Source organism: Pristis pectinata, chromosome 19, assembly GCF_009764475.1.
Source record: "Pristis pectinata isolate sPriPec2 chromosome 19, sPriPec2.1.pri, whole genome shotgun sequence".
NCBI classification, from domain to species: Eukaryota; Metazoa; Chordata; class Chondrichthyes; order Rhinopristiformes; family Pristidae; genus Pristis; species Pristis pectinata.
Genome location: NC_067423.1, coordinates 18,589,459 through 19,594,439, shown reverse-complemented (window position 1 = coordinate 19,594,439; position 1,004,981 = coordinate 18,589,459). Strand labels below are relative to the sequence as shown.

The 1,004,981-nt window shown below is 41.9% G+C and overlaps 17 protein-coding genes across 26 annotated transcripts; 11 read left to right on the top strand and 6 right to left on the bottom strand.

Annotated features, from left to right (window-relative positions):
- Positions 1 to 7,311: 7,311 nt before the first annotated feature.
- Positions 7,312 to 51,967, top strand: rint1 (RAD50 interactor 1). 2 transcript variants are annotated; one of them, XM_052033935.1, is made up of 13 exons: positions 7,312 to 7,699; positions 11,668 to 11,770; positions 20,817 to 20,990; positions 25,248 to 25,397; positions 26,447 to 26,603; positions 27,866 to 27,976; positions 29,314 to 29,539; positions 29,827 to 29,964; positions 38,632 to 38,831; positions 41,182 to 41,396; positions 44,680 to 44,860; positions 48,628 to 48,746; positions 50,761 to 51,967. In XM_052033935.1, exons 2-13 carry the CDS (start codon positions 11,679 to 11,681, stop codon positions 50,972 to 50,974), a joined length of 1,977 nt encoding a protein of 658 aa, XP_051889895.1. In that variant the 5' UTR covers positions 7,312 to 7,699; positions 11,668 to 11,678; the 3' UTR covers positions 50,975 to 51,967. The 2 variants fall into 2 exon arrangements, with proteins under 2 accessions (XP_051889895.1, XP_051889894.1); XM_052033934.1 differs by having other exon boundaries at positions 7,313 to 7,699; positions 11,529 to 11,770; positions 50,761 to 51,965.
- A 2,790-nt stretch (positions 51,968 to 54,757) lies between these two features.
- On the bottom strand, positions 54,758 to 251,594 carry LOC127580559 (plexin-B2-like). The gene is made up of 36 exons (XM_052034145.1): positions 251,473 to 251,594; positions 197,410 to 197,513; positions 133,002 to 134,124; positions 127,081 to 127,260; positions 121,183 to 121,305; positions 120,755 to 120,855; positions 118,646 to 118,772; positions 118,027 to 118,186; positions 116,882 to 117,002; positions 115,534 to 115,645; positions 110,949 to 111,050; positions 110,765 to 110,860; positions 107,295 to 107,376; positions 105,663 to 105,832; positions 105,186 to 105,334; positions 102,416 to 102,521; positions 101,017 to 101,153; positions 91,415 to 91,526; positions 88,203 to 88,403; positions 85,358 to 85,531; positions 84,266 to 84,402; positions 82,621 to 82,721; positions 81,298 to 81,527; positions 79,161 to 79,339; positions 76,214 to 76,280; positions 75,973 to 76,119; positions 73,862 to 74,018; positions 71,098 to 71,198; positions 69,875 to 69,959; positions 68,524 to 68,675; positions 60,545 to 60,705; positions 59,302 to 59,449; positions 59,027 to 59,091; positions 58,201 to 58,276; positions 56,359 to 56,433; positions 54,758 to 55,620 (listed from the first exon to the last, which is right to left on the bottom strand). The coding sequence occupies exons 3-36, from the start codon at positions 134,109 to 134,111 to the stop codon at positions 55,516 to 55,518; spliced, it is 5,349 nt and encodes a 1,782-aa protein (XP_051890105.1). The 5' UTR covers positions 134,112 to 134,124; positions 197,410 to 197,513; positions 251,473 to 251,594; the 3' UTR covers positions 54,758 to 55,515.
- A 33,526-nt stretch (positions 251,595 to 285,120) lies between these two features.
- Positions 285,121 to 347,208, top strand: dennd6b (DENN/MADD domain containing 6B). The gene is made up of 20 exons (XM_052033810.1): positions 285,121 to 285,276; positions 294,824 to 294,862; positions 296,757 to 296,799; positions 299,812 to 299,924; positions 302,086 to 302,166; positions 305,203 to 305,308; positions 307,879 to 307,958; positions 308,973 to 309,035; positions 314,568 to 314,623; positions 315,352 to 315,474; positions 318,680 to 318,775; positions 322,073 to 322,167; positions 326,121 to 326,186; positions 336,572 to 336,636; positions 338,551 to 338,640; positions 338,905 to 338,958; positions 340,754 to 340,863; positions 343,180 to 343,282; positions 344,978 to 345,052; positions 345,976 to 347,208. Exons 1-20 carry the CDS (start codon positions 285,130 to 285,132, stop codon positions 346,096 to 346,098), a joined length of 1,728 nt encoding a protein of 575 aa, XP_051889770.1. The 5' UTR covers positions 285,121 to 285,129; the 3' UTR covers positions 346,099 to 347,208.
- A 4,762-nt stretch (positions 347,209 to 351,970) lies between these two features.
- On the bottom strand, positions 351,971 to 361,742 carry gcc1 (GRIP and coiled-coil domain containing 1). The gene is made up of 3 exons (XM_052033421.1): positions 361,597 to 361,742; positions 355,955 to 357,025; positions 351,971 to 353,730 (listed from the first exon to the last, which is right to left on the bottom strand). Exons 2-3 carry the CDS (start codon positions 356,993 to 356,995, stop codon positions 352,417 to 352,419), a joined length of 2,355 nt encoding a protein of 784 aa, XP_051889381.1. The 5' UTR covers positions 356,996 to 357,025; positions 361,597 to 361,742; the 3' UTR covers positions 351,971 to 352,416.
- Positions 361,743 to 361,768: 26 nt separating this feature from the next.
- Positions 361,769 to 396,946, top strand: LOC127580264 (ADP-ribosylation factor 4). Its single transcript, XM_052033422.1, has 6 exons — positions 361,769 to 362,197; positions 369,773 to 369,853; positions 372,351 to 372,460; positions 384,390 to 384,461; positions 387,895 to 388,020; positions 395,278 to 396,946. The coding sequence occupies exons 1-6, from the start codon at positions 362,131 to 362,133 to the stop codon at positions 395,362 to 395,364; spliced, it is 543 nt and encodes a 180-aa protein (XP_051889382.1). The 5' UTR covers positions 361,769 to 362,130; the 3' UTR covers positions 395,365 to 396,946.
- A 6,766-nt stretch (positions 396,947 to 403,712) lies between these two features.
- On the bottom strand, positions 403,713 to 545,106 carry sbf1 (SET binding factor 1). The gene is given in 45 exon segments (XM_052033617.1): positions 403,713 to 408,266; positions 408,361 to 408,492; positions 409,282 to 409,369; positions 413,009 to 413,223; positions 416,385 to 416,492; positions 421,672 to 421,854; positions 421,856 to 421,906; positions 422,092 to 422,223; positions 423,085 to 423,210; positions 425,159 to 425,317; positions 425,320 to 425,346; positions 427,121 to 427,149; positions 427,152 to 427,222; positions 427,423 to 427,553; positions 427,555 to 427,610; position 427,909; positions 428,174 to 428,358; positions 433,381 to 433,518; positions 438,409 to 438,605; positions 441,640 to 441,847; positions 443,394 to 443,530; positions 443,927 to 444,102; positions 445,322 to 445,449; positions 445,684 to 445,879; positions 446,925 to 446,998; positions 447,562 to 447,734; positions 448,088 to 448,347; positions 448,907 to 449,065; positions 449,625 to 449,693; positions 450,764 to 450,913; positions 451,316 to 451,428; positions 451,908 to 452,112; positions 452,534 to 452,632; positions 453,126 to 453,254; positions 454,112 to 454,225; positions 458,326 to 458,403; positions 462,234 to 462,347; positions 466,603 to 466,711; positions 467,109 to 467,241; positions 469,802 to 469,907; positions 483,689 to 483,799; positions 486,642 to 486,761; positions 487,378 to 487,515; positions 488,652 to 488,737; positions 544,966 to 545,106. Coding segments are annotated over 45 exon segments (5,568 nt in total). The 5' UTR covers positions 545,021 to 545,106; the 3' UTR covers positions 403,713 to 408,167.
- A 190-nt stretch (positions 545,107 to 545,296) lies between these two features.
- miox (myo-inositol oxygenase) lies at positions 545,297 to 578,755 on the top strand. Of its 2 annotated transcripts, none has more exons than XM_052033403.1 (10): positions 545,297 to 545,425; positions 568,393 to 568,485; positions 569,016 to 569,096; positions 571,197 to 571,359; positions 572,429 to 572,496; positions 573,983 to 574,092; positions 574,780 to 574,847; positions 576,123 to 576,172; positions 577,592 to 577,704; positions 578,288 to 578,755. In XM_052033403.1, the coding sequence occupies exons 3-10, from the start codon at positions 569,058 to 569,060 to the stop codon at positions 578,394 to 578,396; spliced, it is 720 nt and encodes a 239-aa protein (XP_051889363.1). In that variant the 5' UTR covers positions 545,297 to 545,425; positions 568,393 to 568,485; positions 569,016 to 569,057; the 3' UTR covers positions 578,397 to 578,755. The 2 variants fall into 2 exon arrangements, with proteins under 2 accessions (XP_051889363.1, XP_051889362.1); XM_052033402.1 differs by lacking the exon at positions 545,297 to 545,425 and adding an exon at positions 567,349 to 567,419.
- A 115-nt stretch (positions 578,756 to 578,870) lies between these two features.
- Positions 578,871 to 606,144, bottom strand: lmf2a (lipase maturation factor 2a). Its single transcript, XM_052033401.1, has 14 exons — positions 605,853 to 606,144; positions 601,895 to 602,148; positions 600,478 to 600,506; positions 599,863 to 600,059; positions 598,754 to 598,932; positions 597,973 to 598,111; positions 596,898 to 597,038; positions 595,732 to 595,837; positions 593,487 to 593,583; positions 592,123 to 592,305; positions 591,521 to 591,689; positions 591,036 to 591,147; positions 586,753 to 586,858; positions 578,871 to 586,430 (listed from the first exon to the last, which is right to left on the bottom strand). Exons 1-14 carry the CDS (start codon positions 606,025 to 606,027, stop codon positions 586,101 to 586,103), a joined length of 2,217 nt encoding a protein of 738 aa, XP_051889361.1. The 5' UTR covers positions 606,028 to 606,144; the 3' UTR covers positions 578,871 to 586,100.
- A 284-nt stretch (positions 606,145 to 606,428) lies between these two features.
- ncaph2 (non-SMC condensin II complex, subunit H2) lies at positions 606,429 to 644,767 on the top strand. Of its 3 annotated transcripts, none has more exons than XM_052033614.1 (21): positions 606,429 to 606,539; positions 607,228 to 607,402; positions 612,466 to 612,567; positions 613,086 to 613,141; positions 614,063 to 614,144; positions 614,603 to 614,674; positions 615,493 to 615,572; positions 616,404 to 616,558; positions 618,731 to 618,817; positions 623,058 to 623,155; positions 623,306 to 623,377; positions 625,548 to 625,614; positions 626,991 to 627,095; positions 627,412 to 627,465; positions 628,863 to 628,933; positions 630,653 to 630,770; positions 633,735 to 633,803; positions 634,444 to 634,499; positions 636,044 to 636,145; positions 642,392 to 642,541; positions 643,323 to 644,767. In XM_052033614.1, the coding sequence occupies exons 2-21, from the start codon at positions 607,295 to 607,297 to the stop codon at positions 643,461 to 643,463; spliced, it is 1,845 nt and encodes a 614-aa protein (XP_051889574.1). In that variant the 5' UTR covers positions 606,429 to 606,539; positions 607,228 to 607,294; the 3' UTR covers positions 643,464 to 644,767. The 3 variants fall into 3 exon arrangements, with proteins under 3 accessions (XP_051889574.1, XP_051889575.1, XP_051889573.1); XM_052033615.1 differs by having other exon boundaries at positions 606,436 to 606,531; XM_052033613.1 differs by having other exon boundaries at positions 606,436 to 606,535.
- A 133-nt stretch (positions 644,768 to 644,900) lies between these two features.
- LOC127580318 (protein SCO2 homolog, mitochondrial) lies at positions 644,901 to 650,727 on the bottom strand. Its single transcript, XM_052033616.1, has 2 exons — positions 650,607 to 650,727; positions 644,901 to 649,282 (listed from the first exon to the last, which is right to left on the bottom strand). Exon 2 carries the CDS (start codon positions 649,272 to 649,274, stop codon positions 648,054 to 648,056), a length of 1,221 nt encoding a protein of 406 aa, XP_051889576.1. The 5' UTR covers positions 649,275 to 649,282; positions 650,607 to 650,727; the 3' UTR covers positions 644,901 to 648,053.
- Positions 650,728 to 650,922: 195 nt separating this feature from the next.
- LOC127580315 (uncharacterized) lies at positions 650,923 to 744,532 on the top strand. 3 transcript variants are annotated; one of them, XM_052033610.1, is made up of 15 exons: positions 650,923 to 650,962; positions 663,765 to 664,027; positions 694,802 to 694,864; positions 697,846 to 697,941; positions 701,255 to 701,531; positions 702,298 to 702,357; positions 702,665 to 702,724; positions 712,388 to 714,451; positions 716,374 to 716,448; positions 719,437 to 719,757; positions 723,951 to 724,068; positions 732,783 to 733,221; positions 735,588 to 735,722; positions 742,985 to 743,093; positions 744,397 to 744,532. In XM_052033610.1, the coding sequence occupies exons 3-14, from the start codon at positions 694,817 to 694,819 to the stop codon at positions 743,087 to 743,089; spliced, it is 3,798 nt and encodes a 1,265-aa protein (XP_051889570.1). In that variant the 5' UTR covers positions 650,923 to 650,962; positions 663,765 to 664,027; positions 694,802 to 694,816; the 3' UTR covers positions 743,090 to 743,093; positions 744,397 to 744,532. The 3 variants fall into 3 exon arrangements, with proteins under 3 accessions (XP_051889570.1, XP_051889571.1, XP_051889572.1); XM_052033611.1 differs by lacking the exons at positions 650,923 to 650,962; positions 663,765 to 664,027 and adding an exon at positions 683,177 to 683,291; XM_052033612.1 differs by lacking the exons at positions 650,923 to 650,962; positions 663,765 to 664,027; positions 694,802 to 694,864 and adding an exon at positions 700,487 to 700,644 and having other exon boundaries at positions 697,856 to 697,941.
- LOC127580558 (uncharacterized) lies at positions 650,976 to 653,052 on the top strand. The gene is made up of 2 exons (XM_052034144.1): positions 650,976 to 652,533; positions 652,625 to 653,052. The coding sequence occupies exons 1-2, from the start codon at positions 650,976 to 650,978 to the stop codon at positions 653,050 to 653,052; spliced, it is 1,986 nt and encodes a 661-aa protein (XP_051890104.1).
- Positions 744,533 to 754,184: 9,652 nt separating the features above from the next.
- On the top strand, positions 754,185 to 809,349 carry flncb (filamin C, gamma b (actin binding protein 280)). 4 transcript variants are annotated; one of them, XM_052033395.1, is made up of 48 exons: positions 754,185 to 754,860; positions 766,629 to 766,877; positions 768,448 to 768,545; positions 768,778 to 768,925; positions 769,275 to 769,393; positions 769,636 to 769,713; positions 770,442 to 770,604; positions 771,248 to 771,448; positions 775,739 to 775,876; positions 776,722 to 776,848; positions 777,182 to 777,318; positions 777,580 to 777,773; positions 778,783 to 778,896; positions 779,162 to 779,305; positions 779,771 to 779,894; positions 780,238 to 780,398; positions 781,252 to 781,342; positions 781,942 to 782,111; positions 782,381 to 782,498; positions 782,606 to 782,868; positions 783,415 to 784,012; positions 784,423 to 784,596; positions 785,328 to 785,490; positions 786,035 to 786,195; positions 786,979 to 787,146; positions 787,455 to 787,578; positions 789,244 to 789,400; positions 789,987 to 790,176; positions 790,927 to 790,950; positions 791,586 to 791,833; positions 793,705 to 793,800; positions 795,246 to 795,345; positions 796,027 to 796,167; positions 796,605 to 796,733; positions 797,145 to 797,318; positions 797,991 to 798,152; positions 799,287 to 799,490; positions 799,835 to 799,987; positions 800,179 to 800,301; positions 802,988 to 803,227; positions 803,360 to 803,629; positions 803,869 to 804,006; positions 804,091 to 804,206; positions 804,966 to 805,098; positions 807,212 to 807,388; positions 807,814 to 808,032; positions 808,630 to 808,833; positions 809,064 to 809,349. In XM_052033395.1, exons 1-48 carry the CDS (start codon positions 754,524 to 754,526, stop codon positions 809,249 to 809,251), a joined length of 8,148 nt encoding a protein of 2,715 aa, XP_051889355.1. In that variant the 5' UTR covers positions 754,185 to 754,523; the 3' UTR covers positions 809,252 to 809,349. The 4 variants fall into 4 exon arrangements, with proteins under 4 accessions (XP_051889355.1, XP_051889356.1, XP_051889357.1 ...); XM_052033396.1 differs by lacking the exon at positions 793,705 to 793,800; XM_052033397.1 differs by lacking the exon at positions 802,988 to 803,227.
- A 16,168-nt stretch (positions 809,350 to 825,517) lies between these two features.
- Positions 825,518 to 828,701, top strand: atp6v1f (ATPase H+ transporting V1 subunit F). The gene is made up of 2 exons (XM_052033930.1): positions 825,518 to 825,740; positions 827,774 to 828,701. The coding sequence occupies exons 1-2, from the start codon at positions 825,583 to 825,585 to the stop codon at positions 827,973 to 827,975; spliced, it is 360 nt and encodes a 119-aa protein (XP_051889890.1). The 5' UTR covers positions 825,518 to 825,582; the 3' UTR covers positions 827,976 to 828,701.
- Positions 828,702 to 832,539: 3,838 nt separating this feature from the next.
- On the top strand, positions 832,540 to 835,811 carry LOC127580555 (protein ATP6V1FNB-like). The gene is made up of 2 exons (XM_052034142.1): positions 832,540 to 832,963; positions 835,696 to 835,811. The coding sequence occupies exons 1-2, from the start codon at positions 832,540 to 832,542 to the stop codon at positions 835,809 to 835,811; spliced, it is 540 nt and encodes a 179-aa protein (XP_051890102.1).
- A 51,129-nt stretch (positions 835,812 to 886,940) lies between these two features.
- On the top strand, positions 886,941 to 892,327 carry drd4-rs (dopamine receptor D4 related sequence). The gene is made up of 4 exons (XM_052034141.1): positions 886,941 to 887,177; positions 888,378 to 888,490; positions 890,798 to 891,381; positions 892,109 to 892,327. The coding sequence occupies exons 1-4, from the start codon at positions 886,941 to 886,943 to the stop codon at positions 892,309 to 892,311; spliced, it is 1,137 nt and encodes a 378-aa protein (XP_051890101.1). The 3' UTR covers positions 892,312 to 892,327.
- Positions 892,328 to 895,790: 3,463 nt separating this feature from the next.
- On the bottom strand, positions 895,791 to 1,002,514 carry kcp (kielin cysteine rich BMP regulator). The gene is given in 62 exon segments (XM_052034140.1): positions 895,791 to 897,101; positions 898,064 to 898,364; positions 900,910 to 901,074; positions 902,248 to 902,349; positions 902,705 to 902,816; positions 903,454 to 903,626; positions 904,089 to 904,231; positions 905,134 to 905,236; positions 905,367 to 905,455; positions 907,253 to 907,352; positions 908,914 to 908,996; positions 909,824 to 909,890; positions 909,892 to 909,945; positions 910,779 to 910,861; positions 911,956 to 912,057; positions 912,060 to 912,128; positions 915,541 to 915,568; positions 915,570 to 915,635; positions 916,499 to 916,666; positions 917,798 to 917,880; positions 918,124 to 918,153; positions 918,156 to 918,234; positions 918,236 to 918,388; positions 919,795 to 919,974; positions 925,604 to 925,777; positions 927,327 to 927,409; positions 927,983 to 928,073; positions 928,316 to 928,398; positions 929,067 to 929,243; positions 930,043 to 930,217; positions 930,325 to 930,346; positions 930,658 to 930,796; positions 931,361 to 931,454; positions 935,549 to 935,631; positions 936,014 to 936,187; positions 936,868 to 936,961; positions 937,180 to 937,286; positions 937,550 to 937,699; positions 938,728 to 938,821; positions 942,127 to 942,212; positions 944,948 to 945,047; positions 945,983 to 946,073; positions 946,491 to 946,576; positions 946,988 to 947,067; positions 947,911 to 948,004; positions 956,434 to 956,513; positions 958,047 to 958,140; positions 958,390 to 958,472; positions 965,933 to 966,029; positions 967,200 to 967,267; positions 969,212 to 969,308; positions 969,694 to 969,770; positions 970,684 to 970,857; positions 972,357 to 972,541; positions 974,578 to 975,964; positions 977,258 to 978,173; positions 978,717 to 978,856; positions 980,582 to 980,765; positions 981,970 to 982,223; positions 987,271 to 987,343; positions 988,447 to 989,000; positions 1,002,375 to 1,002,514. Coding segments are annotated over 62 exon segments (9,603 nt in total). The 5' UTR covers positions 1,002,487 to 1,002,514; the 3' UTR covers positions 895,791 to 896,883.
- Between the last annotated feature and the right edge of the window lie 2,467 nt (positions 1,002,515 to 1,004,981).

Here is a 1,004,981-nt window from a genome sequence, read left to right as displayed (position 1 = left end):
ACACCACCATGTCCTCCATCTGAACTAATTCTTTTTTATCCCCCTACCTAGTTTTTTCCTACTTAAAAATTTATAACAGATAACAGGTAAACCTTACCTTTACTTACCAGCTACTCACCTGCCTCACCCCTTTAAGCCGAAGCCCCTTGAGCCAAAGCCCAAATCACTCTGCTCCCTCTCATTCAGCTGCCCGCTCCGACACTGCCCGCTGGATATGGCAGTTTGCTTTTTAAACTGCCCGCGCTTTACCTGCTGACGTCACGCACCTGCTCAGTCCTGCCCCCACTATTCCCGATGAGAATTTATATAAAACACTTATAAAAAAAAGAGCCTGAAAAACAAAACCTTATCATAAAAACTTTATATAAGAAAAAAGAAAAACTTATCTGTTCCAAAGTCCCAACGCCTGCCGAAGCAAAACCCACGGAACCTCCAAAGCTTTTTTTGGAATATTGTGTAGGAGGCTGGTCTCCTTACAGAGGAAGGATATACTTGTAATGGAAGGAGTGCAATGAAGGTTCACCAGATTGACTGCTGGAATAGTGGAAGTGGGGGTTGTAGTTAGTTTGTCATATGAAGAGGTTAGGTAAAATAAGCCTGTATCCTCTTAAATTCAGAAGAATGAGAATGTTTACACTTTTAGATAGCATTGGGATATAGGGTCACTGCGGAAAAGAGGCACTAAGGTAAGATCAGGCAAAGGAACCAAAAGGCCTATAACTGCTTCCTCCTGTGCTTTTACAGTAACAGGCTGCAGGAGGAATAGAATTGTAAAATGTACACACATGGGAGATGCATTTCAGTGCACAGATTTTATTGCATTTTATAGCATTTATTGCCCCAATCTTATTTGCCCTTGAGAATGTGGTGGTGAGCTGCCGCATTGCACCACTTCAGTCCTTAATGTGAAGTAGAGAGTTAGTAGAGTTCCAGAATTTAGACCGAACAATGAAAAGCAGCAAAATATTTTCAAAACAGGTACAAGTGGTGTTGTTCTCATGCACCTACTGACTTCTCAACCAATTCTTCATATCACATGGAGTGAATTAAATTGATTGCAGACAGGCTTCTGTGATGGTGTGGATTTCAGGAGAAAGCCAAGATGCATCAACCACTCGGCATATCTTGCTGAATATGATTGCAAATGTTTCAATCTTGTCCTTAGCACTTCTGTGCTGGGACTTGCCATTATTGGGGATGGATAACCTTGGAGCCAAAGGAAGTTGAGAAAATATATGATTTGCGGTATTTAAAATTATGGAAGGTAGATAGAGATACATTCTTAGCCAAAAAATAGAATGCATATTGAAGGTAATTGGTGAAAGAACCAAAAGTGACATGAATTTTTTTTTATGCAGTGAGTGGTTAGCATCTGGAATACACCACTAGTGGAGGTGGTGGAGGTAAATTCATTTATAGTATTCCAAAAAGGAATTGATAAGTACTTGAAAGGAAAAAAATATGCAGGACTTTGAATCGAGTGCACAGGAGCAGGACTGCTGAATTGCTTTTGCACAGTGCAAGCACAAACTCAATGAGCCAAATAATATCCTTCCATGCCGTGAACTTTTCTGAGATTCTATTTCATATTGGATTGTGAGCTATGTGTCAATTAATTAATTGCATTAATGTTTTTTTCTACAGACTACAAATTTGTAGAGAAATAGCAGACAGTTGCAAGAAAAATAAGGTTGCGATAGTAGGTGATCTTAACTTTCCACATATTGACCGGGATTTATATACTGTAAAGGATGGGATAGAGTTTGTCAATGTGTTCAGGAAAGTTGCCTTAATATGTAGAGGTCCCAACTGGAGAGCATGACTCTGGATCTCCTCTTAGGGAACGAGACAGGGCAGGTAACAGAAGTGTGTGTAGGAGAACACTTCGGACTTAGTGGTCATAATTCCATTAGTTTCAAGACAATTATAGGACTGGTCCTCAGGTTGAGATTCTAAATTGGAGTAAGGCCAATTTTTATAGCATTGGAAAGGAAATGGCAGGCGTGGATTGGGATAGGCTCTTTTCTGGCAAAGAGATGCTTGGTAAGTGTGAGGCTTTCAAAAGTGAAATACTGAGAGTACAGAGTCTGTATGTTCCTGTTAGAAGGGCTATTGAGGCCCTGATAAAGAAAAGGAAGGTAGTGCATATCAGGTATAGACAGTTAGGATCAAATGAGGCGCTTGAGGAGTATAAGAAATGCAAGGGAACACTTAAGAGAGAAATCAGGAGGGCAAAAGAGGACATGAGGTTGCTCTGGCAGATGGGGTGAAAGAGCATCCCAAGGGTTTCTGTAGCTATATTAATAGCAAAAAGGTAGCAAGGGACAAAATTAGTCATGGTCATCTATGCATTGAGCCAAAAGATATGGGGGAGATCTTAAATGAATTTACTCTGGAGACAGGCAGAGACTATAGAACTCAGGCAAAACAGTAGTGAGGTCAGACTGTATCTGGATTACGGAAGAGGAGATGCTGGCTGTCTTGAGGTGAATGAAGGTGGATAAATCCCCAGGGCCTGACAAGGTGCCCCTCGGACCTTGTGGGAGGCTAGTGCAGAAATTACAGGGGCCCTGTCAGACAAAGTTAAAATGTCCTTAGCCACGGATGAGGTGCCAGAGGACTAGACGATAGCTATTGCTGTTTCGTTATTCAAGAAAGGCTCTGAGAATAAGCCAGTAAATTATAGGCTGGTGAGCCTGACATCAGTCGTGGGTAAATTATTTTAAGGTATTCTAAGGGACAGGATATATAAGTATTTGGATAGACAGGGCCTGATCAGGGATAGACAACATGGCTTTATGTGTGGTAGGTCATGGTTAACCAATCTTATAGAATTTTTCGAGGAGGTTACCAAGAAGGTCAATGGATGTTGTCTCCATGGACTTTGACAAAGTCCCGCATGGGAGGCTGCACCAGAAGGTTAAGTCACTTGGCATTCAGGATGAAGTAGCCAATTGGATTCAATATTGGCTTAGTGGGAGAAGCCTGAGAGTAATTTAGATGATAATGTCATAAACTGGATCAGCAAATTTGCAGATGACACCAAGATTGGAGGTGTAGTGGACACCGAGGAAGGCTATCAAAGCTTGCAGCGTCATCTTGACCAGCTAGGAGGATGGGCTGAAAAATGGCAGATAGAATTTAATGCAGACAAAAGTGTGAGGTGTTGCAATTTGGGAGGATAAAGCAGGGTATCACTTACACAATGAATAGTAGGGCTCTGAGCTGTGCGGTAGAACAAAGGGACCTGCGAATACAGATCCATAGTTCCTTGAAAGTGGTGTCACAGATAGATAGGGTCGAAAAGACAGCTGTTGGCACTTTGGCCTTCATAAATCAGGGCATTGAGTACAGGAGTTAGGATGTTATTTTGAGGTTGCACAAGATGTTGGTGAGGCCGAATTTGGAGTACTGTGTGCACTTCTGGTCACCTACCTACACGAAAGATATCAATAAGCTTGAAAGACTGCAGAGAAAATTTACAAGGATATCGCCGGGACTAGAAGACCTGAATTATAGGGAAAGGTTGAATAGGTTAGGACTTTATTTTCTGGAGTGCAGGAGAATGAGGGGAGATCTTATAGAGGTATACAAAATTATGAGGGGTATAGTTAGGGTGAATGCATGCAAGCTTTTTCCCCTAAGGTTGGGTGAGATTTGAACTAGAGAACATAGATTTAGAATCGTAGGACAGTACAGCACAATACAGGCCGTTCAGCCCACAATGTTGTGCCGACCTTTAAACCTCGCCTAAGACTATCTAACCCCTTCCTCCCGCATATCCCTCTATTTTAAATTCCTCCAGCTGCTTATCTAGCAATCTCTTGAATTTGACCAATGTACCTGCCTCCACCACAACCCCAGGCAGCGCATTCCATGCACCAACCACCCTCTGTGTAAAAAACCTTCCTCTGATATCTCCCTTGAACTTCCCACCCATTACTTTAAAGCCATGCCCTCTCGTATTGAGCATTGGTGCCCTGGGAAAGAGGCACTGGCTGTCTACTCTATCTATTCCTCTTAATATTTTGTATACCTCTATCATGTCTCCTCTCATCCTCCTTCTCTCCAAAGAGTAAAGCCCTAGCTCCCTTAGTCTCTCCTGATAATGCATACTCTCTAAACCAGGCAGCATCCTGGTAAATCTCCTCTGCACCCTTTCCAATGCTTCTACATCCTTCCTATAATGAGGCGACCAGAACTGGACACAGTACTCTAAGTGTGGTCTAACCAGAGTTTTATAGAGCTGCATCATTACCTCGCAGCTCTTAAACTCGATCCCACGATTTATGAATGCTAACATCCCATAAGCTTTCTTAACTACCCTATCCACCTGTGAGGCAACTTTCAGGAATCTGTGGATATGAACCCCCAGATCCCTCTGCTCCTCCACACTACCCAGAATCCTGCCATTAACTTTGTACTCCACCTTGGAGTTTGTCCTTCCAAAGTGTACCGCCTCACACTTCTCCGGATTGAACTCCATCTGCCACTTCTCAGCCCAGCTCTGCATCCTATCAATGTCCCTCTGCAATCTTCGACAGCCCTCCACACTATCCACAACACCACCAACCTTTGTGTCCTCTGCAAACTTGCCAACCCACCCTTCTACCCCCTCATCCAAGTCATTAATAAAAATCACAAAAAGTAAAGGTCCCAGAACCAATCCTTGTGGGACACCACTATTCACAGCCCTGCAATCTGAATGCACTCCCTCCACCACAACCCTCTGCTTTCTACAGGCAAGCCAATTCTGAATCCATACGGCCATGCCTCCCTGGATCCCATGCCCTCTGACCTTTCGAAGAAGCCTACCATGTGGAACCTTGTCAAATGCCTTATTAAAATCCATGTAGACCACATCTACTGCACTACCCTCATCAATCTGCCTGGTCACCTCCTCAAAGAACCCTATCAGGCTTGTGAGACATGATCCGCCCTTCACAAAGCCATGCTGGCTGTCCCTGATCAGACCATGATTCTCTAAATGCCCATAGATCCAATCTCTAAGAATCCTTTCCAACAGCTTGCCCACCACAGACGTAAGGCTCACTGGTTTATAATTCCCTGGACTATCCCTACTACCTTTTTTAAATAAGGGGACAACATTCGCCACCCTCCAATCCTCCAGTACCATTCCCGTGGACAACGAGGACTTGAAGATACTAGTCAACGGTTCAGCAATCTCTTCTCTCACCTCGCGGAGCAGCCTGGGGAATATTCCATCAGGCCCCGGGGACTTATTTGTCCTAATATTTTCTAACAGCTCCAACACATCCTCTCTCTTGATACCTACATGCTCCACAACATTAACCTTACCAACGGTGTCCTCAGCATCATCAAGGCCCCTCTCCTTGGTGAATACTGAAGAGAAGTTTTCATTGAGGACCTCACCCACTTCCACAGCTTCCAGGCACATCTTCCCACCTTTGTCTCTAATCGGTCCTACCTTTACTCTCGTCATCCTTCTGCTCTTCACATAAGTGAAAAAAGCCTTAGGATTTTCCTTAACCCTACTTGCCAAGGCCTTTTCATGTCCCCTTCTTGCTCTCCTCAGCCCCTTCTTAAGTTCCTTCCTTGCTACCCTATATTCATCAAGAGACCTATCTGATCTTTGCTTCCTAAACCTTATGTATGCTGACTTCTTCCTCCTAACTAGTTGTTCCACCTCTCTTGTCACCCATGGTTCCTTCACCCTGCCATTCCTTCTCTGCCTCACTATTGAGGATGAAAGGTGAAATATTTAAGACGAATCTGAGGGGAAACATCAGAGAAACCCAGAGGGTGGTGTGAGTGTGGAACGAGCTGCCACCCTCTGGGTTTCCCTGATGTTTCCCCTCAGATTTCTCTTATAACATTTAAGAGAAATTTGGATAGGTATCTGGATGGGAGGGGTTTGAAGGGATATGGTCTGGGTGCGGGTAGATGGGACTAGGCAGAAGATAAGGTCGGTGTGAACTAGATGGGCCGAAGGGCCTGTATCTGTGCTGCCGCACTCTATAACATGGTGATGGTTACTCTGAGCTGTTTCAATGATCTTAACAAGCACAGCAAAGAATTTAGATTCAAGTATTTATTGGGAACGAGAAGAACATTTATTTTGTTGGCTTGTGTGGAAATAAATGTTCAGTCAGTTGAGCCCAATATTCAATATGCTTTTCTATAATTTGAAGCTCAGAGACTAGTGTACAGTGTGCTGGTATTATATTTTGAAGAGAATTTGGGAGAGTAGTTAAGAATACTTAAAGGTGAAGGAGCTCATATCATGCAAAGGTATAGCAATCTACTCTCAGAATGTAAAGGTGAGCAAATGAACCTGGACGGTGGGATAATAACATTTCTTAGGGCAATGGTGCTCAAATAAAAATGAAAGGGGAATAAGATCTGAAATAAATCCAAAAGTTGGTCACTCAAGAGAAGACAGGTCAATGTTTGTTCTGTGTACCCATCAACCAACCTACTGAGCATTTTAGTAAAGTCGAGAAAAAAGAACAAAATTTCTCCCTGCTTCATTAAAAATATCACTTAAGTAAAACATTGTTGCTGGACATGAAAAGACAATAAGAGAGCAAAAGGCAAAAAGATGTAAGTGAAGCCCATCCAACAGCAAGAAAATGAGTTTGTTCAGAAACATTCCAAAATAGAATATCTGAGATGACATCTCAACACTGAAAGAAAAAGAAATAAACCATCAATTCCTGGGATGTACATCTTTTTCTTATGTGGCCAGAAGTTTAAATTCAACTGCTAATGGAGGATCTATTGAAATTTGAGGAAGCATTTCAAACAAGTTCAAGAATGCTCATGTGATTCCTTAAAACCAGTGAAGAGTTCTACAAATAAAGATAATTAGTTTTATTATTACAGATTTACCCTTATCAGATTATTTATTTTCTTGGAAGTTGGTAATATTATTAAACAGATCGATTTTTCACAAAAAGTCTAGATTATTTGTATCCGTTGTGGAGGTTCACAGAAACTTGGGCATTCTGAGTTTCTGATAAATTTATAATGTTCTATACACAAATTTAAGGGCACGGTTTAGTGATTACAGTTAGATTAGAATGTTAATTTTGAGATGTTAAGGACTACAACCTGATATCAGATCTGCATTTACAAATGTTCTATAGAACCAAAGGCGGAAAAGATGAATTGGGTTTCTGATATTGCGAAACCAAGCATATGTGCATTAAAACATTTTACTTTCAAAATACACGTTAGAACTGCTGTTATTTATGAACTGCGGGCTGTTGTACGTGCAAGTGGCGCCAGGAGGCAGAGTGCGCTCCTACCTCTTTCTGGGGAGTAGACCCGTTGCCGGTGTAAAAAGATGTCACTTTTTTTTTAGGTGTGCGGATTTACAAAAGGAAAATACTCTTGGCAGAAGAAAAGCCGTTGATGTGAGCGGTTTATGCCGTTTTTACTCTGCAGACGCCATGTAGCCCACTTTTTCTCGGCCGAAGCTCGGAACTACCGCCGATCTCCATGGTAACCGTCTGGGTGCCCGGATTTGGTGATGTCAGCCATCAGCACAATGGCGGCGGAGGGGTGTCCTGTGGTGAATGAGGAGAGCTGCGAGATAACGCAATACGTAGCCGAGTTCGTAGAGAAAGAATTGGGAAATGACCCCAAATCTTTAAAGAAACTCCCTCAAATAACAGAGGAGCTAGCGCTGTACAAAAAAACTCTGGAGGAACAGGTACGATGCCCGGGTCTCGGCCTCGGGATTCATTGGGGTTCTGCAGCTTAAAACATAGAACACTACAGCACAGTACAGGCCCTTCGGCCCACAATGTTGTGCCGACATTTTATCCTGCTCTTAAGATCCATCTAACCCTTCCCTCCCACATAGCCCCCCCCCCCACTTTTCTATCATTCATGTGTCTATCTAAGAGTCTCTTAAATGTCCCTAATGTATCTGCCCCCCCCACAACCTCTGCAGGTTGTGCATTCCATGCACCCACCATTCTCTATGTAAAAAAAACTTACCCCTGACGTCCCCCTTATACCTTCCTCCAATCACCTTAAAATTATGCCCCCTTGTGTTAGCTTCTCTTCGCTCCATTCCCCAAGATGCATTCATAAAGTAACACCCTTGTGTATCTTGAATAATTAAAATCATCAGTACCTAACATAAATGTAGAACATTGATACGAATCACACTTATCAAAATACTTCATGTATGTCCGTGGCTGTGTCATGAAAGGTTTGGAAATAATATTCAACAGCGGTTTCATATGAAAGAAATAACGCAACCCTAATACTCCACCTTTGAAGGAATGAGTGAGTTTTTGGTGAAAGCATTTTCTTATTCATTGAATGGGGTTGCATTATTTACATTGAGGTTATATTGGAAATATTCAGTATTCTGTATTGATAATACTTAGAACAATACTCTGGTATTGAGTACAAAAACAGAAAATGATGGAAAAACTTAGCTTCATCTGTGGAAAGACAGTCAACGGTTTAGTTCTGCGACCTGCAATCTTTCCACAAATGCTGACCTGAGTATTTCCAGCATTTTCTGTTGTAGTTTCATATTTTCAGCTTTTATCTGCAGTTTCTGTCTGCAGTTTATTTGATTTTCATTGAATAAATTTTCATTACATCATTCTGCGTTTTTCACCTTAGGACCCTGGAATGATTCATTAGTAAGGAACACCATGCAATTATGTGGCATCTTTTGACTTGGTTTTCAAGATATCCTATGGCATATACAGCCAATTAAGTACTTTTGAATTGTAATTTTATAAAAGGCAATTGCCAGTTTGCATATGGTAATATGACACAAGAATGTGATAATGACCAGAAAATATAGATTCAAGGATAAATATCGGGCAAATTAGCAACCCCTCAACTTGTGTGTAATAGTGACATGGAAGTAAGACAGCCTCATCTGAAAGGCAGCATCTGTGGTGCAGCTCTCCTTCAGTATTGCAGTGGAGCGTCAACCCGCATTAAGATGGTATTATATTGGTAGGGTATATAGAGAATGGATGCTTCCTAACACCTTGACAGATGGAAGAATACATGACAAAGTGAGCCAGTCAAAGGGAGAAGAACCCTTAGGGCAAACCTATCCACAGGGACTCCAAGTCCACTCCTCATTGATACAGCAACACATTTGGCTTCCTGGTTCATTTGCTTGCCTCTGCCTGGGTTCTCTGATGATTCTCCAAAATGACTGCACTAGCAGTGAACTGGCTTTTGGAGACTGGGCTGTTGTGACAAATTTATCCCAATTCTCTTTGGTCTTTTTAAAATTTTATTTGGCATTATTGTTACATTCGAGCTGTGGACTTCCTCTTCATCATGAACAGTTATTAGCATAGCATGCAGCCTTCAACCAACCTTGAATGCTGCACCTGGAGTGAAAATTCCATGAGTTTGTCCCAGCTAGTGAAATCTGGAATTGTAATATGCATAAACCAATTCTTTCCAAAATCTCATAGGTGACCTTTTGGTTGTAACTGATTCCAGGAATTTTTCTTTTCAAAAATTTGCATAATAATATATCAATTTAAAATTCTACAGAAGAGGTATTAAACTGCAGTTTCTGTTATATATTTTACCATGCCATTATAATTATAAACTGACTATTAAAAAGATGTGGGAGGAATTAAGAAATAGTTCCTCATTTTTAATTTAAGATTTGTTGCCTGTCCTATCGATAGTTTGTTTAGAACCAAAAGAATTATTGATCGCTGAGCCACTTCAGACGCCATACAGAATCAAACATGTAGGATGAAAGACAGGTTGGATACAAGTTACGTGTTAGTCTAGGGAGGGCTTTTTCCTTCAAAGAAATAGAAGCAGAAAAGGCTGCATAAAATCAATAGGTAGAAAGAGAAACAGATTTAATGCTTAAGTGTGATTTTTTTTATGACAGCATATGAATCAAATGAGTATTTACGACACTTAGTTTTTAATTGTCATTTCTCGTAGCATTATCACTTCTTGTTTGGAATCTGATATTGGATTCAAAATTAGTTCTGTATTGCTGTTCCGGTCCTAATACACTGTCATACCTCATTTAAACCACAGCATTTTAAATGTGTAACAGTGTCAAATCTGCTTGTTGGATGAGTATATTCAGCACATTATATGAAATCCTATTTGGTTGTTTGTGATCTGAACGCCATGTATTTTAATTCATTTAACTTTCATTTGTTGATGCATTTTGTGAGCTGGAGAGATATTTGAGTGTAGTAGCAATTTTCAGTAAAACAATACTTAATTAAATGAGTCGAGCTTTTTGAATTGAGACCTAAGCATTCAATGTTAATCTGAATGTAAGCAAAACCGTCCTACAAAAATTACAGTTCCATGCTGAACAATTCATCTTTTCAGTGATTTTAAACATTAGCATAACATTGAAAGTGGGAATCTTTAGAACAATTTATTTTGTTGATGTATCTATTTAACCTGATGGTAGAGATGTTGTGCACTACCTGCTGTGGAAGCCTCATGTGACTGTTCAGCTGAGCCTGCCTTAGTTAGTGGTGAGCAGCCCCCACTTATCAGTCCAATACTTGCTTTTACCTGAAGTGAAAACTTCATTCTTGAAGTTGGCTCTTCAGGGGCTTTCCTGCTGAAAATAGCGAGCCCTATCACCAATGCTTTTGCAGCCAGTCAAGCCATAACTAGCTAATCTGTTCATAGATCTGATTTCCTAGCATGACCTATTAGAAACTTGAAATAAATTGACATTCTAGCATTGGATATGAAGTGTCCACAGGTGACCACAGTGGCAGTGACAATCATGAAAATCTTCCAGTAACTTCCATGTTTACACGAGCAGTCCTCAGGAATGTCAAGCTGGCCTTCCCCTCAGAAATGTTGTCCCAAAATTAAGTGCAAGTGGCCTGGAGTGAGAGCCACTACATTTTTTCTGCCTCCCTGTGGAAAGCACATACCCTGCACTCTTAACAGTAACCCCACCATCTCTCATTTTCTGGATATGTTCCTGTCATTCAGAATGGAGTTCCAGGTGGAGGTTTTTTTTCCTCACAGCAACTGCGTGATTCCTGTTTGGGTAAAGTGTTAAGCTTCTTGTGATCTGAAAGTTATTTTCAGAAGTGGTGTAATAGCCTTGGGACCATGCCTTCCAGACAGGGAAAAAACATAATTGGGATTTCCAATCTAAAAAAAAATCAAGGAATCTATATTCCTTTGCTATACAGTTGGAACTTCTGGACCATAGGACAAAAACATTCAATTATTTTAAATATTAAATTTTGAAGATTTTCAACAAAGATATTCAATTGTTGTAATTTTAAAATGCATGTACAGAACTTTTTGCAGGTGAATTTCTGAGGTTTCTAATTTAAAAACAAAGTTGTGTGGAATTTTGCCCTTTGATAATGCTTATGAGCAAATTCCAATCCCTCTTCCCAGTTTAGCCTAAAACCTGGATTTGGGATTCCATGCATTTTTGAATGGAAGTGCACATTTCTAAAGCACAGATATTTGCAGATTTATTTAATATCATTCACCTCATTTAAACTTTTGTGATAAAATTGATACAGGTTCTTACTGTCTCATCTGAAGTGCCAAAGAAAATTGAAAATGCTTTCAAGAATGCTGAAAACTCCAAGAAGTTACTAAATGGCATACTTAAGAAAGAGGCAATCTTAGCTGAGTCTATCAACAATCATCTACTTACAGCCCAGCCATTAATGGAAGAATTGAAAGTATCGATTGGACAGATTGAAGAGATCGAGCGACACCTCTGGTACTTGAAATGGATTTCACAAATAGAAGAGTTAAGGTAAACATGGCTGCTTTTGTAATTATACCCGTTTCATGATGTGAAAGGATCTTTGAGTTTAAAATAATTCATATTTATGAAATCCCATTCAGTGTGAGCTAATGAAAGATAATAGTATAGATGGAATATCAGGAATGGTGCTTGAGTAGCTCTGTGATGACCTGATACTGCTACTCCAGGTGATATTGTCAACTTGTCTAACCTTTGTTTAGCTTTTCAAGTTGATAAAAGACTAATTCTGTCTGTAGTGTTTCTGAGAAATAATTATCTACGGTGTTTCATTCAGTTCTGTACAGCAGTCCAGCTCATTTCTTATGACAGAATATGTTGATAAGGAGGCCATTTGGCTCATAATGTCCATATCAATACTCTACCAGAGCAACTTCTCTAGTTGCACCCACTGTCCCTTCCTCCCAAGCCTTGCAATTTTTTTCTCCACCATATCCACTTTGTTCAGATCCTCCTTCATTTTATATACTTCTGTCAAATCTCCTGTCAGCCTTCTCTTTCTAAAGAAAACAGTCCCAGCATCTCTAATCTACCTTCATCTTGGGAACCAATCTTCTGTGCACCTCTCTAATGCCTTCTCTTCCCTCCTATAATGTGGTGACTAGAACTCAACAGGGTATTCCATTTGAAGCCAGACCAGTGTTTTATGAAGGTTCAGCATAATGTTATGCTTTTTCTTGTTTAGAACGTAGAACATAGAACAATTACAGCACAATTCAGGCCCTTCGGCCCACAAAGCTGTGCCGAACATGTCCCTACCCTAGAAATTACTAGGCTTACCCATAGCCCTCTATTTTACTCAGCTCCATGTACCTATCTAACAGTCTCTTGAAAGACCCTATTGTATCAGTCTCCACCACCGTTTCCGGCAGCCCATTCCACGCACTCACCACTCTCTGAGTAAAAAACTTACCCCTGACATCTCCTCTATATCTGCTCCCCAGCACCCTAAACCTATCTCCTCTTGTGGCCACCAATTCAGCCCTGGGGAAAAGCCTCTGACTATCTACCCTATCAATACCTCTCATCATCTTATACACCTCAATCAGGTCCCCCCTCATCATCTGTCTCTCCAAGGAGAAAAGGCCAAGTTCCTCAACCTGCTTTCATAAGGCATGCTCCGCATTCCAGGCAGCATCCTTGTAAATCTCCTCTGCACCCTATCTATGGCTTCCACATCTTTCCTGTAGTGAGGCGACCAGAACTGAGCACAGTACTCCAAGTGGGGTCTGACCAGGGACCTATATAGCTGCAACAATACCTCATGGCTCCTAAATTCAATTCCCCGATTGATGAAGGACAATACACCATATGCCTTCTTAACCACAGAGTCAACCTGCGCAGCCGCTTTGGGCGTCCTGTGGACTCGGACCCCAAGATCCCTCTGATCCTCCACACTGCCAAGAGTCCTGCCATTAATACTATATTCCGCCAACATATTTGACCTACCAAAATGAACCACTTCACACTTATCTGGGTTGAACTGCATCTGCCACTTCTCAGCCCAACTCTGCATCCTATCCATGTCCCTCTGTAACCTCTGACAGCCCTCCAAACTATCCACAACATCCTCAACCTTCGTGTCATCCGCAAACTTACTAACCCACCCGTCCACTTCCTCATCCAGGTCATTTATAAAAATCACAAATAGTAAGGGTCCCAGTACAGATCCCTGAGGTACACCACTGGTCACCGACCTCTACTCAGAATACGACCCTTCAACAACCACTCTTTGCCTCCTGTGGGCCAGCCAGTTCTGGATTTCTGGATTCAGTTCTGAAAAACTAAACTTTTCATCATTTTTCATATCTTCTCATGACATGGGAGACTATTTCGGCCCATCTAGTCCATGCTAGCTCACAGCAATCCCATTCCCACTAATTTTCCCTGTAACCTATTTTCCCCACATTCTAACTGATCCCTCCCATGTTCTACCATTCACCTGCACACAAGGAGGTAATTTATAGTGGCCAAATAAGCTACAAACCTGCACATTTTGGGGAAACCTATGCAGTCACAGGGAGAACATGCAAACTTCACGGATCACACCAGAGGTCAGGATTGCTGGAGCAGTGGGACAGCAAGTCTATTAATTCCATCACTGTGCTGTTCTTTATAATTCACAGAAGTGTTATGGACTCAGTGAAAGTCCCTTTAAGATAGAGAGTGTGTGTGTATGTGTGTGTGGGGCGTGCTTACGTCAATAGAAGATAAAGGACGTAATGACGTTGTTGAAGAAGTTAGAAGAAGAAGAAAGAGAGAGAGAGAAGGGAGAGAGACACCAGCCTGCTTGTTTTCTCTATCGATGGATGAGAAACAATAACTGTGTTTGCCACTGAAATCCATGTATGGAAGTTGGAAGAAATCCGGTGGAGTTCACTTTGTTGCTGACCTGTATGTGTGTGGACGACCACGGTTCGGATGCTTTTCGGGGTGAGGAAGTCACTACCGAGTAAACACTGAAGTGTCGTTTGGGTTCCATCGTGGAACATTTGGATTTCGTATGTACTCTCTCTATGTTTTTCTACATCTACATCTTATCTTCAGACAACGGTGGTTGTTGAAGAAGCCCTTGCTCATGTTTCACCTTATGGCTTGCGGAACTGAACTTTAAGAACCATTCAGGAACTGGGAGTTTTGGACTTTGTCACACACACACACACGAAGAGTTTAGTTTTGGGGTTAACGTTCGAGGTTTAACATTTTTGAATTCTAACATACTAACATTTTAACTTTTATTTTACGTATTATCATAAGTAGTGATTAATAAAATAGTTTTTAACACTAAATCATGCTCAGTGTGTTTCTTTTGTTGCTGGTTTGTGACAAAATTGGGGGCTCGTCCGGGATAGTTCCCAAGGTTAACGAGTGTCGTCTGGGATTGTACCCCAGATTGACGAGATTTGTTCGGGATTCAATCCAAAGATTTTTGAGGGAGGTCTGATAAATTCTTTTTAATTGGCTTGTGTGTGTGGAAACCAGCAGCAATGGATATTAAGGCATTTTTGGAGTCACCAACCCAAAAGGGATTGGAGGTGGCGAAAAAGGATGATTTGATAAAGATTGCTACAAGGCTAAACCTTACAGAAGTAAAGCAGTCTATGAGAAAGGCAGATATTCAGAGACTGATAGCTGGCCATTATGTGGAAAAGAAGGTGTTTGAGAAGGAAGTGTTAAAACAGTTTCCTGGCAGTGAAATAGCAATTTCTGAGGCACAGGTGCAGCTGGCAAAGATAGAGGCTGAACGAGAGCAAACCCAGTTAAAGATAGAAGCTGAACGAGAACAAACCCAGTTAAAGATAGAGGCCGAACAAAAGAAATTAGAGACTGAACAAAAGCTAACTCAGATGAAGATAGAGGCTGATCTAGCAATGAAGCAGATGGAGCTGGATAACGAGGAGAAAAAGAGGCAGCATGAGTTACAAATGAAGCGTAGGAGTTCGGAATCTGATTCTGATGATGGTTTTTCAGCCAGCAGGGAGGTTCGATTAGTCCCTCCGTTTGAAGAAGATCAGGTTGATCAGTATTTCCAACATTTTGAAACTGGCCAAGGAAAGGATGGGCTCTTATGGTACAGAGTGTGATTAAAGGTAAAGCTCAAAAAGCTTATTCTGCTTTGTCTGTTGAGGATGCAGCTGATTATACCAAGGTAAAACAAGCTATTTTGAAGGCCTATGAATTGGTCCCTGAGGCTTATAGACAAAAATTTAGAGACTTGAGGAAATCTGCAGATCAGACTTATATGGAATTTGCCAATGGAAAGAGAATATGTTTTGAACGATGGTGCCTGGCTAAAAATGTAGACGGGGATTATGATAAATTGACAGAATTGATACTGGTGGAAGACTTTAAAAGATGTGTTCCAGCTGAATTAACAACATATTTAAATGAAAAGGCAGTGGAAACTTTACAAGAAACTGCTAGGTTGGCAGATGATTATGCTTTAACCCATAAATCCAAATGGGGACAACCTAAAACCTTGCAAAAGAGTTACAAAGACAATCCAGGTAAACCGGAGATTAAATTGGGAGGTAATCAAAAAGGAAAGGATGAAAAGAAGCCAGGGCTGGAGAAACCTGTTGAGCGTACTTGTTATTACTGTAGGAAACCTGGCCACGTGATATCTAATTGTGCCCTTTTGAAGAAAAAGAAGGAAGCTGGGCCCAATGCTTGCTTTCAGGCAATTAAAAATCAAAAAGGTTTAGGAGATGCTGTTAAAGATCAGTCCTTGCAAGAGGGAAAAGCGGAAAAGTTGGTGGAGGTGAGGAAGGAATTCCGTTCTTATGTATCAGAGGGTTTTGTTTCACTGAATGATGAGTCACCCCAGGTGCCAGTGAAAATTCTTAGAGATACTGGGGCTAGTCAATCTCTCTTGCTGGACAGTGTTTTAAATTTTGGTGAAGAAAGTGACACTGGTGAAGTAAATCTAGTACGAGGCGTTACAGGTGAGACCATGTCTGTCCCTTTTCACAGGGTGATTTTAAAGTCAAAGTTCGTAGAAGGACCAGTCGAGATAGGGATAAGACCTAGTTTGCCAGTGGAAGGAGTTTCTTTGTTATTGGGAAATGACCTTGCAAATGGAGAAAGTGATCCTGTGGTACGGTTAACAACCAAACCAAGGATTGATGAGTCTGAGGATGATCCAGATGTTTACCCATCATGTGCGGTGACTCGAGCTAGAGCTAGAGAATTAGCCAAGACAGACAGTCCGGTGCAGTCTGATGTGGTTCCTTGTGACAGTCCTAAACAGGAAGAAAATTTTGATGCCTTATCTGAGACTTTTCTGTCTTCACTGGAGGATCAACATCCTTATAGTGAGCCTGAATTTAAAGATTTGTCTTTGTCAAGGAAGAATTTTATGGTGGAACAGACAAAGGACCCTGAGTTGACAGAATTGAAAGAAAAAGCACTCTCATGTGAGGAGATTGAAAAAGTGCCAACTGGATACTATGTCAAAAATGGAGTGTTAATGAGGAAATGGAGACCTCCTCATGTTCCTGTTACTGAGGAATGGGAAGTTATTCATCAGGTTGTTGTTCCAAAAGTTTATAGGGATGAGATTTTAAACCTGGCCCATAGTATGCCTTTGGGTGGTCATTTTGGTGTGAATAAAACTGTAGGGAAGATCTTGAAACAATTCTATTGGCCTGGTTTGAGAAAAGATGTGGTGATGTTTTGTCGAACCTGCCACACATGTCAGATGGTAGGTAAACCAAAGCAAAAACCCCCTGTGGCTCCATTGAAGCCAATTCCTGCTTTTGGGGAGCCCTTTTCGAAGGTGATTGTCGACTGTGTTGGCCCCTTACCAAAGTCTAAGACTGGAAATCAGTATTTGTTAACCATCATGTGTGCCACTTCTAGATTTCCAGAGGCAATACCCCTTAGAAATATTAAGGCCAAGATGGTGTCAAAGGCTCTTGTAAAATTTTTTACCTTGTTTGGTTTGCCAAAAGAAATCCAATCTGATCAAGGTAGTAATTTTATGTCAAAAATTTTTCAACAAATAGTCTATGAGCTGGGAGCAAAGCAGATTGTATCATCTGCATATCACCCAGAATCTCAAGGAGCTCTGGAGAGATTTCATTCTACTCTCAAAAATATGCTGAAGACTTATTGCTTTGAAAACACCAAGGATTGGGACGAAGGTATCCATTTACTTTTGTTTGCCGTTAGAGAATCGATCCAGGAGTCAATAGGATTTAGTCCGTTTGAGCTTGTATTTGGACATAGGGTGAGAGGACCTTTGGAGTTGTTAAGAGAGCAATGGGTTAATGAGGAAGTTCACTTGAGTCTGTTGGACTATGTCCAAAAATTTAAAACTCGGTTGGAGAGAGTCTGCCAGCTAGCGAGAGAGAATTTGAAAACAAGCCAGATAAGAATGAAGACATATTTTGATAGACGTGCTCGGCCTAGGACATTCGCAGTGGGGCAAAAGGTATTGGTATTTTTCCCTAGCCAAAATAATCCCTTGCAAGCTCGTTTTTCTGGACCCTATGTTATTGAATCTCGAGTGACTGATCTAACATATATAATCAAAACACCAGATAGACGCAAGAAAACACAACTCTGTCATGTAAACATGCTAAAACCTTATTATGAGAGGGATTCAGTTGTGGCCTTGGTGGATGGTGAAAAGGTTGTTTCTAGAATGCCTGATGTTGATGTTGAGGAAGGCCAATTTAGACCAAATATTGTTCCATCGAAACTAAAAAACCAAAATGTCATGGAGAACCTTGAAACGAAGTTGGACCATTTACAAGTTTCACAAAAACAACAGATGAGAGAATTAATTTTAAAATTTAAAAATCTGTTCCCAGATGTTCCAAACAGAACATCGATAATTACCCATGATGTTGATGTTGGGGATGCAAAACCAATCAAACAACACCCATATCGAATGAATGTGGAAAAAAGTAAACTTGTTGATCAGGAAATAAAATACATGTTGGAAAATGATATTATTAGACATTCTACTTCAAATTGGAGTTCGCCCTGTGTTATTGTACCTAGACCTGATGGAACTGTTAGATTTTGCACAGATTACAGGAAAGTGAATGCTGTAACAAAGTCAGATGCTTACCCTATTCCTAGGGTGGATGATTGCATAGACAGAGTGGGAAAGGCAAAATTTCTTACAAAGATTGACCTATTAAAAGGGTACTGGTGTGTTCCATTAACAGATAGAGGAAGGGAAATTTCAGCCTTTGTAACCCCTTCTGGATTGTATGAATACAATGTTTTGCCATTTGGAATGAAAAATGCTCCGGCAACATTTCAAAGAATGATTAATTCAGTGATTCATGGGTTAAAACATACAGATGCCTACATTGACGACTTAGTGACTGGGAATGATACATGGGAGGATCACATCTCTGCGTTAGAAAGGTTGTTTGAAAGACTTTCCAAGGCTAACCTTACAGTTAACTTGGCTAAAAGTGAATTTGGCCATGCCACTGTGACGTATCTTGGTTATGTTGTAGGTCAAGGCAAGCAAGCTCCTGTTCAGGCAAAGGTTCAAGCAATATCTGAGTTCCCTATTCCCACAGGTACGAGGACTGTCAGAAGATTTTTGGGAATGGTTGGATATTATCGAAAATTTTGTAAAAATTTTGCTGATATTGCTCTTCCCCTAACTAATCTTCAGAAGAAGGGAGTAAAGTTTGTTTGGACAGATTCTTGTCAAGAAGCATTTAAGAAGCTGAAAGCCATTTTATGCTACCATCCTGTGCTCAGAACACCTGACTTTGAAAAGCCATTTTCATTAGCAGTAGATGCCAGTGATGAAGCTGCAGGAGCTGTGTTGTTGCAGAAGGGTGACATTGATGATATTGACCATCCTGTAGCTTACTTTTCAAAGAAATTTAATGAGCATCAAAAGAATTATTCCACCATAGAGAAAGAATTACTGTCGCTTGTTTTAGCCTTGCAACATTTCAGTGTATATGTTTGCACCGCTCAGAAACCATTGACTGTGTATACAGATCATAACCCATTGGTGTTTCTGAGCCGAGTCAAAAACAAGAACAGAAGGCTGTTAAACTGGAGTTTAATTTTGCAAGAGTTTGATCTCATGATAACTCACATTAAAGGCAAAGATAATGTGATTGCTGATTGTCTTTCCCGATGTTAAATGGGAAACATGTATCTGTACTAATCTGATAGTCTGTAGTTGTGTAGCATGATAATTATTAACATTACTAACTGTATGCGCGGTTAAAATTTTCTTGGGAAAATTTTTTTTTAGGTGGGAGGTGTTATGGACTCAGTGAAAGTCCCTTTAAGATAGAGAGTGTGTGTGTATGTGTGTGTGGGGCGTGCTTACGTCAATAGAAGATAAAGGACGTAATGACGTTGTTGAAGAAGTTAGAAGAAGAAGAAAGAGAGAGAGAGAAGGGAGAGAGACACCAGCCTGCTTGTTTTCTCTATCGATGGATGAGAAACAATAACTGTGTTTGCCACTGAAATCCATGTATGGAAGTTGGAAGTAATCCGGTGGAGTTCACTTTGTTGCTGACCTGTAGAAGGAAACAGGTATTTGTGTGTGGACGACCACGGTTCGGATGCTTTTCGGGGTGAGGAAGTCACTACCGAGTAAACACTGAAGTGTCGTTTGGGTTCCATCGTGGAACATTTGGATTTCGTATGTACTCTCTCTATGTTTTTCTACATCTACATCTTATCTTCAGACAACGGTGGTTGTTGAAGAAGCCCTTGCTCATGTTTCACCTTATGGCTTGCGGAACTGAACTTTAAGAACCATTCAGGAACTGGGAGTTTTGGACTTTGTCACACACACACACACGAAGTTTAGTTTTGGGGTTAACGTTCGAGGTTTAACATTTTTGAATTCTAACATACTAACATTTTAACTTTTATTTTACGTATTATCATAAGTAGTGATTAATAAAATAGTTTTTAACACTAAATCATGCTCAGTGTGTTTCTTTTGTTGCTGGTTTGTGACAGAAGTATGTTCTTAATTTAGAGTGCCTTGTTTATATTGTTCGTATTTTGAATTAATAATCCAGTAAAATTAATCTTTGGCTCAGTGGAATCTGCTGTGCTTGGTGAGTTTATTCTTCAAGTAATCAGGTAAGCAAATGATCTGTTGTCCTTTAATGTAAGGTACTCACCTTATAGAAATAAGTCCTATGCATTTGTAGAGGGCTTTGCTGACATCACATCAGAAGAAGTGTGCACTGTTTAGATTTCTGGACCTAAGGAAGGATCTACCTGTTTGAAGTTGTGGATTCACTAGGTTGATGCCTAGGGCAAGGCATTGTCTAATAAGCAGAGGTGATGCTACTATTTCTTTCATTCTTATTTAATAGAGGCTCTTCAGTCTGTTTGGCTCTCTGTTGAAACTAAATCCCACAGTTTTGAAAAAGAGTTGCAGCTGATGCTAGCCGGTGCCTTTCATCATCCTTCACCAAAATTCTAGTGACAACATGAGCATTATTATCACATTTATTTAGTGCATCTTTTTTTGTATTTAACTTGTAAATGTTATTTTTATAATATTGTATTTTCTCTCCAGCGATTGCATTCAGCAGCACCTAATGACAAACAGTGTCTCAGATGCTGCCAATACCCTGATTTCCATGGCAGAATTAGATATAAAGCTTCAAGAATCATCTTGTACTCATCTGCTTGATTTCACAAGATCCACTGTCAAATTCTGGCATAAAATTCTCAAGGACAGACTGACCAAGTGAGTATTTATTTTTAAAAACCTAAAATATCAGCTGCTAGGGGAAAAAAATGAAATGTTATCAATTTTAATGTCAAATTTAATAGAATAAGATGTGACACATATGAAATTACAGAGATGCAATTGGTAATATTTTACTTTTAATTGTTACCTTAAAAATCTCCTACAATTATCAATTGTTAATATTTTGTAGATTAAATGTAAAACATATGAAAAAGGAGTAGGCTATTTGGCCCCTCAAAACTGCTCAGCCTTTCAGTAAGATCGTGGCTGATCTTTTACCTCCATGCCACTTAACTGTGTTATTCCCTATCCCTTGATCCCTTTAATTCCCAAGAACCAATTATCTTGAATACTCCTGCTTATGTAGTCCCACAGAACTGAGGATGACTTGCTTCTACTTTGGTACTGAGGAAAATATCTGTGTAATAATTATTGTAATATGGGTTAGATGTTGCATACCTACCACCACACAGTCCTGATAGAGCAACTCTTTGTCAAAAGCAAGGAAGTCCAAGACAACTGGACAACAGGCTCTACTTACAGACTTTGCACATACACAAATGTAGACAGCCATGTATGCATATCCCAAGCAGACAGACACACTGATCACTCACACACATGATTTTTCACATCATTTTCCTTGACCCTGCAACCACTCCCTTCCTCAGTCTCCCTACTTCTGTTCCCACTTCCTCTACTGCCTCTCTGTCTTTCTTCTCTCTCAACTCTCTCTCCCCTTTTTAAAACAAAAAATATTTTTCATATTTGTGCCAGCATTTATGTAATTTCCTTGAGAAAGTGGTGAGCTACATTCTTGAATCCTTCCAGTCCTTCTGGTGGGGGCATTCCCACAATTTTTGCAATTTAAACCTAGCAACAATGAAGGTATATTTTCAAGTCAGGATTGTGAGCAACTGGAAGGGGAACATAAGGGTCCTTCACCCACTACCTTCCCTTTTCCTTTCCCTCTTAATGCTTCTGATCTTCCTATACCCCATTTCCCCCACTCCAGCTATTGCCAATTTTATCCTCCCTGCAAATGCAGTCTGAGAACAAGGTCCTGAAGCCATCAGCCAACCCCAGAGCCCCAGAATCCCTCCCATAAAACTTTGGAGAGTCATCAGCTGATGTTGACAGATTGTGGTCTTCTGACGCTCTGTTGGTGGTTTCTGGTGCACAATTTCCCAGGAAGAGGATTTTGAGAGCAGGACCATATCACTCTGCTGTCATTGTCATTTAGCAAACACAGTGACCCTGAAGCATACACAGTTGATCTCTGATCACATAGTGACAGAGACAGAAGCATAATCTTGCCTATAGCATTTACCTCCATTGCACTATCTGAACCTCTTCCATGCCTTGGCCCCCTGAGGAGCATAGGAGACCAAACTTTCTGAGTTTAAGAGGAGCACAGGAAACAAGCAACCATTATCTTGTATATACTCAGTGACTGAGCTGCCACAGCTCCATGAATTCCAAACATTTGCCACCCTCTGGGGGAAGAAATTTCTTTTCAGCTCAGTCTTGAGTTACTGATCCTTTATTTTGATATTGCGCCCCTGATCCTAGACAGTTAAAACAGATTATCAGATAAAAAATTATCCCTACATCTACCTGTTAAGCCCTGCAAGAAGTTTGTATATTTCAATCTGAACACCTTTTATTGGCATTGGTTTATTATTGTCACTTGTACCGAGGTACAGTGAAAAGCTTGTCTTACAAACCTATCGTACAGGTCAATTCATTACACAGTGCAGTTACATTGAGTTAGTACAAAGTGCATTGATGTAGTACAGGTAAAAACAGTAACAGTACAGAGTAAAGTGTCACAGCTACAGAGAAAGTGCAGTGCAATAAGGTGCAAGGTCACAACAAGGTAGGTTGTGAGGTCAGAGTCCATTTCATTGTATAAGGGAACCGTTCAATAGTCTTATCACAGTGGGGTAGAAGCTGTCCTTAAGTCTGGTGGTACGTGCCCTCAGGCACCTGTATCTTCTACCCGATGGAAGAGGAGAGAAGAGAGAATGTCCTGGGTGGGTGGGGTCTTTGATTATGCTGGCTGCTACACCAAGACAACAAGAGATAAAGACAGAGTCCAAGGAGGGGAGGCTGGTGTCCGTGATGCGCTGGGCTGTGTCCACAACTCTCTGCAGCTTCTTGCGGTCCTGGGCGGAGCAGTTGTCGTACCGAGCCATGATACAACCAGATAGGATGCTTTCTATGGTGCATCGGTAAAAGTTGGTGAGAGTCAAAGGGGACAAACCAAATCTCTTTAGCCTCCTGAGGAAGTAGAGGCGCTGGTGAGCTTTCTTGGCTGTGGCATCTACGTGATTTGACCAGGACAGGCTGTTGGTGATGTTCACACCCAGGAACTTGAAGCTCTCAACCCTCTCGACCTCAGCACCATTGATGTAGATAGGTGCATGTACACCGCCCCCTTTCCTGAAGTCAATGACCAGCTCTTTTGTTTTGTTGACATTGAGGGAGAGGTTGTTGTCAAGACACCATTCCACTAAGCTCTGTATCTCCTTCCTGTACTCCGACTCATCGCTGTTTGAGATACGGCCTACAATGGTGGTATCATCTGCAAACTTGTAGATGGAGTTAGAGCAGAATCTGGCCACACAGTCATGAATGTATAGGGAGTATTCTAAACTCCAGAGTGCATAGCCCCAGTCTAATCAATGTCATCTCATAGAACAACCCCCATCCCAGAAATCAATCTGGTAAGCCTGCTTGCATTCCCTCTACTGCAAGCATATCCTTCCTTGTATAGGAAGATCAGCCCTGTACACAAGTATTCCAGATGTGATATTACCAGGTCCCTATGTAATTTTGGTAAGATGTATTTATGCTGATTGTTCATCTTCGTAATTGCTTGCTGTACTTGCATGTTAACTTTCATTGTTTTGTGTACAAGTACTCCCAGATCCCCCGACACCAATTTTTTTTATCACTTACCGTCTTTTAAAAAAAACATGCTTTTCTCTACCTTTTTTTAACCAAAGTAGATGACTTCATATTTTTCCACATTACCTTCCATCAGCCATGTCTTCATCTATTCACTTAGCATATGATTCTGCATCCTGCTTACAACTTGCACAGTAACCCATATATCAAATGCAGACTTGAATATTTTATCCTTGGTCCCTTCACTCGAAATTTACTGATACGGATTGTGAGCAATTAGCACCTCAGCACAAATCTCTGCAGCACCCCACTGGTCCCAGCCTTCTAATCTAAAAACCACCCATTTACTCCTACTCCATTTCCTCTCCATTAACCAATCCTCAATCCATGCCCAATTCCATGTGTACTAATTATGTTTACTAATATCCTGTGTGGGACCTTCTCCAAGGCCTCCTGAAGGTCCAAATTTACCACATCCAATGGTTCCTTTGCAGCCAGTTACAACTCAATAACTTCTCACAGATTTGTCAGATATGATTTACCTTTCATAATTCCTTGTTGATGCTGCCATTTGTGTAAAAAATTTCCTGTTATTTTCTTTACTACTGCCATCAGGCGAAGTGGTTTGCAGTTTTCTCCCTTCCTTCTTGAATAGTTGGGTTACTTCAGCAACTTTCCTATCTGTGGGAACTGTTCTAGACTCTGGAATTTAGGAAGTTGACAAGTGCAAAGCTCTCTTTTCTTGAAAAGCAGTTTTAACATGAGGAGAGAGCTGATCACTGGCTGGAAACAGGACAAAAATATGAACCCTGACCTATGTTACAGAGCTTATGGATGCAGTTGAGACTGAAGGTGGTTAGAGAGATTGCATAGGTATTTTAAAGGGGAAGATTGAGAAATAGGACAGTTGTTGCACTGGTATGTCAAAAGATCACGTGAGTGAATCACCACAAAAAACAAAAAGGGTGAAAAGAGAGCTTGACAACAGAAAATTATTAATGGATAGATGGATAAGAAATTTAAAATTAAAATATTACAGTGGTGGAGTACAAGATATTAAAATTTTCTGCATTCTTAGCAACATTCCCCCCTTCCCTCCTAAAGCTTATAGTTCTGCAGAGGACACAAAAAAATAAACATTTTCAACTGTCATAATGTTTTTGAATGTTATTTGTAAGAAAATTTAAGGGACCTGCATGTCCCTGTACATGAATCACCAAAAGTTACCTTGCACTTTGGGGGAAGGATCACTGCTGAATTGGGTTATGGCTTTTTTATATATTATAAATTTTTGAAAGCGAGAAATCTGTTTGAAAAAAATCATTAAATGTTTCTTCCGTGTAGTGATTTTGAAGAAGTCTTAAAGCAACTGCATTGGCCTTTCATTGGACCCCAGCAATCCCAGACTCTTGCACTGGCATCAGTGACAAATTCAACAGAACTCAACAACAACCTAGAAACACTATTCATTCAACTCCTCAAATTGCAGACATCGTATCCTTTTACAGTTATATCAATAAGGTTATCTTACTTGCATATGGATTTACCTCCAAATCATAAGTTGCTGGAAAAATATAAAACTAGTTCTATTATATTTTGTCGTCATTGAGACCTAATTTTAATTCCCGATTGGGTAAAGTGTTCTTTGGGTAAATGTGCTCTTGTGAGATTTGTCTCGTGTGAGTTGAACTTCCATATTTCACAGTCCAAACTGACTCACTAATAGAAGGATGAATGGACACCTGTGAGATGCTTGGAGATCGGCAAAGTCTATCCTGGAATAGGAGAAAAATATAAAGATGCTTTATTAAGAATTAAGAATGCTGTTTACATATGCAGAATAAGCGTGTGTTATGTAATAAACTTACTTTGAAAATGTTCAAAAATTTGAACCTATGTTTTAGCTAGTTTTCTAATTGGCCTACAGTTGATTTTTTTTTAATAGCAGAAGAAAAATATTTATTTAGTTTGATTTTACTTCATGCTTTCTGAAGGTATCACTTTTCTGATGCAGGACCTAATTTTGACCAGGAGATGGTGATAAATATTTGTCAAAGTCAGATTGTGTTGATAAAAGCCTAATATAGCTTGTATTGGAATTCCTTGAAAATCAAAAAAAAGCAGGTGCTGAAAATCAAAAACAAAAACAGAAAATGCTGCAAACACTTAGCATTTGACTGACAGTTTACTGAAATTCCTTGTTCACCATAGATCTGTGCCCTAATAGGTCTTTTGTCTTGGGGCTTTCAGTTTTTTAGTTGCCTTTTTTTATTTTTCAGTTTCCAGTGTAGGAAGAGATTTTTTCTGCTTTATTACACTCTGTATTTTGCTTGCTTAGATTGTATTGTTATTTATTATTGTTTTGACACAGACACAATCACAACCTTAGTGCAACTATCTTTGATTAAGTAATTATATAGTCATTTCTGGATAAATAAAATATGTTTTTTTTGCAGTACTTGGTGCCTTTCACTAACGTTTTTAGGAGTGTTTTAATGCTTTTTTAGGATTAGACTAAAATTAACCTTAACTTATTGATGCAGAGATGAACTAATAACTAAACCGAAGCAGTTACCAGAGAAGTATGATATTCCACCATCCCTGCCTATTGCAATTCCCATTCAGCTTATGCTACTGCCACTGCAGAAGAGATTTAAATACCACTTTTCTGGCAACAGACAAACGAATATGCTAACTAAGGTTTGACATTTTATTCAAACTTATACTTGAGATAAAAGAATGTAATAAATTCTACCATAGTCTTATTTTTGCCTACTTTAAATCTACCATCCCCAATCTGTTCTTTGTGAGGGTTTTCATAGAAATATTTGAAGATCCAGACAAAAACAATCATGACTTACTATTTTTATTTCATGTATTAATCTGACAATAGTCGTGTATGTTCCTTTTCTGTGAGTTTGACTGATGCAGGCATGACCCAGATTTCTCAATCAGATGTAAAGGAATAAAATGTACAGTTCTACTCTCCATATACAATAACATATAAAATTTTATCCCCAACAGTTGTACTCTGCATGCAAGCAACTATGGTAAAGTCGAGGATTGCTCACCTTTCTTGTAGAAAATTGTACTTGGAGATTTGTGTGGAATTTTTACTAAATCTAATTATTTTAATGCCATTTTAAATCTTAGAGGTCTTCATTTTAGAGAATATGTAACGAGATAATATTGTTCAGTTATTTTAGTAGCATATAACTTCTCTTAATTAAGTTAATATAATGAAGGTTACTGCACAGAATGAAGTATGTTCTAGGTCATGCTCACACAACCCAAAACTTAACCAACAATTCGATAGTCTTCAACTCATTAAAAGATGCATTGGTCTCTCTCACAGCAATTCCATATGGTAAACTGTTCCGTTCTCCATAAGATTAAGGGAAATAAATGGGGTACTGGGACTGTTCTGAAAACTGACATCAACTTGATGGACCAAATGGCTTTGTTTTATGTCATTACAGAGTATGAAAAATATGAAATACGAGATGAAGTTATGTATAATAATGTTTCGCAAGTCACTATGTAAACTTCATTTAAATGAAAGCTTGAATCGCTCTTTCTCTGCCTTTGCTTCAGTAAAGGTTGCAATGTCTTACATTTTTCCTCAAGTCACTATGCAAAAGAAAACGCTGCTATTTTTGGACATATTTCATAAGAAACTATCTCTGCACAAATATAAATCTACAGTGTTGATTCATATTTGAGATTTTAGTATGTTAAACTGTTATTTTGAAATAAGTAGCTTTCAGTGGAGTTAATCCTAGTGAACAAGGTGTGGAGTTTTTAACCTAACTTCCACTGTGAATTGAATGTTGCTTGCTTTTGAATTGTTTTAACCCACATTCTATAAGTTGTGCTAAGTTCCAGTCTTGACATTAAGTCTGCTTTAAACATTAGGAATATTGTTGGAACTGGTAGAACATAAGATCTTTCTTTCTCTGTAGCCAGAGTGGTACCTGACGCAAGTGCTGATGTGGATTGGAAACCATAGCAAGTTTTTTGAACAGAAAATTCAGCCCATAATAGATAAAGCAGGGTCTTCTTTGGATGCCAGGGTAAGTTTCTGTATAGTTTTATTCAGAGAATTAAGTTTTCTAGAAACCAGTTATATAAGGAGTTGAGGATTCTTAAAGCACCGAAACAGATCTTTAGATCCACCAAGTCCATGCTGAGCACAGACACCATTTTACCATTTAACACTAATCCTGCACTGATTATTTTCCCAACATTCCCATTCAACTCCCCCCACCCCCACCCCCCCCCAACCCCAATTTTACCTTTCACCTACACACTTGGAGCAACTTACAGTGGATAATTAACTTATCAATGAGCTTGACCTTGGAGGACACACAGGAATCTTACGCAGTCACAGGGAAAGTATGAAACACCACACAGATAGCACCAGAGGTCAGATTGAACCCAGATCACTGGAGCTAAGAGACAGCATCTCCACTAGGTGCTGCAGTGTGTAATTAATACTGTGTTTTGTAAGATTGTCTTAATATAACTTCTTAGCTTATAAATTGCATGTTACTCAATTTTGTTGTTGGACCGTGAAGTATATAATGAAAGGGAAGTATATAATGAAAGTTACAAACTAAGTTGTTTGATTTGTTAAGGAATTAAAGTTTTTTTCAATTATCTCTTAAGTAAAAAAATCTCTACTAACATATTTCAAATTTGTGAGAATGTTTTGTGAGGATAATTTATTTCTCCATCCATTATTCTATTGGTTTCTTTTGATTCTTTGCTCAATTCTGTCCCAGCCATATTTCCATGAACAAAATGCTCAGAAACATGTTTTTAAAAAATTATCCTGAAGTTGAGCATTTTCATTAATAATATTGATAACATTTTTAATTACCTGAACAAATGGAAGCCTTTGAATTGATTTTTGATTATTAATGTTTTTTAATAATGAAGTCATTAATTAGAACTTTGAAATTAAAATTGGAAAAGATAGGACAACTGAACTGGATTACTTTACAGTTGTGGGAAGAGAAGCACAGTAAAAGTTTCAAGTCAAAGAACCTTCGTCAGTTTTGATGAAGTGTCTTCAACCTGAAATGTTAATTCTCTTTCTTCTCCCACAGATGCGGGCTGAGTATTTCCAGCATTTTCTGTTTTTATTTTAGGTTTCCACCATCTGCAGTTTTTTCTTTATTTTACACCAGTGTTGCTTTTTTCGCTATGGCATATTATTTACACAGTTCTGCATATTTTCTCTGAAGCTGCAAAAATGATATATTTTATTATTCCTTGTATTCTTAAGTGAAAATCTACAATCACAGAACGTATTATGTAATATTTTAACCTCCAAATCTTATGAAACTTGGCGGTACTTAGTCTAAATTATTCCAATAACATGTTTCCACCTGCCCTTGTTATTTAGCTGGAGTTCTCACGGGGTCTTGTAATGCTGGTTTTGGAGAAGATGTCTGCTGATATTCCAAGGCTCCTTTATGATGATAGCCTGTTTTGTCACATGGTAGATGAAATATTGTTATTTGAAAAAGAACTGCATAGTGCCCATGGCTATCTTAACAGCCTCCCAAGCTGTATGCACATCCTCTCAGAAGAGACCTGCTTTCAGAAATGGTTGACAGTGGAAAGAAAATGTAAGCATAAACATGGTCTGTTGTGGAAGAGTAATTCTCATTTTTCCATAGGACATTTAATATCTATTGCATAATGGGTCAGTTGAATGATAATATAGTTGATTCATTGTTGCACATAAATCCTATGGGATAAATAATTTGAAGCATGGTACATGTGTAAAGTAGTAAGTCATACTGAACTGGAAAAATCCACGTTTTGTTTGTTTTTAGAATAAACTGCATGTCACACAGACACCCAATGCTGATTGAACACAATGATCTCTAACCTAATCATTCTTGGCTTTCAGTTGCTTTAGAAAAGATGGATTCAGTGCTGTCTTCAGAAGCTGCATGGACATCCCAGTATAAGGACATTATGGATGTAGATGAGATGAAAGCTCCAGATTGTGCTGAAACATTCATGACGCTTCTTTTAGTAATTACAGGTAAAGATAACTTAGAATTACAAAGAATATACATCATAAGATCAACCATTTCATGCCAGTGTTCATGTTCCACTTGGGTCTCCTCCCATACTGCATTGTATGAATAAATAAGCATAAACCTGTATTTCCTTCTTCCTAATGTACTTTTCTAGTTTCCCTTTAAGTGCCTCCATATCATTTACCTTGACATCTACCTGTAGAAACAAGTTCCATACTCATGTCATTTTAAATGATTTTTTTTTGTATTCCCTTTTTGATCTTCTGTTGACTGTCTTCTGTTGATGGACTCTAGTTCTTCTAGGTGGAAATAATCTGGTGATCAAAAGGTTTCATAATTTTAATAATTTATTATATTATACCCCACTTTTTCTCTTCAAGAAAAAGAAGATCCAAATGCCCATTCTTTCATGATAAGTACTACCACTTATATTTTGTGCCACTTTTGTATATCTCTTCTGTAGCTCTCCACTGCCTCTGTGCTTTCAATAGTACAAAGACCAGACTTTCCACAATACAGCAAAATTCTGATAATCGACTATCTGATCATTCCAAGATCATGATAGTTTGGTACCTGGCTCACTAGGTGATGTTTGCCGCATTCCCTGTCCACTCGCCAGGGCCTCATTTGCTGCGCTCCCATCCACTAGCTAGGGCCCTGGTTGCTGCGCTCCCCATTCATTGCTGCAGCCCCAGTTGCTGCACTCCTTGTCCATTTGCTGCAGCCCTGTTGTTGTGCTCCCCATTCACTACTGGGGTCCACTGACCACTAGCCAGGGCCCTGGGTCCCAAGTCTCTGAGCACCACCAGTGCCAAAGTTTCCACACCCCCTTCCACTTGCAGGGGCCCCAATTCCCATGCTTCCCCCTTCCACCTACCAGGGCCCCAGTTCCCTTTCCCACTCCACCTGCCAGGGCCAAAGTTCCCACACTCTCCTACTCTCTGGTGCCCCAATTCCCACTGTGCCTTTAAACTTATGTTCTGTTGGCTGTGCTGCCTTGAAACTTGCTTGGTTCAGTTTATCACGCTCTCCTCAAACTTCTAGGTTCACTGAATTGTTACTGTGGAATATCCTAAAAACAAAAATGCATTAGAAGTCTGTTAGGCTATTTAAAAAAAAAACATCCAATTGTCTGGAAAATTTGCTAGTCTGGTAAGTGTGGATTAATGGAATTTTACTGTACCCCAAAAGTTTAATAGTTTTTCAATTCTACTTTTCTTGAAATAATGAACAATGGTTTGTTTGTTTTATACAAAGTGAGTTACTGGCTTCACAGCTTTCAATAATTTATGTATTTGTAATTGGGAGGGTAATTTTTCAACTTAGACTGATATTTTCTAAGTAATATACTATTATTGTTACTACTACTAACAATATATTCATATTGTTTTTACCAAAATGCTTAGTTATCTATGTTGAAATTCATTTGTCAATTATATCCCAGTTCTTCATTTATTATGATTTGTAGCAGTTTGGCTCAATATTAACTGCACTCCATCCCACCACCAAAAATGAAAGCATATGCAAACAAGTTGCAGAGTTGCTATCCCACAGTTGGTAGCCTTCATTCAAAAGAAAAAAATGTTGAACTCAGCTAGATCAGAAAGATGTTATGTGTTTTATAAAGCAGTAAGTCCTATGATTTCCATTAATGCGGTAAGAATTGATTCTTCCAAGGTTACATTTATGTCCATCATAAGGTGAAGTGGTGATAGTTCTGCTGGCTTGTGTTAATATAAGCCCAAAATGGTGTTTTGAAGGAAATTTCCAAGATTTTGATCCAGTGTCAAATTTAAATGTTCAAATAGGGACATCTGAAGAGAGATCTGGTGCTTCTATTAAATTACTGCTCTTGTGGAACTGAGAGATGGTGTGTATATTAAAGTTGGTGGTGAAGCACTCTGCTTGATACTTGAAGGTGTTAAATTTTTTGAAAGTTATGGCAGCACTCATCTAGGAGTGGATGGCCGGTAGCGCTGACATGAACCTTGCATGTGAGTCATGGGGTGAGCCACTTGTTGCTAAGTATCAACCTGCTATTGTGGCACAATGTTGATATGATTGGTCCGGTTCAAATTCTGGAAAATGGTGACATGCTACATGGTTATAGCAATCATAGTGCCATTGAACGATGGAGGGAGCTGTGGATCTTTTCATGTTGGGCGTCATCATTTCCTATGTGGCTTGAATGTAATCTGCTGTTTGAAGCATTAATGATCAGTTTCTGATGCTCAGGACTATTTCCTTTTTGTTAGATATAATTCCAGGCACTGAAGGATGACTTTTCTCACTGATTTCACTTCTTCAGGGACTGCCTTCGTAAAACATAAGAAATAGAAGCAGCTCTAGGCTATTTGACCCCCTCTACTCTCTCCATGCCTGCTCAATTATGGTTGATCTTTTATCTCGGTGACACTTTACTTTGTTAACTCTTATGCCTGGCATCTCTTAATATCTGAATGTCTGAATATACTGAGCAACTGAACCTCCACGGCCCCCTTGGGTAGAGAATTCCAAAGATTTACGAACCTCTAGGTGTCAGATCCCTTATTTCTAGACCATGATCCATAGTCTTAAAGACTCCAGCCAATGGAAGTATTGTTCATGCAACTATCCAGTCAAAACTAGGATTTTGTGTTTTCAGTGTGATAACCTCTGATTCTTCTGAACTCCAGAGAGTTATAGGCCCATTGTGGTTAATCTCGCCCATCTCAGGAATCAATCTGATGAACCTTGGCTGCACTCCTTTTCTTGCAAATATATCATAGAACATAGAACACTACAGCACAGTACAGGTCCTTCGGCCCACAATGTTGTGCCAACATCTTATCCTGCTCTAAGATCTATCTAACCCTTCCCTCCCACATAGCCCCCTATTTTTCTATCATTCATGTGTCTATCTAAGAGTCTCTTAAATGTCCCTAATGCATCTGCCCCCACAAACCTTATACCTTCCTCCAATCACCTTAAAATTATGTCCCCTCGTGTTAGCCATTATCGCACTAGGAAAAAGTCTCTGACTGTCCACTCAATCTATGCCTCTTATCATCTTGTACACCTATCAAGTCACCTCTCATCCTCCTCCTCTCCAAAGAGAAAAGCCCTAGCTCGCTCAACCTATCCTCCTAAGACATGCTCTCCAATCCAGGCAACATCCTGGTAAATCTCCTCTGCACCCTCTCTAAGGCTTCCACATCCTTCCTATAATGAGGCGACCAGAACTGAACACAATACTCCAAGTGTGGTCCAACCAGAGTTCTATAGAGCTGCAACATCACCTCGTGGCTCTTGAACTCAATACCCCGACTAATGAAGGCCAACACTCCATATGCCTTCTTAACAACCCTATCGATCTGCGTGGCAACCTTGAGGGATCCATGGATGTGGACCCCAAGATCCCTCTGTTCCTCCACACTGCTAAGAGTCCTGCCATTAACCTTGTATCCTGCCTTCAAATTCGATCTCCCGAAGTGTATCACTTCACACTTATCCGGATTGAACTCCATCTGCCACTTCTCAGCCCAGCTCTGCATTCTATCAATATCCTGTTGTAATCTACAGCAACCTTCTACACTATCACAACACCACCAACCTTTGTATCATCAGCAAACTTACTAACCCACCCTTCCACATCATCATCCAAGTCATTGATAAAAATTACAAAGAGCAGGGGTCCCAGAACAGATTCCTGCGGAACACCACTGGTCACCGACCTCCAGGCAGAATACGCTTAATCTACCACCACCCTTTGTCTTCTATGGGTGAACCAATTCTGAATCCACACAGCCAATTTTCCCTGGATCCCATGCCTCCAGACTTCCTGAATAAGCCTTCTATGAGGAACCTTATCAAACGCCTTACTAAAATCCACGTACACCACATTCACTGCTCTACCTACATCAATGTGCTTTGTCATATCCTCAAAGAATTCAATCAAGCTCGTGAGGCACAACCTTAAGTCAGGAAACCAGACCTGTACACTGTATTCCAGGCCAACTTTACCTGGGTACTGTTTGATTCCAGAAAGACATCTTTGCTCCTGTACCCAAATCATATTGCAATAATGTCAGTACTGTTTGCTTTCATAATTGCTTGCTTCATCTGCACATTAACTTTTGGATCCCTCTGAACACCAACACTCCTCAGTCTCTCACCATTTGAAAAAGTACCCTGCTTTTCTGCTTTATTTCTACTAAAGTGGATGGCTTTACATTTTTCTACATTATATTCCATTTGCGATTTACTTAGTCTATTTGCATCCTTCTCACAACTTTATCATAGGCAATCTTGGATACATTACAATCTATATCAATCATTGATATAGATTATGAGCAGCTGGAGCCCCAGCACTGATCTCTACAGCACCCCACCAGTCACAGCCTCCCAACCTACTACTTTATTTCTGTTAACTAATCCATTGCCAGTGTATCACCCCCAATCCCATGTGCTCTAATTTTGTTTAATAATGTCCTGGGCTGGGAACATAATTGAAGGCCTTCCAAAAGTTCAAATGTACCACCTCTTCTGGTTCCATCATATATTCTGTTGATTATTCCCTCAGAAGTTTCTCAGATATGCCAATCATGATCCTCCTTTCATGAATACATGTTGACTGTGCCCAATCCTATTGTTATTTTGTGAGAACCCTGTCACCACTTCCTTCATAATAGGTTCAAGCATTTTCTCTACTACTGATGTTAGATTAATGTTCTGTTGTTTTCTTACTCATTTCTTTCTTAAATAGTGGGGTTACATTTGCTACCTTCCAATCTGTGGGTACAGTTCTTGAATCCATAGAATTCTGCAGGATGACAACAAATTTGTCTGCTATGCCTATACCAGCTCTTTCAAAACCGGGGATGCAGGTCATCAAGTTCTGGGTATTTATTGGCATTGATTCCCATTATTTTCCACAATACTATTTTTAGACTAATGCTAATTTCTTCCAGGGCTGCATTCACTCTAAAACTGCTGTTCGTCACTATTTCTCATGAGATTTTTTAGTTTTCTGTGAAGTGAGACATAAAACTTGTTACAAACTGGGTTACTATTGGTGAATGTCCCTTTAAGATAAAGCATAGTGGTGTGTGTGTGTGTGTGTGTGTGTGTGTGTGTGTGTGTGTGTGTGTGTGTGTGTGGGCGTGGTTACGACAACAGAAGATGAAGGACGTAATGACGTTTTTGAAGCAGTCAGTCAGAGTCAGTCTGAAGAAGAGAGAGAGAGACAGCAGCCTGCTAGTTTCTCTATCGATGGATGAAAAACAATAACTGTGCCTGCCACTACAATCCACGTATGGATTTTTGGAGTAATCCGGTGGAGTTCACTTTGTTGTTAACCTGTAGAAGGAAACAGGTATTTGTGTGGACAGCCATGACTCGGATGCTTTTCGGGGTGAGGAAGATGCGGTGGAGTGGTCACTGCTGAGTAAACACTGAGGTGTCATTTGGGTTCCATCGTGGAACATTTGGATTTTATAAATACTCTCTATTTTCTCTCTACATCTACGTTTTGTCTTCAGCCAACGGTGGTTGTTGAAGAAGACCTTGCTCATGTTTCACCTTACGGCTTGCTAAACTGAACTTCAAGAACCATTCCTGGACGTGGAGTTTGGGAATTTGCCACACACACACTACGAGTTTAGTTTATGGGGTTAATGTTTAAGATTTAACATTTTTACTTTTAACATTCTAACATTTTTACTTTTAATTTTCTTATTATCATAAGTAGTTATTAATAAAATAGTTTTTAACACTTATACATGACTCGGTGTGTTTCTTTTGTTGCTGGTACGTAACAAACCATTGTTTAATTTCTTTCCCATTTCCTTGTTCCTCAGAATAATTCCTCCTAACTCAGTCAGTAGGAGATCCACATTAACCTTCGGTAATCTTTTCCTTTTTATATATCAATAGAAGCTTTTACAGTGTGTTTTGTTTAGATTACTCTTTTACTCTACTTTTCATTTCAATGGTTTGCCTTTAGTAAATTCTGAAATTTGCTCAATCCTCAGGCTTACTGCTCTTTTGGCCAACATTATACGCCTTTTCTTTAGATCAAATGCTATATTTAACTTATCTGGATAACTATGTTTGAATCACTTTTCCTGACGTTTTTTAGTATCTTAAAAGGATACATATTTGGTATAAACCATGCGGAAATTCTTTAAATGCTAGCCATTGCCTACCTACTGTCATACATATTAAAGTAGTTTCCTCAGTCCACCGTAGCTTTGTAGTTTGTTTAGGTTTAAGACCCCTGGTGTTTCTTAGCTCCACTCAAACTGTTCTTACTTCATGATTCTCCAACCTAAAGTCCTTTCTCTCCTGTGTCTTTCTCCCATGCTTTATTATTAGGTCTAACCATTCTCATTTTGCCTAATTCTTCTGAAACTTAAATATCCCGGGATATTTATTCCAATTCTGGTCACTTTACAACCATGTTTCCTTAATGATTATTGGATCATTTCCATTTATTTCTGTATGCCATCAATTTTGCCTAAGTTCATCTGGGCAATTACTCTCTTGTCTCCTCTAGCACTTACCTTGGTATCCACTTATATAAAATTGTGATTCTACAGCTCATTGCTTCTGGAAAAAAAATTAAATTAGTTGTAGGAATGCACGTTATTATTGAGATTCTGTTTCTGAATGACTTCCTTGAGTGGGAGGAGGCTGATAGATTATAACGGAATCTAGGTTACAACAGGATCTGGATCAACTGGGAAAGTGAGCAAAGAAATGGCAGATGGAATTTAACTCATACAAGTGCAAAGTGATACAATTTGGAAAGTTAAACTAGGGTAAGTGAATGGCAGGGCCCTGGGGAGTGTTGAGGAACAGTGAGACCTAGGGGCACAAGTACATAGATCCCTGAATGTGGTGACACGGGTAGACACGGGTGGTAAAGAAAGTGTATGTCATGCTTCCCTTCATCATTTGGGTCATTGACTACAGGAACTGGGACATCATATTACAGCTGTACAGGACATTGATGAGAGTATTGTGTGCAGTTCTGGTCACCACAGTACAGGGGATGTGGTTAAGCTCGAGAGGGTGCAGAAAAGATTCACAGGGATGTTGCCAGGACTGGAGGGCTTGAGTTATAGAAAGAGACTGGATAAATTGGGACTGTTTTCCTTGGAGCAAAGGAGACTTGAGGGGTGATCCTTATAGAGGTTTATAAAGTTATGAGGAGCATAGATAGGGTAGATAATCACAGTCTTTTTCCAGGGTAGGGGAGTCTAAAACTACAAGGCATAAGTTTAAGGTGAGAGGGGAAAGATTTAAAGGGCGTCTGAGAGACACATGTTTCACACAGGCGATGGGTACTGTATATGGAATGAGCTGCCACAGGAAGTGGTGGAGGCAGGTACAATCACAACATTTAAAAGACATTTGGTCAGGTACATGGATAGGAAAGGTTTAGAGAAAATGGGCCAAACATAGGCAAATAGGACTAGCTTAGGTAGGCACCTTGGTCATCGAGTTAAGCCAAAGGACCTGTTCCTGTGCTATATAGCTCTATGACTCTATAAAAGTATCATTGGTGAGCTCTATTTTTGATTTATAGATAGCTGATAACCTGAACAATTTTTAATTTTAAGGGCAAGTTCCGATGTCATAATTGCACTGGTACAAATGATCTAGTTCTGTCATTCATGGATATTGAGAGTTCATAGTCTTTGCTGCGTGCACTATACTCGCCAATCTCTTAATGTTGTTTGACATGAACTTAGTTAATGTATGGTGAGAGGATTGCCCACTTAGCTGAAGATGCTTGGAAATTTCAGCCTTGTGTCTTGCTGTCATTCCAAGGTTAAGGATTGGCCTTTCTCTTCCTGTTGGTGCCTTTGTCCAGTATATCTCTGTACTGAACGTGGTAGTGCAACAAAGCTCTTTCTGATTTGTTGGTTCTGGGACTTTTTACCTTTAACTCTGGTTTGAGATGTTTTAGCTATAGGTGGCCATGATGTAGCTTCATTCTAATGAATACTTGGCATTTCTGCTGACATGACTATCTGTACTGTTCCTCAAATGAAAGTTGGACTACTAATTTGTGATAGTGAAAATATAAGATACCCTGGAATGTGAAATCATAGATATTGCCGCCTTTAGCTTATGGAGCTTTATTTTCCCAGTATCGGTCTGTTAGATCTGTAACATTTAGCATGAAAATAATTCTGCACTTCACAGCAGAAGCTGCCCTCATTCCTCAGGTGAGCCTTTTCTTCAAGTATTGTGCTGTGATTGATCCTACAATACTGTTATGTAGGTAGGGTAATGAGGATGAGGTCAAGTAAATTATTTTCATATTACTTAGAAACTGTTACAAACTAATTGTTTACTTTTAAGTTCACAAACTTAAACTTTTTTTTAAACAATACAGAAAATTAATTTTGAATAAGTGCATTTTATATCTGACTTAGTCTGTAAAAAGCCAACACTGTCATTAAGAGTTGTTATTGGGTGAATCTTTTGGTGTCATTGGATAAGCCTTCTTTTAATTTGAATTTATGTTTTAGTAAGTCTGAATGTTAAATTAAAAATAGGAAGTATGTGAGTATATTCAATGGAAAATACCTAAATTGAAGTCTTTTGGATAGATAATATTTGTTTTCCTTTGTTTTTTAATCGCTGAATTGCCAAATAGTCACATTTTCTCTTAACAGATCGGTACAAGGGTCTTCCGACAGCAGGCCGAAAATTGCAGTTTTTGGAACTGCAGAAAGAGCTTATAGATGATTTCAGGATTCGTCTGACTCAAGTGATGAAGGAAGAAACCCGTTCTCCACTAGGATCCCGTTACTGTGCTATTCTAAATGCTGTCAACTATATAGCAGCAGTATTAGCAGATTGGGCAGATAATGTAGTAAGAAAATTCATATCTCTGCAGCGGTAGTTATGAAAATTTGTGTTTGATAGCAAGGAAGAATATACTTGTTTCAAAATAACAACAAGCTAGTGTTATAGCTCAGTCGATTAATAGTAACATAGATTGGTAAGATAAGATCTTTATTAGTCACATGTACATCGAAACACACAGTGAAATACATCTTTTGCGTAGTGATTTTGGGGGGCAGCCCGCAAGTGTCGCCACGCTTCCAGCGCCAACAGAACATGCCCATAACTTCCTAACCTGTACGTCTTTGGAATGTGGGAGGAAACCGGAGCACCCGGAGGAAACCCACACAGACACAGGGAGAACGTACAAACTCCTTACAGACAGTGGCCGGAATTGAACCCGGGTCGCTGGCGCTGTAAAGCATTGTGCTAACCACTGTGCTACTGTGAGATTGGTGTCGGTTGACTTAGTATTATGGGATTGTGTAAAGCTTAGGTTGTTATTGTCCCTAATCATGTCCATCTTTCAGCCATTACTTTAAACTTTAATGTGGCAGGCACTTTACATGCCAGTCATCTGCTATTTATGGAACTGTGTTAGTTCATCATTGAATCAATTGCCCTGTAATCTTTAGTGCTACCATAAATCCATGCTCTCCAGTTATTGCTGTCTCTTAAGGGGAGTAGTCCCTAAATCATCCCTTTATTGCCAATTCTGCATTGTCAGACTTCCACGCTTTGGGCGAGGTCATCAAACCAGCTCTTGGTCTCCCCCTCGGCTGCTCCCAGGTTCTCTGACCTCCTCCTCAGCCATTCCCAAGATTTCCTTTTTTCCCATCCAATTCTAGACTCAACACTCAGCTGTTTCTATCGCAGTCTCCATTAATCAAACCAATAGTTTCTGGGAAATAGTTACTCAGGTAAAGCTCTCTCCAGACATGATTTAAATGTTTTAAAGCATTTATGTATTTTAACTTGCATTTCCCCCACTTCTCCCCAATCCACAAAAACACACATTCCAACTGACTTTGCGTGTAATTAATAAATATCACTTTTCTGCATTTTCCTCTGTCTTGTCTGCAACTCAGCTGCAATTTTTTTTAATATCCAGACTGCAATTTATGTCGGACTTTACTCCTTCCTGTTTAACACATTTAGCCATCTCATAATTGTATATTGTAGTATATCTGCCCTTGTCTTCTGTTTTCTGAGTAATAGTGTTATCACATCCTTCTGATATTCTGGTGTCTAGAAATTTAGACACTTGCTGTTGCTTATCTAGTGTTTTATATAATTCTAGCCTTAACTTCCTGCTGTTGTATTCTGTGCTTCTGTCAATAAAAGAAAATATCCCGTTCACCACATTAACTACCTTTCCATTTACCTTATGGCATTAGGCATGGACTCCAAGGTCTTCTGTCTTCAACATTTTTCAGTATCCTGCCAGTTATTATGTATTGCCTTGGCATGATGATTTCCATAAAAGTACTAACTTGCACCTTTTCAGATTGAATGTCATTTGTCACGTTATTCCCACCTGATCAGCTCTTAGATTCCTATGGTCCACAGCTTGCTTTCTCACTATCAGCCACACTGCCTTTTTTCTTAAATCAACAATAAACTTCCTAATCATGCCTTCTGCATTTCACTCTTTGGAGGTGACTGTTGATGAGGACTGACCGGGAATGTTTAAATAATAGGCAGGAAAGGTCTTTATTAATACTCAGTTGAAAGGAAGGCCCCAATAACCTGTACAGTTAAGTATCAGCATAGATTGTGTACTAATTACTATTAGTACAATATTTTAAATATATATTTGTCAGTCCTTAAACACATAATTGGTGAGGGAGGCAGGGAAGGAGGTACAGGAAGAGGATTTCTGGTGCAATTAAGACTGTTGGACTACTTAAAATATTTCTGTTCAACTGGTCAGCCAAAAGATGTGAAATTTTAATGTAAGACAAACTGCTAGTGGAACTCAGCAGGCTGAGCAGCATCTGTGGTAGGAAAGGAATTATTGATGTTTTGGGTTGTGACCCTGCATCAGGTCATGCAGGGTCTTGACCTGAAACGTTGGTAATTTCTTTCCCCCCCACAAATGCTGCTCAGCCCGCTGAGTTCCTCCAGCAGTTGTTTTTACTCCTGATTCCAGCATCTGCAGTGCTTTTATCCCCATGAAACTTTAATAATGCAGTTGATAGTGTGAATTCTTTAAGTAGGCAAATTAAATTCAGTATAGTGATTGAGTGGCAATAAATTACAATAAATATGAGAAGGTACATCTTAATTTTTAGTTTAAAGAGGGATAAATTACATGTTTATGGTATTCCATCAGAGATCTTTTCTCCATGTTCAGAAATGTTTTTCCTTTTGATTAGTTCTTCCTCCAGCTTCAGCAAGCAGCACTCGAGGCATGTGGAGAGAGCAACAATATGACTGAGTTGCAGCTTGGCCAGCTGGCATCACTTGAAAGCTCCGTCTTTGATAACATGATTGACTTGCTAGAACGTCTCCGACATGATATGTTGACAAGACAAGTAGAGCATGTCTTCAGAGAAGTGAAGGACAAAGCAAAACCTTACAAGAAAGAAAGGTGAATACTATTATTACATTTTCAAGCATATCAGGGAAAATGACTGTTATTTAAGACTTTGGAATAGGTATTCAGTATTATAAGATAAAGTTGTTATAGCTAGCAGAGTGTTTAATAAAGATATTAAACTTTCTGCTGTCTCTAGTGGAGGAGTGAGTGTACAAAAATCAAGAAACTTGTTAGCATCTCAACCGGAGTGGGTGAAGTGGTTAAACATGAGTTTGCTGATGTCTTGAAATTCTTGAAATCATATGGTCACTAGAGGAAACAAACTTATTTTTCAAGTTCCTGCAGTATTTAAGCAGAGGTAAAGTTGATATTCCTGGAAAAGTCATTAAACTGTACACCATTCCTTTCCTCCACCCACAACCCCCACTATTCCCTTTTTTTCATAAGTTCCTTTGTCTCTGAAGACATTGTCTCCTAGGGCTGCTTGGCACTCATCTAGGTTTGGTTGTCTCCGTAAACCCAGATATGCAATGTTTCAGCCGAGTATCATTTTTGGCTTTGCCCTACATGCTTATATGTACTTTCCACCTCAGATCACTGTGTGTTTGGAGTGTGCCAAAATTAGCTAACTTAATGAAGACTACAAATGGAATTTGGAGACGCCAGGCTTGCATGCATTTGGACCTTGAGGCAACATAGCAGTGTCCATTCACTCACTGGACCTTTGATGAAATTCAGTTTGTTGCCCAGAATTTACAATGAGTATCTATCACCAATAATGGAGGAAACATGACAGGAATGAGTTTAATTCAGATAAGTGTGTGATGTTGCATTTTGGAAAGACAAATCCAGGTAGGACTTTCAGAGTGAACGGCAGGGCCCTGGGGAGTGTTGTAAAACAGAATGACCTTGGAGTACAAGTACGTGGTTCCCTCAAAGTGGAGTCACAGGTAGACAGGGTGGTGAAGAAGGCTCTTGGTATGATGGCCTTCATAAGTCAGGGCATTGAGTATAAAAGTTGGGAGGTCATGGTGCGGTTTTACAGGACGCTGGTGAGGCTACACTTGAAGCATTGTGTTCAGTTTTGGTCGCCCTGCTACAGGAAAGATGTTACTAACCTGGAAAGAGGCAGAAAAGATTTACAAGGATGCTGCCGAGACTGGAGGGACTGAGTTATAGAGAGAAGTTGGACAGGCTAGGACTTTATTCCTTGGAGCATAGGAGACTGAGAGGTAATCTTATAGAAGTATATAAAATTATGAGGGGCATAGATAGGATGAATGCACTCAGTCTTTTTCCCAAAGTTGGGGAATCAAGAACTAGAGGGTATAGGTTTAAGGTGAGAGGGGAAAGATTTAATAGGAACTTGAGGGGCAACTCTTTTACACAAAAGGTGGTATGTACATGGAATGAGCTACCAGAGGAAGTAGTTGAGGCAGGTAAAATAACAACTTATAAAAGACAGTTAGACAGGTACATGGATTGGAAAGGTTTAGAAGGTTATGGGCCAAACGCTGGCAAATGGGACTAGCTTGGATGGGGCATCTCAGTCAACATGGACCATTTGGGCCAAAGGGCCTGTTTCCATGCTGTGTAACCCTTATGAAGTTCTGGAGTATAGCTATGAACAATTAAACACAGAAGCCCAGATATAATTGATGTATATCCTGCTCTTCCACAAAATGCCCCATTGCACTACCTGTCTCAAGAGACGTAATGAAATGAATTTGCTTTTCTGATTCTTTCATGGTACAAATCGCTGAAGAATCTGGAAAGGCTGTGTTTGTGGAGATCTCCACTGCCAAGCACAGAAAGTCTGGTCAGCTGTCAGAGAGCTGAATGTGGACATTGTTGAAAGCAATTATTTTAAGGGTTTCAGAGTTTGTCATGGTTAAACTTGACATGGCATTGATCAATTTACTAAATTGCAGCAATTTGGTTCAGTTACTAAATTTATCCCCAAGCATTAAGATCAATTTTGTATTATTGACAATAGCACTGGTACGGAGAACTTTAACAGTAATGCTTTTAGACATCTGACCCCACCTATTAACTACAATACTGCAGCCCTCATAAGTTAAGTGAATTAAGGAAAATGAACATCTCCCCATCTGCTAGGCCTTGATCATGTTCCTCAGCATCACTTGAAGTCATAGTGTCCCTAATGTCTTACCTGGTTGATCTACAACAATGCAAATTGAACTCTAAAGCTTGGAATGGATTTCATGGCAGATGGGTTCATGGTGTCACAAACATTGTGTAAAGGGTTATTGCAGAAGATCCATGGCTTTGATCTTCCCTTGCATACAAAAAAACTCTCCAGTGTGCAAATGTTCTCTTCAAGAACAGACCATATATCAACTCTGTGTTTGATTCACAAATATGAAGGGGACCTCAGATTGATGTGTTCCATTTCTTCTGAAGCAATTATTTGATTTCTTCCACCTGAATGTAAGATTATAATTTTGCTCTGCATCTACATCAGCCATAAGTAAGAAGTTCTTGTAACACTTTTGGTAGTGAGAACATAAGAAATAGGGATCAGGAGTAAGCCAAATAGCCCATTGTGTCTGTTGCACGTTTAAATTGATGCTGAGAATCAACGTCGGCTCACTTTTCTGCCTGATTTCCCACTGTCCTTTCATACTTAATGACTGAGAATCCTGAATTTTCTTTGATTGAATTTCTATGCAACACTTTGTGACATTTTACTATGTAAAAATGCTAAATAAGTGCAAGTTTTCACTGTGTGGGGAGAGTGGTTCTTCTTCAACCACTTCCTGTGGAAAAATATTCAATACCCTAATTGTTCTGTGTTTAAAAATTAAAAAATTATGCAAGTTGAATGTGTTTATACTCCCAAGAAAAAGAAATCTGTCCATGTATCTGTCTTGCTATCCCTCTCTCTCCCTCCCCTACCTCACCCCAAATGGGGAGAGTCTACGTTATAAAAATAATGTGATATTGATGCTAATCTTTGTACCAAAAAACATTTAATTATGCTTGTATTCTTTCTGTTAGTCTGCACACAAAATCAGGTGCAATGACTCTTACATGACAATATTTTTGAAACTGTGTTCATTGAGTGATCCCAGATCTGGTCAGATTGGACAATCAGTGGCACTAGGTTTTGTTTTATTTAATTAAGTCGCAAGCTATTGCTGCCAGTGTTTGCTCAGATGCACAGTATCACTGCTATTTTGTATGCAGTAACTGCTTTTCACTGGGTTAGGTTTATAATCTCCTAGGGGTAGGAATTGAATATTCTTTGATTGTGTGTGCATTTATATTACCTGCATTAGGGAATCACTAATATAAGTTATTTGTTTCATAGGTGGTTGTTTTTGCCATCTCAGTCGGATCAAGCAGTGATGTCCTTGTCTAGTTCAGCCTGTCCAATGTTACTGACTCTTCGAGATCTATTATTGCAGTTGGAGCAGGAACTCTGTCATTCACTTTTTAAATCTTTTTGGCAAATGCTTGCTGAGAAGTTGGACTTATTCATCTACCAAGATGTAAGAAGCTCACTTTTATTTGAAAGACAAATGAGATGCTGTGATTACAGCTTATTTAAACTTGCTTGAGTGATTTAGCCTTGTACGTTGAATCGTAAGTAATTGAAGGAAGGAATTTTAATCTCTGGTTTGAAATTCCAAAAAAAACAGTTAAGTGCTTTGTAAATTGTTTCAATGACTGCTTCTGAGCCAGGAAGTGTCACTCAGTTCTGTATTAACAATGAACAAAATATTGAAAGGTCATTGACTCTCCATGAAAAAGGTTATTTGGCTCAACAGTTTGCATTGGGCATATATTTCTCATACAAGTAAGCAATCCTGTTCTCATTGTCCTCCAACCTCTTTCATTTCATCCACCTGTCCAGTCAATCTTGAATTCTAACATACTGCCTCATATCTTAATCTTGGAAGTGAATTTCTTTTCCTCAAAATTTTCCTTTGTGTTTAGTCACCCTTCTCATCAGAACGGAACAGGAAGACACAAGTAAACTGTTCTCACTAATTGAGAGAAACCCTAGTGAGGCCCAACTCAAACCAGAGGAATAGCACCTCATATTCTGCCTGTGTAGCCTAAAACCCAATGGCATGTACAGTATATTGTGTTTTCCAATTTTAGGTAACGCTGCCCTCCGGTGTTTTTTTTCCCCTCTTTCCCCCTCCCCTTCTGATCTTCTCACCCATTTTGTCCCCTTTCCCACCCACCCAACCCCACCCATTCCAGTCCCCATCACGGTCCCCCTGCCCCCTCCCGGTTCCATGCACCCACTACACATACTGGTAGCTCTTTTTGTTCCTCCTTATCACCCACCAGCAGCTGTCTCTAACCTTCACCTCACTCCATCAGCCTCACATATTTCTTTCCTCTTTGTCTGCCTCCATCAATCCTCCACCTGCCACTGTCTCCCAGCTCTACCCCACCCCCCCAGCACAACCCGCCCATCATGCTTCAACCTTCCTCAGTCAACCAGTCACCTCGGGCTCCTATCTCACCGCTCCTCTTCTCTTTATATTGGCCATCTCCACTCAGTCCTGTTGCAAATGTCGACAATTCCACTCCCACCCCCCACGGATGCAGCTCGACCCGCTGAGTTCCTCCAGCAGATTGTTTGTTGCCCCATATTCCAGCACCTGCAGTCTCTTGTGTGTCCAGTTTAACTTTGGTGGTGGGCAATTCTCAGGGGCTGTATATATGTACCTTCATTCAAAGAGGCACACATTAATCAGGGACAGTCAACATTGAATTGTTAAGGCAAAATCATGTGAAGTAATGATTGAATACTTTAAGGAAGTAACAAAGTATATTTGATGAAAGCAGTATGTAGGATGTACTCTGCATGGGTTTTATCAAGGGTTTTAATGCAGACCCACAGGCAGACCAGTAAAACAAAGTAAAAGCCCTTGAGATCTAAGAGAGACTCATAGATTGGATCCAAACTGGCTCAGTGGCAGGAAGCAGAGGGCAATGGTGGGCAGGTTATTGTGACTTAAGTATTGTTAGCTGGATGATATGACTTATTTAGTCCATTTTTGTAGTAGATAAATAATGATTTAGACTTAATTGTGGGAGACACAATAAAGATGTTTGCAAAGATTGGCTGTGTGGTTGACAGGAACAAAATGTAAGAACATAATAGGATCTGGAGTAGGTCATTTGGCCCCTCAAGCCTGCACTGCATTTTAATATAATCATGGCTGATCAACCCCAGGCCTCATCTCCCCTTCTGTGCCAGTTAACCCTTAACCCTCAATTTTCTGATCTTTCAAAATTTGTTGACAGTCTCTTTAAATACTCCCAGTGATCTGGCTTCCATCACCACCTGGGATAAAGAATTCCAGAGATTCACCAGAGAAGGAAAGCTTTAGATTGTAGAAAGATGTAGGTGGTCAAGTCATTCAGGCAGCTAAGTGACAAATGGAATTCACTCCTGAGAAATGTGACAAAATGCATTTGGGGAGGTGCAACGAGACAAGGGAATACATGGTACATGGAAAAGCATCCTTCAAGTTTGCAAAAATAAAAAAAATAGAAAATGTTGGGAACACTCAGCAGATCAGCTCACATCAGTGGAAGGAGAAGCGGTTAATGTTTCGGGTCCAGGAAATAGAGAAAACAAATTAGTTTTCAGTAGTTGATAAAGTAGGATAGGATGACTGAGCAAAGGGAATATCTTTGGAAGGGTGAGAGCAAATCATTTAATGTGGCAGTTAAGTAGCAGATCATGCTTCTTTGTCTGTGTAGTGTATTGCTAATGGCCGTGAGACATGCTCAGCAGGCCAGACTATACAAATAGAAAATAAGAAAAATTAAGCCCATAAATGGCTACTTCTGGTAGATAGAAGGAAGGTTGAAAATTTTCTGTTTTGAAGGCTGCAATGTGCCCTGAGTTTCTCTTAAAGGTAGCAGAACAGGATGATAAACTAGTTAAAAAGGCATACGGGCTGCTTTCTTCTGTTGGTCAAGACATTGAATATAAGAGCAGGTATGTTGTGCTAAAACTGTTTATAATTGAGTTGGATCCTAGCTTGAATTCTGTGTACAGTTCTGGTCACCACATTACAGGGAAGATGTGATTGCACTGGAGAAGGTGCAGAGGGCATATGCAAAAATGTTGACGGGACTGGAAGATTGAATAGTTTGGTATTATTTTCTTTGGAACGAAAGATAGGAAACTTGAGATGGATGAAGTTATGAGGGGTCTAGGTAGAATGAATAGGAAGAACTGATGACAAAGTAGGGGTATAGATTAAAAGTAATTGGTAGAAGGGTTAGATAGGAAATGAGGAAAAACTTTTCACTCAGGGAACGGTTGGGGTTGGGAACTCACTACCTGAAACGGTGGTAGAAACAAGCATTTTTTAAAAAAGTACTTATGCATACAAAGAGTTGTGATGTACAGAGCTATTCACCTGGTGCTTAAAGGTGGAGTTAGGCTAGTAGTTCTTTTTAGATTAATCCAGAAACGATGAAATAAGTGGCTGTGATGCATGTTGTAAACTTTCAATGATTCTTTCCTTTCATAACTTTAGACACTGCTTTCATATTATCCCTATCATATTCTAACAAAAGAGACATTACTAGTCTTTTATCATGCTTGCTTTTCTCAATAACATGCATCATTTCAGTGAAATTGTGCTATAGTGTCGAGTCCAACTCTGAATTTAGTAGGCTGTGGTCTTACTACTTTTTTATCCCTTGACTCTTACAAAGGCTTTAGAATATACAAGCTAAGAAAACTAATGGCTCTGTTAGTATTTCCAGGATTTTACCAAATTGACATGAATCTCTTCCCTTAAATTCTTTGTCATGGTGGTCACCAATATATTTTGTATGAATTTGTGTGCTACAGGTTATGACCCTAATAAGCATTGCACCTTCATCTTTCCCCTTTCATCTCTTATTGGAGTTGGTAATTTGTGCACATTATGGGTGATTTTCAATTATGCTGAGTACTTAGCATTAAGAGTGATATGTAATTAAGGTTATCAGAGAAAAGATGTTTTTAAGTTGCATCAGCAGGAACTGGGTGAAAAATTCTTTTGCCCATCAATTTTGATGTCATTTGCAAATTTTGAAAATTAGGAAACTTTGTTTATGGCTATAGTTTTCTTTTGGGGGAGTCAACATTTGGGAGTTGCATACATAGTGCACTACCCTCAGGTAATCTCAATACAAGTACCTCAATACAAAGCATCAAGTAGCTCCAGCCTTATTAACGTTTGTTACCACTGAATTTTGTAATTATTTCACTTTATTTTTAATTGCACAGATTATATTGGCAAATCACTTCAATGAAGGTGGATCAGCACAGCTGCAGTTTGACATGACACGGAATCTTTTCCCACTGTTCGCTCACTATTGCAAGAGACCAGAAAATTACTTCAAGCAGTAAGTAAACTGAGTCAGCTCAGTATTTCCTAGCAGTATTGATGATATTGCATGGTAATTTTGTCTTGTGTTGAAACCACTCCAATTAAGTCATTGATTTTGGTGAGGGGAGGGCAGAAATATTGTTTATTTATTTTTCAGGACCTGCATTTCACTAATAAGCATTTATTGCCTGTCTTTAATTGTACTTGAGCCACCTCTTTGAACTACTGCAGTCGTTCTGGTGAAGGTACTCCCACAATGCTATTGGGCAGGAAGTTCCAGACAGACTGGCGGTGATGAATGGCAATATATTTCAAAGTCAGGCTGATGTGGGACTTGGTAGGGAACATACAGTTGGAGGAGTTTCCATGCACATGCTACTGGAGTAACTGCAGTGAATTTTGTAGGTGGTACACACTGCAGATACTACACTAGTAGTGGAGAGAATGAATGTTGTGGATAGTGGATGGGTGTTTAATATCCATTGATATATACTGGTACATTCCCTGGCTTCATTTATTCCGAGCAAGTGGAGAGTATTCCATCATAATCCTGACTTGTGCCTTGCAGATGGTGGAGAACCTTAAAGTTCAAAATTAAAGTTTATTGTTGTCATAGGATTGTCATTGTCATTGTCATATACATAAGATATAAATGCCATGAAAATTAGCTTTTTGCAGTCAACAGTACAAGACGAGGACAAACATTGTTAAAATAAAATATACATAACTTATGCGTGCAACATTAACTTAACACCAACAGTGCAAGATTGAGAGCGAGAAAACAAATAGTCCAAGATAGTGCTAAGGTGTTAACAAATTTGACGTTGCAGGAGGTGAGTCACTCACCACAGAATACCCAGCTACTAACCTGCTCTTATAGGCTGAGGATTTTATGTGGCTGATCCAGCTTCTGGGCAGTGGTGACTCCTAGAATGTTGACAGCGGTGTCATTGAGTGTCAAGGGTAGGTTGTTAAGTCCTTTTGTGGGAGATGCCTGGCACTTTCCTGGTACAAATGTTACGCGCCACTTATCAGCCTTAGCAAATGCAGCAGCCTGGCCCATATGTTGCCTGTCTGAGTTGCAGCAAATTGAATTGAACATTGTGTGAATGACCTAGATCTTCGTTTCCCCACAAAATTGAACAGACTTATGGCAAATGATTCTCATATTTGTTATCTCTGACTTTTTCCTTATTTAATATAATCCAGTTCATATTATATATTAAAAAATGCCAAGATGTAGAGAAGTCTTAGTATATATTGTTAAAGACTTTCTGCTACTTCCACTTTCCAAATTGAGAACAGTCATTCATTCCTACTTACTATAGAGATACCATCCCTCATCTATAATGCAAATTTCTTTGATATCATTAGTTTAATATCTTTAGTGAATATTTCTTTAATTTTTATGTTACTGTTCCATGTTCTATTCTTGTACTCCTCCTTTGAGGCTACTGAAACAAAATGCATTGTATTTGGCAAATGTGTAACAATGATCCTCTAATTTGCACTTCACTTCTTAAGGAAAACTATTTTAAACCAATTAACAGCCAGTCTACCTGTTCAGATGCTTCAGTAATTAATGTATTTAGAAAAGTTATGTTGTCAACTAGTCCTCTTTTTAACCATCATCAGCGTTCCACTGCATACTCTTGTGTTTTGCTAATAGAAACCTTTGTCATGTGTTTCTGTTGTTCACCTCATATTTTCCATATACTTGTTGCCTTTTTGATTTTGTTTTTCATCTGTATTTAATTTTATTGTACATTTTTCTTGGGTTTCATATTTTATGAATTCATCTTGATCACAATTAGTTCTATCCCAGTTACTAGTTAATTAAATGACTCCATTAATTGTTTATCCCATCTTTTTGTTATCTACTTTACTGGTATCATTTATAAAACAAAAACACAAGAACAAGGCTGTGCCCTAAAGATGTTTTCCTTGATTCGAAATTGTCAATTATGTAAAAATCTATAATAATTATTACTGAATAAGACTTGTTTGTAAGACTTTTTTTTTCCTTCTAGAGTGAAAGAAGCTTGTATCATCCTGAACCTGAATGTGGGTTCAGCATTATTATTGAGAGAAGTCCTCCAGACTACTTCTGGTTCCATGACTGGTTCCATTGAACTGCCCACAGGTGTTGCAACTCTGAATGAAATTGGAGTTTATAAACTGGCCCCACAGGACGTTGAGATCCTTTTGACTCTAAGAACAAACTGGCCAAGTTCAGGCAAATAAGTAAACATTTGAAACATAATAGTAACATAACTGCCCTTCTCTGTAACCATGCAGGCTGTGCATGGTAAACAGAAATGAAATTGTTAATTAAACAATGAATAACATGCCAGCTAAGAATGTTGTGTTTTATATTCCATTGAATTTAAAACAATTGACAAGAAAACAGAGTCTATGTTTTCTATGGACTAACTTGTGTACATGATTTGTTCCTTCTAAGCAGCTGTTATGAATAATAATAAAAAAAGATTGTTGGCTCTAAGCATCAGAACCTATAAAAATGATAGAACATGTTAAAAGCTATTCCAAAATCATTCAAAGCATGTGATAAAATTGACTTTTTCTTTAAAATTTGTACACAATTATCTTATGGAAGTTAATATTAAGAAATTGTGTCTGATCCAGTTTACATTGCTGAGGATGGTTAATTAAATCTCTACTCACTGTATCATTGCTCTCTTAAACTGATTAAATCAGATTTGCTTTGTTTTTACACTTTTTGTGTGCTGGTTTACTGAAATGTTTTTTGCACTGCCTCATTGGAACATCAGTGAAGTTCTGTGATGTGATGCACATCAACCATAGATATCAGGTTGGCATGAAGCACTTCACAGGTCATCAGGAGCAAGGCTTACTTTTGGGTGTTTTCTGAGATGAGCAAGACTACATAAGTGGAAAATTGCAGTTTAATGGGCCATATGTATAACAAAACTTTATTCTAAATGATCCAAAATTGTCCTGGTGTGTGAATTTTAATGGAGTATTTTTAACCTAATGTGCCTGGTGGGAAGCTAATGTAATCTAAAATTGGCTAGTGTGTGATTTGAGCAATCTGTCAGTTTATGGGCATGCTGGAGATTACACAAGAATTAAAATTGCTCCTGTGCTTTGAAAGCAGCTCTTATCCTTTCCCATTGATTTTCTTTGCTTTCATTTCTCTCTCTCCCCAGTTAGTCCCTTTAGAGATGAACTCTAATGTTATATTCTTAGCTGCATATCTGTAGCATAACTGTCATAGCTCATGATGGAGAGAAGGGGTAGGAAAAGAAAGAGGGACACAGCAATGCTGCCAGTGGTCCAGATATCTTGCACTTTTTTTTTGTTTCCAACTACCAGAAGTAATACAGTTCTTCATCTTACAGGAAAAGAGGACCAGCAGAAGTGAAAATAACCAACTCCTTAGTAATAGCCCCAGGGCTGTAATGAAGCTCTGTGCAGGACAACCACCTCCTGGCCAGCCCAACAGTGAAGTGACTTTCACTGTTGATAGATCTTAATCCTGAACTGGCAAAGAATAAAATCCATCAACAATGTTACTTTGTTGTTAATTAAACAAGTAGTTAGTGAATCCAAAAGAATGGCTGTATAGTATTTGTGAAATTTCATCTTGGATTTTAAAGCAGTTGTCTCCACGTGCTCTGCAACTAGGCTGACAAGTATCCTAGGAAACTATACAAATAAACAAGACAATTAGATGTTTCTAAACTGCTGATAAGGGAGCAGCTTCTGCACGGAAGTAACATGGACAACACTGAATAATATATACTTTCCCAATACAACTGCAGCCCCACAAGCAAAGCCAAAACTATAAAGATAAAAGTTTGAAAATAGAAAGGGAAGTTTACTATCAAATTCGGGAAAGTAGATCATAGAAATGACATTACATTGAATAGGAGGAGAAAATGAAGAGTTTGTAGGTTTTTGCTAAAGAAAGAGTTGCTGGCATGCAGCCAGAATCTAATCTTTATCCAGAACCAGATCTAACACTGCGTCTTGGTGATAAATGAAGCAGAATGCAATTAACTTTAAAATGGAATACTTGAGAAACAAGATTGAAATCCAATTTTTAAAAAAAATAATGAAAAAACAAGTTCAGAATCAACAAATTTTGTATCAAAACATTAAGCTCTGCTGCTTTGACTTAAGTACTCCACAACCATATATATATGGTTGAACGACTGCACAATAACAAGGACCTGCAGAAAGGCAGGCTTTGTGTCAAGCAGTTATCCCTGGAATGACTACAAACAGGCTGAGTCATTGGGTCTGGACAGAACCAGTTTGAGATAAACAGGGTGAATGGACAACACACAAAAATGAGAACTAACAGAAAAATCAGCACAAGCAGTAAGTCAGAGACTGGAATGCAAAACACACAAAAAATGCCAGAGTGGATTGATAGCAACATGTTTGTGTCTCTCTACTGTTAGAATACAGAACAGTCCAGGAGTGAAAAATAAGGGCTCAAACCTGCCTCTAAGGAAACCATGGTCATCATTCTTACTAAACCTGCTCTTACTTGGAGGAGCTCACTCAGAGGGAAATTCCTCCTAAAAGCTATATCCAAGCTGATCAGCAATGCTCAGTGCTACACAGACCTTTTTTTAAAATGACCCTTTGACAAGGCTAAGTGGCTATCAAAAGTATCATAGACTGAATCTTAATGTCTATCATCCATAAATATTCAAAAGCTACTAAAAACCAAATATATTAAAAAACATAACTTTTTGCATTTGCAATAAAATAACTGAATACATTTAAATCAAATTAAAAATATAAATAACCTTATATTTACCCTTCACCATCTGCTGCAACAGAAATAAATCATGAGGTCCGGCATTCAAGCACAATGGTTCTCTCCAGTCCATGCCAATCAACTGTAAAAATCAGGACTTGCTTGTTCAAACAGCTAGCCTTTAAGTGGAAGATTTGGAGCATGACTTAAGAACAGAAAGAACATTTCCATCCATGAGCAAAGGCAAAACTAGAGCCCAATAAGATTGTCACCAAGAAATCAAATGTGGAATTAAGATAAACATTTCCAAAGATTGGTGAAAATGTGAAACCTGTCGGGACATGGAGTTGTTCAAACAAATAGTACATATGCATTCAAGAGATTAAATTAACATATCAGGGAGAAGAGAACAGATAGATGAGGAAAAATTAGAGGAAACTTAAGTAGAGCATGTAAAAAGTGTGATCTATGTGGGCCAAATGGTCCACTCCTGTGCAGTACAATCTATAATAATAAAGCTTCTTAATCTTGAATAGTTACCCAAGATGAATTATGACTATACAGTCCTTGTTACTGAACCTTTTGGAGAGGAAAAAGGATATGCAGATAAATATTTGAGATTACAAATCCAATGCAGAATATACCTACTAAAGTCAAATAACCGTCATCATAATATATTCTGCAGCTTTGACAAACATATTCAATCTTCACTGAAGACTGTCCTTAGAATAAATAGTGTAATAAGGTTAATAAAGGAGTAATATTACCACTAAATTTGCTAGGTGAATGTTATTATATCTACTACAGGAGAAATGGCAACTGGAATATGTATGATGCATGATGGTTATTGAAAGATCTGAATTACATTGAGCCAAACTCAGCAGTTTGTGTGATTGATGCATGGGTGTATAAGATCTGTGCAGACCTGATATCTGTCTGATTTCTAACATGGCAACAAAGTCTTTGAATGGGCCAAATCATCCTGGACCTGGCCCACTTGCCTGAACTCGCTTGAAGGCTATGGCCAAACACAGTGTAACAGGGAACCTTTGGCTAAGCATGCTCAGAGATCCAAAATGCTCTGAAACCTGCCAGCTTGAACATTAATACAAATTTACCCAGTCCTTTGTTTGTGGCCATGTTGAAGCTACACAGTGGACAGCAGAATAACCAATTGCTACTTATAGGCAGCTCCAGTAAGTATTTTTCAGTATTCCCTTGTATAGCAATGATGTTTGAATTATAAAGGAAACCTTTTGATTCACAAGGAATAAATAAAACGCTGAATTTATTTGCCACACCATCTCCCAAATTATATCAAAAATATCAAAGACATTTCAGTAGTCACTAGCTCTATTTGTAAAAAAAAAACTTCTAAAATGTCATTTTAACATAAATTTACAGGCATTCTCTACTTGGTCTGCTTTACATACAATTAAGAAATGATTTTTCATTAGCATTCCACAGTTTCTATTTCAGTCTCAATGTCAAAGCGAACAAGATAAAATGATAAGTATAAAAATCATGCCATTTCTGTTGTAACAATCAACTAGAAAATGTATCAGAATACACGTATAAATGGCAGTACTTTTAATAATGGTCTAATGAGTTTTTTTTAAAAACTGCTATTAACAGTGAAGCATTAGATGATTAGAAGAAAACACTGTACTGTACAAAGCTCAACCCACTAAAATAACAGAATTTAGCAAAATGTGGGCCAAATCATAAAAGCAGTTTTAGGGCTCAGATAATTTATATTCTTTGAAATAAAATGTAGTTCAGTACAATACATTCTTATTTCAGCAACTAAGTTGTTTACATTTTTACGACAATTCTCCACAGGTTTTTTATAGACCAAGTTTATAATACAATATAGAATATTAGTTAATTTACAAAATAATGGACTTCAAGCTTTGAATTAATTAAGAACTGCAAAGGTGATCAGCAGAGTAAAAATAACACTATTTTCTTCTCTAGGTAATAAAATTTAACATCTGAGCTTCCATTATGCATAACAGCCATGAAATGGTCAAAGGTCCGTTGTTTTATTCTCAAGTGCAGCTGCTATTTGCTGCAGTCGGACAGAGAGCTGCATCTTTTGTGCTGCTGGATCTTGTTCTAAGGCATTTATTATCTGTGAACCCAAAGAGTGTTGCCATGTTAATACTGAAATGAAACTACAGATTTAAATAGTAATTTCTGTTTATTCCACACATTTGTCCTTGCATTGAAAGTGAACACTAAAAATAACTAATTTGAGCAAAATTCTAATACAGTTATCAAAATATTTACCATGCAACCTGTATATTTTCATGCAATTAAACTTATTATAGTAACTATCAAAAGTAAAAATTGTATCAAATGTTCAAAAATATTCCAACAGATATAGGGCAGCACAGTGGCATAGCTGTTAGTACTGGTGGCTTTTAACACCAGGTACTGGGATCCAACCCTGACTTTGGGTGCTGTCTGTGTGGAGTTTGAATATTTTCTTTGTGGCCTCATAGGTTTCCTCCAGGGGCACAGGTCCTCCCATGTCCTAAAGTCGTGCTGGTAGGTTAAATGGCCACTGTTAATTACCCCTAGTACTAGGTTAATGGCCCAAGATCAAAGGGGAGTTAATGGGCATATGTGAGAGAGTACAAGTTGCAGAGGTACAGGGAAATGAGCAGGAGGAAGTGGACTAATGGGATTCTTCCCATTTTCAGAAGTATGCAATGATATTCAGGATTGCCCCATCATGGTTTCTCGTGAATTCCTTCCTGGAGGCCGGTATGAACCTGATGGGCTGAATGTGTGTCACAATAGATACAAGGTAATGGGAGTATGCAGTAATTGGAACACCAGCATTATTATTAAAACAGAAACTCACCTCATCATAGTATTTGTTTGTGTATTGGTATAACTGATGCAGTGCTACCACAGTGTTCAGTTTGTCTGTATGAGCCTGGAAAATAAAACACTTAGTAGGAATAACATTCATGAAGATATTTTTCTTTTATAATAATTAATTAAATAACAATCTGAGTTGAGAGTCCTTATGATACAACTAACAATTACAGGCACCAGAACAATAGATCATTCCTGGTCTGCACAATCTCTGCAGTTCCTAAACATGTACATATGGACTCTCCTGTTTTCATTTCTGAAGGACAATCTGCTGGCAGAGTCAGGTTTTGTTAGTATACAATAGTATCTAGCAATGCCCCATCATCACTTCTTATGAATTCCCCCACTACCTCCATGCCTTCAGCTTGTTTGTTTATCCTGCAGAAGTCATTTCAACATCATCATCTCAAAATTGGGCAGCCAGTGGAAAATTAATGCTTAATATACATGAGGGTACTGGCGGTTGGTTGCACAGCCACCTGATTGCTGTAACGATTTCAACAGAACCCAACATCGGAAGATAACCACAACTAGCAGCCAATACCCTCCTGTGAGTCTTAACATTAGTAACCAAGATGAACTTCTTCCCAAACGTATATAGGCTGCATCCTCCTCCTGTAGAGGTCACATTTGAACCAAATCCAGAGTTCAGCCCTGAAGACAAGCTGAAATCAAACATGTTTTCACCAGGAAGACTCACTTACAGCATTGTACTTTGCTGACCTCCTTCCCAACTCATCCCTTAAAGCTTTGAAATCCTAATCCAACCCTTTGTCTCTTTCAAACTCTATGATTCTGCTTGTTAACACAAACTCGTGTTGCTCATTGGCTCATCGCTCACATCTTTACATCCCCGCAATAGATGCCCAGCCAGCAAAACACCCTTCATACACTTGCCTCATGCTCTCTGTATTTTCATCCCACTCCAGCTTCTTAAGTGATTGTCACATATTCAAAACCAGACTTCTGTGCATTCGTCTATTGTTTCAATCCACCACTAGTCAGCCTTGCAACCTAAACCTCTTCTGACCTTTCTCCTCAACTTTAAAACCTCTGCACAGCCATGTATTCCATACAGACTTTGATTATCTTTTCTAATCTTTTTCCTTCTGGTTCAATACATGTCTCTCTTTTACAGATAATTCAGCACTTTCCTTTTACTAAGTGTTACATCAATGTAAGTTACTATTTATTTGAGGAGTCAAAAACTAATTGGATGCACCATTCTTTTGCTCATTTTATTGGGTTGGAAGTTTCAATTATTTTAGGAAGCTGCCTATCTCATAGAATTCAGTTGATATTGAATCTATTTAATCCAGGATAAACTGCAATTGCATGAAGAGAATCTATTTAAGGGCAAGAGGGAAAAAAAATCAGTATTTTTATTTTAATCAAATGACAACAACAATATAATATATTGATCACAAGAATTTCCAAGAGACAGATAACATGTGGGCACTGTCAGATATATCACACAGGTTTCTTTATAAGCATATGCACTGAACTCCACCATGATGCACGGTTTCAGCCTGAACCGTTGACGTCTCTTTTCAACCCACAGATATTGCTCAACCCGCTGAGTTCCTCCAGCAAATTGTTTGAACTCCACCATTTGTATATTCTCTTCCCTCACTGATCCAGTACATCAGATTTTTTAAAAAAATAAGGAAAACCTACCCTAATATTTTGAACCAATTTGAACTACACTTCATCCAAGATCAGTATAAACTGGCATCAAGATCAGCACAACATCATGGGCCAAATGGCCTGTCCAATGCTGTACTGTTCTATGTTCTAAGATAGGTCAAAAATAGAAACAACTCACCCTTGAAACCTCAGCCAAGTGCGTATTCATATCCTGATCACTCACTTGCACCATCTGACGAATACCTTTGTAATAGCTGTTAACCAAAGAGCATGTAAAAATTGACAAATATAAATTGAAATACAGGGTTAACTTAAATCCAAATCATCCTTTTACCAACATGCTACAACTGTCCCACAGTAAAGCAAGAATACATGAATTTGGAACACTGTCTTAACCTACCAAAGCTTCTGTTCCATTTCAATAGCCAAGCAGTAGTTTCTCATGCCAAGAAAGCCAACAATGTTTTCATGACATTCCCAACATGCATAGTTCTGAGAATTCCCATGATACTGAAATTATTGGTGCAGTTAATGTTACACTGTGCAAGCAATCTAGAACTGTAATAGGAAATAATCTCATGGGAATAGCTAAAAGGGTTTTTAAGTTTGTTCTATTCACACACACACACACACATATATAACTAGCTTAGTTATAATAGCCTTCTATAATTCTTGGCAATCTTTGCTTTTGAAACTTTCTTTTACGATTTCCCTACATTTCCTCATTTGCTTTACAGCATTTCGGTCATTCCCTTCGTTAGGAAGATCTACCTTCCCAATGTAAAAGTCTTTTAAATTTCTCATCAAGAAAAGTGAACTTGCTGGTTAAAGGAAGCTCTTCCTAGATAAAGTAAATCCAAATCTCAAATAGCAGAGGAAGAATTTCAATGAAAATTTTTTGAAACTCCAGTAAGTAAATTGAACTTTAAAGTGAAGCTCTATGAAATTTATACTTATTTTCTTGAAACACATCGAATTTATCTTGAGGTTATTTTCCCACTTACTCTTCCACCATTTTCTTGTATGTGTAAATTTCTCTCGCATAAAGTAACTTGTTGCTTGGAGAGTCCTACAAAAGTAAAAATATACATATTAAAAACTCCAATAATTTTGTTAACACCATCAAAGGTAAATTTGGGAATGCAATTTTGATCTCTGAATTCAAGTATTAAAAGTCAGGAAAAAAAACTGATTGTTTCACTACAATTTCTAAAATATAATCTGGAAACAAAGCTTTTCCAGTTGCTCAGATTTTAACTCTGCTTTTTTTTTTACTTACTCTGCTCAACTTGTATTCAGTCTTTGTACACGCATCCATGAAGGTCTGTGCAATCACCGATAATGATGCATCCACTACTTCATTAACTTTCACATCAAATATGAAGTGTGGATTTTTCAGTATGTTTACCCAGAACCTCAATGGCAAACTGTGGAAAATTGGAAAATACCTTAATAACAATAATTACTTGAGAAAACTCAATGGGCATTTAGAGGAGAAAGATAGTTTTTATGAAGTTGCGGAAGTATCATGTAGGATCCTTATTGTTTTTTTCCCAATTTAATTCCACCTTATGTTACATTCCTTTGTTCCAACATATAACTTGCACATACAAGATGATCAGTGCAGGCAAGTCCTTGGAAGAAAGACTGCAGATCAAATGCAAGTGTCCCAAATTAGCCAGCGTTATAAGTAGAGGAATTCCATGAAGTATTCAGTAGATGACTGTCATGACTGCCACTCCCACCATTTATCCATATTAACATTTTCTTGCTCTCAATTTCACCTTTTTGGATGTGAATGAGTATAGTAGTAATTTAACACTTAACAGTACTGGAATGGACAATTGGAAGTGGCTGCCCTTTCCAAATCAATGATTCCGCTTGTTAAAACTGAATCTAGTATATTCACCTTGAAAAAAGAATAATAATAATAATAATAATAATAAGCAATCCAAGTGAAATGGAAAGTCCAGTACATCCAACAGTGGTGCAAACCCATCCTAAATTAATCTATGAAGAAGCCATCACAATGTTACTTAGATCGTTAAACACACTTTAGGTGTTAATGGTAAAGTTAATCTCATTCTCTCAACTGCTGGTATACTTAAAACAAAAAAAGTTTCCTTTTGGTAGAGCTGCCACCTGAAGTTCTCAAGCAAATCACGTCACCCACAAGCCATCTAAAAACTTGACTATAAACTCCAGTGTAGGCAACTGGTGGTTCTCAATTCAGCTCAGAACTAAAGTAAAAAGGCAAAGGAAAATGTTCAGATCCAGTCTGTGAAGGTACAAGCAAAACCTTCTCGGCATTTAGTTATTTAACAAACTTGCTACAATTTTTTAATTTGAAATGGAGTTTTTAAACTTTCCAGTCAATATTATTTTACAAATAGATTTTTCTTTCACACACACATGGGGCTAGGGAGATGGGCAGAATCACTGAATTTGATGGTCATTAAATGAAATGTTTGGAGATGGTTTGCATCTTTAATCACATGTGCATGAAGCATCACCAATCCTACCTGTTAGTTTTCCAGATGTGAATGGTTTCGTCATCCGTTATTTCATTCTTGTATGCTTGCTCATCAAGGAAATCAAAATAATATTTCACAGCCGTCGGAACAATTTGATTTGTACTGAGAACACTTTGGAAGAAATTATCTACAAAGTTTTGCAGAGTCCCCTGTTTTAATTCAAACCAAACATGTTAAAATGGTTTCTCCAGAAGCTTGTTTTATTTAGTGGGTATAAACCACTTAGAATATTCAATCCTTTTGTGCTACATACAATAAATATATAATCAGCATAATTAGCCACAACATCACAATAGGAATTTTTGTTTGCAAATATATTCTTAATTGCATCCTACACTCCTCATAATCCATTCTACAGGTGGGCTATACAAAATAAGTGGTGTATTCTGTTCATTGGCAAACATATAGAATGAAGAGTGAAAGAGGCCAAGGTTCTTTCTTGTTGTGGGGCACCAATGATTCCCTTTCAGAAGAATTTGTATTTTACTTATATTGAAACCAAGGAAGGATTAATTTGCCTATAATGATGTGTAGTCAATTAGCCACTCAATAATCACATTACAAATGAATGATCGTCACTTGGGTGGGAAAGCATAGGAGGACAATAGCACATGACGATGAATCCAAGCAAGCATTTGGGGAAAGGGAGAAATATTGCCTGGGGTAAAAAAAAAGTTTTCTCAGGAGAGAGATTGAATAAGGCCATTCTGCCAAGAAAGCAATACTGACTCTTTGCAAGAAATGTTGAGTTTTGTCCTATATTAGTAACGCTGTAATTGCCTCATGCTCAACTGCCTGTAAAAATCACTTGTAAAGTTAGTTAGGAAGCAAACCTTCATCTACATTCGGAGTAGAACTTCCCATCTAGATTCTTCTCAGATTATTGATCTGTTCACCAAAGGAAAGAGTTGTTCTCTAGCAATTCGATAAAAACCTCAATTTGAAAACATTTAAAAGTCACAGAAGAACACGGGAAATAGAAGCAGAGTGGACCATTCAGCCCCCATGGCTGCTCCACCAGTCAAAAAGGCCATAGTTGATCACTTACCTCACTGCCCTTTCCTATACTACCAATCCCATATCTCTTGATTCCCTTAAAATTCAATAAACTTTTTTTAAAAAGCAACTGAGCATCCACAGACCCCATATTCCAGAGATTCACAATCCTCTGGCTGAAAAAATTTCTATCTCAGTCCTGAATGGACAATCCCTTGTTTCAAGACTATCACCCTGGTTCTAGATACCCCAGCCGGTGAAGACATCATCTCAGCATCTATCCCATCAACCTGTTAAGAATTTCATGTTTCAATGAGATCACCTCTCCTTTTCCTGAAGAATGCAGCAGAAAAAAAATGATTAAGCAGTCTGCGTAATCTTTCATCATAAGACAACCCCCAAGCCCAGGAAACAATCTTGTTGCACTCCATCTACCACAACTTCACTATTCCTTAGGTAGAGGATAAGACCTGTAAACAATATTCCAGGCACAATCTCATTACGGCACTGTATGATTGCAGTGAGACATAATTACTCCCACCTGCAAATCCTCTTGCAATAAAGACAACCATAATACCCTCCTTCCTAATTGCTTGCTATACCTGCACATTGACTTTCTGTGATTCGTCTACAAGGATACCTAGGCCTCTCTAATCACCAATACATTTTCAATCTCTCACCATTTAAAAAAGACTCTACTTTTATGACCAAAGTGAATGGCCTCACATTTTTTCATGTTATATTCCAACTGGCGTGAAGCTGCATTCACCTAGCCTGTTTCTATCCCCAGAAGCCTCTCTGGATCCTCCTCACAACCCAGACTGACACCCAGCTTTGTATAATCAGTAAACTTGAATATATTACATTTGCTCTGCTCATACAAATAATGTAGATTGTGAACAGCTGGGGCCCTGGCAGTACACCCCAAGTTACTATCTCCCAAACCAAAAAAAGCATTTATTCCTACTAAGTGGTCAGTTCACACAGGTAAGTTCACACTGGTACATTACCCCAGACCCAGGTGCTTTAATTTTGTTTAATAACTTATTGTGTAGCACCTCATTGAAGTTCCTCTGAAAGTCCAAGTATGCCACATCCACTGGTTCTCCATTACCTATTTTGAGTCACAGATCAATTGGGCTGAAGGGCCTGTTTCTATGCCTCATAATTCTATGCCGACCAAGATATCTTCTTGAGCTAGTCCTGTTTGCCTGCATTTGGTCCATATTCCTCTAAACTTTTTAATCAATGTACCTGTCCAAATGTCTTTTAAACGTTGTAACTGTATCTGCCTCTACCACTTCCTCTGGCAGCTTTTTCCATATCCCCACCACCCACTCTATGGAAAAACTCTCCTCTTAGGTCGTTTTAGAATCCCCTACCCTGGGAAAAAGTCACAGAATTCACCTTATCCATGTTCCTCATGATTTTATAAACCTCTAAGGATCACCCCTCAGCCTCCTTCACTCTAGGGAAAACACCCCCAGCCAATCCAATCTCTTATATCTTAATCCCTCCAGTCCCAGCAACCTCCTTGTGAATCTTTTCTGCACTCTCTCTAGATTAATCACATCTATCCTACATGGTGACCAGAACTGCACACAATATTCCATGTGTGGTCTGACCAATGTCTTGTATAGTTGGTAACATGTCCCAACTCTTGTCTCAGTGTCCCGTCCAATGAAGGCATGCAGGCTATACACCTTCTTCACCACCCTGTCTATCTATGTTGCTACTTTCAGAGAACTACGTACAGTACTTATACCCATAGGCCTCTGTGCTCTATAACACTCCCTGGGGCCCTGTCATTCACTGTGTATCTCCTCCCCTGGTTTAACTTCACAAAATGCATCACTTTGCACTTGTCGGAGTTATCTTATATCTGTAATTCCCTGGCCCACATTAAACATATATCACTTGGTTTTTGACCTCTCTGCCAAGGGAAATAGATTTTTCCTATTTACTCTGTCTGGGGCCCTCAGTTAAGTTTCCTCTCAGCCATCACTGTTCCAAAGAAAATAAACATATCTTACCCAATTTCCTCACAGTTAAAATTTTACAGTCCTGACAGCATTCCCTCAAATCTCCTCTGCAATCTCTTGTATGCAATCACAAACTTCCTATAATGACGAGAACCATGTAGTCTTCAAACTGTGATTTCACTTGTCCTGTATAGTGCTTAAGGATCAATGTGCATATAGTCCAAGATTGTTTCGTTCCTCCATACCATAATATCCTCATTTTATGTGTGTATTCACTTGATTTGTTGCATTACCTCACACTTCTTTGTACTAAATTTCTTTTGCCATTTTTCCGTCCAACTGATTGGAATATCTATAACATTTTGTGCTTTAAAGCTTTCCTCCTCACTGTCAACCACGCATCATCTGTAAACTTCTTTAGCATCCCACCTAAATGCAAGTTTAGATCATTAATGTGTATGACAAAAGGAAGAAATAGAGTACTGTACCCCAGGCATTGAGTAATAAATACACCCATCAGCCTCCTTTCCTTTCTGCTTTCAGACTATTTCAGATTCAGTTTGCTAATCTTCCTCGCACGTCACGGGTTTCTACTCTTTTGATGCCCAGCAAGCGATAACTTCTCAAGTGCCTTACTGAAGTTCACGCAGACTAAATCAAATGCATTGCCCTTGCCGACCCTCCTTGTTATCTCTTCAAAAAATTTCTCTTAACAAATCCATGTTGACTGTCCCTAATTAATTTATGCCTTTCCAACTCCAGATTTATACAGCCCCTCAAAAATGAATTCAATTATTTGGTCACCACTGAATTTAACTTAAGAATTATAAAGAACCATGGGCCCAAAACTGAATTTTAGAGAAAATCATTGCAAACCACCTTGTAATCTTAAAAACATCCATTGGTCGTTAGTCTATGCTTCCTGTAAAGGAGCCAGTTGTGCATCCACACCACAACACTACCCTCATCTCCAATAGCATTCACTTCTTAACAAGCCTCCTATGTGCCAACATTGAGCACCTTCCAAAAGTCTGCATAAACAACATCTGCTATACTATCTCAGTTAACTTCCTCCATGACCTCATCCAAGATTTCAATCGTTAATGACTGCCTTTAAATTCATTCTGATTAACTCATGTATTCCCAAATGGAAGTTTACTGCATATCTTATAATAGTTTTCAATAACCCCTGATGGTAAGCTGACCAGTGACTAGTTTCTTTGCTTGTCCTTCACTCTTTCCCTGATGAGTGGTTCATAACATTTCCAACCCTCTGGCATTACTCCCACATCCAATGAGGTTCGAAAGATTATGACTGACAGGTGTGCCATTGCTTCTTTCACCAATCTGCTATGCTTTTCGTGAAGACCAGGTGACTTATCAACTTTTAGTACAAAAACGGAAAACTGTGGAAACATTCAGCAGGCCGGGCAGCTTTTCTGGAGAGAGAAACAGATGGAATGTTCCAGGTGGTTGACCATTCATGAGAACTTGGAAAATCTGGAAATAAATTGATTTTTATGTTGCTGAGAAAGAGGAAGTGTGGAGAGAACAAAATTTACAGTGGCCAATTAACCTGCATGTCTTTGGGATGTGGGAGGAAACCAGAGCACATGAAGAAACCCACATGGTCACAGGGAGAATGTGTAAACTCCATCTTGACGACACCCAAGATTAGGATTGAACTCAGGTCCCTGAAGGTTCGAGGCAGCATTGTTAACTGCTGCGCCACTGTGCCACCTCCTGTATTAACCTTTTCAATTCTATCCTGTACTTTCCACAATATTTATGGTTCCTGGCAGTTGTCAGAAGCCTCCTTCTCTTCTTTCATCTTGACCTGTATTTCCTTTGTCATTTAGGATGCAATAGCTTCGAATGCTTCATCTTTTTCCCCTCAAAGTAATACATTGTACCTGAACTATCTATGAGCTGAACACCTTTTGCAGCTCCATTACTGTTTTATCCTGCAGCCACCCTTTCCAAAGCCTGGCCCTTTAAATCACTGAAGTCACTGAAATTAATTTTCTCCAGATAAGCATTTTTACATTCAGCATTTCCTAGCTTCTTCCCATAATTAGTTTAAATTAAATCACGTTGTAGTCACTGTTAGCTGGATGGTCTCCCATTATCACATACCCTATTTACCCAACTTAATCTCCCATACCCAGGTTCAAAACTACTTAATTCTTTGTTGGACTGGATTCATCTTCTTCGAGAAAGTTCTCCAATACACATATCTGGAAGTCCTCAGTAAATGCAAATTTAAAAAAAAGGAAATCTGAAATAGAAACAAATGCTGGAAACACTCAACAAGTCAGGCAGCAATTGTGGAAAGAGGCACAGTTAATGTTTCAGGTCAATGGTCCTTCATCAAAACTGGGGGGAGAGAAAACATGTTACTAAGAAGCTGCAGACAGGATCAGAGGGAGATGGATAGGACAAAGGGAATATCTGTGATAGGGAGTCCTGTCCATCCTCCCCAACACACAGTGTAATGCACACACTCTTTTTCCCAGGGTTGGGAATCAAGAACTAGAGGGCAAAGATTAAGGTGAATGGGCAACCTGAGGGTCAATTTTATAAACACAGAGGGTGAGCTGTCAGAGGAAATGGTTGAGGCAGCTACATTAACAACATTTAAAAGACACTTGGACAAGCACATGAACAGGAAAGGTTTAGAGGGATATGGGCCAAAGGCAGGCAAATGGAACCAGCTTACGTGGGCATCTTGGTCAGCATGGACCCAGTTGGGCTGAAGGGCCTGTTTCCATGCCGTAACATCAACTCCTTTTTTTTCCTTTCTACAGATGCTGCCTGACCTGCTGATGCTCCTAGCATTTTCTGTTTTAATTTCCAGACTTCCTCTCCTTTGGTCAATGTCTTTCCAATCTACATTTGAGTAAGTAGTATCTACTAATATTACTACATTTTTATCACATGCCTTTGAAATTTGCCAGCATATTTGCTCATCTTACTCTGTGGAGCTCAGTAAATGAAAATTAATCCCAGGGTTGTAACACTTTTCCTCTGTTCTTTAGCTCAAACCAAACAGATTAAGTTCTCAAATCATCTATTATATCTTTTCCATTTAGAACTGCATCATTCTTAATCGATAATCAATACTGTCACTCCCCAGCCTTTTTTCTTTCTCTATCAGCCCCAACTATTTGGTAACCACAAGATGAAGAAGCTATTCACAATCTTGTTTAATCTTTTTCTCTGCTAATGCAACTTTGAAAAAATCCCATGCAGAAATTTATACCTGCAGCTCACCCACAAATAACATTAATATTCATACGATTTAATCAGTTTTGCTCCTTTCCCCAATCTAGGCTCTACAATTTTTGAGAGGTTTCTGATTTTATTGTTGGTTATCTCTCTCTGCTTTCTGAACTCATTTCTGGTCCTTTTTTTGCTATAGTCGTTCTTCCAAGCACCCAATCTTGGCAAATGTTCCCAATAATACGTTAACTTTTCATGCAGACATTGCTCCTGGCTACCTTTCAGGATCAACCCATTTATTACCAGCTCTCCAATCCAAAACCCCAAGTACATGAAGCCCTCTTGCCCAGACCACATCTCCACCACACACTTACCCACGCAAACTGCCTGCTTCTATGTTCACAAGAGGAGTGATCCTGAAAACGTAATCCTTGAGCAATCCTCGTTTTCCTACCCATGAAACTCTGCCTGAAGGACTGTAAAACCTCCCTCCCTCTGCCCCACCTTCTTTCAAAATCTCCTATACCTCCTTAATGATGTCCTTTACCCTTGCACAGGGAGCCAAAATACCATTCAGGAAACATGCCTACAGTAACAGAAATGCCGGTTTCTGCCCTCATTAAATGCTGTTCATAACTTTATTCCAATTAAATGAATATAGCTACATTTTAATTCACATAATATTGTATTAAAGTAATGACAAAAAAAAGTTAACATAATGGAAGACGATGCACCATTTAAAAAGGGGAATGAGCTGGAGTGTAGGAATTTCTTTGAAACACAGACCGAGCAATTTACAGCCACCAATTGCATTCTCACTTGCGGGAGGATGTAGTTTCAGTACAAACCCGGACACATTTATTAACACCAAAATGTACAAAAATAACAAAGGAACAACTTTACCCATGTAAAAAGTGGAACAGATTAGATTTTCTATGCATTGTATTTTGGAAGAGAACCTGCAGGTGGTGATGCTACCATGTGCCTCCTTCATGGTGGAAGGCATGGATTTGGGAAGTGATGTCGGAGTAGCCTGGGCGAGTAACTGCAGCGCATTTTACATACTACACACACTGCTGCCACTATGTGCCAGTGATAGAGAGAATGTACATTTAGAGTGGTTGATGGAGTGCTAATCAAAGGGGCTGCTTTGTCCAGTGTGGTACTGAGCTTCTGGAGAATTGTTGGTTTTGCAATTGTCCAGGCACATGGAGGGTATTCCATCATGCTCCTGACTTGAGATGTAGATGGTGGAAAGGCTTTCAACCATCAGGTGAGTCACTCACTGCAGAATACCCAGCCTCTGACCTGCTCCTGTAGTCATGGTATTTATGTATCTGGTCTTGTTGAATTTCTGGTCCATGGTAACCTCCCCAGCATATAGTCAGTGTCAGAGAATATCAAGAGCAGTTGGTTATACTCTCTCTTGTTGGAGCTGGTCAATTGGTTGGCACTTTTGCATTTTAAAAGCTACTTGCACTTATGAGCCCATGCCTGAATGTTGTCTAGGTCTTGCTGCATGCAGGCATGGGCTGATTTGAACATTGTTCACTGATTGTACTTCTGATCTCATGTAGGAAGGAGAGTCATTGATGAAGTAGCTGAAGCTGGTGGACTAAGGACACTTCCCCAAGGAATTTGTGCGATGATGGCCTGGTGCTGTGATGATTGACCTCCGACAACCACAACCATTTAGAAAATAAACTGATTTTTGACAAATCCTATTCATTTTCTTAATAGTTACTAAAAACGCACACAAAATCTCACCTTTACAGATAGCAGCCTTGTCAAATATATCTCTGTGATCGCTTTGGTCCTCTCTTTCTCTTTCATGCTGCCTCGCTTTGATTTACTTTCATCTACTTCATCTACTTGTCGCACTAAATGCCACCTTCTATCTTCATCTAATAGTCCACTTTCTGGAATGACCAAATTGAAGGAAAAACAATTACCAAAGCATTTCCACAAGGTGCTTGCTTCAATATCTTTTAAAACAGATATACAATGAGAGATGCATTTAGAAAATAAATGGGGTGAAATCTGTCTTGGGCAATAGCACAAGAGAGCCAATATCACAACAGTTTTACATTACACTCAAATGTTCTTTTCTATTCTAGTTAATGGAATGGAAAAATCAGGCAGGGTTAAAACACCTGGCAATGTGATATGGCCCACTTTGTGTTACTGCTATCATGCAAGGGAAATCCTATGGAACCAGACAATAGAGGTAGGTGCAGGAGGATGATGTGATCTGCCATATTAACGTGGGAATGTCAAGAAAGAGATCACACCATACTGAGTCACAAAGTATGTATTTTGTGACTTGGCTTGGGCATTTGGAGCTTTCTTTGAAGGACAGAACTAACTGCAAGGAGTTTAGGAGAGATGGGCATGGAAATGGGAAGGATTGATGCATTCAAGGATCTTAGCAAAGAAAGGAAGACTAGAGGTTGGATTAATTGAGCGCATCAAAATCCAACGCTATGTACCAGTGTCTCTACAGTAAATTCTCATTTTAGGTCTTTATAAAAAGGGCTTTGGCAAAAAACATGCCTGTTCCAAAGCTGTTTTCTCCTTCCAAGATACACAGACAGGTCAGGTTAGGCTGGATTCTTCATTCCTTGCAACCTAGCTGATACAAGTCACAAAACTGTCCAATACTCAGCATGACAGTAATAGAGAGGCCACTAGGAGAATAATTTTGGAAAATGAATTAGTATACTGATGGTCTGTCTGAGATTAACTTTAGGGAAACAACGTTGGGTATTTCATTCAAAATCCTATCTATTCCCAAAATGAACTAGGACAGAGTGACACTGAGTGCCAAAATATGATTGCCCTGCTTCTATCCCTCACCTCAAAATAAAACAGCAACACAACTTATTCCCAAATATAGTTCATTGAAAAAAGTCAGAACAACTTTAGCAGTTAATTTAGTACTAGGAAAATCAAACATTCGCTTTCCTTTATTTTAAAAAGATTTGAATTGAGGTATAATTTACAATCAGATTCCTGATTCACTACAAACTCTGAAACTGAGAATACTACTTGCACTGCTAATCAACATGACACTGTGTTTTCTATTTATTGTTAGCATATTGAGAAAAATTGTACTGACTTTCACCGTGGATAATCTGCTGATGATCATCAGGTTGTTGAGCATGCGAAGACCTTACTAAAATGAGAGTAGAGAAATCTCGCACCTGCAAGTACACCAAAAGAATTCCCCATTAGATACACAGATTCTGATAAGAGATTTGTTTTTGATGCGCTAACTCCATTAAAGGAGTGGTGTACAACATGCATTCATTACAAGCATCACAAGTTGTGAAGACAAATTTCTTTCCTTAGGTTTTACCTGATGTTGCATTTGGGCAAAAACGGGTACCCAATCCAAGCAGTGAGGTGAATGAAGGGATAAAAGAACACATTGAAGTGAATAGATTGGAAAAAAAATACATATAGTTTCTCTGTTAAGTTAATAATAAGCATTAAAGTAACAAATTGGAATAGCTGAAGCTGACTGGGATAACCACTATTTCCAACGTGTCAAGCAAAGCAACACTCCTTGACCTGGTTAGTGATGTAGTAGAGTGTTGTAAAGTGTCTGATAGTTGTCAGAGAGCTGAGTCTATGCTCCATATTATTCATCAGGGACAGAAAGACAAGCTGTGACATGTATGATTCAAGCTGATGAACAGATCAGAATGTGCACAAATGCAGGAGAGCCAGTCTATGTTGTAGGCATTCAACAGTATTATTAACCCACCAGTTGCTATCTTACTACATAAGGTAAATATATGAAGGTCATGCCATAATAATGCCTTTCTGACAATTAAATCCTGCAGCTTCAATATGATCCAACCACCCTGCAGATAGAACTTTGCTTTCTTAAAAATAGTTTCACCATGTAATTTGAAATCCATTTAAGTTTTGAGTGCATTGTGGCTAAACTGTAACAACAAAATGTCAGAAATAGATGAGTGTTTCAACATTATTCTTGATTGCCTCCTGAGTGTTTCACCAAATGTTATGATTTATGCTCTTCTTTAAAGTGCCAACATATTCCGCTGCACTAGGATTAATAGAATTTTTTTTTCAAGTAGTTTGGTGATATGTTACAATCCATCTTCAGAGATGTCATTATTTCTGCAGGGCTTGCATTGTTATCCCTACACAAACAAAGACAGCTCTTTCTTCAAAATTCAGTTTTCATGGAGCAAAATGTTGTCACAACAGGTTTAATAATGCAAGGCTGTGAATCATAGATTAGATAATATAATGTAATATCTCTGAAACACAGCAACTCTATCAAAGAAAAAGCAGGCATATGTTACTCACGTTATAGTGTTTTAAAGTGTTTATACGTCTCCATTTCCCTTCTCGTTCTGAAGTGACATCAAGATCTGAAAGGATTTGACCAGTGGAGCCTGGACGCCATTCTATGCATGGTTAAGGAAAGAAAAATTGAATGTCTTCTCTACTGAAACAAACTGCTCTCCAAGAAAATTGGCCCAAATTGTACATGCCTTTGGCTGGTGGACTGGAAGTGTGTTCATGACTACTGCACCTGTACATTGCAGAGGGCAAGTACAGAATGCAGGAGGTCAGAAGCCAGCACCGAATCCAGGGCAATTTCTGATCATCATGAACTGTGGGCAGATTTGAGTTCTGGGCACACAAGCTGAGGCCTAGTTGCCACTCACAAAAGATCTGCAACAATGGACTCTTCAGTTCATCGAGAGCCATTCAACTACAAATGTTAAGTGCAGCCAGTTTGCACAAGATATGGGCCATCTGCAGTATGATTCTGGCCATTACACCCCCTGTATTAACAGAGAAGCAGGAACAGCATGGCAGGTTTGGTCACAAGGGAATAATCCTGCAGGAGTGGAAAAAAGTGAGCCTAACAATGTTATATAAAACTACACCAAATACCACTGCCACCACTCAAAAACCCGATCAGAAAGTCTACCCAGATCACATGGCTGCTGGAACTCCTGTCTGAGAATACTAGGAATGAAATCTAACAGATGTGTTTCTATTCATTAATGGGATGTGGGTGACACAGGCAAGGTCAGAATCTAATGCTCACTCATAATAGGCATTGGGCTGGTTTTATGACCAACTTGAACTGGTGCAATACATGCAGTCAACATATTCCAATGCTTTTAGAGGGAGTCCTAGGATTCTGACAATGACAATGAAGGGAGATAACTTATTTCACAGTCAGGATGGTGTAGAAATTGGAGGGGAATCAGCTGGTGATCATGTTCCAATGCACTTCTGCCCTTGTCCTTCCAGATCATGGACGGCACTGTTTGGGGGAGTACTCCAACACCATTCCGACCCAAAATATGGCACTCCGTCAGTATTGTTTCTGGGTCAGAATCTTGGAACACTTTAGCTAACAGCATTATGGGATTACCTTCCCTGCATGGGATGTACTGCCAAAGAATCTTTAGTGAGTGGCTTCAGTGCATCCTGTAGATGGCATGCTATTAGTGTGCCAATGGTGGAGGAGTGAATATTTTAATGTAGTGTTTTCTTTATATTCCTCATAGTTGGTCTCCTGATTTAATATGAATAATAGAACAAAGGATTTGTTGGACCACAAAAATGCTGACAATATGACTCTGCTATCAGTGATGACTCACAGGAACTCACAAATGCCCAGTTTTCAACCACTAAATCACCCCTGCAGATCAACAAGGGTAGATTCACAAGAACCAAGAGACTGTAGATGCTGGAATCTGGAGCAAAAGATAAATAACTGGAAGAACCTAGCAGGTCAAGTAGCAACTGTGGAAGCAAAAGGGATGTGTCGATGTCACCTTGTGCACCTCCTCCAACCTGGTCTACTACATTTTGGTACTCGCAATATGGCCTCCACTATATTGGTGAGACCAAGGTGACCATTTTGCAAAGCACCTGTGCTCTGTCTGCAGCAGCCATCTTGAGCTTCCGGTAGCATATCATTCCAATTCCCATTCCCATACCAATCAGCCTGTCCTCGGCCTTCGCTACCACAGTGAAGCCAAACACAACTAGAAGAACATCATCGCACATTCCACTTGGGTAGCCTTTAACCCAATGGTACGAACAGTGAATTTTCCAATTTCAGGTAACCGACACCCTGTGTTCCTTTCCCACACCCACCAGGGTCTCTCTCTCTCTCCCTTTGTGCACCTTTTCCATCCCTCCCCTACCTGACGGCATGGTAGTGTAGCGGTTAGCATAACGCTATTACAGCGCCCTGTGTGTCTGCGTGGGTTTCCTCCGGGTGCTCCTGTTTCCTCCCACATTCCAAAGACGTACAGGTTAGGAGCTGTGGGCATGCTACGTTGGCACTGGAAGAGTGGCGACACTTGCGGGCTGCCCCCAGCACATTCTCAGTAACACAAAAAGACACATTTTACTGTGTGCTTCGATGTACATGTGACTCATAAATAAAAAAATATCTATTTAAAAAAAATACCTGGCTCCATCGGCCCATCATTCCTCCCCTCAAATCTGGCTCCATATCACCTACCAACCCCTGCCAGTCCTGATGCAGGGCCTTGACCCGAAACATTGACACTTCCCTTTTGCCTCCACAGACGCTGCTTGACCCACCAAGTACTTCCAGCAGTTTTTTTTACTCTGGATTCACTACTGTTTCATCACTACTGATGAATTTTTGAAGGACAGTTCACTAGCCCTTTAGTAGATTTACATAACTCCGTGGCTTGCTAGATTATTCTGGGGAACAATTACATCATTGTGTATCTGGAGTTGGATTTTGGCTTAATCGATATGGATGGCAGATAGAATCTCCTTTTTAAATAAAGGACAATCAATGGATTTGTGACTACATTATTGAATCTTATTCTGGGTTTATTTAACTACCTGTTTTTAAATTCTCAAACATCCACAGCAGGGTTTGAATTTGTATCTCTGAATCATAGTACAAGCTTCTGGTTTGCTAATCCAGTAACTAAACCAAAAGCTGGATGTGGTGAAAAGTTTTGAGACATTTTCACAAGGAACAAGGAGCAGCAGCAGCTCTGGAGAATGCTGAGGAGGAGTAAGGGGGACAGAAATCAACATGATTGAAATAACTCACCAAGGACAACACTCTCTAGTGCAGGCCTTTGTGAAAATGGTATGTTTCTATACACTTGGTCAAGGATTTTTTCTTTGACTTGAGTGATGCTGTCACAGCTTAAGACCTTTACTGGCATAGCTTCTCCACCATCTCCTTGTACAATTACATTCAAAGTCTGAAAAGAAATAAATAAAAGGAGTAAAATAACCAAATAGTTCCACAAAGTTGTATAGCATTCCACTGGCAGTGTCCTCCTTGTTACCACATATCTTGTTTAGACACTACGTGTTCAAAGTGTTCAGAACTTAGTGGGTCACCGTTTCAAATATTGTAACCATTTGTTCAGGTTGGATTTAGATCTGATCTGATCCTGGAGTTAGCCAGTAATCCCACGAAATCTCGAAAGTAACTTGGCTCTTTCCAAGTTATACCATATTTGTACTCAATACTTCCACAAATACTAAGCTGACACTCAGATCCTGGAAGGAACTATTAGAATAGAATCATCTTCAGTTGGCCTGGTCTTCCTCCAAGTCTGCCTGTTTCTAAGTGAATATATCCTTCCTACCCCATTTCACTATCATAGATATACAGCATGGAAAAAGGCCCTTCGGCCCAACTGGTCCATGCCAACCAAGATGCCCCATCCAAGCTTGTCCCATTTGCCAGCATTTGGCCCATAACGTTCTAAACCTTTCCAATCCATATTTAGTTATTCAATTGTCTCTTAAAAGTTTTTATTGAACCTGCCTCAACCAATTCCTCCGGCTGCTCATTCCACATAAATATCACCCTTTGTGCAAAAGAAGTTGTGCCTCAAGTTCCTAATGAATCTTTCCCCTCTCACCTTAAACCTATGCCCTCTGGTTCTTGATTCCCCAACCCTTGGAAAAGGACTGAGTACATTTACACTATCTATGCCCCTCATGATTTCATACACCTCTATTCCTTAGAGCGTAGGAGACTGAGAGATGAATCTTATAAAGTCCTAGCTTGTCAACTTCTCCCTAAATGCTTCTCCCTGTAACTCGCACAAAATTCTCTGGTTTCTGCCCTCTTCCTTTCCAGTCCAGATGAAGGGTCTCGACCCGAAACATCTACTGTTTATTTCCCTCCATAGATACTGCCTGACCTACTGAGTTCCTCCAGCATTTTCTCTGTGTGTTGCTCCAGATTCCAGCATCTGTAGGATCTCTTGTGTCTCCCTATAACTCACCTGCCTCAAGTCCTGGCAACATCCTTGCAAATCTTTTCCATACTCTTTCCAGTTTAAAAACATCTCTCCTATAGCAGAGTGACCAAAACTGAACGCAACACTCCAAGTGCGGCCTCACCAGCATCCTGTACAACCACATCATGACCTCCCAACTTTTATACTCAATGCCCTGACTTATGAAAGCCAGCATGCCAAAAGCCCTCTTCACCACCCTGTTTGCCTGTGACTCCACTTTCAGTGAATCATGTACTTGTACTCCAGGGTCCCTCTGTTCCACAACACTCCCCAGGGCCCTGATGTTCACTGTGAAAGTCCTACCTGGATTTGACTTTCCAAAATGCAACACCTCGCAATTATCTGAATTAAACTCCGTTTGCCGTTCCTTGGCCCACTTACTCAGCTGATAAAGATCCCCCTGTTACTTTTGATAACCTTCTTCTTAGTCAACTATACCACCTATTTTAGCGTCACCTGCAAACTCACTAACTATCGACTGGTACCTTCTTTCTGTAATTGTGCTGTCATTAACACTGATAATAACTTGCAGTTTTTAAACAGAAATTGCAAATGTGAAACTTTAGGTAAGTAATTGACTTCAATGCAATATAAGTTATGAAATGCTTTAAGATGTTAACAGGAGGACAAAAGGCCATTTTCAAATACTTTTCATAACCAACATGCACAAGTGAAGGCACCTTCAAGTTTAAAATGCACCAATTATTCAATTAGCTATCCCAGGGAATACAAAACCAATCAGAGCCAGCTTTGAACTGAGTTAACATTTCTTGAGTGTGCCGTGTTAGGAGACTAGAACTGCCCATACAAGGACTCTCCGAAAAGGTGGAGAGACAAAGGTAACTCAATAAAGCAGTGCAAGTTGTTTTAGTAAAACAGCAAGGGATTGTGGACTTACCAGTACATGATATTCCACATCCTCTCCCAAGAGTCCTGTGTCATTTAATGTGTATTTGGCCTTTTTCAGTTCTGCATCAACTGGTCCCTTTTCTACTTGGTGCTTCAGTCCCTTGAATAGCCTGTACAGTGGCTCGCCAGCAGAATCCTTAATTTTATAAGTAAAGAACAAAAACCCTTTAGGTTTTGGATAATATTAACATGTGGCCAGAACAGAAGAGTGCAGAAATATTTGGAGTTACCTTCAGAAACTGGTACAGGCAGATAGACATCCAGTTGGAAAGCATTCGCTCGACAACAGTTTCACTTCTGGCAGAAAAGAATGGAAAAGCTCACATCTCATTCCAAAACCATTTAACAATTTGGTTTACAGTTCATGTGCTCTACTGTGCAGATTTTCTCTCCAAAAATGCACTTCCTTCAGAAAATTTTCAACAAAATACAGTATATTCTTATGTCACCATTCATGGCACAAGACAAGTCATTCCATTCACTTACATCCCTTTATATACATTTCTTGAACAAGCAGTCCAAGGGGTGTTTACACAGGTTCTAACCCTCAGTGTACACTGGTCAAAGGGCCCTAAACTATGGCCTTTTGCTATAGATCCTCTGCAGGTGACTGCACCAAGCTTCAGTGCATCCTTCAGAACGTAGTCCTGGACCTTGGAATGAGCCAACCTGTGGCATCTGGTCATAAACGGTTCCTTGCACTGGAAGACCAGCTAGTTTTAGGCTGACCAGAGCAGGCCTTTCACTAAGTTGATAAACTTTTAACAACAGTTGGTGTTAATCTCCAGGTGTGTCCCTGAGATCAGCCCACACCGCACAGAGTCCCATGTTACACAACTGTTGAGATGAACTTTAAAAGATCACAGAATCTCATTCCAGACATTCTTGACATACAGTATACAGATTCCAGAAGGAATTAAATTATGTCATTGTACCACCCACAGCTACCTGGCAAGGAGCATATGGTGGCATCAAGACTCTGGCTGTGCATGACAGATCTGACTGCAATGGGAGGCCTTATCAGCCAAGCAAAGTCTTGCTAGTTGTTTTAATTGTCTGGTGAGGAGGCATCTGGCCAAATGACTCAAGTGACCAGCTGACAGGATCACTCATCTCCTTTTCTTACATTGACATTAGTACAGATCACTGCCTGATTGACTGGGAAAGATTTTTGTCCTCAAAGAACATTAATGAACCAAATGTATTTTATGACCAAAACAAAACGGTGCTGGAAGAGCTCAGTGGGTCAGGCAGCATCTGTGGAGGCAAAAGATGTAAGTTGATGATTCAGGTCACGACCCTGCATCAGGACAGAGAGGGAAGAAGAAAGATTGCTGGTATACAACTGTATGAGGGAGGAGTGGGATATAAGCTGGTAGGTGATAGGTGGAACCAGATGGGGATGGAATGATGGGCAGATGGAACAAGGTGAGGAAGGGATATGGGATGGGGTAGGTCAACAAAGGGAGAAGAAAACCAGGCGGATCTGTGTGGGAGAAGAACACTAGGGGTGGGGCTTACATAAGATTACAACTTTATAATATTCCCACTATACATCAGTTTCCTGTAAATAATTTGTGAAAGTTATATGAATTCTAATGAATGACAGAAAACTGTACATACTTGAAATCTGAATCAACATTTAAACCTACAGAGACACACAATAACTGACAATATCTGTGGAGAGAGCCAAGCATTTTAAAAGAATCAGGAACAGCTGGAAAGGGAGTGGGGTGCAAGGAAGGAGGAAACTAAAATAAAGACAAGAGTACAAAACAAAGAAATCACAATGAACCTTATAAAACATTGGTTCGGTCAGAATCTGAATATTGTGTCCAGTTCTGGATGTCACAGTTCAGGAAAGATGCAAGGGTTTTAGGGAGAATGCAGAACAGGATCACTGACACAATTCCAGGGAGGAGTTACTTTTGTTTTGCAAACAGATGGAGAAGCTGGAGTTGTTCTCCTTGGAACAGAGGAGGTTGTGAACAGATCTAATAGAGGTATTTAAAATTAACAAGCATAGGGACAGAGTAGGTAGCGAGAAACAATTCCCATTGGTAGAAGGGTCATGCTTCAGTGGACATAGAATGAAGATGACTGGCAAGAGAACCAAAAATAACGCAAAGAAAACTTATTTACCACGGTGATTAGGGTCTGGAATGCACTGCCAGGAGTGGTGGAAGCAGATTCAATTGTTGCGTTAAGGGAGAGCTGGATGGATATTTGAAAGGAAAGAATTTGCAATTCTATGGAGAGAGGGATTGCTCTTACATACAGCCAAAACAAGCCAAATGGCCTTCTTCCATTCTGTGAATCTAAGTTTCCAAAGCAAGTCTGTCAACTGCCTTAGGAGAAAATAGGAATTTGTTAAATGATATACAATTTCAAAATAAAAAGAGAATGGAAGATGTGAATAGCAAATGAGCTCATCCAAAATAAAAAGCAGGAAATTGGGAGAAATTAAAATGCTGGCAACGGGAAGACCAGTCTTGTAAAACAAAGAAACAACCAACCTCACAAGGTTAAGAATCTTTTCTCTGCATGATGTTCTGGCTGCAGATGCCAAAAGAATTGATACATCATGACTGAAAAATCGCTGCATAGGTTCCAGTAGCAATGAACTAAGCTAACAAAAATGTTGACCTTTATTTCAAAGACACTTAAATTCAAAAATGAGAAAGTGATGTCTCAACTATACAGAGCCTTAGTCTGATCCCAATCCCTGAGTGCTGCGTTCTGAGCAATGAAGCACCAGAAACATGCATTGGCCTTGAAAAACCATCACCTTAAATAACAAGGACAGGTTGTTTAATTCTGACAATTCAGATAACGTTTACAATACAGGTCATCCCAGGGTTACGGATGCCAAACGTATGGATACCCCTACAGATGAACGAGTTCCCATATTATTATTAAATTCAGAAGTCTGACACATGTACATACATCCATTTCTGCAAATGGCAGAAAGAGTTTCCACTCTCTCTCCACTTGTAATAATGTTTCTTTCTTATCAGCCTTATTTGCTTTTGATGCCATTCATTACAATACAGTAGAGGTATGGTTACCAATATTGAGTGATTTTTGTGTATTTGTGGATATCTGTACAAATGGAACCCATTGGTTACCCGGGGATGGCCTGTATGTGTATTGAGGTGAAGTGAGGCATTCACATACCTTCGGAGCATAAGCTTTGGGTTTTTAGCAACATATTGTTCCATGAGCTCCAGGAGCAGTGTCCTCATGATGTCAGTGTAGTATTCAAGCTTTCCATGCAAAGCAATAGTTAGCAAAGACGCAAAATAAACTTTCTCTCTTGCAGAGAAGTCTTTCTGACTCTCAAGAGTGTGAACAAACTATTAAAAAAAGACATATTTGGGTTTCATGAGTACTGACATGGCATAAAGTGAAGAATGAAAATTACAAATATGCCTAGAATAGATTCAAATTTCCCTAATAAGACAGGTTACAGGTTTCACCAGTCCTTAGCAACTCCTGGGGCAGGAATACAAATCAGCCCATAATGGAATAACGGAGAAGCCTTTCATACCCACTGGCAGCCAGCATGAGAATAGCACTGATGATGCCTCAGTCTTATTGCTAGCATTGTGAACAAGTAGTTAGTGTGGATATATGGAATGCGCTGTAATGGAACTGAAGCAATTGAAAGCTCCCATGACAGGGCACAATGAACTGCTTCATTGGACAAATGCTCGAATTCTATTGGACCAAACACCAAAATTAAAAATGAATGGAAACAAAACATGAAAGTAAACAACAATACAAAATATTTGATTTTTTTTAAGATCCTGGCTTTTGTTCAGGAGATGCTTCATGAGTTGGACAATTACATCATAAACTTAAACCTTACAGTTAGTTTCTACAGTTAGTTTATGACAGATTTTTGATATTCCCATGACTGATTAAAGGAAGCAAAATTATCCTCATCCTCTAACATATTTCCCCTTCTCTTCTGATGTTGTTGATTCTCATTTGTCCTGTTCACAGAGTTTGTGTATTACTTAGGTAAAGTACATATAATGTGTACTATTGAACTAAACCTGCTACTTTTATGGGTCAGAGTAGCATCCCAAACCAAACATTCTCTAAATTTAGGTCAGTTCACTGGCAGGGAGAAAAGTGTGCAAAATTGACCACAGCCACTCAGGTTTTAAGGTCTACGGAGGTTATTGTTCAAATCTGCAATTGTATTCTTGCCTACTCCTTTCAGATAATTCAATCTGTGCAGGGTTGGGCACAAGGGAAATTTATTCTAGCATCTCCCCAAATAGTTGTGCACCTGGAGCTCAGGCAGAAAAATAAGACGAGGTAGTGTTATTGGTCTTGTCTGTTTGCTTCAACACAGGAAACAGCAGGACTTCAACCACAATGATAAAAGCATGGAGACTAGGGGTCATAGTCTCTGTTCGTTTTGCTCTCCATTACACCAGCAAACTCAACACTCCTTGGGTGAAAACCATGGAAAAAATCTCCCACTGACTCCTTACTGGGTACACTTTTCTTGCACCATGCTCTTTTACTTTAAAAGCAGTTTGAAGCAGCAGGCCACATAATTCCTTCAGCCCACTTTACCATTAATCCTATATCTCAAATCCACTTTCTAACCCAATCCCCATAACATGCAAAAGATCTCTCAATCTCAGCCTTGCGCATTCTTAACCTCTGAGCAATCACAATGCTCTATTTATGGAGGACTAAAAGTAGAATGGAAGGGAGAACTCCCTCCTGCTGATCTGAGGAAAAATTACACAGTCCTTGAGGTGAAAAAGGTTCCAAGCCCCTTCTTACTGAGGTAATAAATAAGACTCTGTTGGTTTCAACTTCCAAATAGTGGAGCCAATTTTAATGGGCCACTTGGTATAAAACCTGTGGCAGTGATCTAGAAATGACTTTTATCCTCTTTTACCAGTGAGTTGATAAATAAAATCCTGTCAGAACTGGGCAGACAGCTGCTAGTTAGAATCTGATGTTGGTGTCCGAATAACTGCAAAAAAAACTGGTAGACTGGTTTTGAAAAAGAGGATGGTTGACAGATATTGCACAAAATCCAAAGGGTTTGTTGAAGAGGAGCCACACTGACTGCCCCTTAACCAGTAACCAAAAATAAATTTACTTAAAAGCCATCACTCTGATTGCATGCCAAGCAGCTTACCTAGGGTATTATTCATCAATCATACAATTCAAATTTAATTTTCCTCTTTTGAAGAACTACATGTATAAAGGCAGATTTGCTTATGGTTCTTCAGTTTTACCAATCACAGAATTAACTGACTCTTGTTCAAATTAAACTTACGTGAATCAAGAAAGATTTGCTATTAAGCAAATTTGAAAACTGATTGAGAGCCACATCCACTGTCTGTCGCCTTGCCTCTGGAATGTCCAGTTTACCAGTTATCATCACATCATTTTCTCCATCCTTTGATGGCAAGAAGAAGACACGATCTGTGTAGGTCTTATAATCCAGAAAGGGAATGCCAACATCGTTTACGTCATTTGAGTGATCTTCCATTTCAGTCACAAGATCTGGAAAAGTGAGAAGAAAATTATTTTTCCCCCCCCAAAGGAAAAAAGAACCACAGGTTTACCAATTTAATTCTTAAGTACTCTTCTGCTGTTTTCACTTGAAAATCAGTATCACTGCAGATAACATTAATGCACATTGATTAAAAAAACATTGATACACAAGATCTCTCTTGGCCCAACACAACGCAATCATGAAGAAGGCACACCAGTGGCTCTACTTCATTATAAGTTTGAGAAGATTTGGTACGTCACCAGAGACTCTTACAAATTTCTACAGATGTACTGTGGAAAGCATTCTGGCTGGTTGCATCATTGCCTGGTATGGAGGCTCCAATGCGTAGGATCTAAAGACGCTACAGAGGGTTGTACACTCAGACAGCTCCATCACAGACACAACCCTCCCCAACGTCGAGGACATCTTCAAGAGGTGGCGCCTCAAGAAGGTGGCATCCATCATTAAGGACCCTCACCACCCAGGACATGCCCTGTTCATGTTACTACTATTAGGGAGGTGGTCCAGGAGCCTGAAGACACACATTCAATGTTTAGGGAATAGCTTTTTCCCCTCCACCATTAGACTTCTGAACGGTCCATGAACACTACCTCACTATTCCTCTTTATTTGTTTTTGTAACTTGCAGTAATTTTTATGCCTTTATGTCTTGCACTGTACCGCTGCCACAAAACAAATTTCACAACATATGTCAGTGATAATAAACTTGATTCTGAAGTTTGAGAGTTTATGAGGTCAGCTTGCAGCAGTGGAGAAGACTAGAATGAGACAGGTGAGTGAGAATTTACAGGTTTAGGTCACAAAGATTGCATTAGGACCCCCCTATAATCATCACTGACTGGTTCAAAGATGGTTGCAAGCAAAGTAGGAACATTCACGTCACAACCTGTCAACCTGTTGATCTGCCTGTGAATCCTTCTGCTACTTTACCCTATTCTCCAAGGGAAGAGTGTGAAGATACAAATGAAAACAAACTTGACAGGTGAATCAGGGATGGGAAAACAGATGTGACATTATCTAGACCCACTTATATGATACAGCACTTTGCAATAACCATCAGAAGCCAAAGCATTTTTTTTACCAGTGAATTCTTTCTTGCATCGATCTCTCACACTTTCCTCAAGGCTCTCCAGTTGCAGTTGAATCTTCTTGTACTCCCGTTCTGCTTGTTGGCTCTTACGCCTAAAACATAAACAATCACACTTTAACTGAAACCTCCTTCTCCTTTGTTACAATATACTCCTGGTTTAAATTTGGAGTTATTTACTTTGATGGAATATTGTTCTATGAACAAAATATTTTGCTTCTGCTTCTGATCTACTTTACACTACCAACTTGCTTTCAAATCAGGCAGCTCATGCTAGGGCAGATTAGATGTCAGATGTAACAAACATTATAATATGATTTTGGAAGAGAAACACTTGGTTATCACGCTGTAAGTAACTCAATGGGCTGTGACCAAACTAGATTTAGTTAGAGTAAGAGCATCAATAGCACATCAAGCTCAAATTGCTGCCAGGCACTTGTGATGTCTGGTGACTTATGAAGCATTAATAATTTAAGTAGCATTTACTTTTTTTTTATTGTTTGTTCACAGCTGGTGAGTCATCAGCTTGTTGGTAGCATTCCCATTTGAGAACCAGGAGGTACAGTTTCAAACCTCTGTCCTGACAGTCCAGGTGGTTTTTGTTTGTTTTGGGGGGGGGGGGGGGGGGGGGTGGAGTTGGGAGGAACTGGAGCTGGATTGACATTCAGTGGAATGCTTGGGTACAGTCGATGCAGGTTTTCCCTGTAAATTCCATGAACTGTGCAGTCCCACAGGACTTTGCACTAGAACCATCAGTGGCTGGTACAAAGATAGCTGTGAACATGGAAGGAGTACTCATGTTGCAGCCTGTCACCTATTGATCTTCCTGTGAATCTCCAGGGGAAGTGTGAAGTTACAAATAAAAACAAACTTGGCAGGTGAGCCAAGGATAAGGAGGCTGATGTGACATGAGTGGTAATGGATACATGGAAAGCAAATTCATGCCATTACAATTTTTTTTGAATATACAGTGGAAATATAAAACTGCACATTACATAACAAGAAATGGCATCTTACACTCTCTTTCCAACCTCATCCTCTTGCACTGTTCCAGTGAAATTTAATGCAGTCCTCAGCAACAGCATCTAATCTTTCCATGAGGCATGTTACAGCTTTCCAAACTACAGAATTCAACAATCTCAGATCATAACTAACATTTATTCCCATTTTTCCACAGCAACTATTGGTAATGATTCTGCCATTCTTATTTACAGATTATCTAAACTAATATCTTTCCTATATGTCCCATTATCTTCACCTTTTGCAACATCGTCCCTTTCTTGCACTCAATCACACCATCCCCCCTTTCTCCTGATTCCATACTTCCTTTATCTGCCTTACTTTTCCAGTTCTGAAACAATGGTTCTCTCTCCACAGATACTGCCCGACCTGCTGAACATGGCCAACATTCTTCTTTAGATTTACAGCAATTACAGTATTTTATTTGCATTATTTGAGAGCAAAAACAACTTTGGTTTGTGAACTATTAGAAAACTAATGCATACCAGTTTCCATTCTGTGTTGCTGCTTTCACATTACTCCATGCTTTTGAAATGAGATGGCTATCAGCCTACAGATATTAATCAAACCCCAGGACTAACCTGTTGTACTTTAATAAAACAGAAAATGTTCAGTATACCTGTAGCAGTAAACAGAGATACCGATAATCAACACCATTGGAATCAGTATAAGTGGCAAAATTAAACCTAGAGGCAGCTCTGCAGGAGTGTCATATTTTACTTTTCCCAGCATGTAGTCACGGTATCCCATTTTAACCTGGCAAGAAAAGAACAGTTTCCAGTATATATTTTATTGCACTTAATGTAGTTAGCAACAAAATAAAAGATTGCTTAAGTTGAACTTCTTCAAAAGGGCAGGAATAGCAATCAACTAGCTTCTGTTCTTCCTTCGGAAGTGCAAAATAAAATTAAAAACAATTGAGTTAGATTTTGAGAGTCCAGCCATGGGATTGCAGCCCTAAACAAAATGCTGGGGGTAACAGGACTCTGTTGTCAGCAGCAAACTAGAGTTCAATAAAATAATTGGCATTCAAATCGACACATCTTCTAGTGAAACAAATCCCATGGCCTTGCTTACAGAAAAATAAAAATCTTTTTATTCCTTCATTTATTTTTCAGGATCTGAGTCTCGCTGGCAAGGCCAGAATTTATTGCTCATCCCTAGTTTTCCCTGAGAAGGTTGTGGTGAGCCACCTAGAGTGGTAGCACCTATGCCACAACCACAGGATGTGTATTTCTCCAGTCACTCTCAAAATCTCTTATATCTTTCCATTCATGTTTTTTCAACCTTCTCTGCTTTAGAAGTATTAATCTGTGGGGATGGGTCATTTTTTTTTAAGTTAGTTTTGATTGTATACTCTATATGCAAAAAGCACATGTATTGTGTTGTGAAGCCCATTCCATTTCACAGTTTTAGCACACTATATTTTCAAGGAACACACAGAATCTGGCCTTTTTGTAGAAGGCAGCATTAAAAGTTTATCCTACTGTTTTCAGCCAGGTACAGGCACTGTCATAGTTGGTCAGCATTAAATCCCACTAATCTTCACCTATTCCAGGAGCATACAATTTATCTAACCTGAATAACCAATTAGATTACCAATTCTACTATTAGTACAGTGACAGAAGATAAATCATGGTTTTTTTTAGGACGGTTACAATTTATTAACCTTGACTTGAACTGAATTACTAGAACAACTGAAAATACATACCACAAATTCTGGAAGGTCATCATTTGTGTCCCTCTTTACCCTTTTGGGTGGTGGTTGTTTCTCTGGGGGGGTACATACAAAATCTTTCACAGAAAGTGTTGTAACTTTACATTCTTCTGTTCCAATATATGCTTTCACTTCTTCTGCTGTCATTGCATAATTTAGACCATTTCCCTAAAATATTAAACAGTGGAAAATTTTGTTGGGGAACAAGTGAAATTTATTCAAGCTGACCTCAACCCGAGCCAAGAATACAATCTTCGTCCTTCATTTTACAGTCTTTGTGTAGAATGCACATTGGCCTCAATACAAATCCTCCCACAATGTGTGGGAATGAGTCAAGACAGATTAAAAATACAAAACACATTTCCACCTAATTGCATGCACAACCACTGCCTTTCTTATGGTGCTGGGAGGGCAGGGCAGTTCATTCATACACTTAAAGGGGAGGGGTCACATGTAGTTGAAATTCACTGCTACTGTTCAGGTTTTCCAGGGGTCAGGTAACTGGGCAGGAGCTACGAGCTTTACATGTTTCCAGCATTCCTTTGTGGCTTATGAGGAGGAAGCTATTGGTTTTCAACCTGCCCACTGTGTCATCTACCCAGAGCCTACCCTACCCCTTCTGATTGCTGGAGCCCTTCCCAAGCACTTCCTGTTGGTGGTTTCCCCTTCAGCCATAAGCCTGGCTGTCAATTTGGTTGACTGCTGAGAGTGAAACAGAACAAAAGTTAGTTACAATTCTCCACCCCCAGTTGCTTTCAACCTCCTGGCATTCTTCTGCGCTAGTATTACACGATTATAAATAAATGAATTATAAATACATAATAGCAGAGTGCACAACTAATAAAGCTGCTGCCTCAGAGCTCCAGCAACCTGGATTCAATCTTGACCTACGCTGCTGTCTGTGTAGAGCTTGCATGTTTTCCTTGTGACCATATGAGTCTCCCCTGGGTGCTTTGGTTCCTTCCTACATTCCAGACATGCAGGTTGATGGGTTAGTTGGCCACTGCAAGTTGCCCTGAATATGTCGGTGAATGTTGTGTTCTGGAATGCACGACAGGAATGCAGGGAGAGAGGAAAAAAAAGAGGGATCAGTTTAGAACTAGTGCAAAAAGATGCTTGCAGGTCCATGTGGATTTGGTGGGCCGAACGGCTTGTTTCGGTGCTGTATGACTCTACATCTCTTCAAATTACATTAACAAACAAACAATATGTGCATAAGAAAAGGGGAAGGCTGCTTGCAAAGGATAATAGGTGACATTCAAGTCTGAAGCTCGGTGCTACAGTGACGAGCATGGCTGAAAGAACTGTACACCTGCATTTAAATAGGATTTCTTGGAGACATGAAAGATGCTGTCAGTGTTTCACTGTCAATGAATTGATTTTGAAGGGCAACCACCTGCAGTGTAGGCTGCCATGGCAATAACTTGCAGAGTGAGGCCTCATAAATAGCAATGAAAAAAATGACCAATTACTTAGCTTTGGTGGCACTGGCTGATTCATGAATATCAGCCAGAATGCAGAACTCATTGTTTTCCCTTGAAAAATCAACATTGTTTTTATATTTATTCCTAGATGGGCAAAGTTGGTATAATATCCCATCCCTAAGGCAGCAAGTTTGCTAACACCGCACTTTGTCAATGTTGTACCACAGTGTTAAGACAAATTTAACTGTATCAAGACTAAAGACCCTCACCTCAATTATTAATTTTGTTTAATTTTCAAAATTTGAGTGAATGACATGACAGGATTAGCTGAATTAGAAAATGAAAAGGTTATAATTAAACAGGGATGTCAGAAACAGTGAGGCTGCATTTCAGAATGGCATTCTGATGCCTGGCTGTTGAGCAGTTTATCTTTAGCAACCACCTGTCAGCGTGCTGGTCCTATCTAGTTTTGCAGTCATATTTCAATCATATATCACAGGCAAGTTTCAGGCTCAAATTGGGCAATGTCTGGACCCTGTGTAAGTGAATGAAATTACTGGCAATGTGTAAGGAACTGCTGAGGGTTAAGCTTTGGTAACAAAAATGTGAGGAACAATAACTGCAAAGGCATCAACCTATTTTAGCCAAGTACTGGGGTAATAGAATATTCCAAACACGGATGTGACTATGTAAGTAAGGATGGGATAAATAATGAATTGGTGAAAAGCAGCTACGCCTGCCACTTGTGGGCAACCTCTCACTGTAACAAGCTGCTACAGGCAGAGGAAAGAATTTGAAGATGCATTGGAATTGACCGTTGTTGTGATTAAAATTTCAGCCCTAGTCAACATTAGTCATATTTGTGCAAGATATAGCAGTGATATTGATCTGGCTGTCTGTTGACAGAATGCTTAAGTAGCCACTTCTGTATGGACGCTACCAAGGAGGTTCCCTAATCTGATAATGCTGTAACGTATTGATGAATTTCATACTGTATGATTCTTTAAGTGTTTTCCTGAAAAGTGTACTCAAGCAGCTTTAGACACCCATTTCATCAGGATGACTGGAATGACAGGAAATTGAATGGACATTTGACTTGCACAATGGAGGACTAACTTTGGTAAAACTTAATTGCAAACTGTCAGAAATTTCTGCTGTGACTCCATAACCAAACTAGAAACTTGGATGAGCTAAGTGAATGAAGATCAGATAAAAGAACCTCCAGCTATTTCAGGGATAAAATATGTCCATTTAACATTCAGTAATTGAATGAAACTAAACTGGAAAATCTATATCAGTAACTGCGAGTACGAGTTAATACAAAAGGACAATACAAAACAAAAGGGATTATATTGTAATGTAAAAATAGCAAGCAAAACAAAAAGAAAAACACATTAAAGCCCAGAACTACTTACCTTTACAAAAATTGGTGGTTGTTTGAGAACAAGAACACCAAGTGGAAAACTTTCAAAGTGTGGATCCATTACATAACTAAGGGATATCTTTTCTTTAAAATTGTCTAATATGATGAAGATAAAAAATTGCTCCTGATTTGCAGGAGGTGAGGGGAAGATGAGCATTGTATTATTGGAATTCTTTAATGCTTCTGTTTCATTCTGCAAGAGAAAAAGAGTGATTTCTTCCTTCCAAATACTAACTGCAGCATTGACAATACATGTGATGATAGTGAAGCAAGTTATTATCCATTTTCCACTGAATTGCCAAAGAATACTTACATTGTTTGATTTTGTAACAGCAGCAAATTTTAGTAATACTGTGATGATGTCAAATATACACAGCAGGTTCAGCTGAATCAAAACACTGCTGGTGTTTTGACCTTTGACCACTGTTCTACAGATACAAGCACACCATCAGATCTAATTCTGCACTGGAGGGTCAGACTGACTGCCCCAGATCAATCAATCTATAAATATTTAAAATTTTTGAGAGTATGCATTACGTGTGAAGGCAACAAGCCCTGCACCCCACACAGCCTCCTCAGCAACATAGAAAGGAACAGACTAAATTCATGCTGCTTTTCTGATCAGGCACCAATCTGCAAACTTGCCTTATTCAAACACCACAGATTCAACATAGCCGTAAGAGCTGAAAAAAATCATGTACAGGGGCTCCCAGGTTATGAATGACCTGACTTACAGAAATCTGACCACACAAATTCTCCCATACATTTTAAAGCAGTTTTCAAGGTAGTAATAATAATAAAAAAATGTTTTGTGGTATTCATTACAGACTGAATACAGTAGATATTCCATTAGTTTAATTATGGGCAGTGTTAAGTAAACATTCAATGAATTGCAATTATGGGCAACTATATGAAGAGCGATACAAACGTGTAGCCCTAGAAAACTGATGTTTCTGACCTATGGAGAAATCAATTTACAGACAGTTCTCAGGAGTGAATCCTATGTAACCCAGGGCTCATCTACCCTAGACAATTCTTCTGTCTGCAAGTGGCTTTTTCCCCACTCATATTAATTAACAAGCTATTAGAAGTCACGCATATATTATAAAGGAATAGGACTTAAATTATACTGTGGTTGTTTTGTGACCCATTCACAAAAGACTTTACAACTAATTAGGTATGATCACTGTTGTTCAGTGGAGAAATTTGAAACCAATGTGCACAGCAAGGTCCCACAGCCTTCCAAAATGTGTATAACCAGATTATCTCTGACACTGTTGGAGGAATAAATAACACTAAGGAAACTGGGAGAACATCCATACTCCTCTTTAGTAATGCCATGGCACCCTTTAAATTCACCCAATATATGTTCAAGTTTCTGAAGCTGGGTTGAATATCAACCAGCAAAATCAATCAAGTCCCAGTGGAGATTCTCTGGCAACCACACTAACTTAACTCACTGGTCTAGGAGTTGGAGTCAAGAAGTATTGACTATTGGTTTTCTCCTCACCCAGCATACTCACATACTTCACAAAAGCATAATAATGCCTTCCCATTTTCTGAAAAATGATGTTTTAGTTGCTGTTTATCTTCTTTTTAGGCAGCTCTTGGGATTGAGGATGATTTGCGTCTGCTTAGGTTTTATGGATTCTCAGCTGGTTGTTAAGACCGATTTGAGATCCTGCATCATCCATAAGTGGAGCAGGACATGCCTTTCTGGGTGGGTGAGTGGCTCATTTGTGAGGTGGTGAACTCTTTCTGCTATTTACACTGAACTTCTGTGTAATCAAGACACAAGGACTTAAGGCTATCAGTGCCACCCCAAGTAATGCTTCTCCGCTTTGAAAGGTCATGGCCCAGACATTCCCATGAGAGGATGAGGATGCTACATTCCTTCCACCTACCACCCAAGGTGGCTTTGAGGACATTTTGAACCTTTTCCTCAGTTTGCCTGCAACTAATCTCTTCCTGTGACAGAGGTTTGAATGGAGTCTTTGTTTCAGGAACCAGGTTGCAAGCACACAAAAGGTATGACCGGCCCAATGGAGCTGACCGAGTGTAATTAGAGCCTTCAGGGAAGTTGGCTTGGGAGGAGAACATTGATGTTGGACTGCCGGTCTTGTTTGTAGATTTGAAGGATTTTGTGGATGAAATGTTGGTGGTATCAGGCTTTGAGGTGCTCACATCACGGAAGCAAGCAAGGGGGCAGAAGTCACTGCCTCCTGGTGAATCTCAAGTTTTGTGCTGGTTTTAAGACCAAGGGTGTGCTGATGCACTTAAGGTGATGGTGTATCTCATCATTAATCTCAAACTTCACTGAGAGTTGCCTCTCAAGTTATGGAAACTTGTTCAACTTATCCAGGGTTTCAGAGGACAATGTTGTTTGGGAGTGCTAGGTTGGTAGACGACCTTTGTTTTGAAGATGGCAAGTGAAGTGCCCATTCTTTCATATGCTTCACTGATGGACCTGGTGCATGACTGAACATGTGCAAACACAGGGTTGTCTGTTTACTACAGCATGACTACTGAAGTTGGGGCCACCTTGATGGTGAAGTAGAGGCAATGTAGGTTGTCTCAAGGCTACAGCAATGCCTCGGTGCTCTTATTTTTCTCACTGCATTTCTGCAGCACATCTCCAAAAAGCCTTCTGCTTGAGTACAGGACAAATGGAATCTGTTCAACCCACGTCATCTGCACATGGACGGTCAAGCCCACTAATACGACAGATATCGATCTAATTAGTTGAAAGACATGAGAAACTGCAGGTGCTGCAATCTGGAGCAACAATCAAAAAGCTGGAAGAACCCAGTGGTCAGGCAGCATCTATGGAGGGAAATGGACAATTGACAGAAGGGTCTTGACCCAAAGTTGACTGTCCGTTTTCCTCCATAGATGCTGCCTGACCCATTGAGTTCCTCCAGCTTTTTGTGTGTTGATCTAATTAGCTGGTGGGCAGTCATTCACATCTTGCAAGTACAGCAAGAAACAAACAATACATTCTGAAAGGAAATGCAAATTAGAGCTCTCGTGTTTTATACTTGGGAATTTCATACAATAAATAAATTAATCAGCCATGGATCCAATTTCAGTAGGCTATATTATAAATGTTAACATCTCAAATAATTTCTCAGCTATTTTTAGTTAATTTTACTTTTATTTCTTGAAAGTGGCTACATGTCAGTGCTAATAAAAAACAAACATTACCTTATGTTCAAGTAATCCATCAATCCTTCCATCTTTCCTAACTTCCACTCTCATGACACGTTTTTGTACAGCATCAAATCCTTTTCCAATCACTGTGATGTTTCGGCCTCCACTACATCAAGAAGGCAATAAAAAAATTTAGTACAATCTTATTTATTTTGCTTAACATTCTTTAAAAAAGCAGTGAACATTCATGTCAGAGACATGCATGAGAACATAGCAAGGTTTAAAAAAAATGAAAATGCTATGTTGGCTTAATCTTAAATTATGAGAACAATTTTAATGAAAACAGAGATTCGGGGAAGACAATATATTTGGTTGAGAGTAATAGAAAGGAAGATCAATTCATCTTCAAGGAAGGCAACTGATAAATATTCAAGGACTAAAATTAAATCAACTATGTCTATGTAAATAAATTGTAGGACTATTGTTCGGTATGGTGATTTTTATGTTAAGAAGTTGCAGTGGCTTAGCATTCATCATCATTACTAAACCATCCAAGTTTAACTGGGTTTCTCTTTACACCTTTTGAGTTGAGGAAAGAAGGTTCAAAAATTCACTTCACATCTGATATTAACTGTGTAATATACATTTAAAGTTCCTACAGAGTGAACTGTACAAGTTATTCACTCACTGGAGCAGCACAAATCAAAGGTTATACACTTTTTGGGCAGTATTCGATTGCTCTGCATCCAAGTTCTGTGGGATTATACCACAAATTCTCACAGGGGTGAAGCAAAGCTGTCTGGAAAGCAGTTCTGCTGAGATACATGTGCTCTATCGGTCAAATTTCACATTAGCAAGAGGTGAAGAAACATCTGGCTTCTTCCAAAATGAAAACAGTAAAGTGAGCAGTCTCAGCTCCTCACTGCGCTCAATTTAAACTGAACAAACAAAAGAGTGAAATGCTTTCTTGATATGGCCTCTCAGTTTTTGGCTTTATTGTGATCAAACTCACATCATTGGCTGTACTTGAAAGTTTGACGACTCTTTCATATCTTTTTGCATCTGAAATCATTTGGCATTGATAAATTAATGGAATTTCAACTGTCACTGAGATGGTTTTAAAAAAAACATTTTTCAGAATCTCAGCATTTCTGGAAGATCAGATTTATTGTCCATCCCTAATCACCCCTGAGAAGGTGTCAGCGGGTCATTTTCTAGAACAGCTGCTGTCGAGAAGGGAGTTCCAGGACTATTCACCAAGGATAGTATAGAAGATTGCCAAAGGATACAATGGGATCAGCTGCAGATATGGGCAGAGAACAGGTAGATGGAGTTTAACCTGGCCAAATGTGAGGTGTTGATCTTTGGGAGATCAAATGTAAATGGGCAGTACACTGTTACTGGCAAGACCCTTAACAGTGTTGATGTACAGAGGGATCTTGGGGTCCAAGTCCATAGCTCCCTGAAAGTGGCTATACAGGTTGACAGGGTGGTAAAGAAGGCATAGGGCATGCTTGCCTTTATTAGTCCAGGAACTGAATTCAAGAGTCGGGAAGTTATGTTGCAGCTTTATAAAACTCTAGCTAGGCTGCATCTGGAGTATTGCATTCAATTCTGGTTGCCCCATTATGGGAAGGATGTGGAGGCTTTGTTGAGGGTGCAGAAGAGGTTTACCAGTATGCTGCCTGGATTAGAGGGCATATGCTAAAAGGAGAGGTTAAACAAACTTGGGATGTTTTCTCGGTGGTAGTGAAGGCAAATACGATAGAGGCATTTAAGAGGCTCTTAGATAGGCATGTGAATGTGCAGAGAATGGAGGGAAATGGACAGAGGGATATGTCAGCAGAAGGGATTAGTTTAGTTAGGGATTTAATTACTAGTTTAATTAGTGCAGCACGACATCGTGGGCCAAAGGGTCAGTTCTTGTATGTTCAGAGCGGTCTATGGACTGAGCCCTGGGCAATGGGATTAATACAGAAGGGTGCACACTGTTTGGTGTGGACGAGTTGGGCTGAATGGCCCATTTCATAGATGCTTCATGATTCTACGATTTTATTATTTAGAATTATTATCTATTATTTCCAGAGACAAAGGACCAGCAAATAAAAGTTAGGATGAGGCATGATTTGGAGGGGAACCTGCAAGCCAAGGTGTTCCCCTGCACTTACTCCCCTCATCCTTTTTTGTGGCAGAGGTTGTCAGAGTAACTGAGATGAGTAATTGTAATGCATTTTCTAGGTGGTACACACAGCAGCCACTGTGAGCAAAGGGTAGAGGGAATTAATGCTTGAGGTAGTGATGGGCTACCAATCAGACTGCTTTGTTTTAAGTGCTGCTTGATAGCACTGGCAACACCACCTACCCTCAGTTTACTACTTTTTGTGAACACAGCAATACCTAAACAATTTCCACATTATCAGACAAGTGCCAGCATTGTAATTGTACTGATGTAGCCTTGCTAGAAATGCAGCTAGTTCTGAAAAAAGGGTGTTCTGTACTTCAGCTGAGATGTTGTCTGATTCATTAGCTTTTGCTGTATCCAGTGCCCTCAGCTGTGTCCTAACAACATGTGGGACAAAATAAATTAGCTGAAGGCTGGCACTTACAGTGGTGGGGCTCTCAGGAGGAAGCCCAGACAGTGCATCCTTTCAGTACTTCTGACTGAACATGGTGGCAAATGCTTCAGCCTTGCCTTTAATACTTACATACTGGGTTCTAACTTGCTACGGTTGGAGATGTTCTTTGAGCTTCCACCTCCTATTAGCTGTTTAATTGGCTTCCATTGTTCATGACAAGATGTGGTATGGCTACTGCTAGGAATTATTCTGGAGTTATGAAATTATGGATAGTATAATTATGGATTAATTAAAATGAGAACCAGTCTTCAGGAAATAAAACGTGTTCACAATTTAACTTCAACTGATATTTTAAGTCTATTGAAACCAATCATTGGGTGTGGGACATACTAATTCTGTACCATTGACACTAGGCAGGGGAAGACAAAAGATAAATGTTCATGTTAATTGGGTTCATTGAAAACTTCAGAATGAAATCAGGGATGACATTAAGTGGCCATCTCCTATATTAACAAATCATTAAAGGCATATCCCTGCCACTTAATGCACAGCTCAGGACAGGTCTGTTTTGCTATTCATATTTTGGCTAGTTGTACATTCAGGAAGCCATCCCTCAATACAGTGACAAAAGAGGTATATTTTGGGTGTCTGGAGTTTGTGCTCGGAAGCTTTCGAAACAGACACCAGTATTGAATATTCAAATTCGTTCTGCTAGTTGGGATGTGCTACCACTGTAAATACGTATTCTGCAAATTTACCTGCCAATATTCAAAATTTTAAAGTAGGTGATTATAGCTATTGAAACTGTAGTTAATAGTTCATTGTTGTCTTTGTGCTCATACAGTATAACACATTGTGTCAGGTGAGCGAGATTCTCTTAGGCTCTCTCCAGAAGATCTGCTGTGTGAATAAAGACCTCTCTACCTCCCATTTACAGCTTCCATATGGCTTAGTTTTGTCAGTCACAACAACTACATCAAGGCAGCAGTATTTGATTCAGTATGGCATCAAAGAGCCCTAGAAAAATTGGTCAGTTGGCATTGTGGGAAAGCACACTAAATCTTGTAATAGTACCTCTCGCATGTTGGGCTGTTCAGATCCACTGGTTGCAAGATTGCTTAGCTCTGTGTATTGTATGCTGTTTAGCATGTACGTAGCCACGTATTGCAGCTTCACCAAGTTGACACCTCATATCCATATGTGATGCTGCTCCCAGCATGTCCTTCTGAACACTGCATTGAACCAGGGTTGATCCCCAAATTGATGGGAGTGGGAAAGAGGGATATGCCAGGCTATGAAGTTACAGGTTGTAGTGGTGTAAATTCCTGCTGCTACTAATGTTCCACGGCACCTTGTGACACCCAGTTTTCACTTGCTAGATCTCTTTTGAGTCCATCCTATTTATCTCAATTGCAGTGCCACACAACACCAAGGGTGTCCTTGGTGCGAAGAAGGGACTTTGTCTCTGCAGGGACTGTGTGATGGTCAATTCCATTAATGCTCCCTGCTGCAGACCCAGTCTGGAGCTTATGTCCTTCAGGACTCAGCCAGCTCGGTCAGTTGGTGCTGATGGTGGACTTTGAAGCCCCCCACATGGGCTACATTCTGTGCCCTTGCAACCTTCAGTGCTTCTTCTAAGTGTTGTTCAATATGGAGTCGCATTGATTTATCAGCTGAGGGACAACAGCAGGTGGGGTCAGCTTTCCTTGTCCTGCCCACGTCTAACCTCCTAAAGGTATCACACTGTGCCACCATCTCTGATGGGTCTGTCTAGCCGGTAGGACAGAACATATCCAGTGACTGTGATGGAGGAGTCTGGCATGTTGTCTATAAGATACATTTCTGTGAGAGTATGACTATATGAAGCTATTTGTTGACAAGTCTATGGAACAGCCTCTCCATATTTCTAACCACTGCTCTACCCCTATAACCCATCAGCTATATCAAACTGAACTTACATCACATAGACAACTGAAAAAAATGAGCAATGATAACTATGAAACCACTGCATTGTTAAAAAAACTACCTGGCTTACCAATGTACCTGCAAAGATAGAAAACATTATCCTTATCTAGGCTGACCTCCATGTAACCTCAAGGCTCAAAGCAATGTGGTTGATGCCAAAATAGCATAGCAAGCCACTCAGTTGTATCACACAATTATGATAAATAAAAAACCTAATTTGGTACTGATCTCTTCAGTTTAGAAACATGTAATTTTACCGCATAGATGGCAGACACTTGGCTCACCATACTTGAATCAGCTCTGCAGGAGGTTACCCACTTACTCTCATTCCCATGCTGTTTCTCCACTTTAAATTTCTCTTTCAGATTTTTAGAAGAACTATAGAAAAGTTGGTGTGCAGATTACCAGGCTCACTCTATATACATGCTTATAAGGCCAGGATTCCGGCACAAATTCAGGCCTGTTATCAGGGAAAGGTCTGAATGGAGGCCAAGTGGGGCAGCACAATGGCACCGCAGTTAGTGCTGCTGCTGCACAGTGTCCATGTTTCTGGCTTCATATCCTGACCTTGTGTGTCCATATCTCTGTGAAGTTTTCACATTCTCCCTGTGACCACATGGGTTTTCCCCCCACCACCCCTCTAACATAATCCTGTTTCCTCCCAAAGACATGCTGCAAGTTACCCCTGGTGTCAGTGGGTGGGTAGGAGGATCGTAGGGAGCCAATGGGCATGTGTGAGAGGAATAGATACGGAAAACCAAGTGGGAGAATGGAACTGATGGGAATGCTCCAAATGCTGGTAGTGAATTTCGTTGGGCCCAATGGCTTCCTGCAATGAAACAGGAAGATATGAAAAAGTTGTTTTGAAGTAATGTTTGTAGAAGGACAGTTACCTAATATGCTTTTCTTTGGCATAAATTCCTTGATTATTGGATTGGGGACCATAGAAACATTTTTCACCGTTGAACATCCCTTTTTTGCTTTTCCCCATATCGTACAGAAACTGTGACATTTGTAGACCGGGCTTGAGAAGTTGCAGTATTGCAAGGGCCTGTGATTGCAGATCAAGCTCTCATTAAATGTTTCCTGCAGAAAACAAAGATAAGCATCAGTAGAATTTCAACCACTACACCAGGCAATCCATCCAGCAGATTTTAAAGGGGAATCCGACAGAGGCATCCAATAAGAACTTGAAAACAATTTAAGTGTACCATGTACCACCAGCAAGTACAAGTTGAAACAATTTCCTGCCCTGCTATTGGCAGCTTGTTTTGAATGAGATTGTAACTATCTCACGTGATTAAAAACAGGAAATAGTTACTAATCAAAGAAACAAGGTTCGATTTACATCGCACCTTTCGTGCTGCTGGGACATCTCAAGGCACATCATAATCACTTGCTCATCATAATCCATCACTTGATATTCTCTATGACTGTGTACATTAGTTCTCAGTTAAGCAGCATCTTCATTTTGAAATTTTCATCTTTGTTTTCCATATCCTCATGGTCATAGCCCTTGCCAGCTGTACTTTCTTCTTCATTTCTTGCAGATAGCACTACTCATCCACCTGTGGTCTCCCAACTTCTCTCCCGAAACCTATTTGGCCTCTCTACCTCTTTTTTCCTCCTTTGACACACTGGTTAAATCTAACACCTACATCAATCTTTAACCCCTACTTGAATGGTATATTGTTACATCTTACTTGCAACGTTGTGGGATGTTAAGGCTCTGGATAATTGCAAATTGTTGTTCGTCAAAGAAGTGTGCTTGTTGCAGGCCAGGGGGAATTATAAACACTAATGAGCAAAGCAGAACAAATAAACAAAAGCAGAATAACAGCCTAAAGTTTGCAGGTAGCAGTTGTACAGGTAGCAGGATAACTGGCACTGGATCACAGTGAAATTGATGGCACTTTTGGGACTTCCACGTGTGGATTGTTTAAAGCTTGAAGTCATAAAGTTGTGGTTAATAATTCACCATTCCTCCCCTGCTTACAATGTTTTCAGTATTCTCCAAAAGAATCACAGGAAATCAACTGAATTTATAAATTGATTACCAACATCATGAATTTACAACTACTCACTAAAAAAATCACTCTGAAAATTATACTTTTTTGTACAAGGACCAATCGAGTTTTTCCAAGGAACACTAAGCTATGATTACTGCTCTGCAAACCCCCTGGCCCTAAAGATACTAGAGTTGTACAGCACAGAAATGGGCTCTTTGGCCCACCACATCCATGCTGACCTTTTTGTCCATCTACATTAATCCCAATTACCTGCATTAGGTCTGTATCCATCTGTGCCTTGCCTATTTAAGGGCCTGTCTAAATATCTCTTAAATGTAGCAATCGTAGCTGACTCACCATCTCCTCTGGCAGCATATTCCAGATATCAACCACTCTTCGTGCAAAAAATTTCCCTTCTAAATCCCCTTTAAAATTTCTTCCTTTCATCTTAACTCTTGCCCTCTTGTTTTTGATATACCAATCATGGGAAAAAAAATTCTGAGCATCTACCCTTTCTATGCCTCTTATCATTTTATGGACCTCTGCAAGGTTACCTCTCAGCCTTCTTCGCTCCAGGGAAAACAAACCTAGCCTCTCCAATCTCTCCCAATAACTAACGTTCTTCAATCCAAGTGAACTTCCTTCACATTCTTTCCAGCAAAATCACATCCTATCTTTAGTGTGGTGACCAGAACTGCATACAGTATTTCCAAGTGTAGTCTAACTAATGTTTCATAAAGATGCAACACAACATCCCAATGTTTATATTCTATGCCCCGACCTATAAAGGGAAGCATGACACATACCTTCTTCACCATCCTAACAACCTGTGTTGTCACTTTCAGGGAACTATCATCTTGAATTCCCTCCATTCATTAACATTTTATGTAATTAATTTTATGTAACTAATTTTATGAATGTGGATTGTGATGCCCTCAAATATTTCAAAAACAAATGAATTTTAAAACAAATTATTTAATATAAAGTTCATGTAAAATGTATTCTTTTTTCTACATCTAATAAAGTGATTAACTTCAAATCTCTTAGAGAATATGGTTTGTTACCTTCTGGTTCACTCACTAAACCTGATGCACTCCCTTGTCGATTATGCCCTCCTCACATTCACTTTCCCATTGAATTTTTAAGTTCCTCTTTGACTTCCTAAATGTTTCCTTTCTCTTCACCCTCACAATGTTCTCCCTTCCTCTCTGTGCACCTATTTATCATCTTTCCCCCCTTCATTTCAGAATCCATTCTCTCTCATTACTGCTAAGTTTATTCTTAAGCAGAATATATATTCCTAAATTCTTCCGAACACAGTTTTAAGTGATACCTATTGCTGTTCTACATTAGTTTACCAACATTGTTGATCACTTCATTTTCCCAACTCTTATTCTCTCTTTCAAAAATTTGGCTTTTTTGCATTTACTAACCCCATATTCCTGATTTCCTTCCCATTTATCATCTTCAAGTGGATTATGACTATTGACTAGATATTCCCCTGCTTTTACTGTTCTGCTTCATTCACCATTACTGGATCCAGTTACAAACCTCCTTTTGTCAGGTTTCTGAGATGGTGGGTTAGAAAGGAATTCTACAGAGACTCAATTCCCTGATCCTGTTTACCTACTTCATCTTACCAATTAATTTTGGAATAATTTTGAAATCACCCATGATTATTGTTTCAAGGTATCCAATTTTCTACTTGATGTATATTTAACAAACCTATCTTAACTTGAACATTTCCAATACTTTATTCATTCTAATGAAAAAGATATACACGATGAATTACTTTTGTAATATACTTGTTTTTAATGACATAAACAGTCAAATTGCACAAAGCAATGAGATGCATGACTGCTGTAGTAGTTTTGGATGCAAGATAAATTTTTAGCAGTTCACTAGGAGAGTCTCCTACTCCTCTTCCAATCGTGTCACTGGGTCATTTATATTTAACTCAAGGACAAATAGCACTTTGGTTTAATGTCCCACCTGAAAGATAATGCCTCCAACTCTCCAGCAAGCACCATAATACTGAAGTAACAACTTACACAATGGTCACAAAATTCCTGACTTATAACTTGCAACCAGAATCTTCTGACTCAAGAATAATGGCGGACACCAGAGCATGGAAACTACTTATCCTATTAAATATTCTACACATTTTTTTTTGTTTTCAGACACTGTATGAAAGGAGTACATGTTAGATATGCTAATTAACACAAAGACAGCAGATCTTTTTCTTTCAGAAAATTGTTTCTTCCCTTACTTTATATTCTCTTTCTGAACAGTGGTTCTATTTGAATAACCTTACCCAACACTTTCCCAACGCTACAAATGGATGCACAAAAGGCACTTAAAAGTGGATAAAATGATTCTCTACTTCCCTTGTTTCTGGTATTAGGTGTGTCTGACTGAGGTCTTTAAACTGGGAAACTGATAGAATGCTGCCTTGGACACAAGCAAGAAGCATGTATTTGTACCAATCCAGCAGAAGACGTGGGCTTCATTGGCTTCTTGGAAAATGTACATGAAGTCTAAACATTGGGAGTGTTTTATTTTAATGGATATTTAGTGTTGAATTAGCTAAAAACAAACAGAGCAGTAGTACAAATAGTGTAATTTGCACAACTCATCTGAGTAAGAGGAAAAGTTTGGGACAAAATGGCTCATTTCAAATCCCTACTGGGAGGACATGTGTGGGATGTCTGGTAAATACTGGATTAAATAAGGCTACAACATGGTTGAATAGTTTGCTAGAACACTGGGCTCTGGTGTTTGCATATCAATGGAAATCATATCAAAGCATATCAAAGTGGAGGAAGTATCAGAGATATTACATCTGTGGAATTAGCTCAGCAGGCTTCCAATACTGTCAGCGAAAGATGAACTACTGCAAAAAAAAAATTCCAAAAAATACAGTGAGAAAATACAACTGATTTAACACACAAGGTAACATTGTTCACCATGCAAACTGGTACTTCCATACAGCAGCACCAATGTCAAATCACAGGTGCAAATCTGTGCCCCCTACAGTCAATGACACAACTATCGCAATGTTTTGATTTATTGTCTTTCCCCAATATCAGTGATTTGTTCCACTTACAGAGTGCACGGAACGGTACCCAACATCACTTTTATATCCTCTTGCTTGCCAGTGTTTAAGTTCTTTCCCATGATTGTTAGACTAGTTCCACCAGCACATATCCCTCGTAATGGAATAATACCAGTAGGCTCAGGGTCCTGAACAATTGCAAAGATTAAAGATTATCTGTAGGCACACTCAGAGTTTCTTCAGTTTATCAGACAATTTTCCACATGTATTTACTAAATCACGACAATTGTTTCTTTCTTTCCAAATGTTATTTCTTTCCACAATACATTTTATAAAGTAAGCATTAAACAAATTGGTAAATTGATTTATCATTGTCACATTTACTGAGATACAGTGAAAAACTTGTCTTGCATACCATCTAAACAGATCATTTCTTACAACAGTTGATTGAGATAGAACAGGGCAAAACAATAACAGAATGCAGAATAAAGTGTTACAGTTAGAGAAAGTGCAGTGAAGGTAAATAATGAGGTGCAAGGCCATAACAAGGTAGATCGTGAGACTGTCAAAAGTCCATCTTATCGTACTAGGGAACCATTCAACAGTCGTATAACAGCAGTATAGAAGCTGTCCTTGAGCCTGGTGGTATGTGGTTTCAGGCTCTTGTATCTTCTGCCTGATGGGAGGGGGGAGAAGAGAGAATGTTTGGGGTGGGTGGGCTCTTTGATTATGTTAGCTAATTTACCAAGACAACGAGAAGTGTAGACAGAGTCCACGGAAGGGAGGCTGGTTTCCATGATGTGCTGAGCTGTGTCCACAACTCTTTGCAGTTTCTTGTGGTGTTGGGCAGAACAGTTGCCATACAAAGCCGTGATGCATCTGGATAGGTTGCTTTCTATGGTGCATCGATAAAAATTGGTGAGGGTCAAAGGAGGCATGCCATATTTCTTTAGCCTCTGAGGAAGTAGAGGCACTTGTGAGCTTTAGCGGCCATGGCATCCAAGTGGTTGGACGAGGACTGGCTATTGGTGATGTTCACTCCTAGGTTCTTGAAGCTCTCAATCCTCTCGAGCTCAGCACCATTGATGTAGACAGGAGCACGTGCACCATCTCCCTTCCTGAAGTCAATGACCAGCTCTTTTGTTTTGCTGACATTGAGGGAAAGGCTGTTGTCACGACACCATGTCACTAAGCTCTCTATCTCCTTCCTGTACTCCGACTCATTGTTATTTGAGATTCGACCCACTATGGTGGTATCATCTGCAAACTTGTAGATGGAACTTGAGCAGAACCTGGGCACATAGCTGTGAGTGCATAGGAAGTAGAATAGGGGGGCTGATTGTTACTGTTGAGCTATTGGATAAAAGTCTATTTATTTAAAATTAAAGCAGAGGAGACAAATTAATGAAGCTGGAATTCTAGTAAAGTTATTAAGGTAGTGAATACTCACAGTGTATGTGAACTTCACAGCAGACATACCAGTTTTGTTATTTTTTGTCACAATGTGAACCAAATTAACTTGTGGCTCAGGAACTTCACCCAATTTACAAACAACCCTGGAAATATAAATGTAAGAACATGTTAAAATCACCAATTTGAATAACTTCATGAAAATGAGAGCACAATCAATCAAATTTGAATTGCTTGCACAAGTAAATGCTCAGATAAAGATTTAAGCAAATTAAAATCCCCATCCTCCCATTTTAATGGGAAGACTCTTCATGGGGGAAATACACATCTCTTAACATTTCCTAATCTTGGCTGAATTGCAAAAACCTTAAAAGCCCGGAGGTCTCCTTCCCAAATAAAATAGCCATGACTGACTAATGAGGCTGCAGCCTACATAAGTCAGTGCAAAGAGTCACAGAATCATAGAACCATACAGCACAGCCCTTCAACCCACTGAGTCAGCACCAACCATTTACACTAGTCTTGTATTAATCCCATATTCGCATCTAAACCTCCCAGATTCTACCACTCACCTAGACACTAGAGTCAATTTCTAGTGGCCAAACAACACAGCTTTGGGAGGACACCAGAGCACATGTGGTTACAGGGAGAACATGCCAATGCTACACTGACAACACCCAAGGTAAGGATTGAACCCAGGTCTCCAGCAATGTGTGGCAGTGGCTCTATTAGCTGCATCACTGTACCATACACAACCCTTCTGCATAGAGAACCAGATTTACAGTACCGTCCACTTCCAAAGACCATTAGAATGGGATGTGTTTTAATTTGACTAAGCCATTCAGAAAACTACATGAAACCTTGTTCTCAAAACAAAATCCAACTTTTCACATTCTTAAAAGCAAACAATTCCCATTCCCTTATATCAGGAGCCTGGACACATTTCATCTCAAGAACCACTGTACTTAATGTACTTGTTCCTATCTTTAACAAGGATAAGATCTGGGAGGCAGCCAGGCAGAGATGGTAATCCTTTGAATCTTTCTGTTCAATCTGCCTGAACGAGCTCCTTAAAATAGCTCTTTGAAATTATAGTTGGTACCAATGAGAAACCTGTAGCTCTTGATACTGTAATCCCAATGTTCCACATAGATAGACCCCCGACACCAGTATAGTTGAACTACTAAGAGCAGGATTAAGGACTTAAGGGTCTTGACCTGGACACTGTACCTTGGGCTATTACTGATATTAACCTAGGTGCAGCCTGGTCTCTGGTATCAGATGGAGGGGTGAGGTTTTTGGGTGGTTAAAGAGTCAAGTCTTACCCGTTTTCTGGCCTCTTTAGTGTTCTTCCAGATCTCTAAGCCCTTCTGTGAGCTGACATTATAAAGTACTCCTTGAAGAGGGATAGACTGACCTGCAGATTCCTGGGAACTGCTGGCAAGCCTACAGCTGGGGCAGCTAGCTTGGCAAGCAGCCAAATGAGGCAGAAGGTGACACCACAGGGGCTGCTGGGATGCCAACTGCTCATAGACTACCTGGACCCATCCCATGGGCTGGATCTGGCTCATATATCATGCACTATAAGCATACGTGAAAAAGCATATGGAAAGGGGAAATCTGGTGCAGATCCTGGCAACTGCACCAGATTTTCCCTTCCAAGAGACACAGAAAGAGCAGGAAAACAGCCAATAACAGCTACAAAAATGAAATATGAAACAACTTTGCAAAGGATATAAAAAACAAAAGGAAATTCTACAAATACATTGGGAAAAGCAAGGAACAATATAGACCCCTGAGAAAACAGACAATGACATTGTAAAGGATAATAAAACAATAGTGAACACACTGGTGATAACTCTGCATTACGATTTGCCTCAGAGGAAGAAGGTAAACATTCCATACATATCAGACAAACTAGTATTGAATTCAGGACCAATCTGGGCTTTCCTTCTCCCACAATGATGACAGACAGATCTTCCGCAATCCCAACATTGAAAGTGCTATAAAAAACAGTCAAACCCATACTAATATTTTTGTTGAATCTTAATTGGAGGAGCAGCAACGTAGACTATCCAAAAAGATTACCAAAGTAGCTTTTTAGACCGAAACAGACATGTCAATACCAGAGGTTGTACCACTAAACCTGCAGAGCAAGAACACCACAGCACTTGGAGAACCATAACAAGTTAGAATCAGATCAGGAAGGACTATCCATTAATTTAAGAATTTCAAGGACTTTGTGCCAAAGTAAAGGCCACATCTTTATTTGGATGTTTATAGTACCTTCAAGTATAAAGCAGATACTGAGAGAATACCAACATGGAACCAAACTCTTTTTTTAAAAATCAGGGGACATGAAAAGACTTTCCTGATTTTTTTTGTTTTTCTTCATTATGGTATTGAGCAGATAAAAGTCTTCATTACTTTATCATTGGGAGCAGATGATTGTTCTCTGAGCAGTGCAATTAAGAAAGGCAGGCTTTCATGAGAATTAACAGTCGGATAAACTAAGAACATTTAATTACATCTGCTGTACCACAATTTATAATTAGGTCAAAACTTTGCAACCATGGAAAATCTATATCCAATCTAAAAACCCTATTTGGATAAACAAGCAAGAATGTGCTTGTGACATAGTTCAGTGAAAGTACAGTTAAGAACAGGCTGTTAGTGGTCATTCTCAAAAGTATAAATGGCTCATCAAACACTGCCACATTGAGTAATTAAAATCATAGTATTAATACATTATTTTTGACGTGATATCTTATTCAATTGTCACTCATACTTCACAATAATTTTAAGTGTACCTGACAGAAGTGGAATATTGTTCCTCAATTTGACTGCAAACAGCATTTCCAACTTTGATCTCTTTGATATCATCAGAATTTTTTCCAAGATTTGAGCCCTTAATGGTCAGAAGAATTCCTCCTTGGAGTGGTCCATTAACTGGGTCCAACTGAAAAATGAAAGGATTTAATCATGGTTAATTCTGTGCATGCAGTTTTGCTTTTTGTTAAAGGCTGACAGTACTACATATATAATTTGACAATTAAAAAGAAAAGAGATCCAGATATTTAATTGAAACACACTCACAGGACTCAGTGTTATAAAACACAATTTCAACAAGGTTTTCTCATCACTGTGTGTTGCCTTTCTGAAAACAGTTTATCTACTGAAAACTGTCTAATTGAACTGGTCATGATGTTATTGTATTTTACATAATCAACCATGATGTCTTCAAGTTTCAAATTCAGAGAAAATAAATAGTAAACTATGATACTTACATCTGAAATAGTTGGGGCTGGACAGTCATCTGTATTTTTAACAGGAACTTCACAAAACTCTTCATAAACACATTTTTTTCTACTCTTACACCAAACACACATGTATTTTTGTTCTGCACTGAGGCACAGACTACAGTCAGTGTTGCTGTATTCACAATTGTATAGAGTCACTGAAAATTAAAAGAATTGCTTTTATATCACAAGTCAGAAAGTGATTTTTTTTCCTATGTATAGTAATTATTATGGAATAATAATTCCAATTAGCACAGACAATTATGATAAAAGATTACTGATTGCAAGGTAAGTCAAGTATACAAACCATGATTTTGTACAAGACTATTCCCTGCCCCACAACTTACTTAAGGAATCATTATTCCGGCAAGAGCAAAGAATTGATAGACCATGAAACTGATGCAGCAGCACTGGAGAGCCCAACATCTTCTCCAATCAATATCGGCACATGCTTAATTCCAGGAGATGCAGAGAACAGGAGCAGGGACAAGAGTTAATTTCTCCTTTTTAACTCATAACACTTTCAAGACATGTTTCAGTGGTTCCAAACCTGCTAACAGCATGTTTTACCTGGAACATAGCTTGATTTCTTAACCAACCAAGCAAATCTGTGCTGACTCAGCTAATTTCTGATCCCAGTTTGGTTACTATGGCAGAGCTTTCCCAGAATTTGATTGGAGCACCCTAGAACTATGTCATCATCCTCACTGTCCTGTCTGAGGACTAGCATGTAGAAGAGGTTAACTTTAAAAAAACAAAAAGAACACTACCCATATTTAATTTTTGGAACCAGCAGGTGCATTTGTATCTCCTTTCAAAGCTGCCCTACAGAAAACTGAAGAGCAACAAAAAAACACTTGTCCATTATTTCACTGACTAGTCTGGATATCTTATTAGAAAACAAAAGCAGTAAAATGCATCAACTCCATCCTGGATCGTTCTGATCAACAGATAAAAGGACTTCTAAGACTTTCATTTACAAGATTCCCAATTTGCATTGCCCTGAAATGTTAATTTAATAATTATCTAGCAAGTCCGATTTGTAACCTCAAGCTATCTAAACCATAAAGGAACACGTTGCACCCAGCATCCCTCCGCCACATAAACTGACTGCCTTCAAGTTCTGATACATTAGCTGCACTGATAGTATCACTACCAGAGGATTTTTTTTTAAAGAAACTTATTTGTCTTAGGTAATTAGATTACTGCCTGAAGAGAGTAGATCTGTTGAAATATGTGGAATCAGCTTTTACATATTACAACCACTTGCAAAATTTTCCATGCTTTGAAAACCTAATGTATAATTGAGGCAGATAGTAGTAATGGTGTCACAATTAGCCTGATCGAAGATGGGAATGAAAAAAAACAAGGTTCTGACAGAAGGCAGAATGTGTACACATTAAAAGCAAACTGATCAGGCCCAGTTGTGATAGTTGAGCTTTGAAGTCACTGGCAATAGACAATGAAGGGTTAGCAACATCTTCTGGAGGCGGCAAGGAGGATAAGGATTTTCAGAAACACATCAAATATAAGAGCTAATCCCAATCTCTCAAATTTTCCCCACATTCTTGAATTTAGTTTTCCAATTTCTGAGACTTTGTTAAAATACCTCTCACTTACCATCCAATCTACTGTCAATAGCCTTTCCTTCTACTTGCACAGAGAAACAAAGGGTAAGGGTTTCATTTTTGTCATAGGTAAGCTGTAAGGGGGAAAAAGTTGAACAATTAACATTTTTTAAGAAAGAATTTAGTTAAATTTGAACAAACTATTTCATGAAATCCCTTCAGTGGCAAGTGAAAGTTTTTTTTCCATTTACTCTTTGCTTGCAGTGAAGAAACAAAGTTTTAGTTTCCTGGGGGAGGTGTGATTTGTTGATGTGGGGAAAGCAGGAAAGAGGAGAAACACAGACATAAACACACCCCACATTGTAGATACTGGAAAAACAATCGACTAATTCTGTCTGATAACCACATGTGCAGACTCCAAATTCAACCAGAAAATTGGGATGGTATCAGGAATACACAAGTCCACATATTTACAAAAATATTTGTACAGGTTTTTAAAGCATCCAGGATTTCCTGAGCATTCCTAGTGTTGGACAACATTCAATGTTCAAACCAAAGTGCTGCGAGCGAGACTCCTGCTGTGAGTCAGCTCAGAACCTGATGTCAGTTGTGTATTGCTGGGAGGTGGTCAGTCATGCAAAACGAGCATTGTGAGGGGACTATATATTTGGAAAACAAAGATCGAGCTTCATCAACTTGGTAATTATTGTTTATTAAATAACTCATTGCTGCTAAACAGTATATCCATTTTCTTTAAAATAAAATTTCTCACAGCAATAGATGTTCTTCATGTCCCAGTATCAAGATAAGTAATTAAGTACTTAATAAGTAATGCAATAATACTGCGTGGCAGCTTTCCAAACCATTACAGCTAATGCAGTTGCTTCTTTCATGTAACCGGACCGATATTCATGGATTAATAATTTCTCTCTCTGCTGTATGGAAGGTCATGTGTGTTATGGTAGGATTTAATATGTTACTCCAGAAAAGCTTCAGAGTATCACTCAAGGGAATAAAATTCATTCATGTGTTAAATTAAAATAATAAACAGAAGACTTTCACCAGAATATGTTAGCCAATCTTAAAAACAGAGCACAGGTGAATAGTACACTTGGGTGTTATGCGAGTTATCATTTGGACAATTCTTATTGTACTGTGCTATAAAGTTCCTCCAACTGGTCAAAAATCAAAAGCATCAAAGCATGAAAAAAATTCACCAGGAGTAACCAGCCAAGAAACATTCTCATGCCCTGCTTATCCAAGGCTTTGACTGCAGAGAAGAGGCAAAAGTGGTGGGTTGAAGCTGCAATGTTCCTGTGCAGCCAGAAGGTGGCCTGCACCTCCTTTCAGCATGTAAACGCTGGGGCAAGAGGGGCAGGCAGTGTGTTCTCTACTCTTTCTGCCATATTGTGCAGATGCATCCAAAAATAGGCATGCGGCCCCAAACTGGCACATTTCAAGGGACCTAATGCTCATCTTCAGCCACTGAAATGTACATTCTGATTTAAAAGGCCGGTGCATGCGTTTGTGGCTGGAAATTGGATCACCATGTTCCCTGCCCAAGTGAATTTTGAGTCTGCAAGCAATGGAGTGACTGCTTTTAATTTCTACCTGAGAAATTCAACTTGCAAAAGGAACTTTTCTTTTGTCTTAACCATGCAGTAATCTTGTACATAATATCATAACTGTGTATTTTAAATGAAGTTATGAATTTAAAAAGGCCAAGGAGAAAATGAATGCCTTCAAAGCTTTCAATGTGGCTTTGAGTAAATACATATTGGAATAGCAAATCACTAGAGGTGTAGGAGGAATAGTGTTATAATAACAGAGGATTTCAATTTCCCCAGTTAGAAATGTGCAGAGAGGCTGGAATTTTTAAAGTACATGCGGGAAAGCTTTTTAAGCCAGTACATCAATTGTTCTACTAGAGAAGGGGACGTACTGGACCTAATCTTAGAGAATGACGCCAGGCAAGTAGTTGAAGTATCTGAGTGAGCATTTTGGGGACTGTAATTTTGTATGATATAGAAAGAGACAATGGGTTGTCCATAAATTAAGACGTTAAACTAGGGAAAGGTTGATTTCATTATCATTAAACAGAACCTGGCAGAAGTGCATTGGGAGCTGCTACTTGTAGGTAAATCTACATCCAACAAGCAGGAGTCTTTTAAACATGAAATAATGAGAGTTCTGAGCCAACATATTCCTGTGAAGGTGAAAGGTAGGGAAGGGAAGTCCAAGGAACCCTAGATGTCAAGGAATATCGTGGGTTTGATCAGGAAAAAAAAGGAAGCATGTAAGTATACTGAAAACAGGCAAGGCCTTTCAGAAATAGAATGTGTAGGAGGCTACTTAAAATAAATTAGGAGGCAAAGAGATGCCACAAAGTATCATTTACAGACAAGATTAAGGAAATTCCAATGATAGTTGTAAGTACAAGAGTGAGAGGATAACTATGGAAAAGGGACAATCTGTGTGTGGAGCCAGAGGACCTGGGTGGTCTTAAATAAATACTTCTCATCTGTATTCACTACAGAAAAAGACATTGTAGTTTCAGATTTCAGGGAGAAGAAGCTAGGATATTCTAGAGCATATTAATGTTAAAAAGGAGGATGTATTAGCACAACTTTATAAAACTTTGGTTAGGCCACAGTATTGTGCACATTTCTGATTGCTACAGTATTGGAAGGACATGATTGCATTGGAGAGCATGCAGAGGAGATTTACCAGAACGTTGCCTGGGTTGGAATAATTCAGTTATGACAAGAGACTGGATTGGCTGTGTCTGTTTTCCTTGGAGCAGAGAAGGCCGAGAGGGAACCGATAAAGATTTGGGTTCTCTTCAGGTTATAAATGCCCAACTTATGAACAAATGTCTTGGAGATCGGTGGGATGGATGGGGATAGATTTGCTGGCTGCTGTAGGCATCTTCTGCTGGGTGGGAACGTGGCAACTCTGCCCGCCTTCTCTTCCGCCTCTACCCCCCACCAATCCGCAACAATTGGAGGCCGAGTGGAGCTGGGTGCGCTGAGCAGACTTGCTTGCTCGTTCACCTAGTCTTGGAGGCTGACTGGTGGCAGCTCTTCCCATGCTTACTCGCCCTTCCTGTCACGGCTGTTTCTGTGATCCTCTCCCACACACTGTTGTTCATTTCTGATTTACGAACAGTTCGGGTTGAGAACAGTTCTCGGGAACAGAACCTTGTCATAACCTGGGGACTGCCTGTATATAAAATTATGAGTACATGGATAGATTTTCCTCATAACAGAGACAAGTGCTGGTAAATGGGATTAATATGGATGGACACTTGATGGTCAGCATGGACATGGTGGGCTAAAGGGTCTGTTTCTGCACTGTATGACTCTAGGAATTAATTATTTACTACATGCATAAATTTACAAAAATACTGAATTCACCCAAGGTGTTGTGGGTTTCTTAATACCATTATTATTAGCTGCAAGCTTAAAAAAAATCAAAAAATTACTTAACACCATAAAAAGCACTTTCAGTTGGATTACTAACCATAATCTCACTGGAAAACATATCTGATGAGGTTTCCTTCACATCAAACTTGTTGTCTTTGAAATGATTAGTAATTACCAGTTCCATCTTCTTCCCCTGTGTGAACCAAACATATGGAAACTGAATTGCCCATCTCTCATTTTGCAGGTTAAAAAAAAGCCATGCATTTTCTTCTTAAACTTACCCGATAGAAATCTAAATTTTTCCCTTCAAATTTAATACTTTTCTTTATGTCTACTGGAATGAACAGTGGTGAAGGATTTCCAAATTGTGGACACTTTTGAGCCTAGAAACAAACAGCACAGACTTAAATGCAAAATACTACTTTTTGTTTTAAAATCGTCAATTAAATAACTTGGAAAACAAGTAAAACTGCAGATGCTAGAATCTGAAATAAAAACAGGAATGCCGCCAAGGTCCTGAGGAAGAGTCCCTGACTGAAATGTTAAATACTTTCTCCTTCAATTAAACAACTTCCTTCCAGCTCCATTCATTTAAAATTTCTCACATTTTGTTAGTGTTTTTTAATGGAGGGAATAGCTGAACCACCCTCACTACAGCAAGCTTCATTTAGATTAAATAATGACAAAATAAGAAACTGTAAGAGGACAGATTCCACTTTTTAAAAAATATTTCCATTCTACCACGGACGAAGAAGAAATCCAGTGAAGCAAAATTTGGATTTCTCCCCTTCCCCGCTGCCCAAGGTAGATATTAGGGGGTTTTCTATTACAAGCTAAGTATCACTGGCATACAGGGTAATCTGATCAATAACTTCAAATTCTATTGTTGCATGTTAACAAGGCCTTGATCAATTTTGCTGGGAATCCATCTTACAAATCCACTGATATACTGTATATCTGGAGTAATTAATTTCTTTTTAACACAGCTATTCCCTTCTCCCCTCTCTGCATCTTAAAACTGGTTTGATTTCTAACATTTCCTAATTCTAATGCAAAGTCATTCACCTATGATATTAACTATTTTATTCTCTCCACAGATGTTGCCTGACCTTGTGATTATTTGCAGCATTTAGTGTTTTTATTTCAAATTTTCAGCATTTGCAGTTTTTTTTGCCCTTTAACCTGTGTAACTTCTGCTCTTACTCGATGATTTTTTAAAATATTTTAAATGCTTGTGTTCCCTCTAATTGGATATTAGAAACTGGTAAAGGTCAATCGACACATTCATTGTGTCTGTTCTGCCAGATTAATAACTAACCAGCTTTTTACCCATTTACTCCCAAACCCTCCATCTTAAAATAATTTCTTTCCAGATATTTATGTTCCCTTTAATCTAGTTTCTTCTAGGCCTAAGCTTACCAGAAACACCTATAGAATTTTTTTCTTTTTGTTGGATTTGTTTTTAATTGGATTAGTTTGAAACTATACATTGAACTTTAAACTTGTCTTTATCAATATCAACTATGGCTTATTGGTAGTATTTTCATCTGTGTATCAGAAGATTGCAGGTCCAACTACCACCAGAGACATGAAAGCAAAATCGAGACCGACACACCAGTGCATTAATGAACCAATACTGCACTCTCTTTTGGATAAGACATTAAACTGAGGTCCCATCTACTCTATAACCTGGGGAAAAAAAGTTCTGATGATCCCATTCTGATGGGCAGTGGGCCCTTCTTTAGAGGCCTTTCCCATACTTAGCCAACATTCTCAACCAGTTTCATTAAAACAGATAATCTCGCCATTTCAGCTAGGTTTTAATGGGAGTTTGCTGCTTGCAAATTGACTGACATATTTCCTGCATCGCAAAAGTGATCATATTTAAATAATACACTTGGCACTTAAGATGTCCTGAGGTTCTGAAAGGCACCACTGGTTCTTATACAAACTGTAATGATCTACCTGTTTAAATGACCAAGATAATATTCCAGTACTTGGTAGGTTTTTTGAGAATATGTAGACCATAAAGAATAAATTAAAATTTATACAACCCGTATACATTTTGTCTGTGAAAGACACTTTTTGAATCTGGATGAGAACAACATGGCCTTTCTGACTTATGCAACATAATATCCACCTCTGCAATCAATAATTCAGGTCTTGAATTTTTGTCCCTCAGGATGGAAAACAATGTTGGCAAGCCCCATAACATCACCTGTGCAAGGCCTGGATGACCTTAACTCCTTTATTTTTGTGATTGGTAGGCTGCCTACTCAAGCCCTCTTTTACCCACTCCTTTGTTACACTCAATATTTCCCTTTCCTCAATCACATCCTACTGCAATAATCGTGCAAACCATGACACAACTAATTCGTTATTTCAAACATGCATAATTCTTCCTTTTGTTTATTCCCACCACTTATAAACACTATCCTCATTTTACACCCTTACACCCAAGTGACTGAGTGACTAAATTGAGCGGTGAGCAGGCTGCGAGGGGCCGAGTGGCCTATTTTTTCATGTTTGAATGTTCCAGTGTGAGAATATGAACGAAGAAATGAATATTAGAAGCAACTTCTCCAAATTTTCTATTCTTGGTTCATATTCCACATACTGGAACATGTGAACATAAAAAAATAGTAGGCCACTTGGCCCCTCACAGGTTGCCCACCATTCAATGTGATCATGGCTGATCTGTCCCAGGTCTTATCTCCTCTTCTGTACCAATTCCCCATACCCATCAATTCCCTGGAATTTCAGAAATTTAACTATTTCTTCTTTAAATATCCCCAATGATTTGGCTTCCACAACTCTTTGGAGTAGAGAGTTCCAGAGATTCACCACCCTCTGCAAGAAGTTTCCATGTATCTCAGTCTTAAATAACTGTCCCCTAACTCCGTGGCCTAATTCTGATCCTCCAACTTGTGGAAACATCTCAACAGCTAAGTTGTCATGTCCCCTAAGGCTCTTATACAATCCAATAAGATCACCATTCATTCTTCTAAGCTCCAAAAAAAAAGATCCGATTTCTTTTGTTTTTGATAATAATAACCCTCATGCCAGGAATTAGCCTAGTGAATCTATTTAGTACTGCAACTAATGGCAGTATATCATTTGCTTAAATACAGGGACCAAACTGTGCACAGTACTCTGGGTGTGGCCTCACCAGTACTCTATATAATTGTAACAATACATGCCTATATCTAAACTCCAACCCTCTTGCAATAAAGACCAATATGCCATTTGCCTTCCAAACCATACTGCATCTGCCAGCTAACCTTTTCAGATTGCTGATCATCTCTTCAATGTCTTGCCATCTTGCTCTTCCCCAAGCTCCCAGCATAAATACTAAGTGCACAAATCTCACTCACTGTCATTTAGTTCTTTAACAGCCACTCATCAACTTTCAGTCACTTTTCCATTTTGGGCAAGACATAATGGTGGCAAAGAATGCCAAGTCCAGGGCAAGAAGGGCAGACATACCAGTCCTCACCAAAACAGAGCAGGAAACTCCAGACTTTACTGAGATCCAAACAAAGCAATGACAATTAAAGGAGGCAACGTTGATGGACTCAGCAGGGTATCAGCAAGTTTTACAACTTTGTTGAATTCCAGAAACTGTGGCTTGCCTCTCAGTACCTTGTTAATTTTTATCCTCCTCAAGGTAAAATTGACTCACAGCACTCACTTCAGAGGCTCACACATAAGCAATAATTTTTTTTTTAAACAATCGATCAGAAGATCACCAGCTCTGACCACTATGGATGAATGTCTTCAAATGAGACAATCAACTCCATGAAACTGTCTTATACACAAGTGTGTTTTTCACATTTTAAATGAAGTCAGATTAAGTTAAATGCTTCACTTGGAGTCACAAATAGTTTAAATTCAAGGCAGTCTCCCATGACATTAAAAATGGAAAGTCAAATATGTTAAATATGTTAAATATGCAAGACCAATGTGGTTTTAAAGAAAACAAGGTTAAAGGCAGGGAAATTAATTGGATCAAGATGCACAGATGTAATTCGGTTCCTACCTTAAAGTATCATTCCTACTGTTCGTATTTCTTTTTTAAATTCAGCATTTGCATTTAAAATGAAAACTATGTGAACCTATTATTCTCTGATTATATCATCTCACCCACTAGCCAATGGTTGCACCTTAGAACCTCTTACGGGGATGTTTTAATTATGGAGTCAAGTTTATAGTTTCATTACAAATCAGGGCACTGGAATTTAGAATGGAGAAAATTAATAGGCAGGACACACAGACAATATATTTTTAAATATTCAAATACAGTGTGGAGGAAGTTACCCACAAGCCAGACATTCCCAAGCTGTAAAACAAAGAAAGTACATTAAATTTCCCCCATTTTTTTTCCTGAGTTTTCCAAATTCTTCTAAAGTTAATTCATTTTACCACAAATTTTCTGCCATAACCAGAACCTGCTCATTAGGAATATCTGAAGTATTCAACTGCAATAATATGAAGTTTGTACTTTAATGAAATATGTGGCTATTTTCAGGCCACAGTCCTAAAACAACAATGACCAGATCTGCTCAGAGTTAAAATGCCAAACTATCAGCAGTGTGTGGTTTTGTGCCAAACAATGAAAAGCTGATGCTGGAAATTCATTGTACATGCATCATCGCTTATTATAGAGATGATCAGTTATGTTGCTTTGTAGTTCACTAGGGATGGTGAACATTTTTACTACATATCCCAGTGTATCAGAAATGGGTGCCATTGTGCCTCAAATTACATACTTTATTATCAATTGATCAAATATTTCTTTGATTGAATTATAAGTTTGTTGTTTTCATCTGATCTTTCAGTAGTTTGGACAATAAGCCAAAATCTTACCATTTTACTTTGAACAATATTTGATTGGTCTGCTTTCCCATTACCATCTTTGCACATGTGCTCAGAAATATCCCAATGACAGGTCCAGTTGCTCCCCACACAGGAGTCGCACCTAAAGAGTAAATGCATCATGTATATCACTAAATCACAACAATTATTGACATCATTGTTTCTAATCTGAAACTTCTGAAGTGAAATATCTACTTGTCACCATATGCTAAATGAGACTGATTAATATTTCATGGAGAAATAATCTCTCAGCAAACATCGTCACTTGTTTATTGCTGCAGTAATATGAAATTACAGGGAAAATGAATTCATTGCTCTGAATTTACATAACCCAAATTTGAACAATGTGGTTGACTCTTAATTGTTTCCCTCTTTCAAGGCAATTATGGGTGAACAATAAATGGTGGCACTGCCAGGAATCTCCAAATAAACTGAAAGAGGGAGTATTTTCCCTCCTTAAGAACCAATGAAAGTACATTAATGTTGTATACAAAATTTTAAAAAATTGATTACTAAAGCATACTCTTAGATAAGCCCAAGTACCATTCTATGGTAAACATATCTATTTTTCCAACTACTTTCATTTAACTGTTTACTCACAAAAATGTGATTGATTTAGCAACCTCATGTTTGAATGGTAGAGTTCTGAATCAATACCAGTAATGCAGATGAGAAATTGGTAAGTAACTAATTAACTTCATTAAAAAGAATCAATCTGTATGAGGTATCAAATCTCAAATTGAATTTTTCAGTTTTTTTCCTAAAGGACTCATGAGACTTCCTCATTCCTTTCTTCCCTCACCCCTCCTCCCTTCTAATCCTCAGCAATAATTTTCCTAAACCTCAGAATATATGCCTATGTAACCCTTACCTCAGTATAGCCAAGGGGCAATCTATTGCTAAGTATTGGACAGGACTTGCTCCTCACTTCATTTCTGCCATCACACTAACTCATTGGTTTCTCAGTCCTTAGCATATTCATGGCTTTGGCACTACATTCCTGGCCAATGCCTTCCCATCTGGACTCCTAGTGAAAGTCACTCTCTTTTGAATTTTTTTTTATTACAGAAAGAACAAAGAAATAGAAACAAAAAGATGAACATTTCAAAAGATAGATAGAGAAGAAAAAAGACAAAAAAGGAACATGCAAAACCAACAGGACAAGACAGAATGGGAAAGGACAGAAATACTTGATAGTAGCAGCATTTTTCCAAGAAGTGCCAAGGATCAACAACTAGTTTTCCCTAAAACACAATAATGCACACCTGACAAATTGCTTATTTTGATACACATATCTTAACTGGTGTGGTCAATTACTTTAGGACGGATAATTACTTACGGAATATTTGGAAACAATTTCATGGCAGCACCACAGTCATAAAATGAATAATGTGTTCTTGTGAAAGATACATTTTTCCCTCCACTGACATATATCAGATGTACTTCAACATCAGCATAATCTACATAAGAAAAAAAAACATATTAATGCCTTTTCAATTGTACCTTATGCTCAGCATTTAAAAAACACATTGTACGTTATAAGGAAACAATTTGTAGTCTTGCATTTTACGTTGGAGAGAAGAATAATGTCTTGGATCACAAGAAAGGGGATGAAATATCATGAGCTGTGTTTTTCAGTTCAAGGTAAAACCATTGAAAATTCTCCAAAAATTTCTTAGGCAACATCTCAATACACATGCTCATTGGGGAATCAACCAAAGTTGAGAAACTTTACATAGTCAGAAATAATAAGGAAAATAGAAATAGTGCAATCTAAATTGAGATAGAAAGTGCTGGAAATGGAAAGTAGCAAAAAGAAACAACAAACCAATGTAGCACCCCAAGCAAAATACTAATCTATTTCTTCAGTTGAGGTAAAAATCTGGAGTGAATTTCCAAAATATACTGTTTACACTTTAACTACTGTAGCTCTTACAAACACTGCGCTGGTAACAATTGTGACAAATAATGTTTTCAGTATATTCTGCTATCATCATATACATTGTCATAACAGCATTTAATTTTCAAACTTAAATTTGATTCCCTCCACTATGTCTACTTTAGAAGCTATAAATCAGATATAAGCAACAACGGTTCATTAATATCTGAGGGCTACCTCAGACAGGAGTCTTACAAAAGGATGGGTGAAGCAGGCCCAAGGGTCACTCCTTTAGTCCTGTGGCATTGATCTTTGTTAAGCTTCCTTCCCCTGGAGTCACTAGATAGCAAGGTTCCAAGTATTTCTTAGTTATGTAAGTAAATGAGAAACAAATACCTACCTTTTGTGACTGATCGATAGTACAATAGCTATACACATTTCTTTATATATTCATTGATTCAAGTGTAATGACTCATCATTTAAAAAAAAAATCAGCCTTGGTAACATGACTTTATTATATTTAAATTCAGAATTCTTGTGTTCCAAACATATTTTTTATGCTTATGTTATGTTCAACAAATAGATCCTTCAGTATGAGAACTCACCTTGACCTGGAGGTGTAGCAACGATTTCACTCACACGTGGAGACTGACAAGTAACAGAATCTGCTGTGAAGCTTGTTTCAACGCTTCTAATATCATTGAAAAAACACTCAATACTGTCACCGCTTGCTAAAGCAGGGAAAGGGTCAATGTTCAGTTGTATCTGATTTAAAAGATAAAAAAAATTATTTTGTATGGTTTATAAATTGACTTGTGATCCTAATACATGAAGATCAGAAGTTTTTAAGTTTTATTTAAAGATATTACTGGCTGTAATTGCAAACCACATTATGAAGTCATTAACATGTGAGAAATTAATACAAAATTCTTTGAAAAAAAATGCAACTCTGTCCAACAGAATGGTCAGAATAAATACATTTTTTGAAAAATGTATTCATTATTGGTACCCTTTTCTTTGGTACAACTTAGTGCAAATATCACAAAAAATTGAGACAATTATCAGGAACAATGGAGAATTATCAGGCATTCTTGGTATTACTTTAGAAATCTAACAATTGGAATTTTTAACACATATTCGCACAAACAGAATCATAGAATTAGTTATTACCTCCAGAACATTAATCTAACATTAAAACTTTGAACTGTAAGTAATGATGCATACCTGGCCTTCTTTTTCTCGACTCATGTTCTGAGGAACAGCACTAATTACTGTCACACATCTTTTGTTCAGACTCCACAGCCAATGGTCTTTCTCACCAGCTTTGGGACAGTCTGACTTCCTTGAGCAACTGATAAGACACGTTAAAGGCATTAGTGCATACGAGATTATTGGTCTGAACACATCCAGAAATTCTTCAGTTACGTAGGGCCTTGGCAAGACCACATGGAGCACTGGTCTTGTTATTGAAGGGAGTTCAGGGAAGGTTTACTGGACTAACACCTGGAATGTGCAGGTTGTGTTACAAGGACACATTAGATAGGGGTCATGGTTGGAACCCTCAAGATCTGAGAGATCCTGACAGGGTAGATGTGCAAAGGATGTTTCCGCTCATGGAAAAATCCAGAAGTGGAATCTCTATAAATAGGGAGCCATCCATTTAAGACAAAGGTGAGGCAAAAGTTTTTCTCAGCAGTTTGAGAGATTTTAAAACTCTCTTCCTCAAAGGCTGGTGGAAAGTGAATTTGGATTTTTTTTAAAAGGCAGAAGCAGACAGATACTTGAAAGGTGAGGCGATAAAAGATTACTGGAGGTGGACAGGAATATGGAGTTGAGATTGAAATCAGATTAGCCGTGATCTTATTAAATGGCAAAGCAGGCTTGTGGAGCCAAGTGGCCCACTCTTGCTCTCAATTCACATATTCATGAATGAAAGTACTATTTGCACAGATGTACTATGAACTTTGTCATCCTGACAGTTTTGCCATGTTAAAAATCAAGATTTAGGCTTACATTTTCCAGAGCTTTAAAACCAAGAAAACAATTTCCCTTAAAACTTTTTCATCTATATTCTCCGGTTCTCTATGCCCTGCATCTAATCATTACATCTCAATTTATTTCTTTTAATCTTCTCTCCCTTGGTAGAGTGTCTAGATTCTCCCCCATTTAAAAAAATTAATCTGATGTTTAGTTTGAATAACTGTACATGATTCTAGCATCCAAGGTATTTAGAAATCATTTATTTGAATAAATAAACACTTCAATACCAATCTGTGCAAATATTATCAATGGATTCTGAAGGAAGCTGTGAAAATTTAACAAAGGAATGCTATGTTGAGAGTAAATTCTGCAAAGAAATTAACTTTGAATATTGCGTCATTGATGTCCTAAGAAGAGAATGGCATTTGTTCAATTTTAAAACAAGAAACTGCAAATATGCTGGTAACCTTAATCAGTCTGTTAAATTAGTCTTTCCTAGACAATTCAAAATGTAAGACAAAGAATTTATTGGGCACAGAAAGACTGTTGCTTCAGAAAGATAGCAATAAGGATGACCACAGACTCCCAGCCCATCCAGTAATCATTCCAGAGAAACTGGATTAGGAGTGGCATAATTTCTGATATGTTGTGCATATGATAATGTGGATATAAGAAGGCTGCTTAATTTTAAGTTTATAACCTAAAAATATAAAACTAAGCCTTAGCCAAGGCAGATGCTAGGAAGAAAATTTACTCCCATCCTTGTCACACCACATATTAATGAGTGCGGGAAACAATCAGCAAGAAAGTTGATTCACTGAAGCCATTGAAAAGGGAACAGGATAAAAATAAAGCAAAAATTCCAGATTCTGGACAAACTGAAACAAAAACAGTCCTGGAATATACACGACTGAGTTAATGTTTCAAATGTAAACTTTGCCAGAAGGAATATATATATAAAGGAGGATGGGGATGCTGGAAAAAAACGTTTAGAAAATATTTAATAGCAGCAAAGGATGTGTTCGTCAGTCAAGTGTTGCTGAAGCAGAACATAAATGCCAATAGTCTTGGTTAAGTTTTTCTGAGCAACTTTCATTTTGAATACAACATTTCTTTAATCTCATGTGCCAAATGAAGTGGTTAGTTTTCTTGGAAGTTGTCACCTAATATTTCACTACATGAAATTGGAGTAAAAAGAGACAATGATTCAGGTGCTTGACCTTCATGTGAGAAAAGGATTTGATCTGAACTAATTACTTCTAACTGCTTCCACCATCTCACTAGGAAGCCTGCTCCATAGATTAACTACTGCCAACAGCATCACCCTGAAACACCGCGATCAGCAGCACTTACATTCCCTCAGCTGCACACCAACCGCAATAAGGATCTTTGGATGCAATGCATGAATCACAAGTTTTGTAGTTGATGCATTCCTGTACAGGAAGGCGAGTGATCTGAAAGACGAGTTGTACATTTTAAAGTACAGAAATTGAAGTAATTAAACAGAATATTTTCTGCAAAGCACATCAGCTGCAACAAAGTATCCTATAGCCTTATTTCAAATCTATTTCACAACAGATACATGTACAAAAAAGTCGCAACAACTTCTGGTTACATATCAAAGAAAGTTGATTATCTTCTAGTGAACTTATTTTTAACTGTATATGTACAGTTATAACAGAAGTGTCAATACCATGATACACTGAATGTTTTAATGTTCATCTTTAGGTCTAACATTAGGCTCAGTAAATTGGAAATAATGCATTAAAATAATAAATTACCTGCTTATCTGTCATGACATACAGGTGATCTCTTTTTGCATCGAAAACAAGGTCACTATTCACCTGGCTGCTTGAATTCATACAAATAATTTGATATTCTTCTGCTGTTTTGTCCAGAAATACCTGATGAATAGTGAACATTTATCACTGCTTTGCAAGAAACAATGCAAAACATAATGCCCATATAATTACTATAAAACTTAGTGAATAAATTGCACTAATATACAAGTTGCTCCCTAATTTTGGGGACATCAAATATTCGAAAAACACTAGCCTTGAATTTAAAATACCATTTCTCATTTGCTCTACAAACTTTGAGTCATTTTTTTAATCCATTCAGGTTTCAAATGATAATACTAAATTTAACAATTCTTTTGTTTCATATTTAGTAAAATATGAACATGAAAATGCAGATATGTAGTATCTTGAAAGTAAATGACAAGTTCTAATAAGTTTAATTTTATTAAACAAGCACACCAGTGATCTACAAGTCACACAACACATCACCACCACTCCCCAGGGCACTTCTCAGCTCTTTCCAAAAAATACCACAAAGTACATTTATTTTTCAGCTTTTATTGTACAATAAAGGCAAACTATTACATAACTAGGTTTCTTATTCTCCATGATTACTATTTCTGATAGAATGTAATCTTCATATATTGTGCAAATGCTTGTTTCATTCTTCCCACCTAAACCCTCTTAGTATCTTGTCAAATCTTATCAAAACTTCCTTCATTTTTCAAATTACTCATCTTGAAAGAACTCTCAAAATCTAGGATCACCTGCAGCTTGCCATCAGTCTTCACATCCTAGTTAGCTACTTCCAACATAGTTCCTTGAAGAATTTTGGTGATTGATTAAACAAAAGAGGACCTCTAACCTTTCAACAGGGTGTGTCTGAGCATTTACAACCGTTACCCATATAGTTTCCCATAAGTCCTTCCAACAGAGGAGACAATTTCTGCTTTTCAAACTTCCTCTTCCCCCAATTTCACTGAAGGATATATAAAGGCTATGCTATCTTTTATACCACATTTCCTTTCTATTAATAACTGTCTAGGCAGGAACTAGGGAGAGTTAATTGGGAAAAGCTGTTTTTGGGCAAGTCCACATCTGACATGAAGAGGGCATTTAAAGAACAACTGCACAGAGTACAGGACAGGTATGATCCAGTAAGAAGGAAGGACAAGGATGGAACCTTGGATTATGAGAGAGGTGGTGAATTTAGTCAAGAAGAAAAAGGAAGCGTATGTAAAGTTTAGGAGGCTAAAATCCGAGCCCCTGAGGATTGTAAAGAAGCTAGTACAGAACTCAAGGAGGGAATTAGGAGAGCCAGGATGGGCCTTGGCAAGTAGGACAATGAAAGAAGATCCCAAAACACTCTATACATTCCTCAAGAGCAAGAGGATAACTAGGGAGAGAGTAGGACCACTTATGGATAAAGGAAGAAACGTGTGCTTGGAGGTGGAGGACGTGGGCGAGGTCCTAAATGAGTACTTTGCATCAGTATTTACCAAGGGGAAGGATGTGGAGGATAGCAAGATCAGTGTGGAGTCTGCTAATTTGCTAGGGCATTTTGAGTTGAAGATAGAGGTAGTGTTGAGTTTCTTGAAAAACTTTAAGATGGACAAGTCCCCAGGGCCTGAGGGGATACACCCCAGGTTATTGAGAGAGGCAAGAGGCAAGAAACAAGAAATGAGATTGCTGGAGCCTTGACCAAGATATTTGCATCCTCTTTAGCCACTGGCAAGGTCCTGGAGAACTGGTGAGTAGTTAATGTTGTTCAAGAAGGGAAATTGGGATAATCCTGGAAATTATAGACTGATGAGTCTCATGTCGTTGGTATGGAAGCTATTGGAGAGGATTCTTAGGGATAGAATTTATCAGCATTTGGAAAACCATGGCCTAATTAAGGGCAATCAGCATGGCTTTGTGTGGGGCAAGTCGAGTCTAACTTGACTGAGCTTTTTGAGGAGGTGACGAAGGTGATTGATGATGGTAGAGCTATGGATTTTAGTAAGGCATTTGACAAGGTCCCACATGGTGACTAGTTGTGTTCCCCTGGGATCTGTACTGGGATCTCTGCTAACGTGGATGGGTGGGTTATTAAGTTTGCAGATGATACAAAGATTGGTGGTGCTGTGAACAGTGTAGAAGATTGCCAAAGGATACCGTGGGATACAGAGCAGTTGCAAATATGGGTAGAGAAAAGGCAGATGAAGTTTAATCCGACCAAGTGTGAGGTGTTGCACTTTGGGAGATCAAACGTAAAGGGACAGTACACTGTTAATGGTAGGACCATTAACGGTGTTGATGTACAGAGGGATCAGGTCCAAGTCCATAGCTCCCAGAAAGTGGCTACACAGGTTGATAGGGTGGTAAAGGAGGCATATGGCATGCTTGCCTTTATTAAAGGAGGTAATGAATTCAAGAGTCAGGAAGTTATGTTGCAGCTTTATAAAACTCTGGTTAGGCTGCATTCAATTATGGTTGCCCCATTATAGGAAGGAATGGAAGTTTCAGAGAGGGTGCAGAGGGGGTTTACCACGATGTTGCCTGGATTAGAGGGCATGTGTTATAAGGAGAGGTTGGACTAACTTGGATTGTTTTCTCTGGAGTGGTGGAGGCTGAGGAGAGACCTGATAGAAGTTTATAAGCGGCATAGATAGAGTAGACAGCTGGTATCTTTTTCCCAGGGTTGAAATGTCTAATACTAGAGAGCATGTATTTAAGGTGAGAGGGGGTAAGTTCAAAGGAGGTGTGCAAGGCAATTTTTCTCTTTACACAGAGTGGTGGGTGCCTGGAATGCACCACCAAGGGTGGTGGTGGAGGCAAATATGATAGAGGTGTTTAAGAATCTTAGATAGGCACATGAACATGCAGAGAACGGAGGGATATGGACCTTGTGCAGGCAGAAGGATTAACATACTTAGGCATTTAATCACTTGTTTAATTAGTTCAGCACAACAGTGTGTGCCAAATGGCCGGTTCCTGTGCTGTACTGCCCTATGTCTGTGACAACCAAATGTATTGGTATTGGTTTATTTTTGTCACTTGAACCAAGGTGCAGTGAAAAACTTGTCTTGCATACTGTTCCTACAGATCAATTCATTACACAGTGCATTGAAGTAGTACATTGAATAATAGGGAAGTGCATTGCAGGTAGACAATAAGGTGCAAGGTCAAAACAAGATAGATTGTGAGGTCAAGAGTCCATCTCATTGTACAAGGGAACCATTCAATAGTCTTATCACAGTGGGATAGAAGCTGTCCTTGAGCCTGCTGGTATGTGCCCTCAGGCTCCTGTATCTTCTGCCTGATGGGAGAGGGGAGAAGAGAGAATGACCTGGGTGGGTGGGGTCTTTGATTACACTGGCTGCTTCACCAAGGAAGTGAGAGGTACAGACAGAGTCCATGGAGAGGAGGCTGGTTTCTGTGACGTGCTGGGCTGTGTCCACAACTCTCTGCACTTTCTTGCAGTCCTGGGCAGAGCTGTTGCCATACCAAGCCATGATTCATCCAGATAGGATGCTTTCTATGGCACATTGATAAAAGTTGGTGAATGTCAAAGGGGACATTACAAATTTCTTTAGCCTCCTGAAGAAGCAGAGATGCTGGTGAGCTTTCTTGGCCATGGTGTCCACTTGGTTGTACCAGGACAGGCTGTTGGTGATGTTCACTCCAAGGAACTTGAAGCTCTCAACCCTCTCGACCTCAGCACTGTTGATGTAGACAGGTGCATGTACACCACCCCCTTTCCTGAAGTCAATGACCAGCTCTTTTGTTTTGCTAACATTGAGGGAAAGAATGTTGTCATGACACCATGTCACTAAGCTCTCTATCTCCTTCCTGTACATTGTACTGTGCTCATTGTTGTTTGAGATACAGCCTACTACGGTGGTATCATTTGCAAACTTGTAGATGGAGTTAGAGCAGAATCTGGCCATCTTGGTATATACTATGTAGGTATCACCATAACTTAAGTTTTTGTTTCCCATAGTCAGGTCTTGTATGGCAGGACCTGAAATCTAGTTGTTGTAAAATACTGCACCCATTGTCATTCTCCATCTGGTTGAGCTGGGTTTAGTTGGTTTTTGGCTTATCCTTTTCTACACTTATTTTTATGAACTGTTTTAACTTTGAGGTTTGATGTTTTAAAAACAAAACATATGTGACTTATAACTACTTTCAAAAGTCAGTCTGCCACAGGGAAAGTTGCTTTGTTTCCCAAATTCTTTGGAGCTGGTTAATGGTTTCACTTTGCTCATTCCATCATTTATAAAAGGTAAGCAGGAGGCCTATATACAATTTTAACAGTGGCCTTTGCCATGCTTTTTAAACAAGGGCACTTCCTTGAATTAAATGGTAGTCCTTTAATTAAAAATTCATTTGGAGCTCTATTACACACAAAAGAGCCTTTATTTTAATCAATGCTTTTTACTGCAGTCCCATTTACAGCTCTTCAAGTGATGAAGCAGTCCAGGTCGTCATGCAGCAAGACCTTGTCAACATTCAGACTTGGGATGATAAGTGACAAGAAACATTCACACCAAACAATTTCTAGGCATCAAGGAACAAAGGACTGCAGGTGCCAGGCATCAGCCATCTCTAACAAGGGAGAGTGTAACAAACACTCCTTTTTTTAGAAACAAAATGTAAAAAGATGGGAAGTTTCTACTAGACTCTCAGCTTACGATTTTCTCCTACTACGTTGCCTAAAAAGCAAATTAATTGTCCTTTTCCGAATGAACCCTATGGCTACAAGAGCAGGTCACAGGTTCTTCTGCAGCAAACAGCTTATCTCCAAATTCCACAAAGCCTTTTCAACAGCCACACTTATGTCAAGAGTGTGATGGAATACCCTTCAATTACCTGGGTGAGTGCAGCTCCAACAACATTTCAATCTCAACACCATTCAGAGCAAAGTAACAAGACTGACCAATACTCATCCATATCCACTCCTCCTGCAACACCCCCACCCACCATATGTGTACTTTAGCCACAATATGTACCACCTACAAAATGCAGTGCAATAAATGTGCAAAGGTATCTTCAACAGCATATCCCAGATCCTTAGCCCTTACCACTTAAAAAGACCAAAAAGGCAACAGGTAAAAAGGAAAACCACCATCTGCAAATTCCCCTCCAGACCACACACTATCCTGAATTGGAAAGACATCATCATTCATTTCTCTCCACTCTCAAAATCCTGGAATTCCTTACCTAACAGGTTAATGGGATCACCAGCAGCTTCTCAAAAGTAGTTAAGATAGATATTACATGCCGAATTTACCAGCGACATTCGGTTCACTTGAGTAGATAAATAAATTTGCTTTGCTTTTAAATCAGTTATTTTCTTCTTTTAGCTAGTGCAATATTTTCTCAGAGGGTTTTCCTGGAACTTTGTGGCTAATAAGCAGTTCCGTATGCTCTTTACCTTGAAGATCCTTGCATACATCATACAGGGATTAAACATCATATATGCATGCCTCTATATCCCTTATCATTAGAAGCCAGTCAAATTCCCAATGATCACAGCAGTCTTGTGTGTTTGATCCAAACACACACAGGTTCATAGTCCAGAAATCAATAGTCTTTCCTTTCTACACCACAAGATAACCCTCCTAATTTGGATATACCTTTGCTAGTTAGTGTGCAGACTGACAATAAATCCTAGATTAAATTACCGTATTTTCAAATGACCTTAATCTTTTTTCCATCAAATAAAATCAAAATTAATCATCTCCTAGCCACACTACTATCACTTGAAATGTAGTAGAAAAAAAAGATTCTGCTTCTCTTTAAGCTTAACAATCAGTTGTCCTAGTTATACAACAATAAAGGACTTGTATCATTCACTTTTTTAATGAAAGAAAGTTTCACACTAATTCTTACCTTATGAATTTCTCCTTTTGTGTTGCCCAAAAAGACAATTGTATTGTCATTCTCCACAGTCACAGCTATTGCTGATAAATTGGTATGATGCTCTTGCTGTGGTTTAGCGAAAATACCCTTGCTGCTTGCGATGGGATATGGAAGATGTTCACCACTGCAAGGATATGCCTTTGCTTGACCCTGGTGCAACAATAAACAGTGGAATACATGTTAGCTCTGATTTTCATAAATTAAGGTGAATAAATAGATTTTTTTCAAAAATCAGTGGTAAAAATTATTGTGAAATTATTTACTATTCAATTCAGCTGGCTTCTGGAAAAACATTATGAGTTGGACAGCACAGAGGACCTAATGCTTATGCCATTTCAGGTCACGGAGCACTTGAATTTTGTGAACCATCACTGAATAATCAGGGCCATCTCTGTAGATGAGGAGTTAGAGAACATCACACTAAACCCTCAGTTTTCTAGTCAGAACATATTTCAGATTAGATGTCTAAATTTGACCAAGTGTATCAATCACGGTTTGATGCAAACAGTCAAAATAACCAGTGGGAACAGGAATAGATGGTTTGACCCATGCTCTAACATTTTGTGAGCAACTGTAGCATCTTAACTTCAATTTCAATACCATTTCATGTTCTTACTGACTAAATAACTGGACATTTCCTTAACACAGACTTCGCTAGTCTATATCAACTGTTTTCGACATTCTACCCATTCCAGCAAGTGTGTGAAAACACTTCCCTGAGATGATGGAGTTGGGGTCTTGTGGGGAGGGTGCTGTGGTGGGTGAATGAAGTGCAAAAGGAAAAATTGCCATTGGAAAACACGCCACTAGAGTTCAGTGCATAGAAACATCTTTTTTTTCTCCTCACATGGGGCTGGAATGGGATTATGTTGGTTAAGCAAGCAGACACCCACTTCTTATTTAAGTAAACCATCCCATCCCAAAATTTGGATCAAACTGAGCAGTTACAGGCTGAAGGTTATGTTATCACTGTGACAAAGTTTCATGAAATTTCTGCTTAATGTATTCCCTTGTTCTGGATTCCAGTACCAAAGGGAAGAGTCAGTTTCTATTTACCTTGCTAATTCCTTTTATGTAACCAGCTTAATGAGAGTTTCTCTTAATTATGGCATCTCAAGAAATGAATGAAATTATCATCATCAATCACAGCCAAAATCCTTCATACAATTTAGCATCATGGCAAATTATTGCCTGACATTCCCAAGCCCATATACAATTCTTTACCGTATTCAAAGTTAGTTGAACATTCAGTATTTTTATGGATGAACAAGGGCTTTGCAAAGGGCTCCCAAAATCAAGTACAACTTCAATATTCTAACTATAATGACACTGTCAGAACAGCAGTAAGCCTTTTAGCAGTCAGCCAGTTACATTAACTTAACTGCATATTATTTACTTGATGCTTCCAATCTATACTGTAGTGTCAGTTTGCACTGGTTAAAGTGATCTCCAAACAATAAAATACTGGGGCACTCAAATCAACATTTTTTTTTGATAAACTGATTTTAATGTGTATGGAGTCCTAAAATCCCTTGGCTGAATCTTGCTTCCCTAGTGCCTCACTAGTTACGATTCTTACTACAAAGTGTACTACCTGACATTCTTCCTGCTCTATGCATTTGGTGTCCCTTTGCTTGTCACCCTTCAGCCATTTACTTCTCCACTGTGGATTTTCCCTCAATTCAGAATGAGAATCTTAATTTAGTTGAGGAAAGACTTCAGAGATTCATGCTTCCCTCATGACAGTAAGAGATGACTGACAAGGGATTTTTGTTGTAATAAAAAATAAGCGTTTATTCTGTAACATTGCCTTAAGGTCCAAATGTGGAACAGATGTAGGAAGTTCCTTGGAAGAAGTGATGAATACATGGAGCAAACTTTATAGTGGCATAAAGACAAAAACTCTGGAATCTTTAGGAATCAGCTGGATGCTTTAATGGAGCTGGATGATTACAACTATAGGTTTATTCTGAATGATGAATTAGGATAGCCCGAACAGACTCTTGATATCTCTTCAGCACTCTATTTTAGCACACCTCAGGTCAACTATAGAACTCAGCAGTCAGAGACTGCATACGTCATGGTTCACATGATAGGAATATTAAAAATAGAGGTAGCAATAGATCACATTGTCCCTCAAGCCTACTCCTTCATTCAGTAAGACCATGGCTGATCTGTTCCATTACCTGCTTTCCTGCCTGATCCCAATATAGTTTGATTCCTTTAGTGTCCAACAATCATTCTGAGTCTTGAATATACTTAATAAATGCTTATGGTTTATAAACATGTGTGAAAAGGATCTTCTTCAACTCGGACCTACAAGTCTGACCCTTTATCCTGAGACTTTCTTTCAGCATCTCTTGTCAACAGCCTCCCAACATCTACCCTTAGAATTTTGTATGTCTTGGTGAGATTACCTCTTTTAATCTCCAGTGAGTAAAGGCCAATCCTACCCACAGAACAAACCTTTCACTCCAGGAATCAAATCGGTGAATCTACACTGTATTACCTCCATCACAAATACATTGATCTTTGGGTTCAGACACCAAAACTGCACTTAACCCTCCACATGTGAACTCATCACAGCTGTGGAAAACAACAGCAATATTTACTTCCCTTTGCAGTCCAATTCCTTTTCAATAAAGGCCAAGATATCACTTACTTCCTAGCTGCAAGCAGTGCCTCCATATTACCCTGCAGGTTCATTACGAAATTGCATTCAGACGTGTAGAATTGTCATAACCCTTAAAGATGCTGAGTTTGCAAAGCATTCATAATGCCAATAGCAAGAATCCCAAGTACTTTCTGCATTTAATTTAAAAAGTTTCATTTATTTTTATCTCATAGTACATTAACTAGGTGAAATGCACATTTGAATATAATTTTTCTCCATTGTGCAAGCTGCAAAAGTAAATTAGGCATAAACTAAATTCTTATGACCAAGTCTATGAGTATAGAGAACAGCATCTTGCAAGCAATTGAGCTATTTATTTGAAGCAGCTGCAGCAACACAGTGTGAGTACCTTCTTTGCAATTGCATTTTGTGAATGTGCATGTACAATAAAATCAGTGACAAAAGACTTGGAGGGTGAGGAGAGAAAAGGGACATGACAAAAGAACAGAACAATGCAAGAACATAGTTGTTTTTCTTTTTGGAATGAATAAACCAATTAGTGCCAACTGATCCATTTTCTTTAAATGAACTCACATCTTTTCAATTAAGAGGAATAGATAGAGTGGACAGCCAGCACCACTTTCCCAGGGCACCAAGGCTCAATACAAGGGGGCATAGCTTTAAAGTAATGGGTGGGAAGTTCCAGGGAGATATCAGAGGAAGGTTTTTTTACACAGAGAGTGATTGGGGCATGGAATGCACTGCCTGGGCAGAGGTGGAGGCAAATACATTGGTCAAATTCAAGAGATTACTAGATAGGCATATGGAAGAATTTAAAATAGAGGGATATGTGGGAGGAAGGGGTCAGATAGTCTTAGGTGAGGTTTAAAGGTCGGCGCAGTATTGTGGGCCAAAGGGCCTGTAATGTGCCGTACTGTTCTATGTTCTATATAATTCAATGCTTTTCTTTCAGAAAAGAGCAAAATTTTCTCTTCAATGCCTTTATGATGTCTAGTTTGACAAACATCCCTGGTGGCCTAATAACTCTACCAGACATTCTACTGGACTCTGCTATTTATGCTTATTCTCCTCCTTTATCAAGCAATGTCTCTTTTGTAAATAACACACAATAAACCCATTGACTGTATAAGTAGATATAACTCTGTAGAATAGAGAGCAAGCAGAGGTATGAAACTGGAGTGCATATCCTGTTGAATAACTGGCACTGGAACAGGGTCAATAAAAGAGAAATCTGCAGGTATAAAAATTATAAACATTTGATTTCAAAAGCAGGTACGAGATGTTAATTTAACAATATTATTCTCTTCTTTCATCAAGTTTCATTACTTATTAACGAATAGCTTTATCTCAGGGCACAGCTTAAGAGGAACATTTTGCTATGATGTGAAGCCCAGGAATTTCATAATTGACAATTTGGATTACAAGAGGACTTCAGGCAGATACCTACTAACTAAAATATTAGTCATGTGGGCCCAGAAATTCTTCAGAACTGGAAAGGGAAACTAAAGCTGCACCAGACAAGGAGCTTCTGCCACTTTTGTGCGAGGGTCACGGCGATATTCTTCTGAATGAGGATGAAGGCCTCGGAAGTGGCAGGATCAGGGATGGAACATGCTGTCAGCATTGGTACAAATCTGGGAAGGAACTCCAAACAGATTACGGAGAAGACCCACCTGCCCCAGACTGGCAGCTAACTAGAAAAGCTTGGTACCTGATAACCATCGCCAATGCAAACCACAAACCTCCAGGTTAGGCCTGCACCAATACAATTTTGTCACACCATTCACGAGGCTCAAATGCACAAGTCAATTTTATATACATGTCATCGAGGCATGTGTTACACACTGCTTAATGTAACTACACACATCTAGTGTCCTCAGAGCTAGTTTGCAGAACAAATGGGTGTTACACATGATTGGGTCTTAGATTAAATTGCTCCAGTAGTGCAAATGAACATTTCTCATTAATGGACATTTTCAACATGAAAATATGTCATGTAGAATAGAAAATATTTCTAGCCGTGGATTATTAACAATCACATTAGGAAGGTTGGGGGGAAGGGGATGTTTCTGTGTTCTTGTTTATAAGAAGTATAAATACTTCTCCAAATAAAAGAGCAGATGAACACAAGAAAATAGGAGCACGAGTAAGTCACCTGCCCCCTCCAGCCCATGCTACCATTTGATACAATCATGGCTGATCTGCCATGGGCTTCAACTCTTTTTTTGTATCTTTCCCATGGCCCTCAATTCCCAATCTTTCAAAAATTTATCTACTTCCTCTTTAAACCCCTCCCTTAAGGGTAGAAAATTCCAGAGGTTCACCATGCTTGAGAAAAAAAAATCCTATGGACTTTGGTTTTAAATTATCACAACTTAATCTTGCAGCTCTGTCCCTGTGTTCGAGGCTTGCCCATGTGGAAATATCTCAATATTTGCCCTGTCATGCCTCCTTTGGATCTTTATCGGTTTCAATAAGACCACCCCTCATTCTTCTGAACTCCAAAGAATACAGATGCAACTTCTGTTTTGTTCAGTGATAGAACAACCCTCTCATCCCAGGAACTAGCCTAGCAAATAGCTAATGATAAATTTAATTCAGTTTAAAAAAAGAAAAGTTGTGACACTAACTGATTTGCAAAGGGAGGTGATCCTATCAGGTAGTCATAGTCAGAGAGATACAGCATGGAAACAGATCCTTCAGTCCACCAAGTCCCACTGACCACGAACCACTCTTACACTCATGCAACATTAATCCTATTCTATCACATTGTAACTAATTGCTTTATCTAGGTGCTTAGTTTAGGAGGTAGATTTTGCTATTATATTAAGACCAGGAAGTCCACAATTGACAATCTGGATTACAGAAAGACTTCAGATTGTCATCAACTCCCCCAGATTCTACCATTTACATACATACTAGTGGCGATTAACAGTGGCCAATTCATTTACCAACCCAGCATCTTTGGAAAGTGGGAGGAAACAGGAGCATCTGGAGAAAATCCATGTGGTCACAGGGAAAAAGTACGAACTCCACACAGACAGCACCAGAGGTCAGGATTGAACTGCAGGCAGGGGCTCTATTAGCTGTACCACTGTGCTATAGTGATTGACTTGAGAGTATCCCTATTGTTTAAATGACTATAAATTTAAAACAAAGTTAAAGTATTTCAACACACAACATGCTCTGAAACATCATGAAAAAAATTTAAACAAAAAAAAACACACTAAGTAAGTAAATATTGAGTTCCCGTTACCTCGGGCAGCACCGTAGAACAACTGTTTATATTATCGGCTTTGTAGGGGTTATAAATTATGGATCTTCCACCTTGTTCTCCTTTGCAACTGTAGCAGATTTCTCTAAATTCTTCAATTCTTTCATTTATCTGTCTCAAGGAAAACATGCAGAATGCAGAACTATTAGGGGAGGCTGTTTTTTTGTTACCTCTATTAAACACAGCAAAGAGGACTTTATCCTGTGCAGCCAAGGCCCCATAGTCTCCTGTTTCATTCATGTGCTCAGTGAGCTTTGCTCCAGGACTTGTGATGTAAGCAGATTGCACAAGATTAAATTCACCACACTCCAGGACCATTTCAATGTATGAATAGTACGAGACATCATGAACGCAAATACGTGATATGTAAGTTTTAGGTTCATGCTGTATTTGATCTGTTCGAGAAAATATGAAATAAACAAACTTATCATCTTTAAATGAAAATCTGAAGTCATGTCGATACTGAAAATGCGAGTCCAGTTTCACAGTTGAAGTATCTTGAACAAGTTCAAAAAAAACATATGATCCCGTAGGAGAAAGCGTTCTGGTGCTAATTATTGCACTTGAATATGTTGCCCGAGTCTTTCCAATAAAAATCACCTTGAATTTTTTATTAGCTTCATTCATAAAGGCTATGAGTCCCACAGTTGAGTCATTACTTGCAACAAATGTAGCTTCTCCACCGTTCACATTTTCATAAATGACTTTACTGATGTTATTCAAATGCCACAGTGAGCAAATTCCTCTGTATATACTTCCACATATCACAAGGCTATTGTTAGTCTTATCTATTAAGAGAAGTTTATTGTAATTATCAGTCTGTACTGCAGTATGGCAAGTTTTTTCAATTGGTGGTACACAATTTGGATCATCATCTTTTGGACCAGTTTTCAAACTCTCTTCCAGATGGAGTTTTGCCGTCAGTTGATAGAGGAAATTCACTGCCCCGACGTACACGCGTCCAGTGGTGTTATCTACGGCTAAGTGGAGCAGCTTTGTGGTGCTGTTAAATTTATCATATCCTTCAATCCCACGCTTCAAACATAAATTGAAGATTCCAAATGCACAAAACATCCAAGTCCAAGGTGACATTTCCAAAATTGAACTGCAAAAAAAGCAAAGCACAAAGAATATAAATACAAACTAATATGCAAACTAATATTTCTTTCTATTCCAAACTAATAAATAATTTTTTTCAAATGTTCAATCAGCTCAAAAATATTCAGTTTAATTATTGAAAAGGTCTGATAACAAACAAAAGTAACTGTAGCAAACATCCTATTTTGAAATTATTATAACTTGGACTGTTTTTTGGCTGAGATTGTTCAGAACGTAATACAAGAAAAATGAAGGCAAACATTAAATGATAGTATCCTATTCACCAACATGTGCATAATTAGATCAATAAAAATTTCATTTGCTTCATTTCTAATAAACCCAACAGCTTATTCACGATACATCATAAACATTCTTGATATATATTCAGAGAGCAGGCTTCCCAAGCTGTATTAATTTGGATGTCTAACATATTTAATAATGCTGGTTAAATAGTAGTATGACTTAAAACTCCCAACATGGAGATGATAACTGATTAGTCCTTTGAAAACCACATTACTGATTTCACATTTCCAAAGCACAAGTTTGGAGGAAATGCATTCCAGAGCATCAGTCAATATAAAGAAGGATTTACTTCATATTTAAACGATGCCAATAGGATAAGCATTTCTTTAGTCACCAAGTTGTACAGCACGGAAATGGGCTCTTCAGTCCACCACATCCATGAGGGGCTTCTTGCCTATCCACATTAATTCAAATTTGCCCACAATGGGTCTGTCTCCTTCTCTGCCTTGCCTATTTAAGGGCCTGTCTAAATGTCTCTGAAATGTAGTGACTGTATCTAACTCCATCACCACCTCTGGTACCAAGTTCCAGATATCATCCATCCAAAAAGAAATTTTCCCACAAATCCCCTTTAAAAACTCACATTAAACCCACACCCTCTTCTTTTTGATAAGCCCAACCATACGAAAAAGATTTTGACTTTCTACTCTTTCTGTGCCGCTTATATTTATATACCTCTGTAAAGGTCACTCCTCAGCCTCTTCGCTCCACAAACAAACCCAGCCTATCCAATCTCCTCCCATTACTAAAACCCTCCAGTCCAGGCAACATCTTGGTGGATCTCCCTCTGCACTCTTTCCAGCATAACCTTATCCTTCTTGCAGCAAGGAGACCAGAACTGCACACAATACTCCCAAGTGTAGTTTAATTCAGTGTTTTGCAAGTTTGCAACATAATCTCGCAATTTTATATTTTGTGCTCCGACCAATGAAAGCCAGCATGTCATATGCTGTCTTCATCACCCTATTTACCTGTGTTGTCCCAAGTTCAAGTCCATAATCCCTCTGTTCCTTAGCACCCTACCATTTATTGTACATGTCCTACCCCTATTTGGCTTCCCAAAATGATTCAGCTTGCAACTATCAGTATGAAATTCCATCTGCCAACCTTCCACCCTATTTTCCATCTCTATCACAACACCATCAACTTCCGTGTCATCCGCAAACATAGTAATCATACCTCCTGCATTCACATCCAAGACATTAATATACATCCCAAACAAATACGTGCCCTTAATCTCTCTTGCCAAGGATATTTTATGGCCCTTTTTTGCCCTGCTAATTTCTTTGTCACACAATATTGGTTTTAATTTCACACAACTCCCAGAGAACAAGAAGATGTTCTCAATTATTCTTCCCTATTGATTCTCATCAAATTAATCTAGCTGCTATTCATAATGAAAGTAACATAAAAAGATCAGAATATTGATTACATTTGAAACAAAAAGGCACAGGGAAAAGGATCATAGAAAATAGAAGAAGGAGCCATTTGCTCCTTGGAATCTGATCTGCCATTCAATGTATTCATGGCTGATCAACCAAATTCAGTGCCTTGTTCCTACTTTCTCCCCATTTCCATTCATCTTTTTAGCCATTAGAAATGTACCCAGCTCCTTCCTGAATATATTTAATGATTTGGCCTCAACTGCCGTCCACAGAATTCCACAGCTTCATCACACTTACAGTGAAGCAATTTCTCCTTATCTCAGTCCTGAACGGCCTACCTATATCCTTAGGCTCTGTGACCCCTTATTCTGGATTATCCCATCATGGGAACACCCTTTCCATATTCGCTGCAATCCTGCCAGGATTTTATACATTTCATTCTCATTATTTAAACTTTAACAAATATAAGCCCAATGGTCCAGATCTCTCTTCGTACATCAGTTATGCCATCATAGGAGACAGTCTGCTGTTCCTTTGCAAGAACATCCATCCTCAAATAAGGATTCCAAATTGCATGCAATACTCAAGGTGTGGCCCCAGCAAGTTCCTGTGCAATTGTAGTAAGACAACACTGCTCCTGTACTGAAATTTTCTCAGTACGAAGACCATATACCATTTGCCTTCTTAACTACCCACAGCACCTGCTCATTCTCTGCTACACAAGGACATCCAGCTATCATTGGATCTTCCCCTTTCCTAATGTATCATCATTCAACAATCTGCCTTCCTGTTTTTTTGCACCAAAGTGGATAGCCTCACATTTATCCACAATGTACTGCATCTACCATGCATGTGCCCAACTTACTCAGTCTGTCCAAATAATACTGGAGCCTCCCCACATCCTCTGCACCCTTCACACTCCCACCATCTGCAAACTTGAAGATATTATAACCAATTCCCTCATCTAAATCTAAAATTGAAAAGCTCAAATATTCATGAAAATCTGAAACCCATTTTTATTTTTACAGCAGCCCCAAGAATCTACTTTCTGCAGATCAGCACCAAGGCAGGAAGTAGCAAGATCAAGAAATGTTTGACAAAATCATTATACAAATATTTGTATGAACATTTGTATCTCTTCTGTTGGCTGTTTTAACTCGGGCACTAATTTAAAACAAAACAGGATTTAAATACTGGATCAGACTCCCAATTTGCGCTTTATTAGCCAAACTCTAATCTGGAAAGATAAAATGCCTGGACAAGAACGCTGCTACTGATTTGAATGGTATAGGTGCCTGAACGGTCTGCTTTGAATTTGCTCGAGAAGCACATCCTTTTACACTACCTAATGTTGATTACATCCAACCCTAACAAGAGTTATTTCTTCTGCTTCTGGAGAATGGCCACTTTGAGCAAGAGTCACTTTTTTCCAAAGGGAGTGGGATAAACAGAGAAACTGAGGAACTTGTAAACAGTAAGGGGTGAGGTATGAAACTCTTTCTGATCTATGCAGCATGATCCTCACTGGAGTGGACTGGATGACACAAGCTTCAAAGAATCTGGTCTCTTCCAAAGAACCACTTTGTGTTAATAAAAACAATTCTACAAGACTCTGAGAGCATGAATATGAAAGGTTGTAAAGTTTTACTTAGAAGAGAACTGCCCATACACAATACCACAACAAGGTGAGAAGGGATAAAACCCCACATATAAAAAAAAGACTGCTTCATTGCTGCATCATGAAACTCATACAACATGTACTTTTTAAAATAACCAGATGTCAAATGATTTTAATTTTATACATCCTTAAAAGTGTTAAAACAGATGTTGAATTCTGCTGATTCAGAACAAAAAGAACCAATATACTCAGGAACTGAAGGATCATATGATTTGCCTTACCCACTTTTCATCCTCATGACAAACACTAGTAAGTGTTCCTGAAAAAATGGCCAGGATGTCCCATGACATTCATAAAACTAACATAAAATCCAGCACATGAGGAACTCATTTGGCCCATTGTTTGAAAGAGCAGCTAAGCTCACTTTTGCCTCACCAGTGCTAATATTTTCCCTTCAAGTGTTTAAATAATTTCCTTTTGAAAATTATTATTTGATTTGCTTCCCTTAAAATTCTTCAATTTTCAATACCTCTACTGAACACCTCTCAACCTGCTCTACTTTAAACAATGACCGTAGATAGTCATCTTCATGTAAATGAATTTTCTCAATTCTAGTAAAACTTTTTTGTTTTCTGTGAAGCTTTGGCCTCATTCCCTTAGTGTACTACCCAGAATTGGACCCAACACTTCAGGTGGTAATTTAAAAAGGCTTATTTTAACTTTGCTTGTTTTAAAACTCTATGCCTGCTTTAAAAGCTAACATCTCACTATACATTTTGAGGCAGTCTTCTCAATCAAAACTGCACAATTAAAACAGCCTTTGCATTCAGTGACTTATGTTAATGCAGATAGGACACTTGGCCCTACACCTACTTAAAACTGTACTATTTACTTTATACTGCCTCCCCTCCTTCATTCTACTTAAATGCATCAATTCACATTGCCTCCACTGTATATTTGCCCATTTAATCTGCCACCCCCTCCCCCCAAAGTCTGTTACTACGTTTACTGCATTTGAGCTTTTAGGTCATCTGCAAACTGGAAAATTATAGCCTGTACACACAAGTACAAGTCATAAGACCACAAGTCCTCTGAATATCACCAAAATCCTCTACGTTCTATCTCTTGGCCAACTTTGTATTTATGTTGAAGCTACTTCTTTAACCCCCATGCCTGCAATTTTTGCTGTACTTTCTCAAGTCCTTTGGAATGTTCCAAAGACACAGCATCAATGACACCATCTTCATTAACCTGCTCCAATACTTTATAGAAATTAAGTTCAGCCAACATGGTTTGCCTTTAACAAATCCATTTCAGCTGTCATTTAATAAAACATTTTTTGAAGTGACAATTAATTTTAACCTCACATGATCTCAAAGTTTTCATACCATTAATTGGTCAGTGGTTGTTGGGATCATTCTCCTTCCTTTTCTTTGAACATTTTTATTTTTTCACTCCCTAAACTATTTAGTCTGGAAGAAATCTGACCTAATACTTAAGGGTATTTTTGCAATTGTTTTCGTCTTTAATTTCAAAACTCCCCCACCAACAGTACCCCACCCCCACCCCACCCCAACAACCCCCCACACACAAAATAAAACTTACAATAAAATGAACTGCCAAATCCTACTGAATCACATTTTTGAACTGGTTAGTTCATGAATGGTAAAGCATAAAACACAAAAGCAACAAGCAGGGAGTGCCTCCTAATTACTGATTCTATCCCACTGGCATTTCTCGGAAATGTGAAACCTTATTTAATATAATTTACACAATAAGAGAGTGGAATTGTTGAACTCTGGTTATAATAGCATTTTCAAGTAAATGCATGTGGAGTCAAACTGATGATTTGTAGCACACTTGCAAGTTCTACAGTAACTGTTGAAGGACAATTGCTTGTTGAGGGCTACATTTATCATAAATACGTTTCAAAATGTATTCGCATAAACTGAGGAAATAACCTAAATTAAATTATACTTCCCCCCCCCCCCCCCCCCCCGAAAATGATGCACTCACTCCTCGAATCTCTGCATATTACAGCGTGGCAATACGTAGATTAAACACTCAAACCTATCACAACACAAGCTGACCACACTTGAGAATACGGGATAAAGGAGATGCAGATCATTTGATCCTTTGAGCACCATTCACAAAGTTCATCGGTGATCTTCTGTCTCCTTCACCTTCCTGCAATAACCCTCATCTCTAAGTTTTCACTTTATATGCAAAAATCTAATGATCGGTTTTGATAGTAATATACACTGAGAATGCACAGCTACCTTGAGTATAGAATTCCAAAGATTCACTACTTTCCAGTTAAAATAATTCCTGAAGCCCCTTTCCCAAGTCTGTAAAACACCATTTTTAGACGCCTCAGCCAGCTTAAATACCCTCCCAGCATCTAATCTGTCTAGCCCTTTATATTTTTTTTTGTTTCATGTAATAACTGCCCAGATGGTATGAAAGTATAACGGTCAAGTTACAGGACTTGAAGTTAAAGGCAAGGTTATAAGACCATAAGACATATGAGCAGAATTAGGCCATTAGGCCCATTGAGTCTGCTCTGCCATTCGACCATGGCTAATTTATTTTTCCCTCTCAACCCCATTCTCCTGCCTTCTCCCTGTAACCTTTGAAGCCCTTACTAATCAAGAACCTATCAACCTCCACATTAAATACACCTAATGACTTGGCCTCCACAGCCATCTATGGCAATGAATTCCATAGATCCACCACCCTCTGGCTAAAGAAATTCCTCATCTCTGTTCTAAAGGGACATTCTTTTATTCTGAGCCTGTGCCCAATGGTTCTGGACTCCCACTACTCGAAACATCCTCTCCACATCCACTCTATCCAGGCCTTTCGATACTTGGTAGATTACAATGAGATCCCCCTCATCCTTCTAAACTCCAGTGAGTACAGGTCCAGAGCCATCAAACACTCCTCATACATTAACCCTTTCACCCCTAGGATCATTCTTGTAAACCTCCTCTGGATCCTCTCCAACAACAGCACATCCTTCCTTAGATATGGGGTCCAAAACTGCTCACAAGACTCCAAATGTGATCTGACCAATGCCTTGTAAAGCCTCAGCATTACATCCTTGCTTTTATATTCTGTTGCTCTTGTAATGAATGCTAACATTGAGCTGTAGACACAAGTTCAAATCCTCCTACAGCAGATGGAGAATTTAAATTCAAGTAATTAAATGAGTGAATAGTGAATGAAAAGCTGGTTTGGCAATCGTGGAACTACCAGACTTTCATTAAAACTCCAGCTCACAAACATGCTTCAATGATAAAATTTACTGTTCCTAACCAGTCCATTCAACATGCAAATTTAAAAGAGAGAGGGGAAAGGGAATGAGAGGAAGTGAATGAGAAAGAGATATAGAAGAGGGGAGGAAACATCACACACAGAACCATCCCACCATAATCTTTGGCACTCAGAAATCCTGCATCATTGTACAGGTCTTTGGGCCACAGATTCAAATCCTCTAATACAAAACCTACAATACTACATCAGTGAAGTGTGAAATGAGAAAAACAAGTACATCTGTTCTTTTTACTACTACCCCCTCTCTGGCACAATGTCAAAGTCAATACAAAACTAAATATCCAAAATTACTCATTTCATTGAAAGTGAATGGAAGGGCAAACAAAATCATTATTTTAAATTAAAAGCCTTCAATTTTGGCAATTTTACTTTCATATTTGCATTGACTTAAACAAAGTTTATTTCATGTGTGCACCAAGCTGCATTTAAGCAACGTTTCTTTCTCTTGGAATCAATCCAATGGAATTTCTTATTGTGCAACTGAAGCTTTACTTATTTTTAAAAAACAAATAAATGTGCTTTTTTCCTTTTGTTCATGATCTGCATGTTTCAGCCAATTGTAGGAGGAAAGTGCAGCACCATTATGGAGTTCCACATCTCAAACTGAGATGCCCAAAAGAAGGGAGAGATAAAAGATCACTTTCATCCTACAGACAGTATATTGTGAAGGTGCTGCTGCTTTTCCAGAGAAATATAGAACTGATGCTCTATCTTTTGGTTCAGGTGGATATAAGAAAAATCTTATTCATTGAAGTATCCTGAATGCTAATCCCTCAAATTCATTCAGAAAAGGATTAATAGGTTCTGTATCTCATTTGATTTTTGATGGATCTTACTACATGAAACTGACTGCCACACTTGCCATTACATGAACAGTAGCTAGACCTTTGGACAAGGCTTTGGGATACTTCAGTGGTGCACTTAAAGCTTAATAAATGAAATCATTTTAAAAGGATAAGAAAATTGATTCGATATTTATTGTATTAGGAACATGAGAGAATATGGAGAAAACAAATGTTAATGAAAATGTTGACAGCTTTTATATTATTACAGGTATGAAACTAATCCTGATATCTGACTGAATTCTTCTTTCAATAGTTGCAAGATAACTGAACAGACTCTGTGCAAACAAGTTATTGCAAAACAAAACCATCCTGATAGCATTTAAAAAAATTATTGCAATGGAAAGTTATAATCTGAACTTCCAAGTTGTGTTTATGAATACCTGTTACAGATCTCAGAACCCTTTCCTCTTGCACATCAGCTGTCATATGGCAAGAGAGTCAAGTCATTATAATATTTAAATGACACCTTTATACCAGTTTCTCTCTCTTTCAAAAAGCAGTCACCATTTCCATTTATGCTTTTTAAATCAAATGGTGTGAATAACACAATTTTTCCCCATCCACACCAAATAGCTGCTATGAATCATCTTATCTGGCCTGCTGATTAACAACTTCTCCAGTGATATGTTCCTAGAAATAATACATAAAAATAATGGCTGGTATTGATCCTCATACTAATAGATCTTGATTGAACAGACACTAATTGAACCAAGTCTCAGCAGTGGCCCATTGATTCAATTTCACCTCTGAAGAAGAAAATTCAAGTTCCACTCCAGAGCCTTTGGCACACAAGTTTTGGCTGACTTTTCAGTGTAGTACTGACAGATGCTATAATGTCAGAGCAAGGCTTTAAATGGAAGCCAAGTCTGCTCTCTCATATTTTGATACAATGGGACAGCAACCTGAGCTGTTCTACCACAATGGTACTATTCGAGTGCAGCCTCTTGCGTGCACTGGAATTACTAGTCACATATGGTTCCAGATCATAGTCAAGTTGATGTGGTAGAGGCAGAGTGCCCAACTGTTCCAAGGGGTGCATGTATAAGTTTCTATGTTCCTACTATGAAAGACTGCAGGGCAATTACACCCCCATCATGACCAAATTTAACATTCAATTAACATTTCTAAAACAGATCATCTGTCCATCATCACAATGCTGTTTTTTTAAAAAGGGGCTTGCTGTGATTAACCTGCTACTGTTTGAGGACGCTTTCTGTGCACAAAATGGCTGTCATATTTCTAACATTACAACAATGACTAGTACATCAGGGAGATCAATGTCACTGGTTAAAGAGGGGGAAGGAGGAAGAGAGATTGGGGATTGAGAGCTCTATCAACATGATAGGTTGTGGGTGTGGCACAAGGATGCCACACTGACAAACAGGTAGCCTGCTGCCTCACAGCTCTAGTGACCCAGGTTCAATCCTCACCTCCAGTGACCACATTGGTTTCTCCCATGTGCTCTGATTCCTCTCACTTACTAAAGACGTGCTGTTGGTTGGGCAATCGCTTACTTAAATTACCTCGCCTTTAGGTGGGTGGTAGGAGAATAATGGTTGATTTGATGGCCATGCAAGAGAAAATAGGTTACAAGGAAATAGGTGGGGGAATGAGGCAGAATAGAGTAGAGAGACCAAATGGCCACCTTTGCAGGACTCCAGATGCAGTCTCACCCATGTTCTATGCAACTAAAGCATTATCTCCCTAGTCAATTCAATTCAATTTCCCTAGCAATAAATGTTAACATTCTGTTAACTTTGTTGTACCTGCCATACTTGTCCTTTGCTAATCATGCATCAGGACACCCAGATCTCTCTGCATCTCAGAGCTTTGCAAATGAAATCTCATCTTATCTTCCCATTATACTTCATTTGCCAGGTCTTTGTCCACCTAATACCTTTGCAGAGGTAAACATTCATTACAAGTCTACAGGCTCCCGCGGCTATCTTAACTGTATTTCCTCCTACTCTGCCTCCTGCTGGGACTCTATTCCCTCAGTCTCTGTTGCATCTGCTCCAATTATGTGGTTTTCCACACACGTGGCTCCGAGATGTCTTTCTTCTTCCATAACCATGGCTTCCCCTCTACTATTCTTGACAGTTCCCTCAACTATGTCTCATCTATTTCCAGCACCTATGTTCTCACATTCTCTCCTCTCAACCAGAGCAAGATAGAGTTCCCTTGGTCCTCATTTTCCACCCCATTGGCCTCCATATTCAACATATCATCCTTCATAATTTTCTTCAAATGAAATTTTACCACCAAGCATACCTTCCTTGCCCCTCCCCTTTTAGCATTCAGAAGGGACCACTCCCTTAGTGACTCCTGGTCCATTCATCTATCTCCACCAACCACTCCCCTTCCCATGTTGCTTTCTGGTGCAACTGCAGCAGCTTCAATACCTGCTCTTTTACCCAAACAGCTTTTCCCAAGTGAAGCAGTGATTTCCTTGCATTTCTCCAATCTAGGGGACTACATTGGAGAAATCAAATCCAGCTTTGTGGAGCACCTTTGCTCAGTCTGCAAGACAACTCTGAGCTTCCAATTGCCTATTACTTTAATTCTCCACCCCACTCCCACTTTCATCTTTCTGTTTTTGGTTTCCTGCACTGTTCTAATGAAGCCTAATGTAAGCTTGAAGAATAACACCTCATCTTCCATCTGGCACATTGCAGCCTTCTGGATTCACTATCAAATTTAACTATTTCTGGTAACTTGCTCTCTCTGTTGGTATCAAAACTGGCCAGTTCTGCTGTTGACTATCAGTGTGTAATATTAACTCAGGTTTTTCTTTCTCCACTAACACAGCCTGTTCAACTAGGTATTTACCACAGTTCTGACCTGTACATCACAGCTATTGTACATCTGTCTGTTTTCTCCCTCTAACTTTCCTCTATCAACTAATTGTTTCATCAACAGTTATCACCATGCTAACCTTGGTCTCACCCTCTCAGAGATACTCCATTTGTCCTATCCATCCCTTCCACACCCTCTGTGCAACATAAAACTAACTCGTTTTCTCTTTTCCAGTTTTGACAGTCATCAACCTGTAACATTAACTCTGTTTCTCTTGCCATTACTTGAATGTGTTGTAATTTTATAATTCTATGATTAAAACAAAGTGCTGTGCCATTTTCTTTCTAATCAATCTTGGCCAACTTGATATTGCTAGAATCATTTTATTCCAGAACCTCTTTTAGAGCCATAGAGTTGTGGAGCATAGAAACACAGCACTGCATCTATGCCAACCATCGTACCCATCTATTCTTATTCCACTTGCCTGCATTAATTCCATATCCTTCTATGCCTTGCTCATTCAAGTACCTGAGCAGATGCCTCTCAATTGTTGTTACTGTTCCTGCCTCCACCACCTCCTCTGGTAGCTCATTCCAAATACCAACTATTCTTTGTGTGAAAAGTTTACCCTTCACATCCCTTTTAAACCACCTCCCTCTCACCAAGGAGGTCAATAAGGTCATCAGTTAGCAGATGCTTAATACTGCAAATATGCACACTCTAAAGCTTAATAAAATTATACCTTTCTGACGGTGCTTTGGATTATGAATAACCCCGCACATACAAGATAAACCAACCCAGCATTATACCTTCCAAAATTTACTGTAACTATAAATCAAAACACTGTTTATTATTTCAGATTTCCAGCATCTGCAAAGTACTGGAAACATTCAGCAGGTCAGGCAGCAACAGACTTAACATTTCACCGTGAAGGCCCTTTATCAGAACTGATGAACCCACCGCGTGTTTCCAGTAAATTCTGCCAAAATCTAATGTTTGTGTTTAAGGCAGTAGCATTGACAAGATGACAATGATCTAATTGCATTGCTTCCCATTACCACAATCAGTTAATCGTCATTAACAGAATTTCACTACAGGCTTGTTTTCAAACTTCAGTCAGTAGCTACAGTTTAAAAATATTCAATACTGATCAACCATTGCTGTATTAATAAAAACTATATTTGTACCATCAGATTTTGTTCAGAGAAGTTTCGTAGGTTGATATGTTAAATGACCACTGTAAATTGTCCCTAGTGTGTTCGTAAAAGGAGAATCTGGTAGGAATAAATAGAATGTGGGGAGAAAAGAAAAGCACACACAATTAGTGTGGGATTATGGTCAGTTTGAACTCAGTGGGCTGAATAACCTGAAGACTCTAACATTGACATAATCAGACTTATTCTGCTCAAATATTTTACTTCCGCCTCCTGGAAGTACTGACTCTGATATTTATGAGGGAGGTGGAAATGACTGTTGCAGCCAGGAAATGCAGAAACAGAACAAATGGCCCTGATGAATCAAATGGCAGAACCTCACTGAAGCTTTTCTGACCAAGAGGCTGCCTACTCTTTGAGAAAGCCTGTGCCATGAGAAGGAGAGTGGTTGGTGGAGATAGAAGAATGGACCAGGAATCACAGAGAGAGTGATCTCTTCCAAGGAAAGCTTCTGGTAGAGAGGGTGGTAGCTGGGTGGTGCAAAGACTTCAGAAACAAAGTATTCTCAAGGCCAATATTTTTATACATGGATACTGATCACTGCTGTCAAACAGAGTGCCTGAATTATAGTCTGCAGATCATGGTTCATTCTACTGCTCACTCTAGTTGTCAGGGCAGTTAAAGGAGAGCACTCAAGGTTGTGCTGTTAAAATTGAACTGTCCAGACTAAAGTGTTTTGAAAGCTTGCAACTTCAATATTTCATTTGGAACAAGGTGGCTGGGTTTATTAGCTTGGGGGGAGAGGGGCACTGGGCTTAGGGGAACAGATAAGCACCATCACTACTTCTGAGCCGCTAACAGTGTTGGATTCAACTTCTCTCCTGCCTTCAGCTGCAGATTTCTCCAAGCCCTGGGAAACAATCCGGAAAAGATAATGAAAATAGAAAATGTTGGAAACACTCAGCAGGTCAGGCAGCATCTGTTCAAAGAAAAAGAGTTAACATTTCAGGTTGAAGATCCTTCCACAGATGTTGTTTCCCTTTCCACAGATTCTACATGACATGCCGCAGATTTCCAGCATTTTCTGTTTTTATTTCAGATTTTCAGTGTCCACAATTTTTTTTTGATTTCCATTCTATGAGGCACACAGCCACAATGTCAGCAGAACTCACCAACCAGCCTTACTAAAACTATGTGGGTTGAATTTTAACATGTTCAGCCCAGGGTTCAAACTTCCTTCATGCTTTTTGTTTTCTTAATATATTAAAAGTTAAGCTGCGCCATAGGAAAAGCACATTGTTACAGACAGAATTCCTTTAGACTACCTAAAGATGTAGCTTCCTTGGACATATGGAAACTCTATTAAAAGTGCCAAGAGCATTTACCCTTGTCCAACGGGAAAGAAAAATTCCTGATATCAGCACCTTCAGATGAGTCAGGGGTAAGTGTGGGAAAAGCTACACTACAAGTCGGCACCAGTGAGCGAGGTATTTGTAGATGGAATGCTATTTCTACTTGCAAAGCTATTGCATCCACATGTTGGAGTTATGTCTTGGCTGAGAGAACCAGCATCATAGAATACAGGAAATTTTAAGGGGCCACTTCCTTCCTGGCTGTAGTACAAATCTTGTTTTTCTTTGAAGCAGCCCATTGGGAGACCAGATGCTCACTCATATTTAACAGATAATTTTGGAGGACTAAATGGTGCTATTATCAATCACTTTTCTTTCACCTCTGGGATATGTGCAAATCAAATTAATGGGATGCGAAAGGACTGTTATTACTGATTGATGAAAACCTAGCCTTGGCAATTTTATATGATACTGATATTATCTGAAAATATTAATACATTTCATTTATTGATACATTGTCTTTAAGATAAACAATAGAAAGTAAAAACATCACAGTCAGCCTAATTTTGCATGGCCAACAAACAGTCAGTATGATCAGCTGGCTTACCCATACTAGTCCATAGTATACAAAGATAACAATCTAATTTCTGGAGTCATTTAAAATTAGTTTGAACTTCTTCTGTACATACAAGAGGTGAGTTTCTGTGCCTGAGCTTGTGAGTTTCACCTTGCAGAGTCGGGAGTTGGAGCCAGATTTGGAGCAGGACCTTTGAAAAGAGGTGAGTCTCTGCCTGAGCTTGTGAGTTTCACCTTCCAAGAGTCTAAATGTGGCACATTTGCAAATTGTTACCAGTTGATTGGCTTATTAATAGCAGCAAATAAAGGTAAGGCAGGTATAAGCAGAGTAGCTATTTTGGGAGTGGACCAGTGTTAAGAGTGGGGAGCTGAGGCTTTGGTGAGAAGCGGTGATGGTAAGTCTCCTGTATGTTCCTTCCTTTATTTGCTTTAGTGTTCCCTTTAGTGCCAGGACAGACTAGTGAAAATGGCTCCAGGGTCAGTGGTGTGTTCAGCTTGAGATCTGGGAGACATCCTGTCTCCCTGATAACTACATCTGCATGAGGTGCATCCAGCTGCAGCTCCTTACAGACTGTGTTAGGGAACTGGAACTGCAGCTGGATGACCTTCAGCTCCTACAGGAGAATGAGGAGTACAAGGATAAGAGCTACAAGGAGGCAGTCACTTTGAAGCTGCAGGAGGCAGGTAGCTGGATGACTGTCAGGAAAAGGAAGGAGAATAGGCAGGTAGTGCAGAGTACCCCTGTGGCTGTTCTCCTCAATAACAAGTAAACTGCTTTGGATACTGTTGGGTGTGATGACCTACCAGGGCAAAGCCACAGTGACCAGGTCTCTGGCACTGAGACAGGTTGTGTGGTGCAGAAAGGAAGGGGGAGAAAAGGAGGGTGGTAGTGATAGGGAATTCCATAGTAAGGGGGGCAGAAAGGAGATTCTGTGCATGTGAAAGAGACTACTGGATTGTATGTTGCCTTCCCAGTGCCAGGGTTAGGGTTGCCTCAGATCAGGTCCACAGCATTCATTCTGAAGGGGGAGGGTGAACAGCCAGAGGTCATGGTACACATTGGTACCAATGACATAGGTAGGAAAAGAGACTAGGTCCTGAAGAGGGACTATAGGGAGTTAGGTAGGAAGCTGAAAAGCAGGACCTCAAGGGTAGTAATCTCTGGATTGCTGCCTATGCCATGTGCCAGAGAGGGTAAGAATAGGAATGATTTGGAAGATGAATGTGTGGCTGAGGAGTTGGGGCAGGGTTTCAGATTTGTAGACCATTGGGACCTCTTCTGGGGAAGGTACTACCTGTACAACAGAGACTGGTTACACCTGAACTGGAAGAGTACCAATATTCTTGCGGGTAGGTTTGCTAGAATTCTTGCGGAGGGTTTAAACTCATTTGGCAGGGGGATGGGAACCAGAGTGATAGGTCAGAGGTTTGTTCACTTAGTGTACAAACAGATGCAGAGTGTAGAAAGACTGAGGAAGTATAGGCAGTTGAAAAAGGCAAAATTGCAGTCAGTTGGATGAGTTAAAGTGTGGCTACTTTAATGTGAGAAGTAGCAGGAACAAAGCTGATGAACTTGGAGCATAGGTAAGTTTGCGGAACTATGATGTGGTGGCCATCAGAGACTTGGCTGTCACAAGGGCAGGAATGGCTGCTGGATATTTTGGGGTTTAGGTGTTTCAAAAGGGACAGGGATGGAGGTGAGAGGTGGGGGAGTGGTTTGCTGATCAGGGACAGCGTCACAGCTGTAGAAAGGGAGGATGTCCTGGAGGGATTGTCCACTGAGTCAGTGTGGGTGGAAGTCAAAAACAGGAAGGGAGCAATCACTCTGTTGGGAGTATTCATCAGACCCCCCAGTAATAGCAGAGGCACTGAGGGGCAGATTTTGAAGAGGTACAAAAATAAGTGTTGTCATGAGTGATTTCAACTTCCCTAATATTGATTGGCACCTCCTTACTGTAAAGGGGACAGTGTTTGTTAGGTGTGTACAGGATGGATTCCTGATACAGTATGTGGACAGGCCGACTAGAGGAGAGGCCATACTGGACCTGACACCAGGCAATGAGCCTGATCAGATTTCAGATCTCTGTAGGACAGCATTTTGGAGACAGTGACCATAACTCCTTGACCTTTACCAGAGCATTGGAGAGGAATAGGAGCCGATGAAATGGGAAAGCATTTAACTGGGGGAGGGGGAATCATGGTGCTATTAGCTAGGAACTTGGGGGCATAAATTGGGAACAAATGTTATTGGGGAAGTGCACAGTGGAAATGTGGAGGTTGTTTAAGGAATACTTGCATAGGGTTCTGGATAGGTTTGTCCCATTGAGGCAGGGTAAGGATGGTAGAGTGAAGGAACAGTGGTTGACAAGAGATGTAGAATATCTCTTCAAGAGGAAGAAAAGCTTACCTGAGGTTTAGAAAGCAAGGATCAGACAGGGCTCTGGAGAGTTACAAGGTAGCTGGGAGGGAGCTTAAGAATGGACAGAGCTAGAAGGGGGCATGAGAAGTCCTTGGCAAGTAGGATAAAGGAAAACCCCAAGGCGTTCCATATCTATGTGAAGAATAGGAGACTGATGACTAGAGTGACAGTAGGACCGATCAGGGATAAAAGAGGAAACATGTGCCTGGAGTCGGAAGAGGGAGGGGAGGTCCTTAATGAATATTTTGCTTCAGTACTTACCAGAGAGAGACCTTAACATTTGTGAGGATGGCATACAACAGGCTGATATGCTAGAGCATGTCAATGTGAGGAAAGGGGATGTGCTGGAACTTTTGAAAAACATTAGGATAGATAAGTCACCAGGCTGAACAGGATATATCCAAGGTTATTACGGGAAGCGAGGGAAGAGATTGCTGCACCTTTGGTGCTGATCTTTGCATCCTCACTGGACACAGGAGTAGTGTCAGATGATGGGAGGGTGGCAAATGTTGTTCCTTTGCTTAAGAAAGGGAGTAGGGATAACCCTGGGAAATGCAGACCAGTGAGCCTTTCTTCAGTGATGGGAAAATTACTGAAAAGTCCTAGACAGGAATTATGGGCATTTGGAGAAGCCTAGGCTGATTAGGGATAGTCAACATGGACTTGTGAGGGGCAGATCATGCCTCATGAGCCTGATTGAATTTGTTGAGGATGTGACAAAGCACATTGATGAAGGTAGAGCAGTGGATGTGGAGTACATGGATTTTAGTAAGGCATATGATAAGGTTCCTCATGGAAGGCTTATGCAAAGTCAGGAGGCATAGGATCCAGGGAAACCTGGCTGTATGGATTCAGAATTGGTTTGCCCATAGAAGACAGTGGTGGTAGATGGAGCATATTCTGCCTAGAGGTCTGTGATCAGTGGTGTTCCACATTGATCTGTCTGTGACCCCCTGCTCTTTATGATTTTTATCAATGACTTGGATGAGGATGTGGAAGGGTGGGTTTGTAAGTTTGCTGATAATACAAAGGTTGGTGGTGTTGTGGATAGTGTAGAAGGTTGCTGTAGATTACAACAGGATATTGATTGAATGTAGACCTGGGCTGAGAAGTGGCAGATGGCGTTCAACCTGGATAAGTGTGAAGTGATACGCTTTGGAAGATTGAACTTGAAGGCAGAATACAAGGTTAATGGCAGGACTCTTTGCAGTGTGGAGGAACAGAGGGATCTTGGGGTCCACATCCATAGATTCCTCAAGGTTGTCATTACAGGTTGATAGGGTTGTTCAGAAGGTGTATGGTCTGTTGGGTATTGAGTTCAAGAGCTGCAAGGTGATGTTGCAGCTCTATAGAACTCTGGTTAGACCACACTTGGAGTATTGTGTTCAGTTCTGGTTGTCTCATTATAGGAAGGATGTGGAAGCTTTAGAGAGGGTGCAGAGGAGATTTACCAGGATGTTGCCTGGATTGAAGAGGATGTCTTAGAGGATGGGTTAAGTGAGTTAGGATTATGAGGGGTGACTTGATAGAGATGTACAAGATGATGAGGCAATAGATCGAGTGGACAGTCAGACTTTTTCCCAGGTGACAATGGCTAATACAAGGGGACATAATTTTAAGGTGATTGGAGGAAGGGACTCTTGGACATATGAATGATAGAGAAATGGGGGGCTATGTGGGAGGGAAGGGTTAGATCTTGGAGCAGGATAAAATGTTGGCACAACATTGGGCTGAAGGGCCTGTCCTGTGTTGTAATATTCTGTAACCTGCACATTCAGCACATTTAAGGGTTAAAGGGCACCCAGATTAAAATCTGCTTTGTGGAGTTGCAAAAGTTGTTTCTGCTATTCTGTAAATTAAATATTTTTAATTATCTGTCATAGCTTGAAAATTTGGTTGGTAGGAAGGAATGTTGAAGCACAACACATTGTAACTACACTCACTCAAGCTCCAAGCTTATCTACCATACAGCTAATTCACAGCTGGTGTCTAGCTCATCTCCATTCTTTTGGATTCAAATACCTTAATACCCTGGCTGAAGGAAAGTCTCTCCATCTGTCTTTTGAATAGATCCCCAGCCTCCACAGCTTTTTGGAGAAGTGAATTCCAGATTTTCACAACACTGGAAAAATCTGAGGCTACCACAAACAACCTGGCTCTATTTTAAGGTTACATCCCCTTGTTCTGGGCTCCTGCCTGCAGGAAATTTTCTTTGAATCTAACAAAGCCCTTAATCATTTTAAACACCTCTATTATATCACTACTTAATCTTCTATGCTCAAGGGAACTCAGTCCTCTAACTTTACCTCATAATTTAGCTCCTTTAGACCTAGCATCATTCCAGTGAATTTCTATTGCATTCCATCCAAGGTAAACATATCCTTCCCTGGTCAGCATATCCTTCCCAAGGGGTTGCACCAGAACTTTGTTCAGACCTCCAGATGGGGCCTAATCAACTGTTTATATGGCAACAGCATTACTTCAACCCTTCTGTATTCCAGCATCCCTGACCTGAAGGCTAACATTCTATTGGCCTTACCAAATTGTATTTTGCTCAGTACATTTGAACAGCTTCTGCACAAAGACCTATAAATTCTCTGCATGAGCTGGGTATGAGAAGGGCTGCCCTATTTGACAATTCATACCATCTAAAGAACAATATGCCTAGCCTATCAACAAAGCGTATCCAGGGCAGCAGCCACGTTCAATAGTTTGTACATACAAACACCTTTTATATACCAATGTATTTAAGAATGCAGGCAACCAGGAAACATTAAGGTTTTTGCCTCTATTTTACAAGGAAATTAATGAATGGCTTTTTAAATTGGGGCTCAGACTTGAACTGTTAATTTGACACAAGTTCACTAGTGATGGTGTTGTATCAATAGAGGAATGTTCTCTCTTGTTAAAAAGGCCAGCAGTCAGCTGAAGCTTCTGATGGGAACAGGGAATTTCAAAAGATTCTTCTGAAGGTGGGCAGTGCAAGAAAGAACAATCAAATCTCAAGCCTGGACTTGAGATGGAGACAAACTACGTGAACTCAGCAGAATATTTAAAGATAAAGAAGAGCAGTTTCTAATGTAGCTTCATTGCTAGGCAGTCCTCACACATTTTCCAACACCCACAGATAGGTTGACTATAAAGCTTTATGGGTTTAAGTAATGTTTTAGATTCTCTAGTTGACATTTGTAGACATTATTATGCATTAATGGAGTTCAGTCATTATCATTTGCTAATCTACTGTTCCTTTGAATGTTCTGAGTTGTAAAATATGGCTTCATAATGGCTCAAGATCAGCAAGATATCATCAGCCAAAAGATAAAACAGCAGATGAAACTGGATGTGAAATCAAAGACTGGATACAAAGTCCCTCAGCAATTGTGGAGTGAACATTTGGTGTAGCCTTACTCAGAACAGGAAAAATAAGAAAGGATTGGCATATTAATGGCATCAAGACTGAAAAGTGGGGTTGGGTGGGATGAATGAAAAGGAAGGACAAGAAAATCCAGAGGAAATATATTTGCTTGATGTAGTTGATTCAACCAAGTAATAGAAAGAAGCACAAAAAAAAATTAAAAGGAAGAGCAATTACACTGGAAACCTCAAGGAAAATGGAAACAGGACAAAGTTTGAAGTAAAAAGGGAACGGAGCTTAATCTCCACAGCAGATGCAGTACAGATAACAGTATAATTGCTTTAATTCTGCCAACTCTGGTGCAAAACTCCATTCCCAAGCTCCAGAAATGGAAGCTTCCTGTTTGAATGTGGACTTTTAGCAAAGAATCTTTTGGCATTCAGTTTTAGAACAGGCAAGCTGATCAACTGGACTGAAAAATGCTCACACAGCAAAGTAAAAAGCAGGAAACCTAAAACAATTGTACAGAAATTGAATTAACAAGTATGGATTCTCATTCCCAGTGATTCCACTTCTAAAGTATACTCTTCAGAGCCAGAGAAGTTGTTCAGTAGAAATTCTAATTCAACATGCTAGAGTAAAACACTGAAATGCAGTACCCTTAGGACTTTGATAGTGGCAGACTCTCAGAACTTCTAAATATTGAATCAATTTCTATTCTAGATATTGAATAGAATTCTAGATACAGCTTGATACGGCAACTGCTCTGCCCAGGACTACAAGAAACTGCAGAGTTGTGGATGCAGCCCAGTGCATCATGGAAACCAGCCTCCCCCTCCATGGACTCTGTCTTTACTGCTCACTGCCTTGGTGAAGCAGCCAGCATAATCCAAGACCCCACCCACCCAGGTTATTTTCTCTTTTCTCCCCTCTCCCAGCAGGCAGAAGATACAGGAGCTGGAGGGCACATACCACCAGGCTCAAAGACAGCTTCTATCCCACTGTGATAAGACTATTGAACGGTTCCCTTACATGATGAGATGGACTCTTGACCTCGCAACCACCTTGTTTTGACCTTGCACCTTATTGTCTACCTGCACTGCACTTTCTCTGTAGCTGACACTTTACTCTATACTGTTATTGTTTTTACCTGTACTACCTCAATGCACTCTGTACTAACTCAATGTAACTCCACAGTGTAATGAATTGCCCTGTACTATTGGTGTGCAAGACAAGCTTTTCACTGTACCATTATTCCAATTAACACTCTAAAATACTTCTCTATTTTTAAACATGATGCCCAGTAGTGTAATAAATGTTCCAGTGAACTGGTGAATTTAAAGGGAATGGGAAATAAACAAGCAAATGTGCCATGTTCCTGATCCCTGGTGTTCCAGACCTCAGTCTCAGATCTGGTCACACACCCAGCCTACAGACCAGATCCCTGGTTCTGGCTGCACACTCTACTTGCACTATGGACCTCTGATTCACATTCCAGACCAATGAGTGAGTCAGATAGCAGACCAAGATCTGGATGCCAGATTATTAGTCCTTTACGGTATCTAAAACTATTGCAACCCACTGAAAGGGGGTTAAATTATAATAAGGGACATTAGTTCAGGTTCCCCTTAATGGCGATGTCAGTGATTCCTTTAGTGAAGAATATCCTTTGGCAGTGACAAAAAGAGAACCCCTTTTAACTGTGCATGTGGAAGTCAAAAGTCACTGTCAGTTTTCCCAGAAATAATGTCAACCGCAGAGCTTTGCTATTACTATTAGTGCAAAATCTGGGCCAAAAGTTACAATTTGCATTTTTGTTGCAAATCTTCCCAAGGGTTTTACAAGAGCGTTCTTATGAAACATGAGTCAGGCAAAAGAAATTACAACAGATGACCTACAAGTTTTAAGGGTAAGCAGTTTAAGGAAAGGAATTCCAGAGTTAGGACCTTGGCAGTTGAAGATTAAAGGACAATTGAGATTGGAGACTATCAAAAGACCAGAATTGGAGGAAGCAGATATGTTGGAGAGTTGTGGGCAGGAAGTGATTGACAATGGGGAGGAAGGGGGCCATGAAGGGGCTTGAAAGCAAGGGTGAAAATTGTGAAACTGGAGCATTGCTTAAACTCAAGCCTATGTACTTGACCTTGAACATAATGATGTCAGAGTCAGGGCAAGGACAACAATCTCTTGTTTGAAAAATGATCTCTAGTGTACAAGAATTTGACAGAATGGTTATAGCCAAGCTTAAAGATATAAAAAGGTGTGGATGACTGTTTTGGGAACAGATAAGCAGGTGGACTCAAGTGACATCATGAAGGTGGGAAATTGTTATTCTTAATGATGACACTGATCTGTACTTTGATCCTCATTCCCATGCCTGATAGGACTCCCAGGTTACACACACATTCTGGCTTAACAAATGGTAATGGATTTGGGTTTTCTGGAACCAGAAGAAATTTCTGCTCATCTGATACCACTATCAGGCAAGCAGTCTGATAATTTAGACACAGCAGAGAGGTCAAGAGAAGGGGTGGCAAGGTTGAGCTGGTTGTTCTCAGCACACATGTGGAAACTGATGCCAGATTTTCAAATGATCTTCCCAGGAAAGCTTCAAGATGGGGGGAAAAGGGCAACCAAGATTAGATTCAGATCTAACTGTATAGGCACAGAAAGAGAACTGATTGTAGGTGATTTAAAATAAAAACAGAAAATAGTGGAAATACTCTGCAGATCAGGCCACGTCTGTGGGAAGAGAAACAAAGTTAACATTTCAGGTTGAAGATCACAGATGCACCTGAATATTTCCAGCATTCTGTTTTTATTTTGGATTTCCAGCGATTTCCAGTTACAGATGGTTCTCTGGTTATAACTAGACAGGGATAAATGAAAGCTGGTGACCACTGTCCCAGTGAGCAGGTCTGCAGCCTTGACAAGACAGGTAAAATTTACCTTTGTCACTATCAGAACAGATTCATCAGTGATTTAAATAAAAGACATCTTGCTAGCAATCTAACCTCTATTGGCTGCATTTAAACAATGAATTCCCAGAATGAAAACAACAAATTAGAGAGCCTTTCACACACAAGGAAAGTTGGAAATGGTGTGGTAGTTTGCAAGGACAGAAGAGAGTTCAGGGTTAGCTTTGAGGAAAGCACTGTTGATGACAAAATGACAACACCAAAGAAACAGAACCATTAACCATATTAGCTAACAGTGGGGACAAGAAGGGAATCAGAGTAGTCAGCAGTTTATTGGGTACTAGTATATTATTGTCACTTGTACTGAGGTACAGTGAAAAGCTTGTCTTACGAACCGATCGTACAGGTCAATTCATTACACAGTGCAGTTACATTGAGTTAGTACAGAGTGCATTGATGTAGTACAGGTAAAAACAATAACAGTACAAAGTGTCACACCTACAGAGAGAGTGCAGTGCAATAAGGTGCAAGGTCACAACAAGGTAGATCATGAGGTCATAGTCCATCTCATTGTATATCTCAATAGTCTAATTCTAAATAGTCTAACTGTTCAAATGGAGCCTACTGTGGACAAGAGGGGCTCTGAACTGGCAGGAAGTGGGATAGGGGAGAAACTAGAGAAAGGTGCAGGTTTAAAGCCAAAGCTGAGAGAACTTCTGAAGTTTAGACCAATGGCTTAGTGAAGGGATCAGAGATAACAGACCTGTTGATCTCAATCCCAGTGTCATTGAAATCCAAAAATATGTTACTGAAGGCAAGTATAAAAACCCTTGTTTATCTGGTATTTATGCATCCAAAATTCTCATGCAACTGGCAAAAATTGAAGAATATTAAGCAATTTCATAATTTTTTTCAGAAACAAATTTGAATTTGACTCACTGGGTTCGGATGTGATTTTGTTCACCTGGTTTCTCCCATCCGCCTACAACACAGCAGCCTGGCTTCAGTCCCTCATGTGGGTTTACAAGTGGCCAGTTCCAATTGTTTCATAAACAGTACTTTCTCCCATCTTTTTCACTATGATGGTCAAGAATACTCCCAACATAGTTAGGAAGCAGAAATGTATTATAACATAGAAACAGAAAAAGGAAATACACAATGCAAGAAAAAGCTAAATCATAATGCTAATGAACCAACATTGGTTCCTCAACAATTTATTACACTGAATCAAAGTCCAAAGCTTAAGAGTTTTTCCTGAACTCAGTGATACAAGTTTTAAAAAAGTGCCTTGCAATGCATAAAATGAAGCTTGACAATCCTGATTGCACTTTATATAACCAGCTTTCCTTAAAGTTCAGGAGGTGCATACATCTCAAGGCCAATGCTAGCGGAAAAAGCAAATGAATTTAATGGAAAAATTAAAAATCACTGAGCCAGTTTATGCACAGAATACCAGTGTGTAATGTATGGTAATTCTTTTGAGCTATTCTCATGCAACCAGCATATTCATGCAATTGGTACTTCCCATCCTCTATTGGTGCCGGATGGCTGAGAGTATACTGAATAAAGGAGTCAGGAAAGCAGTTTGAGATGACAGCTTGCAGCAGAAGAAAACAGCTGGGAATTATCATTATATTGCAGTAGGAATAGCAAACTGCTTTCTTGAGCAGAGGCAATCTGATAGAATCAGGAATTTGTCAAAACATTGAGGTAAAGAGCTATTTTCTAAATTTTTTTTCCACTTTTACATTTAATTTTCTTACTGACTGAACTACCTCATACCAAATTCTTGGGGGTGGGGGGGGGGACTGGATTGTCCCTGGTTGTTGTGGGGAAAGCCAGTTCCTCCCCATTTATTGTAGTGAAATCTTTCATCAGCATGTAGAAGAAAAGCGCAGATGTTTTTGACTGGACAAATGTCCCTTGCTTCCCCAACACTCTCAATGCAAAAGCTTTCTTGTCACGATTGGAATGTTGGAGGACAGTAGGCCTTCTCAATAGATTGATAAAGGAGAAATGAGAATCAGATTCATTATCACTGACGTAAGATGTGAATTTTGTTGCTTTGCAGCAGCAGTACAGTGCAAAGACAAAAATCTATATTACAAAAATAAATAGTGGAAAATAAGAAAAAGGAATGATGAGGTAGTTTTCATGGGTTCATCAATTGTTCATAAATCTGATGAAGGGGAAGGAGCTGTTCCTGAATCGTTAAGTATAGGTCTTCAGGCTCCTGTACCACCTCCCTGATGGTAGTAACAAGAAGGCATGTCCCAGATGGTGAGGGTCCTTAGTGATGGATGCTGCCTTCTTGAAGCACTACCTCTTGAAGATGTCCTTGATGGTTGGGAGCGGTTGTGCCTGTGATGGAGCTGGCTGAGTCTACAACCCTCTGTAGCCTCTTGTGCATTGGAGACTCCACACCAGGCTGTGATGCCACCAGTCAGAATGCTCTCCACCGTACATCTATAGAAATTTGTAAGAGTCTTTGGTGACATACCAAATCTCCTCAAATCTCTAATGAAGCTGAGCCACTGGCATACCTACTTTGTGACTGCACAACATGTTGGGCCCAAGATAGATCCTCTGAGATGCTGAGGTCCAGAAACTTGAAGCTGCTCACCCTTCCCACCACTAACCCCTCAAACAGGACTGGTCTGTGTTCTCCCTATTTTCCCTTCGAGGTTCAATCAGTTCCTTGATCTTACTGAAGTTGAGTGCAAGATTGTTGTTGCGACACCACTCAGCCAGTTTATCTCACTCCTGTAAGCCTCATCACCATCTGAGATTCTACCAACAACAGTGGTGTCATTGGCAAATTTATGGATAGCATTTGAGCTATGCTTAGCTACACAGTTATGAGTGTAGAGGAGTAGAGCAGTGGGGTAAGCACGCATCCTTGGTGCACCTGTGTTGATTGTCAGCGAGGAGGAGATGCTATTACTGATCCACACTGACTCTGGTCTCCCAATAAGGAAGTTGAGGATCCAGTTGCAGAGGGAGGTACAGAGGCCCAGGTTTTGAAGCTTGGTTAGTAGTACTGAGGGAATTAGTGTTGAATGCCAAGCTGTAATCTGTAAGCAGCAGCCTGACGTATGTCTTGTGGTTGCCTCGGGGCTCCAAAGCAGAGTGGAAAGCCAGTGAGATTGTGTCTGCTGTAGACCTGTTGCAGTGGTAGGCAAATTGCAACAGGTCCAGGTCCTTGCTCAGGCAGGAGTTAATTCTAGCCATAATCAAACTCTTGAAGCACTTCATTATGTTAGATGTACTGGGCAATAGTCATTGAGGTAGCTCACCCTGCTCTTCTTGGGCACCAGTAATGACTGCTGCTCTCTGAAAGCAGGAAGGAACCTCAGACCGCAACAGCGAGAGCATGAAGGTGTCCTTGAACACTCCAGCACAGGTCTTCAGTTCCTGGCCAGGTACACCATCAGGGCCTGATGCCTTGCGAGGGTTCACCCTATTTAAGCATGTTCGGAAATCAGGCTCCAAGACAGAGATCACAGGGTTGCCGGATGCTGTGGGGTTTCACACAGGTGTAGTGTTGTTCTACTTTTTGAACTGTGCATAAAAGGTGTTGAGCTCTTCAGGGAGTGAAGCATCACTGCCATTTATGCTGTTAGGTTTCGTCTCAAAGGAAGTAACGACATGCAAACTCTGCCACAGCTGTTGTGCATCTGATTATGTCTCTAGCTTCACTCGGAATTGCCTTTTCCCTCTCATGATGACCTTCTGTAGGTGGTACCTGGACTTTTTGTAGGATTCCAGATTCTGGATAGATGTCAGAAAATGTTAGAAAAACTGGTTTTGTTTGCGCCATCAGAATTAAGTAGCAAACCAAGAAATACAATTACTTCTTCTGGCACCTTCTCAGTACAAGTTTTCCACCTCAAAGACTATTTCCCCTACTTGATGGTGGAATGTTAAAACTTTTGCTGCAACGTGGAGGAGGGAAGTTCACTTTCACTTGTGGATGTTTAACAACCATCAATGAAAGATTTATTCAAAGTTACTTTTTGCAAACAATCATTTGCAAGCTTCAAATATATTCATCCTAAGGAAATCAAAACAAATAAATTCATACTCAAAAGTGTCATTTTTTTTCTTTTAGCTTTCTGTTAACATTTTGCTCATAGCATTTCCTGAATTAATAATTTAGTGATTTAACCAAATATGCCAATTCCTCTTTACCAATGTAATTTTCAGAAAATGTTACACAAGATCACAATCTAACCTTGGACAGGCCTGTGATAAATAATTAACAGGAATAATATTAGCATTGTAAGCCTGCCATAAATTACTAGAACTTTGTAGAAATCAAAGATTTCAAATCTCTATCCAAGGTTGAAAACTCTTCCCTTGCAACAGCTTGAAAACTAGGAGTTTCCTGTAAACAAATAACAATTTTAGGTCAACAGCTTGAGAGTCAAATGTTGCCAGGAATTCTCAAAATTAAATAACCTGTCATCAGGAATTCTCAATAGAAAACCCTGTGTCCAGAAGCACACTCCCAATAACCAAAGTATCCAAAACACTGACCATTTTGGGGGTTATTTATAAGGCAAATTCATAGTCCATGGCCTATCTGAAACAACCCCAAACAACTGTACTGAGAAAAGGAAATTAATTCTCAAAGTACAAAGCAGCTCAGACAAAATGAAAAAAAAATTAACTTTAAGGGTAGGGCTTTAAGTAGTTCATACACTGGCTTCATCAATTTCAGCTTTTAACCATTCTTCTTTTGTTCCTCTTGCAATGAAACTCCTAAATTCCTACTTCTCATCCCCTCCCCTCAACAAGACTTAGCTTCAGAATAGTGGATCTAGATCAATACTCAAGCAATCCAATCAGAGAATGAGCCTGTGATAAATCCATTGTCTGAATCCTCTCAAACAGCACAGATTCTCAGCAGACCCTGTGAAGCTACACTGAGAAGTAATTACAAGGCTTTTCTTGTGCTAAAAGTAAATAAAAATCTTAATCTTCCTTAAACAGAAGTACAGCAGAGACCCAAGCAAAGTTCATGACACCACATAAAAAAAATCCAAAATAATAAATGTTGTAAATGTTCAGGTCAGACTACGTATGTAGAGAGAGAAAAAACAACAGTTAATACTTCAGGTCAACAACTTTTCATCAGAAACATTAGAAATAAAAAAACATTTTAAGCTCAAGTTAAGGGGATGGGGAGAATGTGGCAGAGACCAAGAGGGATTACATAAGAGATGGTGTTGGTGCCAGCCAATAGAGGATGGTATAAGCTTGTTAAATGCAACTGATCTGACTGGAGGAGATGCAAACAGAAAGAGATGCATGAGGACCAAGAGAAAAAGTAACGCTTGAACCATTGGATACAAAACATTGCAAATTTTAGCTTTTACCATTCTTTTACTCTTCTTGCAATGAGACTCCTAAATTCCTGCTTCTTATCCCCTCCCCTCTACAAGTCTTAGCTTCAGAATAGTGGATCAAGATCAATACTTAAGCAATCCAATCAGAGAATAAGCCTGTGATAAATCCATTGTCTGAATCTGCTCAAACAGCCCAGATTCTCAACAAACGCTGTAAAGCTACACTGAGAAGTCAGGGTCCATCAAAAGTTAGGACCAGGAGACTAGAAGTGATTGAGGGTTTCCAGAGGTATCACAGAGCAATTAAGTTTCTGTCAGAGCTGGCTAGTTCTGATGAAAAGGCATTAGCCTGTGACATAAACTCTTTTTTCTCTCTCCACAGATGCTGCATGACAGGAGGAGAAAATCATGGTTACTTAAGGGAAACAAGCAGAGCTGTTTTGTAGAACATTCATATTACCAGGGAAAAGGTACTTGCAGCCTTACAGTGCATTAAGGTGGATAAATCCCCAGGGCCTGACAGAGTATATCCTCTGAATGTGCAAGGTTAGAGAGGGACCTAGGAGTACAAGTACATAGTTTGTTGAAAGCAGCAATCACAGGTAGACAGGGTGGTGAAAAAGGCATTTAGCACACTGTCCTTCATCAGTCAGGGCACTGAATATAGGAGTTGGGACATTATGTTGCAGATGTATAAGTCATTGGTGAGGGTGCACTTGGAGTACTGTGTGCAGTTTTGGTCACTCTGTTATAGGAAAGATGTGGTTAAACCAGAAAGAGTGCAGAAAAGATTTGAGGATGTTGCCTGGACTAGAAAGCCTGAATTATTAGGGAGAGGTTGGCCAGGCTAGGTCTTTATTCCTTGGAATGTAGGAGAATGAAGGGCGGCCTTATAGAAGTGTTTAAAATTATGAGAGGCAGAGGTAAGGTGGATGGTAACAGTCTTTTCCCCAGGGTAGGGGGGTCCAAAACTAGGGGGCATAGGTTTAGGGTGAGAGGGGATAGGTTTTAAAGGAATCTGAGGGGCAACTTTTACACGCAGAGGGTAGTGAGTATATAGAATGAGCTGCCAGAGGAAGAGGTTGAGGCAGGAACAATAGTATCATTTAAGAAGCACTTGGAAGGGTACATGGAGGGGTGGGGCCTAGAGGTATATGGGCTGATTACAGGAAGTTGGGACTAGCTGGGTGGACAACATGGCTAGCATGGACTGGTTGGGCTGAAGGGCCTGTATCTGCGCTGTACTGCTCTATGACAAGTGTATCTCTAGCATTCTTTCATTTCCAAGAACTGCAGCAGTTTGAATCCCACAGTTCTAGTATTCTTTTTTTCTCCGACCTAATTCATCGTCATTCATCTCATCTCCTCCAGATAGATCAGCACCAGCTAACAAGCCTTCACAAGCTTCTGTCACCATCAGCTTCAATCTCTTGCTCTCCACTTTATCCAAGTCATTCCCTTTGTTCCCTCCATTCTTCCTCATTCTCTGCAAATTAAAAATGCTCCATTTCTAAATTTTCATAGTTCTGATGAAAGATTGTTGACTTGAAATGTTAGTTGTGTTTTTCTCTCTCTCTATAGATAAAGAGAAACATAGAAAATTGGAGGAGGATTTGGCCTTTCAGCCCACTCCACCATTCAGTACAACCATGGCTAATCCACTATCTCAATACCATATTTCTGTTCTTGCCTCATACCCCGAGGCCTTTGTGTCTAGAAATTTATCTACGTCTTCTTTTACATCTTTAATGATTACCTCGACCACCTTCTCCCCCATATTCTCCTCACCTTGGTCCTAAATGTCTTACCTGTAATCCCAAGACTGTGACCTTCCTTCTAGACCTTCCACCCCCAGCCAGAGGAAACATCCTCCCTGGATTCAGTCTATCAAACCCTGTCAAAAATTTAAATATTTCATAGAGATTCCCTAATCTTTGGTGAATACAGGCCTGGCTCACTCAGTCTTTTCCCCACATGACAGTACTGCAAACACAGGAAACAGTCTGGTGAATCTTTCCAATGCATTCTATGTCACATTCATACAGTTTATGCTGTATAGGTATGCTTAGTGTAGATGGGCATAAAGGGCCCAATTCTGTGCTGTAAAACTGACCCTGGCTCAAAAAAGAAGTCAAGAGGGCAAGAAGTTTTGCAGATCCATGGTACTCATACATAATCCAGCAAGCACTATCTGTGTTTAGGATTACTTTTTTAACATAGTCATGCTGTTAATGGAATTGCACAGGATCAATGAAACTCATGATGTAGGATTATTATACAATTCAGATGCATTTCTAGTAATTTTTAGGAACTATTGTGACAGGTTTGTTACCAGGAAGGAGAAAACCTCCTTCTCCATACTGACCTGCTCTAGATTATCTATGTTCCCCTCCCTTAACTCACCATCTTCCATGCTCTTCTCCTTGGTGAATACAAGTAAGTATCACACACACTTCCACCATGATAATACCCAGAGTTAATTTTTCAAAATAATTGTACTATCATAGTAACGCTCTGAGTGCCATTGCTGCTATCAAAGTGGAGTTGGGTCTAGTCAGTATTGACATGAACTCATTACTCTAATGTTTACAAGGAGCTGAGGAGGTCAGGGGATTGCATGGAAGTGCAGGAGAAACCAACAGGACCAGTGATGTGGGGATCCTTCTGTCAGCATTAACAGCAGCCAATCACTATTTCAAGGTTCAAGGCAACTACTTCCCTTCAACCATTTAGTTCTTGAATCAACCAGTACAGCCCTAATCACTAGAGTTTAGCAACACTATGACCACTTTGATCAATGCACTAAAATGGACCTCGACCCACTGCAATTCGCCTATCACTGAAACAGGTCTATGGCGGATGCCATCTCCCTGGCCCTACCCTAATTTCTGGAGCATCTGGACAGTAAAGATACCTACGTTAAACTATTATTTACTGACTACAGCTCCGCTTCCAATACTATAACTCCAAGCAAACTCATTTCCGAACTCCCAGACCTGGGACTCAACACCTCCCTTTGCAACTGGATCCTTGAATTCCTGACCAACAGACCGCAATCAGTGAGGATAGGCAGCAACACCTCCGGCATGATTATTCTCAACACTGGTGCCCCCACAAGGCTGTGTCCTCAGCCACTGACTCTACTCCCTAGGCACTCGTGACTGCATAGCCAGATTCTGCTCTAACTCCATCTACAAGTTTGCAGATGATAACACTGTAGTGGACTGTATCTCAAATAACAATGAGTCAGAGTACAGGAAGGAGATAGAGCTTCATGACATGGAGTCACGACAACAATTTTTCCCTCAATGTCAGCAAAACAAAACAGCTGGTCACTGACCTCAGGAAGAGGGGGTGGTGCACATGCTACTGTCTACATCAACAGTGCTGAGGTTGAGAGGGTTGAGAGCTTCAGGTTCCAAGGACTGAACATCACCAATAGCCTGTCCTGGTCCAACAACATAGACACCACGGCCAAGAAAGCTCACCAGCACCTCTACTTCCTCAGGATGCTAAATAAATTTGGCATGTCCCTTTGACACTCACCAATTTTCAACCATAGAAGCATCCTATCTGGATGCATCATGGCTTGGTATGGCAACTGCTCTGCCTGTGACCGCAAGAAACTGCGAAGCATTGTGAACACAGCTCAGCACATCACGGAAACCAGCCAACATAATCAAAGATCCCACTCACCCTGGACATTCTCTTTTCTCCCCTCTCCCATTGGGCAGAAGATACAAAAGCCTGAAGGCATGTACCACCAGGCTCAAGGACAGCTTCTACCCTGCTGTTATAAGACTACTGAACGGTTCCCTAGTAAAATAAGATGTTCTCTTAACCTCACAATCTACCTCATTATGACCTTGCACTTTACTGTCCACCTGCACTGCACTCAGTTGCTGTAACACCTTATTCTGCATTCTGTATTGTTTTACTTTTTACTACCTCAATGCACTGTGTAATGATTTCATCTGTATGAACAGTATGCAAGACAAATTTTTCACTTACCTCAGCACAAGTGACAATAATAAACCAGTTCCAATGTCTCCTGTGTTTTAATTGTGTTCTTTCTTGTAAAAATTGTTTTATGTTTTTCTTGTGAATACTGTTTATATGATGCTATGTGCCTGTGACGTTACTGCAAGTAAGTTTTTCATTGCAACTGTGCATACACGTACTTGTGCATATGACAATAAACTTGACTTTGACTTTATTTTCTGTTCAGGGACCAAATGAATTGACAAACCAGGGAGAAAATGTAGTGAGAGGAGTTTCCAGCTACTAACATGGCGGGGTGGGGTGGGTGGAGAGAAGCTAATGAAGTCAAGGACGGCCAGCCAACAATCACTACTGGATCTATGAAGGGGCTGCAAATGGCAAAATGGAGGCCAAAGGCTTCCTTGAGGGGCTACGACAGTTCCTGATGCAAATACCCCATAGGTTTGCTGCAAAACATACTTCCCTTCCAGAGATGACAGCTCCCAATTTTATTCTACCATCCGCTCCAGTAAGAAAGTATGATATCAAACCACCAATTGCAAAAATTAAATCAGGCTGCCAAATGCAAATAGCTTGATTTAAATATGATATAGAAGAAGGTATACCTTTAAGATTTGTATCATGGGTTACGATATTCAGGACGTTGCAGAAGGTAGGTGGCTTTGTCGTGGATGTTGGGGTGGGGGGGAACTTGGCTTCAGAATGCCAGTTCAAAATAGCCCAGTGCAAAGGGTGGAGAACCCAAGACTGAAGAAAGTAATGGCTGGTAAAGACTGTAAAACCCAATTCTTCAGACTTTAGGAGGAAAGGCTAGGGAACAGTCTTGCTGGGCTACATTACCATTGTCCAATCAGATAACGAGGTGCTGGGAATGGGAAAGCAGAAGCCAATACTCAAGCAAACAGCAATCAAAATACTGAAAGCTCCAGAGGCTGGAAGTCTGAACTAAAAATTGAAAATGCTGGAGATACCCAGAGAGCTAGGCAGCATCCCGGGAAACAGAATTATGTTGCAGGCCTAACCCTCTACCTCCAGCATTTTCAAAGTCATGGAACCAGATCTGGCAGAGTTAAAAACCTTAGGAGTGAGGCAGAAAAGTAAGAGAAGATAACTTTGCAACTTCAAGAGACAATGGGGATAGGGTGGGGAGAAAGAAGGGCAAGAAAGACACAGCAAAGTGAGGAATCAAAAGGACTGTCAGAGGAAGACATGCAAATATTGAAGAAGATAACATAAAATAACACAACCCTGTCAATTCCACCATTAAACCTCCAGGTTAACCATAAGCATATTGCTTTAGAAGCACCACTTCTGAACGTGGACATGTTACTACCTGTATTTGAATTCAACTCAACCGTGTAGTACGAGCTTAAACAAACAACCTGGTGCCCGCAAGCTAATATCTAATCTTTCACAGAGATGATGCTGAGAAGCAGGTTGTTCAACCCGCTTTCAATAATCAAACAGGAATATGCCAACTGAAAGCAACATAAATAATGGTATACAGTAAAATCAATATTGAATGGCTGAAAAATTACAGTTTGTGTAGAGACAAAGTCCCTCAGATGTGCACAAGATTTGAGTGTTGCTGGTTTCAGTGATCCAACATTTTGAATTCCTTTCTACCCACACTGTTAGGACACTTGTCAGATTTTATCAAACTTCCATGACTCATGTTTCTAAATTCCAACATTATTTGTCATTAAAGAAGTCTCAGCAGGTTAAATCAAACATTAACAAGATTCTGGATATCAAAGGACACATTAAAGTCACAGAAACACCATTCTGGTCAGCAAAAAACAACAGAAAATTGATTTTTTTTGGGTGGAATCAATACATCTCAATCATTTGCATGAAAAAAGATACAAACAATAATAATTCATTAATAATGTTGTTAAGTGTAGATGAATTAAAGGGAATAATAGATTTAGAGACAAGCATTTTGCTGCCAGATCAATTCCTAAAAGCTGCAGTAATCAAATTGCATACAACTTTGGAGTTCCTGAATCACAGTGGCGAGATACTTCATTCCCAACCACTGCACTGGTGGGAGTCATCCAAAATACACTGGCGTGCTCTAGGTGCCTTAAAAAAAAATTAAAATCATAACTCTCCTGCTGACATTATGCTGGACAATATACATCCATGCAATATGTAATTACAATTTTAAAGCTGTAACAAGCTACGTACTGTTGCACCTTTATAAAACTCTGGTTAGGTAAGATCTGGAGTATTACATTCAATTCTGGTCACTCTTATTATGGGAAGGACGTGGAGGCTATGGAAAGGGCTCATAAGAGGTTTACCAGGATGCTGCCACGTGCTAGGAGAGGTTGGACAAGCTACGGTTGTTTTCTCTCGAGCAGCAGAGGCTGAGGGGAGGCCCGATAGAAGTTTATAAAATTATGAGAAGCATAATTAGACAGCCAGTATCTTTATCCCAGGGTTGAAATGTCTAATACTAGAGGGCATGCATTTAAGGTGAGATGGGGTAAGTTTATTTTATACAGAGTGGTGGGTGCCGGGGTGGTGGAAACAGATACGATAGAGGTGTTTAAGAGACTCTTAGATAGGCACATGAATATGCAGAAAATGGAGGATATGGACTATGTGCAGACAGAAGGGATCAGGTGTCTTGAGCTTAATTGGTTCAACGCAACATTGTGGGCCAAAGGGCCTGTTCCCGTGCTGTACTGTTCTGTGTTCTATTATGATAAATTCAACTATATTGCTTATTTACCTTCCTGCCACAATATTTTGAATGCACTGGGATGAATCAGCCAGCAAATGGAGATACACAGTAACCCTATTGTTTGAATATTTACATTTCTGCAGTAAAATGCAGTGTAATGTTCCAAGGTCCAGTACTGATGGGGAAAGAAATGAACACCAAGATCCAGAGGCCGATTTAGAAGTGGCTGCTAATGTGGATAGAGATTTGGACCTGCCAAAGATTTTTGAAGAGTAGTTAGAGGTAGGCCAACACACAAGATGGCGGAAGTCTTAGGTACCAAAGGAGGCCCTGGAAAACTCATCAGTGATTCTAGGAGACAGAAGAAATGTATGAGGAAATTAAAAAGGCAGGGTGAAGTATGAATGCAGAGAGCATTCTTGAGTCATTGGGTCATACCTGCAGCTGAACATCTTACATTTAAATCACCGGGGACTATAAGATTGTGCAGATGGGCAAGTTGGACTATATAGGACAGGATACAGACAGTAAAGCTTTGAATAAATTAATTCATGGTGACTTTATTTGTGTGTGACCTGGACATCATTGGCTAGCTCAGCATTTATTGCCCATGCCTAATTGCTCGAGAAGTCATGGCAGTGGCAACGATAAAAAGTCGGTCTACAGTCACATATGGGCCAGACCAGGCAAAACTGGCAGATTTATTCCCATGAAGGACAATGAATCAGATGGATTCTGAAAGACAATCCACTAATTCCAGGTTATTAACTGAATTAAACCTACACTGCTGTTATGGTGGTATTTGATCTTGGGTCTCTTAATTACTTGTTCAGTAATTTAACAACTCCACCATCACCATACTTTTTCAAAGTTTGATAGATAACAAAAAAAGATAATTTATACTGCTTGTGGCAGTCGTCAATGTAAAGAGGTGGGATTAAGTGCTGGTTCACAGAAAATGTGGGTGGGGTTGAGACATAGATTTACTTGCTCCTCCCTTAACATCATCTACTGCATTCGGTGCTCCAAGTGTGGCCTCCTCTACAGTGGCAAGACCAAACGCAGACTGAGTGACCGTTTCGCAGAACACCTGTGCTCTGTCTGTAACCACGACCTGCAGCTTCCCATTGCCAGTCACTTCAACTCCTCCTCCATCACAGATATGTCAGTTCTCAGCCTCCTCCACTGCCAGGAGAATTCCAAACGCAAACTGGAGAAACAGCACCTCATTTTCCATCTTGGAACCTTGCAGCCTAATGGCACAAACATTGAATTCTCCCACTTTAAGTAATCCCCAAACCCCACCACCCCATGCCCCTTCTTTTCTTCCCTTTCCTAGCCTCTTTTTTTCTACCTCCTTTTTTTTCCCTCCAAACCTCTCCCCTCCTCCCCGCACCTGCCTATCACTGTCTCTTACCTGCATCTACCTATCACCACCTTGTGGCCACCCCGCCTCCCCTCTTTTGTCCACCTACCACTGCTCTGCTTTTCCCTCCTATATATTGGGCTTCCCCATTTCCTATCTTCATTCCTGAAGAAGGGTCCTGACCCGAAATGTTGACCACCTGCTTTTCTCCACGGATGCTGCCTGGCCTGCTGAGTTCCTCCAGCATCATAGTGTTTTTCCATCTACATTCCAGCATCTGCAGTCCTTTGTTTCTCTGGGTGGGGTTTAGGTCTAGAATGGATGGGAGGCTACTTTTGTGCAGTTCTGGGAAAGCACTCAGATAGTGATGGTGCTATTTATCAAGAGTTTTATAGACAGGGTCTTCCCACTTTATTGGAAGAAATTCTGCCTCAGCCATGCCCCTTCTAACTTTTTTTTAAGTACAGATATAGTCATGAGGTTGAAACAAACTGAAAGGGGGTATTGGAAAGAAATGGAATTGGTTATCAATATGAAATGGAAGCTGACTCAGTGACTTCAGATGATGTCAAAAAGCACAATAAAGAAAAACAGGGAGAGATGGGGGGCCAATTTATGAATCAAACACATTCAGCTCCTCCAGCACTGCTCCTTTGCACTTCTTGAGAGAGCCTTTGCCTAATTCCACTCCATCTGTCATTGTGGAATCAGTACTTCTCCAGTAAAACCTTTTACTCCTATTGCCTGGAGGTGCCAAGAGGGAATAATACTGTCATAATAATTAAGTGGATCAGGATACTCTCAGTGCTGCAAGCAGGATAGAAACCAAGATACAAAAGGGGATTAAAATGGAGCTGCAGGATACGAAGGCAGCAACAGCATTTTCTGGAACGTAGAATGACAATGTGCTATGACAGACATAACGGGCATAACATCAAACCCACTGCTCCCACTACACCAAGAATGAGACTAATCTAAAATTGTTCTTCATCGTTAGGTTTCCATATAGGAGCCTGGCCAAGAGTAAAATCACCTTCAGGATATTTTAATTTTCTCATTTAAATGGCACTGGTCGTCTTCCCACCAATTCAAAGTGGATGAAAACAGAAAATGTTGTTAAAGTTCAGCAAGTCAGGTAGCTTCCGTAGAAAAAGAAACAGTTACCATTTCAGGTCAAAGACCCGTCAGGACTGAGAAAGACAGAAACAAGTTAGTCCAGATAGCAGAGAAGGTATCTGCTTCACTGCTATTTAGTGGCTATATTATTTCACCTCATTGCAGGATTCCCTTTGTTTCACCCATTGCTCTCCCCTTCTCTGCTTATCAAGACTAACTGCTGAATTTTTCCAGCATTTTTGTTTTTAATTTCAGATTTCCAGCATCTGTGGTTTTGTTTTAATTTCTATTCAAGGTGGAACATCGGTGGGAAGTGGCAGAAAAAAAAATTCAACCCAGAGAACAAATAAGTGTCAGTATAATTGGGGAGAGGACATTCCTTGTGAGGACCAGAGGAGCATTTCTGCTTCTACTGATCCTGACTCACTTCCCCACCAGGTTGCTGTGGGAAGAAGTCCACCAAGGCTTCCTGTTAGGATACCTGAAAGTTGCACGTGGGCCCCTCCAAGGTTCTGAAGCTCCCATAGGCTAGAAAAGCTCCCCAGTGACTTTGGGTAGCTTTGCCATCTGTTCAAGGCAAAACACAAAAATAGCAACAAATCAGCACTCAGTGGTCCCAAGGTGGATAAAAGAGTTGATAATCTTTTATTCTAAAACAAAAAAGAGATAATAATTTCTGTGTGCAGTTTTGGGCCCCTTATCTTAGGAAGGATGTACTTATGTTGGAGAGGGTTCAGAAAAGATTTATGAGGATGATTCCTGGAATGAAAGGGCTTACTTATGATGAGCATTTGTCAGGTCTTGGACTGTACTCACTGGAGTACAGAAGAATGAGAGGGGACCTCATAGAAACATTTAGAATGTTGAAAGGACTGGACAGAGTAGATGTGGTTAAGCTGTTTCCCTTGGTGGGTGAGTCCAGGACTAGAGGGCAAAATCTTAGAATTAGAGGGTACCGGTTTAAAACAGAAATGAGGAGAAATTTCTTTAGCCACAGGGTAATGAAATTATGGAATTCTTTGCCACGTACAGCTGTGGAGGCCCGATCATTGGAGGTGTTTAAAGAGGAGATTGATAGGTATCTAATTAGCCAAGGGATATGGGGATAAGGCCGGAAATTGGGGCTAGATAGGAATAGTTTTAGTTTAGCTCATGGAGCAGACTCGATGGGCCAAATGGCCTACTTCTGCTCCTTTGTCTTGTGATCTTGTGAATTTAGTTAAAAATAACAGAAAATACTGGAAACACACAGCAGGTCATGTACCATCTGTGTTAAGAGAAACAGAGTTAAGATGAGGGATGGATATGACCATGGAAATCACTCTCCCAATTAAAGGTATCCAACAAGGCCCAATGTAAGCTGGAGGAACAGCACCTCAACTTCCACCTGAGCATATTACAGTCTTTGGGTCTCAATATTAAATTCAACCATTTCAGGTAGCTTGATTTTACTGTTTGCATTAGAACTGGTCAGTTCTGCTATAAAATAATCCATCTGTTCACATTAACTCATTTTCCCTCTCTCCACTGGCTGTGCCTGATCTGTTGAGCATTCTAGCATTTATTTTATTGCAGGTTCATCAACAGCTGTGCACTACATTTCCCAGCTTCAACATGCCCTTTTGTTTGTCTTCTGTCTTTCCATCTTCTCTCATTAATCTATCAACTGGACAGCTCCAAAATACTGCATTTGCTGAAAATCTGAAATAAGAACAGGAAATGCTGGAAACACTCAGCAGGTCAGGCAGCATCTATGGAAAGTGAAACAGTGTTAAACTTTTAAGGTCTGGGACCTTTTGTCAGAACTGGGAAAGACAGAAAACAAATTAATTTTCAGTAAGAGAGAAGGTGGGGGAGAGACTGGTGGAACAAGGGAATCTCTCTGATAGAGCGAGTCCAAATGGGCTAATGGAAGCAATTACGAACACATTGTGCTTCTTTGTGTGTGTAATGTGTTGTTTATTGCAAGGTTGTGGGGCATGCCAAGAACGGCCAGACTATATGAAATAGAATAACCACTGAGCCAACAAAATGGCCAGTTTTGATACAGAAAGAAAGAGTAAGTGCCCTAAAGTTGAAAAATTCCATTATCGAATCCAAAAGGCAGCGACATGCCCAGATGAAAGATGAGATATTGTTCCTCCAGCTTGCCTTGGGCCTCACTATTACAGCTCCATAAACATTGCCATCACCTCAGCAATCCTGGCCTTGATACCCCCCTCATCCTATCATTCTCCCCCACCTACTCTACAACTTAAAACAAATATCTTCTCACTTTTCCATCCTGATGAATGAGCTTTGACCAAACAAGTTAACTCGGTTTTGCTCTTTAGAGATGCAGCTTGATCTACTCAATTTCTAGCATTTTCTGGTTTTATTTCAGATATCCAGCATTTGCAGTTTAATTTTCTGTAGCCTAGTTAAAATTATTTCCCATTAGTTTCCTAATGTTCTTCACAAGTCTCTTTGTCTCTGCTTAGTACTAATGCAGTCCATCTGCCCTGAACTATTCCTTTTAATCCTGCAAGTATCTTAGCTTTCTATGGAAATAACATGACATTAGACACAAAAGTGCCAGCCTTCCATTTCCTTCTACAATTCTTGTTATGAACTCCTCTCATTTCCCATACTAGAAATAATCTGAAGATCAGTTTGCATCTTTATCTTTGAATCAACTGGATATATGTGGTTTAAATTATTTCTCATTCGGTACATATGAATGCTCCTTTATTAATTTACACCTGTCCTCCATAGAACCCTTTCAGATCTTTCTTGGTAAACAGTTCACCATCTCAAAGACACAGATCTCACAAATGTGTGTGCCCAAACTGCAAATGCTTTTGGAAGTATAACAATTGCATACAATTAACCATTAAAGGACTACTCACTAATTGCAGTACTAAGATATCTTTCAGAACAAATTCATTTTGTATTTTCTAGTTCTCGCTGGTATTAGAACGAACTGTCGTAGTTAATCATCACTTGTCTAATCCACTATAATATATAAATAGCACCGCTTTAACATATGATTCACAGCAGCTCTCATCCAAATGCTATCATATCCTGTAATGGTGCATTTGTTACGCTTTGGTTCATTTTGAGCACAATATTTCACAAGTGCTAAAAATCGGATCCAAAAATTGAAAATTTATCTTAAGGGATTTCAAAGATGTCATCATTTGCTAAAATTAGTTTTGCTTCCCTTTTACTGACACATTGCCTCATCACAGACTCTATTCATAAAGATACTGTACTGCCCCAACCCACCTAAAGGCAGCCGTTAAAGTTAATGGTTAAGTTGTATCACTTAGTTTAAAGGAGGCAGGTGAACTTGGAAGGCCAGATTTATTGGTCATGGTCATTAATTCTGAGAAAGTCTCATTATATCTACCTTCAGAGTCACAGGCTGTACATTCAGGTCTTACTCCAGAGAATGGAGTACAAAATTCTAGTCTGGCACTCCAGTGAAATATTACATCCAAGAAAATATTATCTTCTTCATAAGATTTTGATCTGAGATTACATTTTGTCTCTCAGGTACACATTTTTTTTTGAAAATCCCATGATACAAATTTCAAAGACCACAAGGGAATTAGCCCTTCAATTGATTTCACAAAAACTGACAACCTGGTCATTATGGAGACAAGAGATTCTGCAGATGCTGGAATCTGGAGCAACACACACAAAATGCTGGAGGAACTCAGCAGGTCAGGCAGCATCTATGGAGGGAAATACCAGAAACGTCGTCAACTGTTTATTTCTCTCCATAGATGCTGCCTGACCTGCTGAGTTCCTCCAGCATTTTGTGTATGTTGAACCTGGTCATTATCACAATGTGACTGCTGTTATCTTTCTATGCACAGACAAGCTGTCCTATCTCCTAGACTGGCATGTTTACATTAGAACACAAGAAAAAACAGTAGTAGGCCATCTGGCCCCTTGCACTTGTTGATCTTTCATCACACAAAGTACTAACACCATATCTAAAAATCTATCGAACTCTATTTTGAATATACTCATTGACTAGGCAAACATCATCCACACATATACCCTGTTAAGCCCCATAAGAATGTTGTATATTTTAATGAGGTCCCGTCTCATTCTTCTAAACTCAAGAGTACTAGTGTGCTTAACATGACAAACTCAGTATCCTAGGAACCTTTTCAGTCAGCCTTAGGCTGCACTGTCTCGATTGCAAGAATCTCTTTCCTTAGGCAGGATGAGCTAACCTGTACCCAGATTCTTTTGACTATCAATACCTTGTAACAAGTTAAAAAGAGAGAGAGGGGGGCACTTTGTGGGGGTTCAGGAAAGAAGACCAAGAAAGAAGGAAGTAAAATCTGCCTTTGAACCATCTGTACAACAATGCAAAATGCATCACAATTCTAATAGCTGGGCTTGAAGAATACGTGCGTCTTTCCTACCCCCTCGTCTCTTCCTAAATTAAAAGCATTCTGATATTCAGCATAGTATAAATTAGCACAGCTGATTATTAATTGAAGGAAAACAAAATAAAAAAATTCTGATGTCTCACAGCCAAAAATCAGTCTGTTTTCCTGCACTTTGTAAAATGTGTTCCTGTCCTTCTCTCCATGAGAAAGGTAATCCATTTCTAAAACAAATTCTGTTTACTGTCAGTTTACCCATGATTTTGATCATTCTGAGGAAGGACTAGCTTAACCGAAATCTTCTACAAGTGTGGGCATGAAACTGTCGAGAATCATCCATCAATGCTCGCGGCATCTTTGGTTTATGATAAGATCCAGAACCATGCATTTCTAAACAGATTATTATGCATCGACATTGAAGAGAGATTGATATTATTTTACATGGATCATTACTTTAAGATATTAAAAGGATTGGGGAAAGAAGATAAACTTTACCCCTATCCATTCATCTTGCAGCCATTTTTGTACCCTACATTGTAAACTTGTTTTGAAATTCTTTTGCATGCTTTCCTCAAATGTTACATGGGTAATAATATTGGATTATGAATGGTCAGAAAATAATTGTTAGTCACACCATGCCCCAAGTTGGATACAAACAATAGAGGCCTCCTTTAGGTGAAAAATTTGCTGAGTTGCTTTCAGCTCCTGCAACAGACTCAATTTAGTGTCATTAGCAAACTTAGATACGCTACACTCAGTCCCCTCTTCCAAATTGGTAAATGTACATCATGAACATTTACAGGCCCTGCACTGACCCCTGCAGCACCCCGTTCACCACTGATTGCCAGCCAGAGAAATACCCATTTATCTCAATTCTCTGCCTTCTATTGGTTAACCAATCCTCCATCCATGCTTATACATTACCACCAACCCATGCATCCTTATCTTATGGATGTCTTTTATGCGGCACTTTGTTGAACGCCTCTGGAAATCCAAGTATACAACATCCACCGGTTCCCTCTATCCACTGCACTCATTATATTCTCAAAGAACTCCAGTAAGTTTGTCAAAAAGGACATACCCTTCCTGAATCCATGCTGTGTCTGCTTGATGGAACCACTTTTATCCAGATGTCTCACTATTTCTTCCTTAATGAAAGCTTCAAGCATTTTCCTGACTACAGACATTAAGCTAACTGGCTTATAGTTACCTGCCTTTTGCCTACATCCTTTTTTTTAAAAAAATAATAGCGTGACATTCGCTATCTTCCAATCCACCAGGACCTGCCCAGGGTCCAGAGAATTTTGGTAAATTATCACAAACGCATCCACTATAACTTCCACCATTTCTTTCAGTACCCTGGGATGCATCCCATCAGAACCAGGGGACTTGTCTACCTTCAGGCCCACTAATTTGCTCATCCACTACCTCTTTAGTGACAGTGATTGTATCAAGGTCCTCCCCTCCCATCGCATCCATAACATCTCTCTTTGGCACGTTAGACAGGTCCTCCACCGTGAAGACCGGCACAAAATAGTCGTTCAAGGCCTCGACCATTTCCACATTACCTAATATTAATTCCCCCTTCTCATCTTCCAAGGGACCTATGTTCACTTTAGCCACCTTTTTCTGCTTTATATAATTATAAAAACGTTTACTATCTGTTTTTATATTTCGTGCTAGTTTCTTTCATAATCTATCTTCCCTTTCCTTATTGCTAGCTTAGTGGTTCTTTGTTGCTTTTTAAAGTTTTCCCAATCTTCCAGTTTTCCACTACTCTTGGCGACTTTGTATGCATGAGCTTTTAGCTTGATGCCTTCTTTTATTACCTTAGTTATCCAAGGCTGGCTCTCCCCACCTTTACTGTCCTTGCTTTTAACTGGAATATACTCTTGTTGAGCACTGTGAAAAGTCTCTGAAAGCCTTCAACTGTTTCCTCAACCATCCCACCCATATTGCCCGCGTTTCCAGTCTACGCTAGCCAACTCCTCCCTCATCCCGTTGCTGTCTCCCTTGTTAGGCATAATACACTGGTTTCAGATCAAACTATTGCACCCTCCATTTGTATGAGAAATTCAATCATACTATGATCACTCTTTCAAAGAGGATCCTTAACTACAAGATTGTTAATTTTACCTGTCTCGTTGCACAGGATCAGATCCAAGATAGCATTTTCCCTTGTAGGTTCACGAACATGCTGTTCAAGAAAGGTATCACGGATGCATTCTCTGAAGTCCTGCTCAAGACTACCTCGACCAACTTCATTCACCCAATCTATGTGCAAGTTAAAGTCCCCCATGACAACTGCCATTCCATTCTTACATGCATCAAATATTTCTTGGTTTATTGCCTGTGCCACTGTAATGTTATTATTCGGTGGCCTATAGACAACTCCCACCAGTGATTTTTTTCCCTTTACTATTCCTAATCTCTACCCAGATGGACTCAACATTTTGCTCCTTAGATCTTATACCATCTCTCACTATCATCCTGATCTCATTCTTAACTGAGAGCGCTACCCCACCTTCCTACCTATCCTTCTGTATTACCTGATACCCTTAGATATTTAATTCCCACTCATCTCCACCCTACAACCACATTTCTGTAATGGCCACAAATCATACCCCTTTGTACTGAGACTGATTTGTGCCACAAGTTCACCGACCTTGTTTTGAATATTACGGGCATTCAGATAACGTGCCCTTACACACATTGTCCTTTTAGAATCTAGTAACCTTTGTGTCCTTTGCATTTGACTTTTCTGTACTTCACTCTCACTTTGCTCTTTTCTAACTTTTGCTCTGGTCTCTGCTTGCTACCTTCTGTCCTTCTTCCTGCCATATTAGTTTAAACCCACACCCCCATCAAACACACTGGCAAACAATCCCCCCTCAGTCCCGCCCAGGTGTAGACCGTCTGGTTTGTACTGTCCCACCTCCCCCAGAACCGTTCCAATGCCCCAGAGATTGAAACCCTCCCTCTTGCACCACTGCTCAAGCCACATATTCATCCTAACTCAAGATCACAAGACAAGGGAGCAGAAGCAGGCCATTCGGCCCATCAAGTCCTGCTCCAAGGAAAAAGGGAAAAAGAAATGGGGTGGGGGGGAAAAAGAACTATTCTAATCCCATTTTCCAGCCTTATCCCCATATCCCTTGATACCCTGAACTATTGAGATATCTGTCTATCTCCTCCTTGAACACCCCCACTGATCTGGCCTCCACTGCTGTGCGGGCAAGGAATTCCACAATTTTCACCACCCTCTGGGTAAAGAAATTTCCTCCTCATCTCTGTCTTGAAACTGTACCCTCTAATTCTAAGATTGTGCCCTCTGGTCCTGGACTCGCCCACCAAGGGAAACAGCCTAGCCACATCTACTCTATCCTTACCTGTCAACATTTTAAATGTCGCTACGAGGTCCCCTCTCATCCTTCTGTACTCCAGCGAGTACAGTCCAAGAGCCGACAAACGCTCATCATACTTAAGCCCTTTCATTCCCGGAAATCATTCTCGTAAATCTCCTCTGAACCCTCTCCAACGTCAGCACATCCTTCCTAAGATGTGGGGCCCAAAAACTGCGCACAGTATTCCAAATGAGGCCTCACTAGTGCCCCGTAGAGCCTCATCAACACTTCCTTACTTTTATACACTATACCTCTCGAGATTGAATGCCAACATAGCATTCGCTTTCTTAACCACCGATCCAACCTGGTGGTTAACTTTAAGGTATCCTGTACGAGTGCCCCCAGTCCCTTTGTAACTATGCTGCTATTCCTATTCGGACTAGCATGTGGCACAGGTAGTAATCCTGAGATTATTACTTTTGAGGTCCTTTTTAAATCTATTTCCTAGCTCCCTAAATTCGGCTTGTAGGACCTCATCCCACTTTTTTTCCTATAGTCGTTGGTACCTACATGCACCACGACAACTGGCTGTTCACCTCCCCTTCCAGCATGCAGCCACTCCAAGACATCCTTGACCCTGTACTTTGGGGAGCAACACACCAACTGGAGTTCCGTTTGCAGCCACAGAAGCTCCCGTCTATTCCCCTCACCATGAATCCCCTACCACTACAGCTCTGTCACTCTTTTTCCTGCCCCTCCTGTGCAGCAGAGAGCACTCATGCTGCCATGATCCTGGCTACTGCTGAGTGGGCCTTGATGAGCCATCTCCCCCAACAGTATCCAAAGCGGTGTATCTGTTTTGGGAGGGACATAACCACAGGGGACGTCCTGCACTACCTTCCTGCTAAGTGCTCTGCATATTGGTCACCCATTCCCTATCCTTCCCTAGGCCTTTAAAAACTGTGGTGTGACCAACTCACTAAATGTGCTATTCACAACATTCTCAGCAACACAGATTGCTCCAAAGTGAATCCAGGCGCAGCTCCAGTGCCGTCATATTGGGTCTGTCAGGAGCTGCAGCTGGACACACTTCCTGCACACGTGGACCATAACATCAACTGTTTGAGTGCATTCCATTGATCAACAGACAGACCTGGAAGTTCACCCTATACATGAAATGTAATCCAAAAAAAGGTAGAGAAAAGATTTCACGAATTTCAAATAAAAGGAAGGAAATTAGAATTTCAGTGAATCTTGTTACACACAAGGCTATTTTCCCCATTCTTGCAGTCCACAGACTTCAGCTCTTAAAACAATACTGTAATCTACGTCTACTATTATCTGGAACTGTAGCAACAGGCCCTTTCAAAACATCTGATGTTTAGCAACTTTAACATCCTTGTGGTTTGATGAAACAAAGATAGAGAAAAATGTAATCATTGTTTTAAATACTTCCTTAACTGGAAGAAATATTACAAAGCAGCAGCTTGGTGAAAGAGACCTATGCAGTTGAAGCTTACTTTACAACTAAATAAATTGAACGGTTAATATAATGGGTGCATTCACACTGCACAATAAACAGTTATCCAGAAAAGAAATTATATACATAAGAATTCACAGGAAACAGAGTTTAAAGCCAGAAAAAAGAAATCAGATTTGGTTATAGAGATAATAGATTCCCTGGCTGTCCATCTAAAAATTCCAGAGGTTCCAGAAACAGTTCCCACACCTTCTTCCTCATTTTAGACCATTGAACCATCAATCTCCACACTCAGCCTCCACATTCAATAAATCATCCTCAGCAATTTCTCATACTTCCAACATAATGTCACCACCAAACACAACATCCCACACCTCCTAATTCAGCATGAAAAATGTGTTTGTTCCCTTCCTGAACACTTCAATTTACTTGTACATTTGCAATAAAAGAGTAAGATTTATTCAGCAAGGAAACAGGCCTTTTGGCCCAACTCCTCCATGATGACTAATGTGTCTTTCTGAGCAAATCCCATTTGCCTGCATTTGGCCCTTATCCCTCTGAACATTTCCTATCCACGTACCTGTCCAAATATCTTCTGGACCATTGTAAATGTACCAACCTCTACCACTTCCTCCGCATACCCATCACACACTGCGTGAAAAAGTTGTTCCTTAAGTCCCCTTTAAATCTTTCCCCTCGCACCTTAAATCTATGTTTTCTTGTTTTGAACTGCCCTAGCCCTGGGAAAAGACTAACAATCCATCTCATCTATGATTTTGTAAACCTCTTAAGGTCCCCCTGCATATCCTTTACTCCAGAGAAAACAGTCCCCAGCCAATCCAGTCTCTCTTCATAAGTCAAACCCTCTAGTCCCAGCAACACCTTTGTGAATCTTTCTGCACCTTCTCGAGCTTAATCACATCCTTTCTATAGTATGGCAACCAGAACAGCACACAATATTCCAGGTATGGTCTCACCAAGTACTTGTACAAGCTCTACATGATGACCCAGATGAAACTTACTTATCATACCATCTACATTCTCATCCAAGTCGTGAATATACATGACAGATAACAGTAGACCCAGCACCAATTCCTGGCCACAGGCCTCCAATCTGAAAAAACCCTGCACTACCACCCTGCTTCCTTCTACCAAGCCAATTTTGTACTCATCCTGGATCCTATGTGATCTCAACCCTCCAGACTAGCCAACTATGTCAAAAGCCTTGCAAAAGTCAATATAGACAATGTCTACCACCCTGCCATCGTCAATCTTCTTGGTCTGCCATTAACATTCTATCCCAAATAACTACAGGAAATGCCACACCTACCTTTCATCAACTTTCTCCCTATCATTCAGCACTCCAACTATTCCCCCCCCCCCAGGGAAGTGATGTACGTTGTTACATTTAATCAACCATGGTCTCCTCGATACGCTTTGTAGAACACCTCCAATCGGTCCACAAGAACAATTGTCAGCTCCCATTCACCAGTCACTCAAATTTTACTCTGCTTCCTTCATTGTTCCAATGCAACTTAAAGAATTAAATACCATATAGCTTTCCAGATTCAATATTCTAGATACTGAACACCTACAGCTTTCCCATTTTAATTTTGGGTTGCAGATAATAGTGTCACCAGCTTGTACAGCCGCTAGACAGAGGTAGGGTTTCTTTATTCACACCATTACCACTTTTTTCAATTTGCACTTTCATTCCATTTTCTCTCTCCTACCTTACACACCATCAACCACCATTGTTGTTGTTCTCCCCCCTCCCCTTCTTTGCATCTTAAAATTTGTATATTTTTCATTATAACTGGGCCCTTGCACCTTATTTGTCTATCTGCACTGCACTCTCTCTGTAACTGTAACACTAAATTTTGCATTGTTTTGTTTTCAATGTTGAACCACCCCAATGTACTTCTGTACAGAATGATCTGTCTCAATGGCATGTAAACAAAAGCTTTTCACTGTGTCTTGCTAGATGTGACAATAAGAAACCAATAAAAAGAAACCAATAATAAATCCTCCAACTAAAAGTTTTGTTGATTTTCTTTCCCCATAGATGATGTCTGACTTACTGCATTTTGCTGCTTTATTCAGAGTTCCACCATTCAGACGATTTGCTATTAATTTGGCTTTAAAGTCCAAAGTTCCTTCAACTCTCCCACTTTGGCCTAATGTCAGTTTTTGGGACAGTTAAGATGTTTTGCAATCGCTAAAGACATTATACAAGTCTAAGCTGTTATTCCAGATCAAATTAGTCCTCAAAGGATAGAAACAAATTTTTAAAAAACTGCATAATACTGTATGCATTTTGTTTAGTACTGGAAGGCATTTACTTTGCAGGACTATTTGTATTGATTCCTTGAGGATTTTGTTTTGCAGTAAGAAATGACAATGGAATCTATCTTTGATTACAGGCCAACAATTACAAAAAAACAGCTGTATCTTATAAAAATTCAGTCACAAGCAATGTTAAAGAACCACTACAGAGTAACAATGTGCATGCAGACATTCCTTGTGTACAGACAAAAGTGGATAATCTATTTTAAATGTGAACTGTCCTCCAGATTAGTATGTGTGGGTGGACGCAGTCATTTTTTTGGTTTTAAAAACACAGCTTAATGCCATGCAACTGAACTGCAACAGCTGCAGCATAGGGGTACCTTCATCTTGTAGCGTTCCCTGCAGCACTGAGGAGGTAATAATTAGCTATTGGCGCCTTTGTTAATTGTTGATTGTAATTACATGCACGATCTGGGGCCAATTAACAACTTATAACACTCGTAATGAGGTTTGTACATGTTATGTATAAGGAGATTTCTTCCACAAATGTGAAATTGGAAAGAGAAAGGAATGACAGACCAGTTTTGAGTGGATTTATGAAGCGCTACATCTCATAAGTTAAAGGTCATGACATAAATGTTTTATATACAAGGACTCAATTTCCATGATAGAAGTATGGTGAAATACAGGAAATAAATCACTCTAGACAACAGGGAAGAATGTTGTAGTTCAGTCCTTTTAATTACACAATTCTAATTACATTATTCAAGATTATCAAATTTTCTCAATGTGAAATCTCAAACTAACCAGACTGATAATTTACACAAATCATATCAAGCAGTTTTTTTGAAAAAAAAGTTACACCTTTATGTTTGAAGAATTCTTTGTTGTGCAAAACAGAGTGATTGGGTGTTATTATGGACGATGTGTAAGAGCAGTGAAAAGGAATGTTTGCAGAGGCAGAAAACCACCAAAAGCAAGATAGAAACAAAACCCAAAACAAATCATCCAGGAAATTATGGCTGCCGTGAAAGGAGAGAAAACAAGTTGTCAATCACGCAAATGAATTGCAGAAATGGAATGTAGGCAACCAGAGAAAGATTAAACTGCTCCAAAAATAGGACCAAAGGGAATATCTCTAAGGTGAGACCAGGGTTGCCGTGGGTGATGGGGTTTACAAAGCCATCCAATTGATAGATTAATGAGGACAGTTAAGAGAGAAAAAACAAACAAATGGATATGTAAAAAAAATGTGAAATGCAGGTCAGAACTGCAGCAGAGGAACTAAAGCTAAAAGAATGTTGGGAATAGCCAGCACCTCTGACAATGTCTGTGGATAGAGAAAAGTTACATTAACACTAGACAGACAGATACAGTTACAAGCAGATTGGCCAGTTCTGGTACAGACAGAGAAGGTGAGTTGGAGACACAAGCGGCTGCAGATGCTGGTAACCTGGAGCAAAAAAAACTCTCCCAAAAGTTGGCAGAGTTTGACAGTAAGTATATGGCACAGAAGAGAAGGCGAGTTACATGCAATTGTTGAATTCTGTATCGAGTCCCAAAGACTGCATGTGCCTGGGTGAAAAGATGAGTGTTATTCCACAAGCTAACAATAGGTTTCTTTGGAAGAATGCAGAAGACTACAGATAGATAGGTCAGGGTGGGAGTGGGATGGAGAAATAAAGTGACAGGCAACTGGAAGCTTAGGGTCACCCCTGTGGATTGAATGAAGGTGCTCTGGAAAACAGTCACCCAATCTGCATTTGGCTCCTCCAATATAGAAGTGACTACATTGTAAGCATCAGTACGATACAACTGCTTCACCTGAAAACGGATTGCTTGGGTCCCTGGATGGTAGGTTATTCTGTTATTGTAACTTGAGCATTTCAGGTTGCACTAGAATCTTTGTACCATTTTGCTGTTTTGCGATCATTGTCTATTTATTATTACCATGTATACTGTTTACTCTGTGAGCTTCATACAAGCCAGCAATTTCATTGCACTCTTGTGTACGTGACAATAATCTGATCTGAAAGGTAGAGGTAAGAGAGCAGGTGTTGCACAGAAACGTGCCGCAAGAAGGGGAGTGGGTTGGTAGAGATGAAGAAGTGACCGTGGGTTGTGAAGAGAATATTCCCTTCTGACAGTTGAAAGGAGAAGGGAGGGGAAGATTGTCTTGTGGTGAAACCTTATTGAAGATGGCAGATATTGTAAAGAATATTCTGTTAAATGGGAAGGCCAGTGAGGTAGAAAGCAGAATCTCTAGAGACATCTGTGTGGAGAGTCCTTGTCTGTGAAACAGATGATGGAGAATGAGGAACTGTAGAATGGAATGGAATCCTCACTGAAGGAAAGGCGGGAAAAAATTAACTTATCTAAAATTAACAGTTCTGATGAAAGGTTCCTTTGTCCTGAAAGATTAATTTGTTTCTATTGCCAAAGGTGCAGTGTAACCTGAAATATTTCCAGCATTACATTAGATTTCCAGAATTTGCAGGGTTTTATTTCTAAAGGAGGATATATTTGCAACAGAGGTAGTGCACAAAGTTTCACCAGTTTGATCCCAGCACAAATTTATAAAAATATAAAAATATAAAGAGATAAACTATTCCCCCCCCCCCCCCCCCCACTCAATTCCTTGGTTTCCTAAACTGCAATGCTGGAGGCCAGACATTGAAAACTACTCCCAGGCTTTGACTATTGTTGACGAGTTACTAGAGCTGCACAACAGCAATACAAACACCTATCACAGGAAAATAGCGGGAGTAGGCCATCAGGCCCTTCAAGCCTTCCCTGCCATTTAATATGATAATGGCTGATTTAAACTGGCCTCAACTCTTCTGTGCCATTTCTCCATACTCCTGTTCTCCTTTATCTAATAAATATTTATCCACCTCCACTTCAAATATTTCTAATGTTCCAGGCTTGCAACCACCTGCCAGGGTAGAGAATTCCAGAGATCCTCCACCCTCAGCAAGAAGAAATTTCTACGTACCTCAGTGTTAAATGATTGGCCTTTTATCTTGTTATGTCCCCTTGTTCAAGACTCTCCCACTAGTGAAAATGTCCCAACAACCACCCTGCGAAGCCCCCTTCGGATCTTGAATGTTTAATATTTTATCTGTTTTATATGTTCCATCCAGCCTTTCTTTCCCTACCCAAAGTTTGGCAGAGTTTTGGGAGTAAGCATATGAAGAACTGTGAAGGAAAACTCTCATCCTTCTGCTGCACCAGTTCCTGTTTGCTTCAGTCTTTCAAATAGATCTGCTGCAGTTGAATCAAGCTTTCGTGTTTTAAAAAAGATCAACAATGAAGCCTAGATGGTTTTCAGAGAAAAATAAGAGAAGGGGTAAAAAAAGAAGCAGCACTCAGCAATGTTCCTGTCGCAGCAATTAGAGTTGGCTTCTTGCCAGCAACTTTAAGAAACAAAGAAAATGTTCAAATTGGCAGGCAAAATTTAAGTAAATTAATCAGCCCAAGTTTTTTTTTGTGGATATTCTAAAGTGTACTTCAGACAATTGTTTTGACATTTTAATCAACTTGACATTGCAGGACTTTTTCTTGAAGCCTTGAAGGGGAACGGAAGCACATTCATTTGATGAACTGAATTGTTAATTTGTGACCAAAAATAACTGCAAACCTCCATGAGCTACACGACGGGAATCACTTGGTAAATCCAGCACAGTAGCAGATGGAAGAAAGTTGACAGCTTATTTTCTTTGCAAGAAACAAACCTCAGACTAGGCTTGTGAACCTTTATTAAGCATATAAAAGAGTGCTTGAAATAAGCAACAAGTCTCTGGGAACTGTAAAGTAATATTTCAGATATAGGCCCACAGTTAGAACTGTTACTTGTGGTATTGCAAAGTTTAGCTGTTGGCATTGAGCAGGACATAAAACTGTGCAAACATTCAAAACCTACGGAGCTCAGAAATGTAACCGAAAGTTTCAATATTTGCCTTAAAAGTCGGATTATGACCATGTAAAAGGGCAAAAATACTTACACGAGCTTTTTATTTAAACTGTCAAAAAAGACACTTCTTTTCTTTGTACCGTGGGATAAGACACAAGTAAATCACAGCTTAAGGGGTCTTAACTAAGTAGTGAAGACACAAAGTTGAAAGTCCATTTCTGGAGGGGTCTAGGATATTCCAGTTAATTTAAAGCCATTTGTACTTTACAATTGATTGATTTAATGCATTTTGAATGAAAACAAGAACAGACTTTCACTTACCCAAAATCTGCCCTGCCATACAAGTCGTTTTCCCCAGATCACAGATTACCCCTTCCAAACCTCACACAAGGAGAGCACTAAACCATTTCTAATTCTCCTTTCTATTTACTCATTTCCTCCATGCAATCCATTTCTACACCTACTACCACTTAATTCCTTCCCAGTTTAACATCATTGCTGGCACTTGTACCTACTTGAGGTTAAAGACAAGTGCAAAGTCCCCTGCTCCACATTGTTTTCATTGGCAATAATCCCATTTACTTGATGTTGGAGGCAGGAACTCTCACAGAATTTCCAGTTATGATGCACGCCAGCTGAGACCACTGTTGTTAGTAGCACAGGGAGAAAGGGGTATTTCCATCTTAAATATTAACAGCAAGTGAAGAAAGGGAGTAGGAATGGCAGAGAAATGGACAAGAACATTCATTGGTACATAAGTTCTGAGAGAAAGAAAAGTAAACACCTCTGGTTCAGATGTTTTTATGCAGAGATTAGTACACAAAAATGAGATTAACACAAGTGGAAACAGGCTAGGCTTACAGACAGAGTTTCCAGTTAAATAAGTTCTACCCTTCAAAGCAGTTACAGAAGTCTTCACTAAAACCAGTAGATTTACTGCAAAGTATATTCTCCAACACTTCACTGTTGCTAGAGAAAGCTGTAGATCCTTGTGCTTGTAGCAGATGGTGTACTGTAAATGCCAGGCTGAGACAAAACACCAGAAAGGGAGGAAGCAAATATATAATCCAAAAAAAATGCATGTTAGCATAGCTGCTCAAGAACTTTTGAAAAGACAGAAAGTGCTTCATCGATAGAGAACAGATAATACCACTGAGGTAAAACCAGAAGATTCATTACCATTTGAAGGGATTGGATTTAGATAAATGCATAGAGCTCAATCCAGTCCTAAGCATGATTCACAGTACAAGACTGCCTAATACAAACTGATAACCACATTCAGAGAGGCCACAGAATTGCAAAAGCAATTCAAGAAAAATCTGTCCTTCAGTACTGAAGGTAGTTGGTACATTTGAGGTTACCTCTTAGAAACATTTTTGAGCTGAGTACAGGGAGGCTTTCTTGCATGGTCATAGCTACACTCAATATTGACAATTAGGAAATAATAGTCCAGATCATGCAGACCAATCCCCTAGCTAGAATCACCACACTACCATCCCCACCCTGACTTTACTCACCTATGGTGGTTGTGGAGGGCGAATCTTGTTGCCCTCACTCCAATAGCATGGTCTGAATGGGGACAGGGCCTCCAGCAGCATAGTGAGGAGTCCCTCCCCTAAAATGCTACCAAGCCATGTCAACAGTTCTACAAGCTCTAAAAGCTGTGTGATCAGAGATTTAAAAACTATTAAAAAGTAAATATAAATAATGTTTAATGAGTTAAAAAATGTGTAAATAATTAATTATTAAGTGAAATAATTGAAGCATACCCTCCCCCTTTGCCTCCTAACCCAAACCCTATAATCCACAACAGGTGCAAGATCTGAGAGAAGGTCCCCCCAGTTTCTGCAACTGACAGTTCAGGCTCAAAGTCCTCGACTGATGCAATTTAAATACTTGAACATCAATAGCTCCATTGGCCAGTGACATCTAGCCCAATGTTCTATTCCCCTTTATCACAAAAGTATTCCTTTTTAAATAAATCACTGAACTCAATACTGAAGCTGAAGAGAAGTGGCTTATTAATCTGTTTTATGTTGAAAATAATCAAAAGAATATTTGAATAGGACTACTGATCCAGAAAAGCTGTTTATAAATCATCTGATATCAACATTTGAGGCATGAGATTGTAGAGAGGATCACATGGAATTTACTATACAGAAACAGTTTATGCTCTTCATAAGCCTTGGTTCTTAGCATGTTCATTTGCAACTGCTCTTGTTGCTTTACAGGAACAAATAACACATTTATTTAATTTGGGTAAATGCTGCAGCTAACATCGCTGTATGGAATTCACATCAGTTCATTAAGCCTGCAAACAAAACAATGTCAATAACCAAGAATTTTACTACAAATTGAAGATACATTTCTGACTTTGATGTACACAAGCAGCCAACAGACACTTCCTGTTAACACTGAGAAGGTCCCAAACCACAAAAACACTTAAAATAAGTTTGTAGTTGGTCAATACTTGACTGGTGCCACCAGACAGCAAGAGAATGCAACTCTGTTTATCCAAAGATTTTTATGGTTAGTTGCCAGAGTTCCAAAAAAAAGAAACATTCTTTTCAACTAAAAAAAAGGTCAAGTTCGACTTTAGAATTTACATACCCAAAGATTCTTACTTAAAAAGCCATTTGTTGATTTTTTTTTATATATAAAGTAATATGCTTTGACTTTTTACCAAGATGAATAGATGATCAAAAGAACCATCTTGGGATAGAATCAGAGTTATGATGAGAAGTTACTCATTTCAAGAAGTTACTCTTTCCCTCTATAACCAAAAAGAGGAATTTAGTTACATTTCCAACTGCAGATCACTACATTTAGTTCTAAAATATACAATGGCTTCCCAAATGAATCCCTTTCCTCCTGAACAATATGTTATGGAATAGTTGTCTCTGCCAAAAACTGTTTCTTGTATGCAGTGTAAAGACACACGGATCTTCTGGCCCTGAAGCAATTTCAGATTTTATCTTTTTCAGGTTCCTGATCAGTCAGGGTTTCCAAATCATAGCGGCAAGAAATCTCATTCAACTCGAGGTAACGTTTCCTCATAATGCCTGGAATTAGTGTAAATGGTGTGCAGCTATGAAACCCTACCAATTTTCCAATATGTCCTGCAAATTTCAATGTATAAAAGTTAAATCCAATCAAACATCCACCTTCTTATTTTAATCAACACTCGAACTAGTAGAAAAAGGAAGAAATTATCCTGCTCAAGCAATATCACTGAAGGCCACATGGCATTTTGTAGTAATATCTTTGTCAATGGAATGATCTTCTTGAGCATTCTATCCTTGGGAAAATACCCTTTCCTTTCTCCTGTTCTTGAATGTGTTGTAGCTTCCAAAATCCCATCTTACTCTTGTTTGAACCCCCATAAATCATATTTCCATCACTGACAGTTCTGAAAAAAGCTTAATTCAAAGTCAACTTCCTGTTGTTTGTGATAGGGATAATCTGGCTATCCCCAACTCTTGTCCTTCTTGATCTGTCTGTGGCCTTCCTCTCACGAGCTTCTCTCTCAAGATTTCTATGCAATCTTCCTCTCACATCTCTTCACTGCTATCCAACTAGAAGAGACCCAAATTCACCTGGTCCCATATCTTTCCAATTGTATTCAGCAAAATCACCAGTTTCTCATTCAACTCTAGTCTCCCTCAAGCAATTTTTCCTCCTATTTTTCATCTCCATGCTAACCTTTGGCAACTTATTGAAAGCAATGTTGGTTTCCAAATGTGGCCTGACAACACTCAGGTCCACCTCACCACCACGACTCTTGGCTTCTCCAATGTCTCTAAACTGTCCCAAACTGCTTGTCTGATATCCAGCAACGAATGGAGCAAAATTTCCTCCAACCAAACACTGGAAAGAATTAAAGGCTTTGTACTTTGATTTCCATCACAAAACACTGTTCCCTAGCCATCGACTCCATCCCATCTTCTGATGACAGGCAGAAACTAAACCAGACTACTTGCAACCTTATGTGACTCTGAGATGATCTGTACCATCATGAAGATCACTCATTTCCACTCCACATCTTTGAGCAACTCCACCTCAGCTAATTTCTGGTGAAGCCCTCACCCTCATACCTTTGTTGTCCAAATTCCTTGACTATTTCAGTGCACTCTTGGCTGGACTGGCTTGATCTACTCTCAACAAACTTGAGTTCACCCAAAACTCTGCTGCCCATGTCCTAATTCTTACAATGTTTTTTCACTTTGTGCTTGTTACCTACATTTTTGTGATGATGTACGCCAGTGCATTCATTGCTGCCGAGTGTGTGTTGACAACTGTCTGTGTGTGGTGGTAGGTTTGGCATGTGTGTACCATTGGACGTGCACAGGCATGATGATATAACTTAGCACCTGACACAGTGGTCTAGTTGGAGGACTATGAAGTCCAAGGTATAGTCTGACTTGCTGCAAAGTTCACAGCCAATTAGTATCAAGCTAATCAGAGATTTGTAGTTGCATGATATTACCAGTCCTTGAAAGGTTAACATTCAAAATCCAGCTTGAATGCCTGCCCATTCATGTATTAGAATTGCCAATGGCTATGAAACCCATTTCTGGAACACGAGCCATGGAACTTTTGAGTGCCAGCACTACGAGCAAATGTCTGTTCACACCCCTGAAGTCTCTCCAAACTATCCTTTCTGCCAAACAAGTACTTCACATTTAACATACTACAAGATGCATAATGATTTCTTACTTAAACACTAACCCTGGCCATTTCTATTTTCTCAGTTGATAAAGTAGGTCTGCCTCCATCTGTGCAATGGGAGATTGATTAATAGATCTTCTTTTGCATGCACCTTTGTGGCTGTGTACACGTCATAAAGTGCTAATACAATGATTTCAAAATTGTTCTTCAGCTTCAACCACTAGATATTTGATCAGAACTGGCAATTAAATGGGTACCCAAATTAGATGGGTTTGCGAAAAGATACATGATACATCAAGCAGCTACCCAATATCGATATGTTTTTAGCCATATATTATCTATGTTTGCACCAATATCTGTCCTTTCTTTCTCCCATAATTTAAACCATTCAATATTCATTCTCCTCAGTCAAATGTATAAATTTCAGATCATTTAACTACTGTATAATTTAATCATACAGCTATTTTATCCAATTCTGTATTTTTATCATTCCATCTCCAGGAGGCACGAGCAACAAAATATTCACCTTAACCTCATGCCATTCTCATTTACAAATCCAGACTATAGACAGCTGAACTTAATCTCAAGCAACCCCAAGATCCATACATATTTATATTACAGCAGTGAATAGACAGTAAACCTGGAAAGCAGATACTATCCAAATCCATTATCTCGTTCAGAGGGCACGAATATCAAATTCAGTACTTAACAAGTGCTTTAATATAATCCAAAAAACTCAGAGTGGAGCTGGAATCAATCTGAGATATTTCTCAGAGTGTCTTACCTTTTAAGGTGTCAAAGAGTTACAATTGGATATTTGATTGAACCTGTAACTGTTAATTTTCCTCAAAAGGAGGATGATAATATGCACGAGCTGGTCTACGAATGATTTGAAACGGACTACAGATTATTGTGTGTAGCAATGCTGTTCAATATTGCTTACTGAATAATACAATTTTCCATGATTATTCAAAACATACATCTTTAACAAAAAAGAAAATCTCTCTTTCGAACTACTGTTGCCTCTGATAAATCATTCACCTGCCTGCACTCTTGTAAAATTAGGACAAGAGCAAGGCCACAATCACTAAACATGTAAATAATGCAAAGCAAATCTGCAACAGTCCAAAGCTTTCAATTGGTTGACAGTTTCTACAACATTAACCACACCTTTTCCAGGAGTAAAGGCACATTTTCTCACTCTGAGATAATTGGTCCAATGAAAAACAAATCACAAAATAAGACTTAGGGTCTAGTGCAAATATTCCATTCTGGAATTATAATGGCCTTCAGAAGCAAACTTAAATACAAAAAGAAATGCACCTTATGGACCACTGGAACAATTATGTTTGGAAAATAATTATTCAGCAAGTTCCTTCTTTAATTGTTATCACTCTTTCTGTATCATTGATTGAAATATGGCTGACTGGTTGTAGCCAACATAATTGTTCCTGTTACCAACCACATCTCCTGAAGTAAACATTTTAACGTGACTGGTTACTGTTACCAAACTAAAATCCATCAATAAATGATCATCTCATTGGTACAAACTAAACAAAGAAGAATTCACGTTTTATATTCTCCAAGGCACATTTAATCTTTTCTGCCTTGTCAGTACATTAACAAATACTCATCTATTCAAATATTACCTGTTAATCGGGGTAATAAAATAAAAAATTCTATTACCCCATTTAGCAGCACAATGTGCAAAATATTTAAAAGTCAGAGTGTGAAACAGTAATCCAAGCTAGATCACATAACATTTATAAAAACAAAAATGTGTACAATTCAGCAGATTTCAATTCCATTTCACACTGTACCACTAAAACCCTGAAATGTACATATTAATACCATGCCACTAAAGAACAGAACTGTTTTCACATTTGCTATATATAAAACATTCTATTATTCTATTCCCAATAGTCTGTAAGAATAGGATTTTATGAAACCAGAGAGACCCACTGCTTGCTCTATACACAGATGAATTAAATATGCTCATTTTTGTCAGTCACACATACATGCAAAACATCTGTCACACATGGAAAATATTTGTGAACCAAAAAATCCTGAGTTCTGAAATGGAAGGAACAATGGTATTATTTGAATAATGCTGGGTGCCTGCCAAACAGATAATAAAACTCAGGCACTGCATTTTTATACTTTGTTCCCTATTCCTTCCACTCCTGGACTTAATGTCTGTCACTGCAGCTGACAACCCAGTTTGAGCTTTCACTCTCTCTACTCTTTCAGTTCAGGATTTTCTCCTTTCTGCCTCAAGTTGAATTCAATTAACATTTTGACCAGATGCATAGCAAAAGTTGCTGGATCAAAAGCTAAAGAACACAGATCAGGGCAATACTAAGGGTGAAATATGTTTGTATTGCATCTTACCTAACGTGAACATTATTCATGAAACAATTCAACAGCACGATTTCAGAAAATGTTGCAGCTGTTGAATTATACTGTTGGAGTTGTACCTCCTGCTTTTGTCCCCCATCATGTTATATTTTTGCCTCAGTATTGTACAGTTTGGAAGTAATATTTTTAAATCTTGTAGAACTAATAAATTGCACTGCAATGTCAATGCTCCCATGCCCGAGAACTCCCATTGCTTCATCAAACTCCAAGCAGCAACACTGGATAGTCCATCTCCCCAAACTCCCCCATATCTCTGCTCATCTTGTGCTCCTTACCTCCACTGCAGCAAAGCAATACTACAAACATTGCCAATGGTAACTTTGCCAAGTATTATATCAAGACAGGAGATTAAACAAATGCTCTAAATTTGCCAATTTCCCCCCACCCCGCTCTCTTCCACTCTCCCCCCAATCATCCCAAAGACTCAGATTTTGTGCCATGTTCTCTGTCAAATTTTCTTGTGGTGTTGCCTGTGGATGCCTTAATGTAACAGTGATAGATCGACATAAGAAAACACCCATGGGCTCTTTTCCCCTCTTCCAATTGAATTCACTTCTTTAAACTTGTAAAGAATCTGATACTCTTAGAAAAAAAACATATGGCTCTACTCAAGAATTTTCACATTCCAATCTAGGCTGCTTCATATTATCCACTTAGTTTCCCAATAAACATATGCGTGCTCTTCTGAGTAGTTCATCACAGCCCTGGACTGTCAAAAATCTCATTAGGAAGTTATTAGCTGCCGTTTGCTTCAAAGGGGACAAAGGTAGGGTTATGTATTATACTTTGACAAGGCTATTGTACTGCAGCTGTATGGATCTCAGAACAATTGTCACTGTATTAATTTGCAGCTTATTTATTACACTGAGATTTGGATAATCTGATCCAATAGAAAATGCCGTACAAACAAATATGCTCCTGGCATTTAAACACAAATCAAGAGCAGGGGCTGAACCATCTGCAATCCCAAATGTTTTTGAAGTTTTCAACTGGTCTAACGAGCTACTGAATACTTAAACCAGATTTGACACCATGTTGTAGTTATACATCCAACTATAACACAACCAGCCCTTCCAGTGGGAGATGTTGAGAGTCGAATTCAAAGCAACGTTGCTTGGCAATGACGCTCAAGTTAAAGTACAAGATGCACCCTTTGATAGCCAATCACTTTGGCAGATCTTTTAGGCAAGTTGTCACTTTCAAATAAAACCTAGCAAGATTTTGCAAAAATGAATAAGCCAATTTACCTGGCTCTCATTATATAAATCATCAGAATCACTAAGTATTAAGTACAGAATGTGACACAGCCACATTATTCCATGTTATCTTATTCCACAAATCACAAACTGCTTGCCCATCTACCCTTCGCAAAGCTCCCGTATGTGTTTACAAAGACCTTTTCTCTTCCTCCTCCCCCGTCATTTCTGAAGAGGACTGTGAATCTAAAGTACAATATCTGATTTGAAAGGTACATCATAAATACTTTACAAGAGAATTATCATCATCAGAACATCACATTTCAGGCAAATGTGATCATCTCCACTATTTTTGTTACTTTAATTTCCCTAATCAGTATGTTAATTTCTTCCAATGGGTTTACACTCATCAAGCTTTATCAGTGGTCTTATTGTCTAGCTCTGCATTTATTATGCAAGCTTAATAAACCCACTTATGTTAATCAGTTAACCTTAACGTTCAAAGGCTGGATCATGCCCTCTTTCGATATTGAGCCTCAATCAACACTGCATTTTGGAGTCTTTAATTTCACCTGGTTTTATTTGTATAACAAATTATATTCCCATGAAAGAGATTCATATTACTATTATATGTAAACAATCTTGTCAAGAATACTAAATTGCATAATGGAGCCAATTTCAGCAACATGCAATCGAAAACAGTTATTTAATTTCACTGAAGAAAAAGAAATGACAATTTCCAAATCATTTCACTCTGCTCTGGAAATTTCACTGTGCTCTTCTGGTCACAAGTCACCTTTGACCCTACACCACTTCCACATCAGAAGCACACAGAATGGTGTTCCAGGAAAAGCATTGTGAGAGATTGACATCTCAGGAGAACCTGGACCAAGTAATCTCAGGAGTGAGCACTATTAGCAGCATCAAATTGTTGGGCAACTACTTTCTATACATATGGGATGGTCCTCCAGACTGCACCAAGATCCCAAACTCTTTCATTTTCCATTCCGTATCCCAATTACCCCTAATCTGTCTTCCATCACTTATCCTCCACCACCCATCCTAACCCCCATCTGTCATCCTCTCTCCCAAACCTAATGCCTGATTGCCCATCCCACCTCAACCCTGTAATCAGCACCCACCATTTCCACTTCCCTCATTTTTATTATCCAAAATGACCCCCATCCACACCCCCTCCCCCAGCATTCAAATGACCAATTCTCAACCTCTGACCTTTTCCCCCTATTCCCACCTTCCTCCCCCAATTCCAGAAACAAAGGCTCAAGTTGTGCCTGTGGCTGCTGGCCTCCCTGACCCCAGACTCTAAACATGGTACAGCGCTGGGCACACTTGTGACACTGCTCATGTAGAACATCTGATCAGCTAAACTCATTATAATTAACTGGAAACTTAAGTGCACTGTAATCTCAATATATGTTTAATACAACTAGCGTTCTATTACTTACTCAGAACTGGAACTATTAGTCAGTTTCAGAGTATTGTGATCACAGAACAAAGAATACAATGGGCAGTATTTGAGGGAAACTTCAAGTCCACTTAATCTGTTTATTATCAAAGTATAATGATGCACAAGTTACTTCAAGTGGTAGAACTAGGTAATGATCTCCAGCCACCTTCAAAACATTACATATTGCACCCAAGACCAAAGCTGCAAAAATTTTCCTCCTGCTTGTGCAGATCTTATGCACGTTGCAAAGGTTGGTCCAGAATCCTGTTAGAACTAAGAAAGACTGTATAATTGTTACAAAAAAGTTCAAAATCCACTATAGTTTGGTACTGAGAAGAGCAAGGTGCAATACCTCGGGAGGAGAGGTCTGAAAGCGAAGCTGAAATTACCAGGGTAGGGGATGGAGGCTAGAGAGGAGTTGGAGTGAGGGTGGTGGGTGTGGGGAGGGCACAGTAAGTAGCCAAAGCCAGAGTTCCAGCTGGTATGGACACAAGAACCAAAAGTTTGGAAATCAACCCTATGGTGTGAGATTTGAACCAAATGAAGATAAGTGTAACAAATTTGATGTTACTGAGAAATTAAGATCCAAACCATAAAACACAAGAAAAAAAAAGTTACAGGGAACTCTGCTAACAATCACACAAAACTCTGCTTGGAAGAACCAGCAACTGAGAAACAAAAGCTGAGTTGTCCATATTCATACTGTAAATTATCAGCCTCATTTATACAAAGCACAAGTCACTTGGAAATCCATTTACAGCAAGCTCTTGAAAATTTTCCACACCTGAATAAACTTCAAAAGTGCAAAGAATTAATGGGATTCAGATACTACTTCATGCTTAAGTAACATGCAGTTTCTTTACTTACATAATGCTTGCTAAACATCATGAAAACAAATTCATAGTTTCTGCTACATGACAACTTTCTCCATTCCATTTTGTAATGGGAAAAAAATCTTTCTTTCACCAGGACATGGTAATTGGCAAAAACCATTTAGGTGCGCCTTAACCAAAGCAGCAGTGGTCCTATAGTGAAAAGAAACTGTGGTGTGATTCCATTAACGTAAATGAAAGGGTGAGAACACTTTCTGCCTACTGTTCCCAATAGTCAGATTTTTCTTCAAATTTGAAACAGAAAAATGGACCAGAAGGAGCAACAAAAATGGACTTTATAATTAGAAATGGTAAATATTAAATAATGTTTTTGATGTGAGCAGCTTCCTCTTTGCTTCTTTTGAAGCAGGGAGTGTGGCATTACTTTTGCAGACATATTTTGAGAGATTATTCAGCTATCCTATAATAAATATTTGAAAGCTGAGAATAAATGGACAAACATGAATAATACATAAAACATACCATAGCAATTAATCAATAACTGATAAATAAAGTTGTTTCACTCTCCTGGATATGGCTCTGTTATGGTTCATGGAGTTAACCATACCACAGAGAGATGGCAATTATTCAATGCCTAGTGATTCTTAACTAGTAGAATATGTCAGCAGTACTCTGTATATTAAATAACCAGTCATAACATAATTTTCATACCTCTAAAATAGCCTTAATATCCTGACGTTGAGCTTGTATTGCAAGACTATTCTGGAGTTACTGGAGATCGGTGATATTATATGACCACATTGGTAACAAACCTCCTAGAGGACAAAAGAAGAAAACATTAAAATCCAAATAAAATTTTGTGACCACATCTAACATTTCCTTTTCACAATGAGAGAAAATAAGAAAGCTGGAACTTATTCTCAGGTGACTTTGTTGTAAATTGTTCTGTGGGAAGTTTACAGGACAATACAATAGCAACACCTTGTAATGAAATTATGAATTTGCAGCATTAAGAGTAAACACACACACACAAACAACAGTAATGGTACCACTGAATCTGAGCTCTTGGGTGTGATCTTCTAGAACTTAACTCTACTGAAATGGAGTTTGCTGGGACCCATCCTCATCCCTACTATCCTGCCAAGAAAAAGAATATTTTGCCTGGATATTGTGGCAAGTTTTGTGGGCAGGCTTTTAATCAAGCAAAGCTAAGTGGACTTTGGAAATGTAGATTTAATATTCAGGAGTCAGCAATAACTGTCAGACTATGGTAAATAAGTAATCTCCAGTGACCAGGAAATTGCCATTCATTTTACAGCATAAAGGTCTTCTCATTGAATAATGCAATGGGAACTGGCAATTCAGCAATGAACAACAGCTGCTTAGGGCTTCTTCCAGATGGCCCTTCAAATATTAAGCTTTTCATGATCAAAATCAAGACTGGATGCAATGAGGACCAATCAAACAAACTCAACATGTCTGGAAAAATAAGCTAATTGGTTAATGATTTCTCATAAACCATATCTGAGAAAGTTACAAAAATTACACTAAACATAAAATTAAGGAACATGATTAACATAAAATAAATGTAAAATTGTAGCCGTCAGATGAAATTCAGATTGTCTAAAACAAAGCCAAAAATGTGATTTATAAAAACTGGGAATACTTCATACTATGATCAAGATTTTGATCAAATAGATTGTTTGGGAAATACAGTGCTTGGATCAGGTGACTTTATCTGACAGTGTGCATGTATGATGACAGCACTAACATCCAATGCCCATCAATAACAGAGGATAGAAATACAACACATGAAGTTACATTTGGAGATTTCTAATTTTCAAGTGCTATCAATTTATGCAGAAACACTGAAGGATATTTCTAGACCATGATGTATTTAAATGCCAAATCAAAGTCATAATGTGAAAATAAATGGGAACTGAAATACTATAGGTTTAGTTGAAATATTTCATAGACCATACAGCATAGAAATATTAGCCCAACTACTGATAATACTCATTTCACATGCAGCTTCTCCCACCCTCTACATCTAATCCCATCAACACATCCTTCCATTCCTTTCTGTCTTCTTAAATCCATACATGCCAAATGCCTTTAAATCACTCTTTGTGATTGAGTGTTCCACATTTTTCTTTAACCATTCTTTGAGTTTGCCTTGAATTCCTTAGTGGGTGAATGGTCTGATAAAAGATCATTAACCTGACCTGTTAACTCTTGTTTTTCCCACCACAGTTGATCTGCTGAGTATTTTCAGCATTTTCTTTTTATATTAGTGAATATTTTATATTTATGGTTATAGTTTTGCTCCTTCACACAAGTAGAAACGAGACCTATGTCTACATCTTATCTAACACTCTATCTGCTTAAAGACCTCAATCATTTCCATCTCTACTTTTTCTCAACTACACAAGAATCCAGTCTTATCATCTTTTCCTAAGAGCGAAAGTCTATTAGATACTGGTATCCCACTTCCAAATCATCTTTTCCCCTTTGCACCACCTTGCAAAATGAAGAAAAGAATTATATAAAGCACCACTTTACAAAATGAAGAATTATATAATTATAGAATACAAATCACAGTTTGTTTGAACAGGCCTCTCCAGACAATACACAAGATCTGGGTGCAGTGTTTTACAGAATGGCTGAATTGCACTAGTTGTGGCCAGCAGATCTGAATGGAACCACTGGCATTCTGCACTCAAAGCCCCAGAATTATACCCATAAACTGCAAACATTGAGTTTGGGATTTAATCAGATCTGGCACAGGATCAGAACCTCATTAATCTTAATGGGATTTGCAGACTTTAGAAGAAGTGTGGACAGCAAGCTACTACTTTAAAAAAAATTTGCTTAAAATTTTAAAAACATTATAAAGTTTTCTGCAGTTTTAACTAAATTTCATCAAAATGGTTAATCTCTAATTGTTTCATTTGATGTTAATAATTTTTTAATTGCTCTTAATTTAAAAAAAACTGCTTCACAACTGGCAATACTCCACTGCTAGCTTTCCCAGCTGTCAGAACATTACAGGGGTGGGGTCTTTGCACTACACTGCCCACATGCACTAGGGTGTTGGATTCTGTGCAGAGAGCCAGCAAGGTAGGCCCTTCAAAATCCTCTGTGAAAACTGGTGGCAGCAATTCCAATCAGGGTGCCTGATGCAGCATAACCCAGTCCTATGTCCTTAGACAAGGAAACACAAGCTGCTTTACAAAACAACTCCACTCCTTAATCAGCTTGGTCATCTATTCAGAATGGTATAGACCTTTATTGTAGGGACTCAGGGTTAGCAGATCAGCAATCTCCCTGTCAGACCCCATTTGTTTTTGTTTTTCCAGCCTGCATTTTATTCTGTTTTGATGATAGCTTCTGCACTAATGCTTCTGAGATGTCTTCCTTAACCAGTTTCCTCTCCACCACAGTGGGTTTCCCCTCTCAAATGTGTGTTCCATTTCTTGTACTTCTGCTCCAACTCCATCTCTACTCCCACCCAGAACAAAGATAGGATTCCCCTTCCCTTCATCTTCCATCTCAATAACCAACACGATCAATGGATTATCTTCTAATTTGTGTTACATAATGCCACACCAGACACATCATGCCCTATCCTCCCCCCTTTACATCTCCCTGGTTCAGTCTTATACCTCCTCTTGTACCTAGTCCCATTTCATGGCATCTTCCCATACAACCAAATAAGATGTAGCACCTACCCTTTTTACCTTTTCATTTCCTGTCCAAAGACCCAAACACTTCACATGTATTATTTCCAATTTTGTGTACTGTGTATCAGGTGTGAAGAATATTTGGAGCAATGTGGAAAAACAGTAGTAATTCAGAAGCTAACTCAGTAGTATAATTTTGTAAAAGCGCAAGCTATGTAACAGTACACCCCTAACATAAAACCAAGAAGAGAACCGGCCAGTGAATTAAAGTTTATATACGACTCTTGTAGACCCCAATTCTTCTAGCCCCTTGATGTGACAGGTTAGATCGTTATCAAATCAAAAACTTTACACTGCCTTTAATCATCATAAACATTCATAATGCTCAAAATGAGTACTCCATTTTGGAGAAACAAAAGGCAGATTGGGTTTGCAGAACTTGACAGTCTGCAAGGGTGACCTGAACTTTCAGTTTTCTGTCACTTTAGTTCTCCATCCCACTCCCAATCTGACCCTCATGTCTTTGACTTCTTGCACTATTCCAACAAAGCATAACACATGCTTGAGGAACAGCATCTCATTTTGTGGCTAGGCACATTAAAATGCTTATGACTCAACAATTTCAAATAAACCAGTCTCTCCAGTATGTATCACAACTGAAAGATCAACAACTTGTAACATTAACTCTGTTCTCCTCGCCACAGAAGCTGGATAAATCTCTGGGGCCTGGTTTCATCCCAGAATGATCAATTAAAAATCGTCTGTTTGACAACTCGAGTTCAACTTTGGAATGAACTTGTTTGCTCTCAACTTCCCTTATTATGAAGCGCCTTGGTTTGGCACAAATTTGTTGGAATGGGAGATGAAAGGCAAAGTAATAAAAAAAAATCTCTACTAGAATAATACAGGATTCACTTCTTTGGGAATTGAAGTGCCTTATTGTTGATCCTTCGGAACGTTCCAACTATCTGCAAATTGCATGCTATCTGCTCCTGCTGGGTTCAGTTTCTATTATGAATTCTGAATGTCATCATCATTCACTGCCAGGTTTCTAGACAATGCAGACAGCAAGTACCAATGAGTCACACAACTTGGTATACAACCCTGGCTGGGTTCAATTGATAAAGCTTTCTGTACAACAGTCTAAAATCACATGTCAATTTCCCTGTTACAATATGAGCTCAGTAAGCTAAAGCTCATGAGGCAGTTTTTACAGGCTATTTTAAGTCCATGATGAATAAAGCCAATGTAAAGTTTTGGATTTGACAGCAATATAACATCACATCAGGGCATTGGTACAACTGGTGCCTACCATAAGACATCTATAAACAAACTCCTTTTCTTAACTTCTTATACTGGTATACTGTCACATTTGTATTTTTAGAAAATTATACTACTGAGTTAACTTCTGCTTAAGACATTTACTCTCCAAATACTCTTTAGCTTAAACCTTTTTCTTGGACTACATCCTTCAATGTTTTCAGGCATTCTGACCCATTCATTCTTCATCAACATTAAGATTCCAATTAAAATTACACATTTCTCAAAGGGTAGTTCCACCACAGATTACAGAAGGTAAGCAATGAAAGAATGTACAAACAACCTTTCACTCAGTGCCCCTTTAGGGTTAAATAACAGACTCTAAAAGATTAAAGTGGCATTGCTGATTGTGTAGTTGAATCTGGTCCTTGGCATTCGCAGCAATTTAACTTCACAAAATGGAGGCTTTCGTTGACAGAATGATGGGAAAAGCAAACTATTTTGATTATGGCACGTCAGTTTATCTCTGTGCTCTCTCAAATTACTTTATCGCAATTCAAACAAATATATATCTCACTGGATATATGCAAGCTTTCATAAAGTTACCACATAAATGAAAATCTTATCCCCAGTTTACTGAATTTTTAAAATATGAAATGTAAAAAAATCAAAATGATTCATAGTTGAAAAACACATTGTACCAGATTCCTATTATTCACAGAAATTTAAATCAAATGACTTTCATGGTCTCTTCTTTCTGCATCAAGTATGGGGACAAAGTTGACTATATTCCCTGCTTCCAAGTAATCTGCTGCTGTCACTCCAAAACCAACTCCAGAGATAACCTTTTGAGGATGTGATGGGGAGGATCGATAGAGGAGAACATGTAGATGTAGTGTATTCAGATTTCAAACAGTTATCGACAAAGTGCTACATAAAAAGCTGGTGCATAAATTAAGAGCCCAAAGTATTAGAGGAAGTGTGTTAGCATGGATTGAACCTAGCTATCACATAGAAAACAGAGTTGGAATAAATAGGTCCTTCTCAAGCTAGAGGAATGCAACTAGCTGAGTATACCAGGAATCAGTTCTAGGCCTCCAATTGTTTACAGTTTACATTAATGACCTGGATGAGAGAATGAAATGCAAGGTTTCCAAGTCTGCCAATGAAATGAAAATAGGTGGAAGAGCATTTTGTGATGAAGACATGTGATTTTGAAACAGGATACAAATAGATTGAGATAATCAGCAAAACCTGGCAAGTGGAGTTTAAGACGGGGAAGTGAGTGGTCATGTACTTTGGTAAGACAAATCCAAAGGAGAGAGACTGCAAATGAATGATTTTCAGAGGGATCTAGGTGTTCTAATTCATGAATCACTAAAGATTAGCATGTAAGTCCAACACACAGTTAAGAATGCCAACAGCATAATGGCCTTTTCTTGTGAAGGAGTTGGAGAATAGGGAGTTTCTGTAACAGTTGTACAGGGTGTTGAAGAGGCCACACCTGGAATGCTGTGCAAGGTTTGGTCCCCTTACCAAAAAAAGGAAACAGTAGCATTGAAGACAGGCCGAAAGAGATTCACCAGGCTAATCCTGGGATGAACTTATTCAAACATTTAAGATCCTAAAAGGGACTTGACAGGGTAGATGTTGAGATGTTTTCACTAGTGGGAGAGTCACAAACAAGGGAACATAGCTACAAAATAAGGGGATGGTCATTTAAAACTAAGGTATGTAGAAATTTCTTCTCCAAGGGTAGCTAAGAACTGGAATTCTCTGCCCCCAAGGGTGGTGGAGGCTAGATCATTAGATATACTTAAGGTGGAGATGGATGAATATTTGAAAAATTGAGGAATTGAGGATTATGGGGAACTGGCACACAACAGGAGTTGAGGTCAGTATAGATCAGCCATGCTCATACTGAATGACAGGGCAGGCTTGAGGAGCCTGATGACCCGTTCCTGGTCCCATTTTCATGCATTCTTGTGTTCAGGTCTCTAAAAGAGAGTATCTGTTAGTGGATTAGAGGTTTGCCTCTCCAGTGGCTGTTTTAGACCCTGTGAATCCAAACCATGTGCACAAAAAGAACTAAACAATGCACAATTGAAGTTTTAATTATAATAATGATCAGAAAGAACCCAAACTCAATTACAAACTTTTTTTTTAAAAATAGCCAAATGAACCAATTGCATTCATGTCGATGTACTGCACTGATGGTGGTATTTGTTTGCTTTTCACACTAGTACAGCATTCCAACTATATGTCACTGCAGAACACTGGACTTTCACCTTCCTGACAATCAAGCTGAAAGTACAATTTATGCCAAGACACTCTAACTACTATCTGTAAATGTATCAACCCATATTTTTTATTCAGTGCTTCTCACCCAGGAAAGTAACAAAATGGGAATTAAGTCGGTTTACTATATATGGGAAATGCTATTGTGGCAAAAGTTCAAAGAAGCCTGCTTACATTATTGTAGAATGCTAAATTATTCAGGCTCATTTCCAAAGTACCCTTGCTTAAAACACACTGAACAAACCCCAAAGCAAATATTTCCTTTGATGGGAATGATAAAGGTTTCCAAATGGCAAATGCAAAGTGATATGAATAAACTAAGATCTACCAAAGGGAACATCGTACAAGCATTTCATTGATTGTGTTTAGTGAATAATCACTACTTTGTCACAGCATGGTGCAAGCCAAGGTCCGGACTGAAGAGTGGAATGTTTGCAACAATAGTAAAAAAAAGAGTATTGTTAAGTGAAGTTGCTGGTAATTCGTACAATGAATCATTTATTTACAAATCTCCACATCATTCAGCATTGCTTATAATCTCAAACATATGACCTTGCTGAACACTGGTGTTGCGATTTCTGCACTGTTAAGGGTTGTAGACATCAGCATGGTACAAAAAGGGGGATTTTGTTCAACACAAGAATACGAGAAGGAATCGTTCATTTGGCCCCTCGAGCCAGCTCTATTATTCAGCAATACCTTCTACCCCAAACATAATTTTCCTGTTATTCTCCCCATATCCCTTGATCCTTTTATTATCCAGAAGTCTATTGACCTCAGTTTTTGAATGCAATGACTGAGCCTCCACAGGCCACCAGGATAGAATTTCAAAAATTACCACTCCAAGTGAAGAAATTTCCCTGCTTTACAGTCTTAGGTGGTTCAACACTTATTTTGACAATATAACCAAATTCTCTATGTATTTGTACATTATGATGAGGTTACCTTGTAGCGACTGCTACCGTGATGCGAGAATAAAGATACGAGTCTGCAAGCTGTGGAACAAGACTGATTTATTTACCCACCTTGCGCGGGCCCTTTTAAGCGGCACGGTTCCTGCCTTCCGAAAAAGGAAATGATGTACCTGCTACGTCATCGAAATCTTTTCGCACGCGCGGGTTTCCCCCGTCGCTCAGGGAAGACGAAGGCCCAGTGCCACCTTGGGCTCCGCCGCTCCGACAACGCGTGCCCCGACCATCGAGCCGGTTCGCCTGCGCAGGCGGTGCGTCGCCACAACTTGTCATTATTTTAAACTCCAGAGAGCAGCTTAGCTTACTCAATCCCTCCTCAGGCAAAAGACCCACCATCCTAGGAATCAGTCAGGTGAATATTCACTTTATAACAAGAACATATATCCTTCATCAGGCATGGAAATAAAAAAACAAATATATATAAGCTTTCAGTGACTTGTGTACAAGGACATCCAGATCCCTTTAAGCATCATTTCCCAACCTCTTGACCATTTACTTTTAAAAAAGTGCTCAGCATTTCCATTTTTTTTCCCACTGAAGTGGATAGCCTTTTTTTTCCTATTGTACTCCAACTACCACGTTATTGCTCACTCATTTAGCTTGTCTACATACTCTTTAATCCTCTTGTTTTCCCATCACTTCTCACATTTCCACTTAGCTTCTTGTCATCGCAAACTTGCAAATATTACATTTGGTCCTCCAGCCAAATTGTCAACAGAAATTGTGCACAGTTAGGTTACCCAGCAACAATCCCTGCAGTACCCCCATAATTACCTGCCAACTGAGAAGCGCTTGTTCATTCTTATTCTCTGCTGATTATTTTTCAATCTGCATTAGTGTACTTGATATCAAAATCTTCTGAAATTCCAAATATGCCACATCCACTGGTTTCTTGCATCTACTTAATCAGATGCATCTACAAAAAACTCAACAATCCCTTCCTCAATAATGTAGAATAGTTAAATTTCAGAAGTACAAATTGTCACATCTTTTATTATAGATTCCTCCATGGTTTCCTACTACCAATATCAGGCTAACAGGTTTAACTTTTTTCAGTGATACAGTATACAAAAAAATAATGCAACATTACTTAAAGAAAAACAGGCAGTGCCAAGTCCTGCCAAAATTCTAAACTGCAAAGATGAATAAATTATTTTGGTCATTCCTCTTATCACTGTTTGTGGAATCTTGCAATGGAAAATAATAGTAACCACTTCTGTGTCAATATTCTCTCAGTTCAAACAATTTAATGTACATGGATTATTTGAGACAAAGTGTTACACAAGTACAAGTCTTTAATTCAAACATCAGCTGAAATTAATCTTTTTATTAAAAAGGTCAATTGCTTGTTTGGAGCAACTGTTATGCATACTATTTAAAAGCATGCAGATAGGTGATGGAATTGATTTCCTTGGATATTTAATGTGAGACAAGGAGTCAAGTTTGAAGTGGATCTGGGTCATTGAGATTCTTCCCCTGCACTTAAGGTGGTGACTTATAATAAGGGAAACATAGCTGACGAGCAGATTTCTCACATTCTCTCATTAGCTAAATTTTTAGGAAAAACCAAGATAGGGATGCAAACTATAGAGGAAGGATCCAAAATGCAACAATGGTTTGGCTAACAGAAATCAGAAAATTTACATTAAAAGGAGTCAATGTGGCCGATTGCATCCATACCAGTTGAAAAGAGCTACCCAGTGTTATGTGTCGTTCTAGCATCAGAAAATGCTGGAAATACTCAGCAGGTCAGGCCACAGGTCAGGTGGGAAGAGAGTTAATGTTTCAGGTCGAAGACCATAGATCCGACGAAGGAAGGATAAAAGCTTCAACAAGCTTCTATGCTTAATTTGTGCCTTTGCAAATGCATTATTCTATACCTCAGAAATGATTCCAATAATCTGTCTACCACAGAAGTTAAACTATTGGGCCTGGAATGGCTCAATCTAACCCTTCCCCTTCTTTTATATACACAACAGGACTAGGTTGGCAGTCTTCCAATCTTCCAGCACAACTCTTGTAGCCAGGGAAAACTGAAAAATTATCAGTGTCTCCCCAATTTCCTCTATTCTTTTAAAAGCCTGATAAATACTACTTCAGGTGTGGTGATCTATCCTCCTTCAAAGATGCTAAGCCCATTAGTACTTCTTCCCTCAATACATCCTATCCAGTATTTCACACTTCCTTTGTAAATACCAACATCGGTATCATCCCCTCTCAGTGAAGACCACTGCAAAATATACATTTAAAATCCTGTACACATCCTCTGTCTTAAACATAGGGTTACTGTACAAGCAAAGCAGTATTCAAACCATCAAGCTATTTTCCCCAACCTTCCTGTGCCCCTGACCCAAAAAGATCAAACAGCAGAATGCATTTTTTTTTCAAAAAACTCTTGGAATGCCATCTGGTAACCATATGGGTCAGAATCTAATGCTAGACACACTCTGGGCTGTATTCACCATACTAAAACAGTTCAGAAAATAAACAGCAGCAAATTCTCAGTTTAAATAGTCATCCCTTGCTTAATTATACACAACCACATGTTACGTGGCAGGAATATCTTTGACAGCCTTGCACTGCTCAGGGATACCATCGCCTATGTGCAGGACAGAGGGGTGGATGCCTGCCTGGTCAGCTTGGATCAGGAAAAAGGCCTTCAACAGGATATCACACATGTACATGAATGATGTGCTCTCCAAAATGGGTTTCATGGATGGAATCAGAAAATTGGATCCAACTGATCTACACAAATATCCGTAGTGCAGTTCAAATCAATGGGAGGGAGATAGATAGCTTCCCTATCAAGTCGGGAGTCAGGCAGGGTTGTCCACTCTTCCAGTTTCGTTTGTGCATTGCATAAAATCCTTTGTCGAATCCATCATGAAGGATGAAAGCACAAGAGGGGTGACAATGCCAGGCAATGGAGGAACTCAGGTCAAAGCCTCCCTGTACATGGACGATGTCGCTGTCTTCTGCTTGGATCCACAGTCAGTTTGCAGATTAAGCAGCATCTGCGACCAGTTTGAGTTGGCATCAGGGGCAACTATGGTAAGAATGAGGCCGTGCTCTTCAGCAACTGGTCCATCCGATCCAACAGCCCCTGCACGGTCAGGTCTGACCACCTGAAGGAGCTGGGGAACTGGTTCAGAGGGGTCAAGGCTCGTAACAATAAATACCTGGAGTGGATTGGGAAGGTCAAACAAAATTGAGTCTGTGGAAACAATGCTCTCTGTCAATAACTGAGAAGAACTTTGTCATTAGAATCAGAATCAGGTTCATTATCGCTGACACGTCATGAAATTTGAAGCTTTGTAGCAGCAGTAACAGTGCAACAAGTAAAGACATTAAAATTACTCTAAGTTACAAAAATAAGTAAATAGTGCAAAAGAGGAATAATGAGGTAGTGTTCATTAGGTGTTATGTGCTCTCAAGGCTGCTGTACTTGATGCAGGTATGACCCCTTCCCTGTCTCAGTAATCATCCAGGCCAAATTCCAGTTCAACTGGGGGGTCCAAGATGGAGTGAGTCCGATGGGTTACAATACACAAGTCCCCAGAGAATGGGAGCAAAATTGTACCCAATGGTGCCCTCATCCTGATGACCACCTTCACGTATGCCTGCATCAGGCTTAACTGTGTGGAACCAAGTGTAACTACATGTTGAGGTTCTACCTGTCCCTGGTGTTGCAGAGGATAGATTTGGCCCCGTTGTGGCGTTTGCGCACTACTTGTCCTTTGTGGAAGAGTTCTCAAGCAAACTCCTTCGACTACAAGTCCATCAGGCAGTGGTCAGCATGGAATGTCTGCAGATACTGTGGACAGGGATTGTGATGGATATTTGTGGGGTGACTCCCTAAGCAAAACTGTCTAAATCATCTGGCAGAATGCTTCATTGCCAGAATTCACAACAAGCACTAAGACCTTGCCTGGCTGATGGTGAGAGGGGCCTTCGCAACAGATCCTTCCCTGCACAAAACACAAATATCATCCCAATGCACGCTGCCCTCGGGACTGCTGTGGTGGGAAGAAAACGGTCACCCATCTCTTTGGAAACTGTGGATTTTGCTAAGAGGGTTATGGAGAAGGATGCAAGGGTCCATGTCCCGGCTCATCCCCAGCAGCTGCATAACAGAGGACTCTCTGATTTATGGACTGTTCTCAGGGGCACACACACAGAGATAGACATCAAGTGCTGCCGGAAGGCCATCAACTCAGTGAAAGACACCCTTGGTCTGCCTGAAACTTGCTGTCTTCCAGCACTGCGAGATGTCCTTATGCTGCCAACTGGCACATTCCACGCTGCAGGAGTATGTGCTGAGGGGTGCATTGAGCTTGGTGCAGCCAATGCAAAGGCTCTGTGGGGAAGGACCACAGTCTGGGCTCCTCCCACTACCACACATGGAGCAGCTGAATCAGGTGGGGAAGTCCCTCAAACACTGAAATGTGTATCATTCCAGAGGGGGTCACATAAGTGACAATGGCACTATGGTTTTAAAAAAAATAATGCTACTGAATGCATTGACCAGAATCCAAAAGTTTTGCACTGTTCCTTCTTTTGTATATATTTATTACGAATAAAGTTTATTTTTAAAATTAACAAAAACATGGGAGTCTCATTGTTTTAAATGGCTTTGTATTGTTCCCCATTTTATTTTGGATTCCAGGAATGTGCTTTTGGATGAATATGTTTATATTACTTCTTGCAGCAAAATTGTAGGGCCACGGAGACATGACGACTGGTTCTGCAATGGAAAAGGGTACAAGCACCAGCAGTCCTGATGCACGCCTTATAGATGGAGAAAAGACTTTGGGGTATCAGGAGTCACTCACCACAGGCTAACCAGGGAGTCATATTTTTGTGCCACTGGTCAAATCATGCTTCAGGTCAATAGTGATTCACAGGACATTGATGGTGGGGGGGGCTCAGTAACAGGAACACCATTAAATATCAAGGGTGGTAATAAGTCATTGTCTGGGACTACTGTGGTGTGGAATGTTACTCGACACTTCTCAGCCCTTCTGTGATTTGTTGTTTAGATCATACTGCATTCAGGAAAAGACCACCTCATCTAACAAGTTGCGAATAGAACCGAACAGTGTAATCATCAGTGATCTTCATTGATGAATCAGCTGAAGCTAGTTGGGGCTAGAACACTGCCCTGAGGATCTCAGTTAGGTCCTGGGACCAGGATGACTTGCCTCCAACAATTACGTCACCTTTGCCTGAGGTATGAACCCATCCACTGGAATTTCTTCCCCCCCCCCCCCCTTGATGCCCATGAGCTTCAGTTTTACCAAGACTCCTTGATGCCAGATATGGATGAATACAACCTTGATTTCCAAGGGCTGTCATTTTCACTTCACTTCAAACTCAGTTCTTTTATCCATCAAGCCCGATTATCCTACTCTCGGCAGTGCAATCATAACCCTAACCACTCGCTGCAATTTTTTTTTCTTATGTCATTTTTGGTTCTTTTGCGAATCACCTTCATGTTATGTTTACTGATTCTTGACACTTCCACTAATGAGAGCAGTTTCTCTCTGTCTACTCCATCTGTACCCTTCATGCTTTTAAATACCTTTATCATATCCCTTTGCAACATTATCTGTTCCAAAGAGAAACCACCCAGCATGCTCCAAAAGCCTGAAATCCTTTATATCTGGAATCATTTATACCTGGAACCATTTTAATAAAACTCCTCATCTTTCCTCAATTTGTACCCAGAACTGGACACTCTACCCCAGTGATTGCTCAACTCATGTTTTATAAAGGTTCATCATGACATCATTACTCTTGTATTCTATCCCTCCATTTATATAGCCCAGGATCACATATGCATTTTGTCAATCTGCCCAGAAGCTTTCACTGAACTCTGCACGTACAACCCTGAATCTCTGTTCTTGCACCCCTTTTAGCAGGGTGTTGTTTGTCTTGACCTGTCTCATTCTTCCTTCCAAAATGTAAAACTTGACATTCCTCATCTATCTGCACATTTCACAAGTATGCCTACATCTTCTTGAGATCTATGCTATCTTGAAAGCTAGGGACCAAGTGCCAGTAAATGAGATTAGCATAGATGGGTACTTGATGGCCAACATGGATTAGGTGGGTCAAAGGGCCCTTTTCATGCTGCATGACTCTATGGCTATCCTCTTTAAAGTTCCCTACACTTTCAAGTTAAGATATTTTTCTCCTTCATCCCTTCTTTCAAGAAAAGTAGGATCTCCCACACGCTTTTCCCTTCCATCTGAAAACAACCTTTCACTACTACTGTTTCCTGTTCTTCAGCTAATTCACTATCCATGCAGCTAGAGCCACTTTTATTCCAAAGACTTCAGTCTTGATGACACCTATTACATTGCACCTTATCAAATGCCTCTCATTGAGCCTATCTGATACTTTATCTAAATTAGTTAAACAATTTGCCTTTAACCAATTCATGCTTAGTTCCTCCAATCAATCCGCAAGTGTCTAAGTTGGCTGCTAATTCTGTTCCATCTTTTGTTTCACTAACTTTTGCACAACACCTATATCACACCCTTTTCTGACCATTCGCAATTTTCCAGTCATCAGGTACCACCCTAGCATCTTTGGAACAATTATAGTCAGGGCCTCTGCAATTTCCTCCCTCACCAATCTGGGATGCATTCCAGCTAGACAAGTGATTTATCCACTTTGATGGCACCCTAGCCTTCCTAAAACATTTGGAATCTTAACTCATCTTCCTTTGCTGAAAATTCAGCAGAATCATGCTCCTTATGAAGACTGATGTAAAATATTCATTTAGTACCTCTGCTTCCACGAGTAAATTTCATTTTTCGTCTCCAATTGATCCTTTTAAACCTGTCCACATGCTTAAAAAATTATGTTTGGATTGCCCTTATGTTTGCTGCCAGTCTTTTCTTATGCTCTCTCTTTGCAACTGCAGAGCCCAATTTGCCTGTTATAACCAGTTCCTATTTAAGGACATGGAAGCAGTAAGTGGCTTGAGAGGTCATGCTACAAAGAAAGATGAAGAATCAAGGCAAGAGCAAAAGAACATTTTTGTCTATAGTACTACTCATTGCAAATTTAATAGCTAATACCATCTGTGTGAAAAACAATCTGAGACAAGGTGAACCCCAAGTAAAAATTTTGCAGTGCAAGTTTTTCTGCTGTCTATTTGCCTGGTAGCATTTAATCTCATTTATATCTTTACTGAACTAAAGACTGACAATTTTTTTCTGAAGTTCACATCTTCTACCAAAACCTCCAGCTGTAAAGAAAGCCATATTTTACCATCTGAATAGCATCTTTTTAAACTTTGGCAAAATTCTCAGAAAAGTACCGAATAACAAAACCATTGATGGTAGTCACAAATCATACGGGTACAAATCTGGTCAAAGTCATCACAAGTAACACACCGAGCAACAGTACCCTTACAAAGTAATGAAGTTCATAAATATGCTGAACACACATCTTTAATATAACTACACCCAAGCCAATCAAGACAAACAACGACAGCAAAGTCTGTTAAAAGTTCAAACCCAAAGTAACACAGTTTATTACGTGTCACGAAACAATGAGTACTACAGTAAAAGGGTAACTGTACTAACTTTGTTATTTTGTTAAATCCATACTCCTTAAAATAAGCAAAACCGTCTCAGCTGAAAGATTAATCAAAACTCAGCTCTGTACAGCTATAGCATTTAAACAAATTTCTCTTGTGAGCAAGAACACATCCAAAACCAAGATCCTTGGATCTATCTTGCTTTTGAAAACTTACTGCATTCTGAATTGACTTTATATTTTGGGATGAATCTGAAAGAATAACTGATTTTTAAAGAGTCCTAGGTTTGATTCTACTAAGATGCTCTCAAACCAAAACAGTGAAGATTGAGAACTGCTCCAATTTCCAGAATTATATTTTTAAAGTACTGAATCCCTTCAGAATATTCCTCCACATTATTGCAATGATATAGCAAGGCTTAACATAATACAATTTGCAGAAAAATAAATGCATCTCTGAATTCTCTTGTAAAAAAAAATTTAAAAATTGCACATCAAAAGGAAATCAAAACACTGAGGATAGAGGCAATACTTTTAGGAATGGTGTCATAGTGGCTAAGTCACTGGAGTAGTAGCCAAGAGTTCAGACCATTGATCCAGGGATACAAATTTTAATCACATCCTGGCAGCTTTGGGACTTATCTTCAAGTAATCAAATAAATCTGGAACTTGGAAAATAGTTGTCTCAGTAACAGTGACAATGAAACTTCTAGATTGTGGTAAAAACCCATTCAGTTCACTAAAGTCCTTTAGATTAGAAGATCTGCTATCTTTACCCAGCCTGGCCTTTAAGTGGCTTTAGATCTACCAATGTGCAACTCTAAATTCCTTCCCAAGTTCAGCATAATTCGGGATAGACAATAATGGCCAGTGAATAAAAAGCGGAAGGAGATACAGCTATAATCCATCAGAACAAGCAGAAGATACAGATGAACAGGCAGAAAGAAGAAAAAAAAGTTCGAGGTGACAGAGAACAAAAACAAAACACAAGTATAACTTGTAGCACGCAAGAAAAACAGGAAACTATATTAATCCGTACATAAATGAAAAAAAATTACACAGATTTATGAAATAAGAGACAAAGTTTCTATCCCTGCCGATAGTATCAAAATTACTCTGCTCAGTCACTAATGACATCTTATGTGATTGTTATAGATGTTATATAGGCTTCCTTGTCCTTCCTGATATGCCAGCAGCCTTCGACATAATGGATCAAATCCTTCTCCTCCAATTCCTCTCCACTCCTGCCTAGCCACATGGGTGCATTCTTGTCTATCCAGTCATAACCAGAGTCATCAGAAACTGCTTCCCTTCCAGTAGTCTTCAAAGATTAATCCTTGGTTATGTCCTATTCCTCATTTAGATTGCTGCCCCATCCAAAAACACAGTATTAGTTCCTACATGGACACTGACGGCATCCACTTTTACTCCAAGGTCAATAATTTGTCAGTAAGCTTTCTGCACCAGAGAAGCAGAAACTTTCTCCACCCAAATGTTGGGAAGGCTACAGCTATTGTCTTTGGTTTTCATCCCAGATATTGGTGCCATCCTTTTCCCTGGCAACCTCCTGACACAGAACTGGACTGTTCTGCATATTGAGGTCAAATCTGATGAGTTTTGAAGCACACATCCATGGAGGTTTTACAGCTGCTACTTCCATTTCTATCTCATAACATTGTTGTTACGTACCAGCAACAATAGAAACACACCGAGTCATGTGTAAGTGTTAGAAACTCTTATTAATGACTATTTGTGATAATAAGAAAAGTAAAAACAGTAGATATCAAACATTAACCCTAAATCAAATAAACTCAAAGTGTGTGTGTGGCAAATTCCCAAACTCCAAGTCTACGAATAGTTCTCAAAGTTCAGTTCAGCAAGTCATCAGGTGAAACATGAGCAAAGGCTTTTGCAAAACCATCGATGACTGAAGACAAAACGTACAGAGAATGTAGAGAGAGATTATGAAATCCACATGTTCCACGATGGAACCCATATGACACCTCAATTTCCAATGATCTCCACTGCTTTGTTCCGAAGTGTCTGCCACCCTGAAGGCATTCGAGACGTAGCTGCCCACAGAAATACCTGTTTCCCACTACAGGTTAATGACAAAGTGGACTCCACTTGATTGCTCCAAAAATCCATACATGGATTGTAGTGACAGACACAGCTATTGTTCTTCATCCATTGTTACGGAGACCAGTAGTCAGGGTCTCTCTCTCTCTCTATCCTCGACTCAATGTTGTTATCTTGCTATCTACACCAGACACACACACTACTACTACTCTGTTGTCCAGGTTCCTTAAAGGGACATTCACCAAATAGCAACTTGACTTGTAATATTGTCCATTTCCACCACTACTTCAGCTCATCTGATCATAAAACACCATCCATCACCTAGTTTTAATTATTCCAATACATTCCTGGTGGCCTCCTTCTTTCCACTCTTGATAAAGTCAAGATTATCCAAAACTCTGCAGCCTCCATCCTAACTCGGCCAAGTCCCGCTCTCCTATTACTGCTATGCTTGCTCTCCTGCTCTAACTTCTGGTTAAGTAGTATCTCAATCCCTACCTGGTGACCCTTGTCCTTGCTCCCAATCCCCTTTAAATCTTGTCTAGCCATTTAACCCTCAGAAGTCTGCACTCCACTCACTCTGGCCTCTTATTCACACCCATATTTAAAAATCACGCCACCTTTTTTGCTGTGCCTTCTGCTGACACGGTCTGAAGCTCTGGAATTCTCCCCCTAAACTTTTTCCATCTTATTACCTCACTTTCCTCCTCAAAATGCAACACTCTGACCATCTGCCCCAAATGTTTCCTGGTGGGGCTAGTCAATTTGTTAGACAATGCTTTAGGGTGTTTTTTTTATGCATTAAAAAAAATGGTGCCACATATACAAGTTGCTATCTGCCCTTAAGGAGCTCAGACTGTGATGGGGGAAAATAAGACAAACCATAAATATAAATAGGTAAAGCAGATCACATTCCAATTGCTTTAAAGTGTCTTTGTCACCAAGAGTACATATTGTCCTGTTAGCCTGATGACAGGAGAAAAGTGTCCATCCTTGTCTCCTTGTTCTTTCAGCAAAAATCATCAGAGGATCATCATAAACATTTGAAAACAAGATGGTGGGTAAATATCAATAATTCTAAAAGGAAACCTAGGAGCTGATATTTAAACCAAAGAACACAAAAACTTGGCAAACACAAGACACAGTTGAGGCAAACAGCTTGGGTGCACTCAAATGGAAGACAAGTTTGGGGAAAAAAATTGGAAACTTAAAGTCTGAAATGAAATGAAATTGCAAAATGAAATGACAGGAGACTTGTGTGAAATATACAACCAAGCACAGACTATGTGGGCTTTTGAATTACACAGAATTATAGCACAATGTAATGGCAAGTTTAATTAATATGTTTTTAATGTAAACCTGATTTTCTTAAAAATGTTCTCAGATCATGCATTTCTCATCACTGGTAGTAACCAACACATGAAAGATCTTTCTTAAGAAGTCCCTCAGAGTTGAGGATGACTTGCTTCCACTCCAGTTCTATGGATTCCTGAGGTGACTGATGAGGCCAATATGGAAAATGCAGCCTCTGCCACCAAGATATCAAATGGGATAGATAGGTAATTTGTAAGGTTTTATTACAATTTATTAAATTACAATGTTTTATTACCAGCTTTATACAATAATATTGGTACTTTGAAAATTTCACTCACATTTTCATTGGGTTAAAACGTGGTTCAAATGCAAAAGAATCCCAAATTACAGTTAAACCCTACCTCACATTTTGGTCAACTTTTACTAAAATTAGCAAACCAATGCAAATATAGTCATCATAAAAATACTTCACATAAGAAATCCCCTATCAGGATGAAAAGAAGGTTGCTAAAGAACATGTTTAGCTTTGATGTCAACCTAACTACAACTTGAACAGCTTGTAGCAACTTGTCAATGGGAGCCTTTTATGGTGCCCAAGAAATAACACAAAGAGGAGAAAATAGAAAGGGTCTGCTTCTGCCATTCTGAAGCATTCAACAAGTGATGACTCAGATCTTAGAAAGCTCAATTTTAAAGAGTCATCCTTCTGTTCAAATCCCTCCATGGCCCAACTCTGCTAATCTGTTGGTTCCTGTACCCATGCAACCCAAAATGTCCATGCTCTTTCTATTCTGTTCTCTTAACCATCATTCCACTACTGTCAGCTATACTTACAGTTGCCTCACCCTCAAGTTCTGGAATTTCAGTACCTCTTATTATTAAAACTCACCTCCAACCTATCTTTTCAAGGCAAACTGATCTTATATTTCATCTGATCTGGTGAAGTGTCTTGGGGTAATTTTATCATGTCAAAAGATGCTATGAAATTCAAGTTGTTGTTGAGTATCCAATTTGAAAATGTAGCTAAGAACAAGAAAGTGAGGAAAATTCGAGAAAAGTTGAAACTAACAGATTGATTGTTCGCTTCACTTTTGCCTTGGAACATAAAAGAATCCTATTAGACCACTGTCCAACAGTTCAAAGACCTCAAACAATCCATATCCTCAGTCAGAAGTTCAGAGCATAGAACTGTTGTGCAATACATTCTTAAGAGACACATGCCATAGAAATGACTAGATCACTGAGAAACAAAATTAGTGGGAAGGAAATATATACTCCAGTTGCTGTTATTTTCAGAATTCACTTCCTTTCCAAAAAAAATAGAAACACTGATTGCCACACAAGAACCTTTCATGACAGGATTGTGTGAAGTATCTTGTAAGCAATGTAGCATAGAGCAATGTTTTTCATCAATGAAATCATATATTTTTCAAGTGACAAATAAACTAGTCAGACATTAGGGAGAACTCATTGCTCTTCAACAATTCCTTTCACACTTATCAGAAGAGGCCTATCCTGTGTCCTACCCAAAGGCCAATCCTTTATCTATGTCTATTTGTTACCTCTAATGCCATGAACTCCTACCTTGTTACTTAATTTCTTGCAAGGCACCTTGTTGAACACTTTCTAGAAGTCCAAAGACAATACATCTGCAGATTCCCCTCTATGCACTTTGGTCAAGACTTCCTCAATAAGATCTAATAAACTTGTCAGACACAATTTCCCTTTCATGAAGCCATGGCGACTCTGCTTGATTAGATCACAATTTTCCCAAATATGCCACTATTGCTTCCTTAATAATTGGTTCTTACATTTTTCCAACAATAGTTGTTAGGCTAATCAGCTTACAGTTAACTACTTGCTGCTTCCTTCACTTTTTGAATGGACATATCACACTGGTGGTTTTCCAATCCTCTTTTTTTTCCCCCCAGAATCTCGGCATTTTTGGATTATAATTCATGCATCCACTATTTCAATAGCCAGTTCTCTTAGGGTCCTAGAATGCTAACCATCAGGGCCAGGGGACTCAGCCTTTATTTAACCCATTATTTTGTCTAATAACAATTTTCTAATGATGATGTTTAATTCCTCCCCAGCATTAATGGCACGTTTGTAGCATTTTCTACTTGAAGACTGTTGCAAAATATCTATTTAACTCCTCTGCCATTTCCATTTGGCAATGTTCACTTGGACTCATTTCTTCCTTTTTCTATATTTAAAAGAACTCTTATTATCAGTTTTATATTCCTTGCTAGTGTAACTTTAGTTACTTCCTCTCCATTTTCCTTACTATTGTTCTTTGATGGATTCAGAATGTATCCCAGCCTTTAGGTCTATCATGAACTTTTGTATCCTTGGAAATGTTTTCATTCCCTCCTTGACTTCCTTCATCCTGGTTAGTTCATCCCTCCTTAGGAATCTTTCTTCCTTATGAGATACATAGGTACACTTTTGCTGTGTACCATGAATTACCTCCTTAAATATCTGTCAATGTTTGCCCTCTGTCTGTCCTGCTAAGCAATCAGCACAATCCTCTTTAGCCAATTCTACCTTCATTCCATTTTAATCCCCTTTAAGTTAAATACAGTTGTTTCAAACCCAAGATCCTCCCTCTCCAATCGATTACAAAATTCTATCCAAACTATGACGACCACCAAGGGGACCTTTTACTCCAAAGTCATTTATTAAACATGTCTCTACCCAGTACCCGACCCAAGATAGTTTATTCCTGTTTAGCTCAGTGCAGGAAACAATCCCAAATGCACTCTATGAATTCTTTCTCATTGCTATCCTTTCCAACCTGATTAACCCAATTTACACCAAAGACTAAAGTTTCCCATAATTATTACATGATTTGTACATTTTCCTAGAAGGGACTATGAACTGCTTGTGGGGTCTATACACTCTTACCAGTGCCTTTCCCTTGCTGTTTCTAACCTCTGCCCAAATAAACTCAACATCTTCTGAGCCTAGGCTCTCAAACAACTGTACTTACTTAATCTCCTATTAAGTATGCTATCACACCACCTTTTCTTTCCTGCTTGTCTTTCTGAAAAGTAAAATATCCCTTACTTTTAAATTCACAGCTTTGATGCCCTTGCTTCTGTTATGGCTCAGGTCATGCCCATTCCTACCTCTGTGCTGTCAGTTCCTCTATCTTATTATAAATGCTTTATGATAGAAAGCTTACCTTTTAGTTGGTTTTATTCATTTCACTTATTTTCAATAAGTATAATAAATACTTTATTTAGCAGAATATACTCTACCAAGGTTTCCTATTTGCTGAAGTAACAAACTCTCATGCAGGAGACCTTTTACACAGATGTTTGGTTAAAACCAAAGTTGGCAATACCAACCAAGATGCACTGGCTGCTGTGCAGTGTGCCCAAGGCATTGTGAGCAACTGAGCCAGTCTTGCTTGAGAAAAAGCCTTTTCCCATCATTATGTAAATTAGCTCATCCAAGCTAAAAAAAAATCAGGTCAGCACTGGTTGTAACTGTCCAAATGTCTTTTAAATGTTGTTATTGTACCTACCTCAACTACTTCCTCTGGCTGCTTGTTCCATATACATACTTCACTCTGTGTGAAAAAGTTGCCTCTCAGATTTTTATTAAACCTTTCCCCTCTCACCTCTTGTCAGTGAAAGCTGGATTCATAGGGGCTATGAAAGCTCCTTTCTGCATGGATACTCTAGTCAGTGCAGGCACTATCAAACATCCAGAAAATGGCATACGTGTCATTGGACATCTATGCACGAGTCTGGGGTACTGCATGCATCAATGGATCAGGAAACAGAGAACCAAGAACAAAAGAAAACTTCCACATCCATGAGGCAAGTTGCCGGGTTTCAGTTCTTTCATTCACAAAAATTGGATTCCTCAGCACAGAGAAACATAGTGCCACACAATCAAAACTCTAGGCATAATATTCCTTAAGGTAAGCACAAAATTCAGGGGAAAAAAAGTAGCTACATCTACAGGTCTGGAACTCCAGAACTGTTAAATTTACCCACAATATAAATCAGCTGTTCGAATGTTAGTGAAGACATGATTTTGTCAGGCAACTTCTCCAGGGGACACCTTGTGGAATTGAATATTGGTAAAATACCTTCCCAAATATGCCATGCTGCACATACTTGCTCCATTCTGCAGTTTTGTCCTGATGGCTTACCATGCAAAAATGATCCCAAGTTCCATTACCAAAATGCAGGTAATTGGCCTTGTCATCCTTCAGAAAAAGCTGGAAAAGTGACATTCTAGTTAGCATTCAGTAACTCCAGCTGGAAATGTACATGTGGGTAACAGGCAAGGACAGATGCCTTACAGTTACACAGCCAGCTAGTTGGTTGAATTCCAGAAACCATCACTGCAAGGGGTGGGGAATGGAATATGTATCTGGTGGTGGAATCCTGTTGGAACTGGCAGAAATTGCAATGGATGATCTATTGAATGTGGGGGCTTGTGGTGTGGAAGGCAAGGACCAGGGGGACTCTGTTCTTGCTCAGTTCAGGAGGAGAAGGGGCGAGAGCAGAGGTGCAGGAAATAGATGAGATGCAATGAAGGGCTGTGTTGACTATGGTAGAGGGAAAGCCACAGTTAAGGGAAGAAGGAAAACATTTTAGAGGCATCTGTGCAGAATGTCTCAGTTTCTCTGTCTCTGTCACATTTGCTCTGATACTCAGATAATGGAATGGAGCCCTTCAAAGGAGGCAGCTTGGGAGCAAGTATAATCAAGGTAGCTATGGAAGTCTGTGGGCACTAGTACTTTAAGTTTAGGTTCTCTTCCTTCTTCCCTTTTCCAATCATAATGTTTTACATTTTGGACACTGGCCTTTATCTCATTTCCTTGTCCTGTTAGCTATATTTTACAAAGTATAGAGAGGAACAGGGATGTATGCAAAAAAAATTTAGTAGGTTGGTTTCATAACTGAGTCTTGCCCATCAAGAAAGAGCAAATGGAAATCAAATTGGGAATTCAGAAAAATATATCTTTACCTGGAATGCAGAGAGGCAAAGGCTGAAAGCATAGATAGTTTTTGGTAGACTAGATAAGCACAAGGAAGAGTTTACATTGACACAGAAAAGATGAACGGAGCATAGAGTGTATCATAAACATTAGCTTTGACACGTTGCAGGACCCCTTTCAGACCTTATATATTCCATCCAGCCTCCTTGATAATGAGCTTTATAAACAAACTACATTTGATCCACAATGCCAATATTCTGCAGGGTCATTGGACAATAGATGAAGTAGCAACAATCTTCATTTGCAGATTTATTCAGACTCAGCCACACTGCCAAATGTATTTGCTCAGAGATGCATCTTAAAAATGAAGATTTTTAGACAATTTCAGCTTTCTGTAGGTTGGTATGTACTTAAAAGCAGAGACTTTTCTACCTTTTGCTGAATCAACTCTACGGTTAGCATTAAAGTTTCATCATATATTGTACAGTTTATTCACCAGGACAAAAGAGAGAATCCATGGGTAGAACAATCACTGTTTTGAACTTATTTCACATCATCATCCTGGCCATACAATGTTACAGCAATAACATAAAATTTTAATGAATTACACAAAAATAATTCTTGATTTGAACCTTCTTCATTTTATACTCTGTTGTGTACTACCTAAATGATTAAAAGTCATTCCACAATTGTTTAAATCACAGAAACAAACCCTAAATGTTTAAAATGATCCAGTCTTTGTTGCAAAGATTAAAAGAAAATCACTAATTTTGAACCACAACTGCTCTTGTCCTAGATGTGTATCAATAGCAATTTTTTCCCTCCCAAACAAGCTGGTGAATGCCAAATCACCTCAAGTTCAAACAGGTCATATCTTCCAGGAAAAAGCTTGCACCACTAACACAAAGAGTTTTACACTGAAAAACCTTATGCCTCATAGATATTGTTTCTTTGAATAATTTCATTCTAGGATCTTTGGAGTTTTCTTTTCATCCAACTAACAATTACAAAAATGGTGAACCTCTTTAAAACTCCATGGCCTAGATTATTAATCCCCATATCATTCATACTGATGGCACAAAATACAATAGCAAATATGCATCATGAACTGAATCCAATCTTGAGAATAGTTCAGCCTTTGAATAACATAGACACGCTTCAGTCTGTGTGCAGGGTTCACTTCACAGAATGCTGCTAATCACAAAAAATTAAATTCTATTACATAATTGAGCCTCAAGGCCAGAAGTATCCACTACATTGATTTAAATTCCATTTGAGAATAGACGTATGCATGTTACACTGTGCATTAAACAGTCTTATTGTCGTTTTTTTTATTTTTCAAATCCAACTATAAAGAATGAACTGTAAATGAAACAAGATTAACAGAACAATTCGGCAACCAAATCATTTCATTTGACAACTGTTTTAAAGCAATATTAGAAATGTCTTCTTTGTACATAAAAAACATTGCTAGCATCATTTCCCTCAGAATAACCCATAATTATTTTATATCCAGAGCAATGAGCACAAATGTTAATATATGGGCTGAACATAATCACCACTTTTACTTAATGAAGAGCAGCATGATTCCCATAACAGACCTCTTAATTCAGAAATAACAACGGCCTTTTTAGAATTTTTAAGATCTCTGACTGCTATAGTCTTATTACAGTACATAACCTCAAGCTGGAAAAATATCAATGTCTGAAGAACAGAAAGAGAAGTTTTTCCAGCATTAAAAGGCATCTAAATTGCAGAACTTATGAGTCTTCCAAGGGTTACTGAAGAAAAAAAGAGTTGGTTGAAGAGAAAAGGGTTATAAAAACTCCTAATTGCTAAAGCGACTTTATGCAAGGACTAATTTGCATCAACCAGTAATTTGATACATATGCTAAACAGTATTCGAGGTTGCTTTGGCTACAGCATATTATATAGGAATACATGTTTGAATGCTACATCTAACTAGCTGTGTTTGAAGTCCCAAAGTAAATTCCCCTGTGGTAATACTTTGGAGATTACCCTCTGCTAATAAGAGGCTGGTTGCTTTGCAAAAAAAAAGAAAAAAAATCTATTGCATCCTGAAGGAGACACCAGTAACTAAAAATCAAACAATGTATAAGCTTCTGTCAGCTTGCCAGAAAGCTAGTGGATCCTGCACAGAATACTTCCATTAATTTCACTATGACAAAACTAAAAACATAAAAATTACTGTTTTAAATTAGCCATTCCAGCCTGAAATTTTTAAGTTTTCATTTAAAGCATGATGATTGTGAAAATGTTTTGATTTAGCTAACATTACCAGCCCAAAAATCAAAAAGTATAATGCTTTACAAAAAGGTCAGAAATAATATTTTCTCCAAAGAAATCCAATGCTCGAGCAATATCCAATTCACTTTATTTCAGTGGACTCAACTACATTGCTTGGCATCCTGAATGCTAGACTGTAGCAGTTCCAACAGCTGACAGACTTCTTAGGACAATACTTCTGTTACACTGCTTGACAAAGATTTGGAGAAATTCTTGCACATTTAATGTTCATATCTGAAGGGATTTACATTTGCCAAGCTAAAATATTAATTCACGATTAAAAAGAAAAAATACGTTCCAAATTACAATATCTGATTTTAGAAACAGATCAACATACTGACAGAAAAAAATCCTTGTTTCTGGTTCAGAATTTTCTAATGCTGTCACTATTTCACTGAACAATATTTCAATGAACAGCTGTATAATCTTAAGGATATTATAATAGTAAAAATAATAATTTTTGGAATACTGACATACATTTATAAGTCATGAAAACATCAATTAAAAATGCAACTCATACATCAGAGCTATAAAAATTACAAATTATGATTTTCCACATGAAGTGCATTATTTTTATTTAGTCTCATTTCCTCTTAATTTTTCAAAACGCCAGAAGACTTCCTCTGTTGTGGGCATTTTATAATTTATCAGTGCAGTGTCACCCAAATATAACACAACTATCTTCAATTGTGCAAGAAATGCAATCCTAAAAAATAAATTATGTACCATACAAGACCAAAATAAAACGTCAACACATCAGCAAGTCTACTGGCCACAGATCAACTTGATGTCAAGTGCAATGGATCTAGAATATGCATTGTGCAAACAAAGAAGCTGCATCAAATGGAAGAATTTGCCATCACATAATTAACAGATGAAGCTTGTGAGCAGAAGCTTCCAGGGTGGCAAGAAAGAGCAAATTTGAAGAACATGAAGTGATAATCGGGCTCAGCTCAGCAAGCTGGCCTAGTACTTTTTCTCTTAAGCATTCAGAATTATTTTTAAAAATACATTACAGAGATAGCAAGGTTTGAAGGTCACAGGCCATTGAGTCACACAACCCAGAAGATGTCAAGGCACATCTTCAAATGATCACAATCAACAATCATATGGTAATATAACCAATTTTAACAGGACAGCTGGATCATAAAAAAAGCATGGGCTTATAAAACCAGACATTTCATACTTTGTAACAGTAGGCCACACCCATATCATGCCACATCCCTATCATTCCACAACCATCAGCACTTAACCTTGCCACTCTGCCAATGCTTTAAAACTTCTCTGGCATTACTCTTAAAAATTGATGCTGCACTGACAGTATGGAGCTTGATTTTCTTTACAGAATTTACACCAAGATGATACTTTCATGTACATACATCAAGAGTTCTAGCAGCCTGCCTTGGCCCTGGTGCCAGCCCTAAGACAAAGGTAAAGTGTGGGTGAGTAACTAATGAGCATGCCAAAGCAAACTAATTTTCAGCAGACAAATTACTACACCACTCCTTTAGTAAAGGAATCTCAAATAGGAAGTATTTTTAATGTGCAAATTATATTAGAGGAGGGATTTTGCCATCTATTTTCACACTTTTGCCAATATAACCAATGACACATCCATTGTGAAGCTTGCATGCAACCATTACACTAGACACCCAAGCATCTATTTCACACTTGTAAAACAGGTTTGGTGTGAACAATTTTATAATCCTTGATGATTGTTACATAAAAATAGATGTTAAACACATGCAAGTATTTCTTTCCTACATCCATTATACAGATTCAAATCATAGATTAATAATCATATGTAGCAGTTGCTACCGCAAAATAAAACAAGACGCTAGTCGAAGGATTGCCAAACAAGAACTGGTTTATTTTCCCACCTTGCGCGGGCCTTTTAAGTCCTGCCCAATGCAACCGACAATGACATATATGCTATGTCATCAAGTCTTTCCCACGCGCGGGTTCTCCCCGTCGCTCAGGAAAGACGAAGGCCCGCCGCCATCTTGGGCCTCGTCGCTCCAACGCCGCGCGACCCGACTGCCGAGCAGGTTTGCCTGCCCGGAACGTGAGTCGCTACACAACCCCCCCACAGAACCGGCGATACAGTCCCCAAGGTCTGCGGGCTGTGCCAGCCGCCGCTTAGGGGGTCGGCCTCTGCGTCGCAGTGTTGAAACCTCGACCGGTTGTTGCAGATCTAAATGGGCCAGTTTGAGGCGGTCCATCTTGAAAACCTGTTCCCTGCCCCCAACGTCCAAAATAAAGGTGGATCCATTATTCCTGATGACTCTGAACGGTCCCTCATATGGTCGTTGCAACTGCGCCTGAGGTGTGCCCCTGCAAACGAAAAAAAACTTACAGTCTTGTAGTTCTTTGGGCTGGTAGGATGGGGCTTGACTGTGCCGCGAGGTGGGAATCGGGGCCAAGTTGCCGAGCTTCTTGCGCAGTCTTTGTAGGACTGCTGGGGGTTGTTCAAAGGGCAGGTATGAAATCCCCTGGGACAACTAGGGGCGCCCCATACACAAGCCCTGCTGACGAAGCGCGGAGGTCTTCTTTGGAGGCAGTGCGTATGCCGAGCAGGACCCAAGGCAGTTCGTCAACCCAGTTAGGACTCTTCAGGCGGGCCATCAAGGCTGATTTCAGATGGCGGTGAAAACGTTCCACCAACCCGTTTGATTGAGGATGGTAGGCCGTGGTGTTGTGCAGCTGCATCCCTAGCAGGTTCGCTAATGCAGACCAGAGACTGGAGGTGAATTGGGTGCCTCTGTCTGAAGTGATGTGGGCCGGAACACCAAAATGTGAGACCCAAGTTGTGAGCAGCGCCTGGGCACAGGAATCAGTCGTGATGTCAGTCTGGGGGGTTGCCTCTGGCCACCTTGTGAACCGGTCCACGATGGTAAGGAGGTACCGGGCTCCTCTTGAAACCAGCAGAGGGCCCACGAGGTCGACGTGTATGTGGTCGAACCTCCTACGGGTAGGCTCGAACTGCTGTGGCGGGACTTTGGTGTGTCGTTGGATTTTCGATGTCTGGCAGTGCAGACAAGTCCTGGCCCACTCACTGACCTGTTTGTGCAGGCCATGCCAGACGAACTTGCTGGCGACCAGTCGGACAGTTGATCTGATGGACGGGTGCGCCAACCCATGTACTGAGTCGAAAACACGTCTCCACCAGGCTGCAGGGACTATAGGGCGGGGCTGACCTGTCGCGATGTCGCAAAGTTGGGTCTGCTGACCTGGACCAACCAAGAAATCTCGGAGCTGCAGGCCCGAGACTGCGGTTCTGTAGCTGGGCAGCTCGTCATCGGCTTGCTGTGCGTCAGCTAGGGCCATGTAGTTGACACCCAAGGACAGGTTGTGGATGGTCGGTCTGGAAAGTGCATCAGCAACGACATCATCCTTTCTGGAGACATGTTGGATATCCGTTGTGAATTTGGAAATGTAGGATAAATGTCTCTGCTGATGAGCTGACCAGGGATCGGAGACTTTGGAGAAGGCAAAGGACAAAGGCTTATGATCGGTGAAAGGCCTGCCTTCTAGAAAGTACCGGAAATGCCGGACCGCGAGATACAGCGCTAGAAGTTCCCGATCAAAAGCGCTGTATTTCAGTTCGGGTGGTCTGAGGTGCTTGCTGAAAAATGCCAAGGGTTGCCAACGGCCTTTGATTAGCTGTTCCAGTACCCCACCCACCGTGGTGTTGGACGCGTCCACCATGAGGGCAGTTGGGACATCTGTCCTAGGGTGTACAAGCATCATGGCGTCTGCCAGGGTGTCCTTGGCCTTAACGAAGGCAGCTGCAGCCTCGTCATTCCAGGTGATGTCCTTGACCTTACCAGCCATCAGTGAGAACAGAGGGCGCATGATACGGGCTGCTGCAGGGATGAACCAATGGTAAAAGTTAACCATCCCAAGGAATTCCTGTAGGCCTTTGACCGTGTTGGGGCGGGCAAAATGGCGGATAGCGTCTACCTTGGCGGGTAGGGGTGCTGCCCCATCGCTGGTGATTTTGTGGCTGAGGAAATTGATAGAGTCAAGTCCGAATTGGCATTTGGATGGGTTGATCGTGAGGCCGAAATCACAGAGACAGGAATACAGCTGGTGGAGGTGGAAAAGGTGTTCTTGGCGGTTACGGCTGATGATCAGTAAGTCATCTAAGTAAATGAACACGAAGTCCAGGTCTCGGCCTACCGCGTCCATCAGCCACTGGAAGGTCTGCGTGGCGTTCTTAAGGCCGAATGGCATCCGAAGGAATTCGAACAGGCTGAATGAGGTGATAATCGCAGTTTTGGGGACGTCATCCGGATGGACCGGGATTTGGTGGTATCCCCGAATGAGGTCCACTTTGAAAAAGATGCGGGCCCCGTGTAAGTTCGCTGCGAAGTCCTGGATGTGAGGGATGGGATAGCGGTCCGGGGTGGTGGCGTCATTCAGCCTGCGGTAGTCGCCGCAGGGCCTCCACCCTCCGGTGGCTTTGGGGACCATGTGCGGGGGGAAGCCCAGGGGCTGTCTGACCTGCAAACAATCCCCAGCTCCTCCATGTGATGGAACTCTTTCTTTGCCAGGTGGAGCTTGTCTGGAGGTAGTCGTTGTGCTCGAGCATGAACGGGTGGCCCTGTAGTAATGAAGTAGTATCGTACCCCGTGTTTGGGCCTAGAGTTTGTAAACCGAGGTGCCAAAATTGATGGGAATTCGGCTAGGAGCTTGGTGAAATCGTCGCCAGAAAGGGAGTCCAGGCACGGGGCTGGTAGGCTGATTTCTCCCAGGGGATAGGTCTGGAAGTGCTAGAGTGGACTAACCGCTTCCCTCGCAAGTCGACTAACAGGTTGTGGGCCCGAAGGAAATCGGCTCCTAGGAGTGGTCGGGCGATGGTGGCAAGGGTAAAGGTCCAGGTAAAATGGCTGCTGCCGAATTGTAATTGAAGTGTACGGGTACCAAAAGACCATATCGTTGGCGGCATTGGGTACAGGACCTGGTTGCCTGTTACGAGTGTCGCGGCCGGTCGGGGGCAAAATACTGACCTCTGCTCCGGTATCAACGAGGAAACGCCGTCCAGATTTCTTGTCCTGAATGAATAGGAGGCTCTGTCGGTGGCCAGCCGCCGTAGCCATCAGCGGCGGCTGGCCCTGGCGTTTCCCTGAAACTTGCAGGGTGGGCGGCATCAACAGGCCTCCGTGCCCCACCTCTGATGGTAGAAACACAGCTGGTCGCCTGTGTCGTCGTCTGTATTCCTGGGGTGTGGCTGCTCGGTTGCTGGGACTGGACGAGGCGGGCGTTGGGCTCGCGGCCTGGTGATTTGGCCGACGGACAAACTGCTCTCGCGTTTGGCCTTCCATAGGACATCTGCCCGGGCGGCTACCTCATGGGGGTTGCTGAAGTCGGCGTCGGCTAACAGCAGGTGGATGTCATCGGGGAGCTGTTCGAGGAAGGCCTGGTCGAACATCAGGCATGGCTTGTGTCCCTCGGCCAATGCCAGCATTTCATTCATTAGGGCGGATGGGAATCTGTCCCCCAGGCCGTTCAGATGAAGCAGGCGGGCGGTGCGCTCCCGACGGGAGAGGCCAAAGGTCCGAATCAGAAGGTCTTTGAAAGCCGGGTACTTATCTTCCTCCAGAGGCGACTGGATGAAGTCTCCGACCTGGGCGGCTGTCTCTTGGTCCAGAGAGCTAATCACATGGTAGTACTTCGTGGAGTCGAAGGTGATCTGCCGAAGGTGGAATTGCGCTTCGGCCTGGTCAAACCAGATGCTGGGACGAAGTGTCCAAAAGGTGGGCAGCTTGAGGGCCACTGCGTTGGCTGCTGCGTTGTCGTCCATTGTGCGGGTCCAAAATCCGTTTGGACCGTCGGGGTCACCAATGTAGCGGTTGCTACCGTGAAATAAAACAAGACGCTAGTCGAAGGATTGCCAAACAAGAACTGGTTTATTTTCCCACCTTGCGCGGGCCTTTTAAGGGAGACTGTTCCCGCCCAATGCAACGGGCAATGACGTATATGCTACGTCATCAAGTCTTTCCCGCGCGCGGGTTCTCCCCGTCGCTCGGGGAAGATGAAGGCCCGCCGCCATCTTGGGCCTCGTCGCTCCGACTGCCGAGTGACCCGACTGCCGAGCCAGTTTGCCTGCCTGGACGGTGAGTCACTACACATAGTTAAAAATTCCTAACACCTCAGGATCTATCCGTGAAGAAAACCAAACATTTTTTGTTAAAAAATGACATTTAAAAATCATTATACAGAAATGCCGAGTCTTTCTCAATAAATCCAAAATGAGAAAAAAAATCTGATCTTACCATCACCCACCAGATCAAAATCCAGTTTGTTCCTCAACCACCACAGTTTCAAAATATTCAAAAGAGATCAAAGCATTTCTCCCAGCTACAGACTCTATTGATCACTTTATTCAGAATCTTTACAGGGATGCTTCTCTCCTGCAACCCTTAAGATAGATCTTCCTAAGCCATTTTAAAATGACCTTTACATGGAATTCACTATCACCTTTTTAGTTATTTCAGTGCCTAATACAACCTGGCACTTTATCTTTCAAGTTGGATGAGCCTTTCATTACCTCTTCAAAAGGGAAGTCCATGGCTTCTTCACATCTTTTAATTTGTTAATAGACGGAGCTTGGAAAGGCACCATCTAATGGGCATCTTCAAGAACTTACTTTTCTTTTTTTCCCGGATCTGGCCACCATGGGCAAGGCAAGCATTTATTGTTCATCCCCAATTGTCCTCAAATGAAGTAGAACATTTCAGAGGGCATTTTCGAGTCAACCACATGGAATGGGTCTGGAATTACATATAGACCAGACCCAGCAAGGATGGCAGATTTCTTCCCCCATTAGTGATATTAGTGAACTAGAGATGCTTTTTTTTGAATATAGGAAAAGATTTTCCAGATTATCCTCTCATACATTCCTACAAGCTTCACCTACTTCTGCATCCCAACTAAAATACTGTGGTAGGTGGCTCACTCAAGGTTCAAAATTAAAGTCACATTATACCAGCCAGAACTGAAAAAAATCTACAAAAAATTGTCACTCTCATTTTGATCACAGTGATTCTGTACAGTAACAATCCTCATGGTAATTAAAAGTATCTATTAGTTCCATCTTTTGTTGTTTGACTTAGTAGCATCACATCACCCTTAACAGTCTAGAAAATAAGCTGAGTACTCCTGACCACGATCAGTTAACCCTGTGAAAAATGTGCAAGTGTTAACATCAAACAAAAATAGGATTGAAGTTAACTGTAGTCCAAAGAAAATCAAATGTGTCCAACACATATTATGGCTCAACTGCAAACTTTTGAACATCAAGAGGTTGTAGGAATGGAAATAACTGCTGTTCCATTGGTTTTAATCCAAATGGCCCAGCAGTTTAGAAGTACTGAAAGTTTAAAGCAGCCCCATCTGAATGTAGCCTCAATTTGCAAATCCTAGCAGAGAAAGGTTGTCATGAGAAAGGCAGGCTGGGGAGGGATTTAATTTTGTATATGAATATCTGGCTTCATAATGCATTGGTGGCATATTGTTTTGTTTGCATTTGCAAGTGACTTCATTTTGGCTGAATGGCGTTGCTGTAAATGCATAGATGGTGTGATTCCATTCCTGCGGGATAGCTTGCTCTTTTGTTTTTGGGACCTTGGAGTATTTTCATATGCAAGTATTGTATATGCAAGTTGTTGTTCAATGATCTCACTGAAGTTAAACATGACTGTTGGTTCCCTGAGCTTCAAAGCTTTGGATATTTTTGTGCTGGAATTCATGCTACTAATCAGTTTTCAGTGACCCATGCTGGAAATGTGCGTGTGGATGTCAGAGAAGAGAAAGATCAAGTTTGGTTGCAATAAACCCACAGATGAAAAACAGCTCCTTGAAAGTAGTAATAAATAACAGCTGTGTAACCATACATACGTTGATGAGCTCCCACCCTTTTCGGTAGCTGGGAAAATTGCATATCCAGAATAGAATAAACAATATTAAATATTTTTCCTTACTCATGTTTTCTTATGAGGCCATTCAGCCCATCAAATCTATGCCAGCTTTCAGAAATCCCATCAGTCCCATTGCTCCATTATTTTCCCATAATCAACTCCCCCCCACCCCCCACCCCCCAGTTGTCCTGCTACTTATCTACAATAACAGTAATTTACAGTGGCCAATTGACCTACCAACTAAGATGTTCTTCAGATGTGGGAGGAAACTGGAGAACCAGGGAAAACCCACAGTCACGGAGACATGATACAAACTTCACATTGGCAACAGCCAAAGTCAAGATCAAACAGTTCGCTGCTGTGACACAGTGTCAACCCTCACTTTCATTTGATATTCTCTACATAATAATATCTGAATAATGGGGTTACAACATCCATGTGTTAAAATAATTCAAGACTGAGGAGTTTAAACTGAAATTGGTAACAACCAAGAACTACTACATAGAACAGTACTGCACAAGACAGGCCCTTCGGCCCACAATGTTGTACCGACCTTTAAACCTCGCCTAAGGCTATCTAACCCCTTCCTCCCACATATCCCTCTATCTTAAATTCCTCCATATGCTTACCTAGTAATCTCTTGTAATTGACCAATGTACCTGCCTCCACCACCACCCCAGGCAGCGCATTCCATGCCCCAACCACTCTCTGGGTAAAAAAATCTTCCTCTGATGTCTCCCTTGAACTTCCCACCCATTACCTTAAAGCCACGCCCTCTTGTACTGAGCATTGGTGCCCTGGGAAAGGGGCTTTGACTGTCTATTCTACCTATTCCTCTTAATATTTTATACACCTCTATCATGTCTCCTCTCATCCTCCTTCTCTCCAAAGAGTAAAGCCCTAGCTCCCTTAGTCTCTCCTCATAATGCATACTCTCTAAACCAGGCAGCATCCTGGTAAATCTCCCCTGCACCCTTTCCAACGCTTCCACGTCCTTCCTATAATGAGGCAACCAGAACTTGATACAGTACTTCAAATGTGGTCTAACCAGAGTTTTATAGAGCTGCATCATTACCTCACGGCTCTTAAACTCGATCCCTCGACTTATGAAAGCTAACATCCCATAAGCTTTCTTAACTACTACCCTATCCACCTGTGAGGCAACTTTCAGGGATCTGTGGATATGAACCCCCAGATCCCTCTGCTCCTCCACACTACCCAGAATCCTGCCATTAACTTTGTACTCTGCCTTGGAGTTTGTCCTTCCAAAGTGTACCACCTCACACTTCTCCAGATTGAACTCCATCTGCCACTTCTCAGCCCAGCTCTGCATCCTATCAATGTCCCTCTGCAATATTCGACAGCCCTCCACACTATCCACAACACCACCAACCTTTGTGTCGTCTGCAAACTTGCCAACCCACCCTTCTACCCCCTCATCCAAGTCATTAATAAAAATCACAAAAAGCAGAGGTCCCAGAACTGATCCTTGTGGGACACCGCTAGCCACAGCCCTGCAATCTGAATGCACTCCCTCCACCACAACCCTCTGCTTTCTACAGGCAAGCCAATTCTGAATCCACATGGCTAAGCTTCCCTGGATCCCATACCCTCTGACCTTCTGAAGAAGCCTACTATGTGGAACCTTGTCAAACGCCTTACTAAAATCCAGGTAGACCACATCTACTGCACTACCCTCAATCAGTTTGGTCACCTTATCAAAGAACCCTATCAGGCTTGTGAGACATGATCTGCCCTTCACAAAGCCATGCTGGCTGTCCCTGATCACACCATGATTCTCCAAATACCCATAGATCCTATCTCTAAGAATCCTTTCTAACAGCTTGCCCATCACAGACACAAGGCTCACTGGTCTATAATTCCCTGGACTATCCCTACTACCTTTTTTGAATAAGGGGACAACATTTGCCATCCTCCAATCCTCCGGTACCATTCCCATGGACAATGAGGACTCAAAGATCTTAGACAAAGGCTCAGCAATCTCTTCCCTCGCCTTGCGGAGCAGCCTGGGGAATATTCTGTCAGGTCCTGGGGACTTATCTGTCCTAATATTTTCTAACAGCTCCAATACATCCTCTCCCTTGATGTCAACATGCTCTAGAACATTACCCTTACCAACAGTGTCCTCAGCGTCATCAAGGCCCCTCTCCTTGGTGAATACTACAGAGAAGTATTCACTGAGGACCTCACCCACTTCCACAGCTTCCAGGCACATCTTCCCACCTTTATACCTAATCGGTCCTACCTTTACTCTCGTCATCCTTCTGTTCTTCACTTAAGTGAAAAATGCCTTGGGATTTTCCTTAACCCTACTCGCCAAGGCCTTTTCATGTCCCCTTCTTGCTCTCCTCAGCTCCTTCTTAAGTTCCTTCCTTGCTACCCTATATTCCTCAAGAGCCCTGTCTGATCCTTGCTGCCTAAACCTTATGTATGCTGCCTTCTTCCTCCTAACTAGATATTCCACCTCTTGTCACCCATGGTTCCTTCACCGTGCCATTCTTTCTCTGCCTCACCGGGACAAATTTATCCCTAACATCCTGCAAGAGATCCCTGAACAATGACCACATCTCCATAGTACATTTCCCTTCAAAAGTGTCATCCCAATTTACACTCACAAGTTCTAGCCTTATAGCCTCATAATTTGCCTGAGCTATTACCAGGTAAATATACACTAGTTTATCAGCACACTCTCCATTATTTGTCTAAATGGTTTCACATTTCTCACTTAGTATTACAAACCTTCAGTGAAAAGAATGCCAACATCCAAATGGTAGATCCTCTCCTCCCCATGCCCAGACCAAACTGCCAAGGCGATTTAACATACCCTGGGTTGCTGAATCTGCACAGTGCCGACTCTACTTCCCTTCACTTACGTCTTCCCAACAAGGAGTATAACCACCAGTTGGTTATTAGAGAATTAAGTTCTGAATGTTTACAAGACAGGTACCAGGTACTGTGATCTCACTTTAACCAGCAAGGTGATAAAAATGCACCACAAAAAAAGGTCAGGATGGGATTTTCATAAACTTCCCAATCAAAGCGTCAACAAATTCCATACCTCATTCATCAACAGTTCCATTATGTATGAATTAAATAAGCAATTAAAAATTCCCTGTTACATTGCAAGTCAGAATTAAAAATTGCAAGGAGAACTAGACAATAGGTTCCAAGAGCGGAAAGAAAACACTTGAAATTTATTGAAATAAATCCCTGAAATATAAAACTTTCCTGTGCTTTTTTTAAAAACAAGGAAAGAATGTACATAAGCAGTCCATGGATTATACAAGAACTGCAGATGTCCACAGGAGGTTATTTGAACTCGAAGGGAATTTTAATTGGATCCACAGTCTAACTTACAGCCAAGCTGAAATAAAATTGCTTTGGGAGCGTATAAAACCCACATCAATGTAATATCACAAACCCTACAAGGCACATGGGTTCACACGCAGCTTGAAATTTCTGGTGTAAATTCAAGTACACAATTACAAACTCAAGATGTCTGAGGATTTATTCATGAAGTTAAAATAATCCAACTAAATCCAGAGGTATCCAGAGTTCAAACATGCTTGACTGCATGAATAGTTCTTCAAAAAAGAGAAAACCATTTCTAAGAATCCACTGTAAACAGAGAGCTAATCTGTGATATCAATTTTCATGAAATTCAGACACCACTAAGAGAAAAGTGGCCCGAGAGGACATTCACTGTTATCGGTTTCTGCAAACTGCATAATAATCAATTGTAGCCAAATCCACTTTGCATCTCTCCCCAAGCAAAGAATTTGCTGCTCTCTGTCTTGGCATTTATTAACAGCCTAAAAAGATTACTGTACCTCTCAACAAGAAGTGTAGAATTGTGAATACCTACATGTTAAAAGGCAGTAAAATTATTTTAAAAAAACGTTGTCGTGCAACTTGGAAGAAAATCTGGAGGTGGGAGTATTTCTTTGTACTTTGCAACTTGTGTCCCTCTTCTTTTAGATTGTGCTTTTGGGAGATGCTATAGATAAGTCCTTAGTGACTTGCTATACTTTACCTTATAGATGGTACACAGGCATACCACAGTGCATTGAGATCAAGTTGATTGCTTTGCCCTGGATGGTGCTGAGCTTTGAGTGATGCTTGAGATCTTTTACACCACACTTCAGTTGTACCTAGTAGATTGTGTTTCTGACTTCTAAAGGCCATTCATCAGTCACTATTCTTGGAGCCAAAGCCACTACATTACTTATCCAGTTAGGCTTCTGATCTTCAGGGCGATGTTCTTGTTTTAAATATACACCCATGATTTTGTTATCTGTGCAAGATAAAGTTTCCAAATTTGTGAATGACACAGAACTTGGAGTGTGGTAAAAAGAGAGGGGCATAGAAATAGACAGCAAGACAGCTAAGTGTGTTTGGAAACTGGAGACATAGTTGTAAAATTCTGGACTAAAGACATAAAGGAGATGCAAAGAATTTTTTTAAAACTCAAAATAGTTATCAGGATTTGGAAATCAGGGCCACCAAGGGTGATAGAAACAGAATCAGTGCCTTTAAAGGAGAACTGGATAGGCACTTGATTGAATAATTTGCAGTGTCACAGGGAAAGAATCAGATGGACTAAATGGCCTCCTTGAGTGCCACTCAATTATATTGAATCTCTATTTCAAAATGGATTTCTAATTGATCACAATATTTCTCCTCTTCTGACACAAAAAAATATTTTTCTTCCTACAAGGTGGATCATGTATCAAACTTACACAATGGAATTTAAATTCATATGCAAATAAAGTATACCATCTGGTATTATCCATCAGGGCATGAAGATCTCTGACAGGGATCAAAAACACCTGGAATTGTACATTGTCAACAATCTGGTCAGGGATTATTGCCTTCATCCTCTTCCCCACACACATGGAGGAACACTCCTCTTGAGAAGAAACATCAGAGCTTGCAGGCATTTTTATTTTCAGACAGCATGATGTAAATTATTTATTAGATGTCACATCATGCAAACATGACACTTTTCCATCTTGATTCCTCTTCCTACTTTCCACTATTTTTGAAATTCTACTGTTCTTTGATCATTTTTTGACTGTGAAGCACTTCTCATTTATTGCATATGATTTCAGAAAGAGCAGGAAAAGCTCTAAGTAAAGCAGGCAGGCAGAAACAAGAATAAAAAACAAAACAAGCAGTTTAAAATTTCCATCTGCTAAAAATGTTCAAAATGGTGTTGAAATTCAATGAAGTGAACCAGTTTGTATATGACTGGCACTTTAAACAGTCAATCCCAAAACACAGCTTGATATTGTTGCAAATTAGTGCAAGCTTGGAGAGATAAAGGAAATGCCCATGTTAGATATGAAAGCTGAACATGAAGCCAATTGACTGACAATACTTAATATTAGGATGAAAAATCTAAGCAAAATGTAATAAACCACTTGGCAGGAATCACAAAGCTTTCTTAAAAATATCCATCACCGTCACAGCAACAAAATAGGTTCATTTCATTTTAATTAACTCACATCATTTCCAACAGACATTGCAAATTTGCACTTTAATCAAACAAATTCATAAATGATATTAACTGTAACTGTTCTACATTATTCCTCTTGCAGCCTATCAAGGAGTTTGAACACACTATACTATTCCAATCTACAGCTATTTTGCTTATCCAATCATAGTCAAATAATCAACAGCAGAGACTACATTTGTCATTCCTGTGCTGTCACTTTTGGGGATTGGATCATCACTCGCAAGAACAGCATTTATTGCCATGTCCCCTTTGACCTTCACCAATTTTTACAGATGCACCATAGAAAACATCGTATCCGGATGCATCACAGCTTGGTGTGGTAACTACTCTGCCCAAGACTGCAAGAAACTGCAAAGTTGTGGACACAGTTCAGCACATCACAACCCCTCCATGGTCTCCATCTACACTTCTTGCTGCCTCAGTAAAGCAGCCAACATAATCAAAGACCCCACCCACCTCAGGCATTCTCTCTTCACCCCCTCCCATTAGGCAGAAGGTACAAAAGCCTGAAAGCATGTACCACCAGGCTCAAGGACAGCTTCTATCCTGCTGTTATAAGACTACTGAACAGTCCCCTAGTACAATAAGATGGACTCTTCACCTCATTATGGCCTTGCACCTTATTGTCTGCCTGCACTGCACTTTCTCTGTAACTGTAATATTTTATTCTGCATTCTGTTACTCTTTTCCCTTGTATTACCTCAATGCACTAATATGATGACATGACTATATGGATGGCATGCAGAAGTTTTTCACTGTACCTCAGTACACTTGACAATAATAAACCAAGTTTACAGATTTATCCTTAGTTGACTTCAGGAAAGGAGTGGTAAGCACCTCCTTAAAGTCTTTCTGGGTGTCATAAAGTTAGTGTCATAGGGTATGGAAACAGTCCGCTTCTGTGGTTTGTTTTAGTGTTTCCTCAATCCAGGATTGAGACCCAGCAATAATGAACGACCAGTAATACTTCCAGATCAGGATGGAATGCAGGTAGTGTTCCCCATGCACCCAAACCCCTGGTCCTTCTTGATAGTAGAGGTTGTATGCTTGGAAGGTGATGCTGAAGTAGATGAGTAACTCCGGTGCATTTTGTAGTTGTGTATCAGTGAAAAAGAGGATGAATGTTATGAAGGGTACCAATCAGGCAGGTTGGTTTGTGCTACATTGTGCCAAGCTTCTCAAGTGTTGCTACAGCTGTACTGAAGGTTGTCTAGGTCCTGCAGCACGCAGGCACGTGCCGCTTCATTTGTTGAGTTGTGAATGGAATTTAACATTACATAGTCGTCAGGAAATGCACCCACTTCAGACCTTGTTGATGATGCAGTTAAATCTGGTTGGGCCCAGACACTCCCCTGAGGAACTCCTGCAAGTGATACGCCAAGCTTGAATAAATGATATCAACCAACCACCACCATCTTCATTTGTGTTAAATATAACGTCAAATGGTAGGGACATGGATACCTCCTTATATTTCCCTACAGTCATTAGGTCAGCTGAACATGTCTGTTAGCATCACTCTTCGCACTTTCTTTCTCAGCCCTGCTCCTGCCTCATTGCACAGACTGATTGCAGCTCATCCAACACCTTCAATGCCTGCCACAAATTCCATATCTCCGTGACAAATTACAGCCATGACATTCTAACTGATCCCAAACAAAGATTCTGAGCTTGCATCCAAGCTAAGATCAGTATTCCAATATTCCATTGTTTAACCTTGCATTGTTCCACTCTCCACAAAATAAGAACACATACAAACTCTGCTGCCATTCCCTTAACATCACTCTTCTACTCATTGAGCAATATTGGCTTCCAGTCTACCAATGCCTTTACTTTAAAAATTTCAGACTTTGAATCCATCCATGGCCTGAACCTCCAACACTCCCAAGAACTCTGCATTTCTCTAATTCCATCTTGTGTATTCCCCAAACTTTCTTCCCCCAGTACAGAGAAATTAAAGCATTAAGAGGTAATGACAAGGAATTCGACATGCATATGGGATGAATATCATGTCCATCTTTGGATGATGTTACTAAGGGCCAGCAGGTAGAAATAAGGAAAGCATGGAGGCAGAGGAAATGGAGGCTAAGGCCAGAACCTTGAGAGGTCAGATGCATTGGTGCCATGATAGATAGAAAGAAAGTAATTAACCAAGATTATCTGGCTATAATTGGATTGGTAAGAGTGGAATCAAATGGTCAACCAAAACAAAAAAGGCTTTGGAATGGGATGGGGTGGTCAATCATGTCAAAAGTTCTAGAAGGTACTAAGTACCATGTTCACAACCACTATAGAATGTCAATTATAACACTCAGCAGGGATTATTGCAGTGCTATGATGATGATAAATCTAATTCAAGTTGAGGGAAAGATGATGATGAATTTGGAAAGGCAAAAACACATTCAAGACCTTGGGGTGTAGTTATTTAAATGACAGAAAGGCCAATAAGTGACTTTTTAAAAAAAAAAGGATCCAACGGGAGGGAATAATTTACAACTACATCTAGCAAGGAAGTCAGGTTTAATTGTAATACAGGGTAGAATATGATTGTTAAGTTCAAGACAGGAAAAAATTGAAGGATGTGAGTTCCAGCTGAGAGCAAAATGCTGAAAAGGCTGCCATATTATTGACAGTCTTAGTGACAGCTCATGGAGGTCCTTTTCCTTCCTCCATCCTTGCCTCCACTTGGCACAGCAGGCAGCTTTAAGGAGCAACTAAGGATATCTTTGCACTCCAGGATGATTCTGGAGCAGTGAGTGGTTCTGGAAGAAAAAAGCAAGAGCCAGTGGTCCTTCATACACTGATAAATACTCGGGTAATTGTCCGCCATTTTTTCCAAGTCACAGGCAGCTCAGATTTTAGTTTGGGAATTGCTGCTCTGCAATGATCATGAATGGGAAGAGCCAAACCTACAGTCATGCCCTGACCCTCCTCCTAGCAAATTCAATGCTATGCATTTATCCCCTCTGTTTTCTATTCCCACATGTAATAATTAATCTTTATTTTGTCCTGTTGTTACATAATTAAAAGAACAGAAATTACTGAAGACGAGAGACTGGAGATACTGGAATCTGGAACAAAAAAAAACAATGCTGGAAGAACTCAGCAGGTCAAGAAGCATCCGTGATAGGTGGAACCAGATTTTGGGTGGGTTGGGGGGGGGGGGGGGGGGGGGAGATGACGGGAAGACGGAACCAGTTTGGGGGAAGGGGGGTGGGGTGTCGGGAGGGGATGGGAAAAGTGAACAAAGAGGGAGAATAAATCTAAGTGAACATGTGAATGAGTGAGTATCAGGTAACTCACACCCCCAGTGTTCTCAAGTAACCCAAACTCCCAGTGTTTGCCTCCTACACACAGTCACCTGTTCACCAAGGTTTCTTCTCCTTTTGTTCACCTTTCTGTCTCCTTCCTCTCCCCCACCTCGTTCCACCTGCATATAATCCCCTCCCTCCCCCCTCCTCCACCCCATTTGGTTCCACATCACCTACCAGCCTCTATTCCACCCCTCCCTTATAATGCTATATACTGGCAACCTTTCTTCTTCCCTCTCAGTCTTGATGCAGGGTCACAACCCAAAACAACAACTTGCACTTTTTGCCTCCAAAGATGATGCTTGACCCACTGAGTTCTTCTACTGTTCTGTTTTTGAACAGAAAATAATCTCCGATTTATCTGTTTTTTTAATAATGCATTAGAGGCAATGGTGTATTAGACTACCCACACTTGTCACTCACTCCCTGACACTGTCTCAATATTAAATGCTGAGGCTCCATATAGCAGCAGAACCTTGAGCGATGTAATAGCATCACACAGGTGGGCTGGAACAAGCCCTGCAGACAAAACAGCTGAAAATACTTGACAGCTGGGTAAGCCACGCACCCAAGCTTAGTTAAACTGTCAACTTAACAAAAATTTTAATGTCTCTGATATTTAGATATTAAATAAAAATAGTAATGTTGTTTCATTTAAATGATAAATAAAACCAGGTTTAAACAAGCAAAAACAAGTAAACTCAATTAATCCAGAAAATGTAATTTTTAATTACCCTTGGTCATATTTAATAATTACCTTTGGCCATTGCAGATATTCCTCTCTACTGAAGCAAACAGACTCACTCTTCCTGTGCCAGTTCTCTGCCAACACTGGTGTCATGGACAAATTCCCCACTGCAAGTGCTAGGAACCAAAATATGGAGTTCACCAATGAAGCATAGACATGAGAAATCCAATACTGGAGATTCCTGAACTTGATAGGACCCAGAGGTGGGGCAGATAAGGCACAATGCCGATACTTCCCAACAAGTTCCAGCACAATGGCTTGTAATTCTTCTGCACAATTTACTTGTTTTACCCAAATACCTTTCTTAAAGCATGGGAAGCATAGCAATAAATGCTGCCAATATGTTACACCAGCATTTCTGGAAGAAGAATCACTACTCAAATTGGTATAGTGATGCACACATAACATTAAGGGGCAGTTTTAACACAAAAAGTCATAGTCAAACAGAATGGAAACAGGCCCTTCAGCCCATCGTGTCTATGCTGACCATCAAGTATCTGTCTATATGAACCACATATTCTGGTACAAGGTCTGTAGCTTACCATGCCGTAGCAATTCAAGCCTTCCTCCAGGTGCTTTGTTAATGTGGTGAGAGTATCTGCCTCTAACACCTTCTTAGGCAGTGTGGTCTAGACATCATATCACCCTCTTCCTCAGATGCCCTCTAAACTTCATGATGTTCATTTTAAACACATGACCTTTTAACCCTGCCATCAGGAAAAGTTCCTTGTTAGCTACCCCCACCACCCCCCCCCCCATATAATTTTGCATACCTCTATCTGGTCCTCCCTCAGTCTCCTCTCCTCCAATGAAAGCGAGTGAACCCAGCCTATCTAATCTCTCCTTATAACAAATCCTTATCTCTCCAAATATAGGCAACATAGGCACAAACCTCTTCCCTCCACTGGCACTCATGCAACAATGAATTACCCTATGGCTTGGTGTGGAGAGGTGGCCATTGGCACTGGGATGCAGGGCTCAGAAATGCACAGTGATTGTGGGTCATTACTGGATACCGGCAGCAGCTGCTCCATGTGTTTTAACAGATTGTCATTGCCCAGGTCCTACAGTCTTTCTTATCTCCTCATGAAAGATACTGTTTCCCTCTCCCTTTGTTTGGATGAACAGTTCTCCCTAGATTTCTCAATGATAACAAACTCAATAGCAGTTGCTAGCACAGAACATGTATTTTTATATACAAAATGCTATAAAGACCCTGGTTAATGCTGATTTTACCAGTGTACTTTCAATTCCAAAGACAAGGTGACAGTGCACTATCATGAAATGGATGGATAAAAAAAGCTACATTACATTGTACTCCTGATTACAAGCTATTCACACAATTTAACATATAAAAAAGTTAACTGTATCATAAAATCTCTACAAAAGGCAAAATACCATGGCTCAAATGAATTACGTATCTTCAAGCATGATGCAACAGTTTACATTGAAGTAGTGATCTGGGTTATTAGCCCCACCTAGATAAACTCCATGATAACTGATGAAACAAAGAATCAATCAAAACAGTCATAAGGACATCACAAGGAATAAACATGAAAATACAACTCCTGGTTTTTAAAACAACCAATTAGCTATTCCTGTCATGATACTGTGATCTACCTCTCAAATTAAGTACAAAACCAGTTTAACCAAGTACTTGGGTCAAACTTCTATAACGTACTAAAAATGTGATTCACCAGACACTCTTGTAACTTTGCTACAGTGTTCTCATAGGAGCTCCTGACCCATTTCTCATTGGACTTTCAATACTTTGTCAAATTCTAGTTCAAATTTTGTATTGGATAAACACTGAAGATAAAAATCAAGTCTGAAGTTCTGCTCAAGTTCCAATGAGTTGCTACAAATATAAACAGTCCAGTAAAAATGCTCTTCCAACTTCCACCACTAAAATCAACCATTTCCATAGGGACAATTTTGCACAATAATTTAGCTGCTAATTTCTTCTTTTGCATTAAGCGATGCAGACATTGTAAACACACACATTAACTTAATAAAGTGCAAGAAACTACTTAAATTTAGAGACTAGCCAATCTTTCAGCAAAAATTCAAGTGTTTTAAATGTCTTGATTCACTAAACTATCCTAAGTAATAGATTAAGAAACAGAAAGTAAAACTTAAAACAGGAACAGGACATGATGAATTATTACTAAAAATCTTAGATGTAGGTAAATATTCATAAGTTTACACTTGAGGCAAAAATATGGAATACAATCAACTTCAGCATTTAATAAGGCAACAGCCTTTTAAATTCCTTCTAATTTGCCAATTCATACCTCAAAAGGATTTAGGACATTTTTGCCTCATTGGTTCCTGCAGGTTCTGGTCCCAAAGAGACAGACAGCCCAGAATAGATTGAGGAACTGTTTTTTTTAAAAAGACCAAAAATGTCTAAAGCTGTACAAAACTGATACGATTTGAGAGAATTCAGTTCTAACCACCCAAGAGTCATGTTTCATTTCCAAAGAGCAAACGGACATGATTTTTGACTCAAAAAAATCCGATACAATGTGTTGACATATAAAAAAGATTCACTAGCTCATCACAAATTGACTTAAAATCACTAAAAAGCAAAGGCACAAAATTCCTTTAAAAAGCAAAGGCACAAAAAGGAGACTGCTGATATCCAGACTCGAAGTGTGCTACATGCTTGTAATAATTTTACTTTCAATCATGTCCACAATTATGCCCTTAAAAAACAAAACAATCCCCAATATTTTACCGTCAAGGTAACAGGGAGGCTACAGTACTCGCTACTATTTATGTGGAGATATTATGCTGCTTCCAGCTGAGTGGACGTAAGCAGCTCAATGGAAAATCAAGAGTTTGCAGACCACTGTGTCCCAATAAAATTTAGCTTTGTGAAGAGACCTTTGTGTTACCTGGTTCACTACTAGAAGGCATTGAAATGGCTTGAAGTTGCTATACTAGCAACTTGATCAAATTAAACTTATCACACAAAGGCATCTTAGACATTCTGTTTTAGCAACATCATAAGTATTAATTACTTCCAGTCAAACTCTGTAGCACTGGAAGATAGCTATTACTGTTGTGAAATCTAATCCATCAGGTGTTAATTGCTAAAGAAGATTTTAAACATTACAAGCAATTTTTCTGATTAAAAAAACAAAAACTGTTCTTTCTATATCCATGATTGTTATCGTGGATATTGCTTATTTACAAAAATGATTTGCAGTTTTCCTCTGAAATGTAGAGTTTCATTTGTACAAATACTCAGCAATCACATTTGATTTGTAATCTTTCTAACATCCTATTTTCATGAGTTAACAGAAATGCAAAACATGTCAGGACTAAGTCTAAAGAGGAAGAACATGGTCAAATGCAAAAACCTGCAGGCCAACTACCAAATATTTATGATACCAACTTATTATATCAGAACACAATTAAGTGAACAAAAAAGGGATTGTTATTCACTCCCAAAAAGAAAACAATTAAGGGAATCATGGAATACAACAGATTAAAAACACATCACAGATCATTGCCCAAAACCACAAGTCCTGAGGACATCCATATCATGTCAAATTTGGTCTTTCCCACTGTATATTAACAGACAACACTATGTGAATGTATTGATTTCACTTCTATGCCAAGATTATTGGTGCATGACCTGACAGATCAATTGCAAAATATAACCTGAAAGTAAACCTATCTACAGTACTTCTACAGAAAAGTTACACTTTACACAGCTATTTAAATTCCTGCTAAACTTGTTGCCTTTCTGATGCCATATCAGATCATGAATTAATACACTGGGATTTTTCAGTCATCCCAAATGAATACATTTCAGAAAAAGCCTTTTTAATGGTGCAACTGGTTGAGAACCCAGGAGAACTGATAGGACAAAGGTTGATAATAACATTTTGAAAATACAAAGTGTAGTAAGTTGCACAGAAATTCAAACAACATTGAACATTTACTTCCCCAGAAGAAAAGTAACTACTCAAGTTTAAGACTATATTGAGAAATGTTACTGATTTACTCAGCGAGATCCTCTTTCCTTTAATTTATAAAAAGCTGGGAAACATCTAATAAATGTCACTGTATTGCAATGTCAAAATATATATTTATCAATTATAAGAACAGGAATCAGACACCCAGTCTCTTCAAGAATTTATCAGAGGTCAATTATTTCTCTAAATATCACCCCAAACTGATTACCACCCATTTGTTCTGGGCTCCCTCACAAGTGGAAGTAGCTTGTCTAATTTTACTTGACATACCTGAAATTATATTACTCCTTAATTTTCAATATTGGAGGGAGCAATTTACTTTATGAGAACTTTTGGTTCAAACATATGATCTGTACATGTGGAACTAAAATACTTGTGCATTTTGTCTCTAAATCAGAAAGTTAATACATAAAATCTGTTTCTGAGAATACTATGGGGCAGTAATTTTCTTTCTTCAGTAGCGTAGTGGTTAGCATAATGCTATTACAGCGCCAGTGATCAGGGTTCAATTCCCACCGCTGTCTGTAAGGAGTTTGTACGTTCTCCCCATGTGTCTGCGTGGGTTTCCTCTGGGTGCTCTGGTTTCCTCCCACATTCCAAAAACATATGGGTTAGTAGGTTAACATGGGTGTAATTGGGTGGCGTGGGCTCATTGGGCTGGAAGGGCTTGTTATCATGCTATATAAATGAAGTTTAGAGTTAGTACCATACATATGATTTTGTTTTCTTGAATGAAATTTGGTTACGATCACTTGAGTCCCAAAGCACCTTGCACATCTTGGAAGTTCAATAAAGTATTTCTGACTGCAAATTGTGTTTATGCTAATGGCTCATTTTCAGAGCATGTTAAAGAGTCACACCCCACACTGCAAAACCTGTGGTTCTGATGTACACCCATCATGGCAAAATGCAGCAAACACTTAAAACAATCAAGTTTTCTGAACATTATTTTCTCTGCAGCACATTTTAAAGGGAGCCTCCCCAAGCAGCCTGGCACTGGAATCCTTGAATTTAGTTACTTCAACCCTCCAGTCCTCATACCCCCTCCCTCCCCCACACCCTGACCAATAGTTCACAACCCACCACCAATACCCCATCCTGACAGCTTGCTAATCTTCCAACTCACAGGCTCCTATCCCCTCAACTCCCAAGACTCTGATATGCTCCTATCCCAGCCTAACTCTTGCACATCACTACCCTACAACCAAAATTAAGATGTCACTTTCCTTTGCATGACTGTGATGCCTTGAGCTGCTGAACTTAAATTACAGGTCAATGACTTCAAGAGTCATTGGTACACCTTGCAAAAATGGATTAACGCACAACTGTTACAAGAAATTATCAACTGGTACTAATAAGACTTCTAACTTGTATAGTAATCAGTACAACATTTTGAAAACATTGGCCAGAAACAGACCAAGTTTATTTCCACATGTGAAAATATCTCAGCTTTGAAATTTGTTCTTTTTTCTTGACCCAAATATTCCACACATGCAAAAATGAAATCCTGCATAACATGGCTGTTTTGCATGGCCAAAAAGTAACATTAACATTGCTTGAGAGAATTGAAAGGAATAAATCTGAATTCATGAACAAGAGGGAGGGGAGGAACATCAATGCTTGCTCTACTTACTACACAGCTCCAACCACGATGAACACTCATGCCTGGATCAGTTAAAAATAAAGTAGCAACTTCCCTAAATGTAGAACCGGCAATCTCCTTCCAGACTTGAGCACATTCACACAACAGACTATGATCACTCAGAGCTGATCGCTGAACCACACTTCCATGATGGACAGCACCATTCCATACACAGAAGAAAACAGGCAGACTAGTCCCAGAGGAGTCTACAACCTGAAACGATATCTCTGTTCTTCCTCCTACAGACGTTCTCTGAATTTCTGTTTCTACTTCAGATTTCTAGAATATGCAGTTCTTTGATTTCCAGACTGTCTTATCTGCTCGGTGATTTCAATCTTTTTTTTTAAAAATCTCATCTGCCCTATGATGAGACCCCCACAAAGGAGATACATTCATTTTATTTTTTTCTCTATTCCCCTGCAGCTCCCCCCACTTACCCCCTCCCCCAACTTCCAATATGATAGACTGAGACCTAGTGGGCTTGATATATTATGTTAAATCAAACTAGTGACATTTCACTCTATCAGAAAAATTCTGCTTAGAAAAATAACTTTTAGGAGATTTCCATATAGTAAAGCAACCAATTTCACATTGCTAAAGCAAGTTATAATCAAATTATGAGTCCACTGAAAATAAGAAATGTGTACCATTGAGCTGCAATTGTTATTTATGTGAACAAGTTATCAAATGCTGGTTCATAAAACTTGACATCAAGTAAAATTAAATTTTAAAAGCAAATCGTTGTTCTCACAAACAGTGTGTTAGAGCACAAAACACATGACCCCCTGGACTAGTATGTGTGAGTATGGATCCATACTCACAAATGTTCAGGTGCTGACTTCAAGAATACCATCACAGGAACATATCTAGTACAAGCCAAGCACTCTCACACAGAACAAATGAAAATAAGATCATTGTTGTGTTCCTAATCCAAACTAGAACAAAAGGAGATTTGTCAAGAATACTGGTACAGCAACCAAAAATAAATTTTAGTATCTGCAAGGGTGGGGCTAGGGAAAAGGAAGGGTGTCAAAGAGTACACAAGAGAAATTGGTCCCACCTATAATTTACTATACTATAATAGATAGGCAATAGGTGGAAATAACTATCAAAATCAGATATCAATTATGTTGAAAAAATAATCAAGGGGCATGCTGCCGGCCACCAAATTCAATAGAAACAAAAGTGGAAAATCGCAAAAACAGGCAAGTTATTTAAACGTGCAACTGCAAACCAACTAAATATAAATCCTGGATATCCAAAACAGTTTAAAATGTCACGAGCTAGGAAATGTAAATGCTTGACTTCATGACTTGGTATATCCAAAAAAAACCACAAGATTGGATTGTTAATAAATAATAAGTCACAATGTACAGGAAATGAAAGTCACTGCAACCACAAAATCACTGGGTTTACTAAAAAAATTGCCAGTCTGGGGGAAAAAAAAGTAGGGCAAGGGTATTTATTTCTATTTCTTAAAAAAAAGTGAAAATAAAAGAATCACCCAAGCAAATTAACTAGGTGAGAATATTAAATAACATCTTAGGAGAGGGTACGGAGACGGTGGAATTTTACAAAAGAATTGTTCAAGAATAAACTGGTAAAACTGACATCTGCACATGTTCATAAGGGGTTCAGACATATCCCCCTACCATTTGCTAAATTATGAAGTACAGCAGAAAGAACTTCAACATGCTGTATCTGTATTTCAAATAAGACATTGAACAAAGTGCTACGTGAAAGCACACGCGCGTCTGTGTGCATGTGTGTAAAAGAGATGTATTCTGATAAATGCAGCAAAAAGGAGGTTCACACAGAGCATAAATACTGATCAGATGGAAACAAACTGGCCTGCATAAGTTTTTATAATTTAAGCTAAAAAGATTAAATCAAAGAAAGTTGCTGAAAGATTGAAAATGACGAGTAGCTGGATGATTCCAGATGTGTGCTTTGTTTGGATGGCAGGGTTGGTAGGGTAAGAAAGAGGATTAATGTGCAGAATGCTTCAGCTTACTGTTAGAACCACAACTGTTTCCAATTACAACAACTTGGATCCAGAAACTCTATTGAAATTGGTCCAATTTACAAATACCTCACTAGATGGAGGTGTAAAATTAGCAGCTCAGAACAAAATATATGTGGCCAGAAGACTGATAACAGGGATTTCAATGCAGGCAACAGTTTTCAAGGGCCAGCAATGCAAGGAAAAAAAGAGTGAAACATTCACTGAGGATGGTACTAAAATACCAAAGGATAAATATGAAAGAGGCCAAGGAGCCCGAGTAAATCTGACACAATGTATCCAACCAACATGAAGCAGCATCAGCAAAAGCAATAATATGTTAAAGTAATTAAACAAAATAGGAAAATACTAAAAAAACACATTCAAGAATTGAAGACTGTGCCACGAAGAGCCACAAGTTATCAAGTGTCCGAGTAATAAAGAACAAACTAAGAAACTGAAACTTTTGTCTGGAAAGCCAGCCTGGTAGTTGGCAAGTTTATAGCTTACCAAAATAGATCTAAAATTAATATTTATATGCCACCTCAAAACACATTGGCGCCAGAAGCGTGGCAACACTTGCAGACTGCCCCCAGAACACTCTACGCAAAAGATGTATTTCACTGTGTGTTTCGATGTACATGTGACTAATGGAGATCTTATCTTATGTACAAACTACAGGGCATGGATGCAAGGTGAAAGTAAAAGGGACTCACCAGGAAATCAAAGACAGAACTAAACCAACTAAGTTGTGGAAGGGAAGAACACAAGTTTTGCAATTCTGATTAATGTAGCACATCTCAAGGTATCTAAAGCACTTCAAAACCAATGAAGTACTTTTGTGGTGTAATGTCATTGTCATATTGTAGGAAACACAACAACTAATGTTCACACAGTAGGATCCCACAAACAGCAATGCAATGACCACCAGATAGTTTCTTTTAATGACATTGGTTATGGAATAAATATTGGCTAGGGCACGAGATCATCTGGGAAGCCATGGTTTTCAAAACATCAAAGAAATCAGACAAGGCCTCATTTTAGCATTTCATTTGAATAATGGCACCTCAACAGTGCAGCATTGCCTCAGTACTGCACTGGGATATCAGATGAGAATTTTGGTGCTCAAGTCTCTGCAGTGACATTGGAATACCAAACATCTGACTCAAAGGGCATGACTACCACAGATGAATTATCAAACTCTTTCACATAGAATGATGGTTTCTCTTTATCTCCCTACCGCATTCCCCAGTCATATAAATGGTTCCCAGACTTCTGTCTTGCACTGGACTCAGATGTCAGCAGGTGTACAAGGACAGCATGAAGTGATTTCTCAGTAGGATTTCTCTCTCCCTAAAGAGGTGTGTCTGGCCTCTACACAACCTCTTCCTGGAAGACACAGTATTAAGAACTGGTGATATGATGAAAAGGGAACAGGTATCATCTACTGTAGGCAAGAGCAGTGCAACACATGCATTCTCGCGAAACCACGTCATTGTGCAATTTCAGCATCCTGGACACAAACAATGTAAAGCTAATTCACTGCTAAACAGTGAATCTTCCAGTAATCAAGAACCTGGTAATCCCACAACACATAATCCTCTAATCAGGAACACTAAATCTAGAGATAACTGAAAACAATACAAATATGTCATTATTATTGAGCTGCACATATATTAAGAGCTATACACTTCATAAAGGTCCCCATGAATCAATGTGTTTTCAAAAGAAATGCAAAGTTAGCTAAAACGCCACTAAAATAAATAAAAACTTCACACGGATCGTTGTGATGCTGCTTTGAATAGTTACAAGATGTTTGCTTCCTGAATGCACTTAACAAAACTTTAGGGAAATTACTAAAGAAAACTAATTCATAGTAAAAGCTCATTGGGAAAAAAACATCCAAAAATGTTTAAATATTAACCAGTTTTCAAAGAATGATATTGTATAAAAAGTCGTCATTCACCCCAGCCAGACTATTCCAACTCCTAGGAGAGCAATTGTCTCACTCTTATTCCAACACATTTCCCCACAACTCTGCAAATTATTCCCCCTTGTATCCATCCAGTTCCCTTTTCAAAGTCCTGTTTGATTCTGTTCTATCGCCCCTCCAGGCAGTGGGTTTTATTCCCTGCTCATCACCCGCGAGTCAAGTTCTTTACATGGTCAAAAAAACATATGAAAAACATTTATCTACTTACTCGTTGCACCACCTGTGCCAGCAAAAGGCAAGCTTCCCACTGGGAGTAGGCTAGACTGCCTCTAACAATAAAGGCTTCGTTAAGACCACGGAATTTCTTTCAAAAGATATTCCACGGAACAGATCTTCCATCAAAGGGTTAATATTACAAAAGTTCTCTTCGGGATGCCGTGCAGAATTTAATTAACTTTAAATTTTAATGATCGATTCTAAATCCTCAAAAAGAAAACACACAAGATCACTAACCACACCCAACTATTGAATACCTCGCGTTACAATAAACACCACCAAGAGCTGAGCCAAACGTATTTTTCCTAATAACAACCAGCCATACCGTGTACATTTGACACATTCCTCGGCTGGAAATACAAAAACTGTGGGGGAAGGAAGAGATCTATCGAGCAGTAGAAAAATCACACCCAGCCAAGAACGGTTAAAGGCCATCCTGACGTCGGGTTCAAACTTGCGATCTCACCACCCGGAGCTCACTAACCCCCTTTCTGGCTCAGCCTGCCGCCATTCGCCCCTTGAGTTGCCCAATTGTTTTCCCCTTAACACAAAGAGAGGGAGGGAGGGAGGGAGGGAGGGACGCGTCAACGACAGGAATTAGTGGTTTACTCTGCTCTCCTGTAGGGCTGGGCTCGGAGACAGGAGTCGGATTCATCAGAAGCCACGGCTCCCGTCTGCAATCCCTTCAAAAACCAATTCAACTATGGTAAATACAAACGGTTCTAAACAGTGCTTCCCTCGACAACCCTTCAGCACAATGCAACAAGGCAGCTGCCTGAGAAGTTACAACCTTTAAAAGTTAAAAGCCCAATCGGCGATCGCGCCCCAACTTCATTTAACTTTTCTCCGCGTTCCTCCCGTTTAATCTTTTGGTAAAAACCACCTGGGGAGGAGGGAGAGGGAGAGAGGGAGGGGGGGGGAGGAGGAAATAACTACACAGAACGATAAAAAAAATCAATCTGCTCGCTAGAGCCAAAATAGTTTACCTTTTATTTCGGAGTGCGGCTCAACCGGAGAAAGGTGAATAACTCACATGACTCGGTGTTTAATCCAGAGAGAGAGGGAGAGCGATAGAGGAAGAGGGAGGGGTGGAAAGACTCACCTGTGGGCGATGCACACATCCGCTCTGAGTAACAACGACACGAGGAACAGGAAACGGAATCGTCCGATTCCTTGCGAATAATGAGGTGGAGAAAGCCTCCCATCGCCTGGCTGCCCGGGCAGCGGAGCCGAGGTCGCGGCGCTCAGCTCAGCGAGCTCTTTGTTGTTGAAAGGCTGGCGAAACTCGGTACTTTGAACACTGACGGTGGAAATGCCACACGAGCAGTGGGAATTCTCTCCCCGCCACCCGCTCCAATCCGATCCCTGGCACAAGTTGACGTTTGGCCCGCTGTCGCTTTGTTGCGACTGTAGCTCTCGTTAAAACGGACTAGATTAAAGTGCGCACACACACAGGCTCGTACTCCAACCAGTCAGATGGGCATTTATTTTGAATGAATTTATCTTTCAGTGGTTTAATTTTTTTAAAAACAAAAACGGGTTTCTGTCCTCTTACCCCGCCCTCCCCTGCGTGGTCGCTTCACCCTAACGCTGGGGTAGGAGGATTTCGCAGGGACACGAATTGTGTAGTTTTTTTTCGCCAAAACGAAATCGAACTGAGCTTTTCGGTGGATTTGGGATTACTGGAAGTTCAGACGTGAAATGAAGGGGGAATTCAGTAAATAGGTTGAATTTCAAATTGGGGAGGAGGGGTTTGGCTTTCCCCGCGAGAGATCTGGGAGTGCGTGGGCGTTCAGTATAGCTCCGGTCAGAGTACACTACATTTTATTTGTTCGCGCTGTGGACGTCGCTGGCATTGCGGGCGCTTATCATCTGTCCCTTTGTCCCGAAACTGAGGAAGCAGTTAACTATCAACATTATTAGTTTGGCAGGAAAAGGCCCCAGCTTTGCCTCAACACCCAGCCCCGTCGGCTCCTGTTGATTACCTGGCCCATGCTGCCAAACGCCTGGTCCTGGAGCACACCTGGCCCACATTCTGATCTCCGGCTCTGGCCGGACACCTGCCCCACCTTCTTGATCCCTGACTTTGGGGTGTTTGAAGATCAAGACTTAAGACCTGGTACAAAACTCATGGTCTACTAGACAGCAGCAACCCCTGTCCTATATGCTTTTAACATCTAGACTACTTAGAGCAGGCACCTCAAGATAATTGAAAGAAATCATAGAGTCATACAGCAGGGATGAAAAACACTATGATGCTGCAGGAACTCAGCAGGCCAGGCAGCATCCGTGGAGAAAAGCAGGCGGTCAACGTTTCGGGTCAGGACCCTTCAATGAACATTGAATTCTCCCACTTTAGGTAATCCCCACCCCCTTCCTTCCCCACACCCCTCCCCCCCCCCCCCCCCCCGTGTTTCTTCTCTTCTTCCCTTTCCTAGCCTCTTTGTTTCTCCCTTTTTTCCTCTCTCTCCTCACCTTTGACCCATCCCCTGGTGGATCTGCTCTCCCCTCCTCCCCCGCATCTGCGTATCACTATCTCTTACCTGCATCTACCTATCACCACCTTGTGCCCACCCCACCTCCCCTCTTTTGTCCATCTATCACTGCTCTGCTTTTCCCTCCTATATATTGGGCTTCCCCTTTTCCTACCTTCATTCCTGAAGAAGGGTTCTGACCCAAAATGTTGACTGCCTGCTTTTCTCCACAGATACTGCCTAGCCTGCTGAGTTCCTCCAGCATCATCATGTTTGTCATCTAGATTACAGCATCTGCAGTCCTTTGTTTCTCTAGTCATACAGCACAGAAACAGGCCCTTCAGTCCAACTGGTCCATGCTGACCAAGATTCCCATCTAAACTAGTCCGATGTGCCTGCGTTTGGCCCATATCTCTCTGAACCTTTCCTATTCATGTACCTGCCCAAGTACCTTTTAAATGTTGTTAATATATCTGGCTCAACCACTTCCTCTGGCAGCTCATTCCATATACTGACCACTCTCTGGGTGAAAAAGTTACCCCTCAGGATCTCATTAAACCTCTCCCCTCTCACCTTAAACCCATGTGTCTCGTTCTTGATTCCCCAACCCTGGGAAAAAGACTGAGCACATTCAACCTATCTATACTCCTCAATAATTTTATATATAGAGTTACCTTCATTCTCCTCCGCTCCAATGAATAAAGTCACATCCTGCTCAACCTCTCTCCATAACTCAGTCACTCAAGTCCCGGCAACATCCTTGTAAATCTCCTCTGCAATCTTTCCAGCTTCATGGCATCTTTCCTGTTGCATGGTGATCAAAACTGAACACAATATTCCAAATACGGCCTCACCAATGTCTTGCAGAACTGCAACATAACATTCCAACTTCTATACTCAGTGCCCTGACTGATGAAGGCCAGTGTGCCAAAAGCCTTCTTCACCACCCTGTCTAGCTGCGATGCCACTTTCAGGGAACCATGTACTTGTACTCCTAGGTCCCTCTGTTCTACAACGCTTCCCAGGGCACTGTCATTCACTGTGAAAGCTCTACCTTCATTTGTCTTCCCAAAATGTAACACTTCACACTTACCTGAATTAAATTTTATTTGCCATTCCTTGGCCCACTTAGCCAGCTGATCAAGATGCCTGTAAACCCTGATAACCATCTTCACTGTCAACGACACCAGCTATTTTAGTGTCATCTATAAACTTACTAACCATGCCTTGTACATTCTCATCCAAATCATTGTTATAGATGACAAACAGCAGTGGACCCTGGGGAACATCACTAGTCATGGACCTCCAGTCTGAAAAACAACCTTCCACCATCACCCTCTGCTTTCTATCATCAAGCCAATTTTGTATCCAATTAGCTAGCTCTCCCTGAATCCCATGTGATCTAACGTTCTATAGTAGCCTTCCATGCAGAACCTTATCAAAGGCCTCACTGAAGTCCACATAGACCAGATCTACCACCCTGCCCTCATTAACCTTCTTAGTTACTTCTTCAAAAAACTCAATGAAATTTATGATACATGATTTTACATGCACAAAACTGTTCTGACTATCCCTAATCAACTTCTATCTTTCCAGATACTTGCATATCTTATCCCTCAGAAGCCCCTCTAGTAACTTACCTACCAATTTACTGGTCTATAGTTCCCAGGTTTTTCTTTGCAGCCCTTCTTAAATAAAAGCACATTAGCCACCCTCCAGTCTTCCGGCACTTCACCTGTCGCTAACGATGATGCATATATCTCAGCCAAGGCTCCCATAATTTCTTCTCTAGCTTCCCACAGTGTTCTTCGATATACATGGTCAGGCCCTGGAGATTCATCTACCTTCATACGTTTTTAGACATCCAATGCCTCCTCTGCTGTAATGCAGACTATCCCCAAGACCTCCCCACTAACTATCTCAAGGTCCAAAGTCTTCATGTCTTTCTCCACAGTAAATACTCATTGAGGACCTTGCCCATCTCCTGTGGCTCCACATAAAAACATCCACTTTGGTCTTTGAGGGGCCCTCTTCACTCCCTAGTTCCTCTTTTTCCCTTAATATATTTATAAAATCTCTTTGGATTCTCTTTAATCTTCTCTGCAGCTATCTCATGCCCCTTTTGCCCTTATAATTTCCTTCACAAGTATACTGCAACACCTATACTCCTCCTGGGATTCACAATCCCAGTTGCCTGTACTTGACCAATGCCTCCTTCTTTTTCCTGACCAGATACTCAATATCCCTTGTCATCCAGGGTTCCCCACTCCTGCCAGCCTTGCCCTTCACTCTAACATTAACATGCAGATCTCTAGTTCTCAATATCTCACTTTTAAAAGCTGATAAACAGGCAGCTGTATATCAGCTATACAAAACCCAACAAATTCATTGAAAGGATAAGTGAACCAATATCAGTGTCCTTTCCTTGGCCAAAATCCTAATTATACTTGGTCAAATCCATTGTGCATGTCATATCATCCACGTGAATGACACCAGACACTCTTCTGAGCTCCATCATGGGACAGACGAAAGAAAATCAAGGATGTGCTCAAAGCCTCCCAAGAAAAAGTGACATCCCCAATGACTCTGTCCCACATCCACTCAAAGTAGAGAAGGAGCATTTGAGCACACACACAGGCAGGAAGGAGTAACCCATAGAGTTCTGATCCATTGAAGTCTGATGGCATTAGGACAAACATAAGCATGGAAACCTCCTCCTGATTCCTACCTACTATTCATCCTCAGCTGAGAAATCACTTGGTAAAAATCACTGAAAGTGGCAAGGGCACAAAATGTGCTCCTGTGGGGGATTTCAATGTCCATCATCAAGAGGCACCAGCATTGACCTAGCTGACCGAGTCTTGAAGGACATAGCTGCCAAACTGGATTTGTAGCATGTAGTGGATGAGCCTACTGATACACCTACCATGCAAACCATCCATGATGGCATTGATAGAAGTCACCATGCAATAGTCCTTGTGGAAAAAACGTCCTGTCTACACTGAGAACACGCTCCATCATGTGATATAACACTACAATTTGCTAAATGAGACAGACTAGGAGAAGATTTGGAAGCTCAAAACTGGGCATCAATGAGGGACTGTGGATCGTAAGCAGTAGCAGAAATGTACACCACTGTAATTTAAAATCTCATGGCTTGGCATATCCTTCACTCTACCATCACAATCAAGTCAGAAGATCAACCCTGGTTCAATGAGGAGTGCAGAAGGGTAAGTGGGAGGAACACCAAACATACCAAAAAAATGAGTTGCCAGCCAGTGAATCTGCAATAGTGGACTACAAACATGCTAAGCAGCAGTAAAAGTATGCAACATACAGAGCTTACCGATCTCACAACCAACAGATCAGATTGAAGTTTTGAAGTCTTACCATATCTAGACATGAATTATGATGAACAACTACCATGCTAAATCTAACTGAATTATGATTATTGCCCTTAAAATATTCTCTCATTGCCACCTTCTTGCTGTGCTCTCTCTTGTTGAACTCCCAATGTGTTGATTAAAGTAAAAGGTCTCTTGAACGTACTTGAAGAATTCTGGACTTTCTATTTGTTCTTTATTATTATTACTGCCCTGTTAATACAAGGGTATATGAAATCCCATATTGTTACTGCCATATCATTCATACATCACATAAATTTATAACATGGTTGCTCTTCTATCTCCCTCCAACTGTTTGGAACCCACTATACACTCTCAACAACATGATTCAGAGGTCTACTTGGGATTAAATTCAACTCAACCACATCTAAATTGAGCGTGACCCAAGTCCAAGTAACTATCATATTTCCATACCAGAACTATGCCAGCCATTACAGGAGGGAGAGCGAGAGTGGGAAGCAGTTTGGAGAGCAAGTCTCGTTGCTTAGCTAATTGGGCAGCAGCAACCAATAAGCAGAAAGTAAGCTGAAGCGGAGGGCCATTGTGTGAGTGGCTCAATGTCAGAGTGGGACCTTCAGGCTTTGGCTCAAGAGGCTTCAGTGTGGAGAGGTGGAATAAGTGAGTGGATGCTAAGGTGAGGTTCAGGTAAGGTCTCTTTTTCTCTTATTGCACAGTTTAGAGCACTGGGAATGGCAGGCAGGGCAGTAGTTTTGTTGGAAATCAGGGAGATGTCTAGTGTCCCTGATGACTACACCTGCGAGAAGTGCATCTGGCTACAGCTCTTTACAGACCGTGTCAGGGAACTGGAGCTGGATGAACTCAGGATCATTTGAGAAACTGAGGAGATGATAGACTGGAGTTACTGGGAGGCAGTTACACCTTGGTTGCAGGATGCAGGTAGCTGGGTGACCTTCAGGGGATGGAAAGGGAATCGGCAGTCAGTGTAGGGTACCCCTGTGGCCATTCCCCTCAATAATAAGTATATCGTTTTGGATACTGTTGGGGGAATGGCCAACCAGGGGAAAGCCATAGCGGCCAGGTCTCTGGCACTGAGTCTGACTCTGTAGCACAGAAGGGAAGGGGGGAGAAGAGGACTGTGGTAGTGAAAGGGGATTCATTGGTTAGGAAAACAGATAGGAGATTCTATGAACAAGAACGAGACTCCCGAATGGTACATTGCCTCCCAGGTGCCAGGGTTAGAGATGTCTTGTATCGAGTCCACAGCATTCTTAAGGGGGAGGGAGAGCAGCCAGAGTTCATGGTACACATTGGTACCAACGACATAGGTAGGAAAGGGGATGAGGTCCTGAAGAGGGAATATAGGGAGTTAGGAAGGAAGCTAAAATGCAGGACCTTAAGGATAGTAATCTCTGGACTGCTGCCTGTGCCATGCGCGAGTGAAGGTAAGAATAGGAAGATATTGCAGACGAATGTGTGGCTGAAGAGTTGGCGCAGGGGGCAGGCCTTCAGATTTGTGGATCGCTTGGATCGCTTCTGGGTAAGGTAATGATCTGTACAAAAGGGACAGGTTACACCTGAACTTGAGAGGGACCAATGTCCTTGTGGGCAGGTTTGCTAGAGCTGTTGGGGAGGGTTTAAACTTGGTTGGCAGGGTGATGGGAACCAGAGTGTTAGGTCAGAAGATGGAGAAGGAGAAGGACGTGAAGGATAGGGAGATCAGTGTGAAACGTGCTAATATGCATTTTGAGATAAAGAAGGAGGTAGAATTGGGTCTCTTAACACGAAGGTGGATAAGTCCCCAGGACCTGATGGGATATACCCCAGATCATTGAGAGAGACAAGAGATGAGATTTCTGGAGCCTTGACCAATATCTTTGTGTCCTCTCTAGCCACAGGCGAGGTCCCAGAGGACTGGCAAGTAGCTAATGTTGTAACAAATAGGGATAATCCTGGAAACCATAGACTGGTGAGTATCATGTCAGTGGTAGGGAAGTTATTGGAAAGGATTCTTAGGGATAGGATTTATGAGCATTTGGAAAACCATGGCATAATTAGGGACAGTCAGCATGGCTTTGTGCAGTGCAAGTTGTGTCCTACTAACTTGGTTGGGTTTTTCAAGGAGGTGACAAAAGTGATTGATGAAGGTAGAGCTGTGCATGTTGTCTACATGGATTTTAGAGTCATTTGATAAGGTCCCTCATGGGAGGCTCATCCAGAAGTTTAAAATGCCTGGGATCCACAGTGAATTGGCCTTTTGAGTCATAGAGTACTACAGCACAGAAACAGGCCCTTTGGCCCATCCAATCCATGCCGACCTGATCTTCTGCCTAGTCCCATCCACCTGCACCTGACCATATCCTTCCAAACCCCTCCCATCCATGTACCTACCCAAACATTTCTTAAATGTTACAATTGAACCTGCATCTACCACTTCCACCAGCAGCTCGTTCCATACTCACACCACCCTCTGAGTGAAGAAGCTTCCCCTCAGATTCCCCTTAAATCTTTCATCTTTACCCTAAACCTATGTCCTCTAGTTCTAATCTCATCTAAACTTAGGTGAAAAAGCCTGCATGCATTCACCCTATCTATACCACTCATAATTTTGTATACCTCTATAAGACCTCTTCTCTTGCGCTCCAGGGAATAAAGTCCTAACCTATTCAACCTTTCCCTATAACTTAGGATCTCAAGTCCCAGCAACATCCTGTAGATTTTCTCTGCACTCTTTCAAGCTTATTGGTATCTTTCCTGTAGGTAGGTAACCAGAACTGCATGCAATACTCTAAATTCGGCCTCACCAACATCTTGTACAACTTCAACATGACATAACAACTCCTGTACTCAATGCCCTGATTTATGAGGCCAAAGTGCCAAAAGCCCTCTTTACCACCCTATCTACCTGTGACACCACTTTGAAGGAACTATGGATCTGTATTCCCAGGTCCCTTTGTGCTACCACACACCTCAGAGCCCTACCATTCACTGTGTCAGTCTTACCCTGGTTTGTCCTCCCAAAGTGCAACACCTCACACTTGCCTGCATTAAATTCCATCTGCCATTTTTCAGACCATTTTCCTATCTGGTCAAGATCATGTTGCAAGCTTTGATAGCTTTACTCGCTGTCCACTATGTCCCAGTCCTGGTGTTATCCACAAATTTGCTGATCCAGTTTACCATTATCATCTAAATCATTAATATAGATGATAAACAACAACGGACCCAACAGTGATCCCTGCGGCACACCACTAGTCACAGGCCTTCAGTCAGAGAGACAACCATCTACTACCACTCTTTGGCTTCTCCAGCTAAGCCAATGTTGAATCCAATTGGTTACTTCATCTTGAATGCCAAGCAACTTAACCTCCTGGAGCAGCCTCCCACATGGGACTTTGTCAAAGGCCTTGCTAAAGTCCATGTAGAGAACGTCCACCTCCTTTCCCTCATTGACCTTCTTGGTAACCTCCTTGAAAAACTCTCTAAGATTGGTTAGACATGACCTACTACGCACAAAGCCATGTTGACTATCCCTAATCAGGCTCTGTCTATCCAAATACTTCTATATCCTGTCCGTTAGAATACCTTCCAATAACTTACCGACTGACATCAGGCTCACTGGCCTATAATTTCATGGCTTATTCTTAGATCCTTCCTTGAACAATGGAACAACATTAACTATCCTCCAGTCCTCTTGCACCTCACCCATGGCTAAGGATGTTTTAAATATCTCCGCCAGGGCCCCCTGCAATTTCTGCACTAACCTCCCACAAGATCCGAGGGGACTCCTTGTCAGGCCCTGAGGATTTATCCACCTTCATTTGCCTCAAGACAGCCAGCATCTCCTCTTCCATAATTCGGATACGATCCATGGCCTCGTTTCTCTTCTGCCTCAGTTCTATAGTCTCAGTGTCTGCCTCCAGAGTAAATACGGATGCATAAAATTAATTTAAGATCTCCCCATCTCTTTCGGCTCCATGCATTGATGACCATGCTGATCTTCAAGAGGACTAATTTTGTCCTTTGCTGCCCTTTTGCTCATAATATAGCCATAGAAACCCTTGGGATTCTCTTTCCCCATGTCTGCCAGAGCAACCTCATGTCCTCTTTTTGCCCTCCTGATTTCTTTCTTAAGTGTTCTCTTGCATTTCTTATACTCCTCAAGCGCCTCATTTGATCCTACCTCCCTATACCTGATAGTTCTCTAAACCTGTTAGCCTTGCCTTTTGTTCTAACAGGAATACATAGATCCTGTACTCTCAATATTTCATTTTTGAAAGTCTCCCAGTTAACAAGCATCTCTTTGGTGGGAAACAGCCTATCCCAATCCATGCCTGCTAGATCCCTTCTGATGCCATCAAAATTGGCCTTACTCCAATTTAGAATCTCAGCCATTTTGGATTCAGAATTGGCTTGCCCGTAGAAGATACAGGGTAGTGGTCGATGGGCGTGGTCTGTGACTAGTGGTGTTCCGCAAGGATCCGTACTGGAACTTCTGCTCTTTATGATAATATATAAAGGACCTGGATGAAAGAGTTGGTGGGTGGGTTAGTAAGTTTGCAGATGATATGAGGATTGGTGGTGTTGTGGATAGCGTAGAAGACTGCGAAAGAATACAGGGGGATATAGATCAGTTGCAGATACGGGCAGAAAAATGGCAGATGGAGATTAACCCGGCCAAATGTGAAATGTTGCACTTTGGGAGATCAAATGTAAAGGGACAGTACACTGTTAATGGCAAGACCCTTAACAATGTTGATGTGAAGAGAGATTTTGGGGTCCAAGTTCCTAGCTCCCTGAATGTGGCTACACGGGTTGATGGGGTGGTAAAGAAGGCATGTGACATGCTTGCCTTTATTAGTCGAGGAATTGAGTTCAAGAGTCAGGAAGTTATGGTGTTGCTTTATAAAACTCTAGTTAGGTCGCATCTGGAGTATTGCATTCAATTCTGGTTGCCACATTACAGGAAGGATGTGGAGGTTTTGGAGAGGGTGCAGAAGAAGTTTACCAGGATGCTGCCTGGATTAGAGGGCAAGTGCTATAAGGAGAGATTGGACAAACTTGGGTTGTTTTCTCTGGAGCGGCGGCAGCTGAGCGGAGATCTGGTAGATGTTTATAAGATTATGAAAGTCATAGATAGACAGTATCTTTTTCCCAGGGTTGAAATGTCTAATACCAGAGGGCATGCATTTAAGGTGAGAGAGGGTAAATTCAAAGGTGATGTGCGAGGCAAGTTTTTTTTTACAGAGAATGGTGGATGCCTGGAATGAGCTGCCAGAGATGGTGTTAGAGGCAAATATGATAGAGGTGTTCAAGAGACTCTTAGATAAGCACATGAACATGCAGGAAATGGAGGGATATGGACATTGTGTCGGCAGAAGGGATTAGTTTAGTTGGGCATTCGATTACTAATTTAATTAGTTTGGCACAACATTGCGGACTGAAGGGCCTGTTCCTGTGCTGCACTGTTCTATGTTCTAGTGGGATTAAGGATCCCTACTGTGCCTCTGTTTACTGGAACAAAAGCTAAAAATCCAATAATTGTCTAAGGTCAATACTTTCTTAACAATAGGCTGATTATTCAACTGATTCATTGTTACATTCCTCATCTGATTTATTTATATTTATTTTTAATATAGAATATTAGATGTTCCTGTCCCTCATTTCCTTAATTTTAACCAAAAGACAAAAGAAAATACTGATTCTCATCAACCCCCTTTCTGCTAACCTCTGGTAACACTTTTTTTTAAATACACAAACCACTGGAACAAACACAGTTTTATTCCCCTCTGGTATTTGATCTGAACCTTGGGGCTAAAGCCTCAGGCTTTATTACTACACTTTGTTGCTTGCAATTCCCCTTATTGGTTGCTTCTACTGCTGTATTCAGGTAATTTGAGTTAGCATTAAAAATTGTTTTCTCTTTCCATTTCTTTACACTTCTGCAGTTGCCAGTCTAAAATTGTTTTATTTAGTTTCCGTGCCCGGGAAAAATTAACTTCCTGCTCTTTCAGAAGAATCCTTTTAACCACCTACCTTGTTTCTGATTCCCAATCCACACTTCGCCAGCTCGGTACCTGAAATAAACCAACAGTCCTGGAACTACTTCACAGTTGCCATGGCTCAGATTTAACACTCAGTTGATCTTCCATCCACTGCTTTTTCATAAAACTCGCAACAAAATGACTGCCAACATCAAGCTTGATTGCATCCGCTAATTAATCACCCAGGTGATTGATTGCCAGGTCTGACAGCTGTCGCATTTTCACAGCTGCAAGAACATTATGGGGAGTAGAATAGAAGCACTCCAAGATTTCTCTGCTCAGCCTATTCAGGTGCCTTCACCCACAAACAAAACTCAGACTTATTAGCATCCAGGGTAAAAGGTGTCCATATGGCTGCTTCTGTCTTCTCTGATGCCTTCCTTCTCCCAGCTCCTGAACTGACAACCTTTCCTCCTGTCTTCCACCCAATAATCCAGCTTCCGTGCATCATCTCTCCAGCTCTCATTATATTCATTTCACACAAAGTCCACACTTTGTTTCTTTACTTTCCTCTTTACTGCCTTCTTCCAAGTAAACTATCCCTCCTTAACCCTATGATCACTAGCATCATCAGCCCAAATCTACTTTTCAATACCATCTGTACCTCATTCCATTACTAGTAATATAATGTTTCTACTCAGGCTTGATTCTCCAATTTCACATTCTTCCAAAGTCAATAGATAGCACTCTTTCCTGACCTGCTGAGTTTTGAGTTCAAGATCCATTTTAGAATTTGAGTACATAACAATTTCAGAATTTTTGTCTTCAATCTATATGACGTGCTGAGATGTTAAGTACTTGGTCTGTGTTTCAACATCAACAAAAATGAGAGTGATCATCATTCATCTGATAAGGTTTGTTGAATATTGTGTGCAAAATGACTATAATGTTTGTCAATATAAAGTAATGAATTTCAAAGTCATTTATTGTGTACTTTTGAGACATTTCTGAAAAATAAATACGAGCTAAAGCACTAAATAAATACAAATCTGAAAATCATGAAATACTTAGAAAAGAAAAAAAAATTGAATTATCTTGCTCCCTCCATCCACTGAGATTTTAAATTTTCTCTACTTTGTACCCAAGATATTGTTCAATTATTTTACAAATTATTCATGTTTTTGACTCCATCATTCTATATAATTTAATTCATTAACTGATCATATTTTGGGTGCAGAATATCATTATAAGACCCCTTAATGTACCCTCCTCTAGTCTGAATCTATGGTTCTTTGTTCTACTTCAGGCATTTCCTTTAATTATATCAACTTAACTTTTTCTACACATTTAACAATCTTTATAGCTCTATAAGATAATCTCTCAGAAACCTTCTTTCTAGGCTGGAGGCCAACATTTCTGCAGGCTTTTCTCAACACATGTTTCTGACCCAAGTGATAAGTTTTATACAATTACAACGTCTGCAATACTTAAATATTTCCTTTGCTGGTTCTCATGCAGTATTTGAAGTATTGTCCAAATGGAACATCATATGCCTGCCTTTCTTTCTTTGATTAGCAAAATTGAAAGCCTATTTCTGAAATAATAATGTCATCTCTCTGCTGGTTCCAGGATCCTGTTAACAGTAACACAATAGCAAGTACTAAAATGGAAGAATCACATAGTATATCCTGAACAATTGAAAGTGCCCTTAAAATGATAAAACATTACAAACCAAATATGCATACAGAAAAGCAGATTTTAACGCACATACTTGGTTCAGAGGCTGATTCTGGAATCAATAAGCTTGTCTAACATATAGCCTAAGACATATCCTTAGAAATAATATACTAAGATAATGCTATGGTTTCATCTGGTAAGATGACAAAATGGCATCACAGACTCCAAATATAGAGTTTTATAAACATGACTTTTTCCCACATCCACAGGGTGCCTTTTCTTCAGTCATCTCCTGTGTAAACTCTCCATTTTAAAATAATAGACTGAACTACCAGTTTAAAAATAGAATTGAATTAGCTAAAGAATGTTACCTTCATTGTCCTTAACAACATTTGAATTTGAAGGAGTTACATTTTTCAAGGTTTTACTGGTTCAAACAAGTACCAGCTTTTCTGAGTAAAGGAGGGATGGAAAGAAAGAAGACAGCTTAAAAATGTAACAATGCGGGACAAGTTATGGTCTGCAGGCCACATCCAGCCCATGAGTTCTTTCTTTCTAGCCCATCATGCAGCCTTTGACATGGCAATGTGGGCTGGGTAGATTGGAGGTTCTAGTGGATGGCTTGATTTCCTTCTATGTGGTTACTGAAACCTTACTACTGCAACTAACTAAAGTGCAACATATATTTCAAAAAATTTGACAGCCTTCCACAACACAGGCACACAGCACATCAATGATTAACTAAATCTTACAAAAAGGCATTTTGCAATCACTTTATGGTCAGCACAGCTGGGAAGAAATTAGACCAAACCGTTCAGCTCTGCTTGATGTCCATTCTTACTCCTCATCTCAAAATAGTTAACTGTAAACAGAAGCAATCGATTAAGAGCAATAAACAAGTCCAGCACACAGTCCCAGCAAAGACTGAAATGTGATAAAGCTAGTTAGCACACACTCTTTAAGCCTGTGGTTGGAGGTTAGGTTAAGATCTCCAGCCTTTTAGCTAGGGCACAAAAAATATCATTGAAATCTGTTCATGATAAATGCTACTTGTTGGAGTCTCAGCAGATGATGATATTAATAGCCATAACAAAATTGCCAGTGTGAGAAGAGTTAAAGAAAGTAGCCCCATATTCCTAAATGTGGAAAATTACACTGTTGTTGGGAACTTTCATGGGGTAGTGAGGGGGTGTTGTGATAGACCCAGAGGAGGGTTCCTTCATCTATTCGCTGCAGAATCAATGTCAATTTGTTTTGATTTGCCTACTTCCTGAAAGCTATCATCTTTAAGAGTTCTGAAATGTGTGGACTTCCAGAATTTCTGTTTGTTTGTTATGGTATACACATCATCTCTCTCTTTCCACTCCCCACCCCTTGCAATTCCTGTAACGGTGTGTTGGCACATGATATATAATGTAACCATGGTAAAGTCTGGCGGAAGTTACTGACAGTTTTAATAAAAAGGAGTTTCATCAGGTTCCAAAGCAAATGGCTTATCCTGCCTTTGGAGCAGCAGATTTACCAGTTGGGATAAGTTGTTTTAGTTGATATTTAATAAATACTATTGCATCTGCCTTTGGATTGTTTACCACTATTAACCACAATGGACAAGGTTCAGGAGTTCTCAGAACCAAGGCTTTAGTCATGGGGATTGGGGTGAGGGAGGGGAAAAGATAGAAGTCACATGTTCAGAATATCAGGTAAATGGAAATTCTAGTAATTCAGACATTTCTGCAGCTTGATTTGCAAACATACTTAAATTTAGTTGGAGAGTTGAGAGACCAACAAATTAAATCTGATTAGTGTTGAATTTTGGTTCAGTGGGATCAATAATATGTATTGTTTTAATAATTAAAGTTTAGTTTAATTTACTAAGTAGTAAATTTTTAAAATCAATGATGGAATTTTGTTCTGATATTGACCCAGTCTGCTGTTGAGTCTCCAGGACTAATAAAGGCTAAAAAAGATTTTAAGCAAATTATGCCTTCAAACGTGTAAAGCTGCAAGTCATAATTCCCTGCACTTTAAATTCATAAGCCATCATTAGTTTGATATTGTTTGGTTGAAGTCTGAATCTGAAACTAGATTGCTACTAAATTCTAGCTTGTCTCCAAAACATGACTGAAAATATTAGTCTCTGGTTAAAACAAGTTTCACATGACTGGCTTCAGAAGTGATTTGAATTGTCAACTTGTCCTTCCACATAAAAAGTTGTGCACCACTGGAATATAATGAGAAATACTCCAAAGATCCCTGGGATTCAGCAAAGTAAATGATCATATAAAATCATACTATTTATATTAATGAAATAAGCCCTTATTTTGCTAACATGGGAAGCTATACAACACAGTTAGGTTTTTGGATCCAATATAAGTCTTTGTGATAAAAATAGAAAAAAACTGAAAATACTCAGTAGTTCAGCATTTGTGGAGTGAGAGACGGAAAATAGGGAAAAACCTCCAAGCCCCCAAATCGCTGACCAACCACTCATGAATCGTATTGTTCCAGAGTGGATCCTAGCTCTCTCTTTCACTGGGAGCCTTGGCCTCAACATGTTAGCATACTGAGTACAGTATGAGGGCTATCTGAGCTCATACAGGCTGCTGCACTCACAGAACAGTTTTAAAAACCAGTAAGACTATGTCTGTAGGCTCACTAGCTGTCAAATGTGACTGTTACTGGAATCATTGAATATATGTAACGTCTTCAGCATTCACAGACATTAAATAATACTGGAAACAGCTAAAAAAAAGTTAAGATATTAAAAAAAATATATACTTAACACACTAAAAATATGTTCATACTGTAGATGTGTTCAAAATACCTCAAATAAATAACAAAAAAACTACTTCCTTCATCCCAGCAGCTGACTTTATCTATTCTTTTGTAATGGTACAGTGGGCAGACTACTTAAATAAGGACTGCAAGCCTGCAGATATTTGCAATGCCACATTGAACTTTTAAGAAGTCTAACAGCACAGTGGCTGGCAGCTGCAGCCCAAATATGACATTGAGAGTAACTTCATGCCTGTATTGCAAACCAATGCCACCCCATGCATAAGTACTACAATTTTCCAAAGTATTCTCTGTTGTTCTAAGTTACCAATCAAATCTGGCAATTGGATTGCAGCTAAAATTCTACCATATATTGTATAAGAATCCTGCTCTACATAATCAAATTCTAGGTCCTTTTTAAAATATCACCAATGCATTGCAACTGAGTAGGTAAAACCTAATTTTTGATGTTATACTGCAAAACTCATCCATCTGTAAGCTTTGAACTCAGGGTATTTTAGCCCAGGTGTTTGGGATAAAGGCACATTTAAGGAATTAGAGGATAGTTCTGCTCTAAATAACCTACTGTCCCATTGTTCCTATTTTCGAGACAGCAGGAGAGTATTTATCATGCATTGTGGTTTTCCAAAGTGCCAAAGTGAGGCTTATAAATTAGGGTGCTAAATTTGGCTGGCTAATTGTGAAATGAGTTTTACACTTTTACTTCCAGCTTAAAATTGATTTATGCTAAACTCTAAAAGTTCAGAAAATTGGCATTTCTCCAGCTGGTAAGAGGTATTCACAAATCTGTTTTTTTTTTCTGTTTTTCTGTGAAATGCTTGGGTGAAAATGAATGGTAGAAAAGCATAGATAACTACTTCCTGTGGAATCATTTGGAAAAAAATCGCCTCTGCTCTGCACCCGGGACTCTGCAATAGAGTCCTTCTGTTTGCCTGTTCTGGAAAGCAATTAGAAAAACCACATGAAGGCAATAGCACTGGAATCTGGTCAAAGAATGTATTGCTTCTATTACTACATTCTACTCTATGTTTCTAGTGGATGAACATATGGATTCATTCAGTGTTTTGTTGCACTGCTTCAATGCAATGACAAAATGGATTAAGGTGCAAAATATTTGTCCTAAACTTCCTTGAAACAGCATGCTGCCCTCGTTCAACTGTCACATACTCATTAAATCCATTCCTATCATCAGTCATCAGGTAGCATGATCTTCTTCAGCAAAATTGCCTCCAAACCAATCAGTAAGGATCCACACAGTGCAGGGCCTTCTAATAAAACACCCAAAATCTTTGACAGGTATTGAAGCCACATCCCCAGACTAACCCAGCTGTCAAAGAGCTCGAATATTTGTGAATGTATGTGACTTTCTCAAGAATTCGGAAACTTTAAAAAATATACTATAAAAGTTTAAAATATAAAATATTAAAAAAAACATAGCACTAGAAAATACAATAATAATTAAATACACTTAAATCAAAAAGTTACTTAAATCAAAAAATTGTAAATGATTTGAAACTTACCTCTCTCCATCAGAGCAGTTATTCTACATTGAAATGGAGTTGCTAAACTTGTGCCAGTTCACACTCCACTGGAGTGCAGTGGTTGTGTGAGTATTGATCAGCAATGTTCACGATTGGGGTTTGCACAGGGGTACTGAACTTCCTTACAGCCAAGTGCCAGAAGCTCTATGTGTACCTGTCAGTCATTTTGTGCACTTTGCACATTATTCAGGCCATTAGTGATTGTGATTAAAAACCTCAATGTTTTGCTAATGACTGCATCTTTTGGTAATCCTTGTTAATACTTCTTTAATTTCAATCTGGAGTTCCTCGGTGGGTAAGAAGGCTACAACACATCTCGGATTCTTAGATTTATAACCAGCACCTCACAGAACTTTGGTTTTTGTCTTAGAAAATTAGTATATCTGGTTAGAGGTCTATTGTGTTAATAATTAAAACTTTAGCCAACTCCAACCTGACCACAGCCAATCCAATCCAGGCATACTCATTATATATTTTTTGATATCCAACTCAATCATCATTAAGAATCCCATCCAGCACAGGCACACAACCTGTAGTATGCATCCACTCAACTCAACGATGCGGGGTTCTGATATGTCTCCAATTTATAAAACTAGGTGCCACTAGTGCAAGCACATTTCTTCCTTTCCCTCCCCTCTTTGAGTTCTTCTCACCAGCACTCTGTCCATGAGTCCTCCTGCCCCTTTTGGCAGCTGGATGTACGCAACCTGCTTCAAAAGCCTCAAAGCCTGTAAGGTGATAGGGTACCCTCAGTTCCAAATCCAACTCCTACTGACTTAGGTAGCATAGAATGGAATATTTGTGAATAAATGAAAACAATTAACTTACTAACTTTGCTTTAAAACAATGAAATATCTGGAGACCTCATTCACACATTAACTTATCTTCCTTTCCCTCTGCATCTTAGGCAGTCTTCAGGATAGAGCATGACTTGCTTCCACTATAGTGTATTCTGAAGTGGCTGATAAGGACAATGTTGGAATTGCAAACTCCTCCACAGAAGGCAGAAGGCAGCTGATGAGACTGGGATCATTTGTGAAGTGGTGTACTTCTCCACCACTAACACAAGGCTTCTGTGTGTTTCCAATGCATAGACTCAAGTTTGCCAAAACCATACAGAATCCTCCTTTTCCATTTGAGCTATCATGAGCCAGAGATTCCCAGGAATCTGTGGGGATGTTTCATTTTTTTTCAAGGAGTCTTTGAGTTGACTTTCTAACAAACAGACTGCAATCAGTGAGGATAGGCAGCAATACCTCCGACATGATTATTCTCAACACTGGTGCCCCACAAGGCTGTGTCCTCAGCCCTCTACTCTACTCCCTATACACTCATGACTGTGTGGCCAGATTCTGCTCTAACTCCATCTACAAATTTGCAGATGATACTACCATTGTAGGCCATATCTCAAACAGCGATGAGTCGGAGTACAGGAAGGAGATAGAAAGCTTAGTGGAATGGTGTCATGACAACAACCTTTCCCTCAATGTCAACAAAAGAGCTGGTCATTGACTTCAGGAAAGGGGGCGGTGTACATGCACCTGTCTACATCAATGGTGCTGAGATCAAGAGGGTTGACAGCTTCAAGTTCCTGGGAGTGAACATCACCAACAGCCTGTCCTGGTCAAATCACGTAGATGCCATGGCCAAGAAAGCTCACCAGCGTCTCTACTTCCTTAGGAGGCTAAAGAAATTTGGTTTGTCCCCTTTGACTCTCACCAACTTTTATCGATGCACCATAGAAAGCATCCTATCTGGATGTATCACGGCTTGGTATGGCAACTGCTCTGTCCAGGACCGCAAGAAACTGCAGAGAGTCGTGGACACAGCCCAGCGCATCATGGACACCAGCCTCCCCTCCTTGGACTCCGTCTTTACCTCTCGTTGTCTTGGTGAAGCAGCCAGCATAATCAAAGACCCCACCCACCCAGGACATTCTCTCTTCTCTCCTCTTCCATTGGGTAGAAGATACAGGAGCCTGAAGGCATGTACCACCAGACTTAAGGACTGTGATAAGACTATTGAACGGTTCCCTTATACAATGAGATGGACTATGAGTTCACGATCTACCTTGTTGTGACCTTGCACCTTATTGCACTGCACTTTCTCTGTAGCTGTGACACTTTACTCTGTACTGTTATTGTTTTTACCTGTACTACCTCAATGCACTCTGTACTAACTCGATGTAACTGCACTATGTAATGAATTGACCTGTACGATCGGTATGCAAGACAAGTTTTTCACTGTACCTCGGTACAAGTGACAATAATAAACCAATACCAATACCAGATGAGCGGAATCATCATCTGTCTGCCTGACAATCTGCTCCCTTGACAGAGTTCAGAATAGAGAGTCTGTTTTAGGAATCTAGGGCACAGGAAAGATGTGACCTGCCCAGCAAAGCCAACGAAGTATAACTAGGGTGTCAGTGCTGGGGATATTGGATGGAAGATTACACTGATATTGATTTGCTTATTCTTCCAATGAAATTGAAGGATTTTGCAGATACAGCATTGATGGAATCTTTCCTGTGCTTTGAACTCCCTGATTTAGTTAGTCCAGATCTCAGAGGCATTTAGGAGGATAGGGAACTTTGCTGTTGCTTCCTAGTAGATCAGGAGCTTTATGCTACTGAGTCAGTAGAGGTTAAGTTTGGATTCTTTTCCTCAATCAAAGGTTGTGCGAGTGCCTTGAAGGCAATGGTGAATTTCATTGGTTGATGTCTACCTTCACCAAGACGATGGGAAGTGTCCCTATCTCTTCCAGGGTCTCAGCATGAACCTTTACTGTCAGAGACAATGTGGTGAGGTTGGAAGAGAACCTCATCTTGTGGATATTGAGTGTAAGGACCAACCTCTCTAATGCTTCAGTGAACGAGTTGACAATGGTTTGGAGCTCAGCCTCTCAGCATGCTCAAATGCAAGCATTATCTGCATACTGCGGCTTGAGTACCAACTTTGTTCTGAAGTATAGTTGCCATAGGTTGAGCAGTTTGCCATTAGTTCCAAAAGTTAGCTCCACTCCCATGGGAAGTTTGTTGGAGGTGAGATATAACGTCACAGTAAGAAAGATTGTTAAAAATGTGTGGGGCAATGACACAGTCTTGTTTGACATCAGTCCTCACTGAGATTGGCTCTGTTGTAGATCTATTAGTATTATGCCTTGCATGCTGTCATGGAGCACTGTAAAATGTGATGAACTTCTGCAGGCAGCCCGATTTGAATAATGATGAGTCAGAATATCATGACAAAGGCATAGGCAATTAGTAGAATGAGATGCATCTGTAAACATTTTATTTACAATAAAAATAGTTACAATTAACTGAATGGATTTCTGTGTTTCCTGCTTAAAGTGCTCATATGCACACTGGGGGAAATAATGATGGAGCTCGTCTTATCAATGCTTGCAAATAGATGATGTCCACTTCAAGAGACTACTTTAGAACAACAGCCATCCACAGAATCCAATAAAACCAAAGAAGCCTATGGGCCCAATATTAAGGCTGAATATGTTGTATTTTGGACAAAACCCAGAAAGGATGGAGAACTCCTTTCTCCTGTTGAACTCCTGTTGAATTTTACAGTACAATTTACTTTATTATAACCTCTTACTTCCCAGTTGCCCGGCCAAAATGACAGGCTGAGTAGCTATCAGGTGTTTCGGCCAGCAACAGGAGGCTGCATTTGAACAGCTTTGCAGATGGTGCCTGAGAATCAGAAGAGAAGGAGCTGAATATCAGGGATGTGAAGAGATAGTCAGCAATTGCAGCAAAGAAAGATTTGGGCATAATTTGCAGAAGTGATGCTAAAGGCTTCCTTGAGGGGCTGGGAGCACACTTCTCTTCCTCTTGGATTAAAAGGAATTTTATAAAAAGGCCTTGTGGCTCACATCATATTGCTGCCAGGCTTTCTGAGCCCTGGAAAATCCAAAGAGAAATGGTAATTTTAAGACAGGGTCTCAATTGTACTGAGGCCTGATTTAAATATGCTTGCCACAGCACTCACACCATTCAAGACCTTGCCTGAATGAAAAACAGGATCAGCAGGAATAATGCTCCTGCCCTTCTTCAAAATAATACCTTGGGATAATTATGTTTGTGACTCTATGACTATAAGTCCGGTCTCACCAATGTCTTATACAGCTGTAACATGACATCCTGACTCTTGTACTCAGTGTCCCGAACGGTAAAGGCAAACATGCCATATGCCTTCTTCACCACCCTGTCTAACAAAGTCGCCACTTCCAGTTAACTAAATACTTGTACCCCTAGGTCTCCCTGTTCTACAACACTCCTGTCATAATGATAGAAAAACAGGGGGCTATGTGGGAGGGAAGGGTTAGATAGCTCTTAGAGCAGGATAAAATGTCGGCACAACATTGTGGGCCAAAGGGCCTGTACTGTGCTGTAGTGTTCTATGTTCTATGACAGATAGGATGACTGCAAAGAAGAAAAGCAGTGTTGCTCTCACCAGTCATTCAATCAACAGTTAAACCAGAGATTATCTGGATGTTATCACCTTACTCATTGTGGGAGCTTGCTGTGTGAATTTTTGCTGCCGTGTTTCCGGTATTGCTATCACACATCAGAAAGCTCTGAAACACTAAGTATCACCCTGGGGTCAGGAAAGTCATTATATAAATGCAGATCTTTCTTTCTGTTTGTGGTTTGATTGGTATTACTCATTTGGATTCAAATGTCAATATCCCATATTTCCACCCTTGGCCTAAAAATTCAGCTCCAGAATGTGATAAATAACAAACTAGCTGATAAGATAAGAACAAAATAATGTTGGCTTAGTCATACTTTTGCTCAAGTGGAACTTTGGAATTTGGACAGCAAGCTTAACCAAGCATATAACTATATCTGAGAAACTGACAGAATGCAAAACAGCTGTTTAAAATAAATCCATTGTTTTCTTGATTGGCTCTTGACCCTCTATTTTCTTTGGTTCAAATTGTTAAAAACTGGCAATGACTATTAAAATTATACTGTAGCTTTTACACATGCTATGCATGCTAAAAAGGCAGCCAAGAAACCAGGATGAAGAAACCACAAGGAACAATTTTTCTCTTGTGTTCGAGCCAGTGAGGAAGTCAGATAAACCCAATGCTATCCTGATAACTACAAATACCATGTGAGATGCAAGGGACTATTGGCAAATCGGCAGCCCTCTCCACAGTAAAATTTTGGATAAGTAAAACAATCCATCTTGCAGGGAACACAAAATAGGAGAAGCTTTCGATTAACATCCCAATGCACCACAGGAACGTTATGAGAGAAAAATCAACATCTGAACAAAGGAAGATGAATACACTTAAATGTTGGGTCAAGCAAGAGTGGTCAAAGAGCTACAGTACAAAAAGGCTTTGTAGGGGGGGAATTGAGAGAGCTTAGAATTAGAGAAGCAACTTAAGACCTTGATTAACACTCCACACGCCAAGATTAATGAGGATGCTTGTGAAGTGGTCCATTATGTGAGGGAAGATTTTCATAATCTAATATCATCTTTGAAACTCACTGACATGATGTGAGAATGGAGGTGGTCTGTTATGAGCTGGAGCAGTCTTGAGTTCTTGGACATTAGTTTTGTCTCATTTGTGCGCTCAACTATTTTTCTGTCATTTCTGTATAACAAGTGCCATAGGTAGTCTAAATCTGGTTGTCAGTGCACCTTTCACTATGCACATAAAAGTTAGTGATGCTGTATACTTTCAAAAATGTTTTATGGAATTTTTAAGCTTAGCAGCAGACTAGGAAAGGCTGGAAGTGAGTGTGACTGCCTCTAATGCTACTTTACGCTTTATTAAGTAAGGGGACCAAAACTGTACACTGTTTTCCAGGTATGGTCTTACCAACACCTTGTACAACTGTAACAAAACTTCCTTGTTCTTAAACCCCAACCCCTTCACAATAAAGACCAACACGCCATTTGTCTTCTTAACTACTTGTTGGACCTTCCTGCTTGTGATTCATGCACGAGAACACCTTCACTTGTTTTCAGTCTCTCTCCATTCAGATAATAAGCTGCCATTCGATTCCTCTTACCTATGTACATGACCTCACACTTCCCACATTAAACTCCATTTGCCAATCACTGAATCTATCTATATCCTGTTGCAGCATCACAGTGTCTCATTACAACATGCCCTTTCATCTGGTTTCATATCATTGGCAAACTTGGAAACCTTACTTTTTGTCCCCTCCTCAGTTGAGGGCCAAAAACTGATCCCTGGGGTACTCCACTATTATATCCCTCCAACCAGAAAACGACCCATTTATTCCGACTCTTTGTTTTCTATGTGGCAGCCAGTTTTCAATCCACGCTAACATGCATCCTCCAATACCTTATATGCACCAGCATCTCATGTGGCACCATGTCAAATTACTTTGGAAATCTGAATAAACTACATCTACAGGTTCCCCTCTATCAATTCCCCTTGAGCAAATTTGTCAAACAGGATTTACCTTTCATAAAACCATGTGGACTAAGTTTGCTTATATTCAGCTTTCCTAAATGATTAGTTATTTCCTTTTTGATTATTAACTCCAGCATTTTGCCAACAATAGATGTTAAACTAACTGCCCTGTAGTTCCCCACCTTCTGTCTCCTTCCCTTTTTGAACAAGGGAGTTACTTTGGTTGTTATCCAGTCTTTTGGAATATACCAAGTTTTGAAAAAATTCAACTAATGCACTCACTATCTCAGCAGCCACTTCTTTTAAAACCCTTGGGTGCTAGTGATTTGTCTGCTTTTAGCCTCTTCAGTCTCAAATACTTAACCCCTTGTGATTGGGAATTTTACAAGTTCCTCCCTGTTATTTGAAATTAACCCATCTGTTATCTTCGGGATATTTGCAGTGTCCTCCATGGTGAAGACAGATGCAAAAAAATTGATTTAACATATCTGCCATTTCTTTGTTTCCTGTTATTAATTCAGTAGCCTTGTTCTCTAGAGGTCCCACATCTACCTTAGCCACCTTCTTCCTATTTAGAAACTCCTACAGCTTGATTTGATATTATACACGTTCTCTCTCAAAATCAATTTTCTCGCTTCTTGTTAGCTTTGTAGTCTTTCACTGCTGGATCCTAAAAACCTAGCAATCCTCTGGTCTAACAGCAGCCCTTTAAGAATTCATCAGGTGGAAAAGAACACTTAAATTAGTATGTTCTTTGGGAACTTAACATTGATGATCTTTCCTTTGCTATTTGTTTTTATTTCTATGTTTGCATTGAAGAGGAATTTATTTCCACTATTTCTCTCCACCTGCACAGTGTCCAGGGTAGAATAAACATTGGAAAAACGAGATAAAATCTGCAATCAAGGTCAAACTTTCTCCAAGTACTTTAGAATTAAACTTTCTCTGGCATCTTCCAATTAAAACTAATATTTTTCATTCTTGTAATTTCATACTTATTTCATAAATTTACCATTTACGAGAAGTTGTTCAGAATGACAGTACTTTTCCGCCAAATAATCCAGCTGGAAATTTCAACACACTATTGAAAAAGAGCTTCAGAGTTCTAACATGACCTTCATCATGTGTTTTGTTTGCCTGTTTCAATGATTCAGCCAGCTGTTAAATATCCAAGCCTCCAAATCACTTTACTGCATTTTAATGGAGTTAAAAGAGCACTGTTTGTCACCGTAAAGCTGTTTTTAAACATCCTATTAACAACATGATCTTCTGTTGCAGTGATCCAGAGCAGTGTCATTTCGTTTCCCGAGTAATATTGCACTATGTCAGTATTAGTGTTTGTTGTTGGGTTTATCTATGGCAAGTTTTCCTAGCTACCAACATTTAGTCTATAGCTACATTCTCAGAAGTCAGCCCTTAAAGAAACATATCACAGTACAGCAACACTCTGGGGTGTGTTGCTGCTTAAAATGTGGGTGCTGCAAAGACAAGAGGTGAGAGTAGATGGAAAGAGCACTGGAGGTTCAGAGGTTCTGATGCAGGGTTTTAACCCGAAACGTCAACAATTTCTTTCCTCCCACAGATATTGCTCGACCCACTGATTTCCTCCAGCAGATTGTTTGTTGGTGGAGGTTCAGTAACTTCTTGACAGCCATGACATGCCTGGGTTCTTCAGCACTGTCCAAGCCATCAATGGCCTAAATGCCTAAGGCCTCAACCCAATTACAGCCAAGAACGGAGTTGAACTTGTCAAGGACAGAGGCAGTCAATACCCACTGCACTTCAACAACTGCCTCAAATGCACTCTTGATTTCATGCCATAATATTATTTTTTGTTCAGCTTTACCACCACTCTGATCAAACAGAAGTTTAAAAGGCCAACAAATAAATAACAAGGCCTCTGTAGCAGATAGTATCCCTGTTCTAAAACACAGTGGTAAGTGATTTAGTCACGAATCCAAAATCACATTCGCCTCATCTGGGAACAGAAGGATATAACAGGGCACATACTGTTTGTAATACTGTAATTGTGATGATCCCCAAGTAAAGAGACAAGTCCAGTTATGCTAACTACAGAGGGGTCTCCTTGTTGTCTGCTAAAGGGAAATTCATCACCAGAACCCTCTGCAACCACCTCCTCCCAGTGGCCAAGGAGCTACTCCTGGAAGCGCAGTGTGGATTCTGCCCATCTCGAATCAAAGTGGACATTGAAATTGGTTTATTGTCACTTGTACCGAGGTACAGTGAAAAACTTGTCTTACATACTGTTCACACAGATCAATTCATTACACAGTGCATTGAAGTAGTACAAGGTAAAACAATATAGAATACAGAGTAAAGTGTGACAGTTACAGAGGAAATGCAGTGCTGGTAGACAATAAGGTGCAAGGTCAGAACGAGATAGATTGAGGTCAAGAGGCCATCTTATCATACTATGGAACTGCTCAATAGTCTTATAACAGCGAGGCAGAAGCTGTCCTTGAGCCTGGTGGTACGTGCTTTCAGGCGTTTGTATCTTATGCCCGATGGGAGAGGGGAGAAGAGAGAATGTCCTGGGTGGGTGGGGTCTTTGATGATGTTGGCTGCTTTACCAAGGCAGTGAGAGGTATAGACAGAGTCCATGGAGGGGAGTCTAGTTTCCAAGATGTGCTGAGCTTCGTCTACAACTCTCTGCAGTTTCTTGCAGTCACGGGCGGAGCAGCTGCCATACCAAGCCATGATACATCCAGATAGGATACTTTCTATGGTGCATCAATAAAAGTTGGTGAGTGCCAAAGGGGACATGCCAAATTTCTTTAGCCTCCTGAGGAAGTAGAGGTGATGGTGAGCTTTCTTGGCCATGGCGTCTACGTGGTTGGACCAGGATGGGCTATTGGTGATGTTCACTCCCAGGAACCTGAAGCTTTTAACTCTCTCTACCTCAGCACCGTTGATGTAGACAGATGTATGTGCACTGCCCCCCTTCCTGAAATCCACGACCAGCTCTTTTATTTTGCTGACATTGAGGGAAAGGTTGTTGTCATGACACAATGTCACTAAGCTCTCTATCTCCTTCCTGTACTCCGAGTCATCGTTATTTGAGATACCCCACTACGGTGGTATCATTTGCAAACTTGTAGATGGAGTTAGAGCAGAATCTGGCCACACAGTCACGAGAATATAGGGAGTAGAGTTGGGGGCTGAGGATGCAGCCTTGTGGGGCACCAGTGTTGAAAATAATCATGCTGGAGGTGCTGCTGCCTGTCCTCACTGATTGCGGTCTGTTGGTCAGGAAGTCAAGGATCCTTTGCAAAGGGAGATGTTGAGTCCCAGATCTCAGAGTTTGTGACGAGTTTGCTGGAATTATAGTATTGAAGGCAGAGCTGTAGTCAATAAACAATAGTCTAACGTAGGTGTCTTTGCGGTCCAGATGCTCCAGAAATGAGTGTAGGGCCAGGGAGATGGTGTCGCCATAGGCCTTTTTTGGTGGTAGGTGAATTGTAGTGGGTCGAGGTTTTCTGGGAGGCTGGAGTTAATGTGTGTCATGACCAGCCTCTCAAAGCATGATCACTTGATGATGCAACAACTGTAAATGAAATGCAGGGAGTAGCACCAATCACTATGCATGGCCTTTTGCAATCTCATTATGGCTTTTGACCCCATCAATCATGAGTAATTGTGGAGAACTCATGTCAAATTTGGCTGATGACAGAATTCATTATCATCTTCAAAGTTTTCTTGAAAAATTGGAAGTCCTTAGGAAATCCTGGCCTATGACCAGGAGCATTTAGCAGGGTATTGAGAACCTCAAATCCATGCAGCAGGAGCATGAAGAAGCCCTAGATAAATAGCAGAAGGAGCATATCACCTCACAAACTACTCACCTGCCTGTACTGACTGGCATCTTCTGCCTTATCCATGGAAGAATCTGCAGATTCCACATTAGCCTCATCAGTCACCTCAGAATCCACAGAGCTGAAGTAGAAACAAGACATCCTCAATCTGAAGGGATTGCATAAGAAGATCAAATACACATAACAAATTTCAGTTGTTTAAAATTACTCCAATAAACACTTGTAACTGAACAGGATGCCAAACTATAGAATTATTTTTTTAAAATTATGTAGAGGCTATTCGTGCCTGTACTGGTTGAACAAAAACAAGTCAGCCTTATGCCACTTTCCAACACTAGCCCTGTAGCCTCACAGGTCACAGTTCTTCAAATATACATCCAAGTACTTTTTATACTTGAGGAATATCTTCATTAGGCTGGAAAATTTATTTCTCCCAATTACTTTAAGTCTATGCCCCCACTAAAGAGGTCCTTCCCATTTACTCTAAGATCATCACAATTTTATTCGCCTCAGTTAAGTCTCCCCCTAATAACTCTGGCTTATTCAATGTTTTCTGAACACTACAATTTTAAAGTACTAGCAACATTTTTGTAAATTTCCTCTGCACCCTCTCCAGTGTAATGATATTTTGCCTGTAATGTGGTGACTAGAATTCAATGCAATATTCAAGTTGTGATTTAACTAGCAATGTATACAGTTCCATCTTTAATTCTGTGCTCCTTTATTCTATGCCTCTTCTAACAAAAGAAAGCACCCAGTATGCCTTGTTAACCATTTCATTGCTGCACTGCTACTAGGTTCCTCCACATCACTCAATATCCTACCATTTATTATGCATTTCCTTGCCTTGTTACTCCTCCCCAAATCTATTACCTCACACTTTTCTGAATTAATTTCTATTTGCCACTTTTCTGCCTCAACTAACCAAACCATCCATATCTTCCTGCAGTCCGAAGCTCTCTTCCTCCCTGTCAACCACATGGTTGTATTGTCAAAAAATTTCTTTACTATGTCTCTTGAGTCTACATCATTAACATACATTACATAAAATAAGGGACAAAATACTGTGTTTTGCAGAAATCCCTGTGTTAACAGTCCTCTAGTCACTCATTAAATCTTAACTCTTTGCCTCATGCAACCTAACCAGTTTTTGATCCAATTTGCCACTCACCATTGGATCACATGGTCTTTTATGACCAGCCTGCCAAGTGAGACTTTGTTAAAAGCCTTGGTAAAATCCATGTGCAGTTCATCAGATGCACTGCCCCCATCAGCCCTCTATGTTATTTCCTCTGAAAGCTCAGTCATGTTAGTTAGATAGTACCTTCACTTAACAAATCCATGTTGACTGTCTGAATTATCTGTGCCTTTCTGAATGAAGGTTTATGTTGTCCCTGAGCATTGATTTGAATAATTTGTCCACTCTTGAAATTCAGCTGGCTTGAGATTTTTCAGTTTATCCCTTCCTCCATTTTTAACCAACAGTATCATGTTAGCAGTCGTCCAATTCTCTGACACTATTTCTGTCACCATGGAGGATTGAAAAATGATAGTAAGAGTTACCAAAACTGTCTCCCTTGCTTTTCTTAATAAACTTGGAGATATTTCATCCTGGCCTGTTGACATCCACTTTCAAGGATACTAAATGCTTGAATACTTCATGTTTTATTACATTTATCACATCCAATATTTTGCAGTTGTCCTACTTAACCTCAACATTGGCATCTTCCCCCTCTTTTCAGGAGACAGCTTCAAAGCATTCACTAAGAACCTTACCCATTTCTTCTCAATCCACAGCCAGGTTACTCCATATGCCCGTAATCTTTTAGGGGTTCTGCTGTGTCTCACATAAGCTTCCTTTGTTTTCCCTTAGCTTACCCTTAATTCACCTTACCATCTCCTTTATGTGGAACGTACTTAACCCTGAACTCCTGAATCTCCTTCTTGAAGTCTTCCATTGACTTGATATTAATTGGTTCAAATAGCCGTTTCCACTCAATTTCTGCTAAATCACATCTCAATCTAATAAAATTTGCTTTTTCCCAGTTTTCCCCTATTTTCTCTTTGTCGTTTTTCATAACAATGCTAAATCTAACTCCATTATCATCCCCACCACAATTGCTCATTCCATTTGCCCAGCTTCATTCCCTAAAACAACAACTGATTTGGCTTGCTGCATCTAGGCTAAAAATGCAAATTGGGATTGTGTACCCTCCATTTCTTTAGCACTGGATCCCACAATATTAGGGAATTGAAATTCCTCATTATTACTGCCATAGAGTTTTGAAGTTTGTGCTAAATTTGCCTGCACAATTGATTTTCTATCTCCCTTGGACTGTTTGCAGATTTATAATAGATTCCCAATAGTGTGATTGTCCTTCTTCGTTTCTTAGTTCAACCCACATAACTTATTTTAATAATTCATCTAATCTCAACCTTCACATAACTGTGATTTTTTTTTAACTGAAATTGCAACTCCCTCACTTTTTAAGTCTCCTATCTCACCTGAAACCCCAGCAACCAGGAATGTTAAGCGGCTCATCCTGTTCCTCTTTAAGCCAAGTTTCAGTAATAGCTTATCTGCCTTGTTCACTGAACTCCTTGTGTTTAGGTATACAGTTATACCATAAAGTTCAGTTAGGCTCTTTCTCATCTCTTTTTAAACATTTGTTTGCTCTGTCTTCCAAATTATCTCACTGATTTTTAGCCTTCCATTTCCATTTCTGCTTCTTGAATTTACCTTCAACTTTCATCATCTTGCCAAGCTAGTTTAAACAATTCACAACTGCATCAGCAAACATGCCTGCATGGATTTTTTAAAATTCAATTTCTGGGATCTGGCCAATGCGGGCAAAACCATCATTTATTATCCATCTCTAATTGCCTTTCAGAAAGTGGTAGCAAGCCAACTTTTTCAACTACTGCAGTATTCCTAGTGGAGATACTTCCAAAGGCAAGGAATTCTAGGACTTAGACCCAGTGGTGAAAAAGAAACTATGATATATTTGTCAGCCAGAATGATGCGCAAGGTGGATAGGGAGATTTGATTGGTGGTGCTTCAATGCACCTTATCATTCTAGGTGGCGGATGTTACAAGTTTGGGAGGTGGTACACATTGCAGCCTCTGTACACTGGTGGTGGAGGAAATTAACATTTAGTGTGCTGGTTGTGGTATCAATCAAGCCAGGTAACTGCTTTTCCTGGAGTTGAGCTCCTTGAGCATTGTTGGAATTGCACTCACTGAGGCAATGGAGCATTCCATCATGCTCCTGACCTTTGGCTTGTAGATAGTGGAGAGGCTTTGGGGTGGCAGGAGATGTGTCTCTGATGCAGGATATCCAGACTCTGTCCAATTCTTGTAGTCACAGTACTTATGTGGTCTGTCCAACTTTGTTCCTGAACAATAGTGAACCTCAGAATGTTGATGATGGCGGCAACTCAATGATGGTAGTGTCACTGAATGTCAAGGGTAGTCAGATTTTCTCTTGTTGGAGATGATCATTGCCTAGGACTCTGTTCTGCTAGAGTTACTTGCCATTTACCAACCATGTTTGAATGTTGTCTACATCTTACTGCATTCAAGTGTGGACTGCTTCATTTCATGAGAAGTTGCAAATGAAATTAACATTGTGCAATCCTGAGGGAACATCATCACTTCTGACTTTATAATGGATGGAAGATCGATGATGAGGCACTGAAGGTGATTTGAGTTTAGGACAGTGTCCTGCAGGTCATGTCCTGGGATTGGGATGACTTCCAACAACCAGAACCAGTTCCTTTTCGCAAGCTATGATTCCAACCACTGGAATGTTTTCCAACTGTTGTACACTGATTTCAGTTTTACCGGAGCTCCTTGATGAGACTCAGACCTGATGGCAAAGGCATCACTCTTACCTCATCTCTGGAACTCAGCTCTCTGGTCCACATTTGGACCAAGGCTCTGATGAAATCTGTAGTTATGCCTCCAAGTGAAACAAAAACAAGGGATCGGTGAGTCACTGCTGGTTGATAGCACTGTAGATGACACCTTACTGCACTGATGATTGAGAGTAGACTGATTGAAGGGAAATACCCAAATTGAAGCTGTCCTGCTTTTTTTGTTAACAACACATGCACAGGCAATTTTCCACATTGTTGGGTAGATGACAGTGCTGTTACTGTAATAGAACAATCTATCAATCTAAGGCTTGAATAATAGATATATCCCTCACTAAACCATTATGATCAACCAGGAGATTAAACTTTGTTCAACTAGGATTGCAGAAGAGCATGCCAGAAGCAGGACCACATGCACCTAAAAATGAGATGCCAACTGATGAAAATGTAACATAGGTTTTTGCTGTTTGTAAAACAGCTAATAGCAGGTAAAGACTGTGGGAGCATCCCCACATCATGTGGGATGGGGTCCAACATGCAAAGCTAAAGACAAGTACTGATTGTATGATCTATTTTGTCTTCCATTGACGGTACTCCCCATTGAGGTGAAAATGGTCTGGCTTGATCTGATTTATAAAGTCTACTTTTTTAGCTCATTGCTGCATGGCAGTGAAAAATGGATTGCATATTAGAAAGAAAACTCAACACTTCCATCTTCACTATCTGTGGTACATTCTTGCCATCTCATGGGGGAAATAATCTTGGAGACAATAATCCTCTTAGAAGCAATGATTCCAAACATCTGAGCATTGCTTGGCCTGTACCTAGGATGAATGATGGCCATTTCCCAAGGATATACGTTATTTGGAGAGGTGGTTCATGTGGGAAAGTATGTTTTTTTACAGAGGCAAATGGGAATATCATGTGTGGGTATGGATGTGCCATCATGATGATCACTGATATCAACAGCTCTATGATAGATGGCAGTACTGCACATAAGAATACAGAACTGGATATTAGCCTACATCATCATACTATGACATTTTCAATTGTAGTACTTGGTAGCCTTTATCTTTCCAGGACTGACATTAATTATCAGTGGCAATATAATTCATGGTATGACCTCACCAAAGTTTAATAGCTGCATATGAGAGCATTATTTCACATGACTGAACATCCATAGCTGGTTGAGGTAAACAATTCATAACCTTTCAACTGAGGAAATTTCTTCTCTTCCCAGATGTAAATTGCATATCCCTTAAGCTGAGATCATGACACTCCAGCCAAAGGCAAGAGGCTCTCAGCATCCACCTGCAATCCATATCAATGACCTGTATCAAATTGTTGATGTAAAGTCATAGGGAGATACAGCATGGAAGTAGGCCCTTCGGCCCTCCAAATCCATGCTGACCATCAACCACTCATTTACACAAATCCTACATTAATCCCATTTTTTATTCTCTCCCCATTCTCATCAACTCCCTCCAGATTCTGGTTGGTGATTGTGCCACAACTATTCACAATCTATATCAACTATTCAGCTAAGGGAATTGAAAGTGTTATTTCTGAGTTTGCTGATGACACAAAGCTATGTAGGAATGTGAATAGTAATGAAGCTGCAAAGAAGCTCCAAGGGGATGTAAACAAGCTAATTGAGTGAGCAATAACATGGCAGGTGGGAAAATGTGAGGTTATCTACTTTGGGAAGGAAAAGAAACAGAAATACTGAGTATTTTTGTTGTATGAGATAGGGAAATGTTGATTTTCAAAAGGACCCGAGTGTCCTTGCAGACAAGTCATTGAAAAGTCAACATGCACGTGCCTCAGGTAAATAGAAAAGCAAATGATATGCATATCGTCCTTTACTGCAACAGAATTTGAGCAGAGAACTAAGGACTACAATAATATCAGGCATTAGTGAGAAAACACCCAGAGTATTATGTACAATTTTGGTCTCCTTTCTAATGGAAGGATATATCGACATTTGTTTTAGAGGGAGTGCAGCAAAAATTCAGCAGAATTATTCCTGGGATGGTGGTCTGTCATTATGAGGAAGGATTTCATAGGCTACACCTCAATTTTCTAGAGTTTACAAGAATGAAGGTGACTTTAAGGAAACATACAAAATACTTAGAGGGCTCGACAGGGAGGATGTTTCCTCTGGCTGAAGAGTCGAAAGGGAGGGGTTCGACATTCAGCACGAAGGATAAATTTCTTCCCTCGGAGGGTGGTGAATGTTTGGAATGTTCTATCCCAGACAGCAGTGAAGGCTCAGTCGCTGACAGCATTCAAAACATTGAAAAAGCTATGACTGTTAAAGGGCATGAAACCAGTGGAACGTAATAGCCTACTCTTGCTCCCTTTTTAATGTTTTTATGAACTCCTCCTGAGCAAGTGTTGCTTCCCTTTATTCAGTCCACTGATAGATGTATAAAATTGTTAAGAAATATATTGCCTTAGAGATCTCCGTCAAACATCAGACAAGAATTTTCCTCACCCGTTTCAGGCTATCCCGATAGCGAGCGCGCATGCGTTAATTGGCGGCCCTGTCCGAGTATGTGCGCATACGTCAGTCCCCCCCCCCACGGAGAGGGGTTGGCCACTGTATGTGTTTGCGTGTGGAATGATTCACCGACCAAGGCGGAGTGCGCATGTGTGAGTGTTGGAACGCGGCGCCGTTGTCATGGAGCTTTTGGAGCCGGAGAGCCGGTCTCGGAGAGTTAAGCATTACTCAGCCTCCGGCTCCGCACTTCCTTGGGACCGGTTCTCTGCCTGGCTGGAGTGCATCTGTGTGGTCACATTCGACTTGGAGCTGGGTCAAGCGATCGAGGTGAGCTTCGGCCATGCTGGAAGCTCGGGCTGGCAGGGTTGGACACAGGCAGTGGAGGGTGGAGCCCGAGAGGGCGGTGATCTGCTGGCTAAAATTTACTGTGCATGATATACAGTATTTAAAATATGTAATTTACATTGGTATTGTGCACGTTTGGCCTCTTGTATTTCCATATACTGCTTCCTCTGTGACGTGATGTGAAGATGAAGGGTCACAAGTACGCTGATGACATCTAGTTCTACCTCAGCATCTTTGCCCACCTGACCTGGTGGAATCATAGTTTTATTTAGCATATGTATTTCTCTAATTAAATATGAAAAACAACATCCACTATCTGTGACAAATTGTGTGCAATCGCCACAGATTGTTGCTACGTGTGAAATGGTATCATAGTGGTTACGATGCTGGTGTAGTAGCCCAGAGACGAGGGCAAATTACGTGGAGCGACGAATTTGAATATCTGGAATGAAGTGTAGTGGTGACTGTAATTACTGGAAGCCCGGCCTACATGTGACTCAAATACACAGTAGTCTTGTATTTTGAATGCCCTTTAAATTGATATAGCAAGCCACTTAGTCCAAGGGCATTTAGGATTATCCAGTAAATGCTGGCTCTGCTAGTGAAGCTATTTCTGTGAATGAATAAAAAAAAACTGCATTGTTCAATTTTGTCCTGAATTAGGTTTTTGGCCTTTTTTTGTAAAGTGAAAGAATCACTAAACTCTGGAATTCCATCCTCAAAGTCTTTTCTGTCTATTTCCTTTAAGATCCTCCTCGAAACTCATCTCTGTAACCAATATTTATGTCACTCTGCAATTGCTTCTATGAAGTTTGGAATTGGATTTTGTTTTATTTTATTTCTGTGAAGTATCTGGGATTTTGTTTTATTTGTTAGAAATTAGACAAATTCAAATGATGCTTAATATATTTTGTATTTTTCATCAGTCTTTTCCTGATTTTCCACCCCCCCCAATCTTTAGCATGACCTTCCTCAACTGTTGTCTCCCATCCCACACCTCATATCAGACATTCTAATTCAAATACTGATGTTCTTTGCCAACTTCCCACAATGGTGATCAAATTCTAGAATGTGAACACAAACTAAGAAACTATGGACTAGTTAGTTAAACATCAACTCTATAACCACTTATATAATTAAAAGTAAAGTTTTTAGAAATGTAAAACTCCATGACGGCTTACTGACCATGGATTTGTTAGGAAAATTCCTAAATTTGATGAATGTGCATGGATTTTCAAATTTATGGTAAGAACATAGAACATTACAGCACAGTACAGGCCCTTCAGCCCATGATGTTGTGCTGACCTTTTAACCTACTCTAAGATCAATCTAACTATTTCCTCCCACATTTTTCTATCATCCATGTGCCTATCTCAGAGTCTCTTAAATGTCCCTAATGTATCTGCCTCTACCACCACCCCTGGCAGCACATTGCATGTGCTGTTTAAAAAAAACTTGCCTCTGATATTCCCCACCCCTGAACTTTCCTCCAATCACCTTAAAATTATGCTCCCTCGTATTAGCCATTTCTGCTCTGGGAAAGTGTCTGTGTCCACTTGATCTGTGCCTCTTATCTTGTACACCTATATCAGGTCACCTCTCATCCTCCTTTGCTCCAGAGAAAAAAGCACTAGCTCACTCAACCTAGCCTCATAAGACATGCTCTCCAATCCAGTTAGTATGATGGTAAATCTCCTCTGCACCCTTTCCAAAGCTTCCACATCTTTCCTATGAGGGAATCAGAACTGATCACAATAATTCCAAGTGTGGTCTAACCAGGTTTTATAGAGCTGCAACATTACCTCACAGCTCTTGAACTCAATCCCACAACTAATGAAGGTCAACACACCATACGCCTTCTTAACAACCCTATCAACTTGTGCAGCAACTTTGAGGGATCTATGGACTTGGACCCCAAGATCCCTGTTCCTCCACACTTCTAAGAGTCCTGCCATTAACCTTGTATTCTGCCTTCAAATTTGATCTTCCAAAGTGAATTACTTCACACTTTTCTGGGTTAACGCCATCTGCCACTTCTCAGCACAGCTTTGCATCCTATCAATGTCCCATTTGCAACCCTCAACAACCTTCTACACTATCCACAACACCACCAACCTTCGTGTCGTCTGCAAACTTACTAACCCACCCTTCCATTTCCTCATCCAAGTTATTTATTAAAATCATAAAAACAGGGGTCCCAGAACAGATCCCTGTGGAACAGACAGAATATGCTCCACCTACAACCACCCTGTCTTCTATGGGTGAGCCAATTCTGAATCCACACAGCCAAGTTTCCCTAGATCCCATGCCTCCAGAACTTCTGAATGAGCCTATCACAGGAAACCTTATTAAATATCTTACTAAAGTCCATATACACCACATCCACTGCTCTACCCTCAGTGTTTTGTCACATCCTCAAAGAATTCAATTAGGCTCATGAGGCATGACCTGCCCCTCACAAAGCTATGCTGACTATCCCTAATCAGCCCATTCTTCTCCAAATGCCCATAAATCCTGTCCCTAAGAGTCTTTTCCAATAATTTGCCCACCATTGAAGTAAGACCCACTGGCCTGCAATTCCCAGGGTTATCCCTACACTTTTTTAAAAAAAGGAATAACATTTGCCACCCTCAATCATCTGGTACTACTGCTGTGGCCAGTGAGGACACAAAGATCATCACCAAAGGCTCAGAAATCTCTTCCCTTGCTTCCCATAGTATCCTGGATATATCCTGTACAGCCCCAGGGACTTATCTATCCTATTGTCTTTTTTTTTTAAAAGTTCCAGCACATCCTCCTTCTTAACATTGAGATGTTCTAGCTTATCAGCCTGTTTTACACTGTCCTCACAAACATCAGGGTCTCTCTCACAGGTGAATACTGAAGTAAAGTATTCATTAAGGACCTCCCCTACCTCCAGGCACGTTTCCTCTTTTATCCCTAATTGGTCCTACCTTCACTCGTCATCCTCCTGTTCTTCACATAGGAGTAGGACCCCTTGGCGTTCTCCTTAATCCTAATCACCAAGACCTTCTTATGCCTTCTAGCTCTCCACAGTCCATTCTTAAGCTCCTTCCCAGCTACCTTGTAATTCTCTAGAGCCCTGTCTGATCCTTGCTTCCTAAATCTTAAGCTTCTTTCTTCCTCTTCACTAAATATTCCACATCTCTTGTCAACCATTGTTCCTTTACCCTATCCTTTTCCTGCCTCAATGGGACAAACCTATTCAGAATCCCATACAAGTGATCTCTAAACAACCTCCACATTTCCATTGTGCATTCCCCCCCCCCCCCCCCCCCCCCCAAGTACATCTGCTCCCAATTTACACTCCCAAGTTCCTGCCCAATAGCATCATAATTCCCCCCTCCCCCAATGAAATACTTTCCCATACCATCTGCTCCTATCCCTCTGCAAGGCAAGGGAGAAGGTCAAGGAGTTGTGGCCACTGTTTCCAAAATGCTCACCTACTGAGTGATCCGACACCTGACCAGGTTCATTGCCTAGTACCGGGTTCAGAATGGCCTCTCTAGTCAGCCTGTCTATGTACTTTGTCAGAAATCCTTCCTCAACACACCTAACAAATTCCACCTCATCCAAACCTTTTGCACTAAAGTGCAAATCAATAGGAGGAAAGTTGAAATCACCCATGACAACAACCCTGTTATTTTTCCACCTTTCCAAAATCTGCCTCCCAATCTGCTCCTCAGTGTCTGTTGCTATTTGGGGGGGGGGGGGGGGGGGGTGGGTGGGGCTGGGGGTTGTGGCAGGGTGCATCTATAGAATTATCCCAATAGCATGATTGCTCCTTTCCCATTTCTGACCTCCACCCACACTGACTCAGTAGACAATCCCTCCAGGACATCTTCCCTTTCTGCAGCTGTGATACTATCCCTGATTAGCAATGCCACTGCCCCCTTACCTCCCTTCCTGTTTTTAAGGATCTAAACCCCAGAACATCCAGCAGCCATTCCTGCCCTTGTGACAGCTAAGTCTCTGTCATGGCCACAACATTGTACTGACCTATGTATGCTCCAAGTTTATCACCCTTGTTCCTAATACTTCATGCATTAGGATAGACACTTCAACCCATCCAACTGACTGCAATTTTGCCCTATCAACTGCCTATCCTTCCTCAGTCTCTCTGCATGCTGCATCAACTTGTACACCAACTGCCCCATCCTGGCTTATCACTCAGGTTCCCATCCCCCCACCAAACTAGTTTAAACCCTCCACAACAGCTCGAGCAAACCTGCCTGCAAGGATACTTGTCCCCTTCCAGTTCAGGTATAACAGTCCCTTTTTTATCCAAACAGGTCATACCTTCCCCAGAAGGGATCCCATTGATCCACAAGTCTGAAACCCTGCCCCTGCACATTTTCTCAGCCATACAGTTATCTGCCAAATCAACCTATTCTTACCCTCACTGGCATGTGGCACAGGCAGCAATCTAGAGATTACTACCCTTGAGGTTCTGCTTTTCAGCTTCCTACCAAGTTCCCCACATTCACTTTTCAGGACCTCATCTTTTTTCTTATCTACATCATCAGTACCAATGTGTACCACGACTGCTGGCTGATCACCCTCCCACTTTAGAATGCTGTGGACCCAATCTGAGAAGTACCCGACCCTGGCACCTGGGAGGCAACATACCATCCGGGAGTCTTTCACATCCACAGAATCTCTTGTCTGCTACCACTATTGCTCTCCTCTTCTCTTCTGAGCCACAGAACCAGACTCAGTGCTAGCAACCTGACTGCTGTGGCTTTCCCCTAGTAGGTTGTACCCCCCCAATGGTATCCAAAACAGTTTATCTGTTATTGAGGGGAACAGCCAGAGGGGCACTCTGCACTATCTACCCATTCCCTTCCCTTCTCCTGACAGTCATCCAGCTACCTACCTCCTGCAACTTAGGTGTGGCTACTTCCCTGTAGTTTTGTCTATCACCTCCTCATTCTCCTGTAGGAGCCAAAGGTCATCAGCTGCATCTCCAGTTTCCTAACACAGTCTGTAAGGAGCTGCAGCTGGATGCACCTCCCACAGATGTAGCTATCAGGAAGACTTGAGATCTCCTATATCTGGCAGGAAGAACACACCATTGACCTAGATCCATTGTCACTGCTTTAGCTAGGCAGAAAGAAAAGAAAACAAAAATAAAGAAAAGAAGAAAGTTCACTCCAAAATAGTCACTCTGCTTGACCCTACCTTCTTTTTATTGGTTGTTGCCAATTGGCTAATTTCCCATTCAATTATCATCTAACAATTCACAGCTGTGCCTCTTATGTTGTCTGGAAATACCTGGAAAAGAACTGGGTTCCGACAGTCACCTCTTTATATGGCTCCCACTTCTTGCACAAGATTCAAGTCCCAGTCTAGCGAATTGAGCACAAAAATTTGCTCTGAAACTTTAGTGAAAGAACACCATGTTTTGTGAGGTGCTGTCTTTTGGATGAAATATTAAAACAATGTCCCTTCTGCTTTGTCCATAGGGTATAAAATTCCTTGGCTATTTTGAAGAAAAGTAGGGAGCTCTGATATTCTCACCAATATTTATCCCTAAAGATAACATAAGTCGATTATCTGGTTATTATTATATTGTTATTTGTGGGCAACAGAGCATTGCTTTATGAGCAGTAGTGGCTACTCATCAGAAATTCTTCAATGATTGTTGGCACCACTTGATAATCTAAGGCTGTTGCAGTTCCTTTAGCAATGCTGTTCTTTTTTTCACTATAATTGATGTGTTGAAAGTATTTCTGCAATGATGCTGTTAGTTAAAGGTGTTTCAAGATTTTGATGTTAATAAAAGAATGAGATTGTATTTCCAAGTTGGGATGGTGTGTTACCTCAAGAGCAACTTAGAAGTGTTGGCGTTCCTGTTGCCCATGTTCTTTTAGGTGGCAGAGGTTGTGGCTGTGTGAGGTTAGCTTGGCAATTTGTTGCAGATGTAATTTATAGTTAATACACACTACTGCTTTGTTAGCTGAAAGTAATGGTTAAGGTGATAAATATGATTCCAATCAAGTAGGCTGCTTTGATCTGGGGGGGGGTTCCTGAGCTTCATGTGTTGTTGGAGTTGCACTTCACTAGATAACTATAGAGTATTGAATCACATTGATTTGTCCTTTGAAGGTGGTGGAAAGCTTTCAGAGAGTTAGTATTCATTGTTAAATACCCATTTTTTTTAAATCTGGTCCATTTAAGTTTCTGATTAATATTGTCCTCCAGGGATGTTCATGGTGAGGGTGATGAACCTCAAGATGTTCAGATTTGGATGCATATGAAGGTCCTCCATTGCTGGTGAGGCACATGCTGTGTACCCATGATGGGATTCATAGAGTCATATAGCAAGGAAACAGGCCCTTCTGCACAACTAGTCCATGCCGACGAAGATGCCCAGCTAAGCTTGTCCTGTTTGCCTGCATTTGATCCACATCCCTCTAAACCTTTTGTATCCATGTACCTGTCTAAATAACATTTGAGATTATATTTAAAGCAATGGTTGAGTAAGCTATCGAAAAAAAAAGATGAGTACCCAGGCTGGGGTTGGGTTTAAATTGATGTGATTAAATCAGGTGTTAATTTTATACCTGAGTAGATCACTAAGCTGAATTACTGAAGTGAACTGAGACTGACTGCCTTTGACATCAAGCCTGCAATTCATCAAATATGGTATTGATGAGCTCTAATACAAATTAAGTCAATGAGAATTGAAGAAAAACTTACTTTGTCTGGAATTATACATGACACAATGAAAATGGTTGTGACTATTAAGTCCAACTGTCCCTGAACATCACCACAGGTGGTCCTCAAATATCTTCAGATGCTTCATCAGTGGTCATCCCTCCATCATAGTTCAGTTCCACTCACAACACCTTAGATAATAAAGTAGTTTATGCTCCAAATGGCCAGAATTGGGCAACATTTGGATGTTGGCTAATAAGGGAAAATAACATTCATGCCTCTCAAGTAGCAAATAACAAAAAAAAATCTTCAACAAGAATGACATAGTCTGTGGGTTCCTCTTTAGCATCATTAGCCACTTCTGAACCCACAGAATTGGAATGGAAGCAAATTATCCACAATCCAAATGAACTGCCTAAGAAGATGTCTTTACAAGATTTATGCGTGCTATTGCTTCACCAATCTTATAGTTCTCTGGGACCTTCTCGGTGGTGACTTTTGTACCTCTTGTGTATTCTCTAGATATTGACAGATGTTCATCCACTGCAGCATCCATGTGTGATTTCATTCAAACTGCCAGTCACTGCTTTACAAGTAGAATCTTCATTGCATTCTATCATGTCCTCTTCTCGCACATTTTCCATCTCAACAGCACTGTTCCTCATTTAATTTGTGCATTTTAGAAGTTGTGTGCAGAGGGTAATCTAAGTTGACCACTTTTACTTGGTAGTTCTTGTCCCCACAACTCTGCAGTTTCTAGATCTGATCCGAGTGAATGTCCTGGCTAGGACGATTCATCTCCTTGTAACTTATCAACTCATCTCCTTGTTAATCACTTATATTTTTTCACTACTTCTCTTTAGTCATCCCAAAGAATCAGTGTGCCACTTGCCAGACATCACAAACTTTTCATTAGCTCCATTCATCCATTTTCTTTTCTGTCATGGGAATTTCATACTTCCCAACAGTATCAAGCAGACCTGCCCATTTAACTTACAAAAATTCCTTTTTGAAAATAAATCTTCAACTGTATATTCTTAACTTGCTGCCTCGCAACACCCATTATCTTTTACCCTATAAGCAAACTTCACTGTGCACACAAACTATAGATGAATCGTAAATATTTTTATTTTTTAGCAATGACTAAATTTTCATAGAAAGTGACGGTAAGGCTTATGGTATTTATTATTTATGCAGGAAATTCAGGCAAGAGTAGATGTTTTGTCAAATGAGAGTAATTTAAAATTGCTGTTTGAAATGTGCTTCTTTCCAAAGTCAGTACAGATCTTCCCCAGCTTACGAACCCATGACTTATGTACAGCGAGTACACATAAACAAGCATTTGGGGGACTGGTGGGATGGATTTGCCGGCTGCAGGCATCTTCTACGAACAGTTTGCGGGAATGGAACCCTGCCATAACCTTGGGAGGACCTATATCTCACTGTTTCGCTGACCTCTGCATTTAGCACTATGAAGTTGCTGTACCTGCGCTGAAAAATCAAACTAAACCTGTCACAGAAAACTATGATTTACCTATTTCAATCTCAGTCTCCTTTTAAACACGATATATTAATTATTGGCAGTCAACTTCTGACCCTGAAATAGTTGACTACGACAACTTGGAATGTTTTCTTAGTTTTAATTCATAGAGATTATAATATTTATTCATTTTTTCTTTCACTTTTTGTTAACTTATTTCTTTTCCTGTACCTGAGTTGAGATTGGGTTCAACTAAATTTTTATTTTATCCTCAGTCGATGCATTATAATTCCACAGTGTTTTATTTTACATTAAAAGGATGCACAAAGATCAAAGATTTCATTTCCCTTGTTACAGCGCATTTTTACTTCAGTAACTTGGCATACAAACATTTTTAAAAGCTAGTTTTAGATGGTAAATCTAACCAGATTCCCCTTTCGTGATGGCAATAACCATTAAATATCCAGAATACTGTCCCAGATTGTTCTGACCTAGTCCTTTTGTCAATAATTCCATCCCCAACTCCAGCATTTACTTGCTCTCTACCTTGAAGTGCAGTGACACGGCCTAGATGGCTCCTCGGTCTTGCTACTATATGGGCAGTTGCCCTGAGATACTGCTGATAGCTGCCAAAGTTGCGAGCTTTGTTTTATCAGTTGTGAAAGATGTGTGATTTTAATAGCCTTTAAATATTTTTGACCATCAGAGATAATTAAAGCAGTTAAAAAAAATTAAGTGTTAAACTAAAGCAAAACAAATAAAAGTAAACTTGCTTTCCTTTTTGTTTCCTTGATCCATGCCCTTCAATCCCCTATGAACTCTGGGTCTTGGATCCTGTGGCAGGTCTGACCAGAAACCAGGGAACCTCAGCAAACTTTGACCCCACCATGTGGAACACACTGACAGATTCTGCCCTCTGAATCTCACAGCAAGTAACAGACTTAACATGTTTTGCAGCACTTGCATCAGCTTCATCAGCTGAGCACAGGCAGTTTGAAATGGAACCGTCAGCAAAATCTGCATCGTGTAGCCTGTTGTTCATTATTCTAATTTCTTCTCCCTTTGCATCCTCTTCCTCTCAAATATGAAAATACCATTAATGACCCGCAATACCTTCCACAAAAATCAGATTGATGTAATGAAATACTATATCATTGAAACCTGATAATATTAGAAGACATTTTTTCGTAGGATAATGTGCCTTTTTTAACTGGCCATATTAAAGAACATGGTGTGGGTATAGATATGCATACTTACAGTATTTGGTGGATAAGAGGAAATTTATTATTTTGAAGTCAAATAATTTATTTTGTTGTCTTTTAAAAAAATGCCTTCTGTTAAGCTGTTTGTTTTTTTTTGGTTCCTCAGCTTGTATATCCCCATGATGTGCGACTCACAGAAAAAGAGGTAAAATATTAAATTAATAGAATTGTTATTTGCTTAATGGCTCCATTAAAAGTCTGTTGCTGTTTATCAGAGAACACTATTTTGCTTAATTAAAAATGCATGAAATCTACAACTGCAGACAAACTTTCTGAGGTCTGAAATGTCATAAAAAGGAAAATATTGTTTAAATTGAATACAGTTGTCCCTTTCTTAGAGAACATCCGAACTTACTAACTTCTTATACAACCATCAAAGGAGAAAATAACTTCTGTTGGGGTGGAAAACTGAAGTCAGTGGAAAGAAAAATTTTGTCTCTGACAAAAATAAACTACCCCACTCTCTGTTGCCTAGTTATCTCATTGATTCAGTTGTACCTTTTGTTTCTTTGGATTTTTTCTCAGTAAGTTAGTGTGAGATTGGTTCAATGCTATTGTATTTCCTTCTGAGTCAGATTGTCATGTGTTTGAAGACGTTATAGGATCTGAGCACATAATCTAGGCTGATATGCAATGCATTATTACATAAATATTGAAATTATCATCTTGGTGTTGTCATCTTTTTGGATGAGGTTGTTCAGGTGGACAAGATAGATTCAATTTTTTTGTTGTTGTTGAAGATTTGAAAGTTTTTTTTGTGTCCTGGCCAGCATTTATCCCTCAAGCAAATAGGTGAACAGATGTAAGTGGTCTAAAATACAAACAGAAGATGCTGGAAATGCTGAGCAGACTAGGTAGCTTTCATGGCAGAAGAAACAGAATAGATGTGTCAGTTGATGTCTGTTCATCAGATTAGTTGATAGTTTAGTTTACTTCAGTTTGTGGGATTTGTGTTTGATAACTTGACTATAACATTTTCTGACAAAGAAATGGCATTACATTTATATTCATTATTCATTACGTGAATATGCAAAGCATGGAGGGATATGGATCACGTGCAACCAGAAGGTATTAGTTTAATTTGGTGTCGTGTTCGGCACAGACAGTGCGCTATGTTACTATTCTGTGTTCTATTTCAACACTATTGGCTATGAAATGTCCAAATGCATAAGCGATAGCTCCATAATTTTTTTTAAAAATGCCACTTTTTAATACCATAAGACTCCAATAATCTGCTTTCAGACTATTGAGTCATCATGAAAGTTTGGCAACTGGCTGTCTGTGCTGATGCCCTTCCTCTGATACATCAGGGCACTGGTTCCTGCCCTCCCTTTGATGCACTGGGGTCCCAGTTCCCAAACAATTAAGGGTTGAAATGAAGATTGAATTCTGATAAAGGGTACTTCACTTGAAACGTCAATTCTGTTCCTTTTCCCGCTGATGCTACTTGACCTACTGAGTATTTCCAGCATTTTCTCTTTTTGTTTTGGATGTCCAACCATCTGTAGTTTTTATCATCCAAAGGTTAAAGGAAGATTGATAGTGCTGTTCAATTTCATACAAAAGGAAAAGATGAGAAAAAAGTACACTTCAGCTAGGATTTCTACTTCATTACATTTAGAACATTCTTTAAAACAATTGTGAAGTTGAGGTGAGAAATGGGAACTGTGCTCCAAATGTTGAATGCTGAGTAATCCCTGAAATTCCTCTTGCAAATGGGTTCTTTCTTGACATATCACCATGGCTGTGCTGATGGCAACAGGCTTTGTTTGTGGGAATATGGAACAGTAAATGGACTGAAAGTAAAGTTGTGATGTTTTCCAGGTTACACTTAACATTCCATTCACTTCCATCTTTTCTAAGTCATTCTGTTTTGTGGTCATTAGCTTAAAAGTCAGTGAGGCTTTTTAATCTGTAGTAACAGTGACATTTGTTTGTAGACAGAAATTTTAGCACTTGCTTCACCTCTGTCCTGGTTAGTCTCATTAACTTGAGGTTTGTTTTATCTCTCTTTTTGCTTCTCTTGTCTTCATTTTCAGAAAACAAGCATCTGCTACCTGTCTTTTCCAGATTCCTACTCGGGTAAGAAATCCACTCAAATGAGGCTATTATTTCCTCCTTTGGCATTTTATTCTATGAAGCAACATCCTCTATTCTGACCTTTATACTGCTATTATTACATTTCTCTTTTCAAAGGTCCCTACTGGTTTGTTTGGGAAGAAATCCAGAGGCAATATAACTTGACACAAGCAAGGCTTAAAAATCCAGGAAGAATAGCCTCTTAATGTACAAAACTTGCCTGTCCAAGTTGTCAATGTACCCATTTCTTATGTTAAACAATAGTCAACAACATCATAAAGCAAACAATTCTAGCATCTTCTATTTTTTTTAAACCTGAGTTATACAATTTTAAGAACAAAGGGAGTACCTAGAGATCCTGGCAAAATTCTGGTGGGTTCAGGATTGCTGGCTCTTTTCCATAGTCTTGATTGCACCTGGCTGGTAGATTCACTGAGGGATTTGAGGTGTTCATTGTTATGCTTGAGTCCTTTAATGGTTGTGGACACCATGGGACATTTTTTAATCATTTCAAGTAATGTGATTCAGCTTCCCTCATGTGTTAGGGACTTCATTAGCTGTGAGGTTTCCTGTAGAATAGGGGTTTCTTTGGTTTTTGACTCTGAGATATTCCCGGCACAACAGTTATTGGTCTGATCAAAATAAATATGTCCAGACTTTGGCAATACAATATACAAAGAGGAAATACTCAGCAGGTCAGACAGCATCTGTGGAGAGAGAAGAATAAAGTTAATGTTATCAGTTGATGACTTTTCATGACAACTAGCCAGTTCTGAAACAAACTGGAAAGGTTGGTTATATGTAACTGTTGAATTCATGTTGAGTCCTGAGGGCTATAATGTGTCCAGTCAGAAGATGAGTTGCCATACATTGACCTTCTGTTGGTCTTTGTTATAACAGTTTAAGAGGCCAAAGACAGAGTTATCAGAATGGGAATGGGATGGAGAACTAAAGTGAGAAGCAGCTGGAAGCTCAGGGTCACCCTTGCCAATATGATGTCAGCAACTGAGTGAGAGAAATGACAAATGAAGAGGATACAAATGGATATATTACATGGTTAAAGTGAATGGTAGGATACAAAGTTGGGAGTGGGGGCACAGTGGCATAGCTAGTAGGTCTGCGGTCTTACAGCTCCAGCAACTGGATTCAGTCCTGACCTCTGGTGCTGTCTGTGTGGAATTTGCATATTCTTCCTGTAACATGAGGTTTCCTTCAAATGCTCTTTTTTTTCCCACATCCTAAAGACCCATGTATTGGCAGGCTAAATGGCCACTGGAAATTGTCTTCAGTGTGTAGAATCTTGGGGGAGTTGATTTGAATGTAGGGAGAACAAAATATGATTATCTTTAGATTTATGTAAATGGTTACTTGATGCTCGGCATGGACACATTGGGCTGAGGGGCCTATTTCCTACTCTATGACTCTATTGATAAGTCATACTGATAAGTTCAGTTTCAAAATGAGTTGTCATTGCTGTGAGATTATCAATGAGTGTGCTGTTATAATACATATTTAAAATTCACTGCTATTTATTGTGTACATCCAGAAGATTGAGATGCATGGGATCCATGGTAACTTGGCTTTTTGGATTTAGAATTGGTTTGCCCATAGAAGCCACAGTGTAGTGGTTGATGGGACTTATTCTGGTTGGAGGTTCGTGACTAGTGGTGTTCTGTGGGGATCTGTACTGGGACCTCTGTTGTTTGTGATATATGTATGTATGTGTATGTATGTGTGTGTATCTATATCGATATCTATATATCTATGACCTGGATGAAAATGTGGATGAGTGGGTTAAAAGTTCGCAGATGATATAAAGATTGTTGGTTTTGTGAATAGCATTGAAGATTCCCAAAGGATACAGTGGGATATACATACGTTGCAGAAATGGGTGGAGAAATAACAAGATGGAGTTTAATCCGGCCAAATGTGAGGTGTTGCACTTTGGGAGATCAAAAAAAAAGAGACAGTACATTGTTAATCTCAAGACCCTTAACAGTGCTGATGTACAGAGGGATCTCGGGATCCAAGTCCATAGCTCTCTGAAAGTGGTTGCACAGGTTGATAGAGTGGTAAAGAAGGCATATGGCACGCTTGCCTTCCCTAGCCGAGGCACTGAGTTCAAGAGTCGGGAAGTTATGTTGCAGCTTTATATAACTCTGGTTAGGCCGCATCTGGAGTATTGCATTCAATTCTGGTCACCATATTATAGAAAGAATATGGAGGCTTTGGGGAGGGTGCAGAAGAGGTTTACCAGGATGCTGCCTGGATTAGAGGGCATGTGCTATGAGGAGAGGTTAGACAAACTTGGGTTGTTTTCTCTGGAGTGGTGGAGGCTGAGGGGAGACCTGATAGAAGTTTATAAGATTATGAGAGGCATAGATAGACAGCTGGTGTCTTTTTCCAGGGGTCGAAATGTCTAATACTAAAGGTATGCATTTAAGGTGAGAGGGGGTAAGTTCAAAGGAGATGTGCACAGAGTGGTGGGTGCCTAGAATGCACTGCCAGGGGTGTTGGTGGAGGCAAGTATGACAGAGGCATTTAAGAAGCTGTTGGATAGACACACAAGTGTGCAGAGAATGGAGAGAAATGGACATTGTGTAGGCAGAAGGGATTAGTGTAGTTAGGCATTCAATTACTAGTTTAATTAGTTTGGCACAAAATCATGGGCTAAAGGGCCTGTTCCTGTGCTGTATTGTTCTATGTCCATATTTCCCCTTGGCTTTTGAACCTTGGACAGTGCCATGGAGTCTTTTGTGTCCACTCTAAAAGGACTTTGACTCTATGTGTCAACCACTGGACTGCCTTGGTGTTGCAGCTAGACAGCTCATGTTCTGGAATCAGGGCTGAATTATTAGATTTTGGACTCTGAATGTGCTTGCACCACTGAGGCTTCTGTGGTTCAATATCTGTTTCCATCTGCAAAATCCAATTTAATCCAAAAGCATTTTGGGATTTTTCTCTTATTTTCTATGTCTTTACAATTATGAGCCATTATTGTTACTGGTGCTTTAGGTTGTCTTGGAGACACACAATTCAGCTTTCGAATCCGACAGTCAGTGGGACACAAACTGTCTATGAATGGAGAGGAAGAAAAATACAATCAAGATGCTCCAGTTGTTCTGCAGGTATGTTTTAGGGTGCGTGACACATATGTTCAAATCCTCTATTTTCCAGCAGCCAAGACCTCGTATCATCCAGTCCCACAATAGATTACAAACATGTATTGACACAATGCAGAATAATTAAATACTTATAGTCCAGTTCTCAGGGTATTCCTGCTCAACCCTGCCTCACCTCCCCACCCCTGACTACTTTCCCTTCCCCAAGTTTACTCTGTTACCCTCTCTGGTCTGTCCTGTGCCTCCCTCCCTCTCTGGTCTACCTTGTAATTGTACCCTGCCAGTTACATCCTCCAAAAAATTGTGAAACAAAAACACTGTGCTGACTCTGCCTAATCATTTTGTGTGTTTTTTTTAAGTGCTCTGTTATCACTTCCTTCAATTCCTTCAAAGGACAGTCGGCAAGGATAATTTAAAAGGAAGTTATGTTTGAATAACTTTAGTGAGCATGTTGATCAAGGAACAGAGAAGGTTGATATAGGAGTATGGTTAACATGTGCATGATTTTCCAAAAAGCCATGGACAAAGTAATGCATAGTATATTGAAACTATTGAGATTGAAAGGTCAATAGCAATGTGGATACAATTTGGTTGAGCAACAGAGGTGGACAGAGTTTTTTCCAGATTGGAGTGAAATGTATATTAGTGTTTTCCAGGTGTCAGTATGAGAATTATTGTTCTTTTTGATATATATTAATTATTTTGACTTGGCTATACGTAATACAGTTTCAAAGTTTGCAGATTATCTGAAAGCCAGGAAATGAGAGTGAGGAGGAGGAGCTTGTTTTCTCTTCTAAACTGTCCTTCCAAAAATCTAGCTGCTGCCTTTCCCAAAGTCTGGGAAACCTGATGGCCCATTCTAAAACATACAAAAAAAGTGAAGTCTGAGCTGACAACCTCATTAAAAATATTTAAATTGGCTTTCAATTAAAAAAAATCCATTCATCCATCCATTTCCAGCTCAATTATTTTGTTTACCCAATCTATCCCTGTCTGTCACCTGCCCAGATTGAAAAGCAAAGAGCTTCTACTGAACCAGTATTGTGTCTAATCTTGAGCAGCTGGATTTGTAGGATGGATACCAAAGGTTAAGTGAATATTTAATAGAGGCATATATTAATTAAGTAGAACATTGACAAGAACATGAGAAATAAGAGCAAGAGCAGGTCACAGAGACTCTTGAGTTTGATTCTCTCCACAATTCCTAAACCTTTTTCCTGTCCTGACTTTGTATGACTTGATTGCCTAAACCCTCCAAAGATGTATCAATGTCAGTCTTGACTATACTCAAAAACTGAGCATTCACACCCCTTTGCGATAGAACATTCCAAAACTTACAGTGATCTGCATGAGGAAGTTTCTTCTTGGGTTAGTACTAAATGCCCATCCTCTTATCCTGAGAGTATGATGACTAATTTTAGATTCTTTACCCAGACAAGATAAGATAAAATAAGATATCTTTATTAGTCACACACAGTGAAGTGGACCTTTTGCGTAGATTGTTCTGGGGGCAGTCTGCATTGAAACAGCTCCTCCCCCTCTACCCTGTCAAACCTCTAATGACCATGTACTATATGTTTCAATGAGATCACACTGCATTCTTCTAAACTTCAAAGTGCTCGTGCTCATTCTGTGCAAACTCATCTTACAGAATAATTTTTCATTCCACAAATCAATGTGTTGCATTCCTTCTAAGGCAGGTATGACCTCAGTTTCAGTAAAGTAAGGACAGTTCCCCTGTCTGTTTCATTGAAGCTCAATATAACCATAAGAAGACTTTGTCACCGTATACTCCAAACATCTTGTACCAAATCTTCCAGATTGCTTGCAATATTGTATTAATTTTTTTATGATTTGTGTACAAAAGACACTCATATCCATCTGAACAGCAATTATTCATTTCTTGCCTTTTTAAAACTAAATTCTTCTTGTGCATTCTTCTTATAAAAGTGAAATAATTTCACATTTCTCTGGGTGGTTTTTGTCCCTTTATATTACTTTGCAACACATTTACATCATGCAAAGAAGCTGCAGGAAAATGGATAAAGAGCAGTGGATTTGATTCATTGAATAGATCTTTCAAAGAGCTGACCAGGAAGGACTTGGTGCTCTGCTATTATTACAAGATATGTTTCGTATGCTAATAGATTCAAATTACATTTTTCAGTGGGATCGAGCACATTACTATGGATTTGTCTACTTCCGACAAGTCAAGGATAGTACAATAAAACGGGGATATTTTCAAAAGGTAATCTGATTTCTAATATGAAATTGATTTGTTTGCACACTGGATTGGGTTCAACAACTTAATATGAATATTTTTTGATTGGATAGACTGTCTTATCATGTTAATGAGAAATGGTTAAGGAAGTAAAGGCATGAAGTCTCATTATTTATTTAATTACCTTGTGCTGGGATCCTTAGTCTGTCTTATTGAACAACAGATGGAAACAGTTTGTTTTCAATTCATTTCAATTCAAGAAAAGTGCAACCTTTCAGCATGTCATTTATACAACATGAATAATGTTGTCCAATATGAACTCCACAAAATATACTTGGCAATAGTTTTTGGGCAGAACATGAGCATTGCAGAGATCTTCTATGATGTCACTAACAGTGCTGGTTTTTGTCAGCATGCAAAACAATTCTGTCAGCATGTCCCTTACAAAATAAAGCTTGTGGACATAGATTATGTCAACCATGATGAATTATTTCATCCTGTTCCAATAGTAGAACTAATGGTTATAAAACACCTTTAAGGTAGTAAAAAACATTCCAAAAAATGTTATTAATTTTTAAAAATGGTGCTGAATGACTTAAAGATAAAGGAAGACAGATGAGAAAAATCTTGGTCTCAGTGGTAGGTTTTAAGGAATGTATTAAAAGAGGAAAGAGGTAGTTTTCTGAGAGGTTTGGGGAGGGAATTCCACAGCTTGGGACTTTGATGTCTGAAGACATAGCCCACCAATGGTAGAACAGTTAAATTCAGGAATGCACATGTCCAGAATTGGAGTAGTATGTACAGGTTTAAGAGTTTAAGGTTGGATAACATTACAGAGGTATGCAACGTATGGAAGGATTTGATAACAAATATAAGAATGTTTAAATCTAGGCTTTGTTAATTCAGTCCCAGTGTAGGTAAGCTAACACAGGACTTAACACAAGTTGAGATATGGACAAAATAATTTTGAATGAACACAAGTTTAGAGTCTGGTTAATATGTTCTGGTTTAGCTTCAGACAGTTGCCATAAAGTGGGAATGTATCCAGGAAACAGTATGGTCAGGGACCAAAGATGGTGACTTTGCCCATTAATTAATCAGAGCAAATACTTGCTTATTCATGGATGTTAGACAAAGAGTTTGTACAATTTAGAAACAATAGGTAGATTGAGGAGGTGGTGAGGTATAGTTGTAGATCATCAGTGTAAATTGGAAGCTAGTAATGTGTTTTCAGATGATGTTGCTGCAGGTTGTCACGTTGATGAGGATAGATCCTTGGGAAATACCAGAATAAGTGCTGGCACAGGAAGAGAAGCCATTCCTGGCCATTCACTTGCAGAGCCTGTCTGTTTCTCTTTGCAGATAGGCTGTGTCTTCTCACAGCTCACTTTCTTATCAATCTATCACCAGTAAACTTCAATATGTTGCACACTATCTTTTCATCTAAGCTGCTAATGTAAATTGTGAATAGCTGAGAGACTAGGATTGATCACATCCCATGAATAAGTTTGCCAACTTGAAACCAAAACATTTATTCTGACTTTCTTTGTCTTTTAGCTAATAGTTCTCCTTCTGTCCCTGTGCCTTTAAGTTATCACACCAAAGATTATTGCATATCAAATGCCTTTTAAAAAAATCAAGATATATACGTCCACTGGCTCACCATTTTCCCTTAATAAAAGCATATTAAGATTTTATAAGTGCCCTGTTACCATGTCCTTAAGGATGAGTTTCAGCATTAGGCAGGATTTTCTAAGAGGGGCAGATTTCCTTTCCTGAAGGACACTTTTTATGACAATCCAATAGTTAGAAGGTTACCATTACTGGTACTAACATTTTATTTCATACTTACTTAGTTAAATTTAAATGCCCCTTCTGTTGAACTTGGATGTGAAGTGACTGCAGATAAAGACTCCCGGTCTCTAAATAGTTGTCCAATAATTTAACCTCAATGTTATCAGTGCATTCCTTGTGATAGCATGTGTCATGAATTCCTGAGTTTTGACTTAGCAACAGCAATATACACACAAGTCAGGACTTGTAAGAAAATTAAATAATAACATTTGCAGTTCTTGTTTTCTTTCTGATAGAAACCTCAGTAAAGCCATGATTGCAGTTGCCCCATTTGAAGTTAATTCTTATTATGACGGAGTGCATGTTGCACCAGTCAATGCCTTACTCAAAATCCATTCATACCATTATCAAAGCTACTATGTACAAAGGTCAACATTATTACTTTCAGTCTTCAATATGTGTGCCATTAATATGAGAAAAACAATTGACCATTAGGCAGGGACTTGCTGCCCTCTACTGTTTTGTAAAAATACAGCATACGAAACTGCATGTCAGAACTTTGCTTAGCACATGTGATACACTCCCAAGAATGAAATCAGCAGTAAAAGTGACAATTACAGAATTTTGTGTAGAAGGGCGTGTTACTGATAGTGGTGCTGTGTCGGGGACCTGGATCCTGGGAACCTGGTGTGAATCCAGTAATGCTCAGTGTGGAGAGGCTGCTTGTGAGGGCTGGTGTTAGATGAGATGGGGTGTGCTGTGAAGCCCCTCATTGTTGAGATGAGGGATTAAGGTCTGACCCTGTCCAGCACAGTGAGTGTGGGTCAGTTCAGCTGGAGGTATTGAGAGACGATATGATCTGTTGACATGGAGCTGATGGTACCCATCCCCAGCAATAACCTGTGCACACTGTGCCATCATGGGTATAGCCCTGAGCCTATGCCCACCCAACACCAGTCCTCACAGGCAGACTCTCCACACAAACTGTGAGCAGTTCACTGCTGGATTTGTAACAGGTTCCTCGCACAGCTGTGTGCATCAACATGAATGGCAGTGATTTATGCCCAGGTTCCTGGCACTACAGTGTGCAGCCTGAATGGATGACTTTTTTAAAATACTGAGGGTTATGTACCTCTGGATATTCTGACTCCAGAACCAAGAGCACTACAGTGATTCACAACTAAGTAGGGTATGAGTGTATGGTTTTATCTTATTCTCAAGAAGTCTTGATATGCATTGTAATGTGCTTGTTTTTGTTTTTTCCTTCAGTCACTGGTTCTTATTTCTCGACTTCCTTTTGTGAACCTCTTCCGCTCTCTGCTACAACTTGTTGCACCTGAATACTTTGAAAAGCTGGAGCCTTGTCTTGAGGCAGGTTAGAGCATTTATTAGAATGTTAGAATTATGACAAACTTCTGGAATGTACAGTTGAATTTCCAGAAGCTAGTGTGCTTAAAAAAATCTAAATATTGTTGGGATAAAAGAAAGCTTTTGAAACTAGAAAAAAAATCATTAATCACTAAACAAATCCCGTAATCACTTTTCTCAGCAAAATTATATCTGATTTCTTTGGAACTACTATCGCTCAAGTTAACGACTCATGGAGTCATGAAGCTGCTGCATCACAGCTATTTTGACCAATGTTTCCATGCAATTTTCCCACTCGCATTCCTCATTGGTTTATTTTGTGTACAAATGTTATTCACCAGCACCCTCTGCATCTCTTTTCTGATTAGAATGCTGAACCGTGGTTTCATTTAACCACTCTAGTCTTTCATTTGTTCCACAGTTAACTGTTGTACAATTATCCAGATTCCATCTAGTTGTAGACATTTTCCTTCTGAATGTGACTGCATTATTCATTATTCGCTTTTGCTTTAAAGTTTCTATAAATTTTAAGTTTTTAATCTCACTGTGTAATTTACTAAAATCTTAACTTTGTGCATTCCTTCTTTACAAACCTTTGTTCCTGTTATCACCTTCTCATGGTTATATCAAAATTTCTCTGTTATTAAATAATTGTATTGTCATCCTTGTCTTGAATGGAAGCTCCCTTGGTGAATTTGTTATATTGTAATTGCACATGCTAGCTGTTGGATAGTGGTGTACACACCATTTGAAAATTTCAGTTGCACCAAACACTTCCAGATACTGTACAAAGATGTTTCTTGGTCAAAGACATTTCAGCTTTAAAATCAATTTTGATTTGAAATCAGAGAATCCTACAGCTCAAATAAAATTTATTGGATCATTATGCCTGTGTCACTTTGAAAGAGGTAACTATCTGAGTTCCATAAACCAGCCTTTTCTCCATAACTTTGTTATCCTTCTTCAAATATGTCCAATTGCCCTTTCAAAGTCCAAATGAAAACAGGTTCCAGGTTCAAATCCTAAAAGCCCTGTGCACAAGAAACTTATCCCTTTGTTCCTTTGCCAGTTATTTTAAGTCTGTGACCACTGAATACCGAAGATCATTTTTCCACTATTTATTCTATCAAAATCCCTCCTTACTTAAGACTTTGCCCTCCCCCTCTGCATCATCGCAGGGATATAAGCATTATGTTTCCCATTATCTTGCCTGTGACTTCTCTGTTTCTCAGAAAACTCACAGCACAGGTAGAGGAGTACAGGGAAGAGTCAGGGAGAGGGAATCCCAATAATGAAGAGAGAGGAAGAGGAAAAAGATGTTAGTCCAGTAATGGTCTTTCTGCTTTGAATGGAAAAGCTTCAAGAGTTTCATTCTGTCCTTGGTGCATACCAGTGAATGATCTGTGGCATGGTCGGTAGTGTGGTAGTTGCCTGTAATGAAGATACTGTTACGAGGGTTAAATCTAGTAATGACCATGTTCACCTAGTACCCATAGTGAAGCACAATGTTGGAGCACAGACACTTAGAAGGTTAACTTGTTCTGCTTGGGTTGAGAGGTGGGCAGAAAGGACGTGGTCAAAACAATTTATAAGGGTTCTATCTTTGAGAGCAACATGTCCTTCACAGCAAAGCCTACACCTTGCTTATGCACTTCCTCTGACCTCTTCCCCTGCCAGATGAATGTGTAATGTTTTCCTTTTAGTGACCCATTTTCAATAAATGTTACCTTATGGAGCATATGTTGTCGAAAAGCTGCAAGGTCCTAATGTTGCAGCTCTTCAGTCTAAGAGCTGCCATCTCTTTTTCATTTCTGGTAGGTTTGGTTTACTCATTCAACAAAAACTCTAAAATTCCATGCACCCAATGAAGCTGTCTAGGTTAAAGTGGAGGTAGATGTGTAAAAGGCCAAAGGCACAAAGATATGAGACTTCTTATACCGTTCCAATGAAACTCAACATAAGCTTGAGGAAGTTCATCTTCTGACTAGGTATCTTATAGTGTTAAACTCTGAAATTTGAATCGAACAATCAGATAATCTGTCTTTACAGTTTGTATCAACGCTGGTCATTTGTGATCAAAGGTCAACAGCCCGTAGTGTTAACTCAATATTTCTCTCTCCACAGCTGCCTGATCTGCTAGATAGTTCTAGCAATTGAAAACAAATAAAACTGCAGATGCTAGAATCTGAAACAAAAACAGAAGATGCTGGAAGAACTCAGCTAGTCAAGCAGCATCTGTGGAAAGAGAAACCATTTAACATTTTTGGTTCAGGGACCTTTTCCCTTCAATAATTTATATGTTTGTTTTAAAAGTTAGCATTACATTTCCTTTCAGGAAGTGCATTGCTGATTACAACAACTTTTGTAAAATATTTCTCCTTATTTTGCTTCTGGTGAGACTGGGAATTCTATTGATGTGACAAGTTCTTGATCAGACACTCTTGAATTATTGATTTAATTATTTGGGTTATTATGGTGAGAAAAATTGTGCAAAATGTGCAATTAAGAAAATAACTGCAGAAGATTGCATTCATCTTTTTGTATTCTGAATACAATCAAGCTTCTTCTGTTTTGCAGTTTGCAATGAGGTAGACCAATGGCCAGCACCAGTCCCTGGAAAAACACTTAGCCTTCCTGTCATGGGAGTGGTTATTCAGGTACGAATGGACAGGACTTGAGAACATGGATGTTTGATGTTTAGTGGAGGGAAGACCAAATGTATTGTTCTTCTTTGAAGCACAAAAGCATAAGAAGAGATATTGTGTCATGCTCTTTGAAACAAAAAAATCCATCTTTTTGTGGTGGATTTGAATCTAGTGTTCCTGAGGTGAAAGGCCAATATTTTCTTTCACCTCCCTGCTTGAACTTCATTATAGGAATGTGCATTGGAATTTACTTCTGACGTGCAGGATTTCTAACTCCTCTTATTTCTCCCCTTTGGAATTCTTTAATCTGCATTTGAGTTTGTGGTCTCAGCAGTTCTAAGATTTTGTTCAACTCCCTACAGGAGAGAGAATACATATATACATATTGTTGGGTATGATTCATTGACATTCTTTCCAGTTTGACTACATTAAAATGAAATTTCAACAATTCCATGACACTTGGCTCCTTGTCAGGTACTTACTGCCATTGTCATCTTTGTAATGCAGCATAGTAGTGAGAATTTCTGTTCATGTCAATTTTGGTTCAAGATGCTTGAAGGACACATGTTTTGGAAATGGAAACCAGAGTTCTGCTTAAGACAGGTGAAACATTTTAGAGGCTTCTTGTGAGAATTAAATAAATAGAATATATTGTAGATCTGTTTGCCTATGCTATTAATCTTTTTCTGTGTGCCCGACCTTCCACCATCAGAAGTTGTCAATTGGAGTAAAATAAGATGCCTCATATGGTCCAATTAATCCTTTCTAAATTGTGGGATTTTAAGTGACTTGAGGGAAAAAAGGGAATACATAAATTCATGAGTGAAGTAAGCTTTTGAAGGAAGAACAGTATTGGACAGTTTTTCCTCATGATTGCAAGCCAGTGTACTTGTTTACATAAAAAAATCCTGTTACAGATAAAGAGTGAATTGTAACAAAGGCATGTGAATTCTTGAATAGTTTAGAAGTTATGCAAACATTATTTTTATGTATTTAGGATTGTTTCCTTTGCCTGCACAACTACAGGTACGGATTCCATCCAAGAATGACAAAATTGGAACAAGCCCTCTCAAACAATCCAATCAGGAGGTATGGCAAAAGTGCACACTATTATTATCTATTCTGATGACTTGCCTCCACACTTTCTACTTGGGGTAGTTTTGATGGTAAATCTATTAAAATTGTTTAGCTTGCAGGACAGGATTGGCCAGAGTAGTGCCAGTTGAGTTTTAACCCAAATGGATACATAAAGCATGGAGCAGGAGCAAAGTGTTTATAAACCCCTTTAGCATAGTTACAATTCTTGAGGTATTTGCAGGAATATCATCAGAAAAGTTTCCTACTAAAACTCTTGGGGGCATGTTATGATGGGTAGAAGCTTGGTTAGTGGTAGGTTTTTTAGAGTGCCGAAACAGAATGGAGAGGCAAAATGACAAAAAAGTTTAGGAGAAAAATCTACAATTTAGGCAGCTTCAGGAATGGCTGTTAATAACAAAACCACAGAAAATGGGGATGTGCTCGAGGCTGGAATTAAAGGAATATTGAGTTCTTAGATTGTTGTAGAGGTTACAGAGAAAGGAACCAGTGAGATCATGATTGACTAAAAAGGATGTGAATTTTAAAATCGAGGCATTAGCAATACAAGATGCAGACAGAAATGGTAGATATGAACTCAAATTTTATGGATTGAGGAATGTGAAAGATCAGTCAGAAGAGGATTTGAATAGTTGAGTCTGCAGATAATAAAAGCACAAATGAAGGTTTCTGCAGCAGGTGAGCTAAGCCAGGGATGGCAGTGGATGATGTTTTGGAGCTGGCTGGTGATGGAGAATGTTAGGGATTGATAGCTCGGTTCACATTCAAATGGGATGCAAAAGTTGCAAGTAGTTTGATTCAGTCTCAAGTCAGTTGCCAGGGAGAGTGGTGGAGCTGGTGCCCAAGGAACATAGTTGTGTTGGTGATTAAACACAATTGCTTTGTTCTTTTCAATATTTAGAACATAGAACAGTACAGCACTGGACAGGCTATTCAGCCTACGATGTTGTGCCAATCTTGATGCCAATTTATATTAAATGTCCTCTTCCTATACATCATCCATATTCCTCTATTCCCTCCATGTGTCTATCGAAAAGCCTCTTAAACTCCACCAAACCTCCTGCTTCTACTACTGCCCCGGTAACCCATTCCAGGCATATACCACTCACACTGTGTAAAATAAAACTTGATCATAATGCCTTTAAACTCCAGCCCCCTCCCCCTCCCCGCCAACCTTAAAAAGCATGTCCTCTGGTATCTGATATTTCTATCTTGGGGAAAATATTCTGACTGTCTACCCTATCTATGCCTCTCAAATTTCAAAAACCTCTATCAGGTCTCCCCTGAGCCTCTGATGCTCTAGGGAGAATATCCCAAATTTGTCCAACCTTTTCTGATAGCTCATACCCTCTAATCCAGGCAGCATCCTGGTAAATCTCCTCTGCACCCTTTCCACAGTCTCCACATCCTTCCAATAATGGGGTGACCAGAACTTCACACAATACTCCAAGTGTGGTCTGACTAAAGTTTTATAGAGCTACAGCATGATTTCCTTACTCTTATACTTAACACTCCTACCAATGAAGGCAAGCATGCCATACGTCACCTTTACCACCTTAGCCACTTCCTGTGAACTATGGAATTGGACCCAAAGATCCCTCTGTATTTCAATGCTGTTAAGGGACCTACCATTAATTATACTTTCTCCTTTCATTTGACCTCCCAAAGTACAACACCTCATTTGCCCAGATTAAACTCCATCTGCCACTTTTCTGCCCACACTGTAACTGATCTATATCTTGTTGTATTCTTTGATAGTCCTTTACATTGCCCACAACTGCACGAATCTTGGTGTCATCTGCAAAGTTGCTAATTGACCCATCTACATTTTCATCCAGATCACTGAGATACATCACAGGTCCCAGCACCAGTCCTTGCAGAACACTGCTGGGCACGAACCTCCAGCCAGAATAGCAGCATTCCACCCCTACTCTGTCTTCTATGGGTAAGACAGTTCCAAATCCAAACTTGCAGTTCACCTTGGATCCCATGCATCTTTATCTTCTGAATCAACCTACCACAAGGGACCTTATCAAATGCCTTAAAGTCCACTGCCTTCCCCTCATCAAGCACCTTTGTCACCTCCTCAAAAAAACTCAAGTTTGTAAGGCATGACCTGCCCCACACAAAGCCACGATGACTGTCCCCAAACAGGTCACGGCTTTCCAAATGCGCACAAATCCTATCTCTAAGAATTCTCTCCAATAGCTTCCCTACCACTGACACGAGGCTCACTGGCCTATAATTACCTTTCCCATTCACCCTTTTGAACAAGATTTGCTACTCTCCAGTCCTCCGGGACCTTGCCTGTTGCTGGTGAGGATACAAAGATATACAAATCTCCTCACTTGCTTCTTTCAATATTCTGGGATATATGCCACTTGGGGACTTATCCACCTTAATGCTTTTCAGAAGACCCAGTACTGCCTCCTTGATCTCAAAAGGTCCCAGCACATTAGCATGCTCCACTGTTTTCACTATCCTCCAAATCCTTCTCCTCAGTAAATACTGACACAAGGTACTCATTTAGCACCTCAGCCACTTGTTCTGACGCCAAGCACAAATTCCCTCAGTTATCCTTAAGTGGATCTACCCTCTCCTTAATTATCCTTTTTTTCTTAATGCAAATATAAAATGCCTTGGGATCCTCCTTGATCCTGTTCGCCAAGGACATTTCATGGCGCCTTTTGGCCTTCCTAATTGCCTGCTTGAGCACTTTCCTGCTATCTTTATATTCCATAAAAGCCCAGTCTGACTTTTAGCTTACTAATCTTTACATATGCTTCCTTTTTCTTCCTGACTAAACTTAGGACCTCTCGCGTCATCCAAGGTTCCCTTACCCACAGGAACACCTATCTGCATCCCACTATCGAGTCCGCTATCACTATCACTGTCTGACTTCACCCTTGCCTTCTTTGCCTCAGAGCCAGGCATGGTGCCACTGACCTGGCTACTGCTGCTGGCCTCTGAAGGGCATTCTCCACCACCCCCCCCCACCCCCCCAACAGTATCCAAAGAGGTACAGTATACCCATTACTGAGGGGAATTGCCACAGGGGAACCCTGCCCTGTCTGCCTTGTCCCCTTACTAAAGGTCATCACCTTACTAAAGGTCTCATCTCTGATGTTCTCAGTGTGCCAGATGATCTTGAGTACTTCCATCTGCACCACCAGTTCCTTGACCTGGTCTGTCCGGAGCTGCAGCTGGATGCACTTTCCACAGATGTAGTCATCAGGGAGACTGCAAAGTTCATAGACTTCACACATCTTGTAGGAGGAACATTCCACTCTCCTGATTGCCATTTTGTCTATATTAAGTCAAAGATTACCAGGAAAATAAAAACCTTATCTGCTCCTCACTTGCTGAGTACTGTGGCAGGATTAATGAGTACTGTGGCAGGAGCCAAAGCTTGTACAAAGAGTGATACAGTGTTCAGTGAAGGAAAATGAAAGGGCCATCTGAGATACAAAGATATTCAGTAGCAAACTAAAACTGTGATGCATGAGATAAAAAGCAATATGTAAATGAGGATATTTATGAGAAAACATAACACACAATTTCAATATAGTCAGAAGATTTGAGCAATATTCTAATCTGCATGGTATGTAAAGCATTATGCATGTTGGAATTAGTAATGATGTGATAGGCCCAAATCTGTGCAATCTAATTTCCTGGCAAACCACCATGTAAACAATGGGCCAGTTTGTGCCAGATTTGCCCTTTTATGTTCAAGGGGATGCAGATCATAAACAAAGTCACCATACAACTCCAAAAGCCAAAGAGACAGTAAGTGGTGATCATCTAAAGCACTCATGGTGACGGCCGGGAAATGTTGGAAACATTCAGCAAGTCAGGTAGCTTCTGTAGAAAGAGAAACAGAATTAATCTTTCAGGGCTAAAGACCCTTTGTCAGAACTGGATAGAAGATTGGCTAATAAGAAGCAGAGGAGGTATAAGTGGGTCTTTTTACAGTTAGCATTATGTAATAAGTGGTCTGCTGGGGTCTTGACTTCTAACAATTCATATAAATGATTTGGATGGAGGCACTAAAGTTATGTCACGAAGTTAGGCAGTTAAGAGGATGTAAGGAGACTACAAAGGAAGAATGTTAGAATTGGTAATCCTGGATCTTGTACACAAGTGAGCAGACATATAACTGGCAAATGGAGTATAAAGTGGGTCAATCTGATGTGGTCAATTTTGGCAGGAAAAATAAAACAAAACATTTCTAAATAGTGAGAGATTGAGGATTTCTGAGATGCGGAGGGATTGCTGTGTCCTCATACATAATCTACAAAAGGCTCATAGGCAGGTACAGCAACTAGGAAAGCTAGCAGAATATCATTGTTTATTTCAAGAGGGATTAAATAGAAAAAGAAGCAGGTTAAGCTTCAGAGAAAGTACACATCTGGAGCACAGTGTATAGTATCGGTCTCATTATTTAAGGAAAGACGTTAATGTGCTGCAATCAATTCAGAGAACATTTGTTAGACTAATACCTGGAATGAGCAAGTTGTTTTATAAGAAAAAGTTGGACAGATTTGATTTGTATCGACAAGAGTTTAGAAGAGTAAGAGGGAATTTAAGTGAAATATGTAAGATTCTAAGAGGTCTTGACTGGGTGAATACCGAGGTGATGTTTCCTCTTGTGGGAGGATGTTATAGAACGAGTCATTGTAATTTTAAACTTTTTGAAACTTTTGCCCTCAAAGAGAGTTGGATTAAAAAAAACAGAAAATGGCCAGTCAGTATACATGGAGAGAGATAAAGCTTTATGGTTTTAAGTCAAAAGAAACCCTTTCACGTGAATGTCATCTTTCTGAAATGTTAACTCTTTCTCTCTCCACTGATGTTATCTGATCCCTAGAATATTTCTTGCATTTTCTAATTTTACTTTATACTCGTATCTGGGCTTGAGGTAGGGTGAATTGCTCAATGCAGGGATTTCAGATACCATGCAGTCTGGGATTCAGTATCCAGAAATTAGGAATGTTAAAGCAGATTAGCAGTAATGTTCAGGAAAGAAAAAATGGGCAATTTTTAAAAGGACTAGATGAGAATTACAATTTATAAATTACATGACTGTTGGGGATGGAATAATAGTTAAGACACTGAGGAATAGTGTGGAAGGGTAAGGTTGATGCATCAAAATCATCATTCTCTGATCAGAATACAGTATTCACCAGCTGGAAATTATTTCTGGATACTGAATCCCAGAATGCATGGTATCTGAAAAACTGTGATGAAGGATGCTGAGGGAGATATTTGTTAACAATCACATACATTTTTAGTGATTTGTATGTGCATGTTGTACTCTGTGTCTGGACTTCAGCTCTGGTGACTTAAATGTGATCAAATTTGGAAGTGGAGTAGAACCTATATACTGTATTGGATGTGGTGAAGGATGTTGGATCCAGACTTTAGAGATATGCATTATCTCTAATAATTTTTTTTACATCCTTTTCCACACTTGTATTACAATTGTATTATTTTGAACATTGAATAATTTTGTTTTTTCTCCCTCAGAACCTGCTCCCGGCACCAATGGTCATTCCTACAGTAAATGAGCTGGATCTCTTCAGGCAAGAGCTCTTCAGTGTATTGAGTGAACTTCATTAAATATGTGCCTAAATTTTGATGCTGTGGTATAAATATCTTGTAAATATTGACTGTGAAAAATTTGTTGGTGACCTTAAAAAGAAAAGCCCATAATACTAGAGAAACAAAGGACTGCAGATGCTGGAATCGAGATGAAAAAAACAACAAGATGCTGGAGGAAGATGCCTGACCTGCTAAGTTCCTCCAGCATCTGATTCTGTCCCCATCCATCTAGATGAAGGATAATTTACTGAACAACATAAGGTCCTTGGGATCTGGGAGGAAACAAGAACACATGGGAGGAACCCACATAGTTATAGGAAGAGAGTGCAAACTCCACACAGACAGAGCAGAGGTCAGGATTGAACCTGGTTTACAGAAGTTGTGGACAGCTGTGCTGCCAGCAGCACCATTATGCTGCCCTAAAAGCCACCTTGAACTGTGGCAAGCAAATATTTCCTCAATTGTTAATTAATTTCTTTTGGAATGATTAAACTAATAATAATAATAAACTAAATAATATAGTGAAGCATATGGATACTTTAAGAGCTGAACAGATGTGTTTTAGAAAGAGAAATTGTAACTTGTAAAAGGAAAATCTATTCAGAATATTGGGAACTACTTAGACACAGTAGCTTTTTACTTGACCTTGCTTAAATTATTTGCTTGCTCCAACCTAATCTATTTCACTAATGAATTCTTTGTGTGATAGATGTTTCCAACAAATCCTGATTCACATCCAAATGGTTTGGGAGCTGATGTTGCTTGGAGAACCAGTAATTGTTATGGCAACATCTCCCACAGTTTCTTCGGAAACTGTGCTGGCACTCATCAGGTGAGTTGAGAATGGTCTACAGTAAATTTGTTATGGCTCGAGCAACATTTTTAAGGTGTTTTTGTACTCTGAACTTCAACTTTGGGGAGATGGATTAATTAACTGAAGATAAAATTTGGCTTTGGCACTATTCAGTTAGACTAAAGGTTATGCAGGATTAAACTAGACTGTTTTGATTCAATTTGATCTTGGCTCCCTGACCCTGCAACCTCTGAAGGTAAACAATTCCATTAGCCAACGTCTCCTTCAATGAAGTAACGTCATCTATATCTCTACCTATTTCAGCCCATACTTTTTCCATTTTCCTCCTGTCAGATTTGATATCCTTGGTTGGTCCACTAAAGCTGATGGACCAGATGAAGAAGAAATCCAGATGGAGTGTCTTGACCCGAAACATCAACTATCCATTTCCCTCCACATATGCTGCTTGACCTGCTGAATTCCTCCAGCATCTTGTTTGTTGCTCCAGATTCCAGCATCTGCAGTCTCTTGTGTCTCCATTGAATTTGGATGATCAGCCATGATTATATTGAAAGGTGGAGCAGACTTGAGGGCCCAAATGTGTAGTCCTACTCCTGATTTCCATGTTTTTAAACATTCATTCTCTCCTGCAGTGGTGTACAATGACTGCAGTGTGTGCCATCTACAAATACTCTGTAGTTACTTGTCCTGCCTATTCTGATAGGTTCCCCCAAATTAGCAATCTCAAGAAGGAAAGTGGTAGCAAGGGAGTGGGAGCATTACCACCTTGGTTTCCTCTCCAAGTTGCATACCATCCTGATTTGGAAATACATCATTAATCATTAAATTATACTAATCAGAATCCTGAAATTAATTACCGAGTCTACTATGGGAGTACTTTCACCACAAGGACTACAGCATTCAAGATAGTGGCTCACTACTAGCTGTTAAGGAGAATGAGTTGCTATGTGAATTTAATTGAATAGGTCTGTTAAAGAGTAGGTGCAGCCTCCTTCTGCACAACTATTCCGATCATCTTCTGAAAGTTATTATTAAATCTGCTTCCACTGCCCTTTAGGCAGTGCATTCCAGATCAAAATATCCTGATTTATTTGAAAAAGGTGAATTGCACAGCTTTAAGGCTTGTCCACATCTCCACACCTGGAAAGGTCTTTGTTTTTGTCTGCCAGTATGATCACCGTCATCATCATCATCATTCACCTCCAGCTACAGTAGCAGTACTGGGGCAAAGGATCCTCTCTCATGATGAATTTCTTTGTAGCTTACAGCAGATGGTAGCAAAGTGTGAAGCCTTCTCTGGGGAATATGTGGTGCAGCCCGTGAGCAATCCAAACAACAGTGTTTCATCTTTTGGAGCCGAATGGCGCACTTCACTCAGCCCCAAGGAGCATTGTAGCTATGCTTGTAATTTCAGTGTACAATAAGACCAGGTGCCTGGATTGGAATGGGAGACCAAGGATAGAGGAAATAACTTCTCCCAAAAGCTACTCATTTGTTCCTCCAGTGCAGCAGCTGAAATAAAGTCAAACGGTCATAGAGTTGTACTGCACAGAAGCAGGACCTTTGGCCCACCACATCCATGTCAACCACTTTATCCATCAACACTAATCTTATTTGCCTGCATTAGGTCCTTATTCTTTATTGCCTTGCCTATTCAAGCGTCTGTATAAATGCCTTTTAAACAAAGTAATTGCATCTGATTCCACCACCTCCTCTGACAGTGTGTTCCAGATATCAACCACTCAGTGTAAAAAAGAAGTACCTTCAGATCCACTCTAAAACTTCTTCCTCTCACTTTAAACCTATGTCCTCTAGGTTTTGATACCCCTACCATGGGAAAGAGATTTTGCCAACCTACCAATCTATGCCTCTCATAAGTTTATTTACTTCTATCAGATCACCCATCAGTTTTCTTTGCTTCAGGGAAAACAAGCCTATCCAATTTTTCCCAATAATTAACCTCCTCAATCCAGAAAGCATCCTGGTGAATCTGCTCTGAATTCTCTCCATGTGGCACAAGTTCTGGACTAAGTTATTCTGGCAATGAGCATCCTGAAGATATGGCTTTTACATTAAGTATGCTTTGTTGATGATATCACAACATCTGTATGTTCAGGGAGTAATGAACTTTGCAGTTTATAAAGAGCTCCAGATTCAGAAGCTTCAGGAAACCTACAATCTTGGTACATCAGCTCTCTGTTCAAGATGAAGGAAGCTAACTCCCTTCTCAAGTAGGGAGCATTGCTCTTGTTTGATGTGCCACAGTGAGAAGCCTATGATAAGTAAAAACTGATATGAATTGGTTACTGCACACTGGAATAATCTAAGGACTAAAATATTCAGGGTGACTCTGCTTGTGGAAGGATTCAGGTCTCAGTCATCACTTCTGTAGAAAATGTTAGCTTCTGAGTGCAGAGCTTCTTGTTGGTCTGAGTGTGGCTCCCAGAGAATCTGAGGATGGGCTATCACATCTCGAGCCCTTCTGCGCTTCCTCTGTTCAACTTCTCTGGTAGGTCTTCCTTCCCTCACCACCTAGCGAAATGTTAATGTCGATGCTGGACGCCCAAAAGAACTGCATTCTGAGCAGTATAAAAGGCAATCTTGAGCTAAGTCTTTATTCAGACCCAGAGTGTGACCTACAGCTAGAGTCTTCTGCTCTGTGGACTGAAGTGACCTCCGCTCCAGCTAACTCTCCAACAGACCTCCCCAACAGGTGATGATCTATTTTATATGCTTGCAAGCTTAGGACATGCTGCTGGTGTTGAGTTCCTTTCCTGTGCATGGTTTGTACCAGATCTTAACTATGTTTTCATCATTCGATTTTTCTGGGTAGCTGGCAGTTGAGCAGCATATGTGAATTGAGGTCAATTGTATATACTCCACATGCAGTGTATGGTATATCATGTGCACAGAAGTGACCAGATCAATATAATAGGTGGGCTGTAAGGTCACAATTGTGATATGTGATACTTGGAAATAAATTATGTAGTATTCAGAACATGTGCTTTGTAATTAATTTTTAGCTCTTTGTCTCAATGACTTCTTGTACCCTCAAGATCACTGTTAGCAGTAAATACTACAAACTGAATAAGCAAAAGTAAAGTGTGCCCGCTGACTACCATATATTCCACATCTTTTGGTGAATCTCTCCATACAATTCTTTACATGCAATATATACCTCAGCAAGGGACACAGTACTCTGTATATTTGCTTTTTCTTGTAGCTGCATTGCACCCCTGAAATACTGCTGTGACTATCGGCCTTACTTTACCATCCATGACAATGAATTTAAGGAGTATACAACGCGAACGCAGGCACCGTAAGTTAAAGCAGTAAGAGAATACTTTTACCTGGGTGTGTTGAAGTTGTGGGTTGGAGTCTGACAGTTTGCATATTGAAATGAAAATTCCCATCTGTTATAACAGTAAGGGAATTTCTTTGCCTTTCTCATGAGCACAGTAAAATGCTACGCAAAATGAACAAGAGCAATGCAAAGAAATTCCTTTGTTGTGTAAGTTTCAGCAGATGCAAACGTGCTAAATACCATGTTGTTCCCAGTCAATTGATCTGAAGCCCTGAGGGGAGCCTGAGCCTGAATTACATGTCATACTCAGGAAGACAACAGTGACACCTTTTTTAATTTTCTTTAATCTTGCATGTGGAACCACGGAATAACTATAAAGCAAAAGAGAGGCTTGCATTTCAATGGCAATTGCCACATTAAAATGTCCCAAACTACAATCAATGAAATACTGTATCTTTTGAATAGTAGTCACAGTTGCACTGTAGGAAACGTCATCCAATTTTAGAACAAGGTCCCATAAACAGCATTAAAATCAGTGAGAAAATCATATGGTGTTTAATGATGATCTTTGAGGCATGACTAATGGCCTGGACACCAGAGAAGGCCAGTCCTTTTTTTAATATATAGAGTATCACATGATCCAGTAACACTAACTGAGACTACAGAAGATGCCACAGCTTAACATTTTGTAGAGCAGTTTGAGAGTATTGCCTTTTGATGATGAAGCAATTATTACTGCTTCTCCAACAGTGCAGCGGTTTCAATAGTCCAGTGCTTCCATGGCACTGCATTGGATCTTATAAATTCCAAAAGGAATTTAGTCTTGAATAAATGGGTAATAAGAGTTAGATAAATAAATGGGGACCAAAGAAATAGTATGGAGACTAATTAATCAGTACTTTTGCAGCTGGGAAATTGAGACTACAGTGGCATGCAAAAGTTTGGGCACCCATGGTCAAAATTTCTGTTACTGTGAATAGCTAAGAAAATAACGATCAGATAATGATCCTAAACACACCTCAAAATCCACAATGGACTACCTCAAGAGGCACAAGCTGAAGGTTTTGCCATGGCCCTCACAGTCCCCCGACCTAAACATCATCGAAAATCTGTGGATAGACCTCAAAAGAGCAGTGCATGCAAGACGGCCCAAGAATCTCACAGAACTAGAAGCCTTTTGCAAGGAAGAATGGGTGAAAATCCCCCAAACAAGAATTGAAAGACTCTTAGCTGGCTGCAGAGTGTTTACAAGCTGTGATACTTGCCAAAGGCAGTGTTACTAAGTACTGACCATGCAGGGTGCCCAAACTTCTGCTTTGGGCCCTTTTCCTTTTTTGTTATTTTGAAACTGTAAAAGATGGAAATAAAAAAGTAATCTTGCTTAAAATATTAAAGAAATGTGTCATCTTTAACTTTATGCCTTTTGAAAATCTGGTCATCTTTTACTCGCTTAGCTATTCACAGTAACAGAAATTTTGACCAGGGGTGCCCAAACTTTTGCATGTGACTGTATGTATATTGAAGTAAGGTAATTGCCTTCATGTTGCTTGCCCAATCTGTCAGCATACTGTTCATGTTTTATTTTGCTAAAATGTAAAGCTGTTTCATTTTGCAGACAAGAGAAAATGTTCAGGCTTAATACAATAAACTATCATAAAAGAATGAATCTGCTGTTCCTTCTCAGAAGTCTATTTATCTGAAAAAAAATCTTAACTTGCATTCTACATTCCAGACATCTGATTTTGGGTATTCAGTGTGTGTTTTCTCAATTTCCAATGAGAAAGGCTGGGCTGTTCACATAACCCCCGGCGAGGATCATGAGGCAGGAACTGCACAGTTATGAAGTGTTTATGAGGTGTTTATCAATGGCCAGGACAGAAATTTGAATTGCTAATTTTTAATGCCTAATTTATAAGTAGTTTAACTACCGTTTGTCTTATTTAATAATGTTTAAATATACATCACTGTTAACACCATTATTAAAAAACAACTTTGTTGCTAAAATACTTTAAAAAAATCAATAATTGTAATACATATTCATTTTTATTAATCCTCAGACTCATGAAAATGTTTGAATATGGCCTTTTGTGAAACACAAAGGTGTCATGTTTCATGTGGAAATGTAAGAGGGTAATGAGTTTAATGGGGAGCAGGTAGATGAGTTATTATAAAACAATGTAATAGACCTGTGATTTGGTGGAAGCTGATGGGGATAATAGTTCAATGCTTGAGATTAAAACAAAAATCTTAAGACCTTCTTATGGTGGATGTTGAAGGTGAGGGTGGAAATAGTGAGCTGAGGTTGCTGCTTATAAACAAAAGGAGTTTAGGATTGTTCTGCCCTGCAAGATAGCCATAGAGTTGCAGGAAGATTTGGCTATATAAGGGAAAAATGATTACCAATTCCATTACAACCTATTTAGAATGATGAGTCTTTACTTAGAACATCAATTATCAAAATCTAATACTGTCAATAGCATTTTCAAATATTCAAGTATTCAATCATATTCTTATCATAGGTGGCTAGACTATAATTGCATTTGCCTTATTAGCTCTTCCTGCGAATTACATCCTTAGAATACATGTGTAGCTACTGAAAATCTGATGAGGGCAGTTCAGATGTCCTCCAGTGATGCCCTTAAGAAGTTGTAGGTTGTGTTGTTTGCATATCAGTGTACCATCACTGGATGGCCTTCAGGTGTCCAGGCCACCTGGCTGACAAGAAACTGAAATGGAAATGCTGGGGCAACTGCCTATTTAGTTTGCCTACTGCTGGGTAGCTGAGACCCTGAAGACTTTTGCACTGAGGAGTCTTTATTGACAGTCACCTGAGCTTTGCTGAAGTTCTTTATCACTTTATGGAAGATACTGTTAGTGAAATGGCAGCTGCTTGGTGTTCCAATAATTGTTCCATCGAATATGCTTTGCATTCCATAGAACTTGTTTGGGGTTACACGAGACTGTTATAACTCCATTTGAAACTGTGATCTTGTGTATCAAACACTGCATGATGTTGGTTTCCACAAGTTACTCACTACAGTTGAGCATCAGACCCAAGCAGGAGAGGTTGGCTTCCAGACTATCCATTAATCTAAGGGCCAAGCTCCATTTCAAATAATAATTTTCAGGCCAGCTGTCCATGGCACCAACCATTTGTTTTGACTGATTCAACAGTTTCTTTCTAAATTTGGTGCTGCAAAGATTTCCTTTGTCTTCTCTACAGTGTAGCTGGTATGTGTTCTTGCCAACAAGAATTGTTTATGTTATTTCTTGTAGTCCATACCAACTTGGTGCTATGATTTTGTTTGACAGGCCAAATGTTGTTCTCGGAGTGACCAATCCTTTTTTCATCAAAACATTCCAGCACTGGCCACATATTATTCGTCTTGGAGAAATCAAAATGTCAGGTAAGGAAGGAATGATCATTACTGCCTAAATATGTGCAGGGTGCCGTGTTCATGAAAAAGGGGTTGGCTTTGTTTTTTGTTGTTTTTGCTACCCAGTACAAAAGGCATCCAATAAAAGATCCAACATTCTCCCGTTTGTACAACCTTCTTTTCCAAGGTCCCATATTCAAGTGATATCACATTATCTTTCCAAAGGTCTTTAAGTTGCCTCACAAACTTCTGAGCTGGAAAAGATGTCTGTTTTACACAGATGTTTTGTTAGACACAGATGTCTGTTTATCTACATCTATTACCTCAGTCGAATGGAATAGTTTTGTTATACACAAACTTCCAGATAATGCAGTTCAAACCATAACCTTCTCTGCATATCTAAATCTATATTTTTTACTTTAGTCTGGTGAAAGTTTTTATGAACATTTATAACATGCTAATACATCCATAAAAATATTAAGTACTGCCTCTCGTTGTATCAGCTGCAATAAGTATTGGGGACAAGAAGCAACAACTCCTTTTTCCCTCGGCACTGAATTCATTTGTGACCAAGTTCTCAAATTTAAGTTCTGTTTGCATTAGACATAATTTGTGATCGCTCTATGCATCAATGGAAACTTTTTTTCAACCCACATCCAACTTACATTAAAGGGATTTAAACTAAATAGCAAGGAGATGGGGATAAGGTGGGGAAGGAGGGTTCAGTTAGAAATTTAAAGGGTTAAAGAAAAAGGACAAGATAATAGGGTAGTCTAGTGTAATATACTGTATGGGTTATAACATGCAGAGTGTGACGGGAAAGGGCAGTTTGTATGTTGGTAATAATGCAACAGTAAATGGAGTCAAGATTGGGTAAAATTATGAAATTCAAAATGAAATCTACACTTAATTCAAAATTAAAATGACAGGATAACAAGATGGATGAAGTTATGGTACAAAGAATGATGTGCCTTAATATCCTTTACAGGTTGCAAGATGACCAAAACTAGAAACTGAATATTCGAGGTTACTTGACATTCAGCAAGGATAAATAGAAGGAATGGAGAGGAATTGAAGGGGTGGGGATTGTGATACCTCTGTTAACTTTAGAACAGTAAGCTCTTGGTTCACATGATCAAGAATTAAAATCAGTTCAGGTGGAGATAAAAAGAGAAGGAGGAGAAAGCACTAGCACCCCATAAAGATACCTAACTGTTGGACAGAGTAGCAACCAAGAAATAATGTAACAAAGATAATGCATTTTGGGCAAATCAAATTAGCAAAGTTCGCCTTCAAGACAAGTTCATGGATTTGTTCAGGAATTTTTCCTAGAATGATATATTATGGATTCACAACACACAAAATGCTGGAGGAACTCAGCAGTTCAGGCAGTGGAGGGAAATAAACAGTTGATGTTTTGGGCCGAGACCCTTCATGAGGACTGGAAAGAAAGAGTGCAGAAGCCAGAATAAAAGAGGAGGGGGAGGGGCATGAATTGGCAGGTGATAGGTGAATCCAGGTGAGGGGGGTAGGCAGGTAGGTGGGGGGGGTGGGGAGAGGGAATGATGCAAGTAGGTAGAAGAGGCAAAGGGATGAACAAGATGGAATCTGATAGAAGAGGACAGTGGACCATGGAATAAAGGGAAAGAGGAGGGGACCCAGAGAAGGAAGGTGTGGGTGATGGGCAGGTCATGAGGCTGGGGGAAATAAAAGATAAGTGGTAAAGGGGCCAGAGGGATAAGGGAAAACCAAGAAGTTGGGGGTAGGTGGGGGGGAAACAGAATTTCTGGAAGTTAGAGAAATTGATGATGCCGTCAGGTAGGAGACTACCAAGATAGAGTATGAGGTGTTGTTCCTCTCATCTCCGTTTAGCCTCAACTTGGCAGTAGAGGAGGCTGTGGACACTTCACATGTCAGTGTGGGAATGGGAAGTGAAATTAAAATGGCTGGCCGGCGGATGGAGCGGAGGTGCTCGACAAAGCGATCCCACAATCTTTGTCAGGTCTCACTGATGTAGAGGAAGCGACACCAGGAGCACAGGATGCAATAAATGACCCTGATGGATTCACACGTGAAGCACTGCCTCGCCTGGAAAGACTGTTTAGGACCCTGAATGGTGGTGTGGGAGGAGGTGTAGGGGCAGGTGTAACACTTAACACGGTTGCAGGAGGGTGTTCAGTGGGGAGGGATGAGCGGACAAGGGAGTTGCGGAGAGAGTGATCCCTGCGGAGAGGTGAGGGGAGGGGAAGATGTGCCTGGTGGTGGGATCCTGTTGGAAAAGGCAGAAGTTGTGGAGAGAGATATGTTGGATGTGGAGGCTCGTGAGGTGATAGGTGAGGACAAAGGGAATGCTATCCTTGTTTTGTTGGTGGGGGAATGGGGTGTGGACAGACATGCGGGAAATGGAGGAGATGCGGATGAGGGCTGCATTGATAGCAGTGGAGGGGAAACCCTGTTTTCCGAAAAAAAAAAGCATATTTTGGATGTTCTGGAATGGAAAGCCTCATCATATGAACAGATGCGGTGGAGCCGGAGCAATTGAGAGAAGAAAATAGCATCCTTACAAGTGACAGGGTGGGAAGAGGTGTAGTCAAGGTAACTGTGGGAGTCAGTGGGTTTATAAAATATGTTGGTAGATAATCTGTCTACCATCAAGAAAGGGGAGAGAGGTGTTGGAGGTGGACCAAGTGAATTTGAGGGTGGGGTGGAAGTCGGAGGCAAAGTTGATGAAATTGACGGGCTCCACATGGGTGCAGGAAGCAGAATCAATACAGTTGTCAATGTAGCAGAGAAAGAATTGGGGAGCGTTACCAGTGTAGGTTTGGAGCATGGATTGTTCCACATAGTCAACGAGAAGGCAGGCAAAGCTGGGGCCCATGCCAGTGCCCATGACTACACCTTTGGTCTAGAGAAAGTGAGCGGAGCCGAAAGAGAAGTTGTTAAGGCTGAGTACCAGTTCTTCTAGACGGAGGAGGGTGGTAGTGGAGGGGAACTGGTTGGGTCTGTTATCAAGAAAGAAGCAGAGACCCTCGAGGCCTTCCTGATGGGGAATGGAAGTATACAGAGTCTGGATGCCCATGGTGAAAATGAGGCAGTCAGGGCAGGGGCACCAATTTGGGAACAGGCTGTTTTAGATTAGTCATAGCTAATGGGGTAGGAAAAATTAATAATTTCATTGTAACAGATCCACTGACACAAAAATGCTCAAATTTTGCTTTCACTTTAAGAATGACGAATTTAAGTATTAAATTTAAATAAATGTATGAGGGGCATTTTGACTAAGATAGATTAAAAGGTGTATTTCCTCAAGACATTGAAGTAGACCATTTGGCCATTAGTCTGTACTGATTTTGAGCAATCCCATCAATCCCAGGCCCCCACTTATTTCCCATTAATCTATTCTCTTACACAGAAGACATGTGGTTGGGCCATAGGGCCTATTTCTGTGCTTTAAGACACTCTCCACACTGTGCCCATTCACATCCCCAGTTCTCCTACAATTCATTACAGGGCAATTTACTGTAGCCAGTGCAACTTGCATGTCTTTGGGACATGGGTGGAAACTGGAGCAACTGTGAAACCCATGCGATCTTCCACACACACAACACTGGAGGCCAGAATCAAATCCGGGTTGCTGGAGCTGTGAGATAGTTGCAGCACTTGAACTGCCATTGTGCCACCCACATGCCATTATGAATATATGCAGAGTCGGATATTTAAAGCTTTGAGGAATTTATAAAGTAGTAACATTCCTTACCTCATTACTGTTTTCTTGTGGTCTGTTGTTACAAGCCCAGGATATTTAGCTCACTAGATTATTTAATGCAAGTTGTGCTTCCATTTTCTCCTCTATTTTATGTGTGACACCTGATGTCATTGGTCAAACATCTAGGCTCATTTAAGCTTCTGAGTTGCATGTTCTATCTTCTCTATAGTTGCCAGAGCTAGAGATTCCACTATCTCATTGTGATTGTGTTTTTCAGGTGATTTACCCAAACAAATAAAAGTGAAGAAATTGATGAAGATTAGGACTCTGGACACAAAACCAGGTACTGGAAGGCTCTCGTTTACTTTAGTATCCTTCTCAATTCATATCTGCAGTTTATTAGATTGAAGAAGGATTATGTGTGTCAGGAGTCCGAAAGTTAAACTAGAAAGGCATGGTGTGTTTCCTTTTGAAGCTTGTATTCAAATCCATTCAGATGCAATAGATAAAATTCTGGGACTGGGTAGTGCAGTGAGACCAATACTATCTTGTTTGCCTGTCAAGCCCCTCCCTGACTGGTCTGCTTTTTTATTGTGTTCTAGTAATTGAACCAACAGGAAACAGAAGAAGTAGAAATGACAATTTGCGGAATATGGCACATCGAACAGTACAGCACAGGAACGGGCCCTTTGGCATACTAATCCCATCTGCCTGTACATAGATCCATATCCCTCCATTCCTTGTATGTTCATATGCCTTTCTAAATTCCTCTAAACATAACTATCATATGTTTCCACCACATCCCCTGGTAATGCATTCCAGGCACTGTTTGCCTGTGATTTTTTAAAAAAACCTTACCTCGCACATCTCCTTCAAACTTTCCCTCTTTCACCTTAAAGCTATGCCTTTTAGTATTTGATATTTCCACCCTGGGAAAAAGACTCTGACTATCTACCCTATCCATGTCTCTCATAATTTTATAAACTTCTATTGGGTCTCCCCTCAGCCTCTGATGTTCCAAAGACAATACAAGTTTGTCCAATCTCTCCTTATAGCTAATACTCTCTAATCCAGGCCAGATCCTGCTGACACAAGAGTTTGTAGATGCTGGAATCTAGAGCAAAACACAAGATGCTGAAGGAATTCAGCGCGGCAGGCAGTATCTGTGGAGGGAAATGGACAGTCGACATTCCGGATTGAGACGCTTCATTTGGACTGAAAGATAGAGGGGAGATAGCCTGTACAAAAAGGTGGAGGGAAAGGGGGTAGCAAGAGCTAGCAAGTGATAGGTGGATCCAGGTGAGCAGGGGTGATAGGCAGATGGAGGAGGGGAGATTGGAAATAGCGACAGAAACTGGGAGGTGATAGGTGGAAATGACAAAGGGCTGAAGATGATGGAATATGAAGCATGGAATTAAGTGAGCGAGGTGGGGAAGGCAGATGGGAACAGTGGGGGAGGGGAACCAGTGGGAGCAGGGGAAAGAAACAGAGTAATGGGGGCTGCAGTGAGTGTAGGAAGAACTGGGTAGATCAGGAGGAGAGAGAAAGGGGACAGAAGAGGAACAGTTTAAATGCAAACTAGAGGAACAGCACCTCATAATCCGCCTGGGTAGTCTACAACCCGATGGCATGAACATTGAATTCTCCAACCTTTGGTAAACTGCTGAAAAGCAGCCATTCACAGCTCAATGCCATTTGTCTGTTAGCCGATTTTAGTTTCAGACTTGGACTTTATCTTTTCTAACTTTTACTTACAATTATGTTATGTGGTACTTCATTCAAGCAATAAAATTAAGTTTGTTGGACATAATTTGTCTTAAATAAAACTCTTACTCTTTCAAGTATCAAATAGTATTTCCCAAGGTTATTGTCCTAAAAGTTTCCACACCATGTCGGCTGATGTACATTTCCTATATATGTATATTTTTCCCTGGTTTTGCTTTAAAATCCATTCTGGCATCGTACACAAATTTTAAGATCTCAAGATTGTGGCTAGAGCCTTTGCAGTTTCCATGCTTATTGCTGTAACTTAGGATAACTTTGTATTGGGACCAGTGAATTTTCAACTTTGAGGAACTTCTATGTACTTGTTCTTATCCCATTCTTCTCCTTACCTACTACATTGTCAGCATCCTTAGTAAAGGTAGATGTGAAATGCTCATCTATTACTACAGCTCTACCCATTGCCCATAGAAGATTTCCATTTCTGATCATGGTTTTGCTATTTATCTTTGTAATAGACTTATGATTCACACATTTTTTTATATTAGCAACTAATCTATTTTCACGCGTTTTCTTTATTAGATTCGTTCTCTGTTGTCTTTATCGATTCTTTATGTAAAGTGCTGTGCTTAAATTGCATCATTACAGAAATTGCAGACCTTGTAGCATCGGGCCTCTACCTCAATGGGCTGGATTATATAACCAACTGAACCTGCAATTTTGGAAGGCCTCGGGCAACCATCTCCCTCTGAGTCTCTCCCATGGCCTCTGGATGCTCCCACACCCTCCATATCTGGCACTCATTAGCTTCATTCTCTGTCTACCCAATCCTGGTACCCAGACCCCACCTCTCCCTGCTGCAGACCTTTGCAAATTATAGCAATAGTAAACAAACATTATTTGCTTGTCTTTTGTCTTTTTTGCCCATACTCAGCTGCCATTTTCTGAAGTTCATCTTACAACTTAAGTGGGGCCTTATTTAAGCATGAAATGAAATGGAATAAGCCTCCTTCTACCATTTCATTTTAATTTCTCTGATGGAGAAATTGGACAGTAGGTGGCCCTTTTGTTTGGGCATTACAAAAGGTCTGCCAGGCATATATTTACGAAGAGGTGTACACAGCTAACGTTAATTTAACTAGCACCAAAGAACTCTCTGGTAATTGCTATATAAAGTGATCATATACATTAGTTGCTGGATTATTTCTTCTCACTATTGGTACAATTCTTATCCATACTTTTCCAAAGATTCAAGTTACTGGCAATGATACTTTGAGGCTTGTTTTGGAAATAATAGTTTGTAGATATTGGCGACCTTCTTCTTGAGTTGAGCATGACTGGGAGAAAGCAAAACCTACTGAGAAGAAGGAGGGGAAGAAGGGCTCCCAATAGAATTTGATCTCTACTGGAATTTAGAGAGGATTTTTAGAAACATCCTAGTTGCATTTCAGAGAAAACCAGGACTTGACGAAAGGTGTGGAAAAATTTATGACTAACAATTGTTAGTTTCAGCTACGATTGTTCCAGTTTTGGAGAATGAAATTGAGCCTGTTTCTTGGCTGTCAAAATAACTGTGACTAAATGTGGGTGATTGGCTGCTCCCAGCTTGCTGCTGGAGACGGTGAATTGGGATGTCATGTTACGACTGTACAAGACGATGATGAGACCACACGTGAAGTATTGTGCGCCGTTCTGGTCACCCAGCTATAGGAAGGATGTCAGTAAGCTGGAAAGGGTACAGAAAAGATTCACAAGGATGTTACCAGAACTGGAGGGCTTGAGTTAAAAGGAGAGACTGGATAAGTTGGGGCTTTTTATCCTCGAGTGTAGGAAGCTGAGGGGTAACTTTATAAAGGTATGTAAAATCATGAGGGGCACAGATAAAGTCGCAGTCTTTTCCTCAGGGTAGGAGAGTCTAAAACTAGATTGAGAGGGGAAGGACTTAAAGGGGAGCTGAGGGGCAACTTTTTGGGTGTGTGGAATGAGCTGCATGAGGAAGTGGCAGACGTGGGTATAACGGCAATGTTTAAAAGACATTTGGACAGGTACATGGATAGGAAAAGTTTAGAGGGATGTGGGCCAAACGCAGGCCAATGGGACCAGCTCAGGTAAGCAACTTGGTTGGCATGGACAAATTGGTCTGAAGGACCTGTTTCCATGCTGTACAGCAACATCTCACAGTTCACTGTACACTACTACAAGAAAGAACAACACTAAGACTTTACAAAGCCAGTTTCATCTCACTCCCTCGTTCCAGAGACAAATAGTCAGAATGAGCATGTTTTTGGGGTGCAGTTGTTTTGCAGATCTTCCCATGGTGTGGGAAGCAGTTGGAATTTGCTTGCTGGTCTCTGCCATCCTTGAGATTGAGATGATGTTTGAGCCTTCACTCCCTGTTAGCTATTTAATTGTGTGCCACTATTTATAATTGATCTTCAACTCATTTTTTAGGATTGGCCATCAATAGCGTGGCCAGCATTCATTGACTTGTTCTCTTTCCTCTGGAACAGATGGTGAGACACCTTCTAGAACTGGTGAAGTTACTTCCGTACTGGTGCTGGTTATTTTGTTTTTAGATCCACCACTGATGAAGGAGCAGCTGTATATTCCCAAGAGAAGAAAGCAGGTCACTTGGAGGGGAGCCTGCAGCTGGAGATGTTCTCATGCTCCTGCTGGCCTTGCTTCCCTGGGTGGTAGAGATTATTTGTTTGTGGGGGCCGGGGGGTGCTATTGGAATATCTCAAGAAGGTAAGTGCATACATTTTCTAGGTTGTAGGGAATGTTTAGGGGGTGGGGGTGGTGGGTGGGGTCTCAACAGGTTGGCTAGTTTGTCCTGAAGCTTCTTGACTGTTGTAACTGCAGTCTTTCAGCCAAGTGGTGAATATATTATTATGTTGCTGACTTATACTTTGTAGCGAGTAGAAAAGCTATGAAATGTCTTTGACCAGCTCATGTAGCCACATTACTCATGTGGCTGCTTAATTGTGATTTCCCCAGGATAATGATCAGGGTTACTTGGCAATGGTAATGCCAAGTTAGACTCCTTAGAAATGGTAATTATCTGGCATTTGTGTCACTCAAAAGTTATCAGTAACTTATGAGCTCATGCCTAAATGTTGTCTAGGTCTTGCTGCATGCAGGTACTACCTGCTGCATTTTCTAAGATGTTGAAAATGAACATTGTGTTACCTTCACTTATGATTTTAAGATGGAAAGGAGGTCATTGATGAAGGTGGTTGGGCGTAGGACAATACCTTGAGAGACTCCTCCAGTGATGTCCTGGATCTGGAATGATTGAATGCCAGCAACGACAATCACTTTCCTTTGTGCAAGATGTGACTCTACTCCCCATTTGAGTGTTTCCCCCGATACTGTTTGATTTCAGTTTTACTGAGGCTACTGATGTCATACTTGGTCAAGGTATGGCAGTCACTCTTACCTTGGATATGATGAGGTCTGGAGTCAAGTAGCCCTGACAAGTACCCAGAACTGGGCATTGGCCAGCAGATCATCGGTGAGTAGGTGATGCTTTATAGCACTGTCGATGACACCTTGCATCACTTTACTGAGAATTGAGAGTACACTTATTGGAGGTAATTAATTGGTTTGGATTTGTTCTGTGTTATTTCTGGGCAGGGCAAACCCAGGCAGCTTTCCACATTGCGTGATAGATAACAGCATTTTAATTACCAGAACAACTTGACCAAAGGTATAGCTAGTTCTGGAACACAAATCTTAAGTACTACAATTGGGTGTTGTCTTTCCCCATTGACTTTGATGTTTCCACTGTTCACAGCTGTTGCTTATCTTGTGCAATAAATCAAGATGGCTATAAACAGGCTTCCCTGAAGGTGGGGATCTCACAATGAAGCCAAATGGATCTTTTACTTAGCACATCTACCTGAAAATATTTGTGACATTGCTTGCCTCTGTCTATTGCGTGTTGCTTTTGTTGTTTAATATGCATGTAGTCCAGAGTTGCAGTTTCATCAAAATGGCTCCTAGTGTTGTTCCTGGCTTGTCCTTCCATATTCCTGATTGAACGAGCATTGGTCCTCTGGATTGATAATAATGGTAGAGTGAGCACTGCCAGGTCTTAAGGCTACATATTGTAGTGGAATCAGTTCTACCGCTGCTGACAACTCACAGCGTCTCATGGAATGCTCAGCTTTGAGCTGCCAAACCTGTTTTGAACCTGTCCAAACTGGCATGATGGTAATGTCACACTACAGAATGGAGAGTGTCGCCAATGTGAAGCGAGAAGATAACCTCTAGTAGATTTTAGAATGAATTATTTGCAAACTTTTAAGTAAATATTAGCTGCAACTTTCTTGAACAGGCAGATTATTTATGACACTTAATTACGTATCAGAAATACGACTCAGGAAAGGCAAAGTGATTCCAGACTGAGACAGGCAGGAGAACCGGCAAATATTTTCTTTGTTTTTTTTCTGTCAGCCAGTCCTAGACTTTAGACCATGATTTCAATATTGGATCCATCAGGTGAATGCCAGATACCATGAAATAATGTTCAAGTACCTAAGTCTTGATCTTTATGCATGACTTTCTTGCCCAATCATCCAAAAATAGGCAGTTCATTCTGAACGTCGTCAGTTTCAAGATGTTCCTGTTCTTATTAAATATGTATTGTTTCTGCTAATTGCCTCTGACCTTTAACCAGTCATTTTCTGGCTGTTAGGGTGTTGTCAAAGCCCTGATCTTGTCTTGTCTTTGGGGCTGAGAACTCTCCTCCCAGCACCAGAATCCCTGCATGTTTCAGAAAGCTTATGTCCGTACCTCCAAGGCATTTTGCTGAAACTGCCCTTTAAATCACATGGCTGTGATCGTATAGACCTCTCAGTTTTAAAAGTAGGCACTTGCCTCTAAAACCAAACATAATATCTTTTTCTCAGGCAGTAAAACCCTTCCCTTAATTATCAACTTGTTGGTACAACACTTTGCCAATAGTTCATGTAGCCCACAACTTGCTTTAGTTTTTGTTACCAGTTTTTTGCCTTTTTTAACTACTTACATTGGATATTATATTTTTCTTATAATTTAATGACTCAACTTCTACTTTAAAATACTAAAACAAGCTTTTAGTATTTTAAAGTTTTGCTCTTTGGAAGCATGATCAAGCTGACCAAGCCATGATTGGTGGTGGACATTGAAATCCCATACTACCTTCTGTACTCCTGCTTCTTCCAATGTTCAACAACTGAGGGAAAATGATGATAATCAGGAAGAGACTTCCTTGCCTTTGTTTGACTTGTTGCTACCCCTACTCTCAACCCTATAATTTTTAGGAACTTGCAGGATGTATACATTCATTATCCATTAAATCAGTTTTAACAATTTAATAACTGTTGATGCAATTCCAATTAATCCCTTTAGTTGAGAAGGATACCAAGTTAAAAAGTTGAGCCTTGTTCCTGCAAATAATATGTGGTTAGAAATATTGGAAGTTTTTAACTTTTAATTTTTCTTCCATTCTATCTTTTGATTTCTCTTTCTATTCTTGATTTGACTCTAATTCATTCTACTTTTATTTCATCTGTATTTAATAATGCTTAAATCCCATAGATTAATTAGATGCACTGTTGCTCTTGTTCCCACCCCCTCCCTCCCATTACCATATTGTTCTTGCCTAACCTTTTTAGCTTGCAATTTCAGCAATTAGTACCACAAACTGAAAGATGTAGAATGATGTCCAACAGCTAGCACCAGTAGATTCCCCATTTCAGTGAGATTTGCGCCCTTATCTGTTGGAACTGATTTGAAAGAACAGCTGAATTGAGAAAATGGCTTCATGTAACTTTTAAACAATATTCATGAGTAGTGGCAAAAGATTATTCATGAGGAATATATCTGTAATTACGCCAGGAGTGATGGTGTGTCAACACCCAGTTTTGCGAACCACTGCAATGTTGGATAACAGTGTTATATCCTTTCAGGGTGATGCTCCATTGCAACAAATGTGCATTTTGTCGCAAGGCAACAGTAACTATATTCAGGTATTGTGCTCAGAACATCTTAAATGAGGATGTAAAGTAGGGTGATAGCCCTGTAACATCAACCATCACCTAAACATCTGTTTTCAATTTCAGAACAAGCCCACTTTTGTAGCAGAAGTGTTATTTTCCCTTCAGAAGTTGGTTTGTTTAATTAACAAGATGTATATGAAACATATATGATGAAGCTTTGAGTATTGTTGGGAAAAGTGAGTGCATAGTTCGTGCATGATATTTTTGTACTTTCTTTCTTGGCTGATCAGACTGTTTGACTGGACTTCACTTTGTAAGTTAACCCATTTAACTAGAGAACACTTGAACATGGGCAGACCAAGTACATGATGGGATCTACCATCACTTGATCAGGTCTTTATCCAAGTCCAAAACCAAATTCATACCATTATTGTATTTTTTTGTCATAACCATCAATCTCGTTTTGTTCAACTGGATTAATGCATTAATGACATGGATGGAATATTCTTCCTGTGCGTGACTTAAGAGAACTAACTCAACAACATATACAATGATAAAATCACCAGTCCCTATCAGGAAAGAATCTGCCATCTATTGGTTTGTTGCATATGTTAAAAGGTAGGTCTATAAACATGGGTACCTTTTCCAAGCCTGTGGTTCTATTATGCTTGGTTTTGGTTGCCTTCCTGACAATGCAATCCCATTTGATTAAATTTCACTTAATTTCCTTTTGCTAGTACATCCCCCATAGAGCCATTATATTGTGAGCAGTTGACCTCCAAATTATTGTCATTTTAATGCATATTTACTATAAAAATACTCTCAGTTTAGCGATCTCGGGGTAAAAGCAAGAACACTGTGGTCTGTACCCAGTCAATCTTTGAAAGAAGTACTTTCCAAAAGGTATAGCACCTTAATCTTAACAGCAGACCATTTGCAAATTAATAGTAACTTATCTAGTTACTAGGGGAGTACTAAGTATTTGAATTTGTCTTGCTTGAACCATCTGACATTGACTAGATTGTTTATATTAGTGGAATTAATTGCATAAGTGGGATGAATGGTCTCCTTTCTATGGCAGGTTAGCTTGTGGCAAGACCAATGATCCAGGTGGACTGGATTCAGATTCCTTGACCGTTGTGCAGATTGAAGGTTCTGTGTAAGATGAACAGCTGAAAACTATGCAGGACAGATTCAGTGTTGTTGCAAAGGGTTAATGTGCTGTAAGAGCTTTTGTATATTTGCTTAACTACCTAGTTTGTGGAAAACAAGACTGGTGAATTTAGATAACAATTGCTGCAGGAGATCATGATATTGTAGCAATTTCAAACAGTTACATGGGGTCTGGCCCAGTTAAAGTGGAATTAAATATTAGCCCTTAAAACAGTGTAATAGGAGGCTATCATAACAAAAATTGCTTATGTATAGAAAACATATTTTCTCTGGAAAGAAAACAAAGCATCAGAACTCCCTAGGTGACTCAAGATATGGTGATTAACATGAAACAGAAAAGGGAGGCTTTTGATAAATATTGGTTTATTATTTCGATAGAAAGTCAATATTTATATACCTAGATAGTTGTATGCTGAAGTTCCAAGATTACATGGGAGAACTAAAAAAGAGTGTTAATGAAAAATAGATCAGCAGATAACACAAAACAGAATACAGAAGTCTTCTTGAAGAAGGAGAGACTATGATTAAGGTACGAGATAAGTACTTTCCATTTGCCTTCACTAGATAAAGTGTGGTACCAAAATGGTTGGGTTAAAAATAGCAAAGGAGAGGGTACATGTTAAGCTGTTGTAGGAAAGTCAACTCATGCTGATGGATTGCATACTAGATAGCAGAGGAATAAGGGTAGAAATTGTGGAGGCTCTGACCAAAATCTTCTAATATCTTTCAGATAATGGATTGGTGGTAGAGAACTGGAAAGTTTACCCCATTGTTCAAAAATAAGGGAAGGAAAAAACGACAACTACAGGGCATTAAGTCTTGCAGAAACACCAACCGGATGACAATCTAGAACAAAATTAGTGCTTATTTGGAAAACTATGTGTTAATAATGAAATTCAGTCCTAATTTCTTAAACACCATTCCTAATTGACTAACTTGATATTGATTTATTACATCAAGAGGTCTGATGAAGGTAGTGCAGTTGATGTGTTATGGACTTCCAAAAAAACATTTGATGAAATACCACATAATAAATCTGTAAGCAAAATAGAAGCCAAAGGATTAATGGAGAAATAGCTTCATACAAATAAAATTGGCCAAAGGGAGGAAAGTAGTAAGTAATTGAGAACATATTTCAGATTGGAGGGAAATGTGCAGCAGGGTCCTGATGGGTTGCTTTTGCAACTGGTAGTCTTTTTGAAAGATATTAATGATCTGGGTAGGTATTAGTTCAAAGATTGCGGATGACATTTACCGTGATGAGAACAGATTTCAGGAGGACAAAAATAAAGCAGGTGAATAGGGCAGAAATATTGTAGATGAAATTTTATGTACAGAATGGTAAAGTGGGAGGAAGAATGGGATAGGCCATAGAAACTAAATGATACCACTTTAAAGAAGGGGGAATACAAAGAAATTTTATTTGAATGGTATCTGGGATGGAAAGAGAACTCTGTTACTCTACCCCATTTACTTATTTTTCCAACCTGAAGACATTTTGGCAATTGAAAATCCAATCTGCAAATTTAATTGTGTTTAAAACAATACATCCTATGTAAATAATTTGTTAAATTTTAATTCTCAAATTTGGTTTAATTCTCTCTCTCCCCCTCTCCCTCTCTATTGTTGTGGGATAGAAATACCCTGTCATTGTCCATGCTTCAGGTGGTGTATAATCACACTTTAGGTTTCATATGGACAAAACCTATTACACTAATGGATATAGGAATGAATAGCAGAAAAAAATTAATATGAAAACTATTACAGGATATGACAGCAGGAGTTCAAATTGTGTACATAAAAAGGGAGCACCAAAGAAAGATTTAATAAATCTCTGCTTTTTGTGCAGGTATCTATACGTCTTACAGAACTTTTCTGCACAAGGACAAGGCATTTATTAAACGACTTTTAAAGGTAATTGTTTAAATTTGAGGAGTTAGGTTAGTAATCTTGTGTTGAATCATGAATTCCTTTGTAAAAATATGGAAACCATTAACTTTAATTTCTTCCCTCGCCAGGAGGTAATAAGGCAATTGTGCTCCCATCACTGTTCTGTAAAACAGAAAGAGACATGGGGACTATGTGACTAGGCGTAAGTGGCAGATGGAGATCAATGTGAGGGAGGGCAAGGTCATCCTCTTTGAATTAAAGATAAAAGAAAATATTTTGAGACTAGAAATTGTACAGGAGCAAAAGGGTTCTTTTATATAGATAACTACAGACAATGCAGAGGTACAGAAAGTAAGCAAAAGGACGAGTTCAATGTTGACCTTTAAATTGGGGGATTGGAATCCAAAAACAAGGCAGTTGGGCCATTAAGGAGTGAAATGGGGAAGCAATTTTATATACAAAGAACTGTTGAAATCTGGATAAGTCTTAAAATGTTTTAAATGCTGAATTAAAAGAAATTTTCAGGACTAAAATTGAGAAGATTTTTGCTAGGTTCGGGTAGCAAGGTATATAACATAAAGAAAAGTAAATTAAGATGAAATACAGATTAACCACAATCTAATAAAATTTCAGAGCAGGATTGAAATGCTGAAAAGCCTCCTCTTTATGTTTTTGACTCTAATCAAATAGATTCTGCCTTGCCACCTACCCATTTGTCATTCTTTGCATTCTAATGAAACATAAATATGTTTTTATTTTCAAAAATATATCATTACATAAAATTTCCAAATAAGTATGATCTTCTAAAAGTTAACATTAGTGGTGTAGTACAGATTATATTTGTCACATACACTTCATTGCGCAACAGATATGCAAGGTTAGGATTTACTTTACATCAGTAGGAAGTAAACTTTATATGCATTTCAGTGGAAACAATCTGATAGGTTTTTGCTTGAGTTATAGACTCTTGGCATGCAACAGTGGGAAGTTTTAAACTGTGGCCTTTCCCAATTTATCCTTTGTGGTAGCTGCACCATGCTTACAATATATCCCTTAGCAAACTAAGCTGTGCTTTGAAATATATTGGTTCACAACATTCTGTCATGGTTGTCCCATGTATTGAAATAGCAATATGTTTTGGGCAGACCAAAGGGTGCCTTCACTGAGCTAATGATTTTCAAGAAGTAGTTAATGTTTGTCTCGGCCTGTGTTGTGCATTTGTTCAGGATGAACCTTGGTGGAAACCACTGCATCTTTTTCAGGACCTTTGCAAACCATGTTCCAGTAGAGAACGGATGACTGTCTCATCTTCACTGCATCACGTAGTGCACAAAAATTCTGGGAGTGTATGAAGGATCTGATGAGGAGGCCCTTTCCCTTTACCTGCCAGGAAATGTCTTGGTGTTTGTCACATCACCTGAACTATCAATCATTCTTCCAAATGACTTTGATAGTCTACTTGGGGAATCATTCAAGAGGATTCAACATTTTTTTCTTCAGGGTCTCAAGTACATTCCATGCAGACTATATTTTGCTTTATAAACACAGGCATATAATATCAGGCCTTTCTAATCAGTTGTCAGTTGAAATGTTGTGTCCAATTTTGATGTACCATATTTTGGGAAAGATGACGAAGCCTCCAAGCATGGAAAGATTTACCAGAATGGTATTAGATGAAGAATTTCATTTAGATTTAGAAAATGGAGAGGCTAGGATAGTTTCCTTTGTGATCATGAAAGTTAAGGGGAAAGTCAATAGTAATTAAATAGATCCCTGAAATTCAACATCAGTAAATCAGACATTTTCATTTTTAATTGCTGCCGGCGCAATTGCAAGATTTTTAGAAATTTATGCTTAATGTTTTCATTTTTTAAGAGTGCTAATATGTCCCAACACATGCTATTTTTCCATTCTTTTCCTATCTCAAATGAATTCCAGGGTATTCAAAGAAAGCGTCCATCAGAAGTACAGAGTGCCATTGTCCGCCGCCACTTATTGGAGCTTACTCAGAGTTTCATTATTCCCCTGGTGAGCAATTTGTTTGTCTTTAGATTTTGAAAAACCTGAAAATAATCTGCAAAAGAAAAGTCTACATTTTGTTTTTAAAGTTAGTAACTGGATTTCATCCTGGGTGTCAGCCCACCTGAGCACCATGAAACTTTTATGATGCCGTCGATGATTTACAAGAGTTTTAAATCAGAGAATTTGATGGAAGTTCATGAAGGAAGTTTTAAATAATCCGTGGGGAAATGGAAGCTTGTATAGACCTTCATTATTTTCTTTTCCTTTCAGGAAAGATATGTTGCCAGTCTGATGCCCCTTCAGAGAACCATCACTGCATGGAAGGTAAAACTGAGTATTGCTGATAAACTGTAGTGTTCACATTCAATTTATTTCCTTATCACCATAAAGCTGAACCACAACAATATCAAATTGATGAAATAGAAAGGATTGATAACTCTATGTTTCTATTCCACTTCATGTGGGCTTTGGCAATTCAGACATTTATTCACCACCCCTATTGTTCTTGGGAAGGTGGCATTGAGCCACCTGCTTGTACCATTATGGTCTGAATAGTGAATGCATCCTGCAATGCTATCAATTACAAGTTCTAAGATTTTGACCCAGTGACAACAGAATAATGGTGACACAATTCCAAGTCAGGATGATGTACGACTTGGAAAGGAGTTTGCAGGTGGTTTGTTCCCCTGCAGCATCTGCTCTTATCCTTGAGAAGATTTTGCAGGTTTGAGATCATCACCAATCTGTATCTCAGCTCTATTGACATGCCTTGTTTCCACAACCCTTAATACCCTTGGGTAACAAAAACCTACAATTTCAGATTTAACATTTTCAATTGAATTTGCCCACCACAGCTTTTTGAGGAGAGGAATCCAGATTCACACTACCTGATGTGAAGAAATGTTTTCTGTCATCACCTCTGAATGGCCCTGCTCTAAACTCATTGTTCTGGACTCTTGCCGTCAGATGAGTCCATTCCTTTAACCATCAGAATTAGATCATCTCTTAACCTTCTAAACTCAAGTGAATATAAAACTAATTGATGCAACCTATCCCCTAATTTGTCTGATCTGATCCTGTGCAGCTGTAGCATAACTTCCACAATCTTTCATTCTATTCCCTTTGAAATATTGGTCAACACCCTGAATGTATTTTTAATTTATACCTGTCCATTACTTTTTATTGTTTTCTATACTTGGAACTCCAGATTTCTCTGCTGCTCCACAGCTTCTCATAATTTAGAATATACTTTGAACTTGTTTGGTTGATTATCTCTCATTTCCCTACATTGAATCATACTGAGATTGTTTTGCCCACTCTCCTTAATCTATCATTGTCTCTTTGTGGTTTACTGCTCCCAACCACATTATTCTTGTAGAATCTAGAGAAAACTTGGATATATGACTATTTCTTACTTTGTTTATAATTAGAGCATAAAGATGTAGCCCCAGTACAGATCACTGGGAGATATCTTTAGTGACATCCTGCCATTGAAAACATATACCCATTACCTCTTGTTTCCCTCTTCCTAATTAATTCCACCATTAAGTTGCTTCCAATGAGCTCTTACTGTAAGGATCTTTTATGTGGAACCTTATCAAGTGCTTTATGAATAACATCCATTACCTGCTTAGGTCTCTAATTCATTTGTCACAAATTTATTCTGGTTCTATCTGACCTAGTTATATTTCTTCAGGCACTCAGCATTGTGTCCCCAATGCAGACTCAAAAGATGTAGCAAGATTACCAATGCATGCACTTTTGTGTGACACTAGTTTGGTGTACTAATGCATGCAGTGATCTGCATTGACAATTGCTGCAGCAATATATGCGTGAAGTTTCAGAGCTGGTTGATGTACCGAAGCATGCAAAGCAAGTCCAAGAACTTGCACCTGCTCTTCGTTCTTGGTGAACTGAAATGAAAATCAGGATCACTGTAAGCTGTAATAGAGGAAGTTAGGATGGTAGATCACTGAACTATTCCCTGTCTGATGAGAAGAGTGTCATGGGAAAGTGTAATGCACCAAATCAAGAGTTTGGAAGGTTTCTTAAGTACAAAAGGAAATGCTCTTTGCATCAGAAAGTAAATTACTTTATTCCTTTTGCCTGACCTTTTCAGAATCCACCACAGATTCGGCCCTTTATCCAAGAGGAATTCATGAAGACGTTGGAGCATGCAGGACCACAACTGACGTCTGTGCTGAAAGGAGATTGGGTTGGATTATACAGGTAGAGCATGACTACGAACTAACTAAAAATATGATTGAGGGAATGGTGAAGTACTTTGTTTTGGGTAATGCTGGTTCACATTGGTTTGAAAATCAGTGACTGGACCAAAATCATTTTACATGATCTCTGCCAGAAATTCCATTTTGTCTTCTGATTCAATTTTGTTTTTGAAACATCATCTCAAACTCAACCCAGCTATGCACAACCTTGTTCCACAGTAGCCTGAGTTGAACTAGAAATCTTGCATCCAGTTCATGATCTCCAACATTTTGCTCCAATGAATTTCCTGCTGCTTCCGTAGCCTTGTAAATATCTTTGTCTATTGACTCAGATTTATGTTGATGTCCTGAACTTTACCTTGCATAAACTTCAACTTATCCAGGTAGTTGCTAGGGGGTGATCTGAAAAAAAACCTGTCTCGGCAATCTATCCTTCAGAACAATGATCTTGAAATCAGTTTCTCTTTTCTAAAATCCTTCCATGGCCTTTCTATTCTCTGCATGTACAATTTCTCTCCTATATCAGATAATATGCCTTTGTTCTCAAATACAGGTCTACTGTATTTGACCCTCCCTTCCCAACCCCAACACATACTAATCCCCAGCTGTCTTGCCCAAACTTCAGATTTCCCTTTTAAAGACCTCCTCCTGCCATGCCTCTCTGCCTTAACACTATTTCAATGATTCCTACTACAATCACTTTTTTTAGGGAGTCTAAATTATACTAATTGAACAGAAGGAACAAGACCTTAATGTAAGTAATTTTATATATGCTTTTCTTTTTCCCTTACCCATCTAAACTTGGTGATATTGTGATTGTTATTTCTGAAATGTTGCTCTAGTGGCCCTTTTCATTCCAGAACCAAAACCAGATCCAGTGCTGTTTCAAAGAATCATAGAATTGTACAGCACAGAAACAGACATTATCAGCTCATCACATCCATGCCCACCCTGATGCCTATCTACACTAATCCCATTTGCCACATTAGGCCCGTATATACCTCCACCTGTCCAAATGCCTTTTAAACATTCTAACTGTATCTTCCTCCACCACCTCCTCTGACAGCTCATTCCAGATACTTACCACCATCTGTGTGAAAAACTTGAACCTCAGATGTTCTTTAAATTTCTCCCCTCTCACCTTAAACTTCTGCCCTCTAGTTCTGGATTCCCCTGCCGCAGGAAGAATATTCTATCTATCCTATCTATACCCCTCATAATTTTATAAACTTCTGTAAGGTCACTCCTCAGCCTCTTACATTTCAGTGAAAATAAACCATGCCTATCCAATCTCTTCTTATAACTCCAGCCTTCCATTCCAGTTAACATCCTGGTGAATCTCTTCTGTAATCTCTATTACTACCACATCCTTCCTGTAGTGCGGTGACCAGAACTGTACATAATACTCCAAATGCGGTCTAACCAATGTTTTGCATAACTGCACATATTTTCTTCCATGCTTGACTTATGGAAAATATAGTAATCATTTCTGTTATGAAAGTTCTCCTGTTCTTTGCTTTTAACCTTCATGTAAATATAGACTGGAAAATATGAAGTCCTGGATTGACACTTTACTATAATTATTGCTTTCTGAAGTTATTCAACTGCACAGTTTGCAACTACCTCTAACTGAAGTTGTTGTAATCTAAATATATCTACAGGACAAATGGGAAATTGTTTAACCTTTGTCACCTCCTGTCCAAAACAAAGGTCGACTAACTTCAGTCAGAGTTGCAGGATGCAGACAATGTGTCTAATTTGTATGTTCGGAGGCCAAATTCCAAGTCATCATGGAGAGAGTGGGCTTTAGGCTTAACACTGGAAAAACAAAGGTCCTTTACTAACCTGCCTCTGATCTACATCAACACCCTCTGAAGTAAAAGTCCAAGACTCTGGAATATGTGGATTGTTTCCCATTTCTCAGGAGACATTTCTCAATGAAGACAAACATCGATGCAGATATTGCTTTCAGTGCACCAGCACAGCTTTTGGTTTTGGTTATTGAAGATCAAGAACTCAAACACAGCATAAAGCTAATGGTCTACTGGGTAGCAGTACCCCCTCCCTCCCACACCCACACCCACATCACACTCAGTCTACTCCAATGGGCAGGCTATGTCGCTCACATGCTCGACACCAAACTCCTGAAACAGTCGCTCTTTTCCAAGCTCTGTTCATGTCAAGAGATTGCACTGTGGATGGAGCTAATGATTTAGAATGTTCTCAAAACCTATTTTTACATCAATGTTTGTGTCTGTTACGTCTCAAATATGTTAGACCACTGGTCTGAGCAGTATTTCTTTTCTTGGATTGACAGACGTTTTATTAAATCACCTAACTTTGATGGCTGGTTTCGTATGAGACACCAGGAGATGTGCAAGAAGCTGGAGATTCTTCACCTTGAGGTGTTATGTCAGGCAGTAAGTACAGGCTAGTGATACCAGTTCAGTGATTACCAGATAGGTTTGCATCATGATGGCTGCTCACACCAACCATAGCTTTTGTCCGCTGCAGCAACACTGGAGACTTCAAATAATAATGTAACCAATAATCTATGACATCACTTAGAAAGTTGAGACCGGGGCAGGGAAAAGTGGCATATATTGCTGTTTGCTGCCAATACAATACACCTGCAGCAGCAAGTATCTCAGTAGAATTTCTGTGGAATTTTCATGCTACATTTCAGTAACTGCCATTAGATTGGAGAATCTTACAGCACAGAAAAGCATTTTGTCCATGGTGCCTACGCTGGGTTTTGGTAGCATTTTCTTAAAGATTAACTTTTTGTCCTGCATGAACTCATCTTAATTCTTTTTTGAAAGCTGCTAATAAATCATCTTCCATCAACTTTTTGAAAATAGTTTGGTGAATTAATAAAATTGGTAAATTGGTTTGTCACATGTACTGAGGTACAGTGAAAAACTTGACTTGCATGCCATTCATACAGATCAATACATTACACAGTGCATTAAAGCAGTGCAAGGTAAAACAATAACAGAATGCAGAATAAAGTGTTGCAGTTACAGAGAAAGTGCAGTGCAGTCAGACAATACGGTGCAAGGTCATAATGAGTTAGATTGTGAGGTCAAGTGTCTATCTTATCGGACTAGGGAACCATTCAATAGTCTTATATAACAGCGGAATAGAAGCTGTCCTTGAGCCTGGTGGTATGTGCTTTCAGGCTTTTGTATCTTCTGCCCAATGGGAGAGGGGAAAAGAATGTCCAAGGTGGTGGGTCTTTGAATATGCTGGCTGCTTTACAGAGGCAGCGAGAAGTATAGACAGAGCCTATGGAGGTGAGGCTGGTTTCTGTGATGTGCTGGCTGTGTCCACAACTCTCTGTAGTTTCTTGCAGTCACAGGCAGAGCAGTTGCCATACCAAGCCATTATGCATCCAGGTAGGATGCTTACTATAGTGCATCGATAAAAATTGGAGAGGGCCAAATTTTTTGGTTGGACCAGGATAGGCTATTGGTGATGCTCACTTGCTAAGAACTTTAAGCTCACAACCCTCTCGACCTCAGCACCATTGATGTAGACAGGAGCATGTGCACCAACCCCTTCCTGAAGTCAATAACCAGCTCTTTTGTTTTGCTGACATTGAGATAAAGGTTGTCGTCATGGCTCCATGTCACTAAGCTATCTCCTTCCTGTACTCCGACTCATCGTTATTTGAAATTTGGTCCACTACAGTAGTGCCATCTGCAAACTTGTTGATGGAGTTAGAGCAGAATTGGCCATGCAGTCATGAGTGTATCGGGAGTAGAGGGCTGAGTACGCAGCTTTGTGAGGCACCAGTGTTGAGGATAATCCTGGCAGAGGTGTTGCTGCCGATCCTTATTGTACTTATACCCAAGCACAAGTCATTAACAAATATCAAAGAGGTAGTGATCCTGAGAGTGGGCCATTTAAACACTATTACATTCCTTGTGAAATGTCATAACATACTCAAACTAATTGACAAACTTGTTTAAAAAGTATGAACAGCATTATATCAAAAATAATTGCAGCTGTAGAAGCACATGAAGTTCAAAACTGAGTATAATTTAGTACAGCTACTTAATTGAACAGTGAAAATCCATCCAGTATTTAATATCAGCCTTTCAATTTTCTAGGATCTACTCATGTGGGTTCGGGAAAAGTCTGAAGTGGAAATTGTGGACCTGGTTTTAAAACTACGTGAAAAATTGGTAATGCTTCCCTTTCCAATTATACTTTTCTCTGTTAATTGGACTGTTTGTGTCTGTGAGTTTGTCACCACATTCTAAGGAAACCCATTAAAGAAATGCTTTTATTCATTTTCCGTACACGTCAGGATAGATACATTGATTAAATGTAGAATGGCATCAACTAGCCTGTGCCCATACCCTTTCTTCTTTTGTGATCCCAGACCAGTCACTTGTTTCAATCTCGACATGAGTAATGTTATTTATTTTGCTCTTCCAATATTAATCATGCTTTGTTGTCTCTATCCTGAGCAGTTTACTAAGATTGATATTGACTTCAGGAATCTACATTTTAACTTTAAGAGTCTTTTTGTCAAAACATTGTTTCACCAGTTGAATTGGAGCTAGAGAAAATTTATATCGTCCACACATTTTCCAGCTGCAAATGATTGATCAACACCACTAATCCAACTTGTCAACAGATCCCTTAATCCTTTCTCCTCTAGCAAAAATATTTTGAACCATTTATTTTGCCTATTTCCCTGTTAATTTATCTAATAATTTATCCTTTGATTGGAAATGGACAATAAGTAGTGCAACTGGAAAAAAGGAAGTCTTAAGATGGCATTGATGGATAATGTGAGTTGGGAAAACAATGTTGAAAGGTGTTTAGGAACATATGAGGTTGTCCATTTTAGACCTAAGAAAGTTAAATAAAAATATTGTCCAGACTTTGAGAAAATGGAAATTATAGAGGAACAAAATTCAGAAAGCCTTGTACATAAATAATTCAAAACCGATGGACAGGTTCAAGAAGTGGTTAAAAAAAATGTTCTCCTTGAATGTCTTGAATTTTTTTTACAATACCTAAATTCTAAAAATAAGTCCATAAGTTTAGTCCAATTATATTCTTATATCTTTCATCCTTAATGTGTTTCTTTATTCAGATAAAAGCAAGAGTCCATCAGCTACCAATCAGAGAAGAGTTGTTGGAGAAGCTGGAGTTGTATGTTGAGACTGTTATTGGCTCCTTGCCTAATGATCTACAGGTGATGCTGCATCGACATTGATTGGAACAAACAAGTGATTTGCAGCTCAGCCTTTGTGAGAAGTCACATTGGATGCCTTCTGTTTTCCACATTTCTGAATTATCTATTGTACAAAGACACCAAGTTGGGTACAGTGGTGCCACTGCATATTAGCAGAAGTTTCCACATAACAGCCAGATTTGATCCTACATGATGAACTAAGATGCCTGTGATATGGTTTAGCTTCCACAACACACTTATTATTGTCAATTTTTATTAAAAAGATGCCGCCTGATTAAAGTAGATGGTTTTAAACCCATAGTGTTGTTTGTTTGCTACATTGTAAAATCTTATGATAGATCGGTAAATGTATGAATGTAATCTGTGTGGCAGGATTGTACCCTGACCTTGGTGATGTGATCCAATCTGTTGGAATGGTGAGATTGCAGAACTGGCCAACAAAGCTAAATTCTCCTATTTCTCCTCAATTTAGTGGGGTTTGGTGAAGTTATTGACTCAAAGTTGGCAGAACAGTTTTCCGATTGGTACTTCAATTTTAACATAAACTAGAAGGAAAGCTCTGAGGAACCACAAAGATTTTAAATGACTAGTTTGCCTCATTAAGAATGTAACAGAAGAAGAAATGAAAAGGAAGTAGAGCAATTTGATAAGATAACTGGAACTGAGGAAATAGAAGTGAAAAAATAGAAAGGCTCAAAGAAAAAGTGCTAAGGTGACATTCCACCTGAAGGATGCCTAAAGCAGTGACCACTTTCTTTTAAAAAAAACAGCCTGGCCATTAAATTGTGACACCGAACAAGAGGACTGCAAATGGGGCACTTCTACTCAAATATAATGGGAGAGATAAATGATATTTTTGGACTAACACTTTGACGTTAGTAATGGATGAGATCTAGAGATCATAATATAAAACAATATTAATACCTAGAGAGACATGGTCAATGATCAATTAAGTTTGGATGATATATAAAAAGCAAACTGTGTCGGGTTTAATAGAGTTTTTTTAAGGAAATGTTGATATAATAAAGATTGAATATAAAATGGGATCTTGCGGGAAAATTATTGTAGTTCTTAACATTATCCCTGATACTGTCATAGATTCATAGAGTTATACAGCATAGAAACAGGCCTTTTGGCCTAACTTGTGCATGCCAACCAAGGTGCCTATCTAAGCACTTGTCTGAGTTTGGCCCATATTCCTACAAACCCTTCCTATCCATATACCTATCTAAATGTTTTTTTAAAATGTTTTAATTGTATCTGCCTCTACCATCTCCTCTAGCAGCTCTATCCATGTACCCACCACCCTGGGTGTGAAAAACCTGCCCCTCAGATCCCCTTTAAGTTTTTCCCCTCTCACAAACCTATGCTCCCTAGTTCTAGACTCCCCTTCCCTTGGAAAAGGTCTGTTACTACCTACCCATAATATGCCCCTCATAATTTTATAAACCTCTATAAGGTCAGCAGTCAGACTCCTTCACTCCAGGGAGAACAGTCCCTACCTATCCAATCTGTCCTCATTAACTCAAACCATCCAGTCCAGGAAACACCCTTGTGAATCTTTTCTGCACCCTCTCTAGCTTAATCACATCCTTCCTATAGCACAGTGACCAGAATAGCACACAATAAAGTGTGGTCTATCTAATGTTTTGTACAACTGTAACATAATGTCCCAATTTCTGTACACAGTGCCATGGCTGATGAACGCAAGCATGCCGTATGCCTTCTTCACCATCTTGTCGACCTGTGTTGCCGCTTTCAGGGAACTCTCCTAGGTCTCGCTGTTCTACAACACTCTCCAAGGCCCTGCCATTTACTGTGCAAGTCCTGCCTGGTTTAACTTAACAAAATACAACACTTTGCACTTGTCAGAGTCAAATTCCATCTGCCATTCCAAGTCCACTTTTCCAGTTGATCTAGATCCTATTGCAATCTTAGATAACCTTCTTCACTGTCCACTATACCACCAATTTTGGTGTCATCCATGAACTTACTCACCATGCCACCTACATTCTCATCCAAATCATTTATATGACAAACAACAGAGGACCCAGCACCAATCCCTGCAGCACACCACTGGTCACAGGCCTCCAATCTGAAAAGCAATCCTCTGCTGCTACCCTCTACCTCGTACTACTAATCCAATTTTGTATCCAATTGGTTAACTCGCCCTGGGTCCATGTGTTTTAACCTTTCTGACCAGCCTACCAGCAGGACCTTGTCAAAAGCCTTGTTAGAGTGGATGTAGAAAATGGCCACTGCCCTGCCCTTGTCAATCCTCTTGGTCAGCTTTTCAACAAGAAAATCAATCAAATTTGTGAGACATTATTTCCCATGCACAAAGTCCACAGGCAAGGTACCAGAAGACTAGAGAACAGCCAATGTTGTTCTTTTGCTTAAGAAAGGTAACAGGGACAAACCAGGAAATTCTAGGCTGGTAAGCCTTGTATCTGGGAGGAAAATTAGTGGAAAGGTTCTTAGGAACAGGATTTGCTTGCATTTGGAAAAGCATGGACTTATTAAGGATAGTCAGATGGCTTTGTGTGGTGGAGGTCCTGTCTCTCAAATTTTATGGAGTTTTACAAGGAAGTGAAGATGATTGTTGAGGTAAGGGCAGTGAATGTTTTCCACATGGATCCTAGTAAAGCATTTGACAAGGTTCCTCATGGCAGGCTGGTCTAGATTACATCACATGGGATCTACAGCAAGTTGGTAAATTGGATCCAAAATTGGCTTGGTCATAGAAGACAGAGGGTAATAGGGATGTTTTCTGACTGGAGGTCTGTGACCAATGGTATTTCACAAGGATCAGTGCTAGGACCTCTGTTGATCTGGGTGAAAATGTATGAGTCCTGATTAGTAAGTTTGCAGATGACATGAAAGTTGGTGGAGTTGTGTATAGTGAGAAGGTTGTCAAAGGATACAGCAGGATGTAGATCAGTTGGAAATTTGGAAGGAGAAATGGCAGATGGAGTTTAATCTGGACAAGTGTGAGGTGATACATTTTGGGAGGCCAAATGCCAAAGTATACAGTAAATGGCAGGATCCTTAGGAGCATTGATGTGTAGAAGAATCTTAGGGTGCAAGTCCATTAGCTTCCTGAAAGTGGTAACACAAGTGGTAAAGGCAGCATACGACATGCTTACCTTCTTCGGTCAGGGCATTGAGTATAATCATTGGGAAGTCATGTCGCAGCTGTCTAAAACTTTGGTTAGATCTCATTTGGAATATAGTGTGCAGTTCTGGTCACCACACTATGGGAAGGATGCAGAGGATTTGGAAAAGGTGCAGAAGAGGTTCACCACGATGTTTTCTGCATTGGTATGTACTAGCTATTAGGAGAGGTCTGAGGGGCAATGATAGAATTTATGTAAAAGTATAAGAGGGATAGATAGGGCAGATAGTCAGATTTTTCTTTCCCCCAGCGTGGAAATGTCAAATACTAGAGGGCACAGCTTAACATGAGAAGGGAAAGTTTAAAAGAGATTTGCAAGGCAAGTTTTTTAACCTAGAGAGTGATAGGTGTGCTGCCACAGGAGGTGATAGAAGCAGATACGATAGCAATGTTTAAGAATTTAGACAGAAAACTAACAGGCAGGGAATAGAGGGATCACATTTGAACTTTAGCAAGGCCTTCGACAAGGTCCCACATGGTAGGCTGGTCTGGAAGATTAGGTCCCATGGACTCTAGGGAGAGCTAGTTGGGTGGATTCAAAGTTGGCTTGGAGGTAGTGGTTGAAGGTTGCTTCTCAGAATGGAGGCTGGTGACTAGTGGTGTGTTGCAGGGATTGGTGTTGGGACCATTGTTATTCGTTGTTTATAGGAACGATTTGGATGTGAATGCACAAGGCTTGATCAGTAAATTTGCAGATTACATGAAATTAGGATGTTTTGTTGATAGTGAAGGTGGTTATTGTAGATTACAGGGGGATTTTGATCAGTTAGGGAAGCGGGCTGAGGAGTGGCAAATGGATTTCAGTCAGGGCATTCAGGAGTTGGGACATTATGTTGCAGTTGTAAAGTCTTTGGTGAGACCTCACTTGGAGTACTGTGTACGGTTTTGGTCACCCTGTTATAGGAAAGATGTGATTAAACAGGACAGAGTGCAGAAAAGATTTGAGGATGTTGCCAGGATTAGAGGGCCTGAGTTACAGGGAGAGGTTGGCCAGGCTAGGTCTTTGTTCCTTGGAATGTAGTAGAATGAAGAGTGACCTTATAGAAATGTTTAAAATTATGAGAGGCATATATAAGATGGATGATAACAGTCTTTTCCCCAGGGTTGGCGAGTCCAAAACTAGGGGGCATAGGTTTAGGGTGAGAGCAGCAACTTTTCACGAGAGGGTGGTATAACTTTGGAAATGAATTGCCAGAGGAAGTGGTTGAGGCAGGTGCAATAGTATCACTTAAGAAGCACTTGGATAGGTACAAGGAGGGGTGGGGCTTAGAGGAATATGGGGCGAATACAGGAACCTGGGACTAGCTGGGAGGACAACATGGTTGGCATGGACTGGTTGGGCTGAAGAGCCTGTATCCATGCTGTATTGCTCTATGTGCAGGCAGATGGGATTAGATTAAATAGGTATTATGGTCAGCACAGACAAGGTGGGCTGAAGGGCCTGTTCCTGTGCTGTACTATTTTATGTTAGTGCAGCACGTAGTAGGAAAGTCTAATGGGATGCTGGTCCTTACCTTTATTGGGATGCAAGAGTACGGAAGTCTGATTGCAACTATACAAGGCATTGGTGAGACCACTAGAGTAGTATGAACAAATTTGGTCCCTCTTCTTAAGAAAACATTATTTCATTGGAGGTGGTTCAGAGAAAGATCCTCTGAATGGATGGGTTGTCCTACAAGGAAAAGTTAAATACATTGGGATTCTACTCAGTAGAATTTTGGAGAATGAGAGGTGATCTTATTGAGACATAAAAGATTGTTAGGAGACAAGACAGTAACTGCTGAGAGGATGCTTCCTCAAATGGGAGAGAAAAAAGGACATGATCTTTCTTTTTTAAAAGTGTGTCCATTTGAGACTGAGGTAGAACTTCTCACAGAGGGTTGAAAGTTTTTGGAACTCCTTGCGTCAGAGAGCTATGGAGCGGGTTCCTTGTGTGTATGGACATTTCCAATCAGTAAGGGAATCAAGGATTACAGGGTGCGGGCAGGAAAGTGGACATGAGGGAAGTTGAATTGGCCATGATCCTGGTGAATGGTAGAGCAGGTTCAAGGGACTGTATGACCTACACCTGTTCGTGCTTCTTATGGTCTTATCTACTTTTGTTTAACATGATGTAGAAAGTAAGTTAGATCCATCCATTACTCTAAAGTCAAAAGGACTATAGTTCCATGTACTTCTCTAAGTGTTACAAACCATGAGAAAGATTATAAAGGGCAGTGACCTCATACCTGAACACCCTTTGTGAATAACAACCTCTCATTTGTATGGTACTATGAATTATCCATTTTTCCTTTTGTTGGTGCATCTTAAAGTCAGCCATATAATTTGGTAAAATGTCCCAAGGCATAACCCTCATCAACAACTGATTTGTATCTTGCTGTGAATTCAGTGGAAAGGAAAAATTACCATTTCACCTTTGTTCAGGTTTCTGATGCCTTGCCTCCTAACTTTTCCTCAGGTAATCAGACAGCATCAATGGAACCATGGAGTGAAACCCTAAAAAAGGGAAGAACAATTCCAAATCTTTGTTTAATGAGAATTGATCCAGTTTAGACAGTGTTCCCTGAGTAAATAATTACTGACACTGTCTAAACTGGGTTATTCGTAACAAAATAAACAGTTCAATTGCAGGTGAATGATTTTGTCTTATTGCTTAAAGGACACAGGAACAAAATCTATGCACAACAGTGAATGAAATGGAAAAGTCAGAGAGTTATTGATCATTCCATTTTATAATAAGAACTGCACTGGCAACCAAAAAGATAATTTTCTCAATAAGCTATTTCACAAGACAAAGCTTTTTGGCATCAGCATATGAAGCAGATATTATGAAGACAATATTCCCACTGAAAGCTTAAAAGGAACTTGTTTTCTCTTATTTCATGTCAAATTTAAGGTTCTTAATCCTCTTAAAATTGCTGCAGAGATATGAACCAGTTTACAAAACATTCCAGCTTTATATCATTGACAAATACAGAACTATCGCTAGGTTGGACAGTAGAGGTGACTTTGAAGGTTTTATTTTCAGGTTAATGGCAATGATATCATAGTTTGGAGCTTAGAAAAACAGAAATAGCCTAGCACAAAACTATCAACATGAATGACTTGTAAAAAGTGGAATTTAGGATCAAAAAACAATCAAGAATTAATAAATATTGCACAGATCATCTTTTCCCAGAACTCCACCAACTGCTGACCTGCTGCTTCATCACACTCTGCTTCTCCTGAGGACTGAAATGCAGAACAGTGAGAATGGCAGTCAGTGTCTGCTGGCGCCCCAGAGCATCAGGCAAGGTCAGGAACCTGTATATCACATTTTTCACATATTCCAGGTTGGCTCCTTCACGTTTTTTGTCCCTGAGGTGTTTCTGTATCTTGTCTTGAAGAACTTCAACATCTTCTTTATGTCTTTCTTTCTCCATCAGGAGACTGTCCTCCAGCTGATGAACTACAGCTTCCATTTGGTGTTTCTGCTTCCTCAGTGTTGTGATCTCAAGCTCCTTTCGAGCCAGCTGTTCTGCATAGTGAAGAAAAGTAGGTTCATTAGGTCCTGAAAATTTAGCAGTCTGCTTCACGATATCTTGACAAAAATCTTTTTGAAGATCATCTTCGTTCTGAGGACTACTGTCCTCAGATGGAAACTTGCTTTCAACAAAGTTTTTGTGACTCAATAGCCCACTGGAACCCGAGCGTAAAGTTTCAGTCTCTCGGTCTTTCTCTGCTAAGACTGCAAGAGCTCTGTCTCTTTGCTTGTGCATTTCTTCTTCCAGTTTAATAACTCGTTCATGATACTGGATCTCAACCTTTTCTAGTTCTTTCTTATGAGCTGCTTGGAGCTGGGCAACATACTGTTTATTTGCCTCATTGTCACATTTATGCTTGGCCTCCATTTCATCACATGCAAGGCGGAGGGAAATATACTTCTCCTTCAACTCTGCCAGTTGCTCACGCAAACTCTCCAACTCTTTGGTTGTATTGCCATCTTTAGCATTCTTGTTTTTGAGCACAACTTGAGCCCTCATCTTATACCGTTCAAACTCTTCCTTCAACTGTTTCAACTCATGTTGATAATAGAAAACAGAAGCCTTCTCTCCATCTGATGTGTCAGGTACATCTGTCGAATCAACTTCACAAAGCTTCTCCATATCTAAGGGTTCCTGTGATTTCCGGACTGCCAGTGCCAACAGTTTTTTCAGCTTTTCCATTTTGTCTCTTAAAATATTCACATCCAAATTAGATTCATCAACCATTGGATCCAATGAGGCTCTGTTGGATGCAGCATTGGCCAACGTCTTGTTCTCCATATCCAATTGTATAATTCGCTCTTTCAGTTTGTGAATTGTCACCTTGTCTTTCTGCTTACACTTGTCATAAGTGCCTACAAGCTCAGAGAGCTCAGAGACTCGAGTTTCCAAATTTGCAACACGCTCCTCCTCCATTTGAGAGAAGTGACGTAGCTGTTCCTGGGCCTGAGCAGCCTGAGCACAGGGAGTGAAGGAAGATAGTCTTAAACAAAATGTAAATAACAATATAACATAAATTAATAGGATGTAACATAAAAAGGGTACAGGAGATTAATAGATGGATTTCTTTTCAGAACGACATCAGAAATGTATTCACAGCTACTGATAAGACATGTACAACATTTTACATAGTTGCTGTACAACTTCAGCAAGAGTATTTCCTGTTCTTTGGCTGGTAATGAAAGCAAAAATGTTTTACAACCTCTATTTACCAACAGTGTGATAGCACTAGAGAATGCTGAAGTTTAGCAGTGCAGATTTTGAACACTGAAGTAAGCATGGTGGATGTGCACAACGACCAGAAAAAAACAACAAAGAATGAATATCCTTTATACAAAGAATAAAGAATTGCAATTAACTTCAGTTAAAAGAGAATCTAACCAGGAATGGAAGCAAAGTGCAGGTGGAATCGCTGGGGGGGGGGGGGGGGGGGTGGTAGAAGACATACGGGTAGGTTAACATGGGTTTAAATGGGTGGCGCAAACTTGTTGGGCTGGAAGGGCCTGTTATTGTGCTGTATAAATAAAGTTGTAAAGAGCAGAAATGAATTGATCCAATTGGAGGGTATACAAACAGACAGATGGAAATTAAATTGAAACAAATAGGCTAAAACAAAAACTAAGATGTTCCACAGTCCACAATAACCTAACTCAGTGCAAGCAAAACCTAACTCAAAGTTGCACGATGAGATATTAGGGCAGTGACTAACAGCTCAGTCAAAAAAGGTTTTAGGGGAACATTTAAAGAGGCAGAAAATACCAAAACGTGGGGCCTAGCTTGTTGAAGGAATCACTGCCAACAGAGAAGAAATTAAACCAAGGGATCGCTACCAGCAGAGGAGCAATTAGAACCGTACATATGTAAAATAACAAACCTGGAGGCCAGATGATACTTTGGATTACAAAAGATTTCAGGTGTAGGGATGGGTAGGGCATAGAGTGATTTGAAACTTATGTTGAATATTTTACAACTGAGGCACAATATAAATCAGCCAGTGCATTGGTGATGAGTAAACCTGTCTCATTTGGCTAAAGATAAGCCAAGAATAGATGGAATGAGCTTCATTTCACAAAAGATGAAACATGGGAGGCAAGTAGGAGGGATGTCAAGTTGAGGAAGTGCAGAAGCACAGTTTTACTGTGGAAAGCAACAGTGTGATAGAAAAGACTACAATGGAAGACTGAGATATCTGATGTACTTGGAAATAGTTCAGTCATTCCGAAGATAGAGAAGATGACTAATTCTATTGCACTGACTCGGAATAAAACCGTAAAATCTCCCAGAATCTGAGCTAAAGTGTAACCTTATCAGGATTGTTAAATTAACTGGTCTATAATGTATCAGATAGACAAGGTTAATCAAAACTGACCTTATTTGAATTATTTTCAGTATTGATCAGAGACAAGAAATTTATATATGTGTGAATTCTGTTAAAATTTTTGTATTTGGATTTTTATCTATTTCCATCCAGGAAGTTATCGAAGAGAAAACAAAAACAGTTTATGGAATGTCAAAGCAGAGTGCATGTCACTAAATCGGGCCATCTCCTCGACAATCGACGGCTGAACTCCTAGGCACAAGCAGGAACAATCATTTTCTTTGATTTTAAGAATACCAGGACTAATAAGGTCGAACTAAATTATCTGTGCACAATGCACAACGCATCAGAAATAAAATCAGGAGATTAATAGTCCTGAAAACCATTGGTACATACAAGTTAAGGCTGTATAATGCCTTAGTTAAGAGTTACTAAGAATCAAGAGGAGGGACAAACCACCTAAACAAAAATTTATTTCAATCTTAGTTCAACTGGAGAAAAACAATCCTGGTTATGACACTATTGGAAGAGACAAAGGAAGCAAAAAGAGAGATAGCATTAATAAAAGGACATAGAAAAAAGACTATTAAAAGAAAGGGCAAAGACTTTGCAACAGAATTCAACATTCATTACAGGTTGCTGAATTGTGAGAAATAGTTACAGGAAGAGATTAGTAGAAGTAACTGGCTACAATGATGGGCATAGTGGTTGTCCACAAGTTCATAAATACACAACCAACGGTGGTGAAGATAGGAAGTGGTTCATAGTAAACAGTCCTGAACACATTCTAAGAACTTAACAACCAATGTGGAAACCTTAATAAATCAGTCTACGGCCATTTGTTGAGATGAGGTCTATTACCTTCCTTATTTCCAACTGAAGTTGTGCCTGATAATGAGCCTTTGTCTCAGTCATTTCCTCCTCTAATTCCTGTACACGTGGGTCTGGTCTTCTCTTCTCTTCTTCAGCAAGCCGTAGTGCATTCCTCACCTCATCCACCTCCTTACTCAGATGCTTCATTTGAGACTCACAGTCATCTACCCTGTCTGCTGCATGGCTTTTTGATGTCAATATATCCTTTGTGTCTTCAAGTTTTAGTTCAATATCTTGACGCAAAGCTCTCTCTTCCTGTAGCAACTTTTGAAGTTCATGAAGCATTGTGGCATGGTCATTCTGCTCCCGGTCTCGTTCATGTTGCTGGGTGATAATTCGTGCTTTGGCCTCTGCTAGTTGTTCTTGGACTTTTTTAATCTCAGCTTCATATTTGGAGTTTTCTTCTTGAAACCTCTGTGTCAAATCTTCCAGCTCTTGTCTCATTTTCTTCTTGTCTGTTAAGTAAGAAGCTTCCATTCGTGATTTTTCCTGCGTGACAGTTGCCAAAGCATTGGTCAGTGTTGCCAACTGACTTTTCAACTGCATCTTTTTATCAGTTTCACTGTGGTTCTGCAGTTCCCCACTCAGAACAATGATACCACTTTCAGAACTGTTAGCTTCCTCACTCTTTGAAGAGCTTCCTCCAGCCTCCAATTCCACCAAGACCTTATCTTCATTATTTAACTCTCCCTTGCTGCTACTTGTCAAACTAGCTGCTGTGTCCACACTATTCACTGTCCCTAAACTGTCCTCACTATGGACTGAGCTTTGATCATCTCCAATGTCAGAGGCTGCACTTGCAGGACCTATGTTTTGTAAATTTTTATCCACTTCCTGTGATGCAGAGAGGACTTTTAAACTGGCTTCTAAAGCTTCTTTCTCTTTAAGGAGGCTTTTGTAAGCCTGGACGACATCTCTCAACCGTGTCTGGTACTGGAGCAGCTGCTTCTTCTGTGTTTCAATGGTATCCAAAAGCTCTCTCTTACTTGGGCCACCACCAAAGTTCACACCAAACTTCTCCATAACCATTCAAAGTGGATCTCAAAGCAAAGAGTCCATCTGCAACAAGGGGAAAGAATATATTTAATAAAAACCTGTGATTTCTTGAATAAAAGGGAACTAAAGAATATACTTTCCTTAAATTTCTGGAAGGCATTTGATAAGGTGCTGCATCAAAAGTTATTGCATAAAATAAAAAATGGTACAAGGGATAACAGATTGGCATAGACAGAAGATTGGCTGGCTGAGAGGAAAAAATAGAGGGCAAGCCTAAATGGGTCTTTTGTTTTTCTGGTCGGTATGCCACAGGGAGGGGCCGCAACTTTTCAAAACAAAAGTTACATAAATTACTCGGATGAATGCAAAGATTTGGTTGCTAAATTTATCAATTACAAAAAAAAAGGAAAGTAAGTTTGAGTATGAGGAGGACATAAAGAGGCTACAAATGGAGTATAATGTGGGAAAGCGCAATGTTGTCCATTTTCGTGAGAAAAATATAAAAAGCATCATATTATCTAAATAGTGAGAGATTGCAGAGCTCTGAGATGTAGCGGGATCTGGATGTCCTGGTGCATGATTCGCTGAAAGTCAGTATGCAGATACAGCAAGTAATTAGGAAAGCTGACAGAATGTAATTGTTTATTACAAGGGGAACTGAATGCAAAAGTCTGAAGGTTATGCTTCAGCAAGAAAGGACATTGCTGAGAATACATGTGGGGTACTGTGTACAGTATTGGTCTCCTTATTTAAGCAAAGAAGTTTTATTCTCCCTACGTTCTTGTCAACTCATCCCAGATTCCACCAGTCACCTACCTGCACAATGGGAGCAATTTAAAGTGGCCAATTAACCTACCAACAAAAATGTATTTGGGATGTGGACAGAAACCAGAGCATGCGGAGGAAACCCACATGGTTATAGGGAGAATGTGCAAACTCCACACAGACAGCACCCAAAGTCAGGATTGAACCTGGGCCTCTGGTGCTGTGAGGCAGCACTCTACTGGCTGTGGCACTGTTCAGGGGAAGTTTACTAGACTTCTGGAATGGTCAGGTTGTCTTATGAGGGCAGGTTAGACAGGCTAGACTTGTATCCACTGGAATTTAGAAGAACAAAGGGAAACATACAGGATCCTGAGGGGTCTTGATCAAGTGGACATGGGGATGATGAAACAGAGACCCAGTGTGCAAAAAGCATATAGGAAGCAGTATCCCGGTAATTAAAAGGAGTGCAGGAACAGAATTTTAGTGAGTTGAACAGGAGCACGGGAACAAAGTCCTAGTGAGTGTAAAAGGAATGCAGGAACTGGAATCCTGGTGAATTTAAATAATGGAAAGAATCTGGTCAATGGTGGTGTAACAATAAAACAAACACAGAGAAGGATCTGAGTACCACTATCGCACTGTGTGCTATTTTCCACTTCGTAGACAATCAAAGTCCAGTTTCACACTGGTTAGTGGTGGTATAGGTACAAAACAAGCAAGGGAGGAGAAATTAGGTGCCAATCTTGCACTCTGTTGAAATCCAACTTCACTCCATTTTATTATTTTACGCGATGTTGAGCCACTGAATCTACATTCATGCAATGTGAGAAACAGAAGCAAGTGTATACCTTTCTGCCCATCATGGCTGCTCTGCCATTTGATAAAGTGATGACTTTAGGAAGAGCTTACAGTGGCATACAAGTTTGGGCGCCCCTGGTCAAAATTTCTGTTACTGTGAATAGCTAAGCAAGTAAAAGATGACCTGATTTCCAAAAGGCATAAAGTTAAAGATGACACATTTCTTTAATATTTTAAGCAAGATTACTTTATTTCCATCTTTTACAGTTTCAAAATAACAAAAAAGGAAAAGGGCCCGAAGCAAAAGTTTGGGCACCCTGCATGGTCAGTACATAGTAACACCCCCTTTGGCAAGTATCACAGCTTGTAAGCATTTTCTGTAGCCAGCTAAGAGTCTTTCAGTTCTTGTTTGGGGGATTTTCGCCCATTCTTCCTTGCAAAAGGCTTCTAGTTCTGTGAGATTCTTGGGCCGTCTTGCATGCACTGCTCTTTTGAAGTCTATCCACAGATTTTCAATGATGTTTAGGTCAGGGGACTGAGGGCCATGGCAAAACCTTCAGCTTGTGCCTCGAGGTAGTCCATTGTGGATTTTGAGGTGTGTTTAGGATCGTTATCCTGTTGTAGAAGCCATCCTCTTTTCATCTTCAGCTTTTTTTTTTTACAGACAGTGTGATGTTTACTTCCAGAATTTGCTGGTATCTAATTGAATTCATTCTTCCCTCTTGTTTAGATGTTTCTTTGCAAACTTCTGATGCTGAATTTTGTGGTGAGGACGCAGGAAAGGTTTTCTTCTGTTGACTCTTCCATGAAGGTCATATTTATGCAGGTGTCGCTGCACAGTAGAACAGTGCACCACCACTCCAGAGTCTGCTAAATCTTCCTGAAGGTCTTTTGCAGTCAAACGGGGGTTTTGACTTGCCTTTCTAGCAATCCTATGAGCAGTTCTCTTCGGAAAGTTTTCTTGGTCTTCCAGACCTCAACTTGACGTCCACCGTTCCTGTTAACTGCCATTTCTTAATTACATTATGAACTGAGCAAATGGCTACCTGAAAACACTTTGTATCTTCTTATAGCCTTCTCCTACTTTACTGGCATCATTTATTTTAATTTTCAGAGTGCTAGGCAGCTGCTTAGAGGAGCCCATGGCTGCTGATTGTTGGGACAAGGTTTGTGGAGTCAGGGTATTTTTAAAGCTTTGAAATTTGCATCACCTGGCTTTTCCTAACCATGATTGTGAACAAGCCATAGCCCTAACAAGCTAATGAAGGTCTGAGACCTTGGTAAAAGTTATGAGAGCTCAAATCTCTTGGGGTGCCCAAACTTTTGCATGGAGCTCCTTTCCATTTTCACTCTAAAATTGTACAAAACAAAAATAATACACTAATCTTGCTTAAGATGTTGAAAAGAATGCTTCGTCTTTAACTTTATGACTTGGAGATCAGTTCATCTTCTACTCACTTAACTATTCACAGTAACAGAAATTTTGACCAGGGTGCCCAAACTTTTGCATGCCACTGTATATCATTATGGTCCACTGTGATGCTCAGAGCATCAAGGATAGCTGGTTTTAGGAATGTACAGGCAGAAGAGAATGGGCGATCACCAGGCACACAAAATAAAAATGAATAGTTAGTTCTGGAAAGCCATTAAAGCATCTTGCTCCCCACATTCAATTCCTGTCTCTGATGCCATTTGTTTTGAGTTTATCTAAATTATCACATTTTTCTAAATTGTCCCTTCTGAATTGATAATGTGGGGAGAACTGACTACAGGAAAACATTTGTGGGGGAATGGGATATTGTTAATGGCTTGAAATGGGCACCTTCTATGTTGTAAGGAAACAATATAATAACCAGTGTTCCAGTCTAAGAAACGATGGGGAAATAACCAAGGCAACAGCACCATGTACGGCTGAAATCTATAGGGAGGGACAATAAAGATCAAGAAAGTAATAGTTCTAGGAGATTCTATAGTTAGGACATCAGACAGGTGGTGCTGTGGTTGTGAATGCAATACCAGGGATGGCACATTGCCTCTGTTGCCAAAGTTGAGGATATCACTGAGTGCCTGTGGAAAGGGTGAACTGCCAGAGGTCATTGTCCATACAGGCATAACGATATTGGTAGGAAAAGGGTCTGGCAGGCAGGTTTTGAAAAGATATTATGATGAAGAGGGACTTCTAAAATGGTAATCTCTGGATTATTTCCTGTGCTATGTGCTGCTGAGACTAGAAATAGAAGATAACATAGATTAGCACAAAATAGCAATATTTTGAATTCTAATTTGATATTACTAGAATCTGCAATATTTTACTTAAATACTTGTTGTCTTCTTCCTTGATTTTGTGTTTTATCCAAACATATTGTTGGTGCCTTAAGCCTTACTTTGTCCACTGGGCCTGTTTGATGGCACTGAAACCCACCTGTCAGTTTGTGGATTTCAGCTTCACCTTAGAAACTTGGGTGTAAAAATCGAGATTGACCATCAGTGCAACACTAATAGGAACGCTGTGCTCCGAAATACTGTTTTGCAAATGAGATATTAAAAGGGATGAAAAACACTACGATGCTGGAAGAACTCAGCAGGCCAGGCAGCATCCGTGGAGAAGAGCAGGCAGTCAACGTTTCGGGTGAGGACCCTTCTTCAGGGACATAAAATACCCATGACAATACTTTGATGGAGAAGGGGCATAATCCCTGTTGCCCTGACTTATACTTTTCTCTCAACGGACATCACTAAAATAAATTATCCGATTACTCCACTATTTGTGAAACCTTGTTGTTCGTAAACTGGCCAACCCTTCCCCAACATTATCAAAACCCTTCACAGCTAACGGAGAACTTTTGAAGTAAAGTCACTGAGGGAACGCTATAGAAAATGCACCCCCGGGGGGGGGGGGGGGCTCCTCTTCCAATCACGGGATCGAAGCAGACCCACAACGACATCTTAAGTACTGCAGCCTTCCGTCAACATCATCCATTCTGAGAAGGACTCCAAACAACTCAAAGGCCGCGTTTCGCCAGCCGACTACCGGCCTCGAGTTTCCCCCCATCCCTAAACCCGTTCCTCACCCCGAATGCCCCTCCTCTGGAAATCCGATCCGTCATCGAGGTTGGCCCTCAGTTCAAGGCACAGCCACGGCGGCCGGAGACCCTTCGCTGACGTCGCCGACAGAACAACAAGTACGCCATCTTGAGAAGGTCGCTGATGAGGCGACCTTCCACGTCCCCATTTGCCTCACCGACCGGAAGGAGCGCGTGGAAGTTCAGCTCCAACTTCGGCTCCCGACGTCATTTCTTTATCGTTGGCCGGAAATTGTCACCAGAAACGTCAGCCGCGTTGGAGCCCGCAGACCGTTATCGAAGCCGCTTGGACCGTTAGGTCCCGAATCCGGACCCAGGAATCGCCCGAGTAGTGGGCTTCCATCCCCGATCCCCGGCTTCGGACTCGCCCGAGTCGAGAGACCCCGATCCCGAGCTCCCAACACGTTCGCATCGAAAGGCCCCGAATCTCGATTTTTTTTTTGTTCGGACCCGCCCGACCCACCAACCTCGATTTTGCGTCTCGGATCCGGAGCCGCCAGGCCACGACCCGCCTTCGCAACCATGGGGCTCTCCATCTCCAACATGTTCACCAAGTTATTCGGGAAGAAGCAGATGCGCATTCTGATGGGTAAGGTTGGACCGGGCACCTGTCGGCCCCGGGTAACTTGGGGGGCAGAGGTGAACCTGTAGGGATCTGCAAATGGTTGTGCTTCGCGCGTCGGGGGCGAAGGATGCGGGCGGCCGTTCCCAGTGCTGCGGGGATTGCAGTCTGCAGGCGGGTCGTCCTTCTCGCACGGGGATTGAGGGCCACTCCGGGTGTTTCTTTTTGTGTTGTGGGGGAGGGGTTCTTTGATGATTGATGAGGCCAATCGGGGAACCACAGACTCGTGTCGGGGCTGACGGGGGGAGCAGGTGGCGGCTGACGACGAGGGTTGAGGTGCGCCTCTTCCGTCGCTTCGGTTACCTTGGGAGGTAGTCTCAGCTCAGGGTCAGAAATGGAATTCGTGGCTTTGGTGGAGTTTCATAATAAACTAATTGTTTCAGAATTGCGTAATTCGGCTTGATACGTGGAATCTGTGTTTTATTGGTGCTTTTGTTTTCTGAAGGCCGATTGATCAGAGGGTGGATCTAACCTAATCTCTCCTTTTGAAGTGCTGATGGTCTTCTGTTGTATTCCCAGCAATCTGGGGAGGGAAAAAAAAGACAGAATTGGGGCTTCAATCCATTGGGCTTGTTTCAACACCTTAAATGTATTGTTCAACTGGTCTATTTTGCTGTTCTTTTCCCATAGTGCAGTGGATTTTTCTCTCTGAACTACTTACTAATTCCATTGTGAATATTATATTAAAACTGGTCTCTACACTTTCATACAGTTCAGTCCAGTTAACTTGCTGTATAAAGTACTTCCATGCATTGTCTCTGCCTGTTTTGTAAATTACATTAAATCTGTTTCCTCTGGTTATGACCAGTCGGTGATGAGAATGATTTCTCACTTAATATATCAAAATCAATTATATATATTTATCTGCCAAACCATCTGTTAAATCCCCCTTAACTTTCTTAGCCCCACCTTTTGTACCTTGCTTCACACACTTCCACACCATTACAAGGCCCTGACATCTTACCCAATGAAATGCAATGCTCCAACTGGGACACAATGATTTTGAGCAAGGTATAGTTTAACCTTTTATGTCTACACAGGCAAGAGTCCCTAGTCCATTTCAAACAACCTTCTTAACTGGTCTTGCCACCTGCATGTGTAACACCAAGTCTCTGTCCTTGCACCACTTAGTAAATTCAACCATTTGGTTTGTACTGGCCCCCACTTGTTTCTACTACTAAAAAATGATCTCTTCAGATGTATTTGTATTAAAATTCATTATCATTGTTCTAATTTCATATATCTACCCGACTGATATAATTTATTATTTCTTCACTGCTTATCAAAGCTCTATTATCATCATTGTATCAACTAGGGCATTTGAAATTCTAACTCTTTGTTGGATTAAAAGTATCATTTATCACCTTAAGTCTCTTCCCTCTAGTATACTACTGTGGCTCGCCATTTAATAAAACCCCTTTTACAAAAATATATATATAATCTTATCCCGTTTTCTTCAAATCTTGCCTGAACTAATCTGATAGCCTCTTCTAAAACCTTTACCTCCACTACCAAAAAGGACATGGTTAACAGGCACATGAGACGACCATCACCACCTACAGGTACCCACTCCAAATTGCGCACCACCTGACTTGGAAAAATATGGCCATTTATTGTGCCTGTGTGTAAGCACTGGAACTCCCAATCTATCAGCATAGTCTCACTCCTTCCTTTCTCTAATCTCCAAGCCCCAAACCCTTAGAAATACCTGTTCCAAATCTGGCACCTTGATCATGTTTGCAATTAATGCCTTCCCCATTGCTTATGACAGCTTTCAGTGGTTGGATTTGAAGCTCTCAAATTCTTTCCTTAAATCTTTTTTTTTCTCTTAAAACTTATTTGAAAAATGTTTGGTCACTGGTTCCAATTCATCATTAATGGTCTTGTGAAGTGGCTTGATGTTTTGCTATATTAAAAGTGCATTATGAATATGTTTTTGAATTTCATCTGCCATATGTATGTCCAGTGCATACTCTAGCCCAAGGCCAAGAGCTTTTTGGTGTCTTCCTTAAATTTTGCTGCAAAGTTTTGTTGTGCAAGTTTTGAATTGTGATCTGTAATTTCATCTACAAATCTTTACTGTAAATTCAGAACAGTAACGATCCTTTTACTAAATACCAAAAAATTCTATTACACATCTGCCTTTGGTCAGAAACATAACACAATTCACTGAAGTTGTGTACTTTCCTTTAGCCAATTCTGTATGTGTTATCCCACCATCTTTTCTCCTTGGGCTTCAATTTTGATATCAGGTAGTTCCATGCGTCTTTTGTTTTAAGTCTGTATATACATAAACTGCACTGCCCTCATCCACCCTCCCTGTTACCTTATCAAATCAGGTTAGTCACAATTTTCCCTTAATAATTGTTATGTTGGCTCTTCAGTTTTCATACTTACTAATTTCCTCCCAGAATATTATTTCAGTAAGCTTCTCTGCCACTCTTGTTAAACTGGCCTATAATTGTTAGATTTATCCTTTGCTCACCTTTTTCTGATCAAAATCGGAGTATACCATTAGGAAATCTCCAGTCCTCTGCAACCCAATAGGAAGATTAAGTGAGCTTGGTTAAAGGCCTAGCAATTTTCACCCTTATTTCTCTTGGCAATCTAGGATGTATCCTGTATGTATCAAATGAGTTATCCATTTTTAAGTGATGTTAGGTTTTCGAATACCTCTTTATCAAATGGTCTGCTTGATTATCTTAGCCTTGGGAAAGTCCTATTTGATAATTACCGTTGCAAAGTATACATTGGCCATCCCTTCTGCTTTAAATATTAATTGTCCATTTTGCCTATTTAATTGGCTTCAATACTCTTCTGACAAATGTTTATTATTGAAACAAAATTTGCATTTCATGTTATGTTAGCTACCATTCCATTCTTGTACTTGCCCTTCCTTTTATTTCACTTTACTCAGCCTGATTCTCCCTTTGTATTCTCAACCTGTCATCCACAAGTTTAGAATTTATGTCCTGTATATCAAAGTACAGGTTATTAATGTATCAAGAAAAGCAATGGCCCTAGTGTGAACACAATACGTGTACTTGTCTCATCTGAAGAACGACTGTTCACCATTAATGTTTTCTGCCCTTTTAGACAAGTTCACATCCATGCTGTGACTGCAAACTAATGATTGTAATTTTGCTAACAAGTCTAGTAAGCTTTACAAACTTCTATTGAAAACGTTGTTGAACGACTCTGGAGCTAATGATAAAGCTGGCTTCAAACCTTTGACAACTTTATTGTAGAGAAATAAAGGACTGCAGATGCTGGAATCCAGATTAAAAACACAATGATGCTGGAGGAACTCTACAGGCCAGGCAGCATCCGTGGAGAAAAGCAGGCGGTCAACTTTTTGGGTCAGGACCCTTTTTCAAGACTGAAGATAGGAAAAGGGGAAGCCTAATAAAAAGAAAGGAAAAGCAGAGCAGTTGTAGGTGGACAAAAAAGGGGAGGTGAAGCGACAGAGACCCCACTTCCCCTCTTTTGTCCATCTATCACTGCTCTGCTTTTCCCTCCTACAGTGGCATGGAAAAGTTTGGGCACCCCTGGTCAAAGTTTCTGTTACTGTGAATAGTTAAGTGAGTAGAAGATGAACTGATCTTCAAAAGTCATAAAATTAAAGATGAAACATTCTTTTCAACATTTTAAGCAAGATTAGTGTATTATTTTTGTTTTGTACAATTTTAGAGTGAAAAAAGGAAAGGGGCACCATGCAAAAGTTTGGGCACCCCAAGAGATTTGAGCTCTCAGATAACAAGGTCTCAGACCTTCATTAGCTTGTTCACAGTCATGATTAGGAAAAGCTAGGTGATGCAAATTTCAAAGCCTTATAAATACCCTGACTCCACAAACCTTGTCCCAACAATCAGCAGCCATGGGCTCCTCTAAGCAGCTGCCTAGCATTCTGAAAATTAAAATAAATGATGCCCACGAAGCAGGAGAAGGCTATAAGAAGATAGCAAAGTGTTTTCAGGTAGCAGTTTCCTCAGTTCATAATGTAATTAAGGAATGGCAGTTAACAGGATTGGTGGAGGTCAAGTTGAGGTCTGGAAGACCAAGAAAACTTTCCGAAGAGAACTGCTCACAGGATTGCTAGAAGGGCAAATCAAAACCCCCATTTGACTGCAAAAGATCTTCAGGAAGATTTAGCAGACTCTGGAGTGGTGGTGCACTGTTCTACTGTGCAGCGACACCTGCATAATTATGACCTTCATGGAAGAGTCATCAGAAGAAAACCGTACCAGCGTCAGAAGTTTGCAAAGGAACATGTAAGCAAGCTTGATGCGTTTTGGAAACAAGTCCTGTGGACTGATGAAGTTAAAATAGAACTTTTTGGCCGCAATGAGCAAAGGTATGTTTAGAGAAAAAAGGGTGCAGAATTTCATGAAATACCTCTCCATCTGTTAAGCACGTGGGTGGATTGATCATGCTTTGGGCTTGTGTTGCAGCCAGTGGCATGGGGAACATTTCACTGGTAGAAGGAAGAATGAATTCAATTAAATACCGGCAAATTCTGGAAGCAAACATCACACTGTCTTTTTAAAAAAAAAGCTGAAGATGAGAAGAGGATGGCTTCTACAACAGGATAACAATCCTAAACACACCTCAAAATCCACAATGAACTACCTCGAGGCACAAGCTGAAGGTTTTGCCATGGCCCTCACAGTTCCCCAACCTAAACATCATCAAAAATCTGTGGATAGACCTCAAAAGAGCAGTGCATGCAAGATGGTCCAAGAATCTCACAGAACTAGAAGCCTTTTGTGAGGAAGAATGGGTGAAAATCCCCCAAATAAGAATTGAAAGACTCTTAGCTGGCTACAAAAAGCGTTTACAAGCTGTGATACTTGCCAAAGGGGGTGCTACTAAGTACTGACCATGCAAGGTGCCCAAACTTTTGCTTCGGGCCTTTTTCCTTTTTTGGTATTTTGAAACTGTAAAAGATGGAAATAAAAAAGTAATCTTGCTTAAAATATTAAAGAAATGTGTCATCTTTAACTTTATGCCTTTTGGAAATCAGGTCATCTTTTACTGGCCTAGCTATTCACAGTAGCAGAAATTTTGGCCAGGGTTGTCCAAACTTTTGCATGCCATTGTACATATTGGGCTTCCCCTTTTCCTATCTTCAGTCCTGAGAAGGGTTCTGACCCAAAACATTGACCACCTGCTTTTCTCCACGGATGCTGCCTGGCCTGCTGAGTTCCTCCAGCATTGTAGTGCTTTTCAACAACTTTATTGTTCTTTAGCACTTTGTTTGGGTGGTAGAATTTTGCACTGGATGTCAAATGAGGTTTACATCATTGCACTTCCCCATAGCCCTACTTGCACTAGCTTATCTTCTGCACAGAAATGCCAGCAGTGATTTGCATAAGTTTAGGGACCCCTGATTTATTTTTAAAAGACATTTGGATTCCCTTTTATGTTAATCACTAGCCTCTTCATTTGTTCTTTGCTCCTCTTTCATTTTTTAATTTTACTGGACCTTGTGAGTCCAGCCTAGTTCTCTACTGAATCATGAATTGCTTGCTGTTTATTTATGTTTAATTTTAATTTCAAAGGTTTGGATCTTGTGGTCAGTAAGGAAGTGACAGCACTTATTGCTGACCTTCGAATGCAGCCTCCAAAATCTGTTGATCTCCAGACTGCAATTTCTCTTTTGCTATTGTCAACTACTGTCAGGCATTGCTATCCAGGACCGGGTATTTGGCATTAATAACTGCAATGTGATCAAGTTGTCTAAGCGTCCAGTCACATTGAACAATTCTCTCAAACTCGGAGTAAAAACCATAATTTTAATTAAAGTTTTTAACACTTTATGGAAAATGAAATTAGGATTGTAATGTACACATGAGATTAAGATAGAGGCTGGAATGTGATATAATTTATGTATAAAATTAGTTTTTAAGACTGGAAAAACTTTTGGTCCATGGTTACTGAACATTATTTATGCTATATAAAACTTGGATTGCACCACTAGCAATATACTATAAAAATTTTCAGAGCATTTTTTTAAAAAAGTGTTTCAAAAGGGATCTGCCTGAGATACATTTTTCAATCTACAGAAATTAGCCCATCAGTCTAGAATGATTGAATGATACAGTGCAGTGAAACCATTTGTGCAGATGAAATCTTTTGACCCATCTGTGGGACAGCTACACAAATTAATCTCGCTCCTCTGCCTTTTCCCTGCAGTTTCTTTCATCCTTAAGCATGTAAACAATTCTCATCTGAATGTAATATTTCAGTGTACTTTCACACATTTAGGGAGTGTATTCAGAATTGTATTTTACATTTTAATGTGTTCACCCATGTAAAATAAAAGTGAAAATATTTTTCCTAAGCAAAATATGGTGCAAGCTGAAAATGTGAAATTTGAACAGAAAATGCTGGAAGCAATCAGCAGTTCAAGTTAATCTTTCAGTTTAATTGCCTTTTGCCAATGAGGGTTCTTCTCATTTATGTGATTTCTTTAACCCTCCCCCCAATCCTTCTGAATTCAAGGTTAACTCTTCAGTGGATCCCTCCCCTATTGCCTTGCATTCAAATTCATGCACACCAAAGAAAGGTCTATTCTACTGCATCATTCACTGCTATTATACATATAAATAATGTTCAATATTTAAACATGTTATAGGAAAGCAGAGAGTTCCAATACACATCCCAGTCAATTGACTTAATTTGAGTGAATATAACTTCAGAAACTCATCCCAGAGAGCCACCTGGTTGCTGGAGGATATGACTAAAGATTGGTAGTTGATAGAAATATTGATTTGGTGAATTAATTGATTAAAAAGGCATGACAGGAGATGACAGTTGTGCAAAATAACTAATGTAGTTCTCAGTTGCCATTTTTAATTATTTTGAGTGATACATTCCCTCTATATTTAAATTGCTATAGATTCATTAGTAGCATGCATTCATGTTGTATCTCATCCTTCAGTGACCTGGAGGGATTGCAGTGACTAGCATAGATGTGTTTGTGGGGAAACTTGATAAATGTATAAGAGCATTAGGAATAGAAGGATAAGTTGCTAGGTTGGATGAAGATTGCTTGGGGGAGAATAAATGCCGGTATTGATTTTTTGGGCTGAACAGCTTGTTTCAATGCTATGAATTCTGTGTAACTAAGTATTCTTAACTGGTGACATAGCTGCTGTTTCAACCCCTTATTCCAATATAGAATTCTACAGTTTTGCAACGCAAAAGTTTCTTGAGCTTCATCATCTAATTGATATATCACTTATCCTGGGCTCCTCAATGTCTGGAAGCTGTCTATTTATATAATTTATTAGTTTATCTCTGTGTAACTTTAGCTATGTCAATGAACTCTCTCTTGACCACCCTGTACTAACAAAAATCGCCAAGACATGCCCCCATATGTAGCCACAAATTAATGTTGAAAGTTCCTTCATTGCGGTTTTATCTTTATATTTAGAAAGAGAATGTCACGTGGAATATTTTAAGGTTAATATTGGTTCCATGGAATTTTTGGTGTATTATTATCTGTCTAAACTAATTTGTTTGTTTTCTATACCTCAGTGGGACTTGATGCTGCTGGGAAAACCACAATCCTGTACAAACTAAAGCTGGGTGAGGTTGTTACCACCATTCCAACAATCGGTAGGTTTTTTGATGGTCTAATCTATTAAGGTAGAGTCATCATCCTGTCTTTGGTACTGACTCATTCCATTGCCATCATTTAAACTGCTGGGGTATATGACCAGAAAACAATCTTTGTGTTCTGTTCCTTTGGCATAGAAAAAAGAAACACTTCCAGGGTGGAATCAGAAACAAAATGAAGACTGGGCCAAGAAGGTGATATTGGGAATAGTAATTTAAAAAAAAGAGTTAGGTCTTAAGGAGGGAGAAATGGAAGAATTTAGGGAGGACAATTAACAGGATGGGGCCTATTCCAGATCTGCAGTTGATGTTGCCAGGTGTGGCATTTAGAGCAGGTTTTGGAATGTAAGAGACCACAGAAGAAGATCTTGCAGAAATGTCATTTGTGACATTGGTTAAAAGCATGGAAATCTAAGGGGTAAGATTTTGGAGAGAAAAGCAAGATGGGACAGAAGTATCATTAAAACAGAGGGTGATTACTTTTTTGAAGATTGGCTGATGGAGGTTTTGAAATGAGTGGCAGTACCAAAGGAGAGGGCAGCATTAATCTTCCTGGCCCCAAAGCATTCCTTTGGGGCCAGGAAGATAAACAAGCTTGGGAATAGTACAAGGTGAATCGGGAGAGAAACTTAGTGAATTACTTGGGTTTAGGATAAAGTGGGAATAGCCTGAGGGGTTTCATGACCTAATGGTGAGAAGAATGAATGCCAGTAGCTAAGGTAGCTGAAGAGATGGCTCATTCATGATGACATTGAAGTTCATCAGGAGAGGTTGGAACATGGCTTATCTTGGGATATTGTGGTTTTGGCAATGGAGGGAAGGTCTGATGATCTTATGAAGTACAGCTAGGTATTCTGTTGGATGGGTAATCCAGATGTGTATTTAATAATTGAATCTGTACAGCTTGGACTTGAGAAAACAACGAAGGGACTTTCTCAAGAAATAAGAGAATAGTTTTGTTGGGAACAAGGGCATTAAGGTAAAAATGATGAAGGGTTGAGAAGGTCAGCTGCAGATATATTGCAGCAAATGGCCAGTGTCTAGGAAGTGAATAAGTAGAAAATGCAGTTGTGAATATAGTGCAGATTTATTTTTTACCAGGAATGAATAGAGAAGGGATTGGGTTTGAAAATGGCTTGTGGGTGATGAGGATACGCACTATGGTTAGTGTTTGTAAGGCCATGGAAATAGCACTTCAGCATTGGGTTTAGAGAGACAGATGATAAAAGTGCATGAGTTTGTCTGAATGGATACATTTAAAGCTAACAGGACAGCAGTATAATCAGACAAGAAATAACAAAGACTAAGATTCGGGCAGAAATGATTAAAGTAAGCCAAGGCTGAAGGAAAATACCTTAATGAGAAAACTGTGTGTATGAAAGGTAAAGGTGATTGTCCTTGAGGATTTTTAAAGAGGGGTAGAATGGACATTTTCCCTAGGGCATTCCAATTTCCTCCCATAACCCTAAGACATGCTGGTTGTTGGGTTAAATGGCGGTTAACTGGCTGACGTAAATAACCACGTGTATATGTTGGGTGAGAATCTCGGAGGGGTGTTAATGGGCTTGTGAGGGAGAATGGGTCACAAGGAAGTAATTCAGTGAATGGGATTGTTTTGAGAACTGGCATATATTCATTGGACCAAACAGCCTCCTTTAATGTCATTTGAAAATGTGGACAGAAGATAGCAGAAAAATACAGAGAGACATCAAGGCATGACTTGGCCGTAACGGTCATCGCCATAGCATTAACTATAGCCACCGTGCAAAGGCGGCACAGTAGTGTAGCGGTTAGTGTAACACAATAACAATGCCAGCGATTAGGGTTTAATTACCACCACCATCTGTAAGGAGTTTGTATTTTCTCCCCGTGACTGTGTGGGTTTCCTCTGGGTGCTTTGGTTTCCTCCTACATTCCAAATATGTATGGGTTTGTAGGTTAACATGGGTGTAATTGGGCAGTGTGGGCTCGTTGGGCCGGAAGGGCTTGTTACCGTGCTGTATAAATAAAGTTTAAAGTTTAAAGTTTTAAAGTTTGAGGGTTTGGTGAGGGGCAAGGTACTGTCACCATGAATCAAGTTTCACTCAAAGCTGAAATATCCATACAGTCATTTCTAATAAGGTAATGAATAGTAAGGGCTTTGCTTGAACAGGCTATCTGGTGGGAAAGGCAAGTAATCCATTGGGAGAGTCATTGGATGGTGTGAGTGTTTGATTTTAGCACATGCATTGGACAGGAGGCTGGAACATGCTTAGTTGCTTATAAAGAGATGGTAATGTGTGTCTTGATAGGTTTTGTGAGGCACAGAGGATAGTTGTGACTTTATTCAGCAGAGAATCAAACCTGGGTAGAAATGGAGTAAAGTTTGTGTGCAAGGCCCCAAAGATGGCGTGTCTAACAGAAAACTGAAACAGCCAATAGGAAACTTGATTTTTGAACTTGAAAATAAGGAGGAGATTGTGATACGGTGACTGAACTTCAGCTATTCATATTTCAGGTTTTAATGTGGAAACTGTTGAATACAAGAACATCTGTTTCACCGTGTGGGATGTTGGAGGTCAGGATAAAATCCGCCCTTTATGGAGACACTACTTCCAAAACACACAGGTACATTGCTCCTGGTAATACTTGGTTGTGTCTTGTGCACACAGATAGAAATTCCTTAAAAGCACATCCACCATTTGCCACTCCTGCAGACAAAGTGAATTTGAGTGCTTGGTACATGAATAGAAAGGATATGAATGAATTTTGATCAGCGGATGATGCTTTTTGGTATATGCAATACAGTAATAATACAAATGGAACTGAGGATAATATAAAACAAAAGTAGATTGTCGGAGTCAGTCAGTTCCAGTTAACTGATGTTGGCATTTACCTGTCGCTGTGGAAAATGACACGGGTGCATTCTATCCACAGGAATCAGTCTTGCATGGTCAATTATCGCCTCTCCCAAATTTGAGTAATAGGAACCTTTGATGCCATCGAGCAACACCTATTCAGTTGTAAGCTGCTCACTGATGTTGAATTGAGTTCTGTCAGAAATACTTTGTTCCAGAGCTCATCATGACCTTGATCTAGGGACAGCACTTGAACTTTGAGATGAACCATTTTCATTGCTTCATTAATGACCACTTCTCCATCACAAGGTCAGAAGTAGACTTGTGCTCCGAATCTTCTTTATTGTGCCATTCATGTCAGTGAACCTCAGGACTTAAATGAATCCAGATTTGGGCTGATACTTTCATCATGTAGTTACCAGGAAGTTACCATCTGTAACTCTGCTACCACCCATGACCTTCAGTAGCTCATTGGTGATTTAGATCAGTGACTAGCCATCAGGCCTACTGGAACTGCATAAAGTCAAGGACCCTGGACAGAGTGAAGAGGGAAGTTTTTTTCCCCCCTTATCATAGAGATGATAACTAGGGATCTGAAATTTAATAAGTGGTAGAAGAATCAAATGGGAGATGATAAAAATTGTTTTTGGAGTATTAGTGGATTTGGAACTGGATAAGTGGTAGAGGAAAAAAATACTGAGCAGTTGAAAATTGTGAAGAACAGGGCTATGGACCAAAAGCTAGCAAGTGGGAACACAAGAAAAAAGAGCAGAAGTAGGCCACCTGGCCCCCTCAAATCTTCCCTGCCATTCAATATGGGACCCCAACCCTCAACTGATCTGTGCTAAATCCCCATAGCCTTAATTTCCCTGATCTTTCAAAAACATATATCTATTTCTACTTTAAATACTAAAAGTGATCTAATCTCTGGGGTGGAGAATTCCAGAGATTTACTACGCTCTGCAAGAAGTTTCTATGTTCCTCAGTTTTAAATGATCGACCCCTTACCTTGAAACTATGCTGCCTTGTTTGATACTGTGCCATTAGTGAAATCTTCTCTGGTGTGTGCCATTAGTGAAATCTTCTCTGGTGTGTCCCCTTAGAATTTTGTATATTTGAATAAGATCATCCCTCATTCTTTTAAATTTTAAAGGACGCAGACTCAGCCTGTTTGGTATTTAAAATGTAGAACAGTACTGCACAGGACCAGGCCCTTTGGCCCAGGACATCTGCGCCGATCATTATCCTGATCCAAACTAATCCCCATCTGTCTGCATGTGGTCGGTATCCCTCTATTCCCAACCGGCTTATGTGTCTATCAAATGCATCTTCAATGTTCCTACCGTAACTGCATCTACCACCTTCCCTGGCAGTGTGTTCTGAGCACCTCCTTCTCTGTAAAAAAGAAACTTGCAATGTGAATCTCCTTTAAACTCTGCTCCCCTCCCCTCCTCACCTTTAAACCTTTGTTGTCTAGTGATTGACATTTCCACTCGGGGGGGGGGGGGGGGGGAAAAGACTGGCTAGTTACCGTGCATGCTTCTCATTGTTTTATGTACGTCTATTGGGTCATCCCTCAGCCTCCGACGCTCCAAAGAAAATAATCTCTCCTTATAGCTAATAGACTCCAGTCCAGGCAGTGTCCTGGTGGATTGCTTCTGCACCTTTTCCAAAGCCTCCCCATCGTTCCTATAGTGCAGGAACCAGAACTACATACAATGCTTCACATGTGGCCCAACCAAAGTTTTATACTGCTACATCTATTCTCTTAGATTCTGTTATTATTGTACAATCCTCTCAACAATGAATTAGCCTGGTGAATCTCTTTTGGGCTGTCTCCAATGCTACTATATCCTTCCTTAGTTAAGGGGACCAAAACTATACAGTACTCCAGGTGTGACCTTGACAATTGTAACAAAACTTTCCTATTCTAAACTCTAATCCCTTTGCAATAAAGGCCAATATGACATATGCTTTCTTAAATACTTGCGGCACCTCACTGCTTACAGTGGCATGTGTTACAAACCAGCAACAAAAGAAACACACTGAGTCGTGTATAAGTGTTAAAAACTATTTTATTAATAACTACTTCTGATAATAAGAAAAATAAAAGTAAAAATGTTAGATCTTAAACATTAACCCCAAAAACTAAACTTGAAGTGTGTGTGTGTGGCAAATTCCCAAACTCCAAGTCAAGGAATAGTTCTCAAAGTTCAGTTCAGCAAGCCGTAAGGTGAAACGTGAGCAAAGGCTTCTTCAACAACCGCTGTTGACTGAAGACAAAATGTAGAGAGTAATTATGAAATCCAAATGTTCCACGATGGAACCCATATGACACCTCAGTGTCTACTCAGCAGTGACTACTCCACCGCTTTGTTCCGAAGCATCTGCCACCCCGAAAGGCATCCGAGACGTGGCCATCCACACAAATACTTGTTTCCTTCTACAGGTTAACGACAAAGTGAACTCCACCGGATTATTCCAAAAATCCATACGTGGATTGTAGTGACAGGCACAGTTACTGTTTTTCATCTGTCGATAGAGACTAGCAGGCTGGTCTCTCACTCCTCCCCTCTCCCCACCACCCCCCACCCCCGACTGTCTGCTCCACCAATGTCATTACGTCCTTACCTTCTGTTGACGTCATCACGCCACACACACACGCTACTCTATCTTAAAGGGACATTCATCAATAGTAACCTAGTCCGTAACGCATGCAAAAGTTTGGGTACCCCTGGTCAAAATTTCTGTTACTGTGAATAGGTAAGTGAGTAGAAGATGAACTGATCTCCAAAAGTCATAAAGTTAAAGATGAAACATTCTTTTCAACATTTTAAGCAAGATTAGTGTATTATTTTTGTTTTGTACAATTTTAGAGTGAAAAAGGAAAGGAGCACCATGCAAAGGTTTGGGCACCCCAAGAGATTTGAGCTCTCAGATAACTTTTACCAAGGTCTCAGACCTTCATTAGCTTGTTAGGGCTATGGCTTGTTCACAATCATGGTTAGGAAAAGCCAGGTGATGCAAATTTCAACGCTTTATAAATACCCTGACTCCTCAAACCTTGTCCCAACAATCAGCAGCCATGGGCTCCTCTAAGCAGCTGCCTAGCATTCTGAAAATTAAAATAAATGATGCCCACAAAGCAGGAGAAGGCAAAAAGAAGATAGCATAGCATTTTCAGGTAGCCATTTTCTCAGTTCATAATGTAATTGAGAAATGGCAGTTAACAGGAACGGTGGAGGTCAAGTTGAGGTCTGGAAGACCAAGAAAACTTTCTGAGAGAACTGCTCGTAGGATTGCTAGAAAAGCAAATCAAAACCCCCGTTTGACTGCAAAAGACCTTCAGGAAGATTTAGCAGACTCTGGAGTGGTGGTGCACTGTTCTACTGTGCAGCGACACCTGCACAAATATGACCTTCATGCGAGAGTCATCAGAAGAAAACCTTACCAGCATCAGAAGTTTGCAAAGGAACATGTAAACAGGCTTGATGCGTTTTGGAAACAAGTCCTGTGGACTGGTGAAGTTAAAATAGAATGTGTTGGCCGCAATGAGCAAAGGTATGTTTGGAGAAAAAAGGGTGCAGAATTTCTTGAAAAGAACACTTCTCCAACTGTTAAGCACGTGGGTGGATTGATCATGCTTTGGGCTTGTGTTGCAGCCAGTGGCACGGGGAACATTTCACTGGTAGAGGGAAGAATGAATTCAATTAAATACTGGCAAATTCTGGAAGCAAACATCACATTGTCTATATAATTTTTAAAAAAAGCAAGCTGAAGATGAAAAGAGGATGGCTTCTGCAACGGGATAATGATCCTAAACACCTTAAAATCCACAATGGACTACCTCAAGAGGCACAAGCTGAAGGTTTTGCCATGGTCCTCAGTCCCCTGACCCAAACATCATTGAAAATCTATGGATAGACCTCAAAAGAGCAGTGCATGCAAGATGGCCCAAGAATCTCACAGAACTAGAAGGCTTTGGTGAGGAAGAATAGGTGAAAATCCCCCAAACAAGAATTGAAAGACTCTTAGCTGGCTACAGAAAGCATTTACAAGCTGTGATACTTGCCAAAGGGTGTGTTACTAAGTACTGACCATGCAAGGTGCCCAAACTTTTGCTTCGGGCCTTTTTCCTTTTTTGTTGTTTTAAAACTGTAAAAGATGGAAATAAAGAAGTAATCTTGCTTAAAATATGAAAGAAATGTGTCATCTTTAACTTTATGCCTTTTGGAAATCAGGTCACCTTTTGTTTGCTTAGCTATTCACAGTAACAGAAATTTTGACCAGGGGTGCCCTAACTTTTGCATGCCACTGTACTTTTGTGATTCATGCACATGAATCCCTCTGTACCTCATTCAATAGCAGTCTCTTTCCATTTAGATAATCCTTTTAATTCCTCTTGTTGAAGTGCATGATTTCACACTTGCTCGCATTAAGTTCCATTTACCAAGTTTTTGCCTATAAAATCAATCTCTCGCTATCCTGTTGCAGAGTCACAATAACCTCATCGCAACAAACACTTTCACCTATTTTTGTGACATTGGCGATCATGGATACCTTGAATTCTGTCTTCTTCCAGGTCATTATTATAAATGGTAAAGAATTAAGAACTGATCCTCGTGTTACTCCACTATTTACAAATTTCCAACCTGAAAAAGAACCATTATTTCAGCTCTGCTTCTTTATGATACATTTTTTTAATCCATGCTAATGCACTTCCTCCAATACCATGAACTCTTGTGCATCAGCCTCTCGTGTGGCACTTTGTTAAATGCCTGTTGGAAATCCAAATACACCACATTCGTAGTTTCACTTCTCTGCTCTGCTTGTCACACCCTGAAAAAAAACTCGAGCACATTTGTTAAATGATTAGCCTTTCACAAAACCACGTTGACTTGGTTTGATTATAGTAAGCTTACCTGAGCAATCAGCTATCTCTTGTTTGATTTTTTGATTCTAGCATCTTGCCAATCACAGATATTAAACTGACTGCCCTGTAACTTCCCACATTTTGTCTTCCTCCCTTCTTGAACAAGGGTGTCACGTTTAATGTTTTAACAAATCCAATGGAATCCTACCAGAATTCAGTGAGTTTTTAAAATAAAACTTCAACCAGTGTGTCCACTAATTGCTGCCAGTTCCTTTAAAATTCTTTGGTGCAGGCCTCTGGTTCCTGGTAACTTCTCTGCATTCGGTTCCATGAGGTTTTTCTAATACTTCGCCCTTCAAAATTAAGATTTTTACAATTTTTTTCATACTATTTGAAGCTACCCTGTTTGTCATCAGAATATTTGCAGTGTTGTCCACGGTGAAGACTTGCAAAAGGATTAGTTTAACCACATCTGCCATTTCCTTGTTTCCTGATATGAATTTTCAACCTTATACTCTAGATGTCTCACATCTCACACTTACCTTTGACACTATCTTCCTCTTCTTAATATCCATAGAAACTTTTACTATTCATTTTGATATTATAAGCAAGTTTTTATCAAATCAGTTTTCTCCTTTGGTATGTTTTTTTAGATTTTCACTGCTGGTTCCTGAAAAATTGTATGCACTACTTTTTGATTTAACATTATCCTTGATCTCCTTTATGAACCACAGATGGTTCCTCTTTTTTTATGGAATCCCTCTTCCTAGCTGAGATGAACTTAAGTAGCTCCATTTTTCAGTGAGCTGAATGGCTTCCCTCTGGCATTCAGCTTATTGTATGGTACATGTTACACGAGCCCTCCTCCCATCCTGATTCATATAACTCTGTAACTAGATCCATCTATTCCTTACCCTTCATACTTCGCAGGCTTCTTTTTAAATGTGTACTCAACTAGAAGTGGGTGTGATATTCCAACTATCTAAAGACTTTGCTTGTGGATTATTAACAACTACTCTTTATAGTATTGTGGCGGTTGCTACCGCGGAATAAAACAAGACGCTAGACGGAGGATTGCCGAACAAGAACTGGTTTACTTTCCCGCCTTGCGCGGGCCCTTTAAGGGAGACTGTTCCCGCCCAATGCAACCGGCAATGACGTAAGTACTACGTCATCAAGACTTTCCCGCGCACGGGTTCTCCCCGTCGCTCGGAAAGATGAGGCCTGCCGCCATCTTGGGCCTTGTCGCTCTGACGCCGCGTGACCCGACTGCCGAGCCGGTTCGCCCGACTAAACGGTGAGTCGCCACACAACCCCCCCACAGAACCGGCGATACAGTCCCCAAGGTCCGCGGGCTGTGCCAGCTGCCGCTTAGGGGGCCGGCCTCTGCGTTGCGGCGTTGCAACCTCGACAGGTTGTTGCAGATCCAAATGGGCCGGTTTGAGGCGGTCCGCCGTGAAAACCTGTTCCCTGCCTCCAATGTCCAAAATAAAAGTGGATCCGTTATTCCGTATGACTCGGAACGGTCCCTCATATGGTTGTTGCAATAGCGCCCGAGGTGTGCCCCTGTGAACGAAAACGAACTTACGGTCCCATAGTTCCTTGGGCTGGCAGGATGGGGCTTGACCGTGCCGTGAGGTGGGAATCGGGGCCAAGTTGCCAAGCTTCTCGTGCAGTCTTTGTAGGACTGCTGGGGGTTGTTCCCCTTGGTCCCGAAGGGCAGGTATGAAATCCCCGGGGACAACTAGGGGCGCCCCGTACACAAGCTCAGCTGACGAAGTGCGGAGGTCTTCTTTGGGGGCAGTGCGTGTGCCGAGCAGGACCCAAGGTAGCTCGTCAACCCAGTTAGGACCCTTCAGGCGGGCCATCAAGGCTGATTTCAGATGGCGGTGAAAACGTTCCACCAACCCGTTTGATTGAGGATGGTAGGCCGTGGTGGTGTGCAGCTGCGTCCCTAGCAGGTTCGCTAATGCAGCCCAGAGACTGGAAGTGAATTGGGTGCCTCTGTCTGAAGTGATGTGGGCCGGAACACCAAAACGTGAGACCCAAGTTGTGAGCAGCGCCCGGGCGCAGGAATCAGTTGTGATGTCAGTCAGGGGGGTTGCCTCAGGCCAGCTCGTGAACCGGTCCACGATGGTAAGGAGGTACCGGGCTCCTTTTGAAACCGGCAGAGGGCCCACGAGGTCGACATGTATGTGGTCGAACCTCCTACGGGTAGGCTCGAACTGCTGTGGTGGGACCTTGGTGTGTCGCTGGATTTTTGACGTCTGGCCTTGCGGACAAGTCCTGGCCCACTCACTGACCTGTTTGCGCAGGCCATGCCAGACGAACTTTCTGGCGACCAGTCGGACAGTAGATCTGATGGACGGGTGCGCCAACCCATGTACCGAGTCAAAAACGCGTCTCCGCCAGGCTGCAGGGACTATAGGGCGGGGCTGACCAGTCGCAACGTCGCAAAGTAGGGTCCGCTGACCTGGACCAACCAAGAAATCTCGGAGCTGCAGACCCGAGACTGCGGTTCTGTAGCTGGGCAGTTCGTCGTCGGCTTGCTGTGCGTCAGCTAGGGCCGTGTAGTCGACACCCAAGGATAGGTTGTGGATGGTTGGTCTGGAAAGTGCATCAGCAACGACATTATCCTTTCCGGAGACATGTTGGATGTCAGTTGTGAATTTGGAAATGTAGGATAAATGTCTCTGCTGACGAGCTGACCAGGGATCGGAGACTTTGGAGAAGGCAAAGGACAGAGGCTTATGATCGGTGAAAGCGGTGAAAGGCCTGCCTTCTAGAAAGTATCGGAAATGCTGGACCGCCAGATACAGTGCTAGAAGTTCCCGATCAAAAGCGCTGTACTTCAGTTTGGGCGGTCTAAGGTGCTTGCTGAAAAATGCCAAGGGTTGCCAGCGGCCTTCGAGTAGCTGTTCCAGTACCCCACCCACCGCAGTGTTGGACGCGTCTACCGTGAGGGCAGTCGGGACGTCAGTCCTAGGGTGTACAAGCATCGTGGCGTCTGCCAGGGCGTCTTTGGCCTTAACGAAAGCAGCCGCAGCCTCGTCAGTCCAGGTGATGTCCTTGCCCTTACCAGCCAGCAGCGAGAACAGAGGGCGCATGATACGGGCTGCTGCAGGGATGAACTGATGGTAAAAGTTGACTATCCCAAGGAATTCCTGTAGGCCTTTGACTGTGTCGGGGCGGGCAAAATGGCGGATAGCGTCCACCTTGGCGGGTAGGGGTGTTGCCCCGTCGCTGGTGATTTTGTGGCCGAGGAAATCGATAGAGTCAAGTCCGAATTGGCACTTGACGGGTTGATCGTGAGGCCAAAATCGCGGAGGCGGGAATACAGCTGGCGGAGGTGGGAAAGGTGTTCCTGGCGGTTACGGCTGGCGATCAGTATGTCGTCTAAGTAAATGAACACGAAGTCCAGGTCTCGGCCTACCGCGTCCATCAGCCGCTGGAAGGTCTGCGCAGCGTTCTTAAGGCCGAACGGCATCCGAAGGAATTCGAACAGGCCGAATGGGGTGATAATCGCAGTTTTGGGGACGTCATCCGGATGGACCGGGATTTGGTGGTATCCCCTAATGAGGTCCACTTTGGAAAAGATGCGGGCCCCGTGTAAGTTCGCTGCGAAGTCCTGGATGTGAGGGATGGGATGGCGGTCCAGGGTGGTGGCGTCATTCAGCCTGCGGTAGTCGCCGCAGGGCCTCCACCCTCCGGTGGCTTTGGGGACCATGTGCAGGAGGGAAGCCCAGGGGCTGTCTGATCTGCGAACAATCCCCAGCTCCTCCATGTGACGGAACTCTGCCAGGCGGAGCTTGTCTGGAGGTAATCGTCGTGCTCGGGCATGAAGGGGTGGCCCTGTAGTAATGATGTGGTGTCGTACCCTGTGTTTGGGCCTAGAATTTGTAAACGAAGGTGCCAAAATTGATGGGAATTCGGCTAGGAGCTTGGCGAAATTGTCGCCAGAAAGGGAAATGGAGTCCAGGCGTGGGGCTGGTCTGGAGAGTGCTAGAGTGGACCAACCGCTTCCTTCGCAGGTCGACTAACAGGTTGTGGGCCCGAAGGAAATCGGCTCCTCGGAGTGGTCGGGCGACGGTGGCAAGGGTAAAGGTCCAGGTAAAACGGCTGCCGCCAAATCGTAATTGAAGTGTACGGGTGCCGAAAGACCGTATCATTGTACCGTTGGCGGCATTGAGTAGAGGACCTGGTGGCCTGTCACGAGTGTCGCGGCCGGTCGGGGGCAAAATACTGACCTCCGCTCCAGTATCAACGAGGAAACGCCGTCCGGATTTCTTGTCCTGAACAAAGAGGAGGCTCTGTCGGCGGCCAACCGCCGTAGCCATCAGTGGCGGCTGGCCCTGGCGTTTCCCTGAAACTTGCAGGGTGGGCGGCATCGACGGGCTTCTGCACCCCACCTCTGATGGCAGAAGCACAGCTGGTCACCCGTGTCGTTGTCTGCGTTCCTGGGGTGTGGCTGCTCGGTTGCTGGTGCCGGGCGAGGCGGGTGTTGGGCTCGCAGCCTGGTGATTTGACTGATGGACGAACCGCTCTCGCGCTTGGCCCTCCACAGGATATCTGCCCGGGCGGCCACCTCACGGGGGTTGCTGAAGTCGGTGTCAGCTAACAACAAGTGGATGTCATCGGGGAGCTGTTCGAGGAAGGCCTGTTCGAACATCAGGCATGGCTTGTGTCCCTCGGCCAATGCCAGCATCTCATTCATTAGGGCGGATGGGGATCTGTCCCCCAGGCCATCCAGATGAAGCAGGTGGGCGGCGCGCTCACGACGGGAGAGGCCGAAGGTCCTAATCAAAAGGTCTTTGAAAGCCGGGTACTTATCTTCCTCTGGAGGCGACTGGATGAAGTCTCCAACCTGGGTAGCTGTCTCTTGGTCCAGAGAGCTAACCACATGGTAGTACTTCGTGGAGTCGGAGGTGATCTGCCGAAGGTGGAATTGCGCTTCGGCCTGGTCAAACCAGACTCTGGGCCGAAGTGTCCAAAAGGTGGGCAGCTTGAGGGCCACTGCGTTGGCTGCTGCGCTGTCGTCCATTGCGCGGGTCCAAAAGCCACTTGGACCGTCGGGGTCACCAATGTAGCGGTTGCTACCGCGGAATAAAACAAGATGCTAGATGGAGGATTGCCGAACAAGAACTGGTTTATTTTCCCACCTTGCGCGGGCCCTTTAAGGGAGACTGTTCCCGCCCAATGCAACCGGCAATGACGTAAGTACTACGTCATCAAGACTTTCCCGCGCGCGGGTTCTCCCCATCGCTCGGAAAGACGAGGCCCGCCGCCATCTTGGGCCTCGTCGCTCCGACGCCGCGCGACCCGACTGCCAAGCCGGTTCGCCCGACTAAACGGTGAGTCGCCACAGTATTGTTTTTCTACAAGTGTACCAAAAATACTATACTACATTATTTCTTTTTTCATCATCTTAAGACCTCTTGGCCTTTTAAAGAAGATCCAGAGCTCTTCTCAGTTTGTGTTGAAGTAAATAAGGTTAGAAGTAGGCTATTTTCGATGAGCTTGAAACTAGCAATACAGAGTTCAATCAGTAAAGCTAATAAAACACTAAATCATGCGATCAAACCATCCTCACTTGGAATATTGTGTACAGCTTTGGTGACCTTGTTATAGGAAAGATTTTATTAAACTACAATGAGTACAGAAAATATTTACCAGGATGTTGCCTGGACTTAGGGGCCTGAGTTACAAGTAGAGGTTATGTAGACTAGGACTTCATTCCCTGGAATGTAGGCGATTGAGGGGTATACAAGATCATGAGGGGCATAGACAAGGTGAAAGCACATAGTCTTTTTCCCAGGGAGGGGGTGCTAAAAAACAAGAGGGCATAGGTTTAAGATCAGAGGTGAGAGAATTAAAAAGGAGATGCGGGGCAGCTTTAAGGGTGGTGCGTATTTGAATGAGCTACCAGAAATGGTGGTTGAGGCAGGCACGTTAGCAACATTTAAAAGCCATCTAGATAAGTACATGGATATGAGCTTAGAGGGCTATGGACCAAACGCAGGCAGATGGCACTAGGTTGCTGGGTAACACAGCATGGACGAGTTGGGCTAAAGGGCCAGTTTCAATGCTCTAAGACTATATGATAGCAAGTTGGGTCACGTGGGATTGTGGTCAACCTGTAGTGATCTGGTGATTCTGCTGCGGAGATGAAAGAGGCATTCAATAATTAGAAGCACTGCAGAGAGAAAAGGGTAAAACAGCAGCAAGTTGAGCTTTCATCCTCAAAGGTAACGGGAGGGGATCTTACAAGAGAATGGAACAAGTAAACCATGAATATTTAAATTGTTGCCATAGAAGAAAGGGATACAGATTTAAACCTTTCATAGGAAAACCTTGGAGTTCAGTGGTCATTCTTGTTTTGTTAGTAACTTGGATTGCAATGACTTTCAGTTGAATTCCAGAGTTACCCTGCAAGCTTCGAGTAAACCTGTGTCAGCAGCACTAAACTTGATTATGATTTAAAATTAGCTTTTAAATTTAGTGATTGTAAAATAGAGTTAATTGTGGTGTGGTCAATAATATTTCTATATCCCTTTTGGTTTTTTCTTTAAATGAATCCTGATAATTACCTTTTGAGGTGTATTGAATTCTACGGGTGGTTTGACTAAGCTGTATGAAAGCTTATAGAACTTGTGTATCTAAGAAGAAATTTCTGTTGCATTTCTCCTTACTTATAATAGGTATTTGATCTTGTTTCATTGGTTCTTCTATGATTATTATTCTTAATGGAATGCACAATTGAAGCACTTGGTATTCTGTTGCTTTAATGGGTATATTGCTAACAACTGTTGGTTTCTTATTGTTTTAGGGCCTAATCTTTGTTGTGGACAGCAATGACCGAGAAAGAGTGCAGGAATCATTAGAAGAACTACAGAAAATGGTGAGAAATGACAGTGGTGCCTAGCTGAGTGGAATTGCAAGTTTTCTGAGAATTTTCTTGTGGAGCTGTATGGTGTCTCCCTGTGCTTCAGGATTTGCCAAATCAAATGTTGTTTTTCAGTTGGGTCCCTTTGCCTTGAACTACCTATCAAGTAGCCTTTCCAAATGAAGGAGCAACTACCAAAGATATTTGAAAAACTATATCATCTTGGTGCCTCCTCTAACAATTTGCATATGATCCCTTTAATTTGAAGGAACTTCCTTTTACTGCACCTGGCACAGATTTCTCAGTGATCTTTTGAAAAGTTTTCCAAAAATCTTTTTTTTGCTGGTGATTTTGTAAAAATATCACTGTGAAATCTGTGCGGTAAATCAAAAGGTTTTCTCTGAAATTAAAGGATACACATGTAAATGGTTAAAGCGTACAGCAAAACAATCTGGTTTTCCAAGTACCTTTGGCGATCGAATGATCAAGAAAACTCCAAAAATGCTGAAGAACAAGAATTACAAGCTGCAGTCAGTTTCCAAATATGAGCCATAACTTGAATGTCATAAACCAGTGATTGTGAAAGAGGCCTTGATTAAAATATATTAGATTGGGCATTTGATATATTGATGAAGCAATTTACCTTATTTGAGTTTTAAGGTTCCGCTGCTGTTAATCTTTGCAGGTTTTTTATGCAAAATGGCTTTTGAGAATCAAATTGAAGAAATAGTTGCAAAAAAAAGGAAAAATTCTTAGCCCTACGTTGAATTAGTTGATCTTGTCCAGAGCAGGTAGTGTTAAATGCATGAACAAGGGTGGTGGGGGGCTGGGGGGGGGGGGGAGGGGGAGGGTGGTGGATTGGGTGGTAAGCAGCTAGCATTCCTTCATATTAATTCTTGTAGGCAAATGTATTGGGTACAGGTTGGACTTTGTCCACAGTATATTCATAGTTGAATAACAATCACACTTCATTTTTGAGTTTGTTAATTGGTATGTGTAAGAAATCAAACTCTGGGATAGTAGGGTATCATGCCCTCATAAAAACAATTACTGAATCATTGAAGTTTCATGTGTTCCATTGTGGCATTCCCTGCCTCTTAACAATAGTTATAGTCATACAGCTGAGCCCTAGGTGATTCAACTGCTCATTTAGATGCTTCTTAAATGCTGTCATTGACTTTAATTCCAATAGTTTGGCTGTGCATTTCAAGTACTCTCCACTCTGGGTGAAAAAGGTGCCCCTCAGATCCCTTCTAAAACTCTTGTTCCTGGCTTTAAATATGTCGTCTAGTTTTATCCACCTCTTGTATGAGGAGAATATTTCTGCAGTCTACCCTATCTATACCCCTCATTATTTTATATACCTCAATCATATTTCCCCTTAACCTCCTCTGCTCCAAAGAAAGCAGACCTAGCCTCTCCACACCCTCCTCATAACTGAAATGCGCCATTCCAGACAGCATCCTGGTGAATTTCCTCCGCACCGTCTCCAGTAATATAACGTCTTTCCTATAGTGAGCTGACCCGAACTGCATGCAGTATTCCAGCTGTCTGACTAATATTTTATAAAGTTGGAGCATAATCTCCCTGCTCATATATACAGTACCTGAAATAATGAAGGCCAGTATCCCATATGCCTTCTTAACCATGTTATTTACCTGTGTTGCCACATTAAAGGATTTTTGGACTTTTACACCAAGGTTCCTCTGTTCCTTAATACTCCTTAGGACCCTACCATTCATCCTTGACAATCTCCGATTAGTCCCTGGCTGTCCAAGTGATCATTAATTCTGCCCCTTGGAACTTTTTCCAGTATCTTCCTTGCTGCTGATGTTAGGCTCACAGTTCTGTAATTACCAGGGTTTTCCCTGTTCCTCTGGGGGGAGGGGGTGTCTATCCTAGGTTGCTATGTCTCTCATAGTAACCTGGGATAAATCTCATCTGGCACTGAAGATTTTTCCATCTTTTAAGCCCACTAAGGCACTGAGCACCTCTGTTTATTGGAGATTAGCACTAGAATTCCACCTTCCCTTTCACTGAATCCTCCATCAAGGACCTCACCTGTACCTTCTGGTTCCAGGCACAGATTGCTCCTGTTGTCTGTAATGGGCCCTACTCTTTCCCTGGTTATTCTTTTGTCCTTAATATACTTATAAAACGTCTTTGGATTTTATCTTAATCTTGTCTGCCAGTGATATTTTGTTCCTCCACCACCACCACTCCCCCCCCACCGGCTCCTTCCCTTCCTAGTTTCATTTTTAAGTGTCAACCTACATTTTTTTAATATGGTGGGCCTACTCCATCTTTAGTTCTTTATATCTGCCATATTCTTTTCTCTTTATCCAACCCTTGATATCCCTCGACATCCAGGGGTCCCTGCTGCAAGGGCGAAAGCCAAGGATAACAAGCACACAGTGTTGGCCCTGGACACTCTGTTTCTCTTTTGAATGCTTCCCACTGTGCCCTCAAGTAAACTTTCCCAATCTACCTATCTTGTTTAATGAAATTGGCCTTCTCCTAATTTAATACCTTTATTTCTGGTCCATCCTTATCTTTTTCCGTAACCAATTTGAAATATATGGGAGTTATGGTCACTCTCTCCAAAAGGCTTCTGCACTGACACTCCCTCCACTTGACTATTTTCCTCAGATAAAGTGAAGTAATGCTCCTTCCCTCATTGGTCTATCTATAAACTGTGTCAAAAAGCTTTCCTAGACACCTCAAAAAATTGCATCTCTTCTGATGCTTTTACACTGCCATCACTGAGACATTATGTTAAGGCAATCCCAGTTAATGTTAGGGAAATTTAAATCCCCTAGTAGTGTAATCCTTTTTTTACATTTCTCTGCTATTTGCTTTCCTATCAGTTCCTTTTTCTCCTGTTGACTTTTAGAAAGTCTGTAATACACTCCCCAGCAAAGTCACAGCACAGTTGTTCCTCATCTCTACCCATATTGTCTCTTCTGAGGAGCCTTCCAGGATATCCTCCCTCAGTTCTGAAGCACCTTCCTTGAATGACGTTGTGATGGCAACTCTTTTACACCCCCTTCTGTCTTGCCTGAAAATGCTATACCTTGGGATACTGTGCCAGTCCTTCCTGTCTTTCAACCACGTCACAGTGATGGCAATGATATCATAGCCCTAAGTGTTAATCAGAATGTCCTTGACCCTAGCTCCAGGGATCAACATAACATCCTGGAGTTTTGTTTGTGGCCACGAAAACACTTATCTGCCCCTCCCTTATAATAGAATCTCCTAACACCATTGCTCTCCTCGTCTTATTTCCTTCCCCTTCTGTGCAGCAAAGCCCTCACAGTAACAAATTGGACATGTATAAGTGAGATTTAAATTTCTTAAGTTTGTTTCTTCTCAGCCTTGTTCTGTTAACCTTAATTTTAATTTATAATTGCTGAGCTCATACTGCATATTCTTTACCCTTTGTTCCCAGCTGCAAGAGGATGAGCTGAGGGATGCAGTGTTGCTGGTATTTGCAAACAAGCAGGATTTGCCAAATGCCATGGAAGTGAGAGAGCTTTCTGACAAGCTGGGACTACAACACATGAGCGGCAGAACTGTAAGACTTTATATTCATAATGTGCCTACACATAATTGATGTATATATTTTGTTTAAGATGTCCATCTGTTTACTTTGTAAATGTATTCTCTGCAAGAAGGTGGTGGGCCTTAATCATACATCTCAAATTGACCTGGACACTCATAGCAAGGAGTGTGTATGTAGCTAATGCACCTTGATGGTTAGAAACAGTTAAGGTTCAATGGTGGCACTCGCACATCTGAATTTGAAGATAATGGGTTCATGTCCCACTTCTATACATGAGTAGATAATCTATTCCAATGCAGTACTGAAAGAGTGCAATACAGGTGCGGGGTGGGAAGGTGCAGCTGAGAAGTGGAACGCTTGTAGAAATGCTATCCTTTTGATGAAATGTGAACCATTCTAGTGGCCACAAAGTGTCACAGCAGTCTATAAAGAGGATTATCCTCCAGTGTCCTGGTTAATATTGACATTTCAATCAAGATTGCTCAAGTTTATTGTCATAGGCATACACACATGGTATCAATGCCATGAAAATTAGCTTTTTGCAGCATCAGTACAGTACATAAGTTAACTTAAACATAAGTTAACATTAAACATATGTTATAGGGAGGGTTTAAACTAGTTCGGCAGGGGGATGGGAACCAGAGTGATTGGTCACAGGTTTGTACGCTTAGTGTACAAGTAGATGCTGCGTGTAGAAAAACTGAGGAAGGATGGGCAATTGAAAGGGCAAAATTGCGGTCAGTTGGATAGGCTGAAGTGTGTTTACTTAAATGCGAGAAGTATCAGGAACAAGGGTGATGAACAGAGCATGAGTAAGTACATGGAACTGTGATGTGGTAGCCATTACAGAGACTTGGCTGTCACAAGGGCAGGAATGGTTGCTGGATATTCTGGGGTTTAGATGTTTCAGAATGGACAGGGACGGAGGTAAAAGTGGGGGAGTAGCTTTGCTGATCAGGGACAATGTTACAGCTGTAGGAAGGGAGGACATTGTGGAGGGATCGTCTATTGAGTCAATGTGGGTGGAAGTCAGAAATAGGAAGGGAGTGATCACTCTTTTGGGAGTATTGTACAGACCCCTCCCCAAATAGCAGCAGAGACACTGAGGAGCAGGAGCAGATAGAGAGGCAGATTTTGGAGAAGTGCAAAAATAACAGTGTTGTTGTCATGGGTGATTTCAACTTCCCTAATAGTGATTGGCACCTCCTTAGTGTAAAAGGGATCGATGAGCAAAGTTTGTTAGGTGTGTACAGGAAGGATTCCTGACACAGTATGTGGACTGGCTGACTAGAAGAGAGGCCATACTGGACCTGGTACCGGGTAATGAGCCTGATCAGGTTTCAGATCTCTCGGTGGGAGAGCATTTTGGAGACAGTGACCATAACTCCCTGACCGTTACCATAGCCTTGGAGAGGAATAGGAGCAGATGATATGGGAAAGCATTTAATTGGGGGAGGGGGAATTATGATACTATTAAGCAGGAACTTGGGAGCATAAATTGGGAACAGATGTTCTTGGGGAAGTGCACAGTGGAAATATGGAGGTTGTTTAGGGAGTACTTGCATGGGGTTCTGGATAAGTTTGTCTCATTGAGGCAGGGTAAGGATGGTAGAGTGAAGGAACCGTGGTTGACAAGAGACTTAGGATATCTTGTCAAGAGGAAGAAAGAAGCTTACCTAAGGTGTATTGGTTTATTATTGTCACTTGTACTGAGGTACAGTGAAAATCTTGACTTGCATACCGATTGTACAGGTCAGTTCATTACACAGTGCAGTTACATTGGGTTAGTACAGAGTGCATTGATGTAGTACAGGTAAAAACAATAACAGTACAGAGTAAAATGCAGTGCAATAAGGTGCACGGTCACAACAAGGTAGATCGTGAGGTCATAGTCCATCTCATTGTATGAGGGAACCGCTCAATAGTCTTATCACAGTGGGGTAGAAGCTGTCCTAAGGTCTGGTGGTACGTGCCCTCAGGGTCCTGTATCTCCTACCTGATGGAAGAGGAGAAAAGAGAAAATGACCCGGGTGGGTGGGGTCTTTGATTATGCTGGCTGCTTCACCAAGACAGCGAGAGGTAAAGACAGAGTCGAAGGAGGGGAGGCTGGTGTCCGTGATGTGCTGGGCTGTGTCCACAACTCTCTGCAGTTTCTTGCAGTCCTGGGCAGAGCATTTGCTGTACCAAGCTGTGATGCATCCAGGTAGGATGCTTTCTATGGTGCATTGATGAAAGTTGAAAGCATGGATCAGACAGGGCTCTGGAGAGTTACAGGGCAGCCAGGAGGGAGCTTAAGAATGGACTTAGGAGAGCTGGAAGAGGGCATGAGAAGGCCTTGGTGAGTAGGAATAAGGAAAATCCCATGGCATTCTACACGTGTGAAGAGTAGGAGGATGACTAGAGTGAGGGTAGGATCGATCAGGGATAAGAGGAAACGTGCCTGGAGTCGGAAGAGGTACGGGAGGTCCTTAATGAATACTATGCTTTGGTATTCACCAGTGAGAGAGACCTTGACGTTTGTGAGGATGGCGTACAACTGGCTGATACGCTAGGGCATGTTCACGTGAGGAAAGAGGATGTGCTGGAACCTTTGAAAAACATTAGGATAGATAAGTCACTGGGGTCAGATGGGATATATCCAAGGTTTTTGCGGGAATCGAGGAAGAGATTGCTGCGCCTTTGGCAATGATCTTTGCGTCCTCACTGGCTACAGGAAGGGTGGCAAATGTTGTTCCTTTAAGAAAGGGGATAGGGATAACCCCTGGGAATTGCAGACCGGTGAGTTTTCCTTCAGAGATGGTCAAATTACTTTCTTCTGTCCTCTTCCATCGGGTTAGAAAGATACAGGTGCCTGAGGGCACGTACCACCAGACTTAAGGACAGCTTCTACCCACTGTGATAAGGACTATTGAACGGTTCCTTTATATAATGAGATGGACTCTGACCTCATGATCTACCTTGTTGTAACCTTCCACCTTATTGCACTGCACCTTCTCTGTAGCTGTGACACTTTACTCTGTACTATTATTGTTTTTACCTGTACTACCTCAATGCACTCTGTACTAACTCAATGTAACTGCACTGTGTAATGAATTGACCTGTATGATCGGTTTGTGAGACAAGCTTTTCACTGTACCTCGGTACAAGTGACAATAATAAACCAATACCAATAGAGACTGAATTTATGAGCATTTGGAGAAGCATAGGCTGATTAGGGACTGTCAGCATGGCTTTCTGAAGGGCAGATTGTGCCTTATGAGCCTGATTGAATTCTTTGAGGATGTGATAAAGGACATTGATGAAGGTAGAGCAGTGGATGTGGCATATGTAGATTTTAGTAAGGCGTTTGATAAGGGTCCTCATGGAAGGCTCATTCAGAAAGTCAGGAGGCATGGGATCCAGGGTAACTTAGCTGTGTGGATTCAGGTGGAGGGTATTCTGCCTGGAGGTCGGTGTGGAGTGGTGTTCCGCAGGGATCTGTTCTGGGACCCCTGCTCTTTGTGATTTTTATAAATGACTTCGATGAGGATGTGGAAGAGTGGGTGAGTAAGTTTGCTGGTGACACAAAGGTTGGTGGTGCTGTGGACAGTGCAGAAGGTTGTTGTAGATTACAACAGGACATTGGTTGCAGACTTGGGCTGAAAAGTTGCAGCTGGCGTTCAACCTGGAAAAGTGTGAAGTGATACACTTCGGAAGATCAAATCTGAAGGCAGAATACAAGGTTAGTGGCAGGACTCTTAGCAGTGTGGAGGAACAGAGGGATCTTGGGGTCCATGTCCGTAGATGCCTCAAGGCTGCTGCGCAGGTCGATTGTTTAAGAAGGCATATGGAGTGTTGGTGTTCATTAGTCGGGGTATTGAGTTCAAGAGCTGTGAGGTAAAGTTGCAGGTCTATAGAACTCTGGTTAGACTACACTTGGAGTATTGTGTTCAGTTCTGGTCACCTCATTATCGGAAGGATGTGGAAGCTTTAGAGAGGGTGCAGAGGAGATTTACCAGGATGCTGCCTGGATTAGAGAGCATGTCATACGAGGATAGGTTGAGTGAGCTAGGGCTTTTCTCTTTGGAAAGGAGGACGATGAGAGGTGACTTGATAGAGGTGTACAAGATGATAAGAGGCATAGATCAAGTGGACAGTCAGACATTTTCCTAGGGTGAAAATGGCTAACACAAGGGTTTTTAGAGTGGTGGGTGTGTGGAACGCACTGTCAGCAGACGTTGTGGGGCAGATATGTTAGGGACCTTTAAGAGACTCTTAGATTGCCACATGAATGATAGAAAAATGGAGGGCTATGTGGGAGGGAAGGGTTAGATAGATCTTAGAGCAGGATAAAATGTTGGCACGACATAGTGGGCCGAAGGGCCTGTACTGTGCTGTAATGTTCTATGTTCCATGTTCTAAACTTCCATTAACATAAATCATTACATAACTTGTATGACAAAGTAAACATAATGGCAGTAGTGCAAGTTGAGAGAGAGGAAAAGAAATACAGTCTGAGGTAGTGTTGGAGTTTTTTTCAGGTCAGTTCAAGAACCTGATGGGTGTGGGGGAAAAAGCTGTTGTTGAACCTTAAGGTGTGGCTCTTCAGGATCCTGTACCTCCTGCCTGATGGCAGACTTGAGAAAAGGACATGACCTGGATGGCGGGGGGTCCCTGATGATGATAAAATTGATCATCTGGACATGTATCTCTTTGGTGTTTGTGGCATTTTGCTATGTGCACATTTCTAACTTTACAAAGCAAATGAGTGTTGAAATGTGGAGTGACTTTTGCAATGTGCTGAGATGTTCAAAGGCACTGTAGGAATGTATCTCTTTGGTGACCCCTCCTGCAACTGCTGTTATGTGAGCTTTGAAAGATGACAGATTTGAGCTCCATTGCTCTCATTGATCAACTGCTACTTGCCATCTTTAATGAGAAAAAGATCAAAAAATGGTTAATTTTAATTTTCTCGCATCTATGGTGGCTTGCATGTAAAGAATGTCCTATTGGGAGCTGCTGCTAATCTCTGAAACTACTAATGAGAACTGGAATCACAAATGAAGGCCAGCCTTACTGTTCCATTACTTTGCTCAGCCAGATTTGCCAGTGCTACTAGGGAGGGTTTGAACGAGATTGGCTATAAGCCCCCAAATAGTCAACAGGAATTCGAACAAATATGTGGGGAGATTGTGGAGAGTTGCGAGAATAATAGGGTTGTCATAGTAGGGGATTTAACTGTCCTAACATTGACTGGGGCCACCATACTGTTAAGGGCTTGGATGGGGTGGAATTTGTTAAGTGTGTTCAGGAGAAGTTTCCTCAGGCAATATACAGAGGACCCTCCAGGAAGGGGGCAAAGCTGGGCCTACTCTTGGGTAATCGGGTCAGGTGACAGTAGGGGAGCATATCCAAGAACACTGTGGAAGGCGAGAGAGGAAATTGTGGGAGCACTTTGCTGAGAAATTTGTATTATCGTTAGCTATGAGTGAGGTGCCAATAGACTGTAGGGTAGTGAATGTTGTGCCTTTATTTAAGAAGGGCTACAGAGGAAAAACCTGGGAACTATGGACCAGTGAGCCTCACATCTGTGATAGGTAAGTTACTGGAGAGGAATCTGAGGGATAAAATATATATGCATCTGGAAAGACAGGAGTTGATTAGGGGTCATTGGCATGGTTTTGTGTATTGGAGATTGTCTTATGAACTTGACTGAGTTTTTTGATGATGTGACCAAGAAGGTTGATGAAGGCAGGGTGGTAGATATGGACTTCAGTAAGGCCTTAGAAAAGGTTCCACATGGTAGGCTGTTCTGGAAGGTTAGACTGCATGGAATCCAGGGAGAGTTGGTGAATTGGATACAGAATTGATTAATGGAAGGAAGCAGAGGGTGGAAGGTTGTTTCTCATGATGTGCCTCGGATTGGTGTTGGACCCATTGTTGTTTGTCATCTATAGCATTGATTTGGATGAGAATGTACAAGGCGTTGTTAGTAAGTTTGCAGATGATTCGAAAATAGGTGATGTCGTTGATAGTGAAGAAGGTTATCAAAAATTACAGGGGGATCTTGATAAGCTGGGTAAGTGGGCTGAGGAATGGCAAATGGAGTTTAATTCAGATAAGTGCGAGGTGTTGCATTTTGGAAAGTCAACTCAAGGTAGAACTTTCACAGTGAACAATAGGGCCTTGGGGAGTGTTATAGAACAGAGGGACCTTGAAGTTCAGGTACGTGGTTCCCTGAAAGAGTCGTCATGGGTAGACAGGGTGGTAAAGAAGGCTTTTGGCCCGCTGGCCTTCAGGGCATTGTGTATGGAAGTAGGAAGGTTATGGTGTGGTTCTACAAGATGCTAGTGAGGCTGCACTAGGAGTATTTTGTTATTAAGATGTTATTAAGCTAGAAAGGTTGCAGAAAAGATTTACAAGGATGTTGCCATGACTTGATGGACTGAGTTATGGGCGGAGGTTGGACAAGCTAGGACTTTTTTTTCCCTTTGATTGCAGGAGACTGAGAGGTGATCTTATAGAGGTCATTATGAGGGACATAAATAGGATGAATGCACTCTAGTTGTTGGTTCCCTAATCCTGGGAAAAGACGGAGGGCAAAGGTTTAAGGTGAAACGGGAAAGATTGGAACTTCGGTAACTTTTTTTGCACAGATGTTTATGGAATGAGCTGCCAGAGGAAGCGGTTAAGGCAGATACAATAACAACTTTTAAAAGACACTTGGACAGGTACATGAATAGGAAAGATTTAAATGGTTGTGGGCCAGATATGGGCAAATGGTACTAGCTTGGATTAGCATCTTGGTCAGCATGGAGCAGTTGGGCTGAAGGGCCTGTTTCCGTGCTGTATGGCATTCATGTTTTAATAATGTACAAGACTGATTCTCAATTAGGCGGCTTATAAAAATCACCCATTTTCTCCATTTTGGTGTAATGCTAAGCGGTAATTTGGCCTCTGTCTTTCGCTGCCTTTTATCACATAGCTATATATTTAAGATAATGCACAGATTTTGGTCTGACCTTGCATTAAAGATTCAGACTTCAGCAGAATTTGCTGTAAAACCTGAAAATCAACATCATTTTGAAACTTACAATTATTCTTGTTAGTTTGTTACATCATTATTCATTACCTTTATTGAATGTCTAGTTTCCATATTGCTGTGCATTAGAACAAAGGTCATCTGATAGAATGCCAGTGCAAGTATGTGAGAGATTATATACTGAGACTTCATTATTTAGATAGGATTGTTGTAACTTGATTTTAATTTCTCTCTCCTTGTCTTCACAGTGGCACATACAGGCTACATGTGCTACCCAAGGTACTGGTCTATATGAGGGACTGGACTGGTTGTCCAACGAGCTGACCAAACTGTAGGAGAAGAATGACATCCATGTTCTCGCCTGCATTGGTGTGACAACTGCTAGGACTTGAATTCAAAGACTTTAAACAGCTTATTTTCCCTTTCTTCCATTCTGTACCCTTACTTTGCATTTCATCTCCTTTTGTTTGCCAGCTCTTTATAATGCATGTTTTTTTAAAATTTATCAAAGGTTGGACAGGGATTATCCTTTCATTCAACAATGCATGGATGTTCCTTGCAGGACCAGTTTGAGGAATAACAGCATAAGTTGCCTCTTAGTTGCAAGTTAGAACTTGGTTGTGACTAAGAGAACTTTGCAACCTGCTTCCAACTACAGTAGATTCCCACTGCAGTTCTAAATACATACCCAAATAACTGGATGAACCACATGAACAGTATCCCACAGAGCTTGTTTAATCTTCTGATTTTGGACCATAGAGTATTTTAAGCGGTTCCTTGATGCACAATGATGCTCTCCCCCCCCCCCCCCCCCCCCCCCCCCGCCCTTCAGAGTTCCACAATCATCAATGTTTTTAATAAGTGGATTCCAGCAAAAGAAGAGGTTTCGCAGATGTTTGCTTTTTTGGCTGCAGGTGCCGTAGTGAGCATGGCTGCATTGTTTCAGATTTAGAAAATGAGTGGACACATGAAGCCTTGTTCAGTCACCAGCTAAACTGTAGCTTGTAGAATGAGTTTTTAAATCTTCATTTTGTGAAGAGTACCAGTTATAAGATGAACAGATTCGTGAGCAATCTTAGCTTAACTGCAGCAATCAGGTGTTGACTGGATAAACCAACTTTCTTTTCATTAACTTATCTTTACCCTGCGTGAAAGAGCCTTTTATCTTTGATGTGTCAAGTTGCCCTTTATTTTGATGGTTTGGTCATGTCTCCCCTGCCCAGTATATTTCTCTAATACAGGATAAGTGTTGGCATTTTCTTCACAGTGTAACATCGGGCGACCAATGTGAGTTATGGGCCAATGTAATTGTTATGCTAACCCAGATCTTGGTAGGAAATGCTTTTTGAATGGAAGTATATCACTTAAAACTACAAGAATTTATATTTTACTTGATGGCTGTGCATTTTTCACCAATTTAGGAATAAACCATCAGGTTACAAAGGGCACTGGTTTGCTGTTTTAATGGCTTGTGAGTAAATCATACTTTCCACTGTAGTATAGGGAAAACTTGGTTAATAATTGTGCCTCTTTGAGACATATATATGTGTGTGTATATATATATATATATGGTTTAAAAATACAGCCAAATCTTAAATTGTATGCATGGAGCATTTACCTCATTCTGCCATGGTATGTATTTGTGCTTATGTAAAAATTATGGGAAGCCCTTCTGAAATTCCCCTTGTGTGTTAATGTAATGTTCTTTTGGTTATGTAAACACTTTGAGCTTTAGCTGCTGTAAAAACATCTGCGAAGGTTTTTTGCGTTCCCTGTGGAAACTGATCCTGATAACTGGCATTAATCTAAACAGTAAATCAGTGAGCTGAGACAAACCATTCTGACATTGTTGAGGCATAGTACCTTTCCTGAAACTGACTTAATCTTAATAAAGGCCTTTTCAGAAACATTCCCTAATATTTTGTGCATGAATTGTGCTTTCAACTTCATTATTTGTTGTCTGAGTGGAGTGGAACCAGTTATAGCCTGTGTGGGCATCTGCCATGGTGGGGCAAGGGGTGGATGTTGATGGTCTGGGAAATAACTTCCTCACTGTTTGTGGTAGGGAAACCTGGTTTTGGGCAATAAGGCTCCTGTAACTAGAACAAGGTGGCAGTCATAGTGAATGTTGGGTTTTGTAGCAATCTTTTTGGTGAGGGGAGAGACAGAGGGGTCAAACCATTTCTGGAGCTTAAATATTTGGTCTAGAGAATACTGTGCAAATCAGATTGCCTTTTTTTTCCTCCCCTGGGGTAGGGATTGGTAGGGGAGCCGGAGACAGCATGAATCAATTATAGTAACATTAGCCTCTCAAGCCTGTTCTGCCATTCATGAGTTCATGACTCCATTATCTTTCAACATGCTTGACAGAAGTCAGATTTTTAATTGAACCACCAACAGTTGCTGTGCTCCAAACTTCATTCTGCTCTTTGGATGCAGTACTGTTAACCTACTAACATCCCTGAAGGTTTTGATGAGTGATTGTAGACCTGAAAGTTTCTTTATTTCCTTTTACACAGGTGCTGACTGACTTGTTAAGTATTTCCTGAATTTTCTACAGGTGCTTTTTTTTAAAGTGCATTTCAATGATTCCTGGAAGGCCTGGCTTTAATTTTTAGTTTATGATCCTCAGTCCTAGAGCATTGGAAATAAGTCTTTATTGTCAACCACCTTAAACAGCAAATTATCACTACTTTCTCCATTATAATTGTTAAGGTCATTTTGTACTCTCTCTCCTTGTAATTCAACACATTTTACCAGGATAATACCCAGACTTGAGGTTTAAATGACAAATTGTCCAAAATTGCTCCTGGTATTCCCAGTGGTCAAACCAGTTTTGTTGGTTATCTGTTTTGTTTTGCAGCTGTCTAGAAATGAAGGCCAACATTTCATTTCACTCTTTTTTTTCTGATACATTTATAGTGTGCATGTTGATCTTGAAATTTCTTTAGTCCTCCACTTCTTCAACTTTAGGGTATTTGTTAAATCATACTTTTAGGATCAACTCCTATTTATCTACGTTGAGTGGCATTTGTTAGTTTGCCTATTTGGTTAATATTTGTACTTAATGCTTCCATTTACAATGCCTCCTAGTCCTGTTATCAGCAGATTTGGATGTGTAGCTTTCTTTTTCCATTATCTAAATCATGTACAGTGAATAGTTTAGCCTGAATATAGATTCTTGTGGGATACTAGTCACTTTCCTGCCAAGGAGTATCTCACCATTATTCTCTACTGTCCCCTAACATTACTTATCTTGTTAGGAAAATAGATTGCTTTTAATGCAATGTGTTAATAGTTTCTCGGGGATTTCTGTAAATGGTTAGTGAAACGCCCTATAAATAATAGCCATGGCATGAAAAATTACCATATCATTGCTTTAGGCAACTTGGGCGTGATGGATCCAGTACAAACTTGAAATATCACTGTCCCCTGCATGGCAGACACTTGTCATTCAGCTTCCTTCCTGAGTACCTAGGAACAAGATCTTGTGTAGCTTACATTAGGTTAGTGAAGAGATGGCAAGCAATTCAACACCAACACATAGCTGAACTAAGTGTGGGTCAACTTTGGTCTTGGAGCAATGATGCAGACTTGATGGGTTGATCCCATCCTTGCCTTGCTACAAGGCTGCTAATACCCACATTCTATCTTAGGTCTGGATCCAACCCCATCAAGTCTGCATCATTGCTCCAAGACAAAAGTTGACCCACCCTAGTTTAGCTATGTGTTGGTGTTGAATTGCTTGCCATCACTTCACTAACCTACACAAGATCTTGTTCCTAGGTACTCAGGAAGGAAGCTGAATGACAAGTTTTGAAAAAAGCAAACGTTGAGAGTGAGGCCTAGTGCACCCAGTGTACAGAGCATCAGAGAATGATGCGAGCATCCTGATGGTGGAACGACCTACCTTCGCTACATAGGAGAGCCAGTGTCGAGCAGAGCAGTCATCGTCAGAGTGGTAAGGCTTGGTGAGATTTATAGAGAGGGGGTAAGTTACTAGTTTATTATTTTAGTAGCATTAGATAATACCGTAATCAGTATGCATCTGGGATTAGTGTTTGGAGTGTCAGACGTGGGGAGCCTGGGAGACTACCAGACTCCCCGATGACTACATCTGCGCAAAGTGCATTGAGATACGGCTCCTCAGGGAACATGTTAGGGACCTGGAGCTGCAGCTCTATGACCTTCGGTTGATTAGGGAGAGTGAGGAGGAGATAGAAGCTATAGAGATAGAAGCTATAGAGAATTTGTAGAGTACTTGTGGCAGTCCCCCTCAAATCGGTACATCATTTTAGATACGGTTGGAGAGGATGACCTGACAGAGGAAGACCATAGCAAATGGGACTTTGATACCGTGCCTGGTGCTGTTGTCCAGCAGAGAAGGAGAAATGCAGTGGTTATTGGGGATTCCATAGTGAGGGGAACAGACAGGAGATTCTGCGAGCCCAACAAGGATACCTGGATGGTGTGTTGCCTCCCTGGTGTCAGGGTACAGGATGTCTTGGATCGGGTCCAGGATATTCTGAGGGGGGAGGGTGATCAGCCAGAAGTCTTGGTACAGGTAGGTACCAATGACATAGATAGAAAAAGAGAGGAGGTCCTGAAGGAAGATTATGAGGAGTTCGGAAGAAGGTTGAGAAGCAGGACCTCCAGGGCTGTAATCTCAGGATTACTACCTGTGCCATGTGCTAATGTAGGTAAGAGTAGCAGGAGCAGGCAGATGAATGTGTGGCTGAGTAACTGGTGCCGGGGCCAGGGCTTCAAATTCTTGGATCATTGGGACCTTTTTTTGGGGGAGGTATGACCTATTCAAAAAGGATTGGTTACACCTGAACTCCAAGGGGACCAATATCCTGGCAGGAATGTTTAATATAGCTGTTCGGGAGGGTTTAAACTAATTTGGCAGGGGGAAGGAAACCAGGATGTTAGGATAGAGGAAGAGGTATATAGAAACAAGTCCAAGACAGCATGCAGCAAAGATGGTAAGAAGGACAGGCAGGTGAAAAGACAGGATAATTTGCTGAACAATGGAAATAAAGCTAAATCGGTAGCAGATATTGGTCTAAATGTACTATATTTAAATACAGGTAGCATTAGTGGATGACCTAGTAGCACAGCTACAGATTAAAAAATATGACAATGTGGCAATCACTGAGTCATGGCTTAATGACGGATGTGATTGGGAACTGAATGTCCAAGGGTACACAGTGTATAGGAAAGTAGCGGGTTGGCAGAGGGGGTGGTGTGGCCCTGATGGTGAGCAATGATATAAAATCAATAGAAAGAAGGGACATCAGGTCAGAAGAAGCAGAATCCTTATGGGTGGAGTTCAGAAATGGCAAAGGTAAAAGGACAATAGTAGCAGTTATATATAGGCCCCCTAACAGCAGCTGGGATGTGGACTAGAAGTTACAGCTGGAAGTAGAAAAAGTGTGTCAGAGAGACAATGTCAAGATAATTATGGGTGATTTTAACATGAAGGTGGATTGGGATAGCCAGGAAGGTAGTGGATCACAGGAGAGTGAGTTTGTGGAATGTCTGCGGGATGGCTTTTTGAAGCAACTTGATGAGCCCACCAGGGGATCAGCTGTTTTGGATTAGGTGCTGTGTAACAAACTGGTGATTAGGGAACTAAAGGTAAAGGAATCATTAGGAAGTAGTGATCACAATATGACTGAGTTCAGTTTCAAATTTGAAAAGGAGAATCTGTTATCCTGTGTATCAACATTTCAGTGGAACAAAGGAAATTAGTGGCATGAGAGAGGAACTGGCCCAAATTGATTGGAAATGTAAGCTAGTTGGAGGGACAGAGGGGAAGATTGGATGAAATTTCAACAAGAAATAAGTGTGGGATAGATATTCCAAGAAAAAAGGTTATGAATGGGAAAATGGCACAAATGTGGATAATGAGAGAGGAGAAGGCTAAAATAAAAGCAAAAGGGAGGGCATACAAGGAAGCAAAATTTAGTGGGAAAACAGAAGACTGGAAAACTTAAAAACTTACAGAAAGAAACTAAGGTCATGAGGAAAGAAAAGATGAATTATTAAAGGAAGTTGGCAGATAATATACAAAAGGATACTAAGGTTTTTTTTTTAAATGCATGAAGAGTAAAGGAGAGACATGGGTAGCTATAGGACCAATTGAAAACTGTGCAGGAGAGATTATAATGGATAAAGACATGGCAGAGGAACTAAATGAGTATTTTGCATCGGTCCTTCACTGTGGAGGACATCAGCAATAATATACTGGATAGTCAGGGGTCTCGGGATAGAACTAATTCAGTAAAGAGAAAGTGCTCGGGAAGCTAAATGGACTAAGGACAGTTAAGTCTCCTGGACTGGATGAAGCACACCCTCGGGTTCTGAAGGAGGTGGCTTTAGAGATTGGAGGCATTGGTGATAATTTTCCAGGCATCAATAGACTCTGGCATGGTTCCAGCGGACTGGAAGGTCGCAAATGTAGTTCCGCTGTATAAGAAAGGTGGGAGGCAGCACAAAGGAAATTACAGACCTATTAGTCTGACATCGGTGGTTCGAAAGTTATTGGAATTGATCAAGGGTGAGGTTATGGAATACCTCGAGGTGCAAGACAAGATAGGTCCAAGCCAGCATGGTTTCATGAAGGGAAGATCCTGCCTGACCAACCTATTGGAGTTTTTTGAGGAAATCTCAGGTAGGGTGGATAAGGGAGAGGCTGTGGATGTTGTGTATTTAGATTTTCAAAAGGCCTTCGACAAGGTGCCACACAAGAGGCTGATTAATAAGATGAGAGCTCATGGAATTACAGGAAGGATATTAGAATGGGTGGAGCATTGGCTGATAGGGAGAAAGCAAAGGGTAGGAATAAAGGGATCCTGTTCTGGCTGGCTGCCAGTTACCAGTGGTGTTCCACAAGGGTTGGTGTTGGGGCTGCTTCTTTTTACATTATACATCGATGATTTAGATTATGGAGTAAATGATTTTGTGGCTACGTTTGCAGATGACACCAAGATAGGTGGAGGAGTAGGGAGTATTGAAGAAACAGGAAGGTTGCAGAGAGATTTAGATAATTTGGGAGCATTGGCAAAGAAATGGCAGATGAGATTCACTGTTGAGAAATGTGCGGTTGTACACTTAGGTAGAAGAAATAAATGGGCAGATTATTATCTAGATGGGGAGAAAATTCAAAGTACAGAAGTGCAAAAGGGACTTGGGGGGTCCTCTTATAAAGGTTAACCACCAGGTTGGATCAGTGGTAAATAAAAGCGAATGCTATGTTGGCATTCATTTCGAGAGGTATAACATATAAAAGTAAGGAAGTGTTGATGGGGCGCTATGGGGCACTGGTGAGACATCATTTGGAATACTGTATGCAGTTTTGGGCCCCATATCTGAGGAAGGATGTACTGACGTTGGAGAGGGTTCAGAGATTTAAGAGGATGATTCCTGGAATGAAAGGGCTTACATACGATGAGTGTTTGTCAGCTCTTGGACTGTACTCACTGGAGTACAGAAGAATGAGAGGGGACCTCATAGAAACATTTCTAATGTTGAAAGGACTGGACAGAGGAGATGTGGCTAAGCTATTTCACTTGGTGGGCGAGTCCAGGACAAGAGGGCACAGTCTTAGAATTAGAGGGTACCTGTTTAGAACAGAGATGAGGAGAAATTTCTTTAGCCAGAGGATCATGGATTTATGGAATTCATTGCCACATACAGCTGTGGAGGCCCGATCATTGGGTGTGTTTATGGAGGAGATTGATAGGTACCTAATTAGTCAAGGTATCAAGGGATATGGGGAAAAAGGCCAGAAATTGGCGCTAGATTTAGTCTAGCTCATGGAGCAGACTCGATGGGCCGAATGGCCTACTTCTGCTCCCTTGTCTTGTGATGCATGCTGTAGGTGCCACCGGGGTTGAGGACCAAACCTTCAGATGAACTGGAATGTTTAAGATCATGTTACAGGAAAGTGAGATTACCCCAAGAACCAGCATGGACTGATGTTGAAAAGGAAATATGATTATAATAAAGTATTAAATATTGGATGTTTGACAAGATGTACAATACAAAAAGAATTGCATTAACTCATTGAGATGGTGCAAAATTTCCAGAGTGTTGGTAATATTTCTAACACAGGTAGATTTGAACTTCATAAGAATTGGAGAGGTTACTAAAACTCCAAAAGAAAAAATTCCTCTTAAGATTGAACTTCAAGAAATATTCTCAGTGACCTGGGGAGTTGCCACCATGTTAGAGGAGTGAGGGAACAATGGAAACTTTGATTTAAATGCAATAGCCAACATGCATTCAACTGGAACCATGTTGGGACTTTGTCAGTCAGGCCTTTGACAAGATCCCACACAAGAGACTGGTCCAAAAAGTTAGAGCGTATGGGATCCAGTGCAAGTTGAATTCAAAATTGGCATGGTAATCAGAAGCAGAATGTGATGAAATGTGTATTGCATATTAGTGATTTGGATAGAACTGTAGGTGATTAAGTTTGCAGATGACACTAAAATCTTAGTGTTATGACAGTGAGGAGGATAGACATGGGTAACATGATATTGATTAGTTGCTAAGATGGACAGCACAATACATAACTTTCTACTTGGGCATGAATATTACTAACTGAACCACAACAGACTTTCATACACACTCACTCATGCTTTTACTTTTAAATAAAGAGCCAAACCTGATACTTACATATATATTTTATTAAATTTGTTTTTCCTGTTTCTCTAAGCACAATACAGGACTCAGTATGGAGACCACAATGTACAGACTCTAATAGAAATCCCAAACTCTACATGGTTAATGTATTTTACAATATGGACTCACCCATCTTTATACAGGAAATGTAAATTGAGAATATGTACAAATTATCTTCATATTTCAAATAAAAGTATTTTCAAAGTTAAAAGTTTAGGGTAAGAGTAAAATTATAAATGTGAGAAGGGACAGAAAACATCACTTCTTAAACTAAACACAGCCTGAAACAGAGGATTTTAGAAATCCAAAAATTAATGGCTCAATCTGCCAAAATGTTCACTTGAAGTGCCAGATAAGATGCTACCTCCTCTACCATGCTTTCCTGCTGTCAGTTCCCTGAAATCATACTCAGCACACAACAAACAAGAACTCAACACTACAATCTTGTAAATGGGACATCAACTAACAATTTGCTTACTTCTGCCAATCACCACTCTTTCATCTGTCTGTATTTTTTTGTTGTTCTACCAAAAAAAGACTGCAGAATCAGATGGATCCCATGATGTAGGGCTACCAAAGGATTCAGTGGATTACATGAAATGAAGCTACAGAATCTCCCTGTGAAGTCGTGAACTTCCTAACATGGGAGCCTTAAGGAGAGCTGATGCCCCTTTAGAAAGTTGAAGGGGGAAGTATTCTTTTCTATCCTCCAGACTTTGCAAAGCTCACAATACATTAACATGCAGAATGCAGCAGCCAACTGTGGAAACTAGACAGGTTAACAACTGGACCAGTGGACTTCTCATATGCACCTGGGGGTCAATCTTGCCCAGACTCTTCCCTCAGTCTCCTGCACTGGATTAGATTAAATCCATTTCCTTGCCCCAGAATCAACTGGGCATATCCCACAGCAAAATTAAAACAAAAACCATTCCTGATAACCCAGAAAGTTCCAAACACTGACACATGAATAGGAATGTGTTTTTAGTACAGCAGATGGGAGATTAACCCTAAAAGGTAATGCACGTCATTGTATAAAACATGGAAAAAGCTTGTAACTCATGCCTACTGTCTAGAGGGTATTTGATGACAGAACGAAAAGGGGATGTTCTCACCCATGCTATATCTGCCCTGGAATTGTTTAAATGGATGATTTGCTGCATCAGTGCTGGGCCTATTCTGCAACATTTGGTGGGACAGCATAGAGAGAGTTGTACCCTGTACTGCAGATTGCTGAAAAGTTTAATTGAGGAAACTGAAGCCAGCTTTATTCTGCACCTAAACCTTGTCTAGTTGATTTTGAACATGCTAAAATGGTGTCACTGAGTAGAAACTTTTTCTCCCACCTGAAGAAATGAGGAACAAAATATACACTTAAAATTTGTTTTTTTAAAATTTCAAGTTAGGGCAAACTATCAACCACAGACACAAACTTGTACTGTCGTGCTTCTTTGTTAGTAATCCAATTAGCAGACTCGACAGGCCGAATGGCCTACTTCTGCTCCTTTGTCTTGTCTTGTGATGATAGCCCCCCCATCAGCAGTAGCCCCAGTACCAATTGGCAGCAGGCTGGATAATTGAGAAGGAAACAAAATAGTAGAAGCTCACTGATACTGCTCAGCTTCCATTATTTACAATGAAGGGACAGACTCCAAAGTCCTGGTGAACTCTAGTGAAATGAAAATAAACTGAAATCCTGGAAATGCCCTAGTTCTAAAACTACTTCAAAAATAAAGCAGACATATGGACCATTTACTGGATAGACCTGTGGGTATTTCCAGCACATCCTGGTTTTATTCTTAGCACAGTACAAAGAACAACCAGCATCGCAGCAAGATAAAGCCTCAGTGAGGCAGCCTCGTGAGGAGGATGATAATGAGGCACATTAACGAGGAACGAAAGGCCACTTCCACTCATTCCAAGACCCTGCTCCAACTGGTAGTATTAATGAAACATCCTTTAATTTGGATGTTAATACACCATTCTTTCAGGCTTTAGAATACAACTCAATGCTCTGTGACATTGGGAAGATCAGGTGTTTGTTAAACTTGTTGGAAATAGAAGTTCCCATGCCAAATCTTCTACACCAAGTAAATGAAATAATCAATTGTTTAGAAGACAGTATTTTTCTTCAACAAAACCAGCACAAACAGAATTTGCACCTCCCAGATCTTAGTGAGGCCAGTAATAGTTCTCAGGTCTCTATCATCACACTGTACAACTTTAACGATGTTAGAAGTTAACTGGGATCAAGTACATATAATAGAACCTGACTGGAGATCTGACAGCAAAGAACTACAAACAACATTACAGAACTTAAGACATTGTGAAATAGCACAGTGAGATCAAACAAACACAAGCTGCAAAATTACAGAAACTGCTCACAACAGTGAGAGTACATGATTTGGACAGAGTGAGAAAGAATGAGTTGAGAGAGAGATTCTAGTATCAGTATTTCTAACTTGGCAATCACAATATTAACACTAAATAGCAGGATAATTTTTAACTGGAAACCATATGCTGAAATAGCCTCAATATATTTGAATACAGATTCACTGAGAGGTTGAGACTCCCAAGTCACAGGGGTCAAAGGCCCATCAGTTTCACTCAATTCACCCCAAAGTATGGATTATTCTATTTTTGGACAGATTTGTTGAGAGCTACCAAGTGGATGTTAAAGACTATCTGCTGTAGTTTAGAATGGTGAAGATCACCAAGACGCTGCACTGTGAACACTGAAACCAATAGTATTGTTGCTTCCTGATGCTCTGACACTGAGGCTGCTTGAACAGAACAGGCATGCTTATGAAGTCTTTATTGCAGTGGATTGGCAAAATACACAATATTGAGCCATCTGTCAGTGTACAGCTGGCTCAATGACTTTGCTTTCTTCAAAGAAACACTGGAAAAGATGCAAATATATGTGGATACACAAACTATCATCCAACCTGTACACTGATAATTAGGAAGCTGTTGCATAAATAGAACACAAATTAAACTATGTACAGCTGTACATCACTAACAACAGAATCAAAGCTACAACACTGCTAAAATAATCTCACAGCTGTGATGTTTCCGTGCAGCCACCCAGAAGAACTGGAAGCCCCCTCATCCTCCCACTCCCAGTTGCCCTTGCCCATCCCATCTGCCTGTTGATACTCAATGGAATCAGTATGTGCTCAGTATGACTCAATGGAAGGGAAGGCCAGGCACGTCAGGAGGAAGTGGGATAGAGGCAGTCTGGGGAAAGGGGTTGGTCAAACCAGCTTCACTGCACACAACCTTTCACAGCTGTATCTGTAAACATTCTGAGCATATACCAGCTGTCAAGCTCTACCCCCTTTTGCATAAGTTAATGTAGAACCAATTACACAAACACATCCCTCATTGTCCTACTGCTGTCCTTGCAGTTTGAAGATATCTAGTCATTTTAAATGAACATTAACACTCCCTCAGAGAGCTGCTCAACATATACTGTACCTTCAACCCACTCCCATCCACACAGGCTGCAAACAGATGCAGTTTACCTCTTGGCAAATTTGTTTGCAGATTTCTGCAGCGTTCCTCAGGTATGTAGGAGTGAGATTTCACTCAGCTTATTAACCCAATGAAAATCAGACCCAAGCAAAAATTATTCCCAAATCTATTTGTAAACAACAGATTGCATTTTTTTTAATATATATAGCCCATCTTTTTGAGAAAGAATTCACTTCAAGGCAAGAGACTTTAAACATTCCCCTCATTTGGAGCCAACTGTTTCTGATGCAGGAATTGCACCCTTGAACTGTTTGACTTGTTCAGTTCTCATGCTGACCTGACAGGTTTGCAGCATCACAAAGAGAATGGGCATGTTGGAAACACTGATTACAAATATGTAACAAGGTCAATAATAAACAGTGAAATGACTGATCATCAATCCACATCCTCTCTGAAAACAAGCAATTCATCCAAAAAAATATGGCTCAAGTTCTGGAACTTCTGAACTAATTTGGTGAAAAATTTTTAGCTCGTGGCGTTTAGGTTACGAGTTGGTGACCTAACATGTCAACCCTAACAGAACCATAAGCAGAGGAAATTTTACCATGAGAGAAAAGTTCTGAGGAAGAAAGGATTAAAGGGTTTTGTGTTTGCTTTATTCTTATTCTAATCTGTACCATCTTTAGTGGAGAAATGTGCCTCTCCACCATCTCTCTGAGCAGCTCCCAACTCTCAAGTGGACTTCCATCAACAAATGCACAAGTATGCCAGTGCTGGATGTGGGTAGCAAGACATCCAATCACCGTCCTCCATCAATTCTTTTGGACTCCATGATTGGGTGGCTGAGAAGTTACTAATTCCCACAATGCTCTGCTTCAATACAACAGCTGCTGTCCATTAGCGAGAGAGATCCAGGTGATCCAAACTTTCTACCCAGTCATACATGGGCAATGCCTGCAGAGCAAGGTGCTCATGCATCTGACAAGCAGCTCTGGATTTTATCAATCCACTGCTGGGCACTCTGGCAGTCCTGGGCACAGAAGTTGTAAACTCTTTTTGTCGTCTTTAGCTACAAAGTAAAATAAAAGAGATAGTTTTAGCTCCTACACACCCCAGCATTGTAACATGTAATAAAATCTGCAGTGTTGCTGATAGAGACTCACATCGAAGAAGGCTTTCTCCTCAATGCTTTTGGGAGCTCCCATTGCTGCAGTTCCCAAAGTAACAGATTCCACTTCTGCAAGATCCACAATCCCCTTTACATCTGTGTCTGATTTACTGTCGTAATATCTCAGCTGTAAAAGATAACATATGAGTTCTGCTGTGTTCTCAGGCAACCAGTGTAGTATTCCTACTCTTGGCTTGTACGACACAATCTATCTTTACGCACAAGTTTAATGACAGGCTCTGAGCTACACCTGTTCTTTCACATTGCTATTGCTTGGCTTAAATACTAAAATATAGTTTCCCAGAAGAAGCACCATGCCCTCAAGTTTGATGTGGTCTGATGATCCATGAAAGCTTTGTCTGGCTCGAGTTTAAACTGTCCATCTTGTTTCATAAAATTTCACAGCACAGGAATCAGGCCAACAGCCCATGGTGCCTGCCGGTTCTTTGAAGTGCTCTCCAGTTTAATCCCATTTCCCAGTTTTCACTCATATCCATGAAAATACTCCATGTCCACTACTGATAGCTGCATTGCATTCTGATTACACATCCTTTTAGATCGTGCACTCCAGACCATGACAACAGCCTTACCAACTTTCTTGTTGGCTTTAAAGATTTGTGAGCATTCGTTCCCAGGCCACTTGCTTTGGACTCACGACCCCATCACCATTTGGATTACACTGCTTCTTAAATGTTGTTTCTTCCCAAAGTGGATCACTTATCCATATTAAATTGCACCTCCATTGTAAGCCCATCTCAATGGTTAATTTAAAGTTGTTACAAATCGGGGTCAGTGATGACTACCAAGTGTTGTATTGTCTGTTTGTACTTGCTGCCTGGTTGTGTAAAACTCCTGTCTGAGGTACTACAGGATCCCACTGTGAAACAAGACAGAGGAGACGGGTGCACAGGGTTACCTGATGTTTGGTTTTATCAAGTACGAACCAGCGTGGTTTCCAAGCTTTCAGTAAAGCGCCCCTCTTGTACAGTATCCCCTCGTATGACCTGTAATCAGAGAAATCATGGGAACTTGAAGCACAGTAGGTGGAAATTCAACCTGCCCTGCTTGCTCTTTGAAAGAATGTTTCACTTCCAGGATTCAAGACAATTGTACGGAAGTTTCATAAAAACAAGTCCAATTCCCTTACAATTACTTATGTAATCAACTTTTGCCATTGCTTCAAGTTGACAATTCCTGATTCTACTCCCCTCATTTTCCTACTTGGTCTTTTGCCAATATTTAGATCTCTGGTTATTGACTCACTTGCCAGAGGCAATAATTCTTTTCCAAAGCCCTCTAAGATGGATACCTGATAGCCTTCTTGCACAAGGAGAGAGGCCCTTAACATTAATAACCTCTAACGATCTAAGTACCTCAACCCATATAACATTTTGATAACCCTTTTCGGTACCACTTCAAGTCTTTATAATTTTCCCGTTGTGTGGAGGTTACAGTGCCCCTCAAGTCTGCTCCACCATTTAATAAGATCATGGCTAGTATAATCCTGGGTCTTAACATTTTTCTGCCCAACCCCATGTCCCTCAATTTCCCTGCTGCCCAAAAATCTTTCTCTAATTCAGTCCCAAATATACTCAATGACCGAGTATTCAAAGTCCGCTGGGGTAGAGAATCCCCAAGATTCATAACCACCTGAGAATTACTCTTCACTTTTACTCTTATTTTCAGTACTAACACAAGCACATGCAACAAATTGGCTTGCTGGGTTTTAAGGTAACACTTGGTATAGAATCTTCAGGTATTGTAGGGGGAATGTAAAATATGTGGTGGCATTGTATTATTAAATCAGGGAGCCCATTGTTGCACAGAGGATTTCCCTGAAGCATCTTCAAATTAATCTATATAGGGGGAACTTGGAAGTGAAAAACGTGTGATCGCTTGGCTTGAGTCCAAACAGTCAGCAGGAGATAGAGGTGTACCTATGTAGGCAAATCACTGTAAAGCTAAAATTAATAACAACAGTATTAGTGGATTTCTACTTCTGCAATTTTAATTAATATCACATAAATGGCTTAGAGGGGGTGGAATTTTTAAGGAAAACTTTTTGAACCTGCACAAAGTCATACTAGAGAAGGGGCAGTAATGGACCTCACCTTAGCGAGTGTCAGTGAGAGACTATTTTGGAGATGGTGGCTCTCAGCCGAGGATGCCTCCAGCCAGTACTCAAGTTGATCAAATTGATGAACACTTGAAACACCATGGTATGAAAGGCCACAGGATGAATGCTGGAAAATGGGATTAGAATAGATAGCTGCTTGATGGACATGGTGGGCCAAAGGGGCTTGTTTCTGAGCTGTAGAACTCTCAGCCCAGCTGACTGTTCCATCACACTGTCCTTGTTGCCAATTTAAAAGGTGTTGGTGATCAAAGGTACATACAGCATTTCCACAGAGTTGTGGCAGCTTAATTCAGTCTGCTCTTGCCAAGTCTCTTTCACAATGGCAAAAGCAGATTGTGAGCTTGCATCCACAAGTCTGGAAAAGTTATTGGCTCTGACAGAGAATTCCAGAGATCCTTAGGACAGCTTCATGGACCTGGCTTGCAAATGTTTTCAGCAGCATATTTGACAAAGAGTGGAAGTAGCCCATTCAGAAAACATGCCAATGATCCTAAAAGGCTGCAGGTCAACCTCTTCTATGACCACATCTCCAACTCATGGGGTGCTTAATTCTCACCCATCCGAAATACACCTTGGAAGTTATTATACAAAATAAACAGGATGCTTTCAGAGACTTCCTTGACCAGGCATTAAGCCCCAACTAATCAGAGGTTACATTTCATTACAAATTAAAAGTGTAGCATTTATAAACATAGAAACTAGATAAACCACTTTGTTTCCCCATTTTTTTCTATCCTTTTTTTAAGATTATATAGTGGGGTTACATTTCTACCCCCCACTGTTCCATAATCTAAAGAATTTTGGAAGAGGCCAATCAATGCATCCATTATTTTCATGGCTTCCTCTTTGGTACTTGGGACATATATCGTCAGGACACGGGGATTTATTGGCTTTCAGTTACTTTTTCCAGTACTTCTTTTAAACTAATACTAATTTCCTTTAATTCTTCCTTGATATTAGATTCTTGGGTCTCCAGCATTTCTTGGAAATTATGTGCATCCTGTTCTGTGAAGAGGGGGCCAAATTATTTGTTAAAACTGTTCTCCCTTTTCTTTGCTCCCTGTTATAAATTTGCCCGTTTCTACATTTGTTTTTACAAATCTTTTTCTTTTCACATACTTGTACAAGCTTTTTGCAATCCCCTTCTATGTGTCCACCTTTCCTCGACACATGACAACGTTTGTAGAACTTTAGAGATGATGAATTTCATCAAGTGCATTCCTACTCTTGCACTAATAAACATGTTCCTAACAGACTGTAGATACAGAAACCTCTCGGCAAGGTGAGTGTTAAACGATGGTGCTCCCCATATTTTCCTTTCCTCTGTTCTTTTCAATTTATACACCAGTAACATCCACAAACAGCTTCGTAATTTTACTTGCAGGATTCATATTGTGTCAGCCAATGTAATTCATAGAAATAGTCCCTGAAAGTGACCTGCAAACTCCAAAAGCTGCAAGTTAAAAAAGCCAGTTCTTCATTCCACCTTAATTCTCAGCTGGATAGCTTTTGTGCAATTAAAATAATGCATTAAACCATCATATTTCAGAATCATTCCAGAACGAATTCAGTTAGTGCTAAACCTTGAAATTTCTGGTTAAACAGGCAGCAACAATAGTAAACATTATGGAAAGCTTGCTTGTTGAGCCTGGAGAAGAAACAGTCATACCCCAGTACAGCTCCACAGCTGATACTGCACTCCTGCCAAGCCATCTGACACTCTTCCCATCAATACACAGGGAAATGCTGTCATGCAACACCAATGTTATTGAATATCACTTGCTCCATTGTTAGAAGGGATTCCACCACACTTCGACAGTACGACTGATCTTGAATTTCTGCTGTACAAGAATATTTTCTATCCACCAAGATGTAAGCTTAAGTCAGTAAAACCTTTTTGGTCACATGCTTTAACTTTCTTTGAACAAACTAGAAGCTTAGAGCAACTACTGTGAAGTGTACACCAACAACAATTTATGGGACATGGAACGTGTATCGCTTTTTACTTAACAAATGGATAAAGGATTTGCTGTGCTGTGTTGATGAGGTGCTGTTAATGAGCTACACAGCAAAAAATCATGGAGGGAGTGAAGCAATCAACTTACACAGTAACATCATGCTGGCCATCAAATCCCAACATCCAACTTTAAATAACATGCATCTTTTTTGTTGTTTCCTGAACCATATTATAGAAGAATGACTTAGGGATGAACTGTATTTTCTGAAAGTAGACCCAATCAGATTCATCTTATGTTTACAACATAACCCTTCAAAACTGCAATCCATCTACTGGAGGATACCTGGCTCTCCCACTCTCACCTGACACACCAGAAGGCAAAAAGCAGCACATCAGCAGATCAATGTGCAAGCAGTCTTGCAGGCTCAGAGTTAATACACAAGCACGAAAGGAAACAGGTACATGATACAACATAATGAACAGACCTATGTCTGTCCACATGAAGTTATTCACATTTTCCCATTCTTCTGATGTGGAGCTTTTCTTTACCTGTGTTCACTCTCTGATGTCTGGAATTGGCTGTATAAGGTGCTTGTGCTCTTTCGCCCCATGACACCACTGGAGGGAGTGGAAGTTGTGCTGCTGTCTGTGTCCAGACTCAGATTCAAAGTGGATCCAACTGCTGCCTCGTGCAAGTAAACACACTGTGATCTCCGGTGATGGGATAGGCTTGATGACATCAACAGGGAACTTGAAGACAAGTGCTGCAAAAAGAGAATCAGCAGAGAACAGAATCAAAAATGTATTCTTTATCCACTCCCTGATTACACTCCAGCTGCAGTGCACTGCTCCTGCCATTCCCATCCTGCCACAAGTCCTTTCTTGTACGTACAATATCTCTTTCATACTCGCCTCTTTTCTAATCAACTGGTCAACCTATTCTGAGACTAGGACTTCTTATTTGAGATATACTGGCTAAGCATCAGCCTCCCAGCACTCACCATATCAAGCTTTCTACCAATTTTAAACATTGCAATAAGACCATCTCTCCATTTTCCCCAAACTTTAGAGGATATACTACTCATAATTTAGGTCCTTCATTCCAGGAATTGGTCTTATTGAATTTCACTCATTCTAAGGTGGTATATCCTCACAAAAGTTCTATAGAATCACAAAAAGGCTTCTTTATCCTTGTACTCTAGCTCCTTTATCCTTGTACTCTAGCTCCTTTGTAATAATGACAACTATTTATCTTCCTAATTGCTTGATGTCTTTGTAGATTCATATACAAGGCCAGCCAAAACCTTGTTTTCTCTCACTCCTTTTAAGAATATTCTACTTTTCCATTCCTTTGCTAAAATGGATAACCTCATACTTACCCACATTATATTTGCCATCTTATGTACCTCTAGTACTTAGTTACTTTTAAGGTACACACTCTTAAAATTCTTTCCTCCCAATTACAGTATGCTCTGTCTCTCTATTCTGACACAATATATATTTATCTACTTTTTCTTTCTCTGTAATAATGTGTCAGGAGCTCCCAAGCAACTTTCTCGATAAGTCTCTCCAGTTAAGCTGTTATTAATTCCCTTCATCTGCTGAGCCAAAACTTTCACACAGTATCATTCCCAAACACTCGTCTTTTTCTAATTTGTCTCCGATTTCTCTTCACATCCTCTGCAAACTCACTTTGAACATGAGATCCACATCATGTTCCCTCAACCTCTTCCCATTATACTGACTGTTCAGTTTTTCTTCCTGGCCTCCATTATAGCTGTTATGATCAACAATTCTCTGTTAGCAAGTCCTGTCCAATGAACTACAAATCTGGCATTTCACTCATCTGTAAAACTTATCTTCGACTCTTCAAATTATCATCCCAGCTACAACTTCCTTTTCCCTCGACAAAGTCGTTAAATGGACTGGAACCCCAGATTTGTGACCATTCTATCCGAACTCTTAATTTGAATCCCTCTAATCTGCTTTCCATCACTGCCAAAGTACAAAACCATTCTGATCAAAGTCACAATGTTTACCCTCCTAAGTCAGTGTGACAAAGAAAACCATTGTCAGTTTGTCTGAAGCCTTTTAACATGTTTGACTACACAATCTTTCTCCAACATACAGTAAACCGATAATCCGCTATCCAATAATTTCTTCATCCCACTGGTTTGGCATCTGACTCTCTGGATTTTGTTCAGTGGTCTCTTTAAACTTACCTGGCTCACTGAAAAATGCATTAAACTACTGTGTAACTTGTAACAAAAAAATGAACAGTGAATTTGAGTATTAACAGGAGTTATATCCAACAATCCAGAAAATCTGTCAGTCCAGCATCAAAGTCTCAGGGATGCCAGATTATCTGAGTTTTACTGCAACTGATAAGCCATCTTGCTGGATGGGAATGTACCTGCTTGGTTTCAATCTCATCAATTCAGGCAGAGAATCCCCAGTAATGGTTCTATATCTACACACACACACGCTTACCCATCTGGCACCCATCTCAATATATTGCCCTTTGGTAATATCAGAAAACATGTTGTTGGCTTTCACCCGTATGCTGATGAAACCCAGAATTACTTCACCACTCCACCTGAATCTTGCAAAATCTCCAAATCGCTAGATTTTGTCAGAATTCCCATATTGAATGGACAGGACATTCCTCCGAGATTGAGACGATAGAAACTTCAATCTTAAGACTCAGTCACATACTTAGTTCCTTAATCACCGACTCCATTGAACTCCCTGGCAACTATATGAAAATGAACCAGAATATTCACTACTTTGGTGTCATTTTTGATCCCGAGTTTAGGGCCTCATCTGCACTTTCAGCAAGACTCACTACTTCTATCTCCATAACATAATCTGGCACAGCTAGCAGAGCTGCTGTCTCACAGCTCCAGCAACCTAGGTTCAATCCTGACCTCCTGAGTTGTCTGTGTGGAGTTTGCATGTTCTCCCTATGCCCGCATGGGTTTCCCCCAGGCACTCTGTTTTCTATCCACATCCCAAAGACATGGGCATTGGCCACTGTAAACCACGCATTGGAGAATGGAAGAATCTGGGAGGAATTGATGGGAATCTGGAGACAATAGAATGGAATTAGTGTAGGATTAGTGTAAATGGGTGCCCGATGGTCTGTGTGGACTTGGTGGGCTGTTTCTTGACTCTACGACGCCAACTCGAATTAGGCAAAGTGAGATGTTGTTTCCTTTGTGAATACCCTTGTTACCTTTAGATTCTACCATTCCACAGCACTCTTGGCTGGTCTCTGCCATTTTACTCACAGAAAATAATGTTATCTGAAACTGTGCTCTGTTCTAACTCGTACCAAATCCTGTTCATCCATGATTCCTCTGCTGGATCCCAGCCTTGATTTTAAAATCCTCAGTCCTGGTTTCAAGTTCTGTTAATTGCTCCACTCAGGAGGCTCTGCTACCAGCTGTCAAAGTCCTAAGTGCTGAAATTGAGTCCAAAAACCTCACCTCCTCTCTATCCTTCTAACCTTCTTCTTTGATCAACAGCTTGGCATCAGTTTTCATTAGTTAACACTTGCGCGAAGGGCTTTGGAATACAAGGATATGAGATACAAAAGGAGTAGGCCATTCAGCCCCCTCATCTCTGCCCCACCATCCAAGTTGCTTTTTATAATCATTCTTTCCTAGAGGGTCCTTTACTACTGGATTAGTTATCATTTTGAGTTAAGCATCTGTAACCCACATTTGCTGTTGACTACAGTGAGCACAAGGTGGGTTTCTACCTCTTCATGCTTGCTTTTTGTCCAAAACAACAGGGTCACAGCAACACAGGAAACACGCACTGTTACATCCCATCCTGGCATGCCACAATCCCTCAACTATGGAGGTGCAGTGAATGCAGACCACCTTCCTGTGAATACATGAGTGCTTGGGTGTTGACCTACCTTACCCTCCTGTTTGCTCTCCGTCCGCTGGGTTGTTTTGATCTTGTCCCAAGTTTCCTTCCATTTATCTGGCACTTGACCCAGCTCACACTCCAACTTCTGCATCTCCTGTTGGATACAAAGGTGATCATTCCTAAATTCACACCCATGTTGTATGATACAAGGACAAGTGATCAGATCAGCTGCTTCACAACCTCCTATTACTCTATTTTAAACACAGTTGAGGTAACCAGATTCACAGACGTCACACTGTCAAACATAAGGAGACAGCACATTTATTCATTCCTTCTATCAACTTAAGAATAAATAATCAGAATCAGGTTTATTATCACTGACATATGTCATGAAATTTGTTGTGTTGCGGCAGCAATACCGTGCAAGACATAAAAGTTACTATGAGTTACAAATAAATAAATAAATACTTCAAAGTGGAATAGCAAGGTAGTGTTCATTCAGAAATCTGATGGTGGAGGAGAAGAAGCTGTTCCTAAAACATTGAGTCTCTCTCTTTAGGCTCCTGTCCTCCTCCTCAATGGTAGTAATGAGAAGAGGGCATGTCCCAGATGGTGAGGGTCCTTAATAATGGATGCCGCCTTCTTGAGACACGACCTCTTGAAGATGTCCTCGATGGTGGGGAGGGTCATGCCCATGATGGAGCTGGCTGCGTCTACAGCCCTCTGCAGCCTCTTTCGATCCGGCACATTGGAACCTCCATACCAGGCGGTGATGCAACCAGTCAGAATGCTCTCCACCGTACATCTGTAGAAATTTGCAAGAGTCTTTGGTGACAAAGCAAATCTCCTCAAACTCCTAATGAAGTAGAGCCGCTGGCATGCCTTCTTTGTGATTGCATCAATGTGTTGGGCCCAAGATAGATTGTCTGAGATGTCGATGCCCAGGAACTTGAAGCTGCTCACCGTTTCCACCACTGACCCCTCAATGAGGACTGGTGTGTGTTCTCCCAACTTTCCCTTCCTGAAATCCACAATCAATTCTTTGGTCTTGCTGACGTTGAGTGCGAGGTTGTTGTTGTGACACCACTCAACCAGCCGATCCACTTCACCCCATACACCTCCTCATCGCCAAGTGAGATTCTGCCAACAACAGTGGTCTCATCGGCGCATTTATAAATGGTGTTTGAGCTGTGCCTAGCCACGCAGTCACGAGTGTAGAGAGAGTAGAGCAGTGGGCTAAGCACACATTCTTGAGGTGCGCCTGTGTTGATTGTCAGCGAGGAGGACATGTCATTACTGATCCGCACTGACTGTGGTCTCCCAGTAAGGAAGTCAAGGATCCAGTTGCAGAGGGAGGTACAGAGGCCCAGGTTTTGAAGCTTGTTGATTAGTACTGAGGGGATGATGGTGTTGAATAATTAGATTCAGATTCCCTAACTCTAACCACTATCAGAAAAAAGGACAGCTGATCAGGTTCAATGATGCACCCTCATCCCTCCCCAGCCTTCCCTTCTAATGGACACAACAATTTCCATCTATAGAGCACCATTAACATACAAAAAAACTTTCCAAGTTTTTTTTGATAACCTTTCTCATTGTCCACTATAGAACCATAGAACCATACAGCACAAAACAGGCCCTTCGGCCCACCGTGTCATGCCGTCCATCAGACCACCCTCACACTACCTAACCCCTTCCTCCCGCATATCCCTCTATCTCACGTTCCTCCATATGCCTATCCAACAAGCTCTTGAACCTGTTCAATGTATCTGCCTCCACCACCACCCCAGGCAGCGCATTCCATGCACCAACCACTCTTTGGGTGAAAAACCTCCCTCTGACATCTCCCCTGAACCTCCCACCCATAACCTTAAAGCCATGACCTCTCGTCTTGAGCATTGGTGCCCTGGGAAGGAGGCGCTGACTGTCTACTCTATCTATTCCTCTCAATATTTTATATACCTCTATCATGTCTCCTCTCATCCTCCTCCTTTCCAGTGAATAAAGCCCTAGCACCTTAAGCCTCTCCTCATATTCAATACTCTCCAATCCAGGCAGCATCCTGGTAATCTCCTCTGCACCCTCTCCAACGCCTCCACATCCTTCCTATAATGAGGCGACCAGAACTGAACACAGTACTCTAAGTGTGGCCTAACTAGAGTTTTGTAAAGCTGCATCATAACCTCGCGGCTCTTAAACTCAATCCCGCGACTTATGAAAGCCAACATCCCATTGGCCTTCTTAACTGCTCTTTCCACCTGTGAGGCAACTTTCAACGAACTGTGAATATGAACCCCCAGATCCCTCTGCTCCTCCACACTGCCAAGTACCTTGCCGTTTACCCTGTACTCTGCCCTGGAGTTTGTCCTTCCACAGTGTACCACCTCACACTTCTCCGGATTGAACTCCATCTGCCACTTGTCAGCCCAGCTCTGCATCCTATCAATATCCCTCTGTAAGCTCCGACAGCCCTCCACACTATCCACAACACCGCCTATCTTAGTGTCGTCTGCAAACTTACTAACCCAGCCCTCCACCCCCTCATCTAAGTCATCTATAAATATCACAAAAAGTAGAGGTCCCAGAACCGATCCCTGCGGGACACCACTAGTCACTGCCTTCCAATCCGAGGGCACTCCCTCCACCACAACCCTCTGCTTTCTACATGCAAGCCAATTCCTAATCCACACAGCCAAGCTTCCTTGGATCCCTCGGCCTCTGACCTTCTGAAGAAGCCTACCATGAGGAACCTTATCAAACGCCTTACTAAAATCCATGTAAACCACATCCACCACACTGCCCTCATCAATCTTCCTGGTCACCTCCTCAAAGAACTCTATCAGGCTTGTGAGGCAAGATCTTCCCTTCACAAAGCCATGCTGGCTGTCCTTAAGCAGTCCATGATTCTCAAGGTGTTCATAAATCCTATCCCTTAGAATCCTTTCTAACAGCTTACCCACCACAGACATGAGACTCACTGGTCTATAATTCCCTGGCCTATCCCTATTACCTTTTTTTGAACAAGGGGACCACATTCGCAACCCTCCAATCCTCCGGCACCACCCCCGTAGACAACGAGGACTCAAAGATCCCTACCAGCGGTTCAGCAATCTCCTCCCTAGCCTCTCGAAGCAGCCTGGGGAAAATCCCGTCAGGCCCCGGAGATTTATCTGTCTTAATATTATTTAACAACTTCAACACATCCTCTCTCTTGATATCAACAACCTCGAGAACATTACCCCTACCAGCACTCCCTTCCACATCATCAAGACCCCTCTCCCTGGTGAATACCGAAGAGAAGTACTCATTGAGAACTTCTCCCACTTCTGCCGCCTCCAGGCAAATTCTACCACCTTTGTCCTTAATCGGACCTACCTTCACCCTAGCCATCCTCCTACCCTTCACGTACTTGAAAAAGGCCTTGGGATTTTCCTTAACCCTACTAGCCAAAGCCTTTTCATGTCCCCTTCTAGCTCTCCTCAGCCCTTTCTTAAGTTCCTTCCTCGCTACCCTATATTCCTCACGGGCCCTGTCTGAACCTTGCTGCTTATACCTCACGTATGTTACCTTCTTCTCCCTAACAAGTCGTTCCACCTCTCTCGTCACCCACGGTTCCTTCACCCTGCCATTCCTTCTCTGCCTCACCGGGACATATTTATCTCTAACATCCTGCATAAGATCCCTGAACATCGACCACATCCCCATGGTACAATTTCCTTCAAAAAGGACATCCCAATTTACACTCCCAAGTTCTCTCCTTATAGCCTCGTAGTTAGCCCCTCCCCAATTGAAAAACCTCTTGTCCTCTCTGCACCTGTCCCTGTCCATGACAATTTTAAAGGTTATGGAGCAATGGTCACTGTCCCCCAAATGCTCACCCACCAATAGATCCTTCACCTGTCCCGGTTCATTTCCTAAAACTAGATCTAACATGGCATTCCCTCTAGTCGGCCTGTCAACATACTGCGTCAGGAATCCCTCCTGGACACACTTAACAAATTCTGTCCCATCTAAACCTTCACAGGAACTTATCAAACAATAAATAGACAAGCTACGATGTGAATAAAGGGTCTAAAAGCTTGGCCAAGGAGGTAGGCTTTAAGGAGGGTCTTAACAGAAGAAAGTAGAAAGGTGGAGAGTTAGGGAGGGAATTCAAGAGCTTTATTGTCAGCCCTGAAGTCACTACTGCTACTAGTGGACCAATTACATTCAAGGATGTTTAAGAGGCCATTAGCACAGATTGCCCAGAATGTTATAGGGCTGCAGGAGCTTTTAGACATTAAAGCAGGTCAGACCACAGAAGGACTTCAAAAAGGTAAGAAGTTTAAAACTGAGGTGTAGGAGAGCTAGGAGAGGGATAATGGGGGGACAGTTTTGGTGTGATTGAGGATGTGAACATCAAATTTTGAATGAATGAGTTCTGAGAGATTAGACGAAGGCTCATTGGCCAGAAGTGTCTTGGAATAATTTGGACAAGAGGTTACCAAGACATGTATGGAGAATTCAACACCACAAAACTTGGGGAAGAGGAGGAGCTGGGTGATGTTACTGAGATGGCAATAGGTGGTCTTTGTGATCACAAGGATAGTAAGTCTGTACTAATTGCAGACTCAAATATTACACTAAAGCCGTGAAAAAAACACTTTTCCTGTGCGCACTGCTCCCAGGGAGATGGTGCAATGAGTGGTCAAGGGTTGAAGTTTATGATAAGAACAAAGGATGATAGCATTGGCCTTCCTAGTGTTTCATTGGAAGAAATTGCTGCTTATTCAATTCTGTATGTTAAACAGGCAGTCTAGAGATACTGTAAGGTCAACAAAGTTGATGGTGAGGTAAAACTAAATGTCAGAGAGATAATCAGATGATGCCCCCCTCACACAGTATGGCAGACAGCAGAATACTTTCATGGATTCTGCACCCACACTTTGGACGTAATAACAGTTGAATAGACCCATGGACTCTCACCCTAGCAAACATAGGGAAAATAGGTTTCTGTTCCACAGAAGCAGAACCTCCACAGGCACAGGTATCTGATTCACAGAACCATCCAGCCATGGCCAGGCTTGGTACATTTTGAATGTGGCACAAATATCAGATAGACTCTTATTATGGACCAATTGTTTGCATCTTCTCAAGGACAAATCAGTACAAACATGCCAGAGGAAGTGACTGCTTGCTGACTTGCATGTGAACAACAAACACAACACAACCACAGGGCTTGAGGGCAGCCCACAACACTGCCCACATACTGAGTTTAGAGCTGACCATCAGATACTGCCCACACACACACACACACACACAAACAGTGATTTAACCCCCAGTAGGAACTTTACCTCCAATAGTTTGCTGATGGCATCTGGTTCTATCTTATTCTGGTTGTCATAACAGGGCCAAACAATCTTGCGCTGTGTCTGAGGAGCCATGGTATCTGTTCTTTCCCCATCATCCACCTGTTCACGTCGACCATATACCAGCTCCCAATCATATGGTGGCCCTTCAGAAAGGGTCTCGTGTGTGGTAATAATCCCAGACCTTCAGATTGGAAATGTTACCATATGGCCTCAAAACCTGCAATTTAAGAGGCTAGAATCAATGGAATTTGTAAACTATCAATTCAATTGGACCAATGTTTAGTGGGATTACCAGAAGTCACTGTTAGATCAATAGTTAATGGGATCATAGCAGCAAACGCATAATAGTCACTTTTTTTTAAGAAAGTTCTCACTTTCACAACAAACAGCAAGAAACCTCACCTCTCCATCTTCAGGTGCATACAGATAATTGAAGAAGATTGGTGTTTTCTTACTTAGCCGGTCAATGTAGTCCCACACAGATTTGTATACGTGTTGGCTTTTTCTCTCACCTTTCTCTTCATACAACAGTCCTGTTGGATGTAGTCAGAGAAAGTATCCTGTAAAACTACATCAGGAGTATTGTGTAATGCATTATTATGGATATTTGTCTACAAGGCAAAATAGGCTGAGCAAGGCCCTATAACCAGATTAATCTTAACTGGTAGGAAACTTCTTCCCATTACAGTTTTTAACATCTTACCAGAATTCCTTCAGTTTATCAGCCTGGCAATGAGTTCTGGAGGACAACCTAAATCAAAAACCTCAGAGCAGCATAACTCAAATTATAATTATGGCTAGCTATAAATTGAAAACAGACAAGATATATTTTTATCCACATTTATTTTAACTCATTCTTCTACCTGCTTACCTCTGGGATCTGGCTCAAGTATTGCCACTCAGAAGATGAGGGATAATCTGGCATCTCAGGGGACTGGATATTGCCTTTTACCACAAACCAAATTTGAGACCAAGGCTTTTGTCTACAAGGCACAATGTGGTGAGCAAGGCTGTAACCAGATTAATTGCATTTTAGTAGGAAGCATCTGGCCATTAACATTGTACTCAAAGACCAGCACTTTCACAGCTCATCAGCCTGTAAACAAGTTCTAGAAGGTGACTTGAAATCAAAAACCTCAGAGCATAAGCAATCAGAACTCTACATAAGACTGCCCAAATCTTTGGGCTTGGGGGCCCTTTTACCAAGACAGCAGGCTGAAACTGTTGCCAGTTTTTCGTGATGCTTGATGCCCTGACAAATGCAAGTATGAATTATAGCAGCTTGCTTATCCATCCTACAACCCCATATTATCCCACACAATCATCATCCTCTGCATGCACTGCCTGCTCCCCCACTCTTAAAAAGACAATTAGAAGCTGGTTGCAGTTTTACCCAAGTTCGATCCTTTCATGATCAGAATCCAGCAGGAAAGTTCGGAAGCGGTTGGACACATAATGATATGCCAGAAATTTCAGGTAGTATAGACTGAACTCAAACTCCATCGGGAACTGCAAATGAATCTGAAAACAGAAAGGAGCCAATGAAGGGAACTGCTCATAGGAAGTGAACAAAGATCCATTGATCTTTTGTTGTTACAGGAACTAGGACTCCATTAATCACTGATTGTCAGTGTGGCCACTGTCTAGTGATGGCCTTACACACATTTTACAGGAAGAAGTGGATGGTAGTGAGATTAAATAGATGGAACAACCATACTGGCTATGGACTGTGAGGACATGCAAGATCTAGAAAGTATGGTAACTGATAGGATGCAGAGCACTCAGTTCAATAGATTGGCTGATTACACTGGGAGTGGAATTGTAACTTAATCTCATCAATTTATATTAATTCCTGAAAGATCCAGTCAGTAAATTAATAATCCAAGTGACCAAGATACTGCTAAGTTACTGAGTAACCAATATTCCTTCTGTCATTTAATTCTATTTAGTGATCACTTATATCTAGTTAAAATGCTGTCATTATTCCAAGATACACTTTGGTACACTTTGGAAGGACAAACTCCAAGGCGGAGTACGAGGTAAATGGCAGTGTTCTGGGCAGTGTGGAGGAGCAGAGGGATCTGGGGGTTCATATTCACAGATCACTGAAAGTTGCCTCACAGGTGGATAGGGTAGTTAAGAAAGCTTATGGGATGTTAGCTTTCTTAAGTTGTGGGATGGAGTTTAAGAGCCGCAAAGTAATGATGCAGCTTTACAGAACTCTGGTTAGACCACACTTAGAGTACTGTGTCCAGGTCTGGTCGCCTCATTGTAGGAAAGATGTGGAGGCATTGGAGAGGGTGCAGAGGAGATTTACCAGGATGCTGCCTGGATTATGAGGAGAGACTAAAGGAGCTAGGGCTTTACTCATTGGAAAGGAGGAGGATGAAGGGAGACATGATAGAGGTATATAAAATATTAAGAGGAATAGACAGAGTGGACAGCCAGCGCCTCTTTCCCAGGGTACCGATGCTCAATACAAGAGGGCATGGCTTTAAGGTAATGGGTGGGAAGTTCAAGGTAGATATCAGAGGGAGGTTTTTTCACCCAGAGAGTGGTTGGTGCATGGAATGCGCTGCTTGGGGTGGTGGTGGAGGCTGATACGTTGGTGAAGTTCAAGAGATTGTTAGATAAGCATATGGAGGAATTTAAGATAGAGGGATATGTGGGAGGAAGGGGTTAGATAGTCTTAGGTGTGGTTTGAAGGTCGGCACGACATGGTGGGCCGAAGGGCCTGTATTGTGCTGTACTGTTCTATGGTTCTAAGATAATAAACTGTTGTGTAATTTCTTTGATGATTTTACAGAAAGGAAAAGAAATTTGCATTTCTCTAATAGCTTTCATGACCATTAGGTTGTCCCAAAGTACTATCACAACCATGTCTAGTCTATGTAGGAAGTGTGGCAGCCAATTTGTATGAAGCAAGCTCCCAATGCAATAATGACAAGATAATCTTGTGACTGTTAATGGGATAAATATTAGCCAGGGCATAGGGATAAGTTTCCATACTCTTTTTAAAATAACACCATTGGTGATTGGATGTTCAACTACGGGAGAAGATTACACCTCAAAGTAAGGATGCAGAAAACAAGACAGTTAATTAATTCACTTAATACTTTGTACATGCCAAAACTGGCGATCATCTAGATGAAAATACTATCTGAACTGGTCAATGTTGCCAACAAAGTAAATAATAAGGAATTAATGATTCGTTAGGTCTATCACTAATCTCATCAGGGTGCTGAAAAGTCCACATAGAATTCAAGACTTTTCCTTGAATTCTAATCAGTGATGGAACCACTGATGCAGAGATAGATGGGAAAGAGAAGACAACAGGGTAAATGGTCTTTGAGCCTTTAAGGACATGGAGCAGAAATCTACAAACTTAGATGGAAAATGATAGGGTAACTCCACATTTCCAACAGTGAAAAAGGCTAAAGAGCTAGAGGCCACTTTACAATGCACCTACCTGATGTACACAGTCAAGAAATTGCAAGAAGACTGGTGTGAAGCCACTGCTCTGACTGGCCATTGTTTGAGCACCACGGTGACTGAAACGGTGCCCAAATGACAGCCATTCCTTCTCAACCAGAAGGCGGAAGCCCTCCAATGTTCTGTAATGTTGGTCATAGACAGCAACTGCACTAAGGAGACTACCTGAAAGCAAGTCAAGACAAGTTAGAATATCCACTGCCCAAATTCTACAGTACAAAAGCTGTTAGGAAAAAGTTAGCTTACAGTTGTGATGGAAAGCTTTTTAATCTCATGGCCTCTGTGTGCCATTAACAGCTCCTCCTAACCCTTTTGGCTTTACTGTCAATTTAAATTATTTGTACCTTGCATTCATCTAGATTCCTTGAGTTCAGCTATTGCTCTTACAACAATTATTCCCATGGTAGCGAGTTCCACATTCTACAGAAGTTTCTCCTGAATTCCAATGGTATATTGGAAAGTACCTTGTATTTATGACTCCTGGTGTTGGGTTCCTTCACTGACAGAAACAGCTCTATAACTTTCATAACCTTAGAAGACCCAACACTTGGTCACCTCCTGGACTTCCCTTACGGGGTAACAGAGCTGAAGTTTGCACAACCTTTCCAGTTAACTATTTCAGTTTAGGTATCATCCTTGCAAATCATTTTGCATCTTCAGCATCTCTAATAATTTTTATATTATGGAGATCATAATGCAGAGAACTCCTAATGCATTTTTGCTATGGTTCTAAACTAACAATAATGTAATTTCTCCGCTTCTGAATTCTATTCTACTGGAAATAAATTTCAGGCTTTTTGCAGTTTTTAATGATGCTTTATTGATATTATACAAATGAAGGTCAAACTCCTATTTAGTATTGGAAAACTTACTGCCAAGGGTTACAACTGATGAAGTATTTTTGAAGTTCGGTCACTGTGTAATGAGAAATGGAAACCAATTTATATATAGCAAACTCTCAGAACAACAACGACTTAATAACCAGTTCTCGTCTTGTGTGGGTTGAGGGATAACTATAGGCCAGACAACAGGGCTAACTCCCTTGCTCTTCTACTAGTCCCATGAGAGGCTGAGTCTAATAGGGAAATGTTCTGCCAGGTACACAACATCCCTTAATGTTTTTGCCAGTAACCATGCACTGATCACAGTAACTGCAGAGGTAACCTGTACAGTGTTCACCCTCACATGGCTCTTACAGGTAGACCCCTCCACCTCCAAATACACTTTCCTTGTCTTGCAAAATCTGCTCCATTAACAAATCAGCTGTGGTGCAGTTAAGGGTGGGACTTTAAAAACATACCACAATGAATCTAAAAAGAGGTTGCTGCACCATCCCTGGGTAACTAAATGGAAGCAAAGAACAGATCATGGAGCATTCTCAATGTAAATATTACCTTCATGATTAACAGTTTGTGAAATGTTTTCCTAGGGAAATTCTAGGACCCTATGGGTAAAAATACTTCCCACTGTAGTATAATGCCAGATGGATGAAAAATTTTCAGGTCAGATAGGGACACAGTTATCTTTGACTCTGCTGGGGTCAAGTGAATCATCAGACAAGATGCTGACCCCCAATCACTTTATATTGTCTCCTGCTAGAAGGTCTGCACAGTCCTGTATGGAGGGAAGCATGGATGCTCATGGAGGTATATGTAGGCATTGGTGTGCTTATGAACACAAAGGCCAGGCCCCTATCAGACATGCTGTCATGCCCTCTTAATACACTCTCAGGAAATATGGTCACTAAGAGAGCAGCTCATAATTGTAGACCCTGAACCCTAAATGCAGTGAGTAGCTTGAGGTTGAAGGAAATTTAAAAAAAAATTCACCATGAAAACATGTTCTTTTCTCTTAAAATGCATTAAAAACAAAATCACAGATCATGTAGGACTCACAAGATGAGCTGATGGTTTTAGGCTGGATAATTAACAGCAGGTACCTGAGTGGTTACATCCCAGCCATCCTCAGACTGATGAGCACCGAAGATCCGTTGTCCAACAATTCAACAACCAGCACTGACACCTGGAGCAACTTGTGCCAACTAGTAAAGGAGAACAAAAAAGGGCAGTCAGAGAGGAGGAAGGTGGGATGGTCAGAGAAGGATGCAGAAAAGAGGAATTAGAGCTGGAGAAGGGATCAGAGCTGGACGAGAGAAATGGGGGTGGTGTCAGAGGTGGAGGAGACAGAAGAGGAGGTGTCAGATTTGGAGGGGAAAATGGAGAGTCCAAGGAGGAAGAGAGCGGTTGAAATACCTGAGAGAGCCAGTCCGATTCCTCCAACGAATGGTAGTAGGACAGGTTAGCATCAGTGGATGCTGAACTTGGCACACATGCCTTCATCAGCTTCTTAAACTGTTTCTTCACTTGTCGGGACATCAAATATCTCAATGGGGACAACCTCCCACTGCTGCAGAGGGTCCTGTTTGCCCCCTAAACAAAGAATGAAATGTTGAGTTTCCTGCCTCTGCAAACTCAGCATATAACTACATAAATTTTGGAAGATGCCGAACTGTCAAGCAACACTAACTTCACTGTCACTATACCCCTATCAGACAACTCTGCCCCTTTCACTTGTATCTTAACTGAACAGAATTCCCGCAGAATGATACATCAAACCATTGGATTCAAAGGATCCATTCTGGGCTCTGCTTCGTATGCAATTATTTAGTTGTTAGTCTACACATTGACTGCAAATTCTACCAAATCCACAGCAGCAGCTGCCAGGGACCCTCCAATGAAAGAGAAACATCATATTTCCTTTTGGGTCTCCAATTCAAACAGCCATTCCACATCACATCCTGAGCTACAGAAAATACCTAAATTCTGACTTAACGACAACGAGTGAGAAGATAACACTCAGACTAGGGCAGAGACATGGAGATGTTCTACTGTCCTTGTATATGTCTTAATTTATGTTCTTTTTCTGTTCATTCTGATTATTCTGGATGAAGATACTTCAAGTTGTCTCAAACACTTAAAGATAGTGTTCTCACTTTTAGCTGAGACTTCTCTCCGATGATGTAAAGGCCGGCTCGCTGCTGCCTGAAATAGTGCGAGTCTGATGGACCTCCATTTGCCTGCGGGGACAACGTCTCTTTGCCTGCTAATCGGATCCCCACATCTGAGCTCAAGGAATAAGCACTCAATCGTCCACTGCCCCGAATACTGCCCCATTTCCCTGGAAAAGAAAGGAAAACCAGCAGTTAATGTTAAGTTGTCATCTCAACTTCAGATTCAACCTCTGCCCTAAACTGTGGCAAGACTACCAGCATCAATCACCAACTCTCTGTGTCACCTCTAGGCTGTTACATGAGAGAGAGGGAGAAATATGGAAGCTGATGGGGAATGTTGTGGATTTTATGCAAGAAGTAGGGGTTTGGAGGCAAAATGAGTGGAGGGGGTGACACCAGGGAAGGGTGGATCGCTGACCCAAAACGTTGACTGATTTCTTTTTCCACAGATGCTGCTTGACTGGCTGAGCTCTTCCCGCATTTGTTTTTGTTTCAGATTCTAGCATCTGCAGTTTATTTGTTTTTGCAAAGTAATAAAGTTTATTGTTGAAAGTGTACAACACATTTTAAATGCCAACATGGTGGCAAAATAGCAATTGTAGGCCTATTGAAAATCAACTGATGCACTTGAAAAACTCAGGTAATGACAGCAAAATGGCAAGTCTGCTTCTAAATTTATCATGAAGACTGTTTTCAGTCATGTCAATCAAAACAATTAAAAGTGCCAAATCATTCATGAAAGGGAGAAAGATAAATGAATAAACTAATTATCTTGGCTAGGATGAAATCACTGGGTGGTTGCATCAATGCAGATTAAAGGTAGTTGGGGGAAGAGACATATTTACACACATGAAAAAGAATCACCAGAAAGTGGAATAGTACGAGAGCACTGACAAGTCACTTAATGTTCTTATCTTCCCTTTTCAAATGCTGGAAGAACAAGTTCAAAAAACTGTAGAACAAAGCAATTTAATGTCAGTGATAGGACTGATAATGGAATTGTTACTCAAATTTTCAGAAAACATCCAGAGGCTGAAAGTATAAGAATAGTCAGGAGAGATTCTAAAACCATGGCGGGATAGAGTCAAATTACAGCAAAATATTAATAAACTTGCAAAATGGACATATAATTGGCAACTAAACTTCAATTATGATAGTAAATTAAGAGATCTTAGACATCATAGAAAACAAATGTCTAAATAGGTTCACGAGGAGGAAAAATCTGTTGATACAGATACACAAATTTCTAAAAGCAACAATGCAAATTAATCAGGTCATTAGAGTGCAAGGGACCATGGAGGGGATGTCACATCTAGATGAATAGCATGCATAGAATCTAGGCTGGACCACATCAAGTACTGTAAACAGTTCTGGTGTCCCTATTATTATAAAAGGCACAGGAGAGGGGATAGAAAGGACTTCATAAGACATTATTCATTTTTGAGCAAAAGTCATTGGCAAGTCCAGCATATTGCCCATCCATATCTGGCTTTCAGAAGGTGTTGGTGAGCTACCTTCTTGAACCAGTGTAGTCTTTCTGGTGAAGATATTCCAGTGCTTTTGGGTAGATTCAGACCCAGTGAAATTAAAGGAACTACTGGATGATATGTTTCTACCTCATTATGGCCTTGCACCTTATTATCTGCCTGCACTGTACTTTCTCTGTAACACCTTATTCTGTATTGTGTTATTGTTTTTCCTCAATGCACTGTTGTAATGAAGTGATCTGTATGGATGGCACACTAAATACTTTTTCCACTGTACCTCGGTACATGTGACAATAACAACCAAATCAATTTACCATTCAGCATGCTGGTGTACAAACATTATAAGCCGATTGACATTTAAATAAGCACAATGTTACCTATTACAGGTTAGTACACCTGGAAGTGATTGCATGAATCTGATGCCCTTGTGTTTTTGATGTAAGAGACTGTAGGTTTGTACGGTGTAAATGCAGTGAACTTGGCAAGTAACTACAATGCATTTTGTGAATGGTACAAAATGCAGCCACAGATCAATGGTGGCAGAGGGGATGACAATCTTCGACTGTTTTTGTTCTGGATGAGCTTCTTGAATTTAGAGCTACTCTCATCCAGGCAAGTCAGAGTATTCTATTATACTCCTGACTTGTGCCCTATAAGAGGCAGATGGTGATAAGGCTTTGGAGAGTCAGGATGGGAGTTACTCAAGATGCCTAGCCTTTGTTCTAGTCTTGTAGCTGTAGTGTTTGTGGCTGCTGCATTCACATTTCTGATTAATGGTGACCCCCAGGATATTGATGACAACGCACTAGAAGATATGAAATTGAGAGATTATGTTTATATAAACAGCAACATGAGTTATAATGGGGAAGGCCAACACTGTACAGAACAGGCTGCATGCAGATGCAAGATTTTTAATATACAATGGATTATATAATACCTGAAATACAGTTAATGGATAATTATGATACACAGATAGTTAATTTCAGCATATTTGCCTCTTGCAGCTTTATCTGCCACAGAGCAAAGGCTTAAGCCACAACTAATTTAGTCAAGAGAGTGCAACAGTAAGAGTTAGAACAGGCAATGTCAGTTTGTACATGCTGAAACAGGTTATTTTTTTGCCTGTGCTTATTCTTGATGTTAGCCCTTTCAACACAAGGGTAATAGGTTATTTTCCTTGTGCTCAAAGTACTATACCTTGAGGCTTTCTCTCCCCTTCGTTGTGACCCTTGGATTTGCCAGAGTGATGACCCTGGCTCTGTTTCCTAATACTGAGAAGGCATAGCATAAAATTAAGTTGAACTTTCTCTAGAAATTAAACATGTCACAATGATAGTCACACATTGAAAACCAGTGACCATACGCAGCATTAATCAGCTGTACAGGTCAGACATACGTCTCAATTAACAAATCACAACAGTTTTGGCACTGCACTAACACTGATAGCAAGCACATTGTTACTCATTAAAGGAACAGCACATATCCACCCAACTCTAATAAAGTTGTCAGGCCATACAGGTGAAGGAGTGATCTTTGAGCAAGCAACTTTACGAGTATTGGTGCAGTGGCAGGTTAGGGAAAGGAACAATCTAGACACTTAGCACCACATCCAATCACTAAAACTTCCAGACTTGCCCATCTTAAGCAGCAATTATTTTGACGTGTATGCATATACAAACAATACTGACACAGTTGGGGAGCTACTAATTCAGAAACAAACTCCAAAGTTTAATTGTAATGCAAATACTGAACACCACTGGCGCAGAGGCTGCTTGTGCATACAATCTATAAAATGCACTGTAACCTCCACCACCGAGGGATGACAAGTGATTCAGGCATCACTGGCAGGCATCCATCCAAACTGCACACAAGCTTCACTGTTCCTTCATCAGTGCTGGGTCAAATCCAAATTACTTATGTTGCAGCTTTATAAAACTCTGGTTAGGCTGCATCTGGAGTACTGCATTCAATTCTGGTCACCCCATTATAGGAAAGGTGTGGAGACTTGAGAGGGTGCAGCCAAGGTTTACCAGGATGCTGCCTAAATTAGAGGGGTGGGGCGGTGGGGGGCTGCTACAAAGAGAGGTTGGACAAACTAGGGTTGTTTCTTTCTGTTTAAAATAAAGGTGTTTAAGAGGCTCTTAAATAGGCAAATGAATATGCAGAGAATGGAGGGATATGGACGCGTGCAAGCAGAACGGGTCATTAGCTTAATTAGTTTGGCATAACATCATGGACTGAAGGGCCTGTTCCTGTGCTGTGCTCTTCTCTGTTCTAGATTATTGTAGGAATACATTCATTAGAAGGACTGCAGCGGTTCAAGGTGGCAATTCACCACAATCTTCCGAAAGGCAAACAGGGATAGGCAACAAATGCTGATTTGACATTTGTGCTTTGAGTCCAAGAATCAAATTACAAATCTTGTTAAGTTCAATAATTTGTGCAGAGATTGGAACTTGAGCGGGGGGTGGGGGCTGGGGGCTGGTTGGTGGAATTAGAATGCACGTCCCATGACTTTTGTTTTGCATCACTTAGGTATAATAATGAGCTCAGAGTTCTCCCTTTATATTATATATTCTATTATATTCCATTGCTCGCAACTGCTAAAAGTCCTGTATGTGCCCGTTTCCCCACCCCCTCTATTCACACCTAATGATTCTGCAGTTTTCCCTCAGCTCTCTACTTTTGTTGTGCTCGTTTGTCAACATTAGAAGACTTATGGCCCCTGCTGACTAAAGCATCAGTGCCGATAGTTCAGTCTAACTGCATCTCTCTCCCATTAACTCTGCTGGAGGGATGCTTCAGTCCAGAAAACAATTATGAAGAATAGGATTATTAATGGTAAAACACCAAGTTAATTATGTGCACGCCCCAGGGATTCAGAGCGACTCTCACCTCCGCGACTGAAAGAACTTGGCACATCTTCCTTTCCACCCATCACCTGTTTCATCAGCACACCAATCTTTGGCTGCCTCTGTTTATCAGATGAGTCTACAGAACATAACAGAAGACAGGTCAAGAACAGATTCCCCAGAGTAGAATAGGATACAAATCCAGTAAAGGAACCCAGAATAAAGCATGAGACAGGTCAAGTAAAGTTCCCCCAGAATTTAACAGGACACAAATCAAGGAAAGGTTTGCTATCAGCAGGGATACGGAAGGATATAGTACAATAGCATTTAGAGGGAGAGTTGATGGCTGAAAGACAAGAGATCAATCTTCTTAAGTGTCATTCATGCCAAAGAACATTGAGAGAAATATGCAACGTTTCCACCATCTTCTCGGGAAAGTACCCAATAATCCAACTGTTCTCTAATTTAAGGGTTTCATTCAACTTTAAACGGTGTAGTCTTACTTTTGCATTGCTTTTGTATTCAAGTTTTAAGATAGAAACATGCCTTTTTAAATGGTGAAGTGGCCATTTTGGGGTATTTAAAATTAAAGGAGTGGCTGAAGTACGAGTTCAGAAATTCTTGACTTTGGACATGGTTGGGTAGTTGGGAAGCACAAGTACATCAATCACAAACTTGAGCAATATTAGATACAGTCATGAAGGATGACCAGAATTGCACCCATACTTAGAATACCCGAACCATTAGCCGGCTGTTTTAGTATAGCTTGCAGTTCAATGCCTTCCAGATGCAGCCAATCCACATTTTACCCCATTGATAACTTCTTGGCAAAAAGGAAGATCTCACAAACCTGAACTGTTCATGTGAGCAGAAGTGAAGCCGCTGAGTGTGTTGCGCCCACCCGTGTCTGCATAGTGAGGCATGGAATTGATCACTGCCTGGAGATACTTCTCTTGCTCTAAACTGGTAGAGTCTGTCTGAGAAGGACCTGAAACAGAAAAATAAATTTTTGAAAAGCAAAGTAGGTAGTTTACATAGACACAAATTAGGATGATAACGTAACACAATCTGATAAAAATCACAATGAAAGAGAAGAGTCCAGTTAAAATTTCTCTTGATGCCTAGCATCTGGTTGTGGTGACGCAAAGGCTCAGTAAAACGAAGTCAATAGAAATCAGGGACAATTCTTAGTGAAGAAAAACATCTGCACAAAACAAAGAATTTACTTTTTGTTGGAATGTCAGCATCACTGGAAATTATCAATCCCTAAATGCCCAAGTCAAAGAGCTGGTCACTGACTTCAGGAAAGGGGATGGTGTACATGCACCTGTCTACATCAATGGTGCTTAGGTCGAGAGGGTTGAGAGCTTCAAGTTCCTGGGTGTGAACATCACAAACAGCCTGTCCTGGTCAAATCACATAGATGCCACAGCCAAGAAAGCTCACCAGCACCTCTACTTCCTCAGAAGGCTAAAGAAATTTGGTTTGTCCCCTTCGACTCTCACCAACTTTTACCGATGCACCATAGAAAGCATCCTATCTGGATATATCATGGCTTGGTACGGCAACTGCTCTGCCCAGGACCGCAAGAAGCTGCAGAGAGTTGTGGACAGAGCCCAGCCCAGCGTATCACGGACACCAGCCTCCCCTCCTTGGACCCTGTCTTTACCTCTCGTTGTCTTGGTGTAGCAGCCAGCATAAATCAAAGACCCCACCCACCCGGGACATTCTCTCTTCTCTTCCATCGGGTAGAAGATACAGGAGCCTGAGGGCATGTACCACCAGACTTAAGGACAGCTTCTACCCCACTGTGATGAGACTACTGAACGGTTCCCTTATACAATGAAATGGACTATGACCTCACGATCTACCTTGTGGTGACCTTGCACCTTATTGCACTGCACTCTCTCTGTAGCTGTGGCACTTTACTCTGTACTGTTATTGTTTTTACCTGTACTAGATCAATGAACTTTGTACTAAGTCAATGTAACTGCACTGTGTAATGAATTGACCTGTACGATCGGTGTAAGACAAGCTTTTCACTGTACCTCGGTACAAGTGACAATAATAAACCAATACCAACAGTCGATGGTGGTGAGCCATCCTCCTGGAGAAGGTACTATGACAGTGTTGTGACAATGAGAGTGCAGTTCTTCGTCTCAGTCCCAGGAGATCACCATAGAACATCCTCAGCACAGCAGCCTATAACCAACCAGCTGTAGCTAATTTATTTTCCTTCTAAAATATCGACCAAGAAAGTAGCCCAGGAGAGATCTATCAGAATGATACCTAGACTCAAATGATTAAATTACAGGCTGAAGTTACACAATTAATTCTCTGGAATTCAGTCATTTTTTTCTTTTTAGGGATAATTTGATTAGTTTTCTAGATATTAAGGGAAACTGATGGGTTTGGTGATAGGAGACAGAGGGTGGTGGCGGAAGGATGTTTCTCTGGTTGGAAGACTGACTAGTGATGTACAGCAGGGATCAGTGCTGGAATCTTTGTTGTTTATGATATATATTGAAGACGTGGATATGTATACAGGCGGTGCCATAAGTTTGCGGATCACACAAAAATTGGTGGTTGTGGAAGGTTGTCTAAAACTTCAGCAGGATATAGATTAGATGGAAAGTTGGGCAGAGCATTGGCAGATGGAATTTAATCTCGACAAGTGCAAGGTGACAAATTTCGGGAAGTCAAACAGAGATAGGACATAGTAAATTGTAGGGCACTAAGCAATGTTAAACAGAGAGAGACCTATGGGTCCAAGTCCATAGTTCCCTGAAAATTGTAACACAGATTGATAGGGTGGTGAAAGAGGCATATGGCATGCACAACTTCATAGGTCAGGGTACGGAATATAGGAATTGGGACGTTATGTTGTAACTTTACATACAGTGGTTAGAACACACTTGTCTGGTCACACTACTACAGGAAGGATGCAATTGCACTGGAGTGTAGAGGAGATGTACCAGGATGTTGGCCTGGATTGGAGGCCTAGTTATGGAAAGAGACTGGGTAAGACTAGGTTTGTTTTCCCTGGAGTGGAGTGAAGGTGGCTGAGGGTTGACCTGATGAAGGTATATAAAATAAGAGGCAGAGATAAGGTAGATAGAATCTTTTTTCCATGGTTGGGATATCAAAAACAAGAGTGCATAGGTTTAAGATGAGAGGAAGGATTTTTAAAAAGGGGATTTAAGAGGAAGTTGGGGAAGTTTTTATTTTGTTTTACATGCAGAGAGTGGTTGATATCTGCCAGAGGTAGTGGTGGAATCAGATACAATCAGTATGGTTAAGAGGCATTTAGACAGATACTTAAGTAGGCAAGACGTAGAAAGATACAATCCAAATGTGGGCAAATGGGGTTAGTGTAGATGGGTAAAAAGGTCGGCATGAATGTGGTGGGCCGAAGGGCCCATTTCTTTGCTGTACAACTCTATGTCTTGATGGCTCTCGATTGAGAAAAATGACTTCCAATGGCTGGGGATCCTAGGACGACAAGACATACTTTAGGCTTCTCAAGGATGAGGTTTGACCAACAATTCTACATACAGAAGGAGAAGATATTTGGAACACACTTCCACAAAGAGTAACTGGTGCTGGGTCAATTGTAAATTTTAAATATGGATGCCAGGTATAGATAGAACCCAGTTCAGTTATGATTTCACTAAATGGTGGCACAGGCTGGAAGTTGTTGTTCTGTACTCCAATAAAGTCAAGCAGTAGGGACGATCACTGATATTTGTGCAGTGTTCAGCTTAATTCACAACCCAGTAAATGAAGCAGTCTATGCTACATACAGCATAATGTGGTCGATATTTGGCAAATAATATTCACATCAAACTAGTGCCAGACAATGGATATCTCCAACAAGAGGGAGTTTAATCACCTCCTTTTGACATTCATTACACTAAAGCCCACACCGTCAATGGCCTGAAACTTAACTGAACTGACCTTGCAAATCCCTGGCTAACTAGTGCAAGTAAGGTTCACCTTCCAAACCCCAAAAACATCTCCAGTATTCACAATGCACAAGTTGGGCTTGTGACGAAATACTCTCCACTTGATTGGGTTGGCACATCTGCATCAATCACATTTGATGCCTTCCAGTACAATGATGCACAACATGCAGCCTGCAGGTCACATTTGACCTCTGTGGTAGATTACAACAGACTGGTCACATTCACTAGTCTCCTTCCTACACTTACTCTGCAGTGACAACTTCACTTCCAAGTCAATATCATTTTCAGTAAGGCCCTATAAAGCCAGCACCATCGCACTGAAAATGCAGGCCCTGCCCTCAGAAAAATTAGGATGGCTGGAGAAGTCACACCCTTCCCGAGGCTTACTGTCTGTCAAAGCTATCAAAAGGACCCAAATTGTCTCTGAATGTCCAACTTTTAACTTAAAAGATGCTACACACCCCTGTCTATATCAATGGTGTGGAGGTGGAGATGGTCGAGAACTTCAAGTTCCCAGGTGTAAATTATCATAAACAATTTGTCCTCTCCAGCCATGTGGACACTGACTAAGGAAGAACATAAATGCCTCCATTTCCTCAGAAGGCCAAGGAAATTTGGCACATCCCCAATGACTCTCACCAATTTTTTTCTTTACAGATAGAAAGCATCTTTTCCAGATGTATCACAGCTTGGTACAGCAACTGGTCTGCCCAAGATGGCAAGAAATTGCACAGTTCCCGCTGCCACGGGAAAGCAGCCAAAATAATCAAGGACCCCTCCCACTCCAGTTATTCTCTTTTATCCCCCCTTCCATCCAGAAGATACCACAGCTTGAGAACATGTACCACCAGGCTCCAGGACAACTCCTATCCCACTGTTGCAAGATTCTCAAACGGACCTATCATATGTTAAAGATGAATTCAATTTCTCAATCTACCTCGTCATGGCCCTTCCATTTTGTCTACCTGCACTGCACTCTCTCTGTAACATTATATCCTGCATTCTGTTTTTGTTCCTTTTATACTACCTTACACTTATGTATGGAATGATCTGTCTGGATGGCACGCAGACGAAAACCTTTCACTGTATCTCAGTACGTGACAATAACAAATCAACTACCTGCAATTAAATCCTTTCTTAGAGCTATTTCTCACCATCAAAATAAAATCATTGAACCTGCAACTGGTTTAGTAAGCAGATTTCTCAGTGTAATTGAACAAGAAATTACCACTCCTAAACTGGATTCCATAAAGAGTCCAATACTGGAACATGATAGAATAACTACAGCAAAGACGTCACGAGAAGTTAGGACTTCAGTGATTGAATGAGCCAACTTCAGAAGTGATTTGGATTGTCTGTCTGATTCTCCATGCATAAAAATTAAGCATCACTGATGCAAAACAGAACAGATTGTTGATCGGTACCCTCTGTGGCCAAAAGGTCCACCATCTCCACCAGCTGAAATCTGTCCAGAACATTTGCATCTCCACTGCCCACACTCACATCAGCAATCTACTCCACTCCACCATTTATTTAACTCTTTCTGAATGCTTAACACTCACTGTCTGTGAGCTGTTATACACATATTCTCAACGTTGCAAATAACTGTTTCTTTAACTGTTACTGCTTGCAATCTGTAATTGTCACAGACCACTTCCTTTATAGTTCATTGTGGGTAACACCCATAATGTCAATGCGTGCTATGGTTAAGTGTCTGTGGCACACACAGTCTCATCCTTTGTAATTGTACAATTGTTGCAACTCCAGCTTCCACCGACTGTAATACATTTCTGAGCCAGTAACGCAAATTCCCACTTGTATTAAAGGTACATTCCTCCCTCACTTCACCCATGCTCCCACTTACACCAGTGCTATACTGTATTTCTGCCTCACATTGACATTGTGGTTAGTACCTGCAGTTGGTGCATTCTGGGATTTGAAGAAGCCAACAACACTCTTCCCATGCAATCCAGCTGATCGCAGAAGCACTGCCTTAGTGCGCGAGTTCCTCCAACAGACAACGGGGAAGCGGCTCTGTCTGTAACACCGTGATATGCGCTGCATTGTGCTGTCTTGTATAGTCTGTGGGATAATCAGGAGGCTGGGGTAACTGGAAGGGAAAAATATTGGGTTAACCAAGATTCTAAACTTCCAACGTCTAAATACAGTAGAACTTTCAGACATAGTAATACCACTAAGGGTCTCTGCTTTCAGATCTTGCAACTTTGCACCTTAATTCAAGCCAGTCAATGGACTTATCCAGTACTCAAAAAAAACAACAGCTTTCACATCTCTCTCAGGCCCTTATAGTACATTTACATTTTGTTTTGAAGTACAATTTTCTTCAACAATGCAACACCCCTTTAAATGTTGAAATGTAGGAAATAGAACAAGCAATTTGCACACTGCAAGCTCTTATAAGTACTAATGCGATAATAAGTAATTTCCTTTTAGTTTTTAGTGGAGGGATAAATATCGGATGCTCAGGTTTATTTAATGGGTAGCGAACCCAGAAAATCAGAGAGATCTCTAATAACCAAGATGCAGCTAAAACTCATGGATACGTTGTCCTAATTGGAGATAACATAATAGCTATGGAAACAAGGGACATAACGAACACTGAGACTGAAATAAAACTTAATCAAAATTTAATTTATTTGATTAAGGTAAAGAATAAGGGTCCAAACACACTAATACAGGATTCTAACTATCACCTAAAAGTGGAAGGGGAGAAGAAAAAAAATAAGTAGGCAAATCTGTGTGATAAGTAAACCACACTGTATAATAAATATTGAAATCTCAATCATTTCAAATTCAAACTGGTGAAAGTAAAGAGGAATAGGAATGGAAGTTTTCCTGTCCAACAAGAAATAGAAGACAGCAATCATTACTGGATTTAGTAATGGGAAGTACTCAACAACTTATAAACAAAGCATACATTGGGGGGGGGGGGGGGGGGGAGAAGAGGGGGAATTTGAAGCACCAACAACCTCAATATAAGCTTTAAAATAATGATTAAGAAATGTGCAAATAAGACTAAAACCTGCAGTAGCCCAATTCTCCCAAAGCACCAGGCTCTGTAGTTGTACAACTCAAAAATGAGCAAGAGATTGTTGATGCATAAGGTGGATAAATGCTCCTGTCTCAATAAAAATAGAAAATGCTGGAAAAATTCGGTAGGCCAGGCAGCATTTGTAGATAGAGAAATATCAGAACAAACAAAAAAATAGAAATCAAGCACATTAAGTTGTAGAGACAGAAGTAGAGAGAACAAAGGGAATGTTTGTAAATTTCCAACATTTTGTGCTTCTATTTTAGATCTCCAGCATCTACAGGTTTTGCACTTTTTGGCTCCCTACTCTTCAACCTTCCATCCCAGGGTTCAGAATAATTCAACACTGAAGAAACTCTGCTCCTCTTTGCAATGGAATTTCCATCTCTTTTGCTTTGTTCACCCTTGGTTTCTGTTTCCCTTCTCATCTTTGACAAGTTGTTGACCAAAACTCACTTCCCCAGCCATATTTCTTTCCTTTGCAAATATCTGCAGCTCCACTCATTCCACATGAACTTGAAATGAAATTTCACCACTTAAAATTCAGATCCAGCCAGGGCACAACTATGCAATGTTTCTCAAGCACTGTTCTCACCACATCCTGAAATCCATACTTAAAGCCTTGAACTGGTACATGCACCGTGACCTCTCTTTCTCTGCAACAACACTGACTCACTCTCTCAAAGATGCCATGGTTCACAGCTCCACTTTGTTCTTCAGCACATTCAGTGCTGCAACAAATGGCTTCCTTCCTTTCAGACACCTGAACTTCAATAGCTCTTGAATTCTAATACCCTTCTGGATAAATAAAGCAACCTGGTTGCTGGGACTAAGAGTTAATCACCATAGCAACCCTAATCTCATCCTATCAGAGATATTCCCTTTGTTCTATCCATCTCTGCAACATAAAACTAACCTTTCACTTTTCCCAATTCTGGACCTCAAACATCAACTGTTTCTCATTTGTTGCCATTTCAATGTAGCACACTATAAACACACCCAACAAACACTCTGCCCAACAACTATAGCGACACAAAACACTGAAGATGCAGGGTTCTGACCCGAAATGTTGACAATTCTTTTCCTCCCACGGATGCCTCTCAACCTGCTGAGTTCATCCAGATTGTTTGCTGCCCAACAACTATATTTCTTAATTAATTGCAATTAGTTTCAAATAATTCCTAGACTCACTACTTGGATTCAGATGTCACCTGCTTCATAAGCCTGTCTGGGGTTCAACATAGCAAATTCTTCTTCAAGTCCCTGACTCAGGGTCATCTTCTGCAATGGTTGGTCTCTGGAGTTATTGCTATTGGTTATCCTGTGAGGTACTTTTCTATACATTCCTCTGTATATCTTCCAGAGGAAATCTGGTTCCTTATTACCAATTGCATAGCTACAAATCAATTGCTTTTCCACAGATATACTTGTTTCACTAATTTCTTTAAATTTCTGCTAACACCATTCCATACTCATCTTAGCCACCTGTTGTCCAATTAATATGTGTATTTATGGTTTTACAATTTAACAGATTATCTGTTACAGTGTCTCAAGTGGTTTGCTCATATCAGAACATCTTTATCTGCTTGATGTGCTCAGGACGATCTTGTAGAGCTGCGTCAGCACAACTCTACTGCCGCAAGTTGATGCTAACTAGATGTCAATTATGTGACCCTCGTTCACATTGCATTCTTTATTCTGCTGCACACTACACTTTTCACAGATGCTATCAGACCTGCTGAGCTTTTTTCAGCCTTTGTTTTGTTAAATTTAAGGTTTCCAGCTTCTGTTTTTTTTTATTATTTCTAGAATAGATCAGCTCAGTTGCAAGTTCTCTCATAGATGTTTCTCAGTTGCTGGAACTGGGCCAAGTCCCTGGGGACTGTGGTTTCCATCTTTAAGCAAGAGTGGAAGTCCTGTGCACTCTTACTGAAAAGAGTTTGAAAGCACTATGAGTAATATAAGCAAGTAGCATCAACTAAATACTTATGTGGCACTCAAATTATTCTTCTTAGAAAACTTCAAAATTTGTTTTATAAAATGACACAACCTGAGAGTTTCTCTACCAAATTGGGATTATACACAAACTCACCTCTTGCAGACCCCATACATGCGATTCACTGTTGTTATACGGAACGGTTCGTTCTTTGACCGTGTCAAACTATTACTGAGTGTGCCCAAGCCCAGGCGCTGATAGTCACGACAACAAGCTCGCTCTACCATGTGGCTCATGGTTGATTTATCTGATGATCTAATTGTGCTGGAAAGTGTCAGTGCAGTTTGTTCCATCTCCTCTGAAACTACAGAAAAGAAAATTGTATCATGTAGGGGTGAGAACGATAGCTGCACATAATGCATGTTGAGTGTTTTCAGAAAAAGCGTGAATATTGCAGGGTGCTTGATCAGAGTGGCACTGAATCAATGCCGCCCTGTGGGAGGGTAAGTGCAATATACCTGCAGAACTGTCCCTCCTCTGAATGCAACACCCCTACAGAATGGGCCATTTGAATTTGCAGCACTTCAGTAATGCAGTGTTCTTTACAAACATGCCCCTTTGTTGTGCAGTGCTCCATCAGTAACAACATCACAAATAGGAGTACTTCCTGAATCCCAACAGCCCATTCTGCCATCTCATAGTATGGCCGATCCTCTGCACTAATCCACTTTCCCATGCATTTCCTGCAACATCCGAAATTTTATTTGATCTTGGTCAACTCTGAAATTTCTCATAACCCCCTTCTCCTGAGACCCTCTTCTCCAAGTCCAGACCTTCTGCAAAAACAAAGAGCCTCTCAGTACCCAGCCTGTCAATCCCTCTCTGAATCTTATGTGTTTTATTGAGATACTCTCATTTTTCTAAACTCCAAATCAATTCTACTGGATCTCTCCTCAGATTTCAGGGACAATGCGGTTATCCTATTTAGTACATTTACACCTCACCACCTCCAAAGTACATCCTCCTTTGGAGGTGGAGACAAAATCTCCACTGTACATGGCAAAACTGTAACAAGGATTTCCTCACTCCAAACCACCAGCAGCAGATGACAACAAACTATTTGGCCTCCTAACTGCTTGCATTAACTGCATGTTGATTTTGTGTTTCATGAACCAGGTGCAAAAAATGCCATTTTCTCACATTTATAAAATTGTTTAAATATTCTTCCTACCAAAGTTAAAACCCTCACTTCATATCCTATCTGCCATCTTATTTTCATTTGCTTAACACGTCTGCAACGCTCTATGCACGTTCTCTGTTCTCCTGATAGCTCACTTTCCTACCTTGGCTTGAATTAGCAGTAAACTGTAAAGCACTCCCTTCTTTTACCCAAGTGATCAATATAGAGTAGAATTAGCTGATGACCCAGTACTTGTCCTCATTGTAGCCCCAGTAATAGCCTAGCAACCTGCAAATAGCCTTTTATTTTCTACCAGCCCAGGATAATATACAACCCCAATTCTGAGAGATAAACATGTACAAGTATTTTGAGTGGTACTTTACTGTGTGCCATTTTAAAATCAAATAGTCTCATCTTCCCTACATGTTACTTCCTCAAAACCTCTCAGATTTGTCAAACATGACTCAACTTCTATAAAGCCACATTGTGAATAAGTGCCCTAATAGCACATCCTGAATGAAGATCAGCTTCTTTACTTTTGCCTAGCAGATTCAACAGAAAGTACCATTGCTATCCACTCAGTCCACCTGGTGCTGCTCCCTCACATAGTGGGCATGGACCACCAGACCTGCACACTTCCTCACAGTGGGCAAGGACTGGCAAGCAACATGCCACATTGAGATTCCCAGAGAAACAGGCTGCGATCCACTTGTACAGGAAAAGCACATACCAGAAATTTGGTCTAGGCTGTCACCATGTGCAGGAATGCCTCGTTGGTCCATTGTTGGAGGTGTGAACTTCTTCCTGGTAACATACTGCCTCCCAATTGTTTTCTTCGCATTCTTCATGATATTTTTCGACTTGGTTCTGAACAGATTGAATCACAACTCATTTTAATTTCAAAAGAAACTGATTTCTGTTATCAATTTACTCTGAAATAATCGAAGTACAAAGAGCCAGCATTGATTTTGAAGATGCATTACTCTAAACCATAGGGATCAAAGGCCTGAGCCTAACATCTCATACTGTGAAGCCTTGGTTTTTCTCTGTGGAGCCTTGAGGGGTATCAAGCAACAGGCAGAATTTAAAAAAAAATCACCACATTCGGCAACAAATTGAGGAGTCTTTATTATGGATTCAAGTCAGAGTGGAATCAGAAGCCTACGCTTTTCTGTGGAGCCAGAGCTGCAGTGAAGTCTAACCGGATTGAGACCTGGTGGCATAATGTGGTTGCATGCTCTCTAACACACCTCTCCAACTCACCTCAGTGATGGGTTCTTCTCCTTCTGCTTTGACTCTGTTACTTGTTTAGCTGACTGGCCAACAGTGAAGGCAAAGCTGTTGTGCACATACTGTGGATATCTTTGCTTGTGGATTTGCTTCCGAAATAGTTCAATCATCTCAGATCCCACCTCTTCGTCAAAAGCTATTTTCATCAACTGTAGGAAATGATAAAAGAACACAGTCTTGGAATTTCTTTTCTCTGGAGCAAGAGACACTGTCTAGCGCATGGGATACTCTCTGCTAAAATTCTTCCTTTTAAATAAAGTGATTCAATTTGATTTTTTTTAAAAAAAGTAGTTGACTGTCAAGTCAAGCATATACAGAGGAGTACTGGGCAGAAGCCAATTGCTTTGGCTACTGGCTAAATATAAGTCATCTCCCTTGTATTTTCTGTCTTAATTGCACCTCATTGCAGGATGATTCATTGAGATAAATCACCAGGCAATTTGCTCACCTGACCAACGAACACTTCCCTAAATTCTATTGAGACTAGAAATTCCTGATTTTTTTTTATTCTTGTAGGGGTGTATCAAAAGAGTAGAATTCAATGTAGCAGAAAATATGCAAAATTGTATTGAAGGAACTCATTGGGAAAACAGAAAATATGCTGGGAGATTATTTGAATTAAATTGAGAATGTAGTAAAAGGGATCAAGCCATCAAATTGTAAAAGACAAATATCAAGGATTTTATTCACAAAATAACAAATGGATCAAATGGGCCCACCCAGCAGTGATGGCCATAAATGCTTTAACAAATAATCAAACAGTACACTAATAATCATTCATAAAGAGTCCAAAAGTCATTCCTTATCTATCCAAGTTTGGATACTATACTCTTTCCTGGTGTTAAAGTCCAGATGCTCCCATTTATGGTGAATAAAGAGATTTATACTCATGCAGTGCCATGTGCACCCATTTAAGGACATCCCAAAGGGAGTTTACAGAAAATTAAGTACTTTGGAAGTATAATCACAGTTGTAATATAGAACAACGCACAGCCAATTTACATACACCAATGCAATAAGGAGCAAGTAATTCGTTTGGGTCTTCTTGATCTAAAATATTATACAAATAGTAAACAATGAACTATCTTCCCCAAAATAGTGTCAAGGGATCTTTCAGAGTCATGAGAAAGTACTGTCATGGATGAACATCTCTGAACTGCATCTCCAACCATCTGGCACTCCATAAACACTGCACTGGAGTGTCAGAGTTTTCTATTCAAGACCATGGAGGAGGACTGGAACCCAGTACTTTTGGATTCAAGAGAACAGTATGCTAATAATTGTGCCACAACTAACAGTTCTCTAAGGGTGACCCTTCAGGAAATACGTGATCAATGCATACTGCCTAACGCTCTCTGAAATTCATACCTGAAACGTGGAAGAACGCAACTGGAGCCTATCTTGGAGATCCTGATCCGTGCGTGAATGCAGGCTAATCTTCTTATCTTTTGTGAATGACGCAACAGGGAACGAACGAATCACAGTCTGTTCCCCCGCTGACAACATCAGAAGAAAAAAAAACTATCAATGTTCCAGAAGTAATTTCTTGATAAATACAGAAACCCCAGGCATTTAACCAGAAAAACATGATCCCTTACATTCTGAATTTCACCAATTGATTCCAGTCCAAAATACCCAGAATCCATTGTTCCGCACGTAAAGTCTCAGAATTTCTTGATTAGTTCCTACTCTGCAATCTACCACTATTGGGTGTGTCTCCAACTACTTACCTAGGGTTTCTGTGGGTACACCTTTGAAGATAATGCGGTAGCTGGTAAGGAAAATGGCTCCTTCTGCTGGAAGGATGCGAGGACCTCCGACAGAACCTCCCATTGATTCTTCCCGTCCATCAGGTTCCAAGAACACTCGTAGTCCTTCCATTACCAGCTCCTCTCCAATCAGTAGACTGGGGCGCAGAAGCTTAGGCTGAAGACCATAACAATGAGAGAAAAGCAATCATTAATGGTGAAAAGAACTTCAAACTGTGACATAAAAAGGAGCAGCCTCTACATATTCATTCCCACCTGGTTGCTCAACATTCGAGTATTACAAGCATTACCTTTTAAATTATTTAACTACAATTCCTCTAAGTTGATTTTGACTTTAACTTTACTGACTGGAAAAAAACACCTAATTACTGAAGCAGAAACACAACTATTGACAGGCTTGGAGACAACTGGAATGAGACAGGCAGAATAGTTGAGGAGTACTTTCTTTTCCCCTTGTTAATTGAAAATGCGCCAAGATGACAAGAACTTGTGTTCAATCACTGGTTCAGCAAGGGGATCTCTAAAAAGGTTGCTTCACAGAAGAGGTCTTTGACTAAAATATTTATAAAGTTAAAATCTCAAATAGGCAGTCCTCGCTTTCCCTTTCAGATCTTTGTTCATTACATAACAAATTTTTATGGAAACACAGTTGAGGACTAACTTCTCCAAGGCCTTTCAACTCAAGACTAGCTGAGCAGCAGAATGTTATTGGCTCCTTCCTCATTCTGACAAGGTGTTATCAACATTTGCCCCAGCTGATGCAAACAGACCACTTGCAACCCCAAATTTCAAACCAACATACATACTGCTACAAATCCCTGCTCAAACAGGTTGTTCTCAGTTGCTTTTCGGATTAGTACATGAACTATGAATCAACAACTAGCAAAACAACTCACAACTTCATTTTTCTATTGTAGCAGAAGCACAAGATCCAGCTCAGTGTAGATTAGTGTTTTTAAACCCCTTACAATTTGCAATGCATTGGTTGATGCAAGTTTCTGATTGTTTTTATTTAACTCAACCCAGCTTCCAGCAAAAGGAAAGTTATTTGTAGAAATTTGATCAATTTCTTTTTAATTCTGCTCTATAAAATTATAGAAATGAAATTCCTGACTCCAAGTTGTGCCAAAATTGGAACCCGGAATGGCTGGTACAGCTATATGGAGAATAGACAGCTTACCATAAACTGACAATATACTCACCTTCTGAATGGGAGGCAGGCGCTTGCTTTCTCGATGAACAGCATCCAATGTCTCAATGTGCATTTGCACAATGTCTGCAGAATGTAAAGCATAAATTGGAACACAAAATCCAAAATAAACAATTACCTTGTACTTCAGACCAAGGAATGAGATGGGTAGATAGCTAGAAAATAATTTCACTAGTTGAGGGGGTCTAGAAGGGGACAGAGATATCCAATTTAGAAAAATAAGCATAAAAATAATTAAATGAAAGGTTGAAACCATGAAATTTATGTCTAGAATTCATGACAAAACCAGAGATCACAGCAATATTTAAGAATAGCCTGGATGGATATTTCCATAAATACCCCTCTACTCCGAGTCATCAAACTGAAGCAGAGCAAGTATAGCACAGGTTAGATCCAGAGTTAAGCTCTCTCTACATTGTGGCTTCAAACACTTCCAGGCAAACATAGCATTGTTATCTGGAGACTAAAACCCTCTAATCTTCCGTTAGAAGGTGCTGAACAAGGGACGTCTGGTTGCGAGACAGGACAGCCTATTCCTGGAGAAAATGGAAGATTTTGACATCTGTCTACCATCCATGAGCCTGAGCCCTACTCATTGGGAACACCCCAGACAAGGAATCACAGCTTACCTGGTAAATTAGCATGAAGTGCTTTCAGATGGTCACTGCTGACACCACTTTCTGTGCACACTTTATCCACAAATCTGTTGATGAATCGAACCACTGAGTTTGCCACATCAGAAGTCTCTGCATCCTCAAATCCACTTTCAGTATCATAGCTCTCAGCCACGCTGCCTGCAATACTGTAGATCATGGAATGATTAGTGCAGAGCACTGAATCCCACTACAGGAATTCAGCCCAAAGTTACTGAAAGAAAACAGGATTGCCTGGCAGAAACCTGCTTAAATTTGAAGCATTGCTCTTTATGAAATTTCCCCTTGAACTGCAAAGTGCTTGAATATGACGTCTTTCAATTCTCCCACTAACACAAAAGAATTTCATTGTCTGAAATACTAACATGGGCAGGGTTTCATTGTCTCAGTGTGACTAATAGCAGAGGTTGCTGTTTCACTTTAAGCCCCCACCAGCACAGACTAGACATTCATTTTAATGACTACCTGGTAACAACAAAAAAATAGATGAGGTGGTCCTGACCTGTTTGTTACAAAACTGTTGCTGACACTTTCCATGTCTCCAATTGCTGAAGAACGAAGAAGGCGACTCTTGCTGGTGTCAAGTGGCAGGAGCAGGTAAGTGAGACGATTACCATAGTGAATAGCCTGACTATATACTGTGCTCTCCTCTTTATCAATCAGTTCTTGTTGCTTCTCTTTGCTGTAGGTTGGCCACATACGTAACTGTTCTGCAGCTACCTGCAGTGCTGATCTCTGCTCCCGCTCACCATTGACAGAACCCTGCAGAATAACATAATGCTCACAGCAACTTTCATCACCTGAATACCTCATAGTTTTAACAATATTTTCTCTAGTGTTAACATCATTCTTCTTGTGCCTGGGTTTCAATGTCTCTGAGAGTAACCTCTAGCAGAGATTTGGTTTCATTGTCAATGAGTGAATGTTGGGTTAGATTAGGGTTGCATGGTGTCTCTCTGCATGTCCATCAGAGAGTTCTACTGTCCTAAAGCCCAGGGTTTTACTGTCAGTGACAGAACAGTTCTATAGAGTGGGGTTTCATTGTCCCTTTGTGAGTGACTGCTCTCCATTAGATTGCTGAACTTGAATAACATGAACATATTTGGCTGAAGAACCATTGAATAGGGTTGAAATTTTATGAAAATTGTCAGAGCACAGAATCAAGGACACAACATCCAAGTCTGTCAAAATCTTGGGTAGGTTGCATTTAGGATGTAAAGCAGTCAAAATAAGCACTAATTTGGGACATGATGCCCATCATGGATTCCCTAATTAACTGTGACCAATGTGATCACCAGTCAGTGATCAGGTTGTTACTTACTGTTTCTGAGAGATGGTCACTATCCATTTCCAAATACAATGCTCGGATATGATTCTGTACATCACTGTAAAACATGGCTTCCCAGAACTGAAGGTTAGTCCATACCAGATGTTCCTGTACACAGCTATAGGCAAACTGTGTGACGCCAGAACCCAGTTTCTGCAAATATTGAAGTATGTGGTTAAAATACTGTGCAATTACAGAGCCACTGTTTAGATCAATGGAATCATTTTTAATGCCACAATCAACACCAACATCTTGTGTCTACAGATTGCCTTTATTGGAGCAAAATCCCTTACCCATTTTATATATACATTGACATTGGCTGCCAGAGACAATAACTTCAAAGTATTATGGCCAGATCAGAGTTGGCCTCCTAGACCGTGGCAAATGCACAATTCTTCTCTTCCTCCAAACCTGCATGCAGATCTTCTCCCAATCCTGCCCTGCATAAGCATTCATGCCCTCCCTCCTCCTCTTAGCCATCGTCTTTACCTGTCCTCCTCCCCATGTAGATCTCTCTCTCTCTTTTTGCCCCTCTTCTCCCATGCAATGCTCATGTATGCATCTTGCACTCTCACACTGGCTTGCTGCCACTGCCCTGTGAATGCACACTATTTACTGTGCAGTGTCTGGATATGCCCGTGGATTACTCTGAACTTTCCGAGTATGCAGTCAGGTCACTGTACTATTCCGTAAGTGTTTAGGGTAAACTTACTCTGCAGAAGGCTGTAACCAATGGAAGGAGAGCTGCTGCAACTATATGTTCATCCAATGGTGTGCAATCCTGTAAGATTAAAAAGGTTCAATTCAGATCACTGTGCTACTAATCCTACTGCAAGTTCTCCTGCACTAAGCCTGCAACTGTATAAAGATTTACAGCTGAAAACATACTGCCTCTCAGGGTTCTGGAAGTAGAAAAAGCAGCTTTCAAAAAAAAAAGTTAATTTGCTAATGGAAGTGCAAAACCAAGAAACAGGGTTAAAAGCTAAAAGTGGAACCAACTGAATAATGGGGAAACAGCACAGAAGATGAGTTGAGGCCAGCTGAGATCAGCCTGGTGGCCTACTCCTGCTCCTATTTGCTTGTGAATGATATTTTTACAGAGCTGATGCAGGCGAGGTAAGAGAATAAATAGAAACAAGAATGGGCCAGATCCTCATGCCTGCTCTGCCATTCAGTTTGTTCACAGCTGATTTTTTTTTTAACCTCAGCATCGCTCTCCTGTCCCAACTCATACCATTGATTCTGTTCACATCCAAAACCCAGTTTTTATTCATTGAAGGGATGTGGGCTTTGTAGGCTGAGCCAGCTTTTAAGTGCCAATCCCTAATTGCCCTTGAGAAGGTGGTAGTGAGCTGCCTTCCTAAATCGCTGTAAGTCATTGAAGTGTGGATATGCCCACGATGCTGTTAAGGAGGGAGTTCCAGGAGTTTGAATATACTCAGTGACTGAATACACTCAGTCTTGAATATACTCAGTGTACACAGCTCTTTTTACGCACAGAATTCCAAAGATTCTGTGAGGATGATGGTATTTTTTTGACCAGTCACTTTGAGGCTGTGGCCCCTGGGCCTAAGCGCCCCAGCAAGAAACATCAATGCATCTATCTGTAAAACTCCACAAGAATTTTGTAAGGTGAACTAAATCATCTCCTCCTGTGCAGTATCACTCTGTCAGAGAGGCAAAGAGTGCTTAGTTTGTAGAGTGTTATTTCATTTAGAAAACAAATAACTGAACAAAGCCAACGTACCAAATTCACCAGCAATGGAAGAAAGAGACCCAAGGAGAGGAAGTGGGGGGGAAAAAGAAATCAACGGCCTGCAGTTGTTTGAGGAGAAAAATTGGTTAAAGTACCTGTAGTGCACAGTTCATCATCCTCACAATATAGTCAAACTGCTGATGATCGAGGACTGCTCGATTTTGCAGAACATGTAAATTCAGCTCTTGGGTGAGGCATTGTCGAGCTGCACGTCCCTTAAGGGCTCTTAACATGGCAGGCAGCAACTGTACAGAGACAAGAAAAACATATTTTGGTAAAATAAATAATGCTTGCATTTTAAACAGATGCCAGCTATAAAGGCCAAGGTGTCTCCTTGCTGAATGATCTTTCCTCACTTCCTAGTATCCCAATATAGCTAGGATTAGATATACAAGTTCCCCCTTTGCTACTCCATTAACCTCATCTGACACAAATCCAACAAAACATCTTGAACCGCGACCAGTGTGCCAGTTTTCCACTGGTCTCACCAGCTGCTCCAGTCTCTTTGCATGAGATCAGCCTGTATTTGGCAAAATGTATTTGCTGTGGGTATTAAGTCCAGTAACAACTAAGAATCATTGGGCACCACATGACAATTAACCATTCAACAAAGCAAGGTACAAATAGGTAACAGAAAATAAATCTACCTTTTTGGCTTCCAACATTTTATTTTCAAATATGTAGGTAATGCAATTCCTGACGACCTCTAACCTTCGGGCACTGTTGGCAAGGACGATACCATTTCGATCAATAACAACAGCTATTAAAAAAAAGAAAAATTCTTTTAGAACCTTTCTATGAAGTGAATGTCTTCCAGCATTCTCTCTTCTTCTCTCTCTGCCCACACCCACATTATCTTCAGCAAATGACATACGACTGTCAGACAACACAAATTTAAGGAGATCAGCAAAAGAAAGGAAGAGGAGAACATTTTCATTAAATGGGATATGATCTCAAATTCACTGTTTGAAAGAGCTGTGAAAGCAGGCATAATCATGGATTTCAAAGTACCCAAAGGAAAAAAAAATAGCAGGCGATGGTTAAAACAAAGAACTGGATTGCTCATACTCAAGCTGGTGCTGGCTCGATAGGCCAATATGTGTCTCTATCATGCTGTAAAGATTCTATGATTCAACAGTTCATGTGCTCCCTTGCACCCAAATCATTTATAAATACACACACCCCACCTACAGAACAGCAGAAGGCCCATCACTGAGCCGAGATCCCCAGCATACTCACCACTTGGAGGTCCCATGGGCACTATGCATTTCATCTCAGCTTTAACAGCAGGTGGAGCATTCTTTAGTTTGGCTGTAGCCTGGTCGATGATCCACTGCACCACGCTTTCATCCAGTTGAGGGAAGGTGGTTGGCTGCAACCGCAGGTGGGAGCCCTCGGTTGGTTTCTGTATTTTGTGCATTGCGACTGCTGGGTAAGGGTTCTCCTGATGGAAGGGCACAGATGAGATGGTGAACTCGAAGATTTCTGACAGGTGCTGACCACACTCCCTACACTTTCTTAATGGCTTATGCAAGCTCAATCTTCCAAGTAAAAGATTGAGCAAGAATCTGTGAAAGTGGTGCCTTCTGCAGCTCCTCATCAACTTTGAGCCCAGAAGAGTAACTTCTCTTGCTGAGGTATCAATAAATAAATATTCCAAAACTGAAATCCTGAATCAAATTTTCTGCCCAATAATTAATTACCAATATCAACTTCAATTTTAAATTACTAAGTCCTCATCGGATCTAGAGAAAAATCACAACCAAACTTTCAAATTCCCATCAGCGGGTTATCTAAAGTGTCTCCCATCAGTGTATGCCAAGTTATCACATTAAGTAGTAACTGTTTTCCAACCGTGGACGTACATTTCGGTGAAGCTTTTCTGATATTTCCTTCACGTGTTTCAGAACTTTCTGCGGGTTTCCCTCTTCTGCTCGTATTCTTTCTATTTCATTTGCTACCAACTGTAAACAATCACAGACACACTGTCACTCCTTAAAGTCAGAAGTCAAAACATTAAATGCAAGCACAGCATTGATTAAGGAGACCTGTAATGGAACAAGGGGCATCCACCAACATGAAGCAGCTGGCCTGCCTAGTTTGCCCTCGGGTGCGTGGGAGTTAAGGCAGGATCAATCTTTTGTTCTCTGATTGGGAAGGATTTAGTCAGACTGAAGTGTCCTCCCGCATTTTGTAGCCATCTGTTACAGGGCAATGGAGGTTGAGACAAGGGTGCAGTCCATTTATCAATCTGCTCTTAGTTTGGAGTGGGATAATTATTAGTAGAACATTATTATCAGAACTTCCAGTAACCTGCCTTGCTACTGGCAATTAATAACCCAAGATTCATGAACCTTGCATTAGCCAGTCTGTGCAGTTACTTTCCAAACGCAAAATTTATAAACCCAGCATTATAATCTGTGATCACTCTTAAGCTGATAAATTAATTGGCCTTACCTCATCAAACAAATCACATGCTCGATACGGTGAGCCTCTTTCTGATACAAATCCCGCAAAAGCCATCCCATCAAGAACTTTAGTGAGAAAGTCATCATCCAGCAATACTCGTTGGGCTAAAAAAGCCACCTGTGTCAGCAGAGCAACAGTCGTAGGCTCACTAAATGTTCCGGAAACTGATACACATTACCTTGAAGATACTCAAATTGCTTTTCAATAAATTGCAAATCATTTCCAAAATAATCATGAACTATTAAGTAATCCCTTGAAACTGTTGAAGCATTTAACTGTGATAATAGCCCACCTGTACACAACTTGTACTGCATGATTATTTCCAACTGTGTAATCATGATTCTGAGCTCACTGTCACCCCCTAGGCTCCCTTCACAGTAGGCTCACTGCTGCTCCCTAGCATCCTGCACCATGGGGTCACCATCACCAGCAAGGCTCCCTGCACCGTGGGGTCACTGCCATCCCCTAGGCTTCCTGCACCATGGGGTCAGTGCAGCGCGTGTACCTTCTGTACCGTCTTGGCAATTTCACACCTAAATTCTCAGGGTCACTGCTGCCCCTATGCACCCTGCGCTGTGGGATCACTGTAACACCTATATTCTCTGTTCCATGGAAGCACTGTCACCTGTACACACCACATTGTGAACTCTGCTGCTCCTACTTGCCTTCCACTGCGCGAGTTCTACTGCCCAAGTACTACCTGTACTACGTGATCAAGATTGCCCGCACATCATGCACCATGTGATCGTTACTAATTGTTCATGCCAGGCAAAATATATGAGATATACAATCACTGTATAACAAGGTGTTAAATGTGCATTACATGTACTAAGTGATCACTATTGTTTGTTCACACCTGTGCCGTATGAATTCTGTAAACTTCCTGCACTGTATGATCACTCTTTACTACACCTTGCACATTCAATTTTTTCCCACCGAATCCCACTTTGAGGCTCTGAATGTATCCTGCATACCTTGTGAAAACGAATTACTGGCTCAGGATGGATACGAATGATTTGCAGGCTCCAGCGGTAACCTTGAAACAGTTGTGCAAACAAGCGCAGGAAGACAGCTCTGATCTCTTTATCCTGGCAGATGATATAGAGCGAGTTAAGTGGCATGAAATTAACTTCAAAGAATGGGTTACATGCAAGAGATCTGCCCTAATGAAAATGTAGAGAAATAACAATGCAAACTACTAAATGCAAAAAAAATTATAACAATGCAACGCACGACTAGACCAGTGACATGGATTGGTGTTTCCATGGCTGTGTCACATGCATAGTAAGGGCATCACTTTACCTTACTGGATTGAATAAACATGAGATAAGCTGTGAACCAGTTCATATCATGAAGCTTCTTTATTCCATATTAAGGTAAACATCAGAATCTTTAAGTGAAGTCAGACTAAGATCCACCTACGGAGCTTTCTACAATCTTGGTAGACACATAAAACAATAATGGAGTTATTAATTGATTGAAAAAAATTGGATCACCATAAGTGAGCCAGGCATGAAGTGCAGAGCACTTTGGGAACCAGAGATCTGTTCATTCCAAGCATGTTGCACACAAGACATGTCATATCCCAAATTATGACACAGGAGACTTACACAGCTTACTGGGTCCATGCTGGCTCCCAGCTGAGGAATCTCAGTAGTCCCATTTCCCCTATCTTTATTTCCTTACACGCCTATAATTTATTCTCTCACGAGCCTATCGACTTACCTTTGATTCTTTTGCACCTACTTTTACCCAGGGGTAATTTTTAGTGGCCAACTTACTAGCACATCTTCAGAAGAAAACCAGAGCACTCAAAAGAAACCAAAAGTTGTGGAAAGAAGGTGCAAACTCCATACAGACAGCATCTCTGGTCAGGATCACCCGAGATGGAGCCAAGAGGCGGCAGCAGCAGCACCACCACCACCAATGCCATAGTACTGCCCATACTATATTCCAAAATGTTACTTTCAATGTAAGTTAACATAAAGTAACTTGTAAGCAGACTCTGCAGATGTAATGTTGAAACCAAAACTAACTTGTCTCCAGTTTTACAAGCTAGAAAAGAACCTCACTTTTTTGTATAAAAAAGCTGCTTGATACTTAAAGATCCTCCTTCCAAAATGCAAGTTAGCTTTTTGTTTTTGTCTCTCTTCGTACCCTTGTATGGACAGACTACAGGAGCTGCTGATACAATTAGCAACATGTTTTAAGATAAACCAAACAACTTGATAAATCATTGTTTTTACAAAAACCTTCTGCTCAGCATATTAAATAATGCTTAATATAGTATTTATTACTCAGAGGTTAAACACACAGCTAAATTAATTCTCATCTTCTCTGTGGAAAATTAGTCAAATGATTTTCTCGACAAATGACTAAGTGCTAAAATTTCTCAAGTCTTTCCTTGCAGCTTGGGCTTTTAACACGAGAGGCGAACCTCTTGAATCTTCCCAACACCTCCAGCATCTTAATTTTTATGTCTTGCACTGTGCTGCTGCCGCAAAACAACTAATTTCACAACATATGTCAGTGATAGTAAACCTGCAAATTGATCTAGTACTCAAGTTGAAATCTGATTAGTGCACTATACAGTTTGATCATGTCTTGCTTTGACTTATTGCACTGTTCTGACAATACGTTACATCACTCCGCTTTGCATTGGTGGGAAGTTAACTATAGAAAGATTTCTAGTTGTTTTCCTCATCTCCTCAGTTAGTTAGGCTTCATTTGTGGAGGTAAGATAACATGGTTGCTGGACTGTCAGCCAGAGTTCTGGATCAGTGATCAGAAACACGAGTTCAAATCCCTCCATGTCAGCTGATAATTTAACTTCAAGCAATTGAATAAATCTGGAATTTAAAAAGCAGCAGTAACTGTAACCATGAAGCTACCAGACTTTCATAAAAACCCATCTAGTTCCCTTTTATTTTATTTTTTTTTATTTATACAGCACGGTTACAGGCCCTTCTGGCCCAATGAGCTGCGCTACCCAATTACACCCACATTAACCTACTAACCCATATGTCTTTGGAATGCGAGAGGAAACCAGAGCACCCGGAGGAAACCCACGCAGTCACGGGAGAAGGCACAAACTCTTTACAGACAGCGGTGGGAACTGAACCCTGATCGCTGGCGCTGTAATAGCATTATGCTAACTGCTATGCTACCATGGCGCACTCATATACTTCAGGGGAAAAAAAATGTCATCCTTATCCTTGCCTATATGTGACTCCAGACTCAAGGAACAATTAGGAATGGACAAGTAACATGTGCATTGCCAGAAACCACCATATCCCACAAATGAATGAGTAAAAGTCTTTTTTTTTCACTTGGTCATTTAATTTTAAGCTGCTTTATTGTTTTTGGTTACCTATACTAATTTCACATTATGCCAATTGATACTTTCTTTGCAATGTTCCTATAAAGGAACTACACAAGTGTAAGTTATTATTTGTGTAAATCATACAACCTTTAAAATCTAAAATTAAGAGGCAAAGTGTCACAATAAGGACTTGCCTCTAAGGGTTAAAATAGGGAGAATTTTCTTGGCAAATCTATATGCACGACCTTCCACAGCCTTCTGAAGAATTCCGGAGTATGGTCAAGGCCAAGACAAACAGATTTTTGAATATTAAGGGAATGAGCATTGGAATTGGTCAGGAAAATGGATCAATCAGGACCCTTTTGAAAGGTACAGACTTGAGAGCCAAATAGCTTACATTTGTTTCTATCTCTCAAGCTTGTTTCCATAAAAAATACAAAGCAGAGGGAGACTATTTTAGACACATAAAAGTTACAATTGGAAGACAAGTAGATTAACTATAAAAGCATTCGAAATTTTATGAAGGAAGAATAGTAAAATCATTGGTTAAGCTCCAGTTGGAACAGTGTATCCAGTTTTGGCTCCACAGTTTAGGGAGGATATCTCGATCATGGAAAAGATAACACATACTAAGATTATACCAGAGATGCAAGATTTCACTTGTACAGCTAGATTGGTATTGGGGCTCCTTCTATTATAGCAGGTAGAGTTATGTGATCTGAAAGGTGCACATAAAGGTCAGGAATTTTGATAGGACTAAATAAGGTATTCCCTTTTCCACTGACTGATTAGTAATTAGGGAGCATACATTTAATGATCAAAAGCAAAGGATTTGGGACTGATCTTTAAATTCAAGTTGCCAGGATGTGGAATGCTCAACTAGAACTTCCAGTCAAAACAAAATTTAGGAGAGGAACTAGATAGACATTCTAAGAAGGAACTCAAAAGCCTATGGAGAAAAAGGTAAATAAGACTAATGGATAGCTCTTTCAGGGATCCCATATGGGATTGATGGGCATCAGTTTCATCATCTTCAGTCCTCTGGTTGCCACTTCAACACATTGTGTGCAAATTATAAGATTAACATTGGTAAATAGGTCCTACACTGAGCTAAGGTGTAGAGGGGAAACTGAAGTGCCTGCTGGAAATCTGAAAAAGAAACAACTACTACAGGAAACATTAAGACCAGGTTACATTTGCAGAGGAAGACCAATGCCTCAGGACCTATGGAAAAAAGCTATAGGATCTATAACATGGGTCACCTTGACTAGATGACCTATTGACCACATCTTAACTAATTTGCAAAACAGTTGGATTTTTGTTTATTCAGCAACATCAGGATCTTTCATTGTAGATTTGCTGTTTGGTAAGCAGGATAAGGATTAATCCTCAACTGAGGAGTCAGCATTTAGTCAGGGCAAGGGTCAAGCAGTGCATAACTATACAGAATCACTATTTATTCAGAGTAAGGATTAATCCCCTGTAGAATCACTGTTTATTCAGGGAGAGAGTTAATCCCCAAATGTACAGAAGCACTTTTTTTTCTAAAAGAAATGGAAAAGTTACTCAAAGTACAACTTAACAGTCACTTTAACCCTGAGAAAGAGTTCATCACCAACTGGTTAAGACAATGCTTATTCAGGGTGAGGGTTACTCATTGCACCTGTACCAGCCAATTTGTGCAGATTAAGGGCTATTCACTAAAATTATGCCCAATTGGGCTTCCAGTTCAGGAAGAAATAGGTTATTCCAAGAAGAGTTGCATAATAATGATTTTCCAATAACATTCCAATAAGACGTTTAAATTACAAGAAGAATGATTCCTATTTGTAAATTCCCAATTCTTATCTGCTTGCATGACCATACCTGGAATTTCATTGAAGATGCTGACATAGAGGAAGGTGGGAAGGCATAATCTGCATACTCTAACTCTGGGTCCAAAACCTTCAAGAAAACATGGAGAACACACATTTAAAACATCCAAATATAGAATAATTAAAAATCCAATGCCCTTCCTCTCAATTTCTTCCACTGTGAGTTGTTGCAACAAACGTATTTCTATCCAAGTGTTTAAGGGCATAGGAAGTCCTGCATGGTTGAAGCCAGCAGAATTTCCCATATTTACTGTGTTTACAAGTAAAACTAACTTAGATCTCCAAAAAGCTGAATGTTCAACATGTCCTTGGATTGGAAATAAACCACATACTTGGTACACAGCATTGTATTCCTGTATGGGACAAGGATGAAGATGTTTGAGGGACCACAGAAAATGAAGAAAGAAGATATTCCACAATTTACAAATGGACCATATTCCAAGAGAACATTGCGTTCTCATTTACTTAGTGTAGCCTTTCACCACTTTGCTTATCAAGAATTGCTTAATGAAGAGTTAAAGGTTCAAGTAAAATCAGCAAAGGTCAGACTGAATGGCCAAACAAGCTCAGAAACATCAATGATTTGGATTTGGATGATGGAATAAATGGTTGTGTGGCTAAGTTTGCGGATGACACCAAGATAAGTGGAGGAGTAGGGAGCATAGAGGAAATAGAAAGAATGCAGAGGGACCTAGACAGTTTAGGAGAATGGGCAAGAAAATGGCAGATGAGATTCAATGTTGAGAAATGTGCAGTTGTACACTTTGGAAGTAGAAATAAGCGGGTAGATTATTATCTAGAAGGAGAGAAGATTGATAGTGCGGTAGTACAAAGGGACTTGGGGGTACTTATACAAGATACCTTAAAAGTTAACCACCAGGTTGGATCGGTGGTTAAGAAAGCGAATGCTATGTTGGCATTCATCTCGAGAGGTATAGTGTATAAAAGTAAGGAAGTGTTGATGAGGCTCTACGGGGCGCTAGTGAGGCCTCATTTGGAATACTGTGCGCAGTTTTGGGCCCCGCATCTTAGGAAGGATGTGCTGACGTTGGAGAGGGTTCAGAGGAGATTTACGAGAATGATTCCAGGAATGAAAGGGCTTAAGTATGATGAGCGTTTGTCGGCTCTTGGACTGTACTCGCTGGAGTACAGAAGGATGAGAGGGGACCTCGTAGCGACATTTAAAATGTTGACAGGTAAGGATAGAGTAGATGTGGCTAGGCTGTTTCCCTTGGTGGGCGTGTCCAGGACCAGAGGGCACAATCTTAGAATTAGAGGGTACAGTTTCAAGACAGAGATGAGGAGAAGTTTCTTTACCCAGAGGGTGGTGAAATTGTGGAACTCCTTGCCACGCACAGCAGTGGAGGCCAGATCAGTGGGGGTGTTCAAGGAGGAGATAGACAGATATCTAAATAGTCAGGGTATCAAGGGATATGGGGATAAGGCTGGCAAATGGGATTAGAATAGTTTTTTTTTTCTCTCTCTTTTTTTCCCACCCCATTTCTTTTTCCCTTTTCCTTGGAGCAGACTCGATGGGCCGAATGGCCTGCTTCTGCTCCCTTATCTTGTGATCTTGTGATCTTGTCCCTAATTTGAATCTTTGTATGCAAGTGGTAGTGGTAGGTTTGTAGGTCAACTTAACAGGGGCTGTGGGGGGAGTTTAGAAGCAGTGTTATCACTGATGTTTGGATGACGTTGATGCTGGTGAATCAGAGCTTAATGAAATTTGCAAAGTTTGTGGTGTGGATTCTTGCCTATGACTGTTCCCAGATGGCTGATGAACAGGACTTCAAGGTGTTGACAGAAATATAGACAACTCTCCTCTTTATCGTCCGATTAAGCTCCTCACAGTAAACCATAAGGCAGAATCTAATGTTGCACTCCATATTGGGATCATCTTTGAAGATGGCTATCATTTTCTTGATGTGGAAGGGTTCATCCAAGAATAGTGAGCGGTTTCACCCATAAGCCTAAGAGTCTCAAGTTCCTCCATACAACATTCACTGTCAGGTGGACTATACCATTCCAAGAGGGACTGACATACTCTATGGCTATTTTGATATCATACCACTTCCAAAGTTTCTGTTTGGTGGGTTTATAGTTGCTGGTCAATTGAGAAATGACATGCTCATCACACACAGCAAGTAGTAAGCCTTGGACAAAACAATAGCTCCCTGGTCCATGGATTGTAAAAATGAAGTGATGTTAGGGGGCAAAAACACTACCCAAATATTGTTAGCCAAATTCTCAATGTTAACCACGTGTCATCGGGCATTATTAACGATGAGCAAGGCTCTTTTGTTCAGGTTATCCCTCACACAATAACGTTTAGTGAGGGGAGAAACAATGTGATATAAACTTGGAAGAGCAGCATTCTCAAACCAGGATTTTTGTTAGCTCTTCACTACCATAAGATTGGTCTATGAATATTGCTTTATTGCCCTCAAATTATCTCAGTGGTAATCTAAGAGGTTTAAGCTTATAGTCACCCTTGGAACTGCCTCCTAGAAGGGTAAGGCAGTCTTTGCTGTCTTGAAGTCTGGGTTTCACCACCACCCCCCTCCACCCCCCAAGATGAACGTACATGAGCACATCCTCTTTCAAAAGCGCTTCATCTCATCTTATTAATCACTTATTTAGGAGAGCAGCCACCTGCCTCAATGAGTAGTTCTATTCACTTGGAAAATTTCCTGCTGCCAACCTTGTCATTCTCTCCTCCTGAACACACACACTCCATAATTGTCTCACTTTTTCCTGATCATCAAATTCATGAGCATATGCCAATGAATCTGATCTTCGAACCACACACTTAACCCTTTTCCATTCTCTCCACCATTATAACAACCCTGTCCTTCATAACATGCAAAGCACTTCCAGGGTAATACTTTGGACACTAGTCCTTATTTCGTCTGCTTTGTTTCAGATTGTTAAATTTTGCAGCATCAATAGTGCAAAGGGCTGATATCACAGAATTCTCACATTTTTCACTTCCACTAATATCATCTAGTATTGTACAAATAGTTATGGTTTGCTTTGATTTCTTAGAGGTGCAATCTTCAGAACTTGAGGGATTTTAATGTCAACTTCAAATGATGCACAGGATAAATTCTGATGAATTGTGATAACAAGCAGCACACTGCAAAGTCAAAGTGAAAATGACATGGGAGAAAGTACTACATAAAATGTATTATGGACAAAAAAGCTATTTTTTATTTTAACAGCAAGAAAGATTCAGTCAATCAAGGAAATAAACGCTAAAGTCAATTTAAAGATTCAGATGCTCAAACTGTTGAATATCTTTATGAGAAAGTGACAAAAGGCAGCACTCTGGAAGATGAACCATTTTTACCCGTGTGAATCAATAGTTGGACTAGTTAATAAAGGTAGTTACACACCTTAAACCAAAGGGTTTATTCAGTGAATGGCAGTGGGGAGAAGTAGATATAGTAATGAATTGAAATGAGATCTTCAAATGATCTTAAGTTCATCTTAAACTGCGTACTTAACAAATTACGTCTCAATGAAATTCATTTAGTTCATGATTACTGTATTTGAAGCATTAAACTGTAAAAACTGTAACTTGGATGGAGTCTTAGCATTGAACAATACAGCTTAGCTAATAATTTAATAACTACACCCTCACAATAATGTAGACACTCAAATTTTTACTTTCCAGTTACCAAGTTTGTGTGAGAGGTTTCCAGGTTCCAAGCAATTCAACTCCACCACACACATTGTATCCATAGATAACCCATGCATTATCTGAATTAGATAGAATCTTACTACAATTAGGAGATATGTCATGTAGATGCTTTTGCTCCCCAACTGCATCCCCACCTGCCAACAACACCACCTAGTGATAAAAAAGATCATCATTACTGGTAGTTAGATGTAACTTACCATGGAAAGTGCTGTTTGAGTCTGAACCAAGTAGGGCTCTGGCAGAACCGAAATGTGGATACACTCTGGGATCACAACTGTGCCACCATCCAGATCAGCCACAATTACATCCAACTGGAGACAAAACAACAGTGAACAAGTGGCAACTTACCAGTTGCAATAACACTAATACCTTTTCTCAATTCCCTCCTGCATCACTACTTGCTATCACATACTAGCTTTGTCAACCACTGAAGCATATGCCCCATTCTACCCCTGCACACATCACCCTCACACCACTGGGTAATATTAAATTTCAGTTAAGCCAAAATCCAGACTCTTACCTTTCACCCTACTAGCCTCCACATCCAGCTTGAACATTGACTTTTCCAATTTTAGGTAACCCACACCCTATTTTCCTTTCTCACTTCCACCGGTCCTCCCAGGTTCTCTTTCCTTTGGTTCACCTTTTCCATTCTTGCACTACTCCCCCATCTGCTCATCATTCACCCCCTCATCTGGTTCTGCCCATCACTTACCAGCTCCTGTCCCAACCCTTCCCCTGTACTCCTATATACTGGCCATCTTTCTTTGATTTCACCCCCCGCCCCTCCAATCCTGATGCAGGGCCTCAATTCAAAACGTCAACACATCCCTTTGGCCTCCGCAGATGCTGCTTGGCCCAACAATTTATTTTTTGCTCGAGATTCCAGAATCTGCAGTCTCTTATTTCTCATTTGGGACCAGTCCTGCTGCTCAGAAGGGAAGGGAAGAGAAGAGGAAGGCAGTAGTGATAGGGGACTCGATAGTCAGGGAAACAGATAGGAGGTTCTGTGGCAGTGAGCATGAATCCCAGGTGGTATGTTGCCTCCCAGGTGCCAGGGTCCGGGATGTCACTGATCGAGTCCACAGGATTCTAGAGTGGGAGGGAGAACAGCCAGAAGTCGTGGTTCATGTTGGTACCAACAACACAGGTAGGAAGAGGGATGAGGTCCTGAAAAGTGAGTTTAGCGAGCTAGGCAGAAGGCTGAAGAACAGGACCTCAAGGGTAGAAATCTTGGGATTGCTGCCATTGCCACACGATAGTGAAGGTAGGAATAGGATGGGATGGCAAATAAATGCGTGGCTGAGAAGTTGGTGCAGGAGGGAGGGTTTTAGATTTTTGGATCATTGGGATCTCTTCTGGGGAAGGTGGGACCTGTACAGAGAGGACGGGTTACACCCGAATGTGAGGGGGGGCCAATATCCTTTCAGCCAGGTTTGCTAGGGTGGTTCAGGAAGGTTTAAACTAGATTGCGAGGGGGAAGGGAACTGGAGGAGTAGGTCAGAGGAAGAAGGGGATGGGGAAAAGTCAGATTTGACAGGTAGAGAGGCTTTGAGGAAGGAGAAGCAGAGTACAGCTATAAAAGTAATAAGGCGGATGGGCCAAAGTGCATTTACTTAAATGCAAGAAGCATCAGGAATAAGGGAGATGAACTGAGAGCTTGGATAAGTATATAGGACTACGATATCGTGGCTATCACAGAGACATGGCTGACATCAGGGCAGGAATGGATATTGAATATTCCTGGTTTTCAGTGTTTTAAAAGAGATTGGGGGGGGGGGGGGAGAAGAGGAGGAGGGGTGGCAATATTGGTCAGGGACACTGTTACAGCTGCAGAAAGGGTGGATATTGTAGAAGGATCCTCTCTAGAGTCAATATGGGTGGAAGTTAGGAACAAGAAAGGAGCAGTTACCCTCCTGGGTGTATTCTATAGGCCCCCCGGTAGCAGTAGGGATACTGAGGAGCAGAGTGGGAGGCAGTTTTTGGAAAGATGCGAAAATAACAGGGTTATTATAGTGGGAGACTTCAACTTTCCAAATATTGACTGGCACCTACTTAGTGCCAAATGTTTAGACGGGGCGGAGTTTGTTAAGTGTGTCCAGGACGGATTCCTGACACAGTATGTTGACAGGCCGACTAGAGGGAATGCCATATTAGCTCTAGTTTTAGGTAGTGAACTGGGACAGGTGACAGATCTATCAGTGGGTGAGCATTTGGGGGACAGTGACCATTGCTCCATAACCTTTAGAATTGTCATGAACAGGGACAGGAAGATATTTAATTGGGTAAAGGCAAATTATGAGGCAAAAAGGCGAGAACTTGGGAGTAAATTGAGATGACATTTTTGAAGGGAAATGTACTATGGAGATGTAGTCGATGTTCGGGGATCTTTTGCAGGATGTTAGGGATAGATTTGTCCCGGTGAGGCAGAGAAGGAATGGCAGGGTGAAGGAACTGTGGGTGACGAGAGAGGTGGAACAACTAGTTAGGAAGGCGGTGGCAGCAGCATACATAAGGTGCAAGCAGCAAGGATCAGACAGGGCTCATGAGGAATATAGAGTAGCAAGGAAGGAACTTAAGAAAGGGCTGAGGAGAGCGAGAAGGGGACATGAAAAGGCTTTGGGGAGTAGGGTTAAGGAGAATCCCAAGACTTTTTTCTCCTATGTGAAGAGCAGAAGGATGGCTAGAGAAAAGGTAGGTCCGATTAAAGACAAAGTGGGAAGATGTGCCTGGAAGCTGTGGAAGTGGGTGAGGTTCTCAATGAATACTTCTCTTCAGTATTCACCAAGGACAGAGGGGTCTTGATGATGCTGAGGACAGTGTTGGTAAAGGTAATGTTCTAGAGTATGTAGATATCAAGTGAGAGGATGTATTGGAGCTGTTAGAAGATATTAGGACAGATAAGTCCCCGGGGCCTGACGAATATTCCCCAGGCTGCTCCGCAAGGCGAGGGAGGAGATTGCTGAACCTTTGGCTAGGATCTGAGTCCTCATTATCAACGGGGATGGTACCAGAGAACTGGAGGTTGGCGAATGTAGTCCCCTTATTCAAAAAAGATCGTAGGGATAGTCCAGGGAATTACAGACCAGTGAGCCTTACGTCTGTGGTGAGCAAGCTGTTAGAAAGGATTCTAAGAGATAGGATCTATGAGCATTTAAAGAATCATGGACTGATTGGGGACAGCCAGCATGGCTTTGTGAAGGGAAGATCTTGCCCAACAAGCCTGACAGGGTTCTTTGAGGAGGTGACCAGGAAGATTGATGAGGGTAGTGCAGTGGATGTGGTCTACATGGATTTTAGTAAGGCATCTGATAAGGTTCTGCATGGTAGGCTTCTTCACAAGGTCAGAGGCCAAGGGATCCAGGGAGGCTTGGCAGTGTGAATTCAGAATTGGGTTGCCTGTAGAAAGCAGAGGGTTGTGGTGGAGGGAGTGCATTCGGATTGGAGGGCTGTGAATAGTGGTGTCCCACAGGGATCGGTTCTGGGACCTCTACTTTTTGTAATATTTACTAATGACTTAGAATGAGGGGGTGGAAGGGTGGGTTAGCAAGTTTGCAGATGACACAAAGATCGGTGGTGTTGTGGATAGTGTGGAGGGCTGTCGAAGCTTACAGGAGGATATTGATAGGATGCAGAGCTGGGATGACAAGTGGCAGATGGAATTCAATCCAGAGAAGTGTGAGGTAGTACATTTTGGAAGGACAAACTCCAAGGCAGAGTACAAGGTAAATGGCAGGATTCTGGGCAGTGTAGAGGAGCAGAGGGATCTGGGGGTTCATATCCACAGATCACTGAAAGTCACCTCACAGGTGGATAGGGTAGTTAAGAAAGCTTATGGGATGTTAGCTTTCATAAGTTGTGGGATCGAGTTTAAGAGCTGTGAAGTAATGATGCAGCTTTACAAAACTCTAGTTCGGCCACACTTAGAGTACTGTGTCCAGTTCTGGTCGCCTCATTATAGGAAGGATGCGGAGGTGTTGGAAAGGGTGCAGAGATTTACCAGGATGCTGCCTGGATTAGAGAGTATGGATTATGAGGAGAGACTAAAGGAGCTGGGGCTTTACTCTTTGGAGAGGAGGAGGATGAGGGGAGACATGATAGAGGTATACAAGATATTAAGAGGAATAGATAGTGGACAGCCAGCGCCTCTTTCCCAGGGCACCAATGCTCAAAACAAGAGGACATGGCTTTAAGGTAATGGGTGGGAAGTTCAAAGGAGATGTCAGGAGGGAGGTTTTTCACCCAGAGAGTGGTTGATGCTGCCTGGGGTGGTGGTGGAGGCTGATACGTTGGTCAAGTTCAAGAGATTGTTAGATAAGCATATGGAGGAATTTAAGATAGAGGGATATGTGGGAGGAAGGGGTTAGATGGTCTTAGGTGTGGTTTGAAGGGCGGCACAACATGGTGGGCCGAAGGGCCTGTATTGTTCTATGGTTCTAAAACTTTGCTTGGATTAAAACTGATCATTAAAACTATAAGCCCCACATACATCAATGAACTGTGGAATTAAAAACAACCAAAGACATGCTGACTAGGCTAAAGGTTTGGACAACGTATTTCACTCACCAAGTCCTGCATATCTGCTCGGAAGGAAGAGTGGATTCCAATGATGAATGGTGTAGGGCTGCTCAGCACTTCAATTAGCTGAGCTGGTAAGATTGGAATATATGTAAAACTACAAAGAAACAAAAAGGTTCAATGGCAATAATCCCAAGAAAATAAAAAGGCTCTCCACATCCAATTCACAATGAAGCTACCACCCTTCCCACAGATTGCCATACACAAGTCCAATTTACCCCAGACCACCCCTTGCCCTCAGAATTTGATGGCCCTAGCTACCTTTCTCACTCCCATACAACCTCCACCCCACCAACTTGTATTCAAAACACATTGGCTCTTAACCAAGCACTCAGGTGATTGCAAATGGTAAAATAGCCATATAATTGGAAAGCTCATCCCACCAGGTAGCTAAACCAACATTACATCAATACCCATAAATTTCTCAAGATGCTGGTGCCTTTACCATGACCACAACAGCATCCTGATGAAAACGCTGACCTTCTCCTAATTACCTGTACTTTAGAGGGAACATGAGAGCAAGAAGTGCTCGGCAGGCTTCTGTCAGCCTTTGATAACTGGAGGACAGGAACAGAATCTTGTGTTCGGTTAGGGCAGCACAAAAAAGATCCAATACATTGTTAATACCTAAAAAAAAAATGAAGGAATAAAAGATGAAACCTATGGCTGGAACTGGTGAAAAATCTATTACTCTACCTTTTAGATTATGGAATGTAGGATGGCATATGCTAGATATAACTTATTAAATATGCTTTATACTAAAAAGGATCATACCACTATGCCTTCTGGTAGCAATGTAAAAGTGACGTGGACAAAATTAATCTACCAAATTGGTTTTTAAAATGCTTTTATGGCAATGAGGGCAACACTGGCATTTAATAGGAATCTTAACTATCCTTGAGGTGGTGATGGAGAACTACCTTTTCGAACAGCTGCAGTGTTATTAGGTAAGCAGTTCCAGGATCTTGACACAGCAACTGCACAAAGTATTTCCAAGGACAGGGCAGTGCGGGAATTATAGGGAAACGTACTCCCGTGCACTTGAAGCCTTTGTAAGAGGGTGTAGTCTTATAATCTTAGGTTTAAGAGGTGTTCTTAAAGTCTTTGCAGTTACTGTAGTGCATCTTGTATATGGTACTCAATGCATTCACACATGGCAGAAATAGGAATGGTGGATGGAGTACCAATAAAAGTTTATTTTTGTTCCATATAGTGTTGGAATATGAGCACTGATCAAGCTCCACTTATATAGGCACGTAATGAATATTCCACCATCGTCTTAATTTATGCTTTATACAGTACATGGTGGAAAAGCTCTGCTGAGTCAAGTGGGGAATCACTCACTTCAGCGTATCCACCTTCTGATCTGCTCCCCAGCCACTATTTACTTCACTAGTCCAGTTAAGTCTCTGGTCAGCAACACCATCACAAAAACCCTAAAAAAGTCATTGAGAGATTTGGTGACAGTAGTGACGTTGAGTTCAAGGGAAGATGGTTAGATGTTCTAGGGGGAAGGTCACTGATTGAAACAAAATTCACCATTATCTGAACCAGCCTTTAGGGAGGGAGGGAGTGGCTGAGGCCGCAGAAAGCAGACAGGACATGTTAAAAGGATGGTGGCAGCACCAGTGGAATGGAATTGGTGGAGAAAGTGTAAGCAAATGTAGCAACAAACTTCTGCCATTCAACATAAACATCTCTTTTATTCCCTCCTTCACCCTTGTTTTTATCCTCCTTTTCCTTGGCTTTGTGGTGGTTTATACATCCTTAGACTGCTAATGTCTTGCAGTTCCAGTGCAAGTTTATCAACTTTACTTCCCTCTGGAGATGCTGCTTGGCTTACTGGAGGTTTCTTGCATTTTTTATGGAAAGATTACAGCTTTCAGTATTTTGCTTTTGTCTACAGTAGTAGTGAATGGTTCCTTTCCAACATTTCTCCCATGCTGAAAAAAATTTGAAGTTTGATACTAATAACAAAATCTGGAAGTAACAAGCAGCAAGGTTTGAATGGTGAAACTAGTAAAGCTACAGTTATCTCCTTAAAATAGAGAAACCTAAAAGGACGTAAAGGTGTTCAAAATCACAGAGTTAGTGAATAAGGACAAATTATTTCCAGTGACAGTGTATCCATTCATCAGATTTTTGGCCATTGGCAACCAAAGAATTGACACAAGAAAAAAAAAGCAGCAGACACTACGTGGCATAGTGATGGAGGCAGATAACTTTTCAAAGGTAACCGACATCAAATTGGTAAAATTATGGGGAAGTACTGGCGATTATGACTAATTTAATAAAGTGGGGATGGGGGCAGAGAGAAACTGAAGGATTGTATGTGTTCAACCCATCAGAGGTGTTGGCAGTATGCCAAGTAAAGTGGAGGTATGTGTCTGTGTCTTTACCTTCAGTGGATGGGAAGGGGAGAAGGGAAGCAAGCATACCTTTGGTGGGGGGAAGCCCACATTTTTGAGTGGGTAGGGCAGGGCAGTGCATCTTCAGTGTGGGTCAAAGAAGAGGAAGCAGTACCATTACTGGGTGGAGAGGGTACCTACACCTTTATTGTTTGGGTGGGGTTTGGTGTGGGTGAAGTGAGCATATGCCTCAAGAGTGAGTGGGGGAAGTGAGAATGCACTCTCAGGTTGGCTGAGGCAGAGGTGGGGGTGGGGAGGAATTCATCTTCAGGGCAAATGAGCAGTAGCAAGCAGCACTTTTAGAGTGGGAAATAAAGGCAGGCTCTACACCATTTTTGTTTGGATGGGCTGAAGGAAGCAAGCACACACCTTCCAGTTGGGGCAGCAAACCAAGTGGGTGGGCATTGGAGTGGGCAATCTCACAACTTCGAGGGCAGGAGGAAAGCGACCTGAAGACTGCTTTCAGGAGTGAAACCTCACCTAGGTTTATGGGTCTGATACATTCAATACCATCCATATGATGACCCTTTAGAGGCTGTCTAGTTGAATTACTTTCCGAGCAGTATAAACACAGATGGATTAATTTAACAGACGGGGGTTTCCTGTACACCTCCTTTTCAAATGTTCTAAAAAAAATGTAATATTTCAAGAGTATTATTGAAAGGATGATGCAGCAAACAAGGGTAGCGCAGTGCACTCCAAGAATCAATGCACACAACACAGCCTGTGTTGCTGCCAGACAGGTGGACAGAAGATTCACACGGACTACAAATGCATACCCAGCTGCTTGAGTAGTAGTGCAACACTGCAACCAGTGACTGGTAGCGCATCACTGATGGGGGTCTGTATCACTTGACGGTCTCCTGCTCCAAGCGAGATTGTTCTCTGTGGAGGAATCAAGCGCTAGTTGTAAGAAAAACTTTTACCAACATTCTGAGTGGCTTGATTAAGTAATTATACCAACAAACAATACTTTCTTTTAGTAAAGGAGCCTAAACATCAATGTTCAGAGACCTGGACAAAATTTGATCCTATTGGGAATGGGAGAAAGCAAAGAACCTACTTAATTTATAAACATAATCTGAATATTAAGTAGCACATTCGTTTAAAGGGACATCCAGCAGGGAAACAGGGTAATGTTACACTTAAACTGGACTGACAGTGTCCATCCCTTTACAATATCCTGTTCTAATTGTCTCTTATGTGCAATATACACACTGCTGTCTTTTTTAATCCAGCAAAACAGGGATTATCCACAAAAACAGTATTTCATAAAATTGACCAGCTGGTGGAGCCACTGCATCACATTCCCCAGTCACAAATGGTCACCACTAGGAACTGAAAGTGACTATGCAGATCTAAAGCCTGCTCCATCCTTCAACGAAATAATTTAATTCTTTATTATAACCTTGAATATACATATTCCTTAATATACTTGGCCAGAAAAAAAACTTTCAATCAATTTTAAAATTAAATAGAGATAGCAACTACTATTTTCAGTCAGCATATTGCATACTTCCATCATCTTTTTTGTGAAGAAGTGCCCTCACTTCTCTCCCGAAGAATCTGGTTGAAATTTTGAAGTTTTGCTCCTATATTGGAAATTTCCCCAGTAAAAGGAAAATCTAATCACTACCTACCCTATCAATTCCTTTTAAAACCCCGAAAGACTTCAATTAAATAACTCCTTAACCTACTGTATTATGGGGAACGAGAGCATGGTCAATTGGTCCTCATAATTGAATCTTTGGATGCAAAGTAACATTCTGATAAATCTCCAAACACCTCTGATGGCTTGCATATCCTTTCTAAGCTTCAGGATGCAGAACTACATACACTATTTGAGATATGGTATACCCAGAAAATTGCACAGCAATAGTAAAACTTATTTTTATGTTGTCATCATCAAGTTTAAGTATTCCATTAACCTTTTTGTATTTACTACCAAATTTTAGTGTTAGATATACAGGGACTCAGAAGCATTAGGATGAGGGCTATCTTTAATACAAGACCAAGATTTTATTTTATTTCCAAGTTAATAGACAAAGTGAAACTTGAATAAATGATACACAAGATACTGGTGAAATGGGCAAAGGCAACTGAAAGTAAAATGTAAAACAATTTTAAGAAATGAGCGGAGGCAAAATTTTTATTTTGAAAAAAACTGTAGTCAGGAATTTGCTACATAAAAGGGTGATGGAAACAGAATCACTAACAACTTACAAAAAGGGGATTTGATTAACACTTGAAGGGAAAAATATTTACAAGGGCATGCTAAATGAGCAGTTAATTGCATTTCCCTGCTCATTTAGCATGCCCTTATAAATATTTTCTTTCAAAAAACCAGCTTAGGCCCAATGGCCCAAATGCTCTCCTTTTACAAAATCTCTGAATTGTCATTGTCCCCAACTTTAACATTTTAAATTATTTAAATTTGCCCTTTAGTCCAAAGTGAATATTAGTTACTTGCCTGCACTGAAAGCCATTGCCTGTTCACATAATCCATTGATAGCTCAGTAATTTTATACCCATGTCTCCTTCACTTACTGTGCCACCAAAGAAAATTACAGGTGATTTAAACAAATGATTTGTTCAACGTAAAGTATAGCAGTGACATTTCCATCTTGACTACTACATACAGTTCTGCATCCTGCAAACTTACAAAGGAGTGTATTAGAGATTCATCAGAATGTTACAGAAGATGTACAAAACCTGCCAGATATATAAGAGTATCCAAGGTCAAGCAGGAATGAAGGTCTGAAGAAAATGGGTATTAATCAAAAAAAAAACAAACAGCTTGTGAGCTTGAAAGCTAATAAATCCCAAGGACACGACTATCCACATTCCAGAGTTTTAAAAGAAGTGCCTCTAGAGATGGAAGATGATAACCAGAGTATCCACTAAAGGTCTATAGATTCTAGAATTGTTCCCATGGATTGAGTAGCAGCAAATGTGACCCCACTATTAAAGAGGGAAGGTGAACCAGCAAATTATCAGTGGTAGGGAAAATGAAGGGATTTATAATGAAGGATCTATTAACAAAACTCCTTGTAAAGAATATTGTTGAGCAAAGTCAAACATGGATTGCTGAAAAAAAAATCACGTTTGGTTTATCTGCTGGAGTTCTTGGAGATCATGACCAACTGAATCAATAATGGTGAACCAAAGGATTTTGTGAAGATTTTTGATAAGATCCAACAGAGGATGGTCAACAAAATTGGGGCACATGGAATTGGAGGCAATACATTAAAATGGATTGAGAATTGGTTATCAGATAGAAAGCAAAGAGTGGGGGAAGAAAGGATCATTCTCAGATTGATATGTAGGATTCTGCAGGGATCAGTGCTTAGAGCCCCAGCTATTCTCAATCCACGTCAACAATTTGGCTGTGCAGACCAAATGTCATATTACTAAGTTTGCTGACAATGAGGACTGCGAGCATGGAGGCAGCTGTAAAGAGCCTTCAAACAGATATGGGCAAACAGTGGGTGAAAATATGGCAGATGGAATATAATGTAGAAAAAATTGGAAGGTAATCCATTAATGTGCACATAACAGAATTTGTTACATGATGAGAAATTGGGTGTTGTTGTGGTTCAAAGGGACCTATATGTGCTTGTACACAAGTCACTGAAGACCATCACATGGGTACAGAAAGCAGAGGATAAATGGTATGCCAGTCTTAAGTATGAGTGGATTTGAATACAGGAACAAGGAAGTCTTACTGCAAATTGTATAGGACCTTGGTCAGACCAAATCTGGAATACTGTGTACAGTTTTGGTCTCCATTCCCAAGAAAGGAATCAATTGCTCAGCAAAGATCAACTATACCGATTCCAGGGATGGCACATTTGCTCAAGGAGAAAGGTTTTAATAGACTGGTACCATATTTTCTAGAATTTAGAAAAGAGAGAATATCTTATCAAAGCTTACAAAATTCTTGCAGCATTACAGGCTACTTGCAGACAGGATGTTTCCCCTGACTGAGTCTAGGACGAGGGGCACAGTTTCAGAATAAAGGGTATGCTGTTTAAGATTATGTGGAAAAAATATCTTCAAAGGGTTGCGAACTTTTAGAATTCTCCAACTCAGAGGGCTGTGGAGGCTCAGCCCTTGAATTTATCCAAAACAGATTGACAGATTTCTCAAGATTGAGGGAACTGGTGGATATGGGGATAATACTGGAAAACAGCATTCAGATAGATCAGCAGTGATCTTGATGAATGAATGTGCAAGCTCAATGTGGAGTCTGGCTTACTCCTGCTCCTTTTTCTTACGTAGTTACGGGCAAACATGAACACATAACCATCATATATAGAGAATAACTGAGGTCTCAGCACAGATCCATAATGGGATATCACTAGTTATTTCCTTTCTTTGTGAATATAAGCCTGTTATCTCCACTCTGTGTTCTATCATTGAACTGATCGAATTTGCCTTCAATTTAGTAAACTTTCATATTCGCTACCAGTCTCTTATGTAAAACCAAATCAATTACCTTCGATAAATCCATAGAAATTAAAATTGAAGATCAACTTACTCCATTAGTTCTTTAGAATTAGAGAAACATCAAAATGTTTAAGACCATATATAAAATTGTTATGGCAAAGAAGAGACCATCATTTGGTCCATGAATTCTATGCTGGCTCCTTGTGGAGCATTCCTTTATGTAAATTGAGGCTGCAAGTCAATACCTTCTGTTGGGGTGGGTGTGTGGGAGATAGAGAAAAGTGGCATCCTTGGGGAACAGAAGTAATGGGGAAAAGAGAGAACACATTCAGGGCACTACTGTTTCTGGTCTACCTCAAAAAATGAGAGTTACCAAAAAGCCTTGCAAGATGTTACTAAAACTGAAGAACTATAACTATTGATAAAATAAAAACAAACTTTGGCCATCTTTAACATTATGAGCTGGAAGAGAAAAAAAATTCCTCATCTGCAAATCCAAATCTGAAGCTCATATATACAACATGTATTTACTAATTAAATCTAATAGGAAAATAAGGAGAACCACCTTTACTTGGAGTTACTAGAATGTGGAAATCACTACCATCATGTTTGAAGTGTAGATGCTTTCAAAAGGATACCAGTCAGTTCCACAATAGAAAAAGAAATTGAAAGACACACTGAAAGACAGATAATGCAGAAGGAATAGGAGAGACTCAGAGCATAAACATCACACAGACTAGTTGTCTGAATGCCCCATTTCTATTTTATATTCCATGCCAATTATGATTGAACTTATTTCTTGGACACCTTTCTATATTCTGAAACGCCACAGGACTGTAGCTACTCCCTTAATCCCACAAAGCAGGATGCCTTTTTGTCATTTCTATCTTAAAAATTCTTAAAGGACGAAGTGATCATGTGATGTTAGCAGTAGAACATGCCAACATCCAGAAAATGCAGATTTAAGATAAAAGTAATTAAAGTAACAAAAGAATCATACCACTGCTTCCTCGCTCTCATCATCCATCTAGGTTAGCAACAGACAGGGACATACAGTAGATTAAAAACAAATGACAGATTAGAGATAAAGAATTTGAACAAAACCTATGAAATGACCAAACAAATGTTATAACACAAGAAAAATTCTAACACCATGTTTTGTGCTTCTCTCTACCTCATTAAATGCAACTTCACGTAAGGAAAAACCTACTTTATCTCATCCTCACCAATCCACCTGTCACAGGTGCAACTGTCAATGACAGTATTCGTAGGTGTGACTATTGCACAGTCCTTGTGGAGAAGAAATTCCGTCTTCGGTGAAAATACACTTCATTGCTTTGTGTGGAACCATCACCATGCTAAATGGTTTAGATTGCAAACAGATCTAGCAACTTAGGACAGGGCACCCATGAGGTGCTGCGGGCCATTAGCAGCAACAGAATTGTACTCAACTTCAATCTGCAACCTCATGGCCTGGTATATCCCCCACTGTACCATCAGCATCAAACCAGGGCATCAACCTGGTTCAATGAAGAGTACAGGAGGGCATTTCGGGAACAGCACCAGACATACCTCAGAATGAGGGATCAACCTGGTGAAGCTACAAGGTAGAACTATTTGCACGCCAAACAACATAAATAGTATGGAACAAACAGATAAGTGATCCCACAACCAATGGATCAGATCCAAGCTCCGCAGTTCTGCCATATTCAGTAGTGAACAATTAACCAATTCACTGGAAGTGCAAACTCCACAAATATCCCCATTCTCATTGATGGGTAAGCCCAGCACACCAGTGCAAAAGAGAAAGTTGAAGCATTTGCAAGAATCTTCAGGCAGAAGTACTGAGTGGATGATCCATCTCTGCCTCCTCCAGTGGTCCCCAACACGATAGATACCACACAAGAGAGACTGCAGATGCTGGAAGTCTGGAGCAACGAACACAAAATGCTGGAGGAACTCAGCAGGTCAGGCAGCATCAATGAAGGGAAATAAACAGTTGACTTTTTGGGCCAAGACCCTTCATCAGGATTGGAAAGAAAGAGAGCAGAAGCCAGAATAAAAGGGTAGGGGGAGGGGGAGGGGGAGGAGCACAAGCTGGCAGGTGATGAGTCCAGGTGAGAGGGGGAAGGTAGGTAGATGGGGGAAGAGAGGGGGTGAAAGAGAATGATATGAGGTGATAGATAGAAGCAGCAAAGGGCTGAAGAAGGAGTCTGATAGGAGAGGACAGTAGGCCACGGAGTAAAGGGAAGGAGGTGGGCAGGCTGTGAGGGTGGGGGAGGGGAAAGAGAAGGGGTGAAGGGGCCACAGGGATGAGGGAAAACGGAGGGGAATGGTTACTGGAAGTTAGAGAAATCAATGTGATGCCATCAGGTTGGAGATTACCAAGACAGAATACAAAGTGTTGCTCCTCCAACCTGTGTTTGGCCTCAACATGGCAGTAGAGGCGGCCATGGATAGACATGTCGGCGTGGGAATGAGAAGTGCAATTAAAGTGGCTGGCCACCAGGCGATCCCAGCAGTTGGGGCAGATGGAGCAAAGGTGCTCGACAAAGCGGTCCCCCAAACTGCATCAGGTCTCACTGATGTAGAGGAGGCTGCACCGAGTGCGCTGGATGCAATAAATGACCCCAGTGGATTCACATGTGAAACGTTGCCTCACCTGGAAAGACTGTTTAGGACCCTGAGTGGTGGTGAGGGAGGTGGTGTAGGGGCAGGGGAGACACTTGGCACAGTTGCAGGGATAAGTGCCTGGAGGGTGATCTATGGGGAGGGACGAACGGACAAGGGAGTTGCAGAGAGAGTGATCCCTGCAGAAAATGGAGAGGGGAAAGGAAGTTGTGCTTGGTAGTGGGATCCCATTGGAGATGGCAGAAGCTGCAGAGAATGATGTTTTGGATGCAGAGGCTCGTGGGGTGGTCGGTGAGGACAAGGGGAATGCTTTTCTCGTTTTGTCGGGGGGGGGTGAGGGCAGATGTGCAGGAAATGGAGAAGCAGGTGAGGGCTGCATTGATAGTAGAGTCATAGAGCACTACAGCACAGAAACAGGCCCTTCAACCCATCTGGTCCATGCCAGCCTAGTCCCCTGCCTAGTCCCATCTACCTGCACCCAGACCACAGCCCTCCGTACCTCTCTCATTCATGTACCTATCCAAACTTCTCTTAAATGTTACATTTGAACCCGCATCTACCACCTCCGCTGCAGCTCGTTCCACACTCGCACCACCCTCTGAGTAAAGTAGTTCCCCCTCAAATATTTCACCATTCACCCAAAACCTATGACCTCTAGATCTAGTCTCACCCAACCCACGGGGAAAAAGCTTACATGCATTAACCTTATCTATAGCCCTCAATTTTGTATACTTCTATAAGATTTCCCCTCATTCTCCTGCGCTCCAGGGAATAAAGTCCTAACCTATTCAACCTATCCCTGTAACTCAGGTTCTCAAGTCCCAGCAATATCCATGTAAATTTTCTCTGCACTCTTTCAAGCTTATTGATATCTTTCCTGTAGGTAGGGGACCAGAAATGCACACAATACTCTAAATTTGGCCTCGCCAATGTCTTATACAACTTCAACATTACATCCCAATTCCTGTACTCAATGCCCTGATTTATGAACACCCATGTGTCAAAATCTCTCTTTACGACCCTCGATGCCACTTTCAAGGAATTATGGATCTGTATTCCCAGCTCCCTTTGTTCTACCACACACCTCAGAACCCTACCATTCACTGTGCATGTCTTACCCTGCTTTGTCCTCCCAAAGTGCATCACCTCACACTTGTCTGCATTAAGTTCCATCTGCCATTTTTTAGCCTATTTTCCCAGCTGGTCCAGACCACTTTGTAAGCTTTGATAGCCTACCGAACTGTCCACTATGCCCCCAATCTTAGTGTCATCCACAAATTTGCTGATCCAGTTTACCACATTATCATCTAAATCGTTAATCTAGATGATAAACAACAATGGACACAGCACCGATCCCTGCGGCACACCACTAGTCACAAGTCTCCAATCAGAGAGACAACCAATTCTTAGGTCTTTTCTTAAACAACATTAGCAATCCTCCAGTCCTCTGGCACCTCACCCATGGCTAAGGATGCTTTAACTATCTCTGACAGGCCCCTGCAATTTCTGCACTAACCTCCCACAAGGTCCAGGGGGACACCTCGTCAAGCCCTGGGGATTTATCCATCCTAATTCGCCTCAAGACAGCTAGCACCTCCTCTTCCATGACCTCACTACTCTTTTTCCTCAGTTCTATAGACTCTGTATCTGTCTCCTGAGTAAACACAGATGCAAAAAATCCATTTAAAACCTCCATCTCTTTCGGCTCCACGCATAGATGACCACGCTGATCTTCAAGAGGACCAATTTTGTCCCTTGCTATCTTTTTGCTCCTAATATAGCTATAGCATCCCTTTGGATTCTCTTTCACCTTGTCTGTCAAAGCAACCTCATGTCCGCTTTTAGCCCTCCTGATTTCTCTCTTAAGTGTTCCCTTGCATTTCTTATACTCCTCAAACACCTCATTTGATCCTAACTGTCTACAGCTGTTATGCACCACCTTCTTTTTCTTTACCAGGACACCAATATCGCTTGATAACCAAGTTTCCCTGAACCTATTAGCCTTGCCTTTTATCCTAACAGGAACATACAGATTCTGTACTGTCAACATTTCACTCTTCAAGGCCTCCCATTTACCAAGCATCTCTTTCCTGGAAAACAACCCATCCCAATCCACGCCTGCCAGATTCCTTCTGATGCCATCAAAATTGGCCTTTCTGCAGTTTAGAATCTTAACCCTCGGACCAGTACTATTCTTTTCCATAATTATCTTGAAACTAATGGAATTATGATCACTAGATTCAAAGTGTTCTCCTACACTCACTTCTATCACCTGCCCTGTCTCATTCCTTAAGAGGAGATCCAGTATCGCGTTCTCTCTATAGTTGGGACCTCTACATATTGATTAAGGAAACTTTCCTGAACATATTTGACAAACTCGATCCCATCCAATCCTTTTACAGTATGGGAGTCCCAGTCAATATGTGGAAAGTTAAAATCACCTACTATCACAACTTTATATTTCCTGTAACTATCTGCTATCTTTCTAAAAATTTGCTCCTCTAAATCCTACTGACTATTGGGAGGTCTGTAATACAGTCCCATTAATGTGGTCATCCCTTTTTTATTCCTCCGTTCCACCCAAATTGCCTTGGTAGTCGAGCACTCCAGTATCTCCTCTCTGAGCACTGCTGTGACATTTTCCCTGACGAGTAATGCTACCCTTCTGCCTTTAATACCTCCCCCTCTATCATGTCTAAAACAACAGAACCCCGAAACATTGAGCTGCCAGTCCTGCCCCTCCTGCAACCAAGTCTCACTAATGGCTACAACATCAGAATTCCAAGTATGGATCCACACTCTAAGTTAATCTGTTTTACCTACAATACTCCGTGCATTGAAATTAGACGCAATTCAGAGCATTAGTCCCACCACGCTCAACCTTTTGGTTTCCATCTTTGCTTGTAGTCTTAACATCTACTTTCTCCACGGCCCCTCCACTTGCTGTCCTGCCACTCAGGTTCCCACCCCCCTGCAACTCTAGTTCAAACTTCTAGTAGTGGAAGGGAAGCTCTATTTCCTGGGGGAAAAAATGACATCTCGGACGTCCTGGAATGGAAAGCCTCATCATGAGAACAAATGTGGCAGAGAAACTGAGAGAAGAGAATAGCATCCTTGCAAATGACAGGGTGGGAAGAGGTGTAGTCAAGGTAACTATGGGAGTCAGTGGGTTTGTGAAAGATGTCAGTAGATAATTGTCTCTGGAGATGGAGACAGAGACATCAAGAAAGGGGAGACAGATGTCGGAGATGGTCCAAGTAAGTCTGAGGGCGGGGTGGAAGTTGGAGGCGAAGTTGATGAAATTGACGAGCTCCACATGGGTGCAGGAAGCAGCACCAATACAGTCGTCAATGTAATGGAGAAAGAGTTGGGGAGTGTTACTGGTATAGGCTTGGAACATGGACTGTTCCACGTAGCCGACGAAAAGGCAGGCATTGCTGGGGCCCCATGCGAGTGCCCATGGCTACACCTTTGGTCTGGAGAAAGTGGGAGGAGCCGAAAGATAAGTTGTTAAGGCTGAGTACCAGTTCTGCCAGATGGAGGAGGGTGGTGGTGGAGGGAAACTGGTTGGGTCTGTTGTCCAGGAAGAAATGGAGAGCCTTGAGGTCTTCCTCTTCCTGATAGGGGATGGAAGTGCACAGGGACTGGACGCCCATGCTGAAAATAAGGCAGTCAGGGCTGCTGAAGTGATGCAGAGCATGCAAAGTGTCACTGATGTAGGTGGGAAGGGATTGAACCAAGGGGGACAAAATGGAATCTAGATACAAAGACACAAGTTCGGTGGGGCAGGAAACAATGGATCAACTGGGGCAGTTAGGTTTGTGGATCTTGGGTAGGAGGTAGAAACGGACAGTACAGGGTAGGGGAGCTATGAGGTTGGGAGGCTGTAGATAGGAGATCTCCAGAGATGAGGTTGGTGATGGTGTGGGAGACAGTGGCCGGATGCTTCTCAGTGGGGTCCTGGTTGAGGGGTGGTAAGAAGATGTCTCCGAGAGCTGCCATCTGGCCTCAGCAAGGTAGAGGTCAGTCCACCAGACTACAACAGCACCGCCCTATGATAGATGCCAATTTGATTCACTCCCAGGGACATCAAGAAATGGCTCAAGGTATTGGATACAGCAAAGGCTGTAGGCCCCAACAACATTCTGGCAATAGTTCTTTAGACTTGTGCTCCAGGACTTGCCGCACCCTTGGCCAAGCTGTTTCAGTACAGCTACAACATTGGCATCTACCTGACAATGTGGAAAATTGCCGAGGTATGTCCTGTCCACAAGAAGCAGGACGAATCCAACCTGGCCAATTACTGCTTCATCAGTTGACTCCTGATACTCAGCCAAGTGATGGAAGGGATAGTCAACAGTGCTATCAAGCAGCACTTGCTTAGCAACAACCTGCTCACAGAAGCTCAGTTTGGGTTCTGGCAGACTCACTCAGCTCATAGGCTCATTACAGCCTTTGTCCAAACATGGACGAGAGAGTCAAACTCCAGAGCTATAGAGAGAGTAACAGCCCTTGACATTAAGGCAGCATTTGATCAAGTATGGCATCATGGAACCCTGACAATGGGAATTGGAGAAAACTCTCCATTGGTTGGAATCCTACCTAGCACAAAAGAAGGTGGATGTGGTTGGAGGTCAATGATCTCAGCCACAGAACATCTCTGCAGGAGTCCCTCAGGATGGTGTCCTAGGCCCAAATATCTTCAGCTGCATCATCAATGGCCTTCCTTCAATTGCAATATCAGAAGTTGAGATGTTCCTTATGATTGCACAACGTTCAGCAGCATTTGTGACTCCTCAGATTACAAAGCAGTCCACATCCAAATGCTGCAAGACCTGGACAATATTCAGGTCTGGGCTGATTGTTGTCAAGTAACATTTATGCCACACAACTGCCAGGCAATGACAATTACCAACAAGAGAAAATCTAGCTCTCACTTGCAGACATTACCATCGCTGAATCCCCCACTATCAATATCCTGGGGGGTTACATTGATCTGAAATTGAACTCAAGCAGCCTTAAAGACAATGTGGCTAAAAGAGCAGGTCAGCGTCCAGGAATCCTGCACTGAGTGACTCAACTCCCTGAAGTCTATCCACCATGTACAAGTCTCAAATCAGGAGTGTGATGAAATATGCTCCACTTGCCTGGATGAGTGCAGCTTTAACCACACTCAAGAAGCTCAACAGCATACAGGACATAGCAGCCTGCTTGATAGGTAACCCATCTTCAACCAGTTACCACCACCTTTGCAAAGTTGCAGCAGTTTGTACTGCCTGCAGGATGCACTGCAGCAACTCGCTAATACTCCTCAGTCAGCACCTTCCAAAACCACGACCTCTACCAGCTAGGAGGACAAGGGCAGCAAAAGCATGGGAACACCACTACCTGGAAGTTGCCCTCCAAGTCACACACAACATCCTGACTTGGAAATATATTGCCATTCCTTCACTGTTGCTGGGTCAGAATCCTGGAATTCCCTACCTAACAGTGGTGTGGGTATACCCACATCTCAAGGACTGCAGTGGTTCAAGGCAGCTCACTACTACCTTCTCAAGGGCAATTAGGGATAGGCAATTAAACACTGGCTCAGCCTTTAAAACCCACATCCCTCGAATGAATAAAAAAAACATTGCTTTTTATGATGGGATTCTGTTTCCCCCATTTTCTGCTGCTCTGCTTCCCATTCCCTCCTTCCTTTCAGATAATTATCCAGCAAGAATTGAATGTCTTCACTATTACCATTAGCAGTCTACTCCAGAGCCCAACCGCCCACTGTGTAAAACAAAATCCTTGTATCATTTTTGGCTCTATTGCCAATCAACTCTCAATTCTTCCTTTTTGATTCATGTTGCTCTTTTGCATCCCCCAACCTCTTGAAAGTGCAAACGCCCTCCTTCCCCTGAAAGTACAGAGATAAAACTGAATGGATGTTATAGGGTTTGAAGAATGATGGAAGAGTGGGATACTGAAGACATTAGGGAGTTTTCGGACAGATTACACAAGGGACAATGAAGGTTACAAGAAGCCATAGGAACAATGGAATCACTGGGTGAGTCATTTAAAGGAAAGGGGAGTGACAGGGAGAGTGGGATTCAACTGGAATGGAATATTGAGACTTAGAGGGAGCAAAGGATGGGACTGGAATAGAAGAGATATTGAAGAATGCAGTTAGCAATTGAAAGTGGAATTGGTTTGAGAAGGATGTGGGCAAATGCACTGGCAATGATGTGTCTCCTGCTTTAATAATGATTTCAACTTCTGCAATTCGAAACCAACTTCTAAATGCCAATAAATTTGAAACAGGAGGAAGTGGACAAATTAACAGTAAATGCACACAATCTTCATCATACTGCAGGTTAATTCAACTTGTTTGACGAGGAACCTCCCCAACCTGACTTTCAACAACTAAGAACATGATAAGCAGTAAATAAATGTTCAAAACAGTTTCTTCACAACTCAAAAGGTATTTTACTATGCAGTTTATTTGCTGGAACACATAATGGGGGAGGGTCTTGATGGCATACAGCCTTCCTTATAGACTGCCCTGGACAATCTGTGTTATACTCTGTCATACATGGCTCAGCCACTTGGCACCTCTGCCCATTTTGAATTACTTAATTTTTCAGGGGCAGCAAAATAAGCATTTATTGCCCATCCCCAATTGCTCGAGAATATGCTGAGCCACATCTTTGAACCACAGCAGTCTGTCTGTTGAAGATACTCCCACCATGTTATTGGGGAAGATCTAGACCTAGCATTGACAAAGGAGTGGTGATACATTTTCAAGTCAGGATGGTGTGTGGCTTGGAAGGCAGTCATGTTCCATATATCTGAAGCAATGCCTTTCTTGGTAGTAGAGATCATGGGTTTGAGAGGTGCTCTCAGAGTAGCCTAGGTGAGTAACTGCAGCACATTTTGTAAATGACTTGCACTGGAGCCATTATGGCAGAGGTGGATGGGGTACCAATCAAGCACACTGCTTTGTCTTAGGAGGTGTAGAGCCTCTTCAGTACTGTTGAAGCTGCACTCATCCAAGTGGAAAGTACTTGATCACAATCCTGATTTTCCCCTTGTAGATGGCAGAAATGCTTTGGGGTAATAGTTTGTTAATCACCCACTACAGATTACTCAACTCCTGACCTGCTCTAGTGGCCATAGTATGTGTTTCTAGTCAATGGCAATTCCCAACACCTTGATGGTCGGGGACTAGGTGCATGCCTAAGAGAGAACATGAAATCACCGAGCATTCCATCCTTCGTTTTGCTTCTGGAATAGGGTCTTGGAATAGCAACACACAGATACTAAAGGCCTTGTGCATGTGTTCCAAACACCAAATGGACTTCTCAGCAAAGGAAATCCAAATAGAATTTACAACTGCTCAGAATTCTCTTCCAGCAAATTCAAGTCCCTTGTTCTTATAACCTGCACTCATCTATTTTTTAAAAAACCAAAAAAAGCTGTCAACATATTGCCTCACTAATTTCAAAGTAGCTATCAAGTTTTCAACACTGTTCAGAAAAAATTCAGTGTATAGGAGACCATGAACTAAAGCTGAGAGTAAAAATAAAATTATGCTTACTGACCTGGGATCCTCCTGTGATGGGAACGATGCAAGTTAGCAGGTTCCCAATCACTGTCTCCAATGGAAAATCCAGACAGTCAATGTAAATGGTGTAGATCAATCCCAGGCAATTCTGTAGGAGACAAGATGAGAGAAATAACTACGGTTAAGTCATTTTTATTGTCTATCACACACAACTGTAAGTATGTAAAATATAAAAATGCTTGAAATACTCAGATCAGACAGTATCTGCAGACAAACATAATTAACAAAGGTCAATTATTTTCAACAGAATTCAGGATATTTCAGAACTTTTGTAAATAATATAGCCTGATCTTGCTTTGTCTTAGATGACACTAGACGAGGTAGTATTGCAAGACAGCCAACTGCTCTTGCTGCACAACCAAAAGCAATTAAAAGGGAAAACAGCTGCTACTCTGTTCTTTAATTGCTTATACGTTAGATGTTGGACTCAGAATGCCCTCTTTCCCTGCTTGTACAGAAAATGTTAGATGAGCAATGGAAGCTATACATGGCAAAGTCACAGCTAATGCCACTCAAATAGCACAAATCAGGAATAACCACAACTGAAACAACTACAGACACAGACCACTCCCAGAGACAGAACCATGCAGGGGCATGGGCTCTCTCAACTTCATTGAAAGCCAAGCACTAGCCCTGTTTTCTCCTAAATAATGATGTGAATTGCAGTAGTTTGAAGATTGGATTAATTCCTGCTCAGATTGATCTATAAAGTCTGGACTCCTGCTCTACGTCAGACTGGTGCGTGCTCAAGTATATTGACTATGGTGAAAGTTCTGAGTTTCTCTGGAATGCTAAATCTGTTTGGCTATTTAATTGAACAGTATCGAAGCCACAACACACTATGAACATGAGAAACCTTCCTTTCTCCAGTCATGCTGGAGAGAACAAAAATCTCTCCTTTTCTTTACAATCAACTCCCAAAACTGCTCTTCCCACATCATACACAACTTGTGGGCTTCTGTTCCATTGCCTCTTTCCCAACAAGCCAAACCCTCTTCCAAGGAAAGCAAAATACCTGCAGATAAAAGAAACAGTTGGAAATATTCAGGTCAGCCATTGCAAAAACAGTTAATATTTCAGGTTGATGACCTTTCATTGGAACTTAGACAAGTTAGAAATTAAACATGCTATAAGGTGCAAAGGTGGAGAAATCAGTAGGGATGTGTGTGCTAGGATGGAGACCAAGAGAAAATGAACAACACAACTGGTAGGTCTCAGCTGAGAGTGAAGGCTTATTAAATGACAGTTAATCCATTTAGAGAGTTATAAATAGGAGACAATTGAGGACTGTGGGGGGGGGGGGGGGGGGGGGGGGAGATGGTAGGGAAGATGAGCAATAGCATGCCAGAACCACAAGATACAAACTACAGATGTGGTTGTGGTAAGATAGTTTCTATTGTGGCCTTGGGGCCTTTAAGGAGGAATTGGATAAGACATGGTTGAAAAAAAAAATTTGCAAGGCTGAAGAGTAAGGGCTGGTAGATGGACCTAGAAAGTTGCTCTGGTAGAGACCTGGTGCACACTCAGTTGAGACAAATGGCTGCCTCCTATGTTGTAACTATATATAATCTGTTGCTATTCGGTTCCATCTCATAACATCACTTGACTCTAGAGGGCATCTGATTCATCACAATGCTTGTCTGATAAGAAGTCACAAATGAATTGCAATTATCACTGATTAAGCTTTGGTAAGACTGAAGGCAATGCATTTGGTCACCCCTGTAAACTCTGTACATGTATTACCACTTCCGTACTCCTTCTAGACCACCATCTGAGATGGAACAGACTGTTTGCAATCTCAATGTTCTACTTGATCCTAAACTGAGCTTCTGACTTGAAATCCCTTTCATCACAAAGACTATTTTCACTTCTGATCTCTTTGGTCATGCTCAGTTCATCAGTGGTTGTAACACTTCCAGACTCCACCAATACCCCTGGACTGATTGCTTAAGTTTTCAGCTAACCCAAAATTCTGCTGCTCATACTCCAATTTGCAACTTTCAAGCAAGCCCACTGAAGTATATCAAGCAATTCCACAAATGTAAAATTCTCATTATATTGAAATACAATGAGGTCTTCTTTCTCTTTTTCTCATCTTTTCTAGGATGCCTCCATAAACTCTTGATTCAAATCTTAGGATTCTCACATCCTAATGACCAAAGGCCAATCTATTAGTTAATTGAAACCAAGCTTTGGAATTTTAACCCAACCCCCATCTAACTCTCTGCCTCTCTGGCACCATCCTCTGTGATAGTCATCCTTAAAACTATCCTGCATTCAACAACTTCAGATCAGCCATTCCAGTCTTCTATTTCAGATTTCCAGCACTTAGTTTTTCCCCTGCTCTCTCTTCTGGTAACTTCAGTTTTTTTATCTCCTCCTGTTTATCCCAGATGCATGTTTTGTTATTTATTCATCTTTACCATTCTTTTCAGCCATCACTACCACCACAATCTTCTCCCAGTCTTATCACAGTCCCCATCACAGCTCTACAGACCCACCCCTATGACTCAGAACTTATTTCTAACTTTTCCCAGTTTTGATGGAAGTTCATTACCTTAAAATGTTAACTCTATTTTTCGCTCCATACATGCTGTGTGATCTGCTAAATATTTCCAGCATTTTCTGTTTTTATTCAAAGCATTTCATTTTGGCATGCTTTTGAGTTTTGTCAGATTACTCTTCTCTGAAGTGCCTTGAAATTGTTTTTACATTAAGGGTCTAGGTTGGTCATGTGATCATTGTGGGAACAATAATAATAGGCCACTTTGCTGTATATGGGACTTTGCATTGCTAAATGACCATCACATTTATTCCATAACACTATTTTTTTGTATTACAAAACAAAGACGTGAAATAATTGATATGCTTCACAGTTTCCACAAAGTCAATAAAAATGCATGGTTCCTTGCCATCCATGCAGCTCTTACCCTGAACACCTCAGTATGGTCCAACTGTGAAACCAGAACCAGACTTTTTGGGGCAAATAACTGTGGAGTCTGGATAAATTTTGAGTCCTCTTCGGTGACATTTGCATGGTTCTGCTGGGGCTGTAGAGAAAAACCATCAAGCAGACCTTAGTGAGGTTTACAGTGTAACACATGCAAATCATCTAGCAAATCAAGGATCCAGCTGATATTTGCAGGTAAGGAGACCAATACACAAGGAGTTACAAACAGTGATCTCATCAAGGGGGTTTAAAGCAGCTGTTTTATTTGACTACAGTTATCCAGGTCATAGTTACAGGCTAGAATCTAATCTAGTGAGGACATAAGAGTCTGTAGATGCTGTCCAACAATCTGTTGGAGGAACTCAGCAGGTCATGCAGCATCTGTGGGAGGAAAGGAAATGACGACGTTTTGGGTGGAAGCCATTTTGCCCCTCTTTGCAATCTCCTCCACCCTTATCTTCTGAGATATCTCTGCTTTTCGAACATTTATTAACTCCATCATCAGCAGGATTGCCTTCAGCTCTAGAATTCCCTCCCCACACCTCTTGGCGTTTTCTTCTCAAACTCTCCTTGAAACCTACCACTCTGACCAAGGCTTCTGAATATCTGCTTTAACATTTCAAGTGAATCACTGTTACTCACATGAAACATCATGGGACATTACTGCCACATTAAAAGTGTTATTTAAATGGAGGTTGCCGTAGTAATACAGTTACCTGTGAACTCTCAACTGCTTCCCAAAAGGTGAAACATGCACAATAATGCCTCTCTGAGTTGATATCTGTTAAGACTGCCACAAAGAAGTTTGGAGATTTCCTTTCAAGTACCAGCTGCCATCCACCAGGCTGACAAAACTGCAGGAAGAGGTGATCAAAGAACAAGAGGAAGTTACATATACATCTTGCAAAATGAGATTATATCAACATCCATCACCCAATGATGAAGTACTCACACTCCAGTAAACTCCAATATTGGCTGGACCAACAAGGGCTGAGGCAAGGATACAAACCTTTCACATTTACTTTGGCAGAACTTTTCCCATCTTAAAAATGCCTTCACCTTAACTCTCTCTGTCACAGTGGAAAAAGCCACAACTGTTTGCCTTCTCATTCCAATCTTTCAGGTATTTCGGTGACATTTTCTGTCCCTGATACACTTCCTACAATGGTACACACAGATCAAGTTTGTCGAATTGGCCACTGTGGGTGAATGGTAGAATTATGGAGGGAGTGGAGCAAGGAGTGTTAATGGGCAGGTGCGAAAGAGATCACTGTCAAATACTTGAGGAAAGGGGATTAGTCAGAGAGTAGCATAGACTCAAGGGCCAAATGGCCCCCATGTTGCAAAGAAATATGAAAATACAAAATCATAAAGTAAAAAGATGAAGACACAATGTGTATTAAAAGGTAGTTCTACAGTCTGCATGGGATCAGAGGGACCTAGATGCATGTGTGTAGATTGTGTAGGTGGTAGCCCATGTCCAGAGAGCAGTCAGCAAAGTATACAGAAGCTTGGGTTTTACAGCCAGAGGCAAAGAGTACAAAGGCAAAGAGGTTATACTGAACCTTTATAAAGCTCTGCTTTGGTCATACGTGGGATACAGAATCGAACTCTGCATTGCACCATGTCACCTCAGCCCCCACTGAAAATGGCTAGTGTGCTATCTGGCCACTTGTCTAATCCTGCACCTTCTGGTCTGAAGGTCCAAACTAGTACCATTGTTCAGCTAGCAAGGATGTTAGTAGTGGTAGGCAAGCAGCTAGTAAATGTGGAAGGGAGGATATAACAAGGTAATTTTAGGAACCTCTGATACAGATAATTACTTGCATGCAGCAAAGAGTTTCTGTCTGCATGTGCCTGTGTACATGCCCATCTGTCTGCGTGTGTGGCAAGAGCAGAGAGAGAGACAAAAGCTTGGTAAAACTAAAAGGATAAAATACCTGCTTTCAAAAGTAAAGCCAAACAGTATCTTTATTTAGCTGGGACTAACCAATTGAATGCCCTCTGGAAAGGGATTGTCTTCCCATTCTTTTTCAGGAAAGCGCTGGATAATCCGTCCCTGACCATCACCACTCCCTGTAAAGGAACAAAATCCATATTAAAGATTAAGATCACAACACAGTAAACTAGATTAAAATTAAGCAGTACATACTGCACCAGTCCAGAGCTGTTCTGAGTGCATCCCAATTAGCATGCATAGTGCCACACAACACCATAAAGAATGTCTTGGGTGTAAAGACAGGACTTTGTCTCCACAAGATCTGTGTGGTTGTCACTTCTACTAATGGCATTATGGACAGCTGCAACTCTCACAGGTAGGATGGCGAGAACAAAGTTATGAAAACTTATCCCTTGTGTTAGTTCTTTCATTACCTTCAATGCTTAATAAAGCCAAATCAATGGGAACTTGTCTAATACTTCTGACATGGTGATGTCTATTTTCATTGACATTTGACCTTTCCATACATATGGGTCCAATTACAAAAAGAATGAAGAGCCCTCTTCAGCAGTCAGCTCACTTAGCTCTACACTTACTGTTCACAGAAAATTACACAGTACACATCACATACTAATTAGACACGCAGGGCATCAATTCACTTGCACAACCAATGAACATAACACATGCAGTCAGCCAAAGATCCACCTACTCACTTTAGTCCCATATAAACTCACCAGGCAAAAGAAACCCTGACTACCATAATCAAAGCTGACATTTAAAGCCATGTATACGAGAAGATACAGAAAGTATATCCTGGCCTTCCCTAAACCCATTTATCTTTAATGTTGAACAAAGCAATTCACAATTACTGTTTATCTTCAACATTTTGCAATCAAGTTTTCATCTTTCTTCCTGGGTTAGTATTTCTGAAAACAATCACAAAAGACAGTAAGCTGCAGCCTTGACACAAGCGGTGGGTATGTGGAACGAGCTGCCACAGGAAGTGGTAGAGGCGGGTACAATTACAACATTTAAAAGACGTTTGGACAGGTACATGGATGGGAAAGGTTTACAAGGATATGGGCCAAATAGTGGCAAATGGGACTAGTACAAGTTAAGCCAATGGATCTGTTTCCATGCTGTCTAACTCTGTGATAAGACAAGAGGTAGATCACATACATGGAACATGAGAACACACAATTCTGAGAACAATTGTACTTCATCACTCCTTTACAGAGGTTCACATTCTGACTTGCCAACTGCTCAAACAGTAAACCTCATGCAGCAACATTTGTATTTTGTATATGCTTCTATCATCTACCTGGACAGTCTGTTCCAGATTAATCACCTTCTATAAAACAAAAGAAACACTAAATAGACCATTTGCAATCTGAAAGATTTATACGAACTTCACTAAAAATTACCAGCCTTATTTGGGCCCAAATTAAACAAATCACACATCAGCTCAAGCCCAACAATGAGCCTTGGCAAATTCATACCTCCAGGGAAAAACTTACAAAAGGCTTTTGATGACTGCTACGAAAATGACAGAAAGTGAAGCGATATCTGGAATTAAGCAAACAGCTATAAAGGATTAATCCTATGAATGCAGGACATTCCAGGTACATAGGGTGCAGCACCAGTGACAAAGTATAAGTGTGCACATACTGGGTTAACTAGCTTCCAGGTACACAATTAATTAAACCATACCACATTCAAAGGGGTCAAATAAACTTTACAAGGTCATAATGACCTTGTTTAATGATCTGCTCAACATTATACAAAGTGTCAATAATTCTTTCAGATTTGTAACCCTGAATGGCAGAGTTGCCTGAATGGCAACCTTAATATAAAGGTTGGTGGTGTTGCATGGGTGAAGGAGAGTGGCTAAAGTTGAACTTATTAGAACACATTTAGAAGAGCAGTACTGCGAAGTAATTTACCCTGGAGAAATCAAACTCCAGATAAGAATTAAATTCAAGTAAAAGGCCTTGAATTCCTCAACCCCATGGTCCTGCCAATGACACCTCCAGTAGGAAGAACAAATTCACCGCTGCATTTCAGGGAAAAAAAATTGACGAAGACCACGCAGAGAGAGAGGCAGGCAATGCCAAAAGAACATAATATTAAATCTTTATAAATTAGTTATTAGCTCTCAATTTGTAATTTGCCTTATTTTGGTTGCCACACCATAGAAAAATTTCAATGGTTTAACTAGGCTGTGAGTAAATTTACTGGAACGAAATCAGGGTTGTGGGATTCGAGTTATGTGGGTAAAGTGATTCAGATTTAGATTGATTTATTGTCATATACACCAGGATGCAATGAAATTCCTTGCTTGCATGAAGCTCACAGAGTTAACAGAATACATGGCAATAATAAATACAACAATAAATACGATGATGAGTGCAAAACAGCAGAATGGTGCAAAGATCAGAGTGCAGTCGAAAGTAGTGGAAAAAGAAATGCTAAAGTGACAATAACGGAATAACCAAGAGCGGTAGAATTAAGAGTATGAGAATGTAACAACACCACTGGGAAGGAAGTGCGAAAGAGGTGATTGATTCAAATGGCACGTGATCAATGGAGCAATCATGTCCTCTGGGATACATCAAACCACAATCAAGGGTGTGTGAGGGGAGATTGGTTCAGAAGTCTGACAGCAGTGGGCAAAAAGCTGTTCTCAAGTCTGGATATCCAAGCATGGTCTATATTCCTTGGAATAGGAAAAGGAGAAAATTAGAGATGTTCAAAATCAAGAACAATTAAAGTAGGGAGAAAGCATTTCTGGTGGCAGACAGATTGGTAAAAGGTCACTTTGAAAGTTATATAGTCATGTAACAAAATGGTAACAAATGCAATTTCAATACTACTTCTCAAAAAAAGATAAATTCCCAAAAGCAAATAACATGGAGGAACATGGGATTATTTAGGCAGCTCTTCAGACAGGTGGGCTGAATGGCTTCTTTTTGTACTGCTCCATTCTGTGATTCTACAGTGACCATTATTTTCACAGGTTTATAAAGTTTTCCCAGTTAAAAATAGTACCTTTGCAATTCTACTTCCAGAAAATCTGGGGAGCCATACAATATGGTCGGGCAAAGCGAAAGCACATGAATTTTAATCCTGCCAAATGTGGTGATGCATTTTGGAAAGTTAAATTAGGGTGGGATATACACAGAAAATAAAAGGGCTCCACAGAGTGTTGAGGAACTGAGACACCTTGGGGTACATCCATAAATCCCTGAAAATGGCAACACAGGTGGATAGGGCTGTTATAGAGTCAGAGTGGTACAACACAAATGGGTCTAATGGCCTACAACATCTGTATAGACCTTTTTGCCCTTCTACACCAATCCCACTTGCCCACATCAGATCCATGTCCTCCTATATCTTGTCTATTTATTTGTCTATCTAAATGTCTCTTAAACAGTGATTAGATCTCATTCAACCACCTTCTCTGGCAGCAAGTTCCAAACATCAACCACTTTGTCAAAAAACTTCTCATCAAATCCCCTTTAAAACTCCTTCCTCTCACAGACCTATATTTTTCATATCCCTACAATGGGGAAAAAATTCTGACTATCTACTGTATTTCTGCCTCTCAAACGTTCATATACCTCCATCAGGTCACCCCCAGAGTCTCCTTCACTCCAGGGAAAACAACACAGCCTATCCAATCTTTCCCCAAAACTGAAGTCCTGCAATCTAGGCAACACCCTGGTGAATCTCCTCTGCACTCTGTCCAGCACAACCACATCCTTCCTATATATAGTGTGGAAAGGAGAGTTGCACACGGTACTCCAAGTGTGGTCTAAACAATGGTTTGTAAAGTTGCAACATAACACCCCAACTTTTATATTGTACGCCCCAATCCATGAAGGCAAACATGCCATATGCCTTCTTCACCACCCTATCTACCTTTGCTGCTACTTTCAGGAAACTATGGACTTGAACCCCAAGTTCTGTGATCATCCAACATTCAGTGCTCTACCATTTACTGTACATGTCCTACCCTGATTTGACTACCCAAGATGCATCATGAAGGCAGCATAGGGGATGTACTCAACTGACTTATGTTCCCCATACATCCAACCTCCCTTCACCACTCACCAGGATAGTCTGTGGCCCTTCTGCCTTGAACAGAGACCCCATCAGTCCCCCTCAACCACCACTCTTGTTCACATGGATGTACACATTCTTACATTGAACGACTTCTCCTTCAGCTCCATTCAGTTTCCCCTGTGAACGTGCATAGCCCCAAGCAATGCCTGGCCCTTTCTTGGATTTGTGGAACAGTTTCTGTTTCAGTCCTATTCAGGCCCTCTCCAACTTTTTTTTAAAAAATACATCGAGTACTGTATTTAAGCTACTGACCGAAATCAAAAAGGTCATTACCTTTGCTGCCAATTTCCACCCTGCTCTCACTTTCATGTGAACCATTTCTGATTCTTCCCATCTCTATCTCCATCTCAGGGGATAGCTTAGCAACCAATATCCATTACAAGCCCAGCAACTCCCATGGTTACCTTGGCTGCACCTCACCTGAACCCTGCATTTTGTAAGGATTCCATATCATTTTCCCAGTTTCAGCATCTGCGTTGCATCTGTTCCAGTGATGACACATTCCACAGCTATAGTTTCAAGATGCCTTTCTTTTTCCTTAATCATGGCTTCCAATCTGCTGGAATTGACACAGCTCACAAACCAGTCTCTAATTCCTGCACTTCTGTTCTCACCTCCCCTTGCCTTCCGGCCAGAACGAAGGTTCCCCTTATCCTCACCTATTATCCAACTAGCCTCCATGCTCAACAGATCACCTTGCATATATTGTCAAACTCAATGGCAAAACTGGGCTTCCAGTCATCTGTCACTGTAATTTTCCACCCTCTTCCCACACCGACCATTCCAGCTTGGGTCTCCTACATTGCTCCAGTGATGCCCAATGCAAGCTAGAGGAACAGCATCCTGTCTTCCATCTGGGCACGTTGCAGCCTTTGGGATTCAACTTCAGGTAATCACCATTTTTTTTAACCTCTCCCCTTAAATGTGGTTGTATTTTTCCATTTAAAATTGTTTCTTTACTTTTCTCTTCTGTCTCTACCTGCTAGTTTTTAAAATGATTGTTACTTTGACAATATTTGTTTGTACCTAATCATGGCACCCCTGGTTCTTTCCACAACTTAAAACACGTTTGTTTTCTCACTTTTCCAGTTCTGATGGAGAGCCCTTGATCAGAAACATCAACTCAGTTTCACTCCCCATGGATGCCGTATGATTTGTCAAGTTCTTCCAACATCTTGTGTTATTGTTTCAGATACCAAACAGAGGATATTGAAATCCTATTTGCTAGACCAAGAGGATGGTAAGGGGGTGGGAGTGGGAAAGGAGCCTAAAACAGTGCAAGATCACAGGGGAAGCTGTAATGACACCCGATACCTTTAAAGTAAAACTGCCAGCAGTTAAGATCTCAGACATAAGGTTCCTGCAGTCAGGGAAGGGCGACCTGGTCAGACGCCAGAGGTTGTGTTTCTCTTGACCTCCAAGTCAGAGTGGGAGGGAGAGAAAAATCAGTGTCACCTTTAACATTTAAGGTAACAGTAACCTATCAACCTAAAGTAAAGGTACATCAGAACAGAATGAGGAACATTGGTCTGTTGCCATCTGTTGAATTTGTGATTCGGACTTGTTCAAATTTGAAGGAGCTCAATCTGACCTACTGTAAACATAGATAAGCAGGAGGAAACAGGTTCTACATATTTCCTGGAAACTCTAGATAATAGCATGATGATCTGACCTCTGGTCAAAGAATTAATGAAGCAGAAGCTCTTCTGAAATTTCCAGGCCCACAATATTCAGATGTGAAACCAATGAATGGGAAACATAAATGGAAGCAGGTTTTCCATAAAGTGAAGTCCAAAAAATTACACAGTCCAGAAAATTCAATTTTGGAAGGATATTAAGAACCAAGTTAACAACAAAGTGCAGATTGATTGTAATGATACCAAGAATAGGATGTTATAAACTAAACATCAGGATGTTATAAACTAAACATCAAGAAAGAAGTCCAGCCTAAAGAGGGAAGAATATGGCAGCTTTAAATATTACAAATGAATTGGAAATCGGTTTATTATTGTCACATGTACCAAGGTACAGTGAAAAACTTGTCTTGCTGTTCATATAGATCAATTCATTACACAGTGCATCAAGGTAGTACAAGGTAAAACAATAACATAATGCAGAATAAAAGTGTTTGACACTGCAAGTAAAAGTTGCTTCCAATACTGTAGTTGGTGAATCAGTAAACACTATATATACTGCATGAGTTGCCCCATACTGAATACATCTGTAAATGTTTGAAGATGTATTATTTCTACTTGAATCCTTGGAATTTAATTTGTGCAGTGGTTGAAATAAGAAAGGGATCCTCAGAAGAAAATGTAATCAATATGATAGAATTTTGCTTTCAATTGAGGGGGGCACAGATCAATCAGAAAGTAATCCATCCATGGCTAGCAATTAAGAATAGTGTTATATTAAATGCTTATGATGTTGTTGATAAGAGCAGTAAGCTTGAGCATTGAGACAACTTTAGGAAGCAGCAATGGATGTCAAAAGAAGGAAAAGAGAATATGAGAATAAATTAGCACAAAGTATTAATACAATAGTAAGGACTTCCCCAATTATGCAAAGAAAAAGTAGTAATATAAATTAGCCTCTCAGAGACAAAGGCAGGAGAAATTATATTAGGGGAATAAAGAAATAACTGAGACAACAAACAAATATTCTACCTCAGTCAAAAATGACTAATGTAGCATACAAAATGAGGAATTTAGCTTTCTAACATCATGAATCAGAAAGCACTGGAAAAAAAGAGTTTAAAAAATCCCAAAATACCCTTAAGCTGACTGCTTGCACACTATGTTTCTCAGAATCTCAGAAACAGCTGCAAAGACAGTAGATACATTAGTATTACAAAAATCCTTAGACTCTGGGAAAAGTCCCAGATTGGAAGGTAGCCAATTTAACATGCTATTCAATGAAGGAGCGAGAGCAAAAATAGGGAACTACAGTCACTGCAATGAGAACAAATTGGACATGTTAACAAGGAACTTAGAAACTCCTAATATGATTGAGCAGAATCAAGAAGGTATTATGGAAGAAATGCAGTATTTGACAAATTTAGTAGACTTTTTTTTTCAGAACTGAACAAGTATGCTGGATAATGTGGAACCAGTGGATATGGTATATTGAGATTTAAAAGGACAAAAAAGATAGTTACATAAAATAGGGGCCTCATGGGTTGAGGGTAACATGTTAGCACGGATAACAGATAAAACAAAATAAATGTCATTTTTATATTGAGAGGCTGATACTTGTGGGAGGGCACAGGGATCAGTATTGGGCCCTCAGCTTTTAAGATCTGTATTACTAGTTTACATGAAATTACAATAGAACATATCCAAGTCTGCTGACGATTCGCAGCCAGTTAAAGTGAGCCACATGATGACAAAGAACGTGGGGGGGAGGAGAGGGAGGGGGAGGGGAGGGAGAGTGTTAAGTGAGATATCAAGGAGGCGACAGATGGAATACGATGCAGGAAAAAAACAAGTTATTCACTTTGATAGGAAACAAAAAAAAGCTATTTTTAAAGGGCAAGAAGCCATTAAATATCAATATTCAGTCGAACTTGGGTGCCCCAAGAACCAATAGTTGAAGTGCAGATATAGCAAGTAATTACCAAGACAAATTATGCTGGCTTTCATTACAAGAGAGTTGGAGTGCTTGCACTGATGCAATTGTTCAGAGCGTCAGCGAGAACAAGCTTGGTGCACTGTGTGTAGTTTTGGTCTCTGTATTGTCTTGGAGATGGAGCAGTGCATATTTACTCTCAATTCCTGGGAAGACAGTTAGTGCAGATCAGGCCATTCAGCACACTGTGTCCATACTGAGCATCATGCAACTAGTTCCAATAATCACATTTTATTCTTCCCACATTTCCATCAACTCCCCAGATCCAACCACTTGTCTACACACTAATAGCAATTTATAGTGGCCAATTTAAGCTACCAACCTACACGTCTTTGGGATGTGAGAGAAAACTAGAGCTCCCAGAGGAAGCCCACATGATCACAGGGAAACATGCAAAAGCCACCCAAACAGCAGAAGGTCGGGATTGAACCTGGGTCATTAGAGCTGTGAGGCAGCAGCTTCAAAAGCTATACCATTCTGTCACTCAAGACAGTTCTTCTTTGAGGAGAAAACTGGCCTGTATTCACTGTAGTTTAAATGATTGGCTGGGGATTTCATTAAAATGCAAGATAATGAGAAGGACTGATAAGGTAGATGCTGAGGAGTGGTTTTCTCAGACTGGACAACGTTGAACTAGATGGCATACAATAAAGGGTTATCTTTCAGAACTGAACAGAGGAGAATTTTTTTTCCCCACCTAAAAGGTTGTGTGCTTTCAGTATTATCAACCCTAAAAGGCTATTGACCCTCATGTCGTCAGCTTTCAAGGTTGAAATTAGATCTTCAAACTGTATGGGAATTAAGAGGTCAAGAAGGAAAATGGACATGATCTCAAAAAATGATACAGCGGGCTTGAAGAATCATATGGTGTATTCTTACTATTTCTAATGTTCTTAAGGAGGCTGTGTCACTGAATGCAGTCGGGAGATTAGCAAGTGCCCATAAATACAAGGAATTTTGGGAGATTCAAAGAATCACTGCTTGCTTTTAATGCAAATTTAATGAAAAGTTTTTTTTTAAATACATTCATATTTCTGGAAGCAAGACCAATATTTACTGCTCATCCCCAATTCCTCTTCAAAAGCTGGTGCTTCCTGAAATGCTGCAGTCCTTTGACGTAGGTACTTCCACAATGCTGAACGAACAGCAATATATTTGCAGCTCAGGATGGTGATGGACTTGGCGGGGAGCCTGTAAATGATGGTGTCCCCAAAACATCTGTTGCCCTTGCCCGTATTTGTGGAAGAGATCGTGGGCTTGGGAGTTGATCTTCTCAAACAGCAACTCTCAAACAAAAATTACAATAGATTTAACTTCCACAGCAAGACAACTTCAAAGAAAATTACAGGGAGCAGCATCAACCACTATATACAGTCTTTTTTGGCCTTGCAAAAGCCTTTGATGGACCATACGTTGATATTTTTTGGCAACGTTACAAGCCTTTACTATCTTTAACTTTCCAGAATAGCCACAGATCAACCACTTTTCCTGTTGGGTTATTGCGTCTTAGAAGGGATATACATTTGTTGTAAAACATGTTTTTATTCTTTAAATGTTAGCCATTGGTTGATTGTTATATCTTAATGTAGTTTCCCCAAATTCCACCATAGTCATGCCCCATCTTCATTGTTTGGCTTAGATTTAAGACCCTGGAAATCATTCTTTCCTAAAGGTTCCTTAACGACAAGAATAATCAACCCTCTCATTACATAATTCCAAATCTAAAATATCCTTTTCCTTTTTTGGCTCCTCAACAGATTGATCTGGAAACATATACACTCCATGAATTCTATAAGGGGTGACGTCATAGGGGCACATAAAATCATGAGGGGCATAAATAAGGTGAATGGTGGCAGCCTTTTTCCAATGGTAGAGGAGTCAAGAACCAGAGGGCATAGATTTAAGGTGAGAGGGAAAAAATTGAAAGGGGATCTGAGGCACAAGATTTTCCCCACACAGAGAGTGGTGAGTATGTGGAACAAGCTGCCAGAAGAACTGGTAAAGGCAGGTACAATTATAAGGTTTAAAAGATAATTAGACAAGTACATGGATAGGAAAGGCTTAGAGGGATATGGACAAAATGCCAGCAAATGGAACTAGTTCCATTCGGCATGGATGAGCGGGGCCAAGTGGCCTATTCCCATGCTGTACAACTCTATGATTCTATTAATTCATTCACATTACTGCTAATTTAAATGGAAAACAGAAAAACAAAAACATTAAAATTTCAGGTCAGGGATCCTTCGTCAGAACTCTTTTTCTGCCAGCTTACTTGACTAGCTGAGTGTTTCAAGTATTTTCTGCTTGTATTTCTTTTGTTAGTCTATATGTAGATTAAAAGGCTTCCATGATTATCATATTAGACTTGAACAAGCAACAGGACCTGAAGAAGGATCCTGATCCGAAACTTTGACTGCCTGCTTTTCTCCACGGATGCTGCCTGGCCTGAGTTCCTCCAGCATCAGTGTTTTTCATCTCGATTCCACCATCTGCAGTCCTTTGTTTCTCTTGGGGTTTTAAATGAACTGCATGTTGAACTCTGAATATGTGAGAAATTCTCAGCTACTGAAAGAGCAGACTAGAGTCACCAGTGGTGCTGATTTCTTGTGGTCTATAGGAAGGGTTCCATTTGTAACTAACTAGTTACCAGGGTGGGTTAAGGGGGTGTGGAGAAGCAGAGAAAATTTTCAGGTACTTCTGGGCGAAGGCGGAGAAAATTATCCAGCACGTGTGTCTGACCAATAGAGTTAGTTTTATTACAGGAGAGGCAGTTTACAATCATAGCTGAAGGTACACGATATATGAGCAAAATAATTTTGTGGATTGAAACGGTGTGGTTTCATGTCTGAAGTTGTGAACAAAATAAGTATGCAGCAGCAAATCAACAAGCACATTGATAATTTTCTGATAGCTCATGATGAGCAACAAGCAGTGAGAGGTTCCATAGCAGTTTCAGACTCAGAAAAAGTCGAGAGAAAGAACCCATATTCCTTTATCATCAGGTCCTTGAAATCACATCCTAAAACCACTAAGACCCTGAAGCAGGAAGGTTCCCACACTAACAGCAGCACATCAAGACATTTGGGAAATATTACAATGATAGAACTTGTCAAGTCTTTTCCCGTAGTAATCTTCAAACTAATTATTGAAATTCAATAATAACTAGTTATCTTTAAATAATCAATACCTTAACCCACATGGCAAGTGATGCATTTATGGCATCAGTCCAATTTTAATTTTCTTCCCCTCAGCGAGAGGAAAAGCAAGCCAGAATTACGAGTTTATATCACTACCCACTGAAACCATGCAGACTCCATCTGCTGCATCTGTAGACATGCATGCTTCTACTGTTACATTTGCAATCAAGCCTCTACTCCCACATTTACCCCAAAAGTACCTTCCTTGCAACGACTGTAGAATTGAAGATGTAAAATGTATCCCTTGGTTAAGGCCTCCAATTTGCTGGTCTAATAGCAGAGCTGAGACATTGGATCTTTCAGATGCAATACATGTCTTCTTTCAAACCTGGCTGTGTTGGGGATATTTACTTTCTAATTTTAGTCATTTTCAATTCATCTGAGCAACCCCACTCTGATGAATATAAAATCAAGCTTTAGGATCGGCCTGCCAAACTTAAACAACACCGAAGTAGCAAGTATGAAGATAGCTAAAGACATAGGTGGAGTGATCTGCCCTTGTGGTTGGAACATTAGTTACATTGAGACATGTAAAATGGGGAGGTTTAGTTGGTGCTGAAAGTCTTTTCAAGCCAGGGTGTATAGTCATAGGATAAGAGGTTGGACATTTTGGATAAAGCTGAGAACATTCTTTACTTAGGTGCCGTGGATGCTATATATATTTTTTCCCCCCCAAGGCCAAGTTAGACTTTTGGACATTTGAGGTAAGAGACAATGAGTCTACTTTGCTGCTTGATCCCCAAAGTTAAGGATCAGTAATGACATTGAATAATGGAGCAGACTCGCGAGGCCACATGCTTGTTTATGCTTATTTCCTGTACCTGCTGTCACCATCGGGTGAATGGCAACTAAGATCTGTCACTGAAAGGGAATAAAGTACTCATGAAGGCACATTCGACTTCATCACTATAATCAGGGGTGAACAGAATGGAATTTTTTATGCTATTATTTTGTACAATGCACTTCAACTTGATACTGTTTATGTCAGAATGTGACAGAAAAACAAAAGTACCTGTACCTACAATTACATTTACTTTATCAATAATTGCAATAATTAATTCAATCTCCAATGCCAAATCACAGATTTGTAGGAAAAGCCTATGGCACTTTAACCATTTCAATCCAATAAGCCCCCAGGTTGAACGCCACCACCACAAACAGCCTGCAACGATGTTGTCAATATTTTCATCAACACTTAGAACTACCTGAACAGGCTATTTGTTCTGAATATAACTTGTTTTGGCCACAAGTCTGTAAACAGCTGCACCTCCTGTAATCTACACTTCCAACCTCTTGCTAGACTGGGAGAATCTAACTTCGGAAGCATTACAAAATATGGCGTTCATGTTCTCCCTGTGACTGCATGGGTTTCCACACTGGGTACTCCAGTTCCCTCACAAATCCCAAAGGTAAATGTCAACAGTAAATGATCCTAGAGCATCAAAAGAATCAAAGAGGAGTTGATGGGTATGTGACAATATTACAGGGGTATAAGGAAATAAGGAGAGAGAAAAATAGGGGTGATGAGATTGCTCTGCTGGGAGCCAGCATGGACTCAATAACCTCCTTCTGTATTGTAATAAGCAAAAATTACACTGGTCATAAGGGGTGGGGAAGGCAAACAGTGTTCCAAAACTTAGGACCTCAAACAAGGGGCAAAAAACAAGCAAAACTATTCATTTCGATACAAATTAGTTGACATGACTGGAAAGGTTGTTCCCTTGATAGCTGGGGGAAGCTTATGGCTATATACACCAGCACACAAACATAGCCTATTTTTAAGCAGCTGATTTGGGAAAAATAGTTTTGCATTATTTTTAGGTGGTTTGGGTCACTCAGCTAATTCACAAATGAGTATTTAAAATAGAAAGTAAAATGTGCTAAAACAGGTCAAAAGAAAAGAGATTTTTGCTGCAATTTAAAGATGAGGTGTCACAAATGGTAGTTGGCAGGAGCTTCACCTAGCAAATAAGTGGCCACAATTTCAAATTGCATCATGGTATGTTTAATTTATAAAACATGGTGATTTTAAACCAAAAACCAACTTCCAAAACCAAACTGGTTCATTAATATCCTTCCTCACAAAAAAAACTGACCAATTAGTTGGTTTGTTCAACATCTGATTAGGGTCACATTTAATGTCTTCAGAACTAAATACCAGCCTGTTTGGTCCACATTAACAGTAGGTGAAAAGCCTGACAATCAGTGATAAAATGTGATTGAATTTCCATTTGCTTCTGACTGGAAGAACCAAATTGTAAACAGGCACCAATTAGAAGTTGATTCTAGCCTTCATTAATAACTGTATAACAATCTGGTCAAATTCTGATCATTCCATCTGCATTCCTGAAACAAAACAATCTAAATTACAGCTTATAAACCCTTTCCCCAATTCTCATTTACCGTCATTGTCTCAACACACAGAATAATAGTTCAAGACAACACAAAGCACCATCAATAATTAAAAATCAACTACACATCTGAGGCAGACATAAATGAAACGAGACATTGAGTACGGGTTTAATGTTCTTTCTTTCCTGAAACAAGAGATACCAGTCTACAATAGCCAGCACAAAGAACAGAAATACCAAGGCAAGGCACTGGAGGCATCCAGCCCAGAATCCAACTCAATAAGACATTACTGCTCAGCATTCTCTGGCATCTGTCCTAGGGTATGAGATCTCTATACCAGGCCTCTCTCACAGGAAAACACAATCCCCAAATCTCGTCATTACTATCATCATTATCAATTACTATCAAATTTTTTGAAGAACAGACAGTAAGAGCATTTGGTAGAAAGGTATTGTACTCTAGATTCGTCAGGCTTTAACTCTTCCCAGCGTCCTGACCACGACTACTGATGCTTATGCACCTCCTCCACCACTCAAAAACCCTGCACCACACTACCTAACCCAGAACCCCATCTTAATACGAAAGAACTCGTCACAAGCAATTTTCAACAATGCCTTGGAATACCTGAAGTGCTTCCTTTCAGACATTACCAATGAGGCTGTTGTAGTCATGTCAGTTTTGGACTGGACTACAAGCAACCTAAAAGCAATCCAAAGAATCAGTTCCATAAAACAGGATAGAAATTCCTTAATATGCATCACAACTCTCTGGAATCTGGAATCTCAGGGGCTGAAGTCACATTGCTGCAGTTTACAATGGAACAATTGATATGAAAATGATCCTGATTTAACTTGAACCACTGACACTGGAACAGAATCAGGTTTATTGTCACTGACTTATATGACGTGAAATTTGTTGTTTTGCAGAAGCAGTTCAGGGCAAAGACAAAGTTACTATAAATTACAAAATAAACAAATAGTGCAAAAAAAGAATGAAGTAGTAGTGTTCATGGACCGTTCAGAAATCTGATGGTGGATGAGCTATCCTCGTTTAAAAAAAAACAAGCCATAAAATTCTCATTCATTAAAGTAACACATTGAACAATGAGCTCTAAGCTTATGGCATGGATAAGTTATGCACTTAAATATTTGTGTTTTTCAATCCATTTGCTTTCAGAGTTGGAAACCTACGAGAGAGGTATTAGTGCCGGCACATCTTTCCTTGGATACGGGACCCAGGATTATTCACAACAGCCTCAGTGTAAATACAACTGAAACTATTGGGAGGTTATGGGCGGTCCAATCTCTTACCATGCTGAATCTGAACACAACTCAGTAACATGATTAAAATAGTCCTTCAGTACAACAATATATATAGACATTCACTCAATAACAAAGAAGAATGGAATGCTGTGGGTGAGGGGTGAAGTAGCATCAGAGGCATCTGCATTCAAGGCACTTAACTCTCATCTTGGACTCCAAGGTTGCCTTTGGTATAACAGGGTAAATAAAGGCTATCCCTACAGACAAAATCCAGATGAAGGGTCTCAACCAGAAATGTCAACTGTCCATTTGCCTCCATAGATGCTGCCCGACCTGCTGAATTCCTCCAGCATCTTGTATATTTTTACATGCATGGTTTTTGAAGAGGGAACCACTGCACTGGACTTCAACACTGCAAAAAAACAGGGATCATCCCACCAACCCACTTGGTTTGATGATGGGTTTGTACTCTGAAATATTCCCAGTAGTTTCCTATTCACCTATATGGTCCATAGCTTTTCAGAGTCTTTTTCTCAGGGTGGAAATGTCAAATACTGGAGGGCATAGCTTTAAGTTGAGGGGATGAAAGTTTAATTTATGAGGCAAGTTTTTTTTAAAAGAAACAGAGTGGTAGCTGCCTGGAACACACTGGTGGTAGTGGAAGCATTTACAACAGCAACATTTAAGAGCCATTTAAACAGGCACATGAACATGCAGGGGATAGACGGATACAGACCAAGTGCAGGCAAGTGGCATTAGTTTAAATTGGCATCATGGTCAGCAAAGACATTCCGGGCCAAAGGGCCTGTTCCTGTGCTTTACTGTTCTATGTTCTAACTCTGGATTAACACAAAGTTAAATAAACAGATGGCATTGCAAAATTCTGCAGACCAGAGCTTCTGTACGACGAGGGCCTTGTTTACAGTCATTCGTTGTGTCTGCTGGGGAACTGAGACACCATTCCAATCATAACCACTCAATCACGAAAAATGGAAATGCTTTCAAGGTCAGAGTCATACTGCACAGAAACTGGCCCTTTGAGCCACCACATCCATGCCAATCTTTTTGCCTGCACTAGGATGGTATTCTTCTAGACCTTGCCCATTTAAGTGTCTGTCTAAATGCCTTTTAAGAGAAATAATACTGCCGCAGCTGGCTCCTTGTTACCTCCATCTTATTTCTCACACCACTAAATTCAAGTGCCCAATGGACTTTATTTCAAACTCAGTATAGGTCATGCCACGGTTACAAATGGGTTCAGTTTTTTTTCCACAGACATCCATAAGTCAGAAAGTACATAAAAATCACTCCTTACAATGACCATACCTCCACAGTATTGTAATGAATGGTGTGATGAGGACCAATTAACATTTCTTTATCATCTTTCCCTGTCTAATTACAATAGCACAGAATCACGATGTCCCATGCTCAATGGCTGGTTTCAATGGGCCTGAAGTATCAGTGCATGTAAGATTACTTAGAGTATCAGTCCACAAGCATCAATAGATGCGATTGCTTGTCAATTTCCAAAGCCATTCTCTTAAGTGGCCTCCCTCTCTTAAGTGGCCTCCCACAGCGAAGCTGGCAGCCTGTATTCTTGAGACAATGGTGTCTTATTATTGCGGGGAGGTTACACATAAACAGTTTTTTTTTAAAAAAAGACCGATTCTCGTTTGAATTTAATAATATTTATGGGAGTTGGAGTTATGTACAGGGTGTCTATAAGTCACGTGTTTGTAACCAGCAGAGGGCCTGTACATCACTGACCTGCACATTAAACAAGTACTAACCTTTTAACCAAATCTGTACAGAACTACTTGTACTTTTTCTGTACTTTTCAAAATAAATTTTAAACTTAATCCTTTGACTGTACTATTTGGGATTGTTGGAGAAAAAGATACAACTTTGAAGGCTTCTGATTTACATATTCTGGCTTTTATTTCTCTTATAGCCAGGAGAGCTGTATTGCTTAAATGGAAGGAAGTTACTCCGCCTACTCATTCTCAATGGTTACGGGATGTTATGTCATACTTGAATCTAGAGAAGATTCGCTGTTCAGTTTTTGAACCTAATCTAGACTTTCAAACCCTGTGGGGACCTTTTTTGAATTATTTTCAAAATCTCTGATTTGGGAACTAAAATGCAGATATTGGCTGATACAGTTACGTTTTTAAAAGTTTTTCCTTGTTTTTTCCCATTTAACAGCTTCGGGTTTTGGTAGTGGGAGTAGATTTTTTTAATATAATAAAATATTTCAATTTTTTCTTCCTTTATTAACTAACTACTATATGTGATTATTAATTTAGAGTATTGTAATCTAAGTACGATTTAATACAACTTATTCAGTAGTATTTTTATTCTCTTTCTTGATGCATGTACTCTGTATTTTTTTTCATGAATTCAATAAAAATATTGTAAAGAACTACCTCTACATAAACTCAAGGTACATCGTTGGTGAGGCTGCAGTTGGAATATTGCCTTCACTTTTGGTCACCCTGCTATAGGAAAGATGCCATTAAGCTGGAAAGAGTGCAGAAAAGATTTATGAGGATATTGCCAGGACTCAAGGGACTGGGTTGTTGGGAGAGTTTGGGTAGGCTAGGAATTTATTCCTTGCAGAGTAGGTGACTGAGGGATGATCTTCTGGAGGTGTATAAAATCATGAGGGACTTAGATAGGGTGAATGCACTAAGTCTTTCTTCCTCTCCCACCCTCCCTCCCCCCGCCCCACAGAGTTGCGCAATCAAGAACTAGCATAGGTTTAAGGTGAGAAGAAAGAAATTTAATAGGAATTTGAGGGGCAACTTTTTTCACACAAAGGGTGGTACGTACATGGAATGAGCTGACAGAGGAAGTGGTTGAGGCAGGTACAATAACAACATTTAAAAGACAGTTGGACATGTACATGAATAGGAAAAGTTTAGAAGGATATTGGTCAAATGCAGGCAAATGGAACTAGCTTAGATGGGCATTCTTGGTCACCATGGTTGACTTGCCTGGAGGGTCTGTTTCCGTGCTGTATGACTATGATATACATCTTAATAATACAGGTCATTATCACATTTCCCAGAGTCACAAAGATAAGAGTTAAATATCAGAAATAGATTTATACAAATGTTAAATGATAGGATATATCATTGTAAGGGGATCAAGTACAATATTTCCATGCTGACGATACAAAGCAATGTGGCAGTGAGGGATATAAGGAAGATACAGAGGGGATTTAGGTAGATATAGAAAGGCTAACTGGATGGTCTAAGACATGGCAGATAGTATACAAGGTGAAAGAATGTGAAATCATCCATTTTGTAGAAAAAATAGCAAAGTGCAATTTTTTTTTTGAAATGGAGGGAGGTTGAAAGGTGATGGTGTTAAAAGGTACCCAGGCATCTTTTTACACAATTCACAAAAGGTAAATGCAAGTTCATCAGGCAAGTAGGAAAGAAAATGAAAAGGTTGGCCTCTACTGCAATGGCATTTTGTAGAATACAAGAGTTCCAATTACAGAGGTGTGGTGAAATCATATCTGGAACACTGTGTATAGGTCTGGTCTCCCTACCCACAAAAAGATTTTGTTGCGATTGTTCAGCAGGTTGATTGATTCCTGGGATAGTAGGTTTGTTCTATGTAGAGAGATCAAGACTATGCCTGTACTCTTGAGAGTTTAGATGATTTCATTAAAACATACAACATTTCTGCAGGGCCTGACAAGGTAGATATTTTCACCTGGATGCAGTGCCTAAAACCAGGGGTCACAGTCTCAAAATGAGGAGTTGGCCTTGCAGGGCCCAAAGGTAGTCAATTTTTGGAATTCTGTACTCAAGAGAGTGGTGGAGGCTCAATCACAAGTACATTCAAGACCGACCCATGAATTTTTAAATATCAAGGGAATCACTGAATCCGAAGTTAGTGTAGGAAATTGGGGTTGTGGTAAAAGATCAACTGTGATCTTGTTGATTAGCACAAGGGGCCAAATATTCCAATCTTTTAATTAGGTTACTTCCACCCAAATTTTCAATTGCACAACTCATTGAAAGATCAACTTTCACACCTCGCCTTCAAATGCTTCTTCGCTTTCTACTTTCCACAAAGCAACTGACAGGAGTAGGGCTAATACAGCAAATGGCTGGGCACTAAGGAATGCTGATGAAGACAGGGACCTTGGGGTCCAAGTCCCCAGTCCCTAGCAAGAGGTAACATCGGTCAATAGGGTAGTGAAAAAGGCACATGGCATGCTTGCCGTCATAGGTCAAGGGTGTAAAATATGAAAGTTGGGACATTATGTTGCAACTTTACAAAATGCTTTAGTTATCACAAGAGATTGGATTAGGCTGGACTTTTTTTTCCCCCCCGCTGGAGCAAAGGAGGCTGAAGGGTGACTTGACAGTGGTATAAAAAATTATGAGAGGCACAGACAGGTAGATAGAATTTCTTTTCTAATTGTTAAGGCATCAAAAACAAGAGGGCATAGGTTTAAGGTGAGAGGAAGGAGCTTTAAAAGGGATCTGAGGGGAAGTTTCTTTTTTAAAAAAAAGACACAATGGTTGATATCCAGAAAGAGCTGCCCGAGATGGTGGAGGAGTCAGATATAAATCACTACATTTAAGAGGCACTTAAACAGGCACTTGAATCTGCAGCGCATCGAAGGATACAGACCTATTGTGGACAACTGGAATTAACAAAAGGGCAAGATGGTCGGCATCAATGTGATGGGCTGTAGAGCCCATTTCTGTGCTGTACAACTTCAACTCTATGACAGACTTTCATATTTAAAAATCAAAAATTTGTAAATGATCAAAATTTGTCTATCCCAAGGTTCACACTTCCCTCAATGCAGTCTTTGTCGACTATAAATTCACGTAATACCAGGAAAACCTAGGTGAGAACTGCTAAACGTCATCCTCCGCCTTCCAAACACAATGTCCTGGTTTTCAATCTTTGCAATAACAGTTTCTAACTTCTGCTCAATTTCAGACATTTTCCCTTCAACAATATGGAACAATCCAACAACTCCATCACAAATTTCATGCTAATGAAGGTTAAATGGACAAACAGTCTGTGCAGATGTAATCTGCACAGTGACTGAGGTCATCTCTGAATACTGTGCGATGTTTCACCAAGTCCCAATTCCACACTGCACAGAGGCTAACCACAACACAAATCCCCCTTCTAAAGAAGCTTTTATGAGAATTCAGATCACTGTTGTTATCCTTCACTCAGTGTTCAATGTGCTCAGTCAGGTCTGTTATACATTACAAGGACATCACAATGACGGCATTTCATAGTGATAAGGAACACATGATGTGTGACTTATAAAAACAGACTGAATGATTCAAACCCACACACTACAGTACAATAATAAAAATAGCAGAATCCCAATTATGGCCATCAAGACAACACTATTTTTAATCTGATTGTTCCTCTGCTGAATAAATTACACATATAAGCAAAGGAAATATTCTGCATAATTTAACTGCAGAAATGGGAGAGGCATTGGTGTCATTTATTGCTCACATGTGAATGCATCGCTGTCACTTATTGCATCCGGTGTGGCCTCCTCTACATCAGTGAGACCTGATGCAGATTGGGGGAAACCGCTTCGTCAAGCACCTTTGCTCTGTCTGCCGTACCAGCCAGGATTGCCTGGTGGCCAGCCATTTTAATTCCACTTCCAATTCCCACACTGACATGTCTGTTCACGGCCTCCTGTACTGCCAAGTTGAAGCTAGATGCAGATTAGAGGAACAGCACCTCATATTCCGCCCTGGCAGTCTCCAACCAGACAGCATGAACGTTGATTTGTCTAATTTACGGTAACTACTCCCCTGTCCCCGTTTTTACCCCCTTATCCCACTGGCCCCATCACCCCACCTCTTTCCCCTCCTCCATCCTCTTGATCTGCCCAGTACCCACACATTCCTCCTTCTGGTTCCCCTCCTCACCTCCTTCCATTTATTTCATGGTCCACTGTCCTCTCCCATCAGATTCCATCTTCTTCAGCCGTCACTTCCACCATCACCTCCCAGCTTCTTGCATCATTCCCACTCTCCCCCTTCCTATCACCCCCACCTCACCAGGATCCACCTATCACCCACCAGCTCTTGCTCCACTCCTTCCCTCCCACTTTTTATACCGGCTATCTCCCCTTTCTTTCCTGTCCTGATGAAGGGTCTCAACCTGAAATGTTGACTCATTTCCCTCCATAGATGCTGCCTGACCCACTGAGTTCCTTCAGCATTTTGTGTGTTGCTCCAGAGTTCCAGTGTCTGCAGTCTCTCTTGCATCATTATCTGTAGGTGAATGACTAATGGTCCTGGTGGCAGGGAGAAGGGGAGATGGAGGAAGACTATTTATTTTACATGTGGAAAGTTCTTGAACTCTGCCCCTTAAGATGGGTAGTGAGGGAGGGAGGGAAGGAAAACAGGAGTGGCAAAGCTAGCCATCAAGTGCCAAAAGTAGTAGTAAGCTTGCATGATAGCCAAGTGGCATTTTACACTCTGGTCATGGTTCTGATCAATCCATTAAGTCTGTACAAATCAAAATTTTATTCAAAAAATTCAAATATTCCAAAAGGTGGTAGAACAGTTTGAGACTCATTTGCTACATTGCTTCTAGAATCCTTTGTATAAGGTCTGTTAAATTCTTCTGAAATTATCACCTGCCTCCCAACCAATAACAAAAAATATCTGTACTTACATAGTCATAATTTCAATACGTTCCATATCACTTTAGTCAATGAAGTACTTTGAAATGAAGTTTTGTAGTTTAAGTTTTTTTGAGAAATATCCTCAAGTAAGATGGTAGCTTCTCAATCATTTGATTAAATTTTTTTCATTAAGACTAAACTTCTGAACAAATGACAATAACCTCACTCTAGGATGCAATAGCCGGTGCAGTGGGTCTAAATGAGACATGACCTACCAGTGCTGTGCATCTTAAATAGTGGCATTACATTTCCAATCCTCTGGAATACAAAACAAAAATCGGTAAATTCAACCAACTCATTCATAATTTCTCCAGCCACTTCTTTTAAGACCCGAGGATGGAGGCCATCAGGTCCAGTGGTCTTATCAGTCTTTGATCCCATTAGTTTGCCTGATGAACCATTCTCTTATTGCTGGAGAAAAATTAACTTCCCTGCTTCCTATAGTTCTTTGATTGGGACTTGATCCAAAATAATTTTTTTTTTAGGATTTCTGCCATTTCTTCATTTCCCATTGTGTCCCCACTCATCATCTCTCTTCCTTTTTCTAAATCTGTAGAAGCTGTCTGTTTTTATATTTTTTTAAATAATTTTTTAAAAAAAGTCATCCTTTGCCGGTCTTCAAAAGTTTCCAAATCCTCTGGCTAGCCACTAATTTTCATAATATCGTATGCCTTTTCTTTCAATTTGATACCATCCTTCTTAGTAAGCCATGGACAGGGCATCGTTCTCATAGAGCCTCTCTTTCTCACTGGAACATACTTATGCTCAGATAGGAAGTATTTCCTTAAATGTCTGCCACTGCTGATCAACCTTCATACCCTAAAACAATGGCAGTTATGATTGACTGAAGACAGAACTGGTGAAAAGGACTGGGAAAACAGATTAAAGGAACTAGGTTTCTCATCCTCGAATTCCATTTTAAGTCCTATCATGCTGTCATTACTCTTTCCAAGAAGAATATTTTACTATAAGATGGTTAATTAATCCTGCCATAATATAAAATACTAGATACAAAATAGTCTGCTTCCCCATGGTTCCTCCAGATATTGCTCCAAGAATCCATCAATGAACACCAATCCATACACTCAATGAACTTGTCCTTTTGGCTACCCTTGCCAATTTGATTTGTCCAATCCATGTTACTAAATAAGCCTCCATTATTTCCTCAGCATGTCTGTTTCTCCTCAAAACCTTGCTGCATCCTTCTCACAATCCACACTGCCACTCAGCTCAAACACTGATGAGGGTACATTTGATCTCCTCCAAGATCATTTATACGGACTTTGAACAGCTGGTTACCAATACCAAACTCTATTATACCCACTAGTTAAAAACCTCCCAACTGTTTTCTGTCTGTCAACCCATGCCAATATATTACACCAATCCCATGAGCTTCAATTTCATTTGATAACTTGTGTGGCACCTTATCAAAGGCTTTCCTAAAGGCCAAGTATAACACATCTACTGATTATCCTTTATCTATTCTGTTACAAGTGTCAACCTCAAGAGACTAACTGACTTGTCAAGAACAACTTTCCTTTCATATACCCAGTTTTATTACTTTCTAAGTGTTTTACCACTTGTATTTTCCCTCTACAGACGTTCAGCTAACAGGTCTGCAGTTTGTTTTCTTGTTCCTTTCTAAAACATTGCTGTTACATTTGTTACCTTCTAATCTACAGGACCATTCTAGAATCTACGGAGCTTGCAGATGACAACTAGTGTCATCATTTCCATAGCCACCTCTGAAAATCTTGGGATGCTGGTCATAAGGCCAAGTTAATTTATTAGCTTTCAGTCCCAATCATTTCACCAGTTTTTTTTAAAACTTATGCTAATTTCTTTCAGCTTCATATTCACGCGACTTGCTATTCTTACTATTTATGGAAGGATTTGGCTCTTTTGCTGCAAAATAAGACATAAATTCTGTTTAATTTCTCTGCCATATCCATAAGACCGTAAGATTATAGGAGCAGAATGAGGCATTCAGCCAATTCAGTCTGTCCGCCAATCATGCCTGATTTTTCTTTCAACCCCATTCTGCTGCCTTCTCCCGGTAGCCCTTAACCCCTTTACCAATCAAGAACCTATTAACCACTACCTTAAATATACCCAATGGCTTAATACCCAAATACCCAGCCCCCTGTGGCAATGAGTTCCAGATTCACCACCTGCTGGCTAAAGAATTTCCTCCTCAATTCAGTTTTTAAGGGACGTCCCTTTATTCTGCAGCCGTGCCCTTGGATCCTAGCCTCTCCTACTAATGGAAACGTCCTCTCCACATCCACTTTATTGAGGCCTTTCAGTATCAGATAGGTTTCAATGAGATCCTGCCTCATCCTTTTGAACTCCATTGAGTACAGGCCCAGGACCATCAAACACACCTCATACATTAAGCCTTTCATTCCCAGTATCATTCTTGTGAACCTCCTCTGGATCTTTTCCAGGGTCGGCACATCTTTCCTTAGATACGGGGCCCAAAATTGCTCACAATATTCCAAATGTGACCTGACCAATGCCTTATAAAGCCTCAGCAGTACATCCTTGTTTTTATATTCTAGTCCTCCAGAAATGAATGCTCACATTGCATTTGCCTTCCTTACTACTGACTCAACCTGCAACTTAACCTTAAGTGAATCCTGAACTAGACTCCCAAGTCCCTTTGCACCTCCAATTTCCAAATTCTCTCCCCATTTAGAAAATAGTCTACACCTTTATTCTTCCTACTAAAGTGCATAACCCCACACTTCCCTACACTGTATTCCATCTGCCACTTCTTTGTCCACTCTCCCAATGTGTCCAAGTCCTTATGTGGACTCCCTGCCTCCGCAACACTACCTATCCTGCCACTTATCTTTGTATCATCTGCAGACTTGGCCACACCATCAGTTCCTTCATCCAGATCATTAACATATGAGGTGAAAAGTTGTTGTCTCAACAATGACCCCTTACGGAATCCATTAGTCACCAACCATCCTGAAAGGGACCCCTTTATCCCCACTCTCTGCCTTCTGCCAGTCAGTCACTCTCCATGCTAGTACCTTGCCTCTAACACCATGGGCTCTTATCTTGTTTAGCGGCCTTGTTTTTTCTGTTTCAACCATACTATCGCTCTGCCATTTCCTCATTCCCAGATATAATTTCTCCTCGCAGTCTGTAAGGGACTCACATTAACTTTTGTTAATAACATATCTACAGAAGCTCTTCCAGTTTGTTTTTCTTCCTAGATTGCTCTTGCATTCCACTCTTTTTCAATCCCTCTGTCCTCCTGTCAAATTTTGCCATTTTCCTGCATCCCTGTATCCCTCAATTCCCTTAACATCCAGAAATCTATCAATCTTTTTTTTGTACAAACTAAATGATTGAGCCTCCACAGCCATATGGGGTTAAAAAAAAATTCCAAAGATTCACCATCATGTGAAGAAATTACTAATTTTAGTCCTACCCCATATTCCAAGACTGCGACCCCAATTAGAGATTCCTTAGCTGGAAGATACATCCTCCATGTCAAGTGTTATAGGAATTTTGAACATTCAATGAGACTGCTTCTCATTTTACTAAACTCTAGAGAATACAGGCCTGATCTTTTCAGTCTCTACTTCGAGAACAAACCCTAGAACCAGCCTAGAGAATTCTCACTGCACTCACTCAAAGGTGATAAAATGCTCTGTTAGTAAGCAGTCCAAAACTGTTCACAGCATTCAGCTATGGTTTCAGCAAAGCCCTATAGAATTGTAGTAAGGCACTTTTACTGCTGTACTCAAATCTCTTGTAATAAAGGCCAAAATACTATTTGCCTTCCTAATTGTTTGTTTCACCAACATGTTGATTTTTAGTAAATCATGTGCAAGAAAACTTAGGTCCTTCTGAACATCAATGTTACCCACCTTCTCATCATTTAAAAAAATACTCTGCTTTTCAGTTTTGTGCATGGTGGGAAACCATGTTCTTCTGCCACATTATACTGCATCTGCCATGTTCTTGCCACTCATTCAATCTGCCTTTATCGTTTTGAAGCTTCTTTGCATCTTCCTTCCTATTAATAACCTTGCCTGATTTTGTCATCAGCAAAGTTGGAAATATGATATTCAGTCCCCTCAGCCAAATTATTGTGATCATGAACAGCCTGGGCAGAATCCCACCATTTGCAGTCTAATGATCTGAAAAAAAAATCTGTTCATTCCGATTCTCTGCTTTCTGTCCAATGATCAATTCTCGAGCCACGCCTGTAGATTACGCCAAATCTGTGCTCTGCAACTTTGTTGAAAACTTATTGACCTTATTGAAATCCTTCCAAAAATCTGAATACACCACATCTGCTAGTTCACCACTGATCTGTTTTATTAGTCATGTCCAGAAGCAACTCCAGTAAATTAGGCAAACATGATTTCTCTTTCATAAATCCATGCCAACTTCACTCAATCCTACCATTCTTTTTAAGTTGCTCTGTTATTACATCCTTTATTAAAGGCTCCAGCACCTTCGCTGATAAGGTGGTGGAGCAAATATAAAAGATACACATCTTTTTCATCAAATACAGAACTAAGGAAGTCACACTAAACTTTTACAAATCTTGATAACCAACCAAAGCATTGCTATCATGATCCTACACTGGATTCAGAGATTTACCAGCATGACACCAAGGGCTGGAGACTGCTTTTATGGAGAGATTGCAGGCACTAGGATTGTTTTCCAAAAAGGTTAAGTAAAAACCTAATAGATGTATTCAAAATTAAGTGGCTTTGACAAAGCAAATAGTGAGAAATTCCACTCTATCAAATGGGACATTAACCAGAGGTCAAAGATGTAAAATAATTGAAAAGAAAACTGGAAGGAAAAAGGAGGATAAATGTCTTCAAATATATGGTCATGAGTGTGGTGGTAACAGATTCTGCAAGAAACTATATAAAAACGTCATTTGGACTGGTGCTAAGACTAACTTGCAAGACTATGGAAAAAGTGTTGGAGCACGAATCAAGATGGAACAACTTTTCCATAATTTGTATTGTAGTATTCCAGAAAACCAATGCCATTTAGACGTTATTAACAGTTAATTAGCACAACTTGCAGCAATTTCGGAAACACCTCAGTAAAACTAATTAGCCCAGGATTTTCTCTATTGTGCAGTAAATAAACCAAGACATGCAAAATGGAGACAATGGGATCAACAGTGGCAGAGATCTAACTAAAATAAAGTTTATATTAAGAATGTGAAAACAGAAATCAATAATAGAAAAAAAACAGTAAATAAATTTTATAGATAGGAACTAAAGGCAGTCAAATTATATATATATATATCTACACACACACATACACACAGAGCAACTATTTAATACTGAAAGTACTCCTTCCAGCTGCAATTAATGTCTAGAGATTAGATTCCACTTAACCACTTTGCTGAATTGGAATATCCCAACTATCTCAAAGTCCATCTCACCATGATTGTTGATGATCAGCCATGATCTCAAAATGGCGGTGCAGACTCGAAGGGCCGAATGGTCTACTTCTGCTCCTATTGTCTATCAGTGATATTACCCTGCTAGTGAAACTATGCTGGTAAGAAAAAGAAAGTTAAAATGTTGATAGATTAGAAGGCTGATCAAATCAGTTTGACAACAAAGTTGTTGCAGGAGAAATATTTTGGAGAAGGGAATTTTTTCCTCAAGCATGATATTCATTCGTAAAAAGTTATGCAATAAGACTCAAGTGTAGAAAGGTGCACTTCAAATTTATCTATTCATGAATTTTATCAGCGACTTCAGCAGTAGGAAAGTTCTCAGTTTAACCGTATGGGCTGACGTCAGCCCACAGCAGTCTCAATCTGCGTGCAAGTACACATTACTTGATCCTGAAATGAGAAGGAACATAAAGTCCTTGCTCAAAGCAGAGAATGAAAGACAATGAAAACAGGAAGTAAAAGTGGAAGTAGACATTTAGGATAGTGTACAAGCCAATGCAACTTCAGTTAGAAGTAATTAAAATCAACCAAAGGGCTGCCTGGACAACATCTGATTCAATATGTTTGAATAATTAAGCTCTAATCAATGCAAGGCTTTTTCAATGTAGTTCTCAAATATGGTTCACTCAGGTTTTGCATCCTGCAATTATAATACCTTTCACAACTCCAGAGTACCTCAATTTGCACACAACAAAGGCCAAAAAACCAAAGTGATAACGACTTGATAATCAGTTTTAGGTATGTTGTGTGAGAGACAATGTCATAGGATCTTTTATGTTTTCTTGAAAGAGCAGACAGGCTTCAGTTTAACGACTCACTCAAATGAAAACCTTCAGTGCAGTCACACTCCCTCGTAAATGCACTGACATCTTGGCCTGGACTTTGAAGAACAAGGTTCAGAAGTAGAACCAAACCCAAAAAGACAGGAGGCTACTCATTGCTGACATTAAGCATGTGGCAGAAAACAATTATTCGTCTCCCCATTGACTGATCCAAAACCTTTTACATGCATCTATGGAAATGAAGTTGGCTTCCATTTCAGAACGCATCACAAAACTACAGTACAAAATGACAAACTCCTTTTCAGTTCACTGTATCAAGCGAGCCTCCCATCCCCACCCACTGATATGGGGTCCACACACTCTACCAACACTGTCATTCCCTCACCCAACTCTCCAGGAAACCCCTCCTTCCCCACTACCAAGCCTAGGACTTCCCATCCCAAACAAGCCAAGCCCTGGACAAACTCTGCATCCAAACAGCCTAGACACCCAATCCATTGTCTCTCTATAAAAAGGTTTATAGATTTTCACAATTTCAATATACCTGAATTTTATACAAATCAGAAAAGATCAATGCCTGTTTGGTGAATTTTATTTCTGACCATTCAGATGCAATAGCAACCATATTTCAGAAAGCTGACAAACACAAACATTAATTAACATTTACACCTGGTCTGCAAGTTATCCAAGCTGTCAAGCAGAGAAGTAAAACTAATGTACTGTGGGCGGGGAAAGATCCAAAATTGTAAAAATACCCTTCTCTCAATTGAACCTGCACCACTTTCAATCAAACCACCCACAGACTTGACAATGTGATACAAGCTGAAATACAGTATTCAAAATAATGAAATTGAGTCAAGCAGCATTCAGTAATTAGGGGCTTTCTTCACATGCACAGTTGCAGGCACACAGTTCAGCTTTACCACACAGACACAACAAGTCCTAGCTGCATTGCAGCAAACCTTGCTATTTTAAGCATTGGCAGCAGTTCACTGAGATCATATCGATTGAAAGATTTTCACAAATTCTAAGTTCCAGTGAAGCTATCCAAGTCTGCTTTTTATTTATCTAGTCTTGTATATAAAAATCTTGCTATTTAGCAGACCCTGAAATGGAGATGCCATTATTTACAGAAAGTAACACAGATCAAAGTTTTTAATGACAAAGTAACACAGCCAGGGGAAAGCAAGCAGATTGTGAGGAAACACCCACTGACTCAGAGCCAGGATTCAAAGTTTATGACAGGAATGTCCAACCTGCCTCTCATGGAGTTTAACTCAGCCAGTTTGTAAAAGCATTACATTCAGTGTCAAAATTGCCCTGGCCCAATTGTCATATTCATAGTTTGTTTAAAAGCATCTTGCATCTTAAACTCTGATGGGACGATGCTTTGCTTTGTGCAGCTGTTTAGGCCCCATATAGTCTGTGCAATGGGCAAGAGAATAAATTAACATGTTTAAAACTCTCAGAGACTGGGTACCAGTCCAGACTTTTGGGTTTAGTGGGCCAGAGGGGGAAGTGATGGAGTTGGTGTTGTGAAATATCTGATGGACGATGCCCAATGAAAAGTGGTCACAGTTCAGGTTTTTGGACAGCTAGTCCCAGCCTAGGAAGTGCCCACCCAGGAATAAGTACAAATTCCTTTGCAATCAGAAAATCCCTTGCCCTGCTCTAGACAAGTGGAAGAGGGACAGTGGGCCCTAGCAGATAGGCAATGAGACATTTAGCACAGGTAGACAAGCGACACAATGAGTCACTCTGATGTCCTTCGAAGGGATTTTTTTGCTGAAAACTAGAAGGATTGTTCATACAGCACAGAACCTGAACTTGCTCATCATAGGCTGATTCAGAAGATTAAGATGCAATGGGATCCATGGTGACTTGGTAGTTTGGATTCAGAAATGGCTTGCCCATAGAAGACCGAGGATAGTAGTAGAAGGGTGTCAGTCTGGACGGAGGTCCGTGACCAGTGGTGTTCAGCAGGGATTGGTGCTGGGGCCTTTGTTGTTCGTGATACGACTTGGATGAAAATTTAGATGGCTGGGTTAGTAAGCCTGCAGAGAAAGATTGGCGAAGTTAAGGCAGAGAAATAACAGATACAGTTTAATCCGAGCAAGTGTGAGGTGTTGCGCTTTGGGAAGTCTGATTTTAGGGGAAAGTATACAGTTAATGGCAGGACCCCTAACAGCATGGATGTAGAGAGGGATCTTGTGGTCCAAGTCCATGGCTCACTGAAAGTGTCTATGCAAGTAGATAGGGTGGTAAAGGCAACATATGGCATGCTTGCCTTCACTGGTTGAGGCATTGAGTATAAGAGTCGGAAGGTCATGTTGCAGCTATACAAAACTTTGGTTAGGCCACACTTGGAGCATTGTGTGCAATTCTGGTCATCTCCTCATAGGAAAGATGTGGAGGCTTTGGAAAGGGTCAGAAGAGGTTTACCAGGGATGCTACCTGGATTAGAGGATATTAGATACAAGGAGAGGTTGGACAAACTTGGGTTGTTTTCTGTGGAGCGGTAAAAGCTGAGGGGAGACCTAACAGAAGTTTATAACATTGAGAGGCATAGATAGGGTGGACAGTTAGAATCTTTCTCCCAGGGGAGATATGTCAAGTAGGAAAGAACATGCATTTAATGTGAGAGGGGGAAAGTTTAAAGGAAATGTGAGTGGCAAGGTGGTTACACACACACAGGATATGGATCAGGTACAGATTTAGTTTAATTCAACATAATGTTCGACACAGATATTGTGGGCCGAAGGGCCTGTTCCTGTGTTGTACTGTTCTATGTTCAGCCCACTATGACCATCAAGCACCCATTCACATTAATCCTCCACTAATCCCACTTTATTTTCCCTACAATCCCATGAATTCCTGCAAGATTCTACCACTTGAGTCAGCACAGAGCCTCAGCTCCAACAACCCAGTTTCAATCTTGATCTCTGGTGCTGTCTGTGTGGTATTTGCACACTTTCCTTGTGACAGCATGGGTTTTCTCCAGATGCTCCGATTTCACCCCCACCCCACAACATCCCAGAGGTGTGGGTTGGTTGGTAGGTCAATTGGCTGTTGTAAATTGCCTTTACTGGGGAGAATAAAAGAGGGATTAGAGTAGGATTAGTATAAATGACTGCTTGATGGTTCACGTTGCTTTACTGGGCCAAACAGCCCCGTTTCTGTGTTATATCACTCTCACTCTATGACTTAAACGTTAGGGACAATTTACAGTGAGCAATTAACTTACTGATCCAGGTATTCTGGAATGCGAGAGAAAACCAGGGCATCCAGGGGAAACATGGAGAACATGCAAACTCCACAAAGACAGAACCCAAGGTTAGAATTGACCCTGGGTCACTGGAGCTGTGACATGCCCAAATTCAAATCTGGGGTACACTAATAGGTTCAAAAAAATCTACTGGAATAACCAGATTCAGTGGATCAGATGAATAGCAAGAAACACTAAAATGTTGGCTGCAAATCCAGAAAAGAAGTGGTTGTCTTTGAACGGAGAGATCAGCACAATGCTCAGCACGGGTTACACATTTACAATCAAGAAGCTCTCTGTGCTAATAGTGAGAGCTTGCTTTGTATACTGGTCCATGATCTGGGTGCAGCAACTTTTACTGGTTAATTAAAACATCACAAAATAATCCACAAATTTATGTACATCGGCCTGGACCAGTTATTATCAAAGCCTCCATGATCTGAAAACGTATCAATCACTAATACTTCTTGTAAACTGAAACACTGCTTCAAACTGAGAAAGAAAGTTTGCTGGAGGGTGGCAATGCCTTAACAAATCTACAGGCTTAATCCTTATTTTGGTTACAGGTAGTGTTACATGAGTAATGACTTATTCATTCAAATATTTTATATGATAATAACATAAAATTATTCAAGTTTTGTACAATCACTCATTGGATCAGACAGTTCTAGTGGAGCATCTAAACATCTTTGACTACTTTTCATTAGCAATGATCCAGTTTTAGTTAAAAATAGAAAGTGGCCATGCTAGTGCTGCTCTTCAAATGGTGCCATCTGATCTTCAAGATACCAGAGCACCATCTTAGCTTCAAGATTAAACACTGTGCTACTGTTCACAGCAACAGAAGTACAAGACCCATTAACAGGCACTTTAGCAAATTCTAATTAATGCAAGCTACACAATAATGACATGAAAGATGTGAATTATATCATTCATAGTAATGTTGTTTCATCAAGTAGAAAAACAAAGCAGTGTGGTGGCAGTAATTAGCAAAAATGTTTGCAATATTAAACACTTATAAAAACCACAAATTTTTATGCATATAGGACTCCACACCTTGATTCAAGAGGTCACAATTCATAACTGGATTCAGATTCCAACAAATTCTCTTTATAATTCCAAAGCATGGCTCAATACTGTCCTGGTGCAGCTATCAGACCGAGAGGTGCATGCGACAAATTTGTTGCTGCTACTTTTGTGCACATAGCACAACTCTGTAGAGCAATTATTCCGTTGGAATTTGAATGCATGGAGGAAAAAGTACACAGAAATGAGCGGCAGGTTAGGAGTAACATCAAATACGAGAAGGAATGATGGGAGCAAGAGGACACAACAAAAATACCTTAAGGAACAACAAGAACAAATTACTGATAGGATGTGAAAACTGTGCATAAAGTAGAAAGAAAATGGGGGATAGTTTATTCGCAGTTGCCCAGATTCACAAGATAAAGAAAATAAATCAGTTGTTAAATCCATTAGCTGCTAAAATTCAGTTTCCTCATAAAATGTTCAGCAGCTTCCCTCTACAATTGAAACACAAGCTGCAAGTCTCCAGACCTTCGATTCTGAATTAGCAAGGTCATGCTGAGTCTATAACAAAAATATTTCAGGGCATTTCCTTTGGGGATGCGAAGAGGTGGTGTAAGAACAAAGCCCAATGGCCTTCTGTAATATGGCAGGGGGCATTCCCACCAAATCAGTGACAGGAGGAGAGTAGCCATTTTGTTCTCTTACTCAAGACTCCCCATCATCCCAATCCTGAGTTACTCACAAGTAAGTGTTTTGCTAAATATTAGCAGCCAGCTTCCAAGACCCCCTTCCCCAAGCCACCAGCTCCTTGCCTCATTTGGCAACAGATATTTATTTGTTGTTGCTTCCATACAAAGATAACTGAACGATGGTCTGTGATATTCTACAGCACAAGTCTCAGTGTTAGGATGGAGTTATCAATGGTCATGTGAGGCAAGGGGCTAGCTGGTTATAGAGTTAAGGGTGTAGGTGGGAAGAATTGCAAGGTGCAATCACCCAGAGAGGGGGATGGATCAATTGAATGCTCTGAAAGCAGCTGTGAAGCCCTGCAACTAATGACACAGCAAGCCTGAAATCTCCAAGTGAGACTTTGATTTAGCGATCTCATTGGGTCATCTTTGCAGAATTTTAAAGATATGCGTGTCCAATTTAATGTACTGAACATCCCCAGCTCCTTCTATAAACATGCATATCATGTACACAGAAATGCTAATAAAAATTAAGGCCTACAAGTCTTCTCCAACCTGAAAATAGCCCTCAAGGTCCTAATGTTTGGGAATGAACTTACATAGGAACATTAACTGTGCACAAATACTGCCACTGCTCCTCACCAGGGAGGGAGAGTGTTTGGATAATTTGTCCTACATTGATGATGGAATTGAATTCCATGTTTAATCTGGGAATAAAGTCCTGATGCTGCTCAATTCTCTCTCAATCCAAGAGACTTACACAGAATCATTAATGGTTAATGATCAAATTCGAATCTGTCAACATTTAAAAAATCTTAGAGAACAATTAAACAAAAATACAATCAAGACTGAAGGGCTGAATATTTGTTTCATGCTCCCTTTATGTCCTGAAGGTATTGAATCATTGCTATGAATCTAAAACTTTGGAGTCCGATTAATCAGATGGTAAATAGTACTCAAAGATCCATTATCGATGTTTCATTCTATACAGTGAATAAAGGAAAAGTATTCAATTACTGAAGACATAAAAGCTGTTCTAACCCAACTCTTTCTAGAAGCATTAGTGACAAGCAATTGCAACTGTGCCCAGATACTCACTGTTTAATCCATGTGCTGAAAGTATATCCAACACCATCAACACAAATCTAATGATCAACTATCTAATACATACTAAATCTCAAACTATGCTAGTCACTGCTCACCGATGTATGGAAGACTGGAGAGCTCAAATTTGTGACAAGTAAAAATATCACATGGGTGTTTAATACAGACAATGAAGTCTTTCCACAACGTCTTCCTCCTCTCTGGTGAAAAACAATTATATCCAAAACATTTACAAAATGCTAAATCCTATAGAAAAGCAATGTGTACCTGATCTAATACAACTGATGTACAGTAATTCATAAAAGAACTCGAGCAATCACAAAAGTCATCTTTAAAGCTATTTCTCCTCATGCAGTGCAGTTTTGTAAAATGAATGATAGCACAAAATGATTTTGATCCATTACTTCATACTGTTGTGATGGACTTTGAAGACCATCCTCAGTAACTGACCGTATAAACTACAAGTAATCTCTACCCCTCTGATGATAACCCATCTTGCATTTGATCACCAAGAAAGCAGCCCATGTGCCAACATTTGCTCATCAGTGCCATGTGGGATGAAATATTTTGAAACCAATAGCCACACGTCAGTCTCTGTAATAAGAGATAAAACGGTATAGATCTTTGCATACTGTTTATGTGCATTAATTGAAAGAGTAAATTGAATAAAATCAAGACAAAAGATCCAAAGTTCAAGGCAACAGACTGACCACTGAGCAATTCAAAATTTATTATGCCCTCTTTTTCACTCTGAAATGATTGTAAATACAATGAACAGATAGCTAGAATATTGATCTTTGCTGCAGTTCGTTTCTGAACTCAAACAAAATGATGAATTTTACATTAGCAGCTGGAATGTCTTATTTGGATAATGAAAGCCCTTTCCTCTTCCATTACTTTTCTACACGACTGCCTAGCTGCCTCAATACCACTCACCTGCACTATAGTCACATCACATACCAACCCACATCTCCCCACTGCTGCTGCAGTAATCTTCAACCAGTACACCTTTAACCAACCCTTTGTTAAATCATCTAGAAATCCCAACTAATACATTTAAGCATCTTGGTTTCTAAACAGCCAAGGAAACTGATCCACCGTAGTTGAAGTGCCCTCAAATGTGTCTGTTCCAAGTTCTCCACTTTTGTTCTTGCCCCTTTCTATCCAACCCAGAACCACTACCACCTGTGTAATACAAAAAAACATATTCCCCCCTCCTCTTAGCACTTCAAAGTGGCCTTCCCTTCTGAAATATCTGGTCAGTTCCTCAAATCACCTCTTCAATCATTTTTTTTCTTATTTTTCACTCAATCACAGAACTCTTTCCCCAATGCACCTTTCCTGATTCTGTAGCTGGTTCAAAAACTTATTTTGCTTTTTCCCTCCATACCCGATTAAGATCATAGACCTGAAATATTAATTTTGCTCAGTCTTGCCATGCAAGCTCAGGAATTGCAACAAGGTCACCATACCTCAACCATCTAGGACCTCAAACACTGACTTGGTTGTACTTTTAATTTTATATAGTGTATTTGATGCTTAACATGTGATTATTACTTCACTGGAGACAAACACAAATTGGATGGCTAGTTTGCGAATGGATCTGCTCAGGCCTGGACTGTGATCCCGAGTGCCTAATCACCTCAATTGTCCATTATATTCCCTGCCTGATTTCAGTGTCCTCATCCTTCTCCACTGTTTCAGTGAAGCTCATCGTAACTAAGACATTAAAGATTAACCTGAAACTAGCTCTCTTCCCCCATTTCCACAGATAATTCCCAGCCGAATACTCCAGCTATTTTCAGATTTTATCTAAAATAAATCAGCAACCCAGTAGCAGAATAACAAATCAGCTGGTCATTCAAACTATACATGAATATGCAATGTTAACCATCAAGATTCAAATTAAAACCTGGTAATGCCATGATATGCAACCCTCTGAATTAGGCCAAAGGCTGTTTTGTCTACGAGTCACCTATCATCTGATATCCAATTTTTTTTGAAAAGGTGCTATAGTTGGGTCCGGGCTTAACCACAATTGTTGGCTGACATACTTACAACAGTACAACATTTTGGTTCATCTGATCTTTTATCTTTAACATGACAAGTTGAATTAACTATGTCTCAGGAATCTGACAATTATAAGCATGCTTATTTTGCTTTTTGCAGCACATGGAGCTTTTCCTTAAAATTCTCCATCGTGTCTATTTTTCCCCCTGTAATTCAGAACACCTTAAAAACCAACTGCATTGTTGATGAGGTGGCAATGTCTTTCTTTTATAAAAAATATATACAGTCCCTTACACTGATCGAGTGCCTTGTCACAAGCCTACGCCTCAAGTCTTAGGGAGCAAAAGAGAATACTGCACAGGAAGTGGTAGTTTACAACTTCAATTACATGAGCAAAAGGAGAACTCACAAACCACAAAGCTCTACTAAAGTACACAGGCAACAGGCCATGAGGAACATCATATTAAATAACTTCCGCTGCTGTATCTTCTTATTTACTGCCACATTCTAATGTTTATATCTCAAGAATTTAAGATAAAAATGACCTCTAAGATTGTTTGTTCTGGTGCCATGAACACATTGCTTGGTAAGAGGACAAAACAACTGACTCGGCTGGTAGCTACCTTGCATCAGAGACAGGAAATTATAGGTTTGCACCCTTCCAGGATGAACACATGATCTTGACTGATGGTTTGTACTGAAGGAGTACTGCACTTAGTTGAGGCATCAATACAAAATCTCTGCCTTATCCTATAGTCTAGCAGATGTTAAAAATGCCATTTTCAGAAATACAATGAATTATTTTTAACTGAATTCACTAACATTCCTCTCAAGCAACACTTCTAAAGACACTATAACTGGTTGATCATTTTGCGAAATCTTATTATGTGCAAAATGTCTGCCATATGTTCTATCATAATACTTATTGAACTGTATAACCTTTATACATAAACTGCTTTGAGACACTGGAGCTGTGGCAGGGATAATAAACAAATTAACTCTTATTCCATATGTACAACCGCTCCCCATTGGGAATATTTGTGAAAACATAATCTGGCTATTACTGACTAGCATAATTGTCTTCTCATGGTAAAATTACTCAATTATGCTGTAAAGATGCCAGAAAATTGCATCATTGAAGTGTATTCACATAATGGAATAAAGAATGCTGATGTACATTAAATTACTGCCTATTACAGCACATAGAACTTTACTGGCCATTTGGCCTAGCTGGCATTGTTCATGCACTTATTAGTTACTTATCCAGCCAAACTACAGCTGACCTTCATAACATACTCTATTTGTTTCTCTTTTGTATTTATCCAGCTGCCTCTCAAATACATAGACCGTTTGCCTAAATCATTCCATATGATAACAAGTTCCACATTCTAACCACAAAAGATTCACCTGAATTCACTATTAGATTTTTCAATAGATATCTTATTTTCATAGCTCCTGGTCTTGAACCACATTCCAATCACTGAAATCAGCTCCATTAGCTAGTTTGTTACAATCCTTCAGAAATTTTCTGGAGGAAAGAGCGCCGGCACCACCCTATTCAACCTTTACTGATAGTTATTCAGGCTCAGCTCAAGCATTAGCATTTGAAATGAGATGTGCAAGGATAAAGAACTGCGTACAAAACTCAACATGTGGTCTAATAAAGATTCTGTACTAGCTCAACAACTTCTGTATTTGAATTTTAGTTCTCTGGAAATATACCCTAGTGTCCAATGCTCATTATTTTTGGCATTTGTGATCTGTCCCTGGGAATTCTTTGAGTCAACACTCCACTTGGACTATTTTTCAGGAGCATGTGGCTTCCTATTCCTTCTATCAAAAGGCAACTACATTGATACTTATTTTCCAAATGCATTTAGGCCAAAGCAAATTATTGTGCAACACACCCACCCAATGTCTACATAGCCGCATATGTGTTATCTGCTTTCCCAGCAAATGCAAAAGAACGTTATCACATATTTTCTCTGCTGTAACTCTTACCAAGTCTTATGGAAGATGAATCCTACTCCAAGTGACCATTTTTCAAACTGGTATGGTAATCAACTACAGAATAATTAACCCAAGCTACTTGCATCACGGGAAAAAATTGTATCAATGATCAATTAATCTACTAATTGATGCCTTTATGGAGTTAAGAGGCTACTTTATTAAAATAAACAGAACATATTGTAATAATATTTCAACTATGCTTGCAGTGAACATTGACTTCTGGTTACATGCTTACTCCAAACCATTTACTGCTTTTAGTCTGGAATTCTTAACTTTTCATTGTACTTTTCAGGTGTCTTAAAAACCAATAATCTTAATCACCTAGAATGACAAAAACAGACCAGCACTTATTAGTCACACACCAGCTTGATTTTAAAATACATCACTATTCCCGTCCTGTCACTGATTCAAATATCTGGAATTCATCCAACAGCAGCATGGGCACACCCTCGCCACGATTCAAGAGAATAGCTCTGAGAATAGTCAATACCAGCTTTGCCAACAGGTCCATCCCAAAAATGAGTTTTTAAAAATCCTACCGGATAGAATGGTAATGTGGACACCACACGTGAAATTGTCAGATTTTATATGACATTTTATGAATGATGCGTTTAACCTTATTCCAGCTGTACCTCTACTGACTGTAACAAACTCTCCAAACCAGCCAAACCCAGAGCAGATTTGATATTAATTTCATTACAGCTTGCAAGCCGACACCATTAGCACCAAGAGTTTCATGTGGACAGGCCCTGACAAATGAAGCTTTGTTCCTGGAACTCCATAAATTCAGCCAAACTTCCATGGTTCTATTCTGCAGTCCTCTCTTCCTGTTTCAGCATGTGTTCCCAATAGCTACACATGGATTCCTCATCCTGTCCTTTAAAAGTCAAATTTATCCTCAAATTGAACTTACCAGACTGTGATAAATAATAGGCAACAGTTTAAACTATGCTGTTACAAAATATCATGCACAGCAATTCAAAATAGGTATCAACTATCCATTAGATTTCATTAACACAATATTTATTAATTGAGCTGAAATACTTCATTACTCATATCTCAATCCATCAGGTAGGCTGCAGCTACATTGACTATATATGGGAAAACCTTTGCACAAACACACTGTTTCACACAACCACAAGCTTCCTGTCTTCTTCCTTCAACACTGTAGTAGGATAGCTTCATTTCCACCAGAACTAGTTAACTTCACTCCAGAGCATAAAGTTTTAAGATTAATCTTTTTATAATGAGATTACAAACTATCTTAAAACTGTAATAATTATGCCATTTTCAATCAGAAAGTCAAATGAGAAACTTACAGATACCTCACTGCAAGCACCAAATTGTAAGTGCATTGATATTTCAGTTTAAAAAAGCCAATGCTGTCACCACCCAAAGCTGGCCGCAGTTCACATGTGTAAAAGATTCCAGATGCTTGATTTCGGTCTAAGGGACAATAGTTGGAGATACAAATTCTGTATAGCACATAATATCCTTAAATACTATCTCTGGCACAGCAACAAACTTCTGATGACTGCGTCATCAGAACATAGAACAGTACAGCACAGAACAGGCCCTTTGGCCCACAATGTTGTGCCGACATAGCTAATCCCTTCTACCAACAGGGTGCCCATATCCCTCTATTTTCCACTCATTCATGTGCCCATCCAAGCCCCTCTTAAAAGCCCCCAATGAATTTGCCTCCACCACCCCATCAGGCAGCACAGTCCAGGCATCCACCACTCTCTCAGTAAAAAACATACCCCTCACATCTGTTCTGAACCTACCCCCCTCACCTTAAATGCATGCCCTCTGGTATTGGATCACTCAATAATGGGAAAAAAGTATTGCTTGTCCACCTTATTGATGCCCCTCATAATTTTACACACTTCCAACAGATCACCCCTCAGCCGCTCCAGAGAAAAGAGCCCAAGTTTGTCCAGCCTCTTCTGAGAGCACGTGCCCCCTAATCCAGGCAGCATCCTGGTAAAACTCCTCTGCACCCTCCCGAAAGCCTCGATATCCTTCCTATAGTGAGGTGACCAGAATTGCAAGCAATACTCTAAATGTGGCCTAAGCAGAGTTCTACAAAGATGCATCATAACTTCTTGACTGCTGTACTCAATACCTTGATTAATAAATGCAAGCATTCCATAAGCCTTCTTAACCAACCTATCTACGTGTGTAGCCACTTTCAATGAGTCACGGACTTGCACCCCAAGGTCTCTCTGCTCTTCAACACTGTTAAGGGTCTTACCCTTAAGAATGTATTGGCTCTTGACATTAGTCCTACCAAGGTGCAACACCTCACATTTATCCAGGTTGAACTCCATCTGCCATTTCTCTGCCCACATCTGCAGCTGATCTATATCACACTGTATCCGTCGCTAGTCTTCTACACATTCACAACTCCACCAATCTTGGTATCGTCTGCAAACTTACTCACCCATCCATCAACATACTCGTCCAGGTCATTTATGTACATCACAAACAGCAGAGGTCCCAGCACAGATGCCTGCAGAACACCACTATTCACAGGCCTCCAGCCCGAATAAGTCCTTTCAACCACCACCCTCTGTCTTCTATGGGCAAGCCAGTTCTGGATCTACACAGCCAATTCTCCACTGACCCCATGCATCCAAACTTTCTTGATTAACCGATTATGTGGGACTTTGTCAAATACCTTACTGAAGTCCATATTGATGACATCCACAGCTCTGCCACATCTGACCAAAACCACAAACTTTTGGCATGTTAACTTGCCATCGGTTCTTTACCCTTCCATAAATCACTCTTTCCCTTTGCACACTGGTTAACACTATTTCCTGTAGCACAGAAGGGAAGATTTGGTACTCCAGAATTCTATAAAGCTACTCCAGTAAAACTTCTACAGCTCCAATCTCAAATGAAGAGTGGACACACTAGAACACAATTGTCTTTAAGTAACATAGTGTAGATTTGGCAATACCTTTCATTGATGCTGAGGCTAAACACTGGAACTCCTTGCCCAACAGCACTGTTGGAATACCAGAGGGACTATTGTGGTTTAAGATGGCAGCTCATTTGTCCTCAAGAACAATTAGTGATGAAGCAATTAGGTATGAACACTAATGCTGGCCTTGCCAACAAGACTCTCATTCCATAGAAAGATACATTTTAAAAAATGCCCAGAACCCATGTGTCTCCAAGGGAAGCATACAACTTAAACACTTAGTGAACGTGAATGTGTCCGACAATACTTCTCACTTCACCTTCAATTCTGGCAATGTTTTATCCACCCTCTCCAGTACTGTACAGTAGAAGTTTGGTACATTTTGTGGAGAAGCGAGGCTTACTCTAACAGCAAGAAAAGAATGAGAATCTCCTAATAATTCACACCACAGATAATTTTGGACTTCCACCCTGTACTAATGTTCAGTGACTGAAAGGCAAGCTCAGCTGCCGGTGAAATTCAAGTACATCCCACCCTGGAAATCTATTGTAGGACTGTAGGAAAGAAAATGACTCAAGAGTCCCAGAATGGTTACAGCATGGAAGATATTTGGCACACCAAGTCTATACTAATTCTCTGCCAGAGCAAACCACCTAGTCCCGCTCCTCCACACTCTCCCTATAACCCTGCATTTTTTTTTGTTTTCTGATATATATACCCAGCTCCCTTTTGAATGGGATAAATGCTATACCTGAATCTGCCTCCACTAGTACAGCTGGTAACCCTTACCACTCACTGTGTAAAACATTTTCCCTCATGTCATTTTTGATTCTTTTGCCACTTCCCTCATTCTGTTCCCTTCCAATGGGAACAGTTCTTTTCTACCTCTCAGTTCTTTATTGCCTGCATTATTTTATGAACTTTATTAGATCTCCCTGCAATCTCCTCTGTTCTAAGGAGAATCACCTCAGCGTAGCCAGTCTATTCACACAAGGATTTTATCCCTGAAATTATTTTCTGTACCTTCTCCATTGCTTTCACATCTTTACTATGGTGTCGCACCCAAAACTGGACAAAATACTCCAAGAAACTGATTCATCTCTGTGCCTCAGTGAGGACAATCATGCTTTTATTTTTTTAAGCCCACCCTTATTCATCTTTCTTGAGGCAGCTGATTAAAAAAAAGGCTGATATTGATATCAACTGACGTATGTCTATAATCATCTTTAACCTAGCAAAATGCCCAAAATAGTCCACAGCTATATTAACAAAATTTGAAACCGATTTATACCAGAGACACCTAGAAAAATGATCAAAAGGCTTTTACAAGCATTTAAAAGGGGATTGGAGAGGCTTGGAAAGGAATTTTAGAGCTAAGACAAGGCATTACCGTCAATATGGAGAGGAGGAAATGGGAATGCAGAAGGCGTACATCTGAAAGAACACAGATCTATAGATTGAGAGACTTAATTAGATATTAACTATAATTTGTAAAGCTTTTTACAGAATAAAACAAGGTCCTTCAGGCCTAATAGTCCATCCATACCAGTGCTTTTGCTTCACAAGAACCTCCCCATTCTGCTCATTTAACTCCATCAACCATCATATGGTTGCAAATTGTGTTATTTTTCTTTTCTTGTTAGCACTGTAATTGGCTTATTTTTGTGGCCAAAAGTGGAATCATTTTCTGCTTTCATACAATCCTGAAATCCTCCCATCAGTTCCCCTCTCACTTCTTTTCTTGAAAATATCAAGCGTTGAGAAACCTAGCCCAGTTAATCATTCCTGAAAGTTATGGCATTAATTCAGCAAGTTTTTTTTTGCATTGTATTATAATATGGAGACCAGAAAGGCTCATGGGACTAAAGGTATGGGCATACATCATGAAGTGCTTTGAGAGGCACGCATCAACTCCAGCCTCCCAGACAATCTCGACCCACTGCAATTCGCCTATTGTCAACACAGGTCTACAGCTGATGCCACCTCCTTGGCCCTACGCTCAGCTCTGGCGCATCTGGACAGAAAAGACACCTACATTAGACTATTGTTTATTGACAACAGCTCTGCCTTCAATACTATAATCCCAAGCAAACTCGTCACTAAACTCCGTGACCTAGGACTCAACTCCTCCCTCTGTAACTGGATCCTTGACTTTCTAACAAACAGTGAGGATAGGCAGCAATACCTCTGGCACGATTATTCTCAACACTGGTGTCCCACAAGCTGCATCCTCAGCCCTCTACTCTACTCCCTATGTACTCATGACTGTGTGGCCAGATTCTGCTCTAACTCCATCTACAAGTTTGCAGATAATACCACTGTTTTAGGCCGTATCTCAAACAGCGATGAGTTGGAGTACAGAAAGGAGATAAGAGAGCTTAGTGGAATGGTGTCACGACAACAACCTTTCCCTCAATGTCAACAAAACAAAAGAGCTGGTCAGGAAAGGGGAACAGTGTACATGCACCTGTCTACATCTATGGTGCTGAGGTTGAGAGGGTTGAGAGCTTCAAGTTCCTGGGAGTGAACATCACCAACAGCCTGTCCTGGTCATATCACGCAGATGCCACAGACAAGAAAGCTCACTAGTGCCTCTACTTCCTCAGGAGGCTAAAGAAATTTGGTTTGTCCCCTTTGACTCTCACCAACTTTTACCGATGCACCATAGAAAGCATCCTATCTGGATGTATCACGGCTTGGTACGGCAACTGCTCTGCCCAGGACCGCAAGAAACTGCAGAGAGTTGTGGACACAGCCCAGCGCATCATGGAAACCAGCCTCCCCTCCTTGGACTCTGTCTTTACCTCTCACTGTCTTGGCGAAGCAGCCAGCATAATCAAAGACCCCATCCACTGGGGTCATTCTCTCTTCTCTCCTCTTCCATCGGGTAGAAGACACAGTAGCCTGAGGGAATGTACCACCAGGCTGAAGGACAGCTTCTACCCCACTGTGATAAGACTATTGAACGGTTCCCTCATACGATGAGATGGACTCACGATCTACCTTGTTGTGACCTTGCACCTTATTGCACTGCACTCTTTCTGTAGCTGTGACACTTTACTCCGTACTGTTATTGTTTTTACCTGTACTACCTCAATGCACTCTGTACTAACTCAATGTAACTGCACTGCGTAATGAATTGACCTGTACGATCGATATGCAAGTTTTTCACTGTACCTCAGTACAAGTGATAATAATAAACCAATACAAGATTCTGTACATTTAACTTTATTCCTTCTCTTTCCTGCATACAAGTAAACCCCAATGCTTTTCTTGCTTTCCATAAAATCTTATTTCTGTGGGAAAACTACCCAAAGATCTCTCAGATCCTCTGCCTCATTCAGACATTTCCAAAGAGTAAGGAAATATGTGGAGGTGGCCTTTGTGATGATACAGATATATAGTAAGAATGCAAACACCCTCACTGAATCTTAAGCAGTTGTTGGTGAGATGGATAGGGTTAGCAGCTAAGGAATAAAGCTGTTACCAAATAATACCAACTTCTTTTTTTTGATCATATCAAGGTGGTCTGATTATAATTAATAGATTCTCCATTCAGTTGTGTTCCAGTGATATTGTATATTCCTTCCCTTCTTCCCAAGAGCTTCATCTTTGCTGTAACTTAAAAGATTGACCCTATTGAATTCAGTCTATTCATTATTTTGTATTACTGCCATCCAAGGACAATTATAGATGACCAAAAAATATTGACCTTTCCCATATACAAACAATAAGAAACTCTACTGGGAAGTTTAAAATATTCAGACTGCCACTGAGCCCACAATCCCCCATTACTCAATGCAACAATAGCATAATTCTCCTAAATGAGCCCTTGATAAGATGACAACAAAACCACAGCGAACATGCTTCAGCCAGCCCATTTGTAGCTTTAAGCTTCCAAGAGGCATTTTCATTCAAGTCGAACCCATGTCACAACTCAAGGGAATAATTTCTCCTATCACAATCTTCTCCCCATAATGTCATTTTACTTTTCATTATTTTATTGTTTGTCAATGTCCTACTAAAAGCAAGCATCACCCTTACCCAGCTGATGACAAAGACATGTACTACTTTTCTCCTTATTCACCAAATTCACAAATTCCATTGTGTCATCAAGATCTTGTAAAGTGTTACAACTAGTGCTGTCAAAAAATAAAATCAACTCCAGTTTGGAATGGTGGTGGTGACTGACACTGTGGGTTAAACAATAGTTGTTTCCCTTGGGATCTAGACTCAAATCCAGCACAGATTCATCATTTTGAAAATCACTTAATGCTAATTGTAAGGATGCAATACAAATATTTGTTTAGATTGTCTCATTTCAGTCCCTAGTGAGCATTAGTATACTTCCAAACCTAAAGCTGTCTTTCTCGTACACAAGATATCTTGTGCAGTTTCTAATTTGAAATATCTTACTACAGCAGAATAGAGGAAGCTTTGACCATGTATCTGATTCTAAAAATTGCTCTCTGGTACAAAATGAATACTCCTTACTATTTTATAAATCATTTCAGCTGCAGTGTTTTGTTTCCTTTGTCTCACTCCTTGCAGAGCACTGCAAACTTCCCAAGTGATAACCAAAGTGATTCAGTACTCTTCTCAACAATTACGTCCATTTCCTTCAGAGCTTCATTTCTTCCTCACTGGGCACATTGTCATTCTGAGAAGCTCACGCTAAGTCCTTACCCTTAGTTTATCTTCTAAGTTCCTTAATCAAAATGATAGGAGCCAAGTATCAAGTAGTAGCATCTCTTGGCCAATTCAGATCTTCCAACAAGGTGGAGTTGTGTGCATTATTTCTTCACTCAAATCCTTTTCTACCAATTGGCTCACTTATGATAGGATAGCTGATCTACAGCATAACTCTAAAGAAAACCAGTCCTCATTTCCAACCATAATGGCATTGCCCTTTCTATCCTCAAAAGCTAATGTTTCTTCAAAAGCTAATGTGATAAGAGCTTTTCTTTTCAGATTTCTGTTGAGCTAGAGCTTTGCCCAGACACTCATTGCATAGGGCACAAACAGAATTCTCCTTCTTCAAAATCACTGCCCCAGGAACAACTCCTTGAAAACTTTGTGGTATTAAACATATGCTTCCAATATTACCCTATATTTGTGATACACCCAGTTTTATTATGCTGAAAGACAATCTTGATCTCTATGGCAACAGTATAAATTCAATAACAGACACACCCACAGAAAATCCTGTATAACAAAGGAGGTACTAATTGCTAAGGTTTGTACTCTCAACCCCATGGAATTATGTAAAGATATGAAAATATGCTATGCAGTATTTTCAGGGATTTGTTTTTACTCCTTTCATCCATGAGGTAGCAGAGCAAACTCAATAGGCTTACACCTGCCAAGCAACATGCTAAAGAGCCAAGTGATCCATAGAAAATTACTGATCAGATCAAAGCTCTGCAATCCTGCCACATCTAGTCATAATTATTTCCCACCATTCACATAGCTGATGGGAGGTGACGACAGCACAAACCCCCATACTCAGCAATGAGCAGAGCACGTGAGAGCTGAAGAACGAAGCACTAGCAACAATGCTTACCCTGAAGTGCCAAATGGATGATCCTTCTGCTCGAGATCCCATCAATTACAGAAGCCAACTTTGTCAATTCAGTTCACTCCACATAATATCAATTGATGCTTGAATGCTTTGGATACAGCAATGGCTTTGGGATTGACAACCTCTTATAATATTGAAGACTTGCAATCCAAGAATAAACAGCACGCAGAGCCATGCTATTCCAGTAACAATTATAAAACTGACATCTGCCAAAAAAAACAGAAAATCGCCCAAGCAAGTCCTGTTCACAAAGCAGGAAAAGTCCAATCCAGTTAGTTACCATTCAGTCTAATTGCAAGGTGTTGGAAGACATCATTGAAATGCTATCATGCTGCACTTACTCATCATTGCCAGTTTAGGTTTTGCCAGAACCACACTGCTCATCATAGCCTTGGTCCAAAGAACTGAATTCCAGGATGCGAGATGAAAGTAATGTAATGTAACAAAGGCTTAAAATCAACAATAAAATAAGGTATTGATATAGAAAAAAAAGGGAGATTATTCAGGTGCTCAACAATTTTGTGACAATGAGGGGTCTCCTTTCCATTATTGTGGGATTAACAACATCTTGCACAGGACAGCTACTGAATTCCACCTAGCACATCCAGGATTGATTATTGGCGTTAGTGATACTGTTGAATTCTGCACCCTTATTATAAACCTTACCTCATGACTGACAAGGCCAGACCATATGTGGCCTTTGGGAGAATAGATGCTTCCATATGGAAATGACTGACTAGAATAGTAGTTGATACTGCCAGTGTGCTCGCATCATTTCTATTCAATGTTTATACCAACTATAATACACTGTCTAAGTTTCTCATCTCTGCAAACAATCTTGGGAAGACTACAGAAAATTTTAAGGACAGAGAGGATCCTGAATGAGATCATTATCCCAGCATGCATCTTAAACCCAACTCCAACAAAACCCAAATTTTGGCCTTTCACCTTCAAAACCAGCACGCACTGGAAATGACTTACTACTTTGAGGAGCAATTCAACATATGCACTACATACACATGCACACATAATTAGTGTACTTAATTATCAAGGGACTCAATTATAAAATACATCCACTAAATACCAAAGACAAGGATGACCAAGGGAACACCATTCTGCAAATGCTCACAATATCTCAAGAATAAAGAATATTCATCATCCCTATTCATCACAGCCATAGTGCTGCATAGCTGTATGCATCTTCTCTACTTATTGTCAGTTAAGTTGGAGTAAGCACATTAAAACCACCTTAAATACCAATGTAAAATTCTAAAAGGCTACCTGAAAGCATTTAACTAAGTGCAGATCAGGGAAACCATGGTAAAACTAGTCAATGGGTTTCAAGGAGAAAATGCTGCCACCATTGAGTCAAATGCCACACAAAGAAAGATACATTTTGTTGTTCCAAGGTCAATGCATCAGGACATCACAGCAGGAATTCTTCAATGCAATGTCCAACACCCAATCTTTAATAACTGCAATGAGCACCCTTCCATCACTGGGGAAAAAAAAGGGAATATTTAATGATTGCACAATATGCATTAACATTCTCATTACTCAGCAAATAACAGTCCATTCCTGCATACAAGTTCAGGTTTTTCTGACTCAAGTTTGTTGTCATGGCCACACATAGTGAGGGTATAAACACCATGAAAATTAGCTTTTTGCAGCAGCAAGTACATTACAAACATAAATTATACACAACTTGCACAACAAAATACACATAACGACATTAGTGCAAGTTGAGGGAAATATAGTCCAAGGCAGAATTAGGGTTTTTCAGCTCGCTTCAAGAACCTGATGGCAGCTGCAGGAAGAGTGCCTGGCCCAGATGGTAAGGGACCTTAATGATGGATGCCACCTTCCTGAGACATTGCCCCTTGTAGCTGTCCTTGATGGTGGAGAGAGCAGCACCCGTGATGGAACTGGCCAAGTCCACCACTCTCTGTGGTCTCTTGTGCTTCTGTGCACTGGAGTTTCCATGCCAGGCCATGACGCAACCTGTCAGAATGCTTTCCACCGTACACCTGTAGAAATTTATCAGAGTCTTCAATGACATGCTGAATCTCCTCAAACTTCTAAGAGAGGTGCTGGCATGCCTTCTTCGTGGTTGCATGTTCTGTATGTGCTGGGCCCAGTATAGGTCCTGTGAGATGCTGACACCCAGGAACTTGAAGCTGCTCACCCTTTCAACCACAGACCCTTCGATGAGGATATGAGGTTTCTGATCTGTACTGATTGGAGTTCCCCAGTAAGGAAGTCAAGGATCCAACTCCAGAGGGAAGTATAGAGTCCCAAGTCTTAGAGCTTGATGATCAGTTTTGAGGGGATGATGGTATTGAACGCTGAGCTGTAGACAATGAACAACAGCCTGACGTGTGTTCCAGTTGTCCAGAGAAGAGTGGAGAGCCAGCAAGATAGCATCTGCTGTGGATCTATTGTGGTGATAAGCGAATTGAAGTGGGTCCAGGTCCTTACTGAGGCATGAGTTGATTCGAGCCATAACCAACACTCAGAGCACTTTATTACAATGGATGCAAGCACTACTGCATGGTAGTCCTTAAGGCAGGTCACTCAGCTCTTTAAAACTGTATCTATACAGCAAAGGTCTTAGGCCCTTCTGGCCCAACAAGCCCGTGCCACCCAATTACACCCTTGTTAACCTACTAACCCATACATGTTTGGAATGTGGGAGGAAACAAGAGCACCCGGAGGAAACCCACGCAGTCACGGGGAGAACGTACAAACTCCTTACAGACGGCGGCGAGAACTGAACCCTGACCGCTGGCGCTGTTATAATGCTGCGCTAACCACTACGCTACCGTCTCTCCCCTCTCTTCTTGGGCACCAGTACAGTTGATGCCATCTTGAAACAGGTGGGAACCTCAGACCACAGAAGTGAGGGGATGAAGATGTTCCTGAACACTCCAGCCAGGCAGTCAGTCAGCACAGGTTTTTAAGCACTTGACCAGGTACACTGTTAGGGCCTGATGCCTTGCAAAGTTTCACCATCCTGAAGGATGGTCTGACATCAGCCTCGAGACTGAGATCACACAGTCATCAGGTGTTGTAGGGAATCGTGCAGGTATGTTATTATTCTCCCTCTCAACATGTGCATAAAAGGCATTAAGCTTATCAGGGAGTGATGTATCATTGTTGTATATGCTATTCGTTCTCGCCTTGTAGGAGGTGATGGCATGCAAGCCCTGGTACAGCTATCAAGCATCTGTTTGCGTCTCCAGCTTAGTCTGGAATTGTCCCTTCGCTCTCGTGATAGCCTTCTGGAGGTCGTACCTGGACTTCTTGTAGGTCTCTGGATCATCACTCCTGTATGCCACAGATCCAGCCCTCAGCAAGGAAAACAGAGACAACATCCCAGAGTGGCAAATAACATTCTCACCATGCAAGTACCAGATATTTCCCCATCTCCAATAGGTAAGAATGTAACCACCTACCCTTCGTAGTCAGAAACATAGCTAGTGCTATGTCCCCCAACATCAAGTGAACAGGCCACCCAAACACTGTGACCCAAAAGAGCAAATTAGAGGCCAAATAAGCAAATGAAATCCTGACACCCCAAGGCCTTTCCTTCCCATCTTTAAGCTACCTCAGGAATATTTTGACATCTATTTCAACAATGTGGAAAATTGACCAGGTATATCCTGTTCACAAAAAACAAGATAATTTGTTAGACTGGATTTAATACTCAGTCTGCACATAGTCATAGCACTAATGACAGCTTTCATCACTTTTTATCCATGGCTCTATCAAGTAGTACTTACTCACCAATGGCCAATTTGATCTTTTGCCGGGGCACTCAGCCCCAACCTCATTACAGCCTTGGTCCAAACATGAATGAAAAAGGTAATTCCAGAGTTGAGGTAAATGATTGCTCTTGACATCCAGACTGTACTTAACCAAGGTCAAGGCAACATTTGACTGAGTGTGGCATCAGGGCCATTTACACTATTGAAAAGTGCCAGGTTGTCTATACAGCAAAAGAACTAATGCAGTTAAGAGCCTTCTTGATTAAGCTTTTTGAATCACTCATCGAGTAACCTGCCCTCAATTAATAATGTCACTTACCATCTATGTGGCCAATTCCTGAAATACCATGTTTGAAATAAAATTTTAATACTCTGTAAAACAGTCAGAATCAAAAAGCTACCCATTCAGAAGGTACAGCATGCTAATTAACGTTCACTACAAACCTTTCACTTTACTTACAGACCATAAAATGCCCAGGGACAACACTAAAACCAACAAGGACACCAAATAAAATCCACAATCTTTTAAACGAGCTACATTTAATTTTTTTCCACCGTTTCAAAGCTTCAGATGCTGTGTGCACCATTATAGCCTGAAGACAAGGCAGGTGGACAGCTACTCACAAAAAAAAAATCAAGAACAGAACAGGTGATACAACAATCGGAACACTTCCCTTTAGCTTCCCTAATAATAAAACTTTGGGGAAGCCAAGAATAAATCAGAGTAAAAACTATGTGGAGATCACATAAATCAATGTTGGGAATCACTACCATTTCCAATTTATGTCAATGACTTGAACTCAGTAAAGCAATGCAAATTGCCAACGATGTTGAATTATCTGGCACAGTGAAACCAGAGGCAGTTCAAAAATGACACAATGAGATCATAATTTCTTATAGCACGAAAGGTGGCAAATCAGCACATCTTACTTGTGCTGGCTCTTTGAGTTATTTAATTACCCTCACATTACTCTCTTTCCTGATTTGTATCTAATTCCCATTTTAAGTGTTTACAGAATTGGCTTCCTCCATTTTTCAGGCAGTAAATTCCAGATCACAACTTGCTGTGATAAAGGACAAAGTCAAAAAGCAACAAATGACTGCAGTAGCCTAGTAGTTACGTAAAACTGAATTTAATAAACCTGACAAATGGTGGTCTAAAGTAATAGTGAAAGCTGCCAGATTGTTGAAACAGGAACCAGATGCCCTTGCTTGTTTGCCCCTCACAACCATCACATTTGTGGTACCCAAGATTGTAATCAGAAATACATTTCCAAAGTCGTCTTCAGCCCAAGAAGAAAGTGTGAACCACTTCCCATATCTTGAAAGTTACCTCTCAAATAAGAGTGACGTTGATGATGAAGTTCACCATTGCTTTCAATGGAATGTATAGTCTTTGGCCATCAGAAGTGTGTTTGAAGAGAAAGAGCTTGAACTACCCAAACTAGCAGTGTCCCTTCTCTCCTACACTCTTCTGAGTAATGGACTACCTATCAAAGGCATCTGAAAGCTCAGAGCAATTGTCATCACTGCTGTCACAAAATCCTCCAAATGCATTGACAGGATAAGCAAACTAATGTCAATCTCCTTTCTGAGGCCAACATCCCCAGCATCAAGCTTCTAATTACACTCAGCTGACTCCAATAGGCAGACCAGATCATTGACATGCCCAATACCAGACTTCTAAATCATGGGAATAAAAGGATGACAAGAGGAAACAACTCTCTCAAAGTTCTCTTGAAAAAGTGTAACATCCTCACTGACTCATCAAAATCCCTGGCTTCCATCTGTTCAAAATGGACGAGGAACACAGAGCTGAATACATTCAAAGCATACTGAAGCCCAGTATAAACAGCAGAGGAGTGCATCACCTCCCACCCTATGTATGGCAGGTCTGACCTCATCAACCACTTCAGAAACCAGAGAACCCAAGAAGTCATCACCAACCCTGAGGCACTGCCTAAGAAAATAGGAGAAGCACCCAACAGGTCAGCTTTTATAAGACGCACTCTACCAAGTCATCTCAATATATCAGACTGTTAAAATCTTAAATAGTCACTCCAGGAAAACATGTCACAGCAAAATTTTAATTGTGATTTTTTTCAACTATGGATCTTAATTCAAATAAAACTAGGACTCTGTTCAAAGAAGTGGTTTGCTTTAATATGTGCCTTATATTGCTCAAAGTTCCAAAAGACTGATGCCCAAAACATTATTTTGAAGTGTGGTCACCCAATTTGTATAGTCAAACATGTGTCCATACACACAGTGCCACATACAAAGTCCCACTAAATACTATCAGAACAATAACCCTTAATGTATTTTTAGTATTAAATGGAGGAATGTGGGTCCAGGAATACCAGGAGAGTCTTGGCTATTAATGCACTGCTGTGGATTTATGACATCTACACATACAATTAAAAAGGAGTAATGCTGAACATACAAGATCAATACATGCCAAACAGCTGCATAGTTTATTTGCCAGCTTAAGTGATGAACAATTTCAAAAATAAAATAAGAAAAAGGCCTCTAAAATAGTGCAAGGGAAGGGATTCAAATGGACAAATATAAGAAAAAGCAGGTCCATTACAGAGTGGCATTCAGAAAACTAGAATTTTCAGCAGTAGAAGCTAAAGAGAACAGTTAAAACTCTCTCAATAGCACAATGAAAGGGCCTAGAGAAGAAAGATCAAACTTTACAAAGTGACATGGAAGCACAATAAACAGAAACCTCCAAAATAAAATTGATATATACTTGAGAAAGGAAAGATGCAGGAGTGATCTTGATTGGAAAGATCTATCAAAGTGCAGATCCATTGTTGACCATTGGATTTCCTATTGTGGTGCAAGACTGAACACAAATAGTAAATATTTTAATAGTTATTATCTGTACAAAATTCACAAAAAACATGGACACCAGGCTTTCCCTTAGACAATAAAAGCATGAACAACAACAACAAAAATGAAATGAATATCCAAGGGAGATTTATAAAAGCTCATAATAAATACACTGCCAAGTATGGATGATATTTTCCCCTGAAGTGCTGTGGCAGTCCACACACATTTCAGATACTGGGGAGGTACCAGCACATTGGAAGCCAAGAATTTTAAGAAATTGGAAGTTTAAGGAAAACAAAAGGACAAAACAAAGTCAACTACATCTACAATAATTTTACTTCCTGTATGAAACAATCAAACTGGTAGTCAGCGGTAAATCTAAGATACACGTGTACAAGATTAAGCCAGTAAAAACACTCCCAACAATTAGTTCAGAAAGGGAAAGTCCAGCCCGATCTTGCACTATTTCTACATAACCAGTGACTTTGCTTCAAAAGTACTTCACCTGTCATAAAGTTGTGTGGACATCCCAAGTTCATAAAAACCCTAAATCAACTTTCTTCATAATTGAGGAAAGCCCTTTGGATTTAGCCTTCCAGAAGGCAGCTTGACAAATTTCCACTAGAAAGGCTGTTAGTTAAATACAAAACTGCAGAGATAAAAGGCAAGACACTGACAGAGGGGTATTAAATGGCTAATCATTAGAAAAGCCATTCTGGAATGGTAGAAACACTGTATAGTGCAATATAACTCAATAATAAGATCAATTCTGCTTTAATTTATAAACAAAAATGTGATTTCTGAAATTCAGTGCAAATTGGTTAAAACTGTAGTTCATACCAAACTAGCAAGAACAGAATTTTGACAAATTGTTGGAATAAGAGCCAAAATGCTTCCACTGTTTTAGACTTTTTAGTTGGTTAAGGTCAGTGGTTCCCATCATGACTCTGAAATTGCAAAGATATAACATAAGGTTGAAAAGATATAACATAAGATTGCAAAGATGTTTGTCAGTGTCATTTTAGTTTGATTTCTTCCCCCTACTGATATGGGTGACAGATTTGCTATCAGTATCATTTTGAAGTTGCAAAAAAATCTTGCACTCAACTGGAGTTATGCTAATTAAAAGATTGAGAAACACCGAGTTTGACATTCATTGCACAAAATTCATATTCTTTACTCATTTTGGCTCAGTGGCAGCACTCTTCACTCAGAGTCAAAAGTTGTGGGTTCAAGCCACAGATTTCACAAAATTCAACACGGTTTCAGAGTTTTGAAGGGCTGCTGCATTGTCAGAGATATCATCTTTCCTGCAAAGTGTTACAAGTTTGATTCTGCTTGTTTCACGGAACAGCAGGAAAATATGAAATGAAATATTATCAACCTAAAACATAAACTTTTTCTTTGACTTGCCGAGCATTTCACGCATTTTGTTTTTATTTCAGTATTTCCAACATCTGCAGCATTTTATTTCTATTCTACTCTTTCCCTCAATTCCTAATAAACAATTTAAACAGCGCATCCTTCAATCTTCCATAACAGGATTGATCTCAATCTTGAGTTCTACTGCACTACACTATCTAGCTACCACTCCAGAGTGGCTTCTCTAATGATTAGTCATTTAAAATCCCCTGTCAGTTTCTTGCTTTTTATCTTTACATTTTTGTCACCTTCCACAACAGTCCTTACAACTTACCACAGTACCAGAAATGGTATTTAAATAAGGTTCCATACTGTACTTTCTAGGCCTTGTATTCCATCATCTTGAGATAGTGTACAACATTCTAATAACCCTCTTACTGCTTGTACCTATGGAACAGCTTATAACTGATTCACATGCATGCACAAATCTATCTGTACCTTCAGTTTCTAGTAACTTGCCACGTGGAATGCCATTAAATCTTGTACAGAATATCACACTTCCTCACATTGACCTCAAGTGCCACTTTTCCTATTCACAGACAAATTCAACTTCATATTCATCTAATATAAACTGTTCCTCCCAACTTGGTGTCACCTGTGGACAGATATTCAACACTATTCTTATATTGATGCATATAGTGAAAAACAAATAACCCAGTACAGATCAGTGGGAACACTATTCATCATATTTCACTAATATATTGTTAGATTTTCCCTACTCTCTCTCTCACCTCCCAACCAATTACTGTTCCAAGTCATGATAGGACATCCAATTCCATACCACTATATTTTGCTAACGATAATTTGTGCAGATCCTTTTCTAATGCCTTCTGCAAGTCCATGCTGATGACATCCAAAGACCTTTCCCAAGTACCCCATGTTACTGACATTCTCAGAAACAAAATTGCACGTGGGCAATCTTATAAAACTAAAATGACTCACCAGAAACAAACATTAATACAAAACAGCATATTCTCCAAGATTGCCACTTATCAATTCAGTCTGAAATTTCCACAAGTTACTAAGATAAATGACTTATAATGTATAAATACAGCAATGAAAATTAGCACATCTATCAAACTTTCATTCATCAAAAATGTAATTCTCACTGCGTTTACAGATTTGTCCTTGTGTCATATACTCCCATTGCTCTTCTGTGGCATAAAGTCATTACACTTTAAACAAACAAGCCAATCCGACCACTAACTTGTTCCCTATAAGTCTAACTTGCATTCACTTTTCTCCATGTCTTCACTCCCTACCCCATGTCTCAAGAGGGTATTACTGGGACCGGATAGCTTGAGTTATAAGGAGAGAATGGATAGCCTGGGACTGTTTTCCCTAGAGCGAAGGCTAAAAAGGGACCTTATAGAGGTTTATAAAATCTTGAGAGGCATAGATAAGGTGGATGGTCACAGTCTCCCCCCCCCCCCCCACCAGAGTAGGGAAGTTTAAAACTAGAAGGCATAGGTTTAACGCAATAGGGAAAATATTTAAAGGGGACCTGAGGGGCAAGTTGTCCCACACCAGAGTGTATGGAACAAGCTGCCAGAGCAAGTTGTAGAAGTCAGCACAATTACCATATTTAAGACATTTGGACAGGTACACGGAAGGAAAGTTTTAAAGGGCGATGGGCCAAATCCAGGTAAATGGGACTAGCTCAGGAAGACACCTCAGTCAGCACAGGCAAGTTGGGCCGGAAGGACTGTTTACATGCTGCATGACTTTACCTGTCACTCCTCACCCTTAAAAAAATGATCACTTCAGACCCATCACCATGCACACGATCCCCTCAGGCACCCTCCCTCTCGCTATCATCTCTGTCCATCTTCACCTACTCTAGTCTTCTTCCATTATCCTTGCCGAATCTCCCACCCATCTTTACAGCTTCTCACTCCTGATCTCATCCTATGTCCCTGCATCACTAACCCACCTTGTCCTCCAGTAATTCTCCTTGTCTCATTCCCCCCCCCCAACTATCTCTCCTCACTATCCTCCCTATCAACATCACGTCTCCTCTTCCTCCCTCCCAACTCTATCTCCCCCTTACCCTCAACCAGGTCCCTCCCTCCTCCCACACCCTCCGCTGGGCCTCAGGTCCCAGGGCTGCAGTATTGAGCCGGGCGGAGTAGGTATGGGAACGCGGATGGGAGAGCAGTCGGCGGCCGAAAGCTCGGTCTGGGCCTGGACCCGGCCCTGCCGCACTCACCGCGTTTGTCGTGATCGTAGCCCACCAGCACAAAGTAGTCGGCCAGCCGGGCCATGGCTGTGTCGCTGCTGCTGCTGCTGCTGAGCACAGCCTGCGCTACCAGGCGTCAGCATCGTTCCGCCGCCATCCCGCTCACAGCGCGCCTGCGCCGAGGGGGTGGGAGGCGTGGAGCAACCGGCCAGACAGACCATAATATGAAGCACGCCCCAGGTCCGTGGCAACCGCCTTCCTATCCGGCCCGCACTCACCCAGCAACCCATAATATGAGGCACTTCTCCCTTGACAACCACCCTGGCGCCTCAGCCGCTTGCTGTCAAAGTCCCGGGTCCAACATGGATGAGGTCGCTGGCACCGCTCTCAGGAAGGGCAGCTCCTTATCTCCAATGAGGCAGCAGAATAGGGAGCAAACTGGGGGCACAACCTCGGTGGCGGAAGGTGGGATGGAGTGCGCAAAAACTCGGTAAGAGGACGTGGGAAAAGCTAGTTGCTATGGTCCAAAGAACAAATTACGTGGTTAGGAACGGGGAGCTATTCCACTGAAAATATACTTAGCAAGTAAATTAAAAGAACCACCTCTGAAGTTAGAATGTCAGGATTATAATCTGATCGCTTGCAATTTCTCTGGAAACAGATCAGAAGAATTAAGACGTGTGTAAAAGGCAGGTTCTAAGAGCAGCTACTTCCCTTCAACCATTCGGTTCTTGAACCAACTTGCGCAACCCTAATCACTACCTCAGTTTAGCAACACTATGGCCACTTTGCAATACAATGGACTTTTTTTTTGTTCTAGTTGTGCTCTTTCTTATATAATGTTGTATAATTTTTGTTTTTCTTGTGAATGCTGTGTTTGTAATGCTATGTGCCTCTGATGCTGCTGGAAGTAAGTTTTTCATTACATCTGTGCATATGACAATAAATTCTACTTTGACTTTAGAGGGAAAATCATCCAAAATCAGCAGAGCATGTATTATGAGCTCTTCTAAAACTCCCTTGGAAGGGAAAAAAATATATAACAAAAATATCTCCAGGTGCTGAAAATCTGAAATAAAAACAGAATATGCAGCAAGATGGGCAACGTTTACAGAGAGAGAAGCAGTGATAGCGTTTCAGGTCAAAGACCCTCAGAACTGAAATGGAGAACACAAATGAGTTTTATGTTGCAGAAAGGGATGAATAGGATGGTGTGGGGTCACTGGCCTGTGATGTTAACTCTTTCTCTGTGGGCAGTGCTGAGTCTACTGAGTGCTTGAAGCACTCAGTTTTAGTTTTCAGATTTTCAGCATCTGAAATTTTTGCTTTGTAATCCAGGCCAGCTCTCTCTGTCCAGAAGCTGCATGATTAGTTGGGCTTTCCCAGCTTTCACCCTTGTTTCACATTTCCAGCAACTGCTGTGTTCTTTTATTCCCCCCACAGTTCCAGAGGTATTTGTTCTCCCTCAATTGACATCTTTCCCAGTCAAATTACCTGTCACTAACCAGCCCTCAGTGCCCTCCTTGTCAACATCAATCTGTGTCATCTGCCATCTCTTGGTCTCTACCCTATGACAGACATTCCCTTTGTCGTCATTCCTTTTCCTTTTCTGCCAGTTCAAATATGCCCAGTTTCTACATTTTCCTATTCTGAAGAAGGGTCATTAACCTGAAAGGTTAACTCTGTTTCTCTCTTCCCAGGTATTGTTTGACCTGCTGAATGCTTCGGCATTTTCTGTTCTAACTTTAAGTTTACGTTACTGAGTTATCAACCTCTCTGCTAAGAGAACATGATGCTTGACCTGCTGATGATATCCAGCATTTTCTGTTCTAATTTTAATGTTATGTTGCTAAGTTATTAATCTTTCTGCTAAGGGAAACAGGTCCTACTTGTTCATTCTGTCCTCTTAGTTTTATACAACATCTTCCCTCAGGCTCCTTTGTTCCAAAACCTGTTCCACCTTCTTAGTAAAATTCTCCCAGCAACATTGTCCTAAATCTCCATCTCAAGTTCTGTCACATCCTTCAAGTTGTGAGCAATACCCAAGTAATAGCCCAACCAGTGCTTTACACAATTCCAGCGTGATCTTATTACACTGTATGCCTTGGCCAATAATGTTTAGTATTCTGGATGCCTTCTTAAAATCCCTATATCTGAATGAAAAATGAGTATTGTAGAGTACAACACATTTAGAAACATAGAAAAACTATAGCACAATTCAGGCCCTTCAGCCCACAAAGTTGTGACGAACATGTCCCTACCCTAGAAATTACTAGGCTTACCCACAGCCCTCTATTTTGCTCAGCTCCATGTACCTATCTAACAGTCTCTTGAAAGACCCTATCGTATCCGCCTCCACCACCATTTCCGGCAGCCCATTCCACGCACTCACCACTCTGAGTAAAAAAAACTTACCCCTGACATCTCCTCTATATCTACTCCCCAGCACTTTAAACCTATGTCTTCTTGTGGCCACCAATTCAACCCTGGGGAAAAGCCTCTTAATAGAAACATAGAAAAAAAAGCAAAAGTATTGGGGGAAAGGGAGGTAGAGTTGCTATATTTATTAAAGGTAGCATAATTTCAGTAGAAACAGAAATGACACAGTAGAATTAAGGTGATAGAGATTAAAGATTATGAAAGATGAATCACACTATTAGGGATAGATTACAGACCAGTTTTATACAACACCTTCCCTCAGGCTCCTTTGTTCCAAAACCTGCTCCACCTTGTAAGTAAAATTCTCCCAGCAACATTGTCCTAAATCTCCATCTCAAGTTCTGTCACATCCAATTAGGGGAATAAGTAAATGGGATCAAGGGAATAAATATGTGGGAATAGCATCTACTCAAGAAATAATCGAGCAGAAGGGAAAGGCAAAGAGGATGCTTTTGTACAATGTACTCAGGACTTCTTTCTAATCCAATGTGTAAGTAGTCCAATGTGGCAGGGTTCACCATTGGATCTTGTGTTGAGAAATTAATCTGAGCAGATAAGATGACTAGAGGAACATTTAGGGAATAGTCCATAATCCTATGCTTAAAGATAATAATTGAGAAGAACAAAGCTTTAATAAAGACCAGGGTTACAGATTGGAGAAAAGAATCACACTCTCCTCTGCATTCTCTCCAGTGCAATCATGTCTTTCCTAAATGTGGCAACCAGAACAGTACACAATACTCCATCTGTGGCCTAAACAAATGTTGTATGATAACCTCCTGTGCTGTCAGCTTAAGGGATCATTCGACCAAGGTCCCTCTATTCCTCAATAATCCCTCGGTGCCTACCATTCATGGTGAATGTCCTACCCTTAACTGTCCTCCCAAAGTACACTGGCTCACACTTATCTCGATTAAATTCCATTTGCCATTTCTCTGTCCATGTTACCAATTGATCAATATCATCTGGTTGGCTATGACTGTCCTCCTCACTATCAACAACAACAGTAATTTTTGTGTCACAAAAACAACTCTCCACAATTACCTTCTGCCTATTATCCGATTTACTAGCTTACCTTGGTTCCCATGGGCTCAAACCATTTGGACCATGTAGGATCTTGTCAAAGGCCTTACTAAAGTCTGTGTAGACTTCATCAATCACACTGTCCTCATCAATACATTCTGTTATCTTTTTATACTCAATAAAGCCTAGGGGGAAAAATATGCTGGGAACATCAATGAGATATCATGGATAAATAAAAACACAAAGGAAGTATTGAGGTCAAGGAAAGAGGCATATACTAAATATATGGACACATATGACAAAAGGAAATAACAGATTATGAGGCAAGTTTAAAAAATGTAATTAGGAAAGCAAAGGAAAATTTAAAACTTAAGTATTAAGGAACACAAAACAAAATAGTAAAACGCAAGTTTAACAAAAAGGCAAGTAGAACATAAAAACACATGGCCCCTTGAACCTGCTCTGTCATTCAATAAGATTATGGCTGATCTAATCATGGCCTCAACACCAATTTCCTGCTTTCTCCCTCTAACTCCTTAACTCCCTTTTAGATTAAATGTCTGTCAGTCTCTGCCTTGAATATATTCAACAATTCTGCCTCCATTGGTCAGAGATTGAGAATTCCAATGATTCAGATACATATTAAATATTTCCTTACAACATAGAAAGAGGTCTTTTAGTCCATGGAGTCTATGCCAGTCCCAGCACATTTCCATCGGTACTATTCTCCCATTTTATCACCCTGTCATCCATTTTCTCTCACATGTTAACCAGTACATCTTTGGGCTGTGGGAGGAAACTGGAGCACCCTGGGGAAATCCAAACTGCCATGGTAATAATATGGAAACTTCACACAGTTTGCACCAGGGGTCAGGATTCAACCCAGGCTGTCAGAGGTCTAGGGCAGCACTGCTACGTACTGCCACTCCCTCAAGAGAAAGGGCACAACTATCTGAGAAAAAAAATTCTCCTTACCTGTCTGAAATGTGGCACCCCATTATTCTGAAACTATGCTCCCTTGTTCTAGTTATACCACTAGAGAAAACATCCTCTCAACATCCACACTCTCAATCCCTCACTGATTCAATAAGATTAGTTCTCATTCTCTTTTACTCCAGTGAGTATAGGCATATCTTGCTGAACCTTTCTGCATATTTTAACACCTTCATCCCAGGAATCAACCTAATGAACCTTTTCTGCACTGCCTCCAATGTAAGTACATTCAATCTTAAATAACTTTTTTATTTAATCATTCATAGCATGAGGATGTCACTGGCCAACATTTATTTTCCATTCTTAATTGCCATTGAACTGAGAAGGCAGTTGAAAGTCAACTAAGTTATTAACCCATATGTTTCTAAATACTATTTAGTTTTGCCCAGATCTCCTCCTGAGATCCACTTCATCACAGAAGCCAATCTTCAGCCAGTTTGATTCACTGCAGATGGTATCACAAAATGTCTAACACTGGATACAATAATGTCTATGGGACCTAATAACATCCAGGCTGTTTAAGTAGAGATGCACTCAGAATTATCCATGCATCCAGTCAAGTTGTTTAAGTATAGCAACAACACTCCATGTGAAAATTGCTCATGTTATCCTGTTCACAAAATGCGGGCAATTGTCTACAACAGCGCTACCAAGTGGCAATTTCTCATCAATGACCTTTTTACTGGTGCTTTATTTGGGCTTTGACAGGACTACTTGACAACAGATGGTCATTGTTCAAACATGGACCGAATAATTGAATTCCAGAAATGAGGAAAAATGACCACTCTCTACACCAAAAGCAGCATTTGATTGAAAATGATATAAGGGGGCCCTGATAACATTGATAGGCAGCAAGGGGAAAACATCCCAATTGTGGGAGCCATTCCTCGAACAAAGGAAGATGGTTGTGGTTGTTAGAGTTTAATCATCCCACTCTCATGTAGGACAGTATCTTGGGCCCAATCATCCTCAACTGCTTCATCAATAACCTTTCATCCAACTTCAGGTCACGTGGGGATGCTCACAAATGATGGAACAATGTTCAATTCCATTCAGAACTCCTCAGACACTGAATTAGTCCATGCCTGCTCGTATCAAAGCAGAGACACAAGAGATTCTGCAGGTGCTGGAATCTGGAGCAACACACACAAAATGCTGGAGGAACTCAGCAGGTCAGGCAGCATCTATGGAGGGAAATAAACAGTGAGCCAGCTTGTGCGCCTCCCCCTCCCCTGACCTTCTTATTCTGGCTTCTGCCTGCTTCCTTTCCAGTCTTGATGAAGGGTCTCAACTCAAAACATTGACTGTTTATTTCCCTCCATAGATGCCGACCGATCTGAGTTCCTCCAGCATTTTGTGTGTGCTGCTGCTCACAGCAAAACCGCGATAACAGTTCAGGTTTGGGCTACTCATGGCAATTAAGATTTACACCATGCAAAAGGCAGGCAATGACCATCTCCGACATGAGAGAGTCTAACCATTTACCCTTGACATTCAATGGCATTACCATGGCTGAGTCCCCACCATCAACACATTGGGGGCAGAGATAGGGTCACCAATGACCAAAAAGTCAACCAGACAGGCCGCACATAAACAGCATCTACTGAAGTAAGTCAGAGGCTGCATAGCCTGCAGCAAGAAATTCACTCCTGCCCCCTCTCCCTAAAGCCTTTTCCAATATTTACAAGAGCATGGATGGAATACTCTCTACTTGCCTGGATAAATGCAGCTTCAACAACTCAAGCAACTTAACAGGACAAAACAGCTGCTTATTTGGCACCCCTTCTACCACATTTATTCCCTTACCCACCAAGCACACCATGACTACAGTGTATACCATCAACCAATTGCACTCCATTATTTGCCCAGACTACTCAGGCAGCACCTTCCAAACCCATCGCCAGGGACAGGGGCAGGGGCAGTACACATAGGAATACCATCATCTGCAGATTCTCCTCCAAGTCACACACTACACTAACTTGGAAGTATATTATTTCTATTCTTTTGTAGTTGCTAGATCTTGATCCTGAACTTCCTGCCCAACAAAACTTTGTGAGTACCTTTACTAGAAAGACTGCCATTTTCTATCAATCATTATAATTAAGTAACTAAAAATAATAATTTTAAAATAACAATTTTCATTCATTAGATGATTAAGGATGATCTAATCAAGATGTTTAAAATATTAAATTGATTCAGTAAAACAGCATGCCCACATCCTGGAAAAATTAATTTAAAGGTTTATAAAGGTTCCCCATCACCATTAGGCTGACGAATCCATCTCACCATTTTTAAACAAAGGTGAGACATTTGCAATCCTTCATTATCCACATATTACCTCTATAATCACAGAGGACTGGAAGAATATGACCTAGGCTTTCTCCATTTCCAAGTTATAATAAGCAGGTTATACTCATATGGAAGGAGCAGGGTGTGCAGTTTTGGGTAGCGCAAAGTCGCGAATGACCCTTTGATAGATTAGGAGAAGTCCCATATGGGTGGTGCTGTCAGACTTGGCCTGACAGTAGACTGTGGCACAGAAAGGAGACCTGAGAGTTGGGACTGAACGAGTGAAGAGATCCACAATAGAAATGAAATGAAACACAGGACCGAACAGAAGGGATAGAACGAGAAAGGAAATTTAGGAGGTTGATGGAGACTGGCGTCGACATGGTGAATTATTTAAGCCTAGCGATTAGTACTGGTGTTTTCGGGTTAAGCCATGATGATGGACAGATTGTTCCTGTTGATTGACAGGCTACCAATCTGGGCCCAGTGATTGATAGGCACTCCCTGCCTCTGTAACTGGCAAGTTGGCCAATCAGAAGTGTTGGAACCTTTGTAGCGATATGGAGGGTGATCCAAGGTTGTGCCAGGATTGGGATAACTGTTGTAGGGTCCATGCAAGGATTACCATTCTCAAATTCTGTATATTAGAAGTACTACTTAAATATCTCAATATCAACCATATTACAGTACCTAGGATACAAAGTGAGGCCAAATTGCAATTAATGTGCAGTAAGATTTGTACTTCTTTTTCTGTACTGCATATGCTCTTTTTGTTCGGGAAGTGTTGATATGGGCCTTGAATCCCGGTCTACCACAGTGTTAGAAACCCTGAAGAGTTTGCTGATCCTGGTGATTGACAGATTAAACCCAGTAATTGATAGATAACCACAAGTAAATGACAGGTTAATCATGAACAATGAGTTGTAACTGATGGGCTGGTCTTCCCAGTTACAATCAGACATAATGCCTCACAACAAGGATAGTTTGAGAAAAGCTGGAATCAGGTGCTTGTGGAAATGAAAGTGACAAAGTATGTACAATATCCCGTAATATTGGCGAGGAAAATGATAGATTTGCTAGTGGTGAGTATATCACTGAGCACTGTCTTCTGCCACACATTGTCCATTTTTCCTTCTCCACGTGTTGCTCCGGCCCTGATCCAGGGGTCAGCGAATGCTGGGAATTCTTGTCCTTCTAAGAAAATGCCTTCACATCTGAGCCCAATGTGACCCTACTCAGTTCTGGCAAAGGGTCTTTGACCTGAAACATCAACTCTGCTTCTCTTTACATAGATGCTGACTGACTTGCAGAGTGTTTCCAGCATTTTTATTGTTATTTCAGATTTCCTACATGTTTTTTTTAATTTCCAGGCCACCTCTTGCTATTAGTGGCACAACACTGCCATCTGTTGCCCACAAGCTACAGGTGCAGCCCCCGACAGTTTTCCCAATCTTTCTGGCCAGTGTTGCAATTCATCCCCAACAAACTTTCTGTGGCAGTGAAATTAATCTTTGGAGCTGATGGGAAACTGTTCAGCCTACATCCTTATACATTCCCTTTCTTCTTGCGCCTTCATTCGCAAATCACACACACATTTCAGGGTCATTTAAGGCATCAGAGTATATTAGTTATAGTCTTCACAGTGTGAGACAATGAATCACACTCACCTTTGCACAGCAGTCATACTGCAATTATAAATTAAAGAAAGTTATTTAGCTTAAGATGGACATAGCTATTTATGGAAGATAACGTCTATCTAAAATTACCGCTTCAGCTCTTAATGTATATCAGAACAAAATACTTACTGAACAAGTGAAAATTCTCATCATACAGCTTTAGAAAAGTATGAAAGTTATTCCTCATTGTCCATACAGTTGTCTTCACGTTTCATGCCTAACAACTGTTGTACTTTATATTAATCTCTTCAATGGCTGAATACTATCATGGCAAGCAGCATCTCCCATTTGCAAGACCTCATCAAATGGCCCACTTAAGAACAGTTGCAGTCAAATGCATTGATGGATATTTAGGATCAGAACAACACAAAGTTGCAGGGCCACTCAATGAAGTTAGTAAGCCACCTACTATTCTCCTCGATTCAACGGAATACCAAGGCACCTCATGGACTCATTTGAAATTGCAACCAAATCTCAAACACCATTGGGCACATTGTTCTGTACAGTTACAGACTGAACATTATACATGGTTCTCTGCCAATCCTGGTGCTCCCAAAGTCTCTCCTAAAGGAACATGACATTGGAAATGTACAGCAATGTGGTTCAAGCTGATAAATCTATCTCTACTCTTCTGCGATTCTTCTCACTTTTATAAAGGCAGCTTAACTCACTGGCTATTGGCTTTGCTTATAGGAGCAGACTTGTACAGCATTCACTCCGTACTACTGTTCATTTTCTGAAATCTCTGCCTCCAGAGTACCTCAAGAATATAAGACTTTGAACCATCTGGATGAGTCCACTTTTATTGGCACCTGTAAATGATTGTGCTGTGAGGGAGCTCGACAATAGTGGGCTGTGTCTGTATCTCCATAAGATAGTCTGGATAACTCGATTTGGCTTGACATGATGCCCTAGATTGCTAAACACACTGTCCCCTTCTTTGAATGATCTAATTAAGCTTATCTCAGGAATGGACATTTATCACACAAGAATGGGACTTTATACTCTTACAGCACATGGCAATAAGGTGCAACTTGCTTCTATTTACAGAGGCCTTCATCTTGGGCAGCTGTACAACAGAAATGATAGCTGCACAAACATTGCAAGGAAACCAACCTAGGAATGAAAAGTATGAGTAGAATCCTTACTCAGTTAAATATCTTCACTCAACATGAGCTGAAAATATAATAAACACAATTTAATGGAACTAAATATTTGTTGCAAAGGAAGCTCACTCAAATATTGAAACCAACATTCTTCACTAGTGCCTCTTGGTTTTTCTGCTTTTCCATGTAGGATTGGAAACTCCACGCAATGCTTCTTTTATGGCTGCCTCACTGCTCGATGGTTGGCCCAGTTCTTGGCTCTGAGCTGATGTGATGTCCTCTCAGGATGCCCTTAATGAGTTGGTGCCCATGTTGGGCTGGTTCCAGGCTGCAAGGTGCCAACTGGTGTGCCTACAGCCTGGGAAAACTGGCTTGGGTGCACTGGCAGAAACAGTGCCTGAGAACCAGTGGGTGCAGGAGAGATCATGACATCTGGAGAAGGACAGGAGTCTCCTTTCCAGCCCTGGCAATTGGTAGTGGACAGACAATGGTGCATTCATGTGACATTACTAAGATTGAACAGCTGTCCAGCCAAGGCTGACAAGAACATCATAGATCACAATTCTTGCTCCCTATCAGCAGGACTGGTGTGTTGCCAAGCAGCAAGCTGTTTTCTCTCTGAATCAGCCTGCTCCTAGTTCAGGGTTAGCTGAGCTCCAAGGGTGGGAGCTGTGACTGTCAACATTAGGCGAAGATTCATCTACTCACCTCACTTCAGTATCTGCAGGTATGTCACTTGTTGTGATCACTTAATTAACATGGACACTTCTAACCCTATTTCCAGTGTGTACCAAATACTTTTCTTTATTGTAGACTTGAACTATGTCACTGAGGTCCCACTGCCAAGCTTCGCAGGTGATCACTGGGCTGCTGACTTTGACTTTTCCACTTTTTTATGCCTTAGGTCATCGCCTCTCTGCTCTCTGTTCTTAGTTAATCTGTGGCTCAATCATACGCAAATATGACAAGGTGTCAACCACTCCACCAGAATACAGCCCATAGTAGAGTGTGGTATTCTATGGTATTTAAGGAAGAAGTTAACCAATTGATAGTTCATGCTATTTCTTGAAGGCATCTTTTAACATCCATATAGATCTCTCTGCTTCCCCATTGGAAGCAAGGTCACGTAGAGGTATTAATAGATATTTTATGTCATTACAATTACATAAAACATTCAAACTGGAGTATTGGATATTACAGCAAAGATTCACCGGACTTGCTTCAGTAATGCTGAATTTGCCATATGAGCAGACTGAAATTGTATTCTAGAGTTTAGAAGAATGAGAGGAGATCTCATTGAAATTTACAAATTTCTCAAAACATTTGACAGGACAGATGCAGGGATGATGTTTCCTCTGACTGATGGATCCAGAAATAAGGGCACAGATTCAGAATAATAAGTAGACCATTTAGGACTGAGATGAGAAGAAATTTCTTCACTCAGAAGGTGATGAACCTTTGGAACTCTCTACCACAGTAGGCAGTGGAGGTTCAATCATTGTGTTTATTCAAAGCACAGAATGGTGGATTTTTGGATATTAAGCAAATCAGAAGATATTGAATAGTGCTGGAGAACGCTGAAGGGTCTTGATGAATGGGAGAGCAGGTTCGAAGGTCTGGCTACACAAGAACACAAGAAAATAGGAACAGGAGAGGGCCTGCCCCACCACTTAGTATGATCATGGCCAATCTAAGCTGGCCTCAATTCCTCTGCTGTGCCATTTCTCCATACCCTTGTTCCTTGACCTATCAAATACTTATCCACCTCAACTTTAAATACTTCTAATGTTCCAACTTCCACCACCCACCAGGGCAGAAAAATCCAGAGATTCACCACCCTCTGTGAGAAGAAATTTATACATTCCTCAGTTCTAAATGACTGACCCTTTATCATATAGTTGTATCCTCTTGCTTGTGATAAGGTGCCTCTTTCAAACTGGCCTGGCATTCAGCAGCAGAGTAGTATTTGGCAAGGGAGTGGATGAGGAACATTGGTAAAGCTTGGGGCATATTCCTTGCACTTTGGTTGCAAGTTTACCTTGGTGCCACAGTCAGGGAAGTGTACGTGGGGCTTCACTCAGGCTTGGAGTGCGTTCTCTGGATGTCATCGTCAGGTTTGGTCCCCCTGCTATATTCTCTATACACACATGACTGTGTGGCTAAGCACAGCTCCAATGCCATCTTCAAATTCTCTGACTATTGTTGGATGAATCACAGGTGGCGATGAGTCAGCTTACTGGAGCGAGATTGGTCATCTGGTTGAGTGGTGCTACAACAACAACCTCTTGCTCAACATCAGCAAAACTAAGATTGTTGACTTCAGGAAGGGGAAGGAGGGCAAACACATATAGTTTACATTGGGGGATAGGTGGTGGAGAGAGTCAGCAGCTTGAAATTCCTGGGCATTAACATATTAGATGACCTGTCCTGGGCCCAGCACATAGATACAATCATAAGGAAAGCATGCCAGCATCTTTACTTTCTTAGGAGGTTAAGGAGGTTTGGCTTGTCACCGAACAGCCTAAAAAAACTTCTACAGATGTACTGTTGAAAGTATCCTGACTGGTTGCATCATGGTTTGGTACAGCAATTCGAATGCACAGAAACTGCAGAGAGTAGTGGACTCTGCCCAATACATCACGGGCACATCCCTCCCCACCATTGGTAGTACCTACAGGAGGCACTACCTCAAGAAAGTAACATCCATCATCAAAGATTCCCACCATCTGGGCCATGCCATCTTTTCACAGCTACCATCAGGCAGGAGGTACAGAAACCTGAGGTCCCACACCACCAGGTTCAAGAACAGCTACTTCCCTTCAACCATTCAGTTCTTGAACCAACTAGCAAAACCCTAATCATTACAGTTCAGCAACACTATGATCACATTGATCACTTTGCACTAAAATGGACTTTGTTTCTTTTTATTCTAATTGTATTCTTTCTTGTAAAAATTGTGTATAATTTATGCTTAATTTATCTTTATCTTGTGAATGCTGCTTATATGATGCTATGTGCCTGTGATGTTGCTGCAAGTAAGTTTTTTTTATTGCACTTGTGCATACATGTACTCGTGCCTATGACAATAAACTCGACTCGACTTGAGGATGGCACAATGTGATATTTGGCAAAAAAATGCAGGTGGCATATTGCCCAGGTGTGTGGTTTGTTTTTGGGTGTCTGCTTCAAGTTTACCTCAGTGCCATGGTGAAACAGAAATATTAGTCTATGGAAAGTGGACAAGGACCTTCTCCCAGGCTTAGAGTTCATTTTTAGATATGGATGTCAAGTCTGATTCAGTGTCAGTGTCCAGGTGTAATGTTCTGCTAATGCCTTCAGGTCAGGTTGGGTATGGAAAGAATTATAAATGCTCAGCTTTGAGTTGTGTTTGATTTTCCATCATTGGCTTTAGTTTTGGTCGAGTTTTAATCTTATACCCAAGCAGATCTCTAACACGTACATGCAGACTTCCCAGTTCCTGTACACACCAGTTCATACACCCTTTCTTCCATCTTCCTAGCAAGGTATAATACCACACTTCTCTGTGTTAATCATTATAATTCCATCACAGCTCTCAGTAGAATAACAAAATAACTGAAAGCAGGAATAGACCACACAACCCCAATCCACATTCAATCAGATCATCTTGACATATCCTCCCTATTTCTTTGAATCTCCTAGTACCCAAAACACCATCGTCCTTGACCTTAAATGTTCACAGCCCTTGGGAAAAGAGAACTCCAAAGATTTTCATTCCATTATGTGAAGAAATTTATTTTCATCTCAGCCTTAAATGGCTGACCCCTTACTCTTCTTCTAGTAACATATCATTCCCTTCTCTGCTAACTCTTAGTTTTCTTTTATATCTCTGCTGCTTTCTGTAATACTCCAAACACTCCACTGAATAATACTGCTAAATTGTTACTACTTGATCATTATATTCAGTATTACTCTGTGTTAAATACTTATTATTTCAACACTGCTTAGACTTTGCTGCATCTGATGAAAGAGCAAAGTTGCATTACCAAAGTGAAGCTGAGTTTGAAATGAGCAATTCATTAATTGGACCACAACCAAAGCCTTTTTCTGCCTGTTCACCTTCTCCCGTTGAAGTGGTGTAATTCAAGATACTGAGATCATTTGGAGACTCATTGATCTTGTTTATGGAAATTTAATTTCTTGTTTGGAGCCGGCATGAAAGCAGTCCTTTCTTGGGAAGTGATTAAATTATGAAAATCAGAAGGAAGCAGCAGGAAACATGTTGTTTATTTTCCTTTTATCTTTCAAAGTGTAACATTAATTATTCATTTTACTATTATGCAAATTAATATACCAGGCACTGTAGTACAATCTCTCACCAACTCCCCCCACTCCCATCATCTCCCTGCAATCCACTTCATTATGTCCCCCAACCCTACACCCACCACTATGCAAATGAAGATTACAAGGCATCACTGGTGGCGGAAGCCATTGTTAGGCAGTGGTGTTAAGGTGAGAAACAAACCATGTTATGCAAAGATTCAGCGAAGTGAACTATGCTGATTAGTTGAGACCTGGGTGGAAAGAGAAGGCTTGATTTTTGCTAACATGTCATCTTCTTTCCTCCAGGAGTTGGCCCTAGATTAGATAGTCTCCATCCCACAATAGGCAGGAAGGGTACTTGGAACAGGAGTGATGAGCAGAGAGCAAGGCTTATTCTACTCACTGGAGGTTGAATGAATACACTTAATTCTCACCCGCACCTGGTGTGACAGTCCCCCGAGTGAATGGAAGCTGAATTTTGCTGATCTCTATCACATGAATCACGAAGTAAAATACTGAAATTTAAAATTAAATGTAGTTCCCCTGAAATGCAATAGTTACACTTTCACAGTTTCAACTGATTTACTTAACAACACTCATTTCTCTTTATCCCCTTTAAATGAAGTGTTTGGTTGCAAATTCCAGTTGCTCTAATTACTAAAACTCTCAGACGGCACTTAAGCATCCTTCATCATCAAAGCACCTGTCCCTTTCTACAAGCCTTGGGTGGGATTGTTAGCATCCTTGATCTCCACGCAGTGCCTACACTTAGTGTGTCTCCTTCTGGTTCATTAGGAGCCACACACACATACCAGTGATTACGTTGCACTCTCTAAGAAAATAACTTAGCACCAATCATTTGCATTATGTTTTTCATATCTGGCATTTCTATGAAGGAGTTCATCTGTCTAATGGATTAGGAATATCTGGATGAGGTTTTCACTGGCATGGAATTTGGAATATTTCCCCTCCTTTTGAAGAGGGATGGGTACAGTATATTTATAAAGAGAATGGTCCTCTCCTACCCTGTAATCTGTTTACCATTACACAGCCTGCTGATACAATCCCAACAAACACACTAGTTTTTCCTATTTCTCTTCTCTCATAGAGCCAGCTGATCATTCAAAGGCCTTTCAGACAGGACTCCCTGCTTCACAAATATCCTTTTCCCATCCCTTTTCTACATTTCTTTTCCCAACACAGTCTTCCATTATCTGCTGCCTTGGTCACCAAAATCTGTAGGAACAGTCCTTCCAACACTTCTGCCCCTTATAGAAGTTTGACTTTATAACTTTCAACAAAACAAATGACGAAGATCCTGTAACCCATTATCCTTATTCTGCTTCCTTTTAGGAATTGATAGCTGATAGTTGCTGTGTATATTCATTCCTCAGCTAGTTAGCCTGGACCAAAAATACTTTATCGAGTTAAACTATCTCAGTCAACTCCTCTTCTTATTACAGTACTAATGTTTATATCTCCTACTCTTTATCCTTATTGTATACTGGTGTGGGTGCATGATCAGCTGCTGCAATGATCAGCTCCTGCAATGATCAGCTCCTTATTGGCCTCCATACTGACTGGCCATCTGTACCATTTTTCTTCACTGATATCTTGGCTTCAGCTCCCAGATACCTTGGGTAAATTGGCAATGGCAAGGTTTAACATTCTACTGAATCCTCATGAATTGTAAATTCTTCAGTTGTCAGGAGTTACCGCTTCAGGAGAGGTTTTTTGATATAACATAGAACAGGCAGTTCACTCTAAGGTTTCAGTCTTGTAGTTTTCCACAGGAGTATTTCTTACTTCCAGAGTTTTCCTGTTTAACAATTTGGTGATAGGAGGACAATTTCACATCCCAAATCTTTAACCAGATTCTTGTCCCAGAGAGAGTTAAGGATCCCATTCCTTCAAGGGCCCCACTCCAACTGAGGCCTCCTGTTACTCAGCAGTCCAGATGTGCCAAGAAATTCTGGTAGACCTGGATTGCTGTCACCAGAGGTCACCCACTGATGCAAAGGCCAGGAGAAAGGCGCAGGCACAGTAGTGGAGGGGCAGGCGCGGTAGTGTAGTGGTTAGCATAATGCTATTACAGCACCAGTGACCCGGGTTAAATTCTGGCCACTGTCTGTAAGGGGTTTGTACGTTCTCCCCATGACTGCGTGGGTTTCCTCCAGGTGCTCCGGCTTCCTTCCACATTGCAAAGACGTACGGGTTAGGAGTTGTGGGCCTGCTATGTTGGCGCCAGAAGCTTGGCGTCACTTGTGGGCTGCCCCCAGAACATTCCACGCAAAGATGCATTTTACTGTGTGTTTTGATGTACATGTAACTAATAAAGAAATCTTACCTTGTTGCTCCCAGCAGCCCAGTAAGGGACTGGTGAGCAGGTAAAAGACTGGGTGAGTGGTCGAGAGCCCAGTGAGCAAGTGAGAGATCTGTGAGCAGGTGAAAGACTGAGTGAGCAGGTGACAGACAAGTGAGCAGGTGACTGGGTGAGTGGGTGAGAGACCAGGTAAGTAGGTGAGAGCCCATTGAGCAGGTAAGAGACTGGGTGAGCAGATGAGAGACCAGGTTAGTAGGTGAGAAACCTGTGAGCAGGCGAGAGACCGGGTGAGCAGGTGAGAGACCAGGTGATCAGGAGAGAGTCTGATTGAGCAGGTGAGGGATCTGTGTGTAGGTGAGAGACTGAGGATCAGTAAGTGGGTGATTGGAAATTCACTGACTGGGCGAGCAGCGAGGAACCTCAATGGTCTGGCCACCTTCTGACCTGAAGAGAAGCTAAGTGTTGGACGATGTGGCCCAGTGTCTTCAGTCCCTATCACAGACCCTGTCCCCTGGTCACTGACTGCATCGGTCTGTTTGCCAATTATCTGTGATTGAATCAAATGGTTAATTTATAATCTTGGCATCTTATATGATTTTGCATTGAGCTTCCAGCCTCAGATCTGGTCCTTCATTAAGGCTGCCTATTTCTACCTTGGCAACATTGCCAAACTGACCCTGTTTCAGCTCAACTGCTGCTGAAACCCATATCCATGCAGTTGTTACCGCTAGGCTTTGCTATTCCATTGTTCCCAGCTCCTCTCCCATCTGCCTAAATTTGGGCTCATCTAAAACTCTGCTGCTCGTGTCCTAACCCACACCAGGGCCCATTCACACCTTTATTGGCTGCTAGACATTCAATGCCTTGATTTTTGGATTCACTCATCCCATCCTTGTTATTAAATTTCTCCATAGCCTCACCCATCTATATCACTTAATGATTCCCTGTTCAACAACCTTCAGAGATCTCTGTGACCATCCAATTCCAAAAACTTGAAGCTTTGGAAATCACCCCCTTAACTTCTATGCCTCCCAGCCTCTCTTTCTTCCTTTAAAATGACTCTTAAAAGCTAGTGGTCATCTCACAAATATCTCCAATATAGCTCAGTGCTATATTTTGTTTGATAATGCTCGTGACTGATCTTGAACTATCTTGCTGGGTTAAAAGTTGTGTGCAAATGGAGATTGTTGCTGCTGTTGTGTGCATCTGTGCATAAGTGAGAGCACATTTTTGCAATGGGCACTGGGTTCTGACTCTGCAGTTTAGCTTTTAATGGTGACTGGTGCAAATGTAGCCATAAAAGATAATGGGGAAGTAGCAGATAATTTTCCTTAAACATTAAACCACTGTTAGGAGGCTATGTTGTTTATGGAACTGTGTTATTCCTGCGATGTGTGATAGAGTTTGGGCAGGGCTGATGTTTGAGTTTTTGGATTTGTTGCTTGGGCCATTGATTTGCTCAGCAGATTACTTAATGGGTTTACACAATAGGACAGGCCTTACATGCCCCGTGAGAGGAACTGTTTTCCAATGTGTATTGGATAACTAGGTGCTGAGAGAAACAGTTCTATGCTGGACTGACCCAAGTCCCTTGCTCTTGGAGCTGCTGTAACAGGCTCCAGCTGGTAAAACAGGGTCAGCTTACACCATCTGTAACTAGTTTTGATCCCAGTTAATAGAGTAAGAGATTTGCAAAACATCCAACTGTTCAAATTACTGAAAGTTATTGAACCTTGAGTTCCTCTCAGTCATGGAACAGATTCCACCACCACATTAAAATCCTGGAGCAAACGACCAGTTAACCCCACAGACAATAAACACAACAAGAGCACAATTTACATGGAGACCTTCAGTGATTCACCATCTCTTTCTCTTGTTCTGTCCCCACCTCATTCCCTCACTTTTGCTCTCTGTCACCATCTGTGTCACTGTGTCTCTTCTCTTTTTCCATTTCTCTTTGTCTGGACATTCTGGACACATTGTTAATTACATCTCCAACTTGCTATCATTCACAGGTGTTTAAACTAATGCTTCTGATTGCTAAGCACAAATAACTAATGTAAAAGAGGAACAACAATGGTGCCAACACTGACCTCTGTGGAATCCTGCTTCTTACCTCTTGCCTGTCTGATTTTTTTTCTGTAACCACTTCACCATCTATTTTACAACTTACTAAATTCCTTTGATTCTATCATGTATACAGAACAAGAACCACAAAAGACAATGTGATTATGGCTCAATGGCCTAGTTAACTCAAAAATACCAGAAGATGTTCACCTGAGAGAGCAGATGGGGCTTTGGTTAACATCTCATCAGAGTGCAGCATTCCATTAGGTTTCTTCATGGAGAAAATTGTGTTCAGGTCTCCAGAGATGGACTTGAATCCACAGCCTAATGACCAGAACTGAAATTAAGAAATGACTGCCACACATTTATAAAGAAATTCATTAGGAAGGGAACAATGTTTGACTATCCGTCTCCTGATAACTCCTAATCTAATATCAGTTGACAACATGGTTCATTTTCAAAGACCTTTGGAATATCTTAACATAGTAATATCTACTGCATCATCTTAATTCCTCTTTCTGTGCTTTCTCAAATAATTGAGTAAGGTCAGTTAATGGTGATTCTCTTTGAAATATCTGTTATTATATTTTCTATTTCTGTATATTTCTCCATTACAACTTTAAAGATTCCATTATCTTTCTTAACATTAATATTAAGCTATTTAATTGGTTTATAATTCCTTGAATGGCCTCTCTTTTTAGGTATAAAAGTAAGATTTGCTGTTTGCCTATTTACTGGTAGTAATAGTGTCTTTTTTAATCTCTTCTCTCGCTTCCAGTAATCAATGCAGATACAATCCATTTAGACCATGTTTTCTTCTTTTTAATTTATCATCAATCTCTCTAAGTTGTGTTTGTAACTTTCTAATAACGTGTGAACTCTATTAGCTTTCTATTAAATAATGAGAAAAAGTAAAGTTTCTGATATGTTGCTGCCATTATTTGTGGGTTAATCATAGAACGTCCTTTAGTGGACTTATATACTATATTCTGTTGTATTTATCCTGAACTCTATTCATCATCATTTTAAATATTTCCCACAACTCTAACATTTTTTTTGCAATACATCATCTCTTATTTCTGACTTCCATACCAGAGCAGACTGAAGGGGTTGTAGGGCATAATCTTGCTTCTGTTTCCTATATATTTTTTATTTCTTTAAAACCATTTTTTTCCAATTTCATACTTTGGTCTTTGACTTTCTTCTGTTGATTTTCTTATTAATAGTTGATTACTGTGCTATGATTTTTATTGTCCAGTTGTCCCCTATGTGCTTGATTGTTCTATTTGTTGATTTCCCATTCGAGAACCAGCAGCGATTGCTTTCATTTTGCATTTATTTTCTATTTGGTAAGAAACAAAAACTGTTTCCTTTCCCCTTTCTCTATTTCTTCTGATTTATTGAAATCTCTCATGATTATTATTTTATAAATTTGCTTATATATTTTTTCCTTCATTTCATTAAGCTGTGATTTCTAGAATGCCCAGTTAGTGTGATCCAATCCTTCTAATTTTTTTATCCCAGTTAAAATGGATTCTGATTCTATACTAATGTTGTCCCTTTTTCTCCTGCATTCTCTAACTATGCAGCTATTCTGACTGGCTTTTTCATCACCATTTTTTCTAAGTATTTTTGCATTTTGTGTCTATACTTTGTATATACGTTGTACAGCAAACTAGGAAATTTGTAAACTGGCTCCAATATAAAAAGTGCACAATCAGATCACTAGAATAAATTCTGCACCTGTGAATATTATGATCCCATTCACTTTCTGGTCTTGAAAAATCTCCAGGCTTGATGAAATATATCCCAGGCTGCTATGGGTATGGGATGCAAGGGAGGAGAATGCTGGGGCTCTGACAGAAATTTTCAAACCTTCTTTGTCCACAGAAGAGGTGTCAGATGTCTGGAGGACAGCAAATAGGGTACCTTTATCCAAGAAGGGCAGTAGGGATATGCTAAATAATTACCGGCCAGTGTAGGGAAATGGTTGGAAAAAATTCCAGGGAACAAGATTAATCTACACTTGAAGAGCCAAAAATTGATCAAGGATAGTTAACATGAGTTTATTAAAAGGCAATCCTGTTTGTCTAATCTGAGTTTCTCGATGAGGTGTCTAAGTGCGTCAAAAGGCAGTGCCATTGATGTAGTCTGTATGGACTGCAATGAGACCTTTGACAAGATCCCCCATTAGAGGGCTGATCCAAAGGCTAAAAACCCATAGGATCCAGTGCAATTTGGAAAACTGGACCTGAAATTGGTTTGGTGATAGGAAGTACAGGTTAATGGTCGAAGATTGATTGGTATACTGCACAAATCAATGCCAGGACCATTTTTTTTTCCCCATATGCATTAATGATCTAAATGTGAATGTAGAAGAGATGATTACAAAGTCTGCAGATTGGCAGTGCTGTTAATAATGAGGGGAGTCTGGCTATAGATGATATTGATGAGTTGGTAAGAGGGGCAGAGCAGTGGTGTTAATCCTGAAGAATTTAAGGTGATGGATTTCGGGAGGACTTATACACACAATGAAAGGTAAGACCCTAGGCAGTACTGAGGAACCTTGGTTTACAAGTCCAAGGATCGCTGAAGCACAGCATAAGTAGAAAAATGGTTAAAAGGCATCTGGAATATTTGGCATCATTAGCCAGGACACAGAATATTTGAGCAGGCAGATTATCGTACAGCTGTATAAAACATTGGTTGAATCACAACTACAGTACTCTGTGCAGTTGTGGTCATCACATGATAGGAAGGATGGGATTGGAGAGGACAGGGTGCAGAGGTGGTTCACCAGAGTATTGCCTGGGATGGAGTGTTTCAGTTATGATGAGAGACTGGAAAGGCTGGATTTGCTTTCTCTGGAGTGGAAGAGGCTGAGGGGGTCCTGATTGACGTATATAGAATTATGAGGGGCCTTGATAGGGTAGATAGTGAGAAATTTTTCCCCTTAGCAGAGGTGTTCATAATCAGAGAGAACAGGTTTAAGGCAAGGGGTTGAAGATTTAAAGGAGATTTGAGGAAGACTTTTTTCACCTGGATAATGGTTGAAGTCTGAACATGCTAGCTGAGCAGATGGGAGAATGTACCCTCACAACATTTAAGAAGTATTTCAAGAAGTACTTAAAACCCTGGCATGGAAGTTTAAGGGCCTATTGCTAGAAAATGGGATTAGTATAGATAAGTACTTGATGGCTGGCATGGCATGATGCACTGAAGGGCCTATTTCTGTACTGTTTGACTTTATGACTCTCTGAACATCCATATTCAGAGATGTTTTACCAGACACATAGAGTCATTGAGTTACGCAGCACAGAAACAGGCCCTTTGGCCCAACTTGTCCATGCTAAGCAAGTTGCCTACCTGAGCTAGTCTCATTTGTCTGCATTTGGCCCACATCCCTCTACTTTCCTATCCATATACCTGACCAAATGCCTTTTAAACATTGTAATTGTACCCACGTCTACCACTTCTTCTGGCAGCTTGTTCCACAAACACCCTCTGTGTGAAAAAGTTGCCCCTCAGTTCCCCTTTAAATCTTTCCTCTTTCACCTTAAATCTATGCCCTCTAGTTTTAGACTCTCCTACACTGGGAAAAAGACAGTGACCATTCACCTTATCTATGCCCCTGATGATTTTATATACCTCTGTAAGGTAACCCCTTAGCCTCCTATGCTCCAGGGAAAAAAGCCCCAGCCTACACAGTCTCTCCACACAACTCAAGCCCTCCAGTCCCAGTAACATCCTTGTGAATCTTTTCTGCACCCTTTCCAGCTTAATGATACCCTTCCTGTAGCTGGACAGCCAGAACTGCACGCAATACTCCAAGTGTGGGCTCACCAATGACTTGTACAGTTATAACGTGACATCACACACGCACGCAAGCATGGATAATGCACATCCACATGAGGAGATGTACATAACAAACTTAAACAGACACATTGATAGATAAACAAGAGAACCACAAACAGGTCAGGGTGTAATGGCTGTAACTGCATGTTGTGCTATTGGCGATGAGATCATTAATCAGGTGAATGAGCAGTGAAGTGAAAGTGATATGGGGATAATTAATAAACTCCACTTAGAATGAGTAACCAATATATCTCAATTGTCTAATGATGAGCAAAAAGGTAACATTGTTGACCCTGAACATTGACCTTTCCGCAATCCACAGAGAGGTACTTTAGGGAGGTTAAGCACACATAGACACACACAATCAGCAGCAACATGAGTACATCCCAGTCAACGAGGCAGTCATCAATGGTGAGTTTGTCCAGAAGAATCTGAGTGTTGAAACTTATGGTAAAAATACTGTCAAAGGAAAGAGAGAAAGAAAGAGACAAAGGAAAAGAAGCAAGGATAGCGAGAGGGAGACCTGAAAACTGAAACAGAGATGGCATGTGTGAGAGACAGAAAGGTAATTATGAAGGAGAGCCCAAGGCAGAGAGAGAGAAAAGGAAGAATTGGAGCATGAAAAACGTAAAATGATTTCGGGAGAGAGGCAGAAAACAAGAGACAGCGAGGATGAGACAGAGTGAGAGAACCTTGGGTCAATGTTAGGGAGAGAATACTGAGTCACAAATGAGAAAGTGATAAAGGAAAGGCCCTGGTCAGAGAGAGAAAATAGTAAGAGAATATATGAGTGTGTGAATTAAATAGAGAAAGCCATGGTGTGTGTGTGTGTGTGTGTGTGTGAGAGCGAGAGCGAGAGAGACTTCAGTGTGTGAAAGAGAGCAGGAGACCCCTACATTTGTCATTCTATATTTCTCCAATGTTTGATGCTCCGTGTACGTTGCTCACTCTTGCTCTGTTTCTCGTTCTCGCACTCCTTGTTCTCACTGTCTCTTGCAAGAATTTGGGGAGATATATTGAACCTTATTTTTAATAGTGTTCTACAATATCTGACTCTCACTATGAAATTGCCCTGGTCTGTCTCTTTAATCCCAATTGTTTCCAGTCTTTGTGTTGCTTGGTGTCAGATTGTAGGTTTAACCTTCACATAAAAGCCATATGCTGTCCCACAGTAAAAAATCCCATGTTATCAATTGGAAGGAATTCTTCCTGGTTTTCTGAACAATATTTAACCCTTAAACTATTTCACTAAAAACAGATATTCTGCTCAATTAACTCACTGCTTTTCTGAGATCCTGATGTCCTATTAACAATGCTGAGAATTCTAATAAAGTGCAAGATAAAGAAACCTTCCTTAATCCCACTCCCTGTTACTTCATTACAGAGTTTAATCCCCATCAAACCGTTGGAGCAGGAGTGTGTCCAAACGTTGACTCAGAATAACAATAAGAACAAAAGTGAATACAGGAATTTTGAGGTGAGTAGTAGCATCCCAAGAGGAGGCTACAGGACTGTTGTCGAGAGGACGGAGACCAGAGCTGGGAAAAGAGAGAGTGTGAATGGTTTCAAGGGAAGTAAGAGAGACAGAAAAATAGAGAAAAAAAAGCCCCTGAGATGGGCAAGGTGGTGGTGTGGGGGTGGGGGAAGCGGGGGAAGGGTTGGTTGTGATAGATGAAGAAAGCAAGGACTGGGATGAGGTGGTGGGGTGATGGTGAGAAAAAGAGAGAGAGATAAAGAGGAGCAGGTTCTGCGGGAGAAAACTTTATTGGGGTTAGAGAAAGAGAATAATGCAGCCCAGGGTAGGAAAGGAGCAAGAAAAAGAGAGTGTGAGAGTAAAAGAAAGAGGGGAGCACTTAATGTGGGAGTCAGAGGGGTGAATGGGTACTGAAGTACAATTCTGCCTCCACATGAAATACTAGGTATGGACTAGCTTTATGTGGTGATGCTGAGGGGGAAATCCAATGGGAGAGAATGGTTTAATAAGTAGACTGTTTGTTCTTTATTTAGTATGGAGTCCTCCAGGACCGGGTTTTCAACACATATCGACTGATGCACACTTACCAGACTGTGGAGTTTGTGAAGAGAAAGGTGAGGGTTGATCCAAAAGTCAAAATCCCTTTTGGAATAGATTCACAGAATGACATAGCGCAGAAGGAGACCATTTCACCCCTCTTGCACGTGACTGTCTTTCAGATAAGACATTAAATCAAAGGCACATTTGTTCTCTCAGGTATATATAAAAGATCCTATGGAATGCTTTGAACAAGTACAAGGAATCTTTGGTGTCTTGGCCAATAGAAACATTACAAACAATAAAATCATGGTCATCATCACATATATTAAAGAACATCATAGAACAGCATTCAGTAAAGTCTATCCCAACTCTGTGCACAAATTGACAACAACAGTGACTGCAATTAAATAGTACTTTATTGGGCTTAAAGGGACAGGCTGAAAGGTTTGTGAACATTCCATATAAGTGGTACAACAGAGCCATCTGATCAGTCCCACTCTCTTCCTCTTTCCCCAAGTACTGTAAAAATTCCCTTCATACTTATGCAGTCCTCTTAAAAATTACTCCTGAATCCACTTGCACCATCTTTATGAATGGTACATTCCAGTTCACAATGGTTCATTGTAGTTCTTCACGTCACCTCTGGTTTCTGTGTCCACTCATTCCTGACCCTTCTGCATTCCTCCTGATGGACTGTCTCAAAACTGTGCACAATTATGAACACCTCTATCAAATCTCCTCTCAACCTGTTCTGTCCGAAGCAAAGCTATTTCAGTTTCTTGAGTGAACCTACTTAACTCTTTATTACTGGTACTATCAAAGTAAATCTTTTTCACTTCTGCTAACCAGAGACACAATACCTTTGTCATTCATTCCTTTCTTACTATTCTATCACTACTCGGCCAGGTTGCATCTCTGAGCACCTGTAAGCGGAAAGTACAAAGGTAGGGTTTTGGTGAGCTGAGGGACAATAGTAAGAGGTGCATGATTACACTATCTGTAGGCTTGTAAGTGAGAACACATTGTGGGATGAGGAGATGGGAAATGAGGAGGATTATTGAGGAAACTATCATCCTCAGTGGTTTCACTCTTGCCTCAGGTCACAGTTACATCAATGGTCTGGACTGTGAGAGGATTAAGAAAATAAGGCTGACCCATCACCCTCCAATTAGCTCCAGTTCAGGAGAGAAGGAAGTGTTTTAGAGCCTGCTGTGCCAAGCCTTTGACAATATGGCTATCATGCTTGAATACATGGCTATGTGTGTAATTTCTGAGATGTGGATGAGAGGCTTGAAGCAAAGCTAAGTGTGTGAGGTTGCTGTGGAGAATGGAATGTTAGGTAAATGCTGATAATTGAATGACAAGTGTGCGTAAATTATTTAACAAGGTCTTGTGACTTTGTATCCAGATCCTCAAGGCTTGACTTCAGGCTTTCATCTCCCACTGTCTTCTGGAGTGCTCTGACCCTCTTGGATACAAGAAATCTCTCCTCCTTTCTACCCCTTCTACCAAGGCCTCTAGCAGAGCATTCAAAAACTTTGAAATGCTCTCCTTCCCACATTACACTATTCTTTCATGGTTCCTGTGCACTTTCTCCATGACTGGCTACATCAGCTCCCTCTAAATGTAGCTCTCCATTGTACAGCACTTGTTGGATAGAAATCACTCAAATGAGCAGTAGCACAAAGTGGCTGTACTGACTGCATGGCAATCAATAGATACTGGTTAATTATACATTACCATCCATCCTATTTTTGGAGCCCATCCAATTTAGTTCCCATATCTTTTCATCCAAGGAGTTGAAGCTTTGGATACCCATTCTTTTCCCCTGGTTGGCACTTGTCTGACTGTACTTGAAATATCTGTTCTTCACAGGTTCATTCATTGCCAACCTTTGATTCCAATCCTCCTAAGCCAGGTCTATTTACAACTCTGAAATTAGCCTTCCTCTGATAAGATTCAGAGGAGTAAGTTTAAGCTACTGCGGGGTCGATGGAGCACTGAGTGAGGTGGATTTATGTGGCGTCAGTTTATGGGCTGAAGTGGGACTGTAGGGGAGGGAAAGATTGTGGATCATGGGTGGCTATGGAATTGGGGTAGGAAAATCAATTTGTTGAATGACTTATTTACCTGGTGTTTGAGTGACCTACTTGTCTGTCTATCTATGATTGCAGATCTCTCAGTGGACCCCATGTTTACAGACTGAGATGACAGTGATGGAGGCTCTTCAGATGCTTGACAATTTGGTTGATGAATCTGACCCTGATGTGGATTTTCCAAACTCTTTCCATGCCTACCAAACAGCAGAAGCAATCAGGAGCATTTATCCCAGCCTGGGTAAGAAGGTATTTGGAGATCACAGACAAGCAGAGACACACAAGAGATAATGGCAGATGGAAAGAATGAGACAGCAAACATGCACACTCAAGGACACACTGGCAGGGACTCAGTCAGATATACACACACACGGACAGAAATGATTGGTGGTTGATGACTTAATGTCTGAATCAAACAAACACAGAACAGTACAGCACAATAGAGGCCCTTCGGCCCACCATGTTGCGCCGACCTTTAAACCTCGCCTAAGACTATCTAAACCCTTCCTCCCATATATCACTCTATTTTAAATTCCTCCATATGCTTATCTACTAATCTTAGTAATCTCCTGAATTTGACCAATGTACCTGCCTCCACCACCACCCCAGGCAGCGCATTCCACGCCCCAACCACTCTCTGGGTAAAAAACCTTCCTCTGATATCTCCCTTGAACTTCCCACCCATTACTTTAAAGCTATGCCCCCTTGTATTGTGCAAATCACAGCAGCACTTGCTCAGTACAGTCTCTCCAAAAGTGCACTGCCTTTTCAATAGTGCAGTAGTTCCTCAGGAATGCCTTCTGGCTCTGCTCGTCCTCCAAGCATGCAGCAATCCTTCGTTATTGCCACTCCACCAGTGCAACTCTTTGTCAGCATTGCTCCTCCAACAATGCAGCATTCACTCTGTACTCTCAGTGCTGACCCGCCCACAGGTTCACCCAGGGTCGAGTTTAGTGACATGAATCGGGTGTTTGGAGACAAGGTTTCCAGTGCTCTGGATTAGGGATTGACGCGGTTGAGACGTCAGGAACTCGTGTGTTTTGGTGTCATAGGGTCAAGGGATTTAAATGTTTGGGGAAATGGAGAAATCAAAGATTGGGAAGAGTGTGGGGCTGAGTATTTGGAATGATGAGCATTAGGATCAATAGTCAGGATTACTCCTGATACAGGGTCTCAACCTGAAATGTTAACTTATATCTTTTCTCTCCACAGATACTGCTTGACTCCTTGTTGAGTTTTTTTGTGTTTCTGAATCAGGATTATTCATTCTATGTTGTATTGCAACTAGTTTGAGTTTGTTTGTTTTGTAGACTGGCTGCACCTGGTTGGACTGCTACATGATCTTGGGAAAATCCTTGCAGTCTGGGGGGAGCCACAGGTAAGGATGGGGAAGCCAGAGAGAGGAGAAAATCTTGAGTGAACCAGGGAGGGAGGATTAGTGCATGTAGCACTGCAAATTGACGTGACCAGAGGAACAGGAAAAGGCCATTTAGCCCCTTGAAGATATCCTGTATTCAAGTTAGATTATTGCTCATTCTTTGTGTGTCTGCCTGCCTTTGCTTCCATAATTCACATCCTCTAATGACATAGCGGCCATTTGGCTTGTTTACTCTATGCTGCCTCTCAGAACAATCTCATTCTCTTTCCTACAACCCATTCTGTCTCGCAAGCCCATCACCTCCCTAATTCTCTGACCACCCAGGGGAAAATTTATGGTAAGCAGTTAACCTACTAATTTTTAATACCCACATCTTTTTGAGGCAGACTGTGTCACAATCTGGCACCCTTTAGTGGCCTGACACTTATTACGTAGGTTGACCTGGAATTTTCATCCAGACTAAATGTTTTCTCTATTTAGCCTATCAACTTATTTAATGACTTTTACAATTAGAACATCTATTAATCCTCTGTACTGAAGCCTCCCTTAAAACTCTGCTGCCCTTGTTCTGAATTTCAATAGTCTTGTTCACTTAACACCTTGTGTTTGCTGACTGCATTGGCTCCTATTTTGGCAATGCCTTGATTTAAAAATTTCTCACTCTTGTTGTCAAATGACTTCATGGACTCCTTCCTCCATATCTTGGTAATGTCTTCCAGCCCAACAATCTCCAAAGATCTGTACCATCCTCCAGTTCTGGTCTCTTGCCCATTCTAGCTTTTCATTGCTCCATCAATGACCAGACCTTCAGGTGCCAAGGCCCAAGGTTTTGGAATGTCCCTACCCTCCTTCATTCTTTATATTGTTCTTCAAAACCAATCCCCTTTGGTCAAGTTTTTAATATCATCTGTCATATTTCATAAATTTGTTGAATTAAAGTCTAGTTATTACAACCTGCCCTCACAATTTAACCCTTTCAGTCTCATATCATTCTGGTACAACTGCACTGCACTCAGGTGTGGTGCACAAAACTGAGGTTAATATGACCCTGACCCCAACCCCCAAGTCTGACCTGTGTTCCAGATTCTGACATCCCAATTTCAAAATTATCATCTTTGTATTCTAATCCCTCTATAGTCTCATTCCTTCCAATCTCTGAAACCAGCTTCCTCACATTCTCTCCTTCACTTTCCTCCTTTAAGGTGATCCTTTAAGCCTAACTTTTAAACCAAGCTTTTATCTGCACTAATGTTTTATTTGGCCTGGTGGCAACTTCTTTATTTGATACATCTCTTGTGAAGCACCTTGAGATGCTTCTGCCATGTTAAAGGAAGTTACTGTTTTTAATGATATGCCCATGTCTGTAAGTTGCAATAATTTTGGGCTGATGAGGAGAGTGGTGGGTGCTTTGTCCTGGGAAAGGCCTGCTGACTGTGGGATGCTGTGCTGGATTGCAGTTTTGATTAAGATCATTGCCTCTCCATAGTGGTGTGTGGTCGGAGACACTTACCCAGTCGGGTGTAGGTTTCAGGATTCCATCACTTACAGGGACACCACATTCACAGACAATCCAGACCTCAAGGACCCAAGATACAGGTAAGATTCATCACACACACACTCACTCAGTGAGCTCTCAGATCAAACCTCTCCATTAAAAGTCCATCAAGAAAACCAAAAAAGGTCAGGTGTGGAATATTTTCAGCTCCTGACTCGCAATAGGCTGCAGAAATCTGTTTCCTTCGATCCTTCTGACAACTCCTTGGTTCACTGTGCTGACGTATTGCTTTTTCTCCGTTGTCCCTCCTCATGTTTAATTAGCCTTGAACCATTACCTCATGGCCATTTAAGGAATGCCCTCACTTGAACTTCTCCACCTTTCTCTCCCACTTTGAGGTTCCTTAAAATCTACCCCGTCTTAACTGTCCCTAACTGTGTTGGTAATCAGCTGCAGAATATGCGAGTAAAAGTTGAAGCGGGGAGGTGGTGATTGAAGATGCTTCATTGGGGAGGGAATTGGGAGAAGGGGTAATTTATGTTTCTCTCCACACAAAAGGAAGATTGTCACCAGTAATAGAGTGTTCTTCAAGATGACTGCAGCAAGAAAAAGACAGTAATTATGCCATGTTTCATACCCTTCACATTCCTCCCTTATTTGGATAACTCTTTAATAGTTTATCTTACTATATGGAAATAGAAGTGTGCAGAAAGGTCTTCAATTGTGAATGGAAGGTTGCTGCCTAGGTAAAGGATGTGCCATACACAATTCTGTTCTATATCCTGCAGCTCGCTCTATGGGATTTATGAGCCTAACTGTGGTTTGGATAAAGTGCTGATGTCGTGGGGGCACGATGGTAAGTGGTGATAGCAAGTCCAGCACTGTGAGTGGTCACTCGAGATCTGTAAGGGAACTGAGTATCTAATAGACTGTTCGACCTACAAATGTATAAGGGAACATTTGGCTGCTGAAGCAGATCCAGGTGCACAGATATAGTTAAAGAAAGATGAGAATGAAACTAGAAGCACGCCATTCAGCCCCTCATGTTGGCTGCACCATTCATAATGGCTACTTTTACAATTGAGTGCCACTTTCCTGTGTGAACCCCACACCTCATAATTCCCTAAATGTCTACCTGAAATATACTCAGTGATAGAGCCCTCCACTGCCTCTTAGATTGTGTATTTCAAAGATTCAACATCCTCTGGGTGAAAAAATTTCTCATCTCTGTCCTGAACGGTCATTAACTTCTAGGCACTCCAATCAGGGGAATCTTTATCCCTGCACCTGCTCTATCAAGCCCCATAAGAATTTTTTTATGTTTCAATGAAATCGCCTCTCATTCTTCCATACTCGAGAATATAGCCCCAGTCTAGTTAATCTTGTCTCACATGACAAACCTGGCATCCCAGGAATCAATCTGATGAACATTTGCTGCACTCCCTTTGTTGCATGTCCTTCCTTAAGTAGGGAGATCAGACTTGTACACAATATTCCAGATGTGGCCTCTCCAAAGTTCCATATAATTAAAGCAAGATGTGATGAAGGCCAAAGTAACTTCAATCTTTTCCCCCACACAGTTATTACACTGAATAATTTGTACACAGAGGAAAAGATGAGAACATCATTCGAACGGCAAATGGTCAAGGATTTGGAAAGAAAGTATATGAACAGAGATAGTGACAAGGCAGCAAGTGGGATGATCTGATAGCTCCAGCTGGAGATCTATCAGTACAGGCACAATGGGTCTAGTGGAAGGCACTGTGCAGGAAGTTCTTTGAGCCCAAGACAGAGTTATAATGACAGTCAGTGGATGAGAAGATAACAATTACCATCAGGAACTGGCTGTTAGAGGGCAGGTCCTATTTAATGCAAGAGTACAAGGTGGGGCAAAGTCATTATTGAAATCTACATATACAAGTTGGTTTGTCTTTGAAGCTTGGAGCCAGGTAGCTTGGTTGCACTCAATCCTGCAACTCGCTTGGTTAATGTGATGCAGGACTACACATCTGCAGGAGAGGGAGAGAGTGGAAAGTACTGGATACAAAATCCATTTATATAATTCTGTTAAAAGTCACACTCTGAGAACAGCTCTGGGGTCATTTCTGAAACTCTGATCTTTCCCTTGTAGAATACCTGTATAATGTGCTGAAAACTAATGGATGCAAACTTCCTGAAGAGGTAATTTTGAATCAATGTTGCATCTCTTCTCTGGGTGTCTATATCAATTAGATGGATAATCACTACCCTCGTTATGATCGCTATGAACTGCACAATGTACTGTGAAATTGCTGATGCACACATGGCTTAGTCAATAACACCATCAACTCAGTCAATAACACCATCAACTCAGTCAGAAGGTCACAGGTTCCAGGAATTTGAACAAATGATCAGGTTGATATTCCGGGTCAGTACAGAGGGAGTGCTGCACTACTGCAGTCAATACCGAGGGAGGGAGCTGTCATTAAGACAGCTTCGAGGTTGAAGTACACAATTGATAAAGCAGTACTAATGGAGTACTTCAAGAGTCAATGTTTCAGGTCAATCACCCTTCATCAGAACAAAAAAGTCAGAAAACAAGTGTGTTGAGCTGCAGAGAGATGGAGAGAACAGAGGAATTTGTGATAGGGTGCAAACCAACAATTACTTTAAATACCAGCAGTTACAGTCAGAAGAGAATAGAATCAAAGGAAAAAGTGGAAACTGAGATATAAAAGAGAATGGTTACAAGAAATTGCAGAATTCAATATTGAATTCAAGTCTACAACCCTCCCCATTGCTGCAACTTAAACATGTTTGTTTACTTACTTTTCCTCTTCTGATGGAGTCCCGCATGGTCAAAGTGGTAGTATTGAGAGAGAGCTGCAAAGGTTGGAGATGCAGTACTGGAGGAGCACTGACTGCTGAGAGAGGCTGTCTGACTAGTGGACCAGTGCACAGCTGAAGACACTATGCTAAGGGGAACATGGAGGGAATGTTTGTACTGTTCAAGGAGCAGTATGGAACACACACTGAAAGGTCATGAAGGCAAGACCAAGGGAGCCCTGGGAAGGAAAAAAAAATGGGGGTGAAGGTTTGCTCTGAGTTGCAGATAAATTTTAAGGATAAAGTTTAGGCTGTCCCTAGGATATGCAAGGGTTCGATTCCTGGGAACTGTCCATAAACCACTTTCTCTGTAGGTCAGAAGTGTCCATTTTCTATAGTAACTTATATTGTATTGCTAAATATACACTTGCTATAATTCTTTCATTTAATTCAATAATCACTAACAACCCATTATTAAACTAATTGAATACATACCGTATTTAATCATTAATTAAAAACATGAATTATTTTATTATTACAGCTAACTTGAAAAAATGCTTTAAGAATGTTTGGGAGAATTAGTGTAAAGTTGGATTTCCGAAGGTCATGTCATTTGTAACCTGGGGAAATCCTGTATCCGAAAAAAGTTTGATTTTTAATAAATTAATGTTTTGCCTTATTTTGTGTGTACATGTGGATGCATGGCTGTCAATTATGAACATGCTTATTGTCTGTTTCTGTCTGTGTCCGTTTGTTGGATATGTGTCTTGTCTTGTGTATGCATGTCTGCTGCAGGCACTGTATATTATCCGCTACCATTCGTTCTATCCCTGGCACACCAAGGGAGATTACATGCATCTCTGTAACAGCAAAGACCTGAAGATGCTGGAGTGGGTTAAAGAATTCAAGTGAGTCCATTTCTAATAGACATTCTGTAGATTTGATTTTTTGACGTTTTAGGGAGACAGACATCAGTCATTGTAGCTCAGGAGCCAGAGGAACATGGGCATTCCATTAGATAACCCCAGTTGATCATAGCTGACTAGTTGCCATAGGTTCACTAGAAGCAGGTAAAGCAGTCAATATTGAGGCTGTCAGGGGAGTGTCACTGCCAAAGTCATCAACAACGCCTCTGGAGTCAGCATTAGTCACCAGGGGGTAGGTCATTGGGGTCAGTATTGAGATTATTAGCAGAGTGCAACTGGGGTCAGTGCTGAGTGGAGTGTCACATGAGATCAGTGCGGGGGTCACTCGGATTGTCATGGATCATTGCTAGAATCACTATGGACATGGGTTAGTGTTCTTTGCACAGAGTGGATCTGAAATCCAAGTTGGCTGTTAAGGACAGAAAACTATACTGTGCATTTTGGGTGGAGAAGGTTGTGATGGGGTGGGGAGGGGATGTGAATGGGACATATGGTCAATGGAAGGTCTGTATTTTCCATGTTGATTGCCTTTTGCTAATGTAACCAAATTCTTCTGTGCCTGCAGTAAGTTTGATCTGTACACCAAGAGCGAGGATTTACCTGATGTAAAGAAACTACAGCCCTATTATCAACTACTGATTGATAAATACTGTCCTGGGAGATTGCGTTGGTAACCAGTGGGACATATTGCACCCAAGCTCAACACCTCAATCTCAAACTAACAATGGCCTTCAGATTTTGGGCAACTTCAGAAAATGTTCAAAATTAATCACATTTCCAAGAAACACCTAGCTTCCAAATGAAAATATTACCCCAGTTCCCCATTTTTAAGCTTATCCTATCATCTAGCTTTCAGCGTTATGTTTTACCCAGCAATAACTCACAAACCCAGTGACAATGGCTCTGTGCCTTTCTAAACATCATTGCTGGCAGATCCTTGCCTCTGCTATGTCTCCTCTACCTGACATTAAGTCTGAGAACAAACTTTGGAACAAGGAAGAACCTTGAAGTAAAAACATTTTATGTTGATTAATATGAAGTTTTTGATTATTTAAAATTCTGTTCTGAATTGTATTGCTTGCAAGGGGAATGGAAGTGTGTACAAACCTTGAGGAAATGCAACCGATTATATTTTACAGAAATACTCCAATACTAAATATATAGGACAGACAACTGTTTGTTCAAAGGCACCACTGTTACTGTGGTGGTTCAAGGGAAACATTCATCCAAAGTATGTGATGACAGGAAATAAAATGAAGAATTGATGGAAAGTCAGGTAACTACTAGTGTGGAGAGCAACTTAACATTTCAGATCGATGGCTTTTCAACAGCACTGAGAAAAGTTACAAATCAAAGAGGTGGGAGGGATGGAGATCTTGAAGGGAATGTCTGTGATAGGGTGGACATCATAGGAATCTAAATGACAGAAGTAACGGTGGTGTCAGCTTAAAATGGATGGTGAAGTTTTGTTAATCGCAGATGATGTCTACAGAAAATGCAAATAGAAGATGATAAGAAACAGAAAAAAAGTACTGGAAACAGAGCTATAAAATACTGTAGAGCAAAACACTGCAGCTGCTAGAAATCTGAAATAAAAACAGTGCTAGAAAAACTCACCAGGTCAGACAGTATCTGTGGAGTGAAAAAAATAGAGTAAATGATATTGGCTAATGATGTTGGGTTTTATTGGAAGAGGCGAAAGACAGAGGTCAGAATCAGAGTGCACTGGAAGCTCAGTATGCAGGACAATACGGTCATCAATGGGAGGGAGCTGGAGAAGTACTGAAACAAAGACTGTTCCATGTGTCCCACAGGGACACAAGCAAATGAATTCCCGTGGCTACACCTTAGATTTTGAGGAAGTGGATGCAGTTAAATGAGTTGTTTAAAGTGAGAACAAGTTCAACCAGGCAAAGGAGCTGATGGTGGTAGGAGACCAGTTTGAGAGAAGGGCCCTCAAGCCATCCTGGTGTTTTTATTTTGGATTTTCAGCACCTCGTTTTTTGCTTTTTGAAGAGATGAGATGGGTTGACAGCAAGGATTTCTGGGGAGACCAAGTTTGTAAAACAGCAACTGCCTCTTAATGGAATCCTCTTCAGCCTTAGTCTTGTTGCTACTTAAGCAACAGTTGGTTTCATAAACTGTTATGCCATAAAAGATTATGGCAGAAAAACGGTAAAGTGCCATTCCTTCAGTCCCCACTGGAAGATGCAAGTTGCTGCAACATTCAGTTACCTCCTGAAGGTTGCAAGGAAATGCATCTGCTTATTCAGCACTTAAGAGTACCAATGACAAGATTTCCTTGTAGGCAGTGCCTGATGAAGAAGGTGTGGCATCAGTATGGTGCACGTCTGATTTTTGTCTGCTCACGGTGAAGGAGATCAGAAAGTATGCAATGAAATACGGTTTAAAATTGAAATGTACATCCTGAATCTCCAACAACACCTAGTACAAACTCGAACAACACCTGAACCATCACCTTGACCATTCACTTCCTCCACCACCAGTGCACTGTGGTAACAATGTGCATCTTCTACAAGATAGTAAGCAACACACCAAAGCATCTTTGACAACACACCCTGAACCCACAACTTCTACCAAATACAAGAATGAAGGCCGTAGGTACATAGGAATTTCATGTTTCCGTCCATATCACACCTCATCTATGCTTGGAAATATATTGCAGATCCATAGTTATCACTGGGTCTAAAGATAAGAGCTGCCTTCTAGTGTTTTTTTTTGCTGGATCAACTTCAGTGACTCAATGTGTGGGTTACTACCACTTAAGATCAAACAAGGTTGGACAATAAATTCCATGTCAACAATGATCATGTTCTATGAATGAACAAAAAAAAACATTTCTCTGGCTCTTTTCTCATGCATTAACTGGAGTTTCTGATGTTTGACACATACTGGTATTTCAAGTATCCAAAAATTACTGCAGAACCTCATGCACACTACTGCATTTAGGAAAAAATTCATAAGATCCAGAGTTCTAGAATATTTACAGTAGGGAAGTTTTATTGCAGGAGTGACAATTTTAAAAAGTCCTCTCAAACAGTTTACAGACAAAATATGGATTTGGAGCACAGCGCATGATCTCTCACTGAGGAACAACACTGAAAACTGCACCAAGTTGACTCAGTGACCATAAGTAGAATGAAGCACAAGTAGAATGAGGACTGAAAAATTTACAAGTCCAATCAAATTGGAGCCAGAATCTGAGACTGGGACGTGAAGGGGTGGGTTGGATTTCCTGATGCATTAAAAGTGACAACGCAGCACCATGTGCAGGACTGAATCAGGACCAATGGACACTGGACATAAGAGTTAAGTTTCATACTAAAGCAGACATTGGCTACTCACCAATTCACACTGATTAAAAAGGGGCTTGGCACAGTCATGCCTTAGAACATAGAACACTACAGCACAGTACAGGACCTTCAGTCCACAATGTTGTCCTGACATTTTATCCTGCTCTAAGATCCATCTATCCCTTCCCTTCCACATAGCCCCCTATTTTCCTATCATTCATGTGTTTATCTGAGTCTCTTAAATGTCCCTAATGTATCTGCCCCCACAACCTCTGCAGGCAGTGCGTTCCACGCACCCACCACTGTGTAAAAAACTTACCCCGACATCCCCCTTATACCTTCCTCCAATCACCTTAAAATTATGTCCCCTTGTGTTAGCCATTGTCGCCCTGGGAAAAAGTCTCTGGCTGTCCACTCGATCAATGCCTCTCATCATCTTGTACACCTCTATCAAGTCACCTCTCATCCTCCTCGTCTCCAAAGAGAAAAGCCCCAGCTCACTCAACCTATCCTCGTATGACATGCTCTCCAATCCAGGCAACATCCTGGTAAATCTCCTCTGCACCTTCTCTAAAGCTTCCACATCCTTCCTATAATGAGGCGACCAGAACTGAACATAATACTCCAAGTGTGGTCTGACCAGAGTTCTATAGAGCAGCAACATCACCTCATGGCTCTTGAACTCAATAACCCGACTAACGAAGGCCAACACTCCATACACCCTCTTAACAACCCTATCGACCTGCACAGCAACCTTGAGGGATCTATGTACTTGGACTCAAGGACCCCTCTGTTTCTCCACACTGCTAAGAGTCCTGCCATTAATCTTGTACTCTGCCTTCAAATTTGATCTCCCAAATTGTATCACTTCACACTTATCCGGGTTGAACTCCAGCAGCAACTTCTCAGCCCAGCTCTGCATCTTATCAATGTCCTGTTGTAATCTACAGCATCCTTCTACACTATCCACGACACCACCAACCTTTGTGTCACCAGCAAACTTACTAACCCACCCTTCCACATCCTCATCAAAGTCATTAATAAAAATCACGAAGAACAGGGGTGCCAGAACAGATCCCTGCGGAACACCACTGGCATCGACCTCCAGGCAGAATATGCTCCATCTACCACCACCTTCTGTCTTCTATGGGCGAGCCAATTCTGAATCCACACAGCCAACTTTCCCTGGATCCTATGCCTCCTGATTTTCTGAATAAGCCTTCCATGAGGAACCTTATCAAACGCTTTACTAAAATCTATGTACACCACATCCACTGCTCTAGCTTCATCAATGTGCTTTGTCACATCGTCAAAGAATTCAATCAGGCTCATGAGGTACGACCTGTCCCTCAAGGCCATGCTGACTGTCCCAAATCAGCCTATGCTTCTCAAAATGCCCATAAGTCCTGTCTCTAAGAATCTTCTCCAGTAATTTGCCCACCACTGAAGTAAGACTCACTGGTCTGTTATTCCCAGGGTTATCCCTACTCCCTTTCTTAAACAAAGGGACATTTTCCACTCTCCAATCATCTGGCACTACTTCTGTGGCCAGTGAGGATGCAAAGATCATCGCCAAAGGCACAGCCATCTCTTCCCTAGCTTCCCATAATAACGTTGGATATATGCCATCTGGCCCTAGAGATTTATCTATCCTAATGTTTGTCAATAGTTCCAGCACATCCTCTTTTCTCACATTGACGTGCCCTAGCATATCAGTCTGTCGTACGCCATCCTCACAAACATCAAGGTCTCTCTCTCTCTGGTGAATACTGAAGCAAAGTATTCATTGAGGACCTCCCCTACCTCTTCTGACTCCAGGCACGTTTCCTCTTTTAGCCCTGATCAGTCCTACCCTCACTCTAGTCATCAGTCTCCTATTCTTCACATAGATGTGGAACGCCTTGGGGTTTTCCTTGATCCTATTTGCCAAGGACTTCTCATGCCCCCTTATAGCTCTCCTAAGTCCATTCTCAAGCTCCCTCCTGGCTACCTTGTAGCTCTCAAGAGCCCTGTCTGATCCATGCTTTATAAACCTCAGGCAAGCTTCTTTCTTCCTCTTGACGATATATTCTACATCTCGTCAACCACGGTTCCTTCACTCTACTATCCTTACCCTGCCTCAATGGGACAAACCCATCCAGAGCCCCATATAAAGTATTCCTCAAACCTCCACATTTCTGCTGTGCACTTCCCCAAGAACGTCTGTTCTCAATTTACTATCCCAAGTTCCTGCCTAATACCAGCATAATTCCCCCTCCCCCAATTAAATTCTTTCCCACATTGTCGGCTCCTCTCCCACTCCAAGGCGATGGGAAAAGTCAAGGAGTTATGGCTACTGTCTCCAAACTGCTCTCCCACCGAGAGATCTGAAATCTGATCAAACTCATCGCCTAGTACCAGGTCCAGTACAGCCTCTCCTCTAGTCAGCCTGTCCACATACTGTGTCAGGAATCCTTCCTGTACACACCGAACAAACTCCATCCCATCTATCCCCTTTACACTAAGAAGGTGCCAATCAATATTAGGGAAGTTGAAATCACCCACAACAACCACCTTTTTATTTTTGCACCTCTCCAAAAATCTGCCTCCCGATCTGCTCCTCAGTTTCTCTGCTGCTATTGGGAGGTCTGTAGAATACTCCCAATAGAATGATCGCTCCCTTCCTGTTTCTCACTTCCACCCACACTGACTCAGTGGACGATTCCTCCAGGACATCCTCCCTTTCTACAGCTGTGACACTGTCCCTGGATCAGCAAAGCCACTGCCCCACCTTCTTTACCTCCGTCCCTGTCCCTTCTGAAACATGTAAACCCCGGAATATCCAGCAGCCATTCCTGCCCTTGTGACAGCCAAGTATCTGCAATGGCCACCATGTCATAGTTCCATTTACTTACCCACGCTCTAAGTTCATCAGCCTTGTTCCTGATACTTCTCGCTTTAAGGTAGACACACTTCAGCCCATCCAACTGACTGCAATTTTGCTCTTTCAACTGCCTCTCCTTCCTCAGTCTTTCTATACTCTGCATGCACTTGTACACTAAATGAACCAAGCTCTGACCTATCACTCTGGTTCCCATGCTCTGCCAAACTAGTTTATACCCTCCCCAACAGTTCTAGCAAACCTGCCCGCAAGAATATTGGTCCCCCTCTAGTTCAGGTGTAACCTGTCCCTTTTGTACAGGTCATACCTTCCCCAGAAGAGATCCCAATGATCAACAAATATGAACCCCTGCCCTCTGCACCAACTCCTCAGCAACGCATTCATCAGCCAAATCAATTTATTCTTACTCTCACTGGCACATGGCACAGGCAGCAATCCAGAGATTACTACCCTTGAGGTCCTGCTTTTCAGCTTTCTACCTCTTCAGGACCTCATCTCTTTTCCTACCTATGTCATTGGTACCAATATGTACCATGACCTCTGGCTGTTCACCTTCCCCCTTCAGAATGCTGTGGACCCAATCAGAGTCGTCCCTGACCCTGGCACCAGGGAGGCAACATAACATCCAAGAGTCCCTTTCACGTCCACAGAATCTGTCTGCCCCCCTTACTATGGAATCCCCTATTACTACTGCTCTCCTCTTCTCCCCCCATCCCTTCTGCACCACATGACCAGGCTCAGTGCCAGAGGCTGGTCGCTGTGGCTTTCCCCTGGTAGGTCCCCCCAACCCCTCCCAAACAGTATCCAAAGCAGTATACCTGTTATTGAGGGTAACGGCCACAGGGGTACTCTGCACTACCTGCCTATTCTCCATCCTTCTCCTGACGGTCACCCAGCTACCTGCCTCCTGAGGCTTCGGAGTGACTGCCTCCCTGTGGCTCTTGTCTATGTACTCCTTGGTATCCTGGAGGAGCCAAAGGTCATCCAGCTGCAGCTCCAGTTCCCTAACAGGGTCTGTAAGGGGCTGTAGCTGGATGCACCTTGTGCAGATGTAGTTATCAGGGAGACTGGCTGTCTCCCAGAACTCCCACATCTCACAAGCTGAACACACCACTGACCCTGGAGCCATTCTCACTACTCTGCACTGAAGGGAACACCAAATCAAATCAAAGAAAGAAAGAAACTTACCAGACACTTACCTTCGCCTCTTCTCATCAAAGCCTCAGCTCCCCACCCTAACAGTGCCCACTCACACAATGACCCCTCCCAAAATGGCCACTCCACTTATACTTGCCTTACTTTTATTTGCTACCATTGATAAGCCAATCAGCAGGTAACAATTTACAAATGTGCCTCGTTTAGACTCTTGCAAGGTGAAATCACAAACTCAGGCACAGAGACTCGCCTCTTTTCAAAGGTCCCACCCCAGATCCCGATTCCGCAAGGTGAAGCTCACCTTGGACATCATAAAACAAAACCTGGCATTCAATGTGATTCTGCTCAGAAGAAAGTTTGTTTGTAACCGCAGATCATTGGAGGTAATGTTAAAAAAGATAGTGTTCATTAGACCCCTTACATAATGACTGAATCATCTCAGATTAACAGAATCATCATTCGTTATCTGATTGCTGCTGATTGTTAAAGTGATTATTAGGCAATCTAATTCCAATACAATTGTGCCCATAAGAATCTGCAGACAGCATTAGTGACATCCACTATCAACAGGCTAAGCCTGTCCATTAAATACACCACTTAATGTTTATAAATGGTGATAAAGAGGTAATATAGTTATATAAAGCAGTGCCCACAATTATAAGTCATTTGCCATTTTCAATCTCCATTAAAGCAAGGACATTAAGCCAGGATGTAGAAAAATTTGCGAGGATGATTCCAGGGAAGGAAAACATAGCTTCGATGAGAACCTCAAGATACTGAACACCATCCCCCGGGGAGTATAGGAGGCTCTGAGATTTAATGAACATTTTTTAAATAACTAAAATGCTTCTGCCTCCTAGAGGTAGCCCCAGATAAATGGCTCTGTAGACCAGATGTGACATCTATCACACAGCAAGTGTGCGATGCAGTCTGACAAGAGGATCTCCCTCCTGTCCAATTGAAGAGCTGGAGAACTGCAAGGGAGAGATGCATAATAGAAAAATATAAATCAGTAAAGATTGTGTAAATTATTTTCTTTTGCGAACATTGACCGGTAAGTGTTCATCAATGGGAGGCCGCATTCTGCTCTCTGTCTGTCGGAATTCCTTCCTCCTCCCATCATAATCAGCCTTCTCACCAGCATTCGCATCTTTCCCTTCTGCTCTCCCCACAGTTGGCTTCAATCGGCTCCCCTTGGCTTTGCGGTTTGTCAGGGCTTTGAGCCAGGAGATGAGCACCACGGCAATGAACAGACCCCTGATCACCCACTCCCCAGAATAGGGCTCCACTTGCTTACGAGTCATTTGCAGGATGGATGGCAAAAGATCCTTCACTATCCGTTTTGGAGATGCTTTGTCCTGTAAAACAAATAATGGTTAGTAACTGGAAGCAAGCACGGGCAGGTACGGCATGGGGTAGAGATAGCAGGAGAGGGCACTATTAGGGGTGGTTCTGAATACAGGTACTGAATGAACTTCAATCTGCACCAAATGCTTGTTTTATCTGCCTTGGGAGAGTGTAGATGAACTCTACTCTGTAAACCATGTTAGACTTTCTCTGGGCATGTCTAATGGGACAATGTAGGGGGAGCTTTAGTCTGTGCTCAATCCATGCCATACCTCCGTGGGAGTATTTGGTGGGAGAGTGTAGGTTAGCTACAGCCTTCAATGTAGTTCTCACCTTGAAGCCAAATTCATGTAGCAGCGATTCCAAGTTGGGGTCTCCTAAAGTGACAGAGGGGAAAAATTCTCCCACATGTTGCCGAGTCCACCAGTCTTTGAGTGAGCTGCAATGTGGGGAAGGGGAGGGTGGGGGTGGGAGGTGGGGAAAAGAGGAAGAGGAAAAGGATAGAGAGGAGTAGGATGAGGGAAGGCATAGAAAGATGGGATTGTAAAAAGCAGGAAGGGTGGAAAAAGAGGGAAGGGGAAAACATTAAGAGGGAAAAATAAGGAAAATAGAGACACGTGTTCATGAGAATAAGATCAATAGAAATTACACCATAAAACTAGCCTATTCAATCCAACTATCTGATCTAGTGAGATCAAAGATATTCACCTGCCCTCTTCCATCTATCCAATCTTATTTTTTTATATATAGTTCTATTTTTAGGATGTAAGTGCTGCTGAAAAGGCAAATAATTATTGCTAAATACACTCGAAAAAGTATTGAAGAGCTGCAATCGTTTGCTGCAGGTTCCCCAACAAAGTTTTTGGGTAGAGAGTTCCAGGGTTTAGTCCCTGTTGCGATGAAGGAATGGTGATACATTTCCAACTCAGGATGCTGGATGACTTGGAGTGGAATCTGTAGGTAGTGGTGTTCCTGTGTACCTGCTGACTTGTCCCTTTTGCTCGTACAGGTCATGAATTTGGGAGCGTCTGTCAGAGTAGCCCAGGTGGAAAAAAACAGTGCATTTTGTAGATGTTACATACAGCAGCCATTGTGCATCAATGAATGTTTGGATTGTTGATAGGCTGCTGATCAAGTACATCCTGCTTGATGGTCGTAGAATGATACAACACAGAAACAGGCTCTTCGGCCCACCAAGCCCATGCCGACCATCAACCACCCAGTAATGCTATTCTTACACTTATCTCATTTTATTCTCCCCACATTCCCATTGACTCCCCCCTACATTCTACCAGTCACCTACATGTTAGGGGCAATTTACAGTAACTAGTTCACCGACTAACCTGCACACCTTTGGGAATATGGGGAGGAAACCAGAGCACCCAGAAGAAACTCAAGAGGCAAGAGGGAGATCATGCAATCTCCACACAGACAACACCAGAGGTCAGGATTGAACCTGGGTCGCTGGAGCGTTGCGCTTCTTGAGAATTATTGGAGCTGCACTCACCTAGACAAGTTGAAAATATTCCATCATGTTCCCAGCTTGTGCCTTGCAGATGGTGGAAAGGCCATGGGTGTCAAGAAACAAGTCTGTCGTTATAAGATACCCAGCCTCTGATAGGTTCTTGTAGCCACTGTATTTTTGAGGCTTGTCCAGTTCAGTTTTTGGTCAACATGCCCGCCCCAGGACATTGATGGTGGGACGTTGATAATAATACCATTGAATGTAAAGGGAAGATAGTTAGACCTCTCTTATTGGTAATGGTCATTGCCTGCTACTTTTGTGACTTGAATGTTACTTGCAATGTGTCAGCCTGTGCCTGAGAGTTATCTAAGTCTTGCTACATGCAGGCATGGACTGCTTTATTTACCGAGGTGTTGTGAATGAATTAAACATTGTGCAATCATCACTGAATATCACCACTTTGGACCTTATGAATAGACAGAAGGAAGGTCATTGATGAAGTAAATGGCAGGGCCCTGGCGAGTGTTGTAGAACATAGAGACCCAGGGGTACAAGTGCATAGTTTCCTGAAAGTGGTGACACAGGTAGACAGGGTGGTGAAGAAGATGCCTGGCACACTTGCCTTCATTGGTTAGGGCACTGAGTACACAAGTTGGGATGTCATGATACAACTGCAAGTTTGCAGACGACACAAAGGTCGGTGGGTGTGGACAGTGTGGAGGACTGTCGAAGATTGCAGAGGGATATTGATAGGATGCAGAGTTGGGCTGAGAAGTGACAGATGGAGTTCAATCCAGAGAAGTGTGAGGTGGTACACTTTGGAAGGACAAACTCCAAGGCAGAGTACAAAGTTAATAGCAGGATTCTGGGTAGTGTGGAGGAGCAGAGGCATCTGGGGGTTCATATCCACAGATCACTGAAAGTTGCCTCACAGGTGGGTAGGGTAGTTAAGAAAGCTTACGGGATGTTAGCTTTCTTAAGTCGTGGGATCGAGTTCAAGAGCCGCGAAGTAATGATGCAGCTTTACAAAACTCTGGTTAGATCACACTTGTACTGTGTCCAGTTCTGGTCACCTCATTATAGGAAGGATATGGAAGTGCTGGAAAGGGTGCAGAAGAGATTTGCCAGGATGCTGCCTGGTTTGGAGAGTATGCATTATGAGGAGAGACTAAGGGAGCTAGGGCTTTACTCTTTGGAGAGAAGGAGGATGAGAGGAGACATGATAGAGATATACAAAATATTAAGAGGAACAGATAGAGTAGACAGCCAGTGCCTCTTTCCCAGGGCACCAATGCTCAATACAAGAGGGCATGGCTTTAAAGTAATGGGTGGGATGTTCAAGGGAGATATCAGAGGGAGGTTTTTTACCCAGAGAGTGGTTGGGGTATGGAATGCGCCGCCTGGGGTGGTGGTGGAGGCAGGTACGTTGGTCAAATTCAAGAGATTGTTTGATAAGCACATGGAGGAATTTAAAATAGGGAGATATGTGGGAGGAAGGGGTTAGATAGTCTTAGGTGAGGTTTAAAGGTCGACACAACATGGTGGGCCGAAAGGCCTGTATTGTGCTGTACTGTTCTATGGTTAACTGCACAAGATGTTGCTGAGACCACACTTGGGAGTATTGTGTACAGTTCTGGTCACCCAGCTATAGGAAGGTATCATTAAGCTGGAAAGGTGCAGAAAAGATTCTCAAGGATGTAACTGGGACTGGAGGGCTTGAGTTACAAGGAGAGACTGGATGAGCTGGGGCTTTTTTCCCCTGGAGCATAGGAAGCTGAGGGGTTACCTTTTACAAGTTAGATAAAATCATGAAGGGCATAGATAAGATGAATGGTAACAGTGTTTTTCCCAGGGTAGGGGCATCTAAAACTACACATCATAGATTTAAGATGAGGGGAAAGATTTAAAGGGGACAAAAGGGGCAACCTTTTCAAGAGAGGTGGTGGGTATATGGAACGAGATGCCAGAGGAAGTGGCAGAGGCGGATACAATTACAACGTTTGAAATACATTTGGACAGGTACATGGATAGAAAAGGTTTAGAGGGATATGGGCCAAACACAGGCAAATGGGAATGGGTCAGGTAGGCAACTTGGTCGACGTGGACGAGTTGGGCTGAAAAGCCAATTTCCATGCTGTACAATTCTCCGACTCCAAGTAGCTGAAGATGATCGGGCCCAGGATGCAGCCGTAAGGAACTCCTGCAGTGATGTTCTGAAGCTAGGTTGTTTGATCTCAAACAACTGCAGACACTATTTTCCTTTGTCTAAGGTATGAACTCAGTCATTGCACTTTCTCCTTGATGCCATTGACTTCAGTTTTACCAGAAATGCCACGCTCGATCAAATGCTACCTTGATGTCAGTGCTCTAGAATTCAGCTATTTGCTCCATGTCTGAATTAAGGTTATGATGCATTATTGAGTTGTGTGGTTTTGGCAAAACCCAAACTACACATCCACGTTGACATTCAATAACACTATTAATGAAACTTCCCATCACTGCTGCTGAGAGTAGACCACATTGCTATCTCAACCCCTAGCCTGGGAACAAATCCAATGTCTTATAATTTCCCTTCTGAAGAAACTTCTCTGGGCCTGTGTTCTACATTATCAAGCATTTACAGCTTGTACACATGGCTCCTTGCTAATCACTTGGAATGATCTGTATTAATCCACCTTTGCCATTTTTCTTTCACCATTTAAATTCTTTGCTGACATCCTTCTGTAATCCATTCTGCACCTGGATGCAATTATGCATCTCAGTCCTTGAATCTGTATCTGGCAGCTTCTTATGAATCTACATTTAATGCTTCCTATCCTACAGAGCTAAATTCTGCAGAGTATTCAACACAGGTCTTAGTAAGGTTTGATACTTGCTCATTCATTACCATTTTGCTTTTAGATTCTTTACCTGCTGATAAAATATAGACTTGCATTTGGGTTTTCTAGGCTCCTAATGCTGAGGAGCTGCCTGTTGTGTCTTGTGAGTTTATCCCTACAAATCTCTAATGCACCCCTCCATTCTGGCTCCCAAAATGGAATATTACACTTTACATCTTTCACTCAAACACCAAATCACCCTCTCCTCACATTCACTCTTCCCTTAACACCATTCTCATTTGGGACAGTATGCTGTACTCTTAGCCACTCACTTGTCAATCCCGTACTTGGTATACCAGTACTTGTAGAGTTGGGCTCGGATATAAGTGGGAGGTTTGCTGCTGAAGGCATACTTGGATTCATCGACTTGCACTAGGCGTATGACTGAAAATAAAAACAGAAATGCATGTCAGCAATAGCAAAACATCCCATGACCTGCAGTAGAAGAGAGAGAGAGAGATCCTGTAACTAGTGCATTGTTGCAGTGAGAGATCTTGTAACTTGTGCAGTGCAACAGTGAGAAATCCTGTAATCAGTTCAGTGTAAATAAAATGTTTTGTACCCAATGCAGTGTAACAGGGAGAGACCTTGTATCCAGTGTTCTGTAATGAGTGGTGTAGTAAGGTAGGGATTATAGCAGTGAGAGATCCCGAAATTAGTACAGGTTAACAGTCAGGGATGCTGTGAACAGCACAGTGCAAGCAAGGAAGCCTGCAGCCGCTGAAGTGTAACAGGGTATGAGATTCTCTGCACTCACCGTCAGTCTTTCCCTGGAGTAGCCGATGGACAAAGCTGGTGAACCAGGGGCTCTGCCTGTGGTCTCCAAGAGCAGCAAACCACATTTGCCAATCAAGCCTGGGCTGGTGTGGGCTTACCAGAGGTGGGGACAAGCTGAGATTCCCCGGCTTGTACATGAAGTCAATCTCCTGAGAAAATGAAAAGACCCGGAAAAGGCAATCAGACGCAAAAGTCGGACCAGAGCACACAGCCTGAAGATGTTGCATTCCTTTTCAGGATAAAGATTGGAAGGTTGCACCACAATTGGGCTAGGTTTAGGAATTAGGGACTGTACCACACCGACAGGGAGAGAATTGGGTAGACTATACTTATCCACATGCTAAGGATTAGAGGATTATATTGTTATATTGCACTCACAGGTTAAGGACTGGGTATTGTATCTTAATGGCAGGGTGAGTATCCATTCAGAGGGAGAAAAGTGCTAGAAGAGACTTGACCCTTGAGTGACTTGGAATTAGCTGTGTCACAAATTCCAGATTTGCCCCCCGCCCCCCCCAACCTGCTTGCATTTACCAACTCTGCTCCCCATCACCTTCCACAGCTGCTCTGAAGGAATTTTACCGTCCATCGCTGGCCATCATAGCTTCCTTCCACTATAACTTCTGGACGGCCTCCCACTCCCGTCATTCTCCGGAACAGCCCGTAAGAGTTGACCAGCTCGTAACGGTCGACCATATTGTACAGCCGCAAAATCTCAGTCCGAAGGCTGGAGCTTGTTTCGTAATCGATAAAGGAGTGCGGTACCTGGGGCAACAATAAGGAAGTTAGAGTACAACAAAATGGGGTTGCGCCTGTCAGTCACCACAGCCCTGAGTAAAAACCAGGAACAAACTTGACATGAAGTGACTCTCACCTTACACCCCCCATCAGCATTGGACTCAACCCCAGCAAAATCACATCAAAGCTACCTATAACCACACTGCATAGTGACACACACCACCACAGAGCTCACACTCAATTTCAGCAAATTCATACACCCAATCTGCACCTGATCTCACAAGAGAGTGGTCCCAGGGATTGCCAGTGGCAGGAGAGAATGGCAAGACTATGTGAGCAGGGGACGAATCATAGCAGGCAGCAGGAGGTGTAGATTGCTCCTGTCAGAGGGCTAAGTCGTAGCCACCCCTGCAGTAAATTCTGTAGCTTCAATTATGTCAGATTACAATCAATAGACAATGAAGCTATAAGTTAATCTATTACCTATTCCTCCACTTCTCATTAAACATTCCCACTACACCCCTTTGCCTGGTTGGGCATTCATTCCACATTCACAATAATCAATAAAGAACCTGAATCTTTTTCCTGCATCTCCTCCCTTTCTCTAAATCTGCCACTTGTTCTGGAGGTTGTGCTAACCATAACCACATCAAAAGGCTTCAAGTTATCTGTTCCCTTGGAACTCTAGACCTGGATTAACCGACTCCTCGCTCCACTGATAATCAATCCCCTTTCCTCACTCCCTCAACCTAATTCATGCCTCACACAAGATAGATCCAGCCATCCCTCAGAGATTGTGGCCCTTGGTGTGTGGACTGTGCCCAATGCACCATTGTCCAGGGGTTAAAAACAGAAAATGTCAGAACAGGTCAGGCAACAATCTGTAGAAAGAAAAACAAAGTTAACATTTCAGGTCAAAGATGCTTTGCCAGAATTCTAATCTCTCCATGGATGGTGCCTGACCTGCTGAGTGCTTCCAGCATTTTCTGTTTTTATTTCAGATTTTCAGCAGCTGCAGCTTTTTTATAACAAAATTATTTTCATTCACTGTAGTCCAGAGGTGCCAGGGCCCAGGAGTATGTTGGTCCTGGAAGGGCTGGGCCCTTGACATGCCTTCAGTCCATCATTGGTCACTTGAGCTTTACGAAGCACTGAGACTTGTGATCATCAAAGGAATATCCCAGTTCCACCAGCCAGCCCTCACTTACCAGACTAACAGAAAACATAGCAGCAGCAGCAGTGGCAAACACGACCCACAAAGAGGTAGCCCACAGCTTGGCAAGAAACCCTCTCGTCATCAGGGAGCTAAGGGAGAGGAAAAGAATGTTATAACTAAGACGCAAAGGGACCCCATTAGCCAAGGGGGTGGGGGAACCAAGTAAACCAAGGTATGAGGGATGCCGTAAACTGTGAAAAAGGAAGAGGCTGGGTACATCATATGAAGATTCCACCTGGAAAAAGCATTGGGAGAAGCAAGGGTATTGAGTATATTCTGGGCAATGATTTCAATATTTTTCACAACATTGGTTTGGTAGCATCGCCACCAATGACTGACTTGGCTAACTCCTAAAGGATATAGTTGGTAATCTTGGTCTGCAGTGGGAGAACCTGAGGGATGAGGGATAAACCTGCATGACCTTGTGCTCATCCATCTATCCACTGCAGATATATTACACTGGTAAAAATGATCCTTATTTTCCACAGTGCAATTACTTTCCATTGGGATAAATGGGATGGTTTCAGGATAGACCCAGCAATTCATCCCTGGGAAGATGGGAAGCAGAAGAATTGTATTCCGCTGCATGGCCTGGGCATATCCCTCACTCCGTCAGGACAATTAAGATAGGTGATCAACCCTGGTTCATAAAGAAATGCAGAAGGATAGATTAGGAGCAGCCCCAGAAATGAGGTACAAACTGCTCAAGCTATAACATAGGACTCTACATTCACAGTAAAGGGAGCATGTATTAAGCAAAGTTAGGCCCTCGCACACCCAACTAATCAAATCAATGTTCTGAAATCTTGCCGCATCCAGTCATAACTAGTGGTGGACAATTAATCTACTGACAAGCAGAGAAAGTTCCAAGGCTATCTCTATGGTCAATGATGGTGCAGCCTAGTAAGTGGGTTTTTTTCTAACTTATTCATAACATGTGGAAAAGCTGACCAAGCATCATATATTGTCAGTCCCTAAGCATCTCGAACCAAGTATCTTGCGAGCCATTTCAGAAAGTAAAATCAACGACCTGGAGTCACATATAGACTGGACTGGGTAAGAACAGCAGATTTCCCTCCCTTAAGAATATTACTGAACCGGATAAGTTTTTAATGACAATCAGGTAGGTTCATGGGAATCATTACTGGTGCTACCTTTTTACTCTCTGATTTAGTTAATTACTTGAATTTAAATTAATAATTTAGATTTGAACTTATATCTTTGGATCAGCAGATCAGATCTCTGAATACTAATCCAGTAACTTAAACAGAGAAGCAAAGGACTGCAGATACTGGAACATCTAGATGAAAAACACTATGATGCTGCAGGAACTCAGCAGGCCAGGCAGCATCTGTGGAGAAAAGCAGGCGATCAACGGTTCAGGTCAGGACCCTGCTTTTCTTCACGGATGCTGCCTGGCCTGTTGAGTTCCTCCAGCATCATAGTGTTTTTCATCCTGTAACTTAAACACTGGGCCACCATCCCAATCTGAGCCAAAGATAAGTCTGAAATACTTGCAACCACTTGCAGCAAGACATGCCGAGTGGATGATGTATCTTGCCCACTTCCTGAAGTGCTCACCATTACAGGAACCAGTTTTCAGCTAATTTGATTCACCCATGTAGTATCAATAAATACTGGAGACTACTCACTGCTGAAAAGGTAAGGGGCCCCAACACTTTCTCACTCTAAGTCAAAATATATGGCAAGAGTACACCAAAATTTGGTTTGATGACTGCAGGCCACAAACACTCAAGAAGATCTAGGGGAAAGCAACCACTTGATAGGCACCCAGTCATCAACACTGAACATACTTCCCCCACCACCAGTACATCGTAGTTGCAATGTGTAACATCAAAGAAATCTACTGTTGAACTTTCCAGGACTTTAGCTCCCAAACATAGAACTTCCCAAAAACACAAGGTACTATTGCCACCAATTTTAAGATCCCAGCCAAGCTACATAATATATTGATTTGGAAATATACCATTTTCCCTTCATTCAAGGCTCAAGGAACTCCCTATTCAACAGCCCTGTTGGTATACCTTCACCACATGAACTTCAAAGGTTCAAGATGGCAGCCCACCATCACCTTCTCAAAGAAAACCAGGGATAAACAATAAATATTCATCTTCTTAGTAATATCCACATTTCACAAGTGAATAAAAGTAAACCTCATAGTGATCAGGTAGGAGGTGGAGCTCATTAAGATTCTGTACAAGTACTCTGAAACTTACTTGAGCAGTGATGTGAGTATTTCCCAGCTGAGGGAAAGTACCCCAATCCAGATGGTTATTGGAGTGACAATCTTCAGGCAATGTATAAATTCATGGTAAGTAAAGTCTGTAAAACATACGAAAAAAAGAGGAAAGTAATTTAGAATAAAGAAATCTGTACTCACCTTCTGAATGTTCTATGGTAGTATAAAAAGGAGTTTTACTCTGTATCTAACTGATGATGTAACTGCCATAGAAATACTTGACGGAACCACGTCGAGGGAACTTAACTCTGTATTTAATCCTGTGCTATACTTGGCCTGTGAGTTTTTTTGATGGGGAAGTGTTAAGAGAGTTTTACTCTGTACATAACACATACTATACCGGGAAGCGTTAGATGGTGTCAGTGGATGTTGTAAACTGTGAACAGTTTAATTCATAGAATCTTACAAAGTAGAATGAAACCATTTGGCCTGTGACAGCTCTTGGAATTAGCTAATTAAATCATTCTTCTGTTTTCACCTTCAAGTATTTATCCAACTGCCTTTAGAATATTGCTATTGAATCAGCCCCTACATGAATATTTTACAAATATTAAAAAAGTTAGAGCATGCAAGAAGGCTCTTTGGCACATTATGTCTGTACCAGTTCCATGCAAGAGCAATCCATCCAGTCCCATCTCTCTTCAGACATACAAATTCTTTTGAATACTTAGCCAGCTCCCAGTGTCACAATCGCCTCCACTGCTCTCCTGGCAGTGGACTCACGACTCAAATCATTTGTGTGTTAAGGAGTCTTTCCTTGCCTCACTTTCAATTATTTTGCTAATCACTTTCATTCCATGTATTTTGTTTCTTGACCCTTCTGCTAATGAGTAGATATTCTCTCAAATACTATTCTGTCTAGACCCTTCATGATTTTAAATACCTTTATCAGATTCCCCCCCTCACCTCCACCGTTTCAAGGCAATAAAACAGCTTCTCTAGACTGTCCATGTAACTAAAACCCCTCATTCCAGGAATCATTCCAGATGAGACAAAGGTAAGCAACATTTAGTAGCACTGTATTTTAATTGTTAACGAACGATATCAGAAGAGGTGTGTTGAAGTTGCTAGTTAGCCTTGAGTCAGGATAATTGTGTAATAGTCTTGTGCAAGAAAGGGATCTCAAGCTGATGATTCTCATACCTATTTTTGATTCAATTGACCATTTCTCCCAGTTCACTCCCAGCCCGAAGTAATGAACAGTTCCATAAACAAGCGCTCCAACAACTGCCAGCTCAAAAAGAGTAACAGCCAGGCCTTGTAGCCTTTGTAAAAACCCTGGCCCTATGGAAAAATAACAATGAACACAAGTCAAGCTTACACAGTCAAATCAAACCTCCAGTCTCCCAATCTCCTCTCCCCACTCATATAGCTAGGTCACACATTGGGTACTCTACCCTAGATGCACACCTGGCCTTGGCTAAATCACCAACCATAGATACCAGAGTCTGGTTAAATCAACAGTCATGGGCTTCTCACACCAGCTAAGTCACTGCTCACAGATACCTAGCTTGGGCTAAGTCACTGATGACAAGTAGCACATCCGGTTACAGGTACCCGATCCTTGCTATATTACTGAATTAGCTAAGTCACTGCTCATAGGTATGCAACCAAGTAAATCAGCAGTCATGGGTAACAGAACTTGGTTAAATCACTAGTTATGGATGCTTCACTTAGGTTGCCCAGGTCTGGTGAAATCACTGGTAACAGTATTAAACCCTGGCTAAACACCTGGCTACAGTTTCCTGACCCTGGCCAAATGTACCCAATAACAGCCAAGTCACCAGTCACGGGAACCTGACCCCTGCTAAATCACCAGATGTATTCATTCCTGGCTAAATCACTGATCATGGCTTAATCAATCACTACATGTGCTCAGCCCTGGCTAAGTCATCAGTCATGCATTCTGGCTAAACAGTCTTAAACCCAGCTAAATCCCCAGTCACAAACATTCTATCCAGCTAAACAGCTGCTCACAGGTATTCTACCCTGGTTAAACCCCTGATCATAGGTAAATGGCCCCAGCTAAATCCTTGGTCATGTATATCCAAACATGGCTAAACCACTGTTAACATGTACCTGACTCCAACTCACAAGTACTCAACCCCAGCTAAACTGCATGTCACAGGTCCTGACCTGGCAATGTCACTGTTATATCACTTGGCACAGTAACCCATAAACCCTCTTTGGATTTTCCATTTATGCACATGGTACTCACTCTCAGTGTTTTGTGCCTTGCTGCACCCGAACCAGTTGGAAATGTGCTGATCATCTAGTAGTGAGAATCCCAGAATGATCGTGAGCATGTTGAAAAAGTTGTAGTTACCAGTGATAATAATTAACACCTGGAGCAGAATCTGCAGATACAGAGACAATTACTTTAAAAGAAAGAAAACAAGAGGGAGAAAAAGAGAGAAAGCTAAAGAGTGAAATACAATGAGACAAGGACACACACACAAAGAAAGCAAATGATAGTGCAGGAGACCAGGGATAGATGGATATTGTGTCTATGTTTTCTGTCCAAATGCCAAAGACCTACAGTTCTACCCATTTGCTCCATGCTAGTTTATGGTATGCTGGAGGAAATGATGGCAGGAGTGAGTAAAAACATCAAGATACATGATTCATGCATTGGTATACTTGACTGCAGGGTAGTCCAGAGCAGAAATGTTGCCACCCTTGGGGTAGGATTCTAACAAAAACTCCCTGCTCTTCCTCTGCAATTTGTCCTTCCTTCTCAAGGACTAGGTGAATGACACGCTTCCCACAGCTTTCCAAGAGGACAGGCTTGGAGCTTCCAGTTTTACCCAACCCCTGCTGAGTGGGGTCCAAGTATCAACTATGGGAGGAATCTTAAGTAGTAAACTTAGATCTTCCTTGTACCAAGAGGTAATTGTTAGAAGGGCTGTGGATTCAATTCAGTTTACAACAAGCTCTCTCGTTTTGTATTCCCTGTCAAGAGTAGCTGGTAAGCTATTATTTGCAAATGTTGGGCCTACCTGACCATAAAATGCGAAAAGCCTCAGGCGACGGGTTGGAGCAAAGAAGAGCAGAGGGACCGGTATCTCCAGCACGTAAGTGATAACCACGCTGAGTTTGTGAAACCAAACTGGCAGCTGATGTGCAAACCAGGCAACAGCAGTAGGGATGCACTGGGTCTCATAGTGGTAGGTTAGAGCTGCAAGGAGATCAGATAAACAAGTTTACTGTTTGTACTTGACACAATCCTAAATTCACAATTACCAGCACTCATGTCAATGGATCTTACAAGCTCTATGATCAGAAGTTCATTGCTATTAAGGCAGTGTAAGTGAAACAAACAAAAAAAACAGGATTGAATGATAGGAACATAGCCCAACACCAGATAGGCTGAAATTTTAAGATTTAAATCTTCCTTGTGCATGCAGAATCTAAACTCAAGAAGGTCCAAACATCTTGCAATCACTTCCATTACCTTACGTCAGATAGTCTGTGCTGCTTCTTAGCTGCACCCAATATAAAGACCCCTACAAAGTTCAGGTTTCAATGAAAGGACCAAAGAACAACTAAAACCAACGGCTATTGTCGTTTGGGAATGTGTTCTGGGCCACTATTCATTACTGAAGAGTATATTATCATTGAAGCAAATCTGATATGTAATACAGACAACACCTACATTACAGCTGTTGGGTAACTGAAATTTGCCCTTATAGGATTCACAAATCACTACCCAAAAATTTAAAATATGGAATAAAAAATTTGCTCTTGCAGAATTTATGTGAAAAAAGTAAATAAACAATTCTTTTTCAACTCACATTTCTTAGTTATAAAGATATAAAATCATTATAAAGATCGTTTCCTAGGAGCGACACCCCTCCCCGTAACAAGGATGTCGCTTTAATGCTGATATTCATTGGAACTTTTTCCTGAAGTTCCAAAACCCTAATGCAGATCTGATTAATACATATTGTGGGTACAGATATTAAACTGTACTCCCCTCAGAGTATTTAAACAAAGGCCATGTTATAACTGAGGGTGGGAGAATGCTACATTGCACATGTGTGGAATGACATGGGGTATATATAGCTGTAAACAAGGAAGAATGCTTGTGATTCATCTAGTTACTCACCCGTCAGCCCCCACCAGGTTGGACATCGACTGGTCAGTTTCACCACACCTGATGCAAACATGAGTCTGAAGAAAAGCCAGCGCACCAGCCAGAAGGTGACGTTATCATAATGCTGCGAAGGGGCTGTCCGCCATTTCCGCAGATATAGTGGAGCCACCAGAATTGCTAGGAATCCAGTCTCCAGCAGCAAACTGTCCCTGCAGTCCATCAGATACTGTTACTCACCCTACAACAGTGATCACTACTCACACTCCTCTCACATTGCTCACGATTCACTCCTTGCAGACTTTTCATGACACACATCTTGCACACAGCTTCACTCTGCACCACTTAAATGCTGCTTACCACACACTCTTTCACTATGCATCCTTTGCACAATGCTCCACTTCATCTTCCTCGCACATTCCTTCACTAAATATTTGCACACTGCTTGATGGCACCATCTGACTGCAGCCTCTGTACGCTGCTCAACTGTGCACCTCTGGCACACTACTTCATCAAACATCACTTGCATGCAGCCCCTCAATTCATTCCTCACACACTGTGCCTCAACAAGTGCCTCAAAAAGCTATCATACAGGATGTGGATGACATGAATGAAGAAAGCTGGACTTACCACTGGAAATACAGGAAAACTTGTCCAACCTGAGGAAATAAAATAAAAATGAATCACAAACATCTGAAGATCATCCTGACCTTGAAGAAGAGTCCCCCTGTGGTCGGCAAAGATTTAAAGCACTACCACAGAATAAAAGAAATGGAGCGTTGCAGATTTCCACATGCAGAGATGCTAATGCCTGTGTAGCTTTCTGGGAACATTAAGAAAATACAACCAAGGAGATTGATAACAAAGGAATGAGTCACCAGGATTGATCAATTGATCACAGGATTCTGAATCAAGAATTGTTTTGAGAAGCCATCAATGGCAATTAAGAGTCTGTGAAATAAAAATAATCACAGGATGAGCTAGTCTGGTATGAGACAAAGGACAATACCCTAATGTAACATTCTTTGATCTTCACTAAGCAGCAGCCATAAATTGGAAGTTAGCTCACTTTACCAAGACCTAAGGTCTCAGAGATCTAAAATGGCCATCAAATTGTAGTGAAAATAAGAGACAATGGGTCCTCTTTAAGACATCTCCCATGCCATACCAGGTCTCAACTGAGTGTTACTGTGGTAAAAAGAGATAATTAAAGTCCAAGTTTAAGACAGGGAAATACTTAAGTGCTGAGAGTTGTTTATGAAACCTATGTAAGGAATGAAGTCCTTCAATGAACTCTCAGAAGCAAACAATTCCATGTTCATTTGATTGGCTTAATATAAATAACCAGGATGCTGTACAATTGGTGAAGTGAAAAGTAGAGATGATACTGTGGAGCCAATAGTCCAGTACAACAGGATGAAAATGGGTCAGACCTGAAATGGACTATCCACATGGTAATGCCTAACCTGAAAACAGAAGGTATAGGAGGGAGATGGTTCTCAGAAACAGGATTTAACTCCTTACCAAATCCTGGAACAGCATTGGACCTGGAACTGCAGGGGGAATCTAGGGCCAATACTCGCAAGGAGAGACTCCGAGTCTGGGACTCAGAAAAAAAAAAGGAATCCAGTTCTGGACCAGATTGATCACATCACATCTTGATGGACATTACAGTGTGCAAGGTGTGAGTGCCTGTGCATTGTCTTTGCAATTAGGAGTATATAGAGCCAAATATATCTTTCATTAGTTGTCAGTACTGTGAATCCAACAAAAGGGGAATTGGGCACAATACCCCTGTTCCCAGTTTGACTGCTTTCCAGTTGAATTGCATCCCTACCAGTCTATTTAGCACTTTCTCATTGGTTCCAAGGCTGAAATTCTGTATGCCAATGACAACTTACCCCTACACTTGACAAATATCCAGTGACCCTGACATAGAGGTGTAACTGGTTAATGATTTTCCATTCCAGAAGCCTAACACACACAGGTGATGTGTGTGCCCACAGACAGAATAAGTGCACATACACCCACGTACACACACACAGACCTGGTACACAGACAGGTACAGGAACCAGAGGCAGGCAAAGACAAAACTGTCACGGAGAGGTTCAGCCAATAGTGCAGTGAATGACAGGATGATGCCCAGCAGGCAGATGAGCTCCATGCCCTGCTCAGTGTCCAGTCCAAGAGAAGGACACAACCACAGCAATGTTGGGGAGTCCTTTAGTTGATCCAGCAGTGTCTTTCCAGTGAATCTCAGCATCTTGCGGGCTGGCAGAATTCCCTCCCTTCCATAGAGTCCTGTTAGAAGAGGAAAAGCCAATTATCCAATTTTAATGAGGCCTCAAAGATAGGTAGCAATATAAGTTCTGTGGATGGCAATGTTGAATTATAGGAAATATTAATACATTGAGAGAGGTGGGGGTAATAAAGGGAAGGAGAGAAGAAGGAGGAGTTGGATCAGGAAGACAGGTTTTGACGAATAGTGAAGGTGACACAAGTAAGGGGAAGAGATATAGAAACATAAAACATTGGAAAACAGGAGTAGAAGTATGCTAGTTGGCCTTTCAAGCTTCAACACAATCATGGCTGATCTTCTATTTCAATACCATATTCCCACTCCTTCCCCATATCCCTAGATGCCTTTTGTGTCTTGACATTCACCTGCCTCCCTAACTAAGTTCAGTAGCTTGAGGGGGAGGGGGAACTTTCTGCCTCTATGTAAAGCACAAGAACCCAAAGGATCTTTTTATTCCAAAAAAACTATCTGCCCTGCAGATTTCAATGATTTATTCACCAATAAAGCAGCTGGGATCTTACTAGTTACAACATTACAGAGCTGCTAAGCCAAGATATGAACTCTTGTACTATACCAGCACAAGGTTGCAGCTTTGCCCCCCCACCCACCCAATATTCCAGAACTCATATATAATTATTGCATTTCAAACTAACATGCACTACTCCCTTGAATTATCCCATAATCATACTATTCCTTGCAAGCCATGCAACCAGAACAAAACCAAGCATGTTAAATCACTAGCCCATAGCGCAGGCTCCTTACCTGATTCCACATTCACACCAACTACTTATACAATTTCAGTCATAGCAGTTTTACACAATTCCACATTTACACAACTGCCCTGCATTATTTTAATCACACAAATCCAATGCTTAGTCCTCCTGTGGCACAGACCCCTTTTATTATGCCACTGTCAGGCCAGCCCCTCACACTCTGATGCTGTCACACAACTGTATACACTTTCCTTCTTCACGATGGCCCCATGCCAGTCTCTTGCATTATCCCATGTCACACCTTGAACTACCCAACAAAACATATATCATTATTAGTCAAATGTACATCGAAACACACAGTGAAATACATCTTTTGCGTAGAGTGTTCTGGGGGCAGCCCACAAGTGTCGCCATGCTTCTGGCGCCAACACAGCATGCCCACAACTTCCTAACACATACATCTTTGGAATGTGGGCGGAAACTGGAGCACCCGGAGGAAACCCACACAGACACGGGGAGAACGTACAAACTCCTTATAGACAGTGGCCGGAATTGAACTCGGGTTGCTGGCGCTGTAATAGTGTTATGCTAACTGCTACACTACTGTGCTATAGCTCCTACTGCTCTATCCCAGTTGCTGTGGACCAGCTCTTGCACAATCCTTGTCACACCAGCCACTTCACTGTTCTCATATCACAAATGTCACTTGCACTATCCTGCTGGTACAGACTGGCTGCTTGTACTATCGTGCTGGCACAAGAGCTACTTACATGATCCCACTCTCATCAGTAATTTGCAATACCCTAATGCCAAACCAACCTCTTACAACATTCTGATGAGACTATAACCACCTGCACTGTCCCCCGTACAAGCCCACTGTCCCCTGTACAAGCCCACTGTCATACCACCCCTTCCACAATCTCTGTCACCCCTGGCCTTTCTAATTTCCTGTTGTCACATAGCTCCTTGTCAAATTAAACCGGCCCTTGCACTCTCTCCTGTTGCACAAACCCCTTCCCCCAACCACTGTCACAACAATCAGTTGCACTATCCTGTAGTTAGATCAGCCCTAATATTATCCTACTGTCATACTAGCTCTTGCATTTTCCTGTGGCCATACCAGCTCCTTGCAATGCACCAACATCACACCTGAGCTTATTCTAACCTGCTGTCACAGCACACCCTGGCACAATTCCACAGCCACACAAATCCCTTCCATTATCCTACTGTTACCTCAGCCCTTTACAACGTGCAGCAGTTAAACACATCTTGCTCTCTCCTGCTGTCACATTGGCCCTTTCCTCTATTCCACATCACAAAAACTACTCGCACTCTTCTCCTCATAGCATGATTTGAACTTCTATTGTCATTTGAGCCCTTTGCAATATCCCACAGCTTAACCAGCTCCCAAAATCATTACTTATACTATCCCTCGGTCACACCAGCCCTTTGCAATGTAAATTTGGTAAATTGGTTTATTATTGTCACCTGTACTGAAGTACAGTGAAAAACCTGTCTTGCATACTGTTCATACAGATCAATTCATGACAACAGTGCATTGAGGTAGTACAAGGTAAAATAATAACAGAATGCAAAATAAAGTGTTACAGTTAAAGAGTGCAGTACAGGTAGACAATAAGGTGCATGGTCATAACAAGGTAGATTGTGAGGTCAAGAGTTCATCTTATCATACCAGGGAACCGTTCGTCTTAGAACAGCAGAAAAGAAGCTGTCCTTGAGCCTGTGTTCCACGTTCCAATGACATATTAGCACCATGCTTATTCCCAGTGTCAAACTGGCTCTTGCATTTTCCCACGTCACACTAGCCCACTATTCTATACTGCTGTCATGCCGACCTCCAATATTATCCCATTGGCATACCAGCCCCTTGCATTATCCAGGAGGTACATCAATCCTTTGCACTACTCTGCACATGTCCATTGCATTACCCTGCAGTTACTCCAACCCTTGCATCATCTCGCTGTCATAGAACCCTCTGGTATTAAACCACTATCACACCAGCTCTTCTCCTGGCCTGCTGTTCTAGCAACAACCACTTCCATTATCATGCAGCTACATCAGCCTTTGCACAATCCTGCTGTCACAACAGCCCTGGCATAATCCCACTGTCCAACGACCAATTTTTATTCCTTTGTCACAACAGCCCCTTGCTCTATCCAGCAGATACACCAATCTTCTGCATTCTCCTGCACAGGTGTCCATTGCACCGTCGTGCTCTCACACAAGCCCTCGTATCACCTTGCTGTCACACCAGTCTCTTGCACCAAACCAATGTCAAACCAACTATTGTTCTAAAAAACTGTCACATCAACCACGTCCATTACAATGCAGCCACAACAACTCTTGCACAATCCCGCTCTCCTTCAAATCCTTCCTTTATCTCTCTTTCACGCCGACCCCTCGCACGACCCCGCTGTTGCGTCAGCCCCCTGCACCTCCCTGCTGTCGCGGGAGGGCTCTGCACCATCCTCTTGTCCCACCAGCCCCTTGAATTACCTCTCTTCCCAAAAGCCGCTTGCACCGTCAATTCTTTGGCCCCTCCCGTACTATCCCCCCACCACACCAGCCGCGTGCAGTACCGCTGTCACACCGCCCCCCCGGCGCTCTCACACCGCCCCCCCCCCCGGCGCTGTCACACCCCCTGCACTGCCACAAACCCCCACCCCCTGGGCACTGCCACACCCCCCCCGGGCACCGCCACACCACCCCCCGGGCACTGCCACAACACCCCCACCCCCTGGGCACTGCCACAACACCCTCTGCCCCCGGCGCTGTCACAACATCCCCCCCCGGCACTGCCACAACACCTCCACCCCCCCAGCACTGCCACACCAACCTCGCCCCCCCCCAGCACTGCCACACCACCCTCCCCCCGCTGCCACATCAGCCGCCGTCACTCCAGCCCCTTGCAGTGGCTCCGTTAATGCTGACACCACCGCCCCACCGGAGCCTTTCAACGGCCGGGCGGTTACCTGGGATCTGGACATAGAGTGAGGTGAAGGCACACAGGTAGACGGCGGCGATGCCCCTGAGGAAGGCGACACGCGGCAGCCGAACAGCCGCCATCGAGGCCGAGGGTCGAGCGCCAGGCCCGACCCCAGGACCCTGGACACAGGGCGGGGGAGCAGTCTGGAACACCGCTCTCATACAGTGTACCGTGAACAGTCAATGAATATCATGACAAATAATACAATGATCTTAAATAAAGAACGGCTTTTAGAACAGGTCCGAACTTTACTGCCTTTTTTAACATATTACGGGAAGTTTTCCCCCCTCTTCCCACAATGGGCTGCTCTGAACCGCAAGTCCCGCCTATGTCCATAGAATCTACGATCAGCGCGACGGGGGGGGGTGGGTCTCCTCCGGGTGCTTTGGCGTCTAACTTGCTGAGGTGAATCAGTTCGACCACCTAATGTTTTCCTTGTTGATGGAGTCTCCGATGTACAATGTTTCATCCTATGGCAAATACCGTCCACGCCGTTTTAGTTTCACCCGGCGGCCCAGTGGTTGGGTCTGGATTGTGCGCATGCGCGTTCCGTGCTGGTTATCGCGCGGGAAAAACAAAAAATGGCGGCGGGCCGGAGCCTACGGAATTAACGGAATCGTTGGGCGGGAGCGGGAACCGAGGCTTTGGCGGCTTTGCACCTCCCTGTTCGTAGGTCTCTGCCTTCTTCGTCCTCTGCGTTTGTCCTACAATACGCCTGTGTCTGTTTCCCTGAGTTTGAGGTTTTGACTCTACATTGGTGTGAGTGTGTTGACTCTTGCTCCAGATCTGACTTCCCCTCCTGTGTATTGTGTCCGACTCTCTGCAGATCTTTTCATTCCATCTGCCTGCAGTCCACTGTCTGTCTCCCTCTGCCTGACTGGCTTTGCTCTCATTTTTTGAAAGTTTGCTTTTACTTGATTATTTGACATCTTGTCTTTAGTTCCGAGGGTGTGTTCATCGTCTGCAAACATTGTTTTCAATCTGCTGAGGCTGACCTTCGCCATTCTTCTGTTTTCTACTGTTTTTGTTTTGTTTAAGTTTTCAGCATTTTCATTATTCATTACTTTTTAAGATTTTTATTTTACCTCTTTCTCATGGTTAATGCATGCGTTTAGGATTCTACTAGTTGCAACTTAAACTGCTTGTAGGGGGTCTGTTTGTGATTGTTGTATTTGTCATTTTTTTTAGAATGCTAATACTTTTTAACGTCTATATGCTGCTGGTATTCTTGTTGGCAATATTAATTTCAGATCAATAAATACATATAATCTGAACTGATAACCACAAACTACTTTCAGATTTAAATCTACCCTTCTTTCTGATGTTTCCCCCTTATCTCTGAATTCTCTTTCTTTCCACAGATACTCTGTGACCTGAAGAGTATTTGTTTTAATTCCTCATCCATGGGATTTCGTGCTTGAGTGGAAGATGGAGGACGTTGAGTCACGATTTGCACATCTTCTTCAGCCAATCAGAGAGCTGACAAGGAACTGGGAGATTGATGTGGCAGCTCAGCTGGAGGAGTATTTGGAAGAGGTGTGTTCTTTGATATTGCAGTAGGTTACTTGTTCTCCTGCAACAAAATACATTAGCTGTTCTCTTTCTGATGTTGGAGAGGGTTCAGAGAAGATTTACGAGGCCGATTCCTGGAATGCAAGGGCTTACATACGAGGAGTGTTTGTCGGTTCTTGGACTGTGTTCATTGGAGTATAGAAGAATGAGAGGAGACCTCATAGAAACATTTCAAATGTTGAAAGGATTGGACAGAGTAGATGTGGTTAAGTTGTTTCCCTTGGGTGTCCAGGACAAGAGGGCACAGTTTTAGAATTAGAGAGTACCCACTTAAAACAGATGAGGAGAGATTTCTTTAGCCAGAGAGTCATGGATTTATGGAATTCTTTGCCACATACAGCTGTGGAGGCCCAATCATTGTGGGTGTTTAAGGAAAATATTGATAGGTATCTAATTAGTCAGGGTATCAAAGGATATGGGGAAAAGGCCGGGAATTGGGGCTAGATGGGAGAATAGTTTAGCTCATGGTGAAGTAGTTTAGCTCATGGTGGAGCAGACTCGATGGGCCAAATGGCCTATTTCTGTTCCCTTGTCTTGTGATCTTTCTCCAACACCACAATTCCTTTAGCTTTTGTTTTCTTTTTGAGTCTACCTATGGGGTTATCATAAAATTGCTGACACAATATTCCATAGCAATCCAGTACTTAATTGTTTACTTTTGGAGCAGAGAAGGCATTTCTGCATATGTGATTAAAGTCTGCTCTCCGCAATTTAATCTCAATTTCTTGATATCGGTCTATAGATTTGAATATGTCCATCAGACTGTTTAAAAGAAAGATATGCATTCATATATTCCTTCAAACTCTGTTCAGCCAACAAATATTTTTGATAGTTGATATTTTTGTAACTCCTATGATATAGCAAGTAAAACAGCTTGTTGGCACAATACAAGCTCCTGTATGCAGCAACAGGGTGATGGCCAGATGATCTGTTTTAAAAGGTCTAAGCTGAAAAAAGGTATCTGGAAATTGTTACGCCACCTTGCTACTGTACTGCAGCTCTCCCTTAATAATGTGTTGAGTCACTAGTCTTGAACTGCTACAGTCTTTTTGGTGAAGGTATTCAGATGGTGCTGTTGGATTTTCATGCACAAATCTCTGGAATGGGACATAAGCTCAGAATCTGACTTGGCCAAGGATGGCACCAGGTGAGCTACAGCTGATACACAGTATACAATATAACTTCAGAGTGAGGATCAAAAATATTGCACACAAGGTTAAATTGATTGTCATCCTATTCAAGTAGCTGTGTGCACAAGCATCAGATTAAAATATGGGTTTCTGCTTTTAAAAGACGCTTTTCCTACTAAAGATTAACGAGGTCATGTCATTTTTTAAAAATTCATTTTTGGATCCTGTGTGTTGCTGGCAAGGCTAGTATTTATTGTCCATTTCCAACTGCCCTTGAGAATGTAGTGATGAGTCAGCATCTTGAGCTGTTGCAGACTTTCTGGTGAAGGTACTCACCAGAATAACAGGTATACCACTTTGGATACTGTTGGGGGAGACGACAAACCAGGTCTCTCTTGCACTGAGCCTGGTTGTATGGTGCAGAAGGGAAGGAGGGAGAAGAGGAGAGTGGTAGCGATAGAGGATTCAATAGTAAGGGGGGCAGAAAGTAGATTCTGTGGACATGAAAGAGACTCCTAGATGGTATGTTGCCTCCTGGGTGCCAGGGTCCCTTCAGAATGGTGTAGACTCAGATCGGGTCCACAGCATTCTGAAGGGGGAGGGTGAACAGCCAGAGGTCGTGGTACATATTGGTACCAATGATATAGGTAGGAAAAGAGATGTGGTCCTGAAGAGGGAATATAGGGAATTAGGTAGGAAGCTGAAAAGCAGGACCTCAAGGGTAGTAATCTCTGTATTGCTCTATGTGCCACACACCAGTGAGGGTAAGAGTAGGTTGATTTGGCACATGAATGCATGGTTGAGGATTTGGGGCAGGGTTTCAGATCTGTGGATCATTGGGATCTCTTCTGGGGAAGGTACGACCTGTACAAAAGGGATGGGTTACTCCTGAACTGGCGGGGGACCAATATTCCTGCGGGCAGGTTTGCTAGAGCTGTTGGGGAGGGTTTAAACTAGTTTGGCAGGGGGATGGGAACCAGAGTGATAGGTCAGAGCTTGGTGCATTTAGTGTACAGGTAGATGCAGAGTGTAGAGAGTCTGTCAGGAAGGATAAGCAGTTGAAAGGGAAAAATTGCAGTCAGTTGGACGGGCTGAAGGCTGACGAACTTAGAGCATTAGTAAGTACATGGAACTATGACGTTGTGGCCATACAGAGACTTGGCTGTAACAAAGGCAGGAATGGCTGCTGGATATTCCAGGGTTTAGATGTTTCAAAAAGGACAGGAACGGTGGTAAAAGAGGTGGGGGTGTGGCTTTGCTGATCAGGGACAGTGTCAGAGCTGTAGAAAGGGAGGGTGCCTTGGAGGGATCGTCCACTGAGTCGGTGTGGGTGGAAGTCATAAACAGGAAGGGAGTAATCGCTGTATTGGGAGAATTCTGTAGACCCCCCCCCCCCGATAGCAGCAGAGACACTGAGGAGCAGATCGGGAGGCAGAGTTTAGAAAGGTGCAAAAATAACAGGGTTGTTGTCATGGGTGATTTCAACTTCCCTAATATTGATTGGCACCTTCTTAGTGTAAAGGGGATAGATGGGGCAGAGTTTGTTAGGTGTGTACAAGAAGGATTCCTGACACAGTATGTGGACAGGCTGACTAGAGGAGAGACCATATTAGACCTGGTACTAGGCAATGAGCTTGATCAGATTTCAGATCTCGGTGGGAGAGCATTTTGGAGACAGTGACCATAACTCCTTGACCTTTCCCATCGCCTTGGGGGTGGGAGAGGAGCAGACGATATGGGAAAGTATTTAATTGGGGGAGGGGGAATTGTGCTGGTATTAGGCAGGAACTTGGGATCGTAAATTGGGAACAGATGTTTTTGGGGAAGTGCACAATGGAAATGTGGAGGTTGTTTAGGGAGAACTTGCATGGGGTTCTGGATAGGTTTGTCCCATTGAGGCAGGGTAAGGATGGTAGACTGAATGAACAGTGGTTGACATGAGATGTAGAATGTCTTGTCAAGAGGAAGAAAGAAGCTTACCTAAGGTTTAGAAAGAATGGATCAGACAGCTCTGGAGAGTTACAAGGTAGCTTAAGAATGGACTTAGGAGAGCTAGAAGGGGGCATGAGAAGGCCTTGGCGAGTAGGATTAAGGAAAACCTCAAGGCATTCTACACGTATGTGAAGAATAAGCGGATGACTAGAGTGAGGGATCAGGGATAAAAGAGGTAATATGTGCCTGGAGTCAGGTAGGGGAGGTCCTTAATGAATACTTTGCTTCAGTATTCACCAGTGAGAGAGACTTTGATATTTGTGAGGATGGCGTACAGTAGGCTGATACGCTAGGGCATGACGACGTGAGGAAAGAGGATGTGCTGGAACTTTTGAAAAACATTAGGATAGATAAGTCACTGGGGCTGGACAGGATATATCCAAGGTTATTACGGGAAGCGAGGGAAGAGATTGCTGCGCTTTTGGCGATGATCTGTGCATCCTCACTGGCCACAGGAGTAGTGCCAGATGATTGGAGGGTGGCAAATGTTCCTTTGTTCAAGAAAGGAAGTAGAGATAACTCTGGGAATTACAGGCCGGTGAGCCTTACTTCAGTGGTGGGCAAATTACTGGAGAAGCTTCTTAGAGACTGGATTTATGGGCATTTGGAGAAGCATAGACTGATTCGGGATATTCAGCATGGCCTTGTGAGGGGCAAGTCGTGCCTCATGATCCCGATTGAATTCTTTGAGGATATGACAAAGCACATTGATGAAGGTAGAGCAGTGGATGTGGTGTATATGGATTTTAGTAAGGCGTTTGATAAGCTTCTCCATGATAGGCTCATCCAGGTTGGGAGGCATGGGATCCAGGGAAACTTGGCTGTGTGGATTCAGAATTGGCTTACCCATAGAAGACAGGGTGGTTGTAGATGAGCATATTCTGCCTGGAGGTCGGTGTGGAGTGGTATTCTGCAGGGATCTGTTCTGGGACCCCTGCTCATAGTGATTTTTATAAATGACTTGGATGAAGATGTGGAAGGGTGGGTGAGTAAGTTTGCTGATGACACGGTGGTTGGTGTTGTGGATAGTGAAGGACATTGATAAGATGCGGAGCTGGGCTGAGAAGTGGCAAGTGGAGTTCAACCCAGAAAAGTGTGAAGTGACACACTTTGGAAGATCGAATTTGAAGGCAGAATACAAGGTTAATGGCAGGACTCTTAGCAGTGTGGAGGAACAGAGGGATCTTGGGGTCCACGTCTATAGATCCCTCAAGGTTGCCGTGCAGGTCGATAGGGTTGTTAAGAAGGCATATGGTGTGTTGGCCTTCATTAGTCGGGATATTGAGTTCAAGAGCCGCCAGGTAATGTTGCTGCTCTATAGAACTCTGGTTAGACCACACTTGGAGTATTGTGTTCAGTTCTGGTCGTCTCATTATAGGAAGGATGTGGAAGATTTAGAGAAGGTGCAGAGGATATTTACCAGGCTGCTGCCTGGATTGGAAAGCATGTCTTATGAGGATAGGTTGAGCGAGCTTGGGCTTTTCTCTTTGGAGCGAAGGATGAGAGGTGACTTGATAGAGGTGTACAAGATGATACGAGGCATAGATCGAGTGGACAGTCAGAGACTTTTTCTAACACAAGGGAACATAAAGGGGACATAAGGTGACTGGAGGAAGGTATAAGGGGGATGTCAGGGGTAAGTTTTTTTACACAGAGTGGTGGGTGTGTGGAACGCACTGCTGGCAGAGGTGGTGGAGGCAGATACATTATGGACGTTTAAGAGACTCTTAGATGGGCACATGAATGATAGAAAAATGGAGGGCTATGTGGGAGGGAAGGGTTAGATAGATCTTAGAGCAGGATAAAATATCGGCACAACATGTTGGGCCGAAGGACCCGGACTGTGCTATAATGTTCTATGTAAACTCTGTGTAAGCTCTTTTTTTCCTCTCTCTCTCCTGTTAGTTGGACCAGATCTGCATTTCCTTTGACGATGGGAAAACAACAATGAACTTTGCAGAGGCTGCACTGCTGATCCAAGGCTCTGCATGTATTTACAGCAGGAAGGTGAGTTCACCTTAGCCTTGTGCAGTGAAGAAGGCAATGCTGGCATTGGGATGAGAGGAATATACCTTGATCTAAAAAAAATAGACATGAGAATGAAGAAATCAGCTGGCTTTCTTTGGAGCTGTACTTGAATATGCATGCAAATTGGGAGAGGGTGTTGGAATCCTTGGAGGATCTGGTAAGGTGTGCATTGTTCCAAGGGGGGGATTGGTGGTGGCAAGGGGTCAGGGGTGTGCAGGTCCAGGCTGGTAAACTGGGGGATGGGTGCTTGGTGGTCACAAATGGGTTGACCTGGTGGAGGGATATTTGGGGAGCAAAGTTCCAGGAAGTTAACTCTTTCATTCTTGGTCCAAGAATACTTCAAAGTCAGGAAATAAGCTTAATGAAGGCGAAAGCTCAAAGCTGGAAAGTGGAAAATTATTTGATAGCAGCTGAGAACTTCTGAGTTGCTGTGGACTGGCCTGATTGGATTGACAATACTGCAGAGAAAGTTAGGAATTTTTTTTCTTTCTCCACAGGTGGAATACCTGTATTCTTTGGTGTACCAAGCTTTGGACCTCATCTCCAACAAAAAGTAAAGATTCCTTTTACTAACTAACCAGTATTGTCCATAGATTCATGTATTCAGGGAAGTTATATTGACCACCTTATATATGTTAGGGCTCCCTTCTGGTTATCCAAGAATATGGTGTGGATTAAAATCAACCTATGTTTATACAACATAAAATATTACATCCAGTGGAACAGTGAATATTTCTATACAAGAACATTATACAAAAACATTATACAGACGTGATTGCTTTATCCAGGACTGCACCATTCTTGTATTTTCTTATGACATGCAAGCAGGCCATTCAGCCCATTTAGTCAATGCTGAGTCAGAGCAATTACATTCCCCTACATAATCCTGTACCTATTTCCTTTTACATGCCCATCAGCTCCACCCTGATTTTCCTACCAAGTAATTTACAGTAGTCAATTAACCTTACAACTAGCTTTTCTCCCATATTCTTTAGAATATGGGAGAACACCAGAGCACCCAGGGGAAACCCATGTGGTCAAAGGGAGAACATAAAAATCCAACACGCAGGACTGTGAGGCAGCAGCACTATTGACGTGCCACTGTGCAGTATTACACTGCAGAAATGTATAACTAGTACTAGTTAGTACAGGAGCATTAATAGCACTCTTGTGCCATAGTATAGAAATACTACATTCAAGTGATATCCTAGAAGGAGGATTACACTCGGTAACAGATTGTAATGTTGTTGGATGGTTGCATCCAGTAATGCAATTGGTGTCCTTGTGGGACAGATAAGCCCAGTACTGGGCTTTGTTATGGGACCCTTGCATCCTGTAATGTACTTATCAATAGTTGTGGAAGATTGTAAAATGGGGTCAATTGCTCTCTGTTTTCTATAAGCCAGTATGTTATTGTAGTGACAATCTGGCTATAGAATCTGCTTGAAATGTTGTTTTACCTTTGCTCTTTTAGGCGGAACCAAAAGGCATCATCTATTGGGGAGGATGGTACAGATAATGATCTGTCCTTGGATAATCGGAAGGCCGAATGGGAAGTAAGACATTTTGAATCGGGATGCACTTAATTAAAATTTATTGCTTGTGAATGCCTGAATCATAATTTTTAAAAAAAGCCCTACACTTTCAATTGGGAACATCCAAGTGATGTGATTGTCATGTTGAGAGGCTTTCTATGGGACTGAAGTGATGATTCCAGTTCTGAATACTAACCTAGGATTACTATAATTACTTAAGAAGTATGCAAATAGAGCCTGAACTAGAGGGATTAATTACTTTTTAAGGTTGAAATGTACAAATAATGCTCCTGGGAATTGGTTAAAAATGGGATTGTAAATTTAATTGCTCTGCTAAACTGTGTTGGGTTACACGAGTCTGTGTCTGGAATCCAGCACCACAATAGTTATTTCCTGATGTGACGTAGTGCTATACTTGTATTAAAATGCTGGGCATTTGTGATCTTTTGTCATGAACTGTAGAAATGCTTGTTTTCCAGTTTTTGTCTCTTGATGACATTGAATGTCCATCAAAAAACAGCATTAATATGCAGAAGGATGTCAGTTCTCCGGTACGTAAATCTAATTTGTGATTATCCAAATTCTAAATAATGCATCTTGATGTCTTGGCATTATAGATCTTTTCACCTGTGCACACTGCCTTTTCCCTCATCCTAGATTGCAGCCCAGCAATCTTACTTCACCCTTTATTGGTGGGAGTGTGAGCTAGAAATCAGATCATCCTCACCCAAGAGATCCCTTGGGTTGGGTGGAGGGGAAGGAGTTTGAACGAAAAGTATATGGGAATTATATATGGAATAAAAAGAATGTACAAGCAGAGTCAGGATACAGAGGGATCTTGAGCCACAGTAGGAAGTACAATTTACCTCTTTTTAAGAGATGGAGTGGTGGATTATGCTTCTGCAATTGAAGTGATGCAGAGCAATACTAAATTATAAATAACCTGCAATACAAGGTAACAGTAGACTAGAATTCCACCATAGACAGGTGGGGGTTTTAGAAATCGAGATGTAAAGCAAAGAAGTGTCTTTATAAGGGATGGGAGGCTCTCAAAGGTGACCTGATGAGAGGGAACCTATAATAAAACTAGTGACATGTGGAAAAGAAAATTGATATGTTGGCCTGCAAACCATCGGCAGATCAACAATTGCATTCTGATGGTGTACTGTTTACATAGGAATACCCATTGTAAAAAATTTCATTTTAAATGGTAAAATACAAAATTTGAATGTACTTTTGACATTCCTGAATGCAAGGTTTTTGATAGGTTTGGAAGCAGAAACATCACAGAACTTTGCAGCACTTGGTGAGCTGCTGCACCTGAGCTTTGGTTCTGACTCCTGTTTGTTTTCTTCTCTGGATGCTGCAGATTGTGAACATTATCCCACTAACCCCGATAGCACTGGTACCACCAGAAGAAATAGAAAAAAAGAACAACCCGCTGTTCAGGTATGAAATGTGCTGGCACAGACAGATTTGTTTTGCACACCCATGGACTCCTTGCTCATTTGTTTGCTTCCTTCTCTCCCTTGCTTCCTTCTCTCCCTTGCTTCCTTCTCTCCCTTGCTTCCTTCTCTCCCAGCTAACAGATTTCTGACAGCTTCCAGTTGGTTCATCACCTCACCTGCCAGGGTAATGTTTTCCCTCTTTATAATAAATTGGCTGTCAAGAAAAATAGAGATGCCAAGTTGAGATGCTTTTGAGACTGTCAGTTGAATAGGACATTGCTCAAGAAGTTCACAACTAATATGTACTGCAACTGTTGGAGTATTTGATGTTGAGTCCCAGGTTGAAGTTCGCTTAATTTAGCAGCACTGATATCGTGAAAAGAGGGTTTCCTAAATTCAGAATATTTTCACATAGAAATATTCAGGAGAGGTATTTTATCAGGGAGCTCTTCAGGCTGAATTCCAAGAGTGCCACCTGTTGACTGATATGATACTGTGTCAGATGGAGTAGGTGTTGAGTGCTATCTCTTGTGCTAATCTCGGCTCAGATTTTCAGCAAGTCAAGGAGGAGGAGCAAGGACAATTCTCCCAGCTGGTGACCTGCCATGGAGGTGTAAGTGTGGATGTTGGATGAGGTGAGGATGAGGATTGTGTTTTAGCTTGAGGGTCATGTTTGATTAACACACTGTCACTGTCTCACCATGTGAGACCCATTGAATTGGACCCCAGCAGAGAATGCAGCAAGGGAATAGAAAGTATTGAGAAGTAGAAATTGAAGAAAACATTTTCAATCCTTGGTTCCTAATGCTGTTGGTTTTGCTCCTAACTATAGCCGAAGAGGAGAGATCCTGGGCAGTCGAAAGGATTTCCGAATGAACACTTGCACTCCTCACGCCACTGGTGCTTTTATGTTAGAGCTGAACAACACATCACCGATGAACTGTCTAAATAGGCAACAGCAGGACAATGCAGAGCACAATAGGAATGGTAATTGAGTGTATGACTGAAAGCTGGTGTTGCATTCTCGATGAGAATGTCACTGATTTTCAATCCTTCTCTGTACCTCCCATGTTTATTACTGTCTGATTCAACAACTTCTATTTCCCAGTATGTGATTTTCTGCTGTGACTCTTGATATTAATTGTTCTCGTAAACCCATTTCAATCTTTTTACCAAGTCACCTGGGATTTAAACCCTACACATTGCTGAAGATTTCAATTATTTCAATTTCAACATTGGGTTGTCATAGTGTGAAATGATTTGCTAAGGAAATGGCTGAAGCATCGACCATTGCATCTTGTAAATTAAAAATAAATTTGAAGCAGAAGAATATCCAAGGCTAACGGGGGAAGATCACAGTAGTGGATTTTTAAATTATGTTTGATATAAAGCTTTGGCAAGATTACACAGCCTGATATTTGTTTGGGGTTGGTGCAGGACAATGAGGAAAGTGGGGCAGTGAGATTTGTTTGGGATTGTTACAGTAATGATCCAGAAGAGAGGCAATGGACCTCCTGTCCTACAAACTTTAACAGTTCTGCGGTAATTTTAGAAATATCAGCTGGATCACTTAAAGTTCCAAAGAAAGCCAACTGATTTCCTCATAATTAAAATTCCTGACATCAGGAACAATCCATGTCCTTCCTCTGCAGAGGCAACATTTCCTTCCTGTGGTTGAGACCCTGACCTGTACACTAGAGATTGAGTCTAATGTCAATAAAATAGCCTTTTAAATGACAGCTTTATCAGGGAATCCTAGTGTGATGTAAACATGGGGTTAACCAAATAATCCCTGACAAAAATTGAAATAAATTTGTGGAATATCAGATTAAATAAACATGGGTTGTAATTCTTCATAGGGCATCTCTATCGGTCTGGCTATGACATTCCTTGAGAACTGTTTTATAATGGTCCTGAAGTAAAACTTCTTTGAATGTTACGTTGCAACATTGAATTTTGGGAACTCTTGCTGTTCTGTGCAATTAACTTTGAAGTTTACCAATGACCAGTTCTTGCTCATCAACTGTTTCTTAAATCCTGCCTTTGAGCAATGCCTCAGAAACATTACGTCAGATTCTACTTGCACACTGTGATGTATATCCTACCATCATCTCTGTTTACTTGGGTCTCTGACTTGACAGTCGAGGATGAGCCAAAACTACTTCCCTCAAATCACTTGGAGGACCAAAGCTATTGTTTTTTGATTCCAACACAAACTCTTCCTGTTTGAGGTTGAGCTAAACCTATTCCCAACTTTGGTACTGCAGTGACCCCATAATTATCTCCCATCACCTACATGTTCCATGTAAGCTTGTGCTGTTTCAGAGCACTGCCTGTAATTTAATTTGCATTCATCTATCATTTCTGTTGTTATTTGCTGTTTTGCACTGCTTGGTTTTGGCATATTTGTCCTTGTTTTCAAATCCTCCATAGCTATGCTTCAAGAGCACCCTTCAGCTCTACAACCCTCTGAGATCCTGACCCTTCTCCAATTCTGGCAATTATTGTATTGCTTTTCCATTAGCGTTGCATTTTTAACTTTTAAGGCTCTAAGCTCTGGAATTTCCTTCCTCAAACTTGCTGGCTCTTTAACTCCTTTTTAAGATGCTCTTTAAAACATATCTCTCTTGGTAATTTCCTCTGAATTGATGTTGATTGTGAAATGACTTGGGTTGTTTTGCCCTGCGATAAAATAATGTTAGTTGGAAGAATGTCAAAGCCTTGAATGAATGTGGAGGACATTTACTGAAATGGTACTAGGAATGAAGAACATTAGTAATGGAGGGAGATTGGAAAAGCTGAGAAACTCTTAGACCAGAGAAGGTTGAGAGGAAATTTAACAAGTGTAAGAGATGGTTAAAAAGTGACTGTTTCCACTGATGGGAAAATAATGAGAAGACATGGATATGAAGAAATTGGCGTAAGGACCAGAGTGGGTTGAGTTGTTCAGGACTTTGAGCCAGTACAGCTATGATATACATGGCTTCCTGTGCTATATGATTCTTTGAAGCTGGAAATTAACAGGAGGACAGATGTCTCCCAAGGTTGATGCTAGCACTTGCTGAGAACACTGAAGGCTGTGTGAAGTGTGTGGTATGGGTGCAGGCAGGCAACGCAGTTGGATTCTGCTCATTACTTTATACCATGTCTTGTTTACAGGCCTGCAGGATGTTGCACAAGACATGGTGATGGAGAATAGTGACTGTCAAGCTCCTGTTCCAGTATTGCACTTTTCAGATGATATGGGTAAGTATACTGCTCTGAAAAATTTTGGAGCAACTGCTCATCAGTTTGAAAAGAAGGCTCTGAAGGATAAGAAAGGCATCAATTACAATGCAAGCATTGTTCCTGCTTTGCCTGTATTTTTTCTTATTTGTTCACTTATAGGACAAGGACATCACTGGTAAGATCAGAATTTACTGTCTAACTGTAATTGCTCCTGAACTGCAGAGGCAGTTAAGAGTAAACTGCATTGCTGAGGGTGTGGAATCATATAGACCAGGCATGATAAACAGTGGCATATTTCCTTCCCTGAAGAGCAATAATGATGCATATGGGGATTTTGCAACAACCTGGTACTTTCATGTCAACTATTTAATATGAGCACTTTTTATTCCAGAATTTTTAATTTAATAGCTTAAAATTATATTCCCTAGCTGCTTTTTTTAGATTTTAAAGGAACCAAGAGATGTGGTGATACTTTACTGCAGGAAAGTGGTACTGACGTAAAAGATCAGCCATGATCCTATTGAACGGTAGAGCAGAGATGAAAAGCTGAATAGCTACTATTCCTTATATTCTTGATGGGATTTGAACTTTTTTCCATCGCTGTTCAGGCTTCTTGTTACTAGTTGAGTAACTTGTATAAGAAATGGAATGAAGCCATTCAGCCCCTTGTGTTTGCTCCAACATGCAATAAGGTTGCATCTTAGCTCATTGTCACTTTCTTACACTAACCACATTTGCTTGACATCTTAAAAACCGATCAGTCTCCTGGCATATACTCAGCAACTGAGTTTCTGTAGCACTCTCGGTTAAAGAATTACCACTCTCTGGGTAAAGAAATTTCTCTTCATCTCAGTCCTGAATGACCAACCACTTATTCTGAAACTGTGAACTCTGGTTCTAGACACCCCAATCAGGGGAAACATGACCCTTGCGTTGACCCTATTAAGCCTGCTAAGAATGTCATGCAATGCGATTACCTTCTATCCTTCTAAACTCAAGTATAGGCCCAATCTGCTTTTTCTCTCCTCAAACCTGCCATCCTAGGAATCAAGCTGGTGGACCTTTGCTTCATTTCGTGTGCTGCAACTTAATCAAATTAAGTCATAGATTCATTCAGGCACGGTAGTGTAGCTGTTTGCGTAACGGTTTACAGCGTCAGTGACCTGGTTTCAATTCCGGCCACTATCTGTAAGGAGTTTGTATGTTCTCCCTATGTCTGCGTGGGTTTCCTCCCACATTCCAAAGACATACGGGTTAGGAAGTTGTGGGCATGTTATGTTGGCACCGGAAGCGTGGCAACACTTGTGGGCTGCCCCCAGAACGCTCTACGCAAAAAGATGCATTTCACTGTGTGTTTCAATGTACATGTGACTAATAAAGATACCTTATCTTAATTGTATAGAATGGAAACAGGCCCTTCAGTCCAATTTGTCCATGCCAACCAAGGTTCCAGCCTGAGTGAATCCCATTTGCATGAGTTTGGCCTACATCCCTCTAAATCTTTCCTATCCATGTACCTGCCCAAATGTCTTTTAAAAGTTGTAATTGTACCTGTCTCTACCACTTCCTCTGGCAACTTGTTTCATACACCCACCACCCTCTGTGTGGGGGAAAAACTTGTCCCTTAGGTCCCCTTTAAATCTTCCCCCTTTCACCATGCATCTATGCCCTCTACTTTTAGACTCCCCTACCCTGAGAAAAAGACAGTGACCTCTCATCTTATCGATGTCCCACATAATTTTATAAACCTCTTTAAGATCACCCCTCAGCCTCCTTTGCCTCAAGAAAACAGTCCCAGCCTATCCATTCTCTTTAACAGAACACTACAATACAGGAACAAGCCCCTTGGCCCACAATGCCAGTTTAAACTGCATATCTTAAAACTCAAGCAGTCCTGTCCCAGCAACATCCTTATGAATCTTTTCTGCACCCTCTCTAGCTTAATCACATCCTTCCTATATCACGGAGAACAGGATAGCGCACAATACTCCAAGTGTGGTCTTGCCAGGATTTTGTACAGCTGTAACATTATGTCCCAACTCTGTGCTCAATGCCCTGACCAATGAAGGCAAGTATGCCGGATACCTTCATGATCTTGTCTACCTGTGTCGCCACTTTAAGGGAGCTATGCACTTGTACCCCTTGGCTCTCTCTGCTCTACAATACTCTCCAGGGCTCTGCCATTCACTCTGTCTGTCCTGCCTGGGATTAACATCCCAAAATATATCATTTTACACTTGTCTGAGTTGAAATTTCATCTGTCATTCCTTTACCCACTTTCCCAGTTGATTTTGTATCCTGTTGCAACCTTAGACAGCCTTCGCTGTTCACCACATCACCAATTTTGATGTCATCCGCAAACTTGCTAAACATGCTACTTGCATTCTCGTTCAAATCGTTAATATATATGACAAACTACAGGGAACCAGCACTGATCCCTGCAGCACACCACTGGTCACAACTAAAAATCATCTCTCTATCACCACCCTCTGTCTCCTTCCACCAAGCCAATTTTGTATTCAATTGGCCAGCTCATTATGGATTCAATGTGAGCTAACCTTCCAGACCAGCCTACCATGCGGGATCTTGTCAAAGGCCATGCTGAAGTCCAATTAGACAACTTCCACTGCCCTTTCATAGTCAATCCTCTTTGTCAGTTCTTCAAAAAATCTCAAATCAAGTTCCTGAGAAACTATTTCCTATGCACAAAGTCATGCTGACTATCCCTAATCGGTCCTTGCCTTTCCAAATGCAAATAAATCCTGTCTGTCAGAATCCCCATCAGTAACTTTCCCATGTTAAGCTCACCAGCCTGTAGTTCCCTGGCTTGTCCTTGCAGCCCTTCTTAAATAAAGTACCAGATGGTGATTGAGTTGTTTGAATGCCATATGGCATTGACATACCACCTGGTCTTTCTCAAAAATCATTCAGAGGTATTATGCAGTTTACCAGTTGCATGTCGCTAAGTCTTTTTATCTCCATGGAAATTCAGATTATAGAGTTTGTGGCTCTGAAAGTTCTACTGCATATTAGTGCTTCACACATGGAACTAATATTCGCATTTGAATCTGGGCAGTGGGTATCAGACTCTTGATCTATTGGGGTAAGAAAGGATTGTCACAGTTAATCCAAATTAAGTCTTTTTCTCACTTCACAATAAATTATCTTTATTCTCATTGGTATACTCTGGATTGAGATCGTTCCTGTTCTCCACTAACCTACAGTTAACCTAAAATGAAATATCTGGTGTCAATTAATAACAGGCTATTAATAACAGACAACTGCTTAAGTGTCTGATTTCCAGATGTGAATATTGAGAATGGGCTTCTGTATTTGTCCAATTCAAATTGACAGTTAAATGCTTTGTTCCCATGGGATGCCAAGTATAAGCAGTCTCTGTTGGAGCCCACAGTGAGACATAAACTATTACTCCAGTTGAGAGGAATGAGCAAAATAATTTCCCAATGTGCATCTGCAGGCTTCTGGATCCTGGAGACCCATGACATGCCTATATTTTTAAATCCAACTCTTTATTTTCTGAAGACCTTCTTGGAATTTGGTTTTTGGGAACTAGTAGTACCCAAGGACTTGCCAAGTACTATTTCTGAGTGTTGGAAACCATTTGCTTAGGAATCGTACAATGCATAGCTGGTATCAATACAAGTGCCACAGCAAGAGTCTCAGGATAGTGAGGGAGCAGAATCTGACATTTGGTTTTCCCTGGATAGCTTGGGAACTGGTGTGGCAACCTAATTTTTACCAGGTCACACTGCACTGAACTAGGAATCCTGTATGGGCCCTTGTATGCAGGCACCGAGTACCATACTGAGAATTGCTTTGCATTTGGCTGACAAACTCTTCCCATACTTTTCCACGGAGCTCCTGTGTTTTGCTGAGTGTTGCTATGGCTGATCTCAACATTAAGAACAGATGGCAAGCAGACAAGAGGCAGGATTGGATGAGACCAGGATTGGATAGGTATATGGATGAAAGGGGTTTGGAGGGATATAGTCCAGGTGCAGGTGTATGGGACCAGGCAGAAGATCAGGCGGCATGGACTAGATGGGCCGAAGGGCCTGTTTCTGTGCTGAAGTACTCTATAAAGCCATCTCTATTTCAGGTGACTCTTGTTTTAGGAATAATTACAATCTTTGATACCGACCCCTACCACCACTACTCCAATTTACCTTTTAGTTGCTGTGCCTAACTGTTTGTGAGCATTTTCTGCACAGACATTCACTGTGTCCTCTTGCCTCAGGTCCCACAGGAAGTGATGATGGTGGCGATGTTGATGACTGTTTTCTTCCACAGCTACCAGAGGGAAAGATGGGTCAGGAACATGTTGCAAAACAGAAGGTAGGAGCTGATGTGGGGGAAGATGTTTGGGACAGGTTATTGTTGGGGATGTGATCTATGAGGAACTGCAGCACATGTACAGTGGGCTGCTTATTGTTATGTTTTTTGCTCTAGATGTAAGTATAACATTGACACTTTATGTCCCTGCAGGCTGTATGTGAGGCTCAGGGTTACATGCTCCGTGAGAAGAGGCTGACAGCGATTGACCCAGTGGACAGAAAGGTAATGCTAACAAATTCTGCAAACAACATTCCATGTTGCAATTTAAGAAAAAGATCTGCAAGAAGTCTGAACTTACAGCAAAAAGTACAGATTCTGACATTGGATGTGGTATCTTAGCAGCTATGTTACTGGACTAGCAGTACAGAAGTCTAAAATTTGTGAATTTGAATTCAGTTACATGTATAAAACTGGAATGATAAAGACAAGTATCGGTGCTGATGATCATAAAATTTTTGGATTGTAAAAGCTAAAGCTTAGAGAAGGAAACCTACAGTTCTTGCAGATGATTCATATATTCATATTATATACTGTGTGTTTGTTTGTTTGTTTATTTATTTAGACTCTGGATTCAAATGTAACAAAGGTGCACCCAGCACAGTAAACTGCAGATTCCAACTCATTGAACTTGTGTCAAAATTGGGAGGGTTGTATAAGAGATGATTCAAGCAGCAGTCTGGTTCTTATTCCAAGAATCATATGGTATCCGAGATTAATTTCTCAGCAGGATGACAGACTAATCAGAGCTGCAGCACGATTGTGAGGGCTGATTACCACTTGCCTTCTTAACTCAGTTGATGAATCAGTACATCTAGTTGAACGGTATTTGGAAATTGAAACACTAAATTGTAAAATCAGAGCCTGTCCTGTTTTCATGCAACTTCATGTATTAAGAACTGTTCAGCTTATTGGAAAGACATTGAGCTTTAAGTAAATTAGGCAGGTTTTGTTTGTAACATTCTTTTTTTGGTGGATGGAAGTACTTTGAGTATTTTAGTTACCTTTTTATATGAATGTAATCTCATTTGGAAATCAAAAGGGCATGGTTTTGCTTTGAAAGAATTAATTAGGTCAGCTAGATGTTTGTGAAGTTTATTTGCAAACACAATTAAAATGAAAGTTTTCTTTTGTTTAAGTGTAAAAATCCAAAGGGGACAATACAATAAAGTCTTCCATCCTGGAGAAGTGTTAATGGTGATAAAGGCTCAGAGTATACTCAGTTGGGAGACTTGTTACCAGCAGCACAGTCTGAAGTAATCGAATCCGAGAAATCATAAGCCACCTACCTCGGCTTATGGTAGGTGATGAGAGAACCAACTATTTGTGCTTATCTTTACCAATTTACCTATAAAAGATCAATCTGGCCGTTAGGACTGATAACTCCATAATTAGGAAGACACTCTTCACAATTGGGACCCTTCCCATCAAGTCAAATGGCATTGCCACAATGCTAAATGGGATTGGCTCTGCATCCATGAGATGCTTGGGGTCATCAGCATAGCATCATAAACAAACTCATGATGTAGCACATTCATTACCATAAAGGCAAGGGCCAACTCTGGTTCACTATGGAGTGTTGAAGAGGATCAGTTTCTAAAAATGAGTTGTCAATCTGATGAAGCCATGACATAAGAGCTAAAGAGCAGAAGCTGCATGTTTTGAGCAGCTAGGTGATCACACTACCAGTGGATCAGATGAAAGCTTTTCAGTCCTGCCACACCTACATGTGAATGATGGTGGACAATTGAATAATTAACAAGAGGAGGAGGCTACCTAACATCCTTGTCCTTAATGATCATGGGGTCCAGCACACGAGTGTGAAAGACAAATGTATGCAAACACTTTCACCCAGAAGTACTGAATTGTGAGATCTTTCTTGGTCTTCTGAAGTTGCCTGCATCACAGAAACCAGTTTTCAGGCAACTTGATTCTCTTTATGTGATAGTAAGAAATGGCTGTCTCCTTTGGGTGCAGCAAAGACTATGGGCACTGACGACATCCCATGTAAACTGCTGTAGATTGGTACTCCAGAACTAACTTCTAGAAAGGAGTTTTATCAGAATTATTACCCATTACCAAGTACCGTTGATAAGGTGATACAGTACCACTTCTTGGACTTTGCTGTCCATGTATTGTGGGTGTACTTCCAATGCTGTTGGGAAGGAAGTTCCCAGACCTTGACTAAACAATTGTGAAGGATCAGAGATCTATTTCCAAGTTAGGATGATGTGTGATTAGAAGGGGGGGGCTTGCAAGTGTTCCCTTGCATCTGCTGCCCTTCTGAATGGACCTGCCAGCTTATGTTACTGTACTGCTACAACACGGACATCCACCCAAGAAAGCCATACAATTGCAAGGACATCTTGTTCAGTTATTATTTTTCATGCTGCAGGAAGTGCTCGATCCCTGGAGGAGCTTGGACCCTTTTGAAGCAGCACAAGACAAGCCATTCAAGAAAGGTATCTGACTAAACTTCTCCAGTTTCTTGAATCTGTTGTTTCAGAAATGCAGCCTGAAGATTTGAACTCCTCTCAAACTGAAACATTTATTTGATTTAACTGTGAGTGATTTCATAATCAAAAATCCAACTGGGGGGAGCCTGGTGACAGCTGTCTCACTATGAAGCATGTGTGTCTTGGATTTCCCCTTGCTAACGTTGTCCAGCTCCATACCTCTACCCGTTCTTTACTATAAGGAACAATTTTTCAATTTTATTTTCCAGAATCTGGTTGTCACTGAGAAGGCCAGCATTTATTGCCCATCCCTAACTGCCTTTTGAGAGTCTGTTCATGAGCTGCTCCCTTGTTCATCTGCAGCCCTTCTGGTCAAAGTACTTGTACATTGCTATTGGGTAGAGAATTTCAGGGTTTAGACCCATGGGTGATAAAATCTGAATGCTATGTTGTGTGGGAAGGAACTAGTAGATGGTGGTGTTCTCGTAAATCTGCCCTTGTTGCTTCTTGTTGATAGAGTTTATGGGTTTGGGCGGTGTCGTTCGAGCAGCCTGGGTTAGTAACCTGATTGCATTTTTTTTGATATGACAACCACTGTGTATGGATAGTGGAAGGAATTAACGTTTTACGTATTTGATGAGATGCCAATCAAGTAGACAGTTGTGGATAAGGCTGAGTTGTGTTCTGATGTTGGCATTTCAGCTGGATGGTCAATCTGCACATGACCTTGGGCCGTCAGTGATGTTAGTCCATGGAACCAAGACGGATGAGATAATTAAGTTTGATCATGGTCTTAATGCAAGCATTTTCTAGCAGAACTGTTTGGGAGCTGGTTAATCTCAAAGTTACTACCAGACTGCTCAGTAATGCTTTCAGGAAGAAATTTTCACACAGTAACTAGCTGTAACCTGGAGCACTTTGTCCATCTTCACAAGGCTTTGGATATTGGATGAGATTTTTGATATTAGCCAAAGTTATTGTGGTGCGAGAAAATTGGAAGTGAGTGTGAGATGCATTTGGTCCTTTATAATTGAATGGTGGTGATGGTTTGAGGGACTGAAATGGCTCCTATTCTTGGATGAGGTCATTGCCCTTTGGCCTGTTTCAAGGACATGACTAGGCACTACAGTTGTGGTGTGAGGTATTTTGCATAAGCTGGTGTTCTGGAGTATGCCATCTTGTTTAGACTGGAGATCTGACTTGAAACTTGATATATGCAGCCCAGTGACACACTGATCGAAGTTCAAACTCTGATCATCCAGCAAATCTTTCTGTTATTGACTGTGGGATGTTGTAACAGGGAGTTGTTCAAGCTGTTTGATTTTTCATGTTAGACTGTTCTGGTGTCAAAATGGTGATGGGGCGACTTTTATCTTTTTTAGGAAGGTATTTTTTCATCCCATCATGTATCGATGTCACAGGAAGCAAGCGGAAACGGAAATGCTTCGGAAAACTGAAAGAGTTTGGGAAGTGGTTTTCTGGAGCATGTGAGTAGTTGCTGATTGGATTCTCCCACTATTCACTGAATACATTGTTACTGGGCTGTGGCCCCTGGAGTCTATCCTGAATGTGAATGATGCAAAGTTCTTTTACGTGTGTCACTTATTGTGGGTGCCTTGAGAGTTATTTACATGTACTATTTATAAATTGAAATATATTTTCAAATGGCTTTTAGTTGGTGTACTCTGCACAGTGATGTTTACTGCTGTTAAAATTGTCTTCTCTCTTTTTTATTGTTACACTACTCCCTTGTACATTTCATCTGTTCACGATCTCTTTGGCTTTCTTATTTTAATTTCTCAGATTATGGTGGGCAGAGTGATACAAAGAGCAAAAAGAGAGGACCAATGTTTGCAGGTGAGAATTAATGCCTTTAAAGTGAGGCAAATTTTTTCTTCCTACCTCAGTGGAGGACTTTATTGAGTGTAAAAAAAATACAGGTGAGTCAGCTGTAAGAAGAATATCACCCAAATCCCAATGGAATCTTATTCCTTCACTGAAGACTTTTGCCTCCCTCAGTTTACCTATTTTCCCTTAACCCTCATTCCCTATCTGGTTTGTATCTTGTCCTCTGGCCACACAACACATTTGCTGTGGATTGATTAGGAAAGCTGGTGGCAAAGAAGAGTTTGTGTTGGCATTTTAACAAGGAATCAGATGTCTTATTTTCTGATACTGTTTCTGTTGACCAGAACAGGCGACCCCCGCATTAGAGGGGTCACATTCCTGGAAAATCGCATCATCTGCACATGCATCAAGAAATGTGAATTGAGAATAATTAATCTGAGAGTAAATTTTATTTTGTAAATCTTAAATTTTTGGGTAGTGATTTGTGAATTCTCTAAGAGTGAATTTTTGATACCCAAAGTAGTAACACGGATCACCTGTATTTAAGTGAAAAGCTGGAGAGGGCCAAGAGGAGACTCCAGAGGCAATTACAAGGATGGGATGAGAAGCTATTACATGAGATTTTCTGGAGATCTGTGAAGGACATTCAGCAATGCAGAAGAATAGAGTGCTAAGGGTTGTAGACACATCAGGAAATGTATGAAGAGATTTTAATTTGGTAACTGTTTTATGGAATATTATTTGTTACTGTGGCTGTTTTGATGCTATAAGAGGGGTAGAAACTGTGTGTGGGGGCTTGAAAATAGAATTGTTGGAAGAAAGGGTATGGATTTGCCAAGGGAAAGTTTTAAAGTAGATGATTGAATGGTGAGTTGCAAAGACAAAGGGGTCATTGGTTTCTTCAAAAGAATATGATGATAATGTATTTGAAGGAATGTGGGGACAGTACCTGTGGGGAGAAGACCACAACAACATCAGATAAAACAAAGCCAAGAATGGATGTTATGCAGGAATCACTTCAAGAATTGATTTTTTTTGGATATTTGAGCTAGGAGAGAGTATGATGGCAGGATGAAAAGAAACTAGACCAGATACAAGTTCCTAGCTAGAGCTAGGAATGTTTTGTTGTGGGGAAAATGGGAGGGAGGGACTTTGAACTGAGTAGACAATCCTTGTGACAAGGAAATCTCGGATCCCCGGCATTCGTAGTTGGAGATGAGTCAGTGGGATGTCTTAGTGAACAATGGTCTCTTGGCTGGGGATCTTTGTAAATGTGGAAGCAGAATGAGTCTCTATGTCTGGAGCAGACTCAGCAAAGTGGGGATCAATTTAAGTAACTGTTGAGAGTAGAGATTTGAGTAAGTCTAATATGCATTTGAGTGATTATTAAAATATTTGCTTTGTAGATATGGAAGTTCTGTACTGGAAACACATGAAGGAAAGACTTGGAGCACAGAGGAAGTATCAGCAGAGGATGGTGAGTGATTGAGTGATCTGCAAGTTGATATCAGCAGGGAAAGATCACTGGATTCTGCCAAATCCAGTAATATTTATTGTAATGGTTCCCTTTCTGGGTCAAGGTGGTGGGAGATCATTTAACCAGGAACGTTGGGTTAATTCTCAATCGTGCTGAATTATGTTTTTGGCTTAAGAACAGAGGCAGTACAATCTATCTTGGTAACTCTTCCAGATATGGGTGCATGGTTGGAGTCGGTCTTGAAGTAGAAGCATGGTTTGGCTTCTCAGAGGTTGCATATATTGGTTATTGTCTCGAGAGGAGATAGTGAGGGTGTATGATTAGATGGGTCTCTGATGGTGCCTGAATGGGGAGGAGGTACATAGCTGGCATGGGTGTCTTGAGGTTAGTGCATGGTTTCTCACTGACGAAACAAGACTTGATAGTAGTGTGGGAGAATATAGAGAAGTTTTGAGGGAATATAACAGGCTAAATAAATGGGCATAGATGGAAATATAATGTGGAAAAATGAGGCCATCACAAAGAGAAAAAGAAAGACAAAGTTCTTTCTTTTAATGTGAGAGATTGAAAGGTGTTGATATTCAGAAGAACTTGCAAGTTCTTGTGCAAAATTTACTGGAAGATGCAGCTTCAAGCAGTTAAGAAGGCAAGTGGTATATTGGATGTTATTGCAAGAGGGTTTGAGTACCTGCTCCAATTTTATATAGGGCCCTCATGAGACTGAATTTGACATATTGTATATAGGTCTGGTCCTAAGGCAATAGAGTGATGGAATGAGTGCAGTGAAGGTTTACCAGTGACTCCTGGGTTTGTCATAAATGATTAAGCATAATATGCTTGTGGCCTCTTGAATTTGGATGAATGAGATGTGGTGTCATTGAAATGCATAAAATTCTTATGGGACTTGACAGACTAGACACACCTGATGTTTCTCCTAGCTGGGGTGTATATAACCTGTGTCACAGTCTCAAAATAGGGAACAGATGAAGAAGTTTCATTAACCAGGAGAAAATGATTATTTGGAATTCACACATCGTGGAGGTACGCTCACTAATTGTATTCCAAACGGGTCAATAGATTTTTAGCTATTAGGACAATCAAGGGACATGGCTTAGTGGAGAAAAGTCATGCTGAGATAAAAGATCAGTCATGATCTCTTTGAATGGTGGAGCAGGCAAGAGGGCTGAATGGTCTACTTTTTTTTTCACAAGGGCATGTCTTAAGTAAGCTTCATGGTTAATAGACTGTCTTGAGGGTAGTGAATGCTTGTGGGGGGGGGATGTTTTGGGGTGGCAGGGGAGAATACTTGGGCTGGTTTATCCTTGATGTCTGTTGGATGCTGCTACAGGAGGGTGTTGGGAATTTGCATGGTTGGATGTGGTATGTATGGCTTGTGGGGGTGAATATGAGCATGGATCCAGCTGTGACAGGCAGGTGAAACTTGCTCAATGCCCATAGATCTGAGAATGAATTGGCTGGAGATGTGTCAATGATCAGATGGATGAAATAGTGAGGGGAATCTGTCTGATTTCTGGGATGCTAATGAGTAATTGAGGTCGTTTGTATGCGGGGAAGTTTGAAAGGGAATTGGAAAATATAGAGTCTGATTCAGGTGGTTTGCTTTGTCGCCCCTAATGCATTTGCTGATGCATTCCGGTTTATGTCAATGCTCCTGCTGTTGGTGTATATAATTATGTTAATGAAGTCTTTCCTCGGCAGATTGCTCTACGTGGGCGAGTAATAGAAGAGTTGGAAGCTGAAGCAGGAAACGTGGAAGAAGAATTAAATGACTTGCAGGAACGAGCTGAAGACCATCTGGATTATGATGGAGTGGAAGGTAGTTAAAGAGAAGGGATTTCACACTTCTTTCACATGGTTATAGCTTTCCCTTTCTCGCAGCCTCAATGCTTTGTCACTCCACTGCAGATATCAATTGATTTGGAATGAAATCCCAGTGTGGGACTCAAACTGGAAACTGCTGGTGGCAGATTCCAGCCTTCCAATTGTGATGTAATTGAACATTGGCTGCTTCCTTAGCTCAATTAGCCATTATGTGGGTTTCAATCATTTTATGGAAAAAGTGGTAATGGGATGTAACTAAAGATATGTTTCTAATCCACTGCCACCGGTATGATATTTATTCTCTCCTGTATCTTGAGGACACAGGAGAGAATAAATAGCATACCCATGGCAGTGGATTAGAAACATATCTTTACACGCATCTCTTAGGATTGGGACCATTTCTGATCTTTCCCAGTACTTCATGCATAACTGCTACGGATCCATGAAAGGTTCCACTTTTTGGCTTGAATATATTGATTGTGCCTTGCTAACTGGAATAAGTCACAATAAATGAACTGAGAGTCAGACAAGCCCCAGGAATTGAAGTAAACTTCCTGCAATTTGTAATCTTCTCTCTTGGCCAGGTAGAATCTCAATATTTGGGCTGCAATCAAGCCATTGTGTTATCAAAAGCATACTAGTGTTATTGTGCATGAAACAATCAAACTCTCATATTTTGTATTCTTCTTTCTCAAGTATCTATTTTATTCCTTTTCTAGCAGTTATGGATGGACAGTGAATTGCACATGTAAAGCAGCATCTGTGAAGCTTTTGCTCTTGAATTTGTATTGCCCTTACACAAAGGGGACTTACATTTTCAAGATATTACAAAATATAGAAAGACAAAAAGTGAGAGCAGGAGCAGGCTATTCGGCCTTTTGAGCCTGCTCTGTCATTCATTCTGATTGCTGCTCATCCTCTTTCTTAAAATCATGTTCCTGCTGTCTCCCTACACCCCTTGATATCTTTTGTGAATACAAATCTATCTGCCTCCTTCATAAATATACAGTATTCATGACTGAGTGGGCGTTGGAGGCAGATACTCTCACAATATTTGGGAAGTATTTAGATGGGCATGTGAAACGTCATGGCAGAGAAGGCTACAAGCTGAGTGCTGGAAAATGGGATTAGTATAGATGGGTACTTGGTGACTGGCACAGACGTGGTGGGCCAAAGACTCTAATGACCCTGGCATGCTCCCCTAACCAGTGCCTGTCTCAGACTACCTGCAAACAGCCCCCTTAATGTTACTTTTCTAAAAACAATCTATCAAATTGTATTTGTATTAATACTGCCTGCTTCTGTAATCTCCCAAGGGAACCTGTACCTTTAGACTGACCACTCACTCACTGAAATGTTGCATTGACAGATTAATTTTGAATTTGCTGTCCCCACTATCACGTACAAGCCTTGCCCTTGGGATCTTCTGTTTTGGAAAAAGTGAAAGTTTGCCATGGTCAATGTGAAGGGTTAATGCACTCCTGTATCAAACATGAACTTTTATTTCGAGTATAGGGGCAATATTACTTATTGTGAGGGGATATTATATTCTTTTGCTCTTCACAAGTGTGTGGGGGAGGAGATGTCGGAAATGAGCTACATCTGCTGCCTTTCACAACAGGTCTTGCCACAAACGTTAATATTCAGGGAGTGCTGTCACTAACAAAACACTTTAACAATGAATGAATGTACAGTGTTAGTAAGAATGTAAGAAATAGGAGCAGGAGGAAGCCATTTTCCTTGAGCATGATTCCTTATATCTGGGATCAGAGCAGCAAAAGTGTAAGGGTAGTGCTTAGAACAATACCTGCTGGTTGTCTTCAGTCTGATATCCTACACGTAATCCTCAACTGTGCACAACCCACTCATAGGGTTTCAGAGCAATCATTTCACATGTTATTGATCACCATTTGTCTCATCTACATAATTTCTTTGTGTAGGAGGTGAGATTGATTTCCTCCCCCATTCAACCTCAGATAGGCAGCAGATACAGAACTTCAATAATCTGTCAGGAGTCGGGTGCAAATTTGTGACTAGTTGGAATTGCAAATGAAAATTAATTGTGGTGTGGGAAGAAAGTAACGGTCAGGATCACCCTCCATTTACTGTTAATTAATGTTGGTTAGCAGTAGACAGAGCCTTGAACTGGAATGGACAAATTCTTCAGTTATCTCAAATACCAAAAAGTAAGTAAAACATATTGAACTTTCACTCCCTTTATTTCTTTCTCCATTGCTTATGAATTTCATCTGTAATTGGCTACAGATGTCTTTTTTTTTTACACAAACCTCCTCCTCTAGTTATCTGGCACTGGGCATCCAGGACAGACAAGACAGCTTGCCTCAAAGGTGTGAAGGTTGTTCTCCTAATTGATTTAAGTTTAACCAATCACCAAATATTTCTGGACTGATTCCTGTAGTAAACTGATGTACCCAGTCCTACTTGCAATTTGAACAGTTCATTCTTGGGTGTAAGAGGGGAGAAAGTGCCCCTACTTTTCCAGGTTATTTCCCAATCAACTCTGGACTTCTGATTCCATGAGAGAATGCATGCTTGTTTTGTACTTGATGGTCATAAGGTGATGTGGTATTTTCATTGACACAAAACAGGCTGAGTTATGAACAATAAGTAAAAGTGTAAATTGAAATAATTCTGTCTGCATTCGTGTACTAGTGAGCACTTGATGGTTGCTGCTGCTTAAGGAACTGAACCTACTGGCAAGGTTCTTGGGTCTCTTGGGTTCATTGATTTTAGTAGTGGATTTCTAGTTCGATATGTGCAGATTGCATAACTGCTTCTCAAAACGTTAATATACTTCTGTAGCAAATGTATCTGGAATAAAGGGATATCATACCCTAGTACTGTTATTGAGTGTGATAGATGAAATAAGTACCATTGAGTAAAACATTACAGACAGTTGGAAAACCCTGATGTTTCTGACATGTTTCTTTTACTTTAGATGACTATGACATTGATTTGGAACATGAAGTTGCTGGAACTCAGGAGAACCACAGCCCCCTGAATCTGGGTAACCATTAACACACTTAATCCAACTGTAATGTAACCCACCATTCCCTCTCCCTGTAATTGGATAAATCTTCCTTTCCCACCCTTTCCCTCTATATCCTATGTAAACCTCCCCAACCCCTCCCCATGTAACTCTGGATGATCCTTTTTCTCCTCTCCTTGTCGATCTCCTCTAACCTGTAACTTTGGGTCTCTCATGTTCCCCCCCCCCCACCCCACCCCACCTTCTTGTAACTGGATAAGCCATTCTCCCACAGTCCATCTTCTCCCTCATAACTGGATAAACAGTCTCCTTTCCTGTAACTTCAGGTAAACTTCTCCACATCTCTCTTCCTGACTCTGGGTAAACATTCCCCCCCCCCCCCCCCTTCCATAACTCAGGGTGAGTTTTCTCCCACCCTCTTTGCTCCACCACTGCCCACTCTCTGTAATTTAAGTAAACCTATTACACCCTCTCCTTTCCGCCCCCCACCCCATCCTATCTCCAGGCAAATGGCATCTTGCTTACCTTCTCTGTAATTGAACCCTCCCCTTGTAATTCTGGGTATACCTTCCTGATAAATAATGAGTTATTCCCTGTCTCCATTCCTCTAAAGCCCTCTTCTTTTGTCCATGATTAAGTTTTCTATCTATAAATGCAGATCCTCTTGGAGAACCTGGATTCGTGAGTTACGAGGAGCTTGTCAGAAGGAATGTGGTATGCAAATCACCTGTTAATGAATTTTTTTAAGCCTTCTTTTATAGTTCAATATCCAGGGAAAGTTTAATACCTAGGTCTTTTAAAATGCAAATTTCAGGCTTAATCGGTAGAAATGTTTTGAGGGAGTTCAGGTCTGGGTTTTGAATCAATACAGGCTGTTTGAGCATGTCAATATAGATAAGAATTCTAAGCAAGAATTTCTGACTGTTTGTTCTGAGATATTTGAACTGTACTAAAACCCAGTATTTTCAATCTGGACTTCAGCAATGAATCACAGGATTAGAAATTAAACATTATAGGTTCATTCTTGGGGTGTGGGTGTTGCTGGAAAGCCTGGGATTTATTGTTCATCCTTGATTGTCCTGAGAAGCTGATATTGTACATTATCTCCTGAACTGAAATTTATTGTATTGTTTTTGCACAATTGTGTTACTTGCACAACATTACTAATCGAGTCTCTTTACTCTCTATCGTACAAGGGAAATTTTTTTCTGAAATAAAGGAGCAGAATATTCCCTACTCTTTTAAAGCTCCTTGCTTACAATGTGGTCATCAAGCGTGACACTGAGATAACCGGTGCCTTCAGTTCTCCAAGTCACTCCCACTCAGAACCCTCTGTCCTTGGCTTCCTACACTGCTCCTCAAGCTTCACTGGAACAACACCTCCCTTTCCAGTCAGGCATATTGCAGCCTTCTGGATTTGAAACTGTATGCAACAATTTCATATTTCCGCCAGTATCTGTAACTTATTTAGATAATTTCAAGTAATTATTTTGCTTTCCCCATTTACAGCTCTTCAGATCTTTTGTTTCCTTATTTATTCTGTTATCACTTTATTTCACCTTGCACATCATCCTTTTTGAAATTTAATCTCTCCACGTTCCTAACCCATTGCACACCTTCCATTTTTATTCTTTCTTTCCTTTTCCCTCTGTCACAACCCTTTCTGTGCAGCTTAGCACTTGCTCTATCTCCTCCTTTCCCAAATTTGATGAAAGATCATTAACCTAAACATTAGCTTTGTCTCTGTCTTCACAGATGCTGCCTATCCTGCTGGGAATTTCCAGTCATAGTTATACAGCACAGAAATGGCCACTTTGGCCCAACTTGTCCATGCCGACCGAGTTGCCTACCTGAGCTAGTCCCATTTGCTGGCATTTGGCCCAAATCCCTCAAAACCTTTCCTATCCACGTACCTGCTTAGAGGTAGTTATAGAGACTCGGCATGGAAACGGGTCCTTCAGCCCACTGAGTTCATGCTGACCATTAAACATGCTTTTTATTTTTATATACTAATGCTACCTTAACTCATATTCTCCCCAGTATTTTCTGATTTCGGACCTTACTGTTATGCTCAAGAACAATCTCAGTACAATGTTAAGTGCCCCTTAGGACTCCTGCACGCAGAGGAATAGTGCACAGGGATGCTTTAGTTGTTCTCCTCTTACATGAGCCCTTATTTACTCAAATTAAGGTTTTCTTGGAATTCCACCTAGAATGCTGGTTATTGGAATAAATACTGACCTATTCTTGTATTCCAGGAAATGTTTATTGCTAACTCCCAGCAGTACGCCCAGGAATCGGCTCTGTCCCTCCGTGTTAAGGACTGGGAGGAAAAGATTGGGCCACGACTAGAGAAAGAAGTAAGTATACTTCAGTTGGTCTAATGCAAGGAGCATTATTTGGGGGATTGTTTGTATTTCTGATGGGCTAGATTGGAAGCACAAACTTATTTCTAGTCAGTAGCACCATTTTCAGCTTTTTCCACTTCCTGACCCCTTGTATTTCTACATTACTGTTGGCCAGTTCAGTAACTAGTAACATGGAAAGACAGGAATCTACAGGAAATGAAATCCGTCTTTAAAAAAAAATAAAGGAAATAACATCCAGGACAGAATAAACATAGGGAGAATATAAATTGGACTAAAATGTGAAATGAAGGTTAAAAAATCAGGTGAGAGGATCTGCTATTTAAAAAAAAATGTAATTTAACTATCTATACAAGAATGCATATAGTTTATAATAAAAGTAGAGGAGCTAGCACTTATAGCATGTGGGAAATTAGACGCAATGGCAATTACCAAGCCAAAATTCTGGACTGAGAATTAAATATTGTAGGGTATTTCTAATGAATTTCTTTTGATTGTAAAAATGCCATCAATAAAACAGAAATATAGTCGTGGATAAAGATGGAAGTGTTAAAGCAATAATTATGCAATTAGATGTGGTTTGTAGTAAGGAAATGGAGGAAGAAGGATGAAAATTAATTGGGGAAATATATTAAAATAATTATGGGAAATTTTAACTACTCTGAAATTAACTGGTCTGGAGAAACGTAAAGGTGATGGGGAGTGCAAAATTGAACTGAGTCACTTCTGAGGGTAATGTGTACAGAATGCATTTTGGTTTGAATATGCATCATCTGACTGTATTTTTCAGTCGTGCATTACAAAGGAATAAATATCATTAAGGTTTTCTCTAACCAAAGCAATTACTGGTTAGGGGCAGTGAACTGCAGTACAGTAAGGAATGTGCATTGGGGAAAAGAAACAACATTTACTATTAGAAAATGTTTCACATGTATGACTGAGTGAAATAATGTAAATGTTTTGAAATGAGTGTTTATGAAGTTTAAGGTATTTCCTTTCAGAAAGAAATATAGTGGCAATTTACAAAAAAAAAATCAGTTGGCATAAGTAAAAAAATAAGTGTTGATTTTCCATGATCTTTTTTTGTTTGAATTTGGGTAGGTGCTTGCTTTTAATTGTGAAACAATGACATTGAGTTTTTGATCCAACCAACAAATTATCACTGATGTTAACACATTCAATTCTGTACAGATTAGACATTCCTGTACAAAATGTACTTGTGTTAGCATTATGTTTGTATCAAACATAATGCAATGTTTTATTGTTTATTTATTTCTAAATAACTATCCAGCTTGTTCACATGGAACAAGATTAATTTCTTTTCATCGTGTTCAATTTTTTTATTCTCAAGTGCCTGTGGAACTTAAAAGCTTTCATTGAAGAATTGCTTGCTCTCAGAAGCTGCACACATCATTTGTAGTTCAATTCCCAATGAAAATATATCCTTTACATCCAAATGATAGCTGTGAAATGCATCAAAACAACACAACTTAAGAGTCAATCAGCATGGCAACAGGCACTCTAACCCACTGAGTCGACACCAACTATCAAGCACCCATTTAAACTAATCCCATTTATTTTTCTCCCAACATTACCTGTAACTCCCCTCAGATTCTACTGCACACCTATATCCTAGGACTAATTTACAGTGGCCAATGAATTTAACAACCATCATGTCTTTGGGATGTGGGAGGAAACCAGAGCATCTGGAGGAAACCCATGCAGTCACAGGGAGAATGTGCAAATTCCAGACAGATGGCACCAGAGATTAGAGTTGAACCTGGGTCACTGGAACTGTGACATAAATTTCTATTTGCATTTGCACACAGACCAAAGCAGTTTCCTACTTTTCTCCTCTGTTAATACCTCAGCTCCTTCCCATCTCATAATTTCCATCATTTGAAACTGATTAAATTCCAGGTATTAATCAAGCGGATGCTTTGAACAATTGGAAATTTAATCAAGCATGGGAAAGGTTTCATAACCGCAACAGTGCCAAATAATCTCCAAATCATTGTTTCTAATATCAGTATTAATACCATATTAAGAAGATAACATGCAATTTCTTTAGGACTGCTATCCATATTAACACCTCAAACTTAAAAAGTTGTTGATTACGTAAAGGGAATTGAAAAGCCTATAGAGGTTAAATTGAAGTAATGAAATAAGGAAAATTTAATGCTTTTGTCTATGTTGACTGAACAGCATCCAAATGAACTCAAATCCAATGTATGCTCTGGAGGTTTCAAAATGTAAATCTGTTGTTTTGGGAAATGTGCCTTTTTTATTAGATTTCTAAAAATCATGCCATATTAATGGTTCATCCATGTGTTGAACAACATGAACAGCAAATTGGAGGTTCTGGGAGAAGCATGGAGCCCATGCAGCCATGTTAGAGGCTGTAAGTCACAAAGAAAGATCTTGTGTATGGTATACCACCAGAGAAGGGTTTGAAGTTCCTACAATTAATGCAGGCCTCCTAACCCAACATGTAGAATGCATAAACAAGATGCTGGAGGAACTCATCAGGTCAGGCAGCATCCACGGAGAAAAACAGTCAATGTTTCAGGTCAGAACCCTTCTTCAGGACTGAAGATAGGAAAAGGAGAAGCCCAATATATGGGGGGGGGGGGGGTACAGAGCAGTGATAGATGGATGGACAAAAGAAGAGAGGCAGGGTGGGCACAAGGTGGTGATGGGTAGATGCAGGGGAGGAGGGGAAAGCAGATTACCTTGCAGCCTAATGGCATGAACATCAAATTCTCCCACTTTAAGTAAACCAACTCTTTCCCCCCCCCCCACCTTGCCTCTTTTCTTTTTCCTAGCCTCTCTTTTTATCTCCTTCCCATTTTTTCCTTTTCTCTCTCCTTTCCCTCTCCTCCCCTCCCCCCTGTGCCGCCTGCCTCCATACCTTTGACCCATCCCCTGGTGGATCTGCTCTCTCCACCTCATCTGCATACCACTGTTTCTTACCTGCATCTATCACCACCTTGTGCCCACCCCCACTTCCCCTCTTTTGTCCACCTATCACTGCTCTCTGTCCCCCATATATATTTTAGGCTGCCCCTTTTCCAATCTTCAGTCCTGAAAAAGGGTCCTGACCCAAAACGATTGTTTTTTTTTCCCCGTGGATGCTGCTTGACCTGCTGAGTTCCTCCAGCATCTTGTTTTTTCATCTAGATTCCAGTATCTGCAGTCCTTTGTTTCTATAGAATGCATCATGTGGGAGGATTTGCAACCAAATCTAGTAATAGAAAATGAAGCAGAGCAGAAATGAGAAGTTAAAGTAGAGGAATGCCACTGTAATAGTGACCATAATATAATTCAGTTTAAAATAATAGAGGAAGACATGGGCATGAGAAACCATTGAGTTAATTATAGTTTTACCTTAGAACATCTTGGAATTGAAAGTCAATTAACATTTTAATTGCATAAACACGTACTTGTCTAAATTTAATTGGTAAATTTTATGCATCGTGATACAGAGAAACTCATTGTACAGGAAACTACAGTGCACCATATTGTCAGGTAATGGTTGACTTAAAAGATTCTCTGATTCACCTTCTTGGGTATATCTTGCTGCATTTTATTTCTCCCTGTCCATCTGTTGCCCTCCAGATCATCTGCTTAGTTGTGTGGCTCGTGATCATGAGTTCTATTCTGATACTCTAACATTTTTTAACCTATTAATGTAATACATTGTTGCATGTTTAGCTGAGGTTGCATTTTAAACTAGCCTTTTGTCTTTGTACCTACAAGCAGATTTTATAATAACCATGAGTGTACAAGGCAAATTCTTTTTACTTTGGTGTTTTGTTTTGGCAACTGGTCTCATTTTGAGTATGGACTTTTTTTTTAAAAAAAGAGCAGAGTTAAAAAAAATGTACCTGTAGGTAGGCATATATCTCCCATGAGTTAGTTTTTGTTCACATTTGCCTTGAGGAGGTTCTAACAAACTTTTATCTATGCTGCTTGTGAAAAGATCTCGGGTGCACCCAGATAAGCCAACCAATGTTGTCATTCTCGCAAGTGAACACAACAAGCAACAAAGCAGTTTTTCAATGTCAAGCTGCAGGGTCAAATAGTTTGTATGCCAAACACCAGGTTACTGAAATAAGTGTTTTCTGAGGTTGATCATGCTCAAGAGGGAGGTTATTAAACTCAAAACTTAAGCAGAAAGATTGCTATGAATGACTAGTTAAATCATAAAGCATTCTTCAGGCAATCCTGAGGGTGGTAGGTGGGTGTTGTGGAAAAAGGAAGTACTTGGCAGAATTGGAAAGAAAGGTTAATAAACAAAGAATGGCATATTAATTTTGGTTCAGAAATAATGCGAGGAACAACATTTTGATTAGCAGAATGCAGTCACAGATTATTTGGATTATGAGTTAAATAGCAAAGACAGGAGCTGCAAGTACAGATAACCAAAGTAATAATACAAGTTGAGCAAGGATTTATAGGCTAAAATTAAAAGGTAGAGGTAAACTTGTCAAACCTTAGATTGATCATATTTGAATTATCGATCAGTCTTAAAATTTGGAGGCACTGGGAGATGTTTTTAAAAGAAAATGTACATGGGAAATAAAGTTTAGATTTGCTTGACAGGAAAAAAGATGAACAGTCTTGATCTCTGACTCTTAAAGTCTTATTGGAGAATTTTAGTAATATGGAAAGTTTTGAGCAAATACTTGCAGAGGGAATTTTTCTACTTTTGGAGAAGAGCAGAACTAAAACACCTCAAGTAAATCAAATGGGAATCAAATTTCATTCTGTTAAGAATATGGAACCTAGGTCAGTTAGTTTAATGTCTGTCATAAAGAAAATCTTAGAAGCGGTTATTAAAGATGTTTTGGAGGGTCACACGCAGTTATTGTGAAAAATAAAAGTTGATGGTGTAGGAGATAACAGGATTGAGTAGAAGATTGGCTGGCTAGCATGTAACAGTAGACATAAAGAGTCCTTTTCTGCTAGTTAAATATAATAAGTAGTGTATGATGGGAATTGGTGGTGGGGCCTCTGCTTTTTTTTACATAAATGATTTTGATCTATTGGTTGTTGAATTTGTTGATGATACAAAGACTTTTTTTATTAAGCACGTGTACTTACATCGAAACAGACAGTGAAATGTGTCTTTTGCGTAGAATGTTCCGGGGCAGCCCGCAAGTGTCACCACGCTTCCGGCGCCAACATAGCATGCCCACAACTCCTAACCCATACGTCTTTGGAATGTGGGAGGAAACTGGAGCACCTGGAGGAAACCCACGCAGACACAGGGAGAACATACAAACTCCTTACAGACAGCGGCCCGAATTGAACCCAGGTCGCTTGCACTGTAATAGCATTACACTAACTGCTACACTACCGTGCCACTCATAAGTAGGAAACGAAGTTGAAGAGGATATGTGGAGGTACAAACGGATGTCAATAGTTAATTTAGTGGGCGAAGATCTGGCAAATTGAGTATAATGTGGGAACATTTTGGCAAGCAAAATAAAAAATGCAGCCTATTATCTAAATGGTGAGAGATTGCAGAGTGGTCTTAGTGTGTGATTTACAAAAGGCTAGTAATCAGAGTTTACAAGTGATGGGGAATTTGATTGAAATGTTTAAGGTCCATAAGAGTCTTGATGTTAGATGTAGAAAGTATGTTTCCTTTGGTGCGAGAACTTTAAAAAATAAAGGGTTGTGCATTTCAGGTGAGGTTAAACTTTCTGAGAGTCGTGAGTCTTTGGAACTTTCTTCCTCAAAGGATTGTGGAAGCAGAGTCTTTGAATATTTTTAAGGCAGCGATATGAAGGGTCTGAAAGATTGCTGGGGGTAGGTGGGAATACAAGACTACAAATTCCCAATTTGTATGTAACTTGCTCCCATTGGGAGTGGATAAGGTGAATAGCACAGATGCATTTAAGAGCAAGCTAGATAAACATTAGATTGGAGTGAGTGCTGAAGACTGGTAAAATATTAATGATATTTGTGGATAACAAAGTGGGGAAAATGACAATTGTTTTTGCAAGGTTGGTGAGATCTAACATGCGATGCCTGAAAAGGTGATAAGTACATACTACAGTAACTTTTGTAAGTGAATTTGGTAACTACTTGGAGAAAACCAGCAAGGTATGGGACTAACTGATTATCTCTTTCAAAGAGTCAAATGCTATCGTGTGCTTACTCCATTTTACTGCTTTTTTTTCTCCATTCTGATCAACTGCAACTTGTTTATTATTTTTTGATACACTGTAGGAGGAGAGAGCTGCTTTTGCCATCCACGATTATGGGGACAGAATTGTGGATGCATTCGATTACATAAGACAAAGACGTTCGTTTGCAAATATGGTGGCTGGGAAGGAGTCGTTCGAGGTATGTCGATACATGCTGGCCTCGCTACAGCTGGTGAGTATGCTGTCTGTAGGATAATGAAATCCTGAATAGAGTTTAGGGAATTCAAACATTCTCTGAAAAAGGAACATCTAGTTTTAATGCATGGAATGGAAGAGAACATTGGTGCAACTGAGGCAGAGAACAGAAAACATCTTGTAGGCATATGTGAGGCAATGTCCAAACTGAAGTAAATCAACTGAATAACTCTGGTTAATGGCTGAGAGACTTTGTTAAGTGGAAATGTTCAGAGGTGGTGAGATTTTCCTTTTGTGTCACAATTTGGATTGGGTGCGTTCATCATCATTCCGTGCAAGCCTCCAAATCAAAAAGTTGTGGGTTCACGCTGCACACCCAATACTTCAACACACAAACCAAATTGAATCTTAAAAGTCTAGAGCGCAGTGATGGAGCTTGCTATGCTAGGGGGAAGAACAGTCCTGACTTGGAATATTTAGAACTTGAGATGATTCAGGTCAATCTTGGCCTACACCTTGAAGGTAATCAGGGATTTCATTGACGGTAGTCACATTGCTCTGCAGTGGGATAGATCTGTCCCCCTTGGGTATGCTTTGTTACTGGGTGCAGTTTTGCTTTGTTGTCCTTTCTGATACAAGAATTGACCGTTGCTAGGCTCTTGGATATTATTAGTCTTCTGTTTTCCGTTGACTCAGATGTGCATAGATACAGTCTGTGCCAGTTCTGGCTGTGCCACATTAGTGAGCTGAAGTTTCTGAGCTGAGGTTATTTGTAATTCTTCATCTACTCATGATATCTTGTTCCTTCTCCTGCACAGGCTAATGACTACACAGTAGAAATATGGCAGAGAGATGGATTGTATGAGTCAGTTGACACAATGGAGCTCACCTTGCTGAGCAAAGTAAGAGCTCATGATCGGTTCCGGACCTACATGGCTCCATCCCTTTCCAATAAATGAGAAAACTCGCAAACCTTCCTGCATCTTTCACAGCCTTAAAGCTGCAAACTCATCTTGACTATTACTGATGGCCATACATGGAGAACACTGTGCTGTTTCTGCTTGATGTACGCGGCTAACGTCTGAGATGTTGACCAGTAATAACCAACTTGCCAGGATCTTTGATGGAAACCTCCCTTCACATCTTGCTAAACCCTCACCAAAACAATTTGTGGACTGTGACTTTGAAAAGAAAACTGAGTAATTTATGTTGATATATTCTGATGTGTAATTCCAGATTACTTTAGGTGAGGCATATATATTGAAGAGTAAGCTTTTAAACAAACCACTTCACTTTATCCATTTGCTATTAATCTTTTCTTCCTGAGCTTAAGACTTTTAGCTTTCTCAGTAAATTATTTCCTATACCCTAATTGAGGCAGTTGAGTCTTGGATTTGTGCTAGAAGAGATGGTTGGGCTTGTCCATGTTTCCCTGGAGTGTCACATTCTAAAGTAGGTCTTAAATCTTTAATCTTATGATCGAAGCAAAGTTGTTCCTAAGTGAGCCAAGTTTTTGCTGCTTGTTGAAAAGTTCACCAGATTTGGAAATTTCTTCAAATACTATATGTAACCTGGTGCTAGTTGTAACTTTGTAAAGTGCAATATATGTCTTATTGTCTTGGGGGTCAGAATTGCTATGGAATATTTCACTTGCTCTAGCCCATTTACCGTAGGCAAAAATAAACCTTTTCGGGAGCATTGAGGTCGGGAACATGAGTGGGATGGTGGGGAGCCAAGAATGTTGCTTTAATATTGATTAGTATGGTTAGGGAAGGTGTGTATTGGGGTTTATTACGAATAATTGGAGATCCTGGTACGTTTTAGGGTACACAAATTCAATATACTTTTATAAAGTACAGACATTTTTAAATGTAACTTTATATTAGGACTTGTAAACTTGGATACTTTATTTGTATTTGAAATTGTTTTATAACCAATTTGGGGTTGCAAAATCTGCAGAACTAAACCATTCTGAAGGAAATTCCTGTATCCAGGGTAGAATATTCTGCTGCCAGTTAAGTGCTTTGAGCATATACTCAAGAGGAACAACAACAAAAAAACAACCTCAGCAGTATTGGGACTGGGGGCATTCTTGTTAAAATAATTTTTTAAAAATTGAGCTGATGAAAAAGAGAAAACAGTGAAACTTCCTCTGCTGCAGTGCCAGTGAACTTTGTTACCAGGACAGCAATCTTTTACTATCTCGCTGAGCTTGTATGCATGTAAAATAAAATGCAGTTTATTAAAATCAATCTTAAATGAACTATTCTTTAAGAATTTGTGGAATGGCAGCGTGAGTATAGATAACAAACTGTTCACTGCAGTACAGTGAAGAAACAGTAGGTGTCAAGTTGGTTAAGGATTCAGATTGACCATTGTGGATATTTATGCATGGAATGTGTCAGTGGCAAGGCCAGAAGTATTTCTGCAGCAGAATTTAATTCCATGACAATCTAACCTTATGTCTCAGCATATCCATTACTTTAATATTCTCATCAAACCAGACAAACAACTGGTTCAATAAGAAATTTAGAACAATGATGTACAATGCATAATAAATAATGTGAAGTTAGATTTATTACTCTGAGAATTCACTGGGAAAGAAAGTGCTGCTCTTTGTTCTATTTGTAATTCTAAAGGTAATGAAGCAAAAGTTGCCATCTACAGCAAGAGTAAGACAACATCCAGATTTTGGGCTAATAAGTGGTATCACTTGTGCCAAGCCAGTGCCAGCAAATATCCATCTTCAACAACAGAACCAAAATAGCTGCACCCTGCCATTATGATTGTTGAATTACCCACATTCGAAATGCTGGTGATCATTGACTAGAAACTTAATTGGACTATCTACGTAAATAGATCACGAGGAAGTCAGAGGCTGGTTATTCCTAAAGCTTTGCTAACTATTGGTATGAAGCACATGTTAAGAGAAATAACCAGCCTCTACCTACTTGAATGAGTACAATTTTAATAACATTCAAGTTTTTCATCCAGAACAAAACAGACTGCTTGCTGAGCATGCATTCAGTCAGTAAGACTATAATAGTTGGAGTCATACTTTGTGTTTGTCAGAGGTCATTTATCCCACTGCCAGAACATCTCTGCAGGAGTTCTACAGAGCAGTTAACGTAGTCCTAAATATCTTAGCTGCATCAATCAATGACCTTCCATCATAAGGTCAAAAGTGGGGACGTTCCCTGGTGATTGCACAATATTCAACTCCTCTACATATCAAGCAGCCCATGCCTGCACGTCAAAGTCAAGCAACACAGAAACAAGCCTTTTGGATCACAATGTCCATGGTTGACCATGTATCATCTGTACTAAACCCATTTACCAGCACATGGTCCATAGGCTTGTATGCCTTGGTGATTCCTGTGCTCATCTAGATAATTTAAATGAGAAAGTGCCTGCCTCTACAACCAACAAGTATTGTGTTCCAGATTCCAGCCACCCACTGAGTGAAAGAATTCTTCCTCAGATCTCTCTTACATGCCTTACCCTAAACTTGTGCCTTCAAATTTTAAATTTTTCTGCTATGAGGGAAATTTTTCTATCCCTTAGCAACACCCCTCACAATTTTATATATTGCTCTCAAGTCCCCTTCAGCCTCCTCCACTCCATATTTCACCATATGTCCCCTTCAACCTCTTCCACTAATATATCACCATTGATCAGAAACTAAGCCATATAAATGCCCTGGTTATAACTGCAAGGGGTCCTGCAACAACTGATTCACCTCCTGCCACTCCAAGTTCTTTCTACCATCTACAAGGCACAAGTTAGAAGCATGATGGAATACTCTATTTACCAGATGAGTGAAATGCCAACAGCTCTGAAGAAACCCAATACCATCCTGGACAAAGCAACCCACTTGATCAGCATTTCATCAACTACCCTAAACATTCATTCTCTCTCTGCACATTGGCTGCAGTGTATACCATCTATAAAATGCTTGCCAGATTACCCTGTCAGCACCTCCCAAACTCTACCAGCACCAAGGACAAGGGCAGCAGACACATGGGAACATCAACACAAGCAGCTTTGCCTCCACATCACGCACCATTGTGACTTGGAAATATATTGCTTGTCCATCAATTACACTAGTTCCAAATAACTCCATATAAAACTGCACTGTGGAATTACCTTTACCAGGACTGCAGTGGTTCAAGATGGGAACTCACCACCATCTTCTCATGGACAATAAGTCCTAGCCTCATCAGCGATAACCAGATACTTAAAATGAGTATAAAAACACCTTTAACATATTCTTCTTACTTTACGCTATTTAATGTATAATCTCAGTTTACTGGGTGCAGACATTGGATGAAAACAAAATTTATCCAAAATGCAGTTTCATAGAATGTACTGGTGAAGTTTGCATCATTAATATGAATTTATTAAGTTCAGCATTGTCTTGATATTTATTAAAATAATATCTTAAACAACATATTTGAATTGTGTTAAGACAGGAGTATATCCCATCCTGAGGGAGAATACTCAAATTTGCATAAACCACATCACATTATACTTTTTGATCATTCTGGTTCAAATCCAGAGCTCTATACTGCAGACAGAGCCTGGATGGAACATGGGTGATTCCTGTGCTAGGTTTCACAATTCCTGGTTCTCCATATTCACCTGTTGGCAACTTCATGTTACAAGGGCTGAGAAAGTTGCTTATTTCACCATCATTCAGGTTTATGCCAAGCCAATTGAGCTGTCCTATCCTGTTCTTGCACCCATCATCTTGTATGAAGCAGCTGTACATGGCAGAAAGTGTGATTGGTTCTGCCTACTGGAGGTTTGATTTGCTCAGTTTAAAGTATCAAGTTTCTGTCTGACTGATAAGCACCCTGTTTATAAAGTCTGTTCTGTAGAGGAGTTACAATCTATTGCTTCAACTCTTGGGTCCAATTATACAGATTATATTCCATTAGATAGATAGGAAATAATGACCCATTTGCAAACAAAAAATACAAGTACTGAGGAGTTCTGAACTTCCTGGGCTCTAGACATGCCCAATTATACTAACAATGATTTAAATTATCAAATGATGGTTTTGACTCAACTAGTGAAAGTATTAACTATTTGGTGTCTATATTACAACAATAATTTGAAATATTAATGTTCTGCTTCAGTGCAAAGTTATTCCAAACAATTATAATTTAAATTATTAAGTGAATGCTCACACCTATTAACTGCGTAACAATGTGTGAGCAGCAGTGATTGGCATTTATGTCCCTGATTACTAAACAAATCTTGCAATGAATCTTAGTCAATATCTAGATTATAAGCATTACATGAACAATCCTTAATCACTTCGCTGATATTTCAGCTCATTTGAAGAAAAGTTTGAACATTGCCAAAAATTCCCATTTGATCAGATTTAGTTAGGATTGGCTAAGTGTCAGAGCAAAAATGAGAAGTTGCAAGCAGCAAAGGCTCTGTGGTCCTAGTCCATGTGTGAGATGGGGTGGACTTCTAATCAATTCCTCTCCAGTAATTGATGCTGATGCAAACATTTGCTGATTGCTTCCCATTTTTCTTCAACTGAACAGCTGAACATATGTTTTCATGTGGCCTCGGATACTCTCAGCAATTTCCTGATCATTTTTGCTCCTATTGTAGTAATCGATGAAAAGCCCATCAGGGTTGAGAAGATAGATGATAATGGTGTGATCTACAATGTAGTCATTATCTTCATCCTTGGGACCAGCACTATAATACACCCGATATGCCTTCCCCAGATCCTTGATCTGTTCTGGGGTCCCAGTTAGCCCAATCATACGAGGGTGAAAATCTCTGATATATTTTGCCATCTCTTTCACTCCATCTCGCTCTGGATCCACTGTGATGAAGATAGGTTGGACTGGCGGCAATGCTCTGTCCTTGTCCAAAATCTGCACCGCACTGGACATCTTCTCTAGTTCATCAGGACAGATGTCAGGGCAATGAGTGAACCCAAAGTACAGCAACACCCACTGGCCAAAGAACTCACTCTTGGTTCTGGGTCTTCCAGTGTGATCTAGCAAGTTGAAGTCACCTTGACCAAGTGCCAACTTCTTCAGCTGCTCCTGGCGTTTCACCTTCTCATGTTGCTTCTTTTCCAAGTGAACATAGAACCAAAATCCCATCACAGCAGTCCCAAAGAGGCACGTCACTAGTAATTTGGTCCGCAGTGTCACCTGTTGGCTCTCAGCATATCTACCCAAACTTTTGTTTGAAGAGGACTTCGAGAATGGTCGGTGGGTCAGGAGTATTAAATTGCCTGGTGTAACAGATATAACTCTACGAGATAGATGGCAAGTATTAAATAAAGCATGGGTTCTCAATAACCTTCCCGCAGCTGGGAAATGCAGCTTCTCTCTCACACATTGACTTGTGGCTCTGTGATTTGTTGACGATGGAATACTTTTCAATGAACAGTTCACAAGGGTTCTAGTGATCTGAGCCGACAGGATAATTGATCTCTTAGTAGTCAGTCCTCTCTTAGTACAGGAACAGGAAAACAGTTTTGTACCAAGGTGTTTCAATGCCTTCTGGTTACAGTTGGTAACCAGAGACCTGGCCTGTAACTGCCATTCTGTTCCAGTGGTGATCCAATGAGTTTTTGTTCCTAAGTGTCCATTATTCAGCCAGTTTACGTTGCTCAAGAGTGCTCTGCCACCTCTGGTTACAAACTCCATACAAATGGCTGCTGGCTTCAGGAACTGGCCACTGCCCAGAAGTTGACCTCCCCAAACATAGGTGCTCAATCTCGCATACATCTTGACATCTATAAAAGTAAAACAAACTCATGCCAAATCAAACACATGGGAGAAATATTTCAATGACACACAAGAAGATAAAGGTAAGTGCATACTAAAACACAAAGAAGGAGATGCTGTAGAGATTCCACTGACAAACATAATGCACAGACCTATCCGGTTGCCCACTTCCAGAGATACACTGACTCACCCGATGACCTGCTTGAAGAGATCCACTGAACCATCCAGTAGCCCACTGCAGAGATCCACTGACCCATCCAATGACTCACTGCAGTGATCCCATTGATCTATCCGATGACCCACTAACCAATGCATGACCCTGCCGACCCAGTGCAGAGATCCCTCTGACCAATCCACAACCCAGTGCAGAGATCCCACTAACCAATCCACAACCCCGCCGACCCTATGCAGAGATCCCACTGACCAATCCACGGCCCCTCCAACCCAGTACAGAGATCCCACTGACCAATCCACGACCCAGTGCAGAAATCCCACCGACCCTGTTCAGAGATCCCACTAACCAATCCACGGCCCCATCAACCCAGTGCAGAGATCCCACTGACCAATCCATGACCCTGCCGACCCAGTGCAGAGATCCCACTGACCAATCCACGGCCCCTCCAACCCAGTGCAGAGATCCCACTGACCAATCCACGACCCAGTGCAGAAATCCCACCGACCCTGTTCAGAGATCCCACTAACCAATCCACAGCCCCATCAACCCAGTGCAGAGATCCCACCGACCAATCCATGACCCTGCCGACCCAGTGCAGAGATCCCACTGACCAATCCACGACCCTGCCGACCCAGTGCAGAGATCCCACTGACCAATCCACGACCCTGCCGACCCAGTGCAGAGATCCCACTGACCAATCCACGACCCTGCTGACCCAGGGCAGAGATCCCACTGACCAATCCACGGCCCCATCGACCCAGGGCAGAGATCCCACTGACCAATCCATGACCCTGCCGACCCAGTGCAGAGATCCCACTGACCAATCCACGACCCAGCCGACCCAGGGCAGAGATCCCACCGACCAATCCACGGCCCAGCCGACCCAGGGCAGAGATCCCACCGACCAATCCACGGCCCAGCCGACCCAGGGCAGAGATCCCACTGACCAATCCACGACCCAGCCGACCCAGGGCAGAGATCCCACCGACCAATCCACGACCCAGCCGACCCAGGGCAGAGATCCCACTGACCAATCCACGGCCCAGCCGACCCAGTGCAGAGATCCCACCGACCAATCCACGGCCCAGCCGACCCAGGGCAGAGATCCCACCGACCAATCCACGGCCCAGCCGACCCAGGGCAGAGATCCCACTGACCAATCCACGGCCCAGCCGACCCAGGGCAGAGATCCCACTGACCAATCCACGGCCCAGCCGACCCACTCAGTAAAACACGGTGAAGACCCCACCGGTTACAGGCCTCGATCCTTCCGCATCCTGGCTGCTCCACATCCTCACAATTTCGCTCACCCGCTCTCCAGGGAGCTCCGTGGTTCAATCCCAGCCCCTGGTTCTCCTGGGCCCGTTTGACCTCCTGCCTCTGTCCTCAGTCCCCAAGACTTTGGAAGTTGCGCCCCAACACCACGTTCCTGGACAGCTTCAAACTACACTTCCCAGGATGCTCCGCAGCCACGCACGCGTGATGTTAGCGACAGACCCGGATGGAGGAGCAGGTAAGAGCGGAGAATGAAGAACTCCACTCCTACATCGCCCACCTCCACTCCTACATCACCCACCTCCACTCCTACATCACCCACCTCCACTCCTACATCGCCCACCTCCACTCCTACATCCCTCACCTCCACTCCTACATCGCCCACCTCCACTCCTACATCGCTCACCTCCACTCCTACATCGCTCACCTCCACTCCTACATCGCCCACCTCCACTCCTACATCGCCCACCTCCACTCCTACATCGCCCACCTCCACTCCTACATCGCCCAACTCCACTCCTACATCGCTCAACTTCACTCCTACATCGCTCAACTTCACTCCTACATCGCTCACCTCCACTCCTACATCACCCAATCCCGCTCCTACATCACTCACCGCCACTCCTACATCACCCAACCCCACTCCTACATCGTCCAACCCCACTCCTACATCGCTCACCTCCACTCCTACACCGCTCACCTCCACTCCTACACCGCCCACCTCCACTCCTACATCGCCCAACCCCGCTCCTACATCGCCCAACCCCGCTCCTACATCGCCCAACTCCGCTCCTACATCACTCAACTTCACTCCTACATCACTCACCTCCACTCCTACATCACCCAATCCCGCTCCTACATCACTCACCGCCACTCCTACATCGCCCAACCCCACTCCTACATCGCCCAACCCCACTCCTACATCGCTCACCTCCACTCCTACACCGCTCACCTCCACTCCTACATCGCCCAACTCCACTCCTACATCGCCCAACCCCACTCCTACATCACTCGCCTCCACTCCTACATCACCCAATCCCGCTCCTACATCACTCACCTCCACTCCTACATCGCCCACCTCCACTCCTACATCGCCCACCTCCACTCCTACATCACTCACCTCCACTCCTACATCACTCAACCCCGCTCCTACATCACTCAACTCCGCTCCTACATCACCCAACCCCTCTCCTACATCGCTCACCTCCACTCCTACATCGCCCACCTCCACTCCTACATCACTCACCTCCACTCCTACATCACCCAATCCCGCTCCTACATCACTCAACCCTGCTCCTACATCACTCACCTCCACTCCTACATCACTCACCTCCACTCCTACATCACCCAACCCCACTCCTACATCGCTCACCTCCACTCCTACATCGCTCACCTCCACTCCTACATCACTCAACTCCACTCCTACATCACTCACCTCCACTCCTACATCACCCAATTCCACTCCTACATCGCTCACCTCCACTCCTACATCGCTCACCTCCACTCCTACATCACTCAACTACATCACTCACCTCCACTCCTACATCACCCAATTCCACTCCTACATCGCTCACCTCCACTCCTACATCGCTCACCTCCACTCCCACATCGCTCACCTCCACTCCTACATCGCTCACTTCCACTCCTACATCACCCAACCCCACTCCTACATCACCCACCTCCACTCCTACATCACCCGACCTCGCTCCTACATCACTCACCTCCACTCCTACATCGCCCACCTCCACTCCTACATCACTCACCTCCACTCCTACATCACCCAATCCCGCTCCTACATCACTCAACCCTGCTCCTACATCACCCAACTCCACTCCTACATCACTCACCTCCACTCCTACATCACTCACCTCCACTCCTACATCACCCAACCCCACTCCTACATCGCTCACCTCCACTCCTACATCGCTCACCTCCACTCCTACATCACTCAACTCCACTCCTACATCACTCACCTCCACTCCTACATCACCCAATTCCACTCCTACATCGCTCACCTCCACTCCTACATCGCTCACCTCCACTCCTACATCACTCAACTCCACTCCTACATCACTCACCTCCACTCCTACATCACCCAATTCCACTCCTACATCGCTCACCTCCACTCCTACATCGCTCACCTCCACTCCCACATCGCTCACCTCCACTCCTACATCGCTCACTTCCACTCCTACATCACCCAACCCCACTCCTACATCACCCACCTCCACTCCTACATCACCCGACCTCGCTCCTACATCACCAGACCCCGCTCCTACATCACCACCCAACTCTGCTCCTACATCACCCAATGCAGACAACAATTAGAGTGGGAAACCCTAAACCCAAACAAAAACTTAAACCCTATAGACCAATCCCTAATCAACACCATAAAACTAAATAACAAAATTTAACCTACCAATTACCTACAGCCATCAACAATCCTCAATAACCTTACAACCACCCAATGTCATTAAAACTAAACACTCAACCACCCTAGTCCCATCAACCATCAAGTCAAATAGCCCAACCACCACTCCCATCCCCTAGCCCACAACCTGTCTTCACTTCCCCATCTCCAATCCCTAAACTGTTTTATGTTGTCCCTATTCCCTGTCTCATGGCCCTATCTGCATTCCTCCATCTGTACTACATTGCTCTATTCCCAATCATTCCAGTCCCCAATTCCCCAGCACCCTATGTAACCCCATTCCCAATCACCTTACACTACTTTCTGATGCTTCAGAGATATTAAAACTTGGTCAAGCATCACTTTCCTCTTTTGCAATCTATGTTGCCTTATCCCAGCATTCCTCACTTCCCTTAATTCTGCAAAATCTATCTGTTTTGGATGCAGTCAATGACCAGGCCATCACAGTCTTCTAGGATAGAGAATTCCAAAGATTCACGACCCTTTGTGTGAAGAGGTTTCTTCTTATTCCTGGTGAATTTGTTCTACCCTTTATTTTGAGGATGTAAACTCTAGGAATAGTTATCTCAACCAGGTGAAACACCTTCTCTGCATTTGCCCCATTGAGACACCGAAGAATTTTGTATCTTTAATTTTCTAAACTCCAGAGACTAGAGACCTAGCCCACACAATCACTCTTCATATGCCATTGTGAGAACCAGTCTGATGTACTTTTGCAGCTATCTCAAATATATCACTTCTTAGCTATGGACACCAAAATTATCCAGGTAACTAAGGACATTGTAAATGGGCTGGGAGTGAAGAAAGAGTAGTCCTATCTCCTGAGTTAGTTCCACCTAGAACATAAGCAGTAGAAGAAGACCACACAGCCCCTCAATCCTGTTCTGCTTTTCAAAAACATCCTGTATCTCAACTCCTTCTCCACGTTGTCCTTTGTCCTCATCCACAGCCCTTCTGTGTACCATTTGGAGCAGTTCCTTCAAAGGGAAGAGAGTGTGGAGAATGATAGTTCCGTTCACACCAATCACTGTGTGATGTGACACAGCTCACACCTGTCAGTGTTCATTATTGTGGCATTGTTCGACTTCTCAATGCTTAGTGTATTGGCACGGCTCACACATGTCACTGCATAGCAACACTGATCACACCTGGCAATACCCATTGCGAGTGGGACCCACTGTTAATGATAAATTGCTATGGTATCTTCAGCTTAAAGCATTGCCCAGAGAATGAGATGGATGATCAATGGGTGACTAGAGTTCTTGAGAGGAGAAGGTGCACAAGGGCTTTTCAAAAAAAAATCATGTTTTGGGATGTGTGTGTCACTGGCAAGACCAAAGTTTATTGCCTAAGCCTAATTGTCTTTGAGAAGGTTAATGATAACCTTTGGAGGAAATTATTGAGTGGCTGGAATGTAAAATAAGACAGGTTATCGTTATTAGTCGCATGTACATCGAAACACACAGTGAAATGCATCTTTTGCGTAGAGTGTTCTGGGGGCAGCCCGCAAGTGTTGCCATGCTTCCGGTGCCAACATAACATGCCCACAACTTCCTAACCCGTATGTCTTTGGAATGTGGGAGGAAACAGGAGCACCTGGAGGAAACCCATGCAGACATGGGGAGAACATATAATCTCCTTACAGACAGTGGCAGGAATTGAACCTGGGTTGCTGGCGTTGTAATGGTGTTACACTAACCGCTACATGGAGCAACTGGAGATTTATTATGTTCTTGATGGAGCCTTGGTTCAGCCTAGGTCAATTCAGTATGGTTTTGCTTGACGCTGCATGATCTAGTTGGCTGAATATGGTTTAACTTGGTGCAACTTGATTGTAATTTCTTGATGCAACAGCTATTACTTAACTGATTGAGTAGAAAATGGGCAAAATGTATTTTTTAAACTCAGTCTTGGCAGAATCTATAAACGTTCAACAACCATCTTTTCACACTTATCTATCCTTCCAAACAACCTGCCCTATCGTACTGGTCATAGTATTAACCTTTCTGCCCTTTCCCCGACAGAACTGTCGAACATATCCTCATTTTGCTGTGTATGGTGGCAGCAGGAGGGTCACAGGAATCTAACCTGGTGTCCCTCAGTTATCTTGGAGAGAAAGATTTGAAGACAACATCTCATGAAAAGGATGATTGTCATATCCTGAGGGATGCAGTTTAAAGGCTTGTTAGAATCTTTTATGATGGTATGGGGCTATAATCGCACATAGGGCTAGCTTGGGTAAGGACATCAGGCTTCTTTCTCAAAAATACTTTTATGAACTAATGGGTAAGTTTACTTTTACAAGACTCCTGATGCAGGGTCTCAACCCGAAACATCAACTATCCTTTTGCCTGCACAGATGTTGCCTGACCCGCTGAGTTCCTCCAGCAGTTTGTTTTTTGCTCCAGATTGCAGCATCTGCAGTCTCTTGTGTCTCAACTAAATTAATCTAATAAAATCATAAAAAAATAATGGCAGGAGTTGGCTGTTGGCTCCTTGTGCCTGCTCCACCATTCAGTAAGGTCATGGCAGATGCTTTTTATCTCATTGCCATTTTTCTGCCATAACCCTATTTCCCTTGATTCTTTTAAAATCTAAAAATCTGGCAGTCTCTGTCTTAAATGTACTCAGCCTGAATCTTGCATATACTATGCCTCCATAGCCCTTCAAAGATTCACCACTCACTGGGTGAAAAAAATTCTTCTCATCTTAGTCTTGAATAGCTAACCCCCTATTCTGAATCTGTGACTCTGATTGCAGATACCCCATTCAGGCAAAACACCAACAATGTTTATACCTGTCTGAATGTTGTATGTTTCAATGAGATAACCACTTATTCTTCTAAATATATAAGAAAATAGGCTTGGTTTTGTCTCATACAACAAATCCACCATCTCTAGAGTTGTCAAAGGTGTTCTGAGTAAACCATACCTTCGACTGAACTCGCTTCTTCCTTAGGTAGACAGATCAGACATGTATACAATATCCCAGATTTGTCTCACCAAGGGCTTACATAATTGGAACAGAAAGTCTCTACTCTTGTGTTCAAATCCTCTTGCAATAAGGTCAAACTTACTATTTACCTATATTCTGCATTCTGCTATTGCTTTTCCCTTGTACTACCTCGATGTACTAATGTGATGAAATGATCTGTATGGACAGCATGCAAAACAAAGTTTTTCACTGTACCTCAGTACATGTGACAATAATAAACCAATTTACCTTCCCATCTGCTTGCTGAACCTGCATCACCTTCAATGGTTCATGTACAAGCACACCTAGGTCTTTCTGAAATCCAACACATTTCAATTTCTTATCATGTAAAAAGTACCTGCCTTTCTATTTTGTTTCTATCAAAGTGGATGACCTCACATTTTCCCACATTATATTTCATAAGCTATGTCCTTGCACATTCACATAACCTCTGAATTCCCTTGAAACCTCTCAGCATCCTCCACACTGCCCATTGCCTAGCTTTGATTCATTAGTAAAATAATAGTCAATTTCTCTAACATTTCTTTACTCAGTATAATTTCTCCTACCTTGGCCTCGAAGGAACCCATATTAATCTTTGTTAATTGTTCAATAGAATCTCAATAGAATTCTCAATAGAATCCCTTACAGTCTATCTTTATGTTTCCTGCTAACCTGACCTTGTATTTTATTTCCTTTTCCTTATCAATGTATTGATCCTTCTTTGTGAAATTCTGAAATTTTCCCAGTTCTCAGGCTTACATTTTAGGCAACATTATACACCTTTTGTCAATTGATGCCTCCACTTTCATGAGAAAGGAAAAGGACGGGAAAGGATGTGAGTATATAGCAGTACGAAGGGTGGTGGGATAGGGGCTGATAGGTGAAAGGTGAGACCACAGAGGGAGAGCAGTGAGAGAGAAGCTCATTTTTGATCAAATGAAAATTATACCAAAGGTTTTGACACACTGTGGACAATAAACTTTTTCTCAGGCTGGAAAGCTAGGAAAGGTAAGGGAAAGGCTTGGGAGCTAAGGGCTTACATAGGTTGTGGGAAGATAAAAGGAAGAGGAATGCTCTCTTTGTGTGTTGGATTCTGCTGTCAAGAATCAACTACCCCTACTACCAGTCCTATACCCACCTATACCAATCTCATTTATCAGCACTTGGCCCATTATCTACAGTTAAAATTTAAATTATTAAAATTGAATAGTTTTTTAAAAATTAAAATAATTCGGCACAGCTTTGTGGGCCGAAGGGCCTGAATTGTGCTGTAGTTTTTCTATGTTCTATGTTCTAAAACTAACTAAAGACCAAAAACATCAAATTGAAGCAAAATAATTTTCTTCAAAAGAGGAACTTATCTTTCCTTGGATCCAAATGGCAGTTTCTCATAATACTGGGGAATCTCATAAAATCTGCCCTCCCAATCTGTCAATAAATCTTAGATATACATGTTTCACAGTGTGTGTGGAGAAGTCTGGAACCTACTTCTGTTTCAGTGGTTGACCACTGATGGCTCTGATTGGAATCACTGGGTACAGTCAACACCGTTTGGTCCCATGTGATCAGGACCTGGCAATGTTAGCATTCAGTGAAGTAATTAATGTGATGGAGTGAGGTCAGGATCTTGGACAGCCTCCTCACACCATAATGGTTTAATGCTTTTTATTAATGTTCCCCAGGAAAAGTTATCTGAGAATTTGGATTAACATCAGAGTCTGTTTGAATTTGAATTAATTTTGGAGCTGTAGGATCTTCAGGAGCTTTTTGTTCCAATGTAAATTCCACGCACACCCACATATCATAGTGGGTGGAAACAGTTAAGTAACCAAACCTTTCCTGACTAAGTCACCATTACAAATCCTCACTGAGAATTGCAGGCAAGGGGAGGGTCAATGCTGGTACTTGAATGTGGAATCAAAATTGGTGCCTGAATATGGTACCAGTCCCAGAGTTGTTCTTTGCACAAGTGCAGTAGTTAGTGCTGGTGTTATATAGGGTTTGGTACTGGCCAGATTGGTTTATCTAAGTGCTCCTACATGGATGTTGCACTTACAAGTTGCATTTCTCACAAACAGTGATCTCTTGGACTAGTTTATGAGATGGAGTTCAGTCATGGACACTGGTGAAACTGGAAAGAGAGAATGTGAATGATGGATGATGGGATCCAATCATGCCTAAGGACCATCTGTTTGAATATCAGCCACTTCATCTGCTGACCCATCTCTTAGTTTATTTACCGAGAACACAATTGACAACTCGTCCTTCATACCATTATAATTGTTCTAACTTAAATTGAAGACACTAGTTATGGACCTGTGGTGTTCATCCTCAAACTGCATTTGGAATTCTATCATATTGTGGTCACTGCCCCCGAGGAGATCTTTAACCATAAGATCTCTTATTAATCCTTCCTCACAAACTCCAAGGCAGAATACAAAGTTAATGGCAGGATTCTTGGTAGTGTGGAGGAGCAGAGGGATCTGGGGGTTCATATCCACAGGTGGATAGGGTAGTTAAGAAAGCTTATGGGGTGTTAGCTTTCATAAGTCGAGGGATTAAGTTTAAGAGCCGCGAGGTAATGATGCAGCTCTATAAAACTCTGGTTAGACCACACTTAAGAGTACTGTGTCCAGTTCTGGTTGCCTCATTATAGGAAGGATGTGGAAGCGTTGGAAAGGGTGCAGAGGAGATTTACCAGGATGCTGCCTGGTATAGAGAGTATGCCTTATGAGGAGAGACTAAGGGAGCTAGGGCTTTACTCTTTGGAGGGAAGGAGGATGAGGGGAGACATGATAGAGGTGTACAAAATATTAAGAGGAATAGATAGAGTGGACAGTAGCACCTCTTTTCCAGGGCACCAATGCTCAATACAAGAGGGCATGGCTTTAAAGTAAAGGGTGGGAACTTCAAGGGAGATATCTGAGTTTTTTACCCAGAGAGTGGTTGGGGCATGGAATGTGCTGCCTGGAGTGGTGGTGGAGGCAGGTACATTGGTCAAATTCAAGAGATTATTAGATAAGCATATGGAGGAATTTAAGATAGAGGGATATGTAGGAGGAAGGGGTTAGATAGTATTAGGCGAGGTTTAAAGGTCGGCACAACGTTGTGGGCCGAAGGGCCTGCATTGTGCTGTATATTCTATATTACTCATGACCAAACCTAAAACAGCAGGTTCTGGATAGGTTGCGTAACATACAATCCTTGATGCACTCCACAAATTCTTCTACAATATCCTTGCCAGTTTGGTTCGTCCAATCAATATGTACCTGTAGATTAACATCTCCAATGACAATTGTTGTTCCCTTCAAGCATGCCCTAGATATTTCCCCATTTATACTCTGCCCTATAGAGTGGTCATGTAGACTACTCCTATCCATGTTTTCTTTCTTCTGTTCATTATTTCAACCCAAACCAATTTTACATTACTACCCACTGCCTCTGTATCACAATTCAACTCTGCTCTGATACCTTCCTTGATTAACAATGCTACCCTGCCTCCTTTCTCTTTTGGTCTTTCTCTTGGAACATCATATAACCTGGAATATTGAGCATCCAGTCCTGGTCACTGTGCAACCATGCCTCTGTTATAGAGACCAGGACTAGGTGCTCAGTATTCCAGGTTACGAAGGAGAGAACATAGAATGGTCAGAGTGGTGAGTAACTGAGAAAGGACAACGCTGTACTTTGGAACTGATCTATGTACAGTGGGCTGGATGAAGGTTAGAGGTTCTTGGATCAGGGATAATGGGAAAAGTGTAAGTATATAATTGAGTCACAGTGTGTTTCATGAATTTTGAAGCACATATTCCAAACTGGCTGCTCTAATACATAACTATTTTTTCAGCTTTGGCACAAAGACTGCTAGTTCAGTTATGCTTATTGTTGAGCTTGCCTTAAATTCCATTTGTTCCTTTAAGAAAGACAGAATCACAGAGCTCTGCAAATGCAGAGAGATAAGCAATGGGAAGATGAAACTGTCTGAGGCTGTTCCTGAGTGGGGAGAACAACTCTGTGTAAAATTTTATGGAAGATGGGTACTGTTACACTGCATTTCTCACTGTGGAACCCACTCCAAATGAGATGCATTTCCATCTCTGCTACACTACCGCAACCCAACCCAACCTCATCTTACAGACATAGTAGCTGAATGAAACCTAACAAAGAACTATTCATTTGTAAAGATCACAAGATGGAGATTTTTCATGGTCTGTTAACCATGGTCTGATCTGTGTGTTGATTCTCAGACTTCCTTCTCTTGCAGTGTGCCTGGCTGACTACACTTCAGCCCCTGGTCCTAAAACCACCAGCATAATTTATCATGTGTTAATTTAAATTAGATGGGCCTTGCAGTAAGTAAGAGAGAGTATTTAGATCTGTCAGTAATGGTTTCAACAAGCTAAAAGATTGTGTCCGACTCTTCCAACAGGCAGGGAACATAGGACCAACCCATAAGGGCAAGGTTCAGATAGATGTTGGGGAACATGTGAGGTGCAGGTGGATGGCGTGAATTGGAGGAAGATGTGAGGTCAGATCTAAGGCTGGCTACAGTGAATGAGGCATAGGCTGAGTGGGAGGAAATGAGATTTGTAATAAGATAGGTGCTCAATACTTGCCTTCTAGTGAGTGGGAGACTAAGCTGATGGTAATGATGTGTAAATGACAGAAGAAAAATATGGAAATAATTAATGCAGCAAAGTGCTTTTTTGACGTTTTAAACAATCAAGCAAGGTTTTCTTTTACAGACATTTGAATGTTGATCAGACTCTATATTAACTGCATGTCTAGTGGGGGATATGAAACTTATGAGACATAAAATGGAAGGATACACAGCTGATTTGTTGTAGGTTTATACTATCCCACAATGGAAACCATAATTTACAATCACTCTTGGGATGCGTTTGTCGCTAGTGAGGTTGGCATTTATTGTTGATTCCAAGTTGCTGTAGTTGTATGGAGGAAATTTAAATAACTGTGTGGGACTGGAATCAAACATGGATTAGGCTGGGTGAGAATGGTAAATATCCTATCCTGAAGAACTTTAATGAACCAGTAAACTTTTTATGATAGTCTGACAGTTTCATGGTCTGTTTTACCAATACCAAACTTTCTTTTTGATGCCTTTCCTTGCTGTCTCTTAAATCACCTTTTGAAGCACATTCTCCTATTTTTGTCATCAAAATCCAGAACTCTAGTTCCCAACTCTCCTTGAATATCCACACACTATTTCTTACTCATTGAAACACAAATGTATAGCTTCTAACTTTCCCATCAAAGTCCATCCCTCAGTCCTCTTCCTCTCCCATTGAAGTCTGCCTCTCTGCTCCCCTCACTCTCTCATCAGTATTCAATCCTCTTGTTCTCTAATTCTCTGATGAAAGCCCATCATCCAGTGCCATAATTCTTCAGTTGAAGGCCATCCTTCCAGTGCCCTAACACCCCCCAATTAATTATTTATTTTCACATGATCAAATACTGACTAATATATGTCAAGCATTTCACATACTGTAAGAGGATGGGCATGAACTAGCATGGAGAGCTTTCTTCATTCATTTATACCTGAAAAAGTCCATTTGCATTTTAATTAATAGCAGGTGCTTATGTTTGTTTCTAGTTAAATCATTAGGAACTTGGATGATCCAAAAATACCTTGAAGTTTAATAAAACAGCTTCTCGTTCCTAATTTGGTTAGCACAGTGCAGTGATGTATTTATTAAAAAAAAGGGATGAACCTGGAGCTGGGGACAGAGTTTGAAGGATCAGACTTCCAATAACTGACAGTAACATTAATAGGATATTTCAGCCTTTTCAAATCTGACGCACAAATTTGGCGGAAAGAGGTGGCAATCAGGACACAAATCTGACAGCAACAAAAGAGAGTTTGGTGTCAAAATAAAAGAATAACGATGATTTTCATCAGAATTCTGAAGTTGTTAACTCTTTATCTCTCTCCACAGATGTTACCTGACCTATCGAATCTTTCCAGAATTTTCAGTTTCTAGAATTTTCGGTTTTTATTTTTGATTTCCAGTATCTGCAGAGGAAGCCACCAATGATTCGGTCAGTGTAATGTGTTCTGACTCCATTTCCCGCATTAGGTGTGGGAAATATAGATCAACTATAGACACTAGGATAATGAGGAGAGGTGCGGCTAACTTTAATGAGTGATTAACTTCCTATTGCCAACATTTGTGATAAAAGCACCAGTGTAAATTTGTAATGCGGTTCTGGTAATTCATGGATGGGATGCCAAGTTAAAGTATCTGTTCCCCAATAATATCATATTCTCTTCAAGCCTCTGTGTGGCATCTTAGCATATCTTACTACATTAAGAGTGTAATTTGCTGCAGTGGTAAAGAAAGGTTCATGTTTCTATTGCACTGTTACAAATTGAAGACATCCCAAAGTGATTTAGGGCCCACGAAGGATGACCAGAATACATATTTTAGCGAAGTTGGTTCAAGGATAAGTATTGATCAGAACAATGAGAGGAACTCCCCTGCTCTTTTTTAATTTTTAAAATTTTTAAAAAAATTTTATTTACAGTGTGGTAACAGGCCCTTCGGGCCCAACGAGTCCGCGCCGCCCATTTTAAACCCAAATTAACCTACCCGTACGTCTTTTGGAATGTGGGAGGAAACCGGAGCACCTGGAGGAAACCCACGCAGACACAGGGAGAATGTACAAACTCCTTACAGACAGCGATGGGAATTGAACCCCGATCACTGGCGCTGTAATAGCGTCACACTAACCGCTACGCTACTGTGCCGCAATATTATTTCAAGGCATCTTGGGCATCCACCTGAGCGAGCAAACAAGGTCTCAGTTTAAAGTTTCTTTGGATAAGCAGCAGCACTTCCAACAGTGCAGTGCTCTTTCAGTACTGTGCCAGTGCCATCCCCAACAGTGCAACACCCTGTCTGCTCTACTCTTCCCTCCCCTCCACCTCTGAAAGTGGCACTCCATCCATATTGTTCCTGTGTCCAACAATGCAGCATTCCCTCAGTTTTGCACAGTAGTGTCACTTACGAGCTTAAGTCTCTGGAGCAGGACTTGAATCCACAAACATTTGACTTACAGAGAAATGTGCTATCCTCTGTACAAAATCTCCCACTGTTTAACCAAATGTTTATCTACTTGTGAACTGCGCTGAGGTGTTTGTCCTTCAGAGTTAACTGTTGGCTGGGTATTTGGTATTTCTCAAGCATCTGGTGTTTCTCTGACTGACTGATGGTAATGAATCTGAACCTTGCCCCTCAAGAAACAACCAGTCATTGCAGCAATTTACAGCGAGGTTTTGATGGCAGTGGATTTCATCAAGAGTAAGGAGGAAAGAAGAAAATACTTTTACGATTTTTTACCTTTAAGCAAATATCAACATTTGCTGTTCATTTCTGGTGTATGGTAGATTGGAGAGTGGGAGACTGACACTGACTGGTCTTTTATCCTGTGGGAGTTAATTCCAGTCTCAGACAGAGTTGGAGCTATGTCTGTAATACCAGACTGAGTCATGTGTAGAAACAAACATTCTTCCCTGGGATGGAGGGCCCTTCATCCTTTGTGTTAATGAGAGCAGAGACTCTGGTTCATTACATGTGGGTGACAAATATTATTATGTTCTATTCTTTGCTAGGTTGGTTCCTGTCCTGAACTGAGATCTGCAGATCTGTGGGCAAGAACTTATGAAGACCTTGAGGATGAATGTTGGAGAGTTTTGTTGAGTATCTGCACAGTATCTGTGAGGTATGGAGGATTATTTCAGTATTCACCTGTATCCTGAGGGGATTTTGTTAACAATTCAGCTACAATGTTGAAGATCAAGCTGCCTCTCTAAACAAGCTGTTCCAGTACAGCTACCACACTGGTGTCTACCCACTAATATAGAAGATTGCTCAGGTAAGACATGTTCTCAAAAAAAGGACAAATTCATTAAAACATGTTATTAGCCCATCATCTTGGTTATCAGTGATCTATTGGAAAGTGTTGCTGACAATGCTATCAAGCTGCCCTTGCCAATAATCTGCCCTCCATTGCTAAGTTTGGCCTCTGCAAGAACTACTCACTCTAGACTTCATTATATTCTTGGTTTGTATTTCCTTATTCCAGGCTGAAGTTCTTTCCTCACCTGTTTCTGGATCTTATAACAACATCCAATCTTTGTTTTTGTTTTCTTTTTTCTAACCCACAACTGGTTCTTTATTTGACCTTAAACCCAATTCAAATGCCTCCGCAAGGTCACTCTCCAACACTTTCATTTTTAAACTGCTTCTCTTGCCAGGTTATACTTTCCGTCATTTGCCCCACCCAAAACACCAAAGTGATAGTATGGTTCTTATCACCAAATCACTTCATAGTTCCCTATTGTCTGGAATTTTTTTTTCCTTTGAGCATTTCATCGTGTTTCACCTCATTTGCTTTTCTCATTTTCTGCAGCCCACTCAAACAAAATAAGTATTTTTTCAGCAAGACATTGCTTTCCTCTGGGCTCTGTATTAAGTGATTTCTCATCTTTGGCACCTTGAACCTCCAGTTTGCCTTCTATCCTCATGTTCATTAAAAGCCTATTTTCCCCAATTTTTCCCTATTTTTCCCTTCAGCTAAACTTCCTACCCTCATGCTTATTCCCTTGATCGTTCCATCTCATGTACCTTTGTTATGCCTGTCATCTCAGATCACAGGACCATCTCAGATCACTTTCTTCTGTCCCTGTCCAACCATGTCCTCCTTCTCCAAGTTCAGCCATGGAAAAACCTAACTGCTGAATTCAGATACAAAATTCAACCTTTCAACCTTTTGCCCTCCATTCACAGTGATATTTCTGCAGATTTCAATCATATCAACCACACACTTGCTACTTTTGACACTTTAGAATCTGTTAAAACCTTTACTCCCTCTTACCCTAATTGCTGTTCATTATAGCCCTCATGTCCATTCACCTAGGTGGAAGGGATGCTGACTAGAAGGGATATTATGGACCATTGGTTTAGCCATTCACCACAAGATTTAGCAGGATCACATGTCACTATATGGTCATATTCTCATCTCCCACAATTTTGATATTTATATATTTAGTCATGTGTACGTCAAAACACACAGTGAAATGTGTCTTTTTGCATTACTGAGAATATGCTGGGGACAGCCCACAAGTGTCGCCACTCTTCTGGCACCAACAAAGCATGCCCACTGCTTCTAACCTGTACATCTTTGGAATGTGGGAGGAAACCAGGACACCCAGAGGAAACCCACGCAGAAATGTTCTGTATCCCACGATCACCCTAGAAAACAAAGGTAACCCTAGCTACTTTTCTGCTCTGCAAACTGCCTTATATCTTCTCCTCTGTCTCTTCCACCCTCCCATACAATAATAAGTGATAGGAACTTTTGAACTATAGTGTTGCTGAAATTGAGATGATCCAGTCAGATGCCTTAGCTGCTTCCCTCCTTTCCCCTTGTCACTGGCGAAATCTCTAAGCTCTCTCACATCTTCCACCATCCCCCTACCCTCACCCAAGTCTTAGCCCTGATCTCATCTCTTTCTCTAATTTCTCTTGTACTTCTGCTTAAGTTCCTCTGTGATGTCGTCCATGAGAGCCACCACTTTGTCCCTTACAACTATTCCCTTGAGCTGTTGCACACCCAGTTATCCTGCCTGTCTCCCATGTTAGCTGATTTTAATCTCCCTGTCTCCTCAGAAATTAGCTATTTCTCTTTTCAATCTGCCATCATGACCCCTTTCTTCAAAAAACAGTCTCTCCATTCTTGCAGACTGCTGGCACCATTTACCAACTTTTCTTTCCTCCCTAAAATCCTTGACTGTGTTTTAGCTTTGAATTGCTCCAAACATGTTTTCCTCCCTACCACAGCACTAAAGTAATTTTTTTTCTGCCCTAATATGAGGCTCAACAGCAAATGTTCCTTTAAAATGCTTCTGCCTTGAGAAGTAAATAATGCTGTAGATGCTATATAAATTTTATTTATTTAAGTCACATCTTAGACAGAGCTGAATTTCAGAGGTGAGCTGAAAGCATCAAAATAGTAACTGACTGGCGTTAAAGAGCCTCGGTGAAATTAAAGCCAGTGGGACTCGGGAAGAAACTGCACTGATTGATGAGGATGAAGGAATATGGTTGTTATTGGCCAATCATTCTTCTCATAGGACATTGGCTGGAGGAATTCCTCAGGACAGAGTATTATCTTTGGCCACAATATGTCCTGATGTAGGGATGTTCATTGATGATTATAGTATGTTCTGTTTGTGTCTTCTCAGGTAATTAAGCTATCTATGCTTGCATATTGTAACACAAGAAAATAGGAGCAGGTGTAGGCCATCAGGCCCTTCAAGCCTGCCCCTCCATTTAATAGGATTATGGCCTCGACTCCTCTTCTGTGCCATTTCTCCATAACCCTTCATTCCTTGATCCATCAAATATTTATCCACCTCCACTCTTAATGATCTAACTTCCACGACCCACCAGGCCAGAGAATTCCAGAGATTTGCCACCTTCTGGGAGAGGAAATTTCCACATACTTCAGCTCTAAATGACCAGGTCTTTATCTTATAGTTATGTCCCCTTACTTGAGACTCTCCCACAAGTGAAACCATCACAACGTCTACCCTGTCAAGCCCCTGGGGGAGCTTATATGTTTGAATAAGGTCACTTCCTATTCTTCTAAACTCCAAGGAATACAGCCCCAAATATTTAATCTCTCTAGGCAGGGCAACCCTCTCATCCCAGGAATTAGCCTGGTGAATCTCTTCAATGTTAGTATATTTTAGGTAAGGTAACCAAAGCTGTACACAGTACTCCAGGTATGACCTCATCAACATCCTGTACAATTGCAACAAAATCTCCCTATTTTTAAACTCTAACACCTTTGTAATAGAGGACAGAATGCCATTTTTCCTTCTTAATTACTTGTTGGTTCTACCTGCTAGCTTTTTGTGATCCATGTACTAGAACACTCTGTACTTCGCTCACTTGCATTCTCTCTCCATTCAGAAAATAATCTGCCTTTTGATTTCTTTTACTGAAGTGCATGACCTCACGCTTCCCCACATTTGCCAGTCTTTTGCCCAATTACTCAATCTATCTATATCCAATAGCAGAATCACAGCATCTTGATCACAATACATATTTGCACCTATTTTCATATCATCAAATTTGGAAACCTTACAGACTGTTCCTCCAGGTCATTAACGCAGATAGTGAACAATTGTGGGTCAAGAACTGATCCCTGCAGTACTTCACTAGTTACCTCCTTGAAGTCTGGAAAGGACCCAATTATTCCAACTCTGTTTTCTGTGAAACAGCCAGTTTTCCTCTGATACCAAGGGATTTTAATTTATGCATCCACAGGTTCCCCTCAATTAATTTTCCCTATTACATCCTCAAAGAATTCAAGCAAATTTGTGAAACATGATTTACCTTCCATAAAATTATGTTGATTAGGTTTAATTATATTCAGCTTTCCTAAATGATTAGCTATTTCCTCTTTGATGATCAACTCTAGTATCTTGCCAATAATAGCTGTCAAACTAATTGGCCTGTAGTTCCCTGCCTTCTGCCTTTCTCGGGGAGTCATATTGGCTGCTTTCCAATCTTCTGATACCCTCCCAGAGTTTAGTGAGTTATAAAAAAATTCAACCAATGGGTTCATTATCTCAGCAGTCACTTCTGTAACAAACCTGCCGTACAGTCCATTGGGTCCTGACCACTTTCATTTTTTAACACACTGAGTTTCTTCAATACCTCATCCCTTGTAATTGGGATTTATGTAACTTCTACCATGTTATTTGAATTAGCTCACCTGATTTCTTAGGAATATTAGCAATGAAGACTGATGCAAAAAATGTATTCAACATAGTTGCCATTTCTTTGTTTGCTTTTATTAATTCATCACCCTTGTTCTGTAGATGCCCCACATTTACCTTGTCCACCTTTTATCTATTTATATATCCATAGTAATTTTTACTGATTACTTTTGTACTACATGCAAGTTTTCTCTCCTCATTTTCTTCCTTCTTATGCGGTGTTTAGGATTCTTTTGTCACTGTATCCTAAAATTTTCCCTGTCCCCTGGTCTACCACTAGCCCTTGCCACTTTGATACCCTACTTTTCAGTTTAACATCATCCTTTACCTCCTTTGTTACATATAGCTTGTGCTTCTTTCTCATGGAATCCCTCTTTTTGATTGGGATAAACTTGCTGAGCATTATAGACCAGCTGTTTGAATATTTGCCACTGTTCATCTACTGACCTATCTGTTAGCTTGTTTACCCAGAGCCCCTTTGACAACAACTCCTTTATACCATTATAATTGCCCAAAATTATACTCAAACCTCAGATGGCACCTTCCAAACTCACGACCTCCACCAGCTAGAAGGACAAGCGCAGCAAAAGCACGGGAATACCACCACCTGGAAGTTGCCCTCCAAGCCACACACCATCCTGACTTGGAAATTTATGGCTGCTCCTCCACCACCGCTGTGTCAAAATCCTGGAACTCCGTTCCTAACAGCATTCTGGGTGTACTCAAATCCCAAGGACTGCCATGGTTCAAAAAGGCAGCTCACCACCACCTTCTCAAGGGCAACTAGGGAAGGGCAATAAGTACTGGCTCAGCCTGCAAAGCCCACATCCCTTGATGGAACATTTAAAATTCTGTTTGGAATTATATTAAATTGTGGTCACTACTCTCTAGCGGATCTTTAATCACAAGATTCCTCATTACACAAGACCAGATCTTAAATAGCCCTTTTCCAGCAATGTACCGCTCTAAAAAGCAATCTCTGACACATTCCACAAATTCTTCTACGATACTCTTGCCAGTTTGGTTCAGGCAATCAATATGTAGATTAAAATCTCCCATGATAATTGCAGTTCCCTTCAAACATGCCTTTGATATTTCCCCATTTATGCTCTGACCTACTGGAGATCATACTTTGGGGGTCTATAGGCTACTCCCACCCATGTCTTCTTTGCCCAGTTATTCACTATTTAAACTGAAATAGATTCTACATTATCACTGTCTTTATAGCGTGATTCACCACTGCTCTAGTGTCTTCCTTAATTAACAAAGCTACCCACCTCCTTTCTCCCTTGGCCTGTTCTTTTGGAAAAGTGCTTAACCTGGAATATTGAGCACCCTAGTCCTGGTCACCCTACAACCACGTTGCTGTAACAACTTTGATTTTTGTTTTACATTTTTTACAGCTCTGGATTTGCTCTGTTTTGTATATTTTTGTTTACATCTTCTGCCCTGGCCTATCACACTATGGTTTCCAGTTTCCCCCTCATTATCCTGTGCCACTGTTCTTTTATTTTCTGCTGATTTATTAAACCTTCCTTCATTGGGGTCTTCCCCTCCTCCTAGTTAGTTTGAAGCCCTATCTATAACCCTAGTTATGTGATTCAGCAAGACACTGGTCCCAGTACAGTTCAGGTGGAGCCCACCCAGCAGAACAACTTTCTTCTTCCCCAGCACTGGTGCCAGTATCCCAGTCTCCCACACCAAACTATGAGCCATGCATTTACCTCTCTAATCCTATTTACCCTTCACCAATTGCATGTAGTTGAGGTAATAATCCGGAGATTATCACCCTTGTGCTTCTGCTGAACCTCCTTCCTCATTCTAGCTATGTTGTTAGTGCCTACATGGATGATAACCTGAAAGACATTTAGGGATGGACAATAAATGCTGCTCTTATCACATTCCATGCAGGAATATAAAAAATGTTAAAATGGGTAGAAGGAGTTATATATAGATCATCTGTGATCTAATTGAATGGTAAAACAGATTTGAGAGGTGAATGGCCTCCAGCTGTTCCTAAGTCATTTGGCATACCCCTCATCTGACCCATTCACAGTAGTCAATGATTTCTGTCAGTCTTTTAGGAATCATATCATTATTTAGTGGGTATAGATTGAACTATCTGCTGTTTTTAAATACTCTTGGTATTTTAGCCATTTTGGAGTGGCCAATTTTTGGGAGTGGCCGTGTTTGAGCTGTGAGTATCGTGGTTGAATATAAGTGCTGAGGCTTCAGTGAGAGGAGGCTGAGCAGGTAAGAGAAGGTAGAGGCAGGTAAGGTTTTCCTTAGAATTACTCTTCCTATTAGAGTAGCTGGGATGGCCATTAGGACAGTGGCATGCTTCTCCTGCAGGATGTGGGAGATCAGGGAAAATCCCTGATTACTTCATCTGTAGGAAGTGCGCCCAGCTGCAGTTCCTGACTGACCATGTGAAGGAACTGGAGCTAGAGTTGGATGTACTTAGGATTGTCCAGATGCTGAGAGCATCATAGACAAGAGCTTTGGTGAGGTGGTCACACCCAGGGTGCTGGCAGCAGATAGTTGGATGATCACCAGGAGAGGTAAGGGGAAAAGACAGACAGTGTAGGGTCCCCTTGTGGCTAGTCCCCCCAGCAACAAGTACCCCGTGGGATACTGCTGCAGGCATGACCTATCAGGGTGGCATGGTAGCATAGCAGTTAGTGTAACACTAGTACAGTGCCAGTGATCAGGGTTCAGTTCCTGCCGCTGTCTGTAAGGAGTCTGTACGTTTTCCCAACGACTGCGTGGGTTTTCTCCGGGTACTCTGGTTTCCTCCCACATTGCAAAGATGTACGAGTTAGTAGATTAACATGGGTGTAATTGGCTGGTGCGGACTCGTTGGGCTGGAATGGTCTGTTACTCTGCTGTATAAATAAAGTTTTAAAGTTTTTTTAAAAGCAGCAGCAGTCAGGTCAGTGGCACTGTGGCCAGTTCTGAGCCTCAGCAGGGAAGGGTAAAGTCAGGCAGAGCAATAGTGATAGGAGACTCTATAGTTAGGGGGACAGATAGGAAATTCTGTGGCCGCAAAACAGATGCTAGGATGGCGTGTTGCGTCCTGGGTGCCAGGGTCGAGGATGTCTTTGAGCACCTGCAGAACATTCTCAAAAGGGAGGGTGAGCAGTCAGAGCTTGTGGTGCACACTGGCACCCACGACATAGGTCGAGAGGGGGAAGAGGTCCTGTGCAGTGAGTATAGAGAGTTAGGAAAGAAGCTGAAAAGCAGGACTTCAAAGGTAGTAGTTTCTGGATTACTGTCGGTGCCATGTGCTAATCAGGGCAGGAATAGAAAAATGGAACAGGTGAATGCATGGCTGAGGAACTGGTGCAGCGGGCAGGGTTTCAGGTTCCAGGGTCATTGGAATCTCTTCTGGGGCAGGGGCAACCTGTACAAGAGGGACAGGTTGCACCTTAACTGGAGGGGAACTGACACCTGGCCCAGAAGTTTGCTGGTGCTACTCGGGAGAGTTTAAACTAGTTTGGCAGGGGGTTGGGAACTAGAGCTCCAGGTCAGAAAGTGGAGGGATTGAGCAGAAGGTAGATCTCATGACCAGCAAGTCTGTAAGGAAGAACAGGCAGGAACAAGGTAATAGACATGATGGGATGAATGGGTTGAAGTGTGCTTATTTTAAAGCTAGGAGTATTGGGGTAGGGTGATGGATCAGTACATGGAACTATGATGTTGTGACCCTTACAGAAACTTGGTTGCGAGAGGGACAGGACAGGGTGCATAATGTTCCAGGGTTTTGATGTTTGAGAAAAGATAGAGAAGGAGGTAAAAAGGGGGGTGGGGGGGTGGGGGGTTGGGGTGGAAGTTGCACTATTAATCAGGGAAAATATCAAAGCTGCATTCAGAGGGACTTAATGAAGGGCTCATCCACTGAGTTTATATGGATAGAGCTCAAAAATAAGAAAGGTGCAATCACTCTGATGAGATTATACTACGGACCCCCAATAGCCAGCGGGACATTGAGGAACAGATATGCAGGCAGATTAGGGATGTTGTCGTGGGTGACTTCAACTTCCCTAATATAGACTGGGACCTTCTTAGTACAAGCGGCTTAGACAGGGCAGAATGTATTAGGTGCATCCAGGAGGGTTTCTTAAATCAGTATGTAGATAGTCCAATGAGAGGAGGGGCCATACTGGGCCTGGTATCAGGAAATGAGCCTGGCCAGGTGACTGACCTTTCAGTGGGAGAACAGTTAGGGAACAGTGACCACAACTCCTTAAGTTTTAAGATAGCTGTAGATAAGGAGAAGCATGGACCTTGTGGGAGAGTATTAAACTGGAGCAGGGCACATCAGAAGAGTATTAAGCAGGAACTAGGGAGAGTTAATTTGGGAACAGCTGATTTTGGGCAAGTCCATATCTGACACGTGGGGGGTGTTTAAAGACCAACTGCACAGAGTACAGGACGATTATGTTCCAGTAAGAAGGAAGGACAAGGATGGCAAAGTAAATGAACCTTGGATGTTGAGAGAGTTGGTGAATTTAGTCAAGAAGAAAAAGGAAGTGTATGTAAGGTTTATGAAGCTAAAATCAAATGGAGCCCTTGAGGATTATAAAGAAGCCAGAAAAGAACTCAAGAAGGGAATTAGGAGAGCCAGGAGGGGCCATGAAAAGTCCTTGGGAAGTAGGATTAAAGACAATCCCAAGGCATTCTATACATACATCAACAGCAAGAGGATAACTAGAGAGAGGGTAGGACCACTCAAGGAAGAAGGAGGGAACGTGTGCTTGGAGGTGTAAGGTGTGAGAGAGATCCTAAATGAGTAGTTTGCATCAGTATTTACCAAGGAGAAGGAAGTGAAGGATAGGGAGATCAGTGTGGAGCGTGCTAATATACTAGGGCATTTTGAGATATAGAAGGATGTAGTGTTGGGTCTCTTAAAGAACATTGAGGTGGATAAGTCCCCAGAGCCAGATGGGATATACCCCAGGTTATTGAGAGAGACAAAAGTAGCTAATGTTGTTCCATTATTCAAGAAGGGAAATAGGGATAATCCTGGAAACTATAGACCGATGAGTCTCACAGCAGTGGTAGGGAAGCTATTGGAGAGAATTCTTTTTATACAGTGGCAGGTTTTTTTATACAGAGAGTGGTGGGTGCCTGGAATGCGCTGCCAGGGTGGTGATGCAGACAAATACGATAGAGACATTCAAGAGGGTCTTAAATAGGCACATGAGTGTGCAGAGAATAGAGGGATATGGACATTGTTTAGGCAGAAACGATTCGTTAGGCGTTTAATTACGAGTTTAATTAATTTGGCACAGCATTGTGGGCCAAAGGGCCTGTTCTTGTGCTGTACTGTTCTATGTTCTATGTCTATGTATGTAATATCCTCAAGGAGTTAAATTGTATGGTATCTGGGAATTATTTGTTTTCTTGTAATTGTGTCAGTATTTATAAGCGTCAGTGCCGAGTAACCATGGAAACAATATGTTCAATGTTATCAACGCAATGCTCAATTGGAGCTTGGAATCTGTAACTATGAGAGATAAAATAGACACAAAGTTAGCCTCAACATGCAGCAACAGCATTGAAAATGATGTCATTCAGCCCCTCTTGTCTGCAGTATATATATATTTGTCCATAACAAATACATTGAATCATGCATCTAGTATCATTGAAGATTGCATCCATATATCTGTTCAGGGGATATGCATCCTCACATAACTCTATAAGATTTTGTATAGTACACACGTCTTGTTACAATTGCTGTCACACTTCTGATAATATGAGGAATACTAAGGTGGATCTGCTGGTATACAACAAGTTTTATTTTCATTTTGCAAGGAAACCCTGCACCTCTGGGAAAGTTGTATGAATCCTATATATTAGATTTAAGATGAGAGATTTAAGTTTGCTGCACTTGCAGAGTAGTTATGATTCAGGCTCATGAGTTGCATCACCATTTTGCAGCATCAAGCCCTCCATGTTCCTTTGTTATCCTTATATGATCACCATTCCAGTGGCAGTCTGTGACCTTCCTAATTGGCATATCCAATTATCTTGCTCCCCAAGTCAGTTTCTACAATCTGCACTCTCAGATCTTCAATGCAAGTAAGGTAAAGAAATCACAAAGATATCTGAAAGGTTTCTCAATGACCCACAAAGGTCATTAAACAAAGGTATAGCGGGTAAACAGTTCATCAAAGATTTACCATCCCTGGTCACCAGGCGAACTCCTTTCGTCCCCTGATCATCTTCCACTGCTCCACTAATCATCACCAAATGGGAGCAATTCACGGAGTTTTCAACGTCCATTATGGAGGCACAAGAGGATTGGGGTAGAGAATGTGTGAGCTGAGTGCAAGAAGGTGAATGTGGTAGAAATAAAATGGAGAGTCACTGCGAGCTTAGGGTTATATTTGCAGACAGAATTTTCAGATGGTCAAAATGATCAATCCCTCAAACTACTGATCAACAAACTATTAGAAAAAAGTTAGTAACATGCATTCTTTTTAAAGCATCTTTTACAACCTCTACATTGAAGATTGTAGAAACTGACTTGGAGAGCAAGATAATGTCCTTTTTTTTTGTTCACTTTCTTCTGCACCATGGACCCATTCCCCAGCTTAGTATTTACATTTATGAAGAACATCGAAGTACAAGAGCAGGAGTTATTGACTGATCCTATTGCTGTTCTGCAAATTTCTCTTGTTGACAGAAGTGGGTGCTTGCTAGTAATGGTGGTTGGAGGTTCTGGCCAGACTCAGACTTAACTGCCATTGCTCTCACAGGATTAACTCTGTTGAAGTTGGGAAAGATGTGTCAACATTAGCATTCACTTTGTTGCACAACGCTGTCCAAGGTTGAAATGATTGCTGATAAGAGCCATTCAGATATGATAGGCATGAGCCTTGGACTGCATTCTGTTGAGATGGAAGCCACATCAGATGATAGAAAACTGTGTTTTAATTCCAGTCAGAAACTCTGTACTGTTACACAAATAGGCAGTTGAGTAGTAATAAAAAAAATCCCCATTCAGTCTCACTGGAATAAACCTCCTCCCATTCACTCCTATTGTGCAGAATCCTAATGGACAAAGTCTTCTGCTCAATTTAGCTTTGTGTATGATTGGTACAGTAAAGTTGTGTTATAGAAGGCATTGTTTAGCTTTGTTAAATGTGTGTGATGATCTGTAATGAGTAGCTGATTAAATAGAACTTGGAATGTGGGTTGTTGTGTGAATGTTACAGGCAGTCTATAAATATCCATGTGCAGGAATATTGAGTCCTTAGTAACCACTTCAGCTTGTCACGATTCAGCCTAAAGGACATCACCTTGTTGTTAATTGTAGTGAATCATGCCTGCTGTGACTAACAAACACACCTTCTTAGTTTGTACCTCTATGCACACTTCAGGATAATTAAGCTGCATTGTTAGACTCTCCAAGATTCTCACCCCATTAGTCCTGTTATTATGCACTGTTAACTTCCGCTTGGCTTTCTGTAATCACGGCTAATGTGTCTGTTTTAAAAGAGTTGGGCACTTTGGAGGACTGATGTCAAGGGTTCATTACCTCATATGGTCTTATTTATTTCTGGGCACTTTTCTGCACATATCAAAATGTTTCTATGGAGAACTGAATAAGAGCACTTATTGCCATCAGACATCTTTAGCATAAAACTGCCCCTATTACAAAGTGGGAAATTGCCTTGAGATCCAATGCTGAACAATATGGACCATATTTGAGTATCCTGGCTCCTAAATTAATTAAGACACAAGAAAGACTGCAGATGCTGTAAATCTGGAGTTACACACAAAATGCTGGAGGAACTCAGCAGGTCAGGTAGCATCTATGGAGGGAAATGGACAGTCGACATTTCGGGTCGAGACCTTCATCAGGACTGGAAGGAAAGAGGGGACAAGCCAGTATAATAGGGTAGGGGGAGGGGGTCGAGGAAGGGCTGGCGGCTGATAGGTGAATCCAGGTGAGAGAGGAGAAGATAGGCAGGTGGGAGGGGGGGAGAGTGGGAATGATGTAAGAAGCTGGGAGGTGATAGGTGGAAGTGACAAGGGCTGAAGAAGATGGAATCTGATAGGACAGTGGACCATGGAATAAAGGGAAGGAGGTGAGGAGGGGAACTGGAAGGAGAACGTATGGGTGATGGGCAGATCAAGAGGGTGGGGTAGGGGAAAGCAAAGGAGTGATGGGACCGGTGGGATAAGGGAAAACAAAGGGGGGGGGGAGGAAGGGAACAGAGGGGAGTAGTTACCGGAAGTTAGAGGAATCAATGTCCATGACTACCAAGGCGGAATATGAGGTGCTGTTCCTCTAATCTGCATCTAACTTCAATTCGGCAGTAGATGAGGCTGTGGACAGACATGTCAGTGTGGAATGGGAAGTGGAATTAAAGTGGCTGGGGACTGGGAGATCCTGGCTGTTACAGTGGATGGAGCGAAGGTGCTCGACAAAGTGGTTCCCCAATCTGCGTTGGGTCTCACCAACATAGAGGAGGCTGCACCTGGAGCACTGGATGTAATAAATGACACTGTTTAGTTCCTCCAGCATTTTGTGTGTTGTTCCCAAGTTAATTAATCTCATTCAGATTGGTGGGTATTCCTGAATTAGAAACAGTAGAATTCATAGGATTTGAAGGAGCAAGAAAAGGCTCACCAACCCTCACCCTTCCAGAATGTTATTTGCTGTGTTGGTTAAGTAAATAATTTTGTAAATGTCCCCATAAGACCAAGGTTTGCATGTATAATAGTGGATTTCATTGCTGGCTACTAGCTGTTAGTGTTTGGAAATCAGAGTGACTGGGATTGCACTGGTGATGAAGATACAACACAGAAACTGGCTATGGTTAGAATTTTGGTGCAAAGCATGTAATTAAGATGCCTCATCACACTACTGCAGGGTTATAATTACCGGGATATCTCCTTAAAGATGATTAGGTTGTTTGACTTTAGATTCAGTAGAACCACATGAACATACTGTATTAATGGTTCAATGCTGCATTCAGAGCCAAAAAAAATTAGAATACTAATTAAACTTACAAGGTGAACATGTAACCCTCATATTTTTTCTAGCACTTTCATGGATCAATCATGACTATATTGATTGTCCATGGCTCTGTGAAAATCCCAAAGTAATCCTATTCTCCTACACTCTCCTATTTTGCCAGTTCCTCTCTTTTCTAGTGGTCCTGTATCATTCCCAAACTAAACCCACTGCCCTTCTTTCTCCATATTATTCCCATTGCTTTGTATCAATCCCAAGCTTGTCTCCACGGATGGAGACATGGGTGGAGAGAGTTTTCAGAAGTAAAACTGAAGAATTCAGCCACTGGTGATTGATTTCCGGCAAATGAAACCTCATCCCTGGGAGCCAAGCTCTGAGTAATTCATGCAAGAGATTGCTTAGTCACCAGAATTGATGATGTGTAAGTGAATGATCAATGCTTATTGAAAATAAGTACTAACACCTAGCTTCACAATCCCTTCATTAACCAGACTTGGAAGGTCAGATATATTCACTCCCACAGAGACCCTTCACTGGGACACCAACTTAGAGCAACAAATGAATGTACACAATGATCATACACAGCAACAATCAGGAAATATCCAGCTCTTTGCTGTCCCTGAGTCTGTGCAGACCCAGCATAAGGAAGGAGACCTGAAAGTCAGACTACCAATCATTTCTAATCAAATGCTGAATATCAGTGTGAGAGTATCTGTCTCTGTAGACCAGTCTCCAAGGAGATCAGTGGCAACCTTTGTTGGTAAGGATAGGATTGAACTTGGCTGCAAGTTGAATCTATCAGCCTGTATTTGTTTTATTTAAAAAATATTTCTGATTTTGATTGAGCTAAATTCTCAGTTTATAATGATCTCTCTCTCTCTCTCTCTCTCTCTCTTCTCTCCGTCCCACCCACCCAATGTGTGTGTCTCTCTCTTTCCCCCTTTCTCTTTTCCTTTTGTTTTTCTTAATTTGGCTGGGTTACTATTATCCTTCTGCCATTATTTCTTTCTCCTTGTATCTGAATTCCTTTTCTCTGATTCATACTCTTTTTTAGCCCCATTTTAATCACTTTCTCTGCCCACAATATCCCTTCAACCTGCACTATTCTTTCTTTTGGCATTCACTCTTTCACTCTGACCCATCTCTCACACACAGTTAATGAACGAGTGAGTGGGAGCTCAATTTTCCAATTTGGAGCTCAGAATTTGGATGTAGTTCTGGGATAGCTACACAGAGCACAGTATGATTCACCAGGTTGCTATGCTGGTTTCCATGGCACAGAGCAGTTGCTATTCATATTGCAACCGATTTTCTATTATGTTTGTGCAATGGTTATCTTGCAGTCCCAGTAGTATCTCATTTGTGAATGAGTTAATATTCTTACATGTAGTGTCCCACAAATTAGTTTGGTTCAATGTCCAAGTTTGATTGAGAGTTGCTGGTTAAGCTGCAAGATGATTGATTGCTTATTATTACAGGTATCTTTTGTAAGTGGAATTTAGTTCTAGAATGCTAACTTGCCATGTTATGTCATTCTAAAATTCCATAGTAAATTCCAGATAAAATACCACAGTAATACTACAGTGTAATACTGTACAGTACAGCAAGAAACATAAAAACAGAGTGTGAGAGCTTCTAGATATATGTCAGAAGAAAAAGACCATCAAGGTCAAATGTGGGTCCCTTACAGATATAGATGGGAGAATTTATTTTGGGGTATAAGGAAATAGAGGAATTAAACAAATACTTTGTGCCTGTCTTCACAGAAGAAGACACGAAGAGCCTTCTGGAAACAAGAGGAACCAAGTGTCCAGGGGAAATGAGAAAATAAATGAAATAAGTACAGTATTAGCAAAGGAAGTACTACCAGAAAGGTAAACGAGTCTGAAACAAAAACATAAGACGCTAGAAATGCCCAGCAGGTCAAGCAGCATCTATGGAGAGAGAAAGATACTGCCTGATCTGCTGAATATTTCCAGGATTTCATTTATGTTTCATATTTCTAGCATCTGCAGTTTCGTACTTTAATTAAAGAACCTAAAAACTGAAAAGCCAAGATTTTAATGATCTACATCCTAAAGTTTTGAAATTATGGAATAATTCTTGCAGAGTGGAAAGTAGCAAATGTGATCTCAGCAAATTAGGAACTACCACCTGTTACCCTGACATCAATTGTAGGGAAAATGCTGGAACCTATATTAAAGAATGTGATAGCAGGACACCTTAGTAAATGATAATGTGATTGAGCAGATTCAACATGGATTTTGGAAAAGGAAATCAGTTTTGGCTAATCCACTAGAGTTCTTTAAGGATCCAGTAGAGAAGCTATGGAGGAGATCAATGGATGTGGTGTATTTGGATTTTCAAGAGGTTTTTGATTAGTTCCAAAATACAAAGTTATCCACTTAAAGTTGAGTTTTAAATGGTGAGTTATTGGGAAGTGTTGATTTTCAAGTGGATCTGGGTATCCTTATACATAAGTCATTGAAAGTTAACATGCAGGTAAGGCTAATGCCATGTTGCTCTTTATTGCAAGAGTATTTAAGTGCAAGAGTAAAAATGTCTTATGATATTTCTATGGGACCTTGGTGAGACTACGCCAGGAGTATTGTACATAATTTTGGCCTCATTACCTAAAAATGGATATTCTTGGTATTGGGGGGAGGGCTGTGAAGATTCACCAGACTAGTCCCTGGGTTGATAAGGATGAGGATAGACTGAAAGGCTTAGACCTGTATTGTCTGGAGTTCAGAAGAATGGGGTGTGAACTCTTTGAAGCATATAAAATTCTTGGAGGGCTCAATGGTAGATGTGGGGAGGATGTCTTTACAGGTCATTTGAGGTTCATTTTTTGATTAACTATCAGTAACTACTGCAGTGTCATAGGGATCAGAGATGGGGCCTCAACTATTTTCATGACTTAGATGAAGGGACTGATGGTAGCCAAATTTGCTGATGATACAAAGATAGCTGGGTTAGCAGATTGTGAGACTGACACAAAAAGCCTGAAAAGGAATATGGATAGGTTCAATGAGTGGGCATCTGTAAATGAGTATGAAATGGGAACATGTAGGGTAATTGCTTTAGAAGGAATGATAAAGCAAATTATTATTAAGTAGAGTAAGACTACAAAATATGACTATACAATGAGATCTGGGGGTCCTGGCATATAAAACACAAAAAAAAGCATGCAGGCTTAGCAAGTAACTTGGAAGGCTAATGGCCCTTATTACAAGGGGTAGTTTTGAGCAGTTTTACAGAGTGCAGGTCAGACCACACCTGGAACAATTTGTACGGTTTTGGTCTCCATGTATAACGAGTGATTTTCTTGCATGGAGGAAATGCAGAGAGGTTCATTGGGTTGATTGCTGGGATAAATGGGTTGGCACATGGAGGAAGATTGAGCAGATTAAGCCTATTCTTATTAGAGTTTAGAAGAATGAAAGGTGATCTTTTTGGAACTTGTAAGATTTTGAGGGGGAATAACAGGGTGAATTATGAAAAGATGGTGAGGGAGTTATCTAAAACTAGGAAACATGATGGCAAAATGAAGGCTCACCCATTTAAGACAAAGGCGAGGAGTAATTTCTTCCCTCAGAGAGTCATGAATCTTTGTAATTCTGTGTCCTGGAGAGCTATGGAGGAGGAGCTATTGAATATTCAAGGTGGAGATTGATAGATGTTTGAGTGTCAAGGGGTATGGGAGCATAGGAGAGTGATTGAGACCAAAATTGGATCAGCCATGATCTTACTGAATGGTGGAGGAGGCTTGAGGGGCTGGTTGGCTTACTGCTTCTGTTCCTGTTTCCCCAGCTGAGTGGCCCTTAGCGCTGGTCTAAAAATAGCTGATAAGCCATGTAGGACTGAAATGAGGAGCAGTTATTTCATTCAAAAGATGGGGGTGAGGGTGATTGTCTGGAATTCTCTACCCCAAATGGCTGAGTGGAGACACAATCTTTAATTTTGTTAAAAGGGGAGATCACTGGATTACAGGAATCAGGGGGTATGGGGATAGTCCAGGAAAATAGTGTTGGAGGTAGATCAGCTATGAGCTTGTTGAATGGCAGAGCAAGCTCAAGCGGCCAAATGGCCTCTTGTATTTCTCATGTTCACATCCTTCCCTGCTTCACTTCTGTGGCCCCACCACCACCACCCAGTGATCAATAAAAATAATGGCATGGAATACAAAAGTAAGGAAATTATGCTAAACGTTTATAAATCACAGCTGGAGTATTGTGGCTAATTCCAGGAATACACTTTTTTTAGGGAAGCCAACTTGAAGACTGTATGGAGGAAATTTACTAGAATGGTACAAGATAGAGGACTAATGTTATCTGGAGAGAAGCTGGGATTGTTCTCCTTTGAACAGGGAAGATTGAGGGGAAACTTGAACAGAGGTTTTCAAAATGAAAATAAGTTTGATAGATTGGCAAAGAGAAACTCTAGTGGCAATAGGGTTGGAAATCAGTGGGCACAGATCCTCCATTGAAAGAACCAGAGCAGAAATGAGATTTTATTTTAATCAAATAGAGATAAGTGGTGACAGAGAGTATAGAATTAAGGAAGGTATCAACCATTGGTGCTTCCCCAGCTGAAAATAGTCTCTAATTCTAGGCACCATAATTTGAGAAGAAGGTCAAGACCTTGGAGAGGTTGCAGAAGTGCTTTATTGGAATAAAGTCAGTTTGACCTCAGTGGTGGAAAAGCTTTTAGAAATAATGATCCAGGACAAATTAGCAACCACTTGGATGAGGCTGGATTAATTAATGGAGGCCATTAGGGATTTGTAAAAGGCAAATTGTGTTTAACTAACTGGAATGAGTCTTTTGATGAAGTATTGAGGCAATTGATGAGGTTAGTGCAGCAGGTATGTTGTAAGTGGATCTCCAAACAGCATTTGATGTAATGTCACATAGTAGCTTTGCTTGCAAGGTTAAACTTTATGGAATAAAAAGTTCAGTGGCAGTATGGATCAGAAATTGGCTTTGGCACAGAAAAGGGGAAGTTGATGTGAATGGTTGTTGGTCAGATGAGTGGAAAGTGGTTGACTAGGTCTTAGTAGTAGGACCAGCATATTGCTCATGCAGAGGGCTGGCAGTATCATATTTTGGTCCTGTTCATTCCCTGGAGGGCAGCACAGTGGTGCAGCAATTAGAGTTGCTACCTCACAACACCAGCGAACCTGGATCCAATCCTGACCTTGGGTGCTGACTGTGTGGAGTTTTGCATGTTCTCCCTATCCCTGTCACCATGTGGGTTTCCTCTGGGTGCTCTGGTTTCCTTCCATGTTCCAAAGGCAAGTAGATAGATAGGTTAATTGGCCACTGTAAATTGCCCCTAGTGTGTAAGTGAGTTGTAGAACCTGGGGGAGTGGATGAAGAACATGGAGAGAATAAAACAAAGGATTAATGTATGATTAGTGTAAATGGGTGGTTCGTAGTCTGTTTCCATGCTGTGTCTCTTTATGACTAAGATTCTCTAACCCATGGCATCACCTACTCCAATCAGCCTCAGTTGTAAGGGATTAGTTGTAAAGCCATACTAATAATGGAATGCTTGATCACAGATGTCCAGAGTCTGACCACAGAGCAGGAACCTCTGAAGTTATTAAACAGGGCTCATTCAGAGACCAGGAGTTACATGACTCTTTAAGCAAGATCCAACCATAGACCAGGAGTTATGGACCACATACCAGGAATTACTGGACCTTTAAACATAGTCTGAGAACAGACTCATTGACTTTGTGCTCACAAAGTGAGTTTTGGACTCTATACTGCTGGAGTTATCAAACCTTTTGAGTAGAGTCTAACAGTGACAGCTAGTCAATTACAGTTCAATAAAAAAGGCAATACATATTAACAATCCTCCTGTGAGAAATCTTGCATCGTATGCATTGCATCAATTTCTGGTGAGAGGTAAAGAGTTAATGAAGGACTGAAGTGGTGTTTGTGAAGCACTTAACTCCTTTGATTAGCCTGAGAGACCACAAGAAAGGAAAGAAGTGTTGTAGTGTGGCTTTGTACATTTCTCAGTGCTATCATTTGCCTTTCTTCTGCTGGGGAGCACTCTGGTGCAGTGCTGTGTCACTCTGCTCCATTACTGGGCCTACCAGCAGCTCTTTTCACAATAATGACAAGCCAGTTTCCAAAAATAGCCCAGTGGTGGGAAGCCTTCGACTCCTTATACAATCTGAGCATGCTCAGGAAATTAGCAGAAATGTGTCAGAGTTCCTGATCTACATAGAAAAGATTGTCACTTGGAGGGAGAACCAGAGGCGAGAGGCAACTTGCGTGTGTGAGGGGAGTCTGCGCTCCTTGTTCTTACAGTCCTACGGACAATGTCTACCTTGAAGGCGGGTGAGAATTATATTAGTCTGTGGTTGACTAGTTCATGCAATGCCTGTTTATCACCCAGTTCCATCGTGCCTGATCCAGTTCACTGTTTAAACCTTAAAATTGTCGGCAATTTAAAAATGTAGAAAAGTACAAGTGATATTAATCTTTTTAAAGTTCAGAAAATTTTCCCATTGTAACATTTTAGTAAATGTGGAGGAATATGTTTATTGCTGCTGCTTGTGATAAAATGTTAATTGCATTTTTGAATCGTTTTTCTTTGTGTTGTTCCCCAATTCAGATATTATGTAGTAAGTACTTGGTTGGTAACAGCACAAACTTAGGCAAATTTAACTTTACCTTTTCCCATACTATCACTGGGGTATGGATATAACAGACACCCACTCTCACCAGGGTAAAGTTCTACAGTCACTGACTCACTGGAGTATAGTTCCACAGGCACAGACTGGGGTCACAAAACATTGACTGGGGTGCAGTTCCACAGCTGTTGACTGGATGCTAATCCACAGACTTGCCCACTGGGGTGCATTTTCAGACACTGACTCTCACTGGGATATATCTCCACAGCCTCTAATTCTTGTGGGATTGCCTTATTTTTAGGTATGAACTTAGACTGTTCACTTCCTTCCCTCCAATCTCCCCCAGCTCCGCTTCCCCAACATCCAAACACGGTGGCAGAGCAGGAGATGATGAGAGGCTCAGATTCCTAGCTAACCATGGATTTCTGAGGATTGTTTTTGAATTTAGACCGGGCCATCTTGACGTCAGCAATCAACTTGGGATCTTGCTGTTTTATTTGTTGACTTCCAGACATGGCCATCCAGTGACAATTTAAGAAAGATTCTGTTTAAACAGGTTTAATTTTTCAGATTATAAAATATTATTTAGGGTTTTGCTGCTGGTTTAGGGAGCTTATGAATTGTGAAGCTAACCTCTCAGGGTAGGAGAGATGGAGCTTTGTCAAGGTGCGAACTGCATAGTCTTCTGGAGAACGGTGTGAGCACCAGGAGAGGTTAGAAGGTGTCAGTCTCTTCAAAGAAGGTGTGCAAGGTGGGAGGGGGGAGAGTCAGTCGCAGGAATGAATAGAGGGAGTTCAGTTCCGCAAGGGACCTGGGGAGTGAGTCATTACCTTCACGGGAAGGAGAGGGTCAGCATCTTCAGGAAAGGTAAAATGGTGCATCAGTTAGTTCCACTGCCTCTCTGCTCCAGAGACCTGGACTTGATCATGACCTTGGATTCTGTCAGTGTGGAGTTTGCACATCCTCCCTGTGACTGCATGGGTTTCCTTTAGCTGCTCCAGTTTCCTCCCACATGCCAAGGCTGTGCTGATTGGAAGGTTAATTGGCTATTTAAAATTGTGTGGACTGGTGGGCTGAGGTCCCTATTGCCATGCTGTCTGACGCTAGGACTCCTGTCATAGGGAGGAGAGAGCCAGCAGCTTTCAAAGTCAGCACCTTCAGGAGAGAGAGAGTCAGCAGCTTTGGGGGGGATGGTCAAGTGGAAGGGAGAGGACGGAAAGGGAGGGTAAGGGGTTGCTGAGACTCAGAGAGGAGTTTTGAGGGATGTAGTATCGATTAGGTTCCAGGTGGAGAGGGCAACATCCTGTAAAGATTTCCGGTCCATCTTAGATTCGGTGAGATTTTGCACTGAGGCAGTGTTCGATCGACACTAATGAAACCCTTTCTCCCATTGTGAATTTGTGCACAGAAATTCTAGTGTTAACCATTGGAGCCTGTGTTAGTCGGCTGTGGGTTCTTTTAAAGGGGCCTGTCCTGCGGAGGAGGGCTGGCAGAGCTTGTCTATGATTATAGACTGTGCTCGGCAGTTACCATGGTAATGATGTTGCACAGAGCTCAAAAAGGCGGCGAATAGAAAACTGTCGCCCAGCAACACCACATGGAGTCTGGGCAGGCATGAGCATTGGGACTGGCGATTGGCTATGGAGACATTAATGGCAGCTTAACTTAGGGGGCTGTGTGCATGATCACTGGGTCTCTGCTTAATCATCAGGGTTCCACATCTGATTGCTGGGTCTCTGCTTAATCATCAGGGTTCCACATCTGATTGCTGGGTCTCTGCCTATCATCAGGCTATCTTGCATTCACTCATTAGGGTCTCATGCCCAATTACCAGGCTGATCACCTGATCATAAAGTTTTCATGCCTGTTTGTTCAAGGCCCCGCAAGACGCTAGGATCTCAGCTTGAACACCCGGGTATCGTGCCCATTCGTTGGCACTTCACTCCTGAAGAACCATTATCTCATGCCTCGTTGTGGTTCCCTGGTTGACAGTCATGGTTCCTGCCCAGTTATGGGTGTCTCTGGGATCTCTGCACTGATCACTGGAGTATCACACCCGAATGCTTTGTCATTGGATGATCCTGGGGTATTACTCCCAATCACTCTGTCTTGTCCAGGGCTAAGGCCATTGATTTGTTTCCTAGTGCCTACACTCCCCTTCCTGTTAAGTCACATGGATATCAGGAAGTGCACCCAAAAACTGAAATCGCTTCCTTCAATAGCACATTCTATTCCCTCCATTGTCATGAGTAACCAAATCTAATGAATGGATAAACTTTCTTGGGTACAATCTCATGCTAGTTTATACAGCTACTGTTGCAATTACCCTCAGCTCAACTCCTCCAGTATTCCACTTGTTGTAAACCAAGATCCACTTCTCAGTTAAAATCTCTATTGCCAGTTTGTAAAAATGCCCAGTTCCTGCATCTACTCCACTCAGCTTCCCTTCCCTGCCAAGTGACATCAACATTTCTTCATCCATTCACCCACTCAAATCACTGCCACCAATTCACTCTTGAATTTCCTAATCTCTCCCTATTCAAACCATTGCTACTAGTCCACCTTTTACCACTTAATCTGTTTCTCCCTCCCATACCATTGTCAGCAGAATGTGCCCTCAAATCATACAATTCCTCACTTCTCTGCAAACCTTTGTCACTAGTCCACCTCTGAGCTGTCCCATCTGTCTATCTCCTTCAAATCCCTGCCACTAATCTGTCCCTCTATCAGCTATCTTCCATTGGAGATACAAAATTATGGAGGTTGTAGCAGATATTTGATTTCCTTAGAGCAAAGGTTAAGGGAAGTTTTAATTGAGATGTTGAAAATCTTGAGAGATTTTGATTGAATAAATAAGACACTATTGGGGGGCCTAGAAGATCTGTAAGCAAAGGATGCAAATCAAAGAAGATTGGCAAAAAATAGAGGAGAGATTGTTGTAGTCAACAAATTGTAATGATCCAGAAGCCTCTCTGCTTGAAAGGATGGTAGAAGCAGATTCAACAATACATTTCACAGCACAGGGAAGGTCTGCAGGAGCTATGGAAGAAGAGTGGGAGAGTGGGAATAATTGGAGAGCTCAATGGTTGAATAAAACCCTTCTTTGCTGCATGATTCTGTGACTCCTCCTCCCTCACTCCCACACAGTTTACTTTTCTAACGCCTTTAACCTTGCAGTTGCCTTTCACTCTATCCTGTCCCTAACTCACAGCTTAATTCCTTATTGTCTACAACCCTTGGTGCAGAATGCACTCTCTTATCTTTAATCTTACCACTTTATGAGGCTTAAACACACCATTCCCTAATTTGGTAGTATGTTCCTGAGTTGAATTCCAAACCTCACATTCTATCACTGAGATGGCTGCTATATTTACCACACCTATGTCAATTTATAACCTTTCCACAATATACCAGTTGTGGAAACTGTAACATAATTTTATCTCTGAGATGGATAGAGTTTTGATGAAGGGGCTATAAAATGATAAAGACCCAGGTAGGTGATTAGAATTAGGGCACAGATTAGCATGATTTTATTGACTGGCAGAAATGGCTCAAGGAACTGAATGGCCTTCGTCTATTCCTATGATTCTATACGTGCTTATACCATTTACACACTTGACCATGTCACTTCTTTCCTTGTTGGTCTTCCATCCAAGATATACAGCATGTACTAAACTCAACCCAATGTCCTGCTCACCCATCATCCTCGACCTCCTACTACGTTATATTTTTCTTTATTCATTCATTCATTCACAGGACGTGGGCACGTGGTGGGTCTGGACTCATGAAAAGGCCAACCAGGTAAGGATGGCAGATTTGCTTCCCCTGAAGGACATTAGTGAACAAGGTTGGTTTTTGTGACAGTTCAGTCATTTCATCATCACAGTGCTGAAGCAAGCTCTTTTTAAATTCTAAATTTATTTAATTATTTGAATTTAAATTTCCTAATTACCAAGATGGGATTTGAACTCGTATCTCTGGACCAGTGGCCCAGGTCTCTGGACTCTTGTCCAGTAACTTAAGCACTGTTCTACCATTAAACATCCCTTATTCCGTCCATGATGTTTACTCCACAGTGTTCTTCAATCATATATATAAATCTCAAACCAACGCTTCTTTTGATGGCATAAACATCGATTTCTCTAATTTCCGGTAACCACTCCCTTCTGACCCTTTTTTTTTCCTGATCCCACTGGCTGCTACCATCCTATCTCTTTCCCCTCACCCACCCTCTCCATCTGCCCATCACCCATACATTTTCCCTCCAGTTCCCCTCCTCACCTCCTTCCCTTTATTCCATGGTCCACTGTCCTCTCCTATTAGATTTCATCTTCTTCGCCCTTTGTCAATTCTACCTGTCACCTCCCAGCTTCTTACATCATTCCCACCCTCTTCCCTCCCTCACCCCCTCACCTGGATCCACCTATCACCTGCCAGCTCTTGCTCCACCCCTTACCCCCACCTTTTTATCTTGGCTACATCCCCTCTTTCTTTCCAGTCCTGATGAAGGGTCTCAACCCGAAAACAGTGACTGTTCATTTCATTCCATAGATGCTGCCTGACCTGCTGAGTTCCTGCTGAGTCAATAAAACACGATGATGCCAGAGGAACTCAGCAGCCCAGGCAGCACCGTGGAAAAAAGCAGGCGGTCAGTGTTTCAGGTCAGGGCCCTTCTTCAGGACTGAAGGTAGAAAAGGGTCAGCCCAATATATAGGAGGGAAAAGCAGAGCAGTGATAGGTGGACAAAAGAGGGGAGATGGGTGGGCACAAGGTGGTGATAGGTAGATGCAGATAGGAGATAGTTATAGGCAGGTGCGGGGGCAGCATCTGTGGAGAAAAGAAGGGGGTCAACGTTTCAGTCATTGTACATACGATATTGAGAAGAATGGCCAATTAATCTGCTTGATGTAACAGGATTTCTCCATTGTGTTCATTCACATTCATACTTTTCCTCCAAAAATGTATTACTGCACACATCCTTGGATTCCCATAAACCTTGGCACAATTTCCAACTGTGATACTGAGCTAGAGAAGCAAAGGACTGCAGACGCTGGTTCTAGATGAAAAACACTATGATGCTGGAGGAACTCAGCAGGCCAGGCAGCAACCGTGGAGAAAAGCAGGCGGTCAGCGTTTCAGGTCAGGGCCCTTCTCCAGCACTGAAGATAGTAAAAGGGAAGCCCAATATACAGGAGGGAAAAGCAGAGCAGTGATAGGTAGACAAAAGAGGGGAGACGGTGTGGGCACAGGGAGGTGATAGGTAGATGCAGGTAAGAGGTGGTGGTAGGTAGGTGCTGGGGAGAGGAGAGCAGATCCACCAGGGGATGGGTAAAAGGTAAGAAGAGAGAGGAAAAAGGACTAGGAAAGGGAAAAAGAGAAGAAGCATCGTGGTGGTGGTTATGGTGGTGGAAATTACCTAAAGTGGGTGAATTCAATGTTCATGCCGTTAGGCTGCAAGGTTCCAAGACGGAAAATGAGCTGCTGTTCCTCCAGTTTGTGCTTGGAGTTCTCCTGGCAGAGGAGGAGGCCAAGGACTGTCGTATCAGTGGTAGTGTGGGAGGGGGAGTTGAAGTGACTGGCAACGGGGAGATGCAGGTCACAGTTACGGACAGAGCGCAGGTGTTCTGCGAAACGGTCACCTAGTCTGCGTTTGGTCTCACCAATGTAGAGGAGGCCACACTTGGAGCACCGAATGCAGCAGATGACATTAAGGAAGGTGCAGGTGAATCTCTCTCTCACCTGAAAGGACTGTTTGGATCCCTGGATGGAGGTGGCATAGGGGCAGTGGAAAGTTCTCGGGGTGGGACCGGGATGGGTGGCGGTGGGGGGGAAGAGTGAACGAGGGAGTCACAGAGAGAGTGGTCCCTGTGAAAGGCAGAAAGGGGTGGAGAGGGGAAGGTATGCTTGGTGGTGGAGTCCCGTTGGAGATGGTGGAAGTAGTGGAGAATAATGTGTTGTATACGTAGGCTGGTAGGATGAAATGTGAGGACAAGGGGGACCCTATCTCTGTTGGGTCTGGGAGGGGTGGGGGTGAGAGTGGAGATGCGGGAAATGGCAGAGATACGGGTGCGAGCTCTCCCGACCACAGTCGGGGGGTAAGCCCTGGTTAGAAAAGAAGTTGGACATCCTGGATGTCCTGGAGTGGAAAGCCTCATCATGGGAGCAGATGCAGCAGAGGCAGAGACATTGAGAAAAAGGGATCGCATCCTTGCAAGACACAGGGTGGGAGGACTGTAATCGAGGTAGCTGTGGGCATCAGTGGGTTTGTAGAAGATGTCGGTGTATAAGGAATCTCCATAACCTTGTGCCCACCCTGCCTCCCCTCTTTTGTCCACCTATCATTGCTGTGCCTTTCCCTCCTATATATTGGGCTTCCCCTTTTCCTATCTTCACTGCTGGAGAAGGGCCCTGACTGTCTGCTTTTCTCCATGGATGCTGCCTGGCCTGCTAAGTTCCTCCAGCAACATAGTGTTTTTCATCTAGAACCAGTGTCTGCAGTCCCTTGTTTCTCTAGCTCAGTATCACAGTTGGAAATTGTGCCAAGGTTTATGGGAATCCAAGGATGTGTGCAGTAATACATTTTTGGAGGAAAAGTGTGAATGTGAATGAACACTATGGAGAAATCTTGTTACACCAAGCAGATTAATTGGCCATTCCTCTCAATATTGTGTGAACAATGGGTACTGCATTTTCAGACATGTTTTTGAGAGGTTGCTGAGCATACATTAATCCCTGAAGTTCAGTTTGTTTTTTCAACTGGTGCCCAGTTGAAGGTGGGTTTTAACGGAATATTTTAACTTTCAAATGGATTGAGGTAAGCAGACTAGGTCAGGTGATCTTTTTTAGTTTACCACAGTAATATGTTATAAAACAACAAGGGAGTAGATCATGTTGGACTTAGTAATAAGCCAGATTCAGTTAGCAGCTGAACAACACATGAATGTCTATCCAATAAAGATCATAATATGATGACATTTCAATTTAGTGTTCCAAAAGGCAAATTACAGAACTACTATTAAGATTGTAGATTTAAAGGCTGGCATTCCCTTTTATGACACAGAAACTGTCCATGCTAAATCCAGCAAATCTGGTAATGGGTAAAACAACCACAGATTGATGAAGTGAGTTACAGGAAAGGAATTTAATCGACATCAGCTCTACTTGCCTAAAAAAAGCCATGGATAATTTAATATAAACCAACATAAAAGTATAGAACAAGGCATATATCTGACCCAAACTAGCATAGATCTTGCTGACTGGGAGAGATGCAAAGAGCAGCAAAAGGTGACAAATCAGGTAGTACAAGCCACAAATAAGAAGAATGAAAAGGATTTTGCAAGGAATATCAAAATTAAGGATTTTTTTTACATATATGTAAAGGAAAAAAACAATCATCAGGAACAGTGAAACTCTTGAAAATTAAGCAGTGAGATTACAAATTAGAAGAAGAACATTGTGGGTATGTTGAATAAAACTACTCTGCATCTCTGTTTTACATTAGAGAAAAAGTATAGTATGCTGGCCGTCCCGATACTAATATTGAATTAGAGACTGGGGCACAACAACATTAATATAATCCAAATAATACTGATGAAGAAAATAATGCCACTAAAATGACAAATCTTCAAGATCAGGAAACATTGTAAATGCCCTTTCAAATTCTGCCAAAATGTCTTAATTGAGAAACTATTCCTTTAGTTTGAAAATTTGTGCTATTTAAAAAAAAGTGAATTATAATATTTGGGAACTTACTTGAGTCTATAATTTAAAATAAAATGTCTAAACACCTTGAAAATTTTCCATCTGTTCAAAAAGCCACCATGGATTTATAATGTAAAGGTATTGCCTGACAAATCGAATTGTAGTTTTTGAAGCTGTATCTAAATTAGTTAACAGGGAATTTCTGTGGATGTTATTTGTATAGATCTCTGGAAGGCATTTGATTAAATTAAAGCTAAAAGGCTATTATTCAAAGTTTATTGAATAGGTTAGGAATTTGGGAGAGTGGCAGAAGACAGAAAGGAGGGGAAGTGGGTAAGTGCTCCAATTGACCAATGCCTGGTGAAGATATTTGTTGGGTCTATGACTACGCCTCATATTTATAACTAATTTAGATGATTTGATTTTGATAGCCGCACATCCAGGTCTCACAGTGACAAAAGGTGAGTGCATTGTAAGCAATGTAAATGCAAGTATTAAATTTTAGAAATATTCAATAAATTAAGTGAATAGATGAAATGATTTCTGAATGGGCAAAGTATGGGCAACATTTACCCATGTCCACCGGACAGTGTAGAAACTTTCCAGTTATGTCCTGTACACAATAAGTTGGACAAGTCTAATCTGGCAAATTACCCCCAATCAATCCACTCATATATATCAATAAAGTTATGGCAGGTGTTATTGACAGTGGCACTTATCAATAACTGCCTTACTGCTCAGCTTATTTTTCACAAGAACCACTTGACTTCAAGACTCATAACAAAATTTGTCTAAACATGAACTGATGAGATGAATTTTAGGACAAAATGAAAATGACAGTATTTGGCATCAAAGCAGGGTTTGACCAAGTGTGGCGTCAAGGAGCCCTAGTAAAGTCAGTGGGCATGAAAGAGAAAAAGCTTCAATGGCTGGAGCCATATTTTGCACAAAAGAAGAATCTGTGCCATAGAGAGATACAGCAGGTAAAAGGCCCCTCAGCCCATGGAATCCACGCTGACCATTTACACTAATCCTATATTAATCCAATTTTTTTTACATTTTATAGTTGTGGGAGATCAAACATCCCAGCACCAGGACATCAGTTTCTGAGAACAGTGATCTAAGTCAGCTGCTTCATCAATGATCTTCGTTCCATCATAAAGTTAGAAGTGGGGTGCTCATTGATGATTGCACTATATTTAGTTTGTCTCTGCTAACAATCTTAATTCAATTGAGAAAATATCAATGGATTTTTTTAAGTAACTGTTTCACTTCCAGATGGGTTGTAGTGTGTTTATGATGCATCTGGTGCATTCACCAGAGTCTCCTTTGAGGGCTTTATGTTACGGTGCCGTTCTCTCTATTTCTATCTCATGGGATCAATAATATCTTTGGTTTATCTGCCATAGCTAGCTTAATCTGATGTGTAAATTCTTCTTTCACTCTCTCCTTTGTTTTGGACAAGGTACCTTCCTGGAAATCCAATAGCTTAGGCAGTTTTATTTATTCCAATATGTAGTAAATCATGTATTGAATAACAGCTGCCTCTTGGCACACATCCACATGTTATCCCAACCGAGGGGGGAATACCATGCATGTTGTTAGGTATTCAAGTTCATGCCCGGCATTAACCAGCATTTCTGACATCATACCCCTCAGTATCTTTCTTTTATACCCTCCAAGATACTGGAAAATAGTCAGCAATTCAGACTATCAATGAGGGTACTCGTAAATGAAAGAGCTTTCAGTGCCATGGAGCATTCTTATTGTGGCTTTCTTCCAAACGTACTGCCTATGGAACATTTGATGCTTGTTGTTGCAGTCCAGAGAGCAGTTAGTCATTTGAGACATTTCTTAAAAGGTTGTTAGCACAGAAGCAACACTTATTGTCAACAAATTGATATTATATTTGACATATATGTTACAGAGTTTAACTTGTATCTCCACAGAAGAGGAAGCAGTTCCATGAGTGCATACAAAAATACCCAGACAATATTCAGGCATGGGCTGATAAGCAGGAAGTAACATTTGTGCCACACAAGGACCAGGCAATGACTGTCTCCAATATCGGAGACTCTAACCTCTTACTCTTAAAATTTAATGGCATTATTAATGCCAAGTCCCCCCAGTATTAACATCGTGGAGGTCACCATTGACGAGAAGCTCAACTGGACTTGCCATAGTAGTTACAAGAGGCTGCAGCAAGTGACTTAACTGCTGACATCCCAAAGCTTTTCCACTATCTACAAGACATGGCAGGAATGTGATGAAATATTCTGTAGATGTTTGAATGAGTGTAGCTCCAGAAGCACTTGAGGTTAACATCCGTCTAAGACATAGAAACTCACTAAACATTCGCTCCCTTCCCCACTGTGGCTGCAGTGTGTAACATACACCAAATACTCACAGTCACTCACATTGATTATTCTGACAGCATATCCCAGACTCTCTGCCTCCCATCAAAATATCCGGAGGTAGCAAGTGCACGGAAATACCACCACCCATTAATTCTACTCCAAACCACATATCCTCTCAACTTGGAACTTTTATCACTGTCCCTTCATTGTTGCTGGGTCTGAATCCTGGAACTCCCTACTCAACAGTAGTGCCTCTAACAGTTTGTTTTTTGAAGCTTATATTCCTTGATTCCCTTAATATCCAAACATCTCTCCATCTCTGATGACGGGTCTTCAAGCTAAAATGTTAATATCTGTTTCTCTCTCAAAAGATGCTGCCTGACCTGCTGAGTGATTTTTTTTTTATTTTCATCAATTTATCTCTCTTCTGAATATATTTAATGATTGATGTTGTGCAAAGGTATAAAGGATGAAGAGTTGACCAGCGGAAAGACCAAGTGAAAAAGATCTGCTTTTATAATCTAGTCTCACATCTTGGGTACCACAGAGGATTTCACAACCATGAATTATTTGTCAAAAGTCAATCTCTGTTGTTTTGTTGTCCTAGCAGACAATTGGTGTAAAGTTCCACAAATAACAAGGAACTAAATCTTAAAATGACAGAGCACAGATTGAAGACATTGATCTCACTGTGCTTGTGCTAGACCTTTGAGAGAACATTTCCCACTCCCCTGATCTTATCCTATAGCCCTGCAAATGCCTCATTTTCAAACATTTATCCATGTTTCTTTTGAAGCTCATTATTGGATTTTCTCCATGACCATTTTCTAGACTACAACAATTTACTGCAAAAGGAATTCTCCTTTTTGTGGCAAGTTCAGTCCTTCATACTGTCAGGTGGTATGTCAATCCTCTCAATTGATACAACAGTATTAGCACAGCCTTTGTCTGTAATTCACTTGCAGACACCACTTCTCATCTGTAACGTTACTGCTGTTAATTCCTGCTTGTATCTCACTCCAGTTACTGAGTTATGTCCGTGGTACATTCACCAAGCCATTGGTTCTTGTAAGTAATTCTCCTTAAGTCACTAATTCCTATCTCTACCGTGCTTCCAGGATTACACACTCTATTGATTCCTCTTGTGTCTTCTCAGCACTCAATTGACTGTATGAATCCATTCTCACGGGAGCTGAACCAATTAGCGGAGTATCTTAAGGTGAGCAATACATTCATTTCAAGGGTTTATTTCAATTGGGGATTTATGTTCCATTGTTAGATAATAAGTTTTATTTCATGACTGATTGTCTTTATTGATTATTAGCAGTAGTTTTGTTGCCTCTTGGCATCTGAGCAGGACGATGACTCTTAGCAATGATAGTTGATGGAGACACTGCTTTTGGCCAGAAGTTCTCTGATTGGTGTTCTGCCACCATGAAGCACAAACATCAATCTTTGTTATCTCTTCAAGCTGGACTCCTCTTCCCATCAGGGGACCTGCTAGGACACTGTGTCAAGTATTGTTGACCAGAATAGAGTTGGTTTTCCTTCTGTAGATACTTTTCCATGTGTAAGATGAGGCACTCACTCCCAATGTCAGTGCCATTTTCAGCCAGCTATCATTTGTGGTGCTGCTTCTTATCCGAAGGAATTTGTTATCGTGGGGTCTTCGGTTCTTTTCCATTGTTTCTCCAGGTGAGGCAACTTGAAGTGACCTCCTGTCATACCTGCTGCATCGTAGCATTAGAATCACAGAAGCGCAGGATGGTTTCAGCATGAAAGGAATCTATTTGGCCCACAAAGTCATTACCAGCTCTATGCAAAAGCAATCCAGCCTGACCCACTCTGCTGCCTTCTCCCCAGAACTCTGCAAATTAATTCCTTTTGGATAAGTCCCTTCCAGTAACCCTTGGCAGTGCATTCCAGACCCTAACCATTCATTATGTAAAAACAATTGTCCTCAGGTCACTTTGGTTTTTTTTTGCTGATTACTTTCATTCTATTTCCCTTAATTCTTGTGCCCTCTGCCAGTGAGACCAGTTTCTCTCTGTCTTGACTATCTGTACCCATCATTATTTTAAGTACCACTATCAGATCTCCTCGCAACCTCCGCTGTCCCAAGGAGAACAACTCTAGGTTCTCCTGTCTATCCACATGCTAAAGACTATCATCTCTGGAAGTATTTTGGTAAATCCCTTCTGCACCGTCTTCTAAAGTATGATGCCCATATACGGACAAAATACTTCAACTGTAGCTGATGCAGTATTATATGAAGGTTCATGACCTCCTTATTCTTCTGCTCTCTATTTCTGTTTAAAAAGCCCAGGATTACATGCTTTTTTAACCTCTTTCTCAACTTGCCCTGCACTTTCAATGAAGTGAAAGTTAATGTAACGCTATTACAGCGCTAGCAACCTGGGTTCAATTCCGGCTACTGTCTGTAAGGAGTTTGTACATTCTCCCCTTGTCTGCGTGGGTTTCCTCCGGGTGCTCCAGCTTCCTCCCACATACCAAAGACGTACAGGTTAGGAAGTTGTGGACATGCTATGTTGGCACCAGAAGTGTGGCGACACTTGCAGGCTGCCCCCAGAACATTCTACTCAAAGCTTCATTTCACTGTGTGTTTCAATGTACATGTGACTAATAAAGAAATCTTTAAAAAAGTATACGTATATACCCATCACTCCCTCTGTTCTTGCACTCCTTATAGAATTGTGCAATCTGGCTTACATTACCTCTTCTCATTTTTTTAAAATCAAAATGTAACACTTCACATTTCTTCCTATTAAATTTCCTCTGTCATCCGTCTGCCCATTCCACCAGTCTGTATCTCCTTGCTGTCTGTTACCATCCTCCTTGCAATTCACTACGCCTTCAAGTATTGTGCCATCTGTACATTTTGAAAATCTGCCCTATACATCCAAGATGAAATCATTAATACAGTATTAAAAAAAGCAGTGATCTTAGTACAGACCCCTACGGAACTCCACTATACACTTACATCAAGTTTGAAAAACATTTTTTTTCATTTTGCTCTCTGTTCCCTGTTACTTTCTACCATGCTGCTACAGCCCCTTTTATTCCATGATCTTCAGTTTTCATAACAAGGGTATTATGTGGCACCTCATCAAATACCTTTTGGAAGTTCACATATACCACATCCAATTGCATCACCTTCTTTCAGTCCTCTCAGTAACTTCATCAAAAAGCTCAATAACGTTAATTAGGCATGAATTGCCCTTAAAAAATTCATGCTGCTTTCTCTAATCAATCCTCACTTGTCTGAGTGTTTTTTTTCCCCCCCTGATTACTGTTTCTAGAAGTATCCCCACCTCCATGGTTAAACTGACTGATCAGTAGTTCCAGTGCTGTTTTTTGAACAAGGGTGCAATGTTTTTAAATGTTCCAATCACTGGGTACCACTGGAAGATTATGGTAGGGCCCCTGTAATCTCTTCCCTCAATTCCTTCAACAACCTAGAATATATCCTGTCTGCATGGGCTCTGAGACGGTGTGTGTTTCTGAATTTAACATATTTTGTAACAGCCATCACACATTGCTAAGATTACCATACAATCTTACATCCAGCAAGCATTGATGAAAAGACCATAACCAATTATACTTGGTGTGCAATGCTGGGGTTACCATACCCTATGACATCCAGTGTTTATTGCTGGGGTTACCATTGCCAATGATAGCCTTTGTGGAATGTTATGGTACCCATCCCTTTGACACCCAACCTGCATTGTTGGGGTTTCTATGCTCTATAACACCCAGTGTATGTTACTAGATTTATCGTACCTAACAACAATTGATGCGCATGGCTGAGGTTACCATACCCTATGACAGTCATTGCGAAGGTTACCCTGGGTCCAGTGGCAGTCATAGTATGTTGCTTGTTTACTATGGGCCCCAGAACAGGCAGCACACATTATTAAGTTATGAAGAGTTTTAGGGTAGTAAGTGTGTGTTCCTACAGGCTCTACGGCAGTGAGGGTGCTCTGCTACATTTTTCCTGGGTTCCATGACAGTGAGTGGATGTTGCTTGGGTACCAAGGTTCCTATGACAATGATTGTGTTGCTAAGGTTGTCATATGTTTGTGATAATGTGTAGCTGGGGTTATGATGGTCCAATGGCTTTTTACCATTTGTGCAGATTGTAGCAGCAGGTAAATTAAGGTGTTTTGTTTTCTGTTGTAGGAGGCTTTGCAGCGTGAGCAGCTCCTGGAACAGAAGTTGGAGACGCTGCAGTATTTACTGACCAACACACAGCTCCTCTCTGACAATGTCTGGCAGGTACACACCTCTTCCTCCCCATAGTATTGAGCCTTGTCCTTTTTGGTTGGTGTATCTGTGCATACACTGGCTCCCCACTTAGTGCTACTCCACAAAGCACTGATTCATTATAGCGCTCTTCAACCTCCCATCCAAACACTCACGGGTAGGTAACTACTGAAGCTCTGTGCTGGAAACTTGGTGCAATCCCTTGTCCTTCCTGCTGCCATGCCAGGAAGCTGAAGTGAATGAATCGTCCATGGTATGGAGAGACTGTCTGTGAGGGTTGGTATAGGGTGGTCCAGGGCGAGCAGTGCAGCTGTTTGTTGCTGAGGTGTGGGGGTTACTGTGGCTCCCTGGCTGGCACGGTGAGTATGGACCATTGCTGGGGACTGTCAGTGGCTGTTCCTTGCCCAGGTTTTACAGTCAATCTCTTCACCTCCTGTTGGACATGATGGAAGCTGCTGAATCCTCCTCCTCTTTGCTTGGCTACACAGCTCTCCCGCAGCCAGAGAGTTCTCTGTGGTAGCAGGCTCAATGGCAAGCAGCCCCTGCTTTGCTTGAATGAATCCTTTCAGTGCTGGTTCCATTAGTGCTCTCATTCCTGGGAATTCATCCTGAATGTTAAGTGAGGTATCAGTGTAACTCAGAGAGTATGTAGAGAGCAAAACATTGTGTTCAGCAGTACCTCCCTCTCAACACTGCTTTTGTTTTTATCTAGTAGTGTCAGCACCCATACAGTCTACCCTAGCAGAGGCAGCACTCGGTGATCATGCTCCAAGAGAGACGGCACCTTAGATCAAAACCGAGTAGAGGCAATACCCATTGATCAACCCCAACAGAGACAGCACCCATGCACCAACCCCAGCAGGGATGGCACCCATACACCAACCCCAGTAGGGACAGCAACCATAGATTGTACCTCAGCAGGAACAACAACACCTACAGACTGTATCCCAGCAGAGATAACACCCACAGGACATAGTGCATCAGAGACATCACTGGCAGACCATATTGTAGCAGTGACAGCACCCACAGTCTGTACCTGTCAGTGACGGCACCAAACTGGGCTCCAGACTGGGCTCTGGATGATTCATTGCTGGGGAAATGCCAGGTTCCTGGCACATCGTCTCTGTCAATAACATACATTTCTGTATGTTATTTATATCCACCTTCTGTGCTGGTTCCATTAGCACTCTCGATCCTGCGATTGCACCCTGATGGCTATGTGAGGTACCTGTGTAACTCAGATTCACGTCTTGATCTGTTGCTTTCTGAGGGGTCAGTGAATCATTACATTGTAGTACTGAGTCACATTGAACTCTTGTGATTTGTGCTATGTTGAGGGTGGGCATCACTGCTGGGTTCTGATCACATATACCTGATGGAAAGAGAGCAAGGCTTTGTATTCAGCACTACCTCCCTCAGAACACTCCCTTTCCTTTCAATTTCTAGAGTCAGCACCCACACACTATATCCTATAACCCATTGACCAAAATCCTGCAGAGGCACACTCACATACCATACTGCAGTACAGACTGCGTGCATAGACTGTGCCCCACAGGAGATGTACACCCATATCCCAGTGGCAAAGGCACATACAGACCTTAGCCTAGTAAAGGAATCATCCATAGCCCTCATTGAGACAATACCAAGAGTTCCCTACCAAAGACAGCATCCAAAGACCTAAATATAATTGCCACAGACCATATCCCAGTAGAAAAAATGGCCACAGACCATATCCCAGCAGAGGCACCACCACAGGCTGCATCACAATAGCGATGGCATCAAGAGCTCAAACCACACAAGAATATCATGCACAAACTATACCCCCGCAGAGGCAGCACTCCCAGATCATTTGCCAGTAGATTGTACCACTTCAGAGATAGCACCCACAGACTGTACCCCAGCAGAGTCTACCCCACAGACTGTATATCTCTGGCTGGAACTTGAGTATATTTGACTGCCAATGCATGCCCAAGTGTGTGTCTGACTAACATATCCCTGGCTGAATGTTTTTACCAAGGTGTCTCTGACAGAGCCTGTATTAAGGTGTGTCAGACTGACACTCTGTAATTATTTGCCACAAATAACAAGGTATATCTAACTGATCCTTATATCAAGATGCTGCTAACAATATCTGAATAATGGATTATTTGACTGAATGTGCCTTTACTGATGTTTAACTGGAGACAATGGCTGAATAGCGGTGATCCACGGCTGTAGCAAGTCTTCCCTGACTCTGCTTGCACTTGACGATATCTGACCGTCACTGTCTGTACTGTTGTATCTTCAACTGCTCGCTGGAATCAGATGTCTCTGACTGATTGATTGTACCAAGCTGTATCTCTGGCACTTGTATCAAGTTGCATCTTACTGGCAGTTCATATATCAACATGTATCAAACTGACTGTCTGTACTAAAACATATGTAGCTAATGGTATCTGTATCAGTTTGTCTCTGGCAAATATACCAAAATTTATTAGACTGACTATTTGTACCAAGACAAATCAGACTCACACTATGTATAACCAAGATGTTTCTGACTGAAACTTCCCTTATTAAGGTGGTCTGATTGACAGTATCCGTATCAAGGCAGAAACTCTTCACTTCTACCAAATGTTATTTGTGCATCTTGGCTCTCATCCTTCATCCCTTTCTTTCTGTGAGCAATGAGCAAATCATCTCCCTTACAACTCTTGGAAGTTTCCTTTTAAGGATCTTGTAAGTACTTAAACACAGCATTCCCTTGGGCAATTAAATAAGTGTGGTTGTGTCTGTGAAAGGGGATATTGGTATTGGTTTATTATTGTCACTTGTACCAAGGTACAGTGGAAAAACTTGTCTTGCATACCGTTCATACAGATCAATTCATTACACAGTGCATTGAAGTAGTACAGGGCAAAAACAATAACAGAATACAGAGTAAAGTGTCACAGCTAAAGGGAAGTGCATTGCAGGTAGACAATAAGGTGCAAGGTTATAACAAGGTAGATTGTGAGGTCAAGGGTCCATCTCATTGTATAAGGGAACCGTTCAATAGTCTTATCACAGTGGGATAGAACTGTCCTTGAGCCTGGTGTTATGTGCCCTCAGGCTTCTGTATCTTCTATCTGATGGGAGAGGAGAGAAGAGAGAATGACCTGGATAGGGGGGGTCTTTGATACTACACACAGGTTGTGAAAGGAGTAGGTTTAAAGGGCTGAATGGCCCTTATTTCATTATTCTGATCCTATCCAGCTGTGCTGCTGTAGTTATTGTCTGTGAAGCAGGGGAGGTTTCTTCTCATGAGTAGGGTGGTGATGAACTTATCAATGGGTACCTTCCTCTGCAGGACACTCAGGCTGAATGTGCTAATCTGACGCTGAAGAACAGGGAATCATTCCGATCAGACTTGGAAATCAGGACTGAACACAAAGACATGGAGTCAAATGTTCAGGAGCCAATAAGTAAAAGCGACCAGGAGAAACTTATGGAGGTGAAGACAGGAAGCACAGAAGGAGAGAAGAAAGATGGTGAGGAGATTCTGGAAGGGAAAGAAATAGCTTCACCTGACAACGATGTGGAGGATGGGTTGAACAGGAAACGTCGAAGACCAACTCTACGGAAAGGTGGGGCCTGGAATTGCATGGTCTGGGAACTGAGGATAGGATCTCTGAGAACCTGGGGGTAGGGTGTCTGGGAACTTGGGGGTTGGTGTTGGGGCCTGGGGATAGAGCCTGGGGCTTTAGGGAAGGGGTGATCATGGGATGGGAATGGGGTTTTTGGAAGCAGATGTGGGGTCTGGTCCTTATGAATGCAGTGACCAGGGCCTGGGAATTGCATATGGGATCCTGATGGGGTGACCAGGATATTGGGGATGGGATATGTTGGGGTGAGGATGGGGTGTGTGTGGGGGTGGGGATGTGTTGTAGGGTGGGTTGGGGTGAACGTGGGGGTGGTGGAGGCTGATACGTTGGTCAAGTTCAAGAGATTGTTAGATAAGCATATGGAGGAACTTAAGATAGAGGGATATGTGGGAGGAAGGGGTTAGATAGTCTTAGGAGTGGTTTGAAGGTCGGCACAACATGGTGGGCCGAAGGGCCTGTAATGTGCTGTATTTTTCTATGGTTCTATGGGGTTGCAGTTGTGTAGGGTTGGGGATGGGTGTGTGGGTGGGGATGGGGTGTGTTGGGGTGAGGGTGGGTTGTGTGGGGATGGGGTGTGGGGTTGGATTGTGGGGAGTTGGGGATGGGAGGAGTTGGGGTGGAGTTGGGGGTTGTGGGGTTTGCGGGAAGCTATTTGAATCTCTTGTATGTAACAGTTCTTCTTTAAATGTTTAACTGAAATGTCCATTTGAAAATTCTGTTTAGACTCTTTCATTTTTCTCTGTTGCAGAAAAAAGACTGCAGGAATCGAAGATCCTCCGTAAACAAGCCATGATCAGAGACATGAGTGGTAATTGTCCACCCATCTCAGCACAGTACTGCCCTGCAGTTAAAATCCCATATTTACTGCAATTGTGCTTTCCATTCCTCATTCACGCCCCCTTCCCCCGAGGGTGCTGACTCTCCCCCTTCCCCCGAGGGTGCCGACTCTCCCCCTTCCTCTGAAGGTTCCAACTCTCTATATTCTTCCTTGGAGATTCTGGATTATTTCTATCCTTAACAGGCTCTCAATTACTGCTTTTGGGCAAAAAAAAAGCTTCCTTTGTTGACCTCCTGTACAACCACAATAATACATATTTAACTATAATATGTTTTAGAGAGAGGTCCCCCAGAGGTGAAGGTGCTGCGTCAACAAGCAATTGTCCGGGATATGAGTGGTGAGTCTCTTATTCATTATTGCATTCCTGGGTCACAGATTAGAATGCTCACTGACATTGATTGCTCACAAGTGTTGTGATATTTTAGAGATGGTATAGAGGAGGAAGAGAATTATTCCAGTTCTTGGGGCCAGGTGCATCTGTAGGACAAGGACCCTCAGACAATTGTACTAATTCTGACTGCAAATTGAAATTGAATGGGCAGAGTCCACACCTGGCATGTGATCTATGAATCATCCTTTAGTTAATGTGTGCATTTTTGCTTTCTTATTGTAGAAAGGCCCTAAAGGTTTTTGGGAGTAAAGAGGTTCACCCGAATGATTTAAGGAATGGAAACCCAAAGTTGTTGGGAGATTCTGCAGATATGCTTGCATCTTCACAATGCCACAGAGTATCACAGAGGAGATTCAATGGAAGTTTTCAAAGTTAGAGTATTGATGGACTGATTAGAGAAACTGCTTCCTCTGGCATGGGAGTTAAGTGCTGAGGGATCATCAGCCATTATAATACTGAGACATGAGGTTAGGAAGTATGGATTTTCTCTACTCCATCATTGGAGCATGGGATGATTTGCACAGGGAATGGCTGGTGCAGACATCTTTACATTTTTGAAAGGAAAATTAGATGACTGTTGAAACAGGAAGAGTCAGAAATGGAGTGAGTATGGAGCAGTGAATCAGCTTCAAATTGCTACACGGTCATGGAGAGAGGAATAGTGGGTTAGTTTATGATTGTTGTAGCAAAGAGCTGGTACTGAAAAGTGGGTCAAATGGTCTGCTATGTGTCAATTCCCAATGCAAAGTGCATACACCTTTGTGTGACAATGCAGCACTTATGAAAGGAGTTCATGGAAGTATGTGGAGGTGAAGAATCATTTAATTGCCATCTGTACTTGTCTATTCCTGCTCCTGCTATCAACCTTGGGTTGACAAAAAACTGCTGCACCTCGTCAGTGTTACACCAGGTGGCGCCATGACCAGCTCTCCAGCACAAGCCCACTGGAATCCTGGATCAGAGTGACTATAATGCCAGAAAGGCTGCAGGAAATCAAACTTTGCACTGAAAGGGCGGATAAGGTAAATACTCCCTCTCTCACCCGCTGTTATATTGGCTGCAATTTGATCCACATAAATAATTGAAGGAACAAAAATATCCTGATGCTTTATTTAAACTGGGTCGAAAAGGAACCAATGAATTATATACCACAGAGAGGACATTGAATAGTACCAGGGCAGATACAGAGTATAAGTCCTTCCACAAAGTCCTATCAAAGATATTCCTGGGATGAGTTAAGCAAAAGTTACTTACAGAGGAAAGTTTCCTCAGTGCTGTCACGTCACACATTTCCAGGGCAGGTGCAGCTTTAACTTCAATCCCATACAAAGTTAGCCTCTTAATGGCCCACAGGAGCAGCCAAAATGTCCATTAGTTCAGTGCCCTTAGGAAGGAACATTAAATGATTATCAGAAACATACTGAGAATGAATATATACATATTAAAAAAAACTGTTGTGCCAAAGCCCTACTTTTGCTAAACATGTTGTCTGAAAATTCTCTCCACGGATTTTCTTGTAGGTGTATCTAAGAGATGGCATCAGGAGCCAGTCAGCAAGCATCCTGTCTCACATCAGCTGAGACAGCAATTCTTTTCATTGATGCTTCCAATGCTGCTGGGTTGGCTATTGCTCACTTCAGAGTTCAAAGCTCCTAGATTCTGAAGGTTTGAACTCCCAATCTGAGCTCCTGCTCCCAGTGCATTGTCAGAACACTGAGGGATGATGACACAATTAGGGGGAGTACTGAGGGAACACCACACTGTCAGAGGATCAGCATTGAGGGAGTGCTCCACCGTTAAACTGGCAGGATTGAGGCACTGTGGCGCTGTCAGAGGGCAGCACTGACAGTGCACTGCACTGCAGTGTGTGAGGGGAAGCACAGAGCTGTCAGGGCACAGAATGGAGGGACAGCTACATTGCCAGAGGTGCTGTACTGGGAACATCCCACCCATCAGAGGGGCAGCATTGAGAGAATGCAAGGCTAGTGAACTGAAGAATGTTGGTGGTCTTGGTGTGTGGGAGATTGCAAACATGAGCTTTGCAGTGGTTTATTAAATGATGAGTTGTGTTGTTTGGAAAGCTAGAATCATAGAAAATAACAGCACAACAGGAGGCCAAACAAACTCATGCTGGTCAAAAATGGACTTTGGGTTAATCATACTTCCCAGTGACCCTGTCAGTTACAGTTCTTTTAAGTGCTCATCCAGGAATTTTTAAATGTGGTAAGACTTTCTTGACCCCTAGTTTCTGATCTCTCTGCTGATGGAAACAGGTCCTATCTGTTTACCCTGTCATTTTATTGTAATTTTATACAATACTAATTCAATTAAATCTCTTTTTCGTCATCTTTATTCCAAAGAAAACACTCCCAGCCTATACAGTCTTTTCAGATTTCTATTGTTGCTGACCCCTACTAGTAGAATCTCCTCTGAAACCTCTCTTGTGCAATCATGTCCTTCCTCTAATATTGTGATTGAAACTACAGGATACTCTGGCCGTAGTTGAACCAATACTTTTTTTAATATACAGTTCTAGCATGACCTCCTTGTTCTGTCTCAGACAATAAAGGCACATCTCCCACAAGCCTTCTTAACTATCTTTTCTAGCTATCCTGCTACCTTTGTAGACATGCACACCAAGATCCTTCTGTTCCTCTACACTTATCAGTACCCGTTTAACATGTATTCCTTTGCCTTGTTTGTCTTCCATGCCTTCCATACATGATCTAACACTTCTCTGAAATGAATTCTGTTTTCCATTTTTGTGCCTTCCTAAACACTATAGTGATATCTTTTTATAGTCTAGAATTTTCTTCCCAACTATCAATCACAATGACAATTTTGCCAGCATTGGTAAACTTCTTAACCATGGTCCCTACATTTAGATTAATCAGTTGAACACTGAGCTTCCTCTTAGGTAATGGAAATAAAGATTTTGCTTAAATCCAGTCAGAAGTCATCTGGAGGAGAGTCTATGGATCCCATATGTCTCATCAGCCACCTCAAAACCCATAGACTAGAGAGGACGACAGGGCTGCCTCGGAAGAAGGAGATATTCCCTGGGTAATGTCAGCTGCTCATCCTTTTCTTCCCCTCTCACGGCCTTCTCCCCTTCAAATCTCACAGCAACTGCTATTGTCTAAAATGCATGAATGTCATCATATTTTGCTGATGAGTCCATTTCTCCCTTGTTCAGTCGTGGTCCTGGTCTTAGTATCCTCACATTTGGCATATGATCCTTGCTCTGGATTCCCCACTGTGTGGTTGTGATAACTTAAGATAGGAGTGAAGTGCCCTTTGACCCTTTGGTCCATGCTGTACCCTCAGGCCTGTAGTCTGGTGTCAGGTTAAGGAATCCATTGTCTTCTCAAGCACAGAATAAAAAATCATTCACACTCTGTGTCACGCTCTTCTGCTGCTCACCCCATGCTTTCTACCATTGCCTCTGCCAAATCCTCTACCAGACATCAAGAAACTCACTGCTGCACCAGTCACACTCACCACCAGAGCACGGAACTCATATCCTCGTGCCTGGACACTCTCCTGTCCCCTCTGGTCCAATCCCTTCCCACCTACGTCCATGACACATCACACGCTCTCCAACTCTTCCATAGCTGTAAGTTCTCCGGCACGCACAACCTCATCTTCACCATGGACATCCAATCCCTATATACCTCCAATCCCCATCATGATGACCTCACCATCCTCCACTTCCTTCTTGACCAGAGACAGAACCAGTCCCCTTCCACTAACACTCTCCTCTGTCTGGCTGAACTTCTCCTCACCCTAAACAACACTTTCAATTCCTCTCACTTTCTACAGACCAAGGGCGTAGCTATGGGCACTCACTTGGGCCCCGGCTGTGCCTACCTCTTCATTGGCTATGTTGAACAGTCTCTGTTCCAAGCCTACTCCAGCCCCATTCCTCAATTCTTTCTCTGCTGTATCAATGACTGCATTAATGCCACCTCTTGTATCCGTACGGAACTCAAGTTTTGTAAATTTTGTTACAAATTTTCACCCTGCTCTCCAATTCACTCGGACTATCTGTGACACCTCTCTCTCCTTCCTCGATCTTTCTATCTCCATCTCAGGGGATTCCTTATCCACCAACATCTTCTACAAACCCACTGACACCCACAGCTACCTTGATTACAGCTCCTCCCACCCTGTCTCTTGCAAGGACACGATCCCTTTTTCTCTATTTCTCCGCCTCCGCTGCATTTGCTCCCATGATGAGGCTTTCCATTCCAGAACATCTGAAATATCCAACTTCTTTTCCAACTGGGGCTTCTCCCCGACTGTGGTCGAGAGAGCTTGCACCCATCTCTGCCATTTCCCTCACCCCCAACTCCTCCCAGACCCAACAGGGATAGGGTCCCCTTTGTCCTCACATTGCATCCTACCAGCCTACGTATCCAACACATCATTCTCCGCCACTTCTGTCATCTCCAACGGGACCCCACTACCAAGGATATCTTCCCCTCTCCACCCGTTTCTGCCTTTTTGCAGGGACTGCTCTCTCCGCGATTCCCTAGTTCACTCCTCCCCACCCTTCCCCTCCACCCCCCCCACCCACCCATCCCGCTCCCACCCTGGGAACTTTCCACTAATGCATTCAGTGCTCCAAGTGTGGCCTCCTCTATGTTGGTGAGACCAAATGCAGACTAGGTGACCATTTCGCTGAACACCTATGCTCTGTCTGTAACCACGATCTGCATCTCCCCATCGCTAGTCGCTTCAACTCCTCCTCCCATACTATCACTGATAAATCAGTTCTTGGCCTCCACCAATGCCAGGTGAATTCCAAGCGCAAACTGGAGGAACAGCACCTAATTTTCTGTCTTGGAACCTTGCAGCCTAATGGCATGAACATTGAATTCTCCCACTTTAAGTAACCCCCACACCCCCCCCCCCCACCATGCTTCTTCTTCCCTTTCTTAGCCTTTCTTCCTTTTTTCTACCCCCCTTTTATTCCTTTCTCTCCTTGCCTTTGACCCATCCCCCAGTGGATCTGCACTCCCCTCGTCCCTCGCTCCTGCTTATCACTATCTCTTACCTGCATCTACCTATCACCCTGCGCCCACCCTGCCTCCCCTCTTTTGTCCACCTATCACTGCTCTGCTTTTCCCTCCTATATATTGGGCTTTCCCTTTTCCTATCTTCAGTCCTGAAGAAGGGTCCTGACCCGAAACGTTGACCACCTGCTTTTCTCCATGGATGCTGCCTGGCCTGGCGAGTTCCTCCAGCATCATTGTGTTTTTCATCTAGATTCCAGCATCTGTAGTCTGCTGTTTCTCTGACCACCAGAACAACCTGACTCCATTTGAGTGGTTGTTGCAGAGTTTCTAAACTGAAAGCAAATGTTCAAGCAGGATATTATATATCAAACCTCACTGGCACATCTTACTGCATGTTGGAAAGACGGGCTGCTATAACTGATACCACAGTGCCAGGCAGCAGCCTGGTGTGGGTCACACCACTGCAGGGGTTGTTAAATTATATTTGTATGTCGTGTCTCATCTTTGAAGGATGTGGAACAGGATCAACATTGCACACACTCGCTTCAAATAGCACCACCAAGGAACTGCATGCTCCCAGCTCTCTTTTTCTGGTACACATGTCCTATATCTCTATCTCACGTATGATTCTCTTTACATAGATAATGGACAATAAACAAATCACACACCTGAAGCACAAATTTCCATGGCATGCCGTGTGAAGATGAACCTGTGTAGGTTCATATCTGTGTAACAATGGGTCCTCTGCTATGCATTCGTTAGCAGCCAGGTTGGAATGAGAACATCACAACCACACAGCGTAGAAGCCAGAGTGAGGATCATATGCCAAATATAAGATACTAAGAACTGGGCAACAGATTGAACAAGGGAGAAACAGACTCACTGGCAAAGATTGATGCTAATCACACATTTGAGATACGAGCAGCTGCTGTGAGATTTGAAGGGGAGGAAGGGCATGAAGAGGGAGAGTAGGAGAACGGGATGAGCAGCTGACATTACCCCAGGGAATATCTCCCTCTTAAGCAGCCCTGTGGGATTGAGCATTGCTTTCTTCCACTCCAATTGTGTGGGTTTTGAGGTGGCTGAGGCCTTTGTGGGATCCACAGACTCTCCCACAGGTAGATAGGAGGTGCTTTAGAGGACATTTAGGTGGAATAGTATGAGAAGTGGCTTGCTCCTTCATCTGTTTTGCATCCACGTGGTCCAGATAAAGAGACCTGAGATTCTTAGTGCTTTCCCAGATGCCCCTTGCCTCTTGATCTGCCATGTGCCAAGGATTCCCATAAGTTAACATGGATGCCCCTTTGTTTCAAGGAGACTTTGAAATCACCTGTGAAGTGTTTTCTCTGTCCTCTTAGTAACCTCTTATTGTGATGGAACTTGGAATAGTGCACCTGCTTTGGGAGTCAAGCATGCAAACACTGTGGCCCTCTTTGGAGCTGGCTGAGTCTTGATGCCAGATATGTTAGCCTCAGATAATGTTGGTTTGCTTATTCTATGGAGACAGGATTGATGGTACCTCTCTATTGCTTTGAGATGCCTGCTGTTGGTAGGTAGAAATATACAGGAAGACAAGGATCACTACTGTCCAGCCATTACTGAGCCCTTCCCATCATCAGCATCCTGGTGGTCACCATATACAAGAAGCTCAGCTGGACCTGGCACACACAAATGATGAATGTAGGAGCAGTCAGAGGCTGGATATTCTGTGGTTTGTGACACCTCAAAGCCTCTCTACCATCTACAAGTTCAGAGCGTAATAGAATACTCTGCGCAATGTATTGTGATGCACTGACATAAATTGAGAATTGGTTATTGGACAGAATTAGAATCAGAATCAGGTTTATTATCACTGGCATATGTCGTGAAATTTTTTTGTTTTGCAGCAGCAATACGGTGCAAGACATAAAGACATAAAAATTACTATAAGTTACAAAAATAAATAAATAGTGCAAAAGAGGAATAACGAGGTAGTGTTCATGGACCGTTCAGAAGTCTGCTGGCGGAGGGGTAGAAGCTATTCCTGAAATGTTGAGTGTGGGTCTTCAGCCTCCTGTACTTCCTCCCCAATGGTAGTAATGTGAAGAGGGCAAGTCCCAGGTGGTGAAGGTCCTTTATGATGGATGCTTCCTTCTTGAGGCACCACCTCTTGAAGATGTCCTCGATGGCAGGGAGGGTTCTGCCCGTGATGGAGCTGGCTGAGTCTACAACCCTCTGCAGCCTCTTTCGATCCTGCACATTGGAGCCTCCGTACCAGGCGGTGATGCAGCCAGTCAGAATGCTCTCCACTGTAATCTATAGAAATTTGCAAGAGTCTTCGGTGACATGCCAAATCTCCTCAAACTCCTAATGAAGTAGAGCCGCTGGTGTGCCTTCCTCGTGATTGCATCAATATGACAGAACGCAAAGAATAAACAGATCCTTCTCAGGTTGTCAGGCTATGGCCAGTGGAAAGCCACAGAGATCTGTTCTTGGGCCTCAGCTATTCACAGTTGATATCGATGATTTGGCTAAGGGTATGAAATGTCATATTTTCTATGTCAAATATCTTATGTCAAATTTTCTGATGATGCTCAACCAGGTGAGATTGAGAGTGTGGAGATGGATAGAATAAGGCTTCACAAGATCACAAGATAAGGGAGCAGAAGCAGGCCATTCGGCCCATCGAGTCTGCTCCAAGGAAAAGGGAAAAAGAAATGGGGTGGGAAAAAAGAGAGAGAAAAAAAAACTATTCTAATCCCATTTGCCAGCCTTATCCCCATATCCCTTGATACCCTGACTATTTAGATATCTGTCTATCTCCTCCTTGAATACCCCCACTGATCTGGCCTCCACTGCTGTGCGTGGCAAGGAGTTCCACAATTTCACCACCCTCTGGGTAAAGAAACTTCTCCTCATCTCTGTCTTGAAACTGTACCCTCTAATTCTAAGATTGTGCCCTCTGGTCCTGGACACGCCCACCAAGGGAAACAGCCTAGCCACATCTACTCTATCCTTACCTGTCAACATTTTAAATGTCGCTACGAGGTCCCCTCTCATCCTTCTGTACTCCAGCGAGTACAGTCCAAGAGCCGACAAACGCTCATCATACTTAAGCCCTTTCATTCCTGGAATCATTCTCGTAAATCTCCTCTGAACCCTCTCCAACGTCAGCACATCCTTCCTAAGATGCGGGGCCCAAAACTGCGCACAGTATTCCAAATGAGGCCTCACTAGCGCCGCGTAGAGCCTCATCAACACGTCCTTACTTTTATACACTATACCTCTCGAGATGAATGCCAACATAGCATTCGCTTTCTTAACCACCGATCCAACCTGGTGGTTAACTTTTAAGGTATCTTGTACGAGTACCCCCAAGTCCCTTTGTACTACCGCACTATCAATCTTCTCTCCTTCTAGATAATAATCTACCCGCTTATTTCTACTTCCAAAGTGTACAACTGCACATTTCTCAACATTGAATCTCATCTGCCATTTCCTTGCCCATTCTCCTAAACTGTCTAGGTCCCTCTGCATTCTTTCTATTTCCTCTATGCTCCCTACTCCTCCACTTATCTTGGTGTCATCCGCAAACTTAGCCACACAACCATTTATTCCATCATCCAAATCATTGATGTACAAGGTAAAAAGGAGAGGCCCCAACACCGACCCTTGCGGCACACCACTAGTAACTGGTAACCAACCAGAACGAGATCCTTTTATTTCCACCCTTTGCTTCCTGCCAACCAGCCAATTCTCCACCCATTTTGCTACCCTGCCCATAATTCCATGGAGGGTATGGACAAACTGAACATGGGAGAAAATGGCAGATGGAATATAATGTGGAAAAAAAAAGATGTTATCCATTGAGTTGCACAAACTGAAAAACAAAATGTTTGTTAAATGTGAAAGATTGGGTAGGTTTGATGTTCAGAGGGACTGATGAGTGCTTGTACACTGAAGGTTAACACACAGGTGCAGCATGCAGTTAGGAGGATAAACGATATTGGACACTGGGCTCACCTTCTGGTGAGAGTCAGACTCTGGGTACATTATTTAATGAGGTGTGGTTCTGGGCACACTCTCCAGTGACAATCAGGCTCTCAGCATGCTTTGCATGATGAGTAGGTTCAGTGCACTGTCCAGTGAGGTGCGGGCTGTAGGCATGCTGTCCAATAAGGGTCAACTCTGGGCTCAGTTGAGTAAAGAACAGCCGTGGACACATAATCCAATGAGAGATGGGGCTCTGGGCATAACATGCTGAGACGTGTGCTTTGGGCACACTTCAGCAGGAATGGACTTTAGGAAAATTAGTAGTGAGTGACAGAAAGTGTGGACACAGGGCCCATTGAATGATGGGTAGTCAGGTTACACTGACCAGAGGTGGGTTGGGTCTGGGCTTGTGGCACACTATGTAGTAACAAATGTGCTCTGGGTTTGTCGTCCAGCGAGAATTGGATTCCCTGCTCCCTGCAACTCTGAGCACACTGACACACCAGGGAGAGTGCCTTAGGGACACTGTTGAATCAGTTTCTAGCACCCTATGAGTAATGAGCTTAAACATGCTTTCTACACTGGGTTTATTTTTATCAACTTTTTTTTCACACAGGTGATTTGCTATCTGGAGACATCAAGTCAAACGAATCAACATCAAATGTCTCAACTTCAGGTGATCCAGAGACGCACATAAAGTCACCTGACATTCCAGTCTCTGAGGTGAAATCAGAAACATCAAAGGTATTGGAGGCAAATTCAACTAATCTGAAGGCTTCTGAGGTCAATTCATCTGATCCCAAGTCAAGTGATGTCAAATTAACTGATTCCACACCAACTGAGATTTTGTCAACTAATTCTAAGACATTTGAGGTTAGTTCAGTCATTCACAAATCTTCTCAGGTCAAACCAACATGTCCCAAACCATATGAGGTCAAGGCAGTTGATCCTGAGATGTCAGAGGTCAAGTCAGATGCTCCCAAAACATCTGAGATCAACTCTATATATCCTAAATCATCTGAGGTCAAGACAGTTGATCTTAATGTGTCAGTGGTCAAGTCAACTGATTCAAAATCATCTGAGATGGAGTCAGCTTGTTTTAAACCATCTGATGTCAAGGCAATTGATCCCAAGGTGATGGAGATTAAATCTGCTGGTCACAAACCATCTGAGATCAAGACAGTTGATCCTAAATTGTCAGAGGTCAAATTAACAGATTCCAAATCATCTGAGATCCAGACTCCTTATCCCAAATCATCTGAGATGACGCCAGCCTGTTCTAAACCATCTGATGTCAAGACAATTGATCCCAAGGTGATAGAGGTCAAATCAGCTGATCACAAACCATCTGATGTTAAGACAATTAATGCAAAGGTATCAGAGGTCAAATTAGCAGATTCCAAACTGGCTGAGATCCAGACACCTTATCCTAAACCATCTGAGGTCAAGGCAATTGATCCTAAGCAGTCAGAGGTCAAGCCAGCTGATCCTAAATCTGCTGAGATCAAGTCAGCATATCCCAAACTGTACGAGGTCAAACCAATTGATCCTAAAAAATCTGAGCTCAAGTTAGCTGATCCCATCCCATCTGAGGTCAAATCAACTGATTCTTTTGTGTCTTCTTTCTACCCAACAAATCTCAAACCATCCAAGGTCAAACTGCTTGATTCTGTAAAAACAGAAGTCCAGCCATACGATCCCAAACCATCTCAGGTCAAGTCAGCTGATCTCAAACAATCTGAGGTCAAGTCAGCTGATTCTAAACCATGTGAGACAGCACCAGTAGATCCCAAACAATCCAAGGTCATGTCTGCTGACCCCAAGATGTTTGAAGTCAAGTCAACTGATCCCAAACCATCGGAGCTCAGGTCAGCTGAATCCAAACTCTCTACGGTCAATTCAACCACTATCAAGTTGTCTGAGGTCAAATCAACTGCTCTTAATGTGTCAGAGAACAAGGCAGCTGATCCCAATCTTTCTGACGTCAAGTCAGCTGCTCCCAATGATTCTGAGATCAAGTCAGCTGCTCACGTTGATTCCGAGATCAAATTAGCTGCTCCCAATGGTTCTGAGGCTAAGTCAGGTACTCCCAATGAGCCTGAAGTCAAGTCAGTTGCCTCCATGGAATATGACATCAATTCAACTTCTCCCAAGGTATCCGAGGTCAAGTTATCTGCACTTAACGTATCTGAGATGAAAGCAACTAATCCCAAACTTTCTGAGGTCACATCAGCTGCTCCCGAAGTATCTGAGGTCATGTCAGCTGTATTCAACATGTCTGAGACCAAAGCAGCTGATCCGAAATCTTCTGAGATCAAGTCAACTCCCAAAGGGCCTGAGGTTCCTGAGATCACGTCAGCTATTCCCAAACCAAGTGAGGTCACATTAGCTGTTACCAAACCAGCTGAGATCAACTTAACTGATCCCAAAGTACCCACTGTGATGTCAGCTAATCTAGAACTTTGTGATATGGTGGCTCGTTTCCATAGGTCTTATGACCAATTATTAAACAATCCAGAGATATGTAGTGTGAGGTCAGCTGGTCCTAAATCATGCAACAATATGCTTTGTATGTTGGAATTAGATGAGTTGAGGTTGCAGATTAAACAGCTACGAAAGGAATTGGAGGAGACTCGGGAACAAGCAGCCCGACATCAGAAGAGCTACTTGGATTTACAAGGTAGGTGGATTTCATAAAGGAGAGGGTTAGGAGATGAGGCCATACTCTGTCCTCAGTCCTGGGAATGAGACTGGGGGTTCACGGTTGGCAGGAATAGTTGTGATTGGTGATTAAACTAAGGACTGGTGGGGATTTGTGGGCATTGGACTTTGGCATGCTATGTTGGACTGGCAGGGCACAGGATCAAGGAACTGACATGAGGTAGTCAGGGAGCTGGGCATGGGAATGGGGGTTAGGGATATGGGGTTTCTATGGACTGAGCTTCAGGAGTTGGGGAACAAGATGTCTCAGATATGGCACCATCAGGAGAAGTGTCAGAGTGTTCTGAGCTTCATGTACTATGTATAAAGGCTAGAAATGAGGAATTGAGTCTGTACTCACTAGAAAGTATTACAATAATGATAAAGTCATTGTTTGGAGCTTTCAGCAGAGAAGTTAAAACAGAGGGAAGATGAAGGACTCCTTTCTCAATGTGGGACCAGGTGGGATAGTCACTTTTACATCCTTTGGGCCATGGAGTTATATCTAACTCAGACATGGCACAGGCATCTGCAGAAATTATCAGAAGTTAATTAGGGTGGATTTTAGTGAGAGCCTGCAATACACTGGCAATCCCACACAAAAATCATGGTCAAAATTATTTTACATAGGTGCAGAAGGAATGTTCTTTTGATCTAATTGTCAGGGTGCATTTACATCAGAAATAGAAGCAGGATTATCCATCAGGCTCCTTGGGCCATTCAATAAGACCGTGGCTGATATTTTATCTCAGCGCCACTCCCTAATCCTAACTCGCTATTCTGTGATACCTTTAATACCCAAAAATCTGTTGATCTGTCTTGACTATAATATGTTGAGGGTGGTTGAGGCAGAAACCCTCATTCTATTTAAACTGTGTTTGAACGTATAGTCAGAGAGCTGTGGCCTAGCGCTGCAAGTTGGGTTGGAAGGGTAGCTCCTTTTCAACCATCACAGACACAATAAGCCAAATGGCCTCTTCCTGGGTTGTACATTTCTATGAAGACATTACTTCTCATCTCAGTCCTGAATAACCAATCACTTATTTTGAGACTGAGCCCGGTTCTAGACAACTCAGTGTTTACTGTGGAAGGCCCTATAAGAATATTATATCTCATCGAGATCACTTTGCATTCTTCTAAATGGTAGAGTGTGTTTAATCACTCTTCATAGGAATACAACAAGCTTTCCCCCATCTCATCTGGGATTCCATCCCAGGAATCAATTTGATAAACCTTCACTGTAGTCACTGTGTCATAAGTATATATTTCCATGTGCTGGGTAGCCAAACCTATATACAACATTCTAAGTGTGGTCTTACCAAGTGCCTGTTTAATTGCAGTTTGATGTTTTCACTCTTGCACTCAAACCCCCTTGCAAAAAAAAAGCCCAGCATACTGTTTGCTTTCCTACTTATTTGCTGAACTTGCCTGTTAACTTTTATACAGCATCATCCAAATACTTCTGAACACCAAAACTTTTCAACACCTAATCATTTTAAAAATATTCCGCTTTTCTACTTTTTACAACCAAAATGGATGATTTCACATTTTTCAACATTATATTTCATATGCCATATCCCTACCCAGTTAATTAACCCCTTTGTATTTCTTTGAAGCACTATGCATCTTCCTTACAACTCATATAAAGATAGAAAATGCTGGAAATATTCAGCAGGTCAGGCAGCATCTGTGGGGAAAGAATAGAGTTAATGCTTCAGGTCACTGACCTCACAACTCACACTGCCACCCAGCTTAGTTTCCTCAAAGGCTTTTTTGCAATAGTGCAAAGCCAGCTTTACTCTTGTACCAGCCCTTGGTATGTTTAATGGGAGAGCATAGAGGAAGCTTCACTTTGTATTTAACACATGTTTTACAAATGTCTTGCCTTTCCAAACACTGCAGGTTTGCTGGAGGAACAGCGACTGGTCAATGTGCAACAAACTGAAAACTTTGCCAAACAGATCCAGCGTCTCCAAGGTGAGTGACAGATCTTGGGATCGATCTGTGCTATAGAGTACAAACATATCACCAAGTGAGGCTCGGGTTAAGGAATAGGAAGTGCAGTGGTGTGTTTCCTTCTTATAACCTTATGACTGTGTTATTCCATGTGTGATACAAACAAGATTTAATACAGGTTTAGCATATCTTCCCAACTTTTCAATGATATCCCTCAAGCAAGACTTCCATTCTTGTAGCGCATTCACAGCCTTGATATCCCACAGTTCTAAAGGCTAACTGAGTACACGGGGTTGCATGGAATATAAAGCAAAGGCTCAAGCAGTTTGACTCAACCAGTCCATTTAAGCTCCACTTGAGCCTCCCACCTTTTTTCATCCAAATTTATTTGAGTAGTCCTTTAATCCATTCTCCTTTGTTGTTAAGCCTTCTCTTAAATGCAAATATGCTATTTGTGTCAATCACTCCCTATGGTAGTGATTTGATGTTCTCACCATTCTTTGGTAAAGAAGTTACTTCTAAATTTCTTATTGCATTTTTTGGCACTAATTAATATTGATGGTCTCCATGAAATCAATGCTGACTGTTCATTATTATATATTTTTTTGTTTCAATAAAAGAAAAGAACAAATTGAATACTCATGAGACTTGTGAATAAGTAAACACCTAGGGGAACAGGGAAAGGAATGAGAAATACATTAAGTACATAAACAGCAAAGGGTCAGTGATAAGAGAGAATATGAAGCAATTAGCTGAAGAGGAAAGAAGGAAATTAATAAGGCAAAACAAGAACTATGAAACTAAATTATCAACATAAAAAAAGTAAAATAATTTACAGACACATTGACTAACAGAAAGGCTAGGATATGAGTAAGACTAATAAGGAATACATTGGACAAGATTACAGGTAACAACAGGGAAAAGGCAAAAACATTAAATTATTATTTTGTTTTGGAGATAGAACTGATGCCTATGACATATGATGAACATTGTGCCACTCCATTTTAAGTGCACTTGGCTGATTTTTCTGTTTTCCCAGTTAACAGGAATTCCACTACTTATCCTACCACTGATGTTATGTTGATTGGACCATAATTCCCTGGACATGGTCAATCCCACTTCTTAAATATAGGTATTATGGTAGCTATCCACTAATCTTCTGGCACTCCTCCTTTCTTCAATGAATTATTAAATATGTATAGGTGTATCCTTTTCAAGCCTGATTAGTTTATTTAATGTACCCTTTTTTCCCATTATTTCATATTTCTTTATGACATGGGAGACCATTCAACCCATCAAGTTGATGCTGTCTTACAGAGCGATCACATCCCTCTCTAATTTTCCCTGAATCCTATTCACCCCAAATTCCAATCAACTCTATGAACCCCCCACCCCCGCCCCCCAAACACTATGGGCAATGTATAGTGGACAATTAACCTACCAACTCTCATGTCTTTGGCATTTGGGTGGAAACCAAAGCCCTCAGTGAAAACCCATGCAGTCACAGGGAGTATGTGCAATCTCCACACAGGCAACATTGGAGGTCAAGAATGAACTCAGATTACTGGAACCATGAGGCAGCAACCCTGCTAGTTGCACCATTGCTGCCACTCCATTTTAAGTGCACTTGGCTGATTAATCATCCGATCATCGTACGTCATAGGCATCAGTTCTATCTCCAAAACAAAATGATAATTTAATGTTTTTGCCTTTTCCCTGATGTTACCTGTAATCTTGTCCAATGTATTCCTTATTAATCTTAATCACATCCTAGCCTTTCTGTTAGTCAATGTGTCTGTAAATTATTTTACTTTTTTTTAATGTTCATTGATAATTTAGTTTCATAGTTCTTGTTTTGCCTTATTAGTTTTCTTTTTTACTTTTCTGCTAATTGCTTCATATTCTCTCTTATCACGGACCCTTTGCTGCCTATGTACTTAATGTATTTCTCATTCCTTTCCCTAAGTTGTTCCCCTAGGTTTACTCATCCATGAGTCTCATGATTATTCTGTTTGTTCTTTTCTTTTATTGAACACATTTTAACCATACAGTATTGAACACTATTTTAAAAATTTCCTGTCGTTTGTCAATATTGTCTCCTGTTTCATCTTCCCAAGTTCAATTTTCAGTCCTCAAAATCAACTTCTCTCCAATCTTTACACTTGTTTTTTCTCATATCTACATTTTCCTTGATTACCATCTTGAAGATCATTATATGGCATTATTGGCAAGATGTTTGCTCACTTTTACTTCTCTTATTTTCTGCTGCTTTCCCCATCATTGGATCTCAAACTGATTTTTTTTTTGTTGCACCTTATATAAATTGGATTAGAACTGAACTTCCTTATTCTTTTATCTGCATATTTGGTCCAATCACTATTAAGGTAGGTGAAATTCTCCATGATTATTATTCAATGTTTTTTTACAGGGATGGCAGGGTGCTGCACGAGGATGGCTGAGGATTCTAGAACCAGGATCACAGTCTCAGAGTAAAGTTTTGGGCTATTTGGAAGTGAGTGAAGAACTTTGTCCTCATAAGTTCTTCACTCAGAGGCTGATGACTTTTTGGAATCCTCTGCTCTAGAGAGGTGTGGAGGCTCACTTATTGAGTTCATTCAAAACAGAGAGTGATAGATTTCTGAACATTCTGAATCAATGGATGTGGAAATGATGCAGGAAAATGGCACTGGGGTAGAAGTTCAGCCATGACCTTGATGAATGATGGAGCAAGCTTGAAGGGCCAAATGGCCTTCATCTACTTCAATTTCTTATGTCATTTGTATTTTTCTAGTAGTTTTGGCTCTATCCTAATCGGCAACATGCTCCTTCTCTGGATGAGTTTAAGCTTCATTGGTTAGAATGGCATTATGCCCACCATATGGGGGGGGGGGGGGGGGGGGGGAGGGAGGTGGAGGGATTGGCTTAAATGCCCAAATTCAATTCTGTTCCTTTAACCAAGACAGCAGACTCAATGACAATACTTGTAGATATCTCCTTTGTTCCATTCAGTACAGCTCCGGTCTGTTCAGGAGGAGATTGACAGCTTGGAGGAAGAGAAGGAGAGTGAGCTGATGGAAGCGCATGAGGAACTTCACTCTGCACAGGAGGAGATCGTGAACCTTCGTCAGGCAGCTGAAGAGGCAGCAGGAGAGCGGGAAAATGAGATTGCCACCTTGCAGGAGGAGCTATGTCGCATTCGAGCAGAGCTGGAACACCTTCAGCGGACAACAGTGGAGTATGAACTGGAGATCACCACACTGCGAGCAGAGATACAGATGAAAAGTGACAGTCAGCAGAAGAAAAATTCCGAGGAGGTGACCCAGCTCCAGGGTATGAACCAAGTGAAGGATGGTATGGGTTCCAATCAGCGGGGCCACTTAATGGAGAGGGGGTTCCATATAGAATGGCATGGTGGGTAAATGTGTGCTGGTAAGTGGAACATGTGGGATTGTGGTTGGTGTTCATGTGGTACTAGTTACCTTGTTTCATGTGGGGTCAGTTACTGGTATAAGGAAAGGTCCAAAGTACTTCAGGATGAGTTTAGATGTTGGACTTTATGGGTGGGAATCTTAGCATTACTTTGCAAACCTTGTGTATGAATGAGAAAGAACACTGCCTAGTGAAAGAAGAGATGTCCAGAAGAGTGATTTTACTCTTAGACTTCAGCACCGGTTCTGGGACCAATGGGAGCGATTGAACTATGGAAAATATATTAGGGGAACTGAAGGAATAGCATCAAATGACTTCAGGAGAGCAAAGAAAAACTAGTGAAATGGGAAAATGAAGTTGGTGTAGGAACAGAGAGCAGAAAAGTGAGACTAACACAATGGATATTGTCCTTTGCCAAAGCTCTGGTACAGGCCTGGTGGGCCAAATGACCTCCCTTTTGCACTGTATCATTTTAACAGCTATCCAGTACAAGTAAGATAGGAAGGCAAAATGAGCATGTTAAGATATGATGGGGTGAATAGAGCTGGTTCTAGCCAGTTGTTCGAGGAAAGTACCAGGGCTCGACTGCTTATGGGTCAGTAAAGCACAGACTTAATGCAGCCCCACCATTAGACCTGCGAGAGCCAAGTGATAGAAACCAGCAGATCTGTCACTACACTCCACTGCCAAGCTCTGTGGGGGATCTGCTTCTGCAATCTCACACCAGCCAGACCTAGTGTAGGATCAAAGTCCCCGTGCAATTATTTATGTTAAACTTAGGTTAAATTATTTTATTGTTTTATTGATTGATATTTTATAGTAATTGAATATACTTTCATTCTTTTGCTTTTATATTTTATATTTGAAATAATAGAGACATTTAAAATTCTTACAATATCTTATAAACTTTGACGGAGGGAGAGACTACATGCCCCACCTGTCAAGGGTTGTCGGGATTTCCAGGGCAGTGTCTCAGGAGTATGCTAGCTGAAGCCAAGTCACTTCTGAGACCTTGCTATGCCTTTACATTTGACTCCAGAATTGGGAGGCCCAGGAGAATCAGACCCAACCATCTATAGAACATTAATACAGAAATAGGAAGAGCATGGAATGGTTGGCAATGGGGTGCTGGGGAAAAACCCAGATGAGCACACTCTATTGGGACAATTCAGTCAATATATTTCAGGAGGAAAGCAAAGAGAAAAAATTGTGCTAATGTAACAGAGTAACAGAGAGAAAGGGTTGGAATAAACATGGAAATGATGCAGAGTCAATATCAATGCAAAGCTTAAAAACATCTTGTTACAATAGTGGCATTGACAACCTTCTCCAACTTACTGAAAATAAGAGGAATCCATGCAATTAGAAAGATGAGTAAGAATAATAAAATTATTGTTCTTGGAAATGTTTAATTATCCGTGCCCACCGGGAGAAAACAAGTTTGTAAAGAAATGGGAATGGAATTACTAAATAATGTAAAGGTCCGCTCCCTCTAGCAATGTGTTGGCCAGCCCACAGGAACAGATATGTTACTAGATCTGGTTATGAGTAATAAAATGGATCTTGTAGATGAACTAGATTAGGACAGTGACCACATCACAGGGTTTAAAATCCAAACGGAAAGGGAAATTTTTTGTACAAAAACTGGAAGACTAGGACAGTTTTGGCAGACTTTAAAAGTACAAGGATATGCTGATGTGCTGAGAGGTGGAAAGGGATATTAATCTACCGGAATACGGAGCAACAGCTGAAGAAGTTAAGAACAGGACTAGGTACAGGCCTTAAGGTATCTCAGCTCTCTGCCATCCAATATGATTATGCCTGATCCTTTACCCGAAGTCCACTTTTCATCCAATTCCAATCCCTTTGGAGTCTAACAGATTTAGCCATGAATATACTCAACCACTAAGTATCCATAGTTCTCTAGGGCAGAGAATTCCAAAAGATTCAAAAGCCTCAGAGGGAAAAAAAACTCTTCTTATCTAATCCCTTCATAAGATAAGATATCTTTATTAGTCACATGTACATCGAAACACACAGTGAAATGCATCTTTTTGTGTTACTGCGAATGTTCTGGGGGCAGCCCGCAAGTGTCGCCATGCTTCCAGCGCCAACATAGCATGCCCACAACTTCCTAACCTGTACATCTTTGGAATGTGGGAGCACCCGGAGGAAACCCACACAGACACGGGGAGAACATACAAACTCCTTACAGACAGTGGCCGGAATTGAACCCGGGTCACTGGTGCTATAAAGCGTTATGCTAACTGCTACACTACTGTGCCTGCCCTTAGACAAGGCCCGCTTGTTCTACAGTCTTTGGCCAGAGGAAACAGATAAGCAGCACCTACTCTGTCAAAATAACGATCTTATATACAGTATTTCAATGAGATTGCTTCTCATTTTTCCAAACCATTTAGTATAGATCCCTCCTGTTTAATCACTTCTCACAGGCTAATCCCTTCAACCCAGAAATCAATCATAGCTCTTGCAGGGAAAATTGTTCCTTTGTTGTTCAGCTGGACTCTTGTTCTCCCTAAACCCTTTTTTCTGCCATAAATCTGCTGGAAACACCTGACTAGTACTAGGTGATCCCCTGGCTCCCATGCAAAAAGGGCGGTGTTCTTTATCAGCTTGTCCAGATCCTTCTGATCCTGTAAAAGCACTCTCTCACCTCCTTCCATCATTGCATTCAGTAGCTGAAAGAGTGTTGAGTGTTGCTTGGATTGTGGCATATCACTTTAAAAGCTGGTTGCACAGATCACACCTGCTGGCTACATTTTGATAACCGTGAGAACTTACAACATGTCAGTAGGAACTACCAAAGTCAGAGTCAGTTTCAGCATGGTTGAACCTGGCAATTAAAATTCTCAGTCTTCATGTCACTTTCACAAACAGCACGAGACTGACCTGCATCATTGTTTTAATGCTGAAGAGTAATTTCTAGGCCAGGGAATCCTTAGCTACGTTAGCAGAAAAGTAGTCAACTAATGCAAAGAGTCTATGCTAAATCATTGTAACACACAATATGTTTATATAATTGGACATGGGCATATTGTTCAATTCAGGTAGCTTCTTGAGGATGGAGGGGGCGCAAAAATGATTCATTTGCTTCAGTGGTACCAGGGATGAGGGACTTCAGTTATACAGAGGGTCATGAGGAGCTAGGTTTGCTCTTCAGAGAGCTGAAAATTTAAGAGGATATTTCACAGAGACATTCAAAAATTACTAGTTGCTTTGATAGCGTTGATAGAGAAAAGTTGTTTACACGATCAAAGGCCTGTTACAGATTTAAGGTGATTGGCAGAAGTGCCAGGGACAACAAGAGGAAACCATTTTGGACAGGGTAAGTTGTTGTGATTGGGAATGCACAGCCTGAAAAGGTGACAAAAATAGATTTAATGGTTTCTTTCAGTAAGGAAATTAATTAAAATAATTATATGGCATGGGGAAAGTGGGACTAACTGGGTGGCTCTTTCACAGAGCAGACAGAGCCATGATGGGCTAAATGCTCTTTGTCTGAGGTTATCAGACTATGACTCTATGTTAATAAGTACGTTCCATTAAAAAAGGAAACTACAATTAATTTTAGTATGCTGTGGGTAAAACAATTGGAAGTCAATTAGAATTATCAACTATGTGTAGGACTAGATTTAAAAAGAAAAACAGAATAAGGCAGTAGGAGGAAGAGGATAAGACAAGCTGAGAAAAGAAATTTAAAAAGCAATCAAAAAGAGAAATATTTAACAACATGTCCTGAAAATAGAATTAAAAGCAAGTTGGACTGTGAAGGGAGGGGATGTTTTCAATTAGATTGGAATGGTGGGGGAAGTGCAAAGGACTGATGGAAGATATGCACAGGTTGTATATATGTGGTTTGGTGTGGGATGGTTAAATGCCTGAACAGACTTGTCTGGTTAAATGTCTTCTGTCATGACCCCTTGGATTTCAGTGTAAGACCATCACCATAAGAATGAAGAGAGAAGTTAGAAGAATGTTTTTCTAAGCAGGGTTTTTTAGGGTATGGAATGCTTGACCAGAAGTTATTATCTCCTTGCATGTTTGTGTTACTATTTAAGCTGTGTGTATAACAGGTGCAGTACAGTGCCTGCAGGTCGAGTGTCGAAATCTGGCTCAAGAGTGTCGAGTTCTGCAGAATGATAATAAACAGCTGAGGGAAAGACTGCAGCAAATGGAACGGCAGAGCCACAGGTAGGAGAGCTCCAGTGTGAAATGTGTACTTCTGTACAGGCTTGCACTTTCACTCATACACATAAATGAACATGTATTCACGCATGTGTACTCACATTCATTCATTCACACACAACACGCTCAATTTTACTCTACAAAATACACACTTATTGCACACAAATTCACAATTATATTCATTCATGCTCTTCCATTCACTCACATACTCATGTCCACTGTTTACTCAGGCTCAGTCATATATACAGTATGTACACACTCAAGTTTACACAAACATGTACAGCCACTCAAGCACTAGCTAATACACCCTCAGATTCTTCAAAGAAAGAATAAAAAATTACCCTCTACACTTCACATTTCACACTCTAACACTCATACACAACTTCTTGCACACTCATTCATACGTTTAGGAACTAAATCTCACACATGCTTACACTCATTCGCTTCCACAAGCACTCACTTATTCTTTCTCTCTCTCTCACACACACACACACACACACACACACACACACACACACACACACACACACACACACACACACACAAATTCAAATTCACACACATGGACGTTCACTTCATAGACCTTCTCACAGATACACATTGGTTCATTTTCTCACTCCCACACACACTCACTAACACACAGGAAGATAAATTAGATAGTCCTTGAGAATCGGAAAGTGGATTGCAATGAGTGATTTACCCAGCTTGGTTTGATCTTCTCCTGACAGCCCTCATACTGCCTGCTCATTATAATGGTTTTGATCCCAAGCTATGACAAGATATGCCATCAATTGTCTTGGCACTGAAAAGGGACCTAATGTTATGAGTGCAAGCACAAGTTAAAACTAACTGAAATTGCCTAAATGAGCTTGCACCTCCTAAATGGGAGGTACATTGTGGCTCCAGAAGGTGAACTTGCCAAAACCTTGTGGCAGTAATAGGAAGGCTGGGCTCCATAGTTGTAAAACACGATGATGCTGGAGGAACTCAGCAGGTCAGGCAGCATCCGTGGAGAAAAGCAGGCGGTCAACGTTTTGGGTCAGGACCCTTCTTCAGGACTGTCCTTCAGCATCATCGTGTTTTTCATCTAGATTCCAGCATCTGCAGTCCTTTGTTTCTCTGGGCTCCACAGTTTTCCAGCATTACACCAGAGTGGAGGAGGTGAAGAGCAGGAATGATGTCAGCACACACAAGAAGTCACCCAATATCTTGCTACTGCAATGGAAGTGTTGATTTCTGTCATGCAAGCTGAGATTGCTACAGTTATTGTTGTTAATACCGGTGTTGAAATGGGCTAATGGGGTGTCACCGAAATATAGCAACCTGTCCTCTAACAGATTGCTGATTGCTGGGGCACTGACAGAGATGGTAGCAGTAGCTCCATGCAGCAGGAATAGGATATCCTCTACCAGGTTGATAGTTTTTAAGATCCCATTCTGCCAGTATCCACTCTATTAAGTATCAGCCAACCAACCAACCCTGACTACCGCTGTTCATGCTGAGAAGGAGCAGTTCAAAGCTTCTAGGTCCAGAGGCACTTGAGATCAAATTTCAATGCCACCTGCAATCTTCTCTACTGTAAGTCAACAGGTTTTCACCAGTCTTTGGAGGAGCACTGTCTAGTGCTACCCTAACACACTTTTTATGTTTCTTGATGCATTGCCGCCCCTCACCTCCATCAAGCATCCCACCAGAATGGAGCAGATCTCCAGGACTTCTGGGACATTATTCACTCCAAACTAAGGTCACTCTCAGTAGAATGCAGATGACCATTACTAATTTGGGTGTCTAAAAAGTGCAAAAACTAAGAAGTGAAACGTTTGTATCAACTCTTGGGAATCCCTGGCCTATGACTGGTCAAGATGGAGAAGGAGAATTTAGGTTCGCACTAAGAACCTTGAATTGGGAATATGCAGAGCCCAGTGTAAATGGCAGAAGGGGTGCATCACCTTCCAAACTATCCACCCACTCCCCAAACAACTTCCGCCCCATATGTGGCAGAGTATGTACGTAGAACATAGAACATAGAACATTACAGCACAGTACAGACCCTTCGGCCCATGATGTTGTGCCGACGTTTTATCCTGCTCTAAGATCTATCTAACCCTTCCCTCCCACATAGCCCTCCATTTTCTCGATCATTCATGTGGCTATCTAAGATTTTCTTAGATGTCCCTAATATATCTCCCTCCACCATCTCTGCTGGCAGTGCGCTCCATGCACCCACCACTCACTGTGTAAAAAAAAACTTACTATACCTTCCTTCAATTACCTTAAACTTATGCCCCCTTGTGTGAGCCATTTTCGTCCTGGGAAAAAGTCTCTGACTGTCCACTTGATCTATGCCTCTTATCATCTTGTACACCTCCATCAAATCACCTCTCATCCTCCTTCTCTCCAAAGAGAAAAGCCCTAGCTCGCTCAACCTATCCTCATAAGACATGCTCTCCAATCCAGGCAGCATCCTGGTAAATCTCCTCTGCACCCTCGCTAAAGCTTCCATGTCCTTCCTATAATGAGGCAGCCAGAACTGAACACAGTACTCCAAGTATGGTCTAACCAGAGTTCCTACCTGGCAGCTTTTGAACTCAATACCCCGACTAGTGAAGGCCAACGCACCATACCCCTTCTTAACAACCCTATCGACCTGCGCAGCAACCTTGAGGGATCTATGGACGTGGACCCCAAGATCCCTCTGTTCTTCCACACTGCTAAGAGTCCTGCCATTAACCTTATATTCTGCCTTCAAATTCGATCTTCCAAAGTGTGTCACTTCACACTTTTTTGGGTTGAACTCCATCTGCCATTTCCCAGCCCAGCTCTGCATCCTATCAATGTCCTGTTGTAATCTACAGCAACCTCCTACACTATCCACAACACCACCAACCTTTATGTCATCAGCAAACTTACTAACCCACCCTTCCACATCCTCATCCAAGTCATTTATAAAAATCACAAAGAGCAGGGGTCCCAGAACAGATCCCTGTGGAACACCACTGATCACAGACTTCCAGGCAGAATATGCTCCATCTACCACCACCCTTTGTCTTCTATGGGCCAGCCAATTCTGAATCCACACAGCCAAATTTCCCTGGATCTCGTGCCTCCTGACTTTCTGAGTGAGCCTTCCATGAGGAACCTTATCAAATGCCTTACTAAAATCTATGTACGTCACGTCCACTGCTCTACTTCCATCAATGTGCTTTGTCACATCCTCAAAGAATTCAGTCAGGCTTGTGAGGCATGACCTGCCCCTCAAAGCCATGCTGGCTGTCCCAAATCAGCCTATGCTTCTCTGATCAGGCTCATTGCAACCTGATTGCAGGGTCATTGAAACCTGATCAAGCTCATTGCCTAGTACCAGGTCCCATAAATCCTGTCTCTAAGAATCTTCTCCAGTAATTTGCACACCACTGAAGTAAGACTTGCTGGTCTGTAATTCCCAGGGTTATCCCTACTCCCTTTCTTAAACAAAGGAACAAGATCTGCCACCCTCCAATCATCTGGCACTTCTCCTGTGGCCAGTGAGGATGCAAAGATCATCGCCAAAGGTGCAGCAATCTCTCCCCTCGCTTCCCAAAATAACCTTGGATATATCCCATCCGGCCCCGGTGACTTATCTATCCTAATGTTTTTCAAAAGTTCCAGCACATCCCCTTTCCTCACATCGACATGCCCTAGTGTATCACATGTTGTACGCCATCCTCACAAATGCCAAAGTCTCTCTCATTGGTGAATACTGAAGCAAAGTATTCATTAAGGACCTCCCCTACCTCTTCTGACTTCAGGCACATGTTTCCTCTCTTATCCCTGATTGGTCCTACCCTCACTCTAGTCATCCTCCTATTCTTCCCGTACATGTAGAATGCCTTGGGGTTTTCCTTAATCCTACTCGCCAAGGCCTTCCAGCTCTCCCAAGTCCATTCTTAAGCTCCCTCCTGCGACCTTGTAACTCTCAAGAGCCCTGTCTGATCCTTGCTTTGTAATCCTCAGGTAAGCTTCTTTCTTCCTCTTGACAAGATATTTTCATTCTCTTGTCAACCATGGTTCCTTCACTCTACCATCCTTACCCTGCCTCAGTGGGACAAACCTATCCAGAACCCCATGCAAGTAGACCCTAAACAACCTCCACATTTCTGTTGTGCACTTCCTCTAGAAGATCTGTTCCCAGTTTACGCTTCCAAGTTCCTGCCTAATAGCATCATAATTCCTCCTCCCCCAATTAAATGCTTTCCCATATCGTCTGCTCCTATCCCTCTCCAAGGCTATGGTAAAGGTCAAGGAGTTATGGTCACTGTCTCCAAAATGCTCTCCCACCAAGTGATCTGAAACCTGATTAGGCTCATTGCCTAGTACCAGGTCCAGTATGGCCTCTCCTCTAGTTGGCCTGTCCACATACTGTGTCAGGAATACTTCCTGGACACTCCAAACAAACTCTGCCCCATCTATCCCCTTTACACTAAGGAGGTGCCAATCACTATTACGGAAGTTGAAATCACCCATGACAATAACCCTGTTATTTTTGCACCTTTCCAAAATCTGCCTCCTGATCTGCTCCTCAGTCTCTTATGCTATTGGGGTCTGTAGAGTACTCCCAATAGAGTGATTGCTCCCTTCCTGTTTCTGACTTCCACCCACACTGACTCAGTGGACGATCCTTCCAGGATGTCCTCCTTTTCTACAGCTGTGACACTGTCCCTGATCAGCAAAGCCATTCCCCCACCTCTTTTCCCTCTGTCCCTGTCCCTTTTGAAACATCTAAACCCCGGATTATCCAGCAGCCATTCCTGCCCTTGTGACAGCCAAGTTTCTGTAATGGCCACCACTTCATAGTTCCATGTACTTACCCATGCTCTTAAGTTATCACCCTTGTTCATTTTACTTCTCACATTAAAGTAGACACACTTCAGTCCATCCGACTGACTGCAATTTTTCCCTTTCAACTTCTATGCTTCTTCACAGTCTTTCTACACGCTGCATCTACTTGTACACTAAATGCACCAACCTCTGACCTACACTCTGGTTCCCATCCCCCTGCCAAACTAGTTTAAACCCTCCCCAACAGTTCTAGCAAACCTGCCTTCAAGAATATTGGTCCCCCTCCATTTCAGGTGTAACCTGTCCCTTTTGTACAGGTCGTACCTTCCCCAGAAGAGATCCCAGTGATTCACAAATCTGAAACTCTGCCCCCTGCACCAACTCCTCAGCCATGCGTTCATCTGCCAAATCAATCTGTTCTTAACCTCACTGGTGTGTGGCACAGGCAGCAATCCAGAGATTACTACCCTTGAGGTCCTGCTTTTCAGCTTTCTACCTAGCTCCCTATATTCCCTCTTCAGGACTTCATCTCTTCTCCTACTACCTATGTCATTGGTACCAATGTGTACCACGACTTCTGGCAGTTCGCCCTCCCTCTTCAAAATGCTGTGGACCTGATCCAAGATGTCCCTGACCCTGGCACCCGGGAGGCAACATGCCATCTGGGAGTCTCTTTCATGTCCACAGAATCTCCTGTCTGCCCCCCTTACTGTTGAATCCCCTATCACTACCACTCTTCCATTCTGCACCACACAACCATGCTCAGTGCCAGAGACCTGGTCGCTGCAGCTTTCCCCTGGTAGGTCGTCCCCCCCAACAGTATCCAAAGCAGTATACCTGTTTTTGAGGGGAACGGCCACAGGGGTACTCTGCACTACCTGCCTATTCTTCCTTCTCCTGACAGTCACCCAGCTACCTGCCTCCTGCAGCTTAGGAGTGATTGCCTCCCAGTAGCTCCTATCTATGAACTCCTCATTCTCCCTTAGGAGCTGAAGGTCATCCAGCTGCAGCTCCAGTTCCCTAACACGGTCTGTAAGAAGCCACAGCTGGATGCACCTCGTGCAGATTTAGCTATCAGGGAGACTGGAGGTCTCCCAGAACTCCCACATCTCACAAAATGAACACACCACTGACCCTGGAGCCATTCTAACTACTCTAGCCTGACACTAAAGGAAAAGTCAAAGGAAGAAAGAAAGAAACTTACCAGAGACTTATCTTAGCCTCCGCCTCCTCTCGGCGAAGCCCCTGGAGCCAAAGTGCTCCACTGTAACCCTGGTCCACTCCAACAATGGCTGCTCCGCTTATACCTACATTCCTTTTATTCTCTGCTGTTAATTAGCCAGTCAACTATTAACAATTTGCAAATGAGCCTCTCTTAGACTCTTGCAAGGTGAAACTCACAAGCACACGCACAGAGACTCGCCTCTTTTCAAAGCTCCCACTCCAAATCTGGCTCCAACTCCCGACTCTGGAAACTCAGGGGTTCCACTTTGGTCTCATCAGCCACCTGAGAATACAGCAACTGGATGGATGCACATTAATTGGCATTTGAATGGTGCTTGGCATAACTTGAATGTATGAAACATTTACTTTGAGATGGTTTCTCTTTTGGCATTATGGTCAAGCTGACACCTTGATGGTCAACAATAGAGGATAAGGTAGGAACTGTCAGTAAATGGTAAATCGGTGTAGCACAGTCAGAAGAATTGGTCATGGGCAGCTGGGCCAGAGAGGATTATAGGCTGTTTCCTTTGCTTTTCATTACCTTCCTTTTCTTCCTTCACTTCTTCTTCCATTTCTTCCTCCTTCTGCTCCATAGCTGCTTACTGTATATTTGATGGGAATGGCTGAGTCCTCATGTTGTTGAGGTTCTGTGAGATTTTTTGGAGCATAATGGATCTTGACAGCTTCCCCTCTGAGCTCTGCAGAACTCATCTAAAATTGTCCAGGCAGCAAGATCACTGTGTGAGCATAGATATGGTCTGCTCAATTATGTTTTGTGTGGCAGAATGACGTTTATTGTCAGCATGTTGCCCAAGTATAATATGGCCATTTCTTCAGCAGCTAGTCTTGGTCATTAGAAGCCACCTTTTGGTTTTATCATTGTGGCTCAAAAGCAGATGCCATTTGGATTGCTTCAGTTTGAAGGCACCATGGATATTGAGCATTGACCAGTATTATGCGGAATGTATGGTCACACAACACGTGGATACTGAAGGAGTGTAATACTCCAACTTGGCATTAATATCTGTAAACTGATGTGCATATTATACCATGGGGAAATCTATAATCTTCATTATGCCATTTGGGTCATAACTTCCTTGTGAGAGAGAATGAAATATACTCGGTCCAGTTGGAAAATTATAGATCACATTTCAAGATGTTGCAACTATCCCCAGTTCCAGCCCGGAAGCAGCCCAAAGCATAAAAGTTCATGGCCACAATCACCTTGACAGCCAGTGGATCAGCTGTCCTCATCAGACTCTGAGATTACAGTTGTTACTGGAGCTAGACATATTTCAACAAGGACATCCTTACTGGTACCTACTTCTCATACATTGTTCCTCGCTATAATTCAGGTTGGAGAATTGGTCCCTGAAAACTCTGGATGAATGTAGTCTCTTACTGAGAGCCCTATTCCCTCTTCCCCTTCTGTTCCGCCCACTTTGTTATGCTCTGAGTACTCTCTGCTTGTGCTCTCCATTATGTTATGCTCCAAGGAGAATATCCATCAAAACACCCGTGGCTGGGAGCAACGATTTGCCCAGAAGCCTTGACATCAGGGGAAAGCTCTTCAGCAAATGGCAAACCACTCCCTTGAGACTTTACCAAACCTTGTGAATTCTAACAGCCAGTAGAAATTAGTCAACCATTAACCTACAAGTTGTTGATTCCTTCTATTAGTGCTGGTGGAGGTTTCTTCCTGCTGCTGAATGCATGTTCAGCTATACAAGGTTAAGAGAAATGGAGCATTGAACTCCAGTGTAGTGGAGCTGGTGTCAAATCGGTGTTGCATACTGATTGCTATTGTCATCTGCTGACATTGTTTACTGCTACTGGGCATTAGTGTCACAAGTACTAATGTCCTTGCTAATACGTCTCATGGTGCAGTGTATGCTACAAAAATGCTTGCACATTTTGATCACCATGCTTGAATCAATTTATAGCCGCAATAGCCAACAACAGGGAATATGACCCTGAATTTTGCAGCTACACTCTTGCACTCACTTGCACAGTCTCACACTCATATACTCAGAGTCACTCATACACTCACTGTTTACAGGATGCTTTACTCTGTTTCTAACTGGAAATGTTTGCTGGGCTTGTGTAAAGGAACTTTCACTCTGACTTGTTCTGTATCTCTAGTGGGAGTGTTTGGGACACTGTAGGGTGAGCTTTACTCTGTATCCAACTGCACAGACTATTTGATGGGATAGTGTAGTAGTATTTTTACACTTAATTTTATCTAGCTTAGTGTGTTTGATGGGACAGTGTAGAGGGACCTTTACTCTGCACTTACTCAGTGCTGCACCTCCCCTTGAAATGTTTGATGAAACAGTGTAGAGGGAACTTTATTCTTAATGTAATCTGTGCTAGATCTATCCTGGAAATCTTTAGGGTAAGTATTAAGGGAGTTTGGCTATGTTTCTAATCCATGCTGTACCTGATTTATGGATGTTTGACGGGACAGTGTAGAGGGAGCATTACTCTGTATCCAACCTGTACTGTATCTTGGCTGGGAGCCTTTGATGGGACAGTGCCACAAGAGCTTTAATGCCTAATTAACCATTGTCTTTATGGCTTCAAAGATTCATAGTCAATTTAGAAAATGGATCATTTTTAAAGAACTTGCGTGGTTTCAAAGAGTAAATGAGAAGCGCATTTTTCTGTTTGCTTTTTAGATCGGTTGAAGGATTTAAAGTGGATTCTCTAGGGTCTGAAAGCTATCGCCAGCAGCAGGGTACAGAGGCTGAGGTATTGTCTGAGAGCCCACCCAGGAAACCAAATGGCAAAGAACTAAAAGAAGCAGGACTAAAGTGTCAGGAGGAACCAAAGCTCTCTCAGAAGGAACAACTATGGAAATGCCAGGAGAAATCGTCTGATAAAATAGCTGCAAGCGGCCAGGCTTTTGCACGTGAGCAGCCTGAAGATGGATGCTTAGTTAGAGGGCCTGAGGATGGAAGCAAGGGAGATAGTGTGATATCAACCCAGAAGATAGAAAACCTTGAGCTTGATCCTAGAGCCCTGCAGAAGCCAGAAGAGAGAGGACAGTTTGATGAATTGGATTTGAAACATCGACTGCTGCAGGCAGAAGAGAAAGCTCTGACAGTACAACATGAGGTAACTGCAACATAGGACTCAGAAGCAACAATTAGTAATTATCTCCAATTATATGTACAAAGCAAAATATCCCCATTGGACTTTCAGACGCACTTTAACCTTGAAATAAGTGGAGTGCAGTAGAATTAGGTATTAAATGCTACTCGACTATTGGGAGGTGTGTGAGCCTGGACCCAGAATTCTGGGGGCACTGGTCACTCAGAATTCTTGGACATGCCTGGAGAGGCACCCATTCCTACCTTGTCATCAGCAGCAACCTTTAACTGTCTTATCCTCCTTCCTCTCTGACCTTCCCACCAGCACATCCAATGGAACCTAACCTCACTAACATGACCTGCACATCAGTGCCCCCTTGACTTTGCCAGCACATTAAGCTTACTTGTGTGACATTATAGATACTGTATTATCATCCTCTCTGACTGACAGTCCTTTATGGAAGCCTTCACACCTGTTAGACTTCTAATTACTAGCCCTAGTGAAATCCCCATTGTGAAGGTGTGTGGTACTTATAAGCTAGTCACACACACACACACTTTCGTTTCTTCCTTTAATTCTGTTACTTTCTCCTTTCGGCTTTGCATCTTCTTCCATGCCTCCTTTAAAATCCTTTTGGCTCTCATTCATTCACCAGTCTCAGCTGAATATTATACCAAGGTATCATTCCAGTCTTTCTTCATTTGCTTTTAATAATTTATTTTCATTGTTTCAATTTCCATCATATAAAGCCCTATTTGTGACCACCCATTAACTTTGCTCTCTCCCTTTGCTTTTCTACTATTCCACTCATAGTTATCAGTAAGTCTCCAGTCATATCTTTGGATCCCTTACTATTCCAGTCCTCCACCTCCTTCTAACTCTCTCTCAATTTGTATCAGCCCTGCAGAGCATTCGTGTTTGCAAACTTTAACTTTGTTGGTCCATGGCTGATTTAGTCATTGAACACCAGTCTGGATGCCTACATCAAGCTTTGCCACTTCTTAAGAAAAGCTTGAAAATCACTGATAACCTCAGGTCCTTTTCTCCACCACAAAATATTTCCAGTCTAAGGCTCCTGCACCCCCGTTCACTTTAACAAGCATGGGGAGCTCACAATTTCGTTATCATAATGTCTGTACATCCTCCCTTCCTTCCACTCCATCCACATCTGAAGACATGGGGTTGGTTTCCATGAGCATGCAAATGATATTTTCGCTTCTGCATCTTCACTCCTTCTCTGTCTGTGTTGTCAGGCTGACTCTTGGCTATTCATCCTTGGAAAAACTGCTGTTTCTTCCAACTAAGCATTGGAAAGATGAAGGTCAACTCTTCTCCATTGATCTCTGCCATTATCTCTACCGATAGGCCTCAGGGCATCTGCTACAGGAATCCTCTTTGATGCCTTTGTCACCTCCTGATGTAACTATTCCAGTTCACTCCTGTAATTTTGTTTTATGTAAATTTCATCTCATTTAAAACTTTGCTCCAGAAGTATTAACCCACATCAAGATCCAATCAGCCATTACTTCCCTCTTAACTAAAAGTTCTCACCCTGTTTAAATAGCTCCATGGATTCAATTATTTGTCTCTCTCTTCTGTCTTTGATCCTCAGACTCTGTGCTTTGCCTTTCCACCCATGTTTCTTCTGTAATGTTTCCCATTATAAAGCTTATGGTTCCTACTAATCCTTCCTTTCTTCTTTAGCTTGCTGCTAATTTTTTTTCTTGCTTCACTGTGAAGCAGAATGGGAATGTTTCATTGTTAAAGTGCTGGCTGACTGGCTCTTGCTGTTGGCTGCTTTGTAAAGCCTCTGCGAGAGGACTGGCCTCCATATCTTAAGCATCTGTTTATGGAATGAATCTGTGTACTGCATTTATGTTCAGGTGAGAAGTGGCTTTGTGTACAAGAGTTAGGTCCTTGTGCAGAGTCCGTGAAAGCAGTGAGTCTTTGCACATGAGATCTGTGGGTGGAATTAGTTTGTGTACAGAATCCGTGGGATGTCTAAATAGTCTGTGTGATGGGTTCCTGGTTATCAATACAACATTACTTCTCTATATACCTCAGCTGGTTCTATTCTTCTTTCTTCTTCTCACCACATTTGAAAAGATGTAGGTTTTACAGAGCTATTACTGGCACTGCATAATTCCACTCTGCTCTACTGGATGTATAATTCAAGGTCAAAGATTCAAAGCTGGGACAAAGCCCAGAGGTCAGATGGGGAGGTTCAAAGCTCCCTGCAGGCCATTCCCAGTCTAATCATTCCGGTGCATTTGTATAAGGATGGGTTTCTCTAAGGTCTTGTGCAGAACCCAGTGCCTCACATACAAGTCTGATACCATGTCAACAAGCTGTGTGTCGCTAACAGGAGATTCTTTCTGTTGTGTGCCCAGTGTGAAGGATTAATCACTGAGCTGAGAGCGCTAGAGGAGAGATACAGGAACAGCCAACAGGAGCGCAGCCAGCTGGAGTTACAGCTCAGGCAGTTCAAGGAGGAAATCCACAAACTGAAAGGGGCTCCTTGTCAGGTAAGTTGGTGAGAGGTAAAGCATTGAGGCTGTAGGTGGGGGATAGAAGGTTACAAGACTGGAACACAACAGCAACATCATTAAGCTGCACATCTTTGCCATCCTCACAGTCAACTCCCCATTAAAATAGCCACACCTCATTTATCTGCCGTTAACAGATATATGAAGCTGAAGGAAGAGACCTGGTCCTCATCAGGAGGGCAGCATGTACTGTCCAATACACTACAGGACAATTAATGAACTTTGTTATTTTCTTACTGAACTAGTGACACCAACTGGAAGAGAACAGTGCCCTGCTAACCACCATTGGACTGGATGTGAGCAATATCTCCGCGTGAATAGATCATCCATTTATTTAAGGAATTATCCCACACATTAACAAGTGTTCCACTGAGAGTTCTTCCAGTTCCTGTTATTTGGACTGATTTATCACCTGTGTCTGCACTTTAACATGAGCTGGAGTTGGATCAAAATTTTCCTCATTATTCTGTGGGAAATTATGTGCTTTACATTGACCCTCGAATATTCTGGATAGGACCTCAGTTTATATACAGAAATGTTGGAGAGAATAGGATGGATAGAGTTCTGGTAGCAAAAGTAGAAGAACCTAATCTTACTACCATAAGAATTGACCATAATAGTCTACAAAATCAAAATACTGAAGCTGCTGGACATCTGGAAATATAAACAGGAGATACTGGAGATACTCAGCAGATCAGACAGCATCTGTGGAGAAAAAAAACAGAGCTAATGTTTCAAGTTGATGACCTCTCATTGGGCTGCAGTTTTCTATTCTCCACGTTATTATCTTTCTTTTGTTTGTGTGCGCGCATGTGTTTGTATGGACTGCAGAATGTTTCTCTTGAGAGTTAGACAATAATTCATGTTGAATTAAAGCATGGGGGAATTCTACTCTGCCCCCTATTCTTGCTACCATTTCTGTATCAAAATGCAGGCCGCCTTCAGGTATTTGAGGGTCTAAGTGAAGTACCAACTTTTCCATATAACTTTTGAAGAGGAAAAGTGTCCAGGACTAAAGCCCAGCTGATCATTTTTCCATCATACCTATAACTCCTGGCAGCTTACTGTGTGACATTTTATCAGTAGAAAGCTCCATCAAGTACTGAGCTGGGGACTTGTGTGGGAGGAGGAGGATATGTGGGAGTAATAGCATCTTCTGTTCAGAGCTAGACCTTCAGCTTGACGCGGGGATAATAAATGTGATATAACTTCTTTCTCAGTGTCATGGTTGGCTAAGTCCACCCAGGTGGAAGTGTGGGCTTTTGAACAGATATTTTGAGACTTGGTAAGTTTGTGGCCTAGATTCATCAAAGTGTAGGCAGGGATGCTGCACTAAATATTGGTTAAGTTATTGTTAAAGATGACCAAGTTCAAAGAAAGATGGACAAATGTCTTTCTTTTATGTTTTGAATAAAACATAAAATGTGTATATCCAAAATCCCAGCAGTTAATCCCTAATAGACAAAGTATCAGGAAAATATTCCCTGTCTTTCTATTGTAAAAATATAGGAAGATCACAGGAAGGCCTGCCATTGATTTTTAGGGTTAATAAAATGCTTGAGTGTGTTCACCTCTAAAACATACATCACAACCAGGGGGCACAGTTTAACGCTAAAAAAAAGATCTCATTAATTGTTAGTTGCCAACGCATCACAGGAGAACTCAGAAACTGTGTGACACTTCAACTAACTCTTGTGAGGTCAAGCATTGATGCTGGGTAACCAGAGGATATAGATTTAAGATTATTGCAAAAGATCCAGAGGAAAATTGAGGACTTTTATTTGTAGCATTTGTTTTTTTGGACTGCACTATCTGGAAGGGTGGTGGGAACAGATTCAATGCTAACTCTCACAAGTGAATGACATAAATACCTCAAAAGGAAAAGTTTGGAAGGCTATGGGCAAGAACAGGAAATAATAGGAGAGAAGAAGGTTGTCTAAGGATACAGCTGGAAAGTTGGGCAAAATGGTGACAGATGGAATTTAATCCAGACAAGTGTGAGGTAATGCACTTTGGGGAATCAAACTCTGCTGGGGCATATAGAGTAAATGGCAGGGACTTTAGTGGCACTGATATACAGAGGGACCTCGAGGTGCACTGAAAATGGTGACACAGGTGGATGGAATAGTGAAGAGTAGCGAAAGCAAATGGGATTAGCTTTGATTAGCATCACGGATAGCATGGGTAAAGTGAGCCAAAAGTGCCCGTGGTAGTGCCGTACAATTCCATGAGATTGTTCAAAGAGCTGACACAGCCTGATTGGCAGAACGGGCTCTTCTGAACAGGAAGATTCTATGAATGCAACGAGAACCTGTGCCTGGACATTTCCCTTAATGAGGAGACTAATTAATAAGCAGGAAATTGGGAAAGGACACAAAATTACAGATAAGGTTACTGGAGGGAGAAAATACAGGAGTGGAAAATTGAAAAGTGGAAAACGAGGATTTTGGAGAACTGGTAGAATTCTAGAGTGTAGGAACAAAATGACGTGAACAGAGGTCAGGTCTCATGCTCAAGGAGTCGGGGGACTGAATTGGACAGGGCTGAGGTAAGAAAAGACATGAAGTATTTATAGTTGAGGACAAGGAGCTAAAATTAAGTATGATGTATGGCAGAACTAGGCAGTCTAAGTGGTGGGCTGAATATGGAGTTTGGAACTTGACACTATTTCAGTGAGAAATCTAGATTTTGTGAGGTTTGGACCAACTTGGAAGAGGATGAAGAGAACAGCCTTTGTGGTGGAGCTGCAAGTAATGCCTTTAGTGTTTGGGCTTTTTGTTCTGACTAATTGGAGACTCGATGAGACAACTAACCGTGAGCACACATAGGTGGTTATGTGATTGACAGGATTACAATAGGTATTCAGCCAGAAATTATAAATGAGCAGAATTTAAATTATAGGTGATAATTTACCATCTTGGTGTTAAATAATTTGTTCTGATTACAATGTAATAGTGAAGGTCAATGAAAGCTCTGTGATGTGGTTTAACAAATCTATTTTTACCATTTGTGTTCATGTTTCCAGTATTCAGCTGTTTAATGATAATGCAAACAGCCCTAGCTCACTAGGTTGGACTCCTATATTGATGGATTGTTACATCTTTCTTTGAGATACTTTGCTTCTCATGGGATGTCTGTGTTATCCTGCAGTTAATTTTCTTTAATCATATGCTATTGTAATGAACTTTTCATTAATATGATCTTTATGCATTTTACTCTATCCCTCCATTCAGAAATTTGAGCTATTATCCAACAGTTGTGGCACAATTTACAAGACTTCTTTCCCTCCTTTCAGGCATCAGAGATCACAAACTTTAACAATTCTTGAATTCTATTATACTTCTGGATCTTCCACCACATTCCCACCTCCCTTCACAGTCTTATCCATTGCCACGTTTTCACTATCACTTCTGGTGTGAATGATCAGTCCTTAGCTTCATCCCCTGCACCCACCAATGAATTCTGCCACCTTCAATTGCTGCCAGTTTCTACCCTGCTCTCACTTTCATATAGCCCATTCTGACTTCCCTTACCTTTCTCAATTCTCCAATTCAGTATCCCTTACAAGCCCATGGACTCCCACAACTACCTTCAACTATCCTTGTTCAAACCCTGCTTCCTGTAAGGAATCCATTCTATTTTCCCAGTTTCTTCAGCTCAGTTGTATCTGTTCTGATGACACTTTCCATGTCAGTGCTTCTGAGATGTCTTCTTTTCTCCTTAACATGGATTTGCTTCACCCACAGTCAACAGTATTGTCAACTGCTCCTGTACCCCTACCCATACTTCTGCTCTCACCCTCTCTCCTCCCATCCTCTCTCCTTCCAGAACAAGGTTCCCTTTGTTCTTGCCTTCCAACCTATCAGCCTCCACATTCAATGGATCATCCTCTGTAATTTTCACCACCTTCAATACAATGCTATAATCAGATGCATTTCCCCTCCCCTCTCCTTATAGCATTCAGAAGTACGTGTTCCCTCTGCAAAGGTCTGGTTCACGCTTCCTTTTCCACCAACAACCACTCCCTTTATTATAAGCACCTTTCCCTGCAGCTTGCGCTTTTTCCTTTTTCTGTTCCACCATCCAAGAACCCAAATACTTCTTCCAGGTGCAAAATCTATTCCACTTATGTTGTTTTCAATTTAGAGTAGTGCATTCAATGGTCACAATGTGGTGTCATCTATATTGGGGAAAAAAACCAAATGTAGATTAAATATCAGCTTTGCAGAATACCTCCATTCACTCCATAAAGTGACCCAGTTGTTCTTCACTTTAATTCTCCATCTCATTCCCACTCTGGCATTAGCCTCTTACACTGTTTCAATATAAACTTGAAGAACTGCATCAAAACTTCCAATGAGGCATATTTCAGTCCTCAGGACATCACACTGAATTCATCAATTTCAGATAACCACCCTTTATAATTTATATCAGAAGTAGCCAGTTCTGATGAAAGGTCATCAGCCTATAATGTTTCTCTCTCTCCACAGATGCTGCCTGATCTGCTGAGTATTTTCAGCATTCTCTTTCATTTCAGATTTCCAAAAGCTGCAATATTTTGTATGTCACAAATTACACAGTTTTTTTGTTCATTATTCTGTTTTCATTTATTTCCATCTATTTCCATCTTTTCCAGAACGATCAGCTGCAATTAACAAACCTTCACCACCCTGACTCAGTTGGCATCACCACTGATTATATCAACCAATATCCCTTTCTCCACTCTATCATAGACATTCCTTTTGTTCTGTCCACCTCACCCCTTTCCCTGCAACTTAAAACATGTTTGATTTCTATCTTTTGATGAAAAGTTATTGACCTGATATGTTGACTCTGTTTCTTTCTCCATAGACACTGCTTGACCTGCTGAGTATTCCAGCATTTTCTGTTTTTATTACAAAGTTTAATTTCTATTGGATCAAATGATTAATCTTTCTAAATCTTCCGAATTTTATTCTTAATTGACTCTGCTTTTGACAAAACTGCTTCTAAAGTTTTCGATTTGTTGTAACTGTCTGGCTTGTCTACAAACGTAATCTTCCCAGAACCATCTTCAAAACTAATTTAGAGTTTGGCAAAACTTGACTTCAGCTACCTTTTAATTAAACAGTCCTTTTAATTAAAAAGGACAAATGTGGATTGTCAAGTCCATCACATAGACAGTTTACAGGGTGTCATTTAGCTAGGTAGTAATGTGTCTAAGACAAATGACCGGCAGATTGGTATTAAAACAACAATTAATGCTCCGTTCCATATTTGGAGTTGGCTGTCAGTTGCTTCCCAGGCTTGTTTCTTACGTAGTCTGACTCAGTTGCCAGATCCAGGGAGGCTGAAAAGAGACCCCCTGGAAGGTATAAGGGACTGTCAGAAAAAGGTGGAGTCCTTAATTAAAAAAAAACACCTATAAAGGGATTGTGAAAAAAGAAATGGGAGGGACTGTGTGGCAGAGACTATAAGGGGGCTCCTCATTAAAACAAAAGGGACTGAATTGGAATAGAGCTTCAAACTGGTTAAGTGTGGAAAGAAAAGGTCCATTTCTCCTCTACGGGAATATGAGAAGGCCTTTAAGGGCTGGTGTTGGAGAATAAGGCAGTATTTATGAAAGGATGCATAAGGAATGAGAGAGATTGCTGTAGTGGGGAATAAAGGAATAGGGACCCTTTAGAACAGTATTGGCAAATGTGAAGTGCTTTTGTAAAGGAGTATGAGGATGATCCTTCCAGAGGGTATAAGGGACAGTGGGAAATGAGAGGTCATGAATGGTGTAGGCTCTTGAGAAGGTGCAATAGGGCCAATATAGAGAGGTATAAAGTGCTAAGAAGGGAAAGTATGGGAAATAAAGGAATGACTGAGGAGGACACAGGGGGTTTCAGGGACTAAATGAGGGAGATCCTTCTAGAGGGTATAAAACCCTGAGTGGGTATAATAGAAAAGGTTAACCTTAAACTTAGAATGAAGTAATCCTGCAGAGTAAGAGGACATGAACTAATGTATCTGGACTATTCCTTCACACACAGTGGATTTTCACACACAGTGGATTGTGGGTAGGAAATTTGGGCCAAAGTTTCTGGAATAACTCAAGGGCCAATTAGAAGCTGAGATGGGAAGGATGATAGCTTGCTTTAGAGGGATGATCTAAATGCTCTTCTTCATCTATGAGTTGATCTGGTTGAAATTATAATCAGTGATATTAGTGTTGAAGAATTCTGCTGTTGCCTTTACTGAATTATGTCTGCTTGTCTTTGCTGGAATGAAATGTCTGTTAAATCTCAGCATGCTTCAATATTTGAAGTGTTAACAATGCTCTTTCCCTGTTCTTTCCCTTTCCCCAATTGTCTCTTACTCTATTTTACCTTTGCTCACTGTGATCCCTATTCCTTCTCACTTTCCAACCTTTCCCCTTTACTGTTACTTTCCTTTTCTGTTAATTTTCGTTATTTTTGTAATCACTGTTCTTCTTTCCATTCCTTTTATCTGATTTGGCTGCTTTTTTATTACTTTTGTTTCCCTTTGCTCTTCAAATCTCATTCATAAATATCCACAAATGTCTCCTTTTCTGATCTCTCCATCTTTCTATTTTCATTGTTCTTCTGTCTTTCTTTGTTTATTTGCCCCTACCTGCTTTAATCTTTTGATATCACAATTATATTTTCCTATTCACTGCTTTTATTTGGTTTTCTCCCTGTCCATTTCCTCTGTCACTGTCATCTTGACACCCCTCTGGTTTTGTCTATCTATATGTGTGTTTTCCTTTCACACATGTGCATGTACATGTGTGTATCCGTTTTTTCATATGCATCTGGCTCTCTGTGTGTGTTTGTATGCATGTGTACTTCTGCCTGTATCCGTGTTCCCCTATGTGTGCATTATAATGATTATATCTGTTTGTGTACCTGCCTTTATGTGGGTATATATATTTGCATGTGCATCTGTCTTTGTGTATGCCTTTGCTTTGACTTGTGTCACTGTGCTTCCGGCTCCTCTCTCTACATCTGTGTTTCATTGTTTGTCTCCTTATATGTGTATGGTTCTGCTTGCCCATCTATATCTGTGTGTGCACTCTTGATTACTTATGTTTGGATGTTTGTGTATGTGTTTCTTTGCATCTTGGCATGCCTGTCTGACTCTCACTCTGCCTGTGTCTGTCTCTGTTTTTCCTGTGTCTCCATCTCTGTTTTGCTCTCTTCCTGTCTCCTGTTCTGGCTGTCTTTGTCTATGTTCTGCCTGTCTCTCTGCCTCAGAATGCCACTTTTCCTGACCCCCCTGTGCTCTCCTTGCCTGTGATAGGACTGGTTATACTGATGGCCATGCTGTGGTGCTGGTGGGCTGAGACCTCCCGGCATTGACCAGGTACTGACATTTCACATTTTATTATCTTTGTGAACATATTAGCAAATTTGGGTTTGGTGGATTACATTTTGACAGTCATGGGGATAGAGTGATTAGACTAGGTCAAAGTTAGGGACTAAGATACAGTGTGAAGTTAAACTAGCTGGGGCTCACAAGGGAAAAACACATTCTCTGCACATTTTTCAGTTGGATGTCATTTAACCATAGCTAGAAATCAATTAAGGTAATTTAGGAATAGGATTTCTGGGTGATTCTTTTTCCTTCTTTAATCCAAGACACACAGGGCAGTGATCAGGAACAAGAACTCTGGGTGATTTCTCTTTTCTCTACAGTGGGACTCTGGACAGTAATAAGGAGCAGGAATGTTGGCTGATTAACCTTCTCTCTAACCCAGTGGATCCAGGGCAGAGATTTACAGCAGCAACCATGCCTATTTTCCCCTCTAACCCAGGGACTGTAATGACCCTGTTGCTCTCCTCGGCTTCAGCAGCTTCGGGACAGATGAGATAGATTAAACTGGGATTGCTGTGCTGTAAAAGTTTACTTCTGCCCAGGCCCCTTATTCACTCACTCAGCCTCTTTCATTGCCGTTGTGTAGTGATCGTGCTGTGTGTATCATGTTGTGACAGCTGTTTGAGATTAAAGCATATCGCTGTCTCTCTGCCTGATTTATAACTCTATGAAATAAACCCTCTCTGAACAGTGCAAGTGTCTCTTTGCCCGAAGGCTGGTGTTCCCCACAAAGCAGATTAATTGCTTTAATTCACCTGGTGCAAGTTCCAGGTCTCCTGAGGAGGGGGAATTAGAAAGAAATGGGAATTCTGCAGTTTCGCAGGGAAACTGAGCAGGGCAGTAGAAGAGGTGGGAGGAGAACCTGATGGGGTGTGGACTGTAATCCATGCAAAGGGCGGGGGGGGAGGGGCAGAGTTTATTGTGATAGATGCAGAAGGAAGGTTAAGAAATGTGTAGCCCACCCCCCCCTCCCCCCCCAATATGTAGGGAGGTTCTGGTGAGGTTGGGGGCGGTTGGATGGGGGGAGCGGTGTGGGGTGGGGCTGGGTGTTGTTCAAATATAGCATTACACTGGGGAAGGAACAGAATTGACTGGGAATGCAACGTTGAAAAAAATCACCAATCACTTTCACAGGGAGAGCCCTGAAAAATAATCTGCACTGTATTAACAGACTGTGTGAGGCAGAGTGCTGTTAATGGAGAGAAGGGAGGGAGAGGCAGGCAGCACAGAGACAGTTAGAGTTACAGCTGGAATTTATCTGTGACCTTTTGCTGCTTTTTTCCCTGTACAGAGTCGAACTGGAGTGTGGATTCCATTAGAGCTGATGGTTATTGCTACAGCTGGTCATTCTTCCATATATCAGCCTCACTCTCGACTTCTCAACAACCAGAATGTGTTTGTTCCATTCCCTCCTTCGCCCTCCTCTCTCCCTATCCCCACCTCCCCACACCCCTCATATTCTCCTCCACTCAACCGTGCCCTCTCATTGCTTTCTCCCACTCCTCTCAGTTCTCCCTTTCCCCAACTCCTTCCTCCTCTACTCTCGTCTCCCCACCCAACGGCCCAGCTTTTCTCCTCCTTCCTCTCCTCCCCTTCTACCATCTTCTCCATTCCGTCTCGTCACTCCTTCCCTTTCTTCTCCTCTCTATCACATTCTCTCCCTTTCTCCACTCATTCTCTTCCATTCTACCCTATTGCTCTCATTCCATTCCCCATCCCCTTACTGCCCTTCCATTCCCTTATCCTCCTCCCCTCTCTATCCCAATCATCCTTCCGTGTTTATTCTTCTTCCTTGGTCCCCATCCCCACTCCTTCTCCTCACTTCTTTCCCTGTCACCTTTTCACACCTCTTCCTCACTCTCATCTCTTTCCCAATGTCTTACCCCTGTCCCCTCACTTCCACCCACATTTTCCCCTTAACTCTTCTCTTCCCCGCCACATCTTCCCCACACCCCTTTCCCCAGCCCTAAACCCTTCCACTTTCCTTCCACCCCTATCCCTCATCTCTTCCCTCCTTTCTACCATCTCTTCCTTCTCACCTCTTATTCCCTCACTTCTCTTGCCTCTATGTCCGATTTCCCCCACCTCTTTCCTCACCTCTTCTGTCTGCTTCATTTCTTCCCTTCCAACTTCCCCTTGGTTTCTAAGACTGAGTTTTTGCCTGCTCTTTCTCTCAGTGTTCTGTCCTCCTGTCCTGGGAATGCTGCTGTACATACCAGCCCATCTGGAATTTCTGAACCCACATGTGCACTGCACACAGATCTTTATCTCTTTTCTCTGGCAATATTGGGTGAAAGCGTCTCTAAATACAGAATGAAATGAACAGCAGCTGCCCACGAGGCACTCCGGAGCTGGGTGGAGTCAGAGATCCTGTGCATGAGTTAACAGAAACTTCAATATCGGGGTTATAACCAGGGCTCTCAGAAGGTTCAGACCTTTTGATGAACTACCATGTATAGAGAGACCCACACGTCAATACACCACCATGTATATTGATAATCTGCAACATTTTCTGGTGGACTTTGGGCAATTATTCTGGTTTGCGATCAACTGACCCTCAGTGATAAATGGATTATCCTTCACTTTCTGAATATGTGTCACCAACTGATCCTCAGCCAATGACTGACACACTATGATCGATTGGTCAATGATAGATTGTCAGTGAGTGACCAAATCTCAGTGATTGACGAAATCTGAGCGAGTAACTCATCTTCAGTGAAAGAGCAGTGACCAAACTAGTGACTGACTGACTTTCAGTGATTGACTGATCTCAGCGAGTGACCCATCCTCAGAGTATGACTGACCCTTTGGGGGTATCCAACCCTCAGCAAGTGACTGAGCCTAAGTGTTTAACTACCTTTACTAATTGACCCTCAGCGAGTGAGCAACCATCAGCAAATCACTAAGACTCCATCAGTAACTGATCATCTGTGAGATATTGACCTTAATGATTAAAATCCTCAGCAAGTGACTGATTTTTCCAGAAGGGACCGTGAGTGGCTGATCCTCATTGAGTGACTGACCTCAGTAATTGACCAACTCTCAGCAAGTGTTTGATCCTTTAGCAAGTGACTGATTCTTAGCAAAGGAGCAGCCCTCAGTGATTAACCAGTCTCAATGGACGACCATCCCTCTGCAATCAACCAGCCTCAATGAATGACTATCCCTCAGCGATTGACCAACCCACAGCACTGACCAACTGACAGTGATTGACATTGTCAGTGAAAGACAAACCCTGAGTGAGTCCCAGCCCTCAGAGTAACTGACCCTCAGCAATCCTCAGCGAGTCACTGACCTTCAGCAAGTTGAATGATCCTCGGTGACTGAGTGATCTTTAGGGAGACTGATCCCTACCAAATAGCAAATCCTTAGTGAGTAACTAGCCCTCAGTGACTGAGTGATTGGCACTCAGTAAGTGACTGATTCTTAGTGAACAACGAACTCTGAGCAAGTGGTTGGCCCTTAGTGATTGAATAACCCTCAGTCAGTGGCTGACGTTCAGTGAGTTCAAACCTTCAATGATCAACTGATCTCAATGACTGACAGTAACTCATCCTCAGCTTATGAGTGAGGACGCTTGGAGGTACTGATCCTCAGTGAGTGAATGATCCTCGGAATGACTGACCTTCAGTGAGTGAGAACGCTCGGAGAGACTGATCCTCAGTGAGTGAATGACCCTCAGAATAACTGATCTTTAGTGAGTGAGGACACTTGGAGAGACTGATCTCTAGTAAGTGAGGACACTGGGAGACTGATCCTTGTGAGTGAGTGACCCTTGGAGAGACTGATCCTCAGTGTGAATGGATTCTTGGAACGACTGATCCTCATCGAGTAAATGATGCTCAAGTGTGAGGATCCTTGGGGAAACTGATCTTCAGTTTCCAGTCAGACAATTGAGGGTCCTCATAAATGCAGAAATCCACATAATGATTGATATCTTCAGTGAGTGGCATGCCCTCAGAAAATGATCAGTCCTCAATGAGTGACAGAACTTCAATGAGTGTCTCACCCTCTGCAAGTAACCAACCACCTGACTTCGTCATTAACTAGCTGACCCTCAGCAAGTGATTTATCCAACGTAAGTGTCCAGTGCTCAGTGCTACCAGTCCTTAGTGAATGGATGACTCTCAGCAAGTGATCAATTTTCCTAAGTTACCAGTCCTCAGTGAGTGGGTGACCTCAGTGAATGACCAACCTTACTGAGTGGCCACCCTCGGCGATTATGTGATCTCAACAAGTGGATGTTCCTCATCTTGTGACTGACTCTCATCAATTGACCAATCCTCAGTGAATAACAGACCCTCCATCAGTGACTGACATCATCAACTGATAAACTCCCAGGGAGTGATTGACTGTTCCAAAATGAGTGACTGATTCTCAGTGACTGACCACATCTCTGAGCGATCTCATCTCAGCGAGTGACCGAGCCTCAGCAAGTGACTGATCCTCAGTGAGTGACCGATCTTCAGCAAGTGACTGACCCGTTGTGAGTGACCAACCTAGGTGAGTGACTGATCCTCAGCGAGTGACTGACCCATTGTGAGTGACTGATTCTCAGTGAGTGACCAACCTAGGTGAGTGACCAATCCTCAGCGAGTGACCAAACCTCAGCGTGTTATTGATCCTTAGTGAATGACTGATTCTCAGCAAGTTACTGACCATTAGTGAGTGACCGATTCTCAGTGAATGATCCTCAGTAAGTGACCGATATCCTCAGCAAGTGAATGATTCTCAGAGCGACTGATTGGCAGTGAATGACGACCTTCAGTGAGTGTTCGAACCTCAGCAAACACTCAGCAATATTTCCACAATTATTGAGCAGCCCTCAGCCAGTGATCATCTCTCAGTGATTGACTGATGTCAGCAAGTGCTGATCCTCAGTGATTAACTAACTTCAATGATTAACCAACCCTCGGTGAGTGACTGACCCTAACTGAGAGATTGACCTCAGTAAATGACTGACCCTTAGTGAGGGATCGACTCTTACTGACTGAGTTTCTTCATTTGGTACCTGGTGAATGCTCTGGATGGTTATCAACTGATTGCTGGACTTTGGGTTGCCCTTAGCCTCTTTATACTTGGTGGTGCCCCTTTGGTAGTGGGTGTTTGACAGTTTGGGCATGTTGATGGCACTTAGAAGATTGCCATTTTGAGCTAGCAGAGTCATTCTTGTTAATTCACAGATATTGAGCATTACAGATGGAGTTATGGTCCGGTTGGGCTGTATTGCATCATCACCTGCACCAGCCCTATTCTGCTGTAGTTTATATGAAAATAAAGCCAGTAGTCATATCACTATTAAATCCCTTCTTTGGGAGAATATTTCCAGTTTATATAATTTCACTTCATAATCCAGTCCCTCCATCCCCTTTGTCATCCTGGTAGCTCCCTTCTGTACCCTTGCAGTACCTTTTAGCACTTTGTTGACCAAAAATGTTCACAATCTCTCAGTGGGATTGCACAATAATCTCTGAAGAAACAGAAGAGCCTTACTATTTTAGGTCACCATTTAATACATCACAACATCTGATTTACTTTACTCACAGCACTGAAATCATCTCCCATTTATTATCACATGACCCCCAACTTGCTTTCATTTTTTATGCACATTAGTTTCTTTCCAATGAAGTCTCCTTACTATTTTGTCTCAGTGTGAAGTGGTTTGCATTTTCTAAAGTGAATGTCACCCACCCAATTCTCAGCTATCCTTAGAATTCCTTTACCTTGTCACTTCCATAATCAGACAGTGTATTTGTGATCTCTCGATCCAAATGTTCAATATAAGTATTATTACAGTTTAGGTATCAACATAGAAACATTATATTCACTAATGTACGGTATGTTATTTAAATATTACACATGAATGCTATACCCAGTAACACAGTCTACTATGTACTATACGTGAGTGTTATATGCAATAGCACATGATGTGGTGTAAAGTGTACAACATATAAAATAATGTACACAAGCAATATACCCGGTAACATAAGAACTTATATATACAGGTGCATTTTGAGAGGAAGCAATACACAGACCAATGCCAGTTTTCTTGAGGTATGTAGAATGTTTTCATTTTGAGTTGGTCTGCTGCTCATTGACGATTCCAGGAACCTGAGGATAGGTTTTGATTCTAGAATGCATGGGAGACCTGGGAACCCTCTTTCTGATTGCACAAATTGCAGCAGTCAATGGACATCATGGAACTGGTGCTTTGCCTGATCCATTATCGTACATGCTGTTTGAATATATAAACTGCAATTGCCGAAGTTCAGATGGAGCATTGTCTCCCATGCGAAGAGGAATGCACCTGAAGCAGCAGCATGAGCCCTCTCAGAAAAATAAGAGACAATCTTGAACATCAAGGGATAGTGCTACCATCAACCAACAGCTTCACTGGCAGCAGATTGAGGTACCTAGTGTCAATCATCCTTCTCCTCAACTACACTGCTCTGTAATGAGACTGTTATATTTCTGCAAACCCCTGCCCTAGCACCAGAAACATTTGACACACAGCACCCAGAAAGTTTCTCTTCAAGCAATACTGCTGATTTACCCCTAACCATTATACAATCATTGGGAGGGGGCCCTTACATACTCAAATCATTCATTCCTGCAAAACCCCAGTGCTTATGGTTTCCAATTCCTATCTGTTGTGTGCTCTGAATCAATCCAGTGTGATTCAGTGTAATTATCCTAGAAAACAGAATTATGTTATCAAGCAGCTCCTGTAAAGAAGTCGGCTCTACAGCATAGGCAGAATGTACCCAGGTACTTCTTTGTGAACATAACTTTCTATTCAGCTGCTCATTTGGCCAGTTTGTCTTCACATAGAGTTGGGGGTCAGAGTTGCTGGGGAGGGTGGTTCTGTGAGAAGGGTTAGATCTAATTGAGCATGTTACTATTCAGGTGGACAGCACTTTTACCCCTTTTGCTAGCACCCATTCTGGGTGAACAGACTCAATACCAGCAATGATGTTATGCAGTTCACTTCCATCTTTACATTTTGGCCAAAATCTTTACCAGTTAACTTAGTAGTTGGCAGCTTAAGGCCTGTTAGGCAATGAGGAAGAATGCTCAGGGTGGTGCTGCAGATATCTTTCCACTACTAATTGTTCCTTTCCTGAGCACCTCATCTGTATCCAAATGCAAGAAACACCTTAAATTGCCCAGTGACTCTGCAATCACTTGTGTTCTGGAACCACTTGTCTTTCAGAGGTGGTTAGGTGGATAGGATCATGAGCTCAACATCTGTAGAGGAAGTAACCTGATGTGTGCCTGTTTCTCTGGCAATGTCTGCTCTCTGCTCAGTATGGAGAGGGTGAGTGGTGAGATTGAGGGAAACTAAGATAGTGGGAATAGCATGGGATTGATGCAGGAGAAACAGAGTGGAATGCAACAATTGGTTTGGATTGAAATGGGACTATGAGGAAAGTTAGAATAGTTTGGGGAAAAAGGATAATGGAGAGAATAAGGCAATGGGATGAGCTTGGAATTGATATGGGACTTTGGTGAGAGAATGGAGTAGGAGGATTAGTTTGGGGTATATATGGGACAATGGTGAGTTTGAGACAGTGGGATTAGTTTTGCATTGATAAAGGATTTTGGGGAAAGAGCAGGACAATGGGATTAATTTGAGATTGATACTAGACACTGGGAAACGGCAGGTCAGTGTGATTGGATGGTTACAGGATAGTGTGAGGCAGTGAGATTAATTTTAGATTGATAACAGATGATGGGGAGGTGGCAGAAGAGAAGGATTAGGTTGGATTTGCTCTAGGAAGATGAGAGACATAGATGACTGCCCTATTGTGCTGTGAATTTCAAGATCTTGGATATGTCTTTTGTCGGTCCCATGTTTTTGGATCTAGAATGCCACACTACAGCTACCCCACAGAAATAAGGAGTGGAGGCACTCAATTTGTGTTGAATTACCTACATTTTGGAAGTAACCAATTTTTGGAAGTATTCAATTTTCATCCCTAAAAATTGTTCTAAAGGCTATTTGATATTTGATACAATGCTTGAGTTTAGACATCTACAAATGCCTGATTTAATATAGTGTCTTTAATGTAGTAGAATATCCCAAGGCACTTCCCAGGAGCATTTTTGAAGAAATATTTGATTACAAGCTGCGTGAGCAAGAAAGCAGATATCCAAAAGGTTGGTCAAATAAGTTGTTTTTAAGGATTTTCTTAGAGAAAAAGGTAGATGAACAAAAGCCAGAGATTGTGGCCCAGTAGGGAAGTACTATTAATATATGACAAAGAAAATTGGAGCTGCACAAGATTAGAATTGGAGAAATGTAGAAATTTATGAGGGGTATAGTGATGGACAGGATGATTGATCTTCATTCTTTGCCCTCTGATCACTGACTCGCCCAGCTGCCATCTGTCTCATGTTATAAATGTTGTATAACTATTCCTGCAGATAATTTGATTGGTATTGAATTTAAGAAATAATTTTCTTTGTAAAATGATGTAAAGTGAGTTATTGGAAAGAAGGAACCTGCTTTTGAGGATCCTTCTTTCTCTTTATATTGTACAGCTTTGTGACATTGTCAGTTGACCTATTTACTCATTTATTGACATACTCCTGGTTAGCTGCTCTAGGAGTAGATCAAACTAAGGGAGGAATGAGAAGATTAGCTGTGTGCAGTACCAGCTTGCTTTCCTTTCACCTTTGTTTTCACTTTCATATTTTAACTTTAACCTGTGCACCGAGCCTCAGACCCTTTGGGCCAGAAATGAAGGATGCTTTAAGTTGTACAAATTTCCCTTTGTTGTTTTCCTGGGGCCATGCTTCCCATGAAGATAACAATCAGTGATCTGCTGTTAAGCAGGAGGTTGCATTTGGTTAGAAGGCAACAGCACCATCCGCACTTGAAACCCAGTTTCAGGACATCTCCCAGATAGAGATGGGGTTCTAGGGCATCTTGGGCTTTCACAAAAGAGATGGGTTCCTTAGGAATCTAGGACTCCAGGCCCCACTTCTGTCCAGAGTCTTGAGCAGTAGTGACTCCTCCCTGAGGCCCTAGGGGATACTGACTCCACATAAGCCAGAAGTGGGGATCCAGAGATCCTGCTGCCCCATTTCCTAGACACTGAAGAATTCTTTTGGATTTCTTGACAGTCCAGCCCTTGAGAGATGGGATCCCATGATGTCAAAGGGCATCAGTAATGGGATCCAGCAGAATACTGGCCCTGAAGAAAGATGGAATCCCATTATATCCAAGGTCTTCCCCAGTGATAAGGTCTCATGGAGTTCTAACCATTCCAGAGAATGAAATGAGATCCAGGAGAGATGGGATCTTTGACCCCACTTCTGCCCAAACCAGAGATGGGCTCTCATTGAATCCTGGGCATCTCTTCAAGAGATCATAGTCAGTGTCCATTGGAGTCCTGTCCACACCCAGAGATGGGAACCAGCAGACCTAGGATTCCCCTGAGATGGGGCTGATTAAGTTGTGCTGCTCACCTCCCTGAGATTCGATTGCAATGATACCCCTATCCCAAAGGCTGGTTTTAAAGGGCCTTGCTCCAAAATACAGCTCTTAGCAGGCTTGTTTCCCCTCTCCCTAACCTCCCACAGATGTGGGATACCAGGGTGTCCTGTCTTTCAGGGATGGTATTGTAGAGTCAACATCTATCTACCAGAGATGGGGTACAAAAGTTCTGGCCCCTTAGCAATGTCTCACTGCCTGCTGTACTTCATTATCAGATAATATGGCTCTGTTCATTTGTTGCTGGAGCTGTGTTGAGTGGAATGTATTTTGCTTATCAATGTTTTAATATTAAATACATTTGAAATTGATAAAATGGTTCATTTTTCTATGTTCTGAAGAGCATTGAGGATCTGGTACTCTCTGATAATAACAGAATAATGATCCCAATAATAACATCACTCTGAAAGGACAGAACAGGTGAGATGGGCTATTCGACAGGTGATAGTGAGAAATTAGAACAGGTGAGAATGTGAAATCGGCATCTGTTCTGGGATCTTAGTCCAAACAGAAAGATTTACTGGCTTGGAGATGGAGGGTAAATTGGGTCTGACACAGGAAATGTGAGTCAGATACTGATCGGGGACCAGAGGGTCAATGGAGATGATTAGAGATCCCAGCATTGGTCTATGAGGAATGTCACACACAGCTCATCCAACTAATTCAGAAGCTGATGGCTTGTGAGGCACCTTTAAGTTATGGAGGAAAACAGATTTAATTACTTTAATAAACTGAAAGGCGGTGTTGCTGGAGCTTTCGATAGTGGGTTGTTACATTGCTGAGTGATGATGCCTAGCCCCTGGCAGTGATGCCTTGTGCTAAATGCGATCAATGAGGACATGCATACAGCTATTCTTGGAGGGGGGCAGAAATAAATGAGTAAAAATTAACCTCTTATTTTAACACTGACCCTAAGATGCTCAGAAATAGTAACTGAGCTCAGTGGATATGGGGCTCCTCTTGGCTTCCTCTTGGGGGGTGGGGTGGCTGAGGGGGTGTTGGAGAGGTTGGGGGAGAACAATGTAAAATATGTTCGGGAAAGTTTATCCATTCAATGGGATAGGAGCCTAGATTAATCCCTCCCTCTAAGAATGAACGGAAGTGGAAAAGGGCCAGATTAACCCTTATCTAGAGAGGTAACCTGGGGAGAGGTAACCCATTGAATACAAAAGAGTGGTGGAGGGGATAACCATCTCCCTCCCATGGAGAGTTTACCCACATTTGTAATCCTTTCTCCTGGGGAGCAACCCCATTGAATGGGAAAGGCAAGTTAATCCTTCCGTGGAAAGTTAGCAATTGAAAGAGTGGAGTTGGGGCAAATTAACTCATTGAATACAGTGGGAGAGGTGCAGGTTAACCGACTCTCCTCTCCCAGCAAGTTAACCCATTGACTACCCTGTGGGTGGCGACTCCCTGCCACAGAAGAGTTGATTAACTCATAGAATAAACTGGGAGGGCCCAGGATCGCCCCCTTCTCTGGAAAGCTCATCTACCGAACACACTGGGAGGAGTTTGATTAACCCATTCCTCCCTCGAACACTTATTGTTCTAAAAATAGGGCCGGAGTGAGCGGCGCTGCCCAATGAGCGGGACGACTATGATTAGCCCCGCTAGCGGGCGGGGCGGGTCGCCGCGGGCCGGGAGCAGTTGATTCGGTGCGGGGTTTATATGGGCATGGCCTCGGGATTCCTGGCGATCCTGGGCTCTGACGTGAACTCGGAGCAGCCGTCGCTTATTAAAAAGTGCGGCTGGGTTGGGAGCGCTATCATTCGGCGAGAGGGAGCCGAGGAGAGTAGCCTTCGGGCGGTGTGGGCAGTGCTGAGAAGAGGCAAACGCGGACGCCTCAGCTGACGGCAGCGGACTCGAGCACACTTCGGCAAAGTTTGGGCAAAGTTTCGGAGCCCCGTCCCGTCACAGCAATGGATCAACAAGGACTAGCCACCAACGGCCAGGACGACGCCGAGATGCCGGCAACCGAGAAGGACCTGGCGGAGGACGCGCCCTGGAAGAAGATCCAGCAGAACACGTTCACCCGCTGGTGCAACGAGCACCTCAAGTGTGTGAACAAGCGGATCGGCGACCTGCAGAAGGACCTCAGCGACGGCCTGAGGCTGATCGCCCTTCTCGAGGTCCTGAGCCAGAAGAAGATGTACAGAAAGTACCACTCGCGGCCCAATTTCCGTCAGATGAAGCTGGAGAACGTGTCGGTAGCCCTGGAGTTCCTGGACAGAGAGCGGATTAAACTAGTCTCTATCGGTAGGAGCACGTCTGCCCCGTCGTGTGGCCTCCCTGTCTCCCTCCCACCCTCATCTCCTCTAATGGCGCATCGGCCACACCAGGTGTTACATCCAAGGCCACCCCGCCCTATAGGGCGCAGGGACCCCTCATCAAATCCTCGCGTTTAGCGTTAGCCTTAGGGCAGTTCGCTGGGTTCTTCAATTAAATCCATAGTTTCGATAGAATCAGAGACTTCTCCAGAGGCAGAATGGCCTGTGACCAGGGGCACACATCGGAGGTGATGAATAAGAGGACCAGAGTGGTTATAAGTATAGCGGACTATTGTGCTCTGGGATGGAGTTTGGGTGGGGGGAAGCAAATTTGGTTGTAGAATGGGATATATATCTTAAGGGAGAGTGTGATCGGATCTATGGAGGAGAGATCAGGGAAATGAGACAAAGTGGTTCTATCAATAGAAGGGCAGATTGGCTGCCTTATGTGCTGGATCATTCTATGAATTCTGTAATATTAACTTGAGACTAATTCCTATTTATACAGAATTTTATCGTGTCTCAGTAACGCTTAGCACTACTTGAGCTAAAATGAATTATATGGCATGTATGGGTGAAGAGATCAGCCACTTCACCCGTTGCCATGAGTCAGAAGGTTAATGGTGGTAGGGGCGGTGCTGTGAATCCACGTGTGTTTTTTAGATCCCGTTGCACTGTTGGAAACTTGTTCTGACGCGGGAGGAAGCTTCTGAGCCTGTAGGTTCCATGCTCCCAACAGAGCAATCCCGTCCCTTTCTCCTTCTAGCCCTGCAAAACATCGTTTCTCATTCCTATAAACACTACTTTTACTACTTGACTACACCAAGAGGTAACTTACAGTGGCCAGTTAACTGACTGGTATGTCTTTGGGATGTGGGAGGAAATTGTTGCACCAAGAGAGAAAACATGAGGTCACGGGGGAATGTGAAAACTCCACACAGATAGCACCAGAAGTCAGGATCAAGCCCAGGTCCCTGGAGCCTTGAGATTGCCACACTACCCCAAGAGTAGTGGCGTTCTCCCCAATGTACTGGACTATATTTGTATCTCGATCAATGACAATGGTTAAGTCATTAATCATGTTGCTGTTGTTGGAATCTTGTTCTAGGCAAATTACTTGCCTTGCTTCCTGCCTTACAGCAATCACTTCTGAAGTGTAGTCACTGTAAAGTGGCTAAGACATTGTAAAGATGTGGAAGGGCCAATCTTTCTTGACATTTGTACTAATTTTGCTGAAAAAGGAACCTCATTAATGACACCGAGAACCATCTTCACCACAGGATCTTTGAGACTTAGTGAGACTGACTTGGATCTTGGTGATCTGTGATGTAGTTGGGGCACATGGGTTTCTGACTCTCAAGCTTGTGGGTTCATACTTGAACCTTGAGCAAAGACCCGAACTGACACCTCAGTCTAGTCCTACTATCAGAGCTGCTTTCTTTCAGCTGAAGGATTAAGCAGGTTCCACCTACTCAAGTCAATTTAAGCCTCCTGTGGGACTATTTAAAGAAAAAATATTTATCCCTCAATGAACAGCCCTAAACCAGATTTTTCTGACCATCTGCTTGTAGGATCGTGCTGTCATCTTTCCTAAACTGAGTACTCTTTGGATTTACTTTGGCTGTAAAAAGGCTTTGGGATAATGTGAGCCTATAAACAGTATGGTGGAAATGGCTGCACGTCATCAAAGGATGCCAGGCTGCTCACATCTTCAATATTCTAATCGATCAAGAGCTGAGCTCCCAACTTTGCATTCTCTTCATCACCATCTATTTCTGTTTCTGTATCATCACCTGACTACCCCTGCCAATCTGCTGCTGAAACCCTCAGCAATATCAATTTTTAAACTTGAATACTTAAATTTCCTTTTTGGCCAGCCTCCCATCTACCACTCTCTATAAACTTCTCTGCTTATCCCAAAATCTGCTTCCCATGTTCAGCTTTCACTATCCTGCTTCACAGTATCATCCCAGTGCTCACTGGCCCGCTTGTGATCAGTCCAGCTCCACAACGCTCTTGGATCCAAATTCCTCCAATTTTGGCCTCGTGTGTGTGTCCTCCGCTTTACCACTTCTGGTGCTGTGCCTTTAGCTGCTGTCCTAAGCTCTGGTATTCTCTCCCTAAGCCTCTTTACTGCCCTTCTTCTCAAAAAATATCTAACCAAACTTTTTGTCACCTGTTGCTTCATGTCAATTTTCAGTCTGTTAACTGATCCTGTGAAGTTCCTTGGGGAGCTTTGCGACATTGAAGATGCTGTTAAATACATGTGGCTGTTTGTTGAGGCAGTGGGGTTGGTGGGGAAATGTCTTCCACCTTTCTCAACACTGTTGCTTCATGGTCATTTAGTAGCAGCTGATGGGCCTAAGGGGATTAAAGTGTGTGACAATCCACTCGAATATCAGTCAGATGGTATCTGTCAATAATCTCTTCTACACAAATTGGAAATTGCCAAGTGGGAATCAGAAAGCTTTCATCTGTATATCCATGTTGTAGTTACTGTCTCTAAGTGTTTGGCATGGAAAAACATGCAAATCCTGCTGTTGAAAGTGATCCTTGTATTTATTTTGTACATAATTATCTTTGGATCAAGATTTCAACCTCCACTTTGAATACTAGGCAGACAGGGTCCCAACCTTGAACTTCGTCTCGGCTGTGCTGTTCATTTAATCTTGATCAAGAGTTACAGACTTGGGCGTCTCTGTACTGGAGACGGGAACAGAAGCCTGGTCATGAGCTATTTAGTCCTTTGAGCTCGTTTGGTCATTCAAACAAAAAATTCAGTCAATTGACCCATTGTCACAAGGCTAAGTTGGCAGTACTTTGTTTTTGTTTTCTACTTTTCCTTTGCATTCCACCCTTCCCCAGTCTGTCCCCACCACCACCACTTCCAGTCAGGAAGTCATTCCCATCGGTAGCTCCCAGGCCTCAGCTGTCCTCTGATCAGATGTGGTTCTGTGGGTTGCCCTTCCAGAATATTCCTGACACATTTGCAAAGTCACGCCTGTCCCAAGCTGCTCTCCCATCCCCTTCCCCCACCTTGCGCTGAGCTCAGGAGCTATATACAGCTGCTCAGGCAGCTGGCAGGAATGTGTCAGTGATAACCTTGGAGTCTGACAGCTCACAGTGTCACTCAGCTCTCTCCCAGTGTTGCTCCTTCTGAAAGCCTGCCGGTTGTGTTTGCACGACACTGTCAAATACTTGAGGCTCCTGAGGGGCTGACTCGCTCATCTTACAGCAGCTTCAGTGTGACATGGGAGATCTTGGAGGGTTACAGACTTGTGCATGCCCTACTGTGAGACGGGTAGAGCAGTGTTGAATAATATCAAAATGTTGCTGAATTGACTGGCAAAAAGGCCCAGACAAAATCCTGGCTGCAGATTTATCCTCCTCCATTGCCTATCTCAGTCTGGGTTTTGTGGTCTAGGCCCTTAGCTGCTGAGAGTTGTGGTCTGGATCCTGTGGTGAATGGCTGGCAGCCACTTCATTGCTCCTTTCCCATCTCTACGAGTCCTGTTGCACATCCCCTGGCTCTGTTTCAGTGTCTGAACTTTCATTCTACTCAGATGGTCTCCTCTCCCTCCTGAGATTGTTTTGATCTGTCTGTACGTAGTGAACCTCCTCACCTCCTTTTTGCCACTTTGCCAAAAATTTCTTCCAACTCATTATAACTAAATTCGTGTTTCAGGGAAAAAAAATGCCCTGCTCCTTCATTTGCTGTCAGACACTTACTTTCCTCCAAGAATCTCTATTGTTCATCTCACTTCTGGAGAAGATTGAGTTCTCTGCTCCTTGCACTCCTAAGTGTGCTGATGCCTCTGGTATGTTGTGCATCACATTGTTTGAACTGATCGACTTCTTGTTCGTCACATGGAATTGATATGATTATTCTGGACCACTGGAGGTTCTGGATTCTTGGGCAGGCTCTGAACAGTGAAATAAGAGTAAATGCAGGGAATACTCAGCAGGTCAGGCAGAATCTAGGGAACGAAAAATAGTGTTAATGTTTCAGACTGAGGATCCTTTGTCCTGAGCAAAAGAGGACAATAATATCATGAGAGAGGAGCTGGAGTACAAAAGTAAGCTTGCAGGAATCATAAAAACTCTCTGTAAAAGCTTCTATGAATAGTTGAAGAGATAACAGTTAAGACAACTACAGGTTCCCTACCATCAGAAATGGGGCAAGTTGTAATTGGAAGTAAAGAAGTAGCAGAACAATTAAACATGTGAGGACAGACCCAAAGTACAAGAGGACACAGATGACTTCCCAGGTAAGTTAGAGAACTGAGTCTCTAGCAAAAGGCAGACAGAGAAGAAAATCTGTAGTAAGGAAATGCCTCTAATTTCTCTTGCTCTAAAGGCTGGCAGATTACCAGGTCCTGATAAATCTACATCCTAGAGTACTAAAGAAGGTGGCCCTGGAAATAGTGGTCATCTTTCAAACTTATACTCTGGAGCAGTTTCTACAGACTGGAGGTTGGCAAATGTAACCCCACTTTTCTTTTGTTTTTAAAAAAAGAGAAGGGTGGGGGGTGGGGAATGAGGAATTATAAACCAGTAAGTCTAACATTGGCAGTGGAGTAAATGGCAACATCTATTATTATTGATATTTGGAAAGTGTTAACAAGATTTGACCAGTCAGCATGGGTTTGTGAAAGGGAAATTGTGCTCAACAAATCTATTGGTGTTCTTGTGAATGTAACTTGCAAATCAGATAAGGAAGAACCAGTAGATGTGCTGTATTTGGAGTATCAGTAGGCTTTTGACTGATAGGAAACAGTTGGAATAAACCCTTTTTTTTCAGGGGGACAGGCAGTGACTAATAAGGTACCACAGGAATTGGTGTTTGGACCCTAGCTGTTCTTAATATATCTCAATGATTTTAGATGAGGGAACTGCATACCACATCTCCTACATTTCCATATTGCACAATGTTTGGGGGGTGGTTCAGTTGTTTATGTGAGTTTAAAGAGGATGCAAGAAGGCTCCATTGTGACTGAGACAAGTTGGGTGAGTAGACAACTGCTTGGCAGATGCAGTTTAATATGGATAAAAGTGAGATTATCTGTTTTTTTAAAAAAACGATATTACCTGAATGGTGGTAGATGGGAAGGGGGCAAGGTGCACTAAAAGCAAGTGTTTGGGTGCACCAAGCATTTAGGAAGCCAAATGGTATATTGGGCCTTGGTGCAAGAGGATTGGAGTACAGGAGCAAGGATGTCTTGCTGCAACTACATGTGGGTTTGGTGGGATGAGATCTGGAATGAGAAAGGATGTTCCTACCATGGGGGAGTGCAACCAAGCTTTACTAAACTGATTCCTGGGATGGTAGCTTTGATGTGTGAGGAAAGATTAGGTCTGTGTACACTGGAGTTTAGGAAAATGAACAGAGATGTCAAGAAACCTATAAAGTCCTAATGAGATCCTATAGTCTAAGTGCAGGGAGGATGTTCCTGATGACTAGAAAATGCAGAGCCAGGGGTCATAGTCTCGCGATCTGGGTTATATCATTTAGAACAGAGATCAGGATAAATTACCACCCAGAGGGTGGTGAACCTGTGGAATTATCTGCCACAGAACGCAGTGGAGATCAAATCTTTGAATCTAGATGAGGAGGAAGTAGATGTATTTCTTAATTCTGAAGAGGTGGGGGGGGGGGGTGGTGGTTGGTAGTCAGGAATGGTCAGCCACAAACACACTGTATGGCAGAATGGGCCAAATGGTCTACTTCTGCTCATTTGTCTAAATTTTTGTGTTTGTTGTTGATTTTCATTTGCTCTGAATAGTGAAAACATCTCTGCCTGTGATCCATTTTAAGGTGGGGTTCCCATTCTCTCACCAGTCATTGCCATTTCTTCACCTGAGACTGACTCGCTGGTTGCAAACCAGCTGTGGCAGGCTGCTGGGGTGAAGATTGGTGGTTAATCTAAACTTCTTGGAAATGAAATGGATGTGATTGTTGCTTTTGAGCATGCTCATTATTTATTTATCTATTTATTTATTTTTATTTATCTGTGTGTTTATTTACTTGAAAGAATGTCAGTTAGTGACACATACCAGGCTCTCGGACTGTTAAATAATGCAAAGGCAATGGAGAAAATGGGGGAGAATTACTTGTACAAGGAAAGAGGTATAACAATCGGAAAAGGCTGAGCAGGTCTTGGTTCCCTATCTTGAAAGGGAAAGATTGAAGAGTGATCTAACAGAGGCTTTAACATTACATCAGTAGAGAGGATGTAGTGAAGATGTCAGGGTCAAACTGCACATAACTGGTCCTTTGGCCCATCATGTCCATGTCTACCATTGGTACCCATCTATACTTATCCCATTTGCCAGCAGTTGGTCCATTGTCTTCAATATCTTAGTATTTCAAGTGCTTGTCTAGATACAGGCACAGACTTCCCATCTCCTCACTGCCTTGCCCCCATCATCTCTGAGGAGTGTTATTCTGATCTCTTCAAAAAGAGAAGGAGTGGCCTAAGAGAAAGCAGGAAATGGTGAGATGTTTGGCCTGGGTGAGGCCAATACAAGGAAAATTGTTGGTTGGTGGGTTAGTCTTTTTTTAAAAAAAACTGTTTATTTCTGCTTGTTGGTGAGCTAATCTAATAGAGGGGCAGGGCACCTCTGACTGGTGGAATACATGTCCTGTGTCACATGGAAACTCCTGGGCAATTTCTGTATTCTGGACAAACATGAGTACAGGAAGTGTTGTCAACTGAAGGAGTTTGAGCTCTGGATTTTGGAGCTTGAGTGACAGCTGATGATGCTGCAGTCTGAGTGTTTTATGGATAATGTGTTTCTGGACATGATCATCCCTTAGCTTGAGGAACTGGTTGATTGTCAGACTTTTTTTTAAAAAAAAGAAAAGCGGGTCTGTAGTTCTAGTAGGCTTTTAGATCCCTGAGGGATGTGCTGTCTAATCAGTATTTGGTCCTGAGAATGGATGGGGGGAGGTTTCCCCTGTGCAGTGCAGACAGCGACAATACCACTGTGCCATGGGTGAATCAACTGTCCAAGGAAGAAGGAGAATGATAGTAATTGAGGGTTCTCTGGGGCAGTGCTTCTGTGTTTGCAGATGTAATTCCAGGATGGTACATTGCCACCCTGGTGCCAAGGCAAGGATACGAGTGGCTGCAGAAAATTCTGCAAGGGAGGCTGAATGGTCAGGGGACTTGGTCCATATTGATACCAACAACAATGGATTGAGTACAGAGTAAGGATGTCCTGCAGGCAGCTTTTAAGAATAGTCATTCTTCTGGTGCCACACACTAGGTTTGCTATTGCTTTGGTGGGGGGTTTGGTGGATGTGTGGTTTAAACCAGCTTAGCAGGGGGATGAGAAGCTGAACATAGATTTAGAAGGAAGAAAAGCAGGGGGACAATATATATGGTCTAGACAATTGGACAAAAAAATGGCAAATTGAATTTAATCCAGAAAAGTGAGGTAATGCATTTGGAAAGGTGCATTGGGGAAGAGAATACTTCACAGGAGAATATTGAGAAGTATGGCCACAGATCGTTTAAAGGTAGTGGTTTAAAAAGCCATATGGGATTCTTTCTTTTATTAGCTGAGACAGAATCTAAGAGCAGAGAGGTAATGCCAAAACTGTATACAACACTAGCTAGACCACAACCTGAGTACTGCATACAGCCCTGGTCACTACATTTACAGGAAAGATATGCTTCCACTGGAGCGGATGCAGAGGAGATTTGAAAAAAATGCCAGGACTGGAACATTTTTGCTATGAGGAAAGATTGAATATGCTAGAGTTGTTTTCTTTGGAGCAGAGGAGGCTGAAGGGGAACTTGATCAGTCGTGTATAAAATAGTGAATAGGAAGAGCATATTTCCTTTGGTAGAGAGGTTGAAAACGAGTAACATTAACTGGTAGGAAGATTAAAAGGGCATGAAGAAATATTTATTGCCAGGGAATGGTATCTTGTTGCATTGGAAAAGTACTGGGCTGTGAGCTACAGCTTGATGGACTTGGGCTAGTAGGTGGGATTAGTCATACAACATGGAAGCAGGCCATTTGGCCCACCATGTCCAGGCTGACCAGTGGGCACCAATCCAGATTAGGCTAGGTAGACTTTTCTTGATTGGCAGGGATGCAGTACATCACAATGGATGCCTGTGTTTATTTTGATTCCCCCCCCCCCCCCCCCCCCAGGTTAAAAGGCCATCAGCTGTGTAGCTGATTCATCCCAACGAGTTTATTGTCTGCCGTGCAGCAACTTTTGTAGATAATCTGGGGCATAACCACTACTTGGCAGTTGAAGTATGGGTGAATAAATGGAAGGCAAATGTGTTTAAAATCAAATTTTGTGCCTAGTTTGGGGTATTGAGGGTTGTCTGATTTGCATTGTTTTTTTTCTTTCAAAAAGGCATTGACAAAGTAACTGCCGCTTAGCAAAGTTGAAGAGACTGTAGCAGTGTGAATCTAAAATTGGCTAGGGGATATAACACTGTATGGAGTAATAAATAGTGTTTTTTTTCTGGATTGAAGAGAAGTACAGAATGGTGATCCTAGAGTTAATATAAGGGTCACTTTAATGACCCTGACATCCCTATAGTTCATCATTTCAAAGTTTGCAGATGAAACAAAGCTCAAAGCAGCCAACAGTGAGGATAACCAAAGAAATGGAGGCATGGGGCAAATAAGTTCATGCATTGAAGAGTGAAATGGTGCATCTTGGATGGAAGAACAAAGCTACTGAGCTAAATTATGGCATTTTGTGTCTTATAGGAAGACTAATCCTTGTGTATAATCTTTGAAGGTAATAGGAGATGTAAAGCCTGGAATTTGTAAATGCAAAGTTCTTTTTAAAATATTGCATTCTAAAGTTTATAAAGCATGTATGGATTCTGGATTAGTGGGTTGGGTTTAAAGCACAATTATAGGATGGCAGGGTCATGGTGAGGGGTATAGGAGAGGTATACTAGTTTCCAGTGATGAGGTACCTATCTTCTATGGGAAGATTAGAGAAGTTAAGAATTATTTTGCATTGAAGAGGACGAAGGGAGATTTGATGGAGTTTTCAAGGTCTTGAAGGGTTTTCTATTGGGGGAAGGTTCTGTGACCAAAGGGGACAAATTTAAGGCGATTGACAAATAACAGGCAGCTTGTGGAAATGCATTGCCTGAAAGGGTGTGGAAATGCATCCAGTTGCAATTTGTAAACGAGAATTGAATAAACAATTAAGGGGGAAAAAAAAAGTATAGCTGTGAGGGGTAAAAGAGCAGGGACAAATTGGCTGGCTTTATAAAAGAATTGGCATGGCAGGAAGGGCTAAGCAGCCTGTGTTGTGTGACTTCTAAGAAGAGTTAGTTTTGAACCATACAGACTTGCTGTTGTTCAGGGTTAAGGTCACTGACAATCTAACCGTACACAATCATTCTTTGTTTGGATAAACCCTCTATGTACAGAGGTGCTGCTTAGTCAGGGTAAAGGTCATTCAATACAACTCTAGTGGGTCAGTTTATTCAGGGTAATGGCTGTTTAGTGTAACTGTACATTCAAGGTAACAGTTGTCCATTGTCTAAATATAGGGGGTCCTGGTTTAAACTAATAACCTTACCGTGAATGAAAAAATGCTGTTAGAGTATGGGTTATTCACTACGTAACGGCATAGAGTTGCTGATGATTTGGTTGTTTGGAAAGGTAATTCTTTTGTCTTGTATGTCTGTATCCTTTCATGGTAAAGTATGAATGAATCTTCAGTCAAGCCAGATGAGCCTCTGTCAGCTTGTGTCTGAGCAAATACTTTGGACTTTACATCACCTTCTATCTGTGCAGCAGACTTCTACGCTCACTGTGTCTCACTCACTCTCGTTTTAGGTAGTTGGTGCTTGCCACCCATGTCTTGCACTCTTAGATAGCATAGTGTGATGGGGGATTAGATGGGTATGCAGAGAGTTGGAGCATGTGGCTGATATGATCTGGACAAGGGCTGCAAATTGGTGGAAGTTTGAGTTTTTTTTTGAAGTTTGTTGACTGTGGAATTTCTGACAGCAGTGCTCCTTTCTGTGACAGCAGTAAGGGTCACCGGGAGCATTGCCAAGCCGGGTATGGTGTTGGAGGAAATCCTTCTGTGTTCTGCATTGAGGGGGGAGGGAAACACTAGCTCTGAAATCCTTGGGATCTGCTGCCTGGCTACACTGGAACATTACTGAAAATATCATTGCTGGCTGTGGCCCCAGCCAGCAACTCCCAGATGAGTGAGAGTGATCTCTGCAACAGCTGGGAAGTTGTGGCTCACAGGGAGAGAATTACTCATGGTGGGGAGGGTGGTTCCAGCACTTGTTTTGATCAAGCTTTGGATGGTCACTGATCAGAGTTCCTTTTTTGATTTTTATTCAATGTTGTAATTTTACTGTGAACAATACCTGATTTATTGGGAGAGCCACAAGAACTTGAGAGAAGCAGGAGTAGACTGCTCTGCTATTTGATAAATCCAGATGAATCTCTTCCCTTGATACCACTTTCCTGCACTAACCCAAAATGCCTTAATTACCTAAGTTCTAAAAATACTGATCTCTTCCTTGAATATGCTGAGCCTCCACAGCCCTCTTGTACAGAAAATTCCAAAGATTTACTGACCGCCTGACAATATTTCTTATCTGATGTGAATGGCTAATCGCTCATTTTGAGACTGACCCTGGTACCAAACAAAACATTACTGCTGTGAAACCACACGAGAATTTTAAATGTTTCAATGGGGTCACATTTCATTCTTCCAAACTTGAGTATAGGGCCAGTCTACTTCATGTAACAAACCAACCATCCCATGTCATTTGCCAGCTATGTTGCTTATTGTATCTGCATATTAACTTTCAGTAGTTCGTGTATGAGGACACTAAGATCTCTCCTTTCAATGTTTCACACCACTTTTTAAGGTCATTCTAACTTTTTTTCCAACCAAACAGACCACATTTCACTCCATCTGCCATGTCTTTCCCTTGTCTTTATTTCCCTGAAGTCTCTTGGCATCCTTCTCACAGACCACACTGCCATCAAACTTGCTTTCATTAGTAAACTTTGATATTACACTTGATTTCCCTCCTCCAAATCATTGTGAACAGCTGAGGCCACAATACTGATTCCGCAGCAATCTATAGCATCACAGCCAAACAACCTGTTTTATTCTATTTTCTGTTCATTCTCCGTTCCTCAATACATCCCAGTATAATACCCATAATACTGTGCACCTTTTAATGAAAGCCTTACTAAAGTCTAAATGCACAACTAATAATTGGTTTCTCCTTTCTCTTCTGCCAGTTACATCCTCAAAACAATCCAAAAGATTTATTGAAGATGCATTCCCTTTCATTAGTCCATGTTAACTCTACCCAATCATATTATTTTCTAAGTATCCTGTCACCACTTCCTTAGGAAAGTGCTGGATCTCTTACTGCTACTGCCATTGGTGGAAGTCAGGGAATTAATCTTGGATGGTATTTGTGTGGTGGGCTTGCATGCTATTGGTTAGTTACAGAGCGAAATGTCCTCTCCACCATCTAACCAAACTCTCCCAATGCAGAAACTGCATGGGTTTAGTGAGCTGGAGGTTAGACAGGTTTTGGGAAGAGATTTAAATTGTAGTCTTTCTGAACATTTTTTTTTCCTTGAAGTCCTTTTTTTAAAAATTTCCTGTGTCAACCCATTCCTATGACTTTCCCTTGCATTGTGAAAGATTATTACTGTGGTGCTGTCTTGATACTTTGTTGGGTTCTAACCCAAGTCCTGACTTGTAATTCACAGACAGCAAGGCTATTGTGGATGGAAATCTGAAGCTTATCTTGGGCCTGATCTGGACTCTCATCCTCCATTACTCCATCTCTATGCCCATGTGGGAAGATGAGGACGACGAAGATATCAAGAAGCAGACTCCCAAGCAGAGATTGTTGGGATGGATTCAGAACAAGATCCCACAGCTGCCCATCACCAACTTTCACCGGGATTGGCAGGATGGCAAGGCACTAGGCGCGTTGGTGGACAACTGTGCACCAGGTAAGTGGGGGAGAGTGTAGTGGGATTAATGACCTTAATTAAAAGGGACTTGGCTTTTAAATGAGAGTGGATTCTGGTGAATTTATGGAATGTTTGTTCTGACTGGAGGGGTGGTTGTATGACTTGCTCGAGGTGATTGTAGAAACTGACTGAAAATCAAGGTGATTGTATCAGTAAGGTCATAGGATTATCAGATGTGTAGCTGCACAGAGGGGTGTAGAGAAATTGAATGTTAATGTTGGAATTGGGGGCAGGGTGGTCAAGTGGTGGGAGTTTTGAAAGGTGTTTGTGTTAGGAGGGACATGGGTGCCCTTCAGCACAAACTGCTGAAAGATCTTGTACAATGACAAGAAACCATACAGTACATTGGCCTATATTGCTAGAGGATTTGAGTATTAGGGTAGTGATGTCTTGTTGCAATTTTGCCGGAACCTAGTGTGGCTGTTTGTAATAGTGTGTTCTGGTCTGGTTTCACTTTGAGGATGGGTATACTTGTGGTAGAAGGAGTGTGGTGATGGTTCACGGGATGGATTCCTGGGATGGTGGATTTGTCAAATGAGGGGAAATTGAGCAGATTGGGCTTTTGGCTCTCTTTGGAAGAATAGGTGATCTCATCGAAATGCAAAAATTCGTACAGGACTTGACAGTGGATGTGGCAATGATGTTTTCTCCCAGCTGGGTTGTCCATAACCAGGGGTCACAGTCTCAAAATAAATAGTCAGCCATACAGGATAGATGAGATTTCTTCACCTCATTAGTGAATCATTGGAATTCTTAACCCTGGGGGCCTGTGGAGGTTCCGTAGCTAAGTATGTTCAAGAAGGGTCAATAGATCTTTAGATATTAAAGGAATCAAGACATCTGGGAAGTGACATTGAGGCAAAAGGTCAAGCATGGTCTTGAATGACAGAACAGGCACGGGGTTAAATGGGCTACTCCCACTTCTACTTCTTGTATTATTGAAGGACCACTTTATGCACAGCAGTGCCTTGATTCACTTGCCATGTCTTCCCCGCCACACTTTTTCCAGAATGGATCAGTTGGTGAATGTGACCCTTGCAAATAGCAGTACTGTATGTGATGATGGAGGACTGGGGTGTACCAAGAGCTTATGAAGCAAAGGGATAGGATTTGAAAATGCTGAATTGGCAATGTTGGAAATGTTTAACAGAGCTATATACAATTAAAGATAAACAGAACCAGATGTGAGCTGGGTTGGCACAGTCCCAGCTCCTGCTCCATTATTAGTCATGAACAGGAGCAATGATGCTGATTGAATGTGCACTCTGTAGTTGGGGTGATTGTTGATCAATGAACATACATGGGATCAACTTCAGTGCGAGCTCTGTGTTAACTGTAGTTTTCTAGTTTCTGGTCCAAAGTTATTGTGCATTAAATGTGCAGGATCCTTTTTATTTTTTTGGTGTGTTTGAGCAATTGTAAAGCTAGCCAGAACTAAGCTGAGAGTGTCCCTTTCATAGTTTTTGGTGGGTGGGTTTTCTCAGCTGCCTGATGCAGGGATTCCATGCTTCATTGCTCATTGTTTGAAGGGTGTTTGTTGTGCCCACAGGTCTGTGCCCTGACTGGCAGGATTGGGACCCAAATCAACCTGTGGGTAATGCCCGGGAGGCCATGCAACAGGCTGATGATTGGCTGGGGGTTCCTCAGGTGAGTGTCTATGTTCTCGTATCTCTGTACTTGTGCCAATACCACAGAATCTGTAGAGCAAATTCAATGGAATCTCTTGTCTCCTATGCTTTGTGCTTGCTCTTTGAATCCAGACCTTGCTTGTGCTCACTTGGATCTTCAAATTTATCCTCTCCCTTGCTCATCCATGTGTGCCTCTCACATTTAAGCCCTTCCCAGCTCTCACCCCTGATCTTCTTTGCCCTCTCTGCAGGTAATTGCCCCTGAGGAGATTGTGGACCCCAATGTAGATGAACACTCAGTGATGACCTATCTCTCCCAATTTCCAAAGGCAAAGCTCAAACCTGGTGCTCCACTCAGGACAAAACTCAACCCCAAGAAAGCTCGAGCTTATGGGCCAGGTATGGACATCTTTTTCCATGTGGTTCCTTCTCGCCCCTCCATGTGGTACCACCAACCTTGGCCCACTGACTATCCAGTATCTTTCTCAATTGTTTCCTGGGATAAGGGGTGCTCTCTTTTTCTGGGTATGCCCTTTTTGACCTGGAATAAGGGATAGTTTTCTGTCAGTTGAGTGTGCCATTTTGGCTAGATTAAGGAACAACAAAAAATGAATCTGGGCAAACCCTCTGGCCTGGGGGGAATAGTGTGTCAGCTTGACCATGCCCTTAAATCTGGCGTGAGGGATGGTTATGTTCTTTGGCCTGGTAGGAATGTTATTGTGAAAACGCCTCTTGCATTTGATCCTAGGTATTGAGCCACAGGGTAACGTAGTCCTAAAGCCGGCAGAGTTCACAGTGGAGACGATCAATGCTGGTCTTGGAGAGGTCCTGGTCTTTGTGGAGGATCCTGAAGGCCACACTGAGGAGGTAATGAGTGTGGGAATGGGTTGTGCTTTTTGGTTATTGTTTGCAGCATATCGATGTTGTTGAAGACCATCATTTAATGCTCACCTGTATTTGTTCCAGAGAGTGTGCTGTAACTGTATTAAGGTTATAAATATATACTGTATCTTGTGTAAGCTGAAGAGTCTGGTGCCTGTCTTGGTCTGTGGGCTGGTGTGGAAGTGACCAGTGCAGTGCAGAATGACTATTTTGTTTTCTTTGTACAGGCACGAGTGACTGCAAACAATGACAAGAACCGCACATACTCTGTTTCCTATGTACCCAAAGTTGCTGGACTTCATAAGGTAACTCTTTGACCATTCAAAATAGTTCACGTCATCCAGGATGAGCTGTCTTCATCCTCATCTATCCCATTGTCATGCCCTGTCCTTGTTGTGCACTGGCTGTAAATTGCTCCACTCATATGTTTGGTCATGCTTTGACTCATAGGCCTGGAAGTCCTGCTGGGTTTCCCCATCAGTAGGGTTTGGGAGCTACATACCAGAAACTGTTGCGTGAAGCAAACCTACTGATGTCCGCCTTGCTCTTGGTACATCAGGGAACTGTTCTGCTACTCGGATGGTTGATCTGCACCTCAACTCTGCTCCCTGTCCTTGGGTTCTAATCTCAGATGGGAAAAGATCAATCTTGACCTTGAAAGATCCATTTCAACCCCAGTGTCCAAACATTTTTAAAAGGGGTGAGAATGTTTCTATACTTCACCCACCTGTTGTGCTAGGAAGTGGCTTCTGATGTCCCATCTGAACAGGCTAGCCCTGGTTTCTGTGCCTTGTTCTGGGGGGGAAAAAAAACTAGAGGAAACAGTGTGCATGTTGAATTATTGTTTGCAAACTCACTCACATCATCTCTTAATCTTCTAAATTTAGTGCAACCACTCTTAAGTCAGATTGAAACCTTTGATCCCTGTACTCCATGGGAAATTTGGAGATTTGGGAGGAGATTGGGGTTGTTGCTGTGGTATACAATAATCAATCTTCTTGCATTAATACTGCTGCCTTGTGCTTGCTTCCAGGTAACAGTTTTATTTGCTGGGCAGCAAATTGACAAAAGCCCTTTCAAAGTCCAGATTGGCATGGCTCTGGGTGATGCCAACAAGGTGACTGCTCAAGGCCCTGGTCTGGAGCTGAATGGGAACGTGGCCAACAAGCCAACATACTTTGACATTTACACTGCAGGTGAGTAGCAAGGTGAAGTGAGGTTCCCCACTGGAACACATGGTGAGGTGGGAGGGAAGTTCTCCACACTTACATCCATTTGCCTTTTGAATGTGTCTCTGAAAATGTTTCAATGCTGTGTGCTCCTTGCACCCCAAAACTCCCCATGACTTTTTTTTCCCTCTAGTCCACTTGCCCATTATTTTGGGTTGATAAGCTTGGTTTACTGACCAACTTGCCTGAGGAGTTCCTTTCTACTTTCTCAAACAAAGCCTCTTGAATGACTCTTTAGCTCTCCCTGTAACCAGTTTTCCTTGGTGTAGTAAAAATCCAGCTTCTCTAATCTCTCCACATACTGAAGTCCCTTGTCCTCCTGGTAAACCACCTCTGCATCCTGATATCCTTGTTCTCCAACTGAGGACTAATCTGCAGAGATTTGTAAAGTTTCACTAGGCCATCTATCTTCTTGTATTTGGTATCCTATTTGCAAAACTAAGTTTGGGACTAGGGAGGGATTGTGTTGAATAACCAGGTGTCTTGGAACCGGGCCCCCTGATTCCATCACTTTTTAATGTTGACTTGAAGCATGAGTTTTGACCACTCTGCTGCCGGCATGTGCACAGTTACTCTCTGTATACTGACAACAACCCCTTATCCCCCTCAGGTGCTGGGTCAGGGGATGTTGGAGTCGTCATTGTTGATCCCCAGGGCCGGCGGGATACAGTGGAGGTGATTCTGGAGGACAAAGGAGACAATGTTCTCCGCTGCACTTACAAACCTCTGCTCGAAGGTCCTCACACTATCCATGTGACTTTTGCTGGAGCTCCAATACCCAAGAGTCCCTTCACTGTCAACATCTCAGAAGGTAAGGTCCACATGCACTGCACATGGGCTCTTCTGTGCAAGAAGCCTTTGTCCTTCACCCATTGCTTAATCTTTTTTCCCTCCAAGAGGGAAGCAAGCAAAGGGTGATGGGGGAAACAGACCAGTAGGGAGGTTAAGAGATTGGGGGTGTATGGAAGAGAGCATGCACGTGGAGAGGGGGAAGGAGTGTGAATGTGGGGAAACGAGGTGGGCAAGAAATGTGGAAGTTTAGGGGGTGAAGGTGATGTTCAGAAGTAAGGGGGGGGATTGAGTGTTTGAGGGAGTTTGTGGGTCATGGGCATGATGGAGATAAAATGCGTGGTTTGTGAAGGTAGAAAGCAGGAGCATAGGTGGGCTCAGTGACGGAGGAGAAGGGAGCAAGCAACGAATTGAAGGCTGACACTTTGCAAGTTGTGACATGGGATCCCATTGCTGTGTTAATGTCACAAACACAGTTAATTGTGAATTGATTATTTCTCTTTGGGGGGGGGGGTGGGGAATGCAATAATCTTTTGAATGGAGCTTGTGGGTCCCTGCAGTAAAGCTCCCACAAGCTGTCTGAGTATGCATATGTGTAAAAGATTCTTCATTTTTGAAGCCCCCTTTACGACCCTGGGGTGATCTAAAATGTTTTACAACCAGTGAAGTTCCTGTTTTAATACAGGAGTCACAGTAAACAATTGTGCACAGCACAATCTCAGTGATGTGTTTAATGTTTTTTTTGCATATGATGCTGATGCAGTAAGAATATCAACCAGAACAGAGGAGAACTCTGGTCTTCAAACAGTGCTGTGGAACATTTTGCACTCTCAGGAGTGGGTTCTAGCATGGAACCTGAAGTTACTATTTGACCAGGAATAGGCAGGGTTGCTCTCCTGAGCAATGACTCTTGAGCTTAATTCTGACTTAATTGAAATTTTTTCATTGCTGATCTGATCCCATGCTATCAGTTTTTGTTTCAATTCTGGGTTATGGTTAGAATGTAATTGCATGATTCTTTAGCACTGTTATCAAAACAAATGATTAAGATATAGTATTCTGGGGAGGAATCTCAGAGTCAAGTTTATTATCACTGACGTCATGAAATTTGTTTTATGGCAGCAGTACAGTGCAAGGCATAACAATTACTGTGTTACAAAAACAAATGGTGCAAAAGAGGATAATGAGGTAGTGTTCATGGACTGTTCAGAAATCTGATGGTGGAAGGGAAGAAGCTGTTCCTGAAACATTGAGTGTGGGTCTTCAGACTCCTGTACTTCCTCCCTGATGGTAGTAACGTGAAGAGGGCATGTCCCAAATGGTGAGGGTCCTTAATGATGGATGCTGCCTTTTTGAGGCACTGCGTCTTGAAGATGCTTTGAATCTTGCTTTGCTATCGATACAAATTCAGTTTGCAAAGTATTGAACTTTCTAAGTTAGGCAAGCCATGTGAATATTGATTGATGGCTACTGATATGGGTGGGGAAGTTTGTTCATGGTGCCTGGCTGGAGACTTAGCTAAACATATGAAGATGCTGCCAGCTTCCATGTCAATAGGCTAGCTTTATTTCTAGACATTTACCTATTAAGGCCTTGGGGAACATTAGAATGAGGGGGCATATGTTTTTTATTCTCCAAGAGGTGACCAGTTAACTTGGATAAATGAAGCCTGCCAAGGACAGCCAACTAATTAGTGGTGAACAGATGCATCTCATTGGGAACCTGTTATCAATTTACTCATGCATGTTGAGTAAAATAAGAGCTTTTGTTTTGTGGGATAATTGTCTTTCTTGTGGGCTTCGGAAAGATAAAATCCAACAGCATGGTCAGAGTAGTGGATCTTGCTTTCTTGGAGTCACGTTGTTTAACTAAACACTAGGTGATGAGGGTGCTCCTTTGGTTGTAGAGGACACCAGCTTAACTTTAAGGGGAAATTGCTGGTGCTGAAGCTTGGAAAATGCCTAATGCACAGTTGTTGAATTGGTGACATTGGGCCCATGTGGAAGGCTGGTTAGTACAGAAAATCAAGATGAAGCAGGACTGTGCTCTCCCTGAGGGTAAGGCTGATTAGAACGGGACAATAACGAAGATACAAGATTGTTTGGACCATGGCCAGTTAGAGTTGGGTCTGTTCTGGCAGTAATTTGGAGGCTGAGGCTATGAAAGTGATTTGGAAGCTGGGGCTGTGAAGGTGGTGCAGAGATTGGGTGGCATTGGGCACTGCAGCATCTTCAGTCCACTCTGGTAAGAATGGGCATAGTTTGCAGGTTGGAGAGCTTGGATCTCTGTTTCTCCCAAACCCACTTTTCAACTAAACTATAGGAAACAGCACAGATCTCTGCCACTCACACCATGTTACATCTCTTTCGTCTTCTCTTCTTCATGATTTGTGCCCGGACTGACCTCAGGATCCCCCCCTCCGGCCCAGGCTGCTGCACCAGCTCCAATTATGATCGTTCCTCAGTCCATCCGCACCCCGCCGGCAGACAAGGCAAAGAAAGCACCGCCCCCTCCTCCCAAACCCAAACGACCACGTTAGTATTGGCCTGAACTGAGTGGCTGCCTGTGCTTGTGTCTGTACGAAGAGATACTGGTCATGCTTGTGTCTGACAGGTGCTGGTCTAAGGGAATGTGAGCTGTGCTTCTGACAATATCTGTGAACATTGTGCCTCTGTCTGTACAAGGGGTTGCTGGCCGTGCCTTCTCTGTGCATGGGAGTACTGGCTAATGGGCCAGTCCCACTCCTGGGATGGTCATTGGCTCCATGAGTCAGTGTAAGTCTTATGTGGGCTGGAGGGTGGTTAGTGGCTTCTCATTCCTGGTCTTTACTAACTTGGTCATTAGCTATGATGCTGTTGTTCTGGGGTGGGCAAGTTGGCTGCCATGTTTTGCTGGAATGGCTCTGTGCTCCTGCAGTTCTTGAGTGGAATGGTTTGTGGATCACTGGATAATTCTGTGCATTCCTTTCCAGAATTGCTTCTCCCACAGTATGGAATTTTTTTGGTTAATAGAGATGGAATGAGGTCATGTGATTAAAATCTTGATCAATTTAGTCATAGTTGTCCAGCATGGAAATAAGCCCATTTAGCCTAACTGGTCTATTTGACTAAGATGCCCCATCCAAGCTCGTCCCATTTGCCAATGTTTGGCCCACAACCTTCCACATCTTTTGTAGCCATATACCTATCCAACTGTCTTAAAAGTTGTAATGTACCTGCCACAGCCACTTCTTCTGGCAGTTCATACCACCCTTCATGTGTATAATTAAAAAAAAAATGTCCCTCAAGTTCCCATTAAATCTTTTCCTCCCTCACCTTAAACCTGTGTGCTCTGGTTCTTGATTTTCCCCAACCCTTGGGGGAGGGGGGGGGGAGGGAGAGGAACTGGGTGCATTCATACACCTCAGATTGCCTGTGTTTCCTATGCTCCAAGGAATAAAGTCCTAGCCTGTCCAACTTCTCACTATAACTCAGTTCCTCAAGTTCCTGGCAACACCATTGTAAATCTTTTCTGCATTCTTTCCAGTTTAATAACATCTTTTCTATAGTAGGGTGACCAAAGTTGAACACAATACTCCAAGTGCAGCCTCACCAGTGTCTTGTACAACTGCACCACAAACCTCCCAACTCATACTCAGCGCCCTGACTGATGAAGGTCATTGTGCCAAAAGTTGCATTCACCACCCTGTCTACCTGTGACTCCACTTTCAGGGAACCATGTACGAGGTCCCTCTGTTCTACAACACTCCCAAAGGCCCTGCTGTTCACTGTGAAAGTCTGACCTTGATTTCACTTTCCAAAGTGCACCACCTTGCATTTCTCTGAATAAAACTCTATTTGCCATTCCTTGGCTCACTTACTCAGCTGATCGAGATCTTCCTGTAACTTTTGATAGCTGCCTTCATTGTCCACTAAACCAGCTATTTTAGTGTCATCTGCATTTTGGCCACTATATATGGCTTTCCTTTCCAGGACAGGAAGGTGGTTTGTCATCTGTATGTGGAGAGGTTGCCCCCTCCCTCTATCCTGGGTCAGTGATTAGGAGCAGGAACCCCTGCTGATTTCTTGTATCTCTATTCCATTGTTCTGGGCAATAAGTGGGTCCAGAAAGCCACTCTATCAGAGTAGAGCCTGTAGTCTGAGGTACATTCTTGCAGCAGAAGCGGCTGGTTTATTCGCTTGCTGAACTGGCAGGTTCTCTGATTCCTCTTGTAACAGGAATCCTGTAGGTGTGGTAACAGTGATGTGGCTGTGGTTGGGCTTTCTGTGGATCTGATGTTGACATTAACCTGAATCACATGTGTTTCTGCCAGCGTGCAATCCCAATGCATGTCGAGCCTCTGGGAGAGGTCTGCAGCCCAAAGGAGTGCGAGTTAAGGAGGTGACCGACTTCAAAGTCTTCACGAAAGGAGCTGGCACTGGGGAGCTGAAGGTTGTCATCAAAGGACCTAGTAAGTTGGCTGGTAGGGATTGTGTGTCCCAGCTTGGCTGGGGACATGGTGGGGGGCGAAGGGAGGGGGTGCTGTAAATGTTGATCCTGGGTTAAGTGGTGGAGTACATGTTTGCTGTTGTCTGTGGGTCAGTTCCAGCCTACGGTGACTCATTCTCCTTCCTGTTCTGCTCACTGTGCGTCTATCCATGGATGGTATGCTGAGTCAACACACAAAGTGCTGGAGGATCTCGGCGGGTCTGGCAGCATCTATGGAGAGAAAGAAACAGTCGATGTTTTGGGTCAAGACCCTTCATCAGGAGTCTAGTCTCAACCCAAAACGTCAACTGCTTATTTCTCTCCATAGACGCTGTCAGACTTGCTGAGTTCCTCCAGCACTCTTTCTGTGGATTGCTCCAGATTCCAGCATCTGTGTCTTGTGTGCTGAGTCACTGTCTTTGTGAATGATTAATCTGATATCTTTTTTCCATCACACCAGGGATAGGGTTGGCAGTTATTGTCCTATCCCAACATGTGCTCTCACTGATGTCCTCTGGTTTCTGCACTTTGGCTGGTGGATTATGGTGGCCAGAGTTTTGCTCAGCCCTAGTCCTCTCAACAAAGTTGTGGTGGAAGTCTTTGGCTAGCGGTGATCTTGATGCAATGCTGCTGCTGTTGTTGCTGCACCTCTCAATCTGATCCTCATTGCCAGTGAGCAGAAGCTCTGGATTCACTGACTAACCAGCAATTGGTTAGTCAGTGAATCCAGCAACCAGCACCTGAGGAGATGCAGCCATTGAAACAACCAATAAAGGACAAGAGCAATCGGCAAACATCACTTACTGGCCTCCATTTATTTTCTTCCAGAGGGCACAGAAGAACCTGTGAAAGTTCGGGATGTTGGCGATGGTGTCTATGAATGTGAATATCATCCGATGATTGGAGGCAAATACGTGGTGACCATCACCTGGGGTGGTTATGCTATTCCAAGAAGGTGAGTCGCATTTAGGAAAACACTTCTGGTTCATTCAATTTAGACACAGAATTAATTTGTTGTTGTTGCAGTTTGGGTTAACTCCAATAGAAGGGTGTCTCTCTTCCCCTGGTTCCAGTTCGACTTGTCTATCTTCCTCTAGGATCTTAAATCAATCTTCCAGTTTCGAAGTATTCAATAACAACAACAAATGTTGGGCAGAACACTCAAATTACCTTTTTTTTTTTCCCCCCAGTATAATACCATGGAACCTTTTTGTGCCAATGTTAATTGAAAGTACAGCACAAGATGGTGTTGGGAGTGTGTATACTGACCTGTGTGTTGCTCCCTCAGCCCCTTCGAAGTGCAAGTTGGACCTGAAGCTGGTGTCCAGAAGGTGCGAGCCTGGGGACCGGGACTAGAGACTGGTGTTGTGGGAAAGTCGGCGGATTTTGTAGTGGAGGCGATTGGGACTGAAGTTGGGACACTAGGTAAGTGCTGTCACTTCCTGTGATAGTGGTGAGGCTTCCATTTGGGACCAACACTAGTCTGGACCCTAGCTCCAGACCCAATATATTCATTGCATCTTCTCTCTGCTCAATCTACAATTAATTGAGTGCAATAATAAGGCTCTGACAAAATATCAGGGTGAACTTTTTCTGTGTCTAACCTGTCTTGGTGTACCTGCTCTGGGAATGTCTGATGGCATTTGGCCTCCACTCTGAGAACCACACTGTAATTTTCTTTTCCAGGTTTCTCCATTGAAGGTCCCTCACAGGCGAAGATTGAGTGTGATGATAAAGGAGATGGATCATGCGATGTACGATACTGGCCCACTGAGCCTGGTGATTATGCTGTGCATGTGATTTGTGATGATGAAGATATTAAAGATAGTCCTTTCATGGCACACATCCTGCCTGCAAACAATGAAAGCTTCCCAGAGAAGGTGAGTGTAGAGTGCAGGGCACAAGTAGAGCAAGTGTGTGGCATGGAGCCAGGGCATCAACAGGGGTCATTGTGATTGCTGTTTTTGAGGCTTTTAAATTTAGTGCAGGGAGCACATTTTGAAATCTGTAAATGATACAAAAGTGATATCAAAAAATGAGTGAAATATTTTGGGATGATGGAGAGGTGTATGGTGAATGCAATGGAACTGTGCACTTGGAAGTTTTGCTGCCTCCCTGATCAAACCACATCCTGAGCATTGTAGTCCAGGGCTCTGAATTTTAGTATCAACCTATTAGCTTTGGAAGAGTGCACACATTGCAAGAATATGACCAAAGGTTAAGTTCTGAGAAGAGATTGCATTAATACAGCTTGTATTCTCTAGAGTGGAGAAGATTGGATTTGGTAAGATGTTTTTGATTTTTTTTTAACCTGCTGAATAGAGAAATATCTGCGAATAGAGGTGCGTAGGATGAAGAGCAGAATCTTTAAAACCCTAGGCTACTTGTTCTTCTGCCAATACTACTTTACAATGCATCTACCCAAGATGATCAACAAGACCTGGTTTTACAAAGTTAGCAGAAAGTTGTAGTGTATGTGTCCTTGGTGCTGCCATCCAGGGCACCATTACCTGTAGCTCCTCAGTCAGGAATTGTTGGGCTGGATTAAGTGCTTGGGTTTCCACAAGATGAAAGTTAAAGTGATGTTTTCTTTCGTTTCATCAGAGGCCTGTTTGGAAATGGTCAGTGTATGAGAATAGCGCACAGCTCAGTAAACCCATGGTTGCAAAAAAAAAACTACTGGAGGAATTCGGTGGAAGCAAAGGGATGGTTGACATCTCAGATCAAGGACATGCACCACGTCCCAATGCAGGGTCTAGACCTGAATCGTCGACCATCCCTTTGCCTGCACAGATGCTGCTTGACCTGCTGAGTTTCTGCAGCAGCTATATGTTTGGCAGATTGTTGTGGGTGAGGTAATGTAATTATTGTTTCAATCTTGCGTTTCAGGTGAAGGCTTTTGGCCCAGGTCTGGAACCAACAGGCTGCATCGTAAACAAACCAGCTGAGTTTACCATTGATGCTCGAGCTGCTGGCAAGGGTGAACTCAAGATCTATGCACAGGTAATGCTTTGTGGTCTTGGTCAATACCAGTGAGGGTTGGGGGAGGTGGGCAGAGATGTGGGTGGCAACCTTAACTGGATTAGACTTGCTGATTTTTTTTTAAAAAAATCTAAAAATTCAGAAGTGGGGTGGGGAGAGCATGTTGGCATGTTAGAGTAGGGGTGGGAATATTCCATTTAGTCAGATTTGAGGGTCTGTTTTTGAGAGAGCGAGGATCCTCTGCTACAGCTTGCCATGCTTACTATTTGTTTCTCTGCCTCTCTAGGATGCGGAAGGTGTTCCCATTGACATCCAGATCAAAGATAATAGGGACAACACATTCTTTTGTGTGTATGTGCCACAGAAGCCCATCAAACACACAATCATCATCAGCTGGGGCTCTGTCAACGTCCCGAACAGTCCCTTCCGAGTAAGTGGGAAGTGGGAGGGAGTGTGGGCATAGGTAGTAGTATGAATGGGCCTATTGCACCCTGTGGGGGGGGGGGGAGAACTAGAAACCTGGTGACTCTCCCTGACAGAATGGGAGATGCAGGTAGTCGGTGAAATCAGTGGGATTGGGCCAGTGTAATGGAAACTGATGGGAGAGGGTAGTGATGATGGGGGTGGGTCAGTGTGATGGGGATGGTTGTGAAGGGGAATGTGGTGAATCAGGAAGTAGGAGGAGAGGGAGTTCGGGTAATGGGTGGGGTAAAGAGACAGCAATGAACCTGGTATTGCACATTGAGGTTTACCTGGGTTATACAATTGACTTTTTCTCAGAACCGACCTGGTTAAACATTTTATTACTAGTCCTGTACTACTGCTGCTGGTCTGCAGTTCACTGGAATATACCCTGAATTGGCTGTGTGGTAACTTGCATTTTGCATGTTCCTAGGTATCTGTGGGAGAAGGCTGTCACCCACAGAAGGTGAAGGTGTATGGACCAGGTGTGGAGAAAACGGGACTCAAGGCCAATGAACCCACTTACTTCACAGTGGACTGCAGTGAGGCTGGACAAGGTGAGTCTCTGGGAAATGCTCTACCCAGTTCCTGCCTTTTGTGTTTTAAGAGGAGAGGGATACAACCAGCTGCAAACTAGTCGGCCAAATGCTGGTTGTAGGGAAACCAGAGTCGATAATCTGGATAAAGTTAATTGACACTTGGAGAAGGGGTGGGCTGACAACTAACTACTCGCGTAGATTTGTTGAAGGCAAATCATGAGGGTTGATGTTGTTTGGACAAAGATATTTAACAAAATGCTGCAGATGGGCAGCTCAGCCCTTGGTATTGTAAACTGTAGGCATGACTGTCTCAGTGCTGGGTTATCCTGTGTAGGTCTCATACTGCCCTCTTCTCTGACAGGTGATGTAAGCATTGGCATTAAGTGTGCACCAGGGGTTGTGGGACCAGCTGAGGCCGACATCGATTTCGACATAATTAAGAATGACAACGATACTTTCACAGTGAAGTACACACCCCCTGGTGCTGGGCGCTACACCATCATGGTGCTGTTCGCTGACCAGGTACAAGATGCTGCTCAGACCTTGTTACAGTTTTGCTCAGCTGGAGTCTCTTGTTTGCCTTCTGCTGAAGAGGGTTGGTGATTGTATTGTGAAGCGTGTTCCTCCTAGGAAGGGAAAGGATGTTCTTCAGTCTTCACAGTCCATTTAAAGCTGCAATTCCTGATCTGTGCTTTGCATGACACTGAGGGTAAATGGGGAGAAATTACAGCTGGAGAGAGTCTCTGTGAGAGGATAGTCGGGTGGCAGGGGGAGGGTGTGTGACTGAGGATGGTGTGCAAGGCAGATGATGAAACATGGCACAATGTGGGCTGCATTCCAGCAATTGGGGGAAAAGGGGAGATGTTTCCTCTTAGGAGAATCTAGAACTAGGTGGTCATTGCTTAAAAATAAGGGGGCTGTACCTTTTTTAAGATGGAACTGAGGCAAGTTATTGTATTTGAGGGTTGTGAATCTTTGGAATTCTCCTCCAATGGGCAAATGGAGTGTCTGAATATTTCTGAGAAGTGGCAATGGGGTGAAACATTGCAGTGGGTAGGAGGATTTAAGGGTGCAATCAGATTGGCCATCTCAATGAATGGTAGAGGTGGATAATGGGCACAAGTAGTCTACTGCTCTTGGAATGTTCCTGTGAGGGGCATGGGTTGGTGGGTGGCTGTGCCTGGTTAGTTCATTGTAAAGTCTTGTCTGAGAATCAGTCCTGTGCAGTGCAGTTGGGCAGTATGCCTTAAGTAGAACAATGCAGTGTCCTGGCCTCCTTTTGTTAAATTCTCCTTGACTCTCTCTGGCTGATGAATTTTTTCCTTTCCCATTTCCTCCCTCTTATCTAATCATTTCCGGTACAATTTATTTGCAGGAAATTCCCATCAGCCCATTCTGCATTAAAGTGGAGCCATCACATGATGCTGGAAAGGTCAAGGCTGAAGGTCCTGGACTGAGCCGGACTGGTGAGGAAAAGCTGACAGATGTGGTCATGCTGTAGGTCACCAACCCTCCAGGACAGCACTGAACTGTCCAGGTTGAATAATGATTCCCTAGAGATGGGAACAAGTAATGAAAAGAAATCCTCTGGGTCTTCAAAATTCAGTGCTTTCTTTTTTTTTCCCTGCTGGTTGTAAACTTTAAGATGGGTGAAAGACTGCTTGACTGTTGATCGAGTGGTTGGAGGTGGGAGATCCTGATGCAGCCTCTGGGAATACTTTCAAACAAACTTGGCAATGCTGTTTTCTCTTCTGGTGGATGTTGGTTACTGAGGGCTGTCAATGATAACAAATTGGGTTCTTGTACCCATGACCATTGGATCAGTAGCAGTGTAGGTTCAAAGTGGTGAGAGGTCTTCAAGTCCACTCTAAATCTGACCATCTTGCGTAGACTGGGCCCAGTGCTTAAGCCTGGGAAGCATACTGACCTTCACTTTGGGTTGTAGTGTAGGTGGGAATAGGGCTAGTGTGGTGGATGTGGGTATAGAGGTGATGTGTTACATGCAGATGTGGGGCAGTCCTGGATCCGTGCTCTATTCTCAGCAGACCACATGTGTTGTTTACAGGTGTCGAGGTTGGGAAACCCACTCACTTCACTGTTTACACCAAAGGGGCCGGCAAAGCCACACTGGATGTGCAGTTCACTGGAGCAGCAAAGGGAGAGGCTGTTCGTGATTTTGAGATCATCGATAACCATGACTACTCCTACACTGTGAAATACACCGCTGTGCAGCAGGTGGGGAAGCAATGGGTGAATGTTAGGGGATGGGTTTTGGGTTTGCACCCAGGAGGATGGTGTTTGAATGCAGTGGGTATTTGTACCCTGTGGAGTTGGGGTTAGGGGAGGGTGTTTGTGCACTGTCGGGCAGGGTTGTGTGTTTATCTGAGTGCCTGGATTTGAGTTAAACTTGGTGGGGCAGTGCTTGGATTTTGGGGCATTGTGTGCACTGATCAGAAGTTCACTGATGTACTTTTAACAATCCATGTGCTGTCATTTGATTGCAGGGTAACATGATGGTGACTGTGACCTATGGTGGCGACCAGGTTCCGAAGAGTCCGTTCACAGTTAATGTGGCTCCACCTCTTGACCTGAATAAGGTCAAAGTTCATGGATTGAATAATAGTAAGAGCATTGACCCTTTGTAAATACCTTGGTTGTTATGCCTGGAAACTGTCTTGCATCAGTTGGGCTACTTTGCTAAAGACGCCCTGATGTTTTTGTTGTTGCAGAGGTTGACGTGGGGAAGGATCAGGAGTTCAGTGTCAATACTCGAGGTGCAGGGGGACAGGGGAAGGTTGACGTGAAGATCACGTCTCCATCCCGCCGTCCCATCCCGTGCAAGGTGGAAACGGGATCTACCAGTGATGTTTACTCTGTCAAGTACATGCCGCCTGAGGAGGGTCCGTATAAAGTGGACATCGGTTACGATGGACATCCAGTTCCTGGAAGCCCCTTCACTGTGGAGGGAGTCATGCCTCCTGACCCCACCAAGGTGAGTACAGATTATGCTATCTCCCTTTCTCACAGTGGCTCACCGCATCGCCATAGCCCTCTGTTTAACACTGGGCCAAGAGATGGATAACTCGTGTAGTCATGGAACGAAGGATGTTGTCTGCCCCCGCCCCACCAACCTCCAGATTATCAGTTTGATTGACACTAGTTTTCTGTTCATTGTGACACTCAATGATGTTCATTGTGAATTGCTCTTTCTATACAGACACACCCACTCTTCTTTCCCTCCCCAGAGAGCAGATCCTGTCCAATATTCATCCTCTGTCAACATAACAAAAACAGAGATCATTATCATATTCCTCTCTGTGGGAACTTGCAGTGCAATACATTTTGTTTCTTTTTTGTTATGAGCCCTATCTACACAGCTGAAATTACTTGACTGGCTGTGACACATCTTGGAGTGTCCTGACCTTGGGCAGTATTTTAATACAACTTTTGGCTCCAATTGCAGTTTGCCATTTGCTGTGAAGCACACGATTATGTGACTTTGTAGGAAATAAATGAGGAATTTTTGGTTGCATTTCAGGTTCGTGCCTATGGGCCAGGTCTCAAAGGTGGTGTGGTTGGAAAAGCAGCTCCCTTTGCCATTGACACCAAAGGTGCTGGCACTGGTGGTCTCGGGTTGACTGTGGAAGGTCCTTGTGAAGCTAAAATTGAGTGCCAGGATAATGGTGATGGCTCCTGCTCTGTCTCATACCTCCCAACAGAGCCAGGTGAATATACAGTCAACATCCTATTTGCTGAGGCCCATATCCCAGGGTCCCCCTTCAAGGCAGACATCAAACCAGTCTTCGACCCGAGCAAGGTCACAGCCAGTGGACCGGGGCTAGAGCGTGGCAAGGTTGGCGAGGCAGGAACTTTCACTGTGGATTGCTCCAAGGCTGGGGAGGCTGACCTGACTATTGAGATCATCTCTGAGACTGGCGTGAAGGCAGAGGTTCACATTCAGAACAATAGCGATGGGACCTATACCATCACCTACATCCCACCGTTCCATGGCATGTACACCATCACCATCAAGTATGGCGGGCACGCAGTACCCAAGTTCCCAGCTCGCGTCAGGGTCGATCCAGCTATTGACACGGCAGGAGTGAAGGTGTTCGGACCAGGAGTAGAGCCTCGTGGTAAGGGAACCATCTGTATAGGCACCCACTGCTTTGCTCTTTTGCTACTACAGGAAAAGTTCACTTTCAGAGAACTGGATCTCTGAGACAATGTGATGGAACAACCAGGCAATTAAATAGCTTGTAGCATTGCTTTTAGTGCAGGTGGGGAGCTTGTGGATCTGTGGGTGGGGAGGTGGTATCTCTGTGGGGAGCTGGTGGGGAAAATGGCAGGTCTTTTTGGTGGGGAGCTGACCTCTGTCGGGATCTGATTTCAAACAAAATATCAAGGAACTTGTACATGTGTGGGAAGTACTGGGGTTGATTGTGGGTGGTGGGGACTTGTTATGCAGATGTTCAGAGCAATGGGATCACTGCAGTGGTGAGGCAAAGAGAAAAAAATCTGATCCCATTTCAATTTTCATTTTTAGGAGTGCTCCGGGAGGTCACCACTGAATTTACTGTGGACTGCCGATCTGTTAACAAAACTGGTGGGAACCATGTCAAGATTCGTATAGTTAATCCTTCTGGGGCCATGACTGACAGTTACATCAAGGACAATGGTGATGGAACCTACCATGTGGAGTACACAGCCTATGAAGATGGTGAGTAATACATGCCACCTCCATTTCGGGTTTTTAATTTTTTTTTATTTCCTTACAACAGTCCTGTTGTTTCCTGGTGATTTTTGGTGCTCATTTCCTGGTGAAGTAATCCCAACTGCTTCTGATCAACACTAGCCTTCTGCAAACCTGTTTGTCTCTGGGGATGTGGGGCAATTGTAGTCAGAGTTAATGGACTTGCTGGAAAAAAAAAGTATCCAGTCTCTGTCATCCAGGACAAATTCCATTCTGGGCACTGTTCCCCATTTCCTAAGTTTGCTTCTTCAGACTTTAGTTGCTAATGTGAGGATGTTGCCCTTCCCTTCCTCCTTGGGTTGCAAGTTCTCCTGTTCTCTTCCAAGTGAAGATGAAGGATATCTCCTTTTGAAAGCAAAGGCCTTCAGAAATAGTGAGGAGATGATTTTCCCCAGATGTGATCGCAGCTTGCCACAAATCATCCTTCCACAAGTTTGCTTACATTTCTCCCCCGACCCTTGATGGGCTCTTGGCTACTATTGGAATGGTTTTAGTTGCTGGAGCTTCCCCGTACGATGTGTTCCTTTGGGATGTGAGGCAAGGGGCCCCTCTGTGGTGGATTTTAAAGGGTAAAGTCCAGGGTGTATCAAGGAAAAAGATCTCTGTAGGCAGTTTTGAGATGGGGTGCATTTTGCTTCAGCCGGCATTGCTGATCTGTGCTTTTATAGTTTACCTTTATATGTTGCTGACTCTTTCAGGAATGCATATGATTGAAGTGCTCTATGATGATATCCCAATCCCCAAGAGTCCATTCAGAGTTGGAGTCACTGAGGGCTGTGACCCCAGCCGTGTCCGGGCATATGGGCCAGGCCTGGAAGGAGGTCTAGTCAACAAACCCAACCGGTTCACAGTGGAAACCAGGTAAGCTGTGACCGTAAATGGTGGGTAAAGATTAGGTATACACTGGGTCACTTGTTTGATCTCTTCCACAGTCCATGTGGACTCTAATCTAACCATAGATCAAAAACTTTCCTTCTGGTGGTTCCTTTCAAAGAAATGAAAGAAACCTTAGCATTATTGGCCTATGCTTGCACCTCGCCCATCTATCCAGCTCTGACTTTCATTGACCATACTAGGATCTTGTGTCGTCTGTCTGTACCAATCCCAATAAGCATTAACCCTCTTTTATATGTCTCCCATCTGAGGGATAACTCTGAATGTCCCTTTTTGCTGACCTACTGCTGCCCTCTTGCCTCAGATCATTTCTTTGGCTCTGCTGGGAAACCCCTGATCCTATGGTTTGGGTGGGTGAGGTGGTTTTGCTGGGGGGAGTTGGAAATGCCATTGATTGGTTAACTGATTTTAGACATGACTTCTTGCCTGTATCCTGAGCTATGCTAATCTTTACCTTGATTTGGCTAAACGCATTATCCTTTATCTCTCTTTTCTCCCTCTTTCCCCTCAGGGGTGCAGGCACTGGAGGCCTGGGACTGGCTATTGAGGGCCCCTCTGAGGCAAAAATGTCCTGCAAGGACAACAAGGATGGCAGCTGCAGTGTTGAGTATATCCCCTTTACTCCTGGAGACTACGATGTCAACATAACATTTGGGGGGCACCCCATTCCAGGTGAGCTCAGCCCAGCTACCCACTGAGGGCTACCTTGTCCTAGTGATACAGAACCAGTTCAGTGTCTGATGCATTGGGAGCAGAGTCCCAGGGCACTGAGGGACGGGGCTGTGCTTTGGTTTTCTCACACTGCCTTTCTGGCTTGCTCCCTTTGCTTCTCTGCAACAAAATCATTAAGGCTTGTTAAAAATGTATAAGAGTGTTGATTGGCCATGTGGCCCTTCCAACCTATTCCTCTTTCCTCCTTTATTCCCAAATGCTAGATTCCTTTGTGTCCAAAGATTCATCAAGCTCTGTCACAGATCTGCTATGAATCTGTATCTGCAGCCTTCTGGAGTAAAAAATTCCAAAGCTTTGCTATTCTTTTGGGGAGGTTATGGGGGTGGGGGGAGGTGGAATCCTTATCCCTGTTCAAAATGGCTATGACGTGTGGAGTCCATGCCTCTAACTGGCTCTCCAACCAGGGAGAAGGGTGTCTCATCACTTACCTGGTTGATCTTCTGTGTTTTTGAGATCATCTTCATTCTTCTAAATTATGGAGAATATGGGTCTATCCAACCTGTCTTGAATCATCTGGGTGTACTTTTTGTTTCATCTGAAAGTACAGAAACATAAACTGTACACTGTGGTTTGCAGTTTAATTGAAGCTGTTGTTGATAATAAAGCAATATCCAGGAGTTGTACATCTGCCCTCCAAAGAGCCATGTGTCCATCAGCCTGAGTGCAGCGTGTAAGTTGCTGGAAAAATCGGGATGTGGTGTGATACCTGTTTTGTGTTGATAGGAAGTCCCTTCCGTGTGCCAGTGAAGGAGTTGGTTGATCCAAGCAAAGTGAAGTGCACGGGCCCTGGATTGGGCACTGGAGTACGGGCACACATACCCCAGACGTTTACAGTTGATTGCAGCAAAGCTGGGTTAGCACCACTCGAAGTGCTGGTCTTCAGGCCTACAGGTAAATCTTGGACTTTGCTGCTGGCATGTGCTTGTTTGAGGTTAGCTGTAAAACCTAAAGCCTAGGCTGGTATTTTGAGGGAGGAGGGTGGGAGTCATTCTGTGGGAGGGGTTTGGGTGGATGTGGGGCAAGCTCTGAGTGGATACCTGCTCAGAGGTTATTGTATCTGGAAGGAAGTGTTTGCTAGGAAGACAGCATTGCTCAGTGTTTGAGTGGGGGATTGGTGGAAAGAGCACTGGTTCTGAGAGATTGGAGGAAGTAGAATTGGTTGCCGTTGGGTGAACTTTGACCCAATTTGTACTGTCTAGGTGTATCGGAGCCAACGAAAGTTATTGATAATGGAGATGGAACGCATACTGTTCATTATACCCCAACCACGGACGGTCCCTTCACTGTTTCCGTTAAGTATGCAGACCAGGAGGTTCCACGCAGGTGAGCGTCAGCTATTGCATCTGTCTCTGACTCTCCATATTTACCGGAGAATCTGGAAAAGTTTGAGACGTTCAAAATTTTAAAGAGTTTTGAAAGAACAGACAATGCAGATTTAAGATAATTAATGAAAAGCCAGAGGAAATGTGAGATTTTTATGCAGCAAGTTGTGATCAGGACTGCTCTGAAGCAGATTCAATGATGTCTCCCGAAAGGGAACTGGATAAATATTTAAAGGAGAAGAATGTGTAGGGAAGGAGCAAGTAAGTGGAACTAATTTTGAAGCTGTGCCACTGCTAGCGATGGCTCAACTGACCAGATATCATCCATTTGCACTGACTCACTGTGGCTCTAAGCACTTGAGACTTGTCTGCATTATACTTGATATGTCATAGCTCTGACCATTCCACCAGTAGTCCGTGGCTATTTCTTAATAGTTGAGATTTCTTAATTAGTGTTATCCACAAACTTTGAAACAATTAATGGAATGATATATATTTAGACCAAAGAAATAGGCCACTGAACCCAACTGGCTCGTGCTCCACACAAGCCATAATCCATCCTTTTCCATCCAACCGTAGTGACATGTCCTCTTTATTTTTTTTTCAACCACTTATACAGTATATACTCTGCTTGTACCAGGTTCCACACTAAATGTTGTCTAGGAAAGAAATTCCTCCTGACCTTTGGATTTATTAGTGTTTTGTATTTCAGGCCCTGTGTTCAGCTTCCATTGCCAGGAGAAGCCTTTTTTTTCCTGTCTAACATTAAAGTCCTTTTCATAAATATTAAGACCTGTATGGTAGAAATTTCTCTTCCATGAACTAAATGTTTGATTTAGTAGTGAATGCATATTGAACTATACTTCTGAAATTTGGTTCTAATTGACTTTGTTTGCACAAAGTTTAATAAGAAGATTAATTTATACTCCATGACCTTAATCTAGTTTGTTTTTTTTGAATCCCAGCCCTTCAATCTTTCCTGCAAGATATGATCTTGCAGTTCTTGTTTTAATAACATTTTTTTATTATTGTTTGCTCTTTCTCATTGGAGGCCACAAGAACAATTCTCAAGTGTGGCCCTACTAAGATCCTATACAAATTTAATACCTGCATTTCATTCCTCTCCATCTGGAAAGGTACTCCAGTGCTTCAATTATTTTAATGGTCTTAACTGGGGTTGTTACTGTGATCTGTGAATTTGTACCCCCAGATACTTGTTTCTCTACATATATACACATTTAAATTTTCACATGTGTGAAGTACCTTTTCTTATTGTTCCTGTCAATGTACCATCACACTTTACACTGCATTGCCTGATGTGGGTCATTAATATATCAAAGGGTAAAGGAGCTGATACTGATTTGAACTATGCTAGTATATCTTCCCTTCAGACAGAAAACCATCCATTCATTAATAACCTTTTTGCTTTCTGTTCCATAATGTTTATATCCAGGCTGCTGCTATTTTACCCCACAGGAGTTAATGTTCTAACAAGTCTGTGGTATTTTATCAAACATGCTTTTATTTCCCCCAAACTCTATGTACACAACATCTGCATTATCTTTGTCAACCCTCTTTCCCCTGAAACAAAGCCATGTTGGCTTTCATTATTAAAACTCACTTTCCCAGGAGGCAATTCATTTCGTTCATTATTTTCCTCCCCCAGTCCCTTCAAGATCAAGGTTCTGCCAACTCATGATGCCAGCAAGGTGCGAGCAAGTGGGCCAGGACTGAATGCCTCTGGAGTGCCAGCTAGTCTCCCTGTCGAGTTCACTATCGATGCCAGGGATGCTGGTGAAGGACTGCTCACTGTCCAGATCATTGTAAGTCTGGGCCACATCTTCTACCATCTAGGTCAATAGGCAGTATGACCAGGGCCAGAAGTTTCTTCTACAATCCGTGCTTTAATGAGACACTGACTGACTTTGAACTTCCATTAATTGACACGTGACACTGCCTGGTTCCAGGCTTTGATCACCTTCTGAAAGCAGTTCTTGGCTTGGAACAGCACACGTTTCCAGTGACTTTACTGACCCCACCCCCTACATGGCTGTGTTGTTCCTGGTCCTTGACAATGCTCTGCTCTAAAGTTAAATGGAATGTGACTGTATTCCTAAACCATAGTACAACCTACGCTTGCCGAACAAATACTTAGAGAATGTTTAGCTGAAGTTACAACCTGTGATTTCTGTCTGTATTCCAGACTTTGTTTATAGTATAGTAAGTACTTGGACCAAATATTTATCCCAACCCTTAAACCTGTTGCTCATATATAGAGATGATGTTCGTTCTCTCTCCCCATTTGCACGGGTGTAAAATGTGGGCAGTGTATGTAAACCCTTGGTGGGAATGGGCTAAGGCCTAAGTTCTCTGCAGTTTGATATCAGTAATGTTGACTTGTCCATTTAGGATCCTGAGGGCAAACCAAAGAAGGCTAACATTCGTGATAATGGAGATGGAACATACACAGTGTCCTATGTCCCTGATATGACTGGACACTACACCATTACGATCAAATATGGAGGTGATGAAATCCCCTACTCACCATATCGAATCCACGCCATTCCAACTGGAGATGCCAGCAAGTGTCTGGTAACAGGTACAGTCAGCGGTTATGTCCATCTAAGTGTCTGAACAGGGAGAAGTTGAAGTAAATAAATGGCCAGCCACTGGAGGCTCCTCCTCTGGGATAGAGAGAGGGTTCTTGCAACCAGCTACAGTGATTGTGTGGAAATTGAGAAAGGAGGTGAAGGTGGATCCCTCGAAACCTCTAACTTTGGGTTCTTTGGACATGTGGGCTGGGGGGTTGGTGCAGAGGCAGGAGGCCCTGGGACTGCCACTTGGGGGTGGTGTAGTGTTGCTTCAGTTACTCCTGTTCTCATTATGCCCCAGGGATTCCCATACTAACAGGGACTATGGTCACTCTGGGAATGTAAACACATGAAGTTGCCATCATTATTAAAGCCTAGCCAAACTCTTACACTGAGACACTGGCCATTCATTGGGATTTGGGGATATACTGTAGATCCCTGGGAATATCACTTGTTGGATCTCAACTCTATCTACTACTTTCTGACCAACTGGAATTTTGGAATTAGACTAGGGATGGCTAAAGTTTCAGCCACGAAGTAATTTTGCTGCTCTTTGAGTAGCTTGAGACCCAGCCGTTTATGGGTGCCAGCCTGTGTCCCAGCAGCTTCATGAACTGATGCCACAAGAATCCAGGGATTTATTTCAACCTCTCCTGCCTGTCTTGTGTTTTTTTTGTGTTTTTTTTTGCTAACGTCAATTAATCTGTGTTTTGAGTTTATGGGTGACAGTTTCTAACCGGCTGCTCTCCCCCCCACAGTGTCCATCGGCGGCCATGGACTAGGTGAGTGACCATCCTCCAAACTCCTCAGTTCTTCAGCCTCTATAAACCAGGAAATCCCAAACCCCACCACCCACCTCCCCAGGGGGTCACTAGTCAGTGATCTGGAGCAAGAGCCCTGGCTCATTCCTTCCCCCCCCCCCCCCCCCCCCACTCCCCCCCCATCAAACTAGAGTCAACAGAACTTTTGTAGCTGGATTCAGAACCCCAGCTGATTCTTGTTTCTTTTTCCCCAAACCAGGGGTCACTGTGGCCCAGCTGTTGTCTTGGTTGAGGTGACAAGACAAATGTAACTGGGCCTTAAAGATTTGTTTCTGTTTAACCATAATCTAATGGGTCAGTCTTGCTGCCTGTCACCACCACCCATCCCCACCTCTCTGGTCCTGCCCTGCTGCCCTTCACTGAGTATCTTCTAGTTTTATTTGATGTATTGTGTTGGGAGATGGAGCTGCTCCTGGTGCCGCTGTCTATCTCAACCTGGTCTGCGGGCTGTTCTAATGCTCATTGCCAACTCTGTGGGTCCTAACTGGTGATGGAGTCCCACCCCACAAAAGCAACGTGTCCGTAACTTGTCATCGCGTGTAGAACTTGGGTTGAATTGTACCACCCATTAACCATCACACCCAATTCATTTACAGGGGCAGGACTTGGTCCAACCATCCAAATTGGCCAGGAGACAGTCATAACAGTGGATGCCAAGGCAGCTGGCAAAGGGAAGGTCACTTGCAAGGTCTCAACCCCTGATGGAGCTGAGCTAGATGTTGATGTGGTTGAAAATCAAGATGGAACATTTGACATTTATTACACAGCACCGGAACCTGGCAAATATGTCATTACCATCCGCTTTGGTGGGGAGCTTATACCTAACAGCCCATTCCACGTGGTGGTAAGTAATGGTAACCAATCGGCATCATCACTAGATCACACTATTAGCATGTGTTACCCTGATAATTAAACGATAGGTGTCATGTGATAATTATCCATACTAGAATTTGAAAGGGGGCCCAGAAGTGCACATGCCTGCACCTGCAAATACTACTTGAAGGCAAAACAAGTTTGGAGAACCATTAAGTTTGAGAGTCTCCTACTTATTACGGGTAGAGGCAAAAGTTTAAGAAGAAGAACATTAGACTAAATCTTTTTAATAAAATGTTTGGAATCTAATGGTTGTGGTGGTCAGTTCCAATCTTTAGGAAGGTTGGTAGGACTTTGTAAAGGATTTACGAGCCATTTAAAATGGTACCAGGGATGAGGGACTTCAGCTATGTGGAAACGTTAGAGAAGTTCAAGCTGTACTCTGAGCAGAGAAGGTTAATGCAGGGTTTGGTAGAAGTTCTCAGTGTTGTGGATGATATTGACAGAAATATGGAAAACCTTCCTCTGGCTGGAAGATTGATCAGAACATCCAGATTTTGGGGCATGAGGCAAAGATTCCAAGGGGAAAATAAAGAATTGTATTTCACACAGTGACGTGGTGTAGAATTTGCTTTTTAGTAGTTGAAGCAGATTCACTGATGTGCAAACGGGAACTGCATAGAAATTTGAAGGGGAATGAAAGGGAAAAGTGCCAGGCTATGGGGAAAATATCAGGGGTTGGACTATGTCAACAGTGCTTAAGTAATTCCTGCAACCATATGCCAACTAATTTCTGTACTATTGTTCTATGATTTGATGTGACTTTTAGAATCAATGTTGTCTAACATATTATCACATCTGATCCAAAGGAGGAGTTCCCTGTGTGAAGCTTTTGAATTCTTTGGCTCATGGATCTAAAATGGGGCATTGCAAGTGTAGAGGCCCAAACAGAGAATAGAATTGTTGTAGGCATGGAAGAGAGCTTAGAATCAAAGACTGGATGTGTATGAGGAGAGAGATGGGATGTGGGCGAGAAAGGGAGGTGGAGTCTTTATCTAATTTAATGTCCCTTTTGTTCTTGGCTCTACCATCAGATGGAATAGTTTTTTGTTATCTACCCAATCAAATTATTTTAATCAACTTAAACACCTCCAATAATAACCCCTTAATCACCTATACTTGAGGGAATACAGTCTTTCCTTGCAATTTGGCTCCAAACCAATGTATACATTTTTTTGCCTTGGGTGGTGTCCAGAACTGAATTCAGTACTGCTGCTAGGATCTGACCAGCCCTCTGTTTAGCTGTAATGTAACACGCTGCTATGTGTTCCAGTCCTTCTGAGATGATGTGTGAATATTCCATCAGCCCTTGTGGTAACTTGTATCTGCACTAGCTCAGTGATTCTTCTGTACCCATTCAATACCAAATCCCTTGAATTCGACCAGTGTTACAGTCCATGAAGCCACCATCTCAACACCTGGATCCCATGTATAGAATGTAGAGTGTAAAACTGAAAATGGAAAACTGCCATGAATGGAGAACAAGTCATCTCTAATGTATGGCCTCTGTCCTGGTATGGATATCTGTGCCTCAGTGTTTTGAGTCCAGCTGAATGGGTGTCTTTTTTTTCTCCAACTCTCCATTGCCACCCTCTGCACAAAACTCTCCAGACCATTTACAAACTGGACATGTCACCTTGAACATCAAGATGGAAGGAGTAGTTTGGAGGAGTGCTGGCTTATGGAGCCACAGTTGACGTCCCCAAGCAGTGTCTCTTAGCTTGTTGCATTGCTGCTATACTTCCCCCACCCCCAACCCCTCTTGCATTTGATTTTTCAGATACAAGTTTTGGGAGTTGTGTGTTGGACTTGTGTTTAACTTCTAGCTTGCTCCAATCATAGGCCTGTGATGCCATCCCCATCATTGAGGAGCCCTGCGATACCCTGCAGCTACACCAGCCCTACGTGCCTTGCCGTGCTGGCTATCCACCACACTGGGTATAAGATTCAACCACTAACTACTCTCTCTTCAAACAACAGGACTTCCACTCTATCCTTCCTCTCCTCTATTTGTTTCTCAGTTTCCACAATGTTATTTCTAATATTTTATTCTCCTTTTCCTCTTCTTTTGGTCAGTTTATTATTTTTTACAGTCTGCCTTGTACTCGTGCTCTTGATCTGTCTCTTCCTTTCCTGCACTCATTCTCGAATCTTCTAGTCTCTAACCACAGGCTGGAGTACTGTCTTGCCTCTTTGCTCTGCAGCAATGCTCGTATTTGATTTTTTTTTAGTAGCCGGTTCTCTCTTATTATGAAGCTCATTAGATGAAGTAAAGCTCCTGGTAAATCTCTACACATTTTCTGCCCACTGAGCATTTGGACAGTTCTCTGAATTAATCTTGGTCACATTGCTGGTCGAGTTTCACCACTTAGCAAAGTTGCATTTGATCAGGATACCTGTCAGAAATCATCATTTAATAAACTCAAAAATGTAACATTTTATATGAAAAAGGAGATGCCTTTCTGCCCCTGAGATTAATTTAATCCAAAGGAACCTGAGTTCCTCCAACAGCTCCTGCATTTTAAATCTGGCTCAAATCTCTACTCCTTCATTTTAAACAATTCCAGGGGTAAATATTGTACAGATTTATCAAGGGAACACAGTATGTTCAGTTTGCTGCTTTGTTTGGCCACTTGGAGTAACTAGTGAATTTATAATTGCAAGGATTGGATTGCATTCCTCAAAGGAGCACAGTCCTGAAACAGAGACAGCCAGTTAGCACCAGAGTCTTTCAACTTGGTCCCAAGAAACCAGGATGAGCAGATGTGGGATGTAAATGACCACTTATTTATGATCCATTAAATCCCTGTCTGTCCCAAAGCTACTCTTCTCTTTCCTTCAAGTTCCAGGCAGGGAGAAATGTATTTATTCCAGAGGTTGGGTCTCAGTCACATGACCACTGCAGTGGCTAAAAGGCATGAGTGAATCCAACCACCTGTGTTGATTGGAGAGTGGATGAGATCAATGGGTGGGCATATGGGGCCAGAAAATCAGCCAATCCAATATCTTGTAACAGGGTCCTGATCAGTGTTGTCCATTTTCTCTGCTTAGTTGGCCAGTCCCAGAACTTTAGTTCTCCAAAGGCAGGAGCATTACCTGATTCCATTGCAGGTTGCTGCCTTTGTCCCTCTACTCCCACTGTTCCTGATCTAGCCCTATTTTGCAGCTCAACCCAATCTTTCTTTTACAGATCTTCAATCTGCTGAACTGGTGCAGGAGATAACCCAGATGACAATATTCCAGACACTTAGTGACACTTCCTGATAATAGCCTGTTAAACCTCCTGTTTACTCTTTATCTTTCCTTCTCACTTTGTCTTGCTTTTGCTTTCTCACTTTCTGGTCTATAAGTTTGAGTTATAGTTTTACTCACTCACTTCACAGGCCACTGAAGAGTCGGTTGTCCCAGTTGATGTTATGGAACATGGTCTCCGGCCATTCAACCTGGTCATTCCCTTCACTGTCCAGAAGGGAGAAATCACAGGTAAGATGGAAAATTTTCCTTCTGCAGTGGATCTTTCACACGGGCACAGTGAGATTATGCATGTTGTCCATGGTTGTGCATTGGCGATCATTCAGAAATGAAAAGGCGGAATTCCCAGAGTCTAGTGAGGTCAGTTAAGGAGGGTGAACAGCCACTCCCACCTTTCCCTCTTCCCTGTTTGAGAGAAGGGACCATGTCCATCACTGCCTGGGTGAGTTTTGAAAGGGTGAACACATTTTCTATTTGTATATCATTTTTTTCTCAACCTTTTTATGTGGAGAGCTCCACCATTCAAATTCTGTAGATACAGTGGGGACTAATGTCATCTGAAAACCAGTATCTGGGATGGTGTAGAGCTTTACTGTCTTGTAGCCCAGATCTCTGGAGTGAGACTTGAACTCATGACCTTCTGATGCCTTGCCAAAATTGAGAAGTTGATGTTGGTCAAACATAATTTCCCTTTCACAAACCCATGTTGACTTTACTGGATGATGTTGTTTTTATAATTGCCCTATTATAACATTGCTAATAACAGCTATTAGCATTCTCCCCCATAACTGCCTTTTAGTTTCCTGCTTTGTCAATGTTTGACTGAATTTCATGTTCTCAAATTCTTACCTGCACTTGTAAACTGGCAATCTCCTGTTTCCTTCTCGTTCTGAAATATTCCTCGTGTCCCAGGTGAAGTCCGGATGCCATCTGGTAAAACTGGCCGTCCACACATAACTGACAACAAGGATGGGACTGTCACAGTAAAATATGCTCCCATTGAGAAGGGTCTGCATGAGATGGACATCAAGTATGATGGGAATCACATCCCAGGTACGTGGCTGGACCTTGTTGCCTGACCCATCACCATATTAACACTGAACTAGTTACCGCCTCTAATTAAAGATGTTTCTTCCTGCGTGACAGTGATTATTTAGCTTTGCCAATACTTGCCTTGTCCTCTTGTTCTGTTGGGACTGTGGTTATCTGAAATGGCAGCTACATGTTACATGAATGATCTTGGTGCTGCAGCACCACTGTGTTATACCTACATCTCTAGTGACTGATGCTCCATTCTGATCATGTAACATCATCGACCCTGGTACCAATATCCAGGATGACGAGTAACCCATAGCACCCCAACACACTAAACTTTTTTGCCATGATGGAGGTACTTGTGCAAACACCAAATTGAGTGGGTGACTGACTAATTGCAGTATCCTGAGGGAGGAATGACCTTTGCTGACCTCTCTACATTTCTTCTGCTATAGGTAGTCCATTGCAGTTCTATGTGGATGCTATTAACAGTGGTCACGTGACTGCATTTGGACCTGGTCTGAGCCATGGGATGGTGAACAAACCTGCAACATTCACCATTGTCACCAAGGATGCAGGGGAAGGTATGCGTGGGTCAACACTGAACCTGGGAGATGGGGAGGAAAGCAGGGGCTGAGCAAGGAAGAAGTACAGGATTATAAACAAAATGCTGTAAAAACTCAAGCAGCATCTGTGGAAAGAGAATCGGTTAATGTTTTGGTCTGAAACCCTTCATCAGGGAAATGTAGGATCTGGGCTGGAGTGAAAAGATTTACATTTAGGAAAAAGATGCAAAGGTCTGGGTTCAGGGTTGGTGAGGGGAAGGGAAAGACTGAAGATGTGTATGGAGGGAGTGAAAGTGACTTTCCTTGGTATGTGGGAAGGGTAATAGAATGAGAATGGTGTGGGGGGGGGGGGAGTGATTTGGATGAGTGGGATTGTGTTTACAGCCCAGGGTAACAGCAGATACCTAAAACAACTTTTTCTTTCTGTAGGTGGCCTGTCCCTTGCTGTGGAAGGTCCCTCTAAAGCTGAAATCACATGTAAAGACAACAAGGATGGCACCTGTACTGTATCATACCTGCCCACAGCCCCTGGAGATTACAACATTATTGTTCGATTTGATGACAAGCACATTGCCGGGAGTCCCTTCACAGCCAAGATCACTGGTAGCTGCTCTCTTGTAGTCCATTGCCAACTTTCTTTTTTCTTTTTAAACCATCCTCCTTGATGTCTTGTTGTGACTGAAGAATCTCTATTCTCTTTGTGAGATTCCATTACAAACACCTGTAGGATTTAGCAGATACTGGGCATTGTAACTTAACCTGATGCTCTTGTTTCATTCCGTTCAGAACTTGGTCATTAATCAGAAGGCACAGCCAGTCAACCAGATCCAGAAAGATGGGGTTGTTTTAGTGTAGGTTACTTGGTGAAAATAAGATAAGCAGTATACCCATTGATATCATTGGCAGGAAGACCAAGGACTAAATGTCTTTTGGAGCTCTAACAGGTCCACATGTGGACCAATGCTGTGAGAGTGGGTGAAAGGAGAGCTCTATCTATTCTCTGCTGTATTTATTGACCTCTGCCATTGGGATGGCCTATTAGCCTCTAAACCTGTAATAGGGAAGAGTTAACAACACACTGCACATGCAGGTGCTGATTGAACAGTATTAGGGTGGGCCATGAAGGCTCTACTGCTAAATACTCCACTTTAGTAGTTGTCGTCCAGCCAGTCCAACAGTCAGCTTGGCTGAAGATAGCAGAAGTAATTGCAAGGGTACTGGGACTGATGAGTGTCTTTTGAGAACCAAACAAGTTGATGAAACCACTTTGTGCAGGTGATGACTCAATGAGAACCTCTCAACTCAACGTTGGCACATCAACTGAAGTCTCACTGAAGATTGCAGAGACAGACCTCAGTCTGCTCAATGCCAGCATCAAGGCCCCATCTGGTAATGAGGAACCCTGCTTGCTGAAGAGGCTGCCCAACAGGCACATAGGTAAGACATTCACGAATGGTGTACACAGCCAGAGGTTGACTGGGCATCTCTATTAGATACTGGGTAGTGATTAGTGGTTTCATTTTATTGAATAATAACCCAATTGAGAAAATGTGGATTACATTTTTTGTGCTACATAGCTAGAAGGATATTTTGGAGATTCAGCACAGATACACCAAAATGATACTTGGCCATAGAGTTAATTAGACTAAGCTTGTGTCCGATTAGTGTAAAAGATGCAAGAACTGTACAAGTTATGCTAATTAAAAGGTCTTGATAGGCTCTATTTACCTGATTTTTATTTATATAAATAAAAAAAACTGGAGTTGCTCCACCAGGAGTAAGATTAGGGAGTATTTGTCCACTCCGTGGCATTCCAGGAATCTTTCACAAAAGATTGAATGCTGGGATTTAATTAAAACTTTCAAGTCTAAAATCCATGGATTTTTGTTGGATAATAGCTTTAAGGGTATGAAATGGAGCACGAGGTCAGCCCTTCTCTAAATGAGTGCAGTTGTAAGTTTTTGGAATTGAATGACCTCATCCAATTCCTTTTATTGCGAATAGCACAAAGAGTGAGATACTATTTGTTTCTCAATCCTCTCAAATCCAACAATGTGATTTGAAGAGTTTTACATATTAAGGTATAGGCAGGATAGACAAATGGATCACTTCCAGCTCAAGATCAAACATTGGCGATTTCAGATTGTGTAGGAGAAACAACTGTGAGGCTATGAAATTCCTTAAATTAGGAATTTTAAGAGTAGGTTAGATGGGAACAGGATGGTCATCTGGGATTAGGATAGTGTCTCTGGTGAAGATGAACATCAACACCGACTGCAGACAAAATGTATTTCCAATCCTGCCTTTCTCACTTTGTATAGAATGATGGTCTGTCAATTGGAAGCCCTACAATTAGGGAGGATTATTCACCATGGTGGTGGGAGGTGTGTTTTTCAGAGGGGTGGGGGATGTTGGTTGAAAGCAGTCTTCTCAGTGAGTTGGTTGTTCAGGAGCCTCTATGATTGGGGGGTGTTGCATACAGCAGTTGCTGGCTGTGGCAGGTCAGATATTCTACCAGTGAGTATTTCTTGCCATTCAATGACTTCATCCCCATTTTCCTCCTGTTAACAGGTATTTCATTCACCCCAAAAGAGGTGGGAGAGCATGTGGTGAGTGTGAAGAAAAATAACCGTCATGTCACAAACAGCCCCTTCAAGATCATGGTAGGGGCCTCTGAGATTGGCGATGCCTCCAAAGTGAAGGTTTCTGGGAAAGGCCTGGTGGAGGGTCGAACATTTGAGGTGTCAGAATTCATTGTGGACACAAGAGGTGCAGGTAAGGGCTAGTTCCATTGAAGACAGCTTCAATAGTGACTTGGTGCTTCCAACTCCTGGTTTCAATCAGGAACTGTACTTGCTGGGGGAAAATTGTCTTGTGTGGGATTTGAGGGGCAGCTTGCTCAGACCGTGAGTGAAAATTATAACCAATCTCCAACCCTGAGGTGATCTAAGTAATGGAACTGCTCTGTAGGGATGGGGTAGTTGGTGTTTTGGAATGAATAACTGACTAAATGTGTGCTGGGAACATTTTAAATTTAAAGACCTGAGCAAGGAGTTGTATTTAACTTAGAAGCAGGCTATCCTTTGTTCTTGATGCACTGTTTTGCACCCATCTCCCAGGTTATGGAGGGCTTGGTCTGTCCATTGAAGGTCCCAGCAAAGTTGATATCAATTGTGAGGATCAGGAGGATGGAACTTGCAAAGTGACTTACTGCCCAACGGAGCCAGGCAACTACATTATCAACATTAAATTTGCTGACCGCCATGTGCCAGGTAAGTAACCAGAAAACGAGGGCTCCTTCACACTGTCAGGCCATGGCAATGATTTGAACAACAGTGGACTGCAGCAGCAGCTTTCACTGTGACCTGATTTTTTTTTTCAACCAGCAAGTTACTCAATGACTGTATGATACAGCAAGTTTGTATTTGGCTTGCTACTAATTAACATGTGACTTTTGTTGTAGGAAGTCCTTTTACAGTGAAGATGACTGGTGAAGGGAGAATTAAGGAGAGTATCACCAGGAGACGACAGGCACCCTCCATAGCAACTGTGGGTAGCACCTGTGACCTGAATCTGAAGATTCCAGGTATGTACAACCCCGGGTCAAGTGTCATTTATTGTGGGTCAGAATAAATGTTAACTGCTCTTTTTCTGAGCAGTTTCCTCTACAATCCTCTATGCATGCCATTCATTATCTTTTGCAAATGGATACTGTTCTTCAACAAACAAGATCCTTGCAGATTTGCATGGTCATGGGTGAAAGTGGGAAGTGTTGTTGGGTCTGACAGGAGGCAACTGCAGCATTTGGACAAGTTGACTTAAGGGCTATTTGGGGAAATAGCTGTGGGGGATTGTCCCCTTGTCAGAGGCAATTTCTCACAACCTGCATTTTTATTTTGGGGTTCTGTGTTATAGAAATCTGTGGGTGAGGAAATGGAGGCAGCTGGGTCTAGAAGGCTTTAGGACCTGTAGGGAAAATAGCTTTCAAAAAAGCTATCTCCTGGCTCTTAGATTTTTTTGATGACATTGGGTAGTTGCTTCAGCTAATGAAGATGCCCATGCCTTTGAACAAGACCTAGACAACATTTAGCCATGGGATAACATTTTGTGCTCTGAGTTTGAAGTAGTTATCTCAAACATTAATCTGCCCCACTTGTTCAAGAGTATTACCATCTCTAAATACATCAACATCCTGGGTTTACTGTTGACTTGAAGTACAAGTGGACCATCCAGAAATGAAGCAGGAGTAGGCCATTTGGTCTCTTGCATCTACTCTGTCATTCAACACAATCTTTTGCCTTGTGGCCACTTTTCTACCCTATCCCTTGCTTCCTCCAACATCCAAAATGCTATTCATTTCTGTTTTGAATGAAATCGAGGAGTGAGCCTCCACAGCTCTCTGGGGTAGAATTCCATGCATTCACCACCCTTTTAAGTGAAGAGGTGTTCCTATTTCGGACCTAAATGGCTTACTACTTATTTTGACACTATGACACCCCTACTTCTAGAATCTTGAGACTGACTTATTTAAGGATGAAGGCTTGTGGAGAACAGCACTGCCTCTAAATGATGCAGAAATCCTAAATTTCCACACAACTGGCTAGGAATTTCCTGATTACACAGCTGTGTTGGACTTTTCATGAACTCTAACTTGTGCATTTCTCAGCATCACATAGAAATCTGCATACTGTTCCTGCACCAAACTATACCTGGCACAGATATAAAGTGAGCATATTCATTTGAATGGAGAGGAATGGCTGTAAGGGAGAAGGGTATCTACATTTTGAATTAATTGAGTTAGAAATAAGAAATGAAAGCAGTAGGCTATATTGCCTCGATGGTTCATCACCACCACCTTAAGGTCAGTGAGGGAAGGGCAGTAAATGTGGGCCTTGCCAGAAATTAAATGCCCAACCTTAATTGCCCTTAAACTAAGTGATTTGCCACTTCAAAGAATATTTAACAGTCAACATAATGCTGTGGGTCTAGAGCAGCATATAGCTAGCCTAAGGGTGGCAGATTTCCCCAGTGAATGGTACTGAAGTAAGTTTTCTTGACTACTTGGTAGTTTCATTGTCACCATCACTACTGCCAAGTTTGTTTTATCTAATTTGTAGATTTCAGTAAACCAGCTGTCCTGTGTCTTTTAGTCTCTGTGCTTTAATTGTTATGTTAACAATCCAATGCTACTAGACCCTTAATGATCAGGATGTGCTTCCAAGCAGCCTTCCTATCTTGATTTGAAGAAGATATAATCGGCAGTTCACAACTTAGTGGTCATTAGTCATATCACGTGACACGTCTGGTTAGTTGAGATGAATTCTTGCAAACTGAGAGCAAGGTTGGTAATAGAAGGAACTGTTTGGGACTGATTTTTAACAGTGGCCCATTGATGGGTTAAAACAGAATGTTGTGGTTTGTATGGCAGCTTGGAAAGGTGTTTTGTAAACATACAAATGTTGGAGTAGGAGTAGGCCACTTGCCTTTCAAGCCTGCTCTGCCATTCTATAAGTGTGCAACTGATCTGATTGTAATCTCAATTATACTTCCCTGGCTACTATTTAGTATGTTTGCATCCCTTTGCTCATCAGGTATCTATCCACATCTACCCCAAATGTTCAGAAACTATGCTTCCATGATCCTTTTGAGGAAGAGGTCCAAAGACTCGTGACCCTGGAACACATTGCCTCATCTGTGTTGAGGGTTGGCCATTTAAGATAGTGATTGCTAGTTCTAAATTCTCCCACAAGAGGAAACATCCTCTCCACACATGTCCTGTTCAAGATCTTTCAGGATAATGTATGTTCCAATCACATTGTCTCTCACTCTCCTGAACTCGAGTGGATGCAAGTCTAGCTCGTCCAACATTCCTCATCAGACGAGTAGATGTCGGTCTAGTTAACCTGAACTGCTTCCAACCCATTTTCATTCTTCCTTAAGGGAACAAGTACTGCTCAGAGTACTCCCTGATGTGGTGTCTTTTGCCTGGTAACTGAAGTTTAACCTCACTTTTGTACTCCATTCACCTCAATAAACAATAACAACCTGTTAACTTTCCTCATTTACTTTCTGTACCTGCATACTAACCTTTTGTGAACCAGACCCAGATCCCTCTATCAGAGCTTAGCTGTCTTGCTCCATTTAGATGTGCTTTTATTTATTGTTTTCTGCCTAAATAGACAATATTGCATTTTCCTCCCTCAAACTTCACCTTTTTGCTCATCGGTTCTGTCTTCCTTCATCTTCCCCCATCTGCCCCTTTTTTCTTTTAGGAAATTGGTTCCAGATGGTGTCCGCACAGGAGCGTTTGACCAGGACCTTTACACGCAGTAGCCACACCTACACACGCACGGAACGGACTGAGATCAGTAAAACGCGCGGTGGCGAAACTAAGAGAGAAGTGAGAGTGGAGGAATCCACACAAGTTGGAGGGGACCCTTTCCACAATGTATTCGGAGAGTTCATGGGCCGTGAAAGCCTGGGCTCCTTTACCAATATCCCACGGGCTGAAGGTGTGCATCTGACTGTGTTTAATCAAGAGGGGGTAACTTGATATTTGAAAAGGAAGCGATGAACCAATATTTATGGGGTGCTATTGCCATACGACTTAAGAAATTTTCTAACTTTTTGTTCTTTCTGTGCAGTGGAAGTTGGAGCAAAGGAAATGACGGCACAGGTCACCAGCCCATCTGGGAAGATGGATGATGCAGAAATTATCGAGGGAGACGACAGCACTTACAGTGTGCGGTTCATACCGCAGGAGATGGGCTCTCATACTGTCAATGTTAAGTATAGAGGCCAGCATGTTCCCGGCAGCCCCTTCCAGTTCACCGTGGGGCCACTGGGTGAGGGAGGATCCCACAAGGTTCGAGCTGGAGGTTCTGGTTTGGAGCGTGGTGTTGCCGCAGTGCCAGGTGAGTTGCTGATTAACGAAATGGCAGATGAGTAGAGAATAGGTGCTATTTGGGGAAGGGCAGGAATGGGGCCAGTCTCTGGTGGAGGAGGGAGGAATATAGGTGTAATCCGGGGATGGGATATGGAGAGAGACTGATCACGGGAAGAACAGAATGGCGGTGTAGATTTGTTGAGGAAATCGAGCAAATTTTTGTATGCCTATCCCTCAGTCACTCACTGCTCTCTCTCCCGTTTTCAGCTGAATTCAGCATCTGGACACGTGAGGCTGGAGCTGGTGGTCTCTCCATTGCTGTGGAAGGCCCAAGCAAAGCTGAGATCTCTTTTGAAGATCGCAAGGATGGCTCGTGTGGTGTTTCCTACATTGTACAGGAACCTGGTCAGTAAATTGGATGGAATGGTTTCTTTTTTTTTAAAAACCTTCTGTATCCAGACTTGAGTTGAGCTTCTCTTCTTTTTCCAGGTGACTATGAGGTATCCATCAAGTTCAATGATGAGCATATCCCAGACTCTCCATTTATTGTTCCGATTGCTTCTCCCTCGGACGCTGCCCGCAGACTCACCGTTACCAGTCTCCAGGTGTGCACAAGACAGGCACTGAATATGGCTGTGCTTCAGAGTGGGGTGGGGTGGGGTAGGGGTTTTTGTTGGATTGTGGGGGATGAGAAACTGCTGGTGCAGGGCATTGAACAGTGCTAGAACTGGGAGGCAGCAGTAGCTGAAAAATCACGGGAGGAGCTTGTGCTGCTCCCCACTACATCTGGTCTGAATTGACAACCAGACTTTTTCCCGTGATGACTTCATAAAGAATGAGTTTTGCAGAAGTTAAATGGCAGCTGATTCTGTTCAGCACAAAGCAGCCTGCATTAAACTTGAGAGAATTGCCGAGCCTTGCTCTACTCTGAGAGGACACAGGATGGCTGGTGTGTAAGATTGTTCCTAGTTTCTTGCACGATCGTGGGCCACCTGGCCCCTCAAGCTTGCCCTGCCATTCAGTGTGGTGCAGCTTATAGAGTTACTGTCTCTGTGTCAGCACCCATGACCCATGTGAGGTGAAATTCCTACACACTTCAGTTTTAAATGACCACCACCTTTTCTTGTAACTGTTTGCCAGTTGAAATATAGAGGTAGAAAGCTTAACACTACACCTGGCTTTGGAGTGATTGTTGGGACTCTGCAGATGGAGCTTTCCTCTGTCTAAACTATGCTGCCTTTGCCTTGGCACTTTTTTGATGGACAGTGTAGAGGCCCTTCACACTCTGACTTGTGAGATGCTGAGCCTTCCACAAATGGATGTGGAATGTTTGCTCATATTTTATCTATTTAATCCATGTCCAGGAATCTGGGTTAAAGGTCAACCAACAAGCCTCATTTGCAGTTCAGCTGAATGGAGCAAGAGGAGTAATCGATGCAAAAGTTCGGACCCCATCTGGGGCTGTGGAGGAATGTTATATGTCAGAGCTGGATAGTGGTGAGTGACTGGGGAGAATTTTGGGGGGTGGGTGGGAGTGTGGCACTTTTTGTGCAGCTTGCCTCCTGTACTATACCCCCCTTCTCTGTAACCTATTCACTAGTTCTTTCCCTTGCCCTCTGTCCAGCCACACAATGGTTAACACAGTAGCAATGATAACAGCAGTGATTTTTGTCATCTGATTTCATGGTGATGTTCTGGTGGGGCAATCCAAGCATGCAATTCCTTTTTGCAGATCCCCAGAGGGGAGGGGGAAATGGAGGGTTGTCTGTGTCCCAGGCTTGGACAAGAACAAGATATGGGGTGAAGCAGGGCAGGAGGGAGTACCTACAACACCCAGTGGAAAGGGGAGGTGGGAGCCAGTGCAGCTGGATGTGGTGTATGTGGCTGAGGGGTGTTATTGATCTGACCCAGAATAAGCAATTATTCCCATACCATGTGCCATGGCCTCTTGCAGCAGCTGCCTGGGGCTTAAGCTGTAACACGAGATCTGGGCCCCTACAGCCTTCAGTAACTCAAACTTCCAGAAGGACAACGCAAGGTCATTTAACTTGTGCAGAGCAATTTCCTCCTCCTGCCTTTTTTCTGAAGCTTTGTTTTTCCACTCTTTTGTTGCACTGAAATCTACAGCTTCCCCCCCCCCCCCACCCCTCGTCACCTCCTCCTCCCTCCCCACCCTCACTCCCCGTGTATGTGTCATTGCTGCCTCCTTTACTGACCCTAGAGGTCTATTACTGATTGCTGCACTCAGAGTGCCACCTACTGGTAGTAGGAAGATCTCCAGGATTTGATGGGAACTGTGGAATAAATGTTAAACATAGGAGGCTCTAAGTGGGAAACAGCTGCTTTATGCAGAGAAAAGACCTTAGAGTGTGTTAGTGACAATGGCAACTAGACTGGACTATCTGAAACTGGAGTTTGCATCTGCCCTCCCTCCTCCCCCCACCCCAAGAAGAGCTTCTAATCTTATTTCAACACCTTTTTTAACATTGCCCAATTCTGCTCTGCAACATGCATCTGCTACTGATGCCCTCATCCATGCCTTTTGTAATTAGTGTAAGATTTTAACTTTTTCCAAAGATCATGGGTTATCCAGCAAGTTCTGGAATTGTATGGTTTATTGGTTCATAAATGAGTTTCCACAATTATCACAATGTAGTGGTACACAGACATGACCCTTCCCTACCACTGAATTGGCAGCCTTCCTCACTCTACCTTCCGTAAACCTGAGGTCATCCAAAATACTACCTGTATACTAACTGATGCCAACTTTTTTTTTAATATGCATCACCTCTAGCCTCGTTAACCCATGTGGCTTCCTGGTTTAACAGCTCTGCTTTTTAAACTCTGCCCTCATTTTCCAATCTCCCATAACTTGGTGCCTCCCCAACTCTAATCTCCGTCAACCCTTTTAATCTTTTTAACATGTTCTACCAATTCTAATGTTTTAAGCATTGTTGGATTTGAGTCCAGGGAGCAATCAGAGTGAGATGGGATATTAAAGGCTCTAGGGAGTGAGCAGGAGCATGGCATTGGACTGGCAGTGTATTAATGAGATTGGGGAGTGAAGAGGTTCCCTCCCTGCTTTGTCACCCAGCTTTGTATATAGATGGGAACTGGATGGACTTCTATACCTTGAATTACTCTTCTTTCCTCTTCCCCACGCTTCCCCCCATCTTCTTTCCCCCCCTCCCCCCCAACCCCCTCCCCCCCCCCCAACTGAATGCCATATTTGTGGTTTCTAAACGCCTGTTGCCTTGTTTTGTTTTCCCGTTTTTGGGAAGACTTGGCTATTACTCCAATAGGTGCCGTATTCTTCCACTGGGAGAAATCAGGAGTTTGGATACTTCGAAAAACCAGAGGTGAGGGTTTGGTGATGCCCTCTGCTGGCAAAAGCCTTGTGGTAGGCACCTTCCCCTCCCTGTGACAGTGCCCCTTGCCCAAGGGCCTTTGATGGGCTGTGCAAATGTGAATTAAAGTAACAATGACACTGGTGCAAATGGCTGCTGATTGTATAATCTAGGATATACCACACTATTTTTTCATCACTGCTTTGGGGCATGAGGCAGATGACGCATTCCTGGGGATAATGCCAAAATGTTTCTGTTCACAGATAATTTTGCAATTCGCTTCATACCACGTGAAAATGGTGTCCACTCCATCGATGTCAAGTTCAACTCCTGTCACATCCCAGGTAGTCCCTTCAGGATCCGAGTGGGAGAGCCAGGGCAGACTGGGGATCCTGGCTTGGTCTCTGCCTATGGCCCAGGACTGGAAGGAGGTGTCACAGGTATGATACCTCAGTATATTTGACATTGTAATCTACAGGATTTGCATTAACTGTGGATAGCTGGCAGGAGACTGGAATGTGATTGGGCAAGTGTGGGTTGTTTATATAAAACAACACCTTGGTGTGAAGCACAGGCTGCAATCTGCTTTAAGGGTATGGGTGTTTTTAAAATATAATCTGGGATAATAACAGAAAATGTTGGAAGTGCACAGCAGGTCATGAAATGTAATGAGAACAAAACAAGAATGTTGCAAGCTTGAATTCAGAAGTGGTTCAATGGGGATATGTATACAGATCAATGGATGCCTAGTGTGACTTGCAGCTTGGATTATAATCTTGGGGATCTGTGTATTCAGCTATCCTGAACTTTAAATGCTGGAGAAGATTGCTTCATAGTGATGGCCTTTGTTTCTGTTTGTGTGCAGGAGTGCCCTCTGAGTTTATTGTCAATACATGTAATGCTGGGGCTGGAGCTCTTTCTGTTACCATCGATGGCCCATCCAAAGTGAAGATGGACTGCCAAGAGGGTCCTGAAGGTTATAAGGTAACCTATACCCCAATGGCCCCTGGGAATTACCTGATCTCCATCAAATATGGTGGACCTCAGCATATTGTTGGCAGTCCCTTCAAGGCCAAGGTCACAGGTAAGCACAAGTTCATTGGATCATTTAAAAAAAAATCATGACATGAAAGTATAGAATCTTTAAACTGGAATACAAATGGGGCTAAACTCACTCCCCAGCTCTCAATCCATAGCCCTGTAGGTGACAACATTGCTAGTGCTCATCTAGCTACCTTTTGTCGTATTTCTTCAGCCACCCAATTAGCAAGTGAGTGCCAGCCACCCACCATTGAGTGAAAATGGCTTCACCCTATCCCACTCCCAAATGTAATATTTCTTCTTATTACCTTAAATCTATGCCCCTTGGTAATTGATCTTGAGGTAATTAGATTCCTGGATACCTAGCCTCAGCTCATTTGATGCACATCTCCACTGGTGCTGGTGCTTCACAAGAGTGTAGTGCTGCCTTTTCTGTGGGTTAATGGCCACAATGTACTTTGGATTTAATCCTGACTCTGCATCACAGAAAATTGGCATGCTTAGTGTGGAGAAGGGTAAGGCTGTGGGTTTGAAGGGCTGGAACAGTGCAAGTGGGAGGAGAGGTTGGTGGAACTGAGATCCAGGTGTGAGGCCAATGCTGCAGGGGGACTATAACTTGTACCCTCTTCTTCAATTCCAGGTGTCCGTCTGTCTGGGGGCCATAGTTTACATGAGACATCCACTGTCCTGGTTGAAACAGTTACCAAGTCATCCACAGTTGCTGGGTATGGACCAATGCCCAAGTTTGCATCTGATGCTAGCAAAGTAGTATCTCGAGGGCCTGGCTTGTCCAAGGCTTTCATTGGGCAGAAGAACAACTTCACTGTGGATTGCAGCAAAGCAGGTCAGTGTCTAGGATTGGGGGTGGTAGGTGTGGAGCATGCCTGAGGCACAGGGATGGGGGTTGGTTTGTGGTGGTTGGAGGAAATGTAGTCACAAGTACAACCCAGCTAACTTGTGCTAGATGAGAGAAATGGTTACCTCATTAGCCTCATTCACTGGCCTGCACAGTGACCCTCTAAACTTGTGCACTTGTGGTGATCCCCTGCAGTAACCTACTTTTGTTCATTCCAGGAACCAACATGTTGATGGTGGGAGTGCATGGCCCGAAGACTCCCTGTGAGGAGGTTTACGTGAAACACATGGGCAACCGGGTTTATAACGTCACGTACACTGTGAAGGAGAAAGGCGACTACATTCTGATCGTGAAGTGGGGAGATGAGTGTGTGCCTGGCAGCCCATTCCATGCTACTGTCCCCTGAATGACTTATCGTCTTGTGGAACCTTTGTTGCATCTCAGAGGATCTGAACTGTCAAAGTTTTTTTTTGTAGAAAAACCAAAAAAAAATTAACTTAAAAACCAAAGTCACCCAGTAGGGTGGGTTATTGGGGTGGGTGGGTGGGGGGTTGGTGCAGTGGGAGGGTTTCTCTGGGTAAACACTCTAGACAACTGATTTTTAGAAGTGGCCTGAATTTACCAGAACAATTGGCAATTCCTCAGTTAAGAGTTTCCCTAATAACTCTGCTATAGAAATATTTTGTTTTGGAGGGTGCTGAAAGGAGCCAGTATTGGCTGCATGCCTGACTAGCACCCCCTCATCCAGATGCTGCAGCCCAGAATGTCAGGATGCTTCACTTTCACATCAACCTTCTGCTCCTCCCAAAGCAAGACATGCATAGAATTTCCAATTTCTTGAAGTATATTGTCAGCTGCTTAGGCTGATTTTTGACCCAGTGCTGTGATTGGGAAGGGTTGAGGGGGTGGGGTGGAAATAGGTTATCAAGTGGTCCCAATAAACTTGGTTGGTTCGTTAATAATTCATTCTGTTCGGCCTGTTCCTCTTTCACCTATCCCATGTCCTTCCTGCCCCTTTCACAATATGATCAGTCCTCCAATTTCTCCATTCACTTGTTACCCTGACCAGATATTGCACTGACAGTTTGGAGCAAAACAAATGGTGATTTGACTGCTGTACTCGTGGAACTGAGCTAGACCATGTGATGGTGACAGCACATGTGCTGGATGTGCCCTTGGACTTGTGGGTAGCAGTGTTTGGAGTTGTTACCCAGTCTGTTTCTAGAGAACTGTTTGTATGAAAATGATGAGCCTTGTGTTTGGTACATTAACCCATGTCTGGCAAGAATAATAAAATATACCTGCTAAATTGCCATTGTTGCTTTGTGTCTCCTTGGAAGTAACTATCAACAATCTTTTTCAATTATTTCATTAGTTATTATTACCATATACTGTTTACTCTGAACTTCATGCAAGCAAGGAATTTCATTGCACCCTGGTAGAGAGGACAATAAACTAACCTGAATCTGAAATTGTATGGGGTATCCAGGAAGATCTTGGAACTAAGAAGCACCAACTCATCCATGTCATCAGTCCCAGCACTGATTTGATCCCTATCATTTGACTTGCGCCATCTCCCTTGAGTTTGAAGCAGGCCCTTCAGCCCACCATGTCCACTATATTAATTCCATTTGCCTGCATGAGGTCCTTGTGTCTATCGGAATTATCAAATGTAGAAATTGTCTGAGTCCACTACCATCTCTGGTAGAGAGGTGCTGATACTTGACCACTGTATGCAAGTAAAACCTCTTTTGGATTCCTCTTAAAACTGTCCTCACTTTAAACCTATTGCCTTTTTGTTTTTGATACCCCTACCATGGGAAGAAGATCAACTATCTACACTTCAATCTTATGACGTTCATCTTGGCTCTTATTCTATGTACCAACCTATGAAGGCACGCATGTCATACCACTCATCACTCCAGCTGCCTGATTTATCCCTTTCAAGGAATATGGGTTTGAAACTAAGTCTCTGCTGTTCTTATCTCTTTGTGACCTACTCAAAATCCATCACCTTGCACTAGTTGGGGTTAAATTCCATCTTCGATGCTCTGTCCAACTTTCCCTCTGATCTATATCCTTGCTACACACACCATTTTTTTATTATCAGCAACCTTGTCAAATTGTACCTCCTACATTCATATTCAAGTCATTTTTAAAAAAAAATCAAGCAGCAAAGGTCCCAGCATCAAACCCTGTGCTACACCACTGTTCAGACTTCCAATAAGTAAAACATCCACCACTTTCCTCTGACCACTAAGCCAATTTTGGATCCAATTACCCAGCTCACCTTTGATCCCAATATCTCAAACTTCTGGACCAGCCAATCATGTGGGACCTTGTCAAATGCACTAAAGTTCATATCTGCCATCCTACCTTCAATCAATCTCCTTTGTTACCACCTCAAAAAAACCCCTCAAATTAGAGAGACAGGATTTCCCCAGAATAAAGTCATATGGACTATCCCTAATCAGCCCTGTCTTTCCAAATGTACATAAATCCTGTCCTTTAGAATTTTCTCCAGTTTCTCTACCACTGACATCAAGGTCATAAGTCTGTAGTTACCTGGCTTATCCTGCTTGCTTAAATAAAGGAACATTAGCTATTCTCCAGTTTTCTTGTATCTCTCCAATGGCTGATAAAGATGCAAAATCTCCATCCAGGCCCCATAGCATGGATAAATCCCCAGGGTTAGATGAGATCCAAGAACCCTAATGTGTTCCACCTACTTAATACTGACATGTTCTGGACCATCAACTTATCCCTCCCTAAATTCACCATCCTTCTTGGCAAATATAGACAAGTAGTATTCATTTAAAACCTCTCCCACAGAGCGATACAACGTAGAAACAGGCCCTTCAGCCCAAATTGTCCATGTTGACTATGTTTGGCCCATATCCCTCTAAACCTTTCCTATCCATGTACTTATTCAAATGTCTTTTAAATATTGTTATTATACTTGCCTCGACTATTTTCTCTGGCAGCTCAGTCCACATATGCACCACCCTCTATGTGAAGAAGTTGCCCCTCAGGTCTCCTTTAAATCTTTTCCCTCTCACTAGAAGGCCTATGCCCTCTAGTTTTTAGTTCCCTGGAAAAAAAACTGTGCATTCGCCTGATCTATGCCCCTCATGATTTCATACATGTCTATAACATCACCTGTCCCCTATGTTCCAAGGAATAGAGACCTAGCCTGCCCAACCTTTCCCTATAACTCAGGCCCTCAAGTCCTGGCAATGTTCTTGTAAATCTTCTTTGCACTCTTTATAGAACATAGAACACTACAGCATAGTACAGGCCCCTCGGCCCACAATGTTGTGCCAACATTTTATCTTGCTCTAAGATCTATCTAACCCTTCCCTCCCACATCGCCTCCTATTTTTCTATCATTCATGTGTCTATCTAAGAGTCTCTTAAATGTCCCTAATGTATCTGCCCCCCCAATCTCTGCAGGCAGTGCATTCCACGCACCCACCATTCTCTGTGTAATGACATATTTCCAATAAAATTTCCAGCTTAATGACATATTTCCAATAAAAGGGTGACCAAACCTGTACACCGTTGAGTGTCAGTTGTAGCCTCTCCAACATCTTGTACAACTGCATCATAACATCCCAACCCCTACACTCAGTGCCCTGATTGATGAAGGCCAGTGTGCCAAACACCTTGTTCACCATCCTGTCCACCTGTGACACCACCTTTAGGGAACTATGTACCTGTACTCCTATGTTCCACAACACTCCTCAGGGTGCTAACATTCACTGTATAAGTTCTACCCTGGTTTGACTCCCCAAAGTGCAACATCTCACACTTATCTGGATTGAATGTCATTTGCCATTCTTGGCCCACTTACCCAGCTGATCAAGATCCCCCTGTAATTTTTGATAACTTTCTTCACTCTCTATGATACCACCTATTTTAATATCATTCTCACACCCCCTGGATCTGCACAAAGATTACCCCTCTGGGCCGTGTGGGACCCACTCTTTTCCTAGCTACCCTCTTGCCCAATTATACTTATAAAATGACAGAATTCTTCTTAATCTTACCTGGCAAGGATATTTCATGGCCTGTTTTTACTGACCTAATTTTTTTTTCTTAAGTACTCCCCTATAACCTCTATATTTCTTAAGAGATTCACTCAATTTCAGTTGCCTGTACCAGTACATGCTTCGTCCTTAACCCCATCCCCCCCACCCCCAATCAAACCTTCAATACACTTAATTATCAAGGTTCTTTAATCTTGCCATCTTTGTCTTTCACCTTTGTTGAACATGGCCCTGACTTGCTAACTCTCTTTTAAAGGACCCCACTTGTCAGATGTTGCTTTATCCACAACATCTACTTCCAATCTACCCTTGGCAGGTCCTCTCCTATGTTACTGAAATCCACCATCCCCCAGTTTAGAACATTAACTTAAGAACTAACTTTATCCCTTTTCTTAACCACCTTGAAACTTACAGAATTACGGTCACTATTTCCAAGATGTTCCCCAAATGACACTTCCACTATCTGCTTAGTTTTGTTTCCCAAGATAAGGTCAAGTATAGTCCTACCAGAGAAGGGGCTGTCTACACATCGTCTCAAAGAACTACCTTGGATGCATTTAAGTAATTACACCCCTCTAAACCCCTTGCACTAAGGCAATCTCAGTCAATGTTGGGAAAGTTAAAATACCAACTACTATAACCCTTTTCCTTTTACACCTTTCTGTGATTTGTTTACATACTTCTCACTCCTCTATTGAGCAGCCTCTAGTATAATCCCAGCAAGGTAAATGCCCCTCTCTTATTTCCAAGTTCTATCACATGGCCTCATTCGATGATCCCTCCAGGATATCCTCTCTATGTAATGCTGTGATGTTTTCCATAATCACAGAAGTGTGATTCCCCCATCCTCTTTTGCAACCCCTCTGAAACTTCTGTACCCCAGAACATTAAGCTGCCAATCCTGCCCTTCATTCAATGACATGTGACTGATGGAAAGCATTCTGACTTGCATCAAGGCCTGAATGACTCCAATGCACAGGAATGCAAGAGGCTACAGAGGGTGGTGGACTCAGCCCGTTTTCATCACAGGTACAGCTCTCTCCACCATCAAGGACATCTACAAAATGTCTCAGGAAGACAACATCAGGAAGACCCCACCATCTGGGCCGTTCACTCTTCTCATTGCTGCTATCAGGCAGAAGGTACAGGAGCCTGAAGACCCACACCTCAAGGTTCAACAGCAGCTTCTTCCCCACTGCCATCAAGTTCTTGAACTGACCTGAAAAATCCTAATTCAACCTCTGACAATATTTCCCTCAATTTGCACGAATGTTCTTATGTCTAGTTTAGTTTACCAGAAGGGGGCCAATATCCTTGCGGCGAGATTTGCTAGGATGGTTCGGGAGGGTTTAAACTAGTTTGTGAGGGGGAAGGGAACCGGAGGAGTAGGTCAGAGGAAGAAGGGGATGGGGAAAAGTCAGATCTAACAGGTAGAGAGGCTTTGAGGAAGGAGAAGCAGAATACAGGCTATAAAAGTAGTAAGGCAGATGGACTGAAGTGTGTTTACTTAAATGCAAGAAGTGTCAGGAATAAGGGGGATGAACTGAGGGCTTGGATAAGTATGGGGGACTATGATATCGTGGCTATTACTGAGACGTGGCTGACGTCAGGAGAGGAGTGGATATTGAATATTCCTGGTTTTCGGTGTTTTAAGAGGGATAGGGAGGGGGGAGAAGAGGAGGAGGGGTGGCGATACTGGTCAGGGACACTGTTACGGCTGTGGAAAAGATGGATGTTGTAGAAGGATCATCTCTAGAGTCCGTATGGGTGGAATTAAGGAACAAGAAAGGAGCAGTTACTCTACTAGGAGTATTCTATAGGCCCCCCCCCGTAGCAGTAGAGATATAGAAGAGCAGATTGGCAGGCAGTGTTTGGAGATAAGCAAAAATAACAGGGTTGTTATAATGGGAGACTTCAACTTCCCAAATATAGATTGGAACCTGCTTAGTGCCAAAGGTTTAGATAGGCCGGAATTTGTTAAATGTGTCCAGGAGGGATTCCTGACGCAGTATGTTGACAGGCCGACTAGAGGGAATGCCATGTTAGATCTAGTTTTAGGAAATGAACCGGGACAGGTGAAGGATCTATTGGTGGGTGAGCATTTGGGGGACAGTGACCATTGCTCCATAACCTTTAAAATTGTCATGGACAGGGACAGGTGCAGAGAGGACAAGAGGATTTTTAATGGGGAAGGGCGAACTATGAGGCTATAAGGAGAGAACTTGGGAGTGTAAATTGGGATGTCCTTTTTGAAGGAAAATGTACTATGGAGATGTGGTCGATGTTCAGGGATCTTATGCAGGATGTTAGGGATAAATATGTCCCGGTGAGGCAGAGAAGGAATGGCAGGGTGAAGGAACCGTGGGTGACGAGAGAGGTGGAACGACTTGTTAGGGAGAAGAAGGTAGTGTACGTGAGGTATAAGCAGCAAGGTTCAGACAGGGCCCGTGAGGAATATAGGGTAGCGAGGAAGGAATTTAAGAAAGGGCTGAGGAGAGCTAGAAGGGGTCATGAAAAGGCTTTGGCTAGTAGGGTTAAGGAAAATCCCAAGGCCTTTTTCAAGTACATGAAGGGTAGGAGGATGGCTAGGGTAAAGGTAGGTCCGACTAAAGACAAAGGTGGGAAGATGTGCCTGGAAGCTGTGGAAGTGGGTGAGGTTCTCAATTAATACTTCTCTTCGGTATTCACCAAGGAGAGGGGTCTTGATGACGTGGAAGGGAGTGCTGGTAGGGGTAATGTTCTCGAGGTTGTAGATATCAAGAGAGAGGATGTGTTGAAGTTGTTAAATAATATTAAGACAGATAAATCTCTGGGGCCTGACGGGATTTGCCCCAGGCTGCTTCGAGAGGCTAGGGAGGAGATTGTTGAACCGCTGGTAAGGATCTTTGAGTCCTCATTGTCCACGGGGATGGTGCCGGAGGATTGGAGGGTTGCGAATGTTGTCCCCTTGTTCAAAAAAGGTAATAGGGATAGGCCAGGGAATTATAGACCGGTGAGTCTCATGTCTGTGGTGGGTAAGCTGTTAGAAAGGATTCTAAGGGATAGGATTTATGAACACCTAGAGAATCATGGACTGATTAGGGACAGCCAGCATGGCTTTGTGAAGGGAAGATCTTGCCTCACAAGCCTGAGAGAGTTCTTTGAGGAGGTGACCAGGAAGATTGATGAGGGCAGTGCGGTGGATGTGGTTTACATGGATTTTAGTAAGGCGTTTGATAAGGTTCCTCATGGTAGGCTTCTTCAGAAGGTCAGAGGCCAAGGGATCCAAGGAAGCTTGGCTGTGTGGATTAGGAATTAGCTTGCATGTAGAAAGCAGAGGGTTGTGGTGGAAGGAGTGCCCTCGGATTGGAAGGCAGTGACTAGTGGTGTCCCGCAGGGATCGGTTCTGGGACCTCTACTTTTTGTGATATTTATAGATGACTTAGATGAGGGGGTGGAGGGCTGGGTTAGTAAGTTTGCGGACGACACTAAGGTCGGCGGTGTTGTGGATAGTGTGGAGGGCTGTCGGAGCTTACAGAGGGATATTGATAGGGTGCAGAGCTGAGCTGACAAGAGGCAGATGGAGTTCAATCTGGAGAAGTGTGAGGTGGTACACTTTGGAAGGACAAACTCCAGGGCAGAGTACTGGGTAAATGGCAAGGTACTTGGCAGTGTGGAGGAGCAGAGGGATCTGGGGGTTCATATTCACAGTTCATTGAAAGTTGCCTCACAGGTGGAAAGAGCAGTTAAGAAGGCCAATGGGATGTTGGCTTTCATAAATCGCGGGATTGAGTTTAAGAGCCGCGAGGTGATGATGCAGCTTTACAAAACTCTAGTTAGGCCACACTTAGAGTACTGTGTTCAGTTCTGGTCACCTCATTATAGGAAGGATGTGGAGGCGTTGGAGAGGGTGCAGAGATTTACCAGGATGCTTCCTGGATTAGAGAGTATTGAATATGAGGAGAGGCTTAAGGTGCTAGGGCTTTATTCACTGGGAAGGAGGAGGATGAGAGGAGACATGATAGAGGTATATAAAATACTGAGAGGAATAGATAGAGTAGACAGTCAGCGCCTCCTTCCCAGGGCACCAATGCTCAAGACGAGAGGGCATGGCTTTAAGGTTATGGGTGGGAGGTTCAGGGGAGATGTCAGGGGGAGGTTTTTCACCCAGAGAGTGGTTGGTGCATGGAATGCACTGCCTGGGGTGGTGGTGGAGGCAGATACATTGGACAGGTTCAAGAGCTTGTTGGATAGGCATATGGAGGAGTGTGGGATGGGGGGATATGCGGGAGGAAGGGGTTAGGCAGTGTGAGGGTGGTTTGATGGACGGCACAACATGGTGGGCCGAAGGGCCTGTTTTGTGCTGTATGGTTCTATGGTACTTTGTCATGTAAATTATGTACAATTTATGTTAAGTTTATGTAATTTAGATTTGTCATGTTTGTAACGTACTGTGCTGCTGCTCCAAAAGCAAATCTTCATGGTGATTATACCTGGGTATGCCTACCCATGACAATAAATCTGAACTCTACAAAAAATGCTAATATCATAATTTCGTGTGCCGATTCATGTTCTAAACTCACCTAATTTACCTGCGAGGCTGCTTGCATTAAAGTAAATGGATTTGCGCCTACTGGCAACCCACTATGCTCCCTAACCTGTCTCTGTCTGCTCTGCCAACTGTACTTGCTTGATTTACCCTCTACATTTGAGTCATAGAATCATAGAAAAGTACAGCACAATACAGGCCCTTCGGTCCAGAATGTTGTGCCGACCTTTAAACCTCACCTAAGACTATCTAACCCCTTCCTCCCACATATCCCTCTATTCTAATTTCCTCCATATGCTTATCTAGTAATCTCTTGAATTTGACCAATGTACCTGCCTCCACCACCACCCCAGGCAGCGCATTCCATGCCCCAACCACTCTCTGGGTAAAAATCCTTCCTCTGATATCTCCCTTGAACTTCCCACCCATTACTTTAAAGCCATGCCCTCTTGTATTGAGCATTGGTGCCTTGGGAAAGAGGCGCTGGCTGTCCACTCTATCTATTCCTCTTAATATTTTATACACCTCTATCATGTCTCCTCTCAACCTCCTTCTCTCCAATGAGTAAAGCCCTAGCTCCCTTAGTCTCTCCTCATAATGCATATTCTCTCAACCAGGCAGCATCCTGGTAAATCTCCTCTGCACCCTTTCCCACACTTCCACATTCTTTCTATAATGAGGCAACCAGAACTGGACACAGTACTCTAAGTGTGGTCTAACCAGAGTTTTATAGAGCTGCATCATTACCTCGCGGCTCTTAAACTCGATCCCACGACTTATGAAAGCTAACATCCCATAAGCTTTCTTAATTACCCTATCCACCTGTGAAGCAACTTTCAGTGATCTATGGATATGAACCTCCAGATGCCTCTGTTCCTCCACACTACCCAGAATCCTGCCATGAACTTTGTACTCTGCCTTGGAGTTTGTCCTTCCAAAGTGTACCACCTCACACTTCTCCAGATTGAACTCCATCTGCCACTTCTCAGCCCAGCTCTGCATCCTATCAATGTCCCTTTGCAATCTTCAGCAATCCTCCACAGTATCCACAACACCACCAACCTTTGTGTTGTCTGCAAATTTGCCAACCCACCCTTCTACCCTCTCATCCAGGTCATTAATAAAAATCATGAAAAGCAGAGGTCCCAGAACCGATCCCTGTGGGACACCGCTAGTCACAGCCCTCCAATCTGAATGCACTCCCTCTACCACAACCCTCTGCTTTCTACAGGCAAGCCAATTCTGAATCCACACAGCCAAGCTTCCCTGGATCCCATGCCCTCTGACCTTCTGAAGAAGCCTACCATGTGGAATCTTGTCAAATGCCTTACTAAAATCCATGTAGACCACATCCACTGCACTACCCTCATCAATCTGTCTGGTCACCTCCTCAAAGAACACTATCAGGCTTGTGAGACATGATCTGCCCTTCACAAAGCCATGCTGGCTGTCCTTAATCAGACTATGATTCTCTAAATGCCCATAGATCCTATCTCTAAGAATCTTTTCCAACAGCTTGTCCACCACAGACGTAAGGATCACTGGTCTATAATTCCCTGGACTATCCCTACTACCTTTTTTGAATAAGGGGGCAACATTTGCCACCCTTCAATCCTCTGGTACCATTCCCGTGGACAACGAGGACTCAAAGATCCTAGCCAAAGGTTCAGCAATCTCCTCCCTCGCCTTGTGGAGCAGCCTGGGGAATATTCCGTCAGGCCCCAGGGACTTATCTGTCCTAATATTTTCTAACAGCTCCAACACATCCTCTCTCTTGATATCAACATGCTCTAGAACATTAACTTTACCAACACTGTCACATAAGTGAAAAAAGCCTTGGGAATTTCCTTAACCCTACTCGCCAAGGCCTTTTCATGTCCCCTTCTTGCTCTCCTCAGCCCCTTCTTAAGTTCCTTCCTTGCTACCCTATAATCCTCAAGAGCCCTATCTGATCCCTGCTGCCTAAGCTTTATGTATGCTAGTCAATCTCTCCATCTGCCACTTTGCTACTGAGTTTCCCACCTCCCTGCTAAATTAGTTTAAATCCTCCCAAGCAGCAGCAGCAAACCTCCCTGTATGGATATTGATCCTGTCCCAGTTTAGGTGTAACCTGTCCTTCTTGTATAGGTCCCACCTGATCCGGAAACAATCCCAAGAATCTAAAGCCCTCTTCCTGCACCAGGTCTTTAGCCACACATTTATCTGTCCTATCCTATCTTCACCCTCACTAGCATGTGCACCAGGAGTAATCCTGCAATCATGACCCTACAGGCCCTGCTTCTTAACCTTCTAAACTCCCTAAGTTCACCCTGCAGGACCTCATCCCTCTTTCTACCTTTGTTGCTAATACCAATGTGCACTACAATCCCTGGCTGTTCTTCCTCCGCCTTCAGATTGTTCTCTACCCAGACCAAGACATTCCTAAACCTGGTACCAGGGAGCCAATCTACCATTCTGGAGTCTCACTCTTGGCACAGAAACCTCTGGCTATCTCCCTCAAGAACAAATCCCCCACAACTAAAACTCACCTAGACTTTTCCCTCCACTGTCATGCATCAGAGCCAGCTGTGCTACCCTGAATTTGGCTGTGGCTGCTGCTGTTGCTTTCTTCCGAGAGACCATTCCCACAACAGTATCCAAAACAGCATACCTGTTTGAGAGGGGAATGACCACAGGGGACTGCTGCACTCTCTGGCTGCACTTACCGTCCTTCCTGATGGTCACACATCTTTTTTATTTTTGTATATGTGGTGTGAGTAACTCACCAAATGTACAGTACCATTTACCACATTTTCTACATCATGGATGCTCCATAATGAGTCCCACTGCAGCTCGAACTGCTCTATGTGGTTGGATTGGAACTGGAGCTGGACACACTTCCTTCAGGTATAGTCACCAGGGACATTGAAAATGTCCGTGATCTCCCACTTCCAGTAGGAGGAGTATACCACTGCTCTGTGTTGTGTTTAGTTCTAACTCCTTACTAAAGAAAGGATGTATTTGCCATAGCAGAAGTGCAGTGACGATTCAGTGTATTTATTCCAGGGATGGCAGGTTGCCCTGTAAGCAGAGATTGAGTACGTGAGGCCTGTATTCTCCAGAATTTCAAAGAATGAGAGGAGATCTCATTACAGAATTTACAAAGTTCTTTCTGGGCTGAACAAGCTGGAGGTTTCCTCTGGCTGATGAGTCTAGAACTAGAGGTCACAGTCTCAGAATATGGAGAAGGCTATTTAGGGACAAGATGAAGAGAAATATCTTCATTAAGAGGGTGGTGAATCCTTGGAACTCCCTATCCCAGAGGGCTATGGAGCTGCTGAGTTCATTCAAAACAGAGATCAACAGATTTCTGAATACTAAGGGAATCAGGAGATAGAGGAATAGTGCAAGAAAATGGGTTTAAGGCAGAAGATCAGCCATGATCCACTCCCTACTGAAGTCAAGGACTGCTGCACACAAATCTGGTGATCCTGACCTGTACAAGAAATCAAGATATGACCTTCGGAAAGCTATCAGGAATACCAAGAGGCAATACAGGTTCCTCTTTCATCGGGTAGAAGATACAGGAGCTTGAGGGCACATACCACCAGACTTAAGGACAGCTTCTACCCCACTGTGATAAAACTATTGAACAGTTCCCTTATACGATGAGATGGACTCTGACCTCGCGATCTACCTTGTTGTCACCTTGCACCTTATTGCACTGCACTTTCTCTGTAGCTGTGACACTTTACTCTGTACTGTTACTGTTTTTACCTGTACTACATCAATGCACTCTGTACTAACTCAATGTAACTGCACTGTGTAATGAATTGACCTGTACGATCGGTATGCAATTCAAGTTTTTCCACTGTACCTCGGTATAAGTTACAATAATAAACCAATACCAAAATAGAGTCCCAGACCAGCCATCAAGACAAAGACGGGCTGCATAGTTAACAACAGCGCATCCCTTCCTGATGAACTTAATGCATTCTATGCGCGTTTTGAACAGAAGGGAAGTGGATTGTCACCACCCACTCTGACAGCCTCCAATGCAACTGAACCCGTGGTCACCGGCGAGGACATAAGATCAGTTTTCTGGAGAGTGAACACGAGGAAAGCATCTGACCCAGATGGTGTCCCTGGACGTGTGCTCAGATCTTGTGCTGATCAGCTGGCAGAAGTATTTGCAGACATACTTAACCTCTCCCTGCTTCAATCCAGGTTCCCACCTGTTTTAAGAAGACCACTATCATCCCGGTACCGAAGAAAAGCAAGGTAACATGCCTCAATGACTACCGACCAGTGGCTCTGACATCCACCATCATGAAGTGCTTTGAGAGGTTGGTCATGGCACGCATCAACTCCAGCCTACCAGACAATCTTGACCACTGCAATTCGCCTATCGTTGAAACAGGCTATAGCAGACGCCATTTCCCTGACCCTACACTCAGCTCTGGAGCATCTGGACAGTAAAGACACCTACGTTAGACTATTGTTTATTGACTACAGCTCTGCCTTCAATACTATAATTCCAAGCAAACTCATCACCAAACTCTGAGACCTGGGACTCAACACCTTCCTTTGCAACTGGATCCTTGACTTTCTGACCAACAGACCACAATCAGTGAGGATAAGCAGCAACACCTCCGGCATGATTATCCTCAACACTGGTGCCCCACAAGGCTGTGTCCTCAGCCCTCCACTCTACTCCCTATACACTCATGACTGTGTGGCTAGATTCTGCTCTAACTCCATCTACAAGTTTGCAGATGATACCACCGTTGTAGGCCATATCTCAAACAACGATGAGTCAGGGTACAGGAAGGAGATAGAGAGCTTAGTGGCATGGTGTCATGACAACAACCTTTCCCTTAATGTCAACAAAAGAGCTGGTCATTGACTTCAGGAAAGAGGGCGGTGTACATGCACCTGCCTACATCAACGGTGCTGAGATCAATAGGGTTGAGAGCTTCAAATTCCTGGGAGTGAGCATCACCAATAGCCTGTCCTGGTCAAATCATGTAGATACCACAGCCAAGAAAGCTCACCAGCACCTCTACTTCCTCAGGAGGCTAAAGAAATTCAGTATGTCCCCTTTGACACTCACCAACTTTTATCAATGCACCATAGAAAGCATCCTATCTGGATGTATCACGGCTTTGTATGGCAACTGCTCTGCCCAGGACCACAAGAAACTGAAGAGAGTTGTGGACACAGCCCAGCGTGTCACGAAAACCAGCCTCCCCTCCTTGGACTCTGTCTTTACCTCTCGCTGCCTTGGCAAAGCAGCCAGCATAATCAAAGACCCCACCCACCCGGGTCATTCTCTCTTCTCTCCTCTTGCATCAGGAAGAAGATACAGAAGCCTGCGGGCACATACCACCAGGCTCAAGGACAGTTCTATCCCAATGTGATAAGACTATTGAATGGTTCCCTTAGGTGATGAGATGGACTCTGACCTCACGATGACCTTGCAGCTTATTGCACTGCACTTTCTCTGTAGCTGTGACCCAGACATTCGGTGCATCAAAGTCTAGCCATCTAATTCTCCAATGAGGTTCATCCCTCTGGTCCCCAAACTTTACTCTGTACTGTTATTGTTTTTACCTGTACTGACTCAATGTAACTGCACTGTGTAACGAATTTCCCTGTACGATCGGTAAGCAAGACAAGTTTTTCACTGTACCCCGGTACAAGTGACAATAATAAACCAATACCAATGATCATGCTGGATGGTGCAGTAGGCTCCAAGTGCCTGCTCCTGTTTCTTAAAAGTTAACAGAAGGTTGAGGAATAACATTTCTGTTTCCCAATGAGTCTTCAGGACTTAATGATGAATTTAAGGTAAGTTGGTACAATTTCAAATAATCCTTTACCTCACAGTTCTAGTGTTCAGTTTTCTTTCTCTCCATGTTTGTTGAGATTTCATTATTCTCCTCCTGGTCACGCTTCCTTTATTAATTGCTCTTGGTAGCATCACCACTGTTTGCACAATTCAATTTGTCCTGGTCTCCATTCAGCACACACGTGCCCTTTTGTTCTCTTTGCCCCTTCCCTTTTAGGCTTGTTTTATTTCTAATTTTTCTCATTTTGACAATATAAAAATCACTAACCAGAAACATTAAGCTTGTTTCTGTCTCCACATAGGGTGCCCTACCCAAGTACTTCCAGCATTTTCTAATTTTATTTCCACTTTATTGGCATCCCATCCCCTCCCCTAAATATTTACTTGGCTACAGTGTGTACCATCTCCAAAAATGTACCTGTAACAACTTGAAAAGGGTCCTTCAACCCCCACTTAAGGTTGTGACCTCCACCAACCGAAGGATATGAGCAGCAACACCTGTCAGCTCCAAATCACCCATCTACTTAACTAGCAAATACATTGCTGTTTCTTCATTACTGGGGGATGAAACCTCTGGACCTCCTTCCTATCATTACTGTTGAGTGTAACTTCACCAGCTGCAGTGGTTCACAAAAGTGGCATACCAGCACCATCTTGGCATTTAGGATTGGCAATAGATACTAACCTTGACAAGGGTGCATACTTCTCTTGTAACTGAAAATCAAAACAGAAAATGCTGGTAACATTCAGCAGGTCAGGCAGCATCTGTGGAAAGAGAAACAGAGTTAATGTTTCAGGTCAAAGACCCTTTGTCAGAATTGTGGAAAAAAAGAGAAAAAGAAGTTAATTTTAAGTTGCAGAGACAGCAGAGGGAAGGATGGTCCCTCAAGCCTGCCCCACCATTCAATATGATCATGACTGATCTACACATGCCTCAACTCCTCTTCTGTGGTAGTTCCCCATAACCCTCAATTCCTTGCAGTTCATACTGTGATAATGGAGAGACGTAAACTGAGGCAATATTGCAGATGGATGACTTACAGCAGAAGAGGCCAGCTTTGATAGGAACATCGAAAGCCGATTACCTGATGTTGAATCCAAAAGGTTGCTGTGTGCACAGATGGAAGATGAGGTGCAGTTCCTCAAGCTTGCACTGGGCCTGATTATAACAATGCAGCAGGCTGCAGATGGGCCAAAGCGGAAGTAAAATGCCACTTAGAACATCGAACAGCACAACACAGGTACAGGCCCTTCAGCTCATCATATCCACACCAACTATGATTCCAATTTAAACTAATCCCATCTGCCTGCACGTGGTCTATATCCCTGCATTCCCTGCCCGTCCATGTGCCCATCTGAATTCCTCTTATACTTTGCTATCGTATCTGCTTCCATCATTTGTTCTGGCAGAGCATTTCAACCACCTACTACTCTCTGTGTAAAATGAAAACTTGTCTTGTAGAACTCCTTTAAACTTTTCTCCTCTCACCTTAAAGCTAGGCCCTTTATCATTTGGCATTTCCACCCTGAGTAAAGTACTCTATCTACTCTCTTTATGCCTCTCATAATTTTATATACTCCTATCAGGTTGCCTCTCAGTCCCTGACATTCCAAAGAAAATAATCGCAGATTCTCCAACTTCTCCTTACACCAAACACCCTCTAATCCAGGCAACACCCTTCTGCATCCTCTCCAAAACCTCCACGTCATTCCTGTAATGGGGCAACCAGAATGGCACACAATACTCCATATGTGGGCTAACTGAAGTTTTATACAGCTGCAACGTGACGTCCCAACATTGATACTGTATGCCCCAGCCAATGAAGAATGCCATACACTTTCTTTACCACCCTATCTACAATGGACTTGCACTCCAAGGTCCCTCTGCACATCAATGCTCCTATGGTCCTGCCATTCACTGTATACTTTCCTCTTACATTCGACCTCTCAAAATGCAAAACCTCACACTTGCCGGAGTAAACTCCACCTACTCTGTCCACATTTCCAAATAAGCTGTAACCGGTTGCATCCTCTGACAACCACACCGCTCCCCATAGTTCCATACTCTTCGTGAAAACGTCGTGCATTCGCTCTTGCTCTGCGCTTGCTCGGATGCCAAGCGTGTGTTTCACCGCGCATGCTCAGTACTGAAGCAGAGCTGTCAAGGGTGACGCCACTGAGAGGCAAAAGTGTCCGGCATTCGCGCATGCTCAGTCCAGGATTAGTTGCCGTAATGGGTGACGTTGCTGAGGGGCATGTAGGGAGAAAACTGCGCATGTGCGCAGTGGGAGGTGCGGGAGGGTGTTCGGTGGTGGCTGAGACCGGCGGGTATGGCGGTTCGGGGTAAACTGATCGCGGTGTTGGGGGACGAGGACACCTGCACCGGCTTCCTGCTGGGCGGCATCGGTGAGCTCAACAAGAATCGGAGGCCCAACTTTCTGGTAGTGGAGAAGGAGACGAGCGTGGCGGAAATCGAGGAGACTTTCAAGTGAGAGCGGCTGCCTCTGGTGGAGGGGGACTCGGGCCGGGGAGCAGCTCCCGGCCTCCGGGGGACGGGGGGGACTCGGGCCGGGGAGCAGCTCCCGGCCTCCGGGGGGACTCGGGCCGGGGAGCAGCTCCCGGTCTCCGGCCTCCGGGGGGACTCGGGCCGGGGAGCAGCTCCCGGCCTCCGGGGGAGGTGGGCTGGTTTCGAGGCTGCAGCCGTGTTAGGGAGTCTTTCGCCTGAGCTGTTTGCATGATTAATGCTAAGTCAGACTTGGAATTTATCCCCTTATCCACATAAGGTTATCTACGATGTTTTTTGTTCTGATTGTCATAGTCATACTGCAGTTTGTGGGAGTTTACTCTGTGCATCTAGTATTTGGCAGTCCAGTTCCTGACATTAGCATTTGCTTGTAGGCTGGAGCAGAAGGGCTGGTCTGATCAGGAAGTTGTGGATTTGGATTGGGCGAGGAGAGGTCGGGAAACTGGGTCATGACATGTGATTTCCCAAATCCAACACTGGCTCATTGGCAGAAACCAAAGGTTGATGGGTGTTTTGTGATCTATAAGTGTGGTTTTTAGTACCTGGTACCTAGCCTCTTGTTTTTTTTTGGTGCATTCATTAATGCTTCACACTTAGTGCATGCTAGAGTAGTTTGCAGTTGATACAAAAATTGGCCATGTAATTAAGAGTGAGGAAGGAAATCTTCAGACCATCTATACCTTCGTACAGTTTAGTCAATTGGGTGGAAGGATGGCAAAGGGAGTTTAATCCAGAGGAGTGGGGGAATTTTGTTTGTGGATTTGCTGCGTGGGGATGTTCCATAATTGAGTAGTGTACAGAAACAACACCTTCCTTTATTTGCTGAGATGTAGAATGTGAGAGTGAGGATATTACATCAACACGTCAGCCTGCAGCTTGGGTACTGTGTATAGAACTGGTCACCTTACAGAAAAGGTGTGATTGCACTGGAGTTGGTTCAGAGATTTACAGAGCTTTGGAACAGAGGAGAGATTTAATTGAGAGGCCTAGGAAGAGTAAATGGGGCTAATTTCCTTTAGTAGAGAGGTTAAAAATTGGTGGAGGGCATAGATTTAAAATCATTATTGAAAGGGTTAGAGATGAGATGAAGACTTTTTTCATCTAGAGGTTGGAAGGGGTCTGAAACTCATCATCCAGAAGTGTGGTAGAAATAGAAACCCTAACCATATTTTAAAAAGTACTTGAAGTGCCATGACACGCAGGGCTATGCACTTGGTACTGGAAGGTGAGATTCGGTTGGTCAGATCTTCTGAGTTGTAAATTTGCTATGACCCTGATTTCCCCCTGGGGATTTTAGTTAAGTCGTCTAGAATGACAAGTGGTGTGAGATGGGGAGAGCAGAACAACCATGTGCTGCGTCCTCGCTGCTTCCCTTTCATTCCCACCTTGGACTTTGTGTGAGTGTGTGAGACTGGAAGCTGGGACTGGTCACAGTCCTGGTTTTGCCTGCTGTGTAGGCTTCAGATGCATTGTGAAATCTTTCAGCAGGAGCTGAGGAATTCTGAAAGTGAGACTGACCGTTCATTTGGGGAAGTGGATTCCTCCTAGCATTGAGAAAACATGATTCAGTGCTGTCCTTGTACTTCATTACGTCAGTCTGCTCCTTGCCTTGGGTTAGCTCACCTCCTCCCCTAACATGCATGCCTTTTCATTCTTCCCCAGCCCTGTCTTCATCAGCAGTGGCTGGGCTTCATTTGCTCTCTCTTGTCCACCATCTTTCCTGTTCCCAGAAATAATCCCACATTAGTGGTTGTGAGTTTTGCAGTAATGGACCTGCTTAAAGGAGAGGTGCCTCTAACAGCAAGAACTGTCTTGCTTTGTCTGTCAAATTCAGTGAAGCAATGGAGTTGTTCACAGCTAGCTTCTGGGTGATTGGGGTTTGGGGCTTTCAAATGGATCCTGTGAAGGCTGGGTATGAGTTGACCTCGTCTTATGATCCTGACTCTGTGTTTTTGCCAGAAGCTCAGAATGAGCCTTTGTTTCTCTTTACTCTGCAGAAGTTTCTTGAGTCGTGATGACATCGGGATCATTCTGATCAATCAGTACATTGCGGAAATGATTCGGCACGTCATTGATGCACATACACTGTCCATTCCTGCTGTGCTGGAGATCCCATCAAAAGAGCACCCGTACGATGCTTCCAAAGACTCCATCCTCCGGCGTGCCAAGGGAATGTTCAGTACTGATGACTTCCGGTAGATGGACTATACAGTGCCAGCCGTGCATCGCTGCTGGCTCCCGTCGCTGTGTTGTCATATTATATGTTGTATAGAGTGTTGATTCCTCTGGTCCAACGTGCAGAGTGCTGATTCCTCTGCTGTCAAATCCTAGCCAGACTTTGCAGCAAGCAATCCCACTGTGAACTGGTGATCCCAACCCACCATTTAGTGACCTTTCACCCACTACAAATATGAGTAATGGAATCACAACTGAAGCATTTTTGAGCATGATTTAATTTCCATTCAATTCTGTACCAGCCCTGGGAGTATTTGATGGGACTGTTTCAAGTGGCGCTCTAGGCTGTAGCCAGTACTGTGCCTGCCCTAGTTTAAATCAATCCTGTGCTAACTGTTGATATTTGAGATTGCTCTGTGTCGTGCCTATTGGAGGGAGTAGGGAAGAGGGAAAACGTTATCAAAATTGAAATTAAAGCTGCTAGTAATTGGCTGCTGTGAGGTGTTTGTGCAGAAAGCACTGATACTCAGGCTGAAAGGGTGGGTTCAAGCTCCAAGCTCTTAGTTGGGTTACATGCCACTAAACAGGATGGTTGGTGCTGAAAATTCTGTGTTGAGGTCTTGGTTTGTGCTAGTTAACAGAAGCTGGATGTGGTTCTGATCTGGTCCTATCAAGTCTTCACGTTGTATATTTATTATGTTGCTTGTCCCTGATTGTTATGTCAATAAATAAACTAACATTGGAGGTTCACTTATGTATTTGGTTTCTGATTTTATACTGGACACAACATCCTTTTTAATCTGTTTTGTTCCGCTTACTATTTCTCTTGCCTTTACATTTATTATACTTAACTGGATTATGTTTCCTTAAATGTACCAGTGCTCTCCTAACCAACATCTACTATGCCCATCTTCCACCTGGTAAACAGCAGCTTATCCAAGGCTGAATTGTACAGGAAACGGTGCCTGAATATCATTTATGTTTGTGGTGGAAAATGACAAGTGGTGTTATTGCCACAGGTTCCAGGTAAATTCTATCTCCGACAAGAGAGAATCTATATATCACCCCTTTTAGTATCCATTGTCAAATTTCTCTATCAACAGTCAGAATTGTCAGGCAGTCCCTATTAATTACAATCTTAATTGGTCACACAAATGCTATCATAAGAGCAGGGCAAAGACTGGGTAATCTGTAGGAAGTGGTTCATCTTGTGATTTCTACCATCTATAATGCATAAGGCAGGAAGGTAACGAAATACTTTACACTGGGAACACTCATGAAGTTTGACACCAGCCAGGACAAAACAGGATACTTATTTGGTACTCCAGCTACAATCTACACACCAAGCCTGTAGCCTCTCCCATTTAGAAGAACAAGAGCTATAAGAATAGAGAGAGAGATTACTTGTGTTTCTCTCTAAGCCACACACTAACCCAGCTTGGAATTATTTCACAAATTTTTCATCTAAATTAAATAAAAAATTTTGGTCTGTTTACTTGACATCTTCCCTAAGCTGCAGTTCAGAGAGACAGCTCACCAATATTTTCTCAAGGAAAATAAAGAATGACAGGAAATGATGGAGTTCACAAATCAAGAATTAAAATAAAATACAATCTGTCTATCCATTTGTCCATCACCTCATGGTCTGGCAATGCTGGATTGTGAAATTCTTCTCATTTTCAAATCTTTCCACAGTCTCACGCACTTTTGTAATCCTCTGAGATTTCTGATCATCCAAATCTGTCATCTTGCACAACCCAAGTTTTAACTGTAGGGCAGTTGGTAGCTTTGCCTTTCACTGTCAAAGCCCTCAGATGTGGAATTTCATCTCTTAACCTGTTCCATAGCATTTTAAAACCTGTTTTTCTTTTGCCTACTTTGCCTAACGCCCCTTTATGTTCCTCAGTGTTGTGCTTGTCTTTTGGGTTCTTGCTGTGCTCTACACTGTCTGCACATCTGGTTTAAATTTCAGGTTGGTGATATTTTACATTCCTCATCCTGTCAGTCATTTTATAGTAGATTAATTGTAACTTCCCTGCCACCTATGTGAACTGCCTTTATAAAATTTCTGGGAGCCAAGACTGGAGGGGCTGCTATTGAAAATTTAACCTTTTACTATATTGGAAGGCATCACCAGGTGACAAGGGCTACTGGAGATTGTGCAATTTGATTAAGTCCTCTCTGATAAAATAGACTTCCAAACCCTGGAACTGTAATAGAACAAGAAAATCAAGATTATGTTCTGCCTTGTCCATGATATGAGAGTCAAGGTACCTGTAATTAATGGGACATTCTAAGCCGTCATTTGGATGTATCCTCTGAGGTAATATCCACACTGTTAATTCTTTGAAAGACTCCCAGACTCAGTAATAATTAAACTCACATCCAATTGCACAAATTAAGATGACCTATGGAAGTGGAAGGTAATTTTGATCAATAATCCAGCGAGCTCTAATTGAAGGCTTGCCCTCCAGCCATGCTGCACATGTTTTACCTTTCCCAAACCGTTCAAACCACATGCTCTACAGTTACAATCAGGGTTTGTAGGTTTATGAATGTAGGGAACACAAGGGTCTGCTAAACAAATAGAACAGGAAATTTAAAATTTAAGGAAAAGTTCACCAAAGCTGCCTGAAACACTCGTGGCTGTTATGATACAAGTATTTATTTTTCCTAACAATTTACGGAAAGGAAAGCCACTCGCCACATGTGGCTTCTGGCCATTGCTCAGCAATGCACGCTCTGTGCAAGGGTGTGTATTTGTAGTGCAGGAATGGAATAGCCATTGGCTCAGGTTCCTCTTTTTTAAAAATAAAATCCTCAAAAGTAACTAAAGCCCAGTCCAGTGTGACAGAATTTGATTGGGATGGATTGGAATTAAAATTCCATTGGCACTACTGCTTGAGATGTCTGCAGAGGAGTGATGTTTGCTTCGTAAGCAGCATTCTCAAGAATTCAGAGTGCTGGCCAAAGTAATTGTTCCAACTCCTGTCACCCACATGCAAACAGCAACTATCCCATCTCTGCACATGCTGTTTGCCAAGCTATAATTTATTAAACCAATGCATTCTAGTACACTGGCTTCTAATAAGAAAAATATACCCATGCAGTTTGTCCACATCTGTTTGAGATTAATTGGTCTTAAAACTGTACTTATTCTTAAGACTGCAGGCACTGTAAGTATTCTGTTATTCTTTGTAAGTTATGCATCCTTGTTAAATATGACCACAATCTTGTCCTGGCTCTTTTTTAATTGTTGCACCACCATGTAGAAAGGCCAAATGAATTTTGAAATATTTAGAGATAAATGATTTGATGTGGAATCTATTGAGCCCACAGCACAGACACAGGCCATGTGGTCCAACTGGTCGCTGCTAGTGTTCGTGCTCCACATGAATCTACTCAAACTCCTACTCCAATTCTCTTCCTTTCCCTGTCATTCATTTATCTTGCTTCCCTGTAAACATATTAATACTATTCTACTAGGATTCTTTGTGGAATGTATTCCAAATAATAACTTATCTTTGGATAAAGAAGGTTCTCATGAATTCCTTACTGGAATTGTTAGTGTCTATTTTGAATTTATGGACTTTGATTTGGTAACACCACAAGTAGAAACATTGCCTTTATGCCTATCCTATTGAACACTCAAAGTCAAAGCCCCAGGACAGCTGACCTTCAGGGTAGGCAGCTCTGAAGAGCCCTTGTATTTACCCATCCTCAAACCCCAAACATCAGGGCAATCTCCACTCAGCACCAGATCTCATAGAGGCCCCTCTTCACCACTGAAGCTTAAGGACATACACCACCTCCCAGACCCCTAGAGTAAGCCCATCCTCTCTCCCAGAGCTCTTACTTCCTTCAGCTGATGAAAGGAAAGCCAGAGGAACTTTTTGGCTGCATCAACTTGAATTGTGTTTCTGGCAGGGGTAGATTTATTGACTGTTGAACAACGGCCATTAGTTGAAAGTGGAATAGAACGCCCAGCTGTTATCATATTACTCAAATGGGAACGAATTTCTAAGCAACAGAGTCTACAGCAAAACAGACTATTCTGCTCAATAGATTTATGTTTGAGTGTTTATACTCAACTCAAAACTCCTCTCACCTATTAACCAAGCTCATCAATGTATCCTTTGATTGCTTTTTTTTCCCCTGGTGCTTATCAAGCTTTTCCTTAATAGTATCCATACATTAACTACTCTTTGTGGGAACGAATTCCATTTTGCCACAACTCTGTAAAGAGATTTGTCCTGATTTCCTTTGTGATTTTTTTTACATCTGATTTCATAAGATATACTGGAGCAGGTCATTCTGCCCAACAAGTTTGTGCTTCATCTAAACTTCCTCCCATCTTTTCTCACTGTTCACTCTCTTTTATGCCAGTCTCATTGTCCATGTCACTTCCTGTTGCTCATTACAATTGTTAATGTAATATTGATTGCTTAGATACCAGCATGGACATCTCACCAGTATGCAGGGAGACTGGGTTTTGGTGCCTGTCTCTCTCTCCATATTTGTGTCCATGTTTTGCAAGACCTGCAATAAGGCCTATTGAAGACCCACAATTATGGAGCGAAAAGTCAACATGGACACCCAGCTGCAAAACTTCTGGAAAGAAAGCATCACAAAAGAAGATCTGCTGAGGTTGTGTTGGTTGAGGCGTTTCAAAGGAGACCTCAGCAAGCCGCCAGCAAGAGAAACCAAACGCAAGAGAGTACCCACACTGCCGCACATAGACGTCCAGACACAGGAAGCAGCAGTGCAGGAAAAAGAGGGGAGCCCATCAGAGGAGGAAAAACAGAAAGATTCGATAGCTGAAGAGCAAGCTCCAGCCATGGCTTTGAGTGATATGAGGCCAGTCACCCCTGAGGTGCGGGCCTTGCTGTATGATGGATTCTCCAAAGAGGACAAAGGCAGATATCTATACCTAAAAGCCCGAATGAAGAAAGGCCCCAGTGAGAAATACGAGTACCCTCTCACCTCTTCCTGGAATTACGGCTGGAAAATAGGTGAGAGTCTGTTGACCAGGCTAATTGGGAAGGATGAGATCTGTATTGTTGGGCAAAGATAATAGTTTCCATACAGGGTTATGAAGAAGGGCAGGAATGGGTTTCCATATTGATGCATGCTAGTCAGTATTGCTGGGGAGGGGATGAGGTCAAGGTTTTTGCACAGGGAGAGGTTAGTGGCAGGGTCAAAACTCCAGAAGGACTGCTGATCCCACTGGCAAGGGGAGGCGGATTGACAGCAGTTGACCTTCCTTCTGAGGCCACAAATCTAACATTGTCCAAAGCACTGTTTGTCTGGACTTCAATCCAATTCAGACACACAGTGTTCTTTTGCAGCATTGCTATTCTATACATTTGGGGTGGCTGCAAAGTTTCATCCATTTGAATTAAATATAATCAGCCCTCCTTCAAAATGCTTTAGTTCCATGCTCTTTTATAAAATTTTATTTTTAAAATTAGGTTAATCTCAAACATTGGAACAACTCTATCAAATACTTCCAAAGCAGGTACTGCATGGACTAAATACCAAGTAAAGTCCTTTCAGTATTGACCACAACTGAGTTTCAAGATAGTTATGGAAAAGGAGAAGGATGGATCAGAAATTAAGATCCCGAAATGGGGGAAGGTTGATTTCAATATCCTAAGGCAAGACCTGGCAAAAGTAGACTGGGAACAGCTACATACAGGCAAGTTTACATTCCAACAAGTGGGAGTCATTGAAATGTGAAATAGTGAGAGTTCAGGACCAATACATTCCCATAGGGTGAAAGGTAACATCAGAAAGTCAGAGGAACCTTGATGTCAAATGATATCTAGGCTTGGATAAAGGGTAAAAAGAAACATATGGCTGGTATTGAGAATCAAAAACGGGAGGCCCTTCTGGAATATAGAAAGTATTGAGAAATTAAGAGATCAAAGAGGGAGCACAAAATATCACTGGGGGACTAGATTAAGGAAAATCCAAAAGCACTTCACAAGTATATGAGGGACTGAAGTGTCAATCTTTGTGTGAAGCCACAGAAAGTAGCTAAGGTCTAAAATTAATATTCCTCATCCATATTCACAAGAAGGGGGGCAGTGAAATTCTAGAACGTGTTATCACTAAAAAAAAACTAAAAACTAAAAACTATTGGGTGTCTTAGCTGGCTTAAAGGTGGATAAATTTCCAAGGACTGATGAATTGTATCCAAGGTTGCTATGGGAGGCAATATTTAGGGGCCTTGACATAGATTTTGCTAGCCAGAGATGAGTTACCAGATGATTGGAGAACAGCAAACGTACTAGCTTTATTCTAGAGCAGCAGGAATAAGCCAGGCAAATACAGGCCTGTTAGTCTAATGTCAGTGATAAGGTATTAGAAAAAAATTCTGTTCACTGGGATTATTTTACACTGTATAGGCAGGAATTAATCAAAGATAGTCATCAATGTTTTGTAAAGGGAAGATCATGTTTGACCAATTTGATTTAATTTTTTGAAGTGTTAATAAAATGAATTGATAATGGCAGTGCAGTTGATAGAGCGTACATGAACTTCAGAAAAGCCTTTGACAAGTTCCCACATGAGAAGCTGGTCCAAGAGGTTAAAGCTCCTGCAATCCAAGGCAAATTGATAAATTTGAATTCAAAATAGGTTTAACAATAAGAGGCAGGGATGAAGGTGGAGGGTTATTTTTGTGATTGGAAGCCTGTGACCAGTGTGTATCACGGGGATCAGTGTTCAGACCCTAACACTTTGTTATATGCATTAATGAATTTGATATGATTGCAGGAGGTATGATTAGTAAATGTGTAGACAAGACAAAACTTAGTGTGTTGTTGAGGAGGGTAGTCTTAGGCTACAGGACAATATTGATCACTTGGTAAGGTGGGCAGAGCAATGTCAGGTGAAACTTAATCCTGATAAGTGAGGTGATGCACTTTGGGTGGACCAGTAAGAGTGGAACATGCACAATGAATAGTGTAGGATCCTAGGGAGTATTAGGGAAAAGAGGAATCTTGGTGTACAAGTCCAATGATCTCTGAAGGTGGGATACAGAACATGAGCAGGGTGGTTATGGTATAACTTTATAAAACATTGGTTAGGCCACACCTGGAGTACTGTTTGTAGTTTCGGTTACTTCACCATAGGAAGGACATGATTGCACTGGAGAAGATGCAGAGGAGGTTCACCAAGATGTTGAGAGCGTTTCAGTTATGGGGAGATGTTTGATATACTGGATTTGTTTTCCTTGGAGCAGAAGTGTATTCAGGTACCCACACAACATTTAAGAACTATTTTGATGACTACTTGAATCACCAAGGTATAGGAGGCTACAAGCCAAGGGCTGGTAAATGAGATTTGCACAGAAATTTACTTGATTGTTGCCGTGGACATGTTGGGTGGAAGGGCCTGTTTTTGTGCTGTTTGCTGAGATTGATTCTTGTTTTCAACCTCAGTCAAAGAGCAACACAGTCAGTGCCTGCCCTGGAGCTGAAATGATTCTGCTTTTGGCAACTAGTGTTGTATTGGAAAGCTTTGTGGTATTATTTCCCAGAGCACATTTCAGGTTGGAGGCATGGAACTTGGAGAGTGAGCCATGCTCTGTCCTGTGCTGTGCTGTGCTGTGCATCACAGCCCTGAGATCAGTGCTCTTCCATGTGTGCACTATTGTACAATCTGCATCAGGAAGGAGTGAGCACCTGCAGGAATGGGATGAGTGGTTCAATCAATTGCTGTGCTTCTTTCCTAACAGAGGATGATGTTGAATACAAGAAACCAGGCTTTGGGCGATCGGCCTTGGTGGAAACTGCTTTCTACCGAAGAAATGGAATCTTCAGTAAGCCAGAAGCAAATGATGCCATGAATTGATTGAGCGCAGGTTGTGAATCAGGATGGCCTACAGGGCATATTTTCAGATCGGGCTGTCCTCCAGGTCACTGTTTATAACACAGGACGAGACCTTTGGGCTGTTTCCGCCAGTCCAAGAGATGTGTGAGTCAATCAATAATTCAAACTACCTTGAATCTTCAACAGATCCCGAGGTAAACAGTCTAATAAAACTTTAAGAGAAATGTATATGGGCATGGTTTCTCCTTTGGGGATGTACAAGAAGGTCAACTTCGCTGAGGGAGTGCCACATTCTCAGGAAGAGAGTTGCATTCTTAGTGGGATAGTTGAATTCAGTGGGATCAGAACATAAGGAGTCACAGTCTGTGAATGAGGTGAGCCCTGCAGCTCCCAGCTCACTAGTACAGGGAGGAGTAAAGTAACATTGGCTCTTCTAACAAATGGATCTCTCCTGAGATTAATCCAACACCCTGCACAGTCACACAGTAATCTTTAATGCTCCCTTCCCCCACCTCTTTTGTTACTGTTTGTATCTCAATGGATGTTAATCCTCACCCTGTATGTTGGTGTTTATCGTCAGTGCAACAATATCTTTCTCTCTCTATCTCCAAGCCTTCAATATTTCTCTTTCTTCATCTATCCCCAATCTCTTTCCTTCATTTCCAATCCCACATCCCCAATCCCTGTCTCTCTCCTTCCATCCCCAATCCTACAGTGTCTCTCCCTCCATCCCCAATCCTAGCAAGTCTCTCCCTCCATCCCCAATCCTTGTGTCTCTCCCTCCATCCCCAATCCTAGCGTCTCTCTCCCTCCATCCCCAATCCTACAGTGCCTCTCCCTCCATCCCCAATCCTAACATCTCTCTCCCTCCATCCCCAGGCCTAGCGTCTCTCTCCCTCCATCCCCAATCCTACAGTGCCTCTCCCTCCATCCCCAATCCTAACATCTCTCTCCCTCCATCCCCAGGCCTAGCGTCTCTCTCCCTCCATCCCCAGGCCTAGCGTCTCTCTCCCTCCATCCCCAAGCCTAGCATCTCTCTCTCCCTCCATCCCGAATCCTACAGTGCCTCTCCCTCCATCTCCAATCCTAGCATCTCTCTCCCTCCATCCCCAAGCCTAGCATCTCTCTCTCCCTCCATCCCCAATTCTACAGTGCCTCTCCCTCCATCCCCAAGCCTATAGTCGCTCTCTCTCCATCCTCAGCCCTTCACTACATCCCTCCCTTGAACCCCAATGTTACTGTGTATTATTGGATAATAGACGAGCAACAATCTTCTAATGGGCTTAAGGCACAGTCTGGAAGAGGCAGGGCGATTCCCTTCAGTCCACAGATACTATTCTCTCTAATGATGGGGGCTTATGTGTGTGTAGGGTCAATGCTACCTGAGTTCTGCTGGCTTGGTCCAATGTACCCTGGCTACAGCAGCCTTCTCCCTCCTCCCCCCTCCCCCAGTGATCTGGAAATGAGGTAAACAAGAACTGTGTTTGTAGTTTCAGCACAGAAGGTTTTGGTAACAATGACATCAGAAACAACCAGTCTGTTTTATCAGCTCATCCATGGTAACACAGCACAGCCTGACCCTGAGTAGAATGAGGAGCAAATCACACTTCACTACTGGGGTCAATGAGTCACATGGCTGCTGTCAGAACCAGTGTGCGGGCTTCATCCGCCTTAGAAAGGGTGACATTAAGCTTCACTTGATTGATTCCTGGGACAAAAGAGTCAACCTCTGCAAAAGGATTTGAGTGCAATGGGCCCCTGGAATTAAGAGTGAGAGATGATACAGTGAAACCTATTAAACTTTTAATGGATGACCGGATAACTGTTAAATGCTTTTCTCCTTGGCTGGAGTGCAGAACCAAGGATTTAAAATAAGTGATTGGCCACTTAGGACTGAGATAAAGAGATTTTCTTCATTCAAATATTTGCAAATCCTTGGAATCATCTAAACAAAGAGAGTTCTGCGTGCACAGTCAATGAGTATATTCAAGACTGAGATTGATAGGATTTAGGGCAATAGGGGAATCCAAGGATATGAAGAGAGGACAGGAAAGAGGAGACAGAACATCAGCGAGGTGCTTTGAATGATGGAGCATGTCAAGGGCTTCGCCAAATGGCTACCTCCCGCACATATTCCCTTATCTGTGGAAAGGGGTTTGAGCTGAGACTGCACTCCTCGGTCTATAGTTGAATACTTGGGGCCATCTGGTGTCCCACTGACACTGACCCATCCTTGCTGACTTTTGGCCATAGACCCAGCTGCATCCTATTTGAAACACACCATTCAGCACAACGGATTGTGGGAATGTGTTACATGGATTTCTGATGGTCCGACCTCCTTAGAATGTCCACTCTGATTCTTCCCATTGGCGAAGTCCTTGGTTTCCACTGGATTGAACAGTTCCTTAAAACTGGCTGTGTTCCTATGAAGAGGTGCATGGGTAACAACCACCGACCTTGGAACTCAGCTTATCCCCATTAGCCTCACATCAACTACCCCATCCCTCACCCTTCACACCTTCAATGGCAACCCCTCCCAGCCGCAACCCTCACACCCTCAAATGTACCCCACAGCCCATCCCTCACCCTCAACTTCAAAGCTCCATCCCTGATCCTTCAACTGTTGCCCACATCTTCAATCCCCACATAACCATCCTCACCCCTTAAAATAGCCACTCGTTCTCAACCCCACAGCACAACTCCCACCCTCACACCGCTACCTTTTATACCTCATCTGTCACTTCATCCTCACCTACACCCCTCACTAATTTACCCCATTACCCACACTCTAGATCTCCACCCCTTCTCCTCACTCTGATACCCCATTCCATTCACCTCCAACAACCCCATCCTCACCCCTCGAACAACATCGTTCAACATCACCACCACCTCAACCTATCAATCCCACCCTCATGCCCACTCAACTCCACCTCCTCACTCTCTGTTTAAATGGAGGATTTCCTACCGTTTGCCTTTTGATCTTAGAATGAAGGTACGTTCTTGTCGAAGTTGCTCCAAAGTTTTCCTGACCCTGGTCCTCCAGTGAATGGATTCCTAGTGTGGAACACAAACAGGCACCGTCACACTGTAATTCCCTGAACCATGGTGTCATATTGGAGGGCGAAGGTGCATTCCCACGGAATGACTTCTATTGGGAGGGGTAAAGGGAGTCAGGGAGTGAATAGATCTCAGGATGAGGCAAATCAGGAATGATGGAATGGAAGGGGATTGGGAGAGTGTGGGGACTGGAGGAGTGAGAGTGCCAGATGGGGTAACTGATCCAGGGAAATGTAAGGGATTCGGGAGAATGAGAGACCCAGGACTGAATGTTTAGGGGCCCAGTCAACCAGCCCAACCCTCTAGTTTTCTAATTCTAGGGCTACCTCTGGGGATTTGGACTAACAATCCAGCAATATGCTCAAATTTTATCAAGGCAGCTGGGAATTTAAGTAAATCTGAAATAAAATGCCAGAATTAGCAATGATGAGCATAAAACTACCACATTATTACAAAGACCCTTCTGGTTCACAAGTGTATTTTAGGGAAGGAAATCTGTCATCCTTATTGGTTGACTTTTAACTGTTATCTTAAACACTGAACAAGCAACTTACTTGCAGCAAAGATGCGGGGATGATCCATAACCGGATGGATCACCTGGCTTTGACCTACCTAAAGCAGATGCCTAGGTCAAAGGCACACATAGCCCAGTAGATCATATAAGCTCTATCTCCCTAACACTTGGAAATGTGCCAGAACTGTGAGAACTGTCCCACAGACTTGTCAAGCCTGGCATTCAATCTCTGTCATGATTCCTGTACACGTCCTGTACCACCAGCGATATGCAGTTGGCAAGTTAGTGGCCCAGAAGTATTCAACACTTGGGTCCGTGTCTCCAAGCTCCATGAGATCTCATGGAACTAGGCCAAACACAACAAAGGAAACCTTTGTGAATATATACTGTCTTCCCTTAGCTGATGAATCCATGCTCCTTGTTGCTGAACACCACATGGAAGAAGCATTATGAGTTAGAAGGGCACAGATTGCATTAGCTAGGTGGCTTCAATGTCCATCAAAATGGATTGCTTGGAGTACCACCATTGACAAATCTGGCAGAGTACTGAAGAGCATATTTGTTAGACTAAGCCAGAGGGAGATGGTGAGAGAATCAACATGGGGAAAATACCTACTTGAACCTACCCTCATTAGTCTACCTGTTGCAGATGTAACTGTTCATACAGGAAAGGTGGGAATGACCATTGCTCAGTCCTCATGGAAACAAACTTGCTTTTCATATGGAGGAAATACAGCATTGTATTGCATGGCACTACCATTGCAACACTGTGCTGAATGGGATAGAATCAAACAGACCTAGCTAACATGCATGAGAACTATGGCCATAAGCAGAAGAATTTTATTCCATCACAATGTAACCTAATTGGATCAACAGATTCCTTACTCTAATCTTACCAATAAGCCCAAGGAACAAAACTTGAAAAGTGGGGAGTGCACAAGAGCATCCAGAGTAATTGCACAGGTTATGTTCTGTCAACAAAAAGGCAGACAAATTCAATCCAGCCCTCTGTTAATCAGTCACAATCATCTGCAAAGTGATGGCAGTGCTATCAACAACAGTTACTAATAACCTGCTCGCTGTGCTTGGTGTGCTGCAAAATTTATTACAGCTTTGGTCCAAGGATAGATAAAAAAGGGCTGAGTTCCAAAGGTACATAGAACTACAGAGGACATGCTGCACAGAAACAGACCCTTTCCCCCAACCAGTCTACTGTTTCCTTCTCCCCCCATGTTCATGTCTGCCTGCTCTTAAATGGACCTTTGCTTCAATTACTACCTGTGATAGAGTTCCACATTCTCACTGCTCTATGGGTAAGGAAGTTTCTTCTGAATTTGCCTTCTGTTGATGGTCTCTAGTTATGCTCTTCCCCATATGGAAACATTATCTCGGTATTCACTCCAACAAAACCTTTCATAATTTTAGAAATCTCTATTAGGTCATTCCTTGAGCATTGTCTTCTTGAGAAAGAGACCCAGTCTGTTCATCCTTTCCTGATATGAATCCTCTTGTATTTTAAGTCTTCTCCACCGTCTCTATATTATTTTTACAATATGGAGATATGAATTGTACATAGTGCTCCAAGTAGGGCCGAACCAAGTTTCCATAAAGGTTTAGTGTAACTTTCTTATTTTTCAGTTCTATCCCTTTTGAAATAATCCCTAATGCTTGGTTTGTTTTCTTTAAGGCCTTTCTAACCTGTCGTGCAATTTTTAGTGTCTGGTGTATCTGTACTCCGAGATTCCTTTGTTCCTCCTACTACTGGACTGTACCTTCCAAGGTAAGGTGGGATTGACATCAAGGCAGCATTTGACTGAAGATGGCATCAGTGAGCCCTTGTAAAAGTGAAGGTAAAAGGTCAGAGAAAACTGGGAATCATATTGTGAAGCAAAATGATTGTGGCTTTTAGAAGCCATTTCATCTCCAGGAAATCCCTGTGGAGTTCCCTGGGGAGGTGTCCAAGACCAAACTATCACTAGCTGCTTAATCAATAAAATGCTTCATGGAAAGGTGAGAATATTTGTTTATTGCGTGGTGTTCAGATCCATTTGCAGTTCCTTAGATAATGAAACAGTCCCCACCCGTGTGCAGTGTGACCTGGGCTACATTCAGACTTGAGATAATAAGTGACAAGTAACAACAGTGCCACAAAAATGCCAGGCAATGAATGACCATCTCCAATAAGAGAGTGTCTAACCATTGGTCCTACATGGCCAAATCATTCACCACCAACATCTTGAGGGTGACTCTTGACCAAAAACTTAATAGGATCAATCAGTCACATGTGTAATCATAGTTATAAGATGTCCAAAACCTTCTACAAGAAACAAGATTGTGATGGAATATTTTCTCTTGCTTGGATGAATGCAGCTCCCAAAACACTCATGAAGTTCAACATTTTCCAGTAAAGGTGAGCCTGCTTGATTGGTCATAACCCTAAAGATTCATCACATCCCATCCCATTTGCACATGGCTACAGAGTTATCGCATCTACACCATGTAATAGAGTAATTTCCCAAAGACTTTTTGACAATATCTCCAAAACTATGACCTCTACTACTTGGAAGGACAAGGGCAGCAGATGTAGGGGAAGACTACCACCTTTAAGTTCTCCTCAGTCGCACACCATCCTGACTTGTTCCTTTATCATAAGATGGTGATAATATAAGAATTCATGATCTAACCGTGCTGTGGGAATACGTTCACCTCATGGACTGCTGTGGTTGAAGAAGATGACTAATGGCTAACTCTCCCTCAAAAGATGGATGCATTGAGGGATTGGGCAAGTTGGCAGATGAAGTATTATGTGGGAAAATGCAAAATTATCCCTTTTGATAGGAAGCATGGAAAATCAGTGTACTTTTATGAAAGGTAAGAGACTTTTGTGTGTTAGTATTCAAAGAGTTGTGTCCATGTACACAGGTTGCAAACAATTAACTTGAGAATGTAAATTGGGATGACATTTTTGAAGGGAAATGTACTGTGGAGATGTGGTCAGGGATCTCTTGCAGGATGTTAGGGATAAATTTGTCCCAGTGAGGCAGAGAAGGAATGGCAGGGTGAAGGAACCATGGGTGACAAGAGAGGTGGAACAACTAGTTAGGAAGAAGAAGGCAGCATACATAAGGTGTAAGCAGCAAGGATCAGGTAGGGCTCGTGAGGAATATAGAGTAGCAAGGAAAGAACTTAAGAAGGGGCTGAGGAGAGCGAGAAGGAGACATGAAAAGGCTTTGGCGAGTAGGGTTAAGGAGAATCCCAAGGCTTTTTTCTTGTACGTGAAGAGCAGAAGGATGGCTAGAGAAAAGGTAGGACCGATTAAAGACAAAGGTGGGAAGATGTGCCTGGAAGCTGTGGAAGTGGGTGAGGTTCTCAATGAATACTTCTCTTCAGTATTCACCAAGGAGAGGGGTCTTGATGATGCTGAGGACAGTGTTGGTAAGGGTAATGCTCTAGAGTATGTAGCTATCAAGAGAGAGGATGAGCTGTTAGAAAATATTAGGACAGATAAGTCCCCGGGGCCTGACGGAATATTCCCCAGGCTGCTTCGTGAGGCGAGGGAGGAGATTGCTGAACCATTGGCTAGGATCTTTGAGTCCTCATTGTCCACGGGGATGGTATTGGAGGATTGGAGGGTGGCGAATGTTGTCACCTTATTCAAAAAAGGTAGTAGGGATAGTCCAGGGAATTACAGACCAGTGAGCCTTACATCTGTGGTGGGTAAGCTGTTAGAAAGGATTCTAAGAGATAGGATCTATGAGCATTTAGAGAATCATGGACTGATTAGGGACAGCCAGCATGGCTTTGTGAAGGGAAGATCTTGCTCCACAAGCCTGATAGGGCTCTTTGAGGAGGCGACCAGGAAGATTAATGAGGGTAGCGTAGTAGATGTGATCTACATGGATTTTAGTAAGGCGTTTGACAAGGTTCTGCATGGTAGGCTTCTTCAGGTCAGAGGGCATGGGATCCAGGGAGGCTAGGCCGTGTGGATTCAGAATTGGCTTGCCTGTAGAAAGCTGAGGGTTGTGGTGGAGGGAGTGCATTCAGATTGGAGGGCTGTGACTAGTGGTGTCCCACAGGGATCGGTTCTGGGACCTCTACTTTTTGTGATATTTATTAATGACTTAGATGAGGGGGTGGAAGGGTGGGTTAGCAAGTTTGCAGATGACACAAAGATTGGTGGTGTTGTGGATAGTGTGGAGAGCTGTTGAGGCTTACAGAGGGATATTGATAGGATGCAGAGCTGGGCTGACAAGTGGCAGATGGAGTTCAATCTGGAGAAGTGTGGGGTGGTACACTTTGGAAGGACAAACTCCATGGCGGAGTACAAGGTAAATGGCAGGATTCTGGGCAGTGTGGAGGAGCAGAGGGATCTGGGGGTTCATATCCACAGATCACTGAAAGTTGCCTCACAGGTGGATAGGGTAGTTAAGAAAGCTTATGGGGTGTTAGCTTTCATAAATCGTGGGATTGAGTTTAAGAGCCGCGAAGTAATGATGCAGCTTTACAAAACTCTGGTTAGACCACACTTAGAGTACTGTGTCCAGTTCTGGTCGCCTCATTATAGGAAGGATGTGGAGGCGTTAGAGAGGATGCAGAGGAGATTTACCAGGATGCTGCCTGGATTAGAGAGTATGGATTATGAGGAGAGACTAAAGGAGCTAGGGCTTTACTCATTGGAGAGAAGGAGAATGAGGGGAGACATGATAGAGGTATACAAAATATTAAGAGGAATAGATAGAGTGGACAGCCAGTGCCTCTTTCCCAGGGCACCAATGCTCAATACAAGAGGGCATGGTTTTAAGGTAATGGGTGGGAAGTTCAAGGGAGACGTCAGAGGGAGGTTTTTCACCCAGAGAGTGGCTGCGCCTGGAATGTGCTGCCTGGGGTGGTGGTGGAGGCTGATATGTTGGTGAAGTTCAAGAGATTGTTAGATAAGCATATGGAGGAATTTAAGATAGAGGGATGTGTGGGAGGAAGGGGTTAGATAGTCTTAGGTGTGGTTTGAAGGTTGACACAACATTGTGGGCTGAAGGGCCTGTATTGTGCTGTATTGTTCTATGGTTCTATGGTAATTAACATGCAGACAATAATAGTGTTTTTGTTTTCATTACAAAGGGATTGGAGTACAAGAGAAGCAAGTTTGGTGAAAATCCACAATTAGAGTGCACAGTTTTGGTCTCTTTTACCCAAATAAGGATGGAATAAAGAATTGTTTGAGTGGTTCTTGAGATGAGTGGGTTTTCTGATTAGGAGAAATTGAACAGAATGGGTTTGTATTCCCTGCAGTTTAGAAGAATGAAAGGTGCTCATTGAAATGTATATTTATTTTACGAGGTCTTGCCTGGGTAAATGCTGAGAGCCTTAAAACCCAGGAGGCATCAACTCAGTATGGGATAGGATACAGGATGATCTTAAACAACAAGGTTAGGACTGCAATGGGAGAATTGGGGGATGAGAAAAAGATGGACTTCAACAGGTGATTAAGAGGACTGGAGGGATGGGCTTCTATGTAATTGTTGGGATGATGAATTTCCCCACTCGCTTGCAACTTTGAATTGTCTACTTCAAGGGGTTGCTGATGATTAGTCATTGACCGTATAGGAGACAGAAATCAATGGCTTTTGGGCACTGAGGAAATCGAGGATTATTGGGAGGGGAGTAGGAAAGTGACGTACAACACAGAGCAGAGCAGACCTGATTCATCTCCTAAGCATGATCTTAAGTTCCTCCATTTAAACTCTTTCTTCTACTCCTCTTTATCTCCAACAACATTCCATCCCTCCAGAACCTTTATTTCCAGCAACAAAACCCTAACAAAGATGATCCTGTCTGACCTGTTACTCTCCCATTCATGCCCCTCCCTGAACCCCCCCATTAAGGGCCCATGGATTCTGCATTCCCTAGCTTGTGGACAGCTATGTGAAGGAGGTGCTGTGTAATGGAGGGTCTGTGCAATCTCATAATCCCTGGGTACTGTGAGTTGCGTTCTCTCTATAGTTCATGATGTCTCACCTTGTGTGAATTTTCATTGTGAACATCCTGTCCATAGGCCTGAGGGAATGGTCTGTCAATAACAGATGTTCTGTTCCTGGCAATGGAAAGGCCCTCCTGTACCTAGATGGGAGAAGGAGAGAGATAATGACCAGAGAGCAGGGAGGCAGGGATTAATTTTAGACAGGACACAAATTTACTAATGTAACGGGGCAGAAAATAACAAGGACATTGACTACTGAACAGTGAGCATGTGTTCTCGGCCGAATAAGGGAGACAAGAGGTGAAGAACCCTGAGCAGCAATACAGTCTGAACCCCAGTGAATGGGGACTGGGCTGCACATTTTTTTCTGGTGTCACAGACTGGAGTGCACACTGACTCCAGTGATAGTGGTGGGAGACACATGAATGGGGCTATAGCATTTGATGCGATACAAACGGATTGAGAAATGAATGGCCAAATTGTTTCTGTGCCTCAGATCTGTGCATCAACTGTGCATATTGGTTCCCTTAGTTTGCAGAGTTGAAGAAATGCCAGGATGTGCCTGACCCTAACCTCTGCCATGGATATCAAAGGTCATGAGATCAGATGGAGTTGCCATGAGGTATTGGTGCATGTTCCAGCTTGTTGAGCTGGAATGGAAGGAGTTCAGGATCCTTTGGGAAGAGGAGAAGGGTCTTTGTATAAGGGACAAGACCACACAGATAAATGAATCCAAACACTAATCTGCGACGCCTCCAACTGGCATACTCAAGGGACTAATTCTGATTGTGGCCAGGACATCTTTTCTGTGCCTTCATGTGAGGTACTCCAGACCCTGGGGCAGGGAATTCCTGCCCTCACTTTTGTACCTTGAAAGTGTCCTAGGGTGACAAATGCTTAATCCCAAGAAGGCTGCTCAGATGCTTCTGAGCCCTGGGATGTGAAGCTGAAATTACAAGTGGACAATGCTGGGAATGGTCCAGGAATTCTAGCTGCATGCGCTGGTGTCTGTTTATTGAGTCAGTGTTCCAGTCAGGAGCCACTCACCCGCAGTGTCTGCCTCTCCCTATCCCTCCTTCGCTTCTCTTCAGCTTTCCTCTGAACATGTGCCAGACTCTTCAAGACATTCTTCTTCTCTTCATCTGATATTAGTATCATGTTCTTCTCACAGCGAGGGCCACCTATGTGAGTCTACATAGATAACAGTCAGTCAGCCCTCAAACCCTCAGCACAAATGACCAGAGGAAAACTATGGCAGAGTGTCAGCCCAAAGGGTGTGCAACCTGCTCCCTCCCCATGCCAGAGCCTCATATTACACACCGTCCCTGCCCACTCCCACAGCACCTACCTCCTCATACCCTCACTCATCTTGCATCTCCTCGTCCCACCAGTCTGCTTTATTCATGTCCCTCTCACAACTGCTGGACTAAACACTGGAACATGGACTGAGATTTTTGGTGGCTGATAAACTCAGCTAGAATCAAAACCAGCAAAAGAGACAGATTGCACAAATGTCACACTCCCAGAGAAGTGTCACACTGGTTAGTGATGTTCAGTAAATGGAAATGCTTTGCACAATTCGCTGCATTTTATGTAGGGGTGGATTATTTTTTAAATTAGTGTCTGTGGCTAAAACGCTGTAACCATAGAAACATCTGCACTGATCCACAATTCCAAACATATAAGTGAATGAGCTACTAAAGGCCATAATGTGGTATAAGATTAACGATTACCAAGTGAGACCTGGGTTAATGAAAGAGAATCAGCACTGAGTGGTACGAAGTTCAAAGCAAAACACTATTGCTAAATTTATAGACCCTTAGTCACAGCTGACTACCATGCAGAGGATCCAAAGAAAGCAAACATCACATGGCTAAGGAATTTAATGCTAGGTTCCGACTCCCATGCTGTAAGAGGTTATTCATGTCAGTCCATCCACAATCACCTTTTTGCACAGTGTGTGCCTCAATGTTACTAAAAACATACATCACAGATGTGAAAATGTGTCACCCAACAAACAGCTTGCAATGGTCAGCACATCTGGCTCAAGGAAACTGAGCACTTAAAATAGGGTCAAAGAACATGGAACAGTACAGCACAGGAACAGGCCCTTTGGCCCACAATTCTGTGCTGAACCAATTACATTAGTAATAAAATGCCCAACTAAACTAATCCCTTCTGCCTACACAATATCCATATCCGACCATTTCCATCACATTCATGTGCCTACCTAACAGCTTCTTGAACACCCCTATCGCATTTGCCTCCACCACCACCACCCCAGGCAGCGCATTCCAGGTACCCACCACTCTCTGTGTAAAAAAACTTGCCCCACACACCCCCTTTGAATTTACCCCCTATCACCCTCTGGTATTAGACATTTCAACCCTGGGGAAAAGATACTGGCTGTCTACATCTATGCCTTTCATAATCTTATAAACCTCTATCAGATCTCCCCTCAGCCTCTGCTGTTCCAGAGTTTGTCCAACCTCCCCTCATAGTACATGCCCCCTAATCCATGAAGCATTTTGGTAAACCTCTTCTGCACCCTCTCCAATGTCTCGACACCTTTCCTATAATGGGGCAACCAGAACTGAATGCAATACTCCAGATGCAGCCTAACTAATGTTTTATAAAGCTGCAGCATAACTTCCGACTCTTGAACTCAATGCCTCGACTAATGAAGGCAAGCATGCCATAAGCCTTCTCTTCCACCCTATCAACTGTGTAGGCACTTTCAGGAAGCTATGAACTTGGACCCCAAGGTCCCTCATCAACATTGTTAAGGGTCTTGCCATTAACGGTGTACTGTCTCTTTACATTTGATCTCTCAATATGCAACACTTCACATTTAGCTGGATTGAACTCCATCTGCCATTTCTTTTCCCATATCTCCAACTAATCTGTATCCTGCTCTATCCTTTGCCAGTCTTCTATGCTATCCACAAGACCACCAGTCTCCCTATCATCTGCAAACTTACTAACCCACCCATGTACATTTTCATCCAGGTCATTTATATACATCACAAACAGCAGAGGTCCCAGTACGGATCCCTGTGGAACATCACGACTCACAGACCTCGAGCTAGAGTAAGTCCCATCGACCACTACCCTCTGTCTTCTATGGGCAAGCTAATTCAGAATTGAAATGGCCAATTCACCATGGATCCCATGCATCTTAATCTTCTGGGTGAGCCTCCTGTGAGGGACCTTGTCAAATGTCTTACTAAAATCCACGTAGACAACATCCACAGCTCTACCATCATCAATCACCCTCGTCACCTCATCAAAAAAACTCAATCAAGTTAGTAAGACACGACTTGTCCTGCACAAAGCCCTGCGGATGGTCCCTAATTAGGCTATAGTTTTCCAAATGCTCATAAATCCTCTCCCTAAGAATCCTTTCCAGTAACTTCCCTACCACTGACGAGAGACTCACCATTCTATAGTTACTAGAATTATCCCTGTTTCCTTTCTTGAATAATGGAACAACATTAGCTACTCGCCAGTCCTCCGGGACCTCGCCTGTGGCTAGAGAGGACATGAAGAAATTAGTCAAGGCTCCAGCAAGCTGTTAGTTCCATATAGTCTGCTTTTAATAAAGTATGTTGATTTAGTAGATCTATTCACATTGTTTGTCTTACTAAATGGCAATACAAAAGAGTCTACAGATGCTTCAGTGAGGTTCTCAATGGACTGGAGCAAAGAACAAACTGCTGGAGGAACTCAGCGAGTCAGGCAGCATCTGTGGAAGCAAAGAGATGGTTGATGCTTGGGTTCCAGACTCTGCATCAGGACTGACCTTGCTGCCTGAGCTGACCATCCCAACATCTGCAGCCTCTTGTTTTCTCAATGGACTGACAGTTTGTTTACCAAACAACATCATCTCATTTTCCACAGTGCAACTGAACACTGTGAAGTTGACCAAGAAAATGTTGAGGAAGGTTACATCATCACAGTTCAACCCCTATTTGAGCATCCTACCATTTCACGAGGGAAGAAGAGCAGTTCTGCACAGGGAATTCTGAGCAGGTGAACTAGAACATCACTCCTGACAACAGAAAGGCAGCAAGAACCAGAAGTGCAAAGGTGTTAGAAGACAACTGGAGGCAACCAGAAGACAAGCGCATGATGACAATGGATGTGCCAAAGACCAGTCAACAATAAGAGCATGAGACACACTGGATGAAGCCCACCTCAGACATGGCAGCAGTGGTGAATCGATTCCTACCATAATCTAGATTGTATGAGGTTACGATGGAGGAGGGTGTGATGTACCACAAAATCATATAAAATCATCGTGTTGCTTGAAAAGAGAGCTCTCCAGCCTCTCCCCATCTTCCAGCATTGGGTTCATGGTGCTGCAGGTCAAATCGCTTTATGAGCACATCCAAATTACATTTAAATGTGATGGGAGTTTCTGCCTTTACCAGCCTTTCAAGAAGTAACTGTCAGGGCCCTATAACCCTCTGGTGATTTTTCTTCCTCACCTTCTCTTTAATTTTCCACCAATTACTTTAAATCTATGCCCCTTAGTGTTTGAACCCTCTGCTAAGGGAAATAGGTCTGTCCTTTTTACCCTATGTGGGCCCCTAATAATTTTACACAGGACGCCTCTTGGCCTCCTCTTTGCCAAAGGCAGCAACCTTGACTTATCCTCAGAGTACAGTTTTCCTCAGTCCCTTGCTTTTTGCTTTGTTTTTGCTAAAGAAGATCTGGGGTATAATGGGATCTGGGAGTTCAGATACATAATTCCCTGAAAGTGGCATCACAGGTAAACAGGGTTGTAAAAAAGGCTTTTGGCATCCTGGCATTCATAAATCAAAGTATTGCGTATAGGAGTTGGGATGTTATGGTGAGGTTGTATAAGACATTGGTGAGGCAAAATTTGGAGTATTGTGTGCAGTTCTGGTCACTTAACTATAGGAAGGATATCAGTAAGATTGAAAGAGTGCAGAGGAGATTTACTAGAATGTTGCCAGGTCTTCGGGAGTTGAGTTACAGGGAAAGATTGAACAGGTTAGGACTTTATTCCTTGGAGCGCAGAAGAACAGTTTAGGACTTTATTCCTAGGAGCGCAGAAGAATGAGGGGAGATTTGATAGAGGTTTACAAAATTATGAGGGGTATAGACAGAGTTAATGCGAGTAGGCTCTTTCCACCTAGATTAGGAGAGATAAGTACGAGGGGACATGGCTTTAGGGTGAAAGGGGAAAGGTTTAGGGGGAACATTAGGGGGAACTTTTTCACTCAAAGAGTGGTGGGAGTGTGGAATGGGATGCCATCTGATGTAGTAAATGCGGGCCCTCTCTTAAGTTTTAGGAAGAAATTGGATAGATACATGGATGGGAGAGGTCTGAAGGGTTATGGACTGGGTGCAGGTAAATGGGACTAGCAGAATAACGTTTTGGCACAGACTAGAAGGGCTGAATGGCCTGTTTTCTGTGCTGTAGTGTTCTGTGGTTCTATGGTTCTAAGTCTGCAGACAATGCAAAGATTGGCCATGAGTTGACAGTGAGGACATCCTTGTAAGTATCTGCATCCTGTCCAGTGCAATCTCATCTTTCCTGTAATGTGTTGACCAGAACTGTATGCCACACTCAAGCTGTACTCTAACTAGTACTGAACACAGCTTTGGTATCTGAGTTGTTGGTACACTGTTTTGCATGGAACTTGCCAGGGACTCAGTCTGTTGCTGTGTAAAGGCCCACAGTAAGGAAATGCTTTATTAAATTGTAAGCTTTTCTTTGATTCAATACAGCATCTTTGTTGGTTTAAACTGCTGACAATTTTCACATATCTCAGGGAGTGATACTGAGGCACAATCTCTTCATACATTTTATGTTAATATTATTTCTACCTCTTTACTGTGTCAGATTAGGAAGTGGAACTTGGTTGAGATATACATGATATGGACTGAGCAATGATCCAGCAGAGTTGGGTGGGAGGCAGGTTTCCACAGATGAATGCCTCATGTGACTGACGTCACAGTGTAACAGTTCCATTTTGTGGTTTGAAAGCTCTTGTGGGGCTGCACAATGTAGATATTTGTTCTCACCAGCTCTCTGGGCTTTGAATCTGTCTGCTCCTCCAGGTGTCGCTGATCTCTCACCAAGCCTCCTTGTGCTTCACATTCCTCACACTTGACTTTTGTTGAAGCTTTGTCAGTTGGAATCACCAGACCAATTTCTTCCTGGCTTTCTGGCTCCTTCACTTCCTGGGCCTCAAAAATTGCTTCCTTTCAAGAAAAGAAACAGAAACAAATGTGGAAAGTTCAAGAATCTCAGCACAGTCGTGACTCACTTAACGTCTTGAAACGTGGCAATGCTTTTCCCTGAGGAGACATCAGTCAGTCCTTCTCCCCCTATATCTGTTCAAAACTGTCTCCACTGGACTTTTCACACACAGATACACACAACATGATCAATTTTATGTGGAGGGAGCTGGCCAGTCAGAGTAGTATCGGAACATTCTGAACAAATGGACAGGCAGCAATGACCTCAACAACCAACAACAATTCCCCTTCCCTCCCCTGGAGGTGCTGACTCTCAATCCCCTCCCCTGGAGGTGCCGACTCTCAATCCCCTCCCCTGGAGGTGAAGGTGCTGCCTCCTACTTTCTCCCCTTCGCAGTGTTCATTTCCAGGTGGATGTGAATCTATCGGTGGGCCTGATACACAAACACTCACCCTGGAAGTCATGTTTGGTGAGTTTTGAACCTGGCCGCTGTTTCCATGGTTCTGAGACCCTATTGGTTGCAGCTCAGATGTGCCATCGTTTGATCCTCCTGTAGCTCTGGTTGTTTTGATCGTGTCCCTTAAAGCAGGATCCTCTTCAGTCTGCAATATCTGGATGTCATCCATCTGTCTGACCTCCTGGGCAGTCCCAGCTTCTGCCTCATCCTGCAGGACAGAGAGAGAAAATACATCAAGGAACAGGGAATAATTATTCACAAAAGGAGAAAAGGGAAAAATTCCCACTTGGAAGAGGTAACATTCAGTCAGCAATCCTGGGAACTCTCTGGGATTGACCCAGAGTCTCTGGTAATTTAGCAAAGTTACAGAATGGTTACACGTGGGAGGAGACCATTTGGCCCATCAGGTAAGAGCAATCCAGCTAGTCCTATTTCCCTACCCTCTCCTCACTGCCTTGCTAGTTTCCTCTCAGATCCTTATCTAGCTCCCTTTTCAATGGTACAATTGAGTCCACCCCGACTATTATCCCTGGTAGCTCACTGTGTAAAGAAGATTTTCTTTAATATGGTGGATTCCTGGAGACTTCAATGAGAACTCCAGGTCATCCAAACCTGCGCCCACAACCTCAGGACTTGCAGGCTACAGGAAGCAGGCTCTGTTTGGTACATGTGCATGTGACACTGGGGTCTTGTGCAAGCACAGTTGGAACTTGTAACCTGAAAGTTTTGAGAGCCAGGTCCTGGAAAGGTTCCCTGGTATGAAGCCTAGAATACTGGGATTGAAGGAGCAAGAAACTGATCTGCTCTTTGTGAGGGGGCAAGGTCAGGTCTTAGTGAGAAGGCACGGGGCAAGGCCTCATGCACAAAACAGGGCATGTGTGAGGAAGCTTGCACTGTGCTTTCCGGAGATTGGGCCTTGATGAGGCAGCTAGATTATCCAGATTTGTACCTAATCCAAACTCAGCCAGCTCACCTGTGACAATGGGAAGTTGTCCAGAGTTGGTACAGTTATTTCACTGGAATTGATTGTATCACCTCTAACAACAGTTGGTTTAACCTTGCAGGAGATGTCCATCACCACTCCATCATCCATCCTGTCACGAACTGAAACAGCAGCAGATCCCGAAGCTTGTCCTATCAGATACAGTCACATGTTTAAACAATGCACGAGCAGCTTCTCCCATCTAACAAACCATCAGGTGGGGCAAGAGTCAGTGCCCATTCTCCGATCCTGAGCTTCCCCTGCCATGACCCCAGATCCCTTCCCATCATAAACTGACCATCTCTCCAACCCTCAGAACCCATATCCAATAAGAATTTAAGAGCAAAAGAAACAGAAGCAGGTTAGGCCATTTGGCCTCTTGAATCATTCAGTAAGGGTATGCTGACCTTTTACCTCGGCACCATTTTCCTGCACTGACCCCAAATTCTTTGCTTACCTTAATATCTTAAATATGCATCCACAATCATCTTGGGTGGAAAATTCCAAAGATTCACTATCCCATGGGTGAAGAAATTTCTTCTCATCTCAGTCCTTAATGGCAAGCCTCTTACCGAAGATCATGATCCCTGGTTCTAGACACCCCAGCCACTCTAAACACTCCACATACAGTCATACAGCACGGAAGACAGGCCCGTCAGCTCAACTGGTCCATGCTGACTAAGATATCCCATCCAAGCTAGTCCCATTTGCCAGCATTTGGCCCATAACCTTCAAGATCTTTCCAATCCATATACCTGTCCAACTGTCTTTTAAAACTTGTATTGTACTTGCCTCAACCCTTTCCTGTCAAGCCCTAAGAATTATATATTTTTTAATTTTTTAATGAGATCACCACTCATTCTTCTAAACTCAAGGCAATCTCTCCTCTTAGCATAATCGCCTCATCCTAAGGATCAACTTTCAGGGAGACCAGTACACAATATTCCACATGCAATCTAACTTGGGCAATCTATAATTTCAGCAGGATGTCTTTTCTGTTGTAGTCAAATCCTATCTAAACCAATACCTTTCAATCTCTCACTATTTAAGAGCTTTTTTTAATACTTGAGGACAACTGCACATTTTCCACATTATATTCCATTGGTCATGTCCCCGGCTTTTCACTTAGCCAGCCTAAACCCCCTTGAAGTCCTTACAACTCACACTGCCACCCAGCAAACTCGGATATATTACATTTGGTCCTCTCATCCAAATCATTAATAAAGCCTGTGAACAGATGCACAAATCCCTGTGGCATCCCACTAGTTATAACCTTCCACCCCAAAAATAGCCATTTCGGAATCACCACCTGCGATTGTGGCTTTTATTTTAGAAATCAGAGGTGCAAAGGAACTTGGAAGTCCTAGTTCAGGATTCCCTTAAGGTTAACTTTTAGATTGAGTCGGTAGTAAGGAGAGCAAATGCAATGTCAGCATTCATTTTGAGAGGACTAGAACAAAAAAGCAAGGATGTACTGCTGAGGCTTTATGAGGCACTGGTTAGACTGCATTTAGAATATTGTGAGCAATTTTGGACCTCATATATAAGGAAAGATGTGCTGGCCTTGGAGACAGTCCAGAGGAGATTCACAAGAATGATCCCAGGAATGAAAGGCTTAACCTATGAGGAGCATTTAATGTCTCGAAGGTGTTCGGAAAGATAGAAACAGAGAAACATAGAAAAACTACAGCGCAATTCAGGCCCTTTGGCCCACAAAGCTGTGCTGAACATGTCCCTACCCTAGAAATTACTAGGCTTACCCATAGCCCTCTATTTTTCTCAGCTCCATGTACCTATCCAACAGTCTCTTAAAAGACCCTATCGTATCCGCCTCCACCACCGTTGCCGGCAGCCCATTCCACGCAATCACCACTCTCTGAGTAAAAAACTTACCCCTGACATCTCCTCTATACCTACTCCCCAGCACCTTAAACCTATGTCCTCTTGTGGCCACCATTTCAGCCCTGGGGAAAAGCCTCTGACTATCTACCCAATCAATACCTCTCATCATCTTATATACCTCTATCAGGTCGCCCCTCATGTCCCGTGGCTCCAAGGAGAAAAGGCCGAGTTCCCTCAACCTACATTCATTAGGCATCAACCTACTTTCATAAGATGAGGGGAGGTCTTATTGAAATCTACCAGATAATGAAAGGCCTGGATAAAGTGGACATAGAGAGGATGGTTCCAATAGTGGGGGAGCCTAGGATCCAGGGTATAGCCTCAAAATAAAGGGACGTCCCTTTAAAACTGAGCCAGAGGGTGATGAATCTATGGAATTTGTTGTCACAGACAGCAGTAAAGGCCAAGTCATTGGGTATATTAAAGGCAGAGATAGATAGGTTCTTGAAAGGTAAGTGGGATAAGGGTTTGGGGAGAAGGTGGGAGAATGGGGTTGAAATGAATGAAAAAACAGCCATGATTGAATGGCGGAGCAGACTCAATGGGCCGAATGGCCAAATTCTTCTCCTATATCTTATTTATTTCTACTCTACGTTTTTTGACCATTAACAGTTGCTCCTCAGCCTCTCCCTCTAACCTTCAGCCCTTTCCCTAATCCACAGTGACTGTTCTTATGATACAGTATGGAAGCCTTGGGAATTAATAGGAATTGATCCTAGCCTGGTTAGCAGACTCAGAGTGAGGTGGGCTAATCCACAGGAAGCTTGTCCAGAATTAAGAGGTCTAACACTTGCTTCATTTGGTGTAAATTATCCCAGAGTTAGATGGAGAAAGGATAGAAATGTGGATATAGTGAGGTGCAGAGAGAGACTGAGAGAGAAAAAGGAATCTGTGGTAAGTAAGTTACTAGAGAGGATTCTGAGGGATAACATATACAAGCATCTGGAAAGACAGAGGTTGATTAGGAATAGTCAGCATGGCTTTGTGCCCTGGAGATCACGTATCCAAGAAGGTTGATGAGGTCACAGCAGTAGACATAGTCTACATGGACTTCAGTAAGGCCTTTGATAAGATTCCACATGGTAGACTGCTCTGGAAGGTTAGACCGCATGGAAGCCAGGGAGACCTGGCTAATGGATACAAAATTAGCTTGATGATAGGAAGCAGAGGATGATGGTGGAAGGTTGCTTTTCGGATTGGAGGCCCGCGACTAGTGGTGTGCCCCAGGGCTCGGTGCTGGGCCCATTGCCATTTGTCATCTATAGCAATGATTTGGATGAGAATGTACAAGGCATGGTTAGTGAGTTTGCAGATGAGACTAAAATAGATGGTGTCGTTGACAGTGAAGATGGTTATCAGGATTTACAGAAGGATCTTGATCAGCTGAATAAGTGAGCTGACGAACAGCAAATGGAGTTTAATTCATATAAGTGCGAGGTGTTACGGTTTGGGAAGATAAATGAAGGTAGGACTTTCACAGTGAATGGTAGAGCCCTGGGGAGTGTTGGAGAACAGAGGGACCTTGGAGTTCAGGGACATGGTTCCCTGAAAGTGTCAGGTGGTGAAGAAGGCTTTTAGCATGCTGGCCTTCATCAGTCAGGGCAATGAGTACAGAAGTCGGGATGTTATGTTGCAGTTGTACAAAACATTCGTGAGGCTACATTTGGAATATTGTATTCAGTTTTGGTCACCCTGCTATAGGAAAGATGCCATTAAGCTGGAAAGAGTGCAGAGGAGATTTATGAGGATGTTGCTGGGACTCGAGAGAATGAGTTATGGAGAGAGGTTGAGCAGGTTGGCAATTTTTTCATTGCAGAGGTGTATAAGATTGTGGGTGAATGTGGACAGTCTTTTTCCCAGGGTTGGGGAGTTAAGAACTAGAGGGCATTGGTTTAAGATAAGAAGGGAGAGATTTAATAGGAACCTGAGGGGCAACCTTTTCACCCAGAGAGTGGTCAGTATATGGAATGAGCTGCCAGATGACATGGGCAAATGGGATTAGCTTAGATGGGAATCTTGGGCAGCATTGACCAGTTGGGCTGAAGGGCCTGTTTCTGTGCTGTATGACTCTATGACTTTAATAGAATGAAAAAAGAGGTGAGAGATGTGCTGTATGACTCTATGACTTTAATAGAATGAAAAAAGAGGTGAGAGAGAACAGGAGGAGGTAGGAAAGAAAAATGGGAAGGGAGTGAAGAAATGGTGTCTTTGGTTACCATAACTAAGTGTGTACATAAGTATTCTCAGCTGTACTCATCTTCACACTTCAGTTGAACTTACTGAGTAGCAGTGAGCACAACTAACGGCAGGTGCTCTCACCACAGATTAACTTCTTGTGACGAGACATAGAGAGGGAGAGGGAGAGATACGAGTTGGGGAAGATCAAAATAAGGAATCAAAGGGAGACTTACATAAAGGCTATGTGTATGGGCAGAGAGACAGAGAGAGACAGACAGGCAGACAGAGAGGTAAATGTGATAAATGAGATCTTGCCATGTTTCGAGAACTAATAAAAAAAAACAGAAAGATGAACAAAGAGGGCAAGGGTCAGAGGGAGGGAACTGATGTTTACATCAATCTGTGATACACTCAAGTTTATTGGAAGGGACTGGTGTACAAAACATAACCCAGATGTCTTGGAACTACACAGTCCTCATGCCATCTCTACTCCTTACCCCCGCTTTGCTCTAACCCTATCCCCATCCTTATCCCCTTTACTGGCTTCATCCCAATTCCCATTTCTTCTTCAGACCAATCTTCAAGTCTTTCATCATCTCTACCACATTATCATTCTCACTTCCATCTTCAACCTCATATCCAGCTTGATCTTCAACTGTATCCTCAGTTTAACCTTCACCTCAATCCCACTTCCACATCCATCCAACTCTATTCACATCTCCATATCCACCAGCTCCACTGTCATCTTAATCTCCATCCTCATCTCCGTCCCCACATTCATCTCCAGCCTAATACCCAGGGCCCTTACCAATCTGATCAACATCCAGCTCTGGTGTAATTAGCCCCAGAAACATGGCTGCCAGGTTGTTGTAGTGTCGATTGTGCAATAGATCATCGTGTAGCAAGCAGTAAGTGTTAACCAGGTCATTCATAGACTGAAACAAAATATATAATGGGGTTGAATGCACAAGCACACAGAGATTGTACAATACAAGTTAACCAATACAGTGAACCCAGAGCAGCGTATCACAATTTAGAGATTCTGATAGTGAACCACAATACAGTGAATCACAATTCAGAGACCCAACAATAAATCCTAGTACTGAGACCCCAACAATAATCAACAATTGACTAGTGAACAACAATTCAGGGACTCAATGGTGAATCCCAAGTCAAAGAACCTAATAAACTAAACATTTATACACTGAACCCTAAAAAGGGGATTCAGAGTGAATCCTTTACAGTGAACCCCCATAAAGGGCATGAAAGTGTGGTGTTCAAGTTATTTTGTGAGTATCTAGTAGCCTGGATCCAAAGATTCATGTTTGAATCCTACCATGACAATTGGGGAATTTAAATTCAGTTAATTCAATAAACCTGGAATTAAAAGGTAATACTAGTATCGGTAATGGTTACCATGAAACTAGTAGAGACTCATCTGGTTCACCAATGTCATGTAAGTCAAGATTCATCAACATGATTGACTCTTAAATGGCTCTTTGAAATGGACCAGGAAGCATTCAGTTCAAGGGGCAATTAGAGATGGGCACTGAATGCCAGCCTTAACACCAAAGCTCACATTCTATGAATTAACGAAACACTCAACACATTGACACCTAATACAGGTAACCCAGCATGGAGACCCCAATACAGACCCCATGCACTGGGCCCCAATATAAGACAGAAAAGCCCAGTATGAACCACAATAAAGAAACCTTAATGCAGAGAACCAGAATACGAATGCCCCACTGCAGGGGCTGCACAGATTTCTCACCTGCCCCTCCATCTGTTGGGTCAGTTGCTGGACGCTGGCCAGTTGCATGAGGTGTAGCTCCATAAGCCCCACGATGGCTGGGCTTCGACTCTTCGGCTGCGCCGTGATCTCCTTCCTTTCCCAGTACAGAACAAAAGCTTTTTCCAAGAGCTTGAGCTGAAGGTAACCATTCTCATCCTAAGGGTAAAAGATTCTTATTTCACACAATCACAGGAAACTCACATTAAAGAAAGCTACTTGGGGCCTCTTGGTCCATCAAGCCCTCCTCCTTCCCACCAATACCCATTTGTTCTTTAGCTGATCTCAGGGTATTTGCCTCCTCCACTCTATCCAGCAGCTCATTCCTTCTGTTGATACAGCACTTCCTGATGTTAATTTCTGAATTCACTTTTAATGAAATTGAGCTCTTGTCCACAAAAAGCAGGACAAATCCAGTCCAGCCCCATTAACCCCTCAAGTATTAGCAAAGTGGTGGAAGATATTATCAATAGTGCTACTTACAACTATTTTGTTTGCCAATGCTCTGGTTGTATTCTGCAAGGATCAGTCAGCCCCAGGTCTCATTGCAGCCTTAGTCCAAACATGGACAAAAGGAGGTGAATTCCAGAGTTGAAAGGTACGTGACCAGCAAAACTGATAAATGCTAAGTCATGCTTGCACCATGTTAGCACCAGGCAATCTCCTAGAGGGAACGTGATCATTGGCTCTTGATATTCAATGGTATTACCATGCCCAATAAGCTCTGATATCAACACCTGGGTATCACCAATAACCAGAAACTTAACCAGAAGAGCCACACATGTACTTTGTCTATAAGAGCAGGTTGAAGGCTTGGTATTCAGGGTTAATTCCCTAAAGCCTTTCCGTCAACAACAGGCACAAATCAAGAGTGAGACAGAATATTCTCCAACCTCAATTAGTGTAGCTCCAACAAAATTCAAAGCACTCAACAGATTCTGGGATAAAGCATGTTCTCTATACTTGCATGCTTGTGACTGAAATATATTACATGTACAAAGTGCACTGTAGAAAATTACAGAAGCTTCTTTGACAGTACCTCACGAATTTGTGACCACCAGCACCTGGAAGGGTAAGGGCAGTACAAGGATGGGACCCCACCATCTGCAAGTTCCCCTCCAAGCCTCACACCACTGCATGGACTGCAGCTTACCAGCACATTCTCAGAAGCAACTAAAGATGGGCAATAATTGTTGGCCTTAGCCTGCGGTGCCCACAGACCACAAGTGGACAATAACAACCTTTACACCAGAATAGTCTATTAACCCAGCGGTCTAAATAATCAGTACATGACCATGGAGTCTATTTGAAGAGTATTTATGAACTATACCAAATAGAGCTCAGATTAAAACTGTGACAATCTCTCTCATTAACAGTAACATCCAAGGAATAGGGGATAATTACAGGTAACAGTTACTTACACCCATGGGGTCTCCTGGCTTGCTTGATGGGGGATTTACCCAATTATCATTCTGGCTGTTAGTAGAAGCATCACTAAATGCCAACTTCTCTGCGCAAGGTTCTGCATTATCAAGTGGCATCATCTGCTTGTAAATAAACTGCAGCAGCAACTATTATCAAAAGAAATTTTAAAAAGGTTGGAGAAGAACTTAAATCACTCTTTGATGAAATATTCTGATTGTTGCACAGTACTAAGGAGGAAATGATTAGGTATAGTTGGAGTTTCCTCTACAGTACCATCATCTTGCCAAGAGTAAAGCTGTTTTGACACTGCCCATCACCGTCAGGCAGACCAGCATGGGTTAGATACAGGGTTTAGCTCCTGTTACTCAGTATGAACAAACATTGCCAGAGCAGCACATAAAGGTTAGAAACAGAAGATCCCTCTAAACCACCCCAAAAAAAATTTGTGAGTAGGTACAGTATGACCCCATCGACCTCTTGATACAAACTGACAAAGTGTAAAACAAGAGACAAAAATAAAAACAAGAACAAAGGTGCATTGAAAGGTCCTTGACCTGAAACATTGACCCTGTTCCTCTCCCACAGATGCCGGTCGATCTGCTGAGTGCTTTCAGCATTTTCTGATTTTGTTTCAGAGTTCCTACATCTACATTTTTTTGTTTCAATTATGAAAAAGGAGATTTGCCTTGTTCAAGTTCAAGCCCTTCCACAATGGACAGCTGAGCAGGGTACCCAGAGAATGTTACATTTGACACCCTGAGGGTGGATGAGCATTGCACACCAAGGATGATGGGGACAGCCTTCCCCCAGGAATGGATGGGCTTTGAACCTCAAGAGTACATGGGCATTCACCCTAAAGGATGGCTGTTCACTGTGCCTTAGTATTGGATGGGCTTTGAATTCCAATGGGCATTATACCTTAAGGATTGATGTGGTTTGCCTATCAAAGAATTACATGACTTTAAAAAAGCCACTAATATAGATTTCAATATTGTCAATCCCACTCATTTCTTAGAGTACATTAGCTAGAATGATGTTAGTAATGGTGACTTACTGACTGCTCCTCATGGTGATTTTTACATAACTGTTCCAGAATCATCTTCTGAATGTGAATCCTTCCCAGCATTGATAATGCCTTGGGGTCAAAGGTTGTGATTACTGATTGCCTTGGTTTCCGATGAGGTGTTGTGCAGATGAAATCCTGCAGTCTGCTCATAGCTAACATTTCATTCCTACTCTCATATAACCTTGGAAAAATTCATTCAAACAATATTAAATTCCAAGTATCATGCAGTAAGATTTGTTCACAAAATAGCATATCCTCAACTCTCTCTCTCTCTGTAACCCAATCACCTCTCTTTCTGGGTGCCAGTCCCCTCTCTGACAGATTCCTAGTGGCTTTTCTTTCTTTGAACCCAATCCCTGCACTCTCTCTGGACTCCCCTAATACGGATTCCTCTCTCTCTCTTTGGACCTCAGTTATTATTCATATCATTGTTCTAAGTTTTCTATCTGCAATTGTTTCACTTTTTTTTTACCTATTTTGGAACCACAGCAGAAACATCTACCCAATGTCTGGAACTTGGATATTTTTGGCCACCCACATTATGACCTTACTTCTGTACTTAGCTTGGTTAATGCTGGTGTGTCTGTGATTCACGTACTGTGGGGCTTGGACACTCTTCTTCCACTGGGTAATGCCTAATACAAGTGTTGCTGTCTCAAAAGTGTCTTGGTGCTGAGCTTGACATTGCAGGTAGTGCTGGGAGAGGAACAGCCGGGTCCTCTGTATTGGGGTCATCGGTGTGGACAAAATGGAAGACATTTCTTGCTCACAACATCTATGCAAATCCAGGAGCAATGATAGTAATGTAGACATTTCTGAGAATGGAAACAGAAGGTGCTTTAGTGATACAGACAGATCCCCAGCTCACCCTCCAATCTCCAAACCCAATTCCATCCTCAAACTTAACCCATCCTTCAAGCCCCAAATCCACCCTCAACTCTAATCAAGGTGCAAGAGAGACTGAATGACACAAGTGGTGGACAAGCCTTTGTCAACTCCCATATCAAATGTAAAAAGAAACAGATTTACAATAGAGAACAAGCTGAAAGAGACAAGCAGATATGCCATTTGAGGGAGGAGCAATGTGAATATTCCTGTAAGAGAAGTGACAGGCAGTAGTTTAAAAGCAATAAAACTGCACACACTGGAAATCTGAAGTGAAATCAGATTGCTGGAAATATCCAGCTGGTGAGGCAGCAACAGCGGAAAATAAAATAGAGATTGATTTTCTGATCATTTACCACTTGTGTCATTCACTATTCCTTGGTCTCCACTTTAGCACAGACATTCCACCCTCAATCCTAATCCCCTACCCTCCTTCCAACAACCAAACCCCTGCTTAACCTCACCTCTAATGACTCACCTCCCCTTCATCCCCAGCCCACCTCCAATTTTGCCCTCTATTATAAATCTTCCCACTGCAATCTCCAACCCCAACTCCAACTTTCAAACACTTTACTCTCAAACAGCATCAACTCCCTACACCTGTTCTCTACTCTCTGCCTCCTCACAATCCTCACATCTCCCTATCCTAATTATATCCCCATGGCTTCACCATTTCCCACTACCCTCACCATTCCCCAACATTCTCAAGATACCCATTTCCTCATTTTCTCCCATTCTCTCTCCGTACCCCAATATTTCTGTAGCCTCTTTTGATGGAGTCGCTCAATGAGCATTTGGTACTTGCGCTCCACTAACTGGAGAAGGTGTGATTTTGATACAACATCCTTGCCCTCAGGACCCAGGCATTCCATGTCCTGTCCATCATCATGAATGACAGCAGAGACTCCACCCATCGCCCATCTACAACAAGAAACCAAGGTGAGGTCAAAGAAATGCTAAGCGAAGTCACGAACAGTGAAAAACATGGAAGGCGTGAGAGGTGGAATGAACATTGCAGCTCTTAAGCCAGTGAGTGTGTACAGGAATAGCAACTGAGTTAAATCCTCCCATGGAGACTCCCACATTCACACATTTTGAACTGCAGAACCCTGTTTCCTAAGCCTTAAAAGTCTGACTTAGTACACATGGTGTACTCACAGTCTATGTGACTCAATACCACATCTATTGTACTCCCAATTACTGTGACTCAGCTCACCGCTGTGTGTGTGTGTGTGTGTGTGTGTGTGTGTGTGTGTGTGTGTGTGTGTGTGTGTGTGTGTGTGTGTGTGTGAGAGAAAGAGAGAAAGACCTAGTACATAACCTGTGTACCCCCAGAGTGTTTGTCAGTAGCACATCCACAATTTTGGGTGATGGGAATGAATGAATGTACTCAGAGCTCCTCCTGATGCCGGTACTCACCTGGTGCTGACCCGATGCCGCTCCCGCTGCACGTTACTGAGGTGCTCGAGCCGTGCCTTAAGACTGTCCATTTCAAATTTATCATCCTGTGGAAACACTGCAGATTGTCAGTCATTCACTGCTGCCGGCTCTCACTGACCCACACGTCGTCACTCACTCCATTGCTCTGTTCCTCCTTCACTCCCATGGTCCCTCACTGCTGTAATCCCCCACTCCCTCAGCGCTCCATTTTCTCCCTCACTCACCACTGTGTTGTTAATCTGTGGGAGCAGCCTGTGGAACCAAACACTCTCTGCCACCATCACACCCTTTCACTCACTCACTGCCTTAACCATTCAGATTTCACCCTCAATCACTCAAACTCTGCATGGTGTTCCAAATCCACTACCTCCACCATCTGAAATGTTATGGGCAGCATCACCACCCACAAGTTTACTACAAGCCACACACCGTCCTGATCTGGTGACGTATCAATGATCCTTTATCATCACATGGCTGGTACAGCACCAGTTATATAGAATCTCCCTCTGCACTGTCCCATTACACCCTCGTAGGGCAAACAAGCAGGATTTGATGCAGAATAAAGATTGCTCTCTACAGTCCCATCAACATCAAATACAGATTAGATGCAGAGTCAATGTCTCCCTGCTTACAGTTGGAGATTAACTTACTTTCTTTCTCTTCCACATCATTTGGTGTGACTGGAGGTGCTGCCATGCTTCCATTGACTTCTGATTCTCGTTCACATTACAAAATGGATCCAGGGAGTCTGGCAGTGACAGTCGATCCCCACTCCAGCTTTTCAGCATCCGGACATTCCACAATAGCTGCAGAATGGAGAGTCAGCGGATTAAAGATGATACTGGAAACTGCCTTATAACAGCAAGGGCTCAGAGTTCATCCACAGTCTCTGCTGATTGAGCACAGTTCAGCTAAGCACCCAGGACTTCAGCAGCTCCGAGTGGTTGGGACAGAAGCCGTTGCTTTCTGAGATCAGGAACTCAGGACAGATCATGCTGGACCAGCACTTTCAGCGCTGTGGGGTTAATCTGTGGAGACAGCTTGTGGAACAAGACCGTAATATCAGCAAGCAGCTTGGGCCTGTAATCCAGTGAGAGTCAGTGTCAGGGGAACTGTACCCCACTGAGAGTCAGCGTCAGGGGAACTGTGCCCAGTGAGAGTCAGTGTCAGGGGAACAGTGCCCCACTGAGAGTCAATGTCAGGCGAACTGTATCCAGTGACAGAGAGTAACTGTGAACAGTACCTCAGTGAGCGCCAGTCTCTGCGGATTGGCACCCTGCCGAGAGTCAGTATCTGCAGAACTTTCCCCACTGAGAGTCATTGTCCGAGAAAATGAACTGCAGTGAGAATTACATCTGATACCTGCTTCGTTTGTTCTTGTTTTTGCTGCTGCTCCAACAGGCTATCCAGGAGTGTTTCAGGGTTACAGATTCCACTCATCTTGCTACACATCTGCCAACCAGAATGAAAACAAGAGGTTTTACAACAAATATCCTCTCACTCTCTTGTTATACTTGGTCCAGAGCCCAGTAACCGGGAGTTGTCAGGATTCCCTGCCTCTTTTCAGAAACAAATATGTTGGGATGATAGATAAACAGTGGCACACTTATAGAAAATTAGTTCATAATTGTCAATGATAACACATTCAGTTGAGATATAAACTCCACAGGAAAAGTGGTCCCTGTAGCTAACTAAAGCAGTCAGTGATAGTATTACATTAAACTAATGGCGCCAAAGGTGGCAGCAGGACTGTGGAATATCAAGGTTTAGAAACAAGAAGATCATTAAGAAATTGATAAAATATGAAAGTAGAAGTGCAATAAATAGACCAAACTGTTGGGGTTCCCTGAAGAATTTAAAAAGGTAGAGGGGAGCAAAATTAAACTCTCTCAGAGCCTCAGAGTGAAGAAATTATTACAGGGGAAAGGGAAATGGCACAGAAATGAAACTAGAGGGCAGTCAGCGCCTGCTGGAAGAAACACTTTGAAGTGCTCCACAACCACCACTCTGGCCTTCGGACGAGGGTCCTTGTCTCCATTCCACAACGTCCAGCTTCACCACCCGGACCCACAGATATTAAAGAACCAAGTGCTGAATGAAATACGACAAGGCCCGGGAAACAGATGGTGTACCTGCTGAGGTTCTAAAATTGAGGGGAAGGAACTTCAGACACAAATTCACAACCTTATCTCCCACATCTGGGAAGAGTGGGACATGCCAGAGAGTGTCAGGGACACTGTAACCACAATCAAAAAGAGTGACAGATCCAATTACACAAACTGCAGGGGGTGTGGGGGGAGGTCTCTCTATTGACGAGAGTCTTCCTCAACTGTCTTCTGCTAGTGGATGAGAAGCTGCTCCCTGAATCACAACGTGGATTCAGTCCATGCAGAGGTACAATGGACATGATCTTCACTGCACCTCAACTTCAAGAGAAATGCAGGGAGCAGCATCAGTAGGCCTTTGATTCTATGAATCAAGAAGGATCCTTCTCAATTTTGCCGCTCACATAACATTCGGTGAGAATGTGAGGTGTGAAGAGGGGATATGGACATTTTAAATAAGTGGCCTTTGTTGCAGGCAGACAGGAAATAACGTGGGAAATTTTGAAGTAATTTATTTTGGTGGAAAAAATATAAAAATGGAATAAATGTTGGTGTTTGGAAGAACCCCTTTGTCCTTGTTTACAAGTCACACATGGCTGACATCAATTGGGAAGACAGATGGTACACTTGTATTTATTGCAAGACATCACTGTATACCTATAAGGGAAATTAGCTGCAATTGTCCAGGGCTGTGGCAACACCGCTACTTAAGTATTGTGCGCAGTTTTGGTCTTCAAATCTAAGGAAGGATTTTGTTTCCTGAAGGAATGTAGTATACATTTAAGAGATTGAATGATTGGACGAGGGGATTGTTCAATGAAGGGGAATGGAGCAGAATGGGCCTAAATTCAATGAAGTTTAGAAGAATGAGAGGCAACCTTATTGAAACAGGTCTGATCCTCTCAGCGACCGGCAGGCTGGAGGTTGCTTCCTCTGGCTGGTGTTCCTAGAATTGGGAGGTCTGGTCTTGGGTAGTGGATTGAACATTTAGGATTGTCATTCAGGGGATTGTAAATCTTTGGAATATATTCAAGACTGTGACCAATGCAGTTTGGACTTGGGAAGAATCAAGTGACATGGACAAATGGCAGGAAAGTGCACTGGTGGACGGGATCAACCATGATCCTATTGAATTATGGAGCAAGCTCAATGGCCCCAGTGGCTCATTCCTGCTCCATTTGTTTTTGTTCTTCACAACCTAGGATGCATCTGTTCTCGACCACACAACTTCTCTTCTTTGAGACCAACCTTCTCTCTATATTTATTGTTTTCAATATTACCACTGCCTTCTCCTTTGCTTACCCATTGGCAGCATCTTTTCTCCAGTGAAGACACAGGAAAAGACCTCTTTGCCTCTTTTGTGCCTTTTATTGGATCCATTTTATACTCTCCACACACAGTTTTGTTTTCTATTCTGTTCTGTTCAATTGTCATTAGCATTCTTTTCCTATCTGGTTTTAATCTCTGTTGGTCATCCAGAGAATTCTACTTTTCAATGTATTTCCTTTCTGCCTCTTTTGAAAATGAAACCTCCTTACCCAAATTGCCTCCTCTGGGAAGACTCCTTTTATTCAATTACAGTTTTGTCCTGTAATTTTTGATATCAATTCTTCTACAATTTACCAAAATTAGTACTTTTCCATTTAACTGATTTTGCACCTAACTGTACCTTGTCTTTTTGTGAAAACTATCCAAAATCTGCTGATGTTTTGATCACTCCTCCACAAAGTCTCTCATTGCAATATGCTCCCCAGAACTGGATCCAGCAGTGCTTCCTTCCTCCTTGCCTGGAAATTCGATGATCAGGAACATTCTCATTTACATCCCTGTCCTGAACTGGCTCCCAGTTTGGGAAAACTTTGTTTTTAAAATCTTCAGTTTTCTTTATAAATTTGCCCATTTCCTAACTCCTCCCTACCTTAGTATCCTCCTCCACACCTACAACCACCAAGATAGCTGCGCTCCTTCAATCCAGTCTTTTGCTCAGTATTATTAACTCTTCAATTGGCATCCATGCCTTCACTTCTGGAATTTCCTCTCCAGGTCTCTTTACCCTCCTTTAAAACACTCTTCAAAACCTAACTCTTTGATCAAGCTTTGACTTAGCTGCTGAGAAATATCATTTTGTGGCATGAGTTGCCTTTCTGCTAGATAATGTTCCTCTGAAACACCTAAAGATGTTTTACTATGTTCGAAGTGTGTCTTAAAATAGCGGTTGGAGGAAGAGGAGAGTTAAAGGGAATAGAGAAGGGAGGAATTAGGGGAGGAGGGGGGAGAAAAGAAAAATTAGTGGAGGAGGAGTAGGAAGAGAAGAGGAGGAAGAAATTAGGAAAGGAATAATTAGAGGATGAGGAGAAGGAATAAATATGAGGAAAAGAAAACAGAAAATGAAGACGAGGAGTTAGAGGAGGAAAAAAAGGAGGGGATGGAGTTAGATGAGGTGGAAGTGGAGGAGGAGAAGAAGCCTGCCTGGTTTTTCTTACTGACATGTCCATCACGAGTTAGATTGAAAGGTGGGAGTGTTGCGAGGAAGAATTCACTAATTAAAGATGCTCACTGTCTTACCTGACTGAGTGCTCCTTGGACTTGCTGCAGTGAGACTGGACCCTGATGCAAGCACTGGTGGAACCCAAAAAGATCTTCTGCTGTCAAATCTCTCTGGAGTGCCATTGTCAGGACATCACTGCAAGCCGAGCATTCCAGTTCCATGTTTTCAGAACCCTCCCCCCTGGTTTCATTCAACATGAGCAGAAAAAGGAAAGAGTTAACAAACTATGGGGAATGCTAAAACATCCACATTCTTGGAGCGTAAAGGGTCACCCACTAATCTTCCCTTCTCTGGATACTGGGGTTAAATCTAGATATAGACAGTGTAGATGTATATAAGATGAAGAACAATAAAAGTTACCTTCTGGCCTTTCAGAGGTCTCTTTTCCACCAGCTCCTGTTAATTCAGAGATGGCAGTGAATCACAGGTGATGGTGGGGAGTCGGTGTGTCTGGTGGTGATGACTGGATAGGCAATGTCATAGTATTATATAGGACAAACATAGATACTTCAGCCTGACATGTCCATGCCAACTATTGAGTACCTATTTTTATTAATCCCATTTACTGGCACTTGGTCTGTAGCCATCTACGCTTTGGCATTTCAAGTACTTCTTAATGCTTCTTAAAGGGCTGTGAAGGTCACTGCTTCCACCACATTCTTAGGCAGTGTGTTCCAGTTTCCAAATATCCTCTGGGTGAAGATAAAGTCCTCCTCAAATCTCCTCTCAATCTCTTACCCCTTAATCTAAACCTATGACCTTTACAACCGTACGATAATATCTACCCTATCTATGCTTCTCATACCCGGAAGTTAGCGTAACACTATTACAGCGCCAGCGACCTGGGTTCAATTCCAACCCCTGTCTGTAAGGAGTTTGTATGTTCTCCCCGTGTCTGCATCGGTTTCCTCTGGGTGCTCCGGTTTCCTCCCACATTCCAAAGACGTATGGGTTAGGAAGTTGTCGGCATGTTATGTTGGCGCCGGAAGTGTGGCGACACTTGCGGGCTGCCCCAGAACACTCTACGCAAAAGATTTATTTCACTGTGTGTTTTGACGTACATGTAACTAATAAAGATCTTATCTTAAGTCCAAGATGACTGATCTCACATTTACCTACATAGAAATACATTTGCCACTGTTTTACCCTTAATTGATCAGTTTCCTTATGTGAAAAAAGAAATTTCCTTCCTATTCCTTAATTGTCCTTATAATTTTCCTTCCTTCTAAACATTCTTATAGTGCCACCTACCCATCAACAAAGCTGAAACTGTGGTTTCTTCACTCATCGTATAAATCACATATAAATATAATGAATAGTTCTGACCCCACCAGGGAACCTAATGGCACACCATTAGGGCACACTCATAGAATTTGAGTACCCATCAGTATTCCCTGCTCATTGTCTCCTGTCATTCAACTAATTTCACAATCACGTCATTGGTTTGCCATCAAATTGGTCAACAATCTGCTTCGAGAGACTTTACCAAATGCCTTCTGGAAATCCACACTGAAACTCCTATCATCTTTAGATGCCTCTTCAAGATATGCAGTCATCTCTCACCAGGAGAGCAAACTTCAAATGAGCCTTGAAATGTCAGCCTGTATAGACATGGTATGGTCAGTGGAAAGTGACAAACTGGCTCTAAAAACAGCAGGTGCTTTTAAATGATTTTAGACACAAACACATCCTGATCCAAAAGTTGGAAGAAATGCAACCGTGAAATGGCTGGATCTCCCTGTGAGTCACCAATCTGTGCTCAAAGCAGAATATTATTGAAGTTATTACTTTAATTTCCTACCTTAGTACGAGCTGCCTTTCACAGGACATTGTTCAATTATAAATGCCTCTCTCCATTGCATCACTGTTGCTGTGGTGACACAGTCAGATGGGAAACCCGAGCTAGTCTCTTGACGTCTCTCTTTCTTTATCCTCAGGACCCCATTTTATATTTTTTTTGTTTTAAAATAACGTTATTAAGACATGAACAAAACTTAAGATGTCTTCCTGACACAGCAGCAAAATCTCCTGCTGCTCCTATCAGGATCCTAAGGAACCTCAAGTCATGTTGGTGAATCAAACAATGGTGAATGAAATTTAGGGTAGCCTTTTACTCTGTTATAAAAATTCTAGATTTTGTCTTGCAGTCTCCTGTACCCAAGTTATACTGGGATTACACCAGACACCATATTAGGCTCTAGAACCTCTTTGTAATCCAATGTCTGCCTCTGGCAGGCATTTGGAGGTTTAACTTTGCAAAATTGGGCTCTTGCTGTCCCTTGGATGATAGAATCAGTTCCTACTCTGCGGCAAATTTAGTTTAGTTTATTGTCACATTTGTGATTGGGGTGGTTCAGAGATAGCTTTTCTCTTGGCAGGACAATTGTATTTCTTCAGTCTAGGCTAAGTGCGACTTTGTGATTCATTTAGGGAGTGATCAAAGGAACTGGTTACTGGGCAGCGGGAGAATCAGAGGCAGCAGAGAACATTGACATGTTATCAATGAAGAGGCAAATTAGAATTTCAAATGGGACAGTCATTAAACAGAAGAGAAGGTTTTATGGAAAAGAGGTTTCACTGCACTCTTCAGATAATCAGTAATTTTAGACTCACCGAGGGTCCCTTCAATCGGTCGCTCCAGTGTGAACCCGACCTTCAGTATACTCTATGCGATCTAGTTTTCAGCTTAATTGCTGGGTAATGACCAGGAGCAGGATCTGTGCCTGATCTCTTATCTTTCTCTCAGGATTAGGATCAGGAACCGACTGCCTCACCTTCCCATTAGTTAAGGGCTGAGAGGAGAGTGATTAGGGACAGGAACTGTGCAGATTTCTTACCTCTCTAATCCAGGACTCATTGGGCAGTGATTATGGGGGAGAGCCCTCTTTGATTCCTCCTCTCTACAACCCAGGAATCACCACTACTGTTAGTAGTGGGATTTACGTTTGAGATGTTCCTTAATTTTGAATTTCAATTTCTCCTGATTTCCTGACACTACCTTTGTGCCTTTTGCATGTAAGCTTACAAAGTGAGGCTGGCCATGTAGAACAATCGTGGAAGGAGGCAAATATGTGATGAATTGGCAGCTAAGGTCTGGTCCCTGTCACAGTCTCTGTGGGCTCAAACAGATTTCCACATTGGTTATGTTCAGTTGGATTAAAATTAACTTGGTGTGATGCCCAGGGGAGCTGCATCTCAACACAGTCTGGGAAATTAAATTGCTCCTGATGGATTTCAGTGCTCGGGGTGTGTTACGACTGAGATTGGTGTTGCTCTTGGCTTGTGTGCATGAATTATCTTTAACTCCTGAACACTAAGACAGTCTGTACTTAATGTTTTAGATCCAAAATCCTTCAACGAAGATGCTGGAAATCTGAAATAAAAACAGAAAATTAGTGTTTTCAGCACTTTGTGTTTTTATTTCAGATTTCCAGCAGCAGTGTCTTTTCTAGATTTTATCTCAGACAGTCTGCAGCATCACAGTATTAGTAACAGTGAGAGCAACAATCTAGGCTAATAAAGTGACTACAGTCCTATTCCTGAACTGGCCAAAAGATTGTCCAAGCTAGTTCCTGGCAAGCTAGGCCAATATTTAACTCTAACCAATACCACTCAAAATAGTTATCTGGCTATTATCACATTGTTGTCTGTGGGAACATGTTACACACAAGTTGGATGTTGTATTTCCCACATCACAACAGAAGGAACAAACGTACATCACTGTGTGAAACACTTTGGAATCTCCTGAAGGTGTGAAATGTGTTATAGAAACAGCAGACACAAGAGATTCTGCAGATGCTGGAAATAAACTCCCGCTGAGTTCCTCCAGCATTTTATGTGTGTAGCTCCAGATTCCAGCATCTGCAGAATCTCTTGTGTCTTCATAATCTTAGTGAAAGTGACACTTTGGTCTGCTCGAAATTTGATAGTCTTCCAGTATAAGGAATATATATTCCGACCGGCACATTCCATGGTGCTGGACTCTGTGCTGAGGAATGCACTGAAACCTGGTCCCACCACTGCAAAGATTGTGGGGAAGGTCTACACCCTGGACTCCTGTCATCACTGGACACTGAAGGGCTCTGCGCCCATGTAAAGGCTTCTCAAATGCTTCAGTGATGTGTTGTTTAAGAAGGAAACACTGAGTGGCATTGACAAATTGAATGGAAACATATCGAATTGTTGGTAAAATGAAACGTCGACTGTTTATTCCGCTCCATAGATACTGCCTGACCTGCTGAGTTCCTCCAGCACTTTTTGTGTATTGCTCCAGATTCCAGCATCTGCAGAATTTCTTGTGTCTCCATAGACAAAGACATGTTCTGATTGTATTTACTGCATCTATTATGACTAAAGTATACTTTTGGGAAAAAGTATTTTCCCACTCCAAGTCTCCAGATTTACCTTCCACCTTCTACCTTCCGATTATTGTGTCCACATCTCTTTCTTTCCCAGTTTTGTTTCAATAACCTGCCCTCTCCCCATTTCTCTAAATCTCTTTCTCATTCTCATTTTTCAGTTTCTCCCTCTTTAAATATCGTTTTTTATTTTTCTGATTTTCCTTCTCTTGTGCATCTCATTCTTTCTCTAATAAACGTCCAATCTGTTAAATACCATTTGAATCTAATCCTTTCAGTTGCTATAGAAACTCCCAATCACCTACTGCCTGCTGAATACCTGAGAACCTGCACCAAATGTGCAGCAGTAAGCATTAATGATGGAAAACAAGCCGTCTGATTTCCAACCTGGGCCAAACTCACCCTTTCCAATCCCAGGATTAATGTCCCTCAACACCATCCCTTTCGACTACCACCTAACATTGAGAATCCTCTCTCTCTCTCTCTCTCTCTCCCCCCCCTCCCCTGAAGGTGCTGACTCTCTCACTCCCCTCCCCGAAGGTGTTTACTCTCTCCTACCTCCCGAGGGTGCTGACACTCTCTCCTACCTCCCTTGTAAGTGATGACTGTCTCTCCCCATCCCCTGAAGGTGCTGACTCTCTCACTCCCGTCCTGAGGGTGCTGACTCTCTCCCCCCTCTGCTGAAGGTGCTGATGCTCCCTCCCACCTGCCCGGATGCTGACTTTCTTCCACCTCCCCTGAGGATGCTTCTTCTGCTCTCCTCCCTGGGTGTTTCACTGTCCTTTCCAGCCCCTTGAAAGCAACAAAATGTCTGCACAGGACGAGACCTTGGACCTTCCAGTTCCATTGCTGCCAAACTAGTCACCACGTACTAGAGTGATAATGATGTTATTGACCAGTAATAGGAGCTAATCTTTATCAATTAGTTTACAGCAGAGGCCTTCCTCGAGCATGGTATGCTGATCACATCAGATGGCACACTGTTCTTGTACTGTCTCAACAAGTTAGTTTCTGCCATGTGACAGAGAGAAGATCAAAGTTCAGAATCACATGGGAATGGACTGGATTTGGAAGGAGAGGGGTTCAGAGTTCAGACAGAGATGGGGGAGGATTAGTTGCATCTAATGTCAACTCCTTGGGTTATCTGCCTCCTCCTCCTGACGTGAACCAACATGGCTGTGCCAAGGGTAGGCTTCACTCTGTGATAAGTGAAGATTAAATTACCTTAATTATGTTTCATTGTGTGGCAGCAGCTGGTGATTAAATCCGTTGATCCAATCATTACTAATGTATTTGTTTCACTGTCATTTCCTCACGTAACACCCACATTATGAAACACTCTTGTTTGCTGGGATTCACTCCTTGCTCACTTAAAGCTTTCTGTTCAACAATCACTAAGAAGCAGATTTTCACTTGGTACCTTTGTTCTCCATTCCTATTAGACATTCTACCAGATTCTCTTAGCGCAGAAGATTGGATATCAGCTTTATTTGAGCTATGTGTTGGGGGCAGCAAGATTTTGGTGTCTTGGCGATAACTGATTTCCACCTTCAAGCATTTACGATCAATGGTCACTGGAGAGTGATCAGGATGAGGAGCCCTGATTGATTCCACCCATTTTCCCTCATCAGAAGTGGGAATCCTGGATAATTTCCCCTTTCTCTAATCCACAAGCAAGTGGACAGTGATCATGAACAAGAACCATGGCCGATTTTCTGTTTTCTACCCCCACCCCCAATTCCCCTGCCATTACCCGGGGTTCACTGGATAGTGATTGAATACTTGCTCCCTCCACACATTGATGAAAGTGTTCTGGGAATGGAAGGTTGGGCTTTGATGAAATAATCCGTCTTTCATACAGTTAGAGGACCAGATGGGGTGCATTCCTCTCAAGCCTCCCAACCCTGGCACCACTACGTGGGGCAGAGACAGCAGCAGGTACAGTGTGTGAGCCAGGAGCCTGGAGGACTCCTGGACAACCATGTGGTCAAACATTCTGCTTTAGACATCAAGATAAGGAGGATGAATATAAATGGAAGTGGATCTTCAACCTGAAACTCTGTTTCTCTTTCCACAAATGCTGCCTGACCCGCTGAGTGGTTTCAGCATTTCCTGTTTTTATTTGGGAATAGTTTGTTCATCCATCACTTTGGTGCTGTTTTATCCCATGTTTAAGCTCCTAATACAAATAAAATAACCAATAACATCCCCCCTATCTCTTCTTGAAGTCTTTCACATTTTTCTCCTCTTTTCGCCAAATCTAATATTCTTGTGCAATTTGCAATGTTTTGGATTATGATCCCAGCAATCTGTGGGCGCCTCATCACCAGAAGGACTGCAGTGGTTCAAGATAGTGGCCCACCATCACCTTCTCAAGGGCAATTAGAGATGGGCAAGAAACACTAGTCTTCCAGCAACGTCCAGAATTAAGAACAAGAGTACTGAGAACATTGACCTCCTCATGTGCTCTAATTTTGTTTTATAAGCTCTAGTTCGACACCCTATTGAAGGTTCCAGAAATCTAATTACAACATATACAATGGTTTCATCTCATCCATTCTGCTGGTTGTAACCTCAAAAAACTGTTACAACATAAACTTTTTATGTAACCAACATAAACTTTTGCTAATCTTTTTCTTTTTACACATTTAAGAAGCTTTTCGAGTCTGTTGGTATGTTTCCTACAGACAAACATAATACAAATATACAGACACAAGAATTAGGAGCAGGAAAAGACCCTCAGTCCCTAGAACCTGCTCTATCATTTAATAATCTGACTGTAACCCCAAATCTGCATTCCCATCTTTCCTTCAGCCTCCTGCCATCAATAACTTATCTACCACAGTCTTAAAAGCCACTCTACTTCTATCAGCCTTTGAGTAATAGTCCCAAAAACCCATGATCCTCTGAGATAAAACATTTCCCTTCAACTCTAAATTGGCAACCCCCTTATTTTTAAACAGCAAACCCTAGTTCTTGGTTCTCTCACAATGGAAGACATCCTTTCCACATCCACTCTGTCAGGATCCCTCAGGATCTTAACTGCTTCAAGTAAGTCCACTCTCAATCTTCTGAACTCAAAGATATTTTCTTGTTAGACTAGTCTCATTTTCTACTTTCTCTTTTCTTACCAATTTCTGGATCCCCTTTTGCTAAATGCTGAAATTTTCCTAACCCTCAGTCTTATTGAACTTCTTGGCAATGTTTTGGAAACTTTTCCTTTGATCTAATTTCTCATCTTAACCATGATAGGACCACTTTTCCTGTGTGTGTTTTTAATAAGGGGATATATATTTGTTTTAAACTATGTATTAATTCTTTAGCCAATGCCTGCTTATTATCATACTTTTTAATGTAATTTCCTAATCTACCATAGCCAACTCACACCCATGCCAATGTAATATGCTGTGTTTACATTTAAGACCCTGATTTTGTATTGAGCCAATTCACATTCAATTTTTATATAATATTCTACCATGACATGATCTTTCCCAGAATGCTCCTTAACTACAAGATTATTAATTAACCCTTTTTCATTATACAATGCTAGATTTAAACTTGTCTGTTCCTTGTTGGTTCATCAGTACACTGATCTAGAAAACCATCTCGTACATACCCAGTGAACTTGCCCTTCACACGAATGCTGCTAACTTGATTGGCCCAGTCCAGCTGTCGATTAAAATCTGCCATGATTACTGTAGTATCCTTGTTACATGCACCTCTAATTTCCTTATTTATAACATGGCCAACACCTCCACCACTGTTTGGGGCCAATAGACAACTTCCATCTATGATTTCTGCTCTTGCTCTTTCTTTGTTCTACTTGATTTTCTGAACTATGATCTTTTCTCAGCTCTGCCTTTATTCCATCTTTTATAATCAAAGCTACCTCTTTCCTTTCCAATTTGCCTACCTTTTCTAAAAGTTAAGCATCCTGCAATGTTTAATTCACAACCTTGGTCACTTTGTTAACCATGCCTCTGTAACGGCTATTATATTATTGCCTTTTATTGCTACTTGTGCCATTGCGTCTATTTTATTACGAATGCTGCATCTATTCAGAAAAAAAGCCTTTGATTTCACCTCATCATTTTCTCTTTTATTCCAATTGGAAGTACATCTTATCTTTGTCTACTGTCCCTTCCTCACATACTCTGGTTATCATTACCTATTTTGCTACCCTGAACTACTGCGTTGACTTTTCTCTTTAACTTTGCAAATGTTCCCTCACCAGAAACCTCACAACCCCACTATTTATGCACAGCACTAGTTACACGATTCGTTAGAACGCTGCTCTCAGCCCGATTCATGTGAAGTCTGTCCTGATGGACAGGCTCTGTGTCTCCAGTACTGATGCCACAGCCCCTTGTTTCCTATTCTGGCCTGCAAGCCAAGCATTGATCTTCTAACTCCATCTCAATTTGCATGTGACTCCATTAGTAATCCAGGGAATATTACCTTTATGATTCTGCTTTTTAATTTGGACCCTTGCCAGCTATCCTTCTTCAGCAGAGGCTCCTTTTTGGTCCCATCTACATTGTCAGTTCCCACATGAACCATGTCAACTGGATCTTTGCCCTCCCATTCCAAGCTCCCCCCCAGATCCACAATGATGTCCTAAACCCTGGTATCAGGCAGCTAAGACATTGGGACTTGGGTTTCTGTTGTAGAGAACAGAATAGATCTTTCTAACTATATTGAAGACAAAAGAGATTACAGATGCTGGAATGCGGGACAAAACACAAAATGTTGGGAGAACTCAGCAGGTCAAGCAGCATCTGTGGAGGTAAAAGATGAATGTCAATATTTCAGGTTGAAATCCTGCATCAGATCCTGAGGTCTCAACCAGAAATGTTGAAATGCCTTTTGCCTCCACAGCTGCTGCTTGACTTGCTGAGTTCTTTCAGCTTTCTGTTTTTCACTTCTTCTAACTATATTGTTCCCCAACTTACTATACTCCTTTTCACTGTTCCAAATACAATGGTACTCTGTGCCACAGGTCAGTGGATATTTAGCAGTCATTGCTCTTATCAACACAAGCTTTAACCTTATATCTATTGTAGAAGTGCTGAGGCTCCTGAAGTGCTATTTTCTGGATATCTATACCTGCCTCACTCATTGTCACACCATCCTGTCTGTTTCGACTGTCTCTCCCTTTTGAAACAAAGTATCCTGGGTCATAAGACCAGAGTATTCCCCTGACTGCTGCACTGCAGTGTCCACATCTTGGACACCAGCTTATCAACTCTGAGCCAGTTCCTGCGGTTGCAGGTACTGCAGCTGTGGTTGCTATGGATCTCAAAGGGCTTCATCAGGTTCCACTTACCATGTGATTAAAAAAAAGTCACCCACTGTCTCAATTTAATTAATTATTTTAAATTTCTTTTAAAGAAATTCTTTCAATAAAGCTGCACTTTTCACCTTCATGATTAAAGTCCCTGAACTCACCAAAATCCATACTCCAGATACTGCACCATAGGCAGTTCACACCCTGCTCAATCACACTGTGTTTTCATAGAACCCACAGATTTATATTCCTGGCACAAGTTCCGAGGCCACTGAGAAGAACTTCAGTTAACCATTTTCAATGAGTTACCTAAATAACTAGCAGATTGACAAGCTCCAGATTTACCACTTCTTACTCATTGCTTCCTACTGTTGATGAAAACTACAAGGCTAAGAAAAACAAACTAAACAAAATGGAATGACCCTCTAACTTACCAGAGTCCCCAGTCTAGGGATGTTGTGCTCAGTGAGTATTTCACACTGTACTACACGCATTGGCTTTAGAAGGACCCACACATTTATATTGCAGGCATCACAAATTCCAAATCTCCTCACAGTGACATCGGTTAACCTGCTCTGGATGGTTGATCCCTGGCACCCAGCTTTGACTCCAGGGAAGATGCTTTGGTTACACCTCTACCACCCCTTCTTTAATTTATGTGACATCCCTCTAATCTAGAATCATCTTAATCTATCTCGTACTTTTAACACATTTGGCTCATCAAATCCATGTCAGCTCCCAGGGAGCAATCCATTAGCCCCATTACCCCTCCCCATTTCCCCGTACCCCTGCACTTATTTTCTCTCACATATGCTCATCAACTCTGCTATGATTTGTTTGACCACTAACCTACACTATAGGGTAATTTCCAGTAGCTAATTAATATGGATGAATTTATTTCCTCTCCTTCATCTTGGAAAAGGCTGATTATACTGACAACAGTATGATGAACAAGTTGGAGTATTTGTGAGGAAATTTGGAATTTTTTTTTCCTCATTGAATGTAAAAGTGAAAACATATCATCATTGATCCAAATAAACATTGGCTTTGTTACAGCGATGGAAAAGAGGAAGAACCTTGCTAATATTTTGAAGGGTTAAAGAGGCATTTCAGAATACATGCTGTGATAATTTACTATTCCCAAATGAAGTGTCATGTTTCCGCCTTCTTCATTAGCATTGACATCAAGGCAGCAGCAGAGAAGAACAAGGGGGACTCAGCTCATTACTTTGTACCTGCAATCCCTTTCAAACATCAAACAACTTACACTAGCTCTTCCTTTTTAAATAGAGGTTGGCCAGACATCAGTGCTTAGAAAATTCTGCAGTGATACTTCTTAAGATTAGCTTGGTGCTGCAGTTCTATTGGGAAATGAGAGATATTTCCTCCAAGTACATATTGGGAAGAACAAAACCATCATCTTCAGCCCCCCCAAAATTTATTTTATTTCACTATAAATTCCATTCCTCTTCCTAGTCAATGCCTCCTACAAAACCTGAACATTCACAAACTTGTTAACCTATGTGATTCCAAACTATTGACCCAATGTGCTCCATCACCGAGATTGACCCCTTCCACTTTTTAACACTGCGCATCTATATCCCTTCCTCAATTCATCTGCTGCTGAAACCTCATCCATGTCTCCATACTGGCTCCTGTCCAGCAACATAATGCTAAAAATTTTCACTCTGCATTTCTCTCTGGCCTTGCCCCTCCCTGCCTTTGCAGTCTCCTCTTGTAGATAATCTGCCTATCCAATTCTGTACAGTAGGAGGGAGCAAGAATGAGGGATGAAGAGGGAGAGAGAGGATGATGATGATGAAAGGGGGATGGAGAGGGAAGGAAAATGTGGGTGTGGGACAGGAATGGAGAGAAAGCCGGAAGGAGTGAGAGAGAGGCGGGGGAGAGAGAGAGAGAGAGATGGGTAGAGTGGTAGGATTTAAAGAAAGAGGAGGAAGGGCAAGTGATTGAGGAAGGGAGGAAGAGGAAAGAGTTGGCAGAAGGAGGGAGAGAGGGAAGGAAGTGCTGCATCCACATATGGTGACTGGGAGGAGCTTTAGTGCTCCATGATTGCTGATTTCCAACAGCTTCGCCCAGCACCTGCTTAGCAGGCACAGATATAAAACCTCTCTTACCGAGACCAGGATTACTGCAGGGAACTGCTGGTCAGGCCTCTTGGGTACTGGTAACTTCACAAACTACATATTTAAATCAACTAACAGCTTTTTTGTTTGAAGACTTAATCAACGAAAGACACTTGGTTGAGGACATTGGTCTATTGTTAACATAGGGATCTACAACTTGCTTCATTACCACTAAAAATTTGAACCAGCTCCCAGATTCTGTTATCCAGGGATTCCTTGGAGTCACCGAGGAACAGGTTCCCTGCTGGCACCCAGAGGAGGAGGGACTCTTTACTGGAGTAAGGAGCAGGCACTCTCTGCTGAAGTCTGCAGGAACAGGTATTCTCTGCTTAAATCTGAGGAACTGGCACACTTTATCTACTGATAGAGCTCAAATATTATCTTTACAGCATTAATGTTTGTTCAAAGATTTCTTTTTCTACTTTTTCTAATCCTCTCTGATGCATTTCATCGGTAGTCTAAATCATTGCACCGTAAATGCGACTTTTTGGATACATATGAAAGGAGGAAACTGTAAAATAATCCCTCACTCACACCCACACATTACTCACTCACAAAAAACACCTTTGTCTCACCCTGTGTGCAGTGGGCTGCATCTCCTTGACTAATAGTGCAGCCAGTAATCTGTTGTGGTGTTGTTATTAAGCACAGATGTGAAATTTGGATTCTCAAAGAACATGGAACAGTACAGGAACAGGCCTTTTCGCCCCCACTGAAAATAATGCTGAATTAAACTGAAACTCTTCTGCCTGTACATGATCCATATCCCTCTATTCCCTGCCCTCTTTCATGTGTCTATCTAACAACCTCTTAAATGCTACTATCATATCTGCTTCCACCACCACCCCTGGCAGCCCATTCTAGGCACCTACCACCCTCTGTGTAAAAAAACTTGCCCTGCACATTTCCTTTAAACTTTCTCCCTCTCACCTTAAATGCATGTCCTCTAGTATTTGACATTTCTGCACTGGGAAAAAGATTATGACTGTCTATTCTATCTATGCCTCTCATAATTTTATAAACTTCTATCAGGTCTCCCCTCAGCCTCCGACGATCCAGAGAAAACAACCCAAGTGGATGTTCTTGTGGATGTTTAGCAATATTTAGTTTGTGTCCTTACTTAAAGTGTTGCGAGTGTGAGTTTGAAAACTTTATAATAAATTCTGATCAACTGCAGGAACATTAAAAGTCCACTTCAATATTTGATCTGAAGTACTCAGTTGTTAATCTGTTGTTACTGGATCTATTTGTTAATATACATTAAATAGTTTGGACTTGGGTAGACAGGGCACAGCTTCCAATTCTGCAGATGAAACGATATTTGGAGACATAATGAATTGTGAGGAATATAGGAATGGGCCTCAGGAAGGTATGGAGTGACTGATGGAATAGGCAAATTGAGAAAAGGTTAGAAATGCAAATGGCATCCTGGGTTTCATAAGTAGAGGCACAGAATACAAGAGCAAGAATGTCATAATAAACCTTCATAAAATACTGGCTTAGCCGCAACTGGAGTATTGTGCCTGGTTTTGGGTGCTGCACTTCAGGAATGATTTGAAATGTTTTGGAGACAGTGAAGAAGAGATCTTACAAAAATGATTCCAGGGATGAGGGACTCCAGTTTTGAAGATGGACTGGAGAAGTTGGGATAGGATCTGATTGAGCTATTTAAAATTGTAAAGAAAGTCAACAGAGTAGTTAGAGAGAATGAGTCAAGAACTAGGAGGCATAGAATGAAAGTGATACAAAAGAGAAACAAAAATGACGTTGTTTACACAGTGAGTGGTTAGGGTGTGGAATACAGTGCCAGGGGCAGAAATGGGGGTGAATTCTGAGTGAGCTGGATAAGTATCTGAAAGTCAGGAATTTACAGGGCTTTTGGGAGAAGACAGAGGAGTGTGTCCAATTGAACTGTTCTTATATACAGCTAGTACAGATTCAAGGGGCAGAATGGCCTTCTGGTACCTAACCATTCTGTGATTCTGTAATTTTTTTCCTCCTAATTCTTACTGCAGTAATTAGGTTTGATGTGTTATCAGCTTCTGATCTAGTATTGATTTTTATGTAAAGTGCCAAACTGCCCTAGAATCATCCAATGATTCAGCACAAAAGGGGGCCATTGTGCCTCTGCTGGCTTTTTGGTATAGCTATAAAGTCAATCCCACTGTTTCTTCATGGCTTTTAAATGTTTCCCTTCAGGTTGAAAACTAGCATTGAATCTACTTCCAACAGCCCTTCACAAAAAACAGCCCAGATTACAACAACGTGCTGTGTAAGACACATTCCCTTGTTGCCTCTGGTTCATTTGCCAATTACTTTAAATCTGTACATTCTTGCCACTGGAAACATTTTCTCCTTAGTCTTTTAATAATCCTTTATGATTTTGAACAGCTCTATGAAATGTCCACTTAACCTTCTGTGGTCCAAGAAGAACTACCTCAGCCTCTCCACGTGACTAAGGTCATCATCCCTGGTAACATTCCAGTAAATCTCTTCTGCTCTTTCCCAGGTCTAAGCATCCATCCTAATGTGTTCTGCCCAGGATTGGCCATTGTGCTCCAGACAGCACACAACCAGTGGCTTAGTACAACTAGCACAAATTGATGTATTCTCTGTGTGTTTAACTATAAAGAAAAGGCATCCATTCCTGCTACCTTCACAGATATGTGCCCGAACAACGTAGTCATTCTGTGCCCATAGTCCCTTTAAAATTTTACAATTTAGTCTATATTGTGTCTTCTCATTCTTCCTACTAAGGGCATCACTTCACATTCCTGTGCATTAAATTTCATACACAAGTTGACCATTTCATCAGTCTGCTTACGTCCTCTTGAAGACTGTTCTTATTCTCATCATTTGCTGTTTTTCTGTGTTTTGTAAAACCTACAAACACTCAAATGTGGATTTAATACACATAATTAACATGCATCAAGAAAAGCAGTTGTTCTTATGATGACCCCTAGAAGGTGCCACTGTACAGTTCCCTCCAGTCTGAATAAATTTGTTCACCACTACTTTATGCTTTCTGTCACTGGTCCAGTTTTGTATCCATAATGACACTGTATGGATACAATCTATGTTTTGGTATTGGTATATTATTGTCACTTGTACTGAGGTACAGTGAAAAACTTGTCTTCCATACCAATCGTACAGGTCAATTCATTACACAGTGCAGTTACATTGGGTTAGTACAGAGTGAATTGAGGTATTTCAGAGTGCATTGATGTAGCACAGGTAAAAACAATAACAATACAGAGTAAAGTGTCACAGCTACAGAGAAAGTGCAGTGCAATAAGGTGCAAGGTCATAACAAGGTAGATCGTGAGGTCAGAGTCCATCTCATCGTATAAGGGAACTGTTCAATCGTCTTATCACAGTGGGGTAGAAGCTGTCCTTAAGTCTGGTGGTACATGCCCTCAGGCTCCTGTATCTTCTACCCGATGGAATGGATAGAAGAGAGAATGACCCGGGTGGGTGGGGTCTTTGATTATGCTGGCTGCTTCACCAAGACAGCGAGAGGTAAAGACAGAGTCCAAGGAGGGGAGGCTGGTGTTCGTGATGCGCTGGGCTGTGTCCACAACTCTCTGCAGTTGCCATACCAAGCCGTGGTACATCCAGATAGGATGCTTTCTACGGTGCATCGATAAAAATTGGTGAGAGTCAAAGGTGACAAACCGAATTTCTTTAGCCTCCTGAGGAAGTAGAGGCACTGGTGAGCTTTCTAGGCTGTGGCATCTACGTGATTTGACCAGGGCAGGCTGTTGGTGATGTTCACTCCTAGGAACTTGAAGCTCTCAACCCTCTCGACCTCAGCACCATTGATGTAGACAGGTGCATGCCCCCTTTCCTAAAGTCAGTGACCAGCTCTTTCGTTTTGTTGACATTGAGGGAAAGGTTGTTGTCATGACACCATTCCACTAAGCTCTCTATCTCCTTCCTGTACTCTAACTCATCACTGTTGGAGATATGGCCTACAATGATGGTATCATTTGCAAACTTGTAGATGGAGTTAGTGCAGAATCTGGCCACACAGTCATGAGTGTATAGGGAGTAGAGTAGAGGGCTGAGGACACAGCCTTGTGGGGCACCAGTGTTGAGAATAATCGTGCCGGAGGTATTGCTGCCTATCCTCACTGATTGCGGTCTGCCTGTTAGAAAGTCAAGGATCCAGTTACAGAGGGAGGTGTTGAGTCCTAGGTCTTGGAGTTTGGTGACAAGTTTGCTTGGGATTATTGTATTGAAGGCAGAGCTGTAGTCAATAAACAATAGTCTAATGTAGGTGTCTTTACTGTCCAGATGCTCCAGAGCTGAGTGTAGGGCCAGGGAGATGGTGTCTGCTGTGGACCTGTTTCGGTGATAGGTGAATTGCAGTGGGTCAAGATTGTCTGGGGGGCTGGAGCTGATGAGTGCCATGACCAACCTCTCAAAGCACTTCATGATGGTGGATGTCAGAGCCACCGGTCGGTAGTTCATTGAGGCATGTTACCTTGCTTTTCTTTGGTACTGGGATGATAGTGGTCTTCTTAAAATTGAAACCAGCAACTATCATGTGGCACTGAACCACATGTCTTTTGATAGCTCGTACATACATTGGATATGAGAAGGTCTTGGTGAGAAAGCAGAGCTGCAGAGGAAAAAAATCTGACAAGCAACAATTGGTGCCAAAGGATGAATCGCGTATTATTCAAACAATTACATGCTTCCCATCCTGCTTCCCTCATATCTCAATCCTTCCTCTCTCATTTATTGGCCCTTTACTGACAGACAGCATGCTCTTAAAGGTCTAAATTCATCACAACTCTCCACTTTACTTTGGAGCTTTCTGTAAGGTCCTCTGATGCAGTGTGCAGTTAATCTAAGAGGAAATGTACAAGTTCCCTTCGACAGTAGGTCAGAGAGACGAAGGAATGTTAACAAGGGAACTAGCTCCTCATTACAGCCCGGACCCTTGAAGAAGAAAGAATGCATGTGTGGGGGTGAACAGGATGCAAGACTGTAGGGAGGATGGGAAATGAAAAATTGGGAGGGAAGGTAGATAACGTCTAGAATAACAAAAATCAACATTACAGTGATGTTTGATGTAATCTATTTGGCAGGTTTCTCAATAGTTTTTAATCATATTTTTGCTTTTTTTCTCAAAAGCTTGGTTCTATGAGAATTCTAAACTTGTGAGTTACTGTTCGGCATTCAAGAGCTGGGCACTCGCTGACCTAAGGTCATTGGACAGTGATAAGGAGCTGGGAATAACAACAGAAACTGATGGAAATACTGAGCAGGTCAGGCAGCATCTATGGGGAGAGAAACAGATGCAATGTTTCAGAGCCAATCTTTAATCAAAACTAGGAAAAGTTAAAAATCAAACTTGTTTTAAGTTGCAGAGAAGAGGGTGGGTGGAGAGAACAAAGGGAATGTGTGTGATAGGATGGATCCAATGGGAACTGACACAGACTGATGACAGAGAGAGGGTGAGTAAGGCTTGTTAATGGCAACTAACCTGAGGTGAGGAGGTGTAAACAGAAGGAGAAGAGAGGAGAATGTATGTGAGATACAGAGCACAGCAGTTGCTGGGAAGGTGAAATAAAGGAGAATGCTGAGAAAACACAGCCAGCATAGGAGCATTTGTGTAGAGAAACTGAATTAGATCAGAGCTGGCCAGGGATTGAAAAGCAAAATAACCAAAGTTGCTGGAATTCTGAAACAAAACCAGAAAATGCTGAAATACTTTAGCAGGTCAGGCAACATTGATGGAAGAGAGTCAATGATCATTCAGCATGAAAGGTCATCTACCTGAAGTGGCAACCTTTCACCCCTCCCAAAAGATGTTGCCTGATCAGCTGACTGTTCCCTTTCCATGCTTTTGCATCTGAACTGATCAGTTCTGTCACATACTGGAAAGGTGGGTTATCTGAAATTGCTGAATTGCTGAGCCCTGACAGCTGTAGCATGGCTAGACCGAAGATGAGATGCTGTTCCTCAAGTTTACATTGTGCTTCACATGAACAATGTACAAAGCCAAAGACGGAGAAGTTAGATTGGAAATAGGACAACAAATTAAAGTGACAGGCAACTGGAAGCTCAAGGTCATTCTTGTAGACTGAATGGAGGTATTCTGCTAAGTAGTCACCTAATTTGCTTGTGGTTTCTCCGATGTAGAGGAGAGACTTGCAGAGAAGATGGGAAGATGATCTGTTGGTGGCATCTTGTTGAAGATGGTGGAAATTATGGAAGATGAATCTTTGAATGTACCAGTTAGTGGGGTGGTAGCTGAGGTCAAGGGAAGGCTTATGCTTGGTTTGGGAAGGAGAGGAAGGGGTGAGATTAGAAGTGCAGAACATGGAAGAGACGCAGAAGAAATCCCCGTCAACTATTACAGAGAGTAAGCCATGATTAAGGAAACAGGAATGCCTCAGAAGCACTGGGGTGGAAAGTGTCATCATCAGAGAAAATACAATGGAACTGGGAGAATGATATGGATTCCTTACAGGAAACAGGGTGGGAAGAGACGTAGTAAAGATGGCCGTGAGAATCTTGGGTTTATAATGGGGCAACAAACAATTTGCTGGAGGAAATCAGTGAGTCAAGCAGCATCTGTGGGGGAGAGGGCAATTGGCACATCAGGAGTGGATATTGGTTGGTAACATATAATCTGAGATGGAAATAGAGAAGTCAAGAAAGGAAAGGGAAGAGCCAAGGAGCCACTGTTATTGCAATGTATACTACCACAACACGACTTGACCTATGTTCTTCTTTTCAGATGGTCCTGAAGTACACAGCCAATGCTGAAGATTTGGTTGCTTCACCATGTTCAATAGGATAGCAAATAAAACTCAGGAGGATGGCAGCTCTCCCTACAATTATTTGGCCCTCCTGTTTGGTATCCTGCTTATTGTGGCCATTATGCTGGGTAATATTTTGGTGTGCATCAGTGTGCTGCTTGAAAGATCTCTGAAGACAGCAACAAATTACTTCATTGTCAGCCTGGCTGCAGCAGATCTACTTCTTGCAGTTCTTGTTCTGCCACTCTACGTGTACACTGAGGTAGAGCATTCACTCACTCACCAACCAAATAATCTGTAGGGCAGCCCTTAGATTTTTCATCAATGACCTTCCCTCTGTCACGGGTTAAAGTGGAATGTTTGCCGATCATTGCACAGTACTTTTTGCAACCCCTCAAATACTGAAATAATTGGAGAACATACAGAATTGGGCAGATAAGTGAAAATTGACATTCATGCACACATGACAACCTCCAGTGTTCCTTCACCAGCTATGTAAATGTCACAACTGGTAGGAGGTCAGAGGTCAGTCATACATTGATGAATGACCGAAATATTTAAAAGTGCCAACCCTCAATATACATGTATTCTCTCAATTGACTGACAAAACATTGATCACTGTCTCCTGTTTAAGTTTAAGTAAAGCTCTTTCTCCGTGTTGGTTTGTCAAATATTCAGGGCAGATTAGACACAGAGCAGAGGTCCCTCCATTCTATCCTTTCAGAGATTCCAAAGGCTAGTACCAGATAGGTGATATAGTCTGTGGATCTAACCTAACAAATAATGAGAGACTGACTAATCTAAAGCAGTAATGTCAAGAATAAGAGTTGTCCTTTGGCTAAACAAACCCCTTTCACTCTTCATAGACCAGTATCTTACCCATCTTCTATTTGAATCCCTCAACCTCAGCCCCTCTTCTCCGACTCCCTCAATCCTTCAGCTCACTATAATCCTATTAACCATCTTCTCTCCTTTTGCCCCCTCGCTTCACACACATTTTCCGTTTTCCACACTTTTGCCTCCCACCATTTCCTTCCTGTAATTTTTGTTTCCAGAAACAATTCTTATTATTTTTGGACTTACTGATCTATATCTGTCCTTTCTTCAGACATGGGTCACAGGTTAAAGGTCTTGTACAAAACCACTCCCATTTTGACTGCAAAGCATGGCTGGACTCTAAGGAACATTTAAATAGTATCTAGAAGAAGTGCTATGTCCTGATACATGAACCAACCGAGAATTCATCAACCTGCCTGCTCTTAATGTCAATCAAACACAGGTCTATACAGGCTTCGCCTTATAGACTGCAGTAAGTTCATCAGGTGAACTTCCCTTATGCACTCATTTGCCCTCTACATTGTTTATTACTGTTCCACATAGCTCAGCCACTCTTTGCGTCAATGTGAGGCTCCACCGGCAGTGTTGGTGCTGCCTCTAACTCAATGCTTCTGCTTTTCTCCAGTTTCATGGGGGGATTTGGACGCTGAATATGTTCCTGTGTGATGCATTAATGACGATGGATGTGATGCTTTGCACGGCTTCCATTCTCAACCTGTGCGCTATTAGTGTGGACAGGTCAGTATCAATGTTCATGTACTCTGTCAGAAGCAACTATACACCCACCTCCATAAATCTCTAGACTTAAGTGACTGCAGAACCTTTCCACAGTGTAGAGATTTTGATCCTTATTTTGGTACTTGCCTACCTAAAGCAGCATTTCATTAAAATTAAAATTAGTTAAATAACAGATAGGGCAAAAGTTGTAACTACTCAAGGTTACCTAAATAAGGTTGAAAATGAAGATTTAGAAAGGCATAAGTAAGACAACTGTCAAACTGATTTTAGACAAGAATGAATTACAGACAAAACACCGGTAAATAAGATACTGATAAATATGGAAATAGAAGAATCCAGGGGAAATGTATCCTATCAAAATGCATATAAACTATGATTAAATAAAGAACTGTGTTTAAGAGAAAACTTTCCTAGAAGTGGGATGGGCACCAACTCCAGTTTCTTCTCACATCCTAAAGATGTGTTAGTAGGTTAAGGGGCTACTAAAATGACAAAAAGAATCGAGAGGGGATTAATGGCTGTGTGTGTGTGTGTGGGGGGGGGGTGGAGAGAAGGAGCTACAGGGGTACGGGGAGATGGAAGTGGGGACAGGAACTAATGGGATTGCTAACATGCGGGCCAGCATGGACCTGATGGACAAAATGGCCTCCTTGTATCATTAGAAGCATTGGCTTATAGAGATAGAGAAGAGGAATGAAGAATTGGAGAAGGAAGTAGTATCTTATCATCACATTAGACAGAAGCAGACTTGCATAGACACTGAGGAATACAAAGACATATTCCATGTTGAAGGAAAGAAAAGGAGAGGAGGGAGAGGAGGAAAGAGGTCAAGAGAGGAGAGGGAGAGGAGGAAAGAAAGACTGAGAGGAGGAGAGAGAGAGAGGGAGGAGGAGAGAGAGGAAAGAGAGAAAAAGAAAGAGAAAGAGAGAGAGAGAGAAAGAGAGAGAGAGAAAGAGAGAAAGAGAGAAAGAGAGAGAAAGAGAAAGAGAGAGAAAGAGAGAGAAAGAGAAAGAGAAAGAGAGAGAAAGAGAAAGTGAGAGAAAGAGAAAGAGAGAGAAAGAGAAAGAGAAAGAGAGAGAAAGAGAAAGAGAGAGAAAGAGAAAGAGAAAGAGAGAGAACTTTCTCCAGATATGGAGGAGGTGCTGGAGGTCTGCAGAGTGCCCAAATGTGACAAAGTGTGCAAGGGTTTTGTTTGAAAAAGTGTGTAAGGGTATTGTGAATAAGTCAGTTTAATGTCAGTTAACCTTACACACTTGGTTTTAGAAATTATAATCATGGAAAACATTAAAAAGCACTTGGAGACATGAATTAATTAAAGAGAACCAGCACAGATCTTTGAAAGGCAGTTCATGATCTGAGTTTTTTGATATAGCAACAATGAAAGTTAATGAATGGAAAACTGAATGTTGTCTACCTGGATTTTAAGGAAATACTTGCTAAGGAAATCCATGTGAAATGGGATTCAGCAAAGCTAAGGCTTAATGGAATAGAAGTTCAGTGTTGGTGCCAACTTAGATAAAAATTATTTTAAGAACAGAGAACACCAGTTCTTGGTTAATGGTTGTCTTTCCAGACTGGGGAATGATAAACTGTGGTATTTCCCAGGGATATATATACGTGTACATTACATAGTTGGAAATTGATAAGGAGAGGGAAAATAGAATGAGAGTAGGCTGGTGAGAAATAAAAATAAGCAGATTATAGCAGCATATAGAAATAGGTATGTAAAAAGGAGAATATTAGCTAAAAATTGTGCAAGTCTCCTTTAAATTAAGATGGAAGAAATAAAGGTAGGATTATATATTTTGTATTTCTAATATACAAGTTAATTGGTCCTGACCAAGGCCTCCGGTTATCTGGTCCTGATCAAGCCCTCAGATTCTCACTGGCAAAATAAAAACAGCCTCCAAAGTCTCAGTCCCTCTCTACCTTACACACTGGGTGAGTTTGTGATTCAGTCGGATATATCTCAGAACCTAGGAAAACCATTGGTTCAATGGCATGTGTGTCCGGATAAGGAGGAGGTGGACATTCCTAACTCCCTGGAACAATGGGCTGTTATTTTCTGCCACAGTAACCCAACTGAGGTCCAAACTCAGCAGAGCAGGTGGGGAAACTTAATAAAAGCAAATAAAAAAAACCTGAAGTGATAAAACTGAGTGTCAGCAACCAGTGGCCATGAAACCACTGGACGTTTCAAGGATGGGATGTCAACAAACCACCAACGTGGTTGACACTTAGCTGTCCTGTGAGATGCGACGTTGCCCGGCTTTCCTCAGAGGCCTCTGCTCCCTTCCCCCTGTGCAGGTATATCGCCGTGATGGTGCCCCTCAAGTACAACAGGAACCAATTCAGCGGTCGGCAACTGGTCCTCATCGCGGCCACCTGGCTCCTGTCCCTCGGCGTGGCTTCTCCCGTCATCTTCGGACTCAACAACGTCCCGGACCGAGATGTGACGGACTGTAAGCTGGAGGACGGGACCTTTGTAGTTTACTCCTCCATCTGCTCCTTCTTCATCCCGTGCCCGGCCATGCTCTTCCTGTACTATGGGATGTTCCGTGGGCTCCGGCGCTGGGGCGAGAGCCGCAAAACCCCGCCGAGAGCCGAGGCTCGGGACCGGACGCTCTCCTTCAGGCTGACGGTCACCGCACCCAAGGGAGACGCTCGCAAGCACCTGACACCCAACGCGGGCTCGGCCACCGGCAGCGCCCGGGACAGCGAGTTGGTGACCCCGCCGCTCGACAGCACGTCGGACGTGGAGGCAGCCGAGGCGGGGAAGGGGGCGACCCCGAGGGAGAATGGGTTCGTGGGCAGGTCGGGGGCCACATCCCGGAGCCGACGGGTCAGCAGGCGAGAGAGGAAAGCGATGAGAGTCCTGCCGGTTGTAGTGGGTGGGTGTTCACCCGGAGCGGGCCGTCCACAGGCGGGTCACTGGAGAAGGAGTTGGGGAGAAGGAGTTGGGGAGGGGGTGGGGAGGGTCGTGGGGGAGGGCACGCGAGGGGGATGAGAGGGGGTGCGGGGGAGGGGGTGGGGAGGGTCGTGGGGGAGGGCACGCGAGGGGGATGAGAGGGGGTGCGGGGGAGGGGTGCGCGGGTGGGGTGGCGGGGAGGGGGTGGGGGTGTTTGGAGGCGGTCCAGGAGGAAGGGGCGGGGTGGTGGAGGGGGGCTGGGGGGTGCAGGGGCGCGGTGATGGGGAGAGTCGCTGTGTCACCGCTGGGGTGGGGGCTTGGCACAGGGAAGAGGCAGGGGCACTGCGCGGTGTGGTGGGGGGTGGGGGAAGAGGGGAGGGGGTTGGTGGGAGAGGTCTGGCGCTGGAGGTTGGGGAGGGGAGGACGCTGGGTGGGGAGGGACCTTGAAGAGGAAGGTGATGGTAGGAGGGAGTATATGTGAGGAGAGAAGAGTGAGAGTGGGTGAGCAGAAAATGGGGAGATCTACTGATGGAGTTGGGCAATGGGAGGGAAGGGGTGAGCAAGGTGGGGGGGAAGCCCAGGGCCGGTAGCTGTGGAGGACGGTAAATGTTGGGATAGGGAAAGGATTTGAGGAGTATCTTTATGGAGTTAATTCCAGTCTGGAAAGAATGATGAAGTGACTTAACCTTCTTTGTCATTATTTCCCTCAGGTGTGTTTCTGGCCTGCTGGACACCGTTCTTTGTGGTTCATGTACTCAAAGTTTTGTGTGAGGCCTGTACCATTGGCTCCACGCTGATCAGTGTTGTCACGTGGCTGGGTTATGTGAACAGTGCTGTCAACCCCATTATCTACACCGTCTTCAACACTGAGTTCAGGAAGGTTTTCCAGAAGCTGCTGCGCTGCCAGACATGAAGAGGTGGACATTGGAACTGCGGCTGTTGCTCAGAAGGAGGGAGGTCAGCCACTCCCACTGCTGAAGGTTTGTTGCCTGTCTCTGAGGCAGCAAGACTAGCCTCAACCCCCAATTCCACATCTCAGTTCTGTCCTTTTCTTTTGAATTCCTTCAACATTTGAATTTCTTTCTGAGATGGTCAACATTATTTGAAGTGAAAATTATAGTTGGAGGGTACAATGTCTGTGGGCGAGATCAGGCCCAGACCATGCAAAGCCTTGGAATGTGCATCTTTTCAGCTGTCCCACCACAAGGAAGTCATTCCTGGGGAAGAGTTCAGCCAGGACGGGGCTGTAACCAACTAACTGGACAGCTGGCAGGAACTTTGAACAACTTGTGGGGCATGGGGATAGCACTGCACTACAGAAGAGGGGACTTACACTGGCATTAAGGTTTGCTGGTAAAAGGGTCTGTTAAGAGAGGCCAGAAAGAGAATGGATTGGCACAGAATGATTTAGGAGAAAAGTGGAATAGAAATTATCAGTACTGAGAGATTGAATCTTCAGTACTAAAGATTCAATTCCATTAGACAATTAATAAGTGACATAGTCACAGTGTGAGGAATGTCACTGGGAGGGAATCAGAAACATGGTCACAGTGTGAGGAATGTCACTGGGAGGGAATCAGGAACACGGTCAGTGTGAGGAATGTCACTGGGAGTGAATCAGGAACACGGTCACAGTGTGACAACACACAGAGCAAGGATTATCTATTGGGAGAATGAAGGGAGCAAGCTACAAGCAAGGGAGAGACTAGAATATAAAGGAGAATTATATAAAGATTTGAAAAATAGAAGCTAATATTAGGGCAGGGAAGTGGATTTCAAATCGACACTTTAGTGAAGAATATGCAGAGACATCCTTCGCTGCCCCATATTCCTTCACTGCCTCAAGTTTGCCAGGTTTTGCAAGTTTGGAATCCTGCCTTCGGTACTGGAAAACAAAAAAAAGATTAGTTTCAAATACATAGCTGAACAGGAATTCCTGTGCTTGAGGGGGATTGGGTTAGAGAATCTACAATTGGACTAGTAATCCAGAAACACCGGATTGCTAATCCGGAGCCTAGGACTGGTACTGCAGGGAATGCACATTGAAATTCTACTGTGGCAGTTTGAGAATTTGGTTTTGGTTCTGGAATAAAAAAACTGATTCAGGTAAAATTGATAATGGAACTATTGGATTGTCCTAAATAGCCAACTAGTTAACCAATGTCCATTAGGGAAGGAAACACCACTTTTGTCTCGTCTGTGAATAGGGTACTCTGTCCTGCACTAATATGCTTGATTGTCAATTGCCTCTGAAGTGGCCCAACAGGCCACTCTGTCATAGCACATCAGAACCATCATAGAAGGGCAATAACTAGCAAGCTTGCCAGTGACATCCACAGTCCGAGAATGAATCTAAGCCTCTCGAGGATATTAAATCAAAGTGCTGAATAAGAGCATTGGCGATCACTAGCTTGAATCTGATTACCTTGAGGCACTGAGAAACACTGGGGAGTGAAGTGAAAAGAGAAGGGGAGTGACTCTCTGCCAGGGCCTGCGGTGATTGGGAGGGAGGAAGCATTGGCTTACTGTCGTAGAGATTAAGGAATGGTTGGGAAAAATCTGTTGGGGACTGGGGAGGATAGGGAAGAGGTACATTTACAGATGTTGGTCTGACAGGAGGAGACTGGAATGTGGAGAGGAAGCCTCTGACATTGGGAGTGAGAGGGTCTTGTGGTCAGGAGAACTTTGCTCAATGATAGTTGGAATTTAATTCAGTATTACATATTCATTTTTACTCACCAATGTAAACAGTATCATGTTTACTATTCCACACCAAATTTGAGGTCCTAAGGACTTCTGCTGGACGTTGGAATCACTTTTGGGAACAATTCCCATCAGTTTTGAAACAACTTTTGAGTTAGTTAAGACCTTTGAATGGGAAGGTCAGAATAACAGAATGGTCATTCACAAAAAGTCATTTGGCTCACTGTCCTGTGCTGGTAGGCAAGGTTGTGCTCATTGTTAGCTCTGAAAAAACAGGCAGGAAAAGACCAGCAGATCCTACAAGCTTTCCACACACAGTGGCAGGAACATCATGATCGGACACTTCCTCCTGCCACAACCTGCCCCTCCCCTTTGTAAATGTCTGAGGGGGACAAGAAGACAAAGGAAAAGCTCTTGGACAGTTAGGAAAAATACTCTGGAAAGTCCATCTCTACTCTACTTGGCTGATGAACAGTCTAACTCACACAGACTGAGTGTTATACATATAAATAATTACTTTCTATATGATCCAAATGTTGCTCCATTCAGAAAGTGATCCAGCTTTTGGTTAAATACCATCTATTAGCTAGCAAGAGTGCACCAGTCAGCAATACATTTCAGAAGCTCGGTTCTGTCTGGTAAAAGAAGAACCATGCAATAACCAACTCCTCCTCAGCTTAAGTGTGGTGGTCTCTGGCCCTGCTCCAGCTGGAGTAAATCAATTGTTAATTATTTTACAGACCTTTATCAGGTTAACCATGTCCAAAGTAAATATTTTGAGCCTGAGTTATTTAGATTCTTTCCTCCACTAGAGCTTTTTCAAAAACACTATTACCTAGCTTGTGGAGGACCAAAACTGAGCTCAGTATTCCAGGAGGTTTGACCAAAAATCTGTACTGTATAGTATCAATAGTATCTCTTGACTTGCATTGAATGTTTTCATTAATTCAACGCAACAGACTGATTGCTTTTTGCTGAAGTCAAGCCTATTAATTGACCTCAACAAGTTAGCTGACCTGGTCAATCCTTTGCATCACTTCAGTAGAAATTAGGAACAAAATGAGAGAGCCAGTAAACCTCAGCACCTTGGGTAATAGAAGAATAAACCCCTGCTAGTGTTGGGTGAAGGTGGGATCCCAGACTTCCAAAACAGATAATCTATTCCCAACTCCATCACGGCATGAGATTACCAAGTGGACAGAGGAAACAATTTGAGGATATTCTTAAAATTGGAATGAGCACACTACCTCCTAAACTATCAATCTACTTGCGCCATCAAGCACTTCCTGCACCAGCTCTGGCAGGTCTGCAAGTCCCACATTAGCCTTACCGGCCACCTCACAACACACAAAAATGGAGAGGAAGCAAGTCATCCTCGATGTCAAGGGACTGCCTGAGAAAATGACGGGATAAATTGAAATACTGCAGTTCCCATGGTCACCGTTCACTTGAGGAATGAGCTTTATAGAAGGTATGATTCAGAGAATGTATTCTAGTATGACTTATCTGAAGGAGAGAGAACCAAGAGGGAATGCTTGTTATGTTACGAGATTTTGTTTTTGTAATTCTGAAATCCTGCACAAAATGAGATCTTCTAATGAGAGGCATACAAATTAACAATTTCAGCAAACCAAATAATAAAAAAAGTGGTTTTATTGCAGCGTACACTAGACATTAACAGTTCTCAGTGATAAAATGTGAACAAAGATTAAATAAATTCTGTTTCTTAAAATCTTAACTCCAGATCCCTGGAGAGGCTCATCTCAAAGTATTAAAAAAGGGATGTAACGTTCTCATGAAGGAGAGCTATTGACTTTAGTATGGGACAGATCCTATGGATTAAATGCTCAATAAAGTGATAACTTGCTCAAGGATTATCACATACCATTAATGGTGTCACTGAATTCAAGTCCCATCCACAAAACCTAAGAACAAAAACTAGTACAGTACTGCATGAGGAGCTTCCCCTTAGATGAGTAGTGGAGTGGCACAATCCCAACATTTTTCAGTAAGGAAATTCCTCAAAGATTCTAAAGCCTGTAGAGAATAGTAGAGTTTTGCCAATACCATGAATGCTGGAATAGATCTCTCTCTCACACACACACATACACACTCTTCTGCAAGAGAAAGGGAAGAGAATTGTGGAACCAACAATTAGTTACACAAAGATATGGAGAGATCGGGGGATTAGGTTAGTTGGGGATTGATTCAGTATCAGAGCCAGATTACCAGGCAATGAAATTAGTTTAGAATTCACATGGCAGCTTTGCTCTGAATGCTTTCTCTATACTCTGCATAGGACTGTCTAGATTGAATATAAACATAACCAAATTTAATAATGATGAGGTCCAAGAATCTAGAATCCCTTTCACAGCCTCTAACTGGATATCATACCCATCTTAACTATAAAACTGAAAATATAATTTACATAATACAGTGAACAGTTATAACAATTATGCTCAGAAACAGTGACTTGAAGACAGAAAATTAACAAAAACACTCCAGATGGCAGATACGCATACACTAGCTGAACAGAGAGGGATGAGACTTCCTAATGCAACTGCTTTAAGGGTTTTGCACTCTATGCTTGTACCTGGTCCTGCTGTCCTGAGTGCATGGGCCAACATTAGAAGTTATTAGTTTGTTCTCTCACTTCAATGTCATTTGTATTTTTTCCTCTTCACCTTTCTGCTGTAAAACATTGGCAACAAGTGCATTGATAGTGCTTGATGTTTCTGTGTATGTGGGTGTGTGTGCGCTCGTCTGTCTGTAAGAGTGTGAATCACAAATTTCCGTAAATGATTTTGGGACAGGCGTCTGGTGATATACAATGTGACTCGTGTTCCACCAGACCGGCTGGACACTGACAGCCTGGGACACAAGGCTTGAAGCAGTGGGCGTCAATCACTCCCAGGGGAACATCCTTGTTAAAACACGTCTTTGGGCACGGAGGGCCACACTCGTCAAACACGTAGCCACGATCAGATGGGCAGCCGACCGCTGCAGGGAGAGACCACAGTATGGTTAGCAAGCTAATTACTTTTACAACCTTGCCACACAAAGCGTCCCTCCCAATGCGGCTAATACTGTCCGATTATCCCATTACACTCAGCTGCCCCAGTACTCCTTATCCTGCTTCCACCTCCGTAACATTGCCCAAAGTAGGGCTGCCTTAGGTAATCTGCTACTGAAACTCTCAACCATGCCTTTGTTGTCTCTATTCACCATTCCACTGCACTCCTGGCTAGCTTTCCTCATTCTGCTTTATTAATGGTCCTTTGAAATCCTGCTGCCTGTATCTTACCTTGCATTATCTTTTTCAACCATCGTAGGCTCCATGTTACACAAAACTTGAATTTTAAAGTTCTTATCCTCACTTTCAAATGGCTCCTTGCTCTTGCCCCTCCATACTTCAGCCCAACCACCGAAATATCTGTGCTCCTCCATCGCTAGTCTTGAATTTAATTGCTCTGCTGTTGGTGCCTGTGCTTTCAGCTGCCAGGGCACCAAGCTTGGGAATACCTTCCCTTTTAACCTCTTGGTCTCAATATCCATCAGCCCTTAAATTGCTCCTTAACACCTTCACTGTGACCAAGTCTTTGGCCATCTACCCTATTACTGATGGTATAGTATTGGCATTGGCTTGATAAGGTTCCTGTGAAGTGCCTTGGGAGATTTCTACTACCTTTGTGGTGCTATATTAATGGTTGTTGTTGCTGTCATTTCATGTGGTCCAGTCACACTGACTGCAGGTCCCAATGAGCTCAGAGATGTGGATTGCTGACACTGCCCTACCCAAAACATGGGCAGCAATCCCAGCTCTGATGTAGTCCACCTTCCCCAAGCCCTGCCAACACAACTCCACAGCCATCCCAAGCCTACTACCCCCTGCCCTTTAGTGTCCCCTCCCCAACCACTTCACCCAGTCAGATCCTGGGAGGCCCTAGATTCAGACAACATACCACAGAGTGTTGGTGATCGCCAGTGCAGGACAACTCCAGCCTCTCGACATTGTGATGCATAAGCCTCCAAAGCATCGCACAAGCAGTCGTCGATATTCGAACCGCAGGCACACAGGTCATACACGCAGGAGCCAAAGAACATCTCAGGTGGCACCACCCTGTGACAACGCTCAAAGGTCTTGGACTTAAGGATCTTGCACTTGGCATTGGCCTCTTTGCGAGCTCGGTAACCTGCCCGTTTACAGGGGTCGATGTCTTCAGCATCTGCACAACGAGGTCTGCTCTCATTTCCACTGTGTACCTGGGAGGGCAACCGTGCGCAAACACAGGGTGATCAACAGGTAGCAATAACCCAGGCACTCATGTCTTGCCCCCGTCAGAAACTCATACTTCTGCTCCAACCCAGATTTAAGAATGGTAACTACGAATAAAATCTAAATGGGAAAGGGTTGAGGTGGAAGGACATAATGATATTTGGTTGTTCAGTCACGGGGCTAGGGAGCTGAGGTGTGGAGTGAATGAAGTCTAGTGGTATGAAGGGAGATCTGTATATCTATACTACTAGAGCAGCAACATTGAGAAAGCCATCAAAAGCAGCTGGTTCCATGTCAATTATTGGGAAACCTCAAAGGAATACACACAGTTCAGGGCTCCTACCCAAGAAAAAGCTTTATCCTGTATCTAACCCTGTGCTATACCTGCCCTGGGAGTGTGTGCCTTCAAGTTCAGCTCCTCCCTCTTCTTGACTTAACCCAAATTTAAAGGAATGTAACTGTCAGCTGTTTTTTACATTCCTGATTGATCTACTATGAAAGCCCAAGGGAAAAATTAAAATGCTGCCTCAGGGATGCTGGATGACCAGATAATTCTTCTTTGAGAGTCACCAGCATATTTTTTCTGGTCTAATGTGAACAGTCAGATACCTGTGCTTCTTTATCTCTGCTCCACTCTCTCAGTTAAACTGTAGATCACACCCTTTCAGTTTTGTCTGGTCTTAACACTCATTGGTTTATTGAATTACACCCTTATTTCTGAGTTAGAAGATGGTGGTAGCTCCAAGTCCCAATCCAGCAAGTTACATGGGATCCACGGTAAATTGGTATATTGAAGGGGGTAGTGCTAGAAGGGTGTTATTGTGCCAAGAGGTGCTGGGACCTCTGTTGTTTGTAATGTATATTAATAATTTGGATGAAACTAGAAGTGGTCTGATTAGTAAGTTTGCAGATGATATGAAAATTGGTGGAGTTATAGATAGTGAGAAAGGTTGTCAAAGCATTCAGCAAGATAATAATCAGTTGGAAATTTGGGTGGAAAAATGTTAGATGGAGTTTAATCCTAAGGTGATGTATTTGGGAGGTCAAATGCAAGAAGAAGGTATACAGTAATGGCAGGACCCTCAGGAGCATTTATGTACAGATGGATCTTGTGCTGCAAGTCTACAGCTCCCTGAAAGTGGCAACACAGGTGGACAGAGTGGTATAGAAGACATATGGCAGGTTTATCTTCATCGGGCAGGACATCGAGTATGAAAGTTGGGAAGTGATGTTGCAGCTGTACAGAACATTGGTTGGGCCACATTTTGAATATTTTGTGCAGTTCTGGTCACTGCGTTACAGGAGCGATGTGGAGGCTTTGGAAAGGGTGTTGCCTGGATAGGGGTGCATTAGCTACAAGGGGAGGAGGGACAAACTTGGATTGTTTTCTCTGGAGCATCAGAAAAATTATGAGAGGCGTAGATAGAGCCTTTTTCCCAGGGTGGAAATGTCAAATACTAGAGGGCATACATTTAACTTGAGAGGGAGAAAGTTTATAGGAGATATGTGAGGCAAGTTTCTTTTACACAGAGGTGCCTGGAACATGCTGCCAGGTGAGGTGGTAATAAGCAGGTCTGATAGGAATGTTTAAGAGACAGTTGGACAGACATATGAACAGGTAGGGAAGAGAGGGAAATGGACCATGTTCAGCCAGATGGGATTAGCTTGGATTGGTATCATGGTTGGCACACACATGGTGGGCTGAAGGGCCTGCTCTGCTGTTCTTCTATAACTGGAGCAAATAATCAGCATGACAAGACTGCCGCATTGTTGGAGGGACAGACCGAGTGTGCATGCAACTTTAGAAAGGCAGTGCTGAGGGAACGTCAGAAGAGTGATGCTAAAAGTATGCTGTACTGCCAGGGGTAGTCCTACTCCATTACAGAGGTGGCATAGACTGAGTGCTGGAATGGCAATGCTGAAATGATCAGGGACAGTAATGAGGGAGTGCTGCGCCAGAGTTGCAGAATTATGGGGGTGCTGAACTGTTGGGATGGTACACTGTAGGTGGGGTGATGGGAGAATGCTGTACTGCTGGAGGGGCAGTACTGAAGGAACAATGCTCGTTTAGAATTCCCAGTTTTCAGATCAAAGGTGCTGTAAGCTCTCTCTGGTGGTTGTAAAAGTTCCATTGATGTCATTTTAAAATGTGCGATATATCTTTGATGTCCTGACTCAATGTTTATCATCAACAATACCAAAATACATTACATGATCACTATTTTGAAGGGTTCTGCCACGTGTACATTTGCTGCAATGTTTCCTGCCTTCCAACAGTGACTACACCTTAAAGTGCTATTCTGGATATCATAAGTTGTTAGCAGAAATGCAAGCTCTTTCTTCCTGTTTGCTCGAGTGCTGCTTCACACCTGAAGGTTGGTCTCCACCTGCTGATGCACAAACCATTCTTGTCTTGCTCTTCCAAATAATGACCACCACTGGTTAGGAACTAACTCTCAGTAAGTGTGACAGTTTGGTCGTTGTGGTCTCCACACAGACCTGGCTCTGTTCTGACTTGCCCTCAGGACCCACCTTCCAGCTGTTCCCAAAGGTTGCTTCTGAGCTGACGATTTGTCCACTGCGGATCCGCATATCATCCTGGGGGTAGTTGTTGAAGTTCCCACACAGCCCACATGCCTGGCCTTTATAGGTTCCGGGCAAGCTCACTTCCAGGTGAGATCTCCCATTCCATAGGACCTGCAGGAAACAAGGAAAGACTGGGAACTTCAAATACTCAACTCAGTGAGTCCAGGGTACAAGGGGAGTAATGGTCACTTAGGAATGTTTACTAAGTGAGTTTACTAATGTTTACTAATGGTCATTTAGGAACACTCAGAGCTTCAGAAACAGAGGGGAATATGTTATTTTGGTTTCCTCATGGGCAGCACCTTCACATTAGCCCAAAACCTCATACATAAGAACATACGATAGGCTGTCACTTGCAGTATTTACCAAGGAATTGCTGAAAAGTTGGAGCTGCAGTACCAAGGATTCCCATGGTGACTGAGCTGTCCTCTTTTGAATGAGGTGCTTTGCTAAGGTCCTATCTGTTCACATTTAAAATAGTTCATCTGGTCATTGATGTTTCTGAGGGTTTGCTGTGTGCTGCAAAGTGGCTGCTACGTTTCCCACAATAAAACAGTAATTACATTTAAAAAGTAATTCATTGGCTGTAAAGTGCTCGGGGTATCCTGAGGGACAGGAATCAAAATGGTGACAGAGAAAGTGAAGGCAGCCAGTACCCTGTCAATGTGCCTCAAGTCCAATCTTCAGGGAGGTGCTTCCTCATGTAAGCCAAATATTGCACCACCACTCTCTCTGAAGCTGGAGTTGGAGCAGGTACATAAGTACATAAGGAGTAGGAGTATGCTGTCCAGTCCTTTAAGCATTTATCAAGGTCAAGACTGATCTTCTACCTGAGTGCCATTTTCCTGAAATATCTCCCCATCCCTTAATTTTCTAAATGTACAGAAATCTATCAATGTCTGATTTGAATGAAATCAGTGGCTGAGTCACCTCAGCTACTAGGGTAGCGAATTCCAAAGACACTGGCATTGCAAGGTACACCAGAATGGGACTGCATCAGATTCACTTCATGTGGAGCACTTAGAGCTCAAAGATAGAGAGGTCTTTGGCCCAGTTCCAGGTGACCTCCTTTCCAATTTCCCCTGTCTTGTTGCTCTGCATTCCAGCCTTCTGTGCTGGGTGAAAGGGGCAGTGAAATATGTGTGTAGTTACCCAAGCTCTCTTGCAAGATGTAGTGGTCTCCCTGATCCTCTCCCTTCACAACCTAGTCAAAAAAAACTGGGGACACTGTCTCCTCCCCCTCCATCCTGCAGCAACTAGAAAGGGTGCATCGGCGACTCTCACCTTCACACCGATGTTGGTGTTGAGCAAGATATTGTTGGTTCTTCTCTCGATGTAGATGTATGGCTCCTGGAGAAAAGGTAGAGACACACTGTGGCTGTCCACCTGCAAACACAAAAATATCTCACACCACACATCCAGTGGGCAGAGGACAAGGAATGGGAGAGTTTGGTGTGACACAGTCTGACTCAGCAGGGTGACGCCACACCAGTGGTATGGGAAACTTCTCACATCCTAAGTAAGATGAGGCCATAGGATTGAAATGCATTAAGTACAATTACCGTCCACCCTCTTATATCAGTCTCTGTTACACCCAACATATGTGGCTGTCAGCTCTAACAACCCCCAATGCTCACAGCAACTTTATTGTGAAATTCTCAGTTATGACACTTTCTCACATCCAACACCCAATGCATATTCAACCCTTCAGCTAATGAGTTGTAATAATGTATTTAGTTACCATGACAACCCAGTCTTGGAGAAGTTGGATGTTTAGGTCACCGATCAGCATCGTCACTTCTTTGGTCCATGACACTCCTTTCCGACCTCGATCCTCATTGGTCACACGGACACTGGAGAAAAAACACTCAGAATAACAGAAAGAGAGACAGATAGACAGACAGACAGACAATAATCAAATTAGTAGATGACATGAAATGCCCATGGTGGGGCAGCAGGTAGTGCTGCTATCTTACTGCTGCAGGGACCCGGATTCAAACCTGACTTCAGGAACTGTCTGTGTGGAGTTTGTATGCTCGTCTTGTGACCATGTATGTTTCTGCTGGGTGCTCTTGTTTCCTCCCACGTCTCAAATGTGCTGGTAGGTGAACTGGCAGCTGTATATTGCCTCTTGACGTAGTTAAGTGACAGAAGAATGAAAGGATAGTGGAGGGGCATGTATGAGAGAATAAGTTGCAGGGATACTGGGACTGATGGGGATGCTCTGTTGGGAGCTGCCATGGATCTATTGGACCAAATAGCTTCCTTATCAGTACATGATATCCAGAACAAGGGGCAGGTAGAAAGTGCAAGATGGAAACGCAGGGCAAGATAGACAGTGGGAGAGAGATGGGCAGTGAGACAAGAGAGAGGGAGAGAGAAAGAACAGGGTCAGGATATGGATATTAGCCCTGTTGATTTCCATTCACATCAAAGACCCTTTACATAGCCAAGATCTGCCAGTTTGCAATGCTTCATTGGGACACTGACCTGAAGTCTCCTCCCTCGCAGTCCTCAACCAGGATGTAGCTGCATGTTCCTTGGAAGTGAATCATCTTTCCGTCAAAGGTGAGGTAGTGAGGATCTCCAAACACCATGCAGGTGGCAGGGCGGGGTATGCAGTGAGGGCAACACATTCCTGGGATTAGTACTGGGCTCTCATCCTAACAGATAAAGGGTGAGTCATCGATTGAACCGTACATTGCCTGCAGCCTGGTTAGTCATCACTGATACTAACTGCAAACAGCAGGAGGACATTTATTCCCATATATAAATAGCCCACTCTGCCTGAAATTGCTTGATTAGATTCCAGCCTGTATCTCACTCTTGGGGTATCTGTCATTCTATGCATCAATGTAATGAAATCTCTTTAATCGATTCAACCTGCAACTCTCTCAATTATGTTATGCCATACAAAATCCTACCCAAATACCATAATCAGCTTCCAGCTTCTATCTCATTCCTTGGTGTCAGTGATTTTGTATCAAAATTAATCCAAGTGGTGAGACTATGATTGCACAATTATCCATCTGGATTCACCTGCTACGTCCAGCTCCTGACCTGCTGTGTAAAGTGTTCATCCCCGTCCCTTCTCCATGCAAGTTCTTTTCCCCCTCTTGACCTACCAATGAACAGGTGAGCTGTGGACAGTGCTCGGTCTGACAGTGGACCTCCCCAGAGACACAGGTGCAGGTGGTACATTCATTCACTTCCCAGTGTTGGTTTGACTGGTACGAGTTTCCCTGGTAGCTGCAGGAAATCCTGGGATCTGCAGAGAGATATGTGAACAGAGATATTCCCCTAAAACCCCCTCAAAAGAAAAGAGTTGCTCCTTCCCTCTTACCCTGCCCACATGGCACTGAGGCACTCGTGCTCTCCATCTCTACTGTTGGCCATTGAGGAGCAAAGGACCAAGAAAGGTAGTTGGCCATCTCGCCTTCAACCTGTACGTTTTGTAAATTAAGATGGACTGTAACTGGGTAAGTGTTGCGGAAGGGGGTGATGGTGGGGTCTGGGTCTACCACTAGCTAGAATGGCCTCAGCATCAGAGGGTGAACAGCTGCTAGGGGGCTGAGCTCCTCATCACTTCCCACTGAACCTTGGTGAGGCTGGGAATGGGATTAGCCCACTGGCACTCACATTGAGGAGGACGTAGGAACTGTGCCCTGGAGTCACTCAGTCAGTTCAAATGCTCCTGGGCAGGCTTTCACCTTCATGGATTTCAGATTTATTTCAAGTTCTGCTGCCTGTGTTTTACTCTACCTCCAGACCTACTCTCTGTTCAGTCCTGTTTCCTGCCCAATTCCAGTGACACCTCACTTTTAAAATTCTTGTCCTTGTTTTCAAATCTGATTTTGTGCTCGGAATGCTATATGGGCAGCTAAGCAAGGAACCCGGATAGTGATTGTTGCAGAGATTAAAACTCCATAGCACCGACTGCATCTCGGGTAGTGTCAGAATTGTTAGATGACAAAAGACCAGCACATCTCCTGGATGTGTGTTGATAAAATGACAGGATTGTTGACTAATCTCAGCAATCGATCTCTATCAGCAAGCCCACATGGGGCAAGGAAATTCCCTGTGATCGAGAGCTCTGAAAACTATAAAGGTACAATGGCCACCATATGATAAAGCATCCAAACCTGATGCCTGATCGTCTGGTCTACTTACCTTGGCACTCATAGCAGCATCTTCCTGGTGATCGGACTTTAATAAGGCCATCATGGCAGATGACAGAGAGACATTCTTCAATGTGGCACTCAACGTGTCCAAGCTATGGAAGACCAAACAGAAGGGACAGCAACTGAGAGAGAAATTGTGGTCAAGAGAGCGGGTGCTCACAAAATGCATGCAAGGATTGCTGATGGCACAAGAGAAAGGCGATAATTGAATAAGTAATTTACATTGCAGGAGCATGTGATGCATTCATCAACAGAGTCAGTCCAGGTTTCACCATCAGAAACACGGCGATTCTCACCCTCGATCACACATTCTGCAGAATAAATAGGAAAAGTGTAGTCAGATACAGCATAGGAGAGACAGCAAGTAAAGATCCCTCTCAAACACTCCCGAGTAGCCACAGCATAGATAAGATAACAGAGTAAAGCTCTCACTGCAGTGCTCTATCAAACACACAGTTTATATACATAGCAAAGGTCTGGAAAGAATAGAGAAGCGAATAATAAAGAATAGAGTCATAGAGTACTACAGCACAGAGACCCTTTGGCCCATCTAGTCCATGCCAGCCTGGTTTTCTGCCTAGTCCCATCTACCAGCATCCAGACCACAGCCCTCCATACCTCACTCACGCATGTACCTATCCAAACTTCTCTTAAATGTTACATTTGAACCCACATTCACCACTTCTGCTGGCAGCTCATTCCACACTCGCACCACCCTCTGAGTGAAGTAGTTCCCCCTCAGATTCCCTTAAATATTTCACCTTTCACCTTAAACCTATGACCTCTAGTTCTAGTCTCACCCAATCAGAGGGGAAAGAGCCTGCATGCATTCACCCTATCTATACCCCTCATAATTTTATATAGTTCTATAAGATCTCCCCTCATTCTCCTGTGCTCCAGGGAATAAAGTCCTAACCTATTCAACCTATCCCTATAACTCAGGTCCTCAAGTCCCGGCAACATCCGTGTAAATTTTTTCTGCACTCTTTCAGGCTTATTGATATCTTTCCTGTCGGTAGGGGACCAGAAATGCATGCAATACTCTAAATTTGGCCTCACCAACGTCTTATACAACTTCAACATAACATCCCAACTTCTGTACTCAATGTTCTGATTTATGAAGGCATGTGCCAAAAGCTCTCTTTATGACCCTATCTACTTGCCATGTCACTTTCAAGGAATTATGGATCTCTATTCCCAGGTCCCTTTGTTCTACTGCACACCTCAGTGGCCTACCAGTCACTGTGTCACTGCGTCACCAGTCACTGTGGAAGTCCTCCCAAAGTGCATCACCTCACACTTGTCTGCATTAAGTTCCATCTGCCATTTTTCAGACCATTTTCCTAGCTGGCCCAGATCACTTTGCAAGCTTTGATAGCCCTCTTCACTGTCAACTACATCCCCAATCTTGGTGTCATCCGCAAATTTGCTGATCCAGTTTACCACATTATCATCTAAATCATTAATATAGATGACAAACAACAACAGACCCAGCACCGATCCCTGCGGCACACCATTAGTCACTGGCCTCCAATCAGGGAGACAACCATCTACTACCACTTTCTGGCTTCTCCTGCTAAGCCAATGTTGAATCCAATTGACTACTTCATCCTGAATGGCAAATGACTTAACCTTCTAGAGCAGCCTCCCATGTGGGACTTTGTCAAGGGCCTTGCTAAAGTCCATGTAGACAACGTCCACTGCCTTCCCTTTAACAACCTCCTTGGTAACCTCCTTGAAAAACTCTATTAGATTGGTTAGACATGACCTGCTCGCACAAAGCCATGTTGACTATCCCTAATCAGGCCCTGTCTATCCAAATACGTATATATCCTGTTCCTCAATACCTTCCAATAATTTACCCATGACTGAAGTCAGACTCACTGGCCTATAATTTCCTGGTTTATTCTTAGAGCTTTTCTTAAACAACGGAACAACATCAACTATCCTCCAGTCCACTGGCACCTCACCCGTGGCTAAGGATGTTTTAAATATCTCTGCCAGGGCCCCTGCAACGTAAGTTACCTGGATAACGTAATAATATCAGTTACATGGAAGGACAAAAAAAACAGTAGGAATAATGGACTGTTAACAGGAAATAACCATACCATCGCATACTGGGCAGCAGGTACCTGCTGGAGTAAACTGCTCAGAGACAGGGCAGCTGAGCGGGAGACAACTCTGATGGATGCAGATCCAAGTTAAATCCTGCAACAAATATGCAGCAATGTTGAATGGGCTGGGTTTAGAAAGTAACATACAGGCTAACTCTTCAGGAACGCAGACTCTGCTCTCCATGCATAGAAAGGGACCAGACTCTGTGCTCATCCCTGCTGGTCACTGATCCCTCAGGACTTTACAGTTTATTTCAGTGACTCTGCTTGCTCCTGAGAAACTACTGGACAGCCTGAGAGTAGGACCCTTGATAATGCCCACATCTTTGTTAAAGGAGTGAAATAATGTTCCCTTCAGTCCTTCAACAAATCACTGCAAAAGCTTACAGGCTGTGTGCTTGTGTGGATCACATAGTCTCAAACCTGCCATTGCAGGAGGGGCTTCACATGAACCACTGACCTTTCAGTCTGGTGCCCAAGGCCCAAAGTCCAGACACACCAGGTGAAGGTGTTTGTACTCTGCTGGATTTGGTCTATTTCCAGTGCTGGGGCAGTTATTGTCCATGGTCACGTGGCACAGGTCCCTAGCACCAAAGCACACACCCTGCCTCACATGTGGCCAAGGAAAAAGGAAGCAGGGTCAACATGAAATATTCCCTGTACACGTAGGTGGTAGACTGAGTAAAGGTCTGTCCACACTGCCACTATATTGCCCCAGGGCAGGAGTGGTAAGTTGTGGCTCAGATTGTGCACATGTTGCAATGATGTGTGTACAACAGCAAGCTGATTTCTCAGGAACAAGTAGAGTCCTGAAATAAACTGTAAAATCTCAAGGGATCAGTGAACAGCAGAGATGAGCATAGAGTCTGGTCCCTTTCCCTGGCATGGAGACCAGAGGCCGTACTGGGTCATGGCCATGCCCAAGTTACCCAGGTCCGCATCTCAATTCATTTATCTCCCCATAGCCATCCAGCATTCTCTTCCCAGACAGGGTGTGCTGGTCCTTTCTGTCCTTCCCCAAGAGCAGTGAGCTGGTGTCTGCCTCATACTAAGAGTTGGGATCCTGTGTCTGACCTGTACAGTGAGTGGTGTTCCTGTGTCTGTCCCACACTGAGCGTCAGTCCTGTCTTTCACCTGCATTGTGAGCAGTGACCATGAGTCCTCCCCATACTGTGTGTTGTGGTTTTGTTTCTGCCCCACACCAGGTCTTGTGTCTGACCTATACCATGGGCGGTGGTCCTGTGTCTGACCTGCACTGTGAGTTGGAGTCCTCTATCTCACTTGCACATGAGTGTTAGTCCTGTGTTTCCCTGTACTGTGAGCAGTGGTCCTGTGTTTCCCTGTACTGTGAGCAGTGGCCTGTGTTTCCCTGTACTGTGAGCAGTGGTCCTGTGTTTCCCTGTACTGTGAGCAGTGGCCCTGTGTTTGCCCTGTACTGTGAGCAGTGGTCCTGTGTTTCCCTGTACCGTCAGCAGTGGTCCTGTGTTTCCCTGTACTGTGAGCAGTGGCCCTGTGTTTGCCCCGTACTGTGAGCAGTAGCCCTGTGTTTGCCCTGTACTGTGAGAAGTGGCCCGGTGTTTGCCCTGTACTGTGAACAGTGGCCCTGCGTTTCCCTGTACTGAATCTGCAGTATCCTCTCTTTTTCCAGCTCCTACCTTGCACTGGCAGGTGTAACAGGAATCGTCAGTGGCGAGGAGTTCACTCCCTACCAGGGCAGTAGTGCAGTTACTCAATGGCTCTGTGATAAAAATGTAAGGTTATTAACCATGCAGTTTAATTGGTCTGCTTTCCATTGCATGTTTTAATTTTTGACTTACAGGCTTTACCAAACAGGGAGTCATCCTAAACCCAAGCACTCTGTTCCTTTAAGTAAAGAGACCCCTAGGAAGGGAACGTCACACAGTTGGAGGAGCTACACTAAGGAAGCACTGCACTGATACAGGGCCGGCACTGAAGGAGTACTAAGCTGACTGCACTGTGGGAGAGTTGCACCACTGAAGGTGCCGTCATTCAGATGAGATCTTGAACAGTACCTTTCAGATGAGCATAAAAGATCCTATGGAACTATTTCAAAGAGAATGGGAGTTAACCCTCGCAACCTGGTTAATATTTCACAAACAATCAATTAATAACTAACAAAACCGGTCAATGATAACACAATTCTGCTTGTGGGTACACACTGTGTACAACTTACTTGCTGCGCTTTCTTTAAAAAAAATTCAAATTAAAATAGTATTTCATTGCTGATAATTGTTTCAGAGATCTTGAAAGCATATTTTTTCTTTTAACACTAAAGTAATTAGATTGCAATATTGAACAAAAACAGGTAGTTGACACTGGAGTCCTTGGGGATTGCATCCAAGAGAAGGGGATGGATGATGGACAATCTTATAAAGATCATTTAATCATCATAAGTAACCAATATGAAGTGTAGTCTGGCCAATCCAACAGGGAATAAGGACAATGGGTGTCATGTCCTTGGATTTTGCAAAGACCTTCGATTCTATTCCTTTGGAAAAGCTGCCACTGAAAACACACAAGGGAACAGACAGCAACGTTACTCACGGGCACAGCTAGAGCAACAGTGAGCTGGATCTGGGGCAAGAATCAAATCCCTTGGACAGTCCACCAAAGCTGGGACACTGACGGCGGTAACACCGGAGATGCTGCTCTCCATCCACCATTACCTGTGGAGAAAGAAGGTACATAGTGGAGCTCAGCTTAAAGGACAGAGCAGCAAGGAAGGGCAAGAGCAGTGAGTGTGAAGGAAGCTGGCAGGGGTCACAGTGATGGTGCATCTGGTGAAGCTTGTTACATGACTTACTGACTTGGAGTAAGTACCGGATAGGTACCTCCTCAGCTGCAGGAAAACAAATAAAATGGGTAAATATTCATAAAATTACTCTGGACCTAAGGAACCTTCAATTATACACTCTCAACCTTCCAGGATCTCTGTACTCAAAACCACAGTTAACTTTCCTCATGGTCTCTGTGCTCCCAATCATGGACCATCCTCCCCCCAGGGATGGAAAGTACACCTGGTGTCTATTCCCAATCATGGACCACCCTCCCAAGAAGAGTCCCTGCTCCCCAACAAGAACCATCCTCCCAAGAATAGTCCTTACTCCCAAACAAGAACCATCCTCCCAAGAATAGTCCTTACTCCCAAACATGGACCATTCTCCCAAGGTTTCTGTTCTCCTAATTGGGACTGACTTTATGGACTATCCAGCCATTGTATCTGTAGCCCCAGTCACAGATTCTTATCGAAACTAAACTGGATGCTTGCTGGATACCTGTACAGGACAATTCTTGCCATCCAAGACCTCAGTCAGTTAATCCTATTCTCATACTCACTGGTAAAATATTGATTCAAGCAGCTGCTTTTTGAAGGAGTTAATCTCCGAGCCTGAATGCTCTTTAGATTGCTCTGGAACATGGTTCTCTTTTGTGGGAATGAGAATTGACTCCAAATTCAGACAGCATCCTCAGTCTTTCTCTATCAATAAGGCAGCTCTACCTCACAAGTGCAGATTTCACAGGGATCCTGGTTGGGATGGAAACTCTCTCCAGGGCCATACACGTGTTGGTCATAAATGCAATCTGAAAAGTATGAAAGATGTAACATTATCCTTTGTGGACTGTCACTAATGCTAGATGGTGTGTTTATTTTTTGACAGGATATGAGAATCATTGGCAAGACCAGCATTTAATGCCAATCCCTAGCTGCCCAAATGGTGATTGAAGTGAAACACCTGCCTGAATTGTGGCAGTCTGTGGAAATGGTATGCTCACAATGCTGATATATATGGAAGTTCTAGGATTTTAACCCAGAAACAAAGGATCAGCAATATACCTCCATCTGCTTGGTGTGACTGGAGGGGCACGAATAGCTGCTGGCATCCCCTACAGCCTCTTATCCTTCTGATTGGTGGAGGCATTGCTGTTGAAGAAGCCTTGGTGAGCTGCTGCAATGCACTTTGCAGATGCTACACACTATGGTCGATGTGTGTCGACAAAGGATGTTGATGTTTAGTGTAGTGGATAGGGTGCCTGTCAAGTAGGTTGTCTTGTTCTGAAAGGTATCAGTTTATGGCATTGGAGTGCACTGCTTTAGGCAAGAGGAAAATGTCCAACACACACACAATGTACGTTATAGATGGTGAGAAGCTTTGGGGAATAAGGAGGTTAATCCACTTGTAGCAAGAATATTTATGTGGCTGGAGTTTGGAGCCAATAATAGCCACAAGATATTTACAATAGGGTATTTGACAATGGTAATTGACTGTGTATCATGACTCAAAAGCTCAACAACCATCCAGGTCGGAGAAGCCTCCTTATTGGCATCAGCCCAAAACATTCACTCCCTCCATCACCAATACATCATGCTGCAGTATGTGCCATTTAAAAATTGTAATGCAGGTACTCAACAACACTCATTGACAGCATCTCTCAAACATATGGCCTGTACCATCAAGAAGGTGAAGGACCTCTCAAAGTCTTGCACCATCCTGACTTGGAAGCATGTCACCCATCCTTCACTTGACATTGGGTCTAATCTTGGAACTCCCTGCCCAACAGCACTGTAGGATACTTTCATCAGACTGATTAAAGTGGTTCAAGATAGTGGTTTTCCATCATGTTCAAAAGAACAATTAGGGATGGGCAATGATTGCAACCTTCCTTACGTGACATACCAGCACACAGTGGGCAACATTCCCCAGTCACGTGGATAACATTCTTGCATGGAGTGACGCAATGAATTTCCGAGCAGGTTGTGACTCCATCTGCACACATAACGTTATGCAGGGAACCGAGGGATCAAACCAAGTTCCTCCTTCCTGGTATTCCTTCCCGAGGTACATACATCCTTGCATTGATGACAAAAAAGGTTAATAAACATCAAAAGGGAGGGCCGAGCCAAACCCCTGACTGTTAGACATGATGTTTGGAATGCAACTGCACACCACCTTCCACAGCCCTGCTGGCAGAGGGCAGCCACCATCTCCTACTGTCACAGACTGGGGACCTTCATAACTGTCCAGACTGGATTTGTGGCCAATTCCCAGTGGAAGAAAGACCAGTTTGTGACCCTAACCCCACCTACCCCAATTCTCATTAGAGAGCAGGACTTTTCCACGACATTTTAATATTTTTCCTAGCAGGTATTTTCCATTTTAGTTAAATGCTCCAACACCCCCTGTGGACTGAATCACGTAACTCCCTGAGAGCCATTCTCTCTTTTCTGTTTCTGCCTTCAGCACCATAGCCAAGATTCTGTTCGACCATTGGAAGTATCATTTAGAAATTTAGAACAGTACAGTACAGGAGCAGGCCCTTCAGCCCTCAATGTTGTGCCGAACTAAATTAGTAATCAAATGCCCAACTAAACTAATCCCCTCTTCCATCACAATGTCCCATATCCTTCCATTTCCCTCACATTCATGTGCCTGTTTAAGAGCCTCTTGAACGCCTCTATCGTACTTCCCCTCCACCACCATCCCTGACAGCACATTCAAGACACCCACCACTCTCTGTGTAAAAAAAAATCCCTTTGAACTTACCCCTTCTTACCTTAAATGCCTGCCCTCTGGTACTAGACATTTCAACCCTGGGAAAAAGATACCGGCTGTCTACTCTATCTATGCCTCTTATAATCTTATAAACCTCCTGTCAGGTCTCTCCTCAGCCTTCATGGTTCCAGGGAAAACAACGCAAGTTTGTCCAACCTTTCCTTATAGTACATGCCCTCTACTCCAGGCAGCATCCTGGTAAGCCTTTTCTGCACCCTCTCCAAAGCCTCAACATCCTATAATGGGGCGACCAGAACTGAATGCAATACTCAGATGTGGCCTAACTAAAGTTTTTATAAAGCTGCAGCATAACTTCCGACTCTTGAACTCAATGCCTTGACTAATAAAGGCAAGATGCCACACGCCTTCTTTACTGCCCCATCAACCTGTGTAGCTACTTTCAAGGAACAATGAATTTGGACCCCAAGATCCCTCTGCTTATCAACACTGTTAAAGGTCTTGCCATTAAACAGTCTACTGTCCCTTTACATTTGATCTTCCAAAGTGCAACACTTCACATTTGGCCGGGTTAAACTCCACCTGACATTTCTCCACCCATATCTACAACTGATCTATATCCCGCTGTATCCTTTGCCAGTCTTCTGCACTATCCACAACACCACCAATCTTTGTATCATCTGCAAACTTACTAACCCACCCATCTACGTTTTCATCCAGGTCATTTATATATATCACAAACAGCAGAGGTCCTAATACGGATCCCTGTAGAACATCACTAGTCACAGGCCTCCAGCCAGAATAAGTCCCATTGACCACTACCCTCTGCCTTCATTGGGCAAGCCAATTCTGAATCCAAACAGCCAATTCACTGTGGATTCCATGCATCTTAATCTTCTGGATGAGCACACCATGTGGGATCTTGTCAAAACCTTACTAAAATCCACGTAGGCGACATCCACAGCTCTACCTTTATCAATCACCTTCATCACCTCCTCAAAAAACTCAATTAAGTTAGTAAGACATGACTTGCCCCACACATAGCCACGCTGACTGTCCCTAATTAGGCCACCAAGTGTTCATAAATCCTATCCCTAAGAATTCTCTCCAGTAACTTCCCCTACTACTGGTGTGAGACTCACCGGTCTATAGTTTCCAGGATTATCCCTGTTTCCCTTCTTGAATAATGGAACAACTTGTTCCATTTACACCCTATCATTTAAAAAGTTTTATTAAATCCCCTGAGCATTCTGTCCAATGAGTTTGTCTCATCTCTTGTGACCTCTCCATCATCAACTCCAATCACACCGGGCCAACTCCAGTTGTATTCCACCCGCCACTCAGACCCTGCATTCTGCAGTCCCCACCCACACTTACCTGGGCCAGATGGAGTCTGATGTGGAAGTCCGATGGAGCTAACCCACTGGAGGTAGTGAGGGGAGGCCACACAGGCAAGGTGACCTCACCGTGGACTGCTGAAACCCACCCCAGTAATACCCCAAGCCTGTGACTGGAGAGAAGGATAGGCATACAGCTCACCATCCATGGAGGCTGTCGTGGCATTGCAACAGTTCTGCATGTCTCTGGTATTAAGATTACTTTAAATTACAAATAAAAATGAAAATAATAAAAACTTGTAAATAAAGTTAAAAAAATAACCCATCTCACCCATTTTCGTCCCAATCTACAGGCTGAGAATCCACTGTAAAATGACCTGGTCACAGACCCCACAGCCGATCTGGCTGGCTGAGGATTGCAGAGGGGCCTATCCCATGCAATGCCTGAGATTCCAGCACAAGTGGACTCCTGCCATTGGATTTCATGTAGATTTCAGCAGGAGGCAGGGTGGACAGATGCATCAACATCAGCACATTCTAGGCCATAAGTGGGTCCACAGGTCAAGGACTGACAGATCTGGCAGTGGTGGATCACACACCTTCGGTCGTGGCCTGATTCAACCATTGACTGCATAATTTTCCTGGTCTGATTACCGTGACTTCATGCTCTTGATCCAATCACGGTGCATTGACACTCCACGTGGTCCGACCACAGTGTGCGGACACTCCACATGGTCCGACCACAGTGTGCGGACACTCCACGTGGTCCGACCACAGTGTGCGGACACTCCACGTGGTCCGACCACAGTGTGCGGACACTCCACGTGGTCCGACCACAGTGTGCGGACACTCCACGTGCTCCAGTCACAACTTCCCCTGGTCTAGTCACTGTAATTAGACGAGGAAGACTGTGCAGTCAATGGGTTGAATCAGGCTGTGGTGACCCAATTCGATCCTATGATGAAGTGCCCAAAGCTGTAGCTAGTCCTCTGTGACCAACTCACACTGGGGTAGGAGAAGAAGATCACAGATGGAGTTAGGAAAGGATAGCTGAATAGTGATCAGCAAGAACCTGGTATATTTTTCTCACTGGAACAGGATACTGAGGTGAGGGGTGAAGGGTACCCCAATGCCTGCCAAAGCTAAAATCAACTTGGTTCATGCTTCCCTGTACTAATTTAGTGCAGGGTTGGGTGGGTGGAGCTTGTAGGGAAGGGAGAAGAGATGTAGGGTGTGAGAGAGAGAGAGAGAGAGGGAGGGAGGATGGATGGAGAGAGGGGAGGAGGATGGAGGAGAGAGAGAGAGGGAGGGAGGATGGAGAGATGGAAAGGTGGAGGGAGATGGAGAGCGGGGAGGGAGATGGAGAGAGAGAGGAGGGAAGGGTGAGGAGTGGGGTGGGGAAGCACCATCTTACCTCGACACTGTGGGCAGCAAGATCCCGTCAGGCGTAACCTGTTGCCCACAGCTAAGTGTTGGGCACTCAATGGTCAAACAATGAACATTGCCACCCTGCAACAAAAGGATTAAACATCTGAATACCCAGCCTTCAAACCGACTATCTGTTATTCATATCCCTGTCAATCAAACCAACACCTCTGGTGTGGTGCGGTGGGACACTATGACAAGCCATAGACAGTGCAGTAAGCCTTCCAGTCCAGGGTCCTTCAGCAGGTCAGTGCTGGAGCCAGATTGGGGAGAGGAAGTGAGTCCTCCTACTGGGAGAAGATCCACAACCTCTTCCCACCACTTCAGACCAGGCCTGGGAAATAGGGGAGGCTGGCAGAGAAATGGCCCAGGGCTGCAGTTCCACCATCCATGCACCTGGTACATACAGCATGTGTGGGAGGAGGTTAGCTCCAGCCTGGTTAGGCCACATTCCCACCCTCTACCCAAATTTACCCTGACTTTCCGACTATGATTCTGCAGATTCACAGATCAGGAAAGAGATTTGTCCTCAGAATTCTTTCTCATTGGAGCAGGATCATTATGAGATTGAGAATGGGGGATCTGAATTCCAAAGGTTTATGTAGAAAGCTGGCACTCCCCAACAGTAACACCTGACTGAGCTTAAAGTGATTGGTAGAGATCCTTACTACAGAGAAAGTAAAAGTATTCCCCGTATTAAGTCCTCATCACATCCACTGCTCGCCTGTCTCCTGGTGACTGCGCCGAGAACAACACTTGCTCTTGATCCACACAGCTTGGTGGGCTTCCTTTGTTGCTTGCCCAACATAGGTTGTTATTTGTGAATGGGTTCTGTGGGTCACACCAGAGAACTGTCAATCATGGGGCAGAGTAGTAGGTGTGTTTCCATGGAGAGAACATTACCTGGGGAGCAATCAAGAGGAGCTTTGATTTAAATTAGTCCTTACGCTGCATGAACAGTCTCTGCAGGGGTCCAGTTTGAAAGATTCTCCATGTCTGTAGATATTGTCTTCAAAGTGACAGTCGTGACAAACTGGGCAGCACTGGCCAGGAGTCTTTGTGGGGTACTGACATGTCACCTCACATTCTGGCTCCAAACAGGTCACCTTGCCTCGCTGCAGGGAGGGAAAAGACACACAGAGTGAGATGGAGGTGGAGCGAGAGACAGAGAGCAGCATAGGCAGTGCAAAAGGCAGCAATGTAGTGAAGGATACTGAGAGAGAGCACACAGGAAAGAGAGGGGCACAGAAAGTTTGAGGGGAGAGAGCACGAGTGAGCAACAGCACGAACAAACCACAGTGCGACACCTGGTGTGATAAAAGCCACGCAGAGGGAGATAGTGAAAGGACGTGAGAGAGCTAGGGAAATTGAGAGAGGTATCAGCGAGAAGGAGAAAGAGGGCAGGACAGATTGTTAGAAACAGAAGCAGGAGTAGGCCGTTTAGCCCTAGTGCTGGCACATGAATACGATCAAGGCCGATCTTCCATCTAAGCGTTACTTTCCCGGCATCCCTTGCCGTTAGACATTGCTTCTATCTTTTTTCTTGTCTGCTGGGTAATGCTGATTGCCAACACATTAGCTGGTACTGGAGAACACTGTATTTCATTTCCTTTATTCTATAATCTTTAATATTATTGATTACGTAAAACATAGTTAACCCTTGACTAACCAGCATCCCCCAGTTCCCATGGATGCTGGATAATAAAGCATTCACTGTATTAAGGGAATCAAGGGATATGAGGACAGTGTAGAAGGATTGTGTTGAGGGTAGAAGATCAGCTGTGACCTTGATGAATAGTGCAGCAGGCTTGAAGGGCCAGATGGCCAACTCCTGCTCCTAGTTCTTTCGTTTACAAGTCACGGCCACATTTGTTCATTAGGTAAACAGACAATGTACCAGTCAAAAACTATTTACTAATTTTAGAAAAATATTCATTTGTTCTTCATAATTTTGGGACCATTTGTACATGTCATCGTTTAGCTCCAGCTACATAAGCAGTCCTACACAGAGCTTGGCTCTACATACAATCTTACACTGTGCAGGAGAAGATTCTGACTCAAAGTCAGGTGCTGGCATTGGATGCACTTTGCCTCACTAATTTACCAGCATTAACGAAGAGGATGAACCTTGACTAATCTCCCCCTACATCCCTGGGCATTCTGTGTCCTACTGTGGCTCTCTTGTTGCTGTTAATGAGCAGCAGATCCCAGGGACCTACTATGATTGACATCAATTGGCTACTCACTGTACACACACACTTGTAGCAGGGATTTGTGGCTGAAACCCAATGTGATCCTTCTGCATAGTGCTTTCCTTGTTGGATACAGACTGTGGAAAAACAAAATGCACAATTTTACATTTCTCACTCATCATTGACATACTTCTTTCGTTGGTGCTAAACCCCTGAATTTACATACTTAAGGGTGAAAAAGAAACCCCATGTGATTAGCAAGACGATGAACACGCACAGACTTCACAACAACTGAACTGCCTTGCACCTAACACTTCTGACCAATCAATCCCAATTTCCAACCAATGTTTGTTCCTGTTCTATTTAAGCATGGGACGTACCTGGGCATTCTGGACAACACTGGTTCGGTTAGTAATCGGCTCCAAACAGGTTACCCGAGGACACACAACATCCAAACACAACACATTCCCTTTGAGGCAGCTGCAGCGTTTTACAGGGATCAGACGGAGGGAAGAAGGTGTCTCGGTTCTTGTATTCCAAGCCCTCGAAAAAACAGTGATTGCAGGTGGGACAACAGCCAGTGCTGGGGACTGGATGGGTGCACTGCTCAGAACAAGGCTTCTGCCAGCAGGTCACCACTTCAGCCTGAGGGTGGAAAGGTGAAAAACAGAATTAAGGTGCAAACCGGAGCAGGACATCTGGCCCGCTGAACTTGGCTGTTTGCACTCAGCCCAATAACCCTGCTCTTCATGCTATCCCACCCCCCCCACCGTGCATAACCTCTGTCTACATTTCTCGCAGCCTCAGTAAAGCAGAAAACATAATCAAAGACCCCACCCTGGACATTCTCTCTTCTCCCCCCACCCCCCATCCCATTGGGCAGAAGATACAAAAGCCTGAAAGCACGTACCACCAGTCTCAAGGACAACTTCTATCCCACTGTTATAGGACTATGAACGGTTCCCTAGTTCAATAAGATAAACACTTGACCTCGCAATCTACTTCATTCTGGCCTTGCACCTTATTGTCTGCCTGCACTGCACTTTCTCTATAACAGTAACACTTAATTCTGCATTCTGTTATTGTTCTCAATGCAGTGATGTGATGAAATGATCTGTATGGATGGCATGCAAAACAAAGTTTTTTTACTGTACCTCGCTACAGGTGACAATAATAAACCAATTTACTCATCGACCTGTCTTCCCGCCTGGTCCCTGTACATCAGGCCCATCAACCCATCTCCTTCCACTGTTCTTCTACACGCAGTCCTTTAACCCTACCTTGCACAACCCTTGTAAATTCATCCTTTAAGCTGGTCTCTCCACCACTCTGTAGTCCTTCTACACTCAGGCTGGCAATTACTCCCCTCCCACAGCCCTTGTGAACTGGGCAAGAAGGTACAGATGGGGTATTACATGGGGGAATGATGAAAATATTGAATATGATAGCTGACCACAGAGATGAGAACCCAGTTCCAAGAGCGGAATATTCTCTGAAGTTTAGATAAACTAAGAGGTGAGCTCAACTGAACATATAAAATACCTGGAGGACTTAAAGGATGGATAACAAGAGGCTATTCCCCAGGGAAGTCTCAAACTGGAGGCTGCAATTTCAGATAAGTGGTCAGTAATTTAGGACTAAGGAGAATATTTTTTAATCAACTGTTAGGAATCTTTGGACTTCTTTATCTCAGAAGACCATGCGTGCTTTGTTGATGAGTATCTTCACAATAGATCTTATGACAGGAAGGGAATAAGAGTGAAGATGTGGAGTTAATGTAGAAGTTCAGACACAGACATTTTGGATGATAGGCCATGTGGCTCATTTCTTCTGCCTTCCTCTTACTGCTTCAGTCACCATCTCCCATTCCACCCTGCACAATTTATAACATCATGAATTCCACCCAGTCGTGTAATATCCTCCCACAACCCACGTACAACTCAGATGGGAAAGGAAGGTTAGTGGGAGAGGGTTCACTGAGTTGCTGGGGCTGAGATCTGTTGAGCTGATGTCCTTCTCTTGCTTCTGATCATCCTGACCTGGCTACTTACCAGACAAGTGCACTTTGAGCACTTCTCCGCAGGCGAGTTGAAGGTGGCTCCACTCTTGTACACTCGACCCAGGTAGTGGCAGATCCCAGTACACTGTGGACAGCATTCACCGTGAGGAGTCACTGGGTTCTGACATGTGACGGACGGACAGGGATCAGGCTCACAAGTAACTGCCCCATTCTGGAATAAAGCACCGCACTGCTGTAAACATTCTGAGCATAATTAACTGAGAAGCACACAAGGCAAAGTAAGAAGTTGACAATAGGGTCTTCAGTCTACAAAGAGCACTAAAAGCAGCTTTGCCATAGGATACAAATACAATTGCAGATGCTGGCATCTGAAACAAAACAGAATTGCTGGAGGAACTCGACCTGCCGGGCTATGACTGCCATTTCCAACTGTCCACGCCATTAATTCAGGAGTAACCAATTGACACCTGTGATTCAAGAAGACCATCCCTCAGGTATGGACTGGGATAGGACAGGATGAAGGACAGAGGCTTCTCATAAATTCACCCCACAGGTAACTTCCAAATACTTCACTTGTTAATCACCCAAATCAATCAAGACCATAACCTTTACCACCTTGGAAGGATAATGGCCACAAGTAGGATGTCACCATCTCCCAGTCCCCCTCTTTTCGTTTAAAATCCTGACTTGGAAATATCTCAGGACCAAAACACTGTAGGATTACCTGCAGCAAGAAGTCTCACTACCTTCTCAAAGAGCGAAGGGCAATCAGGGATACTCATTAACCACTGCCCTTGCCAGTGATCGTCTCTCAACAGCAAAGATAATTATTAAAAAATCAAATCTGCATCACATTTCTGACTAGTTTTCACTCTGTATTCAATACCACCACTGGTCATGTCAGAGTACAGGTCCCCATTGTGCTGATCACTGAAAGGATAACACATTAATTCCTTAATGCATAGGCAATAAGATTGAGTAACCAAGGCCCAGCCTCTGGGAATACAGCACATCATCATGGGGCAACTGGTCACAGCTTCTGCTGGCTGTGGGATGTTGGTGAGTTGTACCTTCACCTGCATTCGTTCTCCTCTGATTTCTAGAGGACGGTGCTCAAAGGCAGACACACTGCTTGGTTCCATACAGCAAGGCCCATCAACGCAGCTTATCAGTAGAATTGTGGTCCTCATCCTCTGCGGAATTGCTGATATTCTTCATTATTGTCCCTGTTGCCCTGACTGGCATCAGAAATTTGTGTGTGAGAATTGCAAGGATGGACCTGAATTCGAAAACCTCAAGAGCAGTGTTTCTTAGGCAACTCACTGAACTCAGGATATTGTAGCCACCACTGGATCCTCAAAGATCAATGAATCAGCCTTTTCAAAAGCAGCCAGAAGTTATTATAAACTTGCACTGGAGCTTTGTTAGACCATATTTGGAGGGCTGTGCACAGTTCTTGTTTCCATATTATAAAAAATCCCCAGAAATATTGGAGATGTAGTAAATATAATTGATAAAGATTGCAGCTGAACTGAGAGGTTATAATATAAATTAGGATTGACCAGGCTGGGCCCCCTTTCGCTAGAAAATGGGAAATGACCTAAGAGAGGTCTTAGAAATTGTGAACAAATTGAAGGATGGACATAGAGAATATTTGTCCTGTAGAGGCATTTACAACCACAGGCCTCAAAGACAAGGTTGTGATGAAAACATCCAGTAGCTAATTTTAGAGAAATTTATTTCCCCAAAGAGTGATTGGAACATGAAACTTGCTTCACAATGAGTAATTGAGGCAGATGGTATAGATTCATTTAAGGGGAAGCTAGATGAAGAATTAAGTGTAATGATAGGATGAGGTGAAATAAATAGAGGGAGACAGCTTGGTGCAGCATAAGCACCAGTGTAGTTGATACTGAGTTAATGATCCGTTGAGCTGTAATTTTTCTGTAATGGGATACCCTGCTGAGGATTCTCAGAGGAATTATGCAAGAAATCTACCACCCTTCTCCTGCACTACTGAGAGACTTTGATCTTCAGTTCAATGGTTCTGTATTTTCTCTCTGGATATCAACTGTTATGATAAGACTTCTCATTCTCAGGAATGTTTGAAGTATTAATTGCTAAACTATTGACCAGCAGATGGCAGGAAGCAGCCATGCACAGATGGCAAAGGAACTAGTGGAGAGTAAGGACTAGGAAGACCACCCCGCATCCTGTTTCCATTGCAACTGTTCTGATGATGACACCTTCCATGCCAGCATCCCATTCTCTTTGACCAAGGATTGATCAGAAGGCTTTTATAAACCCATTCCATTTTCTGTACTTTTCCTCTCACTACTCATCTCCATCCCTGATCATGTTCCCCTTATGCTTATCCTTGATTCACCATCCTCTGTATTGGAATGTTTAAGTTACTATTCCCACCATCTAAAACTAAGGATACCTTTTCCTCCCCTCCCAGCATTCCAAAGGGATGACTCCTTCCTCAACAACCTGGTCCACTCTGCAATCACCTCTAACATTCCCATCCTTTCCCATAACACTTACTATGCACATCCAGGAAATCCAACACTTCTCCATTTACTTCCTACCTTCCTGTCATCCAGGGTCACAAGCACACCCTTCAGGTGAAACAGAGACTTACTTGTACTTCTTTCAATTTAGTGCACTGTATACGCTGTTCAGGATGCTATCTTCTCTATATCAGGCAGACAGATACTGTTTTATTGAATACCTCTTTCAGCGTATGAATTTGTGCTTTTGTTACTTTAATGAATCCATTTGATTTCCACTCTAACCTCTCCATCCCCAATTTCCTACATTGTTTTATTGAGGTTCAACATAATCTTTTGATTTAGCACAGAAATGCATTCAGCTCCAAAATTTTAAGTTCAGCAATTTCAGATCATAACTGTTTCTCTCATTCTTTCCACAACAGCTGTACTTAATTCCCCTATTCCCACTTATACAACCTGAGGACCCATTTAGTTTGATTCCTGCTGAAGCATTACTTGCCTTATATCATTAATCATTTAATCTTATTCTCTGAACTATCCCCCCATTTTTCCCCAAAGATGCTGCCTGACTGAAGGATTTGGAACATTTTCTGCTTTTACTTATAATAGAGAGATAAGTGGATTTGAGAAAGGAATTCCGTCTAATGTCACATGTTGCAGTCTGATTCCACATTGAAAGGGCCTATGGTCCGGAGTTCAAATCCCAACAAGTTGAGCAAGTGAATTCAATTGATCAAGTAATTTGTAAACTACTACTGGGAGAAAACAAGAAAAAAAAGGTCGATGAGGGAAAGGCAGTGGATGTTGTCTCCATGGACTTTATCAAGGCCTTTGACAAAGTCCCACATGGGAGGCTGCTCCAGAAGGTAAGTTGGTTGGCACTCAGGATGGAGTTTTTATAATTATACTGTATAATGCGGAAAAGGGTGGCTTGGAGGATGAGAAGGGGGAATTAATATTGGGTAACATGGAAATTGCCAAGGCCTTGAACGACTATTTTGTGTCAGTCTTCAAGGTGGAGGACATGTCTAACATGCCAAAGAGAGATGTTATGGATGCGGTGGGAGGGGAGGACCTTGATACAATCACTGTCACTAAAGAGAGTGATGAGCAAACTAGTGAGCCTAAAGGTAGACAAGTCCCCTGGTCCTGATGGGATGCATCCAGGGCACTGAAAGAAATGGCGGAAGTTATAGTAGAGCCATTTGTGATAATTTGCCAAAATTCTCTAGACCCTGGGCAGGTCCTGGTGGATTGGATGACAACGAATGTCACGCCACTGTTTAAAAAGGATATAGGCAAAAGGCAGGTAACTATAGGCCAGTTAGCTTAACGTCTGTAGTCAGGAAAATGCTTGAAGCTATCATTAAGGAAGAAATAGTGAGACACCTGTATACATATGGTTCCATCAGGCAGGCGCAGCATAGATTCAGGAAGAGCAGGTCCTGTTTGACAAACTTACTGGAGTTCTTTGAGGATAATAATGAGCACAGTGGATAGAGAGGAACAGGTGGATGTTATACACTTGGATTTCCAGAAGGCATTTGATAAGGTGCCGCATAAAAGACTTATCCCTAAGATAAGGATGCATTGAGTTGGGGTAATGTTTTGGCATGGATAGAGGATTGGTTAACCAATAGAAAGCAGAGTTGGGATAAATGAGTGTTTCTCTGGTTGACAATCAGTGGTGAACAGGGTGCCACAGGGGTCAGTGCTGGGCCCGTAATTGTTCACGATATACATTAATGACTTGGAAGAGGGGACCAAATGTAGCATATCTAAGTTTGCTGATGACACTAAATTGAATGGAAAAGCAAATTATGCAGAGGATGCAGAGGGTCTGCAGAGAAATATAGATAGGATAAGTGAGTGGGCAAGGGTCTGTCAGATGGAGTGCAACATTGGTAAATGCAAGGTCATCCACTTTGGAAGGAAAATAGAAGATCAGATTATTATTTAAATGGTGAAAGATTGCAGCATGCTGTTGTGCAGAAGGACTTGGGAGTGCTGGTGCATGAATCGCAAAAGCTTGGTTTGCAGGTGCAACAGGTTATCAAGAAGACAAATGGAATGTTGGCCTTCATTGCTAGAGGGATTGAATTTAATAGCAGGGAGGTTATGCTGCAACTGTACAGGGTATTGGTGAGGCTGCACCTGGAGTACTGTGTGCAGTTCTGGTCTCCTTACTTGAGGAAAGATATACTGGCTATGGAGCAGTGCAGAGGAGGTTCACCAGGTTGATTCCAGACGGGGTTAGCCCATGAGGAGAAATTGAGTCCATAGTTCCTTGAAAGTAGCGTCACAGGTAGATAGGGTCCTAAAGAGATCTTCTGGCACATTGGCCATCGTAAATCAGGGCATTGAGTACAGGAGTTGGGATTTTCTCTTGAAGTCGTACAAGACACTGGTGAGGCTGAATTTAGAGTATTGTGTGCAGTCCTAGTCACCTACCTACAGGAAAGATATTAATAAGCTTGAAAGGGTTCAGAAAAAATTTACAATGCTGTTGCTGGGACTTAAGGACCTGAGTTATAGAGAGAAGTTGAATGGGTTAGGACTTCATTCCCTGGCGCGCAGGAGAATGAGGGGAGATCTTATAAACAAAATTATGAGGGGTATAGATTGGGTGAATGTATGCAGGCTTTTTCCCCTCAGGTTGGGTGAGACTAGAACTAGAGGCCATAGGTTTAGGATTAAAGGCAAAATATTTTAGGGGAATCTGAGGGGAAACTTCTTCATTCAGGAGGATGGTGCGAGTGTGGAACGAACTGCCAGTGGAAGTAGTAGATGTTGGTTCAATTGTAACATTTAAGATAAGTTTGGATAGGTACATGGATGGGAAGGGTTTGGAGGGACATGGTCTGTGTGCAGGTAGATGTGACTCAGCAGAAGATCATGTTGGCATGGACTGGATGGGCCAAAGGGCCTGCTTCTGTGCTGTAATACTCTTATGACTCTTTCCTCATTTGCCCCACATAGAAGTTCAGTGTGAAGATATGTTGCCAGGCTTTTTGGAAAATGTACTGGGTGCTTTATTGTGGTCAAATACACCAGATGCAAAAAACTGCAGGTGTTGGAAAAATGAAATTATTTTTCTAATAAGCTTTCTGATAATAGTTCTGATGAAACATCTTTGATCTTAAATGTTAACTCTGTTTCTCTTTCTGCAGATACCGCCTGACCTACTAAGTGTTTCCGGCATTATATGATTTTCCCCAGATATTTTGCCGACTAGTCAAAGCAATATTATGGATGCCACAAACAAAACAGACTGAGGGTAGGCTGGTCCCACTGGCCATAACCCATGGTGTTAACATTCCTTACCACACAGATGCAGCGGTTACACTTGTTGCTTGGGTCTGGGAACTTTTCACCATTTTTACAATCTCTCTCTTTGTACTGACAGCCCTCACACACTGGACAGCCACAGTGATTGATTGTAGGGTGGGGACACAGCACTTTCTTGCACTGTTTTGTGTCACAAATCACTTGTCCCTTCTGAAATGGGGGAAAAAAAAGCATTATTGTACCTATACCCAGTCTCAGCCCAACCTATTACTTAATGCAGTGCACACTTCAACCATCCCAGCACTCATTGCCCATCCAACCACTGCTCATACTATCAGCACAACCATCACAGTGCACACTCAAACACATTACCAATGCCCCATCCAAACACAGTTCCAACTGCCCACTCAACCATTGTACCAATTGCCCTGTCAACAATGGTACAGTAAAACTCCAATATTCTGCTATCCCATTCTTCAGAAATCCCTATGGTTCAGTATCTGCTTCACCAGGTTTTGTTTCTCACTCTCCCTTTAACTTTACCAGTGCTCCATTCTCATGCTCTTTTTAACCTCATGGATCCCTTTAAGCACATAAAGGGATTCGTTCCCACACTCCCTTTAACTTCACCAAGGCTCTGTTTCCATGCTTCTTTTAGGATCTATCCTTCTCTTCATATTGAGAAATGAGATGTTTTACATTCAGCTGAGAGATGAAGCCTCTGTTTAACACCTCATTTCCTGCTTCCTTTAAACTCACCGGACCCTGGTTCCTGCACTAAATTTATCGTGTTCACTGGAAAATTTATTATACTGCTGTGTAACATATTAAAAAAAAAGCAAATTAAAATGTGTTGGGGCATCTGTAGGAGTAAAATCCAACAATCCAAAAATCTGCTAGTTCCGCACTGCCAAAGTCCTGAAGGTACCAACTGCTTACTCAGCCATAGTAGCAATCTGTCCTGTTGACCACACTTCCAATGATCCTCTTGACCATGCCACCAATGACTCACTCAAATGTGGTTCTGCTTGCTAAGTCAATCACAGTACGAATTAACCAACCAACCATGGTACCAACACTTCAATCATCCATGGTATCAATGGTCTATTCAACAATGATACTGGGTGCACAGATCCAGTGGGGTACAGATGAATATAATGGATGTGAAGAGCAAGGAATATCTCAACATCACTCATCCCTGATCAATCCTCATGAATTGCTGCCAATGGTTGAGATACATTAGAGCAGATCACTTAGACTTATATGGCAGCTCATCTTCAATGGCTCTTCATACAATGACTTTGTTTATCTTTTCTCATTACTATTATATAGGGAACCTGGTCAATGAGTTAGCACATGATAAAGATCTCACAAATAGGAGAGGCCAGAATTACCAAAAGGATGCTGTTGGATTAGGGAAATGATTTTCAGGACATACTCTTCTCTTCTTCAAATAGTGAAATGGGATCTTTTACATCTCCCTGAACAGAGAGATGAAGCCTCTGTTTAACATCTTGTCAAAAAGACAGCATCTCTGATAGCATGGCACTCTGTCACTACTGTAGCTTGGATATCAGCCCACATTGACAGGTCAAGTCTCTGGGTGGGGCTTGGACAAATGTCTTTCTGACTCAAGGATGCTTATGCTTTCCGCTCAGTCGTGGCAGGCCCTGAATATTCATGCCTGGTTCAACAATTAATGGCACCAACAGTCCTGAATGTTTTTACCAACACAGACCTCAGACCAGGAAGACCTTACCCAGCATTGACACTCCTCACATTTCCCTTTGGGTGCAGGGAATGTGGCTCCTTCTGCGTAATCTTCACCCTGGAAATAACAACCTGAAAAAAAAAGACAGAGAAGGAGGCAACAATAGACATCCACTATTGTGTGAACTGCAGGAAACTTTGTGGTAGGAGAACTACCCCTTGTGAGGTATCAGAGAATGGCTCCTGCTGCAGAACTGCACAGTGGTTACGAGCCAGGACATTTAGGACTGAGATGAGGAGCCATATCTTCACTAGGAGGGCATGAATCTTTGGAATTCTCTGGCCCTGGAGAGTTGTGGAAATTCAGTTACTGATTGCTTTCAAAACACAGATCAACATTTTTCCGGATATAAAAGGAATCAAGGAATTTGGGAATAGTGCAAGAAAATGGTGCCAAGGTGGAAGATCAGCAACGATGTTATTGAATGTTGGAGCAAGTTTGAGTGGCCAAAGGGCCAATTCCTACTTTGTCTGATGAAGGGCCTTTGACCTGACTTGTTAACTTTGTTTCTCTTTCCACATATGCTGCCTGACCTGCTGAGTATTTACTTTTGAGTTTCTTGTTTTAATTTCTGATTTCCAGCATCTTTAGTTGCTTTGATTTTGAAGGTCAGGTAATCAGATTGTGATGGGGTCTCCACTCACCATCACACTGGGGGCAGTCACAGGGTCCAGTGATTGGATGGGAGCAGGGAGCTGGAGCACACAACTTCCTCACACATTGCACCGAGCCCATCTGAAAAACAATGTAGAGCACAGCCGTGATTGGACTGAGGGGCTTCCACCTTGCATCTAGTAGGCAAAAGGTGGGAAGAGAGGAGAAGGTGCAGTGAGATAAGAGGATGGGGTTGTGAGGATGGGGAATGATGGAGGGAATGTGGGAGTGGGTGGGTCAACCCTTCCCAACCCAGGGAGGGGTGTCAGTGAATATTAACCCCCTCCATCCTCTCTCTCCCATATTGTGCTTCCATTACTCACCCGGCAGGTACACTGAGAACATAAGTCGCTTGGGTCCGCAAATGTCTGTCCATTGCTGATACCAACACCGGCATAGTAGCAGCCTGTGAACACCAGATTGCTTGTGAATAATAGCACTTTACACACAATACAGAACTAATCACAATTTTACAATGAACTTCCACCACACAAAGAGGTCACTTGGCCCAAATGGTCAGTGCTGGCATTAATACTCTATCCTACAACCCTAAATGTACCTCACCCCATTGATAAACTCTTCCCTTCCTTACCCTTGTGCTTCATTAGTTTCCCGTTAGGTACGTAGATGCCAGTTGACCCAGCTATGTCCTGGGATCATGGATTCCATATTCTTCCCACTGACAGGGTAAATGTGTTTCTCCAACCACTTCACACCGTCATGCCTCCCTATCCCCTTCTTCCTCTGGGAGTTGTCAGTAAGTCTCTCAGCCCTGTCCCACTTTGAGCCACCAGTACTCTTGCTGATGACTCTTAGTTGCTCTCCTTCCTGGACATGCCTGTGGACTGATCAGTGTCTCTAAGTACCTCTTCCTCAGGGAGATGATTGCACACAGAATGGTGTTTCTAATCCCTTTCCCTCTCTCAGTGAGTACATGTACACTGAACCCTTCTCTTGGGAGAAGGGGATAGGGAGGCCTCTCTTGCAGTTGACAAAGATGTGTCTCAGCCCCTTTCCCTTTGATTGTGCCTCCTGGTATACTTAGGGCTGATACTTATAAAGCAGTGCCTTTACCTTCACAGACAGGGCAGCACTGTGTGGGGAGATTGATGGGATGGCTGCAACCTGGGTTGTAACATGGTCTCCTCGAACAGCTGACAAACCCGTTCATACACTCACAGCGAGTGCAGGGATCCAATGGCCCAGGAAACTCCTGGCCATTCAGATACTCCACCCCCATGTAATTACAACCTGGAAAGAAAAAGGGAGCAAGGTCAGGAGTTACATGAGAACAGGGAGAACTTCCCCTTCACTGGCGAGCAGGAACATTCCTCCAGAGGAAGCTGGCCAATAATCAAATCTCCTTCAGAAAGTCTGCAGGAAATGTCCCCAAAATAGCCAAAAGACCCTCATCGCAGCCCACAGATTATTACAAAGACTTCTGTGCAGAAGCCAGTCATTCAGTGCGACTGGTCAGTGCTGGTGCTCTTTGCCCCTCATTAGCCTCCTCCTACTCCTCTGTAAAACCCCATTAATATCCCCCTCATATCAGCAAGAAATACACCCCAACCCAAAGGCAGCTGGAAATTGGTAAGAAACGCTTCCACAGAAATTACTAGAAAAATCCCAGCGAATAATGATCAGCAAGAAAATGTCTCCCCAAAGTCAGCAGGTGCCTTCAGATCAGTGGAACATCCATCCCCAAAATCAGCCATAAACCATCCCCTAAAAATTAAGTAGAAAATGACACACTCCCCCTGTACCAACCATCGCCATCAAATAATAATAAAACAAATTCTGCAGGAAATCCCACCCCATCTATCTGGAGGAAATTTCCTAGGAATCAAAGACAGGAAAACCCTCTCCACAATTGATAGGAAATCCCACCAATCCCTCCAAAATCAGCAGGAATTTTTGAAGCATTTCAGGAGGTGAGAGCGGTCAAAGTCTGACCCCGCCAGCCATAAAATGAACCCAATGGATCAGCAATTGATTAAAGGTGAACAAAGAGAGATTATGAAGGCCATTTTGAGTTATGGTCTGTTCGTACCATCACAGGCTTTACAGCAGTGGTCCTGTGTGGGGAAGGGACACTCCCAGCACAGAAGGCAGGCTCTCCTCTCAACACAATACGCTGCCCTCTCTACACTCACAAACATTGCAGTCATCGACACATCGGCAAATTGTTCTCCATTTGCATATTCTTTTTCCACCCAGCAGACAGCCTGAAGAAGACATTTTGGAAAATTGTTAGTCTGAGGTACCCATTATTTCCTGGACATATTATCCACTATGTTCCTCAGAACCCAAACCACAAACACAGCTGACCCACCACGTCTTTGTCGCTACTCATCCTAAACATATTCAAATTATCCAACGTTAAAACCTCAAATCCCACCACTCATGCACAAAATACAATCCAATGTACCTCCAACACACACAGCCACATGCAAACACACATGCGCGCACACACACCACTCAATACTCCTACCCCATCCTAGATAATGCAGCTCCCACCCTACACATACCCTCTCTCCACCGACACCCCCACTATCCTCCATTAAACATACTTCCCACTCAGTCCTCCCAGTCATTCTCAGATCCCTCACAACTTGATCCCTACCGTCACAGTGTGGCAGCAATCCTGCAGGATGGGTGTGAGCACTGTAGGGGGGCACATGGCTTCCTCTGACACGTGATGGTGCCATTAGTACACATACAGGAGCGACATTTATCCAAAGGGTCATAGAAATGCTGCATGTGTTTGTAAAGAATGCCAGAGTATAGACATTCAGCTGGCGGAGCTGGTACAAAGACAACAGGACATCAGCAAGATGACACAGATATACCCCACATGTCACCAAGCAACACTGGTAATCCCTCACCCCTAAATGCGACATAAATATATCTCACATTCCTGACTGGCGAATCTGATATATCCCACACCCTCAATGCAATGCTAATATATCCCAAACCCTCACAACACTGATATACTCCACATCACTCATTGCAACAGTGAGGTATTTCACGCCATCATTATAACACCAACATATCCCACACCCTCACGATAACCCATTCATATAACCTATGCTCCACAGTATAACCCTCTGAAATACCCCATGGCCTCATTATAATTTTGTGATATACCCGTCTCTCAATGTAATCCTCTGTTAGATTCCACACCTTTGACTGTAACCTGTTATCTTGCCCTTTATTATACCCATGCCACATTGTAACCCCCCCAATATACCCATGCCTCCCCCCCCCAGGGTAACCCTCTGAATGCACCATGCCCCTCTGTGTAACCTTCTGACACACTCCACATTGTAAGCCTCGCTGAATGACATTTTATGTATGCTTGTACCCACCTGGACATTGAAGGCAACAGCTTCCAGGCAGGTGGAATGGGTCATTGCATGAGAGAGGAGGACACCTCCTTGACAGACATTGCACATTTCCATTCTACAAGGAGATAATATGTTACACAGGGAAAGATAAACATTGTAAACATGATGCTTCAGGGTGAGTATTCAAAGTATAGTTTTAGTAGCATGGTTTTGGCACAGTGGCCTCTGACTGCTGTGTTCAAAGATTGGGAACTTTAGTGAATAAGGACTTTAGGTTCAATAGCTTAATTTAGTTTTACAGTTAAGTTCTTAACCACGCAGTTTTAAATTGATTTGATAAACAGGTAGTCTCCCAGGTAATTGGGTAACCATCTGGAACAGGTTAATTGAAGGCAGGTGATTCATGCTGTTATCTGGAAATATAAAACTATGTTCCAAGCCAAAACCAGAGATTGCTCATAAAACAGCGTCCACATAGTGTGGAGATTGCTGAATAAGGGGCTTTGGTAATAGGCTTAAGCAAATTGATTAAAATTGCATAAATAATTTAAGACAGGCATAGCAGGGCAGTTGATATGCTGCAGTTTATGGAAACCATTGGGATCCACAGTGACTATATCTGCAGCAAGTGTTCGAAGCTCTAAGATTCGGACACTACAATAGGTCAGGAAGGAGAAGTTAACTGGGCACTTTATTCTAAAAGGCAGTCACGCAATTTAGATTGTGCTTTAGAATTGGTCAAGAGGGACAGGAGGGTGTGGCTACCAATGACTCATCTATGGGATCGAGAGAAGAAAGTGTTGCAGGAGCCTCAGACTTGCACTTGTCGAACAGGTGTGAGGTTCTTGCAGCTTGAGCTACACAAGAGCAGAGACTGCAAGGAGAAGAAGAAAACTGACCACAGCAGTAGCGGATACCAATGAATCTATGGAAGGGAACTGGAATGTGGTAGTGATGGGGATCAGTACGGTTAGGAGGACATTCTGTTCTTTGCAGCAGGAGCATGAATCTCAAATCTGTGCTGCTTGCCAGTGCTAGGGTTAAGGACACCTCCATGGGGCTACAGGACACCTTGGAGTAGGAAGGGATAAAATATAGTAGTTGTAGTACATATGGGAATCAGCAATATAGATAAAATAATTTTAAAAAAGGTTCTCCAAAAAGAAATATGAGCAGCAAGTGCCCAGACTAAAAAACTGAACCACAAAGGTGATAATCGCTGGATTATTAACTGAGCCACAAGCAAATTGGCACATGGAAACTAAGATCACAGCAATGGAATGAGTGGTTCAAAGATTGGTGTGGGAGAAATCTCAGAACTCAGCAAAGGAAGACTTGACCATTGAAAAAGATAAGTAGAATACAAAAGTAGGCTAGCAAGAAACAAAAACAGATTGTAAGATATACAAAAAAGAAAAGATTTGCAGAAGTTAATGTGGGTCTAATACCAACTGAGACTGAAGGAATCATAATGGGGGATCAAACAAATGGCAGAGAAATTAAACAAATATTTAGTGTCTGCTTTCAGAGAATAGAGGTGGTTTACAGGTTTTGAATGAATGAGTTCAAAGGAATTAATATTCATAAAAAATCATTGGGAAAATGAGGTGATAAATAACCGATCTGATGACCTGCACCTTAGGCTTTGAAAGGGGTTTTGTATGAGGGGATACAAGAGACTGCAGATGCTGGAATCTGGAGCAACAAACAATTTGCTGGAGGAACTCAGTGGGTTGAGCAGCATCTGTGGGAGGAAAGGAATTGTCAACATTTTGGGTTGAAACCTTCATCAGGACCTGAAACATCAACCCACTGGGTTCCTCCAGCAGATTATTTGTTGCTTTGTATGAGGGGACTCAGTGTAATATATCCAAGTTTGCTGACAACGCAGCTATACGCAATGTGCGCTAGGAGAAGGATGCACAGTGGCTTCAGAGGGACACTGACAGGTTAGACCAATGGCAAGGACACTGCAAATGAAATATAGTATGGTAAAATGTGAGATCATCCACTTTGGTAGAGTAGATAGAAAAATGGAGTATTTTTAAAATGGTGAGAGGTATTTATGGTAAAATGTGAGATCATCCACTTTGGTAGAGTAGATAGAAAAATGGAGTATTTTTAAAATGGTGAGAGGTATTTATGCTCCAAGGGACATGGTGTCCTTGTACACATGGACATATGGGCATTATGTAGGCAGAAGGGATTAGCTTAGTTAGACATTTAATTACTAGTTTAATTAGTTTAGCACAATATTGTGGGCCAAAGGGCCTGTTCCTGGACTGTACTATATTCTACGTTCTATGTTCTACTAGAAGGCATGCATTAAAGGTGCAAAGGGGCAAGTTCAAAGGAGATGTGCAGAGCAAGTTTTGTTTTACACAGAGTGGTGGGTGCCTGGAATGCGCTGCCAGGGGTGGTAGTGGAGGCAAATACGATAGATGCGTTTAAAAGGCTTTTAGGTAGGCACATGCATGTGCGCAGAATGGAGGGATATGGACATTGTGCAGGCAGAAGGGATTAGTTTAGTGAGGCATTAACTTACTAGTTTTATTAGTTTAGCACTACATTGTGGGCCGAAGGGCCTGTTCCTGTGCTGTACTGTTCTGTGTTCCATGAATTGCTGTAAGTTAATATGCAGGTTCAGCAAACAATTAGAAAGGCAACCAATATGTTGGCACCTAGTGCAAGAGGATTTGAGTACATGAATAGAGACTTGTTCCATTTATACAGCACCCTTGTGAGACTATCTGGAATACTGCACATGGATCTGCTTTCTATCTGAGGAAGGATGTACATGAAGAGCATGCAGAAAAGCTCACAGGATTAATTTCTGGAATAGCAGGCTTGTCATACGAGGAAAATTTAAAACTGGGCCTATCTTCTCTGGAGTTTAGAGTAATCAGAGGTAATTTCTTTGAAACACACACAATTCTTAAGGGAGTTGACAGTCTGACGTTTCCACAGTTTGACTGTCTAGAACCAGGAATCACAGTCTCAAAGGGTAGGCTATTCAGGAAAAAGGTGAGAAATTTCTTCAACTGAAGGGCAGTGAATCTTTGGAAGTCAGTGAGTGTATTCAAAACAATTTGATAGATTTTTAAATATCTCGGGGATTGAGGGATTATGGGGTTAGTGCAGGAAAATGGCACTGACATAGATTAGCCTTGATTTATTAAATGATGCAGCAGGCACAAGGGGTCCAATGGCCTACTTCTGCTTCTATTTCTTATGTGAAGTGGAGAAAAAAAAACATCCTGAGGGAGTAGAAAGAAAGTGACAGATAGTGATGAACTGGAAATAGTGCGTGAGAGGCAGTGGGGAGAGGGTTGAACGTGGGGTTAAGGGCAGTGATAGATTGAAGGTGGATGGAGAGATGGTGAGTGATTGCAGGTGAAGGGAGAGTCAGCTAAGAAATGGAGATGAAGGGAGAGATAGCAAGGGATTAGAGATGAAAAAACAACAAGATGCTGGAGGAACTCAACAGGCCAGGCAGCATCTGTGGAGAAAAGCAGGCGGTCAATGTTTCGGGTCAGGACCCTTCTTCAGGACTGAAGATAGGAAAAGGGGAAGCCCAGTATAGTGGAGGGGGGGGGAGGGGAAACAAAGCAGTGATGGGTGGACAAAAGAGGGAAGGCAGGGTGGGCACAAGGTGGTAGGTAGACGCAGGCAAGAGATTGTGAAAGGCAGATGCGGGGAAGGAGGGGAGAGCAGATCCACTGGGGATTGGTCGAAGGTATGGTCTCACACTTGTTATAACCCCCCTCCTCCCCTGCTCTATCTCTTACCTGTATCTACCTGTCACCACCTTGTGCCCACCCCACCTCCCCTTTTTTATCCACCTGTCACTGCTCTGTTTTTTCCCTCCTATATATTGGGCTTCCCCTTTTCAGTCCTGAAGAAGGGTCCTGACTCAAAACGTTGACAGTCTGGTTTTCTCCACGGATGCTGCCTGACCTGCTGAGTTCCTCCAGCATCTTCTTGTTTTTTCATCTAGATTTCAGCATCTGCAGTCCTTTGTTCTTCTAAGGGATTAGAGATGGTGTGAGAGACCATCAGGGAATGAAGGAGGAGGGGGACACAGTGAGAGACTGGAGGATGAGGAGGGAGAGACAGTGAGAGAATGGAGGAGGGAGAGACGGCCTTTTCCATAATATACTCAACTCAAGTCTGTCTCTTTACCTTAGGCAGACTTGTCTCAATACTCACAATGCAATGACACTCCTTGCACTTGTTAGTCGGGTGTGGAAAATCAGCACCATTAGGATACTCCTTACCAGCATATTGACAACCTGTAGAGAGAGAGAGACAGACAGAGAGAGACAAAGGACAGCTCAAAACATTCTCTGCACTGTCTGTGGGAATGTTCACACAGGCTGCATGGTTGCTCCTTTGCAGTCTGGACTCAGTTCGGTCTCTGTTCACCTCTTCCATCCTTTGCTCCATGCGGTTAGTCCGCAGTACGTCTGCCCTTGCCTCTCACTCTATCAGCTTTGCCCCATCAGCTCATTCCCTCATCCCAATCTTCCTCCTGCCCCACATCCGACCTGCTCTCACCTCACCTCCACTGGAGCTTCAACTCCACCACCCCTGTTCCCCAGCTCCCCCCACACCACCACCCCCCCCCCCCCCCCCCGCCACTCTCCCCACACACCAGCCTGTCTGTCCTGTTACCGTTGCAGTTGTTTTGGCAGCAGGTCCCAGATAGTGGATAGGAGCAAAGGGCGCTGATACAATCTCTGTTCTTACAGATCACCTGGCCATTCAAGCAGACACATTCCTGGCAAGAATTTTCAGGATTTGGGAACCGCTGTCCATCCACTAACACTTGATCCTCAAGTACACAGTCTGCAAACAAAAACAAAGCATTTCACAAGTGTTCTTTTCTCCAATTTTTCTTCATTGGCCGTTCATGTTCTTGCATCTTCATTGCACTAATACTGCAGTAATAGTAAGAAAAAACTACAATGTGGTGACCCCAGGTCAGTCAATGCCTGTGAACCAGGTCAGTAATATGTGGAGTTAGGCCCCAGTGAGTCAGTGTCTGTAAAACAGTGCCCCAGTGAGAGTCAGTGTCTATGGAGTTGTGTGCCAGTGTCTGTCGAAGTATAGCCCAGAGACATTGTGAAATGTGCCTAGATTCTTGGAACATGTATCCCAGAGAGAATCAGTACCTTAAATCCGAGTGAGGGTCAGTATTTGTCGAAGATACATCAAAGCATCAAGGGACTAAACATAACTTCCAGTTCCTTTGGAAGAGTCCAAGTTCTTACAACTTGCAATTCTCTGCAAGACAGCTTGTTGTTGACTATCACCTCATGCCAGCTCAGTGACATTCTGAGCTCTGACTGCAAGAAATGCCAGCCATTCATTTAATACTTGACCTAAATGGTGGAGATGTCCTCGTCTGTCACCTTGACTTCACATGTCTCATTCAATGGTGAGAGCTGCAAGTACGTCATGAGCCAGTGCTGACTATCTATTTCTTCCACTCTCGCTGGGCCTCAAATTCCAGAGTCTGCTCTTACCAGGACACTTTGCACAGCATTGGCCTGGCTTCCTTTCTGGCCTGTTGCAGGTGACGGGGGGGCAATCAGTCGGGACACAATGTACTGTACCGGTCTGCCAAGAGAGAAATCATCAGATCAAAGGGTTGTTCAGAAATGTACTCTTCATTCAGCAGCTCCATCCCACTCCAGACAGCAACAGCCTCACTAAACAGCCCACCCCCCCACTAATACCATGTCCACCAGCAGAATTCTGCCCAACTGAAAACAATTCTATCCCGTGCACACAGGCACCTTCCCTATGGCTGTAGAAGACCAAGGAGCTGACCTTACCTGACAGCGACAATTCTGACACGGGTTGTCTGGATCAATGAACTCCTGCCCATTGCTGTACTGTCGCTTGTTGTAAGTGCATTGGTCACAAGAGAGACAGCAATCACCTAGGGAACAAGTAGTCTGGCAAATTAGATTAAAACATCTTTATTACCCCACTGCCCTTTCACCTGACAGTGACTCCAAATCTGATCCCCGACCCAGCCTTCTCTTTCCTGATCTGACTCTTTTGTTCTTCACCTCATGGGATGCCCCCAGCCCAACCCTTCCCTCTAACCTGAACCCCAACCCCTGACACCTGAGTACGTTTGTTAATTGTGGTGAACGATGTGCCTTTAGGTTACACAGTTGATCTTGGTTTTGGACATACCATTGTTAGCAGGGTGTTGGCAGTTGACAACTGGGCACTGTTTGGGTCTGCAGATGGTGTCTCCATTGACACAGGTACAGGTGGTGCACGGGCTCTCCTCCGGCTCCCATTTTATTCCATCTTCATACTCCATTCCCTGTACAACACACACTGACAGAGGAGAAACAGACAGACAGCTAAATATGACATAAGGACAGGGGTTGTATGAACGTACGAGTTAGGAGCTGGAGAAAGTCAATTGGCCCGAGCCTGTTCTTCAATAAGATCAAGGCTGATCTGATGGTAACCTCAGCTCTGCATTTACCCCTGTCCCAGGTAATCTTTTACTCACTTGCTTATCTGGAATCCATTTATCACTGCCTTAAAGCTATTCAAAGATGCTGTTTCCATTGCCTTTTGAGGAAGAGAGTTACAATGACTCACAATCCTCAAAAAATTTGCCTAATCTCGGTCTAAAATGGGCGATTTGTTATTTTAAACACTGATATTTTAGGTACTGCAAGATAAGGAAACATTCCTTTCCACATCTACCCCATCAGAAACCCCTGAGGATCTTATCAAAAAGACAATCCACCCATTCCAGATATCAGTCTAGTAAACCTCCTCTTACCTGCTTCCAACACATTTACTTCCTTCCTAAAACAAAAAAAATACTGTACACAGTACTCCATATGTGCTCTAATCCAACCATGACATTAACACATTATTAATCTACCCCTGACTACAAAGTCTGTCAAATAAGGAGCAGCATACCTTGGCAGTTACAACACATTAATCTGCACTTCTGAATTCTCTCTTACCTCAACCATGTCACCTAGGTAACTGGGGATGCTGAAATGGCCTGGAATTGGTGCTCACATTCATCCTGAGCTCAGATACAGCCCTCAGCCTGCATTCAGACCCCTCTCTGTACAGAACACTGAGTACAAACCCTGTCCCTGACCCTTCCAGATGCCCAACAAATTGGGGAACAGGATCAAGTTCACAGGTTTGATGACTGTGGCCAGGAGCATGATACCTGACATTGGGACCACATGGTCAGCGTGGGTTGAGGGGTCAGGGACACAGATCAGCACTGAAAATTGTACTATGGGAGGGGGAACTGGATGGTGAGGTTGGGAATCTACAACTCATGATTTGAGGCATCACTGCAGATCTCAATTCAGAGGGTCACCTACCTTTACATGTAGGGCAGCACTGGTCTGGATGTTTGATTGGGTTGGCACAAGTCAGAGACTGACAGACCTCCTCCTGACATCGTACATTTCCATCCTAAGCAACAAATGTTTCAAACACAGCATCAGAATTCTTCTATCAATTTCTGCCCAATGCTTCTAACTCCAAAATTGGTTTCATCCCACCATGTCTTACCACCTGGTCCATCTCCAATGGGACCCCACCACCAAGCACATCTTCCCCTCCCCACCCCTTTCTGCCTTTTGCAGGGACCGCTCTCCCTGTGACTCCCTAGTTCACTCCTCCCCACCCCCCTCCCACCCCCACTTATCTGCTCCCACCCTGGGAACTTTCCACTGCCCCCGCCATAGGCGCAACACCTGCCCCTATACCACCTCCATCCAGGGACCCAAACAGACCTTTCAGGTGAGACAGAGATTCAACTGCACCTCCCTTAATATCATCTACTGCATTCAGTGCTCCAAGTGTGGCCTCCTCTACATTGGTGAGACCAAATGCAGATTAGGTGACTGTTTAGCAGAACACCTGTGCTCTGTCTGTAACCGCGATCTGCATCTCCCCGTTGCCAGTCACTTCAACTCCCCCTCCCACACTACCACAGATATGTCAGTCCTCGGCTTCCTCCACTGCCAGGAGAACTCCAAGCACAAACTGGAGGAACAGCACCTCAACTTCCATCTTGGAACCTTGCAGCCTAACAGCATGAACATTGAATTCTCCCACATTAAGTAACCCCCACCTCCCCCCCACCACGGTTCTTCTCTTCTTCCCTTTCCTAGCCTCTCTCTCTCTTTTTCTATCTTTTTTTTTCTTTCTCTCCTTACCTTTGACCCATCCCCCGGTGGATCTGCTCTCCTCTCCTCCCCTGCATCTGCCTATCACTATCTCTTACCTGCATCCACCTATCACCTTATGCTCACCCCGCCTCCCCTCTTTTGTCCACCTATCACTGCTCTGCTTTTCCCTCCTATATATTGGGCTTCCCCTTTTCCTATCTTCAGTTCTGAAGAAGGGTCCTGACCTGAAACATTGACCGCCTGCTTTTCTCCACGGATGCTGCCTGGCCTGCTGAGTTCCTCCAGCATCATAGTGTTTTTCATCTAGATTCCAGCATCTGCAGTCCTTTGTTCCTCTCACATGGTCTGAGATTTGTTTGCTAAAGCTTTATTCCCTTGCCAGTTATAAAACCATCCTCTAAACCTGCCCTGTGATAGTGAGCCACTGCTTCAGCATTGTCTCTGTGAATGACAGAATCACAGACTGGTTACAGCATTGGAGCCATTTGGCCCACGGAGTCTGTACCAGCTCTAAGGAAGGACAATCCAGCTAATACCCACTGGCATTCCTCTCCCCATAACCCTGCAAATCCTTTTCTTTTGGATATTTATCCAGCTATAATTGAATGCATTCCAGGCTCCAATCACCTGTCCCTAAAAAAAGTTTTCATGTCAATTTTGCTTCTTTTTCCAATCACTTTCACTCTACATACAATACTTCTCGACCCCTCTGCCAGTCAGAACAACCTCTATCTAATTTGTTTGTATCCTTCATGATTTCAAATAAATGTATCAGATTCCCTTGCAGCCTCCTCTCTTTCAAGGAAAACAATCTCAACTTCTCCAGCCTATCCACCTCCAGAACCATGTTGGTGAATCCTCTGTAAAGCCTTTACATCTGGACACTTATTCCACTTGTAGCCGAATCTTAGCTGTTCACAATCCACAATAATGATTTGAATGAGGGGCTAAAATATAGTAAAATATATCCATGAGAAACAAAGGACTGCAGATGCTGGAATCTAGATGAAAAACACTGTGATGCTGGAGGAACTCCGCAGGCCAGGCAGTGTCTGTGGACAAAAGCAGGTGGTCCTGACCTGAAACGTTGACCACATGCTTTTCTCCACGGATGCTGCCTGGCCTGCTGAGTTCCTCCAGCATCATAGTGTAAAATATATCCATATTTGCTGATGATACAGAATTGTGTGGCAGTGAGGGCTGTTGGAAGGATGTAGGAAGGTTCTGGGGCGATATAAGTGGGTTGATTGAATGGACAAACATGTGGCAGATGGAATATAATGTGGAAAATTGTAAAGTCATCCATGAGAGAAAAATATTGGTGCGGAGTAGTCCTTAAATGGCGAGAGTTTAGAAGTTGTTGGTGTTCTTGCACATGAATCATTGAAAGTAAATAAGCAGGAATAACAAGCAATTAAGGCAGATGGTAGGTTACTATAAGAGGAATTTGGTACAAGGGTGGAGATACATGTCTTGCTCCATTTATATTGGAGTCCTGGATATTGTGTACGTCTGGTCTTCCTATCCACCAAAGGAAATAGTTGCAGTAGAGGGAATGCAGTGACGGTTTACGAGAATGATCACTGGCGGGGCATTGTATGAATAGAGGTGAAGCAGATGGGGCTTATACTCTTCTATATTCAGAAGTGTGAGAGATGCCATCACGGAAATGTACAGACATCCAGGGTTTTGCAAGGTGGATGGAGGGATGAGGTTTCCTTTGGCTGGAGTGTCCAGAACCAAAGATCACAATTTCAAAATTAGAGTTCAGCTATTCAGGTCAGAGATGTGATGATAATTCTTCTCCAGAGGTTCATTCAAAATTTGGAATCCACTCCCCAGGAGGGCTGTAGAGGCTGAGTTGCTGAGTATATTTTAGAAAAGGATCAATAGATTTTTAGATATGAGAGGTACCAAAGGATATGGAGGCAGATGGGAGGCTGGAGATTGGTCAGGATCTTGTTGAAAGGTGGAACAGACACAAGGGTCTGGGTGCCCTACTCCTGCTTCTATTTCTAATGCTCTCACACATTGTGAAGGTTCATCATGACTTACTTCTGTATGCTCTGCCTCAATGTATGTATTTTTTGAACCACTTTCTCACCCTGCCCTGTGATTGCGTGCTACTCCTACACCACTGTCCCGATGACACTGCTTCCAGACCACTATCCCTGCACTCGATCATCAACCCTGTGGCACTGACCTAGCAACTGGGGCCGATCCTGCTGCACTGATCCCAAAGCTGGGCACCAACCCTGCAGCACCGAGCCTGCAGCACTGCCTCGGGACACTGTAGTTATCCTACACCTTGCCCAAGGACAATGTGCCATTGCCAGAGTACTGTCCTTATGACTGCTCACTGATTCTGTAGCCTGTAATATTCTACCTTTCCCACAGCACTGGCCCTACAATAGAGTATCACTCCAAGTCAAGGCAAAGAACATTAACACATCCCAGTCTGTAGGGAAGAGAAATTACATACTTATCCCTGAAAGGTTTTGTAAACTTCCCACATACTCCAAACCCCAACCCAGACATTCTTTTTTAAATGCAAACAGTCATCGCTTGAGATCATATACTCACTGTACAGGTACACTGAATGCAGGGCCCAGCAAATGGTGGCTGGAATGTCTGACCATTGCTAATGAGCGCACTCTCGTACTCACACACTGCACAAGGGAAAAAGTACAAATGATTATGGAATGTTATCTTAGATCAGCAACAATATTTCGAGTAGTTTTGCACTAAATATTCTTGTCTCATCTTTAACATATTCTCCACTCACTTGAGTCTGGAGTGGGGATTCAATTGTATAATAAAATAAAAATATTGCAGATGCTGGAAATTGGAAATGAAAGCAGAAAACGTTAGAAACACTCAACAGGTCATCAGCATTAGTGGAAGAGTTGACGTTTCAGAATGAAAACTGGTTGTCACAACTGGGGAAAGAGAGAAAACAAGTTAGTATTAATTGTAGAGAAGGTGAGGAGGGATGCGTAGGACAAAGGGAATATCTGCAATTGAGTGAAGCCAAGGTTGCTGTGAGGATAATTTGTATGGGTCTGCCGGTCAAATGGGTTATGGCTAATAATACAGACAAAGAACTCTAACGTGTTGCAAACAACAGGGCTATATGACATGCCCAGCAGGTCAGGTGTGCTAACAGAGAGAGTGGGAGTGAGTGGAGAATGAAAGTGCCACAGACAAATCTGTCTGTGCCCCCTGCACCATTATAGTGAGGTTCAGCACAGACTCAAAGAGCAGCACCTCCTCTTCCACCAGGACACAGTGCAGCCTTCAGACTCCATGTCAAATTCTTCAATTTCAGGCAACTTGCATTCTCTCTCTGTATCAGAACTGGCCATAAGCCGTAAGCCATAAACTGTTGTAGGTCGTCCATTTAGTATATTGGCTCAGTTTTTCTCCTTCCATTGGCACAGTGTGACTCCCTGAGTATGCTCCATGGCCCCACAATTTGCAACCCATTACATTTCGTTGATTGTATTATCACGCTCTAACTGCTCCATTAACCCATTTACAACCTATCTCCATGGCAACCCTGACCTCACACTATCATAAATATTCTCTTTGTCCCATCCATCTCTCCTCACTTTCTCTGGAACTTAACACTAACTCGTTTTCTCTCTTTTTCAGTTCTAACGAAGGGACTTTGACCTGAAACAATAACTCTGGTACTCTTTCCACAGATGCTGTCAGAATTACTGAGTATTTCCAGCATTGTCTGTGTTTAGTAGGGATTCATCTGGCTGATGCTGAGGTCATTGACATGGGCCCAAAGACTGTACAGAGTTGCAAACTGACTTATTGGAATAGATCATAAGTTGTCACAGCATCCTTACACCTTCAGGAGGTGGGTGAATACACTCCTGGAGCTCAAGTCAAGGACTATACCAGATCAATTTATTATGATTAGACATCGACAGTGCTCCGTGCACTCACAATCATTACAGGCATTTAATCTAACCTCAAAACATCATGCTTCTCCTGCACAGCCCTCAACATCAAACTTGATTCAGAAATAGAAACTTGCATTTCTGTGGTGGTTTCAGACTCTCCCAAACTGCTTGAGACTAAAATTTTAGTGCATTAGTATGCAAGCTCCAAAAAGCGAGCTGATAATGACCCGCTATAATCTGTTTAGTGCTGTTGGTAGAGGGATGATATTTGACAAGGACATTGGGACAACCTTCCCAGACTCGTTTTAAATAGTATTCACCCAGAGGAGCTTTGATTGTGGACTTCAAGAAGGGGAAGTCAGGAGAACACACACCCGTGTTCACAGAGGGATCAACAGTGGAAACGGTGAGCAGCTTCAAGTTCCTGGACCTCGACATCTCAGAGGATCTATCCTGGGCCCAAAACATTGATGCAATCACTGTTCCTCTTTTGCACTATTTATTTATTTTTGTAACACAGTAATTTTTATGTCTTTATGTCTTGCACTGTCCTGCTGCCGCAAAACAACAAATTTCACGACGTATGTCAATGATAATAAACTGGATCCTGATCTAACACATGTAATGAAAAAAACACCCCTGCTCCCTCATCTATAACTTGAACGTATCAACCTAGATTTTGTAAAATTTAGGAAACAGGACTTGAACCCAGGACCTGCTGACTCACAGGTGAGGATTTGACCTACTGCACCAGGCTCCTTATTTTGCTAACTTGGTTGTGTATTCATTCAACCTTCCGGAAGTCAGAAAGTGTTCCTAACAATGCTTTTTATTCTCTCATGCTCACTTTGTGTAATAACATCTTATATATAGTTTGAAATCCCTTTGACAACAGCCCACAATGTAGGATGTTAACAGAGTAAATACCTAAACATGCTGAAAACGTCATTTACAAATGAGTGGAATGGCTGCACCTACAACTTGTTTCTTTGGTGTAGGAAAACACCCCTAAGTGCTGAGTGAAGCAACCTAACGACCAGTGACAATAACTGTGAATGGTCTAGTTTACCCACCCAAGGACACAGAGAAACAACCCAATCATTCCAATCTAGCACAGAAAGTCTGTATGTGCATAAACTACAGAACTAACATACCATAAAACAAATTAGCCCTACAGAATGGTGGCACTAGAAGGGAGAATCTAATGAAAATTCTATCAATTGTAAAATGTTTCATTATTCTAACCAGCTCTAAACATCATATTGTAGCAACACATTCAAAAACTGAAGTTAAAAAAAACTAATGTTCACCTTTTCGTCAGATCCCTCAAACCCACCCGTCAAGCTATCCCACAATCGGGTGGATGTATTAGCATCCTCTTAGTAGGCTGTGTGTGTGCATTTCCATCAGTAGGCATATTTGGTTTGTCTCTGTGAATCTGAATAGGTGCTCTAGCAGGAAATTCTTAAGATGGCACATTTACTCACTGTCACATGATGGGCAGCACTGTCCCACCAGATTGGCCGGATGACTACATCGAACAGGTGGACAATTCTGGGTCATTCGGTCACATGATATTTTACCAGCCTATCAAGAAAGAGGTTAATGAAATCACGAATCCTAGAGGTATCTCACCAACTGAAGTTGTGAGGCGGAGCAAGAAATCCCTATCCACTTCCCCATTATAACCAAAGTGTTAAATCAATTATCAGAAAGTCAACAGAGATTAGATGAATGACCAACACCCTCCCCAAACATTCCCAATTGAGATGACCAGCAGAATGTTGACATTGTATCTAACAAGTTATGATGGTGGGTAATAGGTGGGATAGTTATTATGTTATCTGTATTGACATTAACAATGATTCAGACACAGAAGTTCCGATTCCAACATAGTTACTGGGAAATTTAAATTTGATTATTTAATCAAAGGATCTGATATTAGAAGTTAGTTTCCATCATGGTGACCAAGAAACTAAAAGATTGTTGTGAAAATCCATCTGGTTCACCGATGTCTTTCATGGAAGGAAATCTGCAGTCATCACCCAGTCTAGGTTACACGTGACTTCAAGCCAACAGCCCTCTGAAATGGTCTAGCAATCCATTATTCAGTGTGGAGCAGCTTCTTTATGTGGACTGCAGTGAATCACCAGCAGGGATACACAACAAATTCACCTTGTTACCAGTGCCCATATTTCATGAACTAAGATGACAAAACTTACAGAAGGACAGTCAATCATTGCCACTCAGGCTTCAGCAACAAGTAACATTTCTCTGGATCTTGTGCCAAAGTCAGAGAGGAGTGGAGGAGAGAGAGCAGAAACTAGACACATGTGCATTCAGGCCATGTTGGATGGGGAACATCATGGTTTAACTCTGCTTCACTAGCTTGCAGGTGGGGAAGGGAGGAGACCTGAGGTACACCGGTGGTGCCTTCTCTGATATTTACCCATGAATCGTGTGTTTTATGTGGGGTCTGGGCGAGCTGACAATATCATTTAGCAATGGTGTTCCACACTCACCTCACAACGGCAGATCAGGCAGGGTTTTGATCGAGGTACGAAGGTCTGTCCGTCAGAGAAAGTCTGAGACTCGTACTCACATTCCCCACACCTACCAGTTAAGAGAGCCATGTCAGAAGTCTCTGCCCTACCAGCAGGCATATCCAATCCATCAAATGAGTCACGCACCTCTTGCTGTGGCAAACGCTTCATGCTTTACACGTAAAGATAAGCTCAATATGCTTTCTGGGATTTGAGGGCTGCTAAGTGTTTAAAAGGAGGGATCGGGAAGTCTGGAAATGAATTTTCAAAGTCTGTGTCAACCCCAAGGGTTTTGATGCATTGTGGGCTACCTGTCTGCCAAAGCGAGACACCTTGATGCATCAGACCAGTTGTTCACTGGGTTCGTACTGAGCCCCCAGAGGCAGGCGCGTGCTGAGGCCCCCGGGGGGTGGAACTGAGCCGTCTCTTTTGATCTGAAACCCCGAGACCTTCCCCATCAGTGCAGAGAGTGTATTAAGCCGAGCACCTGGGACAGCATTCCCCTGGTTCCTGGATGGGGTCCCTGCAAATCACAGGCTGACAAGACACAGGCACACAGTGAACATCTCCAGCCTGTGGAAAAACAGGAAACATCTCGATGTTAGAGAACCCAATGACTCTGAACCACCAACGGCTGCTCATCACCCCCACAACATATCATGTTATCACAAGTGTTTGATGAGAAATAGTAGAGGGATTTGTATTCTAATCTAAATTCATATTGTACCAGTTCTGGGAGTGTTTGATGGGTGAATGTATAGCGAGCTGTCTTCTAAATCTAATCCAAGCTAAACCATTTCTGGCAGTGTTTGATGAGACAGTGTAAGAGGAGTTGTATTCTGCATCCAACCCTTATTACGCGTGTATTAGATTTCAAACTGAGAGTGTCCTTCATATGAAGTAGACAAAGAACCCAATAAGAACAACTTGAGAAATGACAGGATTTCAGAGAGATAGTTTTTTTTAAATAAGGAGACATCTTACCCGACAGCTACAATCTGTACATGGATCCCCACTGGGCACCTTCTCTCCATCCAGGTGTATCTGTCCATTGATAGAACAATCTGCAAAGTGACAGACAGACAGGTATGCTGATGTTAACGGCAGGATTTATAAATACCTGAAATCTTCCAAAATTAATAACAGTGAAACAGCAACTTAAGGAATAGTAAAGCTAAGATTTATGTCATTGATTAGCAAGTAGAACCAGGTAGTACAGTTTTCCCAGCATTCCTTGGAAGATGTACACCAGAGGGCAGGGACCTGAATGTGATAGACCCAAATGCTGGGACCCAGGGGCATGATCCTGGAGGGACAGAGAGTGAGGAAAAGGTGTGAATGGTAACAGCTTTGGAACCCTTGACGGGTGCGAGGGAGTGAGGGTGTCAGTGACAGTGAGGGAATGGGGGTGGAAGGATTGCATCTAAGTGAACTAGATGGAAACTGGGGACATTTCTTTATTCACTGGAGGTATCAGAGGAGGATTTTCTCCTTTCAGTGTGTTCCAGATGCAGAATGACTCAGAAAAAGTCCCTGATTGGCTCAGGAACTGAATTGGCTGCATTTCTGTAGAAATGATGGGAGCTTTCATGTCTAATCTCTGCTCTCTTATCCCAGGTACTGTTGCTGGGACAGATGGAGAGAGAGGACAGGATTTTGACTGCACGTAAGAGACAGCATTTGTGATTGCAAGCGTGGAAATGTGAGTATAAAATGTAGTGTGTGGTGAGAGAAAGCACATATATGTGTGTGTCAGTGTGCATGGATCACTACGTGACAGTGAATGAATGAGACTGTCAGAGTGTGTGTACGTTAGAAAGAGCATGAATGTGCGTAGCAAATTGAATGAATGATTGTGAGGAGGTATGTTTAAGGTAGGTTACCAAACTCCTGTAAAAGGCTCTCACCAACGCAGAGGGGACAGCACGTTCCATATGGGGGTGGGACTGGATTCCTGCAGGTAGCCTCACAGTGTTTCTCTTCACATACAACCTGCCCTTCCTGTAAAAACAAAAAGAACAATTTGTTCTGTTTTTGAAGTTCTCTCCGTACATCTCCTGAAGTCACCAATTCCTTACTGAAGGAAGATTGTAGAAAGAACATTCAATAGCAGTATCACTTTGCACCTGCCAACAACAAGCGTTTCACTGCACACCTGTACACAGAAGAAGCACACCCATGTACTGCACAGACACGTACAGTATGTGGAAGCACACAGCTGCAGACAGACACTCACATGTATTCAGCTAAACACGGTGGCTGCAGTTTACTCCTCCAATATGACTGCTATCATTCAGGGGGAGATTGATGCTTGGATTGAATGGGTACAGCTCCTGTTATTAATGGTTGGGGCTGTAGGGCTAGAGCTGCTGCTAATCAGGGGCTTCATAGGAGAATGCAGCTCTAGCTGGGAAGAACTTGAAGGAGGAACGGACACTGGAACTGCTGTATGTGTGGTTTTACACCCTGGGCTTCCACCTGGTCACGTACACTGACAGGTCCTGGACCACCCGACAGGTTGCCAGCTTTAGCACAGTGGAGAAAACCAAGTAGAACAACATCCAGGTTCAGTTCTGGCAAAGGTACACAATGGAGCAGGTGGGGAAGGGTTTGAAGTAAACATTGTGAAGTTATTGAATGTCCATGGCAGGGGCTGTGGTAAGAGTGTTACCATGCAAACCATTTAGACAACTGCACTTTCTCAAATTTACCTAGCCTAATTTCTCCTGTATTTTAATCTTTGGGAAGCTCAACTATTCTTAGTTGATTAATGGCTCGTACTCATAATGATACAAATTATAATATTACTTGTGTAAAAAAATCCGTTATATATTGGTTTTACATAAAGGGGTGCGCAAAGGGAAAGGTCATACAATCAAAGGAAGATGAAGATGCTTCACTTCTTCAAAAGTTGTGAGTTGTTCATTACTTCAGTGAGAGAACCAAGAAAGAAACCAAACAAGACTGCAAGTATTATGGCAGGGGTTTGGCAGATGGTGCTTCTGATGACATCGACCTTCAACATGAGGCACAAGACTATGAGTAGTGGAAATAGATGATTGGGTACTAAGTTGTGCAGGTGAAAGAAAAGCGATTGAAGCAGGACTGTTTAACAGCAATCCTGCAGTGTACAGCAATACCATTGGCAGTTCCAGAACTTCATAGATTGCTACAGGTTCAGCCACCTATCAAAGTAAAAGCACAAAAGAATTTTCTGCTTCTTGATGGCTGTTCAATGGTGCTAATGCAGAACTGCTTTATTTACTTACCATCTATTAGAAATATCTATTGCCTTCCCTGCAAACTTCTTCCAAATATTCTTTTCAAAGTATTCAGTGCCTGGAAAAAACCCTTAACACCTATCAGAATCTGAGGAAAGCCTGGAACATCGGAACTGATTGCTGGCATGGAAACAGCATGCAATTGTAACAGATACAAGAACTGGATGTCTAAGATGGCAATTTCAATCAGAACGTCATGACTGGAGGGAAGTCCTTGACCACATTGTGGCAGTTTTCAAATCAAGTGAATGTGAAATTGCATTCCATTGGCATGATGAATTGTTAGGGCCACAAAATAACAGAAACTATGAGGATTTTGGTTATTAAACCACTAAATTTGTTGGTCATAAGGCTATGTTCAGTCATCAGGTATTTGTGAAAAAAGGGCAGAAAGTTGAAAAAAGCAATAGCAGCAGAACTGTAAGAAGTTAAATATTCTTCAGTGATTGTGGGATTCAGCATCAGATTTATCTCGGGTTCATCAGCTAACTCTCATATTCCGATTTATTATTTCAGATGGGAAGCTGTAGAATGATTTATTGGATTTGAGCCATTAAAGAATCATACAGGTTCAGATTTCGCTGATTGCTAACTTGCAATGGTGAACAACCTGAGTTCGGATATGGACAATCATATGCCAAGGTTATATGATGATCTATAGTCACATCTAAAATCACTAGTGCTACTCATTTGCTACATTCCCCATGCTTCCCATTCTTTACATTTACTGGGAGTTCACAATATTAACAACAGTTATTTGATAGTTATTAATACCTTCTGGTTTCTCTAGCCTCTGTTTGCCTTCTGCTTAGCATCCGCATATTGCTGGAAATATGCTTTCAGTAATAATTATAGCCAGTAATTCCTGACCATCAAAAGTCTGTCAGACACAAGCTGGAGCAGTTGCACTGGATTCTATGAAAGCCTTTGTCAAAATTGCACCACAATTCAACAAGCTCAAGAAGACAGGTTAAGAGACAGGATGTCAGTCACATCACTGGAAGATGGTTCCTTTCAAATGAGACAATAGGAAACTGCTGTTACAGGACAATTTGGGACATCATCGCTTTTATAGTTAAAAATGGTCAGTTTGCAGCTATTGAAGAGTGAATTTAACTGAATGCATCTGTTCATTTCCAATAATCACTTAAATCATTTCTGATTTCCCTGTGAAATCTGTTCCGGAAATCTGAAAATGGTATAAAGAGATGTACAAGACTGTTCCACAAAATTATCAGTGATCTGACTTGTACCCAAAACCAAAAATGGTTTGCAGATGAATGGTTTCCCTTACCTTAGGGAAACCTAAAGTTTTGCATTGAAGTCTTTTTATGTTGGATTGCCATTTATTGGATGCTGAACATTCACTTTAGAGTACTGCTTGAACAAAACCTGTCACAACATCACTGACAAAGGAAATTACACTGCTGCCAGTTCACATCCTATTACATGGAACAGAACTTTCCTGATGAACTCATATAATTTAAGTTCTTTGTACAGAATACACCAGACAAATCTGCAAAATTGTTATACATTTAATGCAATGTACAGTCAACTGTCCTTAACGTTTACATTGTTCTTTGACTTTTCCTGACTCTGCCAGTTACAAACTCTGAAAGAGGACATATATTCTCAGAGGCATCTGATTCTCATCTCTGGTGGCAGGTTAGTGGTTCAATAACTTATTTGATTTGTACAAGATTTTTCCTCTCTCAAAGCTTATAAGAACTAATCATTTAAAAACACAAATCACATTTTCATGAGATGTTATATGTTGTAGTTTTCAACACTTTGATCATACAATTATATGAGGGTAGCATTATAACAGGTGTGATGGTTATATGAAAGACATTTTATAATATAGGTTTAGCAGATGTTTGGTGTTTCAGGAATGACTGGAAAAGAATCAGAACTGTATTGTGAAGGCCAATCGCTTTATTTTGACTATAAGAATCACCAAAGGTATTCTTAGATATGTGCTTGAGGCTATTTGGATGGCAGTTTGTTGTAATGTTCGTGCAATGTTAAATGTATATTTTCCTAAGGCAGTTATTTTATTCAGTTGAGTGATACGAGTTGTTAATATTCAACATTACATGTTGTGGTTTATTCATTGATGCACCATGTTAAACATTTCATACTTGACAGAGTCATGTTTCCAATGTAGTGTGATGTTGTGTGCAGGCATGTGTGTGTACATGGGGGGGGGGGGAGGGGGAGGCAATATTCCGTTTCCCCAGTAGCCCAGTATATTTTAGCTGCCTCTGCCATCATTTCCCAGCAGAAATCAGTGAATTAGCACAAAGCCAGGATTACAATTGATCACAACTTCTCGATGTGACTCCAGGGGGCGCAATTGCTCAGCCATGGGCAGCAGTAAGTTTACTGCAAATGCCACACAAGAAGCTGGTATTGCAAGGGGCTTATTTTTAAAACAAAAGAGGGAACAGACATTCAGTTGAAATAACTTCGAACAGCAAATCAATATCTCAGGAAATCTTCACTTAAAGTTTGCCTCAAAAAACAATGCAACAAAGGCGTAACAGTGGGTTTCTGTTGAAACAAGCATCACGAGTCTGGAACAAAGCAGTGAAAGATCTTGATGCCATACTGGAGTATATCTATTTGTCATATACATTAATGATTTGTTTAAGAATGTAGGTGGCATGGTTAGCAAGTTCCCCAATGACACCAAAACTGGTGCTGGGGTGGACAGTGAAGAAGGTTGTCTAAGGTTACAATAGGATCTAGATCATCTGGGAAAGTGGGCCAAGGAATGGCAGATAGAATTTAACTTGGACAAGTGTGAAGTTGTGCATTTTGGGAAGTTAAACCAGGTCAGGACATAGACAGTGAATACAGAGCTCTGGGGTGTGCTGGAGAACAGAGACACCGAGGGGTACATAGTTCTCTGAAAGCAGTAACACAGGTAGACAAGATGATGAAGAAAGGATATGGCATGCTTGCCTTCATCGGATGGGGCACTGACACAAGAGTTGGGATGTTATGTTACAGTTGTACAAGACATTGGTGAGACTGCACCTTGAATATTGTGAGCATTTCTGGACACCATACTACAGGAAGGATGTGATTAGGCTGGAGAGTGTGCAGAAAAGATTCACGAGGATGTTGCCGGCTCCGCAGGGTTGTTATGAGGAGGGAGTGGATCGGCTGGAACTGTTTTTCCTACAGAGAAGGAAGCCGAGGAGTAACCTTAAGGGGCACAGATAAGATGGATTGTCACAGTCTGTTTCCCCCCCAGAGTAGGGGTATCTAAAACTAGAGGGCATAGATGTAAGGTGAGAGGGTAAAGATTTAAAGGGGACCTGAGAGGCAAGTTTTTCCACACAGAGGGTGGTGGGTATAGAACCATAGAACAATACAGCACAATACAGGCCCTTCGGCCCACCATGTTGTGCCGACCTTCAAACCACTCCTAAGACTATCTAACCCCTTCCTCCCACATATCCCTCTATCTTAAATTCCTCCATATGCTTATCTAACAACCTCTTGAACTTCACCAACGTATCAGCCTCCACCACCACCCCAGGCAGCGCATTCCATGCACCAACCACTCTCTGGGTGAAAAACCTCCCACTGACGTCTCCCTTGAACTCCCCCCCCCCCCCCCCCCCCCCCATGCCCTCTTGTATTGAGCATCAGTGCCCTGGGAAAGAGACACTGGCTGTCTACTCTATCTATTCCTCTTAATATTTTGTACACCTCTATCATGTCTCCCCTCATTCTCCTTCTCTCCAATGAGTAAAGCCCTAGCTCCTTTAGTCTCTCCTCATAATCCATACTCTCTAATCCAGGCAGCATCCTGGTAAATCTCCTCTGCATCCTTTCCAACACCTCCACATCCTTCCTATAATGAGGTGACCAGAACTGGACACAGTAGTCTAAATATATGGAAGAAGCTGCCAGAGCAACTGGTAGAGGTGGGTACAATTCCAACATTTAAAAGACATTTGGACAGATACATGGAGAGAAAAGGTTTAGAGGAATATGGGCCAAATACAGACAAATCGGACTAACTCACGAAGGTACCTTGATCGGCATGGACGAGTTGATCCAAAGGGCCTATTCCCATACTGTATAACTCTATGACTCCTTGTATCAAAAGCTAATTGTTAAACTTTGTACTTTCACAATTAGATTGTGTTAAGCCTCACAGGCTAGCATTAGGATGGTATACAGGAGGGTTTATTCTGTATCTAAATCTGTACTGGGAGTGTTCTATTTCTCAGGATTGAAAGCTTTTGCACAAAATTCCATTAATGAAAGTAATGAAGAGTAGAAATTTAAGCAGACCCTTTATTACTTTCTCTACCTCACTGAGTACTGACTCTCATTGTAATTCTACCCCCTCACCTTTACAATCCCCAGGGAATCCACATCCAATATTCAAGATGCTGTGATCATCTTCCTTCTCCCAATGTCTCTCTTTACTTACCCTCTTGCCGATTTCCTCTGCAATCCTCCTGCCCCTGATCTTCCTTCTCCCAATTTCCTTGTTGATCCTCCCCGATATACCTCTCCCCCTTCAACAATGAAATGCTGCACACTGGAACCCTTCTGCGATGGCCGGCATTTTCCTGTCACCTCTGGAAGTGTGACAAAGTCTCCTCCAAGCTCTCACTGACAGCTTCCAAATTAGTGAGGGAGACACAAGAGACTGCAGATGCTGGAATCTGGAGCAACAATCTGTTGACAATTCCTTTCACGCTACCGACCCTGCTTGACATTCTTCCAGCAGATTGTGTGTTGCTCCACATTAGTGAGATGCCCTCCAAACACCCTTCCTCAACCCAACGTCTCCCATGACTTGCCCTGGAAAGAGAAAGGAAACGGGAGCCGGGTTCTGCATTTCACTCCACCTTTATCCCCACTCGCACCCCACCTAGACTGACTTTTACCCCAAGCCCACACTGAAGGCTGGTCTCATGCCCACTCTGAACTCCTCCTCCTAACCCTAACCTGACACTACCACTCACCCTCGAGTCCCACCCTACTCCAGCACATACCTTTACCCCCAAATTCTGACCCCATTCTGGACCTTAAATTTACCCCAAAACCAACCACCAAGCCACCCACTCTGATCAAAACCTACTCTGACCATCGCTGGTTAACACTCAACTCAGCCACTTCAAACTTGGCTCTTGTCCCAGATTCCCACATGTTCCTTGCTCAGCCTTATTCCCAGTCTCAACCCCCTGACCTCTTGACCCTGGTCCGGTCTCTCTGCTCATCGCCTTTTGTTCCAAACATTCATCAGTTTGGGAGCGGGCAGCAATGGCTCTTTATGCAGAGCAGGTGAAGCAGAAATCTGCCTGGTTCAATATTCTCTCCCTCATTAACTGCCTTCACAACATCAGCTCATTAAAAGCACCAGTGGACCAAAGCTCTCGCAGGCTGCTCCCACATCAATGAGCTTCCTTACAAACACCCTCCCTCAATCCAACATTTCCTGCCACTTCCCTTCTGAATCTACCCAACATCTCCTCCCACCTGCCGACTGAACCTCCTGCCCCCAAACATTTCCTGTGACCTACCCTCTGAAACCATCCCACCCAACGACTCCTGCAACCTTGCCTCTGAATCTATCCCCCAACATCTCCCCACCCTCATCCTTCCAGAGCAATCTCACTCTATCAATAACTTTCCCACAGCCCTTTGACATCTCCTCAGCAGCAGCTCAGCAGCATTACCACCACCATTTTCCAGTGCTCTATCGTGCAGGAGAAGCAACAACAGCCTGGGGTCAACATCAGATCTACTTGCTCACCAAGTTCTCTTGAAGTGGGGCTGAGAGATAGTGAGATAGCTAGAGGGGGCCAACAGAGCAACTTAGCAACCAATAAGCTAGCTCATTGACTGGCACTGATCTGACAATGCATGCTCTATTTCAGTCGTGTTTCACACTCCAATGTGTGAACGAGCAGCTTGCACAAGTAAGCAATCTGAAAACTATTAATCCCAAAAGAGACTTTCAACAGACATGCCAGTCCTTGCCTCAAGGGTTAACTGCGAGTCTGCTGGAAACCTTCCAGGAGCAGAGCTGCTCGACATGTGAGAACCATGAGGATCAAGTTACTGAGCTTGCCCCACTCTCAAAACCTTGGCTGCTCCTTTGCCACATCCTAATGCAGCGTTTCAGGCAGCAGTTTCTCCCTTGGCCTCTCTGTGCTCTGTTAAATAACTGCTCAACATTTCCAACAGCTCTGGTCATTCTTCTGCTCCAGCTTCAGTTCACTGCCAGCTCTGTTGGTCCACATTCTCTGATGCAGCAGGAGGTTGTAGCCGGGCAGGGGTTTGGTGGTGGTGATAGGACAGCTCTGCAGAACTAAGTCTCAGCACCATATATTACTTCCAAGGAGATGGGATGTTCCACTGGCAGAGCCCAGGTTAGGAAGTGCAATGAATCAATCCAAATCCCTGCTCCTTGTCACTGAATAGGATCTCTGCTGGGATGGACACCCTTTCCTGCACATGTGCAAATGTGAACACATGCTTGTGTGTACATATCCACGTATTCTTTTAAATTTAATCCACAAGCTTTGGACAGGTTGATAAGGTCAGCATTCATTTGCCCATTCCCAACTGTCGTTGAGACTGGTGCTGTCTGCGTGTATGCATACGTGTTAGTCCATCCAAGTGTCCAGTTATCTGAATATATTTGTAATTCCAAAACTTGAAATCACAGTGGTGGTCCTACCAATTATTGTGTGGGCACAAGTGTCAACTCTGCTAGGATTGGGAGGCCAATCCTTCTTGGTTATTTCACTGCCCACTTAAATTGGTATTGGTTTATTATTATCACTTGTACTGAGGTACAGTGAAAAACTTGTCTTGCATACTGATTGTACAGGTCAATTCATTACACAGTGCAGTTACAGTTAATGGGAAAAGTGAATGGAACTCTGAGTAGCAGCTGATTGTAAGCTCTGCAGCCGTGTGAAGGGGAAGCTGTTTCTGCTCCAGGTGATCATGTCCAATTTGAGGGCGTCAAGGCTATGAACAGGACCCAATTTCCAAAGACGGTTTGAGGCAATGAGCTGCCGTTAGAAACGAGACAGGCCAGATGGCAGATTTCTGGTTTGGTGTGAACTTTGATATACAAGAAGCTGAAAGCTTGCTATTACTCACCACACAAGAACACGTTCGGCAGCCATCCAGTGATGTGAATGTCTGGCCATGATCCAAAATGACTCTGTCCAGCTCACAGCCTGGGAGAAGCAACAAGAAATTCAATCACTTGGCAAAGATCACATGGAAGGATCAATAGCTGCCCCTTAGTGGCCTGCAGAATTGGCATATTCAGTTTTACTGGAAAACTCAAGAAAGGGCCCAACAGGAGAATCATACCACACATCAAAAATACTAGTGGGGATAAAGATAGTCATGTGTTGACTCAATGGCAACAATTCTAAGTCTTAAAAGGTTGTAGAGGGAATAGCAGTTGGACAAGGTTGGAGAGGGGCTCAGGAGTATCTTAGTTTGAGGCTAGGCAACAGAATGGACTGTAGAAGAGTCCTAATCTTAACACTGATGGTGGATGAAGAAAGTATGTTACTGGAATTAGAGACTGGGGAGAGTGCAGGACTGCGATTCAAGACTGGGGCCGAATGCAGAATGGGAATTAGAAAATGGGCAAGAGTGCAGGATGGGGATTTGAGACTGAAGGAGAGTGTGGGATGGAGATTTTGGATAGGAAGAGACTGTGGGGGATTGCAGGATGACAAGTGAAGACTAGGGGAAGTGCAGATGGGGGACTCCAAGATGGAGATCAGATGGGGGAAGAAAGAACCGGGAAGGAGATTAACCTGGGAGAGAGTGCAGGAAGGGGTTCAGAGACCAGGAAGAGTGCTGTTTGGGGATTAAAGACTGGGGGAAGAGTGCATGAAGAGGATTAAAGATTGGAATCAAATGTGAAATAAGGACTAGAGTTTGAAGGAAAGTGTGTTTTAGGGACTGGAGATTGGTGCAACTAGCAGAGTGAGGTTTGCTGTTTAAGGCAGTGTACACATAGTTGAAATGTTGTCGAACTGTTCTCAGTATTTACTTGAATTGGTGAACATCTCTGTTATAATTTTCCTGCCATTATTTTATTATTGTCTCATAGTGTTGAGACATTAATGTTGGGCTTGTTGTTGTTGATTTTTCTCTGTGTCAGTTAACTGGGGCACATCCCCATCCTCAGTGACAGGATGCCTGTGTGTCAGTTAACTGGGCACATCCCCATCCTCAGTGACTGGATGCCTGTGTGTTAGTTAACTGGGAACATCCTGATCCTCAGTGACTGGATGCCTGTGTGTCAGTTAACTGGGCACATCCCTCATCCACAGTGACTGGATGCCTGTGTGTCAGTTAACTGGGCACATCCCCATCCTCAGTGACTGGATGCCTGTGTGTCAGTTAACTGGGCACATTCCTCATCCTCAGTGACTGGATACCTGTGTGTCAGTTAACTGGGCACATCCTGATCCTCAGTGACAGGATGCCTGTGTGTTAGTTAACTGGGCACATTCCTCATCCTCAGTGACTGGATGCCTGTGTGTCAGTTAACTGGGGCACATCCTGATCCTCAGTGACAGGATGCCCATGTGTCAGTTAACTGGGCACATCCTGATCCTCAGTGACATGATGCCTGTGTGTCAGTTAACTGGGCACATCCTGATCCTCAGTGACAGGATGCCTGTGTGTTAGTTAACTGGGTGCATTGCTGATCCTGAGTGACTGGATGCCTGATTTCCTCTCACCTGGACAGCTGGGGCAGCACTGACCAGATTCCTGGACTGGATGAGAACACAACAGAGGCTGACACTGCAGAGGAGCACATCTCACCAAGCTGTTCTATGACAAACAAACAACAGAAATTAAAAGAAAGCTCTGATAATAAGACAGCTATATTGAAATAAACTAGGAATTTACAGAGAAGCACTCAAATTCCACTCAGAGATCCAAGGGTCACACAACCATACTCTAAATGTGCCTCAAACAATGCAGCTTCAATTGACCCAGGGCAGGAAACCTTGGCTCTTTCAGTGAATCATCAAGAAGCACATGTCATTACTCTTCAACTTTTAACAATAGTGGACTTACCACACATGAACAGTTCATGCAGGGATTGGTAATCGATGAGAAAACGTCTCCATTTATATACTGCTTCCCTTCATATTCACAACCTGAACAAAAGGTAACGGAGTTGGTCACAAATATCCCAGACAAATTATCTCACCCCTGCTGCACCTCCACAGGACTAATTCGACAATGCAGAGGGAACTTTACTCAGTACCTAACTCATGCTGCTATCTGTTGGGAAATGTTTGAGAGAATGTTAAAGGAAAATGTACATTTCTGTAACCCAGTGGTTTTCAATTCCCTGTGACTATATGTCAACCAACTAGACTACTATTGCATCCATGAATCAAGATATCCTTATTAGTCACATATACATCAAAACACACAGTGAAATACGTCTTTTTGCGTAGTGTTCTGGGGGCAGCCTGCAAGTGTCGCCACACTTCTGGCACCAACAATAGCATGCCCACAACTTCCTAACCCGTATGCCTTTGGAATGTGGAAGGAAACCGGAGCACCTGGAGGAAACCCACACAGACACGGGGAGAAAGTACAAACTCCTTACAGACAGTGGCAGAAATTGAACCCAGGCTGCTGGTGCTGTAAAGCGTTACGCTAACCGCTACACTACCGTGTCTGCCACGGAGATAAATGACAGGGTGCCAAACTGAAACTGAATCCAGAGCAATTCAATTTATTTGGCTTCAAATTAACTCAAACTCTTCAGTTCACAACTGACCTGGAAGTTGGTGCCCTAATGCGGGCCTTGATGTTCGGAGTCTGAGAGAGGAACATGGGAGGCAATGCCTGGGAGCTGGGCTGACACATGCTGTATTCTACTATAGCCGTTTAGCTCATCATTCAGGTCCTTTGAACTGTATTTGTCATCAGGCTGGCAGATGGATGAGGAAATAAATTTTCTGGAATAAAGGCCTTAAAAAAACCTTTCAAGTTGTGTAACAGCTGAGCTCAAAGAAGGGAGAAAGAAGTACAGAGGGAACAAGACACAAGAGATTCTGCAGACGCTGGAATCTGGAGCAACACACACAAAATGCTGGAGGAACTCAGCAAGTCAGGCAGCATCTATGGAGAGAAATAAACAGTTGACGTTTTGTTACAGACAGCCCCAGGTCCATGCTGCATATTTTAGCATTGTCTTGGTTAATACCAGCCAGAAGGGTGGAATTGGGAAGCCTCTAAAGTCCTATGGTCCCTTCCAGTGAGTTGTAAACACTGCTGAATATGAGATTTCTATCCAGATGAATTTTTGCCCAGTTGTTTCAGGTAAGAGAACCATTAAGAATGTTCTTACAATTTGTTTAAAATCACTTGGCAAAGCTGGGCAATGAACTTGTGGCCTCATACTGGTGCTGTGATCCCCAGCAGCAGTGAAGTGAAATGTTTTCTGCTGTGGTGATCACAGGTAATCAGCAATGTTGCTAATTGCCAAGTGACTTTTTAGGAGGGATGTGGCTGTGTGTGGAGTGTGTGTGTACATGAGGTTTCAGACCCCAGCATCTCCAATTAAGCAGCTAAAAGCTTTAACACACTTGTTGAAAGGTCTTCTTGGATAAATAGACAGATAATTAGATGGCAAAATGTCATTTACCTCCACTGCAATCTAATATTCACATTACAGACAAGAGATTTCCAAAGCATTTTGCTTTTCTATTTGAAAATTTTTGGGGATCCATGAATGGCAAATGGTAGAAAACCATGGCTGTATTAACTTTTGCCTCTGGACATCAGAAACACTTTATGTCTAAGTAGTTCTGAAGAGTAATCACTATTGTAACCTCGAAACAATAGCAATGGAAATAATCAGATACATCATTTGATTTAAACTCTTTATTGAAGAATTGGCCATTTTCTCATACTCTTCAAGATGGTGCTTATGGGAACTTTTAGGTCTTCACATGAGACTAGATAGGCTTCAGCTTAAACCATCATACAGAAGTCCGCATACAGCACTCCCTGACAAACGGTGCACTGCTTCCCTGGGAATTGCCCTGGTATGCATTTTGTCAGTGCTGCATTGGGCACATACCCTGGCAATGCTGCACTGGCAGTGTACCCTGGTGGTGTCACACTGGGTGGTGCTCTGGCAGTGTTGCACTGGGCACATGCTCTGGTGGTGCTACCCTGATGTGTCTTCCATTAATGTCATACTGCTGTGGGTTCTGCAGTGCTCCACTCATACTTAGCAAAGGCGGCATTTGAGGTTACGTGGTATAACAGTAGGGCAGTAGTCTTCCTTGCATTATGGTAGACATTTCAAGATAAAATCAAACATTTTGCTCCAAACAGACCATCACCAAGTGCACCTATAATGCCATTATACCCATTAGATGGGGCCTTCCATCTTTGATTAAATGGTCTAACTCCGGGGACATTGCCTACTTCAACAGCCGGCATTAGAAATAAGAATAATTAGCCCGAGTTCCTTCTCCATTCTGATCCTAGATTGGACAGGATCTGGATGAGTGGAGAGATGGTCCCCATCAACCCTAACCAACCAAACTGAGAAACGAAGCACAGCCACAGAAAGACTCCACACGATATATATATATGTGTGTGTGTGTGTGTGTGTGTGTGTGTGTGTGTGTGTACGCGCGCACGCGCACATGCATGTGCAAGTTGCAGATATTACCAGTGTGGGAGTGGAAACCAAGTACTTCATTATGAATGTTTTTTTCCTATATAGAGGTTTCTTCCTTCCATTCTTATTGTTATGTGGCACCGACACACAATATTCAACACCATTGTGCATACACAGAATTGAAACAAAATCTGACAGCTGCTTAAAGTTGCCTGTGTCATATTTCTTAATTCAAGTAAGACCATACCTTAATTATATCAAAGTTTCCTTGGACAATGGATCCATGATAAAGACCACAGGGATACAGCAAGTAGAGAGCATTCTTTAGTTGCTGAAAACCCGACGTAATATTTTGAAGTTTACCATTAACATTAAATTGGATGATTGAGGTGAGGAGGATGCAAGGCAACTTTAAGGGGACTTAGACAGACTGAGCGAGTGCCAATCAGCCTACCACTGTTCCTATATTTCGATGTCTCACCTTTTCATTATTGGATTGCCAACATCTTTCTTTGTGGTTTCTGTACTGGCCTTTGAACTCTTGGCTCTACACTAACACTGCTGTCAACACTAGTGAAAACTCTCCGACAACACTGCTGTCAACACTGGTGGAAACTCTCCGACAACACTGCTGCCAACACTGGTGGAAACTCTCCAACAACACTGCTGTCAACACTGGCGGAAATTCTCCAACAACACTGTTGCCAACACTGGTGGAAACTCTCCAACAACACTGCTGTCATCACCATTGGAAACTCTCCAACAACACTGTTGCCAACACTGTTGGAAACTTTCCAGCCACACTGTCCCCTATACTATTGAACTGAAACATTAACCCTGTTTCTTTTTCCACAGATGCTGCCTGATCGGCTGAGTGTTTCCAGCATTCCATTTTTATTTTGTTTCCAATAGCATCGTTATCCATGTTGCTGGAGTCTTCCTAATAGTGTTGAAATCAGTGTACTGAAGAGTTTCTAACAGCGTTGGGAGCAGTGTTATGGAGGTTTTAAGCGGTATCAGGAGCATCTTTACTGGAGAGCATCCAACAGTGTTTGGAGCATCATTACAGGAGAGATTCCAACTGTGTTAGGAGCAGTGTTACTGAAGAGTTTCCAACAGCATTGAGAATAGTGGGGAAACATCTTACCTGCATTCAGTCTGTATAGCAGTGTCTGAACTTTATAAGCTTCAGTGAGATTCCCTTTCATTTTACTGACTCTTCTGCAATACAACTCCTAAACGACTGAGCAGCCAAAGTTCTTGTAGGGAGATACTATCCATGACCAAAATTAAGGCTCCTTCCTGGAGATTCCGACCAAGGTTGGAGTCATAGTGTTGTACAACATAGAAAAGGCCCTTTGGTCCACCGTGTATATACTAACCATCATGCTTAGCTATACTAATCCCACTTGCCTGAATTAATTCCATATGCCTCAATGCTTTGCTCATTCAGGTACCTGCCCAGATGCCTCTTAAATGTTGTTCCTATTCCTGTCTTCACCACCTCCTCGGGCAACATTCCAGATACCAACTACCTGGTGTGTGAAAAATTTACCCCTTAGGTTCCCTTTAAACTTCCTCCCTCTCACCATAAACCTATGCCTTCTAGTTTTGGACACCTCTACCATCAGAAACAGACTGTTGTTATCTACCCCATCTATGCCTCTCATAACCTTATGTTCCTCTATCACGTCACCTCTCAGTCTCCTTCACTCCAGGGAAAACACACCCAGCCTATCCAGTATCCCCTTATAACTGAAGCCCTCCAGTCCAGGCAACATCCTTGTGAATCTTTTCTGTACCCTCTCTCGTGTAATCACATCTTTCCTGCAGTGTGGGAACCAGAACTGCACATATTACTTCAAGTGCAGCCTAATTAATGTTTTGTATAACTGTAATATGATATCCCAATTCTTATATTCATTGCCTTGGCTGATGAAAGCAAGTGCAGCATATGCTTTCTTCACCACCCTGTCTACCTGTGTCACACTTTCAGGGAATTGTGTACTTGTACCTCTGGGTCTCTCCCCAGGGCCCTATCATTCATGGTGTATGTTCTTCCCTGGCTTAACTTCCCAAAATGAGTGGACTTCACACTTGTCCAGGTTAAATTCCAGGCAGCTTCAGGCAGAGGATACAGGCAGAAATATACCTGCTGTGAACCAGTTGCAAGAAACAACTTAAAACCTCATAAATTGTATTTAATACTGCTATCACACTTCTGTGACAGTCCTTTCAATTATAGCATCATACCACAGTTGTTGCTGATAATGAGAAGGGTTAAGGCTTCCAAGGCATTTCATGTCTGTGCTGAATCCTCACTGAAGCTGGCCCACTTTCAGGGTACACCCTGAGTTGATTCTGTGGTGTTCGAGAAGCTGGGTTGAGGGGCACAGGCTTTTTAGTTGTGTCAAGGGGTTTGGATCAAATGACCATTCATGATGGTAGCAAAGTTTGGAAGCCATAAGTCCTCTGTTGCATCATCCACGGGATTAAATTTTCTGGGACATGATGTCACTAGGTGTTTTCCAAATGTTTGAGACCTTCTCCTACGCAGCTTGTGGCAAAGGTTGTGAGTTAACTGATTTTTGAATTATGCCACCGTTGCTGAATTTATACAGGGGTGGATGCCATGAAGAAAAATTCTGAGTTTGGAGATGACGGTGGTAGATCAGGATACCCATGAGTTTGAGTCTTGAAAAATGTGGTCACCCAAGCACTACTCATATTTAGTCATCATATGAAGCTGCATCCACATTGCTGGAGTTCCTTTCCATGTTAAGGTAGATAGCTATGCCAAACCCGATTACAGGAGCATCGCAAAATATGCCTACACTGGATAGTAGCTCACTGGAAACACCTCTGGTGGTAGAATGTTTCCACAGTGGGTAGAGACTTATCATTCAGGAACTCCATGTGTTCAAGAGGTGCAATGGAAAATCATCATCCCAGCAAAGTAGTTGAATTCAAGATGTCCAAGGCTTTCTGGTCCAACATTTAGTTAGGGATTTCTGGCCCTGATGCCCAGGATTGGATGGTCCAGAAATTTTGAATGAGATTGTATACTTGGCCAATGGTCAATGTCCTAATTGGTTTCAGTCCAATTTGACAACCATGAAGGGATAAGTGAGGACTTCTGCCACAAATGTTGGTTGGGTCGAACTGACTGCATACCATCTTAATGGACTGAGAGTGGCATTTGGGGCAGTGGTTACTTGTGGTGATCTCCAAATCGAGAAGATTATGTGCATCGAGGATATCCACAATGAACGCAATGACTCTTAAGGAGTTGATGACTGATAGCTCGAAGTTAGCTAGATGGTCTGAATTTTACTCATGCTTAGGCCAACTGAGAGAACTTTGAGATATGTTCAAGGGTGGAATGGATAAAGTGTCAGTTACCATGAAGGATGAGGAAATATGAGGGGATGAGACAATCAAACTAACTCTCACATTGAACATGGGGCCAGTCCAGTGGAAGGTATTGAGCATCAAGCATTTTGTTTTCTTCTGAAGCCTGAGTTTCTGCATCACTTTTTCTGGATCAAGGAGACTTTGCAGCTATTATCAAGAATGTTTTTGACTCTTGGTATGATAGACGGCAGAATTGCAGTATTGCCTGGGCCTATGACAAAAGTGGCAATGACAGTAACAATATTCAGCTGGGCAGGTGTTCTTGTTTCTTTGCAGGAGTATTCTCTGCCAGAACTACCCTTACATACAAAGACATGAGCAGCCCCGTGGATGAGGGAGTGATGCAGTCCAACGCAGTCTTCAGCACCAAATTCCTCTTTTGGTTTCTTTGTATAAACACAGCTGCATCCTTGGGAAAGGTTACCCTTCTCCTTTGTTAACTCAGCTTGGCTGGTAAATGCCAACCTCGAAAACCTTCCACCTTCTCCTGCATTACAGCTGAAGCACTTTGCTGCAGTGTGGGTTGCTCATGTTGACCATGTGTCATACGCTGCAGCTGTAGGAGGGTTTGTTTCCTTTGAGATTGCCCTGTGGAAGTCCCAATCCTTTTTCAGACTGTACAGGAGCAGTGATCTTCTCCATCACTAAATCCACGAACAGAGCTGAGGCCACAGAGAATTGGGAAGCAGTTACATGCACAGGACATCCTGTCCCCACTTTCTCACAAGCCCTGACTGGAACTTTTGATGACTTGCTCCAGTGTTGCAGGCAGGAACAACTCTAGACCACAGCCATCAGGTGATAAGGTGGCAATGGCTCCATGCATCTTGACTGAAATATCCCTAACTGATTCCAAATGGGACCTGCGGGGGTCCTGGGGGCTGGGGCGAGGATTGACGTTCCCTGGGAAAGGACAGGGCAGGCAGGTCCCTGTGGGAATGGGGGAGGGTGGGATCATTCCTGTGGAGAGGAGAGTACTTGGGCTCCAGGGGTGTGTGTGTGGGGGTGGGGGGGGGAGCTGGGGGGAGGACAGGAGGGTTTCTGGGTTGGGGCAAGGGGCCCAGACAATTCCGTTTCAATGACTATAAAAGCCCATTGGCTTGACTGAGCTGGAGTCAGTTCTCCACATTTTGCCACATCCTGAGTTGCTAGTCAGCAGGGCTTTGCTGGGTGGACTGAGTCAGTCCACCTTTATTGTTTCTGAATCCATTACCTAGCTTTCTATTGGGTCCATGCATTTTATTGTTAATTGTATGTTTTTATAGTGAATGTAATAAACTCTTTGGATATTTCAGAGGAGAGTTAAGGTTACTGCAGTGGGTCTAGGTTCACAAACAGCAAAGTCCAAGTAAAATTACAAATTTCCTTCCTTTCAGCACATCATTGAATGAGATAGGTTTGTCTGCATTTTGAGAATTGTGCAGCACCAATTACTGATTCCAGCTTTTTATTTCCAGAATTTAATTATGGAAATGAAATTCTCCAGCTACCCGGACACAAATGACAGGGTGTCTACAGTTACCTATACACCACTATGTTATTTGATGTTACCTGGCCGACAGATGGGGCAGCATTCTCCAGCTGGCTTGTATTGGTCTAAACAGGTAAGGTCTAGACAGGTGACCTCCTTGCACTGAACATTTCCATCCTTCAGAGAAACAAAGAATTTAGACAGAATCATTATTTGTGTTTTAATCCCCCCATCATTCAGACTATACCTAGAAAGGCAGCATGAATGGAAAATCCATCTGCAGAACTCTGGGCAACAGTTATTGGGAGGCTGGTGGTGCGGAGAGCAGGTCAAGATGGGCCAGTTAGAGGTGGCACAGGGCCGGGGAGGGAGGACAATCTAGTTTGGTGAGTGAAGACGATGGTGGTGAGAAGGAAGAACGGTATTGGGTGGGAGCAACATACGGAGGATGTGTTGGTATGCTGTCTACCTGTGGTGGGGGTGGTGCTGTAGTGGGCAGGACCATTAGTGGTTAGCAGAGCTATCCATGATAGATGGAGTTGGGCATCCAAAGGTGGGGTGGTGGGGTGGGGGAATGGGATTTGTGATGAACAGGACTATTGTGTAACAAGTGGGATTATCCATGGCAGGTGGAGTTGGGGCAATCTATGCCAGGCAGAGGTAGGACTATCTGCCAGGCAGTGGGGCTATCTGTGAGGGTGGGTCTCTCTGTGGTGGGCAGGAGTGGGGCTCATCCATGGCAGTGAGGGGGAGACTATCATTGGTGGCTGCTCTTTTCTTGGCAGGTGGGAGAGGGGTCTGTGTGGGGCAAGGTCATTCAGAGCAGGCGGGGCCGTGTTGGACCAGGTTATCCTGAGCAGGTGCTTTAAATATCAGAACTGAGGCCTCAGATTGCACATTGCAGTTCAATGCATGATCCAGATGTGAATCAGGCAGTCAGTTGGTGTTGATTATTTTTAATTAATATTCTTCTGTTCACTGGTCTGGTGGCCATATGGTCAAGGCTTTGTAAACCACTCTCTCACCTCCACCCCCCCCACGGTAACACTTACCTCTCCCCTGAACGTCTTCACAACTTTTTCTGAAATGAACCAAGACTCTGAGTGTATCAGAGACAGACATTTCAACATCTGAAACCCCTTGCTTACTTCTCAGAAGAGCCCTGAAATCATAAAGCCCTCAGATGCAAACTGAAAGCATTGGTTTTCAGTGATCCCCACCAAATGAGATGGGTACTCCCAACACAAGGCAGACTGAGCCTGAACTGGGTTCCTGCCTCTCTCACCCGCCCAGAAGTTCCTTCACTCCACATTGAGAATATTGTTGTACATCACAGGGTGCTCCTACCTCACATGAGCATTGTGTACACGTTTCAGGCTTCCAGCTCTCCCCATGAGCTCTTCCATTGGCACAGCCTACCATGCAAACCGAAGAAAACATGTTACACAACTTCAGAGCTTTGGGTATAGGGTAACAAAGACACATTGATGTTATTGTTTGACAAAGGGATTCATTTTTACAGGAGTAAGACTTAGATGGTTGGAATGCAGATCAGCCATGAATTAAATAGTGGATCAGGGAAAGGGGCTGAGCAGCTTTGACCTGTTACTGTGTTTCATACACAACACACAGTCACAATATGAATATCAAGCTCTGAACAAGTCAATCACCAGGAGTTGCTAACTATTCAGCATCACTCTTCTACACAGAACATCTTGCTTCTCATTTCTGTTACATAACAACACTTTTTTTATAGTGTAATTAGTCAAAACTGATGCTGTTAAAGGAGGAAATATTTTCATGGGTGACCTCTCACATCATCTTCAACTCCCCTGTAGAATAAGTGAATAAGCCTCAAGACCCACTGGCTCACCCCAACACAGAACCAACCCACTATGATTCTCAGCTCAGATACCTCAACCCTGGAAGCTACTGAGGGAACAAGGATATTTCTCCCTGAAAAAAACCCAGTCTGCATCCTAGAGAGAAACAAACTGATCCTCCTGAGCAGCTTCAACACCTGGGTGGAGAAAGAACCAATCCTTTAGGAAGGAAGGAGAGATAAGCACAAGACCTCATGGCTACGAACTAGCATCAATAAGATTATGTCATCGTCCAAGCGAGAAACAGGAAGGTGTCCACATCAGTCACACCATGGCAAGTACTGAGGAACGCTGGACTGTTCATAACCTAACCCATTCTGTTATCTCCATCAACTCGACCTTAAATCACTTTCAAGACCTCCTCAACTATGACTCTGCCCTTGACACGAGTTCCCTTAACTCCATCTTACAGGTCACCATCTGGTCCAGCCTTACTGCCACTCTTGATCAACAAAAATCATGTCTGTTGAAAAATGAGGCCTTGCGAGCAGATGACATCCCTGAGGTTCTGGAACTTGGCAGTGAGGAAGTTAAATAACAAATCCACAGTCTCTGGGAAGAACAGGATGTTCCAGAGAAGCTGTAATTGAGACCATCGTCAAGAAAGGAGTAAAACCTGAGATAACTACAGAGGATGAGGTCTCTGTGTTGTCTGCCACAGGGAAAGTCATCGCCATGCTTTCTCCTCCCAGTGGATAAAGAGCTGCTCTCCGAGTCGCAGTGTAGATTCCATTTATCTAGAGGTACACTAGACATGATCTTCATTGCATGACAGGTCGAAGAGTGCCTCATAGCCTTTTTCAACCAAACTGTAGCCTTCCACTCTGTCAAATGTGATGGACTGTAAAGCATTCTCCTCAGATTCCACAAAATCTGTCCCCATTTTACATTTGCTTCATACAAACCAAATTCAGCAACCTCTCCAAAACTAGCAAGACCAACTCTAATTGCACTGAGCTGGTTTGGTATCAGGCATGATGCTCACATGGCAATGGGAGTCTCAGGTCCATACATTGGAAGCACACAGAAGCCAAACATAAATGGCAGAAGGAACCCACTATCTCGACAGATACATGTCCTGTCAGGCATCTCCATCGCTGGTACAGTCTGTGGGTCCAACATTGGCATTGTCACATCTGAACCCACAGAACTGAAGTAGAAACAAGTCACCCTTAAACCTGAGGGACTACCCAAGAGAAAGAGGGATAAAATAATGTACCATACAGGAATCAGGAGATTTGAGGTACCCGTACACCACAAGGTCTTCTGAACTTTGGCTTTATCCACTCTTTAAGCAAAACTCAGGAAATCTAACTGTTGCCATCTCTCTCGCTCCCTACACCATCCACACCTCCAGGGCCACCTGTAACGTTCATGGGATCCCACCCAAATGACAACCACAATTTGGGATTAATGAGTGTAACTTAAAAAAATAAATATTAAACAGATCAGTGAAAACTGTCGCTCACTGCTCACCTTGGGCGCACTCTGGGCAGCAAGATCCCGGTCTCTGCACAACATCCTTACAGCTCAGAGTCTGACACTGCACAGGCGCACAGGATACATCTCCATTCTTCAAAAGAACATCATGCATCTCATCAGCCACTGGCATCACTATAGACCCAAACTCAAGACTACAACTATTCAAATTGCCCATTATGTTTTCATCACCCCACCCATCTGCTGAAGGTGTTGACTCTCTCTGCTCCCTCCCCGAAGGCTCTGACTCTCCCTCCTCTTCCACTCAAGTTGCTGACTTTCTCTTCCCCCTCCCCTGATGGTGCTGACTCTCTCCCTCCCCTTCCCCCGAAGGTGCTGACTCTCCTTCCGACTTCCCTGAAGGTGCTGGCTCTCCCTCCCCTTCCCCCGAAGGCCCCAACTCTCCCTCCCCCTTGCCTGAAGGTGCTGACTCTCTCCCCTTCCCTTGACTGTGCCAACCCTCTCAGTTGTTCACTCACCAGACACACACAGGACGTGCAAGTGTCGATGATGACCGAATCTCCATTCTGAAAAGTCTGTCCATTATAGCTGCAACCTTTAACAGGGAGAAGATAATTGGCAAGTTATTGCACATTCAAGACCCCAGCCCAGAAGTACCTGAACATTAATTCCCTTTCTTCTGGCCAGTGTGCTGCTTTGTTAGGATTAAAATATCAAATTAAAACCTTGTTCCATATTATCAATTTACAGACAAAAAAAAACAGGCTCTTGCTAAACTCAATCCCATCCACTCCCCTCCAAATTCCTGTACTCACATCTGCTCATTCCTAACCCTTGCTCCATTAGTGTTATTCTAAATGATCTTCACTCCGTCTGGCACGCTCCCAACATGTGACGATGTCTAACACTCTACCTCCATAGCATTCATCGCTTTGAACAATCATGCTCTCCCTCCAATTTAATCTCCCTAATTTTAACTGCCCAAATTAATGCCATTCCAATTTACTCCTCTAGAGGTAATCTCTCTCTAATCCTCACAAATACTCTAGTTAATCATCCAGTCCATCCCCCAATTAGTTACTCCCTCTCGTTATTCCCCTCTACCTCTGTCTTCCTCCCTTTGCTATCTTCCTCCTGCTTCTCTGCTAAATCATTTGCTCTCCTTTACCCCCTCTCCCATGCTCCCAATTCTTGGTAACCCTAAAGTCTCCTGCTCACCAGTCCCCAACCATCATCCTCCCAACACTCTCAAGAGGTCTGTTCCTGTTTTTTTATATGGATTAGGTAGAGGTACTCTGGATTGATGGGAGGGGGGCAGGTAGCAAGCTGCAGCAGAGAAAAGAAAGAGAGTCTAGAGGCATACAAAGCAGAACACAAACAAAGTTCCAGTTCCTTCTGATTGCAGTCAGAGGGTAGAATGGTGTAGAGATGAGGGGTGAGAGAGTGCACGGTTTATGGACAGAGCTTCTACTGGAAAAGAGAAGCAATGGATGGGGAACAGGCTGTACCATCACAAGAAGAACAGCATTGACTCGGGTCCTGGGCTGGATGTTGGCAGCTCCCAGGGTCTGGACAGTGCAGCTTCGAACATGACACAGCACCACCCTGGCACATACATAGCTGGCATCCAGACTGCCAGCTCGAACCATCCATGTGACTCATGCCCATGTCATCTATACAACCTAGAATGAAGAAAATCAGAGTCGTAAAGAGAATGAGTAAACATGCAGCGGAGCGAGCCACGGGGGAGGCACATTCTGAGAGCAAGGGATTGTTAGATGGAGGGAGGAATTAAAAGAAGCTGATGGACTGGAGTATAAAAGCAGCGAATGCTGCAGAAGAGGATTAATGTCATTGGCAGGATGTACACAGCACTTGTCAATAGATTCAAGCATGGGTGATTTTAACCCTCAGATGTTGAACATCACAGCACAGAAACAGCCTAAGTATTTCCCAGTTATTTCCTATGCATTCATTCCCTAATGTGCCATTGGTGGAGTCTGGATCCAGTAATCATCTTGTTGCCTGGCTGTCTGATGTTGGGATTATCAACGAATGGAGACCATCATGTCCCCCCATCTCTAGGGTTGGACACGTTGCGCGGGGATTGATATCACGTCACACAAATGTGGGACATTTCCAAAACCCAAATGCTCCAGAGCCAATTGCATCAGAACGTTGTGATCCAATGGCAATGGCCAAATTTAGGCGAAAGGTGCTTAAATCCAATCCATTGGTGTCAAGTGCTATGCAGAGATCTTCAGACACACTCATCTTTGACATCCATCCAACAAATAAAGTGAATGCACAGACACTTAGCCTGGTCCAATCCCTCCCTTCATAGCTCAGTACAGCCCCTTCCCTCCCCACAACCCAATGCAGACACTTCTTTCCGTGCAGCCCAACATAGCCCCTTGCCTGCCCACAGCTGGTCACAGCCACTCCCCTCTCCAAAGCCCCTCCTCTTCTCACAGCCGCTCCCCTCCCTCCATAAACTGACACCTCCCCACACCCAACTCCTCCCCAGAGCCCAAGACAGCCCTTCTCCACATTACAGTCAGTCCTCCTCTATTCACAGACCTGTCCCCTTGCCTCACCTCATCTTAGTCCAGCCCAACCTCCTCATCTCACCTCCAACCAGCCCCTTCACCTCCTCACAGCAGCTACCTCACGCCTCCGGTGTCCTGGGTTTGATCCTGACCTCCAGGGCTGTGTGGAGTTTGCACAATCTCCCTGTGCCCACATGGGCTTCCCATGCGTGCCACAGTTTCCTCTCACATCCCAAGATGTGCTGGTTGGTAGGTGAATAGGCCACTGTAAATCATTCCTTGTGCAAGTAGGCGAATGAGGAGGTGTTATTGGGCGAATCAGGAGGTGTTATTGGGCACGTGAGAGGGAGCAGGTTACAGGGAAATAAGAGGGAGAAAGATTGGTGAGATTTCTCTAGGAGCCAGCATCGTCTTGGTTGGACGAATGGCCTCCTTCAATGTAAATAAACATGGAAAAACGACCTGGTCCCTTCCAGTAGCCCAAACCAACTGTCTGTCTCCCCTCCCCACAAGCCCAAGGCAATGTTCCTTCAGAGCCACCCCCTTTAGCCCAGCCATATACTGGCCCCCAACTGTAAACCCAGCGATTGCACAAAGCAAACAGATTTGACTGGGAAACGCTGGTAACCAACCCTGACACATGACGTGGCGGCCTGTTGTCCGGTCATACCACTCGCTGAAACAGGCTCCACAGCGGTGGACCCGGCACTCTGCATTCGGGAACCCCATGCACTCAGTGTTGTGGCACAGGTCGGGGCAGCTGACTGGCTGAGTGCCCATGGGGCAGCCCGAATACCAGTGCAGCTCGAAGCAAAACCTACAAGGCAAGAGAAAACAGACAAGTCAACTAGCCATGGAATGGCTCACGGTATCACCAAGTGCACTGACATTGGCAGCCAGGGGATTAAACGTGGGAGGCTGAGGGGTGATCATCTCGAGGTTTATAAGATTAGGAGGAGCATGGATATAGTGGTCTGTTTCCTAGAATGGGGGAGTCCAAAACCAGAGGTCGTAGGTTTAATGTGAGGGAGGAGAAATTTAAAGGATGGGCAAGTTTTTTCTGCACAGAGGGTAGTGGGTATATGGAACGAGCTGCCAGAGGAAGTGGTAGAGGCAGACACATTACAGCATTTTAAAACCATTTGGACAGTACTTGGATAGGAAAGGGGGAGCGGGAAACTGGCCTCATAGAGGCAGATGGGATTAGTGAAGATAAGCATCACAGTTGATAGGGCCCATTTCTGTGCTGTACAACACTACAATTCTCTGTGACTCTAAATACAAAATTCTGACAGTTCAAGTGCCAGTAGCTAAAACAACAGCAATGTGCATTTATAAAGAGCCTTTGACATAGTAATATGTCCCCAAGAGCTTCATAGCAGTATTACTTATCAATGTATGACATCGAGGCACATAAAATGATATGGGGACAGATGACCAAAGGATTGGTCAAAGAAATAAATATTAAGGAACATTTTATAGGGGAAAAGATAGTTACTAAGGCAGTATGGTAATTTGCAGAAGGGCTTCAAAGCTTGAGGTCTGAACAGCAAGGAAATGTCTGCCAAATGGTGGACTAATTAAACTTGGGAGATTAGAGATATGGGAGACAAGGCCAGAGAGGGATTGTACAGCGTGGATGAGAGCATTAAAATTGAAGTACTGGTCATCTGGGAGCCACTGGAAGTAGGCAAGAATCGGACTTAGTTTGCCTATAGGTACAGCAGCAGTTTGGAGAGCAGAACATAAAACCATAAAAAGTAAGCAGCATTGTGTGTTTTATATACTGTATATACGGGCATAGAGGCAACATTTCTGTAGAGTTTTATTTGCACAATTCATCTAAAATCAATGTAAACAGTGCAGAAGATTGTGAAACTTTTAAGTATAAATCACGTTCATTGCAAACCAGCAGTCCAGAGCTTTTTGCTTTAGTGTAACAAATGCTGCACTGCAGGCCAGACCCATGCACAAAACTAGTCATACTCACCATTGTGAGTAAGTCACAATCGTGAGGTTCTGCTAATTGCAAACATTTGCAGAACATCTAGGAGCTCTAAAAATTAAGTTGGTCCTTTTCAGCACAAGAGTAAAAAGCATGTTTTCCACTATTTATCTGATTTTAACTCACAAACAGTTTAGTATGTTTTTTTTACATCTTTTTTGACAATGTTAAATCAGGTTGCCCACAGATGGAGAAATAACATCCTGATTTCTGGTTAAATCAAACTATATCTCCTTACTGCTCTTGAATGTATCAAGAATTTTGAAAAAAATTAAATCAATTAGATTCTAAAATACTTTTCAATTGCCCTATTGCATTAGAGTTGGCAACTGACAAAATGCAAATACAAGTGTGACTGTAACGAAAATGTATTCTCAAGGCAAGTGCAAATTTGGACCCAATTGTGCCTGGACAGGTGATCACACCCCAAAGTATAAACACTATCCCATGGGTACTCAGAGTAAGCAAGAATGATAAATCTGTCTACAAGCGTGGCAAGGTCATCCATAAAGGCTGTGTGCCATTCAAGTCACCATTACATAAAGGACATTAAGTCCAGAGAGCAGAGATATGGATTTCCCAGCATGATTCCTGAGATAGGAAACTCCAGTTTTGAAGAGAGATCTCTATAACTGAGACTATTCCCACTGATGCAGCAGAATTCAGAGCTTTAATGGAATTAAATTAATAGACTGACATAGTGAATAGAGAGCAAGGGTTTCTGCTGGTTGGGGTCAGTGGTGAAATACCACGGAACAACGGAGAAGATCACATCCACCTTCATTAAAAATATTGGGACCATAATCAAACAGTTAAATAATTAACAAACACATAGACTCTTTACTTACCTGAGGTCAGGGGTTACAGGAAGCCAAAGGCCATTGTCTTTCACTGAGGAAATGTTGGGGATATATCCACTGTCAAAACGATGATGCGATGCCCACTTCTGTTCAATCTGCCGTATGACAGTGACTGTGTCCTGCACATCAGTGATCATCCAATTCTGAACAAGCCACCAATCTGGGAGTGGGGTTATTGCTGGGCAGATACGTTTAATATTGAGCAGCAGTTCCATGTTTGCCATGTACAGCTGCTGCTGGACGAAGAAGTAGAATCTCATGTGATGGGGGCCTCTAAAGAAATAATTGCAGTTGTCTTTGTCATACCCATTCTCATCAAAACCAAACACGTCAAACCCATTCTTATCCAAGCCAAACTTGTTATATCCGTAAGTGTTATAGCCACCATCAAAGAGTGACTCAATAACTTCTACCTTAACATAAGGCAGATAGGTCTCATCTTTCCTCATTCCAAATGGTGTGACCAAAGACCGATTGAAACCGTACCGATTATATCCTGAAACATCAAATCCTTCAATGTCAAAACCGTCCCGGTTGAAATGGTCTCTGCCGTAACCATTACAATCCCAACCAGTCTGGTCAAAGCCGTTGCGATCATAACCCTGACGGTCGTACCCATGAATATCGTAAGTTTTTTGTGTGTCTGGTTGTGCACTTTGATCAAAATCTTTCCTGTTATAGCCGTTCTGGTCATGGTGGAGGGAATTGGATTTTGTATAGTTGCATGGAGCACCGAGTGTGACTGGAACATAAACTGTGCAAAGCTGCTGCTGAGATAACAAGAGGTCATCAGGGGCAATGTCAAATGGCTTCATCTTCACATATCGGGGCTCAGATGGGTAACGAGGCAGACCACTGGGGCTGCGGTCTTGCCAGTGACTCCAAAGTTTATCTACAAATGCATAATGAGACAGGAAAATTGGATCATATGGACTGAAAGGAGAGGCCATGTGACCTCCAACCCAGAGGTGGAAGAGCCCCGAGATGGCTTCCATCTGAATGGAGAACTGGGCAAAGTCTTGTTCTGCTAATATCAGCTGAATGTTGATTGCATCTGGAAGAGCGATGGAAGAATTGAAACGTCGACGGAGGCAAGGTACCCATTTGCTGTCCTGCTGGAAAGGATGATAGGAGACACAGTCCGTTTCAGAGTCTCCGTTTCCCCCAAAAAAGTTTCCTTGCCATGCTGTAGAGCTTTCCATCGAACCTGCATCAATGGTCCATTCAAAATATGGGATGCTGATGTCACATGATACCTTCTGCAGTTCTCGTTCCACCATTCGGAGGAAGTAACGGTGCCAGGGGAGGAAGGTGGACAGTCCATTGGCTTGCGGTGAGTACTCTGCTTTCAGCTTGGCAAATTCCTCCCAGATACCTGTTGAGTCACACTGAAGTATTAAGAATTTGCATTCGTGCATTTATCTCCTCATAGCACATCAAAGTCCATAACGGCCAATGCAACATAGAAAGCATTGCAATATCAGAAGCATATTACCAATTTGGCCACATTAAGATCCCACAAAACAACAATCTAATGAATGACTAGTTCACTTGACTTTGTCATGGTTGAATAAAGTAAACAGGTGAAGGAATTTCCTATAATCTAAATATTCCTCAACCGTAGCACCGCAGTAACATGGGGCTTCAGAACTTACAATTCCAAATGCTACTGCTTTGAAACCACACCTCCATTGGATTCAATGTCTGAGAATTGCATCAACCAGTTTGTTGGAGAAGATTAAGCAATTTTGGCATAGGTTGAGGGGATGGGATGTCAGGGGTGGGGGGAGGGGCACAGAGAGGAACTGTCTTGGTGAAGCTGCAGATACTGGTTTCTCCTATTCACATGGTTGCTGAATGACAGAATGTGTGTTAATGATAACAATTGAGAGGTAAATTTTAGCTAGGATACTGGAGAGATCTCTTCTCCCAACAACATCCTGAATTTTTCAAATGGAGCAGAGAGGATGCAGCCTTGATTAGTCAGCTCATGTGAAACAGGACACGATACACGCATGTGGGGTTTAGAAGCTCAGAGGTCAGACGTGGCTAAATCACCATCCCTTGAAGAAACACTATGCAATTACTTCTGGACACATGCAATATCACACCCACTTGCATTTTCCAAAGGCTTTCCACGAATGCAAGGATTGCTAGGGAATACTCTCCACTTGCCTAGATGAGTGCAGCTTTAACAACACTCATAAGACTTCATGCCATCAAGGGCACGGCAGCCCACTTGAATGGCATTTCATTCACCACCATACATTTACCTCCTGTGAATATCCCAGCTGCAAAAACTTCCTGTGTATGTTCCAGCTACAAAAGTTTCTTTGACAGCGCTTCACAAACCTGTGATCGCCATCATCTTTAAAGACAAAAGGAGTCATATTGGAGGACCACCAACTCTATGTCACACCCACTGTCCTCACTTGGAAACAGAATTGCAGTTCCTTTACCATCGCTTTGGCAAAATAATTGAAATGTCTACACAAAGCATTATGTTATCACCCTCAGTATACAGAGGTTCAAGAACTGTCATCCTATTAAGGGCAATTAGGGATAGCCATTAAATGCTGGCCTTGCCCGGGATACCAATATCTTGTAAATGAATTGAAAATATGGACACAAACTGCAGGCAGCATGTGTGGTAAAGATTGGACTTTACCTTGTTTGTAGTAGAGATCCCGTATTGCTGCCTGGTAAACCATCATTTCCTCGGCCATCATGTCCCGGATCTCCTTGCGTTGACTGACATGCCGACAGTTGCACTCAATCACCCCAGTGTAGCTGCACAGGCATATCTCGCAGGCATACTCAAAGGATTCTCCAAAGCGGTAGGAGCGACCGTGGAAGGTACATCCACAGCTCTGGCCACACTGAACGTCCTCACACCTTTGGCCTGGCCTGAAGCTGACCACTTCTCTCCTCAGGTCAACTCTGTTGATAGCTTGGCAATGAGAGGCTGGCAGATATTCACAGTGATAGATGTAAGCTGCAGAGAAGCCAAGATAGTTGAAACCCTCACGGTTCATCCCAACACAGTCAAACTGGGCTCGGTTGTAACCGTTTGCATCGAATCCTGCTGCATCAAACTCTGCTCTCGAGTCATGCTCCCCTTTCTTGTTGTAGCCCGTGAGGTTAAACCCAGTGTCCCTGTGGAACCCATCTCGGTCATATCCCTGTTTATCAAACCCGTACTTGTCGAACTCTCGTCCATCACTCAGGCCGCTGAAGACCTGCCCATTCGGACCAAACAGCGCAGGCCCAGAACGTACTGGGTTAAATGCCACCACTTGTCTTCCACTCCGGTCCATTCCAGATATGTTGTACCCATAGCGATCGTAGCCTTCGTGGTCATAGCCAATTAGAACGTTGGACAACTTAGGCTGCCGGAAGCAGCAAGCTCCAACTTCGCACCTCTTCTTGCATTCCTCATGCGTTTCAAAGTTGTTGGCGTTGCCTCCACAGCCGCTGTAATTAAATGCTTCACACAGACCTGAAGAGCTGCTGTAAAACCAGCGCCTTGTGGGAACACTGCGTCCCCCATTGCAACGGCCTTCAACACAAGGCAGTGTACACACCTGCAGAGCCAATGGGAAAGAATTAAATGGTTATCTGCCAAATGGTCATGAAGAAACACCAGTCGGCATTGACTCCCTCTCCGTTGCACTGGACATGGAAGAGGGATGGGCTTCAATGGGGGAGTTATGGGCCTAGAGGGACCAGGCTTTGATGAGGAAATTGGGGAAAAAATGGGTCTTGTCAGGGTTATTGAAAAAGGATGGGTCTCACTGGGGATGTTTGGTTTATTATTGTCACTGTACCGAGGTACGGTGAAAACTTGTCTTGCATACCAATCGTACAGGTCAATTCATTACACAGTGTAGTTACACTGAGTTGGTACAAAGTGCATTGAGGTAGTACAGGTAAAAACAATAACAGTACAGAGTAAAGTTTGGGGACCAGAGGGATGAACCTCATTAGAGAATTAGATGGCTAGACTTTGATGCACCCTGTGTCTGTTTCCAATATACTCATTGAACCGATTGTCACTTTGGGATGTGTGTTTACTATTTTCTACAAACATGAATAATTTCAGACATTTCCATGGACAATGTCATTACCTGGACCAAGCGATCTTCACATAAGTGCCCTGTGGATGTCGTTGGGCAGTTGCACGTAAACCCTGAACGTTGCATTCTGGAGTCAGAGGTGAGTGGATGGCAGACACCCCCATGTTTGCAGGGGTTGCTAGAACAAGGATCTAGGAACAAAGCAGAATGTTCAGAAAGCACGAGGCAGCTGAGAGAAGGGACAAGAAGTTGTTATTGGTAGTGGGGCACAGGTCCCCTGACCTCCCTGCCTGAAAGGAAAGTGAGAACTTGGATTAATGCCTCACCTCAAAAACACCCCCTCTGACACAGCAGAGCATCCTCAGTCTGCCCTTTGGAGTGCAGGACTCTCTCTCAGTACTGCACTGGGAGCTTGAGCCTGGTTTATGGGCTCATGCCCCCAGTGAGACTTGGAGCTCCAAGCTTCTGATTCAGAACTGAAAGTGCCACCCATTGTGCTATATCTGACAGCTTTAATTGTCATTGACTTATTCAGTAACCTGTTGCAGTTCTTTGAGGACGTGACTGGTGAAATAGATAAGGCGGAAGCAGTGGATGTGGAACATTTGGATTTTCAGGGAGGTTTCAATGAGGTCTCACACAGGAGATTGGTCAACAAGGTCAGAGTGCCTGGAGTTGTGGAGTGGGTAACATACTGACATGGATTGAGAATTTGTTACTGAACAAATGAGTAGGAACAAACAGATCTTTCTCAGGTTGGCAGGCTGAGACCAGTTGGTTCTGCAGGGCTTGCAGCTTAGGCCCCAGCTACTCATATATATCGAGTTGGCTAGGGGAAGCAAAGTCATGTTTCCAAGTTTGCTGATGGTACAGAACTTAGTGGAATTGTGAGTGTGGAGGATGATGTAAAGATGCTGCAGGGCTTACAGACCGGCTATGGGAGGGCAGGAACATGGCAGATACAATGTACCCCCAGAAAAAAGTGAAATTATCCACTTTGGTGCACAAAACAGAAGAGGGTTTTTGAATGGTGAGAGATTAGGTAAAGTTGATGTTCAAAGGGCTCTGGGTGTCCGTGCACACTCACTGCTGAAAGCCAACACATAGTTGCATGAAGGAAGTCAAGGGATAAGGAACAGTGCAGGGAAATGGAGATGAGGTAGAACATCAGCCACGGTTTCGACCAGACAGGCTGGATGGCCCAATCCTTCTCCTATTTCCTATATTCTCACTTCTAAAGAGATAGGAAGGACAAGTCAAGGAGTTATAGTAAACTGGTAACAGACCTGAGTTAGACCACACTTGGAGTGCTGTATACAGTTCTGGTCTCCACATCATAGACAGAATGTAGAGGACTGGAGAGAGTGGAAAGAAGATTTACAAGGATGATCCTGGAAGTCAGGCACAGTCTGGATATCTTCTCTGAAAAAGTGAAGGCTGAGAAGGTGACCTAACAGTAGCAGAAATAATGAAACAGCATGATAGAAAAGATTTAGGAAAGCTCTACTTGTGTGGATGAGCAACACAAAAGTCCGTCAATATCGAATGGTCACCAAACATCAAATACAGCATTCAGAAAGAACATCCTTACCCAGAGGGTGATGAGAATGTGAACTCGCAGATATAGCAAGTGTTTGAGGCAAATTGTACAGATGCATTTTTAGAAAAGGCCAGAGAAGCATTCAAGGGAGGAGGGAACAGAGAGCAGAGACTAACACTGATAGAATTGCGACTGGAGCCAGCTCAAATGGAGCAAAAGGCCAGAAAGTTATGGTTGGGCCAAATGGCCTGGTTTGTATATTCTATGTAATGATATATAATCAATAACCTTGATGTGAATATTATCCATAAGATGGCATGTGGACTAGGCTCAGAGCATCTCTTCCCTTCTCCTCGACCCACAGTATGCTACTTACCCTGACAGAAGGGGCTGTCCCTTTGCTTTGAGCACCGTATCTCTCCCTTGGTGCAGACACAGGTGTTGCAGGTGTCCAGGACCCATGATTGGCCCTCCTCGTACTCCCTTCCCTGCCACGAACACACGGGTTTCCTGCATTCACATGCCTCAAGGTGCTTGACCCGCTGCAACAGCTCTGAATTCTATACAGGGAAGGAAGGCAAAGCATCACAAACGCAGTGGTAACAGCATTCCTGGAAGCAGCAGCCTCTTGCAGAGGCAGTGACTGGAAGGAGATGTGGTGGTTTGTTGGGATCAGGGCCTTGAGGAAGTATGGTCTTTCACTGGGGGTCACAGATGGGATGGCATGGCCTCTTGCTGGAGCCAGAGCCAGGAGGAAGCACGGCCTTTCACTAGGGTCATGTGGGGAGAAGGGAGTCAGCTGCTAGACCCAGAATCAGAAGGACAGTGTCCCATGGGTGTCACTACTGGAGGATCTTGTCTCATAACCTCCTGTCAAATCCAAGCTCAACTACCTAGTGTCAGCATGAGGATGGAGGTCTACAGGAGAGAAAAGATTAGGTTAACAAGGAAAAGTTAGGGAATTCAGAACTCAGCCTAATCACCTGGCCTCATAACTCACAGCAGGATCCAGTAATCAAAGGGCAGAATTCAGGCTCTTTTTATATATTGTTTCAATTGAGTACTAATTGCAGCTTCCTTACATCCACCCCATTGTCTGGGACCCTGGCATTTGTTCCCAATGCACGATACGGACAGGAAGTATGAAATCATAACAACCGTTTGGCCAAATCCATCTGTGTCAGTGTTTACAGGAATTGCATCCCGATGAGACATAGCGCCGGTATAACTGTGCAACGGTCAGAGTCAGTGCCTGTGGAACTGTATCCAGTGAGAGTCAGTGCCTGTGGAACTGTACCCCAGTGAGTGTCAGTGCCTGTGGAACTGTATCCAGTGAGAGTCAGTGCCTGTGGAACTGTATCCCAGTGAGAGTCAGTGCCTGTGGAACTGTACCCCAGTGAGAGTCAGTGCCTGTGGAACTGTATCCAGTGAGAGTCAGTGCCGGTGGAACTGTACCCCAGTGAGAGTCAGTGCTGGTGGAACTGTACCCCAGTGAGAGTCAGTGCCGGTGGAACTGTATCCAGTGAGAGTCAGTGCCTGTGGAACTCTATCCAGTGAGAGTCAGTGCCTGTGGAACTGTACCCCAGTGAGAGTCAGTGCCTGTGGAACTGTATCCAGTGAGAGTCAGTGCCTGTGGAACTGTATCCAGTGAGAGTCAGTGCCTATGGAACTGTATCCAGTGAGAGTCAGCATGAGGAAATTTACTGCAGTGAAAATGCACACTTTGATTGGTCATTTGTGCCTTTGAACTTGGCTTCTACCTACCTGAGCTTTGACCATGTCCAACATTGTGCTGAGTGCGGTCACCATCTCCTCCAACCTATCCAACTGCTGCTCTTGGCTTCTGGGCTTTAGGTTATGGGTCAATAGTGAAGCCTCTGCGTCATTTTGCTGCTGCTGATCCTGACTGATGTCGGATAAGGACATCGAATGTGCAGAGATGTCCTCATTGAACTGAAATTCCTCATCTGAATCAGAGTAACGCTCCTCAGCCAAGGAATATGGCAAAGGTAAGGAATCTGAGAAAGATATAATATATAAGATTTCTTCATTAGTCACACGTACATTGAAACACAGTGAAATACATCTTTTGCGTAGAGTGTTCTGGGGGCAGCCCGCAAGTGTCGCCATGCTTCCGGCATGCCCACAACTTCCTAACCCGTATGTCTCTGGAATGTGGGAGGAAACCGGAGCATCTGGAGGAAACCCACGCAGACACGGGGAGAACATACAAACTCCTTACAGACAGCAGCTGGAATTGAACCCGGGTCGCTGGTGCTGTAAAGCCTTACGCTAACTGCTACATATACTAAAATATCTTAAACACGTACAAAGAGCCACAAATTGAACTGCACAAACCACAAACATCCCTGCAACAGGTTAAGAGGTCACTTACTAACTATACAGAGAGATTGTTTAATCAGGTTAAGGGTCATTCACTGTATTATCACAGAAAGTGACTGCTTAATCAGGGTAATGTTAATTTATTGAATGACTGTAGCCTTTCATTCAAAGAAGGGTAATTTAAGATATCTTTATTAGTCACATGTACATCAAAACACACAATGAAATGCATCTTTTGTGTAGAATGTTCTGGGGGCAGCCCGCAAGTGTTGCCACGCTTCTGGCACCAACTTAGCATGCCCACAACTTCCCAACCCGTACGTCTTTGGAATGTGGGAGGAAACCGGAGCACCCGGAGGAACCCGGGTCGCTGGCACTGTAATAGCATTATGCTAACCGCTACACTACCTAAGTATCTGTTTAATCAGGATAAGGGTGATTGCAGGATATGACTGCAGAATCACTGGTACAAAAAGGATGCTGTAATATAAACAAAATGCTGTAAGTTTTCAGTAAGTCAGACAGAATTTTTATAGAGGGAAGCAAAATGTTTCAGATCACGGAAATGTTTAGACTGGAGGGAAACCATTCAACCCTTGGAGCCCATGCTGGTTCTATGCAAGAGCAACCCAGAGAGTCCTCACTCACCCATCCTCCCCCTGCAGCCTTCCACAAGAAGCTTCATGGAACATAAAGCAGTACAGCACCGGACAGGCCATTCGGCCCACAACGTTGTGCTGATCTTGATGCCAATTTATACTAAATATCCTCCTCCTGTTTATTTATCATCCATATCCCTCCATGCCCTTCAAATTCATGTGTCTATTTGAAATACTCTCAAACTTTACTGCCTGATTCCACTACTACCCCGGTAACCCATGCCACTCTGTGTAAAAGATTTGCCCCTCGTGTTGCCTTTAAACTTCCCCCCTCTAACCTTAAAAGCAGGTCCTCTGAGGATTGACATTTTTACCCTGGGGAACAGATTCTGACTGTCTACCCTATCTGTGCCTCTCATAATTTTAAAAACCTCTATCAGGTCTCCCCTCAGCCTCTGATGCTCCAGGGAGAACAACCCAAGTTTGTCTAACCTGTCCTTATTGATCAAATCCTCAAATTCAGGCAGCGCCCTGGTAAACCTCTTCTGCACCTTTCCCATAATCGCAGTTTTTCCACAAACTTCACCAGTTACTGTTGACCCAGAGTAAAGATTACTTGGTGTATAACTGTTTGGAGTCAGGTTTTATTCTGGATAATGACCATTTGCTAAGGTAAATATACAGTTGCTCTTTATTAAGGGTAAGAATCATGCACTATGCAACTGTAGCAGTTAACTATGTAATTTATCACAGATTATTCAGCCAGGTAAAGCATGTTAAAACTTAGAACAGTGGTTGTAAAACATACTGGTACAGCATGGTGGGTGGGTACATTGTGATCCCTTTCAGCACTAAATTAGCTGAGGGCTCATAGGACTGCATGGAATTCCTTGCTAACCTAAACAATACAAATCATGTAACCACATATTCCCCGCACTGGGTGGTCTAATACGTTCTTTTTCCTCAGGGAGTCTCTTGGGGTCAGGGATGAATTGTTTCCAGTATTGTGTGGCTCTGAGGTGGCTGAGGAGGCCAGTGTGGGGTCCACAGGCTCTGCTGCAGGTGGGGTAGAAGGTGCTCGATCTGGCAGGGGGTGGGTGGGTGCTACAGGGGATGTGGGCACTCTCCTGTTTTCGATGGACTCCCATGTGCTCCAATCAAAGAGATTCAAGTTTCTCTGTACTCTTACAGTTGCTTCTCCATTATGATTGGTCAGTGTCAGGGATTCCCACAACTTATTGGGGATGTTATATTCTTCCCCCCTCCACCCCCCCCCCCCCCAAGCGGGCTTTGAGAACATCCCTGAAGTATTTTCTCTGTTCCCCTGATAATCTCATCATAACTTTTTCCAGGAGTCTGGTGTTGGACATTTGACAAATTGGCCCACATACTGAAGCCAACTGAGTGTAATCATGGCCTCAGTGCTGGGAATGTGGCTGGAAGAGTTGCTGCTATTGGTTCACATCCTGCTAATGATTTGGAGAATTTTGCAGACACAGTGTTGGAGATCACTGCAGGTGCCAGTATGGGTGGCCAATGTCTCAGATGTGTACAGAAGGGCAAGTATGAAAACTACCTGGCAAACCACGAATCCAGTGCTAGTATTGCAGTCCTGACAGTCAAGCGCTCTTTTCCTCAAAAGGCCAAAGACTACACAGGCACACTGAATGCAATGGTGAATTTCATCACCAATGTCAGCCCCTGCTAATGATATGGGAAGTGGTCCATATTTTCCAGGGTTTTGTCATGGACACACAAAGTCAAAGAGCAGTGCTGTGAAGCAGGACCTTTCCGGTGGAGAACCCTGGATTTGCAGGTGTTTAGTGCAAAGTGAAATCTCTTGTATGCTTCATTGAACGGGCTCAACAATGACTTGGAGCCTGGCCAAGTAGCAGAAACTACATACTGTAGTTGAATGGCTGAGGTTTGGAATGACTTCAGACCTGGAGTGGAGGTAATGGTGGTCTTGTAGATTAGCTCCAGTCTAGCAGAAGGGAAACTGCAATACTGCAGTCATAAAGATCAAGGATTGGAGTAATGGCAGCCTTGCTTGACCCCGGTCTGCATTGAGATTAGATCAGTGGTAGATCGCTGGTTAGAATTACACCTCACACATCATCACGTTGCAGAGGTAAAATGGTCACACATTTCTGAGAGTAACTAAATTTGAGAAGGATTCTCCACAATTCTTCTCAATTGGTCAACAATGGTCAGTACAATGGTTAAAGCTATTCCCTGCCCTTTTCTTGGAAACATTGAGTGGTGACAATTACGTCCACTGTGATGGGTGCAATCTACACATTTGTTATTTGCAGACCACTGCCGGGGCTGCATACTTACTCGCTGGGACAGCACTGTGGTGCAGCTAGTGGTGACCCATGTCCAATCACGAATTAGGTGCCATCTGTGTGGAGTTTGGATGACGTGCCTTTCCCTCGGTGCTCTGGTTTCCTGCCATATCCCAAAAACTTTGGGGTTGGCAGGTTAATTGCCTGCTGTAAATTGCCCAAAGTGTGTAGGTGAGTGGTACAATCTGGGGAGAGCTGATGGGAATATGGGGAGGATAAAATGGATTAGGGTACAATTATTGCTTGATGGTTAGCACAGACTCGATGGGCTGAAGGGCCTGTTTCCAGGCTGAATGTCTCTATGACTCTATTGCGACCAGCAGAAACCAGAATGTTAGTTTTCAGAAGATGGTGATTAAGCTTAGTGGCCCTTAGAGAAATTCCCTGTCAAGGATCAGGAGAGAGGCATTATTAACTCTAATACTGTCTACTCATCGAGAGTCAGACTGGAAAAGTAACTCAGGTTCTAACCTTTGCTGCCATCTACTTGCCTGGAAGTGTTTGATGGGACAGTATTAAGGGAGTTAAGATCTGGGAATATCCTTCATCTGCAATTCATTTAATGACTGATGACAGAAATTCAAATGTAAACAAAAGCTGGAGACTCCAGCTTTTCTCCCACCACACCCAAAGTCCCAGTGGGAGCAGCACTGGGTAAAGTACATTTGAATATAGGACTGAGGTCATGTCACCCGAGGTTCAGTGCCTTTGGTGCAGCAGTGTCTTTTGTAGCCATGTGAGCTGTTTTTATTAAGAATGCAAGTTGCAGACAGCTCAGTGCTCACATCCGTTGTACTTCCATCTCACTGCAAACTCCCCCACTCTCTCCTCACATACTCCCACTCTCCCTTTATGCACTCCCCTTCTCCACTCTCACTGCAGACCCCTCACTCCACGCTTACTATTCCTGCAAACGCCCCCTCCACCTCACATTCTCAGCCTCCTCCTCCTCCACAGACACTCAATTGTCTGCATGTACCCAGGGACTGCCCCCATCCCCTGCACACTCCCTAACCCCCTCACCCACCCATTTCCTGCTTGCCCAGTCCACTTTATTTGGGTACGTGTCCCCTCCAGGCAAGTAACCCCTTTCTCTTCCTGCACTCTCCCTTTCCCACTCCTCACACACACGTGCTCACCTCCCCAATCGTGCATACCACCCCTCCCCATGAGCTTCTCTCCCCACATTGCCCCTCCCCCTCTCTGCACATTCCCTCCTCCACACACATTCCCACTCTTTGCCCTTACTCCTCACTTGCCCCTCCATGCACCTCTCTCCTGTGCACTCCCTCCCACCTTCCTTGCACATCCCTCACCCTCTCTGCACATTCCCCCACCCTACTCATTCCACATCCCCTCCCTGCTCACACCAACCCCCCCATCACTCTTCCCAACACCCACCCTGACTCCCAGCGCCCATCTCCACAGACACTAGAACCACACACATCCCCCCACCCCCCCCCCACACACACCAGCCCTTCCTTTGTCACAAGCACCACCTGCTGGACATTACTCCCCACAACTCCTCCTCCCTGCACAACACCCTCTGAATAATACCCTCTCCTCCTCATACATTAACCGTCGCACTGCTCTTCATACTCCCCCCACAGCCTCACTTACTCCCTCACCTTGCAACACCGCCATCCTTGCAAACCATCCCTCCTTCTCAGCACCCGCGACCCCTCCATCGCCCACGCGCCCCCCTTCACTAGGATCCCACCTTACTCCAGAAGCTCAGGCCGTCCGAGTCCCAAGGACGAACAGTATCCCCCTACCTGGCAGATTGTCGCAGTGCCATGGGCGGCGAACAAATCCACTTGGGGAGATCTCCGCCGTCTGCCAGTACCCCTGTGGTAGAGAGAGAGCCACAGTCAGAGAGTGAGCACAGAGCGGACAGGCTCACAGTCTGACTGCAATCCACAATAAACAGAGAGCAGTCTGAAAGTAAAATAAGAGTAAATAGAAAAGTACAGAGAAGCTCAGCCCAAGGGACAACCCAGAGAGAATAGAGTCTCATTCTCAAGGTAAAAAGAGTATTAGTTTGCTGGTCTGAAGATGTCCTACCATCCTAGATCCTACAACCGGTTGACAAGGTTTCCTTTTCTTTATACTCTCAATTCCTTGCCCATCCTCATGCCTTAGGGGGGCTGGGTAAGGGGGGGGGGCTGTACCTTCAGGGGATGGTGGAGGGGCTGCTGGTGTCTTGAGGGGAGGGGCAAGGGGGGCAGTGCCTTCAGGGAAGGGCTGAATGGTCAACACTGTGAAGGTGGGGGAAGAATGTCAGTAACTGGAGGGGGGTGGGAATGAGCCAATATCTTCAGAGGTGAGGCAGTGAGAGTACTTTCCTCGGTGATTTATTGAATCCCACTGAATCCATGAGACGTCCCCAGCGCTGTGCTAGAATCAGAGAATTCAACAGGGAGTGGTGATTGATCCCAAATGCCTCATTGTGTATCACAAACCAGAGGCTGTCAGTGGGCACCATCTTTATGACTCATGGTTACACTGGCATTGCAAAGGCATTATTCCAGAAGGCCACCAATGTGCAGAGATGGAGAAAAACATGTCTGCACTCTCTTCAAGGGGTCACCACAGAGCAAAGCATAAGCCCTCTTTAGGATGTCAAATTTTTCAAAGGCAGACTGGGCAGATTTCACGGAACCGTGGGATCTTGTGTGGTGAGATTGGTGTATTCAGAATGGTTCAGGAATCATAGCTCCCAAAACTCCCTATGCTGGGGCTTCCTGTCTCACGTCTGGGTCTGCTGCATAACTAACAGATAGAGATTGATTTCTCCATTATCAACGCATCATCTGATTACCAGGGTTGTAGAAGGTGAACTAGATGGCTTTTCATTTTTTATTACCTAGTAATTCTGATAAGTCTATGGCCAAACAGGGTAGCAGAACTCTGTTGAGAAACATGAGCAAGAGGCTTGGAGCCACCATTACCGTGAACTTGTTGTCTCCTCCTTCCGTGCTGGAGAAGTGAATCTCCAAATCGATGGGGAGAATCAGACTGATGGCATCATCACCCATGTTCTTCTCAAATACAATGTCTTCCTCACAGTCAATGAGAAGCGTTATTCTCTGAGACTCCAGATTAAAAGCCACCCTGCCCCACTGCCCATTGCCAAAGGGAGTCCCTCCAGGAAAGACAATGGATGCTGGCTCCATGTTGTGCACAGTCCGGTAATCCAGCCGCAGCTGGTTGCTTCTGGTGCTGGACGTAAGCTGTAAAAGTGGACGCCCATCCTTTCTGGTGGTGGTGGGAGAAGTGAAGGAGATCACTGTCCCCTCCGAGTTCCTGCTCTGTTTTGCCACAAAGTGAAAGCCAATGGAGCCCTGCATGGAGGTGAGGAAGTAGATGGCATAATCCCGAGGCAGGGTCAGATGTGGCACGCGCTTACGGAACTTCCAAGCTGGGACACCTGCTTCAAAACCCTTGCTTCTGCTCACTCCCTTTATAGACCTTGTGATGTTCAGGGCTTCCAGAAGATCAATCACTACAAGACAAATAAACAAATGTAATCACCTGAAGTATCACAGAGAAAACCAAACTTTGCTCTTCACAGACCAATACCCTATAAAATCTGGTTTGTGTTTAATTTCAGAGCACTTTTGAAGAGGCTTAAAAAAAAGGGCAAGGGTTGACAGGTATATCAGTGTGACTTACACATCAATGTGCTTGTCTAATAAAATTGGGCATGGTAAAATTCAATCGTTATTTTTCAAAACACTACTAAATATAGTATGTACTTTCACGTTTATGCATATTTCACTAAACATTATTTTAAACATTAGAATCAGATTTATTATCACCGACATGAAATGAAATGTGTTGTTTTGTGGTAGCAGTACAGTGCAAAGACAAAAATCTATAAATTACAAAAATAAATAATTAGTGCAAAAAAGCCTACAAGGAATAATAAGGTAGTGTTCATGGGTTTGTGGATCATTCAGAAATCTGATGGAGGGGAAGAAGCTGTTCCTGAATCGTTGCGTGTGGGTCTTCAGGCTCCTGTACCTCCTCCCCAATGGTAGTAATGAGAAGAGGCCATATCTCCTGGATGGTGAGGTTCCTTAATGATGGATGCCGCCTTCTTGAGGCACTTTTGAAGATGTCTTCAATGGCGGGGAGGGTTGCACCCATGACGGAACTGGCTGAGACTATAACCCTCTGCAGCCTCTTGCGGTCCTGCACATTGGGAGCTACATACTAAGCTGTGATGCAACCAGTCAGAATGCTCTCCACCATACATCTATAGAAATTTGTAAGAGTCTTTGGTGACATACCAAATCTCCTCAAACTCCTAACAAAGTAGAGCTGCTGACATGCCTTCTTCGTGATTGCATCAATGTGTTGCGCCCAGGATAGATCCTCTTAGATGTTGATGCCCAGGAACTTGAAGCTGTTCACTCTTTCTACCGCTGACCCCTCAATGAAGACTGGTGTGTGTTCTCCCAGCTTCCCCTTCTTGAAATCCACAATCAGTTCTTTGGTCTTGCTGACGTTGAGTGAGAGGTTGTTGTTGCGACGCCACTCAACTAGCTGATCCATCTCACTCCTGTACGCCTCCTCATCGCCATCCGAGATTCTACCAACAACAGTGGTGTTATTGATGAATTTATAGATGGCACTTGAGCTGTGCTTAGCTACACAGTCATGAGTGTAGAGAGAGTAGAGCAGTGGGCTAAGCACGCATCCTTGAGGTGCACCTGTGTTGATAGTCAGTGAGAAGGAGATGTTACTACCGATCCGCACTGACTGTGGTCTCCCAATAAGGAAGTTGAGGATCCAGTTGCAGAGGAAGGTGCAGAGGCCCAAGTTTTGAAGCTTGTTGATTAGTACTGAGGGGATGATGGTGTTGAACGCCGAGCTGTAATCGATAAACAGCAGCCTGATGCATATCTTGTGGTTGTCTAGGTGCTCCAACCACAAACTGTAGCAGGTAAGGTCCTTGCTCAGGCAAGAGTTAATTCTAGCCATAACCAACCTCTTGAAGCACTTCATTACGGTAGATGTGAGTGCTACCAGGTGATAGTCATTGAGGCATTTCACCCTGCTCTTCTCGGGCACCGGTATGATTGCTGCTCTTCTGAAGCAGGTGGGAACCTCCGACTGCAGCAGTGAGAGGTTGAAGATGTCCCTGAACACTCTAGCCAGATGGTCAGCGCAGGATTTCAGTACCCGGCCAGGTACACCGTCGGGGCCTGACGCCTTACAAGGATTCACTCTCTTGAAGGATGTTCGGATATTGGCCTCCAAGACAGAGATCACAGGGTCGCCAGATGCTGTGGGGATTCGCACAGGTGTAATGTTATTCTCTCTTTCAAAGTGTGCATAAAAGGCGTGAGCTCATCAGGAAGTGAGGCATCACTGCCATTTATGCTGTTAGGTTTCGCCTTATGGGAAGTAATGGCATGCAAACCCTGCCACAGCTGTCGTGCATCCGATTGCGTCTCCAACTTCACACGGAATTGCCTTTTCGTTCTCCCGATGGCCTTCCGTAGGTCGCAACTATTATTAATGGAATAAGTAGAGTTTTAAATCCTGAATTGTTGAAGCTGATAAGGGGAAACCTAAGTGTACTTTAAATACCAGAAATGAAAGTGAAACAAACTGCAGATGGGGGAAATCTGAAATAAAGACAAAAAATGCTGGAAAAACTCAGCAGGTTAGGTAGCATCTGTGGAAGGAGAAACAGTCAACGCTTTGGGTCCACGACTCTTCATCAGAGGCACTGTGGGGGGGTGCGGTGGTGGTGGTGGGCAGTGGAGTGGGGGAGCAGCAGTGCTGTTATTGTGGACTGCAATTTGCTGCAGGATGAATCCTAGTTGCACCTTTTCTCATCCAAACTCTCAACATCTAATTTCAGAGAAATACGAATTAGCTTGGAACCTTACTGAACTATCAGGGGAGCTTCCAACTGTTCAGTCAGGATGCGCTGAAATTAACATGCAAGTGGATTTATACTATTTTAACATCTAAATAAAATCTGATTTTCATAAAATTGATATGTCAATTTTCTGCTGCTATTCGAGTACATTTCAACAGCAATTAGCTTCACCTACACAAAATTCTTCTCAGGCTGACAGAATTTTGGAGTACTTTTCCTGTGACAACTTTTGCACTGTTGTACCTATACCTCTGGTTAGGACATAAAACACTGAACAGATCTAATGATGGTCAGATGCCCAGCAGGCAGCATGACTTTCTATCCTGAAATAGTTTGGAAAACCCCAACCTACAAGAATCAGTTCATGGTCCAGTGCCAAATGATTGTGGGGCAACATTTGTTGAGCAATCCCTAAGTCCCTGTGGGACATTTGTTGAGCAGTCCGAGTCCCTGTGGGACACTTGTTGAGCAGTCTGAGTCCCTGTAGGACATTTGTTGAGCAGTCCCTAAGTCCGTGTGGGACATTTGTTGAGCAGTCTGAGTCCCTGTAGGACATTTGTTGAGCAGTCCCTAAGTCCGTGTGGGACATTTGTTGAGCAGTCCGAGTCCCTGTGGAACATTTGTTGAGCAGTCTGAGTCCCTGTAGGACATTTGTTGAGCAGTCCCTAAGTCCGTGTGGGACATTTGTTGAGCAGTCTGAGTCCCTGTAGGACATTTGTTGAGCAGTCCCTAAGTCCCTGTGATGCTCCCCTCTAGTTGCTCACCGAAGGAAGGAAAGGAAGAGGGTGCAGTAGTAGCAGTGACAGGAGCAGGTTTGTGAGGCTCCTTACAAAAATGTTTTATCAACCATGTTAATAAAGACAGCAGATGATGAAACTATTTTCCTGAAGATTTTGGTAAAATAAACTGGATGGTTATTATTTTCTTTTTTCATATCTTTTATTGCATGATACAGTATTATTGTTATAGTTCAAGGCATCCTTTGAGTCATAGCTGAATTTCTCATGGGTTGAAGCAATCCTCAAGGGTCTGTGACCCCCTGTTTACAAACTGGACTCAAAGGTTTGACAAGAGTGTAAGAAGAGAAGAAATCCAAACTTTAATCTTCTAAAACTTCCCAAGATTCTGTATTATCAAATAATGTTTGACACTGAGTTCCATAGGGTGATATTAGGACAGGTGACCAAAAGCTTGGAAAAAGAAATAGATACAGCCAGACATTACCCTTATACCCTCAAGGAAGTGACAAATGTTGTAAGGAGAAGAGGTTTACAGAGGGAGCAGCTCAGAACCTGAAGACACAACATAACGACAGAAATAGAAGATGAACAAGAAGCTAGAATTGGAGGTGTACAATTTTCATAAGGTTGTAGGTCTGGAAAGAGTACAGAAATATGGAGAGGCAAAAGTATGGGGGAATTATAAAAACAATGCTGGAGCTGAGAAATAAAGAGAAATTGCAGTACCAGTGAGGGTCTGCTTATCTACTATCTGGAGCAGGATATTTTTCTATGTGGAGTATCAAATAGGCCATTCTCGCCTTTCCTCTTTATCCCTTCTCAATCAAAATGTTAGATGAGAGTAATTGAAACGAGTGTAGTCTCAACCACATGAGCCAAGTTGTCTGGGGCAGGAACACCAAGATTGTATGGACGAGGAGAGTTTATTTTGCAGAGTGAGATTCCAGCTTTTTCTAAAGAATGAAAAGGCACTTGAAGAGTAAGTTTGTGCAGGCTTTACAGAACAAAACATTCCTGTCTGCATTCCCTCATCTCCCCCTCCATAACATCATACAGATGAATCTCTTTAACAACCAATGATTCTCAGGCTGTTGTCAATTAGGATCCTCTAATCTCCCTACTCCCCCGAACACATCCTAAATCTTCTCTCCTCCCTCAACGTTCTCTTTAGTCTACTCCCAAATCACTACCCCTCCTAGGTAACACCCTTTTTAAAGTAATACAGGAGGACACATAGGGTGACCTAAAACCACCCAGTCCCATTGGGTATTGTGATGTGCAGAAAGCATTGTAGCATCATCCACTGTGGAAAAAACAAGCAACAACAGTGTTCATCTAATATCATATGCCTACCATTTATGTAAATAAAACAGCTTGATTGAAAGGTAAAACTACTCCATTTTGTATCAATATAACTGTTCAGCTTTAATGGAAACAGGACAAGTTATGACCCACAGGAGAACTGCCACTTTGAAAGTGCACATGGCAATGTGCTGCCCTGGCGTACATTGTAGCCCATGTCACAGATAGGGGGTTTTCTCTTTTGTTGTGAACTATGGGACTTTTATCCCTCCATAGCTCTATTGAATCCAGTCTCACACTATCTCCATCCTTCAGTTCAGTAATTCACTGCAGGACCGGGATTTAACATTTTTATCACAGGACTGTCCTGCCCAAAAAAGGAACAGGAGGTCAGACTGCCTCCTCCTCCTCAAATCTCCCCTTATGTCTCTCTTGGACCTCTTCTGCTCAACCCCCTTACTCCTCAGGGTAAGAATGGGTACAAATAACATTTTCAACAGGAGTTCCATCACAAGAGCTGGAGTCTAGCATGCTCGAACAGTATCACTCAAAAAGGGACAGAGCCTTTAAAGTAAATAATTCTGCCACTTGGCAGGGTAGCTGGGTCAATTCTATAGTATTTTTGTTCCCACCATTCCACATTCGTCCATGCATCGCACCCCCCCCCCCCCCCCCACAACTCTGTCCAAACACATCTCTGACACTGGAGTGCAGTGCTAAATGCCAGGCTGTCTCTGATGTGATTGTTAGGGGAATTGTTGACAGTTCTCTTGGCCACTGATACTGGGATACTGGACAAGATTGGCCCTTGGCCAGGAAAAATAAATCAGCAGAGAGTAAATTATGCCACTTGGCCTCTTCCATGCTGCCACCACAGAGACTTAGTACCACTTACAAATTTACAAACTGGTGCCCAAGCTTTAGCTTAAACATTGACATGCTGAGCAGGGCGATTGGCTGTTCTCAGTCCAAATCTCCAACACGTGAGCTGAGGGAGCTGAATTCTTCTGTTCCCCCCACCTTATTTTTCACTGCTTTGGCCAGGAATCTTCCTGTTACAGTGATCAGAATTTCTTATTCACATGGAACTTCCTCTGGTCTTTTATTCTCGTCACCATATTCTACAGGGGTGACTACAAGGGTACACTTTGTACCAAAATGGACTTCGGTTTTATGTTCTAATTGTATTCTTTCTTGTAAAAATTGTGTATAATTTATGTTTTTCTTATGAATGCTGCTTATATGCCATGTGCCTGTGATGCTGCTGCAAGTAAGTTTTTCATTGCACCTGTGCATACACATACTTGTGCACTTGACAACAAACTCGACTTGACTTTACACCAACCTTCTCAATTTTTCCATCCCACCGACTCGCTCTGATGTATCCCACTCTGAACTTGTGACGCTGTTCTTACTTGGTGAGTTCTGGAAAATCTTCAATACTTCTTCTTGGGGCTGATGTTGAGCAGGAGGAATCTGCCTCCTATTATTCTCCAGATGCACATAAAGACTGCCTAATAACCACACTACCATCTGTGGTTGGAGGTATAATATCATTGAGGATTAATTGATTCAATTCTCATTACAAGTTCTCTGGCTATCAGCTAAATCACTCTCTAGTCTGCAGGAAGTGGCACAGCTTCAAACTGCTGTAATCGGGAGATAATACCTGGTGAACCAATATTAGTTCTGGACAAATTACTTGAATTGAACATCAGTGACAGAGTCAATGATTACTTGGAAGCTACCAGCTAACCTAGGAGTCAGCATGAATTTGTGAAAGGTGGGTCACGTCTAGCATGTTTGTTTCAGCTTGTTTTCTTGCAAAATGCCCTTGCTAGGCTTCCACATAAGATCTTTGGCAAAAAAATGACAGGCACAGAATCAGAGTTCACTCTGTAACAGATTGAAATGTGGTTGTTAGTTACTTAGGAGAAAGAAAGATAAAAGGAACATTCTCAGATTAGCAGGATGTGACATATGGTTCTACTCTTCCCTTTAACAGATTGTAAGCTTCAATAACTCTTGGATACAAACACTCATCCAGTGTTATCCCCATCACATCCCTTTGACTTTTTCTCTGAATCTCACCCCTTGTTGTGTTTCCACTGTCCTTTCTGACTTCTCTCTGATCCCAAGCGATCAATCCTTAGAACAGGTCTCAGCTGCATCATGTAAATTCCCCAATTAAACAAATTTTGTCCTCAATAGGAAGGTGAGCTCTCTTCTGCCCACCTTCACCTTTGTGCTCACGATTTTTTAGGAATCTTCAGCTCATTCAGTGACCCCATTTCTTGCCTTCAGAATTCCTCAACCATCTGGACCCCTTCACCTGGCCTCTTACTCTCTCCACATCTTATCATCATAAAGCTCCTGATGTGATCCCTCTCAACTTTCCATGCAACCATATGTCTTCTTAACTCAGTTTTTCTCTCTCCATCAGTATAGTCTGGCCCACTGGGCATGTCCCAAAGCCCTCCTATTAGCAACCCCCATAGAGACAAAAGCAGAATCTGCTTCTAATGGCACATTTCCTCATATGGTCTCACTTAATCAGAAGTATCCCCTTTATTCCACCCCACCTTCCTCATATTTTCTGCTGTTTTCTCCCTTTTCCAGTTCTGATTATGAGCTTCAGACCTGAAACATTAAACCTGTTTCTCTTTGCACAGATGCTGCCTGCCCTGCTGAGTGTTTCAAGCAATTTCTGTTTTTATTTCAGATTTCCAGCATCTGCAGTCTTTCTTTTAGATTTCATTTTCAGAATATGCTTAACTTTAACTGAATGTTGACTGCCAGTATGTAATGTACAACGTGTCCAAATCTCCACAACCATTTATGATTGGCTAGCGATAACTCTGTCCATAATATAACCCCACGCCAAGTTACACCACCCCTGAGGAGAGTTTCCTGCAATTGCTCTGAGTGGCTCTCCAAATTGTCACCAGATGTCTAACCCCAGCTGGATATAAAGTATTTTCTGATATTTTATTGTGCTATTTTACTGATCCTTAATGAAACTAGTGCTGTATCCTCAGTTAGAACTTACATTAATGACTAAAACATATCCCCTGTAGCAGGTTGTTAAACATGGCATGCACTTTACGGATAAATAATGGATAAAAGAACGCAATCTTTGATTTTCATACATAATAGGAGAGAAATGTAGTAATCGCAAAACAAAAAAAATAAGTACAGCTGCTGGAAATCTGAAATGAAAATAAAAACTGCTGGAAATAGTCAAGAAGCACCAGCGGCATCTGTGGTCTGAGAAACAGAGTTAACGTTTCAGGTGGACAACCTTTCGTTGGAACTGGGAATAGTTAGAAAACAGGCATGTCTTAAGTTGCACTGAAGCCAGAGGGGAGGGTACAAACAAAAAAGGAATGTCTGAGAAGCTGGAAATTTTAAAAAAAAACAGAAAATGCCTGGAAATATTCAGCAGGTCAGGCAGTATCTGTGGAAAAGTAACAGAGTTAATGTTCTGAGGCTTTGCCAGAACCTCCTGAAGCTAGGCAGATCATTGCCTACTTCTCTTAGCTCTGTGATCTGAAAACTTTGACATCATATACATGTCCACTTTACTAACACACATCTAATACCCTATCACAGATCCCTGGGAAAACTACTATATACTTGCCTCCTGTCTAAAAATCAACTGTTCACTGCTACTTTCTACCTTCTGTCTCTGAGCCAATTTTACAGCAACGGTTCCTTTGATCCTAAGGATTTTACTTCTGTTAACGTCCAACATGCTGCATTTGCCAAAGTACTTTTTGACTTGATGGGCATTTTAAGCACAGCAGTCTGTTCACCTCCCATTCAATACCACAGCTGCCTCCTCTGTTATTGCTGCATTGGCAGAAACATTGTTACTGGTGAAGACAGATGGGAAGTTTCATTTAGATCCTCAGCCATGCCGTCTGCCTTCTCAAGGTGATCTCCCTTTTTGGTTCCTAATCAGTCCTCTTCAGTCATTGACTAACCTCTCACTATTTGAACAACAAAAAAATTGCAGATGGTAGAAATATTTCACAGCTCAGCCTGCATTTGTGAAGAGTAAAACAAAATTAATGATGGAAGATCACTGGTTTGAAATGTTATTTCTGTTTCTTTCTCCACATATGCTGCCTGACCTGTAAGGTATTTTCAGCATTCTCTGCTTTTAATATTTGAATTGGGTTAACCTTTACTTTCATGGAAACCAGCCTCCTCTTCATGGACTCTGTCTATACTTCTCGCTGCCTTCCTAAAGCAGCCAGCATAATTAAAGACCCCACCCACCCCAGACATTCTCTCTTCTCTCCCCTCCCATCGGGCAGAAGATACAAAATCCTTAAAGCACATACCACCAGGCTCAAGGACAGCTTCTATCCCACTGTTATAAGACTATTGACCGGTTCTCTAGTATGATAAGATGGACTCTTGACCTCATAATCTACCTTGTTATGGCCTTGCACCTTATTGTCTACCTGCACTGCACTTTCTGTATAAATTTAATATTTTATTCTGCACTCTGTTACTGTTTTACCTTGTACTACCTCAATGCACTGTTGTAATGGCTATGGTCTTCACCCACCCATCTGGGTCATTCTCTCTTCTCTCCTCTTCCATCAGGTAGAAGATACAAGAGCCTGAGGGCACGTACCACCAGACTTAAGGACAGCTTCTACCCCACTGTGATAAGATTATTGAACGGTTCCCTTATACGATGTGATGGACTATGACCTCACGATCTACCTTGTTCTGACCTTGCACCTTATTGCACTGCACTTTCTCTGTAGCTGTGACACTTTGTACAGTTATTGTTTTTACCTGTACTACATCAATGCACTCTGTATTAACCCAATGTAACTGCACTGTGTAATGAATTGACCTGTACAATCGGTATGCAAGACAAGTTTTTCATTGTACCTCGGTACAAGTGACAATAATAAACCAATTTAGTTACAAATTTCTGACAAAAGGTCTTTCACCTGAAATCTTTCCATAAATGCTGCCTCATCTGCTGAGTGCTTCCAGCATTTTCAGTTTTTGTTTCAGATTTTCAGCATCGCAGTTTTTGATTTTCAGTTGCTAATTTTTAACCCTCACACTTTCTCTTTGCTTCTTTTGATTTCCTCCGTCTTTCTGTACTCAACTTGGCTCAGAACTGATCATAAACGAGGAGGTTTACTCTGTACTTTGCTTTTGCTCTGTATGCTCTACTTCCCTGGTGAACTTGATGGGACAGTGCATAGGAAGCATTTCTCTATAATTCACCAGTGTTGCACCTTGCCTGAGGTCATCACAGAAGGGAAACCATACATTCACCTGAGCATGTCCTGTCATTCAGTTAGGAGATAGTGGTTATGGTCACTTTCTCATCTGATCCCCACATCCTCAAATTCCCCCAACATATCCAGAAATCCTATGATACCAGCCTCAACTATGTTTAAAGACTTGACCATCCACGAACCTCTGAAATAGAGATACAAAACTCCTTGTTAAGAAATATTCCCTCCTTCTAGTCACTGAGAACAATCCATCATCCTGAGGCCATGCCCATTAGATCAAGTCACTCCAGGTGGAGGAAACAGTTTCACAGTGTTGACTCTTTCAGAGTCTCGTATCTCAGTGAGTGCACTTCCCAGTATTTTAAATTCCAGTGAGTATAAGCCGATCTTTACTCAGTCTTTCCTCATGAGGATGTTTTCCAACCTAGTGAATCTATGCAGCCCTGGCTCTAAGCCAAGCACATACTGCTTTAGACACAGGGTACTAAAACTGCACACCAACATGCCCCTGTACACTGACATTACTAACTGTATGCGCCATGTTATTTTGCTTCTTGAATATCCCATGTTATCCCCCAGATGTGGGAGAGCAGCAGGAGTAGGTGACTTGGCCCTCCAACCTGCTCCACTGTTCAATATGACCATGAATGATCTGAACTTCAGCCTCATTTCCATTTCCTGCCTAATCGCTATTAACCCTAATATTCCAATGTTATCCACAGACTGACCTAATGGTCCCAATATTGTGCCTCAGCATTTTATGGTGACACACCTGTACCCACCAGCATTATCCCTTTGATTATGCAGTGCCAGGCCTGTTACCACCCATGCTATTTCTTTAGTCAATCCCTCAGGGGCAAGTATGTCTCACTCCATCCCACTTCTATGGGTTCTGAGGTTGCTACTGAGGCCAAGGTGGGACCTGCAGAGTTTGTCACAGGTGGGGTGGGAGATGCTTGTAAGTGGGTTGTTTGAGAAGTGGTGTACTTCTTATACCACTTATACCGGGTTTTTGGGTGCTCTTGTGAAGGGACTCAGTGCCATCACTCAGTAAATGATCTTTCTACGTGGTGAGCGACCATGGGCCAGGAATTCCCTCAAATCTGTGGAAATATTCCTCTCTTCAAAAAGCTTTTAAGAATATCCTTGAATCATTTCCTCTGTCCATCTGGTAATCACTTGGTGTAATGGGTCTATTTCAGAGTATGTTATTGGGTGTATGAATGACTTGGCTTGCCCATCACAGCAGATTGATTATAGTCTGGGTCCCAGTGCTGGGGACATTGGCCTGGGAGAGGACACACAATGGTTCATTTAGCCTGTCAGTGGATTTAAAGGATTTGGCATGGACAGGCTTAGTGGTATCTCCCTCATGCTTTGAGGTGCTGCTGTGATTAGTCCATATCTCAGAGGTATACAGGTCAGCTATCACTCTTGCTTGGTAGACCATGAGCTTTGTACCGGATCTTCATACAAACTTTTCCTTAGACAGCCAAAGGCTGTGCTGGTGCACTGAAGGCAAAGGTGAATTGCATCATCAATATCAACTTTCATTGAAAAATGACTAGCAAGTACAAAAAGTGATCTAAGTTTTCTATAGTCTCATTATGCACCTTTACTATCTGGGGTACGATTGTACAGCAGGAGTAGGTTGATAAAAGACCTTAGTTTTGAAGATATTAAATTTTAAGCCCATTCTCTTGTATATGCCGATGAATGATTATGACCTGGAGCTTGGCCTCCAAATGTTATTGCACAAATGGCATTGCACAAGTGTTGTCAGTGTACTACATCTCCATGACTGAATTGAGGTGACCTTGGCCTTGGAGTAGACGGGACAGAGGTTGAACAATTTTTATTTGGCTTGTAGATTAGTTCCATTCCACTGCCAGATTGGTTGGAGTTGAATGAAGCAATGCAGAGAGAAAAACTGAGAAGAGTTCCTCAGTGTCTCACAGTTACTCCAGTGATATGGGGTCAGACCTATGCCGACCAGCGCTGTAATTCACCGTTGTCCTCTGGAAACTGTACATTCACTGTACCCAATGGTCCATTTCCCAAGTGTTATATAATGATGCACCTATTACACAGCAACAGACTTTACACATCAGTATTTATGCCAATGCAATAAAATAACAGGCGTAACCATAATTAGAATATTTGTTTTCCTTTGAGATCTTACCCAGCAATGATTAAGTTATAGACCTATATAGATACAGTGATAGACCTATAGTCAGCAGTACTGTACCTCAGTGTTCTCCTATATCTGACCTGTGGCCACCATTACTGTAATCATGATGTACAGTAACAGACCTAGACTCACCAAGTGACTGCCTATTATACTATGTGACTTATACACATCAGTATTAATCTGAGGTGGGAAGATCATCAACTCTGTGAAAGATTCACGTTAGTCTGCCCAAAGCTTATTGGTTTCCCAGTGCAATATGTCCGCAATAGAATATTCCAGACTGGCACATTTCAAGGTACAGGAGTAAATGTTGAGGGATGCACTGATGCTTGGTGCAGCCACCTCAAAGGCTTTGTGGATAAAAGCTAAAGTAATAGGGTCTTACCACTCGAACCAAGCAGCTCAGCCCCTGTAATAATCTCTCCAGTTTACACTGGCAGAATGCTTGGAACCGAAAAATTGATGACATGCAAACATATTGTAAATATTATAGTAAATATAATGAGAGGGGCAAAGTGAATGATGACAGTGTCATGTCCCATTTGTATAACTGCATATTTTATGAATAAAGTATATTTTTTTGGAAACAGACCTGCATTATACAGTAACAGAATGCTGTCTAGCACTGCTCCCATGCCATACAATGGCAGACTCCGTCTCAACAGAACTGGAGTTACACTGTGAAAGCCTCATTCCACCAATACTCAACCCTTCATACAGCAACAAACCTGTACCCAACAGTACCAGACTCCTTACACAGTAACAGACCTTCCCCTGCGAGTACAATACCTCACTATTAAAAAGCGACAGACTTCTGCTCACAAGAATAATCCCTCAGTGTCTAAGGGCAAATGTGGAATCTATGGGTCACTGTCATCCACGGTTCAACAGAGGACGTTGAATCCGGAGTTCTCCAGCCCTCACAAGTGAAAGATGGGGAATGAGCTAAACCCACAGCGAGTCTCTCTGAGAGGCCCCCATTACCACTTTTGTTTGTTTTTCACCCTCAAGCTGATGTTTGCGATATTCAGTTCCTGATTAGTCTGCCTGAATAAAGGAAAAGAGAACAAGTGAAGCACAAAAAGCTTTCAGGGACAGAGAGCAAACTGGAGGAGACCTGAGGGAGTGTCAGTCAAGACATCACTGTGCAAAAGATGAATTCTTTCGCCGTGTTTCCCGGGGAGGGGGAAGTACCTGGGACTAGTGGAACTTGTGGGAGAAGATCAAGAGTGAGTGATGAGAGATAGGAGGATTAGAGAAAGAGAAGGATAGGCAGATTCAGCCAGTCAGTACCCTCAGGAGGTGCAGGGTAACAGCATGTCACTGATGATTCTGTACTGATCAGATCACAGGGCACAGACCAAATCTGACTGGGGGAGGAGTGTATTCTTCAGGGATGGGGCAGTTAGGGAGAGGTAGTAAATGTCAGCCCCGCCAGATCCTGCATACAAATAAAAAAGTTGACACTTACCATTTTCCTGGTGATAGTAGGGCTGGGAGATATGGGCTGAGGTTGCTCCAACCACTATCTGCCACAGCAGAGGTGCCTGTACCATGACACATAGTGCCAGCCAGCAGCACATATTGGACACTGGCAGAGATGCACAAGGGGTGTCGAATATAGACCCCCCCCCCCCCCGAGCAACACCCCACCCCCTGCTCAAAGGGGTCCAGCTGGAGAGAGGGGTAGGAAGAAGTAGAAATAGAGGCTGACAAGAGAACTGAAGGCGGGGGGTGGGGAGGGGAACCAGAGAGGGTGAGGGTTAAAAAGAAATGGGAAATAAAAGAGAGATAGAGGGAGGGTGGAGGATAATGTGAGGGACAAGGAGGAAGGAGTTAGCGGGGAGCAGGGGTAGAGAGGGGGAAGGAGGTAGAACTGGAGGGAGAGACGGGGGTCTGGCTCCAAGCGGTTCCCTGCAGCAGGGACTCCGGCTGTTCCGTGGGATGGGTCCTGCAGGCAGTGAGCCGCTGCCGAGCGCTCGGGGTGTCGACCGCTCGCTCTCTCCTCTGTCTCGATCCCATCCCGCAATCGGACCCGGAGCTGCTGCAAAACCCGGACTGGAGTCCAAGCCAGCTGGAGCGGAGAAGGCCGAGGGGGAGCCGGGAGGGGACAGGAATCGAGATCCAAGGGAAAAGAATACCAGCCTGGGGGTGGGGTGGAGTTCTAGCTTGGGGGTAGGAAAATGGAGGCTGAGGCCCCTCATTAAGAATTGGGTTAGAAAGTTGAGGGTGATGGTGCAGGAGGCATCGGCGGTTTGAGGGAGGGAGTATGGAGGGGTTGGTGGAGGTGGGTTGTGGGTTGTTTGGGAAAGAGGGGAATGGAGTCGGGATGTGGTAGGTCCAAGTCTTGGTTGGTCATAGCTAGATTGTGAGGGTGGGGATGGAGGTCAAGACACAGCTTAAACGTGTGACCCACAGCTCAAGGGTGTAAGAATGGGGCTCATGTAGTTGGTATCCCCGTTCACAGCTGGGAAGTTGGGTGGGCTAGTGCCATGGCTCAAGGATGGGGCTGTTTTATCTCAAAGGTGCAAGGCAGTAGGATCCCATCTTAAAGGTGCAGGTTGAATCGAGTTCCAACCTGAGGGTGTGGGTGTGTTTTGGGGGGGGGGGGGGTACATTACTGTGGGTGAGGTGAGGTCCATTACTTGAGGGTGTGGGTGAGGTGGGGTCCCATTACTGAGGGTGTGGGTGTAAGTGAGGTGGGGTCCCATTACTGAGGGTGTGGGTGAGGTGAGGTCCATTACTGTGGGTGAGGTGGGGTCCTATTACTGTGGGTGTGGGTGAGTTGGGGTCCCATTCAGAGAGTGTAGGGGAATGAGGTTTCAACTTGGGGGTATGAGGTGGTGAGATCTCATCTCGAGGTGTTGAGGGAGATCATTTATGGGCTGGGTTGGGGTGGGAACTTTTGCTGGCCTCGTATTGATCAGAACTCTTCAGCTTCTGGATGGCGAGTGACAGTAGAACCAGTCAACAAAGGGGAGGTGGTGCATGCGGACAAGTGCGGTGCAGATCAATTGACGTTGAGCATCACTGCATGAGGTAATAACCAAACTCAGCAGGAATTAAGTCCCCACACCGTATTTCCCTAATGTGATGTGGAGAATATCCTCCATCACGGCGAGGTAGGAAACTGTATAAGCAGTCAAGTTGTAGGGGGATGAGATGGGAAGTCAAAGAGTGTACCCCCAAGGCCTTGGATCCATTGCAGCAAGAAGTTTAGCGAGCTCACATGAGTGGTCAAAGTTAGTGATACATCTTCATATCCCTTTCCCTCCAAAAGCACCACTAGCTCACATACTGCGCAGTGCAATTCAACCTCATCATTCAACTACCAAAGATATCAATCAAGCTCTCCATTTTCCTGCTATACCTTAATCCACATACCATTACTCCAAGTCTCACACCCACTTCTCACAGCTTCTTTGAAATGATGGTGTACCTCTTCAACCACTGTAGACACACCAGCCACACACACTGAGTGACTGTCAATAATACAGTACCACAACTCCTTTAGGATAATGTGTTAGTACCCAATCCTCAAGAACTGGAGCAAAGTGCTCTTCCATTGTATTTTGTATTTTGTATTAGAGGCCTTAGCCAGAGGTGATCATGAGGGATAACAGTACACTCAATCCTAATTCTCCCCATGATGCATTTCCCCATTTGCCACAATCATTTTTGATTTATAAGTTTCAAGTACTAAAAGCATGTAACTTCAAGTCCAACAGACAAAGACATTCATTATAATAGGTACAGGAAGCAATTAGGAAGACAAACAGTATGTTGGCCTTTATCGCAAGAGGTTTTGAGTACAAATGTAGAGACATCTTGCTCCAATTATATAGAGCTCTGGTCAGACTGTATCTGGAATGTAATGTACAGGTCTGGTATTCCTACCCATGGAATGAGGTACTGTACTTGTGATAGGGAGAGGGTGCAGCAAAAATTCACCAGGCTGATTCCTGGGACTGCAGACTTGTTTTATGAGGAAAGATTAAGCAGACTAGTCCTGTACTCTCTGGACTTTAATCTCATTGAAATATACAACATTCTCATGGGCTTGACAGTGAAGATGCAG

Bases quoted from the DNA above. Each gene is read 5' to 3' on its own strand.
- rint1 (XM_052033934.1), top strand. From the start codon at position 7,517: ATGTCAGCCATCAGCACAATGGCGGCGGAGGGGTGTCCTGTGGTGAAT. The intron at 38,832-41,181 runs GTAAGAAAATTC...CCTTTTGATTAG, and splicing joins CAGATTGGGCAGATAATGTA to TTCTTCCTCCAGCTTCAGCA. The intron at 41,397-44,679 runs GTGAATACTATT...TTTGTTTCATAG, and splicing joins AAACCTTACAAGAAAGAAAG to GTGGTTGTTTTTGCCATCTC.
- lmf2a (XM_052033401.1), bottom strand. From the start codon at position 606,027: ATGAGAGCGGTGTTCCAGACTGCTCCCCCGCCCTGTGTCCAGGGTCCT. The intron at 595,838-596,897 runs GTATGAGAATCA...TATGTTTTACAG, and splicing joins GTCAATTGAATCAAAAATAG to ACTTTACTTACCATGAATTT. The intron at 591,148-591,520 runs GTGAGTGCAGAG...TTTTATTTTCAG, and splicing joins ACTCCAGGGAAAGACTGACG to TCATACGCCTAGTGCAAGTC.
- flncb (XM_052033395.1), top strand. From the start codon at position 754,524: ATGGATCAACAAGGACTAGCCACCAACGGCCAGGACGACGCCGAGATG. The intron at 775,877-776,721 runs GTAAGTTGGCTG...ATTTTCTTCCAG, and splicing joins GGTTGTCATCAAAGGACCTA to AGGGCACAGAAGAACCTGTG. The intron at 796,168-796,604 runs GTACGTGGCTGG...CTTCTGCTATAG, and splicing joins TGATGGGAATCACATCCCAG to GTAGTCCATTGCAGTTCTAT.
- gcc1 (XM_052033421.1), bottom strand. From the start codon at position 356,995: ATGGTTATGGAGAAGTTTGGTGTGAACTTTGGTGGTGGCCCAAGTAAG. The intron at 353,731-355,954 runs GTAATAGACCTC...CCCTGTGCTCAG, and splicing joins TTCAGTTGGAAATAAGGAAG to GCTGCTCAGGCCCAGGAACA.
- atp6v1f (XM_052033930.1), top strand. From the start codon at position 825,583: ATGGCGGTTCGGGGTAAACTGATCGCGGTGTTGGGGGACGAGGACACC. The intron at 825,741-827,773 runs GTGAGAGCGGCT...TTTACTCTGCAG, and splicing joins GAAATCGAGGAGACTTTCAA to AAGTTTCTTGAGTCGTGATG.
- LOC127580315 (XM_052033610.1), top strand. From the start codon at position 694,817: ATGAATCCATTCTCACGGGAGCTGAACCAATTAGCGGAGTATCTTAAG. The intron at 702,725-712,387 runs GTGAGTCTCTTA...TTTTTCACACAG, and splicing joins AATTGTCCGGGATATGAGTG to GTGATTTGCTATCTGGAGAC. The intron at 733,222-735,587 runs GTAACTGCAACA...TTGTGTGCCCAG, and splicing joins CTCTGACAGTACAACATGAG to TGTGAAGGATTAATCACTGA.
- LOC127580559 (XM_052034145.1), bottom strand. From the start codon at position 134,111: ATGTCACCTTGGACTTGGATGTTTTGTGCATTTGGAATCTTCAATTTA. The intron at 84,403-85,357 runs GTATGTATTTTC...TTTTCTTGCCAG, and splicing joins ATGACCTTCCAGAATTTGTG to GTTAAAATGGGATACCGTGA. The intron at 74,019-75,972 runs GTAAGTCCACAA...ATTTCTTTTCAG, and splicing joins ATGTGGAATATCATGTACTG to ACTTTGAATGTAATTGTACA.
- LOC127580555 (XM_052034142.1), top strand. From the start codon at position 832,540: ATGGACACCCAGCTGCAAAACTTCTGGAAAGAAAGCATCACAAAAGAA. The intron at 832,964-835,695 runs GTGAGAGTCTGT...CTTTCCTAACAG, and splicing joins GAATTACGGCTGGAAAATAG to AGGATGATGTTGAATACAAG.
- dennd6b (XM_052033810.1), top strand. From the start codon at position 285,130: ATGGAGCTTTTGGAGCCGGAGAGCCGGTCTCGGAGAGTTAAGCATTAC. The intron at 302,167-305,202 runs GTAATCTGATTT...TTTTTCCTTCAG, and splicing joins AACGGGGATATTTTCAAAAG to TCACTGGTTCTTATTTCTCG. The intron at 340,864-343,179 runs GTAGAGCATGAC...TTGGATTGACAG, and splicing joins GATTGGGTTGGATTATACAG to ACGTTTTATTAAATCACCTA.
- LOC127580558 (XM_052034144.1), top strand. From the start codon at position 650,976: ATGAAGAACTCCACTCCTACATCGCCCACCTCCACTCCTACATCACCC. The intron at 652,534-652,624 runs GCTCCTACATCA...ACCCCACTCCTA, and splicing joins CTCCTACATCACTCAACCCT to CATCGCTCACCTCCACTCCT.
- ncaph2 (XM_052033614.1), top strand. From the start codon at position 607,295: ATGGAGGACGTTGAGTCACGATTTGCACATCTTCTTCAGCCAATCAGA. The intron at 618,818-623,057 runs GTAAGTATACTG...CTCTTGCCTCAG, and splicing joins GCACTTTTCAGATGATATGG to GTCCCACAGGAAGTGATGAT. The intron at 623,378-625,547 runs GTAATGCTAACA...TTCATGCTGCAG, and splicing joins TTGACCCAGTGGACAGAAAG to GAAGTGCTCGATCCCTGGAG.
- drd4-rs (XM_052034141.1), top strand. From the start codon at position 886,941: ATGTTCAATAGGATAGCAAATAAAACTCAGGAGGATGGCAGCTCTCCC. The intron at 887,178-888,377 runs GTAGAGCATTCA...GCTTTTCTCCAG, and splicing joins CACTCTACGTGTACACTGAG to TTTCATGGGGGGATTTGGAC. The intron at 891,382-892,108 runs GTGGGTGTTCAC...TATTTCCCTCAG, and splicing joins AGTCCTGCCGGTTGTAGTGG to GTGTGTTTCTGGCCTGCTGG.
- LOC127580318 (XM_052033616.1), bottom strand. From the start codon at position 649,274: ATGTATGCGAGATTGAGCACCTATGTTTGGGGAGGTCAACTTCTGGGC.
- LOC127580264 (XM_052033422.1), top strand. From the start codon at position 362,131: ATGGGGCTCTCCATCTCCAACATGTTCACCAAGTTATTCGGGAAGAAG. The intron at 372,461-384,389 runs GTACATTGCTCC...TTATTGTTTTAG, and splicing joins ACTACTTCCAAAACACACAG to GGCCTAATCTTTGTTGTGGA. The intron at 388,021-395,277 runs GTAAGACTTTAT...TTGTCTTCACAG, and splicing joins AACACATGAGCGGCAGAACT to TGGCACATACAGGCTACATG.
- miox (XM_052033402.1), top strand. From the start codon at position 567,384: ATGAGTACATCCCAGTCAACGAGGCAGTCATCAATG. The intron at 574,848-576,122 runs GTAAGTGGTGAT...TTTCCCTTGTAG, and splicing joins GATGTCGTGGGGGCACGATG to AATACCTGTATAATGTGCTG. The intron at 577,705-578,287 runs GTGAGTCCATTT...CTGTGCCTGCAG, and splicing joins GAGTGGGTTAAAGAATTCAA to TAAGTTTGATCTGTACACCA.